General features: G+C 43.0%; 4 protein-coding genes and 1 long non-coding RNA gene across 20 annotated transcripts; 2 read left to right on the top strand and 3 right to left on the bottom strand.

The window, feature by feature from the left end:
• The first annotated feature begins 15,403 nt into the window (after positions 1–15,403).
• On the top strand, positions 15,404–637,218 carry PTPRG (protein tyrosine phosphatase receptor type G). Of its 7 annotated transcripts, none has more exons than XM_084635121.1 (31): positions 15,404–15,567; positions 157,607–157,711; positions 349,352–349,531; positions 359,277–359,425; positions 423,197–423,292; positions 466,563–466,629; positions 488,627–488,784; positions 493,221–493,413; positions 516,796–516,980; positions 519,122–519,230; positions 522,387–522,436; positions 524,993–525,065; positions 525,441–525,920; positions 535,019–535,151; positions 549,942–550,028; positions 577,014–577,105; positions 596,078–596,169; positions 609,678–609,774; positions 611,991–612,073; positions 612,309–612,443; positions 612,704–612,838; positions 613,285–613,457; positions 615,020–615,155; positions 615,513–615,659; positions 620,157–620,250; positions 621,220–621,296; positions 621,762–621,890; positions 624,228–624,374; positions 626,380–626,522; positions 630,159–630,294; positions 631,865–637,218. In XM_084635121.1, exons 1-31 carry the CDS (start codon positions 15,483–15,485, stop codon positions 632,009–632,011), a joined length of 4,113 nt encoding a protein of 1,370 aa, XP_084491247.1. In that variant the 5' UTR covers positions 15,404–15,482; the 3' UTR covers positions 632,012–637,218. The 7 variants fall into 7 exon arrangements, with proteins under 7 accessions (XP_084491247.1, XP_084491248.1, XP_084491242.1 ...); XM_084635122.1 differs by having other exon boundaries at positions 524,993–525,053; XM_084635116.1 differs by having other exon boundaries at positions 524,993–525,920.
• A 13,338-nt stretch (positions 637,219–650,556) lies between these two features.
• On the bottom strand, positions 650,557–669,842 carry LOC311523132. The gene is made up of 3 exons (XR_014712274.1): positions 669,760–669,842; positions 660,789–660,888; positions 650,557–650,844 (listed from the first exon to the last, which is right to left on the bottom strand). It is a non-coding gene; the product is annotated as an uncharacterized lncRNA (long non-coding RNA).
• On the top strand, positions 669,823–696,459 carry CEP15 (centrosomal protein 15). 3 transcript variants are annotated; one of them, XM_084632850.1, is made up of 5 exons: positions 669,823–669,911; positions 671,827–671,911; positions 673,396–673,519; positions 683,673–683,747; positions 689,347–696,459. In XM_084632850.1, the coding sequence occupies exons 2-5, from the start codon at positions 671,859–671,861 to the stop codon at positions 689,488–689,490; spliced, it is 396 nt and encodes a 131-aa protein (XP_084488976.1). In that variant the 5' UTR covers positions 669,823–669,911; positions 671,827–671,858; the 3' UTR covers positions 689,491–696,459. The 3 variants fall into 3 exon arrangements, with proteins under 3 accessions (XP_084488976.1, XP_084488977.1, XP_084488975.1); XM_084632851.1 differs by having other exon boundaries at positions 669,886–669,991; XM_084632849.1 differs by lacking the exon at positions 669,823–669,911 and adding an exon at positions 669,924–670,060.
• Positions 696,460–711,865: 15,406 nt separating this feature from the next.
• FEZF2 (FEZ family zinc finger 2) lies at positions 711,866–715,501 on the bottom strand. The gene is made up of 5 exons (XM_084635453.1): positions 715,123–715,501; positions 714,023–714,859; positions 713,692–713,826; positions 713,365–713,497; positions 711,866–712,482 (listed from the first exon to the last, which is right to left on the bottom strand). The coding sequence occupies exons 2-5, from the start codon at positions 714,806–714,808 to the stop codon at positions 712,235–712,237; spliced, it is 1,302 nt and encodes a 433-aa protein (XP_084491579.1). The 5' UTR covers positions 714,809–714,859; positions 715,123–715,501; the 3' UTR covers positions 711,866–712,234.
• A 16,138-nt stretch (positions 715,502–731,639) lies between these two features.
• On the bottom strand, positions 731,640–1,114,268 carry CADPS (calcium dependent secretion activator). Of its 8 annotated transcripts, XM_084635490.1 has the most exons (30): positions 1,113,806–1,114,264; positions 1,037,881–1,037,994; positions 1,016,862–1,017,194; positions 951,599–951,679; positions 942,128–942,364; positions 939,880–940,001; positions 895,440–895,551; positions 888,997–889,136; positions 883,378–883,444; positions 869,995–870,103; positions 868,168–868,380; positions 856,392–856,528; positions 850,544–850,731; positions 839,532–839,633; positions 838,710–838,773; positions 837,879–838,002; positions 835,462–835,530; positions 834,581–834,598; positions 821,055–821,161; positions 812,282–812,438; positions 810,923–811,064; positions 800,893–801,039; positions 796,481–796,636; positions 788,674–788,821; positions 779,132–779,206; positions 777,432–777,515; positions 766,690–766,722; positions 762,320–762,427; positions 734,614–734,718; positions 731,640–732,847 (listed from the first exon to the last, which is right to left on the bottom strand). In XM_084635490.1, the coding sequence occupies exons 1-30, from the start codon at positions 1,114,187–1,114,189 to the stop codon at positions 732,668–732,670; spliced, it is 4,056 nt and encodes a 1,351-aa protein (XP_084491616.1). In that variant the 5' UTR covers positions 1,114,190–1,114,264; the 3' UTR covers positions 731,640–732,667. The 8 variants fall into 8 exon arrangements, with proteins under 8 accessions (XP_084491616.1, XP_084491620.1, XP_084491621.1 ...); XM_084635494.1 differs by lacking the exon at positions 762,320–762,427 and having other exon boundaries at positions 1,113,806–1,114,268; XM_084635495.1 differs by lacking the exon at positions 800,893–801,039 and having other exon boundaries at positions 1,113,806–1,114,265.
• Positions 1,114,269–1,153,433: the final 39,165 nt, after the last annotated feature.

Raw genomic sequence — 1,153,433 nt, forward strand, 5'->3', positions numbered from 1 at the left:
CATTCTTCCTTGTAGCTCCTATGTCTCTGGAGGGACTCACAGGTCACTCTCCATCTTCCTTTTGGGTCAGTCTTCCCCCAGCGGCATAAGCCCCGTGCACAGAAACCAGCTCCTCCCTCCCACTGGAGGGTGTCCCAGTAAAGGCTGTTACAATGTTTGAGACCTAGGGGTCCTAGTATGTTGTTAGTAGCTGATATAGAGGGATATTGCCTCTACCACATGGGAAGGTGGGGGCCTGAGCTCATTTGCTTTCATTACATGCTGGGTGGTAAAGAGCCAGAGAATCACTGCTCCAGGGCATGCTGTGTAGCTGTGAAGGGTGGACTTTTCTCCCTGCCAGTGAGGAGATTCTATTACTGGAATCGACATTCCAGGTAACCCACACACCTCCTGGGTGCGGTGCTCTGTCCCCCTCTAGTGTCACCAAGACCACTGCGAGATTAGTGAGTCTGCTACAGCCTTAGCTAAAAGGCCGCCAGTTGGCTTTTAGCTCACGAAGGAGAAGCTAGTGCCTTTAGCTGCAGAGGTCCCAGGTTCAATCCCGCCCGCCAGCGAACAGCATCTGTTGATGTTACATACACACGTACCACACCAGTATTGCTAGCCCCAAAAAATCATGCGTCAGACACTTTGGAAGCCAATATTACATTCTGATTTTCCTTTACTTGCCTTCTGGCATTTGACCCTACAGGGCTCACATTTTTCAAGCTTCTCCCCACAGTTATGTGGGCTGGGAACTACTTTTGTTTTGTATTTTTTTTAATGAAAGCCAAGATTCTCCCAGAATTACAGGGCTCCCCAAGCTGGGTCTCATGGAGAACACCAAGCATGACAAGAGCTGAGGTAAAATCACGAGAGTAAGCAACAGTGCTACAAGATATCAAAAGCTGTGAGCAGAACCATTAGCAAAGAGTAGAGTGAGAGAGAGCAGTAGATGTTAAGGCGAGTTTTGCCTGTCCTTATTCGTTTATTTGCGTTGAATATTTAGACTTCTCACTTTGTTCTAATTAATTAACAAACTACTGATCGTCATTCATTTCTCAAAATATATTTATTTTGCTTCAGTACATTTATTTGCACAGTACGACTGTTGTGTACATAGATTATTCTTTAATTAAGTTCAAAACACCCTCTCACAACATGCATTACTCTTCCAAACACAAAAAATACAATATTCTGTATTTGAGCTTCTGACTTAAACTAATCTAATTCAGTTTCACTCTGCTTGATTACTCTTTATGTGCTTTTTGGCATATTATTTTTACTCATTATTTTGACTATTTTTAATTACTTGTTTTCATAACATATTTACAGTAATATTCACAACTCTGTTTAACAGAGTTTGGATTACCTAATTAAAATGTATTGGTATATTTTTGCAATAACAATTGTTTTTAAAGGTAATTTTTATTACATGCATATATCTTAGAGCAAAGATGGGCCCAGCACAGTACCTCCAAATCTGAACACCTTCAAATTTTGGGGTGCTGGGGTAGAGGTAGGGGTGGAGGGTTGTATCTGAATACCTGGTTCTGAACCCATGCCTCTAACTTTGGGCCTGTATTGGATCAATCACTGGAATGAAGTCTATTTTCTAGTTCAGAGGTGGCTAGAATCTTGCACGTCATGGCAGGAAATCACAGCCTGAGATAGTGGAAATTTCCTGATATCAGTTGATATTGTGAATTTTCCACTGCTTTGAGCGATGAGATTTTGGTGCTGTTGATTTGAACCCTAGCCCTCATTTGACCTTCAACCCTAGCCTACAGGGCCAATAGCAATCAGCCTGAAAAGCCCCCACCTTGAGAATAAAAGGCTTTAAGATGCTTTTTTTAAATTAAGAGATGGAATGAGATTGATATAAGGGGGGTGGGATCCAGTCAGATGCCCTATAACACCACCCAGTGGAGGTCCTGTCACCTGCCTCAATCCTGTAATAAGCTCCAGATACACAGGCGACTTCAACTACCCTATAACAGAGTCGGCAACCTTAGCACCCTGCCTAGGGATGCAGGATAGCTATAGGGACCCATCCTGCATAAAGAGGCTGGGTAGTGATTTCTGAGTCACTCTAGCAGATCCCTCTTGTAAACTCCAAGCAGGTTGAATATCTTTCAGAATCAAGGGGAGCAAGAAGCCATGACAGAGCAGTGCCAGCAGAGGAACAGTCAAATTTGGGGAGAAAAATCAGGGCTGGGATTATATCCTATTATTGCTATTTGAGTTACCACTAAAGCGAGAGCCCAGGAAGGATGTAAATTGGGGGAATGTGGAATGTGCACGGGCAGGATGGGAGCACCACGTTCTGACAGATCACATTTGGTCACAGATGCACAAGCCAGTTAGATCTGGACAGCTGCCCTGTGGGAGACTGGCAGTAATAGCATCTGATCCTTAGTTAAGTGTGGAGGTGGCTGCTGCCAGACACTTTAAAAGCAGAAATAAAGCCAAGTTATTTATCACATTTTATTTACAGTAATAAGGTGCCTGCTGGACATCACCTAAGTGCAGTCTGATAAAATCAATACAGCACATTGGAATCAGAAATAAAGCTCCACCAAGCCAAATAGGCTACCAACCGGAACCGAAGGGTCTGGTACCAGGGCAAACACAATAGCTCTCAAGCAAGGCAACCCACCAGAATAAAACGGGGACAATTCACAGCTTATGTGGGACGCAATCCTGTCTTTAGTTTATATTCAGTCTGTACTGAAACAAAGTGCCCTTGAAGTCAGGACTCAACTGAAGTCTTCGAGGGTTGAATTTGTTTCTGTGAAGATTGAGGTGGGATGTCAGGATTTGCCCCACCAAAACAGGGAAGAAAAGGCACCGTCACATTTACATAAAAGATTAAAACAAAAGAGGGGCTCCCCAAAATGGTCACTGATAAGGCTGGTGAAATAAATGGCCCTTATGCGCTGTCCTAAAAGAGGTCTCTGGCATACCTCGGGAGCGTTCCACAGCTGAGAAAGTTGTGCTCATGGTCCGATGTACTTTTCTGGGCCAGTAGTAATCCTGCACCATTTTGCAATGTGCAAATGATTGCATTAGCAAAGATGAATCAGGAACATGTTGGGCAGATGCTGTAAGTCCTTCACTGCAGCACACATTGGGAGAAACATTTCTGTATTGCCACTGTGATAAGCACTCATCTGGCATTTGGCCTGTGGATCTGGCTGGGGGATTTAGATCTCAGTGCTGCAGTCGAGAAATGCAGGCGGCAGAGTTCAGCCCAATTGTGACTGAGCCTTCTCTGCCTTCTCTGTGAATTTCCCTGCACCTGGGATTACTCTGAAAACTACCATTGACTTAGATGTAGTTTTATGTGAATTTCTCTAGGTTTGTGTGTTTAGAAATTGCTGTTGAAATAGATCCTTGTGACATACAGTACATTAGCTAACAACACCCCATTAAAAAGGAAAGGGATTCCACCACTAGTACCCCATTAAGTGAATGAGCTAACAATCCCTCCAAGGAAAGGAATCAAATGGGATACTCAAAGTATGCACACCGACATCAGGGCAGTTCCATAGTTGGTACATCCCCATAGGCATCAATAGACTAGATACGTAACAAATGCACATTTAGGCTATTATGATTTGACAGTTCTGCATTAAGAGTCCTCTGGATTCCCTAATTTTATCCTTTTATTTCCCCCTGTTTTACTGTCAAAGATCAGTGTCATGGGGATGATCCTCCCTGAAAAGGACTGTGTACCATTTTGGCTGGAGTCCATCAATGTCACTCCACACCTGGTATAAAGAAAGTTTCTTGAGAGTGACAAGATGCAGCCCCAGAAGGAAAGCAGGCAGTACTCCCATTTCCTGTCAACATACCTCCCTAATGCAACCAAATTGATTTTCATTCAGCTTTTCATTTGCATTTGTAATGAAAGGACAAATACAGCCCTACTGTACCTGGCCCCAGCTCCAGTAACCTAAATGACTCAACATTAATTTCAACGGAGTTACACCACTTACACTGGGTGTGAATTTGGTCTTGAATGTCATTGAATCAAATAGGGATGTGACCAAATTTCACAAAAATGTAGTGATCATCCTGAGTACCAACCAGCTTAAAAATATTAACATCTGTTTTATTTTGATGGATGGGAGGGGGGCAGAGGGGAGGTTTAAATCACACAAAACAATAACATTTTTGGGGTCAAATCTGCTCTTGTACTGGTGTAAATCTGAAGTAACTTCACCCAAATTAAATTCATACTAGTGTCACTAACTGCAGAATTTTGCCATTTGACTTTAAAACAAAAAAGGTCTTTCACTTCTCCCCCTGCAAATCTTAACAAAAATTATTTACAATATAGGATAGATAGCTAAAGAAATGTTTAATAGATGCTGAGTTAATATTAAGGACAAAATAGTTTAATCGGGGCTGATAACTAGGCTTCCAAGAGGAAATATTTAATACAAATACCTGAAAGGGAGATAGAACATAAATGCGGGCAGAGCCTCCCACTGTCCTGTTATTCCAAGTGACATTTGCAGATCCGGGTTTTAAAACAGCAAGTGAAATCCATGCACATAGAATTACTTTATCATCTGTTAAAGGTGTCAGCTTTCAAAGTAGGAAATTTTAAAAATGGGAAGTTGAAAGTTACGTTGTAAGATTAATTAATTCAAATGACAATATGAGACCCCATAATTCTTCTAAAATATACCTACAGGAAAAGAACAGGAGGACTTGTGGCTCCTTAGAGACTAACAGATTTATTTGAGCATAAGCATCGAATGCATCCGATGAAGTGAGCTGTAGCTCAGGAAAGCTTATGCTCAAATAAATTGGTTAGTCTCCAAGGTGCCACAAGTACTCCTTTTCTTTTTGTGAATACAGACTAACACGGCTGCTACTCTGAAACCTGTCATTCTACAGGAAAAGGTTACGCTTTTTTTTTTTACTGAATAAAATAAAATTTAAAACCATTGTTCTCATGTGGGCCAAACTAATTTTAAAATGTGGGCTACTTCTGAACCTGGGTGTGTTCCTAGGCCCACTCTTAGGTAGGATCGCTGCTTACTTGCCAGCCTGCCCACTATAGGCATTCTAGGTAGTTGAGACCACTAGTATCTTGAACCTACCACGGCGTATTCACCACAAGGGGGAGTCTCTCTGCTTAAATGAAGGAGCTTTTCTATTTCATAAATCCAACTCTTTGTAACTTGATTGCTCTGTAACATGCAGCTGTTGCAGTTTGCCTGTGAGATAACGCAGCTTTGGGGACAAAGAGCCAGCATTCTCAACCAATCTGTTCTTTTGTGAATGGATCCAGTTTAAAGTAAGGGGACGAGCTGGGGTTTTGGGAGGGGAGATTTGTGTATCAGACAAGGTTAAGCTCTAGTGGACTTGCTGGCGTCCTGGACAGCTCCTTGAGGAAGGGGAAGACAAACGAGGGAAACAGCCCCGAGTTAAGAAAATGCTTGAGATTTAAAATATAATTTAGAAACCCTCAGGGTGTGGCAGCTTCCTGGCATGTCACTCGCCCGCATTAGCATAGCAAAACAAAGGGAGAACAACCTTGTCTGAGCAGGCTTTTGTCATTGCACATTGTCAACTGCAGGGATACCATCTACTGTATTCTCGATTATCCTTCAGCTGATTAACATGTTCATCATTTGTCCAGTTTCCGTAAATGTGGGCAGCCTCTGATGGTGGTGGGAGGTTGTAACTAGCCTTGGTATATTTCTCCTTGGGGTTACCAAGGGCGCTCTCTTTAGCAGGTAGGCTAGTCTTGGACTACAATACATGGGTAATGGGGAAATTACATCACAAACTTCAGCGATTCCAAAATTCTCTGATCTCCAGCTTTCACCCGAGCACCAACGCCCGTAGTCGTTTCAGTTGCCGATTTTGAACTGTTCTGTATGGCAGGGAGAAGTTCCTCTTGCTCTGCTTCTTTCAAGCTCGTGAATGTCTTTGATTTGGTTTACACCGGGTCAGAAGATACTCACACCTATGTGCTCATGCATTTGACAAACCATTTTTTCTGTCTTTGCTATGTCATTGGGAAGACTCATTTCCCCAGTCCATTGTTACAAGGCATTAGTGTAGACCAAAGCTATTATCTAGCAAAACAACATGTACTGACAAACAATGTCGAGTGAGTATTGGCTGCCACTCCAAGAAAACTAGGGTTATTATTGAACAATACCGAAGAGCTCTCTCTAGCTTCTTCCTCCTTCTCCATTGAATGAGCTGTTAATAGACAAGTTGTTATAAAGAAAAAGAACTAAAGAGTTTACAAGTGTAACATCTGAGGGTCCTGAGGATTACAGTACCCTAGCCCTCTGAATCATAGCCAAAGTAATCTCCCCCCCTCCCCCAGTTTCAGAGAAGGAAGTGTGACAGTGGGTCATCTGGAAGGAAAGGAAGAATAACAGTGACCAGGTTTGTAATTTGTGAAATAAGACCTGTATTGTTAGCATCAAAAGTTTAAGCAAACCACATATTGGCATATACAGCTTTTGGAAGCCATAGAGAAAGGGCCATATGTCAATACTAGAGTTGGTTGAAAAATGGAAGAGACTACATTGTTTCCAGTTCACAGGATTTGAAATAGAATAATTTTTCATTGTTTGAATTTTTTCTGATATTTTTTGTATTTTTTTTATATTTGTAATTTTGATTTTTCCTCCATTTATCCCAGTTTCTCCTTCCTCCCCTCCCCCTCCGCTCTTCCCAACTGAATGTAATAACATGTATGGTGGCCAGGGTTGGTGGTGGTTGTCTTTTAATTTGACCTTTTCTTATGCTAACTTTAGTACAGTGACAGAGTGTCATTCTGCCTTTTGCCAATCTGTAACTTTTCCAGAGTTGAGGGAAGTTTTGAAAAGTTGCAGAGTAGAATAAGAAAAATGGGGAAAAAAACAGAGGAAAATGTGAAAAAGCAAATCAACTCTAACCATCATTTATTCTATTGCATTTAATGGCAGAAAAGAATAAAAAATCAAAACAGATGGAAAAAGGGGGAGAAAACAAAGGTAATTCAAGATTTCTGGTTTGATAAAAGAAAAGATTTTTTATAATCAAAAAGTGAAAGTCTTCATTTTAGATAAAAGGCCATTTAAAAAAGTTTCAAACAAAAAATGTCAATCATTTCTAGTCAATATGTTTTCACTTTTATATTATTGTCACAGTTTGGTACAGTCCTCAGTTAAAACCAAGGCTTACTGTCTTCTCACCATTGCTGCAATGACATCTGTTTGAGTTACTGTAGTAAGAGCCAAGATGGATGATAGCTGGTTTAACGCAGCACTTACCAACAATTTGTAGAGATCAGGAGATTGTCGAGAAGATATCCAGTGAAGTATAGGGGTAGCCTATTGCAGTAATTCCCACTAATGGGGAGCTATCTTTGATAGCTCATTTACAGTTCAGATAAACCAGATTAAAATCAGCCCCACCAGAAAGTCAGTTTTGTCTTTTTTTGTTTTAAATAGATTTCTTGGAACATTATCATATAAATCATTTCTCACACACTGGACTAACGTGGATCAGTGATCCAGATAACAGCTTTTCTAGCCACTCTTAAGCTTTGCCCATTAACCATTGTCTCAGAACCAGAATATCTATACCACAGAGAAAATTTCCAGTCACATACTCTTAAACATCATGTCTCTATGGTTTAAACCTGAAGGAAAGCATCTCCCTTCACTCATTGGACCAGGATAGTATTAGCATATTGCAAACTGGGGGTGAAATCCTGGCCCATTGAAGCCAATGATAAAACTTCCTTTGCCTTCAAGTGGGCCAATTTGCCCACAAGGGGTAAGGCAAGCCAGAATCACATCTTATACCTTCATTGGGACAAATGTGTCTCCAAAAGTGTGTGGTTTTGCCCAACCAAACCCTTCTCTCCATACACAGGATGAAATGAAGAACATTTTAAGTGCCAATGATATTCCACCCCTTAAAATGGGTTAGAGACTGACCCTGGCATTTGCAACACACAAAACTTCTTAATTTGCACTCAGTGGGTCATCTAGGAAAAGGCTTTTCATAGTCTGACCAGTTATCTTTGTGGAATCACTGAAGGGGATGCGTGTGGACTGGAGCCTGGGCATTGCTTATCATGGATTCATGGGAGTTCAGGCCTCAGTCGTGGCCTTGGTAGCGTTTTGCTACTTTGAAAATATTGCAAACCTGTGTCCCTAACTTTCATGTGCATGATGCTGTCTTTATGACATGACAATCTGATTGCTGCAATGCATTGTGCTCACGCGAGAGCAGTGTGCAGCAGGGGGATGTGGTTGGGCGTGAGCAGCAGAGACGTTGCCCATCTGTTATGTTCCTTTCACTGGCTGCCTGTGTGGGCAAAGACTGACTTGAATGCTTTGGTTGTAACAGTTGCAGTCTTTATAAGGTGGGACATCTCCCTGTTCTTCTGGTTTCTTATGTGCTGTCCCAATCTCTGGAGGCAAAGGAGCGCTGGAGTATGGGGTTTGCGCAGACATGAGAACTGTTCATATCTTTGCCTCAAGAGACTCTGTTCTGTGGCATGCCCTTCCTTTCAACCTTAAAATTACTTCAAGGAGAGCCCTTCTTATGAGTTTTAAACCCTTTCTATTTCAGAGGCCTTCAGCATAGCACATTGATTTGTTTTTATGTTTTCCTACTTGGTTGTCTTTTATATTTTTATTGTATAGGGTGCCTAGGGCATCACTTGATGGATAAGCACCTAATAAATGTAATTATTATATATTATGATTATCTTAGCCATATAAACTCCCTTAGGTCATTTCTGAAATTCACAACCAACCACCCACTTCAGAATGAGCACTTTTGCATTAGGAAATCAGCAAAACTTCCTGGTTTTTAGTAGGTCACTTCCTCATGCCTGCTGTAACATGTAAGCCTTCAGCCTTCTTCAGCATTTGAGAATATTTTGCTGAATTAATATTCCCCATGATCTGTTGCCATTCTGATTTGATAGCCTTTGGCACCCACTTTACATCCATTCATCTTGCCCTGGTTCAAATGACTATGCACAAGGTGCAGAGCAACAATGAATCAGACCCCCCATTCCTTGGACTCAGCTCTTTTCACTAAGGGCTAGTCTACACTAGAAGCTGTACAGCAGCACATCTGCACTGATGCAGCTGCACCTCTGTAGCGCATCTGGTGAAAGTGCTCTAAGCCGATGGGAGAGAGCAATCTCCCGTTGACTTAATTACTTGACCTCCATGAGCGGTGGTAGCTGTGTCGGTGGAAGAAGCTGCCTACACCAGCGCTTAGGTCAATGTAACTTATGTCACTCAGGGATGTGGATTATTCACACCCCTGAGCAACGTAAATTATACCGAAGTAAGTGGCAGTGTACACCAGCCTAACATGCTTGCTCTGTTCACCATTGCATCAGGCATAATCTTTTTTTTTATAACAAGAGGGAATTTGTGCATCTCTTGATCTCCCCTCCCGCCCCTGCCCCAAATCTTACTGAGTGTCTTGTCTATGGGTTACCACAGTACACTAAATTAGAGGTCCTTTTGAATGAACTAAACTCATAATAGATCAATCTGCCCTGCCACTATGCCAGTTGCCAACAAACTTTTATAGAACAAAGCCATTTTGGGGGCTCTTTTAAAAAAAGCTCTATGTGACTTCAAGACCAGCATGAGGCTTTCATTGGATATCTCAGCATACAAACAGCTGTCTGCTCTGAAGATGTTATCCTAAGGGCAGCCTGTGGAGGGGGGTCTCTTTATAGAACGTGAGGAAGGAAGCTTATTGGTCTCCCAAACCATTGCAAACATTAGGGGAGATTGGCCAGTCAAGATAGTTTTGGGTATCATACAAATAAATGTTCTGAAGTCATTATCCATCTACCACTGGTAGGTGGCAGATGTGCTGGCTAATAAACAATATTTGTAGTAATCTATAACCTCCAGTACAACATATCTTTACTTAGAGATCACATCACCTATCAACACTCTTCATTCCATTTTGCTGCACGCATCTTTCTGCATTAATCTGTTTTTTATTTCTTCATAAATCAAACAACACAGCATGTTGCTATGATTACATTGAAATAAAGGCCCTTTTTGCTTCCAGCTACTTTGCTTGCCCTCCACGTCTGTTTCTCAGCAGGTTCTCAGATGCCATGTAAGACTTTTAATGCCTCACAACACACTTAAAGAGGAATGAATCTGTCCTGAGGCTATGGGAAAGTAGCTCTTCTGATAAAATAATCCATGAAACTCCAAATTCAGCACTCCTCCATTCCTTCCTTTGCAATGCTAGACAGAAATAAAGGCTGCTGAATTAATCTGGAATCTTATAACACACATGACTTCTTGTAATCTGAATTGTAGCCTCTGAGGTACTTCATGATGATGTGCTCTCTCTCTCTCGCTCTCGCTCTCTCAATAAATCGGTGTCACTTCATTGAAGTCAATGATTCTAATGGAGCTGTGCTGCTTTACACCAGCTGAGGATGTAACCTTCTGTTTTAAAATGTTACAAAATGTAAGTTGCTATGTGTGGATTTTCCTTCCAGCCCCCCCCCCCTTTTATCCTCCCTCCCTCAGTTCTTTAGACAGTCATTATACATATTAACAAGCCTGGTTTGGAAATGATGAATGTTATTAATATTCTTCTAATTCAATAATCCTGCTCATATTTGAACTGTGTGCAATATTTTTCTGCTTTCTTCAGCTTTCCACTAATTCAAACATATGACAAATGTGAGTCTTGGTTTCAGTTTTCTATTATTTCCCTTGTCTGATCAAATACATTAACAGACTGTCATTCCTTTCCCAGGAGTGATGCCCATATGTTGAGGAAGGCAGGGTAAAAATATTACCTATTCAAACAGGAGAAGATAACAGTTATCATACATTATTCACTCTTCCATGCAAACCAGACAGAGATGCTGATCCTACTCCTTTCACCTTGACAGTGCCCACCATGTGTAATGGCAAATATAGCAAGATTTGCAGAATCCACATCAATCTGGTCTTCCTTGCACTATATTATAATTTCCCCTTACAGTCCATTCTCATCTCTTCACACAGTAGCAGTTACTTTAATCACACACAATGGCAGTAGTTACTTTAAACAATAGGAAAGAATCCACTGTCCTCTCTAATGCACACTCCTCCCAGCCACGTGGCACCAGTGTTCCCAGGCTTCATGCTGTCAAGGCACTTTTCTCTATTTGGACAATCAAGGGAAATCTTCAGAATGATTCCTACCTAGCTACAGTTGTTAGACAGTGTGCCATAGGAAAAGAGATGCTGCAGGAAATGGATTCTCATTTAACTGTTTCAGAGTAGCAGCCGTGTTAGTCTGTATTCGCAAAAAGAAAAGGAGTACTTGTGGCACCTTAGAAACTAACAAATTTATTTGAGCATAAGCTTTCCTGAGCTACAGCTCACTTCATCGGCTGTAGCTCGCAAAAGCTTATGCTCAAATAAATTTGTTAGTCTCTAAGGTGCCACAAATACTCCTTTTCTTTTTTCATTTAACTGTGTTGCATCCCATTCTCCAGCTCCCTGTCATACATCTTTACCATTCTCCTACCCACCCAAATTGCTAATGTAAAAAGAAGGCTACTTCCCGCACTACAGGTCTTTATTTGATAGATGATGATGTAATGATTGATCTGCAGCTGTACAGAAACTGGGTTATACACACTGTACCTTTGGCATACTGAACCAAGAGTTCTGCTCCTCTACTTCCTTTCTCTCTTTCTCTCTCAATATTTCATAGCTGTTAAGACCCTGAAGGAACCATTAGGATCCTCTAGTCTGACCTCCTCCATTTCTTTTAATGGGGCACAGCTGTTTACAAAATATGCCTTACAAAGACATATGAGGTAATTTGCTCTCTGAATTCAGGCACTAATACCAAATGCTTACATACTTGTTTCTCAGTTATGTGTGTTTGTTCTAAAGATGGAAATGTATAAATCAAAATTCCAGGTTCAAGATGTGGAGTTAAGTATCAGAGGGGTAGCCCTGTTAGTCTGTATCCACAAAAACAACAAGGAGTCCGGTGGCAGCTTAAAGACTAACAGATTTATTTGGGCATAAGCTTTTGTATGTAAAAAACCCACTTCTTCAGATGCAGGAGTGAAAATGACAGATTCAGGAATAAATATACTGGCACATGATCCCTTCTCTTCATGTGCCAGTATATTTATGCTTGTATTTGTAATTTTTACTCCATGCATCTGAAGAAGTGAGTTTCTTACCCGCTAAAGCTTATGCCCAAATAAATCTGTTAGTCTTTAAGGTGCCACTGGACTCCTTGATGTGGAGTTAGTTTCAGAATTTTAACTTACTCGTCTAGAAAGACAGAGGCTAATGTAAAATGATCCATTTTTAAAAATAAAACACTGTGGTCCAAGTAACTTTCATTAACGATTTTGCATCAGTGAGAATAATTAATGCAAATTGCATTAAAAAAACCACCACTGTTACTTTGTTCTGCCCTTATGAGAATGCAATTGCTTTTTAATTGCTTTTTTCAAATAGTGTCACCTGTTGAACTTCCGTTTACAGTCCCAGTTTTGCATACCAGCCTGCCATAATTTTAGAGAGATAACCCTTGTTAAAGTAGGAGTGCCTGCTTTACCTAGGTTAGGTCAGGGATGTCAGGCTTGGAGTGCTGAAGAGAGAACATTGCTCAGGTTTTCTGGAGCAAACCAATGTGAGTGGACTAGTTGAACATCTGTGTCATTGCATAATCCTTAAGGTCAAAACAGGTGTGGTCCCCCCCACTCCCCATTTGCATAGCAAGAGGAAATGGATGCAATTTTTTTAGTTTTACCTTCTTTACTTTCAAGCTATTTGTAACGAAATCACTCTGACAAAAAACACCTACTTTGAGAGACTACGGTATTTGTCCATTTCTTCAGGCCTCTGGGTCTTTTGTTTTGGTTGTTGGTTAGTCTTTATGCAGGGGCCTTGAATCTGCATTACTTGTGAACCCAAAACACGCATGACCTCGACAGCTGTTTTGAGTGTGCAAGGAATGCAGGATCAGCCCTTAATTCATAGCAGGCACAACCTGGAGTGGGGGGAGCGAGAGCAAAGGTGGACCTAAGATACCTTTGTGTCTCCTGAATTTGAGGCACTTAGGCTGCAGTACAGCCCATGCTACATCCTACCTGCTGTACATGGGCATGATGGCTGGTGGTGACTCTGGGTTCGAATTCCTGTACCCTGGAGTACAGGGTTCTTTCATGGTGTGCAGTGGGGAGGAATGGGAGAAGGGGTCCCTCCCCACACAGCTTTCACTGCATTCTAGGCCCTTTTGTGGCAACAGGGACAAGGGTAGGATTTGTCCTGGTAGTGAACTGGGATATAGAGTCTCTAGCCTGCAGACAGAATAAAACTCACTGAACTGTTGCAGATTGCAAGCCAGCTTTGTGGTTATTGTGATCCCCCTACTAATACCATAGTGACAGCAGGGTTTGTGTCCCAAGGGATTGACATAGCCATTCCAATTGCTTGGTTAAATAATATTCTGCTGACTTCCTTGGATTTGTTCTTTCTTCCTCTCCATCCCCCTTTTTAAAGCTATGGTTTGAAAAGAACTCATAGATGAAAGACACGGCATGTAAATAAAGGTAAGACAATGCCAGCAAACAACAAAACCAGCAGCGACCATTCCCCACTTTTAAAATTTTTCCACCACCACTGCATTGTCTGTTTCCCATGCCAGTGTAAAGTTATCACTCACTTGGAATCCCCTGTCTATTGCTAGGCTAAGTCTCAAGCCTAAATTGAAAGTAGTTTTTAAAGGTACCTGTTTAAAAAACCCATGCTAGTATATTATTTTGTGTGGGGTCTCTGGCCACAACCAGAAGTATGATGGACATTACTCAGAAAGCTAGTAGGATGATAGAGTGTATATTGAGGGCGGTGTAATAACATAAATAACTTCAAACAGATACAATTTAGATAAGAGTGAGAAATTTTAAATTACAAATGGGAAATTATCTTGACTCAATTACACATTTAATCAAAAATGACCCTGCTCTCGTTAGAAGCAGTGTAAAGGCAAAATACTGTGCTTATAACTAAAACGTGATAAAATCTTACAGTCTAAAGGAAAGGACAAAACTCGTTACAGATAAGCAGCGCTCCCATTTCCCTCGGATTGCTTTTCATTTAAACGCAAGGGCTAAAAAGGAAATCGCTTTCAAGTATCTGCCAGTAATCAGCCTAGCCTCTGGGCGCTGATCATTGCAATGGGCTCCCTTTAACCTCAACTCTGATCCGGAGATCAGGATCCTGGGATCCTCAAAATATTAAACATCAGCAGCAAAATTCCCTGGCCCTTCTTCGTACTATTATTAATTATTATTATTATTATGTATGAGATTAAAATGCAGAACATCCGCCCTGGTGTCTGCTATCGTATCTCGGTAGTTAGCCAGGCTCCTGCCAAAGAGATCGCTATTGCTTTAAACCCCCCTGCTGTCAGGAAATTGAAAAAGTATGCAGCAGCGGGCCTGATTTGCAAAAGGCTGAAAGGAGCGCGCTGCTTCGCCCCCCTGGGAGAGAGGCTGTGAGCGTGTGCCTGTGTCCAGCAGGGCTGGCCGGCGGGTGTGGCGTGAGGGACAATATGCACAGGACGTGAGAGCGTGTGTGCAGTGTACACACACACACACACACACACACACACACACCCAGACCGAACAGAGCCTCTCACACGCACACATCCGTTCCCATGCAAACGCCTCCTGGGTTTCCAGCGGGGTGACTGGCAGACCTGGCGGCGAGAGAAAAGGGGGGGGTGTGTGGGGGGTGTGTGTGTGTGTGGGGGGGGGGGTTGCATGCGTGCACGCTGCCCCTTTAAGAGCCCCGGGGGCGCGCAAAAGCCCGCCTCCCCTTTTCCCCGCGCGCCCCCGCCTCCTCTCTCCCTCTCTCTGCTTTAAAGTCTGAGCCAGGCTCCGGGCTCACATGGTGCTTCCTGTATGGGAGAATGGAGCCCGTCCGGCCGCTGCCCGGCCGCCGCCGCCCAGCCCGAACTCCCCGCGGCACGGACTGAGAGCCTCCGCCAGCCCGCCGGTTCCTGCCATGGCTTGGCCCCGGCTGCTGCCCGCCTGAAGCGCGAGGGAGAGCCCCAGCCCGAGCCGCGGCGCTTCTGCTCCTCCTCCGGCGGCGGCGGCGGCTGCGAGGGGACCGAACTTCTGCGCGCCCGCCCGTGAGCTGCCCCCCGGCCTCGGCGCTGCCGCTCCCGCTCCGGGCCCGGCGCTCGCGGCTTCCCGCTCCGGCTCACCCCGCCCCCGCCCCCCAGCGGCGGGCGTGGGTTCCCCGGGGGCTCCGCTCCCCGCTCGGCCGGGGCGGTGGGGTGCCTGTCTGTGGGGGGGGGGGTGTGTGTGTGTGGTTTTTTTTTGTTTTGTTTTTGTTTGTTTTTTGGCGGGGAGGGGGGGTGGGCGGCCGCGGAAGGCACGGCGCCAACTTCTTTGCAACAAGTTCCAGCCCCTCGCCCCCTTTCGATGTGCGCCTTTGGACATGCGGAGGCTACTGCAACCGTGTTGGTGGATCTTCTTCTTGAAAATCGCCAGCGCCGTGCTCCACTATGTGGTGTGCTTCCCCGGTGAGTGGCGCGGCCCGGCGGGCGGGGGGTGCGGGGGAACCCCGGGCTCCCGCTTCGCGCGCTCTGCGGCGCCGCCTGGCCCGGGGGGGGGGTCCCGAGGGTGCGTGGCCCGGCGCGGCGGCGGCGGCTTCTCCCCGGGGGACCGGAGACACGGGCGTGCGAGACCCACACTTGGGGGGCGGGCGGGCGGGGGGGGAGCCGGTCTCTGCCCGAGCCCCGCGTCGCTCCGGGGCGGGCTTTGTCTGGGGCTGGGGACGGTTCTCCGCCCTGGCTTCCCAGCCGTGCTCTGCCCAACTTCTCCCTGGTGCCCCCGCCGGGAACAAGGGGCCGGCCGCGGGAGAGGCCCCGACCCCCGGGTGCGGGATCGTGGCTGCCCGCGCCCCCCCCCCCATCCCGGCTCGCATCTGCCTGCCCGCAGCCGCCTGCCATCGCCCCTCCCGGGCTCTGCCCGCTCGGCAGCCGCGTGCCCCACAGCCACCGGGGAAGGGGGGCGGCGAGAGCCCCCGGCCCCGCGGCGCGCCCGTGGCCAGGGACGGGCTCCCCGGGGCGCCCGCTCCCTCCCTGCCTCCGGCGGGCCGGGCTTTGGCGCAGCGCTTCCCGCGGCGGAGCCCCGAGCGGGGCCGGGCAGCAGCCGGCGGCGGGGGGCGCCCGGGGCGCTGCGCGGCACCGGGCGCCCCGGCTCCGGGGGCGCCCGGGGAAGGCTCCCGCTAGGCGGGCTGAGGTGCCCCCGCACCCCGATCCTCTTCTCCCGCCTCCCCCCCCCAAACTTAGTAGCGTCCTGCCGCTCCTCGGCTGCCCCTCGCCCCCGCTTGCCTGCGGTCCGCCGCCGTCCCCTTGACCTTGGGGGCCGGGGATATGGTCTGGGGGCGGCGGGCAGGGGGACAAGGTCGGAGCCCGCCCGTGCCTGGGGCGAGCCGAGCGCGCCCGCAGCCCGGCTGCTGCTCCGGTTCCTCCGCCCCGGGGCAAGGAGGGAGGCGGCGGAGCCTGATGCGGGACCTCGCCCCGGCGGGGCTCTGGCCACCGTCCCAATCCTCAGGGGGCTCCCGGCACCCCTGTGCCAGGCTCGGGGCTGGATCGCACCCCAAGGTTGCCTTAACACGGCCTCTCAAGCATGGTGCGCCCAGGTCAACAGCCAAATCCTCCGGGAGGCTGCGGAGAGGAGGCGGCGGCTTGCTGTGTGTTGTGTTGTGTTGTGTGTGTGTAATGGCTAGGGAAAGTTAAAATGTCAGAGCGGCTTTGGAGGAGTCTGCTGTTCCATTTCCCAAAGCTGCAGTGAGGCAGATGCACCCACAGAGGCGCTCCTGAGCTTCTGTCTGTCACAGGCTGCGCCCCCCCCCCCCAACAGCCCCTCAAATACGCACGCTCCGGGATGGACGTGGCCCCATTGGTGAGTTACCGAGTTTCTCTCCAGCTAGGATGGATGTGATGATAACGTTCCCTTGTCTGCACAACCGCTGGCTTTCAGTAGCCACACAATAACGCAGCTGGGGAGATCAAGACCATTACAAAACCCATTTCTGCCCGAATTTATTTGTTCACCCTTCAGTTTTAAAGGGGCATTGTCAACTGTACATATGTGACTCCAGTTTCCAGCACCCTCCAGAATGTCACACACACCTCTACCTTTCTCTGTACATTCCTTTAAAAAGATCTCCGGCTTTTTCCTCTTTCCCCATTCCTGTCTGATGAGAATCTTTGTTGCAGGGAGGTAGTGAAATTGGCTGAGCACAAAGTGCTGTCAAATGCACGGGGCGGGGGGGGGGGGAGATGTAGAGCAGAACTTTTTTTTTTTAAAAACCTTCTTTTGCTTAGTGTTACTAGTTAGTTTTTAGTAGCTACACAGTTTTCAGCCAGATGTGATTGTTTTATTGAAGTAGTGTTACCTTTTTGGACTTGGTTAAGTGTGGGTATATATTAAAAACATACTTTAGTATCTCTTATTCCAGAAAAGTGAGCCAATTGTATATTTTGAAGGTCCTTGCTGCTTGCTTTTCTGTTAATTTTATTAGTGTGTTTTTTTTTTTAATGTAAGCCTGTGTTCATAGCTATTAAAGATGAAAAGCTGGGACAGTGACCTTCTGATGCAATTTGTACTTACAGGATACATGAGAAGAGTAAAATCATTTTCTGGAAGCTTTCTAGTAACTTTCAATTCTCTTTTAAAATGTCCACAAGGACACAAGCAAATGGTCTGTATACCCCTATCACCCCCAGTAACTTATCAGACGCTAAAATGATTTCAAGCAAAAATAAAATAAGCCAGAGTGAGAGTTAAAACCTCCATCTGTTTGAAATTCTGCAGCTCTTGAGGAAAAATACATTTATCTTCTTTGTATTGATTTCTTCTCTATTTCAGCCCTGAGAGTGGGGCCTTTCTCTCTGGTTCTGATGTATATTATACAGTAATTATATCTAGAAAGCAGGCTCTAAGAACAATTCAGGGAAACAAGCTTTGTCAGTTCAATATGACAATATTGTAAGAATAACTGATTTATATCCATGGAATTCAAACTAGATATTTGCATTATAGGTTGATGGAGATATATGCTCTGTGTTTGCATATCCATGTTCATGTACCGTGTATAGCTAAATGATTTAACAATGTTTGTAACTGTGAAATAGCTATACAATACTTACAGATGCTGTTCAACGGGAGGCTTTGCTTGGGAAACAAAGTATTTTCTTATTAAGGCTTTTCTGGCTGTAGTTCTTGACACTGCTACCATGTTAGGCTTCGCTGATTTCATTATTGTAGGTTTTCTTCCAAACAGTGATCACACTCCTGGGTTGGGCAAGTTAGGACATTAAGACAAATAAGGACACTGTAGCCTTCTCTGCTGGGACCTGGTACATGAGAAGTGCCAGAGGCAGGAAGGCTGCAGTGCGCTCCTCAGGGAACTAAAACAGGACATCAGTGTTGATGACACCAAATGGCAAATTTGTCAGAATTGGTGGTGGGGAATCCCTGCCAAAAATTAACTATTTAGTATCTGAAACAAAATATACCTGAAGTTGTTGTTTTTTTTTTTTTAAACCTAAGTTAAGAAGTTTAGGGAATGCAGATGTTTATTTCATGTAGGACAAACGTTATTTCCAGCTGTCTTTAAACAAGAGATAAGATTACTACTTCGTCTCTCCCCTTCTCCTTCCCCAATCACTTTCATTAGTGAAGCAATATGAAACAAAGACAATTTAACTTTGTAAAATAAAGTATGAGGTCATATAGAAAATAACACTTTTCACCTTTAGCAGTCCTCTAACAGAATTGTAATGGGCTTTTACCTTTGTACAAGTGTCTTGTTCTCTACTCCATCAGTAACCATGAGGAAAATCTATTGGAATCTTCCTGCAGTGCTCATATAGTACATTTAACTGTGAACTTGTCCCTGGTAATTGCAATAGTTACTTTCATCTTAGTTTGATTTATTAAAAACAACTGTTGCTATGGGGTCTGCTCACTCATGCAGCTAAATTCATTGTGTCAATGAATAAGAAAAGGCCTAAATATTAATAATACAATAGCATCCTTAATAATCTGCTTCACTGAGGTAAGGAATGTTTGTGTTCTGTTATGTATTTCATGACTAGTTATAGTACCTGGCATCTATGGAGCTATAAGCTCGTTTCTGTTTTCCTCCGAGAAATGTGTTTTTAAAAAAAAAAAAAAAATCGACATGACCTAATTAGTTAGGTCAACTAAATTGGTTAACATATATCCACCTCCAACTTTTTTAAAAGGCATGATGATGGTGGCTTTTAGTTCTTCGCTCAGCAAGTATGAAGACTAAACTTCTTTTGTTTTGTTTTTTTTTGGGGGGGGGGAGACGGACGGGGGGAGAAGTCTTTAGTATTGTGTTTGTCTGTTTCCTAGGAGCTTGTGCCTTTGCGCTAATCAAATGCCACTTTCAAAATCTTTAAAGGTGCTGAATAAGACTGGTCTTGTTTATCCAAGATTTTCTAGAGCAAGGTGTGCGCTCCTGCACTTCCCTTTCATAGATAAAAATGGAATGTACAGGAGAGGGCTCTCCAAGACTTTTTATTTAGTCCTATGGCTTTTATGAAGATGCCATGTCTTACATTTTAATTATTCTCTTATTTTCAATGCCTTTTTAAATATGCTTTATGTTCCAGGAAGTGGCTAATGGAGTCCTTGCTGATAAAGAATGTCAAATACTCCCCTCTTCTTCTTCTTCTTTTTTTTTTTTTGTGCACTGGGAGCTGAGCTTGCTGGTATGCTTCTGAAGAGAAAACTAAGGAAGAGCTTTAATATCGTTAGCAGGCTTATAGAACTGATTCACAGCTAACAGTGCTAGGACAGAGCTTTGTAAAATCTTTAAGTGATGCTGGAAGCTGAGTGTACTAACAGCTACAGCAAATGTGATTTGGGGAAAGGGGAATTCAGTCAATGCAAAGGGGGAGGCGGAGAGTAATCCATTTTCAGAGGATAGACTAGAATCTGGATATCAGAAACACGGTGGTGCCGCAACTTTCTGTTTGCCTCAGATTTATAGGTTCTGTAAAGCCATTGTTCTCAACTCTGTGGGGTCAGGCCCTATTCTGGGCCTTCTGTTTTTTAAGGGTGAAGAAGTGAGGTAGCATCGTGTGTGTGTGTGTGTGTGCTTTCTCTCCCCAGCCCACCTTTCTCTTGAGAGGTCCACTTCAATATGTTATAGAAAACTGGTGCAAATAGCTTTCTATCACGCTTTGGGAAAAGAGGAGCCTTTACTCAGAACTAATGAAGGATTTGCATAAACTAGCATAGAGACTTGATGATCATCAGCTAGTGTGTACAATAGCTTCTGATTGTCTTACTGAGATCTACTGTTGCACAAGTAGGTCTTGGCTGAGTTGTGAAGTCCTACTCTCCATTCCATCCTCCTAGAAAAGATTGAGGAGCACTGCTCCTCAATCATCTCCTAAGAAATCTAACTGTCCAGGAATATGATGTGGCTTCTGTTAGGAGTGTCCGCTTTCTGTGAGCGGCGTGGGGGTGAAATCCTGGATTCATTGACTGATAACGAGTCAATGACCCTCTTAATAGGGCTAGGGTTTCACCTGGGGTGTGTTTCTTTCCTTATATACTTTTTAAATTATGTAACATGAATAGTTTTCATTGTCTATTCAATTATAGAAAGTACGATGAAGACCCTATCCCTGTTCTGATCAGCGTTTAAGGACGAACATGCTGGTAGCTTTTGGAAAGAAAGCATTGTTAAAGTTGGCTCTAATTTAAATGTTGAGTTTTATGGTTAAATTAAAAAAAGTTTCTAACTATTAATCTCAACTATCTTTGGAAGAAATGCTAATCTCTTGGTGGCTGCTTTTTAGCAGCCAGCCGAACATGTGGCATGATGTGCTCAGAAGCCTACGGGTATAGTAATAAAATTGCACTTTATCCAGTATATAACCTTAATATGAGGAATTATGAGAGAATGAGACTAATTTCTGTTTGCTTTAAGTTACTGTCGTTTAATTTTATTACAAAACATACATCATAGTGGCTGTTGTGCTCTAACTGAATTGTGATTCTTTATACTCTCACATGGCAGCAAGCAGTCATTCTTAAGGCTTAATTATACAGTGCTTTTAAATATTTCAGCAAATTTATTCTGCTATCGCAGAGCCAAATCCTGAACCCTTAGGGCCATTTTTTAAAGGTATTTAGGCTCCTAGTGGGATTTTTTTTCTTCCAAAAGTGCCTAATATCCCAGTAGGCACCTATCCATGTCTTCAGGTGCTCAGGCTTAAAAGCTAGGGACCACATTTCTAACTCCAGCGAACTGCCGTTCACTTTTTGTCTGAGTAAATCTGCAGGCTGTATTTTTACACAACACTGACCCGGGTGTAACTCCATTGACTTAAGTGGAGTGACTCTCAGTTAACATTGACATCTGCATCTCTCTGGGAATGTTTAGGAGGCCAAGGATAGGAGGAAAATATAAATTATTGTGTAGGTCCTGCTCAGACTGCATTTCTGTACTAATGAGGGGAGCCTGTTACATTGCCCACCTGGTAAGGTCAATTAAAGACCAGCTGTTCTGGTTGGAAGCCCTAGTTTTTCCATTTGTAGGTTGATATTCCTTGAGTGGGGTCGGCGGGGGGGAAGCATGGAGGTAGCTGGTAGGGGTTTTTGTAATGTGGTTGGATTGGGCTGGGTGATGCTGCACAAACACAGGCAGACACAGATCCTTCCCTGATGAACTTACAGTCTAAATAATGACCCTTCTCTCTTCCTCCCCCCCCCAGAAGCTAACAGGTGGAAGGCGGGAGAAAGAGCATTCAAACAGAGTAATCAAGGTGAGGGATGAGATGGCTGCTGCTGCTATTCCTTTATCTCTTTTCCATATATATATATTTTTTTCTTATGGGAATGAGGGGAATGGCAGGAAGTGAGTAAATAGGAATGTCTGTGGGGAAAGGGAGAGGAGACATGTTACCATGATGCATGGCTTCTTCATTCCACTGAGCATAGGATTTATTTTTACTGACCAGATTCACCTTACAGCAATTTAAATTAGCCACAGTTTATTGGGAAGCTAACAGTAAAATCAGGTAATGGGTGGTTTTGTCCTGTCATTGTATGTACAGTATTTAGATATGTTTGGGAACTGGAATATTAGAATTCTGAATCAAGTAATTGGGATAGTGCTGGATAATTCTATCGAACTCCTGGCTGCAGCGTGCACTTGCCAGCAGCAGTGTGAGGTGAAATCCCCCTTCATAGGGGATGCTGCAGCTCTTCGGTACATACATGTTGCTGTGATGCCCAAGTACATGCGTTCTCTGCCAGCTGCTGCTTTGAGGGATTTTGCATTCATAGCATGGAAACCTATGTAAGGAAAATCTAGATTTTGAGACTTGGCTACTTAGCTTAACAAAGCTGCTTTGAATATCCTTTTCTGTGCTCACGAATACTTGATGAATGAAACCTGAAGCCAGGAGGAGCTGCACTGGTATTTGGAAGCAAAATATTGGCCATTATTTGGTCATGTGGCAGCTGTTGGTGCTTTTTTTTCTGATTTTAAAAAGCATGCCTGTCTTTTTCATGGAATGCTTTTAAAGCTCTTCTTCTGACAGCCAGCTTATTCTAGTGGAAAAAGAGGAAAGCTATCTGATCTCTCTTGCTCACCAAAATGGACAGTAGTACAGGATTCCCTCCCCCCCCCCTTTGGAGGGAAAGAGGGACTGATGAAAATGCCCCAGTGTTTTAATCAAAACAGTGCTTCAGAGTGTGCTCAGAGAAAAGCGCTTAAGTATTGGATTATTTCCCTTCATCATTCTCAAGCCTTAAAACTGGCATTTCTGCTCCCTGGCTGTGCCACCTATTTAAAAAAAAAAAAGGCATTATAGTGGACTGAGAATGGAGAAGGACTTAAACTGAAGAAGGCACAACTCGTGAACTTCCCCTCCCCACAAACCACTGTCCAAAAAAGAGGTCAGATTCACATTGAGTAGTCTTCTGTACCACTGCAAAGTTTGTGTAAAACTCTTCTGTTCTGCTTTTCGCGGTGTGTTACTTGCTTGGCGCTAGTGATTATGCCTTGTACAGGGCAGTGATTGTGCATGGTACAAGGCAGTGGTGAACTGGACCCAGTGAATGTTCTCAGAGCCTTCAGCAAGGACGCTCGTTTCGTGCCACCAAAGGCTGCTGCTTGGTGTGCTCTGTTCTGCACAGCATTCTAATCACAGCCCTGTACGATTGGAGAGAGACTCTCACTAGCATCTGCTCCTTGGACTTAAAAATGGCCCTTCCGACATCCTAAGAGGTATTGTAACCATTAATAGGGAGTTCCAAAATAAAGAGACACCAGAAAGAAGTGGTCTCAGATGGCCAAGATTTTCCAAAAGTGACTAGTGGCTTTTTTTGGTTGTTGCTTGCCTCAATTTTTTGGGGTCCAACTCGAGACTCCATAATGGAGGCTGATTCCCCTCCCCCCCAAGCAAATGCTGAGCTCTGACATTCTGCTGATCAGACCCCTTTAAGTTTTCTCCACCTGAAAACTGAGGCACCCAAAATTGCTTTTTGCTTTTGAAAACTTAGGTGCAGGTCTACATTGACCTCAAAAACTAGGGGTAGAAATGTCAAAAGCTCCTGAGTCCCACTGACTTTCTGTGGGATTAAGGTTCCTACGTCACTCTAGATGCTTTTGAAAATTTTATCCTGGATCTACTACAGAAGCAAACTAGAAAGGATAACAGTAAAACCTGTAAACTGGGGATTCATGGTGCAGGAATAACTTTCAAGCACAGCATCCATTTAACCAGTGAAATGCGAGAGCCGGAGCACTAGTTCAACCGGTCAGAGTCTCTATATTGCTCACCAATTACGTTCAGTATTCTTTTTACAGTAAAATAATTTTAGCCATAAATATTCCAAACACTTGTTTTAAAATATACCTAAAATTTGCCTGTTTGACAGCAGTTGCATCATATTCTAATTGGTGAGGATCACTAATGAGTACTCAAGTTCTAAAATTAGTTGTTTGTTTTTCCTTTCTTCTGTGCCCGAGGGTTTTGCATCAGATTGTGACTTCTGTATAACTGTTTGTATTTCAAAGCAACACCTTCCTGAATTTTTAGCGATTTAAGTAAGTGTTAACTGTTTGGGCTCAGTGACAGCAGTTTCCGAAATTGTTTTTTTTTTTTTCTTACTACATTGTTGATGCATAGTAAAGTGTTCCTCTTGTGTTTACTGTGAATAAAGTCATTGTTATCTTTGGAAACCATGGGTGCAGATGTGTGATCTTAACAAGGCACTGATCCTCAGCTGATGTCAGTTGTCATTGCTCCATTTAACAAGTGGAGCAATGACAAATTACACCAGCTGAGATTCTGCCCGATTGTCTTCATAGTGGGGAATGGAAAGGGTTGTCTTGAAAAATGCTGCGCATTAAAACTAGGGATTTTGTTAATTTCAGTGAGTTCTTAAATGCGATTCTCACAAAGAATCATAATTTGGTCAGACCATAACAGCAACTATGATGTATGTCTTGCAATAAAATTAGAATACAGTAACTTTGTCTTTTTTGTTTTTTTTTAAATCAAATCTACATTATTTTGGTTTGCCAATATCTAGGGTCTTCATAAAAAGCTAGGATCCGTCAACAGAGCCCAACTGCGTGGCTTGGTCTTGTTGCATCAAATATGCACAATTTCTTTTAACTATTGGGGGCTTTTTGTTTTATAGGGTGTAGTGAAATGTGGAGCAACATCTTCATTTGGCTGCTTCTCATTGTAACGCTACCTCCTCATTGTAAGGCATACTGTGTGCCTCTAACATCTCCAAAATCTCCAATTCACTATTGACCATTGTTACACAGTCTTAAACTCTTTTTCTTTCTTTTTTCTTTTAAAAACTTTGTGTAGATAAGGGGATCAGTTACAGTCAGCATGGATTTGTCAAGAACAAATCGTGTCAAGCCAATTTGATAGGTTTCTTTGACAGTGAAACAAGCCTTGTGGGGGGCCAGGGGAATCAGTAGATGTGATATATCTTGATTTTAGTAAGGCTTTTCAGACTCTCTCATGATCTTCTCATAAACAAACTAGGGAAATGCAACCTAGATGGAGCTACTATAAGGTGGGTGCATAACAAGCTGGAAAAGCATTCCTGGGGAGTATTTGTCCGTGGTTCAGTCATGCTGGAAGGGCATATTAAGTGGGGTCCTGCAGGGATCAGTTCTGGGTCTGGTTTAATTCAATATCTTTGTCAAGGAGTTAGATGGCATAGACAGTACACTTGTAAAGTTTGTGGACGATACCAAGCTGGGAGGGGTTGCAAGTGCTCTGATTAAAATTCAAAATGATCTGGACAAACTGGAGAAATGCTCTGAAGTAAATAGGATGAAATTCAATAAGGACAAATGCAAAGTTCTCCATTTAGGAAGGAACAATCAGTTCCACACATACAAAATGGGAAATGACTGCCTAGGAAGGAGTACTATGGAAAGGGATCTGGGGATCACAGTGGACCACAAGCTAAACACGAGTCAACAGTGTAATGCTGTTGCAAAAAAACCAAACCTCCTTCTGGGATATGTTAGCAGGAGTGTTGTAAGCAAGACCGCAGAAGTAATTCTTCCACTCTATCTGCACTGATTAGGCCTCAGCTGGAGTATTGTGTCCAGATCTGCGCACCACATTTCTGGAAAGATCTGGACAAATTGGAGAAAGTCTGGAGAAGAGTAACAAAAATGATTAAAGGTCTAGAAAACATGACCTATGAGGGAAAATTGGAAAAATTGGGTTTGTTTAGTCTGAAAAAGAGAAGACTGAGAGGAGACATAAAAGGTTGTTATAAGGAGGAAGAAGAATTATTGTTCTTAACCTCTGAGGATAGGACACGAAGCAGTGGGCTTAAATTGCAGCAAGGGAGGTTTAGGCTGGACATTAGGAAAAGCTTCCTGTCAGGGTGGTTAAGCACTAAAATAAATTGCCTAGTGAGGTTGTGGAATCTTCATCATTGTCCAACCTGCTCTTAAAAAAACTCCAAACACCTGTCAGGGATGGTCTAGATAATACTTAGTCCTGCCATGAGTGCAGGGGCCTGGACTAGCTGACCTCTCAAGGTCCCTTCCAGTTCTATGATTTCACCTATTAGCCAGACTCTAAACCAGGCAATGGACAGGAAATAAAGATGATTTCAGTCTAAATACCAATTTGAATTTGATCCAGGCCACTTGGTTCTCACCAGCAATCCAGTGACTCTGTGAAAAAGATGTGGTTGACAACTTTTTTTACATAGGATTTTGTGAGGTGGACATATATGACCAGACCTTCAAAGTATTTAAGTACCTGAAATCAGTGGGAGGTAGGAGACACATTTTAGGGAGCTGGGAGAGACCTCTGAGGAGCTGGTCCATATTATCTATAAAGTGGATTGAGAGTTCAGCAGAGCAACCAAGGACTGAATGCACACAGAGCCCTAGACTGTCCTCTTTTCACTGGCTGTGGTCCGTACAGAATGTTGTCCAAGCATAGGGGTGGGGAAAACTTGCATTGCTTGCACCCCTGGTATAATTCATATATCGAGCTATGCATGGGCCAATATGCCGTGAACACTATTCCCTGATTTTCCTTTTTAAAATAATCTGTAAGTGCCAAGAAAAGAATATTCTTTACTGCATTCACTTCCCATTGACAAGCAAACATGTTTGTTTGTCAATCATATTTGACATGGTAGAAGCACTGGAAAATAAATATTCGTGTGTGTGTGTGTAAGAATTAATGGGGTTTGGCAATTAGCTTGCTAGAATGAACCAAGTGACTTAGTTGAACATACAGCCTTTTACTGAAAAAGGCCTTCCTCGTAGTTAAAAATAAATGAAATTGCTTCTTATTGATTTTAATTTACGGTGAAACGCTGCTGTCTCTCTGACAATGCCAGAAATGGAAGCAACTATAAATGAGTACAAGATGTGATAAGGTAGATGGACTCTTAAGCAATCAAGAACACAGACAACCTCCACCTTAGACCGTAGTTAAAATATGACACTATGTATGGATCAATACATAAGTTTGCCTTAATCTTGTCCTTAAGCGCTTTGAAAGCTACATGTCTTGTATGTAGATACACACCCTCTCACTGGCAGAGATGGTGAGGCCTACTGGGGGAAGGGAATGTTTTTCACTATTGCCCTATCCCTGCACCCATGGGTTTGGTTGTGCTCTGCAGCACCCAGCGAAGTGGGAAATGGATTGAGGAAGCATAGGATAGTATTTCTAGAGACCCTTCAGCAGATATGTGGGGAACAAAGTGCTGCATGGTTTTTGGAATTAAAAACCCACCCACACAGACCATCACCCTCAAAACTAAATACACCAGTACATTTAGAGGGAGAGTTAGTGAGTGTCCTTATCAGAAAATAAACCCTATGCGTCTGGCACGAAAAACTGCAGCCATAGTATAATAGCCTGAGAAAGAAATGCCATGTCACAGGGGCTTCAGCTATTCTTTTGCTCACCACCATCTCCTTTAAATGTGGAGTTTCTACTTGTGAGTAATTTGAGCAAAGATTAGTAAATAAGAGAGACAGTACACCACACAACAGGTATTGGACTTGAAAGACTGAGCCAACATTGCAGCTGCAGTAATTAATAAGGTAACTCCATTGAAAACTGTGTTAACTGCATTCTAATGGCCTGATCCTGAGGGATACTGTGCATTCCTCAGTGCTACTGAAGTTAATGGGAGCTGGAAGTGCTTCGCACATATTTAGGTACTAATTCAGTAATGTGAACACATTCTCTCCAGATAAGCGGTGCCCTTAAACTAGCATCCTGAGGAGGTGATGTAGTAGGTTCTCTTCAGCGAGCAGTACTAAAAAGCCATGAATAAGCTACCCTATTGGACACCTACGTTTGTCATTGTAGGTTACCTCCATGTCAGCCTTTTGATTTTTTGCTCATTGGATGAGCACAGTGGAAAGCTTGTGGGGGGGAGGTTCATTTAAAAAATTTCACATTTCTTATTGATAAAAATGACAAGACAATTAAAAAAAAAATTAGTGTGGGAAGGGAAAACTCTGCTCCCTGGTGAGAGATCTATTGCCCAACAAAAATGAAACTGGTTCACTGAAAACAAATTCTCATGAATGTTTTTGTATCATTAAAAAAGGGATTGGGGGAAAAAAAAGTCAACCAGTTCCAGTAGAACAAGACTCACATTTTAAGAGGACACCAGTTATAGGCTTCTCCCCCCACCCACCCCCCAGATATGCATGTGCATGAGCAACTCCATGACAAGGCTTCCCTCACTGGCGTACCTGAGCAAGTTTGGATAGGTTACGATGCTTCTATCCAATGTTCTCAAAAGTCCGAGCAGAGAGAGGAATTTTACATATTGCTCCAGAAGCAGCCAACCCTGCTTAGACATGGGTCTAGCACTGGGGTGGGTAAACATTTTGGCCCGAGGGCCACATGGGGTGTGAAACTGTATGGAGGACTGGGTAGGGAAGGCTGTGCCCCCCAAGCAGCCTGGCCCCCACCTCCTATTCACCCCCTCCTACTTCCCAGCCCGTGACTCTTCCCCTCAGAACCCCCGACCCATCCACCCCCCCTGCTCCTTGTTCCCTGACTGCCCCCCTCCTGGAATCCCCCCACCCCAAACTGCACCCCCCCTTGGGATCCCACCTCCTGTCCCCTGACTGCCCTGACCTATCCATGCTCCTGCCCCCTGACAGGCCCACTTGGGACTCCCACACCCTATCTAACCCCCTCCCTGCCACCATTCCCTGACTGCTCCAGAACCTCTGCCCCATTCAACCGCCCCCCACTCCCTGTCCTGTAACTGCCCCTGGGACCCCCCCCCCCGCCCCTAACCACTCCCTGCCTCCTGACTGCCCCCTACCCAACATCTTCACCGCCGCGCATGCGTGCTGTCACCGCCCTCTTACCATGCTGCTCAGAGCGGTAGGAGCTTGCTGCCTGTGCGGCAGCATAGCTGCGTGGGAGGGGGAACAGTGGGGGAGGGGCTGGGGGTGAGCCTCCTGGGCCAGGAGCTGGGCAGGACAGTCCCACGGGCTGGATATGGCCCAGGGGCCATAGTTTTCCCACCTCTGGTCTAGCAGAAACAAAGTGTCTTCAAAGGCAAAAAGCTCACTGATGATACCCTGCTTCAGGCTCCAACAAGCATCATCTCTGGAATGAACAGTGAAGTGTCAGGAGGGCAGAGCAGAAGTCTGGAAACTGCTCACTTAGATCAGAGTAATGCCCCATCTAATAATGATCCCCTCCCCAACCGTGACCAATATCAGATGTTGGAAAGAATGCTGCAAGGAAAAAAATTTTTTCCTGAGGAAAACAATATGCACAGTGGTCAGTAGTTTCTTCCTGGAAGAAAAAAATCCATGACTGCTAGGGGTTACATCCCAAGAGTACCCAGCACTTTCCATTTCACCTGAAGCTCAACTGTCAGACGCTGAGTACTATGCACAGATGATGTACATGCTTACTATCCTGCCCTACTCAAGAGAGAACCATATTCTGCATCACATGAAGCTTCTGCAGGGTACAGCAAACTGGGTGCAAGCCTTAATGTGGTCCATGCTGCCAGCATTCCAAGGAGGTGTATCATGGAAAGGAGGGAGATCTCTTGGCCAGCTGAAGACGGAGGGGCTTTTGATCCCTACTCCCTTATAACCGCTATGGCCCAAATCACGACAGCCTCAGTAGCAGAACTAAATGGTTTCAGGCTATTAACTGTAGAAAACAACCATTGAGAGGGTTGTCTACGTGGACCATTGGGGCATGATGTCTAGAGCACGTATATGTGCTGGGCACTAATTGGCCCATGTGGACTTTGCTGGTGAGCACTAGAAGTTCCCAAGTGTGCTTTAATGTACCAAAACAGGTTATCTATGCTGTCATCATCCCCAGGTTTGTATCTGGTGTCTGTACCTTGCAGAGGTGTCATACAGTGCAGAAAGAGTATTAAGGAACCTTCAGGAAGTTTTTCTTAACATACCGTCTAAACTGGCCTTGCTGCAAATTAAGCCCATTGCTTCTTGTCCTATCCTCAGAGGTTAAGAAGAACAATTTTTCTCCTTCCTCCTTGTAACAATCTTTTATATACTTGAAAATGGTTATGTCCCCTCTCAGTCTTCTCCAGACTAAACAAACCCATTTTTTCCAGTTTGATCTCGTTTTGTGCCTTGGCCTTTCTAATTTTGTTCCTGTGTACTTATTTGTTCATATTTATCCTTTGTAATTTGACCTAGTTTTCAATTTTTGTCGAACTCTTTTTTAGTTTTTAGATCATTGAAGATCTCCTGGTTAAGGCAGGGAGGTCTCTGGCCATACTTCCTATCTTTCCTGCGCGGGGGGATAGTTTGCTCTTTTGCCCTTAATAATGTCTCTTAGAAAAACTGCCAACTGTCTTCAATTGTTTTTCCCCTTAGACTTACTTCCCATGGGATCTTACCTACCAAGTCCCTGGTTAAAGTCTGCCTTCTTGAAATCCATTCTCTTTATTTCGCTGTTCTCCCTCCTACCATTCCTTAGAATCGTGAACTCTACCGTTTCATGATTACTTTCACCCAAGCTGCTTCCACTTTCAAATTCTCAACCAGTTCCTCCCTATTTGTTAAAATCAAATCTAGAACAGCCTCTCCCCTGGTAGCTGTCTCCACCTTCTGAAATAAAAAATTGTCTCCACTACATTCTTGCAAAGTCCTGTGCTTTGGGTGGTTTTGTTAGTTGTTTAAAAAAAGCCTCATTCACCTCTTCTTCCTGGTTAGGTGGTCTGTAGTAGACTCCTACCATGACATCTCCCTTGTTTTTTTATCCCTTTTATCCTTACCCAGAGACTTTCAACAAGTCTGTCTCCTATTTCCATCTCAGCCTCAGTCCAAGTGTGTACATATTTAATATATAAGGCAATACCTCCTCCCCTTTTTCCCTACCTGTCCTTCCTGAGCAAGCTGTATTCTTCTATGCCAATATTCCAGTCATACTTATTATCTCACCAGGTCTCTGTGATGCCAACTATGTCAAAGTTGTGTTTACTTACTAGCATTTTAAGTTCTTCCTGCTTATTCCCCATACTTCTCGCATCAATATACAGACCTCTAAGATACTGATTTGATTCCCCTTCCTCCAGTTCTGTCTTGTCTCTCCTTTATCACTGCTATAACAGCCCATGCTCCCCACCAAATTCCAAACCTTCTTCCAGGTCTCCATGTTCTTGACTTATCTGTGGGCTTTGGTCACCTGCCCCCATCGAACCTAGTTTAAAGCCCTCCTCACTAGGTTAGCCAGTTAACGTGGCACTCTCTGAAGCCTTCATAATAATTAATCTTTATTAATCAAATATGTGGCTGGCTTGATGGCTCAAGGGATTGGATAAGTGGGTTCAGGAACAGTCCTCTGTGTGTCTTTGTTTCAAATTCTTTCCACAAGAGGGTAGTGAGGAAATTGTTACGATCTTGATGATTGTCTCATCTCTGAACTCCGTGGTTGTGGTTCACTTTCTGGCGAGCAAATGTCCTCCCTCGATCTTTGTATCTCAACAGAGGGCAAGAGCTGACCGGGTATGAAGACTTTAACTGCTCTTTCCAACTTAAGACAGCCCTTCCAGACAGGATTCAAACTTCTGCTGGTGGGACTGTGTGTGTGTGCTTACACTACTGTTACTCTCATACCTCCTCTGTGGATAAAGAAAAGTCCGGTTACTAGCACACCTTTAAAGACCATTAAATTGTCCCGTCTATCACATTTTTAAATCAAATACAGCTGGTGAAGTTCAGGCCCCTCTGAATTTACTGACAAATCCAGTTGATTTCAGTAGGGCTAGGATTTCCTCCACTATGCTTCTTTGGGTCGCCATGGTTTGAACCTCTATTTCTAGGGTGACCAGACAGCAAGTGTGAAAAATTGGGATAGCGGGTGTGGGGTAATAGGAGACTATATAGGAAAAAGCCCCAAATATCGGGACTGTCCCTATAAAATTGGGACATCTGGTCACCCTCTCTATTTCACTCACTTAGAAACGTATTAAGAATGCCAAACTTCTCAAACAGGCTAGGGGTAAATTTCTATTTTGCTTTAAAAACAAAACAAACACACACACACCCTTCCCATTCAGGGGTATTTGGAGGTGAGCTACCTACTCTGTTGCATTTAGCTTCTTTGTATCTCTTCCTCTGCTCATAGTTACTGTACTGATTCAGGAAGGCTGTGAATTGGGGGAGGAGGGCAGAGAAGGGCAGCGGTGGTGATTGTGATCATCACAGCGAGCTTTTGTTCCCCTAAAACTGTAAGAAAGCAATGTTCTGTTGCTACAAAACCTAATTAATAACTAGCTTGTGTTGATGAAAAGCTCATTTCATACAGCTTTGAAGGCAACTTGAGTAGCGCGCGAACTGGTCGGATCTCATATCAAAACAGCAAACCATTTCTTTTCAGCTAATTACCTAGAACCGTATAGGAATTTACACGTAGGTGCCAGATGGCCAGCTGTGTCTAAAATATACAAATAGTCTCAATGCACATTGCACCTGTGAATCTAAGCTAATAGGGGGGTTGATCATACTTTAGTCGTACCTGTCCTGTGCGAATCCAAGATAATAGTAAAATAAAAGCAGTAATGTTTTCCAGCTCAAGCAGTTCATCTGTGTGCAAAGTTAGTTAAGGTTTAGTTCTGCATGCTTTCTGCCTGTGTACATTTTGTATTATCAAGCCATACGACTTTTCTCTTTTGAAGCTAACTAGTTTTAAATGTTAAATTGAATTTTCATCTTCAGCTAATTTTTTTCTGGATCTTGGGGAGTCATGTACAAGTAATCCTAGCCTCTTCTAAAATTGTATGTAAAGGTGCCTAACTTCCATTGAAATCAATCAGAATTAGGCACTGAAAGTCCCTTTGAGGATCTGGGCCTTGGTGACTATTTTGGCCTGCGAATCTCCCACTTCTGTGATTGTACATTGAATTACCATGCATTAAATTTTGGGGCCTCCACTCACCATAGTCTCTCTCATAGCCTAATTCCAAAAGGTGTAAACCCCTCTTGCTCCACATTCTTATAGACACTCGAGTGCACAGTCTATCTGTGGAGCCAGGTACGTACTCACAGGATTTACATTATGAATGGATAACTACAGCAGCTTATCTCATTTGCACTCTATTAGTGCCAAGTTAATTTACTAAATAACTCTGTAGTCCTAATCTTCAATTTTTAATTTGCCTGTCAATTGTGCTTTCTGCTGAATTGATAACTGCATGGAAGTGCCCAGCAGAAGAATGCAGCCCTGATTCTTTCTTCCTCAAAATGAGATGTACAAAATAGTGTACGCTATGTGCACGAGGGAGAGACAGATTATTTTGGGGGGATAAAGGGGAGTGGCTTCTTTATACATAGGGAGTTTGATCCAGTAAAAGAAATTCGGAAACTCATACGCTCTCTTTTTGAGAGTTACCAGGTATTTCTGCTAAGCTAAAAGTGAATTAGGCCATTTTGCCAACACTGTCTCCAGTCCTGATCATTGTATGGACGACTTCATCCAGTGTACCATATGATGTCAAGCAAAACGATCGATGAAACCATTAGCCAGCTGGCTATCTGAGTAGGAACATTGATGAATTCCTTCATATTTCCCCTTGGGTTTATTTAGTGATTTGTGTCAGAGGAGGAATGAAGTAGAATAAACAAAAGTCACACGCTTGCTGTAGCTCTCAACCCAAGAATAAAGCAGAGAACAGTGTGATTTGCTTTTTAAACCCTTGCCTTCCTTATGTATATTTATAGAGTGTGGCATGAAGGATCTACTTCACTCTTTCCTTCTTTTAACTTTCCACATGGCCTTATAGGAGTAGTTGGATTTATAAATCTAGTAAAGAACAAATATGCAGAAATGAATCAGAGGGCTTCAGCAGAACTGTATAATGCTACTGTAGTAATACAGTGCTCTAAGTGTGCTTTTTAAAATGTTGCTTGAAGTGTCTTTGCAGAATCTTCCTACCTTTTTACTGATGCTTCAGTGTACGTACCTTGGCTGAAGAAGCAGAGATTTCTGTCTAGCTGCAGATTCAGAAGGCTTTTTGTCCGTCCTTTTTGCTTATCTTCTCTTGCAGCAGGGAGGTATGGTTCAGTGGTTAGGACATGGGAGACCTGAGTTCAATTCCCTACTTTGGTGTGACATTGGGCACATCACTTAGCCTCTCTGTGCCTCAGTTTCCCATGTGTGCAAGGGGATAACAGTCCTTCCCTACCTCACACAGATGCTGTGAGGATAAAATACATCAAAATATTGTGGAACGCTTTGAGCCTATTGAGGAAATAGGCATTATTATTATCTGTCTGGCGCTGTCTTCTGTTAAGAGTTGTTTTCTTGGTGGTGCGCAGCCTTCACAGCTACACTGACATTCCATATAGGGTCTGATAGCACCCTAAGTGACAGCAGGGTGAGAGTACCTTCCAGCTGTGAATTAAGCAACATGCTTAACAAACATGTAGCTTGTTTTCTCCTCCTCACCCCCGTCCCATCTCCATCCCCAGTGCAGAGAACTGCATATGCATTGGAGTAGGGGAGTTTTGTGTGTGTGTGTGTGTGTGGGGGGGGGGTTGGTTCAGTGGAACTGCTCATGGTAGTGAAGTTCATATGCAAAGGTATTTGTGGAATGACGGGCCCAGACCTGAAGTGCTCACTGAGTCCATTGACTTTAATGGCAGCCTTATGTCAGGCCTAGAGCAGCAACTCAGACGTGAAGGGCTTGAGCCATTAAGAGTAAAGGGTTCGCAAGTGTTTCCTTTAATACTCAGGTAATGGATGCAGCTGCCTGTGTGTCAGTAGTAGTAAAAATGCTCTAGGTAAGCTTTTGCATTTTTAGTGGCCATTATCCTTTCATTTTTGATCTTAATGCCATGTTTCATTTACGTTTTGTCTATTAAAATGCTTAAGAAATGAATGTGGAGGGGTGAGGGGGGGAATGCTGTTTAAGGCCCCGATCCAGCCAAGTACTTAGGCACGTGTTTAAATCTGACTTCAGTGGGACTTAAGCATGTACTTAGATATTGCTTTGCTGAATTGGGCCTTAATGCTAAAGTCTGTTTATAAATGAACTGTGTTCATGATAAAACAAAACAATACCATTCAAGGATTGTTTATAAAATGTTTATATATGAAATTCTGCCCCTTTACAACTTTGCAAAACAATAAGCAAACTAAGTGATGGTATTGAAGAGGTTTCCTCCATGCACAATTGAGATGCAAAGTGGATAACTTTTAGCAAATGTTGAGTTAATAAATCACAGTCCTAATTTAATGTAGTGGCGTTGTAATCTGTGTCTAAAGCCGTGCTTGTGGAAGAGCACAAAATACGGTCATGCCAATGGACTAGATAAGATAAGTTTCCAAAGTAGAAAACTTCCCTGTAGACAGTGGAGAGGTCACATGGCCTAACTGTGCCCTTGGTTGGATGGTGGTGAAATTCTGACTCAGGAACATGTGGATTTTTAACAATCTGAGCAAGAGCCAGTTGTTACTGAGGCAATAAAGTTGAAGCAGTAGTTTGTCAAAAGCACCTGAGGGTGACACCTGAAAACTGGCATGGGAAATTGTTATTTGAAGGGACTCAAAACAGAGTTGGGAAAGGCTAGCCTGAGGAGTCTTCTCTTAAGACATCCTAAATATAGCAGGGTAAATCTACAGACCCCTATGGTACCTCTTTTTATTTTGGCAAAACAACTTGCTGAATTCAATGGGGACCTCTGCTTAAAGTCTGGTATAATGTGAAGCAAAATTTGATTAGTGAGTGACTTACTGCAGTGTTGACAAGGAAAAAGATTATCAACTACAGGATATGTTGATAAAGGGCAATAGTGTTTCTTTACAATTGCTTCCCTGGAAAGCTAGTATGGTGCATGTTTCATGAGATTTGGAAGTGTGGTGTTGCTGAATGGATGTGTGGAAATTGCATGCTCTAAAATATTGTGGCTTTAATATATAATATAAAGTAAAGATTAATAAATCTTTAATAAAATAAAGATTCCATGCATCAAACCAATTCAAGGAGGAAAAACTCATTAGCACCATTATATATGTAGTCACAGGCAGCTCTCTTACCTTTTATATATTCCCATTTTACCACCTGCACTTCTCCTCCAAGTAAAAATTTTGAAGACTAAAAGAGCAGTAGAAATTCTGGTGGCAGATTTTGTTTATATATCAGCACTGAAAATCAGTTTAATTATAGAGTGTGTCTTAATACACTAAAATGAACTCCAAATGCTTTTCTTCACCACTGGTTTCCCATTTCAGCCATTTTCGCTCTGAACAGCAATGTCTCTGGAGCCTACAGTGCAACACTTCAGAATTCTGCAAGTGGAAACAGTGTAGCAGTTACATGCAGTAAGATACTGGACTATAGGATGTTTGCCCCAGTTATAAAACCACTGAAGGATTCTGATGATTGTGTTGGTGGGAGTCTGATTCTGTTGTCTCGCTAACTATGTCCTGGGCTGAGCCCTGTTTGGAAGAGAGTTAAAACTTTTAGACCTATTGGGTGTGGCCCAAGTCTGTCCACCCACCATGACCATAAATCTACCCTAGGTACGGAGGCTAGAGATTGTAATATCAAAGGTAACTTAGCTTTGAGCCACTGTTAAGGTGGTGAAAAATACTTTAGCATGGCATGTAACCAACACTGCTCAGGTAAGAACCCGTATTTTCATCACCTCCAGGTTGGACTGCCATAACTCTCTTTATCTGGAGTTGGACGCAACTGATGTAAAAAGGCTAGTACACCATGTCTTGCTAGTTTAAAAAACAACAACAAAAAAACCCCAGTGTGATCACATTACACCTCTGACTGGCAAACTCACTTGGCTCCCAGTTCTCTCTAGAACTGCTTTAAAATTCTTGGTCCTGATTTGTAAGGGGATTAGACCTGCATACCTTGGAAGACTTCTTACCCTCTCCCTTCCATCCTGAAAACTGTTGCAGTTGGATAGGCCTGGGTTCAGAGTAGAGGGCACTAGAAATAGGAGTATTTTCAGTGGCTGGACCCCAGCTGTAGAATTCTCTGCCATGTGAGATCAGGCTGAGTCCAAGCCTCGGAGGAAGACAGAAAGAAATGTGTGTTCTCTTCTGCTTCTCAATTTTGGGTGGTGCATGTATACCACAGTAATAGGAATTGAGAGAGGGACTATAATCCTGTAAAGATTGCCAATAGCTTCCCTTCTCTCAGGAGCGCTGACGAGCTCGGTCAAAAATGGACTGAGATTCTGCATGGGTTTCCACCAGCCAAGAAAAGCCCGGGGGCGTTTTTTTGGCATGTTGAAGCACTGACTTCCCCAGTTGTGGGTGTGGAACTTTAGGACAGGTGGTTTTGCTGTCTTCTTCTGCCCTGGTTCTGACTGAGGGTCCTGTGATGCTCCTCCCTAACTCAGTCAACACTTCCTGTGCCGTAGGATGAGCAGTAGTATGCCAGGGGATGGGCAACGCAGACTACTTAGCCGTCTTGCTCCATCCATGGTGGAGGGGAGAGACCAAAAGACGTCTCCTTTACTGTTGTGGCAGAGGAGAGAATCAACTTCTGGCACCACAATCCGGTTCAGCTGTGTCAGGAGTTTGAATGGCAGTAAATCCTACCCCCTGTTTCATTTGGCTACCTGGCGGGTGGAGGGGACAGGGAATGAGGTGTAACCGAGGATTAGTATTTTGATGGTGGCTTTTTGACCCACCCGTCATTGCAGTATCGGAGCACCTTTGCTTGCGGAAAGTAGATGGCTGTAGTGCTCTGCCATGCCACCAAGGAATGCTTTGTTCAGCCTGCTGGTTGCTATTCTGTCTGTGAACTGAGCATTTATGGACAAACAGCTGATTCTGTCTGATGGCATCAAGGCGAGGGCTGCCCATCTCCGTTGGGATGAGGCGGTGGGTGTAGCTGTGGCAGAGGTAAAGCTGTGTGACTGGGCCGTGGATGCTGCCTCTGCAGATCCCGTGGTTGTCTTAACAGCCATGAGGTTCTGAGCCAACTTGACGGTAATCACTGAGAGTAGCAATGAGCTTTCGAGGTCCCAGTATTTGGCTCAACACAGATTCCATTGCATGGGTCAGCTGAAGAGGGGATGGTCTGTTTATCACTTGGGAGCCCTCCTTGGCCTTGCTTAGAGACTTGAATCCCACATGGTGATCTGGCCATCCCTTTGGCCCAGTTTCCACTCAGTGCTGCACCAAATAAGTGGAGAGAACAAGCTGTGGTTACTCAAGGCTGTCTGCATCCTGTCTGGTCTCTGACCTACACCACCTTCAGACTATCTTTGGCTTTTTGAGCTGTGGATGGTGCTGACTTTAGTGGGTATAGACCTTTCATTGAGCCTCACAGGCCTGACTTTGAAGTCTAGCATCATGTCAGAATAATGGAGCTAATGGCACAATGTGACCTGGAACGTTGCATCCATCATGTCTGCTTTTTGCTCTAATTGATGATACTTTTTGAGAAAGTACCATGTGCCTGTGAACTTTTCAGGTATGACGCAGGATCGAAGTGCAAACAACTGGACACCCACATAGTAACATATCTCTCATTTATTGCCTAATAAACTGTCTCCAAAGGCACTTACTCCATGCAAAGCAAACTATTCCAGGGCGGAGGTATTAGTACTCTGTCAGGCAGAGAGTAACAGCTTCTGTAAACCAAGTTTTCATTTAAATAGGCCTCACGATCTGTTAAATATTTAGGTATTAATATTCCCCCATGGCTTGATCAGCGATTTGAAATGAATTATCTCTTGCTGCTGTCACAATTAAAGTGAGACATGCTGAGGTGAAAGGGATTGTCTGTTTCCTAGATTGGAAGGATGTGCTCAGTGAAAATGAACATTCTCCCAAGGTTAAATTATCTATTTAAAACCCTTCCAATTACATTGCCAGGTAGAGGCTTTTTTATGAGATTTAGTAGAGAACAAATGAGTTAATCAGAGCGGGGGAGAGATTCGGCACACGCCTCCTGCTGCACCCTTCGTCATGTGCTCCCTCCTATTTTCAGCCCGCTCTAGGGGAATGAGGTGCTGGAGGGGTGGGAATGGAATTGCCATCCGTCCAGCTCCACTTGTGGTTTATTTTGTTGCCCAGTAGCATTAATACCATGCATTCAGGCACACGTGAGCGTGCAAACATTACTTGTGATCTCCCTTTCTTTGGCATCCCATGTGGGGCCAGCCATGTGTTCACAGAGGGAAGGAGCCTTTTGTAAGAAGCTCCTGCCTGTCCTAACTCCCAGCTGACAGTGGCACCTAGTAGCTGTTTCTCTTCAAACACAGTAACCCATGAGAGGGGACACACTTTGGTCTCTTCTTCAACCCTATTTTTCAGTTAACACAGGCTTCCCCTAGCCCGAATCCAAACCAGTGCTGAACTTGGCCACAGAGGCAAACCAGCTGCCTACGAAATAAGGAGATGCTCTCCACTACACTGCTAGCTTTGGAAACATTTTTGCCAATTGTCCCTTGCTGTTGGAGTTGGGGACAATGGATTCTTACCAGTTCAGAGCTTCCACTATGTGCTCCCTTGGTGGTGAGGGGCTGGTCTGGCTTCGTGGAGTGGGAGCAGAGTGGTACCCAAGAGCCTTCCTGCAAAGTAGAAACCCTGTGGAATCCGGATCAGCTGCCGAGAGAGCCTGTCTGTTAGCACTGCAGTGACCCTCCTCCCTATGGCTGTTCTTTCATCATCAGCCCCTGGAACAGAGGTTTCCAAGGATTCTGGCAGCATGAATTTCCCTGGGTGCCCATCTGCTTGTGTCAGTTTTTCTGGCAAAAATCCCACTAGGTTTGGAAAGGAGCATATCCCAGCAAGTGGCTGCTAGCCAGCCCTTTCACCCCATTGATCCCCAATAGCTCCTTCTCTGCAGCCCATGACTAGGATGGTTTCCAAGGAGAGTTTACACAGGCTCCCTGTGGAGGAAGGGAAGACACTTAAGCTGTGACGATACCCTCGCCCCATATTCCACGAACCATGGGGTATCGCCTTTTACCTCCTTGTTCCAGTGTAGCACAGCAGACAGCAGAATGCAAGTCCAAGTAACTTGAATGAAAGTGACATGTGTATCAAGAGAATGCACTGTGTAAATTAGATAAGTAGAATATTACAATAAAAGGCGATCACTGAATAGAAGGTTCTTCAAATACCCAGTGAATACACCTCTTTAAAAGTGGGGCTGCTAAGATTTAGTCACAAAATGCAGCAAGATTTTTAATGTTTCGCCTATTCTGAAGCCCTTTCCCTTGGAAGATAATGGTCTTTGTGTAAATGAACTTCAGGGTATGTACTCATGATTGATAAGCTGCAGATCTTGTCCTGAGATATTGTCTGCTTTTCTAGGGCCTGTTATTGACACAGTTAACGTGCTTTATAAATATATGCTCAGCCGGAAGCCTGGTGCTGCCCTCTTGAACTTGAGAAATTCACCTTCAGGTCTGTAATGATGATCACTAGATGAATCTTATCTGTGAAGCAGATGGCCTTCTTTGCTTGCTTCCTAACTTGGTATACACAGCTAATTGCCCTTCTGAGAGACTTCATTTTGCAAGCTTACATTGGAAGGAGGCTTATTGTCTGCAGACCTATTTTTCTCTGGCTGCCAGAGGCCTTACTCCAGCAAAGAAACCAGATTATAGCAGATCGAAAGGACACTTCCTCAGGAGGGAGTTCACTAATAGCAAAAAGAAAGGAAAAATCCTCTGGTGTCTAGAGGATATTTTACACTATATTGTACAATACTGTTGCATCTCACTCCAATGTGAGACTCTTATTGTAGGAATGCCAGACCTCTATTGCCATGATTAATGTAACAGATAAACGAGCCAAATATTCAGGCAAGTAAAATGTTGTCAATCCTGGCTGTGTGTGTTTGTGTGTGTATATAATATGAAAAGACCCTGCTAATTCTTTGAAATAAATTTGAAACTTCCCCAGCATAAAATTTATGCTGAGCTACATAAGCACCCTTCTGAAAAGCTCATCTGCTGTTGTAGTTACCATTTTAACACCACTCTGGAGAATATCTCCAAAATCAATAGAAAGCTCAGACAGACAAATCACGACCGAGATCTCTAGAGTTTTGATACTAGAACAGAGGTGGGCAAACTATGGCCTGCGGGACCGTCCTCCCCGGCCCCTGAGCACTGTTCCTCCTCCCCCGCAGTGCCACCACCGTGGGGACAGTGCTCTGGGCGTCGGGGCTGTGTGCTCATGCAGGGCAGCGCGGCAGTGTGCCTGGCTCCAGCAGGGCGGCTGGGGCCAGGGGGTTGGATATGGGGCAGGAGGTCCGCGGGGGCAGTCAGGGGACAGGGAGCAGGGAGCTGTTGGAAGGGGCGGAGGTTCGGGGGGGGGAAGGGGAACGGGGGGTTGGATGGGGGGGAAGTCCTGGGGGCGGTTAGGGGCGGGGGTCCCGGGAGGGGGCGGTCAGTGGACAAGGAGCAGGGGGGGTTGGATGGGTCGGGGGTTGTGAGGGGGCAGTCGGGGGCAGGAAGTGGGAGGGGTCAGGTAGGTGGTGGGGCCAGGCTTTGGGGGGGGGGCGCAGCCTTCCCTACCCGGCCCTCCATACAGTTTCGCACCCCGATGTGGCTCTCAGGCCAAAAAGTTTGCCCACCCCTGTACTTGAATGTGTAGTGCTCGAACTGCAAACAGAAAGAGGGGAATAGCTTGTCCTGGAAATGGCAAATGAAGATGGCCCTGCCCTGAGTCACCTGACCTCGAGCCTGGACTGAAGTTCCTTTACCTGTGGAGGGAATATCAAGTGAGAAGGCTTGACAGAGAAGGGATGGAGAGATCCTGGTTCAGAGAGTGAAGCGTCTGTTGAGTGCTCCAGAGGTTGGAATGCTGGGAGTGGCTAGGCCCGGAAGAAAATTTGAGCTGGACTTTGTTATCCTATTGTTATTTTCATTAATAATGCCAGTGCTCAGGAAGGGGGTGGTAAAACTTCCATTCATTTCAAGGGGAACAGAACTGTGACACTGTTGAGCACTTGTGGAAATTCCACCCTATATATTGTGTGGACTGTGCTTTTAAAAACAACTAATAAACCAAAAAAAACATAGGGGGAAAGCATCTGCTCACAAATTGGTTGAACCTTAAATTAATGATATTGTACATAAATGAGTGGCTTCTGTTGCACCGTTTGCATCACTTTCAACCCAGGGAGGACTGGGAAAGTAAATATTATGTACAGAGAATGGAGCAAAAGACATTATGTAGTAAAATTATACAAGCTTAAAAAAAAAAAAAAAGCCTTGCACACAGGACTTTGCATGGCGGGGGGGAGGGGAGGCAAATCAAAGACATAACAAATTTGCATAAATAACATTTGAATTGTTAATTCACATCACAAGGATGTATCATTTTTAATTAAGAATAAAATGTGGTGGATATTCTAAATTGGAAATGATTATAATTGCAGATGGAAATTGAGCTTATGGGAGCTGGTTTCATTAACTTAAAATTTAAAACTTGGCTTTGGTTTTTTTTTGTTTGTTTGTGGTACTGGTGATACTGAGATAGTTTATAAATCCATAAATGTAAGCACGTGTTGACGAAGACCTCATTTCTGCAGACACTTACATGGGTATGTAACTTAGGTCCTGGTTGCTCTGTTGATGTGAATGGGTCTACCCACGTGGGTACAGTTAGTCGTGCATGTGCTTAAGTGTTTGCAGCATTGACCCAACATTATGGCCTTAAATACTATTGCTAGAAGATTTCAGTGCTGTTAAAATACAATGTTCATTAGGATAGAATGTTTTTTGTCCCATAGGGTTTTCATCTTTATGGCTTTCTATTGATAATATGGCAAGTACTGTGCTTCTAAACACACAACTCACATTCAGATATTTAACTGGAGGTAGTTGTATGATGACTCACTGGATTATAATTCAGGGATGAAAGTATGTAGTTTTTAGAGCAGTGGTTCCCAAACTTGTTCCGCTGCTTGTGCAGGGAAAGCCCTTGGCGGGCCGGGCCGGTTTGTTTACCTGCCGCATCCGCAGGTTCGGCCGATCGCGGCTCCCAGGGGCTGCGGTTCACTGCTCCAGGCCAGTGGTGGCTGCTGGAAGCGGCGTGGGCTGAGGGACGTACTGGCTGCTGCTTCCAGCAGCTCCCATTTGCCTGGAGCAGCGAACTGCAGCCCCTGGGAGCCGTGATCGGCCGAACCTGCGGACACGGCAGGTAAACAAACCGGCCTGGCCCGCCAGGGGCTTTCCCTGCACAAACGGCAGAACAAGTTCGGGAACGACTGTTTCAGAGCTTTGTTGGAATACGGTCACCTGTTCAGCCATGTGAGAGAGCAGCAAACTTAATTATCAAGCATATACATGTGTGTTAGGAAAATAAATATTTTGAAGCAAGCAAAATTAGATGGTGCTGCTGCTTATGCTAAGAGCAATACGCTAAGGGCTCCATTACTCTTGGGATAGAAAGGGGCTTTACAGCGAGAACTCCAATTAGTGCTAATGGGAGTTATCTGTGTAAATCTTCTGCACATTGGTGGGAGAATGGACCCTCTAAATGATTGGCAGGTATTACCGCTGCATTCTAATTCTCTATGGAAGTGTAATCCAGAATCATTTCTTTGATCATTCTGTTCAGCCTTCCCGTAGGCTGCAACACACTATGAATAAACTACTGTTTACCAGCAATGGCCAACTAGCATTGTTGAGTTATTAGAATAATGTGTGTGTGGAAATTTTAATGTATGTTTGTGTAATATACTGGGTCAAGAGTAGCTCAGCTGCCTCAGAAGATTTAATAGGGATTCAGTAAGGGTTTCTTCTAAGAAGGTTTGAATTCTTTGTTCCTGGAAATTTAATTGATCTGTGATTCTCTGATGAACTCTCTTCCTCTCCTCTATGCATATCCTGCATCCCATGTAAACTCCTTTTTGAAAGGTCCCTTTCCTCTCAGTTGCTGCAAAACTTCAGCAGCAGGAATTTAACACAAATAATTCCATGTTAGGCTTTAGTCGGTGTTGGCAAGTTCTTGCTAATGAAGATCAGCTGTATGTGGGAAGAGAGATCACAGCTTAATTTTATTGTGTGGTGTGTAAATAGCTCAAAAATGAAGAATAAAGTGAACTAATATTTAGTAGGATGATAAAAGAACTTACTTGAATGACAGCACAGTTGATTTTTTTCTTTTTTCCCCTCCCCAAGTACGTGACTAGAGCTATAAAGCAGGGTAATGTCGCTAGGGTAATATGCAGCTGATAACAGTGACTTCATTTGCATTTCTTCCCCTTACCTTGTGTTTTTTTCCCCTGAAGCACATGTGTTGGGAATTGAAAATGCAGTTTGCCTATTATGTTGGCAGTAATCTTTCAATTTTTTTTAACATAAAAAATGAAGCAGTAAACAGGAGCAGCCAGTGATGTATGGGGCTATTGATGGGAATTGAATTTGCAAAGGGAAAATGGGATTTGGTTGCAGTCTAAACTGATAATGATGTAGCCGAAATGGATTTGTAATGGTCATTCATTCATTGTTTTTGCCAACTGTGTGGTTTGACAAAACATATTCATGGAGGTGACTATGAAAGAAGCATAGGTTAGCTCTGTGAGTAGGAGTTAATAGCTCATAGCAAACAACAGGTATACAAACATTGGACTCCAGCCTGTTCCCAGTGACTTCATTAGATGCAGAAGGGGACCGAGAGATTTATTTACATGGGAGGAAAAAATGGTTGGTGTTTGTACATATTTTTATTTAGTAACTAACTGCCACACAGAGAGTAAAATATACCATGGTGCATACATTTTTAAGAATGTGTTTAGGTTTGTTGTATGGACCTTGAGAAATCTTCACTGCTGTTCATTGCTTATACAGCGTTGTAAACATACAAGGCACTATTTGAATATCCAAATAGAATCATAGAATCATAGAATATCAGGGTTGGAAGGGACCCCAGAAGGTCATCTAGTCCAACCCCCTGCTCGAAGCAGGACCAATTCCCAGTTAAATCATCCCAGCCAGGGCTTTGTCAAGCCTGACCTTAAAAACCTCTAAGGAAGGAGATTCTACCACCTCCCAAGGTAACGCATTCCAGTGTTTCACCACCCTCTTAGTGAAAAAGTTTTTCCTAATATCCAATCTAAACCTCCCCCACTGCAACTTGAGACCATTACTCCTCGTTCTGTCATCTGCTACCATTGAGAACAGTCTAGAGCCATCCTCTTTGGAACCCCCTTTCAGGTAGTTGAAAGCAGCTATCAAATCCCCCCTCATTCTTCTCTTCTGCAGGCTAAACAATCCCAGCTCCCTCAGCCTCTCCTCATAAGTCATGTGTTCCAGACCCCTAATCATTTTTGTTGCCCTTCGCTGGACTCTCTCCAATTTATCCACATCCTTCTTGTAGTGTGGGGCCCAAAACTGGACACAGTACTCCAGATGAGGCCTCACCAATGTCGAATAGAGGGGAACGATCACGTCCCTCGATCTGCTTGCTATGTCCCTACTTATACATCCCAAAATGCCATTGGCCTTCTTGGCAACAAGGGCACACTGCTGACTCATATCCAGCTTCTCGTCCACTGTCACCCCTAGGTCCTTTTCCGCAGAACTGCTGCCTAGCCATTCGGTCCCTAGTCTGTAGCTGTGCATTGGGTTCTTCCGTCCTAAGTGCAGGACCCTGCACTTATCCTTATTGAACCTCATCAGATTTCTTTTGGCCCAATCCTCCAATTTGTCTAGGTCCTTCTGTATCCTATCCCTCCCCTCCAGCGTATCTACCACTCCTCCCAGTTTAGTATCATCCGCAAATTTGCTGAGAGTGCAATCCACACCATCCTCCAGATCATTTATGAAGATATTGAACAAAACCGGCCCCAGGACTGACCCTTGGGGTACTCCACTTGATACCGGCTGCCAACTAGACATGGAGCCATTGATCACTACCCGTTGAGCCCGACAATCTAGCCAGCTTTCTACCCACCTTATAGTGCATTCATCCAGCCCATACTTCCTTAACTTGCTGACAAGAATACTGTGGGAGACCGTGTCAAAAGCTTTGCTAAAGTCAAGAAACAATACATCCACTGCTTTCCCTTCATCCACAGAACCAGTAATCTCATCATAAAAGGCGATTAGATTAGTCAGGCATGACCTTCCCTTGGTGAATCCATGCTGGCTGTTCCTGACCACTTTCCTCTCATGCAAGTGCTTCAGGATTGATTCTTTGAGGACCTGCTCCATGATTTTTCCAGGGACTGAGGTGAAGCTGACTGGCCTGTAGTTCCCAGGATCCTCCTTCTTCCCTTTTTTAAAGATTGGCACTACATTAGCCTTTTTCCAGTCATCCGGGACTTCCCCGGTGCGCCACGAGTTTTCAAAGATAATGGCCAGTGGCTCTGCAATCACAGCCGCCAATTCCCTCAGCACTCTCGGATGCAACTCGTCCGGCCCCATGGACTTGTGCACGTCCAGCTTTTCTAAATAGTCCCGAACCACCTCTATCTCCACAGAGGGCTGGCCATCTCTTCCCCATTTTGTGATGCCCAGCGCAGCAGTCTGGGAGCTGACCTTGTTCGTGAAGACAGAGGCAAAAAAAGCATTGAGTACATTAGCTTTTTCCACATCCTCTGTCACTAGGTTGCCTCCCTCATTCAGTAAGGGGCCCACACTTTCCTTGGCTTTCTTCTTGTTGCCAACATACCTGAAGAAACCCTTCTTGTTACTCTTAACATCTCTGGCTAGCTGCAGCTCCAGGTGCAATTTGGCCCTCCTGATATCATTCCTACATGCCCGAGCAATATTTTTATACTCTTCCCTGGTCATATGTCCAACCTTCCACTTCTCGTAAGCTTCTTTTTTATGTTTAAGATCCGCTAGGATTTCACCATTAAGCCAAGCTGGTCGCCTGCCATATTTACTCTTCTTTCGACTCATTGGGATGGTCAAGGTGCATGCCCTGGGGATGTTGCAATCTAGCGTAGATGAATCTGATGCTTAGTGCAAAGATGCACATATTCCAGTGGGTCTTCTGTTTTGTTTTAAGTCACTGACTGAACCAGGAGTTTTGAGTCATGTCTACACTGCAGCTGGGAGCAAGATGAGCACTACCTGGGCTCAAGCCAGTGCGCTGAAAATAGCAGCATGGATGTTGTGGCTCTGGTGGAGGCTCAGGCTAGACGCCCAAGCTCAGACCCGTAGGTTTGGATGGGCTTGAGTCCCCGAGCTGGAGCATTGACACTCCTGGTTTTAGCGCTCTAGCGTGAGTAGGACTTCCGAGAGTCTACCTGGGGCTTTATGGCTTCCTCCCAGCTGCAGTGTAGACATGTTCTGGGCTGCTAGAAGAATGTAGAATCATGTTTCAGACTACTGTACATGTTGGGCTTGATCGTCCTCTAAGGGTATGTCTGCTCCTCAAATGAAGGGGTGTTTGTAGCGTGGATAGCGTACCTGTGCTAGCTTTAATCTAGCTAACCTGGGTAACAGTGGTAGGAACAATGAAATATATGGACCTGCGTGCAAGCTGGCAACCTGAATACAGACCTCCTCGGTACGAAGCAAGTAATAGGTGAAAGTACTTCCCTATGGCTCCTTCTCCTGTTAGGGGTTAAAAAAATTCATTTTGCAGGATCATTAATGGTCCACTATGCATAGCAGTGAAAGCAAAGGCAAAAATTTGGGTTAAGTAAGTGAAAGTTGCATCAGGTTTGAGCAAATCCATGCCATGTCGTCAGTAACACCCACAGTAGGACAACCTATCTTTAATAAATGTTAGAAGGCAAGCACTCAAAGAAAGGGTCCTGAACTTCGTCTCTACTAGCAAATGGCCAGAATGCTAAAGCTAACTTTAGCATTGGATACTCTCAAAACAGTACTTACCTATTTGGGCAATAGAGTTCCTCCCTGGGAAGTGAAAAATCTTTTCTGCTCTTTCTTTGCCTTCAGCACTTGTGTGTATATAGTTTAATATAAGGACGTTGGAGATTGAGGAAGAAAGCATGCCCAATGGTCTCAATAATTCATGGGCACTTATTTTGGAGTGCTAGTGGGAAGCTTAAGTTTCTGCCTTTCTGTAGAGCAGATATTGCAGCAGGTGTCTGCATGCCTAGGGATGTGTTTTGTTTGTGGTCGTCACAGGCAGGAGAATAAATATGACTCAGAATATTATGTGTATAAAGAGTTGTTTAGTTCTACAACTGCGTGAAACCTATACAACTTCCATATTAAAAGGGGGTTTACTGTCAACATGGAAACTTTTTAAAGAAGACATACCTGTCTAACTTGGTCCCTTTCCTGTGTCTGTCATTCCTTCCACTTCTCCCATCCTAACACGTGTCTACATGGATGCTCTGAGTCAGGGAGATGAGACCAAGATAACCCTAACTGTGTCCTGTTTAATGCGACCCATTAATTCTGAGACTCCCGAATGGGAGTAATGTGTGGAAATAATGGAAGACTGGACTCTGAATGTCCAATTCCTCCCTGTTGCACCTTTGTGAGAGTGAACTGCTGTGTAACTTTTTTTGTTTTTTCAATAAGTCACATACCTGGAGTTGAGAACTTGCTTTGCATAAACAGGTACGGATTGAACTGCTAATGACCTGGAGTAGTGAGTTCACACTTTTTTTTTTTATCAGAGTTAAAACTTGCTAAGGGTCTGATTCTGTGTGGCACTGAGTTCCCTGCACTCCCATTAAAGTCAGTGGAGCTGATGGTGCTCCGCACCTCATGGCACTACTAGGCATTAGGTTTATAATCGAAGGCACAGGTATATTCTCCACTAGTCTACAAACTTCAAAGCAGAGCGGTAAGACTCTGAAGGTGACAAATCATCTGTAGAATCAGGGTCTCCCATTACCTCTTGAATCAAGCGGAAACGTTTTCCACGGGAACTTAATTTACCTTGGACTTGAAAAGAAAAATTAATCAGTTTCATTGGTCTTAATTTAATAGCTAGGTGGGGTGGGGGGGAATGTGTTTTAAAAAAAAAAAGAAGTGTGTGGCTTAAGTTAAAAGTGAGATGACATAGAAGAAGAATCTCCATACAATGTAATAAACCTCTTCCATGGCCAGACTTTATAATAAAACTGTATGATGCTGAAGTGATTAGGTTTATGCCAAAGACGCCACAAGGATACAATCTCTATGCTTGCTGTTGTTGCGGTAATACCCAGATTTCCTTTTAAGTTCCATTCTACATAGAAAGAGCATTAGTGTGCCTATCTTGGCATAACTCACTCATGCCATTTTCCATGGTTTGCTTAAGGTTCTCCATTCTTGTACTTGCTGTGACCCCCATATCCAGTCTTTAAAAAGTGGTCGTCTTCGGATACATCCCAGAATCCTTTGTGTCCGTTTCCATGGTAGTTCAGAAGGGTCCCCAGATCCCACGGCCCTTCAAAAGGGATGTCATGGAAGTGCAATGAATTATGGGCTGCGTCTGGCATCTGAAGGGGACCAGTGGAAAGTGACTGAACAAATCGGCTTTGGCAGGAAACCAGAACCAAGGAATAGGAACTAGCTCGCACCATCTTCTGTAATACCCCCATGCATGTTGCTGGCAACCCAGAAACTGAGACTTGCTGTTCTAGGGGATTAGTGTGAAATATCAGATGTGAACTTTTGGCAAGCAAAGAAGGGAAACTGATTTAAAGTCCAACAGTAAGTTTCCTTAAACTCTGTGGGGGCAGGGGTGGTCAGGCTAGCCTCTAAGACAGAAGTGTGCAAACTACAGCCCGCAGGCCACATGTGGCCCGCGGGACCCTCCTGCGTGGCCTCTGAGCTCCTGGCCCGGGAGGCTTGCTTAGCACACTGCGCCACGCTCTGGGCAGCCGGGCAGCGCAGTTGCAGAGCCGCGGCCTGACCTGGTGCTCTGGGTGGCGTGGTAAGGGGGCTGGGAGGGTTGGATAGAGGGCAGGGGAGTTCGGAGGTGTGGTTAGGGGTCGGGGGGGTCAGGGCAGGGAACGGGGGGTTAGATGGGGCAGGAGTCCCAGGGGGGGCAGTTAGGAATGAGGGGCGGGGGTTGGATGGGCTGGCAGGGGGAAGTCAGGGGTGGGGAGTCCTGGGGTGCTCAGGGGACAGGGAACAGGGGGGGTTGGATGGGGCAGGAGACTGGGGGGAGGGCCGTCAGGGGACAGGGAACGGGGGGGTTGGGCGGGGTGTGGAAGTATAACATTGTATAAGTATAACGTTGTATAAGGGGACATGCTGGATACATTGTATATGAGAGGGCATGCCAAAACATGTTACAAAGTATCTGAGGGAGCACACGTAGGGACAGTTAGCTTTTGAATGGAGAAGCAATTAAGATAGAGCCAGCACGTCTAAGAAGCAGGCATCAGAATGGAAGGTGTGAAGGGCAATTAGTTAAGTTAACTGGAAGCTGTTAAAGGAGATTGTTAAGCGTGGCAGGTAATTGAAGATACGTGACTGGTCTCAGGGATCTCGAAGGGTGGTGACTAAAATCTTTTTCTTCTTTTGTCTGTAACTTCTCTGTAACTTGTTCTCCAGCAAGCTGTATAAATTAAGAGACACAAGCCCCACTCGGGGGGCTCACTTCTAAATGTATTAGCAGAGCAGCTTTGATAATAAAACAGAGTGGTCTGATAAATTGTGAGTCTGAGTCAAACTTTGACAGGGGCTAGAGTCCCGGGGGAGACGTCAGGGGGCAAGAAGCGGGAGGGTCAGATAGGAGGCGGGGGCCGGGCCACACCTGGCTGTTCGGGGGGAGACAACCTTCCTTAACGAGCCCTCCATACAATTTTGGAAACCCAATGTGGCCCTCAGGCCAAAAAGTTTGCCTGCTCCTGCTCTAAAGGATGAATCCTGTGGTTCCTACCAAAGCAAAACTCCCAGTGAAGTCCAGATTAATGGCAAATAGCGTGTTCTAGTCAAAGAATCTCTTAAATCAGCTTCGTCACAAAGCTGCAGGGTTGTATAGCAGTCCACTGTGTTGTGTAAAAGCTAGTGATCTGAAAAGTGATGGGAGTAGTTTTAGCTAAGTTAGGGAAGCAGCGTGAGGTCCACTATTCAATGGTAAAAAGGATTAACTTGTTCTCTTAATAAGCCCACGATTCCTTTTAGAGAAGTTTGTATTTGCAAATTGCCCATTTCACCCGAGCCTCCTCTCAAGCATAGTAGGTAGGAGCTGCTGGGTTTCCCAAAGACATCGCTGGTAAAAGATGATACTGCCAGCTCAGTATCACCTAAACAAATGCTTGAGTGTTTTGTCTAGACTCAATTCTTGGTATTGATGGAAAGCACTGAGGCAGTGGCTCTCAGCCTTTCCAGGCTACTGTACCCCTTACAAGAGTCTGGTTTGTCTTGTGGACCCCCAAGTTTCACAAAGTCTGACATAAAAATGGAAAAGTGTCACAGCACACAATTCCTGAACAATGGCTGACTTTCTCATTTTTCACCCTATAATTATAAAATAAATCATTTGCAATATATATATTGTACTTCCATTTCAGTGTATCGTATACAGAGCAGTATAAACAAATCATTGTTGATGAAATTTTAGTTTGTACTGACTTCCCTAGTGCTTTTTATGCAGCCTGTTGTAAAACTAGGCAAATATCTAGCTGGGTTGATGTACCCCCTGGAAGATCTCTGCGTACCCCCAGGGGTACTCGCACCCACGGATACCCCTGGTTGAGAATCACTGCGCTAAGGTTCTATGTTCGTGTAACCCATAAGCACTCTGTCCCTCTCTAGTGGTGGCTGGGCCACATACAAAGCTCGATATGTCTGCTACAACTTAGAGATCTCCACTCCCAGTTGCACACGCAAGGGTGTCGTGTTCCATTACGCCATGCACCTGGCTTAACTTTCTGCTTCCAAACTGGCACCCCATCTGGTCACTGCTAAACAAACAAATAAAAAACATTATTCTTCAAGGCTCCAATTCAGGAAAGTGCTTTAGCATATGCTTAAAGTTAAGCTCGTGAGCCAAAGCGGTGGAAAAACCATGTCACTTTCAGTAAAAAGTAAATTATTTTCTAGTTAAAATTCAGGTGAACTCTTTCTGAAGCAATATAGGTGACTGTGGTACTTGGCTTTAGCTTTCTGTTTTGGCAAAATGTGCATCTGTTGCTTTAATAATTTGCAACATGCACACAGCATATGTTCTTCCACATACTGCGAAGGGAAAATGTGAACTTTCATCTAAACAAAATTTGCTTACACAATCACTTGTGTGGCTGCTGTTCTTTGTTTTGGTTTGTTTGTTCCTTTCCCCACCACCTTCAGTTTTATGTAGTGCAGTGGAGGAGTATATTTCTACGTTTCTATTGCCACAGTGTTTTGCTCATGTTGGTTTATACGATTTTTCAAGAGTCAGCCAGGATTTGTCATTAATGTCACAGATTGAACAGAACGTTTTCTTTTACCATATGTGTGATTATGCAGACATTTGTTTTGGATATTTTTATTTAATGGTTCAAGGTTCAATTATTTTACTGGATGGAGTCAATTCCGCCCCCCCTCCCCATTTAGTACCTGCATAAAATAATAAGTTAATGAAACATTCATGGTGGAAGTCCATTAACAAGAAAATAAAGGATCCCGTCTAAAGACAGCCGTCAGAATGTTTTGTTGAAATAAAACCTGTTCTCCAGCTGTTTTGTATTCGTTACCACTGCCTCTCACTGAAAGTTGAAAAGGTCTATATGATGTAATGCAGTGATACTGTACCTTTGTGTGCAAAGCTGCTTGGAAGCAATCCGAGTCAACAGGAAAGCAATATCTTCTTAAAGCTTGTGACTTATATTACTTTTGTGATCTCAGGTATGAAGGAGATAAAAAGGGCAAGGGTTTACTGTAGATTCTCTTGAAGGCATGTAGAGTTCTTGAAGTCGTAATAAATGGCAGATTAAAATTGATCTCAGTGAGACTTCCGATGTTAACCAGTGTTATGAAAGTAAATGATTTTAGCTTTTTAGCTGCTTCATCAAACAGGTCATGTCATATCATACTGTCAAGGAACCTCCTTCCCTGAAAAACCCAGCTACAGAGAGAGCTTTGAAAAGCATTTCTGGACCGGTTCTGGAACAGTAATTTTCAAGCGATAATGAACCATCAAATGCTAATTTTTTTTAATTAGAGAAGTTAATATTCTTGAAGATCCACAACACTAGTTAATGATTCAGAGGTGCTTTAAAAGCAGCAGTGTTATTTCTGGGTGTGTCATAGGGCATGCCCCCAGCTGACCTAGTGTGGCTCTTCAGGCACTCTGACTCAGTTTCCCTTCTCTCATGGCTCCTTCTGAACTCCTCACACCCTTTTGGACTGTGTGGCAAAATTCCCTGCTAGGTTTCTAATTTATTAAATTCAAATAATCTTGAGACAGTCTTTGCCCTTGGCTCAGTGGGTTGTACAGCCTACCTCCTTGCGGCCTGTGTGTATCAATCCTGGCATCTCTGGCCAGTAGTCTTCCCAACCATGGCTTCATATGTTATGTGCATATGTCGTGTGAGGGGTTCACAGCGTCTTCCTTGAGGCCTGTAGATTCTGAGTGCTTCTCTCCCTTAGGAGAGCTGCTCTCTCTGTCAGCACCTCTCTTCAGCTGATGGCCTTTTATTGGGCCCAGGAGCTCCTTTATTCAACTAACTGATTAGCTGGGCTTGTTCCCTTTTTAAAATATTTTCTCATGGGGAGCCTGTGCCCTGACTGCCCTCAAAAGGGCCAGAAGCCCTGGGACAGTGGTTGAGGGATTAGAATTTGTTGTTTAAAAGGTGTGTGTCAGGCATGGCTGGAACAAAAGGAATAGTTGTCAATTGATGTGTTTAGAAAATGGTAAATCCACAACAACTGCTGTGGGTAGAACCTCAAAGTCCTTTTTAAACTCATTGTCTGAACGCGATTAGATTGCAAGTGGGTGTCGTGTAACTGGCATCATTAAGATTAAACTCGATAAGTTTATGGAGGAGATGGTATGATGGGATAACATGATTTTGGTAATTAATTGATCTTTAAATATTCATGGTAAATAGGCCTAATGGCCTGTGATGGGATGTTAGATGGGGTGGGATCTGACTTGTCCAGGAAAGAATTTTCTGTAGTATCTGGCTGGTGAATCTTGCCCATATGCTCAGGGTTTAGCTGATCACCATATTTGGGGTCGGGAAGGAATTTTCCTGCAGGGCAGATTGGAAGAGGCCCTGGAGGTTTTTCGCTTTCCTCTGTAGCATGGGACACAGGCCACTTGCTGGAGGATTCACTGCTCCTTGAAGTCTTTAAACCACGATTTGAGGACTTCAATACCTCAGGCATAGCTGAGGTTTTTTGCAGGAGTGGGTGGGTGAGATTCTGTGGCCTGCGTTGTGCAGGAGGTCAGACTAGATGAGCATAATGGTCCCTTCTGACCTTAGAATCTATGAATCACCCTTGGTGCTGTTGACCCTTGTGTATCGTAGTATGTATTTAAATGAGTAATACGGATGGATGGCGGGGCAGAGTGTGAAAGCGTGCCTGCCGCCTTCTTTCACGACAAAAGGAATTAATTTACTCCATGCCTATAGTGCTTGTGTCAGTCTTTCCAGAGCTGATCACATCTATTTGGATCCAGAGTGTAAGCTAAATTCATCGTTGGTGGCTGTGAGCATATCTCCCCTAAAGTCAACGCTTTCACCACCAGTGTAACTGGCGGTCCGTTTCCATAATGGAAGCTGAAGCACTGCCCCAACATGATTGAATGACTGGCTATATGGGTCGTATTAAAGCCATTCTTTGTTTTTGTACTGTTTGCAGTCTGACTGATAGCTCGGTAGGTCTGAATGAATAAGTGGCCCCTCTGTCAGTGATTACAATACAGGTTACATATACTACAGGAGATATCAGATGAGGATGGAGGGAGGGAAGGCTTACATGAAATGAGGCTGAGGGTATTTGGTTTTTACAGGTTATGCTTCGTGCCTAGTTTAATTGGCATGTGTGCCATTTATTAGATTTAGGAGTTACATCACCCGTGTGGGAGTGTTACATTTTTACACAAACTGGTGGTTTGACATAGGTTCAGAACTGTGGAGGTCAGCACAATAGTTCATCTTAATAATACATTGCACTTCTAAACCAACATGCATCCAGGGCACGCGCAGCACTTCACAGACAACGGAGGTAAGCCTTACAGCATCCTTGTGAGGAAGGACAAGGATTGATCGTGGGGAAACTGTACCGAGATGTGAAGTGCCCAGTGGCGTAGCCAGGTGGAAAAAACAGGGGGAGCGGAGATAAAAAAAAGGCACCACCCCCTGGTACTCACCCAGCGGCGCTCCAGGACTTCAGCGTCGGGTCCTTCACTCGCTCCGGTCTTTGGCACTGAAGGACCCCCCCCCCCCCCTCACTACCGCAATGCCACCGGGGTAGTGCCTTTTTTTATCTCCACTCCTCCTGACCCACTGCCGAAGACCCGGAGCGCCGCCGGGTGAGTAAAAATGTAAAAGGTGCCAAAGAATTAAAAAGGCACCACTTTTACTCTGTAGGGGAGCGGCCGCTGCCCCGCTCCCCCAACAGCTACGCTACTGGAAGTGCCTTGCCCGGGGTCTCGGAAGGAGTCAGTGTCTAAGCCAAAAGTAGAACTCAAGAGGGCCTTGCCTGGGCCTTTCTCAGGTGAAGGCCATAGATTGTCCTACTGGCTTCCCACAGGACCATGTAAATTGAATTGGCTTGCACCATGCATATTTACCCTGCCTTTGACATGGGCTATGATGGGTTTATTAATAACTACCGACAGCAACTCTGTTTTGCTTACCCACTAGCTTCTCTTGAGGGGGAACTAGCTAGCTGCTGAAGAGGGAACAAGGAATTTAGTTCCTCTTTCTCCCAAATACAAAGTCTACTCTGCCAGAAAGAGTTAAACTTGAGATAATTGTTTGAAATTACGAGGTTTCTTGAAAAATGTAACTGTTGACATAATATACTTTTATTATATATATCATTTGGCTGAGTCCTGTATGATAATCTTATTTAAATTAAAATTTAGCACTATACTAAATCAGTGTAGCCATATTTAATGGGTTAAAATTGGGTTACCTGATAGATCACAAAAAACAACTGTAAATGAGGAATCATCTCCCAGCGTGGGGTGTTTCTGGGGCCCCACAGGACCTGTTCTTGGCTGAATGCAATTCAGTCTTATCAATGATCTTGAAGGAAATATAAATTAACTGTTGGTAAAATTTGCAAAGGACACACGGTTGGAGTGGTAAATAAAGGGGACGTCTGTTACACAGACCTAGGTGGGTTGCTTGGTAAGGTGGGCTCACTAGAACAGCATGCCAAATGCAAGGTCATAGATCTAGGAACAAAGAAAGTAGGTCACACGAGAGGATACAATACATAGGAATGCAGTGACCCTAAAAAGGACTTAGGAGTCATGATAGATATCTGCAACACTGCACTGAAAGCTCACTTTCTCTTGGTTAAGAGCACAAATGCAGTCCTTGGATTCATAAGCAAAGGATACCAAACAGAAATAAAGAGGTAGTATTTCCTCTGTATGTGGCATTAACTAAAGAAACTCAGTCTGTTTAACTGATTAAGTCATCTCTTAATCTTTTCTTTGATCATGGGGTACTAGTACAGTAGAATCTCTGAGTTACGAACACCTCAGGAATGGAGGTTGTTTGTAATTCTGAACAAAATGTTATAGTTCTTTCAAAACTATATTGACTTATTGAACATTGACTTAATACAGCTCTGAAACTTTACTATTCAGAAGAAAAATGCTGCTTTTAACCATCTTAATTTAAATGAAACAAGCACAGAAACAGTTTCCTTATCTTGTGAAATCTTTTTTTTAATGTTCCCTTTATTTTTTTTAGTAGTTTACCTTTAACACAGTACTATACTTTATTTACTTCTTTTTGGAGTTTCTGCTGCTGCCTGATTGTGTAATTCCGGTTCCAAATGAGGTGTGTGGTTGACTGGTCAGTTTGTAACTGTGGTGCTTCTAACTCCTGAGGTTCTACTGTATCGATGTAGGGGCGAGAATTCTGGTAGTAAATGGCTCTCTAATCTAGCAGAAAAGGGCATAACAAGATGAGGTCCAAGTGTTGGAAGCTGAAGCAAGACAGATTCAGACGATCAATAAGACACTTGTTCCAGTCATCAGCACTGTTAACAACCCCTACCTAGGGATGTGGTGGCTTTTCCATAACTGGAATTCTTTAAACCCAAATTGCCTATTTTTCTAGAGGAGATACTGTCCCTGAGTAGCAATGGGCTTGATGCAGAAGTCACTGGGTGAAGTTCTCTGGCTTGTGTCTATGCAGGAGGTCAGATGAGGTGATCATAATGGTCCCTTCTGGCCAGAAAAATCTAGGAATCTAAAGAATGGAGAAACATTTTCTTAAAAACATGTAACTTTTCAACCAGCTTTACTATCTTGGGGAGCTCTCAAAACCCATCCTATGCAGGTGAATAACAGTGAAATATGCCTGCTTACCTTGATCCAAAGTGATATGGAAATCAGTCTAACAATCTGGATCCTGTGATTTTCATATTTGTTGTGTAAGTAAAGACTGTTTTACACACTTTCTGGAAACAACATATTTTTGGGGTAAATTAATATTGTATAAGTCCTCCTGCCCCGGATGTTCTTTTTTTTTTCTTCTGGTGAACAAACTAATTGAGGGAACAGTTAGACATAGAATCAAATGCTTAAGGGAATCTGCATTTTCCCTGTTGGATTCATGTAGCATGCTGTAGGACTCTAGAAAATGCTTTGTTAAAGGAAGGGAACGTTAGTCAGACTAGCAGAGTTCTTCCCTATTCAGAAGCCCCAATGAAGGGTCAAGAGACGAGTGACAGGGACTTTTGTTTGCTCCATTGCGGTATGTGCATAGAAATTTTATGTAAGACAAGTTCATCAAGGAAAACGTGTCTGTGCCATGTCCTTATTTCTTCCCCCTTCAGCATCTTCTTTTAGTAGTTCATTCTTACAACTTTTTTGAGGCTCAGCTTATAGGTAAAATTCTGCCCTCTGGCCCAAAGCCATGTGACCCCATTGGGTTGTAACCAAGGGCAGGTTATAACCCAGTGCAATTGTCCTGAAAGGTCTCTGGTGTGGTGTTGTGAGGAGGGCAGGTTGTAATTTTTCCTGTGGAAATGGCTACGTGACAAGATGGGGTTTTTTTTGCCCCTGAAACTAGCAAAAGGCACGACTGGAATGGAATGCCACGTCTATGCGAATGCCATTGGTGTGTTTATTTTGCCAGTGTAATACTGTCAAAGCTTTGTTGAATGAGCTGATTTCAAGCTGTTGATATAGTTCAGACCTTGGCAGCGCTCTAATCTCCTTGAAGCTTTAGTGTTTGATTGCATTCGTTCGCCCTGCAAATAGTCAACTGTGTAAGTTATCTCAAAGTGAGAATATATCTAAAGCCTGTATTTATAACAGACAAGGTTCATAGGAGTGCAGAGAACCTGTAAATGCACATATGGGCTTTTTTGAATGTCCAATGAAATCTCAAGTTCTGCTTGTCGACACCTGTTAAACAGGCCTATGTTATCTTTTTGGGTGCTGTTAGGTTTTATTGTTTAACAATATGTGAAATAATATCTGGTCTCTTTTTTTCAGATCACTGTAGCAGTTTTATGTCTAAATTAAAAGTCCTTCCCATCTGTGATGCGCTAAAATGTACATTTGCAAGTGGTGGTTGTTGAAGGAGAGAACACTGATTGCATTATTGATGGAAGATGTTAAAGCAGATTTAGTAACAATTTACTGTCTTGTCAACTTTAACCAACTAATATTACTTCATGCCAAAAATCTGGGAAGTTCAGTGGCTATAGGGGAACAAATGTTTATGCAATCTGCAACTCAACAATAAACTAATTGCTTTCTGATATGCAGTCATGTTTGTATATAATTGCTACTCTAGACCCAGCACAGCATGACTCCTATAGGAAAGGCAGCAGGGGCAGCTTTCATTCCATAAGGTCACTTTCAGATCCTTATCATTTCTCTTTTTGGTTACAATTTGACACATTTTTGCTCAGCCCCACAGAATGTTATGGAGAGTTTGAGCAAAAAGAGAACAGCTATTTTGGCAAGAGGGAGGAAAAACATACTGCAGCAGTTCCAAACAAGCTTTTCCAGCTGTTGTATGAATAGCTCAAGCCTCTCAAAGGTAGGGGTGTTAAACTCAAAGCTCAGCAAGGATGGATAGTTTCAAGTTGTGAACCCTCTGTCAGTGGGGCTTTTTTGTCTGTCAAAGACTGCCTCCCTAGGAGAACCACTGAGTCTTATTGTGCTTTTTCCCCGCTCACCTCCCCAGACTTTCATTTTCTTTATCAGCTGTTGTTCCTCATGTTACGTGAACACGCGTATTTGAAAAGTTTTCCATACTAGAAACGTCAAGGTCTATGAAAAAAGGAAAGTTTTTTAAATTCACACACAAATTAAAGTGAAAAGGGAAGAGATGAAACAGTCAAGGCACTTGTTTCCCACTAGGCCTAAAAGGCATAAACAATAAAAACACGAGTGAACTGTCTAGATGCCTCAAAGACCGGGACAGATTTAGGCAGGTGCCTAGGGCCCAGCTTGAGTAGTGCTGCGATCCGTGTGTACTAGGCCCCAATGCTCCTCACTCAAATTTGGTCCCACTTCCCCCCTGTAAGGGCCAACTTGAGTGGGCAGTGGGTGGCCAGTGCTGCTGCTCCTCACCTCTGCCGCAGGGCTGGCTTCTGCCCAGACAACCAGCCGTAACTTCGCTGCCAGGATGGGGAACTGTGGTAAGTGCCCACAAGGGAAGGAATTTTTTTCCCCATAGATTCGTAGATATTAAGGTCAGAAGGGACCATTATGATCATCAAGCCTGACCTCCTGCACAATGCAGGCCACAGAATCTCACCCACCCACTCCAGCGAAAAACCTCTCACCTATGTCTGAGCTATTGAAGTCCTCAAATTGAGGTTTAAAGACTTCAAGGTGCAGCGAATCCTCCAGCAAGTGACCCGTGCTCCATGCTACAGAGGAGAGCAAAAAACCTCCAGGACCTCTTCCAATCTGCCCTGGAGGAAAATTCCTTCCCGACCCCAAATATAGCAATCAGCTGAACCCTGAGCATATGGGCAAGATTCACTCAGGAAAGAATTCTCTGTAGTAACTCAGGTCCCACCCCATCTAACATCCCATCACAGGCCATTGGATCAATTAATTGCCAAAATCATATTATCCCATCATACCATCTCCTCCATAAATTTATCAAGTTTAATCTTAAAGCCAGATAGGTCTTTTGCTCCCACTGCTTCCCTTGGAAGGCTATTCCAAAACTTCACTCCTCTGATGGTTAGAAACCTTTGTCTAATTTCAAGGGTTGTCTGGGACAAGGGTGGTAGGGAGACTTGGGTGGCTACAAATACAAGGGGGTTAATAGGGCAGTGTCCATGCAGCCAGATTAACTGTCTAGGATTAACCTGGATAGGAGAGGGTTAACTATAAGAAACATCTGTGTGTGTTTGTCTAAGGCCTAGTGCTGGGTTAATCTGGCCCTGCTCAAAGGGCAGGGATTTTTGGAGTCAGTGTTGATTAGAGACAGGCATGGCTGGACAGGGTCATACTGGAAATCCTTTGTCACTGTTTGTTGCTAAAGTGAAAATAATGTCAAGAGCTTGTAAGTCACAAGCTGGAAAGGATTTGTGCTCACATCAAAAAGCAGAAAATCACTTCAGATTCCTCAGGATCAAATGTGTGGTTGAATTAAACTTTAAGTATTTGAAGAGAGCAAAATGCTGCATTTTATCCTGCAAGTGAGATGTTTTTCCAGTGATGCCATCATGAAAACCTATCAGCAGCAGGGACTTAAATCCCTGCCTCCAGGCATCTCAGTAGCTTATTTCAGGAGCAGGCCCTGTTTGTCTCCAGTACCCCCAAAATGGCAAAATGCAATTGATTAAGTCATAGAAACAGATTTGAGCTTTATGAAGGTGCAACCTCCTTCCCTGTCTTCAGTGTAGCACAAAATAAGCAATTTAAAGACCAATAGTTCAAGCACTCTGCCCTGGATATATTTTTCCAGACTGGCATAAACTGCGGTCATCTCGCCGACATTCCCCACCATCCAAATTGTGCACTGAATGTGTCACATCGTTTAGAAGAATTATTATTTGACCATGTGTAGTTAACGATCGTAGTATAATGCAAATGTGCAAAGGTGAGGAGTTCATGTTGCCTGGAAAACCTTAACATTCATTACCTGAATCTTGAGTGTCCCACTTTACAACATTAATATTCTTTTAATATAACTCTTTGAGTGGAATATTATATGCATATACCGCCCTCCCCCAATTCTATGGAAGGGAGGGTATGAGTATGTAACACTATATCAAGTGACAGGTTTCAGAGTAGCAGCCATGTTAGTCTGTATTCGCAAAAAGAAAAGGAGTACTTGTGGCACCTTAGAGACTAACCAATTTATTTGAGCATAAGCTTTCGTGAGCTCCAGCTCACTTCATCGGATGCTAATGCTCAAATAAATTGGTTAGTCTCTAAGGTGCCACAAGTCCTCCTTTTCTTATATCAAGTGATTCTCAGATGAATTTCTACCACAAAACAATTGAATACTCATTATTCAATTTCCCAGCTTGAAAGACTTAGTGGAACATGTGGTTGTACCCCAGTGTGGTCAAAATGTTATTTTAAAATTAATATTTCTTTTCCCAAGCAAATGGACGTTCAAATTAACGTTAAAAGTTAGAAATAGCAAGTATAGAAAAGCAGAAAATCTTAGAGAATCAGGACATACATTCATCTTACTCAGAACTCCAGTGCTGTCCTTGCCTCGAGTGGAAGTTTCTTCAACAGCTTGAGAAGCATATGAGCAGTCCACTTTACTTAAGAATAGACCAGAAAAAACATTGAAGGAAAACCTGTGCAGTACTAAAATTATTGACTGGGGTAAAAATGGTTTCTGAACATGTGAAAGTGCGGGGGGGATTTATAAGCCAAAAGCAAATCTTGACATTAGTCTTGCAATTTGAAATGATCTGGGTGGCTTTTTTCCCCCTAAACATTGAAGGTTTGTTTTTGACAGACCATTTTAAATTCCTTTCCCTCTTAATAACCTCTCTTGCTTGCACACACAAGATAACATTTGTCTATATGGTTTTGCTGGATTACTAAATTGACAAAGCATCAGAATAAACAACAATCTGTTGTGAGTAGAATTAACTGGTGTGTGTTAGCTTATTTATTTATTTTCTAATATAGCCTATTTCCATAATGGGGCTAGGCTCCAAAGTGAAAGAAGTCCAATGGCTCACTCCATAGCATTCTATGCAATTCAAAATGATTACACTAACCTGTCAAAATGAGTGGGGATGGGGGCAGTTGGAGTCAGAGATTTGCAAGATATTCTGGTTTTTGGCAGACATCCAGAAAGAGTCCACCCTACAGTCTGTAAATTTGTAATCCCTTTAATGTATAAGCTTTACTACAACGTGCTGATGTCAAATAATAAATATGATATTGTAGTTCATGGGAGGGATTTTGTTTCCCCAAAATGGGACAGAAAACGTAACATTATGGTGATGGAAATTCCTTTGGAGATGAAGGGTTTCTTTCTGCCAGGCTACTGTTCTCCGCAGGCCTCCCAGTGTAATTGGCACTAATCATTTGATGTGTATGGGTTGGAGAAGTTTGACCTTGAACCTAATGAAGACTGCAGGGGACCTGACCTACTGTGAAACATCTTATTAAAGTTAAGGCCCAGACGAACCTTTCACTTTTGCCACCTGGTAGTCTTGGAGCCTCTTGTAAAAGGTTCACTTGTAACCTATCCTGGTACATTTCTAATAGGAATTTTACTTACTCATCATGATTAGTTGTATCCAAGGATATGAATTAAAGGAACGTGCCTTTCCACTGGGGTGAGGTGAAGTTCATGGAGTTCAAGCTGTTATGAAACTCTTGAACTATGTACTTTCAGGTTTGCAAAACTATATTCGTAAACTGAAAACCTCTCCTCTCTAATTTAGCGTCTCGCCTCCCCACGGACCCCCAAGGATGATCCAATGTTAAGAACCAGGTTCTTCTCATGAAAGAGGAATATCTGATTTATATCAACGCTAGGGTGGCATAGGCTAGTGCCATATATGCAGTGTTAATATCCTGTTCTGTATTTTTATTAATCTTATTTCTCTCTACCCTTCTGCTACTTTATTTAATAGTTTCTAAACAATGTGCAGGCCTGTTATCAACCACAGACTCTCCCAAAGCAGCAGTTTCCCCAAGCCCTAGGATTTATCTCTTGAGATGAAAGTCACCCTACCTGCCATCTGGGAATTATCCCTTTTTGTATAACTTTGTTTCCTATACTCACTTGACCTAGTTCATTCTAGATCAGATCCTTTCAGTAGAGGTGCAGGTTTCTAGCTGGATGATGAGCTCCATACTTGAGAATGAGTTCCCATTTTGTATGCAGGGATATGACTAAGGGTTGAGGTTTGGATGTGGCTGGAAGCCACCTGGCACATCTAAATAGTGACCTCCTAACATCTTGATGGCATTACATGAAGGTTGAGGTTTAAAGCCCTAATTCTCCACTGCCCTATTTACAAAACTCATATTCTCTCTCTCTGATCTAGTTAGTCGTAGTACAGCTCTGCTCTGTGGAAGTCAGGTGGGCATGGAACCTTAAAGCTGAGAGAACACTATTAGCACGAATTAACCCTAATACATGTCAACGCCTTGGTTTCAAGCAGTGGTTCTCAAACTATGAGCTGGGCCTCTCAAGGGAGGCATGGGAATGTGTTGAGGGAGGCGTGAGCTGTGTGCACTTTTTAGTGTTAAAAAAAAAGGGGGGGGGGTGGCTGGGGCTTAAGCAGAAGGGCCGTGCACACACCTAGGAGGTGGGGATAAAGGGGACAGCCAGAGCCCCACCAACCAGACTCAGGCTCCACCCCCCCATCCCTTTTCTGGAGGTGGTGGGGCTCCAGCTGTCAGCCCTGGGGTGGCAGCAGCAATGCAGAAGTAAGGGTGGCAATGGGGTGCCAAGTCTGCTGTGAAAATATTGATGAATATCCCTTTTTACATTGCCGTCCTTACTTCTGTGCCGGTGCGGTGCTGATTTCAGAGCTGGGCGCCTGGCTAGCTGCCGCTGCTGTCCGCTCTGCCTTCAGAGCTGGCTGGTGGCATATGTACTTGTGTGTATGGGGGCAGGGCATAAACAACTACAGACCCAAAGATGAGGGGGCCCCCATTCAAATAAATTTGAGGACCACTGGTTTAAAGCTGGAATATCTTCTTTGTTGATAGCTCTGTAACATGACACATTCTTTAGGTTGCAAAGACCTAAATTTAAAAACGAATTCTACCTGATGCAGATACTTAAGATAAAAGGTTAGGTTCATTTTAAAATTTATCAGTGCTTTGACATTAGACATTTCAAATGGGTGTTATAGAACAGAGTGTAACTTTTTCTTGTTCTATTGAAAGGTTATTCCTTGATGTTGGAAATTAATCCAGGGTTGTAGTTCTTAGCAGATGTTTTGATTAAATCTGACTAATTGTAGAATTTTTTTTTTCTTTCTCCTCTGAAAGAAACAGTTGGGAGGATAGGAAACTGAGTGTGTAAGAAATGTTGGAACCATTAGTTGCACAACTTAGAATTTAGGGAAGTGTGAAAGAAATAAACTATCTCTACAAGAAAGAACAGGGCTTTAAAATTGATGGTTCTTATCTGGTTTCATGTCCATATTTAATATGGCAACAACTCTCATTCAGACTAGAGTTTGCTGATAATTGTGAATGAATGGCTTTTGATGACAAATAGCCATGCATGACTTGGGTAATCTCTGTAAAAGATGAATCACTGAAGGGATGTGAGAAGTTTCTTTTCAGGGTATTTCTGGCTAGGGCGAATGTTATATGCTTACATGGCTTCAGATGGATTTTTGTTTTTTTAAATGCAAAGCACAGGCCTTGTCTTGTCTTCAAGCCATCTTTTTATTATTTATATCTCTCCCCCCCATAATAGAGTTGCTTGCAATCAGGCTACTTTGACCCAGTGCGGAGGCGTGTGTTTCTCTTTGCCTCTGGCTCGTCATCTTTCAGTTGTATAAATCTAGCTCTTACTGTTCATTCAGTTTCTCTCTTTGTGCAGTTTGTCAGTTCTCTCTCCCTTGCTGCCCTTGTGACAAGGACCTTTCTTGGCTTGGCCCAAGGGGTACTGTGTGTGGTTTTTCAGAGATGCCTTCTAGGGATCACATGGCAGCTCAAAGCAAGGGTGAGGAGTCTGTCTAGCCATGCGCGGGGGTTAAGGAAGGGAACTGTTGTGGAGCACCTCAGTGCTCAGTCCCTGCTCTGTGTGGATTTGTCATTCAGAATGGCCGCTCCGTTGTACAGAATTAGAGAGATGATTGAGGGGGTCCTTTTGGGTTCTGAGTTGAAAGGGAAACTACTCTATCAGTCATCATGGCTTTGGCATTCTTCTCGTGTGCTAAATGATCAGCCACACACACTATTCAGAACAATTTCTGGTTAATTGTCTGTCTGCTAATTGTTGGAGTCCTTTAGTTCCATTTTTAACAGGAACACAGCCGTCATAGTGGATTACAGTAGTGGCTTTTTTCCCCAAAGCAGAGAGAGCTGATCAATTGCTTGACAAGTTCCCTTCCTACTTGTTTGTTGGTGCATTGTGGGTTTTTTTATTTTTCTGCAGATACCACTTCAAAAATACCCATAGATGTGGTAACAAACCATATTGGAATGAAAGCAGTAAAATATAAAAGTACCTTAATATACTGGAATCCAGCCAGAGTCAGTAGAATCTTATACTCTCTAATGGGAGAATAACTAGGAGCAACCTGGTAAAAGAGCTGTTAAATTATTATTATATATGCTGGCCTGAGGTTCAGAAGGGAATTGACTTGACTTTTGAACTTTCGGTACCTTATGGAGCTAACCATCTTCCACTTTGAATAATTTAGTTATTAATGTACGTCCCACCATTAAACCCCCCCTGATATTTTCAAACGCTGTGGTGGATTCTAGAAATTTGTTATAAGTCTAACAGAACAGATTGTCAGATCAGACAGTTCTGGAAAGATTTGCTGTAACCTCAAGTAGGCCTAAATGTTCAGTGGTGATCGAAAGAGCAGCCGTTTGATGGCGATAGCTGGTTTAATTGGTTCTACAAATGTCAAGAATTATACTACACACTCAGTATCATCTGCTGGCATCTTATCTATTAACTACTCGCGTGTATACAGCATGTCTGTAACACTAACTGGTCATTAAATCTGGCTACAGATTGCCTAACAAGCCCTCAGTTTATAGAAATTAGATAAATTGTGTTGAAGAGGAGACTAAATACTATTTAGAGCTCACAGTATGAATACTTTTCAGAGTAGCAGCCGTGTTAGTCTGTATTTGCAAAAAGAAAAGGAGGACTTGTGGCACCTTAGAGACTAACAAATTTATTTGAGTATAAGCTTTCGTGAGCTACAGCTCACTTCATCGGATGCATCCAATGAAGTGATCTGTAACTCACGAAAGCTTATGCTCAAATAAATTTGTTAGTCTCTAAGGTGCCACAAGTACTCCTTTTCTTAGTATGAATACTGTAATTTTAAATACCGTTGTTAGCTTTAAATACTATTTAAAGCTTAAAGTACATCTTAGTTTACTGTAAGGTTACTTCCATGCCAAGGTCTACCTTGTTGCTTGGAATTGGTTTGTTTTGGTTGTAGATAAACTGAAATAAAATCCTGCGAGCAAGTTGTCACACACAAGTCCAGTCAGTTACCTTCTTGTTTGCTGTTAAGGGTTCCTTGACCCATATTTAATTTCCATGTTTTATTAGCACATCTCTTCCAACAGCCTGTTATATGCAGCGTCTTCCTTTGACTTCTGTAAAAATTCTTGGGGAGAGATGGACTTAACTTTTAGTGAGAATTGATGGGGAAACACTATTAATGTTTATAAAATAAGTATACGGGTAGTATTCTATAGCAAAATGTAATACCCAGATAGGCCCACTTGGTCCTAGGACAGAACCTGTCTCCTAAGAGAGGAGTAATGTGTAACGTGACCATGGGGAAGAACCAAAAGCAGAAAACCTTGCTGCCTAATGTCAGAATCATGGAGTTGAAGGACCACCAGTTCATCTAGTCAGACCTCCTGGGTATCACAGGCCACCAACACCACCCCTCACTCCACAGTGAACCCAACACCTGAAGTGAGACTAAAGTATGACAGGTCACAGGAGATGAGACTATTGTGGGGTGAAGTGTCTTATTCTAATACTCCTCCAAACCTTACCCCGAGTCAAGCAGTGAGTGCAGTGTCACAGGTCTGGCCAGTGCACACTCTTAGGCCAGTGCAGCCCCTCTTTAAAATAGTAATCTCATGCTCCAGCTGCCCAGACCCTGGAATCAGCACTGATTCCTCAGAAACTCTTGTAGCTTAAACACATCATCCTCTCCCAGAACTCCAGCCTTGTGGGTATAACATTTAGAATTGAACTTCCAAAGAATGAACTTATTTCCCTCCCAAAACTTTAAACAAAAGCCAGGGAGTAGGCCACACCAACTGTTAATTTAATTGACGTCCCTGTACATAAACCTCTCTAGACTGCAGGATGTTAAGTAAAATATATATTTTTCATGTTGTCTATTAACTTGACAATGACTTTGTTGTCAGTGTGCTGTAGTGAAAATAAAGTCAGTGCTCAGCGCTGAGCTCTGCACAGTACCCTTCTTAAAATACCCCACAGCAGAAAAGGGACGCATGTATGCGTGTGTATGAAAATGTTGACTTGTATTTATATAAGGTGAAATTCAGGCCCTCTGCCTTACCCAAACACAGAATTTCCAGCCGTGATGGTTCAAAAATTATTTGTCAGATCCCAAAAATTCATGACTTTTTAAAAATACATTTTGGTTTCTATTTTCATTTTAACTGAGCCTTTAGGATTCAGGCTAGAAAAAAATAGGTACAATTTTGAAACAATGAGGCAATTAACCATTGGAACAATGCTTCAAGGGTTGTGGTGGATTTTCCATCACCAGACATTTTAAAATCAAGATTGGCCCACTTCTCTAAAGCATCTGGTCTAGTTCGCACAAGAATTAATTCAGGGAAGTTCTATGCCTGCATTACACAGCAGGTCAGACGAAATAATCACAGCAGCCTCTTCCAGCCTTACCATGCACAAATATCTTTCCAGGATTTTCTCCTTAACCAATTTATCCTTTTCTTTAAAATAATGAAAGCTGAGATTGTCACATAATCCCAGGACTCCAGTATCTGGGGCATAAAGGAAAAGGCCAAATATCACAAGGAAGTCCACAACACTGTGAGCCCAATTTTTCTTCTTTGTAGAGGAAGAAGGGGGAGCTTAAGCAATCTGTGCACAGGAGTCCTCCATGCGGAAACCTGAAGAGGCATGCATAGAAGATAGAGTTGGAAGTGGGGATACTGAATTTTCTGCTCTGTAGATCCAGTGATCCTATCACTCCATATAAGTAGTATGGGGGGCAGCCATCCCATCTATAGAGACATGTACTATAGTCACACTCTGTTGCCCCAGCCCTAGGCTGGGGGAGAGTGTGTGTGTACGTGAACATACGTGACTTACTCTCCTACTCTCTGCAGGCTTCATTGACATAAATCTCTTGGTCACTTATGCTTTTTGCACACATGAAATGAATGTATCTGTTTGTTAATTTAAATGCTTTGAATGCTACAGAACTTAAAAAACAAAGCAAAACCCTATACTGTGGCTTCTCTGATATTTTTTACACTTAAAAATACCCAAACAAAACTAGCTGAGCTCTGTGGAGCTCCTGCAACTGGTTGCAGGTGATAGATGGAGAGAGATCTGGGTTTGGGTGCTTTGGGTGATGCCCAGAGGCCTCCATGCAGTTCAAACCCACAGCAGTGCTGCAGTCTGTATCTGCCCACTGTGTGCACTCCCTCTGTCCCATTTTGCGCAAGTCACTTACCGTAATATGAGGCCTTCAGTTTAAGCACGACTAGTAAATTACTAACGATCAAATGCTTACATAACTCAGAACAGCCGCTCAATCTCTGAGGGCCTCAAACGATACAAAGGAGGGGGGGTGATGCCTTTTGAAATCTAAAATACCATTAAAAACGGGTTTCTGTGGATCCATTTGTGACCTCAGATAGGCAGAAAAAAGACTGGACAGGACCAGAGTCATTCAATTTTCATCCTGGAGGAGAGTGAACATTCAAGATAAATTTATACAGATGTCTCTTTAAATTCTTGCAGGCAGATGTTCCTTCCAAGCATGGGGTTTTGCAAGACATTAACGCAGGATATTGAAATACTTCAAGTCACTGTTAACATGGAAAAATTCACCTAGGCACGGTCTGGCGGGTACACAGTATGTGCCAATGTGACTCTTCATCTGGAGCATTTTTGAAAGGGGCGTATGACAAAGCTCCAAAACATGACTTTAGAGCGTCAGTTCTCTGACTGTGGTTGTGGTCCAGCTGGAGTCTTGTGGTCAGAGGGATGGAGGATGCTTTCAGTTGTCAAAATGACGAGTGCAGCTCACCAGCCCAGCAACGTTTGTTTATATTGAGCAGGCTTTTCTTTAGCATTCTTGGTTGCAGAAACAATTTTGTTTCTTTATGGATTCTCGCAAACTAGAAATGATCAAAAATCCTTATGGTCAAATCAGTTATCTTTGACAAGGGATGCAAAGAAAATCTGTTAGCAAACTTTGGCCTATAAATGACTTATCTGGCTAATGAGATATTGGAGGGGCGGGGGGGAGCAAGTGAGATGGAGGAGGGAACAGGCCTGATAGGCGAAGTCCTATCTCAAACTGAGAGTTAATAGGAAATGAGAGTCTGGTTAAAATTTAAAACTGAGTCCTTCTGATTTGGGGCATGGCTCCTTTCACTCTTCCAATCCTCTCCACTCACTGAACTATTTGGTTATCTTCTAATTGTTGCAGTCCTAGGAAATGTACATTGCTTTCAAAGCCAAAATTGTTTTTTAAATGCAAAGGGTGGCATCTAATGAAATCAATGGGAATTTGGCGTTTGACTTCAGCAGGACCAGGATTTTGTTTGTTTTTCACTTTACTGTGTCAAAATGGCAAGTGGAAATGAACGAGACTACTCCTTACTGTCTCAGCCTGCAGCTCTTGTGTATTCCTGCCCTACACCACCTCAAACAAAGCAAATTGTCATTTTCATAAGACAAAAGCTTTCCATTCCAGGCAAACAATATAGCTTGCTGTAAATGCTGGTGTTTACATGGGTGCTGCGTAGACTGGCACTAATCTGCAGAAGCACATCCAGCTGGCAATCTAGGAAATACCAGCTTTCTAAGGGCTTGGCTACTGTTCTGGGCCAAGGTGTTCGAAGCACTGCAGGTCGGCAGAGGTACTCTGGAAAACGAGACCCACATGTAGCTAAGCAGCGAGTTATTGGCTTTATTGAAGGTTAGTGACACACCCGCAATGGGGACTCCAAATGTTGCTGTCACGGAGGCGGAGAACCCAGCACACCGGAGCTTTGCCTGGGACGGAGTCCGACGAAGGGGTAAACAGTGAGCCCTAATAAGCAGTACACAAAATCAGCTCATGAATACTTCCCAACAGGGGCTTTTGGCTACCTGATAGAACCGGCCGAAACCGGTTAGAGTTGGTTCTCCGTGTCCCACAGTGACCGGGCGGCCTCGAGAAAGCGGAAGTTCCCTAGCTAGGCCGTAACAAAGTCTTCCGCAATCCCTTACAGCTACACTTACATTTTATAGCGCTCTAACTTGCTGGCTCATCACCCCCCTGAGCGCAGCAAATCTGAGTACTTTAAAGCGCTTTAAAGCGCAAGTGTAGACAGGCTCCCAGCACTTGGAGCTAATCCCCTCATGGAGGCGGAGTGCCAGGAGCATTGGGAGAGCTCTCTCCCAGCGCTTGCGCGTGACCACACTCGCACTTCAAAGCCGCGGGAGCGCTTTGAAGTTTCCAGCCTAGCCATGCCCTAAGGGTTAGAAAGAGATGTCCTTTTGGGTAATTGTGTACTCATTAGTTCTCTACTAATAGGCAGGCAGTGGCTCAAATCCTAGCTATAGTGAAGTCAATAGCAAAACTCCTGTTGACTTCATCAGGGCCAGGAATTTACCCTGTATACTTTTGTTCCTACTCTTACGGATAAAAAGCGCAGAAGGCAATAAATTGTTCAAGAAAAAGAGAAAAGCATACCTGTTCTGGGTAGCCACTGAGGGAATGTGCTAAGTGCAGCAGTCCTAGGCCTTGATGGTCAACTTGTGCCCAGAGAAACCTCTGAAAGAGCAAGCTCAGTAACTGCTCCTCTAAAGATTTTGTGGCCTGAGTTCCATGTTGCTGACACCGGTGTAACCCAACAATGTCAGTGTAATTAGTTGGTGCAAAATCAGTGTTAAGTGAGAGGAGAATCAGGCCTGTCGTTTTTAGTTGTTTTTTTTAAAGAGCAGAGCAGATAAACTCCTTAGATTTTTTTTTTATACTGTTCTCTGAATGGTAGTAAGGCTGGTATAAACATAGCTGAAATGAAGAATAGAAATGCTCCTCTTACCAATTAAAAAAAAAAATTCTGAAAAGGAGATGAAACAGAGCTTAATGTAGGTTGGAAGTTAAAGGCCCTATTTATAGGAGCTATATGTTGATGGCCCAGGAGGCTTCTGTGCACAAATCAAGGGCAGTATATGGCCCAGCCAACATCTTAAATAGTCATGAAGAGAGAGCCTCAAAATCAGTTAAATGCGTACAAGGGAGGGTGGAACACCCAGGATACCGGTGGGAGGATGGAGTGTTCATTTGCTAAGAAAATAGCAAAGTTTTAGCACTCATCAGAAGCAGGTAAACAAGATGGCCTATCCTAGAACTATATATATGCCTGTAATATATGCTGATCTGCCAGGGTACAAGCTATTGGGGATAAAATTGTAGTTTTCCTGAGTGATCTTCAAGAGATGCTTGGGGCTAGCTTCTGAGCCCATTGAAGCCAATGACAAAACTCAATGTCTTCAGTAGAGCAGGATCGATTCCTGGTTGACAATCTCGACCCTTTTGTGATTATTCATTAATTAATTCCTAATTCTCTTTATAGACTCAGACCTATTATGTATAGCTGGGATGGGTGTTGGACTGATTGTCATTTGTAAACACCTGTTAGGTTATGAAATAAACTACAAAGGTTTCGGATTTAATTTCCCATTCAAGTCAGTTCATGCACATTGGCTGGACGCACAGGGCTTGATCCTCCATCACCTTCCTGTGGAGCCCGTGAGACTTTGGCAGAGTGGGTGTCATGCTTCCGAATGAGAGTGGTAGTTTTCTACACACTCTGCACTGGTGTAAATGACTGCCCAAGATGCAAAGAGTATCAGCCCCAAGATCTTGGCTGGCTTATGCATCTGGAACTTGTACATTTTACTATGTAAGCACAAAGTAACAATACTCTGTGTGTGTGTGTGTGTGTGTGTACTTGTAAACTTTGTTGTAAGCCTTGTGCAGGAGGTCAGACAAGATGATCATAATGGTCCCTTCTGACCTTAATATCTACGAATCTATGAAAGCCATGTTAATATAACACAAATGTATAATAGCTCCATTGGACTAGAACAATGATTCAGCATTCTAAAGCCACCCCTTTTTGTGAACAGTACGGTGCTAATTTCTCTGTGGAAACACTGACTCTAATGATGTGGAGAAACTATGCTCACTTGTTTGGGGGTAAGCCTTTATATTCCCTGTTGTGCACAATTTTTGCGCCCTATTAATTGACCTCAAGTACTTGGGTTTATTTTGATTTCTTTACAACTTGTGTATGCCACTGGATGAGTGTGTTGGCTGTCATACTAAAAGAAGAATTAAAAAAAAAAAAAAATCCCCAAATGCTCAGCCCGTCTGATATAGTGATTGGGTTTGGCTGACTACAGAATCAAACAGATCACAAAGACATGCAAAGTATGCTACCCTTTCCATGTATCCGTTGTTTGCAATATGTATTTTATTTTGGGGGGAAAAGTTAGATGCAGAAAATATTGCAAAGAATTTCAATGTAAATAAGAAAATTTATGTGGAAAAACGTAGGGCAAGATTTTTTTTCAGAAGTGCTTAGGACTAGAGCTTGGCAAAATTTTGTGTTGGAACCTTTTTCTAGCGAAAAATGCAGATTCAGTGACACTGAAGCATTTAACTTATTCCTACTGGTTTCCTTGAATTGTTCCTTTGGAAAACAAAATGGTTTGGAAAAAGTCAGAACTTTTTGAATTGTTTGTTTCTAAACGACTTCTCTTTTCAAAATGTCTTTAATTTTATTTTAAAAAATTCAGAATAGTTTTAAGAGGTCCCATTGGCCAGGAACAGTGAACCCCGGCCACTGGGAGCTACAGGGGACCGTGCCTGCAGACAGTCACTGTAAACAAAATGTCTCGCGGCCTGCCAGTGGATTACCCTGATGGGCTGCGTGCCGAAGGTTGCCGACCCCTGTCATATTGTTTGAATACTTTTCAAAAAGGGATGCATTTTTCCCCCCTGTGTGATGCATGGGTGGTTTTCCTCTTCAAACTGGATTTCAGCTCAGACACACCACACTGAAATTTTACTCCACTCCTTCAGACAACAGCAAATCGATAAGAACTAGGGACAAGAAAATTTACCATTTGCATCATTACTGTACATATTCCAAAATAAAGCTAAAACCACAATAAGCACTGTTCTCCCATACATAGGATTCTGCAGCGTATCTTCTGGCTGATGCATCATAGAAAAGTTTGGGTTTAACACTTCGTAATATCTCAGCATCATCTTTTATCTGGAGCAGATTCTAGTTAAGGGGTTTGGGCTTTTCATTTAAAGCTACCAAGCTGATCGTTAGTGCCAACTGTCTGTCTGAACTGCCAAAACATTTGGAAGGAATAGAAGTGAATTCCTTCATCTTCAGGTAGTGATTCTCTTCCCCACCTGCTACAATATCTGTATGAGTTCCAGGCTCTTTTCATTGCCTGATCCTGCGGTTGTCTCGGCTGTAGCTGTGCTGGGATAGCATGCCAGTCATGCGCCTTGCTGGTCAAGAGCTGAGCAGAGCCTTGTCTTTCAATAAGCAGTGTCTTTCCTCGTCTTTCTCCTCCAGCAGGTTTAATTTGAAAAAGCAAGTAGGTGTGAATGCAAGCTGGGGCCATGCTTCCTGATGCCAGACTCAAAAGGATGAGCAAGGGGGTGGGATGAGCCCGTGACACCAGTGGGTTCTGTGGGGCAGTTTCCTGGTACTAACCAGGTTTGCCTCAACATGTCTGACTTGGGCTCAGACCCTGCAGCCCTAATCCCTTTTCCAGGAGCAAAGACACTGGTTAGCAGTGACCAAATGGCTTTCTTCATGCCAAATATTGAGTAGAACAAAAGCATTTCAGAGAAAACATTTTAAAAACAATAGAGCAGCCTATATGCATGCTGTTGAATACTGTGTACAGAGGTGGTCTCCTCATCTCAAAAAAGATATACTGGCATTAGAAAAGGTTCAGAGAAGGACAACTAAAATGATTAGGGGTTTGGAACGGGTCCCATATGAGGGGAGATTAACAAGGTTAGGGCTTTTCAGGTTGGAAAAGAGGAGACTAAGGGGGGATATGATAGAGGTCTATAAAATCATGAGTGGTGTGGAGAAAGTGAAGAAGGAAAAGTTATTTACTTGTTCCCATAATATGAGAACTAGGAGCCACCAAATGAAATTAATGGGCAGCAGGTTTAAAACAAATAAAAGGAAGTTCTTCTTCACACAGCACATGTCAACCCGTGGAACTCCATGCCTGTGGAGGTTGTGAAGGCTAGGACTATAACAGGGTTTAAAAGAGAACTAGATAAATTCATGGAGGTTAAGTCCATTAATGGCTATTAGCCAAGATGGGTAAAGAATGGTGTTCCTAGCCTCTGTTTGTCAGAGGGTGGAGATGGATGGCAGGAAAGAGATCACTTGATTATTACCTGTTCAGTTCCCTCCCTCTGGGGCACCTGGCATTGGCCACTGTCAGTAGACAGGATACTGGGCTGGATGGACCTTTGGTCTGACCCAGTATGGCCATTTTTATGTTCTTATGTTGTGCCCTAAGACTTACCATTCCCTGGATGTGGGAAGGCTGAGCTGATGTAGACTTCCTCTGTGGGAGAGGGGGAGATCAGCCTGTCTTTCTAGGCAGCTCCTGACAAGAGAACCCTCCTTCTTTTCCTGAGAACAGCTCTTCATCTCTGCAGGTTCTGTTGATCTTCAAGCTCACAGCTCTGGCAAATCCAGGTTTACTACTGCCTCCTAGAAGCGATCAGCTTGCCCCCATTGTCTTCCAGCAGTGTGCTTGAGGCTGTTTCTCTAGACCTATTGTGTTGCTTTCCTCTTTGCTTTTCCTACAGCGCCTATGAAGTAGATCAATACATTGATATAAGGAAGTCTAATAGTTCCACCCCCATTATACAGCAACTTTAGCTGACTGACCAGGTAATTTACAATATTTATACAGTTATTACAGCTCAGTAATCCTAGATAATACATCGCAGCTCCTAGCCTGCCACACCATCTACTGGCACTTTACCTATTAACAATTGACAGAAACCCACATATAGAGCACTTCTGTAATGCAGCCCTAAGAGAGGTGACATACTCTGTTACTCCAGATGGGTAACCGGCAGCGGTACTTGGCACAAAGACGGGGCCTCTGCCCTGGCCAGGCTCAGTCCAGCTGTCAGCAGCATGAGATCTTTGGACTATACCAGTAGAAGACTTCAGAAACTGTTGCTCAGCGTTTGAATATGATGGGCAGGGTGACTGACTGACCCCTTTCAAAAAGGGCAAAACCCATTGCAATAAAGAGAGCTAAAGGAAACATGAATATTTTCCTAATTCTTTTGCTGTATAGGTGATTGATTGCAATTGCCCATGGATGTGTTATAAACACAAACTGGGGGTCCAGGAGACCATTTCTGCACTAAGATATGGTCTGCGCCGAGATAAATGTTTTGAACTCTTGGCTTAAGCAAACTTCTCACCGCAGCAATGGACATTGGTAAGTATTAGGTCCTGACAGTAGTAAAGAGCCACTTATACCACACTGCCAAATTTGTCTCTTGAGCTTTAACTATTAACTTTTTTCTGAATTGTATTATCGTAGTGCATAGGAAACCCAGTCGGGGACCAAGACACCACGGTGCTAGGCGCTGTACAAACATAGAACAAAAAGATGGTCCCTCCCTGGAAGACTTTATGATTTAAATAGACATGAATTTTCCAAAGTGATTTTAGAGAGAGCAGATGGGTGAGGTAATATCTTTTATTGGACCAAATTCTGTTGGCAAGAGATTTCGGAGTGCATCGATTTTTGGGTGCCCGGTTTAAGGATTGCTTTTTTTAAAAGGGTCTCCTTTTCAGAGGTTGTGTGCTTGACACCTGAAATTTGAGGTCTTTTATAGTAGACACCCAAAAGCACTAGTCAGCTTTAATGTAGGCCTTGGTCGTTGATGGACTGACATGGAGTGTGAAAATGGGAAGCATCTAGCTTCCAGTGAAGTGGAAAATAGTCCAGGCTGCCAGAGCAATTCATGGTACAACTGGTTACAGCCTGGCAAGCAAAGTAAAGTTGATGGACTGAACTGAACTCCTGGCTCTCCATGACTTGCTACCAAAGGGCACCATCAACTTGAACTATGGTGTTGCTTTCTGAGACTATTTTTATCTACTAGTATTTTAAAAGCAACACTTTAAAGCTACTCTCCTTGAATGGGATTAGAAAACTTTCACTGTAGTTACAGGTTGACATCTATACATTTGACATCACTCTGTACAGTGAGGTTCACTCGTTCACCTACATAGTGTGCCTGCTAGCCCTATTTGTCTTTCACACAGCAACAGTATGGGGAGAAACTCTTTTACACTTAAGAGAGGTCAATTATAAAACCACAAACTGGCTGGGGAGTGGAGAGGCAAGAGAAGCACTGGAATATAACTGATGGGTTTGACTGGATTTCTAGCTAGCTGTCTCTTTAAAACAAACTTTCTTTGAACAGCCAAAAAATTCTTTAACATAATGTGGTGGGTGTGGTGGCAGGAACTTCTATTTCCCGTGAGAACATTTGTCATCATTTAAGATCAGAAATAGGCTGGAAGACTGATGTTACTATGACTCTTCCTTGCTGGTATTTATTCTTCTGTTCAACTCGGTTTGCCTTACTTTCCTCATCCTGCCAGTGCTGTCCACTGTATCCTGTCTGACATGTAGATGGTGAAGGAACTACGATCTTTCATTGTCTGTACCACACCTTGGAGATCTCATCCTTGTTAGGATTCCTAGGTGCCTCAGTAAAAGAAATTAATGATGTTTCTATTTATAATAAGCAAAGTTTACTATCCGAGGTTTCTGGTGCTTTGCCTATCAACTAAATATAGTCCTAGTTTAAAAAAAAAAAAAGAGAGAGAAACAAATAAAAAACATGGCCCAGCAAATACTCTAAATCCTCCAAAGCAGGAAATAATTGAAGTGAATACTAAATCATCCCAGCCATGAAGTCTTCAGTAAGATCCTGAAGTACTGGGGTCCTGCTGCTGGGGTGGGGGGGAGAGAGACTGCATGATGATCGAACTTCTGTATTCTGAACCTCCTTCAGTCTCCAAATGGATCTAAGGTGTAGCCCCATGCAGTCCGCCTTGTTGGACTCTAGTCCTGAAGTGACAAAAGCACATGATGATGGCAATAAGGTCTTCACACGACAAACTGTTAGCTGATCTAGCTGAGATAGGGTAGGCTTTAGGCAGCCGGCTCCTGTTGAATTTCAGCAGGACGCTAATGCCTAACTACCTTCCATCTCTTTTGAAAATTGCAGTCTCAAACTCTTTTATAGCAGGTATCCTATTTATCCAGCATGTGGTTTCTGTGCTTCTTGTCCTATACTGAACATGCCTGATTTCCAGACCCTGTGCTGTTCGAGGCAGGGAATGTCTCCATCTGTGTTTAAAAAGAGCCCAGCCCATTTTGGGTACTACTTAATGAGTCACCAATCTAACAAATTTTGATCAGCTCGATACAGATTTTAGCACTTCTAGCATAAATAAGCGTGGCACCTCACTAATCTAAGCTCCGCCTTTTCTCTCTGCTATAGATGTCCTTTGACTAACTTCTCTGTTCATACCTGGTAATGGTGGTTGTTGTAGGGTGCAGGTGACAAAGAACCATGGACTCCTCAGCAGTCCACAGAAGTCATTTTGGTAGAAACCCCAGCTTAGTTCTTTGTCGTGCGGCCGCTAACCTACACCCCGCCCCCAGATACACACACACAATTTGCCCATCTTCTTGCTGACCTTTCTTGTTTTCCCCTTTTTCATTTGATTTCTGCTCTTACTTGGCCAATAATTCTGAGACTTTTCTCGTGTATCTGTGTATTTGGAATGATTCCTTTCTCTTAAGAGCTTTTAATCATGTGGGGAAAAGCTTATTATTTGCAGGCAGTGATTATTAATAGGTTCTGGGGCTGGAGAATATTTAACCTCTTGTGGATATGGTCTTCATTCCTGCATGCCAGGTCCTTGGGTGTTTTTACATATATCTTTACTCAGTTCAGTGTCCCTGAGGCATTTAAAATATGCAGAAGTTTGTCATGTTCCATTTTTCTGTGCAATTGCAACTTGTCCTTTTGTGTGTGTGTGTGTATGTGTGTGTGTCTAGATTCATAGATACATTTTTGTTGGTATTTTAAGAGTGTGTGTTTGTGACAGCAGTCACTTGGTATGAGTCTTTGCATGTTTGATTTGTGGAGGCTTCTGTCTGCTTTTCGTGTCTGGTGTGGGCGTGATTCCTTGCATTAGTTAGACTTCATGTCTGCTGAAATCCTGAGCACCTGGGATGCTGGTGACAATTCCATGACATCCATAATTTATGAGCTTGATAAAGCCTCTTGCTTCGAAATGCTCAGTCTCTCAACTTGATCTCCTAACTAAAGTAAAAAATTCTGTAGGACTCTGTGCTGTTGAGGAGAAAGAAAATCTTCCACAAGGAGAACATCAAGCTGGAGCACAGGGAAAGGATCGTAATTGGGACCCTCCTTCTAGGTGATGTAATGGTATCCTTGCACTGAAGATACCCCTCTGGGGCAGGGGTCCCCTGTTATTAGGAAGAGAAAGGTAATAGTAATTGGGGATTCAATTATTAGAAATATAGACAGTTGAGTTTGATGCCTGGAAGAACCACATGGTGAATTGCCTGCTGGCTGAAAAAGTTGCCAACTTCTCAAGATATCTAGATAAACTTGTGTGCAGTGCTGGGGAGGAGCACAAGGTTGTGGTACATGTAGGTACCAGTGACAAAGGGAAAGGTAGTAAAGAGGTCCTGGAGGACAAATTTAGGCTGGTTAGGTAAGAGATTAAAATCCAGGTCCTCCATGGTAGGATTTTCTGAAATGCTTCTGGTTCCACGCTTAGGGCTGTTAAGACAGGCAGATCGGGATCTCAATGCATGGATGAGACTGCGGGGTTTTGAAGAGGGATTTCAGTTTGAGGAACTGGGGAGAACTTTTTGGGAAAGGAGTAGGAGCCTATACAGGAAGGATGGGCTGCACTTAAACCAAAATGGAACCAGATTGCTGTAAAATTAAAAAAAGTTGTAGAGGAACCTTTAAAATAAGGGCTGGTGGAAGGCCAGCAGTTGCAGAGGAGCACGGTTTGGGCAGACATGTCCCTTAGGGGAGGATTTATTAAAGGGGATAGTCTATATCATAGCACAGAGGTGAAGATACAAGTTGATAAAGTATAGCTAGGAACTGAAGGGAAACAGTCAAACAAAAGAGTTCCATTCAGTTACATCACATGAAGGCAGACAACTAAATACTGACAAATTTTATAAGTGCTTGTATACAAATGTGAGAAATCTAAATACTAAGATGGGTAAACTTGAGTGCCTGGTATTAAATGAGGATATTGATCTAGGCATCGCTGAACTTGGTGGAACAACGACAATGGGACACGGTAACACCAAGGTAAAAAATGTATAGAAATGACAGAGTAGGTAGCGCTGGTAGGGGAATGGCACTATATGGGAAAGAAAGCATAGAGTCAAATATGGTAAAAAGCTTAAATGAATCAAACTGCACCATAGAATCTCTATGGATAGAAGTTTCATGCTGGAGTAATAAGAGTATAGCAGTAGGAATATATTACTGATCATCTGACCAGGATGGTGACGGTGATTACGAAATGTTCAGGCATGCTCAGATTAGAAAGGCTACAAAAACAGAAAACGCAATAACAATGGGGGATTTCAGCTATACCCATGTGGTCTGGTTATGTGTCACTTCAGGATGGGATGCAGAGAAATTTAAACACTATTAATGACTACTTGGAGCAGCTATTCCTGGAACCGGTTGGGGGGAAATTCTTGATTTAGGCCTCAATGGCATACAGGACCTGGTCCAAGAGGAGAATGTACATGAACTGCTTGGTACTAGCAACAATCATATAATTAAATTTAAACATCCTCAGCCCCCTTAATCATTTTCGTTGCCCTCTGCTGGACTCTCTCCAATTTGTCCACATCCTTTCTGTAGTGGGGGGCCCAAAACTGGACTCAATACTCCAGATGTGGCCTCACCAGTGCTGAATGGAGGGGAATAATCACTTCCCTCAATCTGCTGGCAATGCTCCTACTAATGCAGCCCAATATGCGGTTAGCTGCCTTGGCAACAAAGGCACACTGCTGACTCATATCCAGCTTCTTGTCCACTGTAATCCCAAGGTCCTTTTCTGCAGAACTGCCGCTTAGGCAGTTGGTCCCTAGTCTGTAGCGGTGCCTGGGATTCTTCCATCCTATGTGCAGGACTCTGCACTTGTCCTTGTTGAACTTCATCAGATTTCTTTTAGCCCAATCCTCCAATTCGTCTAGGTCACCCTGGACCCTATCCCTACCCTCCAGCTTATCTAGCTCTCCCCCCAGCTTAGTGTCATCTGCAAACTTACTGAGGGTGCAATCCACCCCATCCTCCAGATCATTAATGAAGATGTTGAACAAAACCAGCCCCAGGACCGACCCTTGCGGCACTCTGCTTGATACCGGCTGCCAAATAGACATGGAGCCATTGATCACTACCCGTTGAGCCTGATGATCTAGCCAGCTTTCTGTCCACCTTATCATCCATTCATCCAATCTGTACTTCTTTAATTTGCTGGCAAGAATACTGTGGGAGATAGTATCAAAAGCTTTGCTAAAGTCAAGATATATCATGTCCACCGCTTTCCCCATATCCACAGAGCCAGCTATGTCATCATAGATGGCAATTAGGTTGGTCAGACATGACTTGCCCTTGGTGAATCGATGTCGACTGTTCCTGATCACCTTCCTCTCCTCCGAGTGCTTCAAAATGGATTCCTTGAGGACCTGCTTATGATTTTTCCAGGGACAGAGGTGAGGCTGACCAGTCTGTAGTTCCCCGGATTCTTCTTCTTCCCTGTTTTAAAAGATGGGCACTATATTTGCCTTTTTTTCAATCCTCTGGAACCTTCCCCAGTTGCCACGAGTTTCCAAAGATAAGGGCCAATGGCTCTGCAATCACATCCGCCAGCTTCCTCAGCACCCTCGGATGCATTAGATCTGGACCCGTGGACTTGTGCATGTCCAGCTTTTCTAAATAGTCCTTAACCTGTTCTTTCACCCCTGAGGGCTGCTCATCTCCTCCCCGTGCTGTGCTGCCCAGTGCAGCAGTCAGGGAGCTGACCTTGTCTGTGAAGACTGAGGCACAAAAAGCTTTGATTACTGCAGCTTTTTCCACATCATCTATCACTAGGTTGCCTCCCCCATTCAGTAAGGGTCCCACACTTTCCCTGACTTTCTTTTTGTTGCTAACATACCTGTAGAAACCCTTTTTGTTCCCCTTCACATCCCTTACTAGCTGCAACTCCAGGTGTGCTTTGGCCTTCCTGATTACACCCCTGCATGCTTGAGCAATATCATTATGCCCCTCCCTAGTCATCTGTCCAAGTTTCCATTTCTTGTAAACTTCTTTTTTGTGTTTAAGCTCATGGAAGATTTCTTTGTTAAGCCAAGCTGGTCGCCTGCCATATTTGCTATTCTTTCTGCACATCGGGATGGTTTGTTCCTACACCCTCAATAAGGATTCTTTAAAATACAGCCAGCTCTCCTGGACTCCTTTTCCCCTCATGTTATTCTCCCAGGGGATCCTCCCCATCAGTTCCCTGAGGGAGTCAGTCTTCTTTTCTGAAGTCCAGGGTCCGTATTTTGCTGCTCTCCTTTCTTCCTTTTGTCAGGATCCTGGACTTGACTATCTCGTGGGCACTCCAGCCCAGGTTGCCACCCACTTCTACTTCCCCTACCAATTCTTCCCTGTTTGTGAGCAACAGGTCAAGGGGAGCACAGCCCTGAGTTGGTTCCTCCAGCACTTGCACCAGGAAGTTGTCCCCAACATTCTCCAAAAACTTCCTGGATTTTCTGTGCACCGCTGTATTGCTCTCCCAGCAGGTGTCAGGGTGATTGAAGTCCCCCATGAGAACCAGGGCCTGTAATCTGGGAACTTCTGTGAGTTGTCTGAAGAAAGCCTCGTCTACCTCCTCCCCCTAGTCTGGTGCTGTATAGCAGACGCCCACCACGACATCACCCTTGTGGCTCTCGCTTGTAAACTTAACCCAGAGACTCTCGGGTTTTTCTGCAGTTTCATACCGGAGCTCTGAGTAGTCATACTGCTCCCTTACATACAGTGCAACTCCTCCACCTTCCTCCCCTGCCTGTCCTTCCTGAACAGTTTATACCCGTCCATGACAGTGCTCCAGTCATGTCAGTTTACTCCACCAAGTCTCTGTTATTCCAATCACATCATAGTTCTTTGACTGTGCCAGGACTTCTAATGCTTCCCGCTTGTTTCCCAGGCTTCTTGCATTCATTTACAGGCACCTAAGATAACTAGCCCAAATAAAAAAAAGTATATCCCCCAAATAAAAAAAGTAAGAGGATCAAAAAATGCCACTATGGGTAAACAACAGAGTAAGAGGTGATCAGAGACAAAAAAGCATCCTTTAAAAATTGGAAGTCAAATCCTCCTGAGGAAAATGGGAGCATAAACTCTGGCAAGTCAAATGTAAAAACGTAATTAGGTAGGTCAAAAAAGAATCTAAAGAGCAACTAGCAAAAGACACAAACTACCAGTAAATATTAAAGTACATAAGCAGTTGGAAGCCTGCCAAACAATCAGTGGGGCTCTGGAAGATGGAGGTGCTAAAAGAGCACTTGAGGAAGACCAGGCCATTGTGGAGAAGCTAAATGAACTATTTACATCAGTCTTCGCTGCAGCGGATGTGAGGGAGATTCCCACACCTGAGCCATTCTTTTTAGGTGAGAAATGTGAGCAACTGTCCAGCAGAGGAGGTTTTGGAACAAATTGATAAATTAAACAGTAATAAGTCACCAGACCAGATGGTATTCACCCAAGAGTTCTGAAGGAACTCAAGAATGAAATTGCAGAACTAACAACTGTGGTATGTGACCGATTGCTTAAATCAGCCTCTGTACCGGATGACTGGAGGATCGCTAATGTGATGCTGATTTTAAAAAAAGGGTTACTGTCCTGTAATTGCCAGGATTGCCTCTGGAACCTAACTTGAGCATCAGGCAAATATGGTTGCAACTATAGTAAAGAATAGAATTATCAGACACATAGATGAACACAATATGTTGGGGAAGAGTCAACACAGCTTTTGTAAAGGGAAATCATGCCTCTCCCATCCACTAGCATTCTGTGAGGTCAACAAATATGTGGACAAGGGTTATCCAGTGGATATTGGACTTTCAGAAAGCCTTTTGGCAAGGTCCCTGACCAAAGGCTCATAAGCAAGGTAAGGTGTCATGGGATAAGAAGAAGGTCCTCTCATGGTCAGTTACTAGTTAATGGATAGGAAACAAAAGGTAAGAATAAATGGTCAGTTATCACAATGGAGAGAGACAAATAGCATGGTTCTCCAAAGCTGAATACTGGGACTAATGCTGTTCAACATATTCATAAATGATATGGAAAAAGGGTTGAACAGTAAGGTGGCAAAGTTGGCAGATAATACAAAATTACTCAGATAGTTAAGTCCAAAGCTGACTGTGAAGAGTTACAAAGGGATCTCACAACACTGGGTGACTGGGCAAGAAAATGGCAGATGACATTCAGTGTTGATAAGTGAAAAGTAATGCACTTTGGAAAACATCATCCCAATTATATGTTCAGAATGATGGGTCTAAATTAGCTGCTCTCACTCAAGAGAGAGATCTTGGAGTCATTGTGGATCGGTCCCTGAAAACATCCGCTCAATGTGCAGCAGAAATCAGAAAAGCTAACAGAATATCAGGAGCCATTAGAAGAGGGAGAGATAAGACAGTAAATATCATAATGCCACTATAGAAATCCCTGGTACGCCCACATCTGCAATACTGCGTGCAGTTCTGTTCGCCCCATCTCAAAAAAGATATATTTGAATCGGAAAAGGTGCAGAGAAGGGCAACAAAATTGATTAGGGGTATGGGACAGCTTCCATATGAGGAGAGAGAAACAGAAATGGGACTGTTCAGCTTGGAAAAGAGACTACTGAGGGAGGATAAAATCATGAAGGGTGTGGAGACAGTGAATGAGAGGTCACCCAATGAAATTAATAGGTAGCTTAATAGGTAGATGTAAAACAAACATAAGGAAGTACTACTTCACACAACACAGAGTCAGCCTGTGGAACTCCTTGCCAGGGGATGTTGTGAAGGCCAAAAGCACAACTGGGTTCAAAAATGAGTTGGATAAGTTCCTGGTGGATAGGTCCATCCATGGCTATTAGCCAAGATGGTCAGACACATCCCAATGCTCTGGGTGTCCCTAAACTGCTGACTGCTTGAAGCTGGGACTGGATAATGGGATGGATTACTCAATAAATTTCCCTATTCAGCTCATTCCCTCTGAAGCATCTGGTACTGGCCTCTGTTGGAAGACAGGATCCTGGGCTAGATGGACCACTGGCCATTCTTACATTTTTAAGATGTATGTCACAGTTCAGGGAAACTGCACCTGAATTCCTCTGTCTGTGGTCCAGCACGGGCACTCATTCAAGGCTTCTAGCTCCTCAGCCATCACCCCTGACTGGGCGTTTTCTAGGCTGTGGAGCTCCCTGCCTACACTGTGAGATCCCCAGCAAGACACACAGCCTAAACAGGCCTGTCTGTGCTTTGTTTTTGTCCTCAGACACTGTTCACAGCCTCTAATAGCCCATAGTTAGAAGTTCTTTCTAAGAAAGTATGTTTATTCTTACATTGAAAGCTTTACAGAGAAAATGTAATACACTGGACCCTTGCTAGAATGCACGTCTATATAGCGCGAATTCGCATATAATGTGGCCGTGGCCATGGATCCTAAATTTAATTACTTTAATTGCAGTTCATTTTAACATGGTCCCCACTATAATGCGGTACCGCACATGGATCCCAAATCCCACGTTCTAGCGAGGGTCCAGTGTAATAATAAAAAACCCCCTGCTTGCATGCTAATAAGCATACCGGAACTCAACCCCCACCAAATTCAGCAGCAGCTCTGATAGGCTACTCACCTTCACACATCACAAAAGGTTCATAACAGCTTCAGCTCAGAACAAGACCCCCATGAATAAGTCAGTCTCTTCTTCGTACAGCTTGGGCCTTTGATCTTCAGGGTGTAGCTTCAAAAGGTTGGGGCCAGAAGTGGGAGTGTAAATTCCCTTCCCCCCAGTATTTCCTGGGAAATACACTCAACTTTGTCCCAGAAGTTCCTTCTTGTCTGGCACATTGTTTAAAAGAGTCTTCTGAAGCACATAACACTTCCTGAGGCTTACATTGGGCACATCTCCCCACTGAAGAAGTTACACACAATCCCAAAATAACACATATGCTTTGCATGTAGTGCTATGGACTCCAAAGATACTTACACCTAATTCAATAATGGTTTTCAAAGATATTGAAGGGACTCGTCACAAAGTTTTTTTAGAAATGTGTGTATTAATTTTAAGTTTCATGTCAACACAGAAATCAAATGTACAATAAATAACAAATGTAGCCATATCCCAGTTAGCTTCGTGACCCCTTAATTAATAAACTGAAATCCCTCCAGAAATCTACACTGTGTATGAAGGGATACATATCTGCTAGTATATCAGCCTCAGTTCTGGGGTTGATGAACCATTGCTGTGGGGCTAGTGTTGGGGGCAACGTATACCACAGCCATGCAAAGGGAGCAGAGGTACATCTTCTAGAAATGTATCTGGATTTTGTTAAAGGTCAGGTGGGAACTGCTACCGGTGTCTTGAGTTTTCATAGATTTGAAGGCCAGAAGGGACTGTTGGATGAGTTAATCTGACTTCCTGCATAACAGGTCATTTAATGTTGCTCAGCAATTCACAGTGTGTGTTAGTAACCTCTCAGTTTACCTATATTGCGTGCAGAGATGCTTAGCCAATCCTCTCCTGGACATCTTACCCTCATTGGCCTTTTGAAATACTGTCCTCTCCTGGTTCTCCTATCTGACCCCCCGCCTCCCTGTGGGTCCTCTCCTCTCCCACAGTCTGGGGTTGCATTCTTCTGGGTTCCATCCTTGTCCCTTGCTCTTCTCCAGTTACACCCTTTCTTTAGATGGTCATGTCAGTCACATGGCTTGACTGATAGTCTCATCAGTCTCCATGTGGGTGACTTGCAAAAATCTATCTCTCTTCCACTAAATTATCTCCTCCTGTCCAATCCTGCATCTCATCTTGTCTCTATTGTGTCTCCTTTTGGATGTCTTGTTGTCAACATAAACTGAACATAGCCAAAGCCTTTATTTGTGATGTCACTCAGGGCTACAACTTGGGGATTATTTTTTATTTTTGCCTATCTCTTGTCTCCCCCGCCTGCCAGTCCAAATCTTGCTGTGTCTTCCCCCTCAAAATCTCCATGATACATGCTTTTCTCTCATAGTCATGTGCTTTTCTCTCTCCATAGTCAACTCTCTCGTTTGGGCCCTTGTATCCCGCTGTGATTATCATAACATTGTCCTCTTTGGCTTCCCAAACAACCCTATTATCCCCATCAGTCTATACAAAATGCTGCCACTTACCTCCTTTTCCTTGTACATGGAATTCCCCTCCTTGAATCCCTCAATAGGCTTCTCATCCTGGATTGTTTCCAATTAAGGCTTCTAGTCCTCACTTTGACAGCTCTGTATAACTCTGACGCCCCCCTTCCCCGTCACTTACTGTCCTTTGTCAAACTTTGTGTTGCCCAATATCACTTCCACTCCACCCATGCTGCATTCTGTTCCACTTGTTTGTCAGTTTCTATCACAACCGTCTCTGTGCCGCCTTCTGTACAGCTCCCTGTGCGTGACACAACCTCTCTGATAGCTTCCTGTTGATGTGTAAACCCATGTGTGCCATGCTGCCTAGTGAACTGAGTTGATTTATATACAAATTGCCTGTTATTCCTCTTCCCCCGACCTCTCTCTAATGGTCTATTTTTAAATTCTGAGCTTCTTGGAGCAGGGACCCCTTTAAGTTTTGGAAAGTGCTTAGCATGTATTTTGCAGTGACTCCCCCTAAACAATCATACTCTGAGTGTGAATCAGTCTGACTTCGTGGTACAGCTTCTCCACTTGTAACTCCTGGTAGGGATAGCCAAATCACCTTAGTCTAAACAGACAGTACTGTGAACAGATGGTAAATAATTTAGAAAAAGTAAAGCTGTGAGTAGGCTCGGTGTGACCTTTGTGTCACACCCTTCTAAATGTCCTAGAAGCAGGCTTGCAGGTCTGAATCAAAGCAGACTACACTTTATTTATAAGATGAATTTTAAATCATTTAAGGGTAAACGAGACGAAGCTGAATTTATTGAATGAAGCTAATAAGCCAGTGATCCTGTAGAACAAAGGGCTGTAAAGAAACTGAAAAGCATTGCCTGACATTCATCTCCCATCTTTCATCACAGCTCCTAGTCTAAAGCAATGTCCAATCCACTTGTCCTTTCACTTTAACAGCTATAGTGAAAGTGCCCAAGCTCAAAGTCAGAAAACAGCATTTCATGATGTTATGTGCGGGAACAAAATTAACCATGAACTCGGAAAGATATTAGAGGAAGAACAGCTATTAATTTAAGAAAAGAAACTATGTAAATGCTTTACAAATGTTCTACTCAAAATACTGCCTCTGTGAAGTAGGTAAGTAATGGCCATGTTTTTAAATTTTGGGGTGGCTTTAGTAAAACCATATTCTACAGTATAAGCAGGAGCATGTGCAGGGATTTAAATGTGACTATTTTTTGGAGGGGCACTTTAAACACCGGCTCCCCACCCAGTGCCCCTAGGTCCCACTGGCTCCCCCACCCACCAGGCCCCTGCTGCCTCCTCGGGCTCTCCTCCCATCCCCCCAGCGACCCCAGGCCCGACTGCCTTACCCCTCCCCCATTGTCCTGAGCTCCCTTCTGTGCACCCCAGGCGGGCTCCAAACACTTAACGGGAGGCTGCGGGCGAGGACTCAGGCTTCCCAGCGCCCCCCCTGGCAGAGCTGTGCTGCCAGTCTGGCTTCCCTGTGCCAGGCGCCCTCTAGTGGGGCTCCCTGGGAGCACTAGCTGCAGGGCCTTTCCCTGCAGCTGCGCTCAGCCCGACACCCACCCTGGCAGAAAGGGGGGAAGATGGGCTTGGGGGAGGGAATCCGGGGCTGGGGGTGTCAGGGCAGAAGCTGGGGGCGGTGGCAGAGATGATTATTGGGGACCCGTGTCCCTGCTTTCTCCCCTTTGTGCACGTCCCTGAGCATAAGCAACAACACTGCTTGATTAGTTAGCAGGTCAGATACTCATTTCAGTCAAACTGACAGGTAAGAATGAAAGTAGTAACTAATGTAAAGCATCCTCGCTCTGCAACAGGCCACCTTTACTCTCATCAGACTTTTGGTTGACAGTACATTGTGGGTAAAGATGAGATTTCTTTTACTGATCATGGTTTTACAAAAGGAAAAAAAGGTGTATTTTTGCCAGATCAGAATTTAGACTATTTTTAAAAAAAGTATGGAGAGGAGCCTTAAATGGTTTTATCCCTTTTTGTCTTTGGATATTGGTGTTTTACTTGAAACTTAGCGAGATCTCAAAAGAAAAATCATGAATTATCTTCTGAAGTATTTTCAAGATGTGTGTGCTATCTTGTGCTAAAAATACCTTGCACTCTGGCAATCCTTTATTAGCTGGATTCACTCCACCACCCAAACTCTTTATCTTGAATTGCTATAAGCCATAACATAAAGCTTTTTACTTAAGTATAGAATTGATGGAATATTTATTTGGTGCATATTAAATTTAAATTGGCCTAGTTTTGAATGCATATTTATGACTTTGAATCTCAGTACTTTCAAGAAAAAAGTTTAAAAACCGTTCTTATTCCCGTGCTGAGGTTAATAGAAACTTACCTTTGGTTGTTTTATTAATAGCCCCTTTCAAGTCTGGTTAATCAAAGTACATTTGGCAGCAAGGTATTATAAATCATGATTTATTAACAGAAAGTTAAGTCTTTGTCAATTATATGAAGAAACACCAAGATATAAATGAATACTAAATTTTTATTAGACACGTTTAAAGAGTTTACATGGTGTCATAACTGTTCATGGAATGTCACATAAAATGTGACACTCTGCCCCTTAACACTTACAAGACTAGAGACTTTTCGGTCTTCTACAGCTAGGTCCCACATTAGATGGGATATGAAGTGGAGGCATGTTCCACCTCATCAGTGGCTTGTGAAAACATTCTGCCTGACATCCCGTCTTCGTGATGAGTCTCTTGCTCTTTATACAACAAAAAAACAATATGAAGAACCCATGCTGGCACATGTGGGTCCTAAATAAGTGTTTACATTAACAGGTGAAGTCTAGCTGTCAACATCTTGCTGTTCTGACTGGCTTTCGGCAGCTTCTACAACATAAAATGCGGTGAACATCACTAGATGCCTCGCAGACTACCTGAAGGGATGCTACCCTATTCCTGTGCACTGCACTGTGATAATCTAGAGGGTGACTTTGGACAAGGAATGTCACATGTAGTTCGCAGAATTGTTACTACCTCTTGGTTGTTCAGTGTGTATTGAGGGCTCTTAGGAGGGTTCGTGAGGAGGCATGTGTTGCATTGTTGTCAGGATGTTGATGACACCCAGTTCTGTCACATCTGACCCAGCTAATGCTGTCCAGCATTTACTCTGTGTTTTGTAGACATGAAAAGCCCAGAAAATGAAAAGCCCAGAAAATAGAGGCAGGGTGCATGGTGGGTCTGGGTAGCTAAGTTGCAAGGAAGGAGAGAGGTGCTGAACGGTAGAAATAAATGTTAAGTGACCAGAGATGGCACCTTAGAGCTTCCACTTTTGCTAGTTGTTTTATTCCACCAGTTTCAACTATCGAGTGAAAGTGGTAGCTAATCAAATGATGGCAATGAATTAAAATCCATTATATACAATCCAAGACATGATAAATCTTGTGCTCTACCGCTGGTATTCCCCTTTGTTCACTACTGCTGTGAGGGGGAAAAATATGCTCTAACTCAACTACCAGATATGGGCTTGATGTCAGAATCACTGGTTGTGTTATAGGGCTTGTGTTATGGAAGAGGTTGACATGAATAGATGAGCATAATGGTCTCTTTTTGGCATTGAAATCAATGGATGAAAAGTTGGTCCTATTGAAGTAATTGGGAAAATTCCTATTGATTCGGTGGGGCCAGGATTTCACACTATGAGTTGAAAGGACTATGGTCAGTCTCTTCTGGCCCCCAAATATACTTTCCTTAAATTCCATGTGGCATCCTTGGAGTAATGTCTATGTCCCAGTTAAATCAGATGTTTAAATTAGCTTTGATCCTCAGCCATTGGAAAAGCAGGTCTCTCTTTGAGTTGCTGAGGTCCTAGAAAGCACTATATTGTAGTTTCTGGTTTTTAGAAACAAACTCTTCATTTAATTTAAATAAGGTGATCCTATATGTAGACTCCTCCAGGTATATGACATGGAACACACCTTCTATTATGAAAGTAGGGGTTTAAACGACTTCAGAGAACAATGGAATATTTGAACTCCATGCAAAGGCGTATTTTGAAATAGTTCATATGCTTATTTAACATTACATTGGCTTTAAGGTTCAGACATGTTCTCAGTAGAATGACTATGAGCCGCCAATGTGATTTGGCTGTGAGAAAAGCTAATGCGTTCTTGGGATGCCCAAGTTACCCAGGAAAGAATTTTCTGTAGTATCTGGCTGATGAATCTTGCCCATATGCTCAGGGTTTAGCTGATCACCATATTTGGGGTCGGGAAGGAATTTTCCTCCAGGGCAGATTGGCAGAGGCCCTGGAGGTTTTTCGCCTTCCTCTGTAGCATGGGGCACGGGTCACTTGCTGGAGGATTCTCTGCTCCTTGAAGTCTTTAAACTAGGATTTGAGGACTTCAATAGCACAGATATAGGTGTGAGGTTTTTTTTTTGTAGGAGTGGTGGGTGAAATTCTGTGGCCTGCGTTGTGCAGGAGGTCGGATTAGATGATCATAATGGTCCCTTCTGACCTAAATATCTATGAATCTATGAATTATTTTCCCCCCTTAACATTTAGCATTGGCACATTGCTAGTTAATAAGGTGGCCAGACACGTCCATTTTTCATGTCAAGAAATACTGAAAGTAATCTCTCTCAATTGTTTGTTTTTTCTCTTCAAATGGGAGTGATATTCGTAAACAACTATCTTTTATATCTCCATGAAGCTAAAAACATATCAAAGGCTCTTACACCATCTTTTAAAAGTACAGGTGTATTGAACTAGTTTAAATCCCCAACCCAACACGTTTATTCATTTATGCATTTAATTAAATAGAAGTTTAAAATAAATGAGAGATCATTCATTGCTAAGTGTTGCATAACACAAAAAAGAGCCTTCGTCTACCACAGATGTCTGTCACTCAGCTGTGTTTTGCACCTAGTGAACGTACAGCAGCTGTTAAATATTTCTTTACAACTTTGTACAGAGTCAAATTCTGGAGGGGGATGCTAATCCTTCCATAATTAAAGCTGAAGCCAGTTTTCTGCTACACACCCAGTCTTTTCCTCCCCTCTCTTTCCCCCACCGTCCCCAGCATAAATTGATCAAACCAGAATCTATCACAAATTCTGCATGCCTCATTTCATTTCAGGTTCAACGTTGTTGAAAGTTTGAGGGAGATCACACAAGGAATTTCATTTAGGAGAGATGGATCTCTTAAATTTTTTCCCTAATGCTTTGTTTGGCTTCTCATGTATCTGAAGCTGATTAACCTCTAAACTTCATAGTTCACTTCTCCTGTAATGCTTAACAAGTGGAAGCACTTTTCACTGGCTTTAAAGGGGTTCAGGCATCAATTATTAAAATACTTAAATGGGTTATCGTGCAATTATCAAAACATGGATGAAATTCTTAACTAATATATATATATACATTTATGGTTGCACTTTGCAGTAAAATAATGCAAAGTGTGTATGGCCCCAGGAGAGGGGCTTTGCAGTGGCTGGCATAAAACCACATTTATGTTCTCTCTCTCCATCCTACTCATCAAAACTTTCTGGCTAGCTCAGCACTGGCAATCTCACAACTGGACAACATGGGTTTAATTGAGTTTGCACAACTGAAGGAACAATTTTGCTCATAATTCTCCCTTTGTTTGTGTGAGGATTTTTTTTTAACTTGAGCAAGGTTTGTTCATATTTAAAACAATAATGCAGATACCAACCCGACTTCTTCTCTGCAATGGTATGATGGGCCTAGCAAAAGAGGGGCGCATTTTAAAACCCCAAAGTCTTGATCTAATGCCCAGGAGTTACTGAACAACCTGTATTGCTGGATCTTGGGTCTCTGACTGGTCACTGAAATTCATTGGAACCAACAGAGAGAGAGAGAGAGAGCTTTCGATATGAATGCAGCAATTCAGAATGTAGTAAGAATCAGAATGGGAAAGCCAGTGTAGTGAGTGTAAAACAGGAGAAATAGGTTAAAAAATAGGGGTATATTTAAGAATACTGGCAGCAGAATTTTCCATAAGCTCAAGTCCGACAGATGGTGGTGGTGGACGGTGTTTGCTGACTGCTTCACCATGAAACACATGCTGTAACAGGGTATCCTGTAACCTTTCAAAGCAGGGATTCTCATCTTGGGAAGAGGCAGCAGGATTAATTCAAGATTGCTTTCCCTGAGATGGTAAAAAGAACATACGGTTAGAGGAATAATCTATGACAGAACTAAATCCAGGCAACCACCTTGCATTACTCACTGTATCTTCACAATCTTAATAGTAAATGTAATGGCTTTTCCAGTGGAAACGGATCTCCCACCACAGATGTAAGAGGCTGCTGCTTTTTGGACTATCTGTCATAAAGTCAGTCACAGCTGAATTAAACCTCTGAGTATTATCTGACATCCATTTTTATAGAATAGGAGCATTAACATGACTCAGTCAGCATCGCAGAGAAGCCATATTGAATGAAGCCTGTATAACAATAACACATCAGCCCATATTGACTGACGTGAGTCAAGTCTTTCTGAACTCTGCTAATTTCAGTATTCAATTCTTAGTCCAGACTGCATACAGACTGCCAGCATAGGCGATGGATATTGCCTTTTTAAGTAAGTCTTGGGCTGTCCTTAGACAGGAAGGAAGGACAGGAACAGCAGGGCCCCCAGAAAAGGACAGAAATACCATCTGGTCACCAGTCTCTAATAGAGCCACTTCTATTCCTGAGAAAACTAAGATCCTGTCAATGTTCAGTTCACTGATCTTGTGCTTTTTACTGCTTGTTATTCTTGGCCATGTCAGTGGTTATGGCCTGTTGCCCTGAAGGTGTATTTTTAAAGTTGGAAACTGTCCTCAACTTATGCTGCATCCTGCCATTTAAGGAGTCTCTCTTTATCAATAAAGACGCAAGACTCTTGAACAGTGACCAGCCTCTCATGTGTTTAGATCCATGGCTTTTAAATAGTGAAGGCTTAAGCCCATGCCAGAAGTCTGTTTTAAATAACAACAAACCTCCATAGGGATTTAAATGAAGCATTGATCATGGCTGGAGACACACTGGGATTTCCAATAGTGTTCCAGTCACTTAGGAGCACAATGAAAGTCAATATGACCTAGGTTTCTGAGTCATCTGGGTTCTTTTGAAAATTCTGTCCACCTTTTTTAACATACTGTTGACCCTTCTTACACAAGTGTCCCATTCTGACAACAGCATCTCCCCTCTGAACAATAGTGAATAGCAGGAGCCTCAAAGCTTAGCTTGCCAAAGGAGGAAAAAATAAGATATGCAGAGTATACTCTGAATTTATTTACACACATACACCAGTCCTGGAACAGAGGTAGTTAAAACAGCATGCAGAGCAGTCAGTCACTCTTTCAGGAATCTCAACCCAGTGCCCATGCACAGTTGCCATGGAGCAACTGTGTCTCGAGAATTGAGAATTCAGAGCCTAAGGCAGAAAGCAAACTTTCCTGCTGCTTGTCCAGCTCCCTCTCCAAGGGCACTGCTGGTACAGAACCTTGCAGTAAAAAACTCATGTAGACTGTATAACACAGTAGTGACACTTGTTATAACAATACCTGTAAGGGCTTGTCTACATGATACTGCCATGCAGACTATGGGGGTGTGAACAGTAGAGTGCTCTGAAGTGTTGCACTTGAACTGTCCCATATGAACTCTGCCGGTGCAAACCTTACAGTGGGTACCTTTTTAGCTTGCACTAGCAGGGTCCACCCAGGGCAGTTGTTAGAATGCAACACTTCAGAGAGCTCTACATTTCACAACCCTGTAGTCTCCACTGTAGAGCAGTGTAGACAAGCCCTAAGATTGAGGCATTGTTGAAGTAACAGCCAAATTTGAAACCCTTAATTGCATTGAGCAGTATCTTAATCCACAAGTAGTCTGTTGGAGTTCAGTGGAACAACATGTGATGTAATGCACTATAATAACTTGAGTAAGGGGTATCACAGTCTGTCTCTAAATTGGCAATCTAGTACGCAGATGAAATTTAAAATTAAGGTCAAAATTCTGTTCTCCCATACACGTGTTGGGTGCCCTGGGAGTCAATGAGTGTTCTCTGTGTGTGTGACTGAAGATGCAATTTGGTCCTAAATTAATTTCATTGGTAAAACTGAAACTCAAACATGGTGTGAATGAGACATCTGCTAATCTGCTGATTCACTTCTACAGAGAAATGTCACAAGGATTTTTAGAATGCGACACTGCCTGTGTGGCAGATGCTCTGGCACCGTGGATCAGTCTGTTTTTAGATAAGGTCTTAAACAGTAAACTCTTGTGTCGTTCTTTTTATTTTAAATGTGTGTCCTTCAAAAAGCAAAGAAATTAAACTAAACTACAAAAATAATTCTGAAATTGACACAAGCTACAATAAGCAAGGAAACTCCATTAAGGTTGACCTACTCATTTTGGGCTTGCCAGGTTGGTGATTTTTCTTTTTCATGTTAAGTTAGTGATGTCAGTTTAGCAGAACAGGATGATGTGAAAAAATCACTTATATATGAAATATTAATTTTAAACTTTTATTGTGATCTTCTTGTCTGGCATCACACCTTAAAATAAAGATGCTTCTTGTGAAACACAAATATTCTGAATAAACACAAATATGCTCCAGTATGTCGTTAGTCTATAAGGTGCCACAGGACTCTGCCGCTTTTACAGATCCAGACTAACACAGCTACCCCTCTGATGCTTGACAAATATTCTGTTTAGGGAACACTTGACTTTTTCATTTGATCTCTTTCACTTTTTGTTATGTTGAACACTTTTTGCATTAAAGACCTGTGCTGTTTAGGAATTCATCTGCTCCCATTGCATTTCCCTCACATAGTCACAGACGTTCACTAGTGATGATACAATGATATGCATTTGTATTTATTTTGTTTTTTTTATTCACTTTTATAGCATCCTGGTATTTCCCTTAGCATTTGAATGCTCCAGTGTGCGTATAACTGGGATGTGGTGAACACAAGTCAGACACGGCAGGCCAAATGCATAAAGCTCTTATAGATTTCCATGGGAGTCTTGAGTGTGCAAGGATGGCAGGGCTGGACTCACAGTGAAGTGTGATGTTGCCAGGGAGGATAAGTAACAGGAGCATTTGAACACCAGAGCAATACAATCCTGTTTCCATTTAGATTCCCTCAGTAGTAAGAAGGAGACATACTGTGTGTGGTGTACCGAGAGACTTGTCTTTATATAGAATGTTTGTTTTTTCCAAGTCTTCCTTGACAGTTGAATGCAACATTGATGGATGTATTCTCCTAGTAGAATAGCAACAGCTGGAAGTCTCAAAGGAATAGACAGACAAACGTGCCTCACGGTACCTTTTGCATGTCTTCATTTTCTTTTAAATTTGTAACTGGATTGAGCAACATCTTTGCAACAAAGAAGTATCAAAAAGTCCCTCCTAATGCTATCTTGTGTGTTTGATCTTTACTGGCTCATTCTTCTGGAATCAAGTCTCCCTTTATTGTGTACTTAGTATTAACAAGAGCAAGAAGTACAGCCACATACCTTTATTTACATATGAAGAGCTGTCTTTTGGGCAGCTAGAGTAGCATGGGGTATCTTCACAAAACAGCTAAGTCGAAACAGGGCAGCTTACATTGACCTAACTATGTAAGCATCTACACTAAAGTTTCACTCCTGCTATGCAGACTTAACTTCACCTTCATGAGAGGCATGGAGTCGATGTAGTTAGGCCAATGCAGTGTCAGTATAGACACTGCACTGCTTACGTTGACTGTGACTGGCTTTCAGAAACCGTTCCACAGTGCCCCGCACTGGCCGTACGGTCGGTACAAGCGCTCCTGGTGAGAACACACACCGCCGATGCAAGGAGCAAAGTGTGGACATGCAAAAGCGATTTAATTAGACATAATTTTGAAGGGTAGACATGCCCTGAGTGTATTTTAACCAGGGAACTTTTTAGCACCTAAAGGAGAGAGAGTTTTACCATCTGTGTCTGCCTGGTCTAGCTGTTCCCTACTTGCCCACCCCTATCTCTCGCACAGAAGAAGGAAAGAGAGAGAAGACAGGGTGAGGTAATATCTTTATTGGACCAATTTCTGCTGGTGGGAAGGACAAGCTTTTGAGATTACCTCACCCACCTCCTCTTCCTCATATCCTGGGACCAACACAGTAACAATAGCACTGAAAACAACTAAAGAAAGAAGAAAGCCCTTTATTTAAAGATTTTAAGTGTGGTGGGGAGGGAAAAATCACCACCCAGACCGCTGACTTTCAGATTTCCTCAGAAAGGCTGACAGCCTATGACCTCGGTCTGCCAGACCAGATCACAGAAATCGCCTGGCTGGTCTAGAGTGGCCATCTGAACAGCTAACCCGTACACTACGTCTAAGGCCCAGACTAGCAGGTTACAGGGAGTTCATGGGGCGGTGTCAGCAGCAGCTACTCTGCAAGCAGAAATGGAAACTGCAGTGAGTGCAAAGGGCAACTTAGTCTTAATTGCAAATTCAATATGTTTCCCCCATCCTGTTTACATAAAACTTGGTTAACCACGCTGTCTAGTTCTACAAGTAATTTAACAGTTCCTTTATTCCTGTGGTTACTCTGCTGGGAGAGCAGTATGTTAAATCCAAGCTCCTTTTAGAACTGCATCATGTCTAAGAAGAGTGGTGAATGTGTGTGTGTTTGGCTTTTTTGGGGGACGAGGGGAGGGAGAGAGAATCAAAGAATTGTCTCTTCTTTTATTTTTATCATTGCTTAAACTAGGCTGCCTGATATGACAACAAGGGTGTTATTTGCATGCTGATATCATCTATACAAGATCAAATACCTCTTGAAGTTGTCATGTGGAGACTTTATGTTCCAAATGATATGAGCATCAGTGTCAAAACATCAGCATTCAAATATTTGTTTCAAGGAACATGAAAACATCGTGCCATTCCACCTGCAAGATTGGCTTTTTGGTGATATTTGCACGCACTGTCCTGCAAAATCAGGAGCTGAAGTGTTGGCTCACTTACAATGAGAAATGATATTAGGAAGGTTGAAATGAAAGGACTCCAAGCCTTAGAGTCTCTGTCATTCTCTTCTGCCCTTATCTTCAGTGTGCTGAGTGACTCGGGCCCGGCATCTCTAGAAGATTACCTAAAGCTGCAGGACGAGGGCCATGGATAACCGCTCTGGTACAATGGAACTCTCTCCAAGGAGGGTAACATTTGTCAGTTCCGGAGATGGAACTTTGTTGGGAGCTGACCTGGGACTGTGGAATGAACTCCTGTGGGAAATGAGGACCATCTCAAAACTCACCACCCTCTGCCACAAGCACCAACCTGCCTTCTCACGCATACACACAGAGCCGTGCGCACATCGTAAAACAAGACTCTACAAAAAACAAAACCCTCCACAGCACTCACCGTCCTCCTCCTCAATAGAGGATGAGAGAATGAACCACATCTCACCGAATGGAGTCATGTTGCTTGCTGCAAAGCTCAGATACCACAGTGACAAGGGCTGTATAAGAACCTACATGGACTAGAATAGTATGAATGCCATCTTGACAATGAACACTGCCTTTGTCATACCTTCTTTCTTGTTAGGCTGTAAAGCAGGAAGGTGGTGGTGGTGTGGGGGATTAATTAATTTCTCTAGCCCGGATCTATCTCTTGCTTATTAATTACTTCTGCTATTTCGAGAATCCAGATGGTTTCCAATGTCTGTCCCTTGATGAGCAGTCCTCCTTGGCTCGAACTGATGAGTAAATTACAAGATGAAGCAAAAGGACTTCCAAGAAAAAACAGAGGAAATATGTGATTTTCTTTGGCTACCAATGCAGCCTGAAGATACTCCGTAAAAGTAATATGTGGCAGGAACACTGTGTAATAGGTCATGGTGCCTCATGTCTCAGGAGAATATCTCAATCCAAACAGGAAACCTGTTTGGCAACAAAGGCAATCTCAATTCTTCTCCATTTGATGATGAGGCAGAGGGCTTCCTGTAGTTTCCATGCCATTTACTCTTGCCTTTCCAGCAATGAAACCAGTTCTTTTGCTGCATCTTAAAACAAAAGCCTGTTCAGCCATTAGTATGTGCATTAGTATATGCTCCTGTTAAAGGAGGTGGGATGTAGGCACAATTATCAGCAGCGGAATAGCTGTGTGTGTGTGTGTGTGTCTCCATGAATGGAGAAGTTTGGCAGTCCTCTCACCAATAACCCTACAGGAAACAGTATCTTTATGTCCAATAAAATGTACCAGCAACTGTCTTACTCCTTCTACATATACTTCAGTGGAAAGCTATGGTTTAGACACGTCAAACATCGAAATCAGACATTGATATCAAATGTGTATATCTCCCTATTAAAAAGAGACCAGGTTTTCTTCTGGTACGAGTGGGTGATTTTTCATTAAGTCAGTAGCACTGCACCAGTTTGCACCAGCACAGACCTTGGCCCAGCTATGGAGGAATAATTACTAAGGATCTCATTGTACCACGATTACAGCAAAACAGTCCCATTGAAATCTGTGGGACTGCTTGATGGAAAAGGTGCAACTTAACAAGAGTAAGGTGGGTTGGGGGGTGGAGTCTGGCTCTTAGTCGATACTGGTGGCACAGATTAATTTTGCAAATTACCACTATGGGGTTGGAAAGAGTCCTGATCTCCATGAATAAGGCAACCACCACCTAATAGGCTGATGAACCTGTTCAAACCCTGGAGAGCTGCCTTTGTGAAGGAAAAGGGACTGTTCTGCCCTTCTCTAAAGGAAATGGGACTTTGTCAACCTGAGGGAAAAGTAGCCCTGGTCACCAAAAGCTTTCCCAAGGCTCTGTCTGTTCTAGGTCACCTGTTAGCCACTGAAGCAGCCATACCCCGGTGCAGCTTGTTGACTGATGGTATAGGCCTTTCACACACCAGCCTTGGGGCAAGGTATTCCAGTGTCTAAGGTACTGGAGTGGAAGTAAGGAGGCCTGGGTGCTGTTCTCAACAATGCCACTGATTTCTCTGTGGTCTTTGCCAAGCCACTTTGCTGCCTTGTGCCTCAGTTTCATCACCTGTAAAATGCACCCATCTGAGTACAGGGCCTTGGGATCAGGGGATGAAAAAATGCTCAATATACAAATGGCAATTTTTTAAACTACAGTATTCATGTGTATTTAAAAAGTCACCAAACCTTTAGTCAGGAATCTGTTGACATAAGTGGGGAGCATTGTGGTCCATACTTATTGGAATTTTTTTGGTGGAGTTCCTTAGTAATATGTTGTAACACTACTTCAGAGACATAATTAGCATCCACTTAGCACTGTATTCCATGACCAATAAGCACATTAGAGAAACAATTTTGAGATATAGTATTAATAATGCAGCAGTATATCCAACTTTCTGGCAAATGGCACTGCAAATGAGACTGCTTAACTTCTTCCTCTCTGATAAAGGCTTGAAGCTGTCAGCTTATCGGCATGGCAGTGTGGGCACGGCACAGTGTGAAGTCCAGGGACACAGAGAATGGGAACTGGAGATGCTCCCATGGCAGCTCAGTTCTGACCAGTTCTGGGCTGGCGTTCGATAGAGTACACACCGCAGGTGGCCTTGTGCAACCAACCACAAATTTGGACTCTTCCAGGCAGACTGCTCTGTTTTGAATTGATGCCAAGTTGCAGTGACAGGTCTCTGGCTGAGAGCAGGAGAAGGCACAGGTCCCTGGAGGCTTTGGGAATTGTTAGGTAAACCCGCAGGAAAAGCAAGCTGCTGAGAAGCAACCGTCTCCTGCTGCCTGGAGATGTGGCTTTGGTTGCTCAGGTCGTTACACCAGATGCACAGGTTTAGGGCCTCCTACTCAGAGCCTTCACCTACACTCCGCTCGTCGGGCAGAAGCACAGTAGACACACCCATTGTTCAGGCTCCCTCCACTACGGAGCAGGGTTCTGGGTTGCTGTACTAGGTGTGCTGGATCTTGGTGAGATGCACCAGGCAGTTTGGAAACTAGAAGGTATCTAGAAAACTGAGTCAGAGGTGGCTAGTGTGAGGGTGCTCCATAACGTTATTTAAATCTCGAGTAGTTGTGCACTACAGATCTAGCAAAAGTTGTTTGATTGGCTCATGGCTGGACCTCTTGCTAGAGTGGGGAACAAAGAGTATGTCAGGGAACATGGTTCTTTATTACTCAGTAGATGCAATTTACAAAGATGTCAGAGAGAAGGAGTTATGTTACTGTTTGGTCAGTTATTTTTAGATGCTCTGGTATTACTTGAGTGTTTAGGAATAGCTTTTGAGAACGATCTTGCTTAAATTGAAATCTAAGCCCAAACCAAACAACACCGTGTTTGGTTCCACATCAAACCTTTCTTCACAATTCACTCCTGGGGGACAGTGGCTGGATAAACATGGAAATTTAAAGGTACCAGGGTTTTCAATAATCAGCATGAGTGTTCAGTATGTCATTCCCAGTTAGTTACATAGACCTGTTTTCATAGTGTGGGAGTCTATAAGACTGTACATAGCTTGATTTAAGCTAGGAAGTGTTTTGTTTGTGGAAGTGCTCATTGTGACCATGTTCTATTCAAATGTGTTGTCTTCACCATTAAACAGCTTTCACAACTCAGGACCCTCCTATTTATCTACTCTTGCATCTTATCACCCCAGTGCCAACATTCCCAGTTTTGATTTGTCCACCTCTGCTGCAAGTGTCTTTATGCTTTCATTCATATGTCCTCCTTATGCAGTCCTCCCTTCCATCACAATGTCTGTAGGAAACTGTCAATAGTAAGTGCCCTGGGGAGATTGCTGATACCTGTTTGTTTATCTTATTCTTACATTCAGGAGAGGGAACCCTTTTAAATGTGTAACTGGATGCATAGCTCGTCTCTAACCACATGACCCTTGTCCTCCTTCCCCAGTTCCTTCCATTTGGGACACCCACTTGTTGCATCTTTTCTTTAAAGTAGATTGTAAGCTCTTATGGGCAGGGGCTGAGTTTCCTTATGTTTATACGACCCTTTGTCCAATGGGCCCACAATCCTGACTGGGGCCTTCGAGTGCAACCATAATACAATAATAATAAAGGGAAATCACTGTATTGATGAAATACCACTTATAGCTAGTAAGAAACAGGCTCTCATCTGGTTTAATTATATATTTGAAAAAATGCTTGTGTTTTTATACCGCCACTTTTCAGGATGTGTCCTGGAATTCTTAGCACCCTTGCAACAAAGTGTGATTAGTGTCCGTTCGTTAATGATTTTTGGTTTTGATGTAAACTCTCTTAAAACGGGGCTCTTCCATGACCAGAATTTCACTTTGGGGCAGGGACTGTCTTTTGTTCTGTGTCTGCGCCATGCCTACCGCAGCAGGCGCCTGGTCTGGGACTGGAGCTCGGAGGTGCTACGGAAACACAAGCGATGGACGATGATATTAAGGGGATGCTGTCCCTGTCCTCTCGTTACAGGCCCAGCGGTTCTGACATACGCACACGCGCGTGCGCCCACCTAGGATCTCGGATCACTTAAGTCTCTCAGTTGGTAACAGAAGTCACTGCCCTTATGTAGTCCCCTGTCCATCCTTCCCCTCCCCATTACCCAGGCTGCTGTTGCAGAAGATTGGGGAAAGCTGGAGGCCGCTGGCAGTGGTGAGTGGATGAGCAGGAAGGCAGGAGTCACCAGCCATAGTTTGTGCTCCCCAATGTGGGCTTCCTGCGGTCAGAACAGGGATTGGACACCCCGAGTCTCTGCAGGCTGTCTTCTCTCTTTTCCAGGCACCCTATGCTGCTGCTTCTCTGTAGGCCAGTCACACATATGGGTTTGAGCAACCCTTGGATCCAGCATGTCTTCTTGCTTGTGGCAGCAGCATCTCCTTCCAGGTGCCAGATGTTAAGATTTATACCTAGACCCAATGAAATTCCCATGGGTTCATATAGCACATAGGCTTGCCAATTTTGATTGGACATATTCCTGGAGGTTTCATCAAATGATGTAATCTTTAATTCTTGGAGACTCCAGGGCAAACCTGGAGGGTTGGCAACCCTAATAGCACAGCTGGACACAGTGGAGTCTCAGCTGCAGGAGCTGGCTGCAAGATTTAGTAACCTACTATGGATAGACATCGTTATCTCATTTTTGCCAACACTTACAATGTTACTGCAAGTCTCATAATACCTGGAGTTTTTCTTAAAGCTCCAGCTCCTGGAGTCATATGATTTTGAGAGTCTTGGCTTACTTCATTTTTTAAATGAAAATTTCTAGCCCTCATGGTTGTGGGGAAAAGCTTGAAAATAGACCAAGCTGGATGAGCAAGCATCTCAGAGAGGTGATTAAGAAAAAGCAGAAAGCATACAGGGAGTGGAAGATGGGAGGGATCAGCAAGGAAAGCTACCTTACTGAGGTCAGAACATGTAGGGATAAAGTGAGAAAGGCTAAAAGTCAAGTAGAGTTGGACCTTGCAAAGGGAATTAAAACCAATAGTAAAAGGTTCTATAGCCATATAAATAAGAAGAAGTGGGACTGCTAAACACTGAGGATGGAGTGGGGGTCAAGGATAATCTAGGGATGGCCCAATATCTAAACAAATACTTTGCCTCAGTCTTTAATAAGGCTAAAGAGGATCTTAGGGATAATGGTAGCATGACAAATGGGAATGAGGATATGGAGGTAAGATATTACCATATCTGAGGTAGAAGCAAAACTCAAACAGCTTAATGGGACTAAATCGGGAGGCCCAGATAAACTTCATTCAAGAATATTAAAGGAATTGGCACATGAAATTGCAAGCCCATTAGCAAGAATTTTTAATGAATCTGTAAACTCAGGGGTTGTACCGTATAATTGGAGAATTGCTAACATAGTTCCTATTTTTAAGAAAGGGAAAAAAAGTGATCCGGGTAACCACAGGCCTGTTAGTTTGACACCTGTAGTATGCAAGGTCTTGGAAAACATTTTGAAGGAGAAAGTAGTTAAAGACATTGAAGTCAATGGTAAATGGGACAAAATACAACATGGTTTTACAAAAGGTAGATCGTACCAGACCAACCTGATCTCCTTCTTTGGGAAAGTAACAGATTTTTTAGACAAAGAAAACACAGTGGATCTAATTTACCTAGATTTCAGTAAGGCGTTTGATACCATGCCACATGGGGAATTATTAGGTAAATTGGAAAAGGTGGGGATCAATGTGAAAATTGAAAGGTGGATAAGGAATTGGTTAAAGGGGAGACTACAACGGGTCCTACTGAAAGGTGAACGGTCAGGCTGGAGGGAGGTTACCAGTGGAGTTCCTCAAGGATCAGTTTTGGGACCAATCTTATTTAATCTTTTTATTACTGACCTCCGCACAAAAAGTGGGAGTGTGCTGATAAAGTTTGCGGATGATACAAAGCTGGGAAGTATTGCCAATTTAGAGAGGACCGGGATATCATACAGGAGGATCTGGATGACCTTGTAAACTGGAGTAATAGTAATAGGATGAAGTTTAAAAGTGAGAAGTGTAAGGTTATGCATTTAGGAATTAATAGCAAGAATTTTAGTTATAAGCTGGGGACGAATCAATTAGAAGTAACGGAGGAGGAAAAGGACCTTGGAGTATCGGTTGATCATAGATGACTATGAGCCGCCAATGTGATGTGGCTGTGAAAAAAGCTAATGTGGTCTTGGGATGCATCAGGAGAGGTATTTCCAGGAGGGATAAGGAGGTTTTAATACCATTATACAAGGCACTGGTGAGACCTCATCTGGAGTACTGTGTGCAGTTGTGGTCTCCCATGTTTAAGAAGGATGAATTCAAACCGGAACAGGTACAGAGAAGGGCTACTAGGATGATCCGAGGAATGGAAAACTTGTCTTATGAAGGGAGACTCAAGGAGCTTGGCTTGTTTAGCCTAACCAAAAGAAGGCTGAGGGGAGATATGATTGCTCTCTATAAATATATCAGAGGGATAAATACCAGAGAGAGAGAGGAATTATTTAAGCTCTGTACCAATGTGGACACAAGAACAAATGGATATAAACTGGTCACTGGGAAGTTTAGACTTGAAATTAGACGAAGGTTTCTAACCATCAGAGGAGTGAAGTTTTGGAATAGCCTTCCAAGGGAAGCAGTGGGGGCAAAGAATCTATCTGGCTTCAAGATTAAACTCGATAAATTTATGGAGAAGATGGTATGATGGGATAATATGATTTTTGTAATTAATTGATCTTTAACTATTCATGGTAAATAGGCCCAATGGCCTGTGATGGGATGTTAGATGGGGTGGGATCTGAGTTACCCAGGAAAGAATTTTCTGTAGTATCTGGCTGGTGAATCTTGCCCATATGTTCAGGGTTTAGCTGATCGCCATATTTGGGGTTGGAATTTTCCTCGAGGGCAGATTGGAAGAGGCCCTGGAGGTTTTTCGCCTTCCTCTGTAGCATGGGGCATGGATCACTTGCTGGAGGGAAAAAAAAGTGTGTGTGTGGGGGGGAGAAAAATTGGATTTGTGCTGGAAATGGCCCACCTTGATTATCATACACATTGTAAGGAGAGTGATCACTTTAGATAAGCTAAAAGAAAAGAAGTACTTGTGGCACCTTAGAGACTAACCAATTTATTTGAGCATAAGCTTTCGTGAGCTACAGCTCACTTCATCGGATGCATACTGTGGAAAGTGTAGAAGATCTTTTTATACACACAAAGCATGAAACAATACCTCCTCCCACCCCACTCTCCTGCTGGTAGTAGCTTATCTAAAGTGATCACTCTCCTTACAATGTGTATGATAATCAAGTTGGGCCATTTCCAGCACAAATCCAGGGTTTAACAAGAACGTCGGGGGGGGGGGGGGAAACAAGGGGAAATAGGTTACCTTGCATAATGACTTAGCCACTCCCAGTATCTATTCAAGCCTAAGTTAATTGTATCCAATTTGCAAATGAATTGCAATTCAACAGTTTCTCATTGGAGTCTGGATTTGAAGTTTTTTTGTTGTAATATAGCAACTTTCATGTCTATAATCGCGTGACCAGAGAGATTGAAGTGTTCTCCGATTGGTTTATGAATGTTATAATTCTTGACATCTGATTTGTGTCCATTTATTCTTTTACGTAGAGACTGTCCAGTTTGACCAATGTCCATGGCAGAGGGGCATTGCTGGCACATGATGGCATATATCACATTGGTGGATGTGCAGGTGAACGAGCCTCTGATAGTGTGGCTGATGTTATTAGGCCCTGTGATGGTGTCCCCTGAATAGATATGTGGGCACAGTTGGCAACGGGCTTTGTTGCAAGGATAGGTTCCTGGGTTAGTGGTTCTGTTGTGTGGTATGTGGTTGCTGGTGAGTATTCGCTTCAGGTTGGGGGGCTGTCTGTAGGCAAGGACTGGCCTGTCTCCCAAGATTTGTGAGAATGTTGGGTCATCCTTCAGGTTAGGTTGTAGATCCTTAATGAGTTGGAGGGGTTTTAGTTGGGGGCTGAAGGTGACGGCTAGTGGCGTTCTGTTATTTTCTTTGTTAGGCCTGTCCTGTAGTAGGTGACTTCTGGGAACTCTTCTGGCTCTATCAATCTGTTTCTTCACTTCCGCAGGTGGGTATTGTAGTTGTAAGAAAGCTTGACAGAGATCTTGTAGGTGTTTGTCTCTGTCTGAGGAGTTGGAGCAAATGCGGTTGTATCACAGAGCTTGGCTGTAGACGATGGATCGTGTGGTGTGGTCAGGGTGAAAGCTGGAGGCATGTAGGTAGGAATAGCGGTCAGTAGGTTTCCGGTATAGGGTGGTGTTTATGTGACCATCGCTCATTAGCACTGTAGTGTCCAGGAAGTGGATCTCTTGTGTGGACTGGACCAGGCTGAGGTTGATGGTGGGATGGAAATTGTTGAAATCCTGGTGGAATTCCTCAAGGGCTTCTTTTCCATGGGTCCAGATGATGAAGATGTCATCAATATAGCACAAGTAGAGTAGGGGCGTTAGGAGACGAGAGCTGAGGAAGCGTTGTTCTAAGTCAGCCATAAAAATGTTGGCATACTGTGGGGCCATGCGGGTACCCATAGCAGTGCCGCTGATCTGAAGGTATACTTTGTCCCCAAATGTAAAATAGTTATGGGTAAGGACAAAGTCACAAAGTTCAGCCACCAGGTTAGCCGTGACATAAACAGGAGAGTGGGTTTGTCGGGGGTGGGGGGGGTGGGAAACCTGGATTTGTGCTGGAAATGGCCCAGCTTGGTTATCATACACATTGTAAGGAGAGTGATCACTTTAGATAAGCTGTTACCAGGAGGAGAGTGGGATGGGGAGAGAGAAAACCTTTTGTAGCGGTAAACACCCTTTTTTTCATGGTTTGTGTGTATAAAAAGATCTTCTGTACTTTCCACAGTATGCATCCGATGAAGTGAGCTGTAGCTCACGAAAGCTTATTGTCAAATAAATTGGTTAGTCTCTAAGGTGCCACAAGTACTCCTTTTCTTTTTGCGAATACAGACTAACACGGCTGTTACTCTGAAATCTGCTCCTTGAAGTCTTTAAACCACGATTTGAGGACTTCAATTGCTCATACATAGGTGAGAGGTTTTTCGCAGGAGTGGGTGGGTGAGATTCTGTGGCCTGCATTGTGCAGGAGGTTAGACTAGATGATCATAATGGTCCCTTCTGACCTTAGTATCTGTGAAAATGTGACTCCAGAAGCTCCAAAGCCAGAATGGAAATAAACAAGAATCCAACATTTATTATCTCCAAAAAAGCCCCCAAACCAAACAACCCTCCTATTTGTTTAAGCCAAGCTCATGACTTCTGTTAACCTGACCCATGAGTTTTGAATGGTTGGGGTTGGCCGATACTGTTATCTACACGTACAACAGATACAATTTGCTGCATGCTGTGCATCCTCAGTGGCAGGGTTTGGAGTGGAGTTTACAGATTTCTATCATCTGTAATTTACTTCGTTCCATTTAAAATACCCTCTGGGTAAAGTATTATTGAAGGAGATCTTCTGCCTCTCTTATAAAAACGTTCCATTGCAAATACCACCTGCTCATGCCTCTCATTTTCAAAAGTAGGTTTTTTTGATCATAAGCTAGATGGTGAGGATTGTGGACTCTCTTCCTGCTTCTAGCTCAGAGATGAGTATTTAGTTATGTAGAAAAGGTTTATGAAAGCAGATTCCCTTTTCAAAGATGATTGTCACAGTAGCTTAAATTGTCTGCCAAGCATCATAATAGAGTTTTACTAATGTAGAGAAACAAAAGCATAAGATAAGCTTAACTCATTGAAATAAAAAGAGAACAAAAGGAGAAAACATCAGAACAGCAAAGAGCCTTGCTGATGACAAGGGAACATGGATTGATTTCCATACAAGTAATAACTTGAAAAGAGCTCCCAAAATAAGGTTGCAGAGAATGGACTTAAGATCCTTCTCCCCGTCCCATCCTCTTCACACTTCTTGTTTTAACAGTAGCTTTTACTTGTGGTAATAGCAAGAGCAGTGTGCTGTGTAGGTGATTTCCTGAGAGCCTAGCCTCGCCCCAAAGGAAGGGACCCTGAAGAGAGCATGCCAAGCTCAGCAGCTCAAAGATTTGATGGGAATTTAAACAAAAATCCTCAGGTGAGATGGAAAATAATGCTGGGACTTGAATGTGGCCAAAACCAATTTTCTGGCAGGTTGCAAGTTCTCTGCATTTCTAATTTGAGTCTCTATCCCTACCTCCTTTCTTCTACTGGGAGCAACTGTCTTTTCAGCCAGTTCTCTGCTTTTGCTGTTTAGTCTGTACAAAAGGCAGGGAGGCAGGCAACTGGAGCAGGTGCCTAAACAAGGCTGCATGCAAAGAAAAATGTCAGGGGAATGGTGTCCATTCCATGCTAAAGGAGCAGTTTTGGCAGTTTTGTCACTGGACATGAGTACTGACAGAGAGTCAAAGGAGAACATCAGGTCTCCTTCAAATGCAACGTTCAGCCCTTACTTAGGACTTACAATCTTGAAGGTTTTTACAAATGTTAATTACACCTCAGTGAGATACATAAATACTATCCTCATTTTATTAATTAGGAAACTGAGGCAGAGAAGCTACATGAATTGCCCACGTCTAGAGAATGACCCGAGACTAATGCTTCAGAGTTTGACCCTCAGGCCACACCTTTCATCAGTTTCCAAAAATAAGGTTCCAATTCGGCAAACACTGAACACATGCATTCTTGGGCTTCTCATGATGCACATTTACATGCTTAAATGTAAGCATGTGCTTAAATGTGTGTGTGGGGGGGAGGGGAGATTAGGACCTAAAATATGCAAATCCTAAGTATGCAGATTTGTTACACTAAACAAGCAATAAGATTTGCTGGTACGATGCTGCAGAATACCGAGGCGTTGAGAAATAAGCACGCTGCTTAATCTTTAAAAGGGGACTGGAAATGCTAATTTTCTTCATTACATGCTTTTTTAGCTTTTATCTAAAATATAAAAGAGGGAATAATGAGCAAAATTGCTAAAATATATGAACAAAAGGCTCCTACTAATCCCGCAGCCTTTTCATGCCTGTAATGCCCATTGAAGTCAGGCTGGGGTTTGGCGAGGGGGGCGGTTAGGTTGCAAGCAGGAGGATTGTATGGCTGAGCCTCCAGTTTGGAATTTGTGGTTTTTAATGAATCTCCTGTCCTCTCCATTTGTCTCTTCCCTTAAATTTAGCATAATTTTGTCACAAACTTGGATCTTGGTTGGATTCAACCTAGCTTGATAGTATGGATTTGCCCATAGTTATTGACCTTCTTATGACTCCTTGTGCCATAATCACAGAATATTTCTTGTCTAGGTGTCTCAAGACCAAATGTTGTTCCTTAGGTATATCGAGTATCAAATGCATCATTTGTATTCCCTTGCCTGTGTGAGCACTAAATGACATGCTGTTATATTCTAGAAGGAGGATATTTAAAGCCATCTGCACTTTAATAGAAACAAGATTTCAATTATTCTTGTAATGATAGGGATGAAAGTTTTCTAGTTTAGCCAGAAAAAGTCATGTCCTCTAATGAAGCTCAGCAATTAGAAATGCACGAGTCTATAACTGAGCTTCTTATGAATAATCTATAGCTAAACGAGTTGTACATCTTAGTAGCTGCAGTCTTCTCTCCTATACCCTTTATGTTCACATGGAGCTACATATTTCCCACTGTGTGTTCCAGAGCACCCACCCATCATGCCGTATGGTTTTTTTCCTCTAATGATTTGATAAGATTGAACGCAAAGGCCCCTGAATCTTTGGGCCTTTGGGGCTTGTGATCTTGTCGGAACATGTAGCATTCCAGCATGAAAGGTTTTCATGTTTATACTCAGCAAATAACTCGTTACACAAATGGCAGTATAACAACTAGAGCTGTCAAACGATAAATAATGGCAATTAATCATGAGATTAAAAAAGAGTTGATTAATCCACAGTTTTAATCGCACTGTTCAACTATAATATCAATTTAAATGTATTATAAATCTTTTTGGATTTTTTCCACATTTTCAAATATATTAATTTCAATTACAATACAGAATACAATATGGACAGTGCTCACTTTGTATTTTTTATTACAAATATTTACACTGTAAAAAGATAAACAAAAGAAATAGTATTTTTCAGTTCACCTCATACAAGTACTGTAGTGCAATCTCTGTCATGAAAGTGCAACTTACAAATATACAATTTTTTTTTTAAACATAACTCCATTCAGAAACAAAACAATGTAAAACTTTAGAGCCTACAAGTCAAAGCATGAAGGGACATCTGAATGTTTAGCGTATCTGGCACATAAATATCTTGCATCACCAGCTACAACAGTGCCGTGAAATGCCTGTTCTCACTGTCAGGTGACATTGTAAATAAGAAGTGGGCAGCATTACCTCCTGTAAATGTAAATGAACTTGTTTGTATTAGCGATTGGCTGAACAAGAAGTAGGACCAAAGTGGACTTGTCTGAAGTGAATTGAAAAATACTATTTCTTTTATCTTTTTTTATCGTGCAGGTATTTGTAATAAAATATAAAATGAGCACTGTACACTTTATATTCTGTTGTAATTGAAATCAGTATATTTGAAAATGTAGAAAAACTTCCAAAAATATTTATAATACATTTAAATTGGTATTCTACTATTTAAGTGTGATTAATCACAACTACTTTTAAATCTAGTTAATTTGTTTTGCATTAGTCGCATGCGTTAACTGCAATTAACTGACAGCCCTAATATTAATAACCTCATTGTATAGGGGTTAAAAACAGAGCAATTCTATGTATATGTGTGACTTTCAAAAAGGCAATATATATCCGTTTTCCAGGCTGCTTGGATTGTTTTCTGGAACTAGTTGTTATGGCTGGATGCATGTTTCATGGATGCATGTAATCAGTTTCTTGGCAAATGTACTTACAAGCAAATTATTTATAGTCATTTTCTCCCTGCATTAAAGGTTATGATATGGCATGCAACATTTTAAGAACAATGAAGGTCCAAGAAACTAAAATCAAGGGATTAATGCTATAATAGGAAAGGAGGGTGGGTGGAAGGGGGAGTCCAGTGTAAATTGTGCTAAGTTTTTTCTGTGTGGCCATGATTGAACAACAGTGCACTGATGTTGCTAAGCAGTGCATCTTTACCCCATTTATATAAGCACTGAAGCATTTAAACAGAGTATTTGCAGTTCATTTCCAGGCAGGTACACTCTTATAAAAATAGATGAAAGGGATAGGGGCACCATTCTGAGAACAAATTTTTATCTGAATTATCCCTCCTCACTCCTGTACTAGAGCCAGATTTTATGACATTTAAAAGTGGCTATGCACAATTTCATTCTCCTAATTCTTCGCTCCATTTGGTAGGAGTGGTGGCACGGCTGAATCATAGGGGACATGGATTCAGGAGGTTCTTAGCCAGGTGGCATTGAGCAGCGTCACCTTCCTGACACACTTGTTTGGCTAGAGCCTATGTGTGCGCACCCTGGTGGTGGGATTAATAGATGCTCATTGCTTGTTGAATCAGCCTGGAGGTAGTCCTGGAGTAACGTTGACTTTGGCTCAGCATGTACAGTGTCATGTTCCAAGTCCTCTGCACCGTGAAATTGGGGCTTCAGGGGAAAAGGTTTGAGAGGAACAATGGTTGTGGCTTAGGGCTTGTCTACACACGCAGCGTTGCAGTGACGCAGCTGCACTGCATCTGGTGAAGACGCTCTATGCTGATGGGAGAAAGCTCTCCTGTCTGCGTAATAAAGCCACCTCCACGAGTGGTGGTGGCTATGTCAGAGGGAGAAGCTCTCCTGATGACATAGCGCTGTCCACACTCGCACTTACGTCGATGTGACTGTGTTGCTTGGGGGGAGGGGAAGGGAGAACCGACATGAATTATGCTGCCAAACTGTAGTGTAGTCATAGCCTAAGGCACTGAAACAGGACCGGGAAGAGCTGGATCTGTCTATCTGAGCAAGTCACCAGACCTGTTTGCGTCCCATTACCTGTAAAATGAGGATAACAATCGCTCCTTGGTCTTGTCGATTTAGATTTTAAACTCTTGGGGTGTGGGGATGGGACAGACTGTTGATTACTATCTGTATGTACAGTGCCTAGCACAATAGGGCCATGTTCTGGGTTAGCACTACAAAATAAAAAGCTTCCTCCTCCAAGTGTAGGGTTGTGGGATATCTCTTAGGCTTCTGCTAGGGTTTAGTGCTGCAGAAAGAGAACCCTACAACGGAGGAGGAGGAGAATACAAGCTTATTGCAGCTTATTGCACTTATCCTCTGGGAAATGCATTAAAATCTTAAAACCATGGGTATGTTGTGTTTTGTTTTTAAAGGAGTTGATACTTCTGTGAAGTGGAGGGATGTTTTATGTACCAACCTTTACAGTGACTTGATAGCTTCCAACCTCCTGACTTGCTTACCCAACTAACTATTCTGTTAGTTTTCTGATAGCACAAATAAGTGGGGGGAGGGGGAAAAGATGTCAGTAGGAGCTAATCTGGCTGTGGTGATGAGAGTGAGGATTCTACAGCTTCTGCTGGTTTCCACAGGGCTGCTGGAAGACTCTGGTTCTGAGCACAGAATTACAGAACTGCACAGAAGAAAAGGTTTGTTCCTGGAGTGGAACCCTCCTGGTTTCCCAGGAGGGTGAAAGTCACTGGTGGTACAGGCAGTGCCTTGTTTCCTGTGGCTGATCAAGGAGTCGGCATGGTCTAGTGGATAGAGCACTGGACTGGGGCTCAAGAATTCTGGGTTCTATTTCTGGCTCTTTAGCTTGGTGATTCTGGACAAATCACTGCCTGTTTCGGATAATGATACTGCCCTTCTTCGTGAAGCACTTTGAGATTAACTGATGGAAAGTACTCAGTGTTGTTACTGTGAGGTGTCTTCTGAGCATTTAAGCGGAGAATGGTCACCAAGGGTGAAGCTTTCAAGAGCACTTGAGTTCCATTTTCAAAAGCGGCTTTCCGTGGAGTCACGTAGGTGACTTTTGAAAAATTTTAAAGGGTGAATTCAGAAGGCCCGTTTTTGTCCATTGTGGCTGCACACACCAGGAAGTGCAAACTCACAGTTCACTAACAAACAAGCTTTTTTGCACGCCAGCCAGGGTTGTGTCACTGCAGAGGAGCCATGTGTATATTTGTGGGTGTACCTATTGTGCCACGACTGAAAATCTGGCCCAGTGCGTGTTTGATGCAGAAGATGTTGCTGCTGCTGACATTGTCGTTAAAGATGCTGATCCGGTCTGATGGTGATAATGACGATTGGATAACGGCAGCTAAAGCTAAGTAGCTCCCATGCAGGGAGAGGGTATCCTCTAAACAGAAAAGTTCCGGCCTGACATTATTGTTCTGACCGTCCTGACGAGGAAAGGGACTAATTTATTGCCAAATCAGTCAAGCACATTGGAAAAGATCAATCAGATTGCTGTCCCTCCTTCATTAGGCTGCATTTGTTTGGATAGAAGGAAGCTGATTGTGCTGAGACGGAAAGGGAGTGACAATTGAGTGGAAAGCTGTAACATGCCGAGATGGGTTGATAGCTTTATAATTCCTGCTAGTACAATAATGTCAAACAGCAAGTGAGCAAATAGGAGCTATACCAATAAATCTTGGGCTCTGCTTCTTGGCTTATGAGTGGGTGGGTAGGTCTTGACCTTCCCTTCCACAGTGTTTAATTACATTTCCCACATGACATTTTCTCTCTCTCTCCTTGACACATTCCATCATTTGCATCAATGATGATTGGCACCGAGCCCCTTTAGCATCTCCTGGGTTTGCTGGAAACTTGTTTGTTTTTCTACATTTTTTTTTTCTCCCTCTGTCCTAATTTTTCTCTTTACCTCTCCATATGTACTCGGTGAGCTTGTCGTTCTAATAAACAAGCTTATTCTCCAAGTAGCTTTTCCCAAGTTGCCACAGCTCTATTATGTGCCTCTGTTTCATGACTATTATCTGCCAGTGGTGGGTGTGTTTGACATATTTTCCCCAGTAGAGCGAAAATTAATATTTCCATATTTTTCAAATAATATCTGGTTTCTGTGTGTTAAGTTTAAGTTGGTGATGCTTTTAGAAATAGGCAAAAGTCAGCTTGTATAGTCAGATGCCCACTCTGTCCATATACCCACCTACAGATATATTATATGTATATAACATATAGTAAAAGTGATACCAGCCCCCAATCTCTGCTCCTGTGGACAGAAGCCTTCTACCACGCTAAGGAGTTGTCCATATGGGGAAATTAAGTATAAAACTATACTGGTATAATTACACCGTTACAGTTATACCAGCCTAACTATTGCAGTATAGGCTCACATCTGATACTGGTATAACTTCTCATGTGGACAGCCCCTTGGCCTCTGATCTTGCAGCCTGATCTGTAGAGGCAGACTCTGCTGTTGATTTCATTGGGGTCTGGGTCTGCCTGCATGCAGCAGCTAGCATGATGCGGAACCTTAGCATGCTTTACAGTGGGGTACAGAGGAGGCAAATTGGTAAATTTGTGTACAGCAAGAAAGCTGCTGAAGGGTGACTGAAAAATAGTCTCCAACTTCTTCTTCTCCTTTTTTTTTTTTTTAAAGAAAAATGATTTCTCCACAGTAGTGTCCGACAGAATGCTGTCTTCATCAGCAGCTTTCCCCAACCACTGCTGACTAACAAGGACTGGATTGCTGCCTTCTCTCTCGCTTTTTGAACCTCTCTCTTAGTGATTAATTCTGCCTTGTTAAATATTGCGGTTGATTTAAAATTCCATGGTCTTGTCACCCGATGACTATTTTAAAGCATTGCTGTGGATCAGACGAAGAGAAAACAAAGATTTCTAACAAATGATCAGATTTCATCATGGTAAAAGGCTAATGGTGGGGCACCCCAACATTGCATAGTAGGACTAACTTGGTATTTACTGATGACCTGAAAAAGGGGATGAACAGTGATGTTGTTGAATTGGCAGGTAACACAGAATTATGTAGGTTAATCAAGACTAGAGAACTGTGAGGAACTTCAGAGGAGCCTGGCCAAGCTAGGTTAATGGGCAGCTCAGTGGCAGATAAAATTGTTAAGTGCAAGGTAATGCACTTAGTGTGGGAGGAATAATTAGACCTACTCATAAAGCTTACAAGTTTCCAAAGGGGAAAAAACGCGAGCACTGCATACTGCTGTAATGAATGTGGTAGCATTCTGTGGCTATTGATCTGTACCTGAGCAGTGTGATTTATGCATTGGTGTGTTGGACTGCCAGAGGCAGTTTCAACACAGCCCCCCATAGGCGGGTGTAAGACCAATGATTGCAAACCATTATGGCTGCCTGGCCTAGTTACAAGGCCATTTTCCTAGATGGCCTGTCTGGCTGATTGGGAGAGCCTTGTTTGACATTTCACAGATGGGACCGGTAATATAGATGCTATTGAGCAACATTTGTCAGTGGAGGTCACAGACACACAGGGAGGGGTGAGGTTTTTTGAGAGAACCCTGTTCCCCCAAGAAAGGGAAAAAACACGCTGGTGGAGAGACACTCTTTGAGCCGAACTGAGACCTTACTAGGTCCCAGCAGATCAGTTCCCTGGCTTCCTAAAAGAACGGATGTCTGTTTTACCCCTTCCTGTAACTTAAGCGGGAAGCCATAAATCAGGCAGCTGGTGTGGTGAGACCACTGCCTTTCATGCTGACCAGCATTGTCTCATGGTTTTTTATACTCCCCTGTTGGTCTGTCTGTGTCTGTTGTCTGTGGCCATACCCTTAGACAGTTCCTGCCCAAAGCCAGTAACAATCTTTTTGTGCTGTGTCTGTACAGCAGCTAACGCAGCGGGGTCCTGGTCCGTGACTGGGGCTCCTAGGTGCTACAGTAATAAAAGGAATAAGATACTATTATTATGACTAAATCAGCTTGTAGTGAAGTGTAAGGTTAAGTGAGACTAACTATACATACATGTGGTTTGTTTGAAAATCTTCTTTCTCTAATTCCGTTGATAAATAAATACTCTTGGTTGTAGGCTCCTGAGGGGTGGGAATGCTGGTGCCTAAAACCTAACTCAGACCTGCAGGGTGTGGTAAGGGATTGGCGCATGGGGGGCAGTGTACCTGGGTTCCAGTCTGTCTTGTAAAATTCCCCCTGAGACAGGTAAGGCTAAGAGACTGAAGACCTGAGCTGGGTGCTGTGCTCAAAGAGACCAGAACCAAGGCAGAGGTGCTGATGTCCTACCGCTCGGACAGCTGCATGAGCCAAAATGCCAACATTCTACTGGGATATATGAAGAATGGGATGGAAAATCGTATGCTGCACCACTTTCATAGTACAGCCTCACGTTGGATGAGAAAAGTGAGTCAGAGCCATGCAGAGACTTCCATAGATGTGTTTGTGCAAGAGCTTCGACAGAACTTAATTTTGTCCAGTTATTGGCCTCTTGGAAAAGTAACAGCGAACAGGAAGGAAAGCGACCCAAGTATAGTGAAGGCAGGTGATACAGCAGGACCCGCTGTTAGTATGTGTGGAGTTATGAAGGGAACAGGGACAGAGCCTTAGTCTGTGCAGAAGTAAGCTGGCATCACTGGAAAAGGCCACCAAGACATGTGTCTCTGCAGATATCGCGACCCATCTCCTGATCATAGGGATGAAGCTAATGTAACTCACACTTTGATCGTCAGAGCCATGAGCGGATGGGACCCCAGAAATGAGCGAGTGTTGCGGGAATGCGGAATTGGTCAGCGCTACACTTGGCTGATGCAGCAACTCATGGTGTCAGATGCCATCAGGTGGTCAAGAGACATCTACCTTGGACATCGGCAATCCCAGTAGAAATGAGCTAGAGCGCCGTCCAGAAGCAAAACTGGAAAGTAACTGAAATACTTCTCTGGATTATATCTACTAAGGGACAACCTGTCCTAATTGCTCAGTTAGTGAGGGACAATCTCCATTCATTGCTGTATTTGCTTTCTACAACCAACTCGCTGTATAATTGTTCATGAGTGTGGTACCTGAGTATTCGGATTCTAATATCTAAATTGTATCTTTAGATTTACTAATCTAAATGTGGGTTATTGCTGATTATGTACTATATGTATTGTATGACTTTTAAACAAACCTTTTGTACTTTTGGATAAGCCAAGCACTACACCCAGATGTCCAGACACTCTTTTCTTAACCTATGGATTATATAATTTTATATATAACTGATGAAGTTCTGCCAGGGCTGAGGAACTCCATTATATTTCTACTGACCTGTCCGATAGGCGTATGTCCTGCAGGAGGGCATGTGTTCTCACAGAGCATTTCAACTGTCTGTTTCCCTTTTCTATGAAGGGAACGTCATCTGCCCTGTGTGCTTGGAGCAGAGAGAGGAGGCAGGCAGTATGCCTAAGGTTACTGTACTTACAGCTGCTAAATACAAGGAGGGTCACCTCCAGTGCTGTGGGGACATGTTCATGTCGTCTGTACATTTGAGACCCTTGTTACACCAGACACCAGGCTCAACTGTGTGGGTGTAGGCATGGTTCTGTGTGGGGACAGCCAATGCAGTAGGAACGAACAAATGCATAGGTGCTGGCTTTCACTTGCACCACATGTCTTTCAGGCATCTAATCAGAGACCTGCGCGGGTGAAGGCTTGAGGGAGGACTAGGACACATCTAGGTACGTGGCTCACATAGCTTTTCTCAGGCCAGTAGACCACAGAGTGCCACAATCTAAAGGTTATTTCTTGTCTAGACCAGCTGCGTTGTGCCGTTGAGGTTTTCCAGCCAGCTGCTGCACCCAGACTTAAAGGACAGCAAGTGTCTTGCCAGTAAATTAGGTGTGTTTACTTTCACAGCCCTTTCACACAGATTCTTCTCTGGTACTTGAAAGAAGTGTTAGGTATGGATCTGCCAGACTGACAAGCTGCAGTCAGCAGGCAGCCTGTAGCACTGCAAGCAGGTGTGAGGGAAACAAAGCTGCCACTGGCTGTAATGTGTTGGGTGACATAGGTTCTAAGGATTTATTTAATGGAATAGGTTTCAGAGTAACAGCCGTGTTAGTCTGTATTCGCAAAAAGAAAAGGAGGACTTGTGGCACCTTAGAGACTAACCAATTTATTTGAGCATGAGCTTTCGTGAGCTACAGCTCACTTCATCGGATGCAGTGAGCTGTAGCTCACGAAAGCTTATGCTCAAATAAATTGGTTAGTCTCTAAGGTGCCACAAGTACTCCTTTTCTTTTAATGGAATAGCCTCTCTGTGGAATATTCCCCTCTTCCCACTTCCTCAAGTGCCAGGGAGTGCAAAATCTGCCAAGGTAGAGGCTGCATACAATCTCTAGGCAGGGTGTGTGTGTGTTCGAAGATGCCGCTCCTACTTGTAATCTGAGCTATTTAAGGCAATAAAAAGCCATACACATGAAATGTTTGCGAGCTGAGACATTAAGCTGAGACAGAACAATAATTTGGACTAAATTCTGCTCTTATATTAGTGCAAATCCAATGTAATTGTATACACGGCAACAGAGTTACTCTGATTGGACAATTGTTTGATTTAGGAAAGGTTTTGGGCATCTATTTTAATTTTTTAGAGACCCTCATTGGGGATTGGTCCTGCTTTGAGCAGGGGGTTGGACTAGATGACCACCTGAGATCCCCTCCAACCCTGATATTCTATGATTCAGCAAGATGATTGGGGATGAAATCATGGCCTCATGAAAGTCAATGGCAAAACTCCTATTGACTATAGTGGGGAACGCGGAGCAGGCTGCAGAACAAATTTTTTTTTTTTTAAAGTAGAGTCAAACGTAATCAAAAATACAAACCCAAGACTCAGTATCACCTGAAAATGTATAAAATGGAGGTAGTCTTGCAACGGGCAGTTTGAAAGACCATCGATCTAGGTGCAATATTCGGAATGCACTGAGCACTGTGGCATTATAGCTTAGATACTATATGTCGTGTTCATCGGGAGGGAAACTTGTACTGTCATAGACTGATTACGTGTATTTATTCCCTGCTGTTGCAACAGAAGGACCTTGCAAAGATTAAGGAGAATGAGCCAGAGAAATATGAATTGCTTTCTGTATGCTAGCCACTATGGATGTAGAAGCCCTCTACACCAACATTCCACACAAAGATGGACTACAAGCTGTCATGAACAGTATCCCCGATAGTGTCATGGCAAACCTGGTGGCTGAACTTTGTGACTTTGTCCTCACCTATAACTATTTCACATTTAGGGACAATGTATACCTTCAGATCAGCGGCACAAGGGGTACCCGCATGGCTCCACAGCAGTCTAACATTTTTATGGCTGACTTAGAACAACGCTTCCTCAGCTCTTGTCCCCGAATGCCCCTACTCTATTGGCGCTACATTGATGATATCTTCATCATCTGGACCCATGGAAAAGAAGCCCTTGAGGAATTCCACCATGATTTCAACAATTTCCATCCCACCATCAACCTCAGCTTGGACCAGTCCATACAAGAAATCCACTTCCTGGACACTATGGTGCTAATAAGCGATGGTCACATAAACACCACCCTATACCGGAAACCTACTGACCGCTATTCCTAATTACATGCCTCCAGCTTTCACCCAGACCACACCACACGATCCATTGTCTACAGCCAAGCTCTACGATACAACCGCATTTGCTCCAACCCCTCAGTCAGAGACAAACTCCTACAAGATCTCTATCAAGCATTCTTACGACTACAGTACCCACCTGCTGAAGTGAAGAAACAGATTAACAAAGCCAGAAGAGTACCCAGAAGTTACCTACTACAGGACAGGCCCAACAAAGAAAATAACAGAACACCACTAGCCATCACCTTCAGCCCCCAACTAAAACCTCTTCAGCATATCATCAAGGATCTACAACCTATCCTGAAGGATTACCCATCACTTTCACAGATCTTGGGAGACAGGCCAGTCCTTGCTTACAGACAGCCCCCCAACCTGAAGCAAATACTCACCAGCAACCACACACCATACAACAAAAACACTAACCCAGGAACCTATCCTTGCAACAAAGCCCGTTGCCAACTGTGTCCACATATCTATTCAGGGGACACCATCATAGGGCCTAATCACATCAGCCCCACTATCAGAGGCTCGTTCACCTGCACATCTACCAATGTGATATATGCCATCATGTGCCAGCAATGCCCCTCTGCCATGTACATTGGCCAAAGCGGACAGTCTCTGCATAAAAGAATAAATGGACACAAATCAGACGTCAAGAATTATAACATTCAAAAACCAGTCAGAGAACATTTCAATCTCTTTGGTCACTCGATTACAGACCTAAAAGTTGCAATTCTTCAACAAAAAAACTTCAAAAACAGACTCCAACGAGAGACTGCTGAATTGGAATTAATTTGCAAACTGGACACCATTAACTTAGGCTTGAATAGAGACGGGGAGTGGATGGGTCATTACACAAAGTAAAACTATTTCCCCATGTTTATTCCCCCCTCCCCCCCATATGTTCCTCACATGTTCTTGACAACTGCTGGAAATGGTCCACCTGGATTATCACTACAAAAGGTTTTTTTTTTTTTCTCTCCTGCTGGTAATAGCTCACCTTACCTGATCACTCTCCTTACAGTGTGTATGGTAACACCCATTGTTTCATGTTTTCTGTGTATATAAATCTCCCCACTGTATTTTCCACTGAATGCATCCGATGAAGTGAGCTGTAGCTCACGGAAGCTTATGCTCAAATACATTTGTTAGTCTCTAAGGTGCCACAAGTCCTCCTTTTCTGTATGCTAATTATCTGCTGTGGTTCCAGGGAAGCTGGATGCAGCAATTCAATAGTCCAAGATGAAGCAGGCCATTCGGTGGGGAATTACTGGAAATGTCCATTACAAGGGAATTAACACAGGACTAAACAGATATCCTGGTAGGGTACTGGCTTAAAAGCCCCCAGTATTAGAGCTTTCAAGTCAATGTTATGACTTTGTTTCCAAGTGCAGCTCTCCAAGTGAAGAAACCCTTTTGAAAGCTTATTCTTTTGGCTTTCAGATTATGTAACATTTAGGTGCAGACTCTTTTTTTAAAGGAGCCTCAACCTGGCTTCTGTTCTGGTGTCCAGAGTTGATTCCAGGCACAAAATTGTGGGCATAATTGTAGGTGCGGTTAAGAGGGTTTAGATGCCCAATGGCCCGATTTGTTGGTGAAATCAGGTGGTTGGGTGACGAAATATCTCTTGCACCTATAATTAATCATAGGTGAAAAACCAGACTGTGTTTAAAACTGGGCCCTCTCTCAAACCATGACTCAGCCGTGGCACCTTCATTATCCAAAGAGATTCATTTTAGGAAATTTAGTTTGTGAATTAGGGTGGTGGTATTGAAGAGGGGAAGAAATGTGTGGGTTTTTTTTTTGTTTGTTTTTGTTTTTTGGGGGGACATGGTGGTGGTGGTGTCACACTGGTAAAAAACTGACCATATATCTTCTATGATTGCTGATATCGCTGTTTGTTTAACTCCCCTGCCCCTCCCCCCCCATTGGAATTCTATATAATGGGACATAGCAACCATCCTAAAGGTATGAATTAGTTAGCTGGCTAAAAGAAGACACAAGCTGACAGTGATGAAAAGTAGGTTTGGTTTTGGCTACATATGGCTTGCATAAGTGGGGTGTGTGAATATTTGACACAGATTGCTATGAGAGAGCAGGGATTGGGGCGTCCTCTGTATGTGCCCATAAAGGCCATTAAGGTGAATGCAGCCATGTTTTGGATTAAGTTCAGTGCATGTTAAAGTTCATTGGTGCAAGAGGAGGAACAAATGTGGAGCACATTTAGGAACACGTTTAACACCCTGATTTTGAAAGTGTCATTATCAATATTTCTTCACTGTTAGCAGTTTCTTGTTGGTACAACCACAGTGCCTACTTACACCGAGGAGGATTTTAAGCTAAAGTATCAACTTCCACCCAATGTTTTCTGTTTTTTACTCCCTTTTGTCTAATAAATGTCTAACTAAACCAACTGGACAAATCTCTTCTTACAGCTATGATCAGAGTGGCAAACTAAAAATGCCAGAACACCCTAATTCTGCTATTAGGTTGCAACATCCTAGGGTGGCTCGGACCCTTGTGGGTCATTTGCTTTGTTTTTGCAACAACTACATCAATAGAAATTGACCCCCAACTACCAGTGTGGTGGGAGGGGGAATTGCCCCAAATGTAACTGCAACAATTGAAACCCAAAAGGAATCTTTAAAAACCGCATGGCAGCAACTTGTAACAATAGCTTGCTGCACAATGGCTCTCCTTCTCTAGGGGTTTGGAATTCAAGTCTCTCAGTGGATGTGTGCTGTGTTCAAAGGTGAAGGCCCTTAGGTTTAAACGAAGAAAACCCACAAATATTCTATTAATACACAGAGAACCAGTGCAGAAGATTCAAGACATTCTGTCTATGCTTGCCACAGCATGGCATGAGACTTTTTATACCCATCTCACAGCAAATGTAAGCCTTCCCTTCTGTTGCAGGTGTCGGTGATTGGAAGTAAGGACTGGTATGTACCTTCCGAAACAATGTGTTCTTGAAATGTCAAGATGACATTGAACTTGGCTCCAGTGCCATATCGTAGACATGGCCTACTGTCAGCATAACCCCATGATGTTGGTGCAGTCTGTAGCAACAAATGGGTTTTTCCATTACTGTAGGAAGACCACCTCCCCAGGCAACAGTAGCTAGGTTGATGTGAGCATTCTTCTGTTGATCTAGCTGTGCCTACATCAAGGGTTAGTTCAGCATAGCTACAGAGCTCAGGGGTGAGTGATATAGGTATGTTAGCCTACATTTTAAGTGTAGATGAGGCCTGAGTCCGGTGGTTCCGCAATTTACATTTAAATATAGCTAAACTGGAGCACTCATGTATCACCCTAGTGTATTGTAATTCATAAGTACTTCCAGAGTAATTGTGTTAAGTGGTCAGTTGTCAGCATATGGAGTTAAATTCTGACCGAAGAGTGTTTTTACACCTGGAGGGGAAAAGGCAGGAAGCACAGAGTATTCCTGCCCTACAATGCTTTCCGTAAAATATGTGCTGTAAAATGCATGTTGATCAGCAGCCTCTAACTAGAGCAGAGCAGGGCAGTGGCCAGGAGGATTACCTGCGATGAGCTTGAAACCAGCCATGTAGGAAATAAAACTAACTGGAAATTATGAATAGCCAAATAACAGAAAAGCTTAATTAAATCTTGATGAAAATGGCTAACAGATTGTACTTCATTTCTTCATTTAAAAATATACTTTTGATAAATCATTTTGATTCCTCGGGCATATGTATACTGGTCTTTGCTTGTCCTTACTCAATTGCCATAGCAGCTTGGAGTTCAATACGTATTGACTTGGAACATATATTGAAATCTGAATTGCTTGATAGGTTCCAAAACTTCAGATGGCAGGAGGAGTGTACAAACTGGCTATTTTTATTTATTTTTAAAAGCACCTTGGTACCATATGAATGGTTTGTGTTCTAGCATTTTTTGTAATCTGTGCATAATTTAAAAACTGAAAGGTCCATATAGCTGATCTAGTAGTTAGAAGAGCAGTTGTATAACCTATGACAGACCTTTGACTGCTTTTAGAAAGGCATTGGCTCTGTCCATTAATCTCAATAATAAACACAGACACAGACATGCACACATCGTTAAAATGTTAATGATCTGACGGTGCCAGTGAAACCAGGAAACTCAGATGTAACTGTGTAAAATGCAGCATTTCAGACTTCAGCAGTGCAATTTTTGTCTATGCATTGCACTAGACCACAAGCAAAAATATCATTTGAGCATCTAAGTATAAGTATTGTCCATAGCATCACCTCACTCAACAGGTTGCTCTCATCTGTGTGCATAGCTGAGAGTCCTTATGGGTGTATGTTGGTCCAGTTGCGTCTTTACACGTCCTTCATCTCTGTCTCAATTTTCAGGGCATCCAGAAAATAAACATGTTTGCCATCCGGTTATCTGTAGGTTAGCAGGCTGGCTGCCTGTTTCACCACCACCATTCTGCAGCTACATTAGGAAATGCTTCTTCCACACCCATTGCTATTGGGCCTTTCAAGGTTCTTGTGCTGAGATACTCCAGGGCGCGCTGTGTTTGAATGAATGGCTTCACTTAGGAGGTGTTCCTTAGAATACTTTCACTTTTAGATACTTTTAAAAGGCTGCTTTTAATTATCAATCAGGACATTCACTGGGACGAATTCCAGTCTTGATTACATCAGCTCAACCCTGTGGAACTCAGTGGGTCTCTGTCCTTGTGAGATGAGAATTTAGGTCATTATGCTATAAAGATTTCTACAAAGTGATTTCAATTAAAAACCAAAATCAGAAGTCTGCAACACAACAAATGGATACAGACAGGGATGAAATAGAGCAAGGAAAATCAGTATAAAAATAGTTCATGGTAATGCCATTTAACAAACCTGCTCTACAGTGTGCTCAATTTGTTGGGGGTGGAGGGAAGATTTTTTGGCAATTCAAATCTTACGGGAAGTATGAAATAGAGAGACTTATGTAGAGGGCATCAATATAAAGCTCATCACATATTTAAAAAAATCTTCCCTCCTAATTAAGCTCATGTTGAGCCTCATGGGACACACTCTCCTGAAAAGAGAAAAAACTGACTAAATCTAATTTTTATATTTTGTAGTTGATTTCTAATAAATTAGAAAGCTGAGATCTTGCAGTGGGAAAGCATTCCGTGCTTTCCCCCAGTTAAATGTTAGACTCTGGATAACAGTATAATAGTTAGTCAATTGCTACAAAGTCATAATAGCAGTTGGAGTGCAACTGATACTCCGAAGCAGTAAAGTGCCTATGGTAAAATAATAAACAATTATTTCAGTACTAATCTCAACTTAATTAGAGTAGGACAATGTATCATATTTTTAATACTAGAGGAAAAACTATTAGCATACTATTTAGTAATGATGATATCCTATTATCCCAAAGACAAAATAGGGTTAATAGAGCAGTAAAGGACTGAAACCATATGTCAACAGAAGAACATAGCAGTAGATTAATTTTGTCAATAGCCAAATTAAATTCTAATGGGGGAATCTTCCTTCTGCAAGGATCAGAAAGGATGTCTTGGCTACAATTTGAGTTTTGTTGCAGATTCTTTGTTGCCAAAAGGCGGAAGGTCCCCCCCCCCCCATGTTAAACACGCAGTTGGATGGATACAAACGCTACAAAATTTTGTCAAGTCTGTGCTGATTGCCCCGCCCCTCCCCCAGCTTTTTTTTTTGGCCAAAAGGACCATTAGATCATCTAGTCTGAACTCCCATTACAGGTTACAGAGTTTCACCCCCTTATTATGGCACTGACATCTGAAACAGGGATATATATTTTAGATGCTTCAGGTTTCAGAACTATTTTCCTGCCTGCGTGCAGTAGCCAGGATTCTGACCCTATCAGCTGTTTGTGAAGGGTGAAACTCTGGAGCACACTTTGTTTCAATCAAAGTGACAGGGATCTAGGGTACCCTGAAAGCACGTTTAATGTTCTAACCAAGTCTAGTCCTGAAGTTGCATCAAACAAATTTTACCCAATGTCAATGCGATCAGATTTTGCTTTATTTGCGGAGATTAGTCAAGTGCAATATGCCGGATTGTTCTAAAAATCTCTATTAACATCACTTTGTGATAATTTCTAATATGATACAGACCTGGAAAATATTATGTCCTTTTTGCCTTGCTGTTACATTTAAGCTGTGGACTCTAACATAGTTATCAGAGTACCCAGGTTTGGATATGGGCCAACATATTCCCTAGTTAATGCTCATCTACACCCAGCCTGGCCTCCATTGCTAACATGGGAGACTGAAGATTACTCCTCTCTTTTTAGTTTTTATTGCAGTCACTAAGGAAACCAGCAGCAATGGTCCCTGGTGGCAGGAGCCCCGTAGAAACAGGTCTGCTGCTTTCCTGGGTGACTGTCAGCTCTGTGCGCACTCCTGGTTAATTTGGTTTTAAGGCTTTAACACAAACTGAGAGCTATTGAAACTTGGCAGATGGAGGCTGTTTCTACCCTGCAATCAGCCGTGTGACTGCAGCATGTGTAGATGTACCCGAGCTACCTTTGATCTAGCTAGCGGAAATAACAATAACAGGGAAGCTGCGGCAGCATGGGCTAGCCATTGAAGTATGTAACCAGGTTTGCGGACAGGCTGATACTGCCCTGCTGCCGTGGCTTCACTTCTGTCCGTCAAAGTTAGCTTGGGTATGCTGTGCGTATGGCAGTCACACCTCTACTTGCAGGGTAGGCATAGCTTGAGTGTTCGCGCTCAAGTGCTGTCTTTTCGTCTGCAGAATGAAGAGTTGGCAATGCCCCTCCCTTATGCTCCCCCAGCAAAGTCAACATGTTGCAAGCCTGTTCTGCAAGGCACACCTCTAGGGAAGAGGCTCTGCACTGAGTCTGCACCCTGATCCAGGGAAGTCAGTGGGAGAACTCCCATTGGTTTTGATGGGTGGAAAATTTGAGCCTTTTGTACTGGGCGTCTCTGAGACCCTCAACAAGGGTGCATTGACATTGGGGGGTTACCAAATGTGATCACACAGCTCACCGAGCAGCCAGCTAATAGTAATGGCTTTCAGCCAGCTCAGGGTTGAGTCTGAAATAGTGACCTACATGTGAAAAGCCTTGAGGGGGAGTATATGAGAGAAGGGCAGGAGAATATTGAGCATTTTAAACCTGTAATGTAAATCCTGAACATTGACACAATTTCTATGCTAAAACTTAAGGATAAATATAACTTTATATTCCCTAAAGAGCTCTGGATGTCTGTATGCTGGCTTTCATTTTCTGGAAGTTATCCACAGTTATTAAACAAGGGTGATATGCCTTTTGCTTTGTGTGTGACTATTTTATGGAGAAAATGTGAAATTATGGCAGTCTTGATCAGGAATATGTTAGACAAAAAACAAACTAAACCAAACCCCCACTTTTTTTTGCTTTAGAAAAATCAAAAACTCATTTGTTCAGAGAAATAAAACGGCTCTAAATAGCTACGGCTCTCTGGGATACAACATCAGGCTTCAGGACTAGTGTTGCTGTCTAAGCACTGAGACACATTCACCCACTGCAGTAAGTCGATGAGCTAAAGTTGATCACTGTGTATGGCCCTGGCCGTGCACTGCATTTGCCCCCATTCAGAGCCCCGCTGGCTTCAGTCTGCCCATGTGCTGGCAATACAGGGTCAGGGCCTATTATTGTAGCCACTTTTTCCTTTGAATTTTTAGTTACTCTTCTGAGCTAGTAAGGAAAATTACATTGAATTACTTGGGCCATATACTGGACTACAAGGGCTGCAGGGCTGAGCTAATATGACCATTCCTATTTTGCTGCACAGCTGGTTTGTAACCAACAGCGTTAGTATCCTGAAAAATCTAGGCAGAGTCCTGTAGGAGGAAAGACTTTACACGCATAACTTGAGTTTATAGCCATGTGTGATCTTAGCATTTTTATCCCTTTTTATTTTGATATGAGTGTTTATTCCATCCATCTCACAATTGCAGCGCAAGTCTGTGCATTCCTCTTGGGGTCTATAACTGAGAACGAAAGCTGACATTTGATAGAGCGAGGAGAGGGTGAGAAAGCGAAATACCCGCAGTGGGTTGGAAGATTTCTTAGTTTTCTGATGACATTCTTCTCTGTGAGGTAAAAGAAGAGCCTTAGCTAAATGTGTCCTGTGATTAATTTGTAGTGGTTATAATTAACATGAAAAACTATCTGTGAAATCAGTAGGAGGGCAAAGTATCAGATACAATGATTCTTTTCAAAAAATTTAAATATATAAGCTGATTTGAATAAACTTTTCGAAAACCCAAGACAAAAGGCAATTCTCTAACACCCTACCCATGACAGGCAAACCTAGGATTTTGCTGAAACTATAAGATGTGTTGCTTTATATGAGACTTTTCTAACACTGTCTACCCTTGTAGACATATGGCTAAATTTGATGCATCCTGACAATAACAGTTAGCAGCAGCCCAATCCTCCACATTCAGAACAGGGCACATCTGTTATACATTTATTGACCTTCAAGGCCAAGTTAAGAACTAGCTGGAAAACATCTCTTTTCATTTCTATTTTTTCTGGATTCTTGAACATGTTAGCGAGTTACTGCCCAAGGGATGGCTTCATAAAGTCTGCTCAGACTATACTTTGTAGACGACGATCCTCTCTTTTATCTGTAGTACACTCCTCTGCCTTCATGGCGAATGGCTCCATCTGCCCGTTTTGTTCTGAGAAGTGACTTGCTAGAACATTCCAAGGTGTGTGTGTTGTTTTCTGGGGCTGCTGTTCTGACTTCTTCGCACCATTTCAGACCATCAGTTAGTGATCTGGGGCATAAATCTTTCTTGGCGTGGCAGATAGAGGCTTATTTTCAGAACCCACTAGCAGGTCAGAAGATGTTTGGAAAATTCGGTTGTGCAGTGGGAGCTTACAGGGCCAAAAAGACATCGCACATCTCCCGCACTAGTCTCATACAGCATAAGGGGAAAAATGTATTTTAGGGGAGATGGAGATATTGGGAGGAGCCTGTCCAAGGGACAGCTGGAGGGCTCATCTCTAAATCCGCACCATTCAGTATTCGTCCATTCCTGGCTTGCACTTTCTTGAGTCCGTTTCACTCCATGTTGTATAGCATTACTATATTTATGTGACCTAGTCTCCTCAGAGTGAATTATTTTCAGGCTGTGCCACCCCTTTCAGGCAGAAGGAGGCAGTGTTGCCTAATAGAGCTTGCACTAGGACTCAGAGTACCTGGGTTCTAATCCAGGCTCTGCCACTTCCTTCACTGTGCCTCGGTTTCTCCATCTGTATAATGAGGATAATGATATTGACCTTTTTCGTAAATCACATTAAGCTCTACCAATGAAAGGCACTATATAAGAGCTAGGGAGTGGTGGCATTATAACTCTGAGGCATCCTTCAAGCCTTCTTACAGCGTACAGTCATCAAGGGTAAAACTTTCAAAAGTGACTATGAGCAAGGTATTGATAATGGATAAGGCTAAGACTCTGTGACTTCTGCAGTGGCTGGTTCTGGCTCACGGGCTGCCTGAGCTGGCAGCAGCGGCAGTTTGAGTGTGTGAGAGGGGGTGGAGGGTGCAGGGGGCACTTACCTTGGGGTAGGGGGCTCCCCAGATCCCACTGGCATAGCCCTGCAGTGCCCAGGTGGTGATGGGGGGCCTCCATCTCACCTGTTACCTGTGCCTGCAGGCCCGCCCCTGCAGCTGCCATTGGCTGTTGTTCCCAGCTAATGGGAGCTGTGACAGCCAGCACTTGTTGCGGGAGCATTGCACGGAGCCCGCTGGACCCTCTGCTGCCTAGGAGCTGCAGGGATGCTGAGCTGCGTAGGGAGCCCCTGCCGGCCCTGCCAACCCTCCCGCCCCAGCACCAGCAGGGGTCCCGGGCCACCTCCACCAGCACCCCCGGATCGCCCCCTCTAGAGGACCCGCAGGCCCTCCCCTGCCCCCCCCTCCAAGTTTTAGTCACAGGTATTTTTAGTAAAAGTCATGGACAGGTCACGGGCTGTGAATATTTGTTTACTGCCTGTGACCTGTCCATGACTTTTACTAAAAATACCTGTGACTAAAACGTAGCCTTAATAATGGAGAGAAAGCTGCCATGGCTTAGTGAGACAGAAAACACAAACTGTTTTCCCTTTGTGGGGTGGGACAAGCAGCCACGAAAAGAGCTGGGAGGTCTGCAGGACTGGAGTTGGGGCCAGGTCGCAGAGCATCACTGGGGGCTGCTTGGCCCTCAGCGTTCCTGGCCTCCCCTCGGGGCACAGCAAGCTCTGGGGCTGTACGGCACTGGCTCCCATCTGTGGCTTCATGCTATTCCCCTTGTGCTCCTCCAGTGGGGTTAGGAGTGCAGATTAACAACTAGTGCTGTAAGAGAAGCATTTGGAGTCTCAGCCAAGTGATGTTTTTTCCATCAGCCTGGAAGTAGGAGAAGAGAAGGGTTTACAAAACTCCCACCCTTGACTTCCGGTCTCCCTTGAGCACGACTGTTCATCTCTCAAAAGAAAAGGAGTACCGTGGCACCTTAGAGACTAACAAATTTATTTGAGCATAAGCTTTCATGAGCTACAGCTCACTTCATCGGATGCATTCAGTGGAAAATACAGTGGGGAGATTTATATCCATAGAGAACATGAAACAATGGGTGTTACCAAACACATGGTAATTTCCACATTTCCAGCAGTTGGCAAGAGCGTCTGAGGAAGAGTAGGTGGGGGGGGGGGGGAGAAATAGTTTTACTTTGTGTAATGACCCATCCGCTCCCAGTTTTTATTCAAGCCCAAGTTAATTGTATCCAGTTTGTAAATTAATTCCAATTCAGCAGTCTCTCGTTGGAGTCTGTTTTTGAAGTTTTTTTGTTGAAGAATTGCCACTTTTAGGTCTGTAATCAAGTGTCCAAAGAGACTGAAGTGTTCTCCCACTGGTTTTTGAATGTTCATCTCTAGTTTTCCTCACTGAACAGTGGAGGGGCTAATTGCACCCACAAGTGGCAACTGTAAATGATCCACTTACTCAGCAAACAGTATGCATGGCATGCAAATTTCTGCCCTGCTGCTGCATGTATCAACCTGTAGTTCGGTGGGAGTTGTGTGGGCACCCTAGGGCAGGAACTGGGGTAGGAGTTTATTATTGCATATTATTAAAATTAACATGACTGACGTCTCACCGTCTCAGGATCTATGCAGCTTACTCTTTTTTGCATTTCAGTCTGTTTGCATAAGACTGGTTAGTTTCACTTCCTAGGTTGGGGTCAGCAGCCTTTCAGAAGTGGTGTGCCGAGTCTTCATTCATTCACTCTAATTTAAGGTTTCACGTGCCAGTAATGCATGTTAACGTTTTTAGAAGGTCTCTTTCTATAAGTCTTTAATAGATAACTAAACTATTGTTGTATGTAAAGTAAATAAGGGTTTAAAAATGTTTAAGAAGCTTCGTTTAAAATTAAATTAAAACGCAGAGCCCCCTGGACTGGTGGCCAGGACCTGGGCAGCGTGAGTGCCACTGAAAATCCGCGCGTGCCATAGCTTGCCGACCCCTGTCCTAGGTCTTAGGCACTGGCATGCTGCTACTGTAAAGGATTCGCAGGACTGCAAGTTTAATTAAACAAAAAGTCTCTCCACTTTAAATTCAATTTTAAAATTAAGGAAGACATCTCTTCTCACCATTTAATCTCTTTTGTTTTTAATACAATTTATTATAAAATCATGAATGTAATCCTATTAAAAGACTTGCAGCCAGTGCTAATTTATTGGAATTCTTCAAAAAGAATAATTTAGTGAGGGGAAAAATGAATGTAACGTACACTTGAAACTTGTGGAAATTGCATCTTAAAGGGACACAGTCATTTGTTTTTTGTTTTTTTAAATAAATCACATAGTTATATTTTAAAGAACTCCAGTTTCTGAAGGTGCAGTCTTTCACTATTTATGTCCTGATGCTTATATTTTTTTTATTAAATATAAATATTAATGTTGAGAGCATAAAATAAGCAAATGGATTTTTGTTTCTTGTTACCTTTCAGTAGTTGTAATCTTTGGTGCTACTTGTAACTAATAGCAGGAACAAAATAATTAGATGTGATTTAATTAGACTGTGCTGCTTGACATTTTACCGAATACAAATAAACCTGTATCCATTATTTTAAAGTGGTTTAACATATAATTGTTGGCGCCTGGGTAATATTGGATTCTCAATGCCCTCATCATTGTGGGCATGATCATCCCAAGTACTGAACATCCTTAGCTCCTGCTTCTTGCAGCTAGAACCACTCCGCGTCATGATGTGTCTGGCTGTTTTCTACCTCTCGTGCTCCCCCTTCCACTTTTCAGCCACACAGATGATAATGAACTGCTATTGATTGCACATTGCTTAGTGAACTAAAATTTTCAAATTAAATGTTTCCAAACTGATGTGAGGTTTGGTTCACTTCAATTAATGCCACTGGTCTGGAATGGAATGGCTGTAAATTGCACAAACAGCCTCTTGCTCAGGTTTTCTTTTCTTTTTTTTTTTTCATTAAAACCTACGTACTTTCTTATGAGCAATCAGGTTATCTTTCAATTACTTTATGCAGTTTGCTGAACTTTTCCTTTCACTGGACTGTCAGTCCTCCTGCAGTGTCTCCTCCAATCCCTTCCATTCAAGAGAGTACTTGCCTTCTCCTTTTCCCCCTGCCCACCTGGACCACCCCCAGGCCTGTGCTATCCCTGGGCTAGTAAGAGGACTAAAACTTCTTTCAGAGGGGGTGAGAATCCACAGATCCCATGTGAGCCAGAGGGAACTGTGGAAGCTCATCACTTCTGAAGATCAGGTTATGTTGTGGGTGTGAGGGGAGGGCATTAGAATGAAGGCCAGATATAGTCCATATGGACTAAATGTTTCATGTAAATTCTTTGGATCAGGGACTGTAATAGAAATGTTACATAATGTTTTCCCTGACAGTACATTCACTTGAACTTGTGACCTCCTCATCACCCTTACCCAGGATTCAGTTGTGCCTCTCAGTCACAGATCCGTGATGGGGACCATGTGAAGCTGCATGGCCTCAAAGTGACTTCTGGGAGCAGCCAGCTACCTATGGGGGCCTGTACTAGCTGCTACCTTCCTTAAAGAAAGTGCACCTTGAGCTTGCCTATGGTGCAACCAGTTGTGCAAGCTAAAGCAGGGAATGGGTGGTAGCCTCCCCATTGATGCTTTTGGGGTAGTGTAAGCCTTTGGACTCACCCCTGTGGCGCCTCCTGCTGGTAGTCGTCAGGAATTAGCTCTTTTCCAGCAGAGCGCCCTCTGCAGGCTGGGGATCCGCCTTACCACTGGCCCCCATGTCCCTTCCAGGACCCAGTGCCCTTTTCTCTGGTGTGCTGCCCCCTGGCAGTACCCCCACACTCTCAGGTTCTGGGTCTCCCCACCCAGGGGAACTCCCACCCTCTAACCCCACCTCCCCTCAGTCTGGGCTACTGCCAGTCCCCACTTAGCCCCTTATATCGTGGGCAGACTGGAGTGTATACGCCACTCATCCCAGGCAAGGGGGTTTGGACCTGCTGCCTCCGCCTACCCGTGAGCTGCCCCTCTGCAACCCTGCGCCTATTCGGCCTGTAGTCAGGCCCGCAGCCTGAGGCTTTCCAGGCCGGAGCTCCCAGCTCCTCTGGCCCTTCCCAAGCGCTGCTCCAATCTAGGTGTCCTGCTCGGCATCTTGCAGCCAGGCCCTTCTCCCTCTACAGGCAGAGGGAGAGTGACTGGGCTCCTGGCTCACAGCCTCTTATAGGGGCCAGCTGGGTCTGATTGAGCTGGCCACAGCTGCGGCTGCTCTCTTCATCAGGCTGGGCTTTTCTCCACAGCTAATGCCACCAGCCAGGGATGGTTTTGGCCTTCAGAGGAGTGTACAGTTTGCAGCAGTGACCTGGCCTTGCAACCAAAGCAGGGGCTGCTTACCTCCTTCTCCATGTGCCCATGTATCCATGCGGCGGTTGTCCACAGTCTGACCCACAGGATGTGGCAGTAGTAACACTTTACCTTTCTGTGTAGCGTCACTTCAGGTAATGGGGCCAAGAGCCCTTTGCAGGTGAATATATAAGAGAATAATGCACAGCAGGGTGCAAGCACATCTGGGTTGGCGAGTTGGAGACAGGCAGACAACAACAAACCCCCATAGTGTGGGGAGGAGAAAATGTTATCCGAGGACCCTGGGGCACAACCCCTACTCTTGCAAGAAATGCCATAGGAGCCGGCAGAATGTCTTCCTCTGCAACTGCCCTACTTTACCAAGGCTTCTTTCTCTCATACTTTCGGCCCTGGATTTGACCATGGTGGGAGTGTTGGGCTGCTCCTCTCCTGTCCCTGCCACCAGTCCCTGCCTCCTCAGCCTTCCCACTCTTTCTTCTCATTTGAATGACACTGCATCTGACTCTTCTCTCCTTTCCCCCTCCATATGTCACTGTCTTCTACCATCCACACAACACCTTCCCATAAGGCTTCCTCTCTGATCTCTTCCTCCCCTCTTCGCTACCTCCTTTTGCCATCGCTGTGGACAACACCACTATCCTGCCTGTCACTCAGGTGCATAACTTGGTTCTCGTCAACTCAGACCTCTTTCTAGGTTCTCACATCCAGGCTGTGTCTAAGTCTTCCATGTGTTTTTTCTGTATAGCGTTTCTATGGCACAGCCTTTCCAGTGCATCCACACACCTGAAACTTTTCATAGAATAGAATCATAGAATATCAGGGTTGGAAGGGACCTCAGTAGGTCATCTAGTCCAACCCCCTGCTCAAAAGCAGGACCCATCCCCAATTAAATCATCCCAGCCAGGGCTTTGTCAAGCCTGACCTTAAAAACTTCTAAGGAAGGAGATTCCACCACCTCCCTAGGCAACGCATTCCAGTGTTTCACCACCCTCCTAGTGAAAAAGTTTTTCCTTTTGTTCAAGCTCATCATATCACGTCTCAATTACTGCACCATCCTTCTCTTTGGCCTTGACAAATTCATCTTTCTTCACTCGTATCCATTCAGAAAGCTGATGCAAAGGTCAGGCTCCACTTGTCTTCACTTCCAAGGCACTTCACGGCCTCCATGCTTCGGAGGAGCTCCCTATAAGCATCTACCAACTTACCAAGTTACCTCATTATCCGCCTCCCAAACTCTCCTCTTCCTTAATGCCTATAAAAAAACTTGACAACACTTAGACCATTGGTGTACTGTTTCCATTACCTGTGATGCTGACCAATAACATCTCATTGTTCCCTTGTCTGTCTGTTCATCTGTTGTCTCCTGTCTTACACTTAGACTGTGAGCTCTTTGAGTTATGGACTGTCTTTTTGTTCTGTGTTTCATAGATTCCAAGGCCAGAAGGGACAACTGTGAGCATCTAGCCTGACCTAGAACTTCCACAAAATAATTCCTAGAGCAGATCTTCTAGGAAACCAGCCAATCTTGATTTAAAAATTGTCTGTGATGGAAAATCCACCCACAGCCTTTCGAAATCTTTCCATGTCTTACTGTACAAAAATGTACACCTTATTTGCAGGGTGAATTTGTCTAGCTTCAATTTCCAGCCGTTGGATCATGTTAGACCTTTCCCTGTTCGACTGAAGAGCCTTTTGTTAAATATTTGTTCCTCCTGTAGGTTCTTATAGACTGTAATCATGTCACCCTGTAACCTCTTCGTTAAGCTAACTAGATTGAGTTCCTTTGTATCGTGCTCAGCACAATGGGGTCCTGGCTTATGACTAGGACTCAGAGGCACTATAGCAATACAGACAAATAATAATAATGAATAATGTCAGTTTTTTTCAGGTTTTCTCCAAATGACCCCCAACCCAGGCACACAGCAGCCTGCGCAGGGCCTGTCCATTAGAGCTGGCTGAAAAGGGGGAAAATATTTAGTGAAATATTTTATGGAAAATTTGTCTTGTTTTTGGGGGGAAGGGTTGGATTTTTTTTTTTTAATTCTTCGACCAGCTGTTGTGTCCGTCACAGAAGAATAAGGGGTTGAGCCATCCTTGCTGGGAGCAGAATTTAAAGTGCTAGCAAATCTAGTTAAATTGACTTCAAACCTGATGCCTAGCTCACTAAGTAGTATCCCTTCAGGGTTGTAGTATAATAAGATGAATACTCCGTTGGGGCAGAGACCGTCTGTGCGTGCCTTGTGCAGCGGTCAGCATGTTGGTTACTTAGCATGCTATTATTTCATGCATATGTTTAGGGATGTACAGCAGAAAACATTTTCTTGTAGCTTTAAAATCTATCACGTAGTGGTGGGACGATGTTTTACTGTAGTACACTATGATTTTTTACTGTTTAAAATCAAATTACTCATATGGTCAAAGCAAATCTGGTAAAGCCCACAATATAATATGCAGAATGTCAGGCAAATAAAAAACAGTAAAATCTTTTTAAAGACTTCTAAACGTCTTCAAGGAAAAATTGCATTTGGTAGTCTGCACGGTGTCATTGTTTAAAAATTCTGCTTTACCGCAGCAAGTGCTGCATCTGTAGAAAGTTAAGATGAATAAGAATAGTGCTCTTACAAAACAATCCCTGACATGCTGTCACTTTTTAATGCATTAGGGTTTTATTTAAAGAAAATCATTTACTTAAAATTATAATGGCTTTTTAAAGTTGGTTGCAGTAAAATTGAATAACTGTGGTGGTATCAAGTTAATAGCTGCTTTTTGGCCAACCTAGATTGTTGGATGTTCCCTACAAGATTCCTTTGTGGCAATGTATGAAAGGATTAATCTATTTTTAACACTGACACCAGATGTACAAGAGAAAGAAATATTGTTACAGCTTACCATGAACAGGCGTATGGAATACGAAAACAGCAACTGTGAAACCCACAAAAGCAAGGAACTTCCAAGTTAAAGTTGGCAGTGTCCTTACCTCCCCCTGCGGTGGATAAGTAACATAACTCATATAACACAGTATGTAGGAACACTTAGCCCCGAGCAGTCACACGCGCGCAATAGATAGGTGAGTGTTTGCCAGCGAGGCACAGCAACACATGTCTTAAGGGAAAGTTGGTTTTCTCTTTTTTTTTCCTGTTTTTTTTTTTTTTTAAGTAATTAAACTTTCCATGGATATTGAGGACCATTTGGGGGCCTCCTGAATCAAGTGGGGCTACAGTGCAAAGTCTTATTATAGTTAAATCTTGCCCAATCTGCTCTTGAGCAGAGAAACCTGCAGTAGTCAATCTTGCTTTCTGAAAGTTGGTGGAGTTCCTGGTGAAAAGGTTTCCTGTGTGCAAAAAGCTAGATCCACCAGCGCTTTTGGGAGGTTATGCAACACAGAGGGCCCTGGCTATTTGCCAATGAAAAGAGGCTTAAGAGAGTAACTATGTTCTTCAGACCGATGTGACTTGCACATTAAATGTGCTGGTGTTACATGGGCACAGTTCTTTTAACACGTTTTTTCCCCAAGTGAATTACTCATCATACTCATCGTAATTGTCAAATGAATAGCCCTGGAAACTGAAAGCCCTCCACTCACTAGTTAAAGCATAGACAGCAGGAATGAGAACTTCTTCTCACTGCTAATCTGCCTCAGGCTGCTGCTTCTGGAGAGACCATTGCTTGGGAAGGTAAAGCAGTTTGGTCTCCATGAGTATGCAGCCATTGGTCTCTCTGGGAGCTGGGTAAGTGCTTGCTGGGGAGGAGCCTTTTTATGGTATAGATCCTGCCTGCGAGCATGTGGAATGCCACGACTCCCTGCCAAATGTTATTCAGACAGCACAACCTTTTTAGATACCGACCGAAAGCCGATTCACCTAGTGATTGAAACATATGCCAGTCCCAAGCTCCTGTGTGTGCTAACTTCCTTCTCCCCTGGAACAAACCCCACTTCCCCAACAAGCTTACGTTACTAGCTGCAACGCAACCCCAACGCCAACTGAAAGCGTCCCTATATTGCCCGTTTCCCCCCATCCCTTCTTTCTCTTTCGCTCTGTATGTGCCTTAGCAACCTTCCTGCCCATATCTTTCTTCACCACCATGTTCTGCCCTGCCAGGTTGCAGCTACCAGTCACTGAGTCCAAGATACTAATGTTAATTTAATAAAAGCCAGTACCTTTATTTTTTTATACAGGCTCAGATGCAATTGACAAACTGTTCATCTAATAGATATGTTCCTATATCCCTGTTTTCAGTTGCCCCTGTGACTTAGGAAGGCTGCGTGGTCTAGTGATTAGAATACAGGACTGGGAGTCAAGATGATTTATTTCAGAGTAGCAGCTGTGTTAGTCTGTATCCGCAAAAAGAAAAGGAGGACTTGTGGCACCTTAGAGACTAACCAATTTATTTGAGCATAAGCTTTCGTGAGCTACAGCTCACTTTATCGGATTCAGTGGAAAATACAGTGGGGAGATTTATATACATAGAGAACATGAAACAATGGGTGTTACCGTACACACTGTAAGGAGAGTGATCCATGTCATTTACACAAAGTAAAACTATTTCCCCATGTTTATTCACACACACACACACACCCCCCCCGTTCCTCACACGTTCTTGTCAACTGCTGGAAATGGCCCATGTGGATTATCGCTACAAAAGTTTTTTTTTTCTCTCTCCTGCTGGTAATAGCTCACCTTACCCGATCACTCTTGTTAGTGTGCATGGTAACACCCATTGTTTCATGTTCTCTGTATATATAAATCTCCCCACTGTATTTTCCACTGCATGCATCCGATGAAGTGAGCTGTAGCTGCTCATGAAAGCTTATGCTCAGATAAAGATGATTTATGATTCTAGTTCCTGCTTCTGCCACCGATATCCTGTACTGACCTTGGGTTCTTCTTTGTGCCGGTTTCCCCCATATAGGCAATGTGGATAGTAATACTTATTCTTGTTCATTAATGTTTTCCAAGGGCTTTAGGATCCTTTAGTGGGAGGTGGTATGTGCTGGGTAAGTGCAAAGTGTTTTGTCCTTTAAACTTTTCTAAATGTGTTAAGCTCCTTTTTTCAAAGAAGCGGCTTCGAACTGCATTCAGCATTGCGATGGCAGTCTCTCCGAAGTCTGCATAAAGCAGCATTATTACCTCCAGTGCCTTGTGCATGCACCACGGGATGGCAGTTGGCGTTGGTCTTTTGGCAATGGCATCATACCATGAATTCTCTTCCAAATCATTATCCACCCTAACCCCCAGCCCTTTGTTGTTGCTGCCTTTGAAACAGCAGCATTCCACTTTATATCTACACAGTGATTATTTCTCCCCAGGGGCATTACCATACATTTATCTATAGGAGGTCATCCCACTCACATCTGCCCAGCTGTCTGAGCTTGCCAGATCACTTTATATTTTTGATGTATCCTCTCTAGTGTCTGCTATTCCGCCTGGCTTGACATCACCCACAGATTTAATGAACGTGGAGTTAATGTTGTCTTCCATACTATTATGTGAATGAAGGGGAAAGAACAGTCCAAGTCCTAAAATGGATCATTGGAGGGACGCACTTGATACCGCCTTTCATTTTCAGACCGTGCTGTCGATCGCTATACAGCATTTCTACTTGGTTACAAAGCCGTTATTGTAACTGACACTGTTCTTGTCCATTTGGTTCCTCTGAGCCCCATTTCTGCCAATGGCCCCGCGATAGGCAGAATAATCTTCTAGCCAGCTCTGGCTCTGCAAGGTTCCTGAGGTGGTTAGAAAGGCTGCTGCGGAGCAAGGAAACTCCCTACCCACTCATGCTCCTGAGGAGGAGTGTCGTGTTCCTGGAGTTAGTCATATGTTCCTGGAGAACGCAATAAATGAACTATTACTTTTGAACCCTGCTTCCCCCATGTGGCATGATGCCCTGCTGCTGCTAGACTGCCAGAACTGAACCTTCCCCTAAATACAACATTAACAGTGAACAGAAAAGGTGAAGCTCAGAAGTACGCCAAGCATCCCTATTAACCAGCCTGTGAGGGGTGCATGGCACAACAGTGAGTTTTAATTGGGGAATTGCTCCCCTGGATTAGGTCCAGTATCTTGTCACATATCAGCTGTTGCAGAGGAAGGTGCAAAAAACCACATGGTGGAGAATTATGGAATAATCTGCCTAGGGGGAAGTTTCTTCCTAACCGCTGTCAGCCAGTGGTTAACTTTTCCCTGGAAAGAACAAGATCGTTTATCTGGAAGACTGACTGGTTGAAAAGGGAGAGAATTCTGAAAAGGTGGGATAATATTCCTAATGCCCCTCCACCCCAAGCCTGGTCAGCACAAATATTTGCCTTTAACTCAGTTTTCTATTGTTTTGGTCTTTGCATGTCATCTTTAAATAAAGATGGAATTGAATTTTCCAGGTGAAGTCCATTGCTAGCAATATCTGTATGTGCTATGTACTGCCAGCATAAAAGGATTAAGGTGCCATCACTATATGAAACATCAACACCATTAAATAAATTTTTAGGCATAGAAACACTAATGCCTATCAGTTGGACTCAATAACTTTTTTTAAAAAAGATTTTCTTTGCCTTTAATTTGTTCCCTTAGAGCATTTTGTGCCTTGTTGACCTTGAAACCTGACTGCAAATTACAAGAAAAATAACCTACAAAATATATTAGAACATTTTTATTCTCTGTCGTAACCATTCCCCTTTGGAGTTTGCAGCTCCAATGTTAGTGCCTGGAAACTAGAGTGAACCCAACTAGAGAGAGATTAATGTAGTTTTACTTCATTCACACAATTAGATAAATTGTAAAACTGGCAAGGTATGTAAACCTTGTAACCTGACAGGAACCTGGTAAAATCCCAATCATGGGCCTGTTGCTGATCTCATATCAGTTTCATACCAAGGTGGGTCCATTGACTTAAGTGGAGCCACTCCTCATTTACAATGTAAATGAGAAGGGCATTATCCTCTATATGAATTGCTGAGGAAGTGCCATCCTGCTCATTCATTGAGTGACCTGGCTTCAGTGACAAAATTGTGCAACTTGATAGGCCAGAGGAGGATATATGGGCTTTGGAGAAGATTCAGTGTGGGATCTGGTTTATGTTGGATATCTTTCCCCATCAGAAGAACTATGGGCTGTCTTTGCAAGAGTATAGATTCACTTGTCTGGTGGGTCTCTGTGACGTTATTGATATAATCTGGGACCATATAGATCATTGTTGCAACCAAAGTCCTGTAGTGGCACCAAATCTTGTATAAAGGGGGTCAAATAAGGTGTCTAAGACAAGGTGGTGGTTTGCTGGTTATGATTATGCTATCTATATACATGTATCATTTTTGTATTTAAAGTTATAAGTATTGCTCTATACTGTCTGTAGTTCAAACTTGTGCTATGCTTCTGGGTGACACCCCAGACAAGTTGGTGTCAGCTCTGCCTAGCCTGCTTGATGGCCCATTAAGGACCATCAGCTATACAACTGACCCACTGAGAGAAGGCAGACATGCCTTGCAACTCAGCAAGGTGTGCAGGGACCTCCTGTGGACAGAACTCTGAGGTGTTTCCAGGCCATGTGATGGGATTCTTGTCTTTGGGACAAAGAAAGACAGACCACATGGCAAGAGACTATAAAAAGCTGCTGCAGCTCCTCCATCTTGTCCTCAGTCCTGCTTCATACCTCTGGAGGGACTTTGCTAAAAACGGAAGCTCTAAACAAAGGACTGAAAGACCCATCCCAGGTGTGGATGTTCTCCAGAGACTTAATTTGAACCTGCAGTTTATTCTATCACTGCTGCAAGCCTGAACCAAGAACTTTGCCATGACTGTATGTCATTGATTCCATTTAACCAATTCTAGCTCTCATCTATATCTTTTTCCTTTCATGAATAAACCTGTAGATTTTAGATTCTAAAGGGTTGGCAACAGTGTGATTTGTGGGTAAGATCTGATTTGTATATTGACCTGGGTCTGGGGCTTGGTCCTTTGGGATCGAGAGAACCTTTTTTCTTTTCCTGGGGTATTGGTTTTCATAACCATTTGTCCCCATAACGAGTGGCACTGGTGGTGATCCTGGGAAACTACAGTGTTTAAAGAAATTGCTTGTGTGACTTGTGGTTAGCCAGTGGGGAAAACCAAAGTCTTCTCTGTCTGGCTGGTTTGGTTTGCCTTGGTGTGCATAGAAACCCCAGCCTTGGGCTGTAACAGCCCTGTTTGAAGCAATTTGTCCTGAATTGGCACTCTCAGTTGGGTCCCACCAGAACCAGCATTGTTACAGTCTCTTACATCTCACATGGTTTAAATAATAACTTTTAAATATTAATGTTGGGGAAGGAAGGAAGAAGGGAGGCTGTATTAGAGGAGTCCCTAAAATTACAGTAGTAATCCAACCGTAATGGCTAGGAGACTCTTTGAGCTGGTGTGCATGCTGTGGCTGTGCTCACCAGAGGGGTATAGAGGGAGCTAAAGTGTGGCCCTCTAACTGCCCCGCACAGAGCCTGATGGTGAGCTCTGAGAGGTTCCTAGTGCGTTTCAGAGGAGACTACATCAAAGCACGATCAAAACCTTTTACTGTGCATCATCAAGATGTATGTGGGGCCGTTGGAGCACTCCATAGCTTATTCCCCTCTGATATGTATCGCCACACCATGTAAACAGCCCCTTTGAGAATTACCAAATTGTGGGTCAAATCCTGACCCTATTGAAGCCAATGGGACTTTTTTCATTGACTTAGACTCATAGATATTAAGGTCAGAAGGGACCATTATAATCATCTAGTCTGACTTCCTGCACAATGCAGGCCACAGAATCTCACCCACCCACTCCTGCGATAAACCTCTCACCTATGTCTGAGCTATTGGAAGTCCTCAAATCATGGTTTAAAGACTTCAAGGTGCAGAGAATCCTCCAGCAAGTGACCCATGCCCCATGCTGCATAGGAAGGCAAAAAACCCCCAGGGCCTCTTCCAGTCTGTCCTGGAGGAATATTCCTTCCCGACCCCAAATATGGCGATCAGCTGAACCCTGAGCATATGGGCAAGATTCACCTAGGAAAGAATTCTCTGTAGTAACTCAGATCCCACCACACCTAACATCCCATCACAGGCCATTGGGCCTATTTACCATGAATAGTTAAAGATCAATTAATTGCCAAAATCGTGTTATCCCATCATACCATCTCCTCCATAAACTTATCAAGTTTAATCTTGAAGTCAGATAGGTCTTTTGCCCCCACTGCTTCCCTTGGAAGGCTGTTCCAGAACTTCACTCCTCTGATGGTTAGAAACCTTCGTCTAATTTCAAGTCTAAACTTCCTGATGGCCAGTTTATATCCATTTGTTCTTGTGTCCACATTGGTACGGAGCTTAAATAATTCATCTCCCTCCCTGGTATTTATCCCTCTGATATATTTATAGAGAGCAATCATATCTCCCCTCAGCCTTCTTTTGGTTGGGCTAAACAAGCCAAGCTCCTTGAGTCTCCTTTCATAAGACAAGTTTTCCATTCCTCGGATCATCCTAGTTAGCCCTTCTCTGTACCTGTTCCAGTTTGAATTCATCTTTCTTAAACATGGGAGACCAGAACTGTACACAGTATTCCAGATGAGGTCTCACCAGTGCCTTGTATAACAGTACTAAAACCTCCTTATCTCTCCTGGAAATACCTCTCCTGATGCATCCCAAGAACGCATTAGCTTTTTCCACGGCCATATCACATTGGCAGCTCATAGTCATCCTGTGGTCAACCAATACTCCAAGGTTCTTCTCCTCCTCCGTTACTTCTAATTGATGCGTCCCCAGCTTTTAACTAAAATTCTTGTTATTAATCCCTAAATGCATAACCTTACACTTCTCACTTTTAAATTTCATCCTATTACTATTACTCCAGTTTACGAGGTCATCCAGATCCTCCTGTATGATATCCCGGTCCCTCTCTGTATTGGCAATACCTCCCAGCTTTGTATCATCCGCAGACTTTATTAGCACACTCCCACTTTTTGTGCGGAGGTCAGTAATAAAAAGATTAAATAAGATTGGTCCCAAAACTGATCCTTGAGGAACTCCACTGGTAACCTCCCTCCAGCCTGACCGTTCACCTTTCAGTATGACCCACTGTAGTCTCCTCTTTAACCAATTCCTTATCCACCTTTCAGTTTTCATATTGATCCCCACCTTTTCCAATTTACCTAATAATTCCCCATGTGGCATGGTATCAAACGCCTTACTGAAATCTAGGTAAATTAGATCCACTGGGTTTCCTTTGTCTAAAAAATCTGTTACTTTCCCAAAGAAGGAGATCAGGTTGGTCTGGTACGATCTACCTTTTGTAAAACCATGTTGTATTTTGTCCCATTTACCATTGACTTCAATGTCTTTAACTACTTTCTCCTTCAAAATGTTTTCCAAGACCTTGCATACTACAGGTGTCAAACTAACAGGCCTGTAGTTACCCGGATCACTTTTTTTCCCTTTCTTAAACATAGGAACTATGTTAGCAATTCTCCAATCATATGGTACAACCCCTGAGTTTACAGATTCATTAAAAATTCTTGCTAATGGGCTTGCAATTTCATGTGTCAATTCCTTTAATATTCTTGGATGAAGATTATCTGGGTCTCCCGATTTAGTCCCATTAAGCTGTTTGAGTTTCGCTTCTACCTCAGATATGGTAATATCTACCTCCATATCCTCATTCCCATTTGTCATGCTACCATTATCCCTAAGATCCTCTTTAGCCTTATTAAAGACTGAGGCAAAGTATTTGTTTAGATATTGGGCCATCCCTAGATTATCCTTGACCCCCACTCCATGCTCAGTGTTTAGCAGTCCCACTTCTTCTTATTTATATGGCTACAGAACCTTTTACTGTTGGTTTTAATTCCCTTTGCAAGGTCCAACTCTACTTGACTTTTAGCCTTTCTCACTTTATCCCTACATGTTCTGACCTCAGTAAGGTAGCTTTCCTTGCTGATCCCTCCCATCTTCCACTCCCTGTATGCTTTCTGCTTTTTCTTAATCACCTCTCTGAGATGTTTGCTCATCCAGCCTGGTCTACAACTCCTGCCTATGAATTTTTTCCCTTTTCTTGGGATGCAGGCTTCCAATAGCTTTTGCAGCTTTGATTTGAAGTAATCCCAGGCCTCCTCTGCCTTTAGATCCATAAATTCTTCAGTCCAGTCTGCTTCCCTAACTAATTTCTTTAATTTTTGAAAGTCAGCCCTTTTGAAATAAAAAACCCGAGTTGCAGATTTAGTTTTGTTTATCCTTCTGTTCAGTTTGAACTGAATTAGCTCATGATCACTTGAACCAAGGTTGTCCCCTACAACCATTTCTTCTGAGGTCCTCACTATTCACCAAAACCAAATCTAAAATGGCATCCCCGCTAGTCGGTTCAGCAGCTACTTGATGAAGAAATCCATCAGCTATCGCATCTAGGAGAATCTGAGCCCTATTATTATTACTAGCACTTGTCCTCCAGTCTGTATCTGGGAAGTTAAAGTCTCCCATGATCACGCAGTTTCCATAGTATTTACTTCATTAAAAACATTAAAGAGGGCTCTATCCATATCCAGATTAGATCCCGGCGATCTATAGCACACCCCAAGCGCTATCCCAGGGGAGGCTCTAGTAGTTTTCTTCCCCAATGTGATTTTTGCCCAGACGGACTCTGTCTTATCCATTCCATCGCTTCTTATTTCTTTACAGTCTACCTCATCACTGATAGACAATGCTACTCCACCACCTTTACCTTTATTTCTGTCTTTCCTAAGCAGCACATACCCTTCAATACCTGTAGTCCAGTCATGACTGCTATTCTACCATGTTTCTGTTTTCCCTTAATATCTGGTTTCACTTCCTGCACCAGTCGCTCTAGTTCCTCCATTTTGTTACCTAGGCTCCTCGCTTTGGTGTACAAACATCTTAATTTTTGCTGTTTGGCCTCGCTCACATTCTTTACCCGATTAGGCAAGGACATTCTGCAGGCAATATGACCTATTAGACTGGTATGTACACTGCCCGTCCTCCTTACGTCCATTCTCCTACCCACTGCTGTATCCTTTCTTACTTTGTTTTCTTCCCTCTCAATGTTAAAATCCGGTGTGGAGATTACCTGGACATCTCCCAACCATCTCCCCCAAATTCCTAGTTTAAAGCTCTCTTAATCAGTTGTGCCAGCCTCCATCCTAGAAGTCCATTTCCTTCCCTACTCAGATGAAGTCCATTCCGAGAGAACTGTCCTCTGTCCATGAATGCCTCCCGGTGGCCATACATCCCAAAGCCCTCCTTATAGCACCACTGCCTGAGCCATCTGTTGATAGTCATAATCTTGTCACACCTTTGTTTCCCTTCTCTAGGAAGAGGCAGAATCCCACTGAAGATCACCTGAGCCTCGATTTCCTTAAGTGTCTTCCCCAGCCTAGCATAGTCTCCCTTAATACTTTCCAGTGAGAATCTAGCCGTATCATTTGCTCCCACATGCAGAATAATTAGGGGATTCTTTCCTGCTCCCTTTAGGATCCTTTTCAACCTCAGGTCTACATCCCGTATCTTAGCACCTGGTAGACAGCACACCCTTCTATTCTCTGGATCAGCTCTGGTTACAGGCCCGTCCATTCTTCTCAGTGAGGAGTCCCCGATCACGTAGACCTGCCTTTTTCCTGGTGATGGTGCAGTTCTCTGGTCTATCCCCTGTTTCCTCTGGCTGCAAGTCCTTTCCATTCCTATTCTCCCTTGTAATCCTCTTCAACCCATCCTGTATCCTCCTGGGGCTCATATTTGGTGTAGTCTCCATTGACTCTTCCCCTTTTCCTATAGGACTAGCCACTCTTCTCTTCTTTCTTGCCCTTCCACCTTCAGTGACAACCTGCTGAGCCCCTTCTTCATTTTCCAACTCTGCAAACCTGTTCTTGAACTCTATTTCTCCTTCACTAGCCTGTCTTTTCCTCTGCCTGGTACTCTTAGTCACATGCTTCCACTGTCCATTTTCTTCACCCAGCAGTCTCCCCTCAGAGTTCTTCAGTCCTGCTTCCATCTGCAAGTCTGAGCTTTTCCCTTCAGCAGCCTCATGTCTTTGCTCCATAATCCGCTTGAACCCCCTTCTAAACTCAACCAGACTTTCCACCTGCATCTTCAATCCTCAGATCTTTTCTTCCATCAGCTCTATCAGAAGGTACTTCATGCAGACGAAACTCTTTCCAGGTACCCCCTCCAGGATCATTTACGTACTGCAGCTTCCACATCCAGTCATCTTCATTGTGTCTTCCACTACTTGGGTCACTACCGCTGCTGCCTCTGTATTTGTCATAGGCTTCCCACCTAAATCCTGTTAATCTGGGAAACACAAACCACACCAAAACATCACCACCCACAGCAAAAACAAACCCCGAACGAGCACCAGTGGGTCAGAACATCACCCTTTGTGTATTAGCAATTAAGGTCCTGATCCTTACACACATTCTTAGCTTTACTCATATGATTAATACATGTGACTTCAGTGGGACTGATTAGATGAGTAAATGGGACTGTGGCTTAAATAAAGGTGAGCTTGTGTGTGTTTTTCAGGAGCGCAGTCCAAGTGAACAAATATGGGGCTCAAACCAGATTGCGATGCACTATCTACCTTAACTTCTTTTGACTGATGTAGCCTGGATTTAGTTAGTATACTTCTCGGTATACCACACCTGCGAGCAGTGGGGGGCAATCTGTGGCCCGTGGGCCATAGGCGCCCTGTCAGGGTAGTCTGCTGGCAGGCCATGAGACAGTTTGTTTACATTGACCGTCTTCAGGCCCGGCCGCTCACAGCTCCCAGTGGCTGCGGTTCGCCATTCCCGGCCAATGGGAGCTGAGGGCAGCTGTGCCTGCGTACAGTCAGTGTAAACAAACTCTCGCGGCCGGCCAGCGGGTGACTCTGATGCGCTGCAGGTTGCCCACCACTGTTCTATAGTAAGTTTTGCAAATGGAATTAAAGTTTAGTAATACAAGACTGACTGTGCTTAGCTAGGACATTTTGCTGAGAAGAGGGGTTAAACTGCTGTGTAGTTTGGGGGCTGGGGTGGGGACAAATATTAGGTTTGTAGATTAGTGAAGTGGGAATCAGTGTGATTCTGTGGTATTCTGAAAACAAGGAAGTGAAACCTCAAAAAGCTTCATTGAGACCCCCATAGATTGCTGTTCAGAGGTTGATCTTACAGTGCCATATGGGCCACAGCACCGTATTACTGCAGGCTGAGCTAAGGATAGAGCCCACACTTCCAACCTGAGCTTAGAGTTCCCTTACTTGGGTGTATTTGTCAAACTCTTTGCTCATGGTGGGACAAGAATGAAAATAAAATAATCCCCTTCTGCAGTCATTTGTTTACTTTATCTCTCTTCTGCATTAACCCAGCACTGACTTTGTCTATACTGAAGGAGAGAGGGAGAGAAAGGGTCAGCTTCCTTTCTATGTTAGCTTGCTCTCTTTGCATAAGAACATGAGAATGGTCTGACCCAGTATGGGCGGTAGTCCACTATCCTGTCTTTTGGCAGTGACTGGTGCCAGATGCTTTAGAGGGAATGACCAGAACAGGGCAATTTATCGAGTGAGCCATCCCCTGTTATGCAGTCCCATCTTCTGGCAGTCAGAGGTTTAGGGACACCCAGAGCATGGGGTTGCATCCCTGACCTTCTTCGCTAATAGCCATTGTTGGACCTATTCTCCATGAATTTGTCTAATTCTTTTTTGAACCCAGTTATTCTTTTAATCTTCACAACATCCCCTGGCAACGAGTTCCACAGGTTGATTGTGCGTTGTGTGAAGTGTTTCCTTTTGTTTTTTTTGTTTTAAACCTGTTGCCTGTTAATGTCATTGGGTGACCCCTCGTTCTTATGTCGTGTGAAGGGGTAAATAACGCTTCCTTGCTCACTTTCTCCACAGCATTTGTGATTTGATGGACCTCTGTCCTATCCCTCCCTTAGTCGTCTCTTTTCTAAGCTGCACAGTCCCCGTGTTTTTAATCTCTTTTCATATGTGAAATACTCCTTATGCTGGCCTAAAACCTGCTGTCTATTGGCCCTGTTTCGAAGTCACACTTTTGTGTGTACATTGGGCAGTTGCTAGCGTCATAACTGTAATGTCAGAAATGGGGTCTGATGACCCTACTGTAAGATCCGGTAGAGTGAGGCGATGGGCAGCCATTGGGATGACCCCTTTTGGGAAGCACAGATAATGACAGTTAACAAAAGTTTAAAAAAACAAACACACCCCACCTGCATTGGACACACAGGCCATGCGTTATTTGTGACTTCCAGTACTTCCATGTTTTGTGTGAGTGCCCAATCTGAGATTACTTAAAGGAGCCTGATTTTCAGGAAGGCCTAAGCACTCGCCCTCTGAAAGTTACACCTCTTTAAGGTGTCTCAAGTTAGGCACCTGAAATACCTGGCTCTATTAGACATGCTTGGCCTGAAGATAAAGTGTGTTGAATACACAGGGGGGAAGGGGCAGGTAACAGCATGGTGAGATAGATGTTTGCTCTGGATTTGGGTAAAACGAAGCTCTCCTGAGGATTTTGGCTTTGTCTGCAGCTTCTGGTGACTAGGGATGGTCTAAGGTCATAAAGCAAGTCCACTGGCAGAAGCTGGTCCCGGTGCAGAATCCCCCGGCGGGGTGGGAGGGTGGCTGTTGGGCTCCCTATGCAGCCAGTTGATTTTTTTGTCATTGGACAAAGGCTGAAAATGAATTGTTTTTTGGCACCGCTGGGTATCTGGCCAGCTTTGCTTATGTCCAATGCTAGTTCTGCAGGCGATTCCAATTATCTGATTTGGATCAGCGGCCCAAAGTTACCAGCAATGCTGCATCTCACACAGCTGATGCCAACTGAGTTGTAAACTGCATAATACAAAACCAAATTCTTTGCAATCACGCAGCAGCCTCCCTGGACAAAACTGGCAGGCTCTCTCTCTCCCTGACCTCCCCAGGCTCCCTTTTTTAAAGTTCCCTTAATGGGGTCATTAGTATAACTTGAGGCTGCCTGGCTGACTCGCTAATGAGGCTCGGCTGCCTTCCCTCAGATCCAGACAGGCTTGGAGAGGGGTCCATAAAACCTGGCGATGATCATGGGGATTTGGATTCAATCTTCAAAATTCTGTGGGAGCTCATCTAATGTCCCTGGCAGTGGTTAGCAACCCTTACACACCCCGGGACCCCACTCACGGGTAAGTGGAGGCTACCCCTTTGCATAAGTTTGGGAGTCTCACTGCCCAGCAGTGGGGGACTTCCCTGTCAATCCTCGAAGGGCTCTACAGCCTGTCACAATATGCCTGCTTTTGTGTTGTGAAAATAGATTTTCAATGGTTTGTTTACAGCAACCCTGATGTTTGTGGGAGTTGTGTTTTCCTGATACTGTGGGATACTGGAAAATGCATTAGAGTGAATTCAGTGGCTTCTAACTCACCAGGGTGCAAAGGGTCAATGCTCCTAGCAGCTGCTGCATTCCTCTTGCTTGGTACAGGGAGTTTTAATTCCACTGGTTAATTTATTTCCCCACAATGTGACACTGTGTTCCCTGAACTATTTTTCATCTTCAAATTGCAATCTGCCGGTTAGTTCCTGTAAGGCCTGCTGTGCTCTGCGTTTATGTTCCTGTTCTCAGCCGCTGCGTTGCAACCACATCATATATCAGGTACATAAGCAGCAGAAAGAATGAATAGATCTAAAGGTCCCATGCCATTTACATGAACAGATCTGTAGCTTATATTCACCCTAAGAGGATCTGCAGGGTGACTCTCATATGGGCGGTACGGTCTGTATCGCTTAGCAGATTCACAGCTCAAGGGTGCCTTTTCTCCCATTGAGTCATAAGAGATTTATGAGCATAACTCCCATTGTTCATTAATGGGAGCCATCCATGAAAATTACCCGTTCATCCATTGGAGAATAGATTTAGTCTTTTATCTGAGAATCAGAGGAAAGTCACTGTGGTATAATCAAAGGAAGAAGTCTTTCTTGGAATATGATTTGTTGGTACCGTCTGACCACCATATGTTGTTCGACTTTCATCCTTTTTTGGCAAGATATAAAATCATCTGGACAAAAAGTGGGGCTCTGTGGTTGAGAAATCTATTTAAAAGCAATACAGTATTAAAATGGACTAGCTGTGCCTGAAATGTTTTGTAGATTTATTTGCTGTCAGAGGCTGATAAAATATTTGAGGAAAATGGCCTAGTTCTGTTTAGGCAGTTTCCTGTGAGAGGGACTAGAGAGATGGATTGAATCATTTTTTATTTTAATTGTACAAGTATACTGTTAACCATTATAAATCTGTTTTCTATCAATTGTTCTCTCTTTTTATTTTTTTCCCTCCCTCTCTGGCCTATCATGCAGTGTTTATTTTAAGACATCATCTGGAATAGTAAACGCTTTTGCAGTTGAACATGTGGAAAAGCTCAGTCTTGTGGTGTCTACATCTTAACTGTCTCTCTAGCAGTATCTGATTGAAAATAAAGCCAGTGCACCTAATCGAAGACGCTGGTTTTTATAACGAGGCTTGTTTCACAGATAGTTAACTGTCTTGGCTCACAGCCCTTAGCCCTGGTCTTGTGCATGTTCTTTTACCTTCTAAAATTTGTAAATCTCTCTCTAGCTCAAAAATGATATAGTTTTGAATAAAATACCTTTTTGGTGCACACATAAAACACCCAAAACCCAACCCCACAACTCTTTTTGCAGCCTGAATTAACCACAGGGCTAATTACTAACAGTCTGGATAACAAAGTCCCTTCATGGCTAAAACACTAACGAGATTTTTCTCTGTGCTCCTTAAGACTTCACATAATAATGGAGGGCCAAGTTCTTAATAGCCTAACTGTCAGGAATAGTCTTGAAGGGCTTATCTACATTACAAAAGTAGCACTGGTTTAACTAAACTGATTTAGCTAAAGTAGTGCAAGTCCCAAATGTAGACACACTTAACTGATTTCATGCTTGCTTAAATCAGCTTGCGTGGGTAAATTACTGAATTAAGATAAACTGGTTTGTGTGTCTACATTGGGGTTTGCACCAGTTTAATCAGAACAATTTCATATTAATTGTCATAGCAGTGCACCTCTTCTAATGCCGACAAGGCCTAAAATGATCAGCTTTTAGCTCAGAATGTAGTTTGAGTTCATCTAACATAATGTATGAATGATGAAATCATTAGTTATGAAATATCAGCCTTAAAGGGTTTTTTTTTCCTTACATGGATGACTGTTTCATATCATTTGAACACTAATGCCTAGAGTATAATCTCTCCAAATATTATAATAGTTTTATGTATAAGGTAGATGGGGTTAAATTCTGTATTTTCATGTGAACTCTGAATATCACTAGAGTATTCAGAAAGGAATTACCTTATTGTGCCTTAGAGGGTACTTATCAAATCCATTTTGTTGAAAACTTAATATACTGAGACAGAACAAATGGAAAGCTGATCGGAATATTAAATAAACAGCACAAAATTTCATTGCTTTTGCTGGCTGTAGAAGTGCGACACGGATTGATTCACTTTAGAATATTGTGTAGGATCTGAGACTTAGTACTGATTAAAATTAGAGGGAATTAGGGATGAGAGAGATTTCACCATGATATCTTTGTAGGGATCTTTACCTTCTTACAGCAAGTAGTTAAGATAGGAGCCAGTGCAAATCCATTGACTGCTGCTGTTGTTCCTGCTGATAGGTATCGATAGTCAGCAGAAATCAGTAGAGTGGCTCTGGGTTTAATTTTACATCCATGCACCTGAGAGCCAAATTGGGCCCAATGTTTTTTAAATATGTATTTACAATTCTCAGACCACATATGCTGGTGTGCATCTCTACCTTCAGCATTGGCCTGGTGTATGTACAATCCTGTGAGTACCCAGCACCCTTTGCAATTGGACACTGGCTTTGTGTCTCCTTGTATCACAATCTCTCTCCCCTTCTGCATACAGTGATCCCCCCACTTCCTTCCTTTTTTCCTCTTCTCGTTTCCTTCCAGGGCAACTGGTGTGTTGTTTTTTTCTATCTGACCCTCCTGTCCACCCTTCTGCAACTTCAACCACTCCCAAGCTGCCTAGCTTCCCTAGTCCTCTTTGTATTGACCTCCGACTCCCATCTGCATTGCAGAGTCCAGTTCTTACTGAGTACAATGAGAAACAAGTTTGCTGCTCTCTGCTGCTGAACTGATTTGAACCTCAGAGCTCGTGAGTTCACCGTCTCCCACCTGTGAAGGAATAATGGAAAACTCTAGTGATTAATGTTAATAACTTAGCTCCATTAATATTTACTTAGTGTTTTCCTGTTCTTGGATACACACGAGCTAATTGCCATCCATTTGACCAGACCATCTATCTGTCTATATTGGTACTGAAATAACTCACATAACCATGATATGCGAGTGCCTCAGAAACATTAATGAATATGTCCTCACACCATCTCTGGGAAGTAAGGAAGGATTACTAACTCCATTTTACACTTGGAGAATGGAGGCTTAGTGAGATTAAGTACTTGCAGATCTACACTGCAAGAAAAGATCTGTAGCAATGAATCTCAGACCCTGGGCCAACTGAGTTTGGGCGTATGCTACGGGGCTAAAAATTAGCAGTGTAGATGTTCCTGCTCAGGTTCTGAGACCCATCCCCTTTGCTGGGTTTCAGAGCCCAAGTGGGAATGCTTACACTGCTATTTTCAGCCCATCACATGAGCCCTGCAAGCCCAAGTCAGTTGACCTGGGCTCTGAGGGTATGTCTACTGTGACAGGGTCGGGCCAGATGGCTACAGGAGAGTAATAGAAGGCAGATATATTCGCCCCAGGTTAAGTAGGTCCCTTTTCCCTGGGTAAGGTAAGAGGGAAGATTCCAGAACAATCAGGAACCTTCTGGAGACAATTAAGACAGACAGGCTGATTAGAACACCTGCAGCCAATCAAGAAGCTGCTAGAATCAATTAAGGCAGGCTAATCAGGGCACCTGGATTTTAAAAAGAAGGTCACTTCAGTTTGTGGTGTGCGCGCGAGGAGCTGAGAGTGAGAACGCATACTGTTGGAGGACTGAGGAGTACAAGCATTATCAGACACCAGGAGGAAGGTCCTATGGTGAGGATAAAGAAGGTGTTGGAGGAGGCCATGGGGAAGTAGGCCGGGGAGTTGTAGCTGTCACACAGCTGTTCCAGGAGGCACTCTAGACAGCTGCATTCTACAGGGCCTTGGGCTGGAACCCGGAGCAGAGGGCGAGCCCGGGTTTCCCCCAAACCTCCCAACTCCAGGTCAGACACAGGAGGAGTTGACCTGGACTGTGGGTTCACAAAAGCGGCCAAACTAAGGGCTGCCGTGAAGCTCCAAGGCGAGCAAATCTGCCAATAAGCGCAAGACCCACCAAGGTAGAGGAGGAACTTTGTCACACTACACTGCAGTTAAAATCCTGCTGCTGGCCTGTGCCAGGTAACTCAAGCTAAGAGGTTGTTTAATTGTGATGTAGACATTTGGGCTCAGGCTGCAGCTGGAGCTCCAGGACCTTCCCACCTTAGAGGGTCCTAGAACCTGAGCTCCAGCTGGAGCCCAAAGTCTACACCACAATTAAACCTTAGTCTGAGCCCAAGTCACAGCCACTGTTTTTTAATTGCAATGTAAACATACCTTGAGACTCATCACCGCGGCTTTTGTTTCATTGCATAATGTTTCGTTGTATAATGTGGCTGCTCACCTATTAAGAGTAAAGATAGATTTATAATTATAATTAGTGTCTATGTAGAAGACTAAAACTGCATATTTTCATAAGGATGTCAAATTTTTAGTTGCATAAATATGATGCTGACTTTAGCAAATGTTCAATTTTACATTAAAGTAAGAGATTTGTAAAGGCCTAGATTTACATAATTTAATTTTCTGCACAGAAGATACGGAAAATCAATAGCATGATTCATAGCCACACTGAAGAATTGCCACGCTGCCATTCTTTGATTGCTCAAGCTAAGAGTTCAAAGAGTTCTACAATTAATTTTAAATGTTGTGTGCTGACTTGGAGTGTTTCCCTTTAGAATCCCTAAATTGTTTAGACCCAGTCTCTTTCCTGTTTTGCCGGTAGGGCCTACCCAGCGCCTGGTGGCTGTGGAATTAGTAGCAAAACTTTACCTCTGGTGGAAGTGGTTATGTAGCATCCTTCTTCTGGTGAAGAAATCCAGAGTTTTCTGGAAAATCAGCTGCCATCTTGTTTACTGTCTACAATTATTCTGTATCTGCATGCTCAATAAAGTTATGACTATCCAACTCCGCATTGTGGGGCATTAGATAACAACTAGTTGCAGTGTACTCGTCCCAGGACACATGGTTCAAAGTCAGAACTTCCTGAAGTTCTGAACCACCATGTTCTTTTCCTCTTCCCCCGGCTGCTGCCTCCTCCTGTCTCCAGTCCCCGACGTGCTTTGTCACATCTCTCCCTATGGAGTTGCCTGTCCCTCTTCTGACTCCACATACTCCTTCTCCTTCACATTGATATCTCCTGCTCTCCTGTCATCAGCGAGGAGGAGAGAAAGTAGACCCTCTCCCAGTAGACAGGAGAAAGGGGTATGACATATTGAACCTGAATCCTGCAGCATGGACCCTGATTTCTTATTTCTTTAAGTTAAAGCTTTCACGATTGGATCCTGCAAGTGAACCAGGAATTTGGCAGCTGCCTGAAATATCAGGAAAAATACTCAAAATCAGAGGTTCTGATCAAATAACACAGTCTGTCAAGATTGTTGTTCATGTGGGTCGGGGGGAGCCCTACCGTATGTTTTTGGGAAATTCTTTTCTGACATCCACGCTGCTACAGAACTTCCAGTTTGCCACGAAATTTAGCATGGTTGTGCTGCAGAAATCACTTGGCTCTGCCATAAAATGAAGCTCTTTGCACTGCTTTGTAGGTGGGGCAGCTTAATACACCTGCTACTGAAATGTAGCAAGCTCCAAGTTCCCTTCGCACCAAGCTGGTGTTATTGAAGTATTATTTCAGTGGGAAGAATTGAACTGAACTGCCCATACTTGGTGTTCCATGAAGGTTTGTTGTAAGCCCAGCCTTGCTATGCTTGGCTTGAGAGGTGATGGGCATACAACACCTGTGGTACGGCTACTAGAAGCAGTAACCTTTTGGACACTTTACTGAAGTTAAGTGTTGGAATTATTTAATTCGTACCTTCCTGATTAAATAACAGAACTGAGAACAGTCAGACTTAAATTGCTGTTGAGTCAGACTATGCTTTTCAAATAATGCCTAGACAGTTCTCTTTGGAATTAAAAGGAGGTTTTATTTTTTGTGTTCTCTGCATTTATTATAAGACCTAGGTATGCAGATGCGGTGTATTGTGAAAGAAAATGGAATTCTCTGTCAGACTACCCTTCTGACATTTGTCAACTCATACAACTCAGATTTGATTGTCACGTGTACAGAAGCAATACACAAAATCTTCCTGTATAAACTTGCCCTCTTACGAAAGCTGAGCAATTCTTTAAAAGAAAGAAGCAGATGTTAACAGTGACAAGAAAAAAGCATGGAAGTACTCTGTGGCACAATGTAGTGAGTATTCCCTCTTTTGTTTCGTTTGGTGGGTTCAAGTTCTTTACTTTATGAACGCGAACCAGGTCGGTGGCTCCTTTTTAATGATGTTTTTGCTGTGTTGTGGTCTTGGGAGTGTACACAAAGTGGCTGCCTGACACTATCACCCCTTGCCTTGGCTGGAGGGCAGTGTCAATGTCCTCCATGATGGATTGGATGGCATGAGCTGCTGAAGTGTGACTTCCCCTCAATGAAGTTCTCAAGCTGTCACCACTTTGGCCAATTAATCTCAGCCTCACCAAAGACCTCCACACAGTGGTAGAGAGGGTTCTTCTTTGTCGTAGGAGAGCTGCCTGTTTGGGGATTTTCACATGTTGTTTCTGCTGTAGTGCTGTATCAAAAGCAGAAAGTTTATAGAATGTGCTGGACTCTGGCATGCGTGTTTCTCAAGAATCTGTCTACCTGCTGTTTTTCCGAGAGCAGTTATTGTTTTGTGTATGAATAGTAAAGCAAGTCCACAACGTACCCTTTGTGTGGCTAGATAGAAAGTCTATCGACAGTCTAAATGTCCTGGGCTAGACTCTCTGCTGGTGTACATCTGCTATTGATACCTTGCATGATACTCTTTATGGATAAATACTCTGTAAGATGTGCTTGGTGTTGTGAGTTTGTCAAGTCTGAGGTGAGAGTTGTTGGCAAAGAACAGGGGACTCTTTGCCTAGGAGCCTCTGTGTCACAGTAACCCATTGTTGTCTCTTCAGAGACCGTATGCCTGACTCAAGAGTCTGTACAGATACAGTCCAGGCTGAAATTGGGTTGTCATTTATTATTTGTGTTACTGTAGCGCCTAAGAGCCCCAGTCATGGCCCAGGACCCCATTGTGCTAGGTGCTGTATAAACATAGAACAAAAAGATAATCCCTTCCCCGAAGTGTACCCACCTAGCTCCCTTTCTTCCAATAGCATTGTCAGCTTGAACATCCTATGACTTCCTTCTCTCTTCTTTGCACCCTCTTCCATTCTGCTCCCCCACACCAAAGAAAGGTCTTCATTCAGAAGAAGCTAAAAAACGTATTCCGAAGGTAACTCAGTCATGAGGGTTTCCCAGTACGTCCTGTCTTCTGTGTCGTCTCTTTAGATTGTGAACTCTTCAGGAGTAAGGAGCATCTCTGTTTCATGAACAGCACCACGCCCATTGTCTCTGCTTAACATATAATATGTTTAGAGAGTGAACGTCATTTTCCTAATTGCTGCTGTTTCTTTCCTTTTCTCAGCTCTGACTGAAGGGTACGTTGGCTCACTACATGAAAACAGACATGGTAGTTCTGTGCAAATACGGCGGCGTAAGGCCTCGGGGGATTCTTACTGGGCTTACTCAGGTGAGTTGACTCATACTATATTGGAGTGAAATGTGACTGGGACACTGCCAACCCCCAAACTACCTGTTTGAAATGTTTGTTGTATTTGTTTTGCTGCTCCGTATGCATCAGAAACTTGAAACAGGAATCGACTTAATTTTGCAAGCTTTGCATCTTGGTTTTTTGTACTGACACTCCTGAAAATTCAAGAGCTTGACTGACCCACTGTGACCTTGCCTTCCACACACAACAGCCCAATTATATAGCACTCTCATGCACTGCTCTTGGAGCCGCTGCACTCCCCCACCCGCTCTCCACAGAATGGCACTGAAGACTTGTGATGGTTCTTGGAGTGCCCAGGACTGAGTCCCCTAGGTACCTCCCTGAGACTTGCTGGTGCTTAACTGTGTGTCAGCTCCCAGTCTGTCTGCCACCCAAGCACTCTGGGATATACCAGCCTTCCCTTTGCCTTGTAGATTAATAATAGGTGCACCCCATCACCGAACCCTTTGGAAACATTCCCCTACAGTAATCAGCCCTTTAACCACTGAACACTCTCAGTAATACCGGGTCTGCTCTCCCCAAAGGAGCAAAGCACACGCCAGCTTGAATGATTCAGCTCCGGATCACCTTCTTAAATAATATCACAGCACTGAGATACGTTTATAGTGAAAACAATCATACGTTTATTATCAAATATCAAGATTCAAGAGCGAGTGAGTAAGGATCATGGTAACAGGAGGGTTACAGATGCAACAAAATCATTACATGGTTCCTAGAGACTAAACTTAAAACATATTCAGACAGAAAGTTAGCCTAAGTTATCTCACCTCAAATGTCCTTTGCAGCATTTTCAGCCAAGCAGGGTTGAGAGCCTGTTTTCATTAATGTAATCTCATTGCCCGATTACTTCCTAGATTCAGGATAAAGAGGTGTCTTCCTTGCCATCTCCTTATATCCCCAGAGTTCATTGTTTGTTCCCCAACTCAGGAGAACCACCGTGGCTTATTTACCTGTGTTTTGTTATCCTGTTGATTTCACATCTCCCTATTAGCTTTGTATGTAAACTGTGTTAGCTTATAATGTTTAAATTACAAGTTGCACAGACAGGTGAATAAACCTCCTTTGTCTGAGAGAAAATCTGGTTGCTAGTTCTTCCTTGACAGGAATATATTTTCAGGATACATACATTACTTTTTACAAAGTATCTGTATGTACATATCACAATGATATTAATGAACTGTGTGAGCGTGGCTTTCATTTAGGACCTTATATAATATTCTTTGGTGAACCATAATGTATATACCAGGATCAGGATATTCTTGTAACCCCCTTTACTGGTTGGCATTGAGGTGTTCTTAGGGTTACATGAGTATTGTATATTTTAAGTGTGCATGCTTCCAATTTTACAGTTTTGTAGATTACGCTCCTGCTAGGTTTTCAACTCTTGGGCTCCCCGACCCCAGTCAAAAATCCCTTACCCACTTCTCACTCAGATACCAGTTTTCCAGGTCAGTCTTCCCACCACTGCTTCCTTTCCCCTCACTTTTCCCCAAACTTTCCCAACTTGGTCTCCTACTTCTCTTTCTTACCTCAGACAGTTCTTCTGGATCCTTCTAAGGAATTTTCTGTTCCCACAAATTCACACTTTACCATTTTCCCTTTCACAAATAATCCCCCAGCCTATCATATGCTATTCAAACAATCTCCCAGCATCTCACAGTGCAAGTGTGAGTGTCCAAATGCCAACCTTTTGGGGCTTTCAAACAACTGCTTTGCATGTATATATTTTACAGTTTTGCATGACAGTGAGACAATCTGATGCAACATATGTTAGAGAAGGTAGGATTTGGTGGATGTTTTATTGTTTGTCCTCTTGACTTGGTAGGAAAGGTTTAGGAGAAACCTGCTCTCTTGGATCAGTTTTGAGACTACTAATCAAGATACAAAGTAACTTGTACTAACCCACCTCCATATGCAATTCTCTGGTTATTGCAGACCTGGAAGCTTCTAGACCTCCAGTTTATTTGCAGACCAGTTCCTCAAGAACAGGGGTGGGGTGGGAGAAAAAAAAGGAAAGTTCATGTTGGTAGCTATGGTTCTGTTTGCAGAAACTGTTTCCACATACTTGTTTCTTTCTGAAGGTCCATTGTGTCATTAATTTTGCCACACTTCTTTTGAAAGGACTTGTGATGTATTTCACACATTTGATGTTAGTCCTGATGGAGACATTGTGCAGAACTGGTTTTATCAAAATGATAAAGTTGGGTTTCTAAGGAATTTGAATACTGATGTCAGCTAAATAGGAAAATTATAACCTAGATAATACTGCTAATTCTGTCCTCAGTAATAAATTATCAGTTTCACTGAAACTGCATGACTAGCTGAGGTTAGAATTCATCCATTAATACACAAAAACATCAGATGTCACAGTTTCCTTTAATTTGATGTCATAATAAGAGATGCTGTCTCATTTGCAAATGAGATCGTATAAACCAAATACACTTCAGTAACAGATGACAAATAAACTCTTTCCATTTAAATGTTGAGAATACTAGCAAATGAACAGGAAAGGTATTGTCACAAATTTTATTTCTTTATTGGAATTTAAATAATCTGATAGTAGAAGGAAACAAATCATGGAAAAATCTGTATGTTAAAATGGATAGTCTGTCGATTGTTATCTGTACTCTACCAACTATACAAAAATTACAGGTTAAGTGGTATTTAGCATGTTTCCTTGGTTTTGGTTATCTAAAAATGTAATTGGAATGTTCATTGCAGCCTATTAAAGGAAAATGTTTCAAGAAAACAAATAAAACACTGTTGGAATTAGTCTGCTGTCATAGATATGAAAACTATTTGCATGAGTTATTGGATTTTGTTTTTAATCAGTCCTGCAGTTTATGAACATCTCTGCATGTGACAATTTTCTAAATTTTATTTTCATGACTATTCAGTTTTTTCGTTGGTGACTAATATCACCTTTTCCCCAATAAAAGCTTTTACCTTCCACGACTCATTTTAGATGTATGTCAGTGTAAAATATATAGACCAATCTTTAATTACACGTTATCTATTGGCTTTTTTGCTTTGTTTTGTGTATTGATAAATCTCCAGCTTCTTCAGGGAAAATAGCCAATCTGTTTTGTTTTACAGAGAACAGATAGTGTTTTCTCAGTCGTCAATCACATGCAGTTCTACCTGATTAGTGTTATCTAATTAGAATCCTTTTCGTGACTATTGTTGATAAAAGAAGTAAAATTGGGAAATAGAGGCATAAGAATAACCACACTGGGTCAAACCAATGATCCATCTAGCCCAATATCCTGTCTTCTGTCAGTGGCCACTGTCAGATGCTTCAGAGGGAATGAACAAAACAGGCAGGGGTGAAAGTAACTTTAAAGGATTTACTCAGCTGGAGTCCTGAGTGGGGGCGTGGCCTCAACCGGAAGAGGCGATTTAAAGGCCCCGGGGCTCTGGCTGGGAGCACTGGGGCCTTTAAATCACCCTGGAGCTACCAGCTGCAGAGGCGGCTGTGAGCCCCGGTGAATTAACGGGCCCGGGGCTCCGGCCGCCGCAGAGCTCCAGGCATTTTAAATCCCTGCTGGAGCCTGGCTGCCAGAGCCCCAGGGCTCCGGCTGCCGGGCTCAGGCGGGGATTTAAAGGGCCCGGTGCTCCGGCCACTGCGGGGAGCCCCCGCCCGAGCCCCGCTACCAGAGCTCTGGTGATGCTTTAAAGGGTCCGGGGCTCCCTGCAGTGGGAGGGGAGCCCTGGGCCCTTTAAAGCGCCACCCGAGCCCTGCTGCCGGAGCTCTGGCAGAGCTTTAAAGGGCCTTGGGCTCCCCACAGCGGCCGGAGCCCCGGGCCCTTTAAATCCCCGCCGGAGCCCTGCCGCCACTCCCTGTAGCGGGGCAGGACACTGGCGGTGCTTTAAAGGGCCCGGGTCTCCCCGCAGTGGCAGGAGCACCTGGCCCTTTAAATCCCCGCCGGAGCCCGGCTCCGGCAGCCAGGCTCCAGCGGTGCTTTAAAGGGCCTGGGGGTCCTGCCACTGCGGGGAGCCCCGGGCCCTTTAAAGCGCGGCCCAAGCCCTGCTGCTGGGGCTCCGGAGGCAATTTAAAGGGCTTGGGGCTCCCTGCAGTGGCAGGACCCCCGGGCCCTTTAAATCACTGCTGGGGAAGCCGGTGCAGTCCGGCACGGCGTACTGGCTCTTGCTGGTACGCCGAACTGGACCGTACCAGCTTACTTTCATCTCTGAAAACAGCGGAATTTATTGAGGAATCCATCCCCTGTCATCCAGTCCTACTTTCTGGCACTTGGAGGTTTAGGGACACGCGGAGCATGAGGTTAGATTCATGAATATCTTGGCTAATTACCATTGATGGACCTATCCTCCACGAACTTACCTAGTTCGTTTTTGAACCCAGTTATACTTTTGGCCTTCACAACTTCCCCTGGGTATGAGTTCCACAGATTTACAGTGCATTGTGTGGAGTACATCCTTGAGGTTGTTTTAAATCTGCTGCCTCTTAATATAATTGGGGGACCTTTGGGTCTTGCGGTGAGGAGTAAATATAACTCTTTCTCCAGACCATTCGTGATTTTATGGACCTCTGTCCTATTCCCCCTTAGTCGTCTCTTTTCTAAGCTGAACGGTCCCAGGCTTTTTAATCTCTCCTCGTATGGAAGTTGTTCCATACCCAGAGTCATTTTTGTTGCTCTGCTCTACTTTTTCCAATTCTACTATATTTTTTTAGAGATGGAGTGACAAGAAGTACATTCAAGGTGTGGACGTTTCATGGATTTATATAATGGCATTATGATATTTTCTGTTTTATTCTCTATCCCTTTCCAAGTGGTTCCTAACTTTGTTAGCTTTTTTGACTGCTGCTGCACATTGAGCAGATTATTTGAGAGAACTATCCCCCATGATTCCAAGATCTTTCTTGTGTGGTAACAGCTAATTTAGAACCCACTGAATGTTTGGCAGGCTTCTGGCTTCTGATATACTTCAAACAATTTTTGCTCTTAGTTTTTGTGTCTTTAGCTAGTTGCTCTTCAAATTTTTTCTTAGCCTGTCTAATTATACTTTTATATTTGACTTGCCAGAGTTTATTCTTCTATTTGACTTCCAATTTTAAAAGGATGCTTTTTTGGCTTTAACTGCCTCTTTACTCTGCTTCTTAGCATGGTAGCATTTTTTCAATCCTCTTATTGTTTTTAATTTGGAGTATACATTTAGTTTGAGCTTTTGTTTTTAAATAGTATCCATGCAGTTTGCAGGCATTTCACCCTTGATTGTTCCTTTTAATTTCTGTTTAACTAGCTTCCTCATTTTTGTGTAGTGTCCCTTTTTAAAGTTAAATACTATTGCGGTGGGTTTCTGTGGCAGAAATGATCTGTGTACCATTTCCTTGCCAAGAAACTGAAAGAGGATGTATTATTAAATTGTGCGCATGGTATAACATAAGTGTAATATTTGAGCAGTACAACATGAAATTCCATTCCAGAAGAAACCCTTTTGGTGTTTAACATCCCAGACCCAGAGTCACAGCGCAGGCCTCCATGGTAGCTGGCATGGAGATTTTGTGTTACACCAGTGGGTGCTGAAAGCATTTGGCCCCTACCTGGTCCAACCCCATTTTATCACTCAGTAAATACACAATATATAGTGGTGAGTAATCTGTCTAGATAGTGCAAATGCACATTGAAGGCACTCGGCCGCGTGCAGTGCCTTGTGGGAAAGTGCTGCATTGAGGCAAGGTGAACGGCTGTCTTCAGCTCCAAGCAGGAAGAGTTGTCCTCAGAGATGGGGAGAGTGGGGAAGGAAAGGGCATGTGTAGAGGGGCATTATTCATGAAAAGTTTCTGAGGTGGTAAGGAAAACAGAAGATGAAATAACTAGAGAGGCTTGCACAAGATGGATAAATATCCAAGCCTTTGAAAAATACTCCTGCAATGCTGACTCAGGAGTCTGAGGGGATTCCTGCATTGCCAGGCCTAAGGAAGGAAAACTAATGGAGTGTACAATAAAATGAAGATCAAGGAGAGTGTGACTATATTATTAGTATGTAAATGCTTCTCAATGCTGTCTATTTACCATTCATTTCTGAGGGAGCTGCTCCACTTCTCCCCTCACCCATGTCTGCCACCTCCCTATCATCCCCAGCTACATGTGGGATTTTCAGCAAACTCGCCTGCTTTTATCCAATATCTCTTCTCCACGTTTGTGCTTGTAGACCTTGGGGACTGATGTAGAGAGAGCATGTCTACAGAGATTGGGGTGAGGTAGCCCACAAATGTCAGCTGGCAGGGGACAGATGCTGAGCATATATTTGTCCCAAGTTGAGTTTTGATGAGGTAAAGGCTGGAAGCCACCTACTTTCTCTCTCTCCTTCCCACCCCTGTCTTGGACTGTTCCCTGGGCAGGGTGTAGTGAAGCAGTTTGCCCAGCTTTCACGTGTGATGACTCTCTTGGGCAGAGGTTTTGGCCGTGGTTAGGGTGGTTATGTCATGTGAGCCGTCGAGTAGTGATTTACGTGATTGTCCGTGTTGGGGGGTCCTCAAGATTTTTTGTAGACATTTGCTGATGAAACACTTCCCTTCCCATTCACAGTTATCCAGGCCGTGTTGTCTTCTCTTTGCAGTCCTAGAACATCCCTGGGCCAACTACAGCGATTGCTGGTGGGGTAAAGTGCTATGTTCAACTATGTTAAAGCTTCTTTTAATGTAATTTAACAGCTGGAGAAAAGGACCCTGCATCACATGTCCAAAAGAGCTCCTGCTAACTACCAATGGCGTTCAGGCCACCGTGCTGATCAACACTGTAACAGGTGCTCCATGTAGACCACACACACCTGTGTGGCTGCTGCTCATACATTGAGCTGAGCTATAGTTGGATACTGATTTCAAGGGAGCAAGGCTGATTCTTTCCCTGCTGGAGGGCATACAGAGTGGTGGTGTTTTCAGGCTAAAACATTCAGTGACCAGTCCTAAGGCTGGGGTGGAGAGTTGTGGGCACCACTGGCCTGCTGTGGGGCAAGGGGTCAGTTTACAAGGGCAGAACAGTTCAGAAGGCGCTGCTCAGTGACAGGATCCACCATCAAACCTCCCCTGGGTAGGCAGTCTGTAGAATAACTGCACTGCTGCTCCACAGCCAGGGGCAGGAAGGATGCTCCGGGAGTAGTTTGCTGAGCTGAGACTCAGGAGATCTGGACTCGTAAAAGACTTGCTGAGTAATCGTGGGCAAGTCGCTACCTGTAAAATGGGAATAGCACTTCCCTACCGCATAGGGGTGTTCTGAGGCTAAACATCTGCTACTGATTATAAGGCACTCAGCTGCTATGGTGATGGAAGGTTCCTCAAGACATCTTCCCTGGACCTCAGTGGAACTCCTGCACGTGCTGTCCACATGCTCTAGGTTTGTGCGGCAGTAGAGGCCTGGTCCACTCACCATCTCATCCAGTTGTACAAGTCAATTTTTTTTTAAGCCTTACAAAACGATAAAGTCCGTCATCTACAAATACAGCTCTTGTGTATTCTCGTGATGCCCTTAACTGCAGATGGGGTAAATGAGAACTTGCCTAAGAGAAGTAGCAGCTTGAGAGGAAAAAAATAAAAGAACAGATAATTAAATGAAGTGAGAACTCAAGGTCTGTTTTTAATGGCTTCTGTCATAATCAGAAGCTCACAGTGTATCAAAAGAGATGGTGTAAAATGTATGTCAGTAGCTCTTTAAACCAGCTTCAGAAACGAATGAAAGCCCACTGAAAAGAAAAAGAATAGCGATTCCTTTTAAACCTGCAAGAATGGATGGAGATGAATTTTTGATACAAAGTGCTAAAGTTCATTTCTATGGGAAATACTTTCTGTGTGTGTTTTGGCAATATATTGTATACATGTGCATATGTCAAATCTGGCTAGAGAGATTCAAAAGAGATTGACTGTAATATTTGGCTAAAATATTACAGCATAATGCAAAGTAGAGGTTTGGATCAAGAGTAACTCAACCTGAATGAATTAGGAGTCTCAGTTAATGAGCTTTACCATTGCAGGGCCTGATTCTGCAACCGCGTAAGCACTTGTCTACCTTTATTCACGTGAGCAATCTCTTTGAACTCCATGAGAACTAGTCACACCAGTACAGGACCTTACTACATGAGACCAGCAGTCTGCTTGTGATTCATGCTTAGTACTCAAGATAGTTAAATCCCAGACAGACTTCGAAGAGCTACAGAAGGATCTCTCAAAACTGGCAGATGAAATTCAAAGTTGATAAATGCAAAGTAATGCACACTGGAAAACATAATCCCAGCTATACATATGAAATGATGGGGTCTAAATTAGCTGTTACCACTCAAGAAAGAGATGTTGGCGTCATTGTGGATAGTTCTCTGAACACATCCACTCAATGTGCAGCAGCAGTCAAAAAAGTGAACAGAATGTTGGGAATCATTAAGAAAGGGATAGAGAATAACACAGAAAATATCCTATTGCCTGTGGATAAATCCATGGTACGCCCACATCTTAAATACTGCGTGCAGATGTGTTTGCCCCATCTCAAAAAAGATATATTGGAATTGGAAAAGGTTCAGAAAAGGGCAACAAAAATGATTATGGGTATGGAACGGCTTCTGTATGAGGAAAGATTAATAAGACTGGGACTTTTCAGCTTGGAAAAGAGACGACTAAGGGGGATATGATAGAGGTCTATAAAATCATGACTGGTGTAGAGAAAGTAAATAAGGAAGTGTTATTTACTCCTTCTGATAGCACAACAAGTAGGGGTCACCAAATGAAATTAATAGGCAGCAGGTTTAAAACAAACAAAAGGAAGTATTTCTTCACACAACGCACAGTCAACCTGCGGAACTCTTCGCCAGAGGATGTTGTGAAGGCCAAGACTATAACAGGGTTCAAAAAAGAGCTAGATAAATTCATGGAGGATAGGTCCATCAATGGCTATTAGCCAGGATGGACAGGGATGGTGTCCCTAGCCTCTGTTTTCCAGAAGCTGGGCATGGGCGACAGGGGATGGATCAGTTGGTGATTACCTGTTCTGTTCATTCCCTCTGGGGCACCTGGCATTGGCCACTGTCAGCAGACAGGATACTGGGCTAGATGGATCTTTGGTCTGACTCAGTATGGCCGTTCTTATGTTAGTGAATTGCAAGATCAGGTCCTAAAATGTCTGTTAAACACATCCATATTCCCATATTTAATAGGCTAAATGTGACATACTCCCAGTATCCATAATGGTGACTATTGGCAGTTCAGATGGCTTGTCAGTAATGTGGAAAATTCTTTGCAAGTTCATAAGTCTTTCTCTGTCTTTTTCTTTCTTTAAATTAAAAAGAAATCTCACAAATACACAACATGGAAAAGTGTACCAGGTTGAAGGCTTTTTGAATGACACTGCCTCAGGCTATCTACTGTATTTCTTAAAGAATAATATTCGGAAGAGTAAACCAATTTTTTGTTTTCAAACTTTAATGTTGTTTTTGTGTTACACCACAGGGTACTGAAAGCATTTGGCCAATCCCATTTTGTCACACAGGAGCCTATGGGATGTGATGGAGGATAGGATTTTTGGATCCAAATCTAGTACTTTACTGTCAATAACCACGGTCCAGAGAAATGTCTGTGACTAATTAGTGACATACAAAGAAAGGATGATTTACTGAATGGTTGAATGAGATCGAATGGTTGAATGAGATCATCATTTGTGGGGGAGGGATAGCTCAGTGGTTTGAGCTTTGGCCTGCTAAACCCAGGGTTATGAGTTCAATCCTTGAGGGGGCCATTTAGGGATATGGGGCAAAAATTGGGGATTGGTCCTGCTTTGAGCAGGGGGTTGGACTAGATGACCTACTGAGGTCCCTCCCAACCCTGGTATTCTATGATATTCTATGATCTGAGTAAGTAAAAGAAAGTAGCAGCAAGGAAAAAACTAAAATCAAACCGAAGCATCTTATTCTCTTGCTCAAACCAGGAAACCTCTACCCACAAAATTAGCAATATCCAAAGTAGTGTCCTGTATTTGATTTCCCCACCGCCACATGGGCAGGGTGTGAGTCTGTCCCCCAGTGCTGGTGGGCCTTTATAAGAACTTTATTAGTCCACTACCACATCGTCCCAAAGGATTTGGTCTGCTAGCTCAAGTACCAGAGGCTCATCCTTTTAGATCTGGAAACTCGAGTTTCAAACCTTGCGGTTGATGCAGGCAAGTTTGGTTGCACTTTCTTCTGTTGATGTCTCCTCTGTAGAATTAGCCTTTTTGTATGGGCTGACTCATGTTTGTTTTATTCCATGAGTCCCTCCATGAAATAGTTGAAACCACTGGGACTTCTTGGGGAGCAAGTTGTTCAAAATATTAATTACTTGTTTGTATATTTAACTGGTTTTTCTAAAGAGAACCAGTAAAAGTCTATGCATGAAGTGCATGTTCGTTTAATCTTGCAGTGTATTCAGAATACCTCTCTCATTCTTTGGTCCTCTCAATGTCTCTGAAATGTTGTAGAAAAGTCAGATGTTTAGGTGAGGATACTCCCTCCCCAACACTGTGTGAGATGGAGATTTTCAGTGCTCTTATTTGGTGGCTGTTCCTAGGGAGCATTGTCAAAGGTGTGGGATCTGGGGGTGCTGCTGCACCCCCTGGTTTGAAGTGGTTTCTACCAGATACGGGGCTTACAGTTTGGTTCAGTGGCTCTCAGCACCCCCATTTTCACAAATTATTCCAGCACCCTGAGGCTTGTTTTCTCTTCTCTAAACGTTTAGAGTCCTTTCTCCCTTGGATATATGTGCAACTGCAAATCATGCTACTGGAAGTTAACAGAAGAGAAAAGTAGGCCTGACTAGCACAGGGTTGACTAGGAAAAAATCCATTAAGAAAAGGAATCTTGCACATTGCTGTCATTTTAGCTGTATATGAATGTGACAGTCATCAAACGGCAATTTCTGTTGTCCTTTAAGATGCAGTATTTAAAATATAACCAGTGAATTTAAAACTTGAGACTTTTTTTCTTAAAAGCAATTCCTAGCATTAAAACAGGAAAAATCACTAAAAGTTATTTCCTGTAAGAACAGCAAATGGTTTTAAATATGATGAAATGTAACTTGGTTTTGTCCTTTGTAAATATCTGAATTTCCAGCTCTTTGCCTGGGTCTGGTGTTCTAATTAGACAAACAGCTAATACCAGAAACAATTGTCACAGAGTGACTTCTGTAGAGGTGAACATCCAGACTTATTGTGCTCAGGGGTAACTAATGGCCTGTTTGCTTTGGTCAATATTTCTCTCTCTCTCAGGATGATAATAGATCTTGATGTTGACAAAAAATATGAAGTCTGTGCACTCTCTCTGTTGTAACATTCTGAACACATTCATCAAAAATATCCAGAAATGTCTGCATTACAGCCAAGAATTTCAAAAGTAAGTCGCCTCTCCTTTCAAGCTAACATTCTAAAGATGAATTGAAGTGAGAAGACCTGAAAAATACTCCTATTAATCTCTAAACTGATCAGTAAATTGAAATTTGCGTATCCTGTCTTTACTGATCAGAGGTGAATAGTTGTCTGCCCTGAACCCTGTTGAAACCAGCTATGATGCCATCACTTGCGAAGGCAATTGGATTTGTTAACGGTCGATCCAGGTATTAGTATTCACCTTTTTCCTGAAATGGAAATGGAATGGCTTGACAGTTTACTGTTTTTGTCTAAGCATGAGTACTGACTTACTTGTGCATGTAAAACAAGTATTACGGTGCTCATTTGGTTTGAGGAAACAAGGAAATGTTAACCTTATACTAAATACTTTTGTTATATGTGCTGCCTTAATATAAGTGCCCTGTCACCAGGCAAGGATTATGGAGAAATGCCTTTTCTCTCTTCAGTTCTGGTGGTGGGTGTGTGGGTGGGGGGCAGGAGGGAGATTTTTTTCCCTTTCTCACAAATATTTTTTCTTTTTTATTAATAGTTGAAGCTAAAAAAGGGTTTATTACCATTTTTTCATGACCCTGCCCCCAAGAGCAGGAGACAGACCGCTGCTAAAATGACCTATCGAATGTTCATCAGACACCTTTAGCCAGAAGGCCGGTGTCAATAAGGAATCGGTGAACTTCAAATCTATGTATTGCATATTTAACATCGGAAACTGTCAAAGGACCTGTGTGATGTTTTGGTGCCCACCCTGACCAGTGAGGGGTCCTGTCACCATCTGACCTGTAACTTTGGTGGTGTTTGAACTGTGCAGCTATGGTTCAATTCCCTGACACCGGCAGTCTGCCCATAAGCATAAGATCTCCCCCTGGCTCTCCCCAGTCTAGTTACTCTTTTCAGGGTGACACCAACAGCCCTTCCAGTCCCTGGCCTCCCCAAGTATGTCATCCTGAATTCTTAATCATCAGACGGCTTGGACTGTTCCCCTCTGAAACCAGCCTCCAGTTACCTCTTCACCTTAGCACACGTACTCCACACAGTATGCACACCAGAGACCTGCTTGGGATGAAAATAAAGAAAAACTTTGTTTATTAGAAAAAACCCCAACACATTCAGAGATGAAATAGTAAGGGAGAAGCAAACCCATGCACGTTACACAGGAACCAAACCTAAAGACCCAACCTTACACTTCTATATTAGATAAAATCTCTTTTCTAATAAGAGTTACCTGTTGTCTTCATGTATGCAGTGTTGTTGTAACCATATCGGTCCCAGGATATTAGAGAGACAAGGTGGGTGAGATAATATCTTTTAATGGATCAACTTCTGTTGGTGAGAGAGACAAGCTTTCTTCCTCAAGTCGAGCTCTGTGGCACTTGAAAGCTTTTCTCTCTTGCCAGCAGAAGTTGGTCCAGTAAAATATTACCTCACCCATCTTGTCTCACTGTTACCTTCAGTTTCCCAGCATACCCCCTAGCTATAGGGGGGATTTAGTGTTCCCAGAAAGTCTCTGACCTTGAGGTTGTCCCCCAAGTTCTTGATTTAAAAAAAAGCTTAGTTCCAAGCCTGCTTTTAAAAGTCCTTTTCCCCCCCTTAGGCCCCGGAGACTCATGGCTAGTCAGAGTGGTGACACTCCCTCCTGACTTGTTGTTCGAGAGCCACAATGTTCTTTTCAACTTCGAGTTATCTGAGGCCTGGTCTAAAACTAGAAAATTGAATTGGCTTCACTGTGTCGCTCAGGGATGTGAAAAATCCTCATCCCCTGAGCGGCATGGTTAAGCCAACCTAACTCCCAGTGTAGACAGTGCTAGGTCATCCGAAGAATCACTTGGCTGTTTGTTTTTTCTGTTCTCCCTTTGGCGTGTCTGGACCATGATTGTCACAACTTTGTATAGCAAAGCTGCCCGGCTGGCTTTTGAGTCTCAGAAGTTACTCATTTCTACTGTTCTCTGCCTCCAAGACATCCATTCTGGATTAAGAGAGGCATTCGTCTCTCACTTAGTCACGCATTGGCAAATTCCTATGTCACCTTCCCACGAGGTCTCTTAAGACATTAAGGGTATGTCTGCGCCGCCCCTCCTCCCCCGCATGGCTGCGGCTGGCCTAAGCCAACTGACTCAGGCTCACAGGCCTTGGGTTGTGGGGCTGTAAAATTGCAGTGTAGATGCCCAGGCTCACACTTGAGACCGAGCTCTGAGATCCTGTGATGAGGGAGAGTATCAGAGTCTAGGCTCCAGCCGGAGCCCGAACTGCTACACAGCCGTTTTTAGCCCCGCAGCCATGCTCTGTGAGTCAGGGGACCCAGGCTCCGAGATGAGTGCCAGGGGTTTTTATCTCATTGTAACTTATTTTCACAGAGACAGAGACAAAGTGGTTTCTTTATTAGACACCAGTAACACTGTCTTCTCCTTGTCCCCTCTTATGGTTGAAATACTTGTGGTTTATTCTGAATACAACCAGAATGATTGCTGATGTCCTGGTTACGTGCAAGGAATAATATCTGGATTTTTCATTCTTCGACTTCACTATGGGTAAAATTGCCACTTTTCACTTTTTTTTTTTTTTTTTTTTGGCCAATGCTCTGGTTGAAATTGTGGATTGATTGGTTTCTATGCTCCTTAAAAAAAATAAAAAATCTGTGACTGAAAACTCTGCTTTTTGGCTGGGAGGCAGGCTGCTGAATAAGTTTGACTGAGAACCTTGAGCTACTGAGTCTAACCCCTGTCTACAGTGGAGGTGTGATAATGAGCAGGCATTCAGGAAAGAACCAGAGAAAGATCTCCAAAAAGAAAAGCAGTACTTGTGGCACCTTAGAGACTAGCCAATTTATTTGAGCATAAGCTTTCGTGAGCTACAGCTCACTTCATCGGATGCATACTGTGGAAAGTGTAGAAGATCTTTTTATATACACACAAAGCATGAAAAAAATACCTCCTCCCATCCCACCTCCTCCCATCCCACTCTCCTGGAGTGTTTTATTTATGCTCAAATAAATTGCTTAGTCTCTAAGGTGCCACGAGTACTCCTTTTCTTTTTGCGAATACAGACTAACACAGCTGTTACTCTGAAACCAGAAAGATCTCCGAGAGCTTTAGTTCTTTCATGGGGTTTCTGCCTGTCTCAATCTAATAAGTGTAAGCCAGAGAGTTAGATGGGGATTTCACAGATTTGAATATTACAGCTCCTGTATTATCTCAAAATTCTCTCACTAGCCACAGAACAATCATGGGTCTAGTTATTTCCACCAAAATGGGAAACTACAAAACAGTGCTAACAACACACAACCCTTTAAACATATATTGTGTTGTGGCTATTGAACTCTTGCATTATAACCAGAATTGGATATTTTGCTGAAAATTGACATAGCCATACTTATAGGGCTTTAAACAATGGAAAATGTGCTCAAATACAGCAAAGAGTTAAATGCTCATTTTAAAAAGAATTTAAACCTCAGTCCTAGTTATTTTAAAAGGGAATTGAGTCTAAAATGTTCCTGGATCTTTTCTAAGGAAAAATTCCCCTAGTGTGAAGATAACTATACAATAGCTGTGTATTTTGAATGTGCAAATGAGAGATGGCATGATCGGAAATCAACTGTAGCACAAGCTGAACAAATGTGCTGGAGAATGCACAGAAGGTAGGAGAGTGCCATTGCCTTAAGGTTCTTAAAAGATTGCAGCAATACATTGAACTTCCAATTTTGGTTTAATATATAACTGAGTAAATATAGCAGAATAAATAACTAAGTGGCTTCTGAGTAGCAAGGAAACTGCAGTGGAAAACAAAGCAAGCAGGAAGGCTGTGAATAGTCTGCAGGGAGTGGATAAAAGAAGTAGTCTGGTGCCAGCATTATTGCAATAGCCCATGCGTGAAATAATCAAGAAATGAATCAGAATTTTAGTTGCCAACTAGACGTGGAGTCCTCATGCTGTATAAACGGATTGAGTAGTGCAAATACTCCTGTAGATGAAGAAGTGGTAGCATTGCTTTTATTTCTGAGGTCTGCGGTGGAGTCTCCAGGATAAAAAGGGCAGCTATAAGACAATCTTCTTAGTATCTCTACCCCAGGAATTGCCCTCAAGGCAGGATCTCCATCTTGCAAAATGTGACATCAAAACATTATGGTCCTTGAAATGGCAGCCTGTGCCTGGATAGGGAATATCACTGGTGAAGTGCGTTCTTTAACCGTGGGAATTAGCAAGCAAATACAGTGGTAAATGGCTACTGACAGGACGCCAGTCAACTGCCAGCAGTGTAACGTTTGACGTAGTTCTTAAAATTGTCACATATTCCTTTCAGGCTGGATGTTGGGTGTTTGCCCGTAGAATGAACAGCTAGGTGGATATGTGGCTCTTGTCACTATAGCATCTGACTGCCTCACAATCATTGGAGTTTAAGCCACACATCTCTCTGAGGCAGGGGGGTATTATCCTCATTTTACAGATGAGAAACTGAAGAATAGAGTAGGTTAAGTGACTGACTTGGCCAAGGTGTTACAGGAAGTCTGTGGCTGATCTGGGAATTGAACTTAAATCTCTTGAGTCTCACTCCAGGGCCTTCTCTTCTAGACCATCCTTCCTCCCTTACCAGATGATAAATACAGAGGTCCTGGTTAGCCCACAAGGAGAGCTCATTGCCAAGTATCATGGCAGCTCAGGTGTTCAGATGCTCATGAGAAAACGTGTTATTACAACCATGAAGGGGCTGGAGGCAGGAGGCCTTCACTGAGGGGATCCCCAGGTGTGGGGTGCCTTCTTTTGGGAAACCTGGACTTTGACCCTAAAGTCATGCTGCAAGGCCCATGGGTGCCCCTGGGTTTTTCTCTCCAGGGGCATAGGGGATGTGAGGTGTGGGAAGTGGGAGGTAACGGGCGGCTGGAAGGGCTCAGTGCATTGGTGATTGGTTCTCAGTTGCTAGGTTTTTATTAAAGCCTGTGTGTGCCCACAGAACTGGATGAGTACACTTTAAAACATCAAATTAAATAAATATGAAATCCCGCAGCGGAGTGCAGAGCTGTGCATCTAAATTACATCTTTAAACAGCACTTGACTGATTTTCTTGAAATGTTTTGAAACTTTACCCTGAACTCTTAAGGATCGTACGTGTATCCTTCCAAGCTGTGCAGGCTGAGGGAGAGCACTGGCACGGACTTGGCAGCGGGATGATTTATTTAAGAGGCACGTCGATCTGCAGTATAAGGATAACATCAAACCTCTCCGTGAACCCATTTGTGGAGCTGGGGAGACAAGTGGGTTTAAAGCAAATTAAGCTCCTGTGTCCTGCACTCCTAGTAGTGATCTGTCTCCTACCCTTACTCCCACTTTTCCTCGCTGCACAGCCTGGCCAGGTGGGCAGATCGACTGGTGTTTAATTTGTTCCTAATGAGGATGGAGGAATGAATTATCACAATTCGCTGGTGAAAAGCAGGAAGCCTTCGCTTTCTGTTGCTGTTCGAGAGGGTGGAGATCCTGGACTCCTGTTGACATTTGGTTTGTGAGAAGTGATGGGAAATATTGACTCACAGGCCCTTGTTATTCTCCATGGCTGAACTGAAAAATACCTTTCCAGTGATGTGCAACCACTTAAAAAACCTTCCGTATTCTGGTCTGACTAGCAAGCAGTCTTCCCATTGCTGTTTGCTGGAATGGCTACCTGTTGTGTTTCTGTCATTTCCATCGTGGAGGAGCAGCAGACTGCTTCTTGTCTGGTCCCTGCCCTTTGGCCTGTCTGGCTTGGGTAGCCCTTCCAGGTGTTAGAACACCTACTGGCATGGCTCACAGGGTCACTGGAACACACAAGCCTTCCGACTGTCATCCGGGCGCTGGAGCATCTGTCACAGCGGGCACGCCATTGGGCTGCTGGAAGAACACAAAAGGGACGATGGAAAGACTCGCTCCCTCAAATACTACTCAGAGAAGGACAACTGATGGGAATTAACACCATCGAGGACGTGCGAAGAGCAGCCCAGAGTAAACAGGGAGGTTGGGGCCTGTTCTGTGCCGAGTGGTGTTTGACAGCAAAGGAAAGATTTAGGCTATGTCTGCACTATGCACCTTTCCGCGACATAGCTGTGCTGCTACAGCCGTGCTGCTAAAAGGTGCGCGGTGTAGCCGCTCTTTGTCGGCAGGAAAGAGCTCTCCCGCTGACGAAAAAAAAATAAAAATCCACCCCCAACGAGAGGCAGTCGCTTTACTGGCAGGAGAGCTCTCCCACCGACAAAGCGCTGTTCACACTAGCACTTTTCGTCCGTAAAACTTTTGTCGTTGGGGGTGGGTGGGAGGGGTGTTGTTTTTTTTCACACACCTGAACGACAAAAGTCCAGTGTAGACAAAGCCTTACATTCAGTCTTCCCATTCACTGGAGTCTTTCCATTGGTGCCAGTGGGGACTGGATCAGGCCTTGAGTTTTTCTCCATCTCAAGGCAATTCCTGAATGTCCATCTTCTGCACAGTGTTGTTAAGTTCGCCAGGACCCCTGTCCTAGTCCGTAGGGTCTCTACGATAGATCTCTCTCAGAATTAAAGCCTCTAAGTTTCTGTGAACTGAAATTTTCCAAGAGCACACTTGGAGTTCTATCATAGGCATTTATCTGTCCCACATTACCATAGTATCTGACCCACTCACAGTCTTATACATATTTATCCTCTCAGTACCTCTATGAGGTACGGAAATGGTATTTTGCAGGTGGGAAACAGATGCAAAGAGAGACTGAGTCCAAGGTCACACTGGTAGTCTGTAGCAGGAGCGGAGAATTGAGCTCAGGTCTCCCATGTGTGAGACTAACGCTAGCATCCACTCATCTTCCTGCCTTGCATACGAAAGGTTTTATTTGCAAGGGTAAAGTTCCACTGTCTCTCTTCTGGCACAGCTTTTACCCCACTGCAGTAATGACTCTAATCTTGCTGATGTAACGCCACATTGAACGCACGCACATCTTAGCTGACCAAAAAGAATCAAAGGACCAATAAAGTACTTCTGTTCTTCTGACATTACTTTTGAGGCACTGTCACCTGCCCCAACATATAAACTTCTTAAGAATTCAGCGAAGGAGAAAACAACTCTGTAAATAGAAGAGTGAAGGTGACTGATACTGACAGGTGGACTATGCTGATGTAACCAATCAAAAAAGTTATCTTGTTTCCTGTTTCCTTCTCTCCTTCCTGTAATAAAAATATGGCTCCATACCTCTCTCCACACTCTCCATCCATTGCTGCCTTTGGACCCAATCCTGGGAGATACCAACTGCTTTTAATTGCCATTGACTTTACTATTCTGCATCTTGCAAGGGCCTTAAATGGCTTATTTGACATTGCCAAGCCTATGCTGAGCACCCTCATACCCACTGGAATTAATGAAAGTTGTATATATGCTTTGCTTTCTGTGTGTCTTTATCAAGTAGAAAAACAAACTTACACCCCTGAGGTAACGGCTACTGTGAAGTCACAGAGAGTTTAAATCACTTCACATTCTGTTTGCTTGTTGTCTTTGTTCTAAAGGTGTATTGTTGTGTCTTAGGTTGCCTAGGCTCGCATCACATGCTAGGTCCTTCTCACCCTGGGGGTCTGAAAATGGCTTTACATTCCAGATGCTAATCTGCTTCTAACCAGAAGTGACATTATCTTCCCAAATACTTTCCTACTCGGAGGCTTCCACAACTCTTCAGAAATTTTGTTTTGTTTTGTTTTTTGGGGACCAGAAAGAGAGAGACTTCTCTGTGTCATACAGTACTGTCTCATACCCTGTAATAATTCTGATCTCCCAGGGGAGTGAATATATTTTCATATAAGATGGAATTCTCACTCAGCAAAGCTATGACTTTACAGTTCTGGATCATGTTAAGGATTTCCAGTATCTGTAGTGCAGATTATTATTTGTGTTAGGGTAGTGCTTAGGAGCACTAAACACAGAACAGGGCCCTGTTGTGCTGTACAAATGTGTAGCAAGGTGGCCTGTTCCTCAAAGAGCTTACAATTGAAGAATGAGACAAGGGACAATGGGTAGATACAACCAACAGATTGGAGAAGCACAAGGTAACAATATGACAGTTATGAACAACTGGAAAAACAGCTAAGCCTTCCCTTTTCTCTTATGCTTTTATTAAAGATTTCCCTGTGCATTTGACACATCCGTTATGGCTCTTTTTGCTGCATTATCGAAAATTGCAAACTTCTTTTAGTTTTGGAAGTGGCCATTCTGGATACACCGCAGCTCTGCCCCAAACTTCTACCGGGACTCTCTGCCGTTTGAGAGCCTCACGCCAACTTCTTAACACTGAAAAACCTGTTAAGAGCAAAGTTAGTCAAAAAAATTGTGACAAATTGAAAAATGATGTTGTAAAAATTGTCATTCTCCCAGGGAACATTTTGATTTTGATTAAACTTCATTTTCCAGTATTTTGGAAAAATATGGTTTACTCAAAATTTTCCACAGAAAAATGACAATTTTGGTTACATTTTAAAACTAAATATTCAGGTTTGAATTAACACTGGGTTTTGAAAGTTTTGTGACAGTCCTTGAAATTTTCACTTGTCATCCCAATTGTGTATGACAACAAATTTTGAAATATTGGAAATTCTTGACAGGCAGCAATTCCGTTTCCTTGCCAATTCTGTTTAATAGCTACATATTTGGAATCACATGGGTGAAATCTAAACAAGACCTGCTTGTAGTAGCCTATTCTAGACCTGCATTCATAAGGAGGTGAAATTAAGCCCTGCACAGTGGACCACTACAAGAATTATGCACTGTGTAAGATCTAGTTTTGAGTTGGGTCCAAATCCCGCAAACAGCTATGCCTGTTTCTCAGATGGTGTGCCATTGATTTCCATGGGATGCTATGCAGGAATAGCCTGCCTTTCTGGGTGCAGCTTTTGGCAAGATTGGGCCCTTTGATTATCCATTTTTACCAATGACATGTCCTCTGGTCTTTTAAGCACCAGTCCTATCTATAGCACTGTAGGAATAATATAGCAATCTAGAAAATATTTTTATGAATTTAGATTATTTTTGTGTTTGGTGAAGTAGTGATCCATAGTTCAAAGGTGAATTTAAAGTACTCAAGAGCTTGAATCCTAATAAAAACAAAATTTGGAGTTGTTGCATAGTTGATAACTGTAATCACTGATATTTGTATTCTGGTAGCATCTAGAGAAAAGTTAAGAAGATAAAAGGTATGTTGGGCAGATTTTCAGAGGTATTTAGATGCCTAAAGATGCAGAGCGGCACCTCTGCACTTTTGAAAATCCCACGGGGCATCTCTCTGCATCTTAGGCATCTATGTACATTTGAAAATCTGGCCCATTGCATTAAGTGCTATATGAATATTTAGAGGAAACAACCCCAGCCCCACTGAATTTACAATCTAAGATGCGAATCCTGTTTTGGCTAAGCCTGCACAAAGGTCCACTGAAGTCAGTCAGGTCCAAAGTCAGTGGTTCTTAAACTTTTGCATCTGTGACCCCTTTCACACAGCAAGCCTCCGAGTGCTACCTCCCCTTACAAAAAAAATTGTTTTTAAATTATATTTAACTCTGTTATAAATGCTGGAGGAGAAGCAGCGTTTGGAGTGGAGGCTGACAACTCATGACCCCCCCCCCCCGACCTAATAACCTCACAACCTCCTGAGGGGTCACGACCCCCAGTTTGAGAACCCCTGATCTACATGGATGCAGCAATCCACAAATCACTGAAAGATGAGACCTTAAATTATGGAAGACATGGCGATGACTTCATGTCTGGTGTCATGATTTCAATACACAGTTACAAACTGTGAGTCACAACGCACAGAAAAGAGCTTTCTGATCCCTCTTATCAAAGTAGCATTGGTCTCGATAATAAAAATATCTGCTGTGTAGATAGTTTTGCTGAGTTATACCATTTTTAAAAGACCATAGTGCTCTACAGCCTTTCAAGTGATATTGGGCCTTTTTAACATTCATTGATGTTAATTTCCTGGCATATGGACATCTCTGCTTGTTTTAATAAATAAGTACTTTCAGCTTTAATGTAAATGATGGAGGAAATGGGTCTTTTTTACATTCAAGTCCACTTCACTGGATAATTTAATGTTTTAAAATGTAAGTTCATATTAAAGTTTAAAACTGAAGTATTGGTTTTTGAAATTTCATAAGGAAATGGTATGGCTGTGGTATGGACCTAAGCATTCAGACACGCAGTACCATGATTAGAAAGATACTGCTGATGATACATTTTGTATAAAATGCATGTTACAGACACTATTACTAGAATTTCATGCTTATGATCCAGAGTGTAATCAGCAGGGGTATTTTGATGTGAGGGTGTGTTTACAACAAAAAGCCTGCTTATTTGTTTCACCCACCAGTTTACATCTTGTCTCCTTTTAGCTTCCAAGCTCTTGGGGGCAGGCGATTGTCATTCGCTGTATGTTTCTACAGAATGTTGCAAGATGGAGCCCGGACCTGGTTTAGACCTTTCAATGCTACTGCAGTGTAAACAGTTAATACTAAAAGATACATATCAGAAGTGCACTTTGCTGTTCTTCTGTGCATTGAGGAGGAATAAAGAATTCCCTTGAGCATATGTAACATTCAGCTTAATTGACTGGGAATAAATATATGAGCCCTACAGTCAATGGAAATATTCAATGAAATGATGATATTGAGATGTATGGCTATGTAGATGATGGAAACGTTCTCTGTGTCATATTCCTCGGGAGGATGCTTACCGACAGCGCTAGAGCCCATCTCAAGGCACAGTGGAAGCTGAAGAACATATGCACTGGGAGAAAAATGGCAAGGAAAATGAATGAAAGCTGAGATGACAAAGTTCCTTGCAGTTATATTGATTTTAAATTACTGTTTAGAGCTGGCCCTTGACCATGCCTAGTCCTGTGCTGTTGGGTAAAGTGAGGGGGGGAAAGGAAGAAGCCACAAAGTGCTCTTCCTTCCACCACTAGCCATTTTGTGCCCCTGTGCAAGAACCAAAACCAATGCTTATTACATTCCTAGCATGCCAAGGACCAGGGAATTCTAGAATCTCAGTGAAGCCTGAAAGGGAAAAGAGGCGAAGCATGGACGAGACCATGGTCCTCTTTCTTCTTCCCACCCCACCCCTGCACATTGGCTAACTGAGCTGGGAAGACCTGCAGTGTCCTGTTCAAGTGGGTAAAATATGCCTCTACTCTGTTGTGTCCCCAGCTCTACTGAAACTGTTATCCTGGATTTATGGGGAGTGTTTACCCCAGAAGGTGATCAAGCTAATTGCAACCATAGGATATGCATTCAGCCACCATGAATTAATAAAATAGAACACCACAGAGTTAAGGGTTAATTGGAAAGCAGGCTTTTAGATGCAAGGTCAAAACTAGCTGGTAGTTTCTGCTAATCAGAATGGGAGGAGGGTAAAGAAAATAAACAAGTGAGACTGAAAACCTTGGTGGTTGGAAAACCTTGAGTCTAGACACCTCTGATATTAGAAGTTTATTGAAAGTTAGGAAAAGTGATGATCCAGTAGGGGGTCATTATGACCTATATATTTTGTAGACGTTAGTTATAAAAGGGATTAGCTATAGAGTGCAAACCCGCTGTTAATTACTCAATACCATTCCAGAACTCAAGTACATATCTGGAATGTTCTAAACCTATTGCTTCTGCCTGTGTGTGGTGAAATCTAATAAACTGCAGTTTTAGATAGCGCATGCTTACTTGCATGAATCCTTTATCAGACGGAATTGCTGTGTTCCCATTGATTTGTTCCTGACACTGCCTGGAGTGAAACAGTTAAGTTGCCCCTGTTGTGGGTTCTGAAAACCCTGGGTAACAAAGTCATTAATAAGAAACGTAGCCTGTCCTAGTTAAATGCAATTTTTTAAAATAAAAATAGTTACAATTGTATTTAAAAATTGTATCAAGGCTAGAATTAATAGCAATATTTATATAACAAACTTTTTCTGAGAAGTCATTACTGCTTAACTTGACGCAGTTTGCACTGATTTGCTGTCGATGAGAAGTTTATTCAGTCAGTAAGACTTAATGTTTTATTTTAAAACCTGTCTTATCTATTTTAGTATCTACTGTGCCTTTTGGGAATGAGAACGAAGGGCAAACAAAGCTAATTGTGATGGAGATTTGATATATTATCATAATGAAACTCTTAGTTACCGTACCACTGAAAGAGCACAGCACCTGTGCTAAATCCAGCCAAGTTGGGAAGGGAGATGTTCAGTGTTTGTCTGGTGGGAACAGAGAGAGCAAAAAGGCTCTTGACACTGACAGCTTTTATAAGCACTGTTTGATTAGATGTAGAACTCTCAGACAATCAGTCAAGGATTTTGATCTATTTCTGAAATGACAAATGTCTGCTACCCAAGATCCATAAACTTGGATATCCTGGACGCCCCATCATCTCAGGCATTGGCACCCTGACAGCAGGATTGTCTGACTATGTAGACTCCCTCCTCAGGCCCTACGCTATCAGCACTCCCAGCTATCTTCGAGACACCACTGACTTCCTGAGGAAACTACAGTCCATTGGTGATCTTCCTGAAAACACCATCCTAGCCACTTGGATGTAGAAGCCCTCTACACCAACATTCCACACAAAGATGGACTACAAGCCGTCAGGAACACTATCCCCGATAATGTCACGGCAAACCTGGTGGCTGAATTTTGTGACTTTGTCCTCACCCATAACTATTTCACATTTGGGGAGAATGTATACCTTCAAATCAGTGGCACTGCTATGGGCACCCACAGTATGCCAACATTTTTATGGCTGACTTAGAACAACGCTTCCTCAGCTCTCGTCCCCTAACGCCCCTACTCTACTTGCGCTATATTGATGACATCATCATCATCTGGACCCATGGAAAAAAAGCCCTTGAGGAATTCCACCACGATTTCAACAATTTCCATCCCACCATCAACCTCAGCCTGGACCAGTCCATACAAGAGATCCACTTCCTGGACACTATGGTGCTAATAAGTGATGGTCACATAAATACCACCCTATACCGGAAACCTACCGACCGCTATTCCTACCTACATGCCTCCAGCTTTCACCCAGACCACATCACACGATCCATTGTCTACAGCCAAACTCTACGATACAACCGCATTTGCTCCAACCCCTCAGACAGAGACAAACACCTACAAGATCTCTGTCAAGCATTCTTACAACTACAATACCCACCTGCTGAAGTGAAGAAACAGATTGACAGAGCCAGAAGAGTACCCAGAAGTTACCTACTACAGGACAGGCCCAACAAAGAAAATAACAGAACGCCACTAGCCATCCCCTTCAGCCCCCAACTAAAACCTCTCCAAGGCATCATCAAGGATCTACAACCTATCCTGAAGGACAAGCCATCGCTCTCACAAATCTTGGGAGACAGGCCAGTCCTTGCTTACAGACAGCCCCCCAACCTGAAGCAAATACTCACCAGCAACCACACACCACACAACAGAACCACTAACCCAGGAACCTATCCTTGCAACAAAGCCTGTTGCCAACTGTGCCCACATATCTATTCAGGGGACACCATCATAGGGCCTAATCACATCAGCCCCACTATCAGAGGCTCGTTCACCTGCACATCTACCAATGTGATATATGCCATCATGTGCCAGCAATGGCCCTCTGCCATGTACATTGGTCAAACTGAACAGTCTCTACGTAAAAGAATAAATGGACACAAATCAGACATCAAGAATTATAACATTCAAAAACCATTTGGAGAACACTTCAATCTCTTTGGTCACTAGATTACAGACCTAAAAGTTGCAATTCTTCAACAAAAAAACTTCAAAAACAGACTCCAACGAGAGACTGCTGAATTGGAATTAATTTGCAAATTGGATACAATTAACTCAGGCTTGAATAAAGACTGGGAGTGGATGGGTCATTACACAAAGTAAAACTATTTCCCCATGTTTATTTCCCCCACCCCCCACTGCTCCTCGGTCGTTCCTGTTAACTGCTGGAAATGACCCACCTTGATTATCACTACAAAAGCTTTTCTCTCCCCCGCTCTCCTGCTGTAATAGCTCATCTTAAGTGATCACTCTCCTTACAGTGTGTATGATAACACCCATTTTTTCATGTTCTGTGTGTATATAAATCTCCCCACTGTATTTTCCACTGAATGCATGCGATGAAGTGAGCTGTAGCTCACGAAAGCTTATGCTCAAATAAATGTGTTAGTCTCTAAGGTGCCAGAAGTCTTCCTTTTCTTTTTGCGAATACAGACTAACATGGCTGCTACTCTGAAACCTGTCAAATACCTTTTAAGATACTTGAGGAAGGAGTCAGAAATAAGGCTAACGTTAGATCAGTTAGCAGTGATAGAATTGACACAAGAATCATGCACCAGAGACATGGTGCATGGAGGTCACTGGGTAGAGAGCTAATGCAAGAATGTTTGTTTAGTTTTGGGCTTACTTTATCGGATTTCTAGCTGTATGAGTGGTTGGTGAACAGAGGTTTATAAAGGTGAAATGAACGGACTCACATGTCTCATGCTAATGCTTCAATAAATAATTAAATATTTGTTTTCTCTGTGTAAGAAATACATTATAAATAAATGACTTTAACTTAGATTTATAATATGATGGTCAGTTTCCCAGTCCTCTCTATTACTCAGTCCTTTGATTTTTTTAAAACTGAATATGGATATTAAGCATAAAAATACAAATTCCACAGCCTTAAAAACAGATTAAGGCAGCTTTATGCCTTAAGTAACTTAAGGGTCTTTCAAAATCTTGCACTTTAAATGAGTTTCACAGATGTGAAGATTTTATTTTCTTGCTTGCTTAATCCAAACGATACCAATAACTCTCAGAGGAAATGATAATATGGAGGATGTATGGGACTTCACTTGCAGGGAGATGAATTTGAATGAATCAATGCTAGTGGAAAAGAGAATTTAGTAGAAATCTTAATAGAAATCTCCAATTAGATAAATGGCTGGCATATAGGTGACAAGACATAATACTACTTACTAGACACTGAATGTTGTACAAGTCCAAAAAAAAAAAAAGTAAAATAAGATAAAATGTTAATGTAAACAGCACACAGAGTTGTAAAATGTAGACAATATTTGCAAGGATTTTTTGCTTCATTTAGTGTTTTAGAAAGTATTGTGGAAAGTACAATATCCTGAGTTGGGCAAAAGTGTAGGTGTCTCTTGCAGAAGACATGGGCCCAGATTTTGAAAGGTATTTAGGCATTGTTCCACTCAGCCCTGCAGTGCCTAACTGACTTTTCACTAGGACTTAGCCACCTAAATAGCAAAGTCTCATTTTCAGAAGTGACTTGGGCATTTAGGCACTCAAGTCTCATTGACCTGTAATGAGAATTAAGTCCCTTTTGAAAATGAGGCATTGCCAGCTAAATCACTCAGGTCTTGCAGCACTAAGCCGAGCAACACCTAAATACCCTTAAAAATCTGGCCTGCAGCCCTTCCTCCTATGACTAGCCCTAATATGGAGAGTAACGGCTGCAGGATTGGGCACTCATCTCTTTGCGTACAACTGACTCTTTCAGTATAAAATTTGAGAAAACATCAAAACTTCATGCCTTTTTGTGCTAAATTAAAAAAAAAACAGAACCAACCCCCTAATCTTCTGATAACCTTCCTGGAGGTTACCTCTGAGCTTTCAATGAAATATAGCAATCCAACTTTGCTGAGCAGATACTTCTTATATTTAAGTTTAAAAAAAAAAACTGTGGGAAGTAATTTGAAGAAAATTGCAAATTCTATTCTTAGTACTAGTGATGACTTAAATCTTGCATGATTAGTCATAGGTGTGGGGATAGGGCAAAGTAATGAGATTAGCTCATTTGTAACTGCACAGAGAATTTTTTAATGTGAAATGTCTATACATAGCTTAAAGTATCAAAGGATGTCTACTTTTTTTTAAAAAACAGAGTACTTCATATAAAATATTTGAATCCAGGGGTTCTCCAGCTGTGGTCCACAGACCACTTCCAGGTGGTATGCCAATGTGATGGAAGAACCTTTTGCAAAACTTCTGTCAGCCCTCAAGCAGCAATGGTTGCTGCTCATTGCATCCCAGCGCAGATCTACTTCAGGGTTTCCATCTCCAGCTCTTCTAAAAGCCAGTTAATCGCCACACCAAGCACCTGTGTGTACAGCTGTTTCTGCGTCTTTCTTTGTTTTGGGTTTTATATTTGGGGGGGATGATGGCTTAAATTTAACCATACTCATATTTTCATCTGATGAAAAATATAGCAGACCTGAACTTCAAATTTATCCAGATTGTATAATGGGGGACTTTGGGCAAGATTGGTTGATTTGTGCTGATTTGGTATTATTAAACTGACAGTTGCATATACAGGAAAAGGAAATAAAACAGCACAGACACAAAATAGGTGGATGTGAGTAAACAGCAGCTGCTCCCCAACCTTTTAAAGGGAGTTTATTTCCATCACTGACTTAATACTATCCTAATGTTTCTCCTTCATGTAACAACTGGCTAACTGGCTATAATTGTCTCAGGGCAGGTCTGGGACCCGGCAGGTGTCGATGGGAGGGTTTCTAACATAAGTTGTCCACAAGATGAAATCCACTGCTTCTAAGAGGTGAATGTTCCTGGTGTTGAACAGTCAGCAAATAAAGCATGAGAAAGGAATAAGAAAGGTACTGACTGTTGTGGCCTTTAAATGATCATCTGCTGTTCCCACAAACTGCATTGGATTAGATTCCCTCAGGTCCTCCACATACTTCTGTGATCCTGAAGTTTTTCTCGGGCTTGATAGGTGAAAAATGCAGCGGCCTGGCATGAGTGAATGCTGATACAGAGCTGTGTCTGTAAGCTGCTTTCTTGCTTCAAACTCATGGGCCATGGTGATAGTTAAGACAGGATTATATGGGGCAGCATGGAAGTTCTGCTGACAGGACTTGAAATCAAAGCAGTTCCGTAAAGCCAAGGTATTCTCAATCTCAAACCTTTGTGCCAATTATCATTGGGCTATGACAGCACAGTGTGTCTCTACTTCTTAAAAAAAATTCTAAAGTTTATTTGGGAGGCTAGGTGGGTGGATGGATCCATAGGGGGGAGGCAGGGGAGAACTTATAAAATTTCCTAGTGATCTGCTTTCCCCAGCATTACATCAGATCAAGGAATGTTTGGCAGCTGGGATTTTTTTTACTTCAAAGAATTTAGCATGATACCAGAGATCAGATGCTTCTGGAAGTGCTGATGCTGGAAACTTGTGTGGCTCTGGGCAAGAGGGTGTTCCTTGCTATGGAGAGTAAAGTCTACAGGAGATACAGACCTACATTTTAATTTGGAAAAGGTGGGATTTGCACTCAAAGTTCTATATTTGGAATAGCTCATATGGGCCTCAATCCTGCGAACATTTAAACACACATGCAACTTTGCTCATATGAGTAGTTCCAATGAACTACTTACTTGAGTAAAATTATGCACATGCTGTCTATAGGGTTGGAACATTTGACCCCATCCTGGACCAGAACCTAGAACAGCATTCATTATACTTCTCATGTAAGTTACATGAAAACTGGTTGATTCAACCCAAACTCAGACATTAATTACTGATGCAGGTGTTTTTACAGTGAAACTTTTCAGGCTTAATTTTCAATTCAGTACCACATGGCGTAATTAATTTTCTAATTGTATTTCTTCTTTTGCTGTTCTTTCAAAATTGGTGTGCCGTTGCTTTTACAGTAATAATATCTGGTAGCCTTTTTCAGTTATATGGGATCTGGTGAAAGCAAGAATCCTGCAGCATTTAACAGATTTGAACTGCAGTGTGATACAGAGAATACACTTCATTCACAACTGACATGCAGCCAGCTCTGAAGTGAAATGCAGAAATGGTTGAACAGCGCAGAGAAATACTACAAAGTGATTCAGGGCATGAAGTGAAGAATATTGTATCCCGCTGGAACTACTGGAAAAATTTTCGTTAAGTAGAATGTCATGACGTAATTTGAAATTATGTAAGTACTGTGACCCTGTATTTATACAAATTGCCATAGCTTTGATGATCACAAATAGTTGGGACCTCAATTCTATTTGAAGAGCTTTTAAAGGTCATCTGTTATTGACCATAAAGATCCAGTTTCCATCAATTTAGTGAAAGCCATGAAAGCACAGATAGGAACAGAGAGTTGGACACACTGGATCCAACCATTGGGTGTCCTAATCTAGAGTCCTGCCTCTAGCTGGGATCAATATTTGATGCTTTGACATTTTTTAAAACAAAAGTAACTAATATTACCTGGATATGAGATGCCAGATCTCTGTATGCTGCTGCTTTGTCCAGTGTTGAAATGATCAGTGATGTCAGATTTTGTGAAGGGAACAAACTGTTGCCATGGAAATTCTGTCCCTGGTTCACTCTTGGCTGTTGAGTTGTGGAGAAATGTGACTCCCTGGAGCAAATTCTTCCCTGGGTGTAACTGCACACATTGCTACCTCAGTGGACAAAGCTGTGTGTCTTTGCGCACCCTCTAGGGTGCCCAGAGGTATGTATGCTACAATAGTGGAACTGATGGAAGAAAAGAGAAATGCTTTCCTTTTGCTCTCTGTGTTCCAATTTATAGCAGAGCTTGCAAATAACTCTTGGCAATTAGTGACCACTAAAATGTCTGGCCCCATCCCCACTTTTTTTCTCACTGGAATGGTGGTTTTAGGGAAAGATTTATAAAGTAGATGCCTAACTCCTGTGGAAAGTCACCAGGAATGTCAAAAACCACTTGTGAAAGTCAGTGTGAGCTAGGCATTGAGATGATATTTATGCCTTTTGAAAATCTTCTCCTGGATTGTTTGTGTCACAAGAGATAGGGCCTTTGGTTCTTGTGTTTGTTTTAACACACCTGTCTCATCACTACTTATGACAGCATTGTAGCATGGGCATTGTTCAAACTTTCTAACAAAATTCTTCTTTGGTCTGACATTTCTCATGCTAGCGCTCAATCTGAAGGTGAATGAACACTTTGGGAAGTTTGCTAAAATTTTGTGGCCTATATATTCTGTGCTGTTTAAGGGCCTGTTTCAATACCCTTTGAAATAAGTGGGAGTCTTTCCACTGACTCTCAGAAGATTTGGATCAAGCCCAAAGAGTGCCAAAGGTTTGGTTTAATGTCTTTAATAAAATGTGGCCATGTTTCTTTGGCGGACTCAGAGATTCAGATACATGCAAAAGAGGGTTGGATATAACCCCTCAGTACCCATTCTCAGACTAAGGGAGTCAAGAGATGCCTTTCTTCCTCCATCCCTAATCCCCACCTCTCCCATCTCTCTGTCCCCCGCCAAAAGTGATAATCCAGTTTTAGCTTGTTTCTTCCCCTCCCTTCCATGCTTTTCAACTCTTTCCTGTTTTGCACCAGAAATGGGGGATGGGGAGGAGAGGCCCTTTCTCCCAAAATTTGAGCACTGGCATGTAAAAGGCACTGAAATGCATCATGCAGTGGCATATACTGTACCTCAAATTGCAGGCATCAGAGTCTAACATGTCCCTCTCTATCCCTGGTCGGCCCCTTTTCTTGCCACAGGAAATAGGTGGAGGTGTATAGGGGATTATCCATGGGAGAAGTAGATGTGTGATGGGATGTAAGGATGGAGATATGCCTGTGAAAATATATACCTGGCTATCTACGTACAGCACACATTCACATTGATAATGCGCTAATTTTACTCACTTGCTTCATTCTTACCCATTTACCTGACCAAAGCATGCCTTCCTCGTTGCGGGCTGTTTTTTAATGATCAGAGCACAGAATAAAGCAGCTGTCTCTACCAGTTTCTATCCAACTGTAAGGATCATTTGGTATGCTGGAGGCTGAAAACTTCACATGTACCACAAGAAGTCATGTGAGTCTAATGATGCCATTTAACAGGCAATGTTTTTCTTGGCATACATTGAGACTCTTTAGAAAAAGAGTATGAAAATGGAGAAACCAAGCTGTGGCAGAGAGGGAGAGGATTGGGGAAGATACTTTTGGTTTTAGGACTTCATAAATCTTCAGGCGGGAGGAGGAACTATGCTAATGTCTGCTAGGAAATTCAGGATTTCGGTTGTTGTTTGCTGGTTTAAGAAGAACCTCCTTATGTTAATAGAAGGCATTATTTCTATTTGGCTTTTGCTAACCTGGGCATCCCTTAATTCTGGTTATTGCAGAGTTGTAGGGCAGTGAGTGGCCTGTGACTCTGGAGAGAAGAAATTCCAGATAGGCAGTTAGGGGATGATGGCTCATTTAGAGTTAGGGGATGATGGCTCATTTAAAGTCATTGTACCATTTAAGAGCACAGTCGTAGGAACATTTCATATTTATAATGTAGACAGGCAAAATACACACAAAACAGATTAAGATAAAACACAATTGCACCTGACAATTCAAGTTCCCAGATTTACCTAGAACCTGAATGCTTAAGTGAAACCATAAAATACGAAAAGCAATTTTCTACGATAGCCTTTGCCACATGGATGGTTTTTGGTTTCTTTTTTCAGTGTGCAGTCTGTCTACGGTTTTATAAGGTTGGACATAGTTTCTGGCACTCTCCTCAAGAAGTAAACACCAAAATCTTTCTTCCAGCCCTGCTAGGAGGACCAAACGTAGAGTTATTTATTCATTTTATAGTAAGATGCTCCTGGGTTTTCTTAATAACAGGCACCCAATAGGAGTTGTGGGGATGAACAACTTAATTGGTTTTAAGAGAGAGCTGGACAAATTTATGAGTGTGGCTGTTTGACTGGGTTGCTTGTGATGGTGGGGGGAAGGGCTCAGCAGCTCCGGGGCCTACTCCCAGTTTGTCTTATGTTCCTAAAAACTCATGCTGCAGGGATCAGGAAGGGATTCTCCTCCCCCTCCCCATGTGGGTTTTTTTTATCCCCTTCCTCTAAAAGCATCATGGATGGCCACGGCCAGAGATGGGACATTGGACGGGGAGGGCCAGGGCTCTGAGGTGGCACCAAACAGTCTCTCTATCTTGTGTTTGGCTGGCTGGTTCTTGCTCACATTCTCGGTGTCTAACTGATAGCACTATGTGGAGTCGGGAAGGAATTTCCCCCCATGTCAGATAGGCAGTGACCTGTGGGGTATTTCACCTTCCTCTGCTGTGTGTGGGTGCAGGTCACTTGTCATGATTATCTGAGTATATCTCATTTAATCATTTCCCTGCTATTGCGGGAGCCTGGGACACTGGTGTACATCAGTCCGTCCATGGTACCTAATAGTCTAGACTCCTGTGGGCTGTAACACTTGGGTCCAGTTTCAGTTGTTGGATTTAGTGCACAGGCGCTGGGTGGTGTTGATATAAGAGGTGCCTGTGGTATTTTCTTTCACTTTTTGTTCTCCTTAAGTGTACAGTCTAATCATAACGAGGGTAAAGTTGTGTGTCTGTCATTTGTATGAAAGTTCCTGCATAAATATGCTTATTTGTGAGACATTTTGTGAGACATTTTCTATTGTTTTGGTATTTCCCTTTCAATAGATAACACGTAGTTAACAATGGTACAACAGCTGGCTGCAGCTAAATAATGAAAGACTGCCTAAAGCTGTTGGCAGAGTTTGTTTTAAAACCAACTCAACTCCCAACTTTTAACATTGGGATAGCACAAAATGTAAGGCATGACATGTTAAATAGTTGGGGACTTGCTAGGGAATCTCTGATGGCATCAAACTGAAGAAAAGTTTGGCCTATAACACACTGGGTCAAGTGAAGTTTTAAAATTTCCTACTTAATTCAGGTCTGCCCTGTCCTTAGTTTAGCTTGATTTCTGCCTGTGAATCACACCTCACTTGAGAACAGGCTGGAGAATGTACTGCACAGATTATAGATGTCATCTGGGAAACAGTGAAGAGTAGGTTTCACACTTTGTCTGTGTCTGGTATCACAAAGAGCAGTAAGATAGAAAGGACATGAACCTGAGAGGTGCTGAATGCCTAAAACTCCAGTTGACTTCTCGGGATCAGACCAAAATTAACCCGGGACTACAAACTCTCCATTGCCCTTCTCTTTCCACTACCCCATTTTTTTTTAATCCGGGGGGGTGGGAGGAGAATGGAATTCTGTTACTATACCCCTGGGTTTGTTTTGATTCAAACATTGTCAGAAAAATTTACCCTTCCACCGTCGATGTCTCTGATGTGAACAGTTTAATAGTTTGAAAATGAATGAATTTAAAATTGGGTAGTTGAAGGTCAGAACCCTATAGTGATAACTCAGCTAATGTAATATTCATATCTGGCTAGGAAATGGCACCATATATCAATATGTTGTCACTGTCTGCCATCATTATGGAGGGTAGAAGTGCATTTGTGCTTTGACAGATATCTAAGAAAGAAAACGATGGGTTATTACATACAGAAAACATAAAGGAAATTCAGTGGTTGTGCACCATTAATCTGTTGTGAATAAAGTAAGCTGTGTCATTTATGCATTAACCCTGTAATGTTTTGTCTGAACCGGAGATGGAAAGATGCAGTAGGTTTATAAACAGTCCTTCATTTTGTTCTGCACACCAAGATTAGTGTTTTACTTTTATATATTAGCCAAGACAGGAGTTGGGGGAGCCCAGTGTGTTCCTTCACAGGGTAGTTCTTGAGTCCAAAATGTATCGTGAGTTATAAGAGCCCATCTGTTGATCCTGCTGTGTTGATGAGCCAGGGTTGCTGGAGAAGAAAGTGGGCATACAGAACCTATTAGGGCAATAAGAATATCCTAATATAAGGAATTCACCTTCTTGGTGCATGAGGCATGCAGGCTTGTGTTGGTAATGTAACTCTAGTTATGTATATGCTGCCCTTAGCCGCAAGTGCTAGCCAGTGGCAGGTCAGCATTCACTTTATTTTTGTTTTGTGAACCAAAAAGTCCTACCCTGGATCATGTCGTGTGGCTCACAAAGCAGAATCCTGGCCTGTGCAGGTAAGGATTTCTTGGACTGAAGACGTACCAGCTCGTATTCTCTCACTATGCTCTGCTTTCCGTGCCAGGGGATTCTTTGGCTCATAATAGACAAAACTACTGACTATCCTCTCCACCATTTAAAAAAAAAAAAAAAGAAAAAGATAGGTTTTGTGGACCGTCACCCAGCTGGCTGAGACAGGCTTTAAATCCCCTCATGTGGGTCTGAGCTTGCCCTGCCCTAGAGAGACTGCATATATTGAACGAAGGGAAGGAGATTCTGCTAGGGTTTACAACGAGGCAGCCATGAAGAGGGTGGGTTAATTCCTGGTGGAAACTAATCTGAGTTTCCTTCCTCTGTGTCTTCAGTAGCAAAGGAACCCGGAACCAGTGGTGGCCTCTTGATTAACCCTGAGCAGGACAAAGAATGAAACATATCATTTGCGAATATTTGCTTTGGGGAAAAAAGTCATAAAATTCATCTGCGTTCACAAATATTTATGTCATCTGCCAAGCTCTCTAAACTGCCTGAAGAATAGAAAAAGACAAGACTGGCTAGATTAACCTTTTGTGTGTTTTTATACTACCCTGATGAGAAAAGGAACTCTTCCCTTCCCCCCCATCCCCATTTTTTTTTCTTCTTCTTCTCTATTCCACAAGTGAGGACCTGCATTGTTTAGATGAGACTTCCTGAGAAGCAAACTTTTTGTGGCTAGTTGAACCCTGCTGGTCCTGTATCCTTCTGGTAATTGTAATTAAAAAATCAAGACAAAAGCTGATATACTTCTATTAACTGCTGCTAGGATTTCAGAAAAGCCAGTGGGAACTGGGGCCAGATTTTTAAAGATATTTAGGCACCTTACTCCCAGGGAAATCAGTGGGAGTTAGGCATCTAAATACCTTTAAAAATCTGTCCCTGAGCACCCAACTCCTGCTGAAATTCTTTACGGTCCTTTAAATATCCCAGCCTGCAAGAATAGCCTGTCAGACTGAGCATGGTCAGCCTTCTGGCGAATCTGGCCATGCTCATAGGCTTAACCAAAAACCTAGGGTGTGTCTACCCTGGCAGAGTTACATCACTCGGAGTTACAATGCTACTCAGAGAGCGCTGAAGGGAAACCGCTGTTGTGTGTTCACACTTGTGGCACTAGCCGCAGTATTCAGAGCCTTGCACTCTGGGCAGCTATCCCACAGAGCATCTCTTCCTCTTCTGCCGCTAAGAGTTGTGGGAAGGCAGAGGGGGTTGCGGGGCATCCTGAGTCCTGTCTCAATGCCTGTGATGCTTTGCTTCAGATCCCAGCTTCCTTATGCATTTAGCATCATCTTTCAATGGTTTGTGTACTGCGTATTCTGCCTCTTTGGTCTGCAGGAATGGATCCCACACTGTTGACCAATATGCTGCTCGCTCTCCGTAACTCGTCATGAGTGGCAATGGAGTTATTCCTTAAACTACAAAGGCAAGAGGAGTTCGACATTGATCTTACCACATGTAGTAGCTACAATACAAGATTACTTGTGGCATTCTCGGAGGTGCTGACCACAATGGAACGCAGCTTTTGGGCTCTGGAAACAAGCACTGGGTGGTGGGATCACATCGTCATGCACATCTGGGATGACAAGCAGTGGCTACAGATCTTTCAGACAAGGAAAGCCACATTTATGGGACTGTGTGATGAGCTTGCCCGAGCCTTGCAGTGTAAGGACACAAGAATGAGAGCTGCCCTGTCGTTGGAGAAGCACGTGGTGATTGCACTGTGGAAGCTGGCTACTGCTACTGATTGGTCGCTAACCAGTTCAGAGTGGGAAAGTCGACTGTTGGACGCGTGTTGATGGAAGTGTGCAGGGCCATTAATCGCATCCTGCTCCGAAAGACTGTGACTCTGGGCAATGGACGTTGTGGATGGCTTTGCACAAATGGGCTTCCCTTGCTGCGGAGAGGTGATAGATGGCACACATATTCCAATTCTGGCACCAGACCACCTAGCCACCAAGTACATTAATCAGAAGGGTTATTTCTCTATGGTTCTCCAGGCATTTGTGGATCACCGTGGGTGTTTCATGGACATTAACGCAGGCTGGTTCGGAAAGGTGCATGATGCATGCATCTTTTGGAGCACTGGCCTGTTCAAGAAGCTGCAAGCAGGGACTTTCTTCCCGGCCCAGAAGATCAGCGTAGGGGAAGTCAAAATGCCCATTGTGATCCTGGGAGACCCCACCTACCCCTTAGTGCCGTGGCTTATGAAGCCATACACGGGGAACCTTGACAGCAGCAAGGAGAGGTTCAACAACAGGCTGAGCAAGTGCAGAATGACTGTTGAGTGTGCTTTTGGCCGTTTAAAGGCCCGCTAGTGCTGCCTATATGGAAGGCTGGACCTGGCCAATGACAATATTCCTATGCTTCTAGCCGCTTGCTGTACGCTCCAAAATATTTGTGAAGGGAAGGGTGAAACTTTCACTCAGGGATGGACCGCTGAGGCTCAGCGCCTGGAGGCTGAATTTGAACAACCAGAGACCAGGGCTATTAGAGGGGCACAGCGCAGGGCCATAAGGGATGCCTTGAGGCAGCAATTTGAAGCTGAAATCCAGTAATATTTGTTGCTATGCTCGGGAGTTCAGTGCTTGTAATACTAGGTGGTGACGGGTGCAGACGAGGCACTATGAAGATTTAAGAAAACTGCCTGTTGCTTTGCAGGGCTCTGTTTGCTTTCATTTAATGAAATAAAGATTGCTTTCAAACCAAAACAATTATTTTAATAAAAAAACAACCACCGGAGGAGAGAGACAAATGAAAGAACTCATCCGTACTCTGGGGGATGGGGGAAGAGAGGGTCCCAGGAGGAGGTGAGGTCCCAGGATGGTTAAAGATTTGTGTCTGTCCAGGTATCATATGCAACCTTGTCCTCTGGAGTGCAGTGCAGCGGGTACTGTACTTCAGCAGGGCTAAACTGCAGAGGGACGGGTGTTGAGTGCAGTGGGAGTCCGCAGGGCTGGACTGTGATGGGGGAGGAGTGCAATGCAGCAAGTACAGCCTGGAGCCAGGAGGTTGATAAGAGTGTGTTGGTGGTGTCTGGGGGGCACATGGGAAAGATTTTTGCGACAGCGGCTGCAGGGGAGGGGGGGCGCGGAGCTGCTCGGTTTGCAGTGCTAGTAGCACCTGGAGCGTGTCCACTTGACACTCCATAACGTTTAAGAGCCGCTCCGGGGCTTCATTCTGGCGCGCCGTGTTCCCCTTTCGGTCCCTCTTCTCGCTGTCCCACCACTCCTTCCGTTCTTGTTTTTCGGCCGCAGAGTGCATCATGACCTCACGCAGAAAGTCCTCTTTAGTTCTTCATGGCCGCTTTCTAATTCTGTGCAGCCGTTCAGCCAGCGATAACAAAGAGGGAGGCTGGGCTCCCAAGGTCATATCTGTGAAGCCAAAATGCAACATTTTACAGAAGCAGCGTTGTTTGCAACACACAGACCACTGATTCAGTGATTTAAGACACAGCCACTATGCACATACCTGTCACTAACTGGCTGACCCCAGGCAAGCACACATGAGCCACAAGACCCCCAAAATGGTGAGTAATCACAGGGGAAGCGGAAATCAGTGTTCCAGGATCGTACTGTGCACTGGGCACGTGGCTCTTGGAGAGAGCCAGCACTGTGGTGGTGGTGGTGGTAGAGGGGGGTGCTTTTAATCATTCCTGTCCCCACATTTTCCACAGGCTGTGTTCATTATGGAAGCTATCTCACTGCTGAGGAGGAGCAGGGAATCAAGGGAGGGTCTTCTCCAAGACTGCGGCTTCTGCCCTGGCCCTTATGTGGCTCGCCTGTGTGCAGCAATAGTGTGTCCCCCGCCCCGGGTCCCCTTCCACATCCTTGTCCAAGATTTCCTCCTCCTGGCTCAGTCCACTCTCGACTGGCATGCGAGCCACCTAAGCATCCACAGGGGCCTTCACGGTGGAGATGGGCTTGCCACCGAGTGTCGCGTCCAGCTCTTTGTAGAACCAGCAGCTCGTGGGCGCAGCACCAGAACGGCGGTTTGCCTCCCGGGCCTTGTGGTGGGTGTTCCGCAGCTCCTTCACTTTGACCCTGCACTGCAGTGTCCCCCGGTCATGGCCCCTTCCTGTCATGTATCGTGAAATCTGTCCGTAGGTATCATAATTCCTATGGCTGGAGCGCAGCTGGGACTGCACAGTCTCCTCTCCCCAAATGCCGATGAGGTCCAGCAGCTCCACATTGCTCCAAGCAGGGGATCGCCTGGTGCGTGGAGCAGGCATGGCCACCTGGAAAGATGCGCTGAGACAACTGCACGTACCACCGAGCAAACCAGAAGGGGACTTTCAAAATTCCAAAGGAATTTACAGGGTGGGGATGATGGTTGGTCATCTGAGGGCAGGGCAATAGCTGCCAAACTGATGTTCAGAAAGGCAAGAACGGGCATTGTGGGACACCTCCCGGAGGCCAAGCACAGCGCCGTGATCGACCGGGGTGTCTACACTGGTACCGCAGCGCCGAAAGCTGCTTTACTGCGCAGAAACCTGCCAGGTAGACAAGGCCTTAGAGTTAGTGTCACATAACCATTGCAGCAACTCATTGATGTTCCACTCCCATGCTAACAATGTGATAGCTAGCCTTATACTGGCCTGCCAAAAATGGTAACCTCAAAGAGCAGTTCCCTGCCCTGAATAGGAAGTGACTTATTTAAGATGCTTTTCCATTTAAAGTGTTCACAACCCCTTATTCGAGAGGCTGTGGAAGAGAATCTTTTACAGCAGGGGTGTGGCTAGAATGACTCAAACAAAATGGGATCTACAAAACGACCCTTAAAGCATTTTAGATAAAACTAATTTATATAAAAAAGTGTTCTTTTTCCTTTCCTGTTACCAGATGTTGTAAAAGTCAAGAAAATTAATCACAAATAGGTTTTCTGAAGAGAATATCTAAATAGATATTGATTTTTTAATGTGCGTTTCTTCCCCCCACCCTCCAGTTTTCTAGTTTGCAGCCCTTTTAATGAGTGGGATGGGGGGGGACGACAACTCACTGCTGTTTGACAGGTACTTGGAGTAATCATCAACCACCTGTCATCTGTAATTGTTTGGCAGTCAAGGGAAAAGAAAGTTATTTTATGCTTTCATGTCATTACCACGTCTAGTATGGAATTATCTTACTTGTGTGAAGATGTTGTATAAAATATTTCAGTGTCCTGTACCTTGTATGTAATTAGATGGGGGGTGTTTTTAGAACTAAAAGGGACACTGTCCAATATTTTAAAGCCAACATTTGAATGATCATCATCCCTTGAGGAATACGCTCTATATTTATATGTATGAAGTATACATACTTTTTTTGAAAAAGAAGAAAAAGCTATTTTCAAAGATAGTGTAATTATTTCACAGTGAAGACTAAACTGGAATAAATAAGGAAAACTGTAGATTTGTTAAAGTATCCTTTTTGGATGTATCTGGCGGGAGACTTTGGCATAAGGGTGTTTGCTTCGCTTATTCCTGTGATTTAACAAAAAAAGGAAGTATTGTAGCTAGCAGATGCCTGTGTGCTGGGAAAAGTTAGAATTCTAGGTGGTAATGATTTGAGATGGTTAATAAATAACGAACAGTTGGTTCCATCTAAAGTAAATTGATAGCCAACCTGAGGGTGTCAAAGAGTAGAACAATAAATAATAAAGATAATAAAAATAAAAGAACACAAAAATCTCAAGTCTCCGTTCCCCAACAGACTAAGAGAAGAGATGGACCCTGCAGTGTGACAAGGAGAACAAATCCAGGCTTCAGTAGTGGAGCAAGAGGAAAAGTCAGTTCCAGACAAAAGGAAGAAAGGCTGGCCCATAGTTTCCTCTCATTCAGAGCCAGGAAACCTCATGTCAAGCCCTTTCCACTGACTGTAACTCTAGCAGAATGGCACGAGGAGAGGGGCCATGTCTCAGATAAGGAGGTTTCTCCAGAGGCCCTTGCAACACAGAAAAGGAGTGAAGTATAGTAAATGCAAAGGGATTCTACATTGCACCTTCTGTTGAAAAAGACACTCTTGCTTTCTATCTTACAAACACATTGTTGGGCTGTACAGGATTATCACACCGTCTCTGCCTAAGTCCTCCTGGCCTGGATCTATGGAACGGATTGCTGGCTCCAGTCAGAGAGCTATTTAGGGCTTTAGAAGTTAAAGCCAGAACCCTTCCATCTAACACAGGTATGTAGTGCTGCCAGCTGATGCTGTAATCAGCAAATGAATATTCTGCACCGGCTTCTGTTTCCAAGGAGTCTCAGGAGAGTTCTAGGGAGTGCGTATTATAGTGAACTAATACTAGGTGGCCAAGGCATTGGTAGGTGTAGCTGGATTCACATGCAAAATAGTCACATTTGCTGTAGAAAGCACAAGTTGAAAGATGTCATTTTGGCTATATTTGTTATCCCTACATCCAGTAACTTCACATGCCGCTGATTCTTCCCAGGGCTCTGCAAGTTACACTGGCTACAACTTGCTGAAGACTCTGCTTTTTGTCCTGTTATGGGAGGCGCTGCCAGATGGTGCTGCTACATACACTCTTACATGTTTTCCCCTAGTATGCAAGCAAGTTGTCTTGGAAGAAAATGCTGTGTTACTGTTAGTTTTCTTTGGGGGAACAGTGGCAAGGAGTGAAAGAGTTTGCTCCCTGCCTTAATTTCTCATACTAGATTCAATTCTTGGGGCAGAGTAACTCCAGGTGCCAGACATTGATATTTGGACTGAGACCCTGAAAGAGGGGATTGCCTACATGCAGTTTGACCACCTCTGTTCCAGGACTGGTGAAGATGTTTAAATAAAACAAGATGCACTATGAAGAATATACCCAGACTCTGTGTCACCGATTTCTTCTTTAGCAGGAAGCTGACCTGTGACATCTCGGCAGTGGAGCAGCAGTCCTCTCATGATACTGCTCTGTTTCCATGGAATTGGAAAGCATGGTCCAAACCTGAGAGATTATTATCCCCAGAAAAACTTTAAAACTCTTCACAAGGAGAAAAATTTGATAGAGTAATCAAATGATGGCAACCCGGATTGATGAGGCTTTTCCCCAGTTGGGTCAATTTCACTGTATATGACTTTGCAGACTGCATGGAGGAGGCAAGGAATCCTTTCTTTTGCCTCCTGCAAGGCAGCAGGCTAATACTTTGAAAGCCCTTTATTTCTCTATGATGCAGTGGAGCAGACTCTTCACATGACTCCTGGTGCTCTAGCAGTCTCCTCACTTCAGCTGTAAACCACAGTAACCTGTAAGAGCAAAACCAGGAGAAGGAGGCTCCTATGTAGTCTAGGAAAAAAGATGAGTATAAAGTCTGACCAGGGCTTTGATAGAGCCAATCACAGGGCACCATATGATTCTTTGAGGCTTCTGAAAGTGGACAGGTTCAGTGATCTCTGGTGGCCCATCACAGAAACAGAATAGGAAGATGGGAATGTTCCTGTCTCAAGCTGCTGAAGAAATGAATGACTGATCCATGTGAATGGAATAATGTTTACCTCCTCATACTCCAGTCCCATCCCTAATACTAGATCCATAGTGCTACCAGCTCCCTGGGTTGAGACAGTCTCTGGTTGTCAGGGCAGTGATGAATTCCTGAGTCAGTCCAGAAGGACCATCATCTGTATGAGACTCTGGTCCATTGGTGCCTTCAGTACAGCCACAGTATGGAACCTGAGAAACTCTGAGATCTGCCTGCTGACTTCACAGTGAAGACTCCAAAAGGGAGAGCGTGAGAACGTGAGAGACAATACCTTAAGTTTCTAGTGGGTTTTTTAAAAAGCTTTTTTAATGTAAGCTGAAAAAATTCACTGCTGTAAATCTATTCGGGAGAGCTGTGAGAGATAACAGATAATTTTATTTCACTTAAAGCTTGAATGTTTTCTTTTTCCTTAAGTAAATAACACCTTGCTGAGCTGTATTTAAGTGTGCCAATCTCTCCATGCTAAGGTGGCTGTGAAGGTGTTAATTACAGTGAACAAGCTAGTTATTAATGGTATTTTTACATTCTTGTCATCTTTTGGTGGCTAGGAGGTTAGGGTAGTTATTTAATTTATAATATCAGCTACTTTCTACCAACGGAAACAAGTTAGAGGGTGTGGGGAAGATTTTTCCATGTTATATACGGATTTAAGGAATTAGTGTCTCTGCATAGATGTGTGGTGGTCCATAAAGGATTTAAGTGATCTGTGTATTAAAGTGTCCCCAAGTAGACTATGACACAGTAGTCTGTGACTTACTTGTTAAAGGCTATCATATTAAGGCCTTCATGGGAGCTCTTTAATGTGAGATCATTGATACCATGGACTATAACAGCTTCTTTAGAGCTCTTATGGTCTTTAATAGTAATGCAGATTTAGAAATGCCTCCATATCTGGTTCAATGGGGTGCAGTAGACCGCACCAGTTCTGTCTGGAGTTGTTAAAACCAATGTTCTTGGACACCTCCTAAAACCCAGATTATTGAATGGCAGTACCTTTATGGCCCAGTGTGTCATTGTGCCAGTAATCTTTTTAAGGAGTTGTCAGCTGAGCCTTGGGTGGATAGACCTTAAAGATTCTAGCTTTCCATCTGTCCTGTCAATGAAGGATGGACAGCGTGGACAGTCTGAAGCAATCTCAGGCCAATACACTCTGTTGACATTGTTTGTGATTCATACCGCATTTTAAAGAAAAGGGCAGAGAACTATTGCAGGGTTAAAAATAACAAGACATGAAGTCAAACACTTCAAAATGGTGGTGGTGGTGGTGACGGGGAAATCAGTTGGGGTGGAACTCTTGACTGAATTCTGGCTGTGTTTACACCGAGTGACCCTAGCTTGCTTTCTTTGTTGAGTCTCAAGGTAGTGGATCATGTTAAACTATGGTATCAGAAGTTGCATATAAATTTAAAGATGGAGCCTTGTGCAAAAATGTAAGCACAATGATTTTACATGTTTAATTTAAACCCTTCACATTGCTTTCATGAGATTAATTGTGGTGTTTATGTTTAATGATGATGTAGGACTAATTCTAATGAGCGTCAATAAAGATTTCCCGCTTCCCCTTATAGATATATTTTTCAGGGTAGGGACTCAGAAATTTGCAATATGAAATGTATCTGAATGCATTATATATCTGCAGTGGTATATAAACAATAATAAAATAAAAGTCTATCATGCTGTTTAATTTTAAATTTCCTTTCAGAGTTGGTGGATTAAGTTCTGCACTGACTTACAGTCCTTTTAAGTAAATGGCTTTCCACAGGAAGTAAATTACTGTCAAACTTGGCTGCAGAGTAATGATGAGGAGCATCCAGAAGTGCCTTTATATTTGAGTCTTAGGATACTTTGTTCTTCTGTTTCATTTTTGTGATGATATAATTATCTGGTTAGCAAATAAATCTGAATAAGGCATTTGTAATTGCCAGGACTTGGAACACTGATGTCTTTTTTTGAGCACAGATAACTTCAGATACAATGTATGGAAATTAACGTGTTTGAACTCAGTACAATGATGTACGACATTGTCCTGGGAGCAACACATTGTGGTGCATAAATTACTTTTTAAATAATCCCATCATTTCATAGTGACTAACCTTAAATACATCATCAGCCACATTTTCTGTGGGCCCTCAGCTTGGATTTCTGTATTTGTATGGCAACAGCAGCAGCGTCAATCACTTGTGCTCACAGGTTAGAATTTAGTTGCATGAAATCAACTTGTGTTCAGTCTTTCATGTGTTACTGCCGTTTGTGCATGTAAATTTTATCACGGGCACAGAAAAGACAAAGTGTTCAAAACATTGCACCTGCGAGTGATTGCTCATGCACAAATAGAGGCCAAAAAAGGCTCTAACAATGAAATGACAACTAGGCTAAAATCTTGTATTGCAGCACTAGTAAATTAAGTCCTGATCCTGCAATTGGCTCTTTTGGCATGAGTCCCTGCAGGGATGGATTGTATTGAAGAGAATTATACGCAAATAACATTGTAGTTAGGCTAAATAACTGCATATGCGTCGATATACATATAAATTACAAGAGCTGAATCTTTAATCACAAATGATTAAAACAATTTTAATCGACGAAAGTAATTTTGTGATTTAAAACCATGTCTTTTACAGTTTTTAGTTAAGGTAGTGCTTCTCTTAGTCTAGAGCTCTCTGTTTTGAAACATAATAAAAATGCTCGTTGCACTTTAATATTTGATGAAAGCGTGTTGGTTCGTGAACTGTGTTAGACAGCTGCCTCCCCCAAGTCTTAACTACTCATGTCTCTTCCGAGTTCTTGTCGCTTGTGCTGTTCCCTAAGAATGTAATGAGGTTTTTGTCTCCAGGTATTTGCTTCCTTGCGATATTGTGCTTCCTCTTTTGCGTGGAGGTGTTATCTAGCCTTAGCTTTATTTATTTCAATGAGTTATTTTTTTGATAGCTTTTGGTTGGTTTTAATTTGCTAGAGCTTGTTTGGCTCTTTATTCTCCTTTATACACGGTGGGTCAGATCGTCAGCAGGATACAATGGTGTAGTCAATAGAGCTCTGCCGATGTCTTCTATGTTAGCCCAATAGGATCCTATTTGAATCTGTGGTGGGTTCACTTTATTTCCCAGTTTTGCTTCTGGAAGCCATTTTATGTTCACAGTACACTTCTATTCATGTGGCAAACCAGGTGGATCTTGAAGCACACAATGTAAAAAGTTAATTAAGAACCTTAGTTCCCCGTGACGTAGGTAATTCATATATTCCAAGGCCAGAAGGGACCATTGTATCCTCTAGTCCAGGGATTGGCAACCTTTGGCACGCGGCCCATCAGGGAAATCCTCCGGCGGGCTGGGCCAGTTTGTTTACCTGCGGCGTCTGCAGGTTTGGCCGATCACAGCTCCCACTGGCCGCGGTTCGCCGTTCCAGGCCAATGGGGGCTGCGGGAAGAGGCACGGGCCGAGGGATGCCTGCTCTAGTCTAACTGCCTGTAGAACACAGATCTTCCCCCAAAATAATTCCTCGAGAGTATATTTTAGAAAAACATCCAATTTTGACTTTAAAATTATCAGTGATGGTGAATCCATCATGACCCTTGGTAACAGTTCCAGTGGTTAATTATTGCTCACTGTTAAACATTTACTCCTTATTTCCAGTCTGAATTTGTCTAGCTTCAACTTCCAGCCTGTTGGCTCTTGCCTTGCTTTGCTAGGTTGAAGTGCCCACTATTAAATATTTGTTCCCCATGTAGGTACTTATAGACTGTAATTAATCTTCTCTTTGTTAAGCTAAATAGATTGAGCTCCTTGAGTTTATCACTGTAAAACACGTTTTCCAAACCTTTAATTCTTCTCATTGCTCTTCTCTGAACCCTCTCCAGCTTTTCAATATCCTTCTTGAATTGTGGGCACCAGAACTGGCCATGGTATTCCAGCAGTGGTTGCACCAGTGCCAAATACAGAGGTAAAATATCATCTTTAGGCCTACTTGCGATTCCCATTTTTGCCTTAGCTCTTTTGGCCATAGCATAGTACTGTGAGCTCATGTTCAACTGGTTATCCACCCTGACCCCCAAATCTCTTTCAGAATCGCTGCCTCCTAGGTGAAAGGGACCCCAGGTCTCAAATGCTGGTCTACAGGGCTCTCAAGAGCCAGTCATTTCCAGCTTGCCACCCGGAGACATGTTAACCATCACCAGAACTAGGAGCTCAACTCTGACAGAGGACTCCAGTCCTGGGATCTGATTGGCAGAATGCTAGGGGTCCTGACTGGCTCTCTGCTTCTATTTAAAGCAAGCACAGGAACTGGAAATTGTCCATGCAACTGGGTTTCCTCTGCTTAGGACTGCCTCCCTTGTGCTACCTGATCCTACTGCGTGACTGTGATCCACTGGTAACCTAACGGTGCCTCACTTCTGACACCTGAATTGCCCTCTGGTCTGTCTTGGACTCTGATCCCCTGGTGTCTGACCTGGCCTGGCTCCCGACTCCTCCAGCTCTGACCAGCAGGTCTGACCACCCATGTCCTGATCTTGACATCAGGCTAGAGTCCTCCATCGTGTACGTATGGCCTATATTATTCCTAGCTGTTTATGTTGACATTTAGCCATATTAAAATGTGTTCTTTGCTTGAGCCCAGCCTACTGGGAAATCCAGATTGCCCTGAGTCAGTGACCTATCCTCTTCATTATTTACCACACCCGCAATTTTTGTGCCATCTGCAAACTTGTCAGTGGTGAGTGCATGTTTTCTTCCAGGTCGTTTATAAAAATGTTAAATAGCATAGGGTCAAGAACTAGTCCCTGTGGGACCCCCACTAGGAACACCCCCCCACTCCATGATGATTTGAAACCTATCAGTTAACCAGCTTTTAATCCATTTAATGTGTGCCATGTTAATTGTATATCATTCTAGTTTTAGTAAGAGGTATCCCCATTTTACAGATAGGTAAGCTAAAGTTTAGAATAATTTAGAGTATAGGATTTCAATAATTTTTCATACTGCAGGCAACATCTTAATAAAGAGATTATCTCACGAGTCAGAGTTTCTGTTTATTATGGCTCAGGCCATCTCCTCTCCCTTTTGCCATCACATAACATGCTTGTAAGAACAACAACAGCTGCTTATGTGGACAATAACTTTAGGAAAACATGGAATGCATTTTTAGCTGTGTTTGGCGCAATATAACTTCTGTCTAGATACAAGGAGAGCCAGTTTCCTAGATCACCAGCTAACGCTCCAGCTACCACCAGTGGTCTACGGACCACAATTGGGGAGCCCCTGGTGTAGAGCCTGGTGTCATAAAAAGGCAGTGACCAAGCTAGCAGTGGGACTCAGGAGTTGTGATTCGTAGTTTAATTCTCAAACCTTTAGGCATGTTGCATCAGTTCGTTACGAGACAGCTATACATATTCCTAAAATAAACTGTCACTGTTCATGAAGTTACTTCCTGGTGAATCGGTTGCCTAGCAACATGAGCAAACTTTTCAGGAGATATAAAAAGTAGAAACATCCTGTGCCCTGAGCACGATTGTTTGTGCGGGTGGTCAGGACCCTAATAATAGTCAGTTAATTTGAGAGGTGTATCTTTTTTTAGTAAGCTGTCATCATCTGTGAGGGAAGCTGTTAGGCTGGAAAGAGAGGGTCCATGAAGATGATTTCTCTAATTATAATATTCACTTCATCTTACTTGTGGCAGATACCGCTCATGATTCATGTGCGCAGCATACCCACCATTTACACCCTTCTGTGTGGAAACACAAAATAAAATAGCAAAGCAAACAGGAAAGGCTTGGGTTGCAAACAGGCCTCTTCTCTGGTGCAGCCTGTTCTGAATTACTGCAAACGTCATGATGGGTATGTGGTTTCATGGGGAAGGTGGTGCGGCTTTAGGGAGAAGAGATTCGTAGATCTCTTTTGATGCTAGCAGAGCAATTTAGCAGACAGCATGGAGTTGGAGATAAAAGAAACATTAGCCCAAAGTTTGAGGGTGTTGAAGTGATGAGTTGATCCCATTTCTAGTATTTGCATGTTGCAATCTGTAGACTACAAGAAGGAAGAGTGATACATCTTCCCCAAATGTCCTCTCAGAAGAATTCTTTTTATCACCCCTCATACCATCAGCACTCACACGATCACCAATCCAAGAAGCTGGAACTCTGGTCTGGACAGTAATACCTTCATATGTGACTTGTTTAGGCTGGTCTCTTGCCTATTTTCCATGATACACTGTGGAAACTCTACATTGACTTCTAGATCTTCATACAACGCAGGACTGTTTTGGTGCCATGTCTCAGCAGGGGAGAAATTGCCCCAGTTGCTTTTATAGGTTCACAAGTGAGGGCTTGTGTGCAAGCCACAATGGAAAGCTCAAGATTTAAAAACTACAGGGGGACAGTGCAGTAAGATAAAATAACTTAACACAGCCCAGTATGTGGTTATGTGAAACTCAAGCCCAGTGCTTGCTGGAATTTCTTGTGATGAAGAGGTTTTGTCCGTCACAGGATGCCTCTAGCCATACAGCATTTTGGAAAGTGGTGATCCTTTCCCTGCTCCTGACTTCTGTTCCACCACTCTGGAGAGTTTGCTCCCTTGTCTTCTGCCCTTAGCATTGATTTTACCAAGGGTAAAAACTTCAGCTTCATACAAACCACCTCTTTGTTTTTAACTGAACAGCTCCACTTTGATCCTTGGTTATATATCAGACCTATCTTTGAAAAAACATTTGATTTAATTTGTCAATATCTTCAAGGAATGGAAGGAAACTTCACCTATTAAATACCAAAAAATCATTACAAAATCATATGGATGAGAGTGTAAATAACTGTAAGGCTTGCATATTACTTATCTCAACAATAAGACGGAAAATCATTGGCAAGTTAATGCACACGTAAGGGCAGGACTTTAAGAAGTCTAAGGCATGATTTCTAGGGTGTGTGTGTGTGTGTAAATTATACAAATACATGTTACATTTGAAAAACTATCCCTTACATACTGTCATAGTAACACTAAGCAGAAATAGGAGATTCGTTTACAAATGAAAAACATTTGTGAGACTTTTTCGATGCCTAGGTGTTGTATTGCAGAACTCTCAAGGTTCTTCATGAAGTTGTGAATTCACTTGCTAATTACTTTGTCTTAATCAATACTTTACTCTAATGCAGACACATGGAGATTCTGAGAGAGTCACTGTAAAGGAAAATGGGTAATTAAATGACCTGTTAGCTGCCTTAGTGTGGATGAAGGATTTCTGGAAAGCACCCTACTTATTTGGGTTCAACATTCAAAGCCTAAAAGCTTTCCAGATGAGGCATTTTATCCATTTGAAGCCTCCATCACATTGTCTGTTACAAATTGTTGTACTGAAATACTGGACTGAAAGAAAACTACCTTTTGTTTATTCTTTTAATGTTGTAAAAATGTGTAGATGACAGAGAAATTATTGAATTGATATATATATAAGAAAACACTGCAAATTGCTAAACAGGCAGTCTGCTGACTTGGAACTTGACCCTGTGCACACTTGGGTACCACATACTATTTCTGTAAGTGAATACCAACACCTGTGAACAGTGTTAATTACAAGGGTGCACACTAGTTTGGTAAATAAATGTTTTTGGTTAATGTTTGCCATTGTTGCTTATGGGCATGATGCTTCATCTTCTGGGACAGAAGATCTTTCTTCTCAATGACAACTATCTGTGACAAGTCGCAGTGTGGTATTCAATTCAGTATTCATTTCACAGCTACCTTGCAACTTGGATGTGCATCATAGAGTACGAACCGCTGCAAGCTTCAGCTGATGAGAATGAGAAAGCTGAAATGGATCTTCAGCATTATGAGCTCAGTCTCTCCAGAGACAAGTGAGAGAATCCAATTATAGTATGCATATTTGATTGAATAATGTGAAGATGGACTATTTGATCAGTTGGAGGATATGGCTGCTGGCTCATCGAAGAGGCTCTGGTATATGAGCTAAGGCTCTGGTATATTTAGGGCAGTGTTTGACTTCAGAACCCTGTCAGTGCAATCGCCTCCTGCATCAAACCTGTACTGAATTTTTTTTGTTTTTAAAAGAGGAAGTTTGTTCTCACAATTTAGAATTCAGTTACCTGTTTGAACTGGTGAGATTTGTTAGTTCTGCATAAGTATGTCAGTGACAGACAGCTCTTAATCACTGCCCCGGTAATCTGTTTCCCTTCCAAGGTACTCTTAGGGAATTGTGTGATCATCCTTGTTAGAGTGAAAATAAGTCCTGTTTAGCATATATTGAAGAACAGTGGGAAAAATGGTTGGTTTTTATTTTGTTTTGGTCCTGTAGGAAGACTCCAGAATCTTGATGAATGGGGATAATGATGTGTAAATTGCACTGGTGTGTAAGAGGGCAGAATCGAACCTTGTGCTCTTTAGGTTTATTCTTAATTTATTCTTAATCCTTCATTTATTCTTTATAAGTTCCTCCTTCATGCATCTGTACATAGTACAAAATCAGTATACATACTACATTGGCTGCACAATGAAAACCAGAATAAAAGCTATTCAGATTCCCCAAAGAATTAAGAGTATAATTATATCGTCATATCCTAAGAGTATAATTATATCGTCATACCTGTTAATCACAGAGAGAGGGCATGCCACAGTTGGTCATAGCCAAAGTAGGAAATGTAATAGTTTGTCAAAGATTAGTACAAATGGATTGTACCAATGAAATCTTAAAGGAAACCCACTTGGTAAGCAAACTCTTCTTATGTTCATCAGGATCAGAAGCCTAGACAGAGCTCAGTGATATCGTTCTTCACAATATGTCCAGTGCATCCCTGAGCTAGGAGCAGCATATTTTAAACCAATATGTGCCCCCCTCCTATCACCACAAGAGGGTTTGCTTTCTGCATCCCGCAGCTGAGTAGTAAAGTTCTCAGACGCACTGTAATCGTACTTAATTTGCCTAAGCCTTGATCAGTCTTGTTCTCAGCAGTTAACTGAACTGGTTTTCAGTCTGTTTACCTGACTATGGAATTGGAGATTAGAAAACTCCAGAGAAGATTAGATAAATCCAGAGTCTGTCCGCCTTTAGGAACAACTGCAAAACCCTTTCTATTTAATCAAGCTTTCCTCCCATACTCAGACTGACATTGACAACATCAGACATCTCCCGTCTCACAGCCCAAAAGAGACCCCACCAGAAGCTGAGGTTTTGATAACTAGAAAAGGGAGAAGAGCCATCATCTCCATGAAGTCCACTAAGCACTTCACAGTTGCCTGTCTGTTTTATGTGAAATGCTCTCAGACACTGCAATGATGTGCAGAAGAGCAAAGACCTAAGACAGAGCCATAGGGCAGGCAAATAGCCATGAATCTGTTCTGTCTCTGTTTAGCAGAGGATTGCAAGGAGAAGTGGTGCTTTATCTTTATTACATGATAGGGCATTTTATTGCAAACTTAATCCTGCCTTAAGAAGCATCTGACTGTGTAGAATATGCAGCAATCCATTTGTCATTTATTAAGAGAAATTTTGTATGTGGAAGCTTGCCTTTGATGTACCCTAAGGAAGTCTCCTGGTGCAGTAGTTTGGTGTGAAATTTAGCAAAATATTGCTGTGAAGCCTTACAGAAGCCCCCAAAACTTGCCTCAGGGAACTATCTTCTTAAAATGGATATCACTAGGCTTCTGTCACACCGCCTGAAGACCTAACTGTGATGGAACACACCCCTGTATTAACACCATACACACTGCTGTAATAATTTTTGTACAAGTCATGCCTTGTGAGGTATCATCTGAAAACTCGTAATTTGCTGATCAGTAGTAGTATGGTAAAATGCATGTAGCGCCATTATGTATAAAGTTGTGAACGTAAACTTCACTTATGACTGAAGTGTGTTTCCCAGATGAGTCTAGGGAGCGACTAAACTGGTTGTTTCTCAAAGACAATGGGCAAGCGGACGCCCCAACTAGGTGTCAACAAAGCTGATGGGCCATCACCTATCAAGCAGCCATTCTGTAGCAAGAAGGGGGGGGGGCAGGGACAGAGATCTGCACTGTAGCAAAGAAACAGCATGAGGTCTCCTTCCTCCAGACCCCCTGTCTCTTGGTTCTCAGCTGGAAATGCTTTTCAAAGAGGGACCGAAACTATAAAAAAGGAGGGGCAAATACCTGAGGGCACCTCACCTGACCTGAAGAGTTTGGTCAGTAATGTTGGTGGAAGCATGTGGTGAGAAACTTTGGTTTAAATCGAATATAGTTTGTTAAGCAGTAGAACACATTTTGTCTTTATTTTTCTTGTAACCATTTCTGATTATTATGCCTTATTGCTTGTACTCATGTAAAATCTATCTCCTTGTAGTTAATAAACTTGTTTTGTTGTTTGGCTCATCCAATGTGTTTAAGTTGAAATGTCTGGGGTACTCCATTTAGGGTGGCAAGTTGTGTGTGTATCATTCCCTTAAAGGAATAATGGACTTCATAGATTTGGACTGTCCCGGAGAGGGCTGGGCAGTACAAGACATACATTTTAAGAACATTTTAAACCACGATTTGAGGACTTCAATAGCTCAGACATAGGTGAGAGGTTTTTCACAGGAGTGGGTGGGTGAGATTCCGTGGCCTGCATTGTGCAGGAGGTCGGACTAGATGATCATAATGGTCCCTTCTGATCTTAGTATCTGTGAATCTATAAATCTATATAAGAATGGCCATACTGGGTCAGACCAAGGGTCCATCTAGCCCAGTTTCCTGTCTTTCAACAGTGGCCAGTGCCAGGTGCCCCAGAAGGAATGAACAGAACCGGTAATCATCAAGTGATCCATCCTCTGTCGCTCATTCCCAGCTTCTGGCAAACAGAGGCTAGGGACACCATCCCTGCCCATCCTGGCTAATAGCCATTGATGGACCTATCCTCCATGAATTTATCTAGTTCTTTTTTGAACCCTGTTATAGTCTTGGCCTTCACAACATCCTCTGGTTCCACAGGTTGACAGTGCGTTGTGTGAAAAAATACTTCCTTTTGTTCATTTTAAACCTGCTGCCTATTAATTTCATTTGGTGACCCATAGTTCTTGTGTTATGAAGGAAATTTTGGAGGGAAAATTTGGGACTGGGAGTATGTTGGGCAGCCTGCCAGTCACACCCCGCATTATAACCAAGGCTGGTGAGAGCCAGGGTGTGACTGGCAGGCTGCAGTTATGCAAATGTATCTGAGAGTGACCTGCAGGCTGGCAAGCTGTTTGAGAGTGCTCCAGGTTGGAAGCTACAACAGTGAGGCATTGCAAGGCACTCTTGGTTTCAGGACAAGAGTGAAAGAGCCCCCCACTGATCTGGCTTGCACTCTGGTATGTTACATTAACTGAGCTATTAAGAGTATTCGCCTCTTGATAAGCACTTGTAATGCATTTAGGAACAAATTCACCCAGCCAGGGTACAGTCCAAGCACCAAGCTTTGTGCCTATTCCATAGGAGGGGCAATATTTTCCTTTGTCACCCAAAGCCATGGGTGCAGAGCTATTTCACTGCCTTGAGGCACAAGAGCACCCATGGCCAATTGGTACCTCTTGGGTTAATGGGCAAGAAAGACTATAGGTGCAACATGAGGGAAGTGAGAGGGACATGACCTTCCCCGAGATAGTGAGAAATTTGGAGATGTCTCCCGCTGTGCAGTTACAGTATAGGCCCTACTCTTCTCCTTCCTCTGGGAGGATTGGACTGGACTGGGTGGATTCTCCAGCCTTTGACTTAGCTTTGCTACGACCTTCTCCCCTGAGGTATGGGGGTTCTTCACAGAGCTGGGAATCTCACGCCGAGGGAGGCAGACCTCCTGCACATTTACCCTCGCCTGAAATCCTGCCATCCCTCTTGAAGAGCCAGAAGCATTCTGGTTTGGCTACCAAGGGAATTCATGCAGTATTGCCAACTCCCGTTGTTCAAAAACAATGAGTCAGGCCCCCCATAATTTCATGAGATTGTCTTAAAAATCATGCCATTTATTTGTGGGCTGGAGGTATTTGTGTTTTGGTTTTTGAGCCATTGGGGAACACGTTTTCAAGCTTTTTGCTACAACCATGGAGTCTAGAAACTTTTTTTTTTTTAAATGAAAGCTGAGATTCTTATATCATCATGTGAGTCCAGGAGCTGGGACTGTAAGGAAAATATCACGAGTTGGCAACACTATATTTGTCCTGACAAGAGCTATGGCAACTTTTATTTTTATGTCTGTACCTCAAAAACATGGTCTGAAACATTTCCCAATGGCTTTCGTAGGCCACCAGCCCCTAGCAGGGTAGCCGCAAGACTCCCATCTTTCTAGGTAGTTAGTAAATTCATGTTCATCAATGTTGTCTGAGCACTTGTGGAGTAGAATAGGGTAATGCTTACATGATTCTGAAGTTTCCTTTAAATCAATGTTTTATTTATACCGTAGCTGGTCCTTTTACTTCTGTATTTAAGCTGATTCTCCTCTTTCTGTGGAAGCAATCCAGGAAAAAGTGCAAATCCAGAGGTGTGAGGGAGCACATGGTAATGCTAATAAGTTTAATTCTGGAAATACAATGCACACAGTCTCAGCTACTCATTATATGTATATATATATATATATAATATATATATATATATGCGTATATCCCGACTACCTGCTTTCAATGTATATGACTGGTTTAGCTGGTGGTTCAGTTCATTAAAAAAATTGCATTGGAGATAGTTCTATTTTCAAGACCTGTAATTCCGAATATGATTTGGGGGGAGGGGGTAGGAGTGTCAGAATAATTGCTACCCTCAGGTCTATGGCTGCGATTCAGAAAAGCTGTTTAGCAACTGCTGTTTTCTCAAATGTGAATTCTGACTAATAAGAAGACCTTTTTCTCCCTTTTATTTCTACTGTAAGTCTGTAACTAACACACTTCACATTAAAAAGAACAGGAGGACTTGTAGCACCTTAGAGACTAACAAATTTATTTGAGCATAAGCTTTCGTGAGCTACAGCTCACTTCATTGCATGCATTCAGTGGAAAATACAGTGGGGAGATTTATATACATAGAGAACATGAAACAATGGGTGTTACCATACACACTGTAACGAGAATGATCACTTAAGGTGAGCTATTCCCAGCAGGAGAGCTGGGGGGGAGGGTGAGGGAGTGGGGAGAAACCTTTTGTAGTGATAATCAAGGTGGACCATTTCCAGCAGTTGACAAGAATGTCTGAGGAACAGTGGGTGGTTGAGAGGGGAAATAAATTCGGGGAAATAGTTTTATTTTGTGTAATGACCCATCCAGTCCCAGTCTCTATTCAAGCCTAAGTTAATTGTATCCAGTTTGCAAATTAATTCGAATTCAGCAGTCTCTCGTTGGAGTCTGTTTTTGAAGTTTTTTTGTTGAAGAATTGCAACTTTTAGGTCTGAAATCTAGTGACCAAAGAGATTGAAATGTTCTCCAACCGGTTTTTGAATGTTATAATTCTTGACGTCTGATTTGTGTCCATTTATTCTTTTACGTAGAGACTGTTCAGTTTGACCAATGTACATGGCAGAGGGGCATTGCTGCCATATGATGGCATATATCACATTGGTAGATGTGCAGGTGAACGAGCCTCTGATAGTGGGGCTGATGTGATTAGGCCCTATGATGGTGTCCCCTGAATAGATATGTGGACACAGTTGGCAACGGGCTTTGTTGCAAGGATAGGTTCCTGGGTTAGTAGTTCTGGTGTGTGGTTGCTGGTGAGTATTTGCTTCAGGTTGGGGGGCTGTCTGTAAGCAAGGACTGGCCTGTCTCCGAAGATCTGTGAGAGTGATGGGTCGTCTTTCAGGATAGATTGTAGATCCTTGATGATGCATTGGAGAGGTTTTAGTTGGGGGCTGAAGGTGATGGCTAGTGGCATTCTGTTATTTTCTTTGTTGGGCCTGTCCTGTAGTAGGTGACTTCTGGGTACTCTTCTGGCTCTGTCAATCTGTTTCTTCACTTCAGCAGGTGGGGATTGTAGTTGTAAGAATGCTTGATAGAGATCTTGTAGGTGTTTGCCTCTGTCTGAGGGGTTGGAGCAAATGCGGTTGTATCGCAGAGCTTGGCTATAGACAATGGATCGTGTGGTGTGGTCTGGATGAAAGCTGGAGGCGTGTAGGTAGGCATAGCGGTCAGTAGGTTCCCGGTGTAGAGTGGTGTTTATGTGACCATCGCTTATTAGCACCATAGTGTCCAGGAAGTGGATCTCTTGTGTGGACTGGTCCAGGCTGAGGGTGAGGGTGGGATGGAGATTGTTGAAGTCATGGTGGAATTCCTTAAGGGCTTCTTTTCCATGGGTCCAGATGATGAAGATGTCATCAATGTAGCGCAAGTAGAGTAGGGGCATTCGGGGACAAGAGCTGAGGAAGCGTTGTTCTAAGTCAGCCATAAAAATGTTGGCATGCTGTGGGGCCATGCGGGTACCCATAGCAGTGCCGCTGAATTGAAGGTATACATTCTCCCCAAATGTGAAATAGTTATGGGTAAGGACAAAGTCATAAAGTTCAGCCACCAGTTTTGCCATGACATTATTGGGGATATCGTTCCTGATGGCTTGTAGTCCATCTTTGTGTGGAATGTTGGTGTAGAGGGCTTCTACATCCATAGTGGCCAGGATGGTGTTATCAGGAAGATCACCGATGTAGTTTGTAGATTGTAGTTTCCTCAGGAAGTCAGTGGTGTCTCGAAGATAGCTGCGAGTGCTGGTAGCATAGGGCTTTAGGAGGGAGTCTACATAACCAGACTATCCTGCTGTCAGGGTGCCAATGCCTGAAATGATGGGGCATCCAGGATTTCCAGGTTTATGGATTTTGGGTAGCAGATAGAATACCCCAGGTCGGCGTTCCAGGGGTGTGTCTGTGTGGATTTGTGCTCTTGCTTTTTCAGGGAGTTTCTTGAGCAAATGGTGTCGTTTCTTTTGGTAACCCTCAGTGGGATCTGAAGGTAATGGCTTCACATTGAAATAAACAGAAATTCTATATTGCTTTTTATTCAGTGTCCTTTTTCTAATTGTGCTATTTTCAGGAGGAGACTGTAACCATCGTACACAAGTGGTTACCCTAATATATAGTCTTTGCAATTAGACAACATTGGCTCAGTATCTCCCTGTGTGTATTGTCGATGATATTGAGGTTGTATTTTAGTTACCTCTGGCAGCTGACAAGTTTGTAAGCGTGACTGCTGTAGTGACAGATATTTGCAGTTAATTATTTAATTGCACTAATTTGGTGATTCACCAAATGTACATTGTATCATGTCAAAATATAAAATATACTGTTCATTTGTTTCAGTTTTATAAAGGCCCACTGGCCCTTGGAAGAGTTTTCAGTTCTGGTAGCTGTTCTGTCCTGAGTGAAATGTGTTAATCCTGTGCTAGGTGACACATTCACCACTGTCCTTGCTGTTACAGTTTGGCCTGTGCCAATCTTCATTAGCTAACTGTTCTCTAAGTAGGAATGTACAGCCCGTGTCCATGTTGCAACTAACGAAGGATATGTCTCGACTTGCTAAGGCTGCAGGAGGTCAGATGTTCTCTTATGAAGTGCAATTCTATATCCTGCAGCCTTCCAGTCGCTGCTCCAGTGCATTGCATGGTAATGGAAAGCTACTAAAAAGTGACGGGGAGAAAGGAATCTGTCAGTGCATAGTGTCATAGCGAGTCGGACAAAGCATGCAAGCCAACAGGTTCGGCTGTGCAATAAAGAGATGGATGGTGGTTTGTTTTTTTGTTTTGTTTTTTGGAAGGTGAGGGGATGCAGGGGACTGAGGAAAAGTATTTTGGGGTGAATGGACATCTCTCTTCTCACGTGCCATCATAACAAAATATATTCCAGGAAGAGGGCACTGTGAAATATACCAGCAGTAGCATTTTGTGTATCCGACTGACTTACTAATGTTTTAAGTATAGATTTAAAAGATTGCTTGCTGACTTCAATTCTAGAAACATCAAAATATATGCAGCCAGTTATGAGACAACTAATAATAAGTATTGATAATATTTATGATATGCACATTCGTTCAAGGACCTCAGATCATGTTACAAACATAAGTAAACCTCTTAATACCCCAGTGAGGTTAAATAAAATGCCAAGGTCACTTGGGCACCAAATCACTAAGACATTTAACCATAACACAAGTGGATAATATTACTCACATGCCTACAGTTATGAGTGTTTTAAGTACAACTGGGGCCTTAGTGAGCCATTGGCTGAGCTGCGATTGAGACTGAGAGTCTTGCTCCCAGTCTTGTGCTTTAACCGCTAGACATAACTCAGTCTCTTTCGATGCTAATTTCAACTTTCCATGACCCCAAGTAGAAAGTAAGCCAATTTGCCATTGTTAAACCTCCTGACCAGCTGGAGAGGCAAGAACAAACAGCAAATTCTGCTTTAGAGCGGAACCTCATTCTATTAGGGTGCTTTCATTTCTAAAAAGCCTGAAAATGAAAGACTCTGTTAGTAATGTTCTCGAAGCTCGCTCACCCAAATCATGCAAGGATGACTCAGAGCAAACTTCTGAAATCTCCAGCCTCTCTCTCTCTCTCTCTTTTAAATAGGAGTTCTGTGAACAAACTCCTATAGGAGTAACAAGAAACTTGGAGTGAAAGGAAAGTGTGTTAGCCATTCAGGCCATCTGGTGGCTTGCCATTTCTCAACCAGGCAGTGTTTTTCACATTGTAATTTATTTTATTCTTAAAACAAACCGCCTCTACTAATGGCACACACAAAAAGCCTTCTTCCTTCCAGATTTTTGACCCCTGAATGAGATGAGATGCGGGAATAAACAAACCAAAGCCACTTAAATTTCATGTCATGCCCCTTCTCTGGAGAAAATTGTCTTCAGTTTTTGATGGGTGAAGCGTGGTTCTCACCTCCTTGCCCATCCCCCACATGATGTGTGTGTTTATATATTTCTGTCAGCAAGAACCAATTAATAATCCATAGCCCGACTCAGTATTGTTCAGCCAAGCCCACTGTTCCTCAGCATTACGACTCGTATCGACTGTGACGAAGCACATCCCTATGACGCACAACAAGTAAGTATGTGCCTTAGTCCCACTGAAGTCATGGGGCTAGTCATGTGCTTAAAGTTCAAGTCAGTGCTTAATTTGTGATGAAAGAGGGCCGGTGCTCAAGGGATTTTTTTTACATTCATAACTGATGCAGCAAGCCCAGAGGGGCTGGGGCGCCCTGGCATGAATTCAGCACCGGTTAAAGTTCATACTTTGCTGAAGTGGGGTGACAGAGACCAGCCCTGGTATCAGCAGTCTTTACTCCCGTGGAGAATAGCTGTTTGTGTCCTCAAAAAATAAATAGATGAATACATAAATAAAATTAGGGAGCATGCCTAACAGCTAATTAACAAATTCTCATTCATTACGAAAATCTAAAAAACAGGGTTCATTCTGTTCTATTGTTTTATTCTATTCTATACTGTATAGGTTCTTACTACGATGCTGAGTGCAGTATATCTGAGCACCTTCCATTAGTAACAGTGTGACCAAACACGCAACATGTCGTGTGTTCTGTCATCCTCTCCCCAGGGGGAGAAGCATGTGCAGTGGAATGTCTTGTTTTAGGGGGCTTTGCTAATTTTTTAATACACATATTGCTCTCTAGATAGGTTGGAGGAGGCCGGTCAAGGAAGTGTGCCTTTTACTTGGAGTGGAAAGTGGTGAGGTTTGTGATAGTCCTTAGTTCTTGGGAGTATTCCAGTCTCAGACCAGCCCTGAGAAAGTCTGCTCCCGCAGAGGCCAGCTTTATCCTTACTGGGTAGAGAGATCTCTTGTGCCAGAGGCATGTAGTTGTCAACCACAATCTCCATCAGTTCAGTTTAAGGATTTGCTCCTGGTAACTTTTACCTTTTCAGATATTAGTGCATTGTTGACTAAAGCACAAGTAACAAAACATTTTAGATAGAATATATTGTGATCCATTTTGAAATTATTTAAAATTTTAGGCCCTCTAAAATATGGATTTTATATTATAAATATCAAAAAGGGGAAACTTTGCAAGATTTGGAGTGTGGTTCAAATAATCAAAATTCTTAGATGCTTATTGGAATCTCAATAAATGCCCAAGTCCCTTTAGCCCATAAATCTCCCTAAAAGAGGCTTTATTGTGAGATTTCCAGTATATACCTTGATCAGAAGAACCAGTGAGAGCCTTGCTGCGGATATTTCTCTTTCCTAATCTAGATACAGTCTGAAACTACGGAGATGTGTGAATATAGTACTTCCTTTTTAAAAAGGGCACCTCACCTGTAGAATTTCAGGTAAGAGTCAGGATAGGTTGGCTTCATATTCTGAATGAAATTTGGTATTTTATATATATATATAATACCTAATAAGTAATTTACACTCACTTTGAGACCCCTTTATGCTGCCACAGTGGTGCAACGGGATCTTAATGTATATGAGAATCAGACCTTCAAGCCCCCAGACTATATGATGATTTATCCCCTATAATCCATCCTGCAAGGCTCTTTGCAATCCTTGTGGTTGCAAAAAACCAGGGCAGGGTTAGGGCTCAGGGATGACCCCTAAACTGCAGTTTTAATAGTTTCCCAAAGGAAATTCTCAAAACTGCATCTTCGGACTGATGCAGAATAGTGGCGTTTTTTAAGCAAAAGAAAGAAAAATCTCCTTGTATCCTCCAAGGAATCTGCCCCATCTTTCCAAAGACTAACGAGACAAGAAATATAAATCAGCCATTTAAGGGAAAGGAGACAGTTCAGAAGCAACATCCTTGAGGGTATTCTGCATTGTACTTATGCTGTTAGGGCTAATGGACCAGAGACTTTGCTCTTAATTTAAGCAGAAGAGTATTTTCCAAACCATGGGATTTTTTTTCTTTCTTCTTTAAACTTGCCTGTAGCTTTTCAGTGACAAAAATATTTGATGGCCTTTAGTGTAGTGACCTTTAATATGCTGGCAAGAAAAACACACTTAGACCAATCTTCCACCGGAAAAACGGCAGAGCCAATGCCCTTTTCTTTTTCCTCTGAGTCTTTTATAACATGGTTAAAAAAAGACCTTTTTCTAGGAAAGGGAATTATGGTTTCACTGGTAATATATTCATGTTAACCCTAGAAGTGGCATAGGTTGCTTGACCTGTCGATGCATTTAAAACAGAGACTCCCACTCCAGCTTCTGAACTATGGAGAAGAGATAGATGATCTGAAAATATTCACTTCCATTTTATGTTTGATTATATCTTTTGGTGAGAGGCAAGCAGAAGCTTATTTCATTTGAAGACATTTTAATTTCAATGGGAAACTCTTAAATATACCAACGTTCTTGTCCATGGGAATAAAAAACAAAGAATGGTAGATGTTTGTGAGACTTTCTCACTAACTCTTCCCACCCAAATCCCAGTGGGTGGAACAGTTCTTGGAGTCTAGTGCCTTGCTTGCACTTATTGATCTGCAAAGAGGAATGGTTGCATTGTAAAAGCTTTTGTTGTAGCTGAATATAGCCTATTTCTCCTGACATTCAGTTTATTTGATTGGATGCTCTGGGGAAAAAAAAATGGCTACATCTTTATCTGCTTGTCAGTGAGACGTGAACTGCGGGCAGGGCGTTACCTTTAGCTCTCCAATCTATTGAGGTGATAACAAGGCGGTTTTTGTAACTCTGATTTAGGCATGATGGGAGGTGAGCTGTGAAAACTTCGAGAGCATCTTCACTGTTGCCCAGCATGGGGGGAGTCGGATTTGCTAAATATCGGGTACTAATAATGTAATGCCCATCTCGAGAATGTACAAGCTGCTGACCCACCACCGTTGAAATATCGGAATCCAAGAGTTCAGCCTTGGCAAAGGTCACAGGCTGAGAACTAGGAAGATGCCCAAACACTCTGTCTTCAAGTGGACGCTCAAGTTGCACTTCTAGGGTGGGAATTTCCTAGGAGCCTAAGGAAGTTGGGATTTGAATACCTCTAGCTGGGAAATGGCCAGATACTGTAATGTCAGGGGACTTTATATGAATGTTCTGCTGTGATGCGCCTGAATCCAGCAGGTTGCTGGGACACCTGGACTCATATTTTGGCAACAAACATAGGCCTTAATAAGAATAAATATAAGCTGAACATTTCAAACCCGGATGCTTAAGTGCCTGATTATGAATCATGGGGCCTAACTTCAGACATCCGGCTTTGAAAATGTTGGCCAGAGTTTCCCATTCTGGTTTAAACACTACTCATAAGGGAAGGGGAAGAGTTGTGGAACTAGCAAGAGACTCCAAAGAAAAAGAAAGAAAGGGAACCTGTGATGGAGTGATAGACCCTACAAGGAAACAGATACTAAAGGGTTAAAAAAGGGAGCAATCCCTTTCCCAGTTGCAGTCTATGGGCAGGCTGAGAACAGCAGGGATAACAGGCTGCTGCTCAGGGAGAAGAGGGTGGCTGCCAGAGAGACACAGATACAATGAAAGAGTTGCATAGGGTCAGACCGGAGGAAACTTCCCTGATCAACCAGCTCTCTGTCAGAAGGGATCAAAGATGATTACCAGGTGGAAGTACCTGCAAGGTCCCAAGGTAGGAGGGAGCCCAGCGAAGCTGTAGGAAATTTAAACAACCAAGTGTCTAACTGTACCACCTTGAGTCCCTGGGCTGAGACCCAGAGGAGACGGCAGGCCAGGCTCCCTCTGTCACCCCCGCACGGACGAGGGCTAGAGAGAGCCCAGAACCCTGACTGCGGTGGCAATGATAACAGGAATATTGGACTTTGCCTTTGGGCTCCTGCTTCAACTTACTTTATACCTGCTCTGTTGAGGAAGAAAGGGAAGAAACCTGTAAAGGGGCCAGCACCGGACAAGGGGTTAGGAAAGAACCCAACAGCCCAAACTCCTGGGACTATTGAGTGAAGGTCTCCTAAGGGAAACTGAGGCAGGGGCCAACACAGTTCCATGGCTGACCACATGGGGTGGTACAGATCTGAGTTCCTTCCATTTCAGAAGACTTTCTTTGAACATTTAATCAGTACTACTTTAAAAGCTAGTGTGCGTGTGTGTCATTGTTGCACCTGACTGAAGGGGTGAATAAATGGCTGTCAGTTTGTTTGTATAATTGGACAATGTGCTAAGGTTTTTAGGCCAGTTTTTAAATTATTATAAAAAAACCCCCTAGAATACAGGATTTTTTAAAAGAAAGTAAGCTCTGTTTGTTTTTCTTTTAATCATTAGGAAGATTTTATTTTTCATAGAACCCACCTTGCTATAAAGCTAAAAGTTTAAGTGTAGCTGCCTTCTGCGGTCGCATTAAACGCTCTGTATCACTTCGCTATTCACGTCATTACTCGTAGTAATCACAGCACTCATCCTTGCGTATTGCATAATATGCTCAGCTGAATATCTCTTACTTTCAGGAGGCTTCGTCGCCGGTCGTTGTTTGTTGCTAAATCTGTTCAGCGACATACTCTGTTGGACTAATTTGATGGTTTTCACTCCAGTGGCTATGAGTTATGACCTATGTTTGCTATCTGACATGCAAATGAAGAACTGAAAGTTACAGGAAATTGTTTGCTTCTTTGGTTTCTTACGTTGAACCTACAGAATGTGCTAAATATGCAAGTTTGGGGAGAGTTCAAAACTTTTCAGCACTTTCCCTCCTTCCCCCACAAAAATTAATTACTGCCACTGCACCTGTCGTAGAGAATTGACAAGGGAAGAGAGTTTCTTGGCTCCGTAAGACTGTACCATGTGCTGCCTCATCCTGTAATCAGACACATGGGGTGGACCCGTGCACTCCTGCAGAGACATGTTAATTTCATTTGTTCCCTCTACAGCCACAAAGGGGCCACCTGCACAGGTCCGACGGCAGAATCCTGGCCGTAAAGTGAAAGAACCACAGACTGAAGTGCAAGCCTTCTGTTATGTGGAGGGATGAAATCTGGCATTGGGGGGGTAGAGCTGTAATTCCAATTGACTTCTAACCGTAGCCGCATGCACATGTCTGAGAATAGATTTGGGTGCTAGAGATGGAGGAAGTGAGTTGATTAGCCAAGGTAACTTGATCTTCTTTCTGAGATAATTATAAGTCTGATTACAAATCATTCAAGGGTTTCCAAACTGTTAGGAAAAAAATGTCCCTTTTCAATGCAGAATATAATCTTAGCAGCCTCCACCACCAAAAAAGTGCCTGATGTATAACAAGGCTAAATGATGACTGGGCCACTGCAGTAAATTGTTGTATAAATGAAGTCAGGGCAATTCACAGACTAGTGAAGGGTTTTGCTTTTCAATATACAAAGCTGAGAAAATGGACAGTGTGTTCTACAAACACATGCCGGTTACTTCTGCACTGAAATAAGGCTTGGGGCCTTTCACTCGCATTGAGTTAGTCCCCTTTAGTTTAATGAGAGAGAGCACTAGTCTGGGACTCTGGAGACACCAGAGCTCTACCACTTCTTGGCTGGGTCACTCCAATTTATTTATTTATTTAATTATACTTTTCAACACGAGTACAAGTCTCAGAATCTGACCCTTTGATCTGTTTATATTGTGACGATTGCCTATAATGCTTGCGTTGTTACTATCACAGGGAAACCTGCATTTGCAAGGCTTTCAGCTTTGCATAAATATTGCAAGCATTACATATCAATCATAAAAATGTTGATTTTTTTTTTTTCTGTTTACAAGACTGAACAAATGAAAAACCAAGTTAGTGCTAGAAACCACCTGCCAGCCTGTCTGGAGCAACTCACAATCGTGAGTGCCAACCTCAGGGCAGACTGCCCCAAACCAGGGCACCAAACCGCCCATTGGTTGTGGGTTCTGTAATTAGGTTTCACCAACCAAGCCTCGAGTGTGAACTCCTCAAGCACTATAACATGGAGTCACAGACAGCCCCCTCAGGCCCCAGACGGGTCTGTCTTTGTGCAGGGGCGGCTCTACCAGTTTTGCTGCGCCAAGCAGTCGCTGCTGAATTGCCACCGCTGCAACCGTGTCGGAGCTGCCGCCGAATTACCACCGTGCCCGTGGGGCCGGCAGAGCTGCCGCCCAACAGCTGCCGCGGCGGGAAGAGCCGAATTGCCGCGGCGGGACATGGTCTGCCGCCCCATTCTGACTGCTGCCCCGAGCACCTGCTGGTGCCTGGAGCCGGCCCTGCCTTTGTGATAGATCGTCTCTTACACCAAAAATCACCACAATGTTCAAGTTACTCCCTGTCCCAAAGAAGCAGTTGCTTGCCCCAGGTCAGTTGTACCTCAGATCTCAAACCAATGACAATGCTTTGTAGCTGATCCTGGAGTAAACTAAAGATTTATTAACTAGGAAAAGGAAGTGAGAGTTAATTACAAGGTTAAAGCAGGTAAACATACACACACAAATGAGATACAGTTTTAGATTCCAAAAGATGATACCACCAGCTATAGGGACCCTTGCTTATGCTTAGAAATCTTCGCCCTTCAGAGTTCAAGCAGCGTAGGGATACAATTTCTCCTTAACAGGGATTTTTATTATCTTCCCTCAGCATTCAAGCTGTGAGGGGACGTTGTTCATGTACCTTCTTCAGGGGTGTGGGGAAAGCAATCAGCAAAGTCTTTGGTGCACTGATCTTCCACAATGACTTGTCTGGTGTTTATAGGCCTTCGTTTGTTGGGGAGAAGATAATGTCTTTTGTGGTAAACTAGTATTTCACACTTGGTAATGCTTCTCCCTGGGTTTACAGTCTTAGCAAACATTTTTATAGTTACAGCACAAACCCTTTAAAAATTACTTTATATCATGGGATACAGATATTATAAGTAAGGTTAGTACATGCAGCATCCTACAAGCGTTCCATAAATTCTAAACACTAAGCACATTCTTATAACTCTGATGCCTATTTTAACAATACTAACACATGAGCAAGCCAGACTGGTTCTCAGCTCTGCATTCATCAGCGTTCGGTGAGGCCTTGGCATGAGCTGGCCCCTGGTCTGCCAGCGTCCCACTACCATTTTGGAGTGTTGGTAGTTACAGAAAGCTTTTTGATAGATCATTTTTAAAAAGCCAGCTATGAGGCCTGGAATTGCTATCCAACATTTATATTCCAGTGGTGCCCAAAGGATCCGAGGCCTCATAAATGGGAAAGAGGCAAGTGAGGGCAAAGGTACAGGATGAATCAACAACCTCCTTCATGCTTTCTGTCATGGTGCCCCTCACACCTGGGAGAAGTTCCCTGTAAACATCTGCAGAACTGGCTCATAACCTCTTTGAGTTCTCTCCTTAAAACTCTCCTGTGCTGTGAGGGCTACAGATAACTTGATAACAGTTAGGCTGCAGATGTGCTGAGACCACTGCCCTTCATGCAGACCAGTATTGTCTCATTGTTTCCTTATATTCACCCCGTCTTACTTCCTTGTCTCTTGTCTTAGATTGTGAGCTCTTTGAGGCAGGGGCTGGCTTTCTTATATGTTGGTACAGTGCCCAGCACAATGTGGTCCCGGTCCCGACTGGGGCTCATATGCACGATGACCATAAAAAATAATAAACAATAATAAATCCAATTTCTTCCGAGATTCATGAAAGAAAGGGATTTATTCCATGCCTATCATGACTGTATATATGGTAAATACAGATATCCAGGCTTAGGAAGTGACAAAGGAGGTGCTGTTGTCATCATGAATAAGTCGGAATATGAACAAGAGGTTGCTCGGCAGCTCTCCAACACCTTTTTCTACAAGCCATTACCCTCTGATCCCACTGAGGGCTACCAAAAGAAATGACACCATTTGCTCAAGAAACTCCCTGAAAAAGCACGAGCACAAATCCACACAGACACACCCCTGGAACGCCGACCTGGGGTATTCTATCTGCTACCCAAGATCCATAAACCTGGAATTCCTGGGCGCCCCATCATCTCAGGCATTGGCACCCTGACAGCAGGATAGTCTGGTTATGTAGACTCCCTTCTCAGGCCCTACGCTACCAGCACTCGCAGCTATCTTCAAGACACCACTGACTTCCTGAGGAAACTACAATCCATCGGTGATCTTCCTGAAAACACCATCCTGGCCACTATGGATGTAGAAGCCCTCTACACCAACACTCCACACAAAGATGGACTACAAGCCGTCAGGAACAGTATCCCCGATAATGTCACAGCAAAACTGGTGGCTGAACTTTGTGACTTTGTCCTCACTCGTAACTATTTCACATTTGGGGAGAATGTATATCTTCAAATCAGTGGCACTGCTATGGGTACCCGCATGGCCCCACAGCATGCCAACATTTTTATGGCTGACTTAGAACAACGCTTCCTCAGCTCTTGTCCCCGAATGCCCCTACTCTACTTGCGCTACATTGATGACATCTTCATCATCTGGACCCATGGAAAAGAAGCCCTTAAGGAATTCCACCATGACTTCAACAATTTCCATCCCACCCTCACCCTCAGCCTGGACCAGTCCACACAAGAGATCCACTTCCTGGACACTATGGTGCTAATAAGCGATGGTCACATAAACACCACTCTACACCGGGAACCTACTGACCGCTATGCCTACCTACACGCCTCCAGCTTTCATCCAGACCACACCACACAGTCCATTGTCTATAGCCAAGCTCTGCGATACAACCGCATTTGCTCCAACCCCTCAGACAGAGACAAACACCTACAAGATCTCTATCAAGCATTCTTAAAACTACAATCCCCACCTGCTGAAGTGAAGAAACAGATTGACAGAGTCAGAAGAGTACCCAGAAGTCACCTACTACAGGACAGGCCCAACAAAGAAAATAACAGAATGCCACTAGCCATCACCTTCAGCCCCCAACTAAAATCTCTCCAATGCATCATCAAGGATCTACGACCTATCTTGAAGAATGACCCATCACTCTCACAAATCTTCGGAGACAGGCCAGTCCTCGCTTACAGACAGCCCCCCAACCTGAAGCAAATACTCACCAGGAACCACACACCACACAACAGAACCACTAACCGAGGAACCTATCCTTGCAACAAAGCCTGTTGCCAACTGTGTCCACATATCTATTCAGGGGACACCATCACAGGGCCTAATCACATCAGCCCCACTATCAGAGGCTCGTTCACCTGCACATCTACCAATGTGATATATGCCATCATGTGCCATCAATGCCCCTCTGCCATGTACATTGGTCAGACTGGACAGTCTCTACGTAAAAGAATAAATGGACACAAATCAGATGTCAAGAAATATAACATTCAAAAACCGGTTGGAGAACATTTCAATCTCTTTGGTCACTCGATTACAGACCTAAAAGTTGCAATTCTTCAACAAAAAAACTTCAAAAACAGACTCCAACGAGAGACTGCTGAATTGGAATTAATTTGCAAACTGGATATAATTAACTTAGGCTTGAATAAAGACTGGGAGTGAATGTGTCATTACACAAAGTAAAACTATTTCCCCATGTTTATTCCCCCCACACACACTGTTCCTCAGACATTCTTGTCAACTGCTGGAAATGGCCCACCTTGATTATCTCTACAAAAGGTTCTCCTCTCCCCCCGGCCATCGCCCTGCTCTCCTGCTGGTAATAGCTCACCTTACCTGATCACTCTCGTTACAGTGTGTATGGAAACACCCATTGTTTCATGTTCTGTGTGTATATAAAATCTCCCCATTGTATTTTCCACTGCATGCATCCGATGAAGTGAGCTGTAGCTCACGAAAGCTTATGCTCAAATACATTAGTCAGTCTCTAAGGTGCCACAAGTCCTCCTTTTCTTTTTGCGGAGACAGACTAACATGGCTGCTACTCTGAAGCCAGGCTTAGGAGTGTTAACAATAAAAGTAGGTGTCTCTGTACTCTGTTATCCACGATTAACTAACTAGTAGTGAAAGCGCAATGCAGAGTATGTCATGTGCAGTACATCAATGGAGCAGGAAACTCCAATGTGTGTTGTAGTTTTGTGTTGGCTGTTTATCTCAAATGTGCCATCTGTTTGTTCGCACTGAGCAATGAAAGACCTTTCTGTTTCCACAGCCGGACCTGTGCAGCCGTCACAGGCCTAGCGCATCAGCTATTTATCATGCTTCACTTATTCTGACCACTGGCTTAAGAGACACCACCAGGGAAATATCTCAGACTCATATTATGATTCAAAAAGAGAGATTTCATGGGTTAACGGTGAAGAAAAGCAGCTATTTTCTGTCCCTTGTTGCTATAATTCAAAGTTGACTCTGCTAGTGTTTGAATCAAATTACTGCCAATATTGTCATAAGCAAATTTATCAGCCACGGGCTTATTTGCCCTGTCTTAGCAATGCAGGACCTGATTTGTTGTCTGTTGTGGTGATTCCTTTGTAAAGCTTCAATTTCTTAGATTGATAAATGGGATAGAATACATGAATGAAAACAAGGCAGCTGAAAAGAGTTTGCATCTTCGGCTAGCTTCTGAAGAAGAAAAGGTCTGTGTGAACCAGAGATATTTTTAGCCAGTTGCATTATATTAAAAAAACCTGTCCCAAGTAAAATACAGTCGCAAAAATATTGCTTCAGGAAGGGGAGGGTGAAAAAGGGGGAAGTCACCAAACTCCTCTTATGCTCTGCTGCACTCGCCTGTGTTGGTCTTGTAGAGTGCATCAGTTAGTTATGTTTTACTGAGGTAATCCCTAGGTGCCCGAAGTCAGCCATTTCCCACATGACATGTTAAAAAACAAAATGCATTATTAATGCTTCAGGTGGGACCTGTGGAATTGTGGCATAAAGCATTAAATGACATTAATTTCTATGATAACGCTGTCATCGCGCTGTTTTACAAGCCAATAACCTCGTTCTCGTTCCTCTGAGTAGTTTATCTCCATGAGGGAGGTAGATTATTGCCTTGTAAAAAATCACAACAATATTACCGCCCTGGCTGCTGCTGGTACTGCTCGCGCTTCAGAAGTACAAAGCGAGAGAAGTAGCTGGGCAGAGGAGCAGAGATAGTGGCAAGGAAGCCAGTAGAAGGGGACAACGCTCTTGGAGCCGTGCGAAGGCAGGTCTGTACTGCCGACCTGTATTGGTATCACGATGTCACTTAGGGGAGCGAAAAATCCTCACCCCTGAGCAACGTAGCGATACCGACCTAACCCCCCTGTGTAGACAGTGCTACGCCGGCGGGAGAGCGTCTTCCATTGAAACAGCTACCGCCACTCAGGGAGGTGGATTCACTCCACCAGTGGGAGAAACTGTCCTGTCAGCATAGTTCCATCTTCGCTAAAACAGTACAGCGCTGTACGTGGAGAGAAGCCCCAAGTGTACTGAAAACTACAGGAGAGGTTTCAGCTGAGCTCTGCTGAAAATGTGCATGTAAATGTCTTCTCCACTGTTAAGAACACAACCCAGGAAGTGTTTCATCTTTTTTTAAAGAAATAAAGGCACAGCAGAGACTGACTTGAAGACATTACAAAAACTGTTAACCAAAATTTTCCTTTATATCCATTAGTTTCTCTCGTTGTACTGATGCTCATATCTGCTGGCTGGAGTCATGCAGACTTGAAGCTGAGTACGGACGAAGCTTCCCCTCGTGTCTATTGGTGAAACTCATTCAGCTTGCCCTGAGAAACTCCTGTTCTTTTAGACACCATATTCACTTTGAACAGAGATACTAATTATTTCCAGCTGTGTTCGGGCTTCTGTGGGGGGTCAAAACTAAGATTGAGACCATCAAGTTCATCTCTCTGGAGATTCCGTCAAGATTTGGATCTTGGTTTCCAGAGATGAAAATATAGCATGTTATCCACTGGGGAGCTTTCTGGGGACCTGATGTGAACTGTTGATGTTGCTTCCACTGCTGAAGTGATTGAGCTTCACAGTATAGTCTTTAGAAGGAGGAGTTCACTGTGCCGAATACAAAAGACTTTTCTGTTATCTGGCAGATAAACAATATGTGGTTTGGCACAAAAGACCTTGTTGCAGTGCTTTGCACGTGTCAAATTAATGGTCTCTGGGCTCATTTGATCTTGAATTTCTTTTCAGGGAAAGCTTTTCAATAAAAACCTGTACAGTATTCTGTAAGATAAGTGGTAAAAGACAAACATTCGATTATCCAAACTTCAATTATTCAACCCTCCCAGCTACCAGAAACAGGGTCATGTCCCCTGACGTTATTTAATTACATTGAAAATTACCTTGATTATCCAAAACCTCAATTATCTTATCCAATGTCTCTGACATTCAGGTAGCAAATGTGGTGTCACTGACTTGTGCCCATTCTGTTTTCATTTCCACCCATGTAATCCTGCTGACCTCAATAAATCCTCTTTTGTTTTGTATGTTTTAAAATAAATTACTGATATTGTAGTGCTTTTTAGAGGCTATATTGTGCTAGATGCAAAACAGATACAGAGAAAGAGTCCTTAAGAGGAGGCCTGCAGAGCTTATTATATCAATTGCAAGACCTATAAAGAGTGGGAGGAGAGAAGTAGTGATATCCCCATTTTCCAGATGAAATACTCCGGCCCAGAAAGATTAAGTGACTTGCAAAAGACAACACCACAAACTTGTGGGAGGGATAGAAACTGAACCTTGATGTCTGGGGATAGTCCAGTGCTCTAATCACAAGATTGTTTTTTTCCTTGTGACAAAAAATATAAGCTTTTTACCAAGTGAAAGCTTGCTGAAGGACACTGATGCTAATGGTCTAAAACATGCAGCAGAGCCACTGTATGAAGACATTGGTCACTGTCAGAAGGCAGGATATGGGGCTAGATGGACCATTGGTCTGACCCAGTGTGGCTGTTCTTTCTTACTTATTTTTCCTCTTGACTCTAATTTAGAATTAGTTCTTGCCTTGTGCTTCAATAAATAAAATAGTGTGTGCTGTGTCTCTTTGTTTTCAGTGGCTTGTGAGTTTGTATGCAAAATGATCATGATCAATAATATAAACCCTTTCATACTGATTGGGATGTTTTGAGGTGAATAGTATTGTGAACTGATGCCCGGAAAAAGTGCATCCTACATTCCCCCTCCATTCTCTTTACCCTTGGGTCAAAATTAATAGAGAATTAAGACACTTTGTTCTATTATACTGTCTTGTGCAAGACGATTTGATAAGTTAGCAAGCAGGATGCATATTTGGCACCAGACAAAATACTTCTTATGTATGTTTTCTAGGGTTTCTATTGGTAGTTTACTTCACAGAAGGTAAAATTTATGAATTTGCATAGGAAAGTGAAGGATAATGTCAGTACTCCAGGGGGTGTTTAGAAGATGATGAGTTCAATGTGAGACATGAGATCTCTGTATGGTTGAATGAGTGTGATTGTTTTTCTCCTGTGAACTTAATCTCGAAAACGCTCATTAAGTAGAGTGGTGCTGCCTTCTGTCCATTCCCTGATCACACCTAAAGCACTTGGAGTAAGGGAAGTCTGTTATGCAGCAGGGCACACCCAATATAAGTAATTATGTGTTGAATAAATGCATCTTGTTTTTTTCTGTTGAAACAAATAATGGACTGGTAATCTAATAAATCAGTTGATTTAACAGCAGTTAATAAGTGTTTAATGTGGATAAATTGGGTTGTCTTACAAATGATGCTTAAATATTTAATTCAGTAAGTGTTTTAGCTGTTTTTTTTTTTTTAACATTCATTTGGACTCTTAATGTGTAAGTAAAAGTGCTAATTTCCCGGGGAAGGGCTACATTTTCAAACAAAGGTGCACAGCATACATTCCTGAAATGGCTGTGTGGGCATCTAAGTGGATACATGACTGCACTTCCACATGCTTGAACATGTTCACTTGATGGTGTTTAAAGTCACATGGATGCCGCAATAACAAAAGATAGAGTGTACAGCTCTCTGTTTAAGTGTGTAAGTGTATATTCAATAGTTAGGTCCTGATTCTGGGATTATTTGGATCCTATGTACACCAGCTGTGCTGGCAAATAGCTCCAGGAAGCATGACTTGTTCCTTGGCACCATGTGGTCCTATGCTGCTCAGCCCCACCTCCTCCTCAGCCCTTGGTATAGGGGTGTGCCATTGACTCAGTAACGTGTGGGTCTGGGGAGGGAGAGGCATGTAGTCAGAGATCTTCCTATCGTGGATTGCCACAACACTCCATAGAGGAATACTGCTGCAGAGTGTAAATTAGAGCAGCCACTGGGCTGCTCTTAATTTACCCTTGGGTTGGCTCGAGTCCCAAACTGGCTCCAGAATTCAGGCTGTAAAAAGGCAGTGTAAAGCAGTCTTTCCCTCTTCCTCATGCCTGAACTGAGCTCAGGAGGTAATGGTGACCTCATCACTGTTGGGGGAGAGGGGGAGGACGATGAGTGTTAAACATGTTGTCTTTTCTGAAGTTTGAAATCACACCCATTAAGTTCAAGGAGAAGCATGAAAAGGCAGGTCTGGTGATAGGGAGTAGAAATAATTTTATAAAGCACTCTGAATGGATGCGGGGGTGGAGGGGAAGGCACCCTGCTGCCTTTCTCAATAAGAAACAATAGGAATTAGCAGCATAGCCTTGAGTTGGTCTTGAGATCCTTTATCATATTGAAACCACAAATGATTCTTTGATCAGGAACAGCAGAAAAATCGGCATGTTCCTTTTTGACTACAAACAGTAAGCCCCAAAAGTGTTGTGAAGATGCTGTGAAATATCTCAAAGAATTAACTGGGATCATTCATACCTACTCAATAAAACCACCTTTAAAATGCTACTGCAAGTAGCAAGGGCAAGTCATGTCTTTAGTTTTTTTTTGGTTTTTGGGTTTTTTTGATCAGCAAGTAAAATATGAGGTTTTTTATAAGGGTAAGTTAGGGAAGTATATTTAGTGCCTGTTTGGCAAATTTTATTAGTAATTAAAAGGTGCATAGACGAATGGGTTAAATCCAGGATGATGAGAATATTCCTTCAGCTTCCATGCTTCCCTTTACATTGACTTCAGCGCACTCACACAAACGTTTGCAGACAAGAAGTCATTAAATGGGCTAATGGGGCATTGAACTAACCTGAGGCAGCGTCTGAAAGGAACTGCTCTTTAACTTCTTATTAGAACGCTCTCAAGTATAATGTCAAGCTAGAGGTAATTAAGCTAAAAATGCAAATAAACGTGGCGTGATCATTTTTATGCTAAATGACCAGCTGAAAATAAATATTCACATGGTGTCCGTCATTTCCACAGAGGCAGAGTAAATATAGAAAGGAAGAGTTTGCTCATGTATCAGGGTCATGGTCTCCTGCTGCTGCACAAATCGAGCAGCGAGGTCGTTGGGTCAGCGGATAGTTAGTGTCAAGGTGAAGGCCCACAGTGTTTATCCTCAAAGCAGGAGGCATTGGTCCTATCAGAATGGTGGGTGCGGAATGGAGACAGGAGCAATGTCGCCTTCTGTATCATGTCTCAGTACAGAGGCAATGACTGAGCATAGACACCGAAGTACTCTCGTACCATTAGAAGTGGCTCATCGGGTGAGAACGGAGGCCTGTTGGTGGAGCAATATGGGGAAGCTTCGCTTTGTTGCTGATTGTGCTGTAGGTTAAGTTTCAGCTTCCAGTGAAATCAATCAGTCACCTTGCACAAGCATTATCATTTCTTGAGCAGCTTTCTCACTCCTCCCCTGCCCCCCTCCCCAAACATGACTGGGGGGAAATCCTGGCCCTGTTGAAGCCAATGGAAGTTTGGCCATTGACTTCAGTAGAGCCAGATTTTGGCACCCTGGCATCTTAATCATCTTATCAGATGTATATTAGTGTAGGGGAATGATACTTAGTTTTTATGCTCTTGGGACCTGATCCGTGACTTGGGCATCTAGGGACTACCACAATACAAATGAATAATAATGCTAGTTAGTGTCTTACTGTCCGATTACTGAATTGATGCATTCGTATTAGTTTATCAAACGTGCCTCAGCAAATTAGAGCAAACATGCAGGACTTTTATCAGGCAAAATAGTTTGACTGGCTGAGATTATATTTGTGTTAACTCTTATCCCTCTACAAGGATCAGTTCGGCAAACTGACTTGCACAAATTTACCTTAGCGAGGGGTTGAGGCTGAGTGCTCTGTATTCCCATTGGCTTTAATAAGACTTTAGGACACTAAACGTCTTGCCGGATCATACCCTACAATTTGTTTTCTACGATTGACTGTTTTATGTGATAAAATGTACATCATCAAAGAAAGCAAGACAAAAGGATTGTGAAGCTTTACAGGCATCAAACCACTTTCATATCTGCATATGTATTTTGTACATACTTGAGTGCCTGTTATTTAATAGCACTTAGAGATTTAAATGAAAACTGACAACATCGAAAACCTAGGCATACCGCTGCTATAACTATATTTAACTTCCTTTAGCTGCCTGACTTCTTGTTTAGCTTTCCGCATAGAGAAAGCCAAAATTTCTGAAGTATTTGATATTCAGAAACCCAGTGGGCACAGTACCCTACCTGTCCCTATGCACGGTAGACCTGCAACACAGATACATAAGAATATTGGCAAAAACCATCCAGGAAACGAAATCTGCCCCTAATCTTGTTCTCCCTGAAGTCGGTGGCAAAACTCCCATCCACCTAAATGCAAGCAAGGTTGTGCCCTTTGTTTGCAACTGTTGCTTAAAAAGAGAGACGATGAATGCTCATCATATTTCATTAACCAGGTGGCCCTCAAGAAAGCGCACCGGCAAATAAGAGATGCAAAAGTCAATGAGGCTCTCAAGTGCAGTAGCAATGGTGGCCCTGGATCGCAGTACTGTCCAGAAGCATGATTGGATCCAGGGCCCATTGTGCTGGGTACTGTTCTTTCACATAGTAGCACAGCCCTTGCCCCAATGATCTTAGAAACAGATGAAAAAGAGGGGTAGCAGCCTACATACAAGGAAAGCCATTAGACACATGTTGTGTTATTGTCCCCATAACCAACACAAATAAGATATGAAGAGTGGGGGAGAGGAAAACCATTTTAATATGTTGTCTTTATATACACCACTGTTCCAGGGTCTGGTTTCTCATTTAATTAAATACATAAGTCCTCCGGAAAGCCCCTCAAGCTGTGAAAATGTGAAGGAGCCATCTTGGCTGACACCAGGGAATGAACCTCCTCAGCTGCAAGTGTGAGTCTGTACGATATAAAAGTGAAGAGCTGAGCATTGTAGCCAGGGGTATAACAGTCTCTGAGGGACTGTTTAATGAGTTGAATGCATAACTCAGAGTCATGGGATGAAGTTGTGTGTAAGGGGATTAGGGATGAATAACAGGGAAAATGTTGTAACTCAAATTGGGCTGTGGAAGTTCTTGATGCCGGTTCACTGGAGTCCTTTAAAGGTTTTAAAGTATTTAAGTAGTATTTAAAACCCTTTGGGACATACAGTTGCAGTTTGATTGCTCCCTACCATACTTCCTAGCCTTGTGAAGTGGGCTTCCTCCATGGTCTGAGCAATCATTCTGCAGCTGTGCTGTCCCCATGCATTCTGGGACCTCATACCTGTCAGAAGCCCACGAGCAAGTCTTAAAAAAGAATACATTTGAAAGTGTGTTTAGAATATTTAGATGCAGATAACAGCTACTCTTGCTCTTCAGTGCTTTAGCATTTAATTATAGGGTTAACTAATTTTTCCTAAGACGTAAAAGTACTTCTGAATATACTTCTAGGAACAGTCTTGCCGTGGCAGGGAACAGAGAAGATGACCAAATAGGTCTTTTCTGTCACTAATTGTTACAACTTATTTTTATGGTGCTATCTCTTTGTAAAATCATACAAAATATGTGCAGATGTCCCTGTTCGGGAGACCTTTTTTTCTTGCTAAACATTTTGAAACTCCTATTTGCAATCCATGTTTCATACACCAGTACATCAACGGATTATGCTTTCATTATTATAATTTTCCGTAACTGCTTCATGCGTAGTCTTCATGCATATGGAGTAATCGCTTTAATTTGCAAGATTCAAAGCTGGAGCCTAATTACATTTTTTTTGCTGACTCCTACAGAAGAACAAAGTCATTGGAACAGCTCCTGACATATGCTCAGCACCTATATTACCCCTTATTCCAAGTTCCAGTTTATGCTTCTCAGCTATGGCTGATCCTCTTCCTGGTCAGTGTTTGGCTTTTCTTTTAGTCATTTTACACCCGATGGAGGTACAGTAGCTTCCATATGTTGATAAGTTCTTTGGAATTCCCTCCTACTTGTGAAAGATGTTCTCCCTGTTACATGCTGGTCAATGCATTTTTGGAACCACTGGCAGAGGATCCACATGCGCATAACCCTGTGCGGAAAGGTTGCCAAGTGAGCTGAGCTCTGCAGTGACACTTAATGATAGGGGAACTGTAGATGTGGATGGGGGTGGTGGTGAGAAAATCAGGAGAGGATCTACTGGTTCCATGCTGCAGTGGCCAGGAAACCACACACATTGTAGCTTGGAGTGGCAATGGCTGCTGTTCTAGACCATAAATTGGAGCAGTGACCACAAATGAAATGCTCTACAAATCCATGGCTTACCCTTAAACGAGGGATGAAATCCTACTATTTCCCAGCCTCACCCCAGGACAGCTTTATGAGTCATTATAGAATTTCATCCTCTCTGCCTCGGATATATGATATACCTCCCAAGTTACACACACTCGCCCTTCTGCAGTAAAATAGAAAGTTTTACCATAACCAGATGTGTAGTGTTCATTATTCAGCCAGGTCTGGGGCAGCCCCTCTTTCACTTGTACGGCATAATTTATTTCTTAAACACTCAGAAGAGTGATGAAAACCTCTACAGCACTTAAACCAAAACAAAAATTCCAAAATGTAGCAAGTGTGTCTGGCAATTTAAAATAAAAATGGTTCCTGTCTAGCAGCATCTTCCGAGCAAGTAGTTACTTTCCAGAATATCTTGGGGAAAGCATTTCATATTCTACTCAGGTAAATCCAAATAGCAATTTTATCTTTAAAGATTGAAGTTATTCCAGAAAGTTTCTATTCATTTTTATTTAAAACAGGACATTCCTTCTTTTTTGTCATCTAGCCATGCTATATATTAAACAAATTACTTCAGTCCAACTCTGGGTTTACAGTCTTTCAATATTACTTGTTTTACTTAAGTCTAACTTACGACAGCAAGATAAAAATCCAGTCAGTTCGTTTTATGTGCACTGCCTTCCAAAAAAAAAAAAAAAAAAAGAGGGGTGGGGGAAGTTTCAAGTTTGTTTGTTTATATTCTTTGAAGAATATAAAGGGTTTGCAGTTCAGATGGGCCCATTTCCTTTAGTAATGGGAAAAGTTCCAAGTATTTCTCTTCAAACAAAGCTAGAAAGATTATTTTTGCAGACTTCTGTTGAGTAGTTTTTGGACAACACCCTAGAACAGGAAACCTCAGTTTCTCCTAAGTTTATTCAGGATGCAAATAGATAACATTCTTGTTTTAAAAATACTATACGCAATTAAACCTTTCAGATTTGTAATATTAATAATATGTAGTTTGATTTACTCCTTTCTCACATGAATGCATATATTTAATCAACAATCCAATTTGAAGTTAACTTTTGAAAGTGCAGTATTTGAGCTTTGTATTTTTAGGCTGCAGAGACCTGCTAGCAAAACAGTCTGAACACAAAGTGTATAACAGTATTCCTAGGAAACAGGATTGAGAGCACACATGATATTGCAGAAATGATGATAGTGATGGGTAAATGGCAGTTGGAGTGAAGGTGCAACCATCTTCTGTTGGAAATGATACTGTGGGCCCTGTGAGACAGAGGAGTGATATGATTAAAAAAAAGAGACCTTCACAACTGCATTGTGCAACCAAAGTTAAGGTTCTGTTCCAACAGCGCAAATCTGCTGATGAGTGTAACTCTTGAAGTATACTATAAGAATACAAACTAAATTTAATTGAGAGTTTGAAAACCCAGTGCCTTTACGTGGTCTTGGTGTGTATATATAACCAGGTACTACAGTTGGTTCAGTTAGACAAAAAATATAATATAAATCTTTGTGTAACTTGTCTTTATGTCTAACAAGTCTGCAAGAGTCTTTACATTGATATATTAGTAATTTAGGGGTTTGGTTTCTGTGCTAAAAACACAGAATGCATGCTACTGTCAACTGGGAATTATATACCTATAGCTAGGGCAGAAAAGGAGCATTCCCATTTTTTACTTAGTTTTTTGGGAGGAATGATGACACGTGCTGGGTAGATGGGGCTGTTTTATGAGGACTAAAAATAAAGCTGGAGTCATTAAAACTTCACTGTTAGTCCCACTAGCTGGAAAGTGGAAAGTCTTTCCTTTTTGGTCTTGCTTCATGAGGTAGAAAGCATTTGATTCATCAAGTGATGCCAAATTTCCTAATATCTGCCAAATTCTTACCGGAAGATTGTTTGTCTTTGATTTCCAAAGCTCTTAAGCTTTAGTTAAAGACTGCAGGAACTTTGGTGAACAATTTGAAATCTCTGTATTCTTACTGAGAACCTTAGAGATTGCAGAGCTGTGAGAAATTGCGTTGTTGAATGCATCCGATGAAGTGAGCTATAGCTCACGAAAGCTTATGCTCAAATAAATTTGTTAGTCTCTAAGGTGCCACAAGTCCTCCTTTTCTTTTTGCGAATACAGACTAACACGGCTGCTACTCTGAAACCTGTTGTTGCCTTTTGTTAGAAAAGAGGTTCTGAGTAAGAAGTGTCTGGTTGATAGCCTTTGGTCCCTACCCAAAAGACCAAAGAATTATTCTTTTCACAACAGATCATGAAGGGTCTGTACTGGAATACTTTGAACTTTGTTTCTGTGGTACATCATATTCCTTGAATGGCTGATCAAAGAGTGTCCACTAAGCCACTAGTAGAATGTGCTGCTGCTCTCAAATAAGGAACATGATTTTAAAACTGGTGTCACTCTGATATTAGCTTTCAGAATTCAAGGACCTTATTATTCTTCCCCGTGTTAACTGTCTTGTTTATGTGAACAATGGGGACTAAGCAAAAGTAACTCTTTTTGCAGTTGTTCTCGGGCATTGGAAAGCAATTGAGTGTTAGGTCAAGAATTACAAATATGGGCTTAATACATGGTCATCTGTCCTGCTATGTTGGCTGAGCTTCATCCGTGACAGTCTTGCTTCTGTGGGTGCTACAGTATTTCGGGATGAGGATGCAAATGGACTGTATCCACATAGTGAAGGAAATGGCTTGAGAAGATTTAAATCAGGTCTACACTAGGAGCACTGTGCCAATATAGTTACACCACTATACTATACTGACCCAGTGCTCCGAGTCAATACAGCTTATACTGGCAAAATGGCACTTTTGCAGTATAACTTTTCCATCCCCTCCCCTCAGCGAAATAAGCTATACCAGTAAAAACACAATTTTGTCGGTATAAATGTATCTACGCTAGGCACAACTTTGTCAGGCAGGGCTCACCCTTTATCACACCGCAAATCGATATAGCTAGGCCAGCAATAGTTTGGAGTGCAGGCCTGGCCTCAGAATATAAGGATCTCTCTCTTTTTTTTTAATTCTAATTTTTCTTTTTTTGCCTTTCTCTCCCACTCTGCCCCCCTCCCCTCAAAAAAAAGAAAGAAAGAAAGAAAAGGCAAAATGGTATTGAATTAAAAGATACTTTCTGGCATTTTTTAGTTATGTGGTGATTGTTCACATGCACACTAGAACACTCTGTTACGTTCTAACACTAGAGTTTGCTTTATATTTGAGTTTGCTATTGTGCAAATAAGGTAACCTGATTAGTCAGTGTTTCTCCAGTGTGGCCCCCAGGGACTTCTGGTACCACCCCCATGACTTTTGGGGGTATGTGGCCACTAGGAACTTCATGTGAGAAATTTTGTTACAATTTTTTTTCTAAATTGACATAGTAACAACCGTGTAACTTTTATGGTGGTGTTAATAGTACATATTCCACTTGACATTGAAAAGATTTATCTTCTTTACATGGCACTTCCAAATAATCACATGATTGGACTGTCACTAGTATTATAATTTAGCTGTCAAAACCACGGCCACCATGAATTTGCTGTGGCCGTAGCCAAAATTTGGTTGAAAACCACTGGGCTGGATCCATAAGAAGAAGACTGGTTTAAAATGACATCCCCCCACCCTCCACACACACACACCATAGCAGCGAGGAGATAGTTTGGCTCTTACCAGGCAGTTTGGTGAAGAGTTCTATAGCCCTTACCAGTGAGAGGCTCTTCTAGCCAGAGGGAGATGGAGCAGTCTCATCTGGGCAGAGGGTGAGAAGGAGGCGAGAAACTGAGGGAAACAAACGAGAAGAAGAAGTAAAACTGGGAGGGGTTGGGGTTTTCTTTAACATCTTATCCCAGACCCTGTCAGTCCTTGCTGTGGTCCTGATGCCACCACAGTCATGCTTGGATCGATATAAAGTAATAAGCCGGGGTTCGGGCCTACGGCCAAAGCCAGTTTGGGGTTTTTAAAGTAGCATCATACTGTACTGCTAGCTACTCTTCTTCTTCATAAACTGCTGCTCATCTATTTTCTCGTCTATTATTGTGTGCAGAGCAATTAGCACAATGGGGTCTTGACCCTGAATGAGACCGCTAGGCAATTCCCCAAATAAGAGTCAGTATGGAAAGCTAATGATGTCTCCTTTTGTTACCACAACCAAGTTACGTTTTCTGTCCTGCGGATTTTCAAACCTCTCTACCCAGGATACCCAGCACAGACTTTTATGTGGCTTTTATGCTACATCCGTGGACTCAATTCTGCAACTGATTTGTGCTGTGCAGCTTGGGAATTGGCCTCAGCTGGGAGGTTGCCGTTATGCTGGAGGAGATGGAAATAAAATTTGTTGTGGCCCATAGATTCCACTTTTGTTTTTTTGTAATGCTGAGATATTGCTCACATGCCATTTAAGGTAGCTTGCATAGTTTAAGCATAACACTTTAGAAAGTACTGTAGCAATTTATGCATCAGCAAACCAAACAAATTCTTTTCTGCGCCCTGCTGTGCAACCGATTTTGCTGAGAAACAGCATAATTTACTGATGTTGCCCCTGAGCTTCCTTCCTCAGTTCCCTCCTGCTGTTTTGCTACCCAACTTTGTTGTGTCGTGTATGAAATTAGGCCATGATACTACAGTTGGATCCACACAGCTGCCTTTATGCCTTCACGGACTCCTTCCCCAAACCTCCCATTGAAGCTAATGTATCTCTGTGTGGATGCAAGTGTCCACCTCTGTGAATTTAATTACACCATCAGGGCCATAGTTTGTAATTCTTCAGGATGGGGACTGTGTTGTCTTATCTGTATCAAGAGAAGCCTACCACACTTTTGGGTGCTATAAAATAATGATAATCTTTCATCACTTTCCACGGAGCCTAACCCAGGGCCCATTGTAGTCAAAGGCTTTGCATCAGGTCCTTTATGCATTGCTGTTACTTTCTTATTCAGCCGTTTTGGGTTATATACCATTGTTTTAGCTATGCTTATATACTGGTATTATTGTACTGTTAACGGAATTCATTTTAGTTTTTCAACTTCCACTGTTATGACTATGAATGCAGAATGAAATGTAGAGATTCTTTCAGTGCAGTAGCTACTGAGCAGTTGGCAAAGAGAGGAGGAATACGCTAACTCCAACAAAACCTGCTGGGGCAAGATGGATTGGTTCAATATATAGATGCTGATAACTAGGATAAGTTTCATGTATATAAAGTGTCGTGTTCAAGTGTTGTCTTTCATGTGTAATGGGATCAAATAGTTGTAGTGGCATTAGAAGACTAAGTAAAAAGAGAAAAAATGTGAAATCAGCCACTGGGTCACAGTTGCCAACTTTCAGGCAGTAAATAAGCACCCCAACTTTCACAATAAGCTAAAAATCAAGCTAATTCCATTTCAAAACAAGGCCAAACCAAGCCAGTCCTTAAGAACCGCAACACTCTATGTGACTAGATCCCCCCGGTGTGTACTCTGGGACTGTGATGGACCCACTGTGCACCCCTGACTCTCTCCCTCTCTCCCCCCTTGCCCCTGCTTCCTGGGAGCCAATCCGCCCCTCCAAAAAAAAATTCAACAAGGTACAAACCAAATAAGCTACAAGCCAAAAACTAACCAACAAGCAACTCACAAGCCAATTAAGCCAAAACCAAGCCCCATTTCTGCATTTTTTTTTTACAGGTTTGGCATGTCTGCTCTGGGTTAGTTATATCAAATTAATATCTTCTTATGAGGTAAATAAACTATAGTTCATGACAATAGATGGCATTCTAATCCCAAAACCTGTATAGCACAATTTATATTACAGAGCATGGGGGATGATACTCTTTCAGAGATTAAAGGTATCTCCTATTGTTGTTTGTAGTATTGTTGTAGCCATGTGGGTCTCAGGATATTAGAGAGACAAGATGGGTGAGGTGATATCTTTTATTGGACCAACTTCTGTTGGTGAAAGAGACAAGCTTACAGGTTTACTCAGAGCGCTTCTTCCTCAGACTTGAAAAAAGAGTTCTGTGTAGCTCAAAACTTTGTCTTCGAGGTAAAGTATGTTTTCATATTTTTTAAAAATTACTCTTTGCTTTTAATTGCCGAGTGCATGTAAAATGGGATTTTAAAGGTATTGCCTGCCTTCTTGTATTTCACCTCCCTTTATTTTCAGTTGGCTTTCTCTTCAGTTAGCCAACTCTACAGACCTCATTAGCCCATTGTTCCCTAAAGAAGAACTCATGTGGGGAAAGGAAAGTCTGAATCTCATCTAGCAGAGTTTCCTATTCATTCCCTTGTTCAGGCAGATTTTAGGTTAACTAACAGGCCAGAGACAGAAAACCTAATGCTGGTGTTGCTGCAGTCCAGCCTGCCTGCAGACTGTGTCTCGGCGTCTGCTAATGGATCCTGGGTCTGTCTGTGACAGCAATGAATGGGGAGCACGCATACAGCCTACAGTGACCTGCAGGCATGTGGCAACTTTAAACGTCTTCCTAAAACTTTTAACCCTTTATAGCAGAGTGTGAAGTTTGCCTTTTGTAGAGACTAAGCAGAGATTCATCTCCCTTACCACGTCTTATGTGGGTCTTTGGATGGTTGATATCTGATTCCCTGCAAGAGCAATTCTTCCAGTAGCTGTCCTGAGCACAGCTGTCTTTCTGAACCCCCATGACAAAGGGATTCTGTAGTGTGGAGAGAGCCACAGTAGCAGTTACTAGTACCAGAGACTTCCTCAGGTAGCTCTGCAGGTTTGGGGCGCTGGAGGAGGAGAATCTGGCAGTCTCCCCTGACTCTTCCACCCCTAAACCTAGGCAGACCCAGTACTCTGTGAGGTCCCCGTGGAGGGGCTTTCACAGAGTCAGGGGGAAGAATGAAGCATGCCGCAGAAGTGGAATTTTTTCCATCTCCATGTGTACAGGTTCTGTCTCTACAAGGCCATCGAAGGCGTATCAGACCCGGCCTTACTGACCTCTACAATCAAAGTTTGGGAAAAGGAAGCAAAATCTACTGACATTCGTCCAAATTAACCTTTGAACACCTAACATTTTCTGAATGCACTTCATCAAACGGCAACAGAGAGTGGTAAATGGTCTGGTTTAATATCTCAGGGCTTCAGTGAATAGTAGAAAAAACTCCTTATTGTTAAAATAAATATCTGGTTTAGCCCGATAAGAGGTGAGATGGTTCATAAACTGCTGGGTGAGTAAGCCTAAAGAATCTGTTTAATTGAATCTTCTTACTTAGAATGTCACAGTTGTAGAAAATAGAAGTCTAGGGAATTGTGGCAATATGCTGTCTTGACACCTTCTCATTGGATGAGTGCCTAGTTATAATATTACTTCAGGTCCCATTGAAACCAATTGTAGGCAAGTCATTCTGAACAGCAAACAAAAGTGCTTTTAGGCTAACCTTGACTGTATGGAAATATGGATGTCTGGAGAGGGTGTACATAGTTTAAGTTATTAGATCAAATAAGGAAGCAAGAAATTGCATAGCATAGGAAATCCTTACATTTGTCTCTGAGTCTCTGTTGTTTGCTGGTGTGACCTTTTATAAAGCTCTCCGTAACAGGGCTTTTTCCCCATGTAAAATGAAGCTTAAGTTTTGATGTTCCTTGTTACTGTTACAGCCATGCTCCTGGTCTTGCAATACCTGAACAAGGAGCCCTTATTCATGAGAGTAATCCTATTGCAGCCGATGGACCTATTCAAGTGAAATTTACAATTTCAGGATAGTGTCCTAAATGTTTAACCTGAAGTAAAGTAGGAATGATCAATAAATGGTGACTTGTCATATGAATATTACAAAAAGAAAAGGAGGACTTGTGGCACCTTAGAGACTAACCAATTTATTTGAGCATGAGCTTTCATGAGCTACAGCTCACTGCATCGGAGCTTATGCTCAAATAAATGTGTTAGTCTCTAAGGTGCCAGAAGTCCTCCTTTTCTTTTTGCGAATACAGACTAACACGGCTGCTACTCTGAAACCTATGAATATTAAAAGAATCAAACCTCTGTTTCAGACTCCAGTTAGGACTTCGGAGGGACACGAATCTAGTTACCTATCACATCATGTACAAAACCTCAGCATTTAAATGCAAGGTAATGAATAGTTAAGGACATCATAAATCTGACATGCCCACATAATAAACACCCACATGATTCTTATCAAGTATGAAGTAATGCATATTTCATCACAACCCAACCTGAGCTCTGACCTGTGGATTGCTGGAGCTTTTTATGTATTATTTTTGTTTGTTTCACAATTCATTATTTTGGTGTATATAGTTTTCTTTTCTCATCTGCTGTAGCAATTCATGACAAGTTGTCAAATACCAATTGGTTTAATATTTCACTGTTTTTTCCCTGGAAAACTGCCTCTTGGATTAGCCAATGACAAAATCATCTTTGTTTTAAATGGTGGTGTCTTTAGGGCCAGATAGGCCATACAGAAGCATTAGCCACGTGGGCTAGGATTTTCAAATGCATCCATGAGTTTTGGACTCCGCATTCCAACTTAGTTCGGCTGGGTTCTGGGCTTTCCTTAAGAAGCTGTGAAAATAGTAGCGTTAGTTGCAAACATTTTTTTAAAATGTGCCATTTAAAGTCTTTTTTTAATCTTAATTTAATAGAAAACTTTCCAACAGTCAGTGAGGCCCTAAATATGTGAAAGAAGGGGATTATTTCTTCCATTTGCAAGATCAAATTGGGATCAAAATCAGGCATAAATTGGGACCATTTTGCAACCTTCACGATGGCGATGCTACCACTTCTTTTCAGCTGAGCTACTTTCGTATTTGCAGCCCTGGGATTAGAACCTACAAGCTTTATTCCTCCAGACGTAGCTCTCTGCCACTGGGACTAGAGGGATCTCTCATAGCTGTCAGCTACAGCCATACTCTTCTGTTCTTTGTAAGCCAGTAGAGGGCAACATGCCTACATAAGTATTACCCATTCCTGCTTCCAGCTAATGAAAACTCCCATTGAAATCTGTGGAAGCAGGATTGGGCCCCAATGGCCCACAACATTGGTAATGACTTATTTATTTTCGTCACACTCTAGGTGGTGCATGAGTTTTCAATGAGACTTTAATTGTATGGAAGGTAGGAAGGGCTAGTATCAGGTTGTTCTGAGCTAGAGGCAGACAAAGACCTTGTAGATAACTTTTAATGACGTGTAACTCGAGAACAGTTTGAAGTCTTTTCAGGCCAAGTTACGTAGAAAAGACACAGTTTTATGGGCTGCTAAAACAGGGCTTTATGGGGGTTAAAGTTAGGGTAAGTAGAGGGTGGGAAGCAGTTTGAGGGGAGCTGCACAGCTCCCCATGCTCTACTGAAAGCAGAGAGGAGCGCCCTCTTCTCTGCTTTGGGGAGCTATGCTTCCCCCACAGCTATCCCCTACCGCCGTCTATTGGAATGGTGGCAGTCTTCATTTTTAATCACTGATGCTTTACAATGGAAGCTAGATGTCCTCTTAGCTACGGGAAAACTACAGGCTCTTCATAATAACTGGTAGGTTTCCCCCGAACAATTAGGAAGGTTAATACTTTCCCCACGAGGCTAGTCATTATATCAGCAAAGATAACTTCTGCTGGCATAATAAAGATTTTTATTAAGGCACTGCGATCAGCCCACCCATTAGCTTTAATGGACACCGTCAAGGAGAGTGTGTCCCACACGGCTGTTACTCTGAAACCTGTCCCACACCTGACATTCTTTTTCTTAAGACTTGAAAATTGATGGTCTACATTGCCACAGCCTAGAGGAATACCTATGGGGGAGGGCTCAGTAAGGATCCTTTTGTAAAGTCTCTCTGAGTTGTTTCACGGGGGTAATGGGGATTGCTCTTCACGGAGGACAAGCAGCGTGTCTGCATCCAAATGTTGTGGGTGGGTCCTGCGGGATCCACAGGAATCCTATACCTCTGCTTCCAGTGACTGGTCTTCCCCCTCCACAATGTTAGAAAATGTCCCTCCATGGCAGTAAGGCCGGGAGGGATCGGGGATAAATGATCAGATCCCATCTAATTTGTTGGGGTTTTTAAAATCTCAAATAGAGGGACACTCAGTTAGGAAAGCTACAATGCAGTGAAAGGATTAAATAAAGGCCGGCTCCAAATATAAAACCTTTCTCACTGGTTTGTTTTGAAACATGCAGCTTAAGGAGAGCTCAGCAAACTTTGGGTAAAACTAGTAAGTGAATTCCAGGTCAGGCAACATGGGCTGTGAAATCTGGGCTGATTACTTTGTCAGACAGCTCAATGTGTGAAATAATGGCAATGGAAGCATGCTGTGGACAGTGTAAAGCAGAGAAGTTCTGCCTCGGGGTAGGCTGCGAGTTGAAATATACATGATAAAAGCAGACTGGGCCAGTAAGGAAATCCTGCCTGACAATTTCAGATGTGCCCTGAAATCATCATCCTTCATCTTTATCTCACTGACATTTTTTGGCTCTGCCCTTTGACTTGTCAGCACTAAAAGAAATGGTGAGATAAACCATGTCTTAGCTCACAAAAAACTATGGTTGTTTTACATTTCCTCAAAACGGCTGCCGGAGAGGGGATGGTGGTGGTTGGGAGAGAGAAAGTCTTTCTCCAAAGTTAAGCCCCACACAACTGGTGTAGCACCAGGACATTCTGGGTAGGGTGTCAGAGCTGAGTGTGTACAGTAACTCCATGTGAGTCTTGCTTTGCAGCAATTTGCTAGAATAGCCTTTTTCTAGTGTGGGGGAGAAAAAAAAAATTGGCACAAGTGATCCAGTCTCTTGTCAAACTCGGACCCTGAAAAAACACCATTGTGACTTTGATCAGAGATATTGTTGTAAAAATAATGCAGACATGCTATCTTAATTTTACTGTCTTGCATTTGGCTTCTGTTGGTAAAGTCCTGTCCTTTGCCTTCAGAAGCTTTGGAGAAATGTGCAACATAAAAAAAATGGTGATGGGGCCACCAAAGAGGCCTGTCTTTGTTGTTGTTTATACCAAAAGTATTATGTTATGCTATTGGCAAAGTAATTTTCAGCTCCAAGTGAGACAAGATCAGTCACAGTGGTTTTCACAAGATTGATGTGAAGACCTCGAGTGGTGCTAATTAATCAGCGATGAGGAGAACGCATGCCTGCATACTCAATTAGTATAACATTCCCTGAATGGGAGAATAGTGCAGCTGTACAGTAATATTATACAAAGGCCATCTTTAGAGGAGGCTGAAAGATACAGCTTTTATTAAACTATCTCAGCTCATTACTTGTATACTAATACACCAGGACAGTACTGACTAGGAATCTGTGTTCTTAGAGAGGACAGCTATACGGTGCACTTGAAACATACCCAAGGACAGCCTCATCTCTGATTATCGTTTTATATAAGCAAAATCAGACAGAAAAATTGATTTGTTTTGTCATGTTTTTGATACAAACTATAGTTAAGTGAGCTACATATGCTTTTCATTGCTCTTCTTTGAAACCAGAGTATGATGATGAAATTACTTTCAAGGTCACAGGAGTTTCAGCATCCTCAAAATACTGCATGCAAAAGCTTGCAGTGAGAACTTCAATCCAAGTAAAAGAATGCACAAGGAAAGTCAATGTTCTGTACATGATCCATACATTAATTCTGTTATTCACACATTTGTACATTTTATTATAGAAAGGTTACTTTTTTTACCTTCCCCATGCTCCAGTCAATTGCTTCATGTAAAATACTAACCTACAAGCCACAGTGGTGTTAAATAGCACAAGACAGCATGCCTTTTTAAGTCTTTAAAAATAAAGTGATTTAGTAGTGTAGCAGCTTTAATTTTATCCAGATGTGGAGTTTACATCAGACACAGCTGTTGAATAAACCTGAGAAATGAATTAGAAATGGATTAATGAAGCTGTAAAACAAAGACAGACTATTTTAAGTAGTGTTCAAGAAAACCAATTTTCAGTATGTAATGTCTGATACTAAAAAAAAAAAAAAAAAAAACCCCAATAGGCCCAATTTTTGAATTGACAGCAAACACATAATTTTTTTCACAGGCTTCTGAAGTATGCAAACCCATATAAAGGAAAGGAGGACTTGTGGCACCTTAGAGACTAACAAATTTATTTGAGGATAAGCTTTCGTGAGCTATAGCTCACTTCATCGGATGCATTGATGAAGTGAGCTGTAGCTCACGAAAGCTTATGCTCAAATAAATTTGTTAGTCTCTAAGGTGCCACAAGTCCTCCTTTTCTTTTTGCGAATACAGACTAACACGGCTGCTACTCTGAAACCCGTATAGTTATAGTTCAGACTAGTTAGTTGGTTCCTATGGTTTGAGAGACTTGAGCCCTCCCTAAGAAATAAATCTATGGCAGCGAGCCCAATACGGCTCTATCACTCCAACTCTAGAAATGAGCGTAATGTGCCAGTTCTACTCTACTCTACTCTACTCTACTCTACTCTTAGTAATGCTACTGTAAATCTGGAGTAAATCCATTGGCCTGATATTAGCCACTCTCCATCTCTTTATGAATGTTCCATGCAGCGGCGGGCCTCTGTCTCCATTACCTCTGTGTCTATATGTAAAAAGAGGACACCGAGGTTTGATCCCTGAGCAGAAAAACGTTCAGACGAAACAACCATCAAGTGGGGGTTCAGCTTCAGACAGACCTCTTTGACTCAAGGAATCCTTGGGAGATCCTTGTGGGGTGGGGTGGGGTTGGAAGTTTTATAATAGAGATTTCTTTCTTGCCCCAGTGGAATTTCTTCCTGGTCTCTATTTTTGGAGATCATTCTTGAATCAGGTGTTCAAACCAATCAGGACGTAGGAACCTGAGAGTTCATGATTTGCTGTGTTATTGCCTGCTGTTGCAGCCATTCTTCATACATCTACTATATCTGCATTGCCTTACGGGAGAGGAATCAGTAAGCGCACCAAGGGCTTGTCTACATGGGGGAAATTTACTGGCATTACGATTCTGGTTCAGTTATACCACTATAGTTATCCTGATATAACTCCATTGTGTGAACACTCTTGTTTGGAATAACAGTGGTCTTTTTTCAGTTTAGCTTCCTGATATTCTGAATAAGAGTGTCCACACAGGGAGGTATATTGGTATAATTTTCCCCATTGGGTCAGGTTTTTGCTTCGAACTTCTCTAGCAGTTGACTTGAACTGAGTCTGGTGAAGGGACTAGAGTTTGTGAGCGTATACTTTCTGCCTTCCTGTTATCTCTCTCTCATTCATTGTAAGATGGTCTTATCCCTTGTTTCGCTTAATTGTGGTCTTTGGAGGTTTGTTTGTTTGTTTTGCTGTCTTTTAATGGAGAATATTCCTGTGAGAAGATGTAGAGATGAGATCAGGAAATCTGGTTTGTTTAGAATGTTTGACAGCTGTACAGATACATGGGAATCTGAACAGAACAGTGTTTGTAAAAGATAATTATCCCTTACTTATGCTCAAGAAATGCAAAATCAAAACCCCATAAGGCTCAGGTCAAATTGAGCTTAACCCAGTCTTGTGAGATTTAAAAGGCATATGTATGTAGTTAAATACTTGTACAGTAGTACAAATCCTCCAGTTGGATTTCTGAGAATAAAGATTGTAATTCTGAAAATAGTATTGCAATTTAGAAAGCATTTGCAAATGTTTCTGTCTTCAGTATCCATTCACAGTTTTTCATTTGCTTATTGGAGTGTCACATAGCCCTTCAGTGCTGCATAGGAGTTATCTCTCATGGGCACGAGTGGATAATCTGTGGCCTCTTCTATGGCTGTTCTCGTTGGAAAATGCAAGGTTACTTTACTGCTGTCTTGTGCTCTCCATGTTGCTAGTTTTAGGCTGTAAGGAATTTGCTTTTTGGACCGTCCATACGATTCTTTACATGTTCTCCAAAGGCTGTCTGTCCAGTGACTGTTTTCAAAATTTAAAAAAGGAATAATTTTTAGCAACATTTCTAATTTTTTGATTGTCACCTTGTGTCGCTATTGCCATTGACTCTACGGCAACTAAGTATATTTCCCTGAGTTGGGGACTTTTCCAAACCCTTCTGCGATGGGCCAGAGAAGGGGCTTGTTGGCATTGTCTAGGCTGGGTCACCAGACTTGTGTTGCAGTGTTGTGGCCTGACAAGTCATGACACCCTTTGGTGAGGAACTATGTGATGAGAACAACAACAACAAAAACGGGATGCACAGTACAATCTCTATCTGGGCATCAGTACATCTTGAGGAAACATTTTGTAGTTATATATTTTAAAAAAACCCCAAACCACGACATACCCGGGACATATTGATTGATTGAAATGCAAACCAGAACATTTCAGGCATCCTGAAATTAAGTCCTGGCTCCCTAGAATGTTCCAGAATGTTCTGGTAAAACCAAGATGGTAGGGGCTCTCTACCACTGTCCACAGACAGTGGAGAAGCATTTTGGAACACCTGCATAGCTGTGGGCCTTTTATTGATTCAGCTTGTCTTAGAAGTGGGTGTGTGAGGTTGTTTAAGATCTCATGTAAAAATAAATAAAAGCCAGAGTCATTGAAGTATAACAAATATATAATTACCACTGTCCAGAAGATAGTATGTTTTAGAACAAAACATGATTTTTCTTTTACACCCAAGAATATAATTTCTTTGTCCACTTTGTTTGTCTGACTCTTCATGTTCTAGTTGGAAAAATCATTTTCTCTCCCTCTCCCCGTCTCTTTGACCACAAGTTGCCCTTTTTGTTCCACTGTGTTGAATACAGTAGTCTTTCCTAATTAACTCTAGATCTCTTCATTTGATTTTAAAGGATGATATCACCCCATACCCACAACCATTGGGGTTACCAATTAAATAACATCTGGCCTAGTGGGTTAACATTTAATCAACCTTTGTTTGGAATATTTTTGCAAGGATAATCTGAACGATTAACTAGCTGAGCAGGGACACAGATCAGATTGTTAAATGCAAGCAGCTGAATGTTCAGTTAACTCTTCTAATTACGGGGACAACACGAGTGGAAGCTCTGCTTTTTGATCAAGTCATTGTTCTCTGATCAAAGAGATTGTCTCCAATGAGAGAGGACTTCTTTGTTTTTCTTTAACAGATGGAAAATCCACCTTAAACCTGAACAGATGAATAATGGTGTTGATTTTGAGATTTTCAGACTTCTTAAAACTTCTGTAACAAAACACATGGTACTGGATGGCTCAAATATGGGTAATAGGATTTGAGGATTTTTCACCTTCAAATCACTGGTTCAATTCCAGGTTGGGTTAGCTTTGCCGTGTGTGAAATGAGTTCATGTTCTAGCATCTTAGTAAGTAACTGTTAACTTTCCACTACTGCAACTTTTCAGGGAGAAAATACCCAATATTGAAGGACCTTTTTAATGTACCTGAGAAAGGCATAATAAGAATCAACGTCTGGAAGTTAATCAGAAAAATTCCAATTAGAACTCAGCCATAAAATCTTAATAGTGAGAACAAACTACCAAGGGCCGTGGTGGATTTTCCACCTCCTGACGTTTTCAGATCAAGAGTGGATGCCTTTTTGGAAGGTATGCTTTAGTCAAGCACAGTTAATTGGGCTCAGAACAGGGGTAACTGGGTAAAATCTAATGGCCTGACTTATACAGGAGGTCAGGGTATATATGATCTACTGGCCCCTACCGGCCTTAAAATATATGACTCTTCCCATGTTTCCAACTGCCATAGATATGCAGATGGCAGTAAACCTGGGCAAAACCAGCCCTCAGGAAGGAAGCTGATTTTGGGAGCCATGCAGAGCTGCAATTAGAGTGCGTCCTTGGAACAAGGAGCAGCCTATGTGGCTGAATATCCAGTAAGACCCAAGGATCCACAGGGCCTTAGGTGGGGTGGCTCATTTCTGCCTGGTGAAAATCAGAGCCAAAACAGGCACTCACTTCCATTCTGCAAGTCCCAACTCCAGCAATGCTCCTCTTCAGTCAGGCAGTTTTGCCTGCATAACAGCTGAGTGAAAAACGAGTAATGGTTTAAGAGTTCGTCCCAGAGTGGATTCGAGAGCTTCCGTAACCTAAGTAACAATGAAAATAAACCCACTGCAAAACCGTGCTGGTGCAGACAAGGAGCTGCAAGTGGAGAAGGACATGTTGTTTACCTGCTGTCATAAATTTTGCAAGGGCATAACATTTACTGAAGTATTTTATTTGTATTACGGTAGTGCCCAGAGTAACAAGGTGGGTGAAGTAATATCTTTTATTGGATCAGCTTAGGCAAGGCATGGCCCTCTAATATCCTGGGAGCAACACGGCTACAACTGCACTGCATACAAATAGAAGTCCTAGAAGGCTTAACTGAGGTCAGGGCCCCATTGTGCTAGGTGCTGTCCAGATACCCATAGTGGCCACAAATAACTGGGCTCATGATAGGAGAAACTGGATGAAATATAACTGCTATTATACAGCAGATCAGCCTAGATAAAGTAATGGTTCCGTCTGGCCCTAAAAGCTATGAAACTACATCCTTGATGGGCAGCTCCTCACAAGGGACGCAGAGGCATGAGGATGGAGCATTAGATCACAGCCTCTAGAGCTACTGTCTGGTCTGCCAATATCCTGTTTGGTGCTCAGATTGGCAATAAATCTGGGAGCATCCCTATTTTGACTAAAAGAAAAGGAGGACTTGTGGCACCTTAGAGACTAACCAATTTATTAGAGCATAAGCTTTCGTGAGCTACAGCTCACTTCCTCAGATGCATATCGTGGAAACTGCAGCAGGCTTTATATATACACAGAGAATATGAAACAATACCTATTCCCACCCCACTGTCCTGCTGGTAATAGCTTATCTAAAGTGATTTCCAGCACAAATCCAGGTTTTCTCACCCTCCACCCCCCCACACAAATTCACTCTCCTGCTGGTGAATTTGTGTGGGGGGGTGGAGGGTGAGAAAACCTGGATTTGTGCTGGAAATCACTTTAGATAAGCTATTACCAGCAGGACAGTGGGGTGGGAATAGGTATTGTTTCATATTCTCTGTGTATATATAAAGCCTGCTGCAGTTTCCACGATATGCATCTGAGGAAGTGAGCTGTAGCTCACGAAAGCTTATGCTCTAATAAATTGGTTAGTCTCTAAGGTGCCACAAGTCCTCCTTTTCTTTTTGCGAATACAGACTAACACGGCTGCTACTCTGAAACCTATTTTGACTGATCTTCTTGTATATCCCCGAGCAATGACTTGCAAAATGTTTTTAAAATGGAGTTTTTCGTGGGGTTGCATTGCAATGCAATAATGTTGTCATAATTGTTGAGCCTGTGTATATGTATACGTCTATATATTGCGTTGTTTTCTTTGCTGATCATTGATAAAATACATGCACAACAAGCTGTGCAATTTTGTCTTTGCCCTGTATGTGTATGCAAATAATGACTAATACTCAGCTACATTATAGGCTGAATTTTTATGACGTTATACTTGTGGCTATATTTTAACTGGGTTGTCTTAGATTTGTGTATTTCAAGGATATATTACAGTCCCTGATAGACTGCATCTGAAATTATTACGATATCTTTTATTTAAATATGGGATTTGGCAGACACTACAGTTTCCATTTTAACAAGTGCATAAAAACAATTCACTTTTAGTTAATGAAATGTAAACAAACTGAAAAACACTTTTTTATTCTGCTCAGAAACTTAGCCAGAAAATGCTGATTCTTCAAATATGTTTTATTTGTTAAAAAAAAGGAACACGTAGCTGGGAAAGGATGCGGTGAATGATAATATATTACATCTTTCAGCACTTCTGTTTGAAATTTGGAACTTTGGGGTTTTTTTATCTCTATCTGATGGAACAGAGGGATTTTTTTTTAAAAGAGAAAAGTGGATATTATCTTCAGATAATACCACATAGATTTATCTGTGCAAGGCCTGTACTGCTGTGAACTGACCGAAACGTTCCAATTTGGATATCTCAATTAGCCTGCTAAATTCATATGAGGTTACTAAATGGCCTATATGTGAAATTAGGCTACTAACTTCAGGATTGTGATTAGAAAAAATTGTCCTGTGTCTTTACATGTATGTTTTGAATGGAAGACTTAAAAGGTGGTCAATATGGGTGAAATTCGCCCCTCTGCAGAGAGTCTGCAAAAGGCTCTGTGCATCACTTAAATTCAATGTGGACCAGTGGGCAGGGCAGTAGACAGGAAACCTGGGGCTCTAGTCCCAGCTCTGCTACTCTCCCGCTATGTGACCTTGGGCAAGTCATTTCACCTCTCTCTGCCTTGGTTTCTCCTTCTGTAAAATGGAGATACTGATTCTTACTTTTGTGTGTGTGACAGGATCACTGGGCCCCCTTAACTCTCCAGCTTGGGCTCTTTTACACAATGCTTTGCCAGTGACAAGCAGCAAAACCCCTCCAGGCTCTGTGATCATTCAGCCATCAGCACGTGGAGCCCTATGCCCAGCTAAATTGCACAAATCCTCCCTGAGCCACTCATGAACCATACAGAGAGAGGCACCAGCCAATCACCGGAGCCTGGCTCTCCAGAAATATACTGTCTTACACTGCTCAAGACACCCTTGCACAGTTGAAGCTCATTAGTTAGTTCACCACTCCGACAAAAGGTTAGTGGGTGTGCAACAGCCTGTGTGACCCTGAGCTGAGATTTCCCGAGTTCTTCAACCAAAACCACACTGGTTTAGAAAAAATATTAAACAGATTTATTAGCTACAGAAGGGTGGATTTTAAGTGATTATAAGTAGCAGGCAGAGAGATCAAAGTTGGTTACATAAGAAATAAAAATAAACATTCATTCTAAATTCTACAGACTAAGTAAGATTTGAATCAAGCAGTTTCTCACCCCATTGGATGTTTACAGGCAGTTTACAGTTCTTATTACACAGGCTGAATTTCCTTCTCAGCCTGGGACCAATCTCCCCAGTTCAGTCTTTGTCTTCCAGATCATCTTCCAGGTGTTGAGATGGCAGAGGAGAGAAGCCAAGTGGTGATGTCATCAATCTTATATTTTCTCTCCAGTTGCTAGAACGATCCTTGCTGTGCCATGTGTGTTAGGCAGCCCTCACTGGGTGCGTGCTCTCTCTGAGGAGTCTGGGGGAGAGTGGACTCTTCTTGATGGGCCATCAACACCTATCTGGCCAGTGATCGGTGCTCCTTTGTTGCCACTGAAAGGCGGGTTGTGGGTGTCTCCCAACCTCGCAACGTATTTCAGTATCACACACATAGCAGAACTTCACAACTTCACATACAATGATAGTGCACACAGTTCAACAGGATATTACTGGTCAGCAAATCAAGACATCTTAAATGATACCTCACAAGGCATACTTTGTCCAAAACACATCATAACTAGATGACTGTGGTGAACATGGGGGCTCCAGGGTGCTATTTTGAAGTAAAGACTGTCACAGTTCGTCACCTTCTTTGAGGTCTACAGGTGAAAAGTGTCATATAAGAGCTAGGCATACTATATCAGAGCAAGGCATATTGGGGCTGATCTAGTGCCAGTTGAAGTCAGAGGGAATTTTTTCCTTTAACTTAAATGGACATTGGATTGGGACCAAGAGCTTATGTAGTGTGAAGGCCCATCTGCTGGTCCCTGGCACTCCTTTCTGCGTGCATGTGGGGGTGTGGTGTGCGTGTGTATGTACAGAAACAAAATAAAGAGGATCACTAGACTATTATCATCAATAACAAGGTTTTTATACTTCTGTTTTATTTCTGATCTTTGCAATAAATAGCTCAAGAATAAGAATGCTGTGCAGGAAGTATTGGGGAGGGGGGCGGGGGGATAGCTTAGTGGTTTGAGCATTGGCCTGCTAAACCCAGGGTTGTGAGTTCAATCCTTGAGGGGGCCATTTGGGATCTGGGGTAAAAATTGGGGATTGGTCCTGCTTTGAGCAGGGGGTTGGACTAGATGACCTCCTGAGGTCCCTTCCAACCCTGATATTCTGTGATTCTATGAAAGAGAAGAAAATTGAATGCATACCTTGTGTCTTTAGCTAAATTTTGAGCCGGTCAGGCCACCAAAGAATTTCATTGGGAATTCTCGGGGAGAAATTGTTCTAGAGCAGCACAGAACTCTCAGCTTAGGCGGAGTAGAGAGCTAAGGAGGTTTAAGCCACCTTTGTGCCCTTCATCTGCTGGGTTGTTTCATGGCCTGGGGATGCCCCTGGTGTGAAACACGTGTTTCTGGGGGCCTGTCTTAAGTTACAGAAGCCGCCGGAGTGGTGGAACTGGGGACTCAGCATGGGCTAGGACCCTGCAATGGAAATATTGTGGGGGACTGTGCCCCTATGTAAACTCGTGCGCATGTGGATGTGGACACAGAACTGAAAGTGGGACCTGGAGGGGCTGAAGCGCTGACGATTGGACCAGGAGCAGTTAGAAACCTTGGGGATCCCTCCCTTCGTCACCCCAGACTGCGGCTGCTGAGTCTCAGCACCTCCCCTCACTCCTCCTATCCCTCAGTCCCCAATCACCATAAGCTTCAGTTCTCTTGCCTGAGAAGCCTAACCCTGGTCTGCCCTACATGTCATGGCGCCGCTTGGAATCTGCAGGACACTATGTGGCCCCATTCCCGACATGCCCTTCCTGCCCCCAGCACGCCTCCTACTCCACGGCTTGCAAGGGCATCCTTGTGGGGCAGCTCTGTGGCTGTCTTCTGTGGTGCCTACAGCTGGATATGGGACACTTAGGCCCCTCTACATTTCTCTGGCTCCTCTACGCAGGGTAAACGAGCCAGAGCGGGGCTTCAGATAAAATATTTGCCAGGGTCTTTCATGGAAAAGACTTTAGAAATGGTGGTCTAGGTTTAAATATATGAAAAAAGCATTGTTAGCATTTCAGATAAAATCTCAGTTGGAAAATGTTTCTGTTGATTAGATTTCCATTGCATGACCACTTCTTTGTGGTATTTTTGATTAACGGCTGGGTGGGAAGATTTTGCATATTTTTGTACAATATTATATGGGAACATTCAAAAGCCAGAAAGGGTTCTACACTATTTACATATTAAATCTGTCTGTGAAAGCCTTGTCTAATCTCATCAATAATTAAAAACAAAGCAAACTTGACGATACGAGAGAGAATATTGGTACTTAATTCTCCATTTATGGAACAGTCCATTTTTTGAAGGTTTGGTTTACTTCAGCATTTTATCACAACTTTTTTTATTTCTGATCAAATCATAATTCTAAAAGATCTTGTGTCTTATGCCCAACATATTAAAAAGATACTTTCCAATGCAGTTTGATAATGGTCCTGAGAGACCAGAGTTTTATCTTCAAGTTACTTTCAGTAAGTGAGACCACAAGGTTTTGTTGGCACAGCTGTGTTGGTCGGGGTATGCAAAACCCACACCATTAGTCCACATAGCTATGCCAGCAAAACTCCCCATGTAGAAGTTACTATTGCAACAGCAGACGGCTTCTGTGTGCATAGCTAATATCATTCGGGCAGGTGGTGTTACTATGTTGAAAGAAAAACTCCTCCTCTCACCATCAGCAGAGTCATCTGCTGGCATACCTGTACCAGCAAAGCCTTGTAGTGCAAATCAGCCCTCGATTGTGACATATGCATTGAGATGGTGAGAACATGTGGGTTGGTTTGTTTACCATGAGTTGTACCATGATCTGCGTACTGTTTTAATAACTTTTCTTTCTAGTGGCAGCAGAATTCAGACTGAAATACAAGTATATAGAGTGGGTTAGATTCTCAGCTGGTGTAAATTAGTGTAGCTCCAGTAAAGTCCATGAAGCTAGGTTGTTGTACTCCAGATGAGAATCTGGTCCCAATAAATTCTAGATTGATAGATTTTAAGGCAGCAGGGACCCTTATTATCATCTCGTCCTATCTCCTGCATAACACAGACCAGATAATTTCATCCAGTAATTCCTACATCAAGACTAATAACTTTTGGTTAAAGTAAGCGTGTATCTTTCAGAAAGACCCAGTTTTGATTTATAGACTTCAAGTGAATCCACCATATCTCTGTGTATGTCTTTCTCGTGGCTAATTCCCCACACTGTTAAAAATGTGCACTTCACTTCTAGTCTGAATTTGTCTAGCTTCAGCCTCCAGCCATTAGATCTTGTCATATCTTTGTCTGGAAGATGAGGGCTTTCTACTTTCAGAAAATCTTCTCCCCACGTAGACTGTGATCTAGTCATCTCTTAACCTTTTCTTTGATAAACTAAATAAATTTATTCTCTCCATTGTAAGACAGATTTTCCAGACATTAGATCATTCATGTAGCTCTTTTCTGAACTATTTCCAATTTGTCAGTCTGTTTAAAAATGTGCATACCAGAGCTCACCCAGTACTCCACTTCCCTACTTCTGCTCCGTTTTCCTCCACATATACATCCAAAGCGCATGTGAGCTCTCTTAGCTGCTGCATTGCACTGGAAACTCACATTCAGTTAGTTGCTCACGATGATCCCTGAGTCCTTTTCAGAATCTCTGCCTTCCAAAATACAACTCCCCATTCTATAAGTGTGACCTGAATTCTTAGTTCCTAGATGTGTGACCTAGCATTTGGCTCTGTTAAGATGCATGTGGTTCAAATGAGCCCAGTTTACCAAGCAATCCGGGGCAGTTTGCCGAGGGCCCCCAAACAGGGTGACATTGTGACCTGGTGCTTGAGGTTGCATTGGCACTCTGGTTAGGTCCACCAGGATGCAATGCCAATCAAATTTGAATAATTTGCCCTTCCATCTCCATGTAGTGTAGGGGGTCCAAACCTGAGAACCACTTTCGCCACTTGGAATTTTGGGAGGTATGGTAGTCTCCACAGAGAAGGAATTGTATCCTGAGAAGAGAATCGTGTTTGCAAATAGATGTACCTCAAAGAAATGGCAGAGAAATTTCTGGGAAATGTAGTCTGTGTCTAAACAACGCTATGCCCAGTATGGCAATTCTTTAAAGAGGAGAGTACAGCTGCTGATTCTCGGATAGATGAAGTTCTATGAAAACACTTTTCTTTTAGCATTTGTTTGCTTCCTCATTTCTATTTTTGAGTCAGGCACAATTCTTTTCTGTGTGCAAATGTGCTCAGAATAATTGATGCTGTTGTGAGTATTCTTTGTGTTCTGCAATTGAAATTTCAAACGATTAACTACATTGATTAAATGTATCTGAGTACTCTAGCAGATGAGGTAGTCATGCTTTCCACAAGGCGAAAGGAAGCATATGGTGTATTGTTTTATAATTATTCATTATATTTTCATGAGTCAAATAATACAGCTTCATATATGGCATAGGAAACTTGCTGCTAATGACACTGCGGGACAACATAAAATATTTTTTCCTGAAACATAAGAGGATTTAATAACTAATGGAGAAAGAGGCGTCCTAAATCACTTAGCAGAAGTGCCTCCTCCCACATATGTTGATGGATCCCTGCACCAGCACAGGGTCCCACTGTCTCCAATGAGGCTCTGTGCAGCTGAAGAGCCCACCCATGCAGAGCACTTTGCAGGACCAAGGCCTTTGAGAGAGTATTTTCCAATAGGAAACATGCCTATGTAAAGACTCTACTGACAGACTGAAAAGATGTGCTCTTTCAGCAGGCAGGCTACCTAACATTTGAGGAGTCTGTACGGTTGGCAAATTAATTTCCATCCTGTTCAAATTAAAAACAAATAAATAATAGCTACAATGTGATGTTTCATCCTAATATAAATAATAAATTCACAGTAGATTATATTTATACTCAAACAGGGAGGGAGCATTTATCTTCAGTGATTTATTCTCACAATCTGCCAAGCTACTAAGCCAATATTTATTTGCCAGAGACTTTAACCTTGCTCCACGAGATCATTTAGATTATTCCTCACATGGCTTTTCTGCATTAAGAAAAAGCTAAAGAAACAACAGAAACATTAATAAAGACAGTAAAGCCTACGAAAAGGAAAAAGACCCCCAAAATACACAGAATCCATATTAATCCCTTTTTATTGATTTTTCTCATTTCTAAATTTATTCTAATCTACATAGGTTCTTATACTATGTTCATTACTGTAGAATCCAAACACCTTCGGGTAGTGCCTTAACCAACGTGACGAACATTAGGCACATGTTTGCCGGATCTTTACTCCCAGAGACCTCTGGGGAGGGGTAAATAATGATACCGGATCAATTCATCTCTGCAGCCATGCTCCCATTAAAACAGAGTGGAGAATGGATGAAGGAATGAGTTATGAGAGAATATGGACTTTGAATATGCATCAAAGACAAAGAATTCAGAAATATTTTTCTCAAAGACAAAGAATTCAGAAATATTATAAAAGGAAAAAGTAAGCTCTTTGACGATGCAAATGCTAATATGGGAGAGTCACCACTAACTTAATAGGTAGTACTTAAATTAGTCTTCGGGGGTCATATAACAGAATATGCACATGAAAAACAAAACAAAACACAAAAAGAAATAAAAAATTATTTATTACACTCTATCCACCAATTAGGGAAAAATACTGAAGAGATGAGAACACTAATTACTTAAATACTACTACACAAGATGATAGACAATTAGCCTTTGAAAGGACAGAAAAATCATTAAAATTCACTAAAGCAAGAGCATATGAATGGGATGTGAAAGGAAATAAAACAGGAAAACTTCTCACTTGGCAATTAAGAAAGAAGAGACTCAAAGTTCAATTAATGATCTATTGGATGAATCAGGTAAACTACTGACATCCACACAAATATTAATAAAAGATTTAATACATGTTAACTATACTTATCTAATCCCAAGTATCCATGTCAGAAATAGAAAAATACTTTTTTATGTTACAAGTGTAAGAGAAACTGAAGCTGGGGGAAATTATCAGGGCATCTGCAAAGGTTTCCAAAGCTGTATTTCATGTTCATGCAGGCAATGCCCATGTATTAGATGGCATTGCATGAAAGGGTTATAAATTCTTCTTGACCAAAATAATTCTGTATTTACAAAAACATTCAGCTACCTAACTGGGTAAAAAAACCCTCTTCTCAACAGTTCTGTTCAGCTACAGTCTGTGTTAAACCAAACAAAGATGCTGTAAGATTGGCCTATACTATTCCTCTCTCCTTATTGAATCCATTTTTCCACGAAAAATGCAAATTCAGGGCTTGAGAAAGGACTGGCAAAACTTTCACCTTCTGGTCAGAAATTCTTTGCAGGAGAGAAGAGTATGTTAGGCAATATTTCCAGAATAACAACTGCATTTGAGGGCTACATAATCAGCAAATTCTTGAGTCTAGATCCTGAGAAAGCCCTTGATAAGGTAGAGTGGGGTTTCCATCTAACAACACTTAAGAAATTTTAATTTGGTCCATTTAAAAAATGTATTAAGTCACAATATTACAAATCTGTAGCTAGAGGTACAACTCACAAGAATTTATAATGCTGATTTTTTAAATTTTTTTTTACTATGAAGGAAAAGGAAAGTTTGCCCACTTGATCCTCTCCCCCACATTATTTGCAATTTTAGAACTCATTTCCAAACTAATTCTAGGTCTATTGGGTATGTCGATTGGTGGAACACAAAGCAATATTTCTCTTTATGTTGATGCTACTCTACTTTATTTGAATGAGGCAGGGTGAAGTAGGGCAATCATTCTATCAGAAATTTGAAAACTCAGAAGGTTATCAAAGAACAAAATTAATACAGAGAAAGTAAAATGCTAAATGTTAACTTGGATTGAAATTCAATTGAAGGGAGAACTCAAAATTGTCCTTTTAAGATGGGGTTATGTAAATTGAACTATTCCCTTCTGCTGGGCAGTAGGCATACAAAACTTAAAGAACAGAAGAACTTACAAACTTACAACAGTGATTAAAATTAATATATTGCTACATTTCCCACTTCTATTCCTGTACATCCCGTGTAATTTGTTTATCTTCTTTTATAAAAAGACTTCGCTTTCATGCCGTTTTCTCCCACTGAAAGCATTTGAGTTAAACAGCTAATTATGTAGTTGCTTTAGTACAGTTCACTTAAATGTAGTTTGTTGATTGATGATGTCATATTAATAATCACACATAACTACCTATGTCTGATTTAATTTTGTTTCACATTGAGTTCCATTTAGTAATAGTAGCATTGCTTTGCCCTCAAAACGCTGTGGTGTCTTGCTTAAGTTAATGATTGCTTGCAAATATCGAGCTAGTTTCTGCACTGACTTACACCCATGCAATCCCACTGGGGTCAGTGTGGCTTTCACAGGTATGTGTTTCATCTTTTTAAAGAGAACGCTATCGTGATAGAGAACAGAGTGTGGGAAAAAAGTACAGTGGAATTTTTGCACAAGTTATGCCGCTGGGAATGAGAGCTTAGTTACACAACCCTTTATTTGAAGAGATTGCCTCAGAGTATCCCAAAAATATAAGATGTACTCTTCTGGTTAAATTTGATAAAGACCATCTCCCACCGTTGTTAAACAATCAGTGTTTGCCAGTGACTAACTGCTTCAGACAAGTTTCACTGCCACCATACAAGATTAACCCTCTTAATTTTGTGTTCTTCACTTCTGTTCAAGTGCCCAATCCTGTAAGATGCAGAACACCTTCAACTTCCATGGGGCCTGATCTGTTCAGGTGCTAAGTGTGTCCTACATGACTGTAAACCCTGTTGACCCCAGTGGAAGTCGCAAAAGATCAGCTTCTTGTATGAGCACCTTGCAGAATCAGACCCCTAATGAGCAAGCATTAGAAGAGTGGAAGGGGGCAATTTTCTTCTCACACCTTTTATGTCCATGAAACTTGAGTGGAGCTACTCCTGATTTACATCGTGGAAGTGACAGAAGAATCAAGCCCCATTTCTCTGGTTGCATTGGCTTTGCAGATTATCAGTAGCTTTAATGGTGGAAAACTGCAATAGTTAATTAGCATGTTAGATGAGCAAAAATGGTTCAGTCGTCACTTAGGCTGTTTTCACTACAGCCTATGTTGGCATAAGAAGGAAGATTTAGTGGGTGTTGGTCCTGCTTTTAGGAGGGGATTGGACGAGGTGACCTCCTGAGGTCTCTTCCAACCCTAATATTCTATGATTCTATGATTCTAACTTCTGTCGCTCAGGGGTGTGAAAAAACCGCCCCGTGAGTGACGTAAGTTACACTGACCTACGCGCTCCCGTGCACAGCACTCTGTCCGAAGGAGCGCTTCTACCAGCGGCATAGAGCGTCTTCACCAGATGCGCTGCTGCAGCCGCGTAGCTGTCTCAGCGCAGATGCATTGCTGCCGTTCTGTACACACAGACGTGGCGAGGAAAAAGGGATAATTTACCATTTAACTGCTTATCAAAAAGCGTGAGGGGGATGACTTTACGTGAACAAGCTGAGTACAGTGTGAACGTTCTGATACAGTAGGAATAGGGCAACATAATGTGAAGTATTAATATCTGGTAATAAAAATGTGACAGAACTAGGTGCACAATGTTTTAAAAATTAAGTCAACCTCATGTGGACATGTATGCATTTTTTATTGGATTATCAGTGACATCTTTCAAAATTATGAAATACAAGTTGTATTCTCCAGTGCGGACGGCTGTTGTAATTGCCAGAAGTACAGTAAATGTCCCCATCAGTCTCTGGGTTTAATCTCAGCATAATTAGCTCCTTGCACAATAGAGTGTTTAATTTGAATGGCTGCCAAGGCTCATTAGGTTAGAGAAGTAGTTCCTGAGATCTCTGTGTTGTTAAAAGTGGGACTTTGGTGTGAGAGAATTTTCACGAGATGTGTCAGAGTTCTTTTTAATATTCTGGCATTAATTGTGAACACCAAACTAAATATTTAAAGTTTAAAGAGATATTAAAGTAGCCTTCTACTTGATACTAGAAGCTGAAACGCACAACTCATTCAGAAATGTACGTGCTGCTTAGTAAATCTTAAAAAGCTGAATAGGACGCAAATAATGTGCAATTAGTGTTGCTTTGAGCTCCTCAAAGGAATATTTTTCTGCGGGGTGGTGTGAACATACAGGGACATTATTTGTACCTGCCTTTTTGCTATTGGTAGGGATCACAATGAAATAGTGGCATCTTGTAGCTATGGGAGTAGGAATCCTTCCTAATTACTAATGTAACTGTGATTCATCTGTCATGGTGAAATTCTTGCATCAGGGAGATGCTCATTCTGAACTCTACTTTTAAAGGGAATTCCTGAGCCTTATTATTTCTCTTTTACCTCTGCCAATCTCTTTCCTATTACAGACAGCTATTCCCAATATACTGATCTGGCTGTGGGAGTAGTTTGCTGATCTGTATTCCCAGTGTTGCTACTCTCTCAATATCATCACAAGTCTTAAAGCCCTACCTCCAGGAGTCAGGTGATTACATGAGAATCATGTTTGTGGACATGACAGGGTCATTTATACCAATGCAAAGTGGTACCATTATGACTTAGTGTGTCTTGGACCCACTCTGCATGGATATAAAATGGTTATACAAAAGGCAAGGCAGTGCAGAAAACCTCCTCAAAATGTGGAACTGGTGTGATGTCTACAGACTATCACATTTGCATGTTATTTGCCTTTCCCCAATCCTTGTCTGTTTAGATTTGTAGAACTCCAGGGCAGGGACGGTCTCTTACTCTGTATGTGTACCGTGCCTAATACAGTGGGTTCCCAGTCTTGGTTGGGGTCCCAAGCAGGTACTACTGTAATATAAAGAATAATGATTATAAAAGGCCATAGAGAATCAGGTCCATGGTGTAAAATGCATACAGAAAACCAGTACCCATTTTGTTCATCTCTAAATGCTAAAAGTTCAAAAGACAATACCAAATTATTTCACTTTATGCATACTGACTTGTTTCCTATCTTCTGAGATTTCACACTACTGGTCTGAAACTGATGGGGACAGTTTCCATTAAAATAACCTGAAACATACAGGAGCAAGAGTGTGGCTGTCACACATTTATATGTAGAAACACATAAAAATGTTTGTGTGGAATCAAATTCCTCCCGAGAATGTGGCAAAATCCACATGAGATTCTTAAGTGTTGTAAGTGTTTGCATTGGGATCTCTATATTAGCCAGTAGGTATGTATAGAGACCATTGGATGAATTGGTCGCTCCCCATTGATGCTCCATTGTGAGGCAGGATGGCCAGCAGATACTGCATGAGACTGGGTTTTAGGATTAATTAGATTCTGTTCCTGGCTCTGCGAGTGACCTGGTGCATGACTCTGGGCAAGTCACATCCCGTCCTTGTGTCCCTGTTTCCCCTCTTCATCCTCTGTCTTGTCTATTTAGATTGCAAGCTCTTTGGGCAGGGAATGTCTCTTACTAAGTATGTGTGCGGTGCCTAGAACCATTGGGCCTAGAACAGCAGCTGCACATTGGCAAAGGGTGAATTATTTGTTCATCTAAGAAAAATGTGAGTGGATTTTTGCATGGTAAAAACTGCACAAGTTGTATGTGCTGAAGATCTCCCTTTCCATGCTCTGCCTCTTAAAACATGAAAGACATGATCAAAATATAGACTTAAGCACATTTGGTGCATAGAAGAGTCCAATAAGATCACAATTAAGGGTCTCTCAGAACAAGTCTACATAAGAATTTTGCACCAATTTTACTTAATATGTGAATTTAAACCCATTTAGCTAAACTAGTGCAAACCAGTGGATGCTGATTTCAGTTAAGAATGACTTATTTTTCTGTCACTTAAATCAACTGGGAACAAGTTTAAACTAAGTTTCAGTAGGAGTGTCCACACAAGGACATGGACTTACGTTAAAAAGTGATCTAGGTTAAACTGGCGCAGCTTTCCCCATGTAGCCCACAAAAGACTTTTTCAGAGATAAGCATGTGTGGATCTGATCACAGCATTTCATTCTAAATGTGCAAAAAATGAGTAGCTCAAATTTTGTAAAATAAATTGGGGCCCTAAGGCAGCTATTTAATATATTAAGGTACAAGTCTGAATTTATACCCTCCAGATTTGTCTGAGTCACTAATTTCAGCTAAATATTTCAGAATTTAATACAAACTCCCAGTATATTATTTCTGTGGGAACACAGAAACCACTAGAGGGAAATCTCCAGGCCTTTGGCAAGTAACCAAAGATGATGAACTAGAGACCCCAGCTTTAAAGGCATGATAGTATTGACCAATTGTAAACTGTCATAGAAAATGGCTTCTTGAGAAAGGGTGGCATCTACAACTCTCCACATCTAAGAGAAGTCTTTGTATCTTTGGCCTTTGGAGCATATTGGGTATAAAAGGAGAGGAGGGGTGTGGGGGGGAAGGGCTGCAGGAAAAAATGAAGGTCTGTGTTGTAACTATAGAAATAAATTGGAAAAGGAAAGATCTGGATTGTTTGGGAGACTGGTAATGAGATGGCTTTCACCTCTAGGTGACAAGCTAAAATCCAGCCCAAGTTAAGAGTGACTGAAAGATGACAGCTAGTGGCTATTTGGCCCAGATCTTCAGATGTATTTAGATGTCTGACTCCCATTGATTTTGCTTTTTGAGGTGCTATGTCTTTGTTCTCTGCAAAGTGAGTTTAGATTTCTTTGTTCAATTTGCAGTGCCCACATGTCTACCTAACAACCCACACAGCTGGCAGTCTCAATGGAGAGGTCAAGGGCTGAATGAGCAGGAAGGAAGGAAGGAAGCCATTATCCCCAGAGGCTGTCTGTTCAATTAAACTTGGAGCACATCGACCAAGTATAAATCTTGGGAGGGAAGCTTCTCATTTGAGGGGGAGAGAAGAAAACCTATTTCTGTGTTACTTGGTGTTTAAACATTTTCTTAATGGATATTTGAAAGTTGCTCAGAGGTTTGGGATGTTAGAAGTAGTCCTGTCCAGGGCTGGACCTAGGAACAGGGGAGCAGGATGTTCGCCCTGGGCCCCAAATTTCAGAGGGTACAGTAGTGCTATGCCACTTTGCTATATTTTCCCCTTCCTCTGTTGATTGACATGCTGTGTGGGGTTTTGAAGGGTATTTTTGGCAGGGATAGGGAGCATAGAAAATATGGCAGAAATGATTTGGGGTCAGACTGCAAACCTTTTACTCGTATTAGTGAGCATTTACTCATGTGAGTAGACTTACTGACTTTAGTGGGACTATTCATGTTCATAGTTGCTCACTATTGTTCACAACCTGGGCCTTCATGGGCAGAATGTTGCTCCAGTTGTGAGCATGCAAGAAAAGAATTGCACAGCCAGGTGAGAGATTGTATCTGTTATACAGTTGTCATTCCTTATATAGAGCATGGGCATATCTATGAGTTAAACTGTATTTTTGGAGGGTTAGATGTGGAAGATCTGCCTGTGGCCAATCCAAACGTGTGAAAATTCAACGTGTAAATTCATAGAATCATAGAATATCAGGGTTGGAAGGGACCTCAGGAGGTCATCTAGTCCAACCCCCTGCTCAAAGCAGGACCAATCCCCAATTAAATCATCCCAGACAGGGCTTTGTCAAGCCTGACCTTAAAAACTTCTAAGGAAGGAGATTCTACCACCTCCCTAGGTAACGCATTCCAGTGTTTCACCACCCTCCTAGTGAAAAAGTTTTTCCTAATATCCAACCTAAACCTCCCCCACTGCAACTTGAGACCATTACTCCTTGTCCTGTCCTCTTCTACCACTGAGAATAGTCTAGAACCATCCTCTCTGGAACCACCTCTCAGGTAGTTGAAAGCAGCTATCAAATCCCCCCTCATTCTTCTCTTCTGCAGACTAAACAATCCCAGTTCCCTCAGCCTCTCCTCATAAGTCATGTGTTCCAGACCCCTAACCATTTTTGTTGCCCTTTGCTGGACTCTCTCCAATTTATCCACATCCTTCTTGTAGTGTGGGGCCCAAAACTGGACACAGTACTCCAGATGAGGCCTCACCAATGTCGAATAGAGGGGAACGATCATGTCCCTCGATCTGCTCGCTGTGCCCCTACTTATACATCCCAAAATGCCATTGGCCTTCTTGGCAACAAGGGCACACTGCTGACTCATATCCAGCTTCTTGTCCACTGTCACCCCTAGGTCCTTTTCCGCAGAACTGCTGCCTAGTCATTCGGTCCCTAGTCTGTAGCTGTGCATTGGGTTCTTCCGTCCTAAGTGCAGGACCCTGCACTTATCCTTATTGAACCTCATCAGATTTCTTTTGGCCCAATCCTCCAATTTGTCTAGGTCTCTCTGTATCCTATCCCTGCCCTCCAGCATATCTACCACTTCTCCTAGTTTAGTATCATCCGCAAATTTGCTGAGAGTGCAATCCACACCATCCTCCAGATCATTTATGAAGATATTGAACAAAACTGGCCCCAGGACCGACCCCTGGGGCACTCCACTTGACACCGGCTGCCAACTAGACATGGAGCCATTGATCACTACCCGTTGAGCCTGACAATCTAGCCAACTTTCTACCCACCTTATAGTGCATTCATCCGGCCCATACTTCTTTAACTTGCTGACAAGAATACTGTGGGAGACAGTGTCAAAAGCTTTGCTAAAGTCAAGATACAATACATCCACTGCTTTCCCTTCATCCACAGAAGCAGTAATCTCATCATAGAAGGCGATTAGATTAGTCAGGCATGACCTTCCCTTGGTGAATCCATGCTGACTGTTCCTGATCACTTTCCTCTCATGCAAGTGCTTCAGGATTGATTCTTTGAGGACCTGCTCCATGATTTTTCCGGGGACTGAGGTGAGGCTGACTGGCCTGTAGTTCCCAGGATCCTCCTTCTTCCCTTTTTTAAAGATTGGCACTACATTAGCCTGTTTCCAGTCATCCGGGACTTCCCCCGTTCGCCACGAGTTTTCAAAGATAATGGCCAATGGCTCTGCAATCACAGCCGCCAATTCCTTTAGCACTCTCGGATGCAACTCGTCCGGCCCCATGGACTTGTGCACGTCCAGCTTTTCTAAATAGTCCCTAACCACCTCTTTCTCCACAGAGGGCTGGCCATCTACTCCCCATGTTGTGATGCGCAGCGCAGCAGCCTGGGAGCTGACCTTGTTAGTAAAGACAGAGGCAAAAAAGCATTGAGTACATTAGCTTTTTCCACATCCTCTGTCACTAGGTTGCCTCCCTCATTCATTAAGGGGCCCACACTTTCCTTGGCTTTCTTCTTGTTGCCAACATACCTGAAGAAACCCTTCTTGTTACTCTTGACATCTCTTGCTAGCTGCAGCTCCAGGTGCGATTTGGCCCTCCTGATTTCATTCCTACATGCCCGAGCAATATTTTTATACTCTTCCCTGGTCATATGTCCAATCTTCCACTTCTTGTAAACTTCTTTTTTATGTTTAAGATCCGCTAGGATTTCACCGTTAAGCCAAGCTGGTCGCCTGCCATATTTACTATTCTTTCGATTCATCGGGATGGTTTGTCCCTGTAACCTCAACAGGGATTCCTTGAAATACAGCCAGCTCTCCTGGACTCCTTTCCCCTTCATGTTAGTCCCCCAGGGGATCCTACCCATCCGTTCCTTGAGGGAGTCGAAGTCTGCTTTCCTGAAGTCCAGGGTCCGTATCCTGCTGCTTACCTTTCTTCCCTGTGTCAGGATCCTGAACTCAACCAACTCATGGTCACTGCCTCCCAGATTCCCATCCACTTTTGCTTCCCCCACTAATTCTTCCTGGTTTGTGAGCAGCAGGTCAAGAAAAGCTCTTCCCCCCCTCACCCCCCCCCCAGTTGGCTCCTCTAGCACTTGCACCAGGAAATTGTCCCCTACGCTTTCCAAAAACTTCCTGGATTGTCTATGCACCGCTGTACTGCTCTCCCAGCAGATATCAGGAAAGTTAAAGTCACCCATGAGAACCAGGGCGTGCGATCTAGTAGCTTCTGCGAGCTGCCGGAAGAAAGCCTTATTCACCTCATCCCCCTGGTCCGGTGGCCTATAGTAGACTCCCACCACTACATCACTCTTGTTGCTCACACTTCTAAACTTAATCCAGAGACACTCAGGTTTTTCTGCAGTTTCGTACCGGAGCTCTGAGCAGTCATACTGCTCCCTTACATACAGTGCTACTCCCCCACCTTTTCTGCCCTGCCTGTCCTTCCTGAACAGCTTATATCCATCCATGACAGTACTCCAGTCATGTGAGTTATCCCACCAAGTCTCTGTTATTCCAATCACGTCATAATTCCTTGACATCATAGAATCATAGAATCATAGAATATCAGGGTTGGAAGGGACCCCAGAAGGTCATCTAGTCCAACCCCCTGCTCAAAGCAGGACCAATTCCCAGTTAAATCGTCCCAGCCAGGGCTTTGTCAAGCCTGACCTTAAAAACCTCTAAGGAAGGAGATTCTACCACCTCCCTAGGTAACGCATTCCAGTGTTTCACCACCCTCTTAGTGAAAAAGTTTTTCCTAATATCCAATCTAAACCTCCCCCACTGCAACTTGAGACCATTACTCCTCGTTCTGTCATCTGCTACCATTGAGAACAGTCTAGAGCCATCCTCTTTGGAACCCCCTTTCAGGTAGTTGAAAGCAGCTATCAAATCCCCCCTCATTCTTCTCTTCTGCAGACTAAACAATCCCAGCTCCCTCAGCCTCTCCTCATAACTCATGTGTTCCAGTCCCCTAATCATTTTTGTTGCCCTTCGCTGGACTCTCTCCAATTTATCCACATCCTTCTTGTAGTGTGGGGCCCAAAACTGGACACATTACTCCAGATGAGGCCTCACCAATGTCGAATAGAGGGGAACGATCACGTCCCTCGATCTGCTCGCTATGCCCCTACTTATACATCCCAAAATGCCATTGGCCTTCTTGGCAACAAGGGCACACTGCTGACTCATATCCAGCTTCTCGTCCACTGTCACCCCTAGGTCCTTTTCCGCAGAACTGCTGCCTAGCCATTCGGTCCCTAGTCTGTAGCTGTGCAATCACCAGGACCTCCAGTTCTCCCTGCTTGTTTCCAAGGCTTTGTGCATTCGTATATAAGCACTTGAGATAACCTGCTGATCGCCCCTCATTCTCAGTATGAGGCAGGAGCCCTCCCCTCACAGACGTTCCTGCCTGTGCTTCCTCCCGGTATCCTGATTTCCCACTTACCTCAGGGCTTTGGTCTCCTTCCCCCGGTGAACCTAGTTTAAAGCCCTCCTCACTAGGTTAGCCAGCCTGCTCTCAAAGATGATCTTCACTCTCTTCGTAAGGTGGAGCCCGTCTCTGCCCAGCACTCCTCCTTCATGGAACACCATCCCATGGTCAAAGAATCCAAAGCCTTCTCTCCGACACCACCTGCGTAGCCATTCATTGACTTCCAAGATTCGACGGTCCCTACCCAGGCCTTTTCCTTCCACGGGGAGGATGGACGAGAACACCACTTGCACCTCAAACTCCTTTATCCTTCTTCGCAGAGCCACGTAGTCCGCAGTGATCCGCTCAAGGTCATTCTTGGCAGTATCATTGGTGCCCAGGTGGAGAAGCAGGAAGGGGTAGCGATCCGAGGGCTTGATGAGTCTTGGCAGTCTCTCCATCACATCACAATAACACAACACATGAAGTTGTAGTGTTCATACAGAATACAAATGCTTTTTTACATTATGTAAAAATGCAGGTGAGCTGAGATTCAATACAGCTGATCCTATTCTTCTGGGAGATAGGTATAACTATTCTCACAAACAAGGGGGAGGGATAGCTCAGTGGTTTGAGCTTTGGCCTGCTAAACCCAGAGTTGTGAGTTCAATCCTTGAGGGGGCCATTTAGGGATCTGGGGCAAAAATTGGGGATTGGTCCTGCTTTGAGCAGGGGGTTGGACTAGATGACTTTCTGAGGTCCCTTCCAACCTTGATATTCTATGATTCTATGATATTCTATCACCGGCCCAGAAGAAGGTCAATACTCTGTTTTGTAAGAGCATGGCCCATAGTTCTGCTAATACACTTCAGTCCTGAGTAAGAAAACCCCTGGCGTTCCAGTGCTAATGGCTAAATTTTGACCTCAGCCGTGTCAGTTCAGTTTGAGATTTCAGCCCAAGTCTGGCCCTCAAGTAATTAATGCAACTGGAGCTGCTTAGACCATCCTTTCATCTCCAGTGAGAGTGGGAGTTGACAGTGGAGGGCGGGATTTGGCTGTATACCTCCACGCTTTAGAGATGGCCAAAGGTGTGAAAATATGATTTTGGGTTTTTTTAGCTTAAACACCTCCCCACCTGCCCCCTGCCACCACCCATTACTCGAAACTTGATGTATGAATGGCCTGGTCTTTTTAAACAAGTGAAGGTTTGATCAAGGTTGTAGTCAATCCATGCATGCAGTTCATGGGGATCAAGTAAATAATGAAGAGTTATGTGTACCCTGCCAATAAAAGATGAAAAATGGTTCTGATTTTCTAATTTCTTTGTTGGAATTATGCATTTGGAAGTCAACTCACTCTTTTCTTTTAATCTTTAACTTTTTTTTTTTAAACTGAGTTCTAATGTGCTTTAGCCAAAATAGCATGGAATTGCTTGACAAATTGGATCAATGCAAGCCTGCCCTTGGCTAAATTAGTGGGAGCGCAAGTTTAACTATATTGTGAGCTGGAAGAATGTATCTATTGCAGATTTCACTGGATAATGTGAACTGTATTGTCCATACACCATTTAACTCCAAAAGGTATTACATATGTTTGAGATTTATTCAGGAATTGGAGTCTGTAAAGAAATTAACAGAGAAGCTACAGTACAAATCATAGACCTCCTCATTGCTCTGTGTTTTTAGAGGCTATTTTATCATTTTATTTTCAACAACAAAAATTTTGAATTTTAGAGAATAACTTTATAAAATATTATTGAGTTCAATCCAGTACTGCTTAAGAACATACTTTGTTTAAAAAAAAATCAAAACAAATTTACTGACCTATGTTATTGAAAATACCTTAGATTATTAAAACTAAACATTTGTGGGTTTTAAAAATAATTTACTTTTACTCTTTATGCATTTGCATTCTTGGACAATGGATGGTAGATTAGTCCATTCCACTTTGTTCCACAGACACTGATCCTGCAAACAAAATAGTGTAGCCCAACCCTTGCACATACATGGAGCCCTACTGTGAAACAACTCTCACTATTTCTTCACGAGTCTCACAATCGTTGTTGTTATCCTTAAAGGGCCAGCGACAGGAGCCAAGTGAATACATGGGGATCTTATTTTTCATTTAAAAGGAAAAGGAATTTTCTAGCCCTAGTATTTGTGGAGATGAGCTGGGAAGCATGACACAGTTCCACACTAAGGGCTTAAGAACCACAGACAAACAGAAAGAACCCAAAGTTTGTTGTTTTTATTTTTAAAAGAAACTCATGATTTTCAAAGCAATCTCATTATTTTCAGAGGCCTGACTCATTCATTTTGAATGCTTGGGATTGGCAAAACTAGAATTTCACAGCAGCATTTCTGTTGGGTCTTTCACACCTTAGGTTAGGTGAAATGGTTATTTTTATAAAATGTAAATTTTAAGCCAGATCGAACCCAGCTCTGTTAATTTAACAAATTGCATTGTGTTGTGTTGGTAGAAATTAATGGTAATGTGCTGTCATGGAAAAGTTAGCCTCTGCTATGTGAGAGTTTTTAGAGGACTAAAGTTAAGTCTCCAACAATTACGGCTTTCCCAGTTGTTCATGTAGTGTTCGTAGAAGCTTGTTTGAACATATTTCAAGCGATTTCATACTTCGGACCTCTAAGGCTGTGTAAATGAAGTTTCCTTTGTTACATTACCCATGGCAGAGCTATTGCATTGTAATGGGCATTACAGAGCCCTGCAGGGTGGCAGCATCTTCAGCAGTGGGTGATGACTGTTTTCACTGAGCATTGTGCATTTGCGCTTGTTAGCCGTGAAATGGTTTTTCTAGTAAATCACCTGGGAGTAGGTTCTATAAAATGGCTCTTTCTCCCTCACTTTCAAACTAAGCAAAGTAAAGTGAGAGGCCTCGAAAAAGTTTTAGAAATCACAGTCTAGTACACAGTCAGACAATGAGACGCCCTCATAGATAGAGTTGCTATTCTCTGTGCATGAAGAAAAGATTAGTATTGATGTTATTGCAAACACTTTGTTTTTAAGTGTGAGGCAAGTAAAAAGCACTGTAGATGTTTTTTACTTTCTATTTCAAATGGTGAGCTCGCTGCAGTGGATTTAAACCCATGAATTCTGCTCCGTGTGTGACCTTGGCCAAGTTGGTGATGGAAGAGAAGATCCAAGGGTTAGGCCAGTAGCCTGGGTTCAATTCTCAGTTCTACCACACATCCTACGTGACCTATGCAAGTTATGTAGCCTCTCTGTGTGTCAGTTCCACATCTATAAAATGAGGATAATAACATTACCCTGCCTTGCAGAGATTCTGTGAAGATAAATACACTAAAAATGGTGAGGTGCTCAGATTGTAGGGTGGCAAAGGCCCTGTACGTATTAAGATGGATAGATTTCATCTTGCTGTGGCAGTTGTTTTCTAGCATATAGAATGGAGATAATGTTTGCCTGCTATTGGCAATGCTGAGTGATTAGTGAGTGCATGGCACTTTGGAAACAGAAAATGCTATATTTGTGTCTTATTTATTATTGTCATTTAAATATTTCTTTACAGATGTCGTGCTAAAAACTTTTTATCCCATAAGCCCATATTATCCATGTTCATGCTTTGTGCTAAATCATCTGTCTTGTGCTTCTTCACTGAGTAATGAGAGTTTTTCTTGATTAAAAGCTGCAGAGTTTGGCCTTTTGCGTTTACTGGTACCTGTTTCAAAGATAATATTGCATATGGCTCATCAGTGAAAAGTATGAACACCCTGACTTACATGTTCTCAACTTTAATGATGGGGAAGAGGTAACCACAAGGTCAATAAATGTGTGGTGGTGGTAGAAGTCAAATCTTTTGTGAGGTTTTAAAACAAGGTTGAATAGAGCACTTGAAAATATACTATAAGGAATAATCCTGCATTGGCAGGAACATGAAGCAAATAACCTAGTAGATCTTTTCAACAGCTGACTCCTATGAAATCTCAAGATTGTTGGAACACCACCTTGCATTTGTAACTTTAACTTCATTTAAATAAGATGTTATTTTCCTGTGATATCGGTGAAGTATTCCTTTGTGAGAGCAGATGGGGAAAGTGAGGAAAACGTTCAGTAGGATAACTAGCTGATTCTTTTAAATTAGAATGGGCATACTGGAGTTATGAACAGAAAGATCAATCCTGGTAAAAAACAATGGATGATAACTGGCTAAAAGTAATTATATAAAGTACAGCTCTTCCTGATACATGTACCACTGGTTTAGTTATGTGCCTAGTTAATATGTTGCCAAAAGATGTCTTGTTTAATTAAATAATAAAATATAAAAAGGTAACCTACATTATTTAAATTACTGGAGTGTGCTAGTATTTAAATTATGGCAATTAAAATTTAGTACTCTTAGTCCAATTATATTTAACTGTTTGACCTGAGGTAGTGTATATGATTTCTTTCTAATATAAAGCTGCACCAGGACAATTCTTTACAACTGGACTCCAAAATTATGAAAGAGAATATTAATTGCAAGTGAGATATGACTTTACATGAAAAATCCTTTCTGTGTTTCACTCACATGGAGACATTTAACTTTATAGGAATGAATTTTATTGTTCTTAATACTTGAAATGACCTTATGGGTTAATGCTGCTGAATATCTGAACAGAAGGTGTAATAGGGTAATTAAAAGTCAAAATTGATGTGTTCAGAAACTATGTTCCCAGTTTCCTAACACAGGAATGTAACAGATGTTATTACATCCAGACTGTTATCTTGATAGGTGACACATCATTATCAACAACTGTTGATGAAGTGCATATTAATGCCCTAGGAACATGATGTTGTACAGGTGAAGAAGCCCTAATTGGAATACGCTTCTATCTGTGTGTGTTAAAAATTTAAAAGCTGTTATCTGGGTTATTAGAACTAGTGTATTTTGGGAAAAAGAATATTTCTGTAGTTACAGAAAGCTTTAGCACTAGAAAATGTTATGTAGTGACAGCTGATCTATGCAAGTTTGGCAAAATCAAATGCCCCATTTGTTTCCCTGTACCCACTATGAAATCTTCTATTTTTCTGCAAGGAAGTTTGAACTTGGAAATTTCTCCATGTATTGTATATTGAGCACGTTCTTCTTGCAGCAGTTAAATGTAGAGCACGTCCAGTGGCTTCATTTTGCCTTCGGATACATAAACGTGAATCACCGGGTGCTTCATAAAATTAGATACAGTGTTGACTAGCATTGTACTGTAGCTAATTTTGTAAATTAAGCAGCAACATATGCCCATGCGTTTTAACACAGGAAAGAGCCCTAGATCTGGAGAATTTAGAATATTTTATTTCACTTTAGTAGAGGATTACCGTGGTACATTATTGGAGGAAATTCATGCCCAGGAAGTTCAGTCCAGTTCCTTTTAATGGCAGGTCCATAATGGATAGCAGGATATACAGCAGAAGTACAAAGGCTATTCAAAGCAGAGCTTTACTAAAAGTACTATATGTTCAAGAAATTCATTAGATAGGCTTTGATTGTCTTCTTTTATCACTTAAAATGTGAAGTTTATTTACCAAGTCTCCTCATTTGAAAAGTTCCATTCTAAAATGTATGCTTTTATGAAGAGTGGTGTATCGGTAAGTTGACCTTTCCATAGCCCAGCTGTGCATTTTTGCTTATGTAAGACATTTAAGAAAGTAATATATGACTTGGCTGCTGCCTATAAATTCAAATAAATTCTCAGCTGGGCTATTCAGGAATAGACTTTTTGGGAAGCAGAGCTTCATTACATTCCTGCACACATCCAGATACATTCAGACAGTATTAAAGGTTTTGTTTAAGGTGACAAATGCTAGTAAATCCCAGACTCAAAGCAGCAATTTCGGCGAACAGACTGTACAGCCATAAATCTGAATCCCTGTGTATTCAGATAAATCCAGTTCCATGACCCCATAGACAGACATACAATTATCTGACCCCATGTGCCAGCACAAAGTAACGTTTGGGGGTTGGGTTCAGCTAATACAGGTTTTCTGCCTTTCTTACTGTTGTCCCCACTGTGAGAGTGTTGTGCCCAGGGGTTAGGAGCATAAGTAGCAGGAAAACCAGGCTAGGAGAAGATGCCTCTATCCTTAACCCTGACTTTGCTACATATTTTTATGTGGAAATACGTGTGTGTGAGAAAGAGAGAGAGAGAGAGAAATGACCACTTGTCATCCATGGATCTCGGAGTACTTTATAAAGGCAAGCAGTGTTATGAACGACAGAGAAGGGTTTCTTCAGGTATGTTGGGAACAAGAAGAAAGCCAAGGAAAGTGTGGGCCCCTTAATGAATGAGGGAGGCAACCTAGTGACAGAGGATGTGGAAAAAGCTAATGTACTCAATGCTTTTTTTGACTCTGTCTTCACTAACAAGGTCAGCTCCCAGGCTGCTGCGCTGGGCATCAGAACATGGGGAATAGATGACCAGCCCTCTGTGGAGAAAGAGGTGGTTAGGGACTATTTAGAAAAGCTGGACGTGCACAAGTCCATGGGGCCGGACGAGTTGCATCCAAGAGTGCTAAAGGAATTGGCGGCTGTGATTGCAGAGCCATTGGCCATTATCTTTGAAAACTCGTGGCGAACGGGGGAAGTCCCGGATGACTGGAAAAAGGCTAATGTAGTGCCAATCTTTAAAAAAGGGAAGAAGGAGGATCCTGGGAACTACAGGCCAGTCAGCCTCACTTCAGTCCCCGGAAAAATCATGGAGCAGGTCCTCAAAGAATCAATCCTGAAGCACTTACATGAGAGGAAAGTGATCAGGAACAGTCAGCATGGATTCACCAAGGGAAGGTCATGCCTGACTAATCTAATCGCCTTCTATGATGAGATTACTGCTTCTGTGGATGAAGGGAAAGCAGTGGATGTATTGTATCTTGACTTTAGCAAAGCTTTTGACACGGTCTTCCACAGTATTCTTGTCAGCAAGTTAAAGAAGTATGGGCTGGATGAATGCACTATAAGGTGGGTAGAAAGTTGGCTAGATTGTCGGGCTCAACGGGTAGTGATCAATGGCTCCATGTCTAGTTGGCAGCCGGTGTCAAGTGGAGTGCCCCAGGGGTCAGTCCTGGGGCCGGTTTTGTTCAATATCTTCATAAATGATCTGGAGGATGGTGTGGATTGCACTCTCAGCAAATTTGCGGATGATACTAAACTGGGAGGAGTGGTAGATACGCTGGAGGGCAGGGATAGGATACAGAGAGACCTAGACAAATTGGAGGATTGGGCCAAAAGAAATCTGATGAGGTTCAATAAGGATAAGTGCAGGGTCCTGCACTTAGGACGGAAGAACCCAATGCACAGCTACAGACTAGGGACCGAATGACTAGGCAGCAGTTCTGCGGAAAAGGACCTAGGGGTGACAGTGGACAAGAAGCTGGATAAGAGTCAGCAGTGTACCCTTGTTGCCAAGAAGGCCAATGGCATTTTGGGATGTATAAGTAGGGGCATAGCGAGCAGATGGAGGGACGTGATCGTTCCCCTCTATTCAACATTCCCCTCTATTCGACATTCGACATCTGGAGTATTGTGTCCAGTTTTGGGCCCCACACTACAAGAAGGACGTGGATAAATTGGAAAGAGTCCAGCGAAGGGCAACAAAAATGATTAGGGGTCTGGAACACATGACTTATGAGGAGAGGCTGAGGGAACTGGGATTGTTTAGTCTGCGGAAGAGAAGAATGAGGGGGGATTTGATAGCTGCTTTCAACTACCTGAGAGGTGGTTCCAGAGAGGATGGTTCTAGACTATCTCAGTGGTGGAAGAGGACAGGACAAGGAGTAATGGTCTCAAGTTGCAGTGGGGGAGGTTTAGGTTGGATATTAGGAAAAACTTTTTCACTAGGAGGGTGGTGAAACACTGGAATGCGTTACCTAGGGAGGTGGTGGAATCTCCTTCCTTAGAAGTTTTTAAGGTCAGGCTTGACAAAGCCCTGTCTGGGATGATTTAATTGGGGATGGGTCCTGCTTTTGAGCAGGGGGTTGGACTAGATGACCTCCTGAGATCCCTTCCAACCCTGATATTCTATGATTCTATGATTCTGTGAAGCCACTGGGATGGAAACATATATTTAGATTTTGGCCACAACTTTATTAAGCCTTGTAGCTTTAAGCTGGATACTTTCTGGAAGGCAATATGCTCTGGCAGCAGCAAAAGTGGGGAAGGAAACAGCTGCATCAAGCTATCACTGGCCTTTTCCCCCTATTCTGATGCTTGAATCCAAAGCAACCTATGTGTTGTGGGCTTAACCTGCCCACTTAAAGCCCGGAATCTACCAGGCCTATCTTATTACAAGATCTAGCTGTAACAAAGTGGCCTCTGGCGGGACACTACTGAGAGTATCAATTCAGGACAAATTGCTTAGAGCAGGGCAGTCACAGCCCAAGGCTGGGGTTCCTCCACTACTAAGGCACACCAAACCAGCCAGCCAGAGAGGACTTCGGTTTTACCCCACTGGCTAACCACAAGTTGTACAAGCAATTCCCTCAGACACTCCAGTTTCCCACTGTCACCACCAGCACTGCTCCTTATGGGGATGAATGGTTATGAAAACCAATACCCCAGTAAAAGAAAAAAGGTTCTTCCAATCCCAAAGGATCAAGCCCCAGACCCAGGTCAATATACAAGTCAGATCTTACCCACAAATCACACTGTTGCCAATCCTTTAGAATCTAAAATCTAAAGGTTTATTCATAAAAATAAAGAAATATAGATGAGAATTAAAATTGGTTAAATGGAATTAATTACATACAGTGATGGCAAAGTTCTTGATTTGGGCTTGTAGCAGTGGTGGAATAAACTGTTGGATTAGGTCAAGTCTCTGGAATACATCCACAGCTGGGATGGGTCATTCAGTCCATTGTTCAGAGCTTCAGTTTGTAGCAAAGTTCCTCCAGAGATAATAAGCAAGAATGAAGACAAAATGGAGAGGTTTCCAGGGCCTTTTATATCCTCTGCCATGTGGAAGGACCCCTTTGTTCTTACTGTGGAAAATTACAGCAGAAAGATGGAGTTTGGAGTCACATCGGCAAGTCACATGTCCATGCATGACTCAGTTTGCAGGCGCCAGCCATTGCTTACATGCTACCTTGAACGTTCCCAGGAAGGCTCCTCATATGTGGATTGGAGTTTCCCAAGGTTCATTGTCAGTTAAGTGTTTCTTGATTGGGCACCAAGTGAAGCTGACCAAATGCTTCACTGGTGCTACTTAGAATCAAACACATTGAGATACAAGTACATAGCCAATATTTATAACTTCAAATACAAAAATGATACACGCATTCAGACAGCAAAATCATAACCAGAAAATTACAACCTATTTATAGATACCTTACTTAACCCCTTTTCTACAAGATTTGGTGCAACTATAGGACCTTAGTTGCAACAACGATCTATATGGTCACAGTTCATGACAATAACGTCACACTAACCAAGGCCTGGTCAGGCTACTAAATTTCTTATTGATTTCTCCCCCAACTACCTTCTCTCATTGGTTCCCAACTTTTCCTACCACCCAAGCACTCTGTCCCCAGACCCTCTCCCTCTAACCCCTTCTGGGTTTTTCACAGGCTCCATCCTTTCCCTCCCTCACCTGACCCACCCTGGAATTTCTTTCGTATGTCCGTGTACAGAAACATGGTCACTTACTCACTTACATGCCTGTTAACTGTGACTCGTTCACCACTCAATCCATAATTTAAGTAGCGCCATGTAAAGGGCCAAATATCTAGTCTGTAGCCCATTTCTTCTGCCACTGTAGCTGTTGGTCATTGAACTGTTTAATACACAATAGGACGGTACTGCCAGCCTCCGGCATTCAAAGTCAGGGCCCAAAGAATCAGGAGATTAAAAATTAACCAATTTGTGGTTCTTTTTATTTGCCTCCTGGCTTTTGAGTTCATGTTTTCAAGATTTTTTTTCTGCAACCATGAGGACTAAAAATGTACTTACTTAAAAATAAATAAATAATGAAAGCTGAGCTTCTCACATAATCCCATGATTGTAGGTGCTGGGTGTTTGAAGAAAAACACTAAATATTGTGAGTCTTGTGATGAAATCCTGAGCATTGACAACAGTGTTAAAAAGACCAGCTTCCCTTTTGCATAAGCTCATACTTGCAGTCACATTTTGTAGTTACAAACACTGTTGGTTGTTGCATAAGCTGTAACAATATTATCTAACATTTGTGTGCACACTTTAAATAGCATCCGTGCTTGCCAATGTTATAGTTGGCACCCACTGGACTCACCGAATTACCATAATAGAGCACACAATGCGATTAATTTTATAGGGTATTGATATAAAAGTATTGATGAGAACACTTCATTGAGTCTTTATCAGTGTTTCTCAACCTTTTCAGGCTAGCACCCCTGTATTTGAGGTCAACATTTTATATGATCCCCTTACATTTACTATATAAAGCAAGAGGAAAAAATGTATGGATAATGCTCAGCCTCTATAATTTATCTAGAGATCTTGTAGGTGTTTGTCTCTGTCTGAGGGATTGGAGCAAATGTGGTTGTGTCTTAGAGCTTGGCTGTAGACAACGGATCGTGTGGTGTGTTCTGGATGGAAGCTGGAGGCATGTCGGTAAGTATAGTGGTCAGTAGGTTTCTGGTATAGGGTGGTGTTTATGTGTTTATAGCCCACCTTAATTGATTAGTCTCACAACACCCATTTTTTCATGTTCTCTGTGTATATATATCTTCCTACTGTATTTTCCCCTGCATGCATCCGATGAAGTGGGTTTAGCCCACGAAAGCTTATGCCCAAATAAATTTGTTAGTCTCTAAGGTGCCACAAGTACTCCTCATTTTTTATAATTTATCTGTGGCTGTGTTTTCAGAGGTTGAAGAGAGTAATTGACCCTGCAGGTGAGGTGAGGATGTACAGGGAGTGCAGGAGCCAGATTTTCTTGGCTTTAGCTTGTAAGACAATTTTCAGTGTCTCGCAGCTCCCCTGATTTCCTTTCAGGAGTCACCCTGTGCATCGCAACCCACTGGTGGAGAAACTGGTCTCGTTGGATTTGCAGGCGAAATGTTAACTTCACAGGTGTGTGTTCAGGCTAAAGTGCATATTCAGCTGTTAGGGCTTTTTATATAGCCAACACAGGTGTCTGCATTTGTAATGTGTGGTTGTAGGTATTTATGCCTGCCAATTTACACACTTGTGCAAGAGTAGTTTAGAGTCTAAACTGAAAATGTACCATAATGTCGCCTAACAAACATCACTCCTAACTCTTGAATAGTTCTGCCCTGCATTCAGTAAGGAGGGGAATGCTCACTAACAGGAAATGTGTTATTAAATTCTTACTTTTCCTCTGTTGTTTTCCATCTCCACCAATCCAATCTTCACACATTGCTGAGATAGCTTAAACTAGTCGCTTTAGAAAGACATATCTCTCGGAGCCTTTTAGCAGCAAGCGAAATTCATCTGGTTAAGTTTGTCCTGCCTCTACTTCAAGTGAATCTGACAAACATAGGAATTAAAATTTTGATTAAAGCTAACGTTAAAATTATATAATACATAGGTTAAGAAAAGAGTGTCTGGACATCTGGATATAATGCTTAAATGATCCAAAAGTACAAACTTTCAGACTTGGTTTAAAAGTCATAAGATACATATAGTACATAATCAGAAGATATGTCATAAGATACATATAGTACATAATCTACAGTATCCCATACGTATGTATATGTATGTATAGTATCTTACATACGTCCCATCTACATAAGATACATATAGTACACCTCTACCCCAATATAACACGACCCGATTAACACGAATTTGGATATAACGTGGTAAAACAGCACTTTGGTGGGGCGGGGCTGCGCGCTCTGGTGGATCAAAGCAAGTTCTATGTAACGCGGTTTCACCTATAACGCGGTAAGATTTTTTGGCTCCCGAGGACAGCGTTATATCGGGGTAGAGGTGTACATAATCTACAGTATCCCAAATTCAGATTAATAAATTCAGTGATACAGTTAAAGTATTAGCAACCAGTTATTCGGGTATATACAGTGTTGTAGCTAGGTTGGTCCCCAGATATAAGAGAGACAAGGTAATACCTTTTATTGGACCATCTTTTGTTGGAAAGAGAGAGAGAGAGACAAGCTTCTGATCTTACACAGAGCTCTTCTTCAGGTCTGGGAAATGTACCAGTGTCACAGTTAAATACAAGGTGCAACAGATTGTTTAGCATAAATAGTGAACACATATTTCAAGGGACCATTCAAGACGAAATGACCTATTTAATACCTTTCCAGTCATAGTGGGGCAGAGTGGTTTAGTGTGTTATAAATTGTTCTAATAAGCCATAAATCCAATGTTTATTCAATCCATGATTTTGGTATCTAGTGAAGTTACGAATTTTTTCCTTCCCCCGCTCCCTCTGTATGATGGGAGGGGTGTTAAGGGCCATTTCACCTTGAATGGTCCCTTGAAATATGTGTTAACTGCTTATGCTAAACAACCTGTTCCACCCTGTATTTAGCTGTGAAATTCCAAGTACATTTCCCAGACCTGAAAGCTTGTCTCTCTTCCTGATAGAAGTTGGCCCAATAAAAGATATTACCTCGCTCCCTCCCCCTTGTCTCGCAAACATAGGAATTGTCATGATCGGAACAGATTCCATGTGTCATTGCTTCTTCTGCTGCGTAACTAGACCCTGTCCTTGTTCTTCGTCTGAAGCCTTTGAGCCAGCTGTATGTGCCCAGCAGGTGCGTGGGTTGCCAAGACTTACCACTCCAGCTGGGCTGAGAGACCATCACAGTCTCTAATAAAAGGAAAGTCTCCCTACAAATCGGGGAGGAGAAAGTGCAAAGGCTCTTTGTTCTCTTCCTCTGAGCCAGTGTTACTGGCATGTTCAGGCTATATTGCCTGACAGTTGTTCTGCCATCCAACCAATTTGTCCCAGTGGGAGAAGGCGGATTTGTTCCAGCACTGTCTCACAGCAAGAATTCTTTGGAAAGCCTACTTCACTTTCCTTTAATTGTCTCTTCAGATCTTCAGTGTGGCATGGTTATTGGGAAGAGTTAAACACAAAGCTCTCCCGCCTTATTCATCTCCTCCTGATGTGTGTCTCCTGCGGAGGCGATTACCTTCCTTGGTCAGCTCTGCATCTCTAAACCCTAAAGTATCTTTTGGCGCATTTCATTGCTCTTAAATATTGGTTAACATTTAGTGCATGGTATTAAATATTACTACACCCAGGGTAGGTTAAAAATTGATAAACCTGTCAAGGGAAATGCAGGGTAGGTGAACTTTTAAATTACAATGAATTACGTTCTCAGAAACATTAAATTGATTTTATATACACTGGAGAACATTTCGTCCACATGGTAAAATTGACCCTAATGGTTTGGTTAACAGATACCGTGTTAGTTAAAAGCCCACATTTTATTATTTATTCCAACCTCCAGTTAAAAGATTTTAATGGGAAGATAAGGCAAAAATAAATAAAATAATATATTCAAAAAGCAAAAAATCTCTCTACAACTAGCCAACACGTTTACCCATCCACCCCCACTTTTAAAAGTTATTCTAAAATTTTCCTTCGCTGTATTTATTCATTCATTTCATGTTTCACACTTGGCCTATATGCAAGAAATACATTTTTCAGATATGGAATAATAGTTTTTCATAAAATCGTGGAATAAGCTTACAATATATTTAAGCACCATATTATTCAAATATTTAACTTTATAAAAAAAAGACACTTGGTCATCTCCTTATCTGTTTCCGAGGTTCTTTTGTCGTATTCAAGAGTTAAAGAGAAGGGATTAGAGAAAACGCTTTGTTTAAAAAAAAAAACAGTTTTGCAGCTCAAACTCCTACATTGGTTTCTGAAGTTAGAAAAAGGAAATTAGCTGAATCCTCTAAGCTGCTGTAAGGAATTGATGTTAATGTTTTGTTCATTGCTTTGTTCAATATTTTTGGAAAGTTCGATTTCCAACTGATTGCCGTAGTTAAGATATTAACCTCTTATTTATCAAGGGACAGATTTTTAAAGGTATTTAGGTACATAGTGGGATTTTCACAAGTACCTAGGCCCTTAACACCCATTGAATCAGTCCCCAAGAGCCATATCATTTGAAAGAATTCAAGAATTAAGGGTTTAATATGTAAGGGTTGTATCCTGGCATAAATAACATAGAAAATTTATACCGACTTCTATGGACAGCACTCTTATGTGTCAGGCTGTGGTCCTGAGTGTAAATAGCATACTTGTGTTTCCCCTAAGTCTAAGCATTCTTTGGCGATCTAAGAGCTCCCCTGTCAGCTTACTGATTCCCTACAGTGATGTTCTGGGAATTGTGGTGACTTCCCATAATCTAATAAACTTCCAGAAAAATAAAAATACAGTGGAACTTCAGTAATCCAGTCTTTGCTGAGCCATAAACCCCATAATTCACGCCCAGGGACGCTCTCCCTCCTCTCCCCCACCCCCACTCTGCTACTCAGCACAGATGTAAATAAAAGTGCTGAATGACGTGAGATTGCGTTACTATGACTGATGCTTTTACTGCAGAATATTTGCTAGTAATACTGTGAAGTATCATAAATAATTACTATCAGCGAACACAGTGTATTTTGTACTGCATTTAGCATTGCTGTTTTTATGTTTGTTCACTCCGGGTTGATCAGTACTTATTGTAGGCTGCAGTATGTGAGGTTATGCCACTGATGGGTCTACTGTGGTACTTGGACTACTTGATAGAGATCAGACTCTTACTTGTTAATGAACAAAATTCCACAGACTACGTGTCATCTCCCAGTCTCTAGAGTGAATGAACAAAGTTCTGCTTGTCTTCTCTGGAAGACAGTTTTCCTTAACCTGTTACTGATATCTTCCTTGAAGATGCTGGACTAACAAATAAGACACGATATGTTTTAATGAACTCTGTGGTCCTAATCTACTTGACTTTCCCTTTGAAGTGTTTCAATTGGTTGCAAACAGGGGTGCTGGAACAGTTTCTGTAGTGGGGGTGCTGCGAACCATTGAACCAAACTGTAAACCCTGGGTATATTGGAAACCACTTCAATCCAGTTGGTGCTACAGCACCCCCATCACCACAAGTTCCAGCACCTAGGGTTGCAAATGGCCTTTGGAATTTAATTGAATTTGTTTAATTTAGTACTCGGAAGACAAGAAGTAACCACTACAATTTCAGAAGGGGATATGGTCTTGCAGTTCAGGGATAGAGTGGAATTGTATAAATGAGTATCAGTATCATGCCTTCCAGTCCTGAGGAAATGACAGTGGGTGTGTCTAGAAAGAGAAGCTGCAAATACTGGAGCATGGAAGATATGGAGCACTGCACTTCCAGGGCCATATGCAGCTGAATCTGTAGTGAGAGGTCATGGCATTTGGAAACACAAAGAAAATTCTTTATTAGTCTCTTCCAGCCTGTGCTGAGCCTTGGAGCATAGCCTGAAGGCCAGAAGATCTGGACTCCCTCTAAGGAAAAAGCTCAGCCAGTGATATTCTGTCTTTTATACAGAGTGAGGATTCCAGCTCAAGTGCATATTATAGACTGCAAATTGTAGGCTTCTTGGAAGTGGAGTATGTGGGCTCACAGAGCTAGTTTAGCTCTTTTTTAGCTAGTTCTTTTTTTCTGACAGAGTCCAGCAATGAGCCCCAAGCATCGATCACATAGCACAAATAGGCATTAATTATGTTTTATGAGCCTTAAGGAAAAGTCTGTTGATAAGGCACATACGTATTATCATTAATCTACATACAATGAATATTCATGTGAAAATAATGTTTGTAACACTGAAGTGACATGAAGACTGAAGCCCCAGACTGAGGTAATACCATTGTATCCCCTCACTCTGGTGGAAGCAGGAGGGGAAGAAACACAGCAGATATAAAGTTTATTTACAGTGTGAGCTGGGTCCCTGGAATTATGTGATGTTTTGTTGCCGCATTCTGCAGCATTTATACAAGAATTCTGTGGCAAACTTCAGTGAATTCTACAGCACTCGCTATCCACAAAACAATATGAAAATATCCTGATGGAAGGAAAAAATCTCTGATTCCAGCAAAGCTTTGCAGAGTATGATTTATAACATTCTCATCACTCTATGGAATATGAAATCTGTTCTTTAATGCCATTTTTGCTTTGCTCATGTAACATCTTCTACCAGTTCCCGAATTCTTCTGTTTAAGTGCAAGTTGCCTGATGTTCAAAGGTGTTGGGCACTTCTAGCTTACACTGATTTCAGTAATATTTGTGGGTGATTGGGGTTATTGAAAATCAATCCATGTATTTGCAGAAGTACAGATTCCATTCAACTAAGAGCTTAAACACATTGGGAGAATTTACACAAGGCTTGTTTATGATGAGAAACATATGCTCTGAGACCAAGTTCACCCTTCGCTTGTTGATTTACATGAATCTTTGACATGTCATCTCCATTTTTCTTGCCACAAGGTGTAATAAGGAAGCTGGTATGGGGGAGTTCCTTTTGGGAATAAAAGATGCATATTTTAAATGTTAGAATTAGGGCTAATTAACTCACGCGGTTAACTCAAAAAAAATTAATCATGATTAAAAAAAATCAATTGTGATTAATTATCACCGTTTTAATCGCACTGTAAAACCGTAGAATACCAATTGAAATTTATAAAATATTTTTGGAGGTTTTTCTACATTTTCAAATATTCAATTTCAATTACAACACAGAATACAAAGTGTACAGTGCTCACTTTGTATCATGGGTCTCCCTGCGGCCCGCCAAGCTTCCCGCGAGCCCCCCTCCACCCCCCCCCCAGCACGCCATGTGCCCAGCCTACCTCCAGGCCAGGGGCGGGCAAACTACGGCCCCGGGATGGATCCGGCCCCTCAGGGCTTTGGATCCGGCCCGTGGATTTGCCAACGCCGTGGTGCTGTGGGCACCGCTTCCCTGCGGTCCCGGGGGGGGAGGGGGAGCAGAGAACTCCGTGAGCAGTTCTTGTCTGTGGGTACCGCCCCCGAAGCTCCCATTGGCTGGGAACGGGGAAGCGCGGCCAATAGGAGCTTTGGGGGAGGTACCCAGAGGCAAGAACAGCTCACGGAGTTCTCTGCTCCCCCTCCCCCAGGGGCCGCAGGGAAGTGGTGCCCACAGCTTCCCGGAGCAGAGCGGCACGGGGCTGGGGCCGGGGCCAGGGCAGGCAGGGAGCCTACCCTGGCTACGGGTGCACGCCCCTGCCACCCTGGAACCACTCAAGGTAAGCAGTGCAGGGCCGGAACCTGAACCCCTCCTGCACCCCACACCCCAACTCCCTGAGCCCCCTGCCTGCACCTCAACCCCCTGCCACACCCCGCAGTCCCTCCTGCACCCCAACTCCCTGCTCTGAGCCCCCTGCCACACCCTGCACTCCCTCCTGCACCCCAACCCCCTGCCCTGAGCCCCCTGCTGCACCCCGCACTCCCTCCTGCACCCCAACCCTCTGCCCTGAGCCCCGTGTTGCACCCCGCCAGCAGGGGCGGGGGCGGAATTGGGGGCGGGGGCATCGGTGGAGGGGGATGCAGCCATCGGGCCAATGAGTCCTCATGTGGCCCTCCTGGTGATTCGAGTTTGAGACCCCTACTTTATATTATTATTTTTGATTATAAATATTTGCACTGTAAAAATGATAAAAGAAATAGTATTTTTCAGTTCACCTCATACAAGTACTGTAGTGCAATCTCTTTATTGTGAAAGTGTGACTTACAAATGTAGATTTTTTTTGTTGCAAAACTGCACTCAAAAACAAAACATGAAGCATGAAGGGACATATGAATGTTTAGTGCATCTGGCATGGAAATATCTTGCGACGCCGGCTACAACAGGGCCATGCGAACACCTGTTCTCACTTTCAGATGATGTAAATGAGAAGCGTTATCTCCTGCAAATGTAAACAAACTTTTTGCCCAAGTGATTGGCTAAACAAGAAGTAGGACTGACTGGACTTGTAGGCTTTAAAGTTTTACATTGTTTTATTTTGAATGCAGTTATCTTTTGTACTTAATTCTACATTTGTAAATTCAACTTTCATGATAAAAAGATTGCACTACAGTACTTTGGTGAATTGAAAAATACAATTTCTTTTGTTTTTTTACAGTGCAATTATTTGTAACCAAAAATAAATATAAAGTGAGCGCTGTACACTTTGTATTCTGTGTTGTAATTGAAATCAATATATTTGAAAACATCCAAAATATTTAAATAAATGGTATTCTATTGTTTAACAGTGATTAATTGTTTTAATCACTTGACAGCCCTTATTAGAATTTTTAGTCTACAAAATATAAATAACACCAGTAAGTCATTACAGTAAATGGCCTTTGGAAACTGAAGTTTCCAGAAGAACATGCTCATTGGACTTCATAAATTACAGAAAAGCAAAACAAAACAATGATGTTAATAATGTATGAAGGCAGTGATTCTCAAACTGGGGGTCCGGACCTCTCAGGGGGTCACAAGGTTATTACATGGGGGGTCACAAGCTGTCAACCTCCACCCCAACCCCGCTTTGCCTCCAGCATTTATGATGGTGTTAAATATATTTAAAAGTGTTTTTAATTTATAATAGGGGGGGTCACACTCAGAGGTTTGCTATGTGAATGGGGTCACAGTTAAAAAAGTTTGAGAACCACTGTATTAAGGCATCCCACATGATACATGAGTCTTCCACTGTTCATGGAATGTGTATATGGTAATATTCTTAGAGGGGTTTCCTTCAGGATTAAAGACGACATTTTCAGTGGGGTAATGGGGTGGTTTTTGTCTTAATGAGAGAGAAAAACGCACATTGCAGAATTTCCTGAAACTGCTAACTACCTTCTAGATAATCATTATATTTAAATGCTGCTGTTTCTGCACTACAGAGCAATGTAAATATTTAATTTTCCTTGTTTAAAACAATGTGTCTGAAAAGCAAATTGACACACTATAGATAGTATTTCCTTGCTTTTGTTTTTTAAATTAAAATTTAATTATGGATCTATATTCCATAGTCAATGTCATTTTTAAGAATTAGGTTTTGCTTACTGAACTGAAACCACAAATTCACTTAAGCACAAAACAATTACCCTTTAATGTCAAATAAAGGATTTTGTCATTATGATTGATTTTTATACATTAAAGACCAGTGAGATTTCAAGAGACTTTGATGTTTGTGTTTTGATCTCTTGGCTTGTCTTTTTGTATGGTACATTTGGTATGTTGTTCTCGTTCTTTTGTTCATAACCTTTACTTTAAATCAGGCCAGAAATTATAAAAGAAAAATAGAAAATTCATAATTATGCATACTTCTAATTAACAAATCCTCTCTGCTCTGCAGAATTTTGAATCATTGCAGAAATCTGCAGAGTAATGAATTCAGTGCTGTTTTCACAAACGTAGACCATAACTAGGGCTTGAAAACAAGTTCATTAGGCTGACATGGAAGGGCTACATTGATCTGATTCTTATTTGAATGATAGTTAGCTAAGCTCTTGCTCTTTTTATCATTTACTCAATAAATACCTTTTATTACAATTGGTTTTTCAATTACTCTGCTGCCTCTTCTGGCTGTTGCAGTTTCTTCTCGAATATAGTATGTGTGGGGGGTTGTTGAATTGGTTAGTCACCCAGACAGCGGGTCCAAGGGTATCCCTGACATGTGAGCTTAGTAAACTGGTTTCTTGGGAGTGCACTCAAAATCTGAGTCTCCATCTGCTTCATCATGCATTCTGCATCCTGTTTTCTTTATTCCTTTCCTCCCGCAAGTAGGCATTTAGTTTTACCCTAATCAATTCAACCCCCTTTGCAGTGGAGTTGTCACTACCCACTAAAAGCATTAACCTTCTTTTGTTGACTCCCATCGTTGCTTACCTCTAGATGTGCACATTGTGACAGATCCTCCAACCACATGCAATATCTCTGGGGACCAGAGATTAATAAAACTTGGCCAGAAGGGACCATTGTGATCTAGTCTGACCACCTGTAGAAAACAGGCCATAGAACTTCCCCTAAACAAGTCCTGAAGCAGATTTTTTAGAAAAAAGATCCAATAATGTTGATTTTAAAAATAGTAATGGAGAATCCACCACAACCCTTGGTAACTTGTTTCACTTTGTTTAATTACCCTCACTGTTAAAAATTTACATCTTATTTACATTTCAGCTGGAGACAGACCTGCTCGATGATGATTCCCTGTTTACAGTTACATTTTGAGTCTATCAGTTAGCCAGGTTTTAATCTGTTTAAAGTGCTCCATGTTAATTATATATTGTTCTAGTTTTTTAATCAGCATATCTTGTGTAAGCATATTATGTCAACACTTTTACTTTTATCAACCGAACTTGTAATCTCATAAAAAAATATCAAGTTAGTTTGACAGGATCTATTTTCCATAAACCCATTTTTATATGAATTAATTACATTACCCTCCTTTAAGTCTCTATTAATCAAGTCCTGTAGCAGCTGCTCCATTATCAGTGTCAGACTGATGGTCCTATAATTATACAGGTCATCTCATTTACCCTTTTTAATAAGTGGCACAACATAAGCCTTCTTCCAGTCTTCTGGAACTTCCCCTGTGCTCCAGGCCTTACTGAAATCAACATTAACAGTCCGGTAAGCTCTACAGCCAGCTCTTTTAAAGCTTAACTGGACCTGTTGATTTAAAAAATGTCTGACTTTAGTGGTAGCTCCTTGTGTTCTTTGTCTTCCCTTATCAATTTTGTACAATTCCTACTTTCTGATTTACATTAATTACCATCAACTTCCCCTTTCTTCCATTCGTTATACCTTATTATTATTTGCAGCTTCCTTCACTTTCTTTTAGACCAGTACAGCCATCTTCTTCGATTGTGGGATTGTGTCTTTTTGGGCATCTAGTAAGGTGTTTGTAAATGATTCCCAATGATCATTCATGTTTTTCTGATTAAATTCTTTCTCCCAGCTGATTTGGCTCATAATTGTTTTCCGCTTTGTGAAACTGGCCCTCTTAAAGCACCAAGAATATATATTGTTGCTCTGGACTTTTTTCTGCTTGAATGTCGTAAATGTGATAAAATTGTGATCTCTTGTACTTAAATTATCATTAATTTTTGGTTCTGTCATCAGTTACTTTTCATCTGAGACAAGGACTAATATAGAATTTCTCCATGTTGGCTGCCACACTTTTTGAGTTAGGAAATTATCATCTATAATGTATAGAAGTTCAAAGGATGTTTTAGTACTGGTAGCAGGAGACCTCAGGCATATCTCACTCAGATTGAAGTTCCTCATGATCATGCAGGTTTTTTTCTTACACATTGTAGATAAGTGCATAAGGAAGTAGTCATCCTGTTTGCTAGTGTGATTTGGTGGTATATAGCAGAAACCAACTAATACCCCATCTTATGCTTTATCAGTTAGGAAATTGATCCATAAACATTCAAGATCACTTTCTTCCAAGTTCTCTGTGCCTTGGAAACAGGAAATGCCATTTCTGACATAGAGTGTCACTCCACCTCCATTTTTTCCCAGTCAATCCTTCCAAATAGGTTATACCATTGATTTTTAAGATTCCAGTCATGTGACTCATCCCACCAGGTTTCAGTTATACCAGCTAGATTGAATTTATGTTCATAAACGAGCAATTCCAGTTCCTCTTGTTTGTTACCCAGACTCTTGACATTGGTGTATAGCAATTTAAATAATTCCTTTTCTTCACGTCCTTTGGTTCCTTTTTTGTTCTCAACATCTCGATTTTGTGCTACGTTAGTGCTTATATCTTCCCCCTCTTTACCCCCCCCTTTTGTTATTAGTTTGACCCCCTCCTGACTTCTCTAGCCAGCCTGTCCTGAGGAGATTGCTTCTGCTAAGGTGGAGGCTATCCAAACTATACAGACCCCTTTCCCCATAGAAGTTGCACCAATGTTCCACAGAACCCAAACCCTCCACCTTACACCACTTACCTAGTCAGTGATTCACTTCCAGAATCTTCTTCTTTCTGTCTTCCTTTGCTCACGGGACAGGAACGATCTCCAAGAAGATCACCTGGACATTCTTCTTCTTTAGCATGCTTCCAAGTTCCCTGAAGTCCTCTACTATCTGTGAGATATCCTGTGACACAGTGTCATTAGCACCAATATGAACCTTCACTAATAGATTCTTGCCTGTCAACTTCAGAAGATAAGCCAGCCTTCGAGTGACATCTTGTGTCTTGGTTCTGGGAAGGCAGCATGCTGTCCTGTTGTCCGCCTGTCTCTTGCAGAATGTTCTTTTGATTTTTCTGAGGATTGACGCTCCAACAAGGATCGTCCTTCTTCCTGGGACAGTTGGAGAACTCTTAACAGGCAAGCTTGATTTTTCTCACAGGTTGGGCTGAGTTACCATACGCATGTGTGTCCTGTATATCTCTCTGTTCCGTAGTGTGTTAAATTTGTGAATGCTCTATGTATTGCTGTGGGCCAGGGATTGTATGCAACTCCAGTGGGGAGGGTTACCACAGGTACTGCAGCAAAATTTGGGTGGGGTGATTAAAGTGAATCACTCATGTAGCAAACACCTCCAGAGAGGTACCACCTCTCGGGAAGCATGCATACACTGTTGGGTGTCTCCTGGTATGTTTAGTGTGTGTTTCAAGCTGTTCATTGTTTTTATGATGTTTTCTCTGTAATGCTTGTACCTAAGAATAAATGTGCTTGCTTAGAAAGAGCTGTATGGTAACTTGTGGCTGCTGGAAATGCATTGTTCATAGTCCTCTGAGAGAAAATAAAGCACAAACTCTGGCTGTTAGGCCAACTGGCTTGCTGGGGACATGGCAATATATGACGTGCTGCTTTAAAACCCCTGGTCAGATTGGAGCGGGACTAGCGCCCTTACCCTGAGACAGGTGATGGCTTGGAGACCTGAGTGGGCACTCCTGGAGTGGACTGCGGAGAGGGTGATACAGGTGCAGTTACCCTGAAACTGTGATACGTGTGTCTTCCTTTGGAGACCATTACAAGTCTATGGTGGCATGCTGAAGAAAACACCTCTAGGAGGAAAAATATTGTACAGCTTTCTAATCACTAGGCTGGAGAATTTGTGTTAATGAAAAGCTTTGGATGGAGAGAACAACCTAACTGGCATGTGGGTTCTGTTATTACTCATGACAGTCTCTCTCCCATATATCAGCACATCCTTTATCAGTTTAGCGGCATACAAGAACTCCGTCAGCTTTAGGACCCTGCAGCATCTTCAGAGCTCTGATCTATTTCTCTCCTGCTTTGACTCTCCTCTTGGATGTTGCTCTTGTTATTGGTTAATCTGTGGGCGACAAGAAAGTTCACCTGAGTCGAAGGCACTTGTAGGGCTAGCTAGTGCCAGATAGAGCTGCACAGGACCCCAGGGATAGCTCAGGAAGTGATTGGGCCTTCTCTGTCCCTTGGGCTCTGGGGTGAGGTGCACAAGTGTCTTCTGCCTGGCACAGCCTGCTCCTGTGGCTCATACAGCCTGGTCCAGGGGCTGCTTTGGCGGATGAGCCATGGCCTTGGCTCACTCCTTCCCTGCGTTGCTTTGCAAAAATGTCCACACTGCAGGGTAGGAGGAAGGGAGCGGTACTTGTGTACAGTGATTGTCCCTGACCCTCACATGGGGTGTGTACCTGGGGAGTGTTACGCCTCCTCATATTTCCCCCACTACCAGTCTCCAACTGACCCTCAATGTTTGATGTTTTAAAATTAAAATTAAAAAAAAAAAACCAAAAACCAACAACCATGAGTTCAAAGCAGCCTGGATAGCATTGAAGTTTTATTGAAGGCATTAGCTTGCCCTGCAGTACTGCACTGGAAAATAACTACCAGGGAGAGAGAAACAGACAGGCAGGCCATGATTCTCAATTGTACTATGTGGCTTTTCATCTTCTATTCAAACAGCTAGATTGGTGCATTAAAATGTAAACCTTAATTTTACAAAGTGGGTTAGTTGCAACTGAGTAGCCACTGAAGGTCACTAGTGAAGGGTTAAAAAGGGTAGGAGTCATCACCCAGCACTATCAAGATGTTGCACTCTTCAGGCTGTAAAACTAGTGGCATTTTAAAGTAGCGTAAATAAAATCTTACTCTTTGGGGACCTCTTTCAAGCTAGGATGCTTGATTCATCCCCGTGGAGCTCATTACCTCTGGAGTGTGCTCATCTTTACATTGGTTTCTCTTTTACAGTGGTGATGTATATTATCGGGGGTTCACTGGCAACTTGGACTACTCAAGTAACATCCAGTCTGTGCACAGAATTATGGCATGTTCTTTCCCCACCACTATTAATCTGATAACCTATGATTACGTTTAGTCTCATGCACACAGAGAAGGTGATAAAAACATACTATACTCTTGCTGGAAGGTTGCTTTTTAACAATACTTTATTTCTGAGGATTCAGAATGTAACACACAAGAACCCAAAAACACACAGAGAGAAAAACAGGCTGCTCCCTAATCTAGAGAGGCGCAGTTCATCTCACCTTGCTATAAACTGGGTGTCTGCAAACTAATTCTGCTCTTACACATTGCTGTAGAGCCCCCTACCCTGCAAGCAGGACCATTGATCCTTAACAGGCAGGCTTACCCCCACGGACTGGACAGCCTAGGGCTAAGCCAACCCTGATTACAAGAATGATCCTCACCTGTGGGGAATCAGGTAATTCCCTGTGAAGAGCAGAAGGTGGCTGCAGTAAAACAGAGAAGGAAGCCCAGGGAGCTTCAGCTAAGCTGTTGGACATTGCAGGGAAAAAAAAGGCTCATACAGGACTGTGTCACCAGGGAGCTTGGAGGGTAAATTCCAGCGAGCAGGAGGCTCCTGGGGGGCAGGCAATCTGACCGTGTTTGGGGCTGGACACCAGAGCTCCAGTGAGGCAGAGCTGGGAGGACTGGCTGGAAGATCAGACTGGGATGGAAGAAGAGCCCTTGGAGTGAAAGAAAACGCCAGAGCTAAGTATGGACTTTTTCTTTGTGGTATAGGAATGGACTCAGGGCTTTTATAAAGAGGTGCTGGAATTAAACTTGCTCTGCAAGGGTATTGTTAACCAGGGAGAGCCTCTGTGAATTCTTAAACGGCCCCATAGAGAGGAAAACCAGAAGTGGGGATCCTGTAGTGACACCCCTGACCAGCAGGGGGGCACTCAATAAGAAGTGGTCTTCTTGGACCTCCCCCGCCTCAGCTCTTAAAGTGACATGCTGCAATTCTGACATGGTCCTCAGTACGCCACTCCTATGGCTGTGACGTATTCTTTAAAAGCGCACAGTGAATTCCACAACCAGGAGATGTAAAAACCATTGCCTGAGGCATCCCGAAGGGAGGAGGATGGACTTTTCATGTGGGCAACCTTCCTTAGAGTGTTTCTAATCCCACTCTTTCCTCCTTTAATTCTTCCTGGTAGTGTTTTTTTTTTGTTTTTTTTTTAAAGTGAAAGGTAGCCACCAACTCTTGGGGGTATTGTTACAATGCCCCTCTTTTGTCTACGGGTGCTGTAAAGAGAGTTTTGGGAAGGAAACTGGTATTTTTAGTTACATTTGTAGCAAAGGGAGAGCCTGGGTAGTATCTGCTCAGTCTCTGTATTGTCTCCCACACAGTTTGCTCCTTGGAGAGCAAACTTTTAGGTGATGAACAGCAGTAATATCAATTCTGCAAATAATCCATTCAAAGGCAGTGGCAATAATTGTGTACACCTTGGCATTTCTTTTACAAGACAAAACCACAACCCATAACTTACACATTCGGAAGAATTGAGCCTGCCCTTGCTATGTGGGTTTAAGCATTTTGGGAGTGCAACAGAACTTGGCAGTGGTTGGTTTGAGACTAAAGAAACTGGAGAATTGAGCTCAAACCCTGATTATTTCTCAAGCTGTGGAAGCGTCCCCTGTGTTTGTAAGACAAAAGGCATCAGGGTTCGAGAGAAGAGGAGTCATTATGGAACTAGAATGGTAGAATATCCTCTGTATCTTATTATAATTTACACAGCCTTCATGATAGAGATGAATGCACAAAGCTTGCTAATCTTAGTTTAGAAGTTATATCATGAGCTTCAGATGAAAGATGGGCAGCTGAGACCTTTGCCTCCTGACATTATGGTAAGGGAGGAAGTGGTTTTAATTCAGTTATTTCTTGATTATTTTTAGGTACTTTAAGTAAAAAAACCCTAATTTTCCAGCAAGACAAGAAAACCTCCGGTGGGAAACCATTAGAAATTGCATGGTATTGTCACTATTTTGAGTTAACATTACCCACTCTCACGTCTGCATTTAAGGGAACAATAGAGAAAATCCCATGCAATGACATTGAACTCCAGCCAATTCTGTTTGTGTTTACTGCTCCTAGCTGAATAGCAAAAATAATTGCAGCCAATTCCTGAATTAATGTGCCTTTGCTTATATGGATTAGAAAATATGTGGGGAAATAAAGTACAATAAACTACTCATCCATTGATGTTAAGTCTAACAAATTGAGGACCCAAGGAATAAAGTCAAGTCAACCCGGAACATTAAAGGAGCTTAATTCCTAAACCCCCATGGCGTTTGCACTAAAACCCTATGCCACAGACACATTCTGACAGTCTCATATGGCTATCATACAAGGAAACGGTATTTGTTTTGACACTTTATCCAATCCCTGGATTATTTTATTTTTTCTTCTTTTCAATTTTGTGGCTCACTGCAGTAGTCTCAATGAAGATCTCAAAACATAGCCATAAAATTCAGCCTATGTACCAAAGGTATGGAAACACATAATGTTGAATATGTTACAAGAAAACTGTATGTTAACTACTGAGTATTGATACATTAACTCTAAAATAGGCATTGTCTGTTGAACTGTGTATTGTACACAAAAATGAGCAATAACAGAGAAATCTTTAATTTGCATTTGTAATGCAGGGTTACTGGAACCTCACCTGAATAAAAAATTAAAATATTTAAACATCACTTGCCTGTCAGTGGTTCCATAAATCCCTTAGAAATAATGCTGATATTCTTACCTTGACCACAAAAATACAAACTGGGTTAACTTGGAATAATATTTAAGGCTTGTAGTTAGATCAGATATTTCACAAATCCATATAAATCTACATATAGCATCATCAGCGCCTAGCCTTCCATAAAGCCAGTAATTACAGTGAGATGGGCTTTCAAGGGGCATTGTTCAGCAAATCATATTTTAATCAGGTGTTCGCTGACAGTGGTTGCATTCTAGGTCAGAGCCCTAGCTAATGCTTTGTAGACACACGGCAGCTGTTGAAACAATATGAGTTTGGTTAGTGGAGTCAGGCCAAGTAAGACTTGCATCTTCTTCGTACGCTTCAGGAACTGCAGCTTTCAACAAGCTTCCTGCCCTGCAGAGCCTCAAAGCATTGCCTTGCTTTGTCATGCTGAATAATTCGCAGCATTTAGCACTTAAATTGGCTCATTGCAGACAATCCAATTAGAATAAAGTCTATTATCGTTTTGGTACCTTGGAATGAAATGGAGTGTTTAAGTGATGAGCATGCCATGCAGGCAGTTGCGTTTCTTATAATGTCCCTTTAGTCTTGCAGGTTTCTTGCATTGCGTTGAAATGGTGCTTGATGTGACGTGTTCCCATTATACAGGGAGAGTCGCTTCTGTATAACCTTCTGGTGTGACAGGTTTCAGAGTAACAGCCGTGTTAGTCTGTATTCGCAAAAAGAAAAGGAGTACTTGTGGCACCTTAGAGACTAACCAATTTATTTGAGCATGAGCTTTCGTGAGCTACAGCTCACTTCATCGGATGCATACCGTGGAAACTGCAGCAGACTTTATATATACACAGAGAATATGAAACAATACCTCCTCCCACCCCACTGTCCTGCTGGTAATAGCTTATCTAAAGTGATCATCAGGTGGGCCATTTCCAGCACAAATCCAGGTTTTCTCACCCTCCACCCCCCCACACAAATTCACTGAAATTTTGTGTGGGGGGGTGGAGGGTGAGAAAACCTGGATTTGTGCTGGAAATGGCCCACCTGATGATCACTTTAGATAAGCTATTACCAGCAGGACAGTGGGGTGGGAGGAGGTATTGTTTCATATTCTCTGTGTATATATAAAGTCTGCTGCAGTTTCCACGGTATGCATCCGATGAAGTGAGCTGTAGCTCACGAAAGCTCATGCTCAAATAAATTGGTTAGTCTCTAAGGTGCCACAAGTACTCCTTTTCTTCTGGTGTGAGTTACCTTTTCAACTGTCGGGGTTTGGAAATGCTACAAGAGCAAGAGACAACTGAGGTGGTTTGTCTCTTTCCCCGTTCATACATAAAATTTCATTATAGCTGTTCCTTTGGGTAAGGTCAACTGCATTAAAACATCTTGCATCTATTGACTTGAGTAGAGTTGTGCTGATTTTTTTGCACCAGCTGAAGAGCTGGCTCAGGATCAGGAGGCAGAAGCTGTGGGTACTAGTCTCAGCTCTGCTACAGGTCTCCCGTGTGACCTTGGGCAAGTCACGTAGGGCCTTGTCTTTCAGATTCTCAGAGCTATTTAGGTGCTGTAACAGGATAGCTGGCCCATTAAATGAAACTGGTCTCTACTCTTCTGTTCCAGACCAGATCTTCCCAGGTGGGTCAGTTAAGAGGGTGGGGCAGCACCTGGGGTCTGTAATAGGTCAGTCAGGAAGGAAACGAAAAGGAGATGAGAGCTGATAGAGTAAGCAGAAGAGCAGAAAGGGGGTTTGCTGGGATGTAGTGGGAACAAGGACTGTACGGACTGTGTTTTGGGACATTTGTTACAGACTGCTTGCACAATGTTTTGGTAACAAACTGGCACCAGGAGAGGTACTATTTAAGTAAGAGCCTGAAGTGTAGTTCTTTGGGTTATCCAAGAGGGAAACTGAGGCAAAGGGCCATCCTGAGGCCAGGAGTGGCCACTGGGGAGGAGGAGACTTGTTTACAGGCACCCAAAGATAGGTGCTTAGTGAGATTTTCAAAAGTGCCTGAGTGAGTTAGACACTGAACTCCCTGTGATTTCCATGGGAATTAGGTGCCAAACCTGCTGAGGTACTTTGCAATTCCCTTTAGGTGCCTATCACCATTTTTAGGTGCCTAAATACTTTTGAAAGTCTGACCCTTCACTTCTTTGTACTTCTTTGTACTTTGTAGTTTTCCCATCTTCCCTGCCTCTTGGGGATGTAAGGATTAATTTACTAAGCTTTTAAGCACCTTGAGATCTTCAAATGTGAGGCACTCTAAAAATGCTAAATATTACCATAACATGTGGTTGTTGTAATGCAATGAAAATCATCTAAGCTTTCCACACTATAGAAGAAGTGCACATAAGGAGCTGAAAGGCCAGGGGAAAAGTATCGCTTGGATGATGTCTGTGTGTTGGGAAAATATTTAATCAAAGACATATCGCAAAAACAGCGCACAGGAAAAAAATTAGACTAAAAGGATGAGAGGAAAATAAAATAATATATTGTGAGGATATTAGTAATTACTGTTGTTTATGTAGTGCTCGAGGTGTGCATGATGCCTTCAAAGATGGAGATAAGGGTGGAATCCATTGACTTCAGTGAGGGCTGGATCGGTTTATGTCCAAATTCCTTGATGTGAACGTCTTAAGTTTTAAACTTAACGCATCCCAGTGAATAACATGACTCCAGCCGGGAGGGGGCAGTGCAGTGGGGAGGTAATAGCAAACAAAGGGAAAGGAGTACAGTGATGCTCCTGGAAAGAAGCCAGTTATGCAGGGACCAGGGACCTCGTAACTTTTGTGTAATGTAATATTTGTCTCATTGAAATACTTTTTTCTCCTGACTAAATATGAGTATATTATGCACACATACAATAACCTTATCATAGTTCTTAAACATATGGGCCCTGATCCTGCCACGACTTATGCATGCGCTGAACTTCACATACAATGAGTAGCCCCAAGCCAGGTCTATACAGCGCTATACAGCGCTATATTGGTATAACCGTCACACAGGGGTGTGAAAAATCCACACCCTATGGCAACATAATTACATCAACCATATGTAGACAGCACTGTGTCGATGGGAGAGTTTCTCCCTTGGACATAGCTGCCACCTCTCGGGGAGGTGGATCACCTACGCCAGCGGGATAAGCTCTCCTGTTGGTGTAAGTGTATCTTCACTTAAGCGCTACAGCAGTGCAGAGTTTTAAGTGTAGATCTGCCCCCAGGGGGAAGCTAAACGTTTTAGTAACAATGTGAACATTTAGGAATGAATAGCAGTCTTTGTAGGATTGGGGCCTTACGTTATATTAGTTACATGCATGTACTGTGTGTGTGTGTGTGAGAGAGAGAAAGAGAGATTAGATGTAATTAAGAACAGCTTGGTAATAAAAGCCCTCTTTTAAAAAGGCCAAGTAGAAGCTGTATTTACTGTGTGGCATGTATAATTTGTGGTGTTGCAGTTTAGATTTCTCTAAAAGTGACATTTTAATATACTAGTAAGAACAATGACAACGCATATTGGAGTAACGGTTGCATCTCACATTATATACAGTGTCTCAGATTAAATGTTAAAACGAGCAGATATTTTAGGATACCTCACCACAGCCCACATGTGCCTGAGACTCCATCAATTGCAAAGGTTTGTTCCTTTACACACAGAGAGACTTTTCAACTCAACAGAAACTCTTTTAAACTATAGGAATTAATTTTTAACATTTTTATTGCCCTTTTATCTAGAGACAACAACCTGGTTGGGTCCCACTGTGCGAGGTGCTGTATAAACACACACAAAATGGCAGTCCCTACCCTAAAGACCTTACAGTTTAAAATCCACTTGCTTGCTTCTTGTTCAAATAAGAAAACCACAGTGTGGAGAGGAGTTGTTAGGTCCCAGGCGTTCATAGAATCTCAGGGTTGGAAGGGACCTCAGGAGGTCATCTAGTCCAACTCCCTGCGTTGCTGGAATATCTACGGCATGACTGGCATTGACCTTGGCACAGTAGTGGGCAATGCAGCAAAATGATGGTTAAAGTTAAAGTAAAAATCAGTTTAGTAATTCAGCTCTTTTAAAAATACTGTTTTGCCACTCATCGGTATGACAGCCTGGCAGAGATTTCATTTGATCTAATGTTGCATAGCTTGTGTTCAGAGTTCCTCAAGCTGGCTCTCCAGGTAGGATTTAGGGTGGTTGTTTTTTTTTAAGGTGATAACTGGGGGAAGGAAATGGGGAAAAAGCTATACATCATCTTCTGTAAAAAGAAAAGGAATACTTGTGGACAAATGTGTTAGTCTCTAAGGTGCCACAAGTCCTCCTTTTCTTTTTGCGAATACAGACTAACACGGCTGCGACTCTGAAACCTGTCCTCTTCTGTGTACTCCTTACCGTAAAATGAAGGAAGGAAATGGAGTTTACATGAAATAGAAAGAAGGCTGATTATTCAATAGTGATTAACTTTAGAGCAAATGATTTTTCCCCCGTGTATATTCTGGGGTGTCTTATATACAATAACCAATTAAAGGAAAACACATAAAGAGCTCTCAGTTTAAAAGAGCTAAAATAAGGGCTTAGAATGGAAGGGCTTTCTCGATTTTTAACTACCCTGTAGCTTTGCCACTGCAAAGCTATAATAATGTGATAATAGCGAGAGTTGATGCAGTAGGTAATGAATCTTCAGGTGGGTATGAACTTTATTATTGAATGTAAGGTTTGAGCTTGAGCCTGTTTCTTGTTGTCGCAGGAGCGGTATTTGCATAATTAAATAAATGATCTTAAAACTGTCTGCTCCTGTGTGGCTGTGAAATACCACACGTTTTCCTGTCAGTACTCAAGCTCACAGTCATGGATTATTGGAAAATGCATCACAGAAAATTACGATCAAACCTTTGGTCTTTATGGTACGCACAGTAAGCAGATGACTTACTGAACCAAGACTCTGGGTTCTATTTCTCTTCTTGTCTCCCTTAATTGATCTCTTCTGTAATTTTTCATTTAAGAGACAGAAGCATAAAGGATATTTTGAGGACTTTCTCTTGCTGGTTAAAACAGATCTTGAGCTGTAAATAAGACCAAAGCTAACGGATATTAGGAGAAGGCAGGTGAAGATAAGATTAGGTGGTCCTGATTTTTATTTACTTCTAATATTTTCATCCAGCAAATTAAACTGAGACTCATTGCAACATATAAACGTTAAAAGACATTTCAAGGGTAAAGCTTCCATTTTTTCTTTGTATTTTCATCACAAGTCTGCTCTAACTGATGACTATTACTTTTAATGGAAATACTTAGTGTAACCCACTGGTCAATGTCTGTTATGGGTCCTTGTCTATTCCTGATCCATAGCGGATGTTAGTATGTTACAACTCTTATTTAGAAACCCTGGCTCTTTTGCTGAACCTGTAATGACTCATGCTTTTTAACCCTGATAGTCACCAGTTCGATTCCTGATGCTAGTCAAGATGGTGGCCATCACATAAGCAAGAAAGATCTGGGGAGTAAACAGGAGGAAAACCATTCGTGATCCATTGAAGTTGATTCCCAATGGCTTTGGTGGAAACAGAATTTGGACCCTCCATTAAAGGAATGGAGATTCTGGCACAAAATGTTGTGCCATTTTTTAATTCCAGTTTCCATTCACTGCTCTGGGAACCGTGCATGCAGAAGTGTGGCAGAATATTTGCCTTTGAGTGACCAGAACTTGCTGATCATACAAGCACACCTGTAGTACACAGTTGGAAGAGGATTCTACATGGTTTTTGGATATCCATGTCCAGTACTGTAACAAATAGGTATTAAAGCTGAAACAAATTTTACCAAGGAGAGGTCTGCAGAAGAACAACTGGTCCTGCACTCCCCCCCCCCCCCCAAAAAAAAATCTTGTGGGACTGAGAATGCAAATACAAGAGTTCTGCAGCTATTCAGTGGGAGGACATCAAACAGATAGTTAAAACTTGGGGCACTGGAGTACATACACAGACTTCAGAACAGGGCCTCTCAAATGACTTGTGACTGATAAGTGTGTGTTACAGGTCCCCTTGCTTGCCTGATCTGCAGAGCATATGAGTCTGTTATAACCCAAGCTCGAGAGCTTTAGCTCAAGCTGTAACAACTGTTGCTTTTAGCTCTGGAGGTCTCTGCTTCAATTCCAGTGTATTGGCCAATATAGTGGCTGTCATGCTTACACCCAAGGTTATAAACACAGCACTCACTAATGAATGGCAATGAGAGTTGACCAACTGGTAATTAGTAAATATTTTGATAATAGTGGCAGTGTAAAATTAAATTTGTACTCACATTCTGGGAGGTTTTTCATCCACATGGGAAGGTGAAGCAAACACAGATATCACTAGGTAATATTGACTTTTTTGTTAATGGTTTAGGTCTAGCAGTGGTGTGACATTAGTTTAATAGAGCTGATAATTTACCAGCTAAAGGTTTAAAAAATTCCATAAGAGCGGTGGGTAGAGACTTCAAAAACGCCTTAGTAATTTATGACACACATCTGCTGAAAATCAATGGCACTAGTGCTCTTAAATCACTTAGGGGCTTTTGCAAATCCTACAAGGGGCCTTTTTTCAGTTGAAATAATTTGTTTCCCCCTTCGGTCTCTTGTCCCACATGTTTTAGCACGGAAGATGAGTTGCAGCTTAAACAATATGAATGTACAGAGAATAAATATGTAAACCACTGGCTCCGAATCAGTTCAAGACTTTGGTCCTGGTCTTCTAAGTTAGCCATAGATCAGCAGCCAGGTATATCAATATCCATATTACATAGCTAGTGGGGACAACTGTGCTTCTCTAGGGCTATTGCAGCTGACAAAGCACAGGTGTAGTGAGTGAGAGCTGGAAGTGAAGCTGCCTCTGTTGGAGTGGGCTCAGTAAATGAATTTCCAGAGACAGAAGGCTAATTTAGAGCCTGACTACCCGTAGGGCATACTAGAAGACCCACCTCCTTGAGGCACAGCCATGCATCGGGCTGGATTTTGTGTTTCACTTTGAGTTCCTCCTGTGAACAAAGCCAAACCCAGGGAAGGGATTAGTTCTGACCCACCGTAGCCCGTGTGGATTGTGTTTGGCAGGTTGGGGAAGCCACCTGCTTTACAGTACACAATCTTCTCTTTTCATCTTGGAGGCTCCGACAGGATGTCACAGATTTAACACACGTACGTGCAAACTGTAGACGGGGTCACTCCACCAGCCCCCTGAAACATGACAACTGTTTTATCAACAGTGCTATACACAGCTGTTCAGGGGAAGAAGCAATATCTATGGTGATCTGGGCGAAGCCAAATCAGATAAGCAGAAGAAAAAACCGAGGCTGACATGAAATGAAATCCCTCTTCTAGGGCCTCATCCACGGAAGTCAATGGGAAGAATTCAGTGAGAGCTTGATCTGACCAAGCGCTGCCAAGTCACTCAGCATTGTTGCAGGGCCACTGTCACGTCTCATAGAAAATGAAAAAAATGGAAATGCTATATATGTTTTCAAGCTGTATACGTTTCTGTAAAGGTATCAGCTGTACCACGACATTTTCCAGATGTAATAAAATGTCAGTTCTACCAAAAAAACCGCATGATTGATTGCCACTATAATCAAAGCCAATGTACACTGATGTACACATTTTAAAACTATTTTTGCCTTGATGCTTTTACTTGTTTACCCTGACACTTTCTATTACCATATCTAGACACCTAAATATGTCAAATGTTTCTCGTGTGTAAAGACCTCTATTTCTTGGAACTAACACAAATCAAATGTGAATCTTGTATAAAACTTTTTCTGGAGGTTATTCACGATTGTTGGGCATTGTTGGAAAATATTGATTGGAAAAACATTTTTCTTCTTCCCATGATGGTCCCTGTTGTATCCCACTGAGGGTTATGCACATGCGCCTAGAGCAGGAGCTTTTGAAAGTACTAGTGGTCGGCGGTCCACACATGCACCCTGTGCCGCATCTTGGTTTCACCTGAGGCGATAAAGGGCCTGGCGGGCCACTGGCATCTCCAGTTTCTTCTCACTGCCCCATGGAAAAATAAAATGTTGTGGAAAATATATTGGTTGTAAAAGCAAAGGGCCTGGGTTTATAAGGGAATTCAATCCTCTCTTAATCCACTGACTAAATTTAGCACAGTTTGAGCCTAAATTTATTTCCCAGAACTAGACCAAACATTTATTTGAAAAGTGAGCAGCTTGTTCCATTTCCATATGTTTTTAATTATTCACTTCCTTTGAGAAAAGGCCATTAATTGAGCCAAATTGGCCTTTGGATGTGAGTTTTTCCATGTGGATCACTGCCCAAAAGGTGATAAATTAGGTGTTAAAATCACTTTGATAGTGACCTGCAAAACTATTTTGAAAACAAAAGTGAAGGCTCTTGGTTGGCAGTCTGTGACTATCACTCTAACGTACCGTAAATTCATTCAGTACCTGTCCTGTTTGAAATGATTAACAGTAAACCAGCAGTTCCAAGCTAGCTGCAATGTTAGCCCTTTGACATTCCCATGTTTCTTATGTTGAGCAGCATTAATGTTGTAATCATTAAGATATCAGAGGCAGTCTGCAGACCTATATATTTTACTGCTTCAATTTTGGCACCTTTTAGTTCTACAAGAGCATATAGAAACCAGGTGGGAATGTATGCAAGATGCTGTACTTGTCATGCTGGGGCTTCAAGTTTCAAATAAATCAATAATGGAATACAAGGGAATAATTAAATTTAGAATCCGTCGTGAGTCTTATGCTTGTTTTCTGATTTTATGTATCAGCAGAACTTTATTGCAAGAACAGCAAGCAATGCGTTTACTCAACCACTTTTAAGATCACCAGTGAATTAACTGAGGTGAAGCAGGGCATGTTTTGCGCATCTGTGCGCAATACAGTTTACGCACATATGTGCTAGCTGTATTGGCCAAAGCAGGAGACGATGTGTGTTCCTGTAATTTTGTTGATGCTATAAAACTACTAGATAAATGCTGGCCTTTTTTAGGCTCACTTTTGATAGTGGATGATGAACTTTGAGAAGAGTTCTAGTTATCTTGTGGTACTGGGCAGCCAATCAATGTACTCTGTTGTATGGCACAGTATTTCATAGTTCGTCATTGACTGCAGAGATTCTAGACTCAGCTGATCTTGGGCTCCTAGTGCTTGTGCCACTAGTAACGCTTGTAAAGGTAAGAATAGTGTATGATGACCAACATATCTACCTCTTATTTCCCAGGATGGCACACTGGGGCATTTGATGCCTGACGAACCTCCATTCTGCTCTGTTCCACACCCTTCCCCCTCCCCCTTTGAAGCACAGTGAAGGTTTTTGAAGGGAACCTGGAGGCAGTCAGGGCATCAGGCAGGCTGGATCATCCTTTACAGCTGTCTTTTTTAGACAGACTGTTGGGGGTGAGGCAAAAGTCTGGGAAGCCAGAGAAGAGGATATGGCTGTGGTCAGGGCCTATGTGAGTGTTTTCCTGGTGGGAATGAAGAGGACAGAAGGATTCTGGAGATTACCCAGCAGGATTTAGTGACCACATCAACAGGCCTGGTTTGGGGAAGTGATTCAGCTGTGAGAAGAGCTCTGATTTCTTTTATTGAAGGCAATCCTCAGGCTAGTGATAACTAATGCTGTTTGATGGTTGGTTTGTGTAAATGGATTAGAAGGTTTCTCCTAGGTTATTTTGGAATGACTAGATGTAAGGAGAGCGTCGAGCAGTGAAATAGTAACTTCTTATTTCTAGAGGAACAATGGCCTGACACACTTAGTTTTCAGCTCCTTTCATTCCATAGCCCAATCACCACCCACTTTGTCAGGCTGACCCAGACATACCCCAGAGTTCTGTGTGCTGGCTTTTCTGGTGACACACAGGAGGTGCTGAGTTCCTGAAGCCAGGGTGCATAGGACATTGTGGGTGTCTGAGAAGGACAGAAGAAAGTCACATAGAAGAATCCTGGAGATAGGTCATGGTAATAGCCTGGCAACCTCCTTCATTGCCAACTACTGCTCCTAACCTCGTTGGTGGTTACGATCAACAGGCTGGGAATCGCAGCTCTGTTGCACGAAAAGAGAATCATTTAATGTTCAAAGTGGGGTTACTGGGATACAAGTTGCCTTGTTTTACAACATACACCCCATTAGTTCCATACCTTTTAAACATACCATTAGCATCAGCCTTTATTTGGCTCAGTGTCATAGTCAAATATGTCACCTGCAGATTTAAATTGATTTTACTCAGGAAACATCTCTTCACTGCAATATATCACACACATACTAGCCAACAAATAGGAGAAACTTTTCTTGTGCCAAAACCACAATCACCTGGGAGATTTTACCTCCTCCTCTTGTTTTGTTGATGTCCTGCTCAGTATGGTTTCAGAATTCTTGCATTTGCATTCCATCTTTTCTTATGTGATCATACCCCTGTTCCTTGTTTGTTGCCTTCGGCAAAGTGCCTTGTCTGAATGGTATCACTGGTGAAGTCTCCATAAAGAAAGATAATTATAATTGCATATAGACATAAAACATATCTTAAAATACACATATAATAGTTGTACTACAAGGAAACCATGTTTGATGCATGCAAAATAGCTTGAATCAAGTGGACAGATAAAGAAGTTGCTCTAGATTTGCTGTTCGCCAATGTCTAGCTAAAACAGGGAGCGGTATTTTCAAAATGCAAGAAGCATTGCTGTCCATTCTGTTCAAATAAGAGAAAGAGAGTCTAGTGGAAAAGTCTTATGGCCCCTTTATATAAGCAGCGCTCCCTTCAGCTGTGAAAGGTCTTTAAGCGGAGCATTTGAATCTTAAGACAGCAAAAGAATCATATCAGACATAAACGGCTTTTTCCCCCCACGAGCCAATTCACAGCAGCCAGATATAGTAATGCAGTCTGATCAGAAGCAGCTAAAATCCCTACAAGCTATGTCACTATTGTTGATAGGTTTTATTGTGTGGCTCCTTCTTGTACTTTTCACAGTTTTAACAACCCATCGTTGGTGTTGCTGAAAGTAATTTTTAATCTAGAAGGGGCTTCTTTTGGACTGTCTGCATACATTTCCACCTTCAGCTTTGTTGAGAAACTTGTCACATAATTGATACAACTCATAAACATTGCAAATTACAGCTCTTTTTTGAGACTACAGCTGAATTTTAGTGCTGAATATATTTATCAGATTGACTTTTGCCATGGCATTCACCAAAATCTAGTTATTCTATAAAGTATAAATAACCACATGGATGTGATGCTAAATTTCGCACTGCTTCTGACCACTAGACATCATTGCCTTGCAAACTCCATTTGTAAAGTTAGTATTCTGAAAAAGTTTCAACAGCTAGAATTTCCTCTCTAATAGTTGATTCAGGAAAATCAATTTGTATCCCACGTGCTATCAAATAGCAGTTAACTGAAAGCACTGTTGCTAGTTTGTGGCAGTAGTGGGCTTGAATGAATTTTCCTCTTCCAAACTCCCTAGTGTTTTTTTCAGCAATCTCCAAAACCATTGCAATTACCTGTTAAACACATTTTTTTTTTCATTTTTACAAATTGCTGGTGCTGCTGAGAAACTTTTAGACACTGCAATAAAAGAGAAAAAAAAATCACCCTGGATCTTAATTTTGAGGAACAATTCAGCAAGGGCTTTATGAGGAGTGAATATACCCTTTCTTCCTACTTACCATATTGGTTTCCTGCTTAAATCAGGATTCATTGTGACATGTACAACTTGCACAGGACGAGAGCTTGAAAACACTGGGACTGTTCAGTTTAGAAAAGAGACGACTAAGGGGGGATAGGACAGAGGTCCATAAAATCATGACTGGTGTGGAGAAAGTGACTAGGGAAGTGTTGTTTGCCCCTTCACATACTACAAGAACCATGGATCAGCCAATGAAATTAATAGGAAGCGGGTTTGAAACAAATATAAGGAAGTAGTTCTCCACACATGCACAATCATCCCTTGGAACTCATTGCCAGGGGATGTTGTGAGGGACAAAAGTATAACAGGGTTCAGAAAGAATTTGATAAATTCATGGAGGATAGATCCTTTAATGGCTATTAGCCAAGATTGAGGGAAGTGATTATTCCCCTCTATTTGGCACTGGTGAGGCCATACCTGGAGTATAGCATCCGGTTTTGGTCCCCCCACTACAGAAAGGATGTGGACAAATTGGAGAGAGTCCAGTGGAGGGCAACGAAAATGGTTAGGGGGCTGGGGCACATGACTTATGAGGAGAGGCTGAGGGAACTGGGCTTGTTTAGTCTGCAGGAGAGAAGAGTGAGGGGGGATTTGATAGCAGCCTTCAGCTACCTGAAGGGGGGCTCCAAAGAGGATGGATCTAGACTGTTCTCAGTGGTAGCTGATGACAGAACAAGGAGCAATGGTCTCAAGTTGCAGTGGGAGAGGTCTAGGTTGGATATTAGGAAACACTATTTCACTAGGAGGGTGGTGAAGCACTGGGATGAGTTACCTCAGGAGGTGGTGGAATCTCCATCCTTAGAGGTTTTTAAGGCCCAGCTTGACAAAGCCCTGGGTAAGATGATTTAGTTGGTGTTGGTCCTGCTTTGAGACCTCCTGAGGTCTCTTCCAGCCCTAATCTTTTATGTGAAAATGGGCAGGGAAGCAACACCATGCTGTTGAGTGTCTCTAGACTTCCAACTGTCAGAAGCTGGGTCTGGACAACTGGGGATGGTCCTGTTGTGATGTCCTGGGTCTTGAACCCAGGCCTGGGAGTCCCCAGACAGCTGCCACAGCCTGGCATCCACCCAGTGGCTACTGAAACCAGCTGGTCTGGGAAGCTACTAGGGCTATAGCCTGAGCCAAGGCACAACTCACAGAAGCTCTGACTGGACAATCGTCTGGTTCCACCGATTGGTGCAGCTACTCTTTTTAAGCCAGGAGGAGGAACAGGGGAAGTTTGTCTGAGAAACTGGGTGGTTTCCTGTTGTGGCTGCATTGGACCCTGCTTGTGCCTGACAACTGCACCCAACCTGTTCCTGGTTTCTGCTCGGCTCCTGCCTCACCCCCGCCTTTGCTCCCACCATGCTCCTGCTCCCTGCTTGATCCTTGCCTCTCCTCCTGCCCCTATGCTTTACTCCAGTCCTCAGTGACCAGTCCTGGCTCTGGCCCTGGTCTCCAGCTACTGACGTTTGACCCTTGGCTCTGGCATTTGGTATCTGATCTTGGCACTGACCCTCAGCTTTGATTCCTGGTTCTGACGCTGGCTTGAGTCCTGGCTCTTGGTAACTGGCATTTAACTCTGGTGCTGACCCTTGGCTTTTTTCCCCAACCTGGATGCCTGCTCTACCCAGTAGTCATGGTGTGTCCCAGTCCATAACACCTGTTCTCTTCATTCCCTATGAAGTATCTCAAACCCGCCACTGCTGGAAGAAAAGATACGGGGCTAGAGGGATCATTGGTCTGATGCAGGAAGCCCATGATTCAGCGTAGCCTTAATTCTTATTGGGCAGAAGCTATTAGCACAAACATTGTTTCAATATTAGACTGAAATGTCCTTTAAAAAAAATCTTGGCTACATCATAGAACATCGTTTGCATCTGAAGAATCTATATAGAAATATTTTAGGGTACTTACTACTTAATAGTTCTTTCTTTTTGACTTTGGGCTGGTATATGCTGATATTAGACTTTTCCCCTATTGGTTGATGATCTCTGAATACTGTCCATAATAATTCTTTTAGCTCTATCAGCAACTCTGATATTGTTGACCCTGGGGCTTTAATGACAGGCCTATGGCTCAGATCTTTAAAAATATTTAGGCATCTAACTCCTGTTGACTTCATTGCAACCAATGGCAGTTAGGTGCCTAATACAAAGGTGCCTAAATAGACAAAGGGTAGGAGGGTAGTGATTTCCCCAAGGTCACACAGCAGGTGAGTGGTAGAACTCAGAATAGAATCCAGGTCTCCTGATTCCCAGTCCAGTGCCCTGTCACTAGTCTACACTAGCTGTCATGCACGTCACTGCTCGTGGTAATGTTCTGTCAGAGATGTCCCCGGAGCATCGGTATCCCTTTGTCAGACCTCTGCTGGTGCAGTCTTTCTCCTTTCCCACTGCTGGGGTGGGCATGGGTGGGAGTGAGCTATTTGAAACGCAGTTCACAGAAGGTAGTGCTGATAGCTACAGGGTACCAGGATGTGCAGTGGCTGTCTGCCCCACTATTGATAGCATGCCCACATATTGTCAAGTAGGTTTGTAGTCTGGGGATGCTTCTGTGTATCCCAGATACCAGCAGTGAAGTGGAATACTTGTTTCCACCATCATTTTTTTAGAAAGTCCCAATCACATCCCTTTGCTGTGGACCCCACCTTATGTATCCTCATGTTTAGGACCTGCAGAAAGGACCGCTGTGATCTGATCTAAACGGGATTGCCCTTACAGATGGTACAAAATGACAGCTCCGGCAGAATGCAGCTGCCTGCTTGCTTAGGGCTGTTAGGCAGAGGAAGTGTACTCTGTTCATTCTGCAAAGGCTGCCCTGGCTTCCTGTGCATTCCAAGGTACAGTTCAAGGTGTTGATATTGATCTATAATGTCCTTTGTGGCTTAGCTCCTGGCTGGCTGAGAGACGGCCTCTCTTGCGATGTACTGTGAGGACAGAGGAGGTCGATGGGGGAGCCTTTTGCTACAATTATGTGCCAGAGGGCGGGTCCATTCACTGAAGGGGCCTTGGCTTGGAATTACCTTCCGTTGTCTGTTCGTCAGCAGCCGAATCTGTTCACTTTCAGGACACCGTGGCAGGCTCATCTATCACTCAGGCTTATGCTCAAGGGGCTGATTGAGGAGATTGTGATAAACGTTAATCTGGGAAGGGAAGTCTATTTCGCTTGGCATTTGTCAATAAACCATATATATTCTTGTACATGAGCCTGGAGACCACATGCTAAACTCAATTCACAAATCCTCAAACAGATGGATCCTGGTAATAACTTGTGACTGTTGTTTTTATGCATTGTGGTAGCAGCCAGGGACCCCGGTCAGGATAGCCAATCCCTGCGGCCCACATCAGATGATACATTTCTTAGATGTTTCTCAGCATGATGTTGGCTAGAGGTGGTTTCTTTAGAAAAAAATGAAAAAAACCGAGATTAGAAATGTCATAGTCACAAAATAAATTAAAAATTTAATCACCATCTTGCTCCCACCGCAAGTAACCCCACAGATTGTGTTGAACTGCTAATTCCTATGTGGATAAGCATTGGCTCCCTCAGGGTTACGGATTCCTACTGATAGTCCAGAAGCAGGGCTGGCCCAGGTGTGGTATCTCTGATGATCAGTTCTTCCTGCTGGAGTCTTGCCCATCTAGCCGGGCTATACAGAGACAGCAGTGATCTCCCTATGTTTTCACTCCCTGGCTGCTGCGAAATGCTGTAGGTCTTTGTATTCAGGCAGCTGTGACCCCTCCTCTGCCTCTGCTTCCTCACTGCAGCCCAGCTAGCATGGAGGTGGCATCGGGGATCCCTGATGGGGACCCAGGGGTGGAAGACAGAACAGGGGTTGTACGGGCATTGGAAATCATATATAGATGGGGGAGAGGGGTCTGAAAGGGGGTACAGGATGGGGGAGCAAGGAAGAGATGAAGGAAGAGGGACATCAAGGTTGCACCAAGCTCTCCTAACCCTCCCAAATAATCACTTAGCCTGCAGAATCATTCCACCAGGCTTTCTCGCTGTACACACAGCTCTCCCCTTGCTTTTCCCAGTATTTCTTGTAAAACCCAATTCCCCTTTGGCTTCCTCCGGCTGCCCTGGTGTCTTTGTCCCTCCATCACCTACTTTACTCCTCCTCCTCCCTCCCTCCTCTGCACTGCACTTACTGCCAGGAGGACACCAAACAGAAAACCAACTTGTCCTCACCAGCGAGAAATCTCATGCATGCATCTGCGCCAAGCTTGATAGCTATATGCTGCAGAGGGTCAGTTTTAACATACAGGTACCCTGCCAAGCGACTCAACTGCCCGAAGTTGCTTAAATAAATCCTCCCCCCCCCCGCCCCCACTCATTAGCTGTTTTGTGGATGCAGAGTGATGTAGGCACTACTGTTCCAAATGCAACTGGTGAGCTAATGGCTGGTTGCAAAACGTGGAAATGAAAAGAGGTTTCTGAACTTCAGGGTTTGTTCAGTGTCTGCACATTTGTACCTTCCAGACAGAATGGCAACTTCCTTCTCTTCGGGGGGGGAGGGGGAGGAAGGGGGCGCAAATATTTAATGCTGTGAAGGACGGAGAGTTCTGTTCCACAGAAATGTCTCTAATTATCAAAAGGAAATTGTTTAGAAACCAGGATCGAGTCATCTGCATGGGTCCAGGTCTCACGTTAGCCACCCACCGAGTCCACTGATGGAATGGCTCTTCCAGCAGCCAGCTGGCCATTTCCAAAGCGGTGGCATAACTGTAAAAACAGATTTCGCTCCTGAGAGAAGGATGCATTGGCATAGTGTCTTATTAGCAGTGTTTAGTAAAAAGAGCAATAAACTCCCCTAGCAGTTTGTCTGCACTGCAAATGGGCATTTATTAAATCTGGTAAATGCATAAATGCACGTGTCATGCACGTACACACATGTGCATACATCTGTTTTGCCAGGTTTCAGAGTAACAGCCGTGTTAGTCTGTATTCGCAAAAAAAGAAAAGGAATACTTGTGACACCTTAGAGATTAACCAATTTATTTGAGCATAAGCTTTCATGAGCTGTATTGGATGCATACTTCATCAGATGCATACTGTGGAAAATACAGATGTTTTTATACACACAAACCATGAAAAAATGGGTGTTTATCACTACAAAAGGTTTTCTCTCCCCCCACCCTACTCTCCTGCTGGTAATAGCTTATCTAAAGTGATCACTCTCCTTACAATGTGTATGATATTCAAGGTGGGCAAGATTTGTGCTGGAAATGGCCCACCTTGATTATCATACACATTGTAAGGGGAGTGATCACTTTAGATAAGCTGTTACCAGCAGGAGAGTGGGGTGGGGGGAGAGAAAATCTTTTGTAGTGATAAACACCCATTTTTTCCATGGTTTGTGTGTATAAAAACATCTTCTGTATTTTCCACAGTATGCATCCGATGAAGTATGCATCCGATGTAGCTCACGAAAGCTTATGCTCAAATAAATTGGTTAGTCTCTAAGGTGCCACAAGTACTCCTTTTCTTTATCTGTTTTGCATGTCTTTAAAGAGCCAGTCTACTTTATGATGAAGTTTTATACTCCTGGACCTTATTAGTTGAGCTCCATGGTGACATGCTTTGTGGATTATTGAAAAATTGTGATCTGTCACTTTAAACACTCAGGGTTCTCCTGAGCTTACTTGCAGGCTAGTGGGCTCTGTAGGGAAGCACACAAACTGGGCCTAGCAGCAGTCAGGTTGCAGCCAGCCAGATTAGCATAAGGTGGGTTGAGCTGCACCTCTCTGTTTTAGGGAGCAGCCTGCTTTGTTTCTCTATGTTCTGGGATTCTTGTGTGCTATCATTTGAATTCTTAGAAATAATGTAGTGTTACCTAGCCACATTCCAGGAAGAGCACTTTGTTTTTAACCTAACTTCTCTGGGTTTATGCTTTAAAACATTACATGCTTGCCTCTTTTGATTTCAAAAGATTGTAAAGTAAGAGGAAAATGCAAGTGGACTTTCAATGAGAAAAGAATAGCTCTTAAAATGACAGTTAATATGGATTTGTGAGCACAGATCGTGTGACCTGTTGAGCACCAAAAATACTATTCTGAGATGTTTTTCTCCTGTTATATGGCTGCCTCTCTGACTTTGGAAATACTTGTTCATGATCAATAGAGGTATTATTGGCAGAAACAATTATGACTGCCAATCAGAGGCTCAAAAGTAAATAAAGTTCCTGTCAACATGAAGGGTTTTTTTCCCTTCTCCCTTTCCACCAATTTTGTGCAAACACAGTTGAAGGAACAGCACTACTGACAGGATTATTGTCTTTCTCGGGACCAGAGACACAGTGAATTCAGCTTTCAAAAAGCCCTCAGAAAGGTTGTCATAGCATCTGGGTAGTGGAAAAAAGACCTAATCCTGCCTTATTGAAACCCAACTCTAAAGGCAATGCCTTTCTGCCTTGATAAACGAGATCAAAATGTAGGCACCAGGACAGATGAGAGAGTCATTGCTCCAGAAGTAAATTTGAAGGGGGGGAGTGGGGGGCTGGAATGATCATCTGAAATATGGCTAATAAATGAAAGTAAAACTCTTAAGAAGCAAAATGGAATCTGTTGAAAACCAATGAAGAATTGAAAATAAACAAAGAGCTTAAATGGATGAGAAATCAGAATCTGAGAACACAGAAATATTTCTCTTAAAGTGACTGCCAGGAGCTTTAGGAGCTCAGAAGTCTCCTTCCCTATTACTGGGAGACTCGGGTGCCTTCCGGAAAAGCAGTGAGCCAGAAAGAACTTGCAGTGGTTTAAACACTGGGTATGTGATGCTAACAGGCAAGAGAAGTTAGCAGCTACTAGGAATCCAAGAACCTAGCATGGATAGATTATTGTTTAAGATGGGGTGGAACCTTTTTTCTATCAGGGGCCATTGACCCACAGAAAAAAATCAGTCACAGGCCACACACAGCCCTGTGAGGGGGTGTGGAGACTCGGCGCTCCCCATATGCTCTGGGGTGGGGACAGAAATGAGGGGTTCAGGGTGTGGAAGGGGGCTCTGGGCTGGGGCAGAGGGTTGGGGTGTGGAAGGGGGTGCGGGCTCTGGGGTGGGGCCGGGGATGAAGAGTTTGGGGTGCAGGAGGGCTGGGCTGGAGCCAAGGGGTTTGGAGTGCGGCAGTGGGCTCAGGACTGGGGTAGGAGGTTGGGGTGTGTGGGGGTGGTGCAGGGTCTGGGAGGGAGTTAGGGTGCGGTTGTGGCTCAGGGTTGGGGTGCAGGTGGGGGTGTGGGCTCTGGGAGGGAATTAAGATGGAGGAGGGGGTTCCGAGCTGGGGCAGGGTGTTCGGGGTGTGGGCTCCAGCTGGGTGGCGCTTACCTCAGGCAGCTCCTGGTTGGCGATGCAGCGGGGATGAGGCAGGCTGCCTGCCTGCCCTGGCTCTGTGCTGCTCCCGGAAGCACGTGTCTGTGGCAACTAGGCGGAGGCATGGCCAGGCAGCTCTGTGCAGTGCCCGTGCCCGCAGGTGCCACCTCCGCAGCTCCCATTGGCCGCAGTTCCCAGCCAATGAGAGCTGCGGAGGCAGCGCTCAGGGCAGGGGCAGTGCATGGAGCTTCCCTGATTGAACCTGCTCCTAGGGGCCACAGGGACATGCCGGTCGCTTCTGGGAGCTGTGCGGAGCCGACTGGAGTTTTAGCAGCCTGGCAACCCCAGGTCCCCCCCGCAGTGGGGCGAGCTGGTGCTTGTGTTTCCAACCCTACGGGGGGTGGGGCGGGGGCACTGAGGCTTCGGCTTATGGCCCATGGCACAGAGACTTGCCTGAGGCTGGATGAAATTCAGCAGTGGGCCAGATCCGGCCTGCCAGCCCTAGGTTCCCCACCTCTGGTTTAAGAAGATGAAAATGTAACAAGTGTGGGCTGAAAGCACATTCTGATTTTCCAGCAAAGTGTTAAAGTGTTCCTCTGGTTAGTAGTTCTCTGATGATTTCTGCACAGGGATGGAATTAGATGAAGCTGTTATGTTGCTCATTAGCAAAGAAGAAAGAATCAGTGAGAGCTGGAGACACCGTTGATTGGTTTTCCCACGTTTGTGGCTTTGTGACATGATTCGAGTTTCGCCAGAAGACTGGAACTTTTCAGGTGGTGGTGGTGGTGGTGTGACCTGTAATTAACATGCCTCTTTTGGTGGATTAGGTGGCTGCTTGGCAGCATGCTCTGCTGCATTGTCAGATTAGAAAGCTGAAAGTATCTGTTTGCTTGAACTCATTTACTGGGGTGGAGGAAAGACCTTGGACCTTATGTAGCCAAATGTGACAGGCAAATTTGTCAAATCATTCCTGGACATCTTCTCCCTCCCTTCTTTGCAGTCAATTGTAGAAGTATTTAAAATGAGTAAAAGATAATATTTAAGTATTAAAGTGTTAAATATTGCACGAGGACTGCAGCGTGGCTATTATGCACAGCCTGTGAAACTGATCTCACAGGATCTGACTCCAGAGAAACCAAGATTCTGCGTCTAATTATTTTTGTGGGGTTGGAGTAAGACCTCTAGAACTGGACATCTAGATTGACAGAGGAGAATCTCCTGTGTTCAGGGGAAGAGGTGGTCTGTCTCCCCGGGCACTGCTAATGTACCTCTCCTCCAGGCGAGACAAGCAGGCATGGAATATTCCCGGTTTATGGTCAGCAAAGACTCTTTGGGTGATATGAGGGACTGAGGTAATACTGTGTACAGTAACCAGTGTAGATTAAAAACGACTGGTGAGCTTGGTTTTATACTTTTCTTTTGTTAAATGTTTAATGTTTTGTTTTTTGTCAAAAGAACGAGATAAATTCATGGAGAATATGTCCATCAATGGCTATTAGCCAGGGTGGGCAGAGATGGTGTCCCTAGCCTCTGTTTGCCAGAAGCTGGGAATGGGTGACAGGGAATGGATCACTTGATGATAACCTGTTCTGCTCATTCCTTCTAGGGCCCCTGGCATAGGACACTGGGCTAGATGGACCTTTGGTCTGATCCCGTATGACCGTTCTTATGTTAATCAGAGTTCTGTAGTACAGTTTCTTTTGAATTACTTATCTTGTGTTCACTGAAGACACTGGTAGCAGTTAATGGGGTGGGTAAATAATATGATGGACAAGAGCAGGGAAAAGTTAGTGGTTTTTGCTGGATACAAGTGATACCTCACAACCCCAGCTAGAATTATCAAGCCTGAAAAAAAACAGGAAGCAGACTTCAGGGGGGCTGCTGTAACAGAGGAATCTTGGGTCTGCAGGGGTGGATTGAACAGTCCTGATCATTTGTGAGCCTAACCATGAGCTAACCATGGGAAATGGGGATGGAAGTTTGTAAAATAGTTTAGTCACATGTCGTAACACATGTTGATGGGAGAAAGGTACCAAAGTCCAACTCAATCTTGCATAAGGTTGTTTTAAAAAAATAATAAAAATGAAAAAGAGATTGAGTTAGTCTAAACAAAAGGGCTTTACCAAAATAACTCAACGGCTGTGTTGAGACCGTACTTGGTAAACAAGGAAAGTATGGGACTGGAAGTTAGTGAATTAACCTTGGGATGCAGGAATTTAGGCCAGAGTGGTGATCAGAATAACAAAAGGATGGACTATTCCCTCCATCGACCCTCTTTGGGTCCTTAAAAAGAGGCTTTTGGAGTTGGGGGCTGGTGAACTGACTGGGGGAATTCCTGGAGGAGGAGTAAGGCCATTAGGTCTCCGTTCTGCTCCATTCCAGGGACCTGGTCCAGACCTTGACACACCAGTGGGGACACCTGGCTACCAGCTGGGGATGCGAGATCATGCTTCGTCTCCCTTTCCCTTGTATGTTCCTTTGTGCCCCCACCATTTTTCCTCCTGTTCATTTCTCTCTCTGCTTTCCATCCTATCTGATCCCGAGGTCAGCTGTACCACACAGCACCAGCACAATGAGACAAAGCAGCCCATCCAGCTTTGTCCATCCTGAGAGCCATGGGTAAAGGAAAGGGACTGGACTTACCCAATGATGTTCCAAACCGGGAAATGAGCCAGAGCTCAGAGTGATGCTTTGGTGGCTAATCTGCCAACCCAAAGCATCTGTCTATGGATGACCTGCCACCTGGAATCCCAAGAACATCAACAGATGCTGTATTTCCTCTGCCTTTACTATCCTATCTCTTCTCCCCCTCCTGCCTGTCTGTTAGTCAAAAGCAGGAAAAGTAACTATCCTTCACATCTCAGAACTGAGCAACAAAACTAACCCTTTCCTCACCACGGAGAAGCGTTGTCCAACTAAATAAGGGACTCTAACTGATATCCTCTCTTAAAAAGGGACTTTGATAGGTGCTGGTTACATTTGTCTAATATAATAATTTAATTTCAATTTTAAACTTTCATGTTTCTGCTTTTTTTTTTTTTGTATCTTAGTTAATAAATTCCTAACCTTTGGTATGAGTTTCTTAGAGTGTTTGCCACGAAACTCAGTGTATGAAACTCCAACCTTGTTTAAAGTATTTAATGTTGGATAGTTTCTGGATCATGTTAACACCTTTGAATCTTTGGGCCCATTTAGTCCATCTAAATTAATACAACAGGACACTAACCGTAATCTTTAATCATTGAAAAAGCTGCTAAGGGTGCAAGGCCCGTGCTTTAAACTTGGAAATAGCCTTCCATAGTCAAGCAGTGGAAGCCCCACCAAGGCCCCAGTCCTGCAAAAACTTAACTTGATGCACGTGGAATTAGTCCTATAGATTTTAATGGAATTACTTGTGGTTCATAAAGATAAACCCAAATGTAAATCATTGCAGGATTAGAGGCTAATTGAGTCATTTAGAATTGGATTAGACAAAACACTGGCTGGAACAATCCTGATCAGGTGCTGGGGGTAAAGGTGCTAAAGCACTAGATGCTTTAATAGTAAAGTAGGTTAAAAAGTCCAATTTTATTTCCCTGAAAATTTTTAAATGAAACGTTTGTTTTAAAAAAAATCGCAAACAATCGATTTTTTAAATTTCAAATTGAACACGGCAAATTTTGTTTTGAATTTTGTCAATTGTTTTCGCAATAGACCTTGATTTTAGTGAGATTGCACTCCAACATTTGTAAAATTTCAACCAGGTCTCCATAACAGGGTGTTTCTATCTGATTGCTATGAAGGGACGTTTTTACAGATATCTTTGCAGTGTCAGGTTTTTTTTTTTATCAGAAATTTTTATTCTGCATCCTTATCTTGCTGGTAGATATTAAATAACTGAGTGAGCTGAAGAACAAACAAGCTCCTCATTACACAGAGGTCTCTTGCTGAAAGTCAGATTGGTTCTCAAAAGTGCTATGATTTCTACTCATGAACAATATCAAAATTTCTCCTATGTTTCTATAGAAGATTGCAAGGAAGTTGCGATTCGGTTGCTATGTATTGGGGATATGTTCTCAGAGTAGGTATTTCCTCCTTAGGTCTTCGGTCTTGTAGGTGTATCATGAAATCCTTTACTAATAAAATGAATAGTTATTAGAAAGACATTTAGTGCAGCTATCATCTCTCAACATTCAGACTTTTCTGTCTTAATTCTGACCTGCAAAACCGAATAAATGTTTGAAAAGATTTTAGGGGACTAGTGATAGTTCCAAATGTACTCAAAGGTAGTAATTCTCATAGATGATAGCTCCAGTAAAAATTTGAGACAGGCTTCCATATATCATCTTCTCTGCCTCCCATCCTTGTTCCTCCTGGATTTGGCTGTTGAAAGAGGATCCTCTTCACCTTCATGTTAGTCTAATTCAAATGACTTTATGAGGAATAAAGTAACAATAAAACCCATCAGAGTATTCATTGGGGATGTCTTGTGAGTTTCATAACAATTCTTGAAGGAGCCTTGCTATCAGGGACAGGGATAAATATGGATAATGCTGATTTTACCCATATCCCCAGGTTTCGTATAATTCAAGAGTTGGTGTTCACAGCTCTCTTAATACTGGAAATTAAAAAAACAAAACAGAATAAGTGTAATAGGCCAGTGATCAAACAGGCTTTTTAAGACTTGTCTAAAAAGACAATGAGAAAATACTGAAGTGAAAACACAAAATGGGGAAGGATTTTCAAAGCATGTTAGACAATGTTGCTGCCTATGTGCAGTTGAGAGAGAATTTGCTGTTTTCATACATATCACACGCATGCACACGCTGTATATTAAATTTCCAATTTGTTCAGCTCGAAGCCAGGCAGGGTATGGATTTTTTAAAATGCTTTTCACGGTAATATTTCTCCATTTGTCAAACTAAATAGCCACTGTAAAAGTAGACTCTGCTGGAATAATTAAAAGCAATTCATTCGATACATTTATAAATATGAAACTAAACTCTAGCAATTGTCCACTGAAAAATAATCTGCAGTGAAATCTGATAGCCCTGCAGGGGAAAGTGTAGAGAGGATAAATACACAGGGGAGCTGCACTCAGCAAGATGTGGAGTCCGCAAGTATTTAACAAATCAGATGGCAAGGGGAGCTTTGAAAAGAAATCAATGTAAGTGAAAAGAATGCATTTATCAGAGGTTTGATTAAACCATACAAACATGTCAGAGGGAAGACTAGAGACTTCAGTAATAACTGAGTGACTCAACCTGTAACATACTGTGGTCAGTACAGCATGTTTTGTATCCAATGGAATCTACATTATGGCGATCATAGATTGAGGAAAAATTAACCCCACCGTCTCGGCTCTTGTGTATAAAATATAATTCCTACTGATTACAATAATAATGTCGCCTGTCTATATCTGTATCTCATAAAGATATATGTCCTACAACCCTTGCTCATGTAAATTGCTCCACGGAATTCAAGGCAACAGAGAAACTCACATGAGTAACAGGTTTCAGAGTGGGCCAGACAGGACAGTCTCTACGCAAAAGAATAAATGGACACAAATCAGATGTCAAGAATTATAACATTCAAAAACCAGTCGGGGAACACTTCAGTCTCCCTGGACACTCAATAACAGACTTAAAAGTGGCAAATTCTTCAACAAAAACTTCTAAAACAGACTCCAATGAGCAACTGCAGAACTGGAATTAATTTGCAAACTGGACACCATCAAATTAGGCCTGAATAAAGACTGGGTGTGGATGGGTCACTACAAAAACTAATTTCCCTATACTAATTTCCCCCTACTGTTACTCACACCTTCTTGTCAACTGTTTGAAATGGGCCATCCTTATTACATTGGCCTCATTACCACCACAAAAATGATTTTTCCTCCCTTGGTACTGTACTGTTGAGAATAGCCCACTTCCACTTTAATTGAATTGTCTTGTTAGCACTGACCCCCCACTTGAAAAGGCAACTCCCACCTTTTCATGTACTGTGTATATATACCTGCCTACTGTATTTTCCACTCCATGCATCTGATGAAGTGGGTTTTAGCCCACAAAAACTTATGCCCAAATAAATTTGTTAGGCTCTAGGGTGCCACAAGTACTTCTCGTTGTTTTCACATGAGTAAGTGTTGCAGAACTGGGCCCATACGGCATATAAGTACTGCATGTGTATTGGGTATGTAAAGACGTAGATACCCACACACACATCATTAGCCTTCAGAAGAGAATATGTTATACCTAATTCTCATCTGTTTTGTGTCCTCAAGAGTGCTTTATTGTTGCCAGGAAATTCTCCCCTCCCCGCCCTCCACCCCTTATGAGAAGTAAATGTTAAATAAATTGAATTTTAATGTTTATCATTGTCCCAAAGGAAGATAAAACCATTAGCTAATGACTACAGCGATGAACAAATTGTATTTAAATTTGGAATAATATTTGATATGCTATGTCGTTAATGGAAATTTGGTTTTAAAAACAACTTTATAAATACAAAAAGATTATTGTGACTTACGCATGCAGTGTGACATTTTAAGTAAAATAAATGTTGAATCGGTTTTCCTCTGGAATGTTCTTATGTGCAGGTTTGGATGCTGAATATAACACATTTAGTGAGAATACCACCCTTTCAGTGGCAATGGAATATCAAATTACACTCCAGTTACCCATTCTTTTAGAATATTCCCCTCTTAAATTTACCTTCACAGTAGAATGGGACTAGGAATTATGATGGAATGATATCCCAGGGATTAAAATTCATACTTCTAACCATCAGAGGTTTAATTTTAATTGCAGGATTTGCAAATCTATATTATAAATGTTACTGGTGTGGTTATTTATACATTTTCACAAAATAAAACTCTAAAGTTCCATGTTTTAAAAATTGAATTTGATTTTTTGATTGATAAAAATATGTCCACAGTGTTTTTAAAAAACAAAAACCCCTCATGTGGCATAAGCAGTGTCATTTACCAAACGAACATTGGAGAAATATTTGAAATAAACTGCCTTCCCTAGCTGCCAAAAAACACACTCCGCTTATTCCACCAGCTGTTCCACTCAGGACAAAAGCCTGCATAAAAGGTTGAGCCATGTCTTCAAGATCAGCAAGTTTGGGTTTTCTTATAGAGACAGAATGGATCTAGATTGTATGTCTCTGTGTTCACAAAGCCCTACCACAAGTGTCCTGGAGCTCAAAACTAGGAGTTTTTCCTGATCTGTTTGAATGGAGGTGAATATCGCCCTCTGTGAAGTATTCACGAAAGGCCCTCTGTGTGCTAAAATCTCATTTAAGACCTTAATGTATGACATCATTAGTGCACAGGGCTTCATGCAGCTTTCTGCACTGAGGTGGATGTCACTCAGGGTGCCTAGATAGAGAACTTGGAACTGAGCCTTATGGGGCTTTCAGGATCCCAGTCAACAGCTAGAATTGCTATTGGAAACAAAAGATGAGCCAGTGAAGGCCCTGGAAAACAGACAGAATATGCATCACTTAAAGGGGCATCGTCCACTTGAAATCTAGTCAATTTAAATAAACACTGAGTTACAAGTTCTTTAAGTTTCTGCACTTGACCTCTCTGCCAATGTGGTTTTATAGGTCTGTAAAGTTAATGCTTTTCTCTCTTTGGTTTTGCCAGATCCGAATAATGGTCTTGGGTTCATGCCGTTGATAGCAAGGTCACTGGTTGATAGTGTCAAAGAGCTATGACCTAGGATGGCTCCCAATATGCATATTTTACTAAATCCTTCTTGCATGATACTGCAAGAGCTTGTTTTGGCATCGTTGATTTCAGCTAGATATTGACCATAAACCTAAGGACCCTTGAATAATAATTATTTTATGAAGATAATGCATGGTAAATATTTATAAGCAAAAAAGACAAACAGTGAGACCACAGTGAATAAATTACTATAAATGTATTGAAGCCTGATTTCAGAATGCGATGAAAGTCTTCACTGTGATGAATATTTCTTCCTACGCCATACTTTGCAGTTTTATATGTTTAGTTCCAGGTGGATGATATCTTATATGTGGGGCTAAATTTTTATTTGATATCATGTATTATTTTTATGCAGTGCACAAAAACATACAATCTCTAAATATAAATCTTTTTGGTGTAGTAATTACTGTTTCTTTGCCAACTGCAAGAGCAATTAGGCATCATCTAATGAACAGTTTTCTACATTATAGTTTATTCTGCTCTCTTAATAGGTCTTATCTCATTAAATAGATTTCTTCCATCAGAAAAGAAATGTCTAAATTCATTACAGATTTTACAACTAATGGCCAAAAGAGCTTAATCCTTTTTTCTTTAAGGCAATTTCGGGATTTTTTCAGGTGCATCTTTTTGTGAAAAAAAGAATTTCTATTTACATTTTATACCCATTTTAATTTAGCTTCGGCAGCTAGCTTCAGAGTATCAAATTGCTTTACCTGAAGGCCCGTGATAAGGGCTTTCAGCTGAAACAATGGGATTTATGCTACTTAACCAAGGCTTTCTACTCCAAAAGCAAATGTGCATTAAGTGTGAATTTCATACTTTTGCATTGTTATCCAACAAATGTAGAGAGAAGGCTTTTCTGAAAGTTATGTTTGGCAGCCTTGTTTGGCGCACTTTCTTCTAATAAATTAAAGCACTGTTTATTGAAACTTTTTAAGATTGTAGCTAATATTAAATTGATGAGGAGCATAATACTGTGTCTTGCACTATACAATGCATGAGGGAGCCAGTGAAAATGGAAAAGGCTCAGAGGGCTACAGGCAGTGTTGCCAAATCTTGCAGTTTTATTGCAAATCTCACAATATTTGGTGTTTTTTCCTGAAGCCTGAAGTGCTGGAATCCTGTGGTCAAATAAAAATTCATCAGATTTAATGTAAAAAACAAACAAACAAACAAAAAAACAAAAACAAACAGCTTTGTGGCTGAAGCGAGTGCATGAAAATGTGATCAACACATACCCTCAAGACTCATGAATCAAAAGTCTTGTTAAAAGGCCCCAAAATGATGTATCACATTTAAAAAAAAAATCGCTGCTTAAACAATCAAATCTCATGATTTTGGGGGGCGTGATTTCTTATTTTTAAGCACTCAGGATTGACAATACTATAAGTAGGAGGGGTAAGTCAACACAGAAGCATCCCTTAACCATCGCTGCCTCTAGACCCAATGTGGAAGCTCAGCTCCATATGGCAGGGATGTGACCTGAGATGGGAAGAGCCTAAAATGGGTTTTACTTAACATTCTGTTCACTCCCTTCAGCAGCTTAAGTTCCTAAATCACCTAAACTGAAAAGGCTTATGAGCTCTGGTGACCGGGAATTTAACCACACCCTCTCTTCTTTTAACCCCTTTCTGGCAGAATTCCAGGGTCAATATATATCCATCATTTTGTGTTTGTAGTCAGTGGTAAATCAAGGTGTTGGGTATGCAAGAAATTAGAATGCATTAATAAATTAGATTAAATTCTAATTAATAAATTAGAAGAAATTATTAGCACTTTTATTTCCCCCATTAAAATGTCAACGCTTTAGAGCTGAATTTGTATGTGCCATGCTAAACTCCCCATCTGACTTTATGGCCCAGATTGAGCAAAGCCCTTAAATATATGATTAATGTAAGCATCTGAATAAAGCCAATTCAACAAATTACCTATGTCAACTTCAGGCATGTGAGTAGTCCCAGTTACTTGATGCTTAAAGTTAAGTGTATACTTAAGTGCTTTTGCTGAATCGGGGCCAAGAAAACGAAGGGTCCACTAAAACATGTGATCTCTGACCATGAAAAGAAATCTACAGTGAACTGATGTTCTCTCACAACCGTAACAAAAGTAAAGCCATGCGCATGGCAGCTCTCTGATGCGGAAGTGCTGTGTGTTTCTAAGCAAAGCCCTATAATAAAAGTTTGTCTCTTGAATATTTGTGGAGGCTCCTTTGAGTGAGTGAAACTGGAATCTATGCTAGCCTGATGCATTGCTCAGTTTACAAGCCATCACGCCATGAACATTACACTGCATGATGTGCTTAATATAATAGAGGGTTGTTGTTTTTTTCCTGTGCCACTTAATCTAGGAATAAACTGAAACTGTGAAGTAAAGTCTGGAGGCCAGGTGTAAATAAAGCGGATCAATAAGGTCGGTCTCAGTAACTACTAATTTAATAAACATATGCTTACTGATTTGCTAGGTTTTTCCACTTTAGCATATTCTGAGCATAAGCAGTTACATCCAAATTTACTTTAGAATGAACACGATTTGGGTTTTTTTTGTTTTTTTTCCCCACTACCGTGAAAAACTGATGGAACTGGGGAGGCCGATTTACCTGTTATGTGTGGAGTTCTTTTTCCAGTGTCTATCATATACCAGTTGAAAATCTTTTTACAACACAATTTTTTTAAATGGCATAATGAAATACAATACGAACAATGAAATTCATCAATATTCAAAAACCAAAAACTAACATCAGACCCTTTCCACTAAAGTTAACACATGACTTCAAATTGAGCACCAAGCCTCATTTGTGTGACCATGCATTTGTTTTGGCTTCATGGCAGTCACAGGAAAAACCTGCATGTGGTATACATATATATTTTATAAATCTCTCTTCTAGAAGGTGTGAATAAGATCCAAATAAAAGATCCAAACAAAAGGAAGTATTTCTTCACACAACACACAGTCAGCCTGTGGAACTCTTTGCCAGAGGATGTTGTGAAGGCCAACACTGTAACAGGGTTAAAAAAAGAACTAGCTAATTAATGGAGGATAGGTTCATCAATGGTTATTAGCCAGGATGGGCAGGGATGTTGTCCCTAGCCTCTGTTTCCCAGAAGCTGGAATGGGTGACAGGGGATGTTTCACTTGATGATTTTATCTGTTCTGTTCATTCCCTCTGGGGCACCTGGCATTGGCCATTGTAGGAAGACAAGATATTGGGCTAGATGGACCTTTGGTCTGACTCAGTATGACCGTTCTTAATAAATCGTATTTTATAAAATGTCCCTCTCCTAGTTTAGACTGTGTAATGTATTTGGGGTGCCACTTGGGATAAACAGAGCATGTAGTAAAAACCAATGTAGTGTCTTCTTGGATAATAAGGGTCTGATCCAGTAGAAAATATTTGCAGCCCTTCTTAGCAACGGAAGGTGGCTGGCCTTCAGGGCCTGGTATGAGTTCCTTGCATTTGTTCAGGCCTTTGGTTGTGGGGAATGTCTTGAAGTTTTGTTTTTGTTTGTTCCTGGCACTAGCATCTGTTTGGTATTTGTCAATAGTTAGGGATATTGCAGTATTGCCAACCCCAGCTGTTCAAAAATCAGAAGTCAGGACCTCCCCCAAATCAAGACATTTACAAATAAAAATTTGAGGGTTTTTTTTTATTTGCTGTTTAGCTTGAGCCATTCTCCATTCATGTTTTTCAAGCTTGTCTGTGCAAACATGAGTGCTGGAAACTTATCTTTAAAAATGTGATTCTTTCTCATGAATGAATTGTCATACAGAATACATGAAATGCTTGTCATACAGTCTCTTGATTCCAGTCACTGGAGCTTTAATAAAAACTTTAAATATTGCAAGACTGGCAATATAATCACAACAGCTGATAACAATGACATTGTGTTTAGTTATTTCTCTTGGTACGTGTGCCCATAAACGGTGTCCTAGATGTACTTTTAAAACTTAAGATAACTGAATGGGTGTTGGCCCTCAGCACCCAGTTCTCCCCAGCCTGGGACAGGGGCCAGCCTGGAAAGGCCAACCTGGACAGAGAGTTCGGATAACCCAGGAACCCTGTGAACTGGGGAGATGCAGGGCAGCTAAAGGGAGTGGGGGGATGAATGTCCCTGCCTCACCTACTCCTCTGAGCTGTTCTACACATGATAGTTTTATTTCCCCCCATAGCTGGCGTATCCTCTTGTGTGGAAGTGGGGTACAACACAGCCTTTTGGGAGAAAATACTTTCCTCTTGGCTCTGGAAATGGAGTAGTGTGTCCTTACTCAGTGTGGCTGTAGGGGACCTCCTCTACTCGGTGCAGCAGAGGACCTCCCTTGATCTCTGCATGGAAAGGAAGGCAATCTTCAGCCCAGAAGATTAGATAATTCCTAATTAAGCTCCAGAAAGGATCTGTCTGTCAGGCAGGACTCTGGGCAACATCCTGAGCGTGCTAGTTCCATTTTGGCTCAGGTGGAGGCCATCTTCCTGTATAGGCTCCTCCTTTCCCAGAAGGTTCCCCAGTTCCTCATAAACCTAAATCCCTCTTCCAAACACCATTGTTTCATCTGCGTGTTGAGACCCTGCAGTTCTGCCTGTTTGTCTGGTCCTGCGTGTGGAACCGGAAGCATTTCAGAGCATGCTACCATGGAGGACCTGGACTTTAATCTCTTACCTTGCAGTCTAAATTTGGCCTTCAGGACCTCTCTCCTACCTTTCCCTATGTCATTGGTACCTACGTGTACCACGACCACTGGCTTCTCCCCAGCACTGCACATAAGTCTGTCTAGAAGTCTCAAGATGTCTCCTGCCTTTGCACCCAGTGGGCAGTTCACCATGTGGTGAATTGTAGCTTCACAGGGAGAACATTCTGGGTATTAAAGGGCTCTTTAATCTAGCCAAGAAAAGTGCAACAAAAACCAATGCCTGGAAGCTGAAGGAAGACAAATTCCAATTAGATAGAGGGCACAGCATTTTAACAGCGAGGGTGATTAATTATTGGAACAAACTACCAACGGAAATTGTGGATTCTCCTGATATTTTCAGATCGAGATGGGATGCCTTTCTGGAAGATACCCTTCAGTCAAACACAAGTTATTGGGCTTGATTCAGGGGTAAGTGGGTGAAAGTGTTATAGCCTGAGTGATACCAAAAGTCAGACTAGATGATGTAATGTAATGGCCTTAACATCTATTAACCTATTTCCGTGTTTCCAATTGCTGTATATATATGCAAATGGCAGAAAAGCTGGACCAAACCTGTGGCTCTTCCCCATGAAGGAGGCAGACTCAGAAGCCATACAGAGCCACAGGAGGAGTACGTCCTTGGAATAGGGAGCAGTCTATGTGGCTGAATAGCCAATAAGGCTCAAGGACCCACAGGGCCTTAGGTGCAGTGGCTCATTTCTGCCTGACGAAAATCAGAACAAAACAAAACAGAAGAGTGGTTTTAATTCCGTAAGTCTTTACTCAAGCACCATGTCTCTTCAGTCAAGTGGAGTTTTGCCTGAGTAACACCTGAGTTATAACCAAGTGTGGGCTTAAGAGTTTGGTTCTGAGTGGATTAGAAAACTTGCATGGCCCAAGTAATTATGCAAATAGACCCACTGCAAAACAATGCTGGTTCAGACCATGTGCTGAAATGGACGGGATGTGCTGTTTACCTGCTGTCAAGTGGCACCTGGCTGAGATCCAGTAGAATGCATTATTGGTATTTATCATTTGTATTGCAACAGTGCTGAGAGGCACTAACTGAGATCAGGGCCCTGTGGTGCTGTAGAACACCACACAGTGGGAGACAGTCCCTGCCCTGAACCGTTTACAATCTAGACAAGACAAATGGTGGAAGGGGAAACAAAGGCAGAGAGATGGGGAAAGACTTGCCCAAGCCAGGTCAATGGCGGAGCCAGGAATATTACACTGGAGTTCCTCTGTCCCCTCTACATCAACTGCCCCAGCTCTCTGACCACTGCTACTCAGGATGACTGGTTAGAGACACTTCTTTGGTTAATTTTAAATAAAGTCATATGAAACCATAAGCAGCCATTGTTGCAACAGACTCAAAATTGGGGTCCAAGTATTATCATGCTTAAATGACATGGGAAACAAGACTTGGGGCTGGAAAAACATATGACACTGATTGCAAAGGATTTAACCATACAGCATGTGTGATCACTAATTTAACATAACCCACAACTGGTTAAAAGGAAATAGGGCTTTGGATAAAATTTTCAAACGTACCTAAGTGGCCTATTTTCAAAAGTAACTACAGTGCATTTGAAAATTTTACCTTTTAACTTTAGGGCTTTTAGCATTATCAAGTTCAAGCATGGAATGTCAGGTTATAGTGGTTACCGTACAAAAAGAAAAGTAGCAAAAGGAGATTTGATTTGCTTTCTAGACAACATGCTTGTAAAATTTTCTTCTTCTTCCGGCTGTGGTCCCATATGAGGTCAGCTTTTCAAGTCCTCCTCCATTTCAGTCTTTCTTGAAGCAGTTCCTCAGAAACTCCGCAGCTAATCAAATCCTTTTGTATGACGTCCATCCACCTAGTCTTGTCTTACCTCCATTTCTAAGTTTAACAGCCTGTTTTCTCTCGTCTCATGCCCAAACCATCTAAGCCTAGATTCCCTCAGCTTTTCTATAATTGGTGCCACCTTTACATTTTCACTAATTTGTTTGCTGTGAACATGATCCATCCTTGTAATTCCAAGCATCCATTTTAATAGGCTGCCAGAATACTACAGTTAAATAAGAAGGAAGAGTAGCTTTATACGGAAGAACATATAGAGTCTCTCATGAGAAGGGAACTGAAAGTGATGGGTTTGACAGAAGAATGGTATTCAGATGAGCCGATTGAAAGGATAAAAACAAAATACTGAAATCTGCTTGAGAACGGGTGAAAATAGCACATGCCAATCCCAGAGAATTATATCTGTCTCAGATCTAATGCTTTTCTCACAAGCAAAGAGGGAAGCCGTGGTATCCATGAGAAATATCCTGTTGTAAGAGAATCAGTGGACCCGCAGTCTTTTAAATCCAGCTAAGTGTTGTCACAAAAAAGAAAGTCAAATGTATTTTGGGATAAGGAAGGAAAACACAAAGCATTTTCTGGACAGAGTTGAGCAACCTCTATGCTAGATGTGCCAGGCCCAGGCAGAGAGGGGAAAAAAGAACAAAAAGTCTGAATATCCATGAATTCAAAGGTTTCAGAGTAGCAACCATGTTAGTCTGTATTGGCAAAAAGAAAAGGAGAATTTGTGGCACCTTAGAGACTAACAAATTTATTTGAGGATAAGCTTTCGTGAGCTACAGCGCACTTCATCGGTTGCATTCAGCTGTAGCTCAAGAAAGTTTATGCTCAAATAAATTTGTTAGTGTCTAAGATGCCACAAGTCCTCCTTTTCTTTTTTCATGAATTCAAAGCAATTTTTTGTTTAGGAGGAATAGTTACTTTGTAGAGACTGCCGCTTTCATTATTTTAGGCCATCAGGGCCACGTATCCTTTCAAGCTAGAATTCAGCAACAGTTTTGTCACCAAAAGGTGAACTTGTGGCCAGTAATATTAATGTTGTGAACAGGCCTTTATATTATTGGCCAAGTTTCTGCTTTTAGTCTAATATTTTGAAATCCTGTTTTCTCCTGCCCCCAACAAGAATTTAGAAAATAAAGGGAAGGGTGGCGTAAAGTAAATAACTGGATCATTCTTTCCTGTATAATGTCCAAACTGCTAGACATGTGTATCTTAGACCAGGTTCATAGATTCAAAGGCCAGAAGGGGCCATTGTGATCATCTATAGAACACAGGCCAGAGAACTTCCCCAAAATAATTCCTAGAGCAGAGCTTTGAGCAGGCTGGTGCAATCTGCTGTATTTACTAATGATTTAAAAGTTTAAAGTGCCAGTTTGGTACATGCCCTGATCAGAATGGCAATCCATGAATCTTCCCATAACCTTTGTATCCTTAGGGTGACGTTCTGGCCTCATTGAAGCCAATGGGAGTTTTGTCATTGACTTTAGTGGGGTCAGAATTTCACCTTTTGGTCTTGCCAACATGCGATGGAGAGCATGCCAGGAGACCCCAATGCCTATGAAGAGCTCATTGGCTGAAATGGGTCTCTGTGCAGTCACATGGGTTCATCCATTTGCAGCTCAGGCTGTAGGCTCTGATCCTACAAACAGGTAAGCACATAATGTCACTTTACTCAAGTGAGTAGTCCCCTTGACTTCAGTGGCATTATGCAAATACTTCAGATGCATTAGTGTTTAAAGGATCTGGGTCTTAGTAAGTACATTTCTTTTTTCTTTTTTTTTTTTTTTTTTTTTGGTAAGGAAGTCTTAGTATCATCAAAAGACATTGTACTGCACTCTTGAGTTTAAAATATCAAATTGCCCCTCATTTAAATAGAAGTTGATATGTCCTGTCCTTTGTCTCTCTAGACACCGATAAAATCAATAATTCTGCATTCAAGTGAGGCCCTTTCTTGTCTGCCTTGCTTTTAGTCATTTTTCTTCTCTATTCTGCAGATCTTGTGTCTGTCCTTATGTCACATCTTTGTAAGTGCAACTCAAGTCTGATTCCTATGTTTTCATCCTTTCAGTGATACATTTTTCACTCTTTGCCCATTCTCCACCCCCCCCCGCCCCACCCCGAACTAGTTTATTGCATTTTGAGCAAAATTAACCATAAAGGTGACTCTATTCCAGTTAGCAGTTCCTATTGGCACAATCAGCGTGGTGCATGTTAACAAATCCCTCCCTACTGTATCAGGAAGAGGCGCACCTTTCCTAAGTAGCATTTTGTTATGAAGTTCGTCGGACTGAAAATGTGTTGCAAGCTGAGCTACCTGCTGGTGAATTTTTCTGTGCCAAGTAAAGTGTCAGAAGCTAGTGAAGCATAGTAAGTTAATTACTTGTGTGCACTCTGTGAAGCAAAAGCAAACAGCAAGGCACCAGTGATACGGAGAATGAGACTTCATTTCAGTCTCCAGAGATGGCGTTAATGAATCCGCTCAATCAGCAGGGAATTGGTACTGTAGATAAGACCAGGTATGGCCGTGTACTGATATGAAGATTACTCCCTCAACCAAAACGTTTTTAGCGAGGGTCTGCTAATATTAAGTAGTTTTTCCAAAAGCACTGTTGAGATAAAATGACAGCCTGAATAATTATGACTGTCTTGAAAAGACATGATGATGATGATCTTTTAATGTGCTCTGCAAACACTATATAAATCCAATATCTTACGATTTAACACAAGCTCACTGATACACTATCGATTTCGTCTGATAGTATAGCTCACTTGGGGCTGCCCTGATGGTGCCATGACTACACAGCATAAGAGAGGCATGTTCAAGGCTAACCCCCTGGTGCTTGTACCCGAGGCCAGTAGCGGCAGGGAACACTGTGCGAGAGCACGCTACCTTGGTGCGTGACTGTCCTCACTGGCCAAGATAGAAAGACCCTGCAGTAGCACAGGGCATTGCCAGCCCTTCAAATTGCAGAGTTTGTGCTGCCCTTTGAGCCAGATGATGCTGTCCGCTTACACCAGGGTCAATGTAGAGCAGTGCACCAGCCTGTGGCCCAGACACCTGTTGTGGCCTTCAAGGGTGACTGTCTTAAGGAGAAAGTGTCTATTTGATTACCCATTAAAAGAGTGCATACTGGCCAGCGTTTGAATCTGCCCTTTCATAGGGGGTGCGGTCTCCCCAACTGCCTTCCATGGCTCCCCCTGCAATCCCAGGGGGAGCTAGAAGTCCTCTGTGCAGCTATGGTCGTTTCCCTGCAGTAGCTGCTTAGCAGCTCTCCACATGGCCACCTGCTGCATTGCAGAAGAGGGAGGAAAGAGTAGCCCTGGTAACCCCATCACCTGCTTCCCTGCTGAACTGATGGGCTTCAGGGAGACCAGGGTAGAAGGTGGACTGGTTCTGCTTGAACCTTGGGGAGCTCCTAGTACCACATGGCTCCCCTTCCTCAGTCACCCAGGGCAGACAAGGGGAAAGAAAAAATGGTGCTGAGAACCAACAACTAATTATGGCTCCCTGATTCTCTGCCTCAGCCCAGGTTAGAGCAGCCTCCATACTGCTTTAACTTGCGCAGGGACCATGTGCCATCTGGGGATAGCCAGAGTGCAGCAAACTCCAGCTATTCTCCCTCCTTGCCCATGCTGGGGAATCCCAAGCAGGGGAGTTGCATATGGTTTCTGGTTGGTTTGCATTGTATGAGTGGCACGAAGGGAGAAGAACGGGGCAGGGAATCTTGCAGTAAGTATTGATGGTGGCTGCTCAATCGGTTTTATGTACTGTATTGAGCCCTCAGGCTGAGAAAATTGCTTTAGTGCAGAGGTGGGCAAACTTTTAGGCCCAAGGGCCACATCTGGGTATGGAAATTGTATGGCGGGCCATGAATGCTCGTAAAATTGGGGGTTGGGGTGCAGGAGGGGGTGAGAGCTCCGGCTGGGGTTGCGGGCTCTGCGGTGGGGCCAGAAATGAGGAGTTCAGAGTGCGGGAGGAGGCTCCGGGCTGGGACTGGGGTTGAGAGTGCTGGAGGGAGTGAGGGCTCCGACTGGGGGTGTGGGATGAGGCTGGAGATGAGCAGTTTGGGGTGCAGGAGGGTGCTCTGGGCTGGGATCAAGGGCTTCAGAGAGCAGGAGGGGGATCAGGGCTGGGGCAGGAGGTTGGGGTGTGGGAGGAAGTCACGGGTACAGGCTATGGGCAGCGCTTACCTCAAGCAGCTCCCGGAAGCACCAGCATGTCCCCTCTCCAGCTCCTATGTGGAGGCGTGGCGCTGGCCAGACAGCTCTGCACACTGCCCTGTCCTCTGGCACCGCCCCTGCAGCTCCCATTGGCTGTGGTTCCTGGCCAGTGGGAGCTGCAGAGCCGGCAGTTGGGGCAGGGGCAGTGTGCAGATCCCCCTGGCTGCCCCTACGCATAGGAGCTGGAGGGGGGTACATGCTGCAGCTTCTGGGAGCTGTGTGGAGCTGGTCAAGCCCTTGACTCCGCTCTCCAGCTGGAGCACCGGAGCGGGGAAAGCCCCTGACCCTGCTCCCTGGCGGGAGCTCAAGGGCCAGATTGAAAGGTTGGATGGGCTGGATGCAGCCTGCAGGCCGTAGGTTGCCCACCCCTGCTCTAGAGTGAGTCACTGCTGATGTCACACGGATGTAAACTGAAATCAATGGAGTTTCCTCCGGATTCAGACAAGTGTTGCTGAGGGATACATTCAATCCAAGGGGTTCTAAAAATGGGACGTGGGCCTAGGCTGACAAGGTAGCTTGAAAGACTCAAACCCAGACCATGTGTGAACACTAAACCTGTGAACACTGCGGGTGCTTATGGTCCCCATGCCCTATGTCCTGGAGGGATGTGGTACATTGAGAGAATGCCCTACATTTATGTAACACTTTCCATCCACAGGCAGCCCAAATCACTTTACTGCTCTATATTTAGAAACCACTTCACCCACCACTGAGGACAAGAGTCTCAAACAAATTCATTAAAAGAGAAGAAAAAAGCATTAGCTCTGTTTTAATTCAAGCACCAGGTCATGTGGACAGCTTTTCAAAACCAATGCTGTGCAAAGAGAGACAGTTTTACTATGGTGACCTTGTCCAAGAAGAGTGGATCATGGGCTTTATTTATTTTCTGCTTATCCCCAAGTGAAACTGTTGATTTACTGACCGGTTGTTGAGCTTCCAGTTTATCAGTGTAATGTTTTTAACAATCAATTTAGCATTTGTTTTTTAAAATTATTATTGCTATTTATTTGCATTACAGCTGTGCCCAGACAACCCAGCTGGTGATGAGGGCCCCACTGAGGCACTGTATTTAATAAAAGGACAGTCTCTGTCCTAAAGAGCTCACTGTCCATGCACATGATCAGACAACAGGTGGATGAAACAAACAAATGGAGGGGAATTCTCTTCATGCGCTAATTGGATTTTCATACTTCATAGTGTGGAGCAGTATTAAGCAGACAGATTATTTTACAAACACCTTCTCTCCTATTTATGGTTGCTCAGACCACCTCTGCTCCCGTTGGATGTCGACTGAGCTCCTAGTAGTTCATGACAGGGAAAAGTAATCTTACTCACTCGTCAGCCTGTGAGACGTGAGTCTCTCCCTGTCAGGGTTCCTTCCCCACTGTGAACTCTGAGGTACAGATGTAGGGACCCGCATGAAAGACCCCTAAGCTTATTTTTACCAGATTAGGTTAAAAACTTTCCCAAGGCACAAACTTTGCCTTGTCCTTAAACAGTATGCTGCCACCACCAAATGATTTAGACAAAGAACAGGGAAAGGACCACTTGGAGTTCCTATTTCCCCAAAATATCCCCCCAAGCCCTACACCCCCCTTTCCTGGGGAGGCTTGAGAATAAACAAGATGAGCACAAACCAGTCTTGGATTTTTAAGACCCAAAAAACCCAATCAGATTCTTAAAAATCAGAACTTTATGAGAGGAACAAAAAAAAAGATAAGAGAACAACTCTGTAAGATCAGAATGGAAGATAATCTTACAGGCAGTAATTCAAAACATAGAGAATCCCTCTAGGCAAAATCTTAAATTACAAAAAGACACAAAAACAGGAATACACATTTCCTCCAGCACAGCGAATTTACAAGCCAAAACAAAGAAAACCTAACGCATTTTCTAGCTAGATTACTTATTAACTTTACAGGAGTTGGAGGGCTTGCATCCTTGATCTGTTCCCGGCAGAGGTATCACACAGACAGACCAAAGCCTTTTTCCCTCCTCCAGATTTGAAAGTATCTTGTCCCCCCATTGGTCATTTTGGGTCAGGTGCCAGCGAGGTTACCATAGCTTCTTAACCCTTTACAGGTGAAAGGATTTTGCCTCTGGCCAGGAGGGATTTTATAGCACTGTATACAGAAAGGTGGTTACCCTTCCTTTTATATTTATGACACCCCCCTGCAGGATGTAGGCCAGTTTCAGCCCCAGCTGCTTAGACCAAGCTGTAGAGATGAGTATTTTAGCCCTAAAGGTCATAAATCTTAGAAATGTAGGGTGGAAGGGGACCTCAAGAGGTCATCTCGTCCCACCCACTGCACTGAGGCAAGACCTGGATTCAACCCCCAATGTGTGGGCCAAGATGGCAGCTGTTGCAAAAATGGAAATTTATCCAGGATTCAAACTGCTCTGGATCACAGGTGCACTAGTTGCTAAAAACTGACATTTTGTTAGCTTGTTTGATGACAACCTGAAAGATTTTTCTAAAGCAGACATTTCCTGTGGAAGTTTCCATTTTGCTGAAAATGCTATTTCCACCAGCTCTCCCTTTGTAGCTTTTTAAACACATTGGCTTAAATTTTCAAAAGTAACTAATGATTATGGGTGCCTGACCTTACTTGACCTTTGAGTTTCAGAAAGTGCTCAGCACTGACTGTTTGAAAATCCAACCTTTTTAGGGGTCTTACTTTGGGCACTCAAAAATGGTGGCATCCCAAAAACACCACTGAAAATTTAGGCCATTGAAAGTAGCATTTTGAAAATGGTAATTGAGAAACAGCTGAGGTATAAAACTATAAAATCAGTTCTCTTACATCACATATAGATTCAGTTACATCTCCTACATATGTCAGATTAAAGAAACCTTTAAAAAAAAAAAAAAGCCCTAAGGTGGGTATTGTGCTGTTGTCTTATTCTAATTCCTGCGGCTGTTACATTTATAGTGGGAAAATAGATTGAATGTTAATGATAGGTGAGTCTAGGGAGCATTTAGTATCATTAATTAAAAGCTGGCAATCACATGTAAGCCTTTTTGAGAACTATTTAATGTGCATATATTGAAGAGAGGGACAGCTGAATTGAATAATTGGTTGTTACAGGGACAACATTAAGTCTATAGGGTGGGCAAAACTGTTCCTAACTTAAAAGAATAGGATTGCTGTCGAATCAGGGTTTGTCAAATACTAATTATTCAGGATCCACAAGTGTTGTTTGTGATATAGTTAAGCAATAAGGGCCAAATGTAGGGTGCAGCTCTTAATTAGTCAGATTAGGACAAGTAAGGGGTAATTAAGAGCCCAAGGTAAGGCCAACATTTAACAAGCAGTAGATCTTTATCTTCCTGTTTTGTTTATTTTTTTTAACCCACCTGCTACATGGTTGATTTTTCTGGTTTTGTAAATTTAAAAGCTAAGAAGCCAAAGCACCAAAAAGATAAAAATCATTCTTTTTTTAAAGCAGGTTTCCTTCGAAATCATGAGGGTTCCCATTCCACCATTGCTTTCAGCAGGGCTATATTGATGTAACTCCTCCCTGCCTCTGTTTATTCCCTTTATAGATTGGTCTGTGCTCTCAATCGATGTTTTATTAATCTACATCCTGCAAAAATTCAATAAAAATAGAAAGTTCTTGGAATGAAGTTTTTTAGTGCAGTTCCCAGAGCCGGGGCTCCAGGGAGGGGAAGGGCTCGAACTGGCTACTCATAAGTTGGCCAGGAGCCAACTGCAGCACTTTCTGTTCCCACAGCCCAGTCTGTATTGAAAATAATTAATTTACAGCGAGGTATCGTTTACATTAGCAGTTTTCATCATTGAGAGCAAGACTGCTAAGTGCGCTCCTTAGAGAAAATAGGTTTTCAAAGCTATTGTTCCAACACTAGAAAAAATCATTACAGTGTTTGGTTTTCCTTATGTGCACAGATCTAGAGATTGCAACTAAGCCTATGAGGGGACTATGTCTATGCACTAACATAGTGTTTTTCAGGTCCAGAGTGCTAAAAATGTTAGCCAGTCCTCACAACATCCCTCCATCTTATAGATAGAGAGAGACACTACAGCTGAGTGACTTGCCCACAATGCTAGAAAGGAGTCCTAGACAGCGGCAGGGTTAAATCACTGGGCGGGGTCCCGCTCTCATTACTCTTACCCGCACACTTGACTCATCACAGCAAGCCAGTGAGGTGCTCTCCAGCCCAGCAAGGATCAATGCCATATCAGGATCTGTCACAGGCCCTTGACTCAGGGTGCAATTTCTTGGTTAAACAGAAACTTAGGCAAAATAAAGTAGTTTCTGTGCCCAACATGGGCCACAGTTCCCACAGGCTTTCCCCCTCTCCTCTCTCACCCAGTTTCCTGGTGCAGGGACTCCTGCAAGAGGCTTTCTACTCCCTGTCGTTCTCATTACCCAGGCAATCTGCCCAGAGTCACCGAATAGCGGCGTGCTTCCTCTGCTCCAGGACCTCACCATAAAAGCTCCCTGCCAATCCCGAGCTCAGCTAAGCTCTTTCTGGCCTTTATAAGGATCGGTTGCTCTTTAGGCCATAATCATCTGACCTTGAGTCCTCACAGCCTCAGGTGGGAGGCAGCTTTGGACCAACTGGTTATTTGTTTTTTGTAACTGTTTGTCTTGTGTTCTTCTACTCTACACTCTTTGGGGCAGGAACTCTTTGCTATTCTCTGCTGTTCTGTGCCTAGCCCAAGGAGGTCTTCTGGCCAGGGCTTCTAGGCCCCTACAGAGACACAAATACTAATACATTTGCTTTCAAGGCCCGGGAACACAGCTATCATCCTTCCGGAGAAAGGGGACAAAACGGGGGACTCTGTTTGGAGCCTGCTAGGGATCATTGCTAGGTAGTCAATATGTGAGGCTCTGTCACCTTGCATGTACGCAGTATTCTATCTCCGCAGCACTTCCCTACGCTACCTGCTGAAGGAATACATGTCCAAACTCATCAATTAAACCTAGGTCTTCCCTGCAGCAATGCAAAGCCGTATCACTGAGCCACTGTTCTGACTCACAATGCACCTTTATATAGTAATTTTCATTACGATTTATGTGTAATCGTATTTTAAGAAAATGTATCTAATATGATATTTTTAAAAAGCATATTGGTCTTTTTTCCTATAGGCTTTTTACTCAGCTTGCATAGAAGTAAATTTATACTTTCACCATATAAATTAATCTTGTATTTTCTCCTCATACTGTAAATTATCACCTCATTCATGAAATGCAGCTCAGTGATGGGCAGTTTTTAAAAGGCCACAGAGGCAGACAGTTATACAGTGAATTGTGTGAGATGTCAGATAAAATGTGTTAAAAATGCAGCAAATTATGAAAAATAGAGGATGTAAATTGTATTCTCAGTCACTGGCTACCTATAGGCACATTCTATGTAATAACTTATTCTCCTACTCCATAAGTTCTGCATATTAATTTTATTGATACTGTTGTGCTGCGTGTTACATACGATGCAAGTATTGCTGAAATATTGCAGAAAGGTAAGGAACTCCCAAAGACATCAGTCATATCTTTCAGCAGTTTAATGCCAGTCACTCCCCTTATTTTTAAAAAAGCAATTTATCCACTCCACCTACGCTAATGCCATTTTCCTGTTTATAGTGGTAAATTATTTAGATCATGAATGCTAAATATTAGAATGTTTATATAAAAAGCTTGTTTTGCTAATGATGGTAATTCCACTTTGCTACAAGCTTCCTGCATCATTTGTCTTAAGTTCTTGATGTTTTCTTATGTTGGCTATTTATTATACATTTGTGCCCTTGGCAGATGATCAGTACCATCGGAGCTTCATATAAGATTCATGAGAGTTTCATACAACATTCAAGAACAAAATTAGAATTTTGAAATTATATATGTATGTGAATATGCTTATATACACATCACGTGTGTAATATGTGTATATATATATATATTTATAATGTATATTTGTGTTGAGAATACAAGGAAAGAGAAAATATGTATGTTAGCAAGTTTTCTGCCAAAAGCAATTGTGAAACAATTTAAGGTTGTCATTAAAGAATGTAACAACAATAATTCTTCGCAACTATGACAGAGAAAATACAAATTTTAGATTAACATTTCAGAGGTGAATCACTCTGGCTTCAGGTTTAAAAGTTTCAAACAACACAGGGAAACATGCATCTAGGAGCGTGGCTTGAGGCTCTTATTTTTGCAAATCTCTTACTTATGTGATTAAACATGGCGGAAGTGATTAATCACTGACAGAATAAATCTTTTTTTAGGCATTGTCATAAATATAAAGGGAAGGGTAAACCCCTTTGAAATCCCTCCTGGCCAGGGGAAAGCTCCTCTCACCTGTAAAGGGTTAAGAAGCTAAAGGTAACCTCGCTGGCACCTGACCAAAATGACCAATGAGGAGACAAGATACTTTCAAAAGCTGGGAGGAGGGAGAGAAACAAAGGGTCTGTGTCTGTCTGTAGTCGTCTTGGCCGGGGACAGAACAGGAATGGAGTCTTAGAACTTTTAGTAAGTAATCTAGCTAGGTATGTGTTAGATTATGATTTCTTTAAATGGCTGAGAAAAGAATTGTGCTGAATAGAATAACTATTTCTGTCTGTGTATCTTTTTTGTAACTTAAGGTTTTGCCTAGAGGGGTTCTCTATGTTTTTGAATCTAATTACCCTGTAAGATATCTACCATCCTGATTTTACAGGGGGGATTTCTTTATTTCTATTTACTTCTATTTTTTATTAAAAGTCTTCTTGTAAAACACTGAATGCTTTTTCATTGTTCTCAGATCCAAGGGTTTGGGTCTGTGGTCACCTATGCAAATTGGTGAGGCTTTTTATCCAACATTTCCCAGGAAAGGGGGGGTACAAGTGTTGGGAGGATTGTTCATTGTTCTTAAGATCCAAGGGTCTGGGTCGGTAGTCACCTAGGCAAATTGGTGAGGCTTTTTACCAAACCTTGTCCAGGAAGTGGGGTGCAAGGTTTTGGGAAGTATTTTGGGGGGAAGGACGCGTCCAAACAGCTCCTCCCCAGTAACCAGTATTAGTTTGGTGGTGGTAGCGGCCATTCCAAGGATAACGGGTGTAATATTTTGTACCTTGGGGAAGTTTTGACCTAAGCTGGTAAAGATAAGCTTAGGAGGTTTTTCATGCAGGTCCCCACATCTGTACCCTAGAGTTCAGAGTGGGGGAGGAACCTTGACAAAGGATAACGGGGGTAATATTTTGTACCTTGGGGAAGTTTTGACCTAAGCTGGTAAAGATAAGCTTAGGAGGTTTTTCATGCAGGTCCCCACATCTGTACCCTAGAGTTCAGAGTGGGGGAGGAACCTTGACAGGCATGCTTTTCTGTTAAAAAAGAAAATATTTAGACATTCCCTCTAGGTATGCTGGGAATAAATAGTTATGATTATTAACATTGTGATTGGCTAACAATTGTTAAAAGATTAATACTTCAAGTTTGTCTGTTCACCAGTCCAAACCTTCTTATTCTGTTACCCAGCAACCTTTTGATTATGAAGGACCCTGCTAGAGTTTACATGCCAAGGACTGCAATTGCAAATACCTCTCAGTGGATCTTGTCCTTGGTAGATGTTTCCTTCAGTTCTGTTATTCTCAAAGAACTGCCATCAATTGTTTGTTGTTCTTGCTCTCCATGAGCCCCTATCTGTACTGAGCTTGCAAAACCAAAAAGATGATGCTTATAACCTTGTTTAGGCCTCTGAGTGCAACTCTCCAGCATCTTGCTCTTGGTATTAGGTCTCTCATTTTTCAAGCAGTAATTGGAATTTTCTGCAAGCGTGAGCCTCTCATGTTAAACAGAGTGATGACAGAGAATAATAAAATGAAAAGCCCTTTTCCCCTCAGGGTAGGAAATCCTTGGATCTTTGTTCAAACCAGCATTGTGATCTCTAACTACTTCCCTCTGTTTCTCCATCTTTTGGAGCTCGATACATTCTTTTTAGAACAACACAGGATAATTTCAGCAATTTCTCTACCAGTATAATAATTCAAACAACTCAACTGCTTCTTCTGTGATGGAAAGGCCTCTGAAAGATGCCACTGATTGTATCAAGGCTTCCAGGGATTTTTATACTTTTTACCCCTGCAGTCTCATGACAAATTACTTAGCAAGAGATAAGTCAGTCACTCAAAGTGTTCTTTCTTGCCTAATGTCTAAATGCCATCTTCCGGATTCATCTTGACTGCTTTCCTCTATACCTTCTTCAGTGGAGAGACTCAGGGTGCTGTGAATCAGCTGGTCCTATCTCCTGATTTAACCCTTTCAATTTGAGCGCCTCCTTCTTTAGGTGCTTTCCTAACCTTAGCATCACAAGGGCTTTTAAATTGCTACATTTATGGGGAAGTCTTGAATTATGTAGTCAAGTAGTATGTTTGAACCCTTTCTCCCAGTGAAGTGTTAAGACTGGGATTTCCAAAGGAACTTAAAAGTCTGCAGCTCCCATTGATTTCAGTGGTATTTGGGGGCCTAACTCACTTATGCCCTTTTAAAAATCCCAACCTCTAAGTAGAAAGTGTAACCGTGGAATTTAGAATTGGCACCAACTTCTTCATTATTCCTCAAGGTTATAGGAGGGTGCAAAGTTTACTTGATAGTAGGTAAGATTCTGAATCATATTTCATAAAGAGAGCTGGTACTTGCTGGGACAGGAGAATTATGGCAAGGGCGCTGATGTGGAGCTTTGGTGATTTAAGCCAGCAGCCTTGTTCAACAAAACTGTTAGTGTCCTTGGGCAGATCATATCTGCAAGTTTATGGGAAGGAGCAGTGCCTCTTTATTCCTTGCCCTGCCAGACTAGCAAGAGTCCTTACTTACTTCTGTCCCTGCGACAGCCTTGAGTCTGAGTATGCTGCTGACACGCAGCCATGAGCTGGTAAACAGCTTTTTTTGTTGAGAGACTGGTTCTTCCCATCAATCCCTAATAGTTGGTTTGGTGTTGACACTAAAAGAGATGTGGGATTCTTCCCTGCTAACCTCACTTGGATTGGAAGCTATCATGCCTTCACACATCAATGGTCCTATTTTCAAAAGTACCTAAATCATGTAGGAGCCTAGATCCTATTGACTTAGGCTCTTAATAGTCTCCTTAATCACCAATGCATTTCTGAAATTTGTACTCCCTCTAGTTGTTGTTTAAGCAGGCTTAAACCTCGTAGGAGGACTACCCAATGCCAAATGCCACTAGCAGCCTGCCTCCAGCCCAGCGAGAACAGGAACCTGACCATTTGCACACAATCTGGGCGTGCTAATTCTTGTAGATTGTGCCTTCATATGATGACAGTCCAGATTTGTTTTTTCTCTGCTCTGAAAAGCCAGACAAACTAGTTGAGCAATAGAGCTGGCTGGATATGGGTCAATGAAAAGAAGGGCAGGTTAGGAGGAATGAGAGGTACATATCTACCCCCACCACCAGTTTTTGATGGTTCTGTTGATATCTGCCTTGTACAGCTGTATGTTTCATATACTGTCACTCCTGGTCTGTACTGTTACTGATGAGTGGTATCCTGCAGGGATGGGATAGGTATCCCTACCATGTGCTCAAAGTAATTGAGCCTCAGTTAGGCTGTTGCTGAAGCCTAATTATAGAAATGTTAGGTCACTTTGCAAATGTCACTCCCATTTGCTATTGGAAATGAAGGATGTGTTAGGAGTCAAGGCAGTTGAGTGCTCTAACTGAGATTGTTGTGTAAGTGGGATCAAAAATTGGCCCATTGTGTGCCAGATCCGGGACTCAGAGTGAGATGACTAATGTCTAAGTGCAAGGAAAGTGAGATCTAGAAAAATAAATGTCATATTCTATCTTTATTTTCAACTTGTAAATGAATGATCAGCATAAGATAACTTGTAATTGGTGAACATCCACCAAACCACGTGTCAAATTTTAAGTGTGTTGTTATGTAAAGAAATTTATGAAGACCACAACTTTACATAAAGATAACTGAGCCGGTAATTGGAAAGTTAATGGAAATGAGGGAAATTTCAAAGTTGGAATATAAATGCAGCTTTAAAAAGTTATATTTTTAAACAATAGTTTAATGAAGGAAAAATAAATACATTTGACTGAGTAAAAAAATCCATGAAAGTTTATATCAGCTTTAATTAGATTTTGGCTGAATTCATTATTTTTAATGGTTTTTCATTAGTGAAGCATAGTCATTATTTGGGATGTACAGTAGCAGGAAGAAAAACAAGGTAATTTTGGATTCTATTTAAAGAACAGCTTATATATTAAAAGACTATTAATAAAAATCCTCCAGTAGCTGACAGAAAATTTTAGCATAAGAAAAGATTTTAGAGCTTCTGGTTGAACGAGGAATATTTCCTCTTCCTGAGGAAAACTTGATGTTCATTACGGAACCTAGCTAGGAAGCGACAAGTAATTTCCGATGAGCATAAATGAAAGAAACCCTGACTGTTACGTGTTGCTTAAGATGCCTGAATTCATATGATGAAAGATGGTTGCACTCCTAAGATTACTGACCTAGGCTCTGAGCCCATACCACTAAAGTCAACAGGAGTTTTGCCATTAACTTCAATAGGAGTGTGGTCAAGTCACTGGAGACCAATCATGCAAAATTAGATTCTGAGGCTGCTGGCCCATGGAAGATCTGTAAACCTCTATAGCTCAGCAAACTCTTGAACTGTCAGAGAGAGTACTAACCACCACAGGATCCCGATTACAGCTATCCAGCGGCAGGAGGTGGAAAACCACTCTGCATGGGAGGAATTTCAAATCTTGGAGTTCCTGGGCCTTCCACAGGTAGCTGGTCTGTTTTGAAGGTCAGCTCAGGAGAGGAAAACAGGGCCGGAAGGCTTGACAACTCTGTCTATAAGGCAGTCAGTCAGAGAACGCAGGCCTCAGTGGGAAACTCTCAGTACAATGACTCGTAAGAGCGGGAAGCCTTCCCAATGATGCAAAATAAATGGGGTGAAACCATGCAAGTCTCTGTTCTTGATTCCTGTCCCCCCACCTCACCCAATGGTGACCCATCTACCTCCTATGTGAACAGTTACCCAATCCTGATCCTCTTGTTCCTACTCCCCTTGACCCCCTGTTTCATTAGCCTGGGGGTTAATGCAGCCCTTGTACCATAGCACATGCCATTACTCTGTTATGTTTGTAGTGTGTTGCTCATTGGACTTATTAGCACAAAATAGTGTAAAGGCTTATTCAGGTTAGATGGAGAGCTCCTCAGAGCAGGGGCATTCTCCTTGAGTGCTTGGAAAGTGCTTAGCACAGAATGGGTACTAACATTAATAACTAATGATGCTGAAGGTCACCGCCGTGCAGGTCTATAATATTTCTCTGCAGATATTCCTTCTGACACTAGAACTCAAGGACAGGGGTGGTTGACATTTTATTATAATTCACATGTATTCCTGGAGTTTCCTGGGGAAGCTTGTATTGTTTGTGAGTAGAGGAGGGCTTCCAGTGTGTCAAGTTTTGAACACTGAATTATTTGTCAGCCATTAAAAGCCCAATACAAATTCAACCCAAATTTTACTTGATTAAAATGGCGATGCTTGTTGCTGATCAAATGAAATGCAAATAGTTTTACGTTTCTCTGTTTCAGACCAGTAAATGTCACACGCAAGATGCAGGGATTTTTTTTTTACTAGGTTTAAGTTAAATGCAATCTTTATTTAGTGTCATGTTTTTATTTAAAAGCATTTATTTAAAGTTCTAAAAAACAAAGAATTCAATATAGCAGGACAGGTGCAACTGCGAATGATTAATGATATCATTCTCAGTACTTTATAAAGTGTCTAACACCGAAGAGATTTATACAGTGCAGAATGGCAATTGTGCTTTGATGTAGGGAATAGGTAATCAATACCTGCGAGCTTAGAAAGTGTTCTGTTTCCTCCACTAATGATGTAGGTTTTTTGCAAGGCAAGGGTGTCTGGAGCATGAGACACTTAGAAGAAGAATTAATTTGAAATCTGTAGTGGAAGATCAGTTTCAATTAAAACTCCACTTGAATGTACATGGAAAAAAGCAAGCTGTTACACTTAAACCTTTTGATGGTTATGAGCGTATAAATAAATCTGTGTGGGCTAACCTCTTGATTACATTTTTACAGGGTGTTAAGCTAATTTTTCCTGAGTGTGAAGTATTATTTATTTACCCCGATTCTCAAAATCTAAAAGAAAAATGTGTCCCCTTTATTGTCTTTTCAAACTGTTCTGTAAAAATGGTATGGGGGACAACCTCAGCTGCTAAAACTTGGCATAGCTCCTTTGAAATCAATGGGACTATGCTGCTTTACACCAACGGTGGGATCTGGCCCTACATTTCTCACTATCAACAATTGCTGCCATTATAGTGCCGATCACATTGTGTGTAGCAATTTGCATGCCACGCTTGCATGCAGTGGAAACGGTCAGTTAGTGGAACTAGAGCGTTTCAAAAAGTTCTGAAAGAAAATTAATGAAAAATCCCCAATTTAAAAAAATCCCATGGTGATTCTAAATAGCAAGTCTTAAACTTAGCCTTGTGACAGTAATATGCAATGGCAGGACTCTCAACCACAGCACAGCTTTCAGTTGTGGGTTTGAATTGCTCAGTGTGTTATTGCATTACTTTTTTTTTTAATAATTCAGCACCAGTATGGAAGCATTTTATGCATATAACAATAATACTACTACATAAAGATGCAGCTGCACTTCCATTAGTAAATCCTAGATTTAGATCCAAAGGGAGCTGGTAATTGTCTAGAAGGAGATTATCAATTATTAAAGCAATACAGAGAGGGTAAAATTTTTAAAATCCTGTAGACAATTTAGGAGCCCAAATCCTGCTTTCAGTTGTGACTTAGGTTCCCAAGGGAGTTAGGGACCTAAATATCTATGAGCATCTAGGCCTTAGAAGCATAAATCTCATTGAAAGTCGATGGGACTTATGCTCCAAAGTGCCTAAGTCACTTTTAAAAATGGGACTTAGTTTTGCTGAGTCACTTAGGCACTTTGGAAAATTTTACTCATATGTCAAATCAAATTAACAAGACATTTTCTCTGCAAATTAGTCAACAGTTCTGATTTTTGAAAAGGTATGTGCCTTGCAAATGTCCATAAAGGAACAACCCTACAGTCCTTATTCAGGCAAATCTCCCACTGATTGCAATGGTCACCAAAGCATTGTGGGTGGGTGCAATGCGATCTCTCAGGCCTTCTTTGCCCCCAGCTGGAGGCATTGGCAATCTGACACCCGCCTGCTCAGGGACAACCCGCTCAGGCCAAGCTATCAACAAGACACAATCCTCCAGAGGCCAAGAAGGGCCAGGAGGAGACAGTGACAAATTGGGATCCAGAAGGCCAGTTAAGACGGCCTACATGCTTCTTCTCAAGAGCACTAAGTGAGACTGTGGCAGAGGAGGGGTGCCTCAGAACTAGCCCAGAATCCCAGGGCCTTAGCTTCAAGTACTTGCCTTTGATGTATGTTTGTTTGTTTGTAGGAGCAGCCCGGCAAATTCTGAGTTTGTTACTGTTTGACTCTTCAAAGACTGATACTGAGCTTACACTGTGGGCTACCACAACAGGTGAACTGAGGCAGCAAGTGCCTGCAGTGCCAAGCTTGGCCCAGCAGGGGGCGCTGCATTGCAGCCCTGCGGGAGACGGTGGGGTTTTCAAAAGCTACTAATTCCTATTTGAGTGGTATAACTCCCATTGTCTTCAATGGAAGGACTGTTAGGCCCATGGTGAACACTTTGGAAATCCAGATCTTTGTCTGAATTTGTAACAATACCAACACGTGATAGCTTGAGAGTTATCTGCACTACTGGGCCTTTTGAAATGTAACACAAATTTCATTGCCATTTTAATGCAAACTTGCTTGTAGGCTATCTAAGTGGCCAACTAATACGCCACAAAACAGTTATGCATTAGAACACTTTTGATAAGGAAAGTCCCTCTAGAAACAGAACATGTTTAGGATTTAATAATTGAGTTCCCTTTAATTGGGAATTCATTTAAAGTGGCTTTTACTAAGAGTATAAGCTGAAAATGATGGATGCCAGGCTGTGGCAGCTGTCTGGGGACTCCCAGGCCTGGGTTCAAGACCTGGGACATCACAACAGGACCATCCCCAGTTGTCCAGACCCAGCTTCTGACAGTCAGAAGTCTAGAGACACTCAAAAGCATGGTGTTGCATCGCTGCCCATCATAAAAGATTAGGGTTGGAAGAGACCTCAGGAGGTCATCTAGTCCAGCTCACTGTTCAAAGCAGGACCAACACCAACTAAATCATCCCACCAGGGCTTTTCAAGCTGGGCCTTAAAAACCTCTAAGGATGGAGTTTCCACCACCTCCCTAAGGTAACTCATTCCAGTGCTTCACCACTCTCCTAGTGAAATAGTGTTTCCTAATATCCAACCTAGACCTCCCCCCACTGCACCTTGAGACCATTGCTCCTTGTTCTGTCATCTGCCACCCCTGAGAATAGCCAAGCTCCATCCTCTTTGGAATCCCCTTTCAGGTAATTATCTCACTTTACAAACTGTAAAAATCCCCTTCCTGCTGTATAAAAATAAAAATGGGGGGAGAGAGGATGGAGAAGTGTCAGTTCCTGGCACTGTTTCTGTGGTTGGCTAGCTATCCTATATCAAGCAAACACTGCTGTGCAAGGTGTACGGATATGTATGCAAGACACTGCTGATCTATCCATGGTGCATCACACTGCTACTATTTGACTTTGGGGGGAGATTTGGAAGAATAATTTAATCAGCTGAGAAATTATGTGAAAACAAATTTGAGTAGTGAGAAAAATAAAAGCATGAAAAAGGACAAATGGTAGAAGACAGTTCTGTGCTGTTACTCTCCTCTACCATTTCTCCTTCCTGTAGTTTATTTTTTGTACTACCCAAGTTTGTTCACACTTAATTTCTCAGTTGATTTAAATGAAGTTCTCCCCCCGTTGCCTGCTTTTAGAACCTCAAATAAAATAGCAGTTATTTAAGGTCGTATTATCTTAACCTGTCACACAAACTAGAGTTAATGCCTTATTAGTATATTAATTATCTAATGCAAACAGGTAAGCTACATAACTTCCTACTCTTTCTCTAGCTATTTGAAAGTTCCTGTAACATCATACTGACTCATAAGTTGGTCATGAAAGGGTTGGTGAATTGCAGATAATTTTATAGAAGGGCAATTTAAAATGACAGTATTGTTGCTTATTGCAAGAAGCAAAATTTGAGCACTGTATAAAGTTAATGGATTTCAGTCTCTTCGTAGGTTGCATGCAGGAAATGTAGCAGCTGTGTAGTTACCTTGGGAGCTAAAATGCTTGCTGCCTTACTTAAGGATAGTCTGGTAACTGTTGGCCCATCAGAACAATAAGTTGTTGGTCTTTTCTTTTAACAGGTACTTATGGTCCTGAGCACTGGGTTACTTCAAGTGTGGACTGTGGAGGCACTCACCAGTCTCCAGTAAACATCATAGACCATCAGGCACGTGTGGGAGATGAATATCAAGAATTACAGCTTGATGGTTTTGACAACGAATCCTCTAACAAGACATGGATGAAAAACACTGGGAAAACTGGTATGTTCTTTCCTGTTTGTCTCCGTAAGCCTGCCTTCAATCAATTAATAACTCAAGCCATAAATTTAAAAAACAAACAAACCCACAAAGACATCCCATTGTTCTGTTTAATCCTAACGTGAGAACTTCCCAATATAAGTTGCCAGGCCGCTATCTCTGCATTCTGTGCAGAATTAGTGCAGTAGATCAGTTTTTAACAGTTTTTTAAGTTCATCCCCCATATAAACCATTTTCTTGGCAGCCAAATGAATATCACAGTAAAGACCTGTAACTCTCTGTGTGAGAGTTAGAAGGTGTAACCTTGAATTACCCGCTAAGGGAGGCTATAGCATCCAGTAGTGAAGAGTGCCAAAATGCAAGGCTCAAAGGTATTCTTATGAATAAAAGAAAAGACTAGGAGTTAGGAGGTTCTCACGCAGAAAGGGCAATAGATGGGCAAAGTGATGTAGTAGTGATTAATATCTTGTGGATACTATTACAGCCCCGAATACTGCACTGTAACTGCACTTCTCTTCTGCCCCTTTTTTATAATTGTTTTATAAAAGAACAGTCTGAAGACGTTGCTTATTTGTACCAAAAATTCAATGGTTCACCTAAAGGTCAAGGTTAATTTATCTACAAAGTTATTTGCATTTGCTTGCACTTGAATACTGAAATTGTGAAAAGCAGAAATCATAAGGTCTGCCTCCTCAGTTGTCAAGGTCAAGAATTTTTAGGTAATTGAATTAAATCTATAATTAATTCATTTTATTTATTAAATCTATTTTTAAATCCTTGTTAATATTCAACATGTGTCTCTGAAGTACTTTATATCATGTTTCTCTAGTTAAGGGTCTGCTCACATATGCAGTAGATGTCATACCTCAGGGGGTGTAGCACAGACTTGGAGTACTTCCACTGAATTCATTGGGCTTTGGATCAGAGCCCTAGATACTAGCCACAGATCCATTTTGCCTCATTTATTGAATTCAGAGTCCTTTGGCCTACATAGAGATTTTGAGACTTCCTCTAGTTAACGAAGGGTCCAGTGGCTAGGGTGCCAGCTGGGTTTGTAGGAAAATGGGGTTCATTTCTCTCCTTTGCCACAGACTTCCTATGTGACCCTAGGCAAGTCACTTAGCCTCCCAGTGCCTCAGTTCCCCATCTGTAAAACAGGGATAATAGCCCTGCCCTGCCACAGAGAGGTGTTGTGAGGATAAATACATTGAAGATTGGGAGGCACTCGGATACTCAGATGGTGGTAGAAACCATACAAGTACCTGAAGTATCAAAAATAGGACTGTATCTAATCAATCAGATTCTTTGTAAGAATATTACTATGACATTTGAAGGAAACCAGCAAAAGAATGGAAAGATAAACCATTCTAGAAAGCATCAGGTAGACAATGCCATGGCGGTGCTGTGTTCACACACGAACTCTGGATGGCCAGAGGTGAGAGGTGTTTCGGATACATCTGCCAGTAAGGCCCTGTCCTAAGAGGTGAAGTTGAAGGGAGCGGAAGGTGCAGAATCAGGCCCCAGCGGGGAGGTAGCGTATCAAACCAGTGGTGAGAGCAATCTGAGGTAGGACACCAAATACAGTCTTTGACAAGTGTTATTAAAATTTGAATGGTATGGATTGGAGGAGAAAATAACTTCTGGTTCTGATTCTACTGTCTCAAACAGTATCTAGCCAGCAAGTTAAAGAAGTATGGGCTGGATGAATGGACTATAAGGTGGATAGAAAGCTGGCTAGATTGTTGGGCTCAACAGGTAGTGATCAATGGCTCCATGTCTATTTGGCAGCCGGTATCAAGTCGAGTGTCCCAAGGGTCGGTCCTGGGGCCGGTTTTGTTCAATATCTTCATAAATGATCTGGAGGATGGTGTGGATTGCACCCTCAGCAAGTTTGCAGATGACACTGAACTGGGAGGAGAGGTAGATACACTGGAGGGTAGCGATAGGATACAGAGGGACCTAGACAAATTGGAGGATTGGGCCAAAAGAAATCTGATGAGGTTCAATAAGGATAAGTGCAGGGTCCTGCACTTAGGACGGAAGAATCCCATGCACCACTACAGACTAGGGACCGAATGGCTAGGCAGCAGTTCTGCACAAAAGGGCTTAGGGGTTACAGTAGTCGAGAAGCTGGATATGAGTCAACAGTGTGCCCTTGTTGCCCAGAAGGCCAATGGCATTTTGGGGTGTATAAGTAGGGGCATTGTCAGCAGATCGATGGATGTGATCGTTCCCCTCTTTTCGACACTGGTGAGGTCTCATCTGGAGTACTGTGTCCAGTTTTGGGCCCCATACTACAAGAAGGATGTGGAAAAATTGGAAAGAGTCCAGCGGAGGGCAACAAAAATGATTAGGGGACTGGAACACATGAGTTATGAGGAGAGGCTGAGGGAACTGGGGATGTTTAGCCTGTGGAAGAGAAAAATGAGGGGGGATTTGATAGCTGCTTTCAACTACCTGAAAGGGGGTTCCAAAGAGGATGGCTCTAGACTGTTCTCAGTGGTAGCAGATGACAGAACAAGGAGTAATGGTCTCAAGTTGCAGTGGGGGAGATTTAGGTTGGATATTAGGAAAAACTTTTTCACTAGGAGGGTGGTGAAACACTGTAATGTTTCACTAGGGAGGTGGTGGAATCTCCTTCCTTAGAAGTTTTTAAGGTCAGGCTTGACAAAGCCCTGGCTGGGATGATTTAATTGGGGATCGGTCCTGCTTTGAGCAGGGGTTGGACTAGATGACCTCCTGAGGTCCCTTCCATCCCTGATATTCTACAATTCTATTGTGTCTCTCGTCTAGGAGTCTCCAGATGCAAATGACAACTGCAAATATTATTGTTGTTAATGTTGTTGCAAATGTCAATCATTTAGCCTCCCCTTGTCATTTTGAGGTAGATAAGTAGCAGCATCCCACTTCACTGAAACTGAAGGGTTAAATGACTTGCCCAACATCATATAAAAAGTCTGTGGCATCTCCCAATTTCCAGTCCTCTGCTTCAATCTTTAGCCCATACCTCCTCGATGACTGTTGTTTCATAATTAAAAAAAAGAAAGGGGAAGAATGTAGTTTTCCTCTTAAAATGGAAATGTGTCCTTTGTCCTTTGGGTACATTTTAAAAAAATCAATAAAAGTGAATGTGTACAGTTTTCTGCTACAGTCAGAAATGTTTGTACCTTCTTCGATACTCTGAGCTATGTGTCCTCTTTGTAGCAAAATGATTCTGGAAGGGCTGAGGTCTACAATAGCTTACTACTTAAATATACCTTGTATGTTACCTTCCCTGCCCTCCAGCTTTGCGGAGGAAAAATGTTTGTAGTAACCAGCAACTGGTATCGCTAGAAACAGAAAGAAAAACCGAACACTGGATAGTGTGTGAGGGAAGACACTGATAGCTGCCTAGCTGCATGTGTAGCAGGAACAGGAATATGCAGGGAGTTTTTCCAAGTTTCTTGTGGGCAGAAATGAAGGCCATGCCTTTCCTCACATGCTCTGTGTGCTTTTCACACATATTGCAAAGTGCCATAGAGTCCCACCGCAATGAACAGTAAGCACAACGCATGGGCAGGAATTGTCCTCCGTGTTTCATGGACAGTAATGTAGGTGGTGGCCATCCCCTCTCCATCAGCCACTGTTATTGTCGTACAAGGATGATTATCTGATCTGAGGGGCATGGCACCCCTGGTTTGAATTTGGGATTCCTGCTCCCAGGCGGGCTGCCTACCAAGGCTGAAGAGCCCTGCTTGTCCTGAGCAGTCTGGTTTCTTTAAAGGCACCAGACTTGACACTGCTACTATGTTTGAATTGTTCACACTGGGGTGTGGATTTTTGCTGGCAGGCTAACACCTCTCAGAACATCAGTGATCAGCTGTCCCTTTTATGTAGTACCGTATGTCCTTTTCTCAGAGGTGTGCACACAGTCTTTTTAGCTTTGATGTCTATTCTAAGGCATTGTGCTGAGTCTGTCAACATGCTGCCTGAGCACCAGTCGCTCCTCCCGTATTTTCTCAGGCCCCACCCCATTCCCTGGGTTTGCAGGATGTTTTTGCTGGGAGGAATTCTGAATTGGAAGTGTGGTGCAGCAGCAAACCAAGTAGGATAGGTAGAAGGTAGTGGCAGATTTTGTAGTCAATTGCTATGCTTTTTGGCACAAGAATCATGGAACCAGCTGGCCCCATAAGACCTTTATATTACATACTGACACAGTCAATCAACTAAATGTCCATTTAAGCAATAGTGACACAAGCAGGGCATTTCTTAGCAGTTCATACTCTGGGTGGAGGAGGTGAGGTTCCAAGGCAAAGTCAAAGGCTCTTAGCCTAGTATCAGGGGGCAGCCGTGTTAGTCTGTATCCACAAAAACAACAAGGAGTCCGGTGGCACCTTAAAGACTAACAGATTTATTTGGGCATAAACTTATGCCCAAATAAATCTGTTAGTCTTTAAGGTGCCACCAGACTCCTTGTTGCTCTTAGCCTAGACACTCTAACTGCCAGGAAACTCCTGACTCAGATATTGGTTTTGCTGATACATTACTAAAATATTTTCCTTAAAAAGGAAAGAAATTACTTTTTATGTACTAAAAAGTTACATTTGAAATGCATGTGGCTACAGTTGCTGTGTGAGCTCTGCAGTACTGGGTTTGCCCTAGGAGATAAAGAACCGTATGGTAACCCATAAGAAAGCAGGACTTCAATGTGAATATGCAAATAAATTCAGTTAAGGCCTTGTCTACTTTAGGAGGATTTAGTTATAGTGGTAGGGCAAAACTCTGTAGTGTGTATGCAGTATAATAGTGCGTATCTTGTATAATTGAGGCCGGTTTCCCTGACTGGCATAACTGTCAGCACAGTTATACCAGTATCACTGTTTTACACTATGGCTTTTACTGAGATAGCTATGCTGCTAAAACCATGAAATGCAGACCAGCCCTAAGGCTGAATATTTTTAATGTATGTTCTGTTGTTCCTAGGTTTTCCAGTGGGAGCAGCACCTCCTACTATTGCTGATAAACATTGCTATTCTAACCCCTAGTCACTTAGAACTTGACAAATTTCTTCCCTTTTGGAATGGAACTTACCAAATATAATTGCAAGAAGGGTGTTTTTGTTCATTAGTTTTAACATGCCAGGGTCACCTTTTTGGCTGACACAGTGGGGAATGAACCAGTAATTTCTGGCATTGAAATTACGAGCCTCTACAGCTTGAACTAAAGAGCTGGCTTTGGCAGCTGTATGTTGTAACAGACCCCTGTTTTCTGTGGATCAGGAGAGGGAAACTATACAGCACATCCTGACCAGTGGGTTGCATGAGCAAAAACAATCCACGGGTTTCAGAGCATCAGGAGAGTAGAAAAAATACATTTTCCTCTTCATGGAAAAATTCTATTTTTGATTGTTCTGGTCACAAACTACCTCGAGAAAGAGAGTTGAAAATTGATGTGGAAATAGTCTGAATTGGGAGAACTGCCCTTCATGTTCCAGTGAAAATTGGTCAGATTAAACCCACTGAAAACCATGCTTATGTATGCATAGTACTGTTGGCATGCTCTTTCAGCCCTTCATAGCAGCGTTCAGAGAGAAGGTAGGATGCACCAAGCATTCAGTGTGCAGCTAAATTTGCAGCACAGAGTAAACGAATTCATAATACACCTTGCATGGTAAAAGCCACACATCTCCTAAGGCTTGTAGGTTGAGGGAGCCATCCTGTGAACTATTGAGAAGGGGATTTTGGTGATGTGTAAGTCCAGTAACTCCACATTCTGTAATTCTGGTTTTTCTATTATCTTCTTTGAAAACCAAAAAACCCTAGGGAACTCCACTTCAATGTTAGCATTTCCTAACTCTTGTCTCCTTTAAACATGCAACCTTAACATTCTCTTAATGTTGCAATTTTTTGATGGAATTGTATACGGTGTTCTGAGATCCCTGCAATCTTCATAAGAAAGGGTATGTTATGTACAGTTGTCAGTCCAGATGTCTGCAGCCTTAGCTCTGCATTCCCTAGTATTTTTAAATCTAAGTCTGGATATTAGCAATACTGTACTTTGAAATAGGGTGGCCACTCACCCCCAGAATACTGGACATTCCAGTCCTTCCAGAAACAGTATGGGCCCACCCCCCCGCCCGTCTGTGTGACCCCCCTCCGCCCGCCTCTCCCCACATGACCTCACATACCTGCATGTGTGAAGTCACGCTCCAAGTCCAGTTTTGTCTCAGTGGTGGAACAGGGGACAGACCTTGAAAAACAGGACTGTTTGGCTTAAAGCTGGACGAATGGCCTGCCTACTTTGAAATGACTTTCAATGGGCTGATTCTTCTACTGTGTTCCCTGGCTAAATCATTGTGTAAAGACAAAATACCAAGAAGTCTCATACTGTGGTACTTGAATATTGTGGTTCTGGGTAATGCTAGAAATAGTTTACATTCAGGAAAATCTGTTGGCCATAACAGAGTGCTGCTGAGGCAGGGAGATGGTGGAGTGGACATGTCCTATGACACCGGGTAGTAAGAAAGACTGTAAAACGAACAATTAGATGAACATTTCAGATTGTACGTCCTCCTAATTATCCTTTTAATTATTCATCTAAAACAAGTAAAATGACCCCTGACAGAGCCATAAATGATTTAGATACTATCAAATATTTATAAGATGCAACCGAAATCCCCACTGTGCATTGTAACAGATGCACTTGAATCTGCTTTCTCGGATTCCTCATCATGTGCAATTTTATGTGTGGGATTTATAACCGATTGAATACAGTCTGCAGTATTTTAAAAAGCAAGTGAGATGTTTCAGGGAGGAAGAAAGGTGTGGTGCTTTCAGTCACTTCTTTGATTTAATGGGCATAATTTAGAATAAAGATGGAGGGCCAGATTTGGTGCAAATAGTCTGTAGGTGGTGAGCAGCGAATTTCCCCTGTTGCAGGTGAACTCCCTGCTTGTACCAGTAGAGGCTGCAGCTAGTTCCTGCCCCGTATACTTCCCCAAGCCACCTGGACAAATTGAGAGGGATGTGTCAGGAGACTAAGGAACAGAGCTCCACTATATCAGTGGTGCAACTTTAGAGGTGCTGCTGGGCTGCTGTAATTGCATCAGGGCTAGATCTGACACTGGAAATCAGGGAAGTGTAACTAGCTCCCTCACATACCTGCACCTGCTCCTCTGCTGAACAGAGCTTCAGTACAGGAGAGATTCTAGCCTGTATGATTTCCATTTCACATTATTTCACAACTATCCTGTTTGTTTTTCGGCACTGAGTAAAACTTTTCCATTGGCACATAATAAACATGGATTTATATGATTTGAGTTCATCTGCGTCTGTTGTGATGACACAGTTTGGTTAAGAATGCCTGAATACTCGTTGGCTGTGTTTTTCATGGAAACTTTTCATCCTGAGGTTCCAAACGCAGTAGGTGCTGCTCCCTAGCTACTTTTAGGAGAACTACTTTGGGATAAAAACTATTATAAATAGATTTAAAAAATCCCTTTTATTGTTAAACAGGGGTTTTGTAAGGGGAATTTTTGTAAGAAACTTTCACTTGGTCCCCTGTATCTCCTAAAAAGGGGAGGAATAGAAATGAAAGATGATCTTGTAGTTAAAACAACAGACAGGGGTTTGGGAGACCTGGAGTTAATTCTCAGTTCTCCAGACTTCTTCTGGGAACTTGGGCCAAGTCACTTAATCTCTCTGTGTGTCAGTTCCCCAACTGTAAAATGGACATAATAATACTTCCTATCTCCGACCTTTCATTATAAGTTCACCGGGGTCGGGACTAAGTATACATGCAGTGCCTAACACAATGGGACCCTGCTCTCTGTTAGGGCCTCTGACTGCTACTGCTATGTCAAATACAAATGACTATGGAAGTTAAATATTTAGCCCTTACTTTAAACAGTACATTAATGGTGAGGACACATGTAACAGACATGACTTGCATTGCCTGAGGCACTAGTGGGAGGTGCTCAGATACTACAGGGAGGAGCTCAGTGTAAGAACCAATAAAGAATTAAACAGGAGAGGGGTTAAGGTAAGTGAATGTAAAGGGGGGAGATGGAGGTGTGGAGGGGCCAAATTTAGTTCATCTGAGGGTCTGTCTACACAGCAAACAAAAGCTCTGCACGGTGTAGCCTACTCGAGCTAGCTTGAACCCAGCTAGTGCAGGTAACATTAGCAGTGAAGTCAGCACGGCAAGGGCTTTAGAGCAGGCTAACAAGCTGAGTACATACCCAGGTTCTTTTGCGCTGTCTTCACCGCTGCGGTCACTCTCAAGTAGGCTACTGCTGGTGAAGAGCTTTCGTTGGGTGGACAGACCCTGAGATAGGGGAGCGCAGTTTGGAGGAGGCGTTTAGGGGAGGCTCGCTGAGGTGGTGTCTGCCTGTCCTGCAAGGTTATGTTGTGTCTCAAACACTCCTCCAACAGATACACTCAGCTCCACGGTTGTGTTGATTGCACACCTGGAAAGTGGAAAGTTCTGATGACCCTCCCTTTGAATTCTAAAGAATGGCATTTCATGCAAAGTGCCCTTTGATCGTTCCAGGCAGACACCATCCTTTTATCTCTGTGCCTTAATGCAGCTAATTGCTTTTTAATGAAAGCAGACTCCCTTGCTAGAGAAATAAACTCTTAACACAGTGCCTCAGAAGGCAAGTTTGAAATAGAGTCCTCCTGCACCATCGTCCAGACCCAGCAAAGCCCTTAAGCATGAGCATAACTTTATGTAAATAAGCCTATTGTCTGCAGTGAGATTACTCACGTGCTTGAAGTTATACACAGGGTTACGTTGTTTGCTTGTATAAAGCCCATAGATGGAAAATATAGGACCGAATCGTGTCCCTGATGCCTCTGTGTGATGAAGGCCATACTGCAGTGGGGAATCCCCTTCAGAATGGCAGTATAATGCTAATCTCTTCATGCTACCCTAGGGCAGAATCACATGGTTGGCAGGGATAAGACAGGTGTATTGGGGTGAAGATACCTCTTCCCAGGACAGATTGGAGGAAGATGCCAGCTGCAAATATGCCCCACCTAGAAAATCTGTTTCCTCCGTCTGTGGGTCCTCCTCCATCCATGGGTCCCATTTCTCCCCCTCTGGAAGAACTGTAGGATTTCTCCTGCCCTGGGCCCAGTGTAGGGAACGAGGGGATTGGATTACTTATGGATGGCGAGGGAGGAAGATCCTTGTTCACATGACAGCTTTGCTTCCCCATCAGTCCATTTCTGTAAGTCCCACTGGTGGAGCGGAACCCCTCCTCACCCATCAGGAGAGTTCAGGTGGAGCAGGGCTGAGGCGTGGGGAGTCAGACAGCTGTGTGAAGGGTACTGTAGTAATTGTTTTGCAAGATAAGATAAGAAGGTTCCTCTTTGCTCATGTTTTTGAGGGCATTATAGAATCATACAACCATAGGGCTAGAAGGGACTGCAAGCATCATCTAGTTTAACCCCCTGCCAAGATGCCATCCAACATAGATGGCTATCCAGCCTCCTATTGGAAACCGCCATTGTCCTACTGTTCTTACAGTTAGGAGGTTTTCTCTGAGATTATGGAGAAATTTTAGTAATCTCCCATTGTTTCCATGGGATTGATCTCTCCCTAATTCACCTGCATTGCTCGTATTAGTGCTTTTCCTATCCTCATGGATTTTCATATGGATAGAAAAAGAAAGCCACTGTAACCAGCAACTGTGCATCAATCATCATAAACACTATCGCAAAAATACACTCAAAATCTTGTCCCTCTCTTTGTCTTGTGTGTGCAGTCGCTATCCTTCTGAAGGACGATTATTTCATCAGCGGTGCTGGGCTGCCAGGTAGATTCAAAGCAGAAAAAGTGGAATTTCATTGGGGTCAGAGCAATGGATCCGCTGGCTCTGAGCACAGCATCAATGGCAAGAGATTCCCTGTTGAGGTGAGTGGAAAGAGAAAATGTTTATGTCCTTGCAGAAGAATGGATTGCAGTAGTGTGAGAGGCATCAGGAGCACTGCAATGTTCCATCCGTTAACATGTCCCGTTTTCAGGTCCTTCACGGCTGATTGCCTGTCATCTCGCATGTGCTCCCGCCGCTGCTCGGCTAATGGTGCCAGCCCTCATCACCCACTTGTTACATTTTCAAACAAGCACCTTTGTGCTTTCTCCCAGGCCACTTTTTACGCACGAGAGGAGCAATTTGTAAACATCTGCAGACCCACCTCGTTGTACTCCTTCAAATCCTCCTTACAGCTCTCCTTTGCCATGATGCCTGCAGCAAACAATGGTTACGCAGCTGGCAGGCTGGGACTGCTATCCGTCATCAATAGTTTTTTTGTTTCCCTGTGTTCCCGTTTCTCTGTATCCACTTATCTCCTGTCTCATGTTTATATTGTGAGATCTCCGGGGCAGGCACTGCCTTTTGCTTTTGTGTTTTTGCTGCCACGGAGCTCTGGGCATGACTGGGGCTCCTACGCACTATGGTAATACACACAATGAATAATAAATGTCATTTATTTGCCTTGTCACTAAACTTTGCTGATAGTTTGCAGTATGGACTGTAGGTTTTCTACCGCAACATATAACTAATGATCTCTGATGGAAGGCACTACATACAAGCCATTGTATTGGATAAACTCTTCGTTGCAGTATACATTAAAGATGTGTAACATGGCTGTGAATCTTGTCTGCAAACAATGGACTTATGCTGAATGCTTGTGTATAGACAGGAAAGATGGCCTTGCGGATGAGGTGTTGGGCTGAAATTTTAGGAGACCTTGGCTCATTCCCAGGCTCCTCCTGTGTGATTTGGGGGAGAGTTTTGGAAACGCAAACATTTGTGCCTCTGACAATCTCCTCTTGAATCTTTCTACCTCATTTTCCCATCTGGAGACTATGGATAGAAGTCCTTCTTTTCTCCCACCTTTTGTCTGTCTTGCCTATGGAGGCTGTAAGCTCTTTGAGAAAGGGAGTGTCTTTTACTATATGTTTGGACAGCACCTCACATGATAGGGACTCGATCTCTGTTGCAGCCTCTAGGAGCTCATGTGATGATGATAATAAACTGGCAACACATGTATTTCAACACATGTTGCCATCTCTCTCTCATTTGGCAATGCTGGTATTCACAAGGAGGAGAGGTTTCAGAGTAGCAGCTGTGTTAGTCTGTATTCGCAAAAAGAAAAGGAGTACTTGTGGCACCTTAGAGACTAACAAATTTATTTCAGCATGAGCTTTCGTGAGCTACAGCTCACTTCATCGGATGCATGGAGGAGAGAGTTTTTTTATTGTGGAAGAAAGAACATGTGAAGTTCTGGTGCCAGGCCATTCGCCTTTTGAAGTTGTGGGAAGTGGAGATGGTAGGACACTGTGCAACCCCTCATTTGTGTCAGGTGTTGTAATTCCTTTTCCCATGCTGTCAAAATTATTCCACGCTCGTTTGAAGACTGAAAAGTTATTTTGCTTTGAAAGAAGCGATATATAGAAAATAATTTCCTTTTGTTTTAAATAGAAAAGTGTATTCCTGGTTTCTTTTTGCATTGGTTAGAATACTTATTTATTCTGCTTTAAAAACAAAACCCTACTTACTTCTTTAAGGTGTCTGTTCGCCCATCAGGAGCACTTGTGTGAGAATGTGTATGCAGAGTTGAGCCCTCCTGGCCCAAACCTGAGAGCTTCTGCATTTAGGTTGTGCTTATTTCTGAATGTTTGCCAAAAAGCAGTCTGCTTTTTTTCAAAACGGTTTAATTTTAAATTAAAATTAAAGTGCGATTAAAATCTGATTTAAAAACCAGACTTTATTCAGTGTTACAACACGGACTTCTGAACTCCTGCTCTTTTTAGGCTGCACTGTAGTAGCACAGAACTCACATTCTTCCTTCGGTATCTCTTCAAAGGAAGCAAATTAAAAAAGTTGGGGCCTGATCTGTGGGGATCGTGCCTGAGCCCCTTTTGCAAATGCTCTCTGCACACGTTTGCTGCAATGCTTCTTCACTAAAACCTCAGCCAAAGAGGCCCCATTGATTTTAATGGGAGCTCAGGAGCGTTCAGGTTTGGCTCTGCGGGCTCAATCCTACATGCCCATTCTAACACCGGTATTCCTAATGCAGGAGTAGGCACTTTGAAGAAGTACCTAGGTAAGTTTTTACAGGATGGAACCGTTTTGGTGTCGTGCTAATTGCAGTTCAGCCTGCAAGTGCCTGCTGCAACTCTGACTGCCTTATGCTTGGAGTTTCTTGCCAGAAATACTATGCTGTGCTCTAGAGGTAGTATTTCTAGGACAGCTGTGAAAAGAGCGGCGGGGGGGGGGTTAGGGGGGAATCATACAATGATGACCCCACTGATCTAAGCCCATAGACACAGGTCAGTTATCTGTGGAATACTCAGGGGCTCTTTGTATTCCAAGTCTGGCACAGTTCTAATGTCAAAGCAGTTGAAAGCAAGTGATCTCTGAACCTAATTGGCAAACCAGATGTGGACCGTACAAAGTCCATTAGTTCCAGAGCACATCCCATGGGAATGCAGATGAATCTGCTTCAGCCATAGACTTCACTCGATAAACACGAAGTTCAGGTGCACATTCCTCTAGAAAACAAAATACTTGCTGTTAGTCTTTTTGTTGAGGAGGATGCACTGATTGCAGAAACTAATTAGAAATGTCAGATATAATGCAGTGCCTTATTGTTTGACCATGCTGTTTGTTTTTTATTATTACAACTAATGTGTCAGATGATGAGGCTGTCTTTGTTGATTGGTTTCCTTCACCGAAGTCCATCTGGATCACATTTTTTGTGATTTATGTGCTAAATTAGTTGGTAGGATATATGAGAATGTCCTTTTATTTCATACTTTAAAGGCAAATTGAATCAAAGGCATCTTATCTTTCAGTACTTTTATTTATACAGAGTATAATTGTTATCTGTTTTCAATACATAACATATATAAAAAACATTTTAAGTGGTTGGTTTCATGATGCGGTCTTGACTACTGATCTAATTCTTAGATTTTCTTTGCAGACATTATAGCATTCCTTGCCTACCCAGCGGAAGGAGCGGGGCAGGGCCTCAGGCAGAGCGGGAGGGTCTGAGGGCTAGCTCCCCTCAATGGCGCTTTCACCCGCCACCCCTGGGTAAATGCCAGTATTGTGGTGGCCGTTCAGTGTACCCCAAACCTCTATCTTCGTCCACGTGCTACGACCGCAGTAACAATGCTAGTTGGCCCTTTGTAGTGCCGTGATCGCTTCTCTCACGCTCTCCATGTTAGAGCCTGTGTCTGAGCAGGGTCACTAACCAGTGCTGTGACGCTGGGGATTAACACAGTGCTCTTCGTGGTGTCAGTAATTCTAAGGTGAAGGATGTGGGCTCTAGACCTGCTGGGAGAAAATCTCTTTGTTTCCTTGAAAGTTTTTAATGTGTTCTCCTCATCTTAATGAGTTGCTGACGTGTTTGTCCGTGTGTGCCTGTTCTGTTCTAATTACTTCATTTTTTTCCTGAGAGCCAAAGCTGAGAAGATCTGTGTACAAATGCCAGAAGCCATTAAACTGTGAAGTGACAACATTAAAATAGAAAAATAGAAAATAAAATAGAAGCTTCCCTCAGGCCAGCTTAGAACGCAGGTCTTCCCCCTTAGAGCCAATAGGAATAACAACAGAACTTCAATCCTCCTTGTCACAGCACTGCTGAATAGCCTGGCCTCTGCAGGGGCCCTGACATGTGTCTTTCGTACCTGCTGCTGGGGTGGAAGCACATGTGTACAGCATCTCAGGCAGGCTAGCAATAGACATGGCAGTGCTGTGCTGGTCTTAGCATGACTGGGGCTTCTTCAGTTGCTTCCTATTCATTTTTATGCAAAATGCTGATTATTTCCATGAAGAGCAGAAATCAGAAGTGATTTTAATCATGACTGTGTTAATTTGATATGAGCTTCGGCTGCTTTATGAGCTTTCTTTTTAATGGCTCTAATTGTCAGTTATAATGTGAATGTCATTATACAGTAATATACAGTAATTTATTTAGTAAATGAGAATCTTATTCCAAGGACCATACTGCAATTTGCCATAGAGACCTAATCCCGTTAATCTTACATGAGCAAACTTGTACTGTCTGGCACCCCAAGCTGTCTTCTAAAGGTACAGCTGCAATTTGGCACATGGAGGCTTCTGCATGTGCATTTTTGGAGATCTCTCTGTTTCTTTGAATTGAATAAAGCTGAAGAGAGGAGCTAAAAAAGTTGTTCCCTTTCCCATTGGTTAACCAGATTCTCATGGAAGGCTTCTATATTATGGTGATTGACCCATTTCTTCTAAATTATCACCATAAACAATCATTTACATGAGCAGTTCTTACTCTTCCTTAAATACACTTCTGGGAACATTTTCCAGGGTTGACTATTAGCCTTTGTGTTGCCCTCTAACTCCCTTTTTGTACTCTCATAAGAACGGCCATACTGGGTCAGACCAAAGATCCATCCAGCCCAGTATCCTGTCTTCCAACAGTGGCCAATGCCAGGTGCCCCAGAAGGAATGAACAGAACAGGTAATCATCAAGTGAACCATCCCCTGTTGCTCATTCCCAGCTTCTGGCAAACAGAGACTAGGGACACCATCCCTGCCCCTCCTGGCTAATAGCCATTGATGGATCTATCCTCCATTAACTTATCTAGTAATTTTTTTAACCCTGTTATGGTCTTGGCCTTCACAACATCCTCTGGCAAAGAGTTCCACAGGTTGACTGCATTGTGTGAAGAAATACTTCCTTTTGTTTGTTTTAAACCTGCTTCCTACTGCCTTTGGGGTAGTTCCCTTGGCCCAAGATTATACTAGTAAGACTAACTCCATTGTTGCCCAAACCTGGAGATGGTTGCTCAAATATGAATGCCCATATTCTCTCCAATAAGTACATCATGTTGTGCGACAGATATCATATGACCCTGTGATGGGGTGTACTAGAACCTCTGACACCCCCTGCTGGAGGCCTCATGGCCATGCCAAAGTGGACCAAAATGGACCCAAAAAGGGCAGTGGAGAGGGCTGCCTAGAATGGCTGTGTCCGACACAGCCAATCAGGGCCCAGCAGCCTAGTATAAGACGAGCTGCAGGGCCAGCCAGAGGGAGTTCCATTCCTTGCTGGAGCTGTAGGAGTGTGGATGGTGTTTGGCTGGCTCACGGAGCTACAGAACCCTGGAAAGGGCAGCGCTGCCAGAAGCCAGGGAGAGCTGGCTGTGGAAGTGGCCCAAGGAATTAGAGAAGTTGTGTGACATAATTAAAGGGATACGGCAGATGGCAGCTATCTACAGGGTCCCTAGGCTGGGACCTGGAGTAGTGGGTGGGCCTGGGTCCCCCCTAACCCCAATTAACCACTGGGGGGGAAGTGGCCTGGACATTGAGGCACTCCAGAGAGGGAACTGAACTATGGTAGCCCAGCTGCAGAGCTGTAGCCAGGAAGCACCAAGAGGGCGAAGACACTGTCCCCAGGGAGGGAGCTCTGGGGCACGGCTCTATCCAAGAGCAGGGACAAACTGAGAGAGAGAGCGTTCAGATGCATGCACTTGGCCAAGGAGGCGCTCACGAGAGATGAGTGCACCCCGTTACAGGCCCATCATGTGACCCATTCGTATTTCTACTTGTGTGTCCCTGATGTAGAAGAAATGTGTGTGATTCAAAACAATGAAGCTCTTTCTAGAGGAAACAAATTGAGATCTAGTATCTTTGTCTGCCTTTATCCTCAATATTAATACCTTTTGCCTAGGGCAGTGTTTCCCAAACTTGGGACGTCGCTTGTTCAGGGAAAGCCCCTGGCGGGCCCGGCCGGTTTGTTTACCTGCCGCGTCCGCTAGCGTTTTGGGAAAGCCTTTTAACATTTGTGTACTTTTTGGGTTTATGCAAAGAAGAGCATATTGCTAAATGTTTTCTTGGAGTCCACTGTTAGAACTACCATGCTGCTTTATCATACAATAGTTGGGTTTGTTACTGCTGGCATGCTGCACCTTAGAGAATAATGTTGTTGCTAAGTTTTTGCAGTTGGCTTTACGTAGTAGTAAAGTTTTCTAGTGAGACTGGTAGACAGGAGCGGTTCTGTTTTCATTGTATTTCTTTTGGTGGTTGCTCTTGAAATTTCCTTGCTTCCATCTGGAAGAATGCAGAAAAGTACAAGTCAGTAAATGATGGAGGGAATTTAAAGAGACCATTGGGAATATCTCACAGCAGGAGGCTTTGAGCAGATGAAGAATTTTTGCTTAGCATTCTCTCTGAAGACCCAATCCTGTAATCATATGGAGGTACTTAGAGCTCCCATTGACTCCAGTGGGAGATCTACAAAGTTTAGTTTACAGTGGGAGATCTACAAAGTTTGGGTGCGAGGATCTGGCCCTAAAGTAGGATTGCCAACCATCCAGGATTGCCCTGGAGTCTCCAGGAATCACAGATTAATCTTTAATTAGAGGTTATGTCATGGAATGAAACCTTCAGGAATACCTCCAACCAAAACTGGCAACCCTACCCTAGGTTCAGTGTTGTCTAGTGGTGTTTTGTTTGTCTAGTGGTGTTTTGTTTGTCAGAGGGAATTTTGTCAGTGTGCTTTTCATCTGTTCTTGTGTCCATGACTTACTCGGTTAGGCAAGGAAGGAATGGCTCAAGTATTTCCTAGATTAATTATTCTTTTTTAGCAAACTCCCATTTTGCAGGCAATTTTGTTGCAAGCCTCAGCTACTGCTTCTCCCACAATGCCCTGACACCCTGGATGACACAGGCCATCCAAAAAGAAGGAGGAAAGCCAGAAGCTACCTTCTCTCCTCCATTGCCCTCCAGCCTTTGCATCTCTTCCCTCCTCTTCCACATGAAATAACATTCTGGGTTTATCATTGGCAGAAGTTCAGCTCAGTCTAATTTTAAGGAGTAATATTGATATATGTATTGAGTACATGGTTGTCTTGGTTTCCCCTGTGTTGAGCTGCCAAGTCCATGTTCAACTGAAGCAAAGCCTCGCGTAACTGTCTACCTTGTTTTTCCCTTTTCCATGGCATACTGGTGCACTTTCCCCTTGTGATTGCCTTTAGTGCTTCCTGTATAGTGGCAGGGGAATTGGTTGAGTCTTTAATTAATGACTTTATTGCAATAAAGGTTCCATTTTAGTGCAGAATGCTTCATCTTCTCGTAGTGAAATATTTAATCTCCATCTGGCTGATCTTTTCTATGAATGCCCTGTGATAATTAAGAGGAAACATGAGAGGATGGTCTGAAATTAAAATGTGCTTGGTGGAGGTGTTAATGTATCGTGGGACTGTTCATGCAGAGACCATCACAACATTTAAGGAAGGAAGAGCAGTCTGTTTTTATGATGTCTTGCTGTCTGCTGGACCCAAGTAACGCACAGTAGCTCACAGATGACAGGGTGTCTGCAGAGTTTTGTTTCAAATGAGCCACTCAGTAGCTAGGCACAGATACAGTTCCCTCAGTGTTTGATGGGAATATCCTGCTTTTCCCTAAGGATTGACTGTGGCTTGTTGTGAATCAGTCGAACTGCACTGCAATTGCAATTTGTTAATGATGGGCTAAGAGTTATACATTCCCTTGACATAAATCCCTAATTTTCTACATGTTTAATAGGAGTGTGGAAAGACTGACAAGGAGAAGGAGGATCAGGTGGAGGGGAACATAAGAGATAAGAGGCTGATAGCCTGCTCCTGTTGTAAAGGAAAGTTATTTTGAATAGGAGAAAAATCAGTACAAAGGTTGGAGAATTTGACAGAGTTATAAGAGCTGTTTAAATGGAAGCTAGCAGATTCAGTGAGACTGCTACTTGAAATGCTGGATTGTTAGGAGTCAGAAAAATGGAGTGGGATAATCTCACTCTTACAGTGTTTTGGCTAGTTTACTTATTTGCGAGGGACACCAGTATCTCTGTTGTGACGTTTTGGTGGCTAAACCCATAGTCAGTTTGCCGCAGTTCACAGTGGATATTGGACTACTGGATGTAAAGAAAACCCACAAAGATTTATTGATGGCAAAGACTCTCAAGCTTTTTTTCTGTCTTGATCTTCCAATACCTGATTATAGACGAAATGGGGGGTCGAGGAGGAGAGGGAATCATAGAAGTGTAGGACTGGAAGGGACCCCGAGAGGTCATCTAGTCCAGTCCCCTGCACTCCTGGCAGGGCTATGTAATAACTACTAGACCATTCCTGAAAGGTGTTTGTCTAACCTGTTCTTAAAAACTTCCAATGATGGAGATTCCACAACCTCCCTGGGCAATTTATTCCAGTGCTTAGCCACCCTGACAGTTAGGAAGTTTTTCCTAATGTCCAACCTAAACCGCCTTTGCTGCAATTTAAGCCCATTGCTTCTTGTCCTATCCTCAGAGGTTAACAAGAACAATTTTTCTCCCTCCTCCTTGTAACAATCTTTATCCACACTCAGTCTTTTCTTCTCCAAATTAAACAAACCCAGTTTATTCAATCTTTCCTCATAGGTCAAGTTTTTTAGACCTTTCATCATTTTTGTTGCTCTCCTCTGGACTTTCTCCAATTTGTCCACATTTTTCCTGAAGTGTGGAGCCCAGAACTGCACACAGTACTCCAGTTGAGGCCTAATCAGCGTGGAGTAGAGCGGAAGAATTACTTCTCGTGTCTTGCTTACAATACTCCTGTTAATACATCCCAGAATAATGTTTGCTTTTTTTTGCAACAGTATTACACTGTTGACTCATATTTAACTTGTGATCCACTATGACCCCCAGTTCCCCTTCTGCTGTACTCCTTCCTAGGCAGTCATTTCCCATTTTGTATGTGTGCAACTGATTGTTCCTTCCTAAGTGTCTTTATTGAATTTCATCCTATTTACTTCAGACCATTTCTCCGGTTTGTCCAGATCAGTTTGAATTTTAATCCTATCTTCCAAAGCACTTACAACCCTTCCCTGCTTGGTATCGTTCGCAAACCTTTTAAATGTACTCTCTATGCCATTCTCTAAATCATTGATGAAGATATTGAACAGAACCGGTCCCAGGACTGATCACTGTGGGACCCCAGTGGATATACCCTTCCAGCTTGACTATGAACACTGATAACTACTCCCTGGGAACAGTTTTCCAACCAGTTATGCGGACACCTTATAGTAGCTCCACGTAGGTTGTATTTCCCTAGTTTGTTTATGAGAAGGTCATGTGAGTCCATATGAAAAGCCCTTAGTAAGGGAGGAAGTTTTCTCCAAGTCCATATCTTCAGAGTCCACCACAGTTCATCTTGGTGGGACTTGGAAAGTGTAAATGTTTGATAGTAATGGGGAGGCCTTTCCTACTGAATTCATCTTCCAGCCACGTAGTGATAAGGGACATGCTGTCTTTGATATGCTTAGTAGAAGATTTAAGGAGTCCAACTGCCTTGCAGCAGGACCCTTCTTTGTTACCACGGCCTCCTTCTTCTGTGGGATGTTTGGCTGCTGCAAGTGGGTTCTTCTGCAGCTACCGTACATAGCAGCTGTTAAACCACAGGACTCAGCAATATGAGGCTGCATCTCAGCTGGGCTCAAGTACCCTTTTGCTCAAAATGCAGTTCAGAGAGCCCCGCCCAGAGACCTGCTGCCTGGACCATTAGAAAAGATGCAAGTCAGGAGGGTTTGTGAGAAGGAAGTCTCAGCTCTGTTTTGCTCCCTTCTGACCTTAATATCTATGAGTCTATGAGTATTCAGCCCATTCTAAATTGGTGACATGGTCATTCCAGAATGGAGAGTTAGTACCTTTTAAATTGTTCAGTTTAAAATAAATCGGGGGGATTTTTGTCAGAAATGGACCTGAGCAAAGCTGCCCTGAGCTTTTCTTGAATTCTGGAAGTCAGAACGTTCCTGGGGTTTCTGTAGAAGTGAGTTACAAACCAGTGGGATGTATTGTTGTCCAGGCTGCATATTGCACTGAGCATATTTACAATGGGAGTGTGACCATTGGTTCAAATGGTCAGCGCTCTAGGTGCACACTTTTTGTATTTGTATAAGATACTCATTGCAGCAAGGCTGTCTGGATATAAGAGCTATAGTTCCTTTGTTAAAAAGATTCGGGATTTGTTGAATATTCAACACTGCTCAATTCCATTAAAAGAAGCCTGAGACTCCTGGGATTTCAAGTAGTTCATACTCGTGGAACTGTTCCCTCTTGAGTTGTAACGGCACTTGGCTACTACTGGGGAGGGCACTTTAGAAATACCACAGATGGACTGACAACCCCAGGCAGGAATGAGAACCTGCACAAGTGTGTTAAGAAGCAGTGGCGTGTCCCTCTCACACAAAACATGTAGAAAGGCCAATGGGTTTGCCAATGGCTCAATTAAAAATATTTCCAATGGAAACGGTTCTATTAGGGCTTCAAAGGATTGGGAGTCTATGGCAAATTTACCAGAACGTGTTTGGATTTTATGAGACGGAGGGGAAATGTGATGCTAAGAAAAGCCTCAGTTCCCTTTTGGCATTCTTGGTTTGGTAACGCTGGAACAGATGCTCCCAAGTCAGAAGAAGCCACAGGCATCCTCGTAAAAACAAATGGCCTTTGGAATGTAGCAAAACGTACAGACAAACTACCCAAGTAAAAACAAATTGGAGCAAGTCAGAGTCAGCTGAGGAGCACTCAGTCATCTGCAAGGGAAAGTGAGTTCTCATTTACAAACACTGACAAACAACAAGAGTCCGACCCTGCCAACCATAAAATGTCGGTGTGGTTACTAGAAGTACAGTCTCTCAGGCACTCAGACTAAAATAGTAGATGCCTTGCCAAGTGATAAGACTCTTGGGAGGAAATGATGTTACATAAGAGGGATTTTGAGATGTCAGAAAGGTTTTGGGGCTGGTTGATATTACAGCTCCCCGTGGGCTCTCTTAGCAGAGGACGCTGTCATAAAATCCAGATGACTCCATGATCGCTATCAAGGAGTCAGCAAAGAATGAGGAGTTTCAGACACAGGTTATTGTATGGATGGGAGGATGGAAGTTTTCAACAAATTGCAGGCAAAATGAAGGACTGAAAATGCCACTTTGAATGTTAAATCCAACAACAGATTATTTATTAGCCTGTAAAGTTAATGAAAACAAGGCAGTGCTTACGATTAGGATGCACTGCCAGAAATGACTCAAACTAATGGCTAGTCTACACTAGAAAGGCTTGGCCATTACAGGACATGTATATCACTATTCTGATAGAACCATCCCGTGGAGAGATAGCTGATACTCGTATAAGGAGATCTTTTACTGATATAATTAAACCACCTCCCTGAATGAGTGAAAGGACTCTTGCCAATATAGCTGCATCTGGGTGTTTTGCTGGCATGCCTATGTCAGTCAGGGGGTTGGATTTTTTCACACCTTTGACATACTTATGCCAACAAAACTTTGTAGTGCAGAACTGTCCCAGAGAACACTGGGCCATTCCGTATCCAGTTATACCATGCCACCAGACTGACTTCAGTGTAACCAAGATATCATCACAACCTATCCAATGTCATTGCCTTAAATGGGCATCACCAAAAGTAGCATTTGTTCATAGTGTTGGTCATCTCTTCAAGAACTACAAGAAACAAAATACAAGATGACTTTCTGGAAGTAGATGAATTGTCTTCTGATCATGAATAATGAAATGTGGAGAGTTTGGGCAGCAAAATTAGCACCAGCTTTTGGTACTTACCTTGGCCTTCAAGGTGGCCCAATTTTTGCGGGAGGGGAATGTGTTGAACTATGGCTGGAAAGGAATTCAAATTGTTGTAAATTTCTACTTTTTGCAAGAAGTAAAAAACAAATCTGTTGGTCGGGCTGAGAGGTTTATGTGCCATCCTGCCTGAAAACATGCAGTGGAAAGATTTTAAAGACAAATTAATTTAAGGGAAAGAAAGTGAATCCTAGAATGTGTAGGTTCTCCTGGTCCTAGAAAATCTTTGAGATTAATAGATTTATGGGTTAATTCTCCAGTTGGCTAGAATTTTCATCAGACAGAATTATGAATAACAGGAACTAAACAGGTTCATATTGCTGGGAAAACTGCAATCCATTCTATTTCCTGACAATCCCATCATGCAGCCTCCATGGAGTGCTTTCTTCCTGAGCTAGAGCATAGGAAAACCTGTCCAGTTCCTTTAATCTTAGCCCTTCCCATGGTTTTAAGGCTTTCTAAGAAATTTTGGATCCTTCCCCTCACCACTCCCACACACACACAATATCTCAGGCCCCAAAATGGCAGAGAAACCCTCCAAAAAGAAGGGGAAAGCTAGAAACATCTCTTCTACTTAGTTATCCTTTGGTAGCCTTGCCTCACCTGCTGCAAGGATGATCTCTCCACATGTAAGATCCTTCACTGCCAGACCGTCCCTACTAACCGCTCTTTTACCATCTCGCAAGAAGAGCCTTCCCCAAGAATTAGTGGCATCTGCCTGATTGACATAGCTATTCCTGTGGTGGCAAACACTGAGAGGTACCATAAAACCCCATAAGAAAAAGAAATGTTATTACGCCCGGTGCAGAACTGGAGATTTCAGAGAGCAGTGAGGTTTTAACATATCCAAGCAGTTAGGAAAAATGTAAACTGTGTATTAAAAGCCCTTGTTTCCAAACAAGAAGCCTTAAATCTGTCTGCTGTAAATAACCATATGTAACTCCTATTAATGGTTACAATTACATGCACTTGTCATCAGCAGCCTAGTCACTAAGGGTAGGTCTGCACTGTAGTTAGACACCCACGGCCAGCTCAAGCTCGCATGGCTCAGGGTGCGGGGTGTTTAATTGCAGTGTAGCTGTTCGGGTTCAGGTTGCAACTCAAGCTCTGGGACCCTCCCACCTTGCAGGATCCTTAGCAACCCCTTCGTCCATGCGAGCCTGAGTCAGCTGGAATGGGCCAGCTCCGAGTGTCTAACTGCAGTCCCAATACCTGTCCCATTGAAGCCAGTGGTGGTGTGATCACTAACTTAAATAGAAGCAGAATCAAGCCCTAACTGGAAAAAGTTAAAAAAGGAGCATTTGTCATTTAGCAGAGATGTTGCACATGATGAAATGTGACCTTTCATTCTATATTTTTATACTAGCACCATTTGCAGTATTCTAGCAGTGTAGCACATGTGTTTTCACTGTATGGTGAGACGCAAGCAACCAATAGCTATTTTATTTTTGAAATGACCACTACAGCTCTGTAAGATGCATGTGGACTAGAGTGGAACTGGAAAATCTGGGCTGCCATTATCACTATTATGTGTCTGCTTCCTCTTGAAGTATATCGAGTGATATATCAGGAGCAGTTCATGTTATCCTTTTTCCCCCAAGAGATCAAAGCAGCATTTTCCTGATGCTTCCAGTTCAGAGTGGTCTTGGAAAACAGCATTTAAAAGAAACTAAAATATGTAGGGGGGGTTTCAGAAATTTTCATTTGTTTTCAGTGAAAAGCCAAAAAAAATTCAATTTTTAAATCCAAAATAGAAGGAAAATCCCAAAATGTTCCAGTTCAGGGGATTTTGAAAAACTGGAACAAATGGAAGGAAATGAAAATTTTCTACAGAAATATTCATTCCTAAAAAAAAAGGGCCAATTCTCATCAAACAAAGTTTTATATCAAAAAGTTTTGACCTTCCCTGGACTTGAGAAGAACATTCCTAAATGTGGGTCTTTGACATAACATCTTGTTGCATTATGAGCACAAATAGTCCAGGAATTTTTCTTAACATGCTGAGTTAAAATGAGTGCTGCAAAGATTGTTTGTCAGGTGATTATGTGAGTGTGATGATTTGGTTGCAGCAGATACCAGTTAAACTAGTTGATTTTTTGGGGGGGGGGGGCCGGGAGGGGTGGGTGGGGGAAAGAGGCATAATTAGCAAGGATGATTTTCAGATACCAATAACCTGACATGTCTTTATAGCAATCAACGGAGTTTCACCTGACACTCACAGATAGGCATCTGAAAACAGCAGTCAGAAAATCAATGTGTCAATGCTTTATCCTTGAAATGGTATTTAAGGTCTGCTCCTAGGTTTATTTCCTTGCTTGTGCGGAGTCACAGCAATCTGGGTGTTGAGATAATACATTCATTATGATGTCTCATAAATGAAATAATTCCTGTAGAAATGTAGATATCAGTCCTTCCTCCCTTTCCTCTGTTTTAATGTATCCATTTTCTAATTTGGCAATGATTCTCACTGAGTTAGATTTATCTATGCTTTCTTGGTTTGTAAAAGGAGGTGCTTAAAAGATTTAAATCAGTGTCATGTGTAGGTTAGAAAAGATGTGAATCAGGGGTTTATACAGTGACATCAAGTTGTGTTGAAGAGATGGCTGAAAGATCTCAAGATTCTAACTTTACAAACTGCGAGAGACGTGGAAAAGCGAAGAACACCCGCTCTTTTCTACGTGTTTTTGTAAGTTTAGTTTCTGCCTAAGCCCCAGGGTGCTAGTAATGCCAAAATGTTTCTGGATTGAACCTAGTTCTGTTTCTTCCTGTTAACAGATCTCCCTCTTCCCCATCATGTCTCTGTTCATATTGAATTATTTATGGAATTCCAATGTGCACCACAGAAATAGTATTTGCATAGTTCAAATAATAGGCTGTGTGTGTAAACATATATAGAGATTTAGATGCACACTGCAGCTAGAAATGATCACCAGAGGCCCCCAGATGTGAATATCTTAAATGAATTTAAACTGTAGTGGAAGTTCCATTGTTTGAGTGCTGCTATGAAGCACAGGAAATATGCATCAAGCTAGTATCATCTGTTCATCTATGAGTTTCCATTTAATATACTGGGTCAGCTTCTATCATCAGCAAGGGGGAGGCTCTGGTTTACAAAAGCTTGTTTATCTTGTTAAAAATAACCAGTTCCTGATAAAGGAATGGAAAGATGTGTGCTGGCTATTCTCTGAATATATTAGAAGAATAATTCCCACCCTCCTTGCAATGGACAGGAACTTTACTGTGACATACTGATTGACAGGTATAATTATTGTCACCTCCTGGTGGCTCACTAGAGGGTGGAAAATTTAGTGCTTCTTCCCTAGTAGGCTTTGTTCAATTTAAGCAGATTATGGTGTGAAGGATGGGATGGGAGATCAGGCCTGGCAGAGGACACTGTGATTTGAATAGGACCTTCAATTTATTTGACACATGTATGGTTCTTTTGAATGGAGCTGGACTCTAGACAGGTGGGGAGATTGCCATAAAGAATGACAGGCACTTGAGAGAATCAGTAAATCAAGTTGCTAAAAGCAGGTATGTCACACCGTCCTTAGAATTTGATTCACCTAGCAACAGCTTGTGTTAAACAGCTGGGAGACGGGGGAGTTTTCTTCTCCCCAACCTCCCCACCCCCCTTTGCTGAAGCAGTCTACTACGGGGATATCCATGTAGTGGGTGCAGATCGTAGGGCCTGGTGATCCTCTCACGGTACTGGTGTAGATCATATGTAAAACTAGTTTTAAATAATGCATGTACTGGGCTTGGCACAAAGAGGCTGTGATCCTTAATGTGGGGCCTCCAGGTGCTCCCACAATACAAATAAATAACACTAATGCCAATGTGCCGCTCTTCGGTGCTTATTTCACCTTTAACAAAGGCAGAGACATTAGACAGGTTTCAGAGTAACAGCCGTGTTAGTCTGTATTCGCAAAAAGAAAAGGAGGACTTGTGGCACCTTAGAGACTAACCAATTTATTAGAGCATAAGCTTTCGTGAGCTACAGCTCACTTCCTCAGATGCATATCGTGGAAACTGCAGCAGGCTTTATATATACACAGAAAGGAAGATGAGTCGTTCGTCATTATCATGCTGTACACATTGAATGTCCTGGTTCTGCTGGCAGGCTCTTTGTAACTAACTTGCTCGGCTTTCCTGCCCTTTTCCCACTTGTCTTTGAAGCTAACTGACTTTCCCTGCACTTCTAATGCAAAGAGAGGAATCTTGTGCCACTCCCTTCTTGCCTCTCTTGTAGCGCAAAGGGATATCAATACTGCTAGCCCAGTGGCTCTTACACCTCCCTCCTGGCAGCCCCAATACAGGGAGCATATCAGGGCAGGAAGGAAACATTGCCATATGTTCTGGCAAGCCTTAGCTGGTCCTTTAGGAAACCCGTTCCCAACGGGTGTATGGTAGAGCAGCATCTAGGCAGCTCTAACCAGCTCGTAGGATAGTACAGAGAAACAATGAGCCATAACCAGCTCCCCAACAGCCCTCATCTTGGCAGCACCAAGTGGAAGCTGGATGTAGTACAGAACACACCCCTTAATGTGGCCCCAAAGTAATTTACAGGGCTTGCCCCACCTTCTGCCTCTTCTCTGGTTGTGCATCCAGCATCATAAAATATTAAACTAGAGATGGGCCTGTACTGCAAAACTTGGGTCTGGCTTTCAAACATACCAAAGTCTGGGACTGTTCAGAACTGGGATGTCGCTTCAGCCTGTAATGAAAGGATGGTTCATGTGTCGAATTCGAGCTGAGCTTATTTTCGGGACTCCCACACATTTGTGGGTTGTTTGTGTGGATGCTGGGCTTTAGTTTGGAGCAGTCAATTTAAGCAATTGCCTCATATCCCTGTGTATTTTAAAAAAAGTATTTCCTGTTTCCCCCCGATATACACTGATATATTTGTAATTGTATAGCTTTCCTCTGTTAGTACCTGTACATTGAAATTATGTCCTTCATACTGTGATGCTCAATGATTTCCTTTTCAGCCAAGAGTACATTACAAAGGTTAAAAATGATCTCTGCGATCCGTGTATTTAAGTATACATTACTATCTGTTTTAAGGAGGGGTAATCAATATAATAAATGATACCTCTGTCTATTTTGAATAGATCACTGTGTAAATATCCATAATGGAATCGATCTCATGGAGTATGGCAGCTGTTAGCACAGAAAGGGATTTGACAATTAATGTATTAGACATTTGCCTTTCATACTTACACATAAAATGATTATATATTGATTATTTTTAGTCGAGGTTAATGATGTTCAAGAGGTTTCTGTATCTCTATTTAAGATACTGAAAGTGTTGACTCAGAAAGAGGTATCGTATCATTTTCAATGAGCACACGCGAAATGTCTGGTGAGTTATGTCCTAGTCCTTAGTCCCGCGTCTGTTTTACATGAAGGTTGATCTGGACACCCAAAAAGCTCCATTAACTAATTAGGGGTTTGGGCGGTATTCAAGGAAGGCAGGATTGGATCCTTCTGTTTGTACTGTATAGGAATTAGGGCTGTCAATTAATCGCAGTTAACTCACCCAATGAACTCAAAAAAATTAATAGCGATTAAAAAAAAATGTATCGCAGTTTTAATCACACCGATTGAAATGTATTAAATATTTTGGATGTTTTTCTACACTTTCATATATATTTTATTCCGTGTTGTAATTGAAATCAAAGTGTATATTATTTTTGATGACAAATATTTGCACTGTAAAAATGATAAACAAAATAAATCATATTTTTCTATTCACCTCATACAAGTACTGTAGTGCAATCTCTATATTGTGAAAGTGCAACTTACAAATGTAGATTTTTGGTTACATATCTGCACTCAAAAACAAACAATGTAAAACTTTACAGCCTACAAGTCCACTCAGTCCTACTTTTTGTTCAGCCAGTTGCTAAGACAAACAAGGTTTTTTTTTTACATTTATGGGAGATACTGCTGCCTTCTTCTTATTTACAATGTCACCCAAAAGTGAGAACAGGCGTTTGCATGGCGCTTTTGTAACTGACATTGCAAGGTACTTACGTGCCAGATATGCTAAACATTCATATGCCCCTTCATGCTTCGGCCACCATTCCAGGGGACATGCGTCCATGCTGATGACGCTTGTTAAAAAAATCATGTGTTAATTAAATTTGTGACTGAACTCCTTGGGGGAGAATTGTGTGTCCCCTGCTCTGTTTTACCCGCATTCTCCCATGTATTTCATGTTATATCAATCTCAGATGATGATCCAGCACATGTTGTTCATTTTAAGAACACTTTGGCTGCAGATTTGGCAAAATGCAAAGAAGGTACCAGTGTGAAATTTCTAAAGATAGCTACAGCACTCAACCCAAGGTTTAAGAATCTGAAGTGCCTTCCAAAATCTGAGAGGGACGAGGTGTGGAGCATGCTTTCAGAAGTCTTAAAAGAGCAACGCTCCGATATGGCAACTACAGAACCCGAACCACAAAAAAAGAAAAAACAACCTTCTCTTGGTGGCATCTGACTCAGATGATGAAAAGGAACATGTGTCAGTCCGCACTGCTTTCAATTGTTATTGAGCAGAACCTGTCATTAGCATGGACGCATGTCCCCCACAATGGTGGTTGAAACATGAAGGGACATACGAATCTTTAGCGCATCTGGCACGTAAATATCTTGCAATGCCGGCTACAGCAGTGTCATGTGAACACTTGTTCTCACTTTCAGATGACATTGTAAATAAGAGGCGGGCAGCATTATCTCATGCAAATGTAAACACACTTGTTTGTCTGAGCGCTTGGCTGAACAAGAAGTAGGACTGAGTGGACTTATAGGTTCTAAAATTTTACATTGTTTTATTTTTGAATGCAGGTTTTTGTACATAATTCTACAATTGTAAGTTCAACTTTCATGATAAAGAGATTGCACTACAGTACTTGTATTCGGTGAATTGAAAAATACTCTTGTTTTTTACAGGTCAAATATTTGTAATCAAAAATAAATATAAAGTGAGCACTGTCCACTTTGTATTCTGTGTTGTAATCAAAATCAATGTATTTGAAAATGTTGAAATCATCCAAAATATTTAAATAAATGGTATTCTATTATTGTTTAACAATGCGATTAATCGCGATTAATTTTTTTAATTGCTTGACAGCCCTAATAGGAATAATTCGTTGCCACTGTAAAACGCTTGAGAGTCCAGCCTCCTCTGAAAGCACGGGTGACTCTCATTAGTGTTAATGAGAATGGTGCATGAGTTCACGCGGTGGGGAAGGGATGTTCATGGTGCTGGAGGGGGTTGGAACTGTTGTACTGTTGGTAGCTGCTTTTGGAGGGGTCTCTCCTCTTTCCCCATCTCTGCACAACATTCAGCACTGCTTCGGGAGACTGTGCAGCTGGCACATGGCGCCTTGGTGAACCTTGAAGATTTTACTTTCTCAGCTGCCACTGGGTGCCTCCTGGAAACCCACTTCCAAGTTGTGCCTTACTGGTGCGGAAGCACTAACCTAACTGACTGTTATCCCCACCAAGCTGAGGAACCCTGAGGAACAGAGAGGTTAAGGGGCTTGGCTGGAGCCTCCAAGAAAGTCTGCAGCAGAGAAGTGAGCCACCTTCCCCCGTTCCCTAGTTGTTCCCAGAGGTCAATCCTACTTGCTTTTGAAAGTGTGACCCTCCGATAAATGCTTCTGGAAATGCTTTGTGTCTGGGGAGGCCGTTTTCTCTACTCTGTTGCTGTTTGCGTTGTAGGCATGGCCTTCCTGAAGGGACTCGATCAGCGCAGCTTAGGGCGTGGTGTGCCAGATGTATGCAAAATGAGATGTTCACCACTGCTTATTGCTAGGCTGTCTCCTCTATCCTGGTCCCAAAGGCTGCAGGAGACCCGAGGAGTGCGATGGGCCTGGGGAAGGGGTGGAACAGAGTGGGAGACCGGTGGTTGAATACTCAGTGGTCAGGGTGGGAGCTTGGTGGGTTCCAACCAGAAAACTCCACAAGCCCCAACATGACTGTACACCCTGATAAGAAACCCAGTCCTGACCAACAGCACCTAGTAAACCTTTTTAGGACACATTGTATGTAACATTCCAGGCGGAATGGGTTCTCCCACAACAGGGAATGACTATAAAGGGAGGGGCTGGTGGGGCAGGGAGGGTGACCCCGCACGCCTCCCAGGTATAATGATGTGTGTGGCAGAACTCCCATGGTGGTGTTCCAGCACTGGGATCAGTGTGGCCATTCTGCATTGGTTAAAGGGAACTATTCTTACTGGGAATAACACCTACAGCTGGCATTAACCCTTCACATGCCATTAAACCTCCTTTCTACATAAAATACTTCTCTCACGCATTAACGGTTCCTGAAAAAACACTCTCAGACAGTTGTCTAAGTGTGTAGACCCAAACAGCTTACAAAATTTCTTTGAGAAATGAAAGCTGGTTTTCAGCCATAACATATGTAAGGACGAGGGACGTTTGCATGGGGGAGGGGGAGGTATTGGGAGGAAGGAGATGAGTCGGGGGACAAATGGGAGGGGAGGAGTTTGTGTGTGGAAGAGGGTGGAGTGGGAGCAGAAATCATCTGAAACCACTGAACTACTACTCATATGTAAATGCCTACCTTTAAAATAACTTCTTCTTTTAACAGTCATTATTATAAACGCTGAAAAATGGGGTTGATAATTTATGGTTTGAAACCACCTTAACTATTGCAATGCAAACCGCATCGCTATTACTGCAGTTTATTTCGAAAATGCCTCAGGCAAAAAAATTGCAGTGCCATAATTAACTAATACCAAGATCCTGTTCCTGGCGCTTTGCGCGGCTCTTCTCTAGAAATATGCAGCAAGCGTAAATTCCCAGGGCTTGAAAGATGGTGCTTCGGGATATCCTGACATCACCATGTCATTTGAAAGTGATTACAGGAGCTAGCTTGGGGCCAGATTCAGTGTGGTGTTGAGCGCCTTCAATTTTCATTGAAGGTGAAAGGATGTGAGAGGGCTTAGCACTTCACACAGTCTGGCCCTGGAGAGGGGAATCCCCGTTGCTTATTCTTTTAAAGGTTTTGTTTTTGCTTAAACATTCACATCAAGGAGCATCTTTGTACAGGCTGCCTTCTAATTATTCTGCTTTCTGATATTTTAGGAACATTGATCTTTCAAAATGATCTCTTGCTGGTGGCGTCAACTTTGCGGTGGGAAACATTCGTCTAGTTCTGCAACGATAAACTAATTACAGACTATACATTTTTAATGATTTAATCTCCTGTCATATTCCTAGAGAGGCGTGATCTTGATTCCAAACAAATCTCCTCTGCATGACCGAATGTGCATCATGAAATGTATGGCTTTCATTAAAGCCTGTTGCTAATACGGTTGTTAGGATTGTTTCGTTAAAACGAGGAAGGGAACACGCCCACTGAAAGATTACTGTAATAATGCTGCACTAAGCATTTCATGTCACACAGAGCTCCCAGCAACATGTGCCTCATACTACAGAGTTCTCTGGACAAGTGATATGTAAAGCTATGGCACCCTATGTCTTAAGTGCTTGTAGTGGGTGGCATGTTAGAATAATGAATTTTCTTCTTTTTTCTTTTTTTTGCCATTGGAAATCCAGATTCATGTCTGCCATCCTGTCTGCATTGGTCTTTAAAACAAGTTTGGGGCAGTGATTGGACAAGGGATGGGGCAAAATCAGAGTCTCAAGTCTCGCCCCGTTCAAATTTTTGGCCAGTAGCCACTTGTACCACTGAGACCACTACTATCCAGTTGCAGTTTGTGTGCACACCCTGGTCTCTGTTATAACCCTGCCCTCTGACCTCCCTCTCGCTTCTGTTTCTCTGATTCTTACATTGTCAGCTCCTTGGGCTGGGGCTGCTTTTGTGAAGTTGGTGTTTGTATAATGCCTAGTGCAATGGGTCCTTGATCGCTCGTTGGAATGCCCAGGCGTTACTGCAGTGGGAATGTTTAAAAATCATTAATCTCCTTCACATTTTTAGATTTGTAGAATCCAAGGCCAGAAGGGACCATTCTGATCATTAGTCTGACCTCCTGTGTAACAGGGAACTGCCCCAGAGTCATTCCTAGAGCAGAAAACTTTTAGAAAAAATCTAATTTTGATTTAAAATTTGTCAATGATGGAGAATCCACCATGACCCTTGGTAAATAGTCCCAGTGGTTAATTATCCTCACGGTTAAAAATGCGCGCCTTATTTCCAGGCTGAATTTGTCTAGCTTCAGCTTCCAGCCACTGGATTGTGTTATACCTTTGCCTGCCAGATTGAAGAGCCTGTTTTCAAATATGTGTTCCCCAGGTAGATACTTATAAACTGTGACCAAGTCTTCTCTTAACTTTCTCTTTGTTAGGCTAAATAGATTGAGTTCCCTGAATCTATCACTATAAGGCAGGTTTTCTAATCCTTTAATTCTTCCATGGATCTTCTCTAAACCTGCTCCAATTTATCAACATCCTTCCTGAATGAAGTGGTATTCCAGCAGCGGTTCCACCAGTGCCAAATACACAGGTAAAATAACCTCTCTACTCTTGCTCAAGATTTCCCCATTTTTTGCATTCAAGTATCACGTTAGCCCTTTTGGCTACATTTTTTTGGTCATAGTGTTGCACTGGGAGTTCGTGTTCAGCTGATTATCCACCACTGCTCCCAAATCTTTTTCAGAGTCCCTGCTCCCCAGGAGTCCCTCATCCTGTAAGTATGGCCTGTATTCTTTGTTCCTAGATGTATACATTTATGTTTTGAAGGGGATGGATTTGCAACACTGGATCTGAGGCAGCTCGTACAGTTTTGGCTATGGGTCAGATTCAGAAATAGAAGCGAGACTTGTTTCTGGTTTGGATGTGACTAAAATCTTGTGAGAATGGCTCTTTTAAATTGGTGGAAATCGGACAGTGCTTATTCAGTGAGATCGCCACCATTTGGGGTGGCCATTTTGCATCCATCGCCCATCAGGTTTCACTGATGGGCGATGGATGCAAACACAAACGCTACAGTTAGCCTCAAAAATATTATTACAATTATTTTGGTATTAGAGTAGCATCTAGGAGCCTCAGACACAATCAGGGCTCCATTGGGCTAAACACTGTTCAGGAAAGGAATTAAGCATGTGCTTAAATTCCATTAACTCAAAATTCAAACTTAAAGTAGGTGAGATTAAAAAAGACTGAGTGAACTGTGGTGTGGCAAACCAATGTGCGTGCCTGGGGGTTTTAATCACACATCTGAACTGGCCACCCAAACTGGGATAGAAAATTGGTGTAGCTGGAACCATATTTAACCCAAGTTTTAAACTTGTCTTCTCAACGTAGTTTGAATCCCAATTTGTGGTTTAATTCCAAGGTGTACCTCTCTTTACTACACAGCTGTCCATGAGCACAGTTAAGTACAATTGGAACTGGTTGTCAGGAAAAGCCCAGTGATGCTGAATGTCTGGGTTCAGGTCTATTCATAGAACTGTGGTACATTGAGAAACTGCATGCTAGTAAATGCTACCATTGTCTCCCTGTCACCAGACACAAATTCACCACTTCCCACCCTCCAAAAACAAGGCAGGCTGGTGGCACTGATGGTCACTAAGGCAAGGATCACTGGACCTACGTGGTAGGAGGGAGTTACAGGCCCATAAGCCTAACTTCAGTACCAGATTGGTTGAAACTATAGTAAAGAACACAATTATCAGAAAAGTAGATGAATACGATTTGTTGGGGAACAGTCAATACGGCTTTCATAAAGGGGAGTCATGACTTACCAATCTATTAGAATTCTCTGAGGAGATCAACAAACATGTGGGCAAGTGTGAACCAGTGGATGGTAGTGTATTTGGACTTTCAGAAAGCCTTTGACAAGGTCCCTCAGCAATGCCTCCTAAGCAAAGTAAGCAGTCAATAAGAAGTATTGCAGGAATAAGAAGAAAGGTTCTCTCATGGATCAGTAACTAGTTAAAAGACAGGAAACAAAACGTAAGAATAAATGGTCAGTTTTCAGAATGGAGGGAGGTACATAGTGGTGTCCCATAGAGATCTGTACAGGTACCTCTACTGTTCAACATATTTTGATCTGGGAAAAGGGGTAAACAGTGAGGTGGCAAAATTTGCAGACAGTCAAAATTACTCAAGATCATTAAGTCCAAAGCTGACTGAGAAGAGTTACAAAAGGGTGACGGGGCAACAAAATGGCAGATGAAATTCAGTGTTCGTAAATGCAAAGTAATGCACATTGGAAAACATCCCAACTATACATACAAAATGATTGGATCTAAATCAATTGTTACCACTCAAGAAAGAGATCTTGAAGTCATTGTGGATAGTTCTCTGAACACATCCACTCAGCTTTTTTGCCTGCTTCTGCACACTAACAATCTTAGGAACACTAGGAAAGGTTTAGATAATAAAACAGAAAATATCATAATGCCACTGTACAATTCCATGGTATGCTCACACCTTGAATACTGTGTGTAGTTTGGGTCGCCCCTATTGGAAAAGATACAGAGAAGAGCAGAAGCTGGGAATGGGCGATGAGGGATGGATCACCTGATGATTGCCCTGTTCTGTTCATTCCCTCTGAAACACCTGGCATTGGCCACCATCAGAAGACAGGGTACTGGGCTAGATGGGTCATTGGTCTGACCCAGTGTGGCTGTTCTTATGTAACAAAAATGATTGAGGATACAGGACAGGTTCCATATGAAGAGAGATTAAAAAGACTGGGACTGTTCATCTTAGAAAAGAGATGACTGGGGGGGCATGGAGGTCTATAAAATCATGACTGGTGTGGAGAAAATGAATAAGGAAGTGTTGTTTACCCCTTCACATAACACAGGAACCAGGGGTCACCCAATTAAATTAATAGGCAGCAGCTTTAAAACAAAAGGAAGCACTTCTTCACACAATGCACAGTCAATCTGTGGAACTCATTCCAGGGGATGTTGTGAAGGCCAAAACTATAATAGGGTTAAAAAAAGAACTCGATAAGGTCATGGAGGATAGGTCCATCAATGGCGATTAGCCGGGATGGGCAGGGATGGTGTCCCTAGCCTCTGTTTGCCAGAAGCTGGGAATGGATGACAGGATGGATCACTTGATGATTACCTGTTCTGTTCATTCCCTCTGAGGCACCTGGCACTGGCCACTGTTGGAAGAGAGGATACTAGACTAGATGGATCTTTGGTCTGACCCAGTGTGGCCATTCTTATGTTCTTGTCCTTGCTCCTTTCCAAAATATTAATAACAATGTGATTTCTAACTCTTGTATAGCATTTTTCCTCAGTAGATTTCAAAGCACTTTACAAATGAGGTCAGTATCATCATTTCTGCTTTGCATCTTTTTTATAGGACAGCAAGCTGCAGACAGTTGCAGGATGGTGTGTAGAGAGCACATTAAAAATAGATCTTGGGCCCAAATATATGAGTGCACTTACCCCAAACGCTAATGTACTTACGTTTCAGAGTAACAGCCGTGTTAGTCTGTATTCGCAAAAAGAAAAGGAGGACTTGTGGCACCTTAGAGACTAACCAATTTATTTGAGCATGAGCTTTCGTGAGCTACAGCTCACTTCATCGGATGCATACTGTGGAAACTGCAGAAGACATTATATACACAGAGACCATGAAACAATACCTCCTCCCACCCCACTCTCCTGCTGGTAATAGCTTATCTAAAGTGATCATCAAGTTGGGCCATTTCCAGCACAAATCCAGGTTTTCTCACACTCCGCCCCCCCCCCCCCCACACACAAACTCACTCTCCTGCTGGTAATAGCCCATCCAAAGTGACCACTCTCTTTAAAATGTGTATGATAATCAAGGTGGGCCATTTTCAGCACAAATCCAGGTTTTCTCACCCCCCCACCCCCCTCCAAAAACTGCACACACAAACTCACTCTCCTGATGGTAATAGCTCATCCAAAGCGACCACTCTCCCTACAATGTGCATGATAATGAAGGTGGGCCATTTCCAGCACAAATACAGGTTTTCTCACCCCCCCCCCACAAACTCACTCTCCTGCTGGTAATAGCTCATCCAAAGTGACCACTCTCCCTACAATGTGCATGATAATCAAGGTGGGCCATTTCCAGCACAAATCCAGGTTTTCTCACACACACACCCACACACACACACAAACTCACTCTCCTGCTGGCAATAGCTCATCCAAACTGACCACTCTCCTTACAATGTGCATGATAATCAGGGTGGGCCATTTCCAGCATAAATCCAAGTTTAACCAGAACGTCGGGGGGGGGAGGGGGTAGAAAAAAACAAGGGGAAATAGGTTACCTTGCATAATGACTTAGCCACTCCCAGTCTCTATTTAAGCCTAAATTAATAGTATCTAATTTGCAAATGAATTCCAATTCAGCAGTTTCTCACTGGAGTCTGGATTTGAAGTTTTTTTTGTTGTAAAATGTACTTACGGTTATTACATGTGTAAGCCATGTGCGCAGGCATTCCTGGAGTCATAAAAATGAAGACCTGGAATTTCTTAGCATGAAAAAATGAAGGGGGAGTTGAGGCCCCACTGAACTTCAGGCTCTTGAAGACTTCCTGGCCAACCAAGGATGAAACTATTATGATGAGCTAGAACTCCAATTTTGTTAATGTTTTAGAGTATGGAAGGAAGCAACAAATCTGATTTAAGTGAAGACATTTTGTCTTGGCAGTGTGATTTACTCCAGGACTGTAAATCTGACATGATGGAGACTAAAATGTACTGCAGCTTAAATTTCTCCTATAGTTCACTCAAAGTCTAACATGATTTAAATAGCAAGATCTTAGAAATGTCATGTATCCTTGGATGCAAAGCTGTTTCTGAGTTCAAGATTTTAATTTCATGTCAGAGAAGAATTTATCAATGTGAGGATTCTGAATGTTGTAGGATGTCAATCAAGGGGTAAAGTTTCAGGGCAATGGGCAGGGATTTGGCTTGGCAGCATATTTTTTAAAATAATTTTGACGGACAATATGGATGTTTATTTTAAGCATTTTTTCCGTTTTTATTCCTTTACATTTTCACAATTGCGCAAAATTATGGGGGGCGGTTGTCAGACAATAGAGGGTGTCAGACCGTAATTATTTTACAACAGCAGATGATGGGATTCAAAAAGTTAAAGCTATGTCACCATGAAAACACAATTGGCAACATCACATCAAAATATACAAAGTAAATATCCTTAAATCAAAATCTAAAAAACTCTTAAGCAGCATTTTTGTTATGTTGCCTATCTGTAAATTTTGATAATTATCAATAGAAATATTTTTCCTCAGTTTGAGTGTGTACAATGAAATCAATATTTTACCAACATTTATCCATACAAATTTAATCCCGCTAAGCCCAGTGGTAATGTGAGTGTGACTGTATCTATGTATGCCACAATTAAAATTTATTCCCTGGAGACCATCTAAAAGGATTAGCCATTATAACATGAGTATGACCAAAGGTCAAATATCATATTGCCTCTATATAAATCCATGGTACGCCCACATCTTGAATACTGCACGCAGATCTGGTCATCCCATCTCAAAAAAGATATATTGGAATGGGAAAAGTTTCAGAAAAGTACAACAAAAATGATTAACAGTATGGAACAGCTTCCAAATGAGGAGAGATTAATAAGATTGGGACTTTTCAGCTTGGAAAAGAGATGACTGCGCGAGGAGGGGAAGATATGATAGAGGTCTATAATATCATGACTGGTGTGGAGAAAGTAAATAAGGAAATGTTATTTACTCCTTCTCATAACACAAGAACTAGGGGTTGCCAAATGAAATCAATAGGCGGCAGGTTTAAAACAAACAAAAGGAAGTATTTCTTCACACAACGCAGTCAACCTGTGGAACTCTTTGCCAGGGGACATTGTGAAAGCCAAAACTATAATGGGGTTAAAAAAAGAACTAGATAAATTCATGGGAGATAGGTTCATCAATGGCGATTAGCCAAGATGGGCAGGGATGGTGTCCCTAGCTTCTGTTTGTCGGAAGCTGGGAATGGATCACAGGATGGATCACTTGATGATTACCTGTTTTGTGCATTCTCTCTGGGGCACCTGGCATTGGCCACTGTCAGAAGACAGGACACTGGGCTGGATGGACCTTTGGTCTGACCCAGTCTGGCCGTTCTTATGTTCTAAAATCTGTTCTGCTGACACAGTTTCTGACTCTGCTGCTGTCCAGGAGAAACTCACCAGACTCTTCTCTAGTACTACTGGCTCCCCCCAGTCTGGTGCTCAAGCACGTTAAATACTTAAAAGAAACAAAATAATGTATCTGATTTTTGGAGGGGAGATCTCCAGCTGATGTCAGTTATCATAACTCCATTGAAGTCAATGGGCCTGAGAATACCCCCCACGGAACTGACAACACCTCCTCGGAATATAGCCCCATCCAAGAGCAGTTCTCCCTTTTTGCCTTGTCATTAGCTTCGCCTTCTTCACTTGCCCCTGGCATTGCTGTGACTCCTCCCTGTGTTATGAGTCCAATTTAGAGGCAGGATCTTTGGGGCAGGGATTTTGTCATTCTGTGTGTACAGTGCCCTGCACCCGTCCAGAGCTAGATAAAAAATAAATCTGGTGGAAAATCACAATGGCACTTTTCCCCCCTGAGCTCTATTTCTTCTGTAGTTGAAATGCATTAATGTAAGGGGGTTTAAAGGGAAATCCAGCTCCTATCCCTGGGGCCAAAGAGGTGCCCCAGGCACAGGAACTAGTGCAGATCTGCTACATAAGGCTAGTGGTAGAAGGGCTTATGGGAACAGATGACCCTCTATGGCACTGATCTTTTGTCCTCCTCCGACCCCCATAATAGGGGCTGGTTGAAGATGTAAAGACTCCAAAGTGGTATCATAGAGTGGCCCCATGGTTTCGGGAAAGGATGCTGTGGTGAACTGAGGATTGTGTTGGCATTGGAAGCTATCACTTTAGGGGTGAGGGAGTTTCCTGGTCCTGGCTGCAGGCTAGGGAGCGCCGTAACAAAGTATGTGAGGAGATTCAGTCTAAAAAAGAGAGGTTAAAGCCAGGTGGAGTGAGGTGTGCCTTGCTGCCTTAGGGAGCAGCCTGTTTTTTCTCTCTCTGTGCTCTTGCATGTTATCGTCTTGAGTTCTGTGACATCAAGTAATGTTACTCCCAGCAAGAGTATCTATATCTAATTTCTCTGTGTGTATACTGTGACCATAACAGATCCTCCCCTTTGGATCGTCCCAATGCTCAGCTCAGCTAGCTGGGTCATGTCCTAGGCTGAGGACTTGGTCTGTAATTTTTTGGGATTGGTTTTTCTGTCACCACAGTGGAGTTGTAGCCATTTCTGCTGGTTATGAATTTGGCCTTTGGGGCCTGCAGTAATTGAGCAGAGGTAGGGTTGATCTGCTTATTCTCCCCATTATTTCATTAGTATAGTGTTTAAAAATTCAAATGTTCCTGACATTAAATGAAAGAGAACTTGGATTTAGTGTATTTTTAAAAAATAAGTCCAACAACTTTTATGGCCTTTCTCTGTGTGATTCCATGAAATGGAATTAATTACTCTGATCGCACTAAGCCTGCACTGTCAGTTCGATAAAAGGAATGTGAACAATCTCACTCTATTACTTTTAAATTAACTTAGTCCATACTGCTCTTCCAAGTCCACTGCCGCCTTGTGAAAGACAGGGTGGCATTGTATTGATTCGTGTGATGGATGAGAATATTAAGTGTTCCCTGGCGAATGAGCACCCCAAACAACTCAAGGCTCTGTAGCTCATAAGGACTAGGAACTGATTATGCTGAGACATGAGCAGGCTATTTTACTAAATTGTAAAACAACAGAACGTTGAAGGGTGTTTCTAGCTGTTCAGAAAACCAAACAGATACTGTACTGTGCATCACCATATCTTAAAATAGTCTTCTGCAGATGCAGAATTTAAAGAGGTCATTGGGGAGTCGGTAGCAAACAAATCCAAGGGGAAGAAAGAAGCCAGTGAGAATGTAAGGAATGGAAAGGAGGCCCTTGGAGCTTGATACACCTGATATTTCAAAGCTGGAAGTAGCCCAGCTTTCCACAAAGGGAGAGGGATGAAAGGATATTGCACCTTCAGAGATCAAAACTAATCAGAAAGGTTGCTTGTTAAACTTTCACTCTGTGAAAAATGAACTCTGAAAAAAGCTGGCGTGATGATCCTTCGAGGACATTTTAGAATAATTGTAACAATAATGCATTAAAATGTCACGAGAGGAAATGATTAATTGGAATTGCCTTCATTTTTCTCTTCCATTTACTTGCATTCCTGTCCTTACTACCTCATATAAAAAATAAAAATAGTAACGTTCAGCCCTACCACTATATATGAAGTATTTTATTACTGCAAAGTGGCATATGTGAAACCTTGCTACTGACATTCATAGACTTATATGCCTACTACTTCAATTGCTTTATTAATGTTTTGGCTTTCAGCATAAAAGGTAAAGTATTGAAAACCACTGAAAATTTGTGAATATGACAGTAACATATATCATTCCATGAGGGAAGGCTTGGTAGCTTCTGCTCTGAATGTTGGCTTGCTCTTTCCAATGCAGATTCTAATTTCCAATTAATTTTATCTAACCCTAGCCCTGAGTCAACAAGGAGTAGGTTATCTGTTGGGAGAAGCTGTTTTCTTAAGGCTCTAGAAAAGAGTACTGATGTAATAAGACAGCCTGCCTCCACTTTCACCAATTCTGTTTGCATGGGGTTCCCTATACATGTACCAGCTGATAACTCCCATCCATGAGTCTGGAATAAGTCAATGGGCCACAGAGCCAGCATCCATAACTTTGTAGGGCCTGTGCCACATAAAATGTTGTGGATATGTTTTCCTTGTTGCAATCTCTTTAGCATTCAGAACTGAAAATTCACTCTGGATTTTTTTTTGGGGGTCATATTACCCCATCAAAAGAACTAGAAGAGGGATGGGGGGAAGCCCAAATGTTAAAAATAAGTAAAATAAATAAGTAATCTGTTTGTTGCTTTAGGCGTGTTTTTACTCATTTTAGTTTGTTGTCATTCAGTTTGATTCACTGAACTGATTCAATTTTAATGGCTCACTTATGTATGCAACTACCTAGAAAAAAAAAGATGAAAAGTCCCCCTGAAGCAAGTTTATTGAGATTTTGGTCAAAAAGGGATCATAAATAAGCAGAAGCGAGAGCAAAAGCCACGGTAATATGGCACACGTCAAGCAAAAAGAAAATATAGTATGTGAACTAAAAAACTGGCAACAAACATCAGATACAAAATGGAAGTTCAAAAACAGTACCTAAGGTAAAAGCTCCAACTCAGTGTGTTTGTTTTACAATTACACAGGAGAGCGAGTTTCTTCAACCTTTGGATTCTTTCTTTATTCTGTTAATTTTAAAAGCACTATGCCTGGGAATGAATCTCTTCTGAAGTACCAGCAATTTCTTAGGGCTCTTGCCAAATGCAGGAAAAATTAGCAATGGGTGAAATTGCATACACTAAGAATACGACATGATGAATATTTTGTCACCCAGATACCATCTGTGAGTTATCCTGACAGACGGAACGGCTTGTCGGCCAAACCTGAAAACATGCCTTTGCTTAGCATATACAGTGTGGATAATCTTGAGGATTCTAAATAGACTGTAAGAATTAAAACTTGACCTTGAACTCCTACTCTGCAAGGTCATGTCCTACATCACAGGAAAGGAAGCTGTTCCTTGATTTGTAATGGGGTCTTGCATTTTGTATATGGAACAGGGCAGTTGAAAACGAACTCTTCTGGGGAGGCTGAAAGTCATGTCATACCTCAGTTGTGGCCAGATTTTCGGGTAGCCAACACAAATGAACCCACAAAAGGTGTAGCCGCATTTGCTTGTATGAAAACTCCTGTGTCTGTGCATAGTAGTCAGGCATTATTAAGAAATGCTCGGACGTGACTTTTAGAGGGATAATGGGGTGACCTGAAATCAGTGGGGTTAAAGGCATTCAGCACCTCATGCTTAGCTCCATTCCCCTAGTGTGTATGTATTGTTGTGAAGATATATATTATTATTTATTATTTGGTTTATAGGAGAATCTCGACTGCAGAATGATAGAGAAGGAACAATTAAATCTCAAGTGATAATAATGCTCCCAAATGCACGGTCTCGTCCACATTCAAAATAAAAAAAACCTTTATTTTGTTATTGATTATGTAATATTTGTACTGCGTAGTGCTTAGAGGTCCTAGTCATTGACCAGGACCTCACTGTGTCTTGTAGCTGCTCTGCTTGTGAAATTATTATTTAATTATTGCACCTAGAGAGATCCCAGCTAGAACGGAGCCCTAGTGTGCTATGCGCTGTACATATTCACAGAACTTTGTAAACTTTTCCCGCTCTGTTTAATAATGGTGTTTGAACTAGTGTTTCTAAATTTTTCACTTCAGTGAAGGAGGCTAGAAGCCTCTCACAGGACTGGACTCCTGCCATTTCAGTTACTATGGTAGGAAATGAATTTTGCAGGTGCTCACTTAACAAAGTGTGTTAAACATTAGCTTAAGTTTAAAAACTAAAAGCTGGTTTGTGTGGTAATACGACCCAGATGTAGTGGCTTCTACATTCAATAGATCTTGTAAAGAGGTCGCTTCCTGAGCTACAGTGCCCATAAACGTTAGGGTTATTTTATAAGTAGTTGCTTTTCCGCACCACAGTAGCTGTAACCATTAAATGTATTTAATAAGGAATGCGTTCTCAGCTACAGAGTGCCTAGTGTGCTAAATATTTTTAAAACGTATTCCACTTCCTGAGCAGCTCTTCACATTAAATATAATTATTAAGACTTTTTTTCCCACTCATAGCATTAAATATTTTTTATAGGTAGTTACTTTTCAAGCCACTGAGCAGTCCTTAATGTTAAACATTTTTAAATTTGCTTTCCCGGCTGCAGAATGGCTCTCTGCTAAGTACTTTGGGGTTTGTTCTCCCTTAAGGTTTTGGAAGCTCAGGACAATCCGCTTCTTCCTCCTGAGCAAGTTATTTTAATAAAAAGATACAGTCAATGGAATTCTAGTTAGTTTCCATAAATGAGATAAAAGGGTAACTGCCCTGAGTCCCTCTGCTCACTGTTGTGTTTTTACAAACACGTTTTTATTTATGCATTTTTTTATATTTTTCCCTGCCTGTTTTGTGATAGACTCATGCAAACAGAGGTAAACAGTAATTGACTCGATATGTCTACACTGTAATTAGACACCCGCGGCTGTCCCGTGCCAGCTGACTTGGGCTTGCCAGCTGTTTAATTGTGTTTTGGGTTCAGGCTGCAGTCTGAGCTCTGGGACCCTCCCACCTGAGCCCAAACGTCTAAACCGCAATTAAACAGCTTCGTAGCCCAAGCCTCATGAGCGCAAGTCAGCTGGCATGGGCCACCGGTGGGTTTTTAATTGCACTGTAGATATACCCTCAGTGACTATACGGGGAAAGGGGTGAAATAGAGTCTCCCATCGGAGTCAGAAAGTAATCAAACTGGAACAAAAAACAAGCTCCTCCCTCTCTCTCTCTAAACTGTAGCATGGTAGATAAATATTTTCAGAGACATTTGATTTTGTTTAAGTTGATAGTGCCCATTTAACTCTTGGGAAATATCAACATTCATATGGATGTTTACATGTATGTATGTATATATGTCAAATGTGTGCATGAGTGGGCGGGTAGTTGAATATTCACATATACAAACACTCCCAAACACATGCACATTATATACATCTCAGACTGGTGCACGCGCACAAACAGCTAAATACCTGCAAAGTTTCACTGGCCTGAACAAGTTTTTAGTTTAATAAACAAAGTAGTAGAGTGCTCAGCTGGCATAAGAAACAGATGACTCACATCCCCTTTTCTTTCCTATTTATTGCCCCTCCATCTCCACCCTCCTCTGCTAAATATTGTTTACCAGGAAATTCAGGTTCATTCTATTATTTTTAAAGGCACTTGTGTTCAATTCTTAGACCACAGCAGGGGGAGTTAGGACTCTTAAATGCTATTCCCCTCTTGGCCACTGACTTTGGGAAAGGTTTCAGAGTAGCAGCCATGTTAGTCTGTATCCGCAAAAAGAAAAGGAGGGCTTGTGGCATCTTAGAGACTAACAAATTTATTTGAGCATAAGTTTTCGTGAGCTACAGCTCACTTCATCGGATGCATGCAGTGGAAAATACAGTGGGGAGATTTGTATACACAGAGAACGTGAAACAATGGGTGTTACCATACACACTGTAAGGAGAGTGTGTACGGTAACACCCATTGTTTCATGTTCTCTGTGTATATAAATCTCCCCACTATATTTTCCACTGAATGCATCCGATGAAGTGAGCTGTAGCTCACGAAAACTTATGCTCAAATAAATTTGTTAGTCTCTAAGATGCCACAAGTACTCCTTTTCTTTTTGACTTTGGGAAATACACTTAACCCCTCGGTAGTTCAGTCTCACCATTTGTACCCTACATGGTACATTATGAGTCTTCATTAATTAACCCCTTCATCCTGGCATGCCACTCTGGTGGCACATTGGTGCTACTTTAGGCTTAGATTGATGGGTTGCAGTGCTCCTGTTGATGCATCCTGTCGGAAAGTAGGGTCTTTTTTTTTAGAGGAACTCAAATTCATCCAATAGACTGTTTATGATGAGACGTTCTTGTCCCCTTACCATGAACATTTTCTAAAGCCCAAAGTCCAGTTGATCTAAGAGTTGTCAGAGATGTAGAGCAGTTGAGCGTTAGGCAAAGAAATAAAGCTTGGTTCCTTTCTTCCTTCCTTCCTTCCTTCCTTTGCAAAATTTCTATTAGGAACAGGTACAAACCATCTGAAATGCCTGCTAGTTAGGAGACAATGTAACTAGCGCTAACCTCACTGGCATAACACCAAACTCCTTTTCTTTTATGCTGGCCTTGATGATAAACAGAAGTATACGTTTACTCTGCTTTGGATCACGGGAGGGTTCAGTGGCTTGGCAATAGGCTTTTGAGCCTTTTACCTCTAGGCTGCTAGCTCAAATCCAGCTGAGGTTCTGTGTAATTGGAAGATATTCCCATTGGCTGGTTGTTTTTGTGGCATGTGAAGTAATTTGATGGTCTCAGTGTAGTTTCTTGTGGACAAGTGTCTACATCACACTGGTATTGTGATTAAAGTTAAGTGCATTGCAGTAAGAAAAGGAGGACTTGTGGCACCTTAGAGACTAACCAATTTATTTGAGCATGAGCTTTCGTGAGCTACTAAGCCGGCTGTTATTTTGAAACCTGTATTGCAGTAACGGCTGCAGACCGCAGCTGAAATGTTGCACTGGGCAATGTGTCCACATGTAATGTGGGAGGCTGCTGGACAAGGAAGAGGTTGGGAGAAATGGGGCCTTTTCCCATTTTACAGTTGGGGAACTGAGACACAAAGCACTAGTGACTTGCTCAAGGACAATCAGGAGGTCTGTGGCAGAGTAGGGCGTTGCACCCAGCTCTCCCAAGTTCCAGCTCAGTGCCTTAACCAACACGCCATCCAACTTCTCAGTAGGGCCTAAATGGCAACTATAGTTGGTGGCCTCAGTAGAGGGGCGAAGCAGTTAAAGGTACAGACACATTGTGTGGGGCGAGCTTGTGCTAGACTTGTTCGATATGGGGAGGACTTCATGTTCAGGACTGTTAATCCTAGCACCTGTCTTGAGCACTTCAATCAAACAGAGATACAAAGCGTTGAATGCATTGTATCTGTTGTGTATGGAAATAGCGTAGTATCCCTTTAAATAGTTTGTGAGCCCTCTGGTAGAGCTCCCTGTGTTCTGTATTTTAGGAGCTGCCAGAACCCAGAGTCGCAGTGTGTGTGTAGCAAGGCCTGGCGTGTTCGGGTGTGTTTAATAAACACAGGTTTTAGAGTAGCAGCCGTGTTAGTCTGTATCCGCAAAAGGAAAAGGAGGACTTGTGGCATCTTAGAGACTAAAATAAGTAAATAAATAAATGTGTTAGTCTCTAAGGTGCCACAAGTACTCCTTTTCTTTTTAATAAACACAGTTATTTGAGGCCAGTGGCAGGGTGGTTTCTGGATACTGTTGTTGTGTAAAGAGCAAAAAAGACAACCGTATCCTCCTATAAAAGAAGTTCTGTCCTGCCCAGAGCTGCAGCTGCTGGCATCTGTTTACCCAGATTGCCATTGCCGAGAGAAGAAAAAACCTTTTTAACAAAAGTTTTACTTTGAGTATGGGAATTGTTTGTTTTGGAGTCTGCGTAAAAGTGAGGGGTGGGGAATGGTTCTCAGCTAGGAACTTATCACTTGATAACCACAAGGCATAGTGAAACTGCAAAACTCATTTCCATTGTCTGTTTGATTTGGTCCTATAAAAATCATGATGGAGAACGCAAGCAAGTGTAATATATTCTTCAGTTATGCTTCTACATTTATTTTGTATAATAGGAGGGGAAAATAGATATATCCCTAGCAGTTTCTTTTTTAAAAAAAGTGATAGTTTTAATTTAAAATATAGATATGGGGGGATATTTTTCCCTTTGCTGAATGTATTGCATATACTTATGTTTTAAATCAACATTATTTCCTTCAAAGGGTTGCGGTCATTCCTGAATACTACATTTAAATGAAACCTCTACTATATTTAGTTGTTTACGTGAAATTGTCTAGCTTTCCTTTTGGGCACATAAGGAAATTCAGTAACTGCCCTGAATAAGAGATGTGATCCGAACAAAATCACTTGTCAAGTAGCTAACAAATTGGATAAAGGAGAATAAGAAAGAATCATGATTACCACTGAATTTGTTCAATAGAATCACTGTCAGCCTTACACTTTAATAAGGGCTGGATTCAGTTGCCACTAAAAGCTATGGCAGATCTTCCTTTAACTTTAATGGGCATCAGATTGAGTTCTATATAGAGATCCATAAAAATTAGCTACATAGCGAGAAGGTGGAAAAATCTAGCTGGAAGAGACAGGTTTGGGAGCAGTTTAGGACTGTCAAGCTTGGTCCAGTTGAGTTTGTATTTGTACGTATGTAAATGATAATAAAAAAGACACAAAGGCTCTAGGCACCATAAGACATCACTAATAATACAACAAAATCCCAGCAGCATTAAAATAATAATTTCAACTGGAATTCAGCCAGCCATCTACAGAAGCTCCTTTCCATGTTGTGGGGAGCACACGCTCAGGCCTCTCCAAAGCCCCTGTGAAACAGGTGTCTTTTGCACTGTGCCCAGAAGGTCACCAAATTGGGACTAATTTGGACCAGGGCAGAAAGCAAGTTCCAGTGTACTGGAACCTCCACAGAGAATGGCCTGCCAGCCACCTACTCTCTTTGAAAATAATGGGGATCCAACCTAAGCACTTCTGCTGATCACAGCTGTGCAACAGGACCTGGAAATCTGTCAGATAGGCTGGTCCCAGGCCATTGGTCAAACCAACACCTTAAATTTCACCTTGAGACCAGTGGGCAGCCAGTGCCGATCCCAGAGCACAGAGGTAATGTGCAAGGTACCCTGCTCAAAAAGAGAGCCGCTACATCATTCTGCACCAGCTTAAGTTCCTGAGTGACTTTCGGACTAACCCCGTGTAGAGTGCATTGCATATGAAAAGAGAGATGAAAAGGCTTTTCAGGTATTATGGTTGGGTGGGTCACATATTTTGAGCGTGGGAAGAGGAGAACAGGAAAGTGATGGCTGTGTGGGTTTCCCAGCGCTTCTTACTAGTCATTTCATGGGATGGCACTGATCATAAGGAAAGTAGCTAGATGTCCTGGTTAAGGGTAAGATAGGGGAAATACAAGCATCAGCATATAGATGTTGGTGCCTGGACCAATATTAAAGTTGGAGGCAATTTCAGCAAAGAGAGCTCCTTTCTGGAGGACAGTGGGTTGGGCCAGAAAAGCTTTATACCACTTTACTTTAAAATATTCAGTCAAATCAATCATGCCAGTTGCTCTCCACCTCAGACACAGTATATCTGAAGAACACTAAACTTATGAAGTGGCTGCTAAAATAATGTGCATTACATCTCATTTCGGAGACTTCCAATTCAGGAAGAAGTTCCCCAGATGGAAAGCTGTGAATTATTGATGCCGTGTTTATCTCAAAGTTTACTTCCCTTCACAATCAATTAAGGCTATTTCATTTCATTAAAACTAGCATTTTTCCATTTGGGAAATAATTTATCTGAGGAAAATTTAAAAATACCCTCTACTTGTAGGCTCAGACTCTACTGTCAAATCAGATAGCCAGTGTATGAGCCAAGAAAGTAAAAGCCTTTGTCCTAACTGAGACCTGCTAAGTTTGATTGTGATTAATTGCAATTTAATGATCCAACGTTATTACTCTTGACTTTATTGTAGCAAGTCTTTGGATGCAGGAAAAGTGCTTAATGGCTTTTAACAGCCCCTATGCAGGCAAAAATTGCATGTCACTTGAGTTTTACCTACATAATGGAAACAGAAAATGAGTTCTATGGTTCCATCTTGCAAACTTTAATCCCATTGAGTCTGAGTGAGGGCTTCAGGATCAGGCCCTGTAAGAACAGATTGTTTTGCACAATAAAACTAGCATTTCATGCTTTGTGTCTTATATAAATGACCTGCTCGGTTTGTATAGCAGTGAAGCATATTTACTACATATTGTCTTTATTTTCTCCTCTATTGCTAGTGATTGGGCATTCAGGATAGAATCATAGAATATAAGGGTTTGAAGAGACCTCAGGAGGTCATCTAGTCCAACCCCCTGCTCAAAGCAGGACCAATCCCTAACTAAATTATCCCAGCCAGGGCTTTGTCAAGCCTGACCTTAAAAACTTCTAAGGAAGGAGATTCCACCACCTCCCTAGTGAAACATTACAGTGTTTCACCACCCTCCTAGTGAAAAAGTTTTTCCTAATGTCCAACCTAAACCTCCCCCACTGCAACTTGAGACCCTTACTCCTTGTTCTGTCATCTGCTACCACTGAGAACAGTCTAGATCCATCTAGATAGGTCATTTCATTTCCATAGTAGACAAAGGGATTAAAATTAAAAGATCTATTATTATTTGTTATGGAAAGGCTTTCCAGTGGAAGGTAGTACCGGACTTTCCACAAGGATGAGGGGATTTGGATCTGATGTTCTCGTTCTAGTCCTGAGTAACTAAACAGCAGGGGTCTTTGTAGATTTGGAGACAAGGGAAGCTGCCTTGCAATCACCAGCCTCACTTTCAAAGCTTGGCCCACTTAAGCTTAACACTTAAAATGCCAAACTGAGGAATTGTAGACATTAGAGTTGGAGAAGACCCGTTAAATCATCTGTTCCGGTGGAGCATTGTTACATGCTTGTCTAATCTAGATTTTTAAAAGTCTGCAGCAATGAGGGTGCCTTTCATAGAAATATGCTCAGAAAATATTGCTGAAAATAGCCAAAATACCAGCTTTGGCTCGCTCTCTGCTGTTTAAGATTCTGGAATGTATCGTAGTGAACTTTACTGTTGGCTCTGCTGGGAGGCTGGATCAACAATAGCGCAGTTAGAATGTTGAAATATCGATCTGCACCTGTGGCAGGCCAGAGACTGGAGTTGCCTCTCACACCCTGTTATGCTTCATTGCTTAACATCAACAATATGGATGCAACAATCTTAGTTTTAGTCTCCCCATTTGGATTTTCTTTAAGAAAGGCTCTTAAAAACCATTCAATATTAGCTGGCAAACAGCTAAACTCGCTTGGTGTTTTAGAGATCGGCCTGAGTGATCTGTGACAGTCTGTTAGTGTATCATGTATTTGAGGAGGGGAAAGACCCCATCCTGTTTTTCTGAGAATCATGCTGAAAAGTAAGCTGTTACCTCCCCAAGCTTGTTTTTCCCAGGGTATTTCACATTTATGTTGCAGCTCTGAATCTTTAAATGCATATTGACATAGCGGGCTGTTCCTTGGTGGAAACGTGGCAAAATTCCATTCTGATAAAAGACTGATAGGTCTTTCTCACATGAAAATGAGTAAGAGGGCCATATTTATTTAACTTACATTTGTGTGTGACTGCAATCGGGTTAGAATGTGGATGCGAGCGAGGAGAAGATGTCACCCAGGTTAAGCCAGTTACGGCTATTGGTTATACATTAGGGCACCTATGAATCACCACCCCCAAAAATGTAATCACTACCAGTTGTACCAGAGAAAGTATAACAATCCTTGACCCCCTTTTTAATCTCTTCTAATCTGAGGATCTCCAAAGCTATACATATGCCATATAGCCAGTAAACTTTATTATTTTTAGTACTTGTTTAGTATTATTTTTATTTACTTGTGTTGCCGTACTGCCTCGGAGGTCCAGCCTCTTAGCAGAACCCCATTGTGCTGGACGTTTCACAAACGCAGAACAAAGAGTTTACGCCTAGATAGGCCTGACTCCCAATTACCTCTGATGAACACCATGCCGGGCTGGCCATTTTTTCTCAGGACACTAAGACTAAGGCCTGGTGCATCCATAGCGTGACACCAATTTAACTGAAGCCCTTGTCCACACGGGTAAGTGGCACTGATGTAGTTGACATCGCTGTAATTAAACCAACGTAACTAACCCGAGTCCAAACTGCTGGGTGTGCAGTGGCTCAAGCCACTTCACTGGTGACGAATTGCACTCGTCCAGCACAGCCATATATCAATATAACTGCACTGCGCGATGGGTGAGTCACTGAACAGCAGCAAGCTAACCCATTGAAAGAGCGTCCACAACAAAAGTGGCTCCAGTTTTGCTAAATCATTTTAACATCACACCTTCAGTTAAACGGGTTCAAGTTCTGTATGTAGATCGGGTCCTCAGTGCCCCTATTTACTAAATATCTGCAGGTGGAAGGGTGGCAAACCCTGCCTACTGAAATAATACATCCTTGGGGGTCCTCTTCTCGGAAAGGTGCCATTAACTATAGTGCCAAGACTGTCCATGAGGCAGACTCCAACTGTAACCAACTTCAGTTAAAGAGCCTTTTCCCAAAGGTCTGAGAGCCTCACACTGGGGAACCGCACAGGGCCCTGGAAAGGCCTCCCCCTGTTTGGAGGGATTTTACTTGTTTGTTGAGTTAGTGGTGGCAGAGTGGGTGACACAGGGATGGTTGCTCTTTCTGTTGCTTAGGTACATACTTTGACCCAAAGAAATGAACAAATATCAATGTCAGCTGACCTGAAACAAATCTGTAATACTCCAAGGGTAAGATAAAGTCCAAAAGACAAATTGAGGCCCACGGTGAGTGAGTGTGCAGTTCCTATTGGTTGACATGTCCACTTACACCAGGGCCAAATGAGTGGGTCCATAACATGGCCGCTGTCTGTATAACCACATTCTCCCAGTGGTGCACAGTGGTATCGGAGCATCTGAAACTCCCTCACACACAATGGCTGTATATCAGATTTTGGGAGGAACTTAATATTACAGAGTTTAGAGAGGCAACCAGCCAGAATTACTTATTACTCGGCTGGGCTCCAGTTGTGGGCAAGATACTAATGGAAATGCATCACACTTTGAAGCTGAAGTGACATGTATAGATGTTAAAATGCTGTGTTTTATTGCACCTAAAAATACTTGTGATACTTCACCACCCTTACTTCTGGAGCCTTGTTATGTAAAGTCCTCGATCATTGCTTAAAATCTGGCACTTCCAGATTAATCTCTTTTTTTTTTTAATGTAACGTTATTTTCTGAAGAGAAACAACGTACGATGGAAGATGGAGTTCACCAAATGATCCCAGCATTCATCTCATTTTCATTCATCATGCAAAGCAGAACTAAATGAAGGAGCGTTTCATAGCACGCCGGTAAGCGGTAATGCAGCTTCTTGACAGTGTGAGACTGATCTTCAGCTGGTGCAAATTGGTGTTGCTCCAGTGACTTTGATGTCTATCTACTCCAGGTGAGGATCTGGCCTCATTTCCATATTGGTAGTTGTTGCTATTGTAACAATACACTGAAGATGGGGTACCAATTAAATTGAAGTGAAGGGAAACGTGAAATGACATTGGAGCACTTTGGAGAGGCTTTGGAACAAAATGTTTGAGCGGTAAACTGAGGTTGAAATGAGAGGCTGAGGGTTTTTTTAATCTCTGCTACTTCTCTTCACTTGATCAGACTGTAAGAGGGAGTTTTATGGAGTAGTCTTCTGCCAATGTGGGAGAACTGCTGGGTAGTTCCACTCACTTCTGGAGGCTGGATTATGCAAATTTCATTCTCCAGGTTGTTTTCTTAGCAATAAGTAATACTGTACACAGACAGAGTTATAGGAAAGATCTTTACTGAGCGTGCATAAAGGCCAGAGTTACATTCTGAGAGGCCTATGTTTGTCTGGTATTTCTGAGCTTCATAAGTCCCACAAAACCAGATCCCTCCTGAAACCTGACCTGGGTTGTTTTGAATGGGATTTCTGTTTACTACTCCCTCTCTGTTCTTCTGCTTGATATTTAACAGTAGTTCTCTCTGGACTGGTAGGGATCCACTCCCTGAGACTAGGAGAATTTTATCTTTCCCATTAATTTGTTTTTCTGTGGAGTCTTTGGCACTCCAGAACTTCCATCTGTGTGTTCTTCCTTGCTATCTTTCCTGTGCTTATCCAGCCATGGGAGCATTCCCTGGGAGTCTGTGTGCCAAATTGGCTCTTAAGGACTAGGGGGCTGGTGCCTGGAAAGAGAATTTTGCATATTTCCACACCATGAAGCCAATGGGAGAAGCTACCCAGTCATTTTCTCTGTAGTTCTCTCTGGAGGGCTACTCCATGAAAAGTCCTATTAATGGGTGAGGCAAAACTGGCCCTTTCCTTATCCCTGGAAGAACTAAAAGAGAGTATAAGGTATTTATCATCATCTTTGCTACGTTTGTGAGAGATTTAATAGCCCCAGAATTGTTCGTTTCTTAAGAGCTATGTGCTATTAGACTGAGGCATTATTTAGCAATTGGTGTCGTCTCAAGAGGGTAATTACTCAAAAGTATCTATTTGAAAATTCATCTACTGCTTGTTGTATAAATGTCTTCAGTGCGTGAGATACTTAAACATTAACAGGCCTCATGATGAAAGTTCCCATATTACAATATTTAACAGTATGGTGCGTTTCCATTAATAATATGCATGTTTAGACCCCAGCTCCTACATCATAAAGTGGCTCATGGGATTTTGCCACTCAACACCTATTAATGTCAACTCCGTTGAGTAAAGAGGAATTACTGTGTCATGTGTCCTGGTAAGTCTCAGAAACAATGTGCAAATATGCAGAAATAACTTGAAAATTAATTCGGCTCAAATTTTAAAAAAGCCAAAGCTTCCCCATCTCTATCGCAAGGGCGGACCAGTGGGGATGTGACAAAGGCTAATCATGCCACTACTTTCTCCAGCAGACTGATGGTCACAACAATGAATGGAGCAGCAGGGAGTGCTGTGTGAAGGCGGGTAGGGAGAGTCTTACCGCCTGATCCTTTACCCGTTTACACGAGTGAAGTCAGTAGAGTTGCACCAGTGTAGAACTGCTGTGAGATGAGGATGAGGCCCAGTGCTTTGTGGGGAAGGGAGAGAAGAAACGTGAGTGACCCCATCACAAAATGACAAGGGTCAAATTCCCCGCTTCTGGAAAAGCAGCAGAGGTTCCCTGTCCCCTTCACTGGGAATGATGATGAAGAATGGCCTATTAGAATGGGTAGGGATTAGTGGGGTGAATGGCTGGTGTGGGGCAAATGAGGGGAATGCTCGGAGGTGTATCTGTGTTTGTGTCTCTTCTCCCCACCACCACTCTCTGTATACAGTTACATCTCTGCATGCGTCTAGGATTGAAGACTCTCCCAGGCTGGATTAAAGCAAGCTGGGGCCCGTGGCACATCGCGACATGGGGGCTCATTCCTTGTCGCCCCACACCATGTTGTGGCACTACCCACCACTTGGAGTATGATGACAACCCTCCCCTCCCATGGTGCCCCTTTCTCCCTGCCAAGGAGCAGTAGGGCTAGTCCCAGAGGATCTACCCAGTACTTTAACAGCTGGGTTGTATTTAGTTGGTTGCAGGCAAGGAATGCTGTGCTCTTCCCCTCTTGCCGCATACAGTCCTGTGCTTCAGAAGAGCGGGTGCCCCCTCCTCTCTACCTTCTCGGTTCTTGAATTAACACCCCTTTGAGAAGAATGGTGCAGTGCATCCCTATGAGCCCTATTCTTTCAGGCTCTCTGCAGACTCAGTCAGATGACATTGCTGCTGTTACTCAAGTCCCATTCTCCAGCTTTTCTCTGCAGCCATGAGAGCTAGAAACTTGTTTTTATGAAATGAACGCTGAGTTGATGGTGGAATCACATGACTCTAGGATATGGGGCCCAAAGTGCAGGTCTGTAGGCCCTATGCCTCAACCCACCATGCTGCCTCCTATTATTAGAGGGCTATCATTAGCTGTCTTCTCCTGATAGCCTTGCGGGGGGGGAGGGAGGGGGAAGTATGATGGGAAAGAGAAAAGATCAGAGACAACCAGGAAGGAAGGGAGAAGCTGAGAAGACACTGAAAATGTACGTTGTACCAGAGACAACAGCCCTTGTGACACACAGAAAAGCAGTGCTGCCTATAGACAAATCACCTTAGGAAGTGAGAAACAAGGCCTAAGCACCTGACCTAAATGAAGGGGAAAAATGGAGTATGACACTCGCTTTCAAAATTTGTCTCATATTTTGCCTCATTATTTTGCCATGGTTTGGGGTGAGGGAGAACACTGTCCCATCTTGCTGCATTTCTAAATGCTCCCTGTACCAGGAACAGTATCCCAATGCGGGCTTCCACCAGACTGTAGAATAGTCTCCATAAGGAAGGAGTTGTTCATCTAAAACTGGACTGGCCAAAATCCCTCAGAGAGCAATTCTGCACTGTCAGAACAACGCCTAGATCCCCTAATTGGTCTGTAATTCCTATGATCTGAGGTTAAACCACCATTTCCCCCCTATTTTTAGTTAATTTCTTGTATAATGACATTTAACTTAAAACAAGCAAACACATATTTAAATAAGATGGATTGGCATAGTCTCCTTTCAGTATGTGAGTCACACACAATATGCATGTCACATTGCACCTTAACTTAAACCTACAACAGAAAGAAAACTAAGGCCAAGACTGTCTTTAATTCTGCCTTTAGGCCATAGTGGTTTCTAGACAGTCGGTGTTACGTACCATATAGTGTGTATAGCAATAGCTCGCCAGAAGGAGAAGATTATGGTCTGTATTTCTGGCTTAAAGTCAAAGTTTCAGAATTATGCCAGTAACATTATTTGCCTCAGTTTTGTGGTATGTGGTATGTTAATATAGTGGTATGTTAATATAGTGATATAAAAAAGTTAATAAATAAAAAAACCTATAACTTTTATATAAAATATATCATAAACCACACTCCAAAGGGAATTTGTGATTTGTAAGTTATTTGTATTTTGAACTTCAATGCCACGCTTTTAATATATTTCAGGCTTTTTGATCCCCAGCTTACTTTATATTCTGAAGGCATGCATTTGTTTGCTGTAACCTCAAGAGAAGATAAGCATGACATCTGGTTCACACCTGTGGTTTTAGGGATAAGAGTGTAGCTGCCAGGTGTCAGGTTTTCGACCAGAAAGTCCAGTTGAAAGGGAACCTGTACAGTGTCCGGTCAGATGTACTGATCGGTAGGGTTGCCAACTTTCTAATCACACAAAACCGAACACCCTAGCCCCACCCCTTCACCGAGGCCCTGCCCCCTGCTCACTACATTCCCCCTCCTTCGTTGGCTCACTCTCTGCCCCCCCCCAACTCACTTTCACGGGGCTGGGGCAGAGGGTTGGGTTGGGGGAGGGGTGAGAGCTCTAAATGGAGCTGTGGGCTCTGGGGTGGGGCCAGAAATGAGGAGTTCAGGGTGCGGAGGGGGCTCCAGGCTGGGGCAGGAAGTTGGGGGTGGAGGGCTCGTACTGGGGGTGCGAGCTCTGAGCTGGGGCCAGAAATGAGGGGTTCAGGGTGCTGGAGGGGGCTCCGGGCTGGGGCAGGGGGCTGGGGTGTGGAGTGTGGGCTTTGGGCTGGGGGTGTGGGCTCTGAGGTGAGGCTGGTGTTGGGGTGAAGGAGGGGGCTCCAGGCTGGGGATTCAGAGTGTGGGAGGGGACTACGGATTGTGGCAGGCGGTTGGGGTGAGGGCTCTGGGGTGGGGCCAGGGATGAGGAGTTCAGGGTGTGGGTGGGGGCTCTCGGCTGGGGCATGGCGTTGGGTGCAGGAAGGGTGAGGGCTTTGGGCAGGAGATGTAGGCTCTGGGGTGCAGGAGGGGGCTCGGGTTTGGGGGGGGCTCAGGGCTCAGGCAGGGGCTTACCTCGGGTGGCTCCTGGTCAGCGGCGCATCAGGGCTAAGGCAGGCTGCCTGCCTGTCCTGGCTCTACGCTGCCCCCCGGAAGTGTCCAGCAGGTCCAGCTCCCAGGGTGGGACGGGGGGGCACAAGGCTCTGCAGCATGTGCTGCTCTCACCCACTGGCACCGCCCCCGTCCCCAGCTCCCATTGGCCAGTTCCCGGCCAATGGGAGTGCGGAGTCGGTGCTCGGGCAGCGTGCAAAGCCCTGTGGCCCCTCTGACTAGGAGCCAGACCTGCTGGCCGCTTCTGGGGTGCAGCGTGGTGCCCCAGGAGAGGTAGGGACTAGCCTGCCTTGGCCCTGCAGAACCGCCGACCGGAGCCGCCAGGGTCCCTTTCCGACTGGGTGTTACGGTCGAAAACTAGACACCTGGTCACCCTACTGACTGGACACCAAAAGTCCCGGGGAGGCACCGCATCGTCAACCTGCACCAGCCCCTGCTCAGCTGGGACCGCATCCTACCTGCATCTCATGGGCAGGCAGGCTTTGTTTCAGGGGCAAAAGTTCCCAGCCCAGCCCCAGAGCAGAGAGAGGCCAGCTGGTGGCGGGAGGGAGGTAGAGAGGATGGAGCAGCGAGCTACAGGGGAGGGGTGGAGAGGAGTGAGCAGGGGGCGGGGCCTCGGGAGTGGGGGCGGGGCCTCGGGAAGAGACGAGGCCCGGTGCGGGGCGGTTCCAGCACTCCTACTGTAGTGTCCAGTTTCCAGAAATTAGAAAGTTGGCAACCCTAGGCACAGACCCAGAGGCTGATCAAAACGGAAAGGGGAGAAGTGAGCGAGAAACACATGAAACAAAGCCAAATAAAATAAAATAAAAACCAGCGGCAGCTTTTAGGCTGAGCGTTATGGCTGAGTTCCTTTCAGCTGCCAAACCGCTGACTCTCCCCGTGGCCAAAGGAAACCCAGAAATACTCCCCTCCCCGCAAACGTTCCTTGAATTCCCCACTCTCCCTCCAATTAGCTTTGAATCCCCTGATTTGAAGGTGTGTGTTTGTGGCGATCCCCCATCCACAGACCGCACCAGAACCACCCCGTATAACAAGGAGAGCCAGTCCCCACAATGATGGTATTTCCCAGGGGGCAGCAGGCAGTCTGAGTAGCTAGGTTGCCATCTGGAGCTGCTTCTTGGTGGCCTCTGCTTCAGCCTCAGTTGTGTTGTCCTTGCACAGTGCGGAGACACTGGTTGCCCTGCCCCCCCAAACTGCTGGCTATTGTCCATGAGACTGAGGGGATACTCAGACCTCGGCATGATCCCCGAATCCTATCCGTCCAGGCTGGAAATGGAGGAGGGGCTCCCTGGCATTTGCAGTGGCACAGGTGAGATTTGGCCGAAACAGGTTACTCACGGGGGGGCTGCCATGCAGCAAAGCACTGAAGCGCGGGCTTTGCGTCCCTCTTGGAAGCAGTCTCCCTCTCATTCGTCTTCAAGTTTAAAGCAGAGCACAACGTGCTGAGGCTTTGCAAAAGAGGGATGGGGTTCGTGGCTTGTCGGAATTAAGCAAGTGCCCAAGAGCTGGGCTGAACTTGGGCCTGTAAAATGAAATTTGAACCGAACAGCTTACTTAACAGTGCTGTTCTCTTCGCCAGAAGCCTGACAACTCAGTGGATTTTTTCCTTTTCATTGAGCTCAGTGGGCACTATATTGAGTCTCAGAAAAACTGAAACTGTGAAGAGTGGTTATTATACTCAAATTCCATAGAATAAGGAACAATACACTTGAAAGAAGGAGATGGAGGGGCGGGGAACCTTAAAATATCCAGGCTTAAGCAGCAGTGTAGTCAAAGTGCTCAAAGGGACTCTTGGTGTGGCTGCCTGGGGATTTCTGCAGAAAGGGGCCAGTCTGTGGAGGGGGTGGGCAGGAGTTAGATTTGTGTTTTTATTTCACACTGTGGCAGAATAACTGTGACATTTTGCAGATGATTTTGGTACAGAGAGTCTGTGTTTGCAAGTGGATTTGCAGATGTGTTGACGGGCAGGTTTCAACATCTCTTGAGAAAATTGTGCAATTTCCAGAAGCTTTACATTTTCACACAGTTTTAGTATTCACTTGAATATTTTACCTTTCATGATCCTCTTTATGCAAGCAAAATGTTAAAGTGTAGTTCTTTTGATCTGATAGTGCTAATTTGGAAGTGGATGACACATGAGTTCAGAGAATGAGATGGAGACAAAACCTCCACCTCCTGATAGTTTCTTACTAATTTTTCCAGTTGTTGAAGGAGTACAATAATTCTCATTGTTGCAAGACAAGCAGTGTAATGTTGCATAGTAATATTGTATGTTAAATGTGTTGCAATAATATCCCTCTACAAAACCATGTTGTCTGTTCAGGGCCGGATTAACTCTCCTGTGGGCCTCGGGCTAAAACCATAGAATCATAGAATATCAGGGTTGGAAGGGACCTCAGTAGGTCATCTAGTCCAACCCCCTGCTCAAAGCAGGACCAATTCCCAGCTAAATCATCCCAGCCAGGGCTTTGTCAAGTCAGGCCTTAAAAACCTCTAAGGATGGAGATTCCACCACGTTCCTAGGTAACGCATTCCAGTGTTTCACCACCCTCCGAGTGAAAAAGTTTTTCCTAATATCCAACCTAACCCTCCCCCACTGCAACTTGAGACCATTACTCCTATTAGATTTTGTGGGGTCCCTGGGGGGTTTGGAGTGCAGGAGTGGGCTCAGGGCTGGGCAGGGGATTGGGGTGCAGCTCCATCTGAGGGGGTGGGGCCAGGGATGGGACAGGGGGTTGGGGTGCAGCAGGAGGTTTGGGGTCTGGGGTCTGGGAGGAAGTTTAGGTGCAGGAGGGGGCTCAGATAGGGGGTTGGGGTGCAGGTGGGATGTGGGGTCTGGGAGGGCGTTTGGGTGCAGGAGAGGGCTCTGGGCTGGGACACGGGGTTGGGGTGCAGGTGGGGTGCAGGGTCTGGGAGGGAGTTTGGGTGCAGGAGGGAGCGCTGGGCTGGGGTAGGGGGTTGGGGTGCAGGCTCTAGGCTCTGACTGGGAGGTGCTTATCTCGGGTGGCTCCTGGTCGGGGGCACAGCAGGGCTAAGGCAGGATCCCTGCCTGTCCTGGCTCCATGCTGCTCTGCTCCCCGAGGTGGCCAGCATGTCCAGCCCCTAGGCGGAGGGGCCAGGTCACTGTGTGCGGTGCATGCCGCCAGTTTCCCTGTCAATGGGAGCTGCAGAGCCGGCGCTGGGGATGTGCAGAGATTCTCTGAACGCCCTTCACCTAGGGGCCCCAAGGGCATGCTGGCGAGCTGGTGCTCATGGCTCCAGCCCATGCAGGGGGTGGGCCAGCAAGGCTTGGGGACCAGTGTCCGGCCCGTGGCACAGAGACTTGCCACGGGCCAGATGAAAAGAAGCAGCGGGCCACATCCAGCCTGTGGGGGTCCCCCTTAGCCTGAGGCCCTCGGCTGCAGCCCCTAACGCCCCTGCGTTAATCTGGCCCTGTGTCTGGTGCCACTAGAATGTCGCAGAGAAAACCTTTGTTTTCTACATTTTTGAAAGTGTTTGGTCACCAAGTCAGGTGATGAGACAGGAGCTGTGAATTTTGTGAGAAAACTAGGCACCAAATTCTTCTCTCCAGTTAAGGTGATACAAATCTGGATTAATTCAACTGTGGTCAATGGAGTTATTCTGACTTTACAGCAGTGTAACTGGGAGTAGAATTTGGCCCCATGAATCAGCCATTGTAGCTTGGATGGGAGTCAGATATGAACTGCACTATTGCTACCTGACACTGCACGGTTTGGCTCTTAGCCACTGGAACCTATCAACTACAAAATTCATTTTAATTTAAAGTGAGACTGCTATTGAACACAGGGGGTGAGTCACCAGAGCAATCCGCCTAGGAAGCTACACTGTTATTGCCTTTTAGCTTCCTCTGAATTCATCAGAGAACTGTGTAAAACTTTACAAACTTCTTAAGTTACAACTTAGAAACCAACTGCATGACGAGTTTACATTCTAAACAGCCAAAGGGTAACAGAATGGGATACGATGTACAAGAAGAAAATCAAGAACTGAGGCACAGAGAGGTTACATCGAAGATATTCCAAAGAGACTAGTGATTTGGGGTGCCTTGACTTAGGGCCTGCTTAGCGCCCGCAATAGGATAGCACCACCTCTGCTTCAAGTCTGTCCTTCCTCTCTCTCACCATGAATCCAAGAAAACACCAAAAGTTCACACAGAGAATTAAATTGCGTTTAGCACCGTTGCATGCTTTATTAGAGAAACTCTGCCTTTTGGATTACTGCGCTATCTTGGATAGAAATGGTTATTCAGTAAAATATGGGAGAGCGCACTTTAAATATGTCACAGAGCACTTGGAGTGAGTCACTCATTGCCGTACAGTTCACAGCTCAGCAAACAAAAATAATTCTGCTAGTATATTGCCTGGGTGAGTTCACGTCCCCTCTGCGATACGAATGGCCTTCCTGCCCAGTGGAAAGCTAGTGAAAACCTACTTCATCTGCTGCATGGATCAGAGCCCAAAGATGCCACAAAACTACAAATATCTCAGAATTTGTTCTAAACCCTTCTGAATAGCATTAAATGGAATGAAAGAGCTCCCTTCCTAACCCTCCTCAAAATAACCCAGTAAACCATGCAAGATGCTCTGAATTCCATACCACAAGAAGAAGAAACTGCAGTAAGCCATGATCTCTCAGAGGAATCCCAGAGCTGGTGCATCTTAAAAAGCTAGAGTAAATGGTATTTGAAATTGTATTAATCAGACATGCTGAGAAAAGTGTGATCTTTTTCAATATGTTTTTTTTAAAGGTACAGTAGTTTTATAACGAGCACTTCAGTGTCTGTCTCCTGCTGAGAATAGGTTGGCAGTGTGACCAGGTGCATGGGATGGACCAAACTGAGAATGCTACACTCAGGGCAGACTGCAAGAATCAGGGCAGACAATCCCCCAAAACTGGTGGTTTATTCTATAATTAGATTCCCCAAGTCAGTAACAAAAGAGTTTCTTCAGTAGTACACTGGTTAACCAGAAGCCAAACATAGTTCTCTTGATGCATTCCAGCCCTAGGTTCCCATCCAGACAAACTGGTCTAATGTAGTGAGAGGTTACTGAAAACCCAATTCACCATATTTGAGGTTCTGCTGATCCCAAAGGAACAGACATTTACCCGCAGGTCAATATGTATCTCAGTTCTTACCCAAATAGCATGCTGTCAGCCAATCCTTAGTAAACTAACTAAAGATTTTATTAAGAAAAGAAAAGCGGAGAGTTATAGATCATAATAGATCTAATAGATCATATACATACATATGATTGCAAAGTCCTTATATCAGGTTTGTAGCAGTGATGTTCTAGACGGCTGGCTTGCAAAAGTCTCTCTGATAACTTCCAAAAGATGGGAAGGTCCTCAGTCCATGGTTCAAGATGCTCCTTTTAGTTGTAAATCCACAGTCCCGAGACTTGGAGCAGGAAAGAGGCGAAATGGAGATGTCTCAGGTGTCTGTATCCTCTGCCATGTGCATGGAAAGTAACTGTCCCAAACAATGCCCACAGCCCCTGTGTATGGCCCAAGGTGGAGTTCAGGGTCCCAAGAGCATACCACATGGCCCTGCATATTTTGCTGAATCACAGGGGGTGGCCATTGGCTCCTCGCTGTACAGGCACCAACTTTTGTTGGCGCCGGTGGGTGCCCGCCCCGACTCTGCCCCCTCCTTGCCCCCCTATTGGACCCCTCCCAAAACCCGCACCCGGCCCCACCTCTTCCCTGAGCATACTGCTCCTCCTCCTCCTCCTCCCTCCCAGCGCTTGCCATGCAGAACAGCTGTTTCATGGCGGGCAAGCGCTGGGAGGGAGGGAGGGGGGCGAAGCAGGACGCAGCAGCACACTCAGGGGAGGAGGCGGAGCAGAGCGGAGGCGGAGGTGAGCTGGGGCGGGGAGCTGCCGGTGGGTACAGAGCACCCACCAATTTTTCCCCGTGGATGCTCCAGCCCCGGAACACACAAGGAGTCGGCACTTATGCCTCGCTTTCTGAGGCATCCAGTGGAGAGGCCTACTGGACGGGCTGAGTTTCTTCAATGGCCCATTGTGAGTGTGGCGTGTCCTTAATGGGCCATCAACACATAGCTGGCTAGCCCTGATGTAAATCTCTCTGGGGGTGCCACCTAGGTACACAACACGTTTGAGATAGATACCCAGCCAATATTCATAAACTTCAGATACAGGATTTAACCAGGATAATCATACTTCACAGATTGTAACTTTTCCGTTGACACCTTAGATAATATACATTTTATTACATGTAGTGCAATTGTGCAACAGTGGGAGCAACAGTGATATAAATGGTCATCTTCCTTTTCATAACAGCATCACAGGCAGATCCTAGCATTCTTCCACCGTCTTTGTTCCAGTAAAGTTTTAGACCCTTTCTTGATATTTAGGAATGCAAATGCATTCATCAAAGAGGAACCAAAGTACAGGAAGATTTGGCATTTCAGAACTTGGAGTTGCCATCTGGAATCCACAAAACACTTGCATCCCTTCGGTAAAATACTTTAGTTGAGGGTTGGCTTTCCTTCAGGGTATTCTTTCCTTATAAGAAGGACTTAATGTGATCCCAAATTCCAAGGTCAAGCTCTGGGAAAGTTATGGGGAAGATATGTGTAACAGCCACATATAACAGCAATTACATTTATAAAATTAGTCCATCCATTTTTGGTTCTCAGCCACTTCCTGAAGCGTCCTGTAAATTACTTGTTTCAGTTTGCACACTAGACACCAGCTAAGCACAGGCTCCAATTTTTCTGTTTTCCCGGCATCCAGTTTTATAAAGTAATGCTGCTGCTCTTGGGTTGTTTTGTCCATTAGACAAAAGTCAGAGAGTTGCCGCTGTGTGTTTATATGCACACTAGCTTTTCATAGTGGTCTGGAATCCTCTGCATTCAGATTCTAGTTCTGTAAAGTGGATAAGGGGCAGTACTCCAAACAACAGTCCATTTAAAACAACACCTCTCTTGCAAAGTCCAAACAATGAGCTTGATCCAAAGCCCATAGAAAGATGGCTGTTGATTGCAACCTGCTTTGGATCAGGCCCTAGGTGCAAATGGGTATCATTCACATGCAAGCGTCTGGGCAAATTCTATGACAAAAGAGCTATACGTTGGTTAGGAATGGGTGTGTGTTTGTAACTTAATTCCGTGGCATTCCAGTGATATAATCAAGTATCTCTATTCTGTGCGTCCAAGGTACTTGTACATGGCCCATCACCATGGTATCTGAGCGCCTTACAATCTTTAATGCATTTATCCTCAAACACCATTGTGAGGCAGGGAAGTGCTGTGACTGCCACTGTACAGGTGGGTAACTGAGACAGAGAGAGGCTACATGACTTACCCAAGGTTACACAGATGTCTGTAGCAGAGCAGGGACTTGACCCCAAGTCTCCTGAATCCTAAACTAGTGCCCTGACCGCTGGACGATCCTTCCTTTCAACCTTGTGTCAGTATTCCCAACTTTGATCCTTCAAAAATCATGAGTCAGGCCCCAAAATCATGAGATTGGCTTAAAAATAATGAGCTTTTCAAAAAATAAATAATGTTTGGTTCTTTGTATTTGCCTTTTGCTTTCTGTGCCATAAGAATACACTCACTTCGTGTTACCTGGCTTTTCTCTTCAACCATAAGGGCTGGAAATGTATCTTTTTAAACAAAACTGGTGTTCTTTTGGAATCACATGACTCCAGGACCGAGGGCTTTAAGAAAAAAACACCAAATATAATGAGACTTGTGATTGAATTAGAGGAGTTGGTGTCACTGATTGTAATTTTACATCCTCCTCTTGGTTGTTATTTATTATTTGTATTACCGTAGTACCTAAGAGCCTTGTTTATGTACAGGGACCCCATTGTGATCGGTGCTGTACAGTTACCTGCTAGTGGCATGTAAATGACATTTTTTTGCACACTCACTCTGCCAAACTGTAAACTTACCATTCACGTGTCTCTAAAGAGAACCTGGTAAATATACAGCTAACAAGATAATATGACAAATCCAGTCATAGTTCAAGGAAATTAACTAGAAAAGAAGCAGAAAAAATCATAAACCCTAACCCTGTATGGCCCCTATTTAAAATATTTTTAACTTTGTTTACATGTACATGTTATAAGCATTTCCTGCATTTGGAAGAAATATAAGAAGTTTAAGATAAAACACGTGTAAAGGGGGGAAAGAGCAAAAATATGAAGTGCGGGTGGGGTAATAACCACAACACTATAATGCTGGGTTGTAGTGTGTTTTGAAATAGAAGATTTATTGCTGATTTCTTGTTGGTTTTGAATGATTTATAACATTTTACTTGTGGCAGAGTGTTGCAATCTATGTTGTCATAGAAATTCTATTGAATTTATTGTTCCATTTATCCAAAACGATTTTCCAGACTTCATTTCATGGTGAATCATATGGCTGTTACTCGGAGTACAAAGCAATTTCAAAAAAGTTTTATGTTATGGACAACATAAACACTGCAGCTATTACATTCATTTGTATCTCTATAATATGAACCTAACGCACAGTCCCTTAGCATCAAATTTGTCCACACCGTATAGCCACTCACCCTATGGAAATGAGAGTACCACTTCCTCATTTGGGACAGGGAGCCGGGTGTGGGAAATATTTATTGCTCAAAATACAAATCAAAATTCTGGCATGCCAGACTACTACTCTTTCTTCATTCCTGACTTAACCCTCAAGGTGCAGAGTGTGTGGGCCCTGAGCCAGCAAAGCATTTAACACATGAATCATCTCATTAATTTCTCTTTGACTCATTAATTGACTACCGGGACTTCAATGGGCCTGCTCATGCATTGAAGTGCTTGCTGGATTGGCATCAGAATTCTGAGCATCTTGTAGGATTGGGGTGAGAAGGGCACATAACAGTCATCTCGTGTGACTTCTTCCATAACATAGGTCAAATCACATCTCTTCTACAGTACTCATAGGCCAGTGGTCCCCAAACTTTTTATGTCACGCCCCTCCTTATGCTTAACATAATTTGTCCGTGTTCCTCCGGGAGCTGGGCTGTGGTCGGGGCCTTGGCTGGGGGATAGGCTGGGGCCAGAGCAGGAGAGGAGCTGGGCGGCACTTCCTCACAGACCCTTGTGGGTAAAGTTGCCAACCCTCCAGGATTGCCCTGGAGTCTCCAGGAATTAAAAATTAACCTTTCATTAAAGATCATATCATGTGATGAAACCTCCAGGAATACATGCAACCAAAATTGGCAACCATGCTTGTGGGAGATGGCCCAGGCCACAGCTGGAAGTAGGGCTGGGGCCGGAAGCGGGGAGCTGGACCACAGTCAGAGGAAGCTGGGGCCTTGGGGAAGCTGGGGCCTTGGCTGGAGGAGGGGCCAGAGCTGGAGCGGAACTGAGGGCAGAGTGGGGCAGGGTGGCTCTCCCTCTCTGCTCCCACGGGGGCTGGCCCGGGCCTCACTGCACCCCCCCCCACCTGTATGTTGGGTGTGCCCCACAGTTTAGTGCCATAGACAACGAATGGCTATTATCAAAAATGAACACAAAACCCCAGCAATATTTTATCCTAATTCCAAGATGTGCACATGCCAAAAATGAGCTACCATGTGATCTCATTGTTCTTGGTTACCCCTCTGACTCCCTACAGCTTGCAACTTTGCATCGTTTATCAGATTGCAAATGCTTCAGACGGAGCCTTTTTCTTTGTTCTGTAGTGTGTCTGAGCACTGTAAAATGCTGAGTGACCGTGGCAGTAATAGAGGCCTGCCCTTGCCTAAAACCTTATTGTTGAGTAAGGGGTTATGAAGAAGAAAGGTGTCTCCCAGTTCTTTTCTTTTCTTTTCTTTTCTTTCAAAATTCTGTTTTAATACATCAAGCCCTTATAAAGGTATTGGGGAAAAAACCCCACATGGTCCTTCTCCCCTCAACCAAGCAGGTATAGCATATGCTACAAATCAGAAGTTTTACATATATTAAGAAGAGAAGTAAATCTAGGATTTACACTGTTGCAATCAAGATTCGAACATGGTCCTAGATAATTTATATGTCTAATCAAATAGATGACATCAGCCAGTTCCCTACAAATCTGTGCACATATTTAAAACAGAATAAATTAGCTGCATACAGGCTTTCAATAACAACAACAAAATCATGTATGATTCATAGTCTTAGCATACAATTTATTTTTGTGCCAGCCATTTTAAATCTAGCTGTAAAAGTGGTTGAGAATAATTCCTTCTTACAGTATGAGCAGTAAAAGGTAATACTTAAGGATGCATGTATTCAGTGATTAACTTCATTGTATAAAGCAAATATTTCAGACTTTTTATTTCAATGCACCATGCAAAGTTGCTGTCTACCTGCTATCCCTTTGAGTTCCATTCTTCTAAAAATATTCTGGGTCTCCAACGCAGTATGTAATGTGACAGGGTCGGGCCAGATGGCTACAGGAGAGTAATAGAAGGCAGATATATTAGCCCCAGGCTAAGTAGGTCCCTTTTCCCTGGGTAAGGTAATGGAGGGTTTTTTTTTGATGTGAATTGAAAAATACTACTTCTTTTGTTTATTTTACAGTGTAAATATTTGTAATAAAAATAATATACACTTTGATTTCAGTTACAACACAGAATACAATATATATTGTGACAGGGTTGGGCCAGATGGCTACAGGAGAGTAATAGAAGGCAGATATATTAGCCCCAGGCTAAGTAGGTCCCTTTTCCCTGGGTAAGGTAATGGAGGGGTTTTTTTTGATGTGAATTGAAAAATACTACTTCTTTTGTTTATTTTACAGTGTAAATATTTGTAATAAAAATAATATACACTTTGATTTCAGTTACAACACAGAATACAATATATATTGTGACAGGGTTGGGCCAGATGGCTACAGGAGAGTAATAGAAGGCAGATATATTAGCCCCAGGCTAAGTAGGTCCCTTTTCCCTGGGTAAGGTAATGGAGGGGTTTTTTTTGATGTGAATTGAAAAATACTACTTCTTTTGTTTATTTTACAGTGTAAATATTTGTAATAAAAATAATATACACTTTGATTTCAGTTACAACACAGAATACAATATATATTGTGACAGGGTTGGGCCAGATGGCTACAGGAGAGTAATAGAAGGCAGATATATTAGCCCCAGGCTAAGTAGGTCCCTTTTCCCTGGGTAAGGTAATGGAGGGGTTTTTTTTGATGTGAATTGAAAAATACTACTTCTTTTGTTTATTTTACAGTGTAAATATTTGTAATAAAAATAATATACACTTTGATTTCAGTTACAACACAGAATACAATATATATTGTGACAGGGTTGGGCCAGATGGCTACAGGAGAGTAATAGAAGGCAGATATATTAGCCCCAGGCTAAGTAGGTCCCTTTTCCCTGGGTAAGGTAATGGAGGGGTTTTTTTTGATGTGAATTGAAAAATACTACTTCTTTTGTTTATTTTACAGTGTAAATATTTGTAATAAAAATAATATACACTTTGATTTCAGTTACAACACAGAATACAATATATATTGTGACAGGGTTGGGCCAGATGGCTACAGGAGAGTAATAGAAGGCAGATATATTAGCCCCAGGCTAAGTAGGTCCCTTTTCCCTGGGTAAGGTAATGGAGGGGTTTTTTTTGATGTGAATTGAAAAATACTACTTCTTTTGTTTATTTTACAGTGTAAATATTTGTAATAAAAATAATATACACTTTGATTTCAGTTACAACACAGAATACAATATATATTGTGACAGGGTTGGGCCAGATGGCTACAGGAGAGTAATAGAAGGCAGATATATTAGCCCCAGGCTAAGTAGGTCCCTTTTCCCTGGGTAAGGTAATGGAGGGGTTTTTTTTGATGTGAATTGAAAAATACTACTTCTTTTGTTTATTTTACAGTGTAAATATTTGTAATAAAAATAATATACACTTTGATTTCAGTTACAACACAGAATACAATATATATTGTGACAGGGTTGGGCCAGATGGCTACAGGAGAGTAATAGAAGGCAGATATATTAGCCCCAGGCTAAGTAGGTCCCTTTTCCCTGGGTAAGGTAATGGAGGGTTCCAGAACAGTCAGGAACCTTCTGGAGACAATTAAGACAGGCTGATTAGAACACCTGCAGTCAATCAAGAAGCTGCTATAATCAATTAAGGCAGGCTAATCAGGGCACCTGGGTTTTAAAAAGGAGCTCACTTCAGTTTGTGGTGCGCGTGTGGGGAGCTGGGAGCAAGAGGCACTAGGAGCTGAGGACGCATACTGTTGGAGGACTGAGGAGTACAAGTATTATCAGACACCAGGAGGAAGGTCCTATGGTGAGGATAAAGAAGGTGTTGGGAGGAGGCCATGGGGAAGTAGTCCAGGGAGTTGTAGCTGTCGCACAGCTGTTCCAGGAGGCACTCTAGACAGCTGCAGTCCACAGGGCCCTGGGCTGGAACCCAGAGTAGAGGGCGGGTCCGGGTTCCCCCCAAACCTCCCAACTCCTGGTCAGACGCAGGAGGAGTCGACCTGGACTGTGGGTTCAGAAAAACGGCCAAGCTGAGGGCTGCTGTGAAGCTCCAAGGCGAGCAAATCCGCCAATAAGCGCAAGACCCACCAAGGTAGAGGAGGAACTTTGTCACAGTAATAAACCCACATAACTGTTGCCTTTGCACCTAACTGGCTGAGTCACCAGAAAATTGGCTGGCCTACAAAAGCTTTTTATTCTTCCCCCGCTTTAAATTGCATGTTAGCCCTGTGTGTCCAGGGAAGGGAACGAGCAGAAAGCTAATTGCAATGATGCCGTCCACATGCTGGCATTCCTAATACCTTCGCATATTTTTTTATTCTACTTTTGTGACAGCACAATGAGCTGTTGTTGATTTTTAATCTAAGACTAATTTGTCCAGGGAGGTTGCACTGGGGCAATAGCTTTGGCAGCCTTGTTTAAAACTCTTAATTATTTTTTTAAAATACTTGGCACCTGGCCAAGTCTCATTGCTTGGGTTCCACAATCACTTTAAATTTTCTTGGACCCTTTGGGCTCCATTTAATACTCATCTTTGTTTTACTTTCGTCTGTGCTGCAAGAAGTTAACTGAGAGTGTCCGTACTATATGTAAACTCTTCTCCTCTGCAGCCCTCATCTGTGGCAATGGGGATGCCTATCTGTAGCTCTTCTGTCTTGAAAGCAGATCTAAAAGATACAATCCAAACAGAAATTAAAAACCACTCCTTATGCCATATTGAAAGACCAAGGGCAGAAGTCTCCAGGGTACACCAGACCTTATTTTAAAGGTGTAATTGGGTGAGTTGTACTTTGAGAGAGGTTTAGAATCAGCAGAAATTGATAAACAGACATTAAAAGTGCATTAAGAACTGTGTGTAAACATGTACCAGGAGGGCCTGTCCCGTGAAGAGCCTGGGGCCAGCAGCAGTCCTCTTCTGAGGGAGAACCCTGTTAAGAACAGGTTGGCCTTGGTAGTTTGGAATTGGTTGGGTGATTGGCTGATGTGCACCTGACTCGTATAAAGGCAGAAAGTGCCATCTGAGAGGGAAGCTGCAGGAAGTAGGTTGGCTTTTGTGGTAGGCCGTGGGGTAAAGGGACTGGGGAAGAGTTGCTAGGAACAGGGAGGATCTGGCAAGGAAGCTCTGGGTTAGATTGTTGGATTTATGTTGCACTGTGGGGAAGACTGTTGATGCCACTGATAAATGGTGCACTGAAGAAGCACCTGAGCAGATCCTGGGTATGGTACTAATTATTTTCTGGGCTGGGAAACAGGCTAGCAGCCTACAGAACATACCACATTTCATTGTGGTATGGACAAAAATATCTAGGGTTAATGTTACATGAGGGGTTTCACTCTAAGCCTGTTTTCATTCACTTGTAACTCAGGCTTGATTTCTCCTGCAAAATGAATCTTTCTGAGAAAGTCTGAGAAAAAACAATCCAGCCATTTCCAAGTACAGAGGGAGTGAAAAATATAAACTTTTCCCATTATAAGAAAATTTTTGCAACCAAAGCAGTTCTGGGGAGAAGACTGGCAAGGAAGTAACCCTCTGAGGGGAGACTTGCCTCTGTGTGTTCCAGTGAAGCTTTGCTTTGATTTGACTAAGTTAGCCACTGAAAATTTCATGCTGCTCGTGTATGGTGCAGTTTGCATGAGAAATGTTTGCAAGGCATGTAAAACATGCAGCTACGGAAACTTATGCTGCATGTGTGAGCCACATAGTGAAATGTTTTAAAGGTCCATTTAGGCCCCTGCTGACTTTGTAAGCAGTTAAGGAGTCATAAAAGGTTGGTGTAAACCTAGTATTTTGGGCGAGAAGCAGCACGGCTCTTCTTGCCTGAAGGACCTGTCACTGGGGAAGGCTTTTGGCTGTAAAGCTGTCAAGAAGGCTACATGGAACACGGCACTCTAGTGATGTCTAACCAAATAGTGTCAGATTGTGGAATTTATACTTATAAAGATTGTCAGATTCTTCCAAGTGTGAAGAGGTTCAGAGTCTGGGAGAATAAGCTGCTGCTTTTTATGTTTTTTACTCCCCACATTCCCCCCCCCCCCCCAGAATAAAGTAATAGCCGCCGTAGCATACAAAAACCTGCATTTGGGCTACCTACTGTAGCACTCAAAAGTCAGGGAATGTCACAATTAAGGTTACACAGGCAACCTTAACTCTGCTCCCTCATGCATATTCTAGTGCTCATATATGCCATTATAATAAGATACCATTTTTCTGCAACATTCAGTACACTTTTGTAGTATCTTGTAGTCATGGTCCATGTGTGCCAGACGGAGTCCATGAAAATCATTTATACCTAAAGGGCACAGCACATTGTACATATTAAGCATATAACAATGAGCAATAGTGAAAATTTACTGGCATATTTATGTCACCTATGTATGCAGTGAAGTTAGCTTTATAGCTAATTGTCTTTTCTCTGAATTGTAGTTAAGGAAGTCTGTGCTGCTGATAGAAAACGTTAGGTTAAAATGTCTATTAGTGAAGATCTGCCAGATTCCAGCTGGCAGGAGCAGCCAAAGTATGGACCTTCGGATGTTCAGAAAACGTCCTGCAGTTTTTGCTGGACTTCTCTACCCTGTGCTGTTTAGCTGTTTGCTTCAACCCTCCCATCGCCCAGTCTCTCTACCTCAGCTTCACTCCACACTTGTCCCCCTTCTCCCCTGCATTGGCTTCTTCACCCCAGCTCCCTACAATATCTTTTCTCCCTCCCCTTTGCTTTCCATTTAGCTGATCCCCTCCTAATGACCCCCGCCCTGGCCAAAAAAAATAAACTCATCATGGAATTAACCTGCCATTAGCTGCTATCTCTGTTTGTTCTGCTGGTGTGTTCTACCCCTTCCCCCACTCTGTGTCTGTCTTGTCTATTTTGATTGTAAGCTCTTTGGAGTAGGAACAGTCTACTACTGGGTTTGTACAGGGCCTAGCACAGTGAAGCTTTGGTTGGTCCTCAGATACCACTGTAATAAACATGTTTCATAATAATATTATACAAGACCATTCTGATAATGGAACACACATTAAGTATAAAAAAATGAAAATATGCTACACATGTATCTGAAGTTGCTGAAAAAAGTATATTGTATTATGGGAGGAAGTAGTATGTGATCACATGATCAAACTGTGTCAGAATACCAGGTTTCACATGCAGTTTAACTGTGGAAATTTGAGTAATTAACCATGGCCGTGTTATCTTCCTCTTAACACTACTTCTGTGTGACGCATGCACATATAAATTATGGCATTCCTTGGAAGACTCTACTCCTAAATTCCTTCCAGCCATATGCTCATGTAGGCATGTTAGTGTGTGACAAATGAAAATACTTTTTCATACAGTACAGTTCCCCTTGATTTGACTGATACAGGTAAGAGCACCGCCCTCTGTGGAAAGACATCAGGGGAGCTCCATGAAAATGTTTCAACACGTGGTAATCAGGCAGGTATATACTGTTGATTAGACTCTGCAGTTGCAGTGCTGAGATGGAGGATCTCAACTCGACCATTTCACCAAAGTCATTTGCACTGTTATCCAAAAGTCTATTATAAAAGTTAATTTCCTTAAAATATTATGAGCAAAGATGGTCTATAATGATTTTGGCTTATAACTGAACTCACTGAACGATACTTTCCTTCATAAACTCAGATGAGGACCGTATATTAAAATTTTTTATGTGAGGAATACCCAATTGTAGTCTGTTTGTTTTAAGGGGAAGTAAAATGTAATTTACGATGTCTAGTGAGCTTCTGTCTGTAAAAGTTAAAATGAACCCTAAGCAATTCAACCTCAAATGAATTGTTTTTAATTTCAACATCAATGACTGGATGTTTCTCAGTCTGTTTGTTCAAGTCAAAAGCTGGCCAAGCCTGGAGGCACTACATTTGTAAGACACTGCCAGAATCTCTGAGCTCTGTAAATACACTGGTATATGAGGTCGGGCCCGGGGAGAGGAAATCACCTTCCGTCACTCCCAGGTTAGGGTATTTTCCAGTGGATTTTAACAATTGTTGTGAACCATTTGAAAAGTAGTTTTCTTTCTTCATTTCCACTGTTAGAGACTGAGCCTCATCTTGGCCTCTTCTTTTCTCCCCATGATAATGCTTCATTAGGTCTGCAGGTGTTGCTGTAGTTTCACACCTTTAGAACCAGTGTATGCTGCCAGAACCCTGGGAATCACTGAACATGTCTGGTAACTATCCCAGGAAGATAATTACGATTTATTTTTCACTCGAGGAGGCTAAATGTGCCTTTGACATGGCTGTAGTGGAAACCTGCCTGTTGAGGCAGCATGATGCACAGATACGCATGCCGAAGCGATGATAGGATTTGTTCCACAGCGTGATCTCAGAAGAGCACAAGCCGTCTCTCAGAACCATCAGAGAGCAGGGAAGGGCAGAAACGTTGTCAGAACCAGCATGTACGTTACCCGTGTTACCGTAGGCCCTTGGGATTAGGAACTGACAGAACTGTGCACTGTACAGATGCATAGTAAGAAACCGTGTCTGCTTTGAAGCGCTTACAATCTAAATAGCAAAGATGGGCAAAGGAAATGGTGAAGAGACTTGCCCAAGGTCACCCAGCAGGCCAGTGGCAGAGTTGGGAATAGAGCCTAGGTCTCTTGATTCCTCATCCAGTGCTCTTTCCGCTGGAACACACTAATCAATGTGGTGACGATAGTCAGTGTACATGAGTAGGTCTGAAGGCGCTGTTCAGTCATAATTCTTCCATATGCTGGAGCTCTTGAGGCAAAATTGGTTGATGTTTAACTGAAGTCAGGGAAAAGTATGGAACTAACTGACAGTCCTGATTATCAGAGGCTCACAAAAATGCATTGATACTGATACTCTTTTTTTATCTCATGAATTGCTTTAGAAATAAAAAAGTAACGCTCTACATTAAAATGCTGTTTTTAAAAAAAACCTTAAAGATTTTCAAGATAAACTTGTTTAGCAGCTGTAACAGAACTGTAGAAAAGCCTGTAATGAATAAAGAAATGTGAACATGCTGGCAGAAAACGGGTGTGCCACCTAAACAGGCCGGCTGCGCTGTTTATCCATTGGTTTGTTATTAAAATTCATTGCCTTGAATCTGGTCCCTGGTTACTGTCCTAGTAAAGCAGCCATGCTGTTAATCAAAATGCTAGTTAAAGAAATTCTGCTGTGTAATATTGTTTATCTTGGATTTGTAACATCTGATAGAAGGGCAGCATGTCGCCTCAGTTAAAAGTTACAGGAATAGACAATTTATTTGATTGTGTTAATTTTTACAGATGCAGATTTACTTCTACAATCCTGACGACTTTGACAGTTTTGGAGCAGCAATTTTAGAAAATCGGATAATAGGAGCCATGGCTGTGTTTTTTCAAGTAAGTTAAACGGTGGCTAAAGCGCTAAAACTAAAGAGGTCGCCAACTCTTTTTTATTCATTGAATTGTTTCTTATTTAATGGATGCATCTGTTTTCTCATTCACACCTGTCTAAATGAAAGATATTTCATATTGTCTAATGTGTGATTTAAAATGTAAATAAGTATATTTAGAAACATAATGAAAATTTTTGCATGAATTATTCTGATTTTATAGCTACTTGACTTGTGCACAGATTGGAGAGCACATTTATCATGGAACTTAATTCGCTGCTGAAGCATGTTGCTCAGGTTCTCAGAATGTTAACAGACTTATATAGAAGTGCTTCTGTTTGTAGAAAATTTTAAACTCAGACATAATTTGCCAGCAGATTAATCAATAACTTCAGTCAATTTTTCAGTAGTAGTCTCTTATTCTGAATTGCCACGGTAACAAGTTCTTGGGAAGACCACATTTCCAACTCTGTGAATTTATGCATTTCTTGTTTTAAAATGTATTTTCAAGATTATTAATGTTCATTTAGTTCATTCGTTGGTTCGGCACACTTGAGCCCTGCAGTCCTTTACAGAGACTGCTGCGTGTGATGGCTGGCAGGTCACGTCAAATTGAGATGGTGTTCAGCATCTTGGGCTTGTTTGTTTTTACATCAGAAGAGAGCTTTTACTTTTCTGACTGGCGGATAAATTGAGGAGAGGGTGTTGAAGCAACTTTACACCACTGGGCTGTCACAAACAGGGTAGTATCTAATGAACAATGTGAAACAACTAAAGATAAGAACAGCCATACTGGGTCAGACCAATGGTCTGTCCAGCGCAGTATCCTGTCTTCCAACACTGGCCAATGCCAGGTGCAGTTGTAACACCGACAGACCCTGGTCGTTGGCAGGCGGAATCGAACCTGGGACCTCTGGAGCTTAGTGTTTGAGCCTCGACTGCATGAGCTAAAAGCAAACTGGCTCTTAGATGAGAATGTAGAGCAGACTCATTTCTCTTTCTCTCTCGCTTCCTCCCTCCCCCCATGGTCTCGGTGCCACTAGAGGGGACAGAACACCACACCCTGAAGGTGTGTGGGTTACTCAATGTTTCTTTTTCAGAAGAACAACAAAGCTCATGGTACACCCTGTTTCTCTAATGAGTTTCAGGGGCATTGTACACCTTTGGAAAAGTAGAGTTTGTCCTGAAGAGCAGGTTGAGCTTTTTATTACTTTTGTGAAGCTGAATTAAAACATATGATATGTGATTGCAAGAAGAGACGATTCTGTTCAGTTGAAAGGAATATGGACACATGGGTATACGTGTGTTGTCTTCTTTGTTAGGTGGGCAGACCTGACTTCGCTGCCCAAAGTAAATATGGCTTATCTTCTCCTTCCTTTGATTTTGACCACATTCCATGGAAAAGAGAAGGGGGCAGCTCCCCAGCTGGTATAAATTGTCATACTCCATTGGGTTGACTTCAGTGGAAATGTGCATGCAGAAAGAAGTGGGGAAGAGGAGTGGCAGGGTTGGAGCGGGGGGAGGGGTAGAGTGGGGGTTGGGCTTGGGAGTCTGCAGCAAAATTTTAAATCAAAATGGGGGTCCTCGGGCTACTAAAGCCACTGTAGAGTAGCCCTGATTAGGGAGAGCTGTGTCTAATTGGTGGAGCAGGATGGATTGGTGTCTAATTGGTGGAGCCCCGGAGGCTCCTTTGCCCATTACCCAAGAAGTGGAAAAGGCACAGGAGGTGGTCAGGAGGAAAAGAAACTTTTTTCAGATGTCTTTAAAAGTTCACTGTGATTATTTTTTGTATTCCTCCACTTGCAAAACCAGGTGCCTTAGTTACCGTGAGTTCCACTTTACAGGGCTCAGAGGGAGCCATAAAACCCACTAAAAATAATGTAAGGTAGTGCTTCAGTATTGTAAAACATCCTGATTTTAAGGTATCTTGAGCCCAGTTGAGTCTTGTGACTCCTTGGGGAAAGTAGGGAATCCACACTTTTCAGATTCCTAGCCCTGCAGGGCTTAATGATGTGACATCTGTATGATGATGCAGCTGGGTTCCTGTGTCGCAGGAGCCACGAAATGTGATGAATGTTCTCCCATATCTCTAATCATTGCCAAAGAATGGGACTAAGCTAAATCTGAGGTATAGTGACCTGATGACAGGCCTGCCTTGTAGTTGCAAAGAATTTTTTTTTTCTCCTAATTTTTCTGCCTCCAAGTTTGAATTATAAACAGTTATGTATTAATGATTCACTTTTTGGATCTGTTTGAAGACTACCTTTGGGTAGCTGTATGAAAGGATGACAAGTCACCTGTGCAAATGTCTAGCTATCTGGGCCCTAATCCTGCAAAGATTTAAAGTTATGCGGAATTCGGCACACCTGGAGTAGCCCCATTGACTTCAATGTTAAGCATGACAGCTGCAATCTTGGCCAACACTAGGGGTTGAACAACTGGGGAGTCTCTAGAGCTGAAAGCATGTGTCTTGAGCTAAAGAGCCCTGGTACATAGCGTCAGCTGGACAAGACTTTTGTCCTCTATGGATCAGGGATGCATGACACATGGTGACCAGTGGGATACATAGGCACATGTGTAAGTCTTTGCAGGGCTGGAGGGTTAGGGGATAGGGAAATTATTACATATGGATCTTCTGTATTTCAGTGGTTCTGAATAGAAAGAAAAAGCTTCAGATGACCTTTGCTATTTGACTTAAGACAAAATAAATGGGTGTAAAATTAAAATTGATATCCCCAAGGAGAGTAAATTGTTGTTAACCTTTGCAAACCATGATGCATATCTAAATATGAAAAGCCCCTGGCTCTCTGAAGGCTCCTTCTTTGCTCCAGTGGGCTTCTATTCTGGTTGTAATCTAGCTGCATATTGCATGCTGGGGCATATCACAGAGTGGGGGATAGTGAATCCTGACTTAGGCCAAAAAATAAGAAGAAAAGGTTTCCCTCTCTACCACTAGGTGCTGAATACTTCTCTTAACATCATTCTTTGGGGCATTATGCAAATAACCTTACTTATCCTGATGTTTTAAATAACTATATGCAAGTAGTCACCTTGAAGAATGGTTTTCTAACTTCCGCCCAGAAAATTCCGGGATGTCCCTGTCTGCTTTTTCTGTGATACTACTGGCCCTTCCAATATTAGACTCATAGTTTTCAATTCTTTAGATGCTTGGTTTTTTGTCTAGTAACAAAGCCTTCTCTCTCTTCGCCACCTAGGAATGTGTTTCTAAGTGTTGGATTAATTATGGGACAAAGCTTGTTTTTTAAATACAAAAAGAAAATTAAATAGTGCCTATTTTGCTACATAAATATTATATCATGTAATGGATTTGCTAGGGTTTGCCATTAAATGAAGGCTTGAATTATTCCTAAGGTTTTAATGCAGTGTTAGACTGGATTTGTGTGTGTACCACACCAAATTTATGGTCTGGTAGGTGTTTTGTGCTTGACTGATATTCACAAATTCACAAGTTCCTTCTAAACTCAGATTCCGCAGTAAGTGAATATTATACTGAGCAATATAATTATTGGTGAAACATTAAATAATTAAGAACCCTTCTTTTCCTCCTTTTTAATAATTTAACTTAGACCATATAAGAATTTTCTTTATTGAATTCATTATGTTTCAAGGGCACTTTTCAAGTTTAGTACATTGGATCTGAACTTGACTAAATTGAAGCAATTACAACTTGGTTGTAATGAGTGCTGATGAAGTCTCTATTTTTCTCATTGCTTTCAGAGACTTTATCTCAAGCCTTACGATTATTATTATTATTATTTTAAATGTTGTCAGGGTAGTTGACCTCATGAATGAATAAAATTACAAGGTTAAGTTGAATGAGAAATTCTTGCAGGTGCAAGCAGCATGCATTCATAGGTGTTAATCTGACTTTGTTTTTGAGTGTGGTTATACTCCTGAAAAATGATTCTCTAAAAATAATACCATGGGGAGTTCCATGTTGATTGTTTCTCAAGGACTCCATATCAGATGTTCTCAGTTTGCAAATAAAGCAATGGGTTTTCTGCCAGCATGAGGCCTGTGTGCAATTTAAGTCTGACTTAAGTCCTGATCAGCCTTGATCAAATTTCACCCTGGCAGCTTTTTGGAGATGCACAAGGCAGGAAAGAATCCAGTTTACCCTCCCACAAATGAATGGGCTCTGTGCTCCTAATAGAAGTCAAAACTCATTTTTGTCATTAAAAATTAGCAGATTAATCTCCTGGGATGCATAGGGAGCAGACACAGACAAAAGTGTCATCACAGTGCACAGTAAACACAAGACAAGTCCATGGGAAGAATTGGCCAGCCATCTCTCTCCATGATGTGCCGTCTTCACACAGCCTTGAGAAGTGTCCCATACTGCGTCCCAGCCAGTGAGTCTCATTGTCAAATCACATTCATAGCAGGTGCCCCCTGCCCTGGCACCAGTTCCTGCAAAACTTGCTTTGGCAATCTTCTCTGCTCCCATGTCCCACAAATTCAAGTTTGCTTTGTCTGATTGTCTTGATAATGTCAGGTATCACTCCACTTATACGGTACATTTGGGCAGTTGCCTCCTCGTTAGTCGTATAGGAGATAGAGCTAACGTGCAACAATTGCCGGTAGCATTTCAATTTGAAGGCAGAAAGCCTCTGAATCAGGGTGGATAAAATTCAATGATTTTTTTAAAAAAATAAATAAAAATTTGATTTTTTTTTTATAAAAAGCTTTTTGAGGAAAAAACTTATCTAAAGATAGTTTTGATTAAGATACATTATAGCTCAAAGATATCTCATCGTGGAATAGGGATTATAAATTCTGATTCTATAGTATGAGACAATATATTCATGTCATGTTTAAGAAAAGTTTTGTAAATGAGTTCCAATAGTTCATGGATTAGGAACCCAATCTTCTGGGGTTCCTCGGGCTTCTGTATAGATTATTTAGGTTAATCTTTCTATCTACCCAATGGGACTCAGTGCTCAGTCTAGAGCAGAGGTGGGCAAACTACAGCCTGCGGGTCACATGCAGCCCGTGGGACCCTCCTGCCTGGCCCCCGAACTCCTGGCCAGGGAGGCTGTCCCCCGGCCCCTCCCCTGCAGCCTCACCTCACCGCTGGCGCAATGCTCTGGGCGTCGGGGCTGGGAGCTCCTGGGGCAGCGCAGCTGCAGAGCCCGGCCTGACCCAGTGCTCTGTGCTGCACGGTGGCGGCGGCGGCAGCATGGCCCGGGTCCAGCCGGGCGGCGCGGCTATATCGCTGCCAGCCACTGGTGCTCCAGGCAGCGCGGAAAGGGGGCAGGGAGCCGGGGGGTTGGATAGAGGGCAGGGGAGTTCAGGGTGGTGGTCATCGGGCAGATAGGAGGATGTGTGGTCATCGTGTGGATAGGAGTCGGGGCGGGAACAGGGGGTTGAATGGGGGCAGGGGTCCTGGGGCAGTCAGGAAGGAGAGGGGGGGTTGGATGGGGCGGTGGGGGGGTGTTAGGGGCGGGGGTTCGGGGGGCAGTCAGGGGACAGGGAGTGGGGATGGGTGGATGGGGCAGGTGTCCCCAGGGGGCCGTCAGGGAACGGGGTGGTTGGATGGGGCAGGAGTTCCGGGGTGGGGAGGTGGATAGGAGGTGGGGGCCAGGCCATGACCCCTTCCCTTAACTGGCCCTCCATACAATTTCCAAAACCCGATGCGGCCCTCAGACCAAGTTTGCCTGCCCCTGGTCTAGAAGATACCATCAGAGATGCTTAGTTTTGCAGTTCTCAGACTGTATTTCTGTCTCCAGAGATAACATGCTTGTGAACAGCAAAAATGTTTTAAAATAAATAAATAAAATATAGAGATGAGAAATAGCAGACCTATTGTCCCTCTGCAAATTTGTGTACACAGAGTCAATCCCTTACCTCTCTCTAAAAGTGCAAAGTTTCAAAAAGTTCAATGAATAGAAGATTGTTGGGGGCAGAATAGATCTGGACAAGGGGAAGAAGTCTGGAGATAAACGTGAGAAGGGAGGGACAGGCAGTGAAACAAAAGTGAAACTGTTTGACCAGCATATTCCAGATGTCTTATGGTCTTTCTGAGTGTAGCCTTCATTGATTTGAGATCTACCATACCATCCTCTCACTAGAAGGGAAAACCTATAATGGCAGCAGGCCGTAAAAGAGACCACTTTGGGTTTCATCTGTCTCTGAGCTGTGAAAAATATGTATTAAGGTTATAACAACCCACAAGAATGCACTTTTATGTAGAAATCCACGATTAAATTGAGTCTTCCTGACTAGTGATTTAAACTGTGATTTAAATCAATTTGATTTAAATCAAATCCACTCTGGTCTGAATGTCCTGTTTTCTTAGCGTCCATGTCTCGCATACATATAGCAAGATGCTGAAGACATGGGAGCAGATACAGTGAGGGGAAAAAGGTCCCATTGTACACAGTTGCTGTCCTGACCATAACCTCACTTTAAGCAGCATTCAAGAAAAATCCTGTATCTATGAGGGAATATGGAAAGTACTTGCGTACAAACAGTAGATTTGGCTCAGCTCATCAAGGACTGTGTCCGTGCTGTGAATGTCTTAATCATGCACCTGTTTTTGTATTGGGTGTCCCTTTTACCTTGCTATTTGTGTCATTCAGCATCTAACCCTGTAATGATTTCAAAGTGAACTCGCTGCTAGTGAAAGATGCTAGATTCCATGTATCTATTGTCCTTCTAGCCAGAAGTCCTCCATTGATCTGTAGAACAGGCAGGGCACGTGTAGTGGCTATGCATACTTCTTTCCATGGTTCAGCCCATGCTCCTCACCCCTGAGAAGCTGAGAGGTGTCTCGAGGTTCCATCGATGTGGTTAAAACCACCGGTGTCTCTGCTGGGACTGCCAATCTGGATGGCACACAGTGTTGCTGTAGCCGTGTGGGTCCCAGGATATTAGAGCAAGAAGGTGGGTGTGGTAGTATCTTTCATTGGACCCACTTTTGTTGGAGAGAGAGACGAGCTTTCAGATTTAAAATTTTTAATGCAGCTAATGTTAAAAAATTATATAATACATAGGTTGAGAAAAGAGTGTCTGTACATCTGGGTGTAGTGCTTAGATTATCCACAATACAAAGTTTGTTTTTAAGTCATATGATACATAGAGTACATAGTCAGCAATAGCCCAGATTTAGGTGAATAGATTTAAGAATGTAGTTTAGATATTAGCATCCAAGTTATTTGGGTAATCGCTCATGAAAAGTTATACAGAGAGTTGGTTGTGGAAAGCAAAATATATCAATGAGTGAAGACTGTCCCTCAGTAATTGAGTATTTAGGGTAGGTTGTCCATGAGGAAAGTATTTCAGTTACTTCCCTGACTGCACTTCTCATTGGCACTCCAGCTCATCCCTCCTGGTATTGCCGATGTCCTATGATGTGTTCTATGAAGATGTCCCTCGACCACCTGATGGCGTCCAACACCATGAGTTGCCACATCAGCCGAGCATAGTGTTGACCGATTCTGCATTCACTCAACACGCGCTCGTTACTGGGGTCCCATGCAACCAAGGCTCAGACGATCAGCACATGTATCTGAACCTGGTAACCCCTAGCTCTCAAGGTTTTGGCCAGAGGGGCGTATTTTGCCACCTTTCAAGCTCGGGCATCATGGAAGGCCGGGGTCCTGTTTTTGAAGGGCACTGTGACATCCACCATGACGATCTTCTTCCAGTCCTCGTTGGTGATGACTGGTCACAGTTAGCTTCGGAATTCGTGGAGTTCATAGCAGCCTTCCCTGTGGGTAGCAGGAGGGCTCTGACCAGGGATTTTGGATGGTGGTGTTTCGCAGCTGCCAGGCTCTGGAATGGGGCATGCAGCAGACCTCTTCTTCAGGTCTGGGAAAGGTATTCCGAGCTTCACAGCTAAATACAATGTGGAACGGGTTGTTTAGCATAGGTGGTTAGCACAGATTTGAAGAGACCTTTCAAGTGGAGTGGCCTGTTAACACCTCTGCAGTCATAGGACAAAAAGAATGTGTTGGATTTGCTGTTTATTAGAATCTGTAACGCACTACTCCCCCCTTTTTTTGTCCTATGACTGCAGAGGTGCTAACAGGCTACTCTATCTTGAATGTGCGCACTAGTCTACTACTATGATTTGGAGTGAAACCAGGTTTAAGTGTAGACGCTTACATAGTTAGGTCGACGTAAACTGCCTTTTGTTGACCTAACTCTGTAATGTAGACCAGGCCTCAGCCTCTACTAGGTCTCGATTCAGCACAGGCTTAATTTAAAGGCTTAAATTCAATGGGACTACTTATGGGTTAAACTAGTGCTTCACTTGCTTTGCAGGATCTGGGCCCCAGTTACTGCAGGTTGTGACCTGGCAACCAAGAAGTGACAGGCCACAAATCCCCTTAGTCGTCTCTGAGCCAGCCACTCATACTAGTTCATATGAAACATATGTACAAGTCACATTTCAAATGTATAGTTACATGGATTAAATGCATTCAGGCATATTGCGCTGCTCTTTTTGTAACCGTATCACAATGTAATTCATTGCACACTTCACTACTTGCTTTATTAAAGCCAAACTGAAACGTGTTCAAAACAAACATATTGCTTTTGCATTTGAAATATTCATCTTCCAAGCATACAGAATATTCATTATAGTGGAGAGTACTTCAGCCCTTGATTACTGCTGTGAAAAGACACAATACTGAATCCCTGAGCACCCGTTAAATATTCAATAGTGCAGAAATTCAGGAGGAGGTAACAGAATTCTTATTTCCACAAGGAGGGTATAAAAATCTGTTTTGCCATTTAAAAAGAAAACAGAAGTGATTAGTTAATACATTGCACATAGCTAAACAAATACAGAAGATCCAATAAAAATGAATTTTTAAAACCATTTTTAGAAATGCTTTCCGCTGTTTAAATATCTCTATAATGATGAGTCATGCTGGTATGTCGACAAGAGCGTCAACTCTAGTGATGTAGGATTTTTAAAGGTATTTTAGACCTTCAAAGATGCAGAAAGGCACCAAAGGTGGAACTCCCAAGGGGGATTGAGATGCTGCAGTGCTGAGGGTTGCAGGGCCTAACTTTTAGGCATCCTGCAGCCTGGTGGAATTCACAGCCCTGGCAGAGTTACCCTGTACAATACACGGGGAGAGTCTGGCACCTGAGAATGAGGTTCACAAAATCCAGCAAGCTGAGCGGGGACCCACCTAAACTAGCCAGGAGGATATGGCGTGTGGAGGAGAGGCGTGTCGCTTACACCCGGCCCTCAAAAGGTGTCCGGCAGCTAACTCTGGGCTGGAGGGAGGCGCCTGCTGTGAACCCTCTTTTGGAGTTGGGTACCTATGCCAGGTCAGCTGTTTTTCAAGAAAAATGATGGTGGTTGGTGGTTCTGCCACCCTTATAACTGTTAGCCCAGTGGTTAGAGCACTCGCCAAGGCTGTGGGAGACCAAGGTTAAAAATTCCCACCCTGCCTGCTGTGGAAAATGGACCTCCCATCTTGTAGGTGAGTGCCCTAACCACTGGGCTGTGGGCTCTCAGTCTCTAGGACTGGGCTCTCAGTCTCTCCTGTTGAAGCAGTTCTGCTGTAGGTAAATAATTATATAGTCATTGGGCCAGAGGGCGCATGAGGGCCCTCACCTGGGAGGAGAGAGAACCAGGTCCCAGTCCCATTCCTCCAATTAATATTTAAAAGAAGTGCTAAGATCTGTGTTACACAGGAGGTCATACTAGAAAGTAACAGTGGTCCCTTCAGGCCATCTGATCTACAAACTTCTAAACAGTTAAAGAGGATGGGTCATACAAAAAACACAAATAGACAAATCATAGGAGATATACACTGTTAATACAGCTCTGCAGGTGTATTTTTCTAAGAAAGAGCTTGTGAGATACTGCAAGTTACAGTTCAAAGGCGCATCTCTACAAAAGGAAAAATATCTTCTTACCTTTAGAGTACATAGATGCCTAGAAAATTATTAAGGCCTGAAAAAAATGATTTCTTACCATACAAAGAGTTTAAACACCAAATACTGAGATGTGCCTAATATTCTCAACTAGTGTTGGTTTCAGTAGGCGGAAAGCACTGTACAGCTCCCAAGATTTGTCTCTGTGGCTAAGATTATCAGACTTGGGTGCCTAAAATAAAACACTAGGGCTGATCCAAAATTTTGAATTGAAAATTTTTTGTTGCAAGAATTAGGATTTTAATGTAATTTTCCTCAAAATTTCAATGAAAAATATGGGGTTTTTTATCTTTTGTTGAAATGTTCTGCAGGGGGAGGGAGGACATTTTCCATCCCGCGCTGTTAGTTATCTAAATAAATGTGATAGTAACTTTGGTGTTTCTTGACTTCTGAGTGCTTAACATTTGCAACTGTATCTTAGTTTAGTGTCTTTGTATGGGATTGCTATAATAAGGGAAAGTTTTAGTATTGAAACAAATGTCTACCTTTTTTTGTTTTTGGTTGGTTGGTTTTTTTGGGGTGGGGGGGGAGAGCCTAAATGCTAAAGCTATATTTTAGCTCCTAAATAGGTGGCCTAATTTTCCAGAGTGCTGAGTAAACAATGCCCATTGAAGCCTTAAATTTAGTTCAGATGTTCTTTTGATGCAGTGGAAAATACTGGTGCGACAAACACTGCCGGATGTACTTTGGCCTGACTCCCGAGAGCTCAGAATCTGAGTTTTTGCAAAGCCCTCTGAAGGCTTGATCCCATATACTTCACATGAGCAAAACTCCCATTCATCCTCAGAGGAGTGTGGGTTTAGTCTCTATTGTTCATGTGGTGGTGCATTCCTAGTGATTATCCTTTAGAAATAGTTCATACTGATCAATTTAGAAAGACTGTGATGAGAATGGTTGGAGTGCAGTGATGTTCACACGTACGTGTATGAATGAGAGAGGGACACAGACAAAACGGCTGAAACTGACCATTCTAGGAATCAAAGGCGTCTCTCTGCTTATGCTTTCCTGTGTTCTGCCAACAGGCATTTGCAATCTCTACATCATGATGGTTGCAACGTGCTGTGTTGAAACTTTTCTATCCGCAGGCAGACTGTGCAGTACAGAAAGATAATCTACCTTACATGCACTTATCTTCCACGAGGCCCAAACAATCATTTTGCCCTCCTTTCTTCTGCTTTATAAATTGTTTCATGGTATTTTTCAATAGAGCATGGGAGTATGAAACCCAAGACTATGAACAGATGACCTCCAGAATGTAAAACCTTCAATTAAAGCCTGGTTATAAGATCAGACTTTAAAAGAGCATGCTCTATACACAGAGTGACAGAATGTAGTTCTCTCTCCTATGTTTAGCAAAATAGCAGAATACACAGTCAGTCTTTGGACTTGATTTTTTTTTTCTTTTCCATCTCAGGTACATCTACATAAACGCAACTTATCCATAATCAGAAAAAGGAATGAATCGTGTGTTGTCTTTAATTCACTGTAGATATTTCCTTAGGTTCTAATGCTTATTAAGGTCTGTGTTGGGATGGTAACTATCACCTTACACTTTCATTTCTCTCTTTCTGGTGTGTTAACAGAGAGGGTAGCTTACATTGGTGACTGGTTGTCTAATGAGTTTTTGCTATTTCCTGCTTTTAGTGAGACAGCATATTCCATCGCTTTGATTTTTTTTAATGAAAATGCCAGCGTTACTGATGATAGGAGCGAAAAACTGGTAAGCTGTTTCACTACTGAGAAAAGACTCTAGATTTAGATTTGAATCCACCTCTAACATTTGATGGGGTATTGTCTCTTCTCAGTGTATTGAGATTACTCTTATTTACACTAATCATGAGTTCGTCATGAGCATTGCACAGAGAATAGACTCCTATGCTCCTACACTTTCATGTGCCTTTACATGTCAGAATTGGTGTCTTTTAGTTTATGGTGTGTAAGTATTTTTGACTTGCAGCTTCTTTGCTTTTCCAAGTGATTATTAATCAATTAATGTAATAGGATTAATAATTCCTTTTGGGACGACATTTGTTTTTTGCCTTGTATCACTGACTTATATCTTAATTTGTTACATTGAATTACTTTAATTATCCCATTATTTTAAAAAGATGTTCTGTTTTTGAATCATTTCCCTTAAAAACTCATTGAGCATGAGTTCATATCTTAATTTTTCCTTACTGAATCACTGCCTCTGTATTTTTCTTAAATGCTGGGGTGTGGAGTTAGCAAAGGAATATTGAAATTGGGACAAGGTAGATGAGAGAGTATCTTTTATTGAATCAACTTCTGACCAAAGAGACAAGCTTTTGAGGTACACAGAGCTCTTCTCCAGGTCTCAGAGGTAAGGTGCTCAGAGTGTCACCGCTAAATACAAGGCGGAACAGATTGTTTAGCATTAAGTTGTTAAAGTGTCTATTATTTAGAGTGTCTTTTAATGTCAGCATCCTAAACACAGTAATTTGGTTCTCTGTGAGTTATGAATGTCTTGCCTTTAATAATAGAAATTAATTTTGTGGCCATACAGTAAAAATCTTTACAGGGATAGAATATACTTCATGGGTGTTTCGTTAGCAGACTCCTGCTACCAATACTTAGATGTCTAATATGTAAAAATTACAGTAGTCAATCATAGCAATCATATTATCTCACACCCTGTGTGGGTTAGGGAAGATTGATAACCAGGATGCCTGCTGATCATAATTATCAGAATAAAAGAACAAATTAGTTAGATATTCCCTAACTATAGCAACACTTAATGCTTTTTGCATTTTATGCTTTGTTAACAAATTACAATTTCAGACTGTTTATACTTTTGTCTCACTGAAAGAGGTGTTTTTAATGCACCATTTTACTAACACATTTTAAAACTCTCTCTCTCTCTCTCTCTGCGTAGACTAAGAAATGTTAATGCTGCATGAACAAATTCCTTGATAGTCTGGCTCCGTACTGAAAGGTTGAGGAACTCCCTCATTGAGAGCACAGACTCTTATCAATCATCTATGGCCCCTGCTCGTGCAAGGTTCACATCCCTGTCATGCTCCTCCTTGTGTCTTTGGTACTGCAGGGTTGGTGGACTCCACCTGTTTACTCTGCCTCCCATAAAGCCCTTTCTCCTCCCCTGGGATAATCAGCAATTGTTTCTTCAGTATGAATATCCAATTCCAAATTACAGTTGTATTTAAACCTGATCCTGTTTGTATCCGAGAGAGAAGAAACAGATAGAACCTTGAAATAAAGCATCATCTCTCTTTTGAACTATCATAACTTGTGCCGAGTCTCGATAGAATGGGTCTCCGTTACAAAGGTTGAAGGATGGTAGTTGTACGTTTAAGAGTCTGTGTCTATCCCTTTCACTTTGTTCTCTTGCCCAGTTCATAGCCAGCCACTCTGTGGAGATCAGCTTTGTCTGTTCTCCTTAACAGTCTGCCCTGGTTCCTGGATAATAATTGTCTTATGTAGGTTCAGTCCATCTCTCTGTACCCCCCATCCCCTCTCCAAGACCCCATTTTGTGCAGTCACCTGAAGATCATGCCCACTTAGCCCCACTTAGAGCCTGAGCAATCGGACTTTATGTGGATGAAGTGCAGACGAGCTTGGGAGGTGCAATCCATCTACTCCCACCAGTAATCACAGATCCCCAGTCCATCCCTGTACTGGCCTGTGGGGGCTGTCTTATGCAGCCCCGTTGAACAGTGGAGGGACTTGTGTGGCCTCCATTCCAACCTCTGCCTCTGCAATTAAAAACTTGTAGAGTCTTCAGATGTCTCTGACTACCAATTCATGTAATGGCACATTTTAAGTAAAGATGTGTTCAGAATCTATTCTTAAATGATTACCTGGTTCTGCTTTGTACCATAAAAGTGAGATTGGTTGTAAAGTCTGAATAAATTGGGACTTCCTTTGCCTTTATATCTTTAAAAATGTAATCTTCTGGCTCAGATGAGAAAGTTATTCTTATTAAATGTAAGCTGTTCTGCCTGAAGAAATATTTCTGCAGTTCTCAAATCTAACGATGCCAAGTTTCTGCTAGTATTGGCAATAATAAACAATGTAAGACTCATAGTATTTCTTGGGTAGCATACCAAATGTTATAAAAACTCATCTTGGACAACAGGTTAAAAAATTTTATACAAATAAAAGACTATTGCTAGTTTGTTATTTTGTCCTATTTCAGTCTGATCCCTGTGGTAGAAAGAATATACAGAAGATGTATTATTTATGTATTTATTTAAAATATTTAACCAAGATACCCTTTTGGCAAAGAAATCTTTTGCCTGTGTCTCTTCTTAAGAGATGAGTCTGATATAGCTCAAATTGTACAAATAAATGCAACATATAATTATTGTATATGCAGTGACTTGATTAGTTACAGCAAGGCATGTATCCAGTTCTGGGCACCACACTTCAGGAAGGGTATGGACAAATTGGAGAAAGTCCAGAGGAAAGGAACAAAAATGATTAAAGGTCTAGCAAAGACGAGGAAAGATTGAAAAAAATGTGTTTGTTTAGTTTGGAGAAGAGAAGACAGAGAGGTGACATGATAACAGTCTTCAAGTACATAAAAGGTTGTTATAAAGAGGAGGGTGATCCGGTTTTCTCCTTAACCACTGAGGCCAGGGCAAGAAGTAGTGGGCTTAAATTGCAGTAAGGGAAATTTAGGTTAGACATTAGGAAAAACTTCCTGTCAGGGTAGAATCATAGAATATCAGGGTTGGAAGGGACCCCAGAAGGTCATCTAGTCCAACCCCCTGCTCAAAGCAGGACCAATTCCCAGTTAATTCATCCCAGCCAGGGCTTTGTCAAGCCTGACCTTAAAAACCTCTAAGGAAGGAGATTCTACCACCTCCCTAGGTAACGCATTCCAGTGTTTCACCACCCTCTTAGTGAAAAAGTTTTTCCTAATATCCAATCTAAACCTCCCCCACTGCAACTTGAGACCATTACTCCTCGTTCTGTCATCTGCTACCATTGAGAACAGTCTAGAGCCATCCTCTTTGGAACCCCCTTTCAGGTAGTTGAAAGCAGCTATCAAATCCCCCCTCATTCTTCTCTTCTGCAGGCTAAACAATCCCAGCTCCCTCAGCCTCTCCTCATAACTCATGTGTTCCAGTCCCCTAATCATTTTTGTTGCCCTTCGCTGGACTCTCTCCAATTTATCCACATCCTTCTTGAAGTGTGGGGCCCAAAACTGGGTAGTAAAGCACTGGAAGAAATTACCTACTGGAGGTTGTGGAATCTCCTTGTTGGAGGTTTTTAAGAACAGGTTAGGCAAACACCTGTCAGGGATGGTCAGGCCTAGATAATACCTAGTCCTGCCTCAGTACAGGGGACTGGAGTAGATAACCTAGCAAGGTCCCTTCCAGTCCTGCATTTCTGTGAGGAGAGCATCACTACAAGCCTCTCTCTGCTGGGGGAGAAACACTGCGTCCCTGGCTGAGAGAGGCTGTTAAGCAGACTGGAGAGCACCCAGCAGTGAGTGAACTTTACTCTTTGACTGGAAGGACATTGTTGGGCTAGGCCTCTCCAGGGACCTGAGGCAATGGCAGCATGCTGCGAAAGGTCCCCATGGGGTGCTCCTCCAGGTGAGCCACAGACAGGCTATTTGGACTAGGGGGGCCATGTAGGTAGGAAGTAGCCCTGGCCAGTTGACTTAGACTCTCTGACGGGAAGACCCTGCAAATGGTGGTTCACACAGGGCCCTGGGCTGGTTCCTGGTGGAGGTCTCAGGCCCCCCTAACACACCTTCTTAAGGGCTGTGGGGCCCAGATATATGTACAGGCCAGCTGATTCCTGGCCCAATCTCTGCTGCCCTGTCAGGGAAGAAAGGGGCCAGACATCAGATCACTAACCACTAGGCCACCCAGCCTTCCTGGCACCCTATCAAATACACTTCTAATAATGTCTAGAACACGAATAGCTGTACAAGACCCTGCATATTTCTGAAATTCTTGTCCTAAAGAATATAAACAAAGTGTACACAAATGGGGATGGAGTTTGCTACCAGTTTTCAACTGGAAAGAGCCCTCACACTGCAAGCTCTGGTAGCTGGAAGTGAGTTAAACCTTCCCTTGCTTTGACAACACCATAGAAAAGAGTGTATGCAAGCAAAGCTGTGTGAAACTCTGTGATTGCAGCTCATAGGGGATTATCGGTTTGATTCTGCAAGGTACTGAGCACTCTAGCTCTGATCCAGCAAAGCACTTGGGCTTGTGCTTAACTTTACATATGTGAGTAGCCCCACTGAGTTCAGTGATACTACTTACATGCTCAAACACCTGCTTAATTGCTTTGCTAGAATGGAACTAGAATACTCAGCACCTTCCCAGGTTGAGCCCTATGTGAAACTGCTGCCCTCTATTCTTGTTTATTCCCTTCCCCCACCCCTTCACTTTGTGGTTCAGCTATTAACTAATCCCAAACCACAGATCAGAACCAAGCTGAATCTTCAAGGTTTTGTTTGGATTTGGATCCAAACCATGAGAACCTGACACTGTTTCCATACTTTTCACCCATAATGCTAACTAGTTCCAGATTCAGATCGCTCAGCAAAGCTGGCCTCGGTTGTGAGTTTGAAATGAAACCCCAAGCTGGGAATATTAAGTCTCTATTCTACTCACAAGCATGCTCCACTTTTTCAGTTAGTTCCCAGGGTTCAGACAACCACATAGCTGTGAAACAAATCTGAGCTGTGATAGCATTCTGGTAGCAATATGTCACTGAGAGCTCCTAGCATTCTCCTCTACAATGCCATAACCAGTGTTTCCACAAATAGCTTTCTAAATGGGCATGGTTTTTATGCATGTTTCAAGAGTGGCTTTGACCATATACCTAATTTTAACTAAACCAGATGAGCTGCTTGTTTCATTTTGATGAGCCCAAGTTGTAACAAGTTTGTTCTGGTCGCACAGCTGTGGTGGAATCCTGGCCCTATTAAAGTTGAGGGCAGAACATCCACTGACTTGAATGGAATCAGGACTTCACTGCTGGCAGGGGTAGATCCTGCTTCAGTTTTAAAAGCCAGCACTGGATATGGGAATTTTAAAATGCCAAGTGTGATACTTAGGGCTGGGCTACACTTGTGAATTACAGTGTGATAAAAGAGCCCCAGGCTCACTAGCACGCTCCCCGTCCACACTGGCAAGGCACGTAGAGCGCTCTGACTCCGCGGCTACAGCGCTGCTGATACTCCACCTTGGCGAGTGGAATAACGTTTGCTGCGCCCCCGCTGGAGCGCCGCAGCACCAGTGTGAATGAGGTGTTGCATTACGGCGCTCTGATCAGCCTCCGGAAACGTCCCATAATCCCCTTAAGTCAAGTGGCCACTCATGTCATTGTTTTTGAATCACCGCAGGAATGCGGATAGGCCCTTTGAAAGCTCCGTTTCTGACAGCCGGCTGCTTATCTGCTCTGAGACAAAGCAACCATTAGCGTGGAATGCTGTGTGAGAGAGGGAGGCGGTCTCCCTCCACATACACACAACACACTCCCTGTCACACCCCACCCCACCCCCATTTGAAAAGCACGTTGCAGTCACTTGAATGCTGGGATAGCTGCCCATAATGCACTGTTCCCAATGCCGCTGCAAATGTGGTCATGCCAGTGCACTTGAATCTGTCAGTGTGGACAGACTGCAGCGCTTTCCCTACTGCGCTCTCCGAAGGCTCAAAGCGCTCTGCATCTGCAAGTGTAGCCATGCCCTAAGTGTGGGCCTTTTGCCACTCTCTCCAAACCGTTCCATAGTAACGCTGGTATTCAGGTTCTATTAAGAAACCAACCAAAAAGTGTGGGCGTGCTCTTGTGAGCATCAAGTTCTACTGGAGATAAATAATGCAAAGGATTACCAGTGCAGGGCTTGTTCTTCACCGAGAATTAAAACAGTGTGTCATGTATCTCATGTTTTGAGGAAAGGTTGCACGAACCTGTTCTTGACAACTCTGAAAGAGAAGATTTCAGTGTTTGAAAGTTAGGGCAGGAAGTTTTCTCCCTTCCCATGGTGTTTGAAAAACAGATTGAGAAATGTGGAGACAATGAAAAAGTTCTGATAGTGTGAGATATGTGTTCATTTAGCTTCTGATCACAGTAGTTGTGTCACTTAGGTGTAGACAAAAACGTATAGCAATACAGTAATTGTCAAAGAGTGAAGAGACTTACTGGATATAAATACCGGTTTCGCATCGTATGTACTATATCAAATTAATAAGGCCTAACTATAGATTTGGCAAACTCCTCTCTTTATTAAGAGAGTAAAATGAGAGTAAAATATTAGAAAGCAGCCAGACTTTTGCAAACTCAATTTTGCTCCTGGTAAAATAAATTTTTCAATTTAAAATTCGTCTTCAGTTGGTGTGGATAATATTTCAAAAACAGATTAACTTTGGATTTCAGTCTCTTTATAGGTTTCAGAGTAACAGCCGTGTTAGTCTGTATTCGCAAAAAGAAAAGGAGGACTTGTGGCACCTTAGAGACTAACCAATTTATTTGAGCATAAGCTTTCGTGAGCTACAGCTCACTTCATCGGATGCATACTGTGGAAAGTGTAGAAGATCTTTTTATATACACACAAAGTATGAGAGTGGGTTTGTGTGTGGGGGATGGGGAGGTGAGAAAACCCGGATTTGTGCTGGAAATGACCCAACTTGATTATCATACACATTGTAAGGAGAGTGATCACTTTAGATAAGCTATTACCAGCAGGAGAGTGGGGTGGGAAGAGGTATTTTTTCATGCTTTGTGTGTATATAAAAAGATCTTCTACACTTTCCACAGTATGCATCCGATGAAGTGAGCTGTAGCTCACAAAAGCTTATGCTCAAATAAATTGGTTAGTCTCTAAGGTGCCACAAGTACTCCTTTTCTTTTAGTCTCTCTATAGTGTGCCATACATTACCTTAACACCACAATTATTACATCAGGTGATCTGTAAGCTTTACTTTCTGTGCCACTTTCTGGGGTCTTAGAAGAAACAGGGTTGAATTATTGGAATCTATGATTGAATTAAATCACTCCTCTAGATACATTTTCCCTCAGGATAATGCAAGCAAATATATATTTTAAAAACCAGCCATAGACAATAGTGCTAAGTGTTGATTAGAAAGTCAAGCTCTGTCATTGTAACCGTGAATATTTCTTTTCTATATTTCATCTATGATTTGTATTAGACCATATTTATTCCCGAATATTAGTAGCAGTCAATTCAAAATTTTCTAGTTTCTTTCTTCTGCTTATCTTGCCAGCTGGCTAACTTCTGTCAAATCTAGATCCTATTAAAACATCTAACATAATTTGAAATATTCCTGTATGAAACATGAGCAGACTACATCAATTATTTTTCAAAAATTTCTCAGCGTTTTGTATTCCAGGCTGCGAAAACTCTCAATTTTATATCCTATTTTATTTCCATGATATGCAGGGCAGACACACCATTCAGCATCTGAGATAGATCAGACAAGTTAAGTATTCTCTCAAAGTACATACCGATCAAATTAAACTTTAGGTTCATAGAATATCAGAGTTGGAAAGGACCTCAGGAGGTCATCTAGTCCAACCCCCTGCTGAAAAGGTTAACTTTTTGGAGTGTTCTACCCTTGCCAGTTCATTACCAGCGATACAGCTAAGCAAACTATTAACTTCTGCTACTCCATATATCCTCAGAGATTTATTGTATCTCAGATAACAAGCTTACATTCTATAATAATGCAGGACCCATCTCACCTTATGGTAAGGCTAGTCTTTTCTCATAACCTTGGGCATACAGCTACATATAAAAATTAAAGCTACCTTTAAATATTTCTATGAGAGTCTGTTGGAAGGTCTCTGTGTTGTGGATGAAGACATCCATCATCCTCCAGCCTAAAATAGCTCATTAGCCTGGCACATTCACTATACCCCGGTAGGCATTCATTTTACTCTCAGGACAGATGGTGGGTAGAGGGAGAGAGAGATAGTGAATACCAGCCAGGTGGCACAGGGTCAGTATGTTGCAGTGCCATATGACAACACAGACTTTAGAAAAACTTTTGAGTGTCTGGGTGTGTTGGACAGCTGGATTCTACCCCACCTGTTCAATAGATCTGCTGGAGGCCTGTGTAAATTGTTGATGAGCTATGGAGATTCTCTCTCTTCCAGTTAGCTGTTCTTGCGGCATTAGCATTCTGTTTTCTGCTGTATTCATGTGATAGGTGAGGGCTGGAGTTTTTTTGAAAGGTATTTTACAGTTTGGGCAATTCCACCTTTCTCTCTGTGTTACTGTTGGTACCTTGTTTCTCTGTTACCATCTCAGTATACCTCTCAGCTGAAGTTTTTGTCGTCCCTTCTATCTCGTATCATCAGCGTCGTTATATCGGTGTAGACAAAGCCTAAGGTTCAGGCAAGGTTAAAGTGCCCTTTGTAATGCTAGACCTTGAGAGAGGAATTTGGGGAAGTTCCTCCAGGGATGGATAGCAGTTTGCAGAAATAGGGGGCATAGTCATGTACAGAGGTCGGAGACTGTTCGATTCTGCCAGGTGATTCAGCTGGTCCGACACCACACTCGAGATTGCTGCAGTGTAACCTCGACTTGAATGTCTGATGTGCTAATGAATCCAATCACACCTTTAACGTTCTAAATGGTCACCAACTCTGAAGGATTGGGTGGGGATGACGTGGAGGAGTTGCACACCTGAAAACGAAAAGGGGATGTGTCACTGACAGGCAGAGTGGTGGAAAAGGTCAAGGGGGATGAAAGGAGGGGAGACAAATTTTTTCCCTTACTAAAACAAATCCTAGATAAGCTCACCTGCAGGTAGCTTACCTCTTGCTGAGAATAAGACTGGGCATGTTGTGCAGATAGCTTCTTGTTTTAATCAGATTTTCTCGCTTTATTTTTAATGTATCTTGATTTTAATTAGTTGGTTCCTACATGGTTATTTTGAAGTATAGCTTGGAAAGGAAGACAGCTTTCTGATCTGCGAGAGGCAGCAAGGATGAAAATGACACCTGGATACTGGTTGTGGTCAGTACAGGCACAGGGAAAGCCAGTGGATCAGGGAAATGCCAGGAATAGAGGACTGATTTTACAATATCATGTTAAGTACTGTGACTTTGTGACTATCAAATATTCACATTGATTGAATAGCCTTCAAATAGGTCTCCCACTTCTGAAATATACAACATCTTGAGACAAGTACACATGTCATGTCATCTTCTGTATTGCTTTGTATTTCAAGAGGAAGAAATCGCTGCCGTAAACTGAATGTTTTCCAGACTTTTAATGCACTTGTATTTTAAGTGCTTTTTTGTTCTGCACAATTATTCTTCCATTTCCTTTAAACACAGAACAAGAGATTTATTGGAAATTTCTTTTGTGAGTTATAGCCTGAATAGTTAGGTCATTCTAAACAAGTAAAAATAAACAGCTTCAGATGTGATCTTTGCCATGGTATGTGTAATATTGCATGAGATAAGAAAAGCACTTTTGAAATAAGAAGAGAGAAAACTTTCCAGTGTGGCAAGATTTGAAGACTTTGGGAAACAGCTGTGGAGTAACATGCCTGGGCCTCAGTGTGCAGTCCTGCATTCAACAGGAGCTCGGAAAATCCCCTTCAGTCACTGCAGACTGCGTCTACTCCAGGGGTCAAGGCCTGCACAGCTAGGGCACTATAACTGCTGCTGCAGCTCCCATAGTGTAGACGAGCCCCTAGTGAGAGACAGTCTCTGCACCAAAGAGTTTACAATCTAAATACAGCACAGACTAGAGGCTGGGGAGGAGGCAAATATCATGTTAGTCCACAATGGGTTCCCCCCCCCCGCCCAAAGTTTGTGTGTGCGGGGGAGAGGGGAGTTACAGGGACTATTTGGACAGGTTTAGGGGGAGAAGAACATCTGAACAAACTGAGGAAGGGGGATGGGAGGAAGCGTGGGAGCCTGGGAGGCAGGTGGAGTGAGGCTGATGTGCAGAGATTGAGGAATAGGGTAAGAGGGGATTGGAGCCCTTGGCCAATCAGCTGCATGACAATGTAGAAAGCAGTTGGACACTGGGGATGCCATCAGTGTTCGAAGGCCCCTGCTGCAGCTGCTTGCCTCTGCTTCTGCCGGCTTGTCTCATGGTGGGTACTGTTCCAATAAACCACTTCCCAATAGGGGGTGCTGTAATTTATTTATGTCCGGAACTTTGAACGCTACTTTTCAGGCGGGGTTTAGTGCAAGCGGATTTGTATGTGGAGGAAGGAATACAGCCCGAATGTTGCCCTGGTTTGTCTCGTTTCGGCCTCGTTATGCTTCCGCACAGGACAGGCCCTCCCAGGAATTTCCTTCTTCTCCAAACTCATGAGGTTGAGCCGGAAGTGAGGAGAAGTCTTCATGGAGCCTGGTGCCCTCGAAACCTTGTGCAAGGACCGGCAGACCCAGAGGAGTACGTTTCAGTGTAAAGAAACTTGCACAAGATCCTTATGCCTTTTAAGTTCCATATGCAGGTTTCACCAGGCGTTTTTCAGCCACAGCCCCCCATATCGTGTGTCTTGCCCCAGCCAGGTCTGCAGGGAAGTCAAGCCCAGATTGCTTCAGCCAAGTCCAAGGAGTCTCCCTGCAGCCCCTCTCTGTTCCGTTAGTCAGTCCAGCAAGGGTCGTTCCCAAGTGACCATTTTCTCTGTTTCGTTTGGTCTAGTTTTAGAGCAAACCAAAGTGTCCCAAGAAATCAGGCTCACAGCACTTCCCTCTGGGGATTATTCAACCTGCTAGTCAAAGGGCCCCTGGTAACTAGTGGGTACATGGGACAATGCCACCCCAACTTTTATTATCTTTCCGCCTTGCAACTTTTCTGCTGCCTCCCTCCCCTCCAAGTGGAACAGCCTGAGGCTGCATCTCAGCAACCATTTCTTCCCCCACTCCCTGCCCATATCAGCCAGTTGACTGGCTGGGCTGGGTCTCCTGCTACTGGGCGATGCTCTGTCCCTTTTCTAAGCTGCCAGAAGGCTACTCTCTGGATCTGGCTCCTTGTCCTCCCACTGGCTCTGAGCACAGCGCAGAAGAACCCAGGTGGGCAGATAAAGACACAAAAGGAAAAACACTGAGCCCTGGCCTCATAGCAGCTCCTGTTCCATCTCCTCTCCCCACTTCCGTGGAGGACACCCAGGTAGGAGAAAGTGATTGAGTTGGGGGGCACAGGGACTTCCTGAGGACACAAGATGAGGGAGGAATTAGGGGGCTACACAGGGCCAGGGAAGCTTTGTAGGTGCCTTGGAGAGAAGGATCCAGGACACCTTGGGGAGGTGGATGCAGCTCAGAATGGCACTTGAAAAGAGGCTCCCAGGCTCAAGGAAGCAAAGGAGCAGAACATGGGAGAGAGAAGAACATGTGGAGAAAGAAGTGGTTCGGGACTATTTAGAAAAGCTGGACATGCCCAAGTCTATGGGGCCAGATGCATTGCATCCGAGAGTGCTAAAGGAGTTGGCGGATGTGATTTCAGAGCCATTGGCCATTATCTTTGAAAACTCATGGCGATCCGGGGAAGTCCTGGACGACTGGAAAAAGGCTAATGTAGTGCCCATCTTTAAAAAAGGGAAGAAGGAGGATCCTGGGAACTACAGACCAGTCAGCCTCACTTCAGTCCCTGGAAAAATCATGGAGCAGGTCCTCAAGGAATCAATTCTGAAGCATTTAGAGGAGAGGAAAGTGATCAGGAACAGTCAGCATGGATTCACCAAGGGCAAGTCATGCCTGACTAATCTAATTGCCTTCTATGACGAGATAACTGGTTCTGTGGATGAAGGGAAAGCAGTGGACGTGTTGTTCCTTGACTTTAGCAAAGCTTTTGACATGGTCTCCCACAGTATTCTTGCCAGCAAGTTAAAGAAGTATGGGCTGGATGAATGGACTATAAGGTGGATAGAAAGCTGGCTAGATTGTCGGGCTCAGTGGGTAGTGATCAATGGCTCCATGTCTAGTTGGCAGCCGGTATCAAGTGGAGTGCCCCAAGGGTCAGTCCTGGGGCCGGTTTTGTTCAATATCTTCATAAATGATCTGCAGGATGGTGTGGATTGCACCCTCAGCAAGTTTGCAGATGACACTAAACTGGGAGGAGTGGTAGATACGCTGGAGGGTAGGGATAGACTACAGAGGGACCTAGACAGATTGGAGGATTGGGCCAAAAGAAATCTGATGAGGTTCAACAAGGACAAGTGCAGAGTCCTGCACTTAGGATGGAAGAATCCCATGCACCGCTACAGACTAGGGACCGAACGGCTAGGCAGCAGTTCTGCAAAAAAGGACCTTGGGGTTACAGTGGATGAGAAGCTGGATATGAGTCAACCGTGTGCCCTTGTTGCCTAGAAGGCCAATGGCATTTTGGGCTGTATAAGTAGGGGCATTGCCAGCAGATCGAGGGACATGATCATTCCCCTCTATTCAACACTGGTGAGGCTTCCTCTGGAGTACTGTGTCCAGTTTTGGGCCCCACACTTCAAGGGCCCAAGGAAAAATTGGAAAGAGTCCAGCGGAGGGCAACAAAAATGATTAGGGGACTGGAACACATGACTTATGAGGAGAGGCTGAGGGAACTGGGGATGTTTAGTCTACGGAAGAGAAGAATGAGGGGGGATTTGATAGCTGCTTTCAACTACCTGAAAGGGGGTTTCAAAGAGGATGGCTCTAGATTGTTCTCAGTGGTAGCAGATAACAGGACAAGGAGTAATGGCCTCAAGTTGCAGTGGTGGAGGTTTAGGTTGGATATTAGGAAAAACTTTTTCACTAGGAGGGTGGTGAAACACTGGAATGCGTTACCTAGGGAGGTGGTAATGCACCTCCTTCCTTAGAAGTTTTTAAGGTCAGGCTTGACAAAGCCCTGGCTGGGATGATTTAATTGTGGATTGGTCCTGCTCTGAGCAGGGGTTGGACTAGATGACCTCCTGAGGTCCCTTCCAACCCTGATATTCTATGATTCTATGGGGCTGCCAGGCAGCCCCATGCCAGCAGCTCCTCTGGCGCAGCTGCTGGACTGCTCCCCAGCCCTCTCCTCCAGCGGGGCTGCTGTGCAGATCCCAGGCAGGACGGCTCAGGAGACGCCTCTGCGTCGAAGGGCCGAGTGGAAGCCATGCCAGAGGAGCTGCACGTTCTGCTCCTTTCACTGCTGCGGTTCCCGGGATAGCCCTAAACCCAGGCCAGCAGCTCCTCCGGCGCGGCTGTACCAGCCCGGCCCCCAGCCCTTCCACTCAGCTGCATCTCCTGAGTCCTCCTGCCTGAGGTCTGTACAGCCAAAATCTCCGGCACAGTGGGAGGAGGACAGAGTCATTGACCCTCCCCACCTACACCAGGTAACATGGGATGGGTGTGGATCATGGGGAGGGGATGGGGAGAGTGCAGGGGGCCCGGGCTGGGGAGAAGTCACTTGGGCAGGTCACATCTTCCCCCCCGTGTCCCTGCCATGAGTGCAGGGTACCGGCAAGAAATTATTTCTACTTGCACCACTGGTGGGAAGCCTTGGAGAGGGGAGAATGAGGTGTGCTTTGGAGGAGAGGGAGGATGTATGCAGGGGGAGGGGGGGTTGGTGGGAGAGAGGATGGGGATTTATGTGGAAGGGAGGTATCACTGGAAATTTGGAAGGAAGAGAGAGTTGGGGGTGTTTAGAGCCTTATTGATGGGGGTGCTGGAAGGAATTTGTACTACAGGGGGGTGTCTTGTGACACCATGTGGGTCTGTGTCCCATTTCCCTCACCACACATGTGCCATCACCAATAAGAGCAAGAAGAGCAAAGCACCTCAAGGGAAGTTGTTGGCAAGACACTGCAAGAACCTGAACTAGTTTAAAAGTTTACAGTGGAAAAGCAGGAACTTCCTTAAAGAGAAATGCAAAAATTTTCTAGAATACATTGTAACTGATAGACTAATTTGTCCTTCTGTGGCAGAAAAAGATTAATTAACACTATTGATCTAAAACAAGGTTCATGGAGAAGGAGCGCGAAACTGCTGGAGGCGTGTGAGTCCATTCGACTTACAACGGCATCAGAAATGGGAAATGTCTCCCTTGAGAAACTTGTGTCGGAGAAGTGAGGCAGACAAGCAAAGTCTCCCCTTCTTTTCTCTCCCCAACAAGACATAGCTGTGTGGTTTGTTACAGATGGTTGTCTGAAGGCAAGAAATATTGGGTTAGCAAAAAGAGGAGAGTGGATAGTTTGCCACTAGCTGGCAAGTGTCAATGGATGAATGGAGGGGAGAAATGTAAAATTTGAACATGGCACTTATGTTCCCTTCTTGCTGCCAGCACAGTCTGCATTGGTGACTATATTTCAAAGTAACCTCTTAAATAAGAATAAGAATAAAAACTAACTTTTCTGATGTTGTCAATTGGTGCAGCTCCATTGATCTTTCACAGAGTTGTGCCCATTTACATCAGCAGAAAAATTGGTCCTGCTTTTTTAAACTCCTAATTTGAGGCTTGTCCCCCCCTCAATCCTGTACTCCAGGAAGTTATTTTCACTTGATTTGCTAATGGAATTGTGAACTGAGGTGTGGTTATGGTCAGAAAAATGACTATGTCAACATGTTACTTTAATCAACACTTCTGCCCCCTGTGTGTGCTCTGAGTCACAGCTGCCTGCTTTACTTTCTGCGCCAGTTCCCACAGCAGAGCCATTGTCGCTCTGGGGGAATGAGCTGGGTGGTGGGCCGGAAGTGTGATGGTGGACAGCTGAAGTGGGTAGTCAGCACTAGGAAAGCAGGGAGCCCAGGACCAGTGGGAGGTTTCCAAGGTGAATGAAAGGTGATGGCAGGAAGCTGTGAAAGTTCTTCTTGGCAGCTGCTGTGAAAGGGATGATTGCTATGCCCAGTGCCTCTGTGTCAACTAGGAGGAGAAAGGGCTGGAAATGCCTAATGTACCCTGACATTCTGAATTGGAGCGGTTTCCATAGTCTCCCCTTGCAAATTCCGCCCAGCTGCTGGGATTCTGGGTGCTAATCTGAACTGGTTCCCTGCACCTTTTGTGTTTCCTCCAGCACAGATTTTTATTTTTTTTAACCCTTTCTCAGTTGCACAAACAAATCTTTACCGAGTTGGAGCCACGAACATGAGAAGATTAAATATAACTTCGCAACTTCGAATCTGGTCTCTTGAAACGTGTAAAGCGTCTCTTCAGTGAGGCTTGGGTCTTTGCGGATAACCCAGCTGTAACGCGGGCTCTGTTTTTCATGGCGACACTTCCTTCCCTGCCCCGTTTTCGGTGTAATAGCTGTTGTCACCTGAGGTCTCTCTGAGATTGGACACATCACAGCAACACTAAAAGCGGACCCATCTACGTTTCTTTCTGAAGTAGTGAGAACGGAGTTTATTACTGATGGCAGTTTTTATAAAAATAGATTTCTTCCCAATAAAATGTTACCCTCCAGTATGCCATTTTTCCAGCTGAACTGCTGGAAGGATTAAGAGATCTTGCACTCTGCTGCTGAAATAAGTAGACGACATGCTGTATGAAGAAATGACATTATTTTCTCAAAGGAAAGCAAGTGGGCACAGTGCACCAAAATTGCTTTAAATAAACATGCAGCTTTTCCCTTTTTTGCTCAGCTGCAAATAGCCTATTCTATCAATCAAGCCTTCCTGGGGCTGAGATTCCACCACTATAGCTGTCTCTTCTTTGTCATAATTAAATTTTGTCTTCTGCAGAGCTGTGGTATATTTTAAATACTCTATTGAACTGCTCAAATTGCCATTTATCAGTGTGTCCTCTTTGAGCTGGGGTTATCTTTTGTTTTTCCTCAGATGGATGCTTATTAGTAAGGTTTTTTTTTTCAACAATTTGTGAATTGAGTATGCTTTTCACTTACTGTAAATTATCTTTCTGTGATGAAAATGCTATTACTTTATGCTTTTAAACCAGTCGTGTAAGCGGCCTTAGGACTACTTTTGTAAAATTAGGGCTTGCTGTATTGCTTTGTCAATGGATGGAGTCAATGTTTAGGACAGGGAATGGTTTACAGCAGAAAAAGAATAAAAGCACGCTTATGGGGCCAGTGATTACATAACTTAAAGTACTGGGTGGCATCGATAGTCTATGTGACATAGTGAAGAATTGCTTGGCATAGTGAACTGATCAGTCAGTTACCAGCATACAACGCAGTATGTGATTAACATAGAAATGCAGAACATACTCTGAGCTGAGTAATTAAACTGCACTTAATTAGTTACATTTGGGTCCAAAACCCTTGTTTTTTGACCCAGTGCATCCTGCATTAGCATCCTGCCTTGGGAAATATTGGAGTTCAATATCAAGATGTTATATGTTTTCTCATTCAAGTTATTCAGTCTCTTTCCTCTTTTCTTAATACTTTAAAGTTTCAACAAACTGTTTGTATAAAATTATTTGTGCAAGTACATTCTCAAACATCCCTACTGGACAGAATAAAACCACAAAAGTGAGTCCAGGTAGCCAGGATACAATGAAACGGGTGGATTTGGGGAGTTTATTGTGTAGACCATTATCTCTGTCCTTCAACAAAGATGTTTTCTGCTGTTTATAAATAGCGACATCACAATATCTCATTTACACTTCTATATCATGGACCTTTATGTAATTTCTGTATGGATAATGTGCTGGAAATTTGGGAGTAAGCTGCTTGCAGAGATTTGACTTATCAATATGGAGAGACTGGACTTTTGAAATGAGCCTCATTATGGAGAACAAATGGCCAGCTCAAATGTTACATATAAAAGGAGAGCAAAGCTGAGGCTGCCCTAAGCCCCAACAAGTCTGAACAATAAGCAAAAGATTACTTGGGAAGACTGCATAATTTATAACTGAAACTGAACTATGAGGAGGGGAATGGGAACTTCTGGGACAACAGGGAAGCCTGATTTTCCTATAGAGAAAAAAGACCCATCCTGGGAAAGACTCCCTGAGATCTCTGAAACCTGACTAGAACATGTGAACCAGAACAAACACTAGAGCAAGGAAGCGTGGCTGAGAGCACAAAGATTGAAAACAAGACAGCTTTTGAGCTGGAAATTTTCAAAGATGTAACGTTTTCCAGTTTGCTTGTGTAATATCCTTGCAGCTAACTCCAGGGCCTTCCTGGATGTGGTTATCACAGTGCTGAGCAAAGCACAGTGTGCACATGTGGGTAAGGGTAAGGAGTGTTTTGATGTTGTCCCCAGTGGTGCTGTAAGGAAGCGGAGCTGTACTCAGGGCAAGTGTGAGGCAGCCAGAATGCCTGATGTAAATGAGGTCTGCTTAAAATATATTAAGCCAGTTCAATAGCTTTTTAAACCATTTTTAATTTAACCTTAAAGAAAAAATTTAAAAAATGTCCACCTAGCAGTCTCCTCTTTGGCATTGCTAGTTAATATCTCATTTTCAATACTCTCCACAAAACTGTGGTGTATTAAGTTAATACATCACTACAAAGTCCTCGCTCGGAGATACATTATTTGAAGTGGAATTAGCTAGAAGGATCAATGCACACCCATTATCCTATTGAAAATAATCATTGGAAGACCCATTAGCTGCCTTTTTTTAACAATGCAATATATAAAACTTCCAGTCTGTTTGCGTGGGAGTTCCTACGTCTCAAAACTGAATCCTCCTTCTCCTTTTGTGCCTCTAAGCCTTGAATATTTTCTTCGCCCATGAAAGGGAATATTAACACCTGAAAACCAAAGGAGCTCAGAAAAACAGGTTTGACTCAGTGGAATTTGTCTTCAAGTTACTGAACCTGATACAAATTGCCATAGCTGGAGGTTAACGCAGATCTAATACATTTGTTTTTAATCAGCAGTCCTGGCAATATCTGTGTGAAATAGTGTGTGCACCGTGCTTAAGGTTTAGTGTCACATTTTGCCTGTGTATCTATTTTTCTTCCTGCTTCACATAAACAGCAATTTAAAGTCTTAAAGGGACCTTTTCTATTACTTGCTGTGTCTTAGGAGCTTTGTGGTGCGAGATGCTTATTCTGTGTGCATCACATATTATATGGCAAACCCTTTTCTCTCTCTCTCTCTCATTGCATCAGTGTAAGCATGTGGGATGATGGCACCTCCACTGCTGAACCTGTCTGTGATGTGCAGTCATAGCACATTACCCGTGGGGAAGAGGGCAGGAGGGGGATGGACTAGAACAGTGGTTCTCAAAACCGGTCCATCACTTGTTCAGGGAAAGCCTCTGGCGCGCCGGACCAATTTGTTTACCTGCCGCGTCCACAGGTTCAGCCGATCGTGGCTCCCACTGGCCGCGGTTCACCCCTCCAGGCCAATGGGGGCTGTGGGAAGCTGCCACCTTGGACTGCAGTTACCTTGAATTTTTAAAAATCAGTAGTTATAGTATTAAAATGTATAGTAGTTTATAGTTTAGTGTATGCATGCATGTGGCTTTTCTTGTTCTTGAATTAAAATAGTGGAAAATTAGGAGCATTCCTACCTAAGTACAGTATTGACATCTGTCCAGCCAGAGTAGGCTGATTATGAGAGAATAGATTGCTTAACCATGTTGATTCTTCTGGAATTTTACAGGACAATTTGATCTCTTTAGCATAGCTAATACATAGTAATTTTCTTTCTTTCTTGGGAAACTGTTTGTACAGAGAAAACGAGGACTTGTGACACCTTAGAGACTAACAAATTTATTTGAGCATAAGCTTTCGTGAGCTACAGCTCACTTCATCGGATGCATTCAGTGGAAAATACAGTGGGGAGATTTATGAAACAATGGGTGTTACCATACACACTGTGAGCAGAGTGATCAGGTAAGATGAGCTATTACCAGCAGGAGAGCGGTATTCTTTTACGTAGAGACTGTCAAGATGTCAAGAATTATAACATTCAAAAACCAGTGGGAGAACACTTCAATCTCTTTGGTCACTCGATTACAGACCTAAAAGTGGCAATTCTTCAACTAAAATACTTCAGAAACAGACTCCAATGAGAGACTGCTGAATTGGAGTTAATTTGCAAATTGGATACAATTAACTTAGACTTGAATAAAGACTGGGAGTGGATGGGTCATTACACAAAGTAAAACTATTTCCCCACGTTTATTCCAACCACACCCCCACCCCCCGCTATTCCTCAGATGTTCTTGTCAATTGCTGGAAATGGCCCACCTTGATTTTCACTACAAAAGGTCCCCCCCCTTTTCCCCCCCGCTCTCCTGCTAGTAATAGCTCACCTTACCTGATCACTCTCATTACAGTGTGTATGGTAACACCCATTGTTTCCTGTTCTCTGTGTATATAAATCTCCCCTCTTTATTTTCCACTGAATGCATCCGATGAAGTGAGCTGTAGCTCACGAAAGCTTATGCTCAAATACATTTGTTAGTCTCTAAGGTGCCACAAGTCCCCCTTTTTCTTTTTGCCGATATAGACTAACATGGCTTCTACTCTGAAACCTGTTTGCACAGAAGCTCTGGACTCTGAATATTTGTCTTGTGGACAGTAGACTTTACAGACAAACTGAATGGCGCTACAGCCAGGCAGTCTGGGGAGTTTTACTCCTGACCCCCACCATTGTAACTGAAAGCAGAATTTTCCATCTCTCTGTCTCCCCTGTTGTCACTTATGTCAGCTGCCACAGTTAACCAGGTAGTCATTCAGCCTTGGCAGACAGTCTTTTTCAACACTACTGGAGACCAGTACCTTGGGAGCAGCTGGCTATATGAAATACAAGGCATGCAGATCGTCTTGGCCAGTTTACTTAGCAGATGGGTAAGACCTGATAGATTGAAGATTATTAGTTTCCAAGTCAAGGGCCAAATGTTGCATAGGGAGAGAAAAGTAAATTATTACACTATTCTAAGGGGAAAGGCTCAGGTAGAGTATTACAAAATTGTTGCCATTCATTTTCCTGTGTCTTATACAAAAGGCATGTCATTTCAGCTTTCGATATAGTAGACTTTGGCAGAGTACTTGCTTTGTGAGCCCCATTAATGAGCTTGAAAGTGGTCGTGCAAATTTATGACAGTGTAACAAGCCTAAATGCCAGATTTTTTTGGGTGGAAATGGGAGAGACGTTTTTATTTTATCCCAGTAGGAATGGATTTGAGATTTTTCTTCTGCTCTCTTTTTCCATCCTGAGACTCAGATCTATTAACTGTGCTTCTAAAGGAACACACATTTCTTACTTCTGTTAGTCTTGTAAATAGTCATGTACATTTAGGAAGGGGAGTTTATTATGGTAGATGATCCTAGCCCTTCCTTGTAGTGCCCGGTGCAGCTGCCTCCAGACATTGCCATGTGGAGACTGCTGGCTGGGAGTGCCACTGAGGTTTGGAGGTGTTGCATGAAATAGGAAGCCAGGAAAGGGGGAATGGCAGGCTCTCTTGCTTCACTCCCCATGTACCTGGAGCCGTGATGCAGCTTATTCAAGCCAGGGTATCAGAGATGGGATCTAGTATCCTGCTCCCTGAAAATGATTGTAGTTGCAGCTATACCTTTGTTACATTACTCACTGCCTCAATGTATGTATACACCTAGGACAGAGACTGACGGCCATGCTTACAGGGTGGGGACTCTATCCTGGGAAGCAGTGACACTGGAAAATTGTTGCAGGTCATGATAGAGAATGAGCAGAACGTGAGCTCCCAGGGCGATGCTGTGGCCAGAAGGGCTAATGTGATTCTTGGATACGTGAATGGGGAACCTCGAGTGTAAAGGTTATTTTACCATACTATTTGGCACTGGTACCTCCACTGCTGGAATACTGCGTCCAGTTCCAGTGCCAACAATTCAAAGAAGGATGTCGATAAATTGAGGAGGGTTCAGAAAATATCCACAAAAATTATTGAAAGGTTAGAAAACATGCCGTATACTGATGGACTCTAGGAGCTCAATTCATTCATTTAGTAAAGAGAAGGTTAAGGGGGCTTCATAGGAAACAAATATTTGATAATAGGCTCTTCAATCTAGCCGACAAAGGTTTAACACAGTCTAGTGAGTAGAAGTTGAAGCTAGACAAATTTAGACTGGAAATAAAGTGTACATTTTTTAACAGTGAGCGTAATTAACCATGGGAGCAAATTACCAGGGGTCGTGGTGAATTCTCTGTCACTGGCAATTCTTAAATCAAGATTGGATTGTTTTTAAAGGACATGTACTAGTTCAAAATGAATTATTTTGGGGAAGTTCTCTGGCCTGTGTTATACAGAAGGTCAGACTAAGTGATCACAATCTGGTCTTGGGATCCACCGGTGCTTGCTTTTTTCAGAGTTCATTCAAAACTCAAATATACAAATGATAAAAGAAATTAAGCTGTTTCACAAACTTCTCCATGCACGTTTAAAATTGTTTTGACCAAGATTTTTTTTCATTAAACTATGATGTGTAGAATCACTTTTGGCTGAAAGACAGGTCTGAGTTCACTTGCATATTCTTAGTCTGGGCTTTTATAAATTCAGGATTTTTGGGGGTCTAATAATTTTTTTTGGAAGCTATGAGACTCCTAGTTTGTTTCTAAAGGGTTTTTTTTCCCCTTTAAAATATCAGGCTAGCAAAGAGCTGCAGTTACTTAAAGGATAATGATAGGGCATGGAACTGAATTTTGAAATCATGATGTGTTATACTCCCATCAAACAGCCTTGTGCCCTGTAAGTAAGAGACACATAGTCCTGTGGAGTCTGGTGATTATCTTTACATGTGATTCAATACCAGTACTGGAGTAGCATAAAATAAAAAACCCCAGCATCTCTAACCACAGTGCAGCTGTGATGCTAGCTGTCAGTTCTGTTAGCAGTCCCACTACACATGCTCTTTAGACCTTTTGTCCTTAGAGCACTAGTAACATGGTGGTTAGGGTGCCTGTTTCCCTCTTCTGCTTCTTGCCTATTGACACAGAGACAAGAGAGCGTGCTGCCAGCGCTTAGGGACATGCTTAGTCACAAGGTGAGCTGCCATTAAAAAGGGCTAGTGTTGTTGCCATTAAAAAAAGTTCGTCATTGATCAACCATGGCCACACTGTGGGTATCTGAGATACCAGTTATTTCCAGTTCAGAGTGTTGTAAACTGGAACTGTGGGTAAATATTAACTATATAGTGTCACGCTCTTACCATGATTTTTATTTGCTTCCCAAAATAAACCCCCTCAAAAATGCATTGTTCATTTGATTGCTGGGCTGTTTTATGTCTCTGGGATGTGGTCACTTGTGCATTACCTTGTTATATAGACCATATTACTTTGTTATATAGACTCCGTAAGATACAAAATGCTCATTTTATATTTTTATTAATCCCGTTAAAACAAAACAGTTCATTCTACCCAGTGCACTGAGGAAGAGAAATAGCACAGAGAAAGTGATGAACAAAGAGATCGTAAATACTTAGTGTACCTTCATACCATCTATACCCTGAGGTGAGACAGTTCTATTAGCACAGGAAACAGCGTAAGGATATTCTTAAACTCCAAGGCTGTGTTTGTTTTCCCATTGCATTTAGTGTGATGGTTACCTGTTTGTTTCCGTCAAAGAGGATTACAGGCACTGTTCAATTATAAATGATACATACAAGTGTTCTATCCCATTTCCTGAGGATCTTTTGTACATTAGTTAAACTTCAGTGGCTGCTTCATATTCAGTAAATACAACGTCTCGTAGCAGTTCTGTGGGCATTTTTAGGAAAATTCCAGGAGAGTGTTTTCTGTCTCCATGCCATTGTTCCATACTGAGCTGAGAGCGCTTCCAAACAACAGTATTAGGTGTGCGTTTATGATCATGCTAGAGAAGTATTCATTTGGCTGGTCTCCTTCACTGTTAGCCTTTCCCATCAGGAAGTAGGGGATGGGAATGCGTTCATGCTTTTGTTCCAGCACAGGAAAAAAGCTTCGCTAAGCTTTTGCAGGCCATTGTTAGGTGAAGCCCAAATGAGGAGAAACAAAGATGTGCCCTCACCTACATATGATCTTTGTAATAACTCTGTGGCCACGAAAAAGCACTAGTCACTGTGATTTCACACAATGCACAGTTATGGAACTCATTGCCAGAAGATATCATGGAGGCCTTGAATTTAGCGGGATTCAAAAAAGAATGAGACATTTGTAAGGATAATGGGCATATACAGCATTTCTCTATTAAAGATGTTTTGATAGCATTTTGGAAGGGATATAAACCCACATGCTTCAAGGTGTAAGTCATGCTCTAATTAATGGGCGTCAGGAGGAAACTTTCCCTGTGGGGAGATTATCCCATAGCTGCCTTGGGATAATCCTATAGTCCACTCTTCCTTAAAGCATCCAGTGCTGGCCACTGTCAGAGACAGCATATTGGACTAAATGGATCCCTGATCTGATCCAGTATGGCAATTCCTGTGTTTCTGTGCCAGGTAAAACAGAGACATGTAATACTCAGGCTAGAACCCAGCACTTCCGGTTTCAAAAGCACACTTTGCTACCAAGGGGAATTAAAATAGAGGAAACTAGAGAATCAATTTTTTTTATTTATTTCTTTTTTAAAAAAGAAAAGTGAAAACTTGAGTTTTTCTTCCAAAGGTTCGAATCATTACAGAAAATGGATATTGGGCTTAGGAGCTGCAAAACAGATCTTGAATTACCTCCAGCGTGAGCCCCGTTGCTGGAAAGGAGCTATTGTTCTGTGAGTTGCCGATTCCATGCACTGCTCCCAAACAGTTGCTCATCTTGCCTTTGATTTTAGGCCAGCTCTGAACCAGGCAGAAAAAGAACTTTTCTCCTGACGATTTACAGGTTTTTAAACACATTTAATCTTCAAAAGCACCAAGCATCCCAATGGGAAATGAGAACTTTGATTTTTTTTTTTTTTTTTTGGTATGGCCTCTTCACCTGTGGAAAAAGCCAACTAGTAATTACATATAGCTTTGTCAACAGCATGCAGAACCAAGCAGCGAGAGTGGTGAGATGTGGAGAAATGGAGTGCAGCGTTAGCGAGAGGAAAGCAAAACTTCCGCATGGAAAAATGAAAACCTCTCCCAGAGAGCACTGAACTGAAACCTGATCTCCACTTGCACATAAGTTTTTAAAGAGACATGACACCCTGCATTATACAGATGAACGGAAAATGTGATTACCAATGCACCAATGCCTTTTTCCCTGAACAGAGCCTGAGTCCCCATTTAATTTTATTGCAGAGCATCACACATTTTCAGAAGACACTTTCAAAATGCTTACTTAGCTGGATCTATACTAGGTCTGCTGCACCTCAGCCAATGAAAGGGACACTGTCAAGGTTGGAAGGTCTAAAATTGATCTACTTTGATAGAAAATCCCATCTGGAAGTTTTTTACCTTCAGGATTCTTTCCATCTGTTTCCTCTTTTCAAACCAATTGCAGCTGTCACCAGAAATAAAAACAAAGCAAACAAAATAAAAGTCTGCACGGTTTACAGTTAAACTACCAGTTAGTAAAGCAAGGCCCAAGTCCAGGGCCAGGCACCTCTGTTTTCTTTGAGTCACAATCTAAATCACTAGTTTCACATTTTTTTTAAAAAATGTGATTTTAGTGGCAGCAATGATGGGTTTGGAGAAATCTAAATAGATAGGAAGGACCCTATAGCATACCTCTGCCAGTCCTGTATTTTTAAACTGTTTACTTGATGATTTTCAGAAGCAGTGCAAAACCTGCAGGCCTGACTTGTGACTGTTGTATACTTGCAACTTGCAGCACTCATACTAGACTTGCCTTGAGTTCTACTGCCAATGTTTGTGATTTTTACATTGATATTTTAGTATTTTTAAAAAATGTTTTTCATCCTTTTATTGTGTAAAAGACTCCCACAAACTGGGGAGACTGTTTAAGAGACTTATCTCTCTAACATGCCTTCCCCTTACCATATTATCACACAATCTTTAAATTCTCCTCACACCACTCCTGGATGGTAGGGCCTTGCTATCACCCCCATTTTACAGATGGGGAATTGAGGCACAGAGAGGCTAAGTGATTTGCCCAAGGCCTTGAAGGAAGACTGTGTCAAAGGAGGAACGAACCTGTGTCTCCCAGGTGCTGGGTAGTGCTCTAACCACTGCGTCATCCTTCCTTTCTCACTCTGGGAGGAAACAGGTAAAACTTTAAAAACCACACTTGTGTCTGAGAATGTTTTACTTACCACTATTATAAGAAGCACCTGAGATTATTAGCATGGAGAAGAAATGCTTCCCTCTTTTTATTTTTGTTTTGTTTTTTGTTTATTTGTTTCTATATACTTTATCTGTCTGATGTTACTTTATGCCTCCGGTATCATTTTGTGCATTCTCAATGTGTCCTCTTGAGTTACTTTCTCCTTTTCTTAATTAGGTCTCACACAGCAGCCATAAGAAAAACACTTTTTTAAAAAAGACAGCAACATGACTATTAAAGCCACACAATTTGACAGAGGTAACCAGGGGGCATGCCTGATCCAACAATTCCACAACTTACAAATAGTGTGTTTTTTTAACTCTACCCCTTTAAAGGTGGAGTGGGCTAAAAGTATGGCAGCCATGAGCTAATCCCATAATGTAAATGCAGTAGTGAATATTCTTCGATCACTAGATTAAATAACGTCCATTAATTGTAGAAATGAATTAAACAACGGCTTGGTTAGCTAAATAGCAGCAAGATGGGCAACAACAGGAAAGCAGTGAAGTGGCAGGAGTGGTTAAAGCTGACAATTAAATGGCAGATAAAATGAAGAGCAAGTGGGGATTTCGGTAGATGGGAAATGTGTAACTGTCAGCTGTGACTCAGAGGGGTGAGAGTCATTCAGGCTTTCGTTGGGCGTCTGGCCCTTCGCTGTCCTGGAGTGTCTGCTGTGGTGCATCTGGGACTGTGACAAAAGGCTGGTTTATAAGTCGGACTGTTCAAAAAACAAAAGGGGTGCATGTATCTCAGTTTGTACCAGATTGAGGGCTGGGGCTGTGGGGGCCCGCCATGTTCTAATGCTGGCCAGGGCTGGCTGCTGACAACTGTCCGGCTTCTCCTGATAAGGAGCTGCTATTGGGCAATCTCCAAGCGTCTCGATGGGGCTGGAATTGGCAAGCGTGTGGTTAATGTAGCCCACACGAGGTGGTGATGAGCTGAAGCAGGTCTCTTTCTGCTAGTCCTGCTGCTGCAGCTGTCACCTTCCTTCCCAGACATGAGTGGAGTCACCTTCAGCTGGCTTTAGTGCGCAAGGTTGTGTCTGGCGTGTGACTGACTGACAATTTCCTGCAATATCCTGAATGAACTTTATTGAATTAAGTTAAACCTTATTGAATTAGGTGTAATGCCTTTGGGGTTCATTGTGTTAAAAATACAATTGTGGATTGGTTATTGTGGAATTATATGTAACTTCTCTAGGAAACTGACTAATACACCCTCTGGAAGGTATTAGGAACTTCAGAGAGCTTTTTGGAACAATACGTGCAAAGTGGATTTCCTAGGAAATAGCTGGAAATAGTATGCAAATAATCCACTTTAAATCCACCCTTTTGGAAGCTAGGCCCTGGGGAAGAAAACCCATTTTCTACTAATATCCTGCTCCTGGAAGCTCCAGCTCAAAGACCCCAGAACTGTAGAAAGGGTGTTTATAAACCTGTTTTGAGTTTGCTAGTTCTGTGCTGAGGCTGTGATAAACTAGTGACCACAAGGATTCCCACTTGGGTGGGAGTTTGAAGGACTATTCCTGCCAGAATCCATGTTTGGGCTGGGGTTAACTCTGGTAAACCTATTAGCATGCATGTAGGTTATTTCATTGTTTTAAATATGTTTTCTCTGTAGTGCTTTTTACCTTCAGGAAAAATAGGCTTGCATCGAAAGAACTTTGTGGTACTTATAAATGAAACAATTATATCTGTTAAACCTCTCTGAAGAGGAAGCACATTTGAGCACATTTGAGGTGTCCTTGGGCAGTCTGTCTTTGCTGGGAATGACATAGTGAAGGCAGGGAACTGTGCCTGAAAATGCTGTGATCAGAAGGGAGAGGCACACGAGTCTCCACCCAGACACGCAACTGCTGGGGAGCTAGAAGTTGAGAGTGGGTGCCCTGGCTGGACCATAGAGGGGGAATACAGATGTGGTTGCCCTGAATTACCACATTGCACGTCAGGTAATCACAGTTGGTTGAGTTGTGTGAGTGTGAAGCAATTGAGAAGGTTGGGTTGTATGGGCATGAATTTCTTAGAATATGCACGTGGTTAAATTAACTGTGGTTTGCTTCTTTCACTAGGTCACAGCTTTGGTGTTATTGTTCAGGTGGCAGGACTTGGCATTACTTTGGTGGGAGTTAGAATTAGGTCTTTCAGCCCCACAAACGTTGGACAAGGAGGTAGTGCCTTTTCCTGTGAATTAGGTGTGAATTCCTGTGAATTAGCCCAGCTTTACCAAAGAGGGTTGATTTGCATGGAGTCCCTGAACTGTCTGACAAGGTTCACGGTTTCTTCAATGCAGGCTGTATCTAGTCCTTGGGAAACTGCAGGCCCAGAGCAGGTTGTGTGGAAACAGGTTGCTTAAGCCTGGGACAGTTAAACTATTCAGTATTTGAACATCAAAGGCTGACGGCACGGGTTGGCCGTTGCCTCCTCCACTTGAGCTGCTGCTAGCATAGGCTGAGGTTGCCTTTCTGTCGTTCCCACCCATACATCCATTTTGAACTCCTATGGCTGCTTCCTATGAGTGTGCTGTGGCTGAAGGCCAGGAGACAGGTTGGCTGAACAAGCACCAGACAACCAGGGCTGGCTGCCTCCTCCCCCTACCTGCCTCGCTCTGTTGTACTGAGAGGCCAAGTGCGGGCCAGAGGAAAGATATAGGGAGTGTGGGAGAGTCTTCCCCGCTGTTAAAGCAGATAAAGACCTCCCAACTCCTCTAGCATTCAGTGGCTTCGGGGGTCTCACTGGTTGGTGAAGTGAAGACTCATGGGACATGGAAGATCTGAGGTGGAAGGGAGTGGGGCCTGGCTAGGGCCTTCACAATATCCTCTGGCAAAGAGTTCCACAGGTTGACTGTGCGCTGTATGAAAAAATACTTCCTTTTGTTTATTTTAAACCTGCTGCTTATTAATTTCATTTGGTGACCCCCTAGTTCTTGTGTTATGAGAAGGAGTAAATAGTACTTCCTTATTTACTTTCTCTATACCAGTCGTGATTTTATAGACCTCAGTCATATCCCCCCTCAGTCATCTCTTTTCCAAGCTCAAAAGTCCTAGTCTTATTAATCTCTCCTCATACGGAAGCCGTTCCATACCCCTAATAATTTTTGTTGCCCTTTTCTGAACCCTTTTTGAGGTGGGCCGACCACATCTGCATGCAGTATTCAAGATGTGGGCGTACCATGCATTTATCTAGAGGCAATATGATATTTTCTGTGTTATTATCTATCCCTTTCTTAATGATTCCCAACATTCTGTTCACTTTTTTGACTGCCGCTGCACAATGAGTGGATGTTTTCAGAGAACTATCCACAATGACTCTTTCTTGAGTGATAACAGCTAATTTAGACCCCATCATTTTATATGTATAGTTGGAATTGTTTTCCAATGTGCATTATTTTGCATTTATCAACATTAAATTTTATCTGCCATTTTGTTGCCCAGTCACCCAGTTTTGAGAGATCTTTTTGTAGCTCTTTGCAGTCTGCCTGGGGCTTAACTATCTTAAATAGTTTTGTATCATCTGCAAATTTTTCCACCTCACTGTTTACCCCTTTTTCCAGATCATTTATGAATATGTTGAATAGGTCTGGTCCCAGTACAGACCTATGGGGCACACTGCTATTTACCTCTCTCCATTCTGAAAATTGACCATTTATACCTACCTTTTGTTTCCTATCTTTTGACAAGTTACCAATCCATGAGAGGACCTCCCCTCTTATCCCATGACAGCTTACTTTGCTTAAGAGTCTTTGGTGAGGGACCTTGCCAAAGGCTTTCTGAAAATCTAAATACACTATATCCACTGGATTCTCCCTTGTCCACATGCTTGTTGACCCCTTCAAAGAATTCTAGTAGATTGGTGAGGAGTGATTCCCCTTTACAAAAACCATGTTAACTCTTCCCCAGCAAATTATGTTCATCTGTATGTCTGACAATGTTGTTCTTTATTATAGTTTCAACCAGTTTGCCCGGTACAGAAGTCAGGCTTATTGGCCTGTAATTTCCACGATCACCTCTGGAGCCCTTTTTAAAAATTGGCATCACATTCGCTATCTTCCAGTCATTTGGTCCAGAAGCTGATTTAAATGATAGGTTACAGACTACAGTTAGTAGTTCTGCAGTTTCACATTTGAGTTCCTTCAGGACTCTTGGATGAATTCCATCTTGTCCTGGTGACTTATTACTGCTTAATTTATCAATTGTTTCAAAACATCCTCTAATGACACCTCAATCTGGGACAGTTCCTCAGATTTGTCACCTAACAAGAATGGCTCAGGTTTAGGAATCTCCTTCACATCCTCCTCTGTGAAGACCGATGCAAAGAATTAATTTAGTTTCTCTGCAATGGCCTTATCGTTCTTGAGTGCTCCTTTCGCATCTCAATTGTCCACTGGCCCCACTCAATTGGCCCCACAGGTGGTTTAGCAGCTTCCTGCTTCTGATGTGCTTTAAAAAATGTTGCCATTACTTTTTGAGTCTTTGGCCAGCTGTTCTTCAGATTCTTTTTTGGCCTTCCTCATTATATTTTTGCACTTCATTTGCCAGAGTTTATGCTCCTTTCTGTTTTCCTCACTAGGATTTAACTTCCACTTTTTAAAGGATGCCTTTTTGCCTCTCACTGTTTCTTTTACTTGTTGTTTAGCCACGGTGGCACTTTTTTGGTTCTTTATTATGTTTTTTAATTTGGGGTGTACATTTAAGTTGAGCCTCTATTATGGTGTCTTTAAAAAGTCTCCATGCAGCTTTTGGCATTGTACCTTTTAATGTCTGTGTCACTAACCTCCTCATTTTTGTGTAGTTCCCCTTTCTGAAATTAAATGCTACAGTTTTGGGCTGCTGTGATGTTTTCCCCACCACAGAGATGTTAAATTTAATTATATTATGGTCACTATTGCCAAGCGATCCAGCTATAGTCACCTCTTGGACAAGATCCTGTGCTCCACTTAGGACCAAATCAAGAATTGCCTCTCCTCTGGTGGGTCCCAGGACCAGCTGCTCCAACAAGCAGTCATTTAAGGTGTCAAGAAATGTTATCTCTGCATCCCAGCTTGAGGTGACATGTACCCAGTCAATATGGGGATAGTTGAAATCCCCCATTATTACTGAGTTTTTTATTTTAATAGCCTCTCTAATCTCTCTGAGCATTTCACAGTCGCTATCAGCATCCTGGTCAGGGAGTCGGTAATAGATCCCTACTGCTATATTCTTATTATTAGAGCATGGAATTTCTATCCATAGAGATTCTATGGTACAGTTTGGTTCACTTAAGATTTTTACTTCTTTGAGTCTATACTTTCTTTCACATAGAGTGCCACTCCCCCACCAGCACGACCTGTTCAGTCCTTCCAATATATTTTGTACCCTGGTATTCCTGTGTCCCATCGATTATCCTCATTCCACGAAGTTTCTGTGATTCATATTAAATGAGGATATTGATATAATAGGTGACACTCTAGTTCACCCATCTTCTTATTTAGACTTCTAGCACTGGCATACAAGCACTTTTAAAAACTTGTCACTTTTTAGCTGTCCGCTATTACATGATGTAATTGAATGGGACTCTTTTTCATTTGACTGTTTCTGATCAGATCCTACCTGTATTTTATCATTTGCCATCCTGGAGCCTTAATTTGGAAGGTTTGAACTGAAGGTGAGGAAGGAAGGTTTAATGTCCCTGTGTCTGCTGGTTTTACTCCCCTCTCTGGATTGTGGCTAGATCATCTCTGCCGAGGAGGTGGTTTATCTCTGCGCAGAAGAATACTATGGACATTTTTGCCCCCGGAGAATAGCATTGCATTATCAAATTTCAGAGGCTATTGTCTGGACTCTGCCTGATGTGATCTTTATCCCTCCTTCTTCCAAAGGGCCTTTAAGTAAGTCATTTTAAAAAATATAAATAAAAAAACCACGAAGGGCTAGATCCTTTTCTGGTGTAAATTGGTGCAGCTCTGTTGACATCCATGGAGCCATGTTGACTTACAGCCACTGAGGATCTGGTGATTTTCAGTGCGTAGCGGACTGTTCTACGGTAACTTTAAACTACTACTTAGGTGAGAAATTAGTGGAGAGAAATCAGCTGTTCATTTTTAGGCTTTGCAGGAGCTTTAATATTTCTAATGTTTTAATGTATTCTGAAGACTTTCTCTCTTTTGATTTAGCCTTCGTCGCAGTATTTTATTACACCATATATCTTCAGCATTTGTTGAGGAGCCATTGTAAATGTGAGGACTAAGCAGCTTGCTAGATAACATCTTTTTTTCCCCTCTTTAAAAGATTAAACTGAGACTGTTCTGTCTGATGCCAGAATAGATTTAACCAATCATGTATCCTTTATATGTAGGTCAGTCAGAGGGACAATCCAGCACTGGATCCTATTATCCATGGGTTGAAGGGTGTCGTACATCATGGTAAGTAGCTACTTAAACTTTTTTTTGCTGGAAGGGTAGAGGGGCTAGAATATTGTCCTTAAGGGATCGGGTCACCCTTCAAAGGACATATTGAGGTTACATTCTTCATTCACTGAAGTTTAAGGGCATTAAAGCCATTATTTGATTGGTACATATCAGACTCATTTGTTACCTGAAAACGGGTGTGGGTTAACAGTAAACAATTTGTTTCTTTTCAATCAGTGCTTTAGAATGTGCAAGTTATAAATCAAAACTTAGTACAATATATCATTCATATTAGTACTTCAAATGCAGTGCAGATGTTTCATGCCTGCTATTTATCTTACATTTGGTCTAAAAATACTCCTCTGAAGTTTCTATTTGTTTACAAATTATTTGTCTTTCAAATTTAGGGAGCTGATAATGAAACAGAAAATTAACTATCTGTGAAAATTAATTAAACTTTGCAGCCGATGAACATCTTTCTAATGCTTGCATAAATATAATCATTCAGCTGTTCTGATGCATATAAACCTATTATCCTTGAACTTATAGAAGGTACTGAAATAAATATTAATATATTTTTTATATTTTTATAACTAGTTTTACTGAGGAGTTATCCTGAAACCTTATCATTAGGAATGCGTCATTGGCAATGACATCAAGATTCTCCACTTCCAGCATCCCCTTGTCAAGTTTTAATATAATGATTTCTAAAGTTTTAATAATCTCATTATGATTCAAAAGGCATCTGCAGAAATGCCGTTAGGTGCTATAATAAATCTCTGCTCTGTCTATACTACTGCAATAAAACATTTTTGCACCTTTTCAGAGGTTTGTCTTTAGACATTAGCTGGTGCCATAGAGCTTAACAAACATTTTTTTTCTCTTGACTAGAAACCTAAAACTAGTTGACAGTGTTAGATTAAAACAAATAGGATTTTGGATTAATTGCTCTGCTTTCAAAGTTATTTAACATTGCAGCTGTGCACACCAATAAATCTAGTGCAAGTGAAAAATAGGGGTTAAATGATAACATACCACAAAATCCTTCATTGAGAGAATTTTCCATTGGTTTTTGCCATATATAAATTGCCGTGTTCTACTGTGAAATAAAAACTCCACACTGAGCTGAAATAGATGTTGTTATCCAGTTCCCACTGAGTTACAAAACAGGCTGCCAAAAAAACAAAAAAAAACACCAGGGATGAGTTGGGCAGTTAGCATTCTCCAGCCTTAGATAATTTAACTGTGAAGTCATGCTGCCATTTACTTGAACCAAAATCTTTTTTAGGTTTGTATCCCACCTGCTCTCTCTTTCCCCCGGCAAAGGTGGATGGTGTTTAATCCATCCTGTTCCTTTCCCACTACCCCTCCTCCCCCCAAACCGCTGCTGCAAAAACTGCTAGCGTATAATCATGCTGGTGTCTAGTAAGAGTAACCCGTTCCCCCCAAAATTAGTCTGGTATAACGTGACCTGGTCCCTAGCTTGTGATTCCGTGGCCACAAAATGATATTCTTGGAGTTGCCTAGTCACAGCAGAAGCTGGGTGGATAAAAGATGTTTGTTTTTGTTTCACTCACAATGCACAGAAGACTACTAACATTTCAAGGGGAGGAAATAGGTTGATATATTTTAATAACTTGCTTCCTTTAAAAAACACAAAGAAAAAAAATAGAGGAAAATCTTGTTTTCCTTCCTGTTTTGGCTACTTAAAGCCTTACTTTTTAGTGGGAGAAAGGCTTTCTTGCAAGGAGGGGGGGCAGGTTACTAAATTGTTTTTAAAAAATAGATTAAATACTTATAGCTCTTTCTTTTTCTTTCTTTCTTTTCTTTCACTATTTTGGTTCTGTGTAGAATAGTGGTACACATAACGGCTTCAGTTCTACTGTAAGTGCTGTCATTGCTTTACTCGGTATAATTTACCTACAGCCTTATGTGGACACAGTTTTATAACTGAAGTAAATACAGAATCCCCAGGGGTTGTATCTTAAAGGGGGGCACTGTTTGTCATCAGTTATGCCCTGTTTAACTCTGACTCCAGCTGAGTTGTATGTTGGTTAAATGGAAACTCTTGTGGAGTTTGGACAGTTTGCTCGTGGGGCAGGGAGAGGAGAGAAGAGCACACCAATGAATACAACCAATACCAAAAAAAGAAGATGGAAATGGGCAAAACGAGGAACTTGAATGTCTTTGCCATTTGTGGACTCCAGCTGTCTAGCTACCGCTATCACAGTAACACCTGAGGGCATGTGTGTGCATGTACATATGTATAAGATAATAATAGAGAGTGTATGATCCTTAACTTTGGGATGGCCATGTTGCTCATGAGTTAGTTATATTCATCCCAAGGTAGTCTTTATACCATGTTCTTGCTTACTCTACGTGTGCCATGTATTATAAATAAATCAATAAATAAAAAGTCTATTTTTAGAAATGTTTCCAAAAGTTACTGGTGGTGGTGGTATCTTCCATATTCCTCTGCCTGTCCCCCACATACTCTGGGCTGGCTCATTCTGCAGAAAAACTCTCAGAAGGAGACTAAGGAGGAGGAGAACTCTACCAGGATCCCCCAGTGGAGATTCTTCCACCCCCATGGGATCCACCCCCAAATTCTAGGGATCCTGAGGTATCAATGGGGGACTTTGTGGAGGGTCTGAGCCTCTACTGCATCTTTGACTTTTTGTTTTCTTCCACCTTCCCCTCCATTAAAACAAGAATATTTGGCAAATAGTGATGTAAACTAGCTAATTATCATGCTGTTTTGATAGAAAAACTCACCTAACAATAATGATGCTTTTTATGTATTTGTTTGCATTATAGTAGCACCTTGGTCAGGAGCTCCAATCCTGGGTGAGGACCCCATTGTGCAAGGAGCAGTAAAGAAAAAACATTTCGTACGAAATAATTGTGCTGTTCTACATGTGTTATACAAAACCAATACATATGGTTTTTTCCATTCTTTCCTGGAAAGTTCTTAGTTTTAAGTGCCCCTCCAGGGGTGAGTGAACATTTAAAATGTCAGAAATACTTCCTGTGGAAGCAATTTGAGCTTGAGATTTTTGTCAGGGATTTGAATTACTCACTAAATTGATGGAACATAAATAATTGTGCCCTTCACAGTGTCACCGGCTTAGTCATGATGATAGAGATACGTACACATAAAAATCAATACAGGCTTAGTCAGTGCTCAGAATCTGCTTTATTTCCTTCATCTCCAGGCATAATTTCCTAGAATCTTAATGTCATAATAAGCTTAATTTTACAAGAAGAACCATATGAAGTCCCTAAGCTGGAAGGAAAACTAGTGATGTGCCAAACACCCTAACAGTGTGGTAGACAAACGCCAGAGCTTTCAGGTTTGCTTCATGTCTTCCTGCCTCATGTCACAGGCTGTGGAGGAGTCCAAATTCCAGGGTGCCCCCTTGCAAAGCAGTGCATAGGCACGAGAACGAAGAGGCCGCTTTTCTCAGAGCTGTCAGATGCCTGTTGCTGACGTTGGCTCTGCTTCCAGTTTTCTGCCTTGCCAAGGGTTGCCGCTCTTGCCCTCCAGAGAGGCACATGTTGTTCTTGCCCACCCTTTTTTTTTTTTCTCATCTGGTACAAATACACCATGTGCATGGGCCTGTGTCTGGTGGTGCTCCTGCTAGACCAACAGGCTTCGAGAGTGGAGCCCTCTCTCCACAGATGGGACGTAGCGGGAGGCAGCAGCAGTGCAAGCTTCCTGATGCTGATCTGCCAACTTGTTTTCAGGCTTGGCTCTTGGCCCCCTTTTTCTGTGTCCATTCAGTGTTTAGCGTCTCTGCGGAGACGGACAGCCAAGGTCAGTGCCAGTTGTGCCGGTCGTTTTTGTGATCTCCACGAGGAATTTTTTGAAGTTTAAATCATACGTCAAGACATGGTGGTCATCGCTGTGACCTGGGCAGCGTGTGAATGATCAGTGACCCTGCCGAAATATCATTCCCAGTCTACAGAACCATCCACTCTTCCACCTCTATTTTATTGTTCCCAATAAGCGTCTCTCTTTGCCCCGACTCCTGATACTGTTGTACGTGACGCAGAAGCGCAGAGGCTAGACAGTAGCTGCTCCCTCCAGCATGAGTACTGAGGCCCTCTGTTCTCAGACAGAAAGTGCGTGCCCACTCTTGGAAGTCCAAGGGGCACTGATACTGAGGCCTGTATTTTGCAGAAGATTACCATTACAATCAATGATCAAGCTTTCTCCTGCCTCCCTGATACTCCAGCTAGAGACCTGAGGGACACCTAACGTAACATGGAGCTATTCCACAGAAGTATTGATTTGCCACCTCATGTGTTTCTGATTTTCTCATTTCGTGAGACAAGGCGGTGAAGTAATATCTTTTACTGGGCCAGCTTCCACGGGTGAAAGAGACGACCTTTCACGTTACACAAGGCTCTTCCTCCTCCGCTGGTGTCAATCCTCTCAAGATATTATATCTCTTGAAGGGAGTAGCTTCTTTGATGTTCAGCATTGTCCCTCGCACATCGGGTGACCAGATATCACGATTTTATAGGGTTAGTCCCGATATTTGGGCCTTTGTTTTATATAGGTGCCTATTACCTCCCGCCCCCATCCCGATTTTTCACCCTTGTTATCTGGTCACCCTACTCGCACACACACGTGCACCATGTGTGTCTTCTTCCTTCAGTCTTACTATATGTACCACCGAAGTAAACAGACAGAAATATTACGTTTGCAGTGTTGTTGTTTCCGTGTTGGTCCCAGGATGTTAGAGAGACAAGGTGGGTGAGGTAATATCTTGTCTTGGACCAACTTCTGTTGGAAAGCTCTGTGTAGCAGGAAAGCTTGTATCTTTCACCAACAGAATCTGGTCCAATAAAAGAGATTGCCTCATCCCCCTTACTGCTCTCAAAAAATGAAGAGCAGACGGCACCACTCCAGACCCCACCAAATCTTGTGCCAGTGACGGTAGGCCACATTCTGCTGCTCTTTCCTGTGCTCTGTTCTGATTGCCAAAGATTTCCACAGATCAGCAGAAAGTTATAAGTTAGAAGTACAGATAATTTACTGGTTTGGAAAACCCTTCTATGAATGTCACAAAAAAGGGGATCTTGTTCCCTTCCTTGTCAAACCAAGTACTGAAAATCAAAGTGTACAGCAAGATCAAAGGCTTGTGAACAGAAAAAGTGAATCACTTGCAGATTCAGTGTTGCTTGTTTGCTCATCTGGTGGTTGGTAGGAGTTGTTTGTTTGTTTGTTTGTTTGTACCTCTGCTTATTTAACTAGGTAGTTGGGAAATTTCTGGCTTTTTTCCCCTCTGACTTCATATTAATAAGTATCATAATGTAAGCCAGAGTGGACATGGAGTAGAGACTGCTTTTATGTCCCCTCCAGCAAGGGGAAGAGGAGAGAAGTGAGGTAAGTGATGGTCACCAAGATTTAGAAGCGCCTGAGGGGAGAGAAGACAGTGCTGAAGTAGAAGGAGGAACTGGATTGCTTCAAAAAGGCATAGGGAATGAATAAGCTGCACATCACTAAAGTTGTCAAAGGCAAAAAGGTGTTGAATAACCTGTTAAAAATAAATCAGCACTAAAAAGGAAGCAATCCAGACAGTGTTAGTTATCCTGTGGATCTATCCTGCCACCAGGCATAATAACAAGAAAACACCATTAGCAGCGTGACAGGTTTTTTTCTTTTGTTTTAACTTGAGCCATAACACCACCTGACAAGCTGTTTGTTCTCTGCATTAAAGAACTGCGGGTTGTAGAAAGCAAAAGGAGGGTTATCTTGGGACTGGTTTTTAAAGTGCAACTTTGAAGAAGGCAAACACCCAGTGGACTTTGGAGAGGAGACGGTCATAAGGGTGGGATATGTTAACTGAAAATGAAAACGAAGAAGAACAGGTTGTAAGGATGCGTTGGCACCATCCTTTGTTTTCTGGGCTGTGCTTGTGCTCTCATTGCAAGAGAGACCAGGACATGATCATTGTGTAACAAACAGGAGGAGGAAGGAGGCAGGGAAAGGAAGGTGAGAGTAGAGAGAATCAGTTCACACCGTTTACGCTGGCCAGCGCCTACATGCATAACTGCAGGGGTCTGAATCATTTACAGTAACGCCTCACTTAAAGTCGTCCCGGTTTTTTTTTCGTTGTTAGGTTGCTGATCAATTAGAGACCATGCTCGATTAAAGTTGTGCAATACTCCCTTATAACATTGTTTGGCAGCCGCCTGCTTTGTCCACTACTTGCAGGAAGAGCAGCCCCCTTGGAGCGAGCTGGTGGGGGCTTGGAACCAGGGTGGGCTGGCAGCCCCCCATCAGCTCCCCTAAGTTCCCTGTGCAGCAGCCACGGAGCAGGCTACCAAGTGCTGGCAGTTCAGCTGTCCCTCCCGCCACGGCCATGTGCTGCTCCTGCCCCGTGCCGGGGAACTGCTCTCCAGAGCCTCCTGCTTGCTGTGCAGGGGAGGAGGGAAGAGGGGGACTAATGTCAGGGTGTTCCCCTTCTCCCCTGCTCCTGCCCCCCGCTTACCCCTTTTCCATTTCGAGCAGGGGGGAGACGCAACAGGGCTCAGGACGGAGAGAGCTGGCCGCGGCTGCTGTCTCCACTTCCTGATCTTTCTAAAGGCAATGTACTTAGAATGGGGTCAGCATACTTAAAGGGGCAATGCACATCTCTCTCTCTCTTCCGCACACACAGGCTGTGTGTCTCTGTCTGCCATGCTGTCTCCCCTCCCTCCATTCGTGCTGCCTTGTAGAGTGTGAGGCCACATTAACAACAGTGTGTTAACCCTTGAGGCCTCAGCCGAGTGCTAGTTCATCATTGAGCAGTAAGGCATTCCCTGGGAAACATCCCACCCTCTTCCACCCTCTGACTTCACCACCTCAGCCAAGCTTCACAATCATCATCGCTGTGTACCAGTATTAAACTGTTTGTTTAAAACTTATACTCTGTGTGTGTGTACGTATGTATGTGTATATATATAATATAAAATAAAGTTTTTTGTCTGGTGAAAAAAATTTCCCTGGAACCTAACCCCCACATTTACATTAATTCTTATGGGGAAATTGGATTCGCTTAGCATCATTTCGCTTAACGTCATATTTTTCAGGAACATAACTACAATGTTAAGTGAGGAGTTACTGTACAAGAATATGTAAAATAAGTGTTAGAAATTCCCACTGGTCTAGTCTCAAGGAAGAATCACTGATAATGGCTAGATACAGGGCCACTAGGCTGATTATAATTACACACAAAATGACATTAAGAGAAAATTATTAAAGTTGCAGAGTCAAGCATTTAAAAGTTAGGAAGAACCAGAATTAAGGTTGCCTGTGCAACCTTAATTGGGGCCCCGTGTGCGTGTGCATTTTGATTTAGTCTTTAATCACATGAGCGCATCCTTTTTTTCCCCCCAGAACCCCTTTCATTCAGTGCACAGGGTGGATGGTGCTCACTTAATGAGCAGCTATTTCAGTATTTTGTTTTATCCTCATTGTTCCATGTGTGACTCTAGGCCTTATTTAAAGCGCACTATCGAAACCTTACGCTGAAGACAGAATTCTTAATTTCCTCATAGGCTTTTCCATGGTGCTCATCTCTGTACCGTCTGAGTGCTTGGCAAACATTAACTAATTTATATTCATAACACCGCATTTTAAAGTTAGGGAGCTGAGGCTGAGAGAGAGAGGGATCAAAATTGTCCCACTAATTTAGGGTGCCCAATTTGAGGTGCCTGGGCCCTGTTTTTTCAGAGGACTTGGCAGTATACAGCACTTTATACATGCAGAGCACAGCTCCCCTTGAGTTCAGTTGTAGCTGTGAGTGCTCAGCACTTCTGCAAATCAGTGGAGGACTCACTGGAGCAAGCATTTAGTGAAAAGTTTGGCTGAAGTGACTTCAGTAGCATCACACAGGAACTCTGGCAGAGGCAGGGATAGAAAACAATTCTCCAAGGCAGAGTTCAGGTGCGTTAACCACGAGACCATCCTTTTCCTTCCTGCAACCCCCTGCCTCATTCACTATACATCTCCCACTTCTCCCCATTTCCCCCAGGCTCAACCTCTTTTGCTCCATCCCCTCCAAACTGTCCTCATCCAAATCCTGTTTTTTCCCCAACCTTGGCTCCTTGTCCCCATCCCATTCTCCTCACCGAGCCAGTCCCCTCCTCAGGCTTCTCATCCCCCTCCCAGTCCCCTTGCCCAGCCAGTTCCATTTCCCCCTTCCCAATTCCTTGTCTGTTCTCTCTCCTGCCCCAGCCCCACTCGTTCCCCTCCAGCCCTGTTTCTCCCCCTCGCTCCCAATCCCAGTTTCCCTCACAGACTTCATATCCAACCTCAGTCTCCCAACTCCATCCTCATCCCCTTCATGGTTCCTTGCCCCAGTCTCTTTGCCCAGCCATCGCAGCTCTCCCCCCACACATGGTGGCTCCTCATCTGATCTATTTCCCCGGCGCCCCCTCCCTCCCATATTGGCTTCCTGCCTTGTCCAGCAGTCCCAATCTCCCCCCACACACACACCCCAGTTCCTAGCCTGATCTCAATGTCTTCTCCCTCCTCCCCCATTTTCCTCACCAGATCCCAGTCTCCATCCTCCCTCAAGCTCAATCACAGGTTTCATCCCCCCGCCTCCAGTCCCAGTCTCACCAGGGTCCTTTTCCCAATCTTTCCCTCGCCCCTGCTCCAGCTTTTGTCCCCACTGCATTCAAATCAAGCACTTTCTCCTCCAGGCTTATTTCAGGTGCCCAGCCTCACCCTAGCCCACAGCAGCTGGGAACAATAATTACAGGGAAAATCTGGTTTTTCCCTTCTGTCCCTGGGTTGGAGCATGCTGATTTGCTTTGTGGGGGTCACACATGCATGTCACATGTAGGTCAAGATTGGTCAGAGAGGATGGAATCTTCAGAGATTTTAGCTGCGAAACTCTGAGAAGTCTGTACCGAGCATGTAAAAACCGAGATTTTTCAGGTTTCAGAGTAGCAGCCGTGTTAGTCTGTATTCGCAAAAAGAAAAGGAGGACTTGTGGCACCTTAGAGACTAACAAATTTATTTGAGCACAAGCTTTCGTGAGCTACAGCTCACTTCATCGGATGCATTCAGTGGAAAATACAGTGGGGAGATTTATATACACAGAGAACATAAAACAATGGGTGTTATCATACACACTGTAAGGAAAGTGATCACTTAAGGTGAGCTATTACCAGCAGGAGAGCCGGGGGGAAAAAGCCTTTCGTAGTGATAATCAAGGTGGGCCATTTCCAGCAGTTGACAAGAACGTATGAGGAACGGTGGGGGTGGGGGAATAAACATGGGGAAATAGTTTTACTTTGTGTAATGACCAATCCACTCCCAGTCTTTATTCAAGCCTAAGTTAATTGTATCCAGTTTGCAAATTAATTCCAATTCAACAGTCTCTCGTTGGAGTCTGGTTTTGAAGTATTTTTGTTGAAGAATTGCCACTTTTAGGTCTGTAATCGAGTGACCAAAGAGATTGAAGTGTTCTCTGACTGGTTTATGAATGTTATAATTCTTGACGTCTGATTTGTGTCCATTTAATCTTTTACATAGAGACTGTCCAGTCTGACCAATGTACATGGCAGAGGGGCATTGCTGGCACATGATGGCATATATCACATTGGTAGATGTGCAGGTGAACGAGCCTCTGATAGTGTGGCTGATGTGATTAGGCCCTACGATGGTGTCCCCTGAATAGATATGTGGACACAGTTGGCAACGGGCTTTGTTGCAAGGATGGATTCCTGGGTTAGTGGTTCCGTTGTGTGGTGTGTGGTTGCTGGTGAGTATTTGCTTCAGGTTGGGGGGCTGTCTGTAAGCGAGGACTGGCCTGTCTCCCAAGATTTGTGAGAGTGATGGGTCGTCCTTCAGGATAGGTTGTAGATCCTTGATGATGCGTTGGAGAGGTTTTAGTTGGGGGCTGAAGGTGATGGCCAGTGGCGTTCTGTTATTTTCTTTGTTAGGCCTGTCCTGTAGTAGGTGACTTCTGGGTACTCTTCTGACTCTGTCAATCTGTTTCTTCATTTCAGCAGGTGGGTATTGTAGTTGTAAGAATGCTTGATAGAGATCTTGTAGGTGTTTGCCTCTGTTTGAGGGGTTGGAGCAAATGCAGTTGTATCATAGAGCTTGGCTGTAGACAATGGATCGTGTGATGTGGTCTGGATGAAAGCTGGAGGCATGTAGGTAGGCATAGTGTTCAGTAGGTTTCCGGTATAGAGTGGTGTTTATGTGACCATCGTTTATTAGCACTGTAGTGTCCAGGAAGTGGATCTCTTGTGTGGACTGGTCCAGGCTGAGGTTGATGGTGGGATGGAAATTGTTGAAATCATGGTGGAATTCCTCCAGGGCTTCTTTTCCGTGGGTCCAGATGATGAAGATGTCATCAATGTAGCGCAAGTAGAGTAGGGGCTTTAGGGGACAAGAGCTGAGGAAGCGTTGTTCTAAGTCAGCCATAAAAATGTTGGCATACTGTGGGGCCATGCGGGTACCCATAGCAGTGCCGCTGAATTGAAGGTATACGTTCTCCCCAAATGTGAAATAGTTATGGGTGAGGACAAAGGCACAAAGTTCAGCCACCAGGTTTGCCGTGACATTATCGGGGATACTGTTCCTGACAGCTTGTAGTCCATCTTTGTGTGGAATGTTAAAACTTGGCCAAATTTGGGCATATTTTCACAAGAGCAGCAAAAGGCACACTCCTGCTGCAAAGGCCACCCTCTGCCAAATTTCAAGGCTCTACTCCAAAGCTTCCCAAAGAAAGGCTGCCAGAATTTTCAACATTGTTTTGCAATGCATTTTTCCCTAGCCTCATTCTCAGAAGCAACTGAACCATTTTGGCTGAAGCTTTCCAAAAATTCAGCCTCAGGCAGATACCTAGCGTAGAAAATTTCAGCCTGAGTGGTTAAAGTTTGGCAAAACGATAAGCAACTGAAAACGGGGTGGGAAGCAGCAGGCAAGCTTAATTAGCAGAGCTATCAGCCCGACCTGTAATAAAAGTTTTAAATGATTTGGAATCACCTGGGTCCTGTAAACACACTCATCTTCCCTGTTGCCTTCCTCCCTGTGCTTTGTTGCACTCCCTGGTTGCCTCTTGTCTTGCAAGCTCTTTGGGGCAGGTAATGTGGTGGTGTCATCATCTGTCCTCTCCCCTCACCTTGCTGTGCCTCCTAGGCTGCCTTGATTTCTTTATATCGGTAAGTCAGGACCATAAATAGTCCATAGAAAGTTGCCTGAATTATCCTAAATACACTGGAATGTCTGAAATTCTTCTTCATTCTTCATTCACACATCAAGTACTCTTTGTGCTCATTTGAACACCCTTCCAGATAAAGCAGTGTGTACTATTTGTAACAAATCTTTAAATCACTATAGTATACTGGGTCCCTTTTTCTATAATGGACAACCTGCTTTGTCTGAGAAGCTCTGACGCTGTGGGTGTGCATCGTACTGTCCTGTTTGTTTTTGTTTGTTGGTTTTAAATGGTTAGGATCCAGAAGCATTAGAATGAATTGGCTTATTGTAAGAATGAAATTGGCCGTAATACCACTTTACAGGTTTGGGAGGATTTTAAAGCTCTTGGAATTGCGAATTTCACAGCTGTATTCAAAGTATTTTAAGTCCATGGTCTGGGTAGTGTTTCTGTCTATCAAGTATTCCACGTACGTTAATTCTGGAAATCAATTCATTTTTGGATATTGTTCTCAATCCAGCTGAGTTCCCGTTCTGCAGGAAAACTCTGATGACTCCCAGAACGCTGTATGGGAGAGACAAACATTTTGGCATACAGTGGTTGTCCTGTGATCTCTGATCCAAGTTTCTGGTAGATTTGAAAAGAGTTTAGATTGCAGATAGTCTGGGGGGTGTTTACCTGTGTGTCTCAGGAGTCCATTTATTTTTCAGTGATTGGCTTTAAATTCAATGTTATCTTCACTGAGCTTTTTTCCAATATTTATTTTTAGCAAGCCAGTCTTTTGGGAGCAATACATTCCAATGACAGTAGGTGAAAACAATCTTTGGCTGCTGCTCACACTTTGGTAAAGATCAGGTGTTAGTATCCATTTAATATCTGATTTGTCGTCTACTGGGGAAACTATCCTGCACTTGAAAATGAATGAATTTGCTAATACCAGTTCTGATACCCCAGTGATGCCTAGACAGATAGATAATGTCAATAAGTCTGTAGCATCCCTTGCAACTCTTTTTGTCTTCAGTTTGCATGGATTTAACAGGGTGGCCTAATGCAACCTTGCAAAATGGTCAGGAAAATTTAACCGCCCAAGCAAAGATTCTGCTCACCTATCTACAGTAATATAATGAATGATAATAAAAATCAAATGATATTTTCCTTGCCTTCTGGGTTAGTAGGGTGTTACAAGAAGCTTTTAGAAGTGTTCATGCATAGACCTGAAATTAGGAGATACAATCTGCTTGTCTGCACTCATTTCAGCTTCCCCATTAATAAAACTATTTCAGTGTCGTCCTGAAAAAAAGACCAAGAGGTGGACATTAATGCTGCTTTCTTTTTTAATACCACTGCATCAGGAGGTCAAGTGTATGTCCAGCAGGCCATGTTAGTCCGCTTGCCTGTGAACAGAAGAGAGTTAAAATAGCATATTGTCCTTTTATGCTGTAGCAATCTCAGTAATTTTTATGTCACTTCCATTTTTTAAATTGTTGATGCTGAATCTGTGATACTCATTTTTCCTTTGGAAATATTAGAGTGGACACTTTTTTTTAACACACACTTCAGTGCTTTATGCAAAGAGACACTCTGAAACCTATTTGTATATTGTTAATAAAACTGCATTAGGTTTATGGTGGCATTTCATTGGGCTGCTATCAGGTTGCCACTTTTCAGTGCTTTGCCATGTTTATGTGGAAATAATAGCTACAAAAAACGGTTTAGCCCATCTTCCTCAAAAGAAATTTTCCTGTAGGTCAAGTGCAGGACTCTAGCATTTGAGCCATAATTGGTGTGTTTCAGGTTCCTTTTCTGAATACGAAATTTTCTATTCATATACATATTTATGTGTTGGTGTCAATAGAGGAGTCTGGCGCAAAGGAGTAGAGAAGACTTTAAGGATGCCTGGAACTACAGTTTGGTGGGCTAATACCTAGGTCTATGTAGTATTGAATGAGGCAATCCAGGAAGCATTGTGGGAGGTACACAGAAGTCTTCACTAGTGCATGTGGCGGCATCTACCTGTCTGTCTTTTATTATAGTGCCCATCATCATAGTATCTAAGAGCTTCCCACATAAAATAGGTGTGTACACCATGGTCCCTAGTAGACTTCATGAATCCTTTTCCTGTTCTTTCATCGTGGCAAGGAGGCTGTTTTGGGGATATATGTGGGTGTGTTTCATAAGATGCAAAGCTGAGTTTGGGGAGTCTTGGATGTGCTGCTGGAACAGCGGGTATGTGGTTGTGGTGAATCCCTGGGTCCTTAGGATAGACGGACTCCTAAGGAGGTCACTAGTTCTGTGTCACAGCCAGGATTTGTCCAGGGGAGTGCTCTCCCTCCTACTGGACAGGTTGTGTGCATTTCTCTTATTTCTTGGCACGTCTGTGCAATCTCCTCGGAGCACCCCAGAATGGGCAGCAGCAGTGAGCAAACCCCAGTGGGGCCAGAGGTTGGGATCTCACCTGCTGTGGAACACCATTGTCATCAGGAGACTTCTACAGGGAGATGAGGCTCATTGTAGAGGCTTGGATGTGATCCTCCATGGGATCTGTTAGGCTTAAGGATGACTTCGGACTCATCTTCCAGGGGACAGGGAGGAGCCTTCATGAGTAGTCAGTGAAGGTATTGTTCACATTGTCACCATTTGCGGGTTGCTTGAGTCCTCCTCTTTAGTGGGTCTGCGTACGCTTTCCCAGAGATATCTGATCTAACAAGGGTGGTCAGCTCCATGGCATTCTGCCAGTGCTCTGCTGGAAACCCCCCCTCCCCTGTCCCATCCCCAGTTCTCCTGCCAAGTAACCGGACTTACTCCCAAAGAGTTTCACACTCTACCAGCAAGTGGTGACTCTTCGTTTTCAGACTCACTGCCCTTTTATACTGGGAAAGAAAGCAGGGGGTTGTGGTGTTTTCACTTGTGGCAGGTGTGGAGTGGTGCCAAAGGCTGCTGTCTATCACTAGGTTGCTTGGTTACCTTAGAACAGCAGTGCTAAAATATCTCTTGTAATATTTCTTGAAACATCTCCAGATGCAGTAGACGATAAATCCCTTGGCTCCGTCCAGCCTCCTGGGTCTCGGACCTTCATAAGCTCCTCACCTCTCAGGACATCTGCAGAAATATGCCTCTTCTCACTCCAAGTTTAATTGTTTTCACCCCCATCTGGAGAGAGACCCACCCCAAGTCAATTCATTCCCCACCCCCTGCCACTGAGGATGGAAAGCTAGGTGTGACCCATATAAGGCGGTAGAGGAAGCTAGATAATTTTTCCAACCCAGTCATCACCGTTTAAAAAAAAAAAAAAAGTACAAGTTGAGTTGTTCAGTGTCTGCAATGGATGCTTCTGCCTACGTTAAATTACCTTCAAGTTTTGCTCGTAAAAAGTCTTGTTCTTAAACTGTTGTCTAGTGTAAGCCTAGGCTGTTTTCAGAGATGCTGCCTTCCCCTCCAGAGTTCAGCACTGCATTTCCATGATAGGTAGAAGGACACTGGATAAAAAATGACTACACGCTGCACACTAGTCACGAAAAAAGAAAAGGAGTACTTGTGGCACCTTAGAGACTAACCAATTTATTTGAGCATGAGCTTCATGCTCAAATAAATTGGTTAGTCTCTAAGGTGCCACAAGTCCTCCTTTTCTTTTTGCGAATACAGACTAACACGGCTGTTACTCTGAAACCTGACACTAGTCACGCTTTGTGACGTAGCAATGTGAAGCTAGGAGAACATTTTCAAAAGCAGTTAACTGATTTAGAAGCCTAAGTTCCAATTTCAAAGTGACTTCTTAGTGGGCTTAGACTCCTAAGTCCCACCGACTTTCAATGACATTTTGGCTCCTAAGTACTAACAGGAAAATGGGACTTAGGCTTCTGAGTCACTTAGCTGCTTTTGAAAATGCTCCTCTTAGTAATTAGACAACTACTCAATATTAGCAGTGTTCCTACCAAAATTATAGGAAAGTACAGAGAGTACTGAAAATAGTATCTATTTATCCAAAGTGAAACTGACTAGTTTTCAGGAATGGCCACTCTAAATGCCTGTTTGCATCACTGTGTGGATATTGCAATGATAATTATTGTATAAATTAAGCATCTTTGTGCTAGAAGGTACGAATAAATATACTATTCTTGTAACATAATTAAAGCATTCAAACTGAGAAATGTTTATAATTGCATGTTTCTTAAACCCGGTACTGTGCATCTGGATACAAAATTATGAAACTTTTATGAAACAGGAAGTTATTAAAACACAGCAAATGCAATTAATCATTTGACTGTCTTCTAATATTTTAATTATCGTATTTTAATCCAATGTATATGTTTTCTTTGTTTTAATCTTTGGAATTATTAAAGAAAAGTTATATTTCTTGTTGCTAAAAATAATAATATTTGACAGTGTATATCATGCCTGACTTTAACTGTGAGTTAGCAAAGCTACGTTTTTTCCCCCAAGAAATTTTCTCTTTCACAGTTGACTGTGACTTTCCAGACACTTAAAAAAAAATCGGTCTAATTGATAACCAAAATTTAATCATAGTAGGATACTTTCAGTTTGCATTCAAATAAGGTATTTCTTTGTCTAAATAAGCTTCCCATGGTTGATTATTCATGTTGTAGTTCAAAATGTTTAAAAATGAAAGACAGACTTGGATGAAATGTAGACTACTTAATACAGTGTGTATTTAATATAAAAGTTATACATTATTCATTTTTGCAATTTGAATAACTTTGAATTTAGCATCCCTGTTCTTTTTCTTTTCCTTTGATGAACAATTAATTATTAAAATATAATATTGTCAGCATATGGCACAAAAATCCTTGAAAGTGGAATATGAGCTTCATTCTTCAGTAGTCCTTTAATAAAGGAATATGCCATATTTGTATGTTGTTTTATGTTTACATTTGTCCAGCATTTTACAGATTTTCATACATTCTAACAAAAGATTAAAGTAGTCAAAAATTCAAATTGTTAATTATAACTGAAGATTTTAAAATAGGTAACTGTAAGCCATACAATTTTAAAAATGCGTACACCCCACATCTAACTTACATGCCTTTGCTATGTGCACGTCCAAAATGGCCTGTTGGAGTCATAATTGTCCATTTGTACGTGAAAATGCCTCATTTATACAGGCAATTGCAGGAGCTAGAAAGGCACAGTTGTGTGCCTTTTATAAAACTCTTTCTTTTCAGTTGCTTTAAAGGTGTATACAGGCTGCACTTGAAAATCAGAACCTAAAATTGAACCTACAGGAATTATGACGTGATTGGAATAACAGAGACTTGGTGGGATAACTCACGTGACTGGAGTACTGTCATGGATGGTTATAAACTGTTCAGAAAGGACAGGCAGGGCAGAAAAGGTGGGGGAGTAGCACTGTATGTAAGGGAGCAGTATGACTGCTCAGAGCTCCGGTACGAAACTGCAGAAAAACCTGAGTGTCTCTGGATTAAGTTTAGAAGTGTGAGCAACAAGAGTGATGTAGTGGTGGGAGTCTGCTATAGACCACCGGACCAGGGGGATGAGGTGGATGAGGCTTTCTTCCGGCAGCTCGCAGAAGCTACTAGATCGCACGCCCTGGTTCTCATGGGTGACTTTAATTTTCCTGATATCTGCTGGGAGAGCAGTACAGCGGTGCATAGACAATCCAGGAAGTTTTTGGAAAGCGTCGGGGACAATTTCCTGGTGCAAGTGCTAGAGGAGCCAACTAGGGGGGGCGCTTTTCTTGACCTGCTGCTCACAAACCGGGAAGAATTAGTGGGGGAAGCAAAAGTGGATGGGAATCTGGGAGGCAGTGACCATGAGTTGGTTGAGTTCAGGATCCTGACACAGGGAAGAAAGGTAAGCAGCAGGATACGGACCCTGGACTTCAGGAAAGCAGACTTCGACTCCCTCAGGGAACGGATGGGTAGGATCCCCTAGGGGACTAACATGAAGGGGAAAGGAGTCCAGGAGAGCTGGCTATATTTCAGGGAATCCCTGTTGAGGTTACAGGGACAAACCATCCCGATGTGTCGAAAGAATAGTAAATATGGCAGGCGACCAGCTTGGCTTAACGGTGAAATCCTAGCGGATCTTAAACATAAAAAAGAAGCTTACAAGAAGTGGAAGGTTGGACGTATGACCAGGGAAGAGTATAAAAATATTGCTCGGGCATGTAGGAATGAAATCAGGAGGGCCAAATCGCACCTGGAGCTGCAGCTAGCGAGAGATGTCAAGAGTAACAAGAACGGTTTCTTCAGGTATGTTGGCAACAAGAAGAAAGCCAAGGAAAGTGTGGGCCCCTTACTGAATGAGGGAGGCAACCTAGTGACAGAGGATGTGGAAAAAGCTAATGTACTCAATGCTTTTTTTGCCTCTGTCTTCACGAACAAGGTCAGCTCCCAGACTGCTGCGCTGGGCATCACAACAGTCATACTGCTCCCTTACATACAGTGCTACTCCCCCACCTTCTCTGCCCTGCCTGTCCTTCCTGAACAGTTTATAACCATCCATGACAGTACTCCAGTCATGTGAGTCATGGGGAATAGATGGCCAGCCCTCTGTGGAGAAAGAGGTGGTTAGGGTCTATTTAGAAAAGCTGGACGTGCACAAGTCCATGGGGCCGGATGAGTTGCATACGAGAGTGCTAAAGGAATTGGCGGCTGTGATTGCAGAGCCATTGGCCATTATCTTTGAAAACTCGTGGCGAATGGGGGAAGTCCCGGATGACTGGAAAAAGGCTAATGTAGTGCCAATCTTTAAAAAAAGGGAAGAAGGAGGATCCTGGGAACTACAGGCCAGTCAGCCTCACCTCAGTCCCCGGAAAAATCATGGAGCAGGTCCTCAAAGAATCAATCCTGAAGCACTTACATGAGAGGAAAGTGATCAGGAACAGTCAGCATGGATTCACCAAGGGAAGGTCATGCCTGACTAATCTAATCGCCTTCTATGATGAGATTACTGGTTCTGTGGATGAAGGGAAAGCAGTGGATGTATTGTTTCTTGACTTTAGCAAAGCTTTTGACACAGTCTGCCACAGTATTCTTGTCAGCAAGTTAAGGAAGTATGGGCTGGATGAATGCACTATAAGGTGGGTAGAAAGTTGGCTAGATTGTCGGGCTCAACGGGTAGTGATCAATGGCTCCATGTCTAGTTGGCAGCCGGTGTCAAGTGGAGTGCCCCAGGGATCGTTCCTGGGGCTGGTTTTGTTCAATATCTTCATAAATGATCTGGAGGATGGTGTGGATTGCACTCGCAGCAAATTTGCGGATGATACTAAACTGGGAGGAGTGGTAGATATGCTGGAGGGCAGGGATAGGATACAGAGGGACCTAGACAAATTGGAGGATTGGGCCAAAAGAAATCTGATGAGGTTCAATAAGGATAAGTGCAGGGTCCTGCACTTAGGACGGAAGAACCCAATGCACAGCTACAGACTAGGGACCGAATGGCTAGGCAGCAGTTCTGCGGAAAAGGACCTAGGGGTGACAGTGGACAAGAAGCTGGATATGAGTCAGCAGTGTGCCCTTGTTGCCAAGAAGGCCAATGGCATTTTGGGATGTATAAGTAGGGGCATAGCGAGCAGATCGAGGGACGTGATCGTCCCCCTCTATTTGACATTGGTGAGGCCTCATCTGGAGTACTGTGTCCAGTTTTGGGCCCCACACTACAAGGAGGATGTGGATAAATTGGAGAGAGCCCAGCGAAGGGCAACAAAAATTATTAGGGGTCTGGAACACATGACTTATGAGGAGAGGCTAAGGGAACTGGGATTGTTTAGTCTGCAGAAGAGAAGAATGAGGGGGGATTTGATAGCTGCTTTCAACTACCTGAGAGGTGGTTCCAGAGAGGATGGTTCTAGACTATTCTCAGTGGTAGAAGAGGACAGGACAAGGAGTAATGGTCTCAAGTTGCAGTGGGGGAGGTTTAGGTTGGATATTAGGAAAAACTTTTTCACTAGGAGGGTGGTGAAACACTGGAATGTGTTACCTAGGGAGGTGATGGAATCTCCTTCCTTAGAAGTTTTTAAGGTCAGGCTTGACAAAGCCGTGTCTGGGATGATTTAATTGGGGATTGGTCCTGCTTTGAGCAGGGGGTTGGACTAGATGACCTCCTGAGGTCCCTTCCAACCCTGATATTCTATGATTCTATGATTCCTGACCAAATTTTCATGTGTAAAATTGAGCAAATGGAATTTGAGGTTGCGTGCATATAAATTTGGCTGTGAAAAAAACGAAAGCACAGCAATGATTATAAATGCATGCTAGGGTCCCTTTTGAACTTTGGTCGGTGGTACGTTTGACCATTTCTATTTTTAAAAACAAACTTTTTTTTTTCCCATAAAGGAATAATCGTTTGGTTTAAGTGCCAAAAATGTGCCCTGTTTTTTTTTTGTTTTTTTTTTTTGTCATATCTGTTTCCATTATATGGAAAAAACATTCAGTAAGGAACAGGCAACCGCGCTCTTTTAGCATCTGTGCTTTGACAGGAACAGAATTATTCATATTTTTGAGTATTGAAGGCGTCTGAGACCGTGCACACCAGTTGCTGCTAGGTAGCAGAATCTAAAATGCCTCCAGTACATCACACATTTACAACTCGTAGCAGCAGCACAGGAAAATATCATGATTACAGGAATGGTGCTCAGGGATGCAGCTGTACCTTCCTTTGATGTGATCAAGGCCGCTAGAAACCTGTGTGGTTTAGTGAAACGGAATTCTGCAGCTTTTCAATCCTGCCTTTCTGTGTTCTAAGTTAGGGCATATTTCAGCAGATCTGCCAATCTCCTTGCAGTCAATTAAACCATGAGAAACCCCACCAGCCAGGAGAAGTGGGGTAGCTCATTAGCTCTGAGAAGGCTAGATAAACACAATTGTGGATCAGTCTTAATATGGACTTTTGTTTAAAGTCCGGAGAAGATAAAGCCGTACAGAGAAAGTGAGGAAGGAAGACAGACACTTTCTCTGTAAAGGAGAATTCCATTGTTTGGATAGCTCACAGGCATAAAGCACTTATTAAGCACCTTACTGGTCCCTTTTCCATAGACATAGTGGGAGGTTCAGCTCATTAATCATGCAGACTGCAGGGGATAACTGCAAGGGAACAGTGGAGAGGCCATCTAGCCTGCAGCTGTTTCCTTCTTTTATGGTGCGTTCTCCCAAATTTAAATGTTACAAAACTGCAGCTGTTAATTAATCAGAATTTGTACAATATATTTGTTTGGATTTCAAGATGAAGTTATGTCAGTTTTGCTCCAAGCTGTGTCCGTGAAGTGTGAGAACAAGAGGTCCTGAAACAACTGAATTCCACATAGAATAAAAATGCACCTCTTGCATATTGTTCTTTGATGAACCATGCAGGTTTTCAGCGCTGCATGTCACTGACTTCAGATCAGTTTTGACTGTGTGAATTACACATGATGAAATCTGTTTTATGTGACTATACAATAGACCTGCAAAACCCAGCTGCCTAGCTACCTGCCTATCTGCCTTTTTAGGCTCACAGAAGTTGGATAGAAAAGACATATTAGATTATCAATTCCAATCTTTTGTCTGTGCAGAGTACAATTTAAAAGTATATATACATTAAATGATACATAGAAAAATGTGATTACAGTGAAACTTCCTCATTAATTCTTGCTCTAAATGTTGGGAGACCAATTGAAATCAGAGAAGTTTGCAGTTTAGCAAGTGTCTGTGACGGAGACAATGTGTCCAGTGCCGTGTTCTGTAATTTTGGCCTGCCGGGAAACAGTGTCTCATGTTGGCCCCACCTTGATGCACTACCAGGGCTGTTCAGACATCCTCCTCAGAAGGAAAGTGGTGGAAGGATAGGCTGTCTGTTCAGAGTTCTGATGGGCCTGCAGGAATGAAATGGAAGCTGACCGATTGACTGTGGAGATGCCTGTTTGATCAGAAAGGGAAGGTTTTCAGAAAGGCTGACCTCATTCCTTTCCTCTTCCATGGACAGTAAGAGAGAGAACCACACCTGAATGTACTCCCGTGAATCAGCTCAGTGCACTGGAAGTCAGGGACACTATATTTGCCTGAAGGAGATGTCTCCAGCCTCAACGGTGTCCTCTCCTGCCTGGAAGAAAAGACAGAGGAAGAATTGCCATATGCAGTGTTCCTTAACAACATGGTTGCCCAGCAGCTCTGCTTACTTACCTTGCACTGAGTCGAGCCACATTAAGAGAGACCATTTTAAGAGTGGGGCAGCATTTCCAAAGGCTCTCTCTATGACGATGATTCTGCAGACTTACCCTTTGCTTCCTCTTCGTTCCCAGAGCCCCAGCCGTTCCACAGAAACACTGGATGGGCAACCTGGCTCTGGTTCCCCATTCTCAGCCACACTGTGTAATGTAACTATCCCTATTTCAGTGTTGCAGCTACTGTTTGATGTGGGACCAGTACCTTATGTGGTGCTCTCTAACTGGCCAGGGAGAGCATGATGTCACATGTGCTGGCTCCACCCCCCAATAGAGCTTTCTGGGTCTGCACTTTTATGGACTGCTAAGCTGAAGAGCAATTTAATGGGGTTCTACTGTCCTGCCATTCTGAAAACTGTATTATATTCTTTCCTAAGGTTAAAAAAAGATAAACCAATTGGAAAAACAAATGTGTTTCACACCTGTGTTATACCCGCTACATTAAACACTGATGTTTGGCCCAAGATCAATGAACGTTTCAGGTGTCCTTTTCATAATCAACAAATAACTCTTAAAGAAACTTTCTGACGTGGTTTTATATTTTATAACTATGACAAAATACATTGTAAGCAATGCATATTTCAAAGCCATCCATGAACATGATATCTGTTTTAAAGTCATGTAAAATATGTGTAATTTTATTTGTTATTCTTTCCTACAGAGAAAGAGACCTTTCTGGATCCCTTTGTACTGAGAGACCTTCTGCCGACGTCACTGGGAAGTTATTATCGCTATACAGGTTCTCTGACAACTCCACCATGTAGCGAGATTGTGGAATGGATAGTTTTTCGCAGGCCTGTTTCTATTTCTTATCACCAGGTAAGCTTATGCCATTAGTAATGGCTCTATCTTGATTTGCCCTCTAATACTCAAAAACAGGTGTTTTAATTTAGAGAACCAAAAAAAAAAAAATCTGTTGACAAAAAAAGGAAATATTAGAGGGGTTTTTTTTAATATATATTGATTCTGAACATGAGCAATCAAACTTAAGGAGAAAATACAACATGAAACCCAATTTCCTTTTAATGATTTAGCTAGTGCTGGTTATTTTAAGATAAAGCTAAGCTATCGTCTAAATATTTACATAGAATCCTTTTTTCTTCTTTTAAATTGAAGGTTTGTTTTGAAAGTAAAATAAGTAACTTTACACAGACACGTATTTAGTACTTCGAAGTAATTACACTAGGAAAGAAATGTTACCATTAATTTGCTATCTTTAACTGTTGTTACAGCATAGTGAAGCTGCCATTATGTGCTTATACAAATCTTTAAAGCTAGCACATAGCATCTCTTATTGTAGATTGAGGCAATGACTGGAACTTGTATTGAGAGGAATCCCACAATAACAAATGAATATATGCAGTCAAGTGTTTAACTATTAAAAACAGTTTGACATTTTAAAACCGTTGTTTTTAGAAAGACTTCCTGTTAAATTCAGATTCTCCTTCAATGTTCTTGTTTTGCTTCAATTGTTGAAAACAGAGCTGTTGTAAAATAAGCTATTCCGGTAAAAGTTAGTGAAGTATCTAACTAGAAGTGAATGTAAATATGTCAGTATACACACTCCATAGACAAATGTTTAAACGATCTAATACACAGCTTAAGGAATGAGTGTCTATACATCTGGGAATAATGCTTAAATTATCCAAAAGTACAAAGTTTGGTTTAAAAGTCATAAAATAAATATAGTACATAATCTGCAATATCCCAAAATAAGAAAAATAAATTTAACAATACGGTTTAGATATTAGCATCCAAATATTCAGGTATGTCACTCATAAAAGGGTATTATACTAAGAGTAGCTTGTAGAAAGCAAATATAGCAATGAGTGTAGATGATACCCATATACCCCACCTCCACCAGGGGGTTGCACAGCTGTACCTACAGTGGCATAGATAAAATAGTACATCTTGTATGTGTAGACAAGCTTTCCATGTTGATTTAACTGGCAGTGTGGAATAATTGTATTATTTCCCCCTGCAGCATAAGACGGAGATACACGTAGAGATGTAGGTTCCAACCTGGCCAATACTGTAATTATTATTTGTCCCTTTTTCAAAAGCAGCACAGTGTAATCCATTCCCTTAGTTTACCTTTATCACAAACCACAGGAAACAGTCTGTAATCCCACATGGAAAAAGTGATATTATTTAAGCTCTGCTGAAATTCCAATAAAATCCTTCCAAAGTCTTCGTGCTCCATCACTGTCATCTCGCCTTACAATTAGACAACAAAACAGGACAAGGCCTGCCACCCCCCAAATGCATTGTAAAGCTAAGTGCATTCAGTGACCCAAAGCATAACATTATCTCTCATAATACATGCCTCTGAGTATTTTATTGTGATTATAATGGATTCAGTATTTTAATTGCCATTTATATATCCATCATTTAGAAAACTGTTCACATCAGGTTTTTAATAGTTTGTAATTACATGACTTTGAGTTTTAGATCACTTTCCTCCTTACCTAGAACGGTGCCTTAAGAGCTCTTTATTTCATTTGAACTAGAGCTCTCACTCCCTTGAAGGGCACAAATGTAACTTCCTCTGTTCTGCCAGCAGTGATGGATCAATTAATAGCTAATTTGTGTTACATAATATTTTTGTAATAAATCATTTCAACTTTGGTTTTATACATCAGCATGTAAAAAGGAAAGTTAAAATTGCATTTGAAACGGCAGCAGTTCAAATGCAGTTATGCCTCCCCAAGGTAGCTTGCCAGAAGAAAATAGTTTAAAAGTTCTTTTAAAGGGTTTAAAAAGTCAGGTTAATGTCATGGAAGTAGAAAGGTAAAGACTTAACTTAGAGTGAGCAGTTGGTATGTAAGTTCTTGATCCTGCATCGACCTTATGCACCAGCTTAACTTTGTACACTGCAAGTCGTCCCACTGTGTTCAGTGAGACTGTTCCCAGTGCTTACAGTTAAGCAGGTGCATAAGTCTTTGAAGAATCAGGGCACAAGAGCGATTATCAGGAACCACGTGTTTTCTCTCCCTTCCTTCCTCCCTCATAAGAAAAGTGTAGGATAATAGTCTCTTCATCCTTGTATCTACCTATGTGTGTTGCCCCTAGCTTTCCCCATAAGTGGTGGTTAGAAATTCCATGGGAGCAGGATTAGATCCTCTGAGTCTTTCTTATTGCAATATAACAAATTGTAGTTCTTGATGTGAATTATAACCCGCCTAAGCACCTCCCTCACCCCAGATTTCATTCTGGCATCTTTCAGTTGCCTGCATCAATGAGGGAACATTTCATTTTTTTATCACTGTTGCTGCTTGATCATTAATACTATGCCCACCTCTTTAAAGGGCATGGACTGGACAATGGCACGCACATTAAACAAAGAGCTGAAATGACATCACTGTGGGCAGTTGACTAATAGAAGTTCTCCACATTCCCACAAAGTAGATAACACGGGGTCAGTCAGAGCTGTGGTGTCGGACTGTTCAGTGTGTGTTACTTACCTCTCTTTGCCTCAATTCCTCCATTTGTGTAACGAGGTTAATAGTTCTGTATTCCATTGGGGAGTCGTGAGGATCACTGTTTGCAAAGTGATTTCAGCTTCTCATATATAAAAGGTTGTACAGGTCCAAGTTATCATCAATGATATATTAATTTGAGGGCAGATGAATTCTCTTGATACTCCGTTCCAAGTTCCGTACCTTAATCCAAAATTGCCAGACTCAGGATTAGAGATGTATAACAAATCCCTTCCATAATCTCATTTCTAATTTTCTTTGGGAGGCTCCCACTGATAGAGTTCTAAATTTTGTCTCAAATTAGCAGGCCCAACACACCACCGAGCTCCAGCCATGCCTTCTATTGAAACGAAATGGGTTCAGTTAACTCTGTCCTGCCCTAATGATCAGAAGAAATTTTACAGGTTTCAGTTGAGTAGCTAGAAATCACAGAGCATGGCAGAATGGGCGGCCTGGACAGCGGCACAGAATGGGTGCTTCAAGGTTATTGATCTGTGCGGGAAATTAAATGATTTTAGAGGGTTCCCAGACTCCAGTGGGGAACCCTGGACAGGTCTGTTAAGCTTCCCTTTGATTTTTTTAGAGAGACGCTATCAACTAAGGCTATGATGTGATTGACAATATAATAGTTTTTTTTCCCCTGGGTCATTAGTTCGTATCTCAAAACTGTCACATCCTTCTCTGTAGCTTTTAGTGTAAATATACTTAATGAAAAGGAGGCAGGTATAGCTTTCAAACTGTGGTTTGTCATTAAGCTGTAAGAGAAACTCAAGTCCCTCTAAAGTCTCTGGGCCAGATCCCGCTTCCACTGAAATCAAAAGCATTGACTTCAAGGAGAGCAGGATTAGATTCTTTATACTGCTCAGTCTTTCTTACTAATTCTAATTCTTGATCTGAATGATAACAAGCGCTTAATAAATGCTGGATTGACCTCAGCAACCAACTGAACAAACAAGTTAACTGAATCTTTTCAATTTAGTCTGCCAGTAGTTTTTCTCTAGGAAATATTATGCTTTTTCTTAACAGAATGCACTTTTAAACTACAATTATATCTTAGAAATTAATACATTATAGTTAAAAATAGCCTGGATCTGCATGCAGCATAGGAAGCAGCAACCTGTTCTCTTGGAGAGAATATGAAAGAATTAAATGTACCAAATAATGTGACACACAAAATAAATACCAGGAGCACGGTTAGGGTTTCTCCCTTTGTAATGAAGCAGGCGAGAGAAAATGTCAGTGTGGCCCAGTGGACAGGACACTGGACAAGGGATTAGGAGATCTTGTTTCTAGTCCTGGCTTCCATGCTGACCTGCTGTTTGACCTTGGGCAAGTCACTTTATGCCTCAGTTTCCCCATCTGGAAAATGGGGAGGATGCTTTTGACTTCCTTTGTAAAATATTTTGAAATCTGTCAATGAAAACTGCAGCCTGACAGCGACATGTCAGTGTAAGTAGGTAGAGGGACTATATACAGAAGAATGATTTTGTGATGTAATGAATAAGTGTACAACACTTCTCAGTATAATATTAAGAAACAACATGATATAAGCAGAGAGGGAGGGAGGGGCTGGGGGGGTTGTCTGTGCGCATATTAAAGGCTTGAAGGCAAGGGAGTCCAAGAACAAATGTTTTCTTTCCTGTGTCAGACTCAAAATCAGTCTTGGCATCAGCATTTCCTGCCATTTTACATTCTTATCAGCCACCCGGATTTTACCACATTGTTTTTCTAATTAATGTTCTTTTTTCTCTTCCCTGCCCTGATGGCCACGTTCAGCTGGAGGCGTTCTATTCCATATTTACCACAGAACAGCAAGATCATGTCAAGTCTGTGGAGTATCTAAGGAATAACTTCCGACCGCAGCAGAGTCTGAATGACAGGGTGGTGTCCAAGTCTGCTGTGAAAGATGCTTGGAGCCAAGATGTGATGGACATCTTAGAAAATCCATTTGGCACAGAGGCTTCCAAAGGTAGATTGGGATTAACTGCATTTGCTGAATGACAGCTTTGTTTTTTTTTTTTACATAGGGCTTTCAATTAGTTGTCACTAGAAGTACAGGAGGTTCTAAAGAAATATAGCAAGACTTAGTGAAACACTGTAGTTATACTTTATTATATTTAATACAGTTATGAGGCACTGAATTTTATTTTCCCCCACAATGCTCAACTAGCCTATGGAACTCATTGCCACAAGGAGGCTAAGAGCGTCGAAGGATTCAAAGAAGAATTGGACATTTATATTGATAAATCTGGATCTTCGAGAAAGGATTTTAAAAAATAGCCAAGAGTTTTAGAAGGGCTATAAGACCTTTAGGTTCAGGGCATAAACCAACCTCTTGGTAATGGCAGTTGGGAAGAATCTACCCTTGTGGAGAGGTTATTCTGTAACTCCTTTCTTCAGTGTTTGCTGCACCTCCCTGTGGAGCAGCAGCTGGTGTTTGCTGCTCTCGGAGATAGGTGGACCTCAGTTTGGAAAAGAGCATTAAGAGCCACACTGGCACAATTAGCCACATGGCTGTCAGACTGCTTTGGACGCACTCAGCAGATGTGCAGGTGTAAATAATACTTTCAGATTTATTTCTTGTATGTTTATGTTCCATTTTTCCTATGGGATGATTTTATTAGGCAGAGCTGCTGGGGGATGATCTGTGTTTGCCAGTCATTCCCTTTGAGAAATGCTCACTTCTTAAATAATCTATCAGGCACTCACCTGCCTCAATAATGGTGGAACTCGATGGGGTTGGTGGTGAAAGGGGACAGTCCCAGCTGTGAGGGAGACAGACATTCTCTAAGAACACTAGGTAGCTCCTCCCCTCAGGAGTCTCTGGCACCCATTGGCCAGCTGGGGAGGAATGGGTGCTGATTGGCCAGCCTTCCCCAGCTTCCAGGATTTAACCTGGAGCAGGGGCCACATGGAGCCCCTTTCAGCTCTGTTCCAGCAGCTCCACCCTACCTACCCAAACTAGGAATGGGAATCTATCCTGACCGTGTCTAGCTAATTGCCCATTCGGGGGGTCAGGAAGGAATTTTTTCTCCCACGAGCCAATTGGCAGAAGACCAGGGAATGTTTTGCCTTTCTTGCAGCACCTTTAAGCCACAGAGGTTAAGCCACTTAACTGAGATATTGGGGTTGAGTTGTTTATTGGTCGCCACTTGCAGCCGGTTTCCAGTGCAGTTAAGAGAATAAAATGGACAGTTCCCAGAGATAAAAAGATCTGGGATTGTGGTGATGGGCCTTGAGCTCATGGGATGGGGTCTGACTTTGTTGTCTTGGCGGGCCAGGGTCTGACTTTGTGGCCTTTGCAGGCCAGGGTCCCCACCCTTCTGTACCCTCTGTCCTCCTTGGAATAGGGAGGGTGCAAGGACTCAGAGAGCTGAGTCTTAGGGGGCAGGCTGAGGAGAGCCTACTCCGAGATATGGGTTATATGGTAAGGAGCCCTGTAACCCTGGCACTAGTTAAGAGTTATATGGTAAGGAGCCCTGTAACCCCCACACTGGAAGTAATTAAATATCCTGATATAGGCAAATATAAGTGATAGGTGTGTAGTGCCCCTCCACTGTGTTGTGACCTGCCTCTTCAAATCCATCTATGTGTCTGTCTTCATTTTACCGCTGTGTCCACATCAGTTGAGTGGATTCAAATATGCACGTCCATGGCTGGCACTTTGGCCTAGCTGGGCACAGACAGCATACCTCTTGTGGCACTCAGCTGCCGCCCTCATCTTCCCAAGAGAACTGGGACAGAGCGGGGCTCTCTGGGCTTTATTATTCTGTGGCTGTGTTTGTTCAATAGAGAAGCACATAAAAGGCTGCTTTGGGACAAGTAATTTATATCAGGAGTGAGAAGAAGAGATTGTCAATCAGAATAATCCAGGCTGTGCTCTGGCCTGAAAGTTTCAAGCGGTGTTTTATCAGCATCATATGCCAATATTTATTCCTTCTGATATATACTGCGCGAGTATTATTTACCCAGAGCAGTAATGGAAATTAATAGTTTACATTATGTTAAAATGACAAAACTGACTAGCTTTTACTGTGAGTATAGCTCAGGTACCTCTGTACCATGTGGTATAATACTGCAGAAGGTTTTACTGCTTTGGCTGAATGTTTGAATACTCTTTGTCTCACTGGACTGTTTTTAAGATCATAAAAGATTGTTTGTGTGCTCCTTCCTCCCCGGCCCCCACCCTCCCAAGTAAATAGCTGAGACCCACAATTGTAAATTATAAAATGCATCCGATGAAGTGAGCTGTAGCTCACAAAAGCTTATGCTCAAATAAATTGGTTAGTCTCTAAGGTGCCAGAAGTCCTCCTTTTCTTTTTGTGAATACAGACTAACACGGCTGTTACTCTGAAACCACAATTATAGCTGCATGTTACAAATACTATGCAATGGATTAGCCTTGAAATTCAAAGTGTTGCCATTGATCAAAGCCCATTAAAGTCAATGGAAATTTCCCCACTGACTTCTCTGTGCTAAATCCAACCCTAAGGCCCTGATTCAGCATGTGCCTAACTTTAACGTGTGAGTAATTCCAGTGAACCAAATGGAACTACTCACATATTCAAAAGTTAGGCTTAAGTGCCTTGCTGAACAGGGGCCTAAATCTGTATGGAGAAACCTTGTATCAGCTGAGATCAGTTCAGGCATACGGACCATCCACAGGTGTTGTGACCACCTTGGCATTTGGGGGCAGGGCATTGGTCAGTGGAGGGCCCTTGATTTTGGAACCTACACTTGTCTAATGGCCCATTTTGCTGGACTTTACGTGGGGTCCACTCTCTGCTAGCAGCACCTCCTGCTGGCTGCCCTGGGAATTAGCTCTGCCAGGTTTGCACTCCCCTTCTGTCAGTGTCTTCCCGCATGCTGTCTCACCCTGCGACCCCTCTCACTCCAGGGACTGCAGTCTCCTCTTCGTGGCTTGACCCTCCAGTCAGGCCACTAAGGTCTTCTCCTTCCGGGGAATTCAAAGCCTTTCCAGACCCACTCTCTGTCTGGCATCTCCAACGCCTTATGGCACTGCCCAGTGGCTGACAGGGGAACCCAGGCCCGCCCTCTACACTGGGTTTCAGCCCTCTGACCCTATAACAAACAGCCAAGGTCTCTTTACCATCCTGCCCCTTCCTGCTATTTCCCTGGGCTTCTTCCTACTTATCTGGCTTCCCCCCGCCTCTGGGTTTGCCGTTCTTCCAAATCCCTCCACTCAGGCAGTGACTGTAGCCTACTTCCCTGCAACCCTTGTCTGCAGCCAGCTACCTGGCTTTCTATAGTCCCCTCCCACCTCCCATTTCTGAACGGGTGAGCCTGTTCTTTAATTAGGACTTCCCCTCAGCATTCAGTCTACCATCTGGCCTCCATTAACCCCTTCCACTCCTGCGTTGAGTGGACACCCCATCACAGGTGAGAAAAGAACCACTGATTGTTTTCTCTAGGCCTTTTCCTCTGGAGGCTGACTGTTGGTGAGAATTTTATTTGCACTGACTCTGTCAACGTGTTGTAACTTTTCCAGCTGCACATGTACCAAGGGACAATGGCGGCAGGTGCATTTTTATAAACTTAAAAGTAAATAGGTTGCTCTGGTGTTACCAAAATAAAATGGATTGTAGCACATTCCGGCAAAGGCTATAGGGCCGAGTTATATCTGCTTCAGAGATACAGCAATGCAAATGTTCCTGGCCCCTTCCTTGACGAAGGTGAATTGGGGAATGAAATGCCTGGTCCACTGCACATTCTGAACTACTGACATATAAATAAAATGACTTGAAGTCACAATACTTGAGTGAAAGCTAAACCTATTGTTTATTCCACTAGGAAATACAATGCATCATTATATAGTGTTATTCATGCAAAAGTACTGCAGCACAAAACATTTCACAGCCAGAGACAGTCTAGCATACAAATATAAGACTCCAAGGTTAACATAACATATTAAACCTTCACATATTTAACATCCGTCTACATTCAGTGGCTGTCATGGAAATACCAGCATTTGTCAACAGCTAACATATTGTAATATCCAAGATTACCATAGGTTTCAGAGTAGCATCCGATGAACTGAGCTGTAGCTCACGAAAGCTTATGCTCAAATAAATTGGTTAGTCTCTAAGGTGCCACAAGTACTCCTTTTCCTTTCAAGATTACCATAGTTTCTCTTTATATGTAGAATAAGAGATATTTGCGGTAACTGTATGATAATGGTTGGGAAATGTTGACTTTTTAATAGCTTATGTTGTAATATATTGTAGGATTGGCAGTAGCCATCTTAAGCTTTTGTTCATGTGAGTTCTTTATGTCATGAAAACCCTGTGAACTGTTATAAATCTAGAAAACTATTTATAGTACTTAATAAGCCATTTTATTTTATAGGAAAAGGAGCACAGAAATTTACAGGATGTTTGGAATAATTTTGAGAATCACCCACTTAACAGTGCCATGTGTCTGTCCATTAATAAACTGAACTGACCTGAACTGTTCTGGATATGCCATGCATCAATATTGGAACTCCTGTTCTTTAGATAGCAAAGATCATTCAAATCAGATCAATGGTGACCAGCTGGCATGACCAATAAGCTATGAAGATACATAATAGAAAGATCAGTTTGTTTGTCCAGTTCCCCTGAATGTATGTTTCCCCATATAGGGCAGCAACTCGTAGTGCTTAGCAAGTGGAATTTCTTTGATTCTCTCATCCCATTTCCTTCCATTGGCAGAACCTCCTGAAATTCAATTTTCTTAGGACTACTCTATCTTAAAAGTTAGGCACATGCTTAAGTACCTTGCTGAATCAGCACCTCTGACCTGAGAATAACATTTAAATTGATCCTTCTACATCAAGAAAGCATACAAATCTTAAGTAACAGTCCAGTCACTGAAATGTACAATTATGACAGTCAGAACAACCTCAGCTGGAACATGATTTATTGATTAAGGGGCATCAGCCAGTAATAAAACGTAAAATAACCTTTTGATGATCCCAGATTAGTGACGGATTGTGGCTCTAATCCTTCAAACCCTCAGGTGATTTATCCCATTGAATTTAATAAGACTACTCACCTGTTTAGCGCTATGGATGTGTGTCAGGGTTTGCAGGATTGGGGACTGCATGTGTAGACTTAAAAATGAGAGCTGGACAGATATTAGATACAAATTTTAGCTAAACAGTAAATGAAATGGGTAATGTATTGAATATATTATTTGACTGATATTCTTTAACTAGTTATGAAACTTATCAAATATTATAAAAATATTCATCAGATAACATGTAACAGAATGATGATGGCAATATTAGATTCATACCTCTGGACCATCTCCATTAATATTAATAATTGCACTTTAAAAACAAAAAACCTCCCCATAATAATTGGTTTCTCTATTTTCTGACTTGCCCACCTGAGTTCAGATTTCTGTGTTTGTCAAAGAGCATCACACATTACGCTACTGTGTTCAGTTTTTAATGAGCCGAGGTAGGATGATTTGTGATGATTATTAGCATAATAAGTGAGCATGACACTTAAGAGTGAAATAATAAACAGGGTCCTCTCACTAAAGAGCTTACAGTCAACGGGCTCGACTCTCCAACCCTGAAAATCCCTTACTTTCATAAGTAGCCCCATTGAAATGAGATATACCACCAAACAGTTGGTGCAGCTGTTGCAAAGAAAACAGACCATTCTTAATTCATGACATGGCGTGTAACTTAAGGAGAAGTTGCTGCCTCTCAAGTAGTTGGTTTCAAAATGCAACTGATTTGCAATAAAGTCTTTGCCTGTATTTCTGCTACTGATTTGGGCTCTTAAACAATTGTTTGTACATATATATAGTTTGATTATGAAAGCCTTGCCTTTCACCTTTCAGTCTCATTAGATGAGCTATAAGATTCACAACAATGAAACTAACATCCCATGGGGAGGTGCTCTTGACATCAGAGTTCTCTTTCGCAGATGCTTGATTACTTCCCCAAAGGTGTCTGATTGCTCTTCACTGGAGTCCCATACGATGCAGTTTGCCATCAGTGGGAATTTGTCTTAGAATACCACCTTTAATTATGATCCTTGACTTAGTTAACTAATGAGCAGTCATAATTTCACTACAGTGGCACCTGATGGCTTTTGACTCTGAGTCAACATCTGGGTTATTTCTCTAGTTTTCCACATGTAAATGTTTTTCATATTTAGTGCAACAGGTTAATCCATCATGATGCACTTAGTTTGGAAGTCATTGTAACCTCCAAGTAATTAAAACTATCTAGAAGATGTGTTTTTTGTTGTTGTTTTCCTGTATGTTTCGCACTTGGGGAAATGCTCCGAATATTGACTTGGAGTCAAAAGTACAGCACTACTCAAGCAAAGCAAGGTAGTTCAGAGTCACTGTTTCACAGCTCCTGACATCAAAAATGAAAGCAATGTGTCCTACTGAAGTTCTTCCTTTTTTTCTGAATGTCATCACATACTCTTAGAAGGACTGTATCAGAGCATGGCTTCAATTAGCATAATCCAAAAAAAGATGAATTTTTCTGGAAAGTGTGCAAGGGGAAGAAGTATATGAAGATGCAGTCATTTGGGGGCAGACAGTTTCAGGCATGAACAGTAATATTTCAGAATGAAACGAAGCAATGTGTCTCAGTTATATTGTCCAGTACAGGCAGTCCTCGGATTTACGACACAATTGGTTCTTGAAAATTGTGTCATAAGTCGAAATATTGTAACTCAGAACCGCAATCCACTCCATTGTGGGACCGAGCATCATAAAGTCGAAACCAATTGTCGTAAGTCAAATCAGGGTGTCGATTCAGAAACATCGTAAGTTCCGTTCGTCGCAAGTTGAATGTTGTAAAATCGAGGAGTGCCTCTGTTTGTGCCCTATGCTTTATTTTTCTTTTGGAATGAAAATCATCAGGAATAAAACGGAGTCTCTGGTCTGTAGATTTGATGCTGTCTTGTGGGAAGATAACGAGACTGTAAGTCTGGGTGGCCAGCCACTACCAAAGGTAGAAAAGTTCAAGTTCAATAGTACAGGAGAATGGTGATCTCAATGGTGAACTCCTAAGCAGGACAGGAAGGGCATTAATTAAAGGAGATAGGTGAGAGCAGTGATCTGCGATAGGAGAATGCTTATCATGTTGGAAAGTAAGGTCTACTAGATGGTAATTAGGCCTGCAATTGTGTGTGGTTCTGAGTGCTTGGCACTGAGGAATAGACAGGAGCAGATCTTCAATACAGTGGAAATGAAAATGTTAAGATATGGATGCTTGGAGTTACAAAGATGAACCATGTTCGTAACAAACAAATTAGGGAAATTGTGAAGGTGGCACCAATGATGGAAATGCTGAGGGAACCCAGGCTTAGATGATTTACGCACGTGAAAAGAAGATCGAAACAATATATAGGAAACAGGGTGTAAAAGTTTAAAGTGCAAAGTGAGAGAAAGGTTGGAAGACCTCAGGCTAGATGGATGGATGTCATACAAAAGGATTTCATTAGCTGCAGAGTGTCCAAGGAATTGCTTCAAGCCGGACTGGAATAGAGTCCTCCATATGGATGGGACTAGAGCTACAAGAAGAATAATTTGTTTTTCCTTTTTAAGTGCCAGTGTTTTATGTAGTCCTCAAGGCAACCAAGCAGTTCCCTTGATTTCTTTCTGCAGCTCCAAAGAAATCGCTCACTCAGGAAGGTTCCTTCTCTTTAGGAGTTGTATTAAAAGTCTGAGGCAAACAAAGAATCTTGTATAGCAACAAGTCCTAAATGCTCATTTCTGTCTCCCCTGAGAGACCTAATCTTTTATCTGAAACATAGCATACGTGAGAGATACAGGTTTAAAATGATATATTACAAATATCTTAACTTGAAATCACCAACAAAATGATAAAACATTATTTATTTCCTCCCATCTTATCGTTAGTTAGGGAAAATGCAAACGAGCAAGAATCATTTTCAGTGCACTTACCATATGGTCACGGTTGCAGCTAATCTTACTGCCTTTTATAGAATCTGTTCCACCCACTGATTGCACTCTGGGTAAAAAAGTTTTTCTTAAACTTCCTAAGAGGCAGGGTTTTTTCTTAGTTTCTGTTCATTCCCTTTTGTTTTTAAGATTCTTTTGCAAATTTCTTTGCGGGATCACCTTCATTGTTATGCCCCTTCACATTTGCATATACCTTAGCCACATCACCTCTTACTTGTTCTTTCCTTTGCAGATAAACCTAGTTATCTCAATATTTAAACTATTCTAATCATTTTCCTAAGTTATGTCAGACAGTGAGCTGATAATTCCATGCATCTTCTCATTACCACCCGACATGCTTTTCCTGATCAGTATCTTGCATTGCAGTTCTTCAGCCCTTGTATTACTATTTATATAGCCCTGTAGGTGTGCACTATGCAAACACGTTAAACCGTGCCCTGCCCCCACCCCAAGGAGCCCAAAATCTGAGACACAGAGAATACAAAGGATGAGGGATCAAAGTGAGACTAGGAACTGACACTTTTCAAAAGGAGATACTCCACTTTTCTTACAAAAATTTATAAGCTGCTTGAAGAGTACTTGTGGCACCTTAGAGACTAACCAATTTATTTGAGCATAAGCTTTTGTGAGCTACAGCTCACTTCATCGGATGTATATTGTGGAAAATACAGAAGATGTTTTTATACACACAGACCATGAAAAAGTGGGTGTTTATCACTACAAAAGGTTTTCTCTCCCCCCACCCTACTCTCCTGCTGGTAATAGCTTTAGATAAGCTATTACAAACCGGAAAGTGGATTGGGGGGTGGGAGGGAGAGAGAACCTGGATTTGTGCTGGAAATGGCCCACCTTGATTATCATACACATTGTAAGGAGAGTGATCACTTTAGATAAGCTACTACCAGCAGGAGTGTGGGGTGGGGGGAGAGAAAACCTTTTGTAGTGATAAACACCCATTTTTTCATGGTCTGTGTGTATAAAAACATCTTCTGTATTTTCCACAGTATGCATCTGATGAAGTGAGCTGTAGCTCACAAAAGCTTATGCTCAAATAAATTGGTTAGTCTCTAAGGTGCCACAAGTCCTCCTTTTCTTTTTGCGAATACAGACTAACACGGCTGTTACTCTGAAACCTGTCAATAAGCTGCTTGGTATCCTTCCAGTTTGGTGTGTCCTGCTGGCTTAGTTTTGTGTTGGTTTAGTGTGATGTTTCCATTGCTGTGACCACTATGGATAGTGAGTGAGTGGTTAATAAACATTTATGAAGCACCATAACTTTGCCTGGTGCTCTGGAGATTAGAGCATGGACAGGGATTATTTTTAAAGAGTGGTATGAATAAAGTGTTAAAAAATGGAACACCATACATATTGCATCCTCCAGTGGTATGAATGCACAGCTCCTATTAATTCTAATGAGCGCTGTATGTACTCCACAAGGAGTAAAGAGATGTTTTCCATTATATACCTCCTGTTCTGGTGGAAGCAAGATGAGGCTTATCTGTCCTTCATAGAAAACACGATAAAACCACAGTTAACAGGACTAATGCTCAGGGGCTCTGTTTCTGGCTCTGCCACAGAGATCTTTGGCAAGTCACTCCATCTTTCGGATGATCATTTTCCCTACCTAACTGCAGTGTTAGGAGGTGCTCAGGTGATGGAGGCTATATTCAGTTCTATGCAGGGGGCTTCCCAGAAAGGGTTGGAAAGCTCTTCGTAATGTGTGTCTTTGACTTCCTACCATTTAACATACTTGGTTTCCAAAAACTGCTATTATTTGATAGGTTGGAGAGATGCAAAGATATCTGATTTCTGTCTCCCTTCCTCACACACGCCTCCAGCAGCCACCCCATCCTAACTAGGAACTCTCGCTATCAGCCAGTCAAAGCTTACTTACTGGGCCAGTTTAAGTAAATTCCTGGGTTTGTCCATCACATTTCATTTTACAGCTGCACTGACATCACGCACACACGCATTCCTCTTCACCTGTTTTAGAATGATGCTAGTTAGCCCCCTTGTGATGCTCCCTAGGAATTAGTTTTCTAGGTCACTCCTGTACTGGTATGGCTGTGTGCCTCTACTAGGCCAGCCATTTGGCCCTTGAAAACATTTATCATTAATCTCAAAATTTCCTACAGTTCAGACCAAGAGGAGTCATGATACATTCCCTGAATGAAAAGATCATAAGATAAGTGAGGAGCTAATTTGCCATTCTGAACAGGGCATCCTACAGGCACATAATATTGTGCATAGACTCTTGTCTCACTATGCTTGTGCCCACATGTTCCAAAAGTGTGTGATGCACAAGTTGGCCGAACTGTTGCCTGTGAGGTGGCTGCCATGCATCAGAAGGTTTAAATGGATGACCCTTGTTAATGCTGCAGGTATTTCCCTTCTCTAAAAAATCCTTCTTTGTGCCAGCATTGACGCCGTATGTGTCTCTGCACTTGATCACCCCTGTTTCGCTATATACCGAATATACCGTACAAATATATAAATACATAGATCTAAGTAGACGTAGGTATACATTTTAAAGGTAAGTATTGTACTATGTATATGCTATGTGTATCTGTAGTGTATAATATACACACAGAGATTGTAGTTCAGATCTTCAGCTGGTGTAGACTGGCATAACTGTGCTGAGCTCAGGGGAATTGTGTTGATTGATACTCGCTGGATTTGGCCTACAGTGTACAAACCCGTGTGTGTGTGTGAGAGAGAGAGAGATGAAACATTTGTGGGGAGAAAACACACCACAGTTTCTGCCTTTCAGTAAAATAGGATTTGTTGCAGTGATGCCATGGAAACTCAAATACTACAAAGAAATCCACACAGGAATGAATCAAATTGCACCCCAGATGCTAGTTAAATATTCACCTCAGGAAATGGGCCATCAGCAGATGGGGCAAAAACTTGGCTTCCCAAAGCTTCTTAAATGGGAAATTCTGTAAGAGCATTTTACCTACCCAGTCACCAGCGGGATGCCTTTGTTTCACATGGAGCATCAGACAACACAAGGTTTTGTCCATGCTTCTTAAGCATAAGGAACAACCTTGTTTGTTTGAAGCATAGTCAAAGGTAAGAGCAGAGAAGATAAATAGTCTGTCTCCTAGATACAGTCTGCCTGTACACTGAAGTAGATCAACACAAATATTTGCGAGTACTGTGCACTCTGTAACCTGTAGATGCCTGCTAGCAAAGTGCAGGCAAAGGTAAAGGATAAAAGTGTGTGTCTCTAAAAGTGATTATTCGTATGTATTAATAATGGTGCTTACAAGGATCACAGCAGTTAACAACATGAACTTAAAACATAGCTGAGTGTTACAGACATTCAGTAAAAGAAAAGTGGCAGGGAAGTTGTAAATCTGCCTCTTAGAGCTCTTCCGTGTATTTAAGCCTGTGTTTCCTCTATGTATGATCCTCATAACCTGTCTCTTTTCCTTAGTGTAGGCAACGCACCATTCCAGGACAGAGAATGAATCAGATAGCAAAAAGCATGGTGGTGTTTTCTATGGGTCTCATTCTGGTCTCACCCCAGCTATATACTACAGTATTTCTGTTGAGTTACTCCTGAGTGATGCCAATGCAAGGAAGCAGAATCTGGCCCTTTATTACTTCCATTGCTATGATACTGTCCGTTCAATACATGCAGTGTGTGTCGATTTTGTGTTTGCAGTATGTTTTACTTAGATTGAATCATTCTGATACATTGCATGGGTTATATAAAGTTGGAGGAAGGGGTTGTTAGGAGACAGAATATGCAGGTTTCATATTTGCCCACTTCCTGGTTAGTCTTTAAAATGTGCTTGATTTCTGTATTGTTTGTAGACATGTTTCTCCTGGTCAGAGCGACAGGTTGAAACTAGGACTGTCTATTAATTGCAGTTAACTAGTGCGATTAACTCAAAAAAAGTAATCACGATAAAAAAAATTAATCACGATTAATCACACTGGTAAACAATAGAATACCAATTGAAATGTATTAAATATTTTGGATGTTTTTCTACATTTTCAAATATATTGATTTATATTACAACACAGAATACAAAGTGTACAGGGCTCACTTTATATTATTATTTTTTATCACAAATAATTTCGCTGTAAAAATGATAAACAAAATAAATCGTATTTTTCAATTCACCTCATACAAGTACTGTAGTGCAATCTCTTTATTGTGAAAGTGCAACTTACAAATGTAGGTTTTTTTGTTACATACCTGTACTCAAAAACAAACAATGTAAAACTTTACAGCCTACAAATCCACTCAGTCCTACTTTTTGATCAGCCAATTGCTAAGACAAACAAGTTTTTTTTTACATTTATGGGAGATGCTGCTGCCTGCTTCTTATTTACAATGTCACCTGAAAATGAGCACAGACATGGCACTTTTCTAGCTGGCATTGCTAGGTATTTACGTGCCAGATATGCTAAACATTTGTATGTCCTTTCATGCTTCGGCCACTATTCCAGAGGACATGCGTCCATGCTGATGACGCTCGTTAAAAAAATAATGCGTTAATTAAATTTGTGACTGAACTCCTTGGGGGAGAATTGTATGTCTCCTGTTCTGTTTTACCCCCATTCTTCCATGTATTTCATGTTATAGCAGTCTCAGATGATGACCCAGCACATGTTCCCTTTAAGAACACTTTCACAGCAGATTTGACAAAACGCAAAGAAGGTACCAATGTGAGATTTCTAAAAATAGCCGCAGCACTCAACCCAGGATTCAAGAAGTGCCGTCCAAAATCTGAGAGGGACAAGGTGTGGAGCATGCTTTCAGAGTCTTAAAAGAGCAACACACTGATGCGGAAACTACAGAACCCAAACCACAAAAAAAGAAAATCAGCTTTCAGCTGGTGGCATCTGGCTCAGATGATGAAAATGAAAATGCGTCGGTCTGTCCTGCTTTGGATTGTTATCGAGCAGAATCCTTCATCAGCAAGGACGCACGTCCTCAGGAATGGTAGTTGAAGCATGAAGGGACATATGAATCTTTAGTGCATCTGGCATGTAAATATCTTGTGATGCCAGCTACAACAGTGCCATGCGAACGCCTGTTCTCACTTTGAGGTGATATTGTAAACAAGAAGCAGGCAGCATTATCTCCTGCAAATTGTAACCCAACTTGTTTGTCTGACTGATTGACTGAAATAGGACTGAGTGGACTTGTAGGCTCTAAAGTTTTATATTGTTTTATTTTTGAATGCAGGGTTTTATGTACATAATTCTACATTTGTAAATTCAACTTTCATGATAAAGAGATTGCGCTACAGTACTTGTATGAGGTGAAGTGAAAAATACTATTTCTTTTGTTTTTACACTGCAAATATTTGTAATAAAAATAAGCATAAAATGAGCATTGTATTCTGTGTTGTAATTGAACTCAGTAAATTTGAAAATGTAGAAAGCACCCAAAAATATTTAAATAAATGGTATTCTATTATTGTTTAACAGCACGATTAATCGCTATTCATTTTTTTAATCAATTGACAGCCCTAGTTGGAACTATTGATCGGATAGCACAAACATCAATAATAATGTTATCAGGCCTGTCAGAAATCAGCCAGAACAAACGTTCTGATACCTCCGTCTGCTGTTCTGCCATGACAACAACAGCTGCTCTGTCCTGCCGACCGGCCGCTCCCACTCCTCCCAGACACCAGGGAGAGAGGAAAAGAACCATCCCTCCGGCTCCCAGATAGCATGGCAGCCCCCTGCCCTTTCCCAGCCTTCTGGGGAGGGAAGGAGAAGAGAGACCCACAGTGACGTAGCTGTTACTCCTCTGCTGGTCTCCTCACACCCACTGCTGCCCAAGTAGCTCCCTCTCCCTAGTGCAGCATGGGACCACTTTTCCTTTGCAGCCCTATCCATGCACACGATTTCCTCCTCAGCAGGGAGAAGAGCAGGGCTGAGCAGGGCCTCACTTTCTTGCTACAGATCTGGGGCTCCCCCACCCAGAACTGGATTAAGGCAAACCATGGCTCTAGCCACCCCAAGACACAGACCCTGGGACTTTGCTCCTTACTTTTGCTCCATCCAAGGATTGCATTAGCCCTTTTTGACACAGCATCAGATTAAGAACTCATGTTCAACTGATTCTCCACCATGACTCCCAAATCTTTTTCAGAGTCACGGCTTCCCAGGAGAGAGTCCCCCATTCTGTGAGTGTGGCCTTCATTCTTTGTTCCTAGATGTATTCATTTACATTTAGCCATATTAAAACACATATTTGCTTGAGCCCAGCTTACCAGGTGATACAGATTGCTCTGAATCAGTGCCCTGTCCTCTTCATTATTTACCACTTCCCCAATTTTTGTGTCCTCTGCAAACTTTATCAGTGATTTTGTATTTTCTTCAAGGACATTAATAAAAATGATAAATAGTGTAGGGCCAAGAGATGATCCCCACGGGGCTCCCCCTGGAAACACACCTGTTCGATGATGGTTCCCCATTTACAATTACATTTTGATACCTAGCCATCTTTTAGTCCATTTACTGTGTGCCACATTAATTTTATATCTTTCTTATTTTTAATCAAAATGTCATGCAGTACCAAGTCAAATGTCTAAGTATATTTTATCAACGCTATTGCCTTTATTAAGCAAACTTGTAATTGCATAAAAAAAATCAAGTGAGTTTGACAGGATCTATTTTCCATAAACCTATGCTGACTGGCATTAATTATATTACCTTCTTTAATTCTTTATTAATCAAGTTTCGTTTCAGCCACTTCATTATCTTGCCTGGGATCGATGTCAGACTGACAGGCTTCTAATTACCCAGGTCATCCTGTTTACCCTTTTTAAATATTGGCACAACATTAGTTTTCTACCAGTCTTTGGGAACTTCCCCAGTGTTCCAAGGCTTATTGAACATCAGCATTAATGGTCCAGCAAGCTCCTTGGCCAACTCTTTTAAAGCTTTTGAATGCAAGTTATCTTAATCTGCTGATTTTAACATGTGTAACTTTAGTAGCTGCTATTTATCATCCTCCAGGAATAATAGTGGGATGGAAAAAGTGTTATCATATGCTATGACTATGTCATTTGTTTTCCCACAAATACAGAACAGAAATATTTATTGAACACTTCTGTCTTTTCCGCATTATAGAATCATAGAATCATAGAATATCAGGGTTGGAAGGGACCCCAGAAGGTCATCTAGTCCAACCCCCTGCTCGAAGCAGGACCAATTCCCAGTTAAATCATCCCAGCCAGGGCTTTGTCAAGCCTGACCTTAAAAACCTCTAAGGAAGGAGATTCTACCACCTCCCTAGGTAACGCATTCCAGTGTTTCACCACCCTCCTAGTGAAAAAGTTTTTCCTAATATCCAATCTAAACCTCCCCCACTGCAACTTGAGACCATTACTCCTCGTTCTGTCATCTGCTACCATTGAGAACAGTCTAGAGCCATCCTCTTTGGAACCCCCTTTCAGGTAGTTGAAAGCAGCTATCAAATCCCCCCTCATTCTTCTCTTCTGCAGGCTAAACAATCCCAGCTCCCTCAGCCTCTCCTCATAAGTCATGTGTTCCAGTCCCCTAATCATTTTTGTTGCCCTTCGCTGGACTCTCTCCAATTTATCCACATCCTTCTTGAAGTGTGGGGCCCAAAACTGGACACAGTACTCCAGATGAGGCCTCACCAATGTCGAATAGAGGGGAACGATCACGTCCCTCGATCTGCTCGCTATGCCCCTACTTATACATCCCAAAATGCCGTTGGCCTTCTTGGCAACAAGGGCACACTGCTGACTCATATCCAGCTTCTCGTCCACTGTCACCCCTAGGTCCTTTTCTGCAGAACTGCTGCCTAGCCATTCGGTCCCTAGTCTGTAGCTGTGCATTGGGTTCTTCCGTCCTAAGTGCAGGACCCTGCACTTATCCTTATTGAACCTCATCAGATTCCTTTTGGCCCAATCTTCCAATTGGTCTAGGTCCTTCTGTATCCTATCCCTCCCCTCCAGCGTATCTACCACTCCTCCCAGTTTAGTATCATCCGCAAATTTGCTGAGAGTGCAATCCACACCATCCTCCAGATCATTTATGAAGATATTGAATAAAACCGGCCCCAGGACCGACCCTTGGGGCACTCCACTTGATACCGGCTGCCAACTAGACATGGAGCCATTGATCACTATTATTGATTATTATTTCTAATAATATTAATATAAATATAAATATAAAATTATTATTTCTAATAATTATCATTATTATTGATAATTCTACCATTTCCACCTAGTAATGGACCAATACCATTGTTGGGTTCTTTTTGTTCCTAATATTCCTAATATTTGTTCCTAATACATTTTTAAAAACTCCTTCTTATTGTTCTTAACTCTGCCAGTCATAGATTTCTCCTTGCCCCTTTGCTTCGATTATCAATTTTCTACAGTTCTTAGCTTCTGACCTATATTCATTGCTATCAACTTCCCTTTTCTTCCATTTGCTGTATATTATTTTATAATTTTGTATCGACTATCTTCACTTCTCCACTAAACCAAGTAGTATGGCCTTCTTCCTCAATGGTGGTTTTGGGGCATCCAATAAAATATTCCAAAATCATTCGCATTTTACTGACTAAATTCTTCCTCCCAGATGATTTGGCTCATAGTTGTTTTCTGCTTTGTGAAATTGGCCCTTTTAAAGCATGTGTGTGTGTGTGTGTATCTATACATGTGTATATATATGCATATATTTATATATATATAAAACTGGTCTGGACTTAATTCTGTTTGCACATTTAAATTTGATCAAGTCATGATACTCGTACCTAACTTACCATTATTTTTTAGTTCTGTGATCAGTTCCTCTTTATCTGTCAAGATGAGGCCTAATATAGAATTCTGTCATGTTAGTTGCACACTTCTTAAGGTAGGAAATTATCATCTCTGATGTTTAGGAATTCCAGTGATGTTTAGTACTGGCAGCATGAGCCTTCCAGCATACGTCACTCAAATTGAAGTCCCCAGTGATCACACTGTATTTCTCCTACACAGTGTAGCCAGGTGCATAATGTGCTGGTCATGCTGATCCCTAATATGATTTTGTGGCCTGTAGCAGACACCAACTAATACCCCATCTTGTGCTTTATCTGTTAGGACATTGATCCATAAGCATTCAAGATGATTTTCTTCCGAGTTATCAGTGATTCGGTAACAGACAAGTAGTCATGTATCTATTGATAGTCACGTGTATAATATGCCACTTAGGATGAGGTAATATTTAGGTTCTAAACGGCAGAGCCATGTGAAAAATAAATGTATTCCTTGTCTTGTAGCACTTCATTTGGTCTCTGCCCGCTAATCCATCTCCGCAGGATTTATTCTAACATACCAAACCTCTGAGCAGCTTTGATGCACTCCAGGTTTTTAAAATCATTTTGATTCAGAAATGTCTCCTTTCCTCCATCCACTTGTGAATTTCCTTCAAAAGTCCCCTTGCCCAAGGACTCTCCTTCCTTGCACAGGCAAGATTGCGTTCTTCACCAGCCCTGGCTTTTCTGTGCACAAAAATGTCATGACTTTAACATGCAATATGTCCCAGTTCTGCAGCAATAGAAACCGCGATTTATGCCTTTGGGAAGGAGGAGATTCCCAGCTTCCCAAAAGAGGACACAGTACATCCAGAAATAATAGTGGTGACATTTTTATGCATAGAAAAGCTAACTTAGAACATTTCTAGGTTTTGATGGATCTCTCTCAGCCCTGTACTGTTGGATTCATAGTACAAGTAGGCTTGGAAGGATTCGATTTTTATCATGAAAAGTCTATAACCCTCAATTTCATTGTACACACAAAAACTGAGAAAAAAAATTCCAGTGATGATGATCCAAATTTACAGACAGGCAAAGTAAGAAAAACGCTGCTTGAGAGCTTATTCGAGTTTAAGACTATTTGCTTTCTATATTTTGACACGCAGTGTTGACAATTTGTGTTTTAATGGTCATAAAGTTTAACTTTTTGAATCTCAGCATCTGCTGTCATTAAATTCTCTGACCTCCTCATTGTCTGACACACACACCCTAACTTTCCCCAACTGCGAAAAATTAAATTGATAAAAATCGGGGGGGCTCTGAAAACTGAAATCAATAAAAACAAATGCTTAAAAATAAACTTTTATATTATCTGACAAAATTATAAAAATCAAATTCCACCAAGACAAAGTATAAGGCATCTGGCTTTACAAGAGGAAGCGATACAAGAAATAAACTCAATGCAAGTTTTAAAACATTCCTTAAATAGTTTTTCAGTAACACGGCTATCGTAAGCAAAATGCAGGCTGGTGCAGTGTGGCATAGAAATTTTATCAGGGTAGAACTTCATATGTCACTACCTGTAGGTCACTACCTGTGAATAAGGTGCCTATTCCAAACTTCGTCTGCTAAAACCTTTCTAGCACACTGCGTGACCAAGTATATTATATAGTTAGTCATAGGTATGTCTTACATCAGTGCCTTATTCCTGCTAAATCAGGTGCATCTTCAGAGTTACAGAGGAGGGCTGCCATGACCTCTGGATTAGGCTCTATGGGGATTTAGTAAGGAAAGTCCCAGAGAGGTTGCATAGCCAAATACAACGCAGAAATCAAATGAAGGGGGAGATGAGTGTGGAGATGTTACATTAATTGTATTTGTTCCAGACCATTTGAATGCTTTTAATATGAAGGAAATAATTCTCTGTTGTGTGGCTGACCTGGCTGGTGCTGTAGATTAAGCATATGACTGTGTTGTGCTTTGCTGTGGTGGTGTGCAAGGGTGGACAGAGGACATTTACAGAACTCCCCCTGAGAGTGAAAGGGGAAAGCAGGATCTCTCCATAGTTCAGTGAAAGCTAGGGGAAGGAGGCCAGCCGTAAACCTCATTTTTCTCAGGGGGGCCATGATCTGCAGTGTAGAGGCTGTGTCTAGTCCCCAGGAAACCACCACAAATGCTGCCATCAGCTCTAGACGTCAGCTGAGGTTGCACAGTGTTTTAGTTCAGAGCAGCCAAGTGCACTCAGAGCTCCTTCCCTTAGAGCGACTCCCCGTCATCCTCCTCCTACTGCCCTTTTGCAGGGGACACAGAAGGCAGACACTATTTCTGTTTGTTCTTGTTGCACCAGCCCAGAGAGGAAGAGATGGTCCAGTTAGGGTAATAGCCGAGAACTTGGAAGACATGACTTTGATTCCCGGCTTCACCACAGACTTCCCATGTAACCTCGGGCACATCACTTAGCCTCTCTGCGCCTCCGTTCCCCTTCTGTAAACTGTGAATAATAACACAGCCTACTTCATGGGGTTTTGTGAGGGGTGTTGCATTATAGACTGTCAGGTGCTCAGGTACTACTTTGCTGGGAGCCATATAGGATACATTTGTCCTGAAATGAGGACTGGCTGTGGTGGTTTTGTGTTGTAACAATTCCAAGACCTAATACTCTCTTTATCACTGCCTATCATGCTGACCAATATTGTCTCATTGTTACTTTGCCTTCCCCATCTGTCTGTCTGTCTCTTGTCTTATACTTGGATTGTAAGATCTATGGGATGGGACACATCTTTTCTTCTGTGTCAGTACGGCGCCTAGCACAATGGGATCCCAGTCCATGACTGGTTTCAGAGGAGCAGCCGTGTTAGTCTGTATCCGCAAGAAGAACAGGAGTACTTGTGGCACCTTAGAGACTAACCAATTTATTTGAGCATGAGCTTTCGTGAGCTACAGCTCACTTCATCGGATGCCATGACTGTGGCTCTTGGGTGCTATGGTAATATAAATCATAATTATGGCTGAATTTGAAGGAAAGGCATGGTAATATTTTCTCTTAAAACAGCTGAGATCTGTTATTTCAATGTCAAATGGCTTTTTTTAAAGAAATCATCAATTCACTGGCTTGTTTGCTCATTTAGCCTGAAAAAATCTTGTTTCTTTTCCGTGTATTCTGTTTCAATGCAGAGTAACATACAAACATTTTTCCCCATCTCCTCTCTGTATTTGTATTTGTCCTTCAGCTTTACACTTTGCAAAATCAGTAAGGGCTCTTTAGCATCCTAAAATATGGTTTAAAAAAACCCAGAATCTGTGAATCTTCTCCTTCCTAAAATCCAAGACACGCACAATATGGAAAGGAAAATTGGCTCTCTAGAAAATGCAGATAGTTTTATAAACAGTCAAATCATGTACTTTTTCTCTCCTTTCAGACACTTGTTACATTATTATGTTCTGTTCTAATTAAATCATCAGATTGAATTATCAGATGAAATGTTTTTGATTCCATTGTTTCCTGAACAGGTTTGGTTAAATTAATAAACCATATGTTTCATTTTGTAAACAAGAAGGGGGAAAAATCCTGTTTTGCCCATTCATCAATCCAGAAACCCTCAAAATAGAAGCTGAATAGAAAATGCTAGTTAGTACATAATCATAACACATTCTTCCCTTGTGCCCCAGAATAATTGGAACAAAGTCCTATTAAATCATAAACTTTGTGAATATTCTTTACTGTGAAATAGCAGCATTATGGATTCAGTATCCTTATAGCGGGCCTGGACCCTGATCTTCCAACCATTCCATGGCCCGATCCAGCGGAGTCTTTTATCACATGTGTTAGTGAAATCAGCAATGGCATTAGAGCGATTACAGCCACGCACTATGCTTAACTGGATCAGGGTTCAGGTTCACAACATTGGAAACAATGTCAGCTCTGTACACAGAGTGGCTGCAGGATCACTGTCAGGCTCTTAGGCACAAGTCTCTAAATGAGGAGTCAACAAAAGCTAGAGGGACATTACAAGTATTTGGGGCCTATTCAGGCTGTTGTCCCTTTATTTTATGTCTCCTGTGATGATTACTGGAGAATTGCTTTTTAAATCAATCCTTGCTGCAGTAAAACAAACTCCAAGGAGGCCTGGATGGGCTTCTTTTGAGACTAGCCACTACTTAACTGGATAGTGTGTTTGCTGCTGATTGACACAAGCTCCCAAGGTCTAAGCTTGCCCCCAGTTCCAAAAGACTTTGAATGGAATGGAACGATAAAGCAAGTATCGTCAAGGGGACTGTATGGGTTAAGTGCTCTCTTTTTCTCTGGAGAGAACTAGATGGCTCCATTGGACACTGGATAGAGTCAAACCTACCGGAGGTGCCTGTGCTGCAAAAAGGGAAAGTTAATGCCTCGGCCCCCACCTAAACTAGCCCACACTAGGTAGACGGAACATGAGCCCCATGCAGCCACTGGCTCACGCTGTAGGGCTAAGTGTTGAAAGAACAGAGCACAAGTAGGAGAGAGAAACAGGCAGTACGCTCAGAGGAGAGAGACAGAGGCCAAGGGTGAGAGAGAGGAGCTGTTTCTTGGGAACAGTGACTTAGTGGTGTCCTAATTGGGGTTTCTGGAAGTGTCATTGCCGGTGGTAGGCTGCAGTTTTGGCCACCTCCGTTCAGAGTAATCAGGACATTTGCAAATAGGTAAATTACACTTGAAACGGCCACGAGTTTGACTTGCCAGTTTCTTTTGCAGGGGGAAAGTCTACTGCTACACATCAATTGCTTCACAAGCGTATCTCGCAAAGACAAGAAGATTCTGTTCTCTCATTTTGCACCCGTTTGTTATAAAGCGAGGGTGACAAATGCACAGGATACATTTAACAGGTCCATCACACTGGAAATACTGGAGATGCACGTGTTTAGCCATTTGCAGCATGTTTTTCTGGATAAAGCACGGGTGTTTGGTGATGCAGCAGCACGTGACATGGCCAGACAGGAAACCCAGAGCTGGAAATAGATTTCATTTTCTCCCCAGTGCAACTGCGATTCTTCAGGAGTCAATTGTTTGTATGTGTACGCTCAGGGAGCCAAGTTAAGATGGGTGTGTTTTCACTTGTTGTGGAAAGTGGAAGTGGGAAGGATAATATTGGAAACAGTGCACAGACTTAGTGGTCTGGGTGACACCCTGAGCCTTTCCTGTCAGCAAAGGCCAGATCCTTAGTCCCTGCTGAGTGTATTGAGGTACTGTAGCATGCAATTCTTTGTGGCTCAAGGGTTATATTTGGAAAGAGGGTGTGAGAATTTGTCCTGAATTATATATTTTAATCACGACTCTTTTAAAAGCTTGGGAAAATATATAGCCCTTATAGCGGGAGACCAGTATGTACTTTATAGACAGCATATTAGTGCCATCTAGTGTTCTCCATTCATACGCCTTTACATTTCAGTTATTAGACCAATATTTTTTTGAGTTATCCTGAATGGGCTGAGCTCTTGAGTGCATACCAGCATAGAGCATACCCAGGGTCAGTGCCCATACCCCGTCCTCCTCTTTTGTAGGCAGCTGAAATAATGAGCAGTTCAGCTCAAGCTAGGCCATTCCTAGGGTTTCCCTCCTGGACATTCCCCCCTCAAATCCTAGCACACTCTGGCCAGAGAGCAACTTCTACCTTCTTTATATCTGAGGTGGGATTAGAAAGCCACAGCTTCCAGAGCGAGGCAGCAGGAGTCAGTCAACAGTTCCACACAAAGAAAAGGAGTACTTGTGGCACCTTAGAGACTAACCAATTTATTTGAGCATGCTCTGCGACCCCTGAGCATGCTCAAATAAATTTGTTAGTCTCTAAGGTGCCAGAAGTACTCCTTTTCTTTTTGCGAATACAGACTAACAGGGCTGCTACTCTGAAACCTGTCAGTTCCACACAGCGTTCCTCCCAGAAACCAGCTAGGAAGCATCAGCCAAAGAGCTATGTGCCTGGTTACTGACATGCCCTTTCTTCCTTTTGTGACATTTGAATGACAAGCAATGTCTATGTTTCCCTGCAAAGCAGGTGAAGAAGAGTATAAAATATCCTTAGTTTATTATGCACTACTGGGCATAAAAAAGAAACCATATAGTGTCCCAGTAATAACTCTTAGATCTGATATAGGGCATTGGATCTTCAAAGTGTTTAGCAAACGTTAGCTAATTCTCCCAGCACCGTGTGAGGCAGGGAAGAATTATTGCTCCCATTTTAGGCATCAGGCAATTATAATACAGGAAAGTTGCACAGGGAAATTAAGACCCAACGGTTTAAAAGTGCACTGAGCACTTGTAGGTGTGCAGAACTCTCAACGTGCAGAGGGCGGGCTTTGTAGGCCCATCCGGGGAGTGAAGATTTTGTGCTCATTTGTAAAATAAATAATTGGGCCTAAGCAACTTGCCCAAAGCCACAGACGTAATGGGCCCTATTGTCTGTTATCCTTTTCCTGCACTTGGCACAGGAAAGCAACTGCAAGTGGTTAAAATCCCATTGGTTTCAGTGTAACATAGAGTAAGATATTATAGAGCTTGGGTAAGTGTGTCAAAAATCTGGCTTTTTAATGTTAAATGCAATTATTCTCCTATTCAGTTTCTCTCTGTTCTTCAGGAGAGCTTCATATCTGATCCCTTTTGTTTAGTTTGCAGTACTCCCCCGGTCAACATGAAAGTGCAGCCTGTGAACAGAACAGCTTTGCTAGTAACTTGGAACCAACCAGAGATCATCTACCACCCTCCCGTTATGAACTACATGATCTCCTACAGCTGGGCTAAAAATGAAGATGAAAAAGAGAAGACTTTCACCAAGGACAGTGACAAGGACCTGGTAAAACTACAGCATCAGCAATTGACCTTAGTCTTAAGCTAGCCTTACACTGTACTTTCCTCAATAGGAGAAGGTGGGGTACAAAAACATTTGTTATATTGAAATGAAGGGTTATTTTTGTAAATCGCAGTGGATTGCTTTTCACATATTCCTTGCTAGTTGAATTCTATGTAGCACATCACCCAGTATACCAGAGGGTTAATTTATCGTTCACATGGTGGGCACAAAGGGAAATGGGTAGGCAGGTATTTTTTTATATACGACTGTTGAAAACTAGCTGGCTTGGGAACCAGCTCCACTCACTCTGAAAACCTTTTTGGCTTATGTGCAACTTGCTGTTTTCACAGTAAGGACTGATCATGCAAAATCTGTTACTGGACTAGTGCTTCCCACTGTGCATAGCCCATTGAAGACTATTGGGACTGTCCCTGGTAGGGTTTGCAAGATCCCGGCCTGGGAGCTGGGGATGCAGTGGCCCAGGCTGCAGTGGAAAAAAGGAAGTGTGCCTTTTCCACATAGATTTCTCTGCTGGTGAGATAATAGAGGGAAGGGCAGAACAGTTCAGGTGAATGTGGAAAATACCAATCCACCAGCTCCATTTACGATTGGATCTGTTTGTCATTCTTGTCCAAGTGGAAGCAAATACTGTACTAGTCTTTAACATTCTTTGCATATAAAATCAAAGTTATATATTCAGGTTTGAAAGGCCTCCGTTTATTGTTAATCAAAGGAAGTCTCTGGAATAAGGAAATCAGTAATTGTATATGCACATGAAAATGCAAGAGCACTGAGAGAAATTTCTAATGAGTGTTATTTTTTTTCAAATACACAGTCCTCTGGGCCCATTCAATCAGTTATAGAATAATACTTCTCTTACTCTTTCAGATGAAGATTCTTTTACTTCATTTCCATTTATATTTTCAATTTCCCCCACTAGACATTGTTATCTAGGTCACATTAGGGATTGATGTACTTCATGAAATCAGAGAGGAATCTATTGAAAGACACTCAAGGTTATGAAGGTTGTGATGTATTGTAACCTCTCTCTTGTCATAACGTCACATGCTTAAGGGAGATTTTTTTTCATCAGTAATGAGAATGGAGTACATTAAACAGCAGGGACAATTTGGGCACAAATACAGTGTCTTTTTTATATAAAAATAACGAAATATGCAGGGAATTCAATGAAGTGATAGCTTGAAGTGAATGGCAGTAAACCCAGCTCTGGAAAAGGGGTAAAGGAGGAGGTAAAGGATTCAGCCAAAGTTTAGATTAGGGCCAAGAGAGAGGCATGGCAGAAAAACATCGTTTGACAGTGAAATATAATTTACTGTCAAAGTACTTGCACTGTGGCAGAAGAAATTGGGAAGTCCAATTGCTTGAGACATTTGAAACTAGACTAGAAGATAGTGCACTGGCCTTGCAAATGACCTACACTGATACTCAGTGCTGTTAACTTCCTCTGCTGCAAGGCCCAGAGAGGAGCAATTGCTGGCAAAAAGGAGATCAGGGAGCACACAGAGAGTGAATGAATGGCTGGGTAGCCTGGCAGCATCTCCAGAGCATCCATGTGCATATTCAAATACTCACATTGTAATGGTGATGGTGGACTGGAAGGCGATTCCCAGCCCAGGGCAGCCATTCAATGTGGGGGCACCATATGCAGCAAATTGCCCCAATCATCCCTGCTGTTCCCTGCAGAATAAAGCTCCTGGCCTAGATACTATGGTGGTTGGTAGCTGTATGTTCATATCCCGGTTGATGGAAAACACCCTTTTCTCCCCCGCCACATGTTTTTATTTTAATTTTTAAAAGATCAAGTAACCTGCTCGCAGTTTTTTGAGCAGTGAGGAGTCGCAAACGTGTGTGTTAGTGTGGTAACTAACGCATCATGGGGGAAATTCTCCCCTGTGCAGAGAGCTAGCACAAGCCCTGTGCACCACTTAAGTCGCGCTAAGGTCTAGCAGCTTACATGATGCGCGGGCCAGCAGCTGGACCTCTGCACAGGGGTTAATGTCGCCCTTTAGAAATAGTCTTGTCCTAAATGTTCTGTGTTAGCACAGTGCTCTGTATTGTACAGATTGATCATGGAGAGCCCTTTGGGGAGGCAAATCTGAATAATATCTATTTCTTTTAAACAGAAAGCCATCATTAGCCATGTCTCACCTGACATCCTTTATCTGTTCAGAGTTCAAGCAGTTTGCCGAAATGACATGCGTAGTGACTTTAGCCAGACAATGCTCTTTCAAGGTAAAAAAAACATCTGTTTAAAATTGTGATTTTTTTCCGCCTGCTTAACATTCTTTTGCTGACCAAAATGCGTACACGGAATAATATTACAAGGGGTCTGGGTGTTATAAACAGTGCTAATTTCCAACTCTGATCTGCTGAGGTTAGCAGAACATTCATTCAAAAGAGAAGGGCTCATTGGCAGACTCTTCTCAGTGATAGGTTGTCAACTCCTATAATTACTTTCCATCTCCCGCTGAGTGATCCTTTAGAACCTGGATTTGATGATCTCCGGAGCGTATAGCAAGTCCCTTTTATTAGCCCAGGTTTTCCAGAAGGAGGAGATTTGTGATGAGTGTGGTCTTGGCTTTGATGGCTGTGAGAATCCTTTGTTGGTATTGTACCAATTTGTTTGTTTTGTTTTGTTTAATTATGTTTAAATTTTGTATCTGAGTTTAGAGCATGCTTGTCAGTGCCTTTTAGAAATCTGACTGAATATAAATATATGTAACCTTATTTAAAATCAGCCTCTAGCTACCTAATTAAAAAAATAAATCAAAGGTAGCATAGCCCACTGCTGTGAATCATAAGAATTACTGTAATCCACATGTAGCAAGGATTAGGTCTGGTTAGTGTCTGTATGGGATGAAGGAAGGCCCAACCTTACAAGACAACAATGTGCACAGATTCTTACTCCTGAACACAGTGTCATTGATCAACAAAACCAAGATAGTTTAAATTGGTGACAAAAATTGTTTGTCAAGCTCTCAGCTCTCATACATTTCTGCTTCAATTACTCTGAGTAGTGTGATAAGTCTGAGACCAGGAATACAACTTAATTTTTAAAAATTATAAATCCAAGTCATAAGAAAAAGCAAAGAGTTAAGTCACTTGAGTCAGAAGTTATCCATTAAATTAACAGAGACATTTTTAAGGGTGACCTTTGGAGAAATATGGGGGTTTCTAACCTCTGATAATCTGATAATCCTTAACAGCTGAAACTGTCTATGAAAAGTCAGGCAATGGTCACGATTCACATCTCAGATCCAGAAGGTGCCGATTTTGTCTCTGGTTAGGGTGACCAGATAGCAAGTGTGAAATATGGAGATGGGGGTGGGGGATAAGAGGTGCCTATATAAAACGGAGCCCCGAATATCTGGACTGTCCCTATAAAATCGGGACATCATCCTACCTCCAGTATTATGTTGTCACTGCAAGTGTCACATCTAGCCCAAGTGTGGAGGGGGAGGTTTTATCATATCTAGTATCTAATAAATGTATACTGTACACTTCACTGTGGTATCTGAGCACCTGGATCTTCTCTGTGGATCTGAGGGGAGACTTTTGGTCTTTGTTTTAAGTGCCCAACAGGATCAGAAGTTTGTGTACTGGGGACCTTTCATCTCAGCTCTTTAAGCTAAGGGTGAAAGAGACTGAACCGCGGAAACTTGACCATGATACTCATTTGATTATAGGCAAAAGAGCCTTTTGGACAGCTTCCCAATTACATGAAGAGATCTATAATGGAGGCTATACACACACCAGTATGGCAATGGCAGGTGGTGATGTGTTTCCCTCCTTAGCCACTCCCCCCCCCCCTCCAAAAAAGTAGGGCAAGTTCTTTCAATTTTACACTGGCTCCAGAATCTAAATTTTAAAATAACTCCTCAGAAGGTTTTATCACACTGTATCTTGCTTGTTGGCATTGTTTGGTTGTTTATGCAAATGCTAGCCTGAATTCATCTAGAAGTTTAAACTGATACACTCAGATTGGTGGGATGTGTGTGGGGAGGTGGGGGGGACGGGACAGTACATTGGGATGGTTAATATGTAATTTAATTTGTCTAGCAGATGACGTACAATTTATATTTCCTTCACCCTTTATAAACTAGTCATTATAAATAAATAAGAAAATAAGAAAAACCCTGTTTCGTGATGGCTGGCAGTGTTTTAAAGTATTTTATTAAAGTTTTATTTTGAAACATTGCTCACTCACATACACACTCTAAACAAACCATAAACATGTACCTAATTACAAACAATACACAGCATGTTGCATGACAAATGAACCTGGAATGCATTTCTCCCCCACTGTCACTGAGGGATGTATAATTGCTTACAACAAACTCAGTTCCTTAAATTTAGCCACTCTAATATTAATTCTGAATACCAGGGACTGGAATCTGATTTCATTTATATCAGCCTAAATTGAGATGAACAACGATGTAATATGTTTTAAGGTCAGTAGACATTATGATCATTTGGTCTGACCTGCTGCATAACTGGGCCATAGATTTTCACCTAACTTGTGGTTGAGTAAGAACATATATTTTATGGCTCAGTAGGCAAAGGCCAACATTTTCAAAGCCGAGTAGCTAACATGAGGCTTGTAAATCCATATTTAGGCACTAATATGGATTTAGATGGATAACTTCAGGCACCTTAGCTTGAAAATGTTGGCCTGACTCTCAATTTACGCTGGAGTAGTTGGGACCAGAATTTGGATTTGGTTGTACATATCAGGCCACTTCAGACATTTTTTTTACTCCTCTGTGGTTACCATCTTACACACCAGCCACTGTTTCCTCTATAGCAATCCCTAGGCACACTCAGTAGCAATAAGAACAGGAGGACTTGTGGCGCCTTAGAGACTAACAAATTTATTTGAGCATAAGTTTTCGTGAGCTACAGCTCACTTCATCGGATGCATGCAGTGGAAAATACAGTGGGGAGATTTTATATACACAGAACATGAAACAATGGGTGTTACCATACATTGTAATGATAGAGATCAGGTAAGGTGAGCAGCAGAAGAGCAGGGGAAAAACCTTTTGTAGTGATAATCATCGTGGGCCGTTTCCAGCAGTTGACAAGACCGTGTGAGGAACAGTAGGGGGGAAATAAACATGGGGAAACAGTTTTACTTTGTGTAATGACACATCCACTCCCAGTCTTTATTCAAGCCTAAGTTAATGGTGTCCAGTTTGCAAATTAATTCCAATTCAGCAGTCTCTTGTTGGAGTCTGTGTTGTTTTTTTGTTGAATAATCAGTAGCAATGGCTCTCAAGGTTTTGACATTTTTAGACGCCTTTAATTTCAGAGAAATTGTTTAGCAAGAATAACTGCATTTTTTCAGCTTCATATCCCACATAAATATTATCCTTCTTTGTTTCCCAGCTAACACTACTCGAATATTCGAGGGGACCAGAATTGTTAAAACAGGAGTGGTAAGTAGTAGACATAAATCAGTGCAGCAAATGTAAAAGCAGTTGTAAATTGTGCCATAATACCCACCAGGTGGCAGCATAATGTTGTAGATCTACTGTAGTGATTTGGGAGGGTGTTACTTTATTTAAATCCTGAGCAAAAGTTTTAATTGCCTGTCTCCACACATGGAATAGCTTTATAGCTTCATGATTCCGTAAGCTTTCTTTGGAGAGAAAATATGTAATCCTAATGATGACTGAGAATATGCTTAATTTCTTTTAATAACTAAATGAACAGAGGTTCATGCAATAGGAGCCAGGCAGTGGTTTGGCATGTGGCATCTGCAGTTTTCCAATACTGTGGAAATACCTACTTTTGTGTAAATTAGGCCTTAGAAAATTATTTATTTTAATTCTTTATTTCATGTTACTTGAGGCTGTAAGTATTAACTAAGGTGAACTTTCAACAGCTCTTCTAATTTCATATTCCAAAACCCAGAAAGTGCAATAAACGAATATATTTTACACTACTTAAAAATGCTGTTTTAGTTCTGAAAGAACATAGTTATGTACAGTGCTGTAATGTCAATCAAATTTAGGGACTGAATTCAAATTAGAGAAGTTAGGCTAAGTACTTTGTTTCTGGTTTCACTCAGTCGCATTCTGAATGGTAATACCCCAGTAACACAGACCTTGAACAAGAATGATTAACATATTTCAGGGATAATGTAGAGATGTACTAGATATACAAAATCTGCTGCCAACTTTTACTTCTTCAGCCCAGCTCTGAGACTAACGGCGAATGCCAGAGAAAAGCACATTTCTCAAAGCTATAGAGGTTCAGATTGATAAGTATCCAGAAGTTCAGATGCTTATTTAACGTTTGAGCTCAAGATCTCAGAAGAACAGACTCTCCCTTGAGATCTCCACTTCTTTGTGATTGCAGCTGGGTCAGAAAGAACATGAGAGCAGTCTTTCTTGTTTTGCTGCAGCATTTCAACTTCCTGGCCTGGCTGAAACCAGGAGTAGCACAGGGATGCAGAAGTATTATGTCTAAATATACTAAGCTTTTAAAACTCTAAAATTATTTGGGGTCATGGACATTTTATGGGTTGGGTGAAGGTTCAGATCAGTGCCCATGTTACCCATGTTTGCTGTCCCTCATAAATGCATTTGCAGCATAACCTCCACTTTATTTTTGTTGAGTGAACTGGTAACATGAAGTGTAAGTGCAGCATGGTCCAGTGGCCTGAGCACAGAACTAAATTCTAATCCCAGCTCTTCCACAGAATTGTTCTGTGTCTTTGGACAAATCAGCGAACTTCAGTATCTTTAGGGTGATCACCACTACAGGCAGCCACCGTAAAAGCGAAATTCATCTAATGGTTTTCAAACGTTTAGCCAGGTTTTATAGATAGATAGATAGATAGATCATATGTGTACAAAGTTGATCATGTTAGGGTTGCTGATCACCTTGCAGTACAGCCCGAGTAGCTGCAACTCTGGGTCACAATTCAGCCCCTGCTTCCCTCTAGCTGCATTGGGGAAATAAACTGTGCCAGCCCTTTTTCTGGTACAGCTTGCTGCTCTCTCCCTCTCTTCACACCCCCACCCCCGGCTCTGCTGGCCAGTGAGTTGTGAGGGCAGAGTGAGTTGGGTACCGGCACTAAGGAGGCCCTGTATGCCCTTGTACTGCCCTGTGTGGGTGCACAGCCAGGGTCTCAGTTGAGATCTTTTGACGGATGATGATGCCAAGCTGTGCCATAGTGCCAAACCTTAGCAGAATAACGCCAACCTGTGCAGGGTAACTAACAAGATTAGGAAAGAATAGCAACTGAGTCCCCCGATCCTGCGATCAGATCTGTATGGAAGGACCCAAGGGCTCTTTGTGAGAGCAAAGGATGCCACATGTTTGGATCTGATTGCAGGAACCAGACCTGTTATAACAAAATGAGGGACATTCAAATAGCTGCTGTAACACTGCTTTTACTGTAAGGTGAAATGTACGTGATTTCACATTTTAAACATTTTTTAGTCTACGGTTTTCGAGAACTGGCATAGTGAAAGTCATTAAACTTTTTAAAAATATGCTCCCTCCCCACCTCCCGAAAGGAAATGTTCTTCAAAAGTCGCTATGGAAGGGGAGAGGTCGAGTATAAAACGAAGATAAGAGTAATGAGATATTGCTGTAATTGTTGTTTGGAAATGGCAAATGCAAGAACGTTTGCCTCTCTTGGGACTGTCGACACGGCAGTCAGAGGTGTCACTGCAGCTGGTGTAGACGTAACTCAAGATTGCTTTGATCCAGCTAGATCAAAGCGAGCTCGAGGAACAGCAGCGGTGAAGCCGTGGCATGGCTGCTCAGGTACCTACCCAGGGTCCCACATGGGGTTGTACAGTATGGGTACATCAAAGCTAACTTGAGTATGTGTATGTGGTCTGTGATCGCACCAGCATGCTTGGTTGACATAATCTGTGTCGTTTGCCTTGTGACTTTTTAAATGCTTGTGCTTGTGCTGTTTCTGGGTAGATTTTACTCCAGATTATTGTATAAATATACTTGTCTCATTTGAACAGAATAATGGGCAGAATGGAGTGTTTGGAAAGAAAAAGAAACCAAAAGGAAAAAAGAGCCGAGGTAGCATATCAGGTACCCCTACTGACACTCTCTCTGGTGTGTTTTCTTCCCTTGTCCCCTCTGGTGGTGTCTTCAAGCCTACAGCTTCTCCTGCTTCTTCAGCTGACATGGCTCCCATCAGTTCTGGATCTTCTACCTGGACTTCTTCTGGTCTTCCTTTCTCCTTTGTTTCAATGGCAACCGGAATGGGACCTTCATCCAGTGGAAGCCAAGCAACCGTGGCCTCCGTGGTGACCAGCACGTTGCTTGCTGGCCTTGGGTTTAGTGGTGGCGGTATTTCCTCCTTTCCTAGCACTGTGTGGCCAACCCGCCTTCCTAGTGCTGCTTCTACCAGCAAACAGTCAGTTAGGCCAATGCTTACAACTCCTGAGGCTTTATCTTCCCCAGGACCGGACAGTGATTCCGCTCTGACAAAAGACAAGGAAGGAGCAGAGGAAGGAGAAAAGGATGAGAAGAATGAAAGTGAGGATGGCGAAAGGGAACATGATGAAGAGGGTGAAAAGGATTCGGAAAAGAAAGAGAAGAGTGCAGTGACAGAGGCTGCCGAGGTACAAAATAACACTGAGACCACACTAACGACCATTTCCCCTAATAGAACTGTAGAGGAGGAAGGAAATAAAACCATACCTGGTCAAGAGCAAAACATTTTCCCAACAGATAAGAGTCCTGAAGAAGAGAGGGTTACTGAAACAGACACTCAGCCCCAACCTCTGCCCTCCACCCAAGTGCCACCAGCATTCACAAATGAACATTATGTAGGGCAAATCCCAAAGGGACCAGAGACAACATCAAGAAAAGCTTTTCCCAACGACCGCAGGTTTCCAGAGGAAAATCCATCTGATAACAGATTTATCACCATTAACCCAGGTGAGTGATCCTGGGGGAGGGATGAGTGGGAGCTGTGTTTACTGCCTTATTTCAAAATCCCGTTGAAAAAGTTATAGGGACTAGATTCCTCACTGACTGACACCCCACATGATCCCATTAGCAGCAATAGGGTAAGTCAGTGCAGGACTCAGCCCACAAATGATGTTAGAATTCTGGGGGGGCGAGGGGATACCCAGGGGAGGGAGGTTATTGTGTTAGGAAATGACCCAGCATCCAATTAAAAACATGTGCTTCTAGCTGGAAAATGAAGTTTGGCAAGAAATTAGCCTCCAATGTGGTTGGCTGCTTTAGGAGTTTTGTTGTTAGAAATTAATATAGCTACCTATAACTGTGAAATTATCTTTGAACAATGGACGCTGTCTTATGAATATTTGTTTTTCATAAGCAGTTTGTGACATATGTATGAAGTTATTTAGGCATAAGGTTTTCACTGCTTAGGTCCAGCATATCTGGCTGGCTTCTTTCTCACCACGCACTCACAGGCCTCAATCCTCCAGCCTGATCCACAGAGACGGCCCTTTGTATTTCATAGAGTCCATGGAAGTTAAGGGGGTTCTGCACAGGTGGATGTGGATCACGTGGATCCAATTACAGGGTTTACCTTGGTCTCCCACTGAGATTTCAATGAGATGACTGTCTGAGTGACTGTAAAATTATGTTTGTTTGTTTGTTTGTTTGTTTTTAAAAATCGCTGTTTATTTTGCAGAGCTATAGTATGTTTAGTAATTTTGTTTTTCCAGCTGTTGTGGAGTTAGAATACTGTGAAAAAGCATCTTAAATATTTATTTCTTTTACATTTATAAAGATTAAAATCCAGACCTTTTATGCTAAGTTACAGCTCAGAATCAATTTTCACGGCTAACTTTAAAAAAATCAACCCCCCCCACCCCGCCGCAACCTTTAATGATGTTTGTTGATCCGACTCGAATGCTGCAACTCAGAACTGTTCTGCAAGAAACCAGACGAGCAGCAGTGGAGCGGTCATGCTCTAACCCCGGTTTGGCTGACATTTTTTTATGCAGACTCTGCTGATTTTCTAGCTTTCTTTCTTCTACTCCATGGTCTCACATGGTGGTTTTCTTCAAAGTCAGCTCTTCCCACCATACATGCTTTAAAACACTTGCGTAGGCAGCCCGCAAGACCCACCATTGCCATGTCTGCTTCTTGTCGGGAATGAGCATGTGCGCTCTGGCTGCCTTTTGCAGTGCTGAGTCAGAGCTCAAGGTCGGAAGAATTGGGCACAGTGGAATCTCACTTCGAGCCCACGTGGCTTGCTCTGTGAAGGCAAATCTGCCTCTTGAATAGAGGTATTGGGTTCTTCCCTCCCCCTAGTAAGCAGTACCTAATGTCCTGATTTCCTCAAATGTCCAAATTTCATGTCCTTTGTGCAAGCTTTAGCAAAGAGCCTGATGGCTTACTGCCAGTGTAATGTAAATGAGAGAGGAAATGGACAGATGGCTCCGATGTCCATCAGAGGACATATGGTTTGTTATCACATTAGTTTTTCTGGGGTGTGAGTGGGGGGGGGTTAAGAAAAGAAGGGACCCATTGCAGTTTGTGAGGAAGGTGAGAAAACGCTAATGCACAGCCATATTTTATTATGGATAGGATTCACTAGTCTGACATGGCTTGCTCCCACTCTGTCTGACACACGGAGAGCCCATATGCCTCGAGGAATCTCAGGAGGGAGGAGAGGAAGTCGCTCAGGTGCAGTACAGAGAGTCCGGCATGGCTTGTGCTAATCAGTTATCAGGTCTGTGGGCATTGTTCACTTGGAAGTTGTCTGTGGGCTATCTGGAAAGACAGAACATGTAATGGATCTTCCTGGAGACTTAAGAAAAGGACAATCAGCCTATAGAAGTTGCAGCCAATATGGTTTGAGGTTTTTCCATGCTGGCGTGAGGAAAGTGACATCTTGGGATCAGCTGTGTCCTTCATGTTCTGACTCAGGATATCTGTAAGGAGAGGGCTGTGAGTCAGACTTTAGAGCCACAGTCTCCCAACCCTGGTCTTAGCCAGGGGAAGTGATGAGTGACAAAGTTTCCTGCCATCTCCCAGGCTGGAATCTTAATTGAGTCTCTGGTGGCATCACCGACAAATTCGTTCAAGAACAGGGGGAGGTCTAGCTTCTTTTCAACTTCATAGGCAGATGGTGTTAAGCTCCTAGATTCTTGAATCTGCAGAAGAGGAAATATGAAGGTGAACCTTGAGGGACATGCAAAGACCTTTAAGGGCCAATTCACACCATTTTCCTAAGGTAGAGTCCCCTTTTCTGTCCCTGAGCTCTGAGGGGGAAATGTTAGTCTCTAATAACACCAGAGGATTTGTCACAAACCTAGTGACCATTGAGTCAATCTTTGGGAAGGACCAACTCTTCTTTGCTGTGTCTTGATGGAGTTTTGCAGTGTTTGTCATAGCCCTGAGGGATGGAAGACTTAGAATCTGGATCCCTTTATATATCTGTATATCTTGGCAGAGAGGAAAAGGCTTATCCTTCAGCATCTCCTCAGTGAAGTCCTCCATCGTGTCATCATGTGAACCTTTGTTCCAATGGCCTCCTTCAGGGACTGGTTGCTTGCTAAGGGCAGGTTCCCCAGGAATTTGTTCAGTACATTCAGATAACTGAAACTGAAATGGCTGAGGAGGCCTGGCTCTTCCAAGCCGGAAGAGGAAAGGGAGAGAGCTCCCGTCTCTCTCAGGAAGAGATTCTGCACCTTTGGAAGCTTTCCTTTTTTATCCTGATTTCCACATAGAGCACACAGGGGGTCGGGGTGAGGAATGGGAGGGGAGTCACAGGCTGAAGAGGCAATGCCCAGCTGCGGGTGAGGGAAGAAGAGTAACCACGCGAGTGGGATGGGCCCTGGACTCCTGAACACCCTGCCCTACCATGAAAGAATCTTGGGATAAATCCCTTCCAGGAAACATTTGTGTGCAACCCGGGGAGGAAGCCCTTTGGCAACTGAATACCTTTTTTTTGTTGTTGTTGAGCGAGGACCTCAGAGGAAAGTCCCCTGCTGCTCCTGTGAGGGGAAAGTGGAGCATTGGGTATTATGGCATCCCCCAGCCTCAGGGTGGGGAACTCTCGAATGAACTTTCCTGCGTCAAAGGTGGGAGCTGAGTGTGCTGATGCCCCACGGTTTCAGCCCAGGAGGATCCTTAGAGCACTGCTCTGCCCTTTCTGGAGGAGGAGGGTCATAAGCACTGCAGTCACGGGGGAGGAGAGATAATTTTCCCCTTACTCTACAACCCTGACCACCCCTGACCACTGCACTCTGACTGGGGTGATGAAACTTTGCACTTAGCGAGTGCAGGAGATGGAACTTTCCCAGGAACTGGGTCTAGGCCAGGGGTGGGCAAACTATGGCTTGGGGGCTGCATCTGGCCCTCCAGGCATTTTAATCCAGCCCTCGAGATCCCGCCGGGGAGTGGGATCCGGGGCTTGCCCTGCTCCATGCAGCTCCCAGAAGCAGCAGCATGTCCCCCCTCCGGTTCCTATGCATAGGGGCAGCCAGGGGGCTCCACACGCTGCCCCTACCCCGAGTGCTGCCCCTGCAGCTCCCAGTGGCCGGGAACCACTCCTCATTTCTGGCCCCATGCCAGAGTCCTCACCCGCTCCCGCGCTCCAACTCCCAATTTTGTGAGCATTCATGGCCTACCATACAATTTCCATACCCAGATGTGGCCCTCAGGCCAAAAAGTTTGCCCACCCCAATCTAGGCTGTTGAATGGACTCCCACTGTGGAGAAGCATGACAGTGGAACTGACCACTCCCAGCACTAAATGCAAACTCACCTTAGCTTTCCTTCAATTATGTCTTCAAGTACACATGTCAATACACAACACACCCAAAACGCTACTCAAATGCCCTAAAACTACCTCGTTTATTCCCTTGATTCTGGAAAACCCTTCATTCATGCAAAGAGACCCGTCCTTTGCTCATGCATGAGTTGTCTTCAATGAGACTCCTTGCATGAGCAAACACGACTGTCACAGCTAGTGGTTTGCAGGCCTTACGTGGCTTTTGGAACACTGAGATAAGCATGTCATTAGATCAAAGTTTGTGAAAGTTAGCATCCTTAGGTGACTGGGGTGGGAGGAAGTTTCTTAAAGCATTGCTGAGAACTAGTACGGGTGAAAAAAACGTGCAAAGCACTCCCAAGATGTGCAAAAAAGAAAGTCTGTGCAGTTGATTATGGTCTCTAGAGGACAAAGCAGCTTTTTTCGGATACTTTCATTTATACAGCGAACCCGAAAAGCAAAATTCGCTGTCAAGTTATTTTGATGGGGTTTTTGAGTGGAAAATTGTATCATTTTAAAGAGTAGAACATTGTTTTATAACAATGTACACTTGCAAAATTAATTATAGGGGACCAAATTAGCCGTGCGTAAGGAGAGAACTGAGAGGGGAAGCACAGCTGACTAGAGGAGAATGGGAACGCATGAGAAATTATGGGGAAAGAGAGACCAATTAGTGCAGGAAGGCTCATTTTCTTTTAGCGCTTATTTCACACGCACATATACATACTTTTCCTGGGGCCATGTCATTATATTCTGAATGGCATTGGCCCCCTCTTGTCTGGTGTTACTGGCCAACGTTAATGGTTCCTTCTGCTATTGAGTGCTTGCTCACATGCTCCTGTTTCAGTTTTTTGCTCATCCCTCTCTATTGTGTTTTTTGCCTGATTGTGTCTTGATCTGCAACTGTAAAATACACAGCTGTTCAGAATTATTCAGGATTTTTTAAATCTGGAAATTAGAAGGAGCTGCAATTACAGTGGTATTCTGCACAAAAAGCATGATTCAGTCTTAACATGCAATCACTGGTATTAATCAGCAGAACTTTGATTTGCCATGTTGGAAGCTTAAACAAATCCTATTTGATACAAGATAATGTATTCACTTTCCACCTCTGTCATCAACAAATTTAACATATTTCCAGTTGATGCTTTAGACTGGGTCATGAGCATCACTTGAAAACAATATAGATCTAGACCCTGGCCCCGCGGGATTCCATTTGATAGGAACTCCTCCCTATTCCCTACGGGGTTACAAAGCTTCACACAAGTTTGCTCACAAGAGAGCTTTATAGTGAGATCATGTTAGGCATGCTAAACCTTTTTTAGTCTCAGTATAGGACTTCAGTGCTTTGGTTTTCAGAACAATATTCACTGGGGCTGAGGTTACCAAAGCCTTTTGGGGATAATCTCATTAGGATAATTAAACATCTGTATAATTCTCTTTCTCCATATGTGCAAGAATTATTAAGTTGTATTTTCATGTGACTCTTGAGCTGTTTTGCTTGGCAAATTGTAGAAGCATATAGTAATAGGGTTTGAATGCTGGTAAATAGAAGAACTGGATTACGCGAGGAGATCTTATTCAGAAGAACAGTGTGAATCTAGAGGACTTTATTGGTTAGGGGTCATCAACATTAGTTTAATAAATAATGAAATGACACGTTTAAGTGTTATAGGAGTCAATAGGAATGAGCACTGAAGAAATGCCTATAAATAAATAAGTAAAAAAATTTCAGCATGATGACATTTTAAAAAACATTTTAAAAACGTCTCACATTTCAACCCTTAGAATGACTGACGTTATCTTTGAGTGCTATTAACTGACCATTTTGAATCAGCGTGTAGTCTAGTTTACTCAAAGGAATGACTGACAATTGGCTTTCATTTGAATGAGTGGATGATATGAGACAGCTCTGTTGGAAAAATGACATTTTGTTGGATTCAGAACATATCTATTGTCTTGGTTATCTGTATCTAAAATTATATGACAAACAGAACTTTGTCTGCATTGGAGGTTTATGCGGTGTCAAGGGATGATAAAGGGGAAGTTTCAGCAAGGCATAGGTAAGGTAGGTAATATGTTACCAGCAACTGTTGCTTATTGTGACAAGTGGCATTACATTTGGAGAATAAACATTTTTATATTCTCAGGGAGAAAGCTTTAGAGACTAGAATTTTCTGACTGTAGAATTTCTCTTTCTCCCATTGACCTTTGTCAATAAATCCCCATGCCAAAGCACCCTTTGTTGTTCTCTCTCGCTCCAATTTCCTGTGCCAAGTCCTGAAATAGATGAAAGTGCTGAATAAGTGTTTCTCAAGACAGTGATTGTTATGTCTACCTACACCCTTCCGCACACTGAAAAGTGGATTTTGAACTGCCTGAGCTCATGTTGTGTAGGGCTTCCTGAAGCAGATATGCTATAATAGTTTTTATGCCTTCCTACTGGGATGAATTCCAAGCCAGTAAAAGGCAAACTGAATTAATTCAACAATGACATATGCCACTGGAAACTGTTTACATTTCTTAGCAAAATTGGAGTTTCCTTGTCCATGGGTTTGGTTTTGTTTTGTTTTATGCCGAAGTAAGGCATATCCTGGGCACAGTTACAACGAGGGTACATTATTTGCTCTACCGCTGCTCGGTGTTCTCAGTTTAAAAATGAAAGATTGAAAGGCCGAGTGCAGAGAAGTATACAGCTCTGTATCTTTCTTTTCAATGTATCATTTCCTCAACAATTTTTTCCTGTTACCCAGCCTGCTGTCTTATAATCTGCTTCTCTTCCCCTGTACCGAAGAAGGCACCTGCTGGCGTCCAGATGTACTGCTAAAGTCTTCGAGCATCAACACTCATCTTACAGCAACTGTCGCTGATGTTTTTATTTCAGTTCACTCCAAACATCGCTTAAGCAGTTAAAAACACTTAAAGTTTCTCTTCAAAACCAAGAAACTGATTTTCTCTCTCGAGTGGCAGATTGTTGCTTGGCCATTTCCACTTGGAATCTCAGCCTCAGCCATCAGCATCAGTGAATTGTGCTACCTTTGACATATTGAGCTCTTTCTTTTTTTCACATCCGTGGCAAGACAGGTATGAGAGGTCAGATAAGCACAATCTCCCCAGTAGAATAAATAAAAGAAACATAATGAATATTACAAAAGTATTGTACTTAATTACGGTGTGTCAAAACTCTAAGTCAGGATGTGTTTACTAAGGGATGTAATTTATTTCATACGAGCTGAAATATACATTTTTATGCCGAAGCATAAGGAGAGGATCATGTATGGAACACACACCTTGTAGGAAAGAAGTGAAGTAATATTCTATCTGGCATGGGGTTGCTGGTGCTATTTCACTTTCCTAGTAAATTTTAATGGACCATATGTTTTAATTTGCTCTTCTCTACCACTCAGTAGTACCCCTTCCCCCCCTCCCCCACATGAGTTTTGATGCTTAATTATTTTTAAAGTGATTTGAGTTCCACTGATGAAAAGATTGTTCTTGCTTCAGCTACTAAATGAAATCAAATATCTTAATCGTGGTGCACTGTTAGTGTGTTGCAATGACTAAAGCAGACAATGTGAAATAGATTATAAGCTCTAATGTATAGCGCACACAAGTTCTAAATAAAAACTGTGAATAATGTTTCTGAGACAAGTTAGCAAGAAGCCGGTGCCCTCTGCAACCTTTATTCATTGAGGTTAGAGACTAGGAATGATATTGGCTACTCATCTCTCTTGTGATCAATTCTGCACTCAGTACACGTTCTCTTCCCCCCAAAATCCCTCTGATTAGCACCTCATTTAGGCTTGCCTGCCAAAGGGCATTACCTCCATCAGCCTATTTCTTAAAACTAGAAAGATTTCTTGCTGGGCTTGCAGCAGCCTATGGTCTTGCTCTGTTTTCAGCCGTCTGGCAAAAGCATTTACAATTAACCTTTACTTCCATGTTGTTTGAATTTTACTCCTGCCTACGGAGGAGTACAATCTAAATGCTATTAAAATAGAGTATGACTTCATATTATGTGACATCCAATTATCCGTGTTTTGCCTACCTATGGTGAAAAGGCAATTATGTTTCTCTGGTAAGATTTGCTTCTGTTTCAGAAGAGATGATAATACAGTACGGAACAAGGGCATGGAATTGTTCTAGTCAGAGAAAACACATGGCGGGGGTGAGAGGGAATAAACAAAAAGTCAAGTGTGTATTTTTCTATCTTTGTTCTAATCTGAAGCCATTTACAATCTTCCTTACCCTGCTGCTTCTTATTGACATTTGTGGAACAGCCGCAGGCTGTTTGTTAAGGAATGCAAAATGAATGACAGAAACTGCACCCAATAATTTTTCACTTAAGCTATTGTGCAAAAAAGTTTCACTTTTCAACAGTTTGTGAATTTGCACAAGTTAGAGGGCTTTTTGAAATACGGAATGGTCCTTAAAATGTAAGTTATCGTGGGACGGGGTCCCTCTTGTCATTATATGTGTATACAGTTCCTAGAACAATAGGTCCCAATACCTGACTGAGGCCTCTACTTTCGTGTATGCAAGGCCCTATCATCCTAGTGTTAGTTCTGCTGACTCATCCTGATATCAGCTGCCAGGATCTTGCCATAGTTTTATTTTGTATAAAACCTGAGAAGTAAGGGTTTCCACAGTGGATTGCAACAGGTTCCATCTGTCCACCCATTTCAATAATCAATGTTCTAAAAGTACCTTCGTATGTACTAACTCAACAGACCTTAACAATTCACCGAGCATTATGACATGCTACTGGATTGATAATGGGTTGAAGTTTTTTCTAAGTGCAGTTATTACAATAATGCATACATTAAAGTAAATTTTACATAGAGCTTTGTAAAAGAGTAAGACACATTCCCTGCCCCAAAGCACTTACAAACAAGGGGCATGAACCTGCAAACTTTACTTACCAAGCAGAGCTCTTAATTCATTGAGCTGGGGGAACGACTTATGATGGTAAGAGTAACGCTTGGATCCTGTTTGCAGGATCTGGCCCTAAAATTGTGGGTAAGTAAAGTTAAGATTGCAACTAGGTACAGTAGTAGAATCCAGTTGAGGCATTGTATATGCACCATACTTTCATGCTGTAATGCTTATATGAAAGTGAAGAATTAAGCGACTCGCTTTTTTGAAGGTCCATTCTCTGATTATTTGCTCACATCATGTGAACTGGAGTGAAACTGGAGTGACAGCAGTTTTAATTTTGTGTATAAATGTAGCCATTGTAGCATCATTCTATTTACTGGTACTGATTATGTTCATTACAGCAGACAAGAATAGCTCCGGTATGGCAACCAGACCTTCTCCTGGCAAAATGGAATGGATCATCCCTCTGATTGTGGTATCAGCCCTGACCTTTGTGTGCCTCATTCTTCTTCTTGCTGTGCTGGTTTACTGGAGGTGAGCCCGTTTCCTTTACATTGGGAACTGATTGTGATTTAAAAGACTGTTGGGAGTGTCTTTTTAATATGCCTCTGTAATTTTTATTTTACTGGCTGTGACGATGATGGATGATATCTCTAGAGGTGTTAGGACAGCTGTATTCGTTAACTATTTCAAGTGTCTCGTGTATTAATTTTTGTGTCATGAAAATGAGATTAGTGGTAGCAATGGCCAAAACCACTTGTAACACAGACTAGTGTTTCCTCAATTACCTCTCCTTAAATAACTGTAAGAACGCACGTCAATCCTGACCTTCGGGAAAGATGGTCTTGCGAAAAAGGCTCATTGAACCGGGGCTCTGAGTTCTAGACCTGTCTTGGCCACAGACTCCCTGTATGATCTTGGACAATTCCCTTAAGAGTTCTGTGCCTCAGTTTCCCCATCTGTACATTGAGGACAATAATCCTTGTCTACCTCATAGCAGTGTTTTGGGGATTAGCTCTGTAATATTAGTGAGGTGCCCAGATACTACTGTAATAAAACACATAGTAAAGCCTATGGGAATAAAATACAATAAAAACAAACCCTTTAGATTGCCTCTTCTGAAGAGATCCTGTTGGTTAGGCCAAGTTGTATATTAGTTTTTAATGATGGGGATGATAGTTCCCCCATGGGGGAACTAGGTTTAGCATCACTAAACTCATCTCATTTTAGACCTTAAAACAGATTTGATTCTAAAGCATCTTTCTAGATGTACCTGAAGCCACTGCATCTTTTGTCTTCTGTTGAGATAAAGTTATTTGCTAGCGTTTACCTTAGCATGTACTTCTGTGCAAGACAGGCTCTGAGGAGAGGCCCAGGCTTTTCTGCTATGGAATTTACCATTTCTTTTCTAGAAGAGAATCTGGATCCTGAAGGACAGGAGGGATGACTAGTTCAAAAAGCCCTGGAGTGCCTGTCCAGAAAGGAAAGATTTAAATAGCAGGTCCAGGAAACAGCAGGTCTCTACTGGTTAAATCTTTGCCATCCCAGTCCAGAGCTCCAGGGGTTTCAGATCCACTTGCTGTCATGGGGACCCAGATGTTTAGATGGAGTAACCAAGGCTGGGAAGTGGGAAAAGGCAATTTCAGGGTTCTAGCACAGATCAGCGTGTTGGATTTGGGTGCAATGTTCATTGCTGGTGTCAGTAGTATCAGTGTTGGTTTTGGTTTGGGTCTGTATCAAAAGAACTTGAGTTTTCACTGTTAGTCTTTTAAACCATTTTTCTTCAATGGTTGAGCACAAATTTACAAAGGATTAACTTTAGTTAAGGATTAACTTTGAAGTGAGCTGTAGCTCACGAAAGCTTATGCTCAAATAAATTGGTTAGTCTCTAAGGTGCCACAAGTACTCCTTTTCATTTATCTCACAGTGATTTAAAAGGCCCTTCTCAGAAAAAAGCCTTTGAGGTTGAAAGAAAATCATAATAGGAATCATCCAGGAAAATGGGTGCATGGTGCTGGGAGATGATATCTTTTATTTGGGAAACGTTGGTATTTTTGGTACAATTTCACTAAGGCACTGTGAGGAGTAATTGAGAAAACTAGTGTTGGATTTGCTGAAGCAGTAGCAAAACTTTGCTCGAAGATATGCAGTAGAATTGCAGTGCCTGCTTCATCACCAATATCTGTAGAGCAACCGTTAGTAAATGCTTTTAACGGAGATGGCTATACTATGGGTGACTACAATTAAAATATAACTGAGGTTCAACACGTTCTCCTTTAACTCTCCTAAAAAGTCACTTGAAACATTTTATTTGTTCAGTACTTACAAAAAACTACATAGAGCAAGGAAGAAACATGGGGAAAGACTTTAATTGAAATTCAGTTACTTATTTGATAGCATAAAGGCACAGGAACTAGTCTTTGTCTATTCTATAATTTGCATGAGTAATAAACCATTTGTTAACAGATTGATAAGAATTATGAAAACCAGACATTATACCCCATCACAATAATGGAGAGCCTCTCAGTGTATGTAATCTACACTGAAAACTCAAGGAGATTCAATATTACTTTAGACATAAAAAATATACATTTGGACCTCTACATGAAGCACAAATATATGGATGTGATTATCGGTCTAAAGGTATTTATGAACAAATATAAAATAACAAATTTGGAGTTAATAACCAAACCAGAAGGGTACGCATTAGATGTTAACAGACATGCCATATATACCGAGTAGGAATTAATTTAAGATTTTGTGTATGAAAGTCCTTGAGGCTATGAAACTAGTATACAAATGCAATAAGAAAGGCAAACAGGGTTCTGGAATGAATTAACAAGAGCTATAACACCAATTGTATGCAGTGATATTTCTGACTGTACAGAGCATTGGCAATGAAGTGGTTCCACTTCATTTTGAGTGCCCTTTTCAGTTTCTTCACTTTCCTTAGGAAAAATAACGTATTTACATTGGTGGGCATTTAAAATAAAACCACCCACGCAATCTAATCTAAAAGTTAGGAAATTAAGATAAACTGGGTCTTCAGAAAGAAATACTTAAAGTGAAATGGGCAACATATGGAATAATTTGCTAAATAAGGCCATCAAAGCAAATAGCATGAAAATGAGTATGAGACGGATTTTTCAGAGTGAGAAACATGCTACTGAAGTATAAGCACAAAAACCAGTTGTTAAGAAAAGATAATCCTCAAGGGGACAGACGTGTTGGTCCAAGTGGTCTTTTCCTGTCCAGCGATTCTTTGTTCTTGTGTGAGAAAAGCATTAGGAAACTCCTACCGAGAATTAGAAAATTCAGAAGAGACATGGATTACCCTTTAGCAATGCATTTTGAGGGTAAAACAACTTGATATTTTCACTTTTGGGCATTTGAGAGACTAGATGATTTGAGAACAGAGGTGACATAAATAGAACATTGAAGCAGAGCAAAGCCTTCTGGTTGTTTGCATTGTATCGATGCCCTAGCATCTAGAGGTCTAAATAAGGAGTTAGATTTTTTTGTTTGTGAATATATATAACAAAATTAACTCTGTTCTGATCCTTTGCAATTGTCATTTCATGTTCTATATATGAAATGTTTCATATTATGTAAATGGAAGGGAACAGTTTGGAAATTGAAAGAGCAGAAGACAGTCTCTGTTTTTCTAAGCTTTTCCCACCTTTTAAGGTGTTGAACTTCAATATAGTATTCAGTAGAAAATCTTTACAGTTGGAGATATTTGAGAGTGGTTTGTCCCACTTCTATATGAGATTCTTGATTTGCAGGGGCAATTTGTGCTTCCTACTCCCTTTGCCTGAAGGAGATTGGACAAATGGAGACTGTGACATGACTGATCTTTGAATGAGGAGGTCACTTTATTCTCTCTAGCACTGCTACCATCTGAAGTCAAGAAAAGACATTACAACATACATCCAGCAAATTTGGCCTCTTTTTTACACTCATTTTCTTAGTCTTAACATTTTTTTAATGAAGCTGCAGTGCAAAGCGGGCTTTGGTTTTTGTGAGGTTTTTTTGCATTATTATAGAGGCAAATAAAATGTCAGCATAAATCCCATTGTCTGATACCCCAGAACAATGAGCTGATAGCTTCCTCAGATATCCACAGGACAACCAGAAACCCAATCTTTGTATTATAACAGAATTGGCTTGAAACTTTACTGGTGTTGATTGTGAACCTGTGGTTGCTGGAGTAGGAGGAATGAGAAGTCCATCATTTAACATTTCACTTGTGTATACCTTGGTTCACATCTTTATTCACATTTGAAAATGAGTTTGGCAATCTGATCTTTAGTGCTAGTGGACATGATGACTGGAATGCCTGTTCACACAAGGTCTAAAACAAGATGACTTGTTTTATGCCTGGAATGAGGGGCATTAGTAGAGTGGCAAAGGCAAACTAGCACAATGCTTATCCAGACTGTGCTTGGATCAGTAGTACCCCACTCCTGCTAAATAAAGTATGTGTTCCAGTGACAGTTAGCATAGGAATACTGAGGGAAGGTGAGAGTCTAGTCATGAACATAATCACACTGGTTTGCAGGAAGGATATCTAGACAGTCAGTTGCTAGTCACAGAAGTACTGATGGGAACAAACCAAAAGGTTTGGATGTGCTTATGTGTGCATAGGATCCCTTTCTCTGTGCTTTGAGAATTGAATGAAATATTCCATACTTCTAGCCTCCAGACCTCTGTGTGTGTGTGTGTGTGTGTATGTGAGCAAGAGACTGTACGCTTAACTTTTCATACAGCAAACCAATTTGTGTGCCGTGCTGTGCCCTGATATGGCATGAGACATGTTAATGGTTACACAGCCGATTTCAGTAAACTCTATCGCAGATTAACCCTCTATATGGTGGGACTGGTATTATCAATCATTAGAACTGTGAAGGTAAGCGGGATACTTGGTGTCACTAGTTCTGCATGTTGATGCCAGAATCCTCTTTGTACGTCTGTTTCATAGAGGAGCAGGGAGATGGCTACATTATTCTGGGAACACACGACATATTTAGACATGCAATGAGTTCTTGTCTCTGAGCTTTACAGTGAAATAAAATGGTATTTCATGTGACTGGTGACCTTTCATTGTCTGTCAGATGTTTTTGTTTGTGCCTTTATTCAAAACAATACCACGCCATAGAGAGCAGTTTAAAAAGGGTAAAACACGCAGACACTGTTAAGAAGCAATTAACATTTTAGAGTTTTAGCCAACAGCAATTTTTAAATAGGAACTAAATTATATCCATTTCTCATTTTCAGCTAAGAGGAGGAAATTAATTCACAAGTATAGCTTGAGAGTTTTCTTTTCCCCTCTTTTCAGTGGATACCATAATTCACCTTTGAATTATTGCAGTTGTCAACGTTGTGATCCTGAAGACAAAGCAGGAACATCGTACTGCCTTTCTTATTAAATCAAGCTGTTTATACAGTGCTAATATGTTTACATTCAGGAGGGATTTCTGGAGCAACACAGCTGTTGCCTTTCCGCGCGCAAAGCTAGCTTGCAGTGCTTGTTTGTAATCACATGGTCTTTGCTTGGGGGGAAATGATTTTAACTTCCTTGGGCAAAAGTTCGATAGGAACTTTTTTTCTGTGGGTTTTTTTAATAGCCTTCTATAGAGTTTGAGTGAGTCAGGAGATCTGCGTTCTTTTTCCCACTCTGTCATTGATTCATTGTCTGACCCTGGGCAAACCACTGAGTGTTAGATAGTAGTACCCTCAAGCTCAATGGCAGAGATCTCATTGACTTCAGTGAGAGCAAGATTAGGCCCTTAATATCTCAGGGCCAGGCCTGTTTCCCAACTGGTGTGTTAGTGATAAAATGCTTAGCCTCGTCTGTAAATCTACAGGTGAAAAGTGCTAGGTAAGAGCCAAGTACTGTTGTTATAATTACCACTACTAATGAACGTTCTCTAGGAGAGCTACCGTTCGATATTGAACTCTACACTGCAGCCTGGGTTGGAACCTATTGGAAGTGAGGGAGATTTCTGTCAGACCAGTGGTGGAGCTGTTGTTTGATCATTTTATGGGTTTTCTCTTATGAATACCCATGATACTGTATTTTGTCTGATGTACTTTGCTGAAAAGTGAATATTGCTGTTATATTGCAAATTCACAGCATTTCTAAAATTGCTTGTTTAGTTTAATAAGAGAACCTACTTTCAATGTACTTAAAAACGTTCCTGTCTCTACTGAATGTCTCACTCTTGGAAGAGTCTAGGCAACATTTTCAAAAGCACCCAGTCCCATTTTCAAAAAGGACTTAGGTATCTAAGTCTCCCTGAAAGTCAATAGGACTTAGGCTTCCAAGTACCTAAGTCATTTTTGAAAATGGGATGTAGGTTCAAAAGTCACTGAAGCACTTTTGAAAATTTTGCCTGCCGTCTTGATGGCACTGAGTACTGACGTTTTGGACAGAGAAGGGCCAGAGCTGAAAGGTTTTGGTACCGATCCAATCTTTTCCAAAATTCAGGGGGGATGGATCCATTTTTTTTTTTCAGTCAGCCTGTGCTTTCACTGGCCTGGGAAGTTCAGCAGACGACTGGCTGAACTGTTCCCAGTCCTCTGCATAGTCACTACAGTGACTTGGCTCTCTGGCTAGATCCCAAAAGTCCACCCCTTGCAGGGTGTAGTCTCTTCTCCCTGCGACCGAGCTCTGTTAGCAGCTTCCCTTCTTCGGCCTCTTCAGCAGTGGCACCTTCTTTCTCAGCTGTTGTCCCCTTTTTGGCAGCAGAACACAGACCCAGCAGCCACTTCGGTCAGGGACCCAGCTCCTGGTCATCTGACACATCTGACATCAGATGACTTAACTCATTGTCTCCCACCGAGGAATCAGGCCAAATCTCACCTGAGCGCAATTGAGTCCTCAATCCTCTCAAAGGGCCATTATGGAGCTATAGCCCAGTGCCAAGTTCAGGTCTGGAGTTCATCTTTTCTGAAGTTAGACGGCCCACGTTTAGTTTTGTGTCTGTCCACAGAATAGGCGCAGCATGGGCAATAGCATTACAAGTTTCTCCCACGCTGCCCTGACACAATGCATCAAAACACCTTTCTGGAGGGACAGCCATCTCTAGAAGTGAAAGGGTAATTTAGCTCTTGGTGCCTCTGCTGAAACATCCAGGAAACGATTTTAATCAGAGCCTGTTTCTGTGACGTCAATAGTTGTCCACAAAAAACTGGTTGGTGGTCTCAATCCAGCTGGTAACAATGCTCAGCATTTCCAAGGTGGATTTGAATCCTTGCCCTAGAGATGATAGAGTCTCTCTCTCATTGCCAATCGCCTGAGAGATCCATTTATTTTTTCACAAAATATTATTTGCCTTGGCACAGCCACTATTAATAATGGCTTTCAATAAAACCTGCAGAATTTTCCAGGCTTCCCTTTCTGCCAGCCTCCTAGATTAGTCTGGCATGCAGTCGGTCCTTAAAGTGGAATAACCACAATACTTTCTTCTTCTAATTAAAAACCTTATTTTGAAGTTGCTCCGTATTGAACTTTGAAAACTAGCTACTTGAACACAGCAACTGTTTTTACTGCTCGGTTTGCTGTGAAACAAATTGCCATTTTCAAACCTAGTAAGTGCCCAGTCATTCTAGATGTGCAGAATATTTGCTTACGAAGATTGGTCTAAAACGTCAGTCCCACTAGATTCTGATTAATTCAAAAATTAACTGTTCAAGCAACCACTTTCATACAGTAAGATGCAGATATGGTGTTACAGCAACACCTCAGGTGCTGATCCTTTATCAGGACGTGACGGAAGCACATGATTAAGTTCTACTGATGTCGATGAGATTGAAATATATGCTTAAAGTTAAGAACATAAGAACGGCCACACTGGGTCAGACCAGTGGTCCATCTAGCCCAGTATCCCATCTTCTGACAGTGGCCAGTGCCAGGTGCCCCAGAGGGAATGAACAGATCAGGCAATCATCCAGTGATCCATCCCCTGTTGTCCACTCCCAGCTTCTGGCAGTCAGGGACTAGGGACACGGAGAGCATGAGGTGACATCCCTGACCCTCTTGGCTAATAGCCTTTGAGGGACCTATCCGCCATGAACTTATCCAGTTCTTTTTTGAATACAGTTATAGTTTTTGCCTTCACAACATCCGCTGGCAATGAAGTTCCACAGGTTGACTGTGTGTTGGGGTGTGAAGAAGTACTTCCTTGTGTTTGTTTTAAACCTGCTACCTATTAATTTCCCCGGGTTCTTGTGTTATGTGAAGGAGTAAATAACACTTCCCTAGTCACTTTCTCCACACCGGTCATGATTTTATAGACTTCTATCATATTTCTCCTATTGTCTCTTTTCCAAACTGAATAGTCCCAGTCTTCTTAATCTCGCCTCATGTAGAAACTGTTCCATACCCCTCTTTGTTTCTGTGGCCCTTCACTGTACCTTTTTAATTCTAATATATCTTTTTTGAGATGGGGCGACCAGAACTGCACACAGTTTTCAAGGTATGGGTGTACCCTAGATTTGTATAGTGGCAGGATGATATTTTCTGATTTATTATCTATCTCTTTCCTAATGGCTCCTAACATTCTGTTCGCTTTTTTGACTGCTACTGCACGTTGAATGGATGTTTTCGGTGAACTATCCACGATGACTCCCAAGATTTCTTTCTTGAGTGGTAACAGCTAGTTTAGACCTCATCATGTTGTATGTATAGTTGGGATTATGTTTTCCAATGTGCATTACTTTGCATTTATCAACATGGAATTACGTCTGCCATTTTGTTGCCCAGTCAGCTAGTTTTGTGAGATCCCTTTGTAATTCTTCACAGTCTGCTTTGGACTTAACTATTTTGAGTAGTTTGAGTTGCATATCATCTGCAAACTTTGCCACCTCACTGTTGACCCCTTTTTCCAAATCATTTATGAATATGTTGAACAGCACTGGTCCCACTACAGATCCCTGAGGAGACCCTGCTTTTTACCTCTCTCCATTCTGAAAACTGACCATTTATTCCTACCCTGTGTTTCCTGTCTTTTAACTTCCGTCTTACCTCATGGTTGCTTAGTTTAAGAGCCTTTGGTGAGAGATTTAGAGTAGCAGCCGTGTTAGTCTGTATTCGCAAAAAGAAGGACATTGTCAAAGGCTTTCTGAAAGTCCAACTACACTGTATCGTCCCATATTTGTTGACCCCCTCAGAGAATTCTAGTAGATTGGTGAGACATGATTTCCCTTTACAAAAGTGATGCTGACTCTTCCCCAACAAATCATGTTCACCTATGTGTCTGATAATTCTTTTCTTTACTGTAGTTTCAACCAATTTGCCTCATTCTGAGGGTAGGCTTACTGGCCTGTAAACTGTCAGCACCACCTCTGGAGCCTTTTTACAAATTGGTGTCACATTAGCTATCCTCCAGTCGTCTGGTACAGAAGCTGATTTAAGTGATAGATTACATAGCACAGTTAGTAGTTCTGCAATTTCATATCTGTATTCCTTTTGGGTGAATACCATCTGGTCCCAGTGATTTATTACTGTATAATTTATCAGCATATCGTCAGTCAGGGTCCGTTTCTCAGATTTGTCTCTTGTGCTTAAGTGGTGTCCTGAATTGGGATGGACTTAAGCACAGATATAAGTGCTTTCCTGAATCACAGTCTTAATAGTTAATGCTACAATTAATTTTAACATCTGTGCTTGAAAGACTTAATTTTTCATAAAAAGAAAAGGAGTACTTGTGGCACCTTAGAGACTAACCAATTTATTTGAGCATTTATTTGAGAATAAATTGGTTAGTCTCTAAGGTGCCACAAGTACTCCTTTTCTTTTTGCGAATACAGACTAACACGGCCGTTACTCTGAAACCTGTCATTAATTTTTCATGTATGATATCATGCAGGTCAACATATCTGTTTTACCGTGGATTCTACTAGTATATGATTTTCAGTTTGCCATGTGGCTACATTTCTTCACTAGGGACTTCGTTCACAAAAAAAGACACAGTTATATTGAGAGATCTTTTTCACACGTATTATCTAGGGGCATGAGACAGAATAATAAGTATGGTGACATCCAAATGACCATTGTGTAGGTTTGGTATGGGCATGTTGGGATGTCAGTGGGTATCTGACAGACCAGTGGATATATGTGAACATCCTTGGTGGAGATGTGGCAACATTCCTTGTATGTGGAAGGAATGACCTCATAGAACAGAATATCAGGGTTGGAAGGGACCTCAGGAGGTCATCTAAGTCCAACCCCCTGCTCAAAGCTATCCCAGTGGTTTGAGCATTGGCCTGCTAAACCCAGGGTTGTGAGTTCAATCCTTGAGGGGGCCATTTAGGGATCTGGGGCAAAAACTGGGGATTGGCCCTGCTTTGAGCAGGGGGTTGGACTAGATGACCTCCTGAGGTCCCTTCCAACCCTGATATTCTATTCTATGATTCTATGAACCTAGCTGGAAAACATGATCTGCTATGTTCCCATAGCAGTAACAAAATGATGAGAAGAAGAACTGCTACATCTCTCTCACATACACACTTTCTCTCTCCATTCTCTGCCCCAGCCTCGCCCCAGATCTTGTCTGGGACCAACCTTTCCAAACATTGTTTTTCAAAGGAAAACTACAGATTTGTGTGTAGTAAAAGTAATCATTCAAATTCAGTGCTGAGTTTCTATCATGCAAAAAGTGTACCATTAGCATTTTTAACAAAGGTTAGGAAGCAGCAAGACTTAGGAAACAACTAATCAACGGGTTTCCAAAGTTGTACCTACATGTTTTCCACACACATCCTTTTGACATGCAAGTGCAGGTCTCAGCATGTGCAGTGGATGCACTTGCAAAATTTGCCCAGGAGGGTGAGTTAAGAATCATGTGTGTTTTGTTGGCATAGGAATAAAAATGTGGGTGTGGTTCTGTTGGGACAGCACAAAGCCTCCCGCAGCCATGCTGTTACAGTCTGGAGAGAGTAGAGCTGTGGGTCAGAACCACAGTGTGTGGCCTCATAGGCTGGAGGAGAAGAAACATTCATAGGAAGAGATGTGAGCTCAGTCGGACGCCTAAGCACTTCCTACAAGTGCCCAAACACGCTCGCTTTCTCCCAGACTGTCGTCTGTTTCCCTACCCCCATATTGATCAGCACTGAACCTGCCTCTTGATTCACCATCCCAGCTTCAGTGTTTCTGCCTCCTCTGCACCAGCAATTCCTTAATCACCTTCCAGACTTCCCCCTTCAGCAATGTCCAGATGTTCTCTCCTTCCATGCACTGGCAGTATAGCATCTACCTACGTCCTTATACTTGAGCCCATCACCTTGGTGTCTGAGCCCTCTGTGGGTTTTGCATGTCTACATGTGCAAAGTACTGCATGGAGTGTGGAGAATGCAGTGGCATGGTCCATCGTGCCCCCCTCCCTGCACTTTGGTTGGTCCATGTGATTCCTCACCAAAGGAGCAGTGGGGGTGCGGCGCATGCCATGCCCTTCCACCTCGTTACTGCCATCTGAAAGAGAAGCTATTAAAAATGGAGGCATCTGATGCCTAGCATCACCTTCTGGGGAGTTGGGTAGGTTTCGCCATCACGTTCTCCCTCCCCAGTTTAGACAATGCAGAGAATCACGTCACAGTTTATTTGCACGTGGCGTACACAATGTAAAAGACAAGAGTCGTATTTGGTTTCAGTGCCACTAGAGGTAAAGATACAGAAATAGTGTGCTCGCTTACTCAGGACATATCTTGGTGTTCTGATCCTCATGCTCACTGAGGTGTGGCAGATCTGTGATCAGTTACCTCTTCTATATCGTGGAGAGCTGAAGCTCTCATTGTGCCAATGGCAGGTCATTGCTGCATTTTAAGTTTGAAACTCCGGGCAGCAGTTGGTTACTCGTTCAAGTTTCTAGCATCACTCGGAGTCCTCTTCATGCTTCAGACACAACATGAGACAATTCGTGTAAATACTTTTCTGTCTGTATTTCAGCTTTTCAGAGTAGAACAATGCGAAGGCCAGGGGAAAAAAAGATCTTGTAATCCCACAGCACCGTGTGCTGCAGCTATTTCAATTCGTTGTTAGTTTGTGGTGTTTGATCCCAGTCTTGTTGTGGGGAACTAAAAACGATCTCTTCTGGAGCCCCAGCTGCTCTCTGATGCTGGTGACATGGTTTTTTTTGTGCTTGAATGGCTGACATAGTGAGGGGCAGCTGTGTGTAGCGAGGGCCCTGTCACATGAAACCTAATACTGCCATTCCTTTGCAAATTTTTACTCCGTAACTATTTCCCAAATGGCTACTTTAGGGCCTTTGAGAATTCACATGGAGCTGTCAGTTGTTATAGTAATGGACCCCCTGCTGCTGGATTGGCTTGGAGATATTTGTTCAAGCTTTTGAACAAACTCATGCTCATTAGATCCCCACCCACCCACACAAAAAAGGAGAGAGAGAGAGAGAGAGAGTCACTGGCTGAAGGTTGCTTTTTAAACATACTGGATGATCTGTAAAAAGGTTGCTTTTTAAACATACTGGAGTGAGTGTGTGGGGGGGAGAGAGAGAGAGAGCTGGAAAATTGTCCCCTTCTGTTATTTCTGCATTTGTTTAAGCCACTTTAGTTTTACTTTTCCCTGCAAGCTATTTAGGTAAGAATTACAAGAGCTGTCAGTTTTCCCATTAGACAGTGTGATGATCATGTGTGTCTTTAACAAACAAAATGTATTGTTCTTTTTTTTTTTTTTTAAGGTAGGTGGGAGAGATGAAGAGGGCTTTGCCAAGCCAAGACACCCAGAACTTTAGAAAGAGAAAACTCATTAGTTGACATTTCTGGAACTGTGAAGAAGTCTAGAAAATTCAGCAACTAGTATCTTTAGTTATTTATATACAGGTTTTCAAAAACCTGTTTAGGAACTTTAAGTGCAGAAATTATTATTTACTCATCTCAAGATACTGTGGGACAGATTCTGCTCTCATCCTATTGTAAACCTGAGTAATTCTATTAAATTCAGTAGTAACTCCACATTTATGCTGGTGTTAGCATGATCCGACTGTGTCAGGTTTTTGAATTTGCTTCAACACCTGCCCTGCATGACTGAAAATTTGTTTAGTTCTAAATATGTTCTCAAATGTATTTAATTGCATTTCCAAATCACTGTTTCCTCTGTATTCTGAGCCAAATCACTGTTTCCTCTGTATTCTGAGGCAAATGGGAGGTGAATCTGATTCGCAGAGCTCACTGGGGTGGGATGGATTCACCTCCCATTTGTCCCAGTGTACATGTGGAGTAACTCCACATTTATGCCAAGTAAACAAGAGCAGGATGTATCTAACCAAGGTGGATGGATGTGTAACTGAAGGCTTGTCTACACAGGGAGAATGCCTGGACATTAATTACTAACTCCCTGTGTGGACACTCACTCCATGCTAAGAGTGCCTTTGTACATACACTTGAAAGTGTATTAAGTTAAAGGGCACAAAAGGTATGTCTACACTTAGTCAGCGTGCAGAGTAGACACTGCACACCCAGCTGGCACAGGTAGCAAGAGCAGAGTGGACAATGAGGTACTGCTTAGGCGAGTAAAGCACAAACATCAAAACCCTAGGGTCTGTTCCCTACATGGTTCTCTATACCCTGAAGCAGTACTTTCCACGTCTATACTGCTGTTTTTAGCAGTGCAGTATCCTGCTACCTCCCTTCTGCTGGAGTCTTTTTCCACTGAAGTGAAAAGCTCCAGCAGCGGAGAAAGGCTCTGGCCACTCCCCACTGCCATAGGCTGCCTTTCCCTGCTGCCTGCCTCTGCCAGAGCCGTTCACTGCTGAGCAAAGTGACACACTGCAATGTGGACAGAGCCTGCCTTTCACTGTGGCATGTAGCTACTGTGTCACGAAACCCATTGGTTGATGGAAACCAAATTTGTTCTGAGTTTGTTTCATTTGATCTGTTCTACAGTGATTGGTAGCCTGAAAGCAGAGACAGGTTATAGATGTGATTATTTGAAGTAACAAAGAGAAAGAGAGCTTGGTACAGCTGCTGCTTATTAGAGCCTCCAGGTATTGTCTAAAACTCTGATTCTGCTTGTTACTGTACCTGGCATTGTCTACAGTGAGTGCCAGCTGCGGACGTCCTAGAAAGAGCAGCAGCATTCTAGATGAAAAGAGAAAGGAATTAGCAGCATCCTGAGGGAAAGGATGAGGATGATGAAATTGTATGATATTGCAGATATTGTTATATGTAACCATGCTTGCAAAAGAGATGCAGCATGTTAAGTGTTAAAAGGACTCAGAATTAAGCCTCAAATAAACCAGATGACTGAATAAAAGCAGTCTTGGTTCCTCTATTCCATATGCTGTAGACAGTTTTTAATATTACCCTAGGAAGAAAAATCCTGTTTTTAAGTCATTCCAGCTGGTCAGATCCTGGATGGTATGTTGCTTAAAGGAAAAAACAGAACAGACTTTTTAAATGTTGATTTTTTTTAAAAAAAAAGGTGCCCGAGGCGAACCTGGCAATTACAAGAATTAATAGGCAGCAGGTTTTAAACAAACACAAGGAAGTACTTCTTCACACAGCACACAGTCAACCTGCGGAATTTGTTGTTAGAGGATACTATGAAGGCCAAAAGTATAACTTGGTTCAAAAAAGAATTCGATAAATTCATGGAGGATAAGAGGTCTGTTAGTGGCTATTAGCCAAGATGGTCAGGCATTCAACCCCATGCTCTGAGTGCATCTAAGCCTCTGACTGCCAGAAGTTGGGATGGATGACAGGGGATGGGATCAATCAATAATTGCCCTATTCTGTTCATTTCCTTGGAAGCATCTGGCACCAGCCACGTCAGAAAACAGGATACTGGACTAGATAGACTGTGGATCTGACCCAATATGTCCATTACACTCTTATGACTTTCAGAACCTTAGATCATTTATGTGAATTTCTTGTCCCCAGGGACTTTAAGGAGAAAGATCACTGAAGTCAGTGGGAGCTCTTCCATTGGCTTGAGTAGTTTTAGATAGGCTCTTATTCAAAAGATGTTGATGCATATTTAATAATAAAATATTTAACATGACTATAGAGTGAATTTTATACAATAGTAAATTTTATAGTGGCAGACAGGATTTAACAGCTATTTATAATTCCTTTTGTCTGTCTCCGCAAAGAATCTGACAATGTAAAATATTGTATTGTGTTCTTTTTAACTTTGTTATTTAAAAATGGGTCTGACAAGAGCAGAGAAATTCAGAGATATCATTTGAATGGGAGGATGTGTGTCTTTTTTTTTCCCATGTAGATCACTCAATTGAACTCATACAGAATTGTTGTCAGCCAGTCTGAAAAACCCTGTTTATACACTTCTTGTCTCTTTTTATTTAGAGAGTGTAACAAAATAAAGTCCAAGGGCTTACCCCGACGTTTCCATGAAGTGCCACCTTCTGGGGAGAGAACAGAGAAGGGGAGCAGGTGAGGGCGGTACAGGTTGGGTGGGGAGTTTTTAATGCCTGGGGTGATTTACTCACTATGTATGTATGTATGTGAAATTAACCAAATTTGTTCATTCAGAATTCTTATTCTGAAATCACCTGTTATATATGCCAGATTCATTTCTGCAGTAACCCTCTTGAAGTCAGAGGGGTTACACCACCGATAAGTTTGATTCATTATCTTTAAAATGGTCAAACTTCATATTAAGGTTCTATTTATAGCTGGTTTATAAAGCGTTAACAAACAGTGAGTTTCGGACATGCATAATATGTGATGCTGATGATTAAGGTGTCATAGCAGGCCATAAGGCATGGTTATAACCGTATTGGACGCTATAACAAGTTAAGTCAATTGAGTATTTATTAAAACATCTATTACTCATTTATTTACCCTTTTTAAACTCTTTTTAAATTCAACCTTAATATAAAGTGGGACTTTTTAAAAGGATGATGAGAAAATGGGCCATTTAAAAAAGATTATTAACTGTCATTGTGACTCTTTTGTGAAATATTTATATTATTTTTTAAGATAAAAACATTTTGCAAATAAGAAAAAAACGACCGTATAGCCCCTTTCTCTCCCCTGCTCCAAGGAACAGTTTATTACCCCATCCTTGTTTGAGCTGTTTCTGGGTTATATACTTTTATGTGATGCTCTAAAGAGTCTCTCTATTTGTATAATATGGTGTCTCATAAACAGATCAGTTTCAGTCAGGTAGTACTCTCCTGGAAGAACTGTGAATGAAACATCCGATAATACAAGTAGATGCATCCTGAGGTCCCAGTATACATTTATTGTAAAACAGTGAGATAACAGAAGCTGCCAGATAAATCATGTTTTCGTCCTCTCCATGTAACTGTAAAGTGTAATCATCTAAGGGCCATATTCTCAATCCCATAGCAACATTCAGAGTAATGTTAACACTAGTTAGTTTCACACCATGAGGCACTCTGGGTATGAAATTATAGGGTTAGGAATGTTCAAATCAATCAATTAGTATACCTAGCTGAATGCATAGAATGGATCAGACCGCTGGATGAAATAATCAAGAACAAGAGTGATCTTATCTTAAAGCTTCCTTTCTCAATATACAATCATAGAGTCATAGAAGATTAGGGTTGGAAGAGACCTCAGGAGGTCATCTAGTCCAACCCCCTGCTCAAAGCAGGACCAACCCCAACTAAATCATCCCAGCCAGGGCTTTGTCAAGCCGGGCCTTAAAAACCTCTAAGGATGGAGATTCCACCACCGCCCTAGGTAACCCATTCCAGTGCTTCATCACCCTCCTAGTGAAATAGTGTTTCCTAATATCCAACCTAAACCTCCCCCACTGCAACTTGAGACCATTTCTCCTTGTTCTGTCATCTGCCACCACCAAGAACAGCCGAGCTCCATCCTCTGTGGAACCCCCCTTCAGGTAGTTGAAGGCTGCTATCAAATCCCCCCTCACTCTTCTCTTCTGCAGACTAAACAAGCCCAGTTCCCTGTGCATACGTATACCAAGAGACAGTCTCTGTCCCAAAGAGCTTGCAGTCCAAACAGAGAAGGCAGACAAAGGGTGGGAGGAGGAAGCACAGAGGGGAAAGTGATATGCCTCAACATCCCACAGCAGCTGAGTGGCTGAGCCAGGAATAATACACCTGTGACCTCAATCCCAGTAGAGTACCTTAATCACTAGACCACAGTGCTCCACCCCATATCTCCAGCCCACTTCTCATGGTCCCCAACATTCTAGGCCCGTTCTAGGCCCGTGCCGGGCCCTGCTGTGCAGGGCTGCAGAGATCCGGAAATTCTATCTATGTTCCATTCGCAGTGTACTGCGGGCCCTCCCCCACCCCTTGTGTGCTAATATGGGTCCAGTGTCCAATACAGAGGGCCTTTCATGGGCTCTGGATTGGGGTGAGTCGCTCACAGTACATGGAAAATTGAATCCACCTCTGTTCATAAATATGGAGTATTAGCACAGGGCTTTGTGCTCTGAATATGAGCTTAGCACTTTGCAAGGCTGCAGGAGGGAATAAAAAGCTCTCTCAACCCATCCTGGGAAGTTAAAATGGCCATTCTCGCCATTTTAGCAACAATAGAATCTGTGTTTTTTTAACCAGGGTTTCTTCAGTTGTCAGGCTTGAGCAGTTGTTAATTTGTAAGAGGTGCTAGGGCTTGAGGAACTAGGTGCCAGGGCGCTAGCCATTTTTTTACATTCATAAGTGATGCAGCAAGTCCAGATGTGCCGGGGCTCAGCCCTGGCACAAATTAAGCACAGGGCTTGAGGATTTCATGTAGAGATGGGGCAGTTGCATGCCAGAGGGGTAACTGGCATCTAGAATCTGAGAGCATTTCTGAAAGCCACCTGCACTAACAGTTTCATCCCTCCTGCTTAGCCCATGTTGGTAAGAGAAGCATGGAAGCACAGGTGCTAAAAGAGATAACAGAGGATGCAGGGAGAGAACTGGAAAAAGGGGAACTTTCCAAGACTGCTGCTTGGATAGTATCTATTCTTCTGCTGCTGTCAGCCAATGACATTACAAACTAATGATGCTGGAGGAAGGTTGTGATTGGATAAGGGTAATACACGCTACAATAGTTTACTCTCCTATGTTTTCTAATCAGAAGTACTCAGTTCCTAATCATGGTAACATTCATTGCTACTTGGTGTCCATATTACAGATGCAAAACAAAACCTCTGGAAGTATTGTCCTAGTCCTACCTCATATCCTTCATTTTCTTGGGTTTTGAATTATTTTAATAAAAGCTTCCTCGCTCTTTCTTTCTCTCTTTCTCTCTCTCACTCATAGCACCAAGGAGCCCCAGTCATGGACCAGACTCCATTGTAGAAATACAGAACCAAATGACAGTCCATGCCCTAAAAAGCTTACACTCTCAGTATAAGACAAGAGACAACAGATGGATCCAGACAGACCGATGAGGGAATACAAGAAAACAATGAGACAGTATTGGTCAGCATGATGGGGAATGGTCTCTGCACACCAGTGACCTAACCGTTGTCAAGTTTTTTTTGTAGAAATCATGGCAAAGGAGAGTTCTAAGGAGGGATTATATATACCAGTCTCATTTACATTCCCCATTTGTATTTTTTGTGCACCTCAGTACTGCACTGGTTTTGGAGTGTCAGAGGTGGTTGTTCATGCGTCCTGTTCTCCAAAACTTTAGCGAAGCTGGGTGCGAAAGTTAAAGCTGACTCTAGGCTTCTTTATCTTGCATGACCGGCATTTACACAGCAGCAAAACAAGAATCTCCTGACCTTGGCATCATTACAGGCTTCATCTTCATCCAGATGAACTATTTCTCACCACTCTCTTCACTGTCTTTAGCCCTGAAGGGCTTTTCTTTCAATCTGTATCTTCTTCAACAAGCTCTTTTTGGACTTTGCATAAGAAGAAATCCTACTTGTCGTCTCAGCTAATGGTTGAATTCCCCAGTTTCCTAATGACTATATGTTTGTCTTGTACCCTTGCCTTTTCCCTTTTGGGGGAGTTGAATCTCTGATAAAATATCAGTGGCATTTAGTTTACAGACCTGTTTTGAACATGTTTTGTGATATTTAGGGTGACACACACCCATCGGATTTGATAGCAGTTACTCATGTTTCATAATAATTCAGGGTTTTTTTTCTTATTAAAGAAACTTTATTAAGTAACATAATTTGCATGTGGAAATCAGCCATAATTTGATTCTGGTGATATTTAATTTAATACTATACCTATTTACCCAGGAAGATTAATTATCTCTCTTTGAGATCAATTCCAAGACACTTAAAAAAATTAAAATGTAAAAAAAAAAACCAAATGGGCAAGGAATAAATGATTCACTTTTCTCAGTCATGAAATACAATTTCCGTTTTCCAAAGGAAAATATAGTAATTAGGGAAATTTGCAAATGGAAATTAGCCCTGTTTGGTCTGCCTATTTATTTTGGTCATTTAATTAAGTATTTAATTAGCATTTATGTAATTCATGTTTCAATATAATCTATTTTATAATTTCAAGTTTAAATATAAAATTGAAATGGGCTTAATGCAACCTATTGTTCACATGCAGAGCATCTAATTTGATAACATAGATATGAAGATACTGAGACAGTGAATTACAAAAATTCATATTTTGTAAGGATGCAATCTACATTTTCTGAAACTGTGGGCTAAACTGTTATTTTTTTAACTTTTTCTAATTTGCATACATATTAGTCCCTGTTTAAATGATGTGTTAATTCTATTCATTAGACTTCAGTAAATGTGTTTAAGTCTCCAGATAATGAAGCTTAGGTCCCTGGGAAGCAAATTATGGACTTTCATGTTAAAAAACCTATTGTAAACGTGACATTTATCACCACTGAGCCAACTTATGTGTAGTACTTGGCTACAGTCAGTAGGGTAAATCCAGTCTTTCTTTCTGACATTTATTGTAATGATTATGATCTCTGAATAAGTAGCTGGTACCAGGCCCTTAGTGTCTCTTCAGAGATGATTGGGCACTTCAGAAACCACTCCACTCACGATGTGTTCAAAATGTGAATTCAGCTCTCCTGGAAAAGAGAAGCTTAATTAAAGCCCTAATGCAGATTGCTTGAAGGAGAGAGAATACCAAAAAAATTTCATTCCTGAGGACAGCAATGCTTAATGTGGGGGCTGAGGTGACTAGAAGTCCTTGAATGGCCATGCTGATGGGGCCCCACAATGCATCTGGCCCATCCCTAGTTCATGATTGGTTTTTGCCCTGAACCTGAAAATCTTTAGTCCTCATACCAGAATCATAGAAATTGCCACAAGGAAGCAGATTTTCAGAGTCCTTGCTTCCAGGTCCCTCCATCCTCCACGGACTGTAGTGAAGGTGGAAACAATCTGTTTATGATAACATGCTATGGGAAGAAAAGGGACTAGGAAGTGGTGTTAGAGTTACATGACTTCAGTTGCCTGTTGATTTGCCAGGGCTCATGTCGGGGTGACCCCTGAATGATGATTACACTTGGAGATGCCATGTGTGCTCTGATTAATAAAAAATGTGATGGCAAAGAACGTTCTTATGCCATTACAGTGAGAAAATGCCTACTGCATTGCAAGGCCTATATGTTAATTTACATCTGCTCTTGGAGCGTATGGGCCTTCTCAAAAATCCGTGAAGAAAGATAAAAGGGAATTCATTTGAATGTTTGTAGAAACAGAGGTTTAGAGTTTAGTATCACTGTTTTTGTTATCTACAAAACTACATGGAACAAGTTCCCCATTGTATAGTTTAAAGCAATCGATGAAGTCTACCAGAAAGGAAGCTTGTTGTCCCTGCAGTATAGTTTTATACCAGATGCACAGAATTTTCTAGCTGAGGACAAGAATAATATTTTGTGTACATTCAGAGCGGCTACTTTATCTCACAACATCTGAATACGTAATCTCCTCCTTCTCTGTCGCATTCTGCTTGAGAAACAACTGGGCACGTTTGAAGGTATGAGGAACGCTCATATTTCACTACTATTTATAATACAAACCCATAGGCAGGGCCATTGGGAAATGAAAATTCCATGTTTTATTATGGATGGAAGATTCCTATGGATTGTGGTGTTGCAAGATTGCAGATTTTAAGTTTTCATTTGGTTTTGGAGATCTCCTTCAGAGTGCAAGCCAATTCACTTTCTACATCTCTCGAGAGAAATGTCCTTTTACCTTGCAGTCTTCTCAAAAGGGGCTTAATTCTGAAGCCCAGTGCTAACATTAACAATTTCACTGCTGATTCTTTTATTGGTAATGTCCATTTTATGTGGATGGATTCGTTTGAAAGCTCTGGTGGCCAACACAGGTGAGCTTGGCAGATGCAAAACTAAACACTGAGCCCAATCTTGCCTAAACACATTCTTGGGCTTACATTGCAGGAAAGGAGGTTTAGATTAGACATTAGAAAAAACTTCCTCAAGGTAGTTAAGCACTGGAACAAATTTCCCAGGGAGGTTGTGGAACCTCCATCATTGGAGGTTTTTAATAGCCGGTTAGACAAACCCCTGTCAGGGCCAGCTCCGGGCACCCGCGTTCCAAGCAGGTGCGTGGAGCAGCAGTTCCTCCGGCTGCGGCGGCAATTCGGTGGCAGCTTCTTCCCTTTGCCGGCCGCGGCGGCGATTTTTTTCACTGCTTGGAGCGGCCAAAACTGTAGAGCCGGCCCTGACCCCTGTCAGGGAGGGTGTAGGTAATACTTAGTCCTGCCATGAGTGCCGGATGACCTCTTGAGATCCCTTTCAGTCCTGCATTTCTATGAACTTGGAATTTCTCTGAGAAATTTCTAAACAATGAGGGGGACACTTATGCCTTTCGGAAGACCGTGGTGCTGGAATTTGGGGTAAACTCCAACAGGGATTTCATAGAAGATGTTCTGACTCTCATCTGGCAATGCCTCCTTGAGCTGTGATAACTTAAGGGAGGAAGCCCTAGACTTCCTTGCTGCAGTGGAGGATAACAAGGTGTAGCTGAGCCTTGAAAATAACTTCTCCTTTGAAGGCAGAAACAGGTAGATCCTGCCTACCACTGTTATAAGGGAGGGTAGGGAGTTCTCAAGATATAAGAGGCCGGATTCCTAGTTCATCCATTCTTGTGCTCCACACAGGAACAAAGGGTCAGCAAAAGTGGCTTTAAATCACCTTAGTGCCCCATGTGTGCAGCTGCCGACGCCTGGTGTAAGTTTGAGCACCCACAAGCCTCGCTCAACGGTGCCCAAAAAGTGGGAAGGCAGCACTAGCTGACTGCAGGTAGTGGTCAAGACAGCTGGGGAGAGTTCTGATTCAATATCTTCCCCCAAGGAGCCCTGTGCTCAAAGCTCCTCCCTCACCCTAGCAAGACCCCGAAAAAGAAAGCATGACAGTAACACCATTCCTCTTCCCATAAGCCAAACCCACCCCCAGGCACAAGAGCACTCCCTATTGCGGAAGGTGAACGCTTTATCATTTCCATACATCCGCATACAGTGACTGTGTTATTGTGGGGGTGTGTGTACCTTTTCTCTCTGCCCTGAGAACATCACATCTCATTGGTGCATTGGAACAGGAGAGAGTGAGTTTGTTTGCCAACAAAAAAAAATATGTTAATTAAACACACCATATTCCACCACACATCCTTGTGAAAAAAAGATTCATTTGTTAGTCAGCTGAAATTATCTGGCACTGAACATCTTGTGCTGATGTGACAGGGTTTGCTTGCTCATATAAAAGCTGTTCAATTTGTCCTTTCATAAGTGAGCACAATAATTGCTCCCTTTCCAAACTGCAGTGTGTTCATGGTTTAAAAAAAAATCAATTGTGATCTGCAACTACAGATTTGTGGACATGTGCCCAAATGCAACCTGGAGTAACTGGGTGCAAGTCCCTTGGATGTGTCTGGGCCAAACACAGTGGTGTCATAATTAGTGACAAAAGTCCCCCCTTGGTATAATACTCCTGGGGGCATTCTGCGCCAAAAATTTAAAAATTCTGTGCCAAAAAAATAAATATTTTAAAATTCTGCAGATTTTATTTATCAAAATAACACTGCATCACACCAGTTTCAGTTATTTGGGTAATTTATTTCAAAGTATCTGTCAGCAAGTATGTCTGTAACAATACAGGCACACACACAAAAATTCCCCCAGGAGCAGAGAGTTAAAGAAACCCCTATGACAACCCAGTTCCTGTTTCTCTGCCCCCTTTCCCTCCAGAGCCCAGCCATATCCCCCCTTGCCCAGATACCCACACCCCTTTCCCCTCAGAGCCCAGCCATGGGGGCTCCCCCAGTCCAGACACCCACCCTCTCTCCCCCAGAGCCCAGGGATCCAGAGGGAGAAACAGCCTGATGCTTGGTCCCAGGCTTCCATAGAGTTTCCTGCTTGCGGCCCTCTCCTTCCCTCAGAGCATGCTGGGAACTGCAGCTGCCAGGAGCCCTCTAGCTCCTTTCCCCCTCCCCCTGGCAGTGTTTTCTATGTCCGAGCTGGGTCTGCTGGATCCAGTAGCCCCTAGTAGCTGCCAGCAGCACTGCAGCCCCTTTCTGTGGGGGAAAGGAAGTTCTGCGCACACAGTGTTAATTTCTGCAAAATTCTGCATCGTGCAGTGGCACAGAATTCCTCCAGGAGTAGGTACAAATTGGTCACAAACAGAGGTAAGTGGGTGCAAATTGCAAAGAACTGTGACACATTAAAAATACCCAGATTAAATTTTAAAAAAATCCTCCTAAAATGAGCAGTATCTACAATATTTTTCTAATAGCGAGAATTACTGAAGTTCCTCTGATAAGAGTTCATTAGACAACTCTCAGACTTCCTGGACCTCTGCAAAGAATTGGTCCAACAAATGATATTTAAAGCCATAGCATGCAATAATGTTAGAGTAAAAGAGCTCAGTGTCTGGACGGCTTTTTCGAGTCCATTGTGGAAGTATAACTTTCTGTGCTATAAATAAAGCATGTGACAAAAATCACCAAGTTGATTTATCCATCCTGTCAAGTTGGCTGTAATCAGCTAGAAGACAAATAAATGGGTCAAAAGGTATTTCACACTTGAGTGATCTAGACAAGAAATCACAGACCTGAAATCAAAAGTCTGAGACACAGCTATCAGAGAGAATGGTAAAATGTTTCTGTATTTAATCTGTGTTTTATACAGGCTTCATCTTGCAAAATTCCTCAGTTTAAGGCACAGGTATAAAACTTGAGGGAAAAAGTTACTGAGTTTCCAAGACTTCAACAGAGGTGAAAATTGATGGAGTGGATCACTTAGTAAAATCATGAACAGAAGACTACAGCTGTGCAAAGGCTATGTATCAGTTAGATGGTATTCCTTAGAATGGGTGTAACAGCCTTAATAATTGTTATCACTCTATTGGTCGCAGGGCTATAATCTAACCTCTCCACCAAACAGTACTAAAATTGCTACCAGAGATTACATAAGAATGTGGAGAGCACATACAGATGAGCAGGGGAAGACATCACGAACAAGATTATTAGGGTCATAGGTATTACAAAATAGAATAAGGATCAGAAACCAAAAAAATAATGGACAAAATTATATCTGCCTTTAGGGTCAGAGATCACTTTATGTGGGGTGAATGGAAAAGATTTCTGAAACCAAGTGACTATTCCCAGTTCTCTAGTGGAGAGCAATAAGAGGTACCTGGCCCACTGGCTCTCTTTTTAACACTAACATTCAGAAACATTCACGTGTTTCTTGTTAAAATGCAGCCTCCAGCGTATACTGCTTTTTACCCCCCAATCTTGAGACAGTGCTACAGTAACCAGTGTTAAAATTAAAGGAGCAGAGATTTAAGAAATCAGTCAGAATAAAGTAGAATAAAGCCTACTCGCCTATGTTCTGCAAATATGAACAGAAAACATATTAAAGAGGGTCTGTTGATAAGGGATCTAAACACAGACAGCCCTATTGGTAATTAATGGAAATGACTTGAGTTTCCTATCTTGTATCTCACTCATCTGAAACTCAGTTTTATCTTTAATCAGAATATTCATTTCAATATGATGATTCTTTTTATTAGATGTTTCAAAACACAGATTAAGGCAAATGGAAGCTAATGCATTATCTGTGCACATTGTATCTCTGCTCAAAACAGAATTGATCTGGGTATGAAAGTAGTTTCCAGTCCTCAGTTTAATTTTGACTGTTACACTGATCTCCGAAAGGCAGACTATCCTCTACTACGAACTTGAAAATTCTTGACTTTTCTTGACAATCAGGGGGTCTGTTAATACATGTTTCTAAATCCCACTGTAATATTTAATGATGTTCCTTGATCTTTCAATCCTTTTGCATAACAAACATCTTTTCCCTTAACAGGAATACTCACAGCATTTTGAATGAAGGGATAGCTCTGAAACTTTAAAGATGTTTCTTGTTTCTTTTTTCCTTTTTATAAATATTTTGAAAAATGTTATTCTCCCTTCTCACTCTGTGCCGTCTTTTTCAAACTCATTCTTGATCTTTGACTGAGATAGTACAGTCACCAGTGCCTCTTGAGGAATTAAAGTATCAGCAAAAACACTTGGTTATAAAATTTCTAGAATTTTTTTTATTGGAAAATTATCTGGCCAATGTTTATTAGGTCTGGGAAAGTGGGTAAGTCCAAATAAGCATTGTCTTCATTTGCCCATTCTTCTTAATTACACTTAGCTTTAATAATGCTTACACTTTTTTTGTATTCATTTGATCTTTCTGGTGTAATGAACCTAAAATCTTTTGGATTTGTATTAGAGGATTGCTGCTGTTTGTGGGGTTTGTTTATTTGTTTAGAAAAATCCATGTAAGGAGCAGTTGCCCTATCGACTACTAAAGCTATTGGGCAGACCCTTAGCTTTTGTAAATCAGCAGTGATCTGCTGGCTTCAGTGAAGCTACACCAGTTTAAAACAGCTGAGGCTATGGCTCAATATTCCCCCCACAATGTTTCATTGAGCACTAAGTTATTGTGGTGTGTCTGATATTTGTGTTTCCTCGTTACACTTGTTAACCTTAGAATACAAGAAACGCCTTAATTAAAAGTAAAGGAGGACTTGTGGCACCTTAGAGACTAACCAATTTATATGAGCATAAGCTTTCGTGAGCTACAGCTCACTTCATCAGATGCATACTGTGGAAAATACAGAAGATGTTTTTATACACACAAACCATGAAAAAATGGGTGTTTATCACTACAAAAGGTTTTCTCTCCCCCCACCCCACTCTCCTGCTGGTAATAGCTTATCTAAAGTGATCACTCTCCTTACAATGTGTGTGATAATCAGGGTGGGCCATTTCCAGCACAAATCCAGGGTTTAACAAGAAACGTCTGAGGAAGAGGGGTGGGATAGGAAAAACAAGGGGAAATAGGTTACCTTGCATAATAACTTAGCCACTCCCAGTTTCATAGATTCATAGATATTTAGGTCAGAAGGGACCATTATGATCATCTAGTCTGACCTCCTGCACAACGCAGGCCACAGAATTTCACCCACCCACTCCTACAAAAAAAACCCCTCACACCTATATCTGTGCTATTGAAGTCCTCAAATCGTAGTTTAAAGACTTCAAGGAGCAGAGAATCCTCCAGCAAGTGACCCGTGCCCCATGCTACAGAGGAAGGCGAAAAACCTCCAGGGCCTCTTCCAATCTGCCCTGGAGGAAAATTCCTTCCCGACCCCAAATATGGCAATCAGCTAAACCCTGAGCATATGGGCAAGATTCATCAGCCAGATACTACAGAAAATTCTTTCCTGGGTAACTCGGATCTCACCCCATCTAATAGCCCATCACAGGCCATTGGGCCTATTTATGAATATTTAATTACCAAAACCATGTTATCCCATCATACCATCTCCTCCATAAACTTATCGAGTTTAATCTTAAAGCCAGATAGATCTTTTGCCCCCACTGCTTCCCTTGGAAGGCTATTCCAAAACTTCACTCCTCTGATGGTTAAAAACCTTCGTCTAATTTCTAGTCTAAATTTCCTAGTGGCCAGTTTATTTCCATTTGTTCTTGTGTCTACATTGGTACAGAGCTTAAATAATTCCTCTCCCTCTCTGGTATTTATCCCTCTGATATATTTATAGAGAGCAATCATATCTCCCCTCAACCTTCTTTTAGTTAGGCTAAACAAGCCAAGCTCCCTGAGTCTCCTTTCATAAGACAAGTTTTCCATTCCTCGGATCATCCTCGTAGCCCTTCTCTGTACCTGTTCCAGTTTGAATTCATCCTTCTTAAACATGGGAGACCACAACTGCACACAGTATTCCAGATGAGGTCTCACCAGTGCCTTGTATAATGGTACTAAAACCCCCTTATCCCTCCTGGAAATACCTCTCCTGATGCATCCCAAGACCGCATTAGCTTTTTTCACAGCCATATCACATTGGCGGCTCATAGTCATCCTATGATCAACCAATACTCCAAGGTCCTTTTCCTCCTCCGTTATTTCTAATTGATGCGTCCCTAGCTTATAACTAAAATTCTTGTTATTAATCCCTAAATGCATAACCTTACACTTCTCACTATTAAATTTCATCCTATTACTATTACTCCAGTTTACAAGGTCATCCAGATCTTCCTGTAGGGTATCCCTGTCCTTCTCTAAATTGGCAATACTTCCCAGCTTTTTATCATCCGCAAACTTTATTAGCACACTCCCACTTTTTGTGCCAAGATCAGTAATAAAAAGATTAAATAAGATTGGTCCCAAAACCGATCCTTGAGGAACTCCACTGGTAACCCCCTCCAGCCTGACAGTTCACCTTTCAGTAGGACCCGTTGTAGTCTCCCCTTTAACCAATTCCTTATCCACCTTTCAATTTTCCTATTGATCCCCATCTTATCCAATTTAACTAATAATTCCCCATGTGGCACAGTATCAAATGCCTTACTAAAATCTAGGTAAATTAGATCCACTGCGTTTCCTTTGTCTAAAAAATCTGTTACTTTCTCAAAGAAGGAGATCAGGTTGCTTTGGCACGATCTACCTTTTGTAAAACCATGTTGTATTTTGTCCCATTTACCATTGACTTCAATGTCCTTAACTACCTTCTCCTTCAAAATTTTTTCCAAGACCTTGCATACTAAAGATGTCAAACTAACAGGCCTATAATTACCCGGATCACTTTTTTTCCCTTTCTTAAAAATAGGAACTATGTTAGCAATTCTCCAATCATACTGTACAACCCCTGAGTTTACAGATTCATTAAAAATTCTTGCTAATGGGCTTGCAATTTCTTGTGCCAATTCCTTTAATATTCTTGGATGAAGATTATCTGGGCCCCCTGATTTAGTCCCATTAAGCTGTTTGAGTTTCGCTTCTACCTCAAATAGGGTGATGTCTACCTCTGTATCCTCATTCCCATTTGTCATGCTACCATTATCCCTAAGATCCTCTTTAGCCTTATTAAAGACTGAGGCAAAGTATTTGTTTAGATATTGGGCCATGCCTAGATTATCCTTGACCTCCACTCCATCCTCAGTGTTTAGCGGTCCCACTTCTTCTTTCTTTGTTTTCTTCTTATTTATATTGGTTTTAATTCCCTTTGCAAGGTCCAACTCTACTTGACTTTTAGCCTGTCTCACTTTATCCCTACATGTTCTGACCTCAATAAGGTAGCTTTCCTTGCTGATCCCTCCCTTATTCCACTCCCTATATGCTTTCTGCTTTTTCTTAATCACCTCTCTGAGATGCTTGCTCATCCAGCTTGGTCTACAACTCCTGCCTATGATTTTTTTCCCCTTACTTGGGATGCAGGCTTCCGATAGCTTCTGCAGCTTTGATTTAAAATAATCCCAGGCCTCCTCTACCTTTAGATACATAAATTCTTCAGTCCAATCCACTTCCCTAACTAATTTCCTTAATTTTTGAAAGTCAGCCCTTTTGAAATCAAAAACCCTAGCTGCAGATTTATTTTTATTAATCCTTCCGTTCAGTTTGAACTGAATTAGCTCATGATCACTTGAGCCAAGATTATCCCCTACAACCATTTCTTCTATGAGGTCCTCACTACTCACCAAAACCAAATCTAAAATGGCATCCCCGCTAGTTGGTTCAGCAACTACTTTCTTAAGGAATCCATCAGCTATCGCATCTAGGAAAATCTGAGCCCTATTATTATTACTAGCACTCGTCCTCCAGTCTATATCTGGGAAGTTAAAGTCTCCCATGATCACACAGTTTCCATTAGTATTTACTTTATTAAAAACATTAAAAAGGGCTCTATCCATATCCAAATTAGATCCCGGCGGTCTATAGCACACCCCAAGCTCTATCCCAGGGGAGGCTCAGACGTTCTTCTTAAACCCTGGATTTGTGCTGGAAATGGCCCACCTTGATTATCATGCACATTGTAAGGAGAGTGATCACTTTAGATAAGCTATTACCAGCAGGAGAGTGGGGTGGGGGGAGAGAAAACCTTTTGTAGTGATAAACACCCATTTTTTCATGGTTTGTGTGTATAAAAACATCTTCTGTATTTTCCACAGTAGGCATCCGATGAAGTGAGCTATAGCTCACGAAAGCTTATGCTCAAATAAATTGGTTAGTCTCTAAGGTGCCACAAGTACTCCTTTTCTTTTTGCGAATACAGACTAACACGGCTGTTACTCTGAAACCTTAATTAAAAGTGTCTCCTCAGTTATACCTCTGGCTTAGCTAGAATTGTGAAGAGTCAATAATATATCAGCACCATTAGGAACAGAATCTCCAAATGTACTGATCACTGAAGAGATTTAATGATTCCCCAGACCTCTGCCTCAGAGACCCCTATAAAATATGAGGTTTGTTATCTGTCCCTGCACAAATCTCGGCTTCTACAGACATGGATGTGGAAAGAAGACTATCTGGATACCAAAAACTCTGTCCTTCAGTGTGAGGAGCAGATTTTGTAAATTTTCTTACTGGAGTACTAGCATTAAATGTTGTATTTCTTGTGTCCCCATCAACTCTGTCTGTCAGGTACTAAATATCTGCTGTTCTTTTCTTTTGGCATCTGCTACTCTTGTGTTATATTGATCAAAGGATCTTCTCAGTACATTTGGAACCAAATTTTAATAAGAAGCTATAGGATTTTCCAAAAAAATTTTGAAATTCCCTTTTCTATGTAAAAGGCAAACAATAAAGACTTTCCATATTATTCACATCACTCAAAAAAGAAAAACCTGCCCTAAATAGTCTGAACTTGAAATATGCCAAAATAGTCTTGGGAAGATTTTCCCAGTCATCTATCCATCTTGACTCCCATCAGCAAATGTATCTTTCCAGTCTAGAAAGAAAGAGGGAACTACCTTCCCATTGTATGGTTAATTATACTAAACAAATTTAAGAATTTGTGAGTTCCAGTTAAAAACGGCCAATACCTAAGGGCAAGATGAGAACTAAATTTTCAGTACATTTAGTTGCATGCATGTCTAGATCCTAAAGCTGGTTTGGTGATCACCCAAGGGACACTTCAAATAAATATCCAGTAACTGTTCTGTTTTCTTATTGTAATTTAAAGAAAGGATAATCCTTCCGGCCGGAAAAGCAGGTCTCTTGTATTTTGGAAGCATTTACTGTTTTCAGGTGCATGTTCCAAGCAGAAAAGCAGTCTCTGCTACTCACTGTTAACAAGCCTCTTCTGAATTGCAATTTTTATAGGAAAGCTTCTGGCCCCAGTGAATCAGAGTTTGTGAATTAAAACATGAAAAGAATGCACCCAGTTTTTGGACCTGGGCCATATGTACTTTAAATTTAGACTTAGTTTTCCTCTTATTCTAAGGTATGTCTCATTGGATATCTTTATAAAACTAGCCACTGTGTATGAGTCACACAAGCTCATTCTGTTGCTGGTGTGGCAAAATAAGACCCAACTCTTGCAAACAGGTGTGTTTGGGGCCTGCACAGAGAGAGTCTTCATTGGTCACAGGAGTTCTTGCAATTACTGTACAGTTCTTCACTTGGAGGAAAATATCGCTGCCATTTAGAAAAGTTTTAGGCTACTTTCTGATACCCTGCTGTAGTCAGGGTGTTAGAACTGAACATTTTAATGAACTACGTAAGCTATCATTTGCTTGGATAACTGAATCTCTCACCATTTTAACCAGTAATATACAGTGTAGAAGATACAGTAGCTAGGCAGTTGCTAGCTTTGCAACATATACATACCCATTGCACTAAATACATCTGTGGCTCAGAGAGAAAAATGTGAGTGCCGATACGCTTTTTAGTACCTTACCTATACCCCATTTTTAAAGATGCTGTTAAAATGCTGCCCATAGATTTTTAAACCCTGCTTTCTCGTCTAAATCCTCTGAGTGGCAATGTATGTGCCTGAGAGCATACTGAAGAGAAAATCTCCTCGGTCACATGTGAAACTGCTGAGTGTAATCAACACAGATGTTGCAAGCTATTGATTAAAACTGGGGGAAATTCTGACTCTTCTGGCTCTGTCAAAGGTCACAAAGATAGTAATTAGTTACCAAGTGTTACAAGGGTTAGTGTCATCACAAATAAGATTTCCCAATTGCCTTAGCTGTTCTCAGGGGACACTAGAAAGATGGGAGAAGGAAGCATGGAAAATGGGTTAAACTAAGATTTATCCACTTACAATTTGCAGTTGAAGAGCTTTGTAAATGCATTACATCATTGGCCACCTGGACACTTTTTGGTTGAACATCTGACGATGTTAGGAATGGGGGAGGGTTTGTGAAATCAAGTCTTTTGTGCATGTGTCATGCTTTCTGAAGCTGTTTAACCACTTCAATACCTTTTTATAAATGTTTATTGCTGACTGTGTTCTGCACTGTACACTACATAAAGGAAGACAGCCCTCGGCCAAAGGAGTTTACAGGCTAAGGTTATTCTGTATAATCTGTTGGCATCAGGGGAGCAAGGTTTGCAAATGAATCCTTTGTTTTTAACATGGACACCTCTGCAATAGACTGTAAATACTTGTAACCCATGCCTGCTCGGTGTGGCACTCTGTCTCCCTCTAGTGGTGACTAGGCCAGCTAGAGATTGATGAGCCTGCTGCAGCCTTGGCTAAGAGACGTAGTACGGACCACCACTTATAACGCCAATGCCCCTTGTGGGTCAGCAGCAGCAGGAATCAAACCTGGGATCTCTTGAGCTTAATGCACAAGCCTCTACTGCCTGAGCTAAAAGACACATTTCTCTTAGCCAAGGCTATAGCAGGCTCATCAATCTCTAGCTGGCCTAGCCACCACTAGAGGGGGGCAGAGTGCCACGCCAAGCCGGCAGGAGTTACATACTAAGGCCTGGTCTACACGGGGGGCGAAATCGATCTAAGTTACACAACTTCAGCTAAATGAATAACAGCTGAAGTCGACATACTTAGATCTACTTACCACGCTGTCTTCACTGTGGTAAGTCGACAGCTGATGCTTCCCCGTCGACTCCGCCTGCACCTCTCTCCCTGGTGCGACGGGAGAACGCTTGGCAGTCGATTTATTGCGTCTAGACTAGATGCGTTAAATCGACCCCCGCTGAATCAATTGCTGCCCGTCGATCCAGCCGGTAATGTAGACATACCCTAAGTCAACTATCGTTCTCTGCCAAAAAATCACAACTCCTGATTGCCAAGTTGTTTTTTCAGGTGGAAAGTTTTAACCTTTGATGTATTCTTTCAAATGGACCCTATCTTTAATTCTCACCCACTTCCTCTTAGCCCCTTGTTTTATTCCCTCCCTTCTACACGCTAGCTACCACTGACATTTACCTTGTGCAGCAAAGACATGTGCAGCAGTGCTTGAGGCAGAGAACAGCAGGGCTCTGATAAGCAGACACAAACTATAGAAGGCTATCCCACTTTTCACTTCTGTAGCATTGAGTGTATATGATTCGGAGAAGGTGTGTGATAAGATGCTGTGCCATCCTCTGCTGTCTTGCTAGCAGGGTAATCCACGAAATAAGAATCTTTATATTTAAATAAAAGTAACTTCCATACTTAGCTACCGTTCTTTCTAGAAAGGATCCACAGTAAAAATAACTCTGCTGTGTGATGTATCACTTCAACATAATACACTTCTACTGTTAATATGAATTACTTTGTTCGCCCCGTGTTGGATGAGAGACCTATGTCACACATGTTTCAGAGTAACAGCCGTGTTAGTCTGTATTCGCAAAAAGAAAAGGAGTACTTGTGGCACCTTAGAGACTAACCAATTTATTAGAGCATAAGCTTTCGTGAGCTGAGCTGTAGCTCACGAAAGCTTATGCTCTAATAAATTGGTTAGTCTCTAAGGTGCCACAAGTACTCCTTTTCTATGTCACACAGGAAGTGAATGCTGCACACCTATAAATCTTTCACTTCAACACTGTGCACAACAGTGGTGCATTTTTCATGCCCAATTCCTTTTTCGCACCCATATGTGTATATTTTGAACACACAAACCATGCACCTGTTTGGGGCAGAAAAAATGACCTTGCTTGCCTATTTGATAGGCATCAAATGGCTTGTTTCTTATGGCCTCTGGAAATGGCATGATGAGCTACTCCTCCACTGAGAAAGTGATCTGCATGCTTCTTCAAATACTTTCAATGTCTGTATAAAACCCACAAATGTTAAACCTGTTTAGCAACTTTATGATTGCTTTTGAATAGAAGAGTGACAGTAAAGGCAAGTACTCCTTTTCTTTTTGCGAATACAGACTAACACGGCTGTTACTCTGAAACCAGTAAAGGCATAGATGCTAATTGAATCACCAAAATGTTTTTTTTAATTACTAGGTAAACAAGATACATTTCTTAACATACACTGAAGAAATTTTCATATCAGCAAAAGGGGTACCCAGTTAATGAGCACTGTAAAATGTTTTTAGGTTACTTCATTCTGATTGCCTAATATCTTTTAACAGTGGTTGTCTTTTCCACAAAGTGCTTTCCTCTTAATTGTGAAAAGTGTAGCTTTTCTTTCCATCTGTGGAAAGGTGATTAGCAGAGCTTGTGTGATTCTGAATGACCAGAGGGCTTGGGAAAAGCAGAGGAACTGGTCTAAATGATCAAGTGTTATGTATTCTCTCAAGTGTTTGTTATGCGGACTGGTGTAATTTTTTCAGCATGCTGACAGAGAGAGAGAGAAGGTTAGCCATTAGTGAAATAATTATACAAGGAGTACTAGAAATGCCTGCTCTATCTAACAGAACATCCATTTTACAAACATAGGGCCAGACAGGCCACCTTAGTGAACATGTACTCAGCCAAGGAGTCCCATTCACTTCAGTGGGACTAATTGGGTGTGTAACAACTTGCTACTGTAAGGAAATACCCATAGGAAGTGTAGCGAAAGGGATAGTCTATTTTTATGCCATTGTATATAGACAAAGATTCCAGAGCCTTGGCACACTCTGTTCAGATACTGTATTGGCCTCTTCTAATCAACACTGCACAAGAAAGACAAGGTGGGGGAGGTGATATCTTTTATTGGACCAACTTCTGTTGGTGAGAGAGACAAGCTTTCAGGTTTACACGGAGCTGAAAAACAAAGGTGATTTCCCAGCCCTGAAGAAGAGCTCTGTGTAAGCTCAGAAGCTTGTCTCTCTCACCAACAGAAGTTAGTCCAATAAAGATAATATCTCGACCAACTTGTCTCTCTAGTATCCTGGGACCAACACGGCTGCAACAAGAAAAGAATAACAGGCAGAAATTAGTTTGTGAGGAGAAGGAAAATCATCTTCATGAGAGAGACCCAGGAGAACCAGCCTTATGTAGATGTAGTGGGAAATTTTCCTCTTGTTCCAGCACTATATTCGCTCTTTGTTTTATACATTGCCAGGTTTACATCATTCCACAGTTTGTATGTGAAGGCAGCATTCTCTGTGTTACCTGTCTAGTATCTGATATCTTTCTGTTTCTGTTTGGAGGAGGTTTCTTCAGAGTGCATGTACTTCCAGCTTCTTATATCATTCTGCTGTTGAGCTGCAGGATGGTATTTTTTATTATTATTTTTTTTTTAAGCCTGGAAAATATTGGAAGAAAAATACTCTCAGAAAATGAAAATGAAGGAGGGGAGTGCAGATACTCCTTAGCATATAGTGAAAAGATGAGTGTAAAATTACAGCTCCTCACTAATCACTTGTTAATATTCAGGACATTGGTTTTGCTTCTGTGTTTTCTCTGTCCCTCTGGGGCTTTTTTTTTCTTTTCTTAATGCTGGAGTCAGTTTTATTGCTCATAAAAGTCAGTGAGTGATGACCCTGGCTAGAGCTTTGCAGACTGCAGGCAGTTGTTGTCCAGGCTCCCATACTCTGGTTTGCCAGTGACTTAGTCCTGATTTGCAGCATTTCTGCTCTTTCGCAGTCTGAGGATCTTTTCTGAGAAGTCGTTGCCAATTTTGATGGTGACACTGACAAATGCCCACTGCGGAGGGGTGACCCTGGATCTCTCGTCCCCTCCCGCACCCCAACCCCTGCCCCAGCCCGGAGTCCCCTCCCGCACCTAAACTTCCTTCCGGAGCCTGCACCCATCCACACCCCAACCCTTTGCCCCAGCCCAGAGCCCCCTCCTGCACACCAAACCCCTCATCCCCATCCCCACCCCACAGCCTGCACCCCCAGCCAGAGTCTTCGCCTCCCCCTGCACCTCTGCCCCAGTCTGGAGCCCTCTCCCACACTTTGAACCCCTCATGCCCGGCCCCACCCCAGAGCCTGCACCCCCAGCCGGAGCCATCACCCCCCTCCCAACACTGCAACCCCCTGCCCCAGCCTGGTGAACATGAATGAGGGTGGGGGACAGCGAGCAACGGAGGGAGGGAAGGATGGAGCGAGCGGGGGTGGAGCCTCAGAGAAGGGGCGGGGCAGGGGTGTTGAGTTTTGTGCGATGAGAAAGTTGGCAACCCTATCACTATCCCTGACTTAGGAGCCATTTTAATCTGTTACTCTTTAATCTTAGCTCTAGAATCTTCATACAGATCCCTGTTTTTCTTTAGCAGTTTCTACACCCTCTTCTTAATCCGTCCAGATCAGCTGGTTCTGAGCAATGCAGCTCCCTTCCCCTTCAGCTAGGAGCTGAAGATGCTCAGAGTACAATGGACTAAGCACCAGAGGCTGCCCTCGTCTCTATTCCCCGTGCTCCCATTAATTTCAGTGGGAGCTGTGTGTTTGTCCTGGAGGGCCGAGTTAGGTCCTAGGAAGATAACCTGTGTCATCTGCAAGAAAATAAAGAGCATTCTTATGTCTGGGTCATTATGCTGATCGAGTGCTCCACCTTGCTTTTAGATGAGAATAGAATAGAATTGTAGCTGCTTGTGGTTTATCGATTGATAATCAAAGAAGCATATTTTTGCACTTTAAAATCTTACGAGTCATGTTTTGATTTGTATAAAGTCTCAAATAATTTATTTTGCTAAGCAAAGATAATAGAATCATAGAAGATTAGGGTTGGAAGAAACCTCGGGAGATCATCTAGTCCAACCCCCTGCTCAAAGCAGGACCAACCCCAACTAAATCATCCCAGCCAGGGCTTTTTCAAGCCGGGCCTTAAAAACCTCTAAGGATGGAGATTCCACCACCTCCCTAGGTAACCCATTCCAGTGCTTCACCACCCTCCTAGTGAAATAGTGTTTCCTAATATCCAACCTAGACCTCCCCCACTGCAACTTGAGACCGTTGCACCTTGTTCTGTCATCTACCACCACTAAGAACAGCCGAGCTCCATCCTCTTTGAAACCCCCCTTCAGGTAGTTGAAGGCTGCTATCAAATCCCCCCTCATTCTTCTCTTCTTCAAACTAAACAAGCCCAGATCCCTCAGCCTCTCCTCGTAAGTCATGTGCCCCAGCCCCTTGATCATTTTCGTTGCCCTCAACTGGACTCTCTCCAATTTGTCCACATCCTTTCTGTAGTGGGGGGCCCAAAACTGGATGCAATACTCTGGATGTGGCCTCACCAGTGCTGAATGGAGGGGAATAATCACTTCCCTCAATCTGTTGTCAATGCTCCTACTAATGCAGCCCAGTATGCTGTTGGCCTTCTTGGCAACAAGGGCACACTGCTGACTCGTATCCAGCTTCTCATCCACTGTAATCCCCAGGTCCTTTTCTGCAGAACTGCTGTTTAGCCAGCCAGTCCCCAGCCTGTAGAGGTGCATGGGATTCTTTTGTCCTCAGTGCATGACTCTGCAGTTGTCCTTGTTGAACCTCATTAGATTTCTTTTGGCCCAATCTTCTAATTTGTCTAGGTCACTCTGGACCCTATCCCTACCCTCCAGCATATCTACCTCTCCCCCCAGCTTAGTGTCATCCACAAACTTGCTCAGGGTGCAACCCATCCCATCATCCAGATCATTTATAAAGATGTTGAACAAAACTGGCCCCAGGACCGACCCCTGGAGCTCTCCGCTTGATACTGGCTGCCAACTAGACATGGAGCCATTGATCACTACCCGTGGAGCCCCACAATCTAGCCAGCTTTCTATCCACCTTGGAACGAGCACGTAACACCTTGGCAGACTTTTATGTGTGTGGTGCAAGAATAAGGCAGTGTTACCCTGAACACTGCATTCCATTACGGTGCATTAATCATATTTGACTGTTGCTCTCTTCAAAAGGATATTAGGGGGAAAAACTTTCCAAAAACATAATCTTACCGTGGCAAACACTCCCACCATTCCCTTCCTGTGGAGATGTTAGTCTCACAGAGTATGACTTTCTGCATCTTTGCCCCATATGTGACAATGATGTGTCTGCTCTCTGGGACATTATGTGTATGCCGCAGGGAAAAGCAGCCCAAAAACGCATATCGGGCTCAGAGGAGGAGTCTGCTTCACTGCACACTGATTTTGTTTCAAAGGCAACAGAGTCCTGGGTACTTTGCAGCAAGCATGCGGGCTGCCTGGAATTTTGTGGCATTAAAATTAAGAAGATGATTTGCTTTGCTTTAAAGCACTGCTGTAGAATCACTTCTGTCATTCGGAACTCGCATTTCAGTAAGGCTTGTAGCAATAATTTATGCCTTTGCCAAAGCTCAGTTGCTAATTCGCAGAACACTGCTTCCAGCTGTCAGGAAAAGTGGCTGGCGTAAACCTTGTGTATCAGTCACACTTTCGGTTTCCCTAGCAAATCTACAAGTAGTGTAACATTCAGCTGGCAATTATCGGTCCTGCAAACACTGGGGCTAGGACTTTGAACGAGGACTTAGGAGCCCTGGGTTCTGTGCCTAGCTCTGACCTATTGTGTGAGCTAGGGCAAGTCATTTGACCCCTCTGCTCAGTACAGACCCTTGGACTGTTTGGGGCAGGGACTCTCTCTTATTGTAGAGGCTGCTCTAACTTTCAACAATAGATAATGGTCCCCAAATGCTACCTTCCCTCTAAGGTGTGCACCTGTGCGGCAGCACAGGAGGGCACCTTTGCACTGCACGCGGGGGCCGGGGGTGAGTTGATGGAGGAGCTTGGGGCATGGGGGGCTGTGGTGATTTCCCCGGCTGCTGCACGGCAAGGAGAAACGCCTTTCCTTCCCAGCCCCAGAGCTGCTGTGGTGTGGAGAGGCTGCAGGAAAGAGGGTTGAGGGGAGGCAGTCTGCACCTCAAACCCCTCATCCCCAGGCCCACCCCACAGACTGCACCCCCAGCCAGAACCCTCACCCCTCTCACTGCAACCCTCTGCCCCAGCCCTGAGTAGGGTGACCAGACAGCAAGTGTGAAAATCGGGACAGGGGTTGGGGGTTAATAGGAGCCTATATAAGAAAAAGACCCAAAAATTGGGACTGTCCCTATAAAATTGGGACATCTGGTCACCCTAGCCCTGAGCCCCCTTCTACACCCGAACCCCTCAGCCCCACCCCCGCCACTGATCACCTCCACATTGGTGCACGTAACAAAATTCATTGGATAGGAAAAATTAGAGGGAACGTTGTCCAAACGGCTGCTCCTCTGGCCACAATCACTAAAGCTTAGCATGCTCTGCCCCATCAAACCCACAGGGGACCACAGAATGCCCCCTCTACCGGGGGGAGGGATAAGTGACTGCATTAAGGTAGCTATAACCCCATGCTGTAGCTCCACAAAGGAGATTTATGAGAAGCCACGGAACTGGCCTAATAACCTGATCTTTATGGAGAGTTCATATTGTGAGTTTGTAAAACGCATTCTTTCGAAATTATTCATTTATTTTGTATGGGATTTTTTTGACAGATCAGTCTGGAGAATAGCCTCATTGAGTTCTAGCCATCTGTAAAGTTTCAGCATTGATGTTACTATGTCACTAAAAGCCTCCTTGCAGAGGAAAAGGTGTATTTGTATCACCTTTGCCGACCTGAAATGGGTGAATGGACTTTCATCAAACTTCCCCTCTCCCTTCTCACCAAATTAGCTGAGACTAAGGCCTGGTCTACTAAAAAAGAATTAGGTTGACCCAGCTATATTGCTAAGGCGTGTGAAAAATCCACTCTCCTGAGCAACACAGTTAAGCCGACCTAACCCGGTGTAGACAGTGCTAGGCTGACAGAAGAATTCTTCCATCGCCTAGCTACTGCCTCTCAGGGAGGTGGAGTACCTACTTCAGCGGGAGAACCCCTCCCATCAGCCTCAGTAGTGTCTACACGGAGGCATGGCAGTGGTGTAGCTGTAGTGTTTCATGTGTAGACAAACCCTAAATTTGAAAAGATAAAACTGAAAAGGAGTTTTTTAGAAAGTTACGAGCATGTGAAAAAGGGATTACAAGGGAAGCCTGCAGCTAACTTTAATTTCAGTTTTCAGAGTAGCAGCCGTGTTAGTCTGTATTCACAAAAAGAAAAGGAGGACTTGTGGCACCTTAGAGACTAAACAATTTATTTGAGCATAAGCTTTCATGAGCTGATGAAGTGAGCTGTAGCTCACGAAAGCTGATGTTCAAATAAATTGGTTAGTCTCTAAGGTGCCACAAGTCCTCCTTTTCTTTTTAATTTCAGTGTTTGCTACCAGGAAGTGCTGTAATAAGCAAATGCTATACAGTATTATGTATGTGTAATACCATGCCTACAGTTACACACACACACACACACACACACACTGCGTTGTAGTGTGATATATTTGTAATTAGGCAAAGCACTTGGCTCATTACCTGGTTGTGTCATAATGATGTTTTCAATGACAGCTATAAATAGCCATCTAAGAAAGAGAAATACAGATTTGTCAATTGCATAAATTACAGCAGCAAACTCTACTATATGATTAATATGTTATTACTAATCCCTGTATATATTACACTGTACTGAGATGTTACTGCATATTTAGTCTATTATTATATATGTGCATTACGCACATCACACAACGTAATTAGGCTATAGAATTAAGCAATTTCATATTTTTATTAAATGATTCTCTTGTGGTGATATAAAAAACAATGCAATGGGTTTTTTGTTTGTTTTTTGCATATGAGAGAAGAGAATAAATAAATGAATAAAAAAGAATACCATTTTGTATGTGTCATAAGTCCAAACCCCCCCTCACCCTCCATCCCAAAAAAAACCACCTGGGATCAATAAATTAAAAAGTCTATCTTTATTAAACTGCTATGTGGAAAATTATATGTGTTCTTAAGGCCTCAGTTACCAGGAGACCGCTCCATAGATTTTCTGTAGAATTTACTCAAGGGAAAGAAGTCCTGAAGGCATCAAAACCGTGAATGTTTTGCCTGTTTCATATTCATACTTTCTCCCCTTGTGTGTGACTGATTTATTCTGCTCTATGCCCCCAGGGTGCGCATTGTCCAAAGAAAAGGCTACCAAAAAATAAAGGAATTCCCTTTTTGCTTTTTTTTTTTTTAAAAAAGGCAGCAGAGTTGAGGAGGAGAGGAGGGAAATGAACTAATTCCTTTAAATGTCACACAATATGTCATGCATCTGGGAGTCTCGAGTATGATTTCACACTATGGTGTTCCCTAGCAAAGTATGCTTACCATATAAATAACTCTAAGATGGTACAAGACACTCTCCCTGAAAAAAAGACCCAGTTCAAGAAAACCACACCATGCTGTGAAATGTGATCTTTTCTGGTTGCATAATCATTAGCATATGTGAGGCTTACTTGTCATATACTTTTAGTATTTACAAAGTGCCATAACTAGTATTGTGCTGCTGTGCAAACATGGACCTGTGGGGAGCTTAGGTTCTTTTCGAGACCTGTTTTGCCTTAAAGCATTGTTGGCTATTTTCAGTGACTTCTTAGCGCTGTGGTTTGCATCTGTGATGAAACAATGGAAGCATAAATTAGTTTGACAATGTCAGCAAAACAGGCTATAGAGAGTGGGCTTTCTATGCAGAACACAATGTCCAGAATTAGAGAAAAGCATATGACAAGGCAGAAAGTTACAAGCAAATATCTTTCAGCAGGAGAAACAATTCCCATACAGGAGCAGTGAATCAGGGCTGTGTTCCAACTCCATACAGGTGTTGAGGAGGGGTTCATTCAGAGCTGCAGTAAGAGGGATCTTTATGGTAGGTCAAGGCTATTGTTAAGAGCCCCTGACAGATGAGAGCAGACCCTTCTCTCATCACAATAGCTGCTCACACTGAGCAAGGCTCATTAAATATTCAGTTCCAGCCTCAAGCAGCTCATTAAGTCAGCAATGAGCAGTGACGCGGATGTTGGAAAACCCTGCCTCAGTTAACATCACCATGCAGAAGCTTCTTGCATCTCTTGATTCTCATCTGCTCAGTGCCTTCTCTATGATGACCAGCTTGTGCTCTCTGCTTTGCATTAAATACAGGTAAAAACATCCAGGTGGATTTAAGACCTCCTTGCAGGGTTTCTAGCATTTGACTTGTCGTCTTGGGCCTTTTCAGAGACAGCTTTTGGGGCCCAAACTAAGCATCTATTGGATTTTCTATACCAGCAGCTGCGATTCAGTGTTAGCCGGAGGATATGAAGAGGATTGTACAGGTTTAGGGCTTATAGAAATAAAGTTTGTTACTGTTGAAACTGTAACTTTCATAACAGCAATGGGGTATCATGCAGCCGTTACATATTTTGTGTTAGATACTGCCCACTGTTACACAGCATAAAGTTTTACAGTCTGTGCATATTCCCTTGAAACATTTTACCCTAGTTTTGATTTGAGAACTGATCCATAGGACTGTGTATGATCCATAGGGCTGTGTATGTTTCTTTCTGAATTGTGTATTTGAAATCTAGAATATTTCAAATAGTAAACTTTTGGCACTTAATTTAATGTGAACTAATACTTTGCAATAGTATGCTCCTAAAAGGGGGTGGGGGCGGTGGTTAGGTATCAGTGAATTAAAGTCATACTGAAAGCACAAATAGAATTACATACAGCTTACATGTGTTTTCACTAACAAGCATTTAAAGCTGTAACATCCGATGAAGTGAGCTGTAGCTCACGAAAGCTTATGCTCAAATAAATTTGTTAGTCTCTAAGGTGCCACAAGTCCTCCTTTTCTTTATCTGACAGTATGTAACTAGAAATGGAAAGGCAGAACATGTGCAAAAGTTCTTCACTGCATTTTTATATGCTATTTTTCATAGCATTTAACTTTTTCTGTTCCTTTAACAGAAAGTGTTTTCAGACAGCTCATTTCTACGTGGAAGACAGCAGCTCACCTCGAGTGGTCCCTAATGAGAGTATTCCCATTATACCTATCCCAGGTAAGGCAGGCCAAGCCTCCAGTTAATCACTGAATGAATTCACACTTTTGATGGACAGGTTCTAGTTTAATTATGTGGATGCAACAGAGTTGTGTTTGTGACAAGATTGCAATTTTCCTTTTAAGTCTTTACAGAAGTTTGCAATGTCCATGCTGGTTCATGAAAATTAACTTGCTTTGCAGTTTGACTTTCACCATGAAAATATTGTGCATTCATCAGATAATTCACCCAAATGGTTTCAACTAAAAGTTCCAGAATAACTTTTTAAAATGTCAAAAACAAAAGTGATGTCTTTTAAAAATAGAAGTGCAGGGCATCCAGTCTAGAACTGAATACAGCTTCAGGTCCAATTATGGAGTCTGGCGTAAGCAACTCCACTGGCTTTAGCTCAGGATGGTAGGACTGCTCTCATTTACACCAGGTGCAGATTTGGCCTTCACTGTTATAAGGGAAGGGAAGGGGAATTGCATATATGTAAAGCACCAAAAGTATCAGCCGTTTGTTATAGTTGTAATATTCAAGATACCAAAGGCCAAATTCTTCTCCCAGTTACACTGAAGTGGAGCTGAGAGCAGATATTGGCTCCGGGTCATTTTCTTGGGGTATTTCCAGGTATCATCGTTCGCACAGAATTCTTTACCCCTTCAGTGACGATGACAAGGAAACTTTAAAGTTTCATGATGTTGGAATGGACTTTGCAGTTGCTACCTTGTTTGGTATTATTCAGTCTCATTTACAGAACTAAAATATACAACATGTTATAGTGACATTAGTTTCACAAAGGATTGTCTGTTTGTTGTGACATGATGACGTATCTTTCCGTTGTTTCCTTCTCATTTTCTGTCGTGGTTTGGCAGCTCTAGGATTCTGACTGCATCTATTACATGAATCTTAACTAAAACTTTCAAAGATGCCTGAGGCACACTAGGACAAGATACACTGGAGAAATACACTCACTGGAAAGGGGAAAGCATCAGCAGTCTCTCTAATGGGGATAATAGCATTGCCCTACCTCACAGGCATGCTGCGCAGATAAATATATTAAAGATTGTGGGGCTGAGGTAATGGGAATATATGAGTACATCAGAACAGTCCTATTGGATCAGATGAATGGTCCATATAGCTCAGTATCCTGTCTTCTGACAGTGGCCAGTGACAGATGCTTCAGAGGGAATGACCAGAACAGGGCAATTTGTCGAGTGATCCATTCCCAGTCATCCAGTCCCAGCTTCTAGCAGTCAGAGATTTAGGGACACCCAGAGCAAGAGGTTGTATCCCTGACCATCTTGGCTAGTCCTTGATAGACCTATCCACCAGGAACTTATCTAATTCTTTTTTAAACCCCATTATAGTTTTGGCCTTCACAACATCCCCTAGCAATAAGTTTCACAGGTTGATGGTACCTAGTGTGAAGAACTACTTCCTTATGTTTGTTTTAAACTTGCTGTCTATTCATTATATTGGATGACCCCTAGTTTGTTATGTAAAGGAGTAAATAACATTTCCTTATTCACTTTCTCTATCCCATTCATGATTTTATAGACCTCTATCATGTCCCCCCTCAGTTGTCTCTTTTCTAAGCTGAACAGTTCCAGTCTTTTTAATCTCTCTTCATACGGACGCTGTTCCGTGTTCCTAATAATTTTTGCTGCCCTTCTCTGTACCTTTTCCAATTCTAAGTACATGAAATAGTAGAATTGTCTCTAATATTTTCTTGGTCTAATATTTAATAACTGTGGTAGAGGAAACATTTGAAGACAAGACCTTGTTGAAATTCTCCCATGTTCTTTAGGGATCCCCTGGCTAAAGAACCAGAGTCCTGACAAGCTCCAAACACAGAGACATTTGCACACTGGCCCAGGGACAGTACAGATTCTAAAGCCCCAGTTGAAGAGAGAGAGACACATTCCTCTCATTCAGTACTTGTTCTCTGCTAGGAAAAGCCCTGGGACTGTTCACTTCTGCCAGCTAGTTCTGTTCTGCAGTGTTTCTAACCTGTCTCCTCCTTCACTGGCTTTGCTCAGCAGAGTCCCTGAGACTGGCTGGGCAGCCAAGCTGATGTGGAGGAGATGGAAATCCGGGGCTGCACAAGGGGAGAGTTGAATAAGGCTGTGAGGGGATATGTGGAGAAGGGGAAATGGGGTGCAGGCAGGAGAAGGGGAGCTAGGGGCAGGAAGGAGGACAAGAAGGGCTTGGCACTGCTGCCTTGGCTCCTTGGTGCACCAGGCAGCATCACTGTGGGGTGGGAGTATTGGTGGGTGTGAAAGGCATGGAGAGTGAGCTGGGATATGGCGGGCCAGTGGGGCTTTGCAGGGGCATCAGGTGGTCAGCATAATTTTGGGGTGATGGTCGGGTTGAGAGGGGAGGTGTCAGAATCTGGGATGACTGAGAGTTGGGGGCAGGGTGCTGAGGAAAGGGGGGCCCAGCATGTATAGTTAGATATTGCTCAGACTTGAACAGTGGGGTCCTGGCTCATGACTAGGGCTCCTTGGCACGGTGGTAATACAAATAATAACACTGGTTAATGAAGCCATCTCTGTATATGGACTGTGCCATCATTAGACCACTTGGGAGTGGCTTCATCGTCACGGAGCGGCATGGAAGGCTGACATCCTGACACACCGAAAACCAACCCTTTCCTTCGCCAGCTGGGACGGCCCATTGTAAAAAAAAATCAATTGTGAAAAGACCCTTGAGCTCCATTAAAGCCACCAGAGCCTCAAAGAGGGGAGACACCTGAACACTTGATTTGTGGTGGATTTTTCTCCCAATGTCCGTCCCGATCTGCTGATGCTTTTCTTCATCAAATACATTCATATAAAGAGAGCTTGCTAAATTTGGTGAAGAATGGTATCTCCGCTGATGTGGGGGGGATATCTCAGTGAATATGTTCAACCCACAGGTGTACTAGGTATAATAATATTAATAACTAGCGCTTTATATAGTGGCTTCCACCTGAGGAACTTTAAGCACTTTATGCATGTGAATTAATTAATCCTTGCAACACCTCGATGAAGAAGGGGGCAGCAAGCCTATTTTACAGGGTAAACTGAGGCACATAGTCGTTCTGGGTCAGATTTGAAGAGATAATTAGGCATATGAAGATGCGGATAGGTGCCTAAATAATTGAAAATCTGTCCACAGGTGACCTGTCTAATGTGACGTAGCAAGTCAGTAGCTGAGCTGGGAATAGAGCTCAGGAATGCTAAACCCTGTGCACTAACCACTAGACTCCATTTCCTCCAGCAGGAAAATAGATATGTAGCATGAAAATGGCTACTTAGTCCACTGGGATGGTCCAGACCTCATCTAAACACTTCCACAGTGATAGAAAAGACCTGCTCCCACCTCTCCCAGTCTACCTGCTAACAGGGGCCATTTCTCTTCTGATATCAGTTACAGCTCCCACATAGCCGTCCCACTAAAATGCTTTAAAAAGGTTGAACAGCAAAATCCTCCTGTGATTCACCCGTAATTCTGATGAAAAGATGCTGCTTTTGAACTTTTTCTGCTAGGAACTGGCAGAGAGCGTGAGAAAATCTTACTTGCCATATTGATCCTGGAAGTAAAATATAAGTGGCATTTTCACAAAAGTGAGTTCTGCAAAGTAACCTTATTAGCTTCTGATACCCAAGGCATATTTAACTATATCCCCATGGAGCTATGCATCTATTTCCTTGGATTTAGTGGACCAAATTCCACTCTCAGTTGCACATACAGAGCTCAATTGAAAGCAATTTAGCTCAATGTGTCTGAAAATGTGTAACAGCTTTGCCAAGACTGACTGTTTCCTCTGCTCTCAGAGCTCTAAAATCACTGGCAACCTCTTAATATACCATCGGTAGCTTCTATCATAAGAATAGAGCTTTGCAGGTCCACAAGCAGAAAAATCATCTAACAGAGGAGTGACTTTACCCATTTTCTGCCTCACTTCCCTCTGATGAAATTTACTTAATTATTGAGCATGAAACCGCCTAACCCATAGGCATCCTCTTATCTATGCAAATTTTGCCCTGAAATGTAAAGCCCTTATCATAATTCATAATTATCTGTACTGCTTGATCTAGAGAAACATAGGATAAAGGAGAGATCATTAACTGAGTCACCCTCTGGCTATTACAAGTGATGTCTGAATCTAAACTCAGCATGAGTCTGATTTAGGATCTGCCCCCAAGGGTGTAATGTACCTATAATTGAATGGCAGATTTCTTAAACACACCTGCCACCTTGCTAATTTTTTGTCATCATTTCCTCAATCAGTGAATTTTGGATCATGTCGTCTTTCTGTGGAGCTCTTTGTTACAAACATCTAGTCATGGCAAGACCTCATGGTAAATGTTTCCTGTTTCCATTCCTTTTCCTGTTTTTCAAGTGGGTCGGCATCTGCTGCAAGTTGCTGATGGCATTTCTGTGCTTGTCCTCTTGTGGTATGGCCCAACAACTAACAGGAACAGCTAATCCTCTAAAGGCAGGTTTTGCCTAGAATTCTCAGTCATGATTGCAAACCACGCAAAACCTGCTCTGGAATAACACTTCTGTAGTCAAAAGGCAGGCCCACAAGATCTGAGTCAGTAAAGCAAAACAAAGGTATCATTGATGTAACATGCAAGTGACAGCAGCCAGTGGAGCTTCATGGTAGGCACTTCTTCCATTTCTATCACACCCTCTTCTTCCTTGATCAAGTATTTCATAGCTTTTTCTTCCCGTGTAGTGAGCTGTTCTTCTGGGGCTTCTATTGACTTGCATGATCTCCTGATGAGGCCCCAGGAGTTTAAGAATTCCTATCCTGGAAATAGGAGTTTTGTCATTGGCCTCAGTAGGACCTAGGATCAAGCCTTTAGTTTCTGAGCTCACTACAGAAACCCCTGAAGGATTAGTAAAATGCATGCTTAGCTCTATGGCCAAATTTAAGAGACTATAACTACCTGACCAATTTTACCATAGTCCAAATTACCATAATGACTGGCAGATTGAGGCTGTTAGTTAACCTAAAACTATTAAGCCAGATGTTCTTCAAAGTTTCTGGTCTGAGTAGGAATGTCTCAGTTGTGATGCCAGTCACTTTGTATCCCATATTGAATTTACGGGGCAGGGTTTAAGAAATCCAGTTTAAGAAATCCATTAGTGATAACATCAATGTTCTCAGGCCTCAGACTATACTGATATTTGCTAATCAGGTGTTTTCTGGTTAATTCTTTGCCTTTGATTGCATCAGAGTTTTTTCAATGGGTGATAGAGTTCATAAATAACATAATCCATTTTTAAGTCATCAGTAGATATGGTTCTGATGTAAACATGCTGCTTCTTCAAGTATGTATCCGTTTGAACCCCACAGGAGGTGCACATGTGCCTCAGGTACACGAGACCAGAGATTTCTTGAGTAGCAAGGACTGTCAGGGCTGTGCGTGTGTCCTGTGCCTCCACGTTTCTTCCTGTGTGAGGGCAAAGCGGTAATGGGTTTCTTCCCACCCATGACAGTGAGACGGAATCTGGTGAGTGTCCAGCCTGCTCGTGGTTAGCTTCAGCTAAACCTTCTGAATTTCTTCAAAACTCCTTTGATGACCTTCATCTGCAATTGCGGTGACCCTGTCAACCCATTTTGACTGATGGTTAGAACTCTCGCCCCATACAAACTGTCTCTGTATCAAGGCCCCCTAACATTGTGGCTTCAAACCCTGCCCATCCTCTTATGGACTGGTCCCCTTAAAAGATGGAGCTAGCAGGTGCCTATTCTGTTCCGGGGAAGTGCACATTCCTAGCAGATGCTTGGAGAGCTTTTCGTTTTCTGCTGTGTAAGTCACAAGATGTAAGGCTTAAATTACACCTTCTGGAACAATCTGTGAAGGTGTCATCAGCCTATGAGGAGACAAGGTCCAAGATCCTGCCAGTGGACAAGCCAGTGTCATCCAGCAAAGTTTGGCACCAGCAGAGATTGTGCTGAGCATAGAATCAGAGACATAATAAAGGAAAGTCAGCAGATGGCCAAGAGAGCACTGCAACAGACACCTCCGACACCGTGGCAAGAGCTGTGGCCACCACAGTGACAATCCACAGAACCTTATGGCACCAAACATCAGGTACGGGCCACAATTGAGGATCTTTTGTTCTTGCTGAAGAGCTCCGTGCCCTGGCAGACAGATAGTGCTCTGCACATGTTTAAAGATTCTAAAGCCTCCTTACCACAAACCGTCCTGGCCCTAGTCTCAGTCAAGGCTGTGGATTCCATCCTCCCAACACAAGCATCCTGACTACCAGACCAAGAACAGACTGAAGTATGGCAGAAGATGCCAGCCTGCCTCCTACTTCACAATGCACCCTGCTCCCACGGTATGCGAGCAAATTTGACGGTATGATTGTGAGACGCATCAGATCCACTCAAGTTTGCACTACGTTCAAAAGCCACCTTGCCTCATTCCACCTGCAAACACAAGGATGTGATTTCAGGTTATCCAGGTGCTGAGAGCCTTCAGACTAGCCTGCACAGGGTTCCTATCTGTTCTGCGGAACTCTGTGGTGCAAATCCTGACAGACAACACATCAGTGATGCATTCTATAACAAACAGCTGCTCATCACCTCCTTCCCAGGAGGCCATCCAGTTCTAGAAGTGGTAACATCAACATGGGATAACCCCACTGGCTCTGCATCTCCCTGAGGTCAGCAATGACCCAGCAGAGTTCTTAAGCAGGCACACAGTGACCAACCACAAGTGGTCACTGAAGGAGCATATCATAGACTTCCTATTACATCTATGGGAACTCCATGATAGACTTTTTCATCATAAAGGACAATACCAAATGCATGAACTTTTGTTCCAGAGGAGGTGTGAGTCTGGGCTTGTTGCCAGACACCTTTCTTCTCTGGTGATCTCAAGGACTCCTGTATGCCTTCCCACCAATTTCTTTGATCCCGAGGATTGTGTCCAAGATCAGGAGGGCTTAGAGTACAGTCATCCTGGTAGCCAAAAATATCTCAACCGATAAGAGGCTATCATAATGCTACAGATGTCCATGAGACCTACAGGCCTGCCCAGACATAATATCTCAGAACCAAGGTTAGACCTTGCACCCAAGCCTGCGGTGGTTGTACATGATGGTTTGGATGTTGGCTGATGGAGCAGCACTGAGAGAGCCTGCTCCTTTCGTGTCCAAAACATTCTCATACTAAGCAGGAATCTGTCCTCCAGGAACATTTTCTCCTCACAATGGAAATTATTTTCCATATGGGCAGTCCAAAACAATCTGGACCAGTGGAGGCACCAATTCCAAAGATGATCTAGGAACAGGCGGGACTGTCATTCAGTTCTCTCAGAAGTCAACTTGGTGGCAATATTGATGTATCACTCTTGGTATGGTTGTATTTGATCTTCTCACACTCAACAGTATCTAAATTCCTTGTAGGCCTCCTTCATACTTAACTTACAATTATAGACCCAGTTCCCTCATGGGACCTCAGTGCTGTCTTCCTGAAGCTCTTGGGTTTTTCCCTTTGAATTACTATCAGAATGCTCCATTAAATGCTCTTTCTGCTGGCTCACAGAGTCAGCAAACTCTCCATGTCCTCTTAAATGCTCTTATGGCAGGACCTCCTTACGCAGTCTTTCATAGGGACACCCCCCCCCCAAGTTCAACCCTGAAGTGGCCTTGGACTTTCACCTAAAATAATAAGTTACCTTGACAGTCTTCTTCCCAAGGCCACACTCGACACTGAGAGAGAAGGAAGTCACGACCTAGGATATATCCCAAGCTCTACGCACATTACCATAGTAGGACCAAGCCACTTTGCTTTCTCTCTGGCCATTTCTGACTCATCCAAAGGTTATGCCGTCTTGTCACAGAACTTCCAAGTGTATCACACACTGCATTTCCACCTGCTATCATCTCTGGCGGGTGAGCCTTTCCCTTTGAGCATCCAGGCATACTCCACCCGATCACAGGCTGCGTCTGTCACCAGCTTCAGCAGCCTGCCTATTTCTGAGTTGTGTCAAGCTGTAATGTGGAGTAACACACTGACTTTTGTGAAGCATTACGCTTGTGACATGGCTGCCAGGCCAAGGCACCAAGTTCACGAGAACAGTACTGCAACCACTGTTCAGCAGATACAGCTGGAACCCCTCCCTCCCATCATCCAGGGAGGACACTGCTTTCCAGGCACCTGCAGTGGGATTCACATTGCCACATGCTTGCATAAGAAAGCACGGTTACTTACCTTCAGTAACTGGTTCTTGGAGGCGTGGTAGTCAGTGTAGATCCTACAACCTAAATTCCCTCTAAGCTGCGTGGCCCTGCAGCAGCCTATTCAGCACCGCACAGGCACTCAGATGCGTCCCTCCTCCCGGCCCCAACCCAGCCCTGGCCCAGACCTGCTGCGGCTGTGGGAGAGGCGGCCTCGCCTGTGGCCCCAGCCCCGGAGCTGCTGCAACGGGAGGAGGTGCTTCTCCCTTCCAGCCCAGGTGCTGCTGTGGGCAGAGAGAGCTGGGGAGAGTCCTCTCTCCCCGCTGTAGCCCCGGAGCAGCCTGCACCCTATCCCTTCATCCCTGGCCCCATCCCAGAGTCTGCACCATCAGCCGGAGCCCTCACCCCCCACCGAACCTCAAACCTCTCCCCCAGCCCTGTAAGCCCCTCCCACACTCCAAACCCCTTGGCCCCACCCCGCCACGTGAATTTTATTATGTGAACCAATATGGAGATGTGGCGCACATCACCTCCATATTGGTGCACATAACAAAATTCATTCCGCACATGCATGGGAAAAATTAGAGGGAACACTGCCTACGACCCATCCCACAAGCAGAAAAGTACAACACTGAAACTTGCAAAAAATGTCTTCCTTCTTGATTTACGTCCCTGGAACATATTTCAAGTAGAAATGAAAATGCAAATTTATTCTAGTAACGAGCACAGTTCTGCATTTAAAAATACTTTGGTCGCATGTTCTGACACCATGACTTATGTTGAGTAATACCTTGCTAAACAAATAGTCCAACTGAAATCGATAGGATCGCTCTTGAAGTAAAGTGCCACTCAGTATAAGTAAGGGGATAAGAGTCTGGCCCTTCGTGTTTTAATATTACTTCCTCCATATTCATGCTGTAGCCACAATGAAAGAAAACTGCTTCACCTTTCTGTGATGTGTCTAAAAAGGATAGTCAGCTTGTTGTGCAAGAAATGCACTATCAAGTCCTTGGAGAGTGTGTATAACATTTATATGATGTTCAAGTAAGACTAATACATGTAAACACAGCTAGTAATAAACCTAAATGCTTTAAACAAATCCAAGAATGACTGTAGGCTGGGAAGAAAAATTCAGTACTTGCTTTCAAATATTAAGTCCCCAATACAGCATACACTTATGCATATGCTTAATTTTAAATGTCCAATTTCGATGTTTGTACAGTGCCTAGCACAATGGGGTCATAGTCCTAGCGGCTACAATAATACACATAATAAATAATAATGAGATCTGTCCCATGCTTATAAAGTTAATAAAATAATGCTTAATGTGTATGCTAATAGAAAGCTTACATGATTTCATTCTATTGAGCTGAAGTTAGTACAATGGATTCGGTTGCTCCTTTCTGCTTCAAAAGGAAAAGATCAGTTGGGTTGCTGTTTCATTTATAATTAATGAAGCCCTAATCTAAGATTTTACATGCAGTTTTAAAATTCAGATTTCATTATGACGTGTATAATTTTTGTAATTATCGTTGTCCTTCCTGTTTGTGATTGGCATATGGTTAATAGTGCTATATTAGATTAAATCTTTAAATAAGTGAGATTAATATAACTGCAGTACTGCATGTCTTATTTCACATATTCTGCTTTTCTTTTTATGCTTTTATTAGGCATTACTGCTGTATCAGAAATCTGCCCCAGTCTTCATTTGATTTGATTATAAAATGTAGATAATAGTTTTGCTGAAAGGTATTTTGTGCAATATTTCCAATATGCTGAAACATCAAGACCCTGAGTGTGAATATTTTCATCTTAGATCTTTTTTTGCTTCTTTCATTTTGAAAGACATTGTTTAAAAACCAATAATAATTAGTTAATGCTTACAATTTGAATAACATAAAAGTCAAAAAGTAATTGTGCCCCCTGATACGAGGCTCTCAAGAATTATAATTTATCTTAATAATTCTAAGGTCACTGACTTCAGCAGGGTGCCAACATTTAAAGGGTTTTCAGCATGTAGCTCAAACTCTGGGGATGACACCAGCTGTGTTGCCCTATTTTATTATTTATGCAGATATGATCTGTCTAGAAAATGTCCACTGGTAGTTTAGAAATATTATAGCCACTTCTGTGACTTTATTTTACCCAAAACAAGTTGCCTACTCTTTCTGGCTCTTTTTGTATTGCAAGAAAATATGATCTATCAGACAACTGCAGAATTCCGAGGGATATGCTAACACTTCTAATCCTCCTTATTTTAAAAGCTTTAACAAGTCAAGTCATTCTGTCGCTGAACTAAATGTACTGCACCCACGCATACGTACACGGCAACTAGACTTAAACATAAAACGAAAGTTTTAGAGACTATTCAGAGCCAGAATGCACAAATACTCAAAACTAGATAGTGCTGGCACTAAGATTGCACATGAAATGTCAACTCCCCTGTGTGTCCGCTTTACAGTACAGTTATCAGTTACAGGACCAGTCCCATTTCTAATATCGTTTTTCGCAGCCTTAGATGCAAATTCTTCCGTTCTTATACCTGTATTGTTAAAATGGTGCAAGGTATCTTTATAGACTTAGACCTTTTTATATAAGCTCTTGTCTGTCTGAGGGGTGAAATCTTGATTTTACGGAAGACAGTGGGGCCAGGATTTGACCCAAGGTGTGTAATTAACAATACATCAGCACCTATACACAGTTCTTTTCTACCAGCAGCATTTCCTGTGTTAGATGCAATTCAGACAGTGCAGTGGTTAACTGTGAAGCTATCTCAACTGCAAGTTACACAGCTAATTCAGCTGTGGTCTGTATATGTAAAAGCAAGTTTCCATTATTGCTCTGTGTCATGTACTTAATATGTAATATAGTGTGTAAATTTAGTTTACCCCCTTTCCTATAACTGACTTTTAGGGACTCAGTTTTCTGACATACGCAGTGATACAAGATGCTACACATGTTAGATACAAGGCTAGGTATATCTTGCACTATCAGGAGTTCTTCTGCCCATCTCTCTTTGAAATTAAACATTGTGAAGCCCCCAGAGCATTTAACTAAAACCCGGGACTTAGTAAAACTATTGCTGGAATCACACCCAACGTTAGCATTATGGCCCTTCCAACAAACAAACAAACAAACAAAAATAAAGTATATAAGGCCCTCTCAGAGGAGATAGCATTGGGAACCAACTTTGTGATTAAGCAACATAGTGTAGGTTAAATAACAGCAGTGATTTGGGGGGGAGGGGCAGTGATTTATTCTATAAAGGTTTTTGAACTTGGTTTTTTCACAACAAGGTTTTTTCAGGTACAGAAGTTGCTGGTTGGAGAAAGTCTACACAGAGAAACCTTGCGGTGTAAGAGAAAGCAGCAACCGGTGGGAAACATTTAAAGTTTCCGGTTGTCCTGAGGTATTTTTCATTATTTAGGGAAAACACAATAGAAAGTGAAGGAGTACTTGTGGCACCTTAGAGACTGACCAATTTATTAGAGCATAAGCTTTCGTGAGCTACAGCTCACTTCATCAGATGCATCCAATGAAGTGAGCTGTAGCTCACGAAAATTTATGCTCAAATAAATTGGTCAGTCTCTAAGGTGCCACAAGTCCTCCTTTTCTTTTTGCGAATACAGACTGACACGGCTGTTACTCTGAAACCTGCCAATAGAAAGTGAAACTGAGAGAGCACCTCACCGTATTGGGGCGTAGCTTAGCGATGTGCAGTTAACACCTATCCGTCCCTATGGAATGAGAAACGAGGAGGAAGGAGAATGAGAGGGACTTGAAGAAGGCAGTAGAACATGGAAGGGAAAGCAGATGAGAGGCAGAAGAGGGGACATCATGTGTCATCCCACCAAACTGGGCCACATGGCCCTACAATAACGTGATCAAAAAGAGGCTTTTATAGTGTTGAAATCTCTCTCAGGGCTGCAAGGAGAGTCCCCTAGAGAGGTGACTTTTTTCCCTGTTGTGAGGCTAGATGTTAAATCCAATTCCCACTACAAGACTGGTAATGGAGGTGCCTCTTTCCAGTGTCTCAGTAAAACTCTTCTGTGTAAGATGAGAGCTATGAGGACACATTTTTAGGTTAGATGCTAGAGAGGCAGCATCACTGAGAGAGAAGAGAGGCGTTTCCGTGGTGTGAGAGCAAATGGTTACCTCCACTGGGAGACGTCACAAGGTGAGTCAGAAGGACACGTAACAGTGAAGCAAATGAGTGGCTATATCTCCAGAAGTTTGCTAGTTCTGTGACTTCGTGGCATTTGTCAAGTTTGGAAGACTGGAGAGCAAAATTGAATCTCTCAGTAACAAACAAAATCAATACAGTTTGGTGAACTACGATAAAGAGTATATCTGGCTTTTAAAAACAACACCAAAGAGACGGGAAGCACAGCTGACTTAGAAGGTCAATTCAAGATTATAACTGAAAAAAGAAAGCACTTGAAAACAGGGTTGAGGCCAGGGTGCTCCCTCTCATGAACAGTTCCTGATTTGGGTGCTGGACTTCTGGTTGGGACCATGAGAAGCACCAGAACTCCAACAAGAATCCTAACTAGAAACGAGGAGTGTCAGGCGTCACTTTGATTTTGACCTTCTGGGTTCACTCAGGACCCAAAATGTCTATTCCAATCCAATACCATTAAACCATCTGTTGAGCTCTCCGGTTACAAATGAATCAGAGATCTTATTCTGTGAAGGTGCCACGTCTGATACGATATCCCTGTTTTTTTTAATTGACCCTGATTACTTTAGAGTAAGTATCAGAGCAAGTTTATTAGGCAGGACATAGATGAAAGATTCCTTCCTAATCACATTGCTAATTATACAGCCTTTTAAATAGGAACCCGTACCAGCATTATAGTTTTAAAATATTCTGAACATATTGATTCCTGAAGGAACGTACTGCACATGCCATGTTGGTTGTCTCTTGCCCTTTCGTAGGTGAAAAATGAATGGTTTTTCATGTTAGCAAGGCCGACCCCTTTTGTGGGGGGAAGCAAGTTGCATTATGCCTCTCTCAAATTCATTCTGCATCATAATGCCCATGTATATGGTAGCTCCCTACAGAGCCTCTCAACCTCACTCCAGAGTTGAATACATGGTCACTATAGAGCAACTGGAGTCACTCCTGGAGCAATCCCAGATCCTGCTGGCCAGGGAGGGATGGATCCAGTTTGCCTCCGATTTGAATATCCCAGGCAGTAACATGTGGCACTTCCATCAGACTACTGGAGCAGTCTCTGATTATAAATCCTTCTAACCCAGAGATCTTTACCCATGCTTACCTCATTTTACACTACCATGGAAAGCAAGGGGTTTCCCAGTGAAAATTAACATGAGAGATTGTGCTCACATTTTATACTGGTGTAAAACCAGGCTAGTTCTGTTCACACTGGTGTAACAGAGGGCTGCGTCTGTGCCATAAAGAACTGTCATCTTTGCACTTGCAATTAGTTATGCAGGCACATTTTTAAAACATTTCCTCCCTTTGAATAAACTGGAGGTCTGGTAGAAAGTGTACAGTATATTGACATTAACAAATGTCAGTGTGGTTTTAGGCTGGGAAAAAATAAACCGTGCAAAAGGGAATATGCATTGAGCATTAGGGCTCCTAATTAGCTATTATAGGATTCCATTAATCTCTTCCATTGACTAGAAGAGTTATGGTCTCTGAGGCTCATTTGTCTTAAGATGGAAGAGAAGCATAACCATAGCCTCGTGACTGAAGATACCTGCAAGAAAAAAGAACTTTTCATGTATCCAGTTACATTAGTATGTTTTGTTTGAAAAGGTTTAAGGAAAGATTCTTCAGATTAGACAGTCACCATCAGAGCAAATGCCTTCAGAGAACAATGTGCCATGTTAGTACAGTATGTGTTTTAGCACAGATCTCCCAAGCCACGTGTGGCCAAAAACACACCCTCCCCAACTAGGTTAATTCATGCTCCTGACTAGGAGGTTTTGGGGGCACTACAGATGGGCGAAATATGGCCCTACGTTACATTAATTTGTGCCAGCTCCATTTAAGAAGAGAGCCAGAAATCAGAAGGATACCTTCTAGCACACGGCATCAAATTTAGATAATGTACCTGAAGGCCTTGCCAAACTACTCCATGTCAGGTTAAATATCTTTAGTATCATGGCTGTCTTTTGTATGTCAGGGAGAATGAAGGTGTATTTATGGACTGGGAAGAAGGATTCTGGATTCAGTTTGCCTATCTTGTCTATTTAGCCTGCCTTATGAGAGAAGACTTAAGGAGCTTGGCTTGTTTAGCCTAACAAAACAAAGGCCAAGGGGAGCTATGATTGCTCTTATAAATATGTCAGAGGGCTAAACACCAGGGAGGGAGAGAAGTTAAGGGCCGAGGCTGGCACAAGAACAAATGGATATAAACTACCCATCAACAAGTTTAGGCTTGAAATTAGACGAAGGTTTCTAACCATCAGAGTGGTGAAGTTCTGGAACAGCCTTCCAAGGGGAATAGTGGGGCAAAAAACATAGTTTGTTTCAAGACAGAGCTCAATAAGTTCATTGACGGGATAGTTGACAAGGGTTCCTGCAATGACATATGGCCATTGGAAAATATCTCCAACAGCCAAGGAGGGCTCTGAGTTACTACAGAGAATTCTTTCCCACATGTCTGACTGCTGGGTCTCACCCACATGCTCAGGGTCTAACTGATCATCATATTTGGGGTTGAGAAGGAATTTTCCCCGGGACAGATTGGCAGAGACCCTGTGAGGAGTTTCACCTTCCTCTGCAGCATGGGGCATGGGTCACTTGCTGGTCTGAGCTAGAGTAAATGGTGGATTCTCTGTAACTTGATGACTTTAAATCAAGATTTGCGGACTTCAGTAACTTAGCCAGAGGTTCGCAAAAAGAAAAGGAGTACTTGTGGCACCTTAGAGACTAACCAATTTATTTGAGCATAAGCTTTCATGAGCTACAGCTCACTTCATTGGATGCTGTAGCTCATGAAAACTTATGCTCAAATAAATTGGTTAGTCTCTAAGGTGCCACAAGTACTCCTTTTCTTTTTGCGAATACAGACTAACACGGCTGTTACTCTGAAATCAGCCAGAGGTTATGGGTCTGTTCTGTGGGTAGATGGGGTTCTTGACCTGCAATGTGCAGGAGATCAGACTAGATGATCATAACGGTCCCTTCTGGCCTTTAAGTCTGAGTCTCTTACTATGCGTCTGTACGGTGCCTAGCACAGAGGTGTTAAACACCTGGCCCATGCCAGATCCAGCCCACTCCATGTATTTATGAACCCTCCCCCTCTTCCATGGCATATTCAGATTCTATAGAATCTAACCCTTTGTTTTATTTTATTAAGTTTCTAACCTTCATGGCGGAGAAGTTAGGCTTTCAAATGCTAAGCACGTGCAACGGTTACAGTGCTGTTTTCTTGAGTCTGCAGGCAGGCGGAAACAGTAGCTCTGGAAGTGTGAACTCCCCCCTCCCCCATTATTCTCATTGTGATGTTCATCTGCGTCACATCAGCATTATTAACTATTTCATTGCTGATCGTTTTATCAAATAGGATGGGAAACTGGGTGGGGGTGAAGCCCATGGAGGGACTTGGGAGTTGCTATAGTAGAGAACATACAGAGGGAAGAGAGGAGGAGAGAGACAACAAGAGGGAAGGAGGAAAGAGTCAGAGAAAGCTGCATGGAGAAGGAAGAAAAAGAAAGAGCAGAATTAGTTGTGGTTCTAAAGGTGAGGATACTTTGTCACTGAGCAATAATGATAGCTAACAGCTTAGTTAACACATAATGACCATATTCTGTCCTTGATCTTTGGTACCAAATGCTCATTGAAATCCGTGGGAATTCAGAAGATGGAAGGGAGTTTGTCATCCTAAATGTATGCCAGGGCAACGACCATAATTAAAAATGGAGTTTCTGCAAAATTTAATTTGACACCCTGATCTGATGCAGTGGGCCCCTGATCTCAGCTCAGTCTCTGGGCTCTAGTACAGGACAAATAAATAATAACAGCATTTTCCCTGTGATTTTTGTATTATGTGAAATCCTTAATACAGCACCGGCTGTTTTCTCGGCAGCTCGGGACGTACTTTACTTTGCAGGAGTGGGAAGATTTTTTTACATACTGTTGGCACTACTGTCCCTGTGATCCCTGAATTCCTGAATGTCTTGGCTGTAGAAACATAAATGTATCTTAATGAAATACTATTATATTCTAATATTATAATATACCATTGTTGGTATTTAAATATTGTAAATTGCTCGCAATATTCTAAGGCCTTTTGCTAAAATGATCGTACTCTTATCAAATGTTCTCAATGTTCGAAATTCCCAGGATGAGGTGATCAGATTATAAATACATTTTAAACAATTGCCCCTGTTAATAAAATAGAAGAAAGAGAATATTTTCCTCTCAGGCTGATTCAAATTTGAAAATGTCAGTGGATGCAAAAAGCTCCCCCAAAGCCTTACTTGAGAAAATGGAGGCAGAGAAGTAATGACACGGTCATTAGTAACTGCCATCAACCAGAGAAAAATCAGGTTTTCAGGGTTGGATCTATAAAATTCTTGCCAAAGTAGAACCTCATTTACGCATACTGTATATTGGTACCCTGTGCTAAAAAAAGCATAGGTGATTGCTTCGTGGTTTAGTAGTTTGCCAGAGATCTTTCACTCCGAATATAGTAAATATTACATGTCTCTTTGTTTATCTTAAAATTTTGCTGAATACCGATAGCAATATTTGGATTTTTTTCCATCGTAACACAGATATTTTTGAAAAGCAGGAGAATGTAGAAAATACTGCAGCTGTAGCAAAAAACCATATGGGAGAAAAAACACATCACAGGTACCTGAAGTGAACATAAGCCACATGTAATCTTCAGAAGGACATTAGATAAAATACATAAATGTCTAATAATGCCTTGAATGATGCAATCAAACATCGGGCAATACGTTATTGCACATGCTGAAAATAATCACACTTGTGTTGCTCTGCATTACATTTTCAAAATGCCAATTTGCAAGCATTAACTAATTACGCCCTGAAAGCACAGGGATTTTACCAATTGAAGTGGTGAATGTACCAACATTGAGACCCCAGAAATACGAGGGCTTGTCTCCATGAACAGAGCAGCTGGGCTGTAAATCTGTAGAGTCACACACTGTTTGTGCATGTGGACCCTGCTACCACACGCACAAACTCCCAGTGTGCTTTGATTGAGGCTACATCTATGCTACGGCACTTACAACGTCACAGCTGCATTGGCATAGCTTGTCCTTGTGGTGGAGACAGGAGGGAGCTCTCCCGTTACTAACTCCTGCCTCCATGAGAGGTGGTAGCTATGTCAGCAAGAGAAGCTGTCTACACCAGCATTTAAGTAAGTGTAACTTACATCACTCAGCGGTGTGGATTAGTCACACCCCTGAGCGACGTAAATTATACCAAAGTAACCTGTAGTGTAGACAAAGTCTTACTCCACTCTGAAATAGGATTAGGTCAATGCACATTAGAGAGCTTTTAGCTCAAGGTAGCAGGTTCCACACAGGTACTCAGACCTTATCTGCGCTACCGGTTACTTTGGTATAATTTACGTCGCTCGGGGGTGTGAATAATCCGCACCGCTGAGTGACGTAAGTTACACCGAACTAAGTGCCGGTGTAGCTTGCACTGTGTTGGTGGGAATGTAGCTACTCCCTCTCGCAGAGGCAGGAGTCATTGAGCCAATGGGAGCGCTCTTTCCCGTCGGCTCAGAGTATCTCCCCCCGGAAGCATTACAGCGCACAGCTGCATCGTGCTGTAGTGTAGATGTAGCCTCAAAGTGCTGCAGATTTACAGCCAGTTTGCCGCGCGCTAATTGTTCCTCAAGACAAGCCCTGCCTGTGGAGGGTACCCCTACAGCCCAGTCTTACCAGGACTGTCCTGGTTTTTGATGATGTCTTGATTTCCGAGGAACTTCTTTCAGGAAATGTCCTGGGGTTTTTATTGCATCAGTCAAGACCTTTGGTTTCTTCATCATTCAAAGGGTTCATGATTTATTGCCGTACTGAATAGAAATTGTTCTGTGGTTAGCAGTCCGGTGGGGTGACTGTGCCATGTTAGGAACAGTGTTTGGAGTGAAGAGAAAACTCAAATGACACTGCCTCAGCTGGTCTTTTGCTCCAAGTGAATGTTAATGATGCTCGTATAGTATTTCATTACAGATTCACTGGGATACTACTGTACTGTAAATTAAAAAGGAGAAATTCCTCCACTCCGGGAAATACACCTGTGTCACTGCTGAGTCAGGAGCTGTCAGCAGTGGTACAAGGGCCATTTTTTAACGTATACTTTGTCTTTTGTGTGGCGATTCTGTGACTCTTAAAAAATGTGTGGCCACAAAACTGCTCCGGCGTTCGACGGTCTCCTTATCTGAGAACTCACAGCTACTTTTGTTTTTAAAATACCCCCAATTAAAATTCTCCCAAAAGTATAATTGACAAAATGGTACTGTAACTTTGGGCTAAAGGATAGCTCTGAAAAAATGCATTACAAGGCCAAAAACACTACTCATATTTGTAATATCTAGGATTAAGTATGTTGTGTGAACAGTTGCACCCAGATATCGGTAACAGATATGCTAGGATTTCTTGTAAGTATATACAGTACAAACCATGCCACTCGAGAACTCCAATAAAGCACATGTAAAATATTCTATGACCTGAGGTTGAAGATGGAGTTATGGATCTCACAGTCTCAGATATGAAACATATCAGGCATATTTACAGAAAAAACATGGCCTAGCAACTCTGAATATCTTTCTCTTCCTACAGATGATATGGAAGCCATTCCTGTCAAACAGTTTGTTAAACATATCAGTGAGCTCTATTCTAATAACCAACATGGCTTCTCAGAAGACTTTGAGGTAAGTTTCATTAACCTTTAAAGAAATAGCCTTTTCCTAGCATAACTAAACATTCTGTGTACTCACAGTAAGGGACAAGCTGTAGTTTATTCCAGTCACAATGGGCCAGGGTTTGCTACCATCGCTCACACTAAATAATACCTTACTTCTTGAATTGCCCAGGAAGAGTAAGGTACGATTCCGGGTGAGCTAGGGTGGTAGAATCTGCCCCTTAGTAAGCAACGTTAAACAGGGACACGGAAATTGCTGTTCTTACCTGTTTATGTTGGGCCAGATCCCAAAGTCCTTATTCAGTTTTCTACTCACTCCTTACTCACAAAAACTCCCACTGGAGTCATTGGGCTTTTTGTCAGAGTGAAAAGTGAGTTAGGGCTTCCCGGTTGGCCCACAGTATTTATATTATGCGAATATTTTAAAATATCTAGACCAGATTCTGATTAGAGTTACACCAGTGTAAATCCGGAACACCTCCATCAGAGTGAAACTGAAATTAGAATACAGCCCTTTCTCTCTCGAAGTCCAGATACATGACACTTATGTATTCTACACCTAGTAACAAACAGGTTTTGGAGCTTAGCGATCAATAAGGGATTGAACCTGCAATTGTTACACATGCTGAGTAACATAGGTAGCCTCAGTGATGCCCATGGAACTACTCACAGGAGTAAGCCCTAGTGGGTGCGAGTAAGGGTTGTAGTCCCAGGCACTACTGAGTGAGAACAGTTATTCTGTAGCTAGCGTTAACAGGAGTTCCTTTCAATCAGTTCACAATTGAGGTTGGAAATATTGGCCCTTAAGAGGTATTTTCAGCTGAGAAATCTGGTCAATGGTATGCAGCTGTGGCATTTCCTCCATGGAGGGCACAGTGGGACCACACTGGGTGATATTCATCAGTATATGCCTATTTTAAACTGTTATGGATGGATCATAAAGACAGCTGTAGTTACAAACACAACAACGGAACAAAATTGGTGGTCTCATATCTAAAGCCTCGTCGCTGAATGCAATAAAGACAAGGCTATATGCAGGAATTGTCTTTTATGGGATCATTTAAAACATTTACTGCCTCTGTTTGGTTGCAGTCTGTGTGAGTGGCTGCATTGTCTGATACTCAGAAACTATTGTGTAAGTCATAGACATTTTGTATTCATGAGAACGGCAAATGGGTGAGGTGTTAAAGTGATTTAGTTCAATTGGCTGCTGGCTGGATGACTGAGCAGGAATATTGAGGCATTTAACAATGTTGATGGTATTCAGGACAAACATTTATCCTCCAGAGAGTAGAATTTGATCAGAATGATCAAATGCGACTCAGTCTTCTCAATTATTTATGAATTGAGCCCCCAGTGCTATTCATCACAGCTGGGTTTGACACCATTTAATTATTCAAAATAATCAGCTACACATCTGTAAACTTGATCTGACTTAATATGGGCTTTGCTTCAGCTGTCTCACAGTCATTGCTATTAACAAACGTTGGACAGCTTCCACCTGTGTTTTCGGCAGAGGAAAACACTGCGGTGTTAGCCCTTTTCTTCCCTTCGTACTGGAACTCCCCTCTGTGACTGCTGCCCCACGGTAGCTCGTCAGGAGAGAGAGCCAATTAGTTCTCTTCTTGGGAGTTCACAGTCTCCTATGAAGGGAATTAATTTTCTTTGTGGAGTACTTACTCCCTAGGCCAAATCCTGCTCTCTGCCCTGGTGTATATCTGGAGTAATTCCTTTAAAGTCAGTATAGTTACTCCAAATTTATACTGATGTAAGAGAGAACAGAATTTGGCCCAGGTTTCCTTAAGAACAAGTAAAAATGGAATCTCTTCTCCTGAAAGAGAGGTGGAATGATCATCTTGAAAAGATAATGGGTTGATGCAGTTGTGGCATAAGGTCCTTTTGTGGCATAAGGTCTCTTGTTGACTCATGAAGGGACCTGATTCTCCTTAGACATCAGTGGAATTGCTCGTGATTTACACTGGTGTGAGAGGATAAGGAGGGTGGGGTGGTTCGATAAGAACACAGGGTAATATTTTCAGAAGCACCTAAGTGACTTAGAAGTCTTAAGTCCCATTTTCAGAAGTGGCTTTGTGTCTTAGGAGCCTATATCTCATTGACAGTCAGAGTGATTCAGCCTCCTTAGTGTCTAAGTCATGTCTAAACATGGGACTCATGTTCTTAAGTCACTTAGGTGTTTTTGAAAACTTTACCTTCTGCTGGAAAATGAAATTGGAAAAAGAGAAAACAGGAGCCTGGACTCTGAAATAGTTGTACCCCGCACAGGAAAAAGAGTAAGTTTTGCAAAGAGAGACAGCCCTCTTCGTGGATGGGGACATTTGAGTGTGAGAGGAGGTCCCGGAGTAGCTTCAAAAATTCTGCAGTAGGAAGTTTTTCCCCTTTGTGTCTTTGTGAAATAAACTGAAGAGGGAAATGAGCATGCTGGGAACACTTGAGGTCCGCCCTGTGTAGAAGGCACAAGTTGTGTTATGTTTGATTAATCTTTTTGGTATAAATCCTCTCCTGTGTTTTTGGGAGCTTGCCTTGAGTTGTATTGGGAGCTTCCTTATATGAGGAGCATTCCTTTGGAAGCAAAGTGTCCCAATACTCAAAATTGCCTCTCTCTTAAAATGAGCTGTAATTACATTGAAATATTTTGTGAATATGCTTGGGGAGCATTTTATGTGAAAGAAGAAAAGGACTTTGAACTCACAAGCTTCCCTGGAAGGTAGATCCAAAGTACATCCATATTCCCAACAGGGAATCATACTGCAAGTCGACGCTTTATTGTCTAGTTAGCTAGTCTTTCTTACGTAGAGAGAATGGTTAAGGTTAACCTTGAGAACAATAAATTTATTATTTTTGAAGTAACTAGAAATTAAAGTCCAGAATCTGATTGACCAACAAAACAGCCTTTTAAACTGATGCCCACAGTGGATGGTTGTCCATGGTGCTTTCTGAACCTCCTCTTGAACTTTCTAAAGTAGGATTTCTGGTCTTGCTCCAATTCTGAAGAATATAAATGAATAAAATTCCTGTGAAATCCAATGGGATGCAAAGCCCTTGTTGCATTGCTACTTAAGAAACCGCTCCAGCACCTTTTCCCTATGGCACAGACGTCCTAGATTGCATCTGGTCCATTGTGTCTACACTGCATCTTTGGAGTAGGATTTGGGTGCCCCATACCCCATGTACCTTGCAGCAATGCTCTGTGGTATGCTGCCAGGGATTTTGGGAGGTGCTTCTGCAAGTATGTAAATCAGCAGGCCATTCCAGCCCACTCGGGGGTGGGGGGAAAAAGGAGCCCAATCAGACTCTCTGGGGTGTTGCTGGATTTGGCCCTGAGAGCTCCTGTATATATGAGGCAATAGATAGCTCTCTGCCTCCTCCTAGAGTGAAGCTCCTTCTCCCACAAGGGACCTTCTCTTTCTATCCTCAGTTGGGCCTATTACTAGAGTAAGACAGTGAGTTTTGTTAGCATAGCTGTGTCCTTTGGCTCTAAGAAAGGGATATTAGATCAGGAAGTCTCCAAAGAGCCAGCTATGAATTTTTATAGCATAATACACTATTTGGATTTCATAGATAATTTTATTTGCCACCTCCAGTTCTTTAGTGGGTGGGTCAGCCCTGCTGCTGGAAAGATTAGATTGGGTAAATGTAAACTTCTCAGGCCTGTCTGCTGCCGGTAGACACATGGGGATGGTGATTCACTGCCAATTTGGAGTCTGAGCAGGCCAGCTGAACTGAAGGCAGCCTGTCCACCTCCCTCGCCACATAAATTGAAAATATCTTTATGCTCTAGTGACACCTTCTCAGAAAGCTCTGAAATATAAGAAAACAGCATAAATCCATATCTTTTGAGATGTGGCACAGATCTGCTAACTTTGTCCTTGCAGCTGTTGCAGTTTGGGTGTCACTGAATCTTTATTATACGGTGATCCATAATGTTTCTGAAGAGCTCTGTTGAAGATTGAGAAATCCCTGTGTTCCCAAACTTTTCCTGATGTCAATGGGAGTTAGACACCTAACTGTCTTTGAGGATCTGGCCCTAAGGCCTAGTCTACACTAGAAGAGGTTTGCCAGGATAACTATGCTAGGATAATTGTATCGGCACACCCTCCTATCGTAGACACAGCCAAAGACAGGATTTTGCTGGTAGACTTGCATCGACGCTAGGGCTTTTGCCAGTATAAAAATGTCATTAAAGAGAAAAAATCACACTCCTAACTAATATTTCTATACCAGCAAAAGTTTTAAGTGTAGACCTGGCCAAAAGCTGCTACAGTCAAGGATTAACATTTTAATATCCCAGTCTGTGCATTTCCATATTGTATTGATCTTCTTAGGGATAGACTGGAAAGACCAAAGATGCAGGTACTGTGATGCTACCTGATGGAGGAGAATCCATATTCCATCATAGACTCTTCCTGAAATCCAATATTCTCGTTACCTAGTTTGAATGTTTAACCCCAGGAAACAGTTTTTGTAAATTCACAAACAAAATTCAAGGGAAACAGTACAGAAGGGTAGCCCAAATCCTGGACTTTCTCTTACTAATTGTGTATATTATGGTAGCACCTGAACGCCTTGATCCAGATGAGGGCCCCATTGTGTTCAGCGCTGTACAAACAGGCGGGTTGACCTGCTCCTAAGAGCTCATGCGCTAATGAAAGAGAAAATGCAACAAGCAAATGTAACGAGACAGTGAATGTGAGGATGGTTGTCTCACTGCCTATTATCACTTCTATATTAGCTTGTGTAGTTTGTTTTGTCCCTGCTTCTGTATAGACTATCCCCAACCACCCCTCTGTCTAATGTTATTGAAGGATTTATACCTGTGCTAGATTCTTAAAACAGTCTATGCTATACCTATTGCTAGATTCTTGCAAGCTACTGTGTGAGTATCAATACGTCCTCTTAGCCTTTGCCGGGATAAGGCAGGACCCGCTGCAAGAATTACAAAAAGTTGGCAGACAAGAGTCCTATGATTTTGGGGCAATGATAAAAATGATCTTAGTGATGAATGAACTCGTTGCTTTCATCCTCAACATACCAAAATAATTTTCAAACATAACTACTGATCTTTTTTTATATATGCCTGTAAATAAAGCTCCTTTAATCTACTCACGTAGCCTCCCGATCGTTGTTCATATGCCTAAAAATCTCCTGATGATAGGAAGGCAACTGACCTGAAATAATGGGAGACATGTAATGCCCACAGAATTCAAGTCAAAAGACTGGGTTCACAATCAGCCATTCCAGTGAAACTTTTCGCTCATTAGTTCACGTTACCAGATATGTAGCGATTCGATTTTACGCTTAAATTTTGTGAAAATTCTTTGAGGTTAAAAAAACTAATCTGTAACTTGTTTCGGAAAGGCAATGAAAATGAGTCATTAAACCTTGGTATATTAATTCCCAATTACTATTTGCGTGGACCACATAATTAAAAGCTAAACTAGCCATTATAGCACTGAATATAACATTTCTTACAGTAAGTAACGGTTGATTGAACCCAGATACTTTGGGTTCTTGAGTTGTCAATAAGTTAAAAAGGACACAACAAGAGAATTATCCATTGATCTTCAAACACTAGTGTGTTCTGAGACGTTAAACATCAAAGACACCAGTACATTAGCTAGACTGAATTAAATTAAATAAAAAGAGACGGAGGAGAATTTTTAAAAAATGCTCCAGACCCCATTGATCACAATAAGCCAACAAGAATCCTTTCAGCTAAAACCTGAAGTTCTTACTCCTTACACAGTCAAACTGATAGTGGAGTTTACCTGAGTGAAAACACAGAGTAAGGATGTCAGGATTTATTTGGCCCCAAATTAATGGTGTTTTACATAGAGCAGCAGAATAATGTAGGCATTAGAACCTGCAGAATGGGCATTTTGAGAGGATAAGTAACTAGAGTCCTACTGTATCTACCTACATCATCTCCTGTCTCGTCGACTGCAACCTTTTGTCCCTGGCCTCTGCGACACCCACAACATCTCATGAGAAATGTAGCTGCTAAGATCATCTATGCTGCCTGCCATTCTGAGAATGTCACACTCCTTTTCGATTCTCCACTGGATTTTCCACCCCATTTTAGGTTTCTTATTCTCTCCTTCAAGGCCTTTCATCACTGTGCTCCTACCTACATTTCTGATGCTATCTCTTACCATGTCTTCCCTTCCACTGGCTCTGTCAGCCCTGATCTCCTCATCTCATCTGTGTACTTCTCAGACAACTGGTTTTGTACTTTTTCCCACACTGCCCCTTCTGCAGGGAACACCCTCCCTGAACTAGTTCATAAGGCAACTGTCCTCCTTAAAACACTTCCTCAAGATCCATTTCTACCGTGAATCCTGTAGGAAGTTAGCCATCTAAGCGGGACATTTAGAGAGAAATGATCATTATATTTTTAGAAACAGTTGATTTTTTTATCCCTTTGCCACGTGTTTCCTGAGACTGCCAGCTCTTTGAGGCAGGGACTGTGTCTCGCTATATGTTGGAAAACACATGAATGCTACTGTAATGAAAATAATAATAATGACTGTCCCATGCTGCTGGTGTGACTGAGGCAGCTTAGGGAAACTTGTGCCAGAAGAAGAGTTCCTATTGTAGAGAAAGAACCAGAGCTCTTGTAGTCTTTCAGTGACACCAGTGCTATTCCTTGGGAATATCGGGTCTTTGTTTGGTGGCCTATGGGAGACAAACTGATGTCCTCAGTCCAGTTCTTAGAGGAGGATGCCCACATCACAAAACCCCAATCACACTCTCAGCAGACAGGGCCTGGAGACTACACTGCCCTCTCTCCTTTAACCTATCCCATAAGAAAAAAAAGTCGTGGCATATTGGCAGGAAGGTGGTGTCGGGGAGTTTTGCCTCTAGGGGTTATTTGTACCCTGGATAGGCAGAGGACTTCAGTCTCCATTTTGTTTAGTTCAAAGGCAGTAACATTCTCTTCAAGTTTTAAGTGTTAAGAAAAGACATCTTCAAATAATCAGCTCTCACTGTGTCAGACCTCTTGTTCCATGGCCATGTTTGTCACCAGCTTATGCATGACCTCACCTCTCTACTAACTTTTTGTTAGCCATCTGGGAGCATAGTGTGGTTAAGAAAATAGTCACTTCACTTCCCAACTCAGAGATACTCACAGTTCTTCGCCACTCCTTTTGGTTCATGGCATGGTTTGTAGGTTTTGGAGTTCCAGTTCTTTTCTCTTCAGACATCTCTTGACACAGTCTTTCCATCGTACACTTGGTCTTCCGCATCCTTCTTGCTGTCCTCTTCTTCCAATGCTTTCTTTGCTGGTCATTCTTCTCCCATTTTTATCGCATCTCCAGTCCACCTCAAATATGTGCTCTCCAGCCCATCCATCACTGAGAGTCCCATGTTAATCTTTTCTCTAATTTCTACCGTGTGCACTGTGACTACCCTCCACTTGCCTGCCATTCACCACACTTACCTGTATCTTCTTTTCTTCCATCTCTGTAAGACCCGCCATTTCCAAACCATAGAGCAGGCAGGGACAAACACACGCAGCATATGCTTTTCCTTTCTGTTTGTTACTTAACTGCCAGTCCCACAGAACTCCTGCCATTCGGGTTCTTCTTTTCAATTCTGCAGATCTTTCTCAGGTGGCACTAGGAGTACTTCCCAAGTGCACAAGTTCCTTTTCTGATTCAGCTTCTCTCCTGAATCTTCAATGAGTACTTCTTCAGCCACCTTTCCTACTTGCATAACTTCAGTTTTCTTTCTGTGTTACCTTCAAACCATGATTTTCAGCCAGAGATGCCCACTCTGATACCATATTTATCAGTTTCTCTTTCCTGTCAGCCAAAAGGGCCAAACCATCCGTATACATTAGTTTTCTCTGTCTCCCCGCAGGCTTGTTTCTCCTACTAATTAACTCCATAACTAGGGTGAAGAGAAGTGGACTCACCATCTGCCTTGTCTCAGTTCCACAGTCACCTCAAAACGCGCTGAAATTCCATGTATTGTTAGCTCTTGGCCAGCTTAGCTCTTGGCCCTCGATACAGCTCCTCTATCATCTCCACTTCTTCAAGTCTCCCTCCCATCCACCCATCTCAATATTCCAAACATCAGCTCCTGCAGAACCAACTCATATGCTTTCTCAAGATCCATAAAAGCTACATAGCAGTAATATTCTCCATTTATCGTTCTTTCACACTTCTGTCTCATTGCAAATATTGTGTTTATACTACGCCTTTGCTGCCGAAAGCCATGTTGCTCCTCTTCTTTATTTTCCTCCACCTTGCACCTCAACCATGCCTCCAAAACTTTCTCAAGGACTTTGAGACGCTGACTTAACAGGTGATGCCCCGATAAGTGTTTGGATTATTTGCATTACCCTTACCCTTCCGAAGAGGTACTATCAATCCCATTCTCCTGTCATCTGATATCCTTGCCTGATCCCAGCAAACCCATAGTCATCTGTGAAGCCACTTTGCTCCAGTATGTCCAACTCCCTTGATCATATCATCTTGACCGGTCTTCATCTCCTTCGGTGCTGCTTCTGCCTCCTCTACTGCGATCGATACCTTTTGAGGTTTCTCCATAATTGTTGGTGGTGCTTGCATTTGCAACTCCTTCTTCTCATTTAGCAGCCTTTGGCAATTTTTTTTTTGTACTTCAACCACCTCTTTAGGGTTAGTCACCACACAGTTCCCGTCCTTCACACACAGATTTCTTCAAATCTTGTATTTCATTGTTTCTCTCTTTTAACAACCCCCAAACCAATTTCCTGCTATCATCTTCTCCAGCTTTCTGTATAATTCCTCCCAAGCATCCACTCTTGCCTTGGCAACTGCCTTCTTAGCCTCTTTTTTTGCCTGTTTGTATGAATTTTGTATTCTCATTATCATGACCTGCTGCCTCAAACTCTTTGAATAATTCTTTATTCTTTTTAACTTCTCTTATAGATGTGACTTCCACCACCAGCTTGTTCTCTGAAAGTGCCTCATCTCTGCCTCATGTTACTTCCAATGGCTTAATGACTTCACTGTTGTTGGCAAAGCATGAAAGCCTTCCTTTACTTTTTGGCAGAACTCTTCCTTTCTCCCCCTCTCCCTCTTACAAAACCACCAATGCAATTTCTTCCTCAATTTCATCTTCTTTCCTGTTATCTCAAATTGCCGTCAGATTTTAGCTATTAATACCTTACCTTGTTCTGGCACATATTCACTCAGTGTAACCTTTATAGCTTTCACCTTTTTCATGTGTTTCTCTTCTTATCAAAATATTGTCTACTTGGGTTTTACTTTTTCTGCTGTAGAATGTCACCGTGTGGGATTCTCTTATTTTCAAACCATGTATTCACCACTGAAAATCCGTAGAACAAACATCACTCAACCCACTTCTCTCCTTCTGCATTTCTTTTATCAAAGCCAAATTTACCCACCACCCCTTTCATGGACAGCAAGTTCATATCACCCCCAACCACTAACAAGATGATACTGTCACTCATAACCACAAACTCTGCTAGCTCATTGCTAATGCTCTTCTTCTCTTCCATCGGTCGATCTCATTGCACAGCATATGCTGACATCACACATAACCCTACTCTCTGTCATCAGCCATAGTGCTGTCAGTCGGTCTCTTCTTTCTACCCTCATGACACCCTGAGCAATCTCTGGGGTCACAATAGTAGCTACTCCATTCATTTTCTTTTTCCTCCAGGCCAAAAAATGTTAAATCCACCTTTCAAGATTTTACTTTTGCATCCACACCACCTAATTTCCTGGAGACATAGTATATGGATTTTCCTTCCAGTCATTGCCATCTCTCCTGACCTACCTGTTAGTGAACCTACATTCCACGCTGCAATTTCCAGGTCTTGCCTAATGTGTTGCTGTTGCCTGCAAGAGGGCACATCAGCTATCCCCGATGTGGTAGCAGGTTTTAAATGACTGGAGCATGAAGAATCCATAATACACGAAGAACCTAGGAACTAAGTAGCCCACTGGTACTGGCCACTTTGCTGGCCCCATGGCGGTTTTCATTCAGAGTTTACCTTCTCAATCAGCTGCCATCCAAAGCTTCCAAGCCTGATCCACCCAAATCTGAGAGGTTTCAGAGTGGCAGCCGGCTTAGTCTGTATCCGCAAAAAGAAAAGGAGTACTTGTGGCACCTTAGAGACTAACCAATTTATTTGAGCATAAGCTTTCGTGAGCTACAGCTCACTTCATCGGATGCATTCAGTGGAAAATAGAGTGGGGAGATTTATATACACAGAGAACATGAAACAATGGGTGTTACCGTACACATTGTAACCAGAGTGATCACTTAAGGTGAGCTATTACCAGCAGGAGAGCTGGGGGGGGCGGAGATCTTTTGTAGTGATAATCAAGGTGGGCCATTTCCAGCAGTTGACAAGAACGTATGAGGAACGGTGTGGGGGGAGGGGAATAAACATGGGGAAATAGTTTTGCTTTGTGTAATGACCCATCCACTCCCAGTCTTTATTCAAGCCTAAGTTAATTGTATCCAGTTTGCAAATTAATTCCAATTCAGCAGTGTCTCATTGGAGTCTGTTTTTGAAGTTTTTTTGTTGAAGAATTGCCACTTTTAGGTCTGTAATCGAGTGACCAAAGAGATTGAAGTGTTCTCCGACTGGTTTTTGAATGTTATAACTCTTGACGTCTGATTTGTGTCCATTTTATTCTTTTACGTAGAGACTGTCTGGTTTGGCCAATGTCCATGGCAGAGGGGCATTGCTGGCACATGATGGCATATATCACATTGGTGGATGTATTGGTAGATAATCTGAGCGCCATTTCCACCTCTCGGGGCAAAAAGCTGCCCTACCCTCAACACTTGTCTGCCAAGTTAGCCACTGGCACTTTTTAGGGTTGATCACTTATACCACTCAGTCCCCAGAGCTGTATTTGCCACTCAGTGAGTGTTAACCCCCTCTACCATAAGGAGATTACGATTGGAAATTTCCCATTTCCGGAGCTGAGGCTATAGTGGCATTATTCCAACTCCTCCAGTACTTTTAAGGGAAACATAAAAAAGGTTAATTAAAGTGATTAACCTTATAAATCATTCCCTTCTGGAAAAATCCTATAGAAGTTAATAGAAAGTGATACATTTACAATGCAGTATTTAAATCATCATGGAGAATTCCTTAGCAAGGATATAATTCTCTATTAAATTCGACAGCTCTTTAGAGTACTCTCTGTAGAACACTATTGGATTCTTCTCTATTAAATTCTGCAGGAGTTTTCTGTAAATGTTGGGACACTAATAACCGTTTTTAAAAGGTTCGTAATGAACATAAAGAATTTAAAAAAAATGATGAGTGCCATACAATCATAGAGGAATGACACGATCTAGAAGTCTAAAATGCAACAAAAAGGATCATCAGTTTTCCAACTGTGGTTTAGACTGAACTGATGTTTCCTATTGTATAACCAGAGCACTGGAAGTGAGCATACTCCTCCCGTCTTCTGCATACTGGCGCTGCAAGGCAGAATTAGAAAAAGTGCACACATTCATATGAAAAATTCTTTTCCTTGCTAGAAATGAAATTCTGTCCATTTAAACCAGCTGATGATTCAGCCGGATTTCTTTGTCTTTGCTGAGATCATCCCCTTGACTGTAGTATGTTCCTCCCTATGGAAAAGCAAGAAAGGCAACTGTTCACTGGGGAGCGCCTTGTGAATATAAAGCCACAAAATGTACTTGGATTTAGAATACTTTGCGCTTTTAAAATGGAAATGCTGTGGAAAATATCAGAATTACTATGCAACCCCTTTGTGAAATGTCTGCATAATTCTGAACTCTGTTACATCTGCTGTTTGTATAGCATTTCTCTTGATAATTTTCTCTGTCACTTAGCTCCTATCTTTGTAGCAGCTGTGCACTGCTAATGACTTCCTTTACTAGGCAGGTTCTATACGGTGGTTTTTTAAGCCTCTAGTACAAATTAATTTGGCACCCCATAACCTTGGGGAGAATTGGGTTTTGGGAAGGGATTTCTTGGGCCCACAAAAATCTTTATAAACATAGTTTCTTCCACAAGTATTTATACAAACATGCATTGAACTATTTTCAAAAAGTGTGGAAAGAAATGGAATAACAATGTTAATGCTAAGATGCTAAGCTCTTAACTTTGTCATTAGGATCTTTTTTCTGGATGTAAAAGAGTGGTAACATTTTGAGATTGTGATTAAGCACATGAAAGAAAGTCTACCTTGAACGTGATATTGCCTATGAGTTAATTGGTTTAAATATCATCCCAGATTAGGACAGGGACATGTCAGACTGGCGAAGTCTGCAAGACATCCTCTGAAACCTTGTAACTCTTTAGCTGAATCTGGCAGAAGGCAAATCTCTGCTATGCTAATGCTGTGAGGAGAAGACACCCACTCTGCTGTTTTAACAGACCCACATTGTATGGTGTAATTGTGCGTGCTAGAATTATGCTGAGAACTGAAAGTCAGTAGGAGTCAGGCACCTAAACTACTTAGATATTTTTGTAAACTCCAGTAGGCAGCTCTCTGCATTTTGAGGCACATAAATCCCTTTGTACCTCTTACCCTTGTTATGTTATATAAATGAGATGAATTGCCTAAATATATGGACCTAAACATGGATAACATTACATTTTTCTTTCAAAAAAATTGTTTTTACTCTTCAGTCATTGCCATCAGTTGTATTTAATGTACTTTTCATAAACATCAGATCTAGTTTTAAAAAATTAGATTGAAGTCATTCCTGTGCAAAAAGCTAACAAATGACCACTACATCACTTACATTCCTTTAAAGCCATATTTTGACGGCAACATAAATGGGTACACAGTAGGGCTGGTCAAAAATTTTCTAATTAAATTATATTTTGGACTACATCTCCCGTGATGCACCATGGCCAGTGACTCCTATGACACACCCCTTCTCGTCAAGAGAGTAGAAACTGGTGCATCCTGGGAGATGTAGGCTGTCTAGAAAGCTCAGCTGACAGAGGAGAAAAGCACGTAAACTATGACTTCTATAGAGTGACCAGACAGCAAATGTGAAAAATCAGGACGGGGGTGGAGGGTAATAGGAGCCTATATAAGAAAAAGACCCAAAAATTGGGACTGTCCCTATAAAACTGGGACATCTGATCACCCTAGACTTCTATCAGTGGTGCCATTTTGAATTGAAATATTTTTTGAAAACTAAATTTGTCAACATTTTCTGTGGGGGAGAGAAAACCCTAATCCGACCAGCTCTAGTCCATAGGCCTTTCACTGATCTTTGCAGAGGGGTGAATTCTACCCATTCAGGAGATCTGATTCTGTAATCAGAGACCAGGACTCAGTTAACATCCCTGATTTGAACAGAATGTGTCTTACTGGACTACATTAAAAGATTACAAGAATTACATTAAAAGATTAAAATAAATCAAACAATTAAAATTTGATGTTTAAACATGTTTGCAAAGAGCTGTTGTTGTAAAATGAGACAAACAATGTTTTTGTATTTATGTATTTTCCGTCTGAATAATTTTGTCACTAGGAAGTGCAACGCTGTACAGCCGACATGAACATCACAGCAGAACATTCCAATCACCCAGATAACAAGCACAAGAACAGATACATCAACATTTTAGCATGTGAGTAAGCATTTACAGTAAATACAGTACATAAATTGTACAAGGCCCTCTGTTCTAAGAAGGTCAGTGCATGAGAGGAAAACCCAGGTTGCTTAAAATTAATTTTAATCAGAGAGGGACAGCAATTGACAATTACAATTCTAGTCTTGTTGAAGTCTATATGAGTTTTGCGATTGACTTCAATGGGGCCAGGGTTTCACCCACACTTTTTATTGGGAAAACGTTGACAGTTAGGTGTTAGATATTGTAAGTTTAGCTTACAAAAGTAGCAGTCCTGCATAAGACAATGCAACTGAATAATTAAGATCAAATTACTGGCAGAACTCTATATGCTAATCTGAAAAACGACTTAAGGGAGATGTGTGGTGGATCAAAGTGTTTTATTGATGATCCTTGGGATTCATTTATCTTCCCAAATATGCTAAAGCTGAGATTGGTATGTCTGTCACATTTCAAACTGCTCCACGAGAGAGAGCGACTTGGACAAACAATGACCTTCTTAGCACATTGCAGGTCTCTCTCATCATCCTTCGGAGAATTGCAAAGCTGAAGTCTGTTTCAGGACTGCAAATTATTCTGAGTCTGAGCTGGGAGGTGGAATAACTTTCTCTGTTGTCATCTCTCATGTAGAACTGATGGGAGATTGGCAGTCAACACATATTGTATAACAGTACTGAATTCCTGCTCCTGTAAAGGGAACAATGCAGAGTTTTGCACTCAAGAACACCAAACGCAAATGGGACAAATCCAGCATGATTTTAATTGTATAAAAAATACAACCCTCTGACTTACATCCTCCGAGAGAGAGGATGGCCCAGTGGTTAGGGTGGGTCTTGGAAGACACCATGGGAGTGGAGAGACCTTACAGGCACTCAGATACTACGGGTTTCAGAGTAACAGCCGTGTTAGTCTGTATTAGCAAAAAGAAAAGGAGTACTTGCGGCACCTTAGAGACTAACCAATTTATTTGAGCATAAGCTTTCGTGAGCTACAGCTCACTTCATCGGATGCATACTGTGGAAACTGCAGAAGACATTATATACACAGAGACCATGAAACAATACCTCCTCCCATCCCACTCTCCTGCTGGTAATAGCTTATCTAAAGTGATCGCTCTCCTTACAATGTGTATGATAATCAAGTTGGGCCATTTCCAGCACAAATCCAGGTTTTCTCACCCTCCGCCCCCACACACACAAACTCACTCTCCTGCTGGTAATAGCCCATCCAAAGTAACCACTCTCTTTACAATTTTCAGAGTAACAGCCGTGTTAGTCTATATTCGCAAAAAGAAAAGGAGTACTTGTGGCACCTTAGAGACTAACCAATTTATTTGAGCATCCCCCCCCACCCCCATGAGGTGAGAAAACCTGGATTTGTGCTGGAAATGGCCCACCTTGATTATCATGCACACTGTAGGGAGAGTGGTCACTTTGGATAAGCTATTACCAGCAGGAGAGTGAGTTTGTGTGTGTGGTTTTTGGAAAAGGGAGGGAGGGGGTTAGAAAACCTGGATTTGTGCTGGAAATGGCCCACCTTGATTATCATACACATTGTAAAGAGAGTGGTCACTTTGGATGGGCTATTACCAGCAGGAGAGTGAGTTTGTATGTGGGGGGGGGGGGTGGCGGAGGGTGAGAAAACCTGGATTTTTGTGCTGGAAATGGCCCAACTTGATTATCATACACATTGTAAGGAGAGTGATCACTTTAGATAAGCTATTACCAGCAGGAGAGTGGGATGGGAGGAGGTATTGTTTCATGGTCTCTGTGTATATAATGTCTTCTGTAGTTTCCACAGTATGCATCCAATGAAGTGAGCTGTAGCTCACGAAAGCTTATGCTCAAATAAATTGGTTAGTCCCTAAGGTGCCACAAGTACTCCTTTTCTTTTTTCAGATACTACGGTAAGGGGGCGGTCCTTCAATAGGTCCCCCTACTCCTAACGCACCTACTCCTCCTTCTTAAAGGGACGCTGTCACATACTAAAAAAAAAAAAAAAAACCACCCCCCATTTGTGTACAGCCCAGGGTTGTGATCCTGCAATCAGATCCATGAGAGCAGATCCTTCCCTTTCCATCACCGTAAAGTCAGTTTCCACAGATTATGTGCAGGCAAAGTGAATATCACCCATAAATAGCTAGGAAATAGGATGGTTTACCTGCATTATTTTTAATGTACTTTCCCTTCGTGCTTCTCTGCTGTTTTTTCTCATAGATGATCACAGTAGGGTGAAACTAAGGCCTTCTCCAGGAAAAGATTCTAAGCACAGTGACTACATTAATGCTAATTATGTTGATGTAAGTTGTTTGAATATTTTTTCTCCTCTCTCATTGTAATACATTCATAAAAGGGGATATCTATCCAATTGCTCCTTATGAAGTGTTTGTGTTTTCTGACTTCCCCTGGACTCCTGCTACAAACTCCTCAAATATTCAGAACAGGAAAGGCACCTCTCTTTGTTACCTGTAAATTATTAATACATCTGCCTTGCTGCTGCTTTCATCTTACTTTGCATTTTGGTTTTCTTTGAAGGGTTACAACAAAGCAAAAGCCTATATTGCTACCCAGGGACCTTTAAAGTCTACATTTGAAGATTTCTGGAGAATGATTTGGGAACAAAATACTGGAATCATTATCATGATTACAAACCTCGTGGAAAAAGGAAGAGTAAGGGACTATGTAGCTTGTTAATGGCTACCCTTTTCTATTTAATATAGTGAATTAAATCCTGCCTTCTGATTCATGAATGGGCAGAATTTGACCCATTAGCTTTAAATACACAAATAACGTCTTGCTATATAGTGTGTAAATACCAGAGCGGAGATACAAATTACTAGGCATGATTTTTTACCCTTTCTAATAAACTTTAAATACGTTTTTAATAAAACCAAAATGACCCCAAGCCATCTAATTCTCCCTTTATTCAGAGAAAATGTGATCAGTACTGGCCAACGGAGAATAGCGAGGAATACGGCAACATTATAGTCACATTGAAGAGCACAAAGGTACATGCCTGCTACACCGTCCGCCGTTTCACAGTCAGGAACACAAAAATGAAAAAGGTGAGTGAGCCCCCTCTGTTCATGTTAATTTCCTGTATGGCTTGTTAAGTGAAAGCATCATGCCAGCAAAGCCAAGGGGTCTTGCCTGCTATGTGTACAACTTTCAGTAGCTGGCTGGTGAGAAATAACTACGTGAAACTTGGGTTACTGGATATCTGGCAAGAGCATTTACACTGCATTGCCTGTACCCACAGTGGGGAGCTGTGCAGTGTTTCTTCTCCATCGGGGGAGTTCTCATGGCTATTGTTTTCCCCGCTCTCCTGTGCATTTCTTGCCAGGGACTCTGTCTGCATCAAACAAGAGGCAGAGCCTGGGGAGCAGGGGCACGTCTCCATTTTAGTCTCAGCTGACACATGCTTGTTTGAACATGTTGATAGAGTCTGAAGAAGTTCCAAGCCTGCCCTTTCCTAATATTTATCTCCTTGTTGGGTACGTTTTACATACAGGGTCAGAAAGGAAACCCCAAAGGGCGACAGAACGAGCGAACGGTTATTCAGTATCACTATACACAGTGGCCTGACATGGGAGTGCCAGAATACGCTCTGCCTGTGCTGACCTTTGTGAGGAGATCTTCAGCCGCCAGGACCCCGGAAATGGGACCCGTGCTTGTACACTGCAGGTACGGCACCTCTGGTTAACTAGGGCATGGAAAGCACACCTGGGACGCAACAGGTAATGTAGGTGGGTTCTTATTAACAAGCAAATACAACAGATGATTAACACAACAGATGATTAACACAACAATTCAAAGCAAAATGAAACTCATCTCAGTGCAAAGCCTTTGAACCACTTCATCCAAGCAGTGATGCATCAGTCTTCTGCAAGGTGCCTACACAGGGGGGAATTTCAGATGCAAACAAAGGTGCTGGCAAAGCACATGCACAATTCCACATACGAGCTGTTTGCACTAGACATTTCTAAGGTTTGTTTAGAAAATTCCAGCCACCCAACCAGGGAGTAACGATACCGTGTTGCTCTAGGCTGACCAGTCATGCTCTGTGAATAAAGATTAACGAATAATCAAAGACCTAGTTAAGGAATTAGTTTGCAAACCAGCCATGGTCTGAAAGATGTTAGCGTTGATTGTATGGCAAACAGTTCTTGGGAAATAGTCTGGTCGCAGATAAGATAATAGTCTCGACCAGCCGATCGAGAGACGTGATCGTTCCCCTCTATTCGACACTGGTGAGGCCTCATCTGGAGTACTGTGTCCAGTTTTGGGCCCCACACGACAAGAAGGATGTGGAAAAATTGGAAAGAGTCCAGCGGAGGGCAACAAAAATGATGCGGGGACTGGAACACATGATTTATGAGGAGAGGCTGAGGGAACTGGGGATGTTTAGTCTATGGAAGAGAAGAGTCAGGGGGGATTTGATAGCTGCTTTCAACTACCTGAAAGGGGGCTCCAAAGAGGATGGCTCTAGACTGTTCTCAGTGGTAGCTGATGACAGAACAAGGAGTAATGGTCTCAAGTTGCAGTGCGGGAGATTTAAGTCGGATATTAGGAAAAACTTTTTCACTAGGAGGGTGGTGAAACACTGGAATGCGTTACCTAAGGAGGTGGTAGAATCTCCTTCCTTAGAAGTTTTTAAGGTCAGGCTTGACAAAGCCCTGTCTGGGATGATTTAGTTGGGGATTGGTCCTGCTTTCAGCAGGGAGTTGGACTAGATGACCTCCTGAGGTCCCTTCCAGCCCTGATATTCTATGATTCTATGATAATTTTCATACAGGAAAAGCAAGTAAATTCTGTGGCTACGTTATTTGCTATGAATAGAACACCCAGTGCTAGCAATGGGGGAGCTCTCCCAGATGTTAAGGTCAGAATAACCATCGTATGACCATAATGGTCATCTAGTCTGACTTCCTGCATAGAGTTTCACCTGCAATGACTGGTGTTAGCACTTACACTCAGCAGGGGGCATCGCTGCAGTTGTCCTCAGAAGGAAGCTAGGGAGGGAAAAGGAAACAAACATTTGGAAACATAGCTAAAATAAGCACACATTTTCATGTGATTAAAATCCTAGAATGCATGTAACATGTTATTTAAGGGCTTTAATGATCAGGAGGGTCAAGGTGTTCTAATAAAATTTGGGGACAGAAATGTAGGAACTCTGTTTTGCCATTGCTAACATTTAATTTCATACAGCGGAATTATCAGGGTTTCTTTCCTGTCCTTTGCAGTGCTGGTGTGGGCAGAACGGGGACCTACATTGTGATAGACAGCATGCTGCAGCAGATAAAAGACAAAAGCACAGTTAACGTCCTGGGTTTCCTGAAACACATCAGGACACAGCGCAACTACCTCGTTCAAACAGAGGTAAAGGCTGGAGTGATACTGAATTCAAAGCAGTGTTCGTTTTTATGATGCGATCAAAAAGGAAATAGGTTTTTCAGTTACCTCTCTCTCAATGTGGAATACGTTTCAGCTGGCGTTTTGGTGACTTGGAATGTCTTTTTTCAAGACCAGAAACTTTTGATCCCTCCCTTGACTTCTTAAGTGTTGTTGAGATTATACTCGTGAATGTATACTCCAGTCTGAGCAGTATTTATAGAGTGAGCTTGCTGTAAAAAGGAAATGTAACTATTTCCTTCAGTGTGCTGTCCGCCTTCATTTATGACTCTGCTCCGTGTAATTGTCTCCTAACTCTTAAACTGCTTGCTCTGGCCTTTCTAGGAGCAGTACATTTTTATTCATGATGCCTTGCTGGAAGCCATCCTTGGGAAGGAGACTGAAGTATCTGCAAACCAGCTGCATAGTTATGTTAACACCATTCTTATACCTGGAATAGGAGGAAAGACACGACTAGAGAAACAATTCAAGGTAAAGGTTTATCAGGCATCAGGAGTGATTTCACCCCCACAGCTCCCGATCTTTTATCACATGGAGAGTCTTTGCTATCATATCTAATCGGCAGAACTAGAGGAACCTGAACCAAAACGCTGGGTCCAAGCACCCCTGAATTTTGGGCAAGTTTCAGATTGAACACCCTTAGTTACAGTGATGTAAATCAGGACTAATGCTATTGAAGTCAATGGAGTTATACTAGGGTAAAACTGGTGTGAAGAGAGAGTTGGGCACTCATTTGAACTATGCTGCTGACCCCTCATTCTGTAAGGAGCTTGAACCAAAATGGTGAATCCAAACACTCCTTAGATTTGATTAGTTTTCGATCTAGATCAGGATCCAAACTTGGTGTCTCAGACCCATCTCCAGTTAAAACAAATGGAAATGGTTGTTGTTAGCACAATTAAAAATGTCAGTATTGTACATACGGGATAAATTAGTTTTCTTGAGACTCTAAAAAAAAACCCAGCTGTTACAGCTGTCGCTTTTCCAGGAATACATTACAGATAATTTTCATCATTTAAAAAGTTTGCTGTTTTCCCACATTTAAGAATTAAAAGCCTCCAGCCATTTAAGATTTTCTGATTACATTTTAGATACACATTTAAAACTACTTTGTGTTACTGTGTGTCGTTAGGTGAATCTGTGCAGACCCTGTTTTCACAGATAAACTCCCTCAGACAAATACCAGCTAAAGACATGAACTCGTTAAACAAATTAAACCAGGTGCCAAATGATTCAAAAAGTGAATAGCCCATTTCCTGAATTCCCTGGTGAGACTCTGGGTTTCTGTAGCATTCAGGTGCTTAACAACCAAATAAAAAAAATTGCACGAGGAGAAAAAAATCAGCACAGAAAAATGTTGAGATTTTTTCCAAGTGGTAAATAATAACTATAAAAATGTTTTTTAGAGAGTGATGGCAACAAATTCAGAAATACTGAAGGGTATGTCTACAATGCAGTACAACAACCGCAGCTGGCCCAGGTCAGCTGACTCAGGGTCATGGGGCTTGGGTTTCGGGGCTATAAATTATTGTGTGGACATTTGGGCTTGGGCTGGAGCCTGGGTTCTGGGACCCTCCCTGCTTGCACTGTCTCAGATCCCAGACTACAGCATGAGTCCAAATGTCTACACTGCAATTTTATAGCCCCACAAGCCTGAGTCAGCTGACCGGGGCCAGCTGCAGGTGGTTTATTTTTTAGTGTAGACATACCCTAAGTGTCTTAGCCACCTAAGTCCCATTTTAAAAAGTGACTTAGATGCTTAGAAGCCTATGTCCCAATGAGACTCCTAAGGGCCAGATGTATAAAGGGATGAAAGCACCTAAAAAAGCACATAGGCACCTACTGCGATTTACCAAAACACTTCAGTAAGTTAGGTACCAGTAAGTTAGGAGCTTTTGAAATTGGGACTTTAGCTCCTAAAGGTATGTCTACACTAGGACAGCAGGTGAAGCATAGACACCGCATGCCCAGCTAGCACGGGTGTAAACAGCAGTGTAGACAGTGAGGTATGGCTTAGGCAAGTAGCATGCCCTACACCTGAACCCTAGGATTTACATCCTGCACTGCTCTCTATTTTTAGCAGTGTAATGTCTCCCTGCCAGAGCTTGTCCTCACCATAGTGAAAGGCTCCGGCAGCAGGAAAAGGCTCTGGTAGGGGGAGCAGCTTCTTTCCCCACTGTCTCTCCCCACTGGAGCCTTTCGCTGCTGCATGTAGCTACAGAGTGCAGTGACAAGGGTGGACACAGCTGCCTTTCTCGCCGATGCAGCCGATGAAGTGAGCTGTAGCTCATGAAAGCTCATGCTCAAATAAATTGGTTAGTCTCTAAGGTGCCACAAGTCCTCCTGTTCTTTTTGCGAATACAGACTAACACGGCTGCTACTCTGAAACCAACGTAAGTGTAGACCAGGCCTACGTCACTTTTATATGTTTGAAAATTTTGCCCTGGGTGAATATTGGCAGCTCTTTGATGTTACTTAGAGGTTTGGAATATCAGTAGAGAAGGATTAATTGGCAAATGGGGGACACAGCACTTGGTTCTGGAGTGAGAGTTCTGAGCGAAGGGGGAAAGCTTTGTCTTATAGGGTTTTTTTTTCTTTTTTAAATGGTGGCTGTTTCAAGATGTTCAGAGGTTTGTAATAGCCCTGATGGGGATGGGATAGTGCAGGTCTGGTAATCAAGGATGCTAAATGGTATTTTATCACAAGGTTCTGCAGTTTGTCCCAAGGTACAACCGTTTATCACGTGGCTAGAACCTCCACACAGTGGAGGATTAGCCACTGGGCCAACAGGGTCTGTGCTCAGGAGCCCCAGCCAATTGGGGACCCCTGGAAAAATGGGCACTGCCCCGACCCACTCTGCCTGTCCGGCGCTCCTGCTGGAGAGCGGGGTCACGGCACCGGGGCTTGCCCTGCTACCCCCACGCCCAGACCCCGATCTGCAGCAGGAACGGGAAGGGGCCTGCAGGCAAAAGGGGTGAAGCGGGGCCCCCACTTGCTCTGGCCCAGGGCCCCACAATAGCGTAATCTGCCTCTGCCTCTACATACATGTAGAGAGCCAAATCGATCGTTAGGCAGAATATACCAGTGCCTCCCCATTTAATTTAATGCCCATTGTGTATCTGATCGAGGGATCTCTTTAATGAGATTGCTAAACTGCTATTCTCTTGTTGATATTTTAATGAATAGAGCTGGTCAAAAATTTTCAACCAGAATCTTTTCCAGCTAAAAAATGGGGTTTTGTTGAATATAAAATCACATGAAAATGTTGTCAGCTAAATTTTGAATTTTTTTTAGTGAGAAATTTCAAAACTTTTCATTTCAGTTTTTGAGAATTTGAAATTTTAATGTTCCCCTTCTTCTTTCCTTTTTTGCCACTCAAAGCAATAAAATTAATAATGTACAGGTTTTATTCCATTTTTCCCATGCACTTTTTACCTTTTTCCCCACTCTGCAAAATTTCAAATCTTCGCCATCTCTGGGAAAAATTACAGAAGAGTAAAAAGAAACTCTGGCACTCTGAAACTTCCAAAGTTGAGGAAGTTTTGAAAAGTTAGAGTGGGAAAAGGAAAAATAGAGGAAAAAAATTGAAAGAAAAAACAAAACAATACCCTTCAGCATCATTCATTCTATTGCTTTAGCTGGCAAAATAAATAAAAAAGGAGAAAAGGGAGAAAATAAAAAATTGAAATTTTTTTTAAAAATTGTTTTTTCAAAAACCAAATCAAAACATAGTTTTTAATCAAAATGTAAGTGAAATATTCATTTAATTTTGTTTAGAAATTTTCCCACAAAAAATTTAAAATGAAAATTTTTCATTTGAAATTATTTTTGTGGCGGGGAAAAACAAGGTTTAGGACCAGCTCCAATATTGACAACATACTTTTGCTTCCAACAGCATCGACCCATTGTAATTACTCTTGATATAATAACTGTGTAACATCAGAAGCGCTGCTCTCAGAGGAGGATAATGGTACAAAAGGAGTGCAGTGTATCTGCACAATTTTCTTTCCCTTTTGTCTTTCCTTTTCCATAAGGTACATCAAACTTCAAATGCCTCCGGGGTATTTCATCCTGCAGAAGCAGATATAAGGAGCTTGATTGTCCACTGGGCTGGAGCAGAGCTCCGGCTCAGCGGAGAGTTGGCACTGACAAAATACCAGTCACCATTCCCTGATTTTTCACCACCTGGTCCCAGCACAAATTAAAGCTGCTTTGACTTCTCCCTGTGGAGAATTAGGCATAAAGGAGCCTCGATCTGCCACTCCCTCTGTCCTCCCCCTGACCGCCTGCTTCACATTCCCTACCTCCCCTTATACTGAGCAGTGGAGTTCTGGTCCAGAAAGTCCAGAGCCACCTTCACCAGATTTGCACTAGCGGTGATTTTCCCCACACAGGGGGATACTCCAGGACAAATCTCCTGCCACCTCAGCTTCATTCTGTGCCACAGAAGCGGCACAAAGAGAACCTGGCAGACTGCAGAAGGTGCCCCAAGATGGCTGGTTTCAGCTGGAAGCATTTTGGGCTCACAATAGGCCACAGCAGTAAATAAACTTCCTTAGGCATGAGCTTGTTTCAATTTAAAAAGGGAGAGAGAGACAGAGGCTTGCTTTTGTTGTTTTTTTTTTCCCTGAGACCTGCTACTGGGCTAAACATCCCTGCAGGGCTTCAGAATAAATTGTCAAAAGTAACTAAATCTAGACTGTTCTGTGAAAATCAACTTGGAATGGAATTTCATGTTGATATGTGCCAAAGCTGAGATCTGTGGAGACCTTAGTATCCAATAAGCATTCATATATTTTATGAAGAAGATGATTCCTATTGGCATTTTGAGTACTTTAAGCAAATCTGACCATACAGCTTGTTCTTCCAGTGGTGTATTTTTCTAGGAGCTGCCAAGGAAAAACTTTCCTCTTCATTTTGAGGGCTATGAGAACTTCGTCAAACCAGTTTCTACTTATTTTCTTTCAGCTGGTTACTCAGTGTAATGCTAAATATGTGGAATGCTTCAGTGCTCAGAAAGACTGCAACAAAGAGAAGAACAGAAACTCATCAGTTGTGCCATGTAAGATCAACTCTTTGGTTTGATTATTGCTTAGCGTAACTTTTTGTGTTGAATTCTGTTGGTTATGCATGAAGAGGCGTAGCTGCCAGGAAGGAGAATGGTTGTGTTTTGTTCAGCCAAAGATATCTTGTCTTTAGAAATTACTATGGTGAAACTGAGCAAAAGGACCTGGTGATGGTGTCAGCATAATGCATTGTCCAAGCAAAATGTTAATCTGAAGAGTTCAAGTTTTTGAATAATTATATGGGGTGGGGTGGGGCAGAATTTTTATCTAGGAAATCACAGTAATGCAATCATGTTTGCATCTCTGTACTCGGATAATATCTCGCAATGCAATTGAAGTTGATTGTTTGGTAGTGTTGCTACTCTGCGTAAATTACCACATTTGGATGGCTCAGTAAGTAGCACAGTATCAAGCACTCCCCAAAAAAACTGGGGGACTTTGAATATAAACTACATTTCTTCGGAGGAAACAGAATGTGTTGAGGGAGTTATGTATGTCCTTGGGTGACTAATCAACAGGGATTGCCTCAGCTGTGGAGACAGCTGCCTGCTTGCCCCAAGGTCAGCGAAATGGTCATAAAGCAATGCTGGAAAAAGACGGGAGAAGCAAAATAAATCAGATGGTTTTGTGTGCAACTGGAGGCAAATAGAACACTGTAGTCAAGAATTATCTGAAATCCCCTGCCATCACTGTATAGGCTGTTATTTGATCATTCAGCCTGCTGTGAAAATCTTTGCTATAGTAAAATCTGATTCCTGAAATTACTTCGTCCTTTTAGGAATATTGTACAACTTTTCATTTTATATTCTGCTTTGGCTGGCAATGCTTTATCACAGTTAAAGTGCGGGCCTGCTGCTGGGGGAGATGGGATTTGTGTTAGATCTGATTTGTTAAAGTCATCTCAGAAATTCATGCTTTCTGCACCATGCCATGACCAGACTGTGATCATTTTTTTCATCTTATAGCTGAACGTGCTAGGGTGGGTCTCGCGCCACTGCCTGGAATGAAGGGAACTGATTACATTAATGCCTCTTATATCATGGTGAGAAAGTCAGCACTTAAATATAGAGCAAAATCAACTGAAAGGTGCTAAGTACCAGATTCCTACAATTGTCTTAATTTTGCATATAATGATTGAGTATAAAAGATGAAGTTTTAACACATTTCATAATGTAAAACTTTCAACTATCTTTAATAAAATATCATTGTCTAAAATATTTAAATTATGCAAAGCATTTTTATGGAATGAATTTTTCCATTACATGCACTCAAATAAATATTGGCATTAAGAGTAAATGAAAACAGCAGGGACTCTGAGAAGTGGAAATGTACTCAGAGTGAAAATGGTTTGTGTAGAAATATTAATAATAGCACAGGAAAAAATTAAAGTTGTTCAGAATGTTTTCAGCTGTAGTCAAAACATTATCTGTTCCTATAAATAAAATGTCAGGCTTTAAAAGTACTCGGTGCAATAAGGGACGGTGTGGTTTTGTCTTTGCTTTATAAGGGTTACTACAGGAGCAATGAGTTCATCATAACCCAGCATCCTCTTCCACATACAACTAAAGACTTCTGGCGAATGATCTGGGATCACAATGCACAGATCATTGTCATGCTGCCAGACAACCAGAGCTTGGTAAGTTAAACACTTAACTATGTATGTACTATACTTCAATTATTGAGCATAGCAGGGTGCAGGAATTGGGTCACTCATGCAGGCTGGTTATGTTTCCATTGAAAATATAGCTAATTTTGAGCCATATACTTAAATCTGGGTTCATGCAGCAAGCTTGTTACTGTCAACCATGTCGTTGCTCTCTTTCAAATCATAGTATCCTCCTGTAGGTGAAAGGTAACCTCAACTAGTGTATCCTGCCTGGACTGAATTCCTAATGCACTGAAGGAAATCATACAGCTTCCTCAGAGCAGAGCAAAAATGATAGTTTAAGACTCTGTGCTATGTGTTTGTGGCCCATGTGATGGAAAGGATGGGAACAATGAAGTTATTCATTTGCCGGGGGCTAAGGTTAAGGACAGCAAGTGGTAACAGAGACAAGAGTGTAGTTATTAGTTTGCTCGGGGGGACCTAAGGTTAAGGAGATCAAAGAGAGGATAAATACATTATTTCTGATTGAAGGGGAAAGCAGTTGTGGTTGTATATGGGGATATAAATGGAAATAAAAGAGAGGGAGAATTGAAGTGTTGGAGGTGAGACAGGTGAAGGGTTAATGATAGCTTTCAGGTTAACCGGCATATGCTGAAGAAGAAGGAGTGCTGAAAGGCATTAAGGTCTGAACAGTTGATTTTTCTCATATGTGCCTGACTAAAGTGTGGCTGAGAATGATAGGGAAATAATGGTATTCGTTACAAGAAAAGAGTGGTTGTGAGGGCTGCTATGTTTATATTCTTCCTTAGTGCGGTGAGATTAAAGGGATCAGCAGGAATTCCCAGGGAAAGAGCGTTCAGATAAGCACTATCAAGTCAAAAAGAATTGATGAAAAGAGAGAGTGTCTGGTGAAAATGAAGCAATGCTGCTGAACAGTTCTGATTATGATATAACTGGGAGAGGTGACACTTGGCTTGATAGGAAAATACCTTGGAAGGCAAATCATCTTGGAAGGACACATAGTGCCAGATTCTGCCTCTGTTGTGTTGAGGGTGGTGGGGGTTGCCCTGGAAACAGGCGCCGGAATTTGGCACAAACTTTGTGACATGTTTAATGTCAATGTGGGTGAAGCTGAACATACAGAGCTGAAAGAAAGATGACAATGCAGACTGACTACTGTGTCTGAGTGAGTTTAGTCTGAGGAAGAAGGGTGAAATTACTACGGAACAATCAATGATATTAGGGACTGTTTGAATATCGTTCTGTAGACTGAAGGCAACCTTTCGAGAAGCACCTGAGTGACGGGAGCCTAAGTCCCGTTTTCAAAACAGACATAAGCACTTGGAAGCCTAAGTATCATTGAAAGTCTTGCCCTGGGCCACAGAGGGAGAAAATCGATTCATAGCTGCAGAGGATAATGGTTCATGTTTTTTTCAGAAGGAAAAACAATTTGCCTGATCTTGTCCTCGGAGACACAGGCAAGCAATGCCATGTAGTATGTTAAATTAGCTTCTGTGCTTATGATGGTGTGTGCCATACGTCCCTGAATCCAAGAACAGGCACGGCCCTTGGGTCTACTATTCCTTCCATCCTTTGGATCAGTGACTTAGGGTGCACAGTTGTTTTTCAAAAACCATTTTCTTGATAGTATAATCTACAGCTGGTTATTATTAAAAGTACTGAAACTCTTAATCCTTTTTTCCCCATCACTGTGCTCTTTTTATTTAGAATTTACCCTTGCTTCTTCCGTAGACGGTTTTTGCTGTAGCCTAAAGTTTACAGAGAATTAAGCTGACCTGCTGTTTTCCTCAGGGTTAGGAATGTTTGGGTTTCTTTTTCTCAGTTCATGAAATTTCAACACCTAGATATGACAACTTACAGTGTTCTGATCCAAAGCACAATAAAGTCAGTCAGAATCTCTCCCCTGACAGTATCAGGTTTGGATGAGACCAAGATAGATAGGAATTAAAGACAATAGCAAACAATTTCTAAAGTTCACTGCGTGTTTCTAAACAGGTACCTGACCTGACTGCAAAAGAAAGGGAGTAATGTACTGGGTAGACAGCAGGTGGTGTAGTCTGGGAAAGCTTGTGTCTACATAAAGGTTAAGTGTAAGTTAACTAAAATAACCATTTCCCTCTGAAACCAATTAAAAAGCAGACTTGCACTATTTGGGAGGCACAGGAAGGATTACTTGAGGCTTGCTGACTACTATAATAAATCTCTTTTAGACTCAAACAGTTTTAAGGATCACTTTCTGGTCATATCTATCTATCAAATCAGTTTTTGGATCCACTGGATTTTTCAGTCATGTGTAAAATAAGCTATTTGGAGGACTGCGGTGATCTGCTTGTTTTATTCCCCCAGGCAGAAGACGAGTTTGTATACTGGCCAAGTCGCGAGGAATCCATGAACTGTGAGGCCTTTACCGTGACCCTAATCAGCAAAGACAGACTGTGCCTCTCTAATGAAGAGCAAATTATCATCCATGACTTTATCCTTGAAGCGACCCAGGTAAAGTGAACCCCCACAATAGGTGCATTTGGGCTCTGCCTTTCACCTAACACGTTAGTGCCTTCAGTTAAACTTTGCAATAAGACAGAGTTTGCAAATGATTTTCAGGAGGATTTACTTGTAAATATATTGCCTGTGTGCCCGGTACAGGGGGAAGGATATTGCTCTCGGTTCCTTTTCCTTCTCACTCCCCAAACGTTAGTTTTCCAAGTCTTTCACTTCCAAGAAGATTGCTTATCAGCATTCCAGTTCTCTAGATGGCTAGGCTAGAGCATTTCATCTCTGCTTATCTGATTCCAAAGTCAGGAGGTTTGTTTTTCATGCAGCAGTCACGGTAGTTGATTGACTTATTTTTTAAAAGACACTGAGATGCAGTGTCCCATTTCCCCTTTTATAAATTCAGATTTTATAAATGAATTGTTTTGAAGCGATGATGGTGGCTCTGCATTTGCTGAACCACATTTATATTGAGCGACAACACCTACTCTTTGACTGATATCACAATGGCAGATGTATTTAGCTGCAGGGAAGAAGATATTGTTACAAGCCTTTGGTAGCCTTTTTAGTATGGATACCTTTGGTCGCTCTTCTCTTGTTTGACCAGCTGCCCTTTGAATATTAGAGATGCTGAAGAGGCCAGTGGACTAAGAAAGACCTATGTGGAGGTGGGCCCTGAATTGAAATGGAAAATATTTAAACAATTAAATATTTCATTATATTCAAAATTATTTAGTATGGGCCAAAACCTGCTCCCTGGTGCCTCTGAGATGCCAGAGCTGCACAGCTTGGCTGTGCTCTGCATTCACCCAGATCTCACTGACTCCTGCGTGGGCAACTACAGAGCCATGGCATGGCTGGATAATGTCTTCCCCTCTCCACAGGGGGTGACTAGAAGGGGTCACTGCATGCACATTGCCTGCCTCTGCATCACAGTGCCAGGGAGGGTTTTGTGTTGCTGAATGGCAACTAGTGGAATCTCACAGGGGCTACACAGCCTGCAGGCTGTTGAGTGATGGCTCTGAAATGGAGAGGGGATAGGGAGTGGAGCGCTGTCCAGCAGGCAGGAGGTTCCCCCCCATAGCAGTTAGGGAGAGGGGAGCATTGTGTTATCACACAGGCAGGGGCAAGGATCACACAGGCACTTGCTGTACCACGGACATAAAGAGATTTATGGAAGACTACCCAGAAATGCTACACACCAACACACCCTGGTTCTCTCGGAGAGCTTCAGGACCAAGAGCTCTGTGATCTATCTCAGTGGTTCTCAGCCGGTGATCTGCACACTCCTGGGGGGTCTGCAGACTATGTCTAAAGGGTTTGCGAAAGGTTGTCATTACCATAGAACAGTGGCTTGGAACCTGTAATCCACAGACCCCTGGGTGTCCGCAGACTATGTCGGTGCTTTCCAAAGGGGTCCACACCTCCAGGGGCCTGCAAATGAAAAAAGGTTGAGAACCATCCATCTAACTTGCCTCTACAGAGAGTAGGACTCAACTTCCTCTCCCCACCACGGACCCCTTCAAAGAGAGAGAGGATCCGGTGACTTTGAAACAATTCTGGGATTTGTTCCTGGCTGTGCTTTCTTCTTGTGTAGGAGGAGCAGCACCATGGTTAATGCCGCCCTCGGGGAGGGAGGGAAGCGTAGGGTCCATAGTCAGCTACCAAGAGAGAGGATTGGGAGAAAGTGCTGTGTGTCACCTCTGTGGCCCCCACCTGTGTGCCAGCCTATCTGTCCCAGGATTGGTCAGCTTGCTGCACAGCTGAATACGCAGCGGTCTGGGGCGCATCGACAGTAGAGTTGCACATAGGTGTGGATGATGCACACATCCACGTATTACGTAGTGACCTGCCGGGAGATGAGAATACTGTTTCCATTTCTGCCCCCTCTCGTTTCTTTCATTGACGGGCAGAATGGGGAGGAATGTCCCGCTATCAAGCCTCAGCATCCCTAAGTGTATGAATGTGGAGTTAAAATGGCTAATGACAGGATGGTTTTTCGTTTCAGGATGACTACGTTCTGGAAGTACGCCACTTTCAGTGTCCCAAATGGCCAAACCCAGATGCCCCTATAAGCAGTACCTTTGAACTTATCAATGTAATCAAGGAAGAGGCCTTAACAAGGGATGGCCCCACCATTGTTCATGATGAGTATGTCACCTGCCTTCTCTCATTTACATACAGGTTGTAAAAGAAATATTATGCTGGATAAGGGTGTAGATGGAGGAAAATGTCCTCACCTCTCTGGAGAGGATGGGTTTTCATGGCCTAAGCACCAGGATCAAAGTACTTAGGCTCCCTGAATTGCACCCAATCATGCTTCAAAGGCAAATAAATTGAGTTTAACGCAGTTTATTATGTTTGGGGCTTTCAGGCCAGACCCTAAAATCTGAGGTCTGCTCTGCATGCACGTTGGACTGCTCTGCACTGGGGAAACTCGCCCTGAAACTCCCCCCGCCCCCAAATTCTAATGGCTTTAAACCCCATGAGAGCCATAATTTAGACCAGACTCCAGAGTTGGTTTTTTTTATGAAACCAGTTTCAAAACCACTCCCAGGACTCCTGTAATAATTTAGGTCTAATGTGCCACCTATCACATAGGGCTTTACTTCGACAGTATGTAAGTAGGATTGAACAAGTCCAGTTCCGCTGGTTCTCAAGATGCTCAGCAAGGATCATTTGTGCCACAGAAGCTGAGGTTTGTTTATAGAGGGTTTATTTTCCCCAGTTCCTACAACCATTCTGTGGAGCCAGCTTGACATCAGCTGGATGAGAAGGAAACACCCACCCCCGCAAGAGGTGTCGCTGCTTTCTAACAAATAGTTCTGCAAAGCAACCACACGTTTGTGTGCCCAGTAACAATTCAACAGCTGATTATAGATGATGCTGGTTGTAAAGCAGAGCCTAGTGCCTGACAGCCCCACAACAGCTCTTTTCAGAGGGAGAAATTCACCACCGTGCAGGGGACCAGCACAAGAACTATGCACCACTTAAGTCCCAAGGAAGCCCATGCAGGGTAAACTCTTAGTCTGGGAACCACTTTGAAGAACTGTTGTGAGAGCCATTAGACTACCCACGATCTTTAGTCACTGTTGCAGCAAGATACATTGGAGCTAATGGGGAAATCTTTGAGGTCTTACTTATTTTGCAAAAGCATTACCATACACTGATATTTCAGTGTCAGGCTGACGACTGAGATGTAAAATCGCCTGTTAATATTCTGCTGCTGCAAAGTAACCTTTCCGTTAACGTCCCCTGTATTGCTACTGCGACAGTTTCTCATGACAAACTCCTACAAAGAGTGACTTGGGCCTGGGCAAGTGGTTTTTCTCCCTTTCTGCCTCACTAATGCATAGTGTAAGCTCTGTTGGGTTTTGGCAGCTTTTATTAATTTGAGGCTAGTTTTAATATTAATGCTTGGGCTAGTCTGTAGTGCCGTTTTGCTGCTCTTGCATTATTCAAGATTATGCTTTACAAAATTAGAACCATTATTGATTTGGGTATTTCATGCTAGGCTCCCCCCTCCCACCCTCCCAGAAAAAAAACCCAAAACAAATCCTCAAAACTGTGATTCTAAAAGCGCTGAGTTACTTTTTTCTGTAAATTGCTTTTTTGGTTTATTTGTCGTAGTCAGTGATTTTTATTTTTATGCCTAGCATATAATGTGTATTGCACCTTTGATTTGGAGGCTGAGCAAATGTAGCTGAAAATGAAAATCTCCCTTTAGTATGTGCAACAGCCGCATCCAATAATCCACTAATAATTACAACTGCAGATTAATCCCAATTGTATGGATTTGCAAATACTAAATTTAAGTGGGATTTAGGAAGTACTTGGTAGACAACTTGATGAAGAAACATTTCTAAAAAGTTCTGGAACTCCACCTACAAACCTCATGTTAAACACTAACAATTTACACCCAAATTTTCAAATTTTGGCTGCCTATATTTATGCACCAAATTAAGGATTTTGTGGTCTGATTGTCCGAGATGTTGAGCACACAACAGCTCCCATTCAGGACACTGAGCGCTGTAGGTAATCAGCCTCTCTAAAAATCAGCCCATTAGTGCCTTAAATAGGCATTTAGGTGTCTCCCTTTAGGCACCTATGTTGTCCTTAACCCATAAGGACAACGAGCCATGCCTCGTTTGGTGTGCAGTTCAGAGGTGAATAAGGCAAAGCCCATGCTGACTGAGGGCTTGTCTACACTACCCACCGGATCGGCAGGCAGCGATCGATCCAGCGGGGGTCGATTTATCGCATCTAGACTAGACACGATAAATCAACCATTGAGCGCTCTCCCGTTGATTCTGGTACCCCACCAGAATGAGAAGTGCATGTGGAGTCGATGGGAGAGCGTCAGCTGTTGACTTACCGCAGTGAAGACACCGCAGTAAGTAGATCTAAGTACGTCGACTTCAGCTACGCTATTCAGGTAGCTGAAGTTGCGTATCTTAGTTTGACCAGGAGCAGTAGTGTAGACAAGCCCTGAGGCGAGGTGCCTCACTTTTGACTAAATTCCGTTTGCAGTTATCTTTGGAAATCACCGAAGCAGTGTTGTGTTTAGTCATATTACAATGAGGCAGCGATCCTGTGGAAATAATAGCATGTAATCCTGTTGTTAAAGACTGTATCACAATACAAACATAGAAGGGGAAGCAGAGTCAAGGTTGGCTTGAGTTCTTAACATTCTTTTAACATAGTCTTTGCGTTTCTTTGCCATGGGTTTGTTGCTATGGGCATGGACATGGCTGGAGCTTGCTCCATACCAGCAATCCTGGCACAGACATTTGACCTGACTCTGGTATCTCACAAACAGATTCTGCGTTGCCCGCAGGTCACAGGCCATTGCTAAATTTCTGATTGGGTGCCTCCAGTGAATCGGTATCAGTAGCATTTCTTGAACGCCTTTATATTTGAGCCACACCCAGAAGTGCAGCCTTTTGCCTACAAACAAGCCCTAGCTCAATTGAAGGGTGTTAATGAGATGTTTGTCATTGACTCTTGGGCACTTAGTATCCATCTTAGGCTTTGTTTACACTGGACTTTCATTGGCAAAACTTTTGTCCTTTAGGGGTGTGAAACACCCCCCCAACCCCCGATTGACAAAAGTTTTGCCAATGAAAAGCGCCGATGTGAACAGCGCTTTGTCGGCGGGAGAGCTCTCTTGCTGTCAAAGCTACTGCCGCTCTTTGGGGGGGGAAGTTTTTTGTTGGTGGGGAGGCTCTCTCCTGCCAACAAACAGTGGCTATGCTGCACACCTTTTAGCAGCATGGCTGTAGCCACACAGCTGCGTTGCTGAAAGGTGCGTAGTGCAGACATAGCCTTCGACGGTCTTACCTAATTGTCAGAGGGAGAGGAAGAACTACGTTCGTTTTGGTTGTAATGGCTTGTGATTTGCTTGAGTTCCCACAAATGTACTGTAAAATACACTCGAACATAATGGAAACGCTTCTACGCAAACAGCATGTGAAATTTAACTCTGCTTTTGTGCAGTCCAAGCAGGGTATTTTTAAATGGTTCACATTATTTTGTTGATATGGTTCTTTAAATTGGAAACCACAGTTAGCTCAAAATAGCCCGTATATGGTTAGTGCTGCTTTTCCATTAAAATGGCTAAAAATGACTTCTTCGCCCATATAGAGTAGAGCATTCAGTATTTATAAAAAATAAAGAAAACGGTGTCTATAGCACTTGAATAAGCCTGAATCAAAGCTCCGTGGCAATTTGCCAAGGCGCCCAGGTTCACCTCTGTACATCTGACCGTGACAGTGTTGTGGTTTGCAGGTATGGAGCTGTGTCAGCCGGAACGCTGTGTGCCCTGACCACCCTGTCCCAACAACTGGAGAATGAAAATGCTGTCGATGTTTTCCAAGTGGCAAAGATGATCAATCTTATGCGGCCTGGAGTATTTACAGACATTGTAAGTCTTTCAGTGGAGGATAAAACTGATCCTTATAAGGCTTGTGCTGACAAGTAAAACTTGAATTAAAACACGCACACAACGTGGTGTCCATTACCAAGCCTTGTTGCCTCTACTGCCAAGCAATGGAAGTTGCTTAATGGGCCTGTTTGTGTTTTCATGCATCTCCGAGGCTCCCACACAGGCTCTCAGTACATTAAGCACATTCAGAAAATAATCCCAACCCAGTGCTACTACAGCTTCAGCAGAACCAAAGAGAGGGAGCCCTAGTGAAATAATGGGCCTGATTCTGGGAGTCACTCCACTCCCTCTGCACTGAAAACATGTCAGAGTCCCCCATGGGTATAGACACAGTCCCAGCATAGGGGACAGAGGGGAGACTGGGACACAACGCACTGCACTTCAGCTGTCTTTGTCTGGTCGTCCCTAACCATAGGGTGACCAGATGTCCCATTTTTATAGGGACAGTCCCGTTTTTTGGGACTTTTTCTTATATAGGCTCCTATTACCCTCCACCACCTGTCCCATTTTTGCACAGTTGCTGTCTAGTCACCCTATCTAACCATAGCCAGTTGATGTAGTTCAGAGTAACCCCCAGACTAAGACCCAGAATCAGGGAGCCATAACTGTCTTCTTCACCCACTCCTGCCCCCAAGGTGCCATCTGAGAATCTAGCCCGACATCTGTAGTTAGTGTCTGTTTATATTCTCAGAGCCAATATACACAAAGATCATGAAATCACCGCCATTCTGACTGTCATTTTACATAGTCATTGCGCATAAATTTTACAGTGTTGTTAAAGGTACACATAACAATGAAATGAAGGAGGAAAAAAGAAAATGGTGTAACTGGAAGGAAGCCCTGATTACTAGAAAGTTAGCAGAGGGCTTCTTAAGTTTACCCTGATAAGCCGTACAGTTTCTTGCACGTTACATAATGTACTTCACAAGTGCATTTCTGGCCTGACCCAATGCCTTTGAAATCAGTGGGAAGACTCCAGACAACACTGGATCAGTTCCTGTAAGAGTCACCCTGAGTCACCCTGAATATAAGGCAGTATTACATGTGCTGTGTTTGGTTGCTCACCAGATAGTCTTCTTTGCTATCTTTAGGATCCAGATTTGTATGAATTAAACTGACAAAACTGACAAACCTACTGCTTCCTACTCTGTAACATCTTAATGCTTTCACGTGTTAACAACAATTGCTTGTTATGTCCTCTGAATATGGGAGGATTTTAACTCTATAGTTTAAATACTGGCTTGATATGGTAGCATTGACTGGGTAGAGAAGACAGCAAGATGAAAGTAAATAAATATTCTATAAGAATTTGAAAACATGGCAGCATGCCTATGAAGTACATTAGTTGAGCATGATCTGTTACTGAATTTCTTGACCACATTTACCAATTATACTCATATTGGTGGTTTTACTGGCCCCATGCATTTCATGTTAAAATAATGGGTTCATTCTGATGACTCTTCATGACCAGCTACACTGAAAATGCAAAGCAGAAATGCATTCTCTTAAACAGCATGGGGATTGAAACCATTTGTCCTTTTCATTCCAGGAACAGTACCAGTTTCTTTATAAAGCAATGCTAAGCTTGGTGAGCACTAAGGAAAATGGAAATGGTCCCATGACACTGGACAAAAATGGCGCTGTGATGGTCAGTGATGAACCGGATCCTGCAGAAAGCATGGAGTCTCTTGTCTAATTGGAATCTTGAAAAGGCACTTCATTTGTAGAACTTCTGAAGACGGAGTGAACTTTTTTGAGGCCTTTTTTGCCAGACTCTAGGTTATACAATAACCCAATTACTTTTTTACACTGATAAAAGTTTTTATATTTATTTTTTGCCATTTTATGTCTTAATGGTAGCCTACTGAGCATTCGCACCTCTGTTTCTTTCACACAGCGTACCGCCATTTTCTCTAGTTTGCACTATATGATCAGTGTTACTGCCTATAATATTCTACTACAAAAGCAAGCCCTGACATTCCATGACAGCAAACGTTACTTTTTAGTTTAAATGCAGTGAAGTTTTGTTAACTACAGTGACCCTTGAATCTTAAATCTTGAATGCTAGACCAGATAGATTCTTTCTACAAGAAATACTGCACCCCTTCAGACTCCTAATATTTATTGCTTTAATTTTAATTGTTGTAGGTCTTCTGTATTCCAGTTCAGTGGATAAGCAATATTCATCCTTTCTTGATACAATGTGGCAGGTGATTACTAGCTACAGTGAAGGTAGAATAGCCTCATGGAGCTGAAACAATTGCTTTTGTATTGTTTCAGATTCTGCTTTTGTATACTTGGAGGCCTATGAATTGCTTCACATGGAACACATAAAATTACATTCAAAAAACGTAAAGAACAACTCATACCTGGGACACAGTCACGGATTTTGACATTACAGCTTCAAAGCTTCCCCAATTATTCAGAATAAAAATGTCAGTTTTAGATTTTAAAACCACCATATGGGAAAGTGTGTTATTTTTTATTTTCATCATAGCGAATTCAGTGAAAACTCTGCTACAATCTAAAATAGGTCTGTTTTCAGACACATGAAGGTAGCAATATTTTACATTACTAAGCTATTCAATCTTTTAAACACATTAATTTCCTTACTATTTCTTGAACAGGACCTCACACCTAATGGTATGTCACATGGCGAAGACAGGCGTTTCTTAATTTCATAACTGTTAGATGCCATTTTTACAGGTGTGTAATTTTCATATTTTAGTGCTAAAACATAAAGTACTGATCCATATTTACTGGTGAAGCAAACTAATAAAAATAACTACCTATAAAAGTACATTCTTCCGCTTTTATTTTTTGCCAAACTAATTATTTAGTACAAACCTCTTGATTCCATTCTCCCTCCCACATAAATCAAACATTTTCCCCAAATTACGTTATTTAAACAGTGTTGTTATCTTGAGCACTTAGGTGTAATCCCTCATTGGTTCCCTAATCTTGTGTATTTTGATCCCAGTTGAGCAAAGTACTTAAGTCCATCCCTATCTAGCAAAACCCTTAAGCAACTGCTTAAAGCTAAGCACGTCCATAACAGCTTTGCTAAATAGGTATGGTTTGCTCTAAAATTGGATGTGTTAATTTGATAGTTTGGATGTTTGGTGTAGATTTAAAGGCATTATCCCTTATATAGAGATTTATTTTCATTAGTTTTAAATTCCAACCAAACAAAAAGGGCACTGTAATGTTTCAGGACTTGCTGTCAAAATATTACAGCATATTTTTCACTTACATGTAAAACCATGGGTTTTCTTCCTGTTTTCAATACACCCTCACTCGGATGTAAGCATCTGACAGGCAAACCCACTTCTTTGGTTGAATTATTAATTTGGGTTTCTGGCGGGTTAGAGATAAACTAGTGATTCTGTGCATTTTCATACGAAAGGACATTTAAGTGAACTTCAGTTGGTGTAAATCAGTGTAGCTTCACTGATCTGAATGCAGCTATGCTACGTTACACAGGCAGAGCAGCTGGCCCTTTATTTTTAATGATGGAAAGATTTCTTCATGCTGACAGACCTGGTTCATCCAGTTTTCTAAGCATTTGAAAAATTTCAACAGTAACAACTATGTCATTACCTTGAATTTATCTGAATTTATTTAACCTCTTGATACTAGCGGTCCAAAATAGCTGCTGATACCACACAGCGATGCATAATACGTTCGTGTTTTCTATCAGAAAATCCCATGTCCAGCACCAAGGAACTGATTCAAATAAAAAAATGTCAAGATGACTCAGAATAACCCTTCAGCGCTAGTGCTGTGGAGCGCCCATCAATAGCTAGCATTAGGCAGCTCAGCACTCAGGGGTCAGCCAGTCTAATCTGCTAAGAGTTCAGATTGGCTTTCCAATCTCTTCAAAAACAGGAATCCTTCAAGCACATTTCAAGTATTGCTGTCCACACTGCGTAGGCTGGGGCTGAGAGCCTTCCAAGCGAAGTTAATTTGCCAGTCTGCGCTGGTGCCGGACGCTTCAGTGCACCCATTGCTGGCAATGGCCGCTGCACCGGGAAATTCCAGCTCTTGGCACGGAAAGACTGATCAGCTCACATCTGAAAGATTTGAGTTCCTGGGGGGGATATAATTCAGGTCCTGGCAAGAACAAAATGGCTTGCAGATTAACAGAGGTATTTAGAGAGTTGAATTTGTTCAGTCCATTTAGTAATAAGTTACTCTTCATTTCAGTGTGGTTTGGGGGAGGCAGAAGCAGAGTGGAAGTGGACTGTTTTAATGAGACACTGCCCCGCTCTTCTTGGGCTGGTTCCTTACATTTGTGCCATTTTTTTTTAAAGTCAGATGACATATGGGAACAGGGCTGAATGTTGATGAATGTTTTTGAAACCCATGCATTTGTATAAGCATTCTCCCATACCTGAAACACTTACACAGGGCTTAACCCATGGGGAAATAACTGTGATGGATGTCTTGACTTTTCCCTTGCTTTTTTTTCTCATGGGAATCAAGAAGTGTATTACTATTATGTTCAACTGTGAAATAGCCAGCAGGATGGCAATGTCATGTTGTCCGTGAGGGTGGGTGGGGATAGGAGTTCCATGCAAAGGTCAGAAATAAGAGTGCATGGGCCAAATTCATTCATTCAAGCAGCTGCAATTCTACTGACTTAACAAGATTTGCACCTGTTTCCCTGGGGCTGCGTGTGACTGAACATATGTTAACAGATCCTTACTCAGAGAGGTATGCTGAGATGCTGGCATTTGTCTGTCTCACCAAAATCAAGTCCCACACGTGCAGGGCAACAAACTGGCACATTTTTGCTGTCACCACTCTGCCCCTACACACGTTGTGATGACATTTCAATCATTATTACAATATAATTGTGATGCCTTTCACACATTGGAAATTCTCGAAGGATGTGCAAGTCTGCAAATTAGGAGGAATTTAAGCATTGCTTGGCTGTAAACAATGGTCCTCACCACTTGCGCTAAAGGGAAAGGGGAATAATGGATTGCAAATGAGTGTGTGTGTTTTCGGGTGTGTGTGCACACACGCTTTCTAGAAAATGTTATTTCCCCATCTTTTATAAGGGTATTCGGCCGGGAGACCAGGCGAGAGAAGTACAGGGCTTTTATGAACGGAGTCCTTAGTAATGACCGAGAATTTCTGCAAAAGCTGCTCTCTGTTAACAACATCCAAAAATCAGTGGCATTCTCCGTCTAAAGCCCCGATCCATCAGACACTTACCAACACGTTAAACTTTACACACGTGAGTCGTTCTGTTAAAGTCAGTGGCACTATTCGCACGTGTCCAGTTAAACACATTGAACAAGTGTGTGCAGGACCCAGGGCTAAAGAACCTTCGTTCTGGACCTTCATTCATTTGTCCTTAACATTTCTGTTTCTAAATATGACTTTTGGAAACAAAAAAAAAAAGGCTAAAGTTTATTCTTTGTGTTTGCTTCTGATCTTTTATTCCTCTCCTGTGGATCCATTCTGTGTTACTGGATTTATTTACTGGATCAGCAAGGTTTCAATCCTTTTTCAAATACCTGATTGCTTGAATTGCTTCCCTCAGAGTGATCTGTTGGAACACTAGAAAAACAACCTTTCTAATGACACAGCACAGCTGCCTTGTTGTTCATCCTTTTCTGTTTTTTTCAACAGATGCATTTTATTTGAAAGTTAAAATATAGATATCAGTTTTTACCAAAGATACCTATTACTAATTCTCAGAAAAAAAAATCTTAATTTAAAGAAAAAATAATAAAATGTAGGAGTCTAAAATATTTTGCAGTCATGCTCTCAAATTCATTCTCTTCTGCCATCAACTCCTGTGTTCTGAAGTTTATGTTCAAATGGTGCCAGTGAATTTTTATATGAAGGCAAAAAGGCATAATTGTTAGTCCACTGCATTGCTTTTATTTCCCCCACTTTCTCTCTTTGTTGCCATTCTAACAATGTAAACTTCATTGACTTTGCTTATCTAAGGAGAAGGCACACAAAATGGAGAGAGGAAGAGAAGGAACTGTAATGAAGAGATTTGGCCTCGACTTTATCTTTGCTGTTAAACTGTTTTTAGTATTTTTGTTAAATATTTGCAAAGGGAAGCATTTTCTACAGAAGATAATTAATTTCAAGAAAAATGTCTTGAGTTTTAAGAATAAGCATGTCTCCAAAAGAGGAGATAGTCAATTTTATAAAATGTCACAACTCTCCAACATTTGGGGTAGTGACTTTTTTGTTTGTTTGTTTTGTTAGAACGTTTGAAACTAGCAAGCAGCCATTGTTTCTAAAGAACTAAGCATTCACATCTACTCATAGTTCCTTTTCCTTCATTTTGAAATAGCAGAAATCCTTAAAACTGTAAATATTTTGTTGCTTGGGTAAGCATCTTCTGGGAACTTTGTATCTATGGTATATAATCATAGAATTTTATATTTTCATATAAAGCTAATTTTTTTCTAGTTTCAACTCCTTCATAGTTTTTTTGTGGTGGACATGTGAAGACATACTTTCTGTGTATTGAAGTAGTGAAACACGATCATCACATTCCAAAAAGAATTCAACACATGTTTTTTCTTTGGGGGCAGTGATTGTGAAAGTTGGATTTTCTTTCAATTCCATTGTCAGTGTGTGTGCAATAGGAATTAGACTTAGTCAGCCATTGGAGAAGTTCGTCTCATTGATCCATTCCGGGGGGAGGGGGGAGAATTGGTGTTTGGTTTTGGGAAGTTATTTTTTGATTGCTTTTTGTTTTGTTTTTGGTTTTAGGGGGTTTTTTGTTTGTTTTGGGTTTTGGTTTTTTTGTAACTTGAAAATCTCCTTTTTGTTATGTTTAAAACTATATCAAATCATTCTATTATAGTGTTATTTAATATGTAAATTGTATTGCTATACATAAAATAAAGTATGGTTTTTGATGTATTTTACAGACTTCTTTGTTATTTCTACCAGATTTGTACAAAATACCAAAGTTTAGGTGTATATTTCATTAGAGGAGGAGTGTTCGTCTGCTGAAGGCCCTGATCCTGTAATCCCTACTCAGATAAAATCTCCATTGACTTCAGTGAGAAAGAATAAGGGCCCTGATTCAGCAAATCCCTGCACCCCTGAGTAACTTCACTCATGTGACTAGTCCTATTGAGGTCAATGAGACTGGACATGTGAGTGAATTAATGTATGTGTTGGCAGACTCAGAGTGTAAGGACTTCAAGCTCCGGCCCAGCACTACGCTCTTTCCTTATGGCTAATGGTTGTTTCGGCTTCAAAATATCTTTTTAAAATAAAAAAAGTAGGTGGAATGTTTTTAAGATCACACATGCACACGCATGGTTGTAGCCAATGGTTCCCATTAGTGGAGCTGGGGGTTGTGCACCTTTTGCAACCATTTCAGTATTTCCTCTTCTCTGCTGCTTGTATCTATTCAGTGCTTGTGCCACCTTTTTAATGGTCGTGGAGCAATCTCTTGGGCTTCTGGGGACAATCTCCGGCAGTTCCACTCCTGGCAGTTGTAGATTATAGTACATTAGTACCTGCTGTATAGATATTGCAGCTGTTCTGTTGCCACAGAGGTTAAAAATTATGTTGGCAGCTTCAGATGCAAGCACCAGGCTGGTTCCTATGTCAACATCTCTCATCCAGAGAAATCACATGCATAAACTACAATTACTGACTGACATTTTCAAAGCCCAGTTAGTCAACAGCTTTTTAGGACTCTGGGGTTCTGAATTGCTGAATTTTACACCTCAAACATTTGTATTTCAGTAGTCTAGAGAGGGGGAGACTGAAAAACAGAGGGGTTGTGAAGTAGCGGCAGAGTTGGGAATAAAGCCCAGGTCTCCTGACACCTGGTCACACCTGCCCTAAGCTGCGACAGAATGCTGCAGCATCTGTTGGTGAGCTACATACAACTTGTGACTGTAAGTCACAGGTAAGAGAAGAAATGGTGGCACAAAGCCCCCGTTTCATGTCAGAGTGGTGAAAAGCAGTAAATAGCAGAGGACCTGAAATGTAAGATCAGGCTTGTATCTCAGCAATGCTGTTTGGAGCCTGGAATTTTAGAAACAGCTGTGGCATTTGCCCCATAATGCTAATCTCAGTCACTATCATGCTATATTGTCTCTTTGGCTAGAAAATGGCTAGGCAGTCCATCCCAAATTGAACAGATGGAATAAGACACATGACAGACAACAAATGCTAAACAGAGACCCATCTGGACAAGTTATAGTTTGAATATGTGACAGAAGCACTGTTGTGGAAACCTGACTCACAGCCAGATCTGCACACACATCATGCAAACAAAGTATACCAGGATACAAGGTAAACTGGGCTGGCCGTGTGGTGCAGAGAGAGAAAGTGGACCCTTTTCTTCTAGTTATCCATCTCCTAATCAAATTCAGTATTGAGCCTTAGACTGGTGACCCAGTTGTGTTGTGGAATCCCTTGTACCCTTTATAGTTCAGCGCATCTTGTGCTACCAGATTATGTGAAAAAACCAGGGTGATGCTGGGAGTATTAGAAAGGAAAGTGTTGTGCAAGAATGTTACGGTTTTTGCATTCACGTTCTGTATGAAAAATGTCTGCAGAAACTTATGAAAATCGGAAACACACAGTAATACTTTGGCCCCACAAGCAGTGATTTACCAACACTTCCCACTAGTAATGTTAAGCCTGAATTAATTGCCAGCATCAGGAAATCCCAACTTCTTGTCATAAGAAGCTAATGAGGTTTGCCTTTAAAAATTCCAGCACCTCCTAGCAGTCACAAATAATAGTGCCATTCTTCTGAAATGAGATTAAGGTAAAATAGTTTCAATGTAAAAATAATTCTGATAAGTGCGTAGTGTCTTAACCCTATTACTTAGCCACATCGAGCACCATACAATGCTTGCTGCGCTGGGATGTCAACACCGGCTGTAAAATCACTCGTGATTTCTGTTTCCTGCCTGTTGCCAGTCCATGCTTGTCTTGTCTTTCTGACTCTGTAATGCTTTAAGAAGCGACATTTCACAAACCAATCTTTCCTGGATCGCGTATTGACCAAATTCCAGTGTGGGTAATTCAACTCCATTTGCCTAACTCTCCCGATGGTGTTCTTCAGTTCTGCTCCTAAACAGCTGAGCAGAGTTATTTTGTGCTAATGCATTTCAGCTGCAGGTGACCTGATCTCTATTCTGTACATACACTTAATATTGTGTAGCCATTTAAGACGGTAACACATCAGCAGAAGTCTGCGTGGCTCTGTGCAGACCCTGTCTCTGGGAGGCCATGGGATTCTTCAGCCCCCTTGCTGAGTGAGGAAAGCTATGCCTCAGATGACCAACTTGATCACTAGGTTAGGGAACAGCGGAGATGTCCTGGCTATCGCTCTCTCCGCCAGTCTGCGGACTAGGACCAACGGTCTGTCTGAGAAAGCCTCACTTGTAAAGAGGCTGCCAGGGTGGTTACTCTGCTAGAGGGAATGGGCTTCCTGATTGTCCTGTAGAAGCGGGCCATGCCCTGCAATTAGTGCTTGCTGGGCTGCCCCAGCAAAAGACCAATTGGAAGAGAACATCCTGAAACAATAGTTTGTGGCTTCTTCGGTCTGATCATCACCTACCATCTGATGGGACGTTCAGCAACACACAGGATCAACCTCTGGGTATTTTTCTTCCTGAACTCGGATTAGCATCTGAGATTTTTCTCTTTCATCATTTAATGCCTTAGAACAAAACCTGCCCTGGCTGGCACAGTAAAGGCGAACAGAGCTGCCAACCAGCGTGTCCTCTGCAGAAACAATTCCACCAGCTAGAGAAGGATTCCTTGTGGTGAATTAACTCCAAGGCCATGCCCCACTGGGGATCACAGAGTGTAGGTTGGCACAGTTGAGAAGCTTCTTTTCCATCACTTTAAGCATTAAGAAGCCAGCTTATCCCACGGCTTCTGCAAATAGGTGAGGGGAATATCTTCTTATGCCCCCTTCTCCTGCTACACACCCATCCTCGATACACCATTACACAGCGGAATTTAGCCCTTAATTAATATGTCCCTAGTAGGTCCAGGGCTGTTATGCTATAAAGGGCCAAATTTGATGATACATCATCAGGTCACATGCACATTCCTTGCGTGATTAGATTATGAAATGTGCTCCCTCCAGTACTGATGTAGTACATGGTTGTGGTATTAGCTGTGAACACCTGAATTATGCGATACTGTATTGACAGGTGGAAGGCCTTTTGAGCCCATCTCCCAGCCCTGAGTCCCAGAACACTGATGTGGAATCTGGACTCCCAGGTGATCCAGTGACCATGTGTACAAAGGTCCTGACAATGAGCACCCCAACCTATGTTGGAGGCATCTGAGCTGACTGTAGCAGTAAGGGATGGAGGAGTGAACAATACTCCTTGGAATACAGTGGGGAGACATGGCCAAGCTTCCTTTTCAGACTGTATACACCGGGTGTGTGATGAGCGAATACCCACTGTTGTAGGGGGCCTCCTTTGCAGATAAGCGAAACGTGCAACATCAGTTGAAGAGGCTATGAGACCTAGGAGTCTTAGGAAGAACAGTGTTGGCTGCACAGGTTGATCCCTGAGCGTTATCAGGGATTCCCCTGTCTTTGGAATCTCTCTTCAGGAAGAAAAGCCCGGGCTTGAGTGTAGTCTAGAGCCATCCTGATAACGGTGATCCTTTGTGTGGCTTGTAGAGAGGCCTTCTCCCAGTTCATCAATAACTGGTGGGACTGCAGGAAGCATTGAACTGCGGAGGAGAGAGCCTGGTGGGAGCTAGTTCTGAGGAACCAGTCATCTAGGTAAGGATAAACGAATATACCCTTGAGTTTGAGATGCTCCACCTACCAAGAGGCATTTATGAAGATCCTCCATGCAGTGCACAGACCAAAAGGGAGGACGCAAAATTGGAAGTGATTTGTCCCCACACAGAACCAGCGAGGTTTGAAGTGGGTGGGGTTTATTGCCACCCACAAGTAAACATCCTTTAGGTTGAGAGTTGCATACTAGTCCCCCTCGGAGAGAGATGGGATAATGTCCCCTTGCATTAGCACCTTGAAAGGCTATGGCTACACTACAGCTTAAGTTGACATTGCTCAGGGGTGTGAATTAGCCACCTCCCCAGGAAACATAATTTAGGGTTAGGCTTCGCGCTGGCTGCAGTGGTGGAGAAGGAACTGAGCTGGTCAAGGATGTGTACTCCCCTATATGGATGACAATTACATCTTCTTAGCACAAAAGTGTTCAGGTATCCCCCACTCCACAGTGGGCCATTGCTTTGTTACACAGATCCATAGCGGGACACTAAAGGAGCTATGTCCCGTAAGTGGGAATGCACTGAGACCATCAAACAAAGAACGTACTTTGTATCTCTCTCTGCCTCTGTTTCCCTAACTGCAAAATGGGGATAATTATATTTTAGCCTCCTTATTATTAAAGCACTTTGAGATCTACAGGTGGAAAATGCTACATACCATCTTTCAAATTTCCTTATGTTGAGCACCAAAAAAGAAAGTATCCATTATGTTACAGGGCTTATTCCTTCACCCGCTTCCTTCCCTGGTCCTTCTCGCATGAACAGAGAGCAACAATCCTCGAAGTCCAAAGGTGCAAACAATTCGATGTTTATTGGGGTGAACTTCCAGCAAGCATGATTCCAGTTTCCTTCCTTAGTGTCTCCTTTCCAGCTCTGACACCACAGAGCCTTACACCTGTGTCCTTGTTCCCATTCCTGCCCTTAGCCAAACAGGATTCCAATTTCCTTACCCACATTCCCTGTTCCCATCTCCCCCTTTAGCAAAACATGATTCCAATTTCCTTACCCCCATTCCCTGTTCCTATGTCCCCCTTTAGCAAAACATGATTCCAATTTCCTTACCCACATTCCCTGTTCCCATTTTCCCCACACACACACACACACCCACTCACTTCCTGATTGACTGCAGGCTATATAATAAAACTTGAGTACTGCTTTGCTATACCTTAATCAATCATTTTCCTGAAATTTAACTAACCAATCCTAACATATTGTAACATGATTATAAAAAGAAAAGGAGTATTTGTGGCACCTTAGAGACTAACCAATTTATTTGAGCATAAGCTTTCGATGCATCCGATGAAGTGAGCTGTAGCTCACGAAAGCTTATGCTCAAATAAATTGGTTAGTCTCTAAGGTGCCACAAGTATTCCTTTTCTTTTGACATGATTATGTAACTAATTATATCCCACCACCTTAATTAGTTTACACCCAGCAAAATTAATTATACAGCAGACAGGAACAATCACAGAACCAGACAGAGATTATACAGACAAACAATAGCAAAGTGGGAACTATAATGACAAGTTTCAGAGTAACAGCCGTGTTAGTCTGTATTCACAAAAAGAAAAGGAGTACTTGTGGCACCTTAGAGACTAACCAATTTATTTGAGCATGAGCTTTCGTGAGCTACAGCTCACTTCATCGGATGCATCGAAAGCTTATGCTCAAATAAATTGGTTAGTCTCCAAGGTGCCACAAGTACTCCTTTTCTTTTAGCTTATCTAAAGTGATCATCAAGTTGGGCCATTTCCAGCACAAATCCAGGTTTTCTCACTCCCCCACCCCCCTCCAAAAACCACACACACAAACTCACTCTCCTGCTGGTAATAGCTTATCCAAAGTGACCATTCTCCTCACAATGTGTATGAAAATCAAGGTGGGCCATTTCCAGCACAAATACAGGTTTTCTCACCCCCCCACCCCCTTTTTTTAAAAAAAACACACACACAAAAACTCACTCTCCTGCTGGTAATAGCTTATCCAAAGTGACCACTCTCCCTACAATGTGCATGATAATCAAGGTGGGCCATGACAAGACAATACAGAAGTGAGGATTTCACATCCCAGCTATTGATAAGTGAGTTCTTGCCAGACAGGATGCTATCAAACTAAGTTTCCTTTTACATTTTCTAGGCACTTCCCTTTCTCTGGAGGTGACAGGCGCTATCAGGACAGGATTGTATTCCTAACAGCCCAATGGCACCTTATTTCAATGTGATTAGTTTGGAATGTGAGGATGTGACTGTTCGCTTCCTAGCTTATGGCTGCCTCTGCTGCTTAGCCAAAGGCCTTAGCCTAAGCACAGGGCCTTAGACTGTCACAGTAAGAGAAGGCCGTTACACCAGCAGACAGTGATTTTGATTCTTTCTTTTATACCTCTATAACTAGCCAAGTGATAAGAATACACCTAAATTCTTAAAGTACAGGCCTTTACAGACAGGCCTGAATATCTATATCCTAACACATTATTTCCATGACAAGCTAAAACTAGTGCTCAAATTACCACCCTCATTCTAAAGAGGAATTAGACTGTCCTGTGGTATATATTTGTCCACTGGCAGATTAAATAAATGGCTCATTTTCTGAGCTGTGACTATCATTGGGGTGTCCTGGAGTGCAGTCTCTCCAAAGAGATTGTAATTATTTGACAGAGATGTTTAGTTATCTGTTTTCTCTCTCTCCTTCCCCCACCCCAGGTGGATACTGGGTACCTTATACATAGATAGAATATATATAGAAAACAGCTGCCTTGCCTTTACCCTAATCCACCCTGATATAAAGTGTATGAGTGTAAAGACAAATACTATCGAACATAGCTCTTTTTAAAGTATGAGATATTTTTAACCATGCCACTAGAAAAATGGACATTTACTGTGTATGAGGAGTGTCCAGTTTTTAATGGCACCCACTGTCTATTAAAGTGTCATGTGCATAATTGTCAAATACAACTAAAAAATACCAAATTATCCACTGTCTAGTTTTTAATTGTTGTGAGTTCTATACAGAAAAGAAGCCATGCAGGGAAAGGGTTCAGATAGTTACCTTGAACACATTCTGCTACTGGCTATAGAAACGATGATCCGACTTTGTAACATGTGGAGACAGTAACCTCGTGCTTACTTAATACGAGCTCTTCAGACTGCAAAAAAGGCTATAAGTGGGGAAAACATTCACAAAGGGCCTTACAAATTCAGTAGCATAGGTTACAGAAAGATCTTCCTTCTGAATTTAAGGGCTTCAAATAAGCGTCCTTATTACTTAAATCCAATTTTTTAGATAACCTCTTACTTTGAACGTGTTCGACACATGTTGTGCCTTTGCCTGCCTTTTAGCGAACTGTAAATTCATTGCAGCCTGTGAAATTGGCTCTAAGTAAATCTTTTTTCAGAGGAAGTGGATGGAGGCTAGCTGGTATCAGGATATAGATTTTGTATACAGCTGGAAAACATTACTAATCTCCTAATGGTGATATATTGCCTCAAATATATAACCGTATCAGAGTACTGTATTTCATTATTAATCTAAGATTAGAGTGTTAATTATTAATGATCAAATGTAACAAAAAACAAATTGTTCTTATGCAGGTTGCTATAATTATGAAAAGCTCACAAATATCTGCACAAGGAATATTTTCCCAACTGGCCCATGCATGGCACTTCTGTCTGTCTTGCAACCGCCCGTTTTGTTATACATTGTATCTGGGAACAATAGTAATATACTAAATTGGCTCCTTGCGGAATACTTGAGTAAAAGAATTTTAGTGCATTAAGCTCTACCTTGCTAATCTGCACTACGCAGAATGCATGCCCAGAAAACAGCCCCCTAACATTGTATCAAAGCTTTAATAATGGATCGCTATAGGAAAGTCTCAGATGACTACGGCTTCGTGACTTTTACAAAATATACTGGGAGAAGCTCTACAAGTGCTCTAGGACATATAAATAATTCAAACTAAACTTGTCAGATGAACAGAGTACCTTTTGCAAGGTGGTATCTTTGCTTTGTGCATATCCCCTGGCTAATTCACAAATCTCAGTTATTCATGATGGGTCTCTCAGTTGTTAATGTGAATAAGGGAAGGCTTCACTGTAACATTAGTTCTCATGATGTGAGAATACATTGTTTTGTTGAAAATCAGGAAGATTAAGGATGTAATAATCAATAAGACAAATTAAACCTAACAGCCTTTGTCATAGAAAAGGTTTGCCAAATAGAAAGATATTAGGATACAAACGGGCAAGCCGATTAAATACAACTGGCATAAATTTATGCAAATTACACTCGAGATTTCAAGTAAGGAAAACTAGCCAAGTTTTGTCTTATTTGTGCCATATGACCCCAGTTTCTCTGCTCCTGCCTTTAGGTCCTATGGGCTTTAGTGGGACCTTAGTGATGCATAGACTTTGTGCCGGCCCACCGCACAGGGGTGAATTTCAGCCTCCAGTACAATCCCCCACTACTTTCTATCTGAGACACTTCCTGATCCCTTCTCTTCCTTTGAGGATCAGTGCCCCAGTCAGCCTAATCGATTCTCTGTGGAACCCTAGGCTGTATTTCATCTGCATCCTGGGACTGCCACTGTACTTGCATTTCAGACTATGTGGTGCTACCTTGCCAAGGTGTAGTGTAAAGGTTTGGTTGCACTATTTCCTACTTAGCAGGTCCAACAAGCACTCTCTAGAAAGGTTATATTAATCTTCAGACACTGGATTAAATGTCGTCAGCACTGTTATTCCACAGCTTGCCTGCATTACAGAGGCTACAATCTTCATTGAGTTTCCTAAACCTCCTCTCAACCATCCTCAGTGGTAAGGGTGATGCGTTAACTTTCCATATAATGAATATTCCTGTTTGATTCCTTGCTCTAAAAGACACTTGTGCGTTAAAGGGGCACAATAGCCTACGGTCTCTTAATGCAATGTTAACATTTTACATTGCCTGTGCTCAGTCGCATTTCCTTCTCATGGGTTGGCAAGCCCAAAATAGAGTTTCTGAAGTGGAGATCTTGCTTTTAACACAGCCAGCCAAGTAATTTGATGCCCATTATAAAAAAATCTATATTCTTTAGAATAGTTTCTACAATAAAGCTACTAATAGCCAATCTCCACAATGAAAGGGTGCTAGGTGGTGACTATTTTTTCCCCTGCCTTTTAAACTAATTTTATTCCAATAGGTTACATTCTCAGCAGTCATAACCTTAATCTTGGATATTAGCTCCAATTTAATGAATGCACTTTGAAAACTCAATAGGCTTTTCATTCTATCTACTGTCAGTAATATCAGGGGATAAACTAGTTTCCTGAGTAAAAACTTTCTTGTCTATAGATGGGCTGACTCAGATGGTAAAAGATGGGTACTTCTGAAAGAGGACATGATCAGTAGCAAACAGGTATTCTGTTAACCCTAGAAAACTTGTAAGGGCTAGGAAAACAATTCTGAAAAGAATATTAGCTTCCTCAAAACTGTCTTGTTCATATTCTCCTAAGTCTATCTAAGGTCATGGGTTTTGATATGGCAAATTCTAAAGCCAAAGACAATTCTATCATTCTGGGTTTGGAAATTATGTGACGAAACCCAGAACCTCTTATGTAAGCTCACCCTTATCACTTACCAATTGCACTTCTGTGTACTTTCTGAACTTAATAGCCACACAATTCCCAATACATGGATATTTATTTCAGCTTGTTTTTTTAACAAGGCTCTTAATTGCAGAATTCTGTATTTATTTTTATCACACACAAAAGTAGGCTACAAATAAGTTTTAAAATGAAGCATTATAAAAAGTAACTATGATGGATGTAGGCCTACATTTTCAAGAATGATTAATTATTTTGGGTGCCCAACTTGAGAGAACTCAGGTCATGAATTTCAGAGGGCAGTTTTTTAGTATTTCTGAACATCAGTCAGGCCCCGTTCAAGGTGTCTGAAGTTAGTCATTCAAAAGAACTACTTTATTTGGCTTTAAAATAGTTGCGCAAATCATCATGGTATCTGAGCAATGAAGACCACATTCCAAGGTGGGCTTCAAGCACCGACCACATATAGGAGCATATTGCACCATTAAGACACCCTGCTGAAATAGCTATAAACAGTTTTGTGATTTGTTTTTGATTCATATAGAGGGGTTGTTGCAGTGGATGTGAATCATTGCCAAAGATTCACACTTACTGTATGTCACAGAAAATAGTTTATATTTATAGCTAACCTAACTTACCTCAGCAAACAGGTTTTTGTGTTGACATTGTGCACTGCAGCAGCAACCCACCTTTGTGGTCCTGCTATAGTCCTTGTCCAGCATGAAAAATTGAGATGTCTATTTAGAAACAAAAATGTATTTTTAGAGCAGAAACTAAACCAGAGCTTAATCTCTACTCCCATTTGAACTCTATACTCCATGTATTTGTCATCCACCTCCTCAGACTCAGACAAACATAAGCTAGAGATGGAAGACAGTACAGTATTAACTAAAGTACAGTATTAACAAGGCAGTGAGTTTATATTATACACCCATTATGGTCACACTTTATATTAAAAGTCCATTTACAAATAAATAAATAAAGAGTTAATAAATGATTAACAGATGTTTTAATAAATAGCTAATCAATAGCTATAGATGGATACAGAATTCAACAAGTTGCTTATTACTGTGCCATAACATCATCTAGTGATGTGCTTGTAACCATCTGTAGCACCTACAAGGCTCATTCAGAAAGTCTCTAGCCTGCCCTATTTAATGACATGCTAGGGCCCAACAGATTTCACAGGTCAAAGTACGGCTATTTTGATGTGTTTCTTTGTTAGAAGCCAACATTTTTCATGTGTGCAGAACTTGTACAAGGACATGTGGAAGTGAATCAGTCACCAAAGATTTGAGAAATGGAGAAGAATGAAATCTGAGTGGTGATCGGCTGCGTCCATAAGAAAGGCTAGACCCCAGAGGAAATCCGTGAGGACACGGTGGCAAAACTGACCCTTCATATGCCACAGTCAAAAATGGGGCTGCTGAATTTAGGTGAGGGATAAGCAGCCCTGAGGACGAGCCAAGATCAGGAATGTGCCAGAGAGGCTACCCCTCCAAAGGGAGTTGATGCAGTCCACAAGAGGGACAGAAGATCAACTGTCAGGCACATAGCTGAGACTGTGGGCATCAGCACTGGGTCAGTGCACAGCATCCTCAGTGAAGACTTGGGCATGAGAAAGTTGTCAGCAAAAACCACGTTGACTATTCCCCAACAAATTATGTTCATCTATGTGTCTGACAGTTTTGTTGTTTAGTATAATTTCAACCAGTTTGCCCGGTACTGAAGTCAGGCTTACTGGCCTATAACTGCCAGGATCACCTTTTTAAAAATTGGCGTCACATTAGCTCTCCTCCAGTCATTTGGTACAGAAGCTGATTTAAATGATAGGTTACATACCACAGTTAGTAGTCCTGCAATTTCACAACTGAGTTCCTTCAGAACACTTGAGTGAATACCATCTGGTCCTGGTGACTTATTACTGTTTAGTTTATCAATTTGTTCCAAAACCTCCTCTAGTGACACCTCAGTCTGGGACAGTTCCTCAGATTTGTCACCTAAAAGAATGGCTCAGGTTTGGGAATCTCCCTCACATCCTCAGCCATGAAGACCGATGCAAAGAATTAATTTAGTTTCTCTGCAATGGCCTTATCGTCCTTGAGTTCTCCTTTAGCATCTCAATCATCCAGTGGCCCCACTGATTGTTTAGCAGGCTTCCTGCTTCTGATGTGCTTTTAAAAAAAAATTGCTATTACTTTTTGAGTCTTTGGCTAACTGTTCCTCAAATTCTTTTTTGGCCTTCCTAATTATATTTTTACACTTCATTTGCCAGAGTTTATGTTCCTTTCTATTTTCCTCACTAGGATTTAACTTCCACTTTTTAAAGGATGTCTTTTTGCCTCTCACTGCTTCTTTTACTTCGCTGTTTAGCCATGGTGGCACTTTTTTGGTTCTCTTACTATGTTTTTTAATTTGGGGTGTACATTTAAGCCTCGATTATAGTGTCTTTAAAAAGTTTCCAAGCAGCTCGCAGAGATTTCACTTTTGGCATTGTACCTTTTAATTTCCGTTTATCTAACCTCCTCATTTTTGTGTTGTTCCCCTTTCTGAAATTAAATGTTACAGTGTTGGGCTGCTGTGGTGTTTTCCCCACCACAGAGATGTTAAATTTAATTATATTATGGTCACTATTACCAAGCGGTTCAGCTATAGTCACCTCTTGGACCAGATCCTGTGTGTGACGGGTTGGATCACAGAAACCCCGTGGGGGCTGCCAACTGATGTGCCAAGACTACTTTTGCCCCTGCTTTCTCTGCCATCTTGGGACTCCAGCACCCTGTCTTGTTGAGCCAGACACGCCAGTCTGGCCCAATACAGACCCAGGGTCTGAACCACATGCCCCAAAGCTGCAGACTAACTGAAAGCAACTTAGGAAGTATTTGCCTCCCCAGGTATTAATACATACTCTGGATTAATTAATAAGTAAAAAGTGATTTTATTCAATACAGAAAGTAGGATTTAAGGGTTCCAAGCAATAGCAGACAGAACAAAGTGAATTACCAAGCAAAATAAAATAAAACATGCAAGTCTTAAGTCTAGTACAGTAATAAAACTGAATACAGATAAAAACCTCACCCAATAAGCTTCCTTTTACAGACTAGTCTCCGTCTAGTCTGGCTCCAGTAATCACTCACATCCCCTGTTACCGTCCTTTGTTCTAGTTTCTTTCAGGTATCCTTGGGGGTGGAGAGGCTAACTCTTGAGCCAGTGAAGACAAAATGGAGGGGTCTCCCAGGGGTTTAAATAGACTTTATCTTGTGGGCGGAGACCCCCTCCTCTCTCCTATGCAAAGTTCAGCTCCAAGATGGAGTTCTGGAGTCACCTGGGCAAGTCACATGTTCATGCATGGCTCACAGTTTTTACAGGCAGCAGCCATTGCCCACATGGTATCTTGAATGTCTCCAGGAAGACTTCTTATGTGGATTGGAGCCTTCTAACATCCATTGTTTGTTAAATGCTTCTTGATTGGGCACTTAACTTTGCAAATTCCTATCTAAAGAATCTGACCAAATGCCTTACTAAGGTTATTGAAAATCAGACAAGTATACAGCCGATATTCATAACTCCGAATACAACAATGACACATGCATACAAATAGGATTAATAGATTCAGTAGATCATAACCTTTACAGAGATATGTTACATGGTATATGTAGCATAAAACATATTCTAGTTATGTCATATATACGTTCATAAGCATATTTCCATAAAGCTTATGGGGGGCACCATCACATTGTGCTCCACTTAAGACTAAATCAAGAATTGCCTCTCCTCTTGTGGGTTCAAGAAGCAGTCATTTAAGGTGTCAAGAAATGACACAAATGAGTTACCATCTAAATCCCAAGAGTGACAGAATTGTAGTGATCTGTCAATTCAAAGTGTCTTTCAGGGCAGACTCAGGGGTAACCCCTGGGGATCTCTGGCTTCAGATTAAAGTCTCTGGCCCTGTCAGAGTTCAAACAGTGATGAGAGATGGAAAATTTTCCTGTGACTTTGTTTCATTTCCTTCATTCAGCTTCCAAGTCCACAGGATGAGCTTCGTTGCACATAGCATTTCCAAGGTGCGGTAGGGCCATTAACCAAGCCTTTGTATTGCGATATTCCTTATGGCCCATCTGATTTTGATACTCCTTCTGGATAAGCAGGGGAGGGACAATTCCCACGCCTGGGTTCACAAGTTCAGAGCAAACATTTTCAAAGTTATAAAGCAAAACTGACTATTTTGTTATAGCATGGAATTCAGACATTACAAGTGAGATTAATGCATGTACCGACTTAGTTATTTCACAAAATCTACGCTAAATGCATTCTTATAAGACTAATACCTATTTTGAGCAAAACTAGGTTCCCTGACTGGGGGACAAGCCCCGGCACCAATGGGGCCAACTACATTATCAGCACCAAAACCTGTCCCATTGCCCCAAGTGGAATGGCCGGCCCCATGAAACTCTTGGGGGTTCACCCAGCCTTCTGAGGCTGCCCAATTGGTGTCCGGAGCCTCAGAGAGGCCAGCGGCCTCAGTATCCCATCCCCCTTCAATGCTGGAGACTTCAGGGTCCAACAGGTCCAGGAAGACCCAGGGAAGCAAGCTGCTGGACCCACCCATGGATGTGGAGGGTCCCGCGGCACCGCCATTGTCCTTGTCATTGCCAGAAGAGGCTATCATGAGTCCCCCTCACCCAGTTCTTCAGGATGATGCCAAGGAGCACCAGAAACTTTTGAAGAGGGTCGCTTCTAACCTGGGGCTTCAGGCAGAGGAATTGGAAGAGCCCTCAGGCTCTCTGTTTGATGTCCTCTGCTCCTCAACTCCCACCAGGGTGGCCCCTTCATGAAGGGGTTTCTAAGATCACTAATGCCCTTGGCAGACCCCCTCTTCCCTGCCCCCTACCTCTAAAAGGGCCGAATGTAAGTACTTCGTGCCAACCAAAGGACATGAGTACCGATACTGTCACCCTGCCCTCAATTCCCTTGTGGTTGAGGCGGTTAACCACAAGGAGAGGCAGGGACAACCCGGGGCCACCCCCAAAACTAAAGACTCAAGGAGGTTGGATCTCTTTGAACATAAGATTTATTCGTCTTCCAGCCTTCCACTGAGAGTGGCCAACCACCAAGCCCTCCTTGGCCAATATGACTTCAATATGTGGCAAGCCATGGCCAAGTTTGAAGGGTCGCTCTCTGAGGCTTCCAAGAAGGAGTTCCGAGAGATCCTCGATGAGGGCATGACCAAGGCCAGGGTGGGCCTCCAGGCAGCATCAGATGCTGACCGCACCATGGCTTCTGCTATCTCCATGGAACGAGTCTTTTGGCTGCTCCTATCTGGGTTGTCCACTGAGGCCCAGCAGTCATTGTAGAACCTGCCCTTCGATGGCTAGGGCCTATTTGCAGAGCAAACAGAGAGCCATTTACCTTTCCTCAAGGACTCCCGCACCAACCTAAAAACCCTGGGTCTCTACGTCACAGCCCTAGCGCATAAGCGATTCAAACTGCAGCAGCCACAAGGCCAGGGGAGCCAGCCTCAGCAGAACCAGCCCCACAAATGAGCAAAGGGCTACAAGCGCCATCCCAGCCACCCGCCTCCACCTTTTTCCCAGTTGGGCTCAACCGTAATAAGCAGGGGACCAAATGGTCCTTTTGAGGGTGCACTTGAGGGCGACCTACCAGACTATTCCCTGGATCCATCCTTCCATGTGTTCTCCAACTGCCTCTCCCTCTTCCTCCCCGCCTAGATGGCTATAACCTCGGACCAATGGGTCCTCAGCACAGTGAAACAGGGTTATACCCTCCAGATCCTTTCTACCCCCTATTCCCACCTGCACAGGAGGTAAAGGGGTTACTACAACTGGGTGCAGTGGAAGAAGTTCCTCATGAGTTGTGGCCCCACCCAGCCTTCCTGCCAAAGATGGTCTCCACCTTCCATATGAACCAGGACATCTTCCTCCTGGTGTTCTGTCCCAAACTGCACAAGACCAGTGAGGAGAGGTGTCTTCATGCCCTGAATGTCTGGAGGGCCTTGGCTTTCTACTTAGAATGTACCAAGCCTTTCCAAAAATCAATTCAACTCTGCATCACTACAGAGGCTAGGATGAAGGGTCATCTGGTGTCCTTGCAGGGGATTTCCAATGGGATCACCTCTTGCATAAGGACCTGTTATGACCTGGTGGGGGTTCCGCCATGGCCGATTGTCAGAGCCCACTCAATGGGAGCGCAGGCGTCTTCAGCGGCCTTCCTGGTCCACATCCCTATCCAGGCCATCTGTAGAGCTGCAGTGTGGTCCTCTCCACACATTTATCGCTCATTATGCCATCACTCAGCAGGCCAGAGACAACACTGGGTTTGGCAGAGCTGTGTTGCAATCTACACGTCCGTGAACTTCTATCCACCTCCAGGGGTTCTGCTTGGGAGTCACCTAATATGGAATGGATGTGAGCAAGTACTCGAAGAAGAAAAGACCGTTACCTTTCCTGTAACTGGTGTTCTTCAAGATGTGTTGTTCATGTCCATTCCACAACCCACCCTCCTTCCCCACTGTCGGAGTTTCCAGCAAGAAGGAACTGAGGGTGGGGGGAGCCGGCAACACTCCTTATACTGTACCACACAGGCGCCACTCCAGACAGTGCCAGAGCCGGTCTCCTACGGATATTGCTGAGGGACAAACTTCTGGCATCGGTGCACGTGGCGAGTGCACATATCGACAATGGAATGGACATGAGCAACACATCTTGAAGAACACCAGTTACGGAAAAGGTACCTGTCTTTTTCCCAACCACTTGGTACCTCATTTTTTGCATCTAAAAATGGAGATAATACTCACCTTTGTAAAGCATTTTCAGACCTTAAAATGAAAATCATTACATATAATTTTAGTATTTACATTAAGTTTAGTTTGCTAATCACTCAGACATTTTGAACTAGCAGACAGCCAGTAATACAATTACCCTTTAGGATTTTCCCCCAAAGTAAACAGGTTTTTTCCCCCAGTTACAATATTTTTCTATCTAAATCTCATGACTCCTAGATACTTTTTTTTCTGAGTATCATTTCAGAGTTGTTTACCAAAAACTAATCACATTGCTTTCCTAAAAGTAAATGTATTTTGTCACCGAGCAATCATCAAACACAGATTATTTCAAGGAGCGAAGGAGAACATGCCAATGAGATCATAAATTGCCAGTGCTCAAGGATGATTCTTATACTAGGGTATTTCCTCATATCGTGCCAAACACACATAAGCAAAATAAAAATCAGAAGAAAGAAAGAAAGAAAGAAAGAAAGAAAGAAAGAAAGAAAGAAAGAAAGAAAGAAAGAAAGAAAGAAAGAAAGAAAGAAAGAAAGAAAGAAAGAAAGAAAGAAAGAAAGAAATCCTCTTGCTTTATCAGAGCTCATTTGGACTTAGCAAATACATGGTCCCTTAGTGGAAAACGTGCCTTCTATGGTGAAAGAATATCAAGGTTTCTCAGAGAATCATTTCGCCAACCCGTGAGAATGTTATAGTGAGTCATCCTCATACTGATCTGTTTAATGAAAGAGGTGACTCAGTCAGTCCTTGCCTTCTGTGCTCCTTCATGGTATCTTCAGGGATTATTGCATTTTCACAGAAAGGTGGGTACCTCAGGTTCCTTTTGAGGATTCACATTACTTTTCAGTTACATTCCCTACTTGTGATGGAGCCCTCCATTGCTGCGGGCAAGACACGCACCTCAAGGGGAAAGCACTAAAGGGAACTCGGGCCAAAGTGTACCCTGCTGTGCTGATTTCCCTCTGTCCTTCCATTACAAAGAGTAGAGACCTGAGCACTCTTATCTCAGGGGGAGTATTTATTTTCTCCTTTGTTTGTTCTCCATTTCCTTTAGATACAGCAGTAGTTGGCGCAAGTGCTGCTATTTATACCTTTCCACTGCACCACCTGATGCTAGGAACGCAGCACTGCAGCTGTCCATTGAGGAGTGGGAAACTGCCAAATATTTACTTGTTATCTTCCAATTTATGTTCCTCATTATTGGGGTTCTCCTGGCCAGGGGAAAGGAAGGTTCTGATCCCACAATGACCTCTCTAATGGTGGAACTCTGCAGCTGTGCAGACGCCCACTGAGTAGGGCTCTTCACAGGTGCAGAGGGCCTCCTGTGCCAAGCATATTGCAGGATCAGGGCCCAGTGTGGTACACTGCTTTCAATGGTTAACACACACAGTCTACACTACAGGTGGGAGCATGCTTCCCAGCTTCGGAAGATAGACACACTAGCTCTGCTAAAGCTAGCGTTCTAAAGAACACAGTGTAGCTGGGGGGTAGTATGGGTGGTGGCTTACCCAAGTATATACCAGGAGGTCCAGGTGGGTTTGTACGCATGTGGCTAACCTGAGCATGCTCCCGGCTGCAATGTAGACGTATCCACAGAGACACACCAAAAGGGCAAAAGTGAAGGGGCACCCTGGAAAGGTGGAGTTGGCCGATTGATTGAAGCTGAGGGAACTGTCGCTACAGTCCTATAAAGAAGGTTCCTAGTGGCTCAACTTAGTTCTAGTAGGGATGACTATCTGCATAGATATTACTTGAGTTTTGCAATTCCAACTATATTAAACCAAATGAATTTAATTTGCTTTTTATTTAAATATATACACACACATACACCCTATTCTTTATATATAATGGACTCTTGACTCCTTTGTGTTCTTCTTCCCCTTCCTAACTTTAAATGAGTCTATAGTTCACAATTCCATGCCATAGCTCTAATGGGAGACTTGTCAAAAGCTAATCAGATTATTTTTCAGGAATACATGATAAATAGTCAGGTGACATTTCTAGGGTAAATTAGAAATGTCCTTTTGTTATCAGAATTACATTTAAATTATATTTTTAACTTGATCACTTTATTAAAAAGTAATGATTACGTAAATAGGTGAATTACATTCAGGGTTACATTTTGTGGTGGCATCTTGTTACCACCAGGTTGCTTTGCTGAATTTTTGACCACTCTCTGTGGCACCACTTATGAGCAGAAACCACAGTATCTCTCCTTGTACATGACCAGGAACTTGGTAGCCCTTTCCTTTAGTTGTCTGTGCCTCCTTTATGCCAGAGATAATTTTCCCTTCAAGAGAACCTAAATATAACAATCTAATTCAATTCAAAGTAGATAAAATTCATGAGCTATATATTTTAGTTGGGACTGGATATATAGCATTTTAATTAGGCATACATGACTTTAAATGATATCATAAATTACTCTGAGACATTAGTCACCCATAGAGAGACAACCTATCTCCTGAATATGAAGTTCAGTGCATATTACTAACTACTTTGAATTATATTACAATCCCACATTTTAAATCCAGATTCCTTGGTAGCCTATATAAGCGGGTGTCATTTCACTTTCTTCAACTACAATTAATTTTTTAGCTAAAAACTTTTGGGCAAATCCTCAGCTGATGTAAATTGAAGAAGTTCCATAAACTTCTGTGGAACTCTGCCCCATTAACACTGTGAGTGAAGGATCTGGTCATTTGTTGCTCAATTCTCTCTCTAATACTGTTTAATGGACAATAAATGAATACTCCTAAGGATTGTAGTTTTCTCATCATTTAGAATTTTTTTATCATAATGTTCCCTTAATGAGGTGATTGCTTCATTTTTGCAAAGAAAATCACCAGGACTAGGTCATCTCTGGAGTGAAACATAAATCTCAAGAACACCATGCCTTGACCCCGATGTTATCAGGAGAGGTACTAATGGTCTATCCAGCTATGTTAGGGCCTTGGTTCTACAACACTGTACATATCTCTCATCACTTACAGAGCTACTATACAAGGAGGTCTTATATATCCACCTGGGCAATCTGAGAATATTGTTACAACTTCCTGTTGTTTTAATAGTTTAAACTGACAGCATTTGAAAGACAACTTAAATTTACCTGCCTTTCTGTGCCTTCGGCTATGAGCAGAGGTTCAGAGAAACAGCCAACCACAAGTAATGTAATGTCGGACTTTGTAATATAAAGCTCATATTGCCATCAGAGCAAACACTAGTTTACATTAGACATTCCGTGCAGCCAAAATGAACTTTCACCACACAGTAAAAACAACAACAGCAAGCCCATTCTACTTCCTGTGTTTGAATAGAACATATATATATATATATATATATATATATATATATAAAATGCACCTACATTGCATCTGTGTCAGCCACAAGCAGGCTGACTTGGCAGGTAAATCAAAGCTGACGGTAAAAGTTCTATGTTATGTGAGTTGTTGTTGATTGTTCCTCTCAATCTCTCTTCATAGCTGGAGGCACAAAAAGTCAGGTAAATTTGAACTCTAGCTTTCAAGTTGTTTCAAAGGCTGTTAGTTTATTAAAATATTCACTGCAATGATACTATCATTCCCACCATCAGTCATAAGGGTCTGCCACATGTGAGGTCAGCTGACCAACTCTTCTAAAGGACTGTGGGCCAGCTGCCACAAAGCACTGCTTGATACGCAGAAAAGTTAAAGCAGTCCAGGGAGACTCCTGCTGAACAGTTGCAACCAAGATAACATAGCTGCAAACCAATTACAGAGCTGAGAACCAGGAGGAGACAGGCCTGTTATATAGTGCATGCATGGCCCAGCCAGGCTGAAAGAAAATCTTTTTTTTTGTTTTTTCTTTAGTAATTTGTTTTAAACCCAGAAAAAGAGAAACAAGCAAAATAAAGTCAAAGAGAGAGAAAAAAAAAAGCCAAACTATAGGCAAAAAATAAAAAAGAGAGAGAGAGAGAGAAGCCTGAATTAAAGCCAACAAGAAGGAAATGGTCCAATCCATGGTCAAGGAGAACAAGCAGAAGAACTAGGCCAAGGTTGGAATCAAAGAGAATAAGGAAGAAAAATCAAGCCTACATTGAATTACTAAAAAGAAGCATATTGTAGGCTAACAGAGAGCCAAGAAAATAATTCTCTCAGCAGGCAGAGAGGTTCAGGGAGTCCACTGTGTCCTCCAGTTAAAATGTACGGTTAGAGCTCACTGGGCTTTTCAAGTGTTTCTAAAGCTAAAAGAGAGGAGATTATAAGGCACTGAAAGCATTATCTGTAGGATTCACTACACTTGGAAATTGTGCAGACTAGGTTTAATAAAACACTATCTCTTATTAAAGCCACACTTGACTCTCTTCTCCCTGCTCCTACCTACAATACAACACGACAGAATTCTTTGTCATACAATGTGTATTTTTGCTGTATTATATTGCCATATATTACTTACATAGTCCTATAAATGGGCATATTGATGTACAGTCAAATGATAAAGGTAAAGTCTTTGTCCTGAAGAGCTTACAATCTAGAGGCAGACTTAAAAGGAAGAGAAGAGGACATACATCGGGGGTGATTCATAAAGGTAGTAGGTGCCTGAAATTAATACTGGGACATACTATAAGTGAGATGTTGTGGGTTTGGTTTTTGCTCTTTGTCTTAATCAATGGGAGATAGGTCCAGAGCCTTAAAGTTATTTAATTGCTTCAGTGTCTCAAGTTGGGCATCTCCAATTAGAAGAAACTTTTAAAAATGCTGGCATAAATGATTTGGCCCTGGCTATGCAGCTAGCGGCAGAGGTAGGAACAGAACCCAGGTTTTCCAGTTCCCCTGCTCAAACCACTAGACTATCTCAGAAAGAAGTAACTCAGAAGAATCACTCTGACAGGTTATTTCTACTGAATTGCTGAGTACATAAAGTGTGTTTAAAGAAGGGGTAAAGATACTTGAAAGGGCTTAGAAATGCTTAGATTTATAATCTGCTGTGGCAGGATCTAGGAGTCCAGAATTCAATGAAGCTAAACTGACAAATTTATTATAGGTATAAGTCTGAGCAATCTATTAGAGGAAATATAATAGAAGGCACATTTTTGTGAAGCTTTAATGGGAACTCAAATAGTTCAACAAAAGACTAAGTTTGGTAAGGGGAAAAGTCATTTATTAAACTTTTCTAGGAAGATTGATCGACCTGCCTTTAAAACGAGGCATTTTTTGGTTAAAATGAAAAACTGAACTCTCATGAGAACAACCTCGTGAAAAGGTTTATTGGAGGCTGACTTTTTTTGCAAGTTCAGTTACTTTTGTTGTCAATGTGTTATGCAACAAGAGAAACTCTGTTGCCTCTGTAATTTCTCTCAGTGATTGAAGAAATTCCTAATAAAAACATTCAAAAACTAAATTGACATCTGAAATAGAGAGCATTCCTGGTCAGGATTGTACAGATAAGAAACTAGAGATGACAGGTTTCAGAGTAACAGCCGTGTTAGTCTGTATTCGCAAAAAGAAAAGGAGTACTTGTGGCACCTTAGAGACTAACCAATTTATTTGAGCATGAGCTTTCGTGAGCTACAGCTCACTTCATCGGATGCATACCGTGGAAACTGCAGCAGACTTTATATATACACAGAGAATATGAAACAATACCTCCTCCCACCCCACTGTCCTGCTGGTAATAGCTTATCTAAAGTGATCATCAGGTGGGCCATTTCCAGCACAAATCCAGGTTTTCTCACCCCCCCACACAAATTCACTCTCCTGCTGGTGATAGCCCATCCAAAGTGACAACTCTCCACACAATGTGCATGATAATCAAGTTGGGCTATTTCCTGCACAAATCCAGGTTTTCTCAGATCCCCCCCACCCCCATACACACACAAACTCACTCTCCTGCTGGTAATAGCTGGTAATAAACTAGAGATGGAAGCTGAAGTAGCTGAGAATTCTGCTTAGAACTAGATCACACCAGAATTGTGAAAATGTTATTTTTTCTAGACCCACTTACAGTAAAAGTCAAGCTATTAACATTGGACAGCAGAATAGCCACATATTTGCATATTTTAAAAATACCAAGTACTTTCTGTTTGTGTGTGTCATAATTCCATAATGGTTAAATGTTACTCTTGGGCCAGACTGTGATACTCTTACTCATGATGGGTATAATCCTATTCTATGAATGGAGTAGTACCTTACCCATCATGCATATTAAAATCTGGGTCTTAATGTAGTTATTCAAAGTGTATGTGAGCATATTAGCATTCTCAAACAAAAAATAGACCAAAGCATCAACGAAGTTTGTGGGCAATTTTAATCAAAGGGTCACTTCTGCTTGTCTTATTCATGTGGCTACTCTTGCAGGATGCAATGAAACTAATTACTCACAGGCATAATGTAAGCATATTTAGCCCACAGTGCTAAAGTGAACATTATTTGCAAGATGCATGCTAAGTATCACCACCATCCCGCATGCTTCAAAATATGAATAGAGAATGGAGAATTTCCAAGTATTTTGTATGTATTATGTTTCCTATGATCAGGTTAGGGGAAACAGGCAACAGGAATTTGAAATAAATCTGTAATTTACAGTCCTAACCTGCTGAGAAGTGATTAAATCCAAGCTAATTACTGTAAATACTTTCTATAATTACTTGTAAAACATTTTACTACCTGTACGTTTGTTAAATTCAACCGAGGCCTACAGATTTTTAGTCTTCTTTTAAAGACTGAATGGGCCTACTGTTATTACTCAGGGGTTGCATTCAGTCCCCAAACAGAGCTAGCTACTTCATAGAAATAAAAGATAGAAAGTATTGCTAGGCCACATATTACACCCCCTTGACAATACAGAATTGGCCTGACAATAGGTTGTCTTGCGCTTTGTCCAGCCTAGTTCATATTTCCCAGCCACTCTTGGGAGACTATTACGCAGCATAAAAAATTTCACTGTCAAAGATCTTCCTAACGTTCTGCCTGAATTTCTCTTTTCTTAATATAATGATACATCTCTACTTGAAACAAAATGCCAAGTATTCTTAACCTTGAATGTAATGTGATGCGAACCCTCCCAGCATTTAGATTAAGTGCCAGGTTATGGCTCCTTGTGTGATGGAAAGCAAGGGGCAAGTGCAGGTGCAAGGATTCAGTTCTTGCACCTCCTGGATTTGTTTCCTCATTACTCTGCTCCTGCACTTGAAGCATGCTTACATAGGCATTCCTTGCATCCACAGCCCTTGTTGTAAAGTACTGCAGCCTCCTGCTTATTATTGGTCAGAAACTGCAACATAATCCATTTAACCTTGGGCCAGTCCTTGTCCAGGTTGCTGAATTGCTACATACCTTCATCAACTCCAACAGATGATCGGGAGAACTGACAGAATCCAAGATGATGGCCACAAGCTGGTATGATAGGATTCCATGGCTCTTATTGTCCCACAGCCTGGATACATTTAAAAAGTGACAGCACTTTAGAAATGCATATGGACAGATAGATTTCTGGCAGCCAACAAGATATTAAAAACTACTATAGCAACAGAAGTGAACAATCCCAAAGGGGCAAAGGAGGAAGGAAAAAGAAAAGCTCCCAGTGAAAGAGGTACCCAAGATATTTATTAATATTTAAAACAGATTTTAAACTGGGTTTTCATTTTATAGTGGTTCTTCCCTTGCCAAACTCTTATTGAATATCCAAATACATTAAAAAAAATATTTTCAAAAACTGACATGATATAAATTGGTACTGGTAAATAAAAGCACATAAAACTGCACTATACTGCACTAAATGTTAATAAAACTGACAAAATAAAATACTAGCTATATAAACTGCACGCAGGCATGCACCATTATTACAAGTAAAAAACATATCTTGCAATTATGGGCCTACACTATTTATTTCATTTGTTTGTAATTACATTTTATACATGTTTGTTTAGTAATATCAATCCAAGACATCATTTTGAGACTATAATTAACTGCATGTTACAACAGAATATTTTACTGTTTTTGTGTTACGATTATTTTAAACTGCTGTGCCCTTGTTAGTTGTGTTTAAGTGCCATCTAGTGTTTAATTTAACCAATTTCTCTTCTAATGGTCCACTTTTCAACCTAAGTTTTTACATTAAGACAGAACTGTGAGTGGAGAGAGAACCTATGGCCAAAATTCTCACACTTTGGTGCCTAAAGGTAAGCACCTTATTCCATATAAGCACCCACCAACTTCAGTGGGGACTGGATCGCAGTGCCTAAGGGCTCCTACAAACTCCAATGATACTATCATATCTGCTCAGTAGTGCTCATATACACTCAGTAGTGTCTGCTGGGCTGGGCAGTAAATACTGATGTAAGAGCCTTACTTGGAGCTACCATAGATGTAAGTGCCTAACTTACAAGTACCCAATTTTTTTTTAATTAATCTATTATTTTAATCAATTTTTTTTTATTTTCACAAGTAAGAATTTACCTAAAACAAAAGTAAATCTGTTTGTTGAGGTTCAGTGTATCCAAGAAATGAACACACTTTGACACATAGTTGACAACTTTCATATTTTCATCAGATCCATTAAATTAAAATGATAATTATCAAATTGTAGTAAAGTAATACCAACTCAGATACATCCTCTGATTCTAATATAGGTTCAGCATTGCTTGTGTGAAATTAGGTGGTTCTACAGCAAAATCCCATTCCCACAATTTGCACGCTTGTTGGCAGTCTCATCAGAGAGACCAGTGACTGACTCGCCTCACCCTAAGAGCTGAGGCATACTGATGGGTGGAGAAGCTAGGAATGCTGCTGACCATGCATGGAGGATTTCAGTTTCAGGACTGTCAGTCTGGTACCTCCTATAAATATTAAATTCACTTGGGGAAAAAAATGTGTGTAACTGAAAAGAAGACAAACTTTCTTCAAAAATAGAACGTCATGACATCTTTTAAAACTTTTGAATGTTCAGCAATGTGACTCCATGAAGCATAATTGAAAGCTTAGACAAGAGACAATATACAGTATTCAAAAGAATCTGCTATATTTATGCATTGACATAGAAAGTACTTGAGCAGATGCTGTAGTCACTGGGACTCCTCATGTGCTTAAAGTTAGTTAGGTGCTTAATGTATTTGTTGAATTGGGGCCTTAAAGAATGTGTAGATCCGTGTGTGGGAGCCTCATTGACTTCAGTGGGGTTCTTTACATGTGGAAGGATCTGCCCATTCAGAACAGTCTGAGGATCTGGGACTTCTATTTGTTACTAATCATTTTCTTTTTTCTCTCATTACAATAAACTGCTTCACAATTTAAAGCTTGTATTCTTGACAAGCTTAGATATGGGCTAACCTGTTCCTTGATTCACAAACAGTATTTGAATAGTAAAAGTCCAATTCAAGTAAAAGAGAAAAATATTAAATATGAAAGTAGATTCTGATCTGCTATACATGGACATAATTTTTTTCTCAACTACAAAGTAATAATTAGGAAATTATTATTTCCATCTTGTTTCTGCTGTTGTTACACTGAAGCACTGGATAACATAAGAGACCTGCCTCCACAGACTTAATTTAAACTATTTTTGCCTTCTTTCTATAAATGGCATATTTATTATGATTCTGTTAGAAGACATTTTGGGCTTATTTAAACCAAAATTCTATTGTCAGCATTCTTTTTTAAATTCATTGAACACTACAACAAAGAAGGATCCCTGCCACCTACGGGAGAGAACTGGCATTGCTGAAAGCTGAAAAAGACACAGATTTTGTAGGGCGTGATAGATCCTGCTCCCTTACTGAATTCAGTGAGAGTTTTGCCATTGACTTAATGAGAACTGATCAGGCCCTTCCTCCTCCTCCAAATATGCTATAAAAAGGTCTTCATCTAATTCCATATTGCAAGTGACAGTAATGAAAAAAACATTTTAAACTAAGAACTAACTATTCCTCTTCCATAATGTTGTAATAGACTTCGGTAAATTAACAACTGCTTTAAAGAACTTCTACTTAATTACTTAAATGAAGAGAATAGAATTTGAATGAACAGAACAGAAAGGAGACAGAGACCAAAGCAGACCTAACAAAGAAAACTTCTGCAGTAAGAAAGGCTTGTGATGAGACATCTTAAAGACTGGGTTCAGAGAACATATAAAAAGACACTAAGAATACAAACTGTTTCAGTTGTAAAGACCAACTCTGGAAATCACTTGCAGCTGAAAATGTGTATAAATCTAACAGACAATCATGAAAAATGAATAAGATTTTAAACTGTAGTTGGATTAGGTCTTGTTGTTTTTATTATGTCCAAGAAATAAAACAAAATATGCATGAAGAAATGTGGGTTACATTGTCTTTTAAAAACTTACTTGTTCTTATAGCCAAATTTAGGATTCTAGAGAATTTGGGTCAGCCTTAGTAATTATTTAATTAGAAAAAAGAAAAGGAGGACTTGTGGCACCTTAGAGACTAACCAATTTATTTGAGCATGAGCTTCCGTGAGCTACAGCTCACTTCATCGGATGCATACCGTGGAAACTGCAGAAGACATTATATACACAGAGACCATGAAACAATACCTCCTCCCACCCCACTCTCCTGCTGGTAATAGCTTATCTAAAGTGATCATCAAGTTGGGCCATTTCCAGCACAAATCCAGGTTTTCTCACCCTCCGCCCCCCCGCCCCCACAAACTCAATTTCTTGCTGGTAATAGCCCATCCAAAGTGACCACTCTCTTCACAATGTGCATGATAATCAAGGTGGGCCATTTCCAGCACAAATCCATTTGTTGATTATCATGTACATTGTAGGGAGAGTGGTCACTTTGGATAAGCTATTACCAGCAGGAGAGTGAGTTTGTGTGTGTGGTTTTTGGAGGGGGGTGAGGGAGTGAGAGAACCTGGATTTGTGCAGGAAATGGCCCACCTTGATTATCATACACATTGTGAAGAGAGTGGTCACTTTGGATGGGCTATTACCAGCAGGAGAGTGAGTTTGTGGGGGGGGGGGGGTCGGAGGGTGAGAAAACCTGGATTTGTGCTGGAAATGGCCCAACTTGATGATCACTTTAGATAAGCTATTACCAGCAGGACAGTGGGGTGGGAGGAGGTATTGTTTCATGGTCTCTGTGTGTATATAATGTCTTCTGCAGTTTCCACAGTATGCATCCAATGAAGTGAGCTGTAGCTCACGAAAGCTCATGCTCAAATAAATTGGTTAATCTCTAAGGTGCCACAAGTACTCCTTTTCTTTTTGCGAATACAGACTAACACGGCTGTTACTCTGAAACCTATTTAATTAGAGATTATTTTAACACCTTGGGACAAATTCTGCCCTCAGATGTACGCACTCCATTGAGGAAGTTGCAAGTGCATACTCAGAATTTGGCTATAATATATAGGAACAGTTACATACAGAATTACCTAAGATGGCATCTTGTGTAGATAAATAACAGTGTGCTTCACACATAAATATGTATCATTGAGGGACATTCCCATAGCATTGTAGCCAAGTGAGTGGAGTCTGTGATTCCACTTTGGGGAAGGGGACACGCTTGAACATCCATGTATTGCAGAGGCCCTGATGCCCCAGTGAGGCTCCACCCAGCACAAGTGTCCACACTGGTAGATCCAATTGTGGGATCAGGGTCATAACTGTAAACATGATGCTGCTCTTAAGGGGTCCATCCCCTTTTGGAACAGGCAGAGTCTTCTGAGACTGCAAAGCACACAAAGTTTGCGAAGCCTCTATGGATCAGCAGCTGTAGAGTCTATTTTGGGCTGGATGGAGCAGACTGGCTTAAGGCAGCTTTTAAAGCCTCTCTGCCCCATGGTGAAGAATTTTGCTGAGATTTAAAAGTTCTCTTGCAGTCTCCCTTCTCCGCCCCTCCCCCCAAGCAATCCCATTCCCCTGGTAGTCAGGACTTGACTCCACACCTATGTTTAAAAAAGCTCCAGCCACATGCTCGTGACGTCAGGGATCCTAAGCTGCCAAGGAAGTAAGGTTGCCAACCCTCCAAGATTGGTCTGGAGCAGGTGTGGGCAAATTTTGGCCCGCGGGCCAGAGGCTCTTTTAAGCTGGCCTGTGAGCTCCCACTGGAGAGCGGGATCTGGGATTTGCCCTGTTCCGGCACTCCAGCCGGGGCGCCAGGTTGGGGACCGCACCACACGGCTCCCGGAAGCCACGGCATGGTACTGCTCCAGGGCACCAGGTCAGGGGCCACACCACGCAGCTCGTGGAAGCAGCCACATGGCCCTGCTCTGAGGGTCAGAGGCCGCTCCACACGTAGAAGCCGGAGAAGGGACATGACACTGCTTCCAGGAGCTGCTTGAGGTAAGCGCCGTTCGGAGCCTGCATCCCTGAGCCTCTCTCCACACCCCAGCCCTGATCCCCCTCCCACTCTCCAAAGCCCTCGATCCCAGCACAGACCACCCTCCTGCACTCCAAACCTCTCATCCCCACCCCCACCGCACAGTCCGCACCCCCAGCTGGAACCTGCACTCCTTCCTGCACTCTGCCGCCCTGATCCCCCTCCTGCTCTCTGAATCCCTTGGTCCCAGCCCAGAGCATCCTCCTGCACCTAAAACTCCTCATACCCAGCCCCACCCCATAGCCCGCACCCCCAACCAGAGCCCTCACCGCTCCCACACCCCAACCCCAATTTTGAGAGCATTCATGGCCTGCGATACAATTTCTGTTCCCCGACGTGGCCCTCAGGCCAAAAAGTTTGCCCACCTCTGGTCTGGAATCTCCAGGATTTAAAGATTAATCTTTCATTAAAGATTATGGCATGTGGTGAAATTTCCAGGAATACATCCAACCAAAATTGGCAACCCTACAAGGAAGGCTGAGCTATTGGGGGGAGAGGAAGGGCAGGTCCATCTGACTTGGAGACAGGACTGAGTGGGGGAGGGGAGGGGCAGGAGTGAAGTTGGGGTAGATCTGACTGAGGGAGGGGCAGGACTGACTAATTAGGGGAGGGCAAGAATGATTGGTGGGGGTAGATTTCAATGACTATGGGGCAGGACCGAACTGATTGGGGGATGAGGCAGGACAGGGGCAGGAGTGAATGAGGGGTGGATCTCACTGACTATGGGGCAGGACTGACCAGGGCAGGGGAGGAATAAATGATACAGGGGTCTCACTGAGGGTGCAGGAGGGGTCTGACAAGGGGCAGGACTCACTGGAGAGGGGGAGGGACAGGACAGGAGCGAATGATGAGGAGTTGATCTGACTGACTGGGGGTAGAACTGAGGGATGGGGTTGCCAACCCTTCCGGTTTTGCCAGGAGTCTCCCTGAAGCGGGCTTAATCTCCCGGAGGCTATGAAAGCCGATCTGAGAGATTTTAGCAGCTAGAAGTCCGGTGGCACAGCAGGGGTGAGGCAGGCTCCCTGTATGCCCTGGCCCCATGTTGCTCCCGGAAGTGGCCAGCACATCTCTGCGGCCCCTGAGCAGGTGGAGGCAGGGGTCTCCGCTCGCTGCCTGCGCCTCGAGGGCCAACTCCACAGCTGCCATTGTCTGGGAACTGTGGCCAATGGGAGCTGCAGGGGTGGTGCCTGCAGGCAAGGGCAGAGCATGGAGCCCCCCCTCACCCCCCCGAGGCTGCCACAGATACTGGCTGCTTCTGGGAGCAGCGCACAGAGGAGGTGGCGCACAGAGCCCCCGACCCTGCTTAACTCCGGCAGCTCCCGGTCAGTGGCGCAGCGGGGCTGAGGCAGGCTCTGCCCCTGCAGCTCCCATTGGCCGCAGTTCCTGGCCAACGGGAGTTGTGGAGTCAGCACTCGGGGCACGGGCAGCGAGCGGAGACCCCCTGCCCTCCCCGCTCCCAGGGGCCTGACAGGCCGGCCACTTCTGGGAGCAGCGCGGGGCCAGAGCAGGCAGGAAGCCTGCCTTAGCCCCACTGGGCCACCACTCAGGAACCGCCCGAGGTAAGTGCCGCCTGACCAGAGGCCGCACACCACAACCCTTCCGCACCCCAACCTCCTGAACCAGCTTGGAGCCCCCTCCAGCACCCACACCCCCTCCCAGAGCTTTCACCCCACATCCCCTCCTGCACCCCAACCCTCTGCACCAGCCCAGTGAAAGTGAGTGAGGGTGGGGGAGATCGAGCGACGGAGGGAGGGGGCTGGAGTGAGAGGGGTGGGGCCTTGGAGAAGTGGGGGTTGATTTGACTGACTGGGGGGCAGGAGGGGTCTGACATGGGGCAGGAGCGAATGATGGGGGGGTGGATCTGACTGACTGGGGAGCAGGAGGGGTCTGACATGGGGCAGGAGGGGTCTGACATGGGGCAGGAGCGAATGATGGGGGGGTGGATCTCACTGACTGGGGAGCAGGAGGGGTCTGACTGGGGGACAGGACTGAGTGGAGGGGGAGGGGCAGGAGTGAATGATGGGGAGGTGGATCTGACTGACTGGGGGGCAGGACTGAGTGGGGGGAGGGGCAGGAGCGAATGATGGGGGGGTGGATCTGACTGACGGGGGGGCAGGAGGGGTCTGACTGTGGGGCAGGACTGAGTGGAGGGGGAGGGGCAGGAGTGAATGATGGGGGTGGATCTGACTGACGGGGGGCAGGAGGGGTCTGACATGGGGCAGGGCTGAGTGGGGGGAGGGGCAGGAGCGAATGATGGGGGGGTGGATCTGACTGACGGGGGGGCAGGAGGGGTCTGACTGTGGGGCAGGACTGAGTGGAGGGGGAGGGGCAGGAGTGAATGATGGGGAGGTGGATCTGACTGACTGGGGGGCAGGAGGGGTCTGACTCGGGGCAGGGCTGAGTGGGGGGAGGGGCAGGAGCGAATGATGGGGGGGTGGATCTGACTGACTGGGGGGCAGGAGGGGTCTGACTCGGGGCAGGGCTAAGTGGGGGGAGGGGCAGGAGCGAATGATGGGGGGGTGGATCTGACTGACAGGGGAGCAGGAGGGGTCTGACTGGGGGACAGGACTGAGTGGAGGGGGAGGGGCAGGAGCGAATGATGGGGGAGTGGATCTGACTGACTGGGGGGCAGGAGGGGTCTGACTCGGGGCAAGGCTAAGTGGGGGGAGGGGCAGGAGCGAATGATGGGGGGGTGGATCTGACTGACTGGGGGGCAGGAGGGGTCTGACTCGGGGCAGGGCTGAGTGGGGGGAGGGGCAGGAGCGAATGATGGGGGGTGATTCTGACTGACGGGGGGGCAGGAGGGGTCTGACACGGGGCAAGGCTAAGTGGGGGGAGGGGCAGGAGCGAATGATGGGGGGGTGGATCTGACTGACGGGGGGGCAGGAGGGGTCTGACACGGGGCAGGACTGAGTGGAGGGGGAGGGGCAGGAGTGAATGATGGGGAGGTGGATCTGACTGACTGGGGGGCAGGAGGGGTCTGACTCGGGGCAGGGCTGAGTGGGGGGAGGGGCAGGAGCGAATGATGAGGGGGTGGATCTGACTGACGGGGGAGCAGGAGGGGTCTGACTGGGGGACAGGACTGAGTGGAGGGGGAGGGGCAGGAGCGAATGATGGGGGGGTGGATCTGACTGACTGGGGGGCAGGAGGGGTCTGACTCGGGGCAGGGCTAAGTGGGGGGAGGGGCAGGAGCGAATGATGGGGGGGTGGATCTGACTGACTGGGGGAGCAGGAGGGGTCTGACTGGGGGACAGGACTGAGTGGAGGGGGAGGGGCAGGAGCGAATGATGGGGGGGTGGATCTGACTGACGGGGGGCAGGAGGGGTCTGACATGGGGCAGGACTGAGTGGAGGGGGAGGGGCAGGAGCGAATGATGGGGGGGTGGATCTGACTGACTGGGGGGCAGGAGGGGTCTGACTCGGGGCAGGGCTAAGTGGGGGGAGGGGCAGGAGCGAATGATGGGGGGGTGGATCTGACTGACTGGGGGAGCAGGAGGGGTCTGACTGGGGGACAGGACTGAGTGGAGGGGGAGGGGCAGGAGCGAATGATGGGGGGGTGGATCTGACTGACTGGGGGGCAGGAGGGGTCTGACATGGGGCAGGGCTGAGTGGGGGGAGGGGCAGGAGCGAATGATGGGGGGGTGGATCTGACTGACGGGGGGGCAGGAGGGGTCTGACATGGGGCAGGGCTGAGTGGGGGGAGGGGCAGGAGCGAATGATGGGGGGGTGGATCTGACTGACGGGGGGGCAGGAGGGGTCTGACACGGGGCAAGGCTCGGGGGAGGGGGAGGCGCAGGTCTGACTGACCCCGGCGGTTGGGGCCGGATAACGAGGGAAGCCGCAGAGCCCCCGTGGCAAAGGGGCGGGGCTGGAAACAGGGACCTTCTCGCCTTCCAATCCCCTCCCTCCCCATGTTCCCGTGTGGCCCCGAGGGCCGCCCTCCGCATGTGATTGGTTACCGACCCCGCTCTTCTCCAATCACGGCGGCGAAGGCAGGGAGGCACCTGACCCGGCCCAGGGCCTGAGCCCGCCCACCGAGGTGAAGGGACCAATGGCAGGGAGCGGCGCCCCCTCCTTTCCTGCCGTCTCCATGGTGCCGCGCCGGCCGCGTGACGGTAAGTGGACAGTGGGCCGCAGGGCTCGGACGAGCCGAAGGGGGCGCTGCTGGGCGGCACGCTCGGCCCTGCGCGGAGTGGTACGTCCCGTGGGCCCCCTCCTCCCGCACGCAGTGGTCGAGCCGCAGAGGAGGATGGCGAAGCCTCAGGTGCCGAAGCCCAGGGGCTCGCCCCTGCTCGTGCGCGTGCCCCGGCCCCCGGCGGCTGATCGGGCGCGAGCGCCGCCCTCGCGCCTTTCCCGCCCACTGGGCCTTGAGGCGCTCGACGTGTCACCTCCCCTCCCCCCCCCCCGCCATCGATGTCCCCTATGGGGGTGCTGGGCCTGAGGGGGGGGGGGCTCTGTTTTCCCGTGCGGGCAGAGCACTGCTGGGGGCTTCCAGTGCCTGGGTGGGGAGGAGCCCGGGGCTCTGGCACCAGGTTTATGGCCGTTGGCAAGGACAGCGCTGGGCCCAGCCAGCAGGTGCCCCCCCCCCAGCACCGCCAGTACCTCACGTTTATTACTGGGGGGGGGGGGGAAGAGTGTGATTTGGCCCGTTCTCCTCCCCCTGCCGCATCCACTGAGGACCTTCAAGGAGGATGCCCTTGGTGTCGATCAGGAGTCATTGCAAAAGGCAGAGCCACAGTGTGACTTGCCTGGGGGGCAGCTCCAGTCCGGCCAATTCTGCCGCTGCTTCAGGCTTGCCCTGTGGGAGGGCAACAGCTCCCTGTCCGTCCGCCCCACCCCCCATGGTAAAATATTTGTCTATGGGGGTGAGTCCCGTTTTCCCCATTATCTGAATCCTTTCCTTGTCACCTGTGAGCTCACGTTAGGGGGGGTCGATAATACAGAGGCCTGAACAGAGCAGTGGACACACACACACGCTCTGGCCAGGCTTGTGAGGTGGAGGACAAGCCCGTGGCGGTGTCGCTGCTGAAAGGCTCTCTTCCCCCGAGTTGTCTGAATAACATCCGCTTTGCCCATGCTATCCGGATAATTGGCAGTATATTGTGTGCGTGCAAATTTAGAGGGTGGGGTGGGATTGCTCTAGCTGGTTCAGACTCTTGATATTTTTATTCCCCCAGATATCTGCTGCGCACAGTTGTGTTCATCGTTTTATGAATACCTAGTGACTTTCATTCTGCTGGATCCCAAAGCACTTTAGAGTAATGCAGACTCTTTTGAGGTGGAGCTTGGTAAACAACTGACCACAGAATAGGATAGACCTTAGTCTTTGGGGGGGAAAGCTTTAAGCTCCATGCAGAGCAGACAATATGGACATTGTTTTTTGGTGTTTCATTATAACCCCCACAATTAGATTTAGATTCTACCATTTGTGTAATTCTTCATCCTCTGATTTATACAGCAGAGGGACTGTGCTGATTTCACTCCATTTTTATATAACATAGTAAATTACATGTATATAAAATGAATTACCATAATTCGACTGTTTTAAATTATCTATATGTTTAAATAGGGATGCATCTTTTTTCCAGTGTCTCTAAACTAGTATTTTTCTCATGGTCTTAATCTAAATAGTCTTTGTATATGCATAGTTTGCATGAGCATTTTACTATAGTAGAGGCACGTAAATGCACATTCAGCTTGCATAGCTGAAAATCAAGCCTTTGTGCCGCCATTCTCTAGTAGGTAAAATGGGTTTAATGAGATTCAAGAGGAGATGTAAGCACGAGTTAGTAATGTGTATATACAGTGTTTTGAACAAGTAAAGTATCCAGTAGTGCTATTATCTATATAGTGTTGTACACAGCTCCAATTTCACTTTTTTTTTAAAAAAAAGTTGCTTAGTCAGGTAGGAAGCTGCCCTGCATGTAACTAGGTCTGTCTAATATGCAACATTCTTAAATACTTAAAAGATAAGTATTCATGTATATCTTTGGAGGAATAATTTTAACTTTCCTTTGTTTTCTTTAATAGAGTAAAGTTGGCAGTTAGTTAAGTAATCAAAGATGGCATCCTACTTAGCACAAGAAGTTCAGCTTGCTAGAAGACATGACAAGATGTAAGTACTTGTTTCAGGATTGTGGCCTGTGTTGTAGCAACTTGTGCTATGATCTTCCCAAAGCTCTCAAACTATGCAGGACTGGCTGATGAGTATGTGGATGGGAGACCTCCACAGAATATTTAAGTGCTGAAACAAGGGGTTGGTGGTTCGATAGGGGGCACTCTTCCTTTGAAAACTACTGAATCAGTATCCCAGTCTGCCACAAGGGAGATCAGTGCTGCCAATGCTGTTGTCTTCCAGATGAGCTGCAGAACTGGGGACCTGACCTTTAACCTCAGTATCCTGACTAAATTCCAACTCAAGTAGCTTGAGTTCTGCCATCCAAAACTCAACTTGTGGTTTCAGTTCAATATAGTATTTTCTTCACATTTTGATTTCTAAAATATCAATACATCTTCAGTTCACGGTTAACTCAGCTTGTAAAGTGAAAAGAACAGGAGTACTTGTGGCACCTTAGAGACTAACACATTTATTTGAGCATAAGCTTTCGTGGGCTAAAACCCACTTCATCGGATGCATGCAGTAGAAAATACAGTAGGAAGATATATATATATACACACAGAGTACATGAAACAATGGGTATTACCATACACACTATAACAAGAGTGATCAGTTAAGGTGAGGAGTACTTGTGGCACCTTAGAGACTAACCAATTTATTTGAGCATAAGCTTTCGTGAGCTACAGCTCACTTCATTGGATGAGTACTGTTGCTGCAGACTGGGAAAACTGACAAAGAATAATTGTTCTGAAAATCATGGGTCACGTTCACGTCTAGTGTAAGTAAATGCAGCTACATTGAGTGAATTCCGTTCAGCTGTTCGCAGAATGGTGGGGTACTCTGGCTGCAGTACAAACAAAATTTTATGATCACGTGCATCTTATACCACATCCATCATTTACTAACTTATGTGACAACAGAGTCTATCTAGATTAGCACTTGTGGGTAAGGTTGAGTTTTATAGGTTAGTTTAAAATGAGACATCTGAAAATCTAAGGCTCATGTAAGGATGGCTCACAAGTACCACCTGAGTGGAGGTATCTGGAGGGAATATGAGTGCATATGGCAAGAAGTATAATGGTCTCTGGGGACTCTACAGGGAGCTCTTTGACTCTTGCTACGTTTCTTGCAGAAAACATATTACTCATTCTCCTCTCAGTGTTGGCTTCTGAGCACTTGCAGGGGTGGTGCTGTGCCTATACTACCTCAACCCCTCCTGCCACACATCATCTGAGATACTCAGTGCTTGTGAGCCCCCTTCATGTATGAGCACTGCTGATTGCAGCATTATGTCTGCCTCACTGCATGGGAACACAGCGGGAAGGGTCTGCCTGTACTTTCTTCCTCCCTCAGCACACCCACACTGAAACAGGCATAATTAGGCCTATAATTTCAAAAGAATTGGTTAAGGTAAAAGGTTATTATTTTCTAGCTACTGTGCAAAGTGTTCTGCCCACTTATTAAAATATTTTCCTTTGTAGACTCTCTCAGAGATCGGTATTGCTACAGCAGATGGAGAATCATCTAGGAGACAAAAAGACTGAAAAGATGTCGCAAACACAAGCAGCTGATGCAGCTTATAAAAGAAATGCAGCACTTTTAAGTGTAAGTTTCTGTGACTGTCAAGTGGCACATTGTGAAATGCAGTTTTACATAGATTACAGGCTAAAAACATTTGTGTCTTAGTTTTTCAGGTTAATTTTATAATATTAGGGTCCTGATTCTGGAACTTGTGCAAAATGTATTAAATAAGAAGTCTTTGTAACCTGGGACCTCACTAACTGTTTCACACACCCTTCTCATGAGAGCCTGATGGGTTCCAGCCTGAGCCTGAATAGCTATACTGCAATTTTATAGTCCTGCAGCCTGAGCCCTGTGAGCCCAAGTCAGTTGACAGGGTGTTTTATTGCTGTGTAGACCTATCCCAAGTAAACTGATTCTAAAAGGCTGATTACTGAATCTTTCTTTGCAGACAGGCTTACAATTCTAAGATCATGCTAAGCCCCATTTGAAACAAGAGCAGTCTTTTCCTCTGCCATCTTTGTTCTGTATCCATCCAGGAGATTGCCCATCAAATCCACATTTCTCCAAATACTCATGAAAAACTGTTGCTTAGATGCAATCTCAAGTCCGGAGTTAAAATTTGATTGAAAGACCAATAGGCGCTGACCCCCAGAGAAAAAAAAAAAGTGGGTGCTCAGCAGCCCTGCTGATAAGCTCCTCCCTCTTCCCCTCCCCCCCAGTGCTTCCCGCCCACTGGTGATCAGCTGTTCAGCAGGAGGTGGTGTGGCGGAGTCAGGAAGAGGCGGAGCGAGGGTGGGGCGCACTCAGGGGAGGGGGCGGGAAGAGGCGGGGCGAGGTGGATTGGAGTTGGGTTGGGTTTTGGAAGAAGGGGTGGAGTGAGGGCGGGGCCTGGGGCAGAGCAGGGATCGAGCACTCCCCAGGGAAATGAGAAAGTCAGTACCTCTGGATGACCAGTTAGCAGTTTTTTATTTTTGCAGTTTTCCCAGTTAGCAGTTTTCCCAGTTAGCAGCTTTTTATTTTTGAGATGTCTGATTTTGGGGGGGGTTGTTCAAAAGAAATCTTTTCATTTCCTCCTTTTTTTAATGAAAAAGAGTATAAAACCTATTAAAATCACCTTTGTCCAGCACACACATATTTACTGTTATTGTTCAAGGTATATTCACCTTGTTTTTCTACTGGATGTTGCAGTATCTTGTTCAGTGACATTGTGTCTTTGTTTTATAAAGACATCCCTGGAACATTTTAGTCTCCAAGGGTGGGGATCTGTCACCTCTATGGAGAAGGGAAAATTACTTCCCTTTAATTGCTTTGATTAGAACATGTTATGACAGATCACCTACTCATCCATTCTGCACTTTTCAGAGTTAGGGGTTCTGTAACCTTCCTGTATACTTTTAAATTCTGCATATATCTCGGCTTCTTCCTCAAGGGGAACTGGTAATTAGGTCAATAGAAGGCTCTTATTTTGGTTGCAGGGACTGACATGTGATACGCCCTGCTGGAACCAACAGCTTAGAATTTTGAACCTGAAGAGGTCTCCCCTTGCCCTCTAACACAAGAGCACGTTGTAAAGTGGGGGTCTGTTACTAAGAATATCTTCATAGAACATCACTTAAAAGTAGGTTATTTCCTCCGTGCACATGCCCTCTCTCTTTGCTGTTGCTTATTATTTAATTCTACTGTCTAATATGGCACAGTGTTTTGGACTCTCATTTGTATGAAAGATGCTGTACAAAATAAAATCATATTTTTATCTCGTGTACAGCCAGAATGTCCTCCTGTGTCCATTGGGACAAGAACTCAAATTTTTCATTCTAGAAAGTGAAAAGATTCATCTTTGTGAAAAAATTTCTGGCCAAGCTGTGTGTGCTGGGGCAAGACTTGACACATCTGCAGTTTGAATGAAACTCAACTGTGTTGCAAGGCCCTCCAGCCTACTTAAGTCCCAAACAGAGGCTGCACAACTGGAGACTACAGGCAGAATTGCCAGTCAAAGGTGCCTGTGTACCTGATATGTGCTAAAGACAGGATCTCCACACTGGTCCCATATAAGGTCACATTGGGGATAGGATAGGGGTGGGATTGTGGGTCCAGTGACGCCAAAACCCTCTGGAATGGGTGTGGCTGCTATTCCAGCCTTGGTCTGAAACAGCTGATGTGTAGATTTGGCCTCCCCAAGCCCTCTGTGTGTCACTCATCTAGAGCCTGAATACCCAGACTTTGTACAGAGGTGGCAAATTTCCCCCATTATATTTCCCCCATAATTCTTCTCCATATGTGTTTTTATAAACAAGGTTCAAATTAGCACTTATTTGTTGACAAGCATAATAAATGCAGATTACATTTGTGCATACTGAAACAAGCTCATTATGATAGTAAATGTTATTGATATTTAATGTAAACCTATAGCAAAAATATGTAGTCTTGAAGTTATGCAGGATATTTGCCATCTACTATCATATTCCTCAAAATGATTTCTTTCAAGTGTCAAAAACATTAGTGTTCATAGAAGAAATAAAAACATATGTATGACCATCAAAACAAATAGTCTGGCAGGATAAAGCAGCATAAATAAGTCTAGATATATTAATTTTATACTAGCTTTAACAGACATGCAGTACTGCAGATGCTTTCTGATAACAAAATAAAACAGGAAAGAGATCCATGCAGAATAATATATTAGAGCCTTGAAAAAACGGTTCATATTTATGTGCCAGCTTCAGAATATTGTTCCTGATACCAGGCACTGTACATTTCACAGTTACCATGTGGGGAGTTGTTGATTTGGCCTACTCAAAAATACACGGACATGATGAGGTGTTGATTTTTGCTTAAACTTAGAAAAAACAGAAATGCAAATAAAATTAATTCAGTTTTATGTGAACATAAAAAAAAAACCCCTTACGCTCTCCCTTTCTGCCAATTGAAATTTTATGCTCACATAGCTCAAAAATGGCTGAAGCTAGAAACTTCAAACTTAGCTTGCTTTATAATCCTTATTGAGTAAGAGGGGGAAAATGAAATTTGAAGAAAATGGATTTTAAAGATTTAATTCAGCATTTTTATACAATTGTGTTAGAGTATGTTTCCCCCGAACATGTTTAAAGGAGGCGTTGTGAGGTTTAAGAATGTTCATTCAGGCCTTGGATTAAACACCTTGCTTAGGTGCTGTATTTAATAAGTGCTGAGATAGCTCTGAAGACACTTAGTAGTACTACTGCACTGTTAACTTGGCCACCTTGCACATATGTACATAAGAACAGCTATACTGGGTCAGACGAAAGGTCCATCTAGCCCAGTATCCTCTCTTCTGACAGGTTTCAGAGTAACAAGCCGTGTTAGTCTGTATTAGCAAAAAGAAAAGGAGTACTTGTGGCACCTTAGAGACTAACCAATTTATTTGAGCATGAGCTTTCCTGAGCTACAGCTCACTTCATCGGATGCATACCGTGGAAACTGCAGCAGACATGATACACACAGAGATCATGAAACAATACCTCCTCCCACCCCACTGTCCTGCTGGTAATAGCTTATCTAAAGTGATCATCAAGTTGGGCCATTTCCAGCACAAATCCAGGTTTTCTAACCCTCCACACCCCCCACACAAACTCATTCTCCTGCTGGTAATAGCTCATCCAAAGTGACCACTCTCCCTACAATGTGCATGATAATCAAGGTGGGCCATGTCCAGCACAAATCCAGGCTTTCTCACACACCCCCTTTTTTTTTCCCGGGAACACACACACACACACACAAACTCACTCTCCTGCTGGCAATAGCTCATCCAAACTGACCACTCTCCAAGTTTAAATCCAAGTTTAACCAGAACGTCGGGGGGGGGGGGAGGAAAAAACAAGGGGAAATAGGCTACCTTGCATAATGACTTAGCCACTCCCAGTCTCTATTTAAGCCTAAATTAATAGTATCCAATTTGCAAATGAATTCCAATTCAGCAGTTTCTCGCTGGAGTCTGTAATTGCTTTAGCATTTGCTCAAGAAACTTCCTGAAAAAGCACAAGATCAAACCCGCACAGACACATCCCTGGAATTCCGACCTGGGATATTCTATCTACTACCCAAGATCTATAAACCTGGAAATCCTGGGCGCCCCATCATCTCAGGCATTAGCACCCTGACAGCAGGATTGTCTGGCTATGTAGACTTCCTCCTCAGGCCCTACGCTACCAGCACTCCCAGCTACCTTCGAGACACCACTGACTTCCTGAGGAAACTTCAATCCATCGGTGATCTTCCTGATAACACCATCCTGGCCACTATGGATGTAGAAGCCCTCTACACCAACATTCCACACAAAGATGGACTACAAGCCGTCAAGAACACTATCCCCGATAATGTCACGGCTAACCTGGTGGCTGGACTTTGTCCTTACCCATAACTATTTTACATTTGGGGACAATGTATACCTTCAGATCAGCGGCACTGCTGTGGGTACCCGCATGGCCCCACAGTATGCCAACATTTTTATGGCTGATTTAGAACAACGTTTCCTCAGCTCTCGTCCCCTAAAGCCCCTACTCTACTTGCGCTATATTGATGACATCTTCATCATCTGGACCCATGGAAAAGAAGCCCTTGAGGAATTCCACCATGATTTCAACAACTTCCATCCCACCATCAACCTCAGGCTGGTCCAGTCCACACAAGAGATCCACTTCCTGGACACTACAGTGCTAATAAACAATGGTCACATAAACACCACCCTATACCGGAAACCTACTGACCGCTATTCCTACCTACATGCCTCCAGCTTTCACCCTGACCACACCACACGATCCATCGTCTACAGCCAAGCTCTGCGATACAACCGCATTTGCTCCAACTCCTCAGACAGAGACAAACACCTACAAGATCTCTGTCAAGCTTTCTTACAACTACAATACCCACCTGCGGAAGTGAAGAAACAGATTGATAGAGCCAGAAGAGTTCCCAGAAGTCACCTACTACAGGACAGGCCTAACAAAGAAAATAACAGAACGCCACTAGCCGTCACCTTCAGCCCCCAACTAAAACCCCTCCAATGCATTATTAAGGATCTACAACCTATCCTGAAGGATGACCCAACACTCTCACAAATCTTGGGAGACAGGCCAGTCCTTGCCTACAGACAGCCCCCCAACCTGAAGCAAATATTCACCAGCAACCACATACCACACAACAGAACCACTAACCCAGGAACTTATCCTTGCAACAAAGCCCGTTGCCAACTGTGCCCACATATCTATTCAGGGGACACCATCACAGGGCCTAATAACATCAGCCACACTATCAGAGGCTCGTTCACCTGCACATCCACCAATGTGATATATGCCATCATGTGCCAGCAATTCCCCTCTGCCATTTACATTGGTCAAACTGGACAGTCTCTACGTAAAAGAATAAATGGACACAAATCAGATGTCAAGAATTATAACATTCATAAACCAGTTGGAGAACACTTCAATCTCTCTGGTCACGCGATTACAGACATGAAAGTTGCGATATTACAACAGAAAAACTTCAAATCCAGACTCCAGCGAGAGACTACTGAATTGGAATTCATTTGCAAATTGGATACAATTAACTTAGGCTACCTTGCATAATGACTTAGCCACTCCCAGTCTCTATTCAAACCTATTTCCCCTTGTTTTTTCCTACCCCCCCCCCCGACGTTCTGGTTTAACTTGGATTTAAACTTGGAGAGTGGTCAATTTGGATGAGCTATTGCCAGCAGGAGAGTGAGTTTGTGTGTGTGTGTGTGTGTGTGTCCCTGGGGAAAAAAAAAAGGGGCGGGGTGAGAGCCTGGATTTGTGCTGGACATGGCCCACCTTGATTACCATGCACATTGTGAAGAGAGTTGTCACTTTGGATGGGCTATTACCAGCAGGAGAATGAGTTTGTGTGTGTGGGGGGGGGGGGCGGAGGGTGAGAAAACCTGGATTTGTGCTGGAAATGGCCCAACTTGATGATCACTTTAGATAAGTTATTACCAGCAGGACAGTGGGGTGGGAGGAGGTATTGGTTCATGATCTCTGTGTGTATATAATGTCTGCTGCAGTTTCCACGGTATGCATCCAATGAAGTGAGCTGTAGCTCAGGAAAGCTCATGCTCAAATAAATTGGTTAGTCTCTAAGGTGCCACAAGTACTCCTTTTCTCTTCCAACAGTGGCCAATTCCAGGTGCCCCAGAGGGAAAGAATAAAACAGGGAATCATCAAGTGATCCCTCCAGTTGCCCATGTATGTAGTATTTTCTGTTCTCTTCCTTGTTATTCATAAATCTTAATGTATTACTGTGATATTTAGTATAGACCATAAAGTATAAAGTTTAGGATGTGTGATGTAACAGAGCGAGCATTTTAGCATAAAATTTGGGCCAAATTCTGATCTCATATATGGTGGTGTAAGTCTGGATTATACGAGTGTAAATGACATCTGAATTTGGCCCCATAATAGTGATGTATGCATCAGAATTTCCATTTTTACCTCTGGGAAGGGACTTGAACTGTTTTTCTTGTAGTCCTGGCCATTTTAAACAGGGTTATGGGATAGACTAGTGCTTAATATTGTAGTATCCTAGATTCTGTTTTACTTGTCAAAGGTGTTTACGCTGCTGACTTCAGATAAATTGGAGAGAATTAGAAAATGTAAATTCCCAACACCAGACTTTTAAAAAATAAAAATGCCACAACAGGCACCTTCTAGCCACCAGCTACATGCAAAGGTGCCATCTAATTTTTCAGTGGCCTCAGTTTTTTTCCAAGGCGTATTGCACCTTCCAGCAAAAATTTCTTTCACTGTCTGTCATTTAAATCAGTTTTCTGAATTACAATAGACTACAAATATACAAACTGGAGTGGAGCAACAAAAAGACACATCTGATATCTAGGCCATGCCAATGTGACCTTTTCTACTAAAATGTGTACAACAGCTGTTTTCCCTTGGCTGAAAGTAATTTATTTCCTACATAAACATTCCTGTATCAAAATTAAGTAGCCACAGAGATAGTGATCTTGGTCTGTTTTGCACCTTCCTGTGTAAATACTTGTAGGAAGAAGTCATAGGGGGAGTAAAATGCTCTGAGGGGACTGTGGTGCATAAAAACCCAAATAGACAGGACTGAATGGAGACTGATCCACCTTTTTGCCATGACAGGTAATTGCTCCAGGCCATGGCAAAGGCATGTTGGTGAAGTGTGGGGGAGCTTGCCTGGTGCTGTTAATGGTATACCTGTGCATACACAGAGAACTTGACTTTGTAGTGTTGTCAAGCCATGGCTGCTATGCAATTTTACATTTTAACTAAAAACCACTCTGTTTCGTCATTTTTTGTTCTGAGTTCCAGAAAAGGAAGGAATCGGAAAGTGTTGTATAAGTATCGGATGTGTTTATGCCTCCAATTCTTATGGTTTCAACTGTATCCAGGCCAATTCCAGAACAAAACAGAAATTGCATCCACAGAGTCCATAAAGTTGACAATTACTGTCATGATTTGTATTATTCACTGGGCATTATCTGTGGTGCTCAGCACTGTTCAGAACATGCCAGAAAATATAGTTCCTGAGCCAATGTGTATGAAATGTGTAGCCCTGGATAAGATGGCTCAGATATTTAAGTATGAAATGTATAGTTATTAAGCACATATTGATATATGTGAGTGAAGGCACTGCTGACAATAGAAGTTTTACTAGATTAAGGACGAGAAGATTTGACTCTCCAACTTTCTTTCTAGAGGAAGAGCTGCCCAGAGCTCCGGTGCCTGTTTATTTTCCTTTCCTGCCTGCAGTGGCCCTGATATACCTCAGAAGTGTCAGGTTTTTTTTCTCAACTTTAAAATATAGACTTCTCTTGCTGTTTGGTTTTAAATAGTCTCCTGTGAGAACTGCAACTCAATCACTGTAGTGTTGCATTTAAGAGCCTTCTGGAAAGTAACTAGCCCTTAAACAGAAGTAAAAGCAGTGTTGCCAAATCTCATGATTTTGTCATGAGTCTCATGCTAATTGCTTTCCTTAAAGTCCCAGCTCCTGGAGTCAAGTGGATATATGATGATTTCAGCCTTCATTCTGAAAGAAAAATGAAGTTTCTAGCCCTTATGGCTGTGGAGAAAACTTAAATATGTGACCCCAATACACCCTAAAGGCTCAAAAACCAAAAGGCAAATAAAAAGAACCCCAAAGCTGTCATTTTTACATAATCTCTTGATTTTTGGTGAGCCTGATTCATGATTTTTGAACATTTGGGGTTGGCAATACTATGAAAGTGACTGAAAAGTGTCAGTTTCACTCCTGTTTGAAGTCCCTTTCTAGTCTATTAGTAGTAGTGAGGTAACACCCCTAGAGCCCCGGCAGATGTATTCTAAACTCTCGGGGCCTTGCCCTAGTAGGATGTTTCCCAAGTTAAATGATCTATTCCAAGCTTGATGAACTGCAAAAAAGTGATAGAAAGTAATCTGGATTTTTCTACAATTGTTTCAGTTGTATTCAAGAGTTAGTAACAAAGAATATACATTACAGTTTTAAACCTAACCAGTGTCCCTTAAGAAGTGACTTGACACAAGATATGAGAACATGTTAGTATTAGAGCTGAGTGGGTCTAATATTTATTTAATCCTCTCTTTTTATGTAGAAATTAGATACAGTGCTCCTATCAGCTAATTTCTAAATTATTATCTGCAAAAAAAAACAAACCTAGAGTTTTTAGATGCCTGAGTAGCCCCTGGAACCACAGTTAAAGTCCCCTCCTCCCCCACCAAAATCTGAAATGGTGCCCCTGTGTCATTTGTTCCATGTCCCTTTCTCATTCCCTCATTTCGACCTTATGATCTGCACCCCTAATCCTGTTTGTTTTTTGTCCATTGTACTTAATTCTGGTCCTGTGACCTCTCCTTAATGCGAAAAGGCAGCCTTCCGTTACTGTGATGTGCTCCACCTATCAATCCCAGGATTTAAGTAGCGTAGCACCTTATACGATCCTTCCACAGAGATCAGTTAGCCACCTCAAACAAGCACTAGGTTCACTGATAAAACTGTAGAAAGACCAAACAAAAAACTGCTTGGATGATATTTTCAATCTTATTCTCTTCTATCTGCATACAGTAAAATCACTATAAATATGCTATAAAACCAGTCCAAATATTAATACATTTTCATTCATTTTAAATAAAGATAAACATTGTAACTTGATTTTAGCTTAGAACTTTCTGCGAAGAACTATTAGTTTCTTTTAATCATGCTCTACACTAATTTTAGGCCAGATTCTGCAATTGACTACTACTCAATATGAGTAATTGTGTTTGGGTTCTCCTGTAGACCTGCTCCTTCAGAATCTCACTGTTCTGAGTAGTATATCTTTGGGAAGTCCCTTTGGGGAATTTCCTCACTCATTTATTTTTTATGTTGTACTCTTCACACCTGCTTTCTGCTCCCAACTCTGCCATCTGCTATGCTTCCCTCCCCACCCCCCGTTCTGCTTTGGCTCCTTCACACCCATCTCCCATGCCCCTTTCTATCTCTTCATCTGCCCGAAAGCCCTGCACTCGGTCTCTTCAGTGCTTGGCTGTGGAACTAAGCCTGCAAGAAAGGGTTACAATTTAAAAGAGTCTTTTCAAATTGAGTCTAGGCCTCTGTGAACCCAACACATGTCTACTGGGCAAGTGGAAGCCCATGTGCAGATTTTACAAGAAATCTAAGAGAGGTGTGTTCTCATCCGAGTTTGAATGTCTGGTGAACAGCTTGCTGCATCTCTACATTTTTGTGCACATGTTATGCATGCATATTAGCAAGTCATCTTTGTCTTGGGGAAGACGAGATCTTGAACAAATTTGCTTAGTTACTTTAAAGCTACAGTAGATAGAATACATGCTTCAGTTCATCTACTCAGCACAGCGAATACCACGCTCCTTTTTTTCTGTATTGTCATGAGGAACATAGTCTAACTATAAATTACCTTTGTGTATGGAGAGATTAAATATGTAGTAGGTGCTGTCTGTCAGAACACTTCTGGCAAAGAAAATAATTCTTACAGCCAGGAAATGCAAGAAAGGCTCCTGCAAAACCTCCAATATATTAGTGTTATTGTCAAAAATAAGAGGCTGCAGGATCTATGGCTAAACAGAAGATTTCAATTCCAGGGATATCAAATCCAGTGCTTCTTAGGAGAAATAAGTTCACTTAAAAGGCAATTAAATATATATTGCCTGTTAATGTCACCTGTAACTTGTCAAACTGTTATTTTAAACAGGATATAGAAGCAGCAGAAAAGAGGTTGCAAGCAAGAGTACACCTACAGCCACATCCTGATATTGTTAAGCTTGAAGTAAGTCCTGAAATAAACTCCATCCTTTCACTTGCTATGTACAAAATAGTTCCCTTTTTTTTCTGAAGCATATTCGTAAAGTAAAAATAATTGATTTTGAAATTGACTGGTATAGCCAAGGGCCTGTGTACTGTGCAGTTGGCTGAACCTAAATTCTGGGCTAAGGTCCTTAGATTCTGCTGTAGCCTAGGGGAAATTCTCTAGCAGATTCAGATATTTTTTGACTGGAGCTTTTTATTTAATTAAATATGAAAATGAATAATTTAAGGATCATAACAGCCCCTTTAGCGTTTTTTTATATTAAATTCAACTTACCTTACTTTGTCTTTACATTTCCAGTTTTAAATACACCACAGATTGTCATTTTTATGTTTGAGTCAACGGCCCATAAAGATGAATGGGGAAGTTCACACCTGTCAGAGCTATTGTGTAAGGGTGGTTGGGAACATGTGAAAATATCACTGTAGCAGTCACAGTTAGTTCACATTTTCACGGTTTTCTTTCCAACCACAATAGCAAAAGCAAATTTTTTTTTAAATTAAAATTGAGGTTCTGGAGCACAAGTCTGCAGAAAAGGGTGAACTCTGCCATGGTGAAATACATGGGGCCCTGATTATAGTGAGTGCCATCATTCAGTTAATATCCTGAAGTCCTGAGTGTTTAGTAGAAGAAAAAAATTGTACCAAACTATACTTCAAAAATTTCTGTTACAGTGACAGATGTGACAGCATGCTATTTTAATGGTCATATCACTTTAAAATAAATAGGGATGTGATGCACTCACTTTTTTGGATTTGTTGGGCACTAAATATGACTTATCTTCCCCTCATCCACCGAAATAAAAATCAGATGCAAAATTCAAATTTAGATACTGTATACTACACAGTTCCTCAGGAAATGAAGCTGTTTAAAGTGAGTTGATTATATTAATGAAATGTTAAATAGCATTAAAGTTTAAAGTATATTTTAAGTTGCAACTTGCAAACAAAGTTAATGCTGGTAGCTGACAAATTACTTAAAAGTGAAGAAATGGAACAAAGCTATTTATGCTGAGTCTGTCATACTAAGGGAATGATCCTGCAAACACTTGTGCACAGGCGTAATTCCATGGAGTTCAGTAGGACTATGCATGTGCTACAGCTAAGTGTTTGCAGGACCAGGCCTAAATTTATCCCTGAGATATGCTGATTACATAAGTCATAAATGCCTGCTTGTGTGCCGCAAATACAGTTTTAGTCCTTAATAATTTAAAACAGTTGTCACTTATTCATGGACTGTACTAGCTCAGCTCTGTTTTAGCAACATCTGTCTGTATTAGGCCTGAAGTCCCATATGCCAGAGAGTTTTGACATTTCCAGTACTGGTTCAGTCACTATGAAGCATTACATACCATTGCATAGTAAATTCTGCGGAACAAATCTCGTATCAATTACACAAAACAGTACAGATTTAAAAAAATCGGGTGTAGATACCTTTACAGTGTGGATAAAATGGACAAAAGTCAGATAATTCATAGTGACTATTGATAGAAACAGTGTTGACTTTTGCCTTCATCCTTCCCACCCAATTGTGTGAGATGCAGAAGAGTGGTGTTACGATTTCAAGGAAAAATTTCACATATTTAATCTTTTATATTTTTAAGGAGAGGGCACTAAATAGCAGGAAAGAAAAAATATCTTTCATATACAAAATTGTCTAAAAGAAAAGGAGTACTTGTGGCACCTTAGAGACTAACCAATTTATTTGAGCATAAGCTTTCGTGAGCTACAGCTCACTTCATCGGATGCATACTGTGGAAAATTCAGAAGATGTTTTTATACACACAAACCATGAAAAAATGGGTGTTTATCACTACAAAAGGTTTTCTCTCCCCCCACCCCACTCTCCTGCTGGTAATAGCTTATCTAAAGTGATCATTCTCCTTACAATGTGTATGATCATCAAGGTGGGCCATTTCCAGCACAAATTCCAATTCAGCAGTCTCTTGCTAGAGTCTGGTTTTGAAGTTTTTCTGTTGTAATATCCCAACTTTCATGTCTGTAATTGCGTGGGTGGGGAGAAAACCTGGATTTGTGCTGGAAATGGCCCACCTTGATTATCATACACATTTGTAAGGAGAATGATCACTTTAGATAAACTATTACTGTTAGGGAGCTTATTCCTTCACCCACTTACTTCCCTGGTCCTTCTCGCATGAACAGAGAGCAACAATACCCAAAGTCCAAAGGTGCAAACAATTCGATGTTTATTGGGGTGAACTTCCAGCAAGCATGATCCCAGTTTCCTTCCTTAGTATCCTTCTTCCCAGCTCTGACACCACAGAGCCTTACACCTGTGTCCCTGTTCCCATTCCTACCCTTAGCCAAACATGATTCCAACTTCCTTACTCCCATTCCCTGTTCCCTTTCCCCCTTTAGCAAAACATGATTCCAATTTTCTTACCCCCATTCCCATCTCCCCCACCCACTTCCTCATTGACTACAGATTATATAGTAAAACTTGAGTTCTGCTTAGCTATACCTTAACCAATCATTTTCCTGAAATTTAACTAACCAGTCCTAACATATCATAACATGATTATGTAACCAATTATATCCCACCACCTTAATTAGTTTACACCCAGCAAAATTAATTATACAGCAGACAGGAACAATCACAGAACCAGACAGAGATTATACAGACAAACAATAGCAAAGTGGGAACTATAATGACAAGACAATACAGAAGTGAGGATTTCACATCCCAGCTATTGATAAGTGAGTTCTTGCCAGACAGGATGCTATCAAACTAAGTTTCCTTTTACATTTTCTAGGCACTTCCCTTTCTCTGGAGGTGATAGGAATACAATCCTGTCCTGATAGTGCCTAACAGCCCAATAGCACCTTATTTCAATATGACTAGTTTGGAATGTGAGGATGTGACTGTTCGCTTCCCAGCTTATGGCTGCCTCTGCTGCTTAGCCAAAGGCCTTAGCCTAAGAACAGGGCCTCAGACTGTCACAGTAAGAGAAGGCCCTTACACCAGCAGATAGTGATTTTGATTCTTTCTTTTATACCTCTATAATTAGCCAAGTCATAAGAATACACCTAAATTCTTAGAGTATAGGCCTTTACAGACAGGCCTGAATATCTATATCCTAGCAATTACCAGCAGGAGAGTGGGGTTGGGGGAGAGAAAAACACCCATTTTTTCATGGTTTGTGTGTATAAAAACATCTTCTGTACTTTCCACAGTATGCATCCGATGAAGTGAGCTGTAGCTCACGAAAGTTTATGCTCAAATGAATTGGTTAGTGTCTAAGGTGCCACAAGTACTCCTTTTCTTTTTGCGAATACAGACTAACACGGCTGTTACTCTGAAACCTGACAAAATTGACTGTCCACATTCCTTCCAGTAAAACTTTCAAAGGATATTTAACACATGGCCTTAATACATATGTGTATCAACACTGATTTTCACAGTTGATTATAATGCCGCCTTAACTTAGCAGTCCAAGTACAGATTCATGTGGTTGCACATAAAATTTCAAACAAGATCTATTGCGTAAATACATATTTTCTAAATGATGTATAGAAACTGTGTATATGAGTTACACATATGAACCAAAATAGTTACCCAATAGTCCAGCACTTCCAAAGAAGCAATTTATGATGTATCTCATATGTGCATTAAAATATGTATTTAGGTAAATAAAAATTGATTTTTCTTTTTTAAAAAAGCCTAAATATATGTGTTCAAAATCTGTACAAATGTTTTGCTGAAAAAGCAATTTCCAGGTAAATATAGGTCCCTATTGAACAAAGCATTTAAGAGTATGCTTAAAGTTTAAGCACATTATTTGCTAAATCTGGACCTGTGTCTCCAACTCTTAACTAAAGTATTTTTGTGGCCTGTAGTATCAATTGTATGATTTCATCCATAAGCATTAACAAATATTGCTCAGGATGTCCTTGTGAAAATGGGGAATTTTATCTCTGTTCTTCAGTTGGAAAAACTGAGACCCAGAAGTTACACCTCTTACCCAAGACCACTCTTCCCTCTAAGCTGTGCATGTGTGCGTGCACACACAGATCCTAAACCCCACGCACATGGTGAAACACTGCATGCACAAAAATTTGCACAGAAGCACAATTTGCACAGAAGAAATGTTTTGTGCACACAGCTCATCAAAAATTTGCACAGAAGACATTTTTTTGCGCACACGGCCTGTCAAAAATTAGAGGGAACATTGCCCAAGACCCTAGAACAAGTGCATGTCAGAGCTGTAGTTAGAAATCAGGAACTTCTGGCTACCATTCTGTTTCTTAGACCACAGGATAGCTGGTTGTGCAGTTGTCTTTCTTGAGCTAAGTACTGGAACCAATTACATTATCATGGATTTATTCATTGCAAAATTTAGCTCACAAATATTTTTGAGCCATCCTCAAATTAATGCACTACTTGTTTGTTGATAGCATTAAACAGCAAATTTATTTTTATCTTAAATACTGCTAAACTATGATTGTAATAATATTTAGGCTCTAGAAAATGTTTGTTTTATAGAAACATGACTACAATTCCATGAACATGAATCCTATCATCATGAGTTCCCTTTCTAATATATTATCCACCACAGGAGGGCACATTCCATCACTGCATAACTTACTCTAAAAGGTTTCAGAGTAACAGCCGTGCTAGTCTGTATTTGCAAAAAGAAAAGGAGTACTTGTGGCACCTTAGAGACGAACCAATTTATTTGAGCATAAGCTTTCGTGAGCTACAGCTCACTTCATCGGATGCATATTGTGGAAACTGCAGAAGACATTATATACACAGAGACCATGAAACAATACCTCCTCCCACCCCACTCTCCTGCTGGTAATAGCTTATCTAAAGTGATCACTCTCCTTACAATGATCATCAAGTTGGGCCATTTCCAGCACAAATCCAGGTTTTCTCACCCCCCTCCAGCCCCCCCCCCCACAAACTCACTCTCCTGCTGGTAATAGCCCATCCAAAGTGACCACTCTCTTTACAATGTGTATGATAAGGTGGGTCATCATACACATTGTCATCATACACATTGTAAAGAGAGTGGTCACTTTAGATGGGCTATTACCAGCAGGAGAGTGAGTTTGGGGGGGGGGGGCGGAGGGTGAGAAAACCTGGATTTGTGCTGGAAATGGCCCAACTTGATTTTCATTGTAAGGAGAGTGATCACTTTAGATAAGCTATTACCAGCAGGACAGTGGGAGGAGGTATTGTTTCATGGTCTCTGTGTATATAATGTCTTCTGCTGTTTCCACAGTATGCATCCGATGAAGTGAGCTGTAACTCACGAAAGCTTATGCTCAAATAAATTGGTTCGTCTCTAAGGTGCCACAAGTACTCCTTTTCTTTTTACTCTAGAAGGTGAAATCCTGCCAACTTCTGTTACATTGTTTAAGTGAGGGGTTGGAATTTTGGTATCCAAATAGTTCAGCCTTTTCTGAATTGCTTCACACGTAAGGCAAGCTTTAATAACACATTGTATGTGTGTGGTGTTTTGTGAAAAATTGATTGATAGATTAAATTGTGAAGCAAAGTTAAATTGCTTATTGTTGTATCATATCTTTCTTAGACTCTCTATTGGGCATCAGTAGAAGAATCTATTCCTAAGTGGGAGCAGTTTCTTTTAGGAAGAGCACAAATGCCTGTTGGTTTTAAGAAAAAGAAATCTACAAAGTATAACATAAGTCACCCAGAAGGAGCTGCACAAAGATAAAGAGAAAACCTTTGACTTCAATGGGCAAAATAATGCTATACGGACAACAGTGTGTCAGGCCATTAAATTGCCATTTAAATTTATGTATATGAAAATGAATCATGTTTGATGGGTTTTTTTCCAGTTGTATCTGTGTGGAAGAGTTCAGCTAAACTGTAGTCTGCCAGCTTGAGGAGGCACAGAATAACATTTCTCCTGGTGGGAGGAACAGTCCTTCTTGAAAGTCACTTTATAAGATCAGAAGTTAGACACTGGTCTATGGAAGCCCACCAGTACAATAGCCTCTTTAAGATGACAAGAATTTTAGGTTATGTATAATCCTTCACTTTTGTATTTTTAAGTACCTTCTATATGAATCTACCTTTATTTTCTTGAACCTCCTTGGCCATGGGGGGAATTTATTCTGGGAAAGGCAGGCAATTTACATCAGGCTGAGGGGAAAGCTTTAGTTTATGGCTGGTATCCTCTATAGGAGCCCAGTGGTAAAGGGTGGAGAGGGCACATATTTAATCTTTATGTCCCCTGTTTTCCCTGACCATGTCAGTGACACTGATTTTTTTAGGGGGGAGGAGGATGGCGAGGGGCTGTGTTGGTCTTGCCCATAAGCAATTGCAATTTCTGTTCCATTAACCACTGCTGCAGACTTCCCATATTAGGTTCTGTGCCTGGTTTGCGAAAGCAGAAGCCAATGCGAATTTGGGTTGAATCCAGCCATGAAGTTCATTTTACAGACATTGAAGTAACAAACATTAGGATTATATTTTGACCATGTTTCCTTTGTAGTTTTAAGCTATTGCTTTGTGTCACTTTCATTTTGTTAATGTAAGCCAGAGACACAATTTATGGATTAGGGCATGGGAGGTGGGGAGGAACCAGACAGAAAGTCAGCCCAACTGAGCATCCCAAAGATCACAGATACTGGAATAAGAAGGGGGGGGCGCTTGCTTTCTATCGCAGATTGAGGACAGTTTCTCAGCCTCTGCCTACAAACATGGAAGGCCAGCCGGTGTTTTTTTGCTTGCATATTGTTAATTATTTGTATTCTCTGAGTGCCTAGGAGCCTTCGTCACAGGACTCCACTGTGCTAGGTGCTGTACAAATAGAGAACAAAAAGACAGTCCCTGCCCCAGATAGCTTACAGTCTGAGGCTAACCCCTTGATAAATTAGTGTGCCTGGGAGTCACCGTCCATTGCTTCCTCATGTTTGTATATATTGAAAGGCCGAATTCGGAGAGAAATCTTTTCAAGTAAATTACTTAGAAGTCTTTGTGCTTTTTCACTCTTCCATAGCAAGGAAGCATGGTGGACGTTGGGGGGGGGGTTTCCTCTAGAATGGGATTTGAGTCAAGAGGATCAATAGAAACCAATTTCAATAAAGGGTGGTTACTACTTCCCTAGGGCAAGAAGAATTCATGTACATAGTTATGAAATGGGGCCACACAAACCACTCCAGTCAGCTATAGGCTAACCAAATTAATTACCAGGAACTATTAGGAATGATGAGCCCTCACCCCCTTATTTGCTGTTAGGGGTTTGTCTTTCCCCTACCTCCCCATTAAGTTTGGAGCGGGGGGGGTAACCTTGTCCCTTTATCTGATTTTTGTGTTATGGGTGTATGATCTAACAGCACCTTTCTTCTACTCCATGACCAACCTCTGCATAAGTGTCACAGCTCTTTACACTGCTCCATAAGGAAGGTGCACCTTCTGAATTTTGCACCTAGAGCATTATGTGAATTTAATTAATCGAATAGGATTTAATTATCCAGTGCTGACTGGCTGTTAGTGAGGAATTCATTGCCCCTCAAAATAGGGAGCAGCCTCTCCAGCTGGAGACCACAGGAAGTCTGAACAGTTTGCAAGGGCCAACACCTGCAGAAGCTATTTTCTGCTAGATCAGGCTCTTAGTTTGCTGAATTTAAATCACTCAAAGATTCACCCAAAAAAAAATTCCCCCTAGCTGCACTTTAAAATGATTTTACATGTTCAAAGTTTATATGAAACTTTTTCTATTGAAATGTCCATTAAACTGATAAGTTTTTACAGAAACTGCCATGTTAGACATATCCTGTTGAGTGGGTGTTGGTGTTTGTAACAATAACGTTGTTTTCAAAATATGTGATGGCAGATTAGCACGCTTCTCTGCAGTGTTGTTAACAGTTGTAATTAAGGAATAAACAGTAAAGGGTGTCAGTCCGATGACAATTCCATCTATAGTGTCACAATACAAAATGTCACAAAATATTAGAACTGTTATATAACTACAAAAATATCAAATTAGGCTTTCATCTTAGAAGCAGAAAGCTTAAAAAAAACTGGCATAGAGACTGTTGCAATTTTATACCTACTCATTGTTCTGTCACAAAGACAAATTGGTAATATTTTGTTCTATAAGATTACAAAGTGATTCTCAGCCATACCGTCGATTTTACAGTAGTGTGTACAGATTTTCAGTTCTGAAATTGTAAATCCAGCCAGATGCAGAAGTGATAGAAAAGGAACAATTTTTATACATCAAAGGGGAGCTTTTTGAAAGGGGCAAAGGAAGTTAGGTTCCCAAAGAGGAAGGATGAGTCAGTGGTTAGTTCAGCAGCAAGAGACCGGGATTCAATTCCCTGCCTTGCCACAGACTTTCAGGGCAACATCCACAAAAGCATTTAGATAACTAATTGCATGTGCCCAACTTGAAAATTGAGATCCTTAAATTTGTGGTCAGCTGCTGCCCCACCCAGTAGGTGCCTAAATTCCATGGGTGCTGACGTTTCTGTTGGTGCTCAAGCGCAAATCCACCTTAAGTCCTGATACCACCAAGCTGTTCAGCAAGCTCATGCCTAAGGCCCAGCAGGATTCACAAAGTAAGCATTTCCACTGCCTATCTTGTCGCCAAGGCCCGAGCTGGTACAAATTCCCAGAGTATGTCTATTCAGCAACTAGACACCCGTGTCTGGCCCGTGCCAGCTGACCTGGGCTTGTGGGGCTCATGCTGCAGGCTGTTTCACTGCTGTGTAGACATCTGGACTCAGGATGGAGCCCAGACTCAGGACCGTTCAAGGTGGGAGGCTCTCCGAAGGCTACATAGCAGTTAAACAGCTCTGCAATCTGAACCCCATGAGTCCGAATCACCTGGAACGGGCCAGCTTCAGGTTTTTCTTTGCTGTGTACACGTACCCTCAGAGGCCCCCTTAGAAGCTCCCAATGAAAGAGGATGGGAGTTAAGTTCCTACCTCCCATTCGTGCTTTTGACAGTCTCTCCCTGAAATTTGAAAATAATGAAGTAGTATTCAACCACAGTGAAATTTATATCTATTTCAGTTAATCTGAAAATGACAACTAAACACATGGTGAAATTGTGAAATGTTGATTCAGGGAGAGAATCACATTCCCAGACTTAGGATGTCTGATTTATGTAGTTAACAGCTCCAGATATTTTAACATTCATTTATTTTAGTTAATTTCAATCAATTAAACCAAACTAGGTCTTTTGGATTGTAATTCAGTAAGGATTTTATAGTGTGCAGAACGTTGAAGCTTAAATTGAAAACAATACTGATGATGCTAAACTCATCCTCCCTTCAGAGACTTAGGAAATTGAAATTCCATATTGTTCAGAGGGTATGGTCTTGGAAGCAGCGGAAGTACAGCTACGCTAGTGCATGGAAAATTGTAAGGAAATATATCTATTCAATTCAGGAAAATCCATAGAACAAGAACAGGAGGAAAGCATCCTGAACTGAGAAGGCAAAAGAGGGCACGTTACTGCTTGTACCACTGTAACCCAAAGTGGTAAGAAATTAGCACATACAGAGATTGTACATGGACCACGTGGAACAATAAAGGAAATGGGGCAGAGAGGCAAACCGGAGGGCATCTGAGATGAACAAATAGGGGTGATTCTCTCTCCTTCGCTTGATCGCAGAGCTCAGGGCCTATTGTCAGCACTGAGGACAATCATGCTGTCGCTCATGCAGCACTTAATAGACCTTGTCAACCACCCTAATATATTGCTAGGGTTACTGTTGGTCCTGTGTGCCTTAAGTTGCCGTGTATCTTGGCCCTGATTCAAGACAGCACTGGAATGTTGCCTAACTTTAAGCATGTGCTTAAGTCTTACTGACTCCAGTGGGATTTAAGCCTGTGCTTAAATGTGGTCCTGAATAGGTTTCAGAGTAATAGCCGTGTTAGTCTGTCTTCGCAAAAAGAAAAGGAGTACTTGTGGCACCTTAGAGACTAACCAATTTATTTGAGCATGAGCTTTCGTGAGCTACAGCTCACTTCATCGGATGCATACCGTGGATACTGCAGAAGACATTATATACACAGAGAGACCATGAAACAATACCTCCTCCCACCCCACTCTCCTGCTGGTAATAGCTTATCTAAAGTGACCATTCTCCCTACAATGTGCATGATAATCAAGGTGGGCCATTTCCAGCACAAATCCAGGTTTTCCCACCCCCCCAACCCCATACACACACAAACTCACTCTCCTGCTGGTAATAGCTTATCTAAAGTGATCATCAAGTTGGGCCATTTCCAGCACAAATCCAGGTTTTCTCACCCTCCGCCCCCCCACACACAAACTCACTCTCCTGCTGGTAATAGCCCATCCAAAGTGACCACTCTCTTCACAATGTGTATGATAATCAAGGTGGGCCATTTCCTGCACAAATCCTGGTTCTCTCACCACCTCACCCCCCTCCAAAAACCACACACACAAACTCACTCTCCTGCTGGTAATAGCTTATCCAAAGTGACCACTCTCCCTACAATGTGCATGATAATCAAGGTGGGCCATTTCCAGCACAAATCCAGGTTTTCTCACCTCCCCACCCCCATACACACACAAACTCACTCTCCTGCTGGTAATAGCTCATCCAAAGCGACCACTCTCCCTACAATGTGCATGGTAATCAAGGTGGGCCATAGGGATGCTGTCCTGAGCCAGGGCCATTATTTGGAACATATGATTCCAAGTAGTCAGCCACATCTCTGACCCCGCATCACCTTTTATTTTTTTTAGTTAGCCCATGTAGTTTCCTTTCAGTTCGTAAGTGCTTTTTCACTCAGCACATGCTGCCCTAAATGCTGTTCTCTCAGGTTCTCCCTTCTGGTCCTTTTACTGCTAGTACTACAACTTAAGCCACATAGTCCATGACAAGCTCCTGGCTGAAAAATATTCTTAATTGAGAAAAGCAATGGGGAAAACAAATGACTTTACTGTGTGTGGATTAGCGCTTGTGTGTCTCATAAGAAGGAATACTGAATCACCTTATTTGTTAAGTTTATGTTCTGATGAGTAACCATTGTACTGACCTAAGAACACAGCCTGATTCATGCCCACGTCGTCACCTCCACCACCACATTTCCTTAGCTGTATACTTTTCTTGATCACTGGGGAAAGCAGTGCAGTTAGGTATTTCTTTGGGATGAGAAATTCCTTATTCCTGAATACTTTCTCGAGCCTTTTGTTATTTTCGTATAAGATATTTATAAAATAAGAGTTTTTATTAAATTTTAGTTGCATTGCATCCATGGTGGTTTATATTCAAGACCATATTTTCATTCAGGCTTCGAGCTAGATTCTACACTGGAGACTGCAGTTTTACACACACACACACGCACATGGGTGTGATGCTCAAACTGCTTTTGTGCATGCAATTCAAGTAGTTAGATGTCTAAATGCTCAGTTTGGACTTCTGTGCATTAAACAATATTTTAAAAATCTGACTCTGAAATTGAGTGTAATCTTAGAAATTGCTTCTGAAAATGTAGCCCTTAAAAATTATTTACTACAAAACTAAAGTTTTTAAAATATTCATATTATTTTAATAATTCAGTACATGTACAGCTAAGATACAAGATATTACTTAGCCTTAGGAATTCTCTAAAGATTTAAAGCAGTTATGCGATTTTAAAATAGAGCGAACAAATTTCATAAATATGTCTTATGTATCCAAAGACCAGATCCAGGGAAAACGTGTTTTTAAAGTTGCAGTAAGGAGTGATCCACATGGCAAAATGATTACTTTTGTGTATTCTTATGTTATGTCAGATGTATAGCTTACAGTAGAAAAGGAGCTATTCTGGCTCCAAAAGACCAGTAAGGCAATCCCACTGATTTAACGGGGGTTGTTTGAAGTGCAAAGCAGTGCTGAGTTTGGCCCAGTAAATACACATACAAGAGACCAGCTGCAAAAAAAAAAATTGCTTGTTTAAAATAATATTCCTTCTCCTGAGTTCTCATTTGACGCTGAATTGAAAAAGTTAAACTGCTGTATGGAGATCAGAATTTCAGAAGTTTATTGCTAAGAAATCCCATATTCTTGCCAAACCTAAAGTGGAGGTGATCTATGGATTCACATTTTTGTTTCACAACAACACAATTAAGTATTTGATTATCTAAGGTGTCATCTTACCAGCAAGATATGGATATGGATTTTTAAAATGCCCCTGTGGAAGATACAGATGCAAGAACAATTCCTTTTTGGATCCTCCTGCAGTGTGAAGTTTTTGTCTTTGCAATATGTAGTACCATTTACATTGGGAATTTGTTATTCTTTCAAAAACAATGCTAAAAAAGCTCTTGAGAATGCTGTAACCTGCACCCAGGGCATATATAATCTTCTGGTTGTTTTTTGTGAGATCCACATCACAGGAGTTTGTCACTGATCTATATTACATATGTAGTAATAATGAATTTAATCATCGCCTTTCATAACTTTTCACCTAGGAATTATTCTTAATTCCTTCCTTCCTTAATTCTTAATGATCTTAAAAATTATTGGGTTTGTTCTTTCTCCTGATTCCTAATCATAGCACTTACCAAAGGCCCCTATTTGAAAGGCCACGGAATACCAAGAAGTTTGTTTACATCGTGCTCTTGAAAGAAATACAAGCCCAGCCAGATTTCATATGATTGTTTTGTAAATATATTGTAAATTAATAAAAATAATTTTTATTCTCCTTTAAATTAATCACTGTTTCTTTGGTCAGTTTATAGCTTAAGCCCACAGTCAATGAGTACCTGTCAAATAGACCCAGCTGTGTCACAAAACAGTTTTTGTTTCCAGGCTTATATTTCTATATCTGCAATTATTAGTGTGTATATGTTCCCAGTAGGGTCATTCAAAGCTCTTTGACTGTTGCTCTATAATAGATTCTGGTGGCTAATTTGCTTAAGTGAATTGCATGCCTGCAGCTTTGTTTAAATTTCTATCCAAACTGCATGCTTCCCCTTGCGTTGGCCACAAAATATGTGTTTTTGCCTCTGCTCAAAGACTTTTCTTACAACAGAAGCAACTGGTTATCTGAGAGGATGGAATTGCTCTAAGTTAGACACATGAGGCTTAAGAAAGCTCAAAGCCAAGATGCTATAAAAGGAGCATTACTCCTTCATTTTTCTGGAACTTTGAAATGAGACAGAGCAGGCTCATTGAAGGTCTAAACTATGGAACAAATAGGGGAACGTTTATATTTCAAAGGAAAGTAAAATGTTCTGGGCCAGACACAAACTCAATGCCAAAAAAAATAAAGCAAACTAAAGAAATCTTTGTATATTTGTGATCACTTAATAGCAACGATAATTCAAAGGAAACAGTAGATTAGCTTGTCATTGTGCTTCCCTGGAAATAAATGCCCATAATAATGTGAGGTTTCAGAGTAACAGCCGTGTTAGTCTGTAATTCGCAAAAAGAAAAGGAGGACTTGTGGCACCTTAGAGACTAACCAATTTAAAACCAACGAAAGCTTATGCTCAAATAAATTGGTTAGTCTCTAAGGTGCCACAAGTCCTCCTTTTCTTTTTGCATAATAATGTGAGAGACCTAATCCATACAAACTGGTTTGTGTCTGAATGAAGTCTGCCACAGTTTTTCTCTGTTGTCTCTGAGGTGCATTTAGAATTATTTAAAGAGCCACTGCTTCTCTACATTGTTGTGTTCTTCATGTTTCCTTTCCCTTAGTTTCTGATTGCCAAGGTGTTGTGAGTACATTTGTGCTTTTCTTCCTTTATAATCCTGCTGGATTCATTCAGTGATGCCACAATCCAATCTTGGTGACATCCCAAATCATTAATATAATGAATCAGAAGGAGGCTGATTATAAATTAGAAAGCTTCTATTTATGCAAAATATCTTGGCAAGGGGCACCAGCGGGGAAGGAAATAGAATATATGACAGTTAGTGGGATTTTGGAGAAACGATTGTAAAGGATCCTAGGTGCTCTCTGTGAATTTAAAATACCTGCATGCTTTACAGCCAAATTCTGCCCACGGTTAACCCATGCAGTGTCACTGACTGAGCACGATGTTGTGGGTTACAAAGGCCCAGAGCCTCAAAGGTGGTTAGGCTTTGAACTTCCATTGAGCCTTAGCAGGTTTGAGGATCTGGACCTAGGTCTTTAACCCTTTCTGTGGTTGTGCTGGTGCAAAGCACCCACAGCCTCTTGTACAAGCTGCACAAATACCAATTTCTGCTGATATACGAAGATATCCTAACTTAAGTCATTAGTTCTTCAGCCCAGAGATGGATTGATCTATCAAACCTAGGATTTTCTTTTCACTGTGCTCCTTTCCTAGGTAGACCTCCAATGTTACAATAATGTGGACATTGTTATATATATATACAAACCTGTATTCACTAGGAGCACATCACTTTTGGGGTTTCTCATTAATCCAATGTATTCTACTCTAGCCATCAACATACACACACACAAAGATGGTGAGACAGCTTCCTGTACGAAAACTTGCTTCCTTTACTATTATCTCATTCTGCTCCTGTTGTCTCCTCCTCCTGTTCCATCTCATAACCAGCTTGTGAGCTCTTTGGGGCAGGCTCTGTCTTTTTGCTACGTCCTTGTACAGTGCCAACTGCACTGAGACCCTCATCACCAATTGGGCTGTTGGCAAAATTATATATTATAATCGTAATCTTCTTTAAAAGGTGAAATCCAAGGAGATTTTAGAAATACCTGCCACTCTTTCAGTATCTTCATTCAGTGATTGGGAATAGGGCCAATCAATTACTTTTGTAAAAAGAAAAGGAGGACTTGTGGCACCTTAGAGACTAACCAATTTATTTGAGCATGAGCTTTCGTGAGCTACAGCTCACTTCATCGGATGCATACTGTGGAAACTGCAGAAGACATTATATACACAGAGACCATGAAACAATACCTCCTCCCACCCCACTGTCCTGCTGGTAATAGCTTATCTAAAGTGATCATCAAGTTGGGCCATTTCCAGCACAAATCCAGGTTTTCTCACCCTCCGCCCCCCTGCACACAAACTCACTCTCCTGCTGGTAATAGCTCATCCAAAGTGACCACTCTCCCTACAATGTGCATGATAATCAAGGTGGGCCATTTCCAGCACAAATCCAGGTTTTCTCACCCCCCCCCCCACCCCCATACACACACAAACTCACTCTCCTGCTGGTAATAGCTTATCCAAAGTGACCACTCTCCCTACAATGTGCATGGTAATCAAGGTGGGCCATTTCCAGGACAAATCCAGGCTTTCTCACCCCACCCCACCCCGAAAATTGGTTAGTCTCTAAGGTGCCACAAGTACTCCTTTTCTTTTTGCGAAGACAGACTAACACGGCTGTTACTCTGAAACCTGTCAATTACTTTTGTATCACTCAAAGTGGCATCTGCCATTTTAATGAATGCTTTCCAGCAAGTGTAGTATCAGAGAACAGTAGCTACCCTTATTACACTTTCTATTATTGACTAAGGCACCAATCTTGCAAACACTTATGCATGTGCTTAATTTTACACACTGAGTAATCCCACTGGAGTCAGCCATTCACAGTTCATAAAGTGTGTGAAGTTTTCACAAGCTCAGGGCCTAAAAGAGTCAAGCCACAGCTCTAAAATTTGGGATTAATAAAGAAAGTGGTAGGTGCTCCAGCCTCCCTAGAAGGAAACTGATTTTCCTGAAATGTCACATGCTGCATTTCATCTCAGGGTAGAGTGTTCCCGGGAAGTCAAATTCAGAGCTGAACAGAAGTTTTAAAGGCACAGTGTTTTGAAAATTTGCCTGAAGTTCACTTTTGGAAAATGTTCTAATTTTCTTTGGCTCCCAATATTTCCAAAGTAGCTTGGCCTAGAAACTACAGATTTGTTTTGTTCGCCTTGCTGAGGAGAAGTGGCTTTTAGTAGCTTCCGTTAGTGGCAAAATTACAAAGCTTTATGCTAATAATGAAAACATTAAAATAGCTTGTGATGTTCCACACTAAGGCAAGCAGCAAATGGGTTAACTATGAGCTCATTAAAGCAGGGATGTAAGGGGCCAGTAGAATGGTGTGGGAGGGGCTTGGTAGGGGAAAGAAAATGGTTGTCTAATGCAAGGGATCAGGAAGAGCTGGGGAAATGATCCTGCTTGCACTAGACCCGGTATGTCGATTCCTCCCTCCACCCTGCTTCATAGGCTAAAGAAAGTGGTTTGCTGGGCAGGGGCTTGACCCAGGCTGAAGAAAGCCCCAGCTCTATTTCTCTGTGCATGAAGACAGAGTGGAGAAATGTTCTGCCCACAGGGCATCCGTGTATAGTTTTCAGGCTGCAGTGTTTTGTCTCTCTTTGCTACTTGTGAGTACAGCCTGGGCGATGCTTGTCCAGAGCTGGTTTCGTGTGTGTGCAGGGTAAGGGTTGCAATTACTTTGAAATGGTTTCAGCTCTGAATCGACCCACTCCTGACACCAGGCGTAGCTTATGCACAGGGAAGACAGGATGAAATGGGGAGGAGGTGCTGACGGGGAAGCGTGTAGACTGGGGATAGGGGGGGAAGGGGCCTGGTGCTGTGCTATTTGAAACAGGGCATTGTGGGGAAGACAGGAAGAAGGTGTGTGCGGAGGGGTAGGAAAGGGGGCTGAAGGGGGGGTAGGGGACTAGGATGTGTAGGGATTCCTAGAATTGGGAGACGGGGAACATGGAAGGGTATAGTGGATTGAGAGAAGCATTGAGGTGTGTGAAGGGAAGCTGGGGGCATGGGAGGGAGAGATCGGGAAAGGCAAAGATCCTGATCGATGGGAAATTTTTAAGCATTTAAAGTTCTCTAGCTATAAATCCTGAAGCAATCGGTTTTCCCTTTTCCCCCCTCCCCTTCAATAGTCCTGCAGAAAAGGAGAAGGGGGCCACTTTGGTGGGCCTCAGAAGATTGGCAGAGTAGGCTGCTTCTCCTCTGGACCTTATACACCAGCCTGACTTAAATGTCTGGTTCAAAAAGCCCTGGGGAAATCAGAGATACAGAATGCTGTTAAAACGACTTACGCATGGCCATGTTTCAGTGGCAATCCGTGTGCTTTGGTGGCATCACCCTCTCCCCTGCTCTCTGCCTCTGGCACACAACCGTTTGGTGTTTTGAGGGCTGAAATGCTTTGGTCTGTCTAAAGTCCCTGGGCTCAGTATAGGGGCTTCTGGATTAAATTCAATGGCCTGCGATAGACAGATCGGACTAGATGATCTAATGGCCCCTTCTGGCCTTAATCTCTATGGAACTATGCCACCCACTGTTAAGTTCTTTACCAAAACAGAATCCACAACACACCAGCTGTTAGAACATCTGGAATTGAATGGTTAAAGGTCCCCACTGCCATAGAAACCTCCATCAGTCAAAAAGAAAAGGAGTACTTGTGGCACCTTAGAGACTAACCAATTTATTTGAGCATGAGCTTTCGTGAGCTCCAGCTCACTTCATCGGATGCATATTGTGGAAAATACAGAAGATGTTTGTTTTTATACACACAAATCATGAAAAAATGGGTGTTAATCACTACAAAAGGTTTTCTCTCCCCCCACCCCACTCTTCTGCTGGTAATAGCTTATGTAAAGTGATCAGTCTCCTTACAATGTGTATGATAATCAAGGTGGGCCATTTCCAGCACAAATCCAGGGTTTAACAAGAATGTCTGGGGGGGGACGGTTAGGAAAATAAGGGGAAATAGGTTACCTTGGATAATGACTTAGCCACTCCCAGTCTCTATTCAAACCTAAGTTAATTGTATCCAGTTTGCAAATTAATTCCAATTCAGCAGTCTCTCGCTGGAGTCTGGATTTGAAGTTTTTCTGTTGTAATATCGCAACTTTCATGTCTGTAATCGCGTGACCAGAGAGATTGAAGTGTTCTCCAACTGGTTTATGAATGTTATAATTCTTGACATCTGATTTGTGTCCATTTATTCTTTTACGTAGAGACTGTCCAGTTTGACCAATGTACATGGCAGAGGGGCATTGCTGGCACATGATGACATATACCACATTGGTGGATGTGCAGGTGAACGAGCCTCTGATAGTGTGGCTGATGTGATTAGGCCCTGTGATGGTGTCCCCTGAATAGATATGTGGGCATAGTTGGCAACGGGCTTTGTTGCAAGGATAGGTTCCTGGGTTAGTGGGTCTGTTGTGTGGTATGTGGTTGCTGGTGAGTATTCGCTTCAGGTGGGGGGCTGTCTGTAGGCAAGGACTGGCCTGTCTCCCAAGATTTGTGAGAGTGTTGGGTCATCCTTCAGGATAGGTTGTAGATCCTTGATAATGCGTTGGAGGTGTTTTAGTTGGGGGCTGAAGGTGATGGCTAGTGGCGTTCTGTTATTTTCTTTGTTAGGCCTGTCCAGTAGTAGGTGACTTTTGGGAACTCTTCTGGCTCTATCAATCTGTATACACACAGACCATGAAAAAATGGATGTTTATCACTACAAAAGGTTTTCTCTCCCCCCACCCCACTCTCCTGCTGGTAATAGCTTATCTAAAGTGATCACTCTCCTTACAATGTGTATGATAATCAAGGTGGGCCATTTCCAGCACAAATCCAGAGTTTAACAAGAACGTCTGAGGAACAGTGGGGAGGAGGAGGAATAAACAAGGGGAAATAGGGTTTTGATAAACGTCAAAAGGGCAGCTCTCCCATAGAGCTTGTCGAACTTACACAGGTCACAGCTAGCTCTATAGTCCCCCTTCCCCTCCTCGCTGCCTTTAAAATATTCCTCCTCCCATCTTGCTAGGCCAGTTCCCTTGTCCCTGCTAGAGTCTCGTGCCAGCCCCAGAGTGTGGCCAGTGCCCGAGCAGACGTCCATGTGTTCTGTGGGAGGGCAGAGGTGTGTGTGTGGTATGTGGGAGGGCGAGACAGGTATGTGTCTGCTCTGTCCCTAGGCAGTGCGGGGGCGGGGGGAGAGCAGATGTCACAAAATGAGATCTGGAAGGGAAAACAAGGGATGAAGGGGGAATGGGAGGAAAGCATTAGATTAGTAGTCATGGCGTGTGAGGCAAAGCACTATCATGGATCAGAAACTGGCTATGTGAAAACAAAGTGTGAGAATATGTGGGCAATTTGAATGTTGCAAAAGGCTAAGGGGCACACCTCAGGCATCTGTACAGGGGCCAGTAGTTCAATATAGGAGAGGAAAATTGCAAAATTGGCAGCTGACACTAAATTATTTAAACTTACCAAGACCAGAGAAGCCTCTGAGGGGCTTGGGAGAGACCTAACCAAGCCAGGCGAGTGGGCAGCATTGACAAATGCAAAGTAATACACACTGGGAACAACAAACTGCTTACGTCTCTGTTGGGTTTAGCCTACAATCGTGTTTTTCTTTGGTAAAATGTCAGTAACTAAACTAGCTGTAATCAGGCATGGAAAAGCTCTAGCTGCGGACAGCTCAATGAACAGCTCTGTTCAGTGTAAGGCAAATACTCGGCTGCATAAGGAACGGGATTGAAAATGCCATTAGGTAAATCCATCCGATGTCTTCCCTGGCATCCTGTTTGGTTCTGGTTACCGGATCTCTGAAACCTTAGAGCAGAAATAGCGGCAGGAGCGGATTTACCCCAACACATGCCGTGGCCTGGGACCCCCAACGACAGGGCCCCAACACATAGGCAAGGGAACAAGGGGGCCGGGGGGGCTGCAGCACCCCCATGTTTCACGCTGGGCTCTGCTGCCGCCCCGCGCCTGTATAGTAGAACATAGGGTTAGGAGCACAGACACCACCCCCCCCCCGGGCTCCTGGGGAGACAGGGAGGTACCCAAGCCTGGCCCTGGTAGCTGGGATCGCAGCCCGCTGCTTTGCAAGGACCCAGCAGCCAGGGGAGGCGAGCACAGCTCAGCGCAGGGAGGTAGCGGGGCGCTCCTGTGGCTGCCCATGGAGCCATCCCCCGCAGGTGGGGGTTCAGCCCACCCGGGGCTCTGCCTGCTTCTCTGGGTCGGCTCGCAGGGTGGCGGCAGAGCCCACAGGTTTTCTCCCCCCTACCACCCCCCCCTTGTTAAACCCTGGATTTGTGCTGGAAATGGCCCACCTTGATTATCATACACATTGTAAGGAGAGTGATCACGTTAGATAAGCTATTACCAACAGGAGAGTGGGTTTGGGGGGAGGCGGTGGGGAGAAAACCTGGATTTGTGCTGGTAATGGCCCACCTTATCATATGATTATCATACACATTGTAAGGAGAGTGATCACTTTAGATAAGCTATTACCAGCAGGAGAGTGGGGTGGGGGGAGAGAAAACCTTTTGTAGTGATAAACACCCATTTTTTCATGGTTTGTGTGTATAAAAACGTCTTCTGTATTTTCCACAGTATACATCGAATGAAGTGAGCTGTAGCTCAGGAAAGCTTATGCTCAAATAGATTGGTTAGTCTCTAAGGTGCCACAAATACTCCTTTTCTTTTTATGAAAACCAGTGAACCTGTCCCTAGTTTGCCATTGCAGGATTCTTGCCAAAGGGGAAGTGGCCCAGGGAAACTGAGCAGACAAGAGGGGAAGGAAGAAGGGCAGAGAGAGGCTGCCGCTAGAGGGTCCCTGGGTCGATTCTTCCTAACTCTCATCAGTTCACAGATCAGTTTTATGCCCTGAAGCCTCTGATATTTTTGTATTTGTGGGAAGTAGGTTTGCATCCTCTAAATGCCAAACTGGTGGTGCTCTGAAGTTACTCCGTGTTTAGGACATCAGCTGGGCCAGGATTTCACCCCATAATTCAGCGCACAGCTGAAGTAGTCAAAGGGCAGCTTATATGATTCTTACTTTCACCACATTAGAAATAATCGTCAGTTTATTACAGACACCTGTCTGGAACTCTGGTTTTTCGGTCTCATTATAAGACACCCAGGAAAAAAACAGTGATATTTCCTAAACCAGAATGCTTCATGGAAAATTATACAAGGGCTCCTTAAAGACATTGTCTGCACACACAGATTTAACTAGTTAAACTGCTGCAAACCCCTAATGTGTCTGTGGACAAATTGGTTTTAAAGGGGCTTATGAATTGAGCCTCCTATTGACTTAAGCTAACTGGATAGGCCGTTTCTAAACCAAAGTCAATACTGACTTAGGCCAAAATCAATATAAACCAGTTCTAAACTGATATAAGGGTGCCCACGCTGGACTTGTCTAGACTAGGAAAAAAGCTTATTTATTTTTAATTGTTACCTTGAGCTATCTTAATTGAAAACTTCACTCTACACTGGTGTAGACACAGGTCAGCCCAATTTTAGCAGGCTGAATGAGACCCTATGATCCTGCTAGTTCAGGTAAACTTGTGCAGATTTGACCATGTCTTCATTAGGGAAACAAGGTGTTTTATTAATGGCAGGTTTCAGAGTAGCAGCCGTGTTAGTCTGTATTCGCAAAAAGAAAAGGAGTACTTGTGGCACCTTAGAGACTAACCAATTTATTTGAGCATAAGCTTTCGTGAGCTACAGCTCACTTCATCGGATGCATACCATGGAAACTGCAGAAGACATTATATACACACAGAGTAACAGCCATGTTAGTCTAACACCAGCTATTACCTATTACTATTACCTAGACTAACACCAGCTATTACCAGCAGGAGAGTGAGTTTGTGTGTGTGGTTTTTGGAGGGGGGTGAGGGGGTGAGAGAACCTGGATTTGTGCAGGAAATGGCCCACCTTGATTATCATACACATTGTGAAGAGAGTGGTCACTTTGGATGGGCTATTACCAGCAGGAGAGTGAGTTTGTGTGTGTGGGGGGGGGGGCGGAGGGTAAGAAAACCTGGATTTGTGCTGGAAATGGCCCAACTTTATGATCACTTTAGATAAGCTATTACGAGCAAGACAGTGGGGTGGGAGGAGGTATTGTTTCATGGTCTCTGTGTGTATATAATGTCTTCTGCAGTTTCCACGGTATGCATCCGATGAAGTGAGCTGTAGCTCACGAAAGCTTATGCTCAAATAAATTGGTTAGTCTCTAAGGTGCCACAAGTCCTCCTTTTCTTTTTATTAATGGATGAGTTAATGTGTCAAAATCCTTGGGAAACAAGGCAGTCCTAGGTGTTAGCTGGTCCAAGTTAACTCTGGGATTTCTCTATACCAATTAACAAGTGTTAAAACTGCAACTACCTTGAACTGAAAGTAGGATTTTAACACATCTGCTAATGTGTTTAAAACACACTTTTTTCCTTGTCTTGACGTGCTCTAAGAGAGGAGGGACTGTGACACAGCTAGGCTTCCCTGCAAGCTCCTGTGCTCTGGAGCTACTGCGCTGAGGCTGGCAGCAGGAGCTCCTGCCAGGAGGAGACGCTTTCTGGGACCTGCTGCAAGGGAGGGATTGGCCTGGTGGCTGTGGCTGGGTCTCGCTTCTTACAACGGTTCAGAAATAAGTGATGCGTTCAGCTGGCATCACCTGCCCTCCCAGCACTGGCAGGAGGCAGGAAAGCGGACCAGAGATCTCCATCCCTAGGCCAGCTGGGAAGGCTCGCTATTGACTGACCTGGTGGAGCTTAGCTAAGGGCCATAATGTCCAGCCAGGGCCTGGAGGGGAGAGGACATGCCAATACATTTTCCATCCCAATGGGGCAGCTGAGCTCTCCACTCCAGCCCCAGTGGGGGCCTTGCTTTTCTTCCCCACCAGCTTTAAGCAGCCCTGTTTCAGATTGGCCTTTTTATGTTTGATATAAAGAATAGTTGTTGGCCAATTCCATCTTTTCATCACTGCTCTCCAGGCCTGAATCCAAGCGGCTTGTCAGATGCTCATTAACTCCCCCTTTGGCTCTTTCCAGTGTGTCTCCTAAGCGCATTGTGCCAAGAACTAGCGCTTCTTTCTCTTTACAGGGCTCCCTTTCTCTGCTCCATCAGGGAGACAAATTACTTTCCAAAAGGGATCGCCAGGGATGGTTTAATGAGAATTTCTTTGGGGCTGGCCGTGGAAATCAATGTAGTTAACATTCGGTGGACTTAATTGGACTTTTCTCTTCTGCCTCCTTCAAAAAAACTCTGGAGCTATCCTGTTAATCTCTCATTTGTAATCAATTGTGTTGACTAAACAAAAGTCTAGGTCGTCCTTTCTTCCTGTCCCAGACAATCCTTTGTTGCCTCCCAATGCCTCATTCTTGAGTGCTGCTGGTCGTGTAGATGGGCTCGATTGTTGACAGTTCATTATTGCGCTTTTGTCCATTTAATCTCCCTCGCTGTGTTTTGCATGTGCATGCCTTAATGAGCTCCGCTGGCAATTAACATGTTTCTAGCAGCAAACCGGTTGCTCAGACATTTGGAGAGCGGAGTGCAGGGAAAAGGGCAACGCATCTGCCTTTGGGTTGGTCGCTTCCCAGTGCATCTCTCCAGCCCGCTGGCCTCCCCCTGCTGCTCCACACACCTGCCCCCCCTTCTCATCTTCTGGGGGGGGGCAGGTGTTAGGCTGGAATTAGCACGTGGGGGATAGCACCCCCTCTCCTCAGCAGCAAGGCAAATGGAGCACACGGGGGGGGGGGAATGCTGGCTACTTTAGTGTCACTTTACATAGAAGTACCTCTAACCCCCCTCCCCCAAAAAATAAAGTAGCGGGCCTGCTCAAGCTGTTGTGTTCATGGCTGAGTGTTTGTATTATTATTATGATTTGAGGCTTGCTGGCAAGAGTGCTGAAGTGTGAGCAGTCATGGACAGCAGCAACATCTTGCGGGGGGGGGAGATAATTGGAGTCTCGTGTGTGTGTGTGAACATACCCCGCCCCCCGGACTAGCGGGTGACCGCAGTGGGGGCGGTATGCCCCGGTCAATGTCAGACTTGCCTTCCGGCCAGCCCCGGCCCTTGGCGAAGATCAGGCTCCGCACCCAGCTGGTCCCGAGCGCCTAGAGGCGTGTGAAGATCTGGCTCTTTAGCGGGGAGCAAGCGGGCGCTGCTGATGCCGCTAATAGAGATAATCGGCCCCCCTCCCTCAGTCCCTTTAAACTCCTCCTAAATCGATCAGGACTCGACCTTGCTCCCCGCAGCCGGCGGGCCTTCAATGGGAATCCGGATCTCGCCCCTTAACATTCCTTGTGAGGGAATGAAAGTCACTCCGAAGCGGCCTGTTCACACGCGCGGCTCTCCCACTGCTGCTCCGCGGGGCTAGGCCGGGCCGGAGGCTGAGAGCTTGCGTGGCCGGGCAGGGGCTGGCTGCTGCAGGCGCCGCGGTTCCACCCCGCTGCGCGACGTCCCCTCCCCAGGGGTAACCGGGACAGAGGCGGGCGTTAAAAGCAGGCAGCAGCCTTTCAAATCGTGGCGTGTGATGCGAGCGAGAACCAGGAGAGTAACACCTCCGGGAAAGGCGTCTGCAGCCCCCCCCCCCCGCCCCCAGGTGCAGGCAGGTAGCTGGCTGCTCCGATACCTGTTGATTCACACCCCACCCACCCCCAGGCCAGGGGACCAGGCTGGCTGATTGAGCCGGGAGACGCATCATATGAAGGAAGTAGGGGCAATGCAGGGCACTGGCAAAGCAGCCCCCTGCGCCAGTCTTCTTGGACCTCGTGGGCAAGCAGGCTGCCTTCCTGCGCTGCCAGCCCCCTAGGAGCCAGGCGCTTCCCATCCCCGGGGCTGGAGCGATACTGCAGAAAGGAGCAATTACGATGCACATTTTGGCTTTAGGGGCCTCGCAAATTACTAGTGGGGACGCCTATTCTTGTGTCACCACCTCCTGGTTTTGACCCACCCGCCGCCAGGCCCTGCAGCCCGCTGGGCCTCGCCTCTCTGGGGGGCAAAGGAAGCCTGCTGCCCCTCTTGCCCGCTCCTGCAGAGGACAGGGCCCGGTCAAAAGGAGTCACCCATTTAAGACAAAAAGAAAAGGAGTACTTGTGGCACCTTAGAGACTAACCAATTTATTTGAGCATGAGCTTTCGTGAGCTACAGCTCACTTCATCGGATGCATACCGTGGAAACTGCAGCAGACTTTATTTATACACAGAGAATATGAACCAATACCTCCTCCCACCCCACTGTCCAGCTGGTAATAGCTTATCTAAAGTGATCATCAGGTGGGCCATTTCCAGCACAAATCCAGGTTTTCTCACCCTCCACCCCCCCCCCCACACAAACTCACTCTCCTGCTGGTAATAGCCCATCCAAAGTGACAACTCTTTACACAATGTGCATGATAATAAAGTTGGGCCATTTCCTGCACAAATCCAGGTTCTCTCACCCCCTCAACCCCCTCCCAAAAACCACACACACAAACTCACTATCCTGCTGGTAATAGCTCATCCAAAGTGACCATTCTCCCTACTTTGGATGGGCTATCACCAGCAGGAGAGTGAATTTGTGTGTGGGGGGGTGGAGGGTGAGAAAACCTGGATTTGTGCTGGAAATGGCCCACCTGATGATCACTTTAGATAAGCTATTACCAGCAGGACAGTGGGGTGGGAGGAGGTATTGTTTCATATTCTCTGTGTATAAATAAAGTCTGCTGCAGTTTCCACGGTATGCATCCGATGAAGTGAGCTGTAGCTCACGAAAGCTCATGCTCAAATAAATTGGTTAGTCTCTAAGGTGCCACAAGTACTCCTTTTCTTTTTGCGAATACAGACTAACAGGGCTGTTACTCTGAAACCTCTCCTTACAATGTGCATGATAATCAAGGTGGGCCATTTCCAGCACAAATCCAGGTTTTCTCCCCGCGGCCCAAACCCACTCTCCTGTTGGTAATAGCTTATCTAAAGTGATCACTCTCCTTACAATGGCTGGAAATGGCCCGTTTTGATTATCATGCACATTGTAAGGAGAGTGATCACTTTAGATAAGTTTCGGAGTAGCAGCCGTGTTAGTCTGTATTCGCAAAAAGAAAAGGAGGAATTGTGACACCTTAGAGACTAACCAATTTATTTGAGCATGAGCTTTCGTGAGTGAGCTGTAGCTCAGGGAAGCTCATGCTCAAATAAATTGGTTAGTCTCTAAGGTGTCACAATTCTTCCTTTTCCTTTTGCGAATACAGACTAATACCGCTGTTACTCTGAAACCATTTAAGACAGTCTCCAAGCCCTTCCCAGTGGTGCTGGGGCTTGACCCTCAGACCCAGCGTCTTGAAAGCTAGATCCAGCGTCTAGAGAGCTGGGCCCATCCTGCTCCCCTTGAACCGCCGGCAACCCCCCCCCCTCCCGGGAGCAGGATCAGCCCTTAGAGTCAGATCCCGCTGGCGAGGAAGAGGGACACCAGCCGGAGCGGGGTGTGGAAAAGCCCCCAGCTGGGAATCCGCTGTCCCAGAGGTGAGCAATGCACCCCGGTGCTGCCCTGAAGCCCTCCGCCTGGCAGAGGTGTTCCCCCCCCCCCCCCGGCTGACTTGGAAGGGGGAGAACTTTTGCTGAAGTTCAATCAAACACCGCTCCCAGCTCCTGTCTGCAGTGACTCTAAGTCCGGGTGGCCCAGCGCTTCGCCAGAGCCTGGGACTCAAGCTAATGGCCCTAAAGGCCCTAAAATGTTCCCCGCGGTGGGGTCAAGGGACCCGCTCTCAGGCTCGGCACCTCCTCTAGGGAGCAGGAATCCCTGCAGCGGGGGTGTGTGTGTGTTAAGATTTAGAGACATTTTTCTGAGCCGGGTTTTGTAACTGAAAATTAATATGAATCCTGCAGCCACTTCTAAGGCAAAGTGACCTTAGGAGGCAGCACCGGCGAAATCCCCTGGCCTGGCCCCCTGCATAGCCCCCGTTGGAAGATGCTTGTGGCCTTAAAATCGGTGAACTTTGTCGCGTTCCCACAATAAAAACAACAATGGCAAGCCCCCTTGGAAATCTGATCACGCGCCCCCCCGGGCCCCTCTGGAGCAAGCGGGGCGGTATGCAGGGGGCTCCTCGCCTGCCCGCATTTAGCCACTCAATTAAGGCGGGGGGGTGAACCTCCGCTAAAGCGGCCCCCAGCCATTTGGTGCCCTGCTCGCTCGCGTGTTCATTGGCGAGCTTGGATTGAGCGGCACGCACAGGCCCGGCCGGCTGAGTTTCCCTTCCCCGCTAGAATAATATTGTTCCTCCCGACGTGGGCAGAATAGACACTTGTATATTAAGAGTCTGGGAGGAGGGAAGGGGGAGAGGGGAAGGGCGCAGTTAGTGTAATCCAAGGGCTTGATTATCCATATTCTGATCAAAAAGGGGTTGCTGGGCCCTGCTGGGAGTGATTAGATTAATGTAATGCGGTTTGAAGGGTCTGTGTTTTCTCTCTTAATTTGGGTCATTACTCAGAAAGCAAGCGTGAGATCAGTTCATCAGCATTCAGGGCAAAGATAGCCATTCAGGAAACGGGCTTAAATGCGCCTTAATGGAGGGACCAAAAGGTGACGTTCTGGAAAGCCGCGCTTGTCTTCCATCTTCAGGCCGAACTCCTCCTGCCAGTAGTAGGGAGAGCCCGCGGTGCCCGCTCCGGCGTGTCCCTAAGCGCCTCCGAGCGCGGGGCAGGGGGAGATGTGGAGTAGGCGCCGCGGCCGCGGTGTGTCCGCGCTGCGGTTGTGTTTCATTTCGCTGCCTGCCTTCATGTATTTTTAACTTTCTTCCCCGGCCTGTCTCGGCTTCCCACCCCCCCCCCCCCAACAAAAACAAAGCCGACCCCTTTCATAAAACAGGGGGAAGGGGACCGAGCCGTTTCCCACGCAATGTTGGGTGGAAAGTCGTTACACGGGCCGGAGCGGCCGGTCGCACTTCTAGGGGCTGCGCCGGGCGCTTCGCACCGCGGCGTCCCCGGGCAAGGGCGATGGCAAAGCTTCGCTTTCCGACACAGTCCTGTCCCCCTCCCTGAAGAGGGGAAGGGGGAGACTAGCCCGGGGAAGAAGCAGTTAAGCAAACAGGTGATTTCCTCCCATCTCGAGCCACTGAGCGCGGTGAGATCAGGTTCGGGCCCTTTCTCGGCTGGTTTACTATTTCTTGCAGCTCTTAAAAGCTCCTTCGCATCTCGCGTTTTATTTCTCACTCCGGCTTCTGCTACAAGCAAACCGTGGTCATCTCCCCCCCCCCACCCTTGCCTAAAGTGCCAGAATCGAACCAAAACGCGAGCCGCGCAGCCATTTCCACAGCAGAACGAAATCCGAGTTGACACTGAATCGACTCCGCACCGCTCGGGTGGGTTCCCTTCCTGGAATTTTTTTTGTTAAACGATTCAAGTATCTGTAGAAGCTTTTGTAAAAGGCGAAAAAAGACTCCGAATTGACTTTTTATTATCCCATATATATATATATGTATGTATGTATATTCCTTATTCGATTGTACATTAGAATTTAATTTTACAGACATATATAAAGACTGCTCTGCCGGCACATATTGTACAGGTGGGCCCTTGGGAGAAGTTAGGTGAAAACAAACCCCTCTTCCCCCTTCAACTCAAGACAACCAAATCCCAGGAGCCGAGTGGCAAAGAAGTTTTAAATAAGTTTCCTCTTATATACAAATGCGACTCGGAATCCAGGGGGCTAGGCGCCTGCTACGCTGGTTTTTAGAGCAAGCGGCGGGTTGGGAGAGAGCGCGGGCTCTGGGAACCAGGCTGAAATCTCGGCGGGCCGAAAGGAGCTTTTAGCTTTGCAAACTCCTGGGCAGCTCTTTCGTCGGGGTCGCGCTGTCGTGGAGCTTGCGGACGTGCTTCTTTAAATCAAAGTTTCTGCAAAAGCCCTTGCCGCAGGCGCCGCACGTGAAGGGTTTCTTGTCGTTGTGGGTGTGCATGTGGAAAGTCAAGTTATAGACCTGGTGAAAGGCTTTGTTGCAGACGGTGCATTTGTACTGCTTCTCCCCGCTGTGGGTCAGTTTGTGGTTCTTGTAATTTCCTACGCGCGGGAGAAGGGGGGAAAGGGGAAATGCGGTTACTCGTGGGGTCCCCGAGGGCTGGGGCTCCACCGCTCTGCCCCGCTGCAGGAAAGGCTCGCGCCGCAAGACTTCATTAGGAGGCGTCCTGCAAGGGGGAGTCAAGGAGGTGTCAGACTCCCTTTGCATCAAAGCCGAGCAGCGTACAACTGACACGTTACAAAATTAGAGGCCGGGTCAGTGTCCTGACCCAGGGCAAACGGAGGAACCTGGATAAGGGCCCCCGAAATGGCACTTCATAGAAAGAAAGAAAGAAAGAAAGAAAGAAAGACGCATTTAGTGAAGACCGTCAGGAATTCGCCGGGCCGCGGCCCGCCTCGCAGGGAAAATCCCTGGAAGAGAAAGGCTCTTCCGAAACTTGTCTGCACCGGGGATGGTTCCTTCTGTTACACTCCACCAGCGGGAGGGAGACCCAAACGCAGAGCGAACAGATGAAATACGTGTGTAAACTGCCCGGCTTGGTGGCTGCCTTCCGGGGCAACCTGGAGCTCCGCTTTAAGCCTCGATTGGCCACGCGGGACACTGCTGGGGTCCCCCTTCTAATAACCCCTTTGTCCCCCGCCCCAGCGGAGCGCCTCCATGTCTTGCTATATACGGCTGAGCCCGCCCCGAACGTTGTGGGCAGCTGGGCGTTATTCTGCTGGGTCCAGTGGGGAGACTTCGTTTCCCCAAATCATTTCCTCCCGCTTAGATCAAGCGGACAAGGATTTGAAGCGGGGTTAGGAAAACGAGCCTCTCCGTTCTCCCGCATTGCTTTGCCTGGCTGGAACCTCGGGCAGATACTTTAAATTAAAAACAAAACAAAACAAAACAAAAACACGAGGCGATGGATGTTTTTAAAATACCTTTTTGGTGAAACCCCTTTCCACAAAATTCACACACGAAAGGTTTGTAGCCGGCGTGGATCCTAATGTGCGTGTTTAGCGTGGAGCTCCTGTTGAAAGCTTTGCCGCATTGGTTACATTTGTGAGGTTTTTCCTGGGGAAAGACAAGGAGAAGAAATACATGCAGAAACGTGTGGAAATCTTGCCCTCCTTCACGTTCAGAGTCCCAGCCCTGCGAGGCCCCTGGCTTGGGACCCTCGCTCGGTTACCACGTCTGTAAAATAATAAAAATATAAAACAAGAACAACTTGATTTTGTTGGGAAACGAAAGGCAAGCCCGGCACGTACCTGCGTGTGGATAATTTTGTGCCTGCACAGGGTGCTGGCCTGCCGGAAGCCCTTGCCACAAACTTTGCAGACGAACGGCCGGGCCCCCGTGTGGACCGGCATGTGGCGAGTTAAATTGTAGTGGGCGTTGAAGACCTAGGAGGAAACACAGGGGAAGCGTTTCAGGCGAGGGGCGCTGGGGCCCTGTCTCCTCTCCCGGCCCCCCACGGATGCGCCTGGGCTGTTCCCCGGAAGGTGCAACTCCAGGGCCCAGCTTTGCCCTAAAAAACAACCAGGAGGGCGGCCTGGTGAACCCCAGAGCTGGGCTGCCCCGGGACAGGGCCCCCCTTACCTTGCCACACACTTCGCAGGTGAAATTCTTGGGCTTGCCGTCTGCGGAGCTGCTGACTTTGCTGTGGCTTTTCACCCCGTTCCTCTCCCCGGCCAGGGCCGTGTTCTCCTTCATCACCTGGTCCAGCTGGCCGGGGAGCCGCTCCTTGTGGGGGTACTGGGCGCTGGGGAACTTCTCCGGCGCCAGCCCGGCCAGCTTGGCGTTCTCCAGCAGGAAGAGTTTGTGGTGCGCCGAGAGGCCGGCCGGGGGCTGGGCGCCCAGCAGGCTGGCCGGGAAGAGCTGGCCGGGGAGCAGCTCGGAGGGGTGGTACGCGGAGTCCAGGTAGTTGAAGTAGTACACGGAGCCGTGGGCCGGCATCCCCGCCGCCTGGCTGATGGCCTGGGGCTTGATGACTCGGCTGGCCGGCAGCAGCGAGTGCCCGAGGCCGAGCTCCGCCTTGCAGCACGCACCGCAGTTGGCTTTGCACAGCCCGGCCGGGCCCCGCAGGGCGCTGCCCTTCCAGAGCTCGGAGTAGCTGAGCAGCGCCTTGGAGTGCACCTCGTAGGCCAGCGGCTGGACGGGGAGCACGCACGGGAGCGGCGGGCAGAGGCTGAGGATCTTCTTGCCCGGCTCGGGCTCCAGCCCGCCTGGCCTGGGCTCGAAGGCCGGCTTGGGCTCGGCGCCCTTGGCCATGATCCTTTCGATGGAGAAGGCCAGCGTCTTGGAGGGGTTGGAGGCGCCGCTCCTGCCGTCGTGGCGCGGGCAGGCGGAGGGCATGACCGTCTCCACGGCCGCCGAGCTCGCCATGGCTGGCAGGAGGCGAGCAGCGAGCCCGGCTGGGCGCTCCCGGTCCCAGCTCTGCATTCCAGAAAAGCCAGGAGACAAATCAACTTAATAAGCACCTTGCTCCCCCTCCCCCCCGCCTCTTCAAATGACCCTACCCGAGAACAATGGCCCCGGGGCGGGGGGACACCCGCTTAATGCTCATTACCCGGAACACACCAAAGTAACCTCCAAACCAGAGCCCCACCACCCACCCCGCCGGGCTCCGGAGCCCCAGCTCGCCCGGGCGCTGTTCGAGCCGGGGCGGGGAGGGTCCAGCCCGCGCGGGGATGAGTTACCTTTGCCCAGCACCGACGAGACGCCTCCCAGCAGCGCAGAGTGGCCACACGGTCACATTTTGATAGCCAACATCTTCCCGAGCGTCAGCTCGCTGCCTCTGACATTGAAAGCTGACATCACACGAAGTCACTTCAAGCAGAATGACATGGGGAGGCCACGGTGCAGCCTCCCCGAGCCCCAGAGCCGGGCTGAGGTGCAGCGGGCCGCCTCCTTCCCTCCTGCCAGTTTAAGGCACAGAATTTATCCGCCAGCCTTTAAGGCGAAGGAGGGGGGGGGGGAAGCAAAAGCAACTTGCAAAGCAGAGGAATCGTTTTGCATGTGGCAAATTAGAAGGCAAGTGCGATTCACAAGTCGGGTGGAAAGAAGCGCGGTAGTGAGTACTCGGGTTAGAAAAGCCACTGGGAGGGAGCGGCAGGACTTTAAAAAAAAAAGGAGGAGGGTTGTTTAAAAAACGCACACCCCCCCCCCACACAAGCATGCTCGAGTTATTCTGGCAACCCATCTGCGCTCCGCTCCATTGCAGATCATTAATAAATTGTCACTTCTCTGCGAGCCTCCCCGGCATGTCGAAATTAATAGCCAGCCCATTAATTAGGGCGGTGTATTAATGTTAATTAAACTAAGTTTAATTCTCCTCCCCGTGTAACGCGGCGATTAACCTTCAATACACTGGTCCGGCGTGGCCAGCGCATCAGACCGGGCTGGGGCTTTTGCGTCTGAAACGGGGCATCGCCCGCCTGAGAAGGGGTTTTGCAAATTTCCTGCTCTGAGCGGTGCCCCACTGGGATGAAGGACCCTCTGCTTTGGGGCTGGTGACTCGCCCCCTTTTCATCAGCTGAATTTCGTTTAGAAGCCACACTACCTCATTGCAACGGTGGGGCGTCTCTGCTTTGGTTTTGCTTCGCTTTTAACGACAACGATTTGATCGCGAGGGGGGCTTTACAGACCTCAGCTCTAGGGACTTTGCTGCTTGTCTAACTGAGGGCCCAATTGCCACCTGTTTACGGGGGCCTGGCTGCCAGGGCAGAGCCTCCCCTGCCCTGATTAAGCGCTCGCCCCCTCTTTGGGGCTATTCAGCAGAACCAATTTTCCTCCACCGCTTCAGAGCTGCTCAGTTCTCTTTCACTGGGCGCCACTATAGCGCGGCGTGGAACCTGGTTTTGTATGTTTCTAAAATAAAGGGAAGGATTATCAGAGAGAGCTTGGGAAGGGGGAGAGATTTAGCCTGGCCAGAGGTAAAGCAAGCCATGAAAAGGCCCCTATATCCCCCCCTCACTCCCCCCCCTCCAGCACGCCTAAGAAAGTTTAGAGGAATTCAGCGTTTTGTGTCCTGCTGACAAAGGCCCCCTTTTCCAGCGGGGCCGTTTGAATTCAGCTGTTTGCAGACAGCCTATTTCACCTGCGAACCACAACAAGCCCGGGGAACAAAGGCCGCTCAAAGAGCGGTCTGGAGGCTGCAAAGCGGCCGAGGGGCGAGAAGATCGGGCTGGAGGGCTCGTCCGCACGCAGGGGGCAGGCCAGCTCGCTCCTCGGCCGGCACTGCGCTCCGAGGGGGCTGAAGGGGTCTCTCGGGGGAAGCAGCCCCTCTCCGCTCGGGGAAAAGGGCCCTGGGGGGGCGGTGGTTAATTTTAGCCCAGCTTCCCTTTCTTGCTAGCCCGGCTCTGAGCGGTCAGGTTAGGGGAAGGGAGCGCGCAGAGCCAGGGGAAGGGGGCATTGGCCTGGCTTGAGCTGGATGCTGCAGGCAGCTAGGAAAGTAGATTTAAAATAAAAAAAATCCCCGAGCCGGATTCCCTCGCCCCCAGTTATTTCTGAAAACAGCTGGGCAGCTAACCCCAGGCCAAGCCAGGCCAAAGGCAGTGCTGATTTTGTGCCAAGGCTGAGCCCTGGCACCGCTGGGCTTGGTGCATCCTTGGTGAACTTAAAAATTATTGTTCGAGTCCCGGCTTCTCTTTCATTACACACTTAAGCCTTGGGTAAAGGGCAGCCGAAGCCAAGCTGCCTCCAGCTTGGCTCCTGTCGGAAGGGCATCCTCCCTGGAGCCCTGCCCCATGGGGGCACATGGCCCTTTCTCACCCCACCTTCTCTCCTCCCGGCTTCATTCGCCATCTTCCCCTGCATCCCAATGGGCCCGCTCCCTACTGCGGAGCGGCCGGAGAGAAAACGTGGGTCAAAACAAGCCCTGGCTAACGCGCCGCTCTCCCCAAAGCGCGCGGGCTTTAGCCAAGTATTTAATTAGCCTCCGCAAACTTCTCCTCCTCGCCGGCAGATTCCAGGGAGGGGAGGGTTGGGAACTGTTTTACACCTTGCCACTCACACGTTAATTAGTCGCCAGCTAACCCTGATTGCAGTTGATTCAAGCACAGCTCAACAGCTCACCCACACAATACACACTGAGCCGACTTTTATCCAGCTTACTCCGCGCTAACACATCGAGCAATTAACTCCGGTACCAACAAATAGTGCAAACAAATATTTTCTGTAAACGAGACGATTTCAGGCAAGAGAACGGGGGGGGGGGGAGCTGGGGAACCGGTGCAAGAAACCGGAGGCACCATTTCCCTGGCACCAAACGGCCCAGTCTTTTGCTCGCTTTCTCTCCTTTTCCTGATTATTGTCTTTCCCTTCTTCACTGGCTTCATTTTTTTAAGTTGTAACCCCCTCCCCCCTTCATGGAAAGGGTTTCTTCTGTTCCTCCCGCATGCAGCTCCTGCGGAAGCAAAGCTCCCTCTGCATCGCACTCCTGTGGCTTTTTGCTACCAGGCTAGCTGGCCTTGGAGGTGCGAGAAATGCGCAGATCCGGCCTGTTCCGTCCCCTCTCCCCAAACAGCTGAACCCCCGGCACACAAAAGGCGAACCCAGGCCAACGCACAGAATCGAAGGGGCGTTCAAAGAATTCAGAGCCCGGGATTGCTGCAACCCCCCGAGAGATCCCAGGCGCGGTGCGGGGGGTTGGCTTGGCTGGGACCTGAGCCCGAGGATTTAGGGGAGGGAAGGGTGACCCTCTGGAGGGATGTGATCGGCACAAGGAATAATCTTTTCTATGGCTGCAGAGACCAACCCCAGGCAGTGCAGAACCAATTCCATACGAGCCTGCTCTCAAGGCAGCTTCTGCTCCGGAGGAAGCGGGTTCGCTCTGCCAGGGACAGCGCACCCCCAGGGGCTCAGGGAATCCGGGGCAGCCCCCTAGGAAGGGCTGGAGGGACAGCCAAATGCCAGGTTAAGAAGCGGGGTGGCCCAGAGCCGCGGGAGGAACAACTTTGTCCTCCCAGGAGCTGCCATGATCCCTGCAGGCTGCTGGATCCAGCCGCCTGCCAGCGTGGGCGGGTGGCAGCCCCGGGAGGTAGCTTGTCTTGCCGGGGGACCCCCCCTGCGGCCTTTCCCCTCGGGCGAGGGCTGCCGCTGTGGCCTGGTGGGGAGAGGCTGCTTCCAGGGAGCAGATCTGGCCAGAGGGTAACTGGAGCTGAGGGGCACTTGTGGCCCAGCTCCCGGAGAGGCGTGGGCGGGGCTGGGGGGGCTGGGGGGGCTGAGGGGTCCCCCTCCTGCCTGGCAGCGCTGTCTCCCTCTCTCGGGGCGACGGTCACTTTGGAGCTGGCTTTGCAAAGGGTCCCGGTTCTCCACTCCGAGCCCCTGCGCTCTCCCCGCCCCATGCCGCGCCCCAGCACGTGGGGGCAAAGAGCTCCCGGGGGGAGCCCCTGGGTCAGGAGGCTCCTGGCCCACAAGGAGGCAGAAATAAGAGCCGGGCATGTTCCCCCTACAAGTGGAGCCTTTTCGCCCCTGGGAGCCCCTCAGTCAGGTCAGAGTCCTTGTCCCCAACCCCCCATCTTGCAAAATCCCTGGGTGGGAAGGAACCAGGGCAGACACGAAGCCCCCCGCCAGCCCCCTGCCCGCCGGGAGACACCAGGAGCGTTGTCAGCGATGCCCAAAGACGCTCCAGCCGGAGAGGCGGCGCTCACCGTCGCTGCTGCTTTCGGGCCAGAGCTGGGGCTGGCCCCTGGCCCCTGGCCCCTGGCCCAGGCAGGGTGAGCGCGGGAGCTAGTGGCGGATCCAGCGGAGCCGCTAGACAAACCGGGGCAGGGAGGGGGATTTTGATCAGTTCGCATCAGGGGCCAAAGGCTCAAAGCTCTGGTGACACCTGGTTTTCGCTGCCTCACCCGTGCCCGGGGAGTGGCGCCTGCCCCGGTGGACAACGGGTTTTGCGCAGCAGAGGATCATAACTTGCCCCCCGGGAGGCTCTTGTATCCTGCCCTCCCCCATTAGATCTGGCTTCTCACCCCCCCCCCCCCCAGCCCCAAGGAAAGGCAGCCGAGCCACCAGGAGCTCAAGTCAACCCCTCCCCAGCCTCCCAGCCCAAGCCCTGGCATACCCAGGACGTGCCCAAGGGACACAGAACTTCCCCGCCTGCGTTCGGATCCAGCTGGAACCCAGGGCCGGGGGCTCAGGGTTTTAATTGACATTGCAAGTTTCCGCACAGCTGGAGGCTGCCTTTATGGATTCCTCTTCTGCCAGGCGGGGAAAGGATGGTAACTGTGGGGGACCTGCAGAGAGCTGCCCCCGTCGCCCTCCCGCCCTCGCCCTGATACGTCTTTTCCCTTGCTAAACCCGACGCTGAATGATCGTCATTATTATTTATTAATTTGGTCCTGCCGGAAAGGCCAGGCAGGCGCTAACCTTTTGGGGTCTGCTCCACTCCAGGGCACGAGCGGTGCAATTCTCCGCGCAGGGCGTGAGATTTAACTGGAAAAGATTATTTCCAGCCGCCCCTCGTGCCTTCAGCGCAGGGAAACCGACTGGGTCAGTAAAAAGAAAAGGAGGACTTGTGGCGCCTTAGAGACTAACCAATTTATTTGAGCATGAGCTTTCCTGAGCTACCGCTCACTTCATCGGATGCATGCCGTGGAAACTGCGGCATTAACCGCGTGGGGAATCGCCGTGTAGACGGCTTTGTGTTCTTCTCACTGCGCATTGTGGTTCCCTCCTGGCATTTCAACAACCGACACGACTTCAGGGGTTTGCAGAAATTAGGCAGGGGTGTCAGAGGAAAACGGGGGGATTTAGGGTTTTTCTTTTGCGCTCCAGTCTCGCTACTCACCGGCCACCTGCGATCTGAAAATGCAAATCGCTATTTTCAACGGGTGACTTATTTTTAGCGCCCCTCACGTTCGCCTCTTGGGTGTCAATATTTCCAGTTTTGCAGCCACCGAGGAGGGAGGTGGGTATGAAAGGGGGACGAGCTTTTTTGGCTTAAAAAAGGGCATTGATTCCGACGTTGTGCAAGGAAAAGTTACCGGCCGGCGATCTAGTGCTAGGCTCGGACCGGGCTCTTTTTGGCCCCGAGAAGTTGGTTCTTTCGCCACAACCAACCCAATTCGTGAAGCATTTGGCTATAAGCCGCTGGCAGGGGCGACCCATGGGTGAAATGGTCCATGCAGGTTACTGCTGCAAAGACATTCCTGTAGAGTCCCTGGCTGCGAAGCAAACCCCGTCCCGGGGGGCAGCTTGTGGGGGAAGGGGGGGCTATCAGACAGTGACAGGAAGCCCGGGCCTCACTTTTGGTGTCCAATCTCTTTTCTCCACTATCTGCCTAAGCAGATGGGGTGGAAAAGAAAAGGCACGAGCTGGAAAAGCAAAACCCTCCCAGGCTGGTTTTCAGCACAGCCGTCGGATGCTGGGCGATATTGAGGGGAGACAGAGAAGCAGGGACCTGAGTAATGAACGGGTTTCATTGCAGGTCAGCCCGCCTCTCTGTTGTCCTTAAGCCGGTGCAGCGCGGCCAGCGCTTGGGGCGAGGCAGAGACGGCACCGGCGTGGGGGCTCTGCTCCGAATCGAGCCAGCCCGGATCAGCCTTGCCTAGAAAGCAGCTTCTGCTTTGCTATTTGATGTCCCTTCTAGGCCCCCAAACGAAATCTCCTTCTTCGCTCCACAGACCTGCCCGCCTGTGGCTCCCCGGGGTTGGACTCACGCGAAGGGAGGCTGCGGCATCACCACCCCGATTTCCGCGCTGAGGACCGGGAAAGAGAATCGATAAAAAAACCGACTCCCGCAATTTGCCAGCGCGAGCGGACGGACCCCGTTCACCCGTCCCTCGCTTTCCATGCGGCCGAGGGGGCTGTGATCTCGCCCCCTCCCGCATTAGCAGCGGTGTGGCTGCCTGGTGGGCTGGACCTGTGGTCCCCTGCTAGATAATTTAGGATCCTCCTATTTATTTAACTCGGCAGCTTCTTAAACTCCGGGGTGGAGGCTGGGGACAGTTATCCGCAGGGCGCTCCGCTCCCGCACGCAAAAGGGGGACGGGGCGGGCTGTGCTTGTTACTTGTGTTTTCTTCTGGCGCAAAGCGGGGGCTACTGAACGGGCTTCTAGGGAGACAGCGAGCCAGGCAAGGGGCATGTGGCTTTTGGCAGGTGTTGGTGGCTGTTACACCCTGCGAGGCGGAACGTTACTCGCCCCCATCCCCGCTAACCAAACCCAAAGGGCTGTGGATGGATTTCGAGCCGCACGGGGCTTCCGCTCTTCCCCAAAATAAAACCAGGAGCTGGCCTTGGGCCCCCTAGGTTAGCCCACAGCGTCCCCCTGCTGCTGAACTGGCAAGGAAAGGCTGGGGCCAGGAGCAAGTCCCCCGGTCCTCGGCTGGGCCGCGCTGGGGGCGCTTGGTTGGCTTGGTCTGGGCACACGGGTAAAGCCTCAGCCGCAAATGAAGCAAGCCGGGGGGGGGGTTGTCGGATCGACTCGGCAAGCGCCCCCGGGGCAGGAAGCCCCCCGCGTCGTGTCCGTTGTCACCCCTTTTAAAGGACAAATGCAACAAGATACTAACTGCCCGTGTCAGAAGATCAGCTGCACCCGGGAGCTAATCGCCCTCGCTTTAGTGTGGGGTTAAAAGTTTCCTTCATACAAGTCCCTGGGGGGGGGTGGGGGGGCACGGGTTTGTTACCCGTCTTTGCGCTCCTTCACACGGGCCGGCAGCGCGCACCCTGCAAACGCCTCGGGGGGGTCTTTGCGCCGCGGATTCCCAGTAAACCGTCGCGTGCCATTTGCTTTCATGCACCCACATTTCGCCGCCCCTTTGGTAGCCCCCCCCCCGGCCCCCCCCCGCCCCGCCCCGTTGCTCTCCAGTGTTGCAACGGGGCCCGTTCAGCGCCCGGCGTCGGCACGGCTCGGATCCCGGGGCCAGCGGCCGGGTGTCCCCCCGATCAAAACGGCAACGTCTTCCGAGAGCGCTGGGTGTCTTCGGTGCCAAAGAGGAGAGCAAAGCTGGCAGCTCTGCTTAGTCCCGCCGGGCAGACATCGCTGGGGGCGGGGGGGGGGGAGTGAACCGGGGTCTCGCTGCTGGTTCGTCCATAAGCAACAGCAGCGGTAAGTCAGGAGGAGAGGCTGACCTGTCAGTCCATGGCCCCATGACACAGTGGTGGGGAAGGGGGGAGCCCAAAGTGGAGCCCGCATCCACGGAGCAAGGAGCCCCTGGCTCTCCTGCATGACCCGTGTGCGGCCAGCTGCAGCCTCTGTGCCTGGCAGGCCAACCCAGGCCCGGGGTGAGTAGGGGGACTGGCTCAGCCCTTCATGACAAGCCGAACGGGCCACCAAGTGTGACTTTTTTTTAAAAAAAAGAAAAGTGTTACATTTTTTGCTGTTGAAAAATGGAGTTTCATCACAAATTAACTCCCCCCCCTCCCCAATCAGGGACCCATAATTGTTTTCATTTCAAACCCTTTCAAAAAGAAATATTGAACCCCCCCCTTTTGAAAAAATGCATTGAATGGTTGGACTGTTTCCTTTCCAGCTGGCACATTGCCGACAGTGTAACCCAAGCCTGGTGAACATGGCGTCCCTGAGAACCCCACCATGGCGCCTACCGAGCCACTTGTCAGAGCAAAACCCAGTGGCCTTGTCGCACACGATATTATCCTGTGTCTCCTGCTAGTTGATGGTTTTCTTAAAGGCCCAGCACCTGGAGTCATGTGACTATGGGAAAACTCTCAACTTTAATTAACTACACAGCCCTTCCCCACAACACACAACCAACCCCAGCCCCCTAAGATGCACTCCCTTATTGTTGTGGTGTAAAGCTCAAAAACGTGACCAAAGTGACCCCCCCCTTTAAAGGTTTAAAAGATAAATGAAAAGCAGCCGCCAGGTGTTATTTTAGACCCACCGATGAAGTTTTTTGGGGGAGGGCCTGACACACACTAGTTTAATGCGCATGCTACTGAAAACCACGTTCAAAAAAAGCAGGCAAAGCAGCACCTCTATGGCTGTGACCAGCGGTGTCCGGGCCGAGCCCCTGGCGCTGCTCAGGTACTTGGTCCGGAAGCCGGGCAGCGGCCTGGCTCAGTAAAGGGCTCCCAAGGGTGCCAGAGAAGAGCAGCTGTAGGTGTTGCATGATTGGGTTTCCTGCAGGCAGGCCCACAGAGGTCTTTGGGGCCCTGGGGTAAAATCAGAACCTCAGGGCCCTGCACCCGTCGATAAAATGACCACCGAGGGAAGGGCCATGAAGGAGCGGGCTGGGCTAAATTTGGCTGTGCGTGCCCTGGCGCAGGGGTCACAGGGCCACCCAGGTTTGCATCAGGCCATGACACATGCACATTTGGTTTGCTCTCCCAACCCCCCCCCCTCGTCATAACAGAGGGGTGCCCGGCCAAACCTGCATGGCGCTGCTACTAGGGTTGCCAACCTCCAGGAATGGCTTGGAGTCTCCAGGAATTAAAGATTAACCTTTAATTAAAGTTTATGGCATGTGAGTAAGTCGCCAGGAATACGTCCAACCAAAATTGGCAACGCTTGCTGCGACCCTCCCTCTCTCCTCCATGTGCCAGGTTGCAACACCACTTGGTTTTTTTGGGGGGGCTCTCAAATGGCGGGTGGAGGGGGGGTGCTGAGGCAAACCACCCCTTGCCCTGCCTGCAGGGGGCACGGCTGTGGGCCTCTGACCCTGCCAAAGTTGTGAGGGACTCGCTTTATGCTGTTGGCACCCCAGTGAGTCCTTTTCCACAGCACCTGGCTCTGTCTGCAGTGTGGGAGCAGAGAGCCCTGGGGTGAGGGGACCGGTTCAGCACTTTCCCAGCACCTAGCGCATGGCTGATGAGGCGTGCAGAGCAAGGTGACCGGCCGGCGCTGGGAGTATTCAGCCAAATATTCAGGGCTTGACCTGGGGGGCTGCTGCTGCACCCCGCCCCTCCCCCGGCTTGAAGTGGTTCCCATCATAGACAGGGTTGAGAGTTTGGGTCACTGGCTCTCAGCACCCCACTATACAGCTTGTCCCAGCACCCCTGCATTCAGCTGTGTGATAAAGCACCCTGGGAGGTTTGCAGCGGCTGGCTTGCTGGGCGAAGCAGCAATGAGCTGCAAGGCCAGCGGAAGTGCGGCGTGGCAAGCGGGCCAGGCGGCATGTGGGTGGATGGGAAGGAGACGAAAGAAGCCAGTGGGAGAGCAGGAGACAAGCCAAACCAGGCTGAACACAGAAGAGTAAAATGAAGAAAAAAGTGAACGGGGGGGGCGACAATCTACAAATAACCCCCCCCCCCCCGCAGGCTGCGACACGGTGCCTGGGCCAACTGCTCACCCAGGCACGTGGGGCTGCAGAGCAAGCGGCCAGCTGGGGCTGAAATGAGGTGGACGGGTGTGCAGGGCTCCTTCCTGGACCTGGTGAGTCCAGTGACAGTAAGGCCCCGATTTGGCAATGCACGATCATATGACTAAGCCCTACTCAGATGAGCTGGCCAATGAGGCCAGCAAGGAAGGGGCCCTCTGGGACGGGTGGCTGGAGGGCTGGAACCCGCGTCGGACGCCCTTACTCGGCATGTGTGGTGCGGCCTCCCACATCCACCCCCGCTCTCTGTCCCCTGACCATCCCCGGACCTCCTGCCCCTCACTGCCCCCCGCTGCCCCATACAACCCCGCCACTTCCTGACAGGCCCCCCCAAGACTCCTGCCCCATCCAACCCCCCAGTTCCCCGTCTTCTGCCCGCTCCAAACCCTATCCATCCCCCCGCTCCCTGCCCCCTTATCGCGCTGCCTGGAGCCCCGGTGGCACCGGGTCTGGCCGGGCTCTGCAGCTGCACTTCCCCAGGCGCTCGCAGCCCCGACGCCCAGAGCATTGCGCCGGCCGTGCAGTAAGCTGAGGCTGCGGAGGAGGGAGGACAGCAGGGGAGGTTAGTCTCCCAGGCCAGGAGCTCAGGGGCAGGGCAGAACGGTCCCGCGGGCCGTAGTTTGCCACCTCTGGCCTACAGTATCGTTTCCATGGGCTCACCTGTGTGTTGTGGGTCATACGCTGAATGATAGTGCTTTGGGACGGGGCAGCCAGTGTGTGTTCGCACAGCGCCTACCATAACAGGGCTTCTGGGCACTCGTGCAAGGTACATTAAAAAGTGCACCGGCCTGGGTTAGGAGGTCAGCCCAGATGCCCTCCTAACCTTGGTCCCTTCTAACCTTGGTATCTATGAATGTGAAGGAGACTGTCCTTGTGGTTAAAGCCATGGCCTCGGTCTTAGGATGGCTGGGTTCTGCCCCAGCTTCCCTGTCTGACCTTGCGCAAATCACTTAATCACGCCCAGCTCCCCATTTGCTAAGGGACTAATGAATATTTAGACTGTAAGTTCGGGGGGGCGGGGGGCGGGCACAGAATGTCCCATGTATTTGTACAGTGCCTAGCACAAGGCAGGCCCGGTATCGGACGGGGGCGGGGCTCTAAGTGTTACTCTGATGTAGCCACTATGAATATATAGACAATCATCATCACAATGGTAGGTCCAAGGACAGGGCAGAGTTTGGTGCGGCTGAGTCTGCCCCGCGTCTGGGAGGTGAAAAGACATGGTGACATTGCTTTTCTCTTCCCAAAGGAGAGCGGCTCAGTGCTGGCCAAACATAGTTTGCACAGGCAGGGAAGAAGGGCCCTTCATTGCACAGAGGCTGGAGCTGGATGACAGTTTGTTATGGAGCAGGTTTAAAACTGAGGAATAGGGCTGTGCTAGGGAGACTGGCAAATAACATCTTTTGTTTACCCACTCACATAAAACAGGTTAGTCAAGCCTGTTGCCGACTGAAGAACTTCAGAGGCCCTGACAAAGCTGGGTGAATGGTGAGCAAGCCGATGCATCAACTGCGGGGAGACAAATACAAGGTAATGCCTTGCAAGCTAAGAACTCATTTGAACTATTGCTCTGCATTGCTGGGTTTTCAATGAGCAGTAACCATTCAGGAAACCGAGCTGGGCAACACTGTGGACAGCTCAATGGAGGGGTCTGGTGGCATCACAGTGGTTGTAAAAACGCCGTATAAAATATTAGACTGTAGAAGTGACAATGCCTTTACGTCAACAAGTGGTGCAGTCTTGCCTGGACGTCCATGTTTCCACCACGTCTTCCTTTCGGTGCATTGTCAGTGCTGGCAAACGCAGCTATTTTACACGTGACTATTACTTTTACAGGGTTCTCGCTTGTCCTTAGCACTTATAACGTGCCAATCGCCTCAACCAAATCACTGACCTGTATTCACTCAGAAAGCCATAGGCCAGTTTCTTGAGTAGAACTCCTGCAATTGGGAACACTTTTCAGTCTAGAAACGTAGTTACAGCCTCATCATTGCCCAGCTTCTGACCCATTAACCCATCTGCCTGCCCAACACCGTGACTCTTTCATATAGCTGAGAGCCATGCCTGGACAACTTTTATCAGCTGCTTTGAGCGCTAGGGCCTTGTTCACCACAGCTGTCCTCTCCTGCACGCTCCTCAGCAAGGCTGCACTTCCAAAAACTCCATCTTCTCAGGCTCTGACCACCTGGTTTGTTTTCAGATTGAACAGTTGAGTCATAATATGTTTGTTTATTTCAACAACTGTATTCCTCGCATAGGAAATGAGCCAAGATGTCTATGATGGGCAGAGTGAAATATGCCGTGTTTACAGTTGCTTTTTGCACTCTCAAATTTTACAATATAATCAAAATCTTATTTTTATACTTCTGGCCCCTGTCATTGACTTAATCTTCTTAAGTGTTCCCATTACTCTGGCTAGCTCGTTGTTGCATGTATTAATTTTAATCTTTTGATCTCCATATTAGCTACTGCCTGTGACTAATTTGTTGCAGTGTTTTCCTTTGTTTTGACCTGCAAGGCGTTTTGATCATGGCACAGAACTCTCCTGGCAGATTGCATATAATCTCTGCACTTCCCCCTCCCCCCAGCCGTGCTTTGCATAGTTCAACAAACGCAGCTTTACAATTTTAGATGCAATCCACCTCTCCTATGAAGGTGGTGGGGGATGAGGAGGGGGGGTGGAAATCGCAGCATGTTTAGTTAAAGAAACTAAACAAGCTTGAATGAAGGCTGTACATTGAAATACACTGGGTTGAGGTGCTATATTAAATCTTTTATTTATTATTTAAACAGATCTAGAGCTTGCCTTGATAAACTAAGCACAATTATACTCATTTTATATGCAATCTTAGACATCAGCGAGTTTCTACAGCATCCAGTTCTCCCCTTCTGAAACCCAGAGAAGGTTTATATTTTGGGAAGGGTTAAAAGGGACTTTTCAAGGTGATCAGCTTGAGATGGGCTCAGTCCAGCATGCTGCCTCTGTCCAGCCACTTGACCAACAGCTGCTGAGTCATGGAGCTAGCAGAAAGGCTCAGAGCTTTGCAGCCTTGAGATGTGTCAATATCAGGCGGCAGAAAAACAGCTGCAGTGAATTGTGAAATAACTGTGAAATGTGAAAACACAAGGCTGTGTTTTACTTTGGGTCACTTTTTGCTTGGTCATTACAGGAACATTTTTTGCTTTGGTAGCTGATTCTTTAATCCTATGTTGGTTTATTAAAAAAAAACCCCAACTAAACACAAAAACAACCCAAAGTGGCTCACACTAGCCCAGAGGTGTCATTTTTGCATTTTTAAAAAAAGCTACATGCCAACAATCTTTGCTTCATCCATGCATTTTTTTTTATGCTTCAGGACACCCATTTTCCTTTTACTTGGAAATCTCTGCCTTTCTGCCTCACTGAGGACCAAAACTGCAATGTTTAAGATGCCCCTGGGCCAGGGCAGATGCATTGTAACAGCGAGGAAGCGAAACCACTAGCTGTTGAAATGTAAAACACATTGGCTGACTAGCTGCTGAGACTTGTCAGACAAATGGTGGATTCCATTTCCAGTATCCATGCCACGTGCATTAACGCTGCCAAACAAAGCTATTTTAGCTGGATGCCTTTCCATAAAGGCGGGAGAGGCTTTGGCAGGGTCTGCACTTAAAAGTTTTTCTGGCATAGCGATGTTGGTCAGGGTGTGATGCTCTCCCAGCCCCTGCCCCCTAACACAGTTAGCTACGGTGGCAGACGTGCTAGACAAGGGTATACTGGTAAAAACAGAGTCCCTTTGCTGGAATAGCTTGCTCTGGTTGGGGAACTGGGTTAAGTTATACTGCCCAAAGAATTCCTGGTAGAAGCAGCTTCTCCTGTGTGTGTGTGGGGGGAGTGTTTGCTGGTATATCAACCCCTTTCAAGTGTGCACAGCTGCTAAGATTGACTGTAACAGGATCCCACCAGAGGCTGTGTGTGTTTGAGTCCTAGTCCACGTGTAGTTTATGCCCAGGAGGGCTTTAAACCTGGAGTTACATGCAAATAAGTAGAAACAGGCCATTTTTGAGATGGTGTGTCTGAGGGAGCCGCCCCAAATCATCACTTCCAGGGTCTCTGCTCCTGGTTGTTTGCAATGAGCTCTGGGAGGTTGTTACCAACAAGTCACCCAGTTCATGCACTTACCCCACCAACCAGGCTGTGCATAATTAAAGGGGATGAGGCGAATCGGATACGCAGAGCCACCTTTGCCCAACCCAGCTGCCACAGTGGCCTGGTTGGGGGTGGGGTTGGCATGACCACAGCGGTTAGCCAGCAGCTGGCACCTTGCTCAGTTCTTTTTTATGTGCAACTCCCCCCCTCCCCAGAGTAAATCACTGGTGGAGCACAAACCAGGTTGGTTTCTCTACTGACATGGTAGGAAGGGGGTTAGCTGGGTCGGGGGGCAGGGCTGGGTTAGGTTTTGGGTTGAAATGTTCTTTAGACGCCGACCAGGCCCAAGTCTGGCTTTCCCAACAAGCTTAAGGGGCTGTGCCCTAGTCACTGGAGGAAAAATCCCCACAGTAGCGTCTCTGGTATATGGGAATTCGGCCCATCAGACGCAAGGAGCTGCTTGGATGTCTCCGGGGTTTAAAAACACCTGGTTCCGCATCATTAAAAAAAAGAAAAGAAACAATGAGAGATTTTTACCCTGTTCGCCTGAGGTTCCTTCGGCATATGTAACCCACTCTAATGTACTGTGGCTCCCTGTCCACCTCCAGTGCCCGGCCCCAGCTACAGCGTTGTATGTCAGCACCAGCCTTCAAGCTAAGGCCAGGCAGACGCGGCTCCTAGAGCCAGAGCTCCCAGAGTCAGTCCCTGCTGCTGACCCATCTGGTGTCTCACATTACACAAGGACAAGGGTTTTGCCAGTGTGGCTGTGGCATTTCCTGCCTGTTTGTGCCAGATGCAATCTCGCCTCCATAGGTGTGGGTCTTGCCTGAGCCACCTGCCCAGCAGAAGCTCCTCAGGGACGGCGGCTGCCCGCTTCAGCCAAGGAAGGACTATATGGGAACCGTGTGGTGAAGGCACCGGCCTGGGAGAGCTGCGTTCAGGCCCTGGCTCTGTGTGTCCTTGGTCAAGACCTGTAGGGTGAGTTTCACACAGGGACATAGGCACTTTGCAACCACTTTTAGGTGCAACTGACAGAACACTGTTCAGCTGTTGCCTACCCCCTTAGGAGGCTGAGTTCCCACTGGTGGAAGTCCCCTAAGCTTCTGCCAGGGGGCCTGTGCAATGCTACCGCGAGGCTGCTCCATGGCCAAGCCCCAGCCCTGAGAGACCACGCACCCCAACAGCCCAGTGGCCAGAGTGCTGAGCTGGAAAGCGCGGAAGATGGCCAGGCAGAGGGGAGTGCGTGCTGGAGGCTCTCTCTCTCAGGGGAGCTTTCCCACTTTCTATCAATAACTGGACATTCACTGGAGCAGAGACTCACACCTGCCTCTCCCACCTCCCAGGTGAGTGCCTTACCCACCAGGCTACAGGGTCAGTCTCTCGTGGTCACAGGCCCAATTACTACTGAATACAAGGTGGAACAGCTTCAACAGGAGAGACTGATTAAAAAACAACCCAGTAGGCTAGTGGTTAGGGCACTCACCGGCGAGAGAGAAAACCTGGGTGTAAGTCCCTGTTTCACATCGGTTAGAAGAAGGCTGAAAACATGCCTCCGACATCCTGAGCCATTGGCTATAACAGGGCACCTCCTCCCCAGTTGTGTGGGGGCATGATGCGAGGGGGGGACTGGTTTGCTTCTGTGACTCCCTTAGAAAGTGATTGGAAAGCGTGCAGCATGAAACCAAGGCTCCGATGAATTTAGTAGGGGCCCATCCGTGAGTGCCAGCTCTTTACCTGTCTGATAAGCCTGTTTTGATTTCCACCTATAGATCTGAGCTTGTCAAAACCCTGTGCCCCTGACAGTGGACGGCAAGGTCCATTCAGTTCAGTTACAGCCTGCACATGGATATTTACACCCACCCGTGCTTTAAGTATTCATAGAGGCTGAATGCCTGTTTATTGGACCAGCATCTTTTGGTGAGAGAGAGAAATAAGCTTTCATCTTCAGGTCAAGAGCTCTGTGAAGGTCGAAAGCCTGTCTCCTCCACCAACCGACAGTCCTATGAAAGATGCTCCTCATTCCCTTGTCTCTCTAATAGCCTGGGACTGACACAGCTAAAACTGCACTGCCAGCGACATAAACGTATGTGTTAGGCTTCATTCAGCTTTCTCCATCCGAGCATTTTGAGTCTGATTAGACTGTGTGAGAGATCGAAGGGGAAACACTACTAAATTTGCCGGTAAAACTTTGAGTCTAAGGAGCTTTCCATCAGGGCATCATGTTTTAACTTCAGTTAAGAGGTTCATCATGCAACATGCACTCTTAATTCCTACCAGATTTTTTGAGCACTGCGAAGGAAGGTTAAAATACAACTGGAGGCCCTTGATAAGTGTTAGGAAAGGCCAATTACCATGTAACCATCAGAACAACTGCAACCACTTTTAAGAACAAACCATCTGCTAGCCCCCAAAACAATGGATCACAAGGTGGTGTGTGCAAGAAAAAGCAGGACTAACTGCCAAGGTGATGCTGGGAACTCCTAAGGTGAGACTCATAAAAGTATTTAGGTCCCCAACTCCCATTGAAATCAATGGAACTTGGGCACCTAACTACCTTTGTGAATTTCCACCTGTTACCTGGGGAAGATAGAGTATGGTCCTGGTCTGGAACGGGTGCTTATTAATGTCTTCCTCACCTTGATCTTTGAAGTGAAGTAGAAAACAATCTACTTAAATCAATAAACTGTAGAAACACCCTCATGGAACCGCCCCCCCAAACCATGTTTATTCTGGAAGGGGGTGGGGGAAGGGACTCTTACATCTTAGCTTGTCATTTTTTTCTAAGGCAGACATAAAACGACTCCATAGTTTATTCTCAGGACATCTGAATAGTTATTTATTGAAAAGCCACAGTTCCCACACTTTTACAACTGTTGGCTTATAAAAGGCCAAAGCAAAATGGATCCACTATTTTACACAGCTTCTGGAGGGGGAAATCAGGGACATGCAGTTACTGGTCAAAATGCAATGTACATGACATATAGATAAAAACATTGTGAAACAAAGGAATTTAAGTTATGATAACAGTCTACTGGAATAAAAGTTCCTATATTATTATAAACACTTTTTTATAATCTAAGATTGTAAGTAAAGTCGCCTTTTTACATACACAGATACTTGAAACGAACAAGATGTAAACATTTAGAGGGGCAAATGGTGACATAAAACAACTGCTTTGGACTGTTCCATGGCATGGATATATCCATTATGCCAGGATTTACCTGTTGTGGCAATCAGAATTACTAATCCATTGGTACATACACTCTCTGGAGTTAACTGTATCTTTAAGGAGAAGCACATGGTTTATTAACTGGGATACAGAATGATTCAAACAACTGGATTTTTAAAAAATGAACAGAGAACAAAAAACTCATTTGTAACAGCCTCAGTTTTCTTTTAAAAACAAAGCTGTTTTTATTAATTTTAAGCAGCTGGCATCCACAGAAGAGAAACAAAGAAATGAAAGTACTTGATTCACTCATCTTCACAACAATTTACCATCAATGTATATACAGTACATTAATGAAGCATTGTTTAAACTTTAATTATAACAGGGACACACCTAGCATGTATTCTATGTAGTTTTCCATTAACAGTATTAAACAATGGTGCTCCATATTGCTTATGAACATATAGATATGAAATTAGGAAACCAATGAATCAAACAGAGGTGCTAATCTTATTACCACACAGCTAAAATGGCAATTGTATTGGTAAACTTCTCATGGGTATTTAGAGCGGACAGAAAAATTCCTAATGTGGCTAACTGAACAATAGACTAGGTACATGCACTGGTGAAGAAGCCACCACCACGTGGGCCTCTAGACCAGAATTATCTAATCATCCTCTTCATCTTCTTCATCACTGTCCTTCATTGTGATTCCCTGTAGACCTCCGCCTTCACTAACTGATGCTGTGGCTTCTTCTACAGTCAGCCGGTTTCGCACGGTGTCATAGGTTTTGCTGTTTAGGGTGGAGTCCAGCACTCCTTGCAATCGGAAATCTCTATAGGTTTTCTAGGATGGAAGTGACGTGTTGGGAGGGAGAGACAAACAGCACAAAGTCAAGTTTAATTCCCCAAACACAAATTTCTCATGCTTCATTTTAAGAGGCATCAAACAAAGGACCTGGTCCTGCATCACTGGGCCATTAACGTCAATGGACATACTCCACTGACATCACGGACATGAAGGGCATTTGACATGGCGGAGGCAATGCAGCGATGCCTTGCAGTGGGTGTAACTGTAACTTGTGCCCCCTTTATACTGACAGAGAAATAGGAAGTGGCCTTTGTGTAAATGAGACTCTGGCCACTTTTGGCCACTTCAACGGGAGTTTTGCCTGAGTAAGGACTTCAGGATCGGTGCCCACTGTGTTAACGATGCACAAGCTGCAAAGTAAATTGGGATGTATCCTGTTTCCCTTGGCAATGTATTGCTGCAATACGTAGTTATTTTTCCTCATAAAATAAAAACCCCGTATCAGATAGAGACATGGTTACATGGTTCCAAAACTCTACTCCAGTGAAATGAAAATATTTTAAAATAAATACTCCTATCTACAAAATTCAAATCTTGTTGACAAGTATGTCCTGCACATTAGAGACACTGAATATATATGTCAAAAACAAACACACTGTGCATACGTGTATATGTTTATATCTTCCCCTCCTTCCACCGTCTGCAGCTATTGGTAAGTTACAGAAGTTTCCTGGGTAGTTAAGAATTAAAATTAACCTCTTTGTATCTGAATTTAGGTTTAGAGCCTTCTTGATTGATCTCTGTGAGGTAAGACTCCGGTAGTAACACCATTAATTTAATAACACACTATAAACCAGGAACTGGGTGAGGTAGTTACTTGTGGACAAGAACATGCTCAAATTAGTTCTAGCAGCTACCCAAAGCAATATTGGCTTTAAAAGAAAATAAACCCAGAAAAAAAAATTCCTCAGCGAATTAACAAATAGAGATTATTTGCTGGTGCCTATTGCTCCAATCTATGAAAAGTACATTTAGCACATTTCAGTTGTAATTTCGTTATGCTTTGATTTGTTCTTGGTGTAGAGGAAAAGACAAAACATTTTAAACCACTAGGCCAAAAAGCATCAGATAGAACCTAAAATGATCAAAAAACGTATTTACCCCCTTCTGTGATCTTATTTCACGTAAACCACTGTGATTTCACACTGAAATAATTATCATTAGTCCAAGACACGCACGCATGCACAGGAAAAAAATGCCACTTTCAGGGTATGTTATCTCACGTTTGTGATCCCTTATTGCTGATTGTATACACCCATTGTAAAAGAAACTAATTCAGTTAACTACGAGAACAATCATGATTTGCATTCTGACAATAAGCACAAGACATACTTACAGATTTTGGGGAGTAAATATTTCCCTTCAACCAAATGTTGGAATTTTTTAAAATTAAACCCCAAGTTAAAAAGGATTAATTGGTAGGATCAACATGTTTGCACATAAAAAAGTCAATTTTTGGAATGTTTATTGTAGAATTAGGGTTAAATGTCAATAATATATTTCCCCCCTTGCAGTGTAAATAACTACTTTATAATTGTGCAAAGTATTTTTCTAATCTGTATCTGTCTCAAATTCCCTTTGATTAATTTTTGTACTTACAGTATCCTCATATGCACCTAATATAAACTGTTCTAATTAATGATTTACTTGCTTGGCTACAGAATACATTTCCTCTAAGAAAACCTACCACACACAGTGCTTCGAATGCTAAGAGGTTTGCAAAGTCACATAAAAATTATTACCTTTACCATCCTAATAAGAGTTTTCAGTTGGTAAATGTGAAGCTGCAGGTCCATGCGGTCTGTTAACCAGGTGCAAATGACATTCATGGAGCTGGTATACCATTGCTGCAAGAGAGACAAGAGTTCTCCAGCAAACACATCCCATGAGTATCATGAATAAACACAATCTGCGAACAGGCATATACAATCAGGACTGACCTTTTCTATTTGCCAACCTGTTAAATGACTATGACAGGATTACTAGGGAATTTTTTTAAAAGCAGAATTTCAATGAATGAGCATTTCTTTTTCATAATCAGATTCTCCCCCTCTCACCCCCAAAAAGGGATTATTAAATAAAACATGCACCACAGGACTACAGACTTTTAGCACAACTCATCCATCCACAGTCGCCTCAACAAGGAACATCTCTGGATGGTAACGGAGAGCAACAGCATGGCTGGCTTTTCCACAGGAAGGGTGGGCAGTACCACCTTTGCCAATGATTTGATTTGCCAGCCAGGATGCCAGTTTTATCCCAATGCTTTTCTTACAGCTGTTCCACCATGACCCTGCCACTAACCACATCAAACCCAGTGATTTCTTTGCCACTTACCTTCTTTGAAATTTCACACCCAATCCGCTGTAGGAGGTCTCTGATTCCCTAAAGGGAGCAGACTGTATGTACTAGGGGATTCTAATACAACCTGATCATATCAGTACATGGTAACTGCAGGGCTAGGATACCTGTCATAAGAGCATACAGCACTGGCTGCCCTGTCTGCTCCAGTCTCAACAATGCTAAAGATGGAAAAGCATATAGCAAAAACAGCTAATTTCAAGATGTTGAAATTATAGCTCCCCTCAAGGGGCTGAACTTTTGCTTCTCGTCTGTGAAAAATGCTCGCAGCTGTCACGGCAGACTGCCGCCCCTGCAGAGCAAGAAGTCTCTGGTGGGCTATGGGGTTAGAGCACTGCTCCGATATTCATCCATCTCACTCGGAGACATATGACTGAGCAACGCTCCCAAACGGCAGGATAAAAAGGGGGAAAAAAATCAAATCTTAAAATGTCACCAGTTTTCATTCCACTTTGTATTATCAAAAGACCAACTGAAACTGAATTCAGAAGTTGCTTGTGCAGAGGGATATGCACACACAACTTCTCTCTCACACACACAGGATGCGCACACATCACGCTGTACTATGACTTTTCACGTGTGCCAATACGTGCACCAGAGACGAGTGGAAATTTAAACAAGTGCTAGTTGAAAATGCTTTTAATGCTCTCCCCTCCCCACTCCAACCCTCCCTAAGACAGGGTGTCTGTTGGGCATTCACATCTTTTGTCAATGTGACTTCAAACTTGGGCTGACATTTCTATTTCTCTTGTAAAGCAGAACGAGGCAGTTCAGTTCTTCGATTATGTCCCCATTAGTGAAACTCTCTTTTTTAGCCCTCTTTGGACATCATCCTTTGAGGTTTGCTGTTCTCCCAGCCAGACCTCTAAGTTCATCAGACACTCACAAAAACAACCCCCCCCCCAAAAAAAAAGTTAATTGCAAAGGGAAAAAATGAAAATTGACCAAGGCACTGATGCCTGATTCCTCCCTCTGTCCCACCAGCTTTACGCTAGAGATCCTCTGTTGATTTCAATGTAGTTACTCTGGTGTAAAACTAGGGTAAAAAAGCACAGGGTCAGGCCCATGTTAGTATAACTTGCACATTTCAGCACTAACAAAATTCCCTCTTTAATATTAATGGATCATGCTGGGGTTGGGTTTTGCAGATCTGTACTCCGACCAAACAGCAGGCAATCGAGACACGTCATAGCCACAGAGGGCGCTAGAGGCAAGAAGTGTGGAGTCTAACCTGGTGCCTCATTCTGACCGCCTACTCCAGACTTTGCTACCAGTCATGGGACCCCCGTTCCTCCTTACGCCTAGGGCAATGGAAACCTGTGGCCTCTCCTATGAATTTTCCCTCTGCAGGGGAATGTGTCCTCATGGAAGAAACAGGGGACAGCGAGAAGTAAAACCCCCTCAACTTGTTTCTCTCAGGGATATATGCACATGCCCCATGCTTCTCCCTCTCACCACTCAGCTCCTATTGGTGCCTGGTGAAGATGGCCGCTGGAGGTACTGTGCGTTCAAAGGCTTCCTGACCATAACTGCCCCCGAATACACCTTTAAATGGGTCTCTTGCACTACATTTCCCTGTGTTGATGGGACGACTTCCCTCATCTAGCTCCTCCTCACCTACTTATTGAGGTTCTTTCCTGGGCACCCCTCACCACGGCATCTGGGTGTCCCTCTCCAGCTTCGCAGAGATCAGTACAGACCAGTCATTGAGTTCCTAACCCAGGGAGCCACAGAACTTCCCCAGCTGCTGAATCTGCAGAGGATCTCTGAGGTAGCTGAGAAAGGGCTCAAGAGGTCCTGTAGTCAGACCACTCCCTATTCATTGTACCCTGGCCCGGCGTCCACTCCTTTCCCCGACTCAAGGGGAGGTTTTCTGTCCCAAGTCAATTGTAACCTTGCTCCAGCTCTGCCTCCGTAGGATGTTTCCATTCTCCCTGGGGCCTTTGGGCACAGGGCAGCTTTTCCACATTTATAATTCAGTTTCTGCTTCCCAACTTAACTTGCATCCCCTGGTTTAACCCATTCTATCAGTTTTGTTTCCTGTAACCCTTCAGCCTAACCAGGGTCAAGTGTTTTGTAGGCATCACAGCAGAGGTGTGTTTTAAGACTGGTTTCAGAGTAACAGCTGTGTTAGTCTGTATTCGCAAAAAGAAAAGGAGTACTTGTGGCACCTTAGAGACTAACCAATTTATTTGAGCATAAGCTTTCGTGAGCTACAGCTCACTTCATCAGATGCATGCCGTGGAAACTGCAGCAGACTTTATATATACACAGAGAATATGAAAAAATACCTCCTCCCACCCCGCTGTCCAGCTGGTAATAGCTTATCTAAAGTGATCATCAGGTGGGCCATTTCCAGCACAAATCCAGGTTTTCTCACCCTCCACCCCCCACACAAATTCACTCTCCTGCTGGTGATAGCCCATCCAAAGTGACAACTCTTTACACAATGTGCATGATAATAAAGTTGGGCCATTTCCTGCACAAATCCAGGTTCTCTCACCCCCTCACCCCCCTCCCAAAAACCACACACACAAACTCACTATCCTGCTGGTAATAGCTCATCCAAAGTGACCATTCTCCCTACAATGTGCATAATTAAGGTGGGCCATTTCCAGCACAAATCCAGGTTTTCTCACATCTCCCCCACCCCCATACACACACACACACACATGGGGGTGGGGGGGATGTGAGAAAACCTGGATTTGTGCTGGAAATGGCCCACCTTAATTATGCACATTGTAGGGAGAATGGTCACTTTGGATGAGCTATTACCAGCAGGATAGTGAGTTTGTGTGTGTGGTTTTTGGGAGGGGGTTGAGGGGGTGAGAGAATCTGGATTTGTGCAGGAAACGGCCCAACTTTATTATCATGCACATTGTGTAAAGAGTTGTCACTTTGGATGAGCTATCACCAGCAGGAGAGTGAATTTGTGTGGGGGGGTGGAGGGTGAGAAAACCTGGATTTGTGCTGGAAATGGCCCATCTGATGATCACTTTAGATAAGCTATTACCAGCTGGACAGTGGGGTGGGAGGAGGTATTTTTTCATATTCTCTGTGTATATATAAAGTCTGCTGCAGTTTCCACGGCACGCATCTGATGAAGTGAGCTGTAGCTCACGAAAGCTCATGCTCAAATAAATTGGTTAGTCTCTAAGGTGCCACAAGTACTCCTTCTCTTTTTGTTTTAAGACTGCTGTCAGGCTGACCTGTAATTAACATGCCAATTAGCAGCAATCTCCAATGAGGGCTGAGCAGAACTCGGTGAAGATGTACTTGAAAGAATGCAAAGGGCCTGTTTTTTGTTTTGAACTTTTTATAATTAAAACATCTTCTTCCCTGGCTAGGCTCCGAGACACAGCTCAGCAGCATGCTGACAAAGTGACAGACTCATTCAGCCAATTAAACCCAGAGAGAACCAGGTAGTTCAAATCCCGGTGTCCTATGTTCATTATACTGCACTTAATTACTGTCTAGTGATCTGGGAAACATTAACCTCTGTGTGCTGGGTACCCTGAATATGAATACCTTATAACATTCATTTGGCTGATTAAATGAAAGGCTTCCAGTAGCCCCACATTTACCCTCTCTAGCTAGTCTGACAGGATCCTATGATCTCACTGAAGTAGCTAAGAGAGGCACCTCTCCCCACTTTCACTCTCTACCCGTACCCACTCCCTCTACTGTCTAGCCCCAACTCCAGGATCTCCTTGGACGACAGATTTAGCTGCTTTTCAGAGAGACATTTAGCCTCTTCTGTTTGAAAAAGCAGGTAGCAAGCCAACCTGCCGTGTGCTAATTGTTTGTATGGACTGTTTTCTATGGAAGAAACCGGAGGTTTCCTGCACAGGCTCATTGCGCGGTGCCTAGAAGCTGTGAGAGATTAGTAGTAAGGCTACTTGTCGGGGCAATCTATGGCTCGGACCCCTTCCCACATTCCTAGTATGTTCCTGGGTGCAGGCTGCCTCACAACATCCACCAGAAGCAGCACATGATCGGCACATTGTCTGATTCACCCCAGGGAGTCCGTTTGGACCCAGCAGACCAGGCTAAAGGTGGTGCGAAGGAGCTACTTTGCCTAGGGCACCAGGTTCATTTTAATTTGTTCCTTTACTATCGCTAGGAGAACAAGTGGGTGAGCCATGGCGTGGCTGGTTAGAGCTACGGACTGTAAAACACTGGGACTAGGCAGCCCTTCTGCAGAGTCTTTCGACTGAGTTCAAAGGTCTCCTGGATCATGCCCTCTATTGGCAGGTGGGGAGTCAAATCCCTTTGCTTTGCTTTAGAAAGTGATTTTCTTGATTAAAAAAACTGGACCAAAGTTAGGGGGGAGGGATAGCTCAGTGGTTTGAGCATTGGCCTGCTAAACCCAGGGTTGTGAGTTCAATCCCTGAGGGGGCCATTTAGGGATTTGTGGCATAAATTGGGGATTGGTCCTGCTTTGAGCAGGGGGTTGGACTAGATGACCTCCTGAGGTCCCTTCCAACCCTGATATTCTATGATTCTATGATTCCAGTTCAAGGTGCCAGATTTCCTCGCAGAACATGTGACTGACTATAGACTGAGAGCAAGGCCTGCTGGGAAGGGGAAGCAGGAAATAAGAGGCAGGTCCCTGCCTTTCAGTGGGAACAGAAACACAGAGGGAGCTGTAGTCTGCTGGTTGGGCTCCCCAGTGTGAAGGGGACTGTGGTCTGAGTGGGACCTGCAGTGGGGTTTCCAGCTGAAAGGGGATGGGGAAATGAGCCAGTGGAGCGGCTGGGAAAGCAGGTGAGCCAGGGTAGGAGGAAGGCTGAGGGAAGAGTGAAGTGCAAAGCTGAGGATGGAGTGAACAGGGCTGGAGTATGGGCAAGAGGTGGGGTCCACGTTTCCCAGACCCTCCCTTTCACTACCTAGAGTGGGTGTGGCTAAAGCCCTGCAATCACAGGAGTGACTGTGGGCATCCCTACCCTGGAGAAAGGGCAGTGGCCCAGGCAGGGGAAAGGACTTTATGGCTCCTGCGTTCTCCAGGGGAGAAGACTTAGTAGTGGTTCTCCCAGGTGAGCCTACCTCAAGCAGCATTATCTGCTGGTAGGGTACGTGACTATCCCAGGGATCAGATGGGAATGACATCACAGGCAGGGTGCAGCTGTCCATAGCTCCATTTCCTGCCCAAATTCCATTGTATAGCCAGACAGACGGGCATCCATGGGCATCTAGGAGACAAGTCCAGGGGCTCTACATGCACAAGGCTCCCATCCCCTCCACCGATGGGGATGAGCTGCACACTCCCATGGGACAGAGCCGAAATCCAGGGCTGACGTTGCCTGACAAAGAACTTCTCCAGAACATAGAGATGCTTTGCGCTTAGCTTTACAAACTTCTTGTTCGCAATAGGTGGGGATAAAGGAACAGAAGATCGGCCAGTGAAAAGACAGGGGAGTTATTTTTTCACTCGGTGTCTATATTGTACGCAACCTGGGGAGGAGATTACTGATAGTGGAGGGCGTTTTAGGCTAGCAGACAAAGAGCTACCAAGATCCAATGACTGGGATCTGAAGCTAGACCAATTCTGACTGGAAATAAGACATCTTTTTTACAGGGAGGGTAATTAACCATTGGAGCAACTTACCTAAGGGTGTGGTGGAGTCTTTGTCAATTGGAGTCTACATCAGACTGGATGTCTTACAGCTATGCTGTAGCTTGGTCAGAATTTATGGGCTTGATGGGGAATCCCTAGGGGAAATCCTCTGGCCTGTGCTATGCAGGGGATCAGACTGGATGATCACAATGATGCCTCAGGCCTTAAAATGGATGGGTGAGCTTCTGATTCTCTAAGAAGCGCCGCACAGGTCTCCCAGCCCAAGGGAATGGAGGTTATGGCGCACGAACCCACTTTTGTGCCCTTGTAATCTTGGGCTACGCCAAGGGCTGCTTCAGACAACTCTGGGATCTCCCCGGCTGCGCTATGGACTGCTGTGCTGCCAGGCACCAGCGCACCTCTCCTGCCCTCAGTCCCATTCCCTGCATGCGTCCTAGGCCAAGGCTTGGAAGGGGTCCTCAGAGGCAACTTTATGGCTGTCTTCCAAAGTGCTTGCAGCAGAGCAATTCTCCCCCAGCACAACCGGGTCCGCTTTATGCCACTCCGGCCCTTTTGTCACGCATACAGTGGCCAGAGAGGGGTGAGGGCCTCATTCTATGAATCTATGCTAATGTCATTTCTCTGATAGACAGGGAATGTCTGCTCAGGATTCATTGCAACCCCATGCCCCAAAATATGAAACTGTAAAGAAACTTTAAAGACGAAGGTGGTTTCATTTCTTCAAATGGCTCAAGCCCTTGGTTCAAGTGAGCCATGACCTCTGGCTGCCATCACCCACCCCTGACCCTGCGCACCAGAAAATATCAATCCCCTCCTTTAAATGCCTCCTTAAAGGCTCATTTCTTTGAGTTAGGCTTCCATCCCTGCCCTGTTTGGAGACTATCCCCAAGTTTTACTAACGTATTAAAAACAACACCTAGAGAGCAGATGAGCATGAAGCATTAAGAACATCTTATGACCTTCCACCGCTGTATCTCATTCTTTCCATACACAATCCACCTTCCTTTGTTTATTGCCGCCTCTTGCGTTAAGTCTAAATGAGTGTGAGTCTCTTGGGGGCAAGGAACAGTCTTTATATTTGTCTGTAATGTAGCGTGCAAGCCTTTGTGTGTCTAACTATTCAATAAAAACAACAACCTCAGCCTTGAAAGGACAGAACTTCCACAGTATCAGCTGAAACAAAGAGCTAGACCAACCAAGATGGCAGCCCCTAGAAGGACCAAATTAACTTGCTAGGTTCCCAGCAAGGCGCAGAACCATAAGGACACTGAAGGTGAATTCGTGGCCTATTCAATCTTTAAAAAACAAAAACACCTATCAGTTATTTACTCACCAAACCAATTATCATTACAGTCCACGCAATATAATCACCACAAAATACCAGTGACTTCCAACACTCTTCTAACAGGGTTGGCAGTTTTGCTGTTGAGTTTGCCAACCTACATTTGATCCCCCTCTTTCCATCAGCATTTCATGTGAGTCTTTGGAAACACAAAACAAATGAAGCTAAATTATCTACTAAAGACAATGTATTCAAACACCCAGGACACTGGGGAAGTTCAAACTGGACCCTGACTCAGGATCCAAATGCTGTCCCCCTCTCCTCCCATGGGTAGAAAAGCATTTGCTAATAAAACATCAACCATGCAGATCTTTAAAACATAAGACCTACATGTCATGTGCATTTCTTAAATGCATTAAAATGATCTGTTCACCAAGGCTAAGCAATCAACTTCACAAGAATTTCAATACTGTAAGTTATAAATGAGGTACAATTCAAGACATATCCGTTAATACATTTATCCTGATTTTAAAAAAAAATCACATCTATCAATTTTTTTAGATTTAATATAGCATTCTTCAATTGCTGCATCTAAGCTTTGCATATGCATAAAAACAGAGTAAGCTGTAAGTGAAATAGATACTGAAACAATCACTAGAGACAATGTGTTATTAGAAGGAAGACGATTTCTGATTTCATGCCTAACACAAAGATGTTAACATTTCCACATGACTATATATATATTTTTTACAACTAATCTCGCCTTGCCAAACAGAAATGTGATCTTAGACACAAGAGACAAAGTCCTGTTGCGATATGAAATAAATAGTTTCTTCTGCCGGTTCAGTTGTTGTACATAATAAAAATCCTTCAAAAATTATAGCAACCTTTTCTCAGAGCATTTCATACACAATCATAACAAATTATGTTTATTATTATGTGTTTATGCTCACAGAACCCATTGGGTGGGAGGTAACTCAGCGGAACCTGGATAACACTGCTCAAGTAATGCTTTTGTTTGCTTATTGAAAACTACACAGAACAATTACGCTCCTAACACCCATGCATATTTCTAAAATGCATTAGAAGGATCTGTTTACCAAGGCTAAGCCATCAATTATGCAACACTGACTTCCTAACGTAAGGCTACTTAATCGCTGCATCGCACTGTTGGCGTCTCGCTATTATGAATATATTTATATTTGGCTTTGCTGTAAACAATCCATCTGATACTTTGACACTGGGCATCCAAGCTTTTCCTTGCCCAATCAGGCCAAGAATACTATCCCCCAATGGGGCTCTTCCCTTTCATAAGTTACTCGCTCAAGCAAAACTCCCACTGAGTCAGATCCTGGAGTCCCGACTTTGTTTCGGCTCAGACCTTGCCCATTTCAGTGGCCGTTTTACCTCAGCGAGGCATGAATTAAAAACTAAGTTCTTTTCGCAGCAAGAATTTCAGGAACAGCCCCACTGGCAGTAACTGGACACTGCAGTTGGCAGCTTCAGGAAGCACCCGAAGGATTCCAGTTGCTCTTGCAGTCTACCATTATCCAGCCCCCTTTCTTTCACAGCAGCCCTGACTGCACCTCTTGCCAGGGAAGGAGTAGGCAGATTCTGAATCTCCGGAAGGGACCCAGTAGAGGGTGCTGAAGCATGACCTCTGGCAGGCTTTGACCGTTACCGTGACAACCTCCCCGCCAGCCGGAGCACTAGGTTTAATGCCTGGAAGAGGAGAGTTTTGAGGCTGAGCTATGGAGCTGTTGAAATAGCAGGCTTGTCTCTGAATATATAAACGGCAAAAATTGATATGAATAAATCTGCAAGTAACACACAGACGGCGGCACGTTTTATCAAAAACCGCGCTGGGTTCCTGTGCGTTTGGGGAGGTGGTGTCGTTACACATACCCAAGAACATCTGCAAACTCCCGTTCTCTTCAGTGCGGTCTGAATGGAAGCATGACCTCCTGTTCCTTGCCATGAACCTGGAGTTCACACTCATATTTTACATGTTACAGGAAGCCACAGTTCACCCCAGGGGTGCTGCCAACAGAATCTCATAAGCCAGATGCAGCACTGCTTTTTAATGCACCTGAAGGAGTTGTATTCTTCATTCAAAAACTCACATACTAGTAGCTTAAGGTCATTTCAGCTTTTGTAAAGGGGAGGACAAAACCAGGAATGCTTATGGGGCTGGGCTGTCAGCAGGGTAGCAGGGGGATTACAAGAAACCAGTGACTCTGCCTCTTTCTGCCTTTGCGGGTAGTTTTTGTGTGTGAACAAGTGCCACACAACAGATTGCGGCTGGTGTAAAGGCCTGGGACTGTGCAAGAGCACCCCGCTGAGCCTCAGCTGTGCTTGCAATTAGCAATAGGCATGGAATGATTATTGTTGTGGTGGCTGATGGCAATCTGAAGTGACAAGTTTTATGGGGGAAGTTGCAGCAGGGATGTGCGGCAAGTTTTTGCAAACCATTAATCGGAGGCTTCAGCATGGTTTAGTCAAAGCTAGTTTGTGTCATTCAAAACGTCTTACAAGGATGCTGAAAGAATATTTTCTGCTCTCAGTGTCTCAGAATGGAGGTTTTCTAGGTCAGGGAATCTTTACTGCCCTATTTAGTGTCAAAACTACCCATTTGCCTCAAATTAGCAGAAAGCTTGTAGTTAAGGGCTACAGATTAAGCATACAAAATTACTCAGCAGGTGACTGCTGGGGGGGATCTGGGGGTTGAGAAGTCTTTAAAACTGACTACAAGACATTATATACTTCTGACAAAAGAACATAGTAATCCTACCTGCTTGCTTTAACCACTGTTGTTTGTCCTTTATTATGTGCTTTAATGCTCATGAGAGCAAAACTACTGGTGATACTACTCAATTACCATAGTAACTCTCACCTATGACCCCGATTTCAGTCCTTGCTTTCCAACCAGAACCAATCCAAGCAATTCAAATCTGTTTAGAACTGTGACATACCAGGGCCTGGAAAACGCTGACCACAGGCTGCCCCTTCTTTTTGTCTGGCACATGAACTGGTTTTGAAACGCTGACAGGAGGCTGCCGAGCGAGCCTTTGAATTCAAGGTGTTCCGAAGGTAACGGATTCTGCATCGGGAGGCTGCCTCCGCGACACCCAGCATAAAAGCAACACAAAATAAGGAGGCCGCGCACCTGGGCACACAAGAGGAGCGTGCTCACGTCTGGCCATGGGTTTTGTTGCTAACCCAACATGTGAATTTGCTGGGAAACAACAGCCCCTTCCCAAATAGTTTGGTACTTTTCTTTGATCGGCCATACACTCGTGCCTATTCTCCACTCACTGAGACAGGTCCTCCACTCAAGTCAACGGAGCTATACTGATTTACACCAGCTGAGGATCTGACCCCATATAAGAATGTAAATTGGATCCGGATATCAGCAAATGTATGGAGGGAGAAGAGATGGTCAAATTCCACCTTTAAGGCTGTCACAATGGTTCAGGGAAGCTACATTTCATTTTCCCCTTATGAGGGAACGTACCTCTGCAGTCCTGGATAACTCCCAAACCTGTTTTTTAGTAATCAAGTCTGCACACGATTGAGAACTTACTTGGTATGCACATTACTTTGCTACACGAGTCTACAACAATCCACAAGTTGTTCTTTCATGCCACACCTACCTAGCCATGTAGCATACGAATCGGAGCCTTGCACCTGGAGTATGCAAACTTGGTGTGCAAATCTGCGCTAAACTCAGATGCACACACACCTAAATTCTGAAGACCAGGTCCTTTAAAACCAATTATATAAGAACATTTATAGTTAAGAATACTAAGATAGGGACTGCAAAACCTCATGCTTCAGGCCATCAATTGATCGCTATAGGGGTAAGGAAAGGTTTTGCACCCCACCACCATAGACACTAATGGCCAGGTGCATTATGGAAGGTTCTCACTATCTTCTGAAACATCAGGCACATGGTATTGTCAGAGGCAGGATACAGTATTTGATTCTGTGAGCTAACCTGGCTCATCCTCTGCATTCAGCTTATTACACAAGAGAATACTGGAAATGTCGACATTGAGAATGGCACAAGAGTGAAGCCACTTCTGGCCGTCTGGGGTCCCCTGAGCTTCAAGGGTTTCCCCTCAAACTTGCTTCATTACCCCGCCCTCAAGTCCCTGTACAGTTCCTCTGGGTACAGGTTCTTGTGGGCACTCTCAGTGTTCCTTCTCAGTCCCCTAAGCGGGGCTTGCTGAGGAGCAACATGGCTTTTCCCTGCCCACTGTGACAGGGCATGCTGGCTCCATATTGTTTTGCAGACCCACCAGCCCAGATGTGACGGACTGAGCCGTCGTCTCACACTTAGCGTTGTGCATGGTAGCACATTGTGCTACCGCTAGACAGCTGAACTGGCTCTCCTACTTCAACAGGAGACAAGTGACAACTCACAGTGTATTCTGGGAACGACATAATGTAATAACTTTGCAAAAGTGACTGATCCAAACGGTAACTGCCCAGTGCGTGACTGATACATCTTTCACACCTTTATCTTTGTAGAAAAGTGTCACTTGCAAAATCATGTGACTTCCTGTGCAAAACTTCACCAAAGCAAAATTTACCAAGTAACCTTTAAAACCCAAGGCGTGCACCTCAGTAGCAGAGTGAGTCTCCACTACCTTCACCCTTGCCTAGTCATTTACACCTAAGCAAATTGGATGTAGAACATTACCAGTGGTAGAGGTGGGGTTTACACTGGTTTTGCCCAGGTGTAGATGATGATAAGTGTGAGTGGGTGGAAAATCAGGAACATTACATTTCACACATGCTCATTTTAAAGAAGTTCAGTTCTGGGCTAGCCCATTGCCGCAGTTGGTATCCAGGGCACCACCATGCAAGAGATCTGGGTTTGATAGCAACCCATGGGGTCAGATCTTTGGCCCTGCTCTGTCCTGATGCTGCTCTAAGTTGCAACAGGGTGCAAAACTGGATCGGAGGGGCCTCCCCCTCCCCACATCCTGCACTGAACAGAGCTTAGCCACACCAGCAGATCTAGCCCTTGCTCTAAGCTGAGGCTACAGCATTATGGGAACAACTGTCTTATTTTTTGCGGAAGTGTAACTACTCACCGCTGGGGCGCCTCCTTGTGGTGCACCAGGGGATTAGCTCTCAACCAGTCAGATGCGCCCTCCTTTGGTTGCACGCCCCCTGGGCTGTCTCCCTCTCTCTGACTTGATCGGTCCCCTTTCTTGTCTGGGCCTTCCAGCCAGGTCATTATAGTTTTCCTCTTCTGGGGACTCAAAGTCCTTCTGGACAAAGTGTCTCAAGCAGTCTTCCGCTCCAATGCCCAGACTGTGCCACTTTCCCAGGGGACGGTAGGGGAATCCTAGGCACCACAGTGAAGGGCACATTAGGAGTGCCTAGACGAGAGAGAGTAAGACTGCAGCTAAGTTGCGGAGTAGGATGGTGGCATAGACTGGTGTGGATGAAAAGAGCTGCTGGCCCACAAGACGCATGAATTTAACAATAATCCTCCAGCGTCAATTAGAAGATGGGAACAGAGAATCTTCTGCCACAAAAAGAGAAACTTCTCTGCCCTGCTGAGACCTACCCACACATTAGTGCCCCTCCCACTAGATCAGGGGTCGGCAAGCTATGGCACGTGTGCCAAAGGCAGCATGCGAGCGGATTTTCAGCAGCACTCACACTGCCCGGGTCCTGGCCACCGGTCCGGGGGGCTCTGCCTTTTAATTTAATTTTAAACGAAGCTTCTTAAACATTTTAAAAACCGTACTTTTTTACTTTTACATACAACAATAGTTTAGTTATCTATTATAGACTTATAGAAAGAGACCTTCTAAAATCGTTAAAATGTTTTATCGGCACGTGAATCCTTAAATTAGAGTGAATAAATGAAGACTTGGCACACCGCTTCTGAAAGGCTGCTGACCCCTGACCTAGATCATAAACTTTCCTTCCAGTTTCTCAAGGAAACCCATATTTTGCTATTAATTATTATTATTATTGCAGGCTGCCATGCTTGCAGGCCTTCCCCCCTCCCCACACTTCATTAGGAAGCTGATCTCTGAGTAACTCTTCTGCAGAAGATTCACCACCAGTAAGATTACCCTTCTGAGCCAGGAAACCTGTCTGTGTAACCAGGCACACGTAGGGATGACTCCTCCAGCCAGTGTAAATCGATGAAGCTCCATGTGTTTGTACAGCACCTAACGTAATGGTGTCTTGGCCCATGACTGGGGTTCCCAGGTGCTACAGCAATGCAAACAATGAAGTCAGTGGCCTAGGATGATTTACACCTACTGAGGATCTGGCCTGCAGTCTTCACTCTCCTCGGCAGAGATCCAGGTTCAGAGAGCTGAATGTCGGAATATTTTTGGATTTTTCAGGGAGCAATCCAAGAAGTCAGAGAGAAGTTACCACGTTACAGATCCCAAAATTAGTTAAACAGAAAATTAATGATGAGTTAATGTTGTAAGCACTGATCAGCTAGTCTTACAATTAATGCTTCCAATAAAAAAGCTCCCCCTTTTATAGGGCAGAATAAGAAATTAAACACTTGTGGGTTCATTCTAAAGAATGAATGAAATTGAATAAGCTACCTAGTACTTGAGATTCACAGTGAGTGCTTGAATAGAGCGAACCTCCTAAGTTGAATGGATTGCCTTTTGGGACCAATTTGCCTCTTTTCACTCTTTATTCTTCCTTTTTTGCTGACAGATGTACAAAGGCGGAACTGTGCCGTGCAGCTTATCTACATGCACCCACAGCAGCTGTCACTTTTGTCGAGCAAGTTAATCAAGCAAATGCCACCATATCCCACTTTCTATAAGGAACAACATGTTATAGACAGTAGTCTTGGGAGAGAGAGAGAGAGGGAGAGAGACTTTATTTTAACTTTGATTAGCTCAATTTTTTTCCCGTCTGTGTGTGTGTGTGTGTGTGTGTGTGCGTTTTCAACAAACTGCACAAGCCAACACTTTTGTCTTCACCCAGTACAAATATTTAATATTATTTTAAGTGTAATTTGCACTATTGGGAAGACTGGCCAGTTTTAATTAAATTTAAAGGATTTACGGACATGGTTAAAGAGAAATGGAAGCTTTTTGTGTGTGCTAATGCTTGTTGATAATAATATATTGATTGTCAATCTCTAAGCCAAAAAGATTAGTGTAGTAAATACGATTGTCTGAATGCCACAAGTGAAGTCCCTGCTTTTTCTTTGTACAGCAGCTTGAATCACTGGTCGTTATTTATACATTTTCTTTGATAAAACCAACTTGTGTGGCTGATTCTTTTTTTTTTTAAACCCTGCCTCATTAAGTACATAATAGCATTTATGTGCGGGTCTTTCTGCTCTTTAGCCTTTCAAGCTTATGCTTATATTCCTTGATTACAACCAGGTTTCAAAACGTCTGATGTTCACAAACAATTGGAGATACACCAATATCGTACACATTAAATTCTCCACGACTATCATCACAGGCTATAAAATCACAGGCACTATCAAGAATGAACAGATAAATAGCGATCTTTCTGTTATACCACCATGGACCAGACAATAAGGGTATCTGATCTCTGAGTAACTAAATAGTCTACCGAGTACTTAAAAAGGCGGCTGCCTTTCTGTATACCACCATAGACCACACAATAACAAGGCATAACCAAAAGAGTATGCAGAGACAGCTGTCTTTCTATTATAAAACACATTATTTTATAGCTCACACTATTTTTTTATGTGTTGTTTCTTTCAAAATATAAAAGTTGATAACTGGGTTTTTTTCTGGCAACAAGTTGTGATTTGCTAGCTTACCTTCTAGTAGGGATTTCTGACTTGGTTACGTTCAGAAACAGAATGCACAATTCAGAAATACTTTGGGTACACGCCCTATTTAAGAAACTATAGAACAGCAAACAGTACCTTGCTCACAAGAGCGAGGACTTCAGTAAGTAAAGATTTTGCAGGATAGGGTCCTATATTAGTGGCAAATTTTCCTCTGGATAAGCAATATGCCTTCTATTATTTTTTGCTAACATTTAGCTCAGTAAGTGCTAAATGGTAGTGCTATGTTTTTATTTATTACCATTATATTGTTAAAGCACCATGCACATCTATGGTACAGCATAAGCAATAATAATAATGAACCTTGGTTTAAACAAGTGACTGACGTGCTTTGCTAAGACTACAGATTTACATTTCAGCAAAGATTTTTTTTTAATAATACTATAATGATTTCACTGCATCTACATTTAGAATAGTTCCTACGACCCCGCTGCTCTGTAACTTCTGATTGTTTTTTCCCTGTATTATTCCTTGGCTGTGAAATCTCATTCACATTGAAAGCTTAACTATGTGGGCAGGGTATAAAGTCAAAGGGGCTTGATATTAAAATCATTTGTATTATTATTTAATAATACCACAGTGTCAGCCTTACATAATAGGATCAAGCCTCTACCCTGAACTATTAATCATTTGTCTAGGATGTAAATGGTGTTAAATTACATCATCTTTCTCAAAAGAAATCACAAAAACATTGTTTGAATAATGTAAACGGAATGCCTTAGACACAACAAGGAAGGAAATTCAGAGTGAAAGCTGAAACTCACACACAGTTGTGTTTAAGTAGGGCAGGCTTTTTGCAGTACATATGGTAGCTAAGATCACCCACTGTTTGAGGACCTCAGCAAGAGGGTGAGTTAAGGATGGAGTTTCACCCTTAACTGGGTTTAAGTTTGGTTTGAAGGGGGTCTCTTGCATATCGTTCCCGTCAGTGCTAACGGAAGGTCCATGTAGAACTTCCTGGTGTCTCTAGCAAATGGACTTGTTGATTGTAAATGTTCAGTGCAGTGTTTATGAGATTACACAAGCAACTCCCACTATTATTAATGGAAAAAGATGTCTCTAATCTGGGGGTTTTTTTGCTTTGTATTTTGTATGCATATATGGTCTCGCACTTACGTTATAAATAAATCGTAAACATACGAATAATTTCATTCATAAAGAGCCTCTGCATTTAGGGCTCTGTGCTGCATACAATTAATTAACAATTAGAATACATTTTGTAGTACAACACCTAAGCACTCTGGGATGGGTTACAGCTCCTTAACTCCAAATTATACTGCCTCTGAAGCCATTCAGTTCCTTAACGTCATCCAAGCACGGATTTCAACAGAGTTTAAAAAAAGCCAACGGGAGGCATTAACTCCTGCACCTTCACCACCAAGCTGTTGTGTGACAGTTGTGAAAACAATCTGAGCTTTATATTTATTCACACAATTCGTAAACCATATAGTTTCCTCTACATTTCCAAATAGTTGCATAGGATTTAGCCACGCAAGTCCCATCTAGCTCAGCATCGTGAAGTCTCACCACCTGGGACTGTCATCTCCTTAGAGCCAGTAACGGAAGCAGTGACCAGTCTGAACAGGACTTGGATGGGGGATGTCAAAGGAAAAAGCGACTTACTGTAGGAAGGGGCCGGTCACAGACTGAGAGTAGCCTAAGGTGGACTCATCTCTCTGTGCACTTCATAAGCATCCCCACATGGGCCAAACTGAGGAGATAACTGGCTAAACACCAGGTGATTAAACAATTAAGGTGATTCAGCTCCTCAGCTAAGGACAGGTGAAAGAGATACAGGAAGAGAAAGGGGAAAGAGGGGAAGGCCCGAAGGAAGGGCCAGAGCAGCCCAGGCTCTCATGGAGGGGAGATCTCCCCTCTTTCCCTCTGCACCTAGGGAGAAGGTCAAAGCCTTATGTCATGTGAGGACAAGGACTTGTATAGCCCATTGTACATAAAGCACACCGTGGTGAACCTATGCAGGAATGCGTGAGGACTGCTGGCAGTGAGGAGTCCAGAGTGAGGGAACCCCACCACATGACAGGGCCGGAGCCAAAGCTCACTGAAGTCAGTGGGATGACTCTGGTGAGTAAAGTTAAACCCACATGAGTTTGTAGGGACAGGGCCTGAGAAGGTGGCATTCTTCTGAGTTATGATGGAACCAATCACCTAGCCTGGTGTGGTTGTGCTGAAGAAGATGCTGTTTTTCTGATGACATGTAAAACTAAAGTCCTGGCCATTAAAGATTCATAACTCTTCTCCTGGCCAAAATCCATTGCCTGTAGGATTTGAAGGTGAGAAGAACGCAGTTGGAAACATGTTTAATTCTTAAAAAGAAGCCCGTGCAGAGGTGCAAAAGACATGGGGATCCAATACACTCACTTGTTGCAACCAGATGGCCTCAGACTCCAATATGCAACTGGCCAGACAGCCCTGGCTCCCTGCGGGTGGAGGGGTCTGCCAGTAGGGAGAGTTGCAGGATTTGGGTGTTAAAAAATAGCTTGTGGGTTGTCATTGAGGGAGTCATTACATCCAGGGAATAGCTGGAGCACCTATGTGTGTGTAGGGGGTCCTCTTGCATTACAAATGCTCATGGGTAACTCTACTCACACGTGTAGACCCACCAAAGTCAATGCTGGTTATCTACCCCAGTCAATAGGACTACTCGGATGAGTAAAGTGGTGCGTGTTTACAGGATCTGGCCCTAAACGTGGCCTGGGTGTACTGACATGCTTTGCTCTTGGGTACCTGTCCTTTCTCTTCCTCCCAAGCGGATACAACTGTGCAAAAATTCACAGTGCTTGTATCATGACATTTTATACACAAGTTATCATTGCCCCGAAGGATTTTGCCCCCCCCACCCAAATTTTGCATTATTTGCAATTTTGATAAAATAATTTTTGCATAAAAAAGGTGAAATATAGATTGCAATACTGTTTTCTGCATTTGAAGTAGTCTCCACTTGTGTTTTTTAAATTTTTTTTGTAAAGAAAAGATGTTGACATTTTAAACCGAGGTTCCCATATAAAGAACCTGGTTAAACATAATAGCTACGTAACATTTTTGTAAAGAGCCCAGCCCTTTGTCAAAGCAATATAATACAATGACAGTATAATTGGATGTAATGTTGATTAATAAGATGCAATGTATGTCATACAATACTTTAATTGTACAGGGTTTTTTAGATTTTAACACTAGAACTGAATCAAAAGACGTCACAAACTGGAGTTGGGAACCTTTCATTGAGTTCTCTTGTATAGCCTGCACATGCCAGAAAGTGTAGTTAAAGGCTGCCTAGGTATTAACTGTGAACTGGAAAAGAGTGAATGGGGAGAAAAGGATCCCCTGTATCGTACATGGGACTTCAGGACAGAAAAAAGATATTTCTTTGCCAGCTCTTGGTAAGCATTTTTGTACGCTGATATCATAAGTGCAGGGTGAGGTTTAAAGGAATCTTGGGGAAAGAAAAAAACTGCCGACCAAGAGAAATGAAGTGGCCTATAACCGCTAATCTAACATGCACCACTGGCTCACTCGCTACCCTGAGAGCAATTGTGGGGGACTGGACTGCAGAGAGAAAAGGGAACGAGGCATGAAGAAGCTATTGGACAACAAACAATCCCCCGTTGTTAATGCAGCGGGCCCAATCCTCATCCCAGCAAACAGCGGGGGTATAAGATCCTGCTCCAAATGCCAGGGGAAGGCAGTGGACCACTCTGCGATGACAGCTGTTGCCTCAGCCCTGCAGCAGATCCTTCTCCTACTATCCCAGACAAACGTGCATGAGGTTAGGTCAACAGATCTGGATAGTCAAAGACCCACCTGCTGAGCTCCTGCTCTGGTTCTCCCCAGACTTGCCCTGGAAAAACCGACTCTGTGCTGCACATGGGAACTCTCTGTTCTCCATGTGTAGCTGTCCCACTGCATGCTGGGACTTCTATGCACACAAAGGAGTGGGGTGGAAAAAGGATTTGCCCAGTGGAATATGGGATTTAGGGGGAAAACGGAACTGTTCATTTTGCCACTGACTTATCTACAAAGCCTCAGATTCCAATGCTAAAATATTTTCTCACATATTTGAAGCTTATCAGAGTCCCCATCAGTCTTCTTTTCTCAAGACTAAACATGCCCAATTGTTTTAGCCTTTCCTCATAGGTCAGGTTTTCTAAACCTTTGATCGTTTTGGTTGCTCTTTTCTGGACTCTCTCCAATTTGTCCACATCTTCCCTAAAGTGTGGTGCCCAGAACTGGACACAGCTCTCCAGCTGAGCCTTACCAGGCCCAATACAGCAGGACAATTACCTCCCGTGTTTTACACACAACACTCCTGCTATCTTCACACTTAAACTTTGACCTAGTTGTGCTTTCCTTATGCTCTCAAAATTTCAGTTGAAATCAGTGGGGCTTTTGAGGTAACAAGAAATGCAAGATTGAACACCTAGGTTCTCATTCTAGACTAACCACCAACTGGAAGCTCAAATTAGTTAAAAACAACTGTTAAATAAAAATAGACAAGCAGATCTCACAGTATCTTAAGGGCCAGATTTTCAAAGGTATTTAAAAGCAGCGGATAGGTGCTCTTGAAAATTCAACTGGGGCCTAAGGTGGCCAGCCACCTTACCCCTCGCAGTTGCCCCCAGCAATGGGAGTTAGGTACCCAGGCACTTTTGAAAATCTCACTATCTGCATAACTTTAATAATCTGGTCCTACGTGACTTGCATATATTGCACAGTGATAAATATGTACATACAGCTCTAATCCAACAATCTATGTTGGCTAAGCAGGAAAGACTATGTTGTTAAGCTAACTGACCTCTCATTTCAGAATTTAGGACAATTTGTCTTCTGTAATGCAACGTGACAATATTCCTTCCACAAAATGTACCTTGGATATTTTTTTAATGGCAAAATAAATAGTCTGTTGCTTCCATTCTGCCATAAAAAGAATATTCTTCAACACTAAAAAGCACTGTGCAGATCATGTTAGCAAGAGTATGCTGACCTTAAAGTAACAGAGCAATCAGTCTGACTTCTTAGAATGATTAATGGAACAATCTCCTCTGGAAAAGAAAACAAATTAACTGTCTTCACCAAATGTCTACTGAAACATTAAAAGCTGTTCTGATAAAGACATTTAGAAGGAAAAACTCTTAAACACATGTAAAATCCAGTGACAGATCTAGGACTTATTTTATTAAGAGGCTCCCTAAAATAAATTAAGTGAAACCTACTTAAATGAATACTTCATGAAAGAATGAACCTGGTTAACGGAATACATTTATAAGGTAAGACCCTATTCCAGAACAAGTCCTCACTACCTTGGGCAGCTTGTGGGCAGGAATAGTAAGAAAATAGGTCTTCTCTTTCCTTTTCCCATGATTAATAAGCCTATTAAACACCTCTTGTCCTTTTTTAAAAACATGCTTTGCATATGAACTCCAAAAGATGAAGGGGTCAGCTGTGAAATAGCATGACCCTGCATGTGGGTTTGAAACATGCCTTTTTGTTGGGTAACTCCCCCCCCCACTTGTTAATAAAGGAGGGTATACAATATTCTTCTTCCCCAAGGCAGCAATAACTGTATACAGACAATATTTTCCACCACAATGTACTTTACGGTTTTACTCAACCGCCATGAAGCACAGTACCTGCAATCTGACTCTCCTTTCTTTGAGTAAAAAATTCAATTGACTTGACTTCAACTGATTCAAACATTATGCCTTCACTGAAAAAACAAGGGCTGCATTAAAAGTAACCCTTTTAAAGACATGCTTAATTTGTGCAGTATTTCCCAAGGCCAATTTGCTTTATTTTCTTCACTTCAAAATTGACTTTTTTTTTTTTTTTTTTAAGACAAAAGCAGCTGAAGAAGGAACAGCATAGGGAGGCTGTCTCAGGATGGAAGTAGGGGAACTGGTGCCCCAGCGAGCAGTCTGGCTGTGCAGGAAGAAAAGTAGCTATTTTCTAAGGTTCAATCAGCTGCATTAGCTTCTTCTGTCGCTGTCAATATCACCTCTGCAAATTTCCATATAGTTAGGCACGTATCAGAGGGGTAGCCGGGTTAGTCTGTAGCCACAAAAACAACAAGGAGCCTTTAAGGTGCCGCCGGACTCCCCGCTGTTTTCACATATTTAGGAGTATACGAAGTGCTGGTTCAGCAGGGTGCTTGGGCACGTGCATAACTTGAAGCATATGAGGAGTCCCATGGACGTCAGTGCTAACTGCTGAACTGGGGTCCAATAGTAATTTGTGCCAAGGTTTCTTTTTTAAACTTCAGTGCTCCTTCAATTCCGACTTGTATTGACTTGGTACGTTTTACGTTCAAGAATCAATTCATATTTGGTATAACTGCATTTTAAAAATATGGGACCAAATCCTGTCTCATGCATCCTCAGGAGCTCAGAGCTCTCAGGAGCTGTGCTCCAGCTGGACTCATGGGCATGGATGTCTACTCCTGTTGCCATATCTACTTGGGATGCATTGCACAAAGCACTTTGCCAGTGGACAAGCCTGATCCCTGTATCAGAGATGATGGAGCTGAGGTGCAGGGAGCTGAGCTGACTTGGCTAAGATCACACCGGGACTCAATGGCAAGGCTGGGAATAGGACCCAGGTCTCTTGATCCCCATTCTGGGCCCCTATCCAGTGTACGGAGGTGGGGAAGGCAGCACCTCCCCTGATATTCCAGCATGAGGTGCTTTGGGATCTCCCTGGCAGAATGGCCCCATCTTGAAGAGCTGCGTCGGAGCCTCCAAATGCAGATGCTGGGTGCTGGGGTGACTGTCCCATCAAAGCTGAAGATCCTCTCCCCGACAGGCAACCATGGGAGTGACTGTCTTAATCTGCCCTCCCTCCCTAGCTTCCTCATCTACATCCCTCAAACCCACTGATTTCAATTTGCCTCTGTGTGTCAACATAAAAACACCCTAATTTTTCTTGCAAATACAAAGAGGCTTCCTGAAGGTATTTTAAACCACTCCTTTAACAACAAATATCCAGGCTATTACTGTCTGCACATAGAGTTCAGAGGCAGCTGAATGTATAATGTGACAGTAAAATGGTATTCAAGCCTTCTGCAAAAGTACAGAGCAGTTAGCACTGTAACTACGACTGCATCATCAGGACCATATCACTGCATGATTAAGTTCTTACCAGACTTTTCAGTAAGGGCAACCTTACTGATCTGATAACTGCCAAGGACAAGCCAAATACAGAGTCAATCTATGCACATTTAATCCCCAGAAGGCAGATTAAGTGTATAATTGACCCATATAATCCATGTATCATCTCCAGTCCAATGTTTTCTATGTCCGGTTTAGGCGGACATGAGGCCCATAAGAAAGCTATCAAAGACACATATTACCAGTGCAGTGGATTTCATCAAAGTTAGAGATGGCTTTTTAATCACTGATCTCAGAGACTGCCAAATTTAAGCAGATGAACTAGCACTAAGCACATCTGTTTTAATCCTTATCTTCTACTCAGGCTTGTGTCTTCAAGAAGTACATGGAGGAAAAAAATAAATTAATTTTTGTTTAGATCTTGCAATCTTAGGAGCTTCTCTTGATCATTTGATCTCTCATATCAAAAGCATGTTTTGGGGTTTTTTTTGGGTAAGATATTGAATTAATCATGAGAAAGAAAAAATACCATCTGCACTATTTATGGACTTCAGAGGTTTGCATCAATACCCTGAAATTCACAGGAACCATGGTTGCTTTCTCTACATTCAACAGCCTTTTGTACACTAGCTTTTGTACACTGTGACCAAAGACATCAGTATTTTGCCAGTTAGGCAAAAGCAAGGCTGGTGATTAGAATATCAATTAGAATATCAATTAGAATATCAATATAGGTCCACCATATAGTTTTGTGATCAGATAGGTTCTGATTGGCTGGAAAATACATAAACTATGAGTGCGGATGTAAATCTGTAAACTATCATCCTGAAAGGCACTAAACTTTGTAGGCAAATCTCTCATTGGCCTCAGAGGGAATTCTGGCTGTGTAGGGGCCTGGTCCAAAGAGATGCTGAGTGCCCTCAGTTGAGAGGGCTCAGAACCACACAGGACTGGCCTCTAGGACTGCAAGATCAGTCCCCTTTTTTCAGGTCCATGACATACCTCAAGCCCATCTGGCCCATGCTTCCTATTTGAAACAATCAAATATGTCAAAAATTACCATTCAGAGACAAAATTGCAAACTATTACACTAAACTGAGATTGCAACCTCTTTTTTCAAAGCATCATACAATTTTTTAAACCACACAAACAGACAGAGACATGCACATAAACAAAGAGCGTGAACGCATGTCAATAAACCGTTCTTAAATTCTTCTCTTACTAGTTCTTTGTACCAGTGGGCCGTGTTACAGTATTGTAGCTTTAAAAAATATTGTATGCAGTGTAGTTGTAGCCGTGTCAGTCCCAGGATAACAGAGAGACAAGGCAGCTGGGGTAATATCTTTTACTGGATCAACTTCTGTTGGGGAGAGACGCAAACTTTCGAGCCACATAGAGCTCTTCTTGGTCCAATAAAAGATATTACCTCACCCTCCTTGTCTCCCTAAACAAATATTACCAGTTTAGTGGGGCAGGCCAAATAAATAAATCACGTTAATCTGCAGCAAATAAGCACCGTTTAAAAATAAAATAATAAAAAATCCTAGTTAGCTTTTGATTACCAGCAGAATTTCACAATCTGTTCCTTTAATGACCCAGAGAATGCAGATATTAAAAATTAAGATGATGACTTTACTGCAGGGAAAAAACTGACTAATTTATAGAATAAAGGAGATTATCTTAATCTTGCCGTGTGCTCTACATTTTAATCTTCTGCAAGCACCAATATCCACCAAAGAGCACAGTTCTGCTATGCAAGTACTGACAGAATGAGCACTAAGAATATTACCTCAGCTATTGTCGGGAACATGGTATAACTAAACGTATCCAGCCTTTTTTAATGGTAGAAAACAAACAGAGCAAATAAATGGAAATACCAGGTGAGAAGAGGGAGGAACCAAAAAACCCCAGGTGCTACAAAAAAATAGAACATGTAATGGACCAAATTATGGGCTTGATTTTGCACCAGTCAAGTCAATGGGAGTTTTTCCAGTGACTTGCATGGAAGGAGGATCTATCCCTATATCCTTCTTGACAATCCTGAAATCCCACTGAAATCAATGGGGTCGCAGCACACATGTGACAAGGAAGATTTTGGCCTGGTCCCTACACATGGCAAGGGAGTTAACACGATACACTAAAAATGTAGGGCCAGATTCTCAGCTGGAATAAATAGGCGTAGCTGCATTAAGGTAAATTGAGCTATGTTTATTTATCCCAGTTGAGGCTGTGACATGCAAAATGTTAATTGATGTCTCTGTCCAGATTTCAAATTCTGATCGGACTCTGGCCTCACTCACACTGCTGCGACTCCACAGACCGCAAGAGTGTCACTCCTGAAATATACTGACACCATGAGAGCAGAATCAGCCCCCACATATTTTTAAAAGGATATTTCCATTTTATAATATAAATGTTGATTATTCATTCTCCATCTTTCTTAAAATTGTACCTGCTGGACCCAAAAAAACAGCCTTGACAAACCTGACAGTTTTATAGAAATCGATCACTGGGATTAACGAAGAAGATAAATAAAACTAGTTGGCCACAATGTTTAGTTCCATGAAATTAAGGGCTGAATACTTTAAGAATATTCTAGGTTTTATACACAACCAGGTTTGCTTTATTACTCATGCTTCAGAACAACGCAGTGAGCTAAAGCGGCCAAAGTCTGGCTGCATGGGCCTAACCGAGAGTAAAGCCTGGACCAAGATGTCTGTATACGAAAACAAAAGAAAAGAAAAAATATGGATGTGACGCTGCCCCCTTTAAAATCCATGGGCGTTTATCACCAACTTCCATAGGGTGGAGGTCCGGGCACACTTAGGAAAACTGACTGAAACAATCCAAAATGTTCACAACCTGATGCTGTGCTGCTAAAGTGTAGAAACCCAGCATGTGGAGAATTCAATGACAGATACTGCAACAAACCATTTCTAGGTGATGGAGATTTCTGTGAATTAACATTGAAGGGCCCCATCCTGAACCCCTTCACCACTGGGAACCATGCTATCCATCACCCAGCATTCACCACTGTGCCCAGTATTAAGGGTGTGCAGGATTGGGCCCCAATTTAATTGTTCTGCACTTACGAGTTCAGTCAGTGAGGTCACCACCTTGTCCTTTATCTTAGGGCTCAACTTGGGAAATATGCATTTCTTTCTGAAACCATTTTGCAACAGTGAGAGCTAAAACAGAGTTTTAAATAATTAAGATTGCTACCTTTGAAAGTCTAGTGCATTCTAATTCCATATACCTAAATAAAGGATCCACTCCTGTGCACCTTACTCATGTGAGGAGATACATTTGAGTGAGACACAGAGGAATGAGGTTAGCAGGATTTGGTCCCAGAACTGAATTGCTAACGCATCAGAGCAAAAAGTGAATTGCTCTTCCACAATGCCTTGACAGCTGCACGCAGTTATGTAAAAATATATGTAGAAATGTAAATATTATAGGATTTATTACCATTAATACAATCCTTTATCATTTACCTGCCTAACAGGTTAGGAAAAGTATAGTTTATGAAAAATGTGTGTGTGTGTGTGGGGGGGGGGAAGATGAGGAGCAATTCTGTACTTTTGCCTTCTACAGGTTATTCTTATTTTTTTTAATTGCTAATTTAACCACAATATGGTCTTATGATCCGAAGTATGATAATAAATACCCAGGTCAGTTATAGATTTTTAGAGTTTGAGCTAATGACACAAAGTTCTAAAAACCACACAACTGCAAATCTTAAGAAACTGATCAAAGGAAAGGCAACTAAGGCATTGAAAAGAACAATCCAGTTAATCTCTGAAAATTTACTGCTTTTGGAATAAAATTCAACATAGATATGCAATGCACTAGTGGACCTGCTGCAAAATAGAAGTGACTGTGTCCTTTTTTCAGTGCTTACTGGATTTATATCTCGCACTCTGTGCTTTACATTCTTTGAAGACTGAGCACGCATAGAGCATTAAGGAGTCACTAGTGTGCTTTATGCATGAATGAGGCATTCTCAGTGGATATGGGCCATGCTAGTAGATGTACACAGGAAGATTATTTGACTCTAATTCATGCCACTTGATATAATGTGATAAAACATTTGACATGAGAGATAAGTTCCATTTTAATCTGATAGGATATCAGTGAAAGAAAGAGTGGGAATTACAAAGTAAGAAGAGGTTTCTAAGGGAAAGGTAATGTGAAGAAAGAAGAATATCAAGTAAAGAAGGCGTTTGATTGGGGAAAAAAAAGCCTTCCCTACACACTGTGGAAGCAAATGAGTAAGTAAACAAAGCATATAAAGTTATTAAAATTCTAGAGCCAGAAGACTGAAGAATGAGTTGCTGAGAGGTGAAAGACAAGAAAGTTTGAATGTAAGCTGTTTCACACAGTCACAGAAATCAATATATAAACAAAGATCCTAGAAGAGACTGAAACACTAATGTTAAGTGCTTGCCATAAACATAAAACCTTCAGGGAACAATAGCTACAAGGACAGAAAGTGTGTCACACAACAAAAGCAACAGAGAGAGAGACAGGTACATCAGTTAACATGCATTCATATGTTGCATGTGAATAATAATAATAAATAAATAAATGTAAATGTAGGCTGCTGGGCATCAAGGTCAATGTTCTCTTTTACAGGTTATCAATTATTTGGCGCAGGGGGCGGAGTGGGAAGGGGACAAAACTCCCGAAAAATCTGTGTCCTTTTGACTAGAGCAACCATCCCATTTTCTCCAGGGAGACCATATTATAGCTTTTACATCTGGTGCACAACATAGTCCTTCTGAAGCATGAAAACACAGATTTTATCAGCTACCTTTTGGTTATTATTTTAAAATATAAAAATGTAGCAGAGTTCATTTTCAAGTTTTGAGTGCTGGGCAGTCAGAAACAATTAATTTAACATACCAAAGAGATGGTCCCCGACTAACACATCTGTCATAAAATTGCCTCGGATTTTAATGTTAAGAACAATGACCAAGATGTTCCTCTTATAGGAAGATTTCTCACAAACTTAACGTAGTAAGTATTGGCTTAAAAGATGCTGTTATCTTACAAACCACACACATAAAGACCAGGACACAGCAGATCAGAGTACAGAGTTAGAGCAGGCGGACAGCAGATAAGAGCCTTAGTCAGAAGGAAAGGAAAGATTTTTTGTTTTGTAATCTATAACCAATCAATTTTCTCAAAATGTGACTTATCCTCCTGTCTTATTTTGTCACATTTTGGGGGAGTCTCCTGCTTGGTTTCCAAGGAGGAGAAGGCATTTACTTACATCAAATAACCTTTCTATATACATCTCCTCATTGACCTTATCACGCAAGACATCCTGAGAGTGGCGAACAAATGTCACATAGGCATCAGCAACATCCATCCCCGGCTTCTGTATGGAAGAAAAGAAGAGAGAGAAAGAAAAACATAAACATCTTCATATAAGGCAGCTCCTTTATGTAATCCTGTTGCTGTTGTTTCTCTCCTCAAGCTCCCTGCTGTCCTTAAACTGTTGTTGTGCACCACACTCCCCGTGGATACCTACGGTACACTTGGGTGATACCACGGCTGGCTGCTTTGTATGCCGCAGAGCCAACGAGCCACTCTGTCTATGCAGCCTGTGCAGCACAAGATCATGCAAACACACTATCTCGCTTGCTTATTTTGCCTAGAGGGAAGCTACTCAGATGAATAAAGCCTTTCCTTGACACACTGATGCCAGGAAGTTCTCATGCTATGTTTGGTATTGTTGACCTAATTAATGAAACAACAAATCACGCGGCGGTTTTTCAGTGTCACCTTCTATATGCAAACCCTCTGTTCTATGAAGTTAGAAAGCTAACACCCAGCCCTAGTCTCTTGTTTCCTCTCCTAAGGTGCGAGAAGGTGTGCAGTAAGCAATGAACATTTTATTATTCACACCAAAATCACATTTCTTTGTTGTTTAGAACTTAGACTTTAGTTTGAACATAGACTTATATTTTAAAATAAACTAGTTAAATCATAAATCAGCTAATTTCCCAACATGTCTAAATCAGTGCTACATTTCTAGGATACTTACAGCTATAGCTATATCTGTACATATCGCCACATATATTCATTGGTTTTAAACCTTAACTTATAAGTACATTAGATTTGTGAAAGGCAGTGATACTTTTGATATTTTCTTTAAAGGAAGCTGCAACTGAAGTAGATGGAGAGGGACAAATATACTAAAAAACCCTTTGAGTTCACACTGCTTGATATGTTGAAATCAAACTGATCTCAAAGGAAACCCATTAAAATACTGTAACATGAGTCATTACAAGACCTGCCACAGAACCTTAAATTTCCATGGCACATTGTAAGTTGGTTAATAACGAGTGTCATTAGTTTTCATTACTGTGATTTACCTCAGATCACAAAGTATCGGTTCTCTCTAAGATGTGATTGTCAGCCACTGTAAATTGAAGTTAGTTAACACTTCTGTGTAATTTCCAGGGTGAAAATGAGGACCGTTTGGAAAGCAGTGGGGAAGTAGTTTTTTAATATAAAGCAAACAATTATCAAGCAAAGGGCCAATGCTTGGCCCTTGGGATGCCAGTAACATTTCTTAACACCTACTGAAACAATGACAAGGTATTAATTTGAAAACCAGTGAGGACAACACAAATGCGGCAGTAGTCAAGTGTTATACTTTGAAGCAATGTTCAGCATGCTGATTGTGCCAGTTTCATGGTGGCACTAAAAGTGTTGCAGTTTTTTGATACAAAACAAGTTTCTGAAATTAGATGTAAGTGATGGCTTATCTGCTCAATAACAGGATATGTTCTCTTTTCCCAAAGAAGGAACCCATAATCAAATATGGTTTTCTCTGCACTTCACCTAGAGATACTGTGGCTCACTGCTACTGTGGATGCTGCTTTTGCTTACACTGGTGAAAAGGAAGGCTAACTCCATCTAAGTTAATGGGGTTCCACCAATATTAAACCTGTGTGTGAGTATAATCTGGCCCATATTAACTAAACGATGGATTCCCAGCTTCAGGACACATTGTGATACAAGTGGCAGCCTATATTCACAGAGAACTCTTCTCAAAAATACACAGTCTTTCTTTCAGTTAGATATTGTTCTTTGACATTTACATGCAGATATATTGTGTCATCTCATTTCACACACACAAAACGGTAGTATGTATCAGCTAAACATCTATGAATAAAGGGTTATTTTAAATCTATTTCCTTATGCCTCCTGAACAGCTCAGTCCTCTCCATGTGATGCTGGCTTTGCTATACAATCACACAAAATGCACATTAATGACAATGTTGTAAGAGGTGTTGTAGCTCTGATGTTTCTTTTCCATTCTCTACCTTGAAAACACAACTGGGCTGTTTGAACTCTTCAAGGAGCATTTTGCCCCTTAATTTTCTGATCTGGAAAGAGAAAGGCTCTTCATAGCTACCTTAATTACAGGTTGAAATATGGAATCCAGCACCATCTCGCTGTGGACAAATCTTAATCGGACCAGTTGTAATTATTACCACTTGTAATATTTAGTTGTAATATTTAGTGAGCGATCATAAAATTGAAACAAAACAGAGTCCAGGTAACACTCCCAAATATGTGGTCACACACGTGCACAAGTATATTGGTGGACGTGTGTGTAGAAGAGCTGATGGTGGGGTGTAGAGGTTTTATTTAAAATGAGGTTGGAGTGAACTGCTCACATAGGGTAAGCCATGAGCACTGTGCAAGGCATCCCAAAGGAATGCCAAGAAACCCTTGATACTACATGACATCATCGTTTATTTTACAGGAAAATCTATTTTGGAAATGTTTGAGAGTTATATACTATTTTACTGGGACTCTTTCTTGTAACCCTCCACCTCGGAATGCCATACTCACTGGCAGTCCAACTGGGCAGGGCTCTGAGGGAGTCCGACAGCCCCCTGAAAAGCTTTTCTGTATCTGAAGTCATAGCAGCTGAAACTGCCAAATGTGCCTCAGTAACTTAGAAGCCTAGACATTTTTAAGGTCAGACATCTCAAGCTCTTCTACATGCAGGTGACTGCTGAGTTCCACTGGGAGGCTAAAAGCTGCCCCTTCCCAGTGTTATAAATGGCCCACTTCTATTCCTCAAGGGCCATGAGACACCAAACTTTAAAGCCAGGACATTTTTATGCAGAGAAATGTTCTTACTTGCCTGGGACTGAATCTTGTCCATACTGGACCCAAGGCAGGTGTACTTTGGGAGGGGAATTCCACATCTGGGGTAAGGAGATGGAAACACTTCTCTGGGGTTACCTACACTTGGAGCTGGGGATGCGTTACTCACACTAGTTCTGATTGAGCTAGTGTGCTCAAACTAGAAGGCCGCTGCAGCAGCGCGAGAGGCAGGAGGGGCTAACTCCCCCAAGGGTGTGCCCACCAGAGACTCGAGGTGCGTATTTGGGGTGGCGAGTCATGGCTACATTTGGTTTTTAGTGCGCTAGCTTGAGCCATGCCCGTGTGAGTATGTCTCCTCGAGCTGCGAATCACACCCCCAGACATACCCTCAGCCAGGTTGATTTTTTAGAAGCGGCTATTTGAAGATTGAAGATCCTCAGAGGGTTGGAATGTTAGAGTAAGACCCTAGGTGCACAACAAATTTATCACATTACTCTGCAATTTATCGCATGGGTATCACCTCCATAGTAAGAGGTGTGTGTCACACACACACTGAAGTAACCCTGTCTAGCTAACCTGGCATGTTTTCAAGGCCACTTGTACATTTCATTGATTTCTGTGGAGTTATGTTAGTTTACACTGGTGTGGCTGAGTGCAGAATTTGGATTGATGTATTTAAGTCTAAACTTGTTTTTATTTGTAAATACTCAGCATAAAGTCTGTCTGTAAATGTAACCTCATTTACCAGTAGTAATCCCTAACTCCAACTAGCATTCATATACTGCACTTAAACTCAATTTAAATGTAAATTTCTGGCAACCTAAGCGCTGTATCTAAGATCTCGAAGGGCTTTCTTCCTTATGTGTTAAGCTCTAATTAGAGGAGCCAATGTACAATTTTTCTTTAACAACTGTAAACGTGAGCAAATTTGGTTATTTTTTATTTTCAACAACACTGTTTCCCATATACACACACTGATAACTTACCACCATTTCCCTATACTTAAAACAAAAAGCATTTTCTGAAAGTGTAAAATATACCAGCAATTAGAAGAATAAAAATAAAACAGGCTAGCATGTGTGCTAGATATGTTTTGGCTCAGCTCTAACACGTTCTAGACTTTTCTCTCTGAAATTACACTCTATTTTATATATGCAAATTTCAATGAAAAAAACGATAAAACATAAAAAGATTACAGAATGCACTGTTATTTTTTGTAGTGACCCAAGTTCCTTGTGTAAATACGGTACCTATCTGATACTATGTGAAGTCCATTAGTTACGTATCCCTGCCTAGTTGCAGATCTCCATAGGATAAATGTTTAATATTGACACCAGCTACCGCAGGTCCTCCTTTCAGCTCAAGTGTTAGAATCCTCTGCTTATCACTCTGAAAGTCCTGGGGTCAATAGCAGCTGACAACCCACATTGAGGGGTTGTTACATGTGCAGTCAAACCAAACCACAATGCAAATTATTAAGACAGAAGGCAATGTTTAAATTGTGCTTACAGGTACATCGACGTATTTGGAAGCCGCCTTCACCTGTAAAGGAAAAAAACTAGACTTCAGACTAATGTTGATGTTTAATACATACAATAATATCTACAGATAACATTAGTACAACTTGATGCTGATTGAAAAATTGATGCTAAAGCAATATATTTCCTGTTTCAAAGAGGTGGTTTAAAAAGAAAAACCCAAGAGGGGTGGCTTTACTGTCGCTAAGGCACAAATTGCAGCAGATGATGGTGTGGGAGTTTTCCTTCTCCTTTTTCTCCATGAGCAGGGGGAAGTACAGGGATTCTGGAAAAGGCCTACAGAAATGTAGATACTTCATTATTTCTCTGGGGGCTTAATGCTGCCAATAAGCAGGGCCTTGTTCCCAACTCTCATGCCACATGAGTCAGATTTTAATCTATGTGGCTAAGGCAGGTATCCTCAGCTACACAACTCCTAGGTCACTGAGGAGGTTGTACCCAGACAAGCGGAGTGGGGGTGTGGAGCTGGGGCACACACAGGAGTCCTGGAGGCTGGCTGGCTAACGTGACTGGAAATAGGACAGGGGAATGTATTTTTGTGAACAGTTTTTGGGAGGAATGGATGGCCCAAGGGATTGGCAGTGGAATCAGTGCAAACCTAGTAGCCAAAAGTTGTTACCACAGCATGACAACTTGATGGCCTCATTCCAGTTCAACGTAAACAACTGTCCACATCCTAAGGAAATCCAAGACCACTGGAGCCCTTGCTGGCAGATCCAGCCCTGCCAGCCAAGGCATGCAAATACTCTCCATCCAATACAGCACTGAGGCATGTGGATGAGGAGGCCCAGGCAAGCCTGCACTGTGACTGCCCTCGGCACACAGACAGAGGAGTTCAGAGCTGACAAGCTGGGACTAAGCTCATGCAAAAGTTTAAGTTACATTTAAATTAGGGCTGCCAATTAATCACAGTTAGCTCCCGCAATTAACTCAAAAAAATTAATTGCAATTAATCACACTGTTAAACAATAGAATACCAATGAAATTTATTAAATATTTTTGGATATTGATTTCTATTACAACACAGAATACAAAGTGTACAGGACTCACTTTATATTGTTATTTTTATTACAAATATTTGCACTGTAAAATGATAAACAAAAGAACTCCTATTTTTCAATTCACCTCATAGAAGTACTGTAGTGCAATCTCTTTATCATGAAATTGCAACTTACAAATGTAGATTTTTTGTGTTACACAACTGCACTCAAAACAAAACAATGTAAAACTTTAGAGCCTACAGTCCACTCAGTCCTACTTCTTGTTCAGCCAATTGCCAAGACAAACAAGTTTGTTTACATTTACAGGAGATGCTGCTGCCTGCTTCTTATTTACAATGTCACCTGAAAGTGAGAACAGGCGTTGGCATGGCACTTTTGTAACACTGCAAGGTATTTATGTGCCAGACATGCTAAAGATTCATATGCCCCTCCATGCTTCGGCCACCATTCCATGCTTCCATGCTGATGATGCTCGTTAAAAAATAATGCGCTAATTACATTTGTAACTGAACTCCTTGGGGGAGAACTGTTTGTCTTCGGCTCTGTTTTACCCACATTCTGCATATATTTCATGTTATAGCCATCTCGGATGATGACCCAGCACATGTTTGTTTTAAGAACACTTTCACAGCAGACTTGATAAAACGCAAAGAAGATACCAATGTGAGATTTCTAAAAATAGCTACAGCACTCGACCCAAGGTTTAAGAATCTGAAGTGCCTTCCAAAATCTGAGAGGGACGAGGTGTGGCGCATGCTTTCAGAAGTCTAAAAAGAGCAACACTCAGAAGCGGAAACTATAGAACCCGAACCACCAAAAAAAGAAAATCAACCTTCTGCTGGTGGCATCTGACTCAGATGATGAAAATGAACATGCATCGGTCTGCCCTGCTTTGGATCGTTATTGAGCAGAACCCTTCATCAGCACGGACACATGTCCTGTGGAATGGTGGTTGAAGATGGAGGGACATATGAATGTTTAGCGCATCTGGCATATAAATATCTTGTGATGCCAGCTACAACAGTGGCATGCAAATGCCTGTTCTCACTTTCAGGTGACACTGTAAACAAGAAGCAGGCAGCATTATCTCCTGCAAATTGTAACCAAGTTTGTGTGTCTGAGTGATTGACTGAAGCAGAATTGCATGGACTTGTAGGCTCTAAAGTTTTATTTTACAATGTTTTATTTTACAATGCAAAGTTATTTTTTGTACATAATTCTACATTTGTAAGTTCAACTTTCATGATAAAGAGATTGCACTACAGTACTTGTAATGGGGGAATTGAAAAATACTCTTTGTTTTGTTTTTACAGGGAAAATATTTGTAATAAAAAATAAATATAAATGAGCACCGTCCACTTTGTATTCTGTGTTGTAACTGAAATCAATATATTTGAAAATGTAGAAAAACATTCACAAACCGTATTCTATTATTGTTTAACAATGCGATTAATCATGATTAATTTTTTTAATCACTTGACAGCCCTAATTTAAATTAAAATTTAATGAAAAACATAGTGGCAGAAACTGACAATCCCACCACAAGTAGCTTCAATGTGTGCAGCTTCCATTTCAACAGCTTCTGCCTCAGAGATTTTGCAATCAGTTCCAGGAAAGAAGAGCTGTCGGAGTATGAAAAACGCTGAGGGAAAAGCTAAATATAAGTGAACAATAATGCATCTTTCTATCGGAACTCACACAATCCTTAGCCCCTCTCTGGGAGTGGGGGATGATGTTTATCCTTTACTTGGCTTTTTTAACCAGCTTGCATGACAAATGGCAGGGATGGCTTTTCCATTTGTAGAGCACGATGCAAGAGTAGGGTCCCAAGCTGCTGAAGGGGGCACCCATGTTTTTCCACTCTGCTTTTGCTGCTGGTGTCTGGATGGGGAGATCTTTTTTCTTCCTCTCAACTGGCCCTGACATTGAAGAGGATTACAGGGCAAATCCATAGGTTGCAGAGCGTGTGTAGTCTGGGGACAGCCCTAAAGGTTATGATCAAGGCGCATTCCTGCCTTTCAGGATGCCAACAGTCCATTGGATAATTTTCTTATGTTCTCCTCTTCAAAGCTCACATTTAAAGATCATGTTGACAATCTGGAGGCTGTGGTACGTTTCCAGATATCTGACAATTACAAGACCCAAAACACTTGCTACTTCTCTGCTGCCCTTCATAATACATAACGTGTAAGCCTGTATGTCAGCCATAGCTGGCAAAGGATACAAGAGCTCCATGAGTTTCAGGTTCAACTTTTCAACCTGAGCAATTCCAAGCTGGATAGAGAGAGACCCTCTTACAACCGTATCATAAGGGAAGGCTCACAGCTGAGATCTTCCATGAAGCTTATGCTTTTAATTAGGATAAGCACGGGCTCACCATCCTTGTTTGGGTGTAAAAGCTCACCTGCTTTTTAAATATTTCTAAAGCTACCATTAAAACAGCCTAAATATAACACGCACACAGTTGCATCTTGGGATGAATAAATTATGTGTCCTGAATGAGGGGCTGACTGTATGTGTGAGACAGAATGTGTGAGTGGGTGGATGTATTTGTATGGAGTGTGTGAGGTGCGTGTGTGTGAAAAATTAAGCAAAACGAGGCGATACAAAAGACCAGAGCAGTGGTGACTGCTGAGGGTAACATTTCAAGCATTTTCAGCACTGAGACACCCAAACTGGGGTGAAAGAACAGGGGCAAGCCCTGGATATTTTAAAAACCCCACTAGTGGGCCTGGAACTACCTGGGTACAATTATAAGGACACAAAAAGCCAGCCCACCAGATCTCAAAATGGGCACAAGAGTCACCTGCAGTCCTTTTAAAAGTTTAAAATGACAAGTGAAACAGCTCTAGCTGTACCAGTGGGTTCGATGCAGGAATTACTGAGTGAGGTTCTCTGGCCTGCATCGTCCAGGAGGCTCTGAATGGATGTGCGGAATGAGCCCTTCTGGCTTTAAGGACTGAAACTCATAAAAAGAAATGCCAGAAGTGACAAGACACGGAACTACAGCAAAAATAAATGGTTCGGTCTCTCTGTGGTATTGACATGGCCTGCCGCACTTCACAATCTTCAGTGTATTCATCCTCACCACCCCCTGCGGAGATAGGATGGTGCTACAGTCCCCACTGGTCAACCAATGAGCTGGCTCCAGCACCGCGGGTGGCAATGGAAACTTTGCCATTGACTTGGACAGATGAAGGAGCCGACTGGAGCCTGAGCTGCCGCATAGCTATTTTCAGCACAGCAGCGCTAGCCCGACTTTGCCGACCTGGGTTCGATGGCTCAGGGCTGCGGGCTGTGTAGACGTACCCAAAGGGAGTCTCCCATTGACCAGGGACTTGAACCTGGTTGTCTTAAATCTTGGACTAGCATCTAATCATGGGACCATCCTTCCTCCCCAAGGAAAGATGTAATGAAAATAATTCAGTCTTCCTTCCACAATCTCCCCTCCACCCAGAAAAAGCTAAGTCTTTTTTTTTTTTTTTTTAAAAACAAAGTGAATAATGACTTGTTTTTCTCTAAAGTAAGATTTGGCTACATTTAGTGAAGTTTCCAAACAACCAGACGGCGTGCGAATTTTGCTAGGCTGCAGTTTTTCAGAAATGTGATTTTTCCCTGAAATGTCTCAGTTTACCATAAAAATTTGTGAAGAACAAAGATGAGATCTTTTCCATCTCCCCCTTGGGCAATATACGCTCTTTAGTTTTAATTAACATCGCTGTAATTCTTTGCTGCTCAATGAAAGAGGCCATCCAGAGTAAACACCTGCCATTGCTTGTGACTCAGTGGAACGTCACAGACAGATGCCCATCAAACGACTGGGCTGCCGACACTGAGAAACATTTGACTGTAAAAAAAAAAAAAAAAAAAGCCTGGCCAAATGTAGAAGGATATTTTCATTCTGAAGCTCTTTATAATGAGGCGGCTAGTGAGAACTTTACAGCTGATGTATTAAGTTAATATTGAATTTCAAGGCAAGAATTGAAAATAAGGATTTCCTACTAGGTGATAAAACTGTCTGTCAGAAGACCCCGGAGCACATGCCATTTCTGAGACTGGAAAACATAAGCTGGAAGGAGTTGGTAGGAGGGGGAGGAAGATTGCTGCTTCCTAGAATTAAAATGCTTGGATCACAGCGCTTTGTTTTATTTGTTCACACAGGGCAAGGACACGGCAGGCAGCACTACTCTGCTGCAATGAGCGATAGCTTCTCTTTCTGTCATTGCAAATACCACACACAGAAAACAGGCACCTTCCCTGCCCAAGAAGATACAGCTCAATCCTGCAGCGTGAGGAGTGCCCCAGTGAGGCCAGTGGGCGTCGAAGAAGCTCCGCGCAGTGCAGGACTGGGCCCACCCCCATGCTGGGGGTATGGGAAACAGCTTCATTAGAATACCTCTAAACTCTCTCAAACCCCGATTCAGGAGCTCTCTCTACCAGAGCAGGATTTCAGTGACTATGTGAAGCAAGTGCTTTAGCGCTGTCCTCAGTCACAGCCTAACACAATAAAGGTGGCACGGGGACATTTCCTGCCCACCCCTCCCTGCTGTCAGATGCACATTGTTGCTGCTCTGCACTGGGGTTCTCTGCTAAGAGCAGCCAGCTCATCCACCCTCCTTATTGATCATAAAATCACAGAACTGGAAGGGACCTCGAGAGGTCATCATGGCAGGACTAAGTATTATCTAGACCGTCCCTGACAGGTGTTTGTCCCACCTGCTCTTCAAAATCCCCAATGATGGAGATTCCACAGCCTCCCTGGGCAATTTATGCCAGTGCCGAACCACTGACAGCTCGGAAGTTTTTCCTAATGTCCAACCTAAACCGCCCGTGCTGCAATTTAAGCCCATTGCTTCTCGTCCTATCCTCAGAGGTTAAGAAGAACAATTCTTCTCCCTCGTCCTTGTAACAACCTTTTATCTATTTGAAAACTGTGATCATGTTCCCTCTCAGTCTTCTCCTTTCCAGACTAAACAAACCCAATTTTTTCAATCATCCCTCATAGGTCATGTTTTCTAGACCTTTAATAATTGTTGTTGCTCTTCTCTAGACTTTCTCCAATTTGTCCACATCTTTCCTGAAATGTGGCGCCCAGAACTGGTCACAATACTCCAGTTGAGGCCTAATCAGCGCGGAGGAGAGCGGAAGAATTACTTCTTGTGTCTTGCTTACAGTACTCCTGCTAATACATTCCAGAATGATGTTCGCTTTTTTTGCAACAGCGTTACACTGTTGACTCATATTTAGCTTGTGATCCACTATGACCCCCAGATCCCTTGCCGCAGTACTCCTTCCTAGGCAGTCATTTCCCATTTTGTATGTGTGCAACTGATTGTTCCTTCCTAAGTGGAGTACTTTGCATTTGTCCTTATTGAATTCCATCCTGTTTACTTCAGCCCATTTCTCCAGTTTGTCCAGATCATTTTGAACTATAATCCTACCCTCCAAAGCACTTGCAACCCCTCCTAGCTTGGTATCGTCCACAAACCTTATAAGTGTTCTCTCTATGCCATTATCTAACTCATTGAGGAAGATATTGAACAGAACCAGACCCAGAACCGATCCCTGACGTGCAGCCTTTGGGGGTTTCCCCTTGTTTACTGCCTTCCACTCCTTGGCCACTGTTGCCGGGGAACCACGCTTGATTTGGGGGAATACCCAAGCTCCCCTGCCCTCCTGGACAGATCATTCTCCTGTCCCCTTGACATGCTACAACTGAGCAGTGTCCAGGAAGGCTTCACTGATCCTGAACTTCCTCCTGGATATAACTCTCCTTTCCCCCTGGCCTCCCTGCTCCTCAACTTCCTCCTGGATATAACTTTCCTTTCCCCCTGGCCTCCCTCCTAAGACCTGTGCTTGGCCGTGCTTACATCTGACCGGTGGTCAGGAGATCTCCCCTGCACCAATACTCTTCCTGCAGACACCCTTCCCTGCCCACAGCATCAGCATTGCCAGTGCATGCCAGCACCCACTTCCCCACCAGCTGATCAGCCTAAGCCATCCTCCACTTGCTGGGTCACTGTGTCTCAACAGGCTCTCCCTGCTTTGTCCCTCCTGCTACTGCCACCAAACTTGCTCCCTGTTCTCCCGCAGCTTCAAAATTATTAGTATTTTCAGCCAGCCAGGGCCTGTGTTATTCTCAGTGGGGTGCAAAGGTGCCCTGCACCTCTGGCCAGTTTGCACTGCCCACCTCACCACGCTTTAATCAACCCTACACCTTTAGAACAATGCTGCTAGGGAACTACCTGTCTGCATTAATTCTTTACTGGTGCATATCCAACATGCCCATCCTTCTCCAGAGACCCGAGACTCCTCTTTCCATCCAATCCACAGGTATGGTCTGAGTTCCAACCCTGCATGGTTTCAAGGCTTGCCTGGGAGAAGGTTGGGGGCATTTACTGCGTTATGAGATCATTTGCCCATGCAGCTGAGGGCTCGGTGCTGAAGCATGAAAGCATTGTCCATGGCTGCCCCAGACTCTTTCATCCCGACAGCGTGCATCTCTTGGATGTCACAGCAGATGTGTTCACTGTGGGTTCTCCATGTGGGCTGAGAGCTGATTGTACCGATATAGATAGGGTACATCAGCTAGCCTGAAGCCTAGTGACATCCATGGCAGTGGGCACAGGTTGAAGGGACAATAAGTATATTGGGTGGTGCTGGCTGGTTTATCCAAACACAAAGACATTGGGGTTTTTCCCATTTCTCTACAAATTGCACCAAACCTCCTTCGGAGCACAGGGGAGAGGCTTTGCGAGAAGACCCGAGATCTCACGTGAGAGTCAGTGGTTTCTTCATGCAGCAGCTGGCACAGGGCGGCAAGCCTTGGTTTTAAGAGGGTAAGTTAAGCCCGGTTTGGTTTTTAGACATCGAAAATGGGGAATGCTGGTGACAGCTTGGGGTGGCCATTGCCTTCTCCCCTTCCACAGCTGCCAGGACAGGTTGCCTCCCAGTAGTCATCCTGCGTACAGTTCCACGGCTTAATCAAGCCGCAGCCACTTGGTCGAAATCCAAATATCCTTCCTCCTCCCATTGCTCTTGGCAATTCCGACATGGAGATAGGGATTCCATTCACACAGCAGTAGAAGGGAACAGCACACGCCAAACCATTCAGTGTAAACAGTGTGATGTGGTGTGAGAGATGCAGCATCCACCAAGGAGCAGCTGGGATTCGCAGAGAAGGAAGAATTGCACATTGCACTGTCTACCCAGGCTGACGCTGGCTCTTCCGATGCCTGAAAATCTGCCGCCTCCACAACCTCTGCCGTTGGCACAGGAGCACGCTCAGACTCTTCTGCAAGGCGCACTCAGATGAAGGAAGACAGCCAGCCTCAGCCCGCCACCCCTCTCTGCAAGAGAGGGACTCCTGCTGAAAACGAACGCTGCCCGTGGTTTTGTTCTAACGACACTGGTGTGTTCAAGGGGATTCTAGGGCAGTGAGGGGGAAGCAACAGGACAAGGGAACATGGGACAAAGAACCACCGAAACACAAAGAAAGGGGGGATTAGTCTCACAGAGTTAAACAAAAGAGAAGGGAGAAGGCACGCATGCCTGAGTTTACAGGGACAGTCAGTTCGTGATGAATCAACTGCAAGATATTGCGGAAGATCTCTTCACAGCAAACACGACTCTACAGTCCCACCAAGGTCAGTGACACCGAGGGAGCTGTGCTGGTGACAACGAGATGAGTGGGAGCTGTACGTGGTCTTACTTCTTCTAAAATTCCCAGAAATTTGAGATGGGAGAATACAAATCCTGGTCCAGGGAAATCTGGCCGAGACATGAAATTCATACTTAAATGATTTCATAGAGGCCTGTGGAATGAGAGGTCATACCAGTACTATTAGGTCATGGAATGAACTCTACATGTGAGAATATTGATAATGTGTAATGGTAATGAGCGTGAGGTCTCCTGCCCACTCTCAGTTGAATTACTAGTGATTACAAGATACAGAGGCTTTACGTGTGTTTGTAATGGGGCCTGATGGGCCAGATTTTCAAAGAAGTTTCCAAAGCACATTCACAAAATTATTCACACACATAGGTAGGTGCAAAGGAGGTATTTGTGCAGCCATTTGGGAGTAGAAATAGAGTCACAGAAAAATAGAAATGAAGGGCTGGAAGGGACCTCAACAGGTCATCAGGTCAAAAACATAAAACCTGTTTTTAAGCCCACATGAAAAGTTTTAGTGTTGCAAAGAGATGTCCTTGCAAATCTTATGGGGTCCATTTTCAGAGGACCTTTGAAAATTGGCCCTTGTGTGTCTTTCCTCTGCAGTTATCAAAACAAATGGGTAATACAGCTTGGCACTGATAAAACTTAGTTGCTAACACGACAAGATTTGTAAACTGTATTCATACAAGAATACCATTCACATCCATTCTGTTGCAGAAAAGCAGTCAACGTTACAGGTCAACGTTCAGTGGGAGAAGCAGTGTTTTAGCTCTGCGATGTTTCTTAGAAATGAAATGTGGTTTCAGAGGCTCGGTGCACAATGCTGAGAATTTATACCCTCATGCCATTATTTTCCTATCCTCTCTTCTTTCAGAAGCAATATGGGACTGTCCAAGTTTCACATTATATTGCTTCTTGAAACGTGCACCACAGCTGCTAATGATGGTAGGGTTTGAAACACATATGTGATAACCCTTCTTTTGACTATGAAAGTTAGACAAATAGTGCAATCCCCATTCCCTTCAAATGTTGCTCGGAAGAGTAGCTCCAACACCTAACGTGTAGAAAGGTGGAATGTTGTTGCTGAGGCATGCTCTCAAGGCTCCTAAGCTGTTACAGCTGCTCAGTACTTCTGTCCTTGGAGCTCCGGCGTTATTAGCACTAGCAGAGACCGCAGCCTGCTAGCTCAGCAGACCTCGATGTTACTCATAGAGAAAGACCATAGGTACAGTTGGGTGACAAAGGCACTGGGCCAGGTTTATTGCCCTCAACGCACAGTCCTAACAACTCACACAACTTGCACAAGTACATTAATATGAGTGCCCTGTGGCAAGGGGAGGCTCAGTCAGCAGTGGGAGTTTCTGTTGTCTCCTTGGCCACATAAAGGATTAAGGCGAGGTACCGCAACACTTATAGAACGAGACAAACAAGTTACGTGCTACTACACACTTTTCATGTCATCTGTTTGTTACCTCCCCTTGTACCTTGTTCCTGATATTTTGGACAAAACACTGCTATTCATTATTCTGTCAAACTATCTTACCTTGTACTAGACTGGGGTGTATTTGTACTAGCCTTCTGTAATGTATACATGCAAATATCTACTGCCTGGTACTTCTTAGGAGTGCCTATGTTTTAGTAACACTAGCAGCAACTTTGCCAAGTTCATGTTCCGGACAGTAAACTTGTAAGGATCTGCTTTAATACATGGCCTGACTTTGGTTCACAGCCTCTAGTTCAGGCCTCAGGTCTTGCGCCAGCCCCAGTGCTCCAGACTCTTCCTTTCTCCTACAATATGGTGTTTGAATATCTTTTAACTTTATTATAGCATGGTAATCCAGTGTTATCAGCTATTTACGTTAAGCTTTGTGTGTATGTAGTAAGCTGTTTGCTTATTTTTTGAGCTCTTACAGTGTTAAAATAGGATAGAAAGAAAGGGTTATTCCCCAAATAATCTATTAGAAGACCTGAATGAGTTTACAGTAAAACATAGGAAACCAAACAAAAAAACAAAAGAAACAGATTTTCTCTACTTACAGTAAATGACAAAAAAGAAGAAAACAATGTCCCTTCATCATATCTGGACAGTTTGGCCAGGACTCCTTCCAGAATGGTGACAAACTATTGAAAAGGAAAATATTTCAGTCACTTTTAAACATAGAGGGAGAGATTCTGATCTAATTTATAATGGGTTAAATCAGGATTAATGCCAACAAAATCAAGGTTTACAATGATGTAAGTGAGAGCAGGACCAAGCTCAGATTGTCTATAACCGATAACCTGCGCTCTAAGTTCAGAACCATGTCTTGCATAGCATTTAAGCAAAGAATGAATGTCACAAACCTTTTTTGGCACTACACAGCTTACCTCTAATGATATAAATCACTCGGATGATATTGGTAACCTTGTCTCCTTTCTGGGTAATGTTGGAGAGCTTGTGCTCCCTCTAGTGGGAGCCAATGAACACCCGCTCCTAAGAGGGGAGGTCAGATGGCTCATGCTCCCAGTGAGAGGGATCAAGGAGGTGCCATGTGGTCTGTCTTGCTGGAGACTCAGACTGGCATATGTTGGGAGACTATGTTTAAAGGTCTTCACATTGAGTAACAGTAATGGCTGACATCTGGGTTGCAATATTGCTCTCAGTTTGAAACTAGAGAACAAGCAGTTTGGACATGTATCCTACCTACTTATGTATCTATCCTAGTATTTATCGCCATGATATTTCAGAGCTGAGAGATGAGCACATCTAAATTTAAGCATCTGAAATATCGGACCACTCTCATTAAAAATCAATTTCCATACAAGTGAACATATTTTGTAATGTGTTTCTTGGCACCATAATGCCATAGACTGCCCCAACCAAGATCAGAACCATGCTAGATGCTGCATATGCATGTAGACAGGTTTCAGAGTAACAGCCGTGTTAGTCTGTATTCGCAAAAAGAAAAGGAGGACTTGTGGCACCTTAGAGACTAACCAATTTATTTGAGTATAAGCTTTCGTGAGCTACAGCTCACTTCATCAGATGCATACTGTGGAAAATACAGAAGCTGTTTTTATACATGGTCTGTGTGTATAAAAACATCTCCTGTATTTTCCACAGTATGCATCCGATGAAGTGAGCTGTAGCTCACGGAAGCTTATGCTCAAATAAATTGGTTAGTCTCTAAGGTGCCACAAGTACTCCTTTTCATATGCCTGTAGAGTCCCAAAGAGCTCACAACCTAAATAGACATCTTGGAATGTTTCCTGGTACCACAACATCATTGACCAACTTGTTAAATGAGCCTCAAAACAGCCCCTACAAACAAGAATACATTTTATGAGGACAACTTTTTGCATGCGTTTGGTGTGTCAATGGGACAGATGTCTTCATGGTCTATGCAGAGGGAAATCCTTCTATCAGTATGTAATAGCACCCCCTAGTGAGTGCAGTTTGTGTGCGTGACTGTGGGTGTCTGTGAACACAAGATGGTGGACACAAATCCATAGATGCCTCCTTAAAAAACTGTGTATTTTTTTGGCCCCGTTTGTCAATCCTGCTCAACGGCGTATTGTATTCCAGGCAACTCCCAATCATCAGAGAGTCATGATGAAAGGAATGAGTGATACACAATCTTTCCCGCGAGAAACAATAAGCCAATTCAACTTCTTAATGTGTCACATTTTAATGGAAATGCACATATAAAAAAAAGTGATGTTAACAGTGAATCATTTCACCTGAAGCCGAAGGTTACCTTTGCCACTAAGAGTGTTATCATTTCTTTGACTGTTTCTTCAATTAGTTCATCTATTTTTGAATGGTACTGGTGCTAAGAAAAAAAAAAAGAGAAAAGGCAGAGGTAAATATTAGCATTGATCCAAGTGATGGCACTGTGATTATTAGCCTCTTCCTTTGGTAAATAGAATTTGTAATAGTATCAGCTAAGAAACAAGCAGTTTATTACCCTCTGCTCCACTGATGTGGATCGTAATCACTTACATTTATACAGGATTTTTAATTCAGAAGAATCTGATCGCACTTCCAAAGCATGGGCAAACCTCTGAAATATGCACGCAGCTTCACTGACACCAACAGAAGCCAGTGCTTAATTTGGTGCCAGGGCTCAAGCAATTTTTTTTTACATTCATACCTGATGCAGCAAGCCCAGAGGTGCTGGAGCCATGAACTGCCAAGCCCAGAGGTGCCGGGGCTCAGCCCTAGAAAATCATGGCTGGGATGATTTAGTTGGGGATTGGTCCTGCTTTGAGCAGGGGGTTGGACTAGATGACCTCCTGAGGTCCCTTCCAACCCTGATATTCTATGATTCTATGAAATTAAACACTGATAGGAACTAAACGTGTGTGTCAGAGGGGGGTCTTTGGCCCTTATATCCCATGTGTACAAATATAATACTTACTACACCTAGGGCTTTCTACAGTGTTGTACCAATGTTAACTAATTCATTTTATAAAGGAATAATTTAACTGCCTATTGAAATGCAGCCATCACTGGGATAGAATGTGGCAATTTTCCCAGGGCACAGCCACGCCCCCTTGGAGCTTAGGAAAGGCAGTGATGGCCTTCTGCAGAAGGAATGGTAAGGGTGACATTTGAAAGAAAAGAGGCCGTAACTGGAATATCCCGAACCATTTGAGGAACGCTGCAGCACCTGTGCTATAGAATCTGTTAGGCTCCGTTTCAGCAAAGCACTTGGGGTATGGCTGTGCTGCCTCTGGGACTGAGCTCCCAGCCTGGGTCCCGAGACGTGGGCTAGCAGGGTTTTGAGTGAGCACGCTAAGAATAGCTGTGCAGATGTTGCTTTGACATTGCAGCTCAGGCTGGAGCCTGGGCTCTGAAGCCGGGGGTGTCTAAACAGCTGTTTTTAGTGCACTAGTGCAAGGCCTACTAGTGCAAGTCAGTGGTGCTGGGCTGGGAAGCTCATTTCCAGACGCAGTGGACACAGACCTTTAGCACGCGTTCAAGTTAAGTGGCACAGAAGCAAGTGCTTAAAGTTAAGCACTTGTTTAAATGCTTGTTGAATTGATGCCTTCATGATCATAACAGAATCAAGATCTGTGTTTCGTCTCATGCACCTCCATCAGCACAGTACCACCCTGCTAGTACCATTCTGGCCCACTGGTTCAGCACTGGTGCCCAGGAAACCTACTGATTGACCAGTACCAGTCCTTGGAGCACCAAGGTTTTTCCACGGCACCTCCCGTCCAATACCAACTGGACCAAACCTCACTTAGCTTTTGAGCTTTGATGCAACCACAGTTCAAGGTGGTCTGGCTATAATAGATACAAAACATTTTTTGGCTAATGTAGAAAAACTTCAGTTAGAGGATTTAATTATCAAAAAGCTACAGCATATTCTTATCTTCAATAAACTGAAAAATATATATTTTCCAACATAAAACATTTGATTTTTAAATAAAAAATGTAAAGCATTGATCTTAGTCCCTTGTTTGCACTAATATTGTTTTAAAAGGTTAACATCAAATGACATTGAAAGAGACAAATCTGCTGTAAACACTAATCATGCTTTGGGAAAACAAAGGCCATGAGGGCAATTAAAAGTGTTGGACACTGGTCCCTCAACATTTACTAAGTAGTTTCTATTTACTAGGTAGTTTGAGCTGCTCTATATTTTCTTTTCCAATAAAACAATAACATGTGATTACAGGAACTTGGAAAAAAGAAAAAAAATGTAGGACACACTTACCCACTCTTTAGCAAACTTTCAGATGATTGGGGACAGAAATTAAGAGGAAGGTGCAGAAAACAGGAAAAAGAACACATAAAAATAAATAATAAATAACATAATTTTTTTTTAAAAAAGGGGACCTAATTCAATGGGGCCATGAAAAAAGCAGCAGCTTGCACAGAAACAATAAGCAATGGGAAATGAAACATGAATAAAAACTCATTTAACTGAAATACCAGAGATCGTTACCTGTAATATTTTTAGGAGGCAAAAGCGGGGGAGGAGGAAATGATCTTGCACAGAATACATTCTGTACGTCTCCGATGACAAAGTACAAGGACTTGTTTTCATTGTACTTGGAAGCCAGACAGCAACAATATGTAAAATGTTACAGCTGAGTTTCAATGTAGGTGAACTGAATTAAGGACTGGACTTGAGATTATCAGTCTTGGCACTGGACTAGGGCAGTTGTGTCAAGTGGTGCACCCAAAATCTAGCATTCCTCACAAGCCAGATTAAGAAGTAATAGAGTGAGCATTTGGCTGAACCATGGAGACAGACCAAATGAAGATGAGAGCCCCAAATACCAGGGTGGTGCTTGCCCACTTCCATATGGGCAATTTAGTGGCTGGGGGAATTTAGTGGCAAAAACTATTTTTCTACAAACGAACATTTGCCTCCTGAAGAATTTTTGTTTCAATGTCCTGCTTTGTGGGTCCAAAATCTGTATCAATGCCTTATAGTAACTATAGTTACATGACAAATATTCTTATATATGTAGTGTGACAGGGTCAGGCCAGATGGCTACAGGAGAGTGATAGAAGGCAGATATATTAGCCCCAGGTTAAATAGGTCCCTTTTCCCTGGATAAGGTAACAGGGAAGGTTCCAGAACAATCAGGAACTTTCTGGAAACAATCAAGGCAGACAGGTTGATTAGAACATCTGCAGCCAATCAAGAAGCTGCTAGAATCAATTAAGGCAGGCTAATCAGGGCACCTGGGTTTAAAAAGGAGCTCACTTCAGTTTGTGGTGTGCGTACAGGAGCTGGGAGCAAGAGGCGCAAGAAGCTGAGAGTGAGAAGGCCTACTACTGGAAGACTGAGAAGTACAAGCATTATGAGACATCAGGAGGAAGGTCCTGCAGTGAGAATAAAGAAGGTGTCGGGAGGAGGCCGTGGGGAAGTAGTCCAGGGAGTTGTAGCTGTCAAGCAGCTGTTACAGGAGCCACTGTAGACAGCTTCAATCCACAGGGCCCTGGGCTGGAAGCCGGAGTAGAGGGCGGGCCCGGGTTCCCTCCATCCCTCCAACTCCCTACTTGATACCTGAGGAGTTGAACTGGACTGTAGGTTCCACTAGAGGGGAAGGTCCCTGGCCTGTTCCCCGGATCCATCTGAGTGAATGGCAGATTTGAGCCACCAAAGTGAGGGCTGCTGTGAACCTCTGAGGGGAACAAATCCGCCAATAAGTGCAGGACCCACCAAGGCAGAGCAGGAACTTTGTCACAGTAGCTACATTTCACTTACTCATCAGAACCTATTTGGCCTACTTTAAAATCTGGAGATCTCACACCAATCAGGAAAGGCAGCTGCAACTGCTGAGCACAAAGGTGCACCCAGAGGAGCTTGGTTGAATCCAGAGGGTGCATCCCCCATCTTGGACCAGGATCTGTATGAAGTGATGGTGAATAGGAATGGATTTCGGCATGTATCTGGAGGGGTGGAGTTTTCTCCATGTTCTCCTCCCCTTGACTGCATCTTCTATCTGTTGGGAAGTCCTGGAAACAGAGCAGAAGGCATCTGTGGAATGTGACAACTCCCGTATGGGTGGGGAAGGCTCCACCCACATCTGGGAGAGAAACTGGCCCGGTGCCATGTGGAGCGGAGAAGGCAGCGAGAGGACGATGAAGCTGGGAAGTGCAGCTGAGGGTCTGATGGAGCACAGCAGTGCTGTGAGTCGGCATGGTGCAGGCAGAATAGGAGGTGGTGGAAAGGGAGTCTGATTGGGTGCTGGAGCTTGAGGTTGGAGGAAGGAAAGGTATTGAGAGGATGGTGAATTAAAGCCACAGACAGCAGAAGTGTCTGCTTGCACCTGCCTGATACAGCTATAGGCTGGCAAGGGGGCGTCTGACCTAGGCCCCACTGATCTGTCCCAAACATCCCCCAAGTCTGACAGCCATTTGAGAAACAGAACGCAGTGTGCGTCAGATCTCGTCTGAGCAGGGGCTAGCGGCTGTCCGGGAGAAGTGCTTCCAGCAGTAAGCAATGGCAGTACGATCCATAGGCAGAATCCGAGAAGTTCTTTCCATGCTTGCTGGAGGCGGGGGTGCCATCTCCCTTGTTTGTGATCTTCAGAATAACTATTACTGCTCAGTTTCATTTTGGGAGGTAGAGACTTGTCCACCTCCTCTGCATCCTTCCTCCTGAGGTGTAAAGTTTCTCCATCTCTTTCCTGCGGGAATGTACGCTCTCCTTTCTGCTGCAATTTCCCCATGCGGGATCTCTGTATCTCCAGCAGCCACGACCATGTTTGCAGAGGTTTACTAAGGGTGGCGGATGACTGGTGGAGCACTGCCGGGGAGCAGCACACCAGTGTTGCAAATAGTGTCAGCACACCCTAGTGGAAGCAACTCGGAGGATGTAACCCTTTTGGGGGCGTGCGCACTGCCAAGTAAGTGCAGAACAATGAAGCTTCCATCAAATGCTATAGACACTAACAGAGCTATGGAATTTGGGCACGTGCACTAGTTTTTGAGCGTGACTCCGTGCACACCTAACTCAACTCCAGCGTGTGCAGAGAGAGTGGGATTACATGGGAAAATGCAAAGCAAGACTCGTCACGTCGGTGCTGGAGCTCACCAATGACAAGCTGGGTGTGCACAGAAGCGCACATGGGCTTTTTGAAGGCATGGCCCATTGTAAATGGTGAGGTACTGAGTTTAAGTCAAAGTTCCATCCACTCAATTTTAGGTCTTGCATATTAGCCCAAAAGACATACTTCATTTGCCTCATTTAGCACATTATTTTAATGAAGGAGTTTTGTTTGCTGGAGATGTGTGTGGGGGGGTGAAGTTTGTTGCTGTTCATTCTCATGGGATAAATCATGGGTTTTCACTAAAAGAATGGCTAGGTGTGTGTAAAAAAATACAGTGTGAAAAGTACTGGCAAATCTATTTTCAACTAAAAGCTTGTTAACAAAGCAAATAAGAAGTGCATGGAGAGCACTAACATGGAGCCCGAGAAGGTAAATGACTTTCTAAGTGGCAGAACATCCATCGCGGCTGCTGTCAGGAGGGGCATGGGACTCCCGCAGCTGCTGTCCAGTGGTGGAGGCTGCTCCTCATTCTGAACACAGGAGGCCGAATTCAGAGCTGGCATAAGTGGAATTCCACTGGAGCCAAACCTTAACACCGAGTCGGCATTTGGCCTCTTAGGTTTTTAGGTCAAACTCGCCCTGTTTATCAAAGCCCTGGCCACAGCAGCCCAATCCTGGGCCATGACCAGCTCTGCACACCCCAGCTCAGCTTAGGAGAGGGGAATGCTTTAAGCCACCTTTGTCCTCCACTGCTTCTGAGGATGCCATACTCCTGGCTGGTCTCCCGCTGTAAGATTGGCAGTGCCCCCAAGGGGGCACGATGGCAGGCAGGAAGCACAAAATGGAGTTGGCCATGTCGTCTTTCTCCTGGCCTTGCTCCCTAAGGTGGTTGCAGGGAAGGTATAAGAAGCTCTAAGACAGATGATCCCTGCCTCTGGTGTTCGTCCCATGGCAGGCAAGGTTGGATTTAGGGCTGCTTAGTGCTGGCCATGCACCATGCAGTGGCTGCAGTACAGTCCAGGCCTGGGGCTTCTGAAATACAAAGCATTTCTGAGAAACCTGGCAAAAATGATTGGGAAATGTCACCTGCATGTAATATATTGGCATACCTCTACTGCCAAAGCTCTTGCGTTACTGGCTTTACCGACTAGAGATTCCATCCTGAAACTGAAGGTGGAAATCCATTTGACCCTCCCTTTGTAAATAATTACCCAGCTAGGAAAAGGTTGTGTTCTGGATCTGGCACAAAAGGATTTCTAAGAAAATGCTTCTTTTGCAAAAGTTGGTTTCATATTCTACAGATCCTGACATTTCTTATGAGAATGCATCTGGTTTGAGGTCAAATAATTGATCTTTTTCATTCAATTTAACAAAAACTTTTGAGAGAGTTAATCACAATTCGCTATTAGATAAATGAATAAAATCCACAATTTCTACACTAAAATTACTCCACTTGACTTCACGTGATGTATATTTTGCCTTGTCATGTAACAGATTGTGGGTATGCTGTATTTCTGTTAGGACCATCTGACCTTGGGTATTAAATAAAAACATACTAGACCAACTGAGAAACATTTAATACATAAATGTATATCAATTGATGTATTAAAAATTCAGAGAAAAAATAAATATTTAAGATGGTAAAGTATGTTTACCAAATGTTTTAACAGCTGCTTTTAGATATAAGGACAGGGAAATGAGACGATGGGTATGTTTTCAATCGAGTAATACTTTTAAAATGCGTCAAACAATTTGTATGTCTGTTAATATAAAGTGAATGCAACTTAAGATAGTTTTAAAAGAAAGGGCTTGTAGGTAAAAATGCTAAAAGTCAGGTCAAATCATAGCTCAAAAGAGTCTGTCTGTACTAGTGTGTGGCTTTCACTAAGATAAAAATTGATGGTATGTTTCCAAGCAGTGTCTACTTTGACTAGAGCTGCGCAAACTATGACATTTGAACAATTTATTTGACAATTTTACCCCTTTTTTGGGGGAACAGCCTGCCAACAGATCATAATTTGTATGAACTTGTTTGCTATTTGTTGTTGGATGAACAGATTTTAGATACACATTGAATCTAAGGACTATTCATGAGCTGTTCATGGAGAGAAATTCACCCCTGTGCAGGAGGAGTTCAGCACAAAACCTTTGAACCACTTAAAGCCCTTTTTAAGGAGTTAAGAAAGACTTAGTGAAACCTTACATGGCCATGTGCATTGGGGAGAACTTCACCTACAGTGCATTATAACGGGGTATGAGGAGGCCAAATTGATATCCGGTTTCCAATTTGGTGGTTACATGTTTTTAGTCTATTTGATGATAGTCTCTGAGTTTAGCTTAGAATTGGAATGGAATAGCTGGAGTAGCATTTCTGGATACAACAATTACAAACACACGCACACACACACACTCTCATATTTTAATCTTTATCAACCCTTTTCATCCTCCAAATATAAATGGTTCAAGCCAGAGGTTCGCACAACTTCAAGAGGAGGGGAGGTAGCCCCCAAAATGGAGTGGTATGAGCAGAGAAGGTCAAGATGAGGGCAGGGAAATTCATTAAAAAGAAGCAAAGCTAAAGGAGGGTGTCTGAGTAGTGCAGCCCTAAACAGGAACGTGTGCACTGTTAATTTACATCTGATTTACAGGTCTATTAGTGCAGCTATTTGTTAAAAACATCCTAGCACAGCAACTGCTGTTTCACACCATACTTATGTTATCTCCAAGCTAATATACCAAATACCTTCTCAAAGAAGCACACAAAGATTTCCAGAGACTTACGCTCACTCTTGGCGCAACTGAGAAGAGCTGAGTGGCTAAGTGGGTTGAACGCAGGGCTTTGATCTCTGAAGATCTTCGATTTGTCCCAGGCCAAAGGCCAAATGCGTCTGGTGGCCTCCATCATGCACTGACACACAGAGTTCAAAGGAAACTGCCGTATCGAAGGGTGTATGAGGAAATACACACAACTCCCGCCAGCACTTCTGGATTTAGCCAATGCTATCAGATCCCCATATTACTGGGTAACAGACTTGACCATTGTGATTAACATAACTAGCTAGCCCTGTAGTATCCCATGTACTGTGGGAGTTGGCCTGATCTCAGAAATGTCACTCCTCCCCCTAATTTAATTCAATAGGGCAGTGTTTCCCAAACTCGGGATGCCGCTTGTTCAGGGAAAGCCCCTGGCGGGCCAGGCCGGTTTGTTTACCTGCTGCGTCCGCAGGTTCAGCCGATCGCGGCTCCCACTGGCCGCGGTTCGCTGTGCCCGGCCAATGGGGGCTGTGGGAAGCAGCGGCCAGTAAGTCCCTCAGCCCACGTCGCTTCCTGCAGCCCCCATTGGCCGGGGACAGCGAACCGCGGCCAGTGGGAGCCGCGATCGGCCGAACCTGCGGACGCAGCAGGTAAACAAACCGGCCGGGCCCACCAGGGGCTTTCCCTGCACAAGTGGCATCCCTAGTTTGGGAAACACTGCCCTAAGGTTTAGTGCGTGATTTGCAGTGTGTCGGAGAGTAGATGAAGGTGTTAGCATTGCAACCCTCACCCTGCTGGCTGATAGGAAGGGGCCAGCATGGCTGTTGTCGGGTTGAAGAACTAGGGGGATAAAGGAGGAGAGCAAGAATGAAGAAACAACTAGGGAGCGGAAATGTTGTGATTCCACCAACCAGCCTAATAGTCATGTCTTGGGCTGACGAGAGTCCGTTTAGTACGTGCCCTAAATTGGATAGGTGGCTGAGGAAAGAAACTCAACCATCAGAAGCTTGAAACCCCTCGTCCCCCAAAAGAGACTGTCACAAACAAAATGCTACAACTGAAAACATAAAAATATAAAGGACAATGGGCCTGACCCAAAGCCAAATTCCCACTGACTCGAATGAGCTTTGGGTCAGACCCTTAAAGAGGATTATAGATCAGAGTGAGGTAAATAATTAAAAAGAACAAACAACTTGCAATGATTTATTATATATTCCGAACATGTAAAGCTGTAGTGGAAGATCTTATCTAGGAGACCCCCATTGGCAACAAAATAGGAGTTCCAAGCAATAGCTCTGATTCGAGCCTGATATATGAAAATATAACTTGGCTTAAAGCCATAGGAGCACAAGGATCATGATGATGCATTCAATCTAGCCCAATTTAGCATGTCTTTCTACTTTGAATATTAAATATGGAAATTTCAAGCTGCAACAATGTATCTACAACGAACAAAATAGATTAGCAAGTGGTCAAAACTGGATTGTTTTTGAAACCTTGAGTCATTAAGAACCTGGACAATTGGGATAATAAAACTTGCTGATTTCAGTCAATATTCAAGGAAGTCAAATCAGGTGGAATTCAAATGTATTTTAGGAAGATGTCTTTTTAACAAAACAAACAGTTTAATATTTTTGTTTTCTTCCTGTTTGTCTACTCAAAATAGTCATATCTTATAAATCTGGTGACTACATGTAAATACCCAGCTTTTTGGCAAAGATATGGCTCCAAGGTGGAGTTAATGACTCAATAAACATGTTCATCATGCATCAGCAGGCTTTAAAGGTAGCTTACACACATCACAATCCTTGCCAACCATCACTACTAAATGACTGGAATTCTGAATGTCCATATCCATTAGATAGATTTATTTGATGGAGAGACCCTGAATATTCATTGGCATACTCTATACAGAAGGCTAAAATCCACAATGGTTAGAATGTTTCTGAAACTAGCAGAATAGGAGATGGGAAAATTCATTAAGTTTTCTCTAAATTATATAAAAAATAATTTGCATTTTTACCTCTTGGCCCATTTCCATACTGCAAAGTTTTGTTGACTGAGCTTTGGCATCAACCATAACATTAAACATGGTGCATATTGACTGAGGGACTCGGAAATCTGTTGATCGACTGGTTTTTTGCAGCTTTACTTCAAATGCAATCCTGGTTCTATTAAAGAAAGTAGGAAAAGACCATAAATGGTAGAATACAATTATTTCAAATGTGTTGTACTAAAAATGATTTTCCAATTTAAAAAGAAACACTCTGTGCTACGGATAAAGTGTGTAATGGTCTCAGAGAAACTACTGCTTTCTCATACTTGGTAAACAGTGTGATGAGATTACATATAGAAGCGTTAAAAGTGAACACCCATAATTTGGACTGTTTTGGATAATTTATACCTGCGGTTGAAATATAATCAAACAGTAAACGTGATGAATTAAAGGAAATTCTGTCTATTGGTACACAATACTAAACACAAGGAGTACTTGTGGCACACCTTAGAGACTAACCAATTTATTTGAGCATGAGCTTTCGTGAGCTACAGCTCACTTCATCGGATGCATACCGTGGAAACTGCAGTAGACATTATATACACACAGAGACCATGAAACAATACCTCCTCCCACCCCACTCTCCTGCTGGTAATAGCTTATCTAAAGTGATCATCAAGTTGGGCCATTTCCAGCACAAATCCAGGTTTTCTCACCCTCCGCCCCCCCCCCCCAACTCACTTTCCTGCTGGTAACAGCCCATCAAAAATGACCACTCTCTTCACAATATGTATGATAATCAAGGTGGGCCATTTCCTGCACAAATCCAGGTTCTCTCACCCCCTCACCCCCCTCCAAAAACCACACACACAAACTCACTCTCCTGCTGGTAATAGCTCATCCAAAGTGACCACTCTCCCTACAATGTGCATGGTAATCAAGGTGGGTCATTTCCAGCACAGATCCAGGCTTTCTCACCCCATCCCCCCCGGGGAACACACACACACACACACACACACACACACACACACACAAACTCACTCTCCTGCTGGCAATAGCTCATCCAAACTGACCACTCTCCAAGTTTAAATCCAAGTTTAACCAGAACGTCTGGGGGAGGGGGTAGGAAAAAGCAAGGGGAAATAGGCTACCTTGCATAATGACTTAGCCACTCCCAGTCTCTATTTAAGCCTAAATTAATAGTATCCAATTTGCAAATGAATTCCAATTCAGCAGTTTCTCGCTGGAGTCTGAATTTGAAGTTTTTTTGTTGTAAGATAGCGACCTTCATGTCTGTGATTGCGTGACCAGAGAGATTGAAGTGTTCTCCGACTGGTTTATGAATGTTATAATTCTTGACATCTGATTTGTGTCCATTTATTCTTTTACGTAGAGACTACGTAAGCCACACTATCAGAGGCTCGTTCACCTGCACATCCACCAATGTGATATATGCCATCATGTGCCAGCAATGCCCCTCTGCCATGTACATTGGTCAAACTGGACAGTCTCTACGTAAAAGAATAAATGGACAGAAATCAGATGTCAAGAATTATAACATTCATAAACCAGTCAGAGATAATCAAGGTGGGCCATTTCCAGCATAAATCCAAGTTTAACCAGAACGTTGGGGGGGGGGGTTTAGGAAAAAACAAGGGGAAATAGGCTACCTTGCTTAATGACTTACTGGGAGTGGCTAAGTCATTATGCAAGGTAGCCTATTTCCCCTTGTTTTTTCCTACCCCCGCCCCCAGACGTTCTGGTTAAACTTGGATTTAAACTTGGAGAGTGGTCAGTTTGGATGAGCTATTGCCAGCAGGAGAGTGAGTTTGTGTGTGTATGGGGGTGGGAGGGTGAGAAAACCTGGATTTATGCTGGAAATGGCCCACCTTGATTATCATGCACATTGTAGGGAGAGTGGTCACTTTGGATAAGCTATTACCAGTAGGAGAGTGAGTTTGTGTGTGTGGTTTCTGGAGGGGGGTGAGGGGGTGAGAGAACCTGGATTTGTGCAGGAAATGGCCCACCTTGATTATCATGCACATTGTGAAGAGAGTGGTCACTTTGGATGGGCTATTACCAGCAGGAGAGTGAGTTTGTGTGTGGGGGGGCGGAGGGTGAGAAAACCTGGATTTGTGCTGGAAATGGCCCAACTTGATGATCACTTTAGATAAGCTATTATCAGCAGGACAGTGGGGTGGGAGGGGGTATTGTTTCATGGTCTCTGTGTGTATATAATGTCTACTGCAGTTTCCACGGTATGCATCCGATGAAGTGAGCTGTAGCTCACGAAAGCTCATGCTCAAATAAATTGGTTTGTCTCTAAGGTGCCACAAGTACTCCTTTTCTTTTTGCAAAGACAGACTAACATGGCTGTTACTCTGAATACTAAACACAGCTGATACAAACCTGTTAATTGCTTAACTGGAAGGCCACTACTGGATTAGTGCAATTCTATCTTTTCAAAGTGTTTTTGCTTGGCTGAATCTTTCTTTGATTTTACAAATGTTCCTAGAAGTTGTTTCTTTGAAAAACAAACACACATGTACCAGGATACCTTTACAAAAAGTCAGATGTAAAATAGAGCATGTGTATAATTATTCAGTTAAAATTTGAGTGGGAGTTACATTTTTTATTTCCATAAGAGTTTTGTCTGACTAAAGACTGCCAGATTGGTTGACAATAATTTTTAAATACTTACTGGGCCATAAGTGGCTCAAGTATTTCGTATTAGGAACACTTTTAGCATAATGAGTAATGTCCTCTGATTCCTGAATTCTCTGAATGCAAAATGTTAGAGGGACTTTGTAGTTAAGGGAGTACTCTATTAATTATTAGAAACACAACACAGAATCACGACATCAGTGGGCCTGTATCAACAAATTAATATAGGCGCCTGGAATTAGAAACAATGAATAATATCAATTACCCATAATACCTTTGACCTTCAAGGATCAGAAAGGGCTATGGAAATGTAGGCTGATATCTATAAATGAAGCTCCTGATCTGTAATCAGATCTGTATGAGCACATGGGGCTGCCAGCTTGGATCTGATAACAGAGACAGGGTCTTGATAGGGGAGCTCATTTCCCCCACACTGAGATGCAGCCACTTGTGAAATGTGGCAGCTGTTCAATAGTGCACGGCAAGAGTGAGCTGTAGGTTAGAGGAAGAAGTCAAGAAAAATACCATGTCAAACTGAAACTGATAGGGAAATACAGGTTGAGAGAAGGAGCCAAATTCACAGTTGGTGTAAGCAGGGAGCACAGCATCATTGGCTTACGCCAGAAGTGGATTGGCCTGATGTAATTACCATTACCAGACATTAGCCAGAGCACAGGGGTTAGCACCCTGATGTTGACGCAAGGTGATGGAATCTTTAAACGATCAGGACCATGGTTTTGCGTCTGCCTGGAAAGATGAGCATGATCAGTCCCACTTCTAAAGCATCATCATGAACTGTTCTCTCATTACAGGAAATGTATTTAAAAGGGACACTAAAGCATATAACAGAAGTATTCTGAGGTACAGAATACCCCAAGATACTCCCCAAGGTATAGCAATGGAAGGGTTAGTTTTTTTTAAAGAAAGAGAAAAGAAATGTCATGGTAATGGAGCCGGGAGGCACACTGAATGGCCAATAAAGAGCAGAGTGCTGTATTTCATGGACACATGCTGGTAGGTGAGCCAAGTCAAAGCAAAAGCATGGAGAAGCACAGAAATCCAGCTCAAGAAGAATCCTCTTTACTGCTAAAAAGACTGAGCAGCAAGCCAGCAGCTATCCTTCTTCAGGAATAATCCTACAATGTTTCTGCAGTGTAGAACCGCTAAACTCCACCTAGTTATTTCCTTAGTGTAATATTTACAGCTTATATAATGCTAGCTAGAGGTTCAGACCGATGCATCTATTTTCAGTTTGCTCTTAGAGAACAGAGTCAGACAATGGAAACAACTTAAGACACTCAGCATTTATATCAGAAAAAAGAAAAGGAGGACTTGTGGCACCTTAGAGACTAACCCATTTATCTGAGCATAAGATTTTGTGAGCTACAGCTCACTTCATCGGATGCATGCTGTGGAAAATGCAGAAGATGTTTGTTTTTATACACACAAATCATGAAAAAATGGCTGTTTATCACTACAAAAGGTTTTCTCTCCCCCCCACCCCACTCTCCCGCTGGTAATAGCTTATGTAAAGTGATCACTCTCCTTACAATGTGTATGATAATCCAGGTGGGCCATTTCCAGCACAAATCCACGTTTTCTCTCCTCCTCTCCCCCGGCAAAACAAACCCACTCTCCTGTTGGTAATAGCTTATCTAAAGTGCAAAAAGAAAAGGAGTACTTGTGGCACCTTAGAGACTAACCAATTTATTTGAGCATAAGCTTTCATGAGCTACAGCTCACTTCATCGGACGCATACTGTGGAAACTGGAGAAGACATTATATACACAGAGACCATGAAACAATACCTCTTCCCACCCCACTCTCCTGCTGGTAATAGCTTATCTAAAGTGATCACTCTCCTTACAATGTGTATGATAATCAAGTTGGGCCATTTCCAGCACAAATCCAGGTTTTCTCCCCGCCCCTGCCACACAAACTCACTCTCCTGCTGGTAATAGCTTATCCAAAATGACCACTCTCCCTACAATGTGCATGATAATCAAGGTGGGCCATTTCCAGCACAAATCCAGGTTTTCTCACCCCGCCCCCCAAACTCACTCTCCTGCTGGTAATAGCTTATCCAAAGTGGCACCTATTACCAGCAGAAGAGTGAGTTTGTGTGTGTGGTTTTTGGAGGGGGGTGAGGGAGTGAGAGAACCTGGATTTGTGCAGGAAATGGCCCAATTTGATTATCATACACATTGTGAAGAGAGTGGTCACTTTGGATGGGCTATTACTAGCAGGAGAGTGAGTTTGTGTGTGTGTGTGGGGGGGGGGAGGGTAAGAAAACCTGGATTTGTGCTGGAAATGGCCCAACTTTATGATCACTTTAGATAAGCTATTACGAGCAGGACAGTGGGGCGGGAGGAGGTATTGTTTCATGGTCTCTGTGTGTATATAATGTCTTCTGCAGTTTCCACGGTATGCATCCGATGAAGTGAGCTGTAGCTCACGAAAGCTCATGCTCAAATAAATTGGTTAGTCTCTAAGGTGCCACAAGTACTCCTTTTCTTTTTGCGAATACAGACTAACACGGCTGTTACTCTGAAACCTCTCTTTACAATGTGTATGATCACTTTACATAAGCTATTACCAGCAGGAGTGTGGGGTGGGGGGAGAGAAAACCTTTTGTAGTGATAAAACACCCATTTTTTCATGATCTGTGTGTATAAAAACATCATCACTGCATTTTCCACTTTTATGCATTCAATGAAGTGAGCTGTAGCTCATGAAAGCTCATGCTCAAATAAATTGGTTAGTCTCTAAGGTGCCACAAGTCCTCCTTTAGCATTTATATCAGACAATATACTGGCAGAGCAAGAAACATTAGCTTTTCTAATGCCACAGGTATCACAATCATCTCAAGACCTTTAAAGAAGGCACAACATAATTAACAAATCTTTATGACCTATTGTGCAGTTTGCATCAGAATAAGAGACTTCACTAACTTGACAGTTAAACATGCCTTTTGGATGATCAGGAAGGAATCTTTATCAATACCCAAAGGTTTACATGAGAATGAAGATCTGTACCTCTATGGGAACAGACCCTGCTGTGACCTGGGGGATAGTGCTGGGAAATTAATGCAGGCTGTGGGCATCTCACGTCTTCCTCTCTTTTTCCCTTTTCCTTGTTTGTTTTGCTATGGTGGGGGAGGTTGACCATGCTGGCTGCTTTGGCCTTCCTGCGACATGGCAGTGGAATTGGCAGCAAGAGGCTGGGTCGCCCTTTTACAGATGGATGCAAATTGCCTCTCCCCAGACTGGCAAGGGCTAAAAGAGGCTGCTACTGAGAGCAGTGGCCATTCTCACTCCCTCACTGGCAGCTTGCAGTGCTTCCTACTCGTCCTCCCTGGAGATCTGAAAAGGGACCTTTTAATGGTGTTAATAGAAGGGAAGTTGGACATTGAGTTCTGGGGGACGACTGACTTCATGAGCTTGAGATTATTCAGATTGGTCCTCGCCCACAGGCTCAGGATGAATCTGATCACAGTATCGGGGATTGGGAAAGAGTTTTTTCCTGCCACTGCACAGATACGTTTTCTCTACCGCCTTCGCCCAGAACCTCCTGCAGGTTGACACAGAAGAATGAAGCACTGATGCCCAAAGGCAGGTCCCACCTTGGCTGCAGAAAGGGAAGTTGGCACCTTAGCCCTCAGTGGTGCAGATCAGGATAAATTCCCTTGCACAATGCTACAAAGACTGGGGTGTTTGCTGTCAATTCATGCACCTTAAAAGGGCCCTGGCTGAGCTCAGCTTGAGAAGGCAAAAGCTGGCAGAGCCACCTCCTGTAAAATGGCTGCGCAGGGTTCAGAAGAGATGTGCTGAAAATGGTGGAAGGAACAACAAAGAGCATGGAGGAGGGCCTGGCTGCCACACGCTGTGGGGGAGAGGCTCTCTGGGCACAGAGGAATCATGTTCCTCCCAGAGGCTGGGATAGTTTGGGGACTGTAGCATGGGAAAATGCATCTCTTTGGTGTCACAGAATCATAGGGTTGGAAGAGACCTTGGGAGGTCATCAAGTCCAAACCCCTGCTCAATGCAGGACCAACACCCACTAAATCATCCCAGCCAGTCCATGACAGGATGGCTCTCCTCAAATTTTAACATTACCTGGCACTGCAGGGCTAATTGGGTGCCAGATAACCAGCCGTGGGAGTTATTGTATTTCAATAAAAGCTGTGGGCTCTGGCCTTTAATCCAAATCTCTGAATGCTGTGTTTTATTTCACAGCAGCAGTAGCAACCCTGTAACTGCCCGTTCTGCGTTCCAACTTCTGAGCCCAAATCTCTGCACTTCGTGGATGGGGAGGTTGTGGATCCATTAGAGAAAAATAAATCACGTTTGCACTTGCAGGACAGCCAGACAATGGTGGCACAGAGCCACCTGCACCCCCCTGATCCTTGCACATACCTGCTGTGGCTTTCATCTGCCTCTCTACCTGTTCTTTTGCCATTTGCTTTTTTCCTGACAGAGGATGCGCAGTTCATTTCTTTCTCCCCACCCCCATCACCTCCTTCTGAAACCAACCGGAAACAATTGTGGGTAGCGTGACAAGATAGCCTTGATGTTTCCTTACCAAAATGACTACTGTTAACATAGTCCTAAGAGTTCCTTTAAGGTGTGTGCTCTGTTTCCGAGGCTCTGCAGGCGTGTTATCGTACGAGGTGGCATTAGCGGTGATGACTTTTTCAATCAAAGGCAGCCGGAAAGCCTGACTGGTTCTCTGAATGGCACAATCTCCTTTGTCGGTCACTTCATGTGGGTGCTGAGATAGCACACATGGCTAATTCTACAGCATTCAGCTCTCCCGCGCCCTAATGTGTTACCCAGACCTGACTCCAGAGGAGGCGCACAATAAACAACAGCAGAGAAAGCCTGACTTGAGCGGGGTTTGTTGCCTTATTGGGAATAGGCATTCACTAGAGACTACATTTAAAAGACGTTGCCTTTTAGAGGTCAATAATTTGCAGAGATAAAAAGTGTGCTACCACCAAGCCTGTGCTGGATGGAAACAAATTAGGGCTTAAAAAGAATAATGGCTGAAGTCAAGCTAAAAGGTAAAGTACGGCCCCCTCATTTCCAATAAGATAGGGTAACCCCCCGCCCCTGACTATTTCTTGTGATCTGCTGTTAGAGACCCTTCCGGTTCCGTTGTTCAGACGTACCTCTTAACACAAGACTCGATCATGTCACTTGCCATAAGTTTTAGACGCTGTTCTAGGTGCTTTCCAAATTCTTCCTCAGGCCAGTGTAAATCCCGAATGAAGGTCTGTAGGGCATCAAGTTTCCAAAACAGATCTTCAGAGGTTCCCGATCCATTGCTGGCAGGGTAAAATGAAAACAGAAGTCATACCCAGGACCATACTATTGGAAACCTGATGTGGAGACCATTCTTGTACAAGTTGAGGGCATACAGTGGCTTAATACACAGAACAATGCTGGGTAATCTCCATCATCAGGCTTTTGAGTTTTACCATACATTTGCCTAGTCTACCTTGCTGTTATAACTCACAAATCTTTCCAGACCAGATGATAAGACAAAATTATGAATTACGCACATTAACTGGAGAAACTGTGTATGGTAAAATTCAGCCTTAGCTAATAACCACACGGACATATGTGATTATTCAAAATTAAGGCTAACATTTGTGGTAGAAAACCCTTGACTGACAATAACTACAGTACATGAATGTATGCAGTTATTCAAATTTAGGGTTTCATGCATTTTTTCCCTTCAAATGACGTATTTTTAATTTTTTTCCCCAACATTACCAGGTAAAGGACAGTGCTAACAAGTGGTGAGCGAGGACACACCTTATCTCTTGAACAGCTGGAAAAAAATCAGGGTAAAGCAATTGAACTAGAAACACGAGACATCTCATGTGAAAGAGTTTTGGTCAGGGTAACTACTCCACATCTCACAGATCAGCCTTTTGTGAAGGCAACTACAGGGCAACAGATTTTTACTTTTTTTTTTAAATTTCTATTTTTTTGCAATGTCTTTGGTCAGTTGCAAAAGTCTGAATTCTTTCCAAAGTGCATAGTCTTACCCACTCCTGTGCACAGATGGGACGCTTCGGGCTCGTTGTGTGTAGCTACTTTGGTTCTTTTCAACTATAATTGTGTCTAAAACCTCCACTTACAGAATAAAATACAGGCCTGGATTGTGTTTTGTTGGTGCAGAAAAATTTATCTATAACCCTTTTTGCTCTCTCTCTTTTTTTCATGACAATTACCAAGAGATCTTCAAGAGCTTTAACCCCCTCCTCGCATACCACTAATGCTAACACAGTAATTGATAAGATGTTAACACACCATGCATTATCACTTGTGCTGACATCGTCTATAGAAACAGATGAGGAAGGGTGTTTCTATTGTGACAGATGCCAGCTGCATTGAGTTAATGCTACAGAGGAAAATATAGCTGATGCATACATGGCTACTGCCAGGTGAAAACCATATTCCCAACATGCTAGAGGGGTCCTGTGAGGGCTTGTGCTAACAAAGGTAACAATTTAAAGAACGAATCAGCTCAGAAGTAGGAACAGATGTATCTGACACTAAGGGAGAGGTAACACTAAAACAAGTCCTTTATAATGAACGGTGAGTGGGTACAAGGGAACTGGGACACTGAAAAGATAGAGAATCAGGCATTTCCTTAAATGGCATCTTGAGTCAAAAAACTATTTTGTGTAACTTCCATAGCACAGCCCCCTGAGTCAACCTATCTGCATTTGTAGTTTCTTCTGTTTCAGACCTATGCTTAAGAATAATTAAACTTTTTCTAATCTAAGCCCAGTTTTGGAACTGCATGAATTTATGTTTTAAATAATTAAATACACATGAATGCAATAATTGGTATTTATTACAACAACATTATGACACCCATCTGGTTTCAGAATTTTCAAAAAAATTACTCTCCGTATTTTTTTCTTCTTTTGAACAGCTCATTATTAGGTTTTCCTGGGAGGAAAATAATATTCTATGTTATGTCCAAAATGAACTGTTCATTGTTCGTGCAATAGCACCAAAATTACTTTGATCACATAGAAATTTGCAAAATGCCTTTCACACTTAAGCCTTAGTTTTATTAAAGATGATTGTCAACTTTACTGTCATGTCTTGATTCTTATCTTTTCAAAAACAAGATCACAGAGCATGCACAGAGAAAAAAGTAATACAAACTTTCAAGTATTATTTACAGATACTGCCTAATCTAGCCTTCAATACAGCCAACTTAGCATGAATATGAGTTGTATTTCTTTGAAACACAAATTACTCTAATATTTCAATTTTTTTGAATATAAAAGATCATTTGCTTTGCCTCCAGTTCATTAGTATTGCTTTCCAAAATGATACCCGTGCTATAGAGCATATTCAGTAGAATCCAGGTGTAGATGTAAATTAAGTGTAGCTTCCTGTACCTGGACCATTGCCCCCTCTCTACCACCCTTCCTGCCGAATAAAAGGTCGACGTTTATTGTTAATGTGAGACTTTTTGTCTTTGGGTAAAGTGACAATTTTTTGTTAAATATAAATATTTAAATAAATCAATAAGCATGGCAACCTATCAGCAGCTCTGGTATAAGAAAAAGATGAAAGCATGACATAGTTTTGACAGACTTTATTTGTTTTCAAGTTTAACTTAGATTAGGGTAACCAGACAGCAAGCATGAAAAATCGGGACGGGGCTGGGGGGGTAAAAGGCACCTATAGAAGAAGAAGCACCCCCAAAATTGGGACTGTCGCTATAAAATCGGAACGTCTGGTGACCCTAATTTAGATTGCTCTGAGTACTGGTTTGCCAGGCTGTGTATAGCACACCGCTGAGGTAAGTGAACCTAGCACCAATTTTAACACTGCCTCACTTTCCCCCTCTTAGGGAAAGCACCTACCCAGAGGGATGGGGGGTTTGGTACTTGGGTGGTTAGACTGAGCCATCACCCATGCCACTGTGGACGTACTGCTATATGTAGGTGCTAGCGTGGGTACGTCCACCCGAGCTGGGAATTACATTTCCCAGCTGCTGTGCAGATGTACCCTGATGCTTGGCGAGTTATTCTGGGGATCCCAACCCTTAGCAACATAAAAAGCTTTGCTGAAAGCACAGGTTTAACGTTAAGCACATGTGTAGCCTTACTGACTTCCACAGTACTCATGTGCGTAAACTGACACGTGTTGTAGGACATGATTCAGAGAAGTATGTAAGCATGTGCTTAACATTAACCTTCCTACAGTGGAATCCTTTCATGAATTGGGGCCTTGGTGCTTTTCTGGACTGGCATGGCATGGCCTGACATTTCTCCCCTTTCAGCTTTTAAGAGGGAAGAAAGGATGGGGAATGGATGGTCACAGAAGGAGTGAGGGAGTGGGGAGAGAATACAAGAAGCATTTATTAAAACGAAGCGGCCCTCTTGGGTGGTGCTGGTGACTTTGAACTTTCCTCAGGAGGAAGGTGGGTTATAAGGAGCAGGAAGGCAGCTGGGAGGTGGGAGTTCATGAGAAGTGAGGTACATGTTAGCAGTAGGAGATGGGTGCAGATTTCTGAGTCAAAGCACCAGGGTGTGCATACTGCATGGCTGTCAAAAAACAACAGGACATGGGTGGCTCAGTAACTGTCCAGTATCCCTGTGGTTTGACTGGCTGAGACAATCCTTCTGCAGTGTAACACTAAGTAAAGTTCAGCAATTTGAACTGAGAACTTAGAAAGTCTCAATTTTCATGCTAGTAAATGTTATTAGAATGATGGCCCAACACTCAGTGACAGCTTCGTTTATCCCTTTGGGTACCGATCTCTGGCACTACTCAATGACTATGACTGTTAAGGGGGACCCACCATAATTACAGAAGTCACATGACCTACACTGAAAAACATGCATCTATCATGCCTCTTCATTGAGTATGTATCCTACATCATAGGACAGTAACAAGGTTAACAAACTTGTGTTAGGCATAGGAACCCAAAGCACTAGTTATTACATACTAGTGACTTGGGCCCTGTTTGATTTCCTACGTTTGATTCAAGACATTCAAAATGATTTTTAAGTATTGAGGCTGGGATGGTGGTTCTAGAAGTCAGTTACCATTGGGCTCCCCATGTCATGCATAAGATGCCTTATAGATGCCTCCCCCTTTTGTTTGCAATATTGTACAAGAATTCCAGGCAATAAGGAACTTGCAGAAAAATAAAACTCACTTTTAGATCTACATCTGGTCCATGGAAATTAGTCAACTTGCACTGCAGTTGGTTCTTCCTATCTTTTGAGACATGTCAGCTCAAATTTTACGTACTGTAGTTTATACTCCAACAGGACTACAGCCCACTGTCAACAATTATTTTGTGAAGTGAGATGCTTGCTCAAGCTTCCAGCGGGCGTAAGACAAAGTCTCAATATTTATAAAAACTTCTAATGTACATGCCAGATATACATAAGGGTTGCCTCATTTAGTAAAATATCTAATTATCTATCTCTGTCACTCTTTTAAAGTTATATATAATGCACAGAAACAAACAACACATATCCATGCCAAGATTACGTTAAATTTAAATGAGATCTAATGTGAACTCAATACACACTCAGAATCATATATAGCAGCCATCCATGACGGTGCAGAAAAGCTAGGCATTTGTGGGATGCCTAGTGGGATGTTAACTGGTAGATTTGGTACTTTAGGGAGATTCACATTTGGTAGATTCACATTGGGCAGATTACTTGTTAAACTCCTGTGGAAGAAACAGACAGAAAGAAAAATACCATAACAGTGACAATGCAGATGTAGCAGAAGCACGTGACACTCATAAACAAATCTGCAAAGTTCACAGCAAGACAACAGTCAAAAAACGAAAGCAAACCATTTCAGAAAGAAGCATGAATATGGGAGGCTTAAGTGCGGTTATTTTTTTTTAGTCTGAAATAAAAAGCAAGTTACCTAAAAAAATTAAAAGCTGCAAATTAACAAACTACTCAAACACCCACATAAAATAAACTTAATTCACAGGTCCTGATACAATGTCAGAGCACAGAAAGTAGCTTTTAATTTAAAAATATACCAGGAGCAAGCAAATCTGAATTCCTATATCAACATTTAGATTGGATGGATATATGAAACAGCTACACTGAAAGACCTATCAGGAATTTTAAAGGTTTTGACTTGGAAACAGGGTTCAAAATAGTAAACACTGAGGGTGAAATCCTGGCTCCGCTGAAATCAGTGGGAGTTTTGCCATAGAACTCAATGGAGCCAGGCTTTTATCCTTAATGAAAACTTCCCATTTACCCTGCTCACTCCAAACATTAAAGATATGTTTTCATTTGGAGCACATGCACGCTGTTCCACCAACCAGAAGAGAAAGATTCCAATCTTGCAACTATATCCATGCATGCAGAACCTTGTGGGGCTCAACAGGTGCAAGAATATCCCTGTGTGTACCTGTTTGCTAGATCATGGCCTAACGATCGGAGAGGAGGAACACTTTATAATGTGCACTGACATCTAAGTGTATGTTTTCAGTGTGGTATGCAGAGAATTATGAACAGATCCTGATTAATTAGCATGAGGTTTGTGTGTGACTGTTTCCCAATTGGAAATGGGGCCATGAGATGTACTCAATGGTTAATTTCTGAAGGATGTATATATAGCTGGGCATTATGAATTTAATAGCATTCTCAAGATGCACATGTAATGATTACATGAAAGAGAACTTTTAAAAAATGATTTAGTCTATCAAATACAAGGTGGTTCAATGTAATATGCTTTCCAGAAACAATGTACGCTTCATGCCCATAATTTCCAAAACATCCAAAATATTTTAATATCCCTACATTGATAAAATAGTTATAACCATATTTTAAAAGCATCTCATCATAACAATATTTTATATGAACATGGGGTTTTGGTATCTGGAAGATGCAGAATTTGGGAAGTTTATTCCTTGTGCTATCTGATCAACAAGCAATAAGTCATTTTCAGAAATCTCTCTCTTTCTGCCTTTAGCATATTATGGCATAAACCAAAAAAATTCTTCACAGCCTCATTTCAGAGGCAAATCCAGAAGTCCTGGCTCAATTTTTATTGTGTCTTTATTCCCACTGGGAGTTTGAGTAAGGAGACAGTAAAACCTAAGTCAGGACACCAGATTTAGTGCTTACTTCTGTAACAGTGCAGTCAGAGGACACTTTGCCATTGACTTAGAATTCATGCAGTTTTAGGCACTTAGCCTCTAAAGAATATGAGATTTTTAAAAATTAATCCAGCCTCAATCATCTCGCTCAGCAATATGAACACGTAGGATGATCATTCCAGAACTCTGCTTTGGAAGGTCTCTTCCACTCCGTATATTGCTATTGTCTTCTGGGCAGCTTTAACGGCCATCCTGCAAAACTATATAATTTCATGTTCTCCTCTTCCAATGGATTATTATATTAGCAATTTTCTATAGGCGTAAATACATTTTTGAGCTGCATTTCTTATGGTCAATCTTATTATATCAGAAAACAAAGATACACATAATTCCATCAACAATACTGGATATGAAATTGCTGATGCAAGAACACATTTAAAATGTATCCTTACAAGAATCAGCCAGTAACTGCATTTCAAGGCATTGGCTACATAGCCAAGAGGCAGAATGACTTGGAGTTTCATTCTTAACTTTTGAACACAGTCCCACCTCTAGGGGAAAATACAGTCTAATGTCATTTTGGGGTGAAAAAGATGCTTTCTGATTTCTTTATGTTTCTGGTAAATTTCACTTAACACTATCTGATTGTTCTCCTTATGAATGAAATATTTATATATATATGAGCCTTCTCATGAAACAAAACCATCCAGTTTCCATTCAGATGCATATATGCCTCTTAAAGTGAAGATGATTTTCAGATGATACACATATTTCATAATGACTGAGAAATTGTTAGATCTTTAGGGATGGTAGTCTGTGTAGTTAATATTGATATTGAATAAATCAAAAATAGCAAGGGATGGATAACATATAAATGTGTAAGGAAGAGCAACTGAAAGAGATTAGACAAATGGTGAACACATAAATAAAAAAAAACACCTTTGTTTTTAATACCAAAAATTCAAGAAGATACTTAGTGTCATATTCATTAAACACTGTGTTAGTAAAATGATTTTCCACAGAAAATTCTTACTGCATTCACATTTAAACATACATCTTTTACACAACACAATATTTTGCTGATGCTTTGTGGCCCTTGCAAGGATAAGTTACAACTTTTAACAGCAAAATAATGTAGTGTTGTGACGATGTAATGCAGCAGGGAGAGGGGAGTGTTGACCTGGGAATGTGCCCTGGGGATGGGAGACCTGAGAGCCTGTCACCTGAGCCAGGAAGGGGAGGGGAAGGTAACACCTCTGCCCAGGAATGTGAACAGAGGCTGCAGGAGAGAGCTTGCTGGGGGGTTTAGTTTTCAGTTTGAGGCTGGGTGGAGGCACGCAGGGAACCCCAGGGCTGGGGTCTAAGCTCCCTGCTCCCCCAGAAGGACTTGACTGAGGGGTCCTGGTTGTACCCATAAGCTCTGTTTCGGACTGTGTTCCTCTTGTCCAACAAAACTTCTGTTTTACTGGCTGGCTGAGAGTCTCAGTGAATCCCAGGAAGAGGGGTGCAGGGCCTGGACTCCCCCAAACTCCGTGACAAGTGTATGTAGTGTAATGTTAACATACAGGGGCTGATTTTGAAAGAAGCCTCCTCCTTTGCATTCACTATTTTTCAGGTGCAACTGATCTCATTTACACATCTAGAAAAGGAGTACTTGTGGCACCTTAGAGACTAACCAATTTATTTGAGCATAAGCTTTTGTGAGCTACAGCTCACTTCATCAGATGCATACTGTGGAAAATTCAGAAGATGCTTTTATACACACAAATCATGAAAAAATGGGTGTTTTATCACTACAAAAGGTTTCCCCCCCCCAGCTCTCCTGCTGGTAATAGCTTATGTAAAGTGATCACTCTCCTTACAATGTGTATGATAATCAAGGTGGGCCATTTCCAGCACAAATCCAGGGTTTAACAAGAACGTCTGAGGAATGGACGGGGGAGGGGGGGTTGGTTAGGAAAACAAGGGGAAATAGCAAAAAGAAAAGGAGTACTTGTGGCACCTTAGAGACTAACCAATTTATTTGAGCATGAGCTTTCGTGAGCTACAGCTCACTTCATCGGATGCATACTGTGGAAAGTGTAGAAGATCTTTTTATACACACGAAGCATGAAAAAATACCTCCCCCCACAAACCCACTCTCCTGCTGGTAATAGCTTATCTAAAGTGACCACTCTCCTTACAATGTGTATGATAATCAAGCTGGGCCATTTCCAGCACAAATCCAGGGTTTAACAAGAACGTCTGGGGGGGGGGGGGAGAGGAAAAAACAAGGAGAAATAGGTTACCTTGCATAATAACTTAGCCACTCCCAGTCTCTATTCAAGCCTAAGTTAATTGTATCCAATTTGCAAATGAATTTCAATTCAACAGTCTCTCGCTGGAGTTTGGATTTGAAATTTTTTCTGTTGTAATATCACAACTTTCATGTCTGTAATCGCGTGACCAGAGAGATTGAAGTGTTCTCCGACTGGTTTATGAATGTTATAATTCTTGACATCTGATTTGTGTCTATTTATTCTTTTACGTAGAGACTGTCCAGTTTGACCAATGTACATGGCAGAGGGGCACTGCTTGCACATGATGGCATATGTGCCCATGCCCCCCCCCATTCCTCAGATGTTCTTGTTAAACCCTGGATTTGTGCTGGAAATGGCCCACCTTGATTATCATACACATTGTAAGGAGAGTGATCACTTTAGATAAGCTATTACCAACAGGAGAGTGGGTTTGTTTTTGGGGAGAGGTGGGGGGGGGGAAGAAAACCTGGATTTGTGCTGGAAATGGCCCAACTTGATTATCATACACATTGTAAGGAGAGCGATCACTTTAGATAAGCTATTACCAACAGGAGAGTGGGTTTGTTTTTGGGGAGAGGTGGGGGGGGGGGAAGAAAACCTGGATTTGTGCTGGAAATGGCCCACCTTGATTATCATACACATTGTAAGGAGAGTGATCACTTTTCATAAGCTATTACCAGCAGGAGAGTGGGGGTGGGGGTGGGGAGAGAAAACCTTTTGTAGTGATAAAACACCCATTTTTTCATGATTTGTGTGTATAAAAACATCTTCTGAATTTTCCACAGTATGCATCCGATGAAGTGAGCTGTAGCTCACAAAAGCTTATGCTCAAATAAATTGGTTAGTGTCTAAGGTGCCACAAGTCCTCCTTTTCTTTTTGCGAATACAGACTAACACGGCTGTTACTCTGAAACCTGTCATTTACACATCTAATTATCTGATTTGCAGCTGCAATCAGGTAGCTAGATCTGTAAATGACATCAATATCATCCATAAATATTTATGTCTGCATTTACTCAGGCCATAAAATGACAGGAACAAACTGGGAAGCTGCTTCTAAAAATCAGCCCATATCTATTCTAATACAAGATGCCAAATGTGGCCCCAGTCCCACCCAGTCTGAGGGAGGTGACACTCAGACCATTAGTGTTAGAGGGTTAGTTGGTCTATGAGGATTCAGTTTCAGAACTGGGCCTAATGTATGTGACAAGGGAAGTTCTGTCAGATTGTTCAGCTCATTTTGCATTGTTCTTCTATTTGCTCCCAATTTTTTCTATTTTCTACATTTCTACAATTCATACCTCCATGGTCTAGCTATAAAAACCTGACGACAGCCACACTATGAGTGGCTAATGGCATCATGGTAATGTACCCAACGAAAATAAAGTAAAAAGTTCACTTTTCCTGTTGTAGTATTGACCACAGAAAACAAGTAAAAATGCATGAGAAACTACATAATAAATGCCATACTATGCAATTGATATAACATAGTGGCCAGAAATCATGATGTTTTTATTGAGTTAGCCCACCTAGGTACAGAACATGTAAACAACTTAGAGACTTGTTGGTGCTTAAACGTTCAGTTCCCACAGGTACCCTGAAATGACTTACTGATCAGCTAGATCAGCTGTTCCTCTGATTCCTCTAGAAATTCTATTTGATTACTGTATATGCTGAACCAATCCAAGGGGTAGTCTTTCTACAAAGGCTTCAGTACTAGGGGCATATTAGTGAAGTTAGTCGCAAAATCTGTGCTCTGTCTGTGGCTTGAAGTCCAGTTTGGTAACTGGAAATAATATACACCTACAAGAACTTTTTCCTGGCAGGCCACTTTTTCCCAGGACATCTCTCTGGCAGGACAACCTGGCCTGTTCTGTCTGACTTGCTGACATGCTGTTTAATTGGTCACGTTATATTAATATATTAAGGATACATTTATAAATAGTTTATAAAGGGTTAACAAATGTTAACATCATGAGCAGTATGTGTTTGGATGGATATGGGTACAGCAGTATAAAGCGTTGTAGACAGTTATAAGTCATAGTTATCCTAACAATATCTAGCTCTTGTATAGCGCATCTTTCCTCAGTAGATCACAAAGCATTAACAAAGGGGGTCAGTATCATTATCCCCAATTTACAGATAGGGAAACTGAGGCACAAAGCAGGGAAGTGACTTGTCCAAGTTCACCCACTGGGCCAGTGGCAGAGCTAGGAACAGAAACCATATCTCCCGAGTCACAGTCCAGTGCTCCACCCACTAGAACACCCTTTAAGGTTATTAGCCCCATTTTACAGATGGGGAACAGAAGCAGGGAGAGATTAAGTTATAAGCAACCTGTTGGACTCTATAACAATCTATAATAATTGATGGATCATTTATTACAACATCTTATTTTCCTTTTATAATCTGCTTACCAATGAATCCTTAATAAAGCGTGGCCATTTGGTTGGGTTTTCATTATACAAATTCAACTTGCAAATTGAAAAGAAGTGCTGAGACTGATCTTCTTGTACTAAAATCCAGTGACATCTACAATGTTACAGAAGATACTTTTCTGGTCATTCAGGTGTCCCAGAAGAGATTTGTACAATTTCCTACCAAACCAACTCAAAAGGGCAACAGTGGTCATTACCTGACCGTCTGCTCAAGAGGACTTCATCTGCTAAGTTCTCTGCATATACTGTAGTATACATTTAGGTGTCTGGTGGTTGCTATGTATTTCAGAGCTCACACAGGGAAACTAGTGGGAAAAAAAGCTAAGGGCATGAATCCGCCTCTCACCTGACTTCATATACTAAACCATTCTGGAAACAGATTTAACTGACACTCTCTGTGATAGGGTTTCCTGTTTCACTTTGTTTCATTTTCTCTGCATAGTTTTGCACAGCATACCAGCTGTGCAACCTGTTACAGGGCAGGTAACCCATGCTTATAAGTTCTATGGCTATGCAGAGCTTGTGCAAAAGAGTCAGATTACACAGCCCTCCTGAGCAAATTATGTGGACATTTTTTCTTCAGTGTTTTCAATATTCAGTGGCCTCTATCTTACTGTTTATATGATTCTATACCCAGCTAGTCGTAGCATAAGGTGAACAGTTTCCAGCAATGAAAATATAACGATGACATGCTCTTCTACTGCATCTGGTCAGGTTATATAGGAATACATACTTCAGCCTTGATTGCAAGCATGAGCATCAAGAAGCCTTTTAAAGAGACCATGCTGTGGAATAATTTCCTGGCTGTCATGAGGTAATGGGATTTCACTCTCACAATTTGATGTAAAGATCTAAAGCAGGATAGCTGTAGCCATGTATTCTACTTCACTTCTTCAGGCCAAGTTGAAAGCCTTTCTTCAAAGCTGAGTAAAGCTGTCCAGAATTTTCCAAGGGCAAAGATGTTTTATGTTTTTAGCAGTATCATTTCCATTGTTGTTGCTACATTACTACGCAATAGTGCAACAGGAGAAGGTCAAGTTAGTGTCTTTTGCGCTGCTGCAGTATAGAATGCTATTTCTTTCAGTCTTTCTCGTGAATGTAAAAACAGGCAAAGATCAGTATACAAACAATATCGTGCACTCATCTGGAAAATATGAAGTGGTGGTTACCAATTGTTACCTCAGTAGAGCTACAAAATAGGAAAAATAGCCCAAAGAAATCAACTGTCTGATAGTGTGAATGGGTAGCTGAGAGAGGAGGTATGTGATGGAGTTGGGGAGAGTAAGTAAAATACATCTGTTACGTTGAGTCTGCTAGCAGGTTTATTCTGGATTCATAGATTCCAAGGCCAGAAGGGACCATTGTGATTATCTAGTCTGACCTCCTGTAGAACATAGGCAGGGAACTTCCCCAAAATAATTCCTAGAGCAGATCTTCTAGGAAATCATCCAGTCTGGTAAAGAATAGCACGCTGCCTGCCCATGAGACAGAAAGAAGATTCCTTAACATCTAGTTCTGAACCATGCCCCAAACGATCATCAGTAAGATTGGAATGAGATTCCCTATTTTCCTTCATGCAGTGCATATTGTACTCTATGTTTTGCATAGATATGTTCACTGGCCTTATGTCAAATCCCAATGAGTTATCTTTAACAACTCTCTCTCTCTCTGGTAAATTAAGAACGAAATATCTGCTAGTGAAAAAAATTATTAAAATGCATGTTTTCACTAAAGGAACATAAGCTTTCCATGAACAGAATGCATTCTCTGTGTCAAAGCACTTTAAAGCATCCCAGTCCACTCTATGACACAGATACTATTTAGTTTGTTAATGTAAGGTACACAGCATTCCCTGATAAAGGCTGCTCAAAGTGCAATATCAGACTAAGAAAAGAAGTTTTCATAACTTGAAGGATACATTAAAATTATAGCATTAACATACCAGAAACTCCCTACTTTAATTCTGAAAGTGATTATGTTCTACATATCAAAAAAAATTGAGAAAACATTTCAAAACCCGAAACGTTGTCACAAAACCATACATTTATATAAATCTATAGACTCTGTGTCTAAGGTTAGTTAAAACCAAGAATATTCATTTTTTTAAACATATTCAAGTTTTTGATTTAAAAGAAATAAAATAACAGGAGTTAATTATTTGTCAAATGCATGGTTAAGTAGTATGGTTACATGAAATGATTGCACCAATTTAATAACATAACTATTACTAAAGTCATGCTGTAAAATTAAAGCTAATGCTAACTTTGAAATGCAGTTCTATCTGAAGAAATTATTATGTAAAAATGGCATTTTGCCACTCAAAGATCAATTTCCTGTGTATTTTCAGAGTTAGGTGTGCTTATTTTAGAGACAAAAATGAATTTTAGTGTTTTTAATCCTGTTAACACTGCAAAGCCAAGACAGCAAAGAGAGCAAAGGGAAAGTGGGCTGGATTCTATTCCTTCTCTTGTATCAACATAATGGAATACTGAGTTGCAGTCATTTATCCCTCTGTAAAAGGGATAGATGACTGAAAAGAGGGATTGCACAGGTGTAAATTAGGGCCTAATTTGGCATACAAAACTTTTACTGCTGGTGGTGATGTACTAGAAAGAAAGAACCATCCTGGACAATCATCTCCAGGTTGAGTTTGGAGGGCTGACTGTCAGCACAAAATCTCTTTTAACTGGTATGGAATCTCTGTTTGGCATGGAAAACACCGAACAACACACACCCTTTTACATAGTAACTTTTCAGAGAAGAACAATATCCTATACTGGATATCTTTCAGCTTACTCTTTTAATTTTTTTTAAAGGATACACGTCCTTCATAGTAGTAACCATGCCTTGGAACAAGCATGACAGTATTCTGCAATGCTTAGAAACTTAAGATGTAATAATTATACTATAAAATTGCCATTGTTTTAAAGGACTTTATATTCTCAAAATTGCACAGATTTTAGGCTAAGAGTTTGGTCTCTCAGTACCTTTATTTCTTAGTTTTAAGTTATCACTTCTATGAGATCAGTAAACAGTTCTGCTCAAATCTTCCCTGATACTTTTGGCACTAATTTCTGCTCTACAGTAGTTTTATAGCACACCAAGTTTCCCTTTAGGGCAGGTACTTCCAGGACCTCCTCGCAACCTGGTTTAAAGATGTTTATTTCTGAAAGCGCATAGCTTTAAAGCAGTATCTTGAGCTGGTGCCCTTCACAGATTGCATTTAAAAAAAATCAATCCAGCGATCAGCAGTGGTGCTGAACTGACGAAGCACATTTCTGCATTATCCCTTCACAGGGTGGGTGGAAAAAAGTGAGTTTTTGGAATAAAAATTGCAATAGTGACCCACCTAACGTATAGGGATGGACTGAACACAGTAAAGCAAGGTTTTTGTTCTGAAAAGAAGCTATTTGCATTTAAGAGCAGCATTAGAAAAGGCTTTTTCAATTGGGTAGTAAGATTGAAAAAGCCAAGCAAAATGAGAGGATTTCACGTTTCTCATATTTCCATTTGCACAGCTAACGTGTTCAACTTAACTCAGCATTGCACTAAAAAAAAATCACATATTGTTTCTTTCATAAACCTTTAAAACCCTTAACAAATTAGGCCATATATTTTTAGTATGGTACTAGAAAATATAAGGCATTTGCTGAACGTCCAATCTATTTTTTACTCTGTATGAATCTCTGTATGAATCTCCATCCATTTGCACCCAAACTCCGATTGTATCAAAGGAGATTTCCTTACTTTACTGGCTCCCATGATTCCCGCTCAAAGCCCCTGTGAATTGATTGTGCAATTGAGGACTCCATCAGATCGACATATCTAACAACAAGTGGAGCAAACAGGTCTTGAAGGTGTTTGTGGAATTTTCCATTGCACAAATTATCTAGAACAGATAAATAAAAGTATAGTAAGAAACAATTGTTACTAAACCCTCTGTAACAACCCACAAGCAGTGGCATTTTATTACACAATGAATACGCTGGCTAATATGAAGAAATTTCATAACTGGAGTTTGCATTGGGAGTCCTGAATCACCAAGATCTGTGATAAATACAGCACAATTGAGCTCTTAACTGGAACAATCAAAGAGTAGCTCTTCTCCATTAGTTTCAAACTTAGATATAACAAAATAATTACGCACTATTTGCTGTTATAAAAAGAGTACAAATGAAACGAGAGTGTGGTAAACAACACGGCCTGTGCAGGCTGGGAAATCAGTGCTTCATTAGAGAATCACTACTCTTATTCAGGAAACTGTTTTTCTCTTATGAAGGACCTCAATACTCATTAGGCATGTCTTAAGAAGCTAATTAAAGCCCTGATCCTGCAATAGGCTCTTTTTGTAAGATTGGGGCCTAATTTACTAACATGGGTTGGATGGGACTGGATGGCACTGCGTGGGATTTCCAAGAGCACTCAGAATTGGCCTAATTCTGCTCCCATTGCTGTTAACAGGAATTAACATCATTGGCTTCAACGGGAGCAGAGTTAGGCTGATAAGGGGCGCTTCTGGAAATCTCACCTGTCCTACCAGCATGTAACATGATAGGAAAGAAAACAGTTCAATCCTTGAACACTGTTAACCTTGCTTCTTTGCATTTCTCTTGCGTATAACGCAACCTTATATCATTTATTTTACTTAATATAAAACCCAGATGTCTTTCCTTTCCTTTTATTAAACTCTTTGGGACGGGGGGACTCCATAATTTGTAAAATATGGTGCAGGTAGAAATGCTTAATGAAAATAACAGTAATTTACTAATCATCGATTATGCACTCACCACCACGGAACCTGAGTGAATAGGACATTACAGAAGTTCCACTCCCAGACTTTGAACAGGAATTTATCTTTACTTAAAACAAATTCCTGAGCAAATGAAAGGCAGGAAAAGAAGGTTTTGTTTTTTATATTAAAGTAAAATAAATAAACGATATAAGCAGCAATTTCCCCCTAGGGCAATCACAAAATTTAAATGATACATTTGTTTTAAAGTCCCACCCCATACTGGTTTGCTGTAAAGTATGGAAAGGCCAGAAATAGCATCAATAACCTGGCAGACTTGCCCTATCAAAAATACATGGTCAAAATACAATACATACAGTCAGGACGGAGGAAATCATTTAGGAGCTGAAATAGTGGAAAGCTGTCCCACGTGTCTGGGGCTTGCAGCTCTAATGCAGCATCCATATCCACCGCAAACAGTGACAGGAAGGTTTCTGCATGTTCAACCATTAAGTCTGACCACCATGCAAAGGCCTTAAAATTTGGTAGAAAAAAAAAAACAATAATAAAGAAATGTATTAGTCCTATTAAAGCACAGTCAGTGAGATGAGACCATTTATCTTAAAAACAAATGTGCATCCCAGGGAAAATCAGCTTTATTGTAAAGAGAACAGTGCTTTTAAATGTTAGCCATGGCATATACAGTGCAAATCACATAAATTATGCACCTACCATTTTGATACAGAAATGTCTCAGAGAGCATATATTCAGAACTGCACTGTAAGACTAATCAGTTGTAACATGACAGAGGAGGTATGTCTGTTCAATTTACAATAACTCACTAACATTTTTCTCGAATCATGCTATTTACGGGAGGAGTTAACTAGTTCTTATTGTAAGGTATAGAAATCTGGGAGTTTCTTCACTGTGTTTGTGGGTTTTCTGCTACATTTTTCAATGTTTTTTAAATGTATTTGGATTTGCTATTACTGTTCATCTTGAAATGCTAGAAGCCTGCACTTTCATAGTCTTTCCTAAAATCTCTTATCTAGAAATATTTCAAACATCACCAGTAAAAATTACTACAGCACCTTTCATTTTACATGGTTAGGTATAAAGCTCTTTAAACTTACTAGCATTATTTACAATGCCACTTATTATGAAAATGTTTATAACCAATTTCAGAACAATGTTATTGACATGTCAGGATACCAGTATTAAAACATCAAAATCAAGCCAGGACTTTACTGAGGTAGGAAACATATATAAACTTGAAAACCAAAAAATATCAGTGAAGTAACTCATTTTCATGCACATGGGTCCTTAAAATTCACTGTACAGGTTCTCTGAAGTGACATTCACATCGTACATGGCTCAGATGCGAATGTGTTTCAAACGCATGCATGCGTGTTTAGTAATCACTTCTGGCTGGGAACATGCAGTATGAGCGGTGCTGTCAATTGGACCGTGTGCAGTAATTTTTAGGTGATAGGAAACTACTCAAAGATTTAAAGTGTCTACCTAAGAAATATCATCCCTTACTTTCCAAGAGAAGGAAACCTAATAAATAGGCACCAGACTAGAAAGGTGGAACAAAGAAGACTGAGAATGAATGTGTCAGTTTAAAGAGAACCTGTCAGCCAGGAATATGTATTTTTGCCACCTGGAAGGAAGTTTCTGGCAGATGTGAATGGGCAGAATGGACTTCTATCTTTCTTAGGGCTCGATCTTGCATGCATTGAAGTTCTGCCACTCACATCAATGACAGCAGCATTTGTTCATTAATCCTTATTATTCAGCTTGTTTTAGAATGTTGCAGAGCCTAACAGTCATCATCCATTAGACTAAGGAGGGTGTTTTGCCATACATAGGGACCTGTACCTCGTAACAACATTCCTGCCAATGGCAGAATCCCTTGAACAATTTCCCATTTGGTCTCCCTTGTACTCAGCTTCCAGATACACAAGCTACAAAGCTATGGGAGGTTTCAGAGTAACAGCCGTGTTAGTCTGTATTCGCAAAAAGAAAAGGAGTACTTGTGGCACCTTAGAGACTAACCATTTTATTTGAGCATGAGCTTTCGTGAGCTACAGCTCACTTCATCGGAAGCTATGGGACTGAGTGTCCATTTCACTATCCCAATTTTATGCCACTCTAACTCCACTGACCTCAACAGAGTCACACCAGCATAAAACCAGTGGGAAAGAGTAAAGAATCAGGTCCACTGTGTAAGAGGGCTGCATGTAGAGTTAAGATAATCTGTAGATGGAGTGTATACAAAGAAATAATCTTCAGTACAATCCTAATTGTATAAGTGTGGCCTGCCTTGCGTGCCAGCACTGGGGAATGAGGGATCAGAAGGTGTCCCCTTAGCCCTTCCACTGGTGCATCATAGCACCATTTCCCGCACTCGGAGGGAAGCAGGCGTGCCATCACTGAAAAAAAATCTGCCCCCCCTGGATATTCAGTAAGCCCAGGGTCAGATGCAAAGACAGTCTTGGACTTTTGCTACTGTGTTTGCTGAGTAGTTATTCTACGACTGCCATGAACAATGCAAGGCCACTCAGCACAACTGAGTGTGAACCAGTGCTGTTAGCTGATCTCTCTGGGGTTCATGTCTAAAAGGGAGAGAGAGAGAGAGAGAGAGAGAGAGAGATGTGAAAATGCTGCTTTGATGTGATGGTGGGTTGGATATTTTTACATAATATTCTTGAGCAGCGAGATCAACTGAAGCAAAAGGGGCAGGAATCAATTCTGCTTTCAACGTCTACTCAAATTTTCTCCAAAGATAAAAATCTTAAAAGCTATGGTGGTTGACAGTGTCCCTTTAAAACAATTTTTTTTTAAAAACTAGTTTGGAAGAGTTGATACTTGCGATGCTAGATTTTTTCTGGCTAGACCTTAAGAACATAAAATGCTGTACCCTTGCCAAGTTATTAGTAAATGGCTCTGAGTGCTAAGAATCCTGTTAGTAACTTTGTCCATGAAGATGAACAAAATCACTATTTTTGGGGGGCGAAGAATATTTTCTCCAACAAATCCGAAGATATTTATTTAAGAGTCCTGCAAGAAAACCTGCTTTCATGAGAAAGAACTTTTTAAAAAGAAATTAACAAGAAAATTATGTGATCACTTCTGAAAAACATAGTCATACTTATATTTCTGCTGGAATTATTAAATTCTACCTTCATAATTATCCAATTCATGTCTGGGATTCCCCCACCCCCTTCACAGCTCGGCACTAATTTCTTGAAATGAGAGAAGTAACATTTCATCACTCAAAAATCTCTTTCTATTTTAGCAACCATCTACTTACCTGCTTTGTTTCAATATGATTTAAGGAAAAAAGTGTGCTTTCTATAAAAACACACCTCATATTGTATATCTTACACACAGGTACACATGTATATATGCATATCTTCAAAGAGTTAAAATACATATATACATATACATACATATACATAGAGAGAGAGAGAGGGCAAGATTAAAAATACATGAAGGATTAGGTCTTATGACATTTACAATCATTCTTCCATGTGGAGGAGAATCAACTTTGGAGACACCTGATGAGAGAAATGACATTCATCTAAGCTCTCATGTATTATAGTCGTGTACATACTGTACAATGGAAGTTTCTTCTGCACTTTTGTCTGGGCAACTTTATTTCTTATTGTGACTAACAAAAACAACTTAATAAAACATAATTTGTCCATGTTAATATTTTTCAACATTTTTCCATAGGGTAGTGGTCATTTGGGGGCTCTCAGATTTCTTTTATGAGTTTGTAATGTGTATTGGTGGCATGTTTACATGCATTCACATGCTAGAACAAAAGGCTGATGCATCCGATGAAGTGAGCTGTAGCTCATGAAAGCTTATGCTCAAATTTGTTAGTCTCTAAGGTGCCACAAGTCCTCCTTTTCTTTCTCCTTACAATGTGTATGATAATCAAGGTGGGCCATTTCCAGCACAAATCCAGGTTTTCTCCCCCCCCCCCACCCAACACACACACACAAACCCACTCTCCTGTTCGTAATAGCTTATCTAAAGTGATCACTCTCCTTACAATGTGTATGATAATCAAGGTGGGCCATTTCCAGCACAAATCCAGGTTTTCTCCCCACCCACTCTCCTGTTGGTAATAGCTTATCTAAAGTGATCACTCCCTCGCTTTACCTGTAGCTCACAAAAGCTTATGCTCAAATAAATTGGTTAGTCTCTAAGGTGCCACAAGTCCTCCTTTTCTTTTTGCAAATACAGACTAACACGGCTGTTACTCTGAAACCTGTCATTGTAAGGAGAGTGATCACTTTAGATAAGCTATTACCAACAGGAGAGTGGGTTTGTGTGTGGGGGGGGGGTGGGGAGAAAACCTGGATTTGTGCTGGAAATGGTCCACCTTGATTATCATACACATTGTAAGGAGAGTGATCACTTTACATAAGCTATTACCATCAGGAGAGTGGGGTAGGGGGAGAGAAAACCTTTTGTAGTGATAAACACCCATTTTTTTCATGGTTTGTGTGTATAAAAATATCTTCTGTATTTTCCACAGTATGCATCCGATGAAGTGAGCTGTAGCTCACGAAAGCTTATGCTCAAATAAATTGGTTAGTCTCTAAGGTGCCACAAATACTCCTGCTCTATCAAGTTGTGGGTGGTCTTTACTAACTCCAGGTAAATAGAAAAAAAAATGCCTATGAAAACTCATTTGGAGTAATTAAGCCCACAAGTTTCAGAGTGGTAGCCGTGTTAGTCTGTATCAGCAAAAAAAACGAGGAGTACTTGTGGCACCTTAGAGACTAACAAAACCCTTAAGGTAGATTTAGTTACGTTGATATAAGACAGAAAATCTAGTAGCTGATGAATTTAACCATGAAGATTTTATTCAAACATATATAAAATACTGAGAAGACATTTCTAAAATGTCACAGTGTGTAACACTCCTGATAACTGAGCTTACATATAAATATCCCTGCAGGTATCTCCTTTGAGTAAAATGCAGTTATTTTGCAAAATTTCATGAAATCTCAACAAGATATTGCACAATAACAAAGGAAACAATGTGGATATAGTTGTACATACCATAAAAGCGACATGATAAAACCACATTCAACCTATTGTTTTCCTCATTGGGGTGAAATTCACCCTAGGGACGGTGGTCAGCACAATTCCTGTGCACGACTTAAGTCCCACTTAGGGTATGTCTACGCAGCAATTAGACACTCATGTCTGGCCTGCGCCAGCTGATTTGGGCTTGGGCTAAGGGACAGTTTAATTGTGGTGTAGACGTTTGGGCTCAGGCTGGAGCCCAGGATTTAGGACCCAGAGAGATGGGAGGGTCCCTGAGAGATGGGAGGGTCCCTGAGAGATGGGAGGGTCCCTGAGAGATGGGAGGGTCCCAGAGAGATGGGAGGGTCCCAGAGAGATGGGAGGGTCCCTGAGAGATGGGAGGGTCCCTGAGAGATGGGAGGGTCCCAGAGAGATGGGAGGGTCCCAGAGAGATGGGAGGGTCCCTGAGAGATGGGAGGGTCCCTGAGAGATGGGAGGGTCCCTGAGAGATGGGAGGGTCCCAGAGAGATGGGAGGGTCCCTGAGAGATGGGAGGGTCCCTGAGAGATGGGAGGGTCCCAGAGAGATGGGAGGGTCCCTGAGAGACGGGAGGGTCCCAGAGAGACGGGAGGGTCCCAGAGAGACGGGAGGGTCCCAGAGAGACGGGAGGGTCCCTGAGAGATGGGAGGGTCCCTGAGAGACGGGAGGGTCCCAGAGAGACGGGAGGGTCCCAGAGAGACGGGAGGGTCCCAGAGAGACGGGAGGGTCCCTGAGAGACGGGAGGGTCCCAGAGAGACGGGAGGGTCCCAGAGAGATGGGAGGGTCCCTGAGAGATGGGAGGGTCCCAGAGAGACGGGAGGGTCCCAGAGAGACGGGAGGGTCCCAGAGAGATGGGAGGGTCCCAGAGAGATGGGAGGGTCCCAGAGAGATGGGAGGGTCCCTGAGAGATGGGAGGGTCCCAGAGAGATGGGAGGGTCCCTGAGAGATGGGAGGGTCCCAGAGAGATGGGAGGGTCCCTGAGAGATGGGAGGGTCCCAGAGAGATGGGAGGGTCCCTGAGAGATGGGAGGGTCCCAGAGAGATGGGAGGGTCCCTGAGAGATGGGAGGGTCCCAGAGAGATGGGAGGGTCCCTGAGAGATGGGAGGGTCCCTGAGAGATGGGAGGGTCCCAGAGAGATGGGAGGGTCCCTGAGAGATGGGAGGGTCCCAGAGAGATGGGAGGGTCCCTGAGAGATGGGAGGGTCCCAGAGAGATGGGAGGGTCCCAGAGAGATGGGAGGGTCCCTGAGAGATGGGAGGGTCCCAGAGAGATGGGAGGGTCCCTGAGAGATGGGAGGGTCCCAGAGAGATGGGAGGGTCCCTGAGAGATGGGAGGGTCCCTGAGAGATGGGAGGGTCCCAGAGAGATGGGAGGGTCCCTGAGAGATGGGAGGGTCCCAGAGAGATGGGAGGGTCCCTGAGAGATGGGAGGGTCCCAGAGAGATGGGAGGGTCCCTGAGAGATGGGAGGGTCCCTGAGAGATGGGAGGGTCCCAGAGAGATGGGAGGGTCCCTGAGAGATGGGAGGGTCCCAGAGAGATGGGAGGGTCCCAGAGAGATGGGAGGGTCCCTGAGAGATGGGAGGGTCCCTGAGAGATGGGAGGGTCCCAGAGAGATGGGAGGGTCCCAGAGAGATGGGAGGGTCCCTGAGAGATGGGAGGGTCCCAGAGAGATGGGAGGGTCCCTGAGAGATGGGAGGGTCCCTGAGAGATGGGAGGGTCCCTGAGAGATGGGAGGGTCCCAGAGCTTGGGCTACAGGTGGAGCCTGACCATCTACACTACAATTAAACAGCCCCTTAGCCCAGGTTGCGTGAGCCCAAGTCAGCTGGCACGGGCCAGATGCGAGTGTCTAATTGCAGTGTAGACAGACCCTTAGACCCCTCAAAATAAGACTCTGTGTTGGCCCTCTGGACAGGGATGAATGTCACCTTTTCAGATCATCATCCAAAGTAGGAGCAGAGTATACATGTTCTCCTCCTATTGCCACAAACATGCGGTCTCTGATGAAACCCTTGTGTTCCGAAACCATGACACATATTTTCATCTTCTCAATGTAGCGGACAGAACACGGGCCCAGCATTATAGCCACTTGCCTCACAACATGTTGCCATTATATAAATAACGAGCATCAAAAGAGTTCTTTCCTTACAGTGTGCACATAGAATATATGACGGTGATGAGTGGAATAAAGTATTATTTTCTGTAGATAGTCTATCCCAATTTACATGTAGCTCTGTGGCATTCTGCTCTTTCAAACTCATACAGCTATTCTCCCAAATAAACGAAAATAAAGATTATTTCACTCTTCACCACAGTATATTCTCTCTCTCTATATAAATACTGTATATCTAGTACAGTACACACACAGACAAAATTAAAGGAAGACTATTATCACCCTGTTTATTACTTATTTCATAATTGCAATGGTGTACTATAGATTAGGTAAATGCAGAACAACATAGGTAACAACAGGCTGAGGAAAGATTCCAGGCAGGTAGGGTTGTGTTGGGATGTAACTGCAGTGCTTGTAAAATATACTCATTGTTACATGCTTGGACTTGGATACTGTCCCACGTTTACCCCTCTGTGGAGGGCTACCAATTCCACAAGCAGTTACTCTGAAGTTGCTGTTACATTCCTTGGATCAAAGTTACAAAGCAAGGATAACCCAGGTAAAATCCCATTAGGAAACATGGCACCGAGAGGGCATGCACGAAATATGACAGGAGGTGACTCATTTCATTCAGTTTAGTCACATACCTCTTTCCCCTGCCAGGATCATCCAAGATTGAATGAACAGTAGAAAAACAGGGAGGAAATTTAAATATGCAATCAGGCATTAGTTGGGACTCGTGGATGGTTGTGTTGTAGAAATAAGTTAGATTGTACTGTAAATTTAATATACATCAGAATGATTTTTTTCGGTGATTGTGACTTTATTTATCAAATTTTTTAATGCAATATATATATATATATAAAAATGTGAAGGAGAAGAGAAAATAGTGAATGATTGTAACAATACTGAAGTTATAAACAAATAATTGTTAAATCTGAGTTTTAAAATGATCAGCTTTACAAGAATTATCAAAGAGTACTGGATTTGCAGAGAACTAAGGGCCAGATCCTGTATACACTTACACACGTGTGACTTTACTCATGTGAGTAGTTCCACCGAGATGGAAATCTCATGACATCTCATCAATGAGGTTGTACACCTCAATGCAATTACTCACATGTTCAAGTGGTCACAAGATCAAGACCTATGATACTGAGGTGCTCATATATTTTGGACTTAGTGAGATATGGATTCCCTGTTTAAAAGTCTCATTAAAACAAGAATCTTTCTGCTAGACGGCTTTGAAGAATAAAGCTATTTTTCATTTTGCTAAGTATTGGATAACCTATATATTCAGTAACAGAGAACTATTCATTTCAGCCACAGCAACCCACAACCAGGATACTCCAAACAGGCCGAGGAAGGAGTAGCTGACTGAAAAGCCACAGTGAGTAAAAGATCATCATATTCAATGACACAAGTAAAAAACAAAAACAAAATTGTTAAAAGAATTTTATAGAGAAAGAAACAGACCAAAAATAGCTTGAACCTTTGTGGTGCTTTTTCTTTGCTACAGTGCTGAATGGTGACAAGTGAACGCTGTTTGGATGAGGCTGAAACTGATTCATTTCATTATGCTTGAAATATAAACATGACTTGTTGGAAACCCGTGACCCTTCTTGAAAGTGGACAGACTTTAAATTGTGATTAGCCAGGTGGGTTGGCCAGATTCAGCTCTCACTGACACCTGTGTGAAAGGATGCACACATGTAGACGAGAACAGAATTTGGCCAATTTTGCTTAACTCCTCCCCTCCTCTAAAACCTGACTTCCCCAAGTTTATTTTTTCTGTAATTATATTTTGTCACTGTTATTTAAGAAGACCAGGTGGCTTTAACAGTGATATGAAACCACGTGGTGCGGTTCAACATTCACCACAGCGAAATGAACAAAGCTATCCAAAATCAACAAGACCCTGTCCAAAGCCAGGCTAGAGCCTGCTGCTCACCTCTGCATGGTGCTCTTCATTCTGCTGTAGAACTTCAATTACCAGTTCTGCCAGACGTATTGTATCTTCTAGCTTTTTGGCAGGAGTGACTAACCGGCCTACATTTTCTGCAGTACAAGAACTTGAGTTAAAATGGAGTGAAATATGAGAGGCTAGATGTATGGGCAACAGATGAAGTGGAAAAAGTCCCATAATAGTTAATAACTCTAAAAATCTTTTCATGCAAGTGTTAAATGCTCTATAATTAGTACTGAGCAAACTGTAAAGCCACATTTGTTATTTGTACTATGAAAACAGTGCTCCAGCTCTGAATTTCAAAATACTGTATGAATTGTTTTACTTTCCATTTTGAGTTGGTGACACTTTATTAATTCAAATGAGAATAGCAAATTCCATAGAGACAGCATCTCTCTATTAGCAGATGAAAATATGTATCTTTCTGGGTAGACTGTACTATTTTATATTTGATGTACACATACTTTTTAGAGTTTCACTTAAATGGAGCTTTTAAAAAAATAAGCTGTTGAATATAACAGTGATACATTAATTTCCATGATATACAGTGGGTGTGCTTAAAAAGATTCTACTGTTCTGAAAGATTTTTACCCATTTAAGAGATATTACTTATATAAATATATATATAATGGGGAATGCTGAACTCCATAAAAAGAAATGTCAAACTTGCTGAAACTTTATACATGGGTCCAACTATATAGAATAAAAATTGCGGGTCCAATTCACCACTGGTGACTCCTGGATGTAACTACACTGAAAACAGGGGAGTTATGCTTGAGTAAAGTTGGAAGGACACAGTGGTAAATCAGACCATGTGTTTATAGGTACAGTTTTATGGGAAAACATATTCAACTTTAAAGCATAAAATCCCTTAAATAAATCACACAGTTCAAATACCGAAGCAAGGTGGAGAAAACACAGAGCTATTTCATACTATCTTGCGGTGTTCTCCAAACCTTCTAAAATGAAGTCAACCTCATGCTTACGTGCATCAATATACTAATGCTTATGCATCAATATATTAAATGTTATGTATAGTAGACAAACACCTTTCGGAATATTTCATTAGAAATCTGAATAAATAAATATATAAACCCCACCACTCATTAATAATCCAGATATCAGTGAAAGATTCCAAGGAGCTGGCCAAATGCAACAGTGGCTCTTTCTACACTAGCACTTTTGTCGGTAAAACTTTCGTCAGTCAGGGGTGTGAAAAACACACCCCTCTGACTGATATAAGTTTCACAGACAAAAGCACTGGTGTGGACAGCGCTCTCCTGCCGACATGGCTACTGCTGCTCACTGCGATTAATTATGTCAATGGGAGAGCTCTCTCCTATCAGCATAGAGAGGCTACTGTAAGGCCTGTAGTGTAGACACAGCCAATGAGATGGGTCCCTAAGAACAAAAACTGGTGGCTCACAGCTGTGAAAAACTGACTTAGGGCTCGTCTACATGGGAACACTCAGGAAAGTTAATTCGAATTCACTAAACATGTGAATTTAAAGTGGATTAGTTAAACTGCATTAAAACCCCTCTGCGGGTACCCTAAAGCCATGCCAGCACTAGAGGGGCTACAGGGGCAGCACCATGGCGCCGTGGCTATACTGCTGTAGTGCCGTCCCGCGGATGCTTCCAACAGGGACAGAGGGGTTTCCCGTCACTGTAGGAACTCCATCTCCCTGAGCAACAGTATGTAGGGTGATGGAAGCATTCTTCCATCAGCCAAGCTGCTTCTACCTTGGGGGTTAGGCTGTAGAACTATAGTGCATATGGCCCTGAAACACAGCTGTAGTTATGTTGACCTAACTTTTAGGTGTAGACCAGGCCTTACAGAATTAAAGTGGTGTAAATGCAGTTTAACTAATCCCCAATTCAGCAAAGCTCTTAATATACACATGTTTAGGTCCATCCCTATTTAGTAAGGCACAAGACTGGGATTTTCAGAGGAGCCGGAGGGAATCAGCTGAAATTCAACTGGAGCTGGTTGCCTAACTCCTTCTAGTCGTATCTGATTGACTCAAACATGAACTTAAAGTTAAGCACAAACGTAAGTGCTTTGCTGAATCAGTGCCTGCAAGAATTATGGATGCTGTTTTGGCCCCTCTGAAGCCTATGGGAGTTTTTATGTTGACTGTAACAGGCCTGAAACTTTTTTTGAACACATCCCTATAGTTAAATGGTTTCTCATTAAAAACAATGGCCAAAATTTTCAATATCGGAAGCCTAAAATTAAGGACCTAAATCCTCAGTTAGGCATCTATGTCGGTGCCTTGAGTTTTAAAAAAGTGATGAGCATCTAAATCTGAAATCAATGGGAGCAATAGATGTTCGGTTCCTTTAAAAATCAGATCATTTCTGTTTATGTAGCACCAAAGGCCCCAATACTGTGAAGCAGTTTTTGTGCAGATGTTCTGATGGGTTGGACTTTAAATATAAATAAATAAATATGGACTTTAGGGTCATCCCCTTCTAGGGTGACCAGATGCCCCGATTTTATAGGGACAGTCCCGGTATTTGGGTCTTTGTCTTAGTATCCCCCAACCCGTCCCGATTTTTCACACTTACCTGTCTGGTCACCCTATCCCCTGCCCCAGTTTGAAAAGTTTTCCCCATGTTTCCCTTCAAATATTTTCTGAAGGCAAATACTGAATGGAGAGCTCATTATTAACTTCTCATTCTTTCTTTTATCCATGCAAACATCTCAGCAGAGACAGTGTTTTTCTTTTGTGCAATAACAGGTCACAAAAACCTTCCAAAATACATGGGTGCTTTTCCCACAGCACTGAAGTCAACGGGAGCTTTGACATTGACTGCAATGTGAGCGGTATAAATCCCGGTATGGTTTGTTCTTTCATTCGTGGCAGGGATCTGCTCTCAAACACAACTAAATGACAAAAGTGTTAATAAGAACAACTGCTCAGAGATGCTGTCTTTAAAGAAAATATTTTGCTTTATCAACTTTGGCAGCCAACAGATGTCAATCTTTTTTTTCCCCTTATTTTAAATATTTCCCTGGGTAAGTTACTATACATCAGAATATTCTGTTGAGATAGCTGGAGCACTGACAGTTAAATGAAACGTATACCATATACTTATCAAACATTTGATACAACATCGTTTAAAGCTCATACATATTCATCGTTATCATGCAAAATGTTATGCAACAACAATGTTATTTTGTGCTGACGTTGATATTTGAAAATGTTGCATATGTCAGACATTGCTAGACAAAAAATGTGGACATTCTGAAATAAATACTGCTATTTCTACGTCTCTAAAAGCCTATATTGTTGTGCTAGATAGTTTAAAAAATCCTTACTGTAGAACTAGCTTCCTAATATTAAACTAAGCTAAAACAACGAAAAAACACTAAACTAGAAGACAGTTGAATAAAAGAAAGGAAAAATGGTTACAGTACTTGGTGTTTGTCTAGGTATGCCTTTGAGCATCTGATTTATTATGTTAGGCTGAGTTTGAGTGGATCGTGATGGCCCAGCCGGTGGCTTAGGCTTAGCTGGACGAGCTGTTTGTCAGTGATGGAGAGAGACACACCAAAAGTAAAGAGACATATGACATCATAAACAGTGACTAAAAGATGTAAACTTTGAAAGAAAAGCAAGCAGAAATGATAAAACAGAAATGGAATAAGCTCCTCATCGTTACTTGAAGTATTACACAATTATAACACCATTTGACGACAAACATTTTAGAAGTCATCAGATTCTATGACATTACAGTGCTTTGCAATCAAGATGCTTAAAATCCAGTGGAATGCTAATTGCATTTCATGTAGCCAAGCGCAAAAAGGAGGAGTTTAGTATGATAATTAAAACTTATAGCTGTGTGTGAGAAATCTGAAATAATATTGCCTGGTTTTTGCACCCTATAATGGTAAGAAAGGTTCTCCTATTGAAGGTGCCCCAATGCCTATTGTGAGGTTTAATATGGAAACAATGAACATAGGAATTAATTGCTTTGCAAAGACCAATTACAGATTTTAGACTTAAACACCATTGTTGGTGAAAGGGAGCTATAACATATTCTTGCATTCTTCATGCAATTTAAACATGGAAAAAAATCTGTCACTTTTAAAAATGTGTGCTTTCTGATTGTTTCCAGCTCATTTAATTATTTTCAACTTGGAATTCTAGTGGCTTTTATATTCTGGGTTGAATCATATATAAAACTTGCCAGCTCTATCAAATATGTTACTTGCTATTCCAAATGTTAGAATACTGCAATCAGGACTTGACCCATCTGTCATATAGTTTACAATATCAGCATAGCAAAAATTCTATGAAAATAGCCTTTCCTTCTGCATACACATAGACAAATCATATATGATGAATATACTGGTGCTATAGTTACTGTTATATTTAATAACACCTTTTAATAGCCCAAGTACTGTACTGTGACTATTTTAATTATTTTGTTTGTAAGGAATCTGGCATATTTATCTGGACATTCTGTTGCCAAAAGTTCTTTCCATTTTGCTTGCATTTTCCAAGGGGGGAGGGAAGGGGTAAATTAGTTTGGCTGCTTCTTTAGACAAAGTGGATTTGTGGTTGTTTTTAATTCTGATAGTGTTATAGAAATTAATAGGGTATAGAAACATCTATCCTGATAAACCATCCATTAAAGAGTAGAAGTTTGAGACACACATGCCCTGCACGCCTTTAAGATGTTAAATGATTTAATGTAGAGCCTCATCTTAAAAATATTAGTTTTTTCTGCTAACAGTTGAAACAAATCTATTCAATCAACTTCAGAAACAACTTGGTCCTCATTTGTCATCTACCAGAAGGGCCCCTTTCTCAGAAATGTTCCTTACACCCCCCACTTAGTGAAAATTATATGCCTTTAGGGAATGATACTACATATTTTCATTCTGATTCAACATTTCAACAGGAAGTCAACTCAGCTACATACTGATGGCCCTTAAGTTCAGCTCACATATTTAAAGAGACTATTTCACAGCAAAACATTACAAAAGGAAGTTTGCATAAGGATCCCAGGATGGGGAGTAAATCTAAAAGATAGCTACTATACCTTGGCTCCCAGATACATCCATTAGCCATGTCATGGTAACACCTCTCTGTACAATTTAATCTGTTTGGTTCCCATAATGTGACTGGCATGTCAGAGAGATAGACAGTTTTTCAGAACAGTACCAAAGCCAGAGGAAAACTGCGTCCAGGAGAAGCAGGCAGTTCAAATCCTGCAGTAATCTAACCCTGCATAAACCTAGATATGTTTCAGCTATTGCACTGCCAGCTGCTGAAATATCTATGGATTGCTCCAGACCTAGATGCCTACAATACCCAGATGAAAAATACATTTTAGGCTTTATTGGCATCTGGATCCTACAGCTGTTGAACAGGCCTGGCGAGTGCAACCTCAATGGTTTTCTATTTTTGTGGAAGCGTCAAAAGCAGAAGAGGAGAAAAGAAAGAAGGCAGTGTATGAAAAGATCGTTAACGCTGCAGGCCTTAGCAAGTGACTATTAAAATATACATGAGACAACTTAAAAGAGACTTTTGTTCCGTGGTTGTCAGCAAATTGTCCCAGTGGGTGTGTGAGAGATTTCTCATTCCACCAAATACACTTCAATCCTACCCAGCATACCACTACTGTAGCCTTCTCATGGGGACAAACGACCATGCCCAATTGTAACACGTGATGGAGAGTGTCATGTATGAAGGCAGGTTCATTATGATGAGGCCAAACAACTCACTGACTCACCAAGCGTTCGATGCTTTCATTTTATTTTATTTTACTTTTCAAGAGCCAAATCCTGGGCTTTTGCTTGAAGTCTGAGTAAACCTGCGTCCGGAGGGCTGGAACCTCATCACAGCAGCCGGGAATGGCTTAGCTGTAATGGTTTCTCTTACCTTTTGGATCAGCAGGAAGAAATCTCATCACTATTTCTATTCTAGACTGAGACTTTTTGTGTTACTTCCATCTTTGCTGGCCCTATGATTGTAATGTAAGGAAATTAAATTTTTTTTTTGGCCCTGATCCAAAAAAAAGCACTTAAGCACATGCTAAACTTAAAGCACACAAGTAGTCCCATGACTTTCAATGCCACTACTTAGGTACTTAAAGTTACACATGAGCTTAAGCGCTTTGCTGGATGTGACTCCCAGATAGTTATACATGTACAATCTTATTTGATTCCTTTAAGTTTTTGGGTTAATATTTAGCACCAGAAATTTGCTAGAAGAACAGCTCTGGATGCTTTAACATTACAATGTTCACTAAATTCAACAGTACAACTGCACATTTTTTTTAGTGTGTCAGATTAAGTTTCACTTTGATTTCCGCCAACACCTTTTCTTCCCCATTGTTTTTTTTTATTCCATTTCAGTATTAATTTGCGTTAACATGAGAAGTATTTTATATTGTTCATTAATGTGTGTCCAACTGACTTACAAACCTGAGTTATTAACGGAAAGGCAGCAGCTAGGTGTTACTCACTCACTATCTGGCAAATTGTTGCCTCCCAGCTATTAGCTGGACAAATAAGAAATTTATAGAACAGCACCAGGGCCTAGTCTGGCTATTGGACTACTTGTAAGAACATGAATTACCTAGGTGAGTAAAGATTGCAGGGTTTGCTCCCAGTATGCTGTATACAGCAACTAGTGTAACACACACATTAAAAAAAAAAGGCACCATTATTTTGGGTACATACTTTCTGTAATATTTCTTGGATGCTATCACTAGAGATGGTACACCCTTCAAAGCAGGGTGATGGATTTGTGTATGTGTAACACTGACAGACCCCTGTCGTCGTCGGGCAGGATTGAACCTGGGACCTCTGGAGCTAAATGCGTGAGCTGCTACTGCATGAGCTAAAAGTCACATGGCCCTTAGCTACGGCTGTAGAGCAGACTCATTAATCTCTCTCTTTAAGTGATCTGAGTGCCACTAGATGGGACAGAACACCTCACCCAGGAGGCATGTGGGTTACGCATGCAACTTCTGAGTATGAGACCCATGAACAGCCATACCGGTAAAACTGTATTGCTTAGCGACTGCAGAAGGGGAGTGAGAATGGCTGAAGGGAATTCATTTAAAGATGCTAATACTTGTTAAAAATCATTGCACAGTATCCCCCCAGCTGTAATTATAAAAAATGGGTTTGGCAAAATGGCTTCTTCTGCGCTTCTCAGCGGTCGGATTTCTCTCAAATGAATGCCTTACACATTTGACTCTGTGAGCGCTGAATTGCGAGACATTCCGGGACTCACATTAGTGGAGACCAATAATGCTTGAGGTCTGCCAGGCTCCCTTGTGATGGTCCCATGCCATTCAGCTCAGGATGGTCTAGCCCTCCTGCCCAACACGATTCACGCAGACTATGAGATCACGCCTATCCGCCTGCCAACACACAGAATACAGTTATCTCTGGTGACATGGCGGGAATACAACGAGCAAGCTCAGGAAGGGGGATATGCAGCCCAGGGTTTAGGGTCAGCACTAGGCCCCAGTGCCCCAAGTCCTATTTTGAGGACTCAGGTGGCACTCAAGTGGTGCTTAGGCCTCACGCTTAGCCTCGTCGGCGCTGGATGGTGCCCCAAAGAAGTGTAGAGTCTGCCAATTACATCTCCTCCCCACTTCCCTAAAAATATAGTTCTGAGCCCACCCTCCCCATACAAAATCAGTTCTGGACTTCCTAATAACATCAGTGACTAAATGATTTGGGGCTTTCCCCCGCCCCACTGATAAATGCATCCTGCCCTAGCCCCAATAGCTCCTGGGCTGTAATTCCTACCCCCACTGCTCTAGAAAATGAGCAGGCAAGCCCCATCCACTCCCTACCCTCTCCCTTCTTGTGGGTCCTTGCACTCCTTTCAACTCCTCACCAGGGCACTAGCCCCTGGCCAATGCCTCTCTGAAATCACAGGCTGGCCCTCCTCATCCCTCCCTCTGCCTCAGTTCTGGGCCCCTGCTGCTCCTGAGAGTCTGGAGGTATCTCAGGGGCTAGAGGCCACCAACCTTCCCCTCACGACCACATCCTAGGGCGCTGCATTGTAGGAGCTAGATGTTTCCAAATACTTGTCCCTTCCACCAACCCACTGTTTGCTGAAGAGCTGGTTAGAAATTTTGTTATCCTTCTCCTCTGAAAATCTTGACTTTTTTGGGGAAAAATATAAAAAACTTAAGTATTTCGAACAAAAATGGAAAGAGTTGGGTTCTGAAATGCCACCAGAGTATATTGTGGGAGTTATAAGTTTGGGTGCATCATGCCCCCATTCTCTTCTATAGGCCAGGCCCATTGTTCAGACTACATTTCACACAATGTTCCACGGTCTCCCCTATTGGTGGGTGAGGAGATGCATCCTGGGAGACAGAGACTGGCTGGGGAGCCCTGCCCACAAGGAGAATGGGGACATGAGGAAATTGGACTACAGATCCCATGGGTCACCATAGCAGAATATCTGATTTGAAGTACTTTGGCTTTGACCGAAACGTGAAGACAGTTCAGTTCTGGGGGCTGTGTGTGCATGGAAAAGAAAACGCTGTGGAAAGCGGACACTTGTCACAAAAAAAAAAAAAGTGTGTAGTTGAAAATCCAGTTTTCCATCGAAAAACAGTTGTATGGAAAACTTTCGGCCAGCTTTGTGCTGCTGGAGAGAAGGGGAGAGGCACAGCATCTGTCACAAGGCTGTTTTGAAGAAGAAAAGGAGATGGGATTCACTTGGTGGGGCTTGGAACCATTGACTCCTCATCGCTAGCCACGACTGCCCTCTGCACAGGGGACAATCCACTGACATTAAACATTGGGGGAAGTCTTTAATGGGATTCCCCTAAGTGACCAGTGAGAGTCTTAAAGAATAAAGAACAGACGCAATAACAGGAAAACGTTGGCGGAGGGGATGAGGTTTCTTCTGTTACACGGAGACTGGGAGTATTTTAAGTAAAAAAAAAAAAATCTTAGGAGTTGGATTATAAATTGGTGTTGGTTTGTGGCTTGGAGATAGGAGGCCTCCAGGAACCAACCTGTTAGTTCAAGGATACAATGCCGCTGTCAAGAATCTTGGCAAAGGCTAATCAGAAGCTGCAGATAAGAGTCACCCATTTATATGTTGTCTCCCATCTTGGGGCGAGAGCCAATGCCCATTAAAGTGGATGGGCAGTCTTTCTATTAACTTTGGATCAAGCTCACTGGGAACTGAAGAAATTTGTATTGACTCAGCTATGAAACAGCTCTGAACAGTAATCCCATGTGCAGATAAACAGGAGCCATGACACCAGAGAGTCCTCCCGGCTTTTTGGAACATAGACTCCTAGAGTAAGCGCAAATGCTATTCCACTCCTGCCCAACAGCAGAAAGCAAAAGAAACACCTGCTCTGGCCATGGGAATGGGGGCTTGATGGGACTGGCAGGAAGTGACGTCCCTTCCCCTCGGGGATCTTGTTGGATTGGGGGAAGGAAGAGCAGGGCTGCCTGTCTTTCTATAAAAAGAACAAGGAGCTGGTGGCACCTTAAAGACTAACAGATTTATTTGGGGAATGCCCAAATAAATCTGTTAGTCTTTAAGGTGCCACCAGACTCCTTGTTGTTTTCGTGGATACAGACTAACACGGCTCCCCCCGATACTTCTCTTTCTATGCTGCTCATTTCTCTTCTTGGCTGCCCTGGGGAGCCTCTTCCCCTCCACCATGATGCCCAGACTGGGCAGTTTAGGTGCTCTGCTGGGGTCACCACTGGCTCCCCCTCTGCCCCACACGGTGGGGCATAAAAAGGGTGCTCCCACCTCTTGGCACCATTTGGACTGGTGCCAATCTTCTCTCAGCCCCATGTGCTTTGAGCTTCAGCTGATCACCAAAAGCGGCAGGAATGGTTTTATGCTGATTTACCATTGCTACTGCTATGGAGGTGAGCCTGCACAGGAGTCTGGTTTGCAGAGACCATTAACAATACGTGTCACCCTTGGACAGGGGTTGGTCTGGGCAGTGGGGGAGTGTGTTTGCATACTGTGGACACAGTGAAGAACCCATTCGTTGGAACCTTGCTTCCTTGGACAAGAGGAGGATCAAGGGGATGGGGTGAGGTTAACAGTAGCCTATTCCCTTTATAGTGCATTGGACCAGGCTGTGCTGTCACATTCATGAAGTTGCGGCTGACCTTTAACTGCATCATTCATGCCCATGTCTCATTCTCCTGCTGCGTCTGCATCAAACACACTTGTTGCCATTTGCTACGGCCACCTGCTCTCCTCCTTTTCTCACCTCCACTGTCCTCCTCAGAAGAACCAAGTACCAAAGACCAAACCCATACAGAATTATACGAGTACTGTGTCCAAAAAAACTGGAGAAGTAAGTTATTGCAAACTATTAATTGCCAAGTAAAACAATCTAAAAACCCTGGCCTGGATTTCCATTTGCAATAAAGCCACTTTTACATCACTCTAGCAGTGTCACATGGTGTTGGTGTAAATGAGAATCGGGCCCTTTAAATCCTCAGCACTTCTTTGATGACTGCCCTGCATTTCACAGTTCCTGTACTTCCGGGATACTAGTCTACAGCAATTCTTTTCTAAAGGAACAATGAATTCTCTATTTCTGTAAATAGCCAGAGGGAAACCCTTCCAGGGTTTCGAACTCCTTAATCTGAGTGTTAGTACTTTTTGTCTTATTAATAATTAACACAGATTATTAATCCTGAATTGTTTTAGCAAATTATTCTCTTTAGAAATAATGTGTGGTTTTAAATAGAACACTAAAGGGAAGAGGAGAGGCTAGGTGCACTTTGGGAAGGAGGCAGGAAATGCATGGGGGTGATGTTTGGGGCAGGGTGTGGGGGTAGGTTTATGCAGCTATTTTCAGTATCTCAATTTTATTCTTGCTCGAGAGAAAGAAACAACATAAACAGAGCAGTAGCATTCACATTTGGCCCCAATTTAGTCAAAATAGGTCAGGGTTCCATAAGGGAAATAGGATTTGGCTCTGTGTGTCCTTCGCTGGGTTCAAGCAACATAAACCTGTGTTTCAGAGTAACAGCCGTGTTAGTCTGTATTCGCAAAAAGAAAAGGAGTACTTGTGGCACCTTAGAGACTAACCAATTTATCTGAGCATAAGCTTTTGTGAGCTACAGCTCACTTCATCGGATGCATACCGTGGAAAATACAAAAGATGTTTTTATACACACAGACCATGAAAAAATGGGTGTTTATCACTACAAAAGGTTTTCTCTCCCTCCACCCCACTCTCCTGCTGGTAATAGCTTATCTAAAGTGATCACTCTCCTTACAATGTGTATGATAATCAAGGTGGGCCATTTCCAGCACAAATCCAGTGTTTAACAAGAACATCTGAGGAACAGTGGGGGAGGGTGGAAGGGAGGAATAAACAAGGGGAAATAGGTTACTTTTTATAATGAATCAACCATTCCCAGTCTCTATTCAAGCCTAAATTAATTGTATCCAATTTGCAAATTAATTCCAATTCAGCAATCTCTCTTTGGAGTCTGTTTCTGAAGTTTTACGGTTGTAATATCGCAACTTTCATGTCTGTAATCCCGTGACCAGGGAGACTGAAGTGTTCTCCGACTGATATATGAATGTTATTATTCCTGACATCTGATTTGTATCCATTTATTCTTTTACGTAGAGACTGTCCAGTTTGACCAATATACAAGGCAAGGGGGCATTGCTGGCACATGATGGCATATATCACATTGGTAGATGTGCAGGTGAACGAGCCTCTGATTGTGTGGCTGAAGTTATTAGGCCCTGTGATGGTGTCCCCTGAATAGATATGTGGGCACAGTTGGCAACGGGCTTTGTTGCAAGGATAGGTTCCTGGGTTAGTGGTTCTGTTGTGTGGTATGTGGTTGCTGGTGAGTATTTGCTTCAGGTTGGGGGGCTGTCTGTAGGCAAGGACTGGCCTGTCTCCCAAGATTTGTGAGAGTGTTGGGTGGAGTGGGGTGGGGGGGGGAGAAAACCTGGATTTGTGCTGGAAATGGCCCACCTTGATTATCATACACATTGTAAGGAGAGTGATCACTTTAGATAAGCTATTACCAATAGAAGAGTGGGGTGGGGTGGGGGGGAAACCTGGATTTGTGCTGGAAATGGCCCACCTTGATTATCATACACATTGTAAGGAGAGTGACCACTTTAGATAAGCTATTACCAGCAGGAGAGTAGGGTGGGGGAGAGAAAACCTTCTGTAGTGATAAACACCCATTTTTTCATGGTCTGTGTGTATAAAAACATCTTCTGTATTTTCCACAGTATGCATCCGATGAAGTGAGCTGTAGCTCACGAAAGCTTATGCTCAAATAAATTGGTTAGTCTCTAAGGTGCCACAAGTCCTCCTTTTCTTTTTATAAACCTGTGTGTTTTAGGTAAATGGGGCCCTCCGAAATGCCCCACCTAATTTCCCTGATATTAACCATGTCATAAGTCTGTGTCGGGTCCTAAAAAGATGATGGCCATTGTTCTTATTTTACTGATACACTGGGATCTGTGCTCAATTAAATCCAATGTAATTATTTGTAATGGGTGCACCTGAAATTATCATACACTACTTTTTTTTTTTTGCTGTTTCTTGCGGACTTATTTAAAGAGAAAATCCATGCTTTGTTTTCTGAACAATTCATTTTTGTTGTTGTTGCTACTAGGGCCTGTTACCAATACCACAAATATAACAAAAAACAAAAAAAGATACTGGGCCAAAGTTACAGAGGGGCCACTCCTAATGCTATTAGTGAAAGAGGCACCCACGGAACCCAGAGCGGAACTTGGCCCAAGATGCTATATTTCTTTTTAAAACCAATTTCTTTCTGGAAACAGGTTTTGAAATCAAGTGTATTTCCACAACACATAAATAATGACTTAGGAAAAATCCCTAACTGTTCAGATCTCAAGAACTTTCAAACTAAGGATCCTGCTGTGTAACAGTAATGAACACATTGGCATGTTGCAACTCCAGAATCACTACTGAGAAGAAGTCCATTTTAATAGTATTTATCTGACCTGCATTCTTGTTTCATTACATGTTACCAACATGTTACGAACAAAAAAGACAAACACAACTTTGATCTATCTGTAGTGTTAGTTACACATTAACAAAGAAACCATTTTCCCCCAATAGGGCATAAAACAGAAGATATGAAAAACAAAAATGAAGATTAGTTTAGTTATAAATGTGCTTATCAGGTGATTTACACTAACGGCCAAATCATCCAAACATTTTTCTGCCAAAAATTTGTTTTTGTTCCTTTGGAAAACAAGAAACTTTCTCTTCAGTATAAATAAACCTCCATATTAGGTTGTACCTTCACTATGAAATACTTCTGCTCTACACTGTATCTTAAGGGAGAAGTAAAAGATAGTATGTATGTTAAGACAGCACAAATTAACTCCTTAAGTATTATTGCAACTCCACCTTCAGTTTATAGGAGTACATATCTTAAGGAGCTATGAAAGGAAAACAAAGATAAATATAACTCAACAGTCCTAGCAATTTATAATACATATACAATTGTTCACCTGCATCCTTTTGATTCTCTATATGAAAGAGAGAGAGCAACAAGGAGAGAAAAGAGAGAAACAAGAACAGATATGCAGGATTAATGAGCAAGTGGACCAAAATGCCCCCCAGTTATGTGTGATATATGACATTTGAAAAGAAAATAAGTTGCCCCGTGACTCCCACCACCACGAAGCATGGTATCACCAAAAAAGACTCCTTTCACAGAGGTGAAAGAAAATGCTGCACAAATAGAAAATTAGTAAACTTAGTGAACTAAGCTCTGAGAACATACAAGAGCTCACCAAGCAACAACTTCATATGTTCCACCCAGAGCTTGGTGTAAAAGAATAAATAAAATCTAGAAAGAGAACAAGTAAAGCATTTCTGCTTGAGAGATAACAGACAGAAGACATGTAAGATCTGATGTACAGAGAAAGGACAGCTTCATATGATCTTATACACAGGATTGTTTAAAGATCTTATACACAGGAAAAGGGATGGCTTTTTCCAAATGTCCTTTATCTGACCTCTAGCTCATTGTTCCCCAGTGTAGCTGCTACCTTTTGATTGTGTACCAGTGACAAAAGCACTTTACAAATTGGGGTTACACAGAAGCAAAGTAAAAATGCATTCAGGTCACAGACATAAAGAATAACTGAAAAAACTTACGGACAATCTGAGTTTATCACAAACAAATGGCTTAATTGTCTAACCTGTTTTAGGCTGATAAAAAGTGACTGGACTTCTCACACTGGGTTTCACAGACAGAAGCAACAGACAAGCCAATGCTAAAAGACTTGAAGCAAGGAAAGTGAGTTGGTTTGGATCTGGATTTTCTTGAAGTAATGAAAACAGAAAGAGTGAAGACAGCATGGAGAGGAGGGTGGTAGGTACTCACGAATGGTTAAATCCATCACTTGAGAGGCCAAGCAGAAGACAGGATGCTCATACATTTCTCTCTTTTTCCCTATAAAAGAGGATTTGGGCATGCAAGAGGCTTAGGTCAGAGGTAAAGAGGTTATAGGTCATAGGTCAGAGGAAAACTTTACATTAGCTTAAAAGGAAAATAGCTGTAGAGTATTTTGGGATACACACAGAATAAAAGAAAAAAAAGGAGATTTAAAATTGGAGATCTACTGGATTAACCATTCAGCATGCCCATGAGTCACAAAAGAGGTTGCGACCATGATTCTAAAGGTTTATTTTGAATTGTTTGCAAGAATATAATGATCAAAACATCATGAATAAAGGGAAATAGAATTCTATTGATTTAAGGCTCCAAGATACTAAGGATTTTAGCCTTCAGTATCTAAGGCTTTTACAGGTATTTCTTCATAAACATAGCCTCAAGCAATGCTGCGACTGGTATTTCCTCAGTGGTTACAAGTATTTCTTAAATGTTTGGCTATTCAAATAGAAGCTTTTTAATGTCAAAATCATATTTGTACAGAGAAATGCATCACATGTAGAAAATTTATTTTTTACAAACTATGTTAGCTTGTTGTGGACTATGCTCATGAGAGAAAACCTGATGCATGCAGCTGGCGGATGTTGGGTTGTTTGAATTAACAATCCCAGCATGCTTTGAAATTGGTGTCACAACCACTTTTATAGAGACAATATAGAAAAGTGGCTGTGGCCAATCACAAATAAGGAAGGAGAGAAGCAGAGGAGAGCAGGTAGTGTGGAATGAAGTATTTCTCGGAAAAGGTAGCTGGAAAAAAAAAAGTTTGTTGCTTCAAAGTATTCCCAGACCTAAAAGTCACAGTGCGAAAAAGAGGGCAGATAATTAACACAACCAAGAAGAATTGAGGCACAAAAGGAAAGTACACACTAACTGTTCTACTTTGGAAGTGAATGCATTTTTACTTACAGATCATAAAGTTTGTTTTTGCATAGATTTATCTGAAAGAAGAGAGCAAATCTTACCAACAGGTTAGTGATATTTACACAGAGACCTAGGGAAGCCAGCATTTGGTAGAAGCATCCATCAAAACAAAAGTTGCTTTTTGATTCTGAGTCCTCCTCCGTCCTCGTCAAGTCTATTTCAACATTGCATTTTACAGAATACACCAATTAACATATCCTGTGAAGTTGAGTACTTCGATAAATTGCCTGATAATACAGTGCTTATTAAACCTTCAATCCTTCTCTATTTTCGTCACTCATTACCAAGTCAAGAGTTGATAAACATCCTTTTAGTGCCCAATTCTTAAGTGTTTCTCACTGGATGCATAACAATGAATTCATTACCACTGGTACACAATTTGCATTGTCAGACAGAAAAAATAGAAAAAGAGAGGACACACCATGTACAGAACCTAGAAAATTTGACATGTAATAACCCATGCCCTCATATAAACAAGGGCTAGGAACAAATCAGATGGTGATTTTTTTTTCTTTCAGTAATGTCTTAGAGGCATATAATGTGAATCTAGCTTTAGTAAAACTTTATATTTCACACACAACAGAAGACCAAAATCCAGAATAAAACAATTCTTTTTGAACATACAGCTTTCAGTTACAAGCACTTGTAAAGTTGTGTAGGAGTTTCGAATTGCTGTATAGCAGCCAACAAGGTAACAATGAAATCTGATTAACATGTGAAGAACTAGCTGATCATCGAGCTCCAACAAAACACATATCCTCCAGCAAGTTTTAAAATGTCTTTTTGATGGCTACATGTGTCTCTGGTCACCAGTTATTATTCCCCCATAACTTAAAAGGTCAATGATATCAGCTATGCTGGATTTAGAGTGACAAGAAAGAAATCTGATGCAAGAATGGGATCAACTGATGACTTCCACTATTCACAAAGCAAAAGCAGTGAAACACATCCCAGAAAAAGACATTTTAAGTTGGCTACAAACAATTAAGCAGAGATAAAACATTTCTTAGCTTCTTATATTTTGGTTGTTCTCTGAACTCCACTGTCACAAGCAATTAGCAGCATTATCCTTTTCAGCTACAAACATGACATCCCACGTACTTCTAATTTTTTTTAAAACAAAGACACGAGTACGATTGTTGTACAACTGGCCAAACGCACTAGTGCTCAGAAGAAGCCATGATTCTGTTAACCATTTCATCTTTTTCCTAGAAAAAGAAATATTTCGCTAACCTCTGCTCTTAATTCTTAAAAAACAAACAAAACAAACACCACAAATACATTTCCCAGCCAATTCCATATTCCCTTTGACTTCAGTTTTATTGTCAAGCAAATAAATAGTTAATTCATTGTTTTAAATAACCGCTAGCGGTAGTTTCCACATAGAAACACAGTAACATTTTAACACCATAAAGTAATTGCCTTACCTTCAATTTTGGCATACTCTGATAGTCTAGTATAGTTGACTAAAGCAGCTTGCTCCAAGCATTTACGGATGACTGTTTTTACCTCCTCTTGAGGGACAGGAGTAACTATGTCTTTCATCAGAACCTGGACATAAGAAAAACTGATTTGATGTGGCACCAAACACACACACCATTGATCTTTTTTTGTTTGTTCGACAAACATATGAGTACCCAACACTAACCCAGTGTGGCTATTTTACTCTATGTGGCTCACCTCTAGTGGCCAGCCTACATAGTAAAGTTTAAAAGACCGAGTGCACTTGATTCTTTTGATCAAGCAGTAGAAACTCACACCTTTAGATCCAGAAGCCGTAGGTTCAGACCCCACCGAACCAAAGCTGCCACTGCGGCATTACTACAGGTACCCTTTCTGCAAGCACCTACTTTACTCAGCGACATGAAGCTTTTTAGAACTGTTATTTCTTCAGACAAGTTTCCAACAATTAAATTTAAAGGGTCTGATTCATCACCCCATTACACCAGTTTTATGCCAGCATAATTCCATTGAATCCGTGTTCCTTAATTTGCATCATCTTGGGACACAAAACTGGTTTAACTGGCTAGAGAATTAGGCCCATAATTCACAATATTTAGAATTTTCTGTACACTGCATTACAGGGTGTAATCCCCCTCCAAAATCTACTCATGCCCGTGAACGAACGGATGCTGTAATGTGATCTAATTCAATTTGTGTGTATATCCATGCATAAATATAATTGCCATGTAAACTCTACTATATGATTGAATAAGAACATAGGAATTTTAACCTGCCTTTGTTATTGTGATGCTTACCCTTTCCAGTAGGGATAGAGTAGCTTTCAAAGCACCTTCAGGTCGGCCAAATGGAAAGCAGTACCTAGCAAAAAACCCAATTTTAAAGATTAACTCAAATGCACATGGGCAAATATACCAATAGGCTTAAGAGTGATCTGATAAGAAAGACTGGGTGGCGGGGCGAGAGCTTTGTTCTTGCTTCCCTGAATTAGGCCCCTACCCTTCAAGTGGTGTCATGAGGGCCCAAGAGTCTGGATCAAGGCCTGAAAGAGTAATTTTGATTAGGTACCTCAGTGGGATTGTTAGGAAATCTCAGAAATACTCTCCATGATGTGCTCCAGAGCCTGGAGGATATATCCCTATGCTTCAATCACAGGGAAAACCAAATGGTGATATCCATTATTCCCAAAATTAAACCATCCATGAAAAAAACCCTGCCTTTCTTTGTACTAGGAAGAGATGGGAGTAGATAGCAGAATGCAGTAAGCAGGAGGGGATGGGAAAGAGGAAGAAATAAGATCACAGGGTCTTTAATTATTTGCTTAGAATTATTTGTCAAATATGAGTCCTCTTCTTGTTGCTGTGCCTATGTGGGCAAGCTGAGTTGAAATACCTTTAAAAGGTTAAGCCTTCTGTTTATCAGCTATGAACATATTCATGTCTTCTGCAGCTGCAAGTTTTGGCACCCTAATGTACCAAGTTATTTTACTCTGTGCATATTACTTATGCAGAATTATAATAAGCTGCAACCTTTGAAATCTAAAAGACTCATCTTTTATGGGATGGAGTCTTGAGGAAATGCATCCTCTCTCACTTTAAACCAAGAGCCTCTGCCTTTACCTAAAATGGGTGATCTGATTCTCCAGAAGCAAGCGGAGCCGCTCCTTGATTTCTTCAAAACGTTCTTTCTCTTCTACAGTTACAGTTCCTATTCCATCAGGCCTGAAGGAAAAATGCCATGAATGACTCAAGCTTCACCTCATGACCCTGGTAAGTCATCTGTACAGCAAACAAGATATTGCAATTTTTGGAAATGCATGTCATCAACTCTTAGATCCAGGATACACTGCATATGCCATGCAAAGAAGCACTAATGGGTAAAGCAGCATGACTGTTTAGAAAGCATATCTCAGAATAAAATATACTCATTTTAAAATTACGATATGCATGTTTTTAAAGAGTGAAATCACTATATTTTTGTTTACTGCAGAAAAACCTGGAAAAATGTAGTTCTCTCTAAAAATACACACACATATATGTGTGTATATATATACACAGACAAATATATAAATACTACAATGGGAATTTTCATTAAGTAAGGACTGCGTATAAGTCCTGTCTGGCTCAATATGTTATTCATTTCTACAGAAATAATCATATTCACATTTATCAAATTTAAAATATGGTTCACAGCATGAAAGTATAATCATGATAAACTCACATACAAATAGAATATAAAAATACAGCACTCATTCATGTCCACTGAATCACGTTATAACATTTTATCATGTAAAAGGAAGGAGCACAAACAGAAATATATGCTCTAAGATCAATATACATTTTGCATTTTCAAAAATAATGTCCTTTTACAGGAATTTAAGAATTTCGTTAAAAGTAACACATTCCATCAAAGCAGTGCTTCAATGAAAATTTGTTACACTTTTATTATTTCAGTAATGCACAGGACTGCATTATGAATAAGGCAGCCACAAGTAGCGACTTTGGGGTATTTTCCATCTTTCACAGAGCACAGTGCGCAAGCAATCATCTCTTCCATTCTTCACCTGTAATGGTGATAGATAATATGGACAGTCCCCATGCCTCATTGTGCTCACGTTCTATTTTTACATCTTTGTAACTCTGCTGATTTAAACTGACTCCTGATTTGTACCAATGTGTGAGCAGAAATCAGCATCCTCTGCACACATACCACCTTCTCCCCCGCACCAGAGAAATACACGCCACAGCATAATCTCTGAATTGGGTAGAGGGCTAGTCTAATCCATTCACCAAAGAAATCAGCAACTCAGACAATAAACATCACTAGTTTCTATTATTGACAGGCAAAGCATACAGATTTGTGTATTACTGTGTAGCCTATACCAGCAGTCTCTCTCTTTAGGTAACATTTGTCTTAAAATTGAACAAATGTTCTTACTTAAAGGCCTCCTCCAGTGTTCAGCTTAAACTGTGTAAATCCTTAGTACTAGACTAGTTTGGTAATACAAAAGGCTTGGCAAGGGATTACACAGCTTCTAACAAACCTCCTGTCAGGGGTTAATTGGTTAGCTTTATTTTCCTTTTAAAGAATCAAAAGGCCCTAAACTAAAAGAAAAATTACAATCTGTACAGTCATGTTTCACTGACCTCAGATGCAGAAACCTCTTAATATCATAAATATTAGTTTTGCTGTTAGAACACAGGTAAAAAGTTCTCTTAACAAATCCAAACAGAGATGCTAACACAATCTTAATTGATTTTCTTTTCATTATATGTAAGTGCTAAAGCTACATTAAATAACACTTATAACCTGGACATATTAAAAGGCCCAGATGACAGTGGATATCTTTAAATTTAATCAGCATTTCCATAAGAATCTCCTATCATTTATTTGCCAAGCTCAGCTGTAAAATTTTTATTTAGGCTGAACTGTGGAATATAAAATTTTAGCTGGAAAACACATTTATTAAACAATTCTGGAAGAATGGATTTGGTCTCATTAGTACACAATTAGGTCTAGTTATTTTGAAGAAGCAGGTAAGCCAGGTAAATCCAGTTATACATTGATTTTAAAACACAGCCACTGAACATGGTTAGTATATTTTTGATCCAAAATCCTAGAAATAATTAGTATTCAGATTCAGATCATGTTCATGCCATCAGTTATGCATGTCAGCACTGCTGTGTACATGGGGGAATCTAGTTTGCTTGCCAGTAGAGTGGCAGATTTTTCAAGATACTCCATGATAAATACTCTATGTCAAAGGACAGGATTGAAGCCCTCATATGAGTTTTGAGTGCACATCCGCAGAGATGTACAAAATCCATATAGCTCATAGAGTTTCATTAAGGTCAATTGTATCAGCAACTGACAAATGATGTAGCCACAATACTTTGACTGTAAAGAGCCCGAAATAGGAACAATATGCTGATGAACTGGAAAAATTCTGAAAATTATGCTACCATTTGTTGGGTTAATAGCCCTCAGAGTAAAAGATTTACTGAAAAGGCCACAGAAGACTCAAGAGTTTAAATGCAGACTTATTTTCTAGGGAATAGTACATGTGCCAAGAGGCTTCTCAGTTAAAAAATACTAGTTTTATAAATTTTCAGCCCCTCTTTTAATTCAAATTATTAATGTAAAATATCACTGCATACTGTTTAACCCAGCAAGGGGCACTCAATTTAAAGTCCCAGCGCATTTTCCACTGTCTTCAGTGGGACAGCGTCCAGAGTTGTATGTAGGGTTGATCCAAACCCATTTGAAGCCACTGAAATATTTCCACTGAGTTCAACAGGCTCTGAATCAGGCTTTAATTCTGTCTGATCTAGTTATTTTAGCACTTGCCAGGCAACACCAATTTCAGACACTTACAATGCTTTGGCACAACTGCGTCATTACAATTTGGAGTGGCAGCCTAAATTTTCAGTGCTCTGGCAGTTTTCAGTCTAAAGCACTGACACTGTTAGAAACTCTATGTGGACACATGGCTGGGTCCAAACCTCGTTGGACTAGAGTTAATATATATCCACAACTCATCTAAGTTAAGTTATAATGTCCAAACGGTTTGTGCTGAGACAAAAATGTAACTATCTAGCTACACACAGACTATATATATATATTTCAAATATTCACCATGCTTCGGTCATAAATAGTTAGGCCTTGATTTTTCTTGATCTTTAACAGAAGACACAATGCCAAATTCAGCCATTTTAAGACAATTAAAAAGTTACCTTATGTACCTTACATCGTTCTACAAAACTGCATGCTAGATAAACAATAGCTCACCCTTGCATCTCATTCTACTACAAACTTGAGACAATCTACAGGTCAACTGTAGCCATTTTTGGAGCCGCACGGATGTCTGGAAGGGCCTGCCAACTGGGAGCCATCACAACTGCAAGGACTTCCTTTCTCAAACAGCTGTGGACTATATTACATCTGACATGATGAGCATCTCTTGAATCTACCTTTCAAATTTTCGGCAAACCATTTTCTCACTGTCCTTCACAAAGTTGACATTTTCGGCAGCATGATAGGAAAGATGTCATGTCGGCTGCTTTTCAAGTTGTTGTCACAGTGGTTAGCACCAGTTCTGTCATCTTTACTCTCCTCACAATCTCCCATCTTGAGCCATGTCACAAACAATAATACTTCCAATGGTTTTGTCAAATTTCAAATACTATAACCCAGCTGCACATCTTCAGATTTACTAGTTATGTTAATTTTTGTTGCTCATCTCCCCAGAAGCTGAAGCATTAGGAACTCATTAATTAGCGACAAATGCAAGGATATTGACAGAACTATATAAAAACGCCATCAAAAGCCCTGCACCTAATTTATTAACGTGATAATTTCTGAAACCTAATTAAAATAAAACATTAGTCAAATATATTTGAAAACTGAATAATTTTGAAGCATATTTATTTTTCCATTTGCTACGCAAACTAAGGGTTTTATAAGCTATCCTCTCTATAATGTTACATTCACTTCTGTGTTCTAGATAATTCCCTTGTCAGAACATGCACTACTGATGGTTCTTAAAGATATTCTCAAAAGAAGGTGAAATCTCATGAATTAATTTTCTTATTCATGCTGGTATTACCTCTTTTTATTTAACAAAGGCTTCCCATCAACTCTATACTGGATGTTTAATTTATATATGGAATCACAGCTTCCTTCAGCAAACAAAATTTGCACATTACATTTTAGCTAAAACACAATTGTAGAAAACTAACACACACATTCACAGTGGCCATGTAAGATTTATATTACACTGGGGTAGACAGTAGCAGGAGTGGTAGGAGAGAAACAGTGAAAGAAATGCTGCACCTACATTGTATTTAAATATAAATGTGTACACACACACACACAGAGTATCTATGTCTCTTTCTTTCTATGGATTTACATCAACATACAACATAAATGCCTCCGATTTGAATGGTAACAGATTTTCATCTGATCCTATATTGATCCTGCCAGGCAAATTAGAGGAGTCTGGTTTAAATAGTGGGGGGAGGGCAGAAATTTAAAAAAACCCATTATTTATAAATTTATATTTAGCAATCCCAAAACACACGTTTTCAGGGATAACTCTTTTTGTTACAGACGTATGTTATCACCTGCAGATTTGTCAGTGCTTAACATAAATATTTCACGGGAAAAGTTTTACATGCTATTCTTCCATCGATGTCGAGTTCCCTATTTTTCTTCAACTTTTCGTTTTTAAAGTATGAAAACAACCAAAAAAGCAGGCTGTGAAATTAAAAAACAAACACACACATTTTCATGTCAAACTGCAAAAAGATTTTCTTTCCTTAGTTTAGACTGTTGTGCAAATCACAGGGTTAATTATAAATTATAATTAGGACCTGTGATCCTAAGGCCAATGCTTCATTCTGCAAGCCACACCTCCCCCACCATGCCCTTTTCTAATTATACCCGGAGGCCCTCAGGGCTAGTTATGCTGCTAAAACAAATATATCAAAATCATTTTTAACAAAGACTAATATATGAAGCAATAACATGCATTTGTATGCAATTATAAATCTACAGTATAGCTCCTTTGGGTTAATCTCTTTGACATTAGCCTGTCTGAAAAACGAAGAGGCTTATAAATAAAAAAAAAAATCATCTCTTCCACCTTTTATGCTTAACTACTTTAAGCTTTATCATTGGAGAAAATACTCTTTAGATGCAGTAACCAAATCTCTGCATGTGTTTCACACACATCAGAGATGATAAAATAAAGCATGTCAAAAATAATGGAAATAATCTGATTTTAACTAACAAAAGGCAAATCTAAGATAAGACAGATGCTATCTTCAACTCAGGCCTTTGCAGTCAGGTGCAAGACATATCTTACATCTAGCATCACAGACTATTATGGGATTTATAGTCCAAGGCACTAATGGTATAAAGGCAGCCCTACAGACAAACCCATACATCTGCAGAGTGTCCCACCAACTGCACTGGAACTCCCTTTAAAGGGTTGGCCATTAAGTTTCAACCTCATTCAATCCCTCTTGCTCCTGTGAATTTATATTCTATCCTCAAGATTGTATAGTTCTTTTTTTCTGTATTTTTTCTTAAGAGGACTTTTAACGTAGCTATGTGGCCCAACCTTAATCAGCCACATGGGACAATAATAAAAAGACAGCCCATTTCATTACTATAGCTTTGGCTTTTATTACACTTCTCTTTTCTCTTCATTTCAGTCCAGGCTTTGGTGCTTTGTGGATATGCAGAGCTGAGTCATGGCTCACTCTGTCTCAAGTGCAACATGCATCCCCAAAGAACCATGCTCGGACTGCGTGGATGCTCCACTGGCACATCTTCCTCTCGTATACCCATGGCAATGTATCATGTCAGCATGTAACACGATACTATTTATCGGGGGATCACTGGCATAATGCATCATCTCAGCCTATACAACAGACTATGTTTTGAAGACATCAGTAACATGTTCTGTGTCAATACATTCCTATTATGGCTCTGGCTAATACATGGATCCAGGAATTAATAAAAAGTATGGTATTACCTGTAGTATGGTTTTGTTAACCTATGGCTCTCTGATACAACATGTGTTAGTGCCCACTATCGATCGATTAATCAAAGAATGAATATAATCTCCAAAGAGAGCAAACAGAGATGTTATGAATGTCTGGAGCTGGTTGAAAGTTTTTGAAATTTCTATGACGTTTCTTCATGAAAAATTTGAAAAAACTCTTTCCCATTTTTCAACCAGCTCTATGAAATTTTTGTTGTGCGATATAAACCAAATATTAAGGAGACATAATTGAGAAAGCTCTAAAATGTAATGCAGATATTTAATTCCACAAGTTCCACAAACTACTTCAGAATGGTAATAGTTCTGGAGTCTGACAACAGTTGACAATCTGCAAAGGCAACAGATGCAGGGGATGCCAATTTTGATTTCATTTTGAAAGTGAATTTAGTGTTTGTGAAACAGTGACTATGGGAAGGACAGTGCACCAATCCACCTATGTGCAAAAACTGGGCAAATTATAGTGAGATAATTGATCGTGTGGATGTTTGGTGATGGGACTGAGAAACTGGACCGAACACCAGCTCATTTCACACAGATCACTGACCAGCTGCCAGATAATCACAATGTTCCCTCACCACCAACTTGGACCAGATTCAATATGAAGTTCAAGTGGTGATGGGCTCAACATCCACTAATCCAGTCCTTAATTTTTACACAAATCTGGAATTAAATTTTCAATATACTAGGACAAAAAGGTATATAAAACCACAAAAGCAGCAATTTTTTTGCCCACTCTAACCAATTTTATTTTTAAAAACCATTTTTGTTTTTACATGGGTCAATCAGCAACAGCTGTGTTTATAGTCAAGGAATAAAACCCTAAGTAGGGAACTCTTAAAAAGGGAGAGGTAGAATGGTGCACTGGTTAAGGCACCAGCCTGAGACGTGGGTTCAAGTCCCCGATTCACCAGACACTTCCTGTGGAACTTTGTGCAAATCACGTTGTCTGTCTGTGCCTTTGTTATCCATCTGCAAAACAGGGATAATGGCACTTCCTTGTCTCATAGGGTGTTGTAAGGATAATTACATTAATGGACTGTGAGATGGTCAATACTACTGTAATGGGGTCCACATAAGTATCTAAAGCAAATAGATCCAAATGGGTGTGCCTTTACAAAATTCTACCAATTTGAATGATTTCTACCAGATTTCCATTAGAACTGGTAAAATCTTTCAAATTGGTGGAACTTTTTAAGGCATCCACTAATGTTGCATCCTTAAGTACAGGGAAGAAGTACCATCACTAATTTCCTTAATTTCAGTGAACTGTAATTAGTTATGGTAACTAGGGTTAGTAGGCTTTGCACAGTCATGATTGGTATGTATATCTATGACACTCCCATCTATCATGCATACAGATGTCTGCAGAAGGCAAAACCTGGGATAAAAAACTGCAATTAACTGTCACTTTTTATTTTTAAAGTATGGGTAAAATTAACAGAGAAATTAATGGATTCTATTTTGCAGATGGCAATGATTTATAGTGTCCCTTTGGAGTAGGTATTTCGAGCTTTCAAAGGTCTAACAACTCATCACCTTAAAAAAAAAGTCGAGGTAAAGGGGAAACAGACTGCAGTAGTGGTTGGAAATATCACCCATATTGGTTTTTGACCATTTCACATGATATGGCAATAAGGTCACAGCAAAGCTAGAGGTGTATTTTTAACAGCAGCCGCTTTGTTCCTGTCCTGCACTGACACTGATCAGATAACAAGGCAGTATTAAGGAAGCAGGACCCTGGACAGCAGCTAGTTAGTTTCTTCTCTATGATGGCCTGTCATTCTGTCAGTCCCGACCTTCAGGCTGTCCTGAACATCTGAATCACATTCTCTCTGCACTTTCTCACTGACTGCAAGCTACTGTTGTCTCACTGTCTGACCTGACACAAACACAATACAAACAGACAACCCACCTCTGCTCCATCACTGTCTATTGCTAATATAGGAGATTGATAGCCACACAGAATTCTCTCTCTATTCGACCTTCATGACTGGAGTGGCATAGTCTGACTGACAGCCAACCTCATTCCCGAGAAAGCTAAACCACCAGTTGTTTTTTTTTGCCCTCTAAAAGTGACGTAATGTCCAGTTTCTAAAGAAAGTTCAATTAATATATCCGGGTTTATGACAAAAGTAATATGTTTTTGTTAAATAGCAAAGATATTGACCATATACATTTTAATGTGTATGTTCAAATGATACCTTTTCCCAAAGAGCTGGGCGCACAAATAACGATGTTATTTATTATTAGTAGTATTTCTAGTACAACATTGCTCAAAGGTTCCAAGCCTAGATGGGTTCCCATTTTTCTAAGTGCTGTCTTTTCTAAGTACAATCACAGAGCAAGACATGATGCCTACCTCAAAGAGCTTACAAGGTAAGGCTTTGACCCTGCAATAAGCTAAGGCTCTGCCTAGGTAGAACAGACTGCAGGTGTAAGACCTAAGAAAACAAGCAACAAATGAAAGGTGGGAAAAGGAGACTGTCTACTTCCACAAGACTGTCAAAGATAGAGTGGCTTTATACACACAAATACACTGGTAACTGGTGATTAGGTAGCACATAAATAAGTAACAGTTTTCCCCAGCTGCGTCAGTCTAGCCTGGCTCTAAAACAAATCATGCACATAGCCTGAAGATTCTTTCAAAAAGGAATCACAACAAGGAATCTAAGGAACTTAGATACTCTGATTTCTGCCTGAGCCATAATAATAAATTAAAGATACAGATTTACAGATTTTTTTAGGCCCAGGAAGGACTACTGTGACAATCCAGTCTGACTTTCTCCATAACGCAGGTCAGAGAACCTCACCCAATAATTCCAATAATGTCTTCATCAAGCCCATAACTTCTGTTTGAACTAGAGCACAGGCGTCAGAAAGACATTCAATCTTGACTCAAAAATGACAAGTTCTGGAGAACATAACATGTCCCTAGGTAAGACACTCAGTCTTTGGTTTCTAAGTCAGATGTATGGCAAATGGTCTCGTTAGAGCAAAAGAAAGCTTAACACCACAATCAATCCATGGTATGGGACTAGTCTAGTGTTACTAAAAAACCCAGCTTGTTTAGAGATATCCATTTTGTATTATTTATTATTTGTCTTACAATAGTACCAGAGCCTCATCCAAAATTGGGACCCCATTGTGCGAGGCACTGTGCAGACAAAAAATGAGTTAACAGATTGCCACATCTTGCCCATTGTTTTTAATTCAGCACATCCCTCCCCATTTACTATTCCCTCGACACAACAGGATAGAATAGCAGTCTACAGTTGGCAAGTTTAATATGTCCCTGCTGTTGACATACTCACAGTGGTCAGATTCTGCTCTCATTTACACTGGAATCAACAGAGTTACATGGGAATAAGAAAATCAAAATCTGAACCCTTGGCTGCTGTAAAGTATGATCCAAAGTCCAATAAAGTAAAATGCAAAGCTCCGATTTACTTCAGTGCATTTTCAATCAGGCCCTATATATCCTCAAAACAGAGTTAGGTTTCTGCAGTAATGCATCCTGTGGATAGTGGAATTAGTATTAAAGAGCAGAGAACTGCCCTTAATAACCTTGTAGTGATAGGCACTCTTATTTCACTGGTATCCTCTCTGTTTAGGTAATTTTTGAATACTCTATTTCTAATACACATTTGAAAAATCACAAACTCACTGGTTCCCCAAATTGCTGGATGCTCTTTTACTATCATATTATTAAATCTGCCTTTTCAAAAGCTTCAGAGCCCTGTAAATATGGTAAACGCAAAGTGCCCAGTGTGCTCAGTGATTGAAAAGTTATTATATATTACAGAATACAATTCTGTGCATTGGTCTCTCTCTCTCTCTTACCTTTTCGGCTCTGGATTCGGCTGGGATTTGGAATCTTTCCTTTTTTTGGACTCCTTTTTGGAATCCTTTTTTGTCTCCACTTCAGTGGCAGAGGGATTCAACATTTTGCCCCCCTCGCCGTCTGCATTTGGTTGTGACCCACCAAGTAACTCTGTAATTTGTTGACTTTGGGGAATGGTTGGGATGAGTTTAAATGCACAGGATAAAGCCAGCAACAAAAGTGAAAGAAGCAGAAGAAAGCATGAAAAAATAAATGAAAGAAAACAAAACTGAAACCAAATAATAAACACCAAAAGATACAAACTTGCAAAAGGAAGTCAGAACTAAAAAGAAAACAAGAAACTAAATACTCTGTTTCCATGACAAGACATATAAAATTAACTGTGTATCGCATGGCAGTCTCAAAATATAAAATCCAGACAATGTGTATCATAATTCTGGATGATGTTTAACGGAGAGTTTACAAAAACACATAATTATTTTGTAACACTCTGTTATTCAGTAGCATATGCAGAATAGAGTGCGACATTTCAGAGTATATAATGCAACTTGGAAAACAACCTCAATGCAAGAAGCTGCAACAGCTACTCTAGCTGTCAATAAAACAATATAGAAAAGGAAACGTAGCACAGTGACACTTTTTGCCACAGTATGTTTGCCACATTTGAGAGAAGAAAACAAGCAAACTATGAACTTGAAATTGCTCTGCAACAACAATAAGATGTGGGGGGAAATTTTCAACAATGCTTAAGCAAGTTAGGAGCCAACTTTCAATTGGATGTAGGCTCCTAGGTGCCTAAATCACATTTGAAAGTGGAACTCAGGCACTGGCAAAAATGCTACCTGTGGTAACTTGTTGGATGCTCTAGTACATTAATTAAAATCAATGTAATACATTCTTTATATCCATTTATGCATGTATGACAATGATACAGATTTCAGTTAGGCATCCAAATATACATTAACAAGAAGTGTATCTTGAGTTTTCTGAGCAGAAAAGTTAAAAATGATCATTTTGGATTCTGTATGCACATTTTTATTGCTTTCATTTGAACAAGTAAAGAAACAAACAAACAAAGCAATTATGCCATCAGAAGAGCTGCTGCCAAACATCCAGTATGAAAACAAGTTGGGGATTGTTGTGCATTATCCAAGGAAACCCACATTTTAAAAAGTCATCCCTTGCTGGCATTTAGTTGCTAGATATAAATGATCCCTTACCTGTTGCCATGAACATGTGATGCACAAAAGGCAAAGCTGTAGTGAAGCAAGGTGGGGTCAATCATAGCTCCGCTTTCTGCTCGTTCCAGTAAATCTTTGAGGTAGCAGAGATGTCTGTGACAGCCTCTGACTCCATTTCGTGCACAATACTCATCTAGCACAAATACTTGGCCAGGACTGAACCAGCCCTGTTTAGAAATAAAGAGACTTGATTTTAAATAGAGGTTGTTAAACACAAGAGTTATTTGATTTGGAGATGTAATGCTCCATTGTTCTTCTAGACAATGCAAACCTAATGGTTGGCAAAAGACAAGGGAGTGGGCCCTGTCATTCCTAACTCAAATAATACACGGGATAATTGCAATGAAAAAGCATTAGAGTAACATTTAAGAAAAATGTAATTCAAAATGCTGAAAAATGTTTCAACTATTCTAGTTAATGTGAGGACTCGGTATTTATCGTTAGAAAATTCTTTTATCTTTAAGGGTAACCAAAGACTTGTAGAGCAAAATAGCACAAAATATTTACAACACTGTTGTGGGGGAGATTTGTATTATGCTCTTCCCCTGGTTAGAGCAGATAATTATTCAGTAATGACTTTTATCTCCATATCTGGCAAGTACAGGAATGTACCAAAGACACACAAACAAGGTTCTACAGTATTAGAACCGGAAGATTCACATTTCCCTCATTTCCGTGAGGAGCCACTCGGATTAGACTCTTTGGGGACAACTAAGGTAGAACATTCAGCACCAGTCTGTGAAGTCATTAGCTAGAATAAGAATTTTCTTATAGAACCCTTTCAAAATGCTGCAAACCCAGCAATATTTATATGGAAATTTGGGTGCTAAACAATTGGTAAGATACATTTCTGGAATGCATCAAACTGCAAAGTCTTTCCTCTTTTAATTTAAAAGTTCCTGCAGCGGGCGGGAGAGTGGTTGAGGCAGTGCACTGCCCCTATAGGCAACTTCTTTGCCACCCCATCTGCTACCCCAAATGCTACATCTTAGAAACAACGCTGCTGTGAAAGATTAAAATATATTTTCTACCACTCAGATGACACCAAATCTTTTCTAGATGCCAAAATAGCTGCTTTGAAAAGAGTTGAAGAAATATCAATTAAGAGCTCAGTCAAAAGACATAGAAAGGGATTTGCTCATCCTTGTTGGGCCAACTCCAAAACAGATTGAAAAAAGCACTGAAATAATGAGGGGGAAAATCATAGATATAGGAAATAGATACAGTTCATTTTATTACTGGGATCACCAGAAAATTAAGGTACAGAACAATGCAGAAGAGATGCCTGTAGAAGTCCTTGTTTCAATTGGTCTTTATTGGTCCTTGAGCCCAGGGTAAAAGTCAATTTCCTTGTCTTTCTCTGTTTCCCTTTGTTACATACGTTGATCTTTTATCCTCCTCTCCTTCCCCACCCCCGCCGCAAAACTGAGGACTTTGTAGAAGAGGAAACCAGAAGAGAGGATAAGAATTAACTTGAAAGATATATGTGTGGCTTTTGAGGCATTGTCACAAGGCGACTGTGGTCAGCCCCACCTGTGGCACACTTAGCTCATCTTCCCCAGGTAGAGAAAATGGGCAAAGTCACATGACAGGCAGGTCAGGTGGTAAATCAGACGCCTTCAGGGGTGGAGATTAGACAGAATCCTGCAGAAGTGCCGAGAGAGAAGGGAGACTCCAGGTAGGAAGTGCTGAGTGTCACTGCTCAAGAGAATCATACAATTCTATGATTCTCTTGAGCAGTGACTCTCAAGAGAGAGCAGGGATGGTCTCACATGAGCCCAGGAGGGGTTGAAGAGAGAAGACAGACCCTCAGGAAGGAGAGACAGCTTGAGACTGGGCGGAAGATGTTTTGTTTTGGGTGTGGCTACCCTGGCAGGAGTGGACTTTTTCCTTAATGGTGTAGCCAGATGCCCATGTCACAACTGAAAGTGAACCAGGCTGGAAGGCTGGGGGTTCCTGAGGCAGTGGCTAGCCTGAAGCCAGGCCGAGCAGGAGGTGCTGCCGCAATTACGATTCATGTCGTAGCAATGCAATGAATGTCCTACAATGGATCTGATCCTTCAGGTGGGGAGAGATCCAGGCCTCACTGAAGTCAGAGAAGAGACTCCAATTGAGTTCAATGGGGCCAGGATTTCACCCAGGGAGTTATGGCCGGAAAAAGATGACAGGATTGGGCCCAGGGAGTTATCCAGACTTGGTTTCCTGGCTGTGAAGCCTGTGGAAGCTTCATGAACCTTTCACGGCCTGCAGCTCCGGAGGTTGCTCTTTATTCCATAAAATAGAGAGAGTGCTGCTCACTCTCTCTTTCAGAGCAGCGTCCCAGGCTCCTGGGCATGACAGGAGGAAAGACGCTGAGCATTGTAGCTGGGGGCAGCCTCTTCCACAGCAGAATGACAGAAACCCTGGAAAGAGTCTTACAGGGACTCAGTGCACAGCCTCATAACACGATTCCCTAGCTGACGATTCCAAAACCAGAGCTCAGATGGGGCGCTGAAGAGGGGCCCACTTGTCTGAAGATGTCGTCTTCCCCAAATCAAAGTGGATGCATGGCAGTCAGGAGGACGACAAATGGGGTGTCCTCCCATAACAGCTGTAGGTTGGGCAGCAGGCTCCTCCAATCTAGCAAGAGGGGGGAAGAACCCTTGCAGAACTGGGAGAGGAAAAGCACTTACTCCCAAGCAAAGCTGTATTTCTTTAAAAACAGTGGGGAACGGAGTACAGAGGCATGCGGTGGTGGTAGCTTTCTCCTTTGTTCCTCTTCTGGTATAGCTACAAAGTGGTAGCATATGCTGCTCTCTGTCCAGCCCCAGCATAGGATCCTGGATTTGTAGGACACATTACTGAAAGACTGGTAGCTTTTTTACATGCATTCCCTCACACCCTCAGGCAGCTCCTGGCCCCCTACTGGGTTTTTGCCTTATGCACCAGAGTGTACATGTCTGGGCCTCGCACCTCAGGCCAGCCATGCAGTGTTCAAACTGTCAGAAGGTCTCCCAGCTGATCTTGGCAGCTGTGATGGGGTATAACGTGACCGAATGTATCTGCACTCTAGACCTCTGAGCGTTCTAATGATTCTCATCAACAACAACTCGAATTGCACCCAGAAGCGAATGAGAAGCCTAGACAGAAATGCTAAGAGTAGCAGGCACCACTCAGGAAATGGAAAGGGCACACTTGGCATCAGTTATAGAGATGGTGCTCAGGAATTTTCCATATGTACAGTTTACATTTTTTGTTAATGGACAATGGAGTTTCTGCAAAATTGAAACTCTCCATGGGACTTAGATTCTGCTGAAATTTTTCTTTTTTTCCATTGAGAAAAACAAAAAAAAAAAATATTTAGTTTCAAATAGGTTTCACATTAAACCCTATTGTGGTGAATTGCCTCATGGGAGTTGTAGTTCAGGCCCTTCACTGTCTCCAATGGTCTGGGATTCCTGGTAGACTGCCTTTCCCATTATGTAACACAATCTCTATTTTGACTGAGTAGTGTGGTGCATTGTGGGGATTTGGTGGTTGCAGGGGCATCCTGGGAGAAGTGGGCCATGTAAGGAGCATGTTCCAAAGGGGGAGAATGGAGGCATCCAGTTTCTGTGTAAAATTTCAAGCGTACCCCTAAGCAAAAGGCAAGTGTCCAAGCTGAAGGTACCAAAGCCATGGGTACTTCCATGAGCTCAACATTAGGGAGGTACAGCTGCAGTCTCCTGGCCAGAAGATTAAAGGCAGCGATCCTAATTGAAAATCCAGTAGCAAGAGGACCCTATGGCCATAACCGTGTATCCTTTGGGGAACGGTGGGTAGATGCACTCAATAAATGGCACGGGCAACACTCCTGCTCCTTTTCCTTAAATGCTTCTCTGTGCCAACAAGCATAATTTCTGTCTTATCGGAAATGGGTCACAGCCAGGTTGTTTTCATACAGATACCTGTCCTAGAAGACTGGGACTGTGGAATCTGGGTTCAGTGGAAAGGGGACAAAACTGAGTATCGTTCTCTGTCTATCTTTCTCACCACCTTCTCCTGCAGTGCCAGTCAACATTCGCACACACTGAACAACAGAGGTGACAAACGAAGAATTCTGCAGCACCCTGCACACTGAAGTCCTATGGGAGGAAGAGCCATTGCCCATCACCCTTCTGGAACCATTTGGAAAGGAAAGGGGGAAGCTACTGAAGAGCCATTCCGACAACACTGCCCAGACAAGTCAACAAAACCTTACAGCCAATGGCATCAAAAGCTGCTTACGGAGCTAATAAGGTCAACACAGTCCCTTTTTATGAAGTAAATCAATCTCTGAGGTAAACACAGTTCCACAGCCAGGTGTGAAGCCACACTGAAAGGAAGGACAGAAACCTGTGGAATCCAAGTGTGGTCAGAAAGGGTCCATCACCACATTCCTTGAAATGGGGAGGTTTGAGATAAATGATGAGACTAAGCTCCAAAGATCCATGTGCCTTAGTGCTTATACGAGCCCCATCGCTCTAGTGGCTTCTTAAGCAAGGGCCCAGACACCTCTTTAATAAAACGTGTGGCTGGCAGCTTTCCTCTTGAAGAGAGACATTGTCAGTAATGGCTTCCATGCTTCTCCCTCAGCTGTGAGTCAATCTACCATCCCCTTAGTCCATTGCAGAAGAGGAGTTCCTGGATGCGGTAAGATGGGTATAGGTCACTGACAAAACAGAAGAGAGCCCTGTGGTGTAGAGGTACTGGCTAGGTGAAAAAAAAATGTTTAATCCTAATGACAACCTCTGGGTGCTTTACAGGAGTATCACTTGCTTCCAATACAAGAAAGTACAATACAAGCTGAATTTCAGAGCTTATGCCCTTGGTAGAAGGTGAAGATTTTTGGCCCACCAAACATTCCATCTACATGAAGAGTTAACTCTTCTACTGAGACTTCCGTGCATCATTTGCAATGGGAGACCCAAGTTGTCCTGCTGCTGGGCAAAGTGTGCACTCAGGTGGGATCAGGATCTAACCCCTCTAGAATGCTATCTGCATATTGGGCCTGATACAAAGACCACTCAAGCCTATGGAAAGGCTCCCACTGACTTCTAAGGGCTCTGGCTCTTCTAGCATTTCAAACACTGTAAGTTACTGTTCATTCTAGAAATCCACTGTACAACTCCTGTACATTAGTATTTATTTGTATTATCGTAGAACCAAGGAACTGCAATCAAAGATCAGGGGCCCATTGGGCTGAGCACTTTGCAGCCAAATAACAAAGACAAGTCATATTCGGACAATCTTAATATTTTTTTCTGTTTAATCAGTGGTACCAGATCCTGCAATCCTTTCTCATGTGAGTGATCCCGACAATAGGACTCCTGAATGAATATAGATTACAGGATCATGCCCAACATTTGGTAACTTCTCAGACAGAGCAAACTGTTAGCTGCTTGGAACCCGACTCATAAGTACATACAAATACTGGGGTACATGTATTCTGGTGTAACTACACTGACAAGGGGGATGGGACCATACCTATTGATTTTTCTCCTGTACCGTCATCTGTAAAATTCTGTAGGGCAATGGTGCAAACTGCAAAATATCATTGCGGCAGTCTACAATATTTCTCCAGCTGTGAGTTTGCCTTTGCAGGAGCTAACGTTATAAAAAGTGTGAATATAAATTATAACACAAAATTGCTACTGCAGTAGAACAGTAAGTTATTGCCTCTTAAAAACAAATACCTTTGGGGGACCAAATTCAGAGCTGGCAAAAGCAGGGACAACTCCTCAGGCAACATGGGAGCAGCACCCACTTGCACTAGCTCTGACTTTCTTTCCTGGTGTTTATATCACTATAGACCAAAGAATATACTTGCCAGACAAGAATACGAATCATTAAGTCTGTGGTCCAAAGTGAGGCGCTGAACCATCTCAAAGAGTGAAGCGTGGTCAAAGTTACAGGGGTTGGAAGAGATAAATTCATCCATGCCATGCTTTTGAGCTCTATCTGCATCTGTTCATTTATACATATAGAGAAAGACACAATTTAGAGAAATATAGCACATTTTATTTGACATACACACGAGAGAGAAAAATATACACCATGAAGCATGAAAGCTAAATAATTCTCTTCCCCTATATTGCCATTCATTTTTATTTCCCAAAAATATATTCTTCACCTCCCATTGTCAACTTGCATCACATTTTGACTATCTTATTGCATTCAGGCCAAAGCTTTTAGAATTAACATCTTGTCAACTGCTCATTATAGTGCATTTATTCTGTATTTAAAAACAGAACACAAACCCAATAACTTATTCTGTATCTTACAAAACACAATAAGCTAACAGATTTTTGGCTTGCAAAAGTAAATTAACTCCTATTTAGTTATTTGAAATTAATTATATAATAGATTCTGCCATTCTAGTAAAGTTATGTCTGTAGCAATTTCTCTAAATTTACTAGGCTTTCTAGATATAAAACCATCTATAATTTTTGCATCAAAATGCCAATATTTGTCTCTCCCAATCTCAGATTTTTTTACAACAGTTTTTAAATGCTACCTCAACGAAATAAAAAGATGCTCATTTAAGCATTGCTGATAAGTTAAATTGAGATGTAGTTTGTTGTCACGGAGGAAGTAGCCTGATACCGTGCAGATTCAGTTAGCCATTTCAACAGACAGACAGAATTCACTCTGCTAGGATTATGAGCTGCCATCTTTTGTGAATTAATAGCCTCAACATCTTCACACTTTTCTGATGTGGGTGATGTCTATCGGCATAAACTCCTAGGGGCTAACTAATTAATCTCAACATATATAACTAAAATTATAGTAAATTCACCAGTGGAAACAAGACAAAATATTCAGTGTAGGTGGGGCCAAGAAGGGATGCCTAGGCAGTAGCTTTGTTCTATGGGGAACGACTGAGTTAAAAGACACTTTTCACTCTCCTTTTGCATTTACTCAAGTTTCCTGCTACATGGGTTCTCGCCAAATCCCTCACAAATAGAGCAGGGTTAAATCTCACTCTGTTTACAAGTCCTAGGGGAACTGTGTGGTCTTGAAACAATTACGGAGGCTGAAAGAGCACAAAACCACAGTCAATTAAAATTTAGTGTTTCTTAGTAATAATTTGGTATTTATATTTGTTTCTAAAGCAAACTAACCCTTTCCTATAAAACACAAAAATATGCAACTTAAAAAAAAAACAAAAGTAAGACTTAAATGGAAGCAAAGTATTCAGTTAAATATAAGATTAATTAAATATTTAACATTAACCTATGAAAGATGGTGTCATTTTACAAGATGTCTTGGGAATGTCTAAACCCATAGATATTACATCTATTATAGAAGGCACTGTCTACGTTTTTCTCGATATTCTGCAGTTAAATATCTTGATAGCATTGCCCATCAGAATGACAACATCGATTCAAAACGTAACATTTCAATTAACTGTGAGCAATACTTAATTCAGCAGGCGCTTGTAATCATTTTGATTAGAAATCTGCTGAACAGCCATTGTGGTTTAGAACGTATTCTACAGTACTGGGGCTAATTTTTTCTATTTTGTTCAACATAAAGATTCCCATTTGCCATCTATCTGCCTCTTACCTTACCCCCAACTGGTTTTCCCCCTCTGTGACGCCATGCATCCAGCATGGAGATGAAACAGCAGGTCCATTTAGAGTTGATGCTGCCTACGAATTAGCTAGTGTGTGTTGGCTCTGAGGGGTGGGGCAGCCTCCGCAACATGGAGAATTAGCGCATCACCTCCATGACACATTTAGTCTCCACCAGCCTATGGCATAGGATCTAAAGTGCACCCCAAGCTTGGGTCTCTCATTGTAGCACACTATCAACACACCAATAGGCTGGTTTCTATCTATTTTGACAGATTATGCCCCATCATCTCTGTCCCTCTGGGCCAAGATCGATTTGATTAATATGAATACACTACTAAAGGTTTTGTATCTGCTGTTTTCAATTCCACATTCTAGTGCCCATAAAATAGCTTTACAATTTTAACAGATATATCAAGGCTTTTTTTAATAGATTGCTGCTCTCAAATTCCCTAGAGTAGACTGCAAGCTGACAAACTGGCTGGAGGCCTTAATTTGCCAGTTCTGCTCAGATATTTTATTACTTTTCAATTATGAGCCAGAGTGCACTGTCAATCTTGTTGTTCAGCAAAGAGGATACTTTCTCAGCCTTGAGTAACCCAACTGGAAGTTTTAAGGGCCATTTCCCTCTTTTTTTGTTGAACCTCTTTAAACTGATCTGCTAGAAAACATTTAACTATAAATTACTGCTACTTTCTCCCTTTCACACTCATCTGGGATATCCTTCAATTTCTGTTCACGAAGGGGACATGAGGCAGATCCTCAGATTGTGTTAATCTCATAGTTTAACCGACTTCAATGGAGCTAAGGATCTGCTCATGATTTTAGAGACCTCTCTGATCAAATATAAGTTTATAAGCAATCTACACCCGACAGCAGAGGACCCATACAGGTCCCTAGGCACAGCCCATGAAGTTAAGTGATCAGTAGGCTCTTGCCAAAGTCCACTGCACTGTGGTAAATTGAACGCAAAGACAGTTTTACTTTAACTAGTCTTTGCAAAGCAATGCCGTACCCAGCTCCCAAGTATGTACCCACTTGAAACCCACTCTATTACTCCAAAGATCTCACTGGCTCAGAATGACCGCATGAAGAGACAGTTACTGTACATGGTATTTTATGAGCTTGACTGACCAAGATGTATTCCAAAGAAGGGCAATTTGCATGAGTTCTGCTCATTAAAATTATTTAAAATGTGACCATTTCTGGCACAGAAAGTAAGCTTCTCGACAGCAGTCCTCATCATGGCTCAGTGCTGCAGCTCTCGTCTCCACAAAACCACTCATCATGTTCTGTAGTTGTTTTGTGTAGTAGGACTGCAGAGTCAGGTGCACACAAACCACCATCTTGGATCTAAATTCAGAAATGAGGAAATTATGTTTTCAAGAGGAGGTCTTTCGTGAAAATCAAATGGGATTTGAATTGGAGATGTCTTTGGAAAATGATTCAACTGCATGTTACACACACACATATTTAACTTAAATAAAAATATTGCACTGGTCTAGCTGCTCAGAATTCTCTGGACCATTTAGGATATGTCTCAGTAGATAAAATAATTACAACCCTACACTAAGCTTGCCTTCGCTTACTGAATTATTTTATATTACAAAATAAATGCATCACTCAATCTGCAATTTGCTTTTGTATCTTGATTTTTTAAAAAAATTATTCCTAAAGCTGAATTTTAGAAGCCAATTATACCAAAAACATTTGCCTATCTAGGAAAAAGCAAAGCATAAATACATTGCCCCAACCGCCTCAGACAGGCATTCACGATTTTAAAGTAACAACTACATCTTCATGTAAAATAATGATTTTTTTTAATATAAAACAGTCATCTTTCCAAATAAACAGTTTGTACCATTTGAATGTGCTTTTAAGCAAATTACAAAATAAAGGTAGATGGCTCAAACTCACACCCAAATTGTACATATAATTTGTAGACACTTTTAATAAATCAGTTGTTTGGCCTTATGACTCTAATCTGTTCTTATAACAATGATAATTAAATAAAAAGAAAGAGAGAGTGTTATGTGCTGTTTCTGTAATTTACAATCCCTTTCCAAGGTACTTTGCCAAGTTAGTTGGCACTTCTTTATTCAAGGCCCCAAGACAAAATTATGCTACAGGCCAAAAAAAGTTGTTTTACATCTTAGACTGACTAAAGTTATACTGGCATCACAAACTCTATTAACCTTCTTTCTTGAAAACTATATGCTGTTGCCTTTAACACTAAACTCTGAAATTTACATGATTGCCCTTCTTAATACATTTCTCTTATTGCAATTTTATTTTATTCTACTTGTAGCATTACAAAAAACCGGCATGTCTATCTTGTCTGCCTTAGCTATCCTTACTGTGATTCTCTGTCAAACACATATTTTGTATATATGTTTGAAGTCACAGTCTTAAAAATCTGTCAATGTTAGCAAGACATAGATATATTAAAAAAAAAAAAAGGAAAAAAATGCCCCACCACTCTGTTCTATTAGGGCAGTCCTTCTGTTATTTACAACAGTCAATTGAAAGCAACAGACAAAAAGGTCAAACATCTCTTTCTTGCTATTTGTGTTTTTGGTTTTGTGGTTTTTTTTCCCCCTGGTGTCTTTTGCTACAGTAAGAATTTAGGCAGATTCTGTTAAGACTGCTGCAGTTCACAACTGGGGACAAGCTCCATAAAAGAATTCTTGTTATAAAAGGCTATGGGTAGCCATTTTATTGTAAGAATTTCTGACTCCAAATTATTTATTTTCAGTAATGAGTGACTTTGTTTGAGTACCAAGGGCAACTGAACATCCAGTAAATTTTACAACACATTTGTTTATAAAACTGTAAATTAAAAGGTGACTTTGTATCTTACTCATCTGGAAAATGTGTACTTGTCATATCTGCTTGACATTACAAGAATGAAGATGTGGTTTGGACGGTAACAAACAATGACACTAGTCAACCTCATCAGGAGACATGAAATAAAGGAATGACAATGATTGATGGCAGCTATTCATTTACAGATATTTCTAGAAGAGTCTTTATTGGCATGGTCAGACTACAACGCTAAGTTTTTCAGTAACTTAACTCTTCTTCAGCTATGCACAACAGTGGGAGAGAGGGCAAGCAAAACTGCAGGCGAACTCCCTGCCCATTGTGTTGTGCCACACAGTTGACTGCATGCTTTGAGGAACAGCTAAATTTCTCCATGGTCTCATAGATTAAATAGAACTTACAGACACTCGCAGAATGACTACTTGTTAACAAAACACCAAAAGAAAGTGCCTAGGAACCGAGTTTTGCTTGAATCTGTAGAACTGAAAACACGAGCTCACGCTGCTAGTGTTCTAGTCAAATAAATAAATAAATAAATAAAATAGGACTTAAAGCACCATATTGTTGTTTCTTACTGAATTTCTGGCAATGCTTTTTGTGTCCCTTCCTCTTTATGTATGATATAATGTTGCCACTGATCAAAAGTTAATCCAATTAATATTTCAAATTTTACCATGATTATGCCCCTCTCTGCAAACACCTATGCATGTAGCTTTACTCACCTAACCCATCGAGAGCAATGGGACTACTCAGGTGAATAAAGTTACCTTCAAGCCCAAAGTTACAAGAGCTCATTTTCAGTATTGTTCCTGCTGTTTTAAATAATGAGAATATTCTGTCACACTTTTTCTTACTTGGTTTTACTTTTCCCTCTACTGGATATGAAAACATATTTTACAACTTCATTTTAAAGATTTAATAGTGAGTAAAGCATTTTACTGTAAATTATTAATTATATTACATCTTGAAATGAAATCTAAGTTATCCAAGGTTCAGTAGTTAAGCGAATTACAGTTTATAATATGTGATAAAACCAAGTGGTTCACAGAATAAGTAAAAATTAGATTTTAGAGAAAAGCTAATTCTAGGATAAAATATGTTTTTAACTGTTTTTGAAAATATTTTGAATTTAATTATGGGGAAATATTCAACTGTTTTTAATAAGTCACTCGTGCTTTTTAAAGCACAAAAAAGTGATTTATAGTCTATTTTAAATGCATGCAAGTTATGTGAGAAGTGAATTAATATTTTAATACTGCATTCCTGCAATGTAGCATCTGCAAGTTGACAATACAAGAAGACACAGTGTTCTCATGATATATATAAAATTTATTTTATATATATATATATATATATATATATATATATATATATATATATATAAATAAAGCAATTAAAGCACATCAGACCCAAATTCATACATTCTTTCTTTCTTTCTTTCTTTCTTTCTTTCTTTCTTTCTTTCTTTCTTTCTTTCTTTCTTTCTTTCTTTCAAAAGTGTTAAAATCCTTAATTTCTACCAAGTCAACATTGTGTGGCAAAGTTGGATCAGAATCCTCATCAGACATCCAAAAAATGTTAAAAGACAAAAGAAAAGAAAAAGCAGTAAAGGAGTAAGAAGGGGTAAAGAAATTCTGCCTGCAACCTGGGGGTACATTTATGCAAGAAAAAAAAAGGAGTATTGTTTAATGCTCAGGAGGGTAGATACCACCTGCTCCTTCTCATAATTGCATTCAGAATACTCCAGATACATATTTGCCAGCTCTCACAACCAACAGCTTCTACTCCCTCTTAAGTAAAGTGTGCACTCACCATGTGTTTGAGGAACAGCATTTTAAACATGAATAAAGAATTAGTACAGTGTATATTTTATTTAAGATTGAACAAATAACTGAGGAAAACATTTGTATTCCACAAGTTTAAACTATTATCTTTCTGTTTAAATAAGTATCTTTATAGGAAAATAACAAAAAGAGGATTAAAAAGCTCTTATAGCAATTTTCTTAATTTATTATATTTAAAAAAACATTTCTTTGATAGAAGAATGACATTTGAGACCACATGCTAAACATTCATGTATATTTGTTTTTGGGAATCGGAAGAGTCCCTACTGTGACTAAACTATTTTAACTCATAGTGTATTGTCTTTCCTGTCTGGAAATATCTAGAGTAAACAAAGAGCTACAGTTTGCTTTCAGAATAACCCACTCTTGATTTTACATGATCAGAAACTGTCAAGCCATGAAGACTCATGCTTGGATGTGCAAGGAATGTCTTTCTGTTTTGAGATTTGTTTCTTTGAAGCACACCTTGTCTTGCTCAGTTAGGCCTCTTCAGGTTTACTACCCTACCTTTCTATTCTTTGAGGTGTCCATGGTTACCCCCACACTACTGGTGCAGTACACCATGCTAATAATTGGAACGGAAAAAAATGATAGAGTGCAAAATGATCTGTTTTCAGGCATTAAGCAGTCAACTAGATGTAAATTCCATGAAACAAAAAAAGGCATTATTTACAGATTTATTGTGATGTTAATTAATATTTACGTCTTGGAATGAAAAATAGGAAATGTTAATGATTGGCTTTACTAAGAGGATCACTTGATGCCAATGTGAAAGCCAGGGAGAGAAGGCAATTATGCAAACATCACATGCATCCTAATTTCAGTATGGAAACTTACATTTCAAACCTAAATTCAGGAAAATAACATGGAAAGTTTTACTACAAAATCTAAACATGAGAAAGATTTAAGTGAAAAATAAGCACATTGCATATGTCAGATAATCTAGTCTGATTATCTGAGCTGTGCTAGCTACAGGGAAGCACTTACCCTTGAGTCCAGCTAGAAGTTAGCAGGGTAAGAAGGAACAAACCAGAATAACATAAAGACTAGCAACAAGGCTCAGGAAAGCAGACAGGAACCCTAACCTAGCGCTAAAGTACTTGGGTTCAAGCAAAGAATGAAAAAGAAAACTTTAAAAAAATCCCCAAAAAGAACAACGACACTTACAGCTGAAAATTTCTTATGAAGCTCAATAAACCTAGCCATTTATTATGTTGGAACAAATAATTACAATCTCAAAACAGCCAACTCTTGGTATATGATGTGGTTAACAGCCATTAAATATAACACACATTAAAAATGAAGTATAATCACAAGTGGTATGTAAAACAATTACTGACCAATCTTTAACGTTTAAAAGAAATTTTTTTCAAAAAATGAAAGCTGAGTATGATTTTTGGGGGGTTTAATGTACTACTGACATAGAATGGACAAAGATTGGTACTCCCATACAAGTGACCACTTTTATGAAGCTTAATATATTGCCAAAGGGTGTAATATATCTTGGCAGCATTATTAACTACAGTACTGTACATCATTTCAACAGTAAACAAGCATGGCTTTGGGATTTTTCTCTTATAAATGCAAATATTTGAGAACAAGTAGAGCTTTGTGTTAGTGTATTTTATTCTTCTAAATTGTAGCAAAACAACAATAAAAAAAGCAGAAATTCTCAATCTCAAAGGTGCAGTTTCACCCACATAAAAGGGATTGTAGAGTCATACACAAATTAATGAATAGCAGGATCTATTTTTTTCCAATATTTAAATTGCACAAAAAATACACTCCCCTCTTGCTTAGAGCTGTTTGTTTATTTCAAAGTCAAGTGTTGCTAGCCAGTTAGAAGACAAGTTGAGTAATGCATAAAGTTTATATTTGCTAAGTCAAATTAGGTGGGAACCAAATGAATTCAGTATTACTCCCAAGTTTCCCCACTGCAAAATGTGTTGTTCTCAAGTTTCTGTTTAACAGACAGCTACATAACAAGACTGGAGTGTTGGATTTGTGTGTGTGTGTGTGTGTGTGTATAACATAAAATAGTTTTACCATCTTTAAGCGGCTTACTCTGTCCATGAAAGCAATAACAAAACAACTTATAGAGAAACGGCTTTAATATTTACTTTCCTGCAAGTGCTTCGTTTGCCAAGACCTTTACACTATAATAAGCAAGAAAAACTAAGATCTGCAAGGTATATAGTTAAATGCACAAGAATACAGTGCTTAACAATAGTCCTTACCTTTCTGCAGGCAACAAAACAAATAAAACAACCCACCCCAGCAAATCAAAACCCCTTTTAAAATGCAATACTTAATTTTTAGAATTTAAAAGGTTTAATCCAGATCTCTATCTATAATCAAAACACTTGACTGTATGAACATCATGTGTGCATGAAGGACCCTCTTCTTCTTTTTTATGACTTAAGCTGCATGTATTTTACTACCCAATGATCTTTTAAATGAGCGCAGTATTCTGTCCACAGAACATACACTAATATACAGGCATACAAATATAAGCTATTGGTCCTAGTTCCTTACTTCTGCCATCAGCAGAGATCAGCTGAAATGCGTGGATGAATCTGGGCTCTGGCATGTTTTCCTCTTTCCCCTAGTCACTTGTGTAGGAAGAGCCGTTCATCTAGATACCGTGGAAGAAAAAAGCAGAAGTTTGTCTGGGTTCCGGACTCTGCACTTTGGAATGACCTCCTTGATGAGATTTTTAGCTACTTTAGCAGTAAGGGGCTCCAATAACAGAAAAAGTTGTGTGGAAACCATTCTGCTAACGAGTCTTGGTGGTAGCATAGAGGCCAAAGGCTTCCGGTTCTAAGCTGATGAGGATGGACCAAGGACCTGAGAAGAACAGAGGGCTCTGCATGGCTGGCTCTTTACTCTACTTGATCACAGAGGATGAATTTAGGGGTTTAAGATCCTGGCTTCTTGAGGTGGGAGGGAGAGGAGAGAACCCAGCCTCGGTGGAAGAATGAGAAGGAAAGTGCAAGTTCAGACTTGTGGAGTTTCTACAGCTTTATGTATGGATAGTATACAGGAATATACGGAACATGGGAGAATAAAGGGGCGCGGCCCAAGTCTTTGATGGAGGGTTGTGTAATGGTTAGAAGAAGCTAGGACTCCTGTGTTCTGTTCCTGACCCTGCCACTCAGTCACAGGCAAATCGCTGAACCTCTCTCCATCTCAGTTTACCTATAAGTACAGTGGGTACAGTACTGCTTACTCAGCCCCTTGGTTGCTGAGGTCACACAGGACAGGATGCGGGCCCTGACCATGGGCAGAGTGTGGCTCTTAGTTACACCACTTGATAGTCTTTGTCTTCAGTCCCTGTAAGGTTGTGGGAAAGGCCTACTGCAAGTGCCTCTGATTAGTGTACATTTGTTAAGGATAAATGTGTCTGAGAACGGGGACCTGCAAAGAGATGGGCCAGATTCCCTCCCCCAGATTCCCTCCCCCCAGAAGACTCCTCGGCTGCCATCGCCAGCTCTAATGCCAGGTCTGGGATAGGGTTACGTTGGGAAGAGAAGGGGTGTGTCCGGAGTGCTGCCAGTCTATAGCAATCATGCTAACAGGCAGCCCCTTACAGGATGTTACCAGCTAGTAGCTCTGAGGCTGCCCTATAATGTGCCAGACCTGGCACTGAACCAGCCCTAGCATAAGGGAGCCACACTCAGCTCCTTGCTTCATCCCTCTTCCTTGCTGGAGATACTTGACACTTATGAAAATGGCTACTGACCAACAAAGTGTTGCCCCACAAACGGATGCAAGGAGGACGGGATTTTGAAAAACCTTTTGACAAACAATTCAAGTGGGTGAAAATATGATCCTTGTGATTGCACCAAGATCACCATGCCCCGAACAGACCTATTGAATAAGCACTAGCCGTGTGGGTTAAATCTCCCTCCGTGTAAGATGCTCCTTTTAGCCAGTTATCTATACTCTCTTTCATGGCCCCATGCCATTCTAGGGTCCAATCCTTCAGTCCTTAGTTAAGTCAATGACCCCGCAGGTCAATGGGAATTTTGACTCTGTAAGGTCAGGAGCAGGACCACAGAAAGGAAAACACTTAATATGCATTGACCAAGGTGTACCATACTATGTTCTCATTCATGTTGTAAGGGGACACGAGCTATGCGGTGCAGAGAAGAGTCCAAAATATGCAAGCATATGAAGCATAGTAAAAGAGGTCCAATAGCCCACATGTCCTACATGTCCCACAACTGTATTCTCTGGGGACTGGAAATATAGTTCTTCTAAATCCTGAGACTAGTATATTAAATCCTGATTTTTTTTAAAAAAGCCCAAATTATCTTAACCCTAAATAGATTTCACCATGTATGGAAAATATAGTTCTAAATTCCTTGATCATGCCAAAATATTCAAAACAATTACAGTTCTATGGATACTATTTTAATGGCTCTGCAATTTTAAATGTAAAGTTGATTTAATTAGAAGAATTTCCTGAGGAATTTATGGTCTTTTCCTTATTTTACCTAATGGTTTCAGTCTCTTCTTGATAGCACATGAATAATTCTTGTTGAAGTTAAAGCGAGATACACGTCCACAATTAAGAGCTGTGAAAGGTGGTACTAAGATCTGTTCCCAAAAAAATATCCACCTCATTCATCTTTTTTGACTTGTGTTGGCTTCTTATGATTGTTTAAATAATGGATTTTTTGTTTAGTTTAAAATCAAATCATAGTGAGAAGACAAAAAGAATCATGCTAAATATAAAATTAAGCAAACTATGAACAAACGCACAGCGTGTGCAGACAATCAAGAGTTATAAGATGAAAATTCACATCTACCAGATCTGTAAAAGCAACCTATTAAAAATGCCATATGCTTTCCCATAGTTTAAGTTTTCAACAGGGAGTCTCCTTTTGTGGGTGCGTTTTCCACCTTCACAATTTGTACCTATGTTTTTGAATGTGCAATTAAATTGCAGGTGTAAATCTGGGCACTTGCACCTCTAGGTACCTGACCTCAGGTGCAAATCAAGTTTGCTGATCTGGACCTGTGACTTTCTTCTCATGGATGGGAAAAGCATTCCCGTAAAAGAGGAGATTGGGCTTCAGCCCTACTGAAAATGTTTCTCCCAGAATCTCTCTTCTATCAAGTATTGCACTTTAAGATACTCATTTTACAATTTCTCCACATAATTTGTTTCTTGGGTTTGATTGTGGGTCAAACACAAGGTTAACTGGTTATGAATTCACTGATGTAAAAGCAGCTTAGAAATCACAAAAAAATATTTCAAAAAGTTGGAAGTTTGTGACCGAATATTTATTCACATCAGTGCAGAAACTCTTTCCATCAGAGACTTCTGCTGTCTAGGAGAACTTTATTTACTTACAAAATTGAGAGATTGGGGCATCTAGCTGGGGCACATTTCCTCCCTTAGCATTAAGCTTTTGAACTTGGGTCGGTGGCACAGGTTTGTGGGACTGGCCGGTGGCCCGGTACATGGCTTGGACCCACAGGATACGGTCCTGTTCATCATCGCTTGCAAAAATCACTGTGTCTCCTTCTTTCACTGCATTGAAAAATGTTCTGCCACCCTCCAAACCTGGCAGGAGAAAAAACAAAATATTTTAACATGGTAACACAGATTCACAGAGCTTATCAGCAGAACAGATCATCCTGCATAACACGGGGTGTAGAATTTCACCCAATGATTCCTGCTTTCAGCCCACTGAGCTAAAACATTCCTTTTAAAAAGTAACATCCAATCTTGATGTAAAGACGGCCAGTAATGGAGAATTCAGCACCTCCCTAGGTGACACATTGGATATCTATGTCCATGTGTGTGTGTATCAGATGCGCTCAGTTACTCCAGTAGACCTCGATGGACTGGAGAGTCAACAAGCTGCACTGGTGTTCCTGGGAGCACAATGTGTGTCAAAGGGTTTAAGAAACTTTTCAAACTGCTTGATCTTAACATTAAAATGGAGCATTAGATTGTTTTTACAGAAGCTAGATGTCAGTTATATGTAACATTTACCAGCCCTTCTCTTGACCCCAGCTGTTTGGGCCAGGTGCTGTAGTCTTTTTTCAAGCAAAACTCCCGTGAACTGCCGAGCCCTTAAATAGAACCCACTACCAATTCTCATCTTCGAAATGAGACTCGGGGTGGGGACAGGGCTTCATTCATTTCTCTTTTCCAGGGGGTGAATGTTTGTTTCTTTCTCGCTCCCTAATTTGGGGCCAGGTTCTGACCTCAGTTACAACAGTGTAAACCTGGAGTAACAGAATCAGACCCTTGGCATCTATTTTCTGGCGACTTGCTGAAGCCCATTTAGGAGGGACGAATACATGCAGTCCTCTGTCTTCAGTAATCTCGATCTGGACAATCCCAGACCCATTTAATCCAATGGGAGTTTTACTGACACTGCTGTGGCCCTGATTTCACGCTTAGAGTGGTGTGGTCCTTCCTAGTTCTTCACAAAGCTGAGCTGGTCATCTTTGGAGAACAGCTGAGCTTCCAACAGCCCAAAGTAGCATATCTGGTCTGCTCCCATTGGAATGCAGGGCCACTACTCATCACAGAGAACCAGATCCCGATACTCATGCTGAGTAGCACTGTCCTTGACAAGTAGTCCCATGGAAATCAGTAAGGTGTGGTGCTACTCCACATGAGAACAGGGATCAGGAAGTGGACTGTTGTGTACACAAACAGGTACAGGAAAGGCCCTGGAAAAGCCTGATCAGTGAAAATGATACTCTGGTCTTGTAAGTATTTTTTTTATAATGAAAAAAGGTACATTGGTTGGCATAGGAGGGGTGTATGTGTGTGTGTGTGTGTGTGTCAGTTAATGGAGAATAATCTGAAGATTTAGGCTGGGATTTTCAAAGGAGACTAGCTCAGTTAGAAACTCAGTTCCTACTGGTTTCACTGGGAATACCTAACCCACTTAGGTTCCTGTGAAAATGCCAGCCTCTGTGCCATTAAGAAAGAAATTTGATAATATTTCATCTTCAGCCGGTTTCCCCAAATCAACTTAGAGGCTGTGTGGTTTTCAAGTTTTGAATAGATAACGATCAGTATAAACACAAACGTATGTATAAGACAACCAGTCACAAAGATAGAAAAACAAGGATCTGATTTTGTAGCTATATTTTGCAGTTTCATAAATTTGACAAGCTTCATCTCTTAGCAAAAACCTGTCACCTTTCCTCATACCTGGCTGTGGGTCAGTGTAGTCCACCGTGTATCCGTCAAGTTGCAGTAGTTCTTGAGGCTCAGCTTTTTTCTCCCGGTAACTGCACATAGCAAATGTGTATTGACTAACCTGAAGAAAACCACAAAGCTAACATGGCACCATGCTACCACAACAGGGAGATTCTAAGTGTAAATGCTTACAAATGATGTTCAATAACTGGAGTTTTGCACAGGGCATATCCTCATTTACTGATCAAGAAGGAGATTTTATTTTCTTATTGATCGTTGCCAGACTATGACTTTAACATGCTTAGCAAAACATTTTCTTACACATTCTTTTACAGCTGATTCCTAATTCTCTGCATTGATACATATGTTTTTTTATTTCCCCAAAAGAGGAAGTTACATGCTTTAAAAACTCTACCATTCATCTCAGACAAGTGCCAGAGTGACACCCTGTCACAAACAATGTGAGCTAAATTGCTAGGTGCCAGTCATATTAAAGCAATCTTAAAATCCCACTGATCTCTGCAGTTGTTGTCATCGGTGCTGTAAATGGCAGCTCTCACTCCTCTGAGTTACCATCTGTATGACACGATACATTCAATGTCAAGTTCTTGATGGAAGCCTTTTCAGCTTCCGGGATCTCTGTCAGCTCTCAAATTGCCTTTAGGAGGCCATCAGGCTGCATCAAGACCCAACTTGTACTTAGCATTTTAAAATCTGGAATGTCTGAAAGAAGACTGTTAGAAAGCAAAGGATTCTCTGTGCTTTAGGCTAGGAACTTACAGGGAAATTTATTGTCAAATTATTGCAAATGACTTTGTTAAGGTTGTGTCAGAGCCTGGATTCCTTACATAATTTTATGAGTTTAGACATTTTGTTGACTTCTGGATGAAACTTTGACTTCATGTGGTTCTTTAAAACTCTTATCTTAATGGATCATGTTTGTCATTTTTTGGAAGTGCGGAAACACCTTGAAAGATGGTGTGTGCGCAAGTGTTCGCGATCCATGGCAGCCAAGCAGAAAAGAGATTTGCCTCCAAACGACAGAGACATTGCTCTAGTATAAATATACATGCAGCATGTATTTTTGTGGCATCTATCGCTCATAAAATGTGATTTATTTAAAGCTGTAGACATGAAACTACTTGCAAGCAGGTTAGATCACTGCTCAATCACTGCTCGATACACTGCTGCCCTCTACTGGTTCGTGTTAAGTACTGTCATGCACTCATAAGAATTTTTCATTATGGCAAGTTTCAGAGTAACAGCCGTGTTAGTCTGTATTCACAAAAAGAAAAGGAGGACTTGTGGCACCTTACAGACTAACCAATTTATTTGAGCATGAGCTTTCGTGAGCTACAGCTCACTTCATCGGATGCATACCGTGGAAACTGCAGAAGACATTATATACACACAGAGACCATGAAACAATACCTCCTCCCGCCCCACTGTCCTGCTGGTAATAGCTTATCTAAAGTGATCATCAAGTTGAGCCATTTCCAGCACAAATCCAGGTTTTCTCACCCTCCGCTCCCCCCCCCCCCACAAACTCACTCTCCTGCTGGTAATAGCCTATCCAAAGTGACCACTCTCCCTACAATGTGAATGATAATCAAGGTGGGCCATTTCCAGCACAAATCCAGGTTTTCTCACCCCCCACCCCCATACACACACAAACTCACTCTCCTGCTGGTAAGCTATTATCAGCAGGAGAGTGAGTTTGTGTGTGTATGGGGGTGGGGGGTGAGAAAACCTGGATTTGTGCTGGAAATGGCCCACCTTGATTATCATGCACATTGTAGGGAGAGTGGTCACTTTGGATAGGCTATTACCAGCAGGAGAGTGAGTTTGTGTGTGTGTGTGGGGGGGGAGGGTGAGAAAACCTGGATTTGTGCTGGAAATGGCCCACCTTGATGATCACTTTAGATAAGCTATTACCAGCAGGACAGTGGGGTGGGAGGAGGTATTGTTTCATGGTCTCTGTGTGTATATAATGTCTTCTGCAGTTTCCACGGTATGCATCCGATGAAGTGAGCTGTAGTTCACGAAAGCTCATGCTCAAATAAATTGGTTAGTCTCTAAGGTGCCACAAGTACTCCTTTTCTTTTTTCATTATGGCAACTTATTCTCAGGAACAGTTCATAAAAATCTAAAGCCCCCACATTTGTGGGAATAAGATTAAAAGACAGATACTAGTGACCTGTTAAGTGCAATGCTTACTACCACCAGTAAGAATACTGAGCAACGATCAACATATATTGTTTTCAGACTCATACTAGACATAAGCACGTGGCATGAACTTTGATTGAAATTATGTACTCAGCCTTCATAGCTATTCAATAATGAAAAAGGCTGTAAAAACAATAATACATTTAACATTAACCTTAGTGCCGACAAACACAGCTTTCAGAGCACTCTTGCATTTATTTTTCCATCAGTTCATTTTTTTCAATCAGTTCATTATTTTTCAGTCAGTTCAATCAGTTCAAACACAGCATTTAGAGCACTCTTGCTTTTATTTTTCCATCAGTTGTACTTTACATGTGGTAGAATGCCGCCACCTCCTGGACGCACTGCTGAATTTATTACTGATTGTTTACCATTGGCAGCTCCCAATTACTTCATGACAATAATGAGAATTGTATTACTCTACAAGTAGTTCCCTTCTGAAATTAGGGATCTCAAGAAAAATTTAAATTTGGAGTGATTCAATTTTAATCTAACATCAACCTCTAGCGATACAACTTGTGTTTATTTCCTGCAGCCGTTATAGCAACAGACAACAACGCTTCTCTAGTACAGAATATCTTCTCTAACCCAAAAAGAAAAGGAGTACTTGTGGCACCTTAGAGACTAACCAATTTATTTGAGCATGAGCTTTCGTGAGCTACAGCTCACTTCATCGGATGCATACCGTGGAAACTGCAGAAGACATTATATACACACAGAGACCATGAAACAATACCTCCTCCCGCCCCACTGTCCTGCTGGTAATAGCTTATCTAAAGTAATCATCAAGTTGGGCCATTTCCAGCACAAATCCAGGTTTTCTCACCCTCCGCCGCCCCACGCACAAACTCACTCTCCTGCTGGTAATAGCCCATCCAAAGTGACCACTCTCTTCACAATATGTATGATAATCAAGGTGGACCATTTCCTGCACAAATCCAGGTTCTCTCACCCCCTCACCCCCCTCCAAAAACCACACACACACCTCAAGGGGGGTGAGGGGGTGAGAGAACCTGGATTTGTGCAGGAAATGGCCCACCTTGATTATCATACACATTGTGAAGAGATGTTTCAGAGTAACAGCCGTGTTAGTCTGTATTCGCAAAAAGAAAAGGAGGACTTGTGGCACCTTAGAGACTAACCAATTTATTTGAGCATAAGCTTTCGTGAGCTACAGCTCACTTCATCGGATGCTCATGCTCAAATAAATTGGTTAGTCTCTAAGGTGCCACAAGTACTCCTTTTCTTATTGTGAAGAGAGTGGTCACTTTGGATGGGCTATTACCAGCAGGAGAGTGAGTTTGTGGGGTGGAGGTGGGGGGGGTGAGAAAACCTGGATTTGTGCTGGAAATGGCCCACCTTGATTATCATGCACATTGTAGGGAGAGTGAGTTTGTGTGTGTGGTTTTTGGAGGGGGGTGAGGGAGTGAGAGAACCTGGATTTGTGCAGGAAATGGCCCACCTCGATTATCATACACATTGTGAAGAGAGTGGTCACTTTGGATGGGCTATTACCAGCAGGAGAGTGAGTTTGTGTGTGTGTGGGGGGGGGGGCAGAGGGTGAGAAAACCTGGATTTGTGCTGGAAATGGCCCAACTTGATGATTACTTTAGATAAGCTATTACCAGCAGGATAGTGGGGTGGGAGGAGGTATTGTTTCATGGTCTCTGTGTGTATATAATGTCTTCTGCAGTTTCCACAGTATGCATCCGATGCAGTGAGCTGTAGCTCACGAAAGCTCATGCTCAAATAAATTGGTTAGTCGCTAAGGTGCCACAAGTACTCCTTTTCTTTTTGCGAATACAGACTAACACGGCTGTTACTCTGAAACTTCTCTAACCCAGAAAGTGGGTGCTGATTTTCAGGATCTCTTTACTAAACATATATTGCATCTCAGAGTTCTTGGACACAGAAACTATTCTTCATTCCCAGTAAAAAACTAGCCAAATCAACTATATACACACACACATATACACACTTTAGTCAGTATTTCTAATTTTACAATATTATATAAATAATATCACCACTCCCATTCTACTGATTCAAGGTAAAATTTCTTGTAACAACAGTGAAATTACATGTTTTAATACTTCATGATCTCTGTTCTTGATAAGTAGAATGTTCCGAACCACAGATGGAGCTCTAACAAGAAATTTTGGTAAGATTAAGGGTTTTTTTTATTACCTTTGAACTCCAATAACCTTGCTTTTCTCAGCCTGACATAACCAAAAAAATATTTTTCCATGTTATGGTACTGTAATTGAGAGAGATATTTTTAAAATTCAAGCCCAAATCTTAGTCTACAGGTTTTCACTCATCTCCTATTTGATTTTTTTTTTAATTTTTAATGTAGCGAATGGTTTATATTGGTGGTATAACAGGTTTTTGAGCACTTACCATAGGGTTAATTTACATCAGAGAGAGGTTACATGTCATATGGCAGGAAAAGTAAGATGAGTCAAATGAAAACAGAAGTGTCCAAAAGCCACTGTCCTCTGGACAAGTTTAAAATATGATTTATATAGCACTGTAAGTGAATAAAGGGCTATGCAATAGACGAAGGGTGCCAAGAATCATAGAATCATAGAATATCAGGGTTGGAAGGGACCTCAGGAGGTCATCTAGTCCAACCCCCTGCTCAAAAGCAGGACCCATCCTCAATTAAATCATCCCAGCCAGGGCTTTGTCAAGCCTGACCTTAAAAACTTCTAAGGAAGGAGATTCCACCACCTCCCTAGAAATAAGTCCCTCCCTTGAAAAGTTTACTGTCTAAAGGCATGAGTAAGTACAAGGCACAGTAAAAACAAACAGAATGACTGGAAAGCTTCATGGAATAAGTAGTTTTAAAAAGTCACTTTGGGGGAGCTGATGGATGTTTCCTGGTGTACAGTAATGGAGAGGCTGTCTAAGTAAAAGTGTTGACAGAGAACACAGGGAACAAGAGGGGCGACACCATAAAAAGAGACGAGGTCAGAGACCTAAAGCTTGTCTACGGAGCAGTTGGAGGCGTGATTGCAGCAGGGCACAGACACACCCAAGCGAGGTTTAATCTAGCGAGAGGGAGCACCAACAGTTGTGAAGCATCGTGGACTCCAGCACAGGCTAGCTGCCCAAGTACCCAGGATCCTGGGTGGTCTTGTGCAGCCCGCGCTAAGGCCCATGCTGCTGTGCTTTCACGGCTACTGGTACTGCATCGACGAGAGTAAAGCTAGCTTGGGCACATGTCTACATGCAATCACCTCTCCAAATGCAGTGCAGATATACCTTTAAGTAGCACCGGAACTATAAAGCGCTTTTAAAGGCAGGACAATACTCAGAAGTAGAGAGGTCAGAGGACAGCCTAATGTAGAACTGTGTAATAAAGTTATACTGTATTGCAAGTAAATGCATTTTCATGAAATCTCACCAAGGTCTGCTCCACACAGAAAGTTATGTTGGTTTAGGTAAAGGTGTGATGTTGTACCAAGCAAACTTAAACCACTTCAGCTTTGTGTGTGGACACTCTTCCATGGGTTTAAACTGAGCTTATATTGGTGTAGCCTGCCCCATTGTATTATTTAACAGATATAAGCTACACATATGTAAGCCATGTTCAAACTAGCATAAGAGTGTCTACACTCAAAGTCAAAAAGGTTTAAGCTTAATTAGTGCAGTATCCCACCTTAGTTAAACCAGTGCAATGCCTGTGTGTAGATGCAGGGTTGGTTTGCTCTCTTCCATAAGTCTCCTGGGAGTTACTGCAGAAATCCTCTCTAATGCCACGGGGAGGAGAATAGGCTTGTAAGAATATAATCATGGAACTTCCATAAAGCTCCCAACGATGCCAAACTCAGTATGAATACACTAGTCACTCTTATTTTAAGGTTCCTGGAAGATGGCATGTCAAGGTCTCACTGGTATCAGATGAGACAGTAATATGCTGTCAATGCTATTCAGTAAAATTATTAACTGTGCAGAAGCAGTACAGAATATTCACATTTAAAACAGCTCAGGTAGATGAGACGAAGGATTGCAACAAAAGGATCTGTCTATGCACAAGTGCTGGCCCTAAAGTATTTACCCCTGGGTTCAGAAACAAGCTGACACCACATCTAGCGATAAACTGTGAATCTTTCTATTCCATTAGGGATGGGATCATCACACACAGTCTAAGAATGAATCTTTAAAAACTAGCTTACTGGGAGATTTATATTCAAGGTTCATTTCAGAGGGTCAGACTGGGCCATCTGCAGGAATGGAAATGGGGGTTACTATTTTTAAACCCACGGGGATGTCTGGATGCAGCTTTTTTTCTTTGGGGTGTCTGGGTGAGGGAAGAGAATCCTCATTGTCTCTTGTGTAGCCACAGATGTCTTCTCCATTGGATTGCACTGCAGAATTGGATGGAGATTGCACCTTGTCTACATCAGCCTCTAACCTCTCCGAGCTTACCAGTGGTCTACTCTGCATGGAGGTTTGTGAGTGGGCTGCCAAGAGGAATGACTAACACACAAGATTCACTTGACAGCCTCCAAGGTTCACACAGAACCAAAGCTGAGAGGTACAAGAGGGGAGAAGAGGGAAAGAACAGACAGGGATGGGGGATGAGAGGGAGACACAACATGGAGAGGAATATTCCTTTTAGTAAGAAGCAGGTAAGAAAAGAAGAAGAACAAAAGGTGAGAGAGAAAAAGGGACAAAGAACAAGAAAAGGGAAAACAGAGAAAACAGGAGAAAAATGACAAGGGTCAATGATTTTAGATTGGCAAATTAGATTTTACTTATTCGTTTCACTGTATTCCTTCACCAGGTGTATTGTTTTAATAATTAATAAATGGGACGCATGTATATTCATCAGTACTGTTTTTAATTTCTGTCTGACACCACTTTTCCTAGAACTTTGTACATACCTGTTCATTTCTGTACCTCACTTTGAGTACAACACAGCTTATTCAGTTTCATCCCGGTTCCTCACTACTGAAGGGACAATGAGGAATTCCTAAATGGACCATTTCTATACTAACAACAAATATTTTCTTCCAAGCGGACAGAAACCGTATTAAAATACTTCTGGCTGCAGTACAGTTTTCTACAGTGACAGAAGATTTTAGTCCTCTGGTTCCAGATAGCTATATTGACTTCCAAGCACTTTACTGACATAAATTAACATAATGGACACTCTATCTTAACCTAAAAAACACTACAGACCAGAACAAAATGTCAGATATCAATAAATTACTCTTTACATTCAATTTCTAAATGTTTAAAGGTAGCAATCCTACCTACCACACATAACAAGCACATTAACTTTTTCATAGGAGTTGTGAGAGTGTGTTCCCAAGGGCAGATTTGGATCCAGGAAATCTAGGCACGTCGTGCCACTCACACCAATCTAGACAAGTAAGAGTTGCGTACTTGGACCCTTACCGTCAGAATTCTACCGTGATGAGCCAGGATGTCTGTTTAAAGTATTCTGTTTTTATGGAATTATTTTTAAGTACTATTAGTTATTGGGAATGGCCAAATGCTTATTTCATCTTCTCTTACCCAGAATCAACGGAGTTTTGCTGAAAGCAGGAGCTGTCACCGTTAGTCTAAATTATAGTGAGTTTAGGGAGTCTGTCACTAGAAGTATAGATCCAGGCACAGACACTGCAAATGTTTTTAATCTACAGCAAGTTGATCTGGTTCCAAAATGTTCTACAAACGTCATCAGACCCAATCAGTTGAAAATGGCTTCAAGCTACACGGCAGACATGTCATCCAGGTACTGTAAAGTGTTACTTCCCACACGCTGCCAGAGAATCAAAATGGGGTTATCGCGAAGATGACATGACAAAAATAAAAGACGTATTTGTGGCACCTTAGAGACTAACAAATAAGTCAGCTGTAGCTCACGAAAGCTTATGCTCAAATAAATTTGTTAGTCTCTAAGGTGCCACAAGTCCTCCTGTTCTTTTTGCGCATACAGACTAACATGGCTGCTACTCTGAAACATGACAAAAATAGATTCAGTCTGAAATTTCAAAGGAATTAATTCTCTTATCCTCACGAATTACAATCAATTGTGAATTTTCTATTGTAGCCAACAAAACCAACGTGAGTATTAACTCCTGTTCATTTCACTATGTCCTGCAGTGCATTACTGTATGCTATACACGAATTCCAGCTCTGCATGCTCTAAGCATTTTATATTGCCTCTCAAGGACCACAGCAGCCAGCTGGTTGAAATTTGCATGCTGAGTACATTTAGCTGAAGCAGCCAGTTAGGAGACATTTATAGAGAGAGTGATGGTCTCATATACACTAGGATGAATGCGCACTACCTTTTTCCACCAGCCATGGTAAAAAAGCTTTGATCTAAAAGCTTTCATTGCTTACCACAGCCACTGGCATTAGAATTGACTTTACCAAGCAGTTTCCTCACTTGCGAGGTTGTTTCCATCCAACCTTAGGGCCATATTCTGCCATCACTTTCGCACTGCATATCTTGGAATTTAAAATGAGGCAAGTAAGGAGTCTCTGCCATGTAATTTACATCTAATCAGTATTCTGCTCTTCTGCTGCTCATCTGAAAGGGTGGCACGTGCTAGAAGGGGGGGTGGGCGACACACTCAAGAGAAAATTGTATCTATTGGCTTCAATCCTGTCCTCTAATACATGGAGGTGTGTTAGCAGAGCCAGTGACACACACCTGCACACTGAAGGGGCGTGTATATTAGAGAGGACAATACACAAAGCATAGAAACTGAGCACAGGAACTCTTTCTCCTCTACACACCAGCTAATCATTGATCTATCCATCCATTTAGGTACTTTCATAGCCCTCATCACTGAAATATCTGAGCACTTATACGCAGAGAGCCCCAGCAAAAAAATGGAAATGATTGTTTTAGCCGAACTATAAATGAATTATTACTCTCCTCTCACATTTTTAAATGTGAGTAATATCATAACTGCACTTTCACCCTGAAGACAGCTGAAAGTAGACTTGCCTCCTGGAAAGCATCTCCGTCTGACTTCCTGTGCAATATGCCATTCTGCTGAATGGCAGCCACTTTTTATCCCATATGAAACATACCAGATGTGCATCAAGCACTCTAATAAATACCTGCAATCCATGAAACACCCGACCACCTGCTGAACAAAGGGCTAATACGTGGCAGTAATACCACCCCTGCGAATTTCTCCTGTGACATCATGCCTGTGATTTGCTCTCCCCTCCAAATGGAGAGGGAAATAGCTTAACTGCTCTCAGAACCCATAGTAAAAATTACTTATGGTGGGGCTGAAGCTGCACTGGCAGCATACACTGGATGTGAAAGGAGGGGAGAGGAGAAGCAAAAGAAGGAGCAAAGTGGTGGGGGGGAGAGGAAAGGGAGAGGACAGAATAATAGAAGGCAACCATTTTTATTGATTCGTTCGGATTTATATAAAATTAAAAAATGCCACAATTGGGCATTGCAGTTGTAGCCATATAGGCAGCTCCTTGCACCCATGCTGATCCAATGGCAGGACCACTGCTTAAAAGATCCTCTATCCTTCTCTTGGAGTCCTTTAGAAACATTAAAATTACAACCCACACATATAAACTCAGATATGAAGTCTAATCCTCCCCACATGGCTAAATATAACCAGCAGAAGGGAAGACAGGTCAAGGACGCCTCTCCCTCTCGCCCAACAATATATATGGTACATAAGACCCATCCTAACTAGATGTTGCATCAAAAGACACAGGTATGTTTTGAATGTTTCTGGAGACTCTGCAGAACCCCACAACAGGTGTCTACCCTCATGAGTCCCTGCTCCCCATCCTTCATTCTCTATATAATTAACCATTATCACGCTCAGTACATTTAGCAGAATCCAGTGAATTACAGGCACCAACCAGTGCCTTTGCTTCCAATCAGTGTTAATACAGCAGCCATCCTTAGCATCCCATGAAAAGCAAATGACAAACTTACGGAGATCAAAATATTTTTATTCTATCTGTATTGCCTGCTGACAAGTTCAGTGGGCCTGAGCTACACCTAAGGGACAGGACAGTGTGCATTTGTTGTTTATATTTGACATACAGCAGAACATTTCACATTAACAAAGTGACATAACAGAGCAGTTGTTACGGCAGCGGGAATTTCTGAGACTGACTACAGAAGTACCATTTTCTCAGCGGCTAAATCCTGCTTGCCTTACTCAAGCAAACTGTCCCACTAGGCCAAATTATGATCTTACTCATGCCATTTGAAGAATAAAGACCTAGTAACATTAGAAAAGGTGGCCTGGCTTCATGTGTTTAAGTCATGCTCTCACATATGGGATGCCCGCATATGTGATTAGTAGTGAAATTCATGCTAAGGAATACACAAAATCCAAAAATCATACAAATAATTATAATGAGTTAGAAAGGATCAGAAGAAGGACTCAGTGTGAGACAAATGGGATTGGGTTTTCTCATTAGATGAGGAGATTAGGGTCCAACCCTGCAAATGCTTACCCACAATTATTCTTAATTTATTTATTTCTAATAATGCCCAGACCTTGCTTTCCAAGCCGTGTCAAAGGCACCTGCCCAGAGGAGCTTGCAAGGAAGGAGAGAGAGTCCCTGGATTAAGAGCTACCTCTCTGAGTAAGGCGTTTAGTTTGGGGAATTCCAGTGCACAAGAAAAGAAGAGACAAAGTTTGAATTGATAAGTATAATTCAGTGCTAACGGAAAATCCAATTGCTTCACTGTCAATTATATTGCCATATGGTTGTTAATTCAGAAATAATATAATATAGAAAACAGCACCCTAAAATATTTACCATCATATTAGCTATGCATATGTTTCTGTGTCTTCTGCACATAGAGAGTCATTACGAATGCTTTGTTCTCTCCCCAAATGCCTTGACATAGTAGTTTCCTTTATCAGCAATTAAGCCTGAAACAGTTTAAGCTTTAATTTCTGAGAGCCCAGCCCTGTGACCTACTGAGTACTTCCTGCAAGATACCAAGGGCTCCCAATTACCATCGAAACCAGTGTGGCTTTGTCTGCAGTGACAATGCTAAGCAATCCTCTCTCTGCTGGTTTAACCCTGCTGCAGTTCCGCCAGCTGGCATTTTTGTGTAAACTGGCATTTTTAACAATGTGCCATAGAATCACAGCAACGCAGGGCTGGATGGGGTCTCAAGATGGCATCAAGTCCAGCCCTTTGTACTGAGGCAGAAGCAGGTGTTTGCCCAACTTGTTCTTAAAACCTCCAGTGACGGGGATGCCACAACCTCCCTCAGAAGCCTGTTCCACTAACCTTAGAATTAGAAAGTGTTTCCCTTGCTGTACATTGAGCCCACTACTTCTGGTCTTACCTTCAGTTGACATGGAGAACAACTGATCACTGTCCTCTTCATAACAGCCCTTAACATATTTGAAGACTGTTATCAGGTTCCTCCTTCTTTTCTTAAGACTAAACATGTCCAGTTTTTTAACCTTTCCTCAGAGGTCCGGTTTTCTAAACCTTTTATTATTTTTGTTGCTCTCCCCTGGACTCTCTCCAATATGTCCACATTGTTCCTAAAGTGTGGGCCCAGAACTGGACACTGTACTCCAGCTGAGGCCTCATCAGTGCCAAGTAGAGCAGGACTTTCAGCACCCGTGTCTTACACATGACACTCCTGTTAACACACCCCAGAATTATATTGGCCACTGCATCAGTGTTGACTCAGATTCAATTTTTGATCCACTACAACCCCCAGATCCTTTTCAGCCATAATGCCACCCATCCAGTTATTTATCATTGTGTAGCTGTGCATTGGATTTTTCCTTCTTAAGTGAAGTACTTTTCCCTTTTATCTTTACTGAATTTAATCTTGTTGAATTCAGGACATTTCTCCAGTTTTGTTAAGGTCATTTTGAATTCTACTCTTTCCCACCAAAGTGCTTGCACCCCGTCCAGCTTGGTGTAGTCCGCAAATTTTATGAGCATACTCTTCATTCCATTATCAGAGTTACTAATGAAAACATTGACTAGCACCAAAGCAGAATGACCTCTTTTTAAATTAAGATTTATACACATAAATGAGTGAGCGGCAGGACATGGAAGTTGTAATCCATTTTTGTCCCCGCCTTAAAATGTACAAGAGTATTAAGTCAAACGGCAGAGGCAATGGAATTCAGACTGAAATTTGAAACTTTGTGCAAAATGAGAATCAAATCCACCAGTTCCACACATGGAGTGAAATCCTAACCCTGCTGAAAGTTTGCCACTGACTTCAATGGGAGCAAGATTACACCCATTAACTTGATTACTCCTGATCTGCACTGGGGTAAATGAAATCAGAATCAGGCCTTACATTCTCTCTCTCTCTCTGGCCTGGATTCTCTGGTCTGGCCAAGCTGTTCTCAGCACAGGACCATGGCCCATGATGGCTTTTTTCTACCTTAGTGGTTCACTTCAGGGCTGTTCTAACTTACACCTGACAACAGCTCCAGAGGCAACATATGGGCATGGCTACACCCCAAATCCACCCTGGCCCACACTTCATTTTTCTTAGACATGTCCACTCCACTGGGGGAATCGTCAGTGGAGCTGGATATGCTAGGTTTCCAGCTGCTTTGTCTAGCCAGAGTGCATAGAGTCCTGAAGCTGTGACTGACATTGCACAGTGACCAGTAAGGGCTGAATGAGAGGATGTTCAGTACTGATCACGGTGATGGCTTAAACGCAGGGAGAGGAGATAAACATCTGGGTAAAACACGAGCCCCATGATTGACAATGGTAAAGTTTCCATTGACTTCAGAGGAGCCAGAATTTCATCCCACAGGTACAAAATGGAGAATCTTCACCCAATAGCACAGATCACAGTAGAGTGAATTTATTTCTGCTTATCTCAGTAACCCTGCCCTAATATTACTTCCTCATGTTACCAAACACCATGGTAGCTGCAGGAATGCTATGGAATTGGATTTGGAGGTTGCGAGCTGATGTGTCCTCAAGAGGCTATTTTCCTTCAGAACTTTTGCTCTATGAGAAAGTCGAGAACCCCACTGCCACCCAAATGATACTTTAGAAAATGTTTTATAAAAAAATCAGATTATTATGAGAACAGATTTTACAATACCACCAATTAGTGTTAAAATTAAAATTATTATGAAAACAAACTTAAATCCACTGAACAGTCTTAAATTTAACACTAATTTTTAGCTGAAATGTTACCTGGACCAGCACAAAGAACCTTTTCTTCCATCTCTTCCAAACGTTTTTACCAATGGCCCATAAGTATCTAGGGAAAAAAATACAGAATAGCTGAATTCAGTACACACATACTGCTTATTCTCCTATTGCTTTTTAGTGTCATTGCTCCACAGCTCGGCAAGGAAGTCAACACAAAACCAGGAAGAATTACAAGGGTCTCAAACTATGCACAGTTAGCAAAGAACACGTTTGTGATTTCTACTGTCAAAATAAGCTGTAAAGATAGCAACATAGAAAGCTATTATAGACTCATTATTAATGTCAGGGAACATTTACATAATCTCCAATGTGCTATAAATCTCTTAAATGGAGAACTGGTAAAATGAAAGCAGGAAAATGTGTGTTATGTACAATAATTGCCTTGATTTCATTATCTGCTAACTCTCAAACATGAAGGGGCTGATTCGCCTCTTGATTACTCTGGTGTAAATCAGGAGTTAAACATGATAAAGGGCTTGATCCAAAATTTGTAGGAGACAATGGAAGTCCTTCCCTAGACTTCAATGAGCATTGGACTGGGCCTTAAGTGACAGCAGAATCAGGCCCACTGTGATCAAATTTCAGAGGAATATTGATGACATAATAGGATCCAGAACTAACACAAGCAGGCAATTCCAGAAACCAACCTTCAGGGATTCACACTATCAGCTCTTTGTGGGATGATTTATTCAGAGAATTTCATATTACTGTCTATTTTTATGGCCATGTTTTAAAAAGGCAAAATGTACCTATTCAGCATAACTTTCTCTCCCTTTTTTGTTTTTTTGTTCTTTAAAAGAAAAAAATAAATAGTAAGGATGAGTGTAAGGAGCATAAGTGATCTGATCTGCTATAAAAGCTGTACAACTCAAAGAAGTTGGCCGTGTGAATTAGAAAAGGACATTTTTGGAGTTATTGACTATAGGAGTCCTTTAACTTTACAGAACAGCTACTGTACAGTCAAGTGGGAACAGATGATATTTGCAGTGGAAGATCTTGGAAACACCTTAACATTACTTTCTAGCCTTTACAAACCCATTTTGTTGAGGGGAGCTGTCAAACAGAAGGGTTACTCAAAACATCAAAAACTGGGACTGTAGAATTCAAACTGACTCAACTAAATCACCTGGTTGATAAATTTAAGGCGAATTTCTAGACATCTACCTGGTTACCATAACTCAGATGAAATGAACTCTCTCTAATAAGGAAGTGAATTCATCACGCCTATAAAGGAAGAATTAGGGCTTTTAAAACTAATTTTGTGCTTAATCTCCGTGATGGAGCACCTGCTGTAGCTGCCATTGCAATCCATAATAAAGACACTGGCAAACATAATAGTAGTCGTTATAATAATAATAATAATAATAAACACAGAGACATCATCCAGTGTGGTTTACCGGTTTTATTCAACGGGACTGTGGTGTACTGTATCAACATGTTTTTCTCAAGATATCTGACACCTTTGCCTTTTTTCTGCACCAATAAATACATAGATAGTAATTTTCTGTTATCCTGGTAGTCCTGTCTGTCAAAAGCGACCCCATATGAACACTTACTCTTTGCAAATGTACAGGCTTCCATTGTGGTACACGCACAATTCTACATGATATGCTAACCTGGGTAGTGGGGTCTTGGTTTATGAAACAAAAACATAGAGCCCAATTCTGCTGCCATTGGAGCCAATGGGAACTTTGTCATCGTCTCAAATGGGAACCTGGGATCTGACTCTGTGACTCTTACATAAAATGTGCACAGTTTCAGACTTCAGTGCATACCAGCCAATTAACAGAATTTTAATATCAAGATGTTGGTTGAAATGAACAGTATCAGGCGTCAAAAAGCATTCAAAGAATATAATCAAAAGTCCCGTGAGTTACTTTTGCTTCATCTATACATGCTGATCTAAATGGTACTGTAGTTAATGGGAGCTTTTCCATTGATTTTAATGGGAGGTTTCTCATATCCTTATATAGATGTATTCAGGCCATTAGGTGCAAAGGTAGAATGGTTTCTGCCCATTCATCCCACAGGTAACCCTGTTTCATTAGGCACCGTAAAAGAAATGTTATGATTTAGTATTAGCAAACTTGTGACCTCAACATAAATTAATATGCAAACAAGTAAAATAAACCTTCTAAAATCCTGGATCCTTTTAAGTCAAAGGGAGCTTTGCCATTGGCTTCAGTGGATTCAGGATTTCACACCTGGTAACGTATAAAGGTGTAGGTTCTACACTAAGATTGAGAATCACTCTGGGTCCTTCTGCATAGAGATTTCCTGTTTCAGCTAATTAAAAAAAATCAAAAGTTAAAATCCCAACATATAACTGATTTCTCATAATTAAATGCTGTTTTGTCAACAAGTGTCAGCAGTGAAACATTGCAAGACTTCCGTGCTGACAAGGACTGCAACATGCTGTTTTTAGTTGTTCTGTATTTGAACAGTCAAATCATTGATTGACAACCTAAATGTATTGCACAACAAAGTGGCATGCCAGGATGTGAGTGGTGAATAGAAGCACATTCTAATAAAGACTTTGGCCAGATTCTGCTCTCAGTTATGCCACTATAAATCCAGAGTAATTCCAGTGTGGTCAACCAGACATACACCAATGGAACTGTACAATATTTAGCTAACATCTTTAACACAGATTCTCTGCAATGAAGCTGTAGGGATTGATTCACATCCCCACTGAAGTCCATGGAAAGGTTCTGATTCATTTCAGTGGGTTCCGGATCAGGCTCCAAGGGTAGATATTGCAACGAACCAATATTTTAAAGTAAATAATTTTAATCAACACCTTCTAAATCAAACATTAGACCAAAAAAGCATGACCAAAGCCAGAGCTATTCAGTCCAGTTGCCATCAGAAGCTGCAAACAAATATGACTGATGAAAGAATATCCTCTACAGATAATTTCTGGAATCCTGTGATGGCCAACTATGTTCCAAATGTGGCTAGGGATCCTGACCTCACTACTGGACAGACAAACAAGGTGGAGGAAGACAAAGGAAAAAGGATGAGTGGTTTGATCCATCTATCAATTATGATGCAAAACTTTATGAAAATAAATAATTTTTGTAGCTATAGAAATAAACATCTCGTTATATCCTCCTAGAGCTGATCTGGTTTATAATCTGGTAGTATGGGGAATGTGCTTATCTGCCTATCTGAGAAAGTAAAGGACGAGGAATTATTCTTCTTTGTTAAATGAGTTTGAATTGGCCAGCTCAGGATTGGCTGAAGTGCATACGGTTTATGGAATCATGAGAGGAAGAGCTCATTTTCTGTGCTCAGAAACAACACACAACTCCCACTGTTTCAATGTGAGTGGAAGATCTGGGCCCAAAAGATGGAAGAAGCCAGTTAGGTCATCTAGCCCATTTCCGTGCCAACAAAGAACATTTTCCCTATTGTAGTTTTCTAGTGTCATAGAATCACAGAATATCAGGTTTGGAAGGGACCTCAGGAGGTCATCTAGTCCAACCCCCTGCTCAAAGTAGGACCGATCCCCAATTAAATCATCCCAGCCAGGGCTTTGTCAAGCCTGACCTTAAAAACTTTGAAGGAAGAAGATTCCACCACCGCCCTAGGTAACGCATTCCAGTGTTTCACCACCCTCCTACTGAAAAAGTTTTTCCTGATATCCAACCTAAATCTCCCCCACTGCAACTTGAGATCATTACTCCTTGTCCTGTCCTCCGCTACCACTGAGAATAGTCTAGATCCATCCTCTTTGGAACCACCTTTCAGGTAGTTGAAAGCAGCTATCAAATCCCCCCTTGTTCTTCTCTTCTGTAGACTAAACAATCCCAGTTCCCTCAGCCTCCCCTCATAAGTCATGTGTTCCAGTCCCCTAACCATTTTTGTGGCCCTCCGCTGGACTCTCTCCAATTTTTCCACATCCTTCTTGTAGTGTGGGGCCCAAAACTGGACACAGTATTCCAGATGAGGCCTCACCAATGTCGAATAGAGGGGAACGATCACGTCCCTCGATCTGCTGGCAATGCCCCTACTTATACAGCCCAAAATGCCATTGGCCTTCTTGGCAACAAGGGCACACTGTTGACTCATATCTAGTTTCTCGTCCACTGTAACCCCTAGGTCCTTTTCTGCAGAACTGCTGCCAAGCCATTTGGTCCCTAGTCTGTAGCGGTGCATGGGGTTCTTCTGTCCTAAGTGCAGGACTCTGCACTTGTCCTTGTTGAACCTCATCAGATTTCTTTTGGCCCAATCCTCCAATTTGTCTAGGTCCCTCTGTATCCTATCCCTACTTTCCAGCATATCTACCACTCCTCCCAGTTTAGTGTCGTCTGCAAACTTGCTGAGGGTGCAATCCACATCATCCTGCAGATCATTTATGAAGATATTGAATAAAACCGGCCCCAGGACCAACCCTTGGGGCACTCCACTTGATACTGGCTGCCAACTAGACATGGAGCCATTGATCACTACCCATTGAGCCCGACAATCTAGCCAACTTTCTACCCACCTTATAGTGCATTCATCCAGCCCATACTTCTTTAACTTGCTGGCAAGAACACTGTGGGAGACAGTGTCAAAAGCTTTGCTAAAGTCAAGGAACAACACGTCCACTGCTTTCCCTTCATCCACAGAACCAGTTATCTCGTCATAGAAGGCAATTAGATTAGTCAGGCATGACTTGCCCTTGGTGAATCCATGCTGACTGTTCCTGATCACTTTCCTCTCATCTAAGTGCTTCAGAATTGATTCCTGGGGACCTGCTCCATGATTTTTCCGGGGACTGAGGTGGGGCTGACTGGCCTGTAGTTCCCAGGATCCTCCTTCTTCCCTTTTTTAAAGATGGGCACTACATTAGCCTTTTTCCAGTCGTCCGGGACTTCCCCGGATCACCATGAGTTTTCAAAGATAATGGACAATGGCTCCGCAATCACATCCGCCAGACACATCTGTCTGCTGTGTCTATTGTACTTTTCGAAGTCTCAGTCAATGGGGCATTCCAACATTCCCTCAAGAGACTATTCCATGGCTTAGGATATCTCTGTTGGGAGGTTCTCTCTGATATTCAGGTATAACTTTTAATGTCTTTAAATTCCATCCCATTACTCCTATTTATACCTTCATGTTTAACCCTAGATGAAATCTATGTAATTCTACAATTGTGAAGCATTGTACATCCCTATATAAATAATGATGCTAACAGTTCATCTTCATCCTTGGTGTATACCTCAAGCAGAAAGCCCATTGTTTGGTGGTTCTGAGAATTCAAAGTAGGAAGAAACAGAATAAATTGGGAAATGATACTGATGTTGAAATAAAAGACCAGAGCATCTCACTGGTTATTTTCTAACAGAGAAAATAAAATCCTTAGTCATTTCTTCAGGAGTACTGCTTAAGGATTTAAATTGTTAGGTTGATGCACATAAGCATATTAAAAGGATTATGCTAAAATATGTAACGTGCACTGCAAATGAGTGAACTAGCTCCATTTCTATATTTATGCCTACTTCATCCGTCTGCGAACTGGAGAATAAAACAGTCTCTCTCCATTCCTGTCATGCTCAAGTAATAAAATCCAAACTCAAACCCAACTGATTCAGAACAAAACAAAGCACTTACCCAGAATGCTTCATGTTTTGAGGTTTATCCATTCGGACTGCAAGTTTGATCTTTAGATCTTGATCTGGGCAGTTTTTGGAAACAGTCATTTTGTGCCACTCTGATTGTTTTGGACTATTCGGAGTAGGGTGAAGAACCACCTGCACATAACAAAGATAGCAATGGTGAAGGAGAGAAATGACCCATTACATTGGTTTTAACAGGAAATTAAAATACATTCCTATTGACTTCATTAGGGGCAGGATTTCACTCACCATATTTTAAGTTAAATTTTATTATTTTGGGATTAATTTATATTGTATCTCCTTGGCTGCTCTCGCTACTGCATAATTATTCTCAGTGTCCTGAAAAATTTAATTGCATGTGGTCACGATATGTGACATTTACCATTGTCAGTATTTTTCCATCTTTAAATCATCTGAGAAAAGATTAAGGCAAAAGAATTCACAGTTTCACAGATAACTCAGGCTCCAGGGCAGTTCATACTGACAATACAGGTGGAGCAAGTAGCTAACATTGCCAGACTTTCTCCATTAGGATACCCTGTTTTCAGTTGCTTACAACTTTGCCAAAAGTTCGGGTTGAAATTTTCCATGCTGGGTGGCTGCCTCAGGGAAGTTTTAATTAAAAATGCTTTGGAACAGGGACTTAAAATTTGGCCAAGAAGTCACTCTAGCATTAAGGATGTGCCTTTTGCTGCCCTGGGAAAATTTGCCCACATTTGGCACAATTATGAGCCTTTGAAAAAATCTCAGTTAGCACACGCTCAGTAAAGACTTATTAAAGTTTGCCAGCTAAATTCTATGACAATTCTGTCTGCACCCTACTGGGCCTGCTCCATCCCTTTGCAGCTCCTACATGCTGACTGGAATCAATGTATGCCATCCCGTCAGAGTAGCTGAAGGTACTGAGCAGGGCTTTCCCTACAAATGCTCTTCATACCCACTGGAGGCTGCAATGATGTCGAACACAGGACCTGAGAATAGGGAGCCGTGTTCTCAGTGTTTCTCTTGCTAGTGCCCAGGCAGTGCGGAGGAGGAGGAGGATCCTGACTTGAATGTAGAAGTGGGTAAGGAACAGGATGAGAGGAGAGACTCAGAGATTCAGGGGAATAGTAGCAAGAGATCATGCAATTACACACATAATGCATACACACGAGGAGGCCAAGTTAATTAAGGGTGCCCGTGCATTCTTATGGCATATCCTAATTTTTGAGTGCTTGGCTTTGCAACCTTCATGTTCTTTTAACATACTTTTTTTTTGCCTGTAATTCTATTTACAGTGTGGGCACTTTATATATTATTTACCCTTCAAAGCAGAAGATAAGGAAGAATGGGAAATATCTACTAGAGACCAGTGTTTTGGTTTGGTGCATTTGTTATTAGAATGGGGAAGCTAATACCTGGTGGTCATGAACAACCTTGTTAAATAACTAATTAATTGGTGATCTAGGTTAAATCGTTTAAATGTATGATATTATTAACTATTAATTATTATTAACTATTATTAATAAGATTTTATTAAATAGTTTAAGGAGTAAAGCTTACACAATAGAAGAGAAAAGAATAAAGATTATTACTGGTAAAAAGTCTTTTATTAATAGTAATAATATTACTAGGAACTTCTGTCAAAACTCAGGGACCCGTGGAGCTAGGAACTACACAGAAATGTAACAAAAAGGGCAGTTCGTGCCCTAGAGAGCTCACAACCTAAATGACATACAGGAACCAATTAGATGACAAAACTGACATATGGGGTGGGATGAGGTTAAGAAAATGACCAGAGCTAAGCAGAAATGCAGAAGTCGGAGCTCCTTTAGAACTCATCTGAGACAACTGGAGAGACATGTTCAGCAGATGTATGTCCTTGACTCATTGTTATTTGTATAAGACTTAGGACAAAATTACATTAATTGAAGAATTACAAACACTTCCCAACTGCAGGCTTTTGGATCATTAAATTATAGCTTTTGTAAGCACTTTGGTTTGTCTCTGTTACATATATATGCCCCAACAACAATCCCTCTTCCTTGAAGTTCTCAGATAGCTAGCTGGCTACCACTCCCATTCTTTTCTGCACCAGGCTCCTGTCAGTGTCTGAGTCTGGCTCCTTTCAGATCGCCTCTGAGGTCAAATTACTGCAGGTGCGTACCTCATGTACAAACAGCTATTTACATCGTTTTAACTCCCAGCTACGCTGCCTCCCCGGCAAGGGACTTCTCTGCGACACACAAAACAAGGTAATAATGTTGCAGCGTAGTGGCGGCCGTGTCAATGCCAGGATATTAAAGAACAAGGTGTGGGGCTGAGGCAGTATCTTTTATTGGACCCACTTCGGAGACCTGAAGCAGAGCCCTGTGGGGCTCAAAAGCTCCTCTCTCGCTCTCACCCACAGAAGCTGGTCCAATAAAAGATGTCACCTCCCCCCCTTGTCTCTCTAAAGGAACAATGTTGCAGTTTCCAGCCATTCTAAACACACAATGAGATTAAAAACAAAAGGTGGAAAAGTGAAATTCATATAAAATTTCACCCCACCCCCAACTTTTTTTTTTCTTTTTACCTAGTGGGATGAGAGGCAGCAGGCAAAATTTCAGACAGGTCAATTTGTTGTCAGGGGTCTTCAAAGAGTCCCCCATTCCCTTTGTGAGTCTGAGCATACATCCTCTTTTGGAGCAATCAATTATGGGTTGAATTTAATCAATAGTTCACCTTCTATGTTCTATGCTTCCTGACTGAACACAGGGCTGGAAATTAAAATGCACATAAAAAACATCTGGCATATTCCTATAGCGGTGCATATTCATACCAGATGCCAAGATATCAGTTGTTGCAAAAGGTTTATAACCTTTTCGGCATCTCTCACTTCCGCCTCCAGCAGGGAAGAGATGATGGTCCAGACCCTCAACTGGTGTAAATCAGTGGAATTTCACTGGCTGCAGTGGAGATTTGCCGGTTTATACCGGCTGAGGTCATGACCTGGTAAGTCTAAGAATTCTGAAAATTCTTCAAAAGGATCTTTTTGTCCATTTGCTTATTCTACACCCATTATCCTGGCATTTAATACTTAATATTTTACGCTCTGTGTGTGCTTGGAATTTTCATTGACATCGATGATAACTGGGCCATGGATTGCAGACAAGCAATGGTCCACTGTTTAGAAAGGACAGTGCCTCTCAGATAAGGAAGAATAGAAAGAGCAAGCCTGTCACTACTTTCTGGGAGAACAATATTTCATTTCTGCCTAGTGACTCCACCTCTATCCCTTCATGTAATTTATTCCCAATTATTACAGTACATTTAGATGTGTGTGGCTAAAGGCTCAGTAATTTCGCAACTATTCTCTGTATTGAAATGTCTCTCTTTCTCCATTCCTGATGCATAAACTTCGGTCTATTGATCTTTTCATTTTCATACTTTATTGGTTTGTGTTGTTTTGCTTTCATTCTGTTCTTGTGACTCTCACCAATGCATGTTAAAATTCATTAAAGTCTCCACTGTTGGGCAGTGACATGCATCTCCTCATAATATATTAGCCTACAGGCAAGCAAATTCTCTTTATAACTGGCAGTATTCACCCTCATTACTTATGGTGTTTCTATCATTTATTCCTGACTAGTATTATTCCATGCAACTTCCAAATACCAACCCAGTTTATCACCCTTTTTTATACTCCACCGAGCTTCAGATTTACTGCTGATACAACAAACTACAATTTATTTTTTCTGCATTGAGACCAAAATTCCATTGACACTGATACCCCAGTTCACTTACTCCTTTTGGATTTGATCCAAATCTTATTGAAATCAACCGTCAACTGTAATGTATTTTGGATCAGGCCCTCATTCATCACCTTTTTTAATGTTATACATACTGAATTTTACCCACTAGATTCATCTTTTATATTTAATCATGCATGCAAACTTCACTGGTATGATTACAAAACTGTATTATTTATATGGATTAACTGAGCAACACTAGCAGAGCATGCATTATTCTTTGAAAGGTTTGATTCCAGCATCCCTGAAGTTTGGCCCTGATTTCTTAGTGCTGTTATCATGCTCTTTCATTTCCAATCACTTTTTAAAAATAAAATCCTTTTCAAAGGAAGTTTTTGGCATTTGGCAGTAAAATGGCAGCAGGGATAGTGTTATAAATATCTGTTCTCTATTTCCAGGGGAAGAACCTTTCTCCTGTGTCATGCCCAAGTGGCTGGGCTTTGGATAGGGGTAGGGTGTTCACTTGGGGCGGAGTCCTCCTTGCAGGGCCTTGGAGGAGAGCAGAGCTGATCTGTGGGTCATCCTGCAACCTGACTGTTGCAGTAACATCGACATGTGATTGGGGGATCTGCCACACCATCTCCCAAAGCCTCCAGTACAATGGGGCATAGGGAACCCCCCTCTCCACACAGCTTGGTATTAAGGAATAAGGACCAGAAATCCTCCACCCCAGCTTTGATGCAGACAGAAACCTCTGATTTCCTTTCCAGTAAAACATCTGCTTTTGAGGAAAGTAGCCTCCTGGTAAGTACTTTTATGACCCTCTGTTTTGATGTATTTTAAAATTGTTCTCATTAAAAAAATTTACTTAGTGTTCTTATATTTTATTGACCTTGCTGCCCTCCGTGGGTGAAACCCTGTCCCCACTGAAATCAGTGGGAACATTGCCATGGACTTCAACAGGGCCAGGATTTCACCCCATGAGTCTAACACGGCCCCGGGAGCAGCAATTTAAGGCTTGCGGGTATTTTCCAGCTCTCACTGTCAACTGAAACAGTTAAATTGGAAGTGTCAGCCAGTTCCCAATTCAGCTATTGCCAGAGAAAACGAGAATTGTAAATGTCTGGCAGACCACAAAACACTTCTTAAAGGGCAGCTAGGCATGGATGTTTTTGTGTACAGAACTGCATTAGTTCCCTTTGCCTTTGAGACTCTGCTGTCTTCCCTCATCAGCTCAGACAGGTTTGTGTCAATTTGAACAGCTAAATCAGGGGCTTAATACGCTCAAGATTTAGTTGTTTGAACAAAAACAAATCCCAAAGCAGCCCAACCAGACAAGCACCATCACTAGACAGAAGAAGGCAGTTTCAGGCATACCGAGTGCCTCTTTGAAGTGCAGCTGGCTAAGAAGTGCTGGTGGACGTACTCCAAAGGAAATTACCATGTCACCCTCTGTGTTCGTCAGCACTGGCCAGTACCATTTGGGTTTGGGAAGCTAAAAAGGAGCTGTAACTCCCAGATGGACTCAGAATGACGCTGAAGCAGTGGGGCTGGCTCATCAGCATTACAGAAGTAACTGGGGACAAGGCAGAGCCTGAAAAAGGTTTTGTACAACAAGCACTGCTAATTCCTTTCCAAGCCTGGCAAATTCAACACTGCTCACAATTGCCACCTGGCAAGGAAATCACAGTTCTTCAGTTGAAACGAAAGCAACAAAGCAACTGGGGTCTGAACCAACTGTACCCACGCAGGAGAAAGAGCTGCTTGTCACCGTGGACGGCTCAGCGAAGGGCTCTGCTCGGCAGGCAGTTATTGTCACAAAAGAAGGCGCCATGTTCGAACGTTTAAAGAATGAGTTTTGAAAACAGGACCGAGAATATTAGAATGCCACTGCATAAAGCAATGGGACATCCTCACCTGGAAGTCATCCTAGCTCAAAAACAGAAACAAGAAGGGTGATGAAAGCGATTAGAGGCACGGACACACTGACGTGTCAAGTGCTCTCCATGGGAATGGCACTAGTGGACACAACCACAAAGAGTGGAATCCAGATTAAGAACAGCCGTGACTGCGGGGGAAGGTTGGGGACGTGACAGGGGAGGAAGGGGTCATCAGAGGTTCTGTAGCCAAAGCCAGGGAATCTGAATCCTTTACTGATGAGGGCACTGGCAGATGAAATCCACCTCCCATATGTAATGCAATATTTCATCTCCTAGGGTGAAGTCCTGGACTCACTGAAGCCAACATGAATTTTGCCACTGGCTTCAATGGAGTCAGGATTTCACCCTGGTGAATAGGTAATGCAAATCAGCCCCTTTAATGCTATTTTCCCCAAGTGCTGGAGTGAATGTCATGTGTATATGAAAGCAGCCTCACACTCATTTGCCTAGCCTTAAACCCCTTTTTCTGCTTTAAAAGAATCTCTGTCTTTTTTCCCTCAGCGGTGTGCACTTCTAAGGGATCCAGGACTGCTAATATCACACAAAAGACATTCTGCATTTGTTCTGTGTGCTTCGCCAGCTGAACTACTGCCATTAAAAGCTAACACCAAAAACAACGTATGAACTGCATCAGTTTCCAACACTGTTGCGGAGAGAGAGTGTGTTCACCATGCCCTCTTTTGCTGTGTGTCTTGGAATCACAAAATGCTCTGCTTGCTTCCACAGATATTTTCTTAACCTCATCAACAGACCTAGAGAGACATCATTAAAGTGGAGATTTTTCTTACCCGCCCAAGTTCTTTGTCTTCTAAAGCCAGCACTCCGGTGCTCTCTGTAAACAGCTTCACCTTCACTGCAGGAAGTGCGTGCGTTGTGGTAAAGTCACCTTGAGTGCCCCAGCTGTGAACACAACCACAGGGAAATGTTTAGAAACACAAGCAGGACAGTTGTGCTGTCACCTGGGCGTGTAAATGGTTAATGTTGGATGTCACTGTCTGGCATACACACACACACACACATAAGTGATACAACTGTGTGAGTGACAATGTGTTAATTAACTTGCTAGGAAAATGCAAAATAGATTCTCAGAAATGTCGCACTGGCTCTTCCTGGAAGACAATGGAGTATGTGGAAGTAATACAAAATCAAGTTTGAAGAGAACTTTATTTATTTACATCTAGTTTGCCAATTAATAAAACAAAGCCCAATAATCAGCCTGCAGTAAAAGTTTGTAGCGTAGTTATAGACTAGAAGGATACTGGCTCTCTAGACACAATGTCTGTAATGCTTTCTATCTGTTGTTCTACTCTTACCTATTGTATCTTGCTCTTTTTATCTTTTGTTGAAAGTTAATTTTGCATTCCCAGAATTACTTCGGTATGAGCCCTGCCAGCTCTGTTTATCCATAAAACAGGTTCAGAGTTCGTAGCAGCAGTGCAAGCTCCCACACATTGCCCATCCATAGGCTCCAGCCTTAAACCAGAGTGGTCACCTCTGAGCAAGGTTAGCTGGAACTGCAAACAAGGATGCCAAGGTGTGCTGATTTTGAGGATATGGAGGCCTATCCAAGTAAGAACTGGATGGAGACCACTAATTCATTACACAAAGTCTGCTAATCATCCATCAAATGGTAACCTGGGTTTGAAAACAGCGACCTAAAGGTTAAATATCCCATATATCATAAACAAACCCCATAGCCAACCAGCCTTTATATTACTCCCTAAAGTTCTGCAGTCACAGAACGATCTATGGGTATGCAGACAACACGAACTAATTTCACAGAGCATGTGGCTTTCTCCCTCAACATTCAGCAGAATCTTGCTAAACCCACTGTAGATCATAACAATTTGTGAACTACTGAGTAACCAGCGAATCATGGTTATCCCACTATAAAGTGTGCTGCCTTCATTCATTTTAATATGTGCAATTTAGTTATAGCTATTCATGATTTACAGAATACTAGTAAATACACTGCAACAAATATTTCCCTGATTTATACAACCCCCATTAACTTACTTGGGGCTGGAGAGCATATAAGAGCCTGAACCAAAGTCAAATTCTTAGTAATGGGAGACTTCACCACAGCTCTGTTTCTGTTACTGATCTTTGTAAGGTGAGTCCACGGGGGTCTGTGTGGGAATTACTGGGTTTACAGATTAGTGGACAGAGATTTAATGAAGTTCTACTGCACAACTTTCTCCATTTAATTGTGCTTAATGTGTGCTCGGCCGGTTTTTCTCTCTCCAGATTTTGGACAGATGGGAAACTTTTCATCATAGGTAGAATGGATTTTCAGTATTTTCACAGCTCATTTAATTTTGTCTCAGGAACTTTACAACTGTGCTCCCATTTTTAAAAAGTCAGTGCAATTGCTGTTGCTAAAGTAGGCAGTTCCCTTTTGTCTCTTCTGCTTAATATAGCAGACAAAGGTCAATAAATCCTGACAAAGTATCCATATTATTGCTATTTTCCTGAAACAGACAGTGTCAAGAATGACAGGCCCAACATTTCACATACTTTAACAACATTATTTTCCCACTTTCTCTCTGGAAAAATCTACCAGTTTTCTGAAACTGAGGCTACAATATTAGTAAAAATCCCACTGGGTAGGTCACTGAGTTTTCTAAGGTTTGTCTACATGTGGATACTCAGGAAAGATCATCTGAATTATCTTTTAAAGTGGATTACTTAAACTGCATTAAATTCCTCTGTGAACATTTTTATTCAGAATTCAAATGGCCTTAAATCAATTTAGCTTAAATAATTTTGGAAGTGAATTAAAATAAACTGAATTAAGGGCACTTTAATTCTGAAGACTATTCACAAAGGGGTTTAACTAATCCATTTTAAATTCACACCTCTAGTTAATTTGGATTAATTTTCTTGCATGTCTCTATGTAAACACGCCCTCAGGCTTGCTGGCACATACATGCACTTTGCATCATAACCCTGTATGATCTGTCTGCTCTGTTCTGTCACCTGGCAAGGAACTGGAACAAGAAAATCTCAAAAGATTTAGAAGTTAGTTGAAGAAAAACATTCAAATGTTTGACTCTGGATGCTTATCCAAAGTTAATTTTAGGAAATCCATTGGGCTGGCAACTTTGTATGAATGGGCTTTTCTTGTCAACCTGCTGGTTCTGTCTGGTTCATTCCAGTTTGGAACTATTGCAAGAATAGCCTTCTGCTTCCAGTTTCAGCAGAAACCAGGAAGTTCAAAGGCATGAAAATTAAACACCAAAGAGATAAAGATCTTGAACTTCAAAATGTGTTTAGTTACACTAGTTGACTCTTAATTCACGTAGCTTTTTCCTCCTAACATGAATATGTAGAGCCCTACCAAATTCACTGTCATCAAAAATGTGTCACAGACCGTGAAATCTGGTCCCCCCACTCCTTGTGAAATCTGGTTCTTTGTGTGCTTTTACCCCCAGTACTATTCAGATTTCACGGGGGAGACCAGTGTCCTCTCAAATATACAGTGACTGTGAATGATGCAGTTATCATAGGATAAACTGATGTCACTAATGCACATAGATGAGTTTTCAGGAGTGGCTCTCCTTAAGCCTGCAATCTGAAAATTGCTTTCTAAGAGCTTTCTTGCCATATGGGATATTTCAAACTTTCACATCTATATCCTGTTTGCAGAGAAGTAGCAGCCTGTTCCATGGCTATAGAACTGCTACATTTCTTGTATCAAAAAAGGCAAATAAGTAGTGATAAACATCAGCTGGATGGTCAAAAACATGCTGCAAATTATACCTGATTTAACAAAGCGTTAACAGTTGTGTGTAATTTTTAGTGATGACGGATTATTAAAACAGGCTGGAGATAAAGGTTGCAACTTTCAGAACTGAGTGATAGATTAGATGAGATTTCAGCCATAATGTGTGTGCAGTTTTACATGGGTCACTCATGGCTGCACCTCTTATTTTGGGTCCTACTCAGTGGTGGATTTTAGTTGTAAATCTATTATCAGAAAGACACTTCGCTTTTCCAGGAACTAGGTTGTGGATCCTGAGAGAATTGATGGAGGAAGTTTGGCTGCCACAGAGATCAGCTGTATTAGAGACACTGCACAAACCATGTTTTTGGAATGTTTTTAGGAAATTGTCACTTTAAAATGTTCTTTCTCCTGCATCAACAGTGTTTGAGCAGCCACCTGCTTTAACCTACCTCAAGGTATCAGCGAGCTCTGAGAAGTGCTCCCATTGTAATCTAAATGAGCCTTGGTGTTATAAGTGAGCTTATTTTTTGAAAACTGCACCAAAGTACATAGTCACTATTGCTGACAGTGAGAAACTGGAATGGACTTGTCTAACTAGTAAGAAAAGTTGTTTTATTAGAAATCACCTTTTTTACAGAAGAAGTCTATCTGTACAACTCTACCTCTTATACCACTATTCTATAGTGACATAACTGATTCCAAAGAAGTTTGCAGAAATATTATTGAAGGACTATGTAAAATTATATCCAAAAAATGACATTAAAAGATTATTAAGGTTGCAGACTCAAGCGCTCAAAAGTTAGGACATGCTAGAGTTAAGGTTGCACAGACAACCTTACTTCAGCCCCCTTACAAACATCAGAATGGCCGTACTGGGTCAGATGAATCGTCCACCTAGCCCAGTATCTTGTCTTCTGACAGTGGCCAATGCCAGATGCTCCAGAGGGAATGAGCACAAAAGGGCAACTATCGAGTGATCCATCCCCTGTTGTTGAGTCCCAGCTTCTGGCTGTCAGAGCTTTAGAGACACTCAGAGCATCCCTGGACATCTTGACTAATAGCCATTGATGGACCTATCCTTCACGAACTTATCTAATACTTTTTTGAACCCAGTTATACTTCTGGCCTTCACAACATCCCCTGGCTATGAGTTCCACAGCTTGATTGCATATTGTGTGAAGAAATACTTGCTTTTGTTTGTTGTAATAACACTTCCTTATTCACTTTCTCCAGACCATTCATGATTTTATAGACCTCTCTCGTATCCTCCCCCTTAGTTGTTTCTTCTTTAAAGCTGAACAGACCCAGTCTTTTTAATCTCTCCTCATATGGAAGCTGTTCATACCCCATGTAATTTTTGCTGTCCTCTATAAATTTTTCGAGATGGGGAGCCTAGAACTGCACAGGAATTGAAGGTGTGGGTCTACCACTAGGGTGATCAGATGTCCCAATTTAATAGGGACTCTCCCAATATTTGGGGCTTTGTATTATATAGGTACCTGTTACCCCATACCCCACCCCCGTCCCGATTTTTCATACTTGTTATCTGGTCACCCTATGTACCACAGATTTACAAAATGGCGTTATGATATTTTCTGTTTTATTATCTGTCCCTTTCCTAATGGTTTCTAACATTCTGTTAGCTGAACACTGAGTGGACATTTTCAGAGAAGAACCCACAATGACTATAAGATCTCTTTCTTGAGTGGTAACAGCTAATTTAGACCCATCATCAAAAAAGCTGGGATTATTTTTTCCAGTGTCCATTACCTTGCACTTATCAACACTGAATTTCATCTGCCATTTTGTTGCCCTGTCACCCACTTCAGTGACATCCCTTTGTAACTCTTCACCATCAGCTTTGGATGTATGTATTAGGATAAGTCTTTAATTATATGATCACATAGTATTTTTTCCACAGCAAATGAAGACAGGGTCTTATAATGGGTATTACAGATCAATCTTAATTAATTAGCTCCATCTACAACTATTATTGCTATGAAGTATCCAAGAATGTCTCAGTCTTATTAGTCTCTACTTATTTTTAGAGATTTTTCATGTCATTCAAGTTTTTCTGTTCCCTCACAAATCTACTCAAACGTATATGCAGGCACTCACCTGTAACATTTAGAATTATTTCCTATACTGAGAAAATATGTAGCAAATGGTGATAAGTATTAGTGGCAGTGTTATTGGCCCAATGCAGACTCCAGAAATGACTCCAGAAATATCCTGTGGATCAATATCAGGAAAGGGTGCCCCTTAACATGAGATTTTGTAGGAATTCATCTAAAGTCTCATGAGGGGCATAAACACAGTTAGCTGACATCTTAGCTGTGACAGCAAGCTACAGCACACTGGGTATGAGCCACAGGAGGCAAGAAGAGATATGGTTGATTATTCATGTGATTCAAAGGAGGGTTGGCTCACCTGAGTCTCAGATCTCTGGTAAACAGCTTGCTGCTGCTCTAATCACTGTCTAGTCAATCCGACCCACACCAGTGAATCACTAGGGTGCATCGAGCCTTTTTGTAGTGCACCCTTCTGGAAGAAACAGGCTGTATCATCTGGAAGCAGTTCAACAGCTGGTGCGTGCCAATGAACACTTCAGATCAACAGTCAACCATCCAGTCGATCGGCACACTGTGTGTTCTCCTTTTGCCCAGGACTGCAGCTGTGCATTTGATTATCAGAAACAATGACCCCAGCCCAGCCTTTAAGTGTTAGAGATACAGAAATAGCTCATGTCCGTGAATGTTTGTGGAAACGCCAGCCAAACTCCTGGTACTGTAATGCAAATAAAACCAGAATAATCTAATAGAACAAACTAATGCTCATGGAAGCAAGAACATCAGTTAGTTTTAGGCAATACTACCATGAAATGAGTTACTGTGCCTTATTATTAAGGGAAATACTAAAAGACCTAAATGTCTTATTTTAGTATGAAAACCGTGTTGTATTACACAATGACTGTGAAGACAGATCCAGCTTTTGTCTCTTTGATAAGGGCATTTTCTTGAATTCCCTTGCACTCCTTAATTAGCAATCACAACCTGTGGATCTCTGAGGAGAAGCACAAACCATTTGGGGCCCATTGCTAATCCTTCCTGTAACTTTTGATGTTTTTCACATGCTCAGATTGGTTTACAAAACCCTGCAGAACACTGAACAGACTGTTTATATGAGCATCAAAGACCTTGCCCCTCTGAATAACAAAATCAATACACGAATCTAATCTTGACTGCAGTTGCTTCTCCCCATTAGCACATGGCAGTGCATTTTGGCTTTGGCTATCAAGAGGAATATGCATGTGACATTTCTCAGAACTCTTATAAAATTCAGCTTTGATTTAGAAAGACCACAGGCTAATGAAATTTGTGACACAAAGTCTGTTCAACAGTTGCACTCCTGTGTAGGTGACTTAGACCTGGATCATTCAAACAGGTACATGAGTAACGTTACTCACATGAGTAGCCGCACTGACATAACTGAGTAAAGTTAAAGTTATTCCTTTGCAGGATTGGGATAAATGCTCTAAACAAATACAGATTCAGTAGGGTACAGAACAAAAAGAACTGAAATATGAATTTGTGCCTTCTTTTAAATTTTAATAGCATTTTACTGCATGTTTCTTGATGTTCTATATAGGGCTGACTTACCTCTTCCTACGGTAACATCCATGGGGAAAAAAAACAGTATTGCCCATCCCACATGGTCAAAAGTTATGAGTCAGGCCTCCAAAATCATGAGACTTCCTTAAAAACCATGAGATTTTACAAGAATAATTTTGGGGTTCTGTTTATTTGCCTTCTGGTGCTTGTGCCTTTAGAATGCACATTTTCAAGCTTTTCCTTGCAACCAGGGCCAGAAATGTATTTTATTTTTTAATGGAAGCTGAGATTCTCACATTGTCGCATGAGTCCAGAAGCTAGAGCTTTAAGAAAAAAACAACAAAATAGTGAAAGTTGGCAATTGAAGTATTCCCCTCAGGGATGCTCCTCCCTCATCACTCCCCTCTCTCTCACACATACACACACACAGGCTATGGGTCCACCCAGAACTCAACAGAGGAAGGGAAGAAAGGGGAAATCGGAGGCAGGCTCTGCAACCCCCCTTCCCTCTCCAATTCCTGGCAGCTGATTTGCAAGGGACTCCTGACCATGTCTGCTCCCAGTAGTCCCCTCAAAGCGGAATACTCACCATGGAGGGGATGGGAGACAAGCAATATAGCCCTAGGCTTTATCATCTTTTCTCCTTAACCTAACCTTTTCTCCATAACCTCTTTGGACTTTCTCCAGTTTGTCCACATCTTTCCTGAAATGTGGCTCCCAGAACTGGACACAATACTCCAGTTGAGGCCTAATCAGAGTGGAGTAGAGCGGAAGAATTACTTCTTGTGTCTTGCTTACAACGCTCTTGCTAATACATCCCAGAAGGATGTTTGCTTTTTTTGCAACAGCGTTACAATGTTGACTCTCATTTAGCTTGTGGTCTACTATGACTCTCAGATCCCTTTCCGCAGTACTCCTTCCTAGGCAGTCATTTCCCATTTTATGTGTGTGCAACTGACTGTTCCTTCCTCAGTGGAGTACTTTGCATTTGTCCTTTTTGAATTTCATCCTATTTACTTCAGACCATTTCTCCAGTTTGTCCAGATCATTTTGAATTATAATCCTATCCTCCAAAGCATTTGCAATGCCTCCCAGCTTGGTATATAATAGAGGTTTTATTTAGTTTGTGAGCTCTTTAGGGCAGAGACTGTCTCTCACTATGTGTTTGTCCAGTACCTTGCACAATGAAGCCCCAATTTTGATTGGTTTCTATGTGCTACTGTAATGCAAATAATACATAACAACACAACTGCAATGATTCCCTTTACGAGAACAGTTTGCCTATCTCAGAAATAAAAGTAGATTTGGATATTCTGATCATTATGTTTCTTGTCTGTTAACTGGCAGGTGAATGTGTGGGGAGCAGTGAGAGAAAAAAAAAAGATACATTTTTTTTTAAAGTCTACTAGACTTGATCACATATAATTTTTTTAAATGTCAATCCCATCTAAACCAAACCATTCTCTACATGCTCTGCTATTAGTCTGTTGACAGGCCTAGCAAGTTATCCAGGTACAGAGATTTCTGGCACAGAGATATGAATCAGAGTTATGCTTATTCATTATTTATAGAAATCACAGGCTTCAACATAATGGCTAGATCAAGTTACAAGACTAATAATGGGAGAAAGCTCACTGTTATATCTTAAATAGAGATTTTGTAGACTCTGCCACATACAGAAGCATATGAATGAAAGCACTGAATGCATTCTCATGAGTATTAGTGTCTTTGTTCTCTATTGTAAGGTCACAGGTAGAAGTGTTTTCTCTAGAGGAGCTTACAAACTGGAGATGAATAGAAATGATGATTAAATCAGGCTATGTCAAAGGCAGCTGAGGAAACCTTGGGTTGGGTAATGTAAGTGGCCTCTCCTAGTGGTGCTCCAGAGCAAAGGACCTGGGGAGTCATCACATCCTGGACACCCTAACTTCAGCACATTCTGTCTGCTGATTTCATGGCATGAGATTAAGAGATGGTGTGGCTCTACTCCATGAAATGGAAGTCAGCCACTGTGTACGTGGAAGGATAGGGGCTATCGGGGTAAATGGATGCTCCAATGTGATTTAGGGATGTGAGGAAAGCACTTTTGGCTCCATCTGGATGGCAGCATAGCTTATGGGTGGTGTCTTTGCTGTACAAGTTTAGCTAAGGGCCCACATTTTCCAAGCACGGGAGCTGAAAGTATATATCACATTTGGTGGCACTTTATTGATGTAAAGTTCTGCCTGTGGCCCATAAGAGCATATACAACTAAATCCTACTGAATTCCCAAACACGTGGGCTGATTTTCAGGTTAGCTGAGCACCCAACAGCTCCCAACGAAGTCTCTGAGGCAGGGGAGATTCAGGTGCCTTAAGTCTAGACACCCAGGTTTGGAAGTGTTGGCCACGGGTTGTTGTTTTTTTCCATCTATATGGCAAATATATATTTTTGACAGGATACGTTTGTTCTGAATTCATTAATGCATAAATATGTGCTATGACAATGAGCTTTGTGCCAAGGGAATAGCATCGCAGAATTGATTGAGTGTGAGATCCCTGTAGCGTGTAAAATGGGTTCTGAATATGGAGCCCAAAAGAATTAACTATTTTAGCTGTAGCTCATTTGGCTATTAATAACTTTTTCTGGTAGCCACAAAATTATTGTTCTTTCTGTCTCTGGAAAGACGCTACTACCTTGTTAGTGGTCTGAAGCTAACGTTATGAACCACAATCTAATACGCAGTGCATATGAACTGTGTCCTTAGAATGAATGCAAGTCATATTTCACTCACATGAATTATGCCCTTATGCTGAACATCACTATGGCAACTAATGATGTATCAGCTTCAACCTGCACTAAATCCAGTTTCAAAGCATTTTTATTTTACTGACGTGGATATTTTCTTGGCATTACTGAGCATGAATGTGTATGTACCACAGTGTTGTCAAAGGTTTGCTGTGTATGTTTACTGACATTTAGAAAGGTTTATTCCCTCTGTGGCTAATGCTGTTGTTCTCATGAAGGAAACCTAATGAAAATTACTGTTTGTATTTGGTTAGTAACATTTGCTGATAACATATGGTCTGGGAATGCTTCAGCAAATAAGAGGCTTTTAATAGTAAACAGAGATATGAGTTCTGTAAAGCAGATGCTATGAAAATATACAGGTGTTCTTACTTTTTTCCCCCACTTTCCCCCAAAGCACATTCATCCACTGACTTCTTAAGTTTCCCGGTTGGTAACAATGCATCATTTCTTTTTGGAAAAGGAGCAAACATAAATAATAGTCTGTGGTTTTAAGCTAAAAGCAGAAAATAAGGCCATTTCCTGCTCCTCATGTTTAAAACATTTATTGAATCACTGACAGATTCCACATGAGAAAGCTTTAATACTTTGGGATGCTCTTGGAACTACGGTGCTATAGATAACTTATTCCAAACCTTTGCTGCCAGACACTTTTGGCACTTTGATGCATCAGCATAAAAGATTAAGTGCACTTACACTGGGTGGTATAGTGTGCCATCTAGTTGGAAAATTTCAGAGCAAAATCTACCAAGAAAATGACTCACTTAATAAGGGCTGTACTGAAAGTGCAGAACTAAAAAAGCCAAGTCATAGGAAATGATACTCTGAATGGAGCATAGCAGAAAACCGTGCTACTTTGTGAACAAGATGGGGGATATTTATTATTCTTCCTGGTAACTTTCCAATGCAGAAAATATTGTTTGATGCTTACAGTGAAGAAATATAAGATCTCATGATCAGATTCTCAACTGGTATATATTAGTGTTGCTCCACTGATTTCAGAACTTTGATTCCAATGGAGCTGCACCGTGCATTTGAAATAAATAAGGAAAGTGGGGTAGTGTACAGATAATGCTTAATAAAGAATAAAAAATACATTATAATATTTTATCTAAATTAAGATCTGATTAAATAAGAGCAGAACAACTGAGGATTTTGATTGAGTGACAAGTTGCAGCACTTACTCCATTCCTGCTGACATGTTTCAAGTGATACAAGATTTATTTTATCTCCTTTGATTTGTGAAATGCACCTATTCCATGCTCTGTCCTTTGTGTTTTGTTCAACATTTTAGATGAGTGCTGAAGCGTGATTTATTTTTAGGAGCTCTGATTCTGTGATGCCTATAATTGTGATGCTAGGAACAATGCTGAATGTCTTGAGCAAGATAGGCAAAAAAATTTGGCTAAAGATAGTTTGCTAATCTATATTTAGTCACCTAAATGGGGGTTGGGGGGCAGATTTTAAAAGTGCTGAGCACCCAACAATTCCCACTGACTTCAGTGGGAGTTGCTGAAAGTTCCGCACTTTTGAAAATTGGGTAACTTAATGTAAGTGCCTAGATAGGATGCAGGAGTTTAATTATATGATCCTATTTTTCAAATGTCTCAATCTTGGAGTATGTTCCGAAGATTCTTCTGCTGCTTCCTGAATGGGGTGACCAGACATCCTGATATTACCGGGACCGTCCTGATATTAGGGGCTTAGTCTTAGGTACACAACTATACCCCCACTCCAAAGGAAAAAAAAAGTGGCCCAGTTTTTCACATTTGCTACCTGGTCACCCTATCCCTGAATCTTCTGTGCTGTTGTTTCACTGCCTCCTCCAATTCCTGGATGAGCCTCTACTGCTTTTTCTGCTACTCCAGTGTTTCCCCCTTGCTTCACCCTGGGCCCGTCTTGTGTTCCTGCAGCTCTGTCCTCTGCTGCTGCGGTGTCCTTCTGCTACCCCTCCACTGTACTGCTGTAAGACTTCCCTTTTGTAACTCACTTTTCCATTTCACCATTCAAAAACATAGCGGAGGTCCTGGAGGGACCAAACCGTTAAATCCGTGTGCTCTTTATGCTGCTGTGTTGTTCAGTTCGTTGTCTCTTTGAGGATATCTGTGCTCACCTACACAGGGGCTCATTTGGGGAGTATTTTGCTTAGCCCAGGGTGAAGGCTTCTCTCTGGGATCTATGGAGTTGTGCTCTACTACTTAACATCCCCCTAGTTAGCTCATTATTGAGTTTCTGGGAGACTTAAACTTCTGGGCATGATTCTGGTCCAAATCATACCAGTATATATCAAGAGTAATTGCACTTAATTCAGTGGAGTCACTGGCATAATTTAGCCCAGAATCTGGTCCTCTGCAGCAGTTATTGGTCCTTGGAGGCTCTGGCAAGAACAGATGGCTATTGCCCAATAAGGCTGTTTGGCCATGTGCTGGTGGCATAAAGGAGTAAGCAGCTGAAGGTGGCCCTTCCATTGCTGCTCCTCAGTCTTCGAACATAGTGCAAGTCTCATGGATGAATCCACTTTGGAACACACACATTCCACCAGGTTATCTTTTAACTATAGTTTCACATCATGCTTTTAAAGATGCTTTATCCCCTAGGCTAGTGAAATGTAAAGACTTTTTGTAGTGACTTGTCAAGCGACTTTGCAGATTATAAAAAAAGATAATTGGACTGTTAAAATGTAGACTGAAATTTAAAAGCTGCCTCCAACATTATAATTAAGGGAAATAACACTGTGCAGAAATATCCAAAAATATCACTAAAAACAAACATGTTCAAATATCAGGGCTGCAGGAGGGTTGAAAGCCTATTGGCAAGATTCTTGCAATAAAATTTTATCTGGCCTTACAGGGTGGGGTGGGGAAAGAGTATCTCGGTCCTTATTCATAACTATCAATGTTCATGGAACATCAGAAGGTGCACCTGACCCAGCATTACCTGTAGCCCCTCATTGTATCTCTATCAGTTATTGACTAGGAGTGTGTGTTTTCTGCTTCATTATTTCTCTTTTAAAAGCCCTTTTCCAGGGAGCGTGAAACTTTCCCAACATCTTTGAGCAATCCAACAACACAGTCAACGAACACACACTTGAGCCTTCGAAGGGACCACTGAAAGCCGGAGCATAAGCTTCAGAGTTTCATTCTGGGATAGTGTAGATGATATTGTTGTAAATTAATTTTTTTGGTGTGATTTTGATGAAGACAAATGATTCTAAGATGCAGAATTGTTTATCACTGAGTTTTATTATTGTGGTAGCACCAGGGGGCCAACAGGATTGTGCCCTATTGTACCAGGATCTTGTCTGCTCAAGAACAAGAGGCCAAAGCAGAGCATGAGATACATACAACCAATGATGATTTTTTATAAAGGCCTTACTTCTCAGAGTTCTGATGAACCTGGATCTCTCCAATGGGCCTGATGTTTTTCTGGCTTACTTTTGGTGCCTCAATTTATCACTTTCCTTCCAGTCCTGCACAGGATTTTCTTCTTTGCCTCCCCAGTGTGATTTTTTCCCATGGCCGTAGATGTGCCCTAACTGTGGCCAGATGATGCCCCACAGATCTGTGTATAGAGGAGCCCTTTCTCTTTCTTTCTCACACAAGCACACACTCTGACAAGGATCTCAGCCTTCCAGGACAGATGAAGGGAGAAAAGGTCGACCCACTTTTGGCTTCCCTGGTGCCATTCTCCCCTTTATATGACCACACAGACGGCTCTCTATGGTGGTCAGATACACATGGACGAAAGTTAAGGAGGACTAGGGGAGCTTGGGGTAGGGAATGGGTGATCATGAACTGAGGTTTACAGTCCACAAAGAAGAGCAACAAAAATGATTAAAGGTCTAGAAAACATGAGCTATGAGGGAAGATTGAAACGAATGGGTTTGTTTAGTCTGTAGAAGAAAAGACTGAGAGGGGACATGAGAACAGTTTCAAGTACATAAAAGGTTGTTACAAGGAGGAGGGAGAAAAATTTTTTTTCTTAACCTCTGTGGATAGGACAAGCAGCAATGGGCTTAAATTGCAGCAAGGGAGGTTTAGTTTGGACATTAGGAAAAGCTTCCTGTCAGGCTGGTTAAGCACCAGAATAAATTGACTAGGGAGGTTGTGGAATCTCCATCACTAGAGATTTTTAAAACCAGGTTAGACAAACACCTGTCAGGGATGGTCTAGATAATACTTAGTCCTGCCAGGAATACAGGGGACTGGCCAAGATGAACTCTCAAGGTCCCTTCCAGTCCTATGATTCTATATTGAGGAAGGCTTGTACACTGACCAGATTTGCATTAAGTTTACTGAACCACTTGCTCAGCATCAGTCATCAACTTTAATTTATGTCTGAGTCAGTTTAACAGCCAGCCCCTAGAGTTTACTACCAGACCAGGAGCTTTGCATTGTGAATGAATAATATTCCATGCACCTGTCCGCGCAGCTGGCTGGTCCATCATTTCCTGCCATCCTCCCAAGTACACAGAATCACTTTTAAACTGATATTCACATTTCATGGAAAAAGAATGTAAGTTGTGAGTGGAAGCAGATTCAGCCACTGTGAAATTCCTTCCTTATGCATGTCTGTGGTTGGAGCAAAATTTGACAGGCCTTTTACAGGTATAATGTACTGCCCTTTGAAGTCTTGCAAAAATCAGAATGCGTTTTGATGAAAATTCTTGTAAGAAATCAAAGGGCATTTTGATCGACTGCAACTACCCCTCTGCCAATTCAAAATGGACTGAAAGCTGTCGCATTTCCTGAAGCAAAACTTTCAGTCTTTGCACTATAACTGTGGAGCCATTTTAACTATGAAATTATCTGCCTGAGAAAACACCCTTGGACTTGGTTGTTTTGTTGGGATTCCATAGTGCAGGCTACAGCCAAAATCAGTTTTGCTTATTATAAAAAGAAGTAATGAATTCATTCTTATTGTATTAAATCACTCCCTTGGGACTCTAATCAAAGAGGTAAAATATTGTTCCTCTAATAGAGCTAAGAGTTAAGCTCTGTTATGCAAATTCGCCATTGGCTAGAATACCATACATGCCATTATATTATACTTTTGTGGGGTTTACTGTACAAAAGCATTTCACTTGAGATGTTGATGCAACCCAGTGGACTCAATAGGCATTCCATGCTTCTCTTACTGAAGTTCGTACCAGAGGACTCTGGTTTTGTCTTAGAAGCCTGTTTCTCCACTGTCAGGCAGAATACCTTTATAGGACAAATTCAGTGCTTGAATTTGGGGGGAAATGACCCTAATCCCCCGTCTCCTACAATCCATTTTTCTAGGTACTTATATGACATATCACCCTGGAATCTGAGTACTCCCTGCATATTTACAAGTAATTTCTCTCTATTTACGTAGGGAAAACAGCTCAACAAATATCTTTTGCTAGTGTATGTTTGTGAGCATGTTGTATGCATCTGTGTGCGTGTGTAAATAATTTATTGAGAGAAAATTAGGGGATAAGTTTTGCATATTGGTCCCAATTCATCCAGGGTCTTGAGCCTGTGGTTAATCCCATTGATTTCAATGTGACTACTTACATGCTTGAAGTTAGGCTCATGCTTAAGTACTCTGCAGAACTGCAATCTTGTTCTGATCATGGATAAATCTCTTGTCATTCTTGTTCATTGTTATAGTGAGCGCCGTAGTCTCGATCCAGTTCCCGTGAACATTCTGTCCGATAAAGGATGCTCTGCTTCAATTTATTCCTTATCTCCCCACATAAGACTTGAACCTAATGGTCTCTAGTGTTTTAGGTCTTCCAAGTATGTAAAAACTTTTACTCATAACTATAGCTAAGTGCACAAAAATGTTGTCCGATTGCCTATAGTTTTTTGGTCAGAGAGATCACTTTCTGGACTTTCATAAAGCTGCCCATCAGAAATATATGCAGCAACAGCTCACTATAACACAGTGAACGCCGCTTTCCTTGGCGTATCAGTCATCAGGAAAATTCAGGGCAGTGTGGTCATTAACTTAATTACATTAAGATGCAGATGATAATTTCATTATAGAAAATGATTGCTTGTATATTTCCACGCATCATCTAAGTCATAAAACATTCACTAAATGCCAGCTTTTAAAACCTAGAGTAGCTGTGACTGGACATGTCTTGTTTTTCTTTGAATAGCTGTTTCACTTGAGAATACGAATGGTTAGATTAAGCATCAAAGATGGCGCTGTGACCCTATGAATGTGTTTGCAATGGATGTCCCAGGCAGGAAGTCAAGATGCACAGAGCTGGATGACAAAAAATGATCAGGTCTCTTAAGGTAAAAAAACCCTTGTGTTTCCAAAGATTTCTGGAAAGTACTGTTTTGTAGCTATGATAGATGGATTTTTATTTTGTCTCCGGGATTACAGAAAATATTAAGAAAATAATTCAATTTTTTAAAAAGACATTGTGACTCTGCAAGAAAAAAGACTGGATCTAGGCCACATACACACTGACTCAAGAGACTTGCTCCAGTGCACCACAATGAAATGCAATTTCACTGAGATCACAAGTCATGTGTAATGAGTCCTGATATAAAAATAGATCAGTTTTGGCAATTTATAATAGAGACGCATGTACAGTCAGGAAAGGGTCTGTATTTTTCTATGGCTAGGTTATGCCTCCGGAAATGCTGATTTGAAGAGTTAGAACCAAAGAATTATTTTAACAAGCACACCATCTCAATTAAGAGAAGACATCATTATTTTAAAAAGAGTCCAAAAGATTTACATTGAAACGTGATATTGTGCTGTATAGAAATACAAGCACAAAAATGCAGTCAGGGCCCTATTCCCTGCAGTGCTGAGTCCTCAACTTTAACTAAAAAAATAAGACCGCATGGAGCTTTTTTTGCAGCCCTTTGGCATAACCTCATGCCATTTCTATCCTTGTGGTGATTTTATGGGATGTTCTGAGCCAAGTTCTGATTCTGCATGTCAAAGGACTGCAGGGCCCACCGCAAGGATTAGGGCTGTCAGCCATGAGCACCCAAGGGAATGACTTGTCCACCCCACAGCCCTTGTTTTTATTATACAGCATTCTGAAGGACTGCTTTCCTGAAGAGAAATTAAGGTGACAGGCAGGGGCCAAAGCACGTCAATTTGAAAAAAGGAAGCCTGGTTCTTCAATGGGAAGGAGAGAGACACCCTGTGTTCACCCACCAACACGGCAAGAGGGTTTGAAACTAAACCAAAATGAACATATTAAACCTCTGTCTCTGCATGTGTGAAACCCAGTGTTTAACTGTAAAACAAGAATCAGGTGTTAAAATCAAGTTACTTCTTTCCCTGATAAGAAGCATGTACAGTTCCGAATCCATGTTAGCATAGTTTCCTTCTCCACGCCTGCTAGCCTTCCCAGAGAATCATCCCACAGTACGTAAAGCTCTTGGCCTTTGCTCATTTCCCAAACAAGACCAACATGATCAGATGGAGATTGGCAATGGGCACTGTTTTTGTTCACTTTTGTCTCTTTCCCTCTCGGTGTCAGCATGACCTCACACTCCCTCTGTCGCACAAAAGTCCAACTGTGAGCATGGATCACAGCGTGGAACATTTTATTTGTCTCTAGAACATAAGACCTTGGCTGGGGCCTCCAAGCGCTCCCGCTCTACAAATAATTGACTAACAACTCACTGTTCTGACAAGGCCTGATGCAAAGCTGGCTGAGGTCAGTGGAATGACTTTGATGGGCTTTTGATCAGACCCATAGCTCCTCAGAATAGTGTCATTCCCGCCTACTGAGCCTGGGTCTGCTCATGGCTGAGCTACATAGCAATTCTGCTGAGAGCAAACAATGCTGATAATTCTGCTCTGCAAGGTCAGAGTGTTAGCCATCTTTCTTCAAGTGCTGAATGTGATCAATACTCCCGCACTGCAGAAGAAAATATACTTTTTTTTTTTTTTTTTTTTTTTAAAGTAGTTGATATTTTGGTAAATCTGGACAACAACGTGAAAACATCCCATGAACTACAACTGTCCTGACAATAGCTGAGATAGACCATAACCCCCATGTCTGCATAGACCAGGTGGAGTGATTCCTACAGGCCTGAATCATGGGGACAGCATGATGAATCACTGATACCATCTAGCTAATGTCACATGAAATATGAGCACAGCATACTAAAAGTATGTGATGCAGAAAATATATGATGACCTTTATGGAGAATATAATAAAGCCTCAAATGATTCTTTCAAACTAGGACCTGCCATTATTGAGGTAGGAGCCTAATATCTATTATGGCTTATTGGACAATAGCAGCTTTGACCTCATTTGTACTTGACTGTGCTACCTTTATCTTTCCCTATGTACCATTAGTTGTACATTTTATCTGGGACAACTGTCTATATGAGTTTGAAAAACAGTGATCTTTACCATAAATAAACTGCAGTGTCTTGGCATATAAATCATTTTCAGTTTAACTATTTACTGAACACGGTACAGTAAAGGTTTACGCAGAGGACTGCTGATGAATTAAATTACATAACACCTTTAAGCCACTAGATGGCCAAACAGAGCCGCAGATGGTTTCTCTTAGGCCCCTAAAAGCAGCAATGGCTGTATCTCCAGGACTGAACAACAGTACTCTCAGGTGTATTTCCTGACTGCATTTTGCTGCAAAATTTTTCATCTGACTTCTAAGACCATCTATAGCAATGTTTTCACCAATCAACTATATATTTAAACAAATAATAATGGCACTATTATTTAATACTGTTTAAATGTCACTGTTCCTTACGTGCTCTGCTTTCATGTTTACTGTTATGACATTTCAGAGTAACAGCCGTGTTAGTCTGTATTCGCAAAAAGAAAAGGAGTACTTGTGGCACCTTAGAGACTAACCAATTTATTTGAGCATAAGCTTTCGTGAGCTACAGCTCACTTCATCGGATGCATACTGTGGAAACTGCAGAAGACATTATATACACAGAGACCATGAAACAATACCTCCTCCCACCCCACTCTGCTGCTGGTAATAGCTTATCTAAAGTGATCACTCTCCTTACAATGAGTAAGATAATCAAGGTGGGCCATTTCCAGCACAAATCCAGGTTTTCTCACCCCCCCGCCCCTTTTTCCAAAAAACACACACACAAACTCCCTCTCCTGCTGGTAGTAGCTTATCCAAAGTGACCACTCTCCTTACAATGTGTATGAAAATCAAGGTGGGCCACTGGGAGTGGCTAAGTCATTATTCAAGGTAGCCTATTTCCCCTTTTTTTCCTACCCCCCACCCCCCCAGACGTTCTGGTTAAACTTGGATTTATGCTGGAAATGGCCCACCTTGATTATCATATACATTGTAAGGAGAGTGGTCAGTTTGGATGAGCTATTGCCAGCAGGAGAGTGAGTTTGAGGGGGGTGTGTGAGAAAACCTGGATTTGTGCTGGAAATGGCCCACCTTGATTATCATGCACATTGTAGGGAGAGTGGTCACTTTGGATAAGTTATTACCAGCAGGAGAGTGAGTTTGGGGGTGTGTGTTTTGGGGGTGTGTGTGAGAAAACCTGGATTTGTGCTGGAAATGGCCCACCTTGATTTTCATACACATTGTAAGGAGAGTGATCACTTTAGATAAGCTATTACCAGCAGGAGAGTGGGGTGGGAGGAGGTATTGTTTCATGGTCTCTGTGTATATAATGTCTTCTGCAGTTTCCACAGTATGCATCCGATGAAGTGAGCTGTAGCTCACGAAAGCTTATGCTCAAATAAATTGGTTAGTCTCTAAGGTGCCACAAGTCCTCCTTTTCTTTTTGCGAATACAGACTAACACGGCTGTTACTCTGAAACCTGTCATTATGCAAGGCACTGCATTTAGCCGTATGGAGTGGAAATCTATCAACTGCATGAAAAAACTTGTACAGATACAGACAGATATCATCTTCCTTTCCAAATGCAAACAGATGGACATCGTACCAAAAGGACTGAAGGTAAAAAATCCATTACAATCTACATACCACACAGACTATGCTGACAGCTTGTGCCACACGCTCTCAAAGAAACTGCGGAACCACCTGATCAACATCCTCTACAGCAAACAGGGAAAGATTAAGAATGAGCTCTCAAAAATGGATACTCTCATAAAAAACCAACCTTCCACACAAACTTCCTCGTGGCTGGAATTTACTAAAACTAGACAAGCCATTTACAACACACACTTTGCTTCTCTACAAAAGAAAAAGGACACTAAACTTTCTAAACTACTACATGCCACAAGGGGCCACAGCAATGGTTCCCTCAACCCCCACCCAGCAATATTATTAACCTATCCACCTATACTCTCAGCCCAGCAGAAGAAGCTGTCCTATCTTGGGGCCTCTCCTTCTGCCTCTCCACCCCCACGAACATGATACAGTTCTGTGGTGACCTAGAATCCTATTTTCGACGTCTCCGACTCAAGGAATATTTCAAAAATACCTCTGAACAACATACTAATCCACAGAGGCCTCCCTACCAACATTACAAAAAGACGGATTCTAGGTGGACTCCTCCTGAAGGTCGAAACAGCAGACTGGACTTCTACATAGAATGCTTCCGCCGACGTGCACGGGCTGAAATTGTGGAAAAGCAGCATCACTTGCCCCATAACCTCAGCCGTGCAGAACACAATGCCATCCACAGCCTCAGAAACAACTCTAACATCATAATCAAAAAGGCTGACAAAGGAGGTGCTGTTGTCATCATGAATAGGTCGGAATATGAACAAGAGGCTGCTCGGCAGCTCTCCAACACCACTTTCTACAAGCCATTACCCTATGATCCCACTGAGAGTTACCAAAAGCAACTACAGCATTTGCTCAAGAAACTTCCTGAAAAAGCATAAGATCAAATCCGCACAGACACACCCCTGGAACCCCGACCTGGGATATTCTATCTACTACCTAAGATCCATAAACCTGGAAATCCTGGGCGCCCCATCATCTCAGGCATTGGCACCCTGACAGCAGGATTGTCTGGCTATGTAGACTCCCTCCTCAGGCCCTACGCTACCAGCACTCCCAGCTACCTTCGAGACACCACTGATTTCCTGAGGAAACTTCAATCCATCGGTGATCTTCCTGATAACACCATCCTGGCCACTATGGATGTAGAAGCCCTCTACACCAACATTCCACACAAAGATGGACTACAAGCCATCAAGAACACTATCCCCGATAATGTCACGGTTAACCTGGTGGCTGAACTTTGTGACTTTGTCCTTACCCATAACTATTTTACATTTGGGGACAATGTATACCTTCAGATCAGCGGCACTGCTATGGGTACCCGCATGGCCCCACAGTATGCCAACATTTTTATGGCTGATTTAGAACAACGCTTCCTCAGCTCTCGTCCCCTAACGCCCCTACTCTACTTGCGCTATATTGATGACATCTTCATCATCTGGACCCATGGAAAAGAAGCCCTTGAGGAATTCCACCATGATTTCAACCATTTCCATCCCACCATCAACCTCAGCCTGGTCCAGTCCACACAAGAGATACACTTTCTGGACACTACAGTGCTAATAAACGATGGTCACATAAACACCACCCTATACCGGAAACCTACTGACCGCTATTCCTACCTACATGCCTCCAGCTTTCACCCTGACCACACCACATGATCCATCGTCTACAGCCAAGCTCTGCGATACAACCACATTTGCTCCAACCCCTCAGACAGAGACTAACACCTACAAGATCTCTATCAAGCATTCTTACAACTACAATACCCATCTGCGGAAGTGAAGAAACAGATTGATAGAGCCAGAAGAGTTCCCAGAAGTCACCTACTACAGGACAGGCCTAACAAAGAAAATAACAGAACGCCACTAGCCGTCACCTTCAGCCCTCAACTAAAACCCCTCCAACGCATTATTAAGGATCTACAACCTATCCTGAAGGATGACCCAACACTCTCACAAATCTTGGGAGACAGGCCAGTCCTTGCCTACAGACAGCCCCCCAAACTGAAGCAAATACTCACCAACAACCACATACCACACAACAGAACCACTAACCCAGGAACCTATCCTTGTAACAAAGCCCGTTGCCAACTGTGCCCGCATATCTATTCAGGGGACACCATCACAGGGCCTAATAACATCAGCCACACTATCAGAGGCTCGTTCACCTGCACATCCACCAATGTGATATATGCCATCATGTGCCAGCAATGCCCCTCTGCCATGTACATTGGTCAAACTGGACAGTCTCTACGTAAAAGAATAAATGGACACAAATCAGATGTCAAGAATTATAACATTCATAAACCAGTCGGAGAACACTTCAATCTCTCTGGTCACGCAATTACAGACATGAAGGTCGCTATCTTAAAACAAAAAAACTTCAAATCCAGACTCCAGCGAGAAACTGCTGAATTGGAATTCATTTGCAAATTGGATACTATTAATTTAGGCTTAAATAGAGACTGGGAATAGCTAAGTCATTATGCAAGGTAGCCTATTTCCCCTTGTTTTTTCCTACCCCCCCCGACGTTCTGGTTAAACTTGGATTTATGCTGGAAATGGCCCACCTTGATTATCATACACATTGTAAGGAGAGTGGTCAGTTTGGATGAGCTATTGCCAGCAGGAGAGTGAGTTTGGGGGTGTGTGAGAGAGAACCTGGATTTGTGCTGGAAATGGCCCACCTTGATTATCATGCACATTGTAGGGAGAGTGGTCACTTTGGATGAACTATTACCAGCAGGAGAATGAGTTTGTGTGTGTATGGTGGGGGGGTGAGAAAACCTGGATTTGTGCTGGAAATGGCCCACCTTGATTATCATGCACATTGTAGGGAGAGTGGTCACTTTGGATAAGCTATTACCAGCAGGAGAGGGAGTTTGTGTGTGTGGTTTTTGGAAAAAGGGGCAGGGGGTGAGAAAACCTGGATTTGTGCTGGAAATGGCTCAACTTGATTATCATACTCATTGTAAGGAGAGTGATCACTTTAGATAAGCTATTACCAGCAGGAGAGTGGGGTGGGAGGAGGTATTGTTTCATGGTCTCTGTGTATATAATGTCTTCTGCAGTTTCCACAGTATGCATCCGATGAAATGAGCTGTAGCTCACGAAAGCTTATGCTCAAATAAATTGGTTAGTCTCTAAGGTGCCACAAGTACTCCTTTTCTTGTTATGACATTGCAATTTAGGAGAGAAGCTCAGCTAAAGGAAAGGAAGATGTAACCGGTTCAAGAGAAAGTCATCCCACAAAACTGGCCTATGTGCATTTACCAGCTGCAGTTGCTACCACATACTATTCTATACCACATACAATATTATTCCTATGTACCGCACAGCTGAATTACAGCCCAGCATTCCCTTTCACTACATTTTTAAAATAAAATCCTGTTGCCAATGCAGGAAAAAAAAATTCCCAGAGGAAAATAAAACTCTACTAGGAAAATGTTGTTTCTGATTAGAGCCTGGCTGCTGACACTGACTATCCAGACCATGATCTGAAGAGCTTGCTGAGGTTTTGGGGGGTTTTCATACCCATGCACCAAGTCTCAACTGTGTATGACAGGGGCCTCCTCACTGAAAAAGAGGGAAAAATCCCATTCACAAAAGGTAAATAAGTTACTGTTTTCACACCATTAAAATCCCAATCCTGCTAATGAACAACTTCTTGACTGGTTTGGTAGTAGAATATTTCATGGTTATAAACCCAACACAGAACCAAATTGGGTATCATTCCACTACCAATTCTAAACTAAAATAGTCAGAGGAATGCTACTGCTTGGCTCTTCTGCGATGCTTTATATTTTCCAAGTGATACATGAACATCCACTAAATAATCTTCATGGCACCCCTGTGAGGTAGGTAAGTATCACCCCACAGGAAACAATGGCAGGGGATGTCCCTGGCCAAACAGCAGCAGCAGACACGTATTACAATTCTGGAGTTCCCAGTTTCCGGCTCTGAGATACATTCATAGCTCATGCTGGTTCTCTGGTCACTGCAGTGATCTCAGGGCTCAGTAACCCCTAAACCTGCATGAGTTTGCACTTACAGAGCTTTCTCCAGACTCTTCCAAAATTGCAAAGTTTGCTTCCCATAGATCTTGGAGATCTGTCAAAGCCAAGTATCTTCTGCTCCCTCTTAACATGTGTTCCTGACTATGGAGTTTGGCGGCAGCACAGGTTGCTGCAGATACTGTCTTTTGTGCCAGTTCTTCCCTGCCTCTCCCAGAAGATCTCATAGGCTGCATGGAGAATCTGGCAAGGACACTCCCTGTCCTTCTCTGACCCCTCTGTACCCACCCTGCCAGAACCCCCTGGAGGGGCTCCAGTGGGAAAGCATATAGATACCACAGAAACCCCACCCTCCCTTTCTGCACTCCCTAAGGACAGATCTGCAGGCACAGGCTTCTCCTGCTGCACGTGTCCTGGGCTCTTTGCTCATGTAAGGAATAGGCCCCGTAATGATCTTCTGAAGCATGATTTTTCTTAGGGTATATTTCCCTATGCTAGTCTGCAATATTAATTACAGTATCCCTCTTTAAATAATAATATGCCCTGGTTGTACACAATGCTCAATAAACAAACAACCAACTGGGGACCTTTGCACACATGCTTGAGTTGGCTCTTCTAACCAGACGTGTGCTGTGCAGATCTTTGCATGGTGGAGTTTAAGATGGAGATTAATTTCATTTTTTAAAAGCAGCACCATGATTAAAAGTGACAAGACTGAACCTAAACCAGCTTGATCTAAGGATTTTTTCTTGTGACCCTCAAAAAAAGAAGAGTTTACTTTTCTTTATCCTGCAGTTGCTTAATTCACCAACTATTTCCACTTATTCAATCCCCTTTCTGCCCTGACAGCCGCAAGATCTCTCCCACCCCTTTTAAAAGTGTCACAGATAAAAAGCAGTGCGACAGATGTATTTTAGTCAAGTGATTGTTATGTTGCCTCTTGGATCTGACTGGCATAAAATTAACTCACAATAGGTAGGGTGTGAGCACTGTCACATATACTGAAAAATAGCTGAAGGGCCCTAGGCGAAGGACAATCATAAATGGCAATTCTCCAGTGTGTAAGAAAGCTCTGCTGGGGCTCAGCAGGGATTGTTGCTAGGCCCGTTTTTATTTAGCAATGTATTAATAATATGGAAGCCAGAGAAACAGGACATTAATTAGCTCTGCAGGGGACACTGAACTGAGAGGGTCGTGTAGCTCACGTACAGATGCTGAAAAACAAACTAACTGCACTTCAGGCCTGATTCAAAGCCCACAGAGGTCAATGGGATTCTGTCAGGGATTTTGGATCAGGCTCTTTGGTTTACACTGCAAGGTTTTGCCAGTGTAGTTATGGTGGCTAAGAGTAACCCCCGTTCCCCTCCGTGTAGATGCAACTATGCTGACGGAAGACTGGTGACTTAGCTCATATTGCTTGGGGAAGTGGTATAGCTATGCCGGCAGAACTCCTTATGTTGGCATACGCTGTATATCCACTAGGGGGCTCAAGGTAGCTATGCCAACATAGCTATACTGACAACAGTTCTGTATGTAGACAAGCCCTTGGAGAGGCTGAAAACATGGGCAGGAAATAAGATACAACATCTGGGTAGATGTGAGGTGATGCATCTGGGGAATAACCACCCAAACCAGGGAGAAAATGGGAGAAAAATACTTGGGAAGTAGCCAAGACTAAAAAAATGCAAAAGTGAATCAGGCACTGCGAGATGAACAAAAGGAATCAAGTCTAAACAAGCCAAACCCATGCACTCTACTTTCAGGATGTCTGTGCAGTAGTACCTAATCCTGGGCTGAGAGAAGGTACTGTGCTCCACAAAGAGCATACGGTGTGCAGCTCTGGGCACCTTAAAAACAATTAAGGGGCTGGCTGGAAGGGCTGACTTATAAGTAAGGATTTTAAACAGTGTGCCTAGCTAATATATCAGAGTGCACGTGAGATATACAGTGAACATATGACAGGTATGCATTTTCATCAGCAGGAGTGTGGGATGGTCATATTACTCGAGAGTGGCTTGACGGAGATTATCTTAAACAGATGCCAATAAAATCTCTATCTCAAACCACACCAGCCAGTCGTGCTGAAACAATTTTTATAGTGGGGGTGCTGAACGTGTAAACCATGTATTTGGGTTCTTATCGCTACTTTCAAGCCAGACAGAGAGACAGCACCCTCAGCACCCCTTGTTCCAGCACCCATGACACTACCCTGTACCCAGTATGTCACATACTTTCCCCAAAATAAATATTTTAGAAATGCTTGAGAGATCCCAGGAGTTTTTGGTATTCCACTGTGTGAAAAACCAGGGTATCTAGGGGCTTGCTTACACCGTGAGTTAGCCCACACTAGAGGGATGAAAATTCCAGTGCGTGCTACTGTATTATGCACTAACTAGCCCATGAGGACCCTGATGACGAGCATTAAAAGTTCCCTAGTGCACATTAATGTAGTCCCATTGCAAACAGTGCTACATTAACATCCCCACAGGCCAGTTAGCGTACAACTTGATCGCGTGCACTAGAATTTACACCCCCCTCATGGGGACTAACTCAGTGTGTAGAGAAGCCCTTAGTTACAAGGAGTACACACCAAAGGGGGAGAGAAATGTTAGAACTAGTATACTTTTGAAACCACTACAAACTTACCTAAAACAACCAGTATATGCACAGTAATATCAATATTATAGAGGTCCAATATCTCACAATCTACCAGGGCTATAAAGAAATGCCTTATGCTCTTGGAAAGACAGAGTAGGGATAGGGATGCCTGACTTCCCCATTGCCAGTGGAAGCATGAGGAGCTATAGAAAAGCAGAAGAATTCTCAGCAAGGGTACTCAGCTCCTCCTGAATGTAAGCAGGAAGTCCTGCTATACTAAAGTACCATACACCAAGTCATAGGATGCCACCAATGCACTGGATGTAAGCTTTAATCATGCTCAGACCATTGGCATTGTCCCAAATGTCAATGGGATTTTGACTCATAAGTGTCTAAATCTCTTTTGAAAATAAGATTTAGTCTCCAAAATCAGTTAGGCACTGCAATGCTGAAGGCAGCACCACCGAAATAATGTTAAAAATCTAGGCCTAAGCACATAGTTTCCCTTGATTTTAATTCTGAAAATCCCACTACCCACATATCTGCATCCTTTAGGCACTTAAACCCATTTAAAAATCTGGCCCTATGAGCCTAAACCCCATTGGGTTTTAATGGATTCTAAGTGCCTAAGTCACATTGGGAAATGGGACTTGTCTCTTAGGTACTTTGAAAATTTTTACACAGACTGACCAGCCAGGGTACATCATTAGCAGGGCAGATTCCAAAGGTCACAATCAGGTGGGTAATCAGAGATTCACCTGTTTATAGCAACGTCCATCTGACCGATTCAGCAAAACCCCAAATTGGATGGATTTGTGGACAGATATGCACTGCATCCCCAGTGCCAACAAAATGGAAAGCGTTACATTCCACTACTCTAAAATTACCCTGCCCAATTAAAAAGTGATAGTGTAAACCCAACAGTACAGACCACTTACTGCAGGCCAAATTTTGATATCCACACGCAGGCTGAATAGCACATTAGTTCACGAGAGGCCCCACTGACACCACTGGAACTATCTGTGCAGTTAGGAAGCAACCATTGTGAGTGAGGGTGTCACAATCTGGCCTTATATATTATTTTGGAAAGGAACTAGCTGGCCCAACCTCCATCAGAAAAATCTCCCATACAACATATTCATGAGTTACCTTTGTCATATACAAACTCAGACAGAGACACTATTAATTATACAGTTCCCCCTGTATGGGGAAGGTAACATTCTGCTCTCGAGCCAAAACAAGGAGGAGTATTTTCTTAGGAAAAAACCTGAAGAAAATGACAAGTCTCCTGAAAAGTGACAATTCTACTTCCAGGGAATAACAATGAAGGTAAAGCTCAGAGAAGACACTCAGGATGTGACCTGCATGCTGTCAGGCCGTTTCTGAGCACTCTAGGTTGGGAGCTTCAACACCAAAGCACTATTAGGCACCCAGGGTTACGGGGCAGGAGGTGACAACCTCTCACTGGTCTGGATTGAACCCTGCAATGTGACAGCTGGTGCTGACATTATCAGTACTGAACTCAATGGAGGCCGCATGGCTAGAACTGAAGAGCAAAAAGTACAGGCTCTCGCTTGTCTCAGCATGGTATGGGGCAGGGCCGGCTCCAGGCACCAGCGAACCAAGCTGGTGCCTGGGGCAGCAAATGGAAAGGGGTGGCAGGACGTCGGGCTCTGGTGCGGCAATCCGGTGGGAATTTGTCGGCCACTCCGTCAGAGCGCATTTCAGCAGCGGGGATGCGACTCTTCTTCGGTCACTGGCGGCAATTCAGCGGCCGCACCATCACTCCGTCTCTGTGTTTGGTGGCAAGGTTTTTTTTTTTTTTTTTTTTTTTGCCGCTTGGGGAGGCAAAAACGCTGGAGCCGGCCCTAGTACTGGGGAGCAATTACATGGACCTGCTCCATTCTGCGTCCTGGAAGGAGTACAGTGCTGGTCAGCACTGCTCTTAGAAGACGAGGAAAAGTCTCCCTGACCTTGAGCTTAGTAAGCTGCTCACTGATCATTTTGCTGCCTTTATTTTTAAATAAAGGAATAATTGTGGCATCTTTGAAGTCTTGTGGCATTTCTTCGTTGTCCCGGATGTCACTAAGGATCCTCTGGAGTGCTGTTACCATCTTTGGACCTGAAGATTTATATATTTCTGCCGGTATTCTATCTCTGCCCAAGGACTTTCCTGAGCTCATCAAACTGGTTGTCTTTTCTATTTCTTCACGTGAGGGTGGTGAGTCAAGGTGATACTGAACTGGCTTTTGAGGTATCTGATTAGTAGCACTTGCTTCAATTGAAGATTGTCTGTTCAGTAGGTGGCTGAAATGTTCAACCCATCTCTGTTCCATGCCACGTTTATCTTTGATGACTGTCCTGCCATCAGCCATCATGAGCTAACCTGTGCCCACCTTTGAAGGTCCATAGACTAGCTTCAAAGAATCAAAGACCTTCTTTGTTTCATTTGTTTCCGCATACCACCGAGTGTCTTCGGCTACATTCTCCCACCATTTATCTTGAATTAAGCACAGTTGCCTTTGACCTTGCTTTGCAGGTGATTGGATCTGTCTCTCTTTGAGGTGGACTGAATATCATTTTGCCAGATTTGGAAACCTTTTTTTTTTTTTTCTTTCTTTCAAGAGTACTGTGATTTCCTCGTCATTTTTAATCAGACCAGTCACCCAATTCTAGGTGAAAATAAACCTCTCCCACTGTCAATCTTCACCTTTTCAGAAGGCTCCTCATGACGCCGAATGAAACAGAACTGCAAACGTCTGTAAAGCTCTTAAATGAAACTATGCAACTGGAATGGTAATCCAATTATTTTGCGCATTTAAGGCAATTCATTTTAAATTAACATTTAAGTAAACTGTAGAAAGGGGGGAAGCAAGCCTCAGTTTTTATTTTTCTACTGATTTGGTTTTATCCAAAGTTGTGAATTCTGCTTAGGGCTTCTCTATGAAAGCAAATATAAATTTAAATTATTATTTAAATACACAACCACACCCTTCTGACGGGCTTTGGTAGGGAAATAGTGAAGAATACTTATGTTGTACCTTGCACAACAAAAACAAAGGATTGAAAACAGGATTTATTAAAAGCCTTCAGGTTTGGTGAGAGGGCATGCTGGCAAAAGGCGCTCTGGCTACTCCCTGCCCCCGCTCAGTTTGAGCCCTTTTCTCTGCCCTTGCCATGTTATTGTTAGAACCAGGGAGAACAGCTGGGTATCCAAAGCACCTCGCTTAGCAGAACTGGTTGCTTGAACAGTTGCAGCATATGGGGGCACATCCTGTGACAGAACTGCTACAGAATCTTTACAGAATTGTTACCTAATAGATAAGGTATCAGTAGGTGGCACTCAAGGATATGTGTCACAGTTCCTGGGTTTTATAGAACCAATATGACTTGTTGGTGTTGTTAAATGCAAAGGCTTCCTCTGGTAGCTTTGAACATTAGATCTTAACAGGCCCAAGCAGTCACCTGGGACTAGGTTACGAAGATATAAAATCAGCTGCACTGTGTGGACAGTGGAATTTGGTCTCTGTGATTCACTCAAAGTACCATAAGCAGGAACCAAAATAGTGCCCTTGGTAACATCAGGACAAACAGAATTACGAAGTTCTTGGGTTTGTCTTCCCTGCATTGTTAGCTCAAGGTATAACTTGAGTTTTGCCCCTAACCTGACTCCTGTCCACGCACAAAAATCTCTAGCTCAAGTCATGTAGCTAGCTGGCCCTTTGGGAGCTGATGGTGGTGGTGGGGTTTGAAGTTCAAGAAACTGGAGCTTATCTTGAATTACAAGAAATCATCAGCTGCTAATCCAATCACTTGGGGTATGTCCACACTGTGATAAAAACCCCAGTGGCACCGAGTCTTACAGCCCTGATCAGCTGACCCAGGCTCAGGGCGATCAGGCTGCAGGGCTATAACACTGCAGTGTAAACATTCAGGCTTGGGCGGGAGCTCAGGCTCTGAGACCCTCTCCCCTCACAGGGACTCAGACGCCAGACCCCAACTGGGAGCCTGAACATCTATACTGCAATTGTATAGTCCCATGAGCTTAGTCAGCTGACCTGGGCCAGCTCCAGGTCTTTTATTGCAGCAGACAAAACCTCTGTGTCCCTTGAGTGCTGCTCTCACTTGAGCTGGGCTAGCTTGAGTGGAGTAACTCTAGTTAACTGTTGCAGTGAAAACAAACTCATGTAACTGGCCAAATTCTCCTCTGAATTACATTGGTACTGCTCCCTGGAGTTTAGTGTATTAGTCCTGCACTGGGTGGAGAATTTATTTATGTTATCACAAAAGGACCTAATTCATATTGCATTATTACCTGACATCCGCAGCATCACCCTCCTCTGACCATAGTCGGAGAGTATTGACCGCTATGGAACATTTTAATCATCCGTTCACAGCGAAGCAAAGTTACATTAGGTCCTTTTAAAATTCAGGAGCTGGGGTGGGGGACTCAACTTCCTGAACTCATGACAAAAACAGATTTTCTATTGCTATAGAGAAGAGCAACCCCTATGGGAAATTCCCTGAGAGTTGGGAAATTCAACTTTGCTGACAAACTCCATTACCCAACAGGTGATTTTCAAGGAATGGAGTTAAAGAAAGAAGATGTGGAGTCTTATAAATGCTCAAGGTCAGACAGTGGACTCTGTAAGCTGCTGCATATGAGTCTGAAAACCAAGACCCTAGGCAGGTGATAAGCTTAGAGAGGAAACTTGGTGCAGTGAGCAAAATGAAAGGTACTTGGTGAAATAAGAGATAAGCACCCTAGGCAGCTGAGCCCCTTGCAAGCTAATAGAGGAAGGAGCAGAAAGGTAAGGAAGGCTAAGAAGTGCTCCCCTTTCTCCTGGAACGGAATCAGCGTGGCCCATAAAACTAGGGAGGGAAAGAGGAATGGGTGGAAAGTGGTTGAAATATTTCAAAAGCGATAAACAATGTAGTCTGTAAAGAGTGACAAGGAAAGGCTGCTACAGCTGATAAAGGGTTCACAGGACACAAAGGTATGCCTAAACACCCACACTTGGCCCATGCCAACTGACCGAGGCTGGGGGGCTGTACAACTGCGGTGTAGACTTCAGGCTTGGGCTGGACACCAGGCTCTGGGACCCTGAGGTGTGGGGAGGGGTTCTCACAGCTCCAGCCCAAATGTCTACACTGCCACTGTACAGACCGGCAGCCCAAGCACCACAAGCTTGAACCCGCTGACACAGGCCAGCCACAGATGTTTAATTGCAGTGTAGACCTACCCAAAAAGAAGGAGCAGAGATGGCCTGGTAGTTTGACCTGTAACAAATTGTGTGTGTGTGTGTGTGTGTGTGTGTGTCTTATCTGATTCCTAGTGTTCAGGGACACAGGACTTTGTACATTCTTTGAAATTAAAAGGATTGCGCAGAGAAATACCTCACTCCAACATAATTTGTTCTCCTAATGGAAATAACCCAATAGACCCTGAAAACCGGCTCACCACTTGGGTCAAAAAGGGGTAACATGGTTTAAACCCACATTCAGCGTGGCCTGATTCTCCTCTCAGTCACTCCAGTTTCATATCTGAGTGGCTCTGCTGAGTAAAATGGAGTGACTCCTGATTCATGCTGGGGTAAGCAAGAGGAGAATAAGGCCCATCAAACTTCAAATTTCATTCTCTCCACTCCAGACCTCTGTGGTAAGCAAGCCCATGAGGCTCTTAAGATAGCCAGGGGCCTCTTGGATTTTAGAGGGATTTAATTCACTATTTGAAAGGTGCAGAGAGGACTCTAGGCATATACATTCTCAGACAATTACTCTTTTGAGTGGATTATAAGTTATACCTGCAGACATGATTATTCAATTACAAGTGAAGCCAGGCACAGAATTTAGCCTTGGGCTCAACTCTGAAAATTAAAGACCTCATAAGATGTGGAATTTAACTATTTGGGGGTGCTGAAGTATGTTACCAGCTACAGGGGATTTTCCCATAGTCCAAATAGGATTGTTTTACACAGAATGCATTACGTGAGACCTGTCCATCTCCCACATCAGGCCATGGGGGCTTTTCTAGCAAACTAATCCCAAACATGAATTTCCCACTGTGCTACCAAAGGGTGGGTTACATTTAACCACAGGCCAGATCAAGTGAAAAGTTATTCCCCAAAGTAGTCTCCTCAGATGTGGAGCTATTAGGCAGGTTGTAGGATAGGGAATTTTTACCCAGCTATTCCCAGACTGCAACCCCACACATAAAAACAAAACTAAAAAGAAAACCATCACCCTACGCCAAGCAGACTTTTGACCCAAGAAGAGAGCTGTACCAGAGACTTTGTCAAGTCTGCTCAGGACTTTGCTATTGATTTTACACATAAGGAGTTCAGCTACTACAGTGCTGGGTAGCAGTGCAAAGTAGAGTCTCCATGCAAACACCAGTCAAAATCCCAGTAGATTTGGGATAGTCCCCAGAGGACTTGGCAATAAATAGCGGGGTCTCCAGTGGGCTTGGACCGCATCTTCATTGCTACTTTTAGCTCTGCTAGCTAGAGCTAGCATGGTATGCATACCAAGCAGCAATCACAGTTCTGAGCACAGTACAGACCTAAAGATATGTCTACACAGCAACTAGACACCCGCCGCTGGGCCGTGCTAGCTGGATCAGGCCACGGGGCTATTTTATTGCTGTGTTTCATCCTGGGCTTGGGCCGGTGCCCAGGCTCTAGGACCCTGCAAGGTGGGAGGGTCCCAGAGCTCGGAAGTCTACACAGCAATGAAACAGCCCAAGCCCAAACCAGCTGGCATTGGCCAGCCACAGGTTTTTCTTTGCTGTGCAACTATACCCTAAGTGACTTAGGAGCCAAAGTCCCAACTCACTTTCAATGGGACTTTGGCTCCTAAGTGACTTATATGCTTTTGAAAATTTTACCCTTCAACATTGCTACTTACGTCACCAAACAGGACTGTTGCAAGGGTAGATCTCCTTTTGAGTCCAATGTGAGCAGAGTTACGTGAGGGCTTTGGAAAATCCCTCTCTGTAAACTCTTTGGATCAGGGATTGCTGTGTGGGGGTGTGTGTGTGTGTGTGTGGGGTGCTCCGAACAAGGAGCACTGATAAGAACCCATAGACAGTAGTGTAAGCCAAATAACCAACACCCCCCACTTCACTATAAGATCACATAGATTGTCAAGACAATGAACGTAGGCATTAGAAGGGTGTGCCCACATATAACAGACAGCAACTCCCAAAGGCATTGTTAACTAAACCCAAACATTTTACATTATCATATCCCCCTGTGCCTTCTCCCTCCAATCCCTCTCCTCATCTCCTGCCCCTGGTCACCCGAATAAAAGTTCAAGTTTTCAAATTAATCCTGCTGGTTCAAATATAATTTTTCTCGGAATGACAACAACTACCTGAAGAAGAGCTCTGTATAGCTTGAAACCTTGTCTCTCTCCCCTGGTCCAGTAAAAGGTATTACCTCACTCATCTTGTCTCTCTAACAGCTACTTGAGAAACGTAGTCTTCTGTGGCCCTGCACAGCCTGCAAGATCATGGGTAAATTGGATTTCAGTCAGCTTGGAGCTAGATGTTATTTATAATTTAAATTTGAGACAGTGGCCTTCATTTTCAGAGCAGATAAGCAGTTTTCTCATGAGCACAAGGAATTTACATTGCACTTAATTCTTGGTAGACAATTTTGCTTCTGAGCAATGTGTTTTGGGATGTATGTTACTAAACCCAGAGAGACTCTTGTATAGGAGGGCATGGTTTCCATCTACCTGCACTTTACACTGTAGTTTGTAAGAGAGACTTTGCTGTGGTTTTACACATCCTTAAAGCAGAACGAAATACCATGCATATAAAAAGGCTGACTGCTTAAGAAGTTAAAACTTACTGGTTCAGGTTTTACAGATGGCCCTTTCTTGCAGTTAAGGACTGAAATTCCTGGTGTTTGTAGGGGGAAAATGACGTACACAGTCTGGTATCAAAGCATACAGAAAGCGGTTGTCCACGTATGGAGGTTAAGAAGAGAATATTTCTTCGGGAGGCTAGTTACATGTTTCTTCTCTGTTCTAGTCCCTTGCAGAACGGTTGCGTTTTTTAGAATGTTTTCCATACAGTAAAAAGTACAAAAGCAACTCCAGCGCCCCATGACCTCAAGGAGAGCTCAGGAAGCTCAGAACCTCAAAAAAAGGCATTTGACCCCTTTGAGGATTGGGCTCTAATTCCGTAAACAGATGAAACCTGGCATATCTGGATTATTGATGAATACCAGAAATTGCATCTGTTTCCATAGCGTGGTATCCTTTTAAAATGCACTGGGGACTATTCTATTCAATATAGGTTCTTACACCATCCTCATCGCCGTAGTAGCTGAATGCCTTCCAGTAGTGCTTTGAGGAAAAGGACTAACATCAGTCACTTGAGGTTCATTCTCTCTCTCATCCCCTCTCCAGGAGAAGATGCAGTGGAGTGTTTTACGTTCATAGGGTGGTTTTTGTTTTGTTTTTTTAAAATGTCCAGGCTGCTCTGGGTATATGCTACAGAAGGCAAGTCAAAGAAATGCCCCTGGCACGTGGAGTGAAAGGTGGCGGGGTTTGCGATGGTCCTTAGTTCCTTTGGGAGTTCATTCCACAGTCTTGGAGCAGGAGCTGTTGACCACAGTACCCATCCTGGAGCTGTAGGCTCTTCTGGCTATCCTGGGGCCAGGTCAGGGAGCACCTTGAAGAGAAGGACCAAGACCCTGAACTTGATTTGAGATGCTATGGGAAGCCAGTGTAAAGAGCAGAGGATGGGTGCAATGAGCTTGCGGAGCTCGTGTTGCTGAGGAGAAGCACTGCAGCATTTTGTACTAGCTGGAGTTTCCTAAGGGTGGATGGCTCTATGCCCAGACGCTGCATTTCATTATGGTGTAAAATAATCCAAGTAAAGAGCCCAATCCTGCAACCCTTAGTTTTACAAGTAACGCTCCCAGGAGAACCTCCTTTTGAGGTCAGTGAAAATACTTGCATGAGAAAGGACTCCTCGTTCAAGTAAGGGCTGCCTAAGCTAACACAGTATGTGCAGACCAGTACTATACAAGTGCACTTTTCAAAATGGGTACAAACAGTCTCCTATAAATGGATCTTGACTAACTCCACTGAAGCAGCAAAAATACCTAAAATTGTAGGTACTGCAGATTCTTATGGAAATTTTCTTCCAAGAAAATTCCAAGAAAAATTTTCTTCTTTCTCTCTGCTATTTTCCCCCTCTGAGATGGATTTAAAACTATTTCTGGAAAGTAAGCCTGGTTGGTGGGCACTCTCTGAGAATATTTCCTTACTTTCAACTGTAGGCATCCACATACCATCAACTAGAAGGAGACTTTCAACTGTATTGTTTTGATACAGATTACTGAATATTCATATTTTCCTGGCACAGAACCAGGCAAAGCTGGAAGAGTAGCAGCATCTTTTATGTCTTCAGAATGGAAATTAACGCTTATGGAATACAACCCTGATCCCACACTTGTATCTGTGCGGATTCAGAAGTCTGCTGCCAGTTACTTTTAATACGGTAACAGAAACATGCCCTGTGGAAATAAGATTCTAGTTCATTCAGGTTGGAATGCTGATAATCAATGGCATCTGTATTTCGGTCCTTGATGAAAAGTACAAATCCCATGCAACCTCCATTTTGTTTTTTCTTAAAGATGTAATAGTTAATTTTTTATTTTTTTTATATATACATATACACACACACATACACATATATATATAAATTTATATACACACACACACACTTTCAAGGTCAACAGCAACTCAAAACATAAGAACATAAAACAATTAAAACATTAATGAAATCTTAAATTAAAATGATGGATGCTGCATCATCTTTGCCTTCTTTGAAGAAAGCACATTTTCTAGCTAGAGCAAGCTGGCAAACAAAACCACAAGATAAAATAATGTCTATGGCAAACTTCTCTTGTGAATCAGCAGCAAAGGTGAACATTTTGCTTCATGTGTAATGGATAGCAGGCCCTTACCTTGAGAATTTTTACTCACATGAAGAGGAGGTTCCTCATCTGTGCAGTAACTGAGGTAGGAGATGTGTCCCTGTGGGTGTTCCACTCCGGTGTCGGTGCGCTCCTGCGTTTTCGCTCTGAGATTTTTACAGCAGTGCCCGCACAGGCCTCACGCGCCAGCTGTGCCTCAATAGTGCACATGCACGACTGGGCGCCTCAGTTCCTTCTCTCCAACAGAGAGGGTGGGTAGTGGAGCACCCACAGGGACACTCCTCTTGAAGAACGTCAGTTACTGCCCAGATGAGGAACCTCCTCTTCTCCTTCAAGAGATGTCCCTGTGGGTGCTCCACTCAAGGTGACTGAAAAAATTCTGACGACCTCTAGTGCCCATTTGTCCGTAGCGATGGCCTGCCAATTGTGGCAGAAAGGGAGCAAACTGTGTCCCAAAAACTGGGTAGGTAGTATGAGTGCTGGAGTGGGTGAGAGGTCTTCTGTACCCTTGACCAAGGCTTCAAATCTGCTCGTTAGGTGGAGGGGGTTGAGACGGTGCCGACGGCTTCGCTGGTGCCTACGTCTCTGGCATTGTTGATCATATGGCTTGCGGTATCATTGAGTGTAGGCCAGATATCATGGGCGTTGATAAGGCTGATACCTATATTGTCTCCTTCTAGTCGATGGTGTGTGGGCCTAGGGATCTGAGAGTTGCTCTGGAGTCCTTCATGGTGTGCAACACTTTGTTGGTCTTTGTAGCGAATTACTTCTCTCCACAGAAGTGGAGATCTTCCATGGTATTTTGAATCTTGCGTGGGAAAGAAGATAATGTAAACCATGAAGCCTGATGCATGACGGCTGTCGCGGTGGACCTGGCAGCCATGTCAGCCGCATTGAGGGCAGCCTGTAGTGCTGTGCTAGAAATAATTTGTCCCTCAGAGACTACCGCTTTGAATTGTTCTCTCTTGTCTCTGGGATATCATTAATAAAGTCTATGAGTTTCCCATAATTTCTGTGGTCATATTTGGCCAGTAGGGTCGCGTAATTAGCCACCCTGAATTGCAGTGTAGATGATGCATAAACTTTTCGGCTAAGTATGTCTAGTCTTTTACTGTCCTTCCCAAAGGGGGTGGACTGGGAATGCTGCTGTTTGTTCCTTTGGTTGGCTGCTTCATCTATCAGTGAATGTGGTGCTGGGTGTATGAAAAGGAACTCTGAGCCCTTGGATGGGACACAGTATTTCCGGTCTGCGTGTCTGCAAACAGGTGTTATAGTGGCTAGTGTTTGCCAGATATTCTTGGCAGGGTCCATAATGGCTGCGTGAATAGGGAAGGCCATCTTGGATGCGCTGGAAGGTTGTAATATGTCGGTCGGCTCATGCTGATTTTTCAACACCTCTTCCAGAGTAATCCTGAGTGCGTCCACCACTCTTTTGAAGAAGTTGTGAAAATGAGTAAAATCAACAGTTGTTGTTGGAGGTGGGGGGGTAATAGTCTCATCTGGTGAGGGTATGGTGACCAGATAGCAAATGTGAAAAATCGGGACGGGGGTGGGAGGTAATAGGAACCCATATTTAAAAAAGCCCCAAATATCGAGACTGTGCCTATAAAAATCGGGACATCTGGTCACCTCAGATGATGGGATGAGTTATTGGTCAGAGAGGTGTCAGGTGCTCCCTTTTCCGTGTGCAGGTTGTTCTTGTCCTTCAGTCGCAGAAATGTACATAGGCTCAGGAGGAGATCTGATGTCACCTCTTCTGGGGCTGAGTTGGTCACTATGGTGTCTCCACAAGATCCAGCAATGCCACTTTCCAGTGATCCCACCCATGGTGTCCATACCAGGGTGGAAGGTCCTTGGAATATGAGAAGAGGCAGGCAACTTTAAGCCTGAAGCCTTGGCACCGAAGCAGTGCGCATCGGCAGCAACTGGGATACGGATGGTGCTGGAGGTGCCCGGAACGTCGTATTTACTGAGCCGCGGAGCAGTCGGCACCAACGAGACAGACCTGCTCGGAGACCATTTGGAAAGTGGTTGGTCTCTGTGAGGTGAAGAAAGTGGCCATCTTTTTTGTTTTTTAATTATTTGCTGACCTAGGTGGACTTTGTCTTGAGGAGGACTCCGCACCTGGGTTGGAGGGAGGTCTGAGGCACTTCTCCATTGAGATTAATTGAGCCTCAGGTCTCTGTCCTTTCATGCCCTAGCCTTTAACAGTGAACTCCCCCAAACAGTGAGCACATTGAGAGTGGCCGTCCGAGATAGGAATGGCATCTCTGCATGTAATGCATCTCTTAAAACCTGGTGAGCCAGGCATAGTATGAACTGTCTAACTAACGGACAGGAAAAACGGGAAGGGAAAACACTTTTGTTATTGTTGGAGAGAACGGGGAAAGGAGAGTTCAAATTTATCTAATTACTGGGTAAAACTGTGTAGAAACTAACTAAACTAGCCAAAACGAAAAAATTTTGAGCCAGTCTAAGCTCAGCTCTGTCTCAGGCCGGGGACGGAAGAGAAGGAACTGAGGAGCCCGGCCATGCACACGCACTATTGAGGCATGGTTGGCGTGCGAGGCAGGCAGTGTGCCTGCACGGCCTGTGTGGGTACTGCTGAAAAAATCTCTGAGCGAAAGCACAGGAGCATACCAACACCTGGAGTGGAACACCCACAGGTACATCTCTCGAAGGAGAATGATTTTTATTTTGTCACATTGGTGAAATCCTCTCTGCATTGAAGCCAGTGGGAGTTTTGCCATTGACTTCAGATGGACCAGGATTTCATGCATTGACTTCAGAGGGGATACATATGAAGGAGTTTGCAGGACTGTGATCTAAACCTCTAGGACGATGCTTTTTTGCTCAGATAAGAAACTTGCTGAAAGCTTCACATTACAAAACCCTTATAATTCTTACATCATATACAAGGTTTTAACATCTGAACTTGCATCATATTTGGGCAACCCAAATTAGCTCAAAAAAAGTCAGAAGAAAATGCCTATTTTTGTTGTTACCTCCTTAAAAGTCTTGGAAAATCAGTCTGGAAAGGTGTGTTTGCTATATTATTTGTGTACAGATGCAGAGTGTGATTTGAAACTTTCAGCTTCTATGATGACAGGTTTCAGAGTAGCAGCCATGATAGTCTGTATCCGCAAAAAGAACAGGAGTACTTGTGGTACCTTAGAGACTAACAAATTTATTAGAGCATAAGCTTTCATGGGCTACAGCCCACTTCATCGGATGCACAGAATGGAACATATAGTAAGATATATATATATAAAAAATATATATACATACAGATAAGTTGGAAGTTACCATACAAACTGTGAGAGGCTAATTAGTTCAGATGAGCTATTATCAGCAGGAGAAAAAAACTTTTGTAGTGATAATCAAGATGGCCCATCTAGACAGTTGACAAGAAGGTGTGAGGATACTTAACTTAGGGAAATAGATTCAATATGTGTAATGACCCAGCTACTCCCAGTCTCTATTCAAACCCAAGTCAATGGTATCTAGTTTGCATATTAACTCAAGTTCAGCAGTTTCTCATTGGAGTCTGTTTTTGAAGCTTTTCTGTTGCAAAATTGCCACCCTTAAATCTGTTACTGAGTGGCCAGAGAGGATGAAGAGTTCTCCTACCGGTTTTTTAATGTTATGATTCTTGATGTCAGATTTGTGTCCATTTATTCTTTTGCGTAGAGACTGTCCAGTTTGGCCAATGTACATGGCAGGGGGCATTGCTGGCACATGATGGCATATATCACATTGGTAGATGTGCAGGTGAATGAGCCCCTGATGGCGTGGCTAATCTGATTAGGTCCTATGACGGTGTCACTTGAATAAATATGTGGACAGAGTTGGCACCGGGCTTTGTTGCAAGGATAGGTTCCTGGGTTAGTGTTTTTGTTGTGTGGTTGCTGGAGAGTATTTGCTTCAGGTTGGGGGGCTGTCTGTAAGTGAGGACTGCTCTGTCTCCCAAGATCTGTGAGAGTGAGGGATCATTTTTCAGGATAGGCTGTAAATCTTTGATGATGCGCTGGAGAGGTTTTAGTTGGTGGCTGAAGGTGACAGCTAGTGGCATTCTGTTATTTTCTTTTCCTGTAGTAGGTGACTTCTGTGTACTCTTCTGGCTCTGTCAATCTGTTTTTTCACTTCATTGACAGAGCCAGAAGAGTGTGTATATATATATATATATCTTACTATATGTTTCATTCTATGCATCCGATGAAGTGGGCTGTAGCCCACGAAAGGTTATGCTCTAATAAATTTGTTAGTCTCTAAGGCGCCACAAGTACTCCTGTTCTTTTTTCAGTTCTAGTTCAAGCAATGATTTTCAGCTTTGTTTTCTTTAGCCTTTGTAACTATCATTGTGGCACGATCATCTACAGAAAATGGTGTGCTTGGAACTCATCTTAAAGCCATAGAAATATGAGACGGAACTGACTTATGAGGTCATCTAGTTCATCTTCCTCATCCCTCCACTGGGATTTGTGATGCTCTCTGGAGAAAGAAAATCTGATGATTTGGAAATCAGAGGAAAAGTTGGCCTCCTAGCATGACTCAGGTTCTGACCTTTACCCAGTAAAGCTGTTCAGTTTGAATTTCATTTAAAAAGTGCCAAGATTCTCTAGTGAATCAAAGGAGAAAACTGTCTTTCATCCAAATGGATATGGCTTCAAAATGACTAATCCCAAAAATTAGCAAGCAAAAGTCACAAAATCATTTTCTCCTTCGACATTAATACAGATGCTACATCATTAACAGGGAAGACCTGACAGTCACCATTACATCTGAAAAAGCAGGGATTAAAAGAGGTCTAGGATATCCTCTCAGCAAACTAAGGAATTGTATGAAGGGTTACAGAAGGGTCACTGGGTTTTCTAACCATCACTTGCAAGGAACCAATACAGAAAATGTGGGACATAGGTTAGGAGTACCCCACTGCGTAAGTTCCCTCTAAGCTGTGTGGCCACACAGCAGGCTATAAAGGGATGCGCAGGCAGGCAGCCACGGGGGCCTGGAGAGGAGGGAGGTAGGGAGTGGGCTGGGACTGAGGAGGGGAGGGGAGCAAGTTGGGGTGTGCAGGGCTGCCGTGGGCCTCTCCTCGAGCCCTGGAGCTCCTGCTGCCGGTGGGGAGAAGGGGGGCTACTTCCCCGGAGCTGCTGACGGCGGGGAGAGGGCTGTGGAGAGTCCTCTGGCTCCAGCCCTGGGGCAGCCTGCTCTCAAACGCCCCACCCTAGAGTCTGCTCCCCCAGCTGGAGCCCTCACCCCCCCCGCACCGCAACTCTTTGCCCCAGCTCTTGAGCCCCCTCCCACACCCTGAACCCCTCATCCCTGGCCCCATGCTGGAGCCCGCACCACCAGCAGGAACCCTCACCCCAACCCTCTGCACCAGCCCTGAGCCCCCTCCCACACTCCGAACCCCTCAGCCCCAACACTGCCACATATCACCTCCATATTGGTGCACATAAAATTTATTCTGCACGTGGATATAAAAAATTAGAGGGAACGCTGCTCCTAACTGCCAGAGGGATGGAAGCAACCGGAGACAAGGAAACGGAAAACACAGGCTGGGACAAGGTTTTAGTTAGCAGTAGAGGAAATCAGATTGCAGTAGGAGTACAGCTACCATAAAAACTTGATGGACATCATATTGATCACTAGGCTAATGGCAACTGGGCTTCAGCTGAGGGATCTTTTTTTTTTAAATCTCTGTCTACAAATGGCATCCAGTGAAGAGGAGAAAAACATATAAGAGCTTTTGGTATGCAGTGAACATGCTGGAAACAATGGTAGTCATGGGTAATAAAAGTGCATATGTAGGTGGATTCAGCTAAGGCAATCGCAGCTGCTTTGTATCACTTTGCTACAGTACATACAATGCTAAAGGCAAGGCACTTCTGGATAACGGACACAGAGTGAAAAATGTGCTTACCTGTACACTCATCTGAGAGCAAGAGTATTAGTGGTTAGTGCTCACAGACGGGAAGAGCCTCACATGCAAGATGAGGATCTCTTTCTCTCCAAAGAAAGATGCTGCTCTAGCTCCAAGCCTTTCAAAAATGGGAGCCTCAAGTTTGACTCCTCAATCCCAGTTCAGGGACCTGAGTGAGTGGCCCGATTTTCAAAAATGCCAAGCAGCCAGAAGTTCCAATGGGAGCTGGCTTCTTATTTAAATGCCTTAGGAACCCATTTTGAAAACTCTGCACAGACATATGTCGAAGAACCAATATACAGACACATACACACAATGGTCTAGTAGAAAGATTTCATCAGCATGAGTTTGGGACGGTCACATTACTCATGAGTGACAGAACCACGGGTCAGTGACTCAAGTTATCCCAAAAGCTGAAGCAGCTTTTATACCACGCGTTGCCAGCATGTGCAGCTAGCGTCAGTCGGTGCTGAACACCGGACTCCAGTGAGGTAGCCTGAGCTGTCCTTTGCATGTGTGACACGGTAGCCTGCTTAAATACCTGCGGCTCTCTGGTGGCTTCCACTACCCTGACGGCAGTAGTGTTTACAGTCTAACAGCCCACCCCAGAGTGAAACTGGCCCGTGTGAAATGGCACATAACACACCATCTTTTCTGCTTCTTTGTTGAATATTTGTGCTATAAAACACCCAAAATGCATACTAACGTGCCGGATAGGTAACTGGGTAGCTAGGCTGGGTGAACGAATTCAGGATTCCCTATTGGGCAGGGAGACTGAAACTCTGATAGCTGCTGATGTGAGGCCAAGATTAATCCAAGAAAGCTGTTCAGTGCTGATGATGTATGTACCCTGCGGACCCTGCTCACTACGTCCTCACACAGCCACTTACGGATTTGATTTTGGTTGCAGGCGCTGGAAGTCTTGTTTTGCAACGTAAGTAATGGTTTGCAGAGGAGAAAAGTTGTATTTAAAAAATGAGGAGGCTTCGAGCTGACACTGTAGGATCTGTCTGGGTATTTCCTGGTATGGAGAGTCCGGAGGGAATTTTGTCTTGGCCCCTTCTGAAAATCCTCGGGAAAACACTGTTGGATCTTTTTGTCCCTCAAACTTTGCCAATCAGAGCTGTGCAAAATGTTTACCTCACGCCACTGGGATTTTCATCAGCAGTTTTGGTACGAGTTCTGCCTGCTTTTGAGACTCTCAGGGCCCAGCCGACAGAGAAGGTTTGCACACCTAGCCAATCTTCCCACTCAGGACTAGAATAGCAGGGGGTGCTGCCGGTCAGGATTTAGATTCAGAGGCATGTAAGAAAAGACTTATCTCCCATGATAATAGTCGTCACCTCCCTGTCACCAGCCCCAGCAGCCCCTTGATGGAATGAAGCATGGGGCACTGGGTGGAAGGGGAGAGTGGGGTGGGTCTAGGTCTTGCAGAGGAGAGGAGCAGAGAACAGCAAAGAGGAGGGTGGGAAGACGGTAGCAGGGAGAGGGCATTCCCTTTGGTGGTTCACATCTAGCCCCATTTAACCAAACTGAATTTTCCTTTCGCGAGCCAACAGATTGCAGCGGCACACAACTCCACACCAGGTGCTCGAGACCTCAGCACAGCACCGAGCCGAGCCAAGCTCTGGAATCCTGGCCTCTCTCTTTCACACACAGGTTTTCTCCAATCGCTCTCTGGGGCCCTGGACTAGAAAGCGCGTTCTTTCCATCATTCTCCAAACTGGCGCCCGCCACCTTGCTTAAGAGGCAAGAAAAGACCAACAGATGAGATTGGGAACAGGGGGTGTCAGAGAAAGGGAAGAGGAGGAGGTAGAGTGGGGACATGGAGGCACAAAAGGAGTAAAAAGTGAAGAGAAAATGAAAGGATGCTAAAATGCACCCTCTTTCCTCTCTCCCGCTTTTCTTTTATCTTCTTCCCTCTCTCTAGTCGATGTAGGTCTTTATAACGCATCACCGCAGCACCTGAGTACGCTCCAGTCGTGCAGCAAGTGACATGACTAACATCCATCACATGTGACACATTCTCTCTCACCTCCCCAGCTGTTGTCCCTGCAGCTTCTCACCCATCACTAACTTCTGTTCAGGCTCCCTTTCTTCTGTTCCCCACCAATGTTTCTTGAAAGTATTTTAGAGACTCCCCGCCCCCACACCTATGCTTTTCAGTTCCCCTCCTCTCTTCATTAAGGCTGCCATTCAAAAGGGAGTTCCTTTTCCATCATTCTTGTTTTTCTTTCCTAGAATACTTCCACAGACACGACAGGAAGGATGAGATGATGGATACCCAAAACAGCCCCAGATCAAATAAACACTCACACACACATTTAACTTTATGCACATGCTTAACCTCCATCCCTATTTAGCAAAGCACTTAATCACATACTTAACTCTAAGCACACATTTAAGTTCCATTATCTTCAACGGGACTGTGTTCATGGGCTTTGCAGAACTGCGGCTACCTGTTGTTCACTGGGTGTAGGGTGAAGCTTTGTATGTTTCTCATCGGGAAATAAATGAAGGAAGCTTTCCCTATGCAAGTTCTAATGATCCCTTCTGGCCTTGATAGCTATACATTTATGAATCTAAGTTCTCCACATTTATTTACTTTTCATGAGAACAGTGCAGCAACGGAGCAGAGAAGAACATGCAGGAGAGCGAGAGAAACTTACGTTGGTTTCGAAGCTTCTGCTTGGTCAGTCTGCAGTTTCTCTCCGCCTTCTACTTCCATAGTGCAATAAACGATGCGGTTTGGAGCTAAGGATTTTAGACCCTGCACTTCCATTATGACAACCTACGGAGTGAAGAGAGGAAGTGTAAGGAAAGTACTGAGCAACACAACAGCGAATTAGCTCTTTCAGCTGAAGCTCTTTCATCAGGGAAACTGCCCAAATAGATATGATATGGGTCTGCTCTTGGGGGGTTCTGAATGCCTTCAACTTCACAACACAGTAAGACCAATAAATAAGTCTTGTTGGGGCTGAGATCCAAACAAGCCACTCACAAAACATCAACAATCCATACCACTATGAGCGCTGCAGATTGGACTCACCTTCTGCTAATATTTTTGCAAATTCTGTCAATCCCAGTTCTTTGCCTGACCCACACTAGCACAATGTGGCTCTCTGTTCCTTTCCAGTGGCAAGGCCACATAGAGACTTATCAGTCTGCTACTTCGAGCTAATGGAACTGATCCCTTAGCTGAAACAGGAGAAGCTTATGTGTTTAGGTCCAGAGATCCCAGGTTCAGTCCCTGTAGATGACTCACCAATGAGCATCATTACACAGGAAGTCCAGTAGGATGATGCATGTGTTTATTTACAACACAGAATATATAATTTCCAACCTTATGTCTGTCTTACCAAAACTTTTTAGAAGGAATTTCTTTTTTCTTCTTTTAATGTTGATGAATCATCATGTTAACAATGTGTCTTCATTAAAAAATCACATGGATGTTTCTGTTCTTCTTATAACTAGATATGCCATGGATAAATTAAAATTTCAAATTCCATTCTATGTATTCCCTGATGCATTGTCATTCGCCTGCAGATTCTCTCATATGTACAGAGATCTCTGCAGATTCTCTGATGAATCAATGTTTCTTGGCCAAACTTCTACTGCACAAATGTTTTGTGCATAGGAATGGATTGCTCACCCTCTAGAACTTCAAAGCTCCACTTACAATTCCCTCTGAATCGGTTTCAGTAGGGATAAACACGTTGAACAACACGGTCACAAACAGCTTGTTTATGAACGTCACATAATTTTCCTACAAGTAGGTCTAGTGCTTTGTGACATTTCACTGTTTCTTGGTACCTGTACACATACTAGTTATGCCATGTTTGATGTCTACATCAAAGACATGAGCCCTGGGTTCATACACAACCCAATTTCCAATACAGCTGAACTGAATATTATGAATATCGTGAAGCCAATATTACCTTAAATATTTTAAAAGCTGAATTCAGTGATATTGTAAACAGTCGTGTAAGTTGCATGCCGTTAAATTGGGGTAATGGTGAAAATTGGTGTAACTTACACGGCAAAGGGGATATTTAGCAGAAAACACAATAGACAAGTATGGAGGAAACGGTAAATATAAATCCTCTCATTTTACACCTTTTTCAGGTCCGCTCTGTGTATGCTCAAAAGCTTGTTTCTCTCACCAACAGAAATTGGTCCAATAAAAGATATTACCTTGGCCACCTTGTCTCTCTGACGAATAAAGTGAAATCTCTACTTAGCAATAATCAAACGCAAAGACACCTAAAGTACAAGGTTTTAGTAGTTTAGGAACCAGTAATAAAGTCTCTATGAAATTACACTGATGAATATTTCTATCCCAGAAGTTCTATTTTTGATTTAAAAAACCCACATAATCCTGCTATTGCAAAAAAGCAAAGAGAATGAAACTTTGCAGTTCCCTGAAATAGTGTGTTTTTAGGAAGCATAGAGAAATGAGGCAGCCAGATTAGTCCCTGGATTAATTCCACCCAATTTCAGTGGAGTTGCCCTGTGGATGAATTTAGCTCATGGTTTCTACACTTGGTAAAAACATTGCGACACTGTGAAGATGCTAGTTAATTACACTACTGTTTGAGTGTAATTACACTACTGACTTGATACAAACTACCTTGAATTTCACATTAGTATAATCTCCACAGATTATTCTAACAAGACTGGGAGAAATCTGAAAGGGCACATTATGAACCTTGGTAAAAGCATTTTATAATTCTTCCCTTTTAGGAACAAAGCCCCTCTTGCGGATTAGGAGATCCTTTTACTGATCTCTGCCCCTCAAGCTGTTATTTTAATATCTACTCTCATGGCTCAAACTGGCTAGGTATTGATTGGTGTGATTCTTAATCACACTAATTCAGCACATTATATGTTCAAATGGAGACAGTTTGTAGCTTTTACCTCCAAGGAGAAAGACAGCACAACATCTGACTTTGAAAGCTGGTTTTCATTTTCTTCTCCCAGGTCAATTATTGAGGTGTTGTGGCTGCGTTTTAGCTTCTGTAACTTGAACTCAGAACCTCCTTTGGACACTGGCATGCTTTCCAAGTTTGCCATCAGCAGATTGACAGAAGACTTCAACTCCTCGATAAACATGTTTTCCATTTCTTTGGATACAAATTTCGGAAATTTGCGCTCCTTGGATTAAAACAACAAGAAAAATGTGTTAAGATTTAATGGACAGTCAAGAGTCTCTTGAGCAATCTGGTTATGCCTCCACATGCAGCTGGAAAGTGCCTTGCATGAGAACTACCACCATCCACCATCTTGGCTGTCTCCCAAGCCCCTTGGATGGATACATTACCTTTAGCAACTGGCTGAATCAGCGCCTGGAATTTATGTGATAAACTGTAGCTTCCTGGATGCATTTCTCAGTTTCACATTCATTATCTGTTAATACAGCTTGTCTCCTATATACATGCCTCAGCAGTATACACGCCCTGGCCCACATCCGCAATTGGTGTGTGTTGCCATAGCTACACTGAAGTAAATGGAGCGTCACCAAATTTACACAAGCGAAGGAATGGCACCCTGGTTTTTATCCCCTCATTCAAACGACAGACTCCTCCATAGAGGTCTGCTCAGGCCTAATTTTAAAGTCCAACTAGGATGCAAACCAGAGCCGAGCACAACCAACCCGAACCTAACCCAAGAGCCTCGTGATATTTTCAGAATTGACCCAAACCCGACACTTGCATGAGACACTGTGTCAGGGCTGCGGACTTGTCCTTGGGGCTTGGCCCGTTGGGCACTTCCCACTCCCTTGGCCCGTGATGGGTCTCTGCGTGTGGGGTTGTCGTGGAGGCGGCTGTATGTGCTGCTCCTCCTGTCCACCGGTGCCTTGTTGTGCTGTGTGTGAGGTGCTGCGACTGGTTAGCACACTCGCTCTGCAGCCCACGCAGAGCTGAGAGAGGTGGCGACAGCCAGCAGGAGCGGGACAGGCAGCTACTGTGCTGACCCCATGGGCAGGAGGAGGTGATCACAGACGATCTGACTCAGAGAGCCTTGGGTTGTTTTTCACGCACAACCTGAACCCAACGCTAGTAGTCAAGTGGTGTCAGGTTGCAGGGCTCTACTCTGCATGGGCCCAGCTGGCATGTGCACCAGAAGCATCTTCTCCTACATGCAGCTCTGTCATTTCACCTTTATCACGATCTGCAATGCTCCAATATGCCTTGGGAATTTCCTATCTAGCTGCATAGCACCTGTAGCACAAACACACCAGGATTTATTCTCACAACGCCCTCACAGAAGGGTTCAAAAGGATTATTGTCCCCTTTTTACACAGGTGGGACTGAGGCACTGAAGTGATTTCTCCAAGGTCACCCAGAGTCTGCAATAGAGCCAGGAGCTGAATCCTGATCTCCGCAGTGCCAGGCCAGTGCATTGGCTACAAGGCATTGCCAGCTGTGCCCTGCTGGGGGTTGGGTTTGTATATGTCGGTAAATATTTGTCAGTGATTTGGGCGAGGCTGTCAATTTCACTTGCGATGTCACCTAGGCTTTGACTCCAGATCTCCCAGCTGTTTTCTTCAACACCCCCTGGTTGTCTCATTATGGTTCTGAAGTGCGAATGGGGATCTAGGCCCTGGGCACTGCTACCGTGGGATGGGAGTTTAGAGGTGACCGACTAAGCTTCATCCCAGTTACAAGCTCAGGATCCTAAGGCCTAAGTCCTGGTTGCTGCACTGAACCCAAGCAATGGGCAGCAGCCTGGGCTAACCAAGTATTCCCTCCCATGGGGCAGGCAGGATAGGCCTCGGGGCAGCAGTAGCCCACACAGCCTCCCCCCCACCTCATTCTCATCCATCGCAGGAGAAGGGTTTGTACAGATCCGCCAGCCCTGGGTCTCACCTGCCTGCCAGGGCATATGCAGCTCCGGCAGAGCTCCGTAGCTCAGAAGGGGCATGGGGACTCCATGTGGGCTCCCTGCAGGCTTCACAAACCCCTGGGACACATACCCGTTCCACTCCCTACCCCACCTGGGCTAGGAGTGGGCAGGGCCTGCTGCTAAGGCATTAACTAAATGAGGAATAAACACTGGCAGGAAATGAAGCAGTGAATGATTCTAGTCCCCTCAGCACCTTCCCTGCAATTTCTTTGCAGCAAACTGGCCAGGCAGGTAATTCAAAGGGCAATCTTTCTTTCAGGCCAAGATTTTCAGAAGGCCTCGAAACCTGCACTTGAGGCCTAATGTCAAAAGAGAGCTCAGCTTCCATCTAGGCATTTCAGTGGGTGGCTAGATTTTCAGGAGTTCAGCCCGTTGTCACAATGGTAGCGTGTGGGTGCTGGGGACCTGCGGTAAAACTTTCAAATGCACATAAGGATATGTCTACACCGCAAAAACAACAAAAAACCCATGGCAGTGAGTGTCAGACCCGGGTCAACTGACTCTGGCTCGCACTCCAGGGCTAGAAATAGCAGCGTAGACATGCCAGGTCAGTCTCCAGCCCAGGATCTGAGACCCCCCCACCCTGAGTAGTAAAGCCTGCACGGCTACGTTTAGCCCTGAGTCAGCTGACCCAGGCTTTGAGACTCACTGCCATGGAGGGTTTTTTGTTTTGTCAGTGTAGACATACCCATCCCTAAATGACTTAAGAACCCTAATCCCACTGATTTCCAACAGCTCCTACGTGCGAAAGTCACGTTTGAGAATGGGAGATAGGTGCTTTTGGAAACGTTATCCCAACACCACGGCAGGTACTGAACATTTACAATCTGGCTCTGAGCTCTTTTGAAAATCTGTCCCTAAGTGTTTCCTAAATTAGTGACAACAGACCAGAATCTACCCCCAGATTCATTCGGTACAACTTCAGTGACCGAAATGGGTGCCAGCCAGGGGCGGCGCCAGCCTCTTCCCTGTGGAGGGGGAGGGGAGCTGAGGTGGGCTAGACAGAAAATTGGGGAGGCTGTGTCCCCACTTGCCGTGAGGCCTCGCCCCCTGCTCCTCCTAAATTCTGCCCCTCCCCTCCCTCCCCTCTAACAGCCCAGGGAGCAGCGGCCATGGGGGCAAGGCCCAGGAGTCAGGGTGAGTCAGTCCAGGCAGCTGTGGGGAGTCCCGGACCTTCAACCTGCCCTGGGCAGCACGGTGGAGCCGGGGCTGCTCTCAGGCCCCCCAGACTCCTTCCCAGGCTTACTCCTGTGCTTCTGCCGCTGGTGCAGCTGCCACTGACTGAGCTGGGCGCCTGGCCAGCAGCCACCACTCTCTCCCCTCTGCCTTCAAAGCTGGGCGGCTGGCAAGTGGCGGCTGCTCCAGGGGGTAGCTAAGGCACATTTTGGGGTGACTACAGCCCCTGCAAGCCCCCTAGGTGCCGCCTCTGGTGCCAGCAGCATAGGGGCTGGAGCTTGGGGTGCAGAGGGGGGTGCGGCACCCCCTGGCTTGAAGTGGTTGTCATTTTAAACAGGGTTTGCAGTTTGGTTCAATGGCTCTCAGCATCCCCACTACACAAATAGTTCCAACACCTCTGGCCAGCAGCTCATGAATTAAAAAGCCATCGACATTGTCAGTAAAAGGTTGCTTGGCAATGTTTTATTATTTTACTACCCAAGGATCCAAATCCAGGACTATCCATCCCCTTCGAAGAAATGAGCCTCTAATTCCAGGACTGTTGTAAGACATCTGATGCTTCTGTCCATCCCCCTAACTCATCTCTGCTTTTGACTGTTTTATAGGGGGCACCAGTAACTGTGCGAGGCATATGCTATCTGGTCAGAGTTCACTTCCAGAAAAAGCTCTAAAAACAGAACTGTGGAGACGACTTGAGAAATATCTTCTTACTCAAGGGCTGACAGTTCATAATGACACCATAAAAAGAGGTTCATAAAATGCACCCTGGAAAAGAAAACAAGACCATGTTTCTGCCAAGAAACCTTCTTAAGGCTGTAGAAGAAATACAAACAGCAACACAGCCTGGCAGAGTGTATCAGAGAGTACTCAATGGTTTATTCATTACAAACACATATCAAAGCAACACTTGTGCCAGGCAATTAAAATGCAGCCTTCAACCTCAAATCTCCATTGTCAGAAACTATCCTCTCAAGTAAATTATTCCTGGCCAAAATCAAACTATCTAATCGTGTTGTTTGATGGCCCGAGCATTACATAAGACAGACCACCCATAAAAAAAATCCCAATGTTTTTTAAATGGTGGGAGATATTTTTGAAAGCTCTGATGCTCAAACATTTAATGTCCCGTCCCTGCACTACTCATCTCTCCCAAAGTACCACCTTCTGAACTGCTTCCATACATCACATTTCAAATGCAGTAACTATCAGAAACAAAAGCTCACTATTTGTTACCAGTAGCTTCTCCATCAAGGCCCAAACCCTGTAGTTCTTGTTCAGACGAGACTTCCACTGAAGTGGGTGGACACATCTGTGAGACAGGTTGGAAATCTGGGGTGTGTGTGTGAGGCAGCTCAGAGGAGGAACAAATTGGATAGATATTCATGGGGTGGTGGGAGGGTCAATAGATGGCTGGCAAGTGGGGTGAGCAGGACCGATGTTGAGGGTGGAGAGTTGAGGCACTTTGGAAGTGGGGCAAGATGGATTTATCTGTGTGTTAGGTTATCAGGTTTTAGGACATTATATGGAGATGCAGATGTTGACTCATCCTGACAGGAGGACCAGGTGAGTCTCACTAAGTCCAAGTCAAAGAAAAAGGACAGGAGGAGTCTCTAAGGCTAAAGGGGAGGTAAGAGGAATAAAGCAGCCCAGAAACGTGCACGTTTGTTCCTTTAAATACTAATAGAAAACTGTGGGATGGGGCCTGAGCTTCTGATACTGACGGCGCATGTGTACGGTGCTGAGAACCGGTGGGGACTCTGCCCTTTCATGAGCTGTCTGGGGAGCAGTGGGAGGCTGAGATAATGACACAGGTGGGTGTGAGAAGGCAGAAGTAGCAGGTGATGATACAGCAGATGAGATGTCTGGGTGGGAGTTAGCGAGCTGAGGCAGGATGGCAGGGATGGATAGCACTGGGGTGAAGCAGAGAGAGCAGAAAGGAGTGAGCCCCATGTAGGAAGGCTCCCACTGCTCTCGCACAAGGGGACTGACTGGAAGAGGGGCAGGACTGCAGCCAACGGATTCTCAGCGATAGACTCCATTATGATTATGATGGTATCACCCAAAGGCCTTAATCAGGCCTGGGGCTCCATTGTGCCTGGCTCATAGAAACACATGATTCATACCCCAGACCTCCCACCTGTGAAGGGGTGGATGCAACAGGGGGAAGGCTGTTATAGCCCCGTGAGTGGGGAGTCGTCTGGCAGGAGGATTCCATCCCTTCCATAGCACTCCCCTCCATCTAGGCTGTGTGCTCGAAAGAGAATTTTGCCCTAAACTATTAACCTTAAACCCCAAATACAGGGACAGGACATAAATTATATAATTAATTGTGTTCATTGCCTACGAGACAACCAAGAGTGGGGGCGGCACTGTGCTAGAATCATAGAAGATTAGGGTTGGAAGAGACCTCAGGTCGTCATCTAGTCCAACCTCCTGTTCAAAGAAGGGCCAACCTCAACTAAATCAGGCCAACCTCAACTTTGTCAGGCCAGGCCTTAAAAACCTCCAAGAATGGAGATTCCACCACGTCCCTAGGTAACCCATTCCAGTGCTTCACTGTCCTCCTAGTGAAATAGTGTTTCCTAATATCCAACCTAGACCTCCCCCACTGCAACTTGAGACCATTGCTTCTTGTTCTGTCATCTGCCACCCCTGAGAACAGCCGAGCTCCATCTTCTTTGGAACCTCCCTTCAGGTAGTTGAAGACTGCTATCAAATCCCCCCTAACTCTTCTCTTCTGCAGACTAAATGGCCCTGTACAAACACACTAATAGACTGTCCCTGTCCTAAAGAGCTTACAATCTAAACAGGCCAGACACAGGGTGGGAGAAGTGGTCTAACACAGGCAGAGTGAACAATGTGAGGGCTGCAAATGGCATGGTAGTTCTAGGATTTTTTTTGTGGGGGTGAGTGAGCAGGATTTGGTTAGGAGGAGACCAGCTAAATGGAAAGAAGAAAAAGGGAGCGGGGACATTGAAGGGAAGGGGGACAGAGCAAGGAGAAGAGGAAGGAGGGCAGGTGTGGGATGAATCTGTGGTGAAGAGAGACTATGAGGGATGCAGCAGGAGAGGATTAGAGCAAACAGCCAACTGGCACAGGGCAGAGAAAGCCCAGTCAAAACTCAAATTCTTGGACTTCACTAGCATTGCAAGATCCCTGCTTGGGCTACTTCTGAATTTGCTCCTACTGGCTCGAGTCTCTGGCTGGCTCCTCCCTGCAGTTTTTTCAAGCCCACCTGGGGAAAGTGGGAACCACATAGGGCGAGATGCTCTCAACTGTGCTGAAATATATACCTCTGGCTTGGTGCAATGAGACTGCCAGCCATAATCCTGCTTTCATTTAATATGCGGGAAATTTGGTCCAAAACCCAGGTGCAGCAATCCATCCCCATTCAGCAGAGCATTTGAACCATGTGCTTAACTTTAAGTCAGTCCTTAAGTTCAGCTGATTTTAAGCACATGCGTAGGTGCTTTGCTGAAGTGGGGCCCAAAGCAGGACTCCACTGAACACCAAAAGCTGCATTTGAGCTGTCCTGGGCAGAAGAAAAGACACAGCTCTGCTCGAGCGTTCCAGTGTGTGGATCAGGTTACTGAGTGATCCTGGGCAAATAACTTATTCAAAGTCCCATAGCTGGCCATTAAGTGGCTCAGCAAAGACAACAGCACTGGGGCACTCCTGCCACTTGGTCCTACTAGACCGCACAGCTTCCACCACATCTTAATTGAAAATATCCTAACTTTAATTTCTTATATGATGAGTTAATCTACCATTATAACTGAAACTCAGTGATGGGCATCTTGGTGCTGCAAAGTACTTTTTAGTGCATCGATTTAGTGCACAATCAATCACCGTGCATGATACAATTCTGCAACATGGACCAGTAAATTAGAGATTTTTCTTTTCATAAAACTAAAGACTAGCCTGGAACTGAATTACCGGCTGTGATACGTGAGCACAGAAACTAACTTTGTGCAGAAACTATAGAGAAGGATCCAGAAAATCATCTGGATGCCAACAAAAAGCAGCATCCATGGAGTTGTGAGAATAGCAAGTATTTTAGTATGCAGCTGCTGTAGGATTTTGATATGCTAAATTGGTGGCTAGCAGCAATCGTGGTAAAGGGATTAAGTAATAATATGTACTGAATATACTACCATGACTGGTATGCTGGTTTCAAATACAATTTCCCTCCATGCTCCAAAGCTGCATTTTGAAAGTTGAGCCTGCAAAAGGGAAGTTTCAGAATATATTTGTTTTAGGAGCTTTCACATGGCCTAGTCTCATAGGCCTGGTAGCAGCTTGTTTATGTTTTACTGTCCTTGGGGGAAATGAAAATGGTATATTTATGTTTGCAAATATAACTCGTGCAGTTGCATCCTCTGCTGACTGCCAGTGAGTTATAAATAGTACTGCCCTCATTCAAAAATGTAGTAAACATAAAGTTAAATAAATAAATAAATAGGTAGAACCTCTTGAATCAATACCCAAATACCCAGCTAACATTCTCAAAACCTTAGATGCTGACAATACTTCATGTAGAGTTTCTCTTAAAGAAAAAAGAGACGGTTCAATATTTTCCTTAAAATAATAGGCCACCCCGATCTAAAAGAGGGGAAGAAGAGTCAGTTTTGATGATCTATCTGCCACTAACTTGCCATGTGGCTCTCAGACAGCTCATTCTCTCCATCTGTAAAATAGGGATCATACCAGCTACCCTCCCAAGGATGCAGTGATGAAGGTTGGTACAGTGCTTTGAAAAATGCAAAGCAATCTGTAAGGATGTGATGTACCCACAAGTGCTGCTGCTAAATAATTAATAATAGACTACAAATACATACTTTACTCCCAATGATCTCAAAATACTTTACTTAGAAGCAGCTTCAAGATTGCATTCCTTGTAGAAAGCTTCAAAATTCTGGTACAATAACGACATTTATACTTCAGGGAATTACAGTTTATCATGGAGGGACTCATAGTGTGTCTTTTCTTCTCTAGAATAAACCAGAGGGGGTCAGAATTGGCCATTCATTTTGTGGCAGGGGTGTTGATCAAATCTGTCTTGTAAAATCCATTCAGGATTATTTTATTATCTGGCCCTGTCAGGAAAGTATGGAGTCTTATTTGCCCACTGATATGGGAGGGCTTTGACAGTGTCAGATTTTTACCAAATATATAAAGAGACTGACTTTTCTGTGTTTGCAAAGAGGAGCGTGCATGGGTGTTTATCCTCGGGAACGAGGAACCCACCTGAGTGCCACTGACGGGGCTGGAGATATGCTGGCAGTCTGCATTTGGCAGTCTGCATTTATTCCGTATATTTGGCGGGAAAGGGCAAAACCAGCTTTTTCACAACACTGGCTGCTGGTGGAGGTGGGGAGTTCTGATTTGTTGTTTGCATCTTGAATTGAAGTGTATTTAGTTTGCTGATTAGATTTCTACTAGGTTTTCTGTTTTTCTCTTTTCTTCTCATGGGGTATCCTGTCCTGACTATTGATTGCAACATTTCAGTTAGATCACAGAGGTACTGAGCATGGTGCTGCAGAGCAAACAAGTTATGCCGTTCACATTTGGGGTTTGATATAAGTCTCAGGAGCTTTGGCAAAATCAGAGGTGAAATCCTGGCCCCAGTGAAGTCCGTGGCAAAGCTCCCAGAGCTATTATCCTTTTTAGGTCACCTGAAACTCTGAGAGAGCTACCCTGATACCAAACAGAGAAATGACTTGCTTCAGCAAGCTGTGGTGTGGTGACAGTCTGCCCCAGCGGAGTGGTGTGGTTCCAGATGCTTTGTTGCCAAGGTTAGTTTTGAGGGAGGGCTCATGGGCCTGCTGCACTGGAGAGATATCAAAGGCAATTCCACTGTAACACGCGAGGAGGGGATTGTCCCAGACAGGAGTCTGACACTAGGCCAGGAGAGTGCCAATCCACCCTCGCTCAGTGCTGATATTTGGCCAAATGTGGTTCTGTGTGCACTAGCAAATCTGGAGTCATTGAGGGAAGTTACCTACTGGCAGGGAAAGAAACAAACAGAGGAACCAACCCCAGCTCCTAACAAAATAGCTGCTTCTAGGGAAGAAACCCAAACACCTCAGAGTGCCATTTCCAACATCACCTCTCCAGCGCCCACACTCATCCCCCAAAAGGAATTTGGGGCCTGACACTAAGAAACACAGAGTGCCTGTTGATCCCACTAATTTCACTGGGAGCTGTGGGGGCTCAGCATCCCTGAGGAGCAGGCCCTGAGAAGAGGGGTGCATGGTGGCTCCATGGAGCTATGTATGTGCCAGTTACTAGTTAGAGTTTTCTTACCTTGGCAATTTGATCTGCCATTTGAAGGCGTCCATCTAACTCTCGTCTGATCTGCGCTGCTTGCTCATCTGGATTATCCAGCTGTGTGGCAAAACAGAAAAAAGGTAAACTGAGGATTTTTAGGATGAAAAAAGGCCACCATAGCACCACCCAGGAAAAGCTTGTTCAGCTTCTCAGAGCGTATGACTTCATTACATTATTATTTAACATTTGTATTGTGCTAGCTGTGACAGGCACCAATCAAGGTCCAGCCCCTTGTGCAAGGCACGGTACACGCGCATATTGATTCATTTTTCCAAAAATTCTTTAAACAAACATGCTCGGTTGAATGCATTTTGTCAGATTGCATTAGATGCCCACGTAGCTACCTCTGTGAGTAGAAATTCCGTCGTGGACAGATATATGAAGCCCCCTGGGCTGCTGGGCCAGTTCTACGTTCACTGATGTGGGAAAACCAGCACTACTGCAGAGGGCAGCAGAGAGGAGCAAATGGGGACATAGAGTTGGTCTCACAGAGGCACATGAATAAGGCTGAGTCGATCAGATTATGTGATTTTATGTGACCTTTGCAACTTCAGCCCCGCATGGCAGGGCTTGGGCTGTCAGCCCTGAGCAGTGGGGCTCCAGCTTCCATGATTTATTGTTTATTGACCACGTCCTGTCAGTGACTTTTACTAAAAATACCCATGCCAAAATCTTAGCCTTACACATGAGGCATGGTGGGAATTCACTGGAGATAAACTTAGTGTATGCTCTAATGCCCAAATTTCCTTGCTTCTAGGGCAAAGTCTACCCTGCCTTTTCACATTATGCTTTCTTCATTAGTTGTCTTACCTATGGGTCAACATTTTAGGCTTCATTCAGGCTCCTGGGGAACCCAAAGGCACAGTTCTGGAATGCACTAGCCTCCTGTACAGATTCCTGACAGTAATGGCGGCATGCCTTTACGTAGCACGTCAACCTACATCATCAGAAGATATCTGTACCTATATAAAGGGGAAAGGAGGATGTTTTGCTGAGGAGGACAATAACTCCAAAACACACTTCACCGTCCCTTTTATTTTTCAGGCTTTCACTACATTTGCTAACCCCCCCTACTTTCAAGGACATAGCAACATCCTATTCCTTTAGCATCTTGTCCTCTTCCTCCAATTGTTCATTTTTAGCTTCAGGTTCTGGAATACAAGCTAGGGATTCATGCTCTGGACTCTCATCAGTACTGCCATTGCAACTATTATGCACAGCGAGTGCTCCAGGTTCTTGTTTGGTCTAAAAATACAAGGAAAAGCTGTGGTGACCAGGGTTCCAGTTTGTTCAGCAGAGGATGTGACAGGCTGCTCTTGAAGTTTCCATTGCATTTTATTATTGCTTTAAGTGCCTTGCAGTGTCCCTTGTGTCAGATCAATTTGGTCTGTTGGAGATTTTAATTAACCAACTGTGACCGATGGGGAGGGCATTTAATGGCAGCTAATGACTAATGGCGGGAGGTGAAGCCAAGGGCCTAGAATGTGGCTGGTTAGCAGACGCCTGAAAGCACTCTACCCAAAGGTCATCAGTACTGTTATAAACCACTAAGATATGTAGGGGTAGGTAAAAGAGTAGCTACCTTTTCCATTATTTTTATTTACACATTTGTTGAAGTTAGATGTCCCATCACAGATTTCCATGGACACAACGTACTGTTTTCAGCACGGCTCTTTCCCTAAGCAGTTAAAAGCAGAGGCTCAGTCCTGAAGTCTTTCATGAGGCAAATGTCCCAGTGATTTGGTCCCAAGTTCTGAGGCTATTCTGAGTGGGCCACATTGGGCACCAGTTTCATTTTACTGGCAATAAAAAGCATAGATAATAGATTCAAAAAGAGTCTTAACAGATTAAGAGAGAGAAATAAAAGAGGATACTCTGATGTGTTATTGTTTGAAGGATTATATCAATACCTTTGTGATTCATGCATAATATTTCCTAGGGAATTTAAAATTTCACTGTAATATCCACATTTACATAAACACTAGGCTAGCCCCTCAGCCCTTGTGCATCCACTGAAGTTACTGAAGCAGTCCTGGTTTACACCAGCTGAGGATTTGGCCCATTATATTAAAAGTTCTTGAATCTACTGACTTCCGTAGCAATTTGGACTGAATAAAGATTGGGTAAGGGCTTCACTACCGTGTCATACAGGAAATAACTTCCTAGCGTGCAGGGATCATAACAGTGAAAGTATAGCTGTGCTTTTCTATTTGTTGTGCGCTATATGCAAGTGTACACAATATTCACCTCGACACACACTGGCTTAACCAGCCCTTGAGAATTCTTAAGGCCATTAGTTTGCATTGCAATGCTGTTGTGTGTCCTCTCTCTCTCTCTCTTTTTCCTTAAGACCATAACCCTCACTACAGCCAATCTACATCACCAATTAGCTGAAGTGTTCAAGGGCGAGATCTTTTCACAGTCCGCTGCGTGGAATCCTGCACTGACTCTGAAAGCTCTGACAGGAAGGAGGAAGAGTTGCACTGACTCTGAAAGCTCTGACAGGAAGGAGGAAGGAGTTGCATGTGACAGTTAAGCACGCAGTTCCAGCAGGTTTCTATGACACACAGGGGCTAACTCTCTCTTACATCAGTGTAACTCTGGGGTAAGTCCATTATCTTCAGCATTGGTACAAGTGTAAGTGAAATCAGAATCAGACCCAAAAGGAGCATACAGGAGGCAGGACCGGATTTCCAGTTAGGTACAGTAGGCATGTGCTTAGGGGCACCAGCGGTCTACAGATGCCTAAGAGTTAAAAGTTTCATTTTTTTTTTTAAACAGAAAACACGAAGGTCAGCTGTAGGCGGAAGCACTGAAGATGCTGTGCCTTGCGGCACGTAAAGTGTAAATCCATCCCTGATAAGAGGAATAAGAAGGTGCCAAATAAGGCTTGGCAAGCCAGTTAACTGGCCAGTCAGCTACCTGCCTATTTCACCACAGTCAAATATAATCAAATATTTCAGCAAGAATGACCTTATGTAGGTGGTGGCCTACCTTTCTGATTGTTAGCAAGCTTACTTAAATGTCTCGATCACTCACTTTACTATGTGCTCAGGCCATCTGATGGGAAAAAGATGAACTAACTGAAAGTTGAGCCTCTTGATTCGCTGGAATCTTCTAGAACAGAACACTGCATGGGGGTGTGTGTCTTTATTTGTATACAAGGCCACCAATGCACATAGCCGTTTACAAAGCGCATTAAAATGATGATGATAAAGATATAGATGAAACAACTGAAGCTGTTAAAGAAAGAGATAATGAAAAGCAAGGAACTTGAGGAGCTGGCCTGCTGCCTACCTACCATAAGTGCACTTAAAGAGGAGGTTTTTTTTATAATTGAAATGTTTTATTGCATTTTAACTTCGTTTTTTTCATTTGCAAATGTTCAGTCTTAATGTTTGTATTTAAATGCTAAACCAGCCATTGCTAAAAGGGTAATAATTATTCTTTCATTTTTAAGAACTTAATTTCATTGTATTTTGCCTTATTCTGAGCTCAAACTCAGTTAAGTCACTTTTTTTTTTAAATAATTAGGCAAATATTTATCCAAGGCTAAACCTACAGGAGACCAGAGAATCTTACTCTTTATTACTGTTCTAATAAATTACTGCTTTAAAGGGTTTGACCATTTTTGACATTATTCGACACTATTTGACCAAGATTTGACTGGTCAGTGACCAAGTATTTTTGGACCAGTCAAATGCCCAACTTTATGCTGACTTTATAGACACTTTCCCAACTATAACGACAGTTTAAACTCCTTCGGGGAAGTTGAGACACAGCAGGAACCTGAAAACTTCAAATCGACAATGGGAAGTAGGAGTGCTGGTAGCAACGTTTCTTTTGACCAGATACAGGAGTGTCATCCAGCTCTGCAACATTAAACACTTCAATACTGTTCTGGTTCATCTCTCTTTTGTAAATATCCCTTAATGCAAGTGGAAACGGAGTCTCCTGTCTCAGTTTATTAGTAGTATCTGTTTAGGAGACTGGGGAAACAAAAACTAATATCCAGGACCATGATATTCGTTCCGTGACAGTACCAATGTCACTTTTTATCTCTTGTAAGAAATAACTTATCAACCCCCTCCAACTTTTACTGAAGTCAACCACATTTAAATTAGGGTTTTCTTTCTCCTAGCCATTATCTTGTCTTGCTATTTGGCTCTTCTAACAATGATGGTCAGAGTGACCTGTTCTGCCTGTCGGAAAGCAACATCACCTTAAGACATTGTACCACTAGTGCTGTCAGTCACAGATTCTCACAAAGCAATTTTATAACCTGGATTAGAGTTTCTGTAACTATCTCCCTATGTATTATCCTTCTCCAGAGACAAATTACTCCACAGAGCAACCACTTGCCTGGCGCAGTGCAGTCTGGAAAGTTACAGCTACAGCAACCATTCTAGTTTCAATTCCCAATATGACTAGATAGCAGCGCTTAGGTTTGAATGTATTTGCAATATGCCATCAAAAAAACTGAACAGACAGGTATGCCATAGTTTCCTTCCTATTGTCTCCTTGCATAACTTAAACATTTCTTTTCCCCTCAGATATGTATGCATGTGTAGGTATGCTGATGTGCTTTAGTAGGTCTGATTTCCCAGAGAGTTTAGTCATTACAGCTGCCATTGAGGGAATATATATTTCTGATACAACTGAAAGGCCTGAGTCACTGATTTAACACAAGCAACAAACCTGCTAAGCATCGTTGGCCTGATCCAAAGCTCACTGAAGCCAATGAGAGTATTTCTGTTCCTGTCAATGACCCTTGGCTCAGGATTATTTGTACTCCATTCCCTGTGGCTGTGCCAATTATTTCATAATTTGGTCTTTTAAGATCAGAACTCAGCACAGTGTTGCTCTGGATTCTTATAGGAAAGCACTATGGGGCTATGGTCCTGAAACCAATAGGAGCTGTGGGAGCCCAGCTCCTCTCAGGATCAGGCCGTCTGTGACACTTTGTTAAACCCTCCCTGCTGCACCACGTTCCCCAAATACCTTCCCCCTTAACAAATGCATTGTGTGGACTTGCTTCCACTAGACTGGACAGACTCTTTCAGAGCAGCTCCGTTAAATGTGGGAAATGTACCACGCCAAGTTCCCATTTCCTTTAGAACTCTGAAACAGGAATTGTTATTCCAAGTTCGATTTGAGTGACAGTAATTGAGGTTGATCACATTACCCCAAGTAACCCGCATTCTAAATTTAGAAATCAAGGATGCTGCCTTCTAGGAGAGCTGTCCTTCTAATATGCTAATAAGCCAGCACAATGCCTGACAACAGCACTTTCTAGACTATCAGGATTTTGCAGGCATTTTCCAGTAACGCCGCAGCTGGAGAAAACAGTGTGAACCTCTCTTGTGAAAGGAAGGATATGACTAGGGAAATTATTTGTGTTATGAGGTTACATCCACAGCAGCATTCTCAGTCCTGATCTGGAGGGTAAAGCATTCCTTTTTTAAAAGGAAGCGTTGCCATGACCAGTTGAACAAAGCGATATGAAGAGCCACACATCCTTACAATTTTAAAACATTATGCAAGCTTTTAAAGTACTTGACTCCCAATAACATGGCAGCTCCATGGCTACCACTCATTCTTTGAAAACTTATCCAGAACTAGTCTGTAGCATAATAGTAGTGAAACTTAGGCCTGGTCTACACTGAAACGTTAGGTTAACATTGCTAGGTTAACATTGCTAAGTTAACCGTAGCTATGCCAACCTATCCCTGAGTGTAGACATGGCTAGGTAAGTGGAAGAACTTTTCCATCAACCTAGCTACTGCCACTCAGAGAGGTGGATTACAGCTACAGAAAAACCCCTTCCATCACTGTAGCAAGCATCTACACTCCAGTGCTACAGCAACATAGCTACAGCACCACAGATGTGTTGCTGTAGAACCCATAGTGTAGACATGGCCTTAGTTTACCAAATACAGTAGAAGTCTTTCTCCTTGTAGAGTAAGGACTAGTGCTAACGAGGGCACTGATCCTAGATCGGGAATGTTGAAACGTAATTTGCTTGTGAAACACAGTTAAACAGTTAATGTAAAATAATGACAGGTTTCAGAGTAGCAGCCGTGTTAGTCTGTATTTGCAAAAAGAAAAGGAGTACTTGTGGCACCTTAGAGACTAAGCAATTTATTTGAGCATAAGCTTTCGTGAGCTACAGCTCACTTCATCAGATGCATCCTTTTCTTAATGTAAAATAAGTTATCCAAGCAATATTGAACAATCTGGTGACTGGAAACTATCCCGGAATAGCAATCAAAGCCCAATTTCTTAGCTAAAGAGTCAGCAATTTATTTTCTGCAGTATGTATGCATACTTTGTATTCAAAAACTGACAGCCAAATATATAAATGATTTACAAGGTCAAAGAAAAACTGAATTAGTCTGGTTCTGCATTATGACTTTTTATGGGTATGCTATGAATAAAGCAAAGATATAAATCATAAGGTTGCCCCAGTCAATTAAGTCTGAAAAAGTATTATAAATCTCAGTGTACATAAGATATGTCACATATGCCAGTTTTTTTTTTCAGCAACATGTCAGAAATACAGGACATGCTCAATTTCCAATTCTAATCTGCTCATTACACAACTGCCTAGTTGCATATTGGGTCTTTTCTTACGTCTATCCACACATGCCATTATTTCTTTCCGTTTGCGCTGACGAGAGATTTACCTTGGTGCTACTGTTGTTAAAAGTTTAAAAATATGTAGATTTGACTCAAACTAGGAACAAAAATGTATCAGAACCAGAGTTGTCTGCATCTGAATGTACAGCAGGGTACATTTATTTGTAGTTACCAAATGTTGACTGTTCCTTTACAGTAAAAGAATCTGGCAAAAAAGATTGGCTTATATACAAACTATTTTTGAAATATTCTTTGACTGGATGCAATATTTTTTTAAAAGGAGGTTACTGACATAAGGAGGACTTTAGTAACAATCCATCCTATGATTGTGGACAATTGATACACCCTCGACAATTTATAAACCCTACTCAAGAACTGTTTCAGGTTATTAATAAAGCCTCTTCATTATGACAACCTTGCCAATTAGCATTCAAAGTTGGAGTCTATGACACTGAGTCGCACTTACCACGAGAATGTGGCAAACTCAACTTCTGTACTTTAGGGACATCGTGAATAAAAGACACTGCACTTTAGGAGGAGGAAGAAAAGTCAGAGGAGAAGGAAAACAACCACTAGTAATTTAACCTGAACTATTTTAAACAATATGGAGTGCAACACTAAGATGAAGCAGTAAAGAAATCTGAATCAAACCAGTTTCAAGTCTTATACTGTTCAGTTTGCTACTAAGACACGTGCACATCCTGAACCATGCTTTATGTTTTAAGGTGATCAGCCAAGATTCTGATCTCAGTTATATCAGTGAAAACGAGAAGGAACTTCATTGGAGTTAATCTGGGTTTTCATCAATTAAAAATAACAGGCCACCACTGATCCCAGCTTAAATGCTCTAGCAACGGCTTTGTTGTTGCAGACAAAAAAAAAAACCCATCAAAGTGCAGTTGTAGTCAAAAAAGTGACTGGAGAGGCTATCAGAGCACCATATTTATTCCCTCTTCATGACATGCATCTCAGACTTTTTAAAACGAGAGAGGGAAGAAAGCTCTTCAAACCCAACCTATTTCTGAAAAACAAAATCAAGCTATGACTGCGCTTTCTGCTTTTTTAAAATCAGCAGCAGTAATGCTGATTTGGCAGTCAGACCTTAATTACGATGGTTGAAGATGGGGCTGGATACAAACCAGCTGACAATCCCAGAGCTACACAGGCTCTGTTAGCTTTTAACATTAGATTTTGTCAATAGCATAAGCAAGCTCTGATTCATAACACGTAAGACGTTGAGAAGTGTAAGAACTGATTTGACTCTTCCATTCTATTTGTTCACAGAATCATGGAAGATTAGGGTTAGAAGAGACCTCAGAAGGTCATCTAGTCCAACCCCCTGCTCAAAGCGGGACCAACACCAACTAAATCATCCCAGCCAGGGCTTCGTCAAGGGCTTAAAAGCCTCTACAGATGGAGATTCTACCACCTCCCTAGGTAACTCATTCCAGTGCTTCACCACCCTCCTAGTGAAATACTGTTTCCTAATTTCCAACCTAGACCTCCCCCACTGCAACTTGAGACCATTGCTCCTTGTTCTGTCATCTGCTACCACTGAGAACAGCCGAGCTCCATCCTCTTCGGAACCCCCCTTCAGGTAGTTGAAGGCTGCTATCAAATTCCCCCACCCCCCACTCTTCTCTTCTGTAGACTAAACAAGCCCAGTTCCCTCAGCCTTTCCTTGCAAGTCATGTGCCCCAGCTCCCTGATCATTTTTGTTGCCCTCCACTGGACTCTCTCCAATTTGTCCACATCCTTTCTGTAGTGGGGGGCCCCAAAACTGGTCGCAATACTCCAGATGTGGCCTCACCAATGCAGAATGTTGTTTAAATAGATGATGCTCTTATGTAAATACTAGGAAAGTAAGACAACAATACCACACTTCAAGTGAAGTGTTGTGCATCCTTAAATATTTAGGCCTGAAATTATCATAATGAGCAACACAATTAGAAATATCCTCATGATGAACTAGAAGGATTTTTATTAAAAAGATGAAACATACAGATATATTCTTCAATTATTAGCCTGGCATTTAAAATATACAACTTAGATGTGACAAACACCGTCTACACTACTGTCTCCAACCATACAAGCCAGCAGCAAGTGCGCCTTGCACTACTTTTGAATATAAGACGTTGGCGATGCAGTACCTCCGCTTTTTACAAATTATCATAGCAGCTTGTGGATCGTTGCAAACAGTAATTTGCTTAATCAGAACAACATAAGTGATGCTGTACAAGAGACAAAGATGAAAACAGCCCTTGAACCTGGAGCGCGTACAGTCTCAGGGTTGACTCTGTGCTCATTGATATCCATGGCAAACACTCCCATGCATTTCAGTGGTGCAGGATCAGACATTAAAAAATAGTCTTTCAGGAGACAGAGCGCTGGGAAATCCAAGAGAGGCAACAACTAAAGTGTTCTATTCCCTCTCTGTCTCTGAAGAATGGGTATGTCCAGGACTATATCATGGACTCGCCTGAGCTGGGGGTCTGCAGAGAAAGCTCACCTTCACGTTACAGGAAATAAATTAACACTTGACTCAAAATGGCCACCTGAACACTAAAGTCCATAACATAAAACACTCCATCACTGACCCATGACCCGGCCACGTTTGTTAGGTTAAGACAGGGAGAACCTTCCTTTGCTGTCGCAGCCTCACCCAGAACTGCCTTTAAAAGGAACAGCCAGCTTTTTTTTTTAACTGGCCTGCTGGGGTCCTAGGATTGGCTTCTTCTTGCTCCTGAACCTTTTAGCCACTGGAGGACCAACAAATAGCCAATCCTAGGAGGTTTCTATAGGCAACCCCTGTTGGCCCAAACTCACTGCTCTTTTCCACAAGGACAGCATCATAGGGTGGGCTGTGCAAGGCTGTGGGACCTCCAGTAGGGGGCAGCAAATGCCTGGTATATCTGGCACAACCCCCTATATATCTTAAGCATGGCAGTCTTGTAGGCTGCCAAATACAACAGCATTACTATCAAGGAATACAAGATATAAAAGGCAGGCAAGGAACATCATTATTATTATTGTTCTTTTTATTACAGCAGTACCTAGAGATCCCAATGAAGATGAAGGCCTGACTGAGCCAGGTGCTGTACAAAGAGAATGAAAAAGAATCCACGGTCTGAACAGTTTGTTATCTAGTTAAATACTGGATCCAGTCAAGCTGATATAGAAGATTAGAGGGAGGCTGGTGAAAGGAAGACAAGGTTAGTAGCAAGAGTAACACTCTCACACACACCAGCTACAAGCAGAACTGGCAGGTTTCAAGTCCAGTTCTTTTTCTTAGTTTGCTTTTTTTAATAAAAGGGATTATAGTGAATCTGTGAATTTAGTCAAATTTAGATGTATACAGAAGAAAATGGTCAATTTTTTTAGTTGTGTGAGAACAATAATACACCCACCATTATATAATGAAGCCGCACTTACCCAAGTCCCTTTGGGTGAAATTCACCCCGTGCATAGGGGCAGCATAAAGCCTATGACCATCTTGAGACGTAGTTCCCTTGAGTAAGCCCTATTTCAGTGAGGCACCGGCCTTATGCTGACTCATTGCAGAGAGCTGAATTTCACCAATTTAAACTAAAGGTCTTATCAACACAGTAGTTTAACATACTACTAACAACCATTTTAAGAAGATATTCATCAACTGTACTGCTTCTATGGCTGTGATGCTAAGTACAGGCTTGTATGCATTTAATAATCAACCTACATACTGCAGATTGGGTTGTGCTTTTTGGAACATTAATATTCTCTGAACCACCACCATACAAATGGCAAATCATGCAACCACAATACCCAAAGGCTTCAAAGAAAAAGTTTTATGGTGCTTACCACTCAACCATGACATGTGCCATCTAACTCAGCAAATGGTTGATTAAATATTTCAAGGTAAACACAATGTAAATCTGTGCTGAACAAGATAACAATACGGGTGACAATTTGCAGCTTTGATGTAGGGCTTTTAGAGGGATCTTTTTGCTAGTAAAAGGTGGTTTGACTTGGTAATGTACAATGAGAAAAAAACTGAAAAATTCATAAGCTTCTTTTAATTAATAATTAATCTGTAAGTCAACGTAGTCTAGCAATTTATAGTAGCTGACACCATAGAGTGCTGAAGGCTATAAAAAAAAAAATCAAATGCATGCCTTCTGAATTGATACGTTTCCTGGCAGCCCTTGGTTTCTTATCAGAAAGCCACTGCTCCCAGAGATAAAGCAGGCTGTTTTTGACATAAGACAGAAGGACACACTGTAATATATTCTGCATTGTGAACTGTACATGACGTCCTGGAATACCATTGATGCTGTGCTCATAAAAACTGGGGATCTAAATTTTTAATTTTTGACGACCCCCCAGTCAGGTAGGATGTTGAATTTTCTCTTAAAATTGGAAATGTGAAAGATGTTAAGCTGTCTTGGTAGCTTAAGTCACTAATACTTTCCTAATGTGTTAATCCTCTGCACAGTAAATTCCAACCCTAGTAGTGCCAGCTGTTTTGGGATTTGAAATGACGAGGAGGAAAAAGGAGAAAGAATGGAAGTTTCGATGTGTTATAGACCTCTGTGTCATCAGGCTTATGTAAGGGGCCTTGCACTGTTATCAGCTCATCTGGATGTAGACTCTTACCACTTAAAATATTCAAGGGACGTTTTCTGAACAGTACGCAGAGAATTAGAAGTGCAAGTCCTATTCTCTGGACACCATGCTGACAAGCTATCTATTAGAGAAGGCAGATAATAATAGCTGGTAAAGAATTGTAAAAAAATATTTTTTGCAGGGCTCTGGGGTTTTTTTTTTTGTCAAAGAAATGCCTATTGCAATACACAGAAATCTAGGACACAAATGAGCCTCAGAGGAAAAATAGCTTCTTGATTTAAGAGCTGAGGATCCAGTGTGCAACACAGCCGGAATGAGATTTGGGGGTAGCTAGTTTTGTCATCTTTCATCTTCATTATGCTTTAACAAGGCCATAACAGCGGCATTTATACCAGCCCTCCATTGAATGTATTTTAAAGAACTTTATTGACAGATGATACCCATTTGCCAGCATTCGTACACCAGGAAGGAAGTATTTTCCTTTGCTCCCCAAGGCTCAGACTCAGGCATTTGACTCAGCCCTGAGAATGGCATGTTGCATGGATGGAGCACCATGATGAGCCTCCAGAAAGCACAATGCTGCAGGGACCCCCTCCCCATGGACAGCAAATATACTTTATTATCCCTACTAGCTGCTCCATGTGGTGGTGGGGGGAGCCATGACTGCCTGCTCCCTAACCCCTCACTCACAGTGGGAAGGGGAGATATCAGGCACGTAGCCACTGCACTGTCACCTCCCCCAGTCCAAGATCTAGTAGGTCCCATGCAGCAGATCAGGGGTGTGTCTGTGTGTGCCAACATCAGGAAAGAAAAATTTCCATCCCAAAATAAGAAAATACTAGTTCAGAGAAATATCAAATGCTGCCCACTGCTCCAGAGCTCTAGAATCTTGAAAGGGAATCCTACAAAACCTTACCTGCAAGCATCAATATCCTGTACTAAATCCATGGCCAGGCACAACAGAGACAGGGAGATATGGGAATAACTGTAGGGAGTAGGATTTTTTTCAAATTGACCACAGTAATCATAGTATAAAAAGAGGCAGAAAAAGAAGTCAACCTTTTCCGGTGTCACGAGAAAAAAAGTTTTAACTAGTGCACGTCTTTTTATGAACCTTTCAAGAAGACCTTGATTCAGCATAATTTCTGTTATACTACCCACTACCGTCACTAGTAATTTTACCAAAAGTTTTTCTGCTCTTCAATACAAGTAGCATCATTAAAAAGTTGCCGAAGGGTACCTTTAACTTAGAGTCCCTGGAAATAGTCTCAGGTTTAGAGTAATCAAAATATTGATGATGAAATGCAAAACTTCTCTAAATTGACAGAATTCGAAAATATTTCCAGTTTATCTTAGACTTTTGCTAAGGTACACAACATTTTCAAGCAACAGCAGGCCCACCTGCAGAGGAAATGACTGAGATTCTGAGCAGAAGAGACCAATTTTCAAATCAAAATGAGCAAAACTGGGGCCCTCTTCTGAGCAAAGGCAGCAGCCACCCTGAATACTTGCAAGCCTCATGTTGACTAGACAAAAACTGTCATTGCACACAACTTTGGGAAAGGGTCAAAGTCAGGCAAATCAGGGAAAATATTTCCAGCAAAATTCCATGAAATGAAGTTTGTGCATGGAGAAGATTATTCATTGGTTATTTCATTTCAATTTTTTTAAAACTGTCAAATAGAGAATTCAGCAAACATAATGGACACGTATCCAACTGGTTTCATAAGCTGGGAAAAAGCCATTCAGTATAATTTATTTTAAAATTAATGGAATAAGTTACTCATCAACTATCATTTGACTAGCTCTGCTTGGGAATTACACACAGCCCCATTAGATTTGCCAGTTAGTAATCGTTGTGCTGTCTCATTCACTTTTCTTACAATTCACCACCGCCTCTCTGGATTGCACAACTCCTTCTGCATTCTGACCAAGCATTTCATCATCCACTGAGCTGACAAACATTGACTACATGTAAGTTTTGCTGGAGAAGAGCTGTATGTAATTTTCCAATTAGCTATGCAAAATCTGACCTTCTGCGATGTGTAAATCATTCACAAATAAGGCCACACACTACTGGCTGTTAGTTAAGTAGCTGCAGACCATTGGTTATTTTTGTTATACCAGCAAGCATCCATATCACCTAATGAACTAACCCTGCAGTAAGAAAATAATCAGAAGGTACTAGAGTGAGCTATTTAAGGTGGCACAGGGGACTTGCACAATGTTGTAGAGGCTGATGTTTCTTTCTTTAATAATTGAAATCTTATTTCACAGTTCACAAGCTTTAGGGCTGTGCCTGGATCCTACAATAAAAATATTCCCGAGACTGAGGCGGTTGGTCCACCCTTCCTGAATGCTAATGATAGAAGGTACAGCCGCTATATTTCCACATTTTATCTACAGCTTTGTCTGCCCAAGCCCTCTAGAAGACATTAAGTTAATACATGCCAGAACATAGGTCGTCTTAGCAGGTTTGAACATTTGAAACCTAAATTAGCTCAATTTTACCTACCTATTCTAGAAAGAGGGTCTATAAATGCTTGTTTAATCACACTAGTATGCAGATTTCCATGATGTTTCTGAAAATAGTAAAGTAAATCCTGCTTCTCTGGGGTAAAATTAAATTAGCAGTTAAATTAGCTTTTCCTCAAATCATTAGTTTTGAATATACCAAGTAGCAATTTTAGTAGAGTGTCGGTGGGGAAACAGTGGCTCTTCATGCTGTGCAGGAAGCATCCTTTAGGTAGCTGAATTGCTCCCTAGAAGGCCCATCTCTACGCTGCACCAGTGAATCTGTTTGTTTTTTCCAGTGGCACTGTGGCATCACAGCCAGATGGTGCCACTTCCAGGAGTTAGGTTACCTTTCAGTTAGGTGCAAAGTGAAACGGCACTGGCAGAGAGATGGCAGCTGTACAGAGAGCTACTGCTTACCTGTAAACTGGCAGGCATCTCTCTGCTCACGGCACAAGGAACTTGGTCATCTCCTGCCCAGGATGCCATTGTAGTAATAAATAAATAAATAAATAAACTACATACATACACTATTGTGCCCTGCACCCTAGACAGACGCTCCGGCATGGCTTTTACCTGCTAGGCAGGTCCTAACCTGGCTGAAGCCTACCAGTGGCACTGCGTTTTTGCATATGCCAAATGCTTCACCTTCCACTGGGTGAGGGGAGAAGGTGCTTTCCCAAAGCGATGCCACTTGGGTGCTGGGGAACGGAGCCGCAGGTGCTGTTGGTGACGTGTATTCTGCCCATTGGGGAAGCTGACAAAGCCTGAGCAGGAAGGAAGTTTTGGGCCAGTCCCTCTTGCCAAGATCAGGGGCTCAAAGACGACTCACTAGTCTGGTGGCTGGCCAATCATGGGCAATAGGCCTGGGGCTCCTGCCACCACATGGGTCGTGATTTCTGGCAAGGTCTTCCTTCTTTGGTTCACTCTCACCTGCTGTCACAAGAAGCTGTAGCCAATCTGACCCCACATCGCTGGTCTGTTTAGGGACTGCCACGGTGCCTGCATGAGTGGGAGAGCTCCTCAGATCCTTTCACCCTTGCAACTTCACATCTGGCTACCCACTGCCAAGCCCCCAATATTCCATTCACCAATCAGCATGTGCCTGTGGCATGGGAGGAAGATCGGGGAACAAAGCCCTGTGTATGGCATTGTAAATGAAATCTAGGGGAATTCTTCATTCTGATCTAAATCATTAATCGAGTTGGGAGCATTCCATGTTTGTCCCTTCGCAAGGACAGATTGTTCTCTGCTGCTGCTGGGGGGCGGGAAGCAATTCTAGCAGAAAATTTTCAAGTGAATTACGTGAAGGTTACATATTTATGAGCAACAATACATCAAGATAAATATTACATTCAACAAAACAGAAAGAGAGAGTGGAGAAAGTAGATGTTGCCTGCTCTTCTGTACATTTTCAAAGGCATTTAAAGAGTAGTTGGGGTTGGACTGGGAAAGCAAGATACCACTCTCCTAAAGGAACATTCTTTGAAGTTATATTTAAAGCACTTCTGGAGCCCCAGAATTCCAATTTAAAATCATTCCAGGGACGTACTGGTCACCAATCATCTAGCTGCAGACACTGGAGCGTGGAACAAAAAGAAGGGACTGATTACTCAGGTATTATGGCATTGTACAAGGGTGAAAGGCACTCCTATGCGGAGGGCCAGTACCTCACGTATGTGCCCTGTAAGCCCCACTCCAAGGACATATAGCCCACGGTACAACGGGGCCTGCAGTGTTCAGGTGATTTGGTCAGATTTTTTCTTTATAGTTCATCTGTTACACTAGGATTCCAAGGTGAAATTCGAATCAATATCTGACAAAACATTTCATGTTTTTTACTGCACTGCACAATAAACTATGATTTTGAATAGCTAATCTGGCAGTTTAAATGTTCATTTTAATGGACATGGGGGGAAAAACCCTGTATATGCCCAACATATGGAACCCATGTGGGGTATCATTAAAAACAATTACAAACCACACTGGACAGGGACCACATCCTGAAAGAAGTCTTTCCCAAAACCCCTTGGTTGCCTTGGTAATCGTGCAGCCCTGTGCACTGCTGCCCCAGCTCTTATCAGGAGCACTGAAGCATGAGCAGCTGAAGGAAGTGATGCCACTGGATGCAGCCTTCACCTGGGGGCTGTGGGGTGAAGAGGATCAGGGTACACAGTGGAGGGTGGGTATTATGCACATTCTCCTGGCTCAACTACAACATAGTACTAGAATAGCATTGTGGCTTGACTACAGGATGGCCGAATGTATCATTCTTACGGTGGACAGGCCTTTTTGAAGGAGGTGGTTTGGCAGTGTATTCTAAAGACAATCAGACTCTGGACGAGCTTGATCTCTGGAAGACTGTGCAACAGCTGGTTCCCCTCACCTGAGAATGCTTTATCTCTAGCTCTAAAGGGCTTCACTGTGTGTTTTGTGATCTGCATTGTCGCAGAGGAGAGCAGCTGTTTTGCTGGTTCATAGATCATACTTGGCTACAGCATGGAGATTGCTAAAGCCTCACTCCTCTGACAGAGGTCAGGTGTCCTTCAGACCTTTTTTCCCCCCACAGGCTTCATCCTTAGGAGGATGACTAGGGGAGCAGTATATAATTTAATGGTGACAGAGTCTTCCACTATTGACATCAGCACTCTAATCTTATGGGTGTTACCATACATGTATGGATGTATAGCTATTGAGCCAGAAGTCATGGATGTTATGTCCTGACTACTGATCAGTATGTATGAATGCTTTTATCCATTAAAAAAGCTAAAATACATTTGAAAAAAAATACAGATATTGAAAAGAAGAAACTCTCTCTTGGAAAAAGTTCAGGCTGTAATCAGGAGTCTGTCCTATAAAATAAATACGTGTTTCTAAAATTATGCAGATAGCAAGATGGATTTTAAGATAAATGGAATAATCAGAAAAATCTGCACACTCCCACGTGAAATTTGAAACATGATCATGATGCCTAATATTGGCACTCAATTATTTTAATGCTATCCACTCTGCATAAACTCTAAGTCAAGCGCAAGCCTCAAACATCATCATAGAGTTTGGTCAATAAGGGCACAATTATGGCTTGCCCTTCCCCCACCTTACAGAGCCACATAACTGGGGGAGTCGTGGAGAGGGAAGGAAGTGTAGTCAAGGATAAAAGATCTTAGATATATTTAGAACGTAGAGGTGAAATATAAGAAGTTAATGTTTTAACATAGGGCCTACAGGCCTCAGGCTTGTAAGATATTTAGCTTAGCCAATAATGCCTCAGACCTAAAGACTGGATAGACTCATGTCAGCCAACAAGAGATGCCAAATATCGCAAGATGAAATAGTCTCAGGAATAGCTGTGTTAAACTGCTGATAGTTAGGAAATATATATTGTTATGAACCAGTTAAAGCTGATTAGAGTATTCTGCAGACTTCGGGTATCAGCAATGTGCTAACCACAAGTTGTTACTGTGACTGAGTGACATAAATGTTAATGAGTATATGGAGAACTAACAAGTTAGCCTATGAAAACCAGGGCACCCCAAATGTAGTGGGGTGTGAAAGTTCAAATAAGGAACAGGGATTGAAACCTTCATAAATAAGTTTGAACCTGGTGGGCGTCAGCAGAACACATTATAAAAGCCGTATCCTGGCCTGCGTGCCTGGGGAGATGCCAGGATGACAACTGGTGGTGGGAAGAATGATGATGATAATGACTGACTCTCTGGGTTTCTCCACAAGGGACGACACAAGCAATGCAAATGCTAAACACCGTGTATTGTTCTCTCTCCTTGACTAGATTGCAGTGTGTGTGTCTGGCTACTAAAAGTAATTACACAAAGAGCACTGGGTAGACTCTGTTGTGCACCATGGGGTTCCCCTTCTACTGGGAACCTCTCAATCTTGAGGTGGGACCCTCACAGATTAACGTAGGCGTAAACCCTCACATTGGGGTGGGTAATTAGTCAAAGTAATCCATACTATAGATCAGGCTACAGAAGAATGAAGGGTCTCCTCCTTTTGCAAAGCCTGCATAAAGACCACCAAAAAATGTAGCCCTTGGCCTTCAAATTTCTCTTCAGCTGGTCAGCAACTGATTTGAGGTATCCATGGAGATTACATACACATAAATGGATTCTACCATCCTAGCCTGAGAACCCCAAAGACGGCCATTCTCCAAATGTGGCCACTGACTGGAAGGATGCCTTCACATTCAACCTGAGAGAGGGGGATCTGCCTCTGAGAGAGGGGGATCTGGCCAGGTTTCTAATTCTGTAGCGTTAATGTTAGAGAGTTCAGGAGAACTGATGTTCTAGAGGTCGAAACCTCAGCAAGCAGAGTGCCCCCATTTAGGTTGCTGTTCATGAAAGATGTAAATATTTTCATATCCCTCATTCACTTACGTATGTGCTTTGAGTGAACCATTCAGACTTCACACAGTTCTACATTAAAAAAACCCCTCTCAATTTGCTTAGGTCTAAAATCTGACCTTTCTTAAAAAGGCCCTGAAGACGTGTAAGAGCAACTAGCAAAAGACAGAAAACTAAACAGAAATTTTTTTAAGTACAACAGAAGCAGGAAGTCTGCCAAACAATCAGTCGGGCTACTGGACAATCAAGGTGCTAAATGAGCACCTGTGGAGAAGCTAAATGATTATTTGCATTGATCTTCATTGCAGAGGATGTGAGGGAGATTCTCACACCTGAGCCATTCTTTTTAGGTGACAAATCTGAGGAACCATCCCAGATTGAGATGTCAATAGAGGTGGTTTTGGAACAAATCGATAAAAAACAAAACAGTAATAAGTCACCAGGACCAGATGGTACTCACCCAAGAGTTCTACAGTTTCGTGTTTGTGTTCCTTTAGAACTACCAACCGTAGTATGTAACCTCTCTTTTAAAAATCAGCCTCTATACCAAGTGACTGAAGGATAGCAAATGTAACATCAATTTTCTAAAAAGGCTCCAAAGGAGATCCTGGTAATTACAGGCTGGTAAGCCTAACTTCAGTATTAGGCAAATTGGGTGAAACTATAGTAAAAACGAAAATGATCAGACACAGATGAACACAATATATTAGGGAAGAGTCAACACGGCTTCTTGAAAAGGAAAATCATGTCTCACCACTCTATTAGAATTCTTTGAGGGGGTTAACAAACATATGGACAAAGGTGATCTAGAGGATACAGTATTTTTTGAATTTCAGAAAGCTTTTGACAGGGTCCCTCATCAAAGCCTCTTAAAGTAATCCAGCATGGGAGAAGAGGGAAGATCCTCTCACGGATCAGTAACTGGTTAAAAAGATCGAAAAACCAAAATTAGGAATAAATGTTTAGTTTTCACAGTGGAGAGAGGTAAATAGCAGGGCCCCCTACAGATCTGTACAGGGACCTGTGATGTTCAACGTATTCATAAATGATCTGGAAAAAGGGGCAAACAGTGAGGTGGCAAAGGTTGTAGACCATACAGAAGTACTCAAGATGGTAAAGTCCAAAGCAGACTGCGAAGACTCACAAAGCTGGGTGACTGGGCAACAAAATGGCAGATGAAATTCAATGCTGATAAATGCAAAGTAATGCACACTGGAAAACGTAATCCCAACTATACATACAAAATGATGGTGTCTAAATCAACCACTCAAGAAAGAAATCTTGGAATCATCGTGGATAGCTCTCTGAAAACATCTGCTTAATGTGTAGTGCTAGTCAAAAAAAAGCAGACAATGTTAGGATCCATTAGGAAAGGAATACATAATGAGACAAAAATTATCATAGTACTACTATATAAATCCATGGTAGGCCCACATCTTGAATACCGCATGCTGTTCTGGTTCTGTATCTCAGTGAAGATACATTAGAATTGGAAAAAGTGTAGAGAAGGGCAAAAAAAATTATTAGGGGTACGGAACAACTTCTATATGAAGAGATTAAAAAGACCGGGAGTGTTACTCTTAGAAAAGAGATGACTGATGGAGAGAGATGATAGAGGTCTATAAAATCATGAATGGTGTGGAGAAAAAGCGTTATCTACCCCTTCACATAACAAGGACCTGGGGATATCAATATCCAGCAAATTTAAAACAAAACATAAGGAAATACTGCTTCACCCAATGTACAGTCAAAATGTGGACCTCATTACTAGGGGATGTTGTGAAGGCCAAAAGTATAACTGGGTTAAAAAAAAACTAGATAAGTTCATGGAGAATAGGTCAATCAATAGCTATTAGCCAATATGGTCAGGTATCCAATCCCATGTTCTCGGTATTCTTAAGCCTCTGATTGTCAGAAGCTGGGACTGGATGGGTCACTTGAAAATTGTCCTGTTCTGTTCATTCCCTCTGAAGCATCTGGCACTGGCCACTGTCAGAAGACAGGATACTGGGCTATATGGACCACTGATCTGACCCAGTATGGCTGTTCTTATATCCCTTTAGAAAGCATGTTCCATATTCAAATTGTCTGCTGTCTTCAAACCCCTCTTTCTGTCATTGATTAACAAAATGCAATAAGCATTGTTTTGTTTTAATACGCACAGAAGTGACGTGCAAGCAACATCAGTTAACAAGTGCTATTTGTCAGCTATTTGTATTCCTGCTGCCATTGTCAATAGGGCCGATAGAAAGAGATGGAAGCCAAAGCAGCTGGGTTGGCTCCAGGTCCACTAGAAACACTGCAAAATAGGTTTATAAGATGGATAAGGACTGAGGGCCTGATCCTGCTTCCAGACAAATCCGTAGCAAAATTTCCATCCATTGCCGTGAGAACTGAAGCCATGTGTACAGAAGAAAGCTGCATTGTTTTACTTGAATTAGATTTTAAAATGGTTTCATTAAAGTGGTGCAGAAGGCAGGGTGAATATTCTTATTTCAGTTTAAACCAGGCTTATTTTGATTAAGTCAATTTCTAATAGATTAGGAATGGATTTAAACTAAAACCAAAATAGGTCTATGTAACAGGGTGATACCCACCTCTCGCAAGCACCCCCTTATTCGGGGGTGTTTCTGCCATTCCTTTTTCAGTCTGTGGTGACCCCTTCTGGCAGCTTCTCTGGCAGTTTCTGATTATATGGGACACAACTCAGACCCCTTTCAGGGTATTAGCCCAACAAAGCCTTTAAGCACTCCTGGCCCTGGTAGGGAGCCGTGCCCCCAGGGCTTCCTCCCTAGAGGCTCTTCGCCCACTCTGGTCTGTTTGGCCTCCTAACAGTTCAGATCCCCTTCTGGGGGTTTATTACTGTCCAATTGTAGGTCACTTCCACAGCGGCCCTCCTACTACTCTGGGTCCCAACCCAGGGACCTGAAGAATAGCAGCCATCTGCCTCCATGTACCTTTAACTAAACTGCTTTCAGTTCTCTGGGCCACTTCCCTGGGGCTTCAGCCTTCACCAATACTTCACCCTCACCTCAGGTCCCTTCTACATTCAGGTCCAGCAGCCAGCCAGGGGCTCTCTCATTCCTCTGGCCCTTGCCAGCACTGATCTGCCTCGCAGTCTGAAGGACGGCGGCATCACCGGAGCGGCACTCCTCAAGCTCCAAGCAGCAAATGACTCTGGTCTGCACCACAGCTCCTTTTACAGTAGACTGCAACCCTTGGATTGGCTACCCTTCGCAGCTTTTCCCAGGTTGGCTGCATCCCATGCAGCCTCTCTATGCAGCTTGGAGGACTCCTCTACTACTGTTTTCCTGGGATGGGTGTGGAAGGATCCTGAGGCCTCTAGCAGGGGGCCTCTGGGCCTAGTCCACTCCATCACTGTCTGGCATAAACTGAAATAAGACTTTGTTTACACAGGAAAGTTGCACTGGTATAACCAAAGGCGTGATACAGTTAAACTAGTCCAAACCCATGTCGATGCTCTTACTGTGGTAGAAGGCTGCCTTTTTTAGCTTAGCTTAAGTCAACTGGGAACAGGTTTAAGTAAGACTATTTACACTAGGGTTAGCACTGGTTTAACTAAACCAATTTCACTACACTGGTTTAATTAAACCAGTAATAGTTTCTGTGTAGACAAGCCCTGCACCATTTTTTTTTAATTAAAACAGTTTGAAATCACAACTTAAGTTAAACAAGTGCAAAAGCCCCAAGTAATGACATCAGAATTTGGCCACATATCAAGAAATACTGCTATTGGAACCCAGTGTCTGAAGAAACCACTGCAGCAGAGCAAAATGCATGGATGCTTCCCCTTACGAATATTATGCAATAGGATTTCTGGTTATTTGAAGCAGTAAGTTAAGCCGCCCAACTCACTGTCCCACTCTGACCAATCATCTGCATGTCTGGCCATCATGTGACTCCACACCTCATCCATTAGCATTTCCTCTCTCATCTTATTGCCACTAGCAACATCACTATTCTTCAACGATCATATGATGTGTATGATCACTACCACCAATAATGAGTTGGACTCAGCTTGACATTTGGATTACACTTCATTTCTTAAGTAGCAAAGAGCGGTGTTCAGAAGGTGATAGTTAGGTCCTTCGCAGAAGTATTCCCCCAGCACTTGCCACCACTATCAACCATATCTCTTTTACAACACACCTGCCAGCCACCATCCATCACAGTGACAATTCCAAGAAAGGTTTCAGAGTAGCAGCTGTGTTAGCCCGTATCCGCAAAAAGAACAGGAGTACTTGTGGCGCCTTAGAGACTAACAAATTTATTAGAGCATAAGCTTTCATGGGCTACAGCCCACTTCATCAGATGCATAGAATGGAACATATAGTAAGTAGTATATATACATACACATACATACACAGAGAAGGTGGAAGTTGCCATACAAACTGTGAGAGGCTAATTAATTAAGATGAGCTATTAGCAGGAGAAAAAAATTTTTTGTGGCGATAATCAAGATGGCCCATTTAGACAGTTGACAAGAAGGTGTGAGGATACTTAACATGGGGAAATAGATTCAGTGTGTGTAATGACCCAGCCACTCCCAGTCTCTGTTCAAACCCAGATTAATGGTATCCAGTTTGCATACTAATTCAAGTTCAGCAGTTTCTCATTGGAGTCTGTTTTTGAAGCTTTTCTGTTGCAAAATTGCCACCCTTAAATCTTTTACTGAGTGGCCAGAGAGGCTGAAGCGTTCTCCTACCGGTTTTTGAATGTTACGATTCCTGATGTCAGATTTGTGTCCATTTATTCTTTTGCATAGAGACTGTCCAGTTTGGCCAATGTACATGACAGAGGGGCATTGCTGGCATATATCACACTGGTAGATGTGCAGGTAAACGAGCCTCTGATGGCGTGGCTAATGTGATTAGGTCCTATGACGGTGTCACTTGAATATGTGGACACAGTTGGCATTGGGCTTTGTTGCAAGGATAGGTTCCTGGGTTAGTGGTTCTGTTGTGTGGTTGCTGGAGAGTATTTGCTTCAGGTTGGGGGGCTGTCTGTAAGTGAGGACTGGTCTGTCTCCCAAGATCTGTGAGAGTGAGGGATCATTTTTCAGGATAGGTTGTAAATCTTTGATGATGCGCTGGAGAGGTTTTAGCTGGGGGGCTGAAGGTGACAGCTAGTAGAGTTCTCTTATTTTCTTTGTTGGGCCTGTCCTGTAGTAGGTGACTTCTGGGTACTCTACTGGCTCTGTCAATCTGTTTTTTCACTTCAGCAGGTGGGTATTCCAAGAAAGTGACTGATGACAGGCCAGTCTTTTATGCTTGTTTTACATGTGGGGCTAGATTCTCGCTGCACACCTACAATTGGTGGTTTTAGTGCAGCCAGTAAAATACCAGGCACAAATACAGACAGCACCAGCAGCTGCTCTGGCAAACGTATCCACTAGACCAAAGTCTGAAGTGGGAGCAGTGGCATTTGTTCCTTATGTCACGTCATCTGGTATCTTGTATCAGAAGAGGATCTCATACAGCTGGGTGACTGGGCAACAAAATGGCAGATAAAATTCAATGTAGATAAGTACAAAGTGATGCACACTGGAAAACAATTCCAAGTATACATACAAAATGATGGGGTCTAAATCAGCTGTTATCACTCAAGAAAGAGATCTTGGAGTCATTGTAGATAGCTCTCGGAAAACATCCCTGCAATGTGCAGCAGCAGTCAAAAAAAGCTAACCGAATGTTAGGAACCATTAGGTAAGGGATGCATAATAAGACAGAAAAAATCATAATGCTGCTATAGAAATCCACACTCACACCATGAACTCTGTGAGCCATTCTGGCTGTTCCATCTGAAAAAAGATTCATTCGAATTGAAAAGGTTCAGAGAAGGAGAATGAAAATGATGAGGGGTATAGAACAGCTTCCATATGAGGAGAGATTAAAAAGACAGACTGTTCATCTTAGAAAAGAGATGACCGGAGGCAGATGGGATATGATAGAGGTCCATAAAATCATGGCTGGTGTGGAGAAAGTGACTAGGGAAGTGTTATTTATCCCTTCACATAACACAAGAATTAGGGGTCATCCAATGAAATTAATAGGCAGCAGGTTTAAAAACAAACAAAAGGAAGTACTTCACACTTCCCACAGCTCCCATTGGCAGATGCCGCAGGTAAACAAAGTGTCTCCGGTCAGCCAGCAGCTAACCCTGCGGGGACATGACCCAGAGTTTGAAAACCCAGTGGTCTGACCTAATATGATTGTTACGTTCGTACAAACAAATATCATTTATCTAATTTCAGAGCAGAGACACTGAATTTATAAGTGCCTTTCATCAAGATAATAATAATCAAAACAAAAAACTTTCATAATGCCAATTAAAAATTATTACTTTATCTTCCTCTGAGTTCTCTGAGGGCTTGCTGAGATTTCACAGCATTCCAAAGTTTTAGTTAAATTTAGGTAGGACGTAATTTCCCAGTTCTAACAGAAGCAATATTATTAACCACAACAATAGAATTTGATTACCTACTGCACCAGCTTCATATTGGGGTTTTCACAAAAGCCCTTATTTTTTTTCCAGACGTTATCTAACCAATGAAAGAAATGGCACTGGTTGAGTTGTTATCCTTCCCGTTGCCTACTCTGAACACACCCTTGAACTCAGAAATTTAAGTGAAAAAAGACTACACACTTAATGTTGAAAAATATATTTATTGTTGAGAGACAATATCAAGGGATAGAATATTTTCCTGGGATAAAGGTCTCCTGCTGTTATGCAAATGTTGAAGTAAAGCCAAAGCACTTAACAAAAAATAAATGTTATGGGACAGCCAAGACATTTATGCTAAAATAGGAGAGAGTGGTCCTGTGACAGTGTAGGTTTACAATTTTTTTTTAAACAGTTTGCATATTAGTCTAAAATTAGGAATTATCTGATGAAGGTTCCAACCACCAGAAATAGAGGGCTCTGATCAGGGCTAAAACAAAAAAGTAATCCACACATACTGTCCTATCAGAATCAAAACTAGAAATGCTACATTCTCTGGAAGACTAACAAAATATGAATGCATTCCACCTGATGTGGGGCTGGATTGAAAAGAGGCTGTCACATGTAGTTTAACGCTATGTGATAACATCCCAAGGTGGTCTGGCATTAGCATTAAGAGTAAGGATATGAGGAGAGTTGAACTGGACACAGAGGTAAGGGGGGGGGTGACACAGAGGTAACAAGGGGGGGCGGTTGGAACAGGAGAACATAGGACAAAAAACATAGCACGTTTAGAAGAAGCCCGTCTTAAACAGAGTAGGGTATGTTAGAGGTAGGAGGTACTGGAAATGGAAAAGTTCCTTCAGCTGATGAGACAAGTTCTCCAGTGAGGGTCCTGCACCTTCTATGATACATTTGCTCCTGACTGGCTGAATAATAAACTTTCACCAGCAAAGAGGAACAGCCAACAAGCAATCTGATTATCTTGCACATGTTACACATATATATAAAACCATATTGCTTCATCAGTGGAACAAAATGCTTTGGCATGAAGATGGAGGCCTCTGCAGAGCAGAAGCACGTACTGACAACAAAAATGGAAGCAAAGTAAGTGTAACCCACTGTTCAATGCATCCCCCTATGTGCCTGACCCACAGAGGATATGACTGCTTAGTTCTCATCTAAGTGACAAGGCCTTTAGCACAAGCTGTGGAGGATGGAGGCCTGGGGTTCAATCCCCAGTTATGACCAATGTGATGATCATTACACAAACACATTTGTGAAGCTGGAAATGCTGGCACCGTGCTAATGTTTTATCACTATTACTTGACTTCTGTTACGTCAAAGGAGTCATGTGGATGGTTCCTCGTCTGACGGATACTAGGCAACTGGCCAACAGTTACCCACTGTCCCATTTTTGAAATTCTGAAACCTCACAATCAGAGGGTAACACACAGGGTCAGCTTTTCAAACTAACAGGCATGGAAATCCCCTGAAGTGGCTCAGGCCTTCCCCTCAGACCAAACCCAGCTGGTTGTTATGGGTAAATATTCTTCCACTACTGAAACCCTCTGACTGAGATACTGGGTCAGTAGGTTATTAATTAAGTGCCTAGCTTTAAGCATGCCAGTAGCCCCACTGACTTGAGTGGGTTACTCACTTGCTTAAGGTCTCGAGATTCTCTCTCCCCCAGCATGTCACCATTAGGAAAGCTGGTAGAATTTCCAGCAGGGCACAGATGACACCCAGTTTTGACTCTGCTTCACATTCAGTGCAAACAGTGCCATATCCCAGGTGGTGATGCTATGGTGGGGAGGGGGAGAGAGAAGAGAAAACAGCCTGGGTGTGTGGCCCATGATTTTGCTGCCTCAAAGGCAGGGAATGAGGCAGGCTCTGTTTGCCTCCTTCAGGGCTTCAGAAATAAACAGTGCCAGGAAGTGTCTGAATTAGTAAGTTCACACATGATTTCAATGGAGAAACACAAAACAAGGGAACATTGCAGGACAAGACATAATGGGGCTTAAATTGCAGCAAGGGAGATTTAGGTCAGACATTGAGAAAAACTTCCTAACTGTCAGGGTAGTTAAACTCTGGAACAAGTTGCCTAGGGAGGTTGTGGAATTATCACTGGAGGTTCTTATGAACAGGTTAGACAAACACCTGTCAGGGAGGATCTAGGTTTACTTCATAGAATCATAGAATATCAGGGTTGGAAGGGACCCCAGAAGGTCATCTAGTCCAACCCCCTGCTCAAAGCAGGACCAATTCCCAGTTAAATCATCCTTGGTCCTACCTCAGTGTAGGGGACTGGACTAGATGACCTATTGAGATCTCTTCCAGTCCTGTATTTCTGTGATTCTGTGACAGTGGTGGGCAACACGTGTCCCCTCAAGGTAACCCGCTGGCTGGCCGCGAGACAGGTTGTTTACATTGACCATCTGCGGGCACAGCTGCCCGCAGCTCCCATTGGCTGGGAACGACGAACCGTGGCCACTGGAAGCTGCAGGCGGCCGTGCCTACAGGCGGTCAACGTAAACAGACTGTCTCACGGCCTGCCAGTGGATGACCCTGATGGGACGCGTGCGGCCCGCGGGCTGCAGGTTGCCCACCACTGTTCTGTGATTACTTAAACTGCTTGGGACTGTTCATTCACCTTACGGACCCTGGTGCTGCTTTTCCTAGATGAATGACAAAGTGCAGCACCGAACTGCCAGCGTCCAGAGAGAAAATATGAGCATGCGTCAGCTTGGCTGGGGTGAGGGGAGGAATAATGGGGTTGGGGGTGTTATGTTTTTCTGTCTGGGGAACCTAGTGGGTCTTACTAGGATACTGGAGTGGAAGGGGATTGCCTGTTCTTCTTTTGGCCTTCAAGGCCTCTAAGCATAATCCAGTACACTTCAGCCAACAATTTAAATTACAGCTATGCCCAAGTTCTTCATTTTGTGCACCCTGGCCAGACAGCCACTGAATTCAATCTGCACAACCAACTCTAGGCTCAGTGTGTTTGATACTGTGATATATGTAATATCAGAGATCGCTTTATCTAATGGACTCTGCTGCGCAAAGACACTCTGTTGACCTTTTTTCAGAGTAGCAGCCATGTTAGTCTGTATTCGCAAAAAGAAAAGGAGTACTTGTGGCACGTTAGAGACTAACCAATTTATTTGAGCATAAGCTTTCGTGAGCTACGGCATCCGATGAAGTGAGCTGTAGCTCACGAAAGCTTATGCTCAAATAAATTGGTTAGTCTCTAAGGTGCCACAAGTACTCCTTTTCTTTTTTTGCGAATACAGACTAACACAGCTGTTACTCTGAAACCTAACATTCATAAACCAGACGGAGAACACTTCAATCTCTCTGGTCACTTGATTTCTGACCTAAAAGTGACTATTCTTCAACAAAAAAACTTCAGAAACAAACTCCGAGAGACTGCTGAATTGGAATTAATTTGCAAATTGGATACAATTAACTTAGGCTTGAATAGAGACTGGGAGGGGTTGAGTCATTATACAAAATAAAACTATTTCCCCTTGTTTATTCCTCCCCCCCCCCGCACTGTTCCTCAGACGTTCTTGTTAACTCCTGGAAATTGCCCACCTTGATTATACTTCAAAAGGTTCTCTCGTCCCGCACCCCACTCTCCTGCTGGTAACAGCTCATCTTAAGTGATCACTCTCCTTGTATCCGATAAAGTGAGCTGTAGCTCACGAAAGCTTATGCTCAAATAAATTGGTTAGTCTCTAAGGTGCCACAAGTACCCCCTTTCTTTCTGTTGACCTTGATCTCTGATGTATCAGCTCTATAAGGCAAAGGTTCCTTTGCCAAGAGAACAGTCAGGCTTCTCCATCTCATACCACCCAGGGAAAGAATGGCAACAACATTCTGATTTCCAAGATTTCTTTGCCTCTTGTCTGATGGAAGATATTAAGCAACATTACAAATATTTATTCAAAAATAATTACAAATATCACTAAGTGATTTGCAGTTGCAAACTAATTATCTAAAAATTCAGGATTGCAGAGTTAAATAGGTTTGCTGTTAACATAAGCCAATTTAAATAGAGACAGTAGGTAATGGCAATAGAAAATGAAATGTAGTCAATCAATCTCACTGTCATTAATAGCCTGCTGTATGAAGAGCATTGTTACATTAAAGCATTTCAAATTATCTAACTGTTTTCCGCATGTGTGTATGCAAATAACTTGCACTCACAGCACTTTTTCCTTTTGCAAAGAATGCTTGTTAAGGAAACAATCACTGCTGTTATCTTGAAATCCTGGAGGCCTAGTGCTTTCACAGTACTAGGAAATAGCTAAGGTACCTGAGGTAGATTGAAACACATGATTAAGAATTGCCTCAAGATGACAAATTGAGCCAACATACTGTTGAATGCTTATGGCTCTTTAAAACAAAATTAATACCACTGTATGCAGCACTTGTATAGTACCATTTATAGCCCTTTACAAACATTAATCAACCCTTGCAACAGCCCTGTGAGGTCGGTAAGTGTTATCCCCATCTTACGGAGGAAGATATTGAGGCACAGAGGCCTAGAGCCTCAAAGGTATTCCTGATTTCAATGGAAATTAGGTGCCTAAATACCTTTGAGGATCTGGGCCAGAGAGGTTAAGTGGCTCACCCAAGGAGTGTTAGAACCGGCCAGGGTGGAAGGTGGGACCATGGGAGGTCTGGGCCACTGACACCTCTGCATAGCCACAGGAAGCTTTGGCTGGGCTCCCACAGGAGGACCCTGTGAAACCGGGCTCAGCAGGAAGTCCCTCCAAGCAGGAGTGGAGTGGCAGCCCCTCACAGCCCTGATTGGCCAATACCAGTAGTTAAACCAGGAAGCCATGATGGAAAGCTGTCTGAGCAACACCACAGACTGCCCGCCTGTCTCTGCTCCAGACCCCTGCTTGTAATCAACCCTCGACTCTCCTCCACTCTGCTCTTCGATTGCTGTCTATAACCTAGTGCCTGACCCTGATTTTCTGGTAACCTGGTCTGGTCTCCTGACACCTGACTCTCAGTCCACCCTCTGGCCTTTCCCAGACTCTGATCTTGCGGTAACCTGACTCAGCCTGCTCCAGTCACGAGTTCTGCCCTCATCTCTGTCATGACAAGGAATTTGTGACAGAAATGGAAACAGAACCCAGGTGTCCTGACTCTCAGTTTCTCACTCACAAGTCAATTCTTCCTCCACTGGCTTTTAACTCTCTTTCCCTGCAGCTTAGTATAGGCCAGGCCCCCAGGCAACGCCTTCATTTCCTCTTGGGATGGAGTCCTGGTTCTCAGAATGTTTGCTTAGCTTAGCATTGAGGTCAGCGAGTGAGTTTTACACAGGGACACGGTATGCAAGAGTGCAGAATATGCAACAGAGATCTGCACTAGGGACAAAAGAGCACAGTTTACCTATCGTGTACAGATTTGCCTTGTATACGTGTAGTGTATTCACCCATCTCTTGCATTTTTGGTTGAATTTTTAAGTCACTCATTTTAAAAGAGAATCAAAAGATTAAAAAGAAAACAGTTAAAACCTTTCCACAGGGGTTTAGCTTTCTTCTTCTCTGGCGTGTAATCCTGTGCAGATAGTGCTGTCGCGGTATTTTGATGTAGCCAATCAGCTAGTTAAAACCCCTGTGGCACGACACGTACCTTTGAATGCTGCTGCTTGCTGGGAGAGTGTGGTGGCATGCCAATAGGAAATGCCGACCTGAAATCATTTTCCTTTCGCAGGTCACTTCGTCTCAAGTAGTTTATTTATTTAGATCTATGGAAGCAAAACAGGTGCCCATACAATGGTCTGGGAATTATAAAATCAAATTACGTGTCTATGACCTAATGGGTAGCGTTCCACGTTTTCAGTTTTTACCGATTTTCACTGATAAATTACCAGGGTTTTTTTTTTTAATGAAATGAGTTCTGTTTTTACTGATTTACACCGCTCATTTTTTTCCGGGTACTTATTTTTGTTAAGCACTGATGCTTTACACGATTGTTGTGTCCTGGAGCTCTGAGACTGAAGCAGTGTCTCAGTGTAAAAAACAGAACACACACAAGGTGGAGGTTGGGAAAAAAAATCAAACCATGTTAATATTGCGCTATGACTGGCTTATAAGGAGACGCTGACCCCCTCTTTGCAGCCGTTTAGTGCAGTGCTGAATTTAATCAATCAATCCTCTACAGATAAGATAAGGTAAAAAGGTAAACATGGGGTGAAAATGCAAATCTAGGCCTAATACCAACAAGAAAATCGGTGCTTAGAAATCTTCAGGGAAAGTAAAGATGGGAATGAAGAGGATGCATTGCACCGCAAGTTCTGCAGCATTGAGTATTAAGCTGACAGAACAAAGGAGCACGTCAAAAGCAAGCAACACTAGAGGCTTAAGGAAGAAAGTGAGCTTTGGGCTAAGCAGTCAATATCAGGAGCTTTCGCCAGGGATTTAATGAAAGAAAGGACATAGCACGATTGCCTTAATGAATTTTTGCATGATCTTTGTTTCGCAGACAACCACTGTTAATTGCAGGGCCTATTGGTGACTTTGTCCGGCAATACTGTCCAACAGGAAAACCCCTTCCTAATGCAGAAAACCTCACTCATAAGTATCTGAAAGAAAATGGCAATGCTTTAGTATCTAAACTGATGGAACGAATTGATGGAAATGTGGTGTCTAGTCTCATTTTTGACAAGTCTCCTGATGCTTTGGACCGTCCGATTCTTGGCCTTTTGTTTTATTTTTTTATTTCAAAGTGAATAAAACTGCACTGTTTTGTGCTGACGTGACATTCATTCCCTCTGCTGACACCCGTTTTGTTGACACGTCAATAACTGACAGGTTTGAGGTGTACCAACTAACTTGGGAAAAATGTGGCCACAACTAACACAGATTCTGCTTCCTTCATAGCTGAGTTTTCCTGGAAGATTAAACTCAGTCCTGTCCTGCTCATCTGATTAACATTGCGCTGTCAGCAGCTACTGCTACAGAAGAAATGAAAGACAAGAAATCTTGTATCATTGGATTAAGGGCCATTTTCAATCACGCAAAACAAGTTGAAGGCTTTGTTTTACACAGTGTGAGACGAGTCCAGAGCTAACTGCTGATTACCTACCCCTGTTGTGCCACATTGGTGGATGAGCTTGTACTTTGCTCCCTGCCATGTAAATAACACGTGGACTGTATTAATGAGTCTCCTAGATCATCTTGAGTTTGTTGGTTCTAAAGCAGAAACTCTGAAGAGACTGGCAAATAACCAGAATGACTGTCAGATTCTGCATACTGAGCTTATGTTCATTGTTAAAAACTTGGAATCTACATGGCACACAGAAAACAGTGGAATCTTCGCAGACCACTGCCAATATGGTTGCCAATACAGACTTTACTGGATCCTGACAACCAAAAACTCAGCTGAATTGAGAACAAAAGCTGCAGGAGAAACATATGAGAAAACCCAACTGTATCTGGAAATCCTTTTCACCCCGGAACATGAGAAAACCAAAAAAAAATTCTAAACCTTTAAACACAACGCTCAGCGAAAAATGGGAGACAACCATGACCCATAATCTGAACCCCAAAGTATTGGGTGCCGAAGATTCTTTCTGGAATGTCATCCAGGTGTTTCACCTCAAGGTGAATTTTGCAGCAGACTACAACCATTATTCCAGAGTGTTTCAACCATTTGCCACTAGAGATGAAATTTCAGATCTGAAAGGGGAATATACTACTTACACGAACTTGCCTAACCCTGCCAATGTGAAACTGGCTGTGCTGGCTTTTTGGAACGGTCATCAAGACACACTTTCTGACTTCAGCAAAGTGGCACAGTGAGCTTGGAGTATACGCCCTGGATGTATTGATGTAGAGTGCATATTTTTTGAAGTTGGACTACCTCCAAGACAGCAAGAGGCTCAGCATACTTTGAAGAAAATTAAGCGACTGTATGCAAACCAGGATTTCTGGAAAAACTACTAGCTTTGAGAGAGACACAATATGTACATTAAAAAAAGTTTCAAATGTGTATATTACAAAAGTTTTTCTTTTTCCCCGTAATTTCCCCTGATTTTTGGAATGTTTGGAAAATAAACACTGAAAAGTTTCTGTAATTTTTTTTTAAACAAATAAAAACTGAAAACATGGAACACTACTTATGGGCCAGATTGTGAGCATTGCTCACACCCATGCACGGGAGTAGCAGGGTTTGAAGCGTTCTCTTACATACCAATTCTCACTGCTTATATCATCAGAAACAGCAGAAGAGAGCAGCCTCTATGAGGACTGATTTTCCCCTCTTGCAATGGGCAGGGAGCAGGTAGTGCCTTGGCTGCCCCTGCCCCACATCCAGCTGGGGAAGTAATCTGCACCTGGTATATGGCTGGCACAGATTACCTACCTCCACAGAATACATACTCCTACAACAGCAAGGGGGAAAACTGGGGATCAGACTGTGGCTCTAAATCATAACCTGGTTCCTGGTATGCTCCCTCGGGGCTTACAGAAAAGCTGTAATTTAACCAGAAATGAAGACTGCAGCTTTTCTTAAGGCTGGACACCAATCTGGGATCTTCCTTCAGCAAGAGGTAGCACATCGCTGTGTAAGCAGTCACAATCTCCCTGCTACTCTGAGGAGGGAGTAAATTGTGATAGGCATATACCCAGTGCCGGGCAGGCTCACAAATGCAACAGTAACTGCACCACAAGGCATGGGGCGGAGCCTTGACTCAGCCCCACCAAGTCCCCTCCCATCTTCACAATGCGGGGGCATAATGGGTCCATGCAGACTGCTTCCCCCCTGCACACAGGAAGCTGTGGTGTCACCCCTGCACAAGAGAATAAGGGGGTGACATACCCTACTCACTTGTGCCAGCACCCAGAATGGGCCCTCCGTGAGTAGTGAAGACAGCTATTGCTAATAAACCCATCATTCTCTTCCTGTAAGCAGCATGAGCACAGTCCAGGTTCGGAGTCACGTATCTAACAGATTTTACCTCCACTGCCTTCACCACTGTGCTTTTTAGCAACAGAGTCTAACCATTCGGTAGCTGCATGGAACTCCAGAGAGAAAGAGGTACCTGCCTTATTAGGGAGCCATTTAATGGATGAGCTCCTTGAGCAATGACACACTCACACAGACATGCATGCTAGTCAAACCCAAAAGGCATTTGGCCAGCGGTCACTAATGGAACACACCAGCATCAGATGACTTAGGTGGCACACTGACAAACAGGTTGTGTGAATGTTTTAAAACTACAAGAGTGTCCTAAGAAACTTAATATTTATATGTTGAAAGTTGTCTGCATTGTACAGCCATGCAACCAGTATAATATTGTTTGAGATCTTAGAGACAGATTCTGGAGACCTCTACACTTCTGTAAATTCACAGTATGTCCATTGATTTAAATGGATTTACTCCAGATTTCCATAGGGATAACTGTGGTTAGAATCTGTCCCTGAAATCTGAAATGTCCTTAATTTGGTTGCAGTGGGAAGTGATTTTTCTCTAATGGCTTCATGAGAAGTTTTGCTCAATAGCCCAAGAACAGTGGAAAGAAATCCGCAGCTTGATGCTATTTTTCCTTCAAGATGATCAAAAGTACCTGGATTGTGTGAAAAATGCAGAACGACGATACTTTTGGGGATGAATTAAGCCTAATCAGGGCACAGAGCCACCAAAATCTCAGGACCACTACAGGCAGACCCTACCTCCCACAGGGACTCCCTCCGTGTTGGACCCTTCCTTTCCCATTGCCACCTCCATTTCATCCCCCATCACACTGATAGCACTGGAAGTCAAGGTCCCTTGTTTGTCTGCAGGGCAGGTACAGCATGAGAAACCTTCTCCATACAGTTCCACCAATGGGGCGAGGTGGCCTTTGCTCCGAGACTCTCTCCGGCGGCCTCTTTTGTTGGTGGTTTTTCCAAAGTTCGCAACTGTCCGCTGAACGGAGACCCCCTAGCTTATTCCACAGCTACCAGGTCGCACCGAGTACATTTTGATGTTCATTGTGTCTACATATAGTTTCATCAAATGTGAATAAGTGAAATTCACTCCTCCCAGCACAGACCCAAACACAGTAAATGGGCCCTGTGCAAAGGATCAAATAGGGCTAGATGGGGGACATGCAGTTTATCCACAATTTACAGGTAGGCTGCAGGGTGAGAACGCTCCTTGGACATAAGTTCAGTCTAAGGGTTGGAGAAGCGGCAACTGCCTCTCACTCCCCTCCTGTAGGGGGTTCCCCAACACTGGTTCTTCATAAGGACAGATACTGATGATCTCTGCTCACTGTCGTACCTGAGCAGCTCATACTCTTTATTGGATTTATCCTCAGCACACTGCCAATATCCCTGCTATAAAGATGCAGCACTGAGGCACAGAGAGACTAAGGGATTTTGCCAAGGTCACACAGGAAGTCTGTGGCAAAACACGAAACTGAACTTGGGTCTCCCAAGTCCCTGGCCAGCACCCTAGCTACTGGGCAATCTTTTCCCTCTCACCCAGCCTTTAGCCCAGCCCTTGGCTTGCCTGCCATCAGAGCTGAGGCAGAGCTCCCCACCCCAACAGCTTCGCAGACATTTGTGCAGCCACTCCTTAAACTCTGATCCATTGTCTGTAGAAGATTGCCCCACGGTTGGCCCAGAACAGAAGACCACGTGCATTATAAATGTCACACACGCATGCTCTGCATAGTATGTTCCTAAAATATAACAAATATTCATTTAAAATCATTTTCCATATTCCACTTGAAAACAACACACACACACACACACACTTCACAGCTCCAACCCTCCTGGGTCTGTCTGTAGCACTGTTACACCAAACCATAGTTTTCACATCTGTGCCAAATGTGCTCCTTTACAGGTAGAATGAACAGAATGGTGTGAGGAAACAGCATGGTTCACTGAGAGGTTTCCTGGTGTATCTGATAAATGAGCTGAGAAGAGGAAGAGAAATGGAGAGTGGGGGAAAATGGGCACAGCGGAGAACCTAAGTGTTCATCACAGAGTCAGGAAAGAGCTACTCGGCATGGAGGAGGTGCAGCTGGTTAGTATTCCAGTCTAAAAGGAGATCTTTACTCCCTGTGTATTTGCCCTTGTGTTCACATAGCAATCTGTTACTGTTTAGGAACACTTCATGGTGCCCTTTCCTAAAGTGAAAAGAGCAGTGCCATCAACACAAACAAAAATCTAACAGAAATGCCCAATGACTTCTCCTTTAGAATGACTTCTCACTGAGGATCTCTCTGAAATCAACACAAGGGTGGAATTATGCAGCAGTCGATTTACTAGGTTGGAAACAAGTTGGGTTTAATTAAAATATCCCCCACAAGAACTCTTTGTGATAGCATGAACTGATGCCTAGTTCGCGAAAGCTTACGCTCAAATAAATTGGTTAGTTTCTAAGGTGCCAGAAGTACTCCTTTTCTTTTTGCGGATACAGACTAACACAGCTGCTACTCTGAAACCACAGATTAATACGTTATTCCTGTGTATCAATGTCTCGTTTGGTAGGTCTTTTCTCTCTCTCTGAGTGTGGATCCCTCCATTTTTGGCCTTCTCCTTTGCCTCTGGCTGTTAGATCAAAGAACCATTTACTAGCAGAAATCTCTTCTCCTATGTAGGTACTCCTAGACCATGATCAAGTCACCATGTAACCATCTCTTGGATAAATTAAATAGCTTGAGCTGCTTTAGTCTCTCAAAAGATGGCAAGTTTTCCAGACCTCAAATCACTCTTAAAACTCTTTTTCTGAACCTGTTCTTGAGGTATGGACACCAAAACTGGATGCAGTATCCAGTAATGGTCTCACCACTGCCATGTACAGAGGTCACACCACCTCCCTATCCCTACCTCAAGTTCCCATGCTTATACAGCCAAGGATCGAGTTTGCCCTCTTACCCAAAGCATCCCACTCATGCTCAACTGGTATTTGCCATTCCCCCCAAGCCCTTCTTTTCAAAAGTCACTATTTGGGATTTGTCTCCCTCCTTCCAAACTAAAATCTTAGCCTGTCTTGACATTTCTGCATCAATGTGTAGCTGGCACTTGACACTTACCCTGGTCAAAACTGAGCTCCTGATCTATCTCCCCAAGCCCTCCTCCCCACCACATCTTTCTCTATCCTGGTAGAAAGTGCCCTCCTCCTCTCCAGTGCTCAATTCTGTAGTCTCCGCTTCTTTTGTGACACTGTCCTCATTTCTGATTCACATATCGAAACACAATCTAAATCTTGGCACTTTTCCCTACACATCTCAGAGAACCAAAACTCTCACCCGTGGCTGGATTGTTTGGCAGCTAGCTAGCTACTGCAGTCTCCTGCTCTCTGGCCTCTATGCCTGGCTCCTCAACACCCTCAAGTTCTGTGCTGCTGCTAATATCTCCCCAGCCAGTCACTATGCCACTCTGTTCTAAGTCTCTCCCTTGGCTCCTCCTCCTCCACTGCATTCATCACAAACTTCTTGCCATAACCTCTGTAGTCCTCTATAAGCTAGCCCCACCCTTTCTATACAACCTATTATCTTATTGCATGGTCTACTCCCACCTCCAGTCCATCATGACAGTTTAGATCTGCTTGTCCACTTCCCCCCACAAGAACCTTTAAGCTTTGTCCCATGATGTCTCTTTTCGAGTGGGAAAAACTCCCAAAAACCATAAGCCACCTCCTAATCCTCCTCCAAGACCCTGCTCAGAACTTCCCTCTGCTGTAGCCTACACAGAGAGAGGGAAGTGCTGGTTGCTCAGAGCCCGTATCAAATTCTACCCAGTTTACTGTACAAAGTGGGACTTGTTCAGGTGGCCAAAACAAGTATAATGTAGGGAATGTCTATAGTGCAAGTGAAGGTGTGACTGCAGCATGTGTAGTCATACTTGTGTTAGCTAGACTGAAGCTAGCAACAGGAGTGTAGACAAGGTGACACAGGCTAACCCAGAGTACAACCCACCAAGGATCCTGGGTACATTCTCTGGTTGCTAGCCCATACAGCCACACCTTCGCTACTATTGTTCACTATGCTTGCAAGATTAAAGCTAGAATGATGTGCCCACCTGTGGTGCAACATACCTTCACCTGCAGTGTAGACATACCCTAAAAGTTCATACCAAAAGACATACCAAACTCAGTTCAGGCAGATTATTATGAAATGTTTGCTAATAGTGTCATCTATGAGACTCTGGAGACACCTGCTCAGGAATGTGGTGGGAGTGTCATTAAATCAGTTAAATCACAACAGATAAAACCCGGTACAATATACTGTAGGGAGCAATCCAGAGTCAGCAAGGAAGGGTGGATAAATCACCTAACTGGTCTTCTCTCTAATTTCTATGATTCTGTGTCATATATGCTCCTCAGGTGGCTCTTTTGTGCGAAGATATCAGACAGTTGGCAAAATGTTCTGCAGAGATTACAGACCTCTGGCCTACAGCAACAGGAAGCAGACATCGAGTCCAGGAGAATGTTTTTTTATTCAGTGGCATGGATGGTAAGAGGGGAGTCTAGAAAGTGTCAGACTCTGGAGACAGTCCAAGAGCAGATTGTAAAATGGATTGTGAAGGGTAACGGATGTGTGTTATAGGGTGAGCTGTTTTTAGCCTTGCCTCTTAATTTGTTGCTCTTCTCTTATGGGTTAATAATGTCCCCGTGAGGGATGCTTGTCAGTGTCTTATTCATATCAAATAGAGGTTTGTCCCTGTTGATTTCCTATTGCACAGAACTTAATGTTATTGAAGAGATTTATTGCTACCCTTTGGGCTTCTACAGGATTCAAATGGAATTTTCTCTTTTACTGCTGACCAATATTCCCTGCCATCACTTTGATTTCCTTCCTTTGATCAGAATTCCTCCTCTTGAATGGGATGGGATGTATTAGTACCAAACGGGATTTGTTAGTAAATACCCAATAATCATTAATATCTTTGAACGGGTGTTAACCACCTCTAATTTGTGTTTAGCATCCAATAACTTATGATAGGCCCACATGACTATTGAGTGATCTCCGGTCATGGCCCACTAACATAGCACAATACTCACTGAGCTAAAAAGGCTTGTTTCACTGTTGCCTCGTCCTCCAAGTTGTTTCATGTGGGTTACGACACTGTAAATTCTTTGGCGCAGATTGTTTGGGTAGCTGCTAACATGCTGGAGCCCAGAGCCCTGACCCCTCAATGGTCCCTATTCACGTTTATGTAATAATATTACCGGGTAAATATCAAATACCGGGTATTTAGCTTGTCCAATAGAATGAGTCAGTTCTGAGGATCATTTCATTTTACTGAGATCACTATTTAAAATGCTGCAGCTTTAATGTAGGCCAACCATCTCACATTGGATTTAAATGCACTTGATGGTATACTTAGGATGAAAATCTCTTGAGCTGGCCTTTTTTAGACATACAATGGATATGGCAGTGACTGTCATTCTGATGGCAAAGTTTAATGATCCCAATTATCTCTTTTTATGTATTTTAGCTTCTTTTGCTATTTTCATCCGGTAAAATAAACCTTCTCCTACTGACTTCAGGACATTCTCAGCTGTTTTTTTTTTTTAAATCAACCCATAAAGGAGGAACAGATTGACCAAGCAATGGCCCTGAATGATTGCCTATAGTTTAATGATAATAAGAAAAACCAGGAGTCACACTGCTGGCAGTAGGGAAGCAAGGGGAGGAACAAAGCATTGCAAGAATACATGGGATCTGCAGGTTCCCTACTAGATACAGTTTGCTAAGACCTAGCTTGTCAAGAGGGGCTCCCCAAAGGAAGCCACTGTCTAAGTCTTGAAGCAACGACACCTGTCTCTTTAAAAACAATGCAAGGATGTTGCAAGATACTGTTTCCAGCCTTTCTGTAATTAGTTCCTTTCCCAAAATCCTACTGCTGATAACGCCCTTTGCTTATCATCAATTCTAGATACATATCTTTGATACTGTATAACTTGTTTTACTTCTCTTATAATATTTCAAATTAAATCTCTTTCCCCCGCTGAAAACAGGGTGCATCTTCTGACCAGATATTTGCTACCTTCCACAAGACTATTTTTGAATAATTTAGACAGTGGCAGACACAGCTTTTCCACCTCATTTACATGAAATTGCTATTTAGCCATCTGGATTTTTGGCTGGGAATAATTATGCACAATGTGGGGGAGTAGAAACCCAAATCAGAGGGGGAAAGGTAAGATTTAATCCAAACAGGCAAATTCACTTTTTTTTTTTAAAGTAGAATTGTTCAAAAACTCAGGTGCGTGGCTGGGTTGCTGCTATTTGAGGATCTGGCACTTATGCTACTCTTAGTTAAAAACAGAAAATATATATACACAGAAGAATAAAAATAATCAAACTGAGCAATTAGAAGACAATGATCAATAGTGGTGAAAAAAATACTACAGTAAGGAATGTTTGAGATATTTGCAAATTTTACACTGCACATCTTTCCATTTATGAGAGCTGCATGTTTCAGGAACGACAGAGAAATAGTGGAAATTTAGAATGATGTCAAAAATACTATGCATGCATCGTGACATTTCCACCATATGGAGCTGGCGTCAGCTGATTCAGTAAAACTGTTCTGCCATTGAAGCATTTCTAATAAAACTCAGTCGTACAAATATTTCATAAACCAGGACCTGATTTTGAATAAAGGTGTGCAAGGTATTTGCCTCTTTCCCTGTGCTCTCTTCAGTTGCATTAGACATTAGATTGCCAGCAAACCTGCTTAAATATCATCAGGATAAAGGTATAGAGGGAAGAAAAAAAATGACAGAACATTCTTCCCTCCTGTATTATTATTTTAAACCAAATCATCGCTATCCACAAGATTTCTCCATCTTCTCTGAAAACAACGAGACTGAAAACGAGCTTGCTATGTTATAAACTCAGTAGAAGCTGAGCAGACAAAGTTGTGCACTCAACCCATGAGCAGGGAAACTCTCAGCCCCTCCCAAGCCATGCAGATGAAAAGCTCCAATTGGTGCGCATTCTCTTTATGTGGGTCAAAGGGATAAGGCTTTAAGTATACAGCTCCCTGTAGAATATCCCTCCTGTTCCAATACAGAAGCAAAGGTAAGCCATTGTCAGGCAATGGATAGAAGCCGCACGCATGGTTTGCCATCATAATTCAGGGCAAGTGCATGCCTAGTAGCTGAATACAGAAAACCTGTGTATTAACCTTTAACCATCCATAGCTTTAGTGGCCTCGTCAGTCTCCCCTAAGAGAGCCCCCTCTATTATTGATGTCAGTAACCTTGGCACATGCTCATGAGAGGACAGCAAAATGCTATCACCACTTCATAATACATTTTGTAGGAGTGCAGAGTCTGTTTCCCTCCCCCTTCTGCCGTAATTCTGGAATGCTTACACCTAAAAGAAATGTCACCAGCATGAGGATCTACCTTCTGATTTCAAGACTCTCCAGTAGGATACATGCTCCGTTTCATCTGTCCACCCAACCCGTACCGGTCATCTGCCAGCAGCTGCTGTGTAATGCAGTGTATTGCCACTTCCATCATCCTTCCCTATCCCACCTTAACTGTAACCCTAACTTATATAAAATGTCTTCATTTCACACCACCACCAAACTCTGCATAGTATAAACTAAGGGCCAACACACTCCACAGAAATCAAAATGCCAGCTGGATGTACAGCACCCCTTATATACCTCATCTGCACAGTAGGTCAGAAACACACTTTTCCTGCACCCCATGAAATTCTTTTCACTTTTGTCATTAATCTTATAAACACCAGGCTCTTTTCCAGCAATTATTGTGTCGACATGCCCATCATGAAGCAGTGGGATGCATGAGTTTCCCCTCTCCATTGCATGGCCAAGGTCCATCGATTGCAGACATTTTATGAAAAGACTTTGCAGTCCCATGGAAATGATGAAAAATCATGTAGTAAACAGCTCGCTCACTCTCTCAGCTGGCAACTTATCATTGCAAACTATATCTCGGACCCTTGGCCAAACATTTCTAATATTGGGACAATGGCAAATAACATGTGAAAAATGTCCCAGGGAGTTCTCACCCTGCCAGCAACCACCACTCTACTGCAGAGAACACACTTGAACATGCATGCTGGAGTCTGGTCCATTCTCTGTATGATTTTTTAACAGCTGTAGTGTCGTGGTAAGGGATTCTTTAGTTCACTACATCGGACGTTTGCTTACATCAAAGCCCACATTTAACTCACGCTCCAATCCCTCATTGGGCGACTCACATGCACAAGTAGAAGGAGACTGTTCAATCACCAACGCATAATATTTTGAGTATGAAAGTTTAATATTGAAAAAGCTATAAGAGGTGGCTTGCGTGCTCTGTGGTTACTAAAACAGCGCATTTGTAATGACATGAAATCTAGTTTGCTGGTTGCTTCCTGAGTTACAGTCGTTTTGGAGAGATGCAAAGGCAGCCCTGCAGGGATATCCTTTAGGAGAAACAATTGCTGAGATTTCCCATTCCTCCCAGCAAATATGCTTACTCTCAGCTTTTATTTTAGCATTGTTTTAGATGCAAGATTGATGGGTTCACCTAATTTTATTTTCCATTTATTCTGCTCTGTCCTCCGCCTAAGCCATGCAACTTTGAACTTGTCTAAATTAAAATGACATAGAATCATAGAATATCAGGGTTGGAAGGGACCTCAGGAGGTCATCTAGTCCAACCCCCTGCTCAAAGCAGGACCAATCCCCAACTAAATCATCCCAGCCAGGGCTTCGTCAAGCCTGACCTTAAAAACTTCTAAGGAAGGAGATTCTACCACCTCCCTAGGTAACGCATTCCAGTGTTTCACCACCCTCCTACTGAAAAAGTTTTTCCCAATATCCAATCTAAACCTCCCCCACTGCAACTTGAGACCATTACTCCTTGTCCTGTCCTCTTCCACCACTGAGAATAGTCTAGAACCATCCTCTTTGGATCCACCTTTCAGGTAGTTGAAAGCAGCTATCAAATCCCCCCTCATTCTTCTCTTCTGCAGACTAAACAATCCCAGTTCCCTCAGCCTCTCCTCATAACTCATGTGTTCCAGTCCCCTAATCATTTTTGTTGCCCTTCGCTGGACTCTTTCCAATTTTTCCACATCTTTCTTGTAGTGTGGGGCCCAAAACTGGACACAGTACTCCAGATGAGGCCTCACCAATCTCGAATAGAGGGGGACGATCACGTCCCTCGATCTGCTCGCTATGCCCCTACTTATACGTGCCAAAAATGCCATTGGCCTTCTTGGCAAGAAGGGCACACTGCTGACTCATATCCAGCTTCTCGTCCACTGTCACCCCCAGGTCCTTTTCTGCAGAACTGCTGCCTAGCCATTTGGTCCCTAGTCTGTAGCGGTGCATTTGGTTCTTCCGTCCTAAGTGCAGGACTCTACACTTATCCTTATTGAACCTCATCAGATTTCTTTTGGCCCAATCCTCCAATTTGTCTAGGTCCCTCTGTATCCTATCCCTGCCCTCCAGTGTATCTACCACTCCTCCTAATTTAGTATCATCCGCAAATTTGCTGAGAGTGAATCCACATCATCCTCCAGATCATTTATGAAGATATTGAACAAAACCGGTCCCAGGACCGACCCCTGGGGCACTCCACTTGACACCGGCTGCCAACTAGACATGGAACCATTGATCACTACCCGTTGAGCCCGACAATCTAGCCAACTTTCTACCCACCTTATAGTGCATTCATCCAGCCCATACTTCTTTAACTTGCTGACAAGAATACTGTGGGAGACTGTGTCAAAAAGCTTTGCTAAAGTCAAGAAACAATACATCCACTGCTTTCCCTTCATCCACAGAACCAGTAATCTCATCATAGAAGGCGATTAGATTAGTCAGGCATGACCTTCCCTTGGTGAATCCATGCTGACTGTTCCTGATCACTTTCCTCTCATGTAAGTGCTTCAGGATTGATTTTCTGAGGACCTGCTCCATGATTTTTCCGGGGACTGAGGTGAGGTTTGACTGGCCTGTAGTTCCCAGGATCCTCCTCCTTCCCTTTTTTAAAGATTGGCACTACAATCATGTTGTGTACTGCATTCAAAACAGGATGTAGTTTTATAAACTGAACTCTTTCCCCCTTCCAACCTCTGTACATTTCATTCTTTTAGGCTGTCCATATTTCTGTATTATTTGACAGATATTCAATAGTTCTATTTTCTGGAAGAGTGAACACAATATGGACAGTGGGAAATAAGCAACCATCACCCAGAAACCACTTTTACCACTTTGCTGGAGAAACAAAAAGACTTTGTAAAATACTTGATAGAAAATTTTTAAAATACTCTCTATGGGATGGGATGTATCAAAAAAATTATTTCTCTATTTCGTCATAAAAAGAAAGCTGAAAGAGTGATCTGAGGCCAATGCAGATCAACGGAAAACTCCTATTTCTTAGGTCACGTCTACACTACAAAGTGTCGTTAGCACAGTTATGTTGGTTGGAGGTGGGAAGAAAGTCTCATTTTGCCATTATAGTTTATATCATCTGGGGAGGTGGATTATCTATGCCAACAAAAGATCTCCTTATACCAGCATAAGACTATTGATATTTTTAAAACAACATTCCTTGCTCGTCACTGACAATTCACCCAGTAAAACTACAGTACGTTAGTATAAAATGGGGAGAGGAGGAGCAAAGTGCTGCCGAAGGTTAACAGTCTCACACAGAATGCAAAACTAAATTAAAAGACCTGAACACACAATTTAATTTTTTCACTGCTGCATCGCATTCCATGTTAAAAGAAAAAAGCTAATACAGGGCAGGAGTATGCACCAGTTATGCATTACGGAATATTCTAGCCTTCCATAGCACTGTTATGGATTCTTTCCTGGTCAATGCTCAATTGCTGAAAAGGAGATGGGTCTGGGTAACATCCCTTCGGTCTCTGAGTGCTTCCCAACTTGTTTGGCAGGACCATGTATGGGGGAACACAGAATGCTACTACTAATAATTCTGCATCTTTCCATGCTTTCAGGGAGTAAAGGGTAAAAGTCATTTCTTTGTTTGGCCTCCTGCTGGCCATGTTTGGTCAGGGAGAATGCAAAGAGAGGAGTGAAAATTGGCTTTGCTAACATATTGCTAACAGAACACACAGTTCACACCTTGTGGCATTCATTGGCTTTTTCACCCTGCAGCTTGCATTACAGATACAGGGATTTGAACTCTTCCTCACAAGGAAATGAGGCACTGTTTGAAATAATTCACCTCTAAGGCCAAATTCTCTCTCAGCAATGACACCACCGACACCAATGGAAAGCAAGGGAATGCTTGTTCTAAATACAAGATCTGTTCCATTACCTCCTGTTGGTGTCAGTTAATTGCTTGACTCTGCAGATTATTATTAAATTACCGTGGATCTTTCCTAAAGTACATGACACTGTCTTTTTGTGATTCAGGCCCCTAGTGCCCAATGATGAACCATGTCCAGCTTGGGTTTATGGAATGGCAACATCCCAGATGTGTAACTTGACCTGGTAGTTTGCTTGTGAGGAGGCTATAACAACATACCTAAGGCAAGAGTCCCCACCCCGAGCCTGTGTATCTCTGCTGGGAATAAGGGATCCTTTCCCTAATGGGTGGAACAACCCAGAGTGTTCCCACCACATACGAAAGCCCAGAGAAGGAGAGAAATAATGAACCACATGTGAGAAACATTAGTCACATAGCACAGTGCATGACGGGAAGATGCTCAAATACTATAACGATGGAGGTGGAATAAGAACCTATATTGAATATTATAAAGCTAGATCCTTTGGCCCCTCCAAATCCTGCCTCATCCTTGCACTGTCCGAGGGGGCCGCCTTTGCCCAATGAAGCTCAGCTACATTATGATATGTTTGAAGGTTCTCTTTCTTTTCTCCCTCCCACTGACTTGGAACGGAGGAGCTCCGTGACTAATCCAGCAACACCCCTGGCAACTTTGTTGTGAAAGGTAAATGACAATTTGGCGCCCAGAATTTTTCACACAGCACCAGCCAAGAAGTCTACCACAGTAACAGTGTGGGACTCCGCTGAATCGCAACCTGCCTGTCTCGTGTTTTGAACCTGGAAATTGTTTTTCCTTTTAAAATCTATTTCAGTGTATTTATTGTTGCAAATCTAAGAGCCCATTCTGCACTTCAATTATCCTTTAATAAGCATAAAGAAGCTTAGAGAAAATGTCTCTTTTCTATCCACTCCCTCTAGTTTTTAATTATGACCCTTCTCACTAGTAATTTCGGGGCATATACCTATCATTTCCTATTCTGGGCCTCAATTATAACCTCCTCAAATCTCCTCTTTAACTAGTGAATTTAAAGAACAGTTTTCCCAACCTGGCACACTTAATGCCCCTGAAGAACCTTTATTCTTTCTCCAGCCCTTGTCAGTACTTCCCCACTTCTTCAGCATCCGTCCTGCACAGCAGCGTCAGGTGTGGTCCTATCATCCTTTTACACAGTGCCAGAATTCTCTCTTCTGGGTTCTGGTCTATTTCCACATCTCTACATTCCACTGAACTGATACGTGTGATCAGAGGCATTCCAACACTTCCAAAGCAGTTCTCTCATCTCATAATTCAAGTTTTAAAACTTGTCCTCTCCTCAAGCTCTTTGATCCTCTGCATATGGTAATTTCAGCAGGCAGATTCCCTACTCTGGACTGGGCACTTGCAAAATTATCATTCTTTCTTTCCCCAAAAGCTATTACCTAGTGTCAGGAATTTATAGCACAGCTTCTCCTTCCTGAAATGGAAGAACCGTGTTCATAAATATCCATCTGAAATGGTGCTTCTGATTTGATTAAAAATAAATCTGGTGAGGAAATAGGGAAATCCTACCAATAGATTGGGAAAAAAGCATTGTAAGTCTCTGACTAGAGAGATTAAGAGAGACTGAAAATGTCAAGGCATTTGAATTTTACAGTGTATGTCTTCTTTTGTTTTATGTCCCCTTTTCAGCTTGAAAACAGGAGGAGGAAGAGCATATATGGGAACATTTAGAAAAAAATAAAATTGAAGAGCCATCTTGATGGTAATTCAAACTTTGAACTGTGGATATTATAGAAAGCCTGTATGGTTAGGAGAGGATCACTCCAGCAATAAATAAATAAATAAATATTTGAAAAAACCAACAACGATTGCCTTGAGAATTAATGTTAAAAAAATCACCCTGAATCTGAATTTTAAAGTCTCTGCTACTATCAGAGGTGCCGTGTAGGTCGGGTTTTACTTTTGAAGTTGAAGATGAAGCACAACAGTTTTCAATTCAATTTTAACGTGATGCTTGAAATGCACCAAGACAGCGGTTACTGGTGAGCTTCCCGCCCCCCCACAGTGCTAACTTTTACTGGTTAGCTGAGCTGCTCTATAGTTATTATACTTCAGAGCCTTTTTAAGTCAATCTCTTCTAAAATTACTGCAGTGGGTACTCAGAACTCCCTCTTTTCATTAGGCTGGTAGAAAACAAGTAATACAACTCCATGGGTCACATTCTCCTGATAGGCTAGCAATAGGTTACATATAGGGGATGGGTACCATGGTGATAATGGTGGAAAAACCTGAACGGAATAGGGTGGAAAAAGCAAGGTAGATCAGATGTGAACAATTACCACTGAGCACTCATTTTGGCTGGGGAGACCTAGTGAATTTCAGCTGCAATTTAGGAATGAAATCCATCTCCAAACTTGTGCATATGGGACACTGAGCATTCAAGCCATTCCCCAGAAAAGCAGAGAGCACGAATCAAGGCTCCCCTTCATATCCACATACTGTCTGGATATTGACCCACATGCCACAGTGGAATACAGAGATGTGGAAATAGACCAATAATCAGAAGAGAGAATTCCAGCACCATGCACAGAGTCTCAGGCTTCACTGGGAGAACAGTGAAGTTTGTCTATGCTGTGGGGATGCATCCACTCTCTCTCTCTCTCTGAAGGAGATAGCCTGGGAAAGACACAGCACAGAAGCACAACAGCTTTCCTCTTTCCAATAAATACCCCTGTTTGATGCTAGAAGCTGGGTGTCTTTATTACTGTAACATGTGTGCCATTATCATTTTTTCCCTTAGTGTCTCATTTATTTCAGGTGCTCTAATTCAGTTTCTAGAGCAAATCCAAAACCCAGAAGACTGAGTCCACAGCAGAACCCGAGCCCAGCTTCCCACTGCACAAAAACCACACATCCCCAGCGGGTAAAGGAAGGAGTTAAAAACCCTCTGATGAAATTAAAGTATCTCAAACAAGTTTAATTGACCATGTCTCAGCTATGAACATCTGCTCAGCAGCATTTGGCTATTCTTCACATGAGTTATTGATCAACCATCACTGGAGAACTCCATATTATGCTACATCAGATTTATTTTGGCTAATGGACAAGCTAATTTGCTTCAAATATAATTAGGGGAGCAGAGATTACGCTCTGTCCATTATGCTGCAGAACATAATAGATTACCCAGCAGCCAGTGACTGCATGCATGCACACATGCTTTATATGTCATACACAGCAGAAGGAGAGAGCCCTTAAACTACTGAAATGTAGTCCTGCTCTGAAAAGTGTCTATGTACAAATGGCACCTTCTTACCTGACAGCTCTGCTCCAGTTGTCTACTCGGTTATCCCTGCTGAGACAGGCAAGGGATTACTGCCATCTACTCCGCTCTGCTCTCACAAACTAGCCTAGCTAAGATTCTGTGAGCCAAGTCCATCAACAGTACAACTGTTCACCAAGCTCCAGCCACTCACGTGTGCAAACCCGCTGAAAACAAGGGGGATACACAAGTGTCACTAAGGGTAGGTCTACACAGTAGCTGGGAGGCATAAGCCCCAGCTCAGGCAGACAGACAAGCACTAGTTCTGCTCGAACTAGTGTGTGACAAAAGGGGCCTGGCTGCAGCGGTATGAGTGGCATAGCCTCAGGGTCCAAACTGACCTGCTGTACTCTATTACTGGTGGGAGTTGTTTCCTTAGCTAAAAGTAAAATGGGAGAGCTCCAATCCACAAAGCTTTATTAAACACATGGAGGCTCTGCTGTTTATATCCCACCACAGGTCCCTCCCTCACAAACCTAGGTCCCTCTTTAAACTTGACCCGCTTTGTCTAGGTCTATTCATGACACGCAAATGCTGTGAAGGCAGGAAAGAACCCAGGCTGGACTCTCAGAGCTAAGCATGCATCAGTGTAACTGCCAGCGGGAACCCCTTTCTCCTTTTTTTTTTTTTTTTTATTATTATTAAAGTCTTGGTAAACTGAACATATTTGACGGGAAAGAATTGACACACAAACATGGAAACCACCGTGATAATTTTACACAGTCACTTAGCAGAGAAGAATCACACTTTAAGGGCCACACTGCTATCAGACAGAGAACCCCTTTGCATGCAGGAACCCAAGTGACTGATCAACGCTGGTAATTGATCTACTTCCTCGTGTACATTTTTACATACAAACCTTGGGCCTCCGTTTCCAAAACTGGGCAGCTACCAGTGGAAAAAGCTAACTAGAGTGATAAAATAAAGCCTGTAAACTGGACTCTCCGTTCTCCACCTTTCGGACACCTCTCAGGTGTGCACCAACATTACTTCTAAATAATAAACGCTGAAGAACCCTAATCCCCCATTTTCCCAGATAACTTTACAAAAAAAAAAGATCATAAAAGGCAATTTCATCCGTTCACCCAGGACTTTCCATTTTCAATTTAACCTCCAAACCAGCTTTCAAAGCTACCCCGGTGCTGACAAGCATGCTGAGCCTCAGCCATTGAAAGCAACAAGAGTAATTACAACCCTGAGGAAGGCTTCAGGCTGCCATTCCCGTTTCCATGGAAATAAATATTGAATTACCACAAACAGAGGGTGGTGCTGAAAGGGTTGGAACTAGTGATTATTTTAAAAGCATGTCGGCCAAGGTGTGTGGGATTTTTTTTTTTAACACAATAGACTCAGCAATAGTAAGGACTCATGTGACTTTAAGAGACAGAGACAAAGGGAGGGAATCAAGATCGTGGTTGTGAAGATGCTAGCTGGACAGCTGTGCAGACTAAAGTCCTTGGTTTATCCTGTTCTCTGCCTGTGACTCACAGTTGTTTAGTCTCCAGAGTATAGGCGCACCCATGGACAGCCAGCTCCCCTGCCTTCCCCTCCAGCGCCTCCCATCCACTAGTGGCTTTGTGATCAACTCCTCCCGCTCCCTACCAGTGCTTCCACCTGCCGTGATCAGCGGTTTTGCAGAGTGCAGGAGGCACTCGGGCTGGGTGGGAGAAGAGTGGGAATGGGGCACACTTGGAGAAGGGGGCAGAACTGGGCAGGAAGAGGCGGGGGGGTGGGAAGAGGCGGGGCAGCGGTGGGGGCTTGGGAGAAGGAGGTGGGGCCAGGGATGGAGCGGGGTGTTGAGCATCCTCGGGGCCGAGAGGAAGCTGGCACGTGTGCTCCTGAGGGCTGTACCATTTTGGTCTACTTCTGGTTGTTGGCTTGGTGAGTGGGTGCTGGGTGGTGATTAGTAGCCTGTGACCCCTAAAGAACCCTAATCCTCCATTCCCAGATAACTTTACAAAAAAAATGCAGTCAGTCTGGATCAGGGGTTCTCAAACTGGAGATCGGGATCCCTCAGGGGGTCACAAGGTTATTACATGGGGGGGGTCGCAAGCTGTCAATCTCCACCCCAAACCCTGCTTTGCCTCCATCATTTATAATGGTGTTAAATATAGAAAAAATGTTTTTAATTTATAAGGGGGGGTCACACGCAGAGACTTTCTATGTGAAAGGGGTCACCCGTACAAAAGTTTGAGAGCCACAGGTCTGGATGATCTGGTGGTCCCTTCCAACCTGAAACTCTCTCCACAGACCTAGTGCATCACAAGTAACAGAAGATCAAGCTTTCCTGTCTTGCCTCCTGAATAGTCCGGATGGAACATATCTAGGGCTTTTCATAGTCATTTCAAAACTTGGCCTCCCTGAGGAAAGTGGGCCAATAGGCCAGTCTCGGTTAGTGCCAAGGATGTGCTGCTTTTTGTGAGTTGGCTACTTTTCCCCTGGGTACTACACTGAGACAGATCTCATTTCAGAGGGGTCACTAAAGAGGCCATTAGTGTTCAAAACGATAGTACCGGCAGAGTTAAAGTTTGTAATGTGTAAACTTAAAAATCATTCCTTTCATGTAAAAAAAATATGTATTTTCGATATGTTAATTTTAGAGCGTTCAAAAAATGTTAATTCTTTCTTCTTCAATGCAATAAAGCTCTTTGGTACATAGGGTAAGGCCAAAAAGTCACCTGAAAATGCAGGTGAGCAGCCACCAAGGTATGTAAAAAATAACAAATGCCTATTTTGTCTGTTATTACGGAGATGCAGATGGGAAATAAAGATACCCAGAGATGTGCACAAAGATGGATAGATCTGAAATATCTGAAGCATGTGTAATGACTCCTGCCTGAGACAGTAGCACTTCAGTTGGCTGAAAATCTTCCACCAAAGAGCTTTTTCCAATGGTAAATGTAGTTGCTGAAAAATTGAAATTTTCCACTGGAAAACTCCGATTTTGCTGAAATTTGATTTTCTGTTGGGAAAAATCTAAACTATATGCTTAATTTCAGGTAAGGTAGATCCACATCAAAACACTTCAATCTTTCAAACTGAATCAAAATGGGTTATTTTGGGGTGGGGTATCAGTTTCACTTTAATCTGTGTCAGATGCTGCAGTGCCTCACAGGGTTCATGTCCCTATTCTCCTTTACCAGCCGAGCACCCTGACTGGACATCTCCCATGATGCATCACAGTCCCCTCCTTGCTGAACTCCTATGGTGCATCATGGAAGATGTAGTCCAGCCAAGCTGCCTGGCTCATAGAGGAGAAAGGGGGCACAAAACAACCAAACTACAACTCCCCCACATCATAGTTGCTCAGAAGAATGCATATTAATGCTGAGTCAAGCCAAAATAAAATATTTTAATTGGGAGAGAATACTTAAATATTTGTTTTGACATTTCTGAATTGAAATTTTTTTGGACTTTCTGTTCCAGGAATTTTTTATATATGTACTTTAGCTTTTGATACTGATTCGGGATGAAAAGAAATGTCAAAAATACCTGAATTTGCCATGGGATGAAAAGTCCGATTTTAGGCCAGCTCTAGTCAGCAGGACTCGAGCTCAATGCCTTCAGATCTAAAAGGCACAGGCTCCTAGCACTTGAGCTAAAGGAATAATTCCATTCGCTGGTAGCAATAGTAAGCTTTTATCTTGCTATGTGGACTAGCCACTAGATAGGGATGCACCTCATTGTGTTTGTGATATATATACACTGTATACACATACTTACATTCTACAGAGCTATTTTACCTAACACTGAGGTTGACAGGATAGAATGTGAAAGAACACTACCTAGGGCATGTTCTAGTATGTAATATTCAGTGAGTAAGGGATACAGGCTCTACCCTTCGTTTTAAATTTCATGTCTACTGGAATTATAACACTGGTATTTTAGAGAAATGTATATGCCATGCTTGGGGTCTGCAAAGAAAAATATTTGATAAGCTTTTTAATCATACATTTAGAAAATGAGTGCCTGAAACCAATTTCAGCCACAGTCAGTAATGGCAAAAAGAAAAGGAGGACTTGTGGCACCTTAGAGACTAACCAATTTATTAGAGCATAAGCTTTCGTGAGCTACAGCTCACTTCCTCAGATGCATATCGTGGAAACTGCAGCAGGCTTTATATATACACAGAGAATATGAAACAATACCTATTCCCACCCCACTGTCCTGCTGGTAATAGCTTATCTAAAGTGATTTCCAGCACAAATCCAGGTTTTCTCACCCTCCACCCCCCCACACAAATTCACTCTCCTGCTGGTGATAGCCCATCCAAAGTGACAACTCTTTACACAATGTGCATGACAATCAAGCTGGGCTATTTCCTGCATAAATCCAGGTTCTCACATCCCCCCCACCCCCATACACACACAAACTCACTCTCCTGCTGGTAATGGGTAATAAGAACCATGCCAACATACTGCTTTTTCTGTAGTAGGAAAAATGAAAGAATTCTGGTGATTACAGGTACCTGGAGTTCAGATTCAGAATAAAAAGATTAATCTAAGAAGTAATTTGCAATAACCTGTCATTTCTCAGTCTGCTTCACATTCATTGGTTTTCCTGGACTTTCAATACATAAATGAGGTAGATAAATATATCCCCATTTTACAGATAGGGAAACCATGGCAAAGGTTAACACCACCTGATGTTCAGAAACGCCAAGGACACAGCTATCATGGAAGACAGTGGGAACTGCGAGTTATCAGTGCCTTTGAAAAAAATCAGACTGCCAGGGCCACATTTTCAAAACAGCTCAGCCTCCAACTGCAGCATCACAATGGGGGTTAAACTCTGTTGAAAATCTGGCCCTAACTAAGTTCTCCAAGGTTACAGAGGAATTTTAAGGTAGAACCAAGAATTCAGCCCAAGTCTCCTGGCTCTGAGTTCTGGGCCTGACACACAAGACCATCCCTTCCTCTCAAAACACTATACAACATCTGTCTTACGCACGCGCGAACACACACACACACAGACACACACACAGACACAGAATTCTTCAGTAGGAGCCCAGATGCTTTATTCTTAGACTGTCACAATTGGAGTAAACCATCTCTGCAGGAAAAGATGTGAATATGCAAAACTATTAGACTCTGTGCACTATTTGAAAATTTCGTGTCAGAAAGTTGTTAGACAAATCCATCATTATTTCACTGTAATGTAATTTCATCTCTTTGTTTTCTCAAAACCTTTCCAACCACATCAATCTCGTTTGTTTTGGTTATATGTGCAGACTCCAAGGCATCGCTTCCATTACATTACGAATACTCCTATAATACTGCTTAGGGATATAGTGTTAAAAATAAAAAGTCTCTTTAGAAATAATCCTTCCTTTACATAAAAATATCCTCCAGAAGTGAATAAAAAATATGCTTCCCATGACATATGTTTTCCATGACATGCTTTCCATGATGAGATAACTGGCTCTGTGGATGAGGGGAAAGTGCTGGACATGCTGTTCCTTGACTTTAGCAAAGCATTTGACACGGTCTCCCACAGTATTCTTGTCAGCAAGTTAAAGTAGTATGGGCTGGATGAATGCACTATAAGGTGGGTAGAAAGTTGGCTAGATTGTCGGGCTCAATGGGTAGTGATCAATGGCTCCATGTCTAGTTGGCAGCCGGTAACAAGTGGAGTGCCCCAAGGGTCGGTCCTCAGGCCGTTTTGTTCAATATCTTCATAAATGATCTGGAGGATGGTGTGGACTGCACCCTCAGCAAGTTTGCAGATGACACTCAACTGGGAGGAGAGGTAGATACGCTGGAGAGTAGGGATAGGATACAGAGGGACCTAGACAAATTGGAGGATTGGGCCAAAAGAAATCTGATGAGGTTCAACAAGGACAAGTGCAGAGTCCTGCACTTAGGACGAAAGAATCCCATGCACCGCTACAGACTAGGACCAAGTGGCTAGGCAGCAGTTCTGCAGAAAAGGACCTAGGGGTTACAGTGGACGAGAAGCTGGATATGAGTCAACAGTGTGCCCTTGTTGCCAAGGAGGCCAATGGCATTTTGGAATGTATAAGTAGGGGCACTGCCAGCAGATTGAGAGACGTGATCGTTCCCCTCTAATCGACATTGGTGAGGCCTCATCTGGAGTACTGTGTCCAGTTTTGGGTCCCACACTACAAGAAGGATGTGGAAAAATTGGAAAGAGTCCAGCGGAGGGCAACAAAACTGATTAGGGGACTGGAACACATGACTTATGAGGAGAGGCTGAGGGAACTGGGGATGTTTAGTCTTCAGAAGAGAAGAATGAGGGGGGATTTGATAGCTGCTTTCAACTACCTGAAAGGGGGTTCCAAAGAGGATGGATCTAGACTGTTCTCAGTGGTGGCAGATGACAGAACAAGGAGTAATGGTCTCAAGTTGCAGTGGGGGAGGTTTAGGTTGGATATTAGGAAAAACTTTTTCAGTAGGAGGGTGGTGAAACACTGGAATGCGTTACCTAGGGAGGTGGTGGAATCTCCTTCCTTAGATATTTTTAAGGACAGGCTTGACAAAAGCCCTGGCTGGGATGATTTAGTTGGGGACTGGTCCTGCTTTGAGCAGGGGGTTGGACTAGATGACCTCCTGAGGTCCCTTCCAACCCTGATATTCTGTGATTCTATGACATAATTAACAGCAGGTCACAGTAAGGCAGCAGAATAATCCACGGTGAAAACGCACTCTTAGAGGCATACGTCTGCTGGAGTTCCTACCTTGCTCTGAACAAAATCTACACTTGCTAGGTAAAATCCCGACCCAACTGAAGTCAGTGGGAATGTTGACATTGATTTCACTGGGGCCAGGATTCCACTCACCCTAATTGGTCCAGCCTTGTCCCCTGCCTGGGATTTGCCTTTCTTGTTAAACTCGCATCTACATTTCCTCCCAAAGCTTGGCTGTGTCTAAATTTTCTCTGCAGAGGCTTCCTTCCCCCAAGTCCTAGTTCCTTCTGAGTAAAGAGCTACGTCCACTTCCTTTATATCCAGGTGGAGATAAAAAGAGACAGTCAGCATGAATTAATCAGCATCTCCTCCCAGAGTTCCAACATGGAGTGGATCAACTCTGCCACACTGCCCCCATGTAGCTGAAAGTGCCCATTGGTGTGAACCTGTTTTAGGCCCAAATATTTAGGCCTCATTCACAGGATCCTCCCTCCAAGGGCTCTTGGCACTGTAGCAGGGTAGGAGTGGTGGTAGGAGGAAGTGAGAGTTGGCATTTTGGGGGTATGACTAGTATGTTCATACACAGTGGGACTCCACAAAGGCAACGTTGGGTTGGAGAGGTATAACACACTGCATCTGCTACAGCCCCCTTTGTGCCCTGCAGTAATCAACCACAGCCCAGCCGGCACAGATGTGGAGCAAGTGACAGGTTATCTCAGAGCAAGACATTGGCTCCAGCTTTCAGGCTACATTAGAAAGATCAGTTGGGTTCCCTCAACAAGCATGTTGCCAGGGCCCCAGCCAATGTTTGCTTTAGAGAAAAACTAGGCAAGTCTTTTTAAATACCTCTTCACCGCCAACATATTCCTGGGGTGCTGTAACATTAAGCTTTTTATGTCCATGTGACGATCAAAGGAAAAACAACATGCAATATTGATATCTAAAAGACACTCGCTAGGGATAGTGCGTGAGATTTACCCTCCTTTTGTTTCAGGATTAAATAGGCTAAGTCTTCAGCCCTGACTAAGAGGCCAGTTTCTGACAGAGCACCCTTTAAATGGGATGGTCTGAAATTTTTATTTAAAAGTTGTTCTAAAAAATGGTTTAGTCTATGGATTTTTCTGCTCTCCCACTGATGCTTATAAGGGTCTTTCTACAAGGGGAAAGCTGAAGAGGCCCCATGGATGCAACGGGCATGTGGACACAGGGCCAGACCTGATTGCAGGACTGGGATTTACATGTTTATAGAGGGGAGACACTGAAATGGACTATAAAAAGGGCTTTCAAATGCACAAAGGAAACAAATCAAGGGGGAAAAATGTGTTTAATTCAGTGCTATACATCAATTACAGTAACATTAGGTATGGAAACAACAGAAGGTACATTGTAATTGCCAGACTGGACCCCTGACCTATGGTCTACCTATTCCAGTATCCCATCTCTGACAGTGGCCAGCACCAAATGCTGCAGAAGAAGGGAAAAGAAATCTTGCAGAGGTGGAATAATATGCTCTCCACATTAGATCTCTTCCCAATCCCTAGTAGTCAGAGATTGTCTTAAAACCTGAAGCATGAGGTTTAATATCCCTTCCAAAATTTGTTAGTATTAAATTATAACAATTCTATGGATTGCCTCACTATCCAGAGATGTCCAATCCTTTCATGAATCTTGTGAAGTTTTTGGCCTCAGTAGCATCTTGGGGGAATGAATTCCACAGTCCAATTATACATTATGTGGAAAAATATTTCCTTCTATGAATTTTGAATTTGCCACCTTTCAGTGTTATCAAATGTCCTCCTGTTCTTGTGCTAGGAGTCAGGCATGAGGTTTTCAGACAGGAATACAATATTCAAGGTGGGAATGTCCCTTAAGACTCCAGTGTTTGCATTGTATGGCCAAGTGGATTCATTCCCTGCTCAGGATTTTTTCTACAGTATGTATGTTGCAGTCTACACATCTAGATGCAATGGGAATCACAAAGGGATATACTCTGAGGGATGTAGTATTCGCTTGTTTAACTACCATTCATATCATTGCAAGCTCTGTGCACGAATTAAAGGGAGAATATACTTCTAAGTGCTCAAAAACCAGAACATTTCCTTTGAAAACCATGTCATTTTGCTTAAGCAAAAAAAGGATCAATACTACAGACAGAAGCAAAAATTCACACAGCACATTTCTCAGATTAGCATTAGTAGCTACCACTTGGCATACTTCAACAGCAAAAGAAAGCCTGAAATATATTTCCAAGCCCACCTGAAATAGGGTCAGGGAAGGCAGCATGATCTAGCAGCTATATGTTGAACTAGAAACTCAGAGAACTGGGTTCTATCCCTGGACCTGCCTTTGTGTTTGCTGACCCTTAGGAAATCATTTAACCACCACAGGACTCAGTTTCTTTGTCTTTAACATGGGGGCAGTTATACTTAACCACCCTTCTAGAGCACATCAAAATGGTCAGATGAAAGGTGTGAGCAATGTGCAAAATATGATAGTTATTACATTCCTTTGCAAGGAAAGAAAGGAGGGCAGTAAGACAGGGCAGATTTGTCAACATGGCAGTTATTTCCTTGGCTTTGTCTTGGATACATCTGGGGCAATATCTGCTTGCGTAACGAGGCTCTTGGCACCGAGAGTGAGGATTTCCTGATGCACTAGGACTCTGTTCCCAGAGCGTTGGACACACTGGCACCAAATTGTTAATTCTAATCCCTAATTCTAGAGGCTGAACTCCATAATGCATTTTGTCAGGGTGGATACGAAAGAAAGATCTTAGGGAGTAGTCTCTAAGTCTGCAGCATACAGTTCACTCTGATGCCACTATACCGGTCACAAAAATTACCTAAAACAATATCATAAGCAGATCTGATTAGCTTTTCTAAGCATGAGGGATGAATCATTAACTGCATTAGTTGTCTGCAGTTTTGTCGCCAGGCTGGTCCCAGGATATTAGACACACACAAGGTCTAGGAGATAGAAGGAAAGCTGTGTAAGCTCAAAAATTTCTCTCTCTCTCTCACCCACAGAAGTTGGTCTGATAAAAGATATTACCTCACCCACTTGTCTCTCTAACTGCATAAGTGGCAATATACTGAGGGTTCTGAAAAGAACACAGAAATTCAGAAAGCCGATCAGGGAGATAAATAGTTTTCTAATACCAGTACCTAGGCATCAGATAAGTTCAAGTCAAAATAGCTTTTGAGTATATTGTGCGTTACTTAAACCACAGGCGAAAACTACATTGTTACCTCCATTTTCAACATTAAGATGTAGCTTTATTTAGCTTGATCAGTTACAGAGCAAAGCCTGCAATGGTGGCAGCATTATGGCTGCCAAACATTCCTGCCGCACTTTTCAGAGAGAGAGAGAGAGAGAGAGCGAGAGAGCGCGAGCGCACGCGCGAGTCAGATTCTGCGGTGGCATCTAAGAGCAGGAGTGGTCCATATTCAGTAGAGGCACATGCATGATTAATTATGCACACACGCGCAGTGTGAGCCTTCAGTGCTCTCGTGTGAAGGTTACTATTTTTTCAGTGCATCCAGAAAAATGCCAGTGAAATGTGGCACGCATACACACTTTAAAAAAATTTATTTACTGCACATTCGTATATTAGCAATTAAAAATGTGTATACTGTTTTAGTCATAGGAAACAGCCAATAGATACTTCAATCAGGTTACTTAGAGAAAGATTAAAGTTATATTTCCAATTAACTTTGATGAGACAAGAGAGTCTGACCATGCTAATCTAACTCAGTGTGTATCAGTTTCAACCACAGACAGAATTGGTATGTTTTAGCTAGGAAGCAGTGCAATGCTTAGACAGACTAGGATTGAAACAATACAGCCTGATGGAATCCAATTAGCAATTTACCTACAAATAGGCCAACTGCACGGAAGCCCATAAAAAGGTGCTACATGGGGCAAATATCACTCCACAGACAGGGCTGAGGGGTCTTCGGAAACCTACCTGCTCAGCAAGCTTGTCCGGATAATTTCTAAGGGAAGGCTGATGGGCTGGCAGAAGGGCGTACAAAGATCACTTCTCAGACTGGCATACTAGTGAAAATGAAAAGAGCTGAACGAAAATTAATGGAAAATAAACAGGGGTATCAGGGAATGCATTTTAAAATGTACTAATTGTCCATATTGTGATGGGTCATTCCATCTGAAACAGCTGTACAAATATTACCTCCACACATACACCCTTTATTTATAGACGCAAAACATCTTTTGTTTCCCCTCACACTGTCTCCAGAGACTCCCCGAACCCAAGGCATGTCAGTGGTGTTACAGGATGTATCTCAGCTCTCTCTCTGAAGGTCTCTATTTATAGTTTTCAAATGTTGGCAGGTCTCTCTCTCGCTAATTGGTGTCAGACTTAAACAACGAACACAACACACAACACACAAACATGAGTTCAGCAGCATTCAGGCAGGCTACCCAGGGGAGACTTTCTGAGGCACTAGGGACACTTGAGTGCATGGTTTCCAGCAAAAAGTCAATGGGAACTAAGCACTTAACTCCCACTTGCACCTTTCAAAGTCTCCCATGGGCCACAAGAACACCCAGTTTTAGTAGGAAGCATTAACAAAGAAACAAGAGATCAGGAAAGGAGAGAAACCTTCCTGCTTCAGGGCTTACGCCAACCCTGAACTATTTGCAGTCAGGAGGAAACGTTCTCTTAGGATAGATCATGCCATCACTGCCTACTGCAGGATTTCTGTCCTCTAAAGCACGGGTGCTGACCACTGTCAGAGGGCTAGGTGGACCATGGGGCTGACACAATCTGGCAATTCTGATCTTCCTATCCAAGCAAAAAAAATTCTAACGTGCATGCAGTTTTATTTTTGTCCTGGGAGACACTTTCTCCTCACTTGTGCTGCTGTATCTCTACTACTGCAAGGGACTGGTTCCAGGTGATCACCAGTACAAGATGTTGTCTGCATTGGGGATTCACCCCAATTATGAGGGCCAGTGCTGCTTTCCCCGGTTTCAAGCACTGGTGCACTGTTTATCCTGGCAGCGATTGTGCATACTAGAAGTTTGCACTCAGGCAGCTCTGCTGATAGCTAGTTAAAATACCTACCAAAGACAAAGCTTGAATTTAGAGGATAATTTGGCTCCAAAAGCATGTCTCCTTGCTCCACAGTCTGATCACAGAGACGGGGATCAAAAACTAAAACAAGCCTCCAAGAAAAGTCTCCTTAGCCAAAAGTCCATGCAGGGACCCTCAGGATTCCATCCCTGGGGTTTCTGCTATGTACAGTGCAAGGAAGAAATGTTTAAAACACTCATTTGAGGCTTGCTCCAATATTCCCCTTGTCCACCAGTTTCATATGCATGGAACAGAACACCTAAAGGGCTCAGAGGATAGGCACCCATGTCAGAGCCACTGCGCTCTACACTGTTACGGGATTGCTGACTGATCTGCACCTCTAGCGTCTCGCAGCCCGAGAGGGAGAGAAAGATTTAGAGGTAGTATACGGAGTCTGAGGGGTGCATAGCAGTGGGGTGGCAGTGAGAGTCTCTGGCACTGCTCAGTGGTAATGTAAATGTCTCACTAATGACCCTGGCAGCCAGCAGGCTCTGAAAGAAGATCCAACTAGCAGGGAAGGTTCCATAATACAGGGCCATGTGGAGCCCCTGCTGTTATCTAAGGGTGCTGGGTGTGGCTAGAGAATCAAGGGGCCACTCTGTACACTGCAATCCAGAGCTGGGCATGTCCAACCTGCTGCAGCTCAGATCAGGCTCTGGTTTATGTGCTGTTGGCACGTTGTAAGTAGCATCATGTCTTTGTTTACCACAAACGCTCTGTGTGCGGGACACCATAAGTCTCTCAAAGCAAAGGAGGCGGGTAGTTTGAAATGCTGGGAAATAAGGGAACTCGTGCGAGATGTGGGTTCACGTGAGGTGGTTCACTAGCACCTCACAGCACTCATCTTCTGGCTGACTGTGCGGTCTCCTAAACAGTGGCTATAGGAAACAAGAAGCAAGTGCAGGAGATGAATGGGGAAAGGGGAAAATAAAAACCATCTCAAGATCTGTTGACAGCAGCTCTAGGCCAAGCTTCACACCTGGAGAATTACAACAGAAAACATCCAAATTCAGATTCAGGGGCATCATCATTTCAAACTGCGCAGTCTGAACTTCACAGAGACACTTATGGAACAGCTCCACTATTTCTGACTAGGACCAATGCTACAAGCTTGGAGATTTCCAAGTGGAGCTTTATATAAGGTGCCTTCCCTTTGTATAGTTCTGAGGGTTACCATACAGCTATTACAAACAGCAAAGTAACTCACTGTAGCATTCACAGGTTCAATTTAAAAAATACACCTCTCTCAAAAGCCTAGCTGCACCTTTGCTTCTTCAGTGAGGATTACAAAGGAGGGATGAAACAAACACAGTCTTTCCTTCTTGCAGTAAAACTAACAAGCTGACTTCAGGGAATATCGAATGCAGGACAGGAGCTCAGCTAGCCATTTGCAATTGGTACGGCATTGGCTCTGACTCATAGCAGTATACTCCTCCCCCCAGTCAGAAAGACTGTCACACATCATGGGCTTTCACTGACCTACGGTAGTGCAGCAAGGATTAAATGTAGCCAACAGAGTCGCCTGGGGCCCGTATGTGAGATGGAAGGGTAATTTACACTTCGATGCATGTGACAGAAGTTCCTAAGGCAAGGGTGGGCTGGAGGATGAGGTGCAGGCAGGAACTGGGTGGCTAATGCAAATGGAGGTGTACACACCTTCACTGGCTGTTGCCATGCAGGGTAACCAGGAGTCAGGATGACTAACGTCAGTGCCTCAGTTAAAGGTGCCTCCTGCCCAATTTAAGTCCGGTTTAGGACTGCCTTCCAGACAGTCTGCAGCGTCCACACGTGTCAAAAGCCCAGACTGGCAGTTGGCTATAAAGGAGGCCTGGTGTCTGACCCACAACAGGAACTGGCAAGCCACTTGACGATCCTTCGGCTAGTGCAGCAGTGACAGCATTGGCAGTTTCCGGCATTCAGAGGTAAATCACGTGCATTTGGGTTTATAATCCAACTCTCTCCCTTTTTTCTGGCCTGATCACTGGCACACTAAATGACTGTTTGCATGGCTTGCTGATCATCTCGCACTGTAGATTTTTAAGCCAATCTCATGATTTTGGGGGTTAGGGGAGGCATGACAAGACTTCTAAATGCATGGGGTTGGCCACAATGATTTCAGATAGTTTAGCTGTGCAGTGGAAGCTTATGAGTAAAGCTGTCCACTCAGGAAACCCAGATTCAGGCATGACCTTGGTAGTGTCACTCATCAATCCAACTGGAGCAGGGATCTTTGTTCAGATGTCACTCTCAGGCTGTGGGAAATGCTACAGAGTACACTGCTTTTTGCATCTCCTAGCAGGTGGGTACTGGGCAGCAATGCTGTCTTACAAGTAGCTATCTGCTCCATCAATCCAGAGTGAGTGCATTAACTAGTGTTCCTAAACAACAAGGGATTATCCAGGGAGAGAAAGTAGGCTAGAATGAATGGAAATACAGGTTTGTCAAGGTTCCTTCCCCACTCTGAACTCTAGATGTGGGGACCTGCATGAAAAACCCCCTGAACTTATTTTTACCAGCTTAGGTTAAAACTTCCCCAAGGTACAAACTATTTTACCTTTTGCCCTTGGACTTTATTGCTGCCACCACCAAGTGTCTAACAAATATAAAACAGGAAAAGAGCCCACTTGGAAACGTCTTTCCCCCCAAAATCCTCCCAAACCCTACACCCCCTTTCCTGGGGAAGGCTTGATAAAAATCCCCACCAATTTGCATAGGTGAACAAAGACCCAAACCCTTGGATCTTAAGAACAATGAAAAAGCAATCAGGTTCTTAAGAGAAGAATTTTAATTGAAGTAGACGAATCACCTCTGTAAAATCAGGATGGTAAATACCTTACAGTGTAATTAGATTCAAAACATAGAAAATCCCTCTAGGCAAAACCTTAAGTTACAAAAAGACACAAAAATAGGAATATACGTTCCATTCAGCACAACTTATTTTATCAGTCATTTAAACAAAACAGAATCTAACACATATCTAGCTAGATTACTTACTAAGTTCTAAGACTCCATTCCTGTTCTGTTCCCAGCAAAACCATCACACAGACAGAGAGAACCCTTTGTTTTCTCCCCCCCTCCAGCTTTGAAAGTATCTTGTCTCCTCATTGGTCATTTTGGTCAGGTGCCAGCGAGGTTATCCTAGCTTCTTAACCCTTACAGGTGAAAGGGTTTTTCCTCTGGCCAGGAGGGATTTAAAGGTGTTTACCCCTCCCTTTATATTTATGACACAGGTTAATAAAAACAAATGCTAAACTTCCTACTTGGGCAAGCTAACTTTATGCTGAAGTCACTTGGAAAGTAACTCCCTTTCCAAGGTCGATGGATCAACACTGAGGGACAAGGAAAAAACATTGTTCAGATGTATCTGAGAACACTGCTGCAAGAAAAAACAACAGTCTGGGTAATTCAGTTTGCCTCTCAACTACTCATCAATCTGAGAAACTATTTTCCTTGAGAAACATGTCTTACAATAGTTATTCCATGCATTGTTATCACAGCCACAGACACACACAGAGTTTAGGGATTGATGATACCCATAGAAATTTACAAAGAATCCCGGGCCCATCACCATGGGTCTTATAGTGAAAATAATCATTTTCTGCCATTTTCTGGAGCATTTCCTGCTCCTTGAGACAACTCAAGACTAATCAGAAAACCACATACCCTTTGTGCCATTTTTAGTGGTCAGAAGCACTTCAGCACACAAAGGAAATCTGCCAAGTCTTATTGGGTTACATATTTACGGCCCTGTGGTCATGGGACAGCAGAGTACACCCTGAACCAGGATATGCTTTGGGTTGCCCTGCTCATTTGCTACTTAAGTCCTTCTTCGGTAGGGTCTCTGCCAAGAAGCCATGTTACTAACCAGAGCTGTAATGCCAATTAGATCCTTTTTCATTGTCACACATTTCTCTCCCTCTTTTTTTTTCTTTTTTTAAATGACTATCATGAAAAAGGGGGGAAAACAAGAGAATTAATTTAGTCAGGAGGGGTAAACATGGGCCAAAATATAACCCCCGTCTTGAAAATGGAAATGCAAAGAATTGCAATTGAGGGCGGGGGAATGGACAGCAGAACTGGCTCCAGTGATCATCTGAACTAGAAGAACAGAAAATGGTGCAAAATTCATCTTTACTGGGCAGAAATTACCAAAACGAGGGAAGAAACTGATAAAAATCATTTTGTTCTCCATGAAGTGGGGAGGCCAAGATCTCAGTCTTCCTTGGAAATAGGTTGGAGGATATTTTTACTCTGTAGTGAGTGTCCTCCTGATCCCTGTTGCAGTCTGAATTCAGAGGATCCCTAAATATTCCATCTAACGTTAAGTCTGCACTGCCAAAAAGATGGGGGAATTAGGAGATAAGGAATATGGGTTAGCTGTCCCGCTGTACAACCCTAGCAGAGATGAGGCACCTGTGGTGTTTATCACGAGGTAGCTAGGTGAGGACAGCACTGTACCTTGCCCGTGGCTGACCTCACCCAGTTACCTTGTGATAAACACTACACATGCCTTGTCCTCACTAGGATTTTACAGTAGGATAGGGAACCTGAGTTAGTTATCCTGCAGTAAAAACTCACCTCTTTTAGCAGTGAAGACAAAGCCATAGTTAATCAAACCAGGGTGGTTCAGACAAAGGAGATGCAATTACAAGTTGGATGGACCACAGCAAAGCTTCAAACAATGGTCAGTGAACCTCAAACGGTTCATAGATTGTAAAGCCAGAAGGGAGCATCATGATCGTGTAGTCTGGCCTCTGGTAGAGCACAGGCCAGAGAAGTTCCCCAAAATCACTCCTAGAGCAAATTCTCATACAGAGGAACAGAGAGCTGCCTGAGCTCGAATTTAAAGCCTACAAGCGTGATCTCCTTCCAATTCCATTTGTTTCTCCCCTTGTCTCACCTCCCTCCATACCCCACCATGCATTACCGCCCCCTCTTCATCACCCACTGTCCCTTTACATGCAGGCAGAGGGACGGAGAAGAATGGAGTGGACACCCAGAGTACCAGTAGTACCACAAGCAGTAAGGATCAGGGAGTGAATCCTGTGTCCCTTAACTCATGGAATGGTCCCACTGGGGTCAGGCATGAGTGAGAATAGTAGGATTTGGTTATTGCTTAGCCTTATTAGCTTCACAACAGTGCACAGGTCACAGACAATCCAGCACCATCTCAACAAGCAAATTTGCGTAAAATGTTCACCCCTTGTGCATCTGAAATTCAAATACTAATATGATTTCCTACAGATGCACAGAAATGCGCTTCCCCTCTATACTGGCAATCTGGCAGTACAAAGGCAAAGATAATGACAGCAAAATGGCACATGAGGTACCATTAAAGACTCGATCCCGGAAGACAGGGAGGGACCCTTACCTGACATGCATTGTACAGCAGCTGATGCTCAAATTTCTTGATTCCCAAGATGTTCTGGAACATTTCGTACAGCTGTTCCTTGCTGAGGATCAGCTCTGAGGCAGCACTGGCAGTCATCCTGGCCTGCTGTTTGCGTGGGTCCTCTTCACCACGGTAAATAGCGTCAAATTTTGCCATCCAAGAGCTGAGAACCGTTTCCTTGCTGAGGCCGTCAATCTCAGGCAGGCTGCGCACCCTCTTCTCAATGTGCTTCTTGAAAACTTCTCGGGAGTCATTTGCAGAGCAACCCCCGCTCTGCACCATCCGGGCCACACGATCACTTTTTAGAAACACCTGCAAGGAGAGAGAGAGGCAGGGGAAAAAAAAAGTGACTCCATTCTGTAGTCGCCAATTACTGTAAAGTATCATTAAAACCCGGTTTGTCTATATGAAGCTCTGCAGGCCCTGAAGCTAACTTATTTATACAATACTTTCCAAATCCCCATGCAGCAGTCAAGCGCTGCTAGACTAGGTCACGTCTGGACTTTGAGATGTAACAAAGCCAGACCACTAAGCAAAAACATTTTGATGTAATCAGGACTTCACCTAACGTCATAGTCATATTGCACCGAATACATAAATACTGCTCAGGATGCAGGAGTGTATTTTAGTTCTAGCTTCTGTTGTAACGAAAGAGCTATTGTGTACCTACAGTCATCCAACCAAATTCTGCTGTCAGTGTAAACCTGGACTAACGCCACTGAAATCAATGGAGTTAGGTTGTTTACACCAGTCTAATGAGTTGCCAGTCCTCCGACACGCCACAATGAGAGCAGTGGTTTAGAGCTGCTCAGGTGTTTGGAATTTTAGAGCAACGCGGGGGGAGATGTGTATGTCAGTTGGCAGGTGAAGCAGTCAAAACGTGCAGGATAAAATTTCTCTGTTGCACGGCTCTGAAATTTATCACTTGGCTAAATCCTGGCCATACAGGGCCAGATCCCTCAGCTGGTATAAAAAAAAGTCCATGGAGTAATGCGGATTTACATCCATTGGTCCATGTGGTGTTTGTGGGCACGTGCGCACTACACCACCTTTGCTTTCTCCCTTGACTTCTGTGTGGTTACTCTGGGATTACGCTGCCCTAAAATCTTAACGTGATCCTTGCTATTTGGCTCCTTTAACCAGTACGTATTTTAAATGTAATTTTAACACATGGTAATAACCTGATGACTAACAGAGAGAAGCATCCTGGGGGCTGGAATGCGGCTGGGATACAACACTGTCTCGTAGCAGCAACAGAGCTACTGCACCCTGAACGAGAACACCAACCTTCCATCCATTAGTACAATCTCAGCATGCAAGCTGGGCATCCAGCTCCCCTTCCCAGCCCTAACCCCAGAACAGAAAGGACTCCACAGATAGGTCACTGTTGCCTGCTGTGTGCAGTCACAATAATTTTTTAATTAAAATAATTGACTCCAGAGACAGGACACTACTTCAGAGCTGGCCACTTGGTTGAATCCATAGCACTAGGTAAGGGCTAGCAGCCGATCTGTAATGGTTTCACATCTCTCATGTTTCACAGTGGGCTTTGTTTTATCTGTCTGCATGAGCAGGGAGAGGGCAAGCAATAAAGATGAAAAGTGTCTGGTGGTGTGATAGCTACTACATTAAAAACATCTCTTTACGCTCTTCCATTCCTAGGCACCTCCTGTCAGCACTGACCCCTTCCCCACAGAGATGGGAGAGATTAAAGGATGAAGGAGAAGAATCCACCCAGGAGAGAATCGCTCACACAGATCCCTCCCTCGGGGCAAAAAAATACATCTCTGTCTTTGAAGGTGTGTGAGGTGATGGCATTCACCCTAATGAGTGGTGGCTGAACTGAAAATTGCTGGAAGCTTTGAGATCTCATTAACAGATGACACAGCTGGAATGGACAGCTCTGAAATCTCCATAGCATTCATCTGAGTTCCAGCCTTGGTCCCTGAAGTTGGCTTTAGTCCCATATCCTGCATGACAAAGTTCTGTTCAACACTCTTTCCAGGCCCTCACTGGTTCAGGTTTTTAAAACGGCTGCCAATTGTAATGAGATACGTTTACTTGCGGTATGTTATTCAGACACTCTCTTGCGCAGCTGACAAGGGACTATATCCCAGTAAAGAGGGAAGACAAAGCTGCAGCTCAAGCTGGGTGGAAGTCTGTATGGGTAGATTCTAGAATAAACCCAACTTGGTTTAAGGCAGACTTGGATTCCATACATCATGACATCAACTTATCCCTCTCTCTAAAGGAAGTGACTACTGAACTGAAGCAGACCTCAGCAGAGTGTCCTGCTGAGATAGCAAGAGAGACGCGATGCTGCATGTAGGAGCTGAATTATTTACGTAAAGGTAGTTGTGCTTAAAGAATGCCTTCTCAAAGAAATCGTGCATTGGCAAAAGTGTCTCCAGAAGCTCTCATATGCTGAGATTTTATCCCTCCTACTTAGACCATAAGCAACATTGCAGTATCGTGGTCAAACCTTCTAGACCAAGAGGCGAAACAGAGCAAAAGATGGGGGAAAAGCTTCTGATCTTTGTAAACCAATGGCTAACTCAGAAACATCACGTATGATAAAAAAATCAATTAAAATAAAAAAAGCAGTATATTCTACAGCCATAGTCAGAAAAGGGCAAAATCATTCCTGTTGTAACTCCATGGGCGGCATGTGACTCCTCCATTTGGGAAGGTGGCGCACTCTCGGACCAGGGCCCTGCCCTGAGACCCACCCCGACTCAGCCTCCTCCCCCAGAAGCCCTGCCCATGCTCTGCCCAACCCCTTTCCACCCCCTCCCAGAGGCCCTCCATGCCCATGCCTCTTCACCCCCTCCATGAGGTTCCCCCCAATCATGTGCACACCTCATCACCCCCTTCTCTTCCGCCCCGCTCATGCCTCTTCCCTCCGCCCACTGAGCCATCCGGCCTCTCATGTACCTCTTTACCCCCACCCCTGGACCTCCCTGCCCACCCACCTGCCATTCGGCTGGTCGCTCATACTTACCTCTTCACTCCCTCCCGCGAGGCTCCCATGTTGGTGGAGCAGGGAGGGGAAGAGGCGGGGCTTCAGGAGAAGAGGATGAGGCTGGTGGGGCGGCTTGGCTTCCCCTGGCCTCTTATCCCCACCGCCAACGTGTAACTCCATTGAAACAGAGGCTGTTACACCCAGGGTGCATTTTGATTCAGTCTCATGTTATAAAGAGATTATTGCAAAGCCCAGCACAACATAAGTTGGGGCGGGGGGTAGATAAAACGAGCAGACCAGGTATTAGATGAGAATATTCTCCCTGCTACAAGAAAGGGTCAAAACATCACAAGCCCATGGAGAGCAGGGAACGCCATGTGAACAGCAAGGTAGGGGAGATGGAGAAAGACTCCTTTCCACCCTCCCCATACGAGAGCCACAGTGCTACGGCTGCCTGGAGAGAACAAACGGCTGTTTTAATTCATGAAGCAGAGGACGACAGGAGTACAGCACAGTGGGAGGAAGCTGTGCAGGCAGCTAGGGGTAGCTATGAGCTCTCAATAATTAAAGACCTCGGGGATGACCCGAGGACTTGGGAGGTTTTTAATACCACTCCACAGTGTTTCAAGCGTGGCATTCAGAACATTCCCAGCTGTTTGATGTGCTTATGTTCTCACATGCATCTGTCAGGGAAGGGGGTTGGGCTTTAGTCCATAAAGAGCACGGTGCTTGTCGTGGGTGTGTAAGTGCTGGGGAGAGAGAGTCAGAGAGCCTGCTGCCTCCTTACACACATGCTGAGCCCAGGCCAGACTCCGGTCCCAGAGTTACGCATGTCCAGGGCACGCTCACTAACCCGTCTCCCAGCTTTGCCTTTTTTGGCTGGGTAACATCAGCAGCAGGGTGAAAGGGGACTTGAAATGGCACTGATTCTGCACTGGAAGTTCACCAGTGGACACTGTGATTTTTACTTATACAGCCTATCTGTGAACGATAAGAGCGTTTAGCTTGTGGCGAGTCAGCCAAGGGCAGGGCTGGTGAAGGGACTCGCAGTGTGACCTTCTCGCTGGTGAAATGAGGTTACATTTATTCTTCATTCCAATTAACAAAGTGACAGTTTTTAGGCAACCCTCAGAGCAAGGGGAACTAAATGCCTTAGAAAAATGCAGCATTTCAAGAGGTCTGCTTTGACCAGCACAGATTTGTGATCAGCTGGTCAAGGCAGGAGGTAATCCATAAAGGACATAGGGGTTGGAGGCGCTGGACATCAGAAAATGATGAATGCAGCAAGTGAGACAGAGAAGGGAATTGGGGAGGTACGAAGAGATGCTGACACAAGGGCAATGGAAAACTGGTTTGTCACGAAGACGGTGCATGTTTCTTTGGAAAATAAGCCGTGAACTCAGTGGCTTCTGGGATGTCCAGTATGAATAAGGCCGGCTGAGAAAGAATGATCGCTGCAAAGTTCTAATGGGTGTATATGTCAGCATTTATTAAAAGAAAACCAAACACCTCTTTCACTGTGCAAGTCAGCTATTCCTATTGTCATGTCCATTGACAAACCCTAGGCCTTGCAGTTACAACTCTCGGTCTCTCTATCAGCTACTGAGCAGGTAACAGCAAAGTAGCAGAAATGAAATGAAGGTTTTCAGCTAGTTAATACATTAAATTTCATCCACATGTGAACAGTTCCACAAAACACCCATTAAACCAATTCCTGTGTAAAATGGCCATTTAAAGTATGACTTACATCCAGGATTTTTCAGTTTTATGATTAACAATGGAAAAAGGTAATGGGTATGAGTAAGTACAGATGTAATCAGGTACCTGGATGGCTAAATGGCAGCAGCTATGCCTGGTCATTACCGGGTCAGAATTATATCAGTGTCCAGGTAACAGCCAGGCCATAATGGCTCACACCTGTTCACGGAGAAGTGCTTTTACTGAGGGGATACAGAAGTGTGATGCATTTGAAGCCAGTTCCCGTTTGCCAGTTGCACATGAGTAATCCCAGTGACTGCTGTGGGAGTGGCAGCATGAGCTAGGTGATTAGGCTTCAGTCCTTTGTTCCATTGCAGGATCCTTGCAAGGAAAACTCACTTTCTAACAGATATTTTAGAACTCGCATAATTTTCTTCCGACTTCCACTGAAAACATTTTGAACAAAGAATCCCGTGAACAGGAGAAAGGCTGAGAAAGTCTTGCAGCCTATATTCAAAATGTCCAATCTCTACTCTACTGTGTATCTATGCTAAGCCAGCTGAGCCGTGTGTGGCCAGGCTGTGGAAAGCCCATCAGCTAAAAGGTGTTGGCTCCCTGCACTGCCATTTGTGAAGTCTGCTTGTCCCAGTGGCGTTTGCAATATTTCTACAGCATCACAGACGTTTTGCAACCCCCCCGCCACAGCCTGCGCGGTTCACTAGACTTTTCATCTGATGGCAGTGCTGTAGAGATTACCATAAATCAAGCTGGTATAGTATGAAAAAAGCCCTCTTTCTTCATAAAATTATTGATCACACGTGCCCAAGTCAAATGACGGGAGAGACCATGGCCACTTCCACAGAACCAGAACAAGGAAGAGCAATGATAGCAAACACCCCACAGGCTCCCCACATTTAATCTATTCCCCTTTCATTCTGCCAGGACAGAATTTTGGTGAGGGGACAAAATGCAGAGAACTGATTAAGCTGCATGTTAACACTGCATAGGAATGTTCAGAGAAACCTTTCAAACCTGTAATACTGGTTATGTCCTGTGCTGGGATGGTCAGTGATAAAGTTTCCAGATTGACTAAAAAAGAAGTTTCCCCCATTCACAAAGCAAATCCTGTGATTCTTCAGGCTATCCAACCACAGTGTTGGGTATGTGGATTTCTAATGTATAAATGTAAACTGAAGGGACATTCAAGAGAAATGACCGTGGGAAATAGGCAGCAATACAGAATAGTCTCTAGATAAAAACGAACAGTGGATTAGTCAGCTGGTCTGATTTATCCACCACCACCCTCACTCTGTTGAAAGCCAACTTGTTTGTGTTTGTCATAAACAAGTTCCTCACCATGCTCCTTTATATAAGGGTGTCTGCACTGCAGTTGGGAGGTGTGACTGCACCAAGTGTAGACACACCCAAGTTACCTTTGCTCTCGCTTGAGAACCAATAGCACTAAAGCCATGGTGGCATGGGATGTGTACATACCCAGGATCATGGGTGGTTAGGACTAGATAGCTTGGGAATGGCTACACAAGCTGCAATCACACCTCCCGACTGCTGTGTAGACATACCCTAAATTTCCAACTGACAGACATCATCTTCCCTAAGGGAGCCAGCCCCAGGTTATTCATTTGGAGATGACTTCGTTTGGGTGCAATGTTTAGCTGCAGTTTGCAGAGAGCTATAAAGACACCAAGAGACAATCCAGCAGAGGAGCTCAGTAGGTAGAAAGAATGACTATAGACACATGCTATGGACCAGACTGGGTCCCTATGGCAGAAGGCTTGTGCTTGGTACATGCTGCTATGGGAGAGGTGTTAACGGCCTGTCCGTCCATCAGCTGTTGCAGGCAAAGGTGATCACAGGCCTCCCTAAAGGACATGCCTGTGTTAAGCACTCAGCTGATGCTCCTTGCATAGTAACAGCAGCTGCAGCCAAAGGAGAGCGAGCAGCACATGGTGCCACTGGGCCAGGCAATGCTGCCCAGAGTGGTGCATGGAGCTAATCAAATGGGCAGCGCCTCCCTCTGGAGCTCCCCACTGGACAGGGAGCCTGCCTGCTGCATCCCCCCTTCAGAGGATACAACATGTACCACCCTCTGTGGCTGCCTAGATCCGCTGGTATGTGCAGAGGCAGCAGACTGGGACCATTTCTTCCATATGGCCTTTTGGGTGGCTTCCACCCTAAGCTGTGTGGGCAAGGGGCATGGCCATAGTCCCTGGTCTGGAGGCACATAGTAGAGGGGAAAAAAGAGCTTTCCTTCTAACCCCTTGGGAGCTGGCCTTGCTCTGGGGGAACACTGGATACTAAAGCACCACCTCGTGAATCCAGGAGCAGGTGTGGTGCTTATTGTTTTTTGGGGTCTACACTTTACAACTCCTTGCTAAGAGCCAGACACACATGCCAGGAACCAAACTCAATCAGGGAAGCAGTGTGATCCAGTGACCTGAAACTCAGACATGGGGTCTATTCCCAGCTCTGCTACTGGTCTGCTGGATGACCACAGGCAACTCACTGCCCCCCCGTGCCTCAGTTTCCCCACTGGTAAAACAAGGAGGTAGTGTCATAGGAACTACTAGTTGTTACTGTCCCTGGTATAAACTCCAAACACAGATCTCCATTTAAAGGCTATAATTAAAAAAAAAGGTAAAAGGAACAGACACAGTGGGCATTCAGGGCGTTTAGAAAGGAGGGCTGTTTCAAGGTAGCTGTGACATTGCTTTTGAGTTCAGTTTGGGTCAGATGCAGAGTATCCTGACCATGCCATAGCCATGGGAAAAGCATACCCAGCCCTGTTGTAGTTTCTCTGGCTCTTCCATAAAAGTTAAAGCATTTTTTTCATTTGCTCAAAGTCTCCACAGTGCCCTTAAGCATAAACAGCAATTACATTTTTAATTAATGTTCAGATTTTTAATGTGAGGCGGTGAGTGTAGTTTGGCATTTGAAGTATCACAGAACTGGGGTATGCTGTTTCATCAAGGAGTGTAAAAAAATCTGTTGGCCAGGGTGTTTTTTTTTTTTTGTTTTGTTTTTTAATTTTTAGGGCACTCTCACATTATATACACAATCTTCCTATTGGACCTTGGCAACAGTGATTTGGATACAAGCTGAATTGATGGGAATCCAGTCCCTTTGAGGTACTATGGCCCAGATCCTCAAAGGATTGTGGCTCAATACCTCTGAAGAAGTGGGTCTAGATGTCTTTTTCAGACATCATAAAACACAAGCTAGTTTTGTATATTAAGAAGGTGCCTGTCAACTTTCAAGCACAAAATATCCCAGCCATCCAGTTTATTTTAGGATCCAGTTCCAACGCAACCTGAATATTAATAATGCATTTGGTACACTTCTGCCAAATTGCATTGTACTCCAGGCCAATGCTTAACAAGCCATATTACGGTGTAGAAGTTACATTCAAAAGGTTTGTGCCCTATTTTCTACTCTACTCTCCAAGGCCCTGTTAACAAAAATATAGCAAGCAGATTCGACAGTGAATTGAAAGTGACATGTATCATTTGATTAGATTCTTCCTTACATGGTTCATAAGTTTTGAATGTAGCCTTCATAAATTCTTTACGATCAGTGAGTTTTGTGCTGCTCAATTAGCTGTTTGATAAACACATCCTGCATTTAACGGACTGACTTGGGTGCTGGATATTCCTGAACTACAGTTTCCTCACTCCCAGGCAATGCTGCACAACTCCTACTTGCCATGAGATTAGCTTTCTGCAAATCTTGACCAAACCATGAGTAAAGTGGAGTAAAAAATTTGGAATTTGTACCACACAGGCAATTTTTCTATTTCAACCTTGGTTTTCACCCTGATTCAGGATGAAAACAAAACCTGAAGTATTAAAATTTTTTGCATAACAAAATTCTGAAAAACTGCGGCTTGGAGATGTTGAAACATTTTGTTTCAAGTCAGTCTGACATTCAACTGCATCGACCTCAGGTGTCAGAGAGCCTCACATGTGATGTAGTTTGGGTGCCTGGTGCTCTTATTCTTCCCTATGGGCTGGACTCACTGGCCAGACTATGTGGCAGCCATGTGACTCCCAGGATGCACCACACAGCTCAATCAGAAGGGAGATTGCATTGTCTCATGTAGTCTGGTCAAGGTACCTGGCTCAGAGGAGAGAATAAGGTCAAGTAAGTGCCTGATCTACAACTCCCATAAGGCACCACTGCCATATAGGTAGATGCAGTTCAGTGTCAAACTGACCTGAAACAAAATATTTTGTTTCCATTTTCACTGACAGAATATTTATATATAATTAAAAAAAAAGCCAGCAAAACATCCCTCCCCCCCAGTGGAAACTGCATTTTCCATCGAACAACTGTTTCCGTGTAAAAAGACCGACCAGCTCCAGCCTAAAGCTCTATGGAAGTGCAGAGCACTTACAGTTGAACAGGAGTGGGTGGCAACATGCAGTAGAACTGAGGTGCTTGCCTGGCAGATTGGTATGTGGCAATAACCCAAGAGGTACCAGTGAAAAGATTGTTTCGGGGTGGTGGAAAACATCTTTCCTGTGTACACTTTCTCATCTGCCCGGTTGGTCAGGATGGCGAGAGAGAGAGAGAAACAGGCTTCCTTTGTAGGAACAACAGACAGTGAATTACTTGCATAACCAAGGGGTTTTTGTACAGAAGGTTAAAACCTGCCGTACCAGAGCACAGCAATAGATTGTGTGAAATGTAGTAATGTCCATGACAGGTTCTTTGCTCTCACTTTAGCAGTATGGCCACATCAGTGGAACCTGTGTGGGTGCCTATCTGCAAAGGAACAAAGGATTGTCAGTTCTGTAGGTTTTGTTCAAGTGTTTGCTGGAAGCTAAATTATTAGAAGCTAAAATGTATATTTTTAGACAGGTCAGTTACAAGTACAGTAGATTGTTAATATTGAGGTTGCTATTAAGTGTAATTTCCACTTAATAGCAACATTTTGCCAGGAACCAATCCTGTCCCATTGACTTTAATGGGAAAGGGATTCTGATATTGGCAATCGCATGCCACCTACTGAAAACTTGTTTTGGAAGAAAAGCCCCAGCTGCAGGCATATTTGCATGGCTCCGGCCAGGGAAGGAGGTGTTGGAGGTGATGATTCCAGAGATTCCAGAGATGGTATTTCTCCTGCACTCTTTGGGGCTGCAGCCAGGGAAGGAAGAGCTGGGACGTGCTGAGCCCTGACCCCAGAGAGTGCAGGGAGAGATACCATACAGCTCCATTGGCCCCTGCTCTCTGCAGAAAGCTCAAGCATCCAGACTGCAGTCCCCACCCCGATGCTGCCCTTCCCGCAGGCAGGTTTGCACGGCTGCAGCCAGGAGAGGCCTATCTCAGAACTTCTTCCCCCAGCTGCAGCCGCACAAACCTGCCTTCTCCTTATTAGCAACTGTAGGATAATGGCAACTTTTTGCTGGCAAACAAGGAGTGACTAATAAGCAAAATCTACTGTATGCTGGAGCTGGTCAGAACAAGATTTCAACAAAGAAGTGGAGAGAAACTGCAAATAACTTCACAGCATCTTCCCCCCTTCTTTTTCCTCACAGCTGGGTTTAAATAGTCTGTTTTTTTCCTCTCACAGTCAGTCCCATCTAAACAATCAGTTAAGCGTGTCTTAAATCCCACTGCCATCTTGGAAACATTCTCTCCAAGAGCATGTGTTCAATGAAGCAGTGATAAACTGACAATCCCCTGGTAATACCTTTTCGGATGAGGGATGAAAATTACTCTGTTCCTATCTGCCTAGAGAAGAGAGAGAGCTGGGATCATTAGACCAATTCAGCAAAGCTAAACCAGGGATGAATTATATGTTTCCCTGCACAACCGCAGTTGCTGCCCTTTGCTATCATGCATGGGAGTTTAAATTCTCTTCAAGGTTTTACCATTGAATTTTTCTCCACTTCAACAATTTATAAACCATTCTAGATCTTCACCTTTTATGGTGAGTAGCTTGGAGAGAGAAAGACGATTAGCAGGAAGGCTGATAAAAATAAATTACGCTGCTCAGATAAATCAATCCCCCTTCTGACAAGTCCTTCTTCCCTTCAGAGGAAGGGTGTGAAAATCTGTGTTAAGAGCTGCACAAAGAAAGCCATTTGCAGTGCACAAGAAGTTTCAGTGGTCCTCCAAAAGCTATGACCAGAGCTGTATGTTCTTTAGTGCCATCTAATCTAACTAGCTATTTACATACAGAGAGACTGAAAACTCCTGTTACAGTACCCAGAGACCATTCAGGAGGAAAACGTGAAATTTTGCCAATAATCCCAAATTCACCGGAATAATCACTCAAACTCCAGCAAGAGCCCACAGACTGCCCACAGTGATATTTCTCAGAGAGCACAACATTCACAGTACACTGTGGCATCTGCACTTGCTTACAATTCATTTCCAGCAGCAACTCAGGATGCTGATTTTGAACTCTCGAGTCTTCTAGTCTCTCCGTGCGTTTTACCCTGACTGATTTGATCTGCTTACATCCTTGAATTAACAGCCCTCAAATTTAAGCACGGGTATGGAGGTTGGACAATATAAACACTCCCAGCTTTGCATCATTATGTATTTTACACAACCATTAATATACATTCTGTATGTGGATGTAAACATGTGAAGCTAGAATCATATGGAATTGTGCCCTGGTTTACTGCTAGACTGAAATGTACAAAGTGAGGTTATAAAGACATCCACTGTACTAAATGACAACATGTCAACAACTACGGATTTAATGGTGATTAATCCTAAAGACTAATTAGTACAATGAAGACTATTCATTACCAAATCTAGTTAATTGTCAAAATATTACTTTTCTTTCAAAAGGAACATAATTAGAGCAGGTTTCAGAGAAGCAGCCGTGTTAGTCTGTATTCACAAAAAGAAAAGGAGTACTTGTGGCACCTTAGACTAACCAATTTATTTGAGCATAAGCTTTCGTGAGCTACAGCTCACTTCATCCAGTGCATCCAATGAAGTGAGCTGTAGCTCACGAAAGCTTATGCTCAAATAAATTGGTTAGTCTCTAAGGTGCCACAAGTCCTCCTTTTCTTTTTATAATTAGAGCAGTATGTTTCCTAATTATGGTTTATGGCCTTGGAATTGTGCAAATGATATGAATTAAACGTATGAGTATTATTGGGTGAACTTGTCCCCAGTTTCACATTAATTCTTTTATTGCCTTCCAACTGTTTTCTATCATTTGACAACTGGAAAAAAACCAACCCCATTATTCAACACATTTGCTGAAGGGATGCCTTATTAAAGTTACTATATGCTATATGGTCGCTCAGTTATAGGCAATTTTCAACTCTCCATTTAATACAACAGAAAAGTCAAAATTGCATCAGACTAAATTAGAGTCATTTTTGTAATCTGCTCAAAACAACTGATGTCAATCCCTCTGAGCAGTTTTTGGTTTCTTAAGGACTATGTATAAAAGTGTTTTCAAATGCAACAGAGTAACCAATTATAAAGCTCACTGCAAGGAAAACACGTTGGATCAACCAGGCCAGCCACGTCGTACTGTTTTCTATTACATTAATTGGACTCCTAATCACTAATTGTGCCACTAGATCATTTTGAGGCCACTGTGCAACACAAACAACTGAACTATTAAACCCATGCAAGATCAAACTAACTGCCTTGTGAAGTATCTATGAAATCTTGCATCCATCAAGGCAATTTCAAGCACTCATATAAAAAACACAGCAATCCCCATTATAGAATCTTACATATTTTCCTGGAAAAGTGGGGATGGTTTCTGAAAAGGAAAAAACGAAGGAGGATGCAAGTTACATCCATCTTCTGATCAGCCCATTTTATACTTGAAGTGTAACTGATAAAGCAGTGGAACCTGCATTGTTCTGATAGTCCCTGAGGGTCTGTTCCTATGCCATTGAATTCTATGGGAATTTTGCCATCGATTTTCAGTAAAAGGCCATTAGTTTGTACAATAAGTAACTTTCGCTCAGAGGAAGCAGGAAGGAGGGTGCGGCTGGGAAAAACAAATAAGCGAACATTTTGTAGGCTATATGATAAGACAGATTTAGCGAGTATGCCCACACCGCACATCCCCTCAGCATGTAAAGTATACTCCTTTAGGCAAAAGGAGAATCAGGCCTGATGAGAGCAGCAGGAGATGATGGATTTGCTTGATGTAAAACCAGTGCGAGATGAGATTCAGGCCCATTCACCACACCTACAGACTGCCAAACTGAAGCCAGTTCCACGGCTCTGTCCCTTACTAAATTTCTGAGACCTACTCTGAAAATTAGATCAGCCTGGCTACAGTGGCAAGGCTGTGAAAAATTTTATGCCCCAGACGATGTAGTTAGGTTGACCTAATCCCCATTACAGAGGAGCTTGGTTAACAAAAGAGCTCCTCCAGGACCTAGCTGCCACCTCTTGGAGAGATGGATTAACGACATTGATGGAAAAACCCCTTCCACCGAGGTAGGGTGCGTCTACACTACAGTGGCACCGCTGCAGTGCTGTAGCTGTTCTACCGTAGCCCAGACATACCCTGAACTCACAAACACAAACAGTTCTGGCCCTAATTTCTCCTATAGGCTGGGCTCCCTAGAGGACTACATTTCCCATAAGGCAATGGGGCTGACTGGCCTCTGATTGAGCTGTGTGGTGAAGCAAAGGAGTCGCATGGGTTTATGTGTATTGTGGGAGCCAGTCAGGCCAGGGAGCCTGGCTCAGAGAGGAGAATGGAGGCATCAGGCTCCCAAACCACATCTCCCCAAATGCACCCAGACTCATGTGACTCCCCTGATGCACTATGTACCTTGGCTGGAGAGGTATCAGCATATTTGTGTATGGGAAATGTAGTCTTCCAGGCATGGGAGACGACGGGCAGGGCCGTCCTTAGGCATAGGGGGCTGCGCAGGGCACCACTGCCGGGCGGGACAGCAGGCAGGTCAGAGCAGGCTCGGGTCGCAGAGCCAAATGCACCGGCGCGGTGGTGCATTCTGAGGGAGGGTTCTGCTGAGGTCTCTGGGAAGGGGCGGGGGAAACTCACCTGTGCGACTCTCTCCCGGCTGGTGTGAGGTGAGGCGGGCCGGGTGGCACCAGCTCCAGTGATATCCTTTTGCTGCTCCTGTGTAATGCGCATTCTTCTCCTGTTGACAGGCTTTCCTCTAGCCCTGTTACTGCTAAACAGGGCCCTCCAACAACTGTAATATGCTCATCTCCTGACTAGTGTAGAGAGTGACCATATATCGTACTAAGATTCTCTTGCTTTTTTTCTAGCGAGTCAGTATAATTTTTGCCAGCCCACAGGTTGGGCAGCCAATGTCTTAGGTTTTCACAATATTTTGTCCAACTGTCAGAGTAAATACCTGATTAATAGGAGTTAAAAAGGCCAGGGACACTTCCTTGTGAAGAATCCGTGCAGCAGATCAGGCTAGAGCTGTGAAAATGTCAGTGTTTGATGGAACTTTAGAGGCACGGATTTATCATGTATTTCTGGCCGTGCCTAAAACGTGGTGCTATTGCCAACCTCTTTCCAAACAAATATAAGGCACAATTTACGGACTGGACAATATTAAGGTCAGACGTATGAACCGGCAGAGCTTAGAGGTGTGGGTGCAACACAGAAATAGCTCAAAGAATTTTTTTTTTTCTGAATAAGCTCTTGATGGAAAAGAGTGGTTCTTCAGGCAGTCGTGCTGCTAACACAGTGCTCTGATATCCAGTCAAGATTGCAAGTGATCAGAAGTTATCAGCATCTGATTACTCAGTTGTCTGTGTACAATGAACTGGTGATGGAAGTTCAGAGTCATAATTGACATTGTTTATCAGAAAGGATGAGTGACAAAACCTGGAGAGGGTCCTTGTGTAACAAGGGCATATTAGGTTGGAAAAACAAATTAGCTTGTCTGTCCATGCTGCACTAATTTTAGTGGATAGTAACATTTCCGTCCTACCTTAATCTAGATGAGATGATTCTGTGCTGGCTTCATTTTGGTCCCTTTGTGCTTTACCTAGGAATAAAACTAGGGTTCTATTTTCCCGCTGCTTGGAAACCCAGCTTATTAAACTGGATAATGCCATTGATCTAGTTACAGTATAAGGTTGACAGAGAGTTGTAACTAACATTAAGACTGATGTCCACTACACATTTAAAACTAAAAAGTGACTTTGTAAAAATGACACGGGCTTCCAACTCTATTGTGTCTCAGCCAGGGTGCAGAGCCTTTGAGGTGCCTCCGCACTAGCTCAAGGTCACAGACTCACGTCTATCCTATATTAGTTATTTTAAATAATATTTCTGATAATCTGACAGTAATTTAAACAGTTTTCTTTCAAAAAATGAAGTTGTCGTCATAGTTATGTCATATTGAAAACAACTTTCTGGGTCGCAAAAAAGAAAACGGAAAGATGAAATAGAATTAGCTATACAAGCATAGAAGGGTTCTATACTTAAGTTTGTACATCATGAAAACAACGAAGTTGATAGAGATCATCAGGTAACTGCTGAAGAAAATTTTTATGCAGACAAAGCTCAAGGAACTCAAGAAAACACGGAACAATCATTTTAAACAGATGCAGACACAAAACAGTTGAAACTGTACTAGCATGGGATATAGAGGACACTGGTGCATGGCCGCAATCTTTAAACAAATTATGCACCATTATACTTGAGAAAGGCCCTGTGAGAATAGAAGGTCTTGAATATCCTAAGGACATCAGAGGTAGGAAATTCACAGAAAACAATTACTACAAAAGACTTTCTATCGGTGAAATTGTCAACAGACAGTGGCTTGTGTACTCTAAATGCAAGGATGCTGTATTTTGTTTCCCATGAAAGATTTTCAACAGTTACAATTTTAACATAGCAACCGTGGGTATTAAAGATTGGCAAAATCTTAGTCACATGTTACTACAACATGAAGAGGCATACCACCACATTGAAAGTATGCACAAATGATGTGAGCTGAGTGGAAGGTTAAAAAAAAAAAAAATCAGATAACTCTTGACGTCCAAATCAAAGATTGCTGGAGCCAGAGAAGCAGCATTGGCGTCATGTTCTTGAACGTCTATTATCTATTGTTCAATATCTATCAAACGATCTTGCTTTTAGAGGAAGCGTTGAGAAATTATACTAGCCCCAAAATGGCAATTTTTGGGGTCTTCTACAACTGCTGGGAAAATCTGACCGTGATGAATGAACATCTCTGAAGAGTAAATGAAAATACATGACCGCTATTTGGGACCAGCAATTCAAAATGAACTGATCATGCTAATGAGTGGTAAAGTGAGACAAAATTGTTTCTTTGGCAAAATATTTTGCCATAATTCTAGATTGCACTCCGGTCATAAATCATCAAGAACAGATGTCATTAGTAGTGAGATTTGTCGACATTAGTGATTCAGCAGAGATTACAGTTAAGGAATCATTTATCACATTTTTAGAAGTAGAGGACACTACAGGTTTTGGACTTCAAGCTCTCCTTAATGAACTAAAACTAATTGGATTGTCCGTAATGAACATTAGAGGACAAGGCTACGATAATGGTACCAATGTGAGAGGATGCATTTCTGGTGTGCAAGCTGGATTGCTGGCAGAAAATCCACGAGCCTTTTTTGTTCCATGTGCATGCCACAGCCTTAATATGATTTTGTGTGATATGGCCAAGTCTTCTGTAGAAGCTATTTCTTTTTTTTGGTTTGCTGCAATGTATTTACGTGCTCTTTTCAGCTTCCACTCAACGAACCGCGCTGTACCCCAGAAGCAGCCTGTAGGACCGGCTCCTAGGTAGGGGGTGTCAAGGTTCCTCCCCCACTCTGAACTCTAGGGTACAGATGTGGGGACCTGCATGAAAAACCTCCTAAGCTTATCTTTACCAGCTTAGGTCAAAACTTCCCCAAGGTACAAAATATTACACCCGTTATCCTTGGACTGGCCGCTACCACCACCAAACTAATACTGGTTACTGGGGAAGAGCTGTTTGGACGCGTCCTTCCCCCCAAAATACTTCCCAAAACCTTGCACCCCACTTCCTGGACAAGGTTTGGTAAAAAGCCTCACCAATTTGCCTAGGTGACTACAGACCCTGACCCTTGGATCTTAAGAACAATGAACAATCCTCCCAACACTTGCACCCCCCCCTTTCCTGGGAAATGTTGGATAAAAAGCCTCACCAATTTGCATAGGTGACCACAGACCCAAACCCTTGGATCTGAGAACAATGAAAAAGCATTCAGTGTTTTACAAGAAGACTTTTAATAAAAAATAGAAGTAAATAGAAATAAAGAAACCCCCCCTGTAAAATCAGGATGGTAGATATCTTACAGGGTAATTAGATTCAAAAACATAGAGAACCCCTCTAGGCAAAACCTTAAGTTACAAAAAAGATACACAGACAGAAATAGTTATTCTATTCAGCACAATTCTTTTCTCAGCCATTTAAAGAAATCATAATCTAACACATACCTACCTAGATTACTTACTAAAAGTTCTAAGACTCCATTCCTGTTCTGTCCCTGGCAAGAGCAGCATACAGACAGACCCAGACCCTTTGTTTCTCTCCCTCCTCCCAGCTTTTGAAAGTATCTTGTCTCCTCATTGGTCATTTTGGTCAGGTGCCAGCAAGGTTACCTTTAGCTTCTTAACCCTTTGCAGGTGAGAGGAGCTTTCCCCTGGCCAGGAGGGATTTCAAAGGGGTTTACCCTTCCCTTTATATTTATGACAGGGGGGATGGGGGCCACAGGGCTCCACTCGCTGCTCCCGCCCCAAGCACCGACTCCGAATTCAAATATTCAAAGCACATGTCAAAGCCTCTATCTGAGACACACTGGGAAAGCGAAGTTTATGAAGCACTGATTGTTATTTCTGAAGAAGCCAGAGATCCAAAAGCCAAAAGTGAAGCACAATCATTGGCCTCAGAAATATCCAACTTCAAGTGTCTAACATCTGCCATAATCTGGTATGACACACTTGAGATTTTAACAAGAATAAGCAAAATAATGCAGAGTCCAGCGATGCAGCTTGATTCAACTCTTACGTTACTAAACACAAGACTTTTTTATTGAAATACAGAGAAACTGGATTGAAAGCAGCACTGGTTACAGCCAGAGAGTTTGCAGAGGCACTTGGTGTAGAACCAAAATTTCCATGTCCACCATGACGAGAGTTTAGAGGAAAAAATGGCAAGTGGAATATGAAGGAGCAGATGAGCTCATAGAAGATCCAGAAAAGAAATTTGAGGTTGAATTTTCTAATGTTGTGATGGATAAAGCAGTATCTGCGGTTCATGAAAGGTTTAATACCTTATGAGCACACCATGAACAGTCTGGGGTTTTGAATGACATAACTAAATTCAACAAAATAGGAAAACAAGAGCAGCTAATGAGAAGTGCAAGAACCTAGAGAGCCTCTTGAAGCACATTGATAGTTTTGATTTAAATGGACTTGAACTGTACAAAATTGAGTACGTCGTCATCAATGGTGCCACATGCAAAGTCTGTGATGGAGACTGTACAGTTTATTCATACCAGCAAACTTGTTATGTGTACATTGCCACGTGTATTCTACTGACAATTCCTGTAACAGTAGCATCAGGAGAATGGAGTTTCTCAAAACTAAAGCTCATTAAAAACTATCTCCACTCTACAATGAGTCAGGAACACTTGACTGGTCTTGCTATTCTTGCAATCGAAAAAGACATCACTTTGTCTTTGTCATATGATGAGATTATTACTGATTTTGCAGCCTATAAAGGCAGAAAGATTGCTTTTAATTAAAAACAAATCCTTGTTTCAATACCTCTTCATAGAAATTTCCAATATAATGTTGACAAAATTTAAAAAAATATATATATTTGTATCATTCTATCAAATCAGAATGGTTTCCATAGCGCTACTACTTTAGTAGAAGTATAGTCCATTAGCATTATAGTGTGCTTAATTTGTTTAAATTGGTTTTAATAAAGTGCATGTGACAAGTTTTCCAGCACTGTAAGATTACGTTTGTGTTGCTAAGAGCAAGTCAGGCATAGGAGCACCAGTTTAATAAGACTACGTACGGCACCATAAATCTTAAGGGTGGCTCTGACAATGGGGGCTGGAATGACAACTCCTAGAAGGCAACGTGCTGATAGGGAAATGCAGTTCCCTGTTTTCTTAGACTGATGGTATGCTGAGACCGCTGCCTATTATGCTTATCAATATGGCCTCACTTCTTTTCTGGTGCTGTCTGGTGTCTGGTTTTCAGCCGGAACACCCGCTCGAAAAGGGACCCTCACAGATGCTGACCGGGCTGTTAAAAGCCCGGTCAGCGATGCTGTGGGGCTAAGGCAGGCTAGTCCCTACCTATCCTGGCACCACGCTGCGCCTCGGAAGTGGCCAGCAGGTCCAGCTCCTAGATGGGAGATGCCCACAGGGCTCTGCTCGTTGCCCCTGCCACAAGCACCAACTCTGAACTCCCATTGGCTGGGAACCACAGACATTCGGAGCTGCAGGGATGGCGCCTGCGGACAAGAGCAGCGTGTGGAGCTGCCTGCTGCGCCTCCGTCTAGGAGCTGGACCTGCTGCTGGCTACATCTGCTGTCCAGCGGGGAGTCGGGACAGGCAGGAAGCCTGCCTTAGCCTACCTGCTACGCCGCTGATTGGGAGCTGCTGGAGATAAGCCCAGGCCCCAAGCCCCCTCAAACCTGAAGCCCCCTCCTGCACCCCAAACCCTCATCCCCAGCCACACCCCAGAGCCTGTACTCCCTCCTACACCCCAATCCCCTGCCCCAGCCCACAGCCCCATCCTGCACCCCTCATTTCTGGCCCCATCCCAGGGCCCGCACCCTCAGCTAGAGCCCTCACCCCCTCCCGCACCCTAACCCTCTTCCCCAGCCCAAGTGAGTGAGGGTGGGGGATAGCGAGCCATCGACGGAGGGGGAAATGTAATGACTGGGGGAGAGGACCTCGGGGAAGGGGAGGAGCTAGGGTGTTCAGTTTTGTACAATTAAAAAGTTGGCAACCCGAGTCTATATCCATCTGTCTCCTCTTGTCTTATACTTTGATTGTAAGCTCTTTGGAGCAGGTATACTCTTTTTCTGTGTTTGTACAGTGCCTAGCACAATGGGGTTCTGCTCCATGAATAGGGCTCCTAAGTGTCATGGTAATACAGCTAATAAATAATCATTGACATTTTTCATTTCAAAACAGCTGAACATTTTGGGTCAGTTACTAAATTAACTATTCCAATTTGGGTTGAACCTACCCAAAACGAAATATTTCAGCCAAGTCAGTTTTCCAAATGGAAAATTTTGATTTTGCAGAAAGTGCATTTTCTGTCAAAAAAGTTACCAACCAGCTATAGTTATTACAAAGTTACTCATGAGAGCTGGATTACTGGATTGGTTGGAAAAAAAAAACACAAAGGAAGAATTGCTGTTCAAACAGTTCATATATGCAATGTGCATATATGCTGGTAGACTGGGGAATATGCCGAAAAAAGTAGGAAATGTAAATTTGTTAACAGGAAAAAATAGGTAAGTGAAATCTGAAGTAGCCAACGTGGTCAATGTCCCTTTAATGTATAAATAGCTAGTTAGAACAAATATTAGCAGGGAGTGGAAGGATAGATGTGATTTTACGGCCTTAAAATGCCCCCAACAAAACATTTTCTGAATTGTAACAGGATTGTAAGTGTATTATTAAGTACTATTAGTGGCTGTCAATAAAATATTTATAAATTTTATCTTTTGACTAATTTTACTGAAGCATTTGGGGCATTGAAGTCTTTGTGGTTGTCATTAGCAAGTAATCTGTGTCATCTCTGAATGAGACACGACTCCCTCTATTGCAATATGTAAAGCTTTTCAAGGCCTTTGCTATTCTTATTGGGTCACCACATACATTATGACAGTACCCTCAAAGAGCCATATTCTCTCTTTTCTACATTCCACGTCACCCCAGTGGGCTACATTCATCCCTAATATTTCTCTACACATACCACTGGGCTGAATGGAGGGGAGAATTTGGCCCAACTGACCTCAACAGCAATGTGGAGGTATCCATTAGGACAGAATTTAACGCAAGAGTAAGAACGTGAAGTATTTAGATACATTATGCAGGAGTACACATTTAGCATGGCACTAAACTTAACACAGATGGTTTAACTGTTGAACTATAATTTAATTTTCTTTAAAATATTTTGGGAGATTTGGTTTAAATAGCACTGAGTTTATTTGTTGGCTGTCCAAGCATATCCAAAGAAATTTGGATGGGACTATTAATGCAGAAAAGGCCATGCAACACTTGTTCATAAGACATCGTTGTGAGCTGTGCTCATTTGTATATTTCATGCCCAACAATTGCCTCACCATCACGCCTTACCTCAAAATAACTTTGGACTGCATTAATAAAAGCTTCATCAGCCACAATCTGCGTCTCTCCATTGAGAAATGCTTGGAATCGATCCTTGACTATCTGGAGCTGCTGCTTGCTTATCTGCAAAGACATTTCAAGTGAAAAGAGATTAGTTAGCAAAATGGAAATGATGGAATTAAAATAACCAAATAAATAACCTTATATAATATTCTATCTTGTAACAGCTGGTCACCCTTGCTCCATACCAGTGCAACCATGAGGCAAACCTCTACCACATGGTCTTTTGCCTATTGCAATAATAGAGGTTGAATAAGCTACAAACCCCTTCATCCTGGCAAGTATATTCATGCTGTTAGCCACTCCTAAGAACATCTGAAATAATTCTGGGCAACAACCCGCTACATCCACATTTTCTTTCCAACACAAAATGCACACAATTGCTACCTCTTCCAAATTGGGAATTTTCTGAACAGAACTACTTAACCACCTGTAATATGAATCACCTGGAACAATCTTGATTTTTTCAACTCACTTTTTTCTAGTTTTCTTTCCTCTTGTTGTTTAAGATAAAATGTTGATTAAAATGTATGCACTAAATAGTTAAGTACTGAATTTGTTTTAGGGAAAACTCTTTACAAGAGCATCTGGTAAAAGTATGCTACACAACTGCAGGAGGAGACTATAACAGGGCAAAACTAAGCTGGACATCGAGAATCCTACCTATTAAGCCCTGATCCTCAAAAAGGGTATTTATGCTCTTAGCTTCCATTGAAGTCAATGGGAGCTGGACATCTAAATACCTTTTGGGGTCTGGGTCTTAGTGGTTTGTCCTTTCAACTTTGGCTTCAGCATTGCCACAGAATGACAGACACTCCATCCTTTGCTTATGATGAAGATACACATGAAGGTGCAGGAATCAGGGTACATGTGCAGGTATCAAGGACTGCAGCTGTTTTTCTTTATTGCCCAAAAGCATTTTGGAAGGTTTAGCAGGTAAGTGAAATGTCAAACTAAGCCCCCCCGCAGGATATTGGCCAGGTTCAGTGGTGACACAAACCACAACATAATTTACACTTGGAGTTCGAAGGTGATCTTAGGACCTTGACTAGGAAAGAAAGTAGGATTTTTTTTTTTGGTAGAAATACAGTTATACAATTTGGCCCACTTAGGACTGAATTTGCAACACCACTTAGCACCTATTGTAGAAGCAGTTTTGCACCTTTAAACCCAAGTTAGAATAGGCTTGACCATAAACTTTGTTTAGACAACAATTTTCACTCTACTGATACCTGTTGAAAGAAAAAGCATTTAAATTACATTCATTTTGCACACCTTTTGAACCCCAAATCAGCACAGATCAAGCCATTTTAACTGTCAGACCATTTTCTGATCCATCTACAGCTGACATAACTTTAAAGCCACAGTTCATGGCATAGTTCCACTGATTCTGGCCCAGAGACATCAACAGGAAGCTTACAGCAGGCTTATTGTGGCCTTAAGGCAACCAGCACACAGTTTTTGTACAGCTCTAACTACATCAGTTTAGAAACGGAGTTTAAAATTGATACAACCCCAAACGCTAACCAAATCCCAACTGGTACACTGAAACAAGCTATAAACACCTTTCTACCAGTATAACTGAATCCACACGAATGAGGTTGCACTGATTTAACTGTATTCATGTCTAAACGGAGTTAAATGGGTACAAAAATCTGTTTGTAGACCAGCCCCAGGACCGGCCACCTATTGTGTAATTAATACAATGTACACCTTGACCCCGATACAACGCGACCCGATATAACATGAATTCAGATAGAATGCAGTAAAGCGGCGCTCTCTGTGGGGCGGGCGGGGCTGCGCGCTCCGGCGGATCAACGCATCTGGCTCCAACACGCTTCTCTGAGTGACATGTTAAGGGTGGTGGGCCAGGGCTGAGGGGTTGGATAAGGGGCAGAGGGTCTCGGAGCAGTCAGGGGATGGGGGGGTTGGTTCTGGGGGCAGGGCAGTCAGGGGACAGGGGCATTGGATAGGGCGTGGGAGTCCCAGGGGGCCTGTCAGGAGGTGGGGGTGTGGATAGGGGTCGGGGCAGTCAGTGGTCAGGGAATGGGGGGAGGGGTTTGGATGGGTCGGGGGTTCTGAGGGGTCAGTCGGGGGCGGGAAGTGACTATTAATAATGGAAATGCTCGAGGCGAAAGCAAGTTCAGTATAACGTGGTTTCACCTACAACGTGGTAAGATTTTTTGGCTCCTGAGGACTGCATTATATCGGGGTAGAGGTGTATAAGCAACCAACCCTTGCCTTTATTTTCTGATCATCATCAAAAGCTGGATAGGGCAATAATAAAAGAGCATTTCAAAATTGAGTTTATTCAAATGCGAGGGGCAAGAGAAATAAAAGATTAACTGGAAATAATGCTAATTATAAATACTGAAGTATAACTGGATTCAATGAACATATCTGGATTAAAAAAGAACTAGATAAATTCACGGAGCATAGGTCCATCAATGGCTATTAGCCAAGACGGTCAGGGAAGCAACTCCATGCTCTGGGTGTCCCTAAACCTCTGTCAGAAGTTGGGATTGGATGACAGAGGATGGATCACTCAATAGTTTCTCTGTTCTGTTCATTTCTCTGAAGCATCTGGCACTGGCCACTGTCGGAAGATAGGATACTGGGCTAGAAGGCCCATTGGTCTGACCTAGTGTGGCTGTTCTTATGTTCTTAATGAATAATATAAGCTAGTGAGGGAATAACTAAAATCCAGAGAGATGATTCCTTAAGATGTCATGTGTACACTGATGAGTCCAATGATGATTACAAGAGCAACAGAAACATTATGAAGCAGAAGGTTGGCAGGTTGAGATAGCTGGGTGACTTCTCCAGAATTTGAGGATTAGAAAGAATCTAAATAAGGGAGAGCGAACTAAACAAAATATATGTGGCTTATTAAGTCTTCAAGAGAAAAGATAAGGACATTATGAAAAGCAAGATGAGTTACTGTCAACAAAAGGCACTGAGAAAAATCAGAAGAGTTTGTACAAATATACCAGTGGGAGAAGGAACTACAATGTAGAGAACAGACCTATTCAACATGTAAGAGGGAATCACAGTAATGATGGTTCTAAAATGGCCAAGTTACCAAACTGGATTTTAAAAATCTCACTTCAAAATAACAATAAAGCAGAGAGATACAGACTATTAAGTAGTAATGAAGGCCCATTAGATACAGCTACTGATAAAATGTAGGTGAGGGAACACTTAGAAAATGTGGACATCAGTATAACAGAGGCTAGATAACAACTCACAAGGTGTGAATGTGGTTAGCTAAGGAATATTATGAATGGCGGTAATTAGTTTTGGAATGTCATGGTGAGCAAGGTGAATGGGTGAAGAAAATGCAGTGTGACTATCTCGTTTGGTTTATTCTAGTGCTATGGGAAAATTGCTTTACAAAAAAACTAAAGCAAGGGATGTCATTGCTTATTTTGGAAAATTAGAAACAAATCTGCATTTACCTTTGAGCGATGGGAAGGGGAGAAAGCTATAAGCAGCTGGCCCACCCTGCTCCAAACACAGCAACATACATGGTGTCTAGTATAAATGTAGCCATTTCCTAGCTTTTGTCTTTAACAAACAAGAACGAAACATTAGGCTCAAATGAACCCTTTCATTCCTTGGGGTTGGAGCACTTGACCTGAAATCAGCAAACATAGCTCTGTCTATTCAGGGTTCTAGCTCCTGAAACTTGAGCACATCAGCAGGAGCCCTGTACAGTTATGCAGCATCTTAGAACCTACCACACTGGTAATTGAGTGAAAATTAGTTCAGTGGAGAGTTCTGCTGAAATGGGTAAATACAGGTTAGGTGACTAGTGACAATTCAGAGTTCACAGCTCTCAAGGAAACTCAATCAAACCTGGGTAAGTTTATTAGTTATTCCGTTTTTAAAAAAAAAAAAAAAACCTAGTGCTCAAGCTGGCAACAAGTTCCGTCAGCAGCCCATTACATCATCAGGCCTGAGACAGTATTTCCAAAGGTTGACAAATTTGTTTGGTTTGACGTGGATGGAAGTACTAAAAAATAGATTGAAAACTGGCCAAAGGATCAGCCACAAAGACAGCGTACGAGCAAAAGACCAGCAAAGCGCCAGGGGAAATGCTGTTAGATCTGTTTCTATCAAGCACATTGGTGGGATCCACGATGGGACTTAGGTGCTAGTATGCGCAGGATTGCAAGGCCCATCTTCTAGGTGCCTAGAAAAGTCAGAGGAACACCCTTGCACTCCACAAAGCCAAGTTACACTAGTCTCTAAGGTGCCACAAGTCCTCCTTTTCTTTTTGAGAATACAGACTAACACGGCTGTTACTCTGAAACCCCCTACACCATGAATGGGGAGAGCACGAGAGCTGCCAAAGAATGGGATCCACAAAGCCAGCACACTAGGCGGGGACCCACCTAAGCTTACCAATGGGAGATGCCGACATGTGGGGTGTGCGCTAAGATCCACCCCTCTCCCAGAGACAGGCACCTAAGACAAGGCTGCAAGGAGGCGGCCATCTCTGCTCTGATTCATGACCGGGGGGTGAAGGGGGTGAGAAGCCATTTGGCTGCCTAAGTTGTGCATGGGGCCTGAAACAAAATGGAATTGGGGGACAGAAGAAACTCCCTTGTAACCTTGAGCCTAGTGGACAGGGTACTCATCCAGGATGTGGGAGGCTCCTAGTTACAGAGTCATTCTAACTCCTTTTCTGGCCCAATTAATAGTTAATCAGTCAATTGTTTAATTAAAGTGGAACAGCTTCAATAGGAGAGATTGAGGGAGACCCAGTGCTTAGGGCACTCACCTGAGATGTGTCAGATCCCTGTTCTTCTCTTCAGGAGGAGGGGGGACTTGAACCAGGGTGAGGGGGGTCTCCCATAGCCCAAGTGAGTACCCTAACCACTAGGTTAAAGGTTATAAGGCTAAGCCTTCCTGTCCCCCCACCTCCTAGCTGTAGTGTGAACTCACCTGCGAGACCCGATCTGGCAGGCAGCCTCTGAACATGCCTACTGGATCAGCCCTCTGCATGTGACTTAGGGAGCCAAACACCACTCTTCCCTGGTTTGTAATGGCTCCAGGGCACAGATGGGAGATAAGTGCCTGAACGCCTACCATGAGGCAGTACTGCACATGCTCCGGCAGGCGACAGATACCTGGGTGTCGAGATGGAGGTTGCAGTGTGCATGCTCAGAGGAAACCCTCTCCCACCATCCCTCTGCCCCGCACACAAACACCTTAGGTACCAAGTGAGGTTAGGTGCTGACAGAGTTTGATGGCAGTTGAGTGGGAGCTTTGGGGAATTGCAGCAGTGCCTAAAACCACAACCTAGATGCCGATGTACCTTCGAGGATCCCACTCTTTACCCCTCCCCCAGATTATTAACAAACAGCACATTGATTAAAAATTGTAGATGATACTAAACTGGAAGCTGTTATTAACATCAGTGAGGGACAATGAAATTATACCAAGAGATGGAGGTTAGGACCCAGGAAAAGCCATTAAAAAAGAAAGAAAGAAATTCAGCAGACAAATACACATCCTGATACACCAGAGGAAGATGTACTTGGAGCAGAGAGATTCTGAGATTAGAAAATACACTAACTCAGCACTGGACATGCTGCATCTTCACTTTTAATGTTGCATTTTAGGGGGGGGGCAAGTGCCACATACTGGTTTGGTTTTGTATTTTTTAGATAATTTTGTCAGAGAACTTTATTAATTTTCAATTTGTAGCACATTGCCTCTCACAGCGATTTCCAAAAGGCTCATTTTGTTCAGTTACTACAAAAGTAGTTTCTGCTCCACACTTAACACAGGAGATTGGTGGAACTACCTTCAAAGTGAGTGATGTTGCCTGACATTTCTGGAGACTAACAGCATTCATCTCATGCATTGTTAATTACTCCAGGGGGCACCATAAAGGCGTCATTGGAATTTTCCTTATTAGAGTTGTGGGTTTCTTTTTTTAAAGCACACAGTTGTGGGGGGAGGGAGGGCCCCCTTTTTTCAATCCCATCACATGTGCACTGTTGCTTAATAACACCTTAATGTTCTCATTTTTCCCCCCAGGCTGCAAAATAGCACTGGTTTATTGATCCTTTTCCTCTTTCCACAGCTATGAATATCATCAAGAAAAAGTCAATTTCTAACTGAAAATTAGATTGCTTTCATATTCGATTTAGCTTTTGAAGTGCCAAGGAAACAGATGACCGATGAAGGAATTTCATCTTCCATAAGCCTAAGTAAACAAGAAAATGTGTTTGAACACAACCCACACAGGGAAAGGAAAAACTGGGTTGACCACACTTTGGGTATTTGATTTTGTGTGCGCGCCTTTTAAATTCTCCCAACCACAAGTTCCCTGTGTTGGTTGTCAGACACAGTTCCTTGGTGCTTAATGTTAGCTTGAGTTGTGGCATATTTATTAATTTGTATTAAAGCAGCACCTAGAGGAAACCATCAAATGCCAGGTCCCCTTGCTGCTACAAACACACAGAAAAAGGCAGTACCTGTATTACCATGAAGAGCTCACAGTCTAAACAGGCAAGGAGTGGGAGAGAGGAAGGATTATTATCCCCATTTTATAGATGGAGAATTGAGGCACGGGGCAATTGAGGGCTTGCCGACATGCAGAGCTGCACCAGCTTAAATACAGGTGTGGCATTAAACTGGCTTTAAGATGGTGCAAAAGGCTGCGTGAACCCTCATTTCAGTTTAAGTCAACCTTATTTTGGAGCAGCTTAAATTGAACAAGTTAGGAACAAGTTTAAGCTCCACTGAAATAAAGCACGCTCAAACCAAACTGTCCACCCAGGAGTCTGTACTAGTTAGACCAGGTCAAATCTGAACCCAGACAGCCCCAAACAACTTGGCCACTGTCACACAGGGAATGCATGGCAGAGCCAGGAATTGAACCCAGATCCCCCCCCCAGTTTCCAATCCAGCACCATAACTTCAAGATCAAACCTTTTGATGAATTCTTCCTCAACATTATTCCCAGCTCTAGAGACTGAGCTCAGTCCCTAGATTTGGGTCCTACAGATGGCAGAGTGCTTTGTTGCACGAGGCCCTTCTGGAAGGCAAAATCATTACTGTAAATGAAGGAAATCTCTGCCCTGCTGTTCATGCTTGGTTCTAGCAACTTCTATTAGCAAAGAGCTAATTAACTGCCATTTGGACAGCTGCTGACCTCCCGCTGTCAATAACCCTTTAACGCCATGCATGGGGCAGGGCTGTGGGATTTTCTACCTTCTAGTATAGAAGGCAGAAAAAATAAACATTCTGAAAATTTTATGGATTGTATGTGGAAATCCCACCCCCCCCCAGCTCAGATCGGCATTAACTAATTCAGAAAAAAATAACGCATAAGTTGGTGACAGGAAAGAAACATTCTAACCAGCATCCCAGGCTTAATGCCAGATTCTCCAGGATCAGATAAGTCGAACCAAATAATGCATGGGATGTACGCCCTGATTCAGCAAAGCACGTATGCATCTGAGCAGCCGTCCTGTCGACTGTAGTTCCCGAATCAGATTGCTTAACATGCCTGAGCAGCAGAACCCCATTAAGTTTGAGAAGACAAAAGAATCAGCTAAACCTATCTGCTGCCCTTGGTTTATTTCAACAGCAGCACTATCTAAACCAACCTATAATGTGCCTCTTCAGAGATTCCCAACTTGAACACTGAGGTCCATAGTCAGCTAAATACTTAAGCAGAGGCTTAACTTTAAGCACGAGTAGTGCCATTGATTTCCATGCGCTCAAAATAAGCACATTTAAATGCTTTGTGAAATCTGGTCCAGATACATTATTTTGGTATATTTATTCACAGCAATATGATCAGCTACACAAAAATAACCTCTATCTTGCTGAGCAGATCCAGTAAGGACTTAGAAGAGGCCAATACAAAAAAACATTTTTCGCTTAGTGGTCTTCCATAGTGTGCTTACAAGTGGCATTAAAACAGAATAACTGCTCCACTGAAACAATTCCAATTCAAATCAATACTGTCACATCTGTGTTCTAGGCTATCTTGGCAGGACTTGGGTCAAGTTTTGCTCTGTTGCACCAGTACAACCCCACCGAACTGGTTGGAACTTCAATAGATTTAATGGGATCCAAATGTAGCTCTATAAAAGTGTGCCAGAATTGTAAGAAGAGAAATAAATAGATGGCCATATTTAGTAGTGACAAGTTGAATGTTCTTATTACCATATTCATTAGTCTTCTGTCACTTTTCCATCCCTCATTACTCCTTTTTGGAGCATTCACTACCACTATGAACACACACAGCCATTAGATCATTCGCATTATTGGATGGCGACAGGGAAAGCACTAATAGCCACTGCTTCATTTTACAGGTATTGTAGATTGCCAGATTTGCATAAATTGATTTTCGGATTCGAACGAGATGTAATAAAATAAATATTCGCTATAAAATATTTTAAGTACAAAATGCCCAGTTTGGATCTTGGAACCACACATGCATATCCAGGAAAAATGGAATTGATTATAGGTTTGAGAAGAGCGGCCTTCCTACCACCTTCTCTAAAGCAAGTTAGCCCAGATACACACATTTAGTCCTACACACTTGCTTAGCGACCCCAGAAACGAGATGTGGGTGACCCAGTTGAAACAACTCAGCCCTGAGCACTTGCTATACATGTGTCTCTGGGTGCATTAAGCATATCAAGAATGAAATTTCATGTGTTCAGCTTAAGCAGACCGTAATGAAATGTGGAGAATTCTGCATAGGATGACTAATCAGCTAGAAGCTCTGACTACATGTGATTTTTACACAGTTTTTAGTTGACTGAGAAAATCAAATGCAAAACCTGCCACACAGGGCCATAACACTGATTTGGGGTCATACGTTGAAGAGTTGTGGGTCACAAATCAATGAATGGTGGACACTCATCCATAGCAGAACCATAATAAAGGGAAGTAATTTTTCAAAAAAAATAGCTTCCCTGCAAGCAGAATTACATATTGCACCTTGCAATCTGTTTAACCAATCCAGGACTTCTCTTCCAAGATGCCTCACTGTACATGGAGTTACTATATTTGAGTTCACTACAAGCTGGCTCTACTGCAGAATGAGTCGTGTTCATTTACCACTGTGGGCAAGTGATAAAACAATAACATAAAATTACTGATATCAATTAAAAAGAACCTATAATACAGATGCAGCACAAACCAAGAGCATAGCTCTAAACTGCCTCAAGTTTCGGGGAAGTTCAGTCCTAGATCCAAGCTCTGCAGCTTTTACCTTCTTTGTTTTAAAAACAGTTTCAGAGCTCCACATGTGAGTGTAAGCAGAATGAAAATTATTGCATACAAGAGGTCAGAGGAAGTAGCAGTATTTAATGGCCTGTCCCCACACTGACACCAAAAGCACACGGCTATTCAAATCTGGAAGGCCACAACCTACAGTATGCGGCATGGTGCAATTGAAAAGCAACATTATGACATGCTCTTGATCGTCACGTATCCATGAGATGCTGCAATCCCTACAGAAAATAATGCAACAACAACTATCAGGTAAAACGCAGCTCTGAGTTACAGGAGAGCATCATTATGTTGTGCTTGTAACAGAATCGCAATGTGAGAGAAATTCAAGCAAAGGAGCAGATATGGTTTAGTACTGGATTTCCTAGTGACACACAGGGCCAGATTTTCAAGTCAGCATAGCACACTGTGGGCCACAATGGGAATGGCTGGGTGCTGAGCATCCTTCACATCTGGCCTCAGCTGCAGATGACCTAGGGTTGGGGGGAAGGGGAGTGTCCTGCTTGGGCCAGGAACCTATGCAGTTATCCCGGGCAGACAGAAACTGGGCTTTTGATACAGCCTCACAGAGCGTGACCCTCAGGCAGGCGTGAGGTCTGTTCTTCAGGGTGTTCAGTCCTGCATTACCGAGAACACTGCTGCACTACCGCCAAGCTTTTTCATCCCATGAGCCCATCCATAAAGCAGCAGGCTGGCAGGGGGACTGAGATTTACGATGGCTCGGTGCATAAGACCACGCCTAGTGCTTTTCATGAACTGCACCCACAAAGAGCTACCCCTCGCACCTGCATTGTGTCACCACCACCCTGCATGCCTTGCAGCAGGCTGCAAAGGATCAAAATGAGGGATTACAGAGAGCTGAACTGTCTGTTGCCGCAGACTCCATGTGCACTGCTTGGTTATTTTCCCAGCAGCCAGACAAGTGCAGTAACAACAGGAAGCAGGTCTTCATTCCCAATGTGCAATTAGGTACATAACAGACTGTTACTATTTATATGAGCTGCGGCATGCTCTTGCAGTCTCCTAATACCACCTGCCTTTGACCATTGCCCTGTAAGAAGTACTGTTAACAGCACAGTCAGCAGGCTGCCTTCACTCTTCAGCACTGTTGCTTCCAGGAACCACAAAGTCTGCTAAGTTGGCAGAGAATGAAGCCTTGGGCTCTATTTACACATCTCAAAACTAACCTTTAACATATATTTCCAGCTTCTACTTCTATTCCCCAGGACTCAGAAGGATAAAAATCAAAGGCAGATCACCTGTTCTAACAAAGTGATAATTATCCATTGCAAGGACAGTCAGAGCCTAGTTTGATCTTCACAAACTGCAGTAATGACAGTGAATCGCAAGGATTTAGAACGCATGCTCATTTAGGAGATCAGAGAGGCTAGATGCAGCCATATACCTAATTGCGTATAGGGTGTAAGATAATCAGGATAATCACTGCTGATCAAAGGTCAAATCAATGCATGATTTCCTCAGCCCATAGCTGGAATAAGAGCATTCATTAACCTCTTACCTACTGCAACTGAATTAAAACTCACAAGAACAAATCATGCAGCAGCCACATTCTCATTGAAAACTTCCAGTGATCCAAACTTCCAGTGCACAAACTGCACCTGTGTTTCTTTATATATCACTTTACCAATGGACATATATCTTCTTAAATTGATTAAATTAGAATAAACTAGGAACACAGATGACAAGCTACTCTTAATACGGATACAGGATGAGTTCCCCTCCTTAAAGTCCTGATCTAAAACTACTGTAATTTCACAATCATTTTTTATTATACTTTCAGTGTAAGACCCCAAATATGTGCCACCTATTCTCTTTAAAGGGCAGTTTCTTGCACAGAGACAAGTATGTTAACATCAAACCATTGCATACATGCTCCAGGTTTACTGACTGTGGAAGCTTTAACTCAGCAGCCATCTTGTGGACGTGCCCTCCAAAGCACTCTGTAAGAGTTATACCTCCCCCACAAAACTCCTCAGCCAAACCCAGCTCTGGTGTCTACCCCACTGACTGCCAGGGAGTAAGGCCAGTTCAAACCAGAGCTTCCTACTATTACACTATTATCCAACTCTCTCCTAAAGACTTTTGCAAAGCCCACAATAAGGCCATTGATGCTGATAGTTCACAAAGTAAACTCCACCAGTGTGTCACTGGAAGATGCCCAGATACCCAAGTGACGGGCACACTATACAAACTGAAACAGAATAGAATAGACAAAGGTATTCTTCCTTTGGAATTTCCGGTGTGTTCTCTCTTCTATGGGCCCAATTCTCTTTTACACTAAGGCCTCATTATAGCATTCTGGCAGAATAAAGAGGCCAGAGTGTAAATGAGAATCGGACCCTGTATGTTTATCTTCGATATTTTAAGCTCTTCTGAGGTTTCCATTGTTCACGATGCCAAATATATTGTCAGCACAAAGCCAACGATAAGTGAATAATATTAACCCATGTGCTGTATCTTAAATTAGATCAGCAACAACATTGCTCTCCTTACACCACATCCCAGGAAGATGGTTTTCTCACACTTTGCTCCTCACTAGCAACTTCTCAGTGCCTTCCAGTTCTAATTGTTCTTGGTAAGTCTCAGCAAGTCTTTTCTGACTGCTTAACAGCCTGATCTGATCCTCTTAATATCCTCGTTTCAGACACATTTTACACTTATTACCAAAGAGGGCTCACTGTGTTTGCAATGGAATGCACTCACCTCTCACTAGCACCCCCTGATCAAGTGTGTGCAGGCCTACACTTTCTCTCCCTGTAGCCCTCCTTGAGCTTAGGTCCTTAATTAGTCCTGTAGTCTAGCAACGGTCTCGGCCCTGGTATCAAGCTGCACTCCAGGGCTTCCCCCCAGAGGCAATGTCCACGCCCTCTCTGGGTGTTTCATGCCCTAGCTCTCCTGCTGGGCCACTAAAGAGTTCAGTTGCCCTTCTAGGGTGCCTCAAAGGCCAGGCCACTTCCCCCAGTGGCTAATGGGGGCAGGAGGACCTGGACCCACCCACTGCTCCTGGTCCCAGCCCAGGGACCCTGTAGATAACAGCCATCTGCCATGTCTCTATCTAAGCCACACCACTGCTCTAATTCCCTGGGCCACTTCCCCGTGGCCTGGCATTTTCTTCACCCTTACCTCAGGGCGTTGTCCTGATTTAGTGCCAGCAACCGCCCCAGAATGCCTTCTTGCTCTCCCTGGCTTCTACCAGCACTGCTCTGTCCCAGGTCCTGAAGCTCCCACAGTCAGCCAGCACCTACACTCCTCCAGCTCCAGCAAGGAACTGACCTCACTCTGACCCTGCAGCTCTTCTTATACTAGCCTGCTCGGCCCTGATCGGCTGTGTCCCACACAGCCACTCTAGGCAGCTTGGAGAACCCTCTCCTCTGCCCCTTTCTGGGTCAACGGCAGGAAGCCTCAGAGGGTCTGGTACACCCCACTACAGTGCTGAAGAGCTTCCATTTCTGACAGACACTATTTGTCTTTCCAGGGATACCAAGCTGGCATGTCCATTTCTCTACACAAAGTCTGTGGTAGAGCATATTTCAGCAGCAGCACTGTGTCTGTGTATGCTGACAAGGAGATTTGCTTCTTTTGTCTCTTTCTAGTTCTCAAATTCTCTGTCACATAGTCACAACCAATCATCCTAAATCATCCTTGCTATTTAGCCTAACGAAGAGAAGGTTAAGGTGTGACTTGATCAGTCTGTAAGCATCTACCTGGGGAACACATTTGACAGTGGACACTTCAATCTAGCAGGCAAAAAGGTACAACAAGATCCAATGGTTGGAAGTTGAAGCTCCAGCTAAAGACTGGCATTTCCATAGGGCCCAAGTTTTTCCTATAGGGTGATGTCATGATCTCTCTCGCGTGTACTTCATGTTATAACTCTGTGCATTCACAGCCCCTGCTGGCTGCTGAAGCAGGTTAGTAACCCTTTGGTATATGGTAATCCAGCAGCAGAGTATGGCTGTTTCAAATTGGTGCCAGAAGATCCCTGATTTTACCAAAGTTAAACATGCAGTGCTGTCAGCTTGCCTTTTCAATGTCATTGCAAACGGCCCACATCCTGCTAATAAATACGATCTTTATATACATTGTGTGTACAAATGGAGCTGCACTTTCTTCCTTTGGGCTTTGCCATCCAAGATGCTAGGGGCGCTGGGAGTTCACAATACCTGTCGAGCAGGACTCCTCTCGCTCAACAGTATCCTCAATGGACTTCAACAGAACTTCCCCTGTGCAAGTGGAGAATTGGGCTCATTTGCAACCTATGACTCCTGCTAAACTCAACAGCTCCCAGGAGCTGCTCAGCATTTCAAAGATGCTGCCTGCCCCCAATTGCAACACAAAAGCGGTTCTCGTTTTGTTAGCTGTACAGAGGACATACTGGAATACACATAGGGACCAGCACTCAGAAGCTACACATGACTATCACACCATGTGGTGTACCTCATCCAGTGCACTACAAACCCACGTAACTATGTGAGTGAAACCAGACATCACTATGCTCTTGAATGAACCCACATAGGGTGCTTTTGTCTTTTATCATTTTTCTATCACCTGTGGGTGAACACTTTTCACAGGGTGATCACTCCCACACTGACCTCTCAGGCCTTGCCCTGAAACGAAACCTTCAAATGGACAATCCTGGGAGCTAAAGTTCATAACTTCGCTATGCACTAAAAATCATGGTCTTATTAAAGACACTGGATTTATGGTTTATTACAATCTGTAAGCCACTGACTCCTCTTTTTTGTCTTCTGACTGCAGAAGTGTTAATGGTCTCTTCAAATGTGTGTTAATTACTTATGCTTTACAATCTGTTACACCTTGTATTTAGTTGTGACATTTGGTGTACTTTTCCCATTCTGTGTAGCTCAAAAGCTCGTCTCTCTCACCAACCACAGTTGGTCCAATAGAAGATATTACCTCTCCCACTTTGTCTCTAACAAGTAGAAGTGTTATTTTTTTGACCTCACAGCTCTTTATCTAGTCTAATGATACATATCACACATCCTTGTTGCTCCAGAAACATAGGAGCTTGGTTAAAACTCACAAAGTAGCAGTTCCACGCTCAGAACGCCCCTGCATCTCCAGAGCAAGCAGTGGTTTAACCCCAGAGTCAGCATTTCTCATTTTCACAACACCCAGGGGACAGAGCAACAAGAGAGGAAAGCTCACCAGAGGCTCTGATTTAAACACACAGTCTCACACTCCAAGCAGGGTTAAAGTGGATGGTGCTAAATTAATCCACATTGACGCCAGGCTGCCACAGGTCTTTACTACTTGGAAAAAATGCAGCTAAACTTAAAATATATATATATATATATATATATATATATATATATATATATATATATATATATACACACACATATATACATACACACACACACACACAGGTCATGCAGGATACCTTTGAGGTTTCTCCAAACTACCTCATCCTCAATTCTCTTCAGCACAAGCCCCCATCTCTCACTGAGGCAAACACCCTTCATAGGCCCAACTATGCTTAATTAGCTCTCAGCTGGTAGTTCTTCCCTGGGCTGCAGCTGAATCCTGGCTAGGAATTAGCCTGGGCTTTCAGGGGTTGTTGGCAGGCCCTGTAAAGTATTGTCTTAGGGACGCCACAGTGGCAGGGCTAGGGTAGGGTATAAGCATCGCTCCCAGGAGCTGCCAAAGACCTGTCTAACTCAAGCATTGGGTTGCCCCTTTAGAGTTTGCATGCAGCGTGCTGTGTACTCTTGTTGCACAGCATCTGCGGTCTCGGTGATTCTGCCATGTGGTCCCAGGTCACTAATGCTTCCACTGGGCAGCTCTGATTTAGGGAACAAATCCACATAACATTTTTTCTGCAACAATGCAGCAAGCCAAAAGGAGCTGGGAGCCGAACTGGCTCTATGACCACAGCATTAGACAGTGAAAGCCAGTCCCGCTCCTTCCCTGTGCTGATGCACCCCACTCTCCACCGTCATCCCCACGCGAAGACAGGGTTGGACTCTGCCTAGAGCCTATCAGCATCATTTCTCGATCAGCTGGCAGGCGTTATTCCACAAACATGTCTACTATCGTCCCTAGCCTCTTATGGCTGGGCTAGTTTGTTTGCTAGCTCCACAAAGTGCTGCTTTCTGGTAGAGAAGTAAAGCCAAGCACACATGTGGGATCAAGCCCTATGTCATTTTATTAGCAGGGTTTCAGTCGCCTGCTTTATAGTCTGGATCAGCTCACACACTGCTGACCGAGCCCACCAGCAATGCTCGTGTTAAGTGCTATAGTGATATAGGGCCTTCAAGGAACTCTATTAAGTACTGTTCCATCCCAGGCAGCAGGAATTCATGTTCTCCCACAGTTCGGTTTTAGGCACAAGCACCTCAAGCACCAGCTGGGTCCTTAACGAGCTGCAGGCCTGCACTGATCTAGCAGCTTGCAAGCTGACTTAATCTCACACTCGGACAGCATGACAAAAAACTCACAAGACCAGAGGGGTAGAAAACTCACAAGACCAGAGGGGTAGAAAACTCACAAGACCAGAGGGGTAGAAAACTCACAAGACCAGAGGGGTAGAAAACTCTGCCTGCAAAGTGTGAGGCTGGCCACATCTGCCTCCACAGCAGCACAAAGCACGCCAAACTAGGCCACCGGTCTAGCATAGCAGCAGCTTCTTAATCTTTGCCCAGCATTCTTTACCACCTCCGATATTATCAGTGAGCAATGGAGGCTCTTCGTTTGCTGTATTTCTTAGCAGGGAAGATCCCTCACGGTCAAACCCCAAACAATATTTTTCACAAGCAGCAATTGGTCACTGTTTGCAATTCCATTACTCACTGTGCTGTTGAACAACAATGCTGCGCCTAACACTGGATTGGAGTCTCTTTGGGCATCACACAGACAAGGCTCATTCTATTCCTTCTATGGTTTTAAAATATTATTCAATGTGAACTGTAGAAAAATACAGCAATGGTATCTTGGATAGGTCACTTGCAGGGACTGAACCTTAGATCCTTGGATCTAAAAGCATAATTCTCTACTGCTTGAGCTGAAGGACCACATCCAATAACGCACCCACAACAGAATACTCAAACCTCCATATGCTGTCCCTTGAGCGGCTAGACAGGAGCCACACAGTTAATGTACCATAGATTAGCATACAGAAAAACACAGCCTCTTAACAGCTCTCTCGTTACCTTTACACCAACAAGTATAGTTTCACAGCTTGCGCATCTCTCTTTTTCGCTAATCAGAATCCTGGCTGTGTGGGGTTTTTCCATGTTATACAGGCTACATACATCGTTATTGCTATTACTGCTTCTCGAATGCCATTAGTGTGCTCAGTGCTGCAAAAAGAGAAGAGGAAACCGTGGCCCTTGCCCCCAAGGAGGTTACAATACACAGGGAAGTGTTCTCTAGCTGCCCATTTCCTCTCTGTGAGGCTGTCCATGTCATAACCGTCACTTGGGATCTCCCAAAGCAGCACATAACTAGAGGATGGATCAGCACCTGAGAACAGCCTCTAGTTCTCTCTTGGCAGAGGCTGGATCAGTTCACGCCACACATTTATGGTGTTTGATATAGGCCTGGGTTCAAACAGGGGTGACTGCCTGATGCATCTCCTCTGACACCCATTCTTTTCTGCCCATGACGAACCCACCATTCAGTCCAAATGAGTCTGCTCCAGCCTTAGCAAAGGGGCAAGAGGCTTTTAGCTCCAGAGGTCCCAGGTTCAATCCTACCTGGGGTATGTCAGTGTTACACCAAGACACTACTCAGTGGTCAGTAAGTGTGAACTTCCCCCCAGTTTTACATTTTTTAAATAAAAAGCTGGAACCTAAGTAAACCATTACTAAAATGAGTTATGGACAAATATGGCAGAGAGCCAGTATGTTATTCTACTGCATACTCATCTGCAAACAGAGGCTTTCTAGCTTTACCTGATTAATAAAAACATACCTTTGATCTTAGAGGAAGGCAAAACATTACTTAGTGCTAAGTTAATTTAGAAAGAAATATGACATGCCCTGCTGTCAAACCAAGCTGTCCATTTCACTGAGGAGTGACACTTTCAAAACCAATAAAGAAAAATAAATTCATATAATGAACTAAAGGTGAATACACATAAGGAAGTATAATTCTGGTGTCAAACAATCTGGCTAAATGCTACCCTCAGCATTCTGAATCCGCTAATGGAACTCTTAAGACAATGAAAAGCATGTTTTTATGCCTAGCATTGCTTATTCCAGATATACTTGCTACTTTACAATGCATGCCAAAGGCCTTTTACAGGCACTGCAGAAAATATTTAATTTGGCATTTTTTTCATATGCGAATACTAAATAGCATAGCAGAATATCAGGATAGAACAAATACAAGGAGACGACCTGGGCAAATATGGATTTTTTTAGTTTGTTGGCAATTTCAAAAAGTGGACTAAAACTTTGTTTTGGGTCAGACCAAAAAAGAAAATTTTAAAATTTGATGAGCACCCCCTCCTCCAAAAATAAAAAAAGACACCCCCACCAAAACCAAAAAGCTACACACACCCCCATTTCAGGTCAAATAAAATATTTTGTTTGATAAAACATAGTTTGTTTTTTATTTTGGGTATTCTAAAATATTTTTGCAGTTTAAAGTAAAATTAAAAGGAAATTTTGAAACAAACAGTCATTTCAAACTGAAAAAAAATCATTTCATTTTTAAAATATTTTTATTTTTTCAGATTTTTTTTCTCCCCAAAACAAGCAATTTGGTAAAATTGACATAAATTTGCTAAATGTTTCAGTGCCACCAAACTTTTATTTTTTTGCTGAACTCTAATTAGGAGCAGTATGTAGATTTGAACATAAAGCCAATTAGACATTGGAAATTCTCCTTTTTAATCATAAAAGATCCACACGTTACATCAAAGAACTGGTTCACAACAGTATTCTAAGACTGAAAATAGTTCATAACTCTAGATAAGCCAAAATAAATTGATGTTCAGAAGAATGAGGCATCTTCAGTTACTGGCAGCAGCCCAATCACATAATTAATCTAGGAGCAGCTTCAGAGTCATCAGCACATCTCCCTATGGAGCCCTCAAGGGGCCTGATCCAAAGCCCATTGGAGTCAATGGAAGTCTTCCAACTCTCTTCATTGGGCATGGGATTGGGCCCCAAGAACACAGATGCCACTTGATCTGCAAAGCCTAGTTATTCTTGTAAATATCCACACCAACCGGCTGTACAGTTGGTGAAAGAGGTGAACATGGTGTCTTCTCATTTAACTATTTGAAAATAACTCCTCATTTGATGTAATAAAACCTGGCTCATGCTCTGTCAATAAGTATTTCTGTTCTGTATTTGGGGGAAAAACAGATGATGCAGACTCAGATGGCAATGACAACATTCTTTCCATTCCATTAATATCTCTGCAGGGTGTTAAACAGAAGCTACTAAAAGTCAGATATTTTTAAATCAGCAGGTCCGCATAACTTGCGCCCAAGAGTTTTAAAAGAGCTGGTTGTGGAGTTTGCTGGACTGTTAATTTTGATTTTCAATAAGACTTGGAACACTGAGGAAGTTCCAGAAGACTGGGAAAAAAGCTAATATTGTGCCAGTTTTTATAAAGGGTAAATGGGATGACCCAAGTAATTAATGCAATTCAACCTGGGTTAATGCAGAACACATCCTGTCAAACTAACCTGATATCTTACTTGGAAGAGAATACAAGTTTGGTTGATAAAAGTAATAGTGTTGATGTAATATACTTAGACTTCTGTAAGGCATTTGACTTGATACCACACAACATTTTGATTAAAAAACTAGAATGAAACAACATTAACATGGCACAAGTTAAATGGATTAAAGATTGGCTAACTATAAGTCTCAAAATGTAATTGTAAAAGGGAACCATCATCAGGTTGGTGTCTCCAGTGGGTCCCACAGAGATTGGTTCTTGGACCTAAATTATTTAACATTTTTATCAGTGACATGGAAGAAAAGTTAAAGTTATCACTGATAAAGTTTGCAAAATGACACAAATTGGGGGAGTAGTAAATAATGAAGAGGACAGGTCACTGATTCAGAGTGTCTGGATCCCTTGGTAAACTGGGTACAAGCAAACAATGTGTGTTTTAGCACAGCTAATTGTAAATGTATACATCTGGGAACAAAGAATGTAGGCCCTACTTACACAATGGGAAACTATCCTGAGAAGCAGTGACTCTGAAAAAGATTTGGGAGTTGTGGATAATGAGCTGATCATGAGTTCCCAGTGTTAGTGTGTGTGGCCCAAAGAGCTAATGCAATTCTGGGATGCATAAAGAGGGGAATCTCAAGTAGGAGTAGAGATATTATTTTACCTCTATATTTGACACTGGTGAGACTATTGCTGAAATACTCTATCCAGTTTTGGTGCCCACAATTCAAAAAAGATGTTGATAAATTGAGGAGGGTTCACAGAAGAGCCAAGAGAATGATTAAAGGATTAGAAAACCTGCCTTACAGTGACAGTCTCAAGAAGCTCAGTCTATTTAGCGTAACAAAGAGAAGGTTAAGGGGCAACTTGATTACAGTCTAAGTATCCACATGGGGAACAAATATTTAATAATGAGCTCTTCAATCTACTAGAGATAAGTATAACACAATCCAATGGTTGGAAGTGGAAGGTAGACAAACTCAGAGTGAAAATAGGCCATATATTTTTAACAGTGAAAGTAATTAGCCAATGGAACAATTTACCCAGGGTTGTGGTAGATTCTCTGTCATTGACAATTTTTAAATCAAGATTGGATGTTCTTCTAGAAGATCATCTGTAGGAATGATTTTGGGGCAGGTCTCTGGCCTGTGCTATACAGGCAGTCAGACTAGATAATCACACAGATCCCTTCTGGCTTTGGAATCTGTGAATCTACAGTAAAGAAAACAAACTTTAAGAAGTTGATCTCAGTTGCATTATTAAATGCAAACCATTTAGGGTCAGATCCATCAGTAGAGAGTCTGATGTGCGTCACTGGAGCAGCGCAAAGCAGCCAGGGCATACCAGTGAATCTAGCCCTTACTTTTCATATGATGGAAAGGTAAATTTGGGGTGACATGGACATGCATAAACCTTTGTGCCAGAAACCCAATATATTAAATGCAGAATGTGACAACTTATTTCAACATGGAGAAATGTTGCAGGTCATGTTTTAAAAGACAACTGACACACATTTAAAATCTAGAAGATGTGATACTAGGTTGTCATGGTTACAGGGCTAGCTGCTCCTTTGACCCCTCCCCAGCATCCCTCATGTGTTGGAAGACAATACCTTCACCTCTTATGGGGATGGAATCCCATCAGTCTCCACTCTTAGAATGGGTCCCTGGGCTCCTGCCCCGTGCGCCATCCAGGATTTCTCAGCAAGATGAGCTAGGTTCGGGCACCTGCAACTCTTCCCTTTGGGTGCTGTGACCCATGACCCAAACAAAGTACTGTTTACTCTTAACAGTAGGAACAAAGCATCACAAAAGAAGGGAGAAAAAAAGGATTTTAACACAATAAAGAAGCTACACGTATATCTATCTTACCTAGAAACATAAATCAGCCTATTTTACTCCAGACATCCCAATCTTAATTCAGCCCTTAGCTCAACGCCCACTCTCCCCCGCTTCAGGGAGCACATCCCTTTATAAGCAGAGCCAAGTCCTTTGTTTTCTCCTGTGACTCTTGCATCTGGTTAAACCAGTTTGGGCCACACATTTGGGGGATGGGGATAGACTTCAAAGAGGTTCGTTTTCTGCATTGTCTCAGGTGCCTGTAGAACAGCTTAGCCAGATCATTGTTTCCCTTCTAGCATCTGTGCAGTCAACTTCCGCCTGAATTAACCTGTTATATCCACACAGCAAACACCACAATAATAATCACGCAAAGTAATGGAACATATAATATTCCTAAATGATTACAGGCAGCCCCACGTCCATCACATGGGAGAGAGTGCGTTCGGTCAAGTCCAGGTGTCTTTTCTTCCTATTCTTCTCTTCCTCGGGAGTATTTCTGTGGGTATTCGTTTTTGTTGCATTTTTCCTCTGAAAAGTGATTTCCAACAATGGTAAATTTTACTCAGCATAGCTCCTTGGGCAAAATTCTGACCCCACTGAAGTGCATGGGAGTTGGCTTTGCCACTGACTGCAATGGAAAATGAATTTCACCCCTTGTGTATATTCAGTCATATCTTTAGTGACTCGAAGGTTTTACTGCTTCCTATTAGTACTGCAGAGCCAACAGTTTAAAAAGTGATTTGGATGCTATTCCTGCATGCACATCATTAACAGAACTGGGACATGATCCATCTCTCAGAAATCAACGGGAGCCTTACTACTGATTTACAGGGGGGCAGGAGCAGACTCTCAGAGCTTACCTTCACCTGCAGTACCTCTATTACTGGTGTGAAAAGAAAAGAACCCAACTGGTATTACAAATTAAGCACATCTGACCTAAAGTCACAAAATCAAAGTTGAACCCCAGGATGCTATTGTTCCACAATCACTTTTCAGAGCAGAATTGCACTTTAACAGGGATTTTTTGAACAGGGATTTGCTTGCTTAATAAATATGTAATGCTAATATTTACAGTCTGTTGAAAGGGGGATTAAAAGCACTGTCCTTGTTGGGAACTGATGTCAATGACAGCATATACTCCCTTTACACTGGACCTTGATCCTGCAATTAGCTCTGCATGGGTGAACCCATTGGGACAACATGTGGGAACATGGTTCCACCCACAAGGATCTGACTGCAGGACTGGGGTCTAAGTATGCGCCTGCTGATGGATATAAAGTGTGTTATGCATTGCTGTTTTATCGTATTTGCTTTTACAGCAGAATGGTTAAAATAAAAAAAAAAAAATAAATAAACCAGCCATTTTGGCACCAGATCTCACTGTTTGGAAGATGCTACAAATCACTATTTCAATCTATTCGCTTTGTGGTTTTAACTAGGCATGGCTGCTCCAATTTGAATAGAGTATGAATCAATTGGAAATGAATCCTCTAATGTTCCTTTCTTCTGACTCACAGGAAACAAGAGTTATTGAACCGTTTAACCACCACCTTCAGTAGGAACCCACTGAATCAACAGCTTTACTGCTTGCTAACAAAATGGCCTCTGCCCTGTCATGCTCTGTTAGATTGGCTAATTAAACTAGTTAGCTGGACCACAGTTCCATCAACTTGGGAATGGATTCACTTAAGCTACAAGTTAGAAATAGGCTCAGGATGTTGAATCAGGGTCCAGCTCCATCTTTTAACACTCCAGAGAGTTTGGACCCCGTCTAGTGCAAAGACCCAACATATTTTGAAGCTCAACAAATTGCACCCAATTTTTCTCCACGTCATGATTTCAGCCAAAACCACATGAGTGGGTCTATCCTACACCACACATTAACATAGACACATATTTAACACTGCAGTCTCACACACACACTTTTCCTTTAAAGAACTACATAAAATAATAACAAGGAAATAAATGGCAAGACCGCACTGATGCAATGTTATGGCTGAGGTTTGACATGCACAAAAACATGCAAAATAGAAAAAAAGGCTACAAAGGGGCAAGGAGAAGGGGAGGGGATAGTGATACAAAGAAATTGAAGGGTGGGGTCAAGAAGAAAAGGGTCAGACCATGGGGTCATAAATAAAAAAAAGAGAAGAGAAGGACGGTAAAAGGGAGGAAGAGAAAATGACAGCTATGAACTTGAATTCCTGTGCAAGCCCTGTATATCAGCCCCATGTGAGATATTTTGATAGGAAGAATGTGAAGTTTGCAGCTGAACTGATTAAGTAGCTATCTTCTGTATGCACTGTAAATGGGCTTGCTGTTTAACCTACATGCAGACCTCTGTAATGCAGCAGATGTGACAGCTAAAACTGCCCATTGTTTTGAGACCTCCCAAAATATTTAGGACAAGAAAATGGGTCAAGCAAAGAGTTTCCATCTCAACTTGCGCTTCCCTTATTTGTCTGCAAGTTAAGTCAGGCATATAATATCACCTTATGTATTTTTCTCTGTTTTTCTTTGGGTGAAAAATAAAGCACAGTCTCATGAAGTTTATGAGTGCTGACATGACATGGCTTCCAAAACATTATGTTACTTGCTTTCATGTGTGAAGAGCATGGTACATTGTATGCTAAAGGGTTACTGTGTGGAGCTGAAGAAAGTTACGGGTCATCTCTCTAGTTCCCTTGGAAAAAGTCAAAGGCAAACTGTGCTATGAACCCACTACAATGTATACTTCCTTCCCATTGAATATTTTCAGGGTAGAACCTCCAGTAACCATTATATTTTATGGATCTATGGGGAAAGGCAGTCTGATCTAATGGATGATGCACAGGACTGGAAACCATGGAATCCTGAGCCCTTTTTCTATCAGTGTTTGCGGAGCAAGTCATTTAATCTCTCTGTTGAACCATTTGCAAAAATAGGGATATTATTGTATCTTTAGATTTAAATAACAATGAAGAAAGCCTGTGTAAAAAGTCCTGGGAGTCCTAGAAATTAATTAGACTGACAATTGCAAATGATGACTGACCACCCAGCGGCAAAAAACCATCATAAAAATAATTGGTTTCAACCAATAAATCAAAGCAGCAAACAGCCCTGTTAGGTTACCTCAGGAATACACACTGTTTGCTCCCCAACCTCCTGACAAACAATTAAAACTTAACAGTACTTTCCTATCATCCACAGGGATGCCATGTGGATTATTGTATAGCACTTTTATAATAATACTAATTGGTATTAATCTTCAAAGTAATTGCTATGCACTGTAAGGATCAACAGAGGGAGGGAGAATGATCCAATGGGTAAGGTGCTAGTCAGAGTCCCAGAACGGATTTTTCAGTTCACTCTCAGCTCGGTTGGGGGTGGGGGGGGGCGTGTGAAAAATCAAAGAAAAAAAATCTATTTGGATCAAGCCAAAAGTAAATTTTGGGAAATAAAAAAGTTGGAAAAATTTAAGTTGGGCTCAAACCAAACGTTTTGTTCAAGCTGAAATGAAACATTTTGTTTCAGGCATCTTTTTTAAAAAAAGCAAAGGAAATGAAAGGCTAGATTCCCAAAAATGATTGAGGAGTAGAAACAAACAGTCGAGAGAGAGAGAACAAAAAAAGGGTACTCTCTGGTAGAGGGGACACCTAGGTTCCAGTCCCTGCTTCCACAAGAGAGATGGACATATTCCATAGTCCAGTGGCTAGGGGCCTCATCTGAGATGTGGGTTTAAGTCCCCGCTTCATAGTGGAGATTTAACGCTGGGCTCCCTTCATACTAGGTGAGTGCCCTAATCATTAGACTATTAAATATAAGAGAGCAGAAGCACCATCTCCCCCTTGGTTTTTGTGAATGGAGCCTAATTCTCTTTGGCAAATGTAGTTTGAAAAATCCAGACGTCCTGTTTCAGAAACATCAAGGCAGTTTGACATTTCGGACATTTTTTCTTTTTTGCTTTCAACCAAAACAATCAGCTGAAATCAATATGGCTTGTTCAATGTTTTGTTTGACTCAAATTGCATTTTTTTTTTTTGGCAAAAACAATATTGGGGCTGAAAAATTTCACCCAGGTCTACTCAGGAGGACCAGGTGAAATTCTCTTCTTTGCCACATGCTTCCACTTTGTCTCTCCATGCCTCAGTTAAAGTGGGATGTGGTAAGGCTCAATACCTCAGACAGATACTATGGTGATGGGGCCATGTATGTATGTAAGACAGAACTTTTGAACTCACTTAGTTTGAGCCGTTTATTTTTTAACATAGGTTTTCCTATTAACTGACAGTAAGCAGTCACCACATTCTCATTTTCCAGTCAAAACTAGTCTTTTAAATGGATACAGTCACAGCTTCCATCAATAATGCTTCCACAGTATTTTGCTGATTTTTTTAAAACATGCTGCTGGAACTGAAAATCCAGCTATAAAAGGCTGAAATAAATGTCCTGCTTGGCAGAGACTTTAAATGCCGATTTGTAGACTGGAACAGGCTTTCTCCAGTGGAGTTCTAAAGCCCAAAAACAAAAGTTTGCAACAGAAATGATGACATACCCTTAAGCTACCTCACTGAGGCACCAGTTGGTGCTACTATAACACAGCCAGACTAATCGCATCATTTTACATCAATGCTAGGAAATCTCTTCCTATTCGAGCAGTTAAGTTATTCAGCTCCAGTTTCTAATATTTTTTTCAGAGTGGTGCTTACATTAATCTTTTCCCCCAATTAATAAGTTAATTAATAAATTAATCTTTTCCCCCAATTAATGTGCAGTGTAGCATACGTGTCTCTCAAGACTCCCATGCTATCAGACATACGGAGCCATTACGGTCACTGCAATCTGCAAAACTAAAATCAACAGCCTAGACCTTGAAAAGCAACTTCTTATCTGATTTGGTAACAAAGATTAACGGCCCGCAGATGTATGATTCTGCCATTAATAGTTATTTTCCTTCCCTTTGTTATTACTAATCCTTGATTCTCCTCTTCATGTCACTTTTTTTTTCTTTTTAAAGTTCCTACTGAGCAGCAGCCATGTATGAATGACTGGAGACTCAAGATGCAGAACTCCTCGAGCATACCTCATCTTCCAAGTTTGTGCACCTTCCTGAATCAGGTGTGTTCCCTCTTACATTGTCCCTAACATATATGCCCTGCATTGGAAGGGCAGTGAAATCACTGGCCGCAGGAACAGATGATTGCCATCTGTAAAGTAGATAGGAATTGGGAGGGGAAAAATGCAAACCTAATTCTGGCCCACATTTCTCTTCCTGACTGGGCCCACTCTGAAGGGCACTAATTTTTCCTCCCTGAGAATATACCTATGTTCAAACTGTACAGTCTGAAACCTCCCCTAGTTTTGTGAAAATTCTGTGGAAGTCAAATGAAAAAAACATCCATGATTTTAAGGAAGACTTAAGGAGCAAAACATCACTCTAAACTGGTAAAAGGATAAGCAATCTTCCTTGGGTGGCACTTTTGAAAGAGGCTGAATCAAGCAGTCAAGACAGAATGGAACGGATTTCTAGATTTAAAAAAAAAAAAAAAAAAAAGAGGATCATATTGAACCTCTTCCTCCCCCACAACATTTCCTGCCGAAGTGAGTAAATCAGACCCTCCCAATGGTATCTTACTTTGGCTAGGAGAGAGTTTGCCAACAATTCATTTTCTTTTTGAAGCAGCAAAATGCTGCCGGCAAGTTTAAGCATCATAACTATTTCATTGGAGGCAGAGAGTCTCACAAAAAAGAGAAGTTGTCTTTTTCCTCCTCAGGTTTAAAGGGGGCAAAAACTTCTCACATTTTTTATTCTCTCTTTAGCATTGTCTGAAAGAACATAAAATCAACATATGCAAACAGGATGTGCACTGAGTACACAAAAGTACAGTGCTAACTGAAGGAGGGAAAAAAAAGATTTCCATCTATTATACCAGATGTAATAGAGTTGTCACTGCAGTATCGGAAGCACAAAGAAAGAACCAGACGGTCTATGGTGAATTTGGAGCATATCATTTTAGAGAAGCGTATGCAGATCTAGGCATAAATAAGAGCCGAACACAAAACAAAATTATTCCTTTGAAAAAGGCAGCTGTGCTGGAATGTGCCTACAGCTTTCCTATTACTGCCGCTCCTCTCCAGTCCCCAAATCCCACTGAAGTAATAACAAATTATGAAAGCCAAAAATACAAAAGGAGAGGCATCCCTAAAAGTAAATGTGGTGCCTTGGGCCATGGCTCTTACTGCCTCGTTTCCCCCTCGCTCTCTCCATCTTTGATGGATAAGATTGATACTGGATTTATAATTCAATAGTCAGAGCCTTGATGGAGTTTCCCCCGACTACAGTCCCAATCCTGAAAAGATGGATTCTTGTGCTCAACTTAACGCACATGTGCAGTCCCATCAACTCCCATGCATTTCCATCCGTATTGGTTTGGCTGCATCCAAATGCCATAAAAACCTCAGCCAATCTGTAAAGAAAGACATTTAACAGTATGTCATTTACGAGCCACATACCAGACCTTCACTTTTGCCTGAGTAAGGGCTGCAGGAGTGAGAACTTGGAAATGAAGTGATTTAAGGGACATCTGTGTTTACCTGAAGGTGTCACTCAAATGTCTGACTGGCAACTGTTCTGATTAGTCCCCCTACCAAACTTATGTGTACTGCACGTCTGTGAAAACTTGTGGCAAGTTGGCATATTGCAGAAATGGCACACAAAGTAGTGTTCAAGGCCATCATTAATCAAGGCCGCCTCCTGAAGCAAAGTACACTCTCTCCATCTTGGATACAATCAGTGCGCTGCAAGAGCAGCTGCTTCAGGGAGGAGAGAAACACCAGTTGGTGGGAAAAGAGGACTCTGCAATGCGGGGAGTGCTAGGATGCTGCTAAGAGCCACTACATTTCAGAGGCTACCAGGGGGCCTTTTGTAACCCAGGATTAAAAGGCCTGCACTGACAGGAAATAAAGCACTCGCTCCTTTAGCCTCATGCTGTGTCCTGGGTCTCTGTCCTCAAGCATGGTGTCAGAGTCAGAACACAGCAAGAGCAACAAAACAAACATCTTCTCCAAAGACCCCAGGGAGACAGGTGAGGGAAGGAGAAAGAAAGAATCAAAAAGTCCAGCAGAAGCCCTGACAATGAACATGACCCTAGAGACAGGGTTGTCCTGTGAGAGACAGTTGCTCCATGCTGCTTGCAACAACTGAGAAAGGAGGGTGGGGGAAGGGGGAGTCTCCTCCCCAAAAGCAGAAAAGCCCTGGGGGAAGCTTCCAGAGAACAGGTTTCAGAGTAGCAGCCGTCTTAGTCTGTATCCGCAAAGAGAAAAAGGAGTACTTGTGGCACCTTAAAGACTAACCAATTTATCTGCGCATAAGCTTTCGTGAGCTGTAGTTCACGAAAGCTTATGCTAAAATAAACTGGTTAGTCTCTAAGGTGCCACAAGTACTCCTTTTCTTTTTTCCAGAGAACAGAGATGGTAAAGGGTCTGTCTACACTGAGATTAGACACCAATTAGAGCCGAGGTGCAGCCTGAATTACCTCTATGCTTCCGTTCATGTTAATCCTGCACAGTCCCACTGTCACACCGTGCGGAGCACCAGGTGTGGTCTGTTCTGCAGCTGATGCTCGAGTGTAATTTCCGTTAGCGTTAATGGGAATTCATGCACGGACAGTGGAGGAAGTATAAAAACTCCTCTGAGAGCTCAAGTACAGCAGTTAGCTACTCACAGTATTTTCACAGTTCGAAACACTCTCTCTAGCAGGTATAGAAAACTGCCAAGGGACGACATGGAGGCATAGAGCTGAACAGGATTGAGAGAAGGATTGGATGCTTACAGGGATAACAAGGCTATGCTGAGTTAGAATAGAAAAGATTAACAAATCAATAGGAGCACTGCAAGGGATAGAAGCCACGCTGCTTCTAACCTCTGGCATTCAAGAGGAATTGATCCCCGGAGGCAGGCTGGGTGGAACCACTTACAGGGTTTATTGCATCTGTGTCTGCATCAGCTGATTGTGGTTACTGTCAGAGATTGGACATAATGTTTTTCTTTAAGTACTGGAGTGGGGCAGGGGGTACTTTTCTGTCCTCAAAATGAACATGACAGATTTCAGCCCCCAAAGGGGCTTCGAATAAAAGTGCTCTGCTCTGTAACTAGGAGGAGCATAACGATATAGCAACAAAGAGGGACTGACAAAAAAAGGCTCCCTAGCTCCCAGCTGAATGCATTTGAACTTCTCGGTAGGAGCCATATGTAAAAACATCATTTCGTTTAATAGTTGAACTAGAGACGGAGGTAGGATGCAAAGCTCAGATCTGGTCCTCAGACACCTCAAATGTTTCCTGATCACGGATTTTCATTGAGTCTATTATTAAAAGAAGATCCATTTGCAATACCTGGATCTAGATTCAGAGTTGAGGGGGTTTAGATCAGGGATTGTTTTGAGGCTCTATTTTGAACTGAAAATACTTTAAATGTTTAATTTTTTTTTTCCTTCTCACCACCCAAGGGTAAAGAACCTGCTTGTATTTCCTTCTCAATACGCAGCCACTTGGCTATCATTTCTTTTTTATTTAAAAGTGTCTTGCTTTAAACAACTGAACATGGACTTCAGTCAGTCTCCACTCATGATCCAAAATTTCAATGCAGAAAAAAAGGTTTGCTATTACGCTTGTAACTTAACACATTTAGTACTACTAAAAGAATTATTTTGGCAACTGCATTATATGGGAAGGCCGTGGTAGGAGTCTTAAAAAGGGGAAAGAGCTCACAGATGAGGGAACAAATCCTGCAGCCCTTTACTCAAGCAAAGATCCCAGTATGTCAGTAAAGAGTAAATGGCTTAACTCTCTTTTAAATTATAGATCAAGCATGGCCAAACAGCAGCTTGTGAGCCACATGTGCCTCTTTTACACTTAAAGTGCAACCCTTGGAACCCCCACATCCACCATTCTTCACCTACGAAACTGTGGGGAGGGGGAACTTGGGGCTTCTGCCCTACGGGGAAGAAAGTCTCAGGACTTTAGCCCCGCATGGGGTAGGTTGTGCATGTCTTGTGGCTGTCGAACTTCTGAAGATTATTGTATGCGACTCTGAGGGTCAGTAAATTTGGCCACCCCTGTTATATACACATACATATGTACATTTACATACATATAATTGAATTGCTCCTACCCTCAATATAAGGGGAAAACAGAAAAAAATAGAAAGGCAGGAGAATAGAAACGTAACGGTGAAGGCGGAGATAGGGAGGGGAAAGGAGTGCGCCATCTTGGTTTCCATCCACTAGGGAATTACAAAGGTTTCTAAAAACTTAAACCAAATCTTTTAAAACTTGTCTGAGGTCCCTCTCCTCCAAAACATTAGGGTTCGGCTCTTCGATTATTTCGTTTGCAGGAGCAAGCCGGAAGAGGAGATATTACAGACAGCTTTTTAAATTTCCTTTGGGAGTTTATTATTAACTGTTGTATGCCATTTGTTAAGATGCTACACACTGGTTTGTGTGCTTTAGTCTGGGATGGCGTCTTGTTGACCCTTGACATTTTCTGGGGTTAGTTTATTTTAATGTACACTCAGATCCCCTTTAAAAATTAAATTATTATTATAAAAGCTTGAGTGCTAGAGAAAAGGCCTGTTTCTACCTTGTCACAAAATAGGAGAACCAGAGGACACACAAAATGAAGGGGCAGTGGATAAAAGGAAAAACTGCTTGACACAATTCATCATTGTAGAGTACTGAAGCAAAATGACAGCAAGATTCAAAATACGATTAAATAGGAATAAGCAAAAATAACGATAGCAATTACTATTAATTCACATGATTCCGCGAACCAGTTGATCACTGGCTGTGGTCCAGAAGAAATCTCCATCCCCCAATCCCACAGCACAATTTTTCAGGTGTACAATGACACATGTTCACCTTCCTCCACTACAGACTACTGGAATAAGTGGGCTACTACACTAATGGTATGTCTACACTACGAAATTAGGTCGATATTATAGAAGTCGATTTTTAGAAATCGATTTTACAGTCTATTGTGTATGTCCACACTAAGCGCATTAAGTTGGCGGAGTGTGTCCTCACTACCGTCGCTAGCATTGACTTACAGAGCAGTGCACTGTGGGTAGCTATCCCTGTTCCTGCAGTCTCTGCCACGCATTGGAATTCTGGGTTAAGCTCCCAATGCCTGATGGGGCAAAAACATTGTCGCAGGTGGTTTTGGGTACATGTCCTCAGTTGCCCCTCCCTCTGTGAAAGCAATGGCAGACAATCATTTTGCGCCTTTTTTCCACGCAGATGCCATACCACAGCAAGCGTGCAGGCCGCTCAGCTCACCGACACCGCCGCTGTTGTGTCCTGGGTGCTGCTGGCTGCAGACGGTGCAGTAGGTCTGCTAACCATCGTCATCCACCGCTTCTGCTGCAACTCTGCACTCCTGCAGCTCGGGGGATCCATTCTGGTCCTCCTGGGTGCTGCTAACCGTCGTCATACACCGCTTCCGCTGCAACTCTCCTCTGCTGCTATTGTCTCAAAAGTGAATTTCTCCATGTTGTCGGTCATGGGCTCCTGGGTAGATGTGTTCTTCCTCAGGAAACGTGCGTGGTGCTAACCGTTGTCCTGCACCACTTCTGCTGCAACTCTGCTCTCCTGCAGACGCCATACCACGGCAAGCATGGAGCCTGATCAGATCACCGTAGCAGTTATGAGCATTGTAAACACCTTGCGCATTATCCTGCAGTATGTGCAGAACCAGAACCTGCAAAAGCAGGTGGAGGCGGCAACGGCAGCGTGGTAATGAGAGTGATAAGGACATGGACACAGACTTCTCTCAAAGCACGGGCCCTGGCAATTTGGACATCCTGGTGGCAATGGGGCAGGCTCATGCCATGGAATGTCGATTCCAGGCCCAGGAAACAAGCACAGACTGGTGGGACCACATAGTGTTGCGGGTCTGGGATGATTCCCAGTTGCTGAAAAACTTTCACATGCGTAAGGCACTTTCATGGAACTTTGTGACTTGCTTTCCCCTGCCCTGAAGCACAAGACTACCAAGATGAGAGCAGCCCTCACAGTTCATAAGCAAGTGGCAATAGCCCTATGGAAGCTTTCAATGCCAGACAGCTACCGGTCAGTCGGGAATCAGTTTGGAGTGGGCAAATCTACTATGGGGACTGCTGTGATCCAAGTAGCCAACACAATCACTGAGCTGCTGCTATCAAGGGTAGTGACTCTGGGAAACGTGCAGCTCATAGTGGATGGCTTTGCTGCAACGGGATTTCCTAAACGTGGTGGGGCGATAGACGGAACGCATATCCCTATCTTGGGACCGGGCCACCTTGGCAGCCAGTACATAAACGGCAAGGGGTACTTTTCAATGGTGCTGCAAGCACTGGTGGGATCACAAGGGATGTTTCACCAACATCAACTTGGGATGGCCGGGAAAAGTACATGACACTTGCATCTTCAGGAACTCTGGTCTGTTTGAACAGCTACAGGAAGGGATTTACTTCTCAGACCAGAAAATAACCATTGGGGATGTTGAAATGCCTATACTATCCTTGGGGACCCAGCCTACCCCTTAATGCCATGGCTCATGAAGCCATACACAGGCACCCTGGACAGTAGTAAGGAGCTGTTCAACTACAGGCTGAGCAAATGCAGAATGGTGGTAGAATGTGCATTTGGATGTTTAAAGGCGCGCTGGTGCAGTTTACTGACTCGGTTAGACCTCAGCGAAACCAATATTCCCATTGTTATTGCTGCTTGTGTGCTCCACACTATCTGTGAGAGTAAGGGGGAGACGTTTATGGAGGGGTGAAAGATTGAGGCAGATCGCCTGGCCACTGATTACGCGCAGCCAGACACCAGGATGATTAGAAGAGCACAGCAGGGTGTGCTGCGCATCAGAGAACCTTTGAAAACCAGTTTCATGACTGGCCAGGCTACAGCGTGACAGTTGTTTGTTTCTCCTTGATGAAAACCCAGCCCCTTGGTTCACTCTACTTCCCTGTAAGCCAACCACCCTCCCCCCTTCGCTCACCAATGAAAAAGGCAATAAAGTCATTGTTGTTGCAAAATCATGCATTCTTTATTAATTCATCACACAAATAGGGGGATAACTGCCCAGGTAGCCCAGGAGGGGTGAGGAAGGAGGGAAGCACTGGGTGTGGTGGTGGATGAGGGGAGGAGAGAAGGACAAGGCCACACTGCACTTCAAAACTTATTGAATGCCAGCCTTCTGTTGCTTGGGCAGTCCTCTAGGGTGGAGTGGTTGGATACGCGGAGGGTCCCCCCCCACCGTGTTCTTGAGCATCTGGGTGAGGAGGCTGTGGAACTTGGGGAGGAGGGTGGGTGGTTACACAGGGGCTGCAGCGGTGGTCTGTGCTCCTGCTGCCTTTCCTTCAGCTCCACCATATGCCAGAGCATATCAGTTTGATCCTCCAGTAGCCTCAGCATTGCAGCCTGCCTCCTCTCATAGTGCTGCTGCCACCTCTCCTGTTGCTCCAGCCATCTGTCCTCTCACGCGTCCCTCCTGTCCTCACGTTCATTTTCTGCTCTCCTGGACTCTAACCTTGTTTGCCTCCACGCATTCTGCTGAGCTCTTTCAGTGCGGGAGGACTGCATGAGCCCAGAGAACATTTCCTCGCAAGTGAGTTTTTTTTCGCCTGCGCTAGCCTCTGGGACGGAGATGATAGGGGAGTGTGGAAACATTTGCAGCTGTGAGAGGAAAAAAAAGGGAGAGTAGTATTTAAAGACATTTTAGAGAACAATGGGTAGACTCTTTCACGGTGAACCAACCTGTTAACATTACATAGCACACGTGCTTTCGGTACAAGGTCGCATTTTGCCTTTTATATTGAGGGCCTACCGGTTTGGTGTGAGAGAGATCACACATGCAGGGCCGGACAACCGAATTCAGCTTTCAGTCAGCCATGGTAAGCAACAGCCTTTCGGCTTCTTCAACCTTCATAACATGTGGGAATGGTTTCAAACAGCAGCGCCCTCCTTTCCCATACCAAGCACCCATTGGGTTGGCCAAGTCTTCAGGGCAAATTAATCATTGAACACACTTGCTTTTAACCCATGTATTATATTCACAAAGGTACACTCACCAGAGGTGCCTTCTCCGGCTTCTTGGTCCGGGAGCCCGCCTTGGGAAGGTTGGAAGGGTATTGGCTCTAGGGTGATAAACAGTTCCTGGCTGTCGGGGAGAATGGTTTCTCTGCTTGCCTGCTGTGTGCTATCCTCCTCCTCGTCCCCAAAATCCTCATGCCTGTTGCATGAGACTCCTCCCTTGCAGGTGTCCAAGTACAGGGGTGGGGTACTAGTAGGAGTACTCTGTAGAATTGCACGCAGCTCATCACAGAAGCGGCAAGTCTGGGGCTCTGACCCGGAGCGGCCGTCTGCCTCTTTGGTAGGCTTGCTTGAGCTCCTTAATTTTCACGAGGCACTGCTGTAGGTCCCTGTTGTAGCATGTCCATCATGCCCTTGGAGATTTTGGCGCATATATTGGCATTTCGTCTTTTGGATCGGAGTTCTGATAGCACGGATTCATCTCCTCATATAGCGATCAGATCCAGTACCTCCTGTTCGGTCCATGCTGGAGCTCTTTTGCGATTCTGGGACTGCATGATCACCTGTGCTGATGAGCTCACCACGCTAGCCAAACAGGAAATGAAATTCAAAAGCTCCCAGGGCTTTTCCTGTGTATCTGGCTAGTGCATCTGAGTTGAAAGTGCTGTCCAGAGCGGTCACAATGGAGCACTCTGGGATAGCTCCCGGAGGCCAATACCGTCGAATTGTGTCCGCACTACCACAAATTCGACCTGGCAATGTCAATTTCAGCGCGAATCCCCTTGTCGGGGAGGAGCACAGAAATAGATTTTAAGAGCCCTTTAAGTTGACAAAAATGGCTTCGTCATGTGGACAGGTGCAGGGTTAAATCGATCTAACGCTGCTAAATTCGACCTAAACTTGTAGTGTAGACCAGGGCTAAGTGTTCCATTTCAGCATCATTAAATAAATCAAATTTTTTTCCTATAGTGCATACTAGTTAAATTGCTAGAATTTCGACAATCATTGTGCTATATTTTGCAGCACGCTGAGAAATAAATTTCTGTGCCCACATGGAAATGCCTTTGTTACTGTTTCTGAAGTTTTTGCTTGCAAGGATTGAGGGTATAACTTTGGAGATGCAAACTAGTTTCCAAACAGTTACAATTCGGCTCAAACACAAATATGAATTTTTATCCCACTAGACAAAGAGCCAAGTATGGAATGTCCATCCAATGAAAGGGGATGGAGCCCTAGCAGGCTAACTCCAGGGCCAAGATTGCTTTCTTTATGAAGTTGTTTAATAAGAAGGTGATTAAACTTGTTAGGTTGTTTATAGTGTAAACTACTGAACCTGAGTGAAGCCCTGAGAGGGGCTTAGTACTTGCAATTCCTATCAAAATAGCTGGGTCTCAGGATCCAGCCCAATTTTCCCATAATTATTTTTCACTAATGCTCTGTTGGCAGCCACTCAGATCATTTTATCCTGGAAGTTTGGCGTTATCATTTACTAAAATTGTATCAATAACTATGCTAAGATCATCTTTCATCTACTAAATCAAAAATTATGTCTGAAGCACCAACCAATAAAGGCTATGAATGGCTGGATTCTTCCTCTAATAAGCTAATTAACCATGAGCCAATAAAAATTGATTGCGGGGGGTGCGGGGGGAGAGAAATGAAGGGTGTTTTATCATTATTTGGTCCCAACTGACATTCTGCATTATTAGGATCATTTTCATAATCCAGAGCATTATTGAAAGGAAGTGGTTGTGCCTTTCCAACACTCTGTTCTACTCAAACCGCTGCAGTTCTATCTAATTCACAGCCATGCAAGCACAAAGGGGTTCTTTGTCTTACCCTACGCGAGGGAAACTAATAATAAAATTGTGTATCAACAAGTCTAGACAGACTAGATACTAAAGAGCACCCATTGATGGGGGGTCTCATTTATTAACAGAAAAGCCAACACCGAACATACACAAAACCTTCACCCCAAGGTCTCAGCTGGGTGACTCGGTCATTCTTAGTCCATCTGTCCCTGACTTGAGTCCTGTGCTTGCTTGCTATCTACACTCTTCCCCAGGCATCCTCCCAATTCCAGTCTCTGTTCTGGCATTAGGCCTCTTGCTCCTAGTAGAACAAGTTCTTTCTCTGCATTTATGGGTCTGGGGAAGTCCGTCCACTGCAACTCTTCTCCGGGGACAGCAGGTGATCCTTGCCAGGCCAAGCTTCAGATGGTTTCTGGGAGATTCCTATCTGAGACCAAGTCCTCTTGGATGCCTAAGTGCAGCCCTCAGTCTGAGAGGCCCCCCTCTATAGAAGCACCTCTAAACAGGCTCCCTGGTCTGGTGGGTTCCCTAGAAAGCTCCCCATCCAGACTTCCTGCTCAGCCCTCTGGCTCAGGCTTCCTCTGTGAGCTCCTCTCCCTTTGAAGTTCCCCTCTCACTGAGCTTGAGTAACCTTTATTAGCTCCAGGGGCTAATCAGCCACCTGTGGCAGCCAATTCCCCACAGGCAGGGCCTTCATAAGGCAGTCACAGGCAGATGGGACCCTAACTCCCCATAAAAGGCAGCTGCCCCGTGACACCTAGTCCTGAACCCGGACCCCACTGTGCTGGGTACAATATCAACACAGAGCAAAAAGCTGGTGCCTGCCCCAAAGCGCTGACATGCTTACAACCTATCCTGTATATTCAGGGCCAGATTGTGACAGAACCCTACAGGGATGCTCCCGTCAGAGGGACGGGCACACAAGGAGCTTCCTTGCACGGCTATCACAGATGAAGTGTCCATGCTTGGGTGGTGCAGGGCCTGCTCTCTGTGCTCCAGGCAGAGGGCAGTGAGGAGGAAGCGTTATGACCCTGCCACTCTCCACATCAGTTTTCCAGGAACTTCGATGGGCTTTGGACCGGTGAGCGACCCTTCATGAGTGGAGCACAGATAAGATATCGCTCTCCATATTGCCATGCCATACGATATTCAGAGAGGTGCCTTACCTGCCCATTTACAAAGCCTTCTTTTACTACCTGCTCATCTGGGCCTGCTCTTCTCCCCACATTTATCTTCTCGTCTCTGGAAGGGATCTTGTTAGAAATAAAACCCCTTTGCGGCTCTCACACTTGTGACTCCCATGCGTTCGGGATCTGTAATTTGCGCTGTGTGATTACCACGCACACACAGAGCTCACAGTTAGCTAGCATATAAACCCAACCAAGCACCAACAATGCCAGGTAGTTAAATCATGCGGCGATAAGCAAAGAAAATGATTTTGTGCCTCCTGCACATCCAGGGCTGCCCCTCAGTTGCACTGGAAAGGCCGCTAGCCACTGGCACAGAACGGCTCCTCTTTTGTTTTGGGAAACACTGTAACGTAACACTCTTTAAACCGCACAGCCCTGGTAGATTAAGCCATTTTCCTAAGAGCGTTAGCATGCTGCCACTACCCTCGAGCACCACTTTCAGCATTTTTAGCAGTGCTTTGGAGAGCCAAATACTAGGTTTCTCTCGCCAGCCCCCTGAAAGCCCTGTTCCAGGAAACTCCCCCAACCTACCATCCCAGCCAGCTTCAAATAGGTTACCGCGACCCAGCTGTAAAATTGTATTTAAAACCTGCGGCATGAATGAGAATATTAACCCACTTGACTAGCCTTAGCACTCCGTGTAGCATGTCCATCGGAGGATTTTGACATGCTTTAGGGTCCAGTTTGCCAATCCTTGCTCACATGACCACTGACCTCATTGCATGATGCCCCACCCTCCATTCAAGCCTAGACAGAGGAAGAGTCAAACACACCTAATAAGGCCAGATATAGCTCCATGACAGAGGGTTTGTTTGTTTTTTCCCCTCCCCTTTTTTCAGTTCTACAAAATGCTGCAGCAGTATGCGGCAGTTAGAATGAATTCTAATGCAGCCCCCTGCTCCCTATAAAGCTGTAATCACCCAGCTGGTAGACAGTCCATGTTCTGCAGTGGTCCCTGCGAGAAGTGCAGACTATATTTATTCTGGTACGTTTCAGTGGAAAGCTTTAATCTGTATAATCGCCTCAGAGAAGATTTGATTCGGAGTGGGGAAAGCAATTACCATTTCATTTGCAACCGGTTGCCTTCCCAGGGTCTCCATCTATCAGCCTGTCAGCCTCTGGACCTGCATGGATTTTACTGACTGCAGGTTCACGTTCCTGACTGTAACGTCAACAGATATTCGGTGCTTTCAGCCCCTGTACTCGGACATTTTTCTGCCTCCAGCTACCGCTCCTATCAGACTCTAAATAATGCATGAAGGAAACAACTGGATTAGATTAGAGGGATTGCAACACAGAGAACTAAATACAAACTCGTCGTACCGATAGCAATTGCTGTCATTCAAATGTTCCCGACCTCAGAACATTTTGGGACGTATGCAGATGGTGGCAATGCATTTCTAATAATCTGTGCAGTAGCTGATTTTCCTAGATGGACATTAACGCAGCCCTAACTAGGTGAAAGGAAAAATCAATCCTTAATTGTTTATAGAGCATGTTACATTATAAGCATTAGGGTGACCCGAAGAAGAGCTCTGTGTAGATTGAAAGCTTGTCTCCTTCACCACCAGAACTTGGTCCAATAAAAGACTTTACCTCACCCACCTTGTCCTCTGGCACCAGCAAAACTACAACACTGCAAGCATTTGGGTATTCGTTCTCAATCAAAACCTGTAAAAACGATGGCCCCTGTCCTTAGTATGGCCCTCATGGAGCCCTCATGGAGCCCTCTTTAAATCAGTGGGACTCTGTGCTAGGAGAGCTCACTGAATCAGTTCACACACTAGCTTTTACTGAAATTTGCCATATGATGAATTACAAAGCCAGGTTCTGAAATGTGGTAAGTTTATCCTTGACCAAAGACCGGGAAACAGAGGAATGTTCTGAGAAAAGCACATTCATTCTCTGTGGAAGAGAATGCAATAACCAAGCAATCCCAAAAATCATAAGTAAAACTCCCTAGCTATATTTTGTACCAGGAAAGCCAAGATGTTCTTAAAAGAGGCATGACTATTATTAATCTTATGCTCTTTCCAGAATGCCAGCAAAGCAGCTACTTGATAAAGCAACTTGATAGCTATGAAAACTAAATTTAAATAAAACAGTTTCTAACTGTATCTCTGTTACGAGTTATTGCAGCAACAGGTCTCAAACAAAGCCACGCCACAGTCAGCAGTGCAACCATCTGTATTACTAACATCATCTTTGTTAGGGGAAAAAGCTAGTAAACTATGTACTGGGATAATTAACTCTTTCCTATAATAGGTGGGAGGGGGTGTTAAATGAGGAAAAGTAAAAGCAATTTGAGGAGTATTTATTTTCCATTCTCCCCAGTCTCTTCACTTTTTTGCCATATGCACACTGAAGAGTGGATACAGACTGACCCTGCATTTCAGGATATATTACTCTAACAAGTCACGAATAGATAAGTGAGGAGAAAACACTTCCCATAAGGAAGTAGAAGGAAGATTTTTCATTAGGGCAGGGAATTGTACGAAAATAACCACAAATTAAGTGCTGAAGAACTTGAAATTTAGGCAGAGATTTTCAAAAATAGGAGCTGAATATTAAGCTAAATTAACAGGAGCTGCTGGGTGTTCTTTTGAGTATCAGGCCACTTGACATCAGTGCCTAAACAGGTTTCTAGGAACCTAAATTAAATCATTTTTTGTTTTTGTTTTAAAAAAAGGCTCAAGTCTCTGATTTGATCCCCACTGATCATGCCAGTGGCTGCATTTCAAAATGAGGGGGCCATTTACAGATCTGGGGCAAAAATTGGGGATTGGTCCTGCTTTGAGCAGGGGGTTGGACTAGATGACCTCCTGAGGTCCCTTCCAGCCCTGATATTCTATGAAAAAGGCCAGACCTGATCCTGTTCCCACTGAAGTCAATGGAAGTTTTGGCTTTAATTTCTATGGGAGCAGAATCAGGCCCATGTGATTCGTGACACCTGCCTGTTTGTTGATACAATCTAACTTGGCTTGGCAGAATTGAATTATTTTTTAATATGTAATTGTGATGGATAATATCAATGTTTATTTTTATCTATTTAAATTTTCACAGTTGCACAAAATTATAGGAGAGGGGCTCAAACAATTATTTAAAGACAGTAAATGCTGAGATGCGAAAAGGTAAAGCTTTATAACTTAATACACAAATTGTCAATATCGTGTGTCAGAATTCACAGAGTAAATATCCTTAAATCAACAAATCATACCTGGTTTTACCATTCACTCGCTAGCTGATTTGTAACAAGCTAGATGAAGCTACTATAAGGTGGATACAAAACTGGTTGGAAAATCATTCCCAGAAAGTAGTAATCAGTGGTTCACAGCCATGCTGGACGGGCATAACGAGGGGTCCCACAGGGATCAGTTTTGGGTCCGGTTCTGTTCAATATCTTCATCAATGATTTATATAATGGCAGAGAGAGTACACTGTACACTTATAAAGTTTGCGGACAATACCAAGCTGGGAGGGGTTGCAAGTGCTTTGGAGGATAGAATTAAAACTCAAAATGATCTGGACACACTGGAGAAATGGTCTGAAGTAAATAGGATGAAATTCAATAAGGACAATACAAAGTACTCCACTTAGGAAGGAACAATCAGTTGCATGCATACAAAATGGAAAATAGTCCCTTTCTTTTTGCGAATACAGACTAACACGGCTGCTACTCTGAAACCTGTCAAAATGGGAAATGACTGCCAGTACTGCAGAAAGGGATCTGGTGGTCATAGTGGATCACAAGCTAAATATGAGTCAGTGTAACACTGTTGCAAAAAAAGCAAACCCCATTCTGGGATGTATTAGCAGGAGTGTTGTAAACAAGACACAAGTAGTAATTCTTCCGCTCTACTCTGCGCTGATTAGGCCTCAACTGGAATACTGTGTCCAGTTCTGGGCACCACATTTCAGGAAAGATGTGGACAAACTGAAGGAAGTCCAGAGAAGAGCAATAAAAATGATTAAAGGCCTAGAAAACATGACCTATGAGGGAAGATTGAAAAAAACTGGGTTTGTTTAGTCTGGAAAAGAGAAGACTGAGCGGGGACATGAGAACAGTTTTCAAGTACATAAAAGGTTGTTACAACGAGGAGGGAGAAAAATTGTTCTTAACCTCCGAGGACAGGAAGCAATGGGCTTAAATTGCAGCCAGGGAGGTTTATGCTGGACACCAGGAAAAACTTCCTAACTGTCAGGGTGGTGAAGCACTGGAATAAATTGCCTTGGGAGGTTGCAGACTCTCCATCATTGTCTAACCTGCTCTTAAAAATCCCCAAAAACCTAGCAGGGATGGTTTAGATAATACTTAGTCCTGCCATGAACGCAGGGGGGCTAGGCTAGAGACCTCTCGAGGTCCCTGCCAGTCCTGTGATAAGCCTCAGACAGAAGTCTAAATCACCGTACTTTTCTTATTTTGCCTACCTGTAAATTTCTATTATTGTCAATGGAAATAGTTTTTTTCCTGTGTGTGCACGTGCGTGGTGAAATCAACATTCACGGACCCTTACCAAAAAAATCTAACCCTTCCAAGCCTGAACATAACCACTGCGCTATGTTTGAACAGTCCACCTTTTCACATGGAACCCTAGACATTCCCAGGGGGAAAAATGGGGCTTAGTTGAACTCTGACCTCTTGGCCCCTGTCCAGTTCTACCAAGTAGCTTGATGTGGTATTTAAAAATAAATAAATAAAAATACAGTACACTTGGTAAAATGACTCTGCTGCCAAAGGATTATAAATCCGATTAACTCAAATTTTATCATGCAGCATTTCCTTTCAGTAACGTGACCCTAGCCAAATTTGAAGCCAAAAATCACAACTATTTTCAGTCTAATTTAAATACAACACAGGACATAAGGAACAAAATAACAGGCTTGCTCTACACTGAAAAATACCTTTCTAACCATATCACTTAACAGGTTTGATGTCAAGATGTATTTTGACAGCAAGACAGAAAATAAACAGGATCCTTCACAAGTAATTTAATTAATATTGGTGTGTCAAACTAAGTTGAACACGAACACACAGACACGAAAATAGTATATTGCTCATTGAGAAGCACTAGCCAAAGGAGAAGGAATTATTGCACAAATCCTATCACACACACAAAAAATAAAGGTTTCAGAGTAACAGCCGTGTTAGTCTGTATTCGCAAAAAGAAAAGCAGTACTTGTGGCACCATAGAGTTAGTCTCTAAGATGCCACAAGTACTCCTTTTCTTTTTACAAAAAATAAAATGGATCTCTGCCTTATTTTAAAGGATTCAAATGATGCGCAGCATCTGAATGGGATAACAGTGTAGATTCTTGGCTTTAATAATAGACACAAGCAACATATTTTAATGGGTGAAAGTTTACAAAAGGAACTTGTTTTAATGTGTAACGAACTTTTCCTACCTAGTGCAGCAAGGATTGCTATTGAAAACATAAGCAGTTATCGGACTTACAGGCCAAATGGATTTTCATTAACTGTCACAGTGTGTTTCTGCACACATTAAACAATGGAAGCCAGGTGGAAGATCATGAGGTGTTGCACAAACTCCCCTCTGCTTCTGGGCTTTCTAAAAAAGTTCCCCACCATAATAATGTGACGAACTTCCATAATTCTGAACCTCTTCCCCCTCCTCTAAAGTGTACGACAGTTTTAAGACTACAGAACTAGAATAAAAGATATCATAAGCCTGTCCTCTTATCACTGCTGAGCTGAGGGGCCATCATCATCTGCAAGCTCTGCCAATAAGACTCACAAAGCCACATTTTAATTTAAAGGCCTCTAGCTGTAGTCTTATTGTATTCATTACCTATATAGGACCATACCTCACATCAACCATTAGCTGGCAGCCCTCAGTCCTTGTGGTTTTCTTGCCTCGTAAGCCATAAAGGTCTCCAGCAGTTGTTTACCCTATTGTGACCTTTGGCCCTTACAACCAATGGCCAGTTCCAACAACCTGGTGGATTTCCTCTCAAGGCTTCATTTTCTCCATCTGGAAAATGGAGATAATAGTTACCATATCTGCCTCATGAGCTGGGAGGCAATGTTGCCTGGTGGCTAGCGCTACAGACTGGGATTCAGGAGACTTCAGTTCTAAGTCCTGGCTCTGCCACTGGCCTGCTGAATGACCTTGGGCAAGTCACTTCCCCCCTCTGTGCCTCAGTTTCCTCATCTGTAAAATGGGGAGCACTTTGTGACTTACAGATGAAAAGTCCAATGCAAGAGCTCTTTATTAAATATTATCATTCAAGTGTCAACACCTAACAGTGCTTTGAGATCTTCCGAGAGCGTGTACAATACAGTAACCCCTCACTTAAAGTCGTCCCAGTTAACGTTGTTACATTGCTGATCAATTAGGGAACATGCTCGTTTAAAGTTGTGCAATGCTCCACTCTTACATTGTTTGGCTGCCTGCTTTCTCCACAGCTGACAGCCTCCCCACAGCGCCTCCCGCCTGCCGGCAGACCCCGCAGATCAGCGCCTTCCCCCTCCTCCCCCCGCCTCCTGCCCGCGGCAATCAGCTAGCTTGCGGCATTTTGGAGGCAGGAGGTAGGAGCAAGGACTCTGTGTGCCTCCCCCCTCGCCCCCTGCCTGCGGCAAATCAACTGGCTGGCAGCATTTAAAAGGGAGGGGAGGAGCGAGGACGCAGCATGTGAAGTAAAGGGGGAGAAGGTGGGGGTGGGGGAGAGGACAGGCTGAGGGTTGAGCCCCCCCACCCCTGGTTCTTGCAGAGTAGGGGAAGCTGACGCTGCTGCTGTGCAACGTGCTTCTCCTGGCCTACAGCACCTTCAGCCTCCTTGCCTGCCTCATTGTCTCCAGGGCCAAGTGAGCTGTGCCTATGTAGGGTAAGGCAGGGGCACCACCTCTGTTTAAAAAACTTATACCTGTATTAAATTGCTTGTTTAAAATTGTTTAAAATGTATATAATGCCTTTTGTCTGGCAAAAAAAAAAACAAAAAAACCTCACTTCCCTGGAACCTAACCCCCCGCCCCATTTACATTATTTCTTATGGGGAAATTGGATTTGCTTAACATCATTTCACTTAAAGTTGCATTTTTCAGGAACATAACTACAACGTTAAGTGAGGAGTTACTGTATAAATGCTAGGTATTATAGTGAATACATAATTTTTCCTGGCCTTTCTACTTGTCCTAGAGTAGAAAAGGTACATACAGAATCATTGAACATGGCTCCCACGCAAAGGAACTACATGAAAGGATCTTCACTACTGAAAAAACCCACTTATCAAACTCCAAAGAAAGTTTTCAAAACAAATGGATGTTGGTTCTGGAATTTTGCAAGCCCCAAAAAGTGTACAACTTTGCACCCTTCTCCCTCAAGGACCACGCAAGGCAGTACCAGCCCTCCCAGTTGCCTACACATAGTCTTTTCTTGTTCTAAATTGTGTGTGCTGTGCAGCCTAATAGTTACACAAAAAGTTGAAAAGGAAAAATAAAAAAAAAACTACCTACTACTGTTCACCCTGCTGAGAAACAGCGTTAGTCCATTTCTGAACCAGACGTGTAGAGGGGGCTACTAATTAATTCATGAACACAAATCAATAGTGGTAATTAGGTCTTCTTGGATGCTTCTTAGCTATGAAAATACATCAAGCTGGTAATACTAGGGAATATACACAGGGAGCAAGTTGGGACAGGAAAATAGTCCTGTTGACCAAGCATGGAACTGGCACCCAGAAGAACTCAGGACTCCTGTGTAATCCTGGGCAAGTGACAACCTTTCTATACCTCCATTCTTCCATCTCCAAAAGTGAGCCAGTAACATTTACTTACCATCACAGAAGGTGCTGGGAAAATTAGATTATTAATGTCTACGCAGCACTCTGATATGCTTGGAGGGAAGATAAAGTGACATTTCATATTTCTATAAAACAATGACTGTTAGCAGGATGGGCTACAATACAGCACTCATCCACATAGTAGTAATTAACCATAATTAGAGGATATCCTTATAGAGAAGGATCGAGGAGGCTGCTAGTGAGAGAAATAAAAAGGAAGATCCACATATTTACTAAAAATAGGTATTGGCCAGTTACCCTTCTGTACAGAAATGTGCAAAAACAGAAGCAGAGTTACTTAACAGAAGGTTATGAAACTCATTAAACATCAAATGGTGGATCACACTCAACACAACTAGTGAAGGAAAGGGGGCAAATGTGGCTCTAAGGCACCTTTCTACCTTCCCTCATCATGGGGCTAACTGAAGGCAGAACCAGCCCTCAGCATACCTCAGAGCAGCCCTGTGGTTGCTCTAGCTTATGCCAGCTGGGATGACCCTCTAGGAAAAGGTGGCCCAGCAGAGGCTCACCAGAGCACATTGCACACTTGCTCCACTCTCTCATCTTTCCTGAGCTCTTCTCTGCCTCCTAAACTAGAGGGTGGATTTAACCCAGGCTGAGAATCTAGGCCGCCAAAAGCACAAGTGATGATCATCATGCCCAAGCTCTGTAAGAAAGGCTATGAAAGTATATCTGAGGTGTCCCCCACACACTTTAAATCCTGGAATGTTTTGCTTTAACTGTCTATGATTCCACATGAGATGAAAGCTCTCCCTCTCAGTTTGGGGTCCAGAGTGCACTCAGGGCCATTAAATGCATGAGTGCCCGGAGCTCCTCCCCTCCAGTGGAATGGTAGAGAGAATTTGCTTTGTAAGTGCTTAGAAAAACCCACCTGGTGTCTAGGCCTTTTTGCAACTTTTAATAGCTCCTTAAGTGTGCAAGCCTAAGGAGATATTGTTAAAATCAATGGATATTTCTCTAAGAAGGGGGGGCAGCAATTAGAGATGCTATTTTTGCTGCAGGATGAAAATAATGCCTCTTCCTGGCTGTTTTCAGTCCCTGATTCAAAACAAAAACAAAAAGAACAGAAAAACACAGACTCTCCAAGTAGAAATACTGGCCGCTTTCAGGCTCGCTTTCCATCTTGAGCTTTACTGGCAAAAACGGCAAGAAGTTGGTGAGCTTGTTCCAAGTGGAATTACATTGACTGGTTCGTCAGCGTCTCAATCGCTGGTGAAGGGCTCGTTGCAACTCCAGGGGAAAATAATTCTCTCAGTAGACAAGTCTGCGGCACAATGAGAACTGTCGGTACCAAATAATCACTCAGTCCTTCGCATTAGCTACATTTCTCAAATGTTGCAGCACACTCAGCACAGATACCAATCCATTCCACCGAGTCTCTGGTGGCCATGAACCTTTGACCTCTGGCTTTATCCCTGCTCACAGCTGCTGTGGTGCAACTGGACTGGCGGACTGCACAGATTCAAACCAGGTTTGCTTGCTGTTGTGTGAGCGATAGCGGATATTCTTTTATCTTTTGCCTGATGAGCGTTTCCCCTTTCTTCCTCATTTCCATGCTAAACTGCCAGAGACAGCTAGGAGTTTTACGAGTTTTTAAGGGATATCCAACTTGAACTAGCTGACAGCATACCTATATGCTATAGCTTCTAGTACAGAGGTTCTCAAACTGTGGTCCGCAAGCTCCATTCAGGGGGTCCGCAGACAGTTTCCTCTAAGGCGCATGCCGAGGTGGCCACACTCAAGAATGAAGGGCCACCCACCTAGTTTAGCCGTGAAGGCGTGGCTCCACTAATTGGGTGCCTGGACCTTGGAGAAGATGCATACCTAAGGTGAGGTGGTGGCCTTGGGAGGGGGAGAAATAGGGGGTAGGTAGGAGGGGGCAGTGGGGTGAGAAGAAGGGGTGGGGGGAATTTGGGACATGCACGGCTGCAGCGGCCAGAGAAAGGAGGTGACTTTCCCCAGCTCCAGGGCTGCGGCTGCCGGGGAGAGACAGCCCTCCTCCCCAGCTTCCGCTCTGTGGCGGGGGGAAGAGAGGGCACATCCATCACATTAGAAAGGTAAGACTACGGATATTAAAATATGAGTTGTGTGCTTTTATTTGTAGAACAAAAAAGGTTAATTATTAATAAGGGTTTTTTTTATATAGCACTTTTACCCAAAGCGCTTTACAATAGTTAGCTAACGGTACAAACAATTAGAAAGATCATTAAGTGCTCCGCTGAGACCATCAGCAATTTTCAAGTAGTCCAAGAAAATAAAAAGTTTGAGAACCACTGTTCTAGTAGATGCATAAAAATCACATGACACCATGATTCAGGTGAAGTTATGTTTACAACCACCCAGTCTAGATACAGGCACTCAGTGTGCCTAGCAGGCATAGAATCATAGAATATCAGGGTTGGAAGGGACCCCAGAAGGTCATCTAGTCCAACCCCCAATGTTACAAGAAGTTCTAGCAAGAATGTTCTATTAAGAAAAACAAAGCCCCTTCCTGCTGGGAAGTTTCAAAATAATTTTGCAAACTATTTCTATATGATGAGTCTAAGAAAAAGCCAGGCCTATGGACCAACACGATCCCTATGCACAGCCTCAGCAGTATAAATCTGTATTCTGAAGATATGCAAACTATCATTTCTTTCAGGTTGCCAATGTCACAGGGTGGGAAGGAGGAACTTGTCTACCAGTGACATAGTGCACTCTTGGATCCCAGCTCCAGAGGATCACATAATTTGAAAAAGTCAGCTCAGTATGGGTCACTAAGGAAGCAGAGATGATGCTCAGTTCAATTTTACAGAAGAGATACCCGGTTCTTGGTTCCTCTTCATGAAAGAGATGCATTGGGTTCCGCTATATCAGACCCCCTGGTCATGAAGAAGAAGAATCAAAGTCTACAACAGTGCAACTCACCACCTGGAAACAATATCAAACATCGGAGGGAAGTACTAGTCTGCTAAGTCTAACACGCCAACCCTCACAAATAAAACACACAACAGGTTAGGGAGAAAGGGAGGAGGTCAAACTACTGTTGGCATAAAGGGAGTCATAAGGAATGCAGAGAAGAAAAGTCACTGGGCCTGTTGTGGTAATGCTAGGAGCAATGACCTGAGGGGAGAGCAAAGGTTTGGGATAAATGGGATACAAATCCAGACATCTAAATGTTCAGCAAGAGCAAAAACTATGAGGCTGAAATCCTGATCCCAGTAAAAGCAATGGCAAAACTCCCACTGAATGCAATGGGTCCAAGTTTTCAACCTGGAACGGTCTCCTGTCACTAGTAATGATTCAAGAGGCTGGTAAGGAAAAAGTCTTTCAGAGGAAGATGAAATTCTACTGCAAAAAATACACAGCATCTCATCTACACAGTCTTTATCAATCTATTTCAGAGGAAGGGCGGCATCAGTATTCTAGATACCCAACTGTACAAGAGATTCATAGATGTTAAGGCCTGAATGGTCCATTATATTCATCTAGTGCAGTGGTTCCCAAGCTGGGGTTTGTGAACCCCTGGGGGTTCACAAAATGTTGCAGGGAGTTCTCGGGGGAAAATTCCCTAATGGCGGACAGAGCTGTCCATAGGGACCCCAGGCAGCACGGGGCCAGCAGCCCGGAGCCCCTGGACTTCCAAGAGCTAAGCATATCAAAGCAAGCATATCTGTTACACTGAGGAGATTTAAACTTCAAGACTCCTTATAAGAAATGGAAAGGGAAGTGGATTTTTTTTGCTGTTTTTAAAATTCAACAGGCAGCTAGTATTGTTTTTAAAATGATTATGAAGAACAAGTTTAAGCTTTGTTGTAATGTTTGTTGTTTGCCTGGACAGCTCAAGACCTGAATGCTTGTGTAGGAGAAACTTTGAGTTGGCTTCTTAGATACCTTCAGGCTGCTTCACAGCTGATACTCCTTGACGAAACATAGGAGCCTTGCCTTATAAACAGGCTTATTCAAAGCGATACAAGCTCACGAAAGTGAGATCTTGAAAGAATGTTGCCGTTTTCATAATGTAATTAAAATACTGTAATGATAAATTAAGAATAAATAGTGTGTAATAAGCATGTCAAACACTAATTTTATATTTCCAAGATCACTGCTTTTATAATTTATACCCAGGTAAAGGAGAAAATCCCTGGAAATATTCATTTTTAGGAGGGGGTTTGCGAGACTTGACATTTTAGTGAAAGAGGTTCACAGGTTGTTAAAGTTTGGGAACACTGATCAAGTCTGACCTGCTAAACACAGGCCCTAGAATTGATCAGGTGGTTCCTACATCAAGCCCACAATGCCCGCCTGAGCTAGAGCACATCTGTTAGAAAGAGAGCCCGTCTTGATTTCAAAAACCCTTTCTTGCCACATGAAGCTTTATAATGGTCCTTTCCCACAGCTGCCATCCACTGGCAGGCTTTACAGTCACACGCACCAGTATCATGCACATGATGAGCTAAACTGCAGAGGTCCATACTCCGGGTTCAATTAGGTGTGTTAGGCACACAGCTGTGTCATTCCCTAGTGGTAGCTTCGGGATAGATCTCCCTCCGGCAGAAATTATTTCCTCTTGGTACTCAGGAGGGAAGTGCCAGCTGTTAACACAGCTTTATGGGGGGTGGTGGTGGTGGTGAAGCATACATTGTCCTTTGTACCGAGCCAGTTCTGGGAACCAGGGGAAAGCTGCAATGGAGACGATGCATTCTCTAGAAAGAAAGGGCTTCTGCTTTGTGCACAGCAGCTAACTCCAGATGCACCTCTCCACCTCTGCAGTAGCTGATCTGGAGACTAGATGCTATGCATTTTCTGCAGTAGAATTTCATCTACATAGTCTTTGGTCGGTCGATCTACTTTTACTGGCTTTTGACTGCTTGTGAATGTCACACAAGTCATCCCGAAAGGGGCAAAACCTCAGCCTCTAAGGAAAGCAAGGGAAGGAAGGGGATCAAAAGTTTAACTTGATCCTTTAGTCAGAATGGCATGAACTAACTAAAGAGTCCTCTCCATAAGGGCTGTTGGCCTCTGTGACCACTGATGAGGAGTTAGTGAAATATTATTCAAATGTACTAACACAAATAATCTAATCAGCTGGTAGTGAATCATAGCTGTGCCATTAAGCTGAATACGTATGGCGCCATACACCTATTGGCATGCACATTTTAAAACCAATTTAAAAGCAGAGTCATTCTTTTTTCTAGAATGCAATTTTTGATCCCAACATGGCATAGCAGAGAAAGATGTTTTTCTTCTACTGGAACATTCAGGATAGTTTTCCAGTACGTCTTCTCTTTAAAAATAAAACCTCAAATGAAATGTGAGGAAAAAATCCTGTACGTACAACAGAAATGTCACGGTTTATAATAAATGACTCTCATTCCCTGCTAGAGGTGTTGGAATCACTCACCTGCCCAGTTACCTTACCAACATAGCACTCAGGAGTTGGCACTTACTTCATAAGACATGACCCCAGACCATACAGATGAATGCATTGCATGGGGGCCATCTCATTTTTGAAAGGAGCACACTGCCTGGCCCATTCTTTCCTTTAATAAATTTCACAGAGCAATGAGGATCATCATCATCATAATTGAAACATGAGATGAAGCCAGTGTTAGGTCAGCACTCCAGAGATTGCTCATTTTTCTCCACAATAGTTTAGGCTACCTTATTGTGACCTTTCACACAAATGACACCAGTAGTCACCAATTGCACTATCACTCCCCGCCCTCTAGGAATGCAGCATAGCTCTTACACACTAAATTGAAATCCTGGCCTCCCCACCGTCAACGGGAACACTGCCATTGACTTCATTGGGGCCAGAATTTTCCCTTCTGTCTTCTATTTATAGGCAGAATTTACCACTGTGTTGACAACACAATTAGCTGTAGCAGATGGTAACAGCCAGAGCAGAGTATCACCAAACTCGATTTGCGGGTGTAATTTAAAATTTCAGGGCCAGATCCGCAGCTGGTGTCAACTGGCATCACTCCAATGATATCAAGGAAGCTGTCTGCAATGCGGAGTTTACAGAAAGAGGAAAATAAAAGACAAGAAGCACCTGATCCTGCTGCTACCCAAGTCAATGGGAGCAGGATCGGGCACCCAATCCATTCTAAAGCAGAAGTTAAATGTCACATGGGACATAAGGAGCACAACCTGGTGGCAGATATTCTGGCATTGCATAAGGCACCAGTCACACCACCACTTCTGGGTTACTGAATTATACCAGTGGGAACTGCAAATGCTCAGCACCTTTGGAAATCAAGCCACAGTAAAAGAAAGAGACGGGGGAGGGGGAGAGAAGACAAACAACGAAAGCAAAACCAAAATAGGGAACTTTTATTCAAAAATAAGAGCAGCCCCACACGGACTTGTGCGGACATGAGAAAAGGGATGAATGAAAGCCAGTTTAGTTATTTCAGCGTCAGTTTGTGCAAAGACCAGCTCTTAGAGGCCTAACTATGGATTTCGCTGCTTAACTTTCTCTTTTTCTTTTCTGTAGAACCCTTCAACTCAGTATCAAAGCACAGCTTAGTCATCCATGTTTCAAAACTCTGGCCTGCAAATAAAAAAAAAACCAAACCCACAACAACCTTATCGCGTGTAGTTAGGACACCAAACACAGCCACTTACAGTACGAAGATAGTACATGGCAAGCCTAGAAACACCACTGACAAACCTTATAAGCAATCAACCCAGACAGGCCATTTTTCAAATCAAGTCAGCTTTGCTACATAAATGTCTGTGACTTTGTACATGGTGTTTTAAAAGGAGATGTTTTATGGAAGGGGTCATTAATCTGATTTCATTTAGGTTTGTTGAGAAGGCAGAAAGAATAGCAACATATATACTGCAGAAAAAGACGAGGTACTTTTGAAGCTTTATATACAACATATAGAGTAGAATTCTGATCTCTCTCTTAGCTGGCCTTTTCTAACATCTTTAACTGCCTTTATTTTTACCTCTTAAAACAGAAAAACAACATAACTAAAAAAAGTTTTCCCACTGCCAAAATTCTTCCACTCACCCTTTAAAACCAAGGAGAGAAAAAACAAACTTTTAAGGTTTACATCATGTGAGTTGCAAGGCTCCACTGGGGCAGTTCATTCCTCCACTTCCTAAGTTTTGGGGGACAACCTATTTCATTACATTTAATACTGCTGTGTAAGCCTGGTGCTTTAACTATCTTGGTTCCAAACTCTGTTGCATAAGGAGGATATATTCAAAGACAAGCAGCAATTCGCCCTCTCCTCCCCAACTCTGACTTGATCTTGTCCATTCAACAATTTTGAGAATTTGTCCATTCTGACACATTGCACTAAATTGTATCTATTCTTCCTCTGAGGGTGAGCAGCAGATTTTTAAATCTTTCCCATTTAAGGAAGGCTGATTTAATCTGAATGTACTGAAGTTAGATCTAATCAGCCTATGCCACATGTGCTCACATTGGCCCCAATTCTGGACAGCACTTCAGCATATCATAGAATCATAGAATATCAGGGTTGGAAGGGACCCCAGAAGGTCATCTAGTCCAACCCCCTGCTCGAAGCAGGACCAATTCCCAGTTAAATCATCCCAGCCAGGGCTTTGTCAAGCCTGACCTTAAAAACCTCTCAGGAAGGAGATTCTACCACCTCCCTAGGTAACGCATTCCAGTGTTTCACCACCCTCTTAGTGAAAAAGTTTTTCCTAATATCCAATCTAAACCTCCCCCACTGCAACTTGAGACCAGTGCTCCTCGTTCTGTCATCTGCTACCATTGAGAACAGTCTAGATCCATCCTCTTTGGAACCCCCTTTCAGGTAGTTGAAAGCAGCTATCAAATCCCCCCTCATTCTTCTCTTCTGCAGGCTAAACAATCCCAGCTCCCTCAGCCTCTCCTCATAACTCATGTGTTCCAGTCCCCTAATCATTTTTGTTGCCCTTCGCTGGACTCTCTCCAATTTATCCACATCCTTCTTGAAGTGTGGGGCCCAAAACTGGACACAGTACTCCAGATGAGGCCTCACCAATGTCGAATAGAGGGGAACAATCACGTCCCTCGATCTGCTCGCTATTCCCCTACTTATACATCCCAAAATCCCATTGGCCTTCTTGGCAACAAGGGCACATTGCTGACTCATATCCAGCTTCTCGTCCACTGTCACCCTTAGGTCCTTTTCCGCAGAACTGCTGCCTAGCCATTCGGTCCCTAGTCTGTAGCTGTGCATTGGGTTCTTCCGTCCTAAGTGCAGGACCCTGCACTTATCTTTATTGAACCTCATCAGATTTCTTTTGGCCCAATCCTCCAATTTGTCTAGGTCCTTCTGTATCCTATCTACCACTCCTCCCAGTTTAGTATCATCCGCAAATTTGCTGAGAGTGCAATCCACACCATCCTCCAGATCATTTATGAAGATATTGAACAAAACCAGCCCCAGGACCGACCCTTGGGGTACTCCACTTGATACCGGCTGCCAACTAGACATGGAGCCATTGATCACTACCCGTTGAGCCCGACGATCTAGCCAGCTTTCTACCCACCTTATAGTGCATTCATCCAGCCCATACTTCCTTAACTTGCTGACAATAATACTGTGGGAGACCGTGTCAAAAGCCTTGCTAAAGTCAAGAAACAATACATCCACTGCTTTCCCTTCATCCACAGAACCAGTAATCTCATCATAAAAGGCGATTAGATTAGTCAGGCATGACCTTCCCTTGGTGAATCCATGCTGGCTGTTCCTGATCACTGTCCTCTCATGCAAGTGCTTCAGGATTGATTCTTTGAGGACCTGCTCCATGATTATGCTTATGAATATGCTTATGTCCCATTGATGTCAATGCATTTGATAGGTGTGCATTGTATATTTTTGTACGTGGGAACACCATAGTTTGTAAGTACGCATATAACTGGCACACAAGATCTTATCCTGCAATTTGATCCATGTGGAGAGATCCTTGTACTCACAGGCAAGATCACATATGCTTGGATTCAACTGCAGGACTGGGGGTTAAAAGTTTCTAGCAGTCTGAAATTTTTACTGGTATTCCCCATTAGAGGTATTTTAAACTAGTGAAAGCTTTAACACTGGCAGAAACACTTTAAGTGTGAACAAAGGGAACCCCCCCCACACAAACATATACTGTGGGTATATTCTGTTCCCATCCAACCCAATTAACTTCAGTGGGCTAATACAGGCAGTGGTGAGCTGGAGCCGGTTCACGCAAACCGGTTGTTACATTTTGAAGCCGGTTTAGAACCAGTTGTTAAATGGTTGGGCAAACTCCGGCTCACAGGCCACATGCTGCCCCGGGGACCGTCCTATCCATCCCGCCTGGGGAGGCTCCCCTGTGAATTTTTACTCACCCGGCAGTACTCCGAGCATTCGGTGGCACTTCGGCGGCGGGTCCTTCACTCGCTCAGAGCCTTCGGCGGCATGTCCCGGAGCGACTGAAGGACGTGCCGCCGAAGACCTGGAGCAACTGAAGGAACCGGTTCTTCAGCTTCTGGCAGCTCATCACTGAATACAGGGTATTAGTAAGGGTGGGAGTTTTGCTCTATACGTCCATTTAGGCCTCTGTAATGGATATATATGTGTACTGTAATCTGAAGACCGTGGATTTAAACCTTGGAAGATATGTTTAGATGATTGCATCTAAGATATTTTGAATGGTCCCCCAACACTGTTAATTGCATTTTTGAGGCTCATGCACTATTTACCTATTAATATCCCATCCAAAAATAAAATAAATAACTCAATCAAGGACATAAGAAGTTGGAGAATTGCCATCACATCTGCAGCTTTAAAAGTCATTATTTCATCATCTACTGATTATTTCCATTACATAGAATATTTGTTCACTCAAATAACTGTAGACTGCAAAGCTTTTAATGCATGACAAAAATATCCCTGGAAGATATTCCCATACAATTTCAACTTTACACCAAACAGTACTTAGCAAGCATAACGGACTAAACATAAATAATGCACATAAGGATTTCAACAATCTCAAAGTGGATTAAATCCTTTTTACTCTCACCTTGAAATAAACTGAAGTCTGAATGATGTGTGTTCTGGTGTCTATTTGAAATGACAGCTGCAGTCTGACATGCCTTAATCTTTTTCCAAAAGCGTCTTCCCCTTTCCCCCTCAAAACAAATATGTATAAGAAATTTCACCTTGGCTACAGGTCAAAGCTTTGTACTACAAGTAATCAGATTTTTTTTTTTTTAAAGGAGTAATCTATCTGTTCTTCCAAGTCACAGGTAGAAAAATCGTACTACAGTTATTGTTTCACTCTCTCTCCTTGCATTAAGTTTAAGAAAACACAAAAAAGATCAGTGTCATCTTTCAGCATTAGCTTTTGATGAAAAAAAAATCAAGATTTGCTTAGTCTGAACATATATGAAATATAAAACCACCACCTGACATCACAACACGAGACAGACTAAGCTGATATGCCTAACTACTGGAGCAGCTTTAAACTATCTCCCAGACCTGCAGTAATAAAACTAAAGGGCATAGAACTAGTGAGCCATCTGCTTCTTGCTGGCCACTGAATCATATAAATCTGGCTGATAAGAAGAACGGAGACTGATTCGCCTCTCAATTACACTGAAGGCAATGGAGTTACACTGGTTTAAAGTGGATGTGAGAGAGGAGTCTGTCTGTCCACTTAATACTGCACTTTCTGCACTTCTAATATCAGCAGGCTCAATTCCCTGTGGCCCTGCACCTCATCTAGCCACGTACAAGGGGAGTGAAAAATGCTACAAATTCAGATTTGGCAGCACTTCACACCCATTCAGCACTCAGGCCCCAATTCAGGAAAGCAGCCTCATTCAGAACAGCAAGTGCTGTCCAGAGGAAGGATGGACTTAAGCACCTGTTTATGTGCTTTCCTGAGTCACACTCATTTGGCATGGACATGTGAATGACAGCACAAGGTGCCAGGCAGCAGAGAATTAGGCCCAACGGTTCGTAGTTGGTTGGTTTTTGGAGCTTCCTTTCGTGAGTAAATAAATTGTTCTGTAGTATTTAAGTAAATAGAAAGGAACAGCAATAAAATCAGTATTTTACCTTCTTGGTATTACACTACACTAAAAACCAAACAAAGAGGTCATTCTCTATGCTACTCTCTGGAAGAAAACCTGCCGAGTGTTGAATTGCTAGTGACAAACTCTCCCCTTGGATGTATTTACAACTCCCAGGCTTTAGCCCCAAAATGAAATGGAGTTGGATATCCAGGAGCTGCTTCCTCCTCAGTGGCGACACATTATCTTCAAAGCTGTCATGCAATTGGGCATACCATCTCATGTCAGGCAGCAATAACTGGAAGCAACGCTTTCAATAGCGAACAGTGATCACTGCAGATGTTAATTCAGTGCGACCTACAGGATGACAAGGCACTGGGTCTTGATCATGCAAAAGCCAAGAACACATGCACACCACTATACAGCAGCTGGAGATATGGAGCAAAAGGATGTGGATGATGGAAGACGACAGAAGGGCCGTGGACGAATCTTCAAGCAAGCTTGTGCTTCTTATTTAGCATCATACCAGAGACAATGTTCGGCCAGGTCCCACTCCAGGATAGTTGGAAGAGATGTAAAGGATATTTGATTGTCTCTCTTGCTCCTCCCTACACCACCGTGAAACAAGAGAACTGTATGGGACTCACTATTTCAGGCTCGACTTGCTACCCGTTGTAACAGTTGGGCCTACAAACTGTAATTGTAAGCTCAGCTGTAAAAAGTAAATGAAAGTTCATGAAGCACCACAATAACCCCAACAATAAATGTTAACAGGAAAAGGTAACAAAAGTCGAACTTAGACTGTTACATTAAATTGCTTGTAAAGCTTAGTAGAAGTGAAAAACAAAACAACTAAGTTAGTCTAAACACAAAAGCTTTACTAATATAACTTAAGAATATTTTTAGACCATACCTGGTAATCAAGAAAAGTGTGGAACCCAAAACTAATAAACCAAACTTGGTGTGTCAGAAATTAGGCCTCACTGGTTGACAAAATAACGAGGGGATGGGCTATTCCACCCATCACTCTCTTGGGGTGCTCAAAAAGAGACTTTGGGGGAAAAGCGGTCTATCTGAAATAAAGGAAGGAGTGAGCTTTACCATCATGGTGGTCACCCCCACCGTCTTCTGGGACCCCAGACCTCCATCCCAATCCTGAGAGATGTCCCTGACTGGATCAGACCAGGTCAGACAGAGGAAGCCAAATGACATTGGGGTTCAGCTGGAGGAGGTGGCAATCACCACCTGGGATGATAGTCTGTCTCCCCACACCCATGTGTTCTTTTCCTTCCCCACCTTATTTCTTCTCCCCCCGCTCCCTCCCCCCTCTTTTTGCTCTGTGTCTAATAAGAGTCTGGCTTTAGCCGGCCAAGACTTCTTTTCCCCCCCAACACTACTGTGAGCCTGTAACCAAAAAGGCAGCTAAAAACAGTGCCCTAAACTGCCCGATGCTAGTACAAGTTTGCCAGGTCTCAGAGCGGTTACTAGGTAGGCCTGTGTTTTTCCAGCAGCTAGGCTTCAAGTGGGAGTCAGCACCAGAGATAGAAGCTGCATTCTTTATCTTTGCTGTTCTTTTGAGAGTTTGTCTCGTTTTGTCTTCTAGGAAATGGGAGCCGACTCCACACCAATAACAGCTCCAGCCCACTTCAACTAACTTCCTCTCTTTTCCCATCTTTAATACCATCTAAAAGACTGTCCTACTAAAGACTCTCTCCATCTGGAGATAGGGAATGAGGGATGATGTTAAAATGAAAGCCTTGCTTAATACCTGACATTTCAAATGCTTTAACCTGATTTTCCTTCTTTTTCTGTGTCCCCCCACCAAAGGCTAAAAAGTACAGTTCCTCTCTGGAATCCAATCTCACCCAGGAAATACGGCTCCCACAAGAACCGTGTTGGCATGGCCTCCAGCCCACTTCCCATGGTAGGGGGAGGGAAGGCCTCAAAACATGGAAGGTGACCCTGTGTGAGATAAGGCTGACTGGCTTAGCACTGTTCCCCACCAGGAAATCACTGCTGGTTCATACCACCATAGAGAGCAGATGGTTTTCTGGCATGGCCCCTCCACAAATACAGAGGTTTGACCTCATGGAATAGGAGGGACAGAGTGGCTTTTAATGAGAAGAAAGTGTGGGAGACTATCTTGAGACCACTGCCCCCACAGCCATTCCCCACCAGGCAAGCACATAACCCTACAGTATGACCAGTACCATATGTACCCCTCAATATTCAGCCATTCTGGAAGGGAATCTGGGGATTTTTAGTGGCATCAACATAGGTTGCCAGCGGCAGAGTTACTGTTGAGAACCAAGTCAAAAATGTGACTTTGGGGGAGAAACTGAAGGAGGGGGATTGTTTAAGTTTAAAGCATGTGTTTAAATAAAAAATTCTTAATGCATCAGGATAATGGCATTTTATCTGAGCTGCTAAAATTAGCTTTCATCCAGATGATCCTGCTATCTGAACTTGATAAGAACTGTATGTAAATGGAAACTTGAGGACTAGGCCCCAAATCTTTCACTGCAATTCTCCAGCACAGTGTCACTTTGAATACACTTTTCCTTTCACCTCCTTTTACCATGGCTATTGTTTGCATACATTTGAAGACCTACATAAGGCACCATGAGGTTGTGTGTAAATTAAACATCAGCTCTCTTTATCATCAAGCGTGTACAACTTGTAATCATGAATTATGCATGGCTGTATTAGCTGTCTTATAATAAGAGGCAGCAGCTGCAGACATTGCTCAGAGGACACAGTAAGTCACCGAAGGGGCAATGCAGGGATGTTTAGTTCAGATAACAGACTCTGGAACATATTCCTATTTACTGGGTCTGATTCTATCATTCCTGGGTACCTACGCAGCCCCATTGCTGTTATACCTGAGCCCCTCACAATCCTTACTTGATTTAGCCTCACACCCCTCCCGTGAGGTAGAAGAATCTTATCCCATTTCACAGAGGGGAAACAGAGGCACAGAAGCTCAGTGAATTGCCCTAGTCACCCAGGAAAATCAGGAAACTGAACCGAAGTTAACTGAAACCCACACCAGCATCCCAACTGCTGAACCCACTGCTCTCACATTACTGTAATTCACTGAGTGCCACAAAAAGTTACTCTTTATTTAAAGCATTAACTTTAAGGGTCTGATCCTGCCCCACCCTAGGCTTTGTGTAGTCATTTACACTAAAAAGCATATGCAAAATGCTATCCATTCCGTGTTGGTCTTTGCATTCACTTTGTGCTAGAGTAATACAGTGCAGCAGTGAAATGTGCCCCACACACTTACGGAAAAGAAACCATTGGTATTAGCAAACATCACAAGAAGCCTACGCGATGACTGTTCTGATTTAGCAATTTGCTATCTAGCTAATTAATTCAGCCCTTGGCTTGAGTCTGCTCATTGGTAACTGTTCGGGCGACACTACAGAAACAGGGTCAGAGTTTACTGTTAGATAACTTTCAGCTGAGCCAGGTCTGGATGAGGATGGGAATGTTGAATTCACTGTACACTCCATTTGCCTCTGAACTGGTGACCTTGAGAAAGCTGAAGGCTTGAATTTAACTAAGAACGGTCATCATGGATTCATAGAAGTGAGATCATGCTTAATGTGATCAGGCTGACAGGGCCACGTTTTGGACATTAAAGTTTTATGTGACACTGTATCAGAAACTCTCAAACTGTGGGTAATTTATCTATATAGTCAATAGGTAAGCTATTAAGGCTGAGTGCCTTGGATACCTAAGGCTAGGAAGCACTTCAAAACACAGCCAGGTGCCTAAGAGGGAGCCACATGGACTAGTATTAAGACTGGTTTGATTTTATTTTATGTATTGCTGACCTGGAAGAACAAACTTAAAACCACATGATTACATTTGCCGATGATTCAGAGCTACATGGGTTATTCACTGCAAAAGAGGAGGGCAGTAAAATTCCGAATGACACTGAAAGAGCAAGAACCTGGGGAGATAATTAACTTAAACAATTCATGATACACAACTGCTGAACAACAAGGCTAAATTTTAAAGAAAACCATTAAAAAAAGAGACTATAAACTCTCAAAAGCCGTAGGCGTCCAAACCCAAGAGTGGATTATTATTTGCTTCCAATAGCACCCACAATGTGCTAGCGGATGTACAAACACAAAGCCGAGATGAGAGGTAGGCACCGAAATCCCACTGAGGATGTGGGCTCTATTTCCTGCTCCAAAGAGGGCTTACGCTTTTAAATGACAAAACAAACTGACAGCCAGATGGAAGGCAGGGGAAAGGAGCACAGCACACCACACAAATCAAGTGGTCTGGGGACAATTGGTCTTGTCCTGTTTATATGCAGTGGATTCCGCTTATTAGCAACCCTTCAGTTGCCAGCAACAAGGTGCCATTATCCTGCAGTTGCTAATAAGGGGAAGGCAGGTTTGTGGGGCTGCAGCCTGGGCCATGCCCTCCATGGCTGCAGCCCCTCAAACCTGCCTGTGGGCAGAGCAGTGGAGTGGGGGGCTATAGATCCCGGGGCTTTCCACATGGAGAGGAAGCGGGCAGTGGAGTGGGGGAACTGGGGGCCCATGGCACTGCATGGTAGCATGCCCAGTGGGGAGGCTGTGGGCAGGGCAGGGCGGCAGCAAGAAGTACTGTGCAACTATGCAGACCCCTCTGCATCCCCACAAAAGCCCTGGCACCCGGGTTCCAGCCCCGCTCCTTGCTCCTGCCCTCCCCACAGCACCAGGATGCTGGCAGAGGCTTCCCTGTTGGGCAGGGATTCAGACACCCTAGCCCCTTATTACCTGTGCAGTCTCCAGAGCACAGGGAGTTTATGGAGCTGCAGTCAGGGCAGGCATGTCCCACTGCTTCCTTCCCTGGCTGCAGCCTCGCAAGCCTGTGTCCAAAACAAGTGTTCATCAAGTGGCATGCTGTGGCCAATGTCCAAAACCTATTAACTTTAAAGTCAACGGGATGGGATAGGTTGGATTCCCAGTAAATTGCTGCAATTAACTAGAAGTTGTTAATATCAGGATAGCTACTGAGTGGCATCCACAGGATGTACCTGTAAAGATATTCAGGCCACTCTCAAATAACCTATAGCTTTACCATCAGCTAGTTAGGTGCTTGTACCCATCGTGAGCAGGCCTTCAGGAGGAACTTGACGGTGAAGAGGTTAGTGGTTTTGCAGAGCAGTTACAGGAAGGGTGCCTCCCTCATAAGGGCTGAGCATGGAAGGAAGTGCAAACGTGTGCAGGAGGAAGGTACAAATGGCACATCAAGATGGCATCATTGGTAGAGCACAGGGCACCCAGGCCAGTGATGTGAAAGGGACAAGGGTGAACAAGCAGTGACTGGCAGAGTTCGGCAGGGCCTTGAAGGCAAGGACGAAAAGCTTGAATTTGATGCAGTCGAGGAGGAAAGTCGAAACACAAAAAACCCACAAGAGTTAATGAGAAAGCAAGGCAAGAGTGTTCAGATAACTTTGACACAGTGCTAAACAGTAATAAAAAGGCAATTAGAGGTCTGGGATGTGTTCACAATAATTGCATGTGCTATAAATAGAGCAGCGTGAAAATTGTCTCACTGAACATAACGATTTGATTCACTTTGGGGTACTTCTGCCAAAACATGGAAATATTTCCATCAGACAGCCAGAATCTTCATTGTCTATTTGTCACACACAAACACACATACCTTTGCATGTGAAAAATACAATAACCGAAGCCTCAGCATTGTAGACCTGCGCTTAAGCAGCTTAAAAACGAAGGTCTGGCAGTAGAGGCGTAAAATCATTTCTTCAAGGGAATCACATTTTTCACCAGCCAACATACCAACATGTGCTTCACAAGTACCATGTTTAGTGGGACTGAGCAATGCAGAGAATATTCTTTATTTGTTATAGTGCCCACTTCATAGCAGGGGCTTTTCAAACACCTGACAAAGTCCTGCTCCGAGAAGCTCACGCCTGAATAATGGCTGGACAAATACACAGAGATTAGGGGAAGAGAAACAAAAGGCCAGTTATATGCAGCATTCACGACAGACAGCATGGCAGAAGTGGGTCTATAAGTGCAACTTAAAGGTAAAGTGGTAGGGACCTCAAGGATGACCCACTATGTAGAGGGTGCTGCACGGAAGTAGGTAGAAAGGGGGTTGTGCAAGAAGCTGGCAAAACAGGTGGACAAGGACAGATGTTGTTAAAAAGGTATACAAAAGCTTTCGGCCTCTAATTCACCAGTTCCAATCTGGCCTATGTTGATAAAGCTGAAAATCACCATCTGGCTGTTGCCCAGTACCCTGTGTGAAATGAACGGGTCATTGGAAGACGAGGATCATCATCTGTTTCCAGTGGCACCCACCATGTAATAGATGATGGGCAAACGCGAAGGACATAGGCCTAGATCCTCAAAAGATATGAAACAAATAAGACAGGAGTCCACTATTGCAGTTAGCAGCCTGACTGGCAGTATTAGCAGAGAGGACAAGGACTGGACAACAAAAACAACCTTCCTCCTACAGGGGTGTCCCTCCACCACAGGGCTGGGACACGTGAGTGGGGCTGGGTGAAGAAGAATGTGGTTGCCCTGGCTGCAGCTGTCCCATGAATTACCAGCAGGACCTGATTTTCAGAGGCACCGAGCATTCTCATCTTCCACTGACTCCTGTCAGAGTTATGGCGTGTGGGTCCTCAGCAAAAGCCTTGGCACAATTACTATGACCCCCTCTTATATGCACATTTTTCAAAATACCATTTAGAACAAATGTTTAAAAATGAAGACAGAATGACAAGCCTACTCGCCCAAGTCCAACCTTATCACATAGCACTTCCCGAGCAGGCTGTTTTCAGTCTGCTCTCTGACCAACTAAGCCAGTCTCCAAAATGGGCTAGGTAAGGCCCCTAATGGGGCTCTGAGTGCAAACCCTCACTGGAGGATGCTCTGCACTGGGGCAGGGGTCTGCATGCCCACAGCCGGCTCTCTGCAAGATCAGGACCTACATTTTTAGGAGAATAGGTTGCTCAGCTTTGAGGAAACTGCAGTTCATTGGAGCCATCGTTGGTCAGCGGACAGTGTATGGGCAGATCCTCAGCATCATAACTCCATCTGCAAATTGTCATAGCTCGGTTGATTTGTCTGGCTTTACTTTCTTCAGATTCATTCCGAGGTGGAGAAGAATGTAACCCTGAACTGAAAGGCAGGTTTCATTACAGTTATCGCTGCTAGCAAGAGACCAGGTGAGATTGACCAGAAGATAAGGAGAAAAAGAATGACTCTGAAATCATTAATAGAGAGGAGGGAAGTGCGGTAGGATGCAGCAAAGCCTGTGATTAGAGGCCATCTTATAAGCCTCGCTGAGTAAAACAAAGTCATTTTTCACATTCCTGTTCGCTAAATGGGCTAAGACATTACAGAACTTCTCTGAGCGGAACATCTGTTTAGACCGTAAGGTCCTCAGGGCATGGCAGGCATCGTTTCCTTGTGTCTCTTGGAAAGCGTCAAATACGCTGACAGCACTTAATAACAAAACTCTTTAGGTTTCAGAGTAACAGCCGTGTTAGTCTGTATTCGCAAAAAGAAAAGGAGTACTTGTGGCACCTTAGAGACGAATCAATTTATTTGAGCATGAGCTTTCGTGAGCTACAGCTCACTTCATCGGATGCTGTGGAAACTGCAGCAGACTTTATATACACACAGAGAATATGAAACAATACCTCCTCCCACCCCACTGTCCTGCTGGTAATAGCTTATCTAAAGTGATCATCAAGGTGGGCCATGTCCAGCACAAATCCAGGCTCTCTCACCCCCCCACCCCCATACACACACAAACTCACTCTCCTGCTGGTAATAGCTCATCCAAACTGACCACTCTCCAAGTTTAAATCCAAGTTAAACCAGAACGTCTGGGGGGGGGGGGGGGGTAGGAAAAAACAAGGGGAAATAGGCTACCTTGCCTATTTCCCCTTGTTTTTTCCTACCCCGCCCCAGACGTTCTGGTTTAACTTGGATTTAAACTTGGAGAGTGGTCAGTTTGGATGAGCTATTACCAGCAGGAGAGTGAGTTTGTGTGTGTGTGTGTGTGTGTGTGTCCCTGGGGAAAAAAAAGGGGGGGGGTGAGAGAGCCTGGATTTGTGCTGGACATGGCCCACCTTGATTACCATGCACATTGTAGGGAGAGTGGTCACTTTGGATGAGCTATTACCAGCAGGAGAGTGAGTTTGTGCGTGTGGTTTTTGGGAGGGGGGTGAGGGGGTGAGAACCTGGATTTGTGCAGGAAATGGCCCAACTTGATTATCATGCACATTGTGTAGAGAGTTGTCACTTTGGATGGGCTATCACCAGCAGGAGAGTGAATTTGTGTGGGGGGGTGGAGGGTGAGAAAACCTGGATTTGTGCTGGAAATGGCCCAACTTGATGATCACTTTAGATAAGCTATTACCAGCAGGACAGTGGGGTGGGAGGAGGTATTGTTTCATATTCTCTGTGCGTATATAAAGTCTGCTGCAGTTTCCACGGTATGCATCCGATGAAGTGAGCTGTAGCTCACGAAAGCTCATGCTCAAATAAATTGGTTAGTCTCTAAGGTGCCACAAGTACTCCTTTTCTTTTTGCAAATACTCTTTAGGACTCACAGGACAGTTGAAGCAGGAACTCAGTCTTATATGAGCCACTCTCGGGGCTGCAGTCCAATGGATGTACTAGGGATGCCTGAGTACCACAGATGAGAAAAGACTTGAGGGTATGGGGATGTAGTTAAGGTGACACCTCCAGCTTGTCACTGTATGAGCTCCCATTGTCCTCTTGAAGTTCTTGAGTATCCAGGAGGACTTGGGAGCTGTTCGGCTGGCCTCCACTATCTGCAGGGAGCTGCCAAAGCAGAGATCAGTCACCCAGTTCAGAGCCACCCAAGGCTCTGCTCAGACCTGGCATTCTTGTATGAGGCTCCAGAGGAAGGGGGTGCACAATGGGCAGAACAGACTCACTGATGAGGGATGCAGCAGAGAGACTCAAGAGCATTTTCTGCCCTTTTCCCCTGCCTTTTTCTGGAAAAAGGTCTTTTGTCCTCACTCCTTCCATGTTGGTCTAGGTTCTGCAAAGACCTGGGAAGACAGATGGTATCTTAGCAGAAAGCTCCCGGTGACGTAGGAGAAGAAGTGGGGCAGCAACCCTGCATCTGGATTGGCTACCACCCATCTGATGGAGGGTTACAGAGGATTTACCCACTGGTCCAAACTGGTGGTACCCACACCATGGAATGTCCTTTCTCCAGCAATTTGTAAGTAAATTGTATCCATCTTATGCAATCTTAATTTTGAAAAATATAAGATCTCCTCACTCCTAGACAGTGTTTTGTGGGCAAAATCCTGGCTCCAATGAAGTCAATGGCAAGATTCCCATCGACATCAGTGGGTCCAGGATTTCACCTTTCATCTTTATTGATTTAGTATATCAACTGGGATTATGTAATTAAGCAATTATAGGATGTTTACTGCATACTTCTGTGAACTAAGTTATTGCCAGCTGTGACAATCTGTATCCCTATGTTCATCTCTTTTACAAGACCATGATAAATTTTGTACAAAGTATACCTAGTGAGGAATCATTTGAAAACTCATAATTTGGTGATCATTATTGTCCTAGTAAAATATATGTGGCAATACTGTATGTAAAGTTATAAAATTCTACTGTATGACAATACTGAGACATGTTCCAAGTTTAGAAAAGCAGTCAAAAAACCAGTTCCTCAGAGACAAAAGGCAAACTGATGCCTCAACCAGATGTAAACAACATCAAATGGACCATCCCCTGGGTAAGTGGTCATTCTTTGGCATGAAAAAGGTTGTGAGCGAGAAATGTACATCTTGGCAAAGAAACAGCTTTCTGTCTCCTGAACCCCAGCTAGAGGACTCTCAAAGAAAAAGGAAAAAAAAGTATATTGAAGAACAGATGCCCCAAGTTTTTCCTCCCTTTCTCTCTACCCATGGTAGCCACAACACCTGTGGAACAAAAACAGCTTTGGACGGAGGGAGAAATCCTGTCTGAAAGGAATTCAGCCAGAAAAACCTGCTGAAGCATGTGGTGAGAGAGACTTATGCTTTGAATTCACTTAGCTTATTAAGTTAGATATTACAGTAAAAGCTTTTTTATCCTGCATAATGGGGTAATGGGGGTGGGGGGGGGGAGGAGGAACCGGTAGGTAAAAAATTCCGGTTAACTAAGAGGGAGGGAGTTTGGGTGTGGGAGGGGGCTCGGGACTGGGAGTTGCATCACGGGAGGGGGTGCGGGGCAGAGGGTTGGGGCACAAGAGGGATAGATAATAGGACCGAAAATATCATGTTGCCTCTATATAAATCCATGGGACGCCCACATCTTGAATACTGTGTGCAGATGTGGTCACCCCATCTCAACAAAGATATACTGGAATTGGAAATGGTACCGGTACCAAAAAGGGCAACAAAAATTATTAGGGGTATGGAACAGCTTCCATATGAGGAGAGATTAATAAGGCTGGGACTTTTCAGCTTGGAAAAGAGACGACTAAGGGGGGATATGATAGAGGTCTATAAAATCATGACTAGTGTGGAGAAAGTAAATGAGATATTATTTACTCCTTGTCATAACACAAGAACTAGGGTCATCAAATGAAATTAATGGCAGCAGGTTTAAAGCAAACAAATGGAAGTATTTTTTCACACAACACACAGTCAACCTGTGGAGCTCCTTGCCAGAGGATGTTGTGAAGGCCAAGACTATAACAGGGTTAAAAAAAGAACTAGATAAATTCATGGAGGATAGGTCCATCAGTGGCTATTAGCCAAGATGGGCAGGAACAGTGTCCCTACCCTCTGTTTGCCAGAAGCTGGGAATGGGCGACAGGGGATGGATCACTTGATTACCATTCTGTTCATTCCCTCTGGGGCATCTGGCATTGGCCACTGTCGGTAGACAGGATACTGGGCTAGATGGACCTTTGGTCTGACCCAGCATGGCCCTTCTTATTTCTGGGGGGGGGGGCGGGGGGAGTCTGGGACTGGGAATTTGTTGGTGTTGCTCTGCAGTGTAACTCAAGAGTGGCTGGCAACAGCACTCATACAGTACAGCTAGGAGTGAATTACATGCTAGAGGCTGTGTGTGAACAGACCAGGAGTGGTCGCTCTCACATAGAAACTATGTAAAAGACACTCCCAGTTGGAGAATTGAGGAGACAAAGCTGTTCAACAGTCCAGATTGTATCCTGGGTCACAGGCGCCGGCTTCCTCCGAGCCCCAGAGATTTCAACCCCCTGCTTTGCCTCCGGCCCCACCCCCACTTACCCCCTTCCCCCAAGTCTCCACCCCACCTCTTTCTGCCCCACCTCTTCCCACCTAGCTCCATCTCCTCCTCTGAGGGCACCCCGGCCCTGCTCCTCCCCACCCCCAGAGCCTCCTGCATGCCATGAAATAGCTGATCATGGCAGGCGCTGAGAGGGAGGGAGAGGAGGTGATTGGCAGGGCCACCGGCAGATGCTGGGGGCTGGGGGAAGCTGGCTGCCCATGGCCACTGAGCACCCACTTATTTTTTTCTGTGGGTGTTTCAGGGCTGGAGCACCCATGGAGTCGGTGCCTATGCCCTGGGTAATATCACAATGGCACTTTCAGAACAAGAAAAATGGAGACTGCTTTAACATGAATTTTGTAGCATCTCTCGCAAATGAAAGGATAATGTGTCACTGAAACCTAATACCATGATTCTGACTGGCTGATGTTTCTGCTACTAAGTGCTTTTAATAAAGCAGTAATTATATTTTCCTTTGACATAACCTATAAAAAAAGAGTAAGACTGCATCAAATACAACACAAATACTATACAGGTAAATTACTGCAGACCACTTTCTGCTGGAATGAAATAGTCATGCATAGTTCAGCAGAAGAAATTACAAGTTATGCAAAAGGCAAACTGCTTTAGGGAGAGCGTCTAGACTAAAAATACTATTTATAGTCTTGCTATGCATAAAGGTAGACTTAACCGCCAAACTAAACTGAACCATCCCAAGAGTCCCCACAACTGTTAGTTAAGTAAGGTCTCTGGGCTGAGAGATTCCACACGTATTCAATTAATAATTCACAGAGATGCTGGCAATAGTCTTGGACCACTGACCTGCAACCCACAAATCTCAAACAGACAAATGAATAACAGGTTTATAAGATATTTAATCTCTTCTTAATAATCTACAAAGTGTAAAAAAAAGCCTAAGTATGACAAATATTTAATATACCCTCAAATTAAATTAAGACAAGGTGCCAGCAAAATAAATTATAGGCGTTTTTAAGTGAAACTATTGATTCTTTGTGTGTTCCAGGAACTACTTTGCATTCAGTATTCATATTTTCTCTCACTCTGCACAGATCCAGATTGCAAACATACTGCATTTCCTCTCCCAGGTAAACGCATTCCAAGCAGTGATTCTTCTTCACACTGACAACTTGTCTTCACTGAGAGCATCTCAGTTTACTGCAGTGCTAAGAACCATAGGCTCTGATCCCAGAAGTCCTGGCACCACACAAGGTGAATGCAGCATAAGGGTAGATGCAGTAACTCAAGAGCAGCTTTGCAGTGTGGACGCTCACAACCAGGCTAGGATAATCCGGTTGCTCAGATCCTAGCGCTGACCACCTGAGTGAACTTTGCAACAGACATAACCTTGGATGACTAGTCTCAGGGTTTCTTCAGCAGAATACTAGACACCAATCTAAAGCAGTCCTGCAGCCTTAATTGTGTGAGTAATCATGATGAGCTAGACTGCGAATACCTCTAACACAGCTGCACCGAGGCATAACGGCTCCCTCTCATCTGCCTGCATGGCCGTATCAGGGTCACTTGGATCTTGGACACATTTCCTTGCAGAACACAAGAGCTATGGTGTAGATGCTCCTCCCAGGGAGTAAAGAGGTCAAAGACCAGACAGGAAGTGAATGGAACACTGGTTTTACCTCCCACATGCGGGCCAGCTTCAAAGACACCCGCAAAGCCAACATGAAGAAGTGCAATATTGATGTTAACTCATGGGAAACCTAAGCCCTCAACCTACAAAAATGGAAAAGGACCTTGTAGCAGGGATCCCAGTATGTCAAGATCCAACAAAGACAAAAGGAAACAGAGAAATTGGAAAGGAGGAAAGAACGTGCTGCAGTCCAACTCAACCATTCAGATCTGCTCCTTCCACAGGGAAATGTCTGCCCCAACGGTGACAAGATCTGTGGATCCTGGATCAGTCTCGTTTGCCACCTTTGGATCCACCAGAAATAACTGGCTCTCATTCTATGGAAGACAATCATCCTCAAACTCCAAGGGATTGCTGCTAGCAGCTGGTCAGAGGAGCTGACTGGGGTATGAAGGGAAGTAAGCAGCTCCTTTCAAGAGCTGCAGTACACTACTTCCGTCCCCAGAACAAGAGTGGAGAGACGGGAGGAATCCGACACCAAGTCACAATGCCATCCAAAGGCTGCTGCTGGTGCAGGGCAGCTTCACAGCATCCCTTGCTCGCGGTGCAGTCCAAGAAGCACAATATATCGGTGTCTTCAGTAAGTCTATTCACATACGAATGGTGGAAGGGTTTTCTTGCAGGATCTACAATGCTGTCTGGGAAAGCCACGGAATATTTAGTTACGCCAGACATTGCACGAGCTTTGCTATTTTCTCAGTTATTATAGCAGTCTGAATTTATGCATGAAAAACAGAAGCTGATATTTAAAGTGTATTTTAGCTGGCCTTACAGGCCCTGATTCAGCTTACGCACATACTTAACTTTAAGCATGGGCATAAACCCATCCTTATTCAACAAATAGGTAAGTGCTTCTTCTTAAACTGATGCTTAGGTGCTGTGTTGAAGGGGGGCCAGACCAATAATAAAGTACCTTACATCATCACATAACACACAGGACCAGCTAGGATTTCAAATACACCGATATCAACCCAGAGTAGCTCTACTGAATGAGTAATTCACAGTAATCTGAATCAAGCCCTCAATTTTTTCCACTACAATATTATACGGTTATGAAATGACAATATCTCTAGATTTCCCTTTTGCCTGTTCACCTACATTGCATAAAAACACAGCCGTCTGTTTAATACCACTGTTAACATATTCATTAATTTTAATGTCTCGCCTAATGGATTCATTACATTTTAGAACAAACTAAAGAGTCCTTCACATTGCTGCTTTCTAAATAAGACACAGAACATGTGGTATTGATAACCCTGACAACATCCATCCATCTTTCACTCGCCTTATGCTTGTTCAAATGAATGAGCTGAGCTATACCGCGTCTCCAGTTTAGCCTCAAGTATTTGGGGCTTTGGTTTCAAGGTGTCGTGGAGGGGGTGCTCTCTGGCTCTGAGGGAAGCGTTAGCTAGCATCTTATCAAAAGTGTACCCAGCTGGCCTCAGACATGTGCCAGGGAACACAGCTAGGCTGAAAGAAGGGGGCAAGAGATCAGGGGTTTCATAGGAAAAAAGCAACAGCCTGGACTGAAGCCGCGAACAAATCCCTCCTAAATTGATATATGCCATCTGACTCCTCTACCCTTCATGGGCCTCGGCAAAGGATTTATATTATTCATGCTCAACTGGGTGCAGGAAAATGCCATGTTTAACTCTTCTCCCAACAATCAAATAAGAGCTAAAGCAAAGGCAAAAAAGTCTGAGGTAAGCCTCTAACAAATATAAATGCCCTCTAGAACATTAAAATAATGTGAATCAGATTTACAGTTAAACCACAGATATCCGTATCTACTAAAGTGAAGGTCATATGTAGCAAATAAATGAAAGTATAAAGACGTTAATCTAGGTCTGAATATATTGATAAACACCTTTCTGTGTCCCTAAAACCGATCGAGAATCAATGATTTGAAAATAGGATCCTATGGGGGGCAGCATTAGATAGAATTCCTCTTGGAGTTTGAAATAGAGCGTATTTGACTGTAGCATAAACAGGGAATACTTGCTCTACTGACTGCATTGCACAGTCATCTAAGGCTGTGCATTCATACATTCCCATGAGATTCTTTGCTTTGCTATTATAATTTATCACAACTGCATATAATTATCTTGCCAATATGACTATCCTATACTTATATAGTTCCTTTCACCTTGAAGGGCCCCAAAACAATTCACAACTTACATTTTCTATTCCTAGATCACTATGCACATCCATGGTGCTATATAAATAGCAACTACAGTGTACAGATACCACACTACTGTAATGCAGCCACCTCTGGGGTGGAGGATGGCAGCCAGACATTATATAACACATACCTGCACATTGGTGGTGGGAGAAGTGATGGGGTGGGGGCAAACCCCAACTCTTCAGAAAAGTACCTGGGATCTTTAATGTCCAAATAGCGTACACAAGACCTTGAGTTTGCAGCTTGTCTGAATGTCATTGAAATCAATTTACCTCTTTTTCTTTAAAAATTATTTCTAAGGTTGCAGGAAACAACAGAAAGAGGTGGCAAGCAGCCCAGGCACTTTGAAGAGACCCCATACAACATGGCACATCCTGAGTTTTATGTTGCTCCCATTTAAATGGGCTGTACTCTGGAAACAGTGGGGGAGAGCAGGGGCTCTGCCTTTCACACCCACCAAAAGCAAGTTGTGGCCCCCGCAGAGCTGAGTGGGTGGAAGGAGGGGAGCGTGCCGTCTCTTGAAAAGGGCTGAGGCAAAGTACTCCCTTGCCCCCAAGGTTCCTCCTGGCCTAACCTGAGGAACATGCAGCGTACGGTGTGCAGTGCCCCTTACTCTGGGCTGAGCCTAATGGTTCCATCCAGCCCACCAGAATTATGTTCTAAACCCGTTTTCATTGGCAATGAAGGGCCCAACCCAGGGAGATTACACAGCACCTTCGATAATCCTGCCATTTCAGGACTGCAGCCTAACGGCCTAAGTATTTCCTACTTAGTGGTTCCCTGCTGCCCTAACACTGTTCAATCATCACAGCTGCAGCTGCCTAAATATCATGCCTGATCTAGCAGAACGCAGTCCAATGGAACTGCCATTGAAATCATGTGGATTTTTGCCCGAGTGAGGACTGCAGGATCAGACTCATTAGGGTTTCTATATAGTTCTATAAGATGTACGGAATTTACCACAGAGTATCTAAAGTGGGAGGCAGTCCCTTAGTAACACAGCACTTTCCTGTCTGCATTCATCAAGCTAAGGGCCGACAAAGTTCTTGCAAGATGAAATATTTAATTTCCTTTGTTCTCTAATCCACTCCAATAAAATCACCAGGGCCCCCTGTGCGTGTAATGAAGCAAACCCTTCTCTTATTACCCTTTCAGCAAACCTCTTCCTTATACTAACACTCCTGCTCGTCCTAGTGTGACACAGTTCCTGCCTGGCCTGGTGCATCCTTCTGAGAAAAGATGAAGAGGGTTTACTCTAAACTCTGATCAATACGGGAGGAGAGGAGGCTTGCCGCTTAAAAACTATCATTTTGTAAAACCTGGTCAACTCCTTTCCAGACGTCAAACTTTTTAAGGGGTAAAATGCAAACTGCACGTAAAAAAGAAAGTGGTGGATCAATCTCCTGTAAAATAGGGAAACCGATCCAGTAAGAATTTGAACAAATGAATCATTTTTCTTCTAGGAACGAAAATGTATTTGTTATGTCCCAATTTGTCTCAAAGCACATGTTTTTGAGTCAGGACCTCCAAAGTCCTTCTAAACAAACACATGAATGAATAGAAAGTTTCCATAAAGACTTAAATCTAGCAACACTATCATGACAAACATCCAACCCCGACTGGCCAGACAGGGAATGAGTCCAACTTGCTCCCCATTTTGTTCTCTCACTAATGATACACCATAGGCAAATGAGACAGGAAAACACCAAACACAGTACCTTCCCTTTTCTACAAAAATCTGTCAGGATAACGACAGTTCGCATTCAGGGATACTGAAACAATTTTTATAGTGGGGGGGCCGAGAGCTGTAAACCCAGTCTACGATGGAAATCCTTTCAAGCCAGGGGGTGCAGTAGCACCCCAAGATCCAGCATCTATGTTCACCTGTGGTCCAGTCATTAACTCCTTGCTCAGGCAATCCTTGCATTGAAGTCAATGGGAGTTTTTTGCCTGAGCCGAGAGTCTAGCCTCCATCCCAGGGAACCTCTGGGACAACACAGTTGAGGAATATACAGTAAAAAAACAGAAAGTTTACTTTCAAAAACAGTTACATACAGTCAAGGAAAACAACAGAGATTCTTCAATTTCCCAAACTCTTATTATAGGATAGGAGATTATTTTTAAACGCACTGCAACTCATTTATTTTGACAGTTGTTTTACTACTTGCATAAATAGGCCAAATATGTTTTCTCACATTTTTCTTCTTGACAGAAAGTGATTCACTTTCTTCTGTACTCCTGTTTTAACTTCCTGATACCCCTTTTCTGTATTCCACTTTATCATTGCCCCCCTACTACTTCCACTTATTTGTTTCACCTGTGCTGCCTCTATAGGCTTTTTTCCCTGTTTTGCCTTTTTTCCTCTCTTCCTTTCTTCTTTTCTTGTTGGTGCAATATTTTTTTCATGTAATAGGATTTATTCCTGCTCTACGTTAATTTTCAGATCACCAAAATATTTTAGGTTCCTGTGGAAAGCTAATTTCTATTAGCAATTCACCTTTAACTGAAATCCAGTTTTTCCTTTTGCAGCTACACAAAAACCTAGTGATTACTTTACATTCCCCACCTCTTTTTTTCTAATGTGGAGAAATTCTAAAGGAAACAGGGTGGCAAAACTAAAAATAGGTCCACAGCCTACTAGAAGAGTTGCAATAAAAACCCCATGATATAAAAATCTAGCTGTATCACCACCACCACATTTCACCCAACCAACAAAAGCACAGGACCATTCAATGATTGCTCTGTATTACCTACAGATTATTTGTGGTCCAGATATTCATTTCTACCTCCTCTTGCACCAATGACTAATAATAGCTTTGTGGTGCGACCAGACTGAATGAACGGTGTTTACTCCTGAAATCTTTCTGGTTTATACAGATGCTTTGTCAACGCAAAACAGAATCAGGTCCAAAACTACAGTGGCAATAAACTTAATTAAATAACAGGGGGGAAAAAAGCAGGCAGACATTCCAGATAGTCATGTCCCATTCTCTCTCTACTCAGACTGCTTTGAGAAGAAAGTCAGCTGCATTTGACTGAAATGCATTCTGTGCCTGTGGGAATTAACTGCCCTCCAAAACCCAGACTGCTGTATTGGTCTGTAATCTGGCAGAAGGAGAACTAGCAGATAAATCCACCATAACTGGAAGAGTCAATAACACTTCTTTTAATTCACTGCAGCATTGTACCTCCTGATTTAGACTCCAGTTCTGAGGTGTTCTTTCCTACTCTTTTGTCTGGAAGTGCTATATACTGCTGTATTGTAGTGACGCATTCACAAGGGTATAGTTAATGTTGTGTCAGCACTTTCATTTTAAAGCTCTATTTTCATATATTCTTCAGTTGGTAATTAGTAACATATTTGTAACTTGGCCATAAACATTTACTACAGGCTGAAACTTAGAATACAAGTTTCTAGGTTGATTCTGAAGTGCTTTACAACAGAGAAATAAAGAGAGAGGATATATAAAAATACAATGACAGTGCAAACACAAACGTTTATGTTAATTCTTTTGAACACAGTTACATGTACCATGTAGCTCAACCACCACTTTGAATTAGGTAGAATATAAATTTAACAAGCAAATATTTAACAGTACAGTTAAATCTCCTGTAATTTTTTAGGGGTGTGTGTGTGTAAATCTTTAAATGGCCAAGATTCTAAACTTTACAATCTGGACACCGCATAAAGAGAATATCTAATCTTCAGATGCATCTTTGCAAAGATTCGTATGTATCTGAACGTACATTGGAGTGCAATGCATCCGAAGAAAACATCTTTATTATGCGTGGGTAAATTAAAGCAGTGTTTAAAAAACATTTAAGTTTATACTCCCCCAACAACTTGACTGGCCACAGGGTAAATACTTCCTTTGCAATGTAACATACGTATATACGCAACCAATGTATTTTAATTGCTTTTGAATTTATCAGAACTTTTGTGGGCCTTAACGTTATTTAAATACAGGCATTTTTGTGCATTTTAGAATTTCCATCAGGGCTATGGCCGGTGATGTTTTTCAAAACCCAACTTTGCGATAATCAGTCAAGGAATTATGCAAAAATCATCAGTGGTGCAGTTTTTAATGACGGGTTTCAAAAGAAAACAAGTGAGCTGAATTTGATGTGAAGCATGGTTTGTTATTGTTAGACATCAAAGCAGCACGGAGATGGCTGAAGGCTGGGACTCCTCCAGCAGGAACACAAAAGCTTTGATGCAATAATGGGAGCTCACAGCAGTACAAGCACCGTAAGCAACTGGGGCAAAGTAACCTTTGCTTAGATCTCTTAGATCAGTGGCTGGGCTGCTTCCCTGAGTTTGGCACACCTGACGCACTTGGAACAGGAAGGCTAGGGAGAAAGACAGAGAGGTGCAAGGGAATGGGATCATTGCCTGGGTCCCTCTCTCTCATCATTATTATTAGCAGCAATGTTATGACTGTTTAAAAAGCCAAGGGGACCCTGGCAATATTTGCGGTTACATATGGCACAGGGAAGAGGCAGACAGAAGGGCCATGGGCCATCTGACGGGAAGCGGGGTTGGTCCATTTCCAGTGTCACCACCACCAGGGCAGCGGGTGCAGCAAGGAGGGAGCCAAGGTGGGCTCTTGATACCCAGGGCTCCTTTACTTTCCCCGTCTTCCATTCCTGTTTTCCCCCCGCTGCCTCTTTCCCCGCTCCCTCTCCACCTTGGCCCAGCTGCTGCATGCAAGGTGCCCGCTGGGGCTGCCTCTTGAGCAGGGCAATGCAGGGTGAGCCCAGCCGCCTCCCCACGCCCCGAACCCTGGGCAACGGGGGCCTCCGGCTGGGCCCCTCCTGAGCCCCCGGCGGCTGCCGCAAGACGCTCCCAGCCCTGGCGCAGCCGGGCACCCTCAGCCGCTGCTCGCCACCTCCTGCCCTGCCGGCCCCACCGCAGCCTTGCGCCAGGCACCCGGGGGTGCCACCCGGACCCTCCCCTTGGCAAGGGCAGTGCCCCCCCTCCCCGGCACGGCTGCTCCCCCCCCCCCCACACACACACACACACCCCCCCACCCACCCTCTCCCTCCCTCCTGCGGGCCTGGCCCCCCGGCCCCCACCTTCTGCTGCCGGCGGGCCATGTCGGTGGGCTGCTTGGCGTTGAAGGGGTAGGCGATGCAGCGCATCACGAAGACATAGAGCTGCAGCCGCCGCTTCCGCTCCTCCTCCTCCTTCTGCAGCCGCTCGAGCTCTTCCTTCTCCTTCTCGCTCACCACCGACGGGCTGGGGCTGGCGGGCCGGGCGCCGCCGCCGGCCCCGCCGCCGCCGGCCCCTCCGCCGCCGCCGCCGGCCCGCAGCCCGGCCCCCGGCCCGGGGCTCTCGCCGGTGCGGCTGGGCGAGAGGCGAGCGCCGGGCGGGGCCGGGGCCGGGGCCAGCACCTCCTTGCCGCTCTCCTCCTCCACCAGCTCCTCCGACTCCTCCTCGCTGGACGACGGGTCCAGCATGCCGCCGGCGGCGGGGCGCGGCGGGGCGCGGCCGGGCGACTGAGGCGCCTGAGGCGACTGCGGGTCAGGCGGCGGCGGCCCGGGGCATGGGGCGCCCAAAGCCCCCGGGCTGGCTCGCTCGCTCGCGGGCTGGCTGGCTGGCGCCGCCGGCCGGCTCGCCCCGGGCTCGCCGCGCCCAAGCCCCGGTGGGGGCTTCGCGACGCAGCGCCCGGGCTCAGCGGCAGGCGGCCGCCCCGCGGAAGGACGATGCTCGGCGGCGGCCAGCTGCGGCCGCGGCGGGGAGCGAAGGAGGCATCTTCCCCGGCGGGGCGGGGCGGGGCGGGGCGTGGGGGGGCGGAGGGGGTGGGGGGGGCGAGCGGCGACGTGGCCCCGCCCCGCGTTAACCCTGCCCTGCCCGGCGCGGCTCAGCGGCGCCGCGCGCGAGCCCGGGCGCTGACCAGGGTGCTGGAGCGGCGCGCGGCGGGACGCGGCGGGGGGGCAGCCACCGCCGCGCGCTCCCCCCGCCCCTCCCCGGCCTCCCGCGGCGCATGCCCGCGCCGCTTCCCTCCCTCCTCCTCCCCCCACCCCGGCCCGGCCCGGCCCGGCCCTCCGCCGCGCGCCCGCCCCGGCGGGGCTCGTGCCCGTGAGCCAAGGGAAGCGGCCGCCCTCGGCCCCGTGCCCTGCGCGTGCCCCGATCGGGGGGAGCAGGCGGTGCCCGGGGGGAGGGGCAGATGGGGGTTGCAGGGAGATGGGGCGGATAGGGGGCTGGAGGGGCAGATGGGGGTTGCAGGGAGATGGGGCGGATAGGGGGCTGGAGGGGCAGATGGGGATTGCAGGGAGATGGAGCGGATAGGGGGCTGGAGGGGCAGATGGGGGTTGCAGGGAGATGGGGCGGATAGGGGGCTGGAGGGGCAGATGGGGATTGCAGGGAGATGGGGCGGATAGGGGGCTGGAGGGGTAGATGGGGATTGCAGGGAGATGGGGCGGATAGGGGGCTGGAGGGGCAGATGGGGGGTTGCAGGGAGATGGGGCGGATAGGGGGCTGGAGGGGCAGATGGGGATTGCAGGGAGATGGGGCGGATAGGGGGCTGGAGGGGCAGATGGGGGGTTGCAGGGAGATGGGGCGGATAGGGGGCTGGAGGGGCAGATGGGGATTGCAGGGAGATGGGGCGGATAGGGGGCTGGAGGGGTAGATGGGGATTGCAGGGAGATGGAAAGGAAGAAAGGGGTTGGCAAGGGAGGGAGGGGCGGATGGGGGCTAGAGGAGTAGATGGGGGTTTCAGGGAGATGGAGGGAAAGAAAGGGGTTGGCAGAGGAGGGGGGCGGATAGGGGGCTGGAGGGGCAGATGGGGGGTTGCAGAGGCAAATAGGGAGGATGGAGGGACAGATAGGGGGCCTGGAGGATGGAGAGGTAGATTCTGCAGGGGCCACTAGGGGCAAATCCAGAGGGTAGGAAGGAGCAGCAGATGCAGGAGGTGGAGGAGCAGCGTTGAGAGACAGGGAGAGGAGAGGAGCAGAGCAGCGGTGGGGATATGGGGCAGGAAATCTGGGGAGCAGATGAATAGAAATGTACAGCCCAAACAGGCTTTGGTATCGCTGGTGCAGTGTAGTTACTTTGCCCTGCCTCCTAAACTGGCCCTAAAACCAGTTTAGGTGGCTGGGGGTCACTCAGCAGCATGATGGCTAGTGGCAGGCTGCAGGTAGCCGAGCCCTCACTGCCTTCCAGAGCCACCCAACCCCACACCATCGTCTTCTCTTGCAGCTTGCCCAGGTGTCCCAAGTGAAAAAATACTGGTGGGTGAGTGGGGGTGTCCTAGGGAAGGGTGTTTTGTGGGGGAACTCGGAAAGTGGAAATAGAGGGATCCCTCTGTTTCCTCTTCCACCGCCCTCCTCCATTCACGGTGCAAAACAAGACACAGCACAGTCCAAGACAGAGTGGAGGAAACACACACACACACACACCTCATTTCTCCCATGCACTCAATTCAGCCAACCCAACTCAGCCTAAACCAACTCATCTCCCTCCAGCCCAATCCCACCAACCCCCAAACCTCCTCCCACTTGGGTTGTTACCTGTCCCCACTTCATCGAGACAGGCCCCATGTTCAAGGAAATGCCCCGTGCCCTCCCGCTCATTCTGACCAGAGAAGTTCAGTTGTCAGGCTGAATGTTAGCATTTGGCTGGCTGGTTAGAGGAACAGAGTGCAACATCAAATTGTACCAACAGGGGGAGCCTCTTTCATTCCTGGGGTGGGGCGGAGCAGATGGTGGGGGGCAGTTGGGGTTCAGTTGCAACTCCCACATCACAAACTCACCACTATACTTTGCACTCTCTGGCAAACTCAGCTGCAAGGCCAAGAACTTCCTGAGCCGGGGAGACTGTCCTGGGGACTTCCTGAGCCGGGGAGACTGTCCTGTCACCCTCTCCCCATTCAAGCGTTGAGACATCCTGGGGCAGGGCAGTGCATGGGGGCAGCTTGCATGCTGTTTCCGTGTCGATAAACAGCAGGCTTCCTTCACCGTAGCCTTTCACCAGCACTAAATCCAAGAATAACAGTTGTAAAATCAGAAGTTTAGGGTTATATGCTTATCAATCACAAAAATGCAAATGAGCTAATTTAAATAGCATATTTACACAACAACAAATGTCCCTAATGATTTGGAGTTTTCTAAGGTGGCAATTCTACATCCTATCCTTCCTCCAGTGCTCAGCACTCCTTCCTTTCGTATGACCTCAGCAGGCCCAGAATATCCCACTTCCTACCCAATTCTCAGAACCACTGCCCCAACTCTGAAACCTCTTTTTCTCCCTCCAACCAGTCTTCCATATGGCTCAGCACCTCACCTGATCCCACTCAAAACCCTTCCATCTCCCCAACCCAGCTCAGAAACCACCCTGCCTATTGCTGGACGAGGAGGTAACAGGTATGAACTATACCTGAAGGCAGTAGAGAGCCCCATACTTTACTCTGGATTAGCCCTTCTTCATTCATATACCAACCTGAATACCAACAATAAAGGTCGACATCCAAATTTGTCATCCACTCTGTAGCTTGCAGTGACATGGAATCTACCAAGGCTGTCCCCCTGGAGAAGGATCTTAGAGTGCCATGGTTCACGAGGTGTGCCATTGTTTGGATGTCTTCTCCACAACCGCATCTCTCTCATGCCTATAACAATAACAATTAACAGAAGAGGAAGCGTTCACTCACAACCCTGTCTTATACACATTGCTGTGTCAAAGCAAGAGCCTCAATGAGTTCATATAGAGGCCTCAGTCCTGCAACTGGATGTGCTGGAGTGAATGCTTGCTGCTGCAGGGCTCTAGACAGGCTCAGAGCTCCTTGCTAGTGGATTCGATTACGGGATCAGGATCTAATATTTCATTCAGAGCAATAGAGAACAACTTCAAATGATGACATTTGCAGGTGAGCAGTTCACGCAAGAAATCCCCACACCATTCTCTTCTCTCCACTCAAAGCCAGCCCATAGAACATGAGCACAGAGCTGGTGGTTAAAGCCACGGAAATAATGAGACCTTGGAGTAGATTAATTGCAGACAAAGTTTCAACCAACTGAAGTAAGCCACCGTGATCCCAGTTATTTTCCCTTGGCTGCATTGGACTCCTAGATTTTAAGGCTGGAAAGGACCATTACGATCAACTAATCTGATTTCCTTAAATTGCGTTAAATGCAATGTTCTGAGACTTCACCTCCAATATCAGCATACTCTTGCACATGGTATTACAGCCTGTGAGGTGGTGGTAAATGAGATGCACTATAGAACTGGGTTGTATATGCGAGTTTACAATTAACATAGCACTTTCTGTCATCACACCTGAACTAGGATCATTGCAATTTCAACCATCTTTGAAATGTCACATAAGAAAGCTTAGTTAAGGATACTTTTGTGTCTAAATCTGATCAGAGCAGGTCTTCATGACCCAGAGGTACAATTATCAGCCGTCTCTCTCCCACTTCCCCTGCATCAGCATGCCACAGGAACTGCAATGGGTGGAAATGCTTCCAGATAAAAGACTGCTGTAGACCATGGTTTGATGCAGCATCAGTTGTTATGATCAGGATAGGAACGGTTAGTCAGTGTGAAACCAGCGGGCACTGGCTGACTAAGATTCCCCATTAGATAGTCTCAGTGTATTGATTATCACAATTAAGCCATAGTCTATTCTCATTATATGTCATTTCAAGATGCAGCTCTATCTTCGTAAATGTGCTGGGATAAGGATGAAGAGACGGGGTGGAGGTAGGTGGTGATGCAAATCAAGGGCCTTGTGCCATCAGTGGAGCTGCATGTCTAGCAAGGGGTTGCTCGGCGAGCTAGATGTGGACTTGAAGCATGACGCTGATCCAGGGATTGTGCGTAAGGTGCTCCAACCCAGGAGCAGCCTCGGGAGGTGACTCACAGCAAGCCCTTCAGAGGCACAGTTCCTGCCCTGCTTCATCTTTGTTCTAGCATGGGGTGGGGTGGGGTGGGGGGTGGGAATGAAGTCATTTGCTGCTGTCTGGTGCCAACAACAAATGACAGAATATCCTGCATCAACTCAGCTGCACCAGCCTGTAAGTGGGGTTGGAGCCAAAGCTCTTCCTACTCTCCATCTCTCTGCACCCACCTCCTCTGGGGAGGGAGGAAGTGGGTCCGTGCTTCGAGTCAAAACCCAGATAGACCATTCAGGGGCACACAGAGGTTCTTACTCTCCTGTGCAGGCATGTAGTCCACGTCATACTTTAGCCTTCCTGTGAATGAGGGTGGCACAACCAGGCCCCGAGTGAATCCGTTGTTATATTTTTCCTCTTTAGATCATTAACTAGCAACTCACTGACAGTGAATCTAGTGGGTCCCACTATTGCACATTCTGTAATTTAAATAAATATTGTAAGCTGTACTTAAACACCAGGGACTTGACATTGCTGCAAGTAAAGCTGTTAACAACCATATGGATCCTCCTAACTATCTAATGCTTTCATCAGGGAACGCCTCCGAAATTTGCCCTTGTTGGCCAGTTCCTCAAGTTCTGCTGCCAGCCCAACTAGCTTCAAGACAGTTAATCCAACTCCAAGGCTGTCATAGCCACTGCGGCTGCAACGTGCTCTCTGAAAGGAGTGAGGGAGAGGATGGGGCTGTGCACATCCCAACAGCTGGTCCCTCACTGCTCTCTGTCCTTGCCTGCCGCTGCTCTGTCTACCTCTACTCTCTGCATACTGGCCACAGACACTTGCCGTAGAGAGGACAGATAGTCCAGTGTCAGAGCACTAGCTTAGTGCCCTCTATCACAGACTTCTGGTTTGAGGTGGAGCAAGTCACTTAGCGGTCTCTATGCCACAGTTCCCCATCCGTAAAGGGGGGATGATAGCCGTGCCCTGCCTCAGAGAAGAGGAATCTGCTGATCAGATCCTATAGTAATGGGGGGGTCTTATAAGTACCACAGAAAGAAGGAGCAAAGCTCAGCTTCATGCAGGTGATGTGCCCTGTGCTTAATTTGTAATGAAAGAAGTGCCAGAGCGTATTCAATTTTTTTACCTGCATAACTGATGCAGCAAGCTCACAGGTACCAGGTCTATGAGCTGCCGAGCCTAGAGGTATCCCTGGCAAGCGTGGCACAAATTAAGCATTGGATATGCTTCCTTCAGTGCAACCCCCTCAAACTCTGCCTTCCCCTTGCATAGTGTACCAGGGGGCCTGCATATGGCTGATGCACGGTTTGTATTTTGAAAACTGTCCATATGCAAACACAACTCAGCCATGTTTGCTGTAACCAGGTCAGATGAGACGGTCACAAACTAGTTGCAAAATACACGTGAGGGTGAACCACAGCGCTCAGAATGTGCCCACCTATATAGCAAAGATGCAAATTTTGGGTGAATGCTTCATGAAGGCTGGTCCCCCCTCCCCAAATTTAAAGCCATACATTGAATGTTTAGGGCATGTCTTCAAGAGTGCCCCATACCCTTCAGATACAGATCTAGATATGTGTGTATCCAGCTAGAGAGGCAGGGAACATGTGATGGGGTGGGGTGCGATAAGGGGTTGATCAGGATGAATTTGGGATGATGTATTATTAGCTAGGTGAGTAACCACTTACCCTTTAATCTCTCCCACCCACCTCTTTCAGTGTCTTCTCTCACTTCATTTTTCTTTCCATTTAGCTTATTCTTCTCCTAACTAAACTCACCCCGCAAAAACTCACGCAACTAATGTGATGTTTGCCACCATCACATTGTTCACTCTGCTTGTGTGTTCTACCCCTTCCCCAAAACTGTATCCGTCTATTCAGACTGTAAGCTTTACAGGGTATGGGCAGTCTACTGCTCTGTCTTTATTTCTTTATGTCTTCATGTATTTATACCTGCTCCTGTATCTTTTACTTCCTACATCTGATGAAGTGGGTTCTAGCCCATGAAAGCTTATGTCCAGTTAAATTTGTTAGTCTCTAAGGTGCCACAAGGACGCCTCGTTTTTTTTTACTCTGTCTTTGTACAGCGCCTAGCACAATGGGGTGCCAATCTTGGCTGGTTGTTAGGCAATACCGTAATAAACATGATTACAACTACTGATAATTCCAAATGAATGTCAATCAAATCCTTTCTCTACACCCCCCCTCCCACCATCATGGAGTTAGTACTTTACAGAAAACTATTTTAGAAATGTTTCTAGAGAATTTTAGTTTTTCAGATTGGTGTTATTTTTCACATCTTCCACCTACAAAACCTCATTGCCATGAGGCCCACTGTCCAGGACTTGGAAGGAGAGAAAAAATAAACTGAACAAAAGCCACTTGAAGTAGCTTTTCAGTGCATAGTAATATTATAAAAGAGCTGCTTATCCCATTAGAAAGCAGAGAGCTTTCTTTTTTCTATGTTATAAGACTTCTGAAGAGCAGCAGGACGTTGCAAGGTGAGAGTGTGTGTGACTACCACTGGCTGACCCTGAACATGCAGCGGGGGAGGCTCCAGGCAGCAGAGAGGTCTGGGTCTTCCAGCAGAAGGTCTTGCCGCTACGGAAAGTGGAAACTAACTGCTAAAGAAGCTGCACAACTGCCAAGGGAGGCCAGCTCTCCAAAGATTGGTCGGATCAGATCCAACGAGTGGTGTTTGGGGACTCTGAAGTTCCGAGTAGCCCAGATGGGGGCTCTGAGATAAGAGCCTTAAACTATTGTTTAAATGCCCTTTTAAGAAGGCTCCATTAAAGAGCCACTGATGTTACTTAGCGTGTTTGGCTTCTTTTTGTGGACTGTTGACATGTACCAACCGTTATCTCACTGAAAGGGAAACTAAGGCAGGCAATAGCAGAGCCACACTCTGGCCTGAAGGGGGTGCTACAGGATAGTTGTGCCCATTTCCAGTGCCCTAATGGAATGTCCCACTCCCACATACAGATGGCCAGATCAGCCCATGACTTTCAAGGACCTCGTATTTAGCCTGTGCACCAATTTCAGCAGTGAAAAAGTAGGATTTAAGCCACTCCCATGAGAAAACAGGGCTTCTTTACTGCATTTCATAAAGTTCTAGCCTTGTCCCCCACTCTGTTCAGAACAAGACAGAAAGGCAATGTCTTTGGAGTAGCTAGTCAAATGTTTACACCCACTATTCAACAGAAATGAATACTTGCAATGGAAGACTGTTACTCCCCTATCATAGAGTGCCTTTCATTGTACCCGGTGCACCAGGATGACCCCTCCTGCTGGCTAGACATAACTGAGCTTTGCTAATGCCTGCCTGCCTCGCTACCTAAATATCTGCTCATGTAATCCAGCTGCTACCATGACCAGAGCAGTAGAGAGATGAAAGTTAACACCTAAGAATTTAGCCCCAGGCCTATATTCGCCTGGAACTTTGCAGGGGAGAATTTTCATGGAATAGATCCCCGTCAAAAATGTAAAAGGCCCGCACATGTGATTTTTGCACAAAGAAATCAATCTAAAATATGTCATTAACGGGAGCCAGTATGTCCCGATATAGAGGCATGCCTCTTCTTGCACTGCTCAGAAAAGAGAGCCGTGGGAGTGGTGCTATAATAATTATGGATGTGTAACTTTCAATGGTTATTTTTCATGATGGGCAATTGTATACTTACGCAGTAGGACCAGTCAGATGCACACAAATGAAAGCATTAACTAAGTACCTTTTGATATTATATTGGTGTATATTTCTCTTCAGTCACTGAGGTTGCTAAAACAATACCTGTTGATCGATAGCATTGTGGTATCCCAGTTTGTCGGATTTAATGTAAATTGAGTAACAGGGGGTCTTGAATCTAGTTGGAACTACTGCCCTTTTGAGTATATTCAGTCCTAAGCAGAAAGGTTTCAGAAATTTAACCCTATATATTTGTTCCTAGCATCACAAACGAATCACCCCTTCTAAATAGCTTTCTAGAACAATTACTAGTTATAAAGAGTCTACATTTCCAGGTTTCTTAGCTGTTAAAGTAACATAAAATGTACACTGTGTTAGAATACATGATTCCAAGCGCCTGGTTATATTTGCTCTACAAACAATGAGCAATTGATTAAATATACACACAGGATTGCATGATCTATCCCAAAGGAGATAACAATGTCAATTTCTCCTCTTCCATGCTGTAAGAGTGGCAGCTGCATAAATGAGGCCACAACTGATGCCAAATAACTTGGTGTAGTTGGTCAAAAAACAGAAAACTATTTTGTGAAAAATTTCAGTTATTTCCATTTTGCAGGACACAATTCACTCCTCTGTAAAATTTGTGTGCATGTATGAGTGGAGGTGAGAAAGTAAAACAGACTCTAAAGTAACGAAAGCATATGATAAAGTATTTCTCCTGTCATATTTAGCCCTATCGAAGAGCTGTCTGAGGTCACATGGTACTTAATGTAGCTGTGAATTTTGGAGGATGACAGATTTATAAACAAGGTTAGTATTGAATGGATTCTTCACTAATCCCAGACTCTTTGTTTAATGCACATCTGAATTCAATTACTTTATGCCTTATTTCTGCAGTTTTTCCTGCTAAAGACTGGTGCAGAAATAGCCTGGTGCTTAAGAAATCTGTTGGGAGTGCACGGAAAATATACTGCCGTGATAGACAAGGGACCAGTAGTGAGATTTATTATAGCAACACATTTTGTGTTATTGATGTTGAACTAAATGGACCACAAGATAAAAGACTCACTTTTTCATTAGGATTGTTCAGGGATTGTCCAACTAGCCAGTGATAACAAGGAGGTACAAACGGCCAAAGGGGCAATGTGAAATAGTTGGAGCCCTATTTTACGTAGCAGGAACGCAAGGAACCTACAGCCCTACATCCAGAAGACTTAAGCAAGTTAGCATAAGTGAAGCATAGACTTATGACCTTTAGCACAGATAAAGTGACCCAAATGGTCATCCTAGAGTTTTGGGGAACTGGGAATAGCTTGCTTAAGGGAAAAGTTGGCACAAAATGAGACGAGGCAACTGTAGGAATATTGAACTGATACTAAACTTGGATACTTTAGGATAGGATCTCTGGCAGATGTCTAACCACAAATTTGCTTTAGCAATATGGTAATGAGTCAATAGGGATTAATATGCAAGCCTATCAAGGAAAGGCACCCTAATATTATGAGGGTGAGGAAGTTGGATATGGACAGAGGAAGCTGGGTGTTTGTATATTCATGGTGATTCCCAGGCCCCCTATAAGCAAGAACCTGCATGAAGAAGCTAGTTAAGGATCCCCAAGGCTTGAAGATAGGTGATTAGTTCCTCTCCTACACCAACCTATCAGAAGCCAAACATTTATATGTAATCATCTTTTCCATTTACCCTCCCAGCCACCCCATACCCAACCCAGGAATTTCAGAAGAAAATTAACAGCATGCAATCTCATCTAAATGAGAAATGTTTACTCATCTGTATTTTTAAAATAAAACTCTTGGGCATAACTGAGATTTTTCAAACAATGATAAAAATGAGAAACAAGAAAGAATGAAAGAAAACTATGAAAATATTACTTAAAGAAGACTTTCAAGGTAATAAAACAAGCAACAGACACCAAGGTTTGACAGCATCTGAAAGACAAAGAGGAAAGCGTTGAACCTTGCGTAGACTGAATGAGTAATGGGAACTAAATACTTCATGCGTGACAAGATTTGCTGTCTTTTAATCGCTTACCGTCTTTTAACTGTTTATTGTATAAAAAATAAGAAAAGCCACCAAACCTCCATTCCACATCTGCATTGCCATGTGGCTGGCTACCTCCATCTGATTATGTGATGCAGGGCAATTTATACCATGCCATCTAGCAGCTGTGTGGACAAAAAAGAAAAGCAGCTGAGAAAATTAACCATCAGTGCATGGAGTAAGCAGGTTCAAGCAACGCATGCTTTGTTTTATGCATAAAGGCCAGTTGGCTGCAGAATGGCAGTGTGAAATATTGCCTCTTGGTAATAATACTAATTTATAGCAAGGAAATTGAAATCTTGGTGTACACTAGAATTATTTATCTCACTAGCTCCTAAAATAGAATGGAGGACAATCCCAGTTTCTTGGGAACCGCATTATACAGATTGCTGTATCTGCCAAACAACAGAATATGTTAAAACAGCGCTGTTCTCGTGTATTCTCTCATATTCTGCCAGCTATTTAATCCGAGTCTTGGGATCCTAGTGTTAGTGACTGGGGAATCCTGGCAGCATCCTGCCTGTGGAATCAACCATCTGCTATCAATATCAAAGCTGGTGTCAAGCACAGTGACCCAATGACTCCCCTCAGATTTAACCTAGCACTTGGATCCTCTGATATCTCTGTGAGGGGAAGGAGGAAGTGGATTTTTATACAGCATATTTAGGCCTGAGAGAAGCCTGCTGTGAATTTTAAGAGTCTGTTCTGATAACATTTGACAGGGTAAGCAGAAATAGAACTGCGTATGTGTAAGAAATTGCAGAGCAATCATGTTTGTGAGAAAAAAGGAAAGATAAAGTAACTAAAAAGCTAGAAAAGGCTGGTTGGAATTAACACTAAACCTGTACTGGCAGGGCAGGAGATGGAAATGAGAGATTAATACATAGGTACAAGAAAAGATAACAAAAAAGTTATAAATAAGTTTGTGTAACAAAGGGAGGTTGAAGCTGTATTGTCTGGAGATGGAGGTGACAGTGAAGAGATTGTCCTGATGAGCTTCCCACTTGTAAGTAACTGATCACTGAGTGTTTTGCCTTAATAAAGATTGGTAGACCCATCTGCTGAGTAAAGCAATCTCAATCCAACAATGAATACCAGCTCTGGCCTCCACTGATGATCTGGTTCTGTTCAGTAACTTGTGAGAAGGTGTGAACAAAAACATCAGCATTGTGGAGTACTTCTGCAGGCTGCATGGCCCAAAGGCACAAGCCAGGAAGCATCATGCGGTCTTCTTCAGCCCCGCTCATAATTCTCCTGTCATGAACAACTCTGAGATTTGGAAAGTAGGTACCAATGGGCTCAACACAATAATTCCAGGAGAGTCTGCGCAAGACTCCATGGTGAAGGTAGATCCATGGATCAGGCTCTCCAATCTGGCACTGCACAATAAACTTGATACCAGGTTAGAGGGGATCAACCCTAACTAAGAGGATTAGCCCTCTCAAAACATGGCAGAAATTGGACATACTGAATGTGGTCACTGTACCATGGGTTATCTACCTGGCTGACCCTACTCATTTCAAGAGAACTTTGCCTTCTTCCCTTGATGATACTATCAGGAGGGCAATGAAGGAGTCACTTCATCAGACAGCCAACACCAGCAATAGCTGACGTAGATTGAGGTATGGAGGCCTTGAGGTGGTGAGATTCACCAGCCTCACTATCTCTTCACATGAGGCAGTTGCATAGAATCATCCACTCCAGGGATGACAAGCCTAATACAGAATGATGGCAAATGGCATTGAGGAGACATTCAAGAAACTGTGGCTGTTGAGAAGGAGAGCAGGGCATCCATCATAAGTTCTCCAATAATGATCTCTGATAAGCTAGACATGTCAGAGAGCTCGCAGGACCCTGAAACAAGTGAGAAAGGACAGCTGCCAGGGTGAAATACCTTGTCCCTTGCAAATGGAGAGATGCAGAATTCCTTCAGTGGAAAAAGCTTCCTTGCCAAAGCATGGGGTCCAGCACTTTCACAATGATATCCGGCAACGATAGGTAAAGATGTCACAAGAGCTTCAAAGATCACCAGTTCATCACAGCTCTCAAGCTCAGTGAGACAAAGTCAGAGCTGTGATATTTGATACAGACGCTGTTCTGTTAAGTATGAGACCCGCTCCCACACCTTGGGACAATGCCTCGTGGTTCAGGAGGCCTGCTAGCAGCACAACAAGCCCGGTGAAATCCCAACCAGGCAGGCCAGACAGCAAGAGTGGGAAATCTATCAGGAGCCCCTGCTCTGAACTGATAAAGAGCTGAGAGAGTCTCATCTATAATATTGGCAAGGATCGAAAACCCTGGTAGTCAATATCACAATTCACAATGAGTGCAAGGTCAAAGGCCTTACAGATGCAGCAGCAGAGAAGGTCCAGCACTACCCATTTCTGAATGATCAATCTAACATCCGCCTCAAAAGCCCACATCTTTGACTTCCGAATAGGTGCCTCAAGGAAGTGGCCAGCTTCGTGGTACTTTAAGCAATCACAGTCCCAGAGGCAAAGATGAGCTGCCAGACTGCTCAGAGTGATGTGCTTCACCAACCCCATTGGTACCTTTCCCAGAAGTGGAAAGGGGATCAGTAACCATTGCATGGCTGTGATGTGCCTGGCACTCTTTGGGAACTATGTAAGTGATGCAATATAATTGTCATGACCCACAGGCCTTGAACCCAGGTCTATAGCAGCAGCCATGCTTCAACCTTCCAATGCTGACAACTGCTGACCCAGGATCTACGAAGCCCAGCCCCAGTTTGAGGTTTCACCCCAATGTCCTATTGGTGAAGTCCTATTGGCCCGCTGGCCCTATTTAAGTCAGGAGCAAGAAGCTGTCTCAATATTGGGATCCACCCTGCTCTGGACTGTGTACCTTATGCCTCCTGCTCCCACTCCCTGGCTTGATTTCCTGGCATCCTGACCTGGCTTCGCTCCTGATCTCTCACTTGCTGCGATCGCTAGTTTGTCTCCTGCCTCCTACCCCATGTTGGCATTTGTCAGAGAATAGGGTTTCTGTTCTTTAGCGAAGACTCGTATCAAAGGCCAACCAGGAGGATGCTAAGTGCCATCTTTTATCGTATCAAAAATAAGAAAAGTCACCAAACCTCCATTCCACATCTGCATTGCCATGTGACTGGCTAACTCCATCTCTTTGTTGAACTTTCAAAGCTAATGGTAGTTTGTAATTTCTATAAGACAATTGATCTCTGGTCTTGTCAAGGCTGAGTGGCTTCAATAAGCAGGAATGTGCCCATGCACCAAAGCTAGTTCCACAGTGTTATAAATTATTGCAGCAGGATCTTCTGTCACAGACACTCTAGAGCAGGCAAGAGTGAGCTTTTGGCAACATTATTTCCTTTTGGATAATGAATAGGAAATTTTATCTGCTTTCTCCAATGCTCTAGTTATACGCTAGAGATTAGTAAAATGCTAAGATAATTGTAAATACCTTTCACTGAAAATGTTGCCAGTAACTCAATGAAGCTTGAAATGAGGTCACCTCTTATTTGTGAGAAACATGTTTGTAGATGCTGGAAAGTTCCGTTACTCAAATCCATTCACCAGATTTCTGGGTTTTTCCCAATCAGCCTCATCCTACTTGTCAATGCTTTATGCTGTTCTCTACTCCCGATTTTCACCTGCAAGGACAACCAGAGCCTTGATGGCAGCTGGAACCCAATTTTATCAATAAGATTTTGAACTCTCAATTCACCAACAAGTTAAGCTTTCTTGTTACATCATGGAATTGTATTTATATTTGTTGTAGCTGCTGCGTTTGCTGGTGTTGTTGATTGTGTTTTTAGTTGGGCAATTGGTAATGACACTCAAAAACAGCACAACTGCTATGGGGATCTTGGTAATGCCAGAGGTGGACTGAAAAGAGTCAACCAGAGCATTAGGTTATCTTCTGCAATTGCGTGTAAATCTTTGTTTCTGCTGCCAGAAATTGTATATATTAAAGATAATACCCAAACTATTGGTTATGTTTTCTGGAATTTGTTACCAGTTTTTCTCCTACTCTTTTTCTGATGCCATTTCTTTCAGGCTATTGGTCATCATCTCAACGGGATCCAGGGCACCAGGGGTATTGCTGGATGACGACTGCAGGCAGGTGCAGAAGTAAGATAGTCCATTCTGCAGAACTCCCAAATCAAAATACTTATCCCCAAATCTGGCCCTTCTGTTGGACATGATAAACAATCCACATGAGATTCAATAAACCCAAATATAAAAAAAATTCTCAAACCCTTTAAGAAAACAGTCTGAATATTTGCAGTCACGCCGCAGAATCTAGCACTGCAGAGTTTCAGCTTTACTGCTAGACTCTCAGTGCCACATCCAGGTCAGGATCATCAGTAAAACCTCTTCAGTGTTTTCTCTAATGGCATCAACAGGATTGAATGGTTATTTTGCTGTTTGATTGGTGTTAGCCCCAGGTTACTGTGAACCAATAATTAAAAAAGGACTGAGTCTTATTGTCAAGGAGAGGAACCAGGAACTTTATTAAATGCACCTGCTCTGCCAGCAGTCTGGCTGGAGATAACCACAAAAGATCTGTGTGCTGGGTCTTGTGTAAACCCTGAGATTGATTATTTCTTGAATTCAGTTATTGCAAAACCCTGATTAGGATCCTTCTAGGTCACTGCCATCAAAACACTTGTGGAGTTCCTCTATCAGCCATCAAGTTTCCATGAACTAAACTGCAGTGGGAAGTAATTGATTCAGTAGTAATTATGCTGTTGCTGAGCAATTGCTTCTATGAATATACTGTACTCCTACTGCTCAGAAAGTAACTAGTGATTTCTTATAGGCTTTGAAATGACTGTATTTGTAAGGCCTCAGTTTCTTGGCCTTCACTAGATCACTGGAAGCTTCCAGCTTGTGCTTGCGTCTGTAATTATCAGCCACTGAATTGTACTTTACACAGGTCACTTTTTCCTTTTCAGGTTTAGAGGGATTAGCTCTAGCATGTTCCTCTGCAAAGCTGAATCTTAAAAGTTTTTTATTCACACTCATAATAAATGCTTCAGAGCCACCTTTTAAATAAATGCATTACTAATACTGCAAAATCTATGTAAATTAATATGTAATATCAGTAAGTAGGACACTTAAGCAGTGTGTTAAGCGTGCAATAAATATTTAATGATTCTTATTCCAAATTTAGCGTGAAAGTGATTTAAATGCACAGCATGTACTCTGCTTAAATATAAACAATTCTACACAAATACCAGCCGGCTGAGAGAGCATTTTACAGCAGTGCGATAGCAGATGCCACATGCTCCTAAGTGATACTGCAATTGCTTGCGGTGTCTTGATTTGTAACCCTCTCTGTCAGAATTGTAGCAAAGGACCCTCTCCTCAGTGGGGATCACAGTCCATCCTGCTCCCTTTTAAGTCAGTGGGAATGTTGCTATTGACTTCCAGTGGAACGCAGGAATGAAAACGGACCAGAGTCCATCTAATTCAGTCTCCTGTCTCCAACAGTGGCCAGCCCAAGGTGCAACAGAAACAGGTGCAAAAAAACTCAACAAAGGAACCCTACAGAGGACAAGCTGGTGCCATTAAAGTCTCATCCTAACAGAATCAAGTCTGTAAAGTATAGCTGGCTTCTCCCTTCCCCTCACGCCCAATCATATTGAAAATATCATGAACGTCTTAAAATACTGGGCGGAAAAGTATATTTTTTTCACTTCTGAATAACTCAAGACCAGCTGAATGTATTTTAGAAGAAATTCCTCTGTGGGCATCCCCAAAGGATAAGATTTCAGACAGTTATAAGCCGATGAACATAGGGGATTATAAAAATAAGAATGTCATCTGCTTTCAAAAAAAGCCCATATTTTTAATGTAATTTATTTGAGACTTCAAAGAGCCTGCTTGAAGTTAACCCTGTATTCTGGGCAGCCATTTAGTGACCATACAGAACATACCTTTGAAATACCTCAAAGATATTTAGTCCCCTAACTTCCATTGGTTTCCCTTGATGATCTGGACAGAGACCCTAATCTGAATGAACCAAAGAAACTGGTCAGCTGCTTGAACTGTCTTAATATTTTGATGGTGTCATGACCTGGTTGTATGTTATCTGTTTGTTGTTGTATGTGATACCCAAACTGTGCCTTTAATCACTGGGTCTGTGCTTTTTCTTTTCTCTACCCTTATGGCTGTTCTTTCTTATTTTTGGTGTGTATGCACTGAGAGACTATTAACAAAAGAAAGGTCTCTTTCAAGCTACAGCAGGGCAAAGATATTTGAAACCACCAAACTTCTATTTTCGTTGTTTCTCTTGTAACTTATACAAGAGTCACTCGACCCGAAGATGGTAAATTTCCACCCCAAGCTTCATCTGGGAGCATATTTTGGTTTTAAACCTGACAACAGGGAATTAAAATACAAATGCTGGTGGACTCTGAACTCCAATTTCATTTGTGGGTGCTGCTAGAACCTGAGGACCTGAGGCTAATTTGGAATGTTAGTGAAGAAAAATGGGGGTTATTTTCTTTTTAAGATATCACAGTTAGTTGGTTGTTGTCATAACCATACAGCGAAGGGTAGCCTAAAATTCCTCCTTACCTGTAAGGGGTTAAGAAGATCAAATAACCTGGTTGGCACCTGACCAAAAGGACCAATGAGGAAAGAAGATACCTTTAAATCGGGTGGGGGCGGGGCAGCTTTGTTTGTGCTCTTTGTTTGTGTGTTCTCTGGGGAACCAGAGAAGCATAAGGACAAAAAACTTCTTCTCCTAAAACCATTCTAAAATGAGTCTCAATATTGCAAAAAGAGTAAGTGAATAAGGCAAGGCACGTTAGATTATCTTTTGTTTTTAGCTTGTGAATTTTCCCTGTGCTAAGAGGGAGGTTTATCCCTGTTTTTTTGCAACTTTAAGGTTTTGCCTCAAGGGGAATCCTCTATGTTTTAAATCTAATTACCCTCTAAAGCTACCTTCCATCCTGATGTTACAGAGGTGCTTCTTTTACTTTTTTTTTTATAATAAAGTTTTGTTTTTTAAGAACCTGTTTTGCCTATTTGGTTGGTAGATTATTCTCAAGCCTCTCCAGGAAAACAGGTGAAGGGGCTTGGGGGATATTTTAGGGAAACAGGAACGCCAAGTGGTCCTTTTCCTGAATCTTTGTCTAACTCATTTGGTGGTGGCAGCAGAACCCATCCAAGGACAAGGAAGGATTTGTGCCTTGGGGAAGTTTTTAACCTAAGCTGGTAGAAATAAGCTTAGGAGGTCTTTCATGCGGGTCCCCACATCTGTACCCTAGAGTTCAGAGTGGAGAGGGAACCCTGACAGTTGTAATTTAGAAACCCTCTCCCCCCACCCTCCTATGCCCTACTTGTCTGAGCTGGGCAGCATATTGAGAAGGTGGGATAAAGGCTCTCACGCTCCATTTCTTATCCATCTTCATACAGCTGCTATGGCAAGCATGCCCCGCCCCTGTGACCCCAGCCCTAGAATGTGGGTTGTCTGTGCAGGGGGCTTTTACTTCCCCATGTGGACATGGAGTCCAAGGCACAATCTAGCCCCATGTTAAAAAGAAATTATTCCTTCTAACAGGGGGCCCAAAGCCAACTTGAAGGCTTTAGTACATCTTGGGGAATGGAAGAAGGAGCACAGAATCAAAGGTAATAATGAGAAATACCTCCTTAATATAGAGTTTAGAAACTCTATATTCTGTTGAAACCATTCAGCCTGAATTTTGAAGGTCTTACCTGGATCAGATGCCTCTAATATACACTGGCTGGCAAGTAACACCAAAGGCATTGTCAGTTACTAAAAGTGATCTAATTAAAATGACCTATTCATACAGCTCCCCATATTCTGATAGAGAAAGAGATTTGAACGTGCAACGTGATGTATGGTACAGCATTTATCATAGTTTAGCAATGCTCACTAATCACATTCATTAGCTGGTAAGGAAACAGCCAGATGAATTTCTCCCTTTTAAACACGTTAATGTATGGCAATATTGTTCATCGCTCTGCCCCGTGGCAACATCCTTTGATAGTTTGATTCCACTTTGATTTTCTAATTTACTAACACCAAAGATGCTGAGCTGCAGAATTTTCCGCCTTCCAAGTGACCTGCCATCTTTGTACATGAGATCACATAACAGCAGACATAGAATTTGGAGTTTGATGTCGGCTTTAAAAGCATTGGCTTGGATCCCTTCCAAGCCATTCTTGTGCCGCTTGAGTACTTATTATCAGCTCTAATGACAGGTTTCAGAGGAGCAGCCGTGTTAGTCTGTATTCGCAAAAAAACAGGAGGACTTGTGGCACCTTAGAGACTAACCCATTTATTTGAGCATAAGCTTTCGATGCATCCGATGAAGTGAGCTGTAGCTCACGAAAGCTCATGCTCAAATAAATTTGTTAGTCTCTAAGGTGCCACAAGTCCTCCTTTTCTATCAGCTCTAAGGTATTCTTTGTTCAGGGGTGGCCAACCTGAGCCTGAGAAGGAGCCAGAATTTACCAATGTACATTGCCAAAGTGCCACAGTAATAGGTCAGCAGCCCCCCATCAGCTCCCCACCCCGTCCCCCCGGCTCCCAGCGTCTCCTGCCCACTGGCGGCCCCGCCGATCAGCACCCCCCACACCTCCCGATCACCTATTTTGTGGTGTGCAGGAAGCTCGGGAGGTGGGCGGGGGAGAGGAGTGAGGGCATGGCAGGCTGAGGGAAGGGGGCAGGAAGGGATGAGTGGGGGCAGGGCCTGGGGCAGAGCCAGGGGTTGAGCAGTGAGCACCCCCCGGCACATTGGAAAGTTGGCACCTGTAGCTCCGGCCCCGGAGTCGGTGCCTAGACAAGGAGCCGCACAGTAACCTCTGAAGAGCCGCACGTGGCTCCTGAGCCCCAGGTTGGCCACCCCTGTTCTAAGCTGTAGCCTTCCTTTTAGATGAAGAACTTTCTCCCTTGCAAAACCCCCTTGATTCTGTGATGGTACGAAGCACTGTAATTTCCTAACATTGGAATTGCTGAATTCGGCATTGATGAGGGTTATTTTAATGTATAATTGGAGGATAAGAGTATAATAATAGCAAGTAAATAGCTATACTGTGAACCTATTATTAAAAAAAATGACACTGTGCATTGAACGTGGGATACTATTAATTTTCAGTCTTCTTTAAATGATTGAAATGGTCAGATCACTTGGCAGTAAATAAATTCCTCCCATATGCAACATTTTATATGATTCACAGGAACACTGCAATGACTTTAGTTTTATTGGGGGGAGATAGAAATTCAACAGCAATTGCCTAAATATTATCAAGAAGCAAAATGGCTTGTGTAAAGAAAAACTACGGTGTAATAATTATTGGTGTAATCGGTAGTATGATGAGCAGAACTGGAGAAAGAGGGTCAGGTTTCAGGAGGGGTTTACTTCAGTGTTGCACCAGGTAAACCGGTTTGTTTACCTGCCATGGTGCAGGCCAAGGGACATGCTGGCCGCCCTCCCCGCAGCCCCCATTGGCTTGGAGCGGCGAACTATGGCCAGTGGGAGCAGCAATTGGCCGAATCTGCGGAAGCAGCAGGTAAACAAACCAGTCCGGCGTGCCAGGTGCTTTCCCTGAACAAGTAGCAGACTGGCTTTGAGAACCACTGTACTAGATAAAACTGGTGTGATGGGAGAACCAGGCATGGGCTGGACTTTACAGTTGCTAAAGCTAAGCTGGTCATAGATTTCTGAATTTCAAGTATGACAAAAAAATTCTAGTTTCACTGAAAAATTTTTGTTGAACATTTTCAGGTTTTTTCAACCCACTATAGAGCAAGCCACATTGTTTTTTTCCTGTTCGCATAATGTATATTAAGGGCCATTTAATTTAATGAGAGATGGTTCAGGTCCTAATCACTGGATTGTTGTTTTCTTTAATGTGCTTGATATTATTCAGTTACAATTGGAGCTGGCTATTTATAATTCACAATCAGAGCGATGTTGCTTAATTGTGCATGGTGAGATAAATCACACGGCAATTTTTGTCCTCAGATACAATCCACGTAACTGCCAGTGCAGGCTGACTGCAACAATGCTCACAGAAAGGAAAATTAAAATTTACTTTCACAAATATTTGAGTGGGCAAGCCAGAAATTGGCTGTGAATAAATATCCAAGGGAGCAAGCTTAAAGACTGCTTTCCACAAATGTTCAGGCTAGCAAAATTCAAATGCATGAGTGTTTGTGGAAAGCTAACAACTCCACTGAATATTTGTGGCAAAGTTTCGACAGTGTTCCCCCAGCTCTGTTGAATACATTCCACCTGCCTAAATCTCTCTGCCTTCCACAAAAGCGTGGCCACTAGTCAGCTGAAATGCAGCAGCTGCTTAATATCTCCCAGCAACACTAAACAACACAGATACCTCTTCTGATGGAAACTGCTGGAAAAGTGTAATTAACCAAACCGCTATGGGATCTTTAGTAAGCGGAAGTGGTCAAGACCTCTGCTTATATCTCATACAAATGAAAGGCCTACTCTTAACGACATACTGAGTCATTGGTTTGGTACCCACTCAAAGGGAAGAATGCCATTTAATCACCAGCCCTGCTGTACTGGGGTTTTCTTTTGAGGCATTCTGTACAAAGACCCCATCTTGACCTTGAATAGCTGATCAGATCCAATGAGAGCATAGTGTGAACTGATGGGGTTGTAGTTCATCCTACCTTCACATTATAATGCATCTAGGAAAATTCACTGTTTAAAGGGCTTTGTGGCATGCTTCTGATCGGATGTCATATAGGAATGTGGTGCGACTATGTAACATTTTTACATGTCTAGCTAATTTGTCTTTTGTTGTATTTGTATTGATTTAGCCAACACTATATATTTTGTCATGTTGCCACTGTGGGGGGGGGGTGTCCTCCATATGGGAAATATTCCTCCCCCTCCCTTTCTGCTTAAATATCACCACTCTGGCAGATAATCCAGAAAGTAGGCCCAGCTAATTATGGCAAGTGTTTTCACAGGGTTTGCTGCCGTGCAGGTGTAAAGCTAGCTAAGTGTGATGTGGTATTCACCCCACACAAGGCCTGGAAGGGTTAAGATGGCTAAGTGGACCAATTAACTGCCTAGGCTGCACATGAAGGAGACAGGGAGCAGGGATTTAAGTAGAACAGGCTCAGCTGGGCAGGAACAGGTGGGGCCTATACAGAACAGGAAGCTGGCAACAGAACGGGCTAGAGGGAAGAAGTCTTCAGCTACTTCCTGGGAGGAAGGAGTGTGCTTGGCATGCCCAGAGAAAGAGGAGAGCCAGAGAGGTAGGCAGGGCTCAGAGGAAAATCAACGAGGTCTGAGCCGGGACCCAGAGTAGAGGACAGGCCCAGGTCTCCCTAACAGCTGCTGATGAAGTAGCACCAGTGGGGCAGTGAGCAGGCCGACTGCCTGAGCCCACTTGTCAAGAGGGACTTTGATACCCCAGGAGAGGGGAACAGGTATGATGACCTGGCCAGAGGGCTGAGTCATGAAGAGGAGGCTGCGGTTCCTGGAGCGAGAGGGATCCTTAGGATGAGAAGACAACAGGAGAGACAGGGGAGGGGGCAACACTTGGCTGGGGCTGATCCCCAGGGTGGCCAGCCAGAGGCACTGCCAGCAGTGAATGAACCCCGTGACAGAGAGCCAGACATGGCCTATTCCCAGTCATCAGTGACGGTGCAAAATGAAGTGAGATGTCAACTTCAGGGAAAAGGGAAAATATGAACCATTTCCAAATGTCTGAGGACGAAAGAGTCAGGGAAGAAATCTTATCCCTTTTTATAGATGGGTAAATCGAGGTGCAGAAAGCCTAGGATTCTGCATCATTGCAGTTAACAGGAGTTTTTCCACTGACTTGAATGGGGACAGGAGTGAACCCAGCATAGTTAAAAACTTCCTACAAAGAGTATGGTAGCACTGGGAAGAGCTGATTTCTGATCCTGCACTTTAACCAACAGGCTGTGCTCTTTTTATTCTCAAAACACCAGGTAGTTTCTCTTTAATATATTAAGCAGCTCGTCTATATGGCACTTGGTGGTACTGAAGGTACAGAGAATATCTCCACTTCTGCTTTCGATTCCTAACCCTTTGCTTTCCATATTCATAAAAGGCTCCGAAACCTCATATGCCAGGGCAACAGCCTAAAGCTGCTTAGTGCAGTGCCTGCAATTGTGTTGCCTATCACCTGCAGTCCTGCCTCAGGCTAAACGTTTACTGCTGTCATTTGGCAGCATCTGGCCTACTCTCCATACCACATGCAAAGTACTCTGTGTAATCATCTTCTAGGAGCTTTTGGCTGCAGCTGCATTCGTTGGTTGTTTAACTGAAAGCTGCGTTTGAAGAGACTTGGCATCACCTGTTACTACTTTAGACATCTTATAATGAAACTGTTGATCAATAATGCATGACTTCAGAGGTTTGGATCTGATCACAGCTTGCTTGGTGCCACTGACCAGCATACAGAATCCCCTCTTTGGGTTAGACCAGCATAGGAGTACAGGCTCTCCCATCCAGCCTGTGTAACGTGTTAGGGTCACCCAGACTGCAGCCGTGGGCATGGAGAGGAGAACAGTGGAGGCTTGTGGGCAGGACAGCATGATCATCCAGCATGCAAAGGGGTGGGGGATGGGTGGAACCATGGGTCTCTGCCCTCCCGCACTCCCCTTTGAACAAGTCATGGATGAAAGAAACAGTAAACTGCATCCTAAATAGGGGTACTGTAACTTACTCCCCCATCATGACTGGGACACAGGCAATCTGACCTAGTGGTCAGGGCCATAATCAGCGGCCAGGAACCAAGCCAAGGACCAGAGCCAGTGCAGCATCCAATCAGGAAGTCTCAGTTGCCCTGACAATTTCTTGTGCCTCCTGGTTTAAATAATCTGGTCTGGCCAATCTGTGGGGCCAGGCATTGTTCCCCAGTCAGGATCCTCGTGGGCGGTGCCTCTGGGAGGGGTCAGAGTTCTGCTAGCTCCTCACTGCCGGGATGAGCTGCCTAGTGGTGGCCAGGCTGTGAGAGTTGCATGGGAAGCTGTGGGCCTGTACATCCCCCCACCCCAGAGCAAGAGGGAAGCAGGGTAGGAACCGTGACTCTGAACCCCAGTTTCTTGCTGGAGCTTCGCCTGGGTCAATGCAGCCACACCTGCCCCCTAACTCATGGCTCAGCCTGAAGCGCTATATGCTTAGGCTGACAAGTACTTCTGGGTGCATGCAACAGTGTTATTTAGTGCACCCTAGGGTTTGCAATTCGATGTTGGAGCAATTCTGTGTTGGTGTCTTGGGTGGCGCCCTCGTTTCTCACTTCCAGGACACAATGCAAGGTGATCTCCATTTGCCTGAGTCAGTTTCAGAGCCAGGAGCTCTCTAGGCCCAGTTCGAGGTGCAGTGTTTGAGCAGGAATTGCTCCTTCAGTTTTTGCCAGGTGTCTCTGAGCAAGGTCACACAGCTCAGAACCGGGCCCTCATTCACCCCAAAGTCTGTGCTGCTGGAAGATGGCATGGGCCCTGGAGAAGCCTCCAGCACTCAGGAGCGACCCGCCAGTGGGGAGAAGCAGCCGAGGAAAGCAGCTGGCATCTCTGGTCCTGGGGAGGGCCCACAGCAGCCTATCACAGTCCAGAATTGGTTGGCATATTCCAGGGAGCACATCCTACCTAGGAGATGTCCTAATTCAGTGCATACCTCATGCAGCTTCTGTCTGCAGGGCTGCTACGGGGCCTCTGCAGACTGTAAAGCTGGGCTCCCTATGACAGCAGAAACATTGTCTGCCTGGTTGTGGTGATTTCCTTGACTGGTGCAAGGCTCCAGGCTGTGGTAGGTGCCATCTAGGGAAAGTCTGCCTCACGGTGTTTAATTATAGGAGTACCAGTTTATAAGAAGAGAAATCCTCACTTTTTGGAGAACATGTCAAAGGGTTTGTAATATCATTATTGAACATTTATATGATGGAAGCACCTAGAGGCCAGCCAGATCAGGGTCCCATTGTGCTGCGGGCTGTACAAAAAATGGTAAAGGACAGACTCTGCCCCAAAACTTGCTGTCTGAAAAGGCAAGAACTGGTTGGGAATCTTTCAATGAATTTTTTTTTGCTGAAAAAGGACTATTCATCAAAACTGACACTGTTGGCAACAATACTGAGTTTTATGAGACACCTGACTCACAGTGTTTTTGGTAAAAGAGGATCTGAGGTTGTTGAACCAGAACATTCTGGATTTTCAAGTCAAAATGACTTTCTGTTTAGAAATTGTTGCAAATTTACACTACACGACATAAGGCTAAGCAAAGGAAAATGCTCAAAATTGAAACAAAACAGTTTGAAGTGATCTACACAAAATGGTTGGATTGACCTGAACAGAAAATTTTATTGGATTTTTGGTTCATGAAAATTTGAGACAGAATGTTTTTTGAAATGTGGAAAACTCTCACAGGAAAACCATTCCCCAATCAATCCTAGAGAAAATCAATTATAACTGGTGGATGAGACAGACAAGTAGGTCGGGGCGGAGAAACTGAGTAACAAAGATAATAGGGTATGCATTGTCCTTATCCAATCAGGAGTGCAAATCACAGCTGGCTCCCTGCCTTGCTGTTATCAGGTTGCAATTTCCTCTATACAGTATGGAAGAGGTGACTTTAGGGGAGTGATTTGATGGAGGGCATTGTTGCATTTTGACTGGCTCTCCACGCAGACTCAGTAAAGTTTCATGAGACACTCAATGCTATGCATTTCCAGAGAGCAGAGGGTCAACTATTCTCCTTACGGGGTCTTTTGCAACATTGATCCAGCTGAAATGGAAACACTGCACTGCTGCAGACAGCACACAAAGGATCAAGACCCGGCTGGTAGGTTTGAAAGGCTGATTTTATGACATGGAAATGACAAACGCCAACCCAGTGAAGGGTGTTTTTTTTTTAAAGCCAGTTCAGAACAGTGATTTGCAGACAGCTCTTTGTACGGTGGAATAGCACCTCTCGGACCCCTGGCATTGCCCTGTGGAAGTGTGGGAATGGAGGACGTAGAACTACCAGTGTTTAGTTCTCCTAAGGTTCCATGCGGGGATTCCATGTAAGGGGCGATAGAGTTACAGCAGCTCAGGCAAGGCTTGTTTCACCAGCGGAGCAATGCCAGCACAATCCTGGAGTCACACAGCAGCAAAGTAGCTCCTGTGCTTGTATCAACGACTGTCTATATGCCTTGAGTCTACTCTGTTTCCCCTGTAGAATAAATGACCTTGACTAGAGGATTCTCTTACTTGCTTCGCATTTGCAGAGAGAGATTTAAGGTATGTTATCTGTTTCCCCACATTCTAACACAGCCTGGCTGACTTTGCCATCTCTAATCTGCCAGGAGTAAGATGGTTGGATTTCTGACCATACCAAGATCCAGAGAAATGCAAGCAATAAATCTTGGAGGAATGTTCAAATTTGCATTTTTGCCAGAGAATCCAAAGACGACTGTCCATTCTTCTCTGGAAGCACGGCCTTATTTTGGTTGGCGTCTTTGTGTCCATTCTCGCTCGTGCCCCTTCCCCAACCAAATGGATAGGACAGTTTTGCTATTTGTCTTCAGTCTTAGAGTAAAACAATTCCCTTTTAGACTGCACATATGTTCTGGAGCGAGAGTGCATGGAAAATCAAATCAGTATAGCTTTTCCAGTTCCACAGCTGTGGTCCCAACTGTCCCAGACTGACACTTCTCAGCTGTTTCGAGTGATGATTTGGCTGATTTTGCTGGAGATAAGGTAGGCAGCTGTCAAAAGCTGCACCGCAGAAAATGAAATTTCTGTGGAAAGATTTTCTTGGAGCATGTCTCAAAGCACAATTTTTCATTGCTACCACCAGGATCTACAAAGATTAGCTGCTGAGGATAACCTAGATGAAGAATAAACAAACATCCATCCACCTTGGTCTGAGATGTGATATTTATTTCAGTAACCTAGAAATCATCATATAACACAGAAAATAATAGCAACTTTCTCTTTTAGCACCTATGATCTGAATATATCCATTGGGGTAATACAGTGCGATCAGTAGGACAATCTGCTATCTACAAAAGATTCGTGTTATAAGTAATTTTTCATGCAAATCACACTTTTTTTTGTTAAAAATACTATTGTGAGTATTTTGGGAAAGAATCACCACTATGGTACTGCAGCTTCATGCTGCTATAGCTCTATTGGATTTTAGCTAAGAGAATGTGCTTATCAGGTGGCTTTGGGGAGCTGAGAATGTGGAGGAGAGAGAGATGGTATTAGTTCAGTGGTACAAGTACAGGAGTGTGAGCCAGGACTCCTGAGTTCTATTCCTCCCAACACTATCACTGGTTTGTTATATGACTTTGGGCAAGGGGTTTAATCTCTCCATGCCACAGTTTTCCAATTCAAAACTAGAAAAATACCTGCTTCACGGGAGATTATGGATGCTTAATTAGTGAACTATTACATGTAAAGTGCTTTGAGTTCCCTAGATGCAAGGTGCCACATACATGCAAAGAACGACACATGTCTTTCTGCACTCTTGCAGCAGTGGCTTTCTGAACTTTGAGTCAGAGTGGCCTGGGAAGGGCGACATGAAACCTTTCAGCTGTTCAATGCAGACTAGCATCTTTGGAAAGGTACCTTCATTATTCAGCGTCCTCTCCCAATAATAGCTGAACACAAACAAGTTGGCCTCATCTCAAGTGGGTTCGGGACAAAAATTCACAGGAAAAGGCCAAGCACCAAGGTCTGCTGAAGCAGACACTGGCAAGAGTGTTTGCACCAATGGGTGATGATTCAGTAGTATTCAGCACCCTGTTTGTGCAGTTGTAAATACCTTTTACAAGGTGCAATGCAGCTGAGTATGACGCTCATTAACTCTAATGGAAGCTACCCATGTAAATGAAGGGAAGAATATTCTCTTCAGATTCTCTTATCTTGTCCATTTTATAATTTCTTAATATTTGACCCCAAATCTCATACTCAATGCTTGACACCCTAATACAGGTGATGTGGAAGCTGGGAATGGATCACTTGGTGATTACCTCTTCTGTTCATTCCCTCTGCGGCACCTGGCATTGGCCACTGTCGGAAGACAGGACACTGGGCTGGATGGACCTTTGGTCTGACCCAGTGTGGCCGTTCTTATGTATGAACATTCAGAGACAGAAAATACGCTGACATTGGGGAGCAGGAGTAAACATCAGCACCATGGATAGTTCCACAGTAGGGGGCACCTTGGATCCTATTCATCCCAGGTCTAACGCCACTGAAATCAATAGCTTTACACTACGGATGGATTTAACTCCTTCTATACAGCATTATGTAACATAGGATCCATGAGTCTAGAATACCGCAAAATCTTTCCAGCAAAGTTACACAGGTGATGAAACTAATGATGCAGAGAAACAGCAGTAATTAATTCTCTGCATTGCCACTGACTAAGTTGTATGTTTTATTGGAAGCAACAGAGCGTTGAAGTAGGCATTTTCTTGCCAAGTTTCCTTTATTGTTCTTTAAAAAAAGCTCTTGTCCACCTGAATTTAGAATAGGTTCTTTCACTTCAGACAGGACAGTGGGGGGTGGCAGCTGCTACCAGCTCACATCAGACATAGCGTAATAATAAATATCTACCTCTTATCTAGCAATTTTCTTCTGTATGTCTCAAAGCACTTTTTAAGGGGGGAGGGTCCATATCACTATCCCTATTTTACAGATGAGGAAACTGAGGCATAGGAAGTAACTTGCCCAGTATCACCCGTTACACAAGTGGCTCTTTTGTCTCTTAGTCTAGGGCTCCAGCCACTATACCACTTTGGTTAGCTAATACAGCCCCTACAACAATGAGACTCCAGGATTGTTTGGGCTGATTTTTAATGTAGTCCCTGCTGAATCCTGTCTAAGGACTATCATGGTGCTATTTTAGTGCTACATTTTATTTAAATAAGACAACTAAACAGCCTACAAATTTCTGCTTTTTCAGTTTAAGCAGTTAAAGCATCACAGAAGGAAGCCAGCATTGGCAGAGAGGAAAAGGAGTGCATGCTTATGCCCAGTGAAGAGTTAATGCTTGCTGGATTTAAAGTGGCTCAAAAAAGACTGTAGCATCAGCTAAACTCCTATGGCTCAAAGTGCAAGGAGAAAGTAAGCAACACTTCATTGTGAATTACTATAGCCGCAAAAAATATGTCAACAGACTGCACAATCTCTGAACGAGTCAGCACTTTGTATTACTGGAGCCTGCTGTCTAGGAATAGGCTTGTACTGTGTTTTCCCTTCAGAAATCTATAGACACTTCAGCACTATCGTGAGAGTGCATTAAAGTGTCAATCACTGCAGACACTAAAGGTGAATTAGCATGGCAAAGCAAAGTGAGTTCTTGGAGAGGAACTGCGTTTTTATAGATTTCTGTGTGACCAAAACTTCACAAACTGTGGTTTTCAACCTGTGGTCCACAGACCCCCTGGGGGTCTGCAGACTACATTTAAGATTTACAGAGGGGTCCACACCTCCATTGAAATGTTTTAGGGATCTGCAAATGAAAAAAGGTTGAAAACCACTGTGGTAGGACATATCTTTCAGAAAAGTCTCGCATCTGGTGATGGAGAACCTACCACGTCCCTAGGTAATTTGTTCCAGTGGTTAATTGTCCTCTGTCAAGAAGTAGACTCACCGCTAAAATGCCTCCTCATGGCTGGACATGGTGTGACGTAGAAGGCTCTCCTCTCTGGTGCCCCCTGCTGATGGTTGCTCCAGCCTGTGGTGGTCTCTCCTCCCATAGCTTGGCTGGATCATGGTTGAGTCTGAGTCTTTTCAGTGTAACAGAAGTCTAACAAATAACAGTCCAGATGTCTTTACAAAAAGGTCTTCGGCTCCAGCTCTGGTCCCAGTGGTTCTCACGCTCTTCTCTCGGGGTTCTCTGCCACTCTTGTCTCTTCCCTGGCCTCCCACCACCTCACTAGTGGCTGGTAGGGAAATCAGACCTTCCCACTCCTTTAGGTTCCAGCCCAGGGATCCTGTAGTTAGCAGGCAAGGTCTGTCTACTCAGACTCACCCCTGCTACTACACTGGGCATCTTTCTGCCCTAGCCTTTTACAGGTCTTTTCCCCACAGTCTCTCTAGTTTATACCATGCTTTCAAGGCCAGGACTTGCTCCTGGAATCCCCCCATTAAGACCCAAAATTACAACTTAACCCAGCTTCTGCCCTCCTCAGACTTGACTTGTTATCCACAGTTTCTCTTAAACATTCTCCCAGGGCTTGCTTTCTCTGGAAGTCCAAATCCTGCCCTTTGATCAGGGCTCACCTTTGGCACTTGGTCCATCCTGGTAGCTGCTTCGTGACTCTCCTGGCCTCTCACCAGACTTCAGTACTCAGGAGAGGAGTCCAGGGCCAACTCTCCCTCTGCGATTTTTACTTGACCCAGTCTCTCTACTCTCCAGTCCCAGAGAGTGACTGCAGAGTTCCTCCCCATCTCCCAGCAACCCCTTTCTAATCTGGGCTTCCTCTTATGATAGTCTCCATCCAGCTCCTCCCTCAGTAGGGCTTCATCTTCAATAAAATTTTGCTCACCCTCTAGGAGCAGCTAGATAGCATAATTAGCCTCTCAAGCCTGCATTAACCCATTCCTCCCCTGTGTGGGGTGCACACCCCCTTCTCACCCTCCCTGTTAAAAAAATTTGCACGTTATTTCTAGTCTGTTTGTCTAACTTCATTTTCCAACCCTTGCATCTTGTTATGCTTTTGTCTACTAGACTAAGAGCCCTCTTCTAGCAGAGATATTTTCCTTTGCAGACCATGACCAAGTTGCCTCTTAACCATCTTTTGGATAAACTAAATAGATTGAGCTTCATTAGTCTCTCACTCTCAGATCATTCATTTCGTTTGTTGTCTGGATTCCTTAATCTCTTCTCTGTATATCTAGGTGAATGTAGAGTTGTCCCTTTCTTCTATTATCAATTTTCCACACCTGGACAATCATGTGTCTCTTTGTAGAAGTACACAAAGCAAATGGTAAACAGGAACTATGAAAGCAGCCGTCTCTATTCCCAGCCTACAGTCTCCTCCCCTGTCCAATCTGTTAAGATTCTTCCAATGATTATATCAAACAGGAGAAAGAAAGCCACTACTAAGCCACTTTCCTTTGATATTTTCTCTTCCCTTCACATTGTAACCTTATTGGGTCAGTGAGTAGGTGAGTAGGGAAAGATCGCTTTTATTTTATGAACATATGGCCATGACTAGGTCCCAGCATCCTGTAAATGAAATTATTCTCCTTCTCTGAAGTACCCTGCTAATTCATCTCAGACAAGTCACTACTCATTCTGTTGTCAGTTTATGTATCATTCCTAATGCTGGGTGAATCATTGACAATGACAACAACAAAAATGTACCAGTGAATTTGGCCTCTTCTTCTGCTTTCATAATATCTTCAAGCAGATTGTGATTTCTCTGAATTTATTCAGTATTTTAAATGATCTGATGGTGGACTTTGTAAACCACTTTAACTCTTGATCACAGACACATTGCCTGCAAATACTAGATACCAGCTCTTCCAGTCTGTTGGCTAGTTGTGTTGAAAACATGGAATTGTTTCCGTGCCCTGAGTGGATAAGTGCTCAGCACTTCCAGTGGGAACTCACTCACAAGGCAAATAGAACCTTCACTTTCCATGAGTCACACACGTAACTTTGAAACTCACTTTCTGCAAACATTCCAGCCAGTAACGCTCAGCCATATGAAAGGCTCGGGATAGTAAACATCTGAGGGATGGGAGCAGAGCCAAAGCAAAATCCGTTGCAAATGTGACTACCGGGAAGGTGGGAATTTGCAGTTCTCACAGCTCTATCCAGTCTATTGCTGGGTCAGATCCACAGAGGACAGGACTCTGCTACGTGTTGGAGGTGCGGTCTTTTAGCTCATGCAGTAGATGCTTATGACCTTCATTCTGAAGGTCCCTGGAGCTGACCAGGATAGTAGTAATCACATTGATTTCTGTTCAGTATCTTTAATGTTTTTCCCAGTCCCAGCTTTTCCTTTTAACAGTGTCATCATTATTGCCCGACCATTTGCCTTCTTGGAATGCTTGTCATACCCTAATTCCTTACTCCTCCCCATTTGCTTGAGCCCATTCATAAGATGGCTGCAGTCTGTTTCTCTTAGCATTTGTCCTTTTATTTTTTGGTTTATGTTTTTCATTTGTCCTCCTCCTGCCCATGAATCACAACTGCAACTAGCTTGCCTGAAAGAGCTAGCCGAACTGTATGTGCAGCCATGCATGTGATTGGACAGCCAGGACATCTGAAGTGATGACTTGGCACTTAGCAAGTCAGCGAAAACAGCTGAGTCATCAAACCTTTTTGTGAGCCGCAGGGGAAAAAACGCAATTGATGCTGACTGTGATTTATAGATATCTAGAGGGCCTTGAGAAAGGCCCCTCTTAACATACACATTAACCCAAACTAGAAGATGGCTGACAGCGATCATTAAGCAATGATCCAATTTCTGCAAAATGCAAACACTGCATGTACACTCTGAAGGCCTGACACCTCTCTTCATTTATGTTCTTAAGCACATAATGCCTGGACACTTATTTGTATTAAAGATAGGTTTTTCCTCCACATTATTAATACACTTTTTAGAGGTTTTGTAAATGTACTTGGCATGGAAAAACTTGTGGCTTAAGGGAGAATCATATTAAAATGGGACATAATTTAATTATATACATAACAAACCTCTTCAATTAGGAACACACTGAATATCGCCAGCATTTTTTGGGGGGGAAGGGGGGGGGAGAATAATTTTAAAGCAATATATAATTTAAACTGCTAAGGGCCAGTATGTGCCTGAGTAACTCCACTGATTTCTATACACAAAGTTACATGCATAAGCAGGATCGGGGCCCAAAGGGAGTCCTCACTGTGTTGTGTGGAAAACTGGCCCCCAGTGTAGCGAGCCATAATAAAGCTGCATGGGGGAAGGGAAGTGTGGGCAGTGCAACTGTATTCCCCCTACTTTCCCCCGCCCCATGCTGCGGTAAGGGTTCTGGCACCAGGCCCAGACAGAGAGTTGCAGAAGGCCATAATGGGGGTCAGACCATAAGTGGGGTAATGAGATCCACTGTCGCAGAGTGGACTTCACTCACTGCTCATGGCGCCTCCTGCTGGCCATCCTAGGGATCAGCTCTGCCTGCCTGCGCTCTCCCTCCAGTGGTGTCTTCCCCTGTCTCGTCTGACTCTGCTGCTCTGCTCACAGCTGGATCTGCAGCTTCCTCTTTGTGGCTAGGCCTCTGGCCAGGTCACTAAAGTCCTCCCCTTCCAGGGAGTTGAAAGGCTTTCCAGACCCTGCTCTCTGGCTGGTGTCTCCCAGTGGCCAGTCGGGGAACCCAGGCCTGCCCTCTACACCAGGGTCCAGCCCAGGGACCCTACAACCAGCACCCAAGGCCTATATCTCCTTAGTCCTCACGGCTGTTCCCATGGGCTTCTTCCTACATTACTGGCTGCTCCCCTCTCTGGGTTTGCCTGCTTCTTAACTCCCTCCACTCAGGGACTGATTGCTTCCTGCAGCCCCTTTACCTGCCCTCGGCTACCTGGCTATGAACTGAGCCCCGCCTGGTCCAGCATAGCTGAGCCTACTCCTAATCAGTGGCCAGCTCCCTGGCTCCAGGTGCATCCTGGGGGAGTTAATTAGCCTGTCTGGCCACCTTAACCCCTGCCAAGCCAGTGTGGAGCGGATGTCCCATCACATCCACCTTTAAAAAGATCCATGTCCCCAGCACCCCATGCAACTAGAGTGGATGGCCATGGCTGCAACAGCTGTTCCACTCATTAGCCTTGCATTGGTGGGTAGATTTCATCTCCCCCACCACCTGCACCTGAGAGAGTCTGATTGCGTGGACATTATGCAGGTAGATTGGATTTCACCCTTCAGACACTGTCCTGCAAAGGTTTACGCATTGGAACTACTTGTATCCGTAAAGTTACCCATGTGCATGAGTCTTTGCTGGATGCACTCCAGTTGGCAAGCCATTTAGGGCAGGGAGCCAGTTGATGCTCCACACTGATCTCCCTGATCACAGCACCATCTACAATGTAATAGGATAAGTGAGAGGAAAATTAGCCCCCGCACCAAGCTGGGATGATTCTGCTGTGCAAACAACCATTTTTAACCTGGGGACAACGCTGAAGTTCTCCCTGGTCTGCAAATTGTTCTAAAACGTCGTCACTTTGTCTGTTTCAGTTTGTGAAATGCCCACTATGAACCCCAATGCAAACTTTTAAAACATAAAGGAAGGATCCAAAGGAAAATAGAATCCCTCTCCTGTCTCGAACAGTCTCGCAGAATAAACCAGCAAGCCAGAGAAAGCATAAATCTTCATTCTCCCAGCCCCCTCTCCCCAGTGCCCCTGGCCTTTCACCTCTTACCAAATATCCAAGGTGATAGATCTGCCTTAGGTAAAGGACAACACGGGGTGGGGGTGGGGTTCAGACCTAGGAAGTAAGCTGGAGGTGGAGGATTGTGTTTCAGAGCCAAGGGGCTCTCAGAGAGAGCACTCTGCTCCACACCTCCCCGCTTTTAAAGCAGGGAGCTGATTGCTCAAGCACACCCACTGATTACAGTCTTGTACTGTTGGCAGCCCCGATCCCCCAAGGAACTCTGTTGGGCAGGAGGATCTCTCCCCACCCCCCTGTGTAAGACTATTTCAGTCTGGTTCCAAGTCACGTGAAAGCACTTTAAGTGACAATCCATCCTTCCAACGCATGCATTCCCCATTGCGCACACAACTTTGAGTTGCCAGGGATAGACTTACAGGGAGGAAACTTTTTAAACAGCAAAGTGTGATCCATTGGGCCTGACTTTCCAAGCCATGCTTTCCCACTGAGTACCTTCCTGGATCACATCCATGCTGGCTTTTATTTCCATAGGAAATCGCCAATAAAATGGAGCATAGACAGTCATGATTATGATTTATTGGCCTTGGTTAAGTAGCAGGGAAGTGTACATTTAATCAATTCTGTCTCCGGCTTTAGAGCAGGAGTGCTGGAACAATTTTTATAGTGGGGGTACTGAGAGCCATTGAACCAAACTATAAACCCCGTATATGATGGAAACCGCTTCAAGCCAGGGGGTGCGGCAACACCCTCCGCACCCCTAGTTCCAGCATCTATGCTTTAGAGGTCACTGCAGCTAGTCGATTATATGTTATGCTGCTCATGTATTTATTTGCTCTCTGTCAAGAGCACACTTTGGATCCCATGATCCTTTTGGCCAATGAATCCAAAATGCCCAGCCCTCCGCTCCAAAGAGGGCTCTGGGGAAGCTGAGTCAGTGGCGGGACTTTCCACTGCCCCCCAAGGCTGGCCAGAGACACTCCCTCTGAGATTCTGTTTCATACACCAATACAAACAAGTGACGTATCGCCCTGCTGACCTGGTTAGTCACTGCCCCCTGATGTGGTTAACTACCACCCATTACCTTGTCCATGTTGGTTTGATCAGAACATCTCTATCCATCACACTGTCATCCTGACCTCATCTTTAGGAGGGGTCAGTGTGTTCTTGTTATCTTGTGTGTGTGTGTGTGTGGGGGGGGGGAGTTGTTTGTACCATTCTCGGTATGCGGTATTCTGGTACCACCCTTTTGGAATGTGCTTGTGTGTGTGTGTTCTGTGCCTCGCACTTCTTAAGAATGCGTGTTTCTGCAATATCAGCCCTGTTCTTGCCAGATTCTGTGAGCAGGGCCGGCCTCTCGTTCACAGCCTGACTTTGCTTTATACTAGCAAAGCTTTGACCACTACTTTAGCCCAGGCTTCAGAACTCATACCAGGCCTCTGATACAAGGACTTATATCTCAGGCTCTCTTCCTACTACAGAGGAACTCATTACATCCTCTCCCCAGGATCTGTCCCAACTGAGCTTTTCTCTTCTTTGTTAAGTCCACCCCCTTCACCTGGCCACACTCTCCCCGGGTGTCCTCAGGCTACTAGCACTACCAGGTTCCTTTAATTCTTTTTGCGCCACTGCAGGGCTTACAGCCCATCAGAATAACAACAATACGTGGTACTACAAAATAGTTAAGGGAGAGCCACTTCCTTAGCACCTAGGTTTAGCTCTCCCCTTGCTGTCCAAGTGCCAGAAGCCTGAAGTTTCTCAAGGAGATAACATTATTGCTGCATTTATTCATGCCGAGACCTGCTTTTTATCCTTTTAAAATTCAGACTGTTGGTGTGAGGGGAATCGGATGAAAATATCCTTTAAGTAGCACGAAGAATATTCAAACAGGAATGACTCTATCACAGCACTGTCTTCTTGTCTCTTTGGAGCTCACTTACTGATTTAAGCACCTGAAGTGGATGGCACAAATCCACATGATACCCATGCATGCTAGATTTTGCATTTGGAACTCGATTTAGCCAAGAGATGTGCAAAATTCACAGCCAGAAGACTCTGCGTGCACATCTGTGGAGGTGGCTGGAAAGCTGAAATTAGCTTACCTGTGTCTGGCATTGTGACTTAAGTTCAACACATCTTCCGAATGGCCACTTGTTGGAGCTGATAGTACAGACCAACCGTATACCATGGGATAGATTTTTCAAGAGCGCTCAGCATGGTAGGTACTGATCCCTTGAAAACATGGCTCTAATTCCGTAAGTGTTCATACAGCACGAGACAAGCAATAGTACATATGCACTCTATAGGATCAGATGAGTTGTCATTATTTTTGCTAATATCACCAGTTTTTGGTCAAGCCATGCATCTGTGTGCTCTGCTACCAGTATCCCAGCAGATTCTCAATTAAGTCAACAGGCACCTGTCAGTCCCTTCAACTCATAATAAAATAAAGCCAAATGATGAACACCACAGTGTGGCTCAGAGTGTAGCATTTGGCTCCTAGTGACATGTCTAAAATGGCCATCAAAAGACCCCAGAAAGCCAGTCTGTTTTCCTGAACACATGAACAGAGGCAAAAAACCAGATGTGTCCTGTCCAGTTGAGAATGACCATTGAGGGGCAAAGTAACCTCATTCAGAAAAAGTCAAATCTGGACACTCCTGGCCTGATTATTGAGACAATGGAGAATGGAATCCACATTTTTCATATTTCTTTTGTTTGCTTTTAAAGGTAAGCTGTGCCCATGTGTATGCATTTACTGTGTGCCTCTATGGCTGTGCCTCCTACAGATCATTGTTGGTGGTGCAATGCAGAAAAAGAGCGAAGCTACTAAACCAAGTTTTGGGTATTTTGTGTTGCCTCTGTACTTGGCTTGTGTTTGCCCTTGCAAACGAGACTCTGGGAGAATGCTCAATGGGAATGAAAGTTAGGTTTGGTTCCAATTCCCATTGTTTTAACCTGCTCTCAACAGGGAACACTCCTGGGCAGAGTTCCATCCCAGCTGTGAGAAATGGCATTCCTATCCGCCTGTGCATTCAGGTGAAAAGAGAGGGCAACTGCCAGGCCTCCTAGCCACCAAGGCATGGAGGCCGATAGGACCTGTGCATCCCAGCTGTGCGCCATACTCCCAGCACCTCCCTGGAACCCTGGTGAGTGACAGGTTGTCAGGGGCGTTGCATAGTTCAGAGGCGGCCAGCCTCATTCCCAGACCCAGCATTTGTGACTCCGCCTGCTAGTTGAACGGCGGTCAGGTTCGGATGGAAGGGCTAACAGTATGAGCATTCACCCAGCTGAGTGACGGTCCTGACAGTCCCACAGGCGAGTTGCGGGCTGGGCCCTTTGGGACATATGCGACAGGGCAGCAAGGAGAAGAGCAAAACCCCTGCTCCCCTACACTCATGCTCACACACATCACATCACATCACACCCATTGCTCTGTCATTTTTTAATCCCCATTCCCAGCTCTAGTCTGTCCTCTGTGGGGGTTAGAACAGAAATACTTGGGGCTGTTATAAACACTGGCAGGAAACAACTGTAAGGAGAGACCCCTCTTGGAATCTAGCCTAGGCAATGCTGTTCTGACCCAGTGAGGTTTCCTGTCACAGTGATGCTCATGCAGACTGTGGAGACACAGCACAGTAATTCAGAGCCTGGTCACTAGCCAACTACTTTGCAAAGTACTTCCCAGCAAATGTGATGCCACCAGATTTTTCACTGTTCAGCTCTTCAGTAGCTTTGGTTTTGGTCTGTTTCCAATTGCTAGACCTATCAGTGTCCTGTGAATACACCTGGGGAAACTTGATCCAAAATGTCAGGCAGTGCTGAAGCGGTCCACCATTTTGCTAATGTGGTGGGAAGGAAGTCTTCCATCCACTCATCTTAAAACTGTTTGTACTTCTGGTAGAGGGGATTTGGATGGGGTGGAGATTGTTTGAATATAATAGGAAACACTTCAGGCAAAAGAAACTCCCATTGTACTTAGTTTCTTGGTATGAAACTGACCGGGATATCAGTGCACATTATTCACAGCAACACCCAACATTTCAACACACCACACTTGGTTCTGGTTTTTTGTTTTCCAGAATCTGTTTGTTTCAGAATTTGTTTTCAAGAATCTGATCAGGTTCAGCAAAAGATCCATGCAGGCAAAAAGTCCTCTTGGAGAAAACCTTGGCTGCTTTGTTTCAGAACCTTGTGAAATGGGAGGGTTTGCAAAGTTAGGGTGTGAAACTTAGCTGTTTCAATGCAGACACTGGTAATTGTGTGACAGTAGCACATACAGCTGAAACATGAGCTCCTAGTGCAATACTGTGGCTAAAAGGTCTGATGCAATCCATCGGTGTATACGCAGTGGAATCTTGAGTAGGAAGTAGGGCTGTCAAGCGATTAAAAAAATAATTACGATTAATCGTGCTGTTAAACAATAATAGGATACCATTTATTGAAATATTTTTGGATGTTTTCTTCATTTTCAAATATTTGATTTCAATTACAACACAGAACACAAAGTGTTCAGTGCTTGGTTTATATTTATTTTTTATTATAAATATTTGCACTGTAAAAAACAAAAGAAAGAGTATTTTTCAATTCACCTAATACAAGTACTGTAGTGCAATCTCTGAATTTTACATTTGTAAGTTCAACTTTCATGATAATGTCCAAAAAAACCTGCATTCAAAAATAAAACAATGTAAAACTTTAGATCCTACCAGTCCAATCAGTCCTACTTCTTGTTCAGCCAATCATTCAGACAAACAAGTTTGTTTACATTTGCAGAAGATAATGCTGCCTGCTTCTTGTTACAATGTCACCTGAAAGTAAGAACAGGCTTTTGCATGGCACTGTTGTAGCCAGGGTTGCAAGATATTTACATGCCAGATTCGCTAAAGATTCATATGTCCCCTGAGGCTTCAACCACCATTCCAGAGGACATGCATTCATGCTGATGACGGGTTCTGCTGAATAACGATCCAAAGCAGAGCGGACTGATGAATGTTCATTTGCTTCATCTAAGTCAGATGCCACCAGCAGAAGGTTGATTTTCTTTTTTGGTGGTTTGGGTTCTGTAGTTTCTGCATCAGAGTGTTGCTCTTTTAAGAATTCTGAAAGCATGCTCCACACCTTATCCCTCTCAGATTTTGGAAGGAACTTCAGATTCTTAAATCTTGAGTTGAGTGCTATAGCTATCTTTAGAAATTTCACAAGGTAATTAACCACTGAACAACTTACCAAGGGTCTTGGGGGATTCTGCATCACTGGTTTTTAAATTAAGATCAGCTGTTTATTGAAAAGTTCTCCTCTAGCTCAACCACAGCTATTGGGCTTGAAGTAGGAATTAACACTGCCCTGTGTTCTGCAGGAGGTCAGACCAGATTATCAGAATGGTTTGCTTCTGGCCTTAAAATCTATGAATCAATAGAAGATCAGAATGTGGTTGGCTCATCCAGCAGCACATGCTGTGCGCCCCCTGCTGCATTCATGGTACTTGCTCTGTCTTTCCAGCCAAAGGGGTGTCAATGGGATCAAGCAAAGGGCAGGGTAGCTGATGTTGCCTTGAGTCTGAGGCTGAACCAGTCTTGTTCACTTCATAATCACCCAGGGCAAGCTACAGGTTTGGCTCAGTTTATACTCATAAGTGCTTGGAATTCTGAGACGTGAGGCTTTTACAGAACCTAACTGGGCTACTAACAAGTGCAGTAATTGTAGAAAAATAATTGCCTCATCTCCGGAGTGCACTTTGCTGTTTTATATTCTAGCCGGTTTCACCATCTCCTCCCCTCCCCC

Source organism: Lepidochelys olivacea (assembly GCF_965140295.1).
Source record: "Lepidochelys olivacea isolate rLepOli2 genome assembly, chromosome: 7".
NCBI lineage: Eukaryota > Metazoa > Chordata > Testudines > Cheloniidae > Lepidochelys > Lepidochelys olivacea.

Bases quoted from the DNA above. Each gene is read 5' to 3' on its own strand.
- PTPRG (XM_084635116.1), top strand. From the start codon at position 15,483: ATGCGGAGGCTACTGCAACCGTGTTGGTGGATCTTCTTCTTGAAAATC. The intron at 519,231-522,386 runs GTAAAAAAAACA...TTTGTTTCCCAG, and splicing joins CCAGACAATGCTCTTTCAAG to CTAACACTACTCGAATATTC. The intron at 525,921-535,018 runs GTGAGTGATCCT...TGTTCATTACAG, and splicing joins ATTTATCACCATTAACCCAG to CAGACAAGAATAGCTCCGGT.
- CEP15 (XM_084632850.1), top strand. From the start codon at position 671,859: ATGGCATCCTACTTAGCACAAGAAGTTCAGCTTGCTAGAAGACATGAC. The intron at 671,912-673,395 runs GTAAGTACTTGT...TTTCCTTTGTAG, and splicing joins GCTAGAAGACATGACAAGAT to ACTCTCTCAGAGATCGGTAT. The intron at 683,748-689,346 runs GTAAGTCCTGAA...TATCTTTCTTAG, and splicing joins CTGATATTGTTAAGCTTGAA to ACTCTCTATTGGGCATCAGT.
- FEZF2 (XM_084635453.1), bottom strand. From the start codon at position 714,808: ATGGCGAGCTCGGCGGCCGTGGAGACGGTCATGCCCTCCGCCTGCCCG. The intron at 713,827-714,022 runs GTAAGGGGGGCC...GTTTCCTCCTAG, and splicing joins CCTGCGAAGTGTGTGGCAAG to GTCTTCAACGCCCACTACAA. The intron at 713,498-713,691 runs GTACGTGCCGGG...GTCTTTCCCCAG, and splicing joins ACAAAATTATCCACACGCAG to GAAAAACCTCACAAATGTAA.
- CADPS (XM_084635490.1), bottom strand. From the start codon at position 1,114,189: ATGCTGGACCCGTCGTCCAGCGAGGAGGAGTCGGAGGAGCTGGTGGAG. The intron at 856,529-868,167 runs GTAAGTAAATAA...ATAAATGAACAG, and splicing joins TGCCCCAATCTCTCAATTTT to ATGCAGATAGAGCTCAAAAG. The intron at 801,040-810,922 runs GTAAGGAAATCT...TTTCTTCCACAG, and splicing joins GAATCATGGGAGCCAGTAAA to GAGTTTAACAAGTAATCTGC.